Genomic DNA, 1,153,433 nt, shown 5'->3' on the forward strand with positions numbered 1-1,153,433 from the left:
CTCAGGGACTGCCGGACCATGCTGCGATAGGCAGAGAGCTGGCTTCCTGCCTTTCACTCAGCCCAATCCCGCTTCTATGGGCTGTAGCCGATGCAGTCCATAGAAGCCAGGGGTTTGCACAGTCTCACACTAGCATCTGCGCATGTGCCGGTCCCATCAGCTACCGGAACCATTGTGCAGGTGCCAGGACCTGGGGCTCCATGTCTCTTCTCCTCTCTTCTCCGGGCTGGAGGTAGCGGCGGCTCCCCTACTTACAGTAAGTAGGAGCAGGCGCTAATTCCAATTAGGGCAACTAATTGGCTGGTTGGAAAAAAGAATCTTTAGGAGTGATGCTAATTTAACTGTACTTTGGGTTTGGACATTGCTTCAGTGAAAGCTGCAACCAGATCTACTGACAAAAATTTAACCCTAATCTCAAGGTAATATAAATCCATATCTTCTGAAGGTAAGTATGTAATTTTCTCTGATAAAACCAGGGATCATTTTTAGAGCAACTAGTTAGATAGGAGCTGCTATTTGTATTCTGTGTGGAACCCCTGGTTGCAGAAGTCTGCTGCCTGGGGCATTCACTATTTATTTCTTCCAGCTGCTAGGAGATTACCAGAGTTATTATAAGAGTGATTGCTCTATTACCCAGCCTCCAATATCTAATGTAAATAACCTGGCACGGCAGTAGGAGGACTCTCTACTAGATCACTTGGTGTACGCAGCACAGCTGCTGGTAAGAAGAGCTAATACTCTCTCTGTTCATGTTTTTTATTGTTCTGCAATTGGAGGACTTTAATCACCATATATACTATCACATATCATATACATATCACTATAGATCACATTCACCATATATACTAATCTCCTGTCTAACACGTCACTGGATTGAAAAACTGCATCTATTTGTTATTAATCAAATGTATTTTTCATCATAAAGATTAGAGATTTGTCATCTTATATCTAAGTACAAGTGCTATACTGATTGCATCCCAGAATAGAACATCAAATCTAGCTGTATGATATATTCCTTATTATATTTACACTAGTTACTAGGCCAACGTAACAGTAATGTCAGCACCAGCGGCTGTGCATGCCTAAATAGAGCAACACTTGAATTGCTCCGTCGGGTGCCATCTAGTGGTTGTCCGTGTGCAAAACAGTTGATTTCTCTCCATAGAGGTCAGGAGTAGCATTAGCATTTTATTTTATAGGAAAGAGGAGTTTTATCACAGTTAATGAATATGTCTTACTACTGTTGTTTTTATTGATGTGATTTTTTATTATTATGTGTGATTACTGAATATAAAATATATTATGAGTTATGGCAAGTCTCTGGGATCATGAAGCCTGTGCCTCATTCCTGTGGACATCTCTACTGCATAAGTGCAAATCACCAGGAAAATGGCCGCTGCAACATTTTCACAGTGATTTCTGTCTGCATTGCCAGCTGCTGCTGAACTCTGGAATGGTAAGTATAATAAAATGGGTGCAGGGTGTGCGACGAGGTGAAGGAGACTTCTCTATGAGTACAGTGTGAGAAATGTCACACTCACACATAGCTAATGTGAACACTCCTAGACTCTCCTCATGGATTTGTCAACACACTTTCAGCCTTAGGGCGGGATGTATTAACATACATCGCCGCACCTCGCCGGTTACCGCAGCGATGTTGATCGCGTATGTACTAACATATGCGATCAACATCGCGATGCGGCGACGGCGGCCCCCCGCGATACCTGTTAGGTGGTCTGCGGGGGGTCTCCGTCACCTCCATGGGGTCCCCACACTGCCTTGATGCCGGGTAGCAGCAGCAGGCTGCCCCCGGCGCCTCCTCCTCCCCCCTGCAGCCGGAAGGACGTCCGGCTGCGTTGCTAGGGGGAGGAGGAGATTACCTTCCGGGTCCGGGGCATCATGGAGGAAGGTAAACTGGGGGGGGAGGGGGGGAGGCGTCTGCGGCGGTGTCGACGGTGTCGGCGGGTTGCGGCGGTCGGCGAAAAGAAGCCCATAGGCTTCTATAGGGTATCGCCATCCAGAGATGGCGATACCCTGGACGCCGAAAACGCGGCGGTAGGGTGTTAGTAAATATGAAAATGCAGTAAAACCCCCGTTTTCGGGGGTTTTACCGCATTTTTGCTTTAGTACATCCCGCCCTTTGTGTTCTTTTTTTTTTTTTTTTTTTGGGGGGGGGGCACTGATTTGTCAGTTCTTAATGTGAACCTCTACAACGTTATTTAAATATTGTGAAAAATGTAGGTGCCCTTTCCTACACTTTCTGCCCCCTGGACCAACTTTAGTAGATGCTGAAGTACTATCATGACTGGCAGCAGCCACAGCACTATAACTTTATTGTTTCTCCAGCTCTTCTATTGACTGATCGTGATCTATATCGACTCAGCGCTTATATTTATTAACGCAGTGGCACGGCACCTACAGCACACACCATTTTTTTTATGCAAATGACAACTCGCACTGCAGAGTGACAGTGCTTATAAATTTATTTATGAACGCAGTGTGGCATGGCATCTACAGCACACTTAAATTGTTAAAAATAACACTTTTTTTTTTTGCAAATGACAACTCACACTGTTGAGTCACAGTGCTTATATTTATGTGAACACAGTGTGGTACTGCACCTAAAGCACATAAGTTGTACAAAAAAAAATAGTTATTGTTTTCACTGCTTTTAAACTTTTCTTTTTAAGTTTTAACCCAAAACTTTGCGGGCTCCAGTGTGCACTGTGCACAAAAAAAAGGTTAATGCTGCTGCCCTGTATTAGGATCTCTGGGCTACAATGAACTCTAGGCAGTGCCACAAAACGCATTGGGTATGGGATGTCAGCGGCCGGGATTCTGGCGGTCAGCATACCGTCGCCGGGATCCCTGCGCTAGAATACTAGCAGGGTGGTGAGTGCAATGATGCCCCTTGCGGGCTCGCTGCGCTCGACATGCTACGGGCTCTATGAGTGTCGTAGACATCAAGGAGTGGGAATAGCCCTTGTTAGCTGTTATTCCGGCTGACAGCATTGCCAGTGGTCAGGATTCCTGCGTCGATATCCTGACCGCCAGGATCCCGACTGCCGGCAATATAACTACATCCCTCCAAAAACACCAGTGTGCACCAAGGGTTAATGCTGCCCTATAGGGAGCTCTGGGCTGCAATGTAATGATTGTATGTAGTGCCAAGGGTTAATGGTCAGCAGTACCAGTGTAATACACTTATACAATAGATGTAACTTCCTGCACTATATCTAATAATAAACAATGATTTGTAACTGCTTTTTCTGTATCTAGCTTAGCCAATATTAACACTAGAATCTGAGGGGACAGATAGGTCAGCTATATAGGTCAGCACTGCAGCAGTAATTAATTTCACCAGCACAGACTGTCAGCACACAGCTCTCTGGCAGTCCTGTGTGAAATGGCGCTCAAATCACTTCGGGAAAGACTTACATTGGCATTTCTATAATGGGTGCAATGTGTACGGTGCACACCTTTCACCCATATTTTATTACTTACCATTCTGGAGTCACGCGGTGAAGCCCCAGCCACTTTAAAAAAAATTGCCGGCAGAATGACCACCGTACATGCGTAGTAGCAATTTAGTCTCTGGGACATGGTGGACGCCATGTTTGCGAAGAACTGCGCATGCGCAGTAGACTCTGTCTACAGCACCGTGCAGAGGAGGGGACCCACTCGGAGTCTGTACACAGCCCCCCTCCTCTGTAAAAGCGTCCCTGGGGACTTATATCGAATTCAAAACCCTCGAGAATCCAATGCCAGGATGATGAAATTTTGCCTCGATTTGTAATCCGAGCAAGAAGGGAAAATCCGAGCCGACGCTTGGATTCCCTCGAATTCCTGAAGTTTGGGTGTGTTGGGTTTTCCGGAAACTGAACCCTCTCATCTCTAATTTGCACTGAGCAGGGACCCCTTAGTCACTAAATGCCCACACCCATAAGTTTGCCAGGGTAGCAGAATGCATCAGTACAGAGGCGTCACCAGGTATGGAGACACCCAGTGCGCACTATGCACTGCTCCCCCCATGCCTCTGGAGCGGCTGTGTGAAAAGGGGATGTGACCTAGCAAAAGGCGGCGTAACTTCATGGGTTTCTCCATTTCTTCACTGCGTGTCCTGCATCCCCGGAGATGCTGCCTGCCCCCAGAGACTGGGCTGAGTGCAGTGCCACCTATTCATGTGTGACAGGAGCCGAGTGCTACAGGTGAATATCACACTGCTGCACCCGGCTCCTGTCACTGCAAAAGAGCCGGCACTTTGATGTCACCCCTTCCGAGGGTGACACCCGGGTGCGGGCTGCAGCCCCCGCACCCAGCATGTTACGTCACTGCATCAGTGAGGAGGTGAGCTGTCTACACATGTACAGTACCCCATACCAGTAACACAGTGATAAGGGCATTGTGCAGGAAGACGTACAGGTGAAACTCAGAAAATTAGAATATCGTGCAAAAGTTCATTTATTTCAGTAATTCAACTTAAAAGGTGAAACTATTGTACAGGTTGAATATCCCATATCCAAATATTCCGAAATACGGAATATTCAGAAATACGGAATTTTTTTGAGTGAGAGTGAGATAGTGAAACCTTTGTTTTTCGATGGCTCAATGTACACAAACTTTGTTTAATACACAAAGTTATTAAAAATATTGTATTAAATGACCTTCAGGATGTGTGTATAAGGTGTATATGAAACATAAATGAATTGTGTGAATGTACACACACTGTTTAATGTAGAAAGTTATAAATAATATTGGCTAAAATGACCTTCAGGCTGTGTATAAGATGTATATGAATCATAAATGCATTCTGTGCTTAGACTTAGGTCCCATCACCATGATATCTTATTATGGTATGCAATTATTCCAAAATACGGAAAAATCCGTTATCCAAAATTCTTCTGGTCCCCAGCATTTTGGATAAGGGATACTCAACCTGTATTATATAGACTCATTACATGCAAGGTGAGATATTTAAAGCCTTTATTTGTTACAATTTTGATGATTGTGGCTTACACCTTAAGAAAACCCCAAATCCAAAATCTCAGAAAATTAGAATATTACATAAAATCAATTAAAAAAGAATTTTAAATACAGACATGTCGGCCCTCTGTAAAGTATAATCATGCATATGTACTCAGTACTTGGTTTGGGCCCCTTTTGCACAAATTACTGCCTCAGTGCGGCGTGGCATGGATTCTATCAGCCTGTGACACTGCTGAGGTGTTATGGAAGACCAGGATGCTTCAATAGCGGCCCTCAGCTCTTCTGCATTGCTCGGTCTCATGTCTCTCATCTTTCTCTTGGCAATGGCAGGTCAGGCGAGTTTGCTGGCCAATCCAGCACAGTAATCCCACGGTCATTGAACCAGGTTTTGGTACTTTTGGCAGTGTGGGCAGGTGCCGAGTCCTGCTGGAAAATGAAGTCAGCATCTCCATAAAGCTTGTTTGCTGAAGGAAGCATGAAGTGCTCTAAAATATCCTGGTAGATGACTGCGTTGACTCTGGACTTAATAAAGCACAGTGGACGAACACCAGCAGATAACATGGCTCCCCAAATCAACACAGACTGTGGAAACTTCACAGTGGACTTCAAACATCTTGGACTGTGTTCCTCTTCAGTCTTTCTCCATACTCTGGGACTTTGGTTTCCAAATGAGATGCAAAATTTGCTCTCACCAGAAAAGAGGACTTTGGACCAACAGACCATTCTTTTTTTCTTTAGCCCAGGTAAGACTCTTCTGACGTTGTTTGTTGTTCAGGAGCGGCTTGACAAGAGGAATACGACGTCTGTGTGTGGTTTCTTTTGACGCACTAACTCTAGCCTCAGTCCACTCCCTGTGGAGCTCCCCCACACTCGCCTGACCTGAACCCCATAGAGAATCTATGGGGCATTTTCCAAGAGAAAGAGGAGAGACATGAGACCGAACAACGCAGAAGAGCTGAAGGCCACTATTGAAGCATCCTGGTCTTCCATAACACCTCAGCAGGGCCACATGCTGATAGAATCCATGCCACGCCGCGTTGAGGCAGTAATTCATGCAAAAGGGGCAGTACTGAGTATATATACATGATTATACTTTTCAGGGGGCTGACATTTCTGTAAAATCCTTTTTTTATTGATTTTATTATGTTATATTATAATTTTTTGAGATTTTGTATTTTGGGTGTTCTTAAACTGTAAGGCACAATCATCAAAATTATAACAAATAAAGGCTTGAAATATCTCACATTGCATGTAATGAGTCTATATAATATATTAGTTTCGCCTTTTAAGTTGAATTGCTGAAATAAATTTACTTTTTCACGAGATTCTAATTTTCTGAATTTCACCTGTATTTGTTAGGGTTCAGCTGACAACTCAGTTATTACTGACAAATGAGATCAGTATTTCTTTTAAGTTGGATCTGAGAAGAGTTTTCCATTGGATTTGAATCACAGAGACCCGGCGCACATATGAAAAGCCTATTAATGTATTTTGGCTTCTGTTATTTCTCTAATTATCTTCCAGGAATTTATCATTCGTGTAGTTTACAAAGACAATATTTAGTGTATTTGCCCTATTTATCATGTCCATCTGTGCTTCAAATAGTCTCTGATAATATTTTGTTTTTTAACATTTGAAAAATGTATCTTTGAAGGTTCTGCTTTCCTTCTTGGAATACATAATAGTTACGGTAGGAATTCCAGCTGATTTTTGTAAAGTACTAGATATATTGGATTGGTAACAACCCAAGAGTCTAAAATACATACATGGATTTTTGGGACTCGCTGTTTATTAAAGGCAATTTGTCAAGAAATTGTATTTTTACTGCCAAAAAATAGCTAATGCCAATGTACAATGTGTCCTTAAGAAAATATTAAAAACAGGCTTTCTGCATATACCATGACCATTTAAAAAGGCCTATACACTTACATAGAGTCGACTCCACATTTGAACATATGCCAGAGGAAGTGAGCAATATTATTGTCTTGGTTCACTACAAAGCACAAAAGCTGATGATTTGCCCAGGAGTTTAGCTCAAGAACACTCAGAAATCACTTCAGCCAAAGATCACTACTATTTCTAAATGTTTATTTTCAATCCAGATTTCTCCAAGATATTCAGAGTTAGAATCCACACGAACGCTACCTAATATGCATTTTGTCCATTGATGTTTAGAATGAGCAGTGTTAAGAAAAACCCCTAATTCTAATCTGACAGTTCACACAAGATTAAACAGTTCATATTGTACCCAGAACTGGAACAATTCTGAATAGATCTACTTTATTGTGTTATGTAGTATGAGTTAGGGTACCTCCTTATCTCGCTCTTCCAGGATAAATCCAGCTTGTGGGAGCAAATTTACACCTAGACAACCCATGTATACAACACTCATCAGAGCAGTGTGTATGTGACAATAAAACCATTTGGTCTATATAAGTATTATTTAAATCCCCCTCTAATTATACCTCACACTTGTTATTAATTGCCCAATGCTGCCACCAGCAAGATTTGATTCCAAATGGAAATTTGAGGAACTTCTTTGGTTCTCAGCTTCTCTCTGACTTTATGTCTCACTACAATCAGAACTTAAATTAATGAAAGTCATAATAAACCAAAAATCCTCTCTATTTTGGTCATGTAGCATTTATATCAACCAAATAATCTAGCAAATGAATTCCCTCGGAGAGCGCATAGTGAAGGCATGTGGATACATTTGGAGGGATTGGTAGTATAAAGTGGAAGTAAGTGGGGATTGCATGGTGCCCGGAGTTGGGTTAGCAGTCACTAGGAGGAGCAGGGTATGAAAGACAATATGGATGCTTAGTGAGTATGATGTATGTTACTGATTCTTAGGCTGGTGAGTAGGGATTCTTATTGTGCAGCACGAATGGTGTAATGTTTAGAGTTACTGTCTCACAGCACTGAGATCATGTGTTTGATTTCCATCACGGCCCTATCTGTGTGGAGTTTGTATATTCTCCCTGTAGTGTGGGTTTCCTCCAGGTACTCCGGTTTCTTCCCACAATACAAAAATATACCGGTAGGTCAATTGGCTCCCAACAATAAAATCAAAACCTAACATGAATGTGTGTGCCTGCACATGTGGTAGGGATTGGGGCAGGGACTGATGTGAATGGTCAAATATTCTCTGTAAAGTGCTGCAGAATATGTGTGCGCTATATAAATAACTGTTATTAAATAAAAAAAATAGCATGCGGGATATAATTATATGGTGGGAGAAATACATTCTGGAGAGAGGAGTTTAAATAGAGAAGGTGTATGATGTATTGTGTGAGATGTATGTGGAGGAGGGTATTGAGGCTCCTGTTAATCCCCCCCCCCCTCTGACTGGGATAATGAAATAGGTAGCCTTTGCCACTAGAACTTCAGGTTTGGAATACTAACCGCTGGGCTTACTGGGTCCAAGAGCACAGAATGGGACTGTTTGCAGTTCTTCTCCGTGTTGCTCCCTCATACTCCATGCTGGTGTCATTCTAGCTTCTTATGGGGACGGGCATGTGGCACTTCACTAGCTTTATCTGTGCGGTCATGGGTTCACTGACATCATCCAGGTGGCTAGTACAAATAAGGCTTTCCATCCCAGCATCTAAGTCTAAGTAGCTAGTCATAACCCAGGAATCCTAAATAGCTGGTGCTGCTCCGCTTTCCAGCACCTACGTTTAAATAGTTGGTAATTTTCCAGCAATCCTGAGGAGCTGGTCCTGCTCCACATTCCAGCATCTATTGCTAAGCTATTCCACCTCTTTTCGCTCTCCTATTTTGCATGAAAAGAAATTACATCAACCTAGCGTTCCATGCTCCTGAGGTCATTCCTAGACCATATTCACAAATGAATCCAAGTCTGACAGCAGAGGCGTCGGAACAGGGGGGGCAAGGGGGCAGCTTGCCCCCTTCCCAAATAAAACAGAGGCGCCAATGCCCAGTGCGGGGGAGCACTTATTTCTGGATCCCCGTGGGCGGCTTCACCATTTCAAGCGCTCTGCTGCCGCAGGGTGATGTCCCATCCTCTGTCCTAGCCGGCTCTCACTCTGAGTATTCACTGATGCATTACTGGGAGGAGGCGTGGTGCTTCCTCCCAGTAATGCATCCAGTGAAGACTCAGTGGGTTAGAATTCAGATGAATCCAAACTCCTGTCTAAAATGATCTCCATTATCGTGCATATTGCGCCCATAGTAATCAGGTTTAGCCGTGTAAAGGGTTGGGTGCTTCACTACTTCAAGGGTAGCGAGCTGAAATAATGATACCACGCCCCCGAGGGCAGAAACAGAATGGGTGTGGAAAGAGGTGAAAATAATTGAATCCCGCCCAGAGAGAGAGAGCCAGCTAGGAGGACAGCAGATGGGAAACAGCACCCTGAGGTGAAGCCACCCACAGGGATTCGTAGGTGAGCGCTCACCCACACTGGGGGAGAGGGAGGGAGGGGGAGGCTGGCAGCACAGCACAATGCAGGGTGAGGCTAGCAGCAGCACCACTGGGGAGCAGAAAGGGATTTCCTGTGCATTACAGGAATAGGTATATAGGGGAACCAAAATGCCATTTTATCTTTGGCCCCCAAACTGAAAACATTGTGGCGCCCCTTCCTGACAGTAACACTGGGTTAACAAAAAGCAACACAAGCTCGGGCAAGAAAGACAACTGACACCTCCTTACCCTCAAGATTAAGTGCATTAACCAAAAATATGAATATCTGTTCATTCCCCGCCTTCCTTAGGTTTTCCACCCTGAATGGTTACCCCTCTCACACAGCCCTACTTACTGCCCTGACTCAAATTCTTAGTTTATTGTACAAGGTGTCAGGGATAGTAGCTCTCATCTAAACCACTTTTGTGTGGACGGGCAGGTACAAAAAAATGTGGTGCCTGAGGCAATGGAAAATTCTACATCTGCTGCAAGTACATTGTTTACATAAGACTGAAGTTATAATTCTTAGACTAATAAAAATAGTATCGTTTTTCATGGGTCATGTGTGGTTGTATGGACTTGTGTGTGTTTGTATAAGGACCTGAATTCACTGATTGCATTAGTCTGTCATTCTGTCAGTGTGAATATTTCTCATGATTTATTATTCAGTTGACTTGTATCTTACCTGCCGCTTTGTTTATATTGGGCAGGGTGTTATTATCCTGTTCTGTTCCATGCGGCATCTCTCTCTATCATGTACTGCGTCATAGAAACATAACAATGGAAACATAGAATTTGATGGCAGATCCATCCAGCCTGCTCGTTCTTTTTCTCTGCACCATAAAAACGTAACTGCTATTTAGGAAAACTTATACTTCAAATGATTAATTTCCCATTAATGAAAATATTTTTAATGTCATACTTTTGAAACCATATGTTCTAGTGCTGACACTCATTTATTACATTGTTTGTTAATCACAGTTTTTAAACTATATATCACCTGCAGATGAAGTCTGAAATAATATTAATGAGAATGCAGTATATTATTTATTTATTACTAGTTATTTATATATAGCTCACACGTATTCCACAGAGCTTTAGAGAGAATATTTGTCCATTCACATCAGTCCCTGCCCCAGTGGAGCTTACAATCTATATTCCCTATCACATGTACATACAGACACATTCCAGCTAGGGATAATTTTGTTGGAAGCCAATTAACCTGCCAGTATATTTTTGGATTGTGGAGGAAACCCATGCAAGCACAGAGATAATGGGGGTAATTCCAAGTTGATCGCAGCAGGAAATTTTTTAGCAGTTGGGCAAAACCATGTGCACTGCAGGGGAGGCAGATATAACATGTGCAGAGAGAGAGAGATTTGGGTGTGGTGTGTTCAATCTGCAATCTAAATTGCAGTGTAAAAATAAAGCAGCCAGTATTTACCCTGCACAGAAACAATATAACCCACCCAAATCTAACGCTCTCTGCACATGTTATATCTGGCCCCCCTGTAGTGCATATGGTTTTGGCCAACTGCTAAAAAATTTCCTGCTGCGATTAGCTTGGAATTACCCCCAATATTCAAACTCCCTGCACATGGTGGGAATTGACCTCAGTGCTGTGAGACAGTAATGCTAACCATTACACCATCCGTGCTGCCCATTTCACAATCTAGTAAGAATGCTGAAGCACTTGTGTTGTACCATTGAACATACAATTTCTGCTGAGTATTTTTTTGTGTGTCAGAATTGAACAAACACAGCAAGGACCCTATTGCAGGAATACCATTCACCCCTTACAAGTGATTATGGACCTTATTCAGCATCAGTTGCAGTTTTGATAAATTAGCAAAACTGTAACTGCTAACGATCGCATGCTGGGGGCAACCCAGCACAGGGCAAGGTCACCCAGCATGCTATTGGCCACCCAGCGATGCGATTGCAATTCAATTGTGCAGCCAAATGCCATCTTTTGCTTCGCGGTGGGAACGTGTGATGTCACATAGCCACCCCGAAAACGGTCCAGACACGCCCAGCTGTGATGCTGCTCCCTCTTCATGTGAGGCCACGCCCCCTTTTTGATCTTGTGCACCTTCGGCACTTTTCACCCCATCTCACCTAAATACCTTGTCTCACAAAGTGAAATATTTTACAGTTATCTAGGACAGTGCTTCTCAAATACTATATAGCCCACAGTACATACTAACAGTATGAGTTTTCCAGGTATTCTAGAATCAAAAGTGAAATAATAAGAAGTAATATATATATACATTTAGAATGTAAGCTCTCACGAGCAGGGCCCTCTTCCCTCATGTGCTTATCCTTTTCTTACTTTAATAATATTCAACTGCACCAAATCCAGCAGTCTTCTGCCACCTGATGCTTATTCCAGTGTCATCTGCTGACGTAGCTATGTTTATTTACCCTGTACTTGTCCTATATTGTCGTCAACTGTAAGTTGCTGTTTTCCTGCTTGATTATTTGTTTATGTACTCTGTAATTGGGCGCTGCAGAACCCTTGTGGAGCCATATAAATAAAGGATAATAATAAAATAATAATAATATATATATATATATATATAGAGAGAGAGAGAGAGAGAGAGAGAGAGACAGAGAGAGAGAGAGATAGTTAGATTTGGGTGGGGTGTGTTCAAACAGAGATCTAAATAGCAGGGTAATAATATAGCAGCCAGTATTTACTCTGCACAGAAACAACATAACCAACCCGAATCGAACTTTCTGCACATGTTATATCTGCACACAACACCCCCCCCCCCCCTCCCCTGCAGTGCACGTGGTTTTGCCCATTAGTGGAAAATGTTGTTTTGCAGTCAACCTTGAATTAGGCCCAACTGTCCATTTTTTTACATCTGATATATATCTGAGATATTGAGAGATAGCTGTAATGTGATCTGTGATTACATGATTGGGGATTTTTTTCTGCCTGTTGAGCCGTGGGCACAGATTGTCTCTAGGAAAACAGCATTGCATACTGTTCTAAGGGGTACTGTATATTGATTAAATGTCGGTTTTGCAAACTGCTGATTTACTAAAGCCCAAAAAAAATGTACCTCTGCCATCAATGCAGACTTTAGAAAACCATCAAACATTGCTTCGCCATCAATGTATTTATCATTGTAAATATATAAGCCATTTAGTTTGTCTGTCAAAACATAGTCTATTGCTTAAGTCATGATGCATAGTAAAGCTTCCCCTTTATTATTATTATTATTATTATTATTATTAATAATAATAATAATAATAATAATAATAATAAAAGTTTGCTTGGTGTTGTGTTGATATATTCAACTTCTTGTCATGTATTAATTAATTAGACAAGTAGAAATCATCACAAAACTTTGAAAGAATCCAAACGTTTATCACTACAAACTTTGAAGTTTTGTGACTTCATAACTATTTTTCAAATCAAACTACATGTCATACATAATAAATCTTCATTACATGAACATTGTGTTTCTAATATAAACAGATGTTTGGGCCGCCATAGCTCTTGCCAAACTATTCAGATTATCACTAATGTAATACAACATATGGTTCTGCCTCCTCATCTGCCCACTCGCATATTTCTGCAGTCATAAAGTCTACCTTAGTCTTTTGAAAATCTGTAATCACCTCAATTATAGGTAGTGCTGGAACAGGAATGGGAGTAATAGGCTATTCATGGGAGTTTTGTGTAGGTGGCGTAAAGGTTGATAATAATAATAATTTTATTTTGTATAACGCTTTTATCCCATAAGACTCAAAATAGCTTTACAGACATCAAGTAAAAGAATCCCACAGAAATCATTAAAACAGCGCTTAGAGTGCATAATAAGCATACTGTCGGGTTGGAGCAGACATTTTGTGTAAAAACTTCCATGGGCTGTATATTCCACCCCCAAGAGATATCAAGTCAGGCAGCCATCTAGGTTGCACTACATAGGAATACCCTTGGTGGGATAGGTCACTCCTAAAAGAATTGACATAAAATGGGGATGACTGCGGCATCTTAATGCTAGAGGTAGTGTCCAAACACAACTGTCAGATCTATGTATTTTTTGCCTCAGCCACAAGCATACCAGATGAGGCATCCATGTTGGGCACATTACAAAGGTTACACTGTGCAAGATAAGCCATACAAGGATCCAATGCATATGTGTGTAAGCTGACGTGTATAGTAGTATGGTATACCCGCCTGGCTCATCTGCCTCACCAAACGCACTACGTCGACCACCTCCTCTCATACAAGCCCTTCACTTGCTTCCCTTCCCTTTCAGAATCCATTTCAAGCTTCTCACACTCGCTTACAAAGCACTCACCCACTCATCTCCCATTGACATCTCTGACTTTATGTCCCCTTATACTCCCAAACCCGTCCACTTCGCTCTGCTAATGCACGCCGACTCCTGTCTACTGATTACTTCCTCCCACTGCTACCTCCAACATTTTTCACGTGCTGCTCCAATTCCCTGGAATTCCCTACCTCTCCCCCTCAGACTCTCCACCTCTCTACAAAACTTCAAACGGGCTCTCAAGACCCACTTCTTCACCAAACCCAACCAAATCTCATCCTAAACCTCTGTTCCACTCTCTCTATTTACCCCGTCTGTGTCACCACTGTCTGTCTACCCCTCCCCTTTAGAATGTCAGCTCTCATGAGTAGGGCCCTCTTTCCTCATGTGCTTATCCTTTCTCTTACTTTAATAATCTTCAACTGCATCAACTCCAGCAGTTCTCTGCCACCTGATACTTATTTCAGTGTTATCTGCTGATGTAACTATGTTTGTTTACCCTGTACTCAGAGCCGGATTAAGAGGGGGGTCCCGGGGATGAGTACCCCGGGCCCCCTTTTTTCAAAGGGCCCCCCATCGCCGCCGCAGATCAGAACAGAGATCCGATCTGCGGTGTTGTGCTGCGCTCCCGGGAGCCGGCGCCACACGCAGCGGCAGGGCAGCTCAGCGATTGCTGTCCCTGGCCGCTCTGGCTCCCGGCGGTGGCTCCACTGACTTCACTGCCTGTGATGGAAGGACAGCTGAGCAACGGCTCAGCTGTCCAATAACGTGAGGAGCAGCAGCCTGCGGCTCAGTCATTGGCTGCCGCTGGGCGTGCAGGCTGCAGGGAAGGAGGAGGGAGGACAGCCACGCGTGGACTCCGTGGAGACAGCAGCCAGCCCAGCACCCATTATCAGCCAGCTCTCAGACCCCTACAACACTGGTGCCGCTGAGCTCCCCGCAACACTGGCTGTCCCGGCTCCCCGCTGCCTGTCTCGGCTCCCCACCGCCAAACACCGGCGCTGCACACAGGACAGCTGAGTGACAGCTGTCCAAAGAAAGTAAGTGTGGCTACAGTTAAAGTTTAGGTTCTAGGTATATATATATATATATATATATATATAATGTACATATGTGCGTGTGTGTCACTCTATGTGTGTGTGTATATATATATATATATATATATATGTGTGTATATTTATATTATACTTTGTAGTGATTACGATTTTAATATTACATTTTAGGGCCCCCCTGTCGTAAGTACCCCAGGCCCCCCAAAGCCTTAATCCAGCTCTGCCTGTACTTGTCCTATATTGTCTTCAACTGTAAGTTGCTGTTTTCCTGTTTTGATTATTTGTTTATATACTCTGTAATTGGGCGCTGCAGAACCCCTGTTGGGCCATATAAATAAAGGATAATAATAATAATACCCTGCATAATTTAATCTACAGGTACCACATCTGCTTACAGGGCAGGGACGCTTTACGAGAGGAGGAGGCCCGTGTGCTGCCTCCTCCATTCGGGCCCCCTTCTCTCTGCTGGCAGCGCTGGAGAGTCTGAGCTCTAGAGGGCTCAGACTCTACTGCACATGCACAGATCACGCTGCGGCCATTTTCGCAGTGATTTTTCTACTGCGCTGCTGACGTCGGCGTGGGACTCTGGAGGGGTAAGTGTTTAGAAAATGGGTGCAGCGTGTGCAGTGGGGGCCTCCTCTGGACTCAGAGGTCCGTGTGCACCGCACACACTGCACCAATTATAGATACACCAGTGCCACAGGAGAACCATTCGAGGCAACCATCTGGGGTGTACTGTGTAGGTTGTTGCTGGCAGGGTATACAAATGGTAGAGGTATAGCATACAGGCACAGCATACAGTGGGGTGGTAGTACCTGGTTAAAAAGGAGTTCAAGTAATCTAGGGGGCCCCTGGATACTGATGTAGCAGAGAGGGTGACTCACTGCAGCCCCGCAGAAGGAAGCAAGATGTCAGATGGTGAACCATATTTGACTCTCTCAGCAGCTGATACAAGCAGTCCACAGGTGGAAACGGCAAGATGGCGGCCGCGGGTAGGTCCCAGCATTCCCCTATCGCTCTGCTCCATCAGGAGAGACTGTCAGCTGGCAGACGGGAGCTGGTACTGGCATGGGTCCTGGTGCCAAAGATCCTCTGCTCTGGCTGGGCCCCATCAGCAGAGGTGGATAGAGGCACCAGGCATGTAAGGTATGATTCACCGGTGGTTGGTGTGGGGTTTCTCCGGGTAGCAGCCATGGGTGATGGCGGGTCCCGGTCAGTGCAACCAACGTAGCGCCAGCCTCTCCCCTGGGGGGGATGGAATGCTGGACACTAGGAGAGATCTCCAGGCACGTCTCTTATGACTTCTTCCACTTCTCTCTCTCCAGGATTTGCATCTATGTTTTGCAGCTAATTCTCTGTAATGATATCAAGACATTATGTTTTAGAGCAAACAGGTAAGTTTTTTTTAATCTTCTTTAATATTTGTCAAAACAAAAGATATAGGGGGAATTTTTCAAACTTTATGAGTGGATTTCTGGTCAAGTGGAGATGTAGACTATAGCTACCAAAATACTTCTAGCTATCATTTGCCAAATAAATTCTATTAAATGTTAGGTTGAAGCTAGTTGGTTGCTAGAGGCAATAATGCCACTTGTCCATAAAACCACACTATAGAAGGTTTGTTACATTTCCCCATTCTATTTTCCATAAAGGACAGTTTTTTTAAAAATAGTAAGACAAAAAATGAAAACCTTTAAAAAAAAAAAAAAAGATTAGTCATCACCAACTCTGGTTGTAATATCCCCCGCACTTGCTCCTTGTAGTCCAGGTACTCCATAGACAGGGGGTCCACAACCTGTCCTTATTGCCACCTTACTCTATTCAGCCATTTTATCATTGACTTTGCAACTATTCCGACAATGGTGGGAAAGCCATATTACAACTTTATCAACCTCAACCCAATCTCAAATGTATTACAGTATGCGGCTCCCTCAATGGTATGAAACCGGAATCCTGTGGATGATCTCCTATTACATTGCCTGATAGGTGAATACCAGACACCTTTCTTTCTCTTTTCCATTTTTGTATAAATTATATACACTTGTATTCGATTATCATATACTTACCTATATATTACACAAGTCTTAAGCTACATGAGTGCTCTAACATTGTACATGTCCTATATCTGACTGCCTTCTGACTTCCGCTTTTTTTGTATATTTATATCTTTATTTGTAACCTTGTCTACACAATGTATGTCTTTGGAAACACGCTATGAATTATCTATTTTATATAATTTTCCTATGTGAATGCTGGTTGTAATGCTTGAGCTACATGCATAAGCTGCAATAAAAAATAAAAGTTTATCAAGAAAATTAACCAGAAGAAAAAGTACTCTCCTGGTTATGAGTGCATGCACCAAGTGCAAAATACAGGGCCCCTGGCCACAGTGATACAACTGCAATTATGGCAAGGTATAGTATTTATTGGCTCAAAATTGATGAGATTTCAGTGAAGCACATCTTCTTGATATCAAGCAGACTGGGTCAATTTTCTGCATGCATTGCTGCCACACCTCCTAACGGACAGTTGACTCCCACTGGCTACAGTAGCTGGTACAGGGTGGAGCTTGGAGATGCTGAGCTCACTCCAGGACAGCTGTAAAAATGAAATAGCGTTTTGCACAATTATGCATGATATGGATGCACTCTTGTAAAGGCAAGATGTTTATTGCACAAAGGGGGTAATTCCAAGTTGATCGCAGCAGGATTTTTTTTTAGCAGTTGGGCAAAACCATGTGCACTGCAGGGGAGGCAGATATAACATGTGCAGAGAGAGTTAGATTTGGGTGTGGTGTGTTGTGTTCAATCTGCAATCTAATTTGCAGTGTAAAAATAAAGCAGCCAGTATTTACCCTGCACAGAAATAAAATAACCCACCCAAATCTAACTCTCTCTGCAAATGTTATATCTGCCCCCCCCCCCCTGCAGTGCACATGGTTTTGCCCAACTGCTAAAAAAAATCCTGCTGCTATCAACTTGGAATTACCCCCAAAGAGTCTTAAAAAAGACTTTGGAACTCATTCAGAGATGGATGCAGATCATTGCATATGCAGCCAGATTTGCATCCATCTCCTGACATGCTGGGGACCGCCCAGCATGTGTGAGACCATATCTCGTTGCGTCCGCAATTAAATTGCAGATGCATCGGAACTAAGTTGACCCCTGGCAGTGCAGTCAGATGGTCTGCCGCCATTATTTTAATCAGAACGGCTGCTTGTGATGTCATGTAGCTTCCCCGAAAATGGTCCTGGCCCGTCCCCGTTCGGCCCGTCCCAATCCCACCCCCGTTTGCCCCCCCCCCCCCAATGCAGTGTTGCCTACCTGCAAATGCCCACTGCTATCAATCACACTGTGGCCGCATCCTTCCAGATGTATGCGGCCGCTGCGTACGGATGTGCAGCTGCGTCCCTCTTTGAATTAGCGCCTGAGTCTATTACTAAAAGGTGCATACATCTGGAAGGATGCGGCCACAGTGTGATTGATAGCATACAAGATGTTTACAGCAGGTATCTCTCCTCTCAGTCAGAAGAGATCTCAAACTACAGGGCTCACATGCCCAGTTTTTATCCTGTTCTTAAGGGCCCTACACACTGGGTGATAGATATGAACAATCTCGTTCATTAATGAGCGAGATACCATTCATATCTTTCAGTGTGGAGGCACCAGCGATGAACGATGCGCGGCCCCGCGCTCGTTCATCGCTGGTGCCCCGTTGCTTGTGCATGCAGGCCAATATGGACGAGATCGTCCATATTTGCCTACACTGCTATGGAGCTGGGTGACGGGGGGAGTGAAGAAACTTCACTCCCCCCGTCACTGCCCCCCCGCCGCAGGGTCGCCCGTTGGCCGTATCCGCTGTCGGGCAGCTCGGCTGGGGATCTATCAGTGTGTAGGACCCATAACACACAGTACCACAGGGGGTATTTCCAACCCTGTGGTCTTTTTTAACCAATCAAGCTATCTCATAAAATATAAATAAATACGTATTACATTTCCAAAGGCATTAAACAACTGGATAAAACAATTTCTTTCTTTCCTTTCATATATGTAACACAAATCAGTTTGCTTTCCTTAATCCAATCTGATTTTGCATTAGCATATACTGTCTCTCAGAATGTAAATGTAACCCGATTTTTTAATTGCATTCATAGAAAGTTCCACACACTCTGGACGGGATGTAAAGAAGTCCGAGTTTGGTGGTCGTGCGGGATGCTGGCTGAACTCAGACATTTTTTTAAAGGGGCAATCATTGACATGGCTAAACCATGCCTTGTAAATGAATGATGAGTTCGGCAGGCATCCAGCACAGCTGCTGGACTTGGACTTCTTTACATCCCGCGCAGAGTGTGTGGCACTTTCTATAAATGCAATTGAAAATTGAGTTACATTTACATTCTGAGAGACAGTATATGCTATGCCTAATGCTAAATCAGATTGGATTTAGGAAAGCAAACTGATTTTGTTCCGCCCTCAGTCTCTTCTCCTGTTTGTCTTCTTCTACTGTAGATCTCTGCTACTTTTGACACTGTTGATCACTCTCTCTCTTGCCAAACTAATCAGCTCTTTTGGATTTCAGTATCATACACAGACGATACTCAAATCTACCTATCCTACCTAGATTTGTCTCTATCTGTATTGGTCCGTGTCACTGAATGACTTTCTGCCATTTCATCTTGGATTATATCTCGCCACCTCAAATTTAATATTTCCAAAAGAGAATTATATTTCCACTGGCCAAATGCACAACTGCTGTAGAAACACTCACGAGATGATGATAATATCTCACGTTAGTGACAGCCAGTCATCTGAGTAGTTTCTGAAAGGCAGCTGTGTTTAAAGGTACACACTTGCTGAGAAAGTAAATTACGTTGCTCATTTTCACCCTTCCTGAGCGACGTTGTTTACTTTCTCGGCAAGTGTGTATGCCGGCGGCAACGATCAATGCGCTGCCCTGCGGGTCATTAACGACCCTTGCTGTCGTCCAAGAGCTGCCTGCATGACCCAGCCACGGCGTAACATCACTGAGCGATATGGTCGCCATATTGCACAGTGTGTATGCACTGCCGCTGACAGCTAGGCCCGGGGGAGGGAAACACAAGGCGACGTCACTCATAGAGCACGTCGCCTAGTGTGTACCCACCTTTAGGTGTGTGTGGGTGTACACTCTACACACCCTGTGCACACGCCACTGTTCCTTGTTCTACCTCCTGTAACCTCTGGTCCCTAGAACCTCGGGTGATAATGATGGCAATGCGCACCTGCGGGTCGTTCGTTGCCTACTCAGATCTCTTCAACATGCAGAAAGATCTCAGGAGGTGGCAAACGTGTCCCTGGAGGACACATCGCACTCTGTGTGTGGGCACCTTAACACTACACTCCCCACAAGCACACCACAAGCACACACAAACACAGGCATGTTTGGAATAATGTCACAACTGAGGGCTGGTGTTGACTAGAGGAAGCGTCAGTTGTAGAGGCTGAGGTATACTTGAATCTGGGAGGTAATATGGGACTCTTAGACATGCAGATGTACTTGCAATACCAATGCCCGAAGGTGTGACCACGACAACAGAAGAACAGTTTATGGGTTTTTATTTAAGCACAGTTCAGATGGTACAACGGCAGTTGCAGTATTCAGAAATGGTAAATGAGAAAAGACAATGCACAGTTCCTAGCAATGCAGTAGTGATGAGGATGCCTTTGGGTGCGGTAATATCAGGTGATAGTCTTAACAGACCAGGAGATGGTATGTCCTTAACCAGCACCCTTCCACTGAGTAATGGAATATGAATAGGAACTGGCCAGCAGATGTTCACTGGAAGCTGGTAGTATTGTCTGAGCACAAGTTAGCTGCCGGGTATGCCGGGTAGAACCGGACCAAATGAAGAACTGTGTGGAAGTGCTTGATGCACCAATGTAACTGGAGAATAGAGGAGCAACACTGGTGATGCTGGAGAGCGTTGAATATTGGAGATCGATGGCGGAGCACCGATGGTTACTGGAGATCGATGGCGGAGCACCGATGGTTACTGGAGATCGATGGCGGAGCACCGATGGTTACTGGAGATCGATGGCGGCGCACCGATGGTTACTGGAGATCGGACACCGCTGGAAGCTGGACGCTGGAAGCCGGTGTTTTGGAATCTGCCAGACGCAGGAAGCAATGATAGGACGCTGCAGAATCAGGCTGCACCGCAAGGTGGTAACTGGTGCGGGTCTCTAGTGGAGCAGATCACAGGAGTTGGAGATACCTGGAACTAGCAAACGACCACAATGAGGAGAGACTGGAATCACTGGGTTTGACAACCAAAGCACTAACAATTTTCTAGTTCAGGAACAGGATATTTATACCTGCTGGGCGGCAGGCATTGGCTGAGCAATTATGCAGAGTCCAGCAGCGCAGCGGATTGGTGGAAGTAATGGCATGTGACTGGAACCAACATGGCTGCGCCCATGTTAGCACTTGGAGGGAAAGTCAGTTTGTGAAACTATGTGGTGAATCAGCAGTAATGGCGGTGGAGGCCGCGGAGGGCAGGAGACACCATACTTGACCATTTGCACACTGGAACCACAGGGATGGCGGCGGAGGCCGCAGCGGGCAGGAGATGCCATACTTAATTATTTGTACACTGAAAGCACAGGAAAGGTGGCGGAGGCCACGGAGGGCTGGAGACGCCATTCTGGGATTTGGCAAGTTTAACCCTATGAGGCCGCTGTGACTGCGCTGCGGGACAACATGGAGGAGATGTGAAGTGAGAACATCAGCAGCGCAGCTGAGACCTGGCCCTGGAACGCTGAGCCAGCCTCAGGAGACACCTGAGAGGTAAATAATGGCGTCCAGTTACCCGGATCGTGACAAATAATAGCTTTGTAACAGGCAAAAATGACAGACTTTTATATAAGCCTACAGGGAAAATAAAGATAGCTTACAGCTACAAACAGAACTTGCAAGAAATACACTAGAGACTCCACCAAATGCCAAACAACTAGCTCTTACTGCCAGCAATCACTTCCCTACCCTCTGACCAGCAATCACATCCCTACACCCTATCAATAAGCTTTGCTGCCCTTTAGCGCACTTTACAGTGGATTAGTATTGTCAGAATACCATGGGGAGTGGTACATCCAATAAAAAAAAAGCACAAGAAAATATTCATTGTGTATTGGCCGGTTTCCATTGATTTCGTAAGTGTATTTCTATCGGAAATTAGTAAACCAATGGCACTTTTAGAATAGCAAAAACTGGTGGACATCGATGGTATATTTATGATATATCGACGGCTGGGAGTGGCATCACGGCCACCAGTATGCTATGCTAACCGCTTTCCATATATCTAAATTGATGCTCAAAACTGGAGCATAATAAATACTGTTTCTTTAGATACCAAACCACTGCAATGTTCATGGGTTTGCAATTGACAGCAAAACTGACACTTAGTAAATTTATTCCCATAACTCCAAGATATGGAGGTTTATAATTATTAGATTTTGAGACTCCTAAGCAATCTTTATGATAACTGACATAATTTAATTTTTTCATTGTGCTTCTTTGACAAGTCTATTAGATATTTATATATATATGCTTATTGATATATTAGACCATTTGCATATAGTAAAAGTAAATATATATTTATTTATTTATTTATTTATTTATTATGGACATGTGTATCTCATGATTGGTTTTCAGGTATAAATATTGTTAAAGGCATTGTAATTACCATTTTATATTAGTTATATTGAATTGTTAATATTGTTTGTAATATAATTATTATTTCTCTAACGTCCTAGTGGATGCTGGGGACTCCGTCAGGACCATGGGGAATAGCGGGCTCCGCAGGAGACAGGGCACATCTAAAAAGCCTTTTAGGTCACATGGTGTGTACTGGCTCCTCCCCCTATGACCCTCCTCCAAGCCTCAGTTAGGTTTTTGTGCCCGTCCGAGAGGGTGCAATCTAGGTGGCTCTCTTAAAGAGCTAGTTAGAAAAGTTTTTTTTTAGGTTTCTAATCAGTGTCTCCTGCTGGCGACAGGAGCACTGCAACGAGGGACTTAGGGGAGAGACTTGCAACTCACCTGCCTGCAGGAGGATTGAAGTCTTAGGCTACTGGACACTGAGCTCCAGAGGGAGTCGGAACACAGGTCAGCCTGGGGTTCGTCCCGGAGCCGCGCCGCCGATCCCCCTTACAGACGCTGAAGAACGGCAGAACGGAGGTCCGGAAACAGGCGGCAGAAGACTTCAGTCTTCATAGAGGTAGCGCACAGCACTGCAGCTGTGCGCCATTGTTGCTACACGGCTCACGGATCTCGGTCACGGAGGGTGCAGGGCGCTGCTGGGGGCGCCCTGGGCAGCAATATAGAGTACCTTAGAGGCAAATAAATACATCACATATAGCCATTAAGGCTATATGTATGTATTTAACCCAGGCCAGTTTATTAAAAAAACCGGGAGAAAAGCCGCCGAAAAAGGGGCGGAGCTTATTCTCCTCAGCACTCGGCGCCATTTTCCTGCACGGCTCCGCTGGTGAGGAAGGCTCCCACGACTCTCCCCTGCACTGCACTACAGAAACAGGGTAACAAAGAGAGGGGGGGCATAAATTGGCGATATAATTATATATTGAGAGCGCATATATAGAAACAACACCTTCTAGGGTTGTTATATACAGTATAGCGCTTTTGGTGTGTGCTGGCAAACTCTCCCTCTGTCTCCCCAAAGGGCTAGGAGGGTCCTGTCTTCAATAGAGCATTCACTGTGTGGCTGCTGTGTGTGTCGGTACGTGTGTGTCGACATGTATGAGGACGAAGTTGGTGTGGAGGCAGAGCAATTGCCGATGATGGTAATGTCACCCCCTAGGGAGTCGACACCGGAATGGATGGCTTTGGTTATGGAATTACGTGATAATGTCAGCACATTACAAAAGTCAGTTGACGAAATGAGACGCCCGGCAAACCAGTTAGTACCGGTTCAGGCATCTCAGACACCGTCAGGGGCTGTAAAACGTCCCTTACCTCAGTCAGTCGACACGGGTACCGACACAGATGAATCTAGTGTCGACGGTGAGGAAGTAAACGTATTTTCCAATAGGGCCACACGTTATATGATCACGGCAATGAAGGAGGCTTTGCAGCTCTCTGATACTACTGGTACCTCAAAAAGGGGTATTATGTGGGGGGTTAAAAAACTGCCTGTATTTTTCCCAGAATCAGAGGAATTGAATGATGTGTGTGATGAAGCGTGGGTTACCCCCGATAGAAAATTGCCAATTTCAAAGAAGTTATTGGCATTATACCCTTTCCCACCAGAGGTTAGGGCGCGCTGGGAAACACCCCCTAGGGTGGATAAGGCGCTCACACGTTTATCAAAGCAAGTGGCGTTGCCGTCTCCTGATACGGCCGCCCTCAAGGATCCAGCAGATAGGAGGCTGGAAACTACACTGAAGAGTATATACACGCATACTGGTGTTATACTGCGACCGGCAATAGCCTCAGCCTGGATGTGCAGTGCTGGGGTAGTGTGGTTGGATTCTCTGACTGAAAATATTGATACCCTGGATAGGGACAGTATTTTATTGACTCTAGAGCAATTAAAGGATGCTTTTCTTTATATGCGAGATGCTCAGAGAGATGTTTGTACTCTAGCATCAAGAGTAAGCGCAATGTCCATATCTGCCAGAAGAAGTTTATGGACGCGACAGTGGTCAGGTGATGCGGATTCCAAGAGGCATATGGAAGTATTGCCATACAAGGGAGAGGAATTGTTTGGGGTCGGTCTTTCGGACTTGGTGGCCACGGCAACTGCCGGCAAATCCACTTTTTTACCTCAGACTCCTTCCCAACAGAAAAAGACACCGTCTTTTCAGCCGCAGTCCTTTCGCTCCTATAAAAAGCGACCAAAAGGACAGTCTTATCTGCCGCGAGGCAGAGGAAAGGGTAAGAAAGGGCAGCAAGCAGCCCCTACCCAGGAACAGAAGCCCGCCCCGGTTTCTACAAAGCCATCAGCATGACGCTGGGGCTGTACAAGTGGACTTAGGAACGGTGGGGGGTCGGCTCAAAAATTTCAGCAATCAATGGGATCACTCACAAGTAGACCCGTGGGTCCTGCAGATAATATCTCAGGGGTACATGCTGGAGTTCGAAAGGTCTCCTCCTCGCCGGTTCCTAAAGTCTGCTTTACCAACGTCTCCCTCAGAAAGGACGTTGGTTTTGGAAGCCATTCACAAGCTGTATTCTCAGCAGGTGATAGTCAAGGTACCCCTCCTACAACAGGGAAAGGGGTATTATTCCACACTATTTGTGGTACCGAAACCGGACGGTTCGGTAAGACCTATTCTAAATCTGAAATCCTTGAACCTGTATATACAGAAATTCAAGTTCAAGATGGAGTCACTCAGAGCAGTGATAGCAAACCTGGAAGAGGGGGACTTCATGGTGTCCTTGGACATAAAAGATGCTTATCTACATGTCCCAATTTACCCTTCACACCAAGGGTATCTCAGGTTCGTGATACAAGACTGTCATTATCAGTTTCAAACGCTGCCGTTTGGTTTGTCCACGGCTCCTCGGGTCTTTACCAAGGTAATGACCGAAATGATGGTTCTTCTACGAAGAAAAGGCGTATTAATTATCCCGTACTTGGACGATCTCCTAATAAGGGCAAAGTCCAGAGAACAGCTGGAAGCCAGTGTGGCACTATCACAAGTAGTGCTTCGGCAACATGGGTGGATTCTAAATCTTCCAAAATCTCAATTGACTCCGACAACACATCTGTTGTTTTTGGGCATGATTCTGGACACGGTTCAGAAAAAGGTATTTCTCCCAGAGGAGAAGGCAAAGGAGCTATCCGAACTTGTCAGGAACCTCCTAAAACCAGGAACTGTGTCAGTACATCAATGCACGAGAGTCCTGGGAAAAATGGTGGCTTCGTACGAAGCGATTCCTTTCGGCAGATTCCATACAGGACTGGGTCCTGGTGACTACGGATGCCAGCCTACGAGGTTGGGGAGCAGTCACAAAGGGAAGAAACTTCCAGGGTGTGTAGTCAAACCTGGAAAAGTCTCTTCACATAAATATACTGGAGCTAAGAGCGATATACAATGCCCTAAGCCAAGCAAGACCTCTGCTTCAGGATCAGCCGGTGCTGATCCAGTCCGACAACATCACGGCAGTCGCCCACGTCAACCGACAAGGCGGCACGAGAAGCAGAAGTGCAATGACGGAAACTGCACGGATTCTGCGCTGGGCGGAGAATCATGTCGTAGCACTGTCAGCAGTGTTCATCCCGGGAGTGGACAACTGGGAAGCAGACTTCCTCAGCAGACACGACCTTCACCCGGGAGAGTGGGGACTTCATCCAGAAGTTTTCAACATGATGGTGAACCGTTGGGAAAAACCAAAGGTGGACATGATGGCGTCTCGCCTCAACAAAAAGTTGGACAGGTATTGCGCCAGGTCAAGAGACCCACAGGCAATAGCTGTGGACGCTCTGGTAACACCATGGGTGTACCAGTCAGTATATGTGTTCCCTCCTCTGCCTCTCATACCAAAGGTACTGAGAATTATACGGAAAAGAGGAGTAAGAACAATACTGGTAGCTCCGGACTGGCCAAGAAGAACTTGGTATCCAGAACTTCAAGAGATGCTCACGGAGGATCCGTGGCCTCTACCTCTAAGAAGGGACCTGCTTCAACAGGGACCTTGTATGTTCCAAGACTTACCGCGACTGCGTTTGACGGCATGGCGGTTGAACGCCGGATTCTAAAAGAAAAGGGCATTCCTGAGGAAGTTATTCCGACTTTAATTAAAGCCAGGAAAGATGTGACCGCACAACATTATCACCGTATTTGGAGAAAATATGTTGCGTGGTGTGAGGCCAAGAAGGCTCCAACGGAAGAATTTCAATTGGGTCGATTCTTACATTTCCTGCAAGCAGGATTGTCTATGGGCCTAAAATTGGGGTCCATTAAAGTTCAAATTTCGGCCTTATCAATTTTCTTCCAGAAAGAATTGGCGTCAGTGCCTGAAGTACAGACTTTTGTAAAAGGTGTACTACATATACAACCCCCAATAGTGCCTCCAGTGGCACCGTGGGATTTGAACGTGGTTCTAAATTTTCTCAAATCTCATTGGTTTGAGCCTTTAAAATCGGTAGATTTAAAATACCTTACATGGAAGGTAACCATGCTATTGGCCCTGGCTTCAGCCAGGAGAGTTTCAGAATTGGCGGCTTTGTCGTACAAAAGCCCATATCTGATTTTCCATTCGGACAGGACAGAATTGCGGACACGTCCTCAATTTCTCCCTAAGGTGGTTTCGGCTTTTCACTTGAACCAGCCTATTGTGGTGCCTGCGGCGACTAGCGACTTGGAGGACTCCAAGTTACTGGACGTTGTCAGAGCATTGAAAATATATATTTCAAGGACAGCTGGAGTCAGAAAATCTGACTCGTTGTTTATATTGTATGCACCCAACAAGATGGGTGCTCCTGCGTCTAAACAGACGATTACACGTTGGATATGTAGCACAATCCAACTTGCACATTCTGTGGCAGGCCTGCCACAGCCTAAATCTGTAAAGGCCCACTCCACAAGGAAAGTGGGCTCATCCTGGGCGGCTGCCCGAGGGGTCTCGGCATTACAACTTTGCCGAGCAGCTACGTGGTCAGGGGAGAACACGTTTGTAAAATTTTACAAATTTGATACTCTGGCTAAGGAGGACCGGGAGTTCTCTCATTCGGTGCTGCAGAGTCATCCGCACTCTCCCGCCCGTTTGGGAGCTTTGGTATAATCCCCATGGTCCTGACGGAGTCCCCAGCATCCACTAGGACGTTAGAGAAAATAAGATTTTACTTACCGATAAATCTATTTCTCGTAGTCCGTAGTGGATGCTGGGCGCCCATCCCAAGTGCGGATTGTCTGCAATGTTTGTACATAGTTATTGTTACAAAAATCGGGTTATTACTATTGTTGTGAGCCATCTTTTTAGAGGCTACTTCGTTTTGTTATCATACTGTTAACTGGGTTCAGATCACAAGTTGTACGGTGTGATTGGTGTGGCTGGTATGAGTCTTACCCGGGATTCAAGATCCTTCCTTATTGTGTACGCTCGTCCGGGCACAGTACCTAACTGAGGCTTGGAGGAGGGTCATAGGGGGAGGAGCCAGTACACACCATGTGACCTAAAAGGCTTTTTAGATGTGCCCTGTCTCCTGCGGAGCCCGCTATTCCCCATGGTCCTGACGGAGTCCCCAGCATCCACTACGGACTACGAGAAATAGATTTATCGGTAAGTAAAATCTTATTATTAGAATAAATGTTCCATTATTGTATTTTTCATAAGCCTGAATTTTATAAAAAAAAAATATATATGATTTTTTTTTAAGGACTTATCTTTTAGTTGTTTTTTTTCATTTCTATATTTTGTCTGGCATAGTTTCAATTTAATTTGAGGTATTACAACTTTTCAATGGGTTTAAGTGCAGACAAAGTAATTTCAAATCTATTGTATGAGAAGCAATTCAATAATTTTTGAGTAATACCTCAATTAATCGCTCAGCTGATAAGGGGTGAGCGGTACTAAACAGAGGATTTCAAGAAGAAATTGGCAAACAATTTAACACTTATCATGTATTACCTATTGATCCTACAGTTAGCTTTAAACATGTCACAGATAATTCTATTCAACGGGGATTCAACAGTGATTAAATAGTGACTGATGACAAATACAGCACTTTTTTTCTTTTAGACACAAGGTTACTTTATTTGTCCTTTGGTTTATATGTTGCTAAAAATTACAAATCATTAGCTGATCCCCTGTCTCAGCCCACGGTTTTTGGTTTAACTGGTTAACAATTATTGATAAATGTATGCAACATTATGTTCAAAATATTAATCGTGAATTGAAAGATAACTCACGATTTAGTTCAGTTATTAGTTCACAATTAAGATTAGTTCAGTTATATTAAAAGTACAGAATTGTATCTTATGTGCTAGCTACTCATGATGTAACACAATGTATCAATGTTCTGATGAAGACAGGTTTATAGGCACCCAAGAATCTACAATCTGACAATCTACTGGTTTACGTTTGCATTATTTCTTACAATATAATTAGAATTTAATTTTGTCTCTTGAACGGTATTAGTTATAATTATCTGGTACTGTAATAGATGAGCCATGGCATGGGAAGCATTCGATATCCCGGCTGTCAGGATCCCGGCGCTCAGCATACCGGTGCCAGAATCCTGACCGCCAGGATACCGACAACTATTCTCCATCTTGTGGGAGAATAAATAACGTTTGGTGCATAGTGTGCCACCGTGTCTGCAGTGAGCCCACAAGGGGCTCTTTTGCACTCGCCCCACTGCCGGCATCCCGACTGCCGGGATATCGTAGTACACCCCCATGGCACATACCATGTAATGTGTACTATTAGGGACTATACCCTGTTGGACAACAATTATCCAGATATCACTGTGTGCCTATGGATTCTATTCTGGCAGGAGTGCACAATCACTGGTACACATCAGACTATATGTAGATATGTCACTCTGTGAATCTGTGATTGTGAACTAATGTTATGACACATATTTGAGCTAAAATTAAATCGGCCTATATTTTATGTGGAACCACTATGTGCTGGCAGCTCATTTGGTTTTCTGTGAATGGACAGAAGGCCCCTCCATGGTACTCCATCCCAGAGGTCAATTTAGTTAATGACTTTGTGTCACCGTGCATTGCCATGATGCTTGGCTGTGTACGTATTGTTGAAAGTGGAGTGTGCTACTGCTACATGTAGATGCTCCTCCAGGGAAGCTTCATTCCCTGTACCAAGATGGCTGCCAAGGGTGCTATGAAGTATGTGAGGAGCCACCTTGGGACTGTGTTAGAGTGCCACAGTGAGAAATAATAGTTTTCCACTTCAAAAGTTTTTTGAAGCTCCAGCGAGACCTGTGATTATTTCCTGTTTTAGATGCTGTTCCAGCATCCTGCATTGCTACTGGGTACCTACAGTACATACACTCACCAGCTAGTGAGCTATATGACACCCATGCTCCTCTCAGGTTTTACTCCATCTACCAGTGTATAACAGTTAGTATGGCTGCACCCACTTTATCTCAAATAACGCCACTCCACTGATTAAGAAACTGGACTGTTCATTGGGGGTCATTCAGACCCGAGCGCTGCTGTGCGTTTTTGCTCAGCAGCGATCGGGTATGAACAGCGCATGCGTATGCATGCAGTGCGCAGGCGCGAAGTCCCCCCAGCGACGGGGAGCACAGGACAGCGACGGGATGGCCAAAGAAAGTGATCATATCGGCAATCGCAAGAAGATTGACAGGAAGAGGCCGTTTGTGGGTGTCAACTGACCGTTTCCTAGGAGTGTCCGGAGAAACGCAGGCATGTCCAGCCGTTTTAAGGGAGGGTTCCTGACATCAGCTCCTGGCCGGATCATCGCACTGGAAGAGTAATTCCTGAGCTGTGCAGAGACTACACAAACTTTTGTTTGTGCTGCTCTCTGCACATGCATTCGCACCCCTGTACAGCGATTACCCCCTCCCCCTGTAGGCGGCGACTACCTGGTTGCAGCAGTGCAAGAAACGCCTGCTTGCGACCAGGTCTGAACTAGGCCCATAGTTGTAAGGCAGTCGCTGATACGCACAGAAACTCTGCTACATCCTCAGGCCTGTATACACATATTTCCAACACATATTAGCCATATACATAACTGCAACACCACAAGTATTCCTGTACACCTCTCTATGGTACAAGGAAATACTTGCAATGTTGCTGAATGTGATGTGCCAATCAGGAAATGACCGTTATGGACTTTGCATGTATTTGGAAGGTGCCGGAAGGTTCTCCTATGAGAAGACATCATTTATGGCAAGAGTCCTTTGAAGCTGTTACTTATGACAATTTTAACTCAGCGTCCTTCTCTTCATATAGCATTCACTGATCAAAGGGCAGATGCCTACAATCAGTATACTTACTAAACCCCTGTCAGGATTCCCACCATTGGGATAGCACTGTCGGTCTTCTGACATCCCGTCACACATATGTATTCTGTTTTGTGAAACAAGGTGTGTGCATCATATGCTCTTTGTGCTGTGAATGTATTGTTGCATGCACATCTATCATTCAGAGACATTACAACACAAAGCATGAAAGTTCATAATCACATTTGGGTGTTGAAGAAAAAAATAGTTATTTAAGTTGTGTGTTATGAAAAACAAAACAGTAATAGAAAGACATCATGAAATTCCTATGATTCTAGGAAAGATTATTGAGAAATGAATTTAAAATTAATATGTTATTAAGGCCCATACACATTAGACGATGTCGCTCTGTGAGCGACATCGTCTAACGTTTCCCCCTCCCGGGCCGGCCGGTCGGCGGCCGCCTGTACGCACTGAGCGATATGACCGCTCATATCGCTCAGTGATGTCACGCCCCCGCCAGCCCTGCATGAAGGTCGTGGACGACAGTCCACATCCTTCATGCATGCCCTACCGACAGCGACGATCGTTGCAGACCCGCGGGGCCGCGCATCGGTCGTCGCTGGCGGCATACACACTTAACGATAAAATAAGCGACGTCGCTCAAGGAGGGAGAAAATGAGCGACGTCGCTCATTATATCGTTAAGTGTGTATGGACCTTGAGTTTATGTTGCATACCTCCTGTCCTTCCTAATTATTTAGGGACGCTCCCCGCCCCGCTAGCATGAGCCCGCATTTCCTTTTCATCTGCACTCAAATGTCCCTGCTTGGTACTGTAGATCACTAATGATTTTTGGCCTTTGGAGTAGATCATCAAGTCAAAAAGTCTCCATAGAGGAAAACCACAGCAGCCATTTTTTCCTGTACTGTAACACTATTATTATTACAACTACGGTTCCCACCACTTACACTGCAACCAGATCCTTAAAGTAGCCACACAGCCTTAATGTTAAATACAATCACACTGCAAATGATCTATACTACTTTTCACAGATTCCAGTACACAAATTATATTGTAAACAAAAAGGGGGGTGCTCTTCACCCCCCCCCCCCCTGCTATCCCCCTGCACAGGGGGACAACACAGAGGAAAAAGCACCCCCTTTATGTTTGCTGTGACCCCTCCCTTTTCATGCACCTGATATGTGTTTCCAGAGTGATTGAGCAGCTACCACTGTGTTTGTTTGCATGTGTGAGGCAGCATTGTATGGGATCAGCATTTGGAAGGCATGCTGCTCCCTGTGGTGCTAATGGTAGATCCCAGCGGTGGATCCTAGGTAAGTTAGCCCTCAATCTGGATGTATTTTTGCATGGGCCTTTATCATTAAACCTTACTATAGACAATCACATGGCCCCAAGTGGGCACTGCTATAATGTAGTATAGGGACTGCCAATGTCAGAGAAGCCGTGAAGGTGCTTGGCAGCTTATCATGTATTTGCAAATATAAGTAACAAATATCTCTGAATTTCTATTCCCATATAGTTTTCAAATATTGTTACAAATGCTAGTTGGTGTGCAGGGAATACCATGGGGAAAAAAAGCACCTCTGTTTCTGCTTGCTGTGACCACTCCCTTTTCATGCACCTGATGTATGCTTCCAGAGTGATTGAGCAGCTACCACTGTTGACAAACTATATTGTACCAGAATGAATCACAAAAAAATCTGTAGCTAATTTCAGAACTCCACTAAACATATAAACGGTTAAGCTAACTAAATAACACAAAGATATTTGTATCATTTTGTCTCAAAGGACAAAGCCTCTAATAGTGAGAAGTAAGTGCTGACAAGAACACCTAGTACCAGCTCTGTATTGAAAGTAACTTCTCATATATCATCCGCCTCATTTTCTAAAACTTCAGTTAAGTCAACTTGTTGTTCTGGACCCAAAGTAGACTCCGGAGCACTGTCCAGCTTCCAATGCCTAACTTATTTTCTATTGACTCTCGAACTTTATGTATATGCATTGTGCCTAGCATAATCCCCTATGATTTATTTTATGCTAATGGTCCCAGTCTCCCCTTTTAACAAACCTGGGTAAGATACAATAGAGAATATAGGAAAGACAAAATAAAATGAAAGGGAAAAAAGTGATTATCTATCTTAACTTAAAAAGCAGTTTTGGGCATACCTCACAACATTATCTCTTGTAGCATCCCTTGTGCATGGCCAAAAAAGGGGTGGGGCATCACCAGGAGGGGTCTGAGCCTCAGATGGGAGGGGCATGGCCTTGTGGAACACCCATTTGCATCACTGTGCAAGACGCTGGGCTGCCCCAGGCTTACCCTGCGCAGCATCTATCTACAAGCTGCTCTGCATTGCAAAGCTGCAGTGACAGTGCTTCCCCCAACTCCCCCTTCCCCAACGGGACACTGCAGCCCGAGAATGGGAGGTATGGTTTTACGTGAGCAAACTACTTCCATAGTAAAACTGAAACATCTACTATATGAAATAAAATGATCACTTTCTGACAGTAATGGAACCATAATCCAATTAACAGTGTAACAAACAAGCCATATTGTACCTTTCCACAGCATTTGCAATGCCTGACAGAGACACATTAGCATTACATTATAGAAACAAGCTCTTTTTAAATACTGAAAACAAAACGTTCACAACCGCAGGTTACAAAAGCCACACAGAGGCACCCTGGAAACCATGCTCATTCTGCTGATTCAGTTCAGTGGTTTTTAAACCTTCACTAGGCACCGCCCCCTTCATTCTGATTGGCTTCTGACTTCCTTTTTTACCCAGCTTGCACAGCATCACAGGTCAAGTTTGGTGGTACAGTATGTTCCATTCACTGCTGCTCTGAGTAACACAAAAATATTTATCTTAAATACTGTACAATGGATGTGCCTATTGGTCTTTGTGGGCAAATAATGCTGCTACAGTACATTCTGGTTCAATTTGTTCTCTAAACATTGAGGGGTCTTTTTATGTAGTTCTGCGGCTATGGATTTTTAATTTTCAGTTAGTTGTGATATATATATTTGTTAAGTATCAATTAATGGTCAATTACATTTCCTGCGTTTCGAGCCAAAGATGAGGGCTCCAGCAAACCAGTTTTCTCCTGCGTTCTTCTGTTTTCCCGTGGATTCGGCAAGGTAATAATTTCTGTGCATGCGCAGACTTCAGATTGCAGCTGTTTCCTGTGCATGCGCCAACGTCTGTGCACAGGAGAGGGTGGACTTCTGGTTCCTAACTAGCAAGTCACAAGAAAAGAGCTGAGAAACGGCAAGCTGAGCTTTCTGATCTTTTATGAATCGCACTCCTCATACAACAGTATTGGAAAGCAATCCAGACACGGAGCCGGGGTGCTGCTGGAGAATCATGAACTTCTCCACGGTAACCTGCTTCATGAATTGGATGAAGCAGTGAAAAGCTCTATTTTCTGTTAAACATGGCTTTTCACTACTTCATGAACAGAGCCCTAATACTTTAAGCAGCAACCCTATGAAAAATAAATAAAATACATAAATCACTGTGGTAGGGTATAAGAAGACTGTAAAAGCTTGGTTATTACCATTTTTTCTCTAACGTCCTAGAGGATGCTGGGACTCCGTAAGGACCATGGGGGTTAGACGGGCTCCGCAGAAGACATGGGCACTTTAAGAAAGACTTTGACTCTGGGTGTGCACTGGCTCCTCCCTCTATGCCCCTCCTCCAGACCTCAGTTTGATACTGTGCCCAGTGGAGACTGGGTGCATTTCAGGAGCTCTCCTGAGTTTCCTGTAAGAAAGCATTTTTGTTAGGTTTTTTATTTTCAGGGAGCCTGCTGGCAACAGACTCCCTGCATCGAGGTACTGAGGAGAGAGAAACAGACCCACTTCTCTGAGTTCAGGGCTCTGTTTCTTAGGCTACTGGACACCATTAGCTCCAGAGGGATCGGTATGCAGGTCTCACCCTCGCAGTCCGTCCCAGAGCCGCGCCGCCGTCCTCCTCGCAGAGCCGGAAGAAAGAAGCCGGGTGAGTATGTGAGGAAAAAATCCATCTGAGGCGGCAGAAGACACTTGAATCTTCACTGAGGTAACGCACAGCACTGCAGCTGTGCGCCATTGCTCCCCTTCACCTCACACACTCCGGTCACTGTAAGGGTGCAGGGTGCAGGGGGGGGGGGGGGCGCCCTGGGCAGCAATATAAACCTCTCTTATGGCACAGATGTATATATACATGTACAGCTGGGCACTGTACATGTATAAAAAGAGCCCCCGCCATGTATTGAAAAAATTGAGCGGGACAGAAGCCCGCCGCCGAGGGGGCGGGGCTTCTCCCTCAGCACTCACCAGCGCCATTTTTCTCCACAGCACCGCTGAGAGGAAGCTCCATGGACTCTCCCCTGCTTGACACACGGTGACAGAGGGTTTTAAAGTAGAGGGGGGGGGGCACATAATTGGCGCAGATACATAAAACAGCGCTGCTGGGTAAACATTAATTTACTGTGTTATTCCTGGGTCATATAGCGCTGGGGTGTGTGCTGGCATACTCTCTCTCTCTGTCTCTCCAAAGGGCCTGGTGGGGAACCTGTCTTCAGAAAAGAGCTTCCCTGTGTATGTGTGCTGTGTCGGTACGTGTGTGTCGACATGTCTGAGGTTGAGGGCTCACCTAAGGAGGAGGGGGAGTTTATGAATGTTAGGTCTCCGTCGGCGGTGCCGACGCCGGACTGGATGGATATGTGGAATGTTTTAAGTGCAAATGTTAATTTATTGCACAAAAGGCTAGACAAAGCCGAAGCTGGGGCACAGTCAGGGAGTCAACCCATGCCTGTCCCTATGTCGCCGGGACCTTCGGGGTCTCAGAAGTGCCCACTATCCCAAATAGTTGACACAGATACCGACACGGATTCAGACTCCAGTGTCGATTACGATAATACAAAATTACAGCCAAAGGTGGCTAAAGGTATTCGATATATGATTATCGCAATAAAAGATGTGTTGCATATCACTGAGGAACCCCCTGTCCCTGACACGAGGGTACACATGTATAAAGGAAAGAAACCTGAGGTCTCCTTTCCCTCCTCACATGAGCTGAACGAAGTATGTGAAAACGCGTGGGAAACTCCAGACAAAAAACTGCAGATTCCCAAAAGGATCCTAACAGCGTATCCTTTCCCGTCGCAGGACAGGATACGGTGGGAATCCTCCCCTAGGGTGGACAAGGCCTTGACGCGCTTATCAAAAAAGATAGCGCTTCCATCCCAAGATACGGCTACCCTCAAGGATCCTGCTGACTGCAAGCAGGAGGTTACCCTGAAGTCCATTTACACACATTCTGGTACGTTACTCAGACCGGCTATTGCGTCGGCCTGGGTTTGTAGTGCTGTAGCAGCATGGACAGATTCCTTATCAATGGATATTGAGACTCTTGATAAGGATACCATTTTATTGACCCTAGGGCATATAAAAGATGCGGTCTTGTATATGAGGGATGCTCAAAGAGACATTAGTTTACTGGGTTCCAGGATAAACGCTATGTCTATTTCTGCTAGGCGTGTCTTATGGACCCGACAGTGGACTGGTGATGCCGACTCCAAGAGACATATGGAGCTGTTGCCTTACAAGGGTGAGGAATTGTTTGGAGAGGGACTCTCGGACCTCGTCTCCACGGCTACGGCAGGTAAATCAAATTTTTTGCCATATATTCCCTCACAATCTAAGAAAGCGCCTCATTATCAAATGCAGTCCTTTCGTTCCAATAAAAGCAAGAGAGCACGTGGATCGTCCTTTCTTGCCAGAGGTAAGGGCAGAGGGAAAAAGCTGCATAACACAGCTAGTTCCCAGGAACAGAAGTCCTCCCTGGCCTCTGCAAAATCCACCGCATGACGCTGGGGCTCCCCTGAGGGAGTCAGCTCCTGTGGGGGCACGTCTTCAACTGTTCAGCCACGTCTGGGTCCACTCACAGGTGGATCCATGGGCAATAGAAATAGTTTCCCAGGGTTACAAGCTGGAATTCGAAGAAGTGCCTCCTCGCCGGTTTTTCAAATCGGCCCTACCGAAACAACCCCTGGAAAGGGAGATAGTGTTACATGCGATTCTCAAATTGTGTCTTCAACAAGTGGTGGTAGAGGTTCCCCTGCTTCAAAGAGGGCAGGAATACTACTCAACTCTGTTTGTGGTTCCAAAACCGGACAGTTCGGTCAGACCCATTTTAAATTTAAAATCCCTGAACTTTTACTTAAAACGGTTCAAGTTGAAGATGGAATCGCTCAGGGCGGTCATCGCCTGCCTAGAAAGGGGAGATTTTTTGGTATCTCTGGACATAAAGGATGCATACCTGCATGTCCCCATATATCCTCCTCATCAGGCGTACCTAAGATTTGCGGTACAGGATTGTCATTACCAATTTCAGACGTTGCCGTTTGGGCTTTCCACGGCCCTGAGAATTTTCACCAAGGTAATGGCGGAAATGATGGTGCTCCTACGCAAGCAGGGTGTCACGATTATCCCGTACTTGGACGATCTCCTCATAAAAGCGAGATCACGGGAGAAGTTGCTGAACAGCGTATCACTTTCACTGAATGTGTTACAGCGACACGGCTGGATTCTCAATATTCCAAAGTCGCAGCTGAATCCTACAACTCTTCTGCCCTTCTTGGGCATGATTCTGGACACAGACCAGAAAAGGGTTTTTCTTCTGATGGAAAAAGCGCAGGAACTCATGACTCTAGTCAGGAACCTGTTGAAACCAAAACAAGTGTCAGTACATCATTTGCACTCAAGTTCTGGGAAAGATGGTGGCAACATACGAAGCCATTCCATACGGCAGATTCCATGCAAGGACCTTCCAATGGGACCTATTGGACAAATGGTCCGGGTCGCATCTGCAATTGCATCAGCGGATCACCCTGTCCCCCAGGGCCAGAGTATCTCTCCTGTGGTGGCTAAACAGTGCTCACCTTCTAGAGGGCCGCAGGTTCGGCATTCAGGACTGGATCCTGGTGACCACGGATGCGAGCCTCCGAGGTTGGGGAGCAGTCACACAGGGAAGAAATTTCCAAGGACTTTGGTCAAGTCAAGAGACTTGTCTTCACATCAACATCCTGGAACTAAGGGCCATATACAACGCCCTACGTCACGCGGAGATCTTACTTCGCAATCGACCAGTTCTGATCCAGTCAGACAACATCACCGCAGTAGCTCATGTAAACCGCCAAGGCGGCACAAGGAGCAGAGTGGCAATGGTGGAAGCCACTAGAATTCTTCGCTGGGCGGAGAATCATGTAAGCGCTCTGTCATCAGTGTTCATTCCGGGAGTGGACAACTGGGAAGCAGACTTCCTCAGCAGACACGATCTGCATCCGGGAGAGTGGGGACTTCATCAGGAAGTCTTCGCGCAGATTGCAAGTCGGTGGGGACTACCCCAAATAGACATGATGGCATCCCGTCTCAACAAAAAGCTACAAAGGTATTGCGCCAGGTCAAGAGACCCTCAGGCGGTAGCTGTGGACGCCCTAGTGACACCGTGGGTGTTCCAGTCGGTATATGTGTTTCCTCCTCTTCCTCTCATACCCAAGGTGTTGAGGATAATAAGAAAAAGAGGAGTGAGAACAATTCTCATTGTTCCAGATTGGCCACGAAGGACCTGGTATCCGGATCTGCAAGAAATGCTCACAGAAGATCCATGGCCTCTTCCTCTAAGGCAGGACCTGTTACAACAAGGTCCCTGTCTGTTCCAAGACTTACCGCGGCTGCGTTTGATGGCATGGCGGTTGAACGCCGGATCCTAGCGGAAAAAGGTATTTCGGATGAGGTCATTCCTACGCTAATAAAGGCTAGGAAGGACGTGACGTCTAAACATTATCACCGAATATGGCGAAAATATGTTTCTTGGTGTGAGGCCAGGAATGCTCCTATGGAAGAATTCCATCTAGGCCGTTTTCTTCACTTCCTACAAACTGGAGTGAATTTGGGCCTAAAATTAGGCTCCATTAAGGTTCAGATTTCGGCCTTATCCATTTTCTTTCAAAAAGAATTGGCCTCTTTACCTGAAGTACAGACTTTTGTGAAAGGAGTACTGCATATTCAGCCTCCTTTTGTACCTCCGGTGGCGCCTTGGGACCTTAACGTGGTGTTAAGTTTCCTTAAGTCACATTGGTTTGAACCACTTAAAACAGTGGAGTTGAAATATCTCACTTGGAAGGTGGTCATGTTGTTAGCCTTGGCTTCGGCTAAGCGAGTTTCGGAATAGGCGGCTTTATCACATAAAAGTCTCTATCTGGTTTTCTATATGGACAGAGCGGAGTTGCGGACCCGTCCTCAATTCCTACCCAAGGTGGTCTCATCCTTTCATATGAACCAACCTATTGTCGTGCCTGTGGCGACACGTGACTTGGATGATTCCGAGTCCCTTGATGTGGTCAGGGCTTTGAAAATTTACGTGGCCAGAACGGCTAGGATCAGAAAAACAGAAGCACTGTTTGTCCTGTATGCAGCCAACAAGGTTGCCGGCCCTGCTTCAAAGCAGACTATTGCTCGCTGGATCTGTAACACGATTCAGCAGGCGCATTCTACGGCAGGATTGCCGTTACCGAAATCGGTTAAGGCCCATTCCACTAGGAAAGTGGGCTCGTCTTGGGCGGCTGCCCGAGGGGTCTCGGCACTACAGCTGTGCCGAGCTGCTACTTGGTCGGGGTCAAACACCTTTGCAAAGTTCTATAAGTTTGATACCCTGGCTGAGGAGGACCTCCTGTTTGCTCAGTCGGTGCTGCAGAGTCATCCGCACTCTCCCGCCCGTTTGGGAGCTTTGGTATAATCCCCATGGTCCTTACGGAGTCCCAGCATCCTCTAGGACGTTAGAGAAAATAAGATTTTAAACCTACCGGTAAATCTTTTTCTCGTAGTCCGTAGAGGATGCTGGGCGCCCGTCACAAGTGCGGACTACTTCTGCAAGACTTGTATATAGTTATTGCTTACATAAGGGTTATGTTATAGTTTCATCGGTTTTGCGCCGATGATATGTTGTTCTTCATACTGTTAACTAGATTGTATATCACAAGTTATACGGTGTGATTGGTGTGGCTGGTATGAATCTTGCCCTTGGATTACAAAAATCCTTTCCTTGTACTGTCCGTCTCCTCTGGGCACAGTTTCTCTAACTGAGGTCTGGAGGAGGGGCATAGAGGGAGGAGCCAGTGCACACCCAGAGTCAAAGTCTTTCTTAAAGTGCCCATGTCTCCTGCGGAGCCCGTCTATCCCCCATGGTCCTTACGGAGTCCCAGCATCCTCTACGGACTACGAGAAAAAGATTTACCGGTAGGTTTAAAATCTTATTTTTTCTTTTCTTTTTTTCGAGCTGCTAAATATAATAAAACAATCCTGCAGGGTTTGTACAGTGTCATGCAGCTCTCATGGATACTACAGTCACATGGCATAGGATGTAGTGATCAGAGAAACTTTGGTACACAGGGCCGGCTCTTCCATTAGGCAGCTTTAGGCGACTGCCTAGGGGCGCCATCCTCTGGAGGAGCCACTGAATTTATCTAACAAAAAACTGAAGGATATCTCTGTATGCGGCCTCCTCCTTTTACACTGAGATGGCTGCTGCGGCAGGTCTAGTCAGGTGCAGCCGCCGCTATCAGGCTGTACCACATAGTGTCTCGGCGCTTCATCTGTGCTGACACATGTAACATCAAGTTATGTGAGGGCACACAGGAGTCGAATGTAACTATGGCTCCCGAGGGTGCCCCCACAGTCACTCCTCATATCCCTGATGCACCTAGACAGGCCACTGGATCCCGGCTCTCCAACAGCAAGCAGCACCTGACTACATGTCTGCACCCAGCAGTGTCACTGTAATGCTGCTGCTGTCTGTAAGATGAACCAATTACCAGGGAAAACAAGGAAACAACTTTTAGGTAAGTAACTCGTGGGGGTTTCTTCAGGACCACAGACAGTACAGATCTTACAGCCCGATAAGTGGTTTGCACTTGTAAACAGCATAATAGGGAAAACACAGGAACTAGGGCACAATTCAGTACATATAGAGGAGAAGGGGGTTAGTCATGAACTTACAGATGGGGGAATGGAACACAATAAGGAGCATACAACTATATGTATGTGTGTGTGTGTGTGTGTGTGTGTGTGTATGTATGTATGTATGTATGTATACACATATAATTAAATATTGCCACCAGACACGATATGCAGATGCATATCTCGGTACTTAGCAAAAATCTGAAATTGGCCTCGGTGTCCTATACAATCCTTAACATGCCAGCTAGCGTGTATATATAGGCAGAAAGAATGCTCACCACTCAAGATTTGAAAGTGTAAGTATATTGTGAACAAAGTCACAAAATGTTGTGACTTTGTTTACAATAAGGTTTTTCACTTTTCTCTGTATATGTATAATGATGCAGTTAACCCCAGCCCACCTAGTGGCCACCTGCATCTCCCCTCTTAGAGGTGGTGGTTGGTTTTTGTTTGCAAGTTAGAGGGCGCCAGGCTGAAGCTTTGCCTAGGGTGCAGGGAGACCTTGCACCGGCCCTGTTGGTACACCACAGCTTAGCTCAATCTGTTCTGTGCTCTATAAATTCCCCCAACCTTCTTCCCCTCTGCCATCATATAGCATGCTGAGTTTTGAGGCTGTTAGTGTGAATGGCAGTCATAGTGTATTTTTCTGCCCCGGAAATATGGTAGTGATTTGCAGAAGGGGAAGCGGTTACAATACCGCCAGTCGGGATCCTGACAATACCGATGGGGTGAAATGCTGCCTCTGGAATACCAGCGAGACAGGCTATTCTCCTTCTGTGGGTGTCCATGACAAAGGGCTTTCTAGCACTCGCCCCACTGCCGACATTCTGGCGGACAGGATCCCTCTGTCGGGATCATGACAGCCGGGATCCCGTCCGCAGGCAATTAGTACGTATCCCTGTAGAAGTGCAGCCAAGAATTAAATGCATGCTTAAATGGTACTTAACTTGCTATCTAAAGCAAAAAAAAAAAAAGCTATGTAGGATTGCTTTATTGTTATTTTTTCTTTACTGGTAACTGATGTTTATAATGCTTCAACGTGTTATGCAGTGTTGTACATTAAAGCATATATGATACAAAACAGATAACATACTGTGCAATAACATTAGAAAGCAGGTAAAGATAACCATGTACAAATGACCTTACGGTAGCAAAATGACAATTGTAACTAAGCAGCCATTGGTGGACATACAAAATGTTCATGGACAAAGACAATACGGTTCCTCGCTAAAGGCATACAGACACTATGGGGGTTCCTGGCTAGATGGAAATTTGCACTATGGAGGCTATTGGCTAGAGGGAGACAGATCATTGGGGGCAAGTTGCGGCTTTGGATACTTACCGTACTTACCCGATTTCTCTTTGCTACCCTGGACCCTTCCTGAAGTAAGAAGCAGGGCTTCAGGAACGTGTTGGTTCCTGTGGGCAATCGTTGAAAACTGTTTGCTAAATACTAGGCAGCCCCATCGGGTCCCTAATAAAGAATGGGCACATTACTTAAAGCATAGAAAAATAAGCATTGCTGCATGTGTGACAGGCCCATTAGTAATTATAAATATGCCCCTATAAGGCTAGAGGGATACAGACACCTGGGTAATTCCTGGCTAGAGGGATACAGAGACTAAAGTAGTTCCTGGCTTGATGGATACAGTCATGATGCTACTTCCTGGCTAGAGAGGTACAGACCAGGGGTTAAAGTGGACCAGAACGAGGCGGAACATCTGCCGACCCACCTTACCAGGCCTCAGCACTTGTGTACAGGCAGTCTAGTGACACCAATAGATATGGCGAGTGGGCCGTGCTAGAATAGTGAGTTCCGCCTCCCTCAGTCCTCTGGGGTACAGACACTGTGGTAGCTCCTGGCTAGAGGGAGACTGAGACTATGTTGGTTCCTAGCTGGTGACAGTAAATTATTACAAATGCAGTGCCAGTTCTAGTTCTGCCCAATTGTGGCAGCGCAGATGGATGGATCCAGGCTTGTTGGATAGGGGGTATCTCCGTTTTTTGATAATACCAAGGGCTAGGTTTAGGGGTATGTGGAACTGGAGCTGGGCCACTTTAAAGTGCTATGATCCTTTGTCCCTGTGCCCACTCATAGCTGGTAACAAAATACTGACGTTAATAAAATCTTGTTGATCTATTTGCTGGCAGTGTCCGATCTATATAGCTGTGTGTGTATGTCTATGTGACTGACAAAAAGCTTTGCAGCCTCTCCAGGAGATTTTATGATAATACCTTGACAAATGTGCTCCCTAAACCCTTTATACTACTTATTACTAAGTGGATAATAAAGAGACCGAATATTAAAAACTTAAAAAAGCAAAACAAAAACAAAAAAGAGAGATCACTTTTCAGCATTCAGCTCTTTTAATATCCACACAATGCACAAGATTCATAATTTAAATTTATTTTCCTTGGGAATAATAAATATAACTGCTCTCAACTCATAAATGATGGATTGCTTACTAAATTCCCTTCAGACATAATATCTGAAATTCATTGATGTTCTGTAGCAGATAAACAGTGATGTTTTCAAAGTCGCAACATGGCTGTACACAACACTTACGAGATCTGAGTTATTATAAATGTATTCTGTTTTATTTAGTTCCTTTCATCCTGACAAAATAACTTTGTTGTTAAAAATAATGCGTGAAAATTAGGAAAATGGCAGCGACCATACACATATGTAGCTCCACTATGATTAACTGTAAAATCAAAAAGGTCTGTCCTCTCCCCAGAGCCCTGAGGGTATCTCCTTGCCGCTGTTTTTCCTTTAGCACTGTTTGTTCTGTATTAAAGAACTGGCAAATTCCTCTTTCTCTGACGTCCTAGTGGATGCTGGGAACTCCGTAAGGACCATGGGAATAGCGGCTCCGCAGGAGACTGGGCACAAATAGAAAGCTTTAGTACTACCTGGTGTGCACTGGCTCCTCCCCCCATGACCCTCCTCCAAGCCTCAGTTAGATTTTTGTGCCCGAACGAGAAGGGTGCACACTAGGGGCTCTCCTGAGCTTCTTAGTGAAAGTTTTAGTTTAGGTTTTTTATTTTCAGTGAGACCTGCTGGCAACAGGCTCACTGCATCGAGGGACTAAGGGGAGAAGAAGCGAACTCACCTGCGTGCAGAGTGGATTGGGCTTCTTGGCTACTGGACACCATTAGCTCCAGAGGGACCGCTCACAGGCCCAGACTTGGAGCTCGGTCCCAGAGCCGCGCCGCCGGCCCCCTTACAGAGCCAGAAGCAAGAAGAGTCCGGCAAAATCGGCGGCAGAAGACATCCTGTCTTCCACAAGGTAGCGCACAGCACTGTAGCTGTGCGCCATTGCTTCTCAGCACACTTCACACTCCGGTCACTGAGGGTGCAGGGCGCTAGGGGGGGGTGCCCTGAGCAGCAATAGAAACACCTTGGCTGGCTAAAAATACATCACATATAGCTCCTGGGCTATATGGATGAATTTTAACCCCTGCCAGATTTTCACAAATAGCGGGAGAAAGGCCGCCGAGAAGGGGGCGGAGCCTATCTCCTCAGCACACAGGCGCCATTTTCTCTCACAGCTCCGTTGGAGGGAAGCTCCCTGGCTCTCCCCTGCAGTTACTACACTACAGAAAGGGGTTAAAAAAGAGAGGGGGGCACTAATTAGGCGCAGTATAACAATACAGCAGCTATAAAGGGAAAAACACTTATATAAGGTTATCCCTGTATATATATATAGCGCTCTGGTGTGTGCTGGTATACTCTCCCTCTGTCTCCCCAAAGGGCTAGTGGGGTCCTGTCCTCTATCAGAGCATTCCCGGTGTGTGTGCTGTGTGTCGGTACGGCTGTGTCGACATGTTGGATACGTGGAGGCGGAGCGGAGGCCGATAAATGGGATGTCGCCCCCTGTGGGGCCGACACCAGAGTGGATGGATAGGTGGAAGATATTAACCGACAGTGTCAACTCCTTACATAAAAGGCTGGATGACGTAACAGCTGTGGGACAGCCGGCTGCTCAGTCCGCGCCTGCCCAGGCGTCTCAAAGGCCATCAAGGGCTCAAACAACGCCCGTTACCTCAGATGGCAGACACAGATGTCGACACGGAGTCTGACTCCAGTGTCGACGAGGTTGAGACATATACACAATCCACTAGGAACATCCGTTACATGATTTCGGCAATTAAAAATGTGTTACGCATTTTCTGACATGAACCCAAGTACCACATAAAAAGGGTTTTATTTTTGTGGAGAAAAAGCAGCCAGTGTTTTGTTCCCCCATCAGATGAATGAATGAAGTGTGTAAAGAAGCGTGGTTTCCCCCGATAAGAAACTGGTGATTTCTAAAAAGTTACCGATGGCGTACCCTTTCCCGCCAGAGGATAGGTCACGTTGGGAGATATCCCTTGGGGTGGATAAGGCGCTCACACGTTTGTCAAAAGGTGGCACTGCCGTCTTAGGATACGGCCACCTTGAAGGAACCTGCTGATAAAAAGCAGCAGGCGATCCTGAAGTCTGTAATTACACACTCAGGTTATACACTGAAGCCTGCTATTACCTCAGCATAAATAGTGCTGCTGCAACGTGGTCTGATAATAGCTAAGACAGGGATAATGTTTTGCTAACATTGAGCATATTTAAGACGTTGTCATATATATAAAGGATGCACAGAGGGATATTTGCCGGCTGGCATCCAAAATTAATGCAATGTCCATTCTGCCAGGAGGGTATTAGAAACCTGACAGTGGACAGGTGATGCTGCATTAAAAGGCACATGGAGATTCTGCCTTATAAGGGTGAGGAATTGTTTGGGGATGGTCTCTGGGACCTCGTATCCACAGCAACAGCTGGGAAGAAAATTTTTTACCTCAGGTTTCCTCACAAAAGCCTAAGAAAGCACCGTATTTTCAGGTACAGTCCTTTCGGCTTCAGAAAAGCAAGCGGGTCAAAGGCGCTTCCTTTCTACACAGAGACAAGGGAAGAAGGAAAAAGCTGCACCAGTCAGCCAGTTCCCAGGATCAAATCTCTTCCCTCGCTTCCTCTGAGTCCACCGCATGACGCTGGGGCTCCACAGGTGGAGACAGGTGTGGTGGGGGCGCGTCTCGGGAACTGCAGGGACCAGTGGGCTTGCCCACAGGTGGATCCCTAGGTTCTGCAAGTAGTATCACAGGGATACAGGCTGGAGTTCGAGACGACTCCCCCTCGCCGTTGCCTTCACATCAGCCTTGCCTGCTGCCCTCGGAAAGGTAGTACTGGCGAAAATTCACAAGCTGTACTTCCAGCAGGTGAAATCAAGGTACCCCTCCTTCAACAAGGCCGGGGTTACTATTCCAAAATGTTGTGGTACCGAAACCAGACGGTTCGGTGAGACCCATTCTAAAATTAAAATCCTTGAACACTTATATACGAAGGTTCAAGTTCAAAATGGAATCGCTCAGGGTGATTATTGCAAACCTGGAAAATTTCAGGGTATCACTGGACATCAAGGATACTTACCTGCATGTCCCTATTTACCCTCTTCACCAGGTGTACCTCAAAATTGTGGTACAGGATTGTCATTACCAATTCCAGACGTTGCCGTTGGTCTGTCCCCGGCACTGAGGGTATTTACCAAGGTAATGGCCGAAGTACTTATTCCGTACTTGGACGATCTCCTTATAAAGGCGAGGTCCAGGGAGCAGTTGTTCGTCGGAATAGCACTATCTCGGGAAGTGCTACAACAGCACGGCTGGATTCTGAATATTCCAAAGTCGCAGCTGGTTCCTACGACGCGTCTACTGTTCCTGGATATGGTTCTGCACACAGAACAGGTTAAAATGGGTTTCTCCCGGAGGAGAAGTCCAAGGAGTTGGCGTCTCTAGACGGAGACCTCCTAATACAAATACAGGTATCGGTGCATCAATGCACGCGAGCCTTGGAAAAGATGGTAGCTTCTTACGAAGAATTTCCATTCGTCAATTCCCATGCAAGGGATCTGTTGGACAAGTGGTCCGGGTCGCATCCTTAGATGCATCGGCGGATAACCCTGTCTCCAAGGGCAAGGGTATCGCTGTGGTGGTGACTGCAGAAGGGGCAGTCACACAGGGAAGAAACTTCCAAGGCCTATGGAAAAGTCAGGAGACTTCCCTACACATAAATGTTCTGGAACTATGGGCCATTTACAATGCCATAAGTCAGGCTAGACCCCTGCTTCAACACCGGCCGGTGCTGATCCAGTCAGACAACATCACGGCGGTCGCTCATGTAAACCGACAGGGCGGCACAAGAAGCAGGATGGCGATGACAGAAGCCACAAGGATTCGCCGATGAGCGGAAAAGCATGTGTTAGCACTGTCAGCAGTGTTCATTCCTGGAGTGGACAACTGAGAAGCAGACTTTCTCAGCAGATATAACCTCCACCCGGGAGAGTGGGGACTTCATCCAGAAGTTTTCCAAATGATTGTACACCGTGGGGAAAGGCCACAGGTGGACAGGAGGGCGTCCCGCCTCAACAAAAAGCTACAAATATATTGCGCCAGGTCAAGGGACCCTCAGGCGATAGCTGTGGACGCTCTGGTAACACCGTGGGTGTACCAGTCGGTGTATGTGTTCCCTTCTCTGCCTCTCATACCCAGGGTAATGAGAATAATAAGAAGGAGAGGAATAAGAACTATACTCATTGTTCCGGGGGGCCAAGAAGAGCTTGGTACCCAGAACTCCAAGAAATGATCTCAGAGGACCCATGGCCTCTGCAGCTCAGACAGGACCTGCTGCAGCAGGGGCCCTGTCTGTTCCAAGACTTACCGCGGCTGCATTTGACGGCATGGCGGTTGAACGACGGATCCTGAAGGAAAAAGGCATTCCGGAGGAAGTTATCCCTACGCTATTTAAAGCGGGGAAAGAAGTGAACGCAAACCATTATCACCGCATATGGCGGAAATATGTTGCGTGCTGTGAGGCCAGTACGGCCCCAAAGGAGGAATTTCAGCTAGGTTAATTTCTGCACTTCCTACAAGTCAGAGGTGACTATGGGCCTAAAATAGGGTTCCATTAAGGTCCTGATTTCGGCTCTATCGAATTTTTTCCAAAATAGAACTGGCTTCACTGCCTGAAGTTCAGATTTTTGTTAAGGGAGTGCTGCATAGTCAGCCCCCGTTTGTGCCTCCAGTGGCACCGTGGGATCTCAACGTAGTGTTGGATTTCCTGAAGTCGCATTGAGTTGAGCCACTTAAATCCGTGGAGCTATAATACCTCACGTGGAAAGTGTTCATGCTGTGGGCCTTGGCGTCGGCCAGGCGTGTATCAGAATTGGCGGCTTTGTCAAAAGCTCTTATCTGTATTTTATATGGATAAGGCGGAATTGAGGACTCGTTCCCAATTCCTTCCTAAGGTGGTAGCAGTTTTTCATGTGAACCAACCTATTGTGGTACCTGCGGCTACTAGGGACTTGGAGGACTCCAAGTTGCTGGACGTAGTCAGGGCCCTGAAAATATACGTTTCCAGGACGGCTGGAGTCAGAAAATCTGACTCGCTGTTTATCCTGTATGCACCCAACAAGCTGGGTGCTCCTGCTTCTAAGCAGACTATTGCTCGTTGGATTTGTAGTACAATTCAACTTGCACATTCTGTGGCAGGCCTGCCACAGCCAAAATCTGTAAAAGCCCATTCCACACGGAAAGTGGGCTCATCTTGGGCGGCCGCCTGAGGGGTCTCGGCTTTACAACTTTGCCGAGCAGCTACTTGGTCAGGGGCAAACACGTTTGCTAAATTCTACAAATTAGATACCCTGGCTGAGGAGGACCTGGAGTTCTCTCATTCGGTGCTGCAGAGTCATCCGCACTCTCCCGCCCGTTTGGGAGCTTTGGTATAATCCCCATGGTCCTTACGGAGTTCCCAGCATCCACTAGGACGTCAGAGAAAATAAGAATTTACTTACCGATAATTCTATTTCTCATAGTCCGTAGTGGATGCTGGGCGCCCATCCCAAGTGCGGATTGTCTGCAATACTTGTACATAGTTATTGTTACAAAAAAATCGGGTTATTGTTGTAGTGAGCCATCTTTTCTAGAGGCTCCTCTGTTTATCATACTGTTAACTGGGTTCAGATCACAAGTTATACGGTGTGATTGGTGTGGCTGGTATGAGTCTTACCCGGGATTCAAAATCCTTCCTTATTGTGTACGCTCGTCCGGGCACAGTATCCTAACTGAGGCTTGGAGGAGGGTCATGGGGGGAGGAGCCAGTGCACACCAGGTAGTACTAAAGCTTTCTATTTGTGCCCAGTCTCCTGCGGAGCCGCTATTCCCATGGTCCTTACGGAGTTCCCAGCATCCACTACGGACTATGAGAAATAGAATTATCGGTAAGTAAATTCTTATTTTATTTGCCTTTGCAGAAAAGGGGGAAGAGTCAAAGGGCATGATGAAGAGATGGATGCAAATTCCATATGCAGGGCTCTGCAAAAGTATGCAATGTCGCAGCCGCTGGGACTTGCATTAAAATGCCCACTGGAGTGGTCTGAGATCTGCTGCTTGTGCACAAAGGCGCAACCATCAGACAGCCATCGGTTGATAAGCGAACTTCTGAGTAACCCTAAGATCGCACAGCAGTGTCGGACTGAGACATGAAGGGCCCCCATTGGAACACAGTGATAGGGGCTATGTTTAGGGGTGTGGCAATTCTTAGGAGAGGATGTATATATAGATAAATATATATATATATATATACACACACACACACACACACACACACACACACACACATAGTGGTCGAAGTGGGGCGGTACACGAGGGTATGGCATACCACCACTTCTTCCACTGACCCAGAAGTTTTGGGGGGGGTTTTAAATGAAAGAGTGCGCAGCAGGAGGCTAGGGAAGTAGCCATCCTGCTGCACATGGTGCTCCCGTCCCTGCTCGGAGGCTGTGTAGAGTGCTGGACTAGCTCACAGCCACTCACCGCCAGCCGTTCACCGCCGACAGCTGCCCGCCGACACTCACCCGCTCACAGCCGCCAGCCACTCACTACCGCCTGCAACAAATGGCGGTCAGAGGGACCTCACCGCACCAAAGACCTCCTTATCACCGCTGCTGCCAATGGGTGCCTCCTCCAACCACAGTCAGGTAATGTTCCCCTGCTTCCCTGCTGTCACTCTCTCCCTGTTGTTACTCTCCCTGTCCCTGCTGTCACTCTCTCTCTCCCTGCTGTCACTCTCTCTCTACCTGCTGTCACTCTCTCTCCCTGTCGTTACTCTCCCTGTCCCTGTTCCTGCTGTCACTCTCTCTCTCCCTGTCCCCGCTGTCACTCTCTCCCTGCTGTCACTCTGGCTGTCCCTGCTGTCACTCTGGCTGTCCCTGTCCCTGAATTGTGGATCATACCATGGCTATAATGTGAATTTCAGCTCATTCAGTGTGCTATAATGTGAATTTCGGCTTATTCAGTGTGCTATAATGTGAATTTCAGCTTATTTAGTGTGCTATAATGTGAATTTTGGCTCGTACCATGTGCTATAATGTGAATTTCGGCTCGTACCATGTGCTATAATGTGAATTCCGGCTTGTACCATGTGCTATAATGTGAATTTCGGCTCGTACCGTGTGCTATAATGTGAATTTCGGCTCGTACCGTGTGCTATAATGTGAATTTCGGCTCGTACTGTGTGCTATAAGGTGAAAGGGGCACCAGTACTAGATAGTATAAGGGGTTCTACTGCACTGGACATGCCCCCTTTTCAGTGGGCACACACCCTTTTGCATCCTTAACTTTTCCATACCCCACTTCAGAATTTCCACTTCGACCACTGTATATATATATATATATATAGTATGCAAAGTTCGGCGGCACTCCAGCAGACTTTCAATGCGTTTTAAAATGTCATAATTTTATTGATCCAACGGCGTTTCGGGGATATACCCCGTCGTCAGGGACAGTACATCACACATACCAATTCAAATACAACACTTATATAGCAAGACAATCCTAACTACAATTGATTGATCATACTCACCTGTCCCACGCCGCTGACCGCCCGCTACCCACTACCGGCATAGTGGGAGCTTCTGGATGACGTAATCAAACAGCGCCGGACAGGTGATGTAGTCTAACAAAACAATACAAAAAATTATTTGCTTGAGTATGTATATTGATACATTTCCTCAATATAAAAAGAAAAAAGAAGTGATCACCAACACCAGACTACAAACTAAATGTTAAAATACATATCACATGTAAATTCAGATATAACGTGTACATAAACGGATCTTAATGCACATATTCAATAATAAATATCCCATATCAAAACATACATTGGTCCAGTCATAAGTGTATTGCACGTGTCCTTTGTTCCATCATCCCTCCACGGGCAGACAATTTAAGATCAATCATCGCCTCACCTGCACCACTACATATGTCATATATATGCTAAAGTGTCCTTGCGGACTTGCATATATAGGTAAAATTTAAAGGCAATTCCGGGACCGGATGGCCGGACATCGTAGTGCGATTAAACAGGCATTGGAAAAGGGTATCAGCGACCAGCCGGTGGCTTGCCACTGGCTGACAGCTCGACATAGTCAGACAAGCATCAGAGCTATGTTGATTGATCATGTCCCTGCCTCACATAGAGGTGGTAATAGGGGGAGAACCCTTTTACAGTTAGAGACCAAATGGATATTTAAGTTAAATACTATAGCACCAAGTGGGTTGAACAAGAATTTAGGCATACAATGTATGTTTTGATATGGGATATTTATTATTGAATATGTGCATTAAGATCCGTTTATGTACACGTTATATCTGAATTTACATGTGATATGTATTTTAACATTTAGTTTGTAGTCTGGTGTTGGTGATCACTTCTTCTTTTTTCTTTTTTCTTTTTATATTGAGGAAATGTATCAATATACATACTCAAGCAAATAATTTTTTGTATTGTTTTGTTAGACTACATCACCATGACAACCAACGTCATGACGTCGGTCCGCCTGTCCGGCACCGTTTGATTACGTCATCCAGAAGCTCCCACTATGCCGGTAGTGGGTAGCGGGCGGTCAGCGGCGTGGGACAGGTGAGTATGATCAATCAATTGTAGTTAGGATTGTCTTGCTATATAAGTGTTGTATTTGAATTGTCTATGTGTGATGTACTGTCCCTGACGACGGGGTATATCCCCGAAACGCCGTTGGATCAATAAAATTATGACATTTTAAAACGCATTGAAAGTCTGCTGGAGTGCCGCCGAACTTTGCATACTACATGGGGTTAGTGCTACTAACCTACGGAGGGCACCGCAGCAAGTAATCTCCATATCCCTTTAGTGGAGTGCCGGGTAACAGCTGTTTTCTATATATATATATATATATATATATCTCCTATATAATAGCCCAGATCTGTGACTTTGTGTTTCATTTGCTAATGCTGGGCGGAGTCAAAACACTGGGTGGAGTTAGTCAAATGAGTCAAAGATCTGGGCAAATCTATAGGAGACTTGGAGCAGGAGCAGAGGGTATGGGCATGGCACAAGCAGGGGTGCATACCTCCCAACTTTCTTCAGGCAGGAGGGACACATGCACAGCAAAAAGGGGGCATGTCCAACATGAAAGGGGGCGTGGCTTCGCGGGTGGACCCGCGATCGCGAGCCACGCCCTGTTTTCGTCAGTGAGGGGGCATGCCCAGCGCTCTGTGAGCAGCTGGCATGCCCCCAGCGGCGGATTATGAGTCCGGGGGGCCCAGGGCACTTGAGACAGGAACCCTATCTCATTGCTGTGCCTGCTGTGGGTTTGGGGGCGTGGCCTAATTGTGGCCCTCGTGGCCACGCCCCCTCATGCAAATTCCGTTTTTTTTTTAAAAATGGGATTTTGGCCCCTCAGCTAGGGGTAAATCTAGAGGGGGTGGTCACTCCCCCCTACACACCCGCACAGGCAGAAGAAAGCAGGGACACCACAGACCTGCCTACACGCAGCAGCGTGTGCTGACTGTAGGACAATGCTGCTGCTGTTACTGGCAGGACGGGGGAGCTTCAGAGTTGGGACAGAGCTACTCCAGCTGGGGGCCCCCCTAAAACTGTGAGGCCCGGGGGTACGTACCCCCTGGGCCCACCCTTAATCCGTACCCCCTGATGCCCCCTCTCCCTCTGTCTCCACTAAATAGACGCTGTGCGCATGCTAAGCAGAACAGCAAGTACAGGAGCTTCCCAACTGCCCCCCCCCCCCCACCACCACCACCACGGGACACTGCGGCCCGCGGGTGGGACAGACCCAAAAAATTGGACTGTTCCGCGAAAATCGGGACAGTTGGGAGGTATGGGGGTGTGTGAGAGGGTATGCCGTACAGACAGACGGGCACCGGCTCACTGTGTGCCTGACCCCCCACATCAGCAGACTCAGCAGGGTCTCTCTGATGCGGAAGAGCGTCACTTTCTGGCACACTCCACGCTTCTTAGCTTCAGTTTTGTGGGGCACCTGCCGCTGTGCAGGTTCCGTACTGCCTCTATTATCTCCAGCCCCGGCAACCCCACCGCTAGCTGCAGCGCTGCCGCACGCAGTGAGGTGCGCCCAGCTCCTTCACACACTTTAGCCGGCGGGCAGCGCTGCAGAAGTCCACGCTGCTTGCAGGCTCCGACTCCCTCCTCCCTCCAGCCGCAGCGTCTCCTGGGGGCTAACCAGTCACTCCCAGTCTCCCCTTACCACAGTGCCCGGCAGCCGCGCGAGGTCCGCGGTGTGTGACTGAGAAGCGGGGGAGGGATGCGGACGGGCAGAGGAAGCAGGACTCCAGCCTGAGAGAGTCAACCATGCCAAGTCTCCACCAGCAGCAGATCCCAACAGGTTGGAGTGGAACAGCAGCAGCCAGCAGCAGTGACTCCGGTAAGACACATCTGTCTGTCACCACTGTTCTGTCCCTAATACCAATCTCTCCCATGCCCTGTGTTCTGTCATGTCCCTGTCACCCCTGGCCTTGCCCTGTCACCCTTATCTTGGCCCTTTCACCCTTATCCTGGCCCTTTCACCCTTATCCTGGCCCTGTCACCCTTATCCTGGCCCTGTCACCCCTGTGCTTGCCCTGTCACCCTTATCCTTATCCTGCCGTCCCTACCCTGGCCCTGTCACCCCTATCCTGTCCCTGTCATTTCTGTCCTGGCCCCGTCACCCCTGTCCTTTTCCTGTCACCCCTGTCCTGGCCCCGTCACCCCTGTCCTGGCCCCGTCACCCTGATCTGACCCTATACCCCTGTCCTGACCCGGTTACTACATACCCTCCAACTACCTTTTTGGCAGGTACAGTACCTGCAGCGCCTCCAGACCCCTCCCCAATGCACCACACCTCCGCACCTTCCCCTCCACCACATGCAACACTCCACCACTCCCCCACACGCTGTGCCTCCAGACCCCCTACACCACCAGTGGCTCCCACTCCCTCACCCCTCCACCACCCACAGCACCTCCAGACCCCCTCCACCATCCACTCCCCATATATGTCTCCCCCCACACCTGCCCCCCTCCACCCACAGCATCTGCAAACATCCTCCTCCATTCGCGGTCCCCTACCTCACCCACCCACGGCACCTCCGCACCTGCCCCTCCACCACCTGCAGCGCCTCCGGACCCCCTTCCCCGTCTGCCGCACCACCCGCACCTGCCTCTCCCCCACCGCGGTGCCTCCGGACCCCCTACCCCACCCCCGGCACCCCCGCCCCTTCCCATCCCACAGCACCTCCGGAACCCTTCACCCATCCGCAACATCCCTGCACCTGCCCCTCCCCCGTGGCAGCCCTGCCCCTCCCCCACCTGCAGTGCCTCCGGACCCCTCCCCCATCTACAGCCCCCACTCTTCTGTCTCTCCCCCACCCGCAGCACCTCCCAACCCTTCCCCATCCGGGCCCCCCCACATCTGCCCCCCCTCCACCTGCAGCATCTACAGACACCCTCCCCCATCCGCAGTCCCCCCGCACCCGCTCATTCTGTACATCGTGCCCTGCAGGTGCTGTTCACGCCGTCGCAAGGGGCTGCGCCTCCTTTACCATCGCACACCCTTTCATTGTGCAATATTTAACCACTAACAAAGGAATGCAGGTAATACTCCATATAATACAAATATTGAACCCCATATAGGCATGCAAGGGTTAAAGGGGCGTAGCCCCTTGCGACGGTGTGAAGAGTGCCCATAGGGCGCGATGAAGCACCTAGTATATATATATATATATATATATACTAAATATTGGTAGTGCATGCATGATAATGTACCAGTTTAATAATTACAATGCACTGTAGAAAATAAACCATAGTCCTGTGCAATATAAAGTAATATATATAGTTCAAGTGCACACCTGGAACCTGATCCCTAGAAGAGGAGGTGCCCCCCCCCCTCCCTTCCCCCCCAGGCAGTGGGACCTACCGGGGGTTTCCCCTGTACCCCTGTGGGCCAGTCCAACCCTGGTGCATAGCATGGAACAATAGGGCTATAACTAGGACGTTGGGCATATTAGTATATGTTACAGCATGTGGTGGTGTAGATTAGTTGGCATTTGGCAGCTGTGTTTCTTAAATGCAATATTGATGCAGTTCTTCTCTGTATCATAGAAAGTGTATGCTGCTTTAAAATATAATGCAGTATAATAACTATCACAGGAGATTGACTATCTTTTCATCAAGGTTTCAAAAATAAAAAGTCAAGTTAACATTTGTTCTCTGTTTTAATCATTTGTAAGCACTGTTTGTACAAGTCTATTGTGTTCCCATGATAGACTTGAACAGCGGCTCTCACTTACAGTATGTAATACCTGGGCTAATTAGTGATAAGGCAAAGGCCCAAATGTAATACAGTAGCCTGTGAGAAACTGACATCGGTGATGTAGCCTTTAGATTTAAAGCAGCAAATTTCCTTTTTTAGGCAAAATTAGGTTATTTGTAGCACAGTGAAACATGACAGGTAATGAGGCTTATGTGGCCTATACATCAGCAATCATTTGGGGGCAGTTCTGCATTTTGCAGATAATTGTGTAAAACAAAATCAATGTATAATGTTTACCAATCGCTGATTCAGGCCAAAATGTGATTGGATTTGGTAAATCAGGTTTTCCAACATGTTGGATTTGTATGTTAACGATCAGCCGATTTGCTGACCATTACTAGTATTTTACTATTAAAATGGGCACTTTGATTATTTGCAGATCTGATGTTTGGATGAAACTGATCTGCAAATAACTGTAAAATATCTGCAATGTATGAGCGCAAATTGGTGAATCGGAGAATCCTTAAATTGGGGTGGAAAACAAACGACAGAATCAGTGAATTACTATTTGGGAATTACTTATCTGTGGGGCCCCTTAAGAAAAATGCAACAATTAACCACTTAACTGACACATTTTCCCCCCAAAGCCTTTCAGAAATTGTCTATTTTTTTTTTTACTTACTAAAGTTTAAAATGTATTAAAAGTAAAAAATGGCATAAGATCCCCTGAAATGTCATCCCCCCACATATCCCCTGGTGGTACCAGGTCCCCTGGCAGAACCCCCACCCTCACCCCAAGTATTAATAGGCCCCAGTTAAGTACCCCCTTCCCATGTGTCACTATATATATATATTTTTATATTATTAATATAAAACTATTTATGCGGCAACATAAAAAATCCCTAGTCCTGATTATATCCCTTGCCAGCATGTTTAGTTTTGGTGCATGCACCCCAGAATGCCGCTCGCAAGGCATTTTGGAGTGGAATTTCGGAAGTGATGTTGGTGGTCACGGACCACAACATTACTTACATGGGGCTGCTGCAGCAGGAGGAGGTCCATTCTGCACTTTTGCAGAATGGATTTCCTCCATACAAAGGGAGGACATAGGGCCGCCATCAAGGGGGTGTTGGGGTCACAACTGTACCGTTCCCGGCCACTCTGACAGAGAGTGGTGGGCCCATGCCTCCCACTGCCACCGCTGCCCGCTTCTGAGAGGGCCCCTGCTTTAAGTATTGAAATTGTTCCCCCCAAAATAGCCGCTGCCTCAGAGGAGATAGTAAATGCTAAGGGAAGCGGTGGCCATTTTGGGAGGGACAGTGGCCCCTGCCGGGATCGCAGACCCATGGTGGCAGTGGCTGGGCGTGGGTTCCCTGACAATGAACAATACCTCTGACAACGAGCAAAACCCCTGACAATGAGCAGAACCCCCGAGAGCAGGTACTGTGGCGTAAGGCATTTTTACCATGTGGGCATAATATGGTGACAGGGGCATAAATGTGGGTGCATAGTATGGAGACAGGGGAATTACTGTGGTGGCTTATTATGGGGCAAGGAACATTACTTTATTGGCCTGCCTATATTGTCAGTCCCGGACCCACAATTTCTGATGGCAGCCGTGGGGGGACACAGTGGGACCCGACGGCCGTCTGTGATGCGACCTGGCTTATAACATCACAGTCGCATCACATACAGTAGTGCCAGTCAAGTGGATAAACAGTTGTAACTCTAACACGTTGCCAGTTAAAGCTCAAATAGTTATGGAAGAGTATGCCAGCAGACAATGGCTGTCATCTACATGATTGTTAATTGTATGTTTAAACACAAATTTTATGTAATGCAAACATTTAATTATTTAGGGGCTGATTGGAAGCAAAGTCATTAGAAGAAATTAATGTTGCTCATTGGTGAAAAAAAATGTTGCATTGCAGGTGGGGCAAATTTAAAATGTGCAGAGAGATCATGGCCATCTTAATGTATAGGCCCACTGGGCAGATGCCTAGTACCTGCCAATTTTAGAGACCTTCATGCAAGGACGGAGGGCATCGAATCCCCTCGCTGTTACCTGTGGAGCTCCTTGGGAGGCAGGAAGAGAATGCTGCCCAGCCACTTTGATTAGTACACACAATCAGTGCAGTCAGGCAGCATTCTCTACCTGCTTTTCAGTTGGCATCCAGACAGTGAATGGCTGTCAGCTTGCTGATTGGTGGATGACTTGAGCCATCCACCAATCAAAATGCCGGAAGCCATTAACTGTATGGAAGCATGTAGAGAGACAGTGCAGAACCGCAGGAGGGGTAAGTTATGATTTTGTTTTTAATTTATTCCCATAAATAAGTGGGCAGGGGTCCCAGAGCATTGCTTTGCCCAGAGATTGCCATGCTGTTAAGATGGCCCTGAGTGTGAAACCTTTTACTTATTACCATCATATACCACCAGGGTGTTGGGCAGTAAGCTCCTGGACATGGTAATTGGAGGCACCCTTTAAATCTTGCCTAGAGCACAAAATTGACCGGCGCCGCAATTGCACATCATCAGCAGTCCCCTCCCCCATACCCCTGTTCAATGGAGCACTGCCCACTTCTCTGGGAGATGGTCAGATACAGGAGTCTGACCCACTCCCTGTGTGAGAGCTGAATTTCATCTCTCCCAGTCTCTCAGATATTCCGGGAGAGTAGGCAACTATTGCTTTAAATGTATAATATTTAGAGATGAGCGGGTTCGGTTCTCTGAGAACTGAACCCCCCCGAACTTCACTACCCGAGCCCGGATCCAAGCCCGGCTCGGGTTTTCCCGCCTGACTCGGAAACCAGAATGAGGCAAAACGTCATCATCCTGCTGTTGGATTCTCACGGGGTTTTGGATTCCATATAAGTAGCCACATCTCGCCACCATTTTCACTCCACAATTGGAGAGTATAGCGAGAGGACGTGTCTCCGCCCTAAGTGTCTATGCAGGAGGGAAAGTGTGGTAGTGATTCCAGTGCTGTCTTGTGCTGCTCAGTCCAGTTTAGTGTCTTATACTGCATCAGTCCAGTCACAGTGGTGGTGTCATTTGCTGCCATATGTCCAGTGTAGCTGTATAAGTCCAGTGCAGTGGTGCTGTGTTGTCCTGCATCAGTAAAGTGGTAGTGTCTTGTGCTGCTTCAGTCCAGTCACATTGGTGGTGTCCTCTGCTGCCATATGTCCAGTGCTGCTGTATAAGTCCAGTCCAGTGGTACTGTGTTGTGCTGCATCAGTCCAGTGGTGGTGTCTTGTGCTGCATCAGTCCAGTCACAGTGGTTGTGTCCTCTGCTGCCATATGTCCAGTGCTGCTGTATAAGTCCAGTCCAGTGTTACTGTGTTGTGCTGCATCAATCCAGTGGTGGTGTCTTGTGCTGCATCAATCCAGTCACAGTGGTGGTGTCTTCTGCTGCCATATGTCCAGTGCTGCTGTATAAGTCCAGTGATACTGCCATATATGTCCAGTGATACTGCCATATAAGTTCAGTGATACTGCCCTATAAATCCAGTCCAGTTGTACTACCATATATGTCCAGTGATACTGCTGTATATGTCCAGTGGTACTGCCGTATAAATCCAGTGGCACTGTCGTATAAATCCAGTCCAGTGATACTGCCGTATATGTCCAGTGGTACTGCCGTATAAATCCAATGGTACTAGCATATAAATTCAATCCAGTGATACTGCTGTATAAATCCAGTGGTACTGCCCTATAAATCCAGTGATACTGCCGTATATGTGCAGTGGTACTGCCGTATAAATCCAATCTAGTGATACTGCCGTATAAATCCAGTGATACTGCCGTATAAATCCAGTGTTACTGCTGCATATGTCCAGTGGTACTGCCGTATATGTTCAGTGATACTGCCATATAATTCCAGTGATACTGCCGTATATGTCCAGTGGTATTGCAGTATAAATCCAGTGGTACTGGCGTATACATCCAGTCCAGTGATACTGCCGTATAAGTCCAGTCCAGTGGTGCTGCCATATAAGTTCAGTGGTGCTGTCCTGTGCTGTATATTATTTACTCCAAATAAAGGGGTGTCAAAGTCGGAAAATATTACAGTACACACATCACATACAAACACCACACAGATATGCCTCCGAGTGTGTAAATATTCTGCCGTGCGTGCACATATTCACAAATTGCGTATGATCACTCACGCGGTCATTCGTGTTAGCGCCTGGTATGAGTAATTACGGAGGCATTTGTACTTGCATGGAAAAGCCACAAAGACATATCATATATTTAATCCATATAATGCATAAATCACCCACTGTCTGCTCATCCTTCTAATAGCAAGAAGATGGTTCACACATAAATTATCCTCCCAGAAACTCTAATACAATGTACCAGATGGCCTTGTTTACGCAAAGCCTTGAAATCCTATGAAGAAGGCAAATACCTTTGGTTACTCCCATTGTTCTAGAGTTGTCCAGTATCTGTCGAAGACAATAAATACTGGATTGTCATTGGCTTATCTGAAGACAGGACAAACAAAAAGACAATATCCTGGAACCTAATTTGAAGAGAAACTCAATTTGCAATAGCTAACAAATTACAAACCAGACATTTAGATAGCTAAGCTATCATGGTCTGAGTAGATAAAGACAACCTTTCTGTCAAACTTGACAGGTGGTAACACCCCTTTCTCCTAGGCTCCACCCCCTTTAATATTAAATGATAGTGTTTTATATCGCTTTAATATAAAATTTTATATTAAATTTTATATAAATTTATAGTGTTCGATATTAAACCGTATTAAAAATTGTCGCGTAACACCAGTCACAGAGTGTCACGCAACACCAGTCGCAGAATGTCACGCAACGCAGCGCGTCAAATCAGGCGGATGAAAGATGCATATTACACAGTGTTAAAACCAGGTAGTTTTAGCGGCATTGATAAATATTATGGGGCGGTTAAAAATAAATTTAAAAGATCCGACGTAAGAAAGTGGTTACAAGAACAAGACGCATACACGCTGCACAAGCCAGCAAGAAAAAACTATAAAAGGAACATGATTTGTGTATTGGGTATAAACCAACAGTGGCAATGCGATTTGGTCTCGCTGATAGATTTGTCAAAATACAACGATGGCGTTAAATACATATTAACAATCATCGATATATTCAGTAAGAGGGTGTGGGGTGAAAGTCTGACCGCTAAGAATGCAGCAACGGTCGCTAATGCTTTTGAAAAAATATTCCAGAGCGGTGATGTGCCGATGAAGCTACAAACCGATAATGGTAAAGAGTTTCTAAACAGAAACCTAAAAAAGGTGTTAGAAAAATACGGTATAAATAATTTCACGACCAATAACGATGTGAAAGCGGCTGTTATAGAGCGCTTCAATAGGACTTTAAAAACACGCATGTGGCGCTATTTCACGGCAAAGAATACCTACAGATATATAGACGTTTTACAAGACTTCATATGCAGCTATAATAACACATACCATAGAACGATTAAGTGCGCTCCAAACGATGTGAATGACTCTAACGCATTGAGTGTCTTCAAAACGACCTACGGTGATTACTTTAGAAGTAAGAAAGCCCCAGTTTGTTTAGGAATCGGTGACCACGTCCGTATTTCTAAATATAAGGACATATTTCAGAAAGGTTACGAACAGAGCTTTTCTGAGGAGATTTTTGTTGTACATAGTGTGAACACTAAAGGGATTAAACCGCTTTATAAGTTGGCAGATCTGTATGGTGAAGTTATAACAGGTAGTTTTTACCCCGAAGAGCTTCAAAGCATACCAAAAAACTATAACAGAGTTTACAAAGTGGAAAAGATTTTAAAAAATAAGACGGTCAGAGGCCGTAAATACGCGTTAGTCAAGTGGCGCGGGTACCCCGCAAAATTTAACAGTTGGGTCGCAGCATCGGTGATAAAAGACATATAAAGATCATCAGTATCTAAACAAGACGTGCGATGGATGACAAGTCGTTCTACATAACCTTACCCAGCAACGCATCGGCTGTTACCTTCCCGCAAAATAAGATTTCTAACTATACGACAAAGTTGGCTAAACCGATAGACTTAAATGGCGAATGGGAAGTGGCACTTACTGAGATACAATACCCGCATACGTGGAATACATTGGATTTACAAGATTGTAGACTGCAATTATCATGGGATGGAACGGCGGACCAGCCGGTGGCGAGAGTCGCGAGTTTGTGCATTAAACCCGGTTTTTATGAAACAATCGAGGCGTTACTGAACGTAATCAACGCTGAAATTGTACAACTGAAACTGGACGTTGGATTAAGACTAACGTATGATCCATTTGCACGCGTTGTAACATGTGACAGTAAACTGTTGTATCAAATCCACGCCGGTTCTAAGCTGACATGGATACTGGGTTTACAGCCTAAAACTAATATTTCTAAACCATGCGCCGACATCAAAGGCGGCCAATATACGATGTACGTGTACACAGACATTATCGAACACCAACGGGTCGGGGATAGTTATGTACCGCTACTTCGCACTGTTGAAATGAAGGGTTATAACAATGAGGTTGTCACAATACGATACGAGAAACCCGATTACGTACCATTGTGCAAAACACATTTTGACACGATAGCCGTAGAGATAAAGAACGACCAAAACGAGAACATGGCATTTAAGTTTGGGAAAGCGATCGTGAAGCTACACTTCAGACGCCGCAAAACTGAATTTTATTAACTAAGCAGAATGGTCGCTGTTAAAAATTATGGCGATCCGGGCCTCTATGCGCAATATTATAAATCTCAAGCCGGTAATGGATTACCAGGTTTTCACGGCAGCGCATACATGTACGGCTGCGGTTTAGGCGGTATTTTTCGAAGTCTTTTCAGAAAAGCTGTTCCTCTTTTCCGGAGAGGTTTAGAGTTGGCTAAACCGCATATGAAGACAGCGGTTCGTAATATAGCGAAAGATGTTATCGGGCAAGCCACAACGGCCGTTGTGAATAAGATACACGAGGCGAACCAAGCAAAGCAAGACGGTTCAGGACTAATATATACAAGAAAAGGCGTGTCTAAAAGAAAACGGAAGCGTATGATAACGCTTCCGCCTTGGGACATACCCTTTTTAAATAAAAAACAGAGACGACGCAACTCAAAGAAGAAGAGAAAGCCGAAGAGTGCCGTTGGTGATATTTTTTAAACATGTCTTTCATACACCACGAATCCGTTGAATGTGCAAAAACAGAGCTGGATCTTTTTGACGTGCCCCCGACACAAACTAGCATAGAGAAAAGTCTATACGTCGAAGTTCAACCTTTAGCGGCGTTATCCGACACAGCTCCGCTTGAATTTTATATAGCAGCCAGCGGTGAACACTACTACGATCTGAACAACACGCTGTTGTACGTGACATGCAAGATCGTACGAACCGATAACACGCCGATACCGCAAGGTGCGCGGGTCGCACTTATTAATTACCCAATAGCGACTTTATTCAACCAAGTGGATGTAACTTTGGGCGACAGGCTCATATCACAATCCAACAATCTTTACGCATACCGCGCGTACATTGAGACTATATTGAATTACAGCTCGGATGCATTGTCAACAAAACACACAACAGGATTATTTTACAAAGATGCGGATGGTGAATTTAACAACACGGCGCTGGACGGGCCGAATACGGGTTTCAAAAAACGAGCAGGCGCAACAGCGCAGAGTCGCACTGTTGAACTGCTAGGCCCGCTTCACTGCGACCTTTTCCATCAACATAAACTAATTTTAAACGCCGTTGATCTGAAGATTAAACTAACCAGAAACAAAGACGCATTCTGCTTAATGTCGTCTGAGGCGGATGCCTTTAAAATACAGATCACAGCTGCATCCCTGTTCGTGAAAAGAGTTCAGGTCTCACCGGCCGTGCGGATTGGGCACGCGCAGGCTCTGTTAAACGGTAACGCGAAATACGCGATTGACCGCGTTGGGATGAAAATCTACAGCGTACCAACAGGCAGTAGAGTATTTAATCTAGAAAATTTATTTTTAGGACAAGTGCCGAAAACAGTTATAGCCGGTTTCGTGGATAACGAATCATTTTCAGGAATCCATAACTGGAACCCCCTGTGCTTTGAACATAAAAATGTAAGTTTTGCGTCCCTTTATCTGGATGGAACGCCGCACCCCGCCAAGCCATTTCAACCCGACTTTGAAAGCGGTAATGCTGTAAGAGAGTATATGTCACTCATACAGATCACAAATAAGCAGAAATCTGACAATGGTATACTGATTGACCGCGAAGAGTACCTCAGGGGCTACACGCTATTTGCTTTTGACCTTTCACCAGAACAGGAGTGTGGAGAACACCTTTCCCTGATAAGAACAGGCAATCTACGTGCCGAATTCCGCTTTGCAGAAGCGTTGGACCGGACAGTCAATGTGATAATATACGCTCTATTTGATAACATCATCGAGATTAATCAAAGGCGCGATGTGCTGTACGATTATCTATAAATGAAATAAACTAACACTACGCTGCTGAAAAAATTAACACATTACAGATAAACTGTATTCTGTACGCCGCACAAAGCACAAGGCATATTTTTAAAGGAACGTATCCGTGCGATATGTTACCGGTCAGTAAACTGTCGCAATATCCCTGCGCGTTTGTAATCAATACGCATAGCAGCGGGCAGCCGGGTGAGCACTGGTTGGCCGCTTATTTTAACGAACAGCGTGAATGTTACTTTTTTGATTCTTACGGGTTAGCCCCTGACAGCCCCCTATTACCAAAAGCAATAATACATTTTTTAAACTTGAATTCAAAAAGTGTTTATCACCAAAATAAGCAGTTGCAAAATTTTAACAGTACCGTTTGCGGTCAATATTGCATATACTTTATATTTTACATGTGTAAAAAATACAAATATGTGGATGTACTGGCCCGTTTTAGTGATGACACAAAACGTAATGATTGTTTTGTTTCAAATTTTGTAAGACGACTCCCAAGAAGCTATTGTCTGAGTCATTATGCATATAGATATATATAGAATTGTGTAACTTGTAACCAACGCTGTGCGTGAAGCGTTTTATGTACAACGTGTCATAACTATGGCACATTGTACATAAAACGTTTCACGCACAACGCTGTGTGTGAAGCGTGTTACGCACAACGTTGTATTGTTTGTGTAACTTGTAATCAACATTCTGTTTGATACGTTTTATGTACAACGCATCATATCTATGATGTTTTTCTAATAAACAACGTTGTTTATTAAACTTTATATCGCGTGCTTGAAATTTCTTCCGTTTACAGCAATAGAAACAAAGAACAAAACGTTGTTTTATAAAGCATAAGCATATTTTATTGATATATGTATATATATATATATATATATATAACACGGTAAAGAAGCATTTAAAACATTACATAAAATATTATTGACATAAGTTAAACATTGTGGCGCAAAATACCAACACAAAATACAGTGTATAAAAATATTATAAATTAGTTATATGTTATAGTTTCAGCCACTGTGAATCCTGAAATAGATTTACGGATCTTTTCCTAGGCAGTAAGTAACCGTGCGGTGTTGTTAAGCCTGGGGGACTTAAAACATTTATTCGACCTTTGTTAAGGGTTTGTAACGACATGGGCGATGTCACAGCGCCATCAGAGTCATCCTGCTTCTCAGCTTTTAATCGTTCTAAACACATTCTATTTGCCGCATTGGCTATGACGGTTGAGGGAATATTCAATTCAGACATTGCCCGCATAAATTCAGGCCACCCATTCGGTATATTACGGATCGACACACCGTTACTTTGCGTGATGCTTCTTATTAAATCTAACATGTTGGAACCAGGCACAGTGACGCCTTTGTACAGAAACTCCCCTTTACTGTTCCAGTCTGTGATGTGTTTAGAGCGTGTCATTTTACTCAATAGTATTTCACAGTTTTTCTTATACCGGTCATTAACACCGCTCAAAAGCTCATGATAAACAGCATCGGGTGCAATAGGCTGTGTCGTATTATTTGATTCATCGACAGATTTTGCAACGGGTGATAAAAGAGCTAAAGTTGACATTTCACTATCAGCCTGTTTACTCAACACCAGGTATCTCTGCAACAACATTGTATATCGCTTTGCTTTTTCATATTCTGATAAATCATTATTCTGTAGTATTTTCACGATCTCTACATCTAGACCATGCGTTGCTGTTTTACGTATGTCGTCGCTGTTCGGTTTATTATGTAAACGGTCTATCTGATTCTGAGGTACCAGATACATTTTCTCAGCGTACTCCATCAGCGATTAGACAATAGTCCTGTAATTAGTGGTATAGCAAAACCAAGCAGCGAACCGATAAAACCACCCGCCTGTTTAACCAACCTCTTCTTTTTTCCAATGGCACATTTCTTATTACAAAGTGATTTTATAAGCGCTCGCTTCTTTTTAAGGTAGTTCAACTGTCGTTGAGACAGCAGTATTTTACCTTTAAGCGTGTTGAGCGCTATCTCACAAATAGCCGTGACTAAATCGTTTGAAGCGTTGGATAAAATAGCATTTATTTGGAATGGTGTTGCTTTAATTAACGTTTTTAAAAGCACCCAATTACGTCTTATCCGCCCCGACATGTTCACCGTTGTTAGAATGACAACAAATGACTAAAGGTTGTACGGTTATAGCTTTATAGAACCACGCTTCTTAATGACAAAAGCGACAGGTGTGTCTGGTGGGAATAAGCCGCTTCGTAAACGATAATCGTCAAGAGCGTTGTTTCTTAAATCAACCAGTAAATAACCATAAGGGGCAGCCGTCGCGGATTCATAGGCTTCGAGAAAAAAACGATGTTTCGATGGGTACATTTGTCTAGCCAGAATGCCCACCTGCATTTTATCCCTGGGGTTTTTGAACAGGACCATATATTTTGTGTTTAAATGTATAGTTCTGCTCTTTTTACCTTGACAAAATATGTTTTGGACAAGGTACAGGATACTGAGATTACGATGGTGTACATACTTTGTGAAAGCTTTCTCAACCTCAGAATTATTACTTGCCGCGTCCATCAAATCATCAATCACTGTTAAATTAATCTTATCAGGGGGAAAAAGTTGATCATCGCTAAAAGACTCTGGTAAGCCCTCTATAAAACGCGTACCGGGGTAATCACACAGAAGTTGGTCGTATATAGGCTGCCAACAGGTGTAAAACCAAACAACATTATCAGGTACATGAGTCATATGTGTTGCAGCGTGTTGCAACAGCGTTTTCACAAAATAACTTTTACCCGAATTGGACGGACCCGCTAAAATACATGAGAAAGGGTGCTGAAATCTGGTGTCCATCTTAATAGCCGAACGGCAGTGTTGTGAAGTTGTCCGTAAGAGACCGTTTAGTATAAACACACCTTTGCGTCTTCTGCAAAGTACGCGTCTCTATCTGCCAGCACTTTTTCACACGTACTATACCGGGTTGACGGATCACAACCTTTTTCTGGTCATCGCCTTCGGGGTTTAAAGGATAATCTAAGACCAGTTCTTTCAGGCTGTCAAAGTTAACGTGCTGCGCATTATCAACATTGAGCGTTATACCTTTAACTTTTAAACAGGTCTTTCCGTTGTTTAGTCGATAGCCGTATGACTTGGGACCGGCTGAGACAAATTCTGTTATATGGGTGCCTGTGGGTAGTTCGCTGGTCAACTCGCCTAAATAATCACCCAATGGCGGACACCAGTCACCGGGTCTACTGACAAAAATTACAGAATCTGTGTCGTGATAAATACATCTATCTTGTAATCTATACAGTAGTTTGTACAGTTCAACACGTGCATAAGCCGTTGTAAAGATGGCTATAGTTACATTTGAAATTGCGCCCCTGGTGTAATGATCTTTGGCATACTTCCAATTTACCATAACTGTATCATCGTCAACAAAGTCCAAAGCGGACACGTCATAGTACGGTAAGAACGCGTATTCAAAAAGTTTGTCGGGATCGGTCACTAGACACGTATTGGGCATGTTGCTACGTTGACCAAATTTACCCCATAAGGAATTTAAAAACAATTTTGAAATTTGTCTTTTAGCGGGATTGATTTCTATGTGATCGGGTCGTAAAGACACGCCTTCATTTTTTTGATAGGCGTCTATATACTCTTGGCGTTTCTCGGCGTCTGTACACCATTCGGGATAACCAGAGGCCTCTTGTTTATCCCTGAGGTGCGTTTTAATGTAACCTGAAAACAATTTGTCAGAGCTCTCATCAAAATGCCACACCTCATAGATTTTACACAGCATGTACCCCATTTCTACAGCCAAGTTTAGTTCCACGGTACACCATGTACCGATGAGTGCACGTTTTTCTGAATCATGAACGCACGGCTCAGTCTGTTCAGACTCAGCGCATGTGCGACATAATGGAAACATTAACTTGCCACCCATTTTAACCGGCAGAACCGGAAAAAATAGGCCACGAGGCGGGTAAACTTTAACCCTGGCAAAACCAAAATACTTTGTGACATCACCAAAGTCCTTATAAATAATGCGTGGGTGCTGTATAGGATACGTTTTGGTTTTGTTAACATATGGGTACAAACTGGTGAAATCAAAATAGTGAATTTTTTCATCACAGCCTGTTTTGTGATACAGCTTTATGGCGTTTGTGCACCCGCCATAAAGAGCATCACGCGGCTCCAAGGGTTCGGGTAATTCTTTGCCCTTCAGAAAAGCCTGTAGATCCGCATTAGAATCTAGCATAGACTTCCATTCACAACCCCAGATTTCACGTATCTGAAATCCACAACGTTTAAGGTAGTGCAACTTTACCTGCGTCTTGTGGTGTAATTGACCGTAGGTCGTTTTAGTCAGTTTGTTTTTATCATCGGCGTTGTAACAAGCACCACAGCCGTGATAAAAACAACCTTGGAATTCAAATGCAGTGGGTGTTCCGTTAATCACGGCGTAACCATCCAGGCTGTATTTACCAACTTTCTTCTCGCCCCCTTGTAAAGCGTGTCTTATACTCACACCTTCTTTGTGTTCTATGTACATTAACCACTGTATGGCTGGCGTTGAGTAACGCTTCTGAGTCTTGTGATAGTTATCACCCGGTACAAGGGCCAGTGTCTTTTCCTGTAAAAATTTACAACGGTACATGGCCATGCATACGGAAGCCAACGTGACTAATTGAAAAGCTTCGATGTGACGTTTAACCACAACCTTTTTTTTTTTTCTTTGTTATTAGAAATTCCTGTTCTGTCATGGCTATAACAGCCGATCTGAAAGCATCACAAGCTTTTTGTAATATTTTCACATCTTCTTTACAATATCGTACAAGCTCTTTTTGAAAGTTAAACGGTTTGTGTACATGCTGTTTATACCAGGCTGTAAACTCAGATAATTCATCAGGCATCATGTATTGTGGACCAAAATACTCTATTGATGGCATAGCGCCTATGTAATTTTGGTTATCAGCTGTGTTAAAAAAATGTGGGAAATAACCTTTGGTACCGTCAAACCCCATCGCCTTTGGTAACTTGCTAAGCCGCATGGGTAAAAAATTTAAAGAGTCGATAAATCTTGTCTTCAAATCTTTTACCGTGATGCACATTATGTTGCCGCCTCTAGATAATAATTCCATCTTTAATTTCTCCTTAATCAGCTGGCGCAGCACAAAATACGCATCATAGCGACCTGCATTATGGGCTATGAATGTGTAATGCTTAAATTTTGGTTTCATGAACGTCTTTACAAAGTCTTCGATACACGCAACACCCTTAAACTCCCAGTCTTTCTCCCCCGTTAATGTTAAAGCGTAACAGTAGTTTGGTATGTGCACACCTGTCTCCTGCATACACTCAAAATCATAAAAGATGTATTTCTTTGTGGGCTCTTCCGGCTTGATGGTTTGTATATAGCCCAATGGTTCGAAAACCCATCAACGAACACCTTACAAATGGGGCACTTTAGGCCTCGGCAGTTATGATCTGTTCGCCTGTAGAGACAACACTTGTCACAATATACATGTTCAAGACAGGATATTTTGTGATCAAGAGCTAAAGCTTTGTGTAGCTCTAAACACTCGTTTGATCGACAAAATACCCTACACACCGAACACCTTAAAGCCGTCACACCATCGTCAATACAATCCGGCCTGTGACAAGCCTTACAAAAGAAAAGACAATCGTGATTATTTCTATGATGGTAAGCGCTATGACAACGGATGCAATAATATCGGGCTCCAAGAAACGCTTTGATATCGAGTATCCCATAAAAGTGACAATCGTGATATAGCACAAACAGCGTGTCTTTGTAACGACTGTCCGTACTGTAGTATTTCCAATCCCCTTGACTGTAATAGAGGAGGTTGATCGAAACATTTAAATAATTTTCAAAAATTGCAACATCGCTAAAGCTGACCGCTTTATCAAGCGGCAGATTCAAAGCTTTATGTAGTTGGATCGCTCTCTCCTGTATTACATGATCATTGGCATTGTTACCTTTATCCAGAAGTTTACAGACGCTAGCGGCCAAACACAGGTTATTACCTATGCGTCTGAAGTCATAGAGATATCTCTTTCTTTTATTTATTATTAAACTTTGGGGCAGGCGTTGTAAACTCCTACCAGTCAAACCAGATCCTGACCTGTTTCTAAAAATACTGATCACAAATCTTAAGCCTGTGGATAATAAGAATTCAGCGTTACTTTGAAGCGTGTTTGTAATCTGATTCAAAAAACTGGCAGCGTCTAATGTTTCTTGCGGCTTACGATGCGAATAGATGGCGTTGTGTAACCCACCCCCCTCCAATCTAAGCTGAACGCGGTCGGCAGGATCCACGCCCGCAAGGACACCATCGAGCATGGCCTGTATAGCCGTATGAATGGCTCGAACCCCCTCTACAAATGATGTAACCCTGTCCAAATTAACAAACCGATAGTGATTGTGGTACTCAACGGCTCTGAAATACGGTCGTTGTCGTTCATAACAGTTAATCGCCTCCAAGTATACATGTTGCCGACCTTCGTCATTACCGGGTGACTCAACACTGCCTGCATCATCATATATGGGGCTTGCAATGCGCTCAATATTGTCAGTCTGTGATTCGTCATTCGGTAATGCTTGGGGTGGCGATTGATCTAAATCTACATACATCGCACTCTGCTTCCCGCCTACCACATGTTCCCTGTGCCGCTTGCGCTTTCTCAATCTGGTTAATGTTGTTACAGCCTGTTTCACCTTTGCACGTCGGAATAACTGTGAGATCTTGTATGTTAAACAAGGTTTAATTCGTGTTTTTTTTTTACAGGCATTTAAATTTAAAACACGTTTCAAACCATTGCCTAGCATGCCTAGTCACGGCTCAGTTTCATTTATTTCTGCAAAATGATGTATGTTGGCTTTAATAAATTCAGTTGTCTTAACCGACCGATCTATGTATTTTGACATGACATTCATATACGTCTCAACAACTTCTTTAACAATGTCTTGTTTACATTTACAACCGTGGCTCACACCTTTAATGTGTTTTAACAAATATCCGGCTTTTACACCCATGTTCTCAACATCTTCCCGTATCTTACCCGACAACGCGTAAAATTGTATTTCAGCGTCTTGGCCTAATTGTTCTGAATTTTGACATTCATCAACTATGTCGGGCTCTATCCCTCGCGCCGGTGCACAAGCATCAGCCGATGCGTGTACCATGGCTGTCGTTGTAAAAATATTGGGCATTGATGTTACACAATCAACCGTTGTAGTATTACCAGGTATTCCTGCAACGGCTGATAATACTTCATCAGAACTATTCTGCGGTTCTTGTGTCGTTGACTCTACACAGTTTGTAATAAGCTCTTGCCCATTTATGTCATCAATATCTGATATCACAGGATTACCAGCTATGTGTCTTGTTTCAGAGCAATCCTGTGTATCGGGAATAGTGATGACATCGGATTGTGACAACTGCTTAACATTACTTCTTGAGTTAATATTTGATAACAAACCAATGCCTGCTATGTGCCTTGTTTCTGTTTCAGAACAAACCTGTGTATCTGGAATTGTGATTACCGCTGATTGCTGCAATTGCTTAACATTACTTCTTGAGAGACGCGATGCCCTCTTAACCTTTACAGTCTTTGTATTACCAGCGACATCCCGGTCTGCAGTGTTAAACGCTGTGTGTTTTGATGTTACAGCAACATCATTACTTACGCATGATACAGTTTGTAACGCGATCCTTCTCCGTTGCGGCTTATCATTTTCGGAATATGACAATTTTCTTTTCAGATCTGTAAATGCTGAATTATGACTTCTCTCATTCGTTCTTGGTCGAGCAGGCCTTCGTTTGTTCGGGTTGATACAACCGTTATGCTCCACCATAACCGATGACCTAGCAACGTCCTTTAGGCTGTTATGTACAATTGACGGCGTTACGAATTGATGGTTCTCCGTTTCAGCGGCTGCTGTGCGTTTTGATGTTTTCCCGCTTGTACTAGGACTGTGTATTTGCGCGCCGGTATCACGGCCTGTTGGTATCGTAGGATCATATCGCCTTGCTACAGCATCATCTGTAATACATATATTATAAAATAAATATAAACGCCGATGCACGTAAATCAGCATTTAAATCACAGCATAACAATATACCATATAACAGTGTTTGATTGCACACCTGCTGTTGCGAAATGATGGTTCCCCGTTTCAGCGGCGGTTGTGCGTTTTGATGTTTTCCCGCTTGTACTAGGCCTGTGTATTTGCGCGACGGTATCACGGCCTGTTGGTATCGTAGGATCATATCGCCTTGCTACAGCATCATCTGTAATACATATATTATAAAATAAATATAAATGCCGATGAACGTAAATCAACATTTAAATCACAGCATAACAATATACCATATAACTGTGTTTGATTACACACCTGCTGTTGCGAAATGATGGATCTCCGTTTCAGCTGCGGCTGTGCGTTTTGATGTTTTCCCGCTTGTACTGGGCCTGTGTATTTGCGCGACGGTATCACGGCCTGCTGGTATCGTAGGATCATATCGCCTTGCTACAGCATCATCTGTAATACATATATTATAAAATAAATATAAACGCCGATGCACGTAAATCAGCATTTAAATCACAGCATAACAATATACCATATAACAGTGTTTGATTACACACCTGCTTTATATTCGAATGTTTTAGCCCGACCCCCTGTCGCGTGGGGGGAAAACGGTCGCTCATCAACAACATTGCTGGTCTGTATAGCGGCGTTGTGACAATATTCAGGTTTGTTCAATATGTCCCGTAGAATACCGTCAGCCGTCGCATCATCCATTTTTGTGGAATCTTTAGCCGGTGAAAAATGAAAAAATAAATATTACATACGGTATAAAATTAGAATAACATGAAAAAGAGATGCATTATTGAGAATATAAAGTGTGTACAGTTGACAACAAATCAGCACAACTGTACAAGGTTTATTTTTAATTCTTTAGCCGTGGAAAAATAAATAAATAAATAAAACTAATAATAAAAAATAAATAAATAAAAAATAAATAAAAATATCATGTTACTCACAGGCTGGAGCCAATTCCAAAATATTAGTAAAATCGGGTATAATGCTGAAATCTAAACCAAATGGGCTATCTTCAACCGAATCGAAATTCTCTGTATTTGTGATTACTGTCAAATCGGGGGAAATAAAAATGAGAAAATAATAATTATTTAATAATTACTATTTAATAATTACTTATCAATGTATCCAGACTGTTGTACGTTCATACTATTTAAACTTTTAAAAATAAGTAAAAATGAACAAATTGTAGCCCTTGACTATAATTTCATACTATTTAAACTTTAAATATAAATAAAAACGTATCAATGGCATTTATAGACATAGCTTACCATGGGTCGTTTGATAACTTGGCAAATCATCATCATCATCAGAACCGGATCTACACATGAAAGCATCTTTGCTGTTGATGTTCTGCATTGTCTGTCTCTGAACCAATAATGAAAATGAGATACGATTAATATCTGTCAAACGATTTAGATGAAATACTGTGTCGGTGCATTCCCAAAATTAACCACTAGATGGCGCTATTACCACATATTTAAATAACCTTCAGGCAGTCACATTAATTAAAAGCCAAAAGAAATGCCTGGTGCTCGACACATATTTAAACAACATTCAGGCAATCATATTAATTAAAAACCAAAATAAATGACTGTTGTTCGTGTGATCAACTAGCCTGCGCGTTTTATCATACACAATATTAATTAATTTAATCAATACTAAACGGCTCCCAATGGTACTTACTAACAATACTAAGCGGCTCCCAATGGTACTTACTAAATACCAATTGTAGATTAAAGTGCAGAAATGATATATGAAATGTTAGGAAGCGCTTCCTAACATTTCATATATCATTTCTGCACTTTACACACATTGATTCACAGCTATATTTGTAAAATAAAAAAATTAAAAAAAATGTCGGTGCATTCCTAAAATGAACCACTAGATGTCGCTATTACCACATATTTAAACAACCTTCAGTGGGTGACAATTATACTTATTTCACAGCCATATTTGTAAAATAAAAAAAATAAAAAAAATATAACATGCTAGATCCATAATGATAATAATAAATAATAATAATAATAATAACACTTACCATAATGTCTTCACGTGTGTATAGCGATGCAAGTTCATTTGAAATTTCTTCTCAGTGCTCTGTCCCAATTCAGTGCTGTGTCCTATTCTTATAGCCATGGCTGTGAGCCATATGGCCCCCACCAACCTGTGGTGTGCCGTCCCACATTTCCAAGATGCTGGGGCAGGGTTTTTAAACATATAATCTTTGGTTTATACATTAGTAAATGTAATCATGCTTTTCAGTTACAATAAAGATATAATCTGTTAGCGGTACCTTACATGCCATACTCAGCACTTCAAGCACATACCAAATACTTATATATGCATATATATAAGTATTTGGTATGTGTTTGAAGTGCTTGTATAGATTGAATGGCTGTCCTCCCAATTTAGAATAAAATTATTTAATAACAAAAATAATTCATAAAAAGCATTATACAGAAGTACTTATGAACTAATGTACATGAATACAAATTATTTTATGATTCCATAAATATCCATGTGTGTATAATGTGCACATGTAACATAAATGCATTCTGTGCTTAGATTTAGGACTCATCACCATGATATCTCATTATGATATCTAATTAATCCAAAATACGGAAAATGGGTTTTTAAACATATAATCTTTGGTTTATACATTAGTAAATGTAATCATGCTTTTCAGTTACAATAAAGATATAATCTGTTAGCGGTACCGTACATGCCATACTCAGCTCTTCAAGCACATACCAAATACTTATATATGCATATTTATAAGTATTTGGTATGTGTTTGAAGTGCTTGTATAGATTGAATGTCTGTCCTTCCAAATTTAGAATAAAATTATTTAATAACAAAAATAATTCATAAAAAGCATTATACAGAAGTACTTATGAACTAATGTACATGAATACAAATTATTTTATGATTCCATAAATATCCATGTGTGTATAATGTGTACATGTGACATAAATGCATTCTGTGCTTAGATTTAGGACTCATTACCATGATATCTCATTATGATATCTAATTAATCCAAAATACGGAAAAATCCGATTTGAGTCAACACATAAACCTGTAGGTGGCGCTAATGTTCTTCTACAGAGATAACAAACTGCTTTTTTTTTTTTTTTTAAATGTGCTGTCATCATTTATCACTCATGGCCATTAAAAGCAATATGTTTTTAAATTAGTGCCATGTGTGATGCTTCCGTACATCTAAGAAAATGGACATGGTCAGATCATCATTCATCACTCATGGCCATTAAAAGATGTCAGATCATCATTCATCACTCATGGCCATTACAAGCAATATGTTTTTAAATTAGTGCCATGTGTGATGCTTCTGTACATCTAAGAAAATGGACATGGTCATTAGTCATTATGACTTTTAAAACTGTGCCATGTGTACCAAGCGTGATGTTTAAATTGTTGGAATGTGTGAACTATAACAAAGTGTACAGACTAGTCAAAATAGTTAATTTTTTCATCACAAACTGGCTTGTGATCTTTATTGCGCATTCTGCGCCTGGTGTTGCGTGACACTCTGCGACTGGTGTTGCGTGACACTCTGTGACTGGTGTTACGCGACAATTTTTAATACGGTTTAATATCGAACACTATAAATTTATATAACATTTTATATAAAATTTTATATTAAAGCGATATAAAACACTATCATTTAACATTAAAGGGGGTGGAGCCTAGGAGAAAGGGGTGTTACCACCTGTCAAGTTTGACAGAAAGGTTGTCTTTATCTACTGGTCTGAACCCTTGGAAATGTGTGTGTGTTTATATATATATATATATATATATATATATGTTCCCTAACAAATTGTAATAACAGGAATGTGTGTATGTATGTATGTATGTATATGTGCATATGTATGGATGTATGTATATATATATATATATATATATATGTGTGTGCATGGATATATGTATATCTTGAGGATGGAAATGGATAGTCATATCATGTGTGGGATCATATTGTTCAGAGTCACATAAGCATTAATCTGGTGGGTATAAGAATATTGTCACATATTGCAACAATAAGTTATTAATAATACCAGATTTATGTATGATTAATGTGATGGGTTTAACTGGTCATGGGGCGGGAACTCAGATGCAAACAAGAGAAATCACATCTCAAGTCTTAGCCATCACCCACCGCTTGAGCTGACCAATGATCCCCGGTGCACAGGATATGTCCCACCCCCGAACCAATGGAAGAAGAGCACACAGTGTCTGTTGTATTATGTTTTGATCAACTGTATAAAAAGCCAAGCTGCCTAGCCGGTCGGTAATCTCTCTCTCTGAAGGGTCATCTTGCCTGATAGACCTGAGCACCGGGACCGCGTGGCGCTGGCGAAACCAATCGTATGTACCATTATATTGTAGCCTCTTTTTTGTTATTGTAATTGTATCTTTGTTGTAACCCCCTTTTATCAATTATATGTTGGCGGGTCGGATCCCAACTTCCTAAATACAATTGGTGTCATGTCTCTTTCTCTGCTAGATTTGTAAGGGTATTATAGACACACGTGAAGCTGCATAGTGATCACAGCGTGTCATTGTGTGTGTATGCACCGCATGTACTCTGTACGTCCGTCGCGGCGTTAGTACGCAAAGTGCGTACACGGTACGGGACTTTGTACGCAAACTGAGTAATGAGTACGTAGGTTAAGGATTGCATAGAGCGGCCGCAGCGGCTCTATTTTAAAGTGTATTAAGTGTGGTTTTAAGTATTGCTTTTAGTCCTGTAAGTAAATCAGCATTTACAATTGGAGACTCAATCTGGTTTTCACAGGCTAGCAGATCATAGCAGACTTTAATCTATCAGCAAAGGGTGGAAATACATCTTCACGTTAAACCTTTTTCTGGTTGCTGGATGTTTTGAAACCCTATTTGTGTGCTGTTAGATTGCGTCTGCTCTGTTTGGTCCAGTGGCGTAAGTTTATCCCAGTTGCCCGGAGGCAAGAAAAATATTGGTGTCCCCCCCATATATCATCCGTGAGCCAATAAGATGCCGTTTTGAGATCCGAGTAACACCGAGTAAAACCGAACCTGCTCATCTCTAATTCTAACTATATGAAGCTACTACAAAACCGTTGCAACTAGGCAGATCTATGTAGGGGTCCAACCACACACCACATAGATCTGCTCAGTCACTCACAATACTGATTATTTCTCTGACAATTAACTTGCAAGTGTCATATCCAGGATTAGAACCCACAACCTTTTACACTGGTAGCATGCACCTTACTGGTGGAGATATCTACTCTTGCATAGGAAGTATGAGAATTCTAACTATATGAAGTTACTTGTAATTGTCAGAGAAATAACTTCATATAGTTAGAATTCTCATGTTTCCTTTATAGGAGCAAATAGCTTCATCAGTAAGGTGTCTGCTTCCAGTATATCTATAATAAAGAGGGTGTGATTTGTAAGGTGCAGTGACTACTGGGGAAGTCGGCTACGGAAGAGATACCGGCTGCTGTCAATTAACTTAATTGATTAATGTCGCTGAACACACTGAACAGGAGGAGAGGTGCCCCCCTTCAAAGCAGGAGCCCGGCGGCAGCTGACTCCGTTGCCTCCCAGAGTTCTGCCTCTGGTCTGGTCTACAGAGGTGCTGATAGAGCCCGTAGGTAAACAGGAAAAAAGCTATTTAAAAATCTGTGTAATTTTTTTGGTGCCAAAAGCGTAACAAAGCGTACCAATATTTTGCATACTCCCCCCACATAGTGTTGCCATAGGTTATTAGTAATTTCTAAACCTGTGTGAAATCGGATACATTTGTTTGCTATATAGATACATTTGAAATAAATGTATTAAAGGGAGTAATTATAAAAAACACAAAACGCAGTTCTGGCCCAATCATAAAGAGTTATACAGAGCAAGTGTGGGTTGTGTTTTGTGAGTGATTATAGTTTGTATTGCTCACATTTATAGAGATTGTGTGATTTGTTTTATTGCGGACGCTCGTTTGTACACGTGGTCCGGACAAAGTACAGGAGAGCGCTCGTGGCGGTAAAGGTACGCTGGTCACGTGTTTACGCAAGGTTGCATAGAAATACGGACGCTAAGTACAAAGCACACGATATTTGTTCAATTAAAGGCGGGATAGTATACATTTAATACAATAGCACATAACTATCCGATTTCCAAAAACAGGTTACCTTAAAAATTTAGTTTAAAACTGTAAGTACCTCTGGGGTAAAGCGGCCGACCTAAGGGAGTAAAAATTTTCTGTACAGAAAAGAAAAACAAGGTGTATTTGAGTGAGTGAAACTGGAGTGAGAGTATTTGAACTCCGGAAATTCGGGTCCCGTGGGTACACCAAGTAAGCAGAGACTTGGTGGCGTCAGGCGTCTGATTCACGTTAATAAAGGTAGAGATAATACTCAAATCGTGAGGTGATTTGTAGAGGAGCGTGATATAGAATTGTGCATTGTGCAGAAGTATACAAATTGTGATTTGAAGTTTAAAGGTTTTGCATTACGCTCCGGCTGAGGTATCGCAGCTTGTGTATTCTATTCCAGTGGTCGTAGGGTGGATAGGTAACAAGTACCTATACGCTGTGCGATTGGACCGCATGTTTGTGGGTGGGATACATAGCGCAACTGATACTACTTTACGAGCTTTTGCGTAAAATCACGGTATCATTAGCGCTGTGTAGAGTATACGCACATATGATTTGTGTAAGTCAAAAAGGGAAGTTTTCGCTGGTCTTTCTCAGGAAAATCTTCAACAGTAGATATTCACTGGAAAAGGTAAGTTACTCCTAAAACTTCCAGTGAATAGAAGTCAGTTAGGGCCTCACTGGGTGGTCACTATTGGAGTGAGTCGTGGTACGTCAGCGGAGAAGGAGCGAGTGAAAGCGCTAGGTGTCTTTCACCGTCTATTTGTGTTGTGCATTTGGGGATTGTGTTTATAGGCAAAATGTCCGCGATGGGATCCAATTGCACAAGCAGTGGGCGATTGGTAGCTAGGGTTCAGGCTGAAGAGTTGGGATCAAGAAGGTCAGAATTGCAGCCGAGAGTCTCAGCAAGGTTTATTATGTGTGAAAAATATGGTTCACACATGGAGGCTTTTTGCAATGAGTGGGTACGTATGACTGTGGTAGATAGGGCACCATTCCCAAAGGTGGGTAGCTTTGAATCAGAGGTACTGCAGAATGTAGGTACTGGAATATGTCTGATCAAATCTAGAAAACAAAGGATCAGACATAACGATTGTTTAAACCTGTGGCAACAAGAGGGGGAGGTGCAAAGGGAACAAACTTGCAAAGCAAGTTCCAAACCTAGCAGGAATGAGGGCACGAACACACCATTACCGACACAGGTCGAAGGGGAAAAGATGGCTACAATCAATGGTATATCTGTAAATGATAGGAAAATGCAGAATCAATGTGTTAACCTTAACTCTTGCAAGTTTTATCCTGTTTTGAACTCTCTCCAAGGTCATAGGTCAGAGGAAAATGATGCATCCATCCCACTCTCAGCCCTCATCCAGGCAATTGCCTTACAGGAAATTCAGGTGGGCCCTGTCCAACCAGTAAGAGCAGTAACAGTATCCCCCACTGAAAGGACTGGTGAGATCACAGACATCGGTAAGTGTGAGACTGTTCATGACACAGTGACATTAACACCTCACAGTGAGCAGATTAGGAATGGAATTACATCCTGTCTTGGAAATAGTAACTCCCAATGGGGGAACTGATAGTCAGGGATTAATCCTCACCAGGAATAATGCAATGTATTGCCCGTGGTCCAGATCAGAACTTTGGTCAATCATTTCAGAATTCCCCAATCCCCAGAAGCATTTAGCCAGATGTCAGAAGTATGTAAAGGATATCTGTGTAATGCATATGAACCTGCAAACAAAGATTGGCGGACATTCTTGAAAGCGTGCCTACCCCCTAATATTGACACCCAAAAATGTATTACTAATTGTAAATTAGAGTTGGATGGTCCTATGACTGACAAACACAATCAGGAGAACGTGGAACGAATTAACATGCAACTAGAGTTGTATTTCCCCACTACTGTTAAGCGGAGAAAAATTTTCTCCATAAAACAGAGAGAAAATGAAATGGCATCTGAATATTTCCATCGGGCTTTGCAAATAATGGCTAGATACACTGGGGTATCGGATATAGGGAACGATGAGAATTACAGGGAGGTGGCTGTCTCTGTGCTAATGGACGGGCTCAATAAAGAATTGAGGGCCAGGGTGCAAACCTCTCTGCCAAATTGGAGAGGGGTCACAGTAGATAATCTTAGAGAGTGCATTATGGAGCATCACAGGAGTATCACTATATGCAGGGAACAACAGGAGGAGAGGCTGAGGACTGAAAATATGCAGGCTCTTACAGCAAAGTCCCATCTACCTGAACCTCAGACCCTTGAGGTTTGGAAAAGATCAAGAATATGTTACACTTGTAGGAAGGAAGGGCATTTTGCCAGAGATTGTAGGAGTAGTAGGACACATAGTCAATATAGACCCCCTAGACAGAAAACACAAGCCACATTATTAAACACATAGACGGGACCAAGGGACATATAGTAAGGAATCACGAGCCATATAAAAAAATACAGATTCGGCTAATGGGAAGAATGGAATATATGCAACATTACCCTTTGACAAAACTTGCTGGGGTTAAGATGGGGCCTCTAAACTTTTGCTTCTTTTTCTAGCAGAAATGGCCCCTGATTAACTTAACAGGAGCTTTGTTAGATATGAAATACATATAATGTGCTCCCGATCAGGAAGTGCAAAGTATGTTAGTCACCCATAAAGACTAATGTTACATTTCACTGTTCTAGATTCATGTCCATCACAGGTAGAGGAAATTATCTCAAAGATACCGGGTTCCCTATGAACTTAGGATGGTCAAGACACTGGATTGATGGCTGGGATAGTCCCAGTAGAGATACAACACACATAGAATTTTTTTTTAGAGGAGTAGACCAAGTAGAAAAGTCATTCCCCATAGTGCCCAATCCAGTTGTCAAATTTTATAAAATCCTCTTTGCCTCTACACATTTATCTGTTACTAACCTCTATGTGATTTTTCTTCAAAGTTTCCTCCTCATCTCTTACGTTCACCGACAGGAGGGTACAATACATGGACCCGATTACAGTTCAAATGCCACATGCCTACTCGGTCCGTCAGAGTTCTGCCCAAATCCAGTATATCTCACCAGCACAAGGACACCAGTATTACTACAGTGTGCCTGGTCATGCATAAAGGGTGGAGAATGAGAATACTGGTGAAGGGAGAATGTGTACAGACACCGATATGCATGATGGTGTGACAGCCTGTGGGTGAATGCCAAACCTGACATTTTTTTTCTTTTTTTATTATTATTCCCCTCTTTCCTCTCATCCAGAGACGGTTTACTTCACACCACTGGTGACATTTAACACGGTCAACACACAACAGCTAATTGAAATGCAAAATTTGTGTTCCCTACAGGAAAAGGCGGTCTGGAAGTCGAAGGGGTATGGTCAGGAGTCCTCAGGACTTTGGACAGGTGGACACGGTAAGCCAGTGGCCCCCCAGAGCATATCTTCCAAGTCTAGCTGAGGCGGCACATGGTCTGACTTATCTGGGCAAAGAGGGTATGTGCAAGCTGGTAAGAGCCTACTAGTGTGCACCAGGATTCTCTTTTCATGCAGGTAAGAGAGCAATGACATGTTTTACTTGCTTGAGGAAGAATATTGGTAAGACAATACCAACAGAGCCATCTCATATCCCTCCTACAGATGGACCTTTTCAGGTAATACAAATCGACTTCATACAGTTACCACCATGTAGGAATTTGAAATATGTGTTAGTATGTATCAATGTGTTTTCCAACTGAGTAGAAGCGTTCCCTGCTGCCACAAATACTGCTACGTTCACTGCAAAGAAAATTGTGCAGGAATTTGTGTGCAGATATGGTATCCCTAGAATGATTGAAAGTGATAGGGGTACCCATTTTACAGGTGTAGTCTTTCAGGTCATGTGCAAACTGATGGGAATTAATAGCAAGCTACATACTCCGTACCGACCACAGGCGAGTGCGAAGGTAGAGAGAGTGAACAGCACTATTAAGAACAAGCTGAGCAAAGTGATGGCTGAAACTGGATTGTTGTGGCCAGAAGCTTTGCCACTAGTGTTGTACAGCATCAGAACCACTCCCAGGTCACCGCTTAACTTATCACCCTTTGAAATTCTTTTTGGTCGACAACCTCGTGTAATGATAGACCCCCAGGATGATTTGAAATGCAATAATGAAATAACTATGAAATATTTGGTTAGGATGAGTGGCAGCTGAGAAATCAACAAAGAAATCTAAAGCTGGTGATTCCTGACTTACCGAACAGTAATTGTCATGACATTGAGCCTGGGGATTATGTGATGATACAAAATTTTCTACGCTCAGGTTGCCTCATTGACAGGTGGGAAGGACCGTACCAAGTCTTGTTAACCAACACTACAGCATTAAAGGTCGCCGTAAGAGAGACTTGGGTCCACTCGTCCCACTGCAAGAAGGTCGCTGACCCGGAGAAAACTCGTGACAAAGAGCAAGGTGAAGAGAACCTCATATCACTAGAGAGTCTATTCCGGGAAAGTTGAGAGGCAGGACTGTTGAACGGCACCTGAGCATGGAGAGCAACAAGATCAAGGATGGTTGTCGCACCACTTTCTTTTTTCACCTCCCCACTGCATTTTCCTTTCTTTTCTCCTCCTTATTTTCCCTCTTTCCCCTAACGAAATGGATCTATCACAAGAGACTGCGTTTCGGGTTCTGCTAGTAATATTGTTTTTGATCAGGACAATTTATTTTGGTGAGGGTCCCAGAGAGGTCGAGCAAGGATCTGGAATGGGTTCTGATGGCGAGTATGAATTTGTAGGATCTCAGGAGCAGCACATCACTCGAGTAAAGGCTGGTATCAGTAAGCGCTCTGGTAGTCATGGAGCTAGGAGGAAATGTGAAGGGTTATTGTAGGATGAATATTGTATTTGTAGGAATTGTGAGAACATAGTCGAAGATGGGTGCATCCAAAGATGTCAGTCCAACATTAATATCGACATGGACCGACATCCGTTGAGTGATTACCACTCACTAGTGGGTGAGGTCTTAAACCAGACAGAATGCTGGGTGTGCTCACAGGTACCTCAAGGTCAGAGTAAGTCAGGATTAGTACCATACCCTTTAGCAATAGATGAGGTACTCGAATTACGGGGTGGGAGACCGGTGGACAAGAAATGCAATATATCTAGGCCCCCTAGTTTGAAGCTCCCCCACTATCATGTAGATAGGTCCCTGTTGTGTTTTAATATTTCCAATTTCCGAAAACCAGGAAATTGGGAAGTGACGTGAAATAACCAGACAATGACCTTTTCACACAGAGCTGATAGGATTCCTATCGACTCTGATCTCGTACGCAAGATAGCCAACAGTGGGAGCAGTGCCGGTTCAAGGGCGCAGAGCGCCCCGGGCAGGAAAGGGGCGTGGCCTAATACAGGGGGCGTGGTGAGTCACGCCCCCTGTACATTGAAAGCGCCGCTTGAATGCTGAGCGGTGCGCGATGACGTCATCGCGCACCGCACAGCAAAAGGTCCTCTCCACGAAGAGAAACTAGACGCTATGCGTCTAGTTCCCTTCTTGGAGAGGACCTTTGCTGTGCGGTGCGCGATGACGTCATCGCGCACCGCTCAGCAGTTACTCTCCACGAAGGGAAACTAGACGCATAGCATCTAGTTCCCTTCACAGGAGGCGCCGAGGACGGGGACGGCAGCGGGCAGCGGAGGCGGACGGGGGACACAGCGGGCAGCAGTGGCGGATCTTGCCACGGTGCGGCGCCCTCCGGATGGCGCCAGCGCCCTCCGGAAGGCGGCGCCCCGGGCAAAAGTCCTGCTTGCCCGTGGCAAGAACCGCCACTGAGTGGGAGGTATTTTTGGTATAGGTATACATGTGGGAGTAAAACCATGTGGGTTGGAAAGGTATCACAGGGGTATTGTGCCCACATCATTCAGCCCGATACTTGTACTGAGCAAATGAGAGAACTAGGGATTGGTTTCTTTACATGGAAAGTTTGCAATATGGTGATGTTACATTTTGTCCCCTACGTTCTCCCAGATGATGCCTATTTCATATGTGGGAGGAAAGCGTACAAGTGGCTCACTTCGAGCTCTGAGGGATTGTGTTAAGTTGGGAGAGTACTACCAGAGGTCGTGACCATAACCCACGACAAAATGAAAGATGTTCACCGCAGCGCTCAGACTCCTTATACTCATACTCACTATGAACACATCATCAAGAGACACCTCATAGATAGGGCAGGGCACGCAGCCTCTGATTTGATCCATAAATCCACCGGGATTCAAGTTCTTCTCGCATTAGATATCACCCGTACTGCCAGGGGAACTATAAATTCAGTGCCGTTTCTAGCGGCGGGCGAGCCGTGCAACCGCACGGGGCGCCTGCCACGGCACTTTGTATGTCCTTATCTCCTCTCCTCCCTCTTCCCAAGCGCTCCTGCTCGGGGGGCGGAGTTTCGCGGAATGACGCGTTTGCGTCGTGACGTCACGACGCAAACGCGTCATTCCACGAAGCCCCGCCCCCCGAGCAGGAGTGCTTGAGAAGAGGGAGGAGAGGAGATAAGCCTGGAAGGAGGAGGCGGCCGGCCCGAGGGAGGTGAGGCGGCCGGACCCGAAGAGCGGGAAGATGTAAGTAGTATCTCTATCTCTCTTCCCTTCCTTCCCCCCCCACGTGACACCTGCCTGCCGCACTTTGTAAAATTGGGATACCTGCCTGCCGCACTTTGTAAAATGGGGACACCTGCCTGCCGTACTGTGTAAAATGGGGACACCTGCCTGCCGCACTTTGTAAAATGGGGACACCTGCATGCCGTACTGTGTAAAATGGGGATACCTGCCTGCCGCGCTTTGTAAAATGGGGACACCTGCCTGCCGTACTGTGTAAAATCGGGATACCTGCCTGCCGCGCTTTGTAAAATGGGGACACCTGCCTGCCGCGCTGTGTAAAATGGGGACACCTGCCTGCCGCGCTGTGTAAAATGGGGACACCTGCCTGCCGCGCTGTGTAAAATGGGGACACCTGCCTGCCGCGCTGTGTAAAATGGGGACACCTGCCTGCCGCGCTATGTAAAATGGGGACACCTGCCTGCCGCTCTGTGTAAAATGGAGACACCTGTCTGCCGCGCTGTGTAAAATGGGGACACCTGCCTGCCGCGCTGTGTAAAATGGGGACACTTGCCTGCTGCGCTGTGTAAAATGGGGACACTTGCCTGCTGTAATGTGTAAAATGGGGACTTTTTTTATTTTTATTTTTTTTCCCTGTGGTGGGCGTGATGATATCAGACGAGGCCACGCCCATTTTAATCAGGCCACACACCCATTTCGGGAGCGCACGCGCATGCTTTTTCTTTTTAGAGCTATGTGGGGGGGGGCACACAATTTTTTTATAGCAATGGGGGCGGGGGCGCATTTAGAAATCTCGCACTGGGAGCCAAATTTGCTAGAAACGGCCCTGTATAAATTATAGGTTCATCCATGCGCTAGCAAACTTGATAGATAATATCACTGAGATGTATGATGACACCTTGAGGTATACGGGAAGGGAGTTACAAGCCTACAAGAAAGAATTGATCCAGCACAGGCAGGGATAGGAGAGTGGGCTCAAAATGTCATTATGAGTGTGGGGAAGTTTCTCCTTTGTATCCTGGGAGTCCTCATAATTATTGGCCTGATATTCAGGTGTGTTCGAATTCTAACGCGGCGCAAGCGCAGCACAAATTTGATGAGTCTAAGGAGCGAGGGTGTTGTTACAGCAGCAGATTTGATTTATGATCCATCCATAGAGACAGTGTTATGATAAGGATTGCAAATGAATTTCATGGCCTGTTTCTTTCACCATTTTTCTCTGTTTCCCCCTTACCCAGAAAACATCCAACCGGAAAAGATGTCAGCCCTTCCCAATGTTTATGTGAATGTATTTTTATATATGTGTCTTCTCTTCATATCTGCAACCTCCATTTATGGCACACATAGTCAACAGGTGTTATCCACATATACTAGCACACACATACGTTCCCCCTCCATGAATCATCAACTAAATGTGCTCCCCATTTGTTGGTATTAAAAGCCGAAAAGAGCTCGGTAGTGTTTGTTTGCCCATTTACAGACCCTTAATATGGGATGAGAAGGAAGCTTATTTAGAACATATACGGCACGATGATACATGCCCCTCAGACATTGGTTCATACATACATGCTTTTTACTATCCCACTAGGCTATACATTTCCCACCTACAACTCTCCCCGATCATCCAAGCTTTTCTATATATTGTATAGGTAATATTTTTTCTGTTTATTGATTAGTTAAGAGTGGCAGTTATTGATGACTGCCAAAGGTTGGACTGTCGAAGTCGGAAAATATTACAGTATACACATCACATACAAACACCACACAGATGGCCTCCGTGTGCGTACTTATTCTGCCATGCATGCACATATTCGCAAATTGCGTATGATCACTCACGCGGTCGTGCATGTTAGCGCGTGGTATGAGTAATTACGGAGGCATTTGTACTCGCATGGAAAAGCCACAAAGACATATCATATATTAATCCATATAATGCATAAATCACCCACTGTCTGCTCATCCTTCTAATAGCAAGAAGATGGTTCACACATAAATTATCCTCCCAGAAACTCTAATACAATGTACCAGATGGCCTTGTTTACGCAAAGCTTTGAAATCCTATGAAGAAGGCAAATACCTTTGGTTACTCCAAATGTTCTAGAGTTGTCCAGTATCTGTCGAAGACAATAAATACTGGATTGTCATTGTCTTATCTGAAGACAGGACAAACAAAAAGACAATATCCTGGAACCTAGTTTGAAGAGAAACTCAATTTGCAATAGCTGACAAATTACAAACCAGACATTTAGATAGCTAAGGTAATAACATTCCTGGTCTGAACTCTTGGAAATGTGTGTATGTTTATATATATATATATATATATATATATATATATATATATATATACACTGTTTAAAAAAAATGAAGGGAACACTAAAATAACACATCCTAGATCTGAATAAATGAATTATTCGTATTAAATACTTTGTTCTTTACATAGTTGAATGTGCTGACAACAAAATCACACAAAAATTATCAATGGAAATCAAATTTATTAACCCATGGAGGTCTGGATTTGGAGTCACACTCAAAATTAAAGTGGAAAAACACACTACAGGCTGATCCAACATTGATGTAATGTCCTTAAAACAAGTCAAAATGAGGCTCAGTAGTGTGTGTGGCCTCCACGTGCCTGTATGACCTCCCTACAACCCACACAAGTGGCTCAGGTAGTGCAGCTCATTCAGGATGGCACATCAATGCGAGCTGTGGCAAGAAGGTTTGCTGTGTCTGTCAGCGTAGTGTCCAGAGCATGGAGGCGCTACCAGAGGACAGGCCAGTACATTAGGAGATGTGGAGGAGGCCGTAGGAGGGCAACAACCCAGCAGCAGGACCGCTACCTCCGCCTTTGTGCAAGGAGGAACAGGAGGAGCACTGGCAGAGCCCTGCAAAATGACCTCCAGCAAGCCACAAATGTGCATGTGTCTACTCAAACGATCAGAAACAGACTCCATGAGGGTGGTATGAGGGCCCGACGTCCACAGGTGGGGGTTGTGCTTACAGCCCAACACCGTGCAAGACGTTTGGCATTTGGCAGAGAACACCAAGATTGGCAAATTCGCCACTAGCACCCTGTGCTCTTCACAGATGAAAGCAGATTCTCACTGAGCACATGTGACAGACGTGACAGAGTCTGGAGATGCCAAGGAGAACGTTCTGCTGCATGCAACATCCTCCACCATGACCGATTTGGCAGTGGGTCAGTAATGGTGTGGGGTGGCATTTCTTTGGGGGGCCGCACAGCCCTCCATGTGCACGCCAGAGGTAGCCTGACTGCCATTAGGTACCGAGATGAGATCCTCAGACCCCTTGTGAGACCATATATTGGTGCGGTTGGCCCTGGGTTCCTCCTAATGCAAGACAATGCTAGACCTCATGTGGCTGGAGTGTGTCAGCAGTTCCTGCAAGACAAAGGCATTGATGCTATGGACTGGCCCGCCCGTTCCCCAGACCTGAATCCAATTGAGCCCATCTGGGACATCATGTCTCGCTCCATCCACCAACGCCACGTTGCACCACAGACTGTCCAGGAGTTGGCGAATGCTTTAGTCCAGGTCTGGGAGGAGATCCCTCAGGAGACCATACGCCACCTCATCAGGAGCATGCCCAGGCGTTGTAGGGAGGTCATACAGGCACGTGGAGGCCACACATACTACTGAGCCTCATTTTGACTTGTTTTAAGGACATTACAGCAAAGTTGGATCAGCCTGTAGTGTGTTTTTCCACTTTAATTTTGAGTGTGACTCCAAATCCAGACCTCCATGGGTTAATAAATTTGATTTCCATTGATAATCTTTGTGTGATTTTGTTGTCAGCACATTCAACTATGTAAAGAACAAAGTATTTAATAAGAATATTTCATTTATTCAGATCTAGGATGTGTTATTTTAGTGTTCCCTTTATTTTTTTGAGCAGTGTATATATATATATATATATATATATGTTCCCTAACAAATTGTAATAACAGGAATGTGTATGTATGTATATGTATGGATGTATACGTATATATATATATATATATATATATATATATGGATATCTTGAGGATGGAAATTGATAATCATATCATGTGTGGGATCATATTGTTCAGAATCACATAAGCATTGGTGGGTATAAGAATATTGTCACATATTGCAACAATAAGTTATTAATAATACCAGATTTATGTATGATTAATGTGGTGGGTTTAACTGGTCATGGGGCAGGAACTCAGATGCAAACCACAGAAATCACATCTCAAGTCTTAGCCATCGCCCACCACTTGAGCTGACCAATGATCCCCGGTGCACAGGATATGTCCCACCCCCGAACCAATGGAAGAAGAGCACACAGTGTCTGTTGTATTATGTTTTGCTCAACTGTATAAAAAGCCAAGCTGCCTAGCCGGTCGGTAATCTCTCTCTCTGAAGGGTCATCTTGCATGATAGATCTGAGCACCGACCCCGCGTGGCGCTGGCGAAACCAAACGTATGTACCATTATATTGTAGCCTCTTTTCTGTTATTGTAATTGTATCTTTGTTGTAACCCCCTTTTATCAATTATATGTTGGCGGGTCGGATCCCAACTTCCTAAATACAATTGGTGTCATGTCTCTTTCTCTGCTAGATTTGTAAGGGTATTAGAGACACATGTGAAGCTGCATAGTGCTCACGGCGTGTCATTGTGTGTGTATGCACAGCGTGTACTCTATACGTCCGTCGCGGCATTAGTACGCAAAGTGCGTACACGGTACGGGACTTTGTACGCAAACTGAGTAATAAGTACGTAGGTTAAGGATTGCATACAGCGGCCGCAGCGGCTCGATTTTAAAGTGTATTAAGTGTGGTTTTAAGTATTGCTTTTAGTCCTGTAAGTAAATCAGCATTTACAGGAGTTATTAATATGTAATCCAAATAATTTTTTACAGGGTTTGCCCTGTGTGGTGTAGAGGTATGCTCTCATTTGCTGCATTTTGTTATATAACTCTAGAAAAATAATGGAGAACAAAAATTTGGAGGATAAAATCAAAGGACCACTTCCTTCTACTGCTGCTGCTGCTGCCGCTGCTGTTGTTGCTGCTGGGATTCGATTGTCATCCCAGAGGGGAAGTCGGAAGACCACTTGTACTACTTCAACTAAGCAAATGACTGTCCAACAGTCCTTTGTGAGGAAGATGAAATATGACAGCAGTTATCCTGTTGCAAAGCGGATAACTAAGGGCCTTGACAGCTATGTTGGTGTTAGACGTGCGTCCGGTATCCGCCATTAGTGCAGTGGGACTGCAATGCCAATCCTAGATGGGCCAAGTGTTTGTGCCGCACACTTGTGTCGCTTAGCTTAGCCATACAGCTACCTCATTGCACCTCTTTTACTTCTTCGCATGATGTGCTGTTTGGGGACTAGTTTTTTTTAAGTGCCATACTGTCTGCCACTGCAGTGCCACTCCTAGATGGGCCATGTGTTTGTGCCACACACTTGTGTTGCTTAGCTTAGCCATCCAGCGACCTTGGTGCACCTGTTTTTTTCTTTGCATCATGTGCTGTTTGGGGACTATTTTTATAAAATCTGCCATCCTGTCTGCCACTGCAGTGCCACTCCTAGATGGGCCAGGTGTTTGTGCCGCACACTTGTGTCGCTTAGCTTAGTCATCCAGCTACCTCGGTACTACCTTTTGGCCTAAAAACAATATTGTGAAGTGTAAGGTGTGAGGTGTTCAGAATACACTGGAAATGAGTGGAAATTAATGTTATTGAGGTTAATACAGTAATACCATTGGATCAAAATTACCCACAAATTCTGTGATTTTAGCTGTTTTTATGTTTTTCCCCCCAAAAATCATCCAGATCCAAAACCAAAACACGAAAGGGTGGTTTTGGCAAAACCAATTCAGATTCAAAACACGAGCATGGAACCAGAACCAAAACCAAAACACAAAACACGAAAGTGCCCGCCGCACATCTCTTTTTCATTTATACATCACAATTTTCAGTCAATTTATCAATGCTATTTATAGTAGACATATGAAATAATAGACTTCTGTAACTAATAGACTTCTGTAACTATAGAAACCTCTTGGAAAGATTCATGTTGAGACATAATAAGAGCTTTGCATTTAAGGTTTAGTTCACACCCCAGCCAGGAGCACTCATTCTTTGCCAAACTACAGTAAGTAAAGATGATGTTGTTACACAGTGACATACAGTATATACTGTACATATAGCACAATGTGCTACATGTGTATGTGCATGCAAAGCAGAGAGACAAGATGTGAAAGAGTGTGGAACATTGACTACTGTAAGCAGAGTGACAAACAGGGAGTAACATTGACAATAAGCAATCATAATGTATGTATAAAATAGCTAGAGTCCAACATTTTTTTGCATATTGTACAGTTTTTATGAACAAACAAGTAATAAACAAAAAAACAAAACAAAACACATTAATATGCTGATTCTGAGTTGTGAGCAAAGCAAAAAAATGCATGGAACTATGCAACTGGACAAAATATGTTGCTCTGCAATGGTAAATAAATAATGGCTGCTACTGCATGTAGCCCACAGATGTTGCACAGACAATGGAAGGAGAGGGGTGGCAGCGGGAGGGGGGGGGGGGGGTCTCCCGAACCTGGGACAGCTTGAGGCCAGCAGTGCTAGCTCCCCACCTTCATCAGCCCAAGAGCACCTGGAGCTGCGGTGTACCAGTGGCCTCTCTGCTTTCTGCCCTCCTTCTGCTGGTGAGGGTGCAGGGACTGTCTCAGCACATAACAGCTGAGCTGTGGAGAAGTTTAGTGCAGGTGTGAAATGCTATCCTGCCCTCCATTAATGCACTATTTGTGGTGACTGTGTGGGGACTGCCCCTTCAACCCCCCCCTATAATCCGGCCCTGACTCTGCAGACTGCAAGAGCTTTCTGTCTGAGCAGCGTGCCACAGTAGCTGGAGAGTGCTCAGTGCAGCCTAGCAGCAGGAGCCGTGATGGGGCTGAGATAGAGGTAGGACAGAGAGCTGTGAGGAGGCAGTGAGAGTTATAGGGGCACAGTGAGATATGGAAGGAAGGGCAATGAGTGAGCTATGGAGGGACCAAGGGGAGCTATGGAATAAGCAATGAGATAAATAAGGTGAATTATGGTAGGAGACTGTGCTTTGAACTATCATTGTGTTACGCCCACGTGGCTCGCTATTAGGGAGATTGCTAGACTCTACAGGGATTGAGAGAGATCACCACTATTTCAGACAATCTCCCAGACATGGGATGCAGTCACAGTGTTGACAATCATAATGTTGACATGATGTTGTTGATCTGTTGACATGGAACACACAGAATGTAAATGTGTTCAATATGTTGCCATATGAAATGTTGATGTTTTGCTACATTAGGGTTAGGCTGAGAGAGCAAAGGGTTAGGGTTAGTCACTTGGGGAGGGTTAGGCAGTGAGGGGAGAGTTAGGATTAAGTGTGTTACTAACCACTGATCGGATGCCGGAAGTTATTATCCCATCACCACCAGACCTGAAAAACACAGCTGGAACCACTAGACCTTCCGAACAAGGTAAGTAATTGCTGGACCAATGGGACACTTTTGTAGACATTCTCATCATGTTGACACTTCATTAGTGTCAAGTCAACATGATGAATATCAACAAAATATACCCAGCCCCCCTGACATGTCCTGCAGTTAACCTCCTATATTACATTCTGATGTACAGTACGATGTGTGCTTGCTTGAATTATTTTAACTAGATGATTCTAATCACGTCAAGAACAATGATTTCCCATTCAAGCAATACTAGCATGAATCAACTGGTTTGTGTATTTAGGGAACAATATCTTTGCAAGAGTCTAACATCCTTCCAGAAAGCTTCAAATGTCAATTTTAAAACAAGAACAGTTAACTCTTTATACTTTGTGAATTTTACGGCAGATAAGAACCCTTTGGCCCACCTAGTCTGCCCATTAGTTCCCTTTAAGTAAAGCTGGATATGCTTAAATAAGACCTGTAATACACAGCCAGATTAAGAGGAAGGTGTAAAGGGGTGGGGGGGGGGGGGGGGTTTGCTAAGGGGATACTGTACCCAGGCCCCCCATCTGTCAGCCCCCCCCCCCCCCTCAGCCAAAGCACACTGACATCACTAGCTATCCCTTTTGTACCGCAGCAGAACCAGGCAGCCAGAATGTGAGCAGGACAGTATGCAGTGCAGGTAGAGACACAGTAGTTTCAGGTTTTGTGAGCTACCAAAAGAGTTTTCCAACCAGAGGAGAGATAGGGGGAAGTAAGCTTTATATTTCTATGTGTATACTATTTTAAGGTTGTTTAAGTTGTCTCTGTTCTACTACAAGAAAATTGTATAAATTAGTTGTCTCTCAATTAGTTGGAACTACAGACAGTACCCAGACATTATGAAACTATTAGTTTAAATCTAATATGCACCATTGGTTTAAAGGTAATATACACTGTATACACAATCCATACCTCTCATCATGACCCATTGCAGGAGGCACAAAATCAACTGTGTTGAAATACCTTTCGTATCAATTTAATAGTTCAACATCGGTGACGTCATCATTAAGAGGGAAGTCCAGTCAGAGAGAATTTTGTCCCTATTGGAATCGGTTGGAAGGTGTTGAAAACATGCTCCCTGAGGTGTGGGTGACTGGGCACCAAACCAAACACCAGGGGTGTTATTTACTAAGCATCAGTATTTCACAGTTACTAATTATCAGTGGTTTTTTTCCCCATAGAACAATAGAAACACACCGCGGTGTAGCCAGAAATGTATGGTCCCAATTGTGACATTTTGAAGGGGCCCCTGTCCCAATATTTCTAGAGAGACACCTCTATGTAGCAGTTGTTAATTTTATGCCCCATAATAGTGCCCTAGTTTATTGTATGTCGCATTGTAGGGCTGGCAGTACACATTATGCAACACCAATTCACATGATGACATACAGTGCCCCCAGTTCATATTATGCGACATTACAGTACCCCCAGTTCTTATTATGCCACACTATGGTGCCTCCATTTCATATGTGCCACATTGTCACCTGCAATCTTCCTCATCTCACCCTTGGTTGCATTCTTCTAGCAAAAGAGGCTACACTACCCTCCCCATCTACTCTTGTCATCTCCTACTCAGTGAGCGAGACTGCAGGATAGAGATTCATATGAAGGTGAAGAAATCTAAGAATGAGATTGGCAATTGGCTGGCACTGTGGGGGCAATTGTTTACCTGGCATATTTTTAGCACGCGCGCCTTCGGCGCGTGCACACAGTACCTCTATGGGACACTCTCTGTCTGATTGGTCGCCGCTTATCCCCGCCGGGAGTGCACACAGACGCTCTCATTCTAGTGAATGGGGCGCATGCGTGTCCACGCCCCTTTTCTGGAGCACGCGCGCATAGTTACAACCTTTATTTTTCCATACCCCCACTTCAACATTTCCACTTCAACCAATGGTTGTGTGTATTTTAATACAGAATGATGTACACTTGTATGTTGTTATAATATTAATTATATTTGTAAGAGCATAGACTAAGACATAGGAGGAGTCAGGAATAGTAAGGGGAGGAGTCAGATGCTGACACCGAGGTGGGCCTGTGTGCTTCAAAAATGCCAGGGTCTATTTTTGGTCCCAGTCCGGCCCTGCTGGTGACCTTTTTGCATTTTGTGGATCACCTGAACTATTTGATAATTCCCTTCTAATGACCTTGGGAATTTGGATATTATGACATAAATTTGAATTGCACCAGTCCTATTCTATTCCTGTACCTTTTTTACAAAACCAACATTTAAAAATGGCGAAGTGGCACATACTTTCTCCATTTGGAAGTCCAGGGACTTCACACAGTAGGCCAACTCATTGCTCTCAATTCACATAAACCGTTATCACATTCTGAAGCTGTTGCTAAATTCCCTATACAGGTTGAGTCTCCCTTATCCAAAATGCTTGGGACCAGAGGTATTTTGGATATGGGATTTTTCCGTATTTTGGAATAATTGCATACCATAATGAGATATCATGGTGATGGGACCTAAATCTAAGCACAGAATGCATTTATGTTACATATACACCTTATACACACAGCCTGAAGGTAAATTTAGCCAATATTTTTTATAACTTTGTGCATTAAACAAAGTGTGTCTACATTCACACAATTCAATTAAGTTTCATATACACCTTATACACACAGCCTGAAGGTCATTAATACAATATTTTTAATAACTTTGTGTATTAAACAAAGTTTGTGTACATTGAGCCATCAAAAAACAAAGGTTTCACTATCTCAATCTCACTCAAAAAAGTCCGTATTTCGGAATATTCCGTATTTCGGAATATTTGGATATGGGATACTCAACCTGTAATAGGTTCTTGTGGATTTTCTTTCCTTCAGGCCCAGTATTATGGACCTTATTTAGAGATGGACACAGATCGCTGCATACGTAACCAGATCTGCATCCATTTCCTCATGTGCTGAGGGCCGTCCAACACAGGCCAAGGCCGCCCAGCATGTGTGACGGGCCACCTCCCGATGCATCTGCAACTAGGTTGTGGACGCATCAAACTGAGGTTTACCCCTGGCAGCAGATGGTCGGCCGCCATTTTTTTATTCAGAGTGGCTGCATGTAATGTCACGCAGCCACCCTGAAAATGATCACAGCACACCCCTGTTCAGACTGCCCAGCCCCCCAACGCCACCCCACGAACGGCCGCCGCTGTCACTCATCTTGCGGCTGCATCCTTCTTGGATGCGGCCACAAGGAGAAGGATTGTGCACTGCAGTCAGTAGCAATCTCTTCGACTGCTCGAAAAACAATTTTGCATCTCTGGATCCAGAGATCCTTGCCAACCTTAGAAATGTTTAAAGAGAAACTATTCTTCATTTTTTACATGAATTGGTTAGAAGTATCCCATCAGAAAGAGGCCGATACCAAATGATTTTTGCTACATGGCCGTCGCTCCTGATTGGCTGCTGGTCCGCAAGCTCTAGATGGCTTACGGCTGGTGGACATTTGAAAGGCCTCTGGCTTGCTCTGGGAGTTGCTACCGATACATCTGGCCACCCACTGCTCTACCTGGCTGTCCTAATGCTGCCGGCGCTGTCTGTCTCAATGGTTGCCCGGCGCCCTACTTCCTGTGTCACCTTACTCAGCCCTGTAGGCATCATAATGGTCGGGCCGGTCCTGCCTCTACCTCCTTTGATGGGAGGCTATTCCACTAATCCACTACCCTTTTTTTGTGAAGTAATTTCTCCTTAAATTTCCCCTGAACCTACCTCCCTCCAGTTTCATTGCATGTCCTCGTGTTCTAAGACTTCTCTTCTGTTGAAGAATGTTATCCTCCAAAAAATACTTGATATATTTGAAAGTTTCTATCATGTCCCTCCTTTCCCTTCTCAGCTCCAAACTATACATGTTAAGATTTTCTAGTCTTTCCGAGTTTTCGGGTAAGTTTTGTGATGTAGGCCATGCACCATTTTAGTTGCCCTTCTTTGCACAGTCTCTAATGTATTAGTATCATTCTGCAGATATGACCTCCAGAATTGAACACAGTATTCTAGATGAGGCCGTACCAATGACCTATACAGTGACTTTATTACTTCTTTCTTTCTGCTGCTGATCCCTCTCCCTATGCAACGAGGCATCTGACTAGCCTTCCTCATTGCTTTGTTACATTACTTACCTGCCTTTAAGTCACCTTAAATCGTGACTCCTAGATCCCTTCCGTCCTCAGTAGTTTCCAATATATTACCCTTGATACTACTGTATATTTAGACTTTAGGTTTTTGAGACCCAAATGCATGATTTTGCATATTTTAGCATTAAACTGTAGTGGCCACATTCTTGACCATTCCTCAAGTCTACCTAGATCATTACTCAATTGTTTTACGTGTTTCTAGTTGATGTATTAAGAAATATATAACTTTCCTACATCTTTCACCTGCTGGTTAGCTATGCTTTTCAATTTGAAAAACTATTGTCATCAAATATATTTAAATTGTGTTGATTTCCTGCACTTATTGTCAGTTTCTTTAGCATTTCTAACATTTTCTTCATTTCTTAAGCGGTTTAAATAGTTTTTCTATTGGTTTGTGATCTAAGGGAAGGAAGATTGTAGAACATTAATAAACAGCTGAGAACAATCTGATCTAGATCGTAAGAAACTTCTAATCTTATATTTTTAATGTTTTTTTTTTACTGTATGACTGAGTTGTGTGTATTACAGTTTTACTCACAGGTAGTAATGCTATACCCTACCATTATACCTTATTTGTAGCAGTGATAATTCTGAGAGGCCGTCATTGTATACCTCCCAACTGTCCCGATTTTCGCCGGACAGTCCCTTTTTTTGGCACTGTCCCGTTGTCTCACCCGCGGACCACATGGGGGCGGGGGAGCAGTTGGGAGGCTCCTGTCACCTTCTGCTCTGCTAAGTGCACATTTATCCAAGCCTGACACACTGCCCCTGTAATGTCCTATATTTATTGTATGTATTATTTAAGAGCACATCACTAACTATGTGATAAATCAATTTATCAATATGCATCTGTACTATCTACTACCAATCATAAGCATTTTGAGTCTGTGTTGCTAAATTTACTGCTGGGGAAATGCAGGGCCGGATTAAGCCTTGGGGGTGCCTGGTGCACTTAAGACGGGGGGGCCCCGATGGAAGGTGGGGGGATGTACTGTATATTTAATTGTGCATACCTCCCAACATGTCCCATTCTAGGAGGGACAAAATGCTCTCTACCTGGAATTCCCACTAAATGTATTATTGGCGTCACCTGTGTTGAACTATTTAATTGATAAGAGAGGTACTTCAACACAGTTGATTGCAATCATAAATTAAGGAAGTCCAGGTAGAGAGCATTTTGTCCCTCCTGGAATGGGTCATCGTGGGAGGTATAGATTGTGTATATTAAATTTAAACCAGTGGTGTATATTCGTTTTACCTAATAGTTTAATAATGCCTGGGTACTGTTTAAAGCTCCACCTAATTGAAAGACAACTATTTTGTAAACTTTCTTGTAGTGGAACAAAGACAACTTAACCTTTAAAATACACATAGAAAAATAAAATAATTTATCTTGTCACATGCACAAATAGCAGCAGCCTCTGTACTACTTACACACTGGGACAGGACTCAGGAGGACTCTGTGTGTCTATCTCTAGACCCAAATGGTTTAGTTACATAACAGTTTACTCAGACACCCAGGCGGGGAGGAGAAGCTGGGATCCCTGTTTCACTTACAGCTCTCTCCACCCTCCTATCCCTCCTCTGGTCAGAAAGCTCCATAGGTAGCTCATTAAACATGATATTCCTGTGTCTCTGTCTGCACTGCGTACTGTCCTGCTCGCATTATGGCTACAGGTTTTGCTGCTGCTCAAGAGGGAAAGCTAGCGATGTCAGTGTGCTCTGGCTGGGGGCCCCCTGACAAAGGAGGGCCTGGGGTACAGTATGCCCTGCATCCCCCCCCCCCCCCCCCCCTTCCCTTAATCTGGCTATGGGAAATGCCAGAACTGACTTTAACATTGTATTTTGTAGTGTGCTATCAGTAAACCTTGGTTGTAAGCCGTACTACACTAAATGGGTAATCGCTTACAGCTTTTTGAAGTTGTGATAACGTCACAACTTCAAGTAAAAGTTAATGTATGCAAAAAATATAATTTAATGTAGGCAATAGTAATAATAGATTAACCAATAATTTTTATTAGCAATTTTAGAAGGGGAACTTAGACAATAGTCAACTGGGTTCCATCTAGTGTTAATGCCTGAATAGTTAAAAGTATTTAGATAAATTGATGCATTGATAGGGATGCTATATTCTGGGAATAAAACAGATTTAACCCAATTTATTTTTAGACTGTACAATTACACAAATAGTTTTACTGTTTCAAAATGAAGAGTAAGACTCTTCCAGATACATTAACATAATAGAATTAAATAAACCCACGCTCGGTTAAACCCATACTCTCCAGGGTACCAGCTTCATGACAATTTACATTTCCTACAGTATATTGAGACAAAACAAAAACACAGTTGCTGTCAGTGCTTATCCTTACTACAGTATTGCAAATTGTTCTGAGCTTAAATGTTTTGATGAAAATATGAACCACAACCTCATACTTTCATTGTCCTCAACACATACCGATTTGCAATAGTAGTAAATAGTTTCCAATAGAATTGAAAACATCCGACTGCTCCAGTGGCAAATTCAAACCAGTGTACATCAATGACAGTGCAAGAGCAGGGTGCGATTTTGCGCCCTGTGCCGGCCATACTCCTAAACACGACATGATGTAATGCTCAGGGGGCAGGGCCACAGTACAGCACTGCCTGTCCTTAGAACCCTCCCAGCGGATGTACAGGCAGCAGGGTGCATGCCTGGAGCATGTAGCTCTACAGCAGTGCTACAGGGTTCTTGGCATGCTGCAAGCCAAATGCAGGAGGTATGGGGCAACGATGGGGCCACCCCCAGGGCCCTGTACTCTGGGCAACTGCACTGCTCGCATACCCCTGGTTATGGCCCTGATTGACGGTGATTTAGGGCGTGATTCGTGTTGGTAAGTAAAGAAAAAAAACCAAGTAAAAAACGGTTAGTTACCACCCACAAACTGCTTCCTCCTGTCAATCAGCATACGAATGGCTATGCGATTAGAATTTTTGCATCAGCCTGTCGCCGACCGTCTGCATACACATGCGAAGTTAATAGCTGATCGCCCGCTGTGCAAAAATGCACAGCAGTGATATGGTCTGAATTTGGCCCCTTATACATGTATTTGTTCTCCTTGCATGGCAACATGGTTTGTTTCAGACACAAAGTTACTTGCTTGTTTTGCTTTACTTACAAACATGAATCAGGCCCTTTGGGGAATATTTACAAAAGTGCAGGTTTACAGAAGTGGAGATGTTGCCCATGGCAACCAATCAGATTCTAGCTATTATCTTCTAGAAGGAGCTAGATAAATGACAAGTAAAATCTGATTGGTTTCTATGGACAACATCTCCACTTCTGTAAATACGCAGTTTAGTTAATATACTCCTTAGGATTAGTGTCTAAAGAAGCAGTATTTTTATATATGTAAATATACCACTGATGTCCATCCATTTTGGTATTCTAAAAGTCCTGTCGCTTTACTGATAAAAAGTGCTGGCAAATGCATCTGCAAAACTGACTATAACATTACCACTGGACATGGGGGGTAACTCAGAGTTGATCGTAGCAGCAAATTTGTGTGCAGTTGGGCAAAACCATATTGCACTGCAGGTGGGGCAGATATAACGTGCAGAGAGAGTTAGATTTGGGTGGGTTATTTTGTTTCTGTGCAGGGTAAATACTGGCTGCTGTATTTTTACACTGCAATTTAGATTTCAGTTTGAACACATCACACCCAAATCTAACTCTCCCTGCAAATGTTATATCTGCCCCCCATCCCCCCACCCCCCTGCAGTGCACATGGTTTTCCCCAACTGCTAACAAATTTGTTGCTGCGATCAACTCTGAATTAGGCCCATGGTTATGTAGCATTGGTATCCTTAGATTTGGTGGTTTGAAAAGTTCTGGTCCCCCTACGATTTTCACTAAACCAACAGCAATTAGCATTTAAGCCTCCAAACTAGAGATGAGCGCCTGAAATTTTTCGGGTTTTGTGTTTTGGTTTTGGGTTCGGTTCCGCGGCCGTGTTTTGGGTTCGACCGCGTTTTGGCAAAACCTCACCGAATTTTTTTTGTCGGATTCGGGTGTGTTTTGGATTCGGGTGGTTTTTTCAAAAAACCCTAAAAAACATCTTAAAACATTGAATTTGGGGGTCATTTTGATCCCATAGTATTATTAACCTCAATAACCATAATTAACACTCATTTTCAGTCTATTCTGAACACCTTACACCTCACAATATTATTTTTAGTCCTAAAATTTGCACCGAGGTCGCTGGATGACTAAGCTCAGCGACCCTAGTGGCCGACACAAACACCGGGCCCATCTAGGAGTGGCACTGCAGTGTCACGCAGGATGTCCCTTCCAAAAAACCCTCCCCAAACAGCACATGACGCAAAGAAAAAAAGAGGCGCAATGAGGTAGCTGTGTGAGTAAGATTAGCGACCCTAGTGGCCGACACAAACACCGGGCCCATCTAGGAGTGGCACTGCAGTGTCACGCAGGATGTCCCTTCCAAAAAACCCTCCCCAAACAGCACATGACGCAAAGAAAAAAAGAGGCGCAATGAGGTAGCTGACTGTGTGAGAAAGATAAGCGACCCTAGTGGCCGACACAAACACCGGGCCCATCTAGGAGTGGCACTGCAGTGTCACGCAGGATGTCCCTTCCAAAAAACCCTCCCCAAACAGCACATGACGCAAAGAAAAAAAGAGGCGCAATGAGGTAGCTGTGTGAGTAAGATTAGCGACCCTAGTGGCCGACACAAACACCTGGCCCATCTAGGAGTGGCACTGCAGTGTCACGCAGGATGTCCCTTCCAAAAAACCCTCCCCAAACAGCACATGACGCAAAGAAAAAAAGAGGCGCAATGAGGTAGCTGACTGTGTGAGAAAGATAAGCGACCCTAGTGGCCGACACAAACACCGGGCCCATCTAGGAGTGGCACTGCAGTGTCACGCAGGATGTCCCTTCCAAAAAACCCTCCCCAAACAGCACATGACGCAAAGAAAAAAAGAGGCGCAATGAGGTAGCTGTGTGAGTAAGATTAGCGACCCTAGTGGCCGACACAAACACCTGGCCCATCTAGGAGTGGCACTGCAGTGTCACGCAGGATGTCCCTTCCAAAAAACCCTCCCCAAACAGCACATGACGCAAAGAAAAAAAGAGGCGCAATGAGGTAGCTGACTGTGTGAGAAAGATAAGCGACCCTAGTGGCCGACACAAACACCGGGCCCATCTAGGAGTGGCACTGCAGTGTCACGCAGGATGTCCCTTCCAAAAAACCCTCCCCAAACAGCACATGACGCAAAGAAAAAAAGAGGCGCAATGAGGTAGCTGTGTGAGTAAGATTAGCGACCCTAGTGGCCGACACAAACACCTGGCCCATCTAGGAGTGGCACTGCAGTGTCACGCAGGATGTCCCTTCCAAAAAACCCTCCCCAAACAGCACATGACGCAAAGAAAAATAAAAGAAAAAAGAGGTGCAAGATGGAATTGTCCTTGGGCCCTTCCCACCCACCCTTATGTTGTATAAACAAAACAGGACATGCACACTTTAACCAACCCATCATTTCAGTGACAGGGTCTGCCACACGACTGTGACTGAAATGACGGGTTGGTTTGGACCCCCACCAAAAAAGAAGCAATTAATCTCTCCTTGCACAAACTGGCTCTACAGAGGCAAGATGTCCACCTCATCATCATCCTCCGATATATCACCGTGTACATCCCCCTCCTCACAGATTATCAATTCGTCCCCACTGGAATCCACCATGTCAGCTCCCTGTGTACTTTGTGGAGGCAATTGCTGCTGGTCAATGTCTCCGCGGAGGAATTGATTATAATTCATTTTAATGAACATCATCTTCTCCACATTTTCTGGATGTAACCTCGTACGCCGATTGCTGACAAGGTGAGCGGCGGCACTAAACACTCTTTCGGAGTACACACTTGTGGGAGGGCAACTTAGGTAGAATAAAGCCAGTTTGTGCAAGGGCCTCCAAATTGCCTCTTTTTCCTGCCAGTATAAGTACGGACTGTGTGACGTGCCTACTTGGATGCGGTCACTCATATAATCCTCCACCATTCTATCAATGGTGAGAGAATCATATGCAGTGACAGTAGACGACATGTCCGTAATGGTTGTCAGGTCCTTCAGTCCGGACCAGATGTCAGCATCAGCAGTCGCTCCAGACTGCCCTGCATCACCGCCAGCGGGTGGGCTCGGAATTCGGATTTGGGATTTCGAAGAATGCACAGTTCTTTGCTGTGCTGCTTTTGCCAGCTTGAGTCTTTTCATTTTTCTAGCGAGAGGCTGAGTGCTTCCATCCTCATGTGAAGCTGAACCACTAGCCATGAACATAGGCCAGGGCCTCAGCCGTTCCTTGCCACTCCGTGTGGTAAATGGCATATTGGCAAGTTTACGCTTCTCCTCCGACAATTTTATTTTAGGTTTTGGAGTCCTTTTTTTTCTGATATTTGGTGTTTTGGATTTGACATGCTCTGTACTATGACATTGGGCATCGGCCTTGGCAGACGACGTTGCTGGCATTTCATCGTCTCGGCCATGACTAGTGGCAGCAGCTTCAGCACGAGGTGGAAGTGGATCTTGATCTTTCCCTAATTTTGGAACCTCAACTTTTTTGTTCTCCATATTTTATAGGCAGAACTAAAAGGCACCTCAGGTAAACAATGGAGATGGATGGATTGGATACTAGTATACAATTATGGACGGACTGCCACGGTTAGGTGGTATAAAAAAACCACGGTTAGGTGGTATATAATACAATTATGGATGGACGGACTGCCTGCCGAGTTCCGACACAGAGGTAGCCACAGCCGTGAACTACCGCACTGTACACTGGTTGATAAAGAGATAGTAGTATACTCGTAACAACTAGTATGACACTATGACGACGGTATAAAGAATGAAAAAAAAACCACGGTTAGGTGGTATATATTATAATAATAATACAATTATGGATGGACGGACTGCCTGCCGACTGCCGACACAGAGGTAGCCACAGCCGTGAACTACCGCACTGTACACTGGTTGATAAAGAGATAGTAGTATACTCGTAACAACTAGTATGACACTATGACGACGGTATAAAGAATGGAAAAAAAACCACGGTTAGGTGGTATATATTATAATAATAATACAATTATGGATGGACGGACTGCCTGCCGACTGCCGACACAGAGGTAGCCACAGCCGTGAACTACCGCACTGTACACTGGTTGATAAAGAGATAGTAGTATACTCGTAACAACTAGTATGACACTATGACGACGGTATAAAGAATGAAAAAAAAACCACGGTTAGGTGGTATATATTATAATAATAATACAATTATGGATGGACGGACTGCCTGCCGACTGCCGACACAGAGGTAGCCACAGCCGTGAACTACCGCACTGTACACTGGTTGATAAAGAGATAGTAGTATACTCGTAACAACTAGTATGACACTATGACGACGGTATAAAGAATGAAAAAAAAACCACGGTTAGGTGGTATATATTATAATAATAATACAATTATGGATGGACGGACTGCCTGCCGACTGCCGACACAGAGGTAGCCACAGCCGTGAACTACCGCACTGTACACTGGTTGATAAAGAGATAGTAGTATACTCGTAACAACTAGTATGACACTATGACGACGGTATAAAGAATGAAAAAAAAACCACGGTTAGGTGGTATATATTATAATAATAATACAATTATGGATGGACGGACTGCCTGCCGACTGCCGACACAGAGGTAGCCACAGCCGTGAACTACCGCACTGTACACTGGTTGATAAAGAGATAGTAGTATACTCGTAACAACTAGTATGACACTATGACGACGGTATAAAGAAAGAAAAAAAAATACCACGGTTAGGTGGTATATATTGTAATACAATTATGGATGGACGGACTGCCTGCCGAGTTCCGACTGCCGACACAGAGGTAGCCACAGCCGTGAACTACCGCACTGTACTGTGTCTGCTGCTAATATAGACTGGTTGATAAAGAGATAGTATACAATACATACAACAATATACTACTATACTGGTGGTCAGGCACTGGTCACCACTAGTCACACTGGCAGTGGCACTCCTGCAGCAAAAGTGTGCACTGTTTAATTTTAAATTAATATAATATTATGTACTCCTGGGGGCTCCTGCTATAACAACCTGCAGTGCTCCCCAGTCTCCCCCACAATTATTATAAGCTTTGCCTTTTATACATTGATGTGCAGCACACTGGGCTGAGCTGAGTGCACACAGACTGAGTCACACTGTGTGACTGGCTGCTGCTGTGTATCGTTTTTTTTCAGGCAGAGAACGGATATAGCAGAGAACGGATATATTATATTAAAATAAATAAAAGTTAACTAACAACAACTGCACTGGTCACTGTGGTAAACTCTGTCTGACTCTGCACAATCTCTCTCTCTCTTCTAATCTAATTTCTAATGGAGAGGACGCCAGCCACGTCCTCTCCCTATCAATCTCAATGCACGTGTGAAAATGGCGGCGACGCGCGGCTCCTTATATAGAATCCGAGTCTCGCGAGAATCCGACAGCGTCATGATGACGTTCGGGCGCGCTCGGGTTAACCGAGCAAGGCGGGAGGATCCGAGTCTGCTCGGACCCGTGAAAAAAACATGAAGTTCGTGCGGGTTCGGTTTCAGAGAAACCGAACCCGCTCATCTCTACTCCAAACCTCTGGATAATAAATCTGTCAGTCTGGAGGGTAAAATCCCCAGCAATGTTCAAGTTTGAACTCTCCCCAAACCTGCACTCCATTAAGCTCCCCCAATGTGTACTGTCTAAAATGTTTCTGTTTCTCAGTAGGTATGTGGCCAAAATGCAGTTTTTGCTTTACATCATCACGCTTTTGCTGATCATTTTCTTCTGAATCATTCTAGCATCATGTAGATATACTTGCAATCATATTCCCTTGTGTATTAGCATTAAAGGTATCCCAGACTATCAAAGATTTAGTCGAGCCTGTATTAATCTAAAAGTCATTTAGTGTGCCTTCAGCAAGATTTTCTTTAATATGAAGGATTTTAAGCCATTTTAGGATAAATCTCCAGATTTTATCATTATTATTCTTATTTAACAGGATTTCAAGGATTAAGGGTAAATGGTCTGAGATACCAGCAGGCAAATATTTCACAGAACTCAACTTGATTAACAATATTTTAGAAACTCGTGCCTTGCGTAGCCTTGAAAGGGAGCCATGGGGCTGAATGACAGGAAATATCTTTATATCTAGAATTCTCACCAAGGAATGTATTAAAGAATCCTGCCTTTAGTTGGAATATCTGTCTGTATGTAATTAAGAATGTATTAAAATCACCATGAATCTTGAAGGACTTACGCTGACCTCAGCTCATGAAATCCCAGTGATAACACTTATGCTATTGCTAACTAGAGTAAAATGAATGCACATTACAAATGATCAACATACCACTTGTCATGGCTGGTATAGGATTTGGATTCCAATTCTATTAGCTAAGATTTGCACTACCAAGAACAGGGGCAAATGACGGCAAGGAGGTTTGTTCTACATCGCTACCGGTATGCAAGTCAGGTTTCCCTAGCGTGATAGATTGGTGATGGTGTGTAAGAATAGGCACCAACTAACCAATGATTGGTACATGGATGGTTAACTTATTGGCCACAGGGATTAAACAGAGAATAGTTATAAAACAAGACAATTTCTGATACACAAAGAAGTCTTGGATTATCCACAGAGCGGTCAGGAGTCAAATTGGGTCATACACTGTAGTGATACTGGGTTTGACAGAACTAAGTGCTGGAGCCAAGGGTGTAGCTACCATAGGTGCAGGGAGTGCAACTGCTATGGGGCCCAGAGATGAGAGCAGCCCACCCTCCCTGTCAAAGTTACATGTGTTATATACATTTTTTTACCATTGGGTGGTACGTAGGGGTCCTTTAAAACTTTTTCCTTGGGGCCTGCAATATATCTAGGTATGCCCCTGGACCTGCTCATTGTAGTGTGGTATAAAATGAACTGGAGGTCATTTTAATGTTGTATAATATGAACCGGGGCACTGTAATGATGCACAATATGAATGAGGAGCACTATATATCATAATGTGAATTGGGGGTACTGTGCGGCATAATGTGTACTTGCAACTCTGAAATGTGACATAGGGTGAACTTAAACACTACTGCGATTCATAAAATAAACTAGGGCACTACATATGGGGCATAGCATTAAATAAAGCTCTACTATGGTTCAGATAATGAACTAGGGCACTATTATCAGGGCCGGCTCTACCATTAGGCAGCCTTAGGCGACTGCCTAGGGGCGCCATCCTCTGGAGGCGCCACTGAATTTATCTAACAAAAAAGTGAAGGATATCTCTGTATGCGGCCTCCTCCTTTTACACTGAGATGGCTGCTGCGGCGGATCTAATCAGGTGCAGCCACCGCTATCAGGCTGTACCACATAGTGTCTCGGCGCTTCCTCTGTGCTGACACATGTAACATCAAGTTATGTGAAGGCACACAGGAGTCGAATGTAACTATGGCTCCCGAGGGTGCCCCCACACCTGCTCCCCATAGCCCTGATGCACCTAGACAGGCCACTGGATCCCGGCTCTCCAGCAGCAAGCAGCTCCTGACTACATGTCTGCACTCAGCAGCGTCGCTGTAATGCTGCTGCTGACTGTAGGAGGAACCAATTACCAGGGAAAACAAGGAAATAACTTTTAGGTAAGTAACCCATGGGGGTTCTGCGGGACCACAGACAGTACAGATCTTACAGACTGATGGGTGGTTTGCACTTGTAAACAGCATAATAGGGAAAACACAGGCACTGGGGCACAATTCAGTACATATAGAGGAGAAGGGGGTTAGTAATGAACTTACAGATGGGGGAATGGAACACAATAAGGAGCATACAACTATATGTATGTGTGTGTGTATGTATGTATGTATGTATACACATATAATTAAATATTGCCACCAGACCCCATATGCAGATGCATATCTCGATACTTAGCAAAAATATGAAATTGGCCTCGGTGTCCTATACAATCCCTAACATGCCAGCTAGAGTGTATACATCGGCAGAAAGAATGCTCACCACTCAAGATTTGAAAGTGAAAGTATATTGTGAACTTTGTTTACAATATATTTTTTCACTTTTCTCTGTATATGTATAATGATGCAGTTCATCCCAGCAGTGGCCACCTGCATCTCCCCTCTGAGAGGTGGTGGTTGGTTTTTGTTGGCAAGTTAGGGGTCACCAGGCTGAAGCTTTGCCTAGGGTGCAGGGAGACCTCGCACCGGCCCTGACTATTATAGGGCATAAAATTAACAACTGCTGCAGAGAAGTGTCTCTAGAAGCATTGGGACTGGGGCCCCTTCAAAATGTTGCTATGGGGCCCACAAAGATTTGGCTACGCCCCTGGCTGGAGCCAACTTGTGAGCCTGATACTCCGGCAGCTTTTAACAGCCAGAGTAAGGCTTAATTGACTTAATTGAAGTAAGAGAGCTCAATTGACTTTACCACTTCTGCATAATCACAAGTACAAATCATAGAGAGTACAGTGTGCCTGTCTCTATATTGAGAAGAGGACAGCATCGGCTTTAGTATAAACAGGGAGCATGCAGGGAGAGCAGAGAAGGCTTGACTGGACCGAGTAAGTGAAAGCTGGGTGCTGCTAGTGGTGACTTGTGACATCTCTCACTCTACTTTACCATCACCCTTTACTTCCCACCCGAAACTCACATCTTCCATGGCTCAAAGCAAGTATTATACATATAGAAACTGCCATAACCACCTCTGTTTATAAGAGAGGTTTATGCAATCAAACTTTATCAAGATTTACAAATTAAAACTTCATTCAAATGCAAAAGAATGACCTCCACTTTATACAACTCAGTACTTTGCCTTGTGCTTCATGGAGCTGGCTGGGAGGGAACACCTTAAATATCACATTAGAAAAAGGATAGGGACACACTACAGAGTTACCAAAGCTTCTATCAATGTATCATAAAAGGAAAATGCCTCTAAAGTATATTGTAGATGGCATTTTATACTATCTAAGATACAGTACACAAGATGTCTCTGATCTTTGCTTGAGAATATAACCATTCAAAAATGCAGAATTGACAGTATGGCATACCACCATATACCAGTCTACGTCAACCATGTACTGGTCACTTAGTATGCGATAGGTCGAAACTCTACTGCATGTGCTGAAATATGTCATAAGTCATATACTGGGGTACAATGGACCAAGTGGCTTAAGACATGTGGAATAGACAGTAGTTGATAGTTATTTAGGCTGGAAAGGTCAAGCTGTGTAGCAAAATCACAGGAGCTGGAGATTGAACACTCGTTACAATAAACTACAACAGCTGTAGACTGATTGTTGGTTGCAAAGAGATAAGGTGCGTACACACGCACCAATGCAGGCTAACGGCTGATACTGACTATATTGTGCCCGGAGCCATGTAGTCAGTATTGGCCCCACCTGCACACGCCATATTTTCTTGCAATGCCGATCCGACGGGACCGTGCATCAGCATAGCAAGTGCATACACACGGTGCAATATGCACTATGGCAGGGGTAGCCAACCAGTCAGAGGCTAAGAGCCAGAAAAGATCTGTAGTCAAGGGCAACTATCATGCGTGTGCCAAAGATGAGTGCGCAAAGATGGGGCATGGCCTAGTTGTCACAAAGCCACACCCCATTTTTGTGCGCACACCTTTTGGTATGACATTTGTAGGAATATGACCTTGTGTCATAACCCCGCTTTTAGCCATGTTGTACAGTGCCACATACATATAATGACCCAGTACAGTGCCACATACATATAAAAACGCCAAACAATGGGTGCCTCCACAGAGCAAGATACATACTGTATATAGCGTAGCACATTATGCATCTCCTGATATACTCTGTGCTGCTGGGGGACCCTGCTACTTCCACTATATAACTCTGTGTGTGGGTTCGTGCTACCTCCATTCCCCTCCTGACATCACGTCACATGCAGCCCAGTCCTCCCTGACATATCATGCATCTCCTAATATACTCTGTGCTGCTGGGGACCCTGCTCCTCCCACTATATGACTCTCAGCATGTGTCTTCCTACTACCTCCATTCCCCTCCTCACATCATGTCACTGCCACTGTTACATGAAGCCCTGTCGTCACTGACATATCATGCATGTCCTGATATAGTCTGTGCTGCTGGCGCACCCCTAGGGGTGCTAGGGGTGTGTTACACCCACAGTGTTTGTTTCCAGATTGTAAGTAATATGTGTACCAAGTTTGGTGTAAATTGCACCAGCCATTCCAGAGTTATGCTGTCTGCTGAAATACTCTGTGCTGCTGCCTCACCCCTAGGGGTGTCTTACCTGCACAGTGTTTGTTCCCAGATTGTAAATCATATGTGTACCAAGTTTGGTGTAAATTGCTCCAGGCATTCCAGAGTTATGCTGTCTGCAGTAATACTCTGTTCTGCTACCTCACTCCTAGGGGTGCTAGGGGTTGGTTACCCCCACAGTGTTTGTTCCCAGATTGTAAGTCATATGTGTACCAAGTTTGGTGTAAATTGTTGCAGGCATTCCGGAGTTATGCTGGAACATACATATACACATACATACATTCATTTTTGGCGATTTCCGTGGATTGGCAGTGACATTTGTAAAACCGGTTCTTAGCATGTACCCGGGACCTAAGGAGAAGGTACCTGCCAAGTTTCAAGATTGTAGGCCTTGTGTTTTAAGATATTTTGTGATGAGTCAATCTCCTTTTTTGATATATATATATATATATATGTATATATATATGTATGTATGTGTATATATATATATATATACATACATACATACATACATACATACATACATACATACATACATACATATATATAGTAAATGATTAGCCAGTGTCAGGTGACTAGTGTACCTTTAAAAGCCATGCAGTTCATGGCAGGTATACCTTACACCAAGTGGGCATTTTTGCAGTTATATTATGAGATACAGTTGCCAGGTTTTAATTTAGATGATTTGGTGATAGTATAGGACCTGCATGAAGGTGGGGTACCGTGGAGCGGTATGCAGGCTTCCGTGCATTGGCCAATTCACTAACTAAACCCCCATCGTTTATTCATTTATCCAGAGATGTTGTGAGGATAATTGAGCTTATTTTGGTGAGTGCTGTACTTTTTGTTTCTATATTTTTGAGTAGGTGGCCATGAGCTACATGCACCCCACCCTATTAGTGGCGAGTGCGGATACTGCACCCCACTTCTGGGGTGGCGAGTGCTGTGGTTTTCTATATGCTGGTGTGTATATATATATATATATATATATATATATATGTGTGTGTGTGTGTGTGTGTATGTATGTGTATATATATGTGTATATATATATGTATAAATATATATAGAGGAGATATCCTTCCCCACCTGTGGCTCAGGTGTTTGCAGCGAAGGAAATGAGGCGGCACTCCATGGACTTATGCAAAAAGATTATTTGTATTTAAAACATAGTGACATCAAAATAGCATTGTGTCAATCAAAACAAAACAAAAACAGAAACAGGTATCTTACGACGTTTCAAGGCATGGCAGCCTTTTCATCAGCTAAGTAACCCTAGTGCTGTGAAAAAGATAAAGAAAGGTTCTTTATCTTTTTCACAGCACTAGGGTTACTTACCTGATGAAAAGGCTGCCATGCCTTGAAACGTCGTAAGATACCTGTTTCTGTTTTTGTTTTGTTTTGATTGACACGATGCTATTTTGATGTCACTATGTTTTAAATACAAATAATCTTTTTGCATAAGTCCATGGAGTGCCGCCTCATTTCCTTCGCTGCAAACACCTGAGCCACAGGTGGGGAAGGATATCTCCTCTGCATTACTACTAGGAGGGCACCCTGGCATTTATACATTGATTCTGGAGTGCCGGATATCTCTTGCTGCATATATATATATGCATTTCTCTAAGGAGGGCACCCAGGCATGTGTATCGTCATATAGAGTGCCGGATGTATACATTGATCTATATATATATATATATATATATATATATATATATATATACAGCGACTCCTAGCATGCAGCTGCACTCAGGGAAAAAAACTCATGGGTATTCCAAACAAATGGTGTTTATTCCATGGTGATACAAAAGCAGATCCAACGTTTCTGTTTTGTTCACCTTGACAAAGGGGTGTTAGCACCCCGAAACGCTGGATCTGCTTTTGTATCACCATGGAATAAACGCCATTTGTTTGGAATACCCATGAGTTTTTTCCCTGAGTGCCGCTGCATGCTAGGAGTCGCTGTATGTATTACAGATTCCAGATGGCACCGGGGCTTCGTTTACTGTGAAGGGTGAGTGCCAATCCGTTGCTGTGTATATATATATATATATATATATATGTGTTATCTCATAGTGCAATTTACTACCCTGGTTTATTCTTATGGCTGTTCCCCCTTTAGGATGCGGGTCAGGGGTTGTGGGTCTCCCTTGCTCAGCTGTCTTTGTGCTGTACTGGAACCCTGCTCTGCCATATCCCCCTGGTTTGACAATGGTGGTGACTAGACCTGTATATTGGTGCTACACTTGCTCACCTGGTATGTCAGGGGCCTTAGTGACAGAGTTATTCACTCACTGGTCCTGTCTCAGGTCAGGCAGTGTAATCCTGATGTTGCCTGTTTAGTGGAAACACCTTTGATTAGAGGAAAGATGCAGAGTCTTAAATGGTGGGTGGGCTTGGCTTTCCCCTTAACTCATTCTCTAATTACAGAGGGGTATCAATTCCTGTTAAGAAATGCCTCAATTTTCATTTAGATAATATTCAGACTGATGTCTGTGGGCGTTATGTATTTATTAGGGGGACTGTTAATGTCTCTCCCTTGCTTTTACTGGCTATCTATGTCCCAATCCCTTATTCCCTTGGTCATTGCTCCAGGGCCGAAACTAGGATTTTTGTCACCCGGGGCAAGGTAGTCATTTGACACCCCCCGCAAAAAAATAAAAATATTTTACAATAAATAAATAAAAATAATAAAATAAAATAACAAAAATAAATGAATAAAAATGTTATATATATATATATATATATATATATATATATATCTTTCAGAACTTTTTTACCTGAGAAACTGCCTTTTCTAACATACATTTCATATCCAGGAAAAAGTGTCCCCATTTTACACAGTACGACAGGCAAGTGTCCCCATTCCCCATTTTACACATTGCGGCAGACAGGTGTCCCCATTTTACACATTGCGGCAGGAAAAAGTGTCCCCATTTTACACATTGCGGCAGGAAAAAGTGTCCCCATTTTACACATTGCGGCAGGCACAGGTCCCCATTTTACACAGTACGCTGGCAAGTGTCCCCATTTTACACATAGCGGCAGGCACAGGTCCCCATTTTACACAGTACGCTGGCAAGTGTCCCCATTTTACACATTGCGGCAGGCACAGGTCCCCATTTTACACATTGCGGCAGGCACAGGTCCCCATTTTACACAGTACGCTGGCAAGTGTCCCCATTTTACACATAGCGGCAGGCACAGGTCCCCATTTTACACATAGCGGCAGGCACAGGTCCCCATTTTACACATAGCGGCAGGCACAGGTCCCCATTTTACACATTGCGGCAGGTGGTGGAGGGAGAGAGAGAGAGAGGAAGGGAGAGGGGCTGACTTACATTTGAAGCGGTTCTCGCCGCTCTTCAGCCGCCTCTCCCTCCTCGTCTGCGCGGCTCCGGGCTCCCCCTTCTCCCTCCTCCGGCGGGGTTTCGTGGAATGACGCGTTTGCGCCGTGACGTCACAACGCAATCGCGTCATTCCGCGAAACCCCGCCCCCCGAGCTGGGCACTCGGGAGAAGGGGGTTTAAAAGTATGTACCGCGGCGGGTGTTAGGGGGTCTCGGCGCCCCCTCCAATCTGGCGCCCAGGTCGCCTGCCCCCCTAGCCCCCCCCCTAGTTTCGGCCCTGATTGCTCTGTCTCCCACCACTTTGTCTGGGGATTTTAATAATGTTTTAAACCAGGTGTGGGATCAATGGCTGGAATCTTCTGCCCCTCTTCTTCTGTGGTAACTCCATTTCCGAGGCTCCTGGATGAGATGGGGTTGTGTGATGTTTGGAGGGGGAGATTCTCCCAGGCCAAATATTTTTTCCTGCTTTTCTGACTCATAGATTTTATCCTTTGTTTCTAAATGTCTTGCTCACTTGATTGCTGAGATTGACTATTTACCCAGAGGTATCTCTGGGGTGATTCAGACCTGGTCGCTGGGCTGCAAACTTTGCTGTCCTGCGTTCAGATAGTCGGTGGCTCCAGGGGGGGTGTAAATTCGCAGAGCAAGTGTGCGATTCCATGTGTACGCAGAGCTGCAAAAATCCACTTTGTATAGTCTCTGCGCAGCCCAGGACTTACTCCTACAGTGCGATGTGAAGAGGCTGATCGGGGCCGGAGCTGACGTCACACACCCTCCCTGAAAATGCTTGGACACGCCTACGTTTTTCCGGACACTCCCAATAAACTGTCCGTTACCACCCACGAACAGCCTCCTCCTGCCAATCACCTTGCGAACACACCCGTGCGATTGGATTTTTCACACCATCCCGTCGCAGACCGGTGATGCCCTTTGTTGTCCGACGCCATGCGCATTGCGGTGCATATGCATGCGCAGTTACTACCTGATCGATCAGGTCTGAATCACCCCCTCTGTTTGTACAGTACCTCTAAATGCTATGTACTCAGGGGTATGTAGGGGGTGGTTATGTAGCCTGCCTTGCTAGGGAGGAATTGGCGAGTTGTGTAATCACTGCCATACGTGACGAGGCTGGTGTGGTTCAGGTCAGTCTCCCATATAGTTCATACCTTTTATCGGTACTGCATAGACACCTATGCCTTTGTTTTTTAATGGGTGCCTGACACTAGATTGCAGTCCTATGGGCGCATATGTTGCTGGTACTGAAATTTCTTTTTGCAGCTTACTCTGATCAACTATGTGGTTACCCGTTTGGGTGGCCAAAAAAACAATTGAATTGCACCCACTGATCTACCATCATATTAGATGGGAGATTGGGGCGCATAAACAATTGAATCCCCCTTTTAATCTCATATACTGACGTAAATTTGCCCTCATATGTAGATGGCATAGTACTACAGAGATATATCCCCAAGAGGCAATTGATTTTTTGTATTCCCCATTTACTGAGGTGGAGCTTGCTTTTACCATATTGGAGTTCACCAATAATAAAGCTCCAGAAGTTGATGGTATTCCCACTGAGATGTATAAAACCTTCAGGAGCTTCTTTGTTCCACAGCTGTTATCAGTATTTAATAATTTGAAGGATAGAGCTGAATTACCTCATTTGATGTCTGAGGCTTTGCTTATAGTGTTGCTTAAACCTGGAAAAAATCCCATGAGTGCGGATTCCTACTGCCCAATCCCTTTGCTGATGTCTGATGTTCACATTTTAGTTAAATTGCTCGCTATTGGATTAAACATTGTTATTCTGCAATTGATGGACTCTGATCAGACAGCTTTTATGCCCGGAAATTCACCTGCCATTAATATTAGACATAATTTACATTTATTTACCCAAAAGCTCGCTTTACCAGGAAGGATGCAGGGAAGTGGCAGTATTTGTAGTAGCTGCTCCATAGATTTGGGTCAGGTCCTAGTTTTATAGGCTGGATAAAGCTCCTGTATTCCAACCCGGTGGCTAGGATGGGTTGCCCATTGTCACTCGCTTTGTTCGCTCTTGCTACAGAACCCACTAGCCTGCCTTATTGGATCATGCTCCAAGATCCGGGGTCTTTCCCTTGGGAGGATTAAGGTTAAAATCACTTTGTATGCGGATGATACAGTAGATTACTGTTTTTGGTAGATCAGGATGGATTGCTGCTTGGTATTGTCACTGTCTTTGGGGACTATTCTATTCTGGGCTCAGAGTTAATTGGAATAACACACACACACACACACACACACACACACACACACACACACACACACACACACACTCACTCACTCACTCACTCACTCACTCACACTCTCTTTTAAGTTTAAATACTTGGGGATTTGGAACACTCTTAGCACTTCCAAGTACACTAAACTCGATCGGTCTCTAGTGACAATCATTTAAATCCAAGTCTCACAAAAGGAAGGGACTCCCACTGTTAGAAGCAGGTCGGGTCAACCTATTTTAAATGATTCTAGAGCCCAAATACTTGTATGTGTTGCAGCACTCGCCAGTTTCTTATTCCATATTGTGTTTTTCAGCTATTTAACAGTCTGATATCGTTTTTTGTTTGGGGTGACAAGAGGGTAAAGAGTAAACTCTGTACTGTGACTAGATCTAAGGGATTGGGGTGATTGGCTCTTCCTAACCTCAGAATGTATTAATTAACTGTGCAGCTTTCTCATCCGCTGTCATGGGTGGGGGAGCTCTCCTCCTGAGGCTATGTTGGGAATTCTGAAGGGCCGTACTCACGGGGGAGATGTGTGCTGAGCGAACCGCTCCCCACACATCTCTCCCCCCGCTCAGCATAGCACGATGTGTGCTGAGCGAGGGGGTGTGGGGGCGCTCATTTCACCCAGTAGGTGAAATGAGCGATGTGCAGGCCAATCTAGCACCGGCAATAGCGATGCACGGGGCCGCGCATCGCCATCGCTGGGAGGCATACACACGAGAGATCCGTGCTTAAAATCTAAGCAATCTAGTCAGATTGCTTAGATTTTAAGAACGGATCTCTCCCGTGTGTACTCCCCTAAAGTGAGCAGGTGAGGTCTCCTTTTTCTCCACTGCAATTTATTCTGGTGGGCAGGGTACACAGTGCCTTGGTGACTATTTTAAAATAAGCTATGCTAGTATGGAAAAGAGCACACAAACTTTTCAGGCTGGATTCAAGTCGCCAGCTAATTACTGTGAATGTGCCCAGGGCTATTCAGTTGCAGTCTGTGATGAGTCTAACGGCTGCACTTAATGTGTATTTCTGTGACGTCCTAAGTGGATGCTGGGACTCCGTAAGGACCATGGGGAATAGCGGCTCCGCAGGAGACTGGGCACAACTAAAAGAAAGCTTTAGACTAACTGGTGTGCACTGGCTCCTCCCACTATGACCCTCCTCCAGACTTCAGTTAGAATCTGGTGCCCGGCTGAGCTGGATGCACACTAGGGGCTCTCCTGAGCTCCTAGAAAGAAAGTATATTTAGGTTTTTTATTTTACAGTGAGATCTGCTGGCAACAGACTCACTGCAGCGAGGGACTAAGGGGAGAAGAAGCGAACCTACCTGACTGGAGGTAGCTTGGGCTTCTTAGGCTACTGGACACCATTAGCTCCAGAGGGATCGAACACAGGACCCGACCTCGATCGCTCGATCCCGGAGCCGCGCCGCCGGCCCCCTTACAGACCCAGAAGCAAGAAGTGTTCCGGAAAATCGGCGGCAGAAGACTTCTGTCTTCAACAAGGTAGCGCACAGCACTGCAGCTGTGCGCCATTGCTCCTCATTCACACCTCACACTCCGGTCACTGATGGGTGCAGGGCGCTGGGGGGGGGGCGCCCTGAGGGCAATATAATACACCTTGGCTGGCAAATCTACACCATATATAGTCAGGAAGGCTATATAGGTGTAAAAATACCCCTGCCAGAATTCCAGAAAAAGCGGGAGAAGTCCGCCGGAAAAGGGGCGGGGCTATCTCCCTCAGCACACTGGCGCCATTTTTCCCTCACAGCTCCGCTGGAAGGACGCTCCCTGGCTCTCCCCTGCAGTGTCAAGCTACATAAGGGTAAAAAAGAGAGGGGGGGCACTAAATTTAGGCGCAGTATATATAATATAAGCAGCTATAAGGGAAAAAACACTCATTTATATTATAGTGGGATCCCTGTGTTATATAGCGCTCTGGTGTGTGCTGGCATACTCTCTCTCTGTCTCCCCAAAGGGCTTTGTGGGGTCCTGTCCTCTGTCAGAGCATTCCCTGTGTGTGTGCGGTGTGTCGGTACGGCTGTGTCGACATGTTTGATGAGGAGGCTTATGTGGAGGCGGAGCAGATGCCTATAAATGTGATGTCACCCCCTGCGGGGCCGACACCTGAGTGGATGGTTATGTGGAAGGAACTACGTGACAGTGTCGACTCCTTACATAAAAGGTTTGACGACATACCAAATATGGGACAGCCGGCTTCTCAGCCTGTGCCTGCCCAGGCGCCTCAAAAGCCATCAGGGGCTCTAAAACGCCCGCTACCTCAGATGGCAGACACAGATGTCGACACGGATACTGACTCCAGTGTCGACGACGATGAGACTAATGTAACTTCCAATAGGGCCACACGTTACATGATTGAGGCAATGAAAAATGTGTTGCACATTTCTGATGTTACCCCCGGTACCACAAAAAAGGGTATTATGTTTGGAGAGAAAAAACTACCAGTGGTTTTTCCTCCATCTGAGAAATTAAATGAAGTGTGTGAAGAAGCGTGGGCTTCCCCCGATAAGAAACTAGTAATTTCTAAAAGGTTACTAATGACGTACCCTTTCCCGCCAGAGGATAGGCCACGTTGGGAAACATCCCCTAGGGTGGATAAAGCGCTCACACGCTTGTCAAAGAAGGTGGCACTACCGTCTCCGGATACGGCCGCCCTAAAGGAACCTGCTGATAGAAAGCAGGAGGCTATCCTGAAGTCTGTATATACACACACAGGTATTATACTGAGACCAGCTATTGCTTCAGCATGGATGTGCAGTGCTGCAGCTGCGTGGTCAGATTCCCTGTCGGAAAATATTGATACCCTAGACAGGGACACTATATTGCTAACCGTAGAGCATATTAAAGACGCAGTCTTATACATGAGAGATGCACAGAGGGATATTTGCCGGCTGGCATCTAAAATAAGTGCAATGTCCATTTCTGCCAGGAGAGGGTTATGGACTCGGCAGTGGACAGGTGATGCAGACTCAAAAAGGCACATGGAAGTTTTGCCTTATAAAGGTGAGGAGTTGTTCGGGGATGGTCTCTCGGACCTAGTTTCCACAGCAACTGCTGGGAAGTCTGCATTTTTACCCCATGTTCCCTCACAGCCAAAGAAAGCACCGTATTATCAGGTACAGTCCTTTCGGCCCCATAAGGGCAAGCGGGTTAAAGGCGCGTCCTTTCTGCACAGAGGCAGAGGTAGAGGGAAAAAGCTGCAGCATACAGCCAGTTCCCAGGAGCAAAAGTCCTCCCCCGCTTCCTCTAAGTCCACCGCATGATGCTGGGGCTCCACAGGCGGAGCCAGGTACGGTGGGGGCCCGTCTCAAAAATTTCAGCGATCAGTGGGCTCGCTCACGGGTGGATCCCTGGATCTTTCAAGTAGTATCTCAGGGGTACAAGCTGGAATTCGAGACGTCTCCCCCCCGCCGTTTCCTCAAATCTGCCTTGCCAACAACTCCCTCAGGCAGGGAGGCAGTGATAGAGGCAATTCACAAGCTGTATTCCCAGCAGGTGATAGTAAAGGTGCCACTACTTCAACAAGGACGGGGTTACTATTCCACAATGTTTGTGGTACCGAAACCGGACGGTTCGGTGAGACCCATTTTAAATTTGAAATCATTGAACACATATATAAAAAAATGCAAGTTCAAGATGGAATCGCTCAGGGCGGTTATTGCAAGCCTGGACGAGGGGGATTACATGGTATCACTGGACATCATGGATGCTTACCTGCATGTCCCCATTTACCATCCTCACCAGGAGTACCTCAGATTTGTGGCACAGGATTGTCATTACCAATTCCAGACGTTGCCGTTCGGTCTATCCACGGCTCCGAGGGTCTTTACCAAGGTAATGGCCGAAATGATGATACTCCTTCGAAAGAAGGGAGTTTTAATTATCCCGTACTTGGACGATCTCCTGATAAAGGCGAGGTCCAGGGAGCAGTTGTTGGTCGGGGTAGCACTATCTCGGGAGGTGCTACAACAGCACGGCTGGATTCTAAATATTCCAAAGTCACAGCTGGTCCCTACGACACGTCTACTGTTCCTGGGGATGGTTCTGGACACAGAACAGAAAAAAGTGTTTCTCCCGGATGAGAAGGCCAAGGAGCTGTCATCTCTAGTCAGAGGCCTCCTAAAACCAAAACAGGTGTCGGTGCATCACTGCACGCGGATCCTGGGAAAGATGGTAGCTTCCTACGAAGCAATTCCATTCGGTAGGTTCCATGCAAGAACCTTTCAGTGGGACCTGTTGGACAAGTGGTCCGGATCGCATCTTCAGATGCATCGGCTGATAACCCTGTCTCCAAGGACCAGGGTGTCTCTGCTGTGGTGGCTGCAGAGTGCTCATCTTCAAGAGGGCCGCAGATTCGGCATACAGGACTGGGTCCTGGTGACCACGGATGCCAGCCTTCGATGCTGGGGGGCAGTCACACAGGGAAGAAACTTCCAAGGACTATGGTCAAGTCAGGAGACTTCCCTACACATAAATATTCTGGAACTGAGGGCCATTTACAATGCCCTAAGTCAGGCAAAACCCCTGCTTCAAAACCAGCCGGTACTGATCCAGTCAGACAACATCACGGCGGTCGCCCATGTAAACCGACAGGGCGGCACGAGAAGCAGGACGGCGATGGCGGAAGCCACAAGGATTCTCCGATGGGCGGAAAATCACGTGTTAGCACTGTCAGCAGTGTTCATTCCGGGAGTGGACAACTGGGAAGCAGACTTCCTCAGCAGGCACGACCTCCACCCGGGAGAGTGTGGACTTCATCCAGAAGTCTTCCAACTGATTGTAAACCGTTGGGAAAGGCCACAGGTGGACATGTTGGCGTCCCGCCTAAACAAAAAGCTAGAAAGATATTGCGCCAGGTCAAGAGACCCGCAGGCGATAGCTGTGGACGCTCTAGTGACACCGTGGGTGTACCGGTCGGTTTATGTGTTCCCTCCTCTTCCTCTCATACCAAAGGTACTGAGGATAATAAGGAGAAGAGGAGTAAGAACTATACTCATTGTTCCGGATTGGCCAAGAAGAGCTTGGTACCCGGAACTTCAAGAAATGATCTCAGAGGACCCATGGCCTCTGCCGCTCAGACAGGACCTGCTGCAGCAGGGGCCCTGTCTGTTCCAAGACTTACCGCGGCTGCGTTTGACAGCATGGCGGTTGAACACCGGATCCTGAAGGAAAAAGGCATTCCGGAGGAAGTCATTCCTACGCTGATTAAAGCTAGGAAAGAAGTAACTGCAAACCATTATCACCGCATATGGCGAAAATATGTTGCGTGGTGTGAGGCCAGGAAGGCCCCAACGGAGGAATTTCAGCTGGGCCGTTTCCTGCACTTCCTACAGTCAGGGGTGACTATGGGCCTAAAATTGGGTTCCATTAAGGTCCAGATTTCGGCTCTATCGATTTTCTTCCAGAGAACTGGCTTCACTACCTGAAGTTCAAACTTTTGTTAAGGGAGTGCTGCATATTCAGCCCCCTTTTGTGCCTCCAGTGGCACCTTGGGATCTCAACGTGGTGTTGGATTTCCTAAAGTCACATTGGTTTGAGCCACTTAAAACCGTGGAATTGAAGTATCTCACGTGGAAAGGGGTCATGTTGTTGGCCTTGGCTTCGGCCAGGCGTGTATCAGAATTGGCGGCTTTGTCATGTAAAAGCCCTTATCTGATTTTCCATATAGAGAGGGCAGAATTGAGGACTCGTCCCCAATTTCTCCCTAAGGTGGTATCAGCCTTTCATCTGAACCAACCTATCGTGGTGCCTGCGGCTACTAAAGACTTGGAGGCTTCCAAATTGTTGGACGTAGTCAGGGCCCTGAAAATTTATGTTTCCAGGACAGCTGGAGTCAGAAAAACTGACTCGCTATTTATACTGTATGCGCCCAACAAGTTGGGTGCACCTGCTTCAAAGCAGACTATTGCTCGCTGGATCTGTAGTACGATTCAGCTTGCACATTCTGCGGCTGGACTGCCGCATCCTAAATCAGTGAAAGCCCATTCCACGAGGAAGGTGGGCTCTTCTTGGGCGGCTGCCCGAGGGGTCTCGGCTCTACAACTTTGCCGAGCAGCTACTTGGTCGGGGTCAAACACATTTGCTAAATTCTACAAGTTTGCCACCCTGGCTGAGGAGGACCTAGAGTTTGCCCATTCGGTGCTGCAGAGTCATCCGCACTCTCCCGCCCGTTTGGGAGCTTTGGTATAATCCCCATGGTCCTTACAGAGTCCCAGCATCCACTTAGGACGTCAGAGAAAATAAGAATTTACTCACCGGTAATTCTATTTCTCGTAGTCCGTAGTGGATGCTGGGCGCCCATCCCAAGTGCGGATTGTCTGCAATACTTGTATATAGTTATTGTTAACTAAAGGGTTATTGTTGAGCCATCTGTTGAGAGGCTCAGTTGTTATCATACTGTTAACTGGGTATTGTATCACGAGTTATACGGTGTGATTGGTGTGGCTGGTATGAGTCTTACCCGGGATTCAAAATCCTTCCTTATTGTGTCAGCTCTTCCGGGCACAGTATCCTAACTGAAGTCTGGAGGAGGGTCATAGTGGGAGGAGCCAGTGCACACCAGTTAGTCTAAAGCTTTCTTTTAGTTGTACCCAGTCTCCTGCGGAGCCGCTATACCCCATGGTCCTTACGGAGTCCCAGCATCCACTACGGACTACGAGAAATAGAATTACCGGTGAGTAAATTCTTATTTTCTGTTTGCCCCCTCCTGAGGCCAGAACAGGAGTCCGTGTTCAGTAGGGCTTTCTACCACATGTTAACCCATAACTTCAGACACTTAGCCCAGAATCTATGGGTTAATGCACATGAAGTCTAGACTTTCTGCATAAGGAAAAAGGCTTGTGATTGAATAGCTCTGGGCATTACAATCTGAGTTAAGTATCGCAGCTAATTGAATCCAGCCCTTGGTGGGTGTTTTGACCTAGATACACCTCTGTGGAATAATGTTGTATTCTTTGAGTTGTTCAAGTTTGATGGTCGATTCTCTTGGTCAAGTAATATGATGTGTGTAAAGTTTACTTAGATGGACGTGTAACATTTTATGACCAATTTAAATTAGATTATTGTTTTCCAAATTTGTCCTTTTACTGCTACAGATGGAGCCTCACTCATCTAGCCTTCTCTGCTGGGCCTAGGTGCACCAAGGCTTAATAGCATAAACCCTTCATCTATTGTTCTCGGCTACAATACAATACAGAGAGAACAATACAGCAGGGGATTAAGTCCGACTGCCCTGGCTCAGTTAATCCTATTAAAGGCATAGATGAGGAGGGCTCCATCTGTATTTGCAATTGAGACATGCTGTCTGTGCCCAATTTGGAGACTCCCTCGTAGCAGTCTGCCCTCTCTCATCCAGGCAGTGCGTCCCAGTATAGGGTCCTGCAGAGTCATATCCACTCTATATGCCTCTCTTAATCCATTGGCAACTCATAAAGATTTATTACCTCTTGAGGGTAACTGGGAAGCTAATATCGTAAATCTCTCACTGATTAGGAGTGGATATAAGAGTATGATGGAAAGCATAAAGGTGTCACATCATGTGTTAGAGAAATAGAGAAATGGATTGGTTGAAAGCTAACGTCCTAGTGGATGCTGGGGACTCCGTAAGGACCATGGGGAATAGACGGGCTCCGCAGGAGACTGGGCACTCTAAAGAAAGATTCAGTACTATCTGGTATGTACTGGCTCCTCCCTCCATGCCCCTCCCCCAGACCTCAGTTAGAATCTGTGCCTGGCCAGAGCTGGGTGCTCCTAGTGGGCTCTCCTGAGCTTGCTAGAAAAGAAAGTATTTTGTCAGGTTTTTTTATTTTCAGAGAGCTTCTGCTGGCAACAGACTCTCTGCTACGAGGGACTGAGGGGAGAGAAGCAAACCTACTCACGGCAGCTAGGTAGCGCTTCTTAGGCTACTGGACACCATTAGCTCCAGAGGGATCGAACACAGGTACCTAACCTTGATCGTCCGTTCCCGGAGCCACGCCGCCGTCCCCCTCGCAGAGCCAGAAGTACAGAAGCATGAAGACATCGAAATCGGCGGCTGAAGACTCCTGTCTTCACTTAAGGTAGCGCACAGCACTGCAGCTGTGCGCCATTGCTCCCACAGCACACCGCACACTCTGGTCACTGTAGGGTGCAGGGCGCAGGGGGGGGGGGCGCCCTGGGCAGCAATTAATTACCTTTTTGGCAAAAATAGACATATATACAGTCTGGGACTGTATATATGCCCGAGCCCCCGCCATTTTTTACGCATTAAAGCGGGACAGAAGCCCGCCGCTGAGGGGGCGGGGCCTTCTTCCTCAGCACACCAGCGCCATTTTCTCTTCACAGCTCCGCTGGAAGGACGCTCCCCAGGCTCTCCCCTGCAGTATACAGGTGCAATAAAGGGTAAAAAAGAGAGGGGGGGCACATAAATTTAGGCGCAGAGATATATTTAACAGCAGCTACGGGGTAAACACTAAGGTACAGTGTAATCCCTGGGTTATATAGCGCTGGGGTGTGTGCTGGCATACTCTCTCTCTGTCTCCCCAAAAGCCTTTGTGGGGTCCTGTCCTCAGTCAGAGCATTCCCTGTGTGTGTGCTGTGTGTCGGTACGCCTGTGTCGACATGTTTGATGAGGAAGGATACGTGGAGGCAGAACAAGTGCAGCTGAGTGTGGTGTCGCCGCCGACGGTGCCGACACCTGATTGGATGGATATGTGGAAGGTGTTAAATGATAATGTAAACTCCTTGCATAACAGATTGGATAAAACTGTAACCTTGGGACAGTCAGGATCTCAACCCATGCCTGATCCTACAGCGCAGAGGCCCTCAGGGTCTCAAAAGTGCACACTATCCCAGATAGTTGACACAGATGTCGACACGGAATCTGACTCCAGTGTCGATGACGATGAGGCAAAGTTGCAGCCTAAAATGACTAAAACCATCCGCTACATGATTGTAGCAATGAAGGATGTATTACACATTTCTGAGGAAAATCCTGTCCCTGACAAGAGGATTTATATGTATGGGGAGAAAAAGCATGAAGTGACTTTTCCCCCTTCACATGAATTAAATGAATTATGTGAAAAAGCGTGGGATTCCCCTGACAGGAAGGTGATAATTTCCAAGAGATTACTTATGGCGTATCCTTTCCCGCCAACGGACAGGTTACGCTGGGAATCCTCCCCTAGGGTAAACAAGGCGTTGACACGCTTGTCTAAGAAGGTGGCCCTGCCGTCTCAGGATACGGCCGCCCTAAAGGATCCTGCGGATAGAAAGCAGGAAGCTATCCTGAAGTCTGTTTATACACATTCTGGCACACTGCTGAGACCAGCAATTGCTTCGGCCTGGATGTGTAGTGCGGTAGCTGCATGGACGGATACTCTGTCTGAGGAGATAGATACCCTGGACAGGGACACTGTTCTACTGACCCTGGCACATATCAAGGACGCGGTCCTATATATGCGGGATGCCCAGAGGGACATTTGCCTGCTGGGCTCTAGAGTAAACGCAATGTCCATTTCTGCCAGAAGAGTCTTATGGACTCGGCAATGGACAGGGGATACCGACTCTAAAAAACACATGGAGGTTTTACCTTATAAGGGTGAGGAAGTGTTTGGGGACGGTCTCTCAGACCTAGTTTCCACAGCTATGGCTGGGAAGTCAAATTTCTTGCCTCATGTCCCTCCACAGCCTAAGAAAGCACCGTATTACCAAATGCAGTCCTTTCGTTCTCAGAAGATCAGGAAGGTCAGAGGTGCGTCCTTTCTTGCCAGAGGCAGGGGTAGAGGAAAAAAGCTGCACCATGCAGCTAGTTCCCAGGAACAAAAGTCTTCCCCGGCTTCCACTAAATCCACCCCATGACGCTGGGGCTCCACAGGCGGAGCCAAGAGCCGTGGGGGCGCGTCTCCGACATTTCAGCCACCAGTGGGTTCGCTCACAGGTGGATCCTTGGGCTATACAAATTGTGTCTCAGGGATACAAGCTGGAATTCGAGGTGACGCCCCCTCACCGTTACCAAAAAATCAGCCTTACCAACTTCCCCCATGGAAAGGGAGATAGTGTTGGCGGCAATTCACAAACTTTTTCTCCAGCAGGTGGTGGTAGATGTTCCCCCCCTTCAACGGGGAAGGGGCTACTATTCCACTATGTTTGTGGTACCGAAACCGGACGGTTCGGTCAGACCCATTATAAATTTAAAATCCCTGAACATTTATCTGAAGAAATTCAAGTTCAAAATGGAATCGCTCAGAGCGGTCATTGCAAGCCTGGAAGAGGGGGATTTTATGGTGTCTCTGGACATCAAGGATGCTTACTTGCATGTCCCCATTTATCCGCCTCATCAGGAGTACCTCAGGTTTGTGGTACGGGACTGTCATTACCAATTCCAGACGTTGCCGTTTGGCCTGTCCACGGCACCGAGAGTTTTTACCAAGGTGATGGCGGAAATGATGGTGCTCCTTCGGAAGCAGGGGGTTACAATTATCCCATACTTGGACGATCTCCTCATAAAGGCGAGGTCCAGGGAGCAGTTGCTGATCAGCGTAGCACACTCTCAGGAAATGTTGCGTCAGCACGGCTGGATTCTGAACATTCCAAAGTCGCAGCTGATTCCTGCGACGCGTCTGCCCTTCCTGGGCATGATTCTGGACACAGACCAGAAGAAGGTGTTTCTCCCGGAGGAGAAGGCTCAGGAGCTCGTGACTCTGTTCAGAGACCTCCTAAAGCCAAAACAGGTGTCGGTGCATCACTGCACACGAGTCCTGGGAAAGATGGTGGCGTCATGCGAAGCCATTCCCTTCGGCAGGTTCCATGCGAGGATCTTTCAGTGGGATCTGCTGGACAAGTGGTCCGGATCGCATCTTCAGATGCATCGGATGATCACCCTGTCCCCCAGGGCCAGGGTGTCTCTTCTGTGGTGGCTACAAGGTGCTCACCTCCTCGAGGGCCGCAGATTCGGCATACAGGACTGGGTCCTGGTGACCACGGAAGCAAGCCTCCGAGGGTGGGGGGCAGTCACTCAAGGAAGAAACTTCCAAGGGCTGTGGTCAAGTCAGGAGACTTGTCTGCACATAAATATCCTGGAGCTACGGGCCATATACAACGCCCTGAGTCAAGCGGAGCCTCTGCTTCGAGACCAACCAGTGCTGATTCAGTCAGACAACATCACGGCAGTCGCTCATGTAAACCGCCAGGGCGGCACAAGAAGCAGGGTGGCAATGGCGGAAGCCACCAGGAATTTTCGTTGGGCGGAGAATCACGTGCAAGCACTGTCAGCAGTGTTCATTCCGGGAGTGGACAACTGGGAAGCAGACTTCCTCAGCAGACACGACCTCCACCCGGGAGAGTGGGGACTTCATCAAGAAGTCTTCACGCAGGTTGTAAATCGATGGGAACTGCCACAGGTGGACATGATGGCGTACCACCTCATCAAAAAATTAAAGAGGTATTGCGCCAGGTCAAGAGACCCTCAGGCGATAGCTGTGGACGCACTGGTGACACCGTGGGTATTCCAGTCGGTCTATGTGTTTCCTCCTCTTCCTGTCATACCCAGGGTACTGAGAATCGTAAGAAAAAGAGGAGTCAGAACAATACTCATTGTTCCGGATTGGCCAAGAAGGACTTGGTACCCGGAACTGCAAGAAATGCTCAGAGGCCAGGAAGGCCCCTACAGAGGAATTCCAGCTGGGTCGATTCCTGCACTTCCTACAGTCAGGTGTGACTATGGGCCTAAAATTAGGGTCCAAAAAGGTCCAGATTTCGGCCCTATCCATTTTCTTTCAAAAGGAACTGGCTTCGCTGCCTGAGGTTCAGACGTTTGTTAAGGGAGTGCTGCATATTCAGCCTCCTTTTGTGCCACCAGTGGCACCTTGGGATCTTAACGTGGTCTTGGGTTTCCTGAAATCCCACTGGTTTGAGGCACTTAAGACAGTGGAGCTAAAGTATCTCACGTGGAAAGTGGTCATGCTGTTGGCCTTGGCTTCAGCTAGGCGTGTGTCAGAATTGGCGGCTTTGTCATGTATAAGCCCCTATCTGGTTTTCCATATGGATAGGGCAGAATTGCGGACTCGTCCGCAGTTTCTGCCAAAGGTGGTGTCATCTTTTCATTTGAACCAACCCATTGTGGTGCCTGCGGCTACTCGTGACTTAGAGGATTCCAAATTGCTTGATGTAGTCAGGGCTTTGAAGATCTATGTTGCCAGGACGGCTGGAGTCAGGAAAACTGACTCGCTGTTTATCCTGTATGCATCCAACAAGCTGGGTGCTCCTGCTTCAAAGCAAACCATTGCTCGCTGGATCTGTAACACGATTCAGCAGGCTCATTCTGCGGCTGGATTGCCGCATCCAAAATCAGTGAAAGCCCATTCCACAAGGAAGGTGGGCTCTTCGTGGGCGGCTGCCCGAGGGGTCTCGGCATTACAGCTTTGCCGAGCTGCTACTTGGTCGGGTTCAAACACATTTGCAAAATTCTACAAGTTTGATACCCTGGCTGAGGAGGACCTGGTGTTTGCCCATTCGGTGCTGCAGAGTCATACGCACTCTCCCGCCCGTTTGGGAGCTGTGGTATAATCCCCATGGTCCTTACGGAGTCCCCAGCATCCACTAGGACGTTAGAGAAAATAAGAATTTACTCACCGGTAATTCTATTTCTAGTAGTGGATGCTGGGCGCCCGTCCCAAGTGCGGACTTTCTGCAATACGTGTATATATGTTAGGGTCTCCTGCCCTGTGCTGCCACGTCGTCATGGCAACCGGGAGACAAGTGCTAGCAGAGTAACCTGAGCGCAGCTGATACTCCGGTTCGGGTCTTTTGCTGTGCAGTGGTTACAGGCTCTGTGCACGGTAGGGGATCCGGTGCTGGTTTTTGTGCTCACAGTCTGTGAGGTCTGAGTGGGGCGTGGACAGCACCTGCTTTATAAGGCCTCTTCTTAGGGTAAGCAGATGCTGCTGAATCTTTGTTGGTTAGTCAGTTCCTGAAAGTTAGCCAGTACTGTGTAGCTTTGTATTTGTTTGTTGCTTACTGCAAATAGGCCTGGGGATTTGGTATTACACTCTGCCAATCCAGACCTAGCAGTAAGACTGGAGTCAGTCGTTTAGCTTGCTGGGGTTCTGTTACTACTCTGTGAACTTAGCAAGTTTGCGGCTGTATTCTAAGACTTGCCTGTCTAATCCTGTCTCACTGTGCTAGGTGTCAGGGGTCAGTTTAGTGGCAGTAAGCTGAACCTGTGCACTGCAAGTGAGAATTAGGATTGTGGAGACTCTCCTTGTGTCTATCATTCCATCTCTGACCAAGGAGTTTACTGCCACACCCGTTGGTAACCCTTTAGGGTTTTGCTGTTGCCCTTAGCAACAGCATTTCGGGTTCTCTACGTATTAAAACACAACATCTTGCTTTTCTCATCTGAGCATTACTAATACAAGGGAGACACCCAGTTCCTTAGCCTCTGGGCTTCTCTGTTCACTTTGTGTGTATTTTGTTACCCTATCACCTTCTGTGTACGTTATGTCATATTCCCCAGTCTGTCTGTGAGTCCATTTGTTTTGCATAACAGTTCAAACACCAGTACATTCCTGCAGGCACTGGTGTGCATAACATATTCAGCAGCCTAATACTCCTGTTGAAATTTTGTGGGAATATGGAGCATACCCCTCAAAATACGTTGCAACAGGTGGTCGATCAGGTGCAGGTCCTGACTCGACAATTTAATGATTTGTCCATTAAAATGCACACCTCCCAGGCTGCTGGCGGAGCTCCCGCAGCAGCAGCGCCTGCAGGGGTTAAGGAGCCGAAAGTAAATCTCCCGGATCGTTTTTCTGGAGATCGCTCCCAGTTCTTTTGTTTCAAGGAGAGCTGCAAGCTATACTTCCGGCTTAGGCCTCAGTCTTCTGGGTCGGAGATTCAGCGGGTGGGCATAGTGATTTCCTTGCTACAAGGAGACCCACAGGTCTGGGCATATGGGTTGATGTCTGACTGTCCGTCGCTTAAAAGTGCTGATGCTTTTTTTACGGCACTGGGCATGTTGTATGATGACCCTGACAAGACGGCCTCAGCCGAGGCTCAGATTTCGATCCTTAAGCAAGGGCGAAGGCCAGTTGAGGTTTACTGTACGGAGTTTCGGAGGTTGGCCCATGATACCCAGTGGAATGACCCAGCCCTGAGACACCAGTACCGAAGAGGTCTTTCTAACCAGATAAAGGACCAACTGGTACAATATCCCTTGCCTGATAGCTTGGATCAGCTCATGCAGTTATCCATCCGGGTGGATAGACGGCTGAGAGAGCGTAGGCTTGAAAGGGAGACTGAGATTTCCTTCCTTCCCAAGGGAACCTCAGACTCTGAGGAATTTTCCGAGGAGCCTATGCAGATTGGGGCTACCCGCCTCTCCTCGCGTGAGAAGACGCGGAGGAGACAGCAGGGGTTGTGTTTGTACTGTGGGAATAAAGGTCATGTGGTAGTATCATGCCCAGAAAAGCCGGAAAACTTCAGGGCCTGAGGGTGATGGGAAATATCCTGTCAGGCCAGAAGTCAGAATTTCCCAAGAAGACTTTTATCATTCCGGTGACCTTGAAGATCCTCGGTCAAACTGTCAAGACTGAGGCCTTTGTGGACAGTGGGGCCGACGGGGTTTTTATGGACCGCCAATTCGCCCTGAAACACTCTGTTCCCTTAGTACCCTTGGCATCGGAAATTGAGATTTGTGGGTTAAACGGGGAACCATTATCCCAAGGTAAAATTACCTCTTGCACTAGCCAGATTTCTTTGTTTATTGGAGCCACACACTCTGAAAAATTGTCCTTTTATGTGACTGTCTGTACTTTTGCCCCATTGGTGTTGGGGTTACCCTGGTTAAGGGCCCACAATCCTCAATTTGACTGGGTCTCTGGGGAGATTCTTAGTTGGGGTACTGATTGTTTCAGGAGTTGCTTGAGCCTTCCAGTCAGGCTCTCGCAGCTAAGTTTGCCAGGATTGCCAGGGTGTTATGCAGATTTTGCGGACGTGTTCTCCAAAAAAGTTGCAGAGGTACTACCTCCCCATCGCCCCTATGACTGTGCAATTGATTTGTTGCCAAATGCTAAGCTTCCCAAGAGCAGGTTGTACTCCCTGTCACGTCCTGAGACTCAGGCTATGGCAGAGTACATTCAGGAGAACTTGGCTAAGGGATTTATCAGACCTTCACAGTCTCCAGTTGGGTCGGGGTTCTTCTTCGTGGGTAAAAAGGACGGTTCGTTGCGACCCTGCATCGACTTCAGGGAATTGAACCGTATCACGATTAAAAACTCATACCCACTGCCTCTCATTTCGGTCTTGTTTGACCAGCTTCGTACTGCCACCATTTTTTCTAAGATTGACCTACGCGGTGCGTACAATCTAATCCGAATAAGAGAGGGGGATGAATGGAAGACTGCCTTTAATACCCACTCAGGGCATTATGAATATTTGGTGATGCCTTTTGGGCTCTGTAATGCCCCGGCAGTCTTCCAGGATTTCATGAATGATGTGCTCAGGGAATATTTGGATAGATTCTTAGTTGTATACTTAGATGACATCCTAATCTTCTCCCATTCCCTGGAGGAACATCGGAAGCATGTACGCTTAGTCCTCCAGAAACTCAGAGACCACCGGCTTGGGGCGAAGCTGGAGAAGTGTGAATTTGAAGTTCAGCAAATCGCATTTCTAGGATATATTATCTCCCCAGAAGGTTTCCAAATGGAGGGTTCCAAGGTACAGGCAGTCCTGGATTGGGTGCAGCCCACTAGTTTGAAGGCGCTTCAGCGTTTCCTGGGCTTTGCGAATTTTTATAGACGATTTATCGCTGGATTTTCGCCTATAGTGGCGCCCTTGGTGGCACTCACTAAGAAAGGGGCGGATGTTGCTCACTGGTCTTGTGTGGCTAAAGCGGCTTTTGCCCGTCTCAAAAGGGCATTTGTTTCGGCCAAGGTGCTGCGACACCCAGATCCAGAGCGTCCTTTTGTGGTGGAGGTGGATGCCTCTGAGATGGGTATTGGGGCAGTGCTTTCTCAGATGGGAGTGTCTGATAATCGCCTTCATCCCTGTGCTTACTTTTCCCGTAAATTTTCGCCTGCCGAGATGAATTATGACGTGGGTAACCGGGAATTGTTGGCTATTAAGGATGCACTCGAGGAGTGGAGACACTGGCTTGAGGGGGCTAAGTTTGTGGTCTCAATTCTCACTGACCATAAGAATCTGGCATATTTAGAGTCAGTGAAGCGTCTCAATGCCAGGCAGGCACGATGGGCTTTGTTTTTTGCTCGCTTTAATTTTTTGATAACATATCGCCCTGGGTCAAAAAACATCAAGGCTGATGCGCTCTCGCGGAGTTTTGCTCCAATCCAGGAGACCACCGAGGAGCCGTTGCCCATTGTTTCCCCATCATGTATTAAAGTGGGCATTACCCAGGACCTCTTATCATTAGTCCTTAGAGCACAGGAGCAGGCTCCTCCAGACCTTCCGGTAGGTCTTTTGTTTGTGCCTCCTAGGTTAAGACAGCGAGTGTTCCTGGAATTCCATGCCAAGAAGTCGGCAGGTCACCCGGGTATTGCCAGAACTCGGGAGTTGCTATCTAGGGCGGTGTGGTGGCCCTCGGTGGCTAAGGATGTGGATCAGTGGGTTCGGGCATGTGACATCTGTGCCCGAAATAAGACTCCTAGAGGGGTTCCTGTTGGCCCATTACATCCACTCTCTATCCCATCTAAGCCATGGACCCACATTTCAATGGATTTTGTGGTGGACTTGCCCAAATCCTCGGGGATGACAGCCATCTGGGTTGTCGTTGACAGGTTTTCGAAGATGGCGCACTTCATTCCACTGGTTGGGCTGCCATCGGCCAGACGCCTGTCTGAATTATTTATGCTGCATGTTGTGCGTCTCCACGGGTTGCCACTTGATGTGGTCTCTGACCGCGGATCCCAGTTTGTGGCCAAATTCTGGAGGGCATTTTGTTCCGATCTCCAGATTTCTGTCAGCTTGTCGTCAGGCTACCATCCGCAGTCTAATGGGCAGACTGAAAGGGTGAACCAGTCCTTGGAGCAGTTCCTCAGGTGTTATGTCTCCAAGTGTCAGACTGACTGGGTTGCTCATCTGTCCATGGCGGAGTTTGCCTATAACAACGCGGCTCACTCTGCTACAGGGATCTCTTCCTTCCTTTGTATGTATGGGCATCATCCTAAGGCCAATTCTTTTGACCCCCTGGACTCCACGCTTGGTGGTTCCTCTGTGGTTTCGGTCCTTAGAGGTATTTGGCGGAAAGTGAAGAAAGCCCTTGTGTCTGTGTCATTAGTGACCAAAAGGGTTTTTGATAAGCGGAAAAGACCCTGCAGCTTCAAATTAGGAGACTTCGTCTGGTTGTCTACCAAGAATTTGAAGTTGAGACAGCCATCTCATAAGTTAGGCCCCCGGTTCATCGGCCCTTATAAGATCACCAGGGTTATCACTCCGGTGGCATTTCAGTTAGATCTGCCCCGTTCTTTGGGTATCAATAAAACATTTCATTGTTCCCTTTTAAAACGGGCGATTAGTAATCCTTCTTCCAGTGGAAGACCTTCCCCTCTTCTGATACGTGGCCAGAGGGAGTTTGTTGTTAAAAGGATTCTTGACTCCAAGGTGGTTCGGGGTCGGCTGTCATTTTTGGTGCACTGGAAGGGGTATGGCCCGGAGGAGCGGTCGTGGGTGCGCAGTTGTGATCTTCATGCCCCCAGACTGATACGCTCTTTCTTCTCGCAGTTCCCCGATAAACCCGGTGGTAGGGGTTCTTTGACCCCTCGTCAGAGGGGGGGTACTGTTAGGGTCTCCTGCCCTGTGCTGCCACGTCGTCATGGCAACCGGGAGACAAGTGCTAGCAGAGTAACCTGAGCGCAGCTGATACTCCGGTTCGGGTCTTTTGCTGTGCAGTGGTTACAGGCTCTGTGCACGGTAGGGGATCCGGAGCTGGTTTTTGTGCTCACAGTCTGTGAGGTCTGAGTGGGGCGTGGACAGCACCTGCTTTATAAGGCCTCTTCTTAGGGTAAGCAGATGCTGCTGAATCTTTGTTGGTTAGTCAGTTCCTGAAAGTTAGCCAGTACTGTGTAGCTTTGTATTTGTTTGTTGCTTACTGCAAATAGGCCTGGGGATTTGGTATTACACTCTGCCAATCCAGACTTAGCAGTAAGACTGGAGTCAGTCGTTTAGCTTGCTGGGGTTCTGTTACTACTCTGTGAACTTAGCAAGTTTGCGGCTGTATTCTAAGACTTGCCTGTCTAATCCTGTCTCACTGTGCTAGGTGTCAGGGGTCAGTTTAGTGGCAGTAAGCTGAACCTGTGCACTGCAAGTGAGAATTAGGATTGTGGAGACTCTCCTTGTGTCTATCATTCCATCTCTGACCAAGGAGTTTACTGCCACACCCGTTGGTACCCCTTTAGGGTTTTGCTGTTGCCCTTAGCAACAGCATTTCGGGTTCTCTACGTATTAAAACACAACAACTTGCTTTTCTCATCTGAGCATTACTAATACAAGGGAGACACCCAGTTCCTTAGCCTCTGGGCTTCTCTGTTCACTTTGTGTGTATTTTGTTACCCTATCACCTTCTGTGTACGTTATGTCATATTCCCCAGTCTGTCTGTGAGTCCATTTGTTTTGCATAACAGTTCAAACACCAGTACATTCCTGCAGGCACTGGTGTGCATAACAATATAGTTATTGCTTAACAAAGGGTTATGGTTATGTAGCATCGGTTGAGTGATGCTCAGTTGTTGTTCATACTGTTAACTGGGTAAGTTTATCACAAGTTGTACAGTGTAATTGGTGTGGCTGGTATGAGTCTTACCCTGGATTCCAAAATCCTTTCCTTGTAATGTCAGCTCTTCCGGGCACAGTTTCCTTAACTGAGGTCTGGGGGAGGGGCATGGAGGGAGGAGCCAGTGCACACCAGATAGTACTGAATCTTTCTTTAGAGTGCCCAGTCTCCTGCGGAGCCCGTCTATTCCCCATGGTCCTTACGGAGTCCCCAGCATCCACTACGGACTACGAGAAATAGAATTACCGGTGAGTAAATTCTTATTTTTTCACAGAGCGTACTGTTCTCCTGAGAGTTTGTGCAACATGGTTATCTGCCAGTACTCTGATTATCTTTAGTGATCGGGCCTCTGGCTGCTCATTTTGGCACCTGCTCTAGGAGTATAGGGTGGTGGCTGATTTCTGGGACCATGTGTGGGCCTGTGTTTGTGATACACTGCCAGCAATCTCCTTCTTACACCCTAAGATATATTTATTTAGTCTTTCCTTAGAGGAAAGTTTCTCCACTACTCTGTACAAGTATGTTTATTTTTACCACTCTGGCTAAAGTTAGTATTGCACGAACATGGATGGTGCCCATGCCCCCTAAGATGATCGATCAAGTGGAAGACTCTGGCTACTGAAACTATGCACCTGGAGTGTTTTACATAATATATCATTTTAGTCTCAAAGTCTTTATATCATAAAATCTGAGTGCACTGGTATGAATCCAGACATTGTAAGCAGCCTACTGATAAGAGCGCGGGGGTTGGGTGAAGGGTCCTGGGCATGTCCGCCCATGCTCTCTACTTTGGGGTAGAACATTATGATGATTGTTACTTCCATTTTATGTTATGTGTAGTTAACAGTCACCTTATTGCGATTGTACTGTATCTGCACGATTCTACTGTAGTCTGATGAAATGTACGGTTTTATGTATTTGTTTTTGTGCCACACCACTATATTTTTATATGTTTGCACTTGTTTGTTTGATTTTTTGTCAGGTTTGTTTGAGGTTTTTTTTCATTTTGTATGCAAATAAAAAATATACCCGATTGAAAAGAAAAAGCTAAAAAAACATGGTAGGAAGTGTATGTGAAATATGCCTGACCTATACCGAGTGCAAATGCTACTGGTGCCTACTGTATATGTCCTCAATTTGTTTTACATTTTTATTTTTTATTTTTTGTAATGAGTGCATTTTATGGATGCAAATGGGTTCAAACTCTGCATCAGCCTGACGGGTAAATTTACTAAAGCATCTAAAATTGAAAAGTGGTGATGTTGCTCATAGCAACCAATCAGATTCTGTCTATCATTACTCTTCTGCAGCCTAGAAAATGATAGACAGAATCTGATTGGTTGCTATGAGCAACATCACCACTTTTCATTTTTAGAAGCTTTAGTAAATATACCTCTGAGAGTGTCTACAGATTGAACACACTTTCACCAGGTGAGGGCACTGTATTGAATATCATTCTTTCTGCTAGAAACACCATGGGCCAGATGTACTTAGCCTTGAAAAGTGATAAAGTACCAACCACTCAGCCCCTAACTGCCATGTCACAGGCCCTGTTTGAAAAATGGCGTTTAGGAGCTGAGTGGTTGGTAGTTTATCACTCTCCACTTTATCACATTTTAAAGCTTAGTACATCTGGCCCCATGACAAATTTTGTTCTACAGTTTTAATTGCATTTCCATGACCTGTCATGTAGTCAAATGTTATTTTATTTTTTCCCATGGACAGAGCGCGCTCCTGGAGGAACAGCAGTTGGTCATGACACGCTGCGCAGAGGAACGAAGAAAACTTGCTGCTGAGTGGTCAGAGTTTCACACCCAGCAGAAACTGAGCAAGGAGCGAGCAGAGAAAGACATTAGTAGAGTAATAATGGTGGATTCCCATAGAGAAGGAGCCATTATTAGCCTGGCTAAGGTTAGTGAATAACATAATTTCCCTTCAGGATCTTCATTGTACATGTTACTAAACAAAGAACAATCTCTGTATTTAAACTAGTACAGACATTTACACTTTAGCATAATTCAACTTTTTAAAGCCCATGTAAAAATGTCCCTGTTGAATTGATCAGTTGATTTTAATGCATGGTAAATCCAGTCAGCTTGTATGTCTCCTGTGATTCATAAATTACATCCCGTCTCCTAGGCCATGAGGAAATATCGGCTCCTTTTTGGCTCCAGTGGAGATGCCTTGGTTCCTATTTTTCCCAGTACTTTTTTTAAGCACCTTCCCTCATCCACTCATCTGATTTGCTCTAAATAAACAGAACAGTCAAGTTCACTGACAAAAAGTTATAGTGACATATAGAATTTGTCGTCATACCTTATTACATATATTTCTTTACTAAGGTAGTGCTCTGCTCACTTTTGATCCACTATGTGTTTCTCTCCTTCAGGAACAGGCAGAGATGAAAGTCCAGGCCAATGAGCTTCGAAACAAAGAGGAGCAGCTCGCCTTAGCCAGGGAGGTGCTAGAGAAGGAGAGGCAAGATTTGCGGCTTGAGAAGGAACGTGTGAATGCCTCTGCCCTGCGTGTGCGGCAGAGAGCTGAGGAAATAGAGAGTATGAGCAAGGTACACAGATGCCCCATACACAGAACCAGTGGAGTTTTTCACGCACCAGTTTCCAGACAGTAACTTTAATTGAACCAATGTAACGCATCAGTGTTTCATTAATTTGAATACGGTTGTAAAAAAAAAATATTTTCATATCTAACACACAATTGATAAAGCACAGTGAAAACTGGTATCAAAATAGACTGCTGTGACAGGAAATATTTATATGGGGAATGTCTGTTGCATCTGTTGTCTCATGTTTTTTTGATAGATTTTTAGTGTGTGCTTCCATGTAGCTTTTTTAGTTCATGATGCTGTAAACAGAAAGTAGAAAGCACAACACAGTTCACCAAATACAAATCTAAGAATCCTAATAAAAAAACCCTCTAAACTGCAATGCCCATGTGTGTGTGTTTATGTTACTTTTTGTGATGAAATCACCGACAATGAAAGACCATGAAATCACTGTCCAGAGGTCCAGACTCTCTCTGCTGGTCCTTGCACTGGGATCTGAACCTCCACCACCCTTTTCTGTAAATATGCAACTGGGTTTGTAGGTGCTAATGCACTGATGATCAGCTCTCAGACATTCATCAGTCAGTAGCTGAACATTAGGGATCTGATCAGCTGCCAGCGGTCGGGATGCTGACAGTCGGAATACCAACACTGGTCAGAAGGCACCACCGAGGGAGGGTAGGGTTAGACTGCGGGAAGGGAGGGTTAGGGGAGTAGGGTTCACATACTTACCCTCCAGGTGTCTTGATTCTGCGCTCAGTACACAATGTTAAGTGCTGCATGCTATAAACATCCTAGTGATATTTGGTGGACCCCCTTCTTTAAAGTAAACCTTCATTACCTTCACAACCAGAAATAAAGACACGGAGACTTGAATTTTGGCAGAAAAATTGCTAGCTATTTATTTGTCCCTAACCAATAGCAAACCTGTAAATAGAAATTTTTATTAAGATGCCGATCCAGCCGGCATATGGTGGCAGCAAAAAGAACGGCTCTATTAACCTAAATTAACCTTAAATTACTAAAACTTCGAAACGATCCTAATTTTAATACAACCATCACACACCGGTAATAGGTGACAACTCAACCCCCACAGTGACTACCCACCGCTCCTGGGTGCCCTGCCGCTGCCTTCCCGGACGGGTGGTCAAGCGGCCAATAAGTCGATGGAGGTGAGTGCACCTAAACCATACTAAACTGTAAAACACTACAGTTTACCATACAAATAGAAAACTGCCGTTCTTTTCCGCCAACAGCGAAAGACTCATCCCCAAAGTCTTCGCACCGCCACCATAACCTACCCTAACTCCTGCAAAATGAAACCAAGATCCTCCAGGAACAACATCATCCCCTCATTGGATAGATGTACCCCATCAGGCCGGAAAAGGTGGCTGTCTCTGAACCGAATCCTAGGGTGGCTAACCACCCTCCCTCCATGGGACAGCACCCACTTCGCCACCGCCCCGTTCACCTTTTTCCGGGCCTCATCAATCTGGCGACCATCCGCCACACCCCTCCAACTCAACCTCGGCACCATCAATGAAAAAACCAACACACAATTGGTCCATGCCGCGGCCACACTTGCCAGATCTTGTATCATGGCCCACCGCAGATCCAGGGATGTCCTCTTCCCCAGGTCGTTGCCACCTAGATGGACAACCAAGACCCTAGGTACTCCATGCTTGCTGGCCTGGCTAACTAGCCTACTCTTCAGCTCGCTCCACATCATCCCTCGCCAGCCAAGCCATCTAACACCCTGTGCTCCAGGCAACGCCTGAGCCCCCTCCGATGCCACAAACTTGGCCGCCCAGTACACATAGGAGTGGCCGACCACCCAAATAGCCAAATTGTCTTCAACCCAACCTGAAGGGGAAAAGAGGGGTAAAATTGATTACTAAAGCTTCATTAATTGCTTTCACCTGAAGGATCTGCCAAAAAGAAAAAACTTATAGATCTCGCTATTGCAGCAGTCACGGCCTAGCCGATCTGCACCATGCTTCCTTGCCAATCTGAAGCGAACATAGACACACAAAGGGGAAGTTCAAAATAAATTCAAACGAAATTAAAGGGGGGGGGGGAGGGGGGGTATAAAATGGGAAACACATGTAATAACTCAGCTGGAGGTGAAAGCGTAAAGACCTGCTGAGGGATTAGAACAGATTAGCCGAATTGTATATTAGAATTCAGTCCGTCGAGTCAGGCAAAAAATCGCAAAATAACTCCAGACCCCCGCTGCCGACTCATGCCAGCAACGACGAGTAGCTAATCCCTGAGTAGGATAAAAAGGGGGAAACCAACAGACGCACAATACCATAACTTACAGAACTGTAACAACATAATACAAACGCAAATAAACAGAGCACCATGCGCAATCCGCCTTCTCATGCCACGGGGCGACTATATCGTCTGTAACTTGACGACTTCCATCTCCCCACCGCCTGGATTTCAGTTCTGGACAAACCCGCTGCCGCAGCCGACGTCGCAGCGCCTATTCGAAAGGAATGGGTACCGAACGCAGCGGGTGGGAGGCCCAAGCCTGTCAAACAACGCCTCAGCATCCAACGAAACTGGTATTTCGTCACCGGCAGCCCGTCATAATGCAATAGCCATGACCCCCTCCTAGCGGGCCGCACCGCCACATATTGCACAGCCAGACCTACTGGGCAAACGCTCTCCTCCTGTGCCGGAACCAAAGTGACCCAGCGACCTCTCCCCACTTGGTCCGTCTTAGAGCGCCGCAATCTACACAGCAAGGACCTCTCACCCACTACCACGTCTCCGACCAGCATGCGCGAATCTGCTCTCTTGGAAGGCGCTACCAACTCCGATACCCTAAAGGCCCCGTGGTAAGCCATTGAGAACGCCAAACTGAACAAAAGCGTCTCAAACCTGGACGACGCGACTCGCCCCACCGCCGCGATGACGGCCGGCAACAAAGCCGCATCGATGGGCCGCCTCCCATCTGGAGGCGTCGGCGCTACTCGCGCCCACCCTTTCATAGCCTTCCGCAGAACATCGCTTTTTGTCACATCGGGGACGCCCCGCAGCTTGCAGAAAAACGAGACTCCAGCCAAGTACCGGGATACCACCGCACGGGACCTACCGGAAACATACAGCTGCCAAATAAAAGAAAGCATCAGCCGATGCCTGCTCTTACCATTCTGCTGACGACCTTGGACAAACTCCTCCCATTCGTTCCAAGCTTGTCCGTAAGCCTTGAGCGTGGCTGGCGCGACTGACCGCAACGCTAGACCCTCCAGTCCGGCCCGATCACCTGCCAAACATAACCGGGACAATGAAAACCTTGCTCGTCGGCCTCGGGTGCCAACAACCAAAACCTCTCCCACTGTCCTCGCGACAAAGCGTCGGCAATTCCATTCTCCAAACCGGGCACATGTTGCGCACGGAACCACAGGTTCCTGCGCAAGCATGTCAAAAGCAATTGCCCTAGCACCCGCAGAACCACCAACGACTTTGCCCTCTGGTTATTAATGGCATGCACCATGCCCAGATTATCGCATCTAAACATTATGCTGCGATTAGCCAGCCGATCGCCCCAGACCTCCAACGCTACCATAATGGGAAAAAGCTCCAGAAGCACCAGATCTTTTGTTAGACCTTCGCTATGCCATTTTGCCGGCCAGGATGCCGCGCACCAAGATCCCTCCAGAAAACAACCGAATCCAGAGGCACCCGCTGCGTCGGTGAACAGCTGCAACCGCTCGCTGTCCACCGCTGGCGCTTGCCATATGCACACCCCGTTGAACTCCTCCAGGAACGAGGCCCATATGGCCAAATCCCTTTTTATTTCAGAGGACAAACGCACAAAGTGATGTGGCCTGGCACACCCCGCCGTCGCCCTTTCCAGCTTCCGGCAGAAAACCCTGCCCATCGGTATTACCCGACAAGCAAAGTTCAACATGCCCAGCAAGGACTGCGCCTGCCGCAGGGTGACTTTACGCGACCCTTCGAACCGGCAAATGTAGTCGCGGAGCTTCGAAACCTTGTCCCGGGGCAGCCGACACTCTCCCGCCACCGTGTCAATCTCAATCCCCAAAAATGACAAGCATGAGGCCGGCCCTTCTGTTTTTTCCACGGCCACGGGCACACCGAAGTGGTAAAATAGAGCTCGGATGCTAAAAAGCAAGTCCCCGCACCGCGTAGCATTAGCCGGACCCGCACACAGAAAGTCATCGAGGTAATGTGCAACCCCGTGACCCCCTGACGAAGACTCCACGCACCAATGAAGAAACGTGCTAAAACGTTCGAAAAATGAGCATGAAACGGAACATCCCATCGGCAAACATTTGTCGATGAAATACTCCGCTCCAATCCGGAAACCCATAAAACGGAATGAGTCCGGATGCAACGGCAATAACCTAAAAGCTGATTCAACATCAATCTTAGCCATAAGGGCCCCGGTCCCGTAGCTGTGGACCATCTCTAGCGCCTCGTCGAATGACTGATACACCACCGAGCAATGAGCCGGCGGTATTGCGTCATTGACCGACGCCCCTAACGGGTAAGAAAGATGCTGGATAAGCCGGAAAGCGCCAGGAGTCTTCTTAGGAACCACCCCGACCGGAGAGATGACCAAATCATCCACCGGGGGTGACATAAACGGTCCCTCCATCCTGCCCAACCTGACCTCCTTATCCACTTTCTCCCGAAGCACTCCCGGCAAGGCTCGGGCAGATTGGAGGTTCCTTTGTGCCCGCACGGACACCTCACTCGCAACAGGCAAGCGAAAACCAAACTTAAAACCGTCAAACAAAAATTTTGCATCCTCTCTATTCGGATACAATTCCAACCACCAGCCCATAGTCCCCAACTTAATTGGTGTTGGAGCTCTGCGGAGCGGACCCGCTCGCGGCCTGCTTGGGGTACGCTTGCTTACCCCGCGCTCCCTGTCTACCGCCTTTGAAACAAGAGGAGGCTGGGTGGGATCCACCACACTGCAAGCAGTAGTGACGAAAACGACACTGCTTGCCAAAGGAACATGTTCCGCTGTTAAAAGCGAAACACTTTCCTCTCGTGGCGGAACGCCCTCCTGCCCGGCCGGCCGATCCACCTGCCTTGGCAAATCCGCCGTTCACGCCGGACGCCTGGGCTGATGGCCCCGCGCGTCGCCCATCCGTCCCCTGTTTCCGGGGTTCCTCCTCCTGTTGCGAGGCCCGGGTTACTTTGAGCCAGACCTCCACATCCTTAAATCCGAAGTCCATGACCCGCAAGCCATCCTGCTTTTCCCGAAACTCCTGATCATACCGACGCCACTCCGAGCCCGAGGATGTGCGCTGCATGTCGTGTACGAGATGCAGATACCGGATTACATTCATGTGCTCCTCCGGCCTATCCTCCAAGTAGCATGCCGCAAATACGCAGAACCCGGCCAGCCAATTATCGAAGGACCGGAAAGCCTCAGCCCCCATGCCCTTCTTTGCGGCCGCTGCCTTATAATCCTTCTTCATGGCCCTTGTTAAAACGAAAACGTCCACGAAGTCACCCCTACGAATCTTCTTGCGGCAGCTATCCCGCAGCCCCCGCATTACTGCGGTGTAGTCGCAGCGAACGACCCCGGGCAAATCGCGGCGCTTCTTGGCCCTACGAGCTTCCTCGCTATCCCGCTTGCGCCGCTTACGCCTCTTCTGCTTCGCCGCCCGCTTGGCGAATTTTGTCGCCCTCTTCCTCGCCCTAGTAGTGCTACTTACTTCGGACGCCTGCGACGACAAGGAAGATGAAGAGGAGGAAGAAGAAGAAGAGCTGCGCGAACTAGAGCTTGCGGAGGACCCCGATACTGACTGCACCACCTCACCTGATGCTGTCGACTGTTCCGACATGGAATCCTCTGGCGCGTCAACCTCGACGTCTTCATCCATGAAGCCTGCCATCCCTTCGTCCTCGTGTTCTACAAAAGACAAAGAAGAGGGGGACCCGGCTCGCACTCGCGGCGCATGCCGAGCCCCACGAGCGGGGGGCCCTGCGCCCACGCGCCCCTGCCCATCCCGTCCTTGCCCTAGCTCCAATTCCGCAGCGGCTGCTCCAAGCTCCCGGCAGGCGCGGGCCACCCGCTGCGCTGCTGAGGCTCCCCGCCTGCCGAACCCGCCTGCCTCCGCAGATGCGCCGGAACTTGCTGCCGCCCTCGGGGAGGCCACCGCGGCAAGCGGCCCCAACGCCTCCACCACTGTGGCCAGGGCCGACGCCAGTTCCCCCGGGAGGGTTCCGACCGCCGCGAAAACCGGTAACGGACCCCGAAGGACTCCCGGCCAGCGCCCGCCGCCCGACGGTCGTGCTCCCGGCACCCGACGTCCGCCGCCCAGGCGGGAAAGCGGGGGCACCCCTATCGGAACCCCCACTCTCCCCATCAGAAAACGCCTCCTCCCCTTGGAACTCAGAGTTATCCCCCGAACCTGGGGAGGAGCCGCCATCCTGCCACGCAGCGCGTGCTGCGGCCCTCCGGCCGCTGACCCATTCCCTGTCGCCCCTCCTCCCCCGGAAGCCACTGTATTCTGGCTCCGGTGAAGTATTTTGGGTAGACAGGGAGGGCCGCGGTGCTGCTGCGCGCGGTCCCGCGCGTACAGCACCGCCCGCGGTGGGCACGCGCACACGCCGTGTACGCGCCCCAGCACCGCTCACTGAAAGGACCTCTTGCCCCTGCCTTGGTCTCTCCTGCCCAGCGCTGCCTTCAACTGACATGCGCTGCACCCCCCTGTCCGTCCCCCTCCCCCGGCCCCTGCCAGCCCCGGGCTGCCGGGGAGCTATGAGAGGGGACAGAAGCGCTAGAGATGTCCCTGCGCGCCCCCGTGCGCGGTTGCGGCCACTTGCGGTGAGCGCGTCCCACTGCCGCCCGCCGTGAATGTCCCAGCCGCCGCATCCACTGCTGCCGCCGCGCGAGGCTCAGATACAGGCCCCGCGCGGCGAACAGGCGACCTCTGTCCGGCCCTCTCCCCCTGCCCGGCACTTCCACCCGGCCGCGGCAAGGGGGGGGAGATAGAGGCCGGGTCTGCCCGCATCACCTGGCGCCCGCCGCAGCGCGCGTGCGCGCGCCCGCGGGCGCCCGACGCCGACACTGCCTCCGCTGCACCCGGAGGCGAAGGCCAAAGCCCGTCAACCCCCGGGCGCCCCCCGCCGCCCGTAACTAGCCGGCAACGCCTGCCCGGCCCCAAGCGGCGAGGCCGATCCGGCCCGCCGAGTCGCTCTCCTGCCCGCGCCCGTGGAGGCTCTGGGGGACGGAGCCCCGTCCCCCAGGCCAACCACCCCTTCCCCTGGCTCAGCTCCACCGCTAAAACCGCGGTATCGAGCTGGAGGCCCAGCGGAACGGTGAGGGCGGGCAGACATGCTGACACTGAAGTATGGCACTGGCAGGGGAGGACACAGCAGAATTGCACCCAAAATTACCACAAAATATGTGTGGACAATATTAATGTCTGCACAGCAGTATGCTGACACTGAAGGATGGCACTGGCAGGGGGGAACACAGCAGAATTGCACCCAAAATTACCACAAAATATGTGTGGACAATATTAATGTCTGCACAGCAGTACTCACCAAGGCAAAATCTCCACAAGAGAGATCTAAAATGGCCTCACCTTTCTTATATATCACAAACCCTCCCCTTCAAAAAGGGCTGTACTTTCTTCACAGCTAGGTCCACCCCTCACCAGATGTTTAACTCTTTCCTTTCCTATGCAGTCAATTCTCTCTCCTACTCCACCAACATTTCCCAAATCCAGTTATCCAGTGATCACTAACAGTGCATGTTTTACAGATGTCCTCAGTATCACAAGTGAAATCTTTTATAATGTGTCCCTACTGAGTACACCTGTGCACCAACTAGGAGATCTGTAAAACCTGCACTGTAATCAGTGTAGTAAATAAAAGCATGGGGATTTTGTTCATATTTCCCCCATGATTTTATTTGCTAGATGCACACAGATTTTCAGTATATTATTGTTAGCGCCCATAGCAAAAGTCTTTCCGTTTTGTATACATATAGGGAATTAATACTGACACGCAGCCTGTACCATGTAAAATATAGGTAAAACCGAGCGCGGGCATATTTCTTTTCTGTTATGTTACCTAGTCCTATCACAGCTGCTTCCAACCAAGGCCATAAAAGGCCTAATTTGGTGTGGCTTACAAGCCAGCCCTTGTCTGTACCCGAGACGTGCGTGCATATAACTGCAATGTAATGGTGTGCTGGGCATATATGCTAGTGTAGGGACTTGCAGAGAACTCGGGTCTCTTGATGACAGGCTACAAGCTTAAATGTTTTGATCAAAATATGAACAAAATCCCCATACATTTGTTTACTGCATGCACACAGATTTGCATTATATTATAGTTAGCGCTGATAGCAAAAGTCTGTTTTATCAATTAAACAACATAGCTGATCATTTTAACAGAGCTTTAACTCATTTGATAAGCTAGTAGTAGTAGTGCTACAGTAGATATAATGAACAAACTAGATTTCCCATCACTAATGTAGTGTACTGTACATACACTCAAAGGGAGATGTATCTGACCTTCTAAAGTGGAATAGATGCCCATAGCAACCAATCCGCTTCCTAGCTATCATATATGTAAATTTGAGAACATTATTACTAGAACCTGATTAGTTGCTATGGGCATTGCACTGCTTGGCCCAGGATAAGTGTGTGGGGGCAGGGGGGGTTGAGTGCTGCTTCCAGACAGCCAGCATGTTATCCTCTGCTGGATTTTTCACCAATGATTGCAGGCCAAAAGAGTCGGGTACATAGGCAGCACATCACCTCCCACCTTTTCTATCCCTCTGACAGGAAAGTATAGGGGAAATTACAGCATTCCCAGTTTGTCTCATCCTTTATTAAACTTTTAACTTGTCTGGCCTCTTGTGGCTTAAATATGAATGCCAGTTAAATGTGTGTGTTGTATCCCCATCTAGTTCTTTCCCTATAGTGGTGAAAGGTTTTCTGTGTATCCCCCATAATGAAATATGTTAATGGTTCCCAATAAAATTGCCCTATGTGATTTTGCATAACAAATTCATGAATACGCATGTGAACCCACTTACACAGTGTGTCAATGACAACAAACTGAGGTGCCTGATTCTGATTTTCAGACAAAGCAAAAAAAAAACAAGCAACTGGGAAAAACCATATTGCAGTGCAGGTGGGGCAGATGTAACGTGCAGAGATTTTTAGATTTGGGTGGGATGTGTTCAAACTGAAATCTAAATTTCAGTGTAAAAATAAAGCAGCCAGTATTTACCTTGCACAGCAAAAATATAAATGCGTTTGCTCCCCTTGCATGGCAATATGGTTTCTTCCAGACACAGTTACTGGCTTTTTGCTTTACTTACAAATCTGAATCAGGCCCAAAGTCCCAGCCATGTAAGCATGTAAGATCAGTCACATTAAGCACAAAAAATAAAGTGGTGACCATACAAGAGACTGTGTTAAATCTCCTATATAATAGCCCAGATCTGTGATCTTGTGATTCATTTGCTAACGCTGGGCGGAGTCACAACAGTGGGCGGAGTTAGTCAAATGAGTCACAGATCTGGCCAAATCTATAGGACACTAGGAGCAGCTGCAGAAGCAGATGGTATGGACATGGCACAGGCAGGGGTGCATACCTCCCAGCTTTCACACACACACACACACACACACACACACACACACACACACACAGCGAAAAGGGGGCGTGGCTTCACGGGAGGGCCCCGTTTTCGTCAGTGAGGGGGCATGCCCAGCGCTCTGTGAGCTGCTGGCATGCCCCCAGGGGCTGATTATGAGTCCAGGGAGCACAGGGTACTTGTGACAGGCGAGCCCTATCTCATTGCTGTGCCTGCTGTGGGTTGGGGGCGTGGCCTAATCGCGGGTCGCGAGACCACGCCCCATTATGCAAATTCCGTTTTTTTGTTGTTTTTTTTATGGAATTTTGGCCCCTCAGCTAGGGCTAAATCCAGAGGAGGTGGTCGCTCCCCCCTACACACCCGCACAGGCAGAAGAAAGCAGGGAGACTGCTGCCTCCCTGTAACACCACAGACCTGCCAATATGCAGCAGCGTGTGCTGACTGTAGCACAATGCTGCTGCTGTTACTGGCAGGACGAGGGAGCTTCAGAGCTGGGACAGAGCTACTCCAGCCGGGGGGGCCCCTAAAACTGTGGGGCCAACGGTACGTACCGCCTGCCCCCCCCCCCCCTTAATCCCGCTCTGCTGCTGGAACCCCCCCTTAATCCGTACCCCCTGATGCCCCCTCTCCCTCTGTCTCCACTATTCACCGCTGCTCTGCTAAGCAGAACAGCGAGTACAGGAGCTTTCCAACTGCCCCCCCCCCCATCACCGCAGGACACTGCGACCCGCGGGTGGGACAGCGGGACAGACCCCAAAAAATGGGACTGTCCCGCGAAAATTGGGACATTTGGGAGGTATGGGGGTGTGTGAGGGGGTATGCCATACTTGACCCCCACATCAGCATACTCAGCATGGTCTCTCTGGCGGGGAGGAGCGTCACATTCTGGCACACTCCACGCTTCTTAGCTGTAGTTTTGTGGGTCACCAGCCGCTGTGCACTTTCCGTACTGCCTCTGTTATCTCCAGCCCCGGCAACCCCACCGCTAGCTGCAGTGCTGCCACCCGCAGTGAGTTGCGCCCAGCTCCTTCACACACTTTAGCCGGCGGGTAGCGCTGCAGAAGTCCGCGCTGCTTGCAGGCTCTGACCCCCTCCTCCCTCCAGCATCAGCGTCTCCTGGGAGCTAACCAGTCACTCCCAGTCTCCCCTTACCATAGTGCCCAGCAGCCGTGAGGTCCGCGCCACGTGCATGCTATGACCCCCTCCTCCCTCCAGCCGCAGCATCTCCTGGGGGCTAACCAGTCACTCCCAGTCTCACCTTACCACAGTGCCCGGCAGCTGCGCGAGGTCTGCGGTGTGTGACTGAGGAGGGGGGGAGTGATGCGGACGGGCAGAGGAAGCAGGAATACAGCCTAAGAGAGTCAGCCATGCCAAGTCTCCACCAGCAGCAGATGCCAACAGGTTGGAGTGGAACAGCAGCAGCCAGCAGCAGTGACTCCGGTAAGACACATCTGTCTGTCACCACTGTTCTGTCCCTAATACCAATCTCTCCCGTGCCCTGTGTTCTGTCATGTCCCTGTCACCCCTGGCCTTGACCTGCTACCCTTATCCTGGCCCTTTCACCCTTATCCTGGCCCTTTCACCCTTATCCTGGCCCTGTCACCCTTATGCTGGCCCTGCTACCCCTATCCTGGCCCTGTCACCCCTGTGCTTGCCCTGTCAACCCTATACTGGCCCTGTCACCCCTGTCCTGGTCCTGCCGCCCCTACACTGACCCTGTCACCCCTATCCTGTCCCTGTCATTTCTGTCCTGGCCCCGTCGCCCATGTCCTGGCCCCGTCACCCCTGTCCTGGCCCCGTCACCCCTGTTCTGACCCTGTCACCCCTGTTCTGACCCTGTCACCCCTGTCCTGGCTCAGTCAACCCTGTTCTGACCCTGTCACCCCTGTCCTGGCCCTGTTACTGCATACCCTCCAACTACCTTTTTGGCAGGTACAGTACCCGCAGCACCTCCAGACCTCTCCCCAATGCACCACACCTCCGCACCTTCCCCTCCACCACATGCGGCACTCCACCCCTCCCCCACATGTTGTGCCTCCAGACCCCCTACACCACCCGCGGCTCCCACTCCTCCGCCCCTTCACCACCCCCAGCAATCTCCAGGCCCCCTCTACCATTCACCCCCCTTATATGTCTCCCCCACACCTGCCCCCCTCCACCCGCAGCATCTGCAGACACCCTCCTCCATCCGCGGACCCCCCCTCACCCACCCCTCCCCCACCAATGGCACCCCCGCACCTGCCCCACCACCACCTGCAGCACCTCCGGACCTCCTTCCCCATCTGCCGCAACACCCGTACCTGCCCCTCCCCTACCCTTGGCGCCTACGGACCCCTACCCCACCAGTGGCATTCCCGCCCCTTCCCATCCCACAGCACCTCCGGAACCCTTCACCCATCTGCAACATCCCCACACCTGCCCCTCCCCCACCCATGGCACCCCTGCCCCTCCCCCACCTGCAGTGCCTCCGGACCCCTCCCCCATCTGCATCCCCCACTCCTCTGCCCCTCCCCCACCCGCAGCACCTCCCAACCCTTCCCCATCCGGGCCCCACCCCCACTTCCGCCCCCCCTCCATCCGCAGCATCTACAGACACCATCCGCAGTACTCCCCGCACCCGCTACATTCTGTACATTGTGGCCTGCAGGTGCTGTTCACGCCGTCGCAAGGGGCTGCGCCTCCTTCACCATCGCACACCCTTTCATTGTGCAATATTTAACCACTAACAAAGGAATGCAGGTGATACTCCATATAACACAAATATTGAACCCCAGAAAGGCATGCAAGGGTTAAGGGGGCGTAGCCCCTTGCGACGGTGTGAAGAGCGCCCGTAGGGCGCGATGAAGCACCTAGTATATATATATTGTCTATATAACTGTAATAAACTCAAATGCTGTACTTTTATTGATGGAAAATAGCAGCATTCCTAAAGTCTGTATCATTCTTTATAAAACAGACTCCTTCCGTTACATATGATTGAACTGTAGTATCCATAACCTTATGAGGCTCAGCCTACAGATATATTGTACTTAAACCTGTATTATGTTTCCTTATCCAAGCTTGCCTCACAACGGCATGAGGAGGGTGAGAAGGCTTTGGCTGAGGCAAAAAGGGTGGAATCTGAACACCTGGACCGGCTGAGGACCATTCAACAACAACTGGAATGGTTGAAGCAGCAGGAGGAACATATGCACCAGGTGAGGGGTTTATACAGAAAAAAAAAAAAGTGGCAGGCACTGGATAAAAAATAATGTGTTAAAAAAGCCTTTCCTTGGATAACTGCATTGTAAGCAGGACATTTCAGTATTTAAGCATATCAGTTGAATACATTTATTCTATACATTTATTCTATTTGTTTGTGTCTTTTATTTCCCATTCCTGATTGTTTGCCTGTCTTATCTTGCTAATTTCTCAGGCACGTAAAAATCTAGCTGATCAGAGGAGACAACTGAGCCAGCTTCAGCAGGGGCTGCCCACAATGCATTCACTGCTCGCTAACAGACACCTAGAATCTCAGCAGAGCACAGCCCTGTCAGAATCTTTTCATCTGAATGGTAAGACTGCTTTATAGTGATGTCAGATAGATATATTTATTCATTTTACAGTAATACTTTATATAGAGTCTGTATTCTTTGCTTGTATAACCACTGTTAAAATGAACTCATCACCAACGATTGCGTTAGCCATTTTGTCAAGCTCAACAGGATCTTCTTTCCCTGCGGATTCCGCCGAGCCCGTTCCCTTGGCTGTGGTTTCGCTAGATAATAGGTAGGGCAGTGGAACCAATATTGTCCAGGATCAATGACCTCACTGAGGCACAGAGTATCAAACAAAGTACCTTCGTATTGTAACTAATATGGTTCTAAGTGAAATGATGGTGTGCATTCTGCTAAAAAATTGACATATCATTACATTGATCTCTTTAGTGTTACAAAATATTAAGATTGCAGTATACAGTATTCAAGAACACTAATAAGTGACAGGCTATGAGGATGTTGTTATTATTATACACAGGGCAGTAGAGCCCTCCTGGGCCCAGGTACTTTTCAGGGGGTGTGGCCTTATCACAGGAGGTGTGGCCATGCACCATTAGAAAAAAAATAGTATTTTAAGCGCCTCCCTGGCCGCACACAGCAGCGTAAGCTGGGCTAAGGAGAAGAGCTGCATAACTCCCAACATCTGTATACTGGGAATCGGGACTCCAAAAGGGGGTGTCTGAAATGGGCATGGTCATAGAAAAGGGGGTGTGGCTTCGTGAGAGTGCCACGATCGCTAGCCACGCCCCCATTTTCCATCACTGTGTGGGCTTGGCCATCGCTCTGTGAGCTGCTGGCATACCCCCAGACCTTCTGTCTCCCGTGAATAGATGATGTACGCATGTCTGCCAACTGGCTCCCTCCCCACGCGGGACACTGCGGCCCGCCGGTGGGACAGCGGTAAAGTCCCCCAAAAAACGTGACTGTCCCGCGAAAATCGGGACAGTTGGGAAGTATGGAGCTGTAAGTGCTGCTGTCAATAAAGGGGGGCACCACTGATTACACAAATTGATCATTTTCTAGAATTGCTCCTCTTTAAGAATTTCAAAATGTTTATACAACTTTGAGATCATTTATTGGGGTAAATTTACTAAGGTGGGAGTTTTTTTTTAGAACTGGTGATGTTGCCTATAGCAACCAATCAGATTCTATCTATTATCTTCTAGAAGCAGCTTGATAAATGTTAAGTAGAATCTGATTGGTTGCTATGGGCAACATCACTAGTTCTAAAAAAACTCCCACCTTAGTAAATTTACCCCATTGTATTCTCCAACTATAGTGTGTTCTCTGCATAGAAAATACCATAGGTATGAGCAGAAGTGAGGTATAGTAAGATACTATTCCAGGGACCAATAATTTTATTGGTTTTGGCAGTTTAACTGCTTTAAGATGATATCCAATGTGACTTGCACTTGATTGAATCTCCCCTTTCGAACTGTGTCATAAACAGCAGGAGAAACAAGTTTGTGTCCTTGAACATCAACACAGAAGCTATTTATAAGGCTAGTGGTGGTGATGGCTAACTTTTCTGATATTCAATGGGGTGACTGTCATTCTCTACCTAGCCCAGAGTTCTCAAACGTGGTCCTCAAGGCACCCAAACGGTCCAGCTTTTAAGTTTATACATGCTTGGGCACAGGTGACTTAATTAGCACCTCATTCAATTTGATTTAATGATCTGTGCTGAGCCATGGTTATACCTAAAACCTGGACCGTTGGGGTGCCTTGAGGACCGCGTTTGAGAACCTCTGACCTAGCCAATCTGCCAATGAAGGTGCAATCTCTGACCTTGCTGCATAGCTTAGAATCTCACAGAGGCACACTGTGAACGCTTGTAGTTCCTACAAAGTTTATTCCTCTGGCTTATGGATACAAAGTAACAACGTATTTTATTACAAATTAACCAGTCCTTCACCGGGGAGTTACATAAATAGCACTATGTGTGCTTAAAGAATATCCTTATTGGAGCTCCAGCGGTATACGGTTACTTGGACGGTAATACTAATAACGTTACAGTTTACTGGACTTTAGTACTGCAGTATTTGGTGTGTTTTAAAGTTTTATATATTATGCTGTGCATTATTAAGAAAATTGATAATTAAATAAAAAACATAATTTTTAATCAAACTTAATATATATATGCGCTTCCTTGTGATACATTTTCATATGTTATATGCTTTCATTGTAAGAGGAAACTAATTGCTGCATTTTATTCTCCAAATGGTCAGAAGAATCACCAATACTCGCTACATCACTAGAGTTGTCTGACAGAAGCTTGGAAGTCAGAGGTGAGATCCGCTAGAAATGCCTGTATCATCTGGTATACTGTACGGACACTGTGCATCAGTAGGGGGGTCGGATCCAGGATCAGACCTAGGTGAAGATGCAGCCTTGGAGGATGAAACCACAGTATTTTATAGGAGGAGCAATGACAGAAAGTTTACCTCTTTTGCCAGGTATGGCAGATTGTCGGAAAGGAGGAGACAGCTGGCAGTGTTAGGAACACCAGTGGCGTGGATGCAACAGGTTCTATATCAGGCAGACAGGAGTTGCAGAGATCGCATGGATGAGGGCAGAGGTGATTACAGAGACTGCATAGAGTGGATAGGAAAGCCAAATATTAACCCGACAGGTGGGTGTAAATGGAGGCCACTCAGCCAACCTGAAGAATAAAGGAATCTGGAAGCCTAGAAGCCATGGAGTATGTTGCAGCTGACAGCAGGGTTGGTATTATTGAGGCACACTGGGTCTTTTAGTGTAGGTTCCTAAATGGCAGCCCCCTGCAATTCTCGGTGTATGGTACCCCAACAGATGGTTAGGCAGCTCTGGCAGGCCAGCAGGACCCCATGAGCTGGTATGCACAGCGGCGGTGTCACATGACCCACTGCCGGGGCTCCAAAATCGAGGCTGCAACTTTTGAAGGAGGAGTAGGCCCTGGAGCGCTCAGCCCGCGGATCACCTTTGAAGTCCGCCAGGTGGGCAGGAGTGGTGCGGGCAGATCCAAAAGTGGCCAGTAAGGCACTTTAAGTAGGACAGCTAGCCAGTCAAGTCATGCCCCCCTTATGTATGTTTTTTAGGAAGTCACTACACATGTTGAAATGACAAAGGTATCCGAATCAGAATTGGTTTTGAGTCTGAGAATGTGGCAGAATTCACTGTTTTTTTTATGATGAAGATCTTCTGTAATATCAAAAAATCATGTTTCAAATAGAGAAATTCCATCCTGACTGTCCCTAGAGAAATGATAACCAAGCAATGGGAATGACTTCTTTTGAGAGGATTGACCCACATTCGAAAAAAGATTCTAGTGGTACAGTTGTGCCCTCATACACCTAGTCTCAATGCGCCATGCATAGAGGCTTTTTGTGTCTTTTTCACTTGAATTTGCAACACAATGGGATAAAACCACTTCACGAGACTGCACTGATTCATTTAAAATGCAACACGAATATCTGTGTGTGGCTGAGTCTGAATGTGCAGGGCCCTACTGAAAAAGAAATCCAAAGTAACATGACAGGGACTGGTTAAATCTCTTAGCTCGCATACTGAAATCTGTTCATATTCGGAAAGGTGGTCTTGATCTTTGAATCCATGCAATTTATATGGTTCAACTCTTGGAACTCCCAGATCAAATTTATTTTGAAATGGAATAAGCAGGCTCCAAAGGTGCATCAGCTGCTCCTCTGGTTACTGAAGGACGACAACATCAACAGAGGTTTCTGCTGGGAATTCAAGCAGCTGGACTGGGGCCGTCACCATTCAGTGCAGCTTTCAGGGGCTTTGGAGGCAAACTCCCCATATTTATGCTAAACCTAAGACAAAGTATGTGTTCGATACTGTAGTAAGAGGTTGTTCTCTTCTATAAGGGACTGCCATAAAGGGAGTGACCTACACTCAGCCATCTTGAAGCACCAAGAGTTTTTTTGCCATGAGCAATACAAGCAAAATATTGTTGTGGGTAGAGTTTAAATGCTCATTCCAGGGGTGGAAAACTTGGATATTTTCTCAGCAGGCATGCCATACAACAAAGGGAATAGTCCTTTATTTACCCTTATGTTTTCAAACGGTTTGTGAAAAGATTGAGTCAGTCACATTTCGACTTGATGGTATCTCTCTTAAATCACAAAGTGGAGCTGCTCAATGACCAGTTATGGTTGGTAGACCCAATGTTGGTCCCTTGGATTTTTATTTTATTTACCTGTTTCCTCCATTGACAATGATCCAGTGAATCTTAAAGAAGGTAAATATAGGTGATGCTGGTAGAACCGCCATTCTCAACTTGTCAGTGCAGCTCATAGACTTTCAGACATAAGGGCTTCTTGTATTGTAGTCCTCCATATTTAATCTTTCATGAAGAATATAGATAGGGCTGTTCTTTGGGCTAAACCTTTCTTTCTGCGGAAACGGTGTCTCCAAGGTCTAAGTTGGGCTATTATGATTCTGGAGTTAGACTGTTATAGGTCTCTAAAACCAAAGGGAAGGAGGGAATAGGGGATGGACCCGAGCAGGTCCATCCCCCAGAATCAGAATGGAACATGGATTCATGCCACATTCTGAACCTACCATCTGCAAATCACTGCACAAATTGATATTCTTCAGACGTATTTATAATCGTCAAGTGTCCAGTTTTGATGAACCTGTGCTCACTACAGTGTCATTTTATTTTTCTTATCTGTTAGGAGTGCTTTCAGATTTGCCCTTTTTCCATTCCACTGTTGTAACGCATTTTGCTGTTGCCTTAGTTTGAACCAGTTTGGTCATTCTTTTCTGATATCTCTCATAAACAAGGTAGTTTTGTACACAACTGTCACTCAGTGGATGTTTATTTCATTTTGTTTTTTACACACCATTCTCTGTAAACTCTTGATACTGTTGCGCATGAAAATCCCATCTGACACCAGCAATCAAAGTCACTTAAATCATATTTCTTCCTATTGTGGTGTTTGGTGTGAAACTACAACTGAACCTCTTGACCATGTCAGCATACTTTTATACATGGAGATGCTGACACATGATTGGCTGTTTAGATATTTATATTAATGAGTAAGTATACAAAGAGGCCATTGCATATTTATGAATAGTAGATAATTTTACTAATTTGTATACTGGTGTAATGGGCCTTATATTTTAATATTCTATAGTCTATTTTTAACAATATACTTTTTCCTTTTTTAATATTTTACAAAGGCTAAGAAATATTGCTGTGTTTGGTTGTTGTTGTTGTTGTTGTTGTTTTTTGGGATGGGGGAGGGGGGGAGGGTTAAAATCCTGTTTATTTAGATTTTTTTTAAGGTTCCGTTCACAGTAGACAGTATATCAGGGAGACAAGACCAAGGCGTAATAATAGAAATATTGGTACATAGCTTATTAAAACTAAAATACAGTAGATGGAGCAGATATGGAACCACCCAGACATGGACATTGATATCAACCAATCAGAAAGAAGATTCATGGAGAAATAGACAGTGGGAATAATGTCACAGAAAATGTAAAGCAGACAAACAGGAACACATCCAATAGAGAAAATGACACATTGTAAAACCCCCAACTGAAATAATGCTAGAGAAGCAGGTACCTGAAGGCGCCATCCAGGCCCAAGCCTAACAAAAGGAGAATAGTGACGGACTTTGAGAAAAATATAGACCCAGCCTTAAAGGGAGGAATAAGACCCGCACCTCTATCTCCCAACATCTAAAAGCAAATCAGGCCAGATATAAATCAGTCTACGGAAAACCAACAAGGAACAAGCAATTGCCAAAGCTATGCAGACTGGTCAGTATCTCCACAGCGTATATAACAAACCACACCCTACCCCCCCCCCCCCCCCCCCCAATTACCCCTCACCCGGCATACCTGGAGAAATAGCTGTATTTGGTAATGCTATGTTATAAACAATACTTGTTAAATATATATTTATATGTCACTTGTGAGTGATGAAATCATATTTTTTTCTGAAGGTGTGTACACACGGTGAGATAAATCTGTAAGATTTTTACTATTGCCAAAATGTTAAGGAATGTTAGTGCATATCTCAAGGTGTTAGGCAGCTTGCGATACCGATTAGTTCCAGATGCGCACTGTGCAGGCAAGTCAATCTTGACTATCTAGTGTACTATCCAGTACAACGTATAGTCAAAATTAGCACTTGGTCAAAATCGTACATAGGCAAAATCTAAAGTACAAGCAGTCAAAATCTGTGCTATCTGGGCTCTGGGGGAGTTCAAGAGAAATCGCATAGTCAAAATTGGGCATGGCAAGGCTCTCACTGTGTGTACACACCTTTACTCCCTTTTTACCTTTTACTTCCTTTCTCAGTAGAACCTCCTGCATCTAATAGGTATTTGTTTTAAAAAAAAATACCTTGTACACTAATATAGTGTGGGGGTGGGGCTTCCCAGTGTATAATTGCTTCTGTGCACACTGCATTTTTGGTTCACAATTTTTGCCATTATTGACATGAAATAAACCCCATTTCAGGTGTGTCCCTTGCTGTACCCAATGCAACACTTGCCAACCCAGAAAGCCAGCAGAGCAGAGGTCCTCAGACGTCTGATTTCCACGCCAAGCTAGCCCTACTCAAAATCTCTGCACAACAGGTATCGCTCTTTACTGTACCCCAATTTGATGTACATACATTACATTGTTTCATATTTGGCTTTTAATAATAATTGTTTAGTATAAAGGTGCTCTTAAAAAGTGCTTTGTTTAATATGCCTACCTGGGTATTTTTTTGCTTGGCATAGAGTTATAGTGTTCCTCTGTACAGGCTATGAGCAGATTTATTAAGTTGTGACTGCTTTGCCGTTGTCTGATATTTAGGCTCAGTTAAAATTACTTTACTGTATTGCACAAATGATTTCATGCCCCAAGAAAGTAAAACTTATTTTAAAATAAGACCGCGGCACTTGGAGCAGAAGCAGTCACTCCTCTCTCTCTCTCTCGCTGCCTGATTTTGGGAAGAGGGGGGTGATTAATTGCACCCGCCTGCCACAAGTGCGAAATGTGCAGCTGTGAGCTAATATACAAGGGTGTTTGGGAAAATTTGCAGCTATTCTTAGAAGACTAAATAGCTCTAGTTTACTACCTAACAAAGAGAAGAATGAACTTAACAAGAAAGGTTTAATATTACAGATCAGATATGAAATGGGAAGATGATTGGGTAAAATGTATTAATTGCTTGACTAAGTGACCAGTGTAATTCTTTTTATTATAATTGTTTTCTGAAACAGGACAAGGACTTCCTAGAAGATGAACAGATTTTCTTGGAGGCTTTAAAGAAATGTAACATTTCCTGCTCCCACACTGTGTGATGAAGAAGAATCAAATTGTCGTCAAAGACCGAAGCTTACATGCTGGCTTCCCGCCCATCCTCCATATGTCGTGGACTTCATGTTGACTTCCCACCCATCCTCCATAATACGTGTCTTATTATTTTGTATCTTTTGTATTTTTATTAACAGCCTTTTTTACATTATTCACCGTTTCCTGTGATATTTTCAGACCGTAACATTCTCCATATTTAACGCCAATAGGGCAGATTTCTGCAAGTAACTAAATATACATATGTGTCCTTTCCATCATACCTCCTTACTTTATTTTTCTAGTATTGTCAGTGCGGGAAAATGCACTGCGTACCTTGTACTTTTCTTGTTGCCATTGATCCCCAGAAAGTACTCCAGTATCTCCCTTATTACATTATTTCTCTGCTATGGAAAGTAATGCACATTATTTGAGATATAACTGGTGCTAAGCATTACACCCCTAACCCGGGTATACCAGAGGATCTGAAAGCCTTAAAACTGAATGCCAAACCTGCTTTTCAGATATTCAGCTTTGACAAGGGTGTATTATTAACATAAAATTGGAAATCATGCAAGGCCTTCATCATTCCTACTTTGCCAATAATCCGACAAGTCCTACCGAAGTGTCATACAATACAAACTAGAGGACTTGCAGATATTCAAGACTAGCCATGGAGTTGGTTGCGTCTACTCAAATTTCAGGACACCTGCTTCAGGGATCAATGTCAGATTATGTAAGTTTACAAAATAATGGCTGAAAATAATTAGTTAAATCTTAATATACAAAAACGACATTTGAATATTTGAGGACCATTATCGTTTAGGCATCCAGTATTATACCTACAGTAGCTACTCAATCATCCCACAAGATAATGCCAATGCCCTGAAAACAAATAAAGGGAAACAATTTTTTTTTAAATGATTGCAGATACATTTATCCAAAAGAGACACAAGCCTTGCTTTGTTTATCCTTTTTGACATTGCTAAAAAATTTTGCTAGATTTTTTTTTTTTGTCCTAGAGTTAAGTGTCTAACAGTAATAACAGTATTATCCTATGGTGGATTTTGTGTAATACTCTAAGGCAATTGTGCATCCAAGTGGCCTGCAGATCTCCTATGCTGTGGATCTGCTGGGAACTGTGTTGCTATGGAACACCTATCCTATGTAGTGCTTCTTTGTTTTAATGTGAGCAATAAACTGGTACAGAACTAACAGAACTAATGCGTACTTAGATATAAAGTCACGATTCATGGAATTCCGTGGTTTCACTGTTCCCAACCGTAGAAAAGGAGTGAATATAAGTGACCGGCGTGTAATAGCTAGCAACTAACAAACTATTTCCTGTTGCCATTCAGTATTCCAGAAGTTCTGATGTATGCCTGTTAAACAGTAGCATTGCTAAATAGGTGATAGTCACATTTATAAGTTCCAGTATGCACTTGTTATGAGTAGGAGGTTCTGTCACTATTCACATCCCCCAAAGGCTTGGGATCTCCCTGGAGCACAGAAGAAGTGAACAGTGATGACTTCTCACGGGATGCTGTCAATTTACTTACAATAAAAATCCAGACGGTCAAAATACCGACAACCTTTGACCGATGGTCAAAATACAGACAAGGTCAAAATACAGACATTTGTCAAAGTCGAAAAATATCATAATGCATATGCCTTGTACTAACCCCATGCACATGCCCGCTGCTCGTGCACTCAGTCCGCCGTGCGTGCACATATCCGCAAGTTGCGTAAGATCGCTCCGGCGATCATGCGCATGATATGGGTATTTACGGCGGAGTTTGTGAGCGTGTAGCGTGTTATTAGAACATTGCATATTTAACCCATATAGCGTATATTTTAGATATAGTTCCCCTAGACCATGTCAGCGAGTATTATTAGTTTAAAAAGTTCCTGGACAGAGAGATTCCTCTTTGCATGATAGGAAGGGTCAGATAAAGGTTGGAAGGTGATGTCTAGTATCCAGCTGTAGGGTATTTTGAGGGTAACATTCCGGTGTTAGTTAGAGAAAGATCGCTTGTTCCTGCGTATAGTTATGTACAAAAGTAGATTATGAACATTAACTGTATTTACTGTAAATTACATATGCGGCGGGAATCCAGAGGATACCACCCACAAGAGCAGTTGGATAAGACATCGCCCACCTTTTCAAATCCACCTATGACCTTTTCTGTAATGTGGAGACATATCTCTGTGTCCAATGAACAATGAGATTACAGTGACCATTGTATTGTGTATGCATGTTGTGTATAAAAGGACCATTGTTGCCTGGCCGGTCAGAAGACTCTAAACGCTATCTGTATGACCAGCGGAGGACCGGATTCAGGTTGCGCTTGCGAATATTCTCACGTACGTACATTCTCTGTAGCCATTATTTCTGTTTAGATTTACTTGTTAGCCTGTAGTGTATAAACTGTATTGTTTTACCTTTTTGGAATCAATCCACGGAAGCCTTAGAACCCTGTGGTTTAAACTACAAACAGTGTTGTGTTTTCACTTTCCTGCATGGGTTTTAAAGTAGATTTATCTGTTTAAGGTATATAGGCATTGTTAAGGTGTACGCACTGCGGATACTTTGTATCGCCAGCGCTATTTAAGGTTTAAAGGTATAACATCGTTGCAGTACTTTGCTGCCAAAGGTTTAAAGTATAAGCATATCATTACATTGTATCATTAACAAGGTTTAGAGGTTATCCATTGTGTGAGCGCTCGCTGTGAGTACTCCGTACACTCAGCGCAGCGTGCGTACGCCAAGTGCGTACCACGTGCAGGACTCTGTATGCAAATAGCGTACAATGTGCGCAGCACGTGCACGTAGTCTAGCGGCCATAGCGGCTCAACGGTAATAGTGTACAAAGGGGTATAGCTTTGCGGTCTAAGATAATACCATTATCAATTGGGAGCTCGTCCGGTTCCTTCTCATACCCGCAGCCTAGCAGAGTTTTCGCAGACTTTATCTATCAGCAAAGGGCAGAGTATCCCCTGTAGCCTTCTCTTGGTTGATGGATACACTAGTGCTGATTAGATAAGCGTCTGCCCTGCATGGTTTGAAGGGATGCTGGAGGGATCCGTCAGGTAAGAACGCAAAAGCTATTTTTTCTTTTTAAAATCTGTAAATTTCTGTTTTGGCGCCAAATGCGCACGCATCACACGCACACACCTGTATTTTGTACTTTGCATATCTGCTCACACCGTTGCCATAATCACTGATTACTAGATTTATTTTGATCTATACTGGAAAATTTGTTGCTATTTAGTTAACATATAAGAGTTAATATTTAAGGGAGTAAGTGTAAGACGCACACGCAGCCTGGCCTAGTTGTAAAGGTTGATACAGTAGAAACTGTGTGTGTGTTAAGTAAGTGATTATAGTTAAATATCGCTTACATTTATAGAAGTGTGGGATTTGTAGTAATGCGGACGTACGGCCTTTGTACACGGGTCTCGGACAGCGTTCGGGACTGCGTACGCAACGTAAAGGCGTACACACGTGGCGTGTTTATGCAACGTGCGTACAGGTACGCCCACTAAATACAAATCACACAATAGCATTGTTTCAGTTTAGGCGATACGGTAGCCACGCGATAATAGCACAAATTTGTTCAGTTTCCAATATTTAGTTTAAAAGAACCTTCTCTTACTGTGTCACCTCTGGGACTAGGCTGTTTTATCTGAATGAAAGTTAATTTTCTGTACAGAAAAAAAATCAAAGTGTATATGAGTGAACGAGCGTGAGTGTGCAAATAAAGGTTTTGTGAACCCAGAATTCGGGATCCCGTAGGAGACCACCATCAGATGAGTGGACACTTGGTGGCGTGGGAGTGGCTTTCTCACGTTAACATTGTTTAAGGTATAAAGGAGCAATTAGTATACCAGCAGACCAAGAGGTCAGCGAAGTCAGAAATCCGCTGACTAAGTCAAGCGAAGCTCTGAATACCGTGGCCTGAAAAAGGTCAGCGGTGAGAGCGCAGCCCCGGGGGTTTGCGTAGTACCCGTATAGGCCCGTTCAGATACGCTCCGGCTGAGGTTTCGCAGCCTGAAAAACGATTCCATTGTTCGTATAGCAGATAAGTAACAGTTACTTATATGCCGTGCGATTGTACCGCGCGTTAGTGTGTGCAACAGTTAGTTCAACTTGATACCCATTACGCCATTTGCGTAAAATCGCGGGATCATAGACGCTATTTGTACACGCAACGTGATTTGTGTAACTGTTTTTTATTTTAAGGGAGTTTCGCTGGACTGATATTTACTGGGAAGGGTAAGTCACTCCCACACACTCTCAGTAAATAGAAGTTACGTAGGGCCCTAGGTTGGGTATGACCAGCGCTGAGGACAGTGTGTAGGTGTATTGGCCAACGTGGGCGTGAGTGGGTGAGAGCGCTCTGAGAACTTTCACCGTCGCCTTACCTCTGAGTAATTTGGTTTTTGTAGGGATTAGCTGAGAAGGCAATACCTGCAAAGAATGGGGGCCAGTTGCTCAAGTAAGGGACGATCAACCAGGGTTCAGGTTGATATTCCGCGGCCCAAAGGGTCGGCGAGGTACATAATGTGTGAGAAATATGGATCACACGCAGAGGTCTTATGCAATGAATGGGAACGTATGACTGCAGAAGATAGGGAACCGTTCCCTAGGGTAGGCAGTTTTAGTCCTGAGGTGTTGCAAAATTTAAGGAGAAGGATATGTCTAATAAAATCTAGAAAACAAAGGATTAGACATTATGATTGTTTACATTTATGGCAACAGGAGGGTGATATGCAAAGGGGATTAGCTCAAGCGGCTGGTTCCAACCCTAGCAGGAAACTGATAGCAACTGCACCACCACCACCGTACATTACAGGAGAGAAAGTGGCTACAGAGAATGGCATACTAATATATGATAAGAGTGAACTTAATAAATGTATTAATACTAACCCGTGCAAGTTGTATCCCATCTTAAACTTCCCTTAGGACTGCGACCAAGAAGATGAGCCCACCACGATATCGGCACTCTCTCTAGCAGCCACCATACAAGACACCCAAGTGGGCACGGCCCAACCAGTAAGAGCAGTAGCAAAGGCCCCTAGCGGAGGGACAGGTGAGGTCGTGTCCACAGGTAAGTACGGTACAGTACATTATGCAGAGACAATTGCACCTCACATTGTAGAAGCAACCCAGAATGATGTAATTGAACTGAATCCTGTCAGGGTGATCGCAGTCCCCAATGGGAAGACTGACGCTCTGGGAATCACTCCCATCAGGAACATTGCTATGCATTGCCCCTGGTCCCGGACAGAATTGAGGACAATTATGTCTGAATTTCCTGATCCCAGGAAAGATCTAGCCGCATGTCAGAGGTTTATTAGAGAACTAGGTAACGCCACCGAACCCAATAACAAAGATTGGCGGACAGTGCTACGGGCATGTTTGCCCTCTAATATTGACCCTGTGAAATTCATTGCTGACTGTAAATTAGATGCAGAGGTACCTCTCACTGATGAATACAATCAGGAGAACGTAAAACAGATCAATCTGCAGTTAGGAGTATATTTCCCAACTGTTGTCAAGTGGAATAAAATCTTCTCCATTAGACAAAAAGAAGGTGAAACGGCTTCTGACTATTTCCATTGAGCACTGCAGGAAATGGCTAGATACACTGGGGTCGCGGACATTAAGGAAAATGTGCATCATAGGGAGGTAGCGGTGTCCGTATTAATGGACGGCTTAAAGGAAACGTTGAGAACAAGGGTACAAACCACTCAACCAAGTTGGAGAGGTATCTCGGTGGCTGCTTTAAGAGAGTCCGCTATTGAGCATGATCGGAACATCATTAGGCACAGGGAGTCACAGGGGGATAAGCTGATGACAGTAAGTATAAAAGCCCTGACAACGAAGCCACATCAGCCTAAACCCCAGACCCCTGATGGTAAGTCGTATGTGGTAACATGTTATAAATGTCAGAGGGAAGGACATTACGCACGGAACTGTAATTTTAAAGACCCACATAAGGTATATCGACCCCCTAGACCAGAACATGACACACAGCATGACGCACGTAATTGGGATCAGGGACCGCATAGGAGGAGTTATGAGCCACATGCAGGGGAAACCAGGAGGTACCCACCTAAGAGGAACTGGCAAACCTCTGGAAATTCTCAGCTACCCCCCTCACATATTGTAGCTGCCACCGCACTGCGGGAGGGTCACAACATACAATAGGGGTTAGGCCACACCTGTAGTTTGCAGCCAGTGAAGTTGATTGCTAGCCTTGGAAATGAACCCGAGGTTACAGTTGATGTAGTTGGTAGATCATTCCTTGTAGATACAGGAGCGGCCAGGTAAACTCTGTGATTTATCTTTAAAGTTTCCTTTTCATCTCTGACGTTCACCGACAGAACTACAGCTCAAACGTCACATGTCTACTCTGTCTTTTCAGAGGTCTGCCCAACCCCGGTATATCTCGCCAGCATCATTGTGCCTGGCCATGCACAGAGGGTGGAGAGTGGAAATACTGGTGGAGGGAGACTGTGCAGAGATACCGATAGACATGTTGGTGTGACAGCCTGATGGTGAACGGAAATCTGACAATTTTTTCTTTTTATTATTCTCTCTCCTTTTCATTTTTCACGGATGGTTTACTTCACACAACCAATAATACACAACAGTTAAACACATGGTAATGCAAGATTTATGTTCCCTACAGAAAGGTCGCTGACTCGGTAGAGGAAATCATATCACTGGAGTGTCTGTTCCGGGAAGGTTGAGACGGCACCTGAGCACTGAGAACAATAAGACCAGAGGCGGTTGTCGCACCAGTTTTTCTTTTTCCCTTTTATTATTTTCTCCACCTCCCATCACCCTCCTTTCCTCCCCCCTTCTCATTCTTTTCCTCTTCCCTTAACAAGATGGACTTACCCCAAGAGACTGCATTCCGGGTTTTCCTGTTGACCCTGTTGTTGACCAGAGCAGTCTGTTTCGGTGAGAGTACCAGAGAGGTCGAGAAAGGATCTGGAATGGGTTCTGATGGCAAGGACGGATTTGTAGAATTCCAAGAGCAACACATTCACCGAGCAAAGGCGAGTATCAGAAAACGATCTGGTAGTCAAGAAACTAGGAGACACTGTGAAGGGTTATTGGCTGAAGAAAATTGTATCTGTAGAAATTGTGAAAACGTAGTTGAGGACGGGTGCATCCAGAGATGTCAGTCCAGCCTTAATATCAACATGGACCGTCATCCATTGAGTGACTATCACTCATTAGTGGGTAAGGTTTTAAACCAAACAGAATGCTGGGTGTGCTCACAAGTACCTCAAGGTCAGAGCAAGTCAGGACTAGTACCGTACCCTTTAACAATAGATGAGGTACTTGAATTAAGGGGTGGGAGACCGGTGGACAAGAAATTTAATATTTCTAGGCCTCCTAGTTTGAAGCTCCACCAATATCATGTGGATAGGTCCTTAGTATGTTTTAACATTTCCAATCCCCGAAAGCCGGGAAATTGGGAAGTGACATGGAATAACCAAACCATGGCATTTTCACACAGAGCCGATAGAATGCCCGTAGACTCAGAACTTATACGCCAAATAGCCGACGGTGGAAGATATTTTCGGTACAGGTATACTCTAGGAAGTAGGACCATGCGGGTTGGAGAAGTATCTCCAGGGTACTGTGCGCATATCATACAGCCTGATACGTGTACTGAACAGATGAGAGAGTTAGGGGTAGGATTTTTCACTTGGAAGGTTTGCAATATGGTAATGTCATATTCTGTCCCATATGTTCTCCCCGATGATGCATATTTCATATGCGGGAGGAAGGCGTATAAGTGGCTTGCCCCAAACTCAGAGGGATTGTGTTACATTGGAAGAGTGTTGCCAGAAGTAATGACCATAACCCATAATAAGATGAAAGACGTTCACCGCAATGCTCAAGCTCCTTACACTCACACTCATTATGAACACATCGTTAAGAGACACCTTATAGATAGGACAGAGCAAGCAGCCTCTGATTTGATCCACGAATCCACCGGGATTCAATTCCTACTCGCGTTAGATATCACCCGTACCGCCAGAGGAATTATAAATTTTAGGTATATTCATGCGCTAGCGAATCTGATAGACAATATCACCGAGATGTATGATGACACCTTCAGGTATACTGGGAGGGAATTGCAAGCTTACAAAACGGAACTGATCCAGCACAGGATGGTTCTCAATTACATCACAGCGGTGACAGGCGGGTACTGTGTCACCCTAGCAACTCAGTATGGTGTGAAGTGCTGCACGTATATTACAAACAGCACTGATGACCCAACCGAGGTCATAGATCAAAAGATGGACGATATCTTGCAGTTGAAATGGGAGTTCCGAAGGAGACATAACCTTACCCTTACTGCTGTGAGTAATGAACTGACCGGCTGGGTCTCATGGTTGAACCCACGCAATTGGTTCTCTGGTTTAGGAGAATGGGCTCAAAATGTTATTGTGAGTGTAGGAAAGTTTCTCCTTTGTATCCTGGGAGTCGTCGTAATGATTGGTTTGATATTTAGATGTATTCGGATTTTAATGCAGTGCAAGCGCAGTACCAAAGTGATGAGTTTGAGGAGCGGGGGCATTGTTACACAAACTGATTTAATTTATGACCCATCAATTGAGACAATGTTGTGATAAGACGTGATTCCACGGTCCGTTTCTTTCACCCGTTTCACCTTTGTTTTTCTCCCAAGCAAAAATACATCCATTCGGAAGAAGACTTTGATGGACATTTCTACAGACTTTGATGGACATTTCTACAGACTTTGATGGACATTTCTACATACTTTGATGGACATTACTACAGACTTTGATGGACATTTCTACAGACTTTGATAGACACTTTTAAAGACTTTTTATGGACACTTGAAAGACTTTGATTACCACCCACAGCAAGGATACACCCATCCGGACAAGACTTCAATCAACACCCAAGGACGATTGCACAAAATGTTATGTGAATGTATTTGTGATACGTGTCTTATCTTCATCTCTACAACCTTCAGGTAGTGACACACATAGTCGACAGGTGATATATATATATACACATATTAGCACTCACATGTTTTTCCCCCTCCATGTATCATCAACTGAAAGTGCACCCCATTTGTTGGAACAAGAAGCCGAAAAGAGCTCGGTAGTGTTTGTTGGCCCACTTACAGACCCTTAATACGGGATAAGAAGGATTTAATGTATACTTCGCAATACCTCGAAGCTTATCTAGAACATGTACGGCACGATGATACATGCCCCTCAGACATGGATTTCATACATACATGCTTTTACTATCCCACTAGGTCATACATTTCCCGCCTACTCCTCTCCTCCTACCACCTATTCATTTATAGGTATTGTAGTGTATATTTTTCTGTTTAATGTTTAGATAGTGGCAGTTATTGTTGACTGCCAAAGGGTGGACTGTCAAAGTCGAAAAATATCATAATGCATATGCCTTGTACTAACCACATGCCCGCTGCTCGTGCACTCAGTCCGCCGTGCGTGCACATATCCGCAAGTTGCGTAAGATCGCTCCGGCGACAGAGAGATTCCACTTTGCATAATAGGAAGGGTCAGATAAAGGTTGGAAGGTGATGTCTAGTATCCAGCTGTAGGGTATTTTAAGGGTAACATTCCGGTGTTAGTTAGAGAAAGATTGCTTGTTCCTGCGTATAGTTATGTACAAAAGTAGATTATGAACATTAACTGTATTTACTGTAAATTACATATGCGGCAGGAATCCAGAGGATACCACCCACAAGAGCAGTTGGATAAGACATCGCCCACCTTTTCAAATCCACCTATGACCTTTTCTGTAATGTGGAGACATATCTCTGTGTCCAATGAACAATGAGATTACAGTGACCATTGTATTGTGTATGCATGTTGTGTAAAAAAGGACCATTGTTGCCTGGCCGGTCAGAAGACTCTAAACGCTATCTGTATGACCAGCGGAGGACCGGATTCGGGTTGCTCTTGCGAATATTCTCACGTACGTACATTCTCTGTAGCCATTATTTCTGTTTAGATTTACTTGTTAGCCTGTAGTGTATAAACTGTATTGTTTTACCTTTTTGGAATCAATCCACGGAGGCCTTAGAACCCTGTGGTTTAAACTACAAACAGTGTTGTGTTTTCACTTTCCTGCATGGGTTTTAAAGTAGATTTATCTGTTTAAGGTATATAAGCATTGTTAAGGTGTACGCACTGTGGATACTTTGTATCGCCAGCGCTATTTAAGGTTTAAAGGTATAACATCGTTGCAGTACTTTGCTGCCAAAGGTTTAAAGTATAAGCATATCATTACATTGTATCATTAACAAGGTTTAGAGGTTATCCATTGTGTGAGCGCTCGCTGTGAGTACTCCGTACACTCAGCGCAGCGTGCGTACGCCAAGTGCGTACCACGTGCAGGACTCTGTACACAAATAGCGTACAATGTGCGCAGCACGTGCACGTAGTCTAGCGGCTCAACGGTAATAGTGTACAAAGGGGTATAGCTTTGCGGTCTAAGATAATACCAACATTATCACATTAAAAATGTCGACACTGTCAAAATACTGTCATTTAAAATGTCGACAGGTCACAAAATCCTTTTTTTTTTCATGATTTTTTAATTGAAACCGATTTGTTCGTACGTTACCATCTCAGTGGACGTGGAGTGGGAATATAATAGTGTGCCGAGCGCAGCGAGGCACGGTGTCTGAAGCACGGCGAGCGGACGCGGTACACTTATATGGTGTCCATGTCGTCCTGTGTCGACATACACACCAATTTTCTTTTTCTTTTTTTAAACCTCGTGTTGACATTTTTAATGTCGGTATTTTGACTGTAAACATTTTAATGTCTATATTTTGATCTTGTCGGTATTTTGACCATCGGTCAGTTGTCAGGATTTTGGTTGTAGGTAAATCATACTGATCCCCTTCTCACTACTATCTGTGTTTGACGCTTTGTTGGTCTTCTATGTTGTTGTTGTTTTTTCTCTCAATTACTTTAAAGAATGCATAGCCAGGCAATCCACCAATTAAATGTTGGAGAAGAGCTAGAGTGCATGTACACTAGTACTTTCACATTGAATGGCCCACACATCTAAAAACCCCAATACAAGGGGAAAGCAAAAAGTTAGATTTGGGTGGGTTATTTTGTTTCTGTGCAGGGTAAATACTGGCTACTTTATTTTTACATTGCAATTCAGATTGCAGATTGAACACACCACACCCAAATCTAACTCTCTCTGCACATGTTATATCTGCCCCCCCCTGCAGTGCACATGGTTTTGCCCAACTTCTAACAAAGTTCCTGCTGCGATCAACTCTGAATTACCCCCATTGTGCACAAATAAATGCTAAAGGAAGATTAATATATGCAATATGTCAGTTAACACATCCACTTCACAATAGAGGAGAACACCTAGGTGAACTACAAATATATAAAATTGGTGCCCTTCACAACATCAATAAGGAATAATCACCATTTCAATGTCCTTTTTATATGTAATGAAGTGCAATTGGGAAAAAAATCCCTTTAGTTTCAATACACTTGTTTCATCACAGGTGCACAGATAGAATAAAACTGTCCTCCACCTTTCTCTCCTTAATTAATATGGAAAAATGTGGAAAGGAGACACTTATTTTTCCATTTCTATATTATTTCATATCTTCTATATAGAGAATACATTGTACGAGGGGGGGTTCAATAAGTAAGGTAACAAGACCTCTCACGTGTGTAATGTTGTCTATTTCATTCTAAGGGATACGTTTAATTTACCGGCTGTTGCGATTCCAGCGGATAAGATACCGACGCCGGTATCCTGACAGCCGGCAATGCCGTCAATCCAGAATACCTGCGCAACAGGGCTATTCCCACTTGTGGGAGTCCACACCACTCATAGAACGGGAATGGCTAGCCCGCAAGGGGACTCTTAGTGCTCTTCCCGCTGCCGGCATTCTGGCGGGCGGGATGACGCTGTTGGGATATTGACAGCCAGCATCCTGTCCGCCGGTAATCCGTACCAAACCCCATTCTAATTTCCTGCCATGTTAGAGCATGTAGGCTACTGCTTCCCCTCATGTCCATTATACTGTGCCTCATATCAGTCATACTGTCCCAATGTCAGTGGTAAGATGGGGATGACAGAAACGTGGTTAAACGTTGAGGTGTGTAGTGTGATCAGATTTCTGCCTCTAAAAGGCACATCAGCAGCTGCAATTCATCGCCAGCATGTCAAAGTGTACGGTGATAACATTGTTTCAGGGAAACAGTTTTGGGTTTAATGCACTGCCTTTGATAATGGCAGGGCAGATGTCCATGATGAGCAGCAATCCAGCCGGCCAGGCTCGTCCACGACAGATGACAGTTTGTGCCGCATTGAAGGTCTGATTAAGGGGGACAGACTCATTCAAGTTAGGGATATTGCTGACGCACTAAACATCTCAGTGAAGTTCTGCAAGCTGTCATGTTCTGACTTCAAAAGCCTGACACTGATTCTATGCCAGGATAGATGCCGTGGTGTACCGTTGGAACAAATGCTTAGACAAGTATCGGGACTATGCGGAAAATGTACCAAGGCCATGCTATTGATTATACATACTATATATGTAGGATTTGAATAAATTGATGCAATGAGAGGTCTTGTTATTTATTGACCCACCCTTGTATATCCAAATACACATCTCTATGAACTGTAGGCTTTACACACATCACAATACTGTAGATCTAGCAAGTGTCTTTGCCTGAAGTTTAGTGTCCTATGGTAATGTTTTGTACAATGGAAGCAACACACACTTCACACTTGGATCAGGCTGGAAATGTCCCCTCTGCACTGTGGCCTATAGCAGGTACCATGATAGACTGTGATTGGCTGTTTCCGAATTCAGTGATTCCACTAATAGGTGTTTGTACAAATGTTTATGTGTGTGTTCTAGCAATTACTTTTGTACACAAGATAAGACTTATATCTACTGTACTTGTATTAGAGAGTGAGAAAGTATAGGCATAGTTTTAGTGAATGCCTGTGATTGACAATTGTAGCCAACTCAGCATCAGCCCAAGTATATATGTTTTTACCACAACTTGTGGCAGGGACAAGGATAATGTTTATTATAAATCTGCTTTCACCCCAAGCAGTGTCACACAGTACAATAAAGAGATCTCTGCATCCTGAGCTTTATCTTATTCTAGAAGTCCCTGTCATGGTCTCCATCACACTATGTTTATAACTGAGAACTGTGCAGAGCAATGTAATGAAAATCTAGGCAACTATTACCCATCAAGATCACATTTTATTGTTCAATGACATTTAGTTCATTTGACAAGTCTCCCAGAAAAGTAACAGAATAAATTCAGACAACATTCACAAATAATGACCCCTTAACATTAGAGAACTTATCGGATGACAAGTCCACCACGATACATCTTTGGCCGGTTCGGTAAGGGGTGATGTCTACCTTGGTCACCGATCTTTGATTCTTCTTGAGTAAAGGCACACTGTAAATAAAGAGAATTATTTTCTTCCAGCGGTTGTGGTAGATGTGGTCAGGTTGCCGGCGGTCAGGATGACGGTGTTCAATCCCGAAGCCGGATTCCCAACAGCAGACGCAAGTATTGAGGGACTCCTAGATTCTAGGTTTAGGCTGGGGGGGGGGGGGGGGGGGGGTTAGGTTTAGGCTCCGGGGAAGGGAAGGGAGACTTGGGCTGTGTGGTGGTGGTGGTAGGGGGGGTTGATAGGGTTATGCACGCCTGGGGAGAGTTATGTATAGGCACCACCAGGGTGGGTTCTGCTGAGCATCGGGATGCCGGTGTCTGTTTTCTGACCACTGGCATCCTAAACGCCGGTATCTCCTATCACACCCGGCTAGATAGACTTGCAGGTCCATTACTAAGTTTCTGTGTGGCACAACAGATCTATCAGCATTGCTTTAGTGGGTTGTTATGGGCCAAATTTTAAGACTTTTATAGCACTTTGCCTGGACGAAATGTAACTCTGCAGCACATTGTAGAAGAGAGCTTTACCACTATACTATCCAGCATGAAGAGATGGACCAGGAAAATACTCCAACAATTTGACTCTTAGTTATGTAATAAAACTGCTGCTTCTTTTTTTTTCTTCTATGTTAAAGTGATACTGTTGTTGACAACATTTTTATTTGGAGTGTGTATAATATATATGGTGAGTGCAGAGATTCTGTGGTACCACATGCACCGCAGGTATAGGAATAGTGAGTGAAGTGGATCAATACTTTTTGTTTATTTCATTAATTTTGAATTAACCTTTTCATGATTACATCTTCTCATGCACCCCAGTTAGCTCATTATGGGGCTTACACATTATGCTAACTATTGGGGGGCACCAGTTTTCGGGTGCCGGAGCAATTCATCATTTCTCTGGCATGGAGACAGCTGATCCGAAAAACAGCTGTCCCTGCAAAACTTGGCACCACAACTTTAGTAGTGGTGAAACTTGGCACTGCTCAGTCTGATCTCTGGCAACAGATGTCAGGCAGTGGCGGAGGGATCCAAACAGATCCATCTTTGCAACAGGGACTCCTTTCCCTAGGGAAGGAGCACTGTGCTGGAATAAACGGCATCTGGAGATGGGGAATGTTTCCCCAGTCAAGTTCCAAAACTATTGTATTTTCAGAGCTTTATGAATTTAGGTCACCATGCTAATGTATAGGGACAGCAAGCCAGATTGGGAGTGAAAGGTAAGCAGGAGATATCCATGATATCCCCTGCGTTACCTTTTTAATGCATGGCACACCGACTTAATTTATACAAAAGTAGGTGAAAATTTTCTTTTTCACTTTTTTTACATTTTAATTGTGTCAGCTGCTTTCCTAGATGTTTTATAGCTGAAATGCTTGGTGGTGGTTACCATTAAAGCCTCAAACCAGGAAGCATGTCTTCTGTGTAACACTAATGTGATTGCTATAGCAATGTTAAGAATTCTGAGAGATCGGGTAGGACTGACCAGATGGGAAAGACTTGGGCCCAGCCCAGTTGGTCAGCTTAACAAATGTTGCAACAGTTGTAACTAACATTCCCTGTTTATAAAGTGTAGAGAATACAGTTTGGAGTGTCTATAATAAATATGGTGAGTGCAGAGCTTCTGTGAGTTTTATTTAAACAATGTGGTCACTTACCACATGCGCCCAAGATATACAGTAGGAGTGGTGAGTGCAGTGGATCAATGCCGCATAACATACTTTGTTAAAGTTAGCAGCTTGCATGACTTGCTCTCGCTGGCTTTGGCGGTAAGGCTTCTCATTACAGCTGCTCACGCCTACATACAGATAGCTTCTATCCCTCCTCAATCCTCCCAGCATTCAGTGCGCGGCAAGCAGAGAAAGCTGCAGCTGTGCCAATTTAAAGGGTGATTGATCTCATCGCCCCTACATTTGAACTGATGATGCCGCCATGGCTCCCCCATCATCCGTCACCCAGTGCACCTGTTCCATTGACTATATTATATCAGGTTATAGCTGTCTATCCAGGTCACTTACTTGTCATTGGCATTTGATATGTCTTTTTTCTCCAATAAATATTTACAAACATGTCCTGACACAATATACTGTATATCTAAACCTGGGCATACACTATACAATTATGTGGCAGACTATCTGTCCAATCTGGCTGTTTGAAACACATTTTTTTGAATGTATGGGAGCAAGTGACAATCAACTATTTCTCTAACCACTGGAAAACGGCCAAAAACTGTAGTTCGACAACTTGGTTAAATCCGTAACTTAATTTTTTCACAAAGTTTTTTTTTTTTTTTTTTTTGTCCCTTTCCCAGCTTTAATGTGTTAGGCACATTGTGTCCGGTGAGTTGCAGTGTTCAATATTTGAAAGTCTTCAAATGAAGTTGAAATTTTAACATTGTGGCTGAAAGAGGGGATCCCCTAGTTGCTTTCTGTATTTTGGGAATATTCATATGTACTTGTTTTCCTGGATTGGGAACCCAAAATGTCTTAAAATAACTCTGGTTATGCTATCCTTTTAACATAATTTTTGCTACATTAAAATTAAGCTAATAATTAGCTAAGACTTAGGACATCAGACAATAAATCATATTACAAATGAAATAACAATATCACTTTCACACTTACTCAATCTTTATCTGCTCCTTTACCAGCACGCTGCCCTCTACTGTCAGAACACTGTTCTCAACGTCCTCTGCAATGGGATTGGTAAACATAATCTCTAGATGAAGTGGCTTATTTTTATGGGCTTGTTCTGTGGTCTGAATGAAAATAAAAAGGAAATAATGTTTAATACTGTATATACATAGTTTAATATAATATATCTATTTTAATAAAATCCTTGTAACAGCCTTTGATCAAGCATCTAGTCTTTCCTCTCTACTTGGAGCACGATCTCCACCATACCACACCAATGAAATGTACTGCCTTCAAAATCCTTTACACAGAGTAGAACATCATTGGTGTAAGTCTCTTATTTTCAAGGCTTCCTCAGATATCCTGCTATCTACCAATCATAACAAAAAGCTATTAATGCTGCCGAATAAATATATGTCCAGTCTTTCATTGATGCTTAGGTTCTAACCCCAAACAATGTCCAATTTCTGTCTTTCTACTTCAAAGACTATTTTGACAAGATTCCTCTCTCTTAGCACCTTCACCTCATTTTCATCTTATAAATGAAAGTACTGTACTTACCCTTTTCCCCATTCACTCTACTACCAGTCCATTTGACCCTATCCTCTTACAAATTAGTTGATTCCTATTTCCATCCCAGTCTTAACTAACATCTGTAATTCTGTAAATCCTTCTCTCTCCACTGGTATCTTTTCATCAAGAATAAAGTAATTACTTTTGATCTATTGCATACTACCATTCCAACTCTCAATCCCAATGCCCCTCCAAGCTTCTTAAGAGTCTTGCCTATATGCCCCTCACGATCCCTTATTACTGGTTTTTCTCCAACCAGACTTTCACCATGAGAAATTATTTTGAATGCAGCAATTACTAATTTTCCTGGTAAAACATTCCTATACTGCTGTTCCCCTCTATTGTTACCTATGTTGGTTGTCTGTATTTTTCTGAATTAAATATAAAATACTTAACACACAAAAGCCATTAACAAAACTGCCTCAATATACATCTCTTCCTTTGTCTCAAAATGTTTCCCAACTTGACCCTTCTGCTTTGAACCGCTCATATATAATCATTACCTGCTTCCATTACCAATTACAGGCCTTTTCTGGGCTGCACCTACTCTTTGGAATTCCCTTCCTCATGCAACAAGACTTTTCCCCTAGCCTCTGCACTTTCACAGGGAAGAAATAGTTTTATAATGTTTTTTTAAATATACGTACAGTATTTACGTTTTACATACATGGTGAAGATTTACAAGAGTATTTCATATTTTGTGTGGTGCTTTAAGGTTATTTTCTGATCATACCTTTATCACGATGGGTGGGCTCTTCAGTGTAATGACTGTATCCACTAGTAGTTTACCTTCTTTTTCATCCTCACACACAGCCACGACTTTGATCATGTTGTCTGTGGTTATGGCGTTTTCATACTGCGCATATGCTATGGTAAGTGGTATGTTTTTCTCTGTAACAAAGTCAAGTAGCCAAAAGTGAGTAGAGTTTGATTTTGACATCCTGCTAAATACTTCCATGCTGTGGGAAAATATGTGCAAGACCTATAATTAATGAATGAAAACTTATGTACATACTCTAGTTGGTGAATGTGAATCATGATGATTTCTGTAAAGTAGGAAACTCTTATATGCACATGCTGACATACCAAATGTTTGCTTGGGTTGAGACCATATGGTCGACATGTAAAAAGTCAACAGCGCTTAAGGTCGACAAGAGAAAGGAAAATAAATACTCTATGCTGGGGCACACTTTCGACTACAATATTGTTAAAAATTAAGCTTTTATTAATAATGAATTCAAATATTACACACATAAATAAACAACAAATACTCTTATTCTCTATTAAAATTGTAAATAAGTAAGTAAACCCTTAATGGGGAACTGATTAAGTGGTGAGCCCAGAATCTGTACTCAGGATTTGGAAATATTTATGACAATTATTAATATCAGACCTCAAAGAGGCTCATTGGAATCATCAGTTCCGAATTCCCATCCTTGTTACATTAGTATGAGTAAATAAGCGTTTGGTGAAAATATTATGATCATAGGGTAACACAGAGGTTCCCAAATGTGGTCCTCAAGGCACCCCAACGGTCCAGGTTTTAAATGTATCCATGCTTGGCCACAGGTGACTTAATTAGCACCTAAGTCAATTTGATTTTACCATCTGTGCTGAGCCATGGATATACCTAAATCCTGGACTGTTGGGGTGCCTTGAGGACCACGTTTGGGAACCTCTGGGGTAACACATCAATATTGATACTGCGATCTCTTTATTGGGATGTGCTAACATGTGTCTCTCTCTTGGGATGTACTTGGAACTGTAATATTTCTGTGAGGAAATGGCAAAAATTGCCCCAACCTTAGTGAAAGTTTACCTATGAAATAGGTTGTATACCTGGCATGTGGATATATGTTGGATCAGATCAAAGGAAATCCTCCTGGTAGAGATCGACGTAAAACACTAACTCAAATAGAGTATCTTTTGAGATATAACTATATAGAGAGGGGATGCTCCGGTCACAATACCTCCGCCTGCATCTCGAACCCTGATAATCCAGACAGTTGGCAAGCCTACTAAAAGGCTCTATTCCCACTCGTGGGTGTCCACGACACCCATAGAGTGGGAACAGAAGCTGGGGCGAGCACATGCTCGCCACCAAGCCCGCAGCGTGGCAAGTGCAGCAAGCTCGCAAGGGGTTTTGTTGTGCTCGCCCCCTCCACGCCGGCATCCAACGGTCGGGATGCTGACCGCTGGGATCCTGGTAACACAGCCCCAACCCATAGAGAGGAAGGAAAAGAGTGACCCAGGTTGAAGGTTGCTGCTGTTTGTGATCAATATAAGTACCTACTGCACCTGATATTCCTAGGTGGCCTCCCATCTAAGTACTGATCAGGCCTGTCACTGCTTTGATTCCAAGATCAGACTAGATTGAGTGTAGCTAGTGAAGTATGGCAGTAATTTATTTTTCCCAGAAATGCAAAAAATAGGATTTTAATACCTACCGGTAAATCCTTTTCTCTTAGTCCGTAAGGATGCTGGGGACTCCAAAAGGACCATGGGGTATAGACGGGATCCGCAGGAGACATGGGCACACTATAAGACTTTGAATGGGTGTGAACTGGCTCCTCCCTCTATGCCCCTCCTCCAGACCTCAGTTATAGAACTGTGCCCAGGGAGACGGACATTTCGAGGAAAGAATTTATTGTTTAAACACGGTGAGCGTCATACCAGCTCACACCTCAACATGCCGCAGAACGTGGCATTCAATAGAACACCAACCGACGGCATAAAAAAATATATACAGCACTATGGTGACTGAAATTGTAACACAACCTGTGTGTAAACACGACCAATAATAGCATACCGCATGCTATGGCATGAATAATGGCAGCAACAGACTGACTGAAAGGAAACGTAACCATAACCAATAAATGCAGATACAGTACGCACTGGGACGGGCGCCCAGCATCCTCTAAGGGCTAAGAGAAAAGCATTTACCGGTAGGTATTAAAATCCTATTTTCTCATACGTCCTAGAGGATGCTGGGGACTCCAAAAGGACCATGGGGTCTATACCAAAGCTCTAGAACGGGCGGGAGAGTGCGGATGACTCTGCAGCACCGATTGCCCAAACAAGAGGGCCTCAACAGCCAGGGTATCAAACTTGTAGAATATTTGCAAAATTGTTTGAACCCGACGAAGCAGCTGCTCTGCAAGGCTATAAAGCTAAACCCCTCAAGTAGCCGCCCAGGATGAGCCCACCTTCTTGGTAGAATGGGCCTTCACCGATTTTGGTAACAGCAAACCAGCCGTAAAACAAGCAAGCTTAATTGTAATTCAGATCCAGCGTGCAATAGTCTGCTTGGAAGCAGGAACCTCAATCTTGTTGGGAGCATATAGGATCACAGATTCTCCGTTTTCCTGATCTTAGCCAATCTGGCAATGCAAATTTTCAAATTTCCGACCACATCGAGATACTCCGATGTCACCCAGGCGTCAGTAGCCACCGGCACCACAATAGGTTGATTCCAGTGAAAACTATGAAACCACTTTTGGCAGAAACTGTTGCCGAGTTCTCAACTCCACTCTATCTTCATGGAAGATTGAACAGGGCTCTTTTGAGACCAAACCGCCAACTCAGACACCCGCCTTGCAGATGCCAAGGTCAAGCGCATGACCACTTTCCAAGTGAGGAATTTCAACTTAACCATACAGAAAAGTTCAACCAAAGAAATTGCAGGAACTGCAACACCACGTAAAGATCCCATGGTGTCACAGAGGCACAAAGGGAGGATGGATGTGTTAGACTCCTTTTACGAAAGTATAAACCCCTGGAAAGGAGGCCAATTGTTTCTTGGAATACAACCGATAAGGCTGCAATCTGACCTTTATCAAGCCCAACCAAAGATCGCCTCCACACGATCTTGTAAGAAAAGAAGGGAGAAAACGATCCAACTGGAATTCTTCCGTAGGAACCTTCTTGGATTCACACCAAGACACAAATTTTATTTTTTTCCCCAACTATGGCCCTCATTCCGAGTTGTTCGCTCGCAAGCTGCTTTTAGCAGCTTTGCACACGCTAAGCCGCCGCCTACTGGGAGTGAATCTTAGCATAGTAGATTTGCGAACAAAAGATTAGCAGATTTGCGAATAGACAGTTCTTAGCAGTTTCTGAGTAGCTCGAGACTTACTCTGCCACTGCGATCAGTTCAGTCAGTTTCGTTCCTGGTTTGACGTCACAAACACACCCAGCGTTCACCCTGACACTCCCCCGTTTCTTCAGACACTCCCGCGTTTTTCCCAGAAACGGCAGCGTTTTTTCGCACACTCCCATAAAACGGCCAGTTTCCGCCCAGAAACACCTACTTCCTGTCAATCACACTACGATCACCAGAACGAAGAAAAAACCTCGTAATGCCGTGAGTAAAATACCTAACTTAATAGCAAATTTACTTGGCGCAGTCGCACTGCGGACATTGCGCATGCGCATTAGCGACTAATCGCTCCATTGCGAAAAAAAAATAACGAGCGATCAACTCGGAATGACCACCAATGGTGGTAATGTTTTGACGTTACTTCTTTTCTGACTGAAAAAAGAGTAGGGAAGACCTCACTGAAAATACACTTCCGGGCTGGAATCCGACGTTCAATCTCCAAGCCGTCAATGGAAACCGCGGTAAGTCTAGGAACACACACGGCCCCTGCCATAACAGATCCTCTCGCAGAGGAAGAGGACAGGAATCTCCTATGAGTAATTTGCTGAAGATCCGGATACCACCCCTCTTTGACCAGTCTGGAACAAGGAGGATCATCTGAACTCTTGTTCCTCTTATAATCTTTTAACATTTTCGGAAAAAGTGGAAGTGGAGGGAACACATAGACTGACTGAAACACCCACAGTGTCACCAGGGTATCCACCGCTAATGCTTGAGGGGACCCCCGACCCGTAACAAAATTTCTTGTCAAGGCGAGATGCCATCTTGTCTATTTTCAGAATTCTCCAAAGACTTATCACTTCTGTGAAAAACCGCTTGATGAAGACTCAACCCTCCTGAACGGAGAACGTGTCAGCCAAGGAAGTCTGCTTCCCAGTTGTCCACTCTTGGAACGAACATTGCTGATAGAGCGCGTAAATGGTTTCGTCGCCCAGCAGAAAATCTTTCTGGCTTCTGCCATTTCTTCTCCGGTTCTTGTCTATAGAAAACCATTACAAACGGCCCTTAACTGTAGACGTTAATGGGGCGACAAGTATCCTAACATAACACTTGTCCTCAGTGAGAATTGCGCCGCTACCACAGGAGCAACATACTGGTCTTGAAACCATGATTATCCCAGGTGGGAACCGGACCACTTGTCCAACAGGTCCCGCTAAACACTCAGGCCTGGAACCTGCCCACTGAATGGCCTCGTAGGCCCCAACCATCTTTTTTCAGCAACTGACTGTATCGACGGATTGACACCGTTGCAGGTCTGCCAGACTCTGAATTCTCAGAGTTTCCCCTTCTTTTTTTTTTTTTTTTTTTTAGAAGCAAATAAACTCTTCTCAGTATTGCCTCTAATAATATTGCCCCAAGCTGATCACCGCGTCGTTGGGACCAACAGGGATTCTGGCAAGTCCTGTTGTTGAAGAACTGTCAAGGAGAAAATAACGTTTCGCATCATTTGGCTTCTCGATCTCTCCATAATTCGGAGAGCGATCCAGTACAGAATAAATATGACTCCTTACTAACGATGGAAACCCATCATACCGCCATCACCCTGGTGAAATGGTAACAACAATCCTGAATCGCAAACCTCAGGTAAGCCTAAAGCGGAAGAAACCGTAATTATACCTCCTTACTCCACTTTCAGAGTGGAGAACCCTGCCATAAGAGATTTCCTCATGAAGTTTAGGTAGGAAAACTTGAGATTTATCTGACCGAGTCGTCCGGCCTCGGGAGCACGAAAAAACTTGAACAACAGCTTCTTCTTTTATGACCGGAACAGCAGGACAATGATCTGATCCAGACACAACTCTTGTATTGCGTCACATACTACCTCCCTGTCATGAGGAGGATCGGTAAGGTTGATTTGAAAAAATCAGTGAGGGAAACATCTGAAACTCCCGTATGTCCCCTTAGGGACTCTATCTTTAACTCACTGGTCCATGTCCTTTCCAGGACTGACTGAAGAGTTCTAGACGAGGTCCCACCTGTGTGGGCCCCCGCAAGTTAGACCCAACATCCCACTATGGACGTGGCAGAAAGAATGGATGATTTCTGCACCTGTGAACCTGAAAAGGCAGCTGACCTCTTACCTTTTTTACCTTCCTTTACCTGCAAAGAAAGGGGAATCCTTATCCATTCGGTCGAAATGACTGCATCCTACAACAATGCGTCACCAACCGTTGCGAGGTAACATAGGGCAAGAAAGGTAAACTTACCCGTGTCACCTGCCGAGAGCATATTAACAAGGCCATCACCAACCAGGCTTCCCTTCATGGGGAAGAGACTCCACTTCTTTTCGGATTCAGCATTTGCGTCTCTTTGGTGAATCCACAACGCCCTCCTAGCCGAGTCCGCCATGGAAGTGGCCCGCGCACCCAAGAGTCCCATCCCTTGTAGTCGCATGGTAGTATGTTGCAATGTTCTAGAGATGACCCAACTCAAGGAGTAACACATCTCTCCTCCAAGTAACCGACCATTCCTGAATACAATCACTCCCCCCTGCGCATGCAATGCAAGTATAATCAAAGCATATAATTAAAATATCACTTAGCTTCCTGTAAACGATCCTTTGTGACAGGGCCCACTTTATTCTATCCATGGCGGGAAAAGAATAAACACTCGAAATCCTCGTGATGATTTGAAACCATCTTGTCACGGCTGACCTAGAGTTATCAAACAGAGCGACCAGCACATAAGAAGGAAAAGTTTACTTCAGCATTCATTACAAATTTTTTTGTATAAATATACACATTTAAATACACATATACACACGTATATCCATATATCCATAACTTATATATATATAATGTGTATGAACATGTCCTGAATGCCGATGTTGTGGATCTAATCAGGAAACATTATGGTCGACATAAGACATAGTAGTCGTGTCGACAACAGGGAGTAGTAACTGGGCAAAATAAAATATTTTGCGACCCCGAGGGGTCTGAGGGAAATATATACATAATTTTAATGTTACGCCCCCACTTACCACGTCTGTGCTCGAGCTACAGATCAATGCAACCGTACCATACATATACATATATACAAATATATACAGGTATAGCCTTTTTTCCAATTGCCTCACATTATCATAATAATTTATACCCAGTCATATTAGTTGGTGCCGACAGGGTCACCCACATATGTCTGTGTCTCCCATATAGTTTTTTCTTTTGGAAAAGCTTACAACTACTGACATGCTGCCACTTAATCTCACGAATCAAGTACCATCAGGAGTCGGCAGTGCCGACAGAGGGATTCCCATAGCTGTTTGTGGTAGAGCACTCATACATGCCGATACACGTGTACTAAACACCCACCGACATTACACTGACTCTAATGGGTAGACCCCAGTATCTGACAGAGAAAACACATCAAACATTTACCAACACATCTACCACACGCTCATTATATATATACATATATATATAGTGCTTTATATTTACACTAAACAACTGTGCCCCCCCCCCCGGTTTACACAGTGAGCTGTGCAACAGAGTTTTGGCGGGGCCAGCATCTCTGAGGAGAAAATGGCGCTGGAGTGGTGAGGGCTAAGCCACGCCCCCTTATCGGCGTACTTCAGTCCCGCTAGTTATTTACAGTATTACACTGGCGGGGGTCTGTATACAGTGCCTGTGCACTGTATACCACTTTGCCAGGCTCTAAACATGAGGTAAAACCAAGTGAAAAAGCAAGGCCCAGACGCGCTGTCACAGCTGCCAGTGAGGGATTGTCAGTCCCAAGGAAACAATGTGAAACGAAAGATATACTGGCGCTACGTGTTTCTCCAATAGTAATGAGTAACTGTGGATGAATTTCTTTAAAAAGACATGCAATTTATTGACTAAACATCACATACAACTGGCAAAATAAAAATAAAAATTTGATTCAATTAAAACATGAAGTTAGGGCATAAATGGAGCTGAGAATGGAATTAAAAGTGAATAAAAGGAGATTGGATATTGATAATGACCTTAGTGAGGAACAAAAATCTTTTCTCACTGCTTCAATTTATTTTATTTTATCACATAATTATTTCATGTTTCTCTGTGTTTTTTATTTAAAAGTTATGGGTATGGCCATGGGGACCAGGTTCGCGCCCAGCTATGCTAACCTCTACATGGGGGAGTTTGAACAAACCCATGTGTGGGGCAGTGGCTGGGCGTCGAATCTGGTCCTTTATGGCCGTTACATTGATGATCTTTTTAACATTTGGGATGGGGACCTTCACTCTGCTACACAGTTTATTCAGTCACTGTCTTGTAATAACTATAATGTCACTTTCACCTCCACTTTTCACACCACCAAAATTAATTTATTAGATGTTAATTTAGAGATCATTAATAATAAAATAGTTACGTCTACATTTACTAAGGAGACAAATACTAATTCTTATCTACACTTTACAAGTTCACACTTTAAGCCTTGGAAGCAAAATATCCCCAAGGGACAACTTTTCCGCCTCAGGAGAAATTGTTCTAGTTTTGTCACCTTGAACACCTTACTTACCTCTTTTAGGGAGTGTGGGTATCCAGAAAATATTTTACAAAAGGCTCTTATGGAGGTTTCTGATTTAGATAGAAACACTCTTTTACAATACCGTTCTAAAAAAGATGAGCATGTTGATAAGAAGGATAAAAGTTCCTCCTTTATATGTAAATTTAATAGTTGTGCTGGACAGATTCGTAATATAATAAATAGAAATTTTGAAATTTTGAAACAGGATCGTATTTTGGTGGAAACACTACCTCAGGTTCCACAAATAGTCTATAGAAAAAATAAGTCTTTAAAAACCCTTTTAGCTCCTAGTCTCATGAAAAAAGTAGATGTTTAGTCAATAAATTGCATGTCTTTTTAAAGAAATTCATCCACAGTTACTCATTACTATTGGAGAAACACGTAGCGCCAGTATATCTTTCGTCTAAACATGAGGTATATTGCTGCCCAGGGCACCCCCCCCCCCCCCTGCGCCCTGCACCCTTGTAGTGCTGCTTGTGTGTGGGAGCAATGGCGCGCAGAGTGACCGCTGCGCGGTACCTCAGACTCTGAAGTCTTCTGCCGTCACTGAAGTCTTCTGTTCTTCCTTTACTCACCCGGCTTCTTTCTTCTGGCTCTGTGAGGGGGTTGATGGCACGGTTCTGGGAAAAAGCAGCTAGGCGCACCAAGTGATTGAACCCTCTGGAGCTAAATGGTGTCCAGTAGTCTAAGAAGCAGAGCCCTTGAACTAAGATGAAGTAGGTCTGCTTCTCTCCCCTCACTCCCACGAAGCAGGGAGCCTGTAGCCAGCAGGTCTCCCTGAAAATAATAAACCTAACATAAAGTCTTTTCAGAGAAACTCAGGAGAGCTCCCCTAGTGTGTGTCCAGTCTCTCTGGGCACAGAATCTAACTGAGGTCTGGAGGAGGGGCATAGAGGGAGGAGCCAGTTCATACCCATTCAAAGTCTTATAGTGTGCCCGTGTCTCCTGCAGATCCCGTCTATACCCCATGGTCCTTTTGGAGTCCCCAGCATCCTCTAGGACATATGAGAAATATTGTTTTCAACAAATGTACTAAAGGATATGTGTACTTTTGCTTTCCAATTTTCAAAATGCCCAGGTTCTCTATTACATTTGCATTGCAGAGATTAATAACTGGAGAGAGGACAGAAATGTAGGAGATAAAACAAACAGTAGTATATAGATAAGTAGTAGGCTATGAGCTGTCACTTCTGCTGTCCACTGTCATATATATGATGAAATACAGCGGTCAGTTGATGAGAGAGCTAGGGCACAATAACTCACTGAGAGAAAAGAGAAAAAAATTTGGTTTTCAATTTATATTGGAGAATACAACACCACGAGAATAAGTACAATACAAATACAGGAAAGGGTTTGAGATTTCCAAGAATTAATATGTAGTACATTTTGTTTCTCAACCATATGTGATATGTATCTAAAACCTACTATGTAAGTGGACCAATTGAAATACACATATGGTGGTAAGGAAAGTATTAAAGTAGGCATGTCACACAAGCAGACCGCGGGCATCATGCGGCCCAAACGCACATTTTTTCGTGGCCCAACAGCGTCCCAAATGTACAGTGCCTTGCTAAAGTATTCACCCCCTTGGCTTTTTACATATTTTGTTACATTACAACCTGTAATTTAATTTTTTTTTTTTATCTGAATTTTATGTGATGGATCTGCACAAAATAGTCTAAGTTGGTGAAATGAGAAAAATGTATCTAAAAATAATAAAAATGTGAAAATTGGCATGTGCATATGTATTCACCCCCTTTGCTATGAAGCCCCTCAAAAGTTCTGGTGTAACCAATTACCTTCAGAAGTCACATAATTAGTGAAATGAAGTCCACCTGTGTGCACTCTAAGTGTCACATGATCTGTCAGTATAAACACACATTTTCTGAAAGGCCCCAGAGGCTGCAACACCATTAAGCAAGAGGCATCACACCATGAAGACCAAGGAGCTCTCCAAAGAAGTCAGGTACAAAGTTGTTGAGAAGTACAAGTCAGGGTTGGGTTATAAAAAAATATCCAAATCTTTGATGATCCCCCGCAGCACCATCAAATCCATCATCCTCAAACGGAAAGAAAATGGTACAACAATAAACTTGCCAAGAGAGGGCCGGCCACGAAAACTCACAGACTGGGCAAGGAGGGCATTAATCAGAGAGGCAGCACAGAGACCAAAGGTAACCCTGAAGGAGCTGCAGAGTTCCACAGCAGAGACTGGAGTATCTGCGCATGTGACCACAATAAGCCATACACTGCATAGAGCTGGGCTTTATGGAAGGGTGGGCAGAAAAAAGCCATTACTTAGTGTTAAAAATAAGAAGGCACGTTTTGAGTTTGCCAAAAGGCATGTGGACAACTCCCCAAATGTATGGAGGAAGGTGCTCTGGTCAGATGAGACTAAAATTGAACTTTTCGGCCACCAAGGAAAACGCTATGTCTGCCGCAAACCCAACACATCCCATCACCCTAAGAACACCATCCCCACAGTATAACATGGTGGTGGCAGCATCATGCTGTGGAGATGTTTTTCAGCAGCAAGGACTGGGAAACTGTTTCGAGTCGAGGGAAAGCTCGATGGTGCTAAATACAGGGATATTCTTGAGCAAAACCTGTTTCAGTCTCCCTGTGATTTGAGACTGGGACGGAGGTTCACCTTACAGCAGGTCAATGACCCGAAGCATACTGCTAAAGCAACACTGAGTGGTTTAAGGGGAAACATTTAAATGTGTTGGAATGGCCTAGTCAAAGCCCAAATCTCAATCCAATTGAGAATCTGTGGTCAGACTTGAAGATTGCTGTTCACAAGCGGAAACCATCCAACATGAAGGAGCTGGAGCAGTTTTGCCTTGAGGAAATGGGGAAAAATCCCAGTGGCAAGATGTGGCAAGCTCATAGAGACTTATCTAAAGCGACTTGCAGCTGTAGTTGCCACAAATGGTGGCTCTACAAAGTACTAACTTTAGGGAAGTGAATAGTTATGCACGCTGAAGTTTTCTGTTATTTTGTCCTATTTGTTGTTTGCTTCACAATAAAAAAAAACATCTTCAAAGTTGTAGCCATGTTCTGTGAATTAAATGATGCAAACCTTCAAACAATCCATTTTAATTCCAGGTTGCGAGGCAACAAAACATGAAAAATGCAAAGGGGGGATGAATACTTTGACAAGGCACTGTACATATAATGCGACCCAGTCTTGCAGGTGTGGAGGTACGCTCCAGTGCGGCATACCGCTAAGAATCTGGCCGCTGGTATGTCATTCGCCCGGAGGTGTTGCCGAGCAAGACCATGGTGCTCGGTGGCAGAGCTTCATAGTAATGCCCGCTAATAGCTGCTGTAATGATTACAGCCGCTGTTAGCGGCCATTACTATGAAGCTCCACCGCCGAGCACCATGGTCTTGTGCGGCGGCCCCTCCTCCTTTTCCAGGGCTGCTGGGAGCATGGTGACGTTGGTGGATGGAGCGAGACATGATGTCCCAGATGTGCTCAATTGGATTCAGGTCTGGGGAACGGGCGAGCCAGTCCATAGCATCAATGCCTTCGTCTTGCAGGAACTGCTGACACACTCCAGCCACATGAGGTCTAGCATTGTCTTGAAATAGGAGGAACACAGGGCCAACCGCACCAGCATATAGTCTCACAAGGGGTCTGAGGATCTCATCTCGGTACCTAATGGCAGTCAGGCTACCTCTGGCGAGCACATGCAGGGCTGTGCGGCCCCCCAAAGAAATGCCACCTCACACCATTACTGACCCACTGCCAAACCAGTCATGCTGGAGGATGTTGCAGGCAACAGAACGTTCTCCTTGGCATCTCCAGACTCTGTCACGTCTGTCACATGTGCTCAGTGAGAACCTGCTTTCATCTGTGAAGAGCACAGGGCGCCAGTGGCGAATTTGCCAATCTTGGTGTTCTCTGGCAAATGTCAAAAATCCTGCACGGTGTTTGCTGTAAGCACAACCCCCACCTGTGGACGACGGGCCCTCATACCACCCTCATGGAGTCTGTTTCTGATCGTTTGAGTTTACACATGCACATTTGTGGCTTGCTGGAGGTCATTTTGCAGGGCTCTGGCAGTGCTCCTCCTGTTCCTCCTTGCACATAGGCTGAGGTAGAGGTCCTGCTGCTGGGTTGTTGCCCTCCTACGGCCTCCTCCACGTCTCCTGATGTACTGGCCTGTCTCCTGGTAGCGCCTCCATGCTCTGGACACTACGCTGACAGACACAGCAAACCTTCTTGCCACAGCTCGCATTGATGTGCCATCCTGGATGAGCTGCACTACCTGAGCCACTTGTGTGGGTTGTAGACTCCGTCTCATGCTACCAGTAGAGTGAAAGCACCGCCAGCTTTCAAAAGTGACCAAAACATCAGCCAGAAAGCATAGGAGCTGAGAAGTGGTCTGTGGTCACCACCTGCAGAACAACTCCTTTATTGGGGGTGTCTTGCTAATTGCCTATAATTTCCACCTGTTATCTATTCCATTTGCACAACAGCATGTGAAATTGATTGTCAATCAGTGTTGCTTCCTAAGTGGACAGTTTGATTTCACAGAAGTGTGACTGACTTGGAGTTACATTGTGTTGTTTAAGTGTTCCCTTTATTTCTTTGAGCAGTATATATATATATATGAGATTTGTGCTGCCACTCTATCCCTTGAAAATGCAGCATGCCCAGATGCTCTCCATCACAGGGAAGTACAAAGCAACAATAGCATGCTCATGTGTCCAGTGTCAGTCTGGGGCAAGAAGGGCCCACCGGGGAAATGCAATGGTAGGGGCTTAAGGGTGTGGCCAACTACCACAGAGGCCCGGCTAACCATTAGAGTGCATGGGCTGGGCCCATAGTCCTGGAACCTAATCCCTAGAGGAGGAGGAGGGCCCACAGGCAGTGGGGCCTACCGGTGGTTTCCTCTGTTACCCTGTGGGCCAGTCCGACCCTGCATGCGTCTTAATATACTGTGGTCAGTGATGCAAACACCCACAGGGGGCTTTCAAAATTCCATATAAGACTTTTATTTTACTTGCGGCCCGCACACTCTTAGACCTTGATTATTTGTCCCGGTTGGGATTTTGAGTTTGACATGCCCATATTAGAGTAACTTCTATCAATACAGCAGTTACAATGCATTATACATGTTCCAAGTTTCTTAATGTAAACATAGTGTGAGTCCCAAATGGGCGTACACTATACCAAGAGAGTAGACCTGTGAGCCAGGCTGTGCACTTCACGGCGTCACTGTACCAGACGGACATTTCACAGATCACGTGGCTTGTTCACTGAGAACAAGCCACTTGATCGGTGAAGTGACGCCAGGCAGTGCACAGCTTGGCCCACAGGTCTACTCTCTTGGTATCGTGTATGCTCTTGGTATTGTGTATTATTAATCTCTCCAATTCAAATGTAACAGAGAACTTGGCCATTTTGAAAATTGGAAAGCAAAAGTACACATATCCTTTGGCACATTTGTTGAAAACCATACTTTTGCATTTGTGGGAAATTGAAAGTACTGCCATAGTTCACTAGCTATGCCCAATCTCATCTGATCTTGGAAGCAAAGCAGTGACAGGCCTGATCAGTACTTAGATGGAAGACCACCTAGGAATATCAGGTGCAGTAGGTACTTATATTAATCACAAACAGCAAAAGTGGTGGAGCAACCTTCAACCTGGGCCACTCTTTTCCTTCCTCTTGATATAGTTATACAGTATCACAAGAGATACTCTATTCGAGTTAGTGGTTACGCCGGTATCTACCAGGATGATTTCCTTTGATCTGATCTGTCTAATACAGGCATTCCCAACCACGGTTCTCAAGGCACACCAACAGTGCTGGTTTTAGTGATATCCATGCTGCAGCACAGATGGTTAAATCAAAATAACTGAGCTACTAATTAAGTCACCTGTGCTGAAGCCTGGATATCATTAAAACCTGCACTGTTAGTGTGCCTTGAGGACCATGGTTGGGAATGCCTGATCTAACATATCCTCACATGACAGGTTTACAACCTATTTCATAAGTAAACTTTCACTTAGGTTGGGCTAATTTTTTCCATTACAGTTCCAAGTACATCCCAAGAGAGTGGCACCTGTTAGCATATCCCAATAAAGACATATCAGTATCAACATTAATGTGTTACCCTATGATTATAATATTTTCACCAAACGCTTATTCACTCACACTAATGTAACAAGGATGGGGATTCAGAACGGATGATCCCACTGAGCCTCTTTGAGGTCTGATATTAATTATTGTCATACATATTTCCAAATCTCGAGTACAGATTCTGGGCTCAGCACTTAGGGGGTAATTCAGATCTGATCGCAGCAACAAATTTGTTAGCTAATGGGCAAAACCATGTGCACTGCAGGGGGGCAGATATATAATTTGCAGAGAGAGTTAGATTTGGGTGAGATGTATTGTTTCTGTGCAGGGTAAATACTGTCTGCTTTATATTTACACTTCAAATTAGATTTCAGTTTGAACACATCCCTCCCAAATCTAACTCTCTGCATATCATATATCTGCCCTGACCCCCCCCCCTCTTCACTGCAGTGCACATGGCTTTGCCCATTAGCTGACAAATTTGCTGCTGCAATCAGATCTGAATCAGGCCCTCAATTGGTTCCCTATTATGTGTTTACTTGCTTATTTGCAATTTTAATAGAGAAAAGGAATTTTTGTTGTTTTTTCTTTGTGTAGTATTTTAATTAATTATTAATAAAAGCTTATTTTTTTTTAGCAATATTGTACAATTGAAAGTGTGCCCCAGCCAAGAGTCTTTCTTTCCCTCTCTTTTGCAATTTAATATTACTAATTCTGAGAGCAGCACCAACATAAGTCATTATTGATATCCAAGTAGGGGATGCGGTCAAGATGCCGCCGGCCGGAATCCCGGCGGTCGAAATACCGACGCCGGAATCCCGACCGCCACAATCCCGACATATTCTCCCTCCGTGGGTGTCCACGACACCCATAGAGGGAGAATATAATAGTTTGCCGAGCATAGCGAGTCACCGTGCCCGCAAGGGGCTGCGTTCCGCTCGCCACCCCTGTCGGGATTGTGTGGTCGGGATTCCGGCGTCGGGATTTCGACCGCCGGGATTCCGGCCAGCGGCATTTAGTACTGATCCCCCAAGTAGGGACCAATGACACATAGCCATTGTTGGTTACAACAGAACCTCTAACAAGAATGTACTGTTTTTAAAATCCAGTGCTGAACCATTTCCCCACAGATACATATCCAGGTTCAAAACTTCTCCAGGTTCATATGGTCGGCACACAATATGTTGACAGGTTTTTTTTTAAATAATTTTTTTAATAATTTTTACAACGTATTCATGATTTACTATCCATGTGGACTACAATTTGGGATAGTGACCTTGCCCGAAGCATGGCGAGTGAAGCGATCCCGCAAGGGTACATGTTTCCACTAATTTGGCTCTTACATGGTTCAACAGACAAAATGTCCCAAAAAAACAAAAAAGTGTTGACTATTTTTCAGATCGACTTTTTCACTCTGTCGACCTTTTGTACATATCAACCTTTTTAAGTGTCTACCTTTTTCACGTTGACCAATTGACTCTGTCGACCATGTGCATGTTGACCATATGGGGTCGACCTAGTGATAGGTGACCTTATTCTGGTTGACCTAATGATCCTCACTCGTTTGCCTGGCACTAGAACAATAACAGATTGCTGCATTGCAGGGGCTGGCTGGCAACTTTCAGCCTGGGGGGCAGACTCAAGCAAGTTCCCCAGCTTTTTACAGGGAATGCAATGCAAAAATGGACATGACATGGGGTGTGTGGTTTGTGTAATGTGGGTGTGGTTTAAATAGCTATGAAATAACGGCCAGTACCTATGTACTGTATATATATATTCAATTAGGTGCAAGTTTACCAAAAACCTCACACCTGTGCTACTGGATACAGTATCTGTCTCTAGCTGAGCAGCGGCCAGGGTAAGCAGGAGCAGCCTCTGCCTACCTTCACAGTCAGACGGCCCTGAACACTTAAATTGCACTGGCCCCTTGGGCAGATGGCACCCTGACCCCCTGCCCAACCAGCCCCTGTCACATAGGCAATACTAAGGGGCAGATGTATCAAGCAGTGAAAAGAGTGGAGAAGTGGACCACTGGAGAAGTCACCCATAGCAACCAATTAACGTTGTGATAGCATTTATAAAGTACACTCTATAAAATAATAGGTAGAAGCTGATTGGTTGCTATGGGCAACTACTCCACTGGTCCACTTCACTGTTTTCACTGCTTGATACATCAGCTCCCAAATGCTTTACCTGTGGTCTAGATCAGTGGTTCTCAAGCCCAGTCTTCAAGTTCCCACAGAAAAAAGGTTTCATGATTTCTTTAGTAATGCACAGGTGAGTTAACTAATCCATCAGAAATCATGAGAACATGGCCTGTTGGTGAAACTTGAACGCCCTTGACAACAACTGCTCTTCAGAATCCATCATGGAATGATCAATACAAGTGAACACAAAGTTTATATGTACATTTTTTTATATGTTTTGTATTATGTATTCCACTGTGAAAGTCAGTGTGACAGATATCTATTCAAATGTGATAGTGATAAAATGGTGATATAGTCTGACTTGTATCAGCTGTACAATCTTAGGGACCCATTTATCAACAAGTGATAAAACACATTGTGAATGATAAATCGTTCTCCACCCAATTAGCTCACAACTGTCATTTTTTCAAACACATAACAAGAGCTGGACACATAACAGTTAGGAGCTGATTGGCTGGCACACCATTTATCATACGCAACAAGTTTTATCATTCACAATGAGTTTTATCACTGGTTGATAAATGAGCCTTATATTTGACTGACTGTCCGCCACCATTATAATGTCCCTCAGAATGGGCAGTGCTGTGCCTTATGTACTGAAAGCAAAGGAGACAAGATATTATGGTAAGGAAAATCTATAACTATAGTTTAAACAACGCTTTATTTTCTTTACTAATCAAAATACATCTTTCGTGTGACATTTAATCAGATGAAGATAAGATAAAGATGTATCAATATTTTATGTATATTACTTTATTATTATATAAATTTATGTATATTATTTTAAGTGGAATAAGTATACAGTAGTATATAAATAACGGTTTAACCATACAGTGAACACTTCTCGGTTACAACATAAAAGGTTTAGCGCCAATGTAATAAAATATATGTGATATGAGCAAACATACCTTCATTTGGACCCAGTGTGACAGAAAGGACTTTGGTTAGGATGTCTTTAACTGAGGCATTGGTGTATACAATGGCAGTGGCAGTCATTTTGACTTGCAGGGTCATGTTATTGACACTTGTGTTTTTCAATGTGAGATTTAATGTGACATCTTGTCCAACCTAGGTCTCACCGCTTTGTTTGAAAGTGCCATTAAAATCAGGTTTTGGTGCTGGTTCTGTGTCCTGGGCTGCAAATGCAACAGCCCGTCTTGCAGAGGTCATGTAGGAAGAACCTTGCAGTTTACCCTGAGCCTTCCTAAATATCTCCCTTTCCTTGGGGGTGCCTGAAAATATTTTAAATATATTACACATGAGAAATAAATAACATGAGTACAATGTTATACAACAAATCTATAAAAATTCTGTTTGGTTATAGCTTGCTTCAAAATTCTTATTTATCAATTTTTTCCATTTACCAAATCTCAGCATCTCTTAATGGCAGCTAAGTCCAGCTCTGCTGACCCCTTTGCGAGATTATAGGGAGGCCTACTTATTACAATTGTGATAAATGCCCCAAAACCTAAACACTGATATCTGAAAGCTACCATAAGTGTCATAATCTCACAAACTTGCACATAAGTAGTGTATGTGTACAGGCAGTTTTGTGAACATATGCACTGAGATTTTACTTAATTTATGCACAAAGGGGGTTAGAGATGGGCGCAGATCTTGCTTCCTGCAGCAAGATCTGCGTCCATATACTCACATGCTAGGTACCGCCCAGCATAGGGCAAGCCCACCCAAAATGTGTGTGGCACCACCCTGCGATGCGTTTGCAATTTAAGCGAACGCATCGATTTGAGGTCAATTCCTGGCTGTACTGGAAGGCGGTCTGGCACCGTTTTTATTCTCGGAGTGGCTGCATGTGATGTCACGCAGCCACCCCGAAAATTGTCCAGAAACGCCTGTTTTGTCTGGACCACGCTTGAGAAACACTGTGTCGACGCCCCCCAATGGCTGCTGTCATTCACCTAAAAAAAAGTTGCACTCCATCTGTATAGAGTACAATGGATTTTCCATCCTGCAACTGAAATATAAAAGGGGTCTACTACTTTATGCCGGTGCTCGGGATCCTATTGCCCAGCATACAAGTGCCGGAATCCTGACCACCGGTATACCGGCAGTGGGGCGAGTGCAAAAGAGCCCCTTGCGGGCTCGCTGCACTCACCACGCTGCGGGCACGGTGGCGCCCTACTTGCGCCACGCTATTTATTCTCCCTCCAGGGGTGTCGTGGACATCCCAAGAGGAAAAATAGTTGGTGGTATGCCGGCTGTCGGGATTCCGGCGCCGGGATCCCGACAGCCGGCATATCAAGTGCCACCCATATAAAAGGGGCATTTTATTGAAGTTACACAAATCGTTTGCAGGCCCGGCGCAAGGTTTCTTGGCACCCTAAGCAAAACTTCAGCCTACTGCCCTCCACCACCACCAATACCCACTACCCATCTCCTCAGGTAGTCTTATAAGCTTCATCGCTGCCACCTGCATTAAGAGCAACTGTGACTCAGTGGTGCCCCCCAGTCTGCACCCTGGCCCGCTGCGTAATGGTAGAGCCGGCCCCCTGCATTTTTATGTTATTAGTTTACAGGACTATTTCAGTTCTACTTCATTTATGGTCTATTCCAAGTTCAAACTTATACAAATCTGTAGATTTTAGAAGCTGCCTTTATTTTACTTTCTTTGGGGTCGATTCAGCTCAACGCACTGTTAATAGCATGGGAAAGGAGGTCCCGGAGCTATTTAGTTAAGCGCGCTGTTAAGTCTCAATGCAGGATTTCGTATCGTACCCCTCCTGAGGTGCGTGCAGAAATCCGACAAAACTAGTGCTGCGATGCTGTTTTGTGCCTTAGTGTGGCACAGACACCATCGCAGCGGGACACTTAAGTTGGAGAATGCCGGTTCTCATGACTAAACACCCGGTTTAAGGCACGAGCATTCTCTGACATAACAGTGCGCTGAATTGAATAGCTTCGGGATCTCCTTCCCGGCACTATTCACATAGCATTTAATTGAATCGACCTATTTGTTTTCTTAATTTTTTCTTTATTGCGTATTTAATTTAAAATATTTCACAGAAAAATAAAATGAAATGTTCTTTACCTTCAGCATATTTATAATTGTCGGTTACATCTGCTCGAGCATTAGAACCAACCGCCTTGGTGCTGGTTAATCTTCCTACTGAGTTGGTGTTTGAACGGATTTTTCTTATTGACCCATTAGAATATTCCAACCAGTCTACTCTGTCAGCATTCAGTTCAGCGAACACAAAAGGTACATCATACTGCAGGTCCACGTCTCCCTCTTTAACAGCATTCACTGAGCATGGTCCAAGACGGTATGAACCTATTGCATAGACACCAGAGTATATATAAATAGCACAGGTATGTGAAGAAGGCTTATCTGGCATCTGCCCCAATAAATTATGTAAAGAAAGTTAAGAAACCATGGAGAATATTTATTAAAACTCTTCTGTAGGTAACTGAGGAAAGGTTATATAATCTACAGTAAAGTAACCAAGAAGAACTTAAGTTCTGTTTTCAAAGCTAGAAAATATAATAAATTAGCAACACCAACCTTTCTATACAGTAATGTGTGCAATAATTGATAACTTGTCTATCGCTTGCCAGGCAATTAGAATTTTGGAATTTTGACATTTATACTTGAATGCAGTCAAGAAAATAATCTTGAACCGGTCTGCAGAGGTTCTATCCGTGTTGAACAGTCTTGCACATGGTTGAATGTGTTCAAGTTTCTCAAATGCAGTTTTTGTTAATCAAAAGTTCAAGATTTTTTTTATTTTTTTACATTTTAAAAGGAAGAGGCAATGCACTTCTGTTTCTAGCATCTCTACAGTAAAGCCTTTCCGATGAACTCTTCTTTACCCAAGCTATGGCAGCATACAACACGTGTGATTTCTGCTGACATTATTTCTATATGCTATACTATTGCATTTAGGACAGGTGATGAAAGATGATAAATCTTATAGTACATTTTGTGTATGTTTTTAACAAAATTTGACAAATCAAAACTAAATGGAAAAGTAAAACTTCGAAGAAAAAACGAAGGGCCTGATTCTGAGTCGGATGCAGAGGCGATGTCGGACACAGTGGAGTGATGTTTTTCTTATGTGCATGCTTTTAAGTTGCAATGCACAAGCATCCAGAGTCCATGTGAACAGTTGCAAATGAGGAGGATGTCTCAGAAATGTTTTGAAAAGGCATTCTTGAGCGGTAACAAGGAAGTGGCTAAGCGGATGCACAAACATGGTACATCTTATTGGTGTGTTATGGTAGTGTCGTGGGTGTGTTTTTGATAGTGGTTGTGTACAAAAATGCAGAATCATTCACATAAAAGGATATGGATAATCTGCATCTCAAGATGCGTCAAGTGGTATAGCGAGTCACACATCAGAGTCTTAGCCTTTACTTACCATGTACATCTGTCTGTCTTCCTGTGAACCGTAGAGCCCCAGGCTATCTACAGCATGCCTGAGCGCTGTATTATCAGATGTAAACAAACAGCTGCATGGGCATGGCCATATTGGATTCTGTCATGTGATCTCTCAGTCCTACCACTTCTCAGGAGCAATGCTCACATGACCAGCTCAACCTATGGTCTCCGACAGTACGCTATTTAAACCTGCCTCTTTCACTTTCTCATTGTCAGATCATCTCAGTTCTTAGATAGAGGAGTCTCCCAGGCTCTGAGCTCATGCAGCTATGGCTCTGTTCCTCCTACGCCGCCTGTTCTCCTACAAGTGCTCCAGTTATTCTGTCTGTTCACCTGCAAGCACTCTTGGTCTCCTACAAGCGCTTCAGTTATTCTGCCTGTTTACCTATAAGCGCTGCGGTGAGTCAGCAGGTCCATCTATAGCATTTCTGGAACTTCAGTTTGTTTCATCCAGCTTTTCAATGCCTCTGTCGGTTCTCCTGCAAGTGTTCTGTACTATTGGTGCCATACTGGGATCTTTCCCAGTTGTTTCTGCCTATTAGTAGAATGACTACTGGCTATTGGGGAACTAATAGGCTCCTAAATCGTCTGTGTTACACATGCCTCTGTTCTGATACAGGCCTGAAAGTGCATGTGTGCACTACATACATAATAGATTCCTGACTGCAACCGTACCAAGTAGCCCCATAAGTTATTCACTGTATAATATATTTAAAAAAGAAGTAACAACCAAATGTCTCCAGGCTGTTCTGTTTGTCAGTAGTTGGGTAATTATTAGTTGAATCCCTCACCATGTCTGTGCATGTTAAAGTTCTATGGATTGAAATTAGCTTGATGTTTATGTTTCCATGCAGCTCTAATGGCATTTCATGAACTCTAGTGTTTAGTAACTAGGTGACATTTTCTTTTTAAATTTAAAAAAATGACATTGTCAACTCAAAACTGCTTCATATATTGGAAAAAATCATGTACTGGTTGCTCACAGGAGAATACCATGTTTCTGATAAACTCAACAAGAGTATATTGCAGACCACAAATCTATGGACAGGTCATTTTGCTCTATGTGCTCCTATTTGTCTCCCAAGCTGAATGCATGGACCTTGGAACTAACCCTGAAATATTGGTCTGTGCTTAACTGTGTGGATGCACCTGAAAATACACATGGTGAGGAAGCATGAAACATTGCTTCAAAGTCCAACATGCTAGCATTGTAGATTGCCTCATTCACCCATTAACATAAGGTTTTACACCTACCATATTGCTCATTTATTTTATTATTACACTTCTGTGAGTTCTAAGGTGTTCATTACATTGCGCCTAGAAATGCTCTTTACTTCAGTAGTGAAACTGAAAAGTGCAAAATGTAACCTACTTAAAGATAACAGTCCAATCAAAATGCAACCTACTTAATGATAACAGTCCAGTCTCCAGCTCCTGCAAGTTGGTGGCAAACCATGTCTGTTTGCAGGGAGAATGTAATGCAAAGCAGGAAATACCACAAAGTGTGCCATCTCCACCTATTTATCCCATTAAAATTATCCAATCCCCAAAAAACAACAAAATTTAGTTTTTGCATTTTGCTGCTTAAGCATGGGCAAATATTCACCTAATACGGAAAGGAAACAAGTGATCTGTCTAACTTCTCCACCAAACTGTGAGATATTTGGTAGTATTATAACAGAAAAGGGGGAGGTAAAGTATTATCTTAACCTGATTAGTCTTGTGATTAAGCAATCAGTGGCGGAACGTACGTCAGGAAATCTAGGCTACACTATGTTAGATCAGCTGTCACACAACATGTAGTTAGATACCATTGCAGCTGGCACTAATGTTTTTTGAAGACATACAGCTATAATATTAATTTATAGCAGAGAATCAATCTTTAATAACAGTAAGTGAGATAGTGGAGTGTGACTGATACAGTGAGACAGGGAAGTGTGACTGGAAGTAATCTGCAATCATCAGGTGGGTCAGTTCACCTCTAAGCAGAGTCACAGAAGAATTAGCAGTTAGTGGAGAATAATACAACATTGTTTATAAGTGAGACATACTGCTTAAGTGTCAGATTTTTTTCAGGTATTTACAATAATCAAAAAATTATTTCTAATACAGTGATATAGTAAATTGTAATTAGAATATGCTACAATTAACTGTCGGTTAATTATATACTGTATATCTATGGTAGCGGTTCCTTTTATTGGTTAAGGGGACAAATCAACTACAATCCCAAATTACCACTAACTCACCAAGTTTATTACAATAGTAATGTGTTTATTATGAGTAGGATTGAGACAGCGATCTATTGACAGCTATTTTGAAGTAGATAGTCTCTAAAATCAACAGAGTAGTGACTTTGTCATAATAATTAGCAAGTAATATATCTTAAACACATACAGTATTATGCCATGTCGTAGTAAAAGTGATGATAAAAAGCTACAATTAAAAGGTGGGGGTCAGTTAACCACATACGGATAAACGTTTTTTTTTTTTAATGTATGCAAACTGAAAAAGGAGATTTATGGTAAGACTTACCATGGTTAAATCTCTTTCTGTGAGGTACACTGGATTCCACAGAGAATAACATCAGGGTGTAGAGTTGGATCTTGATCCGAGGCACCAACAGGCTAAAAGCTTTGACTGTTCCCAGGATGCACCACACCGCCTCCTCTTTAACCCGCCTGCGTGCACAGGAGCTCAGTTTTGTTAACCAGTCCAATGCAGTAGCAGGTAAAGAGACGGTAGATTTTTTTTTAATGTATGCAAACTGAAAAAGGAGATTTATGGTAAGACTTACCATGGTTAAATCTCTTTCTGTGAGGTACACTGGATTCCACAGAGAATAACATCAGGGTGTAGAGTTGGATCTTGATCCGAGGCACCAACAGGCTAAAAGCTTTGACTGTTCCCAGGATGCACCACACCGCCTCCTCTTTAACCCGCCTGCGTGCACAGGAGCTCAGTTTTGTTAACCAGTCCAATGCAGTAGCAGGTAAAGAGACGGTAGATGTTAGTCACATAGAACTACGTTCTCTCAACAGGAGAAGGGACCAGCGGCTAATGCCATACAAACCCAAAGAAGCTAAGTGCATCAGGGTGGGCACCCTGTGGAATCCAGTGTACCTCACAGAAAGAGATTTAACCATGGTAAGTCTTACCATAAATCTCCTTTTTTGCAGCGGGGTACACTGGTATTCCACAGGGAATAACATTGGGGATGTCCTAAAGCAGTTCCTCATGGGAGGGGACGCACTGTAGTGGACACAAGAACACGGCATCCAAAGGAAGCATCCTGGGAGGTGGAAGAATCAAAGGCATAGAACCTGATGAACGTGTTCACTGAGGACCACATAGCCGCCTTGCACAATTGTTCTGCAGAAGCACCACGGCGGGCCACCCAAGAAGGTCCAAGAGACCGAGTAGAATGGGCCTTGATAGCAGCAGGAGCTGGGAGACCAACCTGCGCATAAGCTTGTGCAATCACCATTCTAATCCATCTGGCCGAGGTTTGCTTCTTTGCAGGCCAACCACGTTTGTGAAAAACAAACAGTACAAAGAGGGAATCTGACCTCCTGATAGAGGCAGTCCTCTCCACATATATACACAGAGATAGCTCTTTGGAGGACAAACCAGAAGAGATAAAGGCCGGAACCACAATCTCTTGGTTAAGGTGGAAAGATGACACCACCTTAGGCAAATAACCAGGGCAAGTTCAAAGAACTGCCCAGTCACTGTGAAATATCAGAAAGGGTGGACGACAGGACAAGGCGCCTAAGTCCGACACCCTCCTAGCAGAGGCAATAGCCAAGAGAAACAGGACCTTAAACGTAAACCATTTTAGGTCCACAGACTCAAGAGGTGCAAATGGAGACTCTTGCAGGGTGTTAAGAACAACAGACAGATCCCATGGAGCCACAGGAGGGACATAGAGAGGTTGTGCAAAACACTGAGTGAAGGTACGAACGTCAGGAATAGATGCAATCTTCCTCTAAAACCACATCGACAAGGCAGAAATATGAACCTTGAGGGAGGCCAGATGAAGGCCTAAGTCCAGGTCTTGTTTCAGAAAAGCCAGAAGCCATAAAGTTCTGAACTTATAGACATCGTTGAACGAGGAGGTCTGGGCATTGAGGAAGAAGTAGAGGACATTCCATTGATAGACCCTGCAGGTCTGAGAACCAATGTCATCTCGGCCACGCCAGAGCGACCAGAAGCAGGACTCCTCCTTCTTGCTTGAACTTCCGCCGTACCCTGGGCAGGAGAGACACCGGAGGGTACTCGTACGGCAGCTGAAATTCCCATGGAATTGCCAGTGCATCCACGAACGCTGCTTGTGGATCCCTTGTCCTTGATCCGAAGACCAGAACCTTGTGTCACGATCCTCACTGTAGTTCTCATATTGGTGACTTACCTCTGCCATCTCTGTCCTGGATCCTGCATCTTTCTGCTCACTGGGATAAACAGCTTGCCAATACCATGAGTTTCCTGAGTCCTGAGCTCTCTGCCTGGAAGGTAAGAGTTAACGAGCTCCACCTGTGGTGATTAATCTTCTGTGTGAGTCTGAATTCAGCAATCTGAAGTTTAGGCCTAAAAGCCAGCATCCTCTGTTTGTTTGCAGAAGTTCAGGCTTCAGTGTTCTTTCGGCCTGCTAGGCCTCACTCCACATCACAGCCTAGTCTAGAGTACTCACATGACAGTGACTGTTCACCTGACCCAGAGCTGTCCAATCCTTTGCCAGCCTGAGACTCTCTGAATCACCTGACACTGCTCACCAATCACCAAGGACCAGGAAGTATAAGTCAGAAGATTTGAGTTGGAAACTCTGCCAGTTCCTCGTGTCACACACAGCTCTGTGTGAGCTTAGAAGCTGAGCTCCGTAAAGGTAACACTTGTACTTCGGTTCCTGTAAAACTCTGCTCCTTTGCTACCCAGTCTGGATTACAGTTGTGTTACCATTGATATCCAATATTTCTACAGTTTCATCTTAAAGTCACAGTTGCAGTATTCCATAGTCTCATCTTAAAGACACAGCTGCAGTATTCTACAGTTTCATCTTAAAGTCACAGTTGCAGTATTCCATAGTCTCATCTTAAAGCCAAAGCTGCAGTATTCTACAGTCTCATCTTAAAGTCACAGTTGCAGTATGCTACAGTCTCGTCTTAAAGACACAGCTGCAGTATTCTACAGTCTCATCTTAAAGCCACAGCCGCAGTGTTCTTCAGCCTTGTCCTAAAGTCACAGCCACAGTCATCATTCTACTTTCAGTTGTGTTTCCAGTTATATCCGGTACCAGCCTGGATTACAGTTGCGTCCCAGTCTCACCGGTAACCAGCCTGGTTCTCAGTCTCACCAGTAACCAGTCCGGCTTACTATCGCGCCAGTAACCTTGACCTGTGACACTATATCCAGTTCAATCTCACCAATACATTCATCATCCTGCTATCAACACCAAGTCCCTCGTGATCCAGTGGTCAGGTTACGGCTTCCTCTGCCAAGGCCCGGGTTTGATCCCCGGTCAGGGATTGCTCCTTCTTCTCACTGATTCCAATAGACCTGGCTAATATTCACATAGTCCTCCAGTCGCCCGCACAGACTTCACTAACACCGGGTTCACAAAAACCACAGTCATGACACCTTGTGATTGTGTCGAGACGCCATCAGGTCTACATCTGGTATGCCCCACTTGTCCACTAGGAGTTGAAAGACCTCCAGATGAAAGCTCCATTCTCCGGCGTGTACGTCCTGATGACTGAGGAAATCTGCTTCCCAGTTAAGGACACCCGGAATGAACACTACCGATACTGCTGGCAGATGGCGTTCTGCCCAATGAAGAATTCTTGACACTTCTATAATTGCAGTGCAGCTTTGAGTGCCGCCTTGATGATTTATGTAAGCCGCCGTGGTTGCGTTGTCTGATTGTACTTGAAAAGGCCTGTTCCTTATGAGAGGCAGGGCCAGTGTCAATGCATTGAACACTGCCCGTAGTTCCGGAATGTTGATGGGCAGGAGAGACTCCTCCTTGACCATGAAGAGAATGTTGCTTGAACACCGCACCCCAGCCCCTCAGACTGGCATCCATAGTCCAGAGGACCCAGTGAGCAATCCAGAAGGGACGGCCCCTGCTCAACTGTTGATCCTGGAGCCACCAGGCTAGAGACAAGCGGACCATCGGAGTCAGGAATATAATTTGAGACCTGATCCGCTGAAGTATCTGATCCTGTCCTGAAGCCTCAGGATCTTCTCTGGAGACAGAAACAGCCTCTGGCTGTGTGTTTCCAGTAGAGCCCCCGGGTGCACCATGCACCACGCAGGGACCAGGGAGGACTTTTTCCAATTGATCAGCCACCCGTGGGCTGTGAGGAATTGCACCGTCAGCTGGATATGACTCAGAAGGACATCTTGGGAGCTTGTCAGGATCAGCAGGTCGTCCAGATACGGCAGGATCCTGATTCCCTGTTGACAGAGATGAGCTGTCATCATGGCCATGACCTTGGTGAAAATCCGAGGGGCCATGGTTAGTCCAAATGGCAGAGCCCTGAATTGATAATGGAGGTTGCCAATAGCAAACCGCAGATATTGCTGATGTGAAATGGCAATAGGTATATGCAGCAGGAGCGGATCTTGACACGGGCAAGCAGGACTTTTGCCCGGGGCGCCGCCATGGCAAGATCCGCTACTGCTGTGCCTTCCACTGCCCGCTGTGTCCCCCGGCTATGTCCCCCTGTGAAGGGAGCTAGACGCTCCGCGTCTAGTTTCCCTTCGTGGAGAGGACCTTTGCTGTGCGGGGGGGTGTAACTGACCACGCCCCCTTATGAAGCCACACCCCTATTTCCTGCCCGGGGAGCAAAAAGGGCTCGAACCGGCCCTGATATGCAGGTAAGCATCCTGTATATCCAGGGATACTATGTAGTCCCCAGGTTCCATGGCCAGTACATTGGAGCGCAGTGTTTCCATACGGAACTTGGAAACTCTCACAGATTTGTTCAGTGACTTGAGGTTGAGAATAGGCCGGAAAGACCCATTGGGTTTCGGAACTAGAAACAGGGTCGAGTAGTAGCCCCTTCCTTTTTGAGAGATAGGCACCGGCACCACCACTCCTTGCAGAAATCATGGTTAGAAACAAAACCCATAGTGGGATGATTCATTACATCACTATCCAAATAACACCGACATGACAACAGTACAAGCTACATCTGCCTTGCTTGCTTACCTTGAGTGACTATTTTATTCAGTGTAACAGTGACAGATTGTCATCTTTTGTAGTGCAATTGTTTCTTAGCACTATAATTAACATATTGGGCAATATGTAAATAGCCTATGAGGTGTAGGAATTCCGGTGAGTCCATCTGTATTTTTAATGCTGCAATCATTTACAAGGCAATACCAAGCTGGTTTTGCCTTGTAAATGAATGCCACTTTAAAAATACGGGCAGACTCATTGGAATTCCCAAACAACCAAGTCACTAAGTGATTAATTTTAGGGATACTCCAAGAATATATCTGCTACACTCTGTATCAAGGTTACTGTATGTTGTTCATTTTTTCATTTCAGGTAGCCTATCAATTTATTCCTGATATGCTACTTGTTGATTGCATATATTAGAAAGAGTTAGTCTAATGATAATTAGAGAATATTAAACCCATAAGAAACATATGTGTGCCTATTGAGAAAATATTAATAAAACATTATGTTACTGTATCAGTGACATCTGTTGATTTAAATGTAATTAGCCCTATAGACTTTATAGCCTTTCCTTTTCTTTTTCAAATAATAGCAGTAAAGACTGATGATTTTGATACACTATAATCAGAACACTAACATTTTGCTTCTATTATTTTTTTTTACCATACGGTATCCTCTCATTTCTGACATTCAGGTGTGCCCCTGTTAGAGAATAGTAAGAGAATAATTTTCTGCTCCTTTTCTCTTATAACTCTAACCCTAGCCTATAATTACCAACCTGTCAAAATGACGGCACAACATAACAGTAATGTCAGCGCCTGGGGCTGTGTAGGCCAGAACGGAGCAACACTTAAATTGCTCCGTCGGGCACCATCTAGTGGCCGCCGCTGCGCAAAATACTTGAATTCCCCCTATAGAGGTGAGAAGCAGCATTAGTCTATTATTATCTGGAGTACACCCTCATAATTGGTATTTCATTATAGCAAATTGCTGAATATAATTCTATTCTCTTATGTAGATTATTTGTTTGGGTTGAATCGAGTAGTATGGTTCCGCTAGTTACACTGAATCTTGGCCCACTGTCCAGTGTAGCCTTATAACTTGTACACTGTACAATTACTACAATGCGCTATTCTTTGTATACAGTATTTTCTTACAAAGGTTATTCCAATAACTGGCTACTCACCATGGCGCTTAGTATTCTTCCCACATTGGCTGGGTCATTTCTCCGAGCCACATCTGTAGTAGGATCTCTTCTGTACTCGACACTACTGTCCAGTAGTTTTAAACTGGCATCTATGATGCCTTCTTCAAACTAAAAAAGGAACAACACAATAATCAAGTTTACAATACAATAGCCCAAAGAGAAAAAACATCACCCTTGATAAATAAAATGTAGGGGTCAAATATTTAAACTATCTGGTGACACAAAACTGGAAAATTGGCGAAATAGAGCCAGTTATTTGAGTAAGTACTAAGTTTCCTAATAATAGCAATTAGAGCCTAGAAGCACAATCTTATCTCACAGTGGTGTTTGATAATTTCCTGCCAAGGGATTATGAGGGTTGTAGAACATGTATGGTATGCCTTACAGGGCCGTATCTATCTATCTATCTATCTATCTATCTATCTATCTATCTATCTATCTACATACACCATTCTATTATGTGTAGTAAATGTCCCCACTCTTATATGTACAGTATATGATGTTGTCTCTTTTCCCCTCCCAGCAACTCATCACCCCCGCCACTTATGCATTATTATTATTATTATATTATTATTATTATTATTATTAGGTGTCAGTTGCGCAGCGCTGTAGTCGTACGTGTCACTGCCGAAGAAGGGTAGCAAGCAAGCGGGTACAGACACATAGATTCAGATGTCGGTGACAATTCTATTTCTCTCCAGGGGGTAAATTTACTAAGATGGGAGTTTTATTTAAGATGGGATGTTGCCCATAGCAACCAATCAGATTCTATGTATTATCTTCTAGAAGGTGCTAGATAAATGAGAAGTAGAATCTGATTGGTTGCTATGGGCAACATCCCATCTTAAATAGAACTCCAATGTTAGTAAATTTACCCCCAGGCTGCTGCGCTGCTGCTTGTGGCAGAGCCCGGCTCTGGCCAGGGCGCCCTGAGAGAGGTGGGCCTGAGGGTATTCATTCCATGTGCCCTCACCCTCTTTATCCGGCACTGGTGCCACATTGTTAGGTGTGACTCCATTTTATGTGATTCAACCAGTGACAGTTTTTGTTGAACAGAATACAAGGGGTCATTCCGACCTGATTGTAGCTGTGCTAAATTTAGCACAGCTACGATCACTTACACTGACATGCGGGGGACGGCCAGCACAGGGCTAGTCCACCCCGCATGTCAGGCCGGCCCACCCCGCACAAGTACAAAAGCATCGCACAGCGGCGATGCTTTTGTACTTGAAGAGTAACTCCCAGCCAGTGCAGCTCCTGCGGCTGGCCGGGAGTTACTCGTCGCTGCTCGGGTCGCAGCGGTTGCGTATGACGTCACGTGGCTGCTGCGGCTCACCCTCCGCATGGTCCGGCCACGCCTGTGTTGGCCGTACTGCGCCCAGAAAACGGCGGCCAAATGCCGCCGTGCCGCCCCCTCCCGCCCAGCGACCACCTCTGCCTGTCAATCAGGCAGAGGCGATCACTAGGCAACAACAGCCGTCAGCGCAGTTCTGACCTGATCGCTGCAATGAACTGCAGCGAGCGATCAGGATAGAATGACCCCCACAGAGCGGTTGGCTGTCATCTTCACTTAAAAAAAAACCCACTTAAATAGGACACTGTAATGTCAGTTAAAAGTACTGCAGTAACAACAGAGGGCACATTATAAACATCGTAAGTTAACTGGAGACTGAATTGAGCCTTTGGTTCTGCAAAGAATTCCAGCAGCCAGTCAGAATGCAATCTAAAAATTCCCATGTGATACTATATGCAAATTAAAGTTCTGGAAGGTGGCCAGAAGTTGTTATGATGGGAGGTGGTTGATGCATAGACAGTTAAAAGGTATACAGTCAATAGGTCGACACCGCAAGGTCGACAGTCAAAAGGTCGACAGTCAAAAGGTGGACAGGGTCAAAATGTAGACAGGGTAGACACGTGTTTTTAGGGTTTTTTCATGCTTTTATAACTTTTGCCTCATTTACTATCCATGTCACAAACTATTACCTTTAGTAACCTAACGGCAAGTGAAGCGAAGCGGAGCGAGCCACCAAGCCCGAAGCGTGGTAAATGAAACAAGCCTGAGAGGGGTCGACCTTTTGAACCTGTCCACCTTTTGACCCTGTCCACCTTTTGACTGTCGACCCTATGGTGTAGACCTAATGATTGTCTATCTTTATAATGTCTAACTTCTGTACCACACCCATTATGGTCAGGGCCGTCTTAACAGCAGTGTAGGCCCCTGGGCACAGCAATGCACTGGGCCCCCAACACATCCTCCAGCGGTAGGGGTGGGGGTGCTATCAGTGGCAGCTTTGATATCTCGTGGGCGGTAGGGGGTGTTCTATTTGTCGCTCAGCATGTACAACCTGGAGCAGTAATTTCTGCTAATTACTCCTTTACTGCACAGATGGGGCTAAACTGTAGAAGGGGGCATTGGGCTGAATGAAGAAGCCCTAGTACATGACTTCCAGGGTGGTAGGGGTGTTTAATATGTAGAGGAGGGGTGGATAGTGGTGTAGGCTTAATATTCATCATTTTCTGGTGGGAGGGCAGCTTGCTTGACTGCAGATATCTCATGTTCCTGAAAATATATTTCTTAGCTTTGAATGGGATTAAAAAAACTAGAGAGCCCCACCTTTCAGGAGGTTCTGGGGACTTTGGGATCAGAGTTCAGGAGCCAGAGCAATTCACCAACGAAAATCTAAAACTGCATATTAGGCGTGTGGAGCTGGAGCAGGGACCAGCTGCTTGAAGGCTGATATCTCTGGTTATGGGCATAGTAGAGACAGGCTGCTAGTGTCCACCAAAAGAGGAGAGTTGCATCTTTTAGATTATATACTCAGAGAAACTCTAAGTCAGACAGAACCCGAGATATCTGTCTGGGAAGAGCAATTAACAGTCTCGGATGGGGGCCACTGCTTTCAGGTCGGATATCTCCAGTTCCCCAAGGCCGATTTTAAAAAATCTGATACCCCTGGAAAGAGGGGATCCTCAGCTATCAGCCTAGGGCCCTTATACTCCTGGGGCCCTTGGACAAGAGCCCACTGAGCCCATACGAAAAGACGGCCGTGATTATGGTAGTCCTTGGCACTATCCCTAGAAACCACTAGGAGTCTGTTCATGAAGCAGTGAGTAGAGAGGACAAGTGAGCCAGTGGAGAAGTTGCAAAATGCAACCAATCAGCATTCAAGTAACATTTATCAAGTGGATTCTATAAAATGATACGAAGCACTTCTTTATGAATAGACCCCATAGAAAGGTATAGATTAACCAAAATATAGAGGTGGTGTCCAGTAGCGTAACTTCATCCCAGTTGCCCGGAGGCAAGATAAATATTGGTTATTCCAGGTGCCAGGAGCAAATGCTTTCACTAAGGAAGAGTGTCAGGTACACTGCATAACTATTATATGTATAGATATATAATTTAATTTAATTTAGTAGCGCTTAGGATGTACCTAATCTGTCATTAAGACATTAGTACACTATCTTGCTCTTTAAATATATGAATCTCTCATGATATATTTAAAGTGCAAGATAGTGTAATAATGTATTTATGGTACTATATATGCTCCTCCAGTGTCCAAATTAAATACATTTTCATAAATTGTACCCTCCTCCAAGCACCTACCCCCACTACCGCTCCCCAATGAGGCTTGCACTTACTTAAATGTTTTTTGCCACGTTGCTGCAACAGTGACATCCATTCCACGCAGCCTCTCTCTGCACGCTCCTTCTCTTTTCACACCCACTCATTACAAACTGTCACCCAGCTCCTCAGTCACGCTCAGGTTGTGCATCTCACGTGATGTCCGCGCCAAAGCAGCAAGACCAGGTCACAGGGCCGGGAGGAGTGCCATTCACCAATGGCCATACGCGCTTCACCTGGCAGCTCCTCTAACTGTGGGAGGGACACAGGGGATATGGAGGAACCGGGTGCAATGGAGGAAGTGCCCCCTTCAGGGCTGGAGCCTGGTGGCAACTGACTCTATTTAGTCTTCGGCAGTTCCACTCCTGGTGGTGTCTGTCTATATTGTCCACCAGTCAGCAGCATAGAATGGGTTTTGTATTGTTATCTAATAGTTAACATATTGTATAGTAGCCACCAAAAGTTGATGTCTGTATATTATATAGTAGAATGCAGAGAATAAGGTCTGCACTTTCACAAAGTATACAAAAAAATGGGCTCTGTTTTATATTCTAGTCAGGTTAATGGATTCTGTTTATCACTCCCCTTTTATGTGAGTTTTTTTAAATCTGTTTTTATTTTATTTTTAATTTATGATTATGATAGATTTTGGGTTCAATCTTATCTTTGGTATCATTATTGTAACACACCATTTCTAAATTCAACTCTGGCTCTGCATTGAAATAATAGAAAACACATTCTAGACCTATGGCCCTCATTCCGAGTTGATCGCTCGCTAGCTACTTTCAGCAGCCGTGCAAACGCATAGTCGCCGCCCACAGTGGAGTTTTTTTTAGCTTTGCAGGAGTGCGAACGCCTTTGCAGCAGAGTGGCTGCAAACACATTTCGTGCAGAACAAGACCAGCCCTGTAGTTACTTATTCTGTGCAATAATTGCTGCGATGAATGAAACGGTAATGACGTCAGATACCCGCCCAGCAAATGCCCGGCCATGCCTGCGTTTTTCCAAACACTCCCAGAAAACGGTCAGTTGACACCCTCTTTCTGTCAATCTCCTTGCGATCGGCTTACGACTGAAAGCGTCGCTAAAACCTGTGCAAGACGACAATGCTTTTTGTACCCGTACACCGCGCGTGCGCATTGCGGTGCATACGCATGCGCAGTTTTGCCATTTTTTTTAACTGATTGCTACGCAGCAAACAACGGCAGCTAGCGATCAACTCGGAATGAGGGCCTATGTACTGTGTAGAGATCATTGATGACAAGATCCATTATACTGTATATGCCCCTATAGTGCAAGAGAAATATATGCCCCCAGTGCCAGATACACATGCCCCCACAGTGCCAGATACACATACTTTGCCACTGTCAACTAGAGATGAGCGCCTGAAATTTTTCGGGTTTTGTGTTTTGGTTTTGGGTTCGGTTCCGCGGCCGTGTTTTGGGTTCGAACGCGTTTTGGCAAAACCTCACCGAATTTTTTTTGTCGGATTCGGGTGTGTTTTGGATTCGGGTGTTTTTTTCCAAAAACACTAAAAAACAGCTTAAATCATAGAATTTGGGGGTCATTTTGATCCCAAAGTATTATTAACCTCAAAAACCATAATTTACACTCATTTTCAGTCTATTCTGAATACCTCACACCTCACAATATTATTTTTAGTCCTAAAATTTGCACCGAGGTCGCTGTGTGAGTAAGATAAGCGACCCTAGTGGCCGACACAAACACCGGGCCCATCTAGGAGTGGCACTGCAGTGTCACGCAGGATGGCCCTTCCAAAAAACCCTCCCCAAACAGCACATGACGCAAAGAAAAAAAGAGGCGCAATGAGGTAGCTGTGTGAGTAAGATTAGCGACCCTAGTGACCGACACAAACACCGGGCCCATCTAGGAGTGGCACTGCAGTGTCACGCAGGATGGCCCTTCCAAAAAACCCTCCCCAAACAGCACATGACGCAAAGAAAAAAAGAGGCGCAATGAGGTAGCTGACTGTGTGAGTAAGATTAGCGACCCTAGTGGCCGACACAAACACCGGGCCCATCTAGGAGTGGCACTGCAGTGTCACGCAGGATGTCCCTTCCAAAAAACCCTCCCCAAACAGCACATGACGCAAAGAAAAAAAGAGGCGCAATGAGGTAGCTGTGTGAGTAAGATTAGCGACCCTAGTGGCCGACACAAACACCGGGCCCATCTAGGAGTGGCACTGCAGTGTCACGCAGGATGTCCCTTCCAAAAAACCCTCCCCAAACAGCACATGACGCAAAGAAAAAAAGAGGCGCAATGAGGTAGCTGTGTGAGTAAGATTAGCGACCCTAGTGGCCGACACAAACACCGGGCCCATCTAGGAGTGGCACTGCAGTGTCACGCAGGATGGCCCTTCCAAAAAACCCTCCCCAAACAGCACATGACGCAAAGAAAAAAAGAGGCGCAATGAGGTAGCTGTGTGAGTAAGATTAGCGACCCTAGTGACCGACACAAACACCGGGCCCATCTAGGAGTGGCACTGCAGTGTCACGCAGGATGGCCCTTCCAAAAAACCCTCCCCAAACAGCACATGACGCAAAGAAAAAAAGAGGCGCAATGAGGTAGCTGACTGTGTGAGTAAGATTAGCGACCCTAGTGGCCGACACAAACACCGGGCCCATCTAGGAGTGGCACTGCAGTGTCACGCAGGATGTCCCTTCCAAAAAACCCTCCCCAAACAGCACATGACGCAAAGAAAAAAAGAGGCGCAATGAGGTAGCTGTGTGAGTAAGATTAGCGACCCTAGTGGCCGACACAAACACCGGGCCCATCTAGGAGTGGCACTGCAGTGTCACGCAGGATGTCCCTTCCAAAAAACCCTCCCCAAACAGCACATGACGCAAAGAAAAAAAGAGGCGCAATGAGGTAGCTGTGTGAGTAAGATTAGCGACCCTAGCGGCCGACACAAACACCGGGCCCATCTAGGAGTGGCACTGCAGTGTCACGCAGGATGTCCCTTCCAAAAAACCCTCCCCAAACAGCACATGACGCAAAGAAAAAAAGAGGCGCAATGAGGTAGCTGTGTGAGTAAGATTAGCGACCCTAGTGGCCGACACAAACACCGGGCCCATCTAGGAGTGGCACTGCAGTGTCACGCAGGATGTCCCTTCCAAAAAACCCTCCCCAAACAGCACATGACGCAAAGAAAAAAAGAGGCGCAATGAGGTAGCTGACTGTGTGAGTAAGATTAGCGACCCTAGTGGCCGACACAAACACCGGGCCCATCTAGGAGTGGCACTGCAGTGTCACGCAGGATGTCCCTTCCAAAAAACCCTCCCCAATCAGCACATGATGCAAAGAAAAAGAAAAGAAAAAAGAGGTGCAAGATGGAATTGTCCTTGGGCCCTCCCACCCACCCTTATGTTGTATAAACAAAACAGGACATGCACACTTTAACCAACCCATCATTTCAGTGACAGGGTCTGCCACACGACTGTGACTGATATGACGGGTTGGTTTGGACCCCCCCCCAAAAAAGAAGCAATTAATCTCTCCTTGCACAAACTGGCTCTACAGAGGCAAGATGTCCACCTCATCTTCACCCTCCGATATATCACCGTGTACATCCCCCTCCTCACAGATTATCAATTCGTCCCCACTGGAATCCACCATCTCAGCTCCCTGTGTACTTTGTGGAGGCAATTGCTGCTGGTCAATGTCTCCGCGGAGGAATTGATTATAATTAATTTTAATGAACATCATCTTCTCCACATTTTCTGGATGTAACCTCGTACGCCGATTGCTGACAAGGTGAGCGGCGGCACTAAACACTCTTTCGGAGTACACACTTGTGGGAGGGCAACTTAGGTAGAATAAAGCCAGTTTGTGCAAGGGCCTCCAAATTGCCTCTTTTTCCTGCCAGTATAAGTACGGACTGTGTGACGTGCCTACTTGGATGCGGTCACTCATATAATCCTCCACCATTCTATCAATGTTGAGAGAATCATATGCAGTGACAGTAGACGACATGTCCGTAATCGTTGTCAGGTCCTTCAGTCCGGACCAGATGTCAGCATCAGCAGTCGCTCCAGACTGCCCTGCATCACCGCCAGCGGGTGGGCTCGGAATTCTGAGCCTTTTCCTCGCACCCCCAGTTGCGGGAGAATGTGAAGGAGGAGATGTTGACAGGTCGCGTTCCGCTTGACTTGACAATTTTGTCACCAGCAGGTCTTTCAACCCCAGCAGACCTGTGTCTGCCGGAAAGAGAGATCCAAGGTAGGCTTTAAATCTAGGATCGAGCACGGTGGCCAAAATGTAGTGCTCTGATTTCAACAGATTGACCACCCGTGAATCCTTGTTAAGCGAATTAAGGGCTGCATCCACAAGTCCCACATGCCTAGCGGAATCGCTCCCTTTTAGCTCCTTCTTCAATGCCTCCAGCTTCTTCTGCAAAAGCCTGATGAGGGGAATGACCTGACTCAGGCTGGCAGTGTCTGAACTGACTTCACGTGTGGCAAGTTCAAAGGGCATCAGAACCTTGCACAACGTTGAAATCATTCTCCACTGCACTTGAGACAGGTGCATTCCACCTACTATATCGTGCTCAATTGTATAGGCTTGAATGGCCTTTTGCTGCTCCTCCAACCTCTGAAGCATATAGAGGGTTGAATTCCACCTCGTTACCACTTCTTGCTTCAGATGATGGCAGGGCAGGTTCAGTAGTTTTTGGTGGTGCTCCAGTCTTCTGTACGTGGTGCCTGTACGCCGAAAGTGTCCCGCAATTTTTCTGGCCACCGACAGCATCTCTTGCACGCCCCTGTCGTTTTTTAAAAAATTTTGCACCACCAAATTCAAGGTATGTGCAAAACATGGGACGTGCTGGAATTTGCCCATATTTAATGCACACACAATATTGCTGGCGTTGTCCGATGCCACAAATCCACAGGAGAGTCCAATTGGGGTAAGCCATTCCGCGATGATCTTCCTCAGTTGCCGTAAGAGGTTTTCAGCTGTGTGCGTATTCTGGAAAGCGGTGATACAAAGCGTAGCCTGCCTAGGAAAGAGTTGGCGTTTGCGAGATGCTGCTACTGGTGCCGCCGCTGCTGTTCTTGCGGCGGGAGTCCATACATCTACCCAGTGGGCTGTCACAGTCATATAGTCCTGACCCTGCCCTGCTCCACTTGTCCACATGTCCGTGGTTAAGTGGACATTGGGTACAACTGCATTTTTTAGGACACTGGTGAGTCTTTTTCTGACGTCCGTGTACATTCTCGGTATCGCCTGCCTAGAGAAGTGGAACCTAGATGGTATTTGGTAACGGGGGCACACTGCCTCAATAAATTGTCTAGTTCCCTGTGAACTAACGGCGGATACCGGACGCACGTCTAACACCAACATAGTTGTCAAGGACTCAGTTATCCGCTTTGCAGTAGGATGACTGCTGTGATATTTCATCTTCCTCGCAAAGGACTGTTGAACAGTCAATTGCTTACTGGAAGTAGTACAAGTGGGCTTACGACTTCCCCTCTGGGATGACCATCGACTCCCAGCGGCAACAACAGCAGCGCCAGCAGCAGTAGGCGTTACACGCAAGGATGCATCGGAGGAATCCCAGGCAGGAGAGGACTCGTCAGAATTGCCAGTGACATGGCCTGCAGGACTATTGGCATTCCTGGGGAAGGAGGAAATTGACACTGAGGGAGTTGGTGGGGTGGTTTGCGTGAGCTTGGTTACAAGAGGAAGGGATTTACTGGTCAGTGGACTGCTTCCGCTGTCACCCAAAGTTTTTGAACTTGTCACTGACTTATTATGAATGCGCTGCAGGTGACGTATAAGGGAGGATGTTCCGAGGTGGTTACGTCCTTACCCCTACTTATTACAGCTTGACAAAGGGAACACACGGCTTGACACCTGTTGTCCGCATTTCTGGTGAAATACCTCCACACCGAAGAGCTGATTTTTTTGGTATTTTCACCTGGCATGTCAACGGCCATATTCCTCCCACGGACAACAGGTGTCTCCCCGGGTGCCTGACTTAAACAAACCACCTCACCATCAGAATCCTCCTGGTCAATTTCCTCCCCAGCGCCAGCAACACCCATATCCTCCTCATCCTGGTGTACTTCAACACTGACATCTTCAATCTGACTATCAGGAACTGGACTGCGGGTGCTCCTTCCATCACTTGCAGGGGGCGTGCAAATGGTGGAAGGCGCATGCTCTTCACGTCCAGTGTTGGGAAGGTCAGGCATCGCAACCGACACAATTGGACTCTCCTTGTGGATTTGGGATTTCAAAGAACGCACAGTTCTTTGCGGTGCTTTTGCCAGCTTGAGTCTTTTCAGTTTTCTAGCGAGAGGCTGAGTGCTTCCATCCTCATGTGAAGCTGAACCACTAGCCATGAACATAGGCCAGGGCCTCAGCCGTTCCTTGCCACTCCGTGTGGTAAATGGCATATTGGCAAGTTTACGCTTCTCCTCCGACAATTTTATTTTAGGTTTTGGAGTCCTTTTTTTACTGATATTTGGTGTTTTGGTTTTGACATGCTCTGTACTATGCCATTGGGCATCGGCCTTGGCAGACGACGTTGCTGGCATTTCATTGTCTCGGCCATGACTAGTGGCAGCAGCTTCAGCACGAGGTGGAAGTGGATCTTGATCTTTCCCTAATTTTGGAACCTCAACATTTTTGTTCTCCATATTTTAATAGGCACAACTAAAAGGCACCTCAGGTAAACAATGGAGATGGATGGATTGGATACTAGTATACAATTATGGACGGGCTGCCGAGTGCCGACACAGAGGTAGCCACAGCCGTGAACTACCGCACTGTACTGTGTCTGCTGCTAATATATAGACTGGTTGATAAAGAGATAGTATACTCGTAACTAGTATGTATGTATAAAGAAAGAAAAAAAAACCACGGTTAGGTGGTATATACAATTATGGACGGGCTGCCGAGTGCCGACACAGAGGTAGCCACAGCCGTGAACTACCGCACTGTACTGTGTCTGCTGCTAATATATAGACTGGTTGATAAAGAGATAGTATACTCGTAACTAGTATGTATGTATAAAGAAAGAAAAAAAAACCACGGTTAGGTGGTATATACAATTATGGACGGGCTGCCGAGTGCCGACACAGAGGTAGCCACAGCCGTGAACTACCGCACTGTACTGTGTCTGCTGCTAATATATAGACTGGTTGATAAAGAGATAGTATACTCGTAACTAGTATGTATGTATAAAGAAAGAAAAAAAAACCACGGTTAGGTCACTGGTATATACAATTATGGACGGGCTGCCGAGTGCCGACACAGAGGTAGCCACAGCCGTGAACTACCGCACTGTACTGTGTCTGCTGCTAATATATAGACTGTTTGATAAAGAGATAGTATACTCGTAACTAGTATGTATGTATAAAGAAAGAAAAAAAAACCACGGTTAGGTGGTATATACAATTATGGACGGGCTGCCGAGTGCCGACACAGAGGTAGCCACAGCCGTGAACTACCGCACTGTACTGTGTCTGCTGCTAATATATAGACTGGTTGATAAAGAGATAGTATACTCGTAACTAGTATGTATGTATAAAGAAAGAAAAAAAAACCACGGTTAGGTGGTATATACAATTATGGACGGGCTGCCGAGTGCCGACACAGAGGTAGCCACAGCCATGAACTACCGCACTGTACTGTGTCTGCTGCTAATATATAGACTGGTTGATAAAGAGATAGTATACTCGTAACTAGTATGTATGTATAAAGAAAGAAAAAAAAACCACGGTTAGGTGGTATATACAATTATGGACGGGCTGCCGAGTGCCGACACAGAGGTAGCCACAGCCGTGAACTACCGCACTGTACTGTGTCTGCTGCTAATATATAGACTGGTTGATAAAGAGATAGTATACTCGTAACTAGTATGTATGTATAAAGAAAGAAAAAAAAACCACGGTTAGGTGGTATATACAATTATGGACGGGCTGCCGAGTGCCGACACAGAGGTAGCCACAGCCGTGAACTACCGCACTGTACTGTGTCTGCTGCTAATATATAGACTGGTTGATAAAGAGATAGTATACTCGTAACTAGTATGTATGTATAAAGAAAGAAAAAAAAACCACGGTTAGGTCACTGGTATATACAATTATGGACGGGCTGCCGAGTGCCGACACAGAGGTAGCCACAGCCGTGAACTACCGCACTGTACTGTGTCTGCTGCTAATATATAGACTGGTTGATAAAGAGATAGTATACTCGTAACTAGTATGTATGTATAAAGAAAGAAAAAAAAACCACGGTTAGGTCACTGGTATATACAATTATGGACGGGCTGCCGAGTGCCGACACAGAGGTAGCCACAGCCGTGAACTACCGCACTGTACTGTGTCTGCTGCTAATATAGACTGGTTGATAAAGAGATAGTATACTACTAATATTATATACTGGTGGTCAGGTCACTGGTCACTAGTCACACTGGCAGTGGCACTCCTGCAGCAAAAGTGTGCACTGTTTAATTTTAATATAATATTATGTACTCCTGGCTCCTGCTATAACCTATAACTGGCACTGCAGTAGTGCTCCCCAGTCTCCCCCACAATTATAAGCTGTGTGAGCTGAGCAGTCAGACAGATATATAATATATATAGATGATGCAGCACACTGGCCTGAGCCTGAGCAGTGCACACAGATATGGTATGTATGTGACTGAGTCACTGTGTGCTGTGTATCGCTTTTTTCAGGCAGAGAACGGATTATAAATAAAAGTGGTGGTCACTGGTCACTATCAGCAAAACTCTGCACTGTACACTACTGAGTACTCCTAATGCTCCCCAAAATTAGTAAATCAAGTGTCTAAACGGAGAGGACGCCAGCCACGTCCTCTCCCTATCAATCTCAATGCACGTGTGAAAATGGCGGCGACGCGCGGCTCCTTATATTGAATCCGAGTCTCGCGATAGAATCCGAGCCTCGCGAGAATCCGACAGCGTCATGATGACGTTCGGGCGCGCTCGGGTTAACCGAGCAAGGCGGGAAGATCCGAGTCGCTCGGACCCGTGAAAAAAAACATGAAGTTCTGGCGGGTTCGGATTCAGAGAAACCGAACCCGCTCATCTCTACTGTCAACTCGCTCCTCTGCCCACCCCCGCCTCAACTTCTCTCTTCACTTTCTTCTCTTGACTTTGCCACCTACTTCACATCCAAAATTGACTCCATTCATCAGTACATAACATCCCACCAGAACCCGAACAACACCCCTCCTCCATTTCATGCCCCCCCCCCCCCCTCCTTCCCTCCTACCAACTCTGACGTCTTTCTTCCCTGTATCTGGAGAGGAAGTCATGGTCCTCATCCTGTCCTCACCCCCCTCCACCTCCCCACTTGACCCTATTCCCTCCCGCCTTCTCCGCTTCCTCTCTTTTTTCTCTAACGTCCTAGTGGATGCTGGGGACTCCGTAAGGACCATGGGGAATAGACGGGCTCCGCAGGAGACAGGGCACTTTAAGAAAGAATTTGGATTCTGGTGTGTTCTGGCTCCTCCCTCTATGTCCCTCCTCCAGACCTCAGTTTGAATCTGTGCCCGGACGAGCTGGGTGCTACTTAGTGAGCTCTCCTGAGCTTGCTATAAGAAAGTATTTTGTTAGGTTATTTTATTTTCAGGGAGATCTGCTGGCAACAGACTCCCTGCATCGTGGGACTGAGGGGAGAGAAGCAGCCCTACTCTATGAAGATAGGTCCTGCTTCTTAGGCTACTGGACACCATTAGCTCCAGAGGGATCGTACACAGGATCTCACCCTTTGTCGTCCGATCCCGGAGCCGCGCCGCCGTCCCCCTCGCAGAGCCGGAAGACAGAAGCCAGGTGAAAGAAGCAAGAAGACTTCGAAGTCGGCGGCAGAAGACTCCAGTCTTCAAACTGAGGTAGCGCACAGCACTGCAGCTGTGCGCCATTGCTCCCACACTACACCCACATACTCTGGTCACTGTAGGGTGCAGGGCGCAGGGGGGGGCGCCCTGGGCAGCAATTAGGACCTCTTGGCAAAAGTGGGCATATATACAGTTGGGCACTGTATATATGCATGAGCCCCCGCCATTATATTATACAGAAAGGCGGGACAGAAGCCCGCCGCTGAGGGGGCGGGGATTCTTCCTCAGCACTCACCAGCGCCATTTTTTCTCCACAGCTCCGCTGAGAGGAAGCTCCCCAGGCTCTCCCCTGCAGATACACGGTAGAAGAGGTTAAAGAGAGGGGGGGGGGGCACATAATTAGGCGCAAAAATTTATATAAACAGCAGCTACTGGGTTAACATTAAGTTACTGTGTTATTCCTGGGTTAATAGCGCTGGGGTGTGTGCTGGCATACTCTCTCTCTGTCTCTCCAAAGGGCCTTATGGGGGAATTGTCTTCAGATGAGCATTCCCTGAGTGTGTGGTGTGTCGGTATGTGTGTGTCGACATGTCTGAGGTAAAAGGCTCCCCTAAGGAGGAGATGGAGCAAATATGTGTGTGAGAGGGTGTCTCCGTCGACAACGCCGACACCTGTTTGGATATGTGTAATTAAGTGCTAAGGTAAATTTATTGCACAAAAGATTAGAGAACAGACAGGGAATCTACCCATGTCTGTCCCTATGTCGCAGAGACCTTCAGAGTCTCTCAATGATCACTATCCAAAATAATAGACACTGATATCGACACGGAGTCTGACTCCAGTGTCGACTACGATAATGCAAAGTTACAGCCAAAATGGCAGAAAAGTATTCAATATATGATTATTGTAATAAAAGATGATTTGCATATCACTGATGACTCATCTGTCCCTGACACAAGGGTACACATGTTTAAGGGGAAGAAAGCTGAGGTAAATTTCCCTCCTCTATTGAGGAAAAAGAGCGGGAATCTCCAGACAAGAGACTGCAGTTTCCCACAAAGAATTCTCAGGGAGTATCCTTTCCCCACTAGGGCCAGGATACGATGGGAATCTTCCCCTAGGGTGTCACGTTTGCCCAAAAGGTAGCCCTGACGTAACAGCTATTCTCAGGGATCCTGCAGATAGCGTGCACATTCTGGTACACTACTTAGACCGGCGATTGTGTCGGCATGGGTTTATAGCGTTGTGGCAGCGTGGACAGGTACCTTATCAGCAGAGATTGAGACCCTAGAATGTATATATAGAGATATATATATTAAAGATGCTGTCTTAAGAGATATATATATATAAAACATGCCCAAAAAGACATGAGTCTACTGGGTCCTAGAGTCAAAGCTATGTCGATTTCTGCTTGACGTGTCCTGTAGAATATGCAATGGACAGATGATGCCGCCTTAAGAGGCATATGGAAGGCTGAGGATTGTGTGGAGAAGGGTTCTCGGACCTGGTCTCCACAGCTATAGCTGGTAATTCTTATATATTGCCGTATATTCCTGCACAGCCTAGGAAAGCATGACATTATCAAATGCAGCCTTTCGAACAAAGAAACAAGAAAGTCCGAGGTGCATCCTTTCTTGCCAGAGGCGGGGGCAGAGGAAAGAAGCTGCACAACACAGCTAGTTCCCTGGAACAGAAGTCCTCCCCGGCCTCTACAAGATCCACCGCATGTCGCTGGGGCTCCACAGGCGGAGCTAGGCCCGGTGGGGGCACGCCTTCGTAAGTTCAGGCACAAGTGGGTTCACTACCTGTTAGATCCCTGGGCAATAGATATTGTGTCTCAGGGATACAAGCTGCACTTTGAGGAGATGCCCCCTCACCGACGGCCCTGCCGGCTTCCCCCCACGAGAGGGAAACTGTGTTAACTGCAATTCACAAATTGTATCTTCAACAGGTGGTGGTCAAGGTTCCCCTCCTTCAACAAGGAGGGGGTTATTATTCGACCATGTTGTAGTCCCGAAACCAGACGGTTCGGTCAGACCCATATTGAATTTAAAATCCCTGAACATATACCTGAAAAGGTTCAAGTTCAAGATGGAATCGCTAAGAGCGGTCATTGCATGAAAGGGGGAGATTTTATGGTGACTCTGGACATAAAGGATGCATACCTTCATGTCCCCATTTATCCACCTCATCAGGCGTACCTCAGAATTGTGGTACGGGATTGTCATTACCAATTTCAGACGTTGCCGTTTGGTCTCTCCACGGCCCCGAGAATATTCACCAAGGTAATGGCGGAAATGATGGTGCTCCTGCGGAAGCAAGGTGTCACTATTATCACGTACTTGGACGATCTCCTCATAAAAGCGAGATCAAGAGAGCAGTTGCTGAACAGCGTATCACTTTCTCTGGAAGTGTAACGGCAACACGGCTGGATTCTATATATTCCAAAGTCGCAGTTGGTTCCTACAGCTCATCTGCCTCTCCTGGGCATGGTCCTAGACACAGACCAGAAAAGGGTTTATCTCCCGATAGAGAGAGCTCAGGAGCTCGTGACACTGGTCAGGAATCTATTAAAACCAAAACAGGTGTCAGTGCATCACTGCACTCGAGTCCTGGGAAGGATGGTGGCATCATACGAGGCCATGCCCTTCGGCAGGTTCCATGCGAGGACCTTCCAATGGGACTTACTGGACAAGTGGTCCAGATCACATCTTCAGATGCATCGGTTAATCACCCGATCCCCCAGGGCCAGGGTGTCTCTCCTGTGGTGGCTGCAGAGTGCGCACCTTCTCAAAGGTCGCAGATTCGGCATTCAGGACTGGGTCCTGGTGACCACGGATGCAAGCCTCCGAGGTGGGGGGCAGTCACACAGGGAAGAAATTTCCAAGGGCTGTGGTCAAGTCAGGAGACTTGCCTTCACATCAACATCCTGGTACTAAGGGCCATATACAACGCCCTACGTCAAGCGGAGTCCCTGCTTCGCGACCAACCGGTTCTGATTCAGTCAGACAACATCACCGCAGTGGCTCATGTAAACCGCCAAGGCGGCACAAGGAGCAGGGTGGCAATGGTAGAAGCCACCAGAATTCTTCGCTGGACGGAGAATCACGTAAGCGCACTGTCAGCAGTGTTCATTCCGGGAGTGGAAAACTGGGAAGCAGACTTCCTCAGCAGGCACGACCTCCACCCGGGAGGGTGGGGACTTCATCAAGAAGTCTTCGCGCAGATTGCAAGTCGGTGGGAACTGCCACAGGTGGACATGATGGCATCCCGCCTCAACAAAAAGCTGCAGAGATATTGCACCAGGTCATGAGAAGAAATGCTCACAGAGGACCCGTGGCCTCTGCCTCTAGGACAGGACTTGTGCAACAGGGGCACTGTCTGTTCCAAGACTTGCCGCGGCTGCGTTTGACGGCATGGCGGTTGAACGCCGGATCCTAGCAGAAAAAGGCATTACGGATGAGGTCATTCCTACGCTAATAGAGGCTAGGAAGGATGTGACGGCTCAACATTATCACCGTATATGGCGAAAATATGTGGCTTGGTGTGAGGCCAGGAATGCCCCTACGGAGGAATTCCAGCTGGGCCTTTTCCTTCACTTCCAACAGTCGGGAGTGACTTTGGGCCTTAAATTGGGTTCCATTAAGGTTCAGATTTCGGCCTTATCCATTTTCTTTCAAAAAGTACTGGCTTCTCTGCCTGAAGTTCAGACGTTTGTAGAGGGAGTGCTGCATATTCAGCCCCCTTTTGTGCCTCCAGTGGCACCTTGGGATCTTAACGTGGTGTTGAGTTTCCTGAATTCACACTAGTTTGAACCACTCAAAACGGTGGAAGTAAAATTTCTCACATGGAAGGTGGTCATGCTATTAGCCTTGGCTTCGCCTAGGCGTGTGTCAGAATTGGCGGCTTTGTCACATAAAAGCCCTTATCTGGTTTTCCATGCGGATAGAACAGAATTGCGGACCAGCCCACAATTTCTGCCGAAAGTGGTTTCATCCTTTCATATAAACCAACCTATTGTGGTGCCTGTGGCTACTACTGACTTGGAGGATTCCGAGTCACTGGATGTAGTCGGGGCTTTGAAGGTTTATGTAGCCAGAACGGTTAAGGTCAGGAAAACAGAATCTTTGTTTATCCTGTATGCTTCCAACAAGCTTGGGGCGCCTGCTTCAAAGCAAACTATTGCTCGCTGGATCTGTGACACGATTCAGCAGGCTCATTCTGCGGCTGGGTTGCCACTGCCTAAATCAGTTAAGGACCATTCCACAGGGAAGGTGGGCTCTTCTCGGGCGGCTGCCCGAGGGGTCTCGGCATTACAGCTTTGCCGAGCGGCTACTTGGTTGGGTTCAAACACCTTTGCAAAGTTCTACAAGTTTGATACCCTGGCTGAGGAGGACCTTGTGTTTGCTCATTCGGTGCTGCAGAGTCATCCGCACTCTCCCGCCCGTTTGGGAGCTTGGGTATAATCCCCATGGTCCTTACGGAGTCCCCAGCATCCACTAGGATGTTAGAGAAAATAAGATTTTACTTACCGGTAAATCTATTTCTCGTAGTCCGTAGTGGATGCTGGGCGCCCGTCCCAAGTGCGGACTTCTTCTGCAATACTTGTATATAGTTATTGCTTAAATAAGGGTTATGTTATGGTTGCATCAGGGTTGATCTGATGCCCCGTTGTTGTTCATACTGTTAACTGGGTATGTTTATCACAAGTTATACGGTGTGATTGGTGTGAGTGGTATGAGTCTTGCCATGGATTCCAAAATCCTTTCCTTGTACTGTCAGCTCTTCCGGGCACAGTTTCTCTAACTGAGGTCTGGAGGAGGGACATAGTGGGAGGAGCCAGAACACACCAGAATCCAAATTCTTTCTTAAAGTGCCCTGTCTCCTGCGGAGCCCGTCTATTCCGCATGGTCCTTACGGAGTCCCCAGCATCCACTACGGACTACGAGAAATAGATTTACCGATAAGTAAAATCTTATTTTCTGCCTGTTCCCATTTTTCCCCATGTACTCAATCTCTCACTCTCATCAGGCACTGTCCCTTCTGCCTTCAAGCATGCACTTGTCTCCCCTATTCTTAAAAAACCTACCCTTGATCCAACCAATCTCTCCAACTACCGACCCATCTCCCTTCTCCCTTTTGCCTCCAAACTCCTTGAGCGTATTGTCTACAACCGCCTCACTGTCTTTCCATCTTCCCACTCACTGCTTGACCCTTTCCAGGCTGGTTTACGCCCTCAGCACTCCACTAAAACGGCCCTCATGAAAGTCTGCAATGACCTCCTTGCTGCTAAATCCATGGGCCACTACTCTCTGCTTATTCTCCTTGACCTCTCTGCTGCTTTTGACACTGTGGACCACCCTCTCCTCCTGCAAATCCTTTTCTCCCTTGGTTTGCGTGATACTGCTCTCTCCTGGCTGTCCTCCTACCTTTCTGACCGTTCCTTCTCTGTATCCTCTCATGACTCCACCTCCCCCCCACTTCCTCTACCAGTAGGTGTCCCCCAAGGTTCTGTTCTTGAACCTCTCCTTTTCTCTCTCTACACATCCTTATTAGGTGAGCTCATTAGCTCTTTTGACTTAAAATATCATCTCTACGCTGACGATACTCAAATCTACCTTTCCTCCCCTGACCTCTCCCCTGCTCTCCTCACTCGTATCTCCAACTGTCTTTCTGATATCTCCTCCTGGATGTCCCAGCGCTTTCTTAAACTAAACATGTCTTAGACTGAGCTGATCATCTTCCCTCCCTCCCGCATAACCTCACCTCCCACAATTTCATTATCCATTGATGGCACAACTATCTCCTCTAGCCCCCAAGTCCGATGTTTTGGAGTAATCCTTGACTCCTCCCTCTCCTTCAAACCACACATTCAGTACCTCTCACAAACCTGCCGTTTCCATCTCAAAAACATCTCCAGGATCAGACCCTTTCTCACCCAGGACGCTACTGAGACCCTCATCCACTCATTGGTCATCTCCAGATTGGACTACTGCAATCTCCTCTTACCTGGCCTCCCTCAAAAATGCCTCTCTCCACTCCAATCTATCCTTGATGCTGCTGCCTGTCTAATCTGCCTCACCAAACATACTACATCCACATCCACCCTCTTGCAGGACCTTCACTGGCTACCCTTCCTATTCAGAATCCAAATCAAGCTTCTCACACTCACCTACAAAGCCCTCACCTTGTCTTCTCCCTCTTACATCCCTGACCTTATCTCTCTTTACATTCCCATCCTCTTCGCTCTGCTACTGCACGCCGTCTCTCCTGCCAACTGATTACCTCCTCCCACTTCTACCTACAAGATTTTGTACATGCTGCTCCCTATCTCTGGAATTCTCTACCTCTCCCCATCCGACTCTCCACCTCTCTACAAAACTTCAAACGGGCTCTCAAGACCCACTTCTTCACCAAACCCAGCCAACTCTCCTCCTAACCCCTTGTCTATGCTCACTGTCTGCCCCTTCTGTGTCACCCTGGTCTGTTAGTCCCTCACCTTTTAGATTGTAAGCTAGCAAGAGCAGGGACTTCTTTCCTAATGTGCCTTTCCTTTTCTTACTTACACTATCTTATACTCCATACTCCCTTTGATGGCACATAACCCCGGGTTTTCTATACCTGTCCTATATTGTCTTGAACTGTAAGTGCTGTTTTCTTGTTTGCTCATTTGATTATGTACTGTGTAATGGGCGCTGCGGATCCCTGTACTGTATAATGGGTGCTGCAGATCCCTTATGGTGCCATATAAATAAAGGATAATAATAAAGTAATAATATGCCCCACAGTGCCAGATACATATATGCCTCCAGTGCCAGACACACATGTCCCCACAGTGCCAAATACATATATGCCCCACAGTTCCAGGTACACATATGCCCCACAGTTCCAGGTACACATATGCCCCACAATGCCAGGTACACGTGCTCCACAGTGCCAGATACATATATGCCCCACAGTGCCAGATACACATGCCCCTACAGTGCCAGATATGCCCCCAGTGCCAGATACATATATGCCCCCAGTGCCAGATACATATATGCCCCCAGTGCCAGATACAGATATGCCCACAATGTCAGAGAGATATGCCCCCAGTGCCAGATACACATGTCCCCACAGTGTCAGATATGCCCCCAGTGCCAGATACACATGTCCCCACAGTGCCAGATATGCCCCCAGTGCCAGATACACATGTCCCCACAGTGCCAGATATGCCCCCAGTGCCAGATACATATATGCCCCCAGTGCCAGATACATATATGCCCCCAGTTCCAGATATGCCCACAGTGTCAGATAGAGATATGCCCACAGTGCCAGATACATATGTCCCCACAGTGCCAGATATGCCCCCAGTGCCAGATACACATGATATGCCCACAGTGCCAGATATACCCCCAGTTCCATATACACATGTCCCCACAGTGCCTCCCCAAGTGCTGCTCACCGCGCTGCTGCTGTGTATGGGGGGAGGAGAGCGCAGCATGCGCCTCTCTTGCCCCTCAGTCTCCGGCGGCGGTGTTTATCTTCAATTTGGCGCCAGGCCGTGAGCCAATCAGAACTCGCAGTCCAGCAGCCAATCAGGAGCCTTAGCTGCCGGTCCATGAGCTCTGATTGGCTCAAAGGCCGGCACTGAATTGAAGATAGTCCCCGCCGCCGGAGACCTTAGAAGTATGCGTGTGTGTCGGGCAGCGGTGGCCAGGAGCGGACCGAGCCGCATGCAGAGGATGAAGGAGCCACGGGTTGGCCACCGCTGCACTATGGGGTATATTCAATTCCTGTCGGATCCTTTCTGACAGAAAAGATCTGACAGGTCAGTATTCAATGAGTCGGCCAAACTCGGGAATTCCAAACTTGTCGGAAAACACGTGGATTGTTGAAATCCACGTATTTTGTCAGAAGCGGGGTTAAAACCTCCCGACTTGTCGAAAAAAAACAAACCTATTCAGTAGGTCGAAACCCCTTCCGACCTAAAACAGTTGGAAACTGCCTTCTCTCCGACAAGACGGCAGTTTCCGACAAGAATTGAATACACCCCTATGTTTCTGTGCGATATGGACTATATATTCAATATTGCATGGAAAATCGCACCGTGTGTGTATGCAGCTTTACAGGAGATGATGACTGTATGCTGGTTGTAATGTTGGACACAAAGAGTCACAGCAGCTGTGGACAGTACGCTTGTTGCAAAGTGTCACAACAGCTAAAGATTGCACACTGGCTGCAAAGAGTTACAGGAGCTGAATGGACACAAACTCATCTGAATCTAGGATTTCACATTGATTGCAAAGATTGACAGGAGAAGTAAACGGAGGATTGTATACTGTTTACAGTTACAGGACCTGAAGATTTCACACTCCTAACAAAATTCCCTCTAGCACAAGGCTGCATCCTTGTGTTGAAGTCACATTTACTGTTTATTCTGGAAACAACTTGTAGGTAACAAGGCTGAAAGGACTTAATAGTCCAGCAAGTCGTAAACAAGTTGTTCAGGTAGCAAAGTTAAGGTAGATGTATTTTCTGGCAATGGCTGTAAATAAACTGTGCAAGTAATAAACTATGCAGCTAACAAGGTGGGTGATTCATAGGTGGACACAGTAAACACAGCAAAAAGTCTAAAGACGCAGCAGCTGTGTGCAAATATGTGTTAATGGACGCCCGTCTACGTGCTTGTGTGATCTGCTGCTGCTTGTGATTACATCATACTTGTCTACTCTCCCGGAAAGTCCGAGAGGCTCCCGAAAATCGTGTGGCACTCCCGGCCCCCGGGGAAGTGGGCAAGTCTCCCGCATTGCGCTCACCCCCCACCGCACTCCACCGCTCACCGTATAACACGGTCACTGCGGCATCCCATAACAAAGAAGGGGACGGGGCGATGACGCAAGACGTGTTAAAACGCGTCATTGTAGCCCTCAGATTACTCAGATTGGCCATTTTATATCCATTGCTGAGGCCAGTAAATCTGCATTGGAAGACACTGCTCTTGGCACTCTCAGAAAACGGGGTGACATGCCTAGTTTTCAGGAACCCTGCCCAGCAATCGGTCATGGCTTAGGGGGGACTGCACGCTATGATGCAGGATCCATTTTACACTTACATAGAATGGGTTATGACAATGCACAGCCTCCCAGCCAGCGGAGTTGCACATAAACCATTGGGTCTGCATACAAATCTGAATCAGGCCCATGGTTCTTAAAAACCATAGGAGAACATGAACTCCTGCAGCTGTTGACCACGAGGGTTCACCAGTGATTATGCGATGATCCCTGTTTTGATTAATTTGTTTATGTACTCTTGTACATAAACAAAACCCTTGTGACGCCATATAAAATAAGATTTTACTCACCGGTAAATCTATTTCTCGTAGTCCGTAGTGGATGCTGGGGACTCCGTAAGGACCATGGGGAATAGCGGCTCCGCAGGAGACTGGGCACAACTAAGAAAGCTTTAGGACTACCTGGTGTGCACTGGCTCCTCCCACTATGACCCTCCTCCAGACCTCAGTTAGGATACTGTGCCCGGAAGAGCTGACACAATAAGGAAGGATTTTGAATCCCGGGTAAGACTCATACCAGCCACACCAATCACACCGTATAACTCGTGATATTATACCCAGTTAACAGTATGAACATAACAGAGCCTCTCAACAGAAGGCTCAACCATAACCCTTTAGTTAACAATAACTATATACAAGTATTGCAGACAGTCCGCACTTGGAACGGGCGCCCAGCATCCACTACGGACTACGAGAAATAGATTTACCGGTGAGTAAAATCTTATTTTCTCTGACGTCCTAGTGGATGCTGGGGACTTCGTAAGGACCATGGGGATTATACCAAAGCTCCCAAACGGGCGGGAGAGTGCGGATGACTCTGCAGCACCGAATGAGAGAACTCAAGGTCCTCCTCAGCCAGGGTATCAAATTTGTAGAATTTTGCAAACGTGTTTGCCCCTGACCAAGTAGCAGCTCGGCAAAGTTGTAAAGCCGAGACCCCTCGGGCAGCCGCCCAAGAAGAGCCCACTTTCCTTGTGGAATGGGCTTTTACAGATTTAGGCTGCGGCAGGCCAGCCGCAGAATGCGCAAGCTGAATTGTGCTACAAATCCAGCGAGCAATAGTCTGCTTCGAAGCAGGAGCACCCAGCTTGTTGGGTGCATACAGGATAAATAGCGAGTCAGTCTTCCTGACTCCAGCCGTCCTGGAAACATAAATTTTCAAGGCCCTGACTACGTCCAGTAACTTGGAGTCCTCCAAGTCCCTAGTAGCCGCAGGCACAACAATAGGTTGGTTCAAGTGAAAAGCTGATACCACCTTAGGGAGAAACTGGGGACGAGTCCTCAATTCTGCCCTATCCATATAGAAAATCAAATAGGGGCTTTTACATGACAAAGCCGCCAATTCTGACACTCGCCTAGCCGAAGCCAAGGCCAAAAGCATGACCACTTTCCACGTGAGATATTTTAAATCCACGGTTTTAAGTGGCTCAAACCAATGTGACTTTAGGAAACCCAACACCACGTTGAGGTCCCACGGTGCCACTGGAGGCACAAAAGGAGGCTGAATATGCAGCACTCCCTTAACAAATGTCTGAACTTCAGGCAGTGAAGCCAGTTCTTTCTGGAAGAAAATCGACAGAGCCGAAATCTGGACCTTAATGGAACCCAGTTTTAGGCCCATAGTCACCCCTGACTGTAGGAAGTGCAGAAATCGACCCAGCTGAAATTCCTCCGTTGGGGCCTTCCTGGCCTCACACCACGCAACATATTTTCGCCATATGCGGTGATAATGTTGTACGGTTACATCTTTCCTAGCTTTAATGAGCGTAGGAATGACTTCCTCCGGAATACCCTTTTCTTTTAGGATCCGGTGTTCAACCGCCATGCCGTCAAACGCAGCCGCGGTAAGTCTTGGAACAGACAGGGCCCCTGCAGCAGCAGGTCCTGTCTGAGCGGCAGAGGCCATGGGTCCTCTGAGATCAATTGTTGAAGTTCCGGGTACCAAGCTCTTCTTGGCCAATCTGGAACAATGAGTATAGTTCTTACTCCTCTTTTCCTTATTATCCTCAGTACCTTGGGTATGAGAGGAAGAGGGGGGAACACATAAACCGACCGGTACACCCACGGTGTCACAAGAGCGTCCACGGCTATCGCCTGAGGGTCTCTTGACCTGGCGCAATATTTTCTAGCTTTTTGTTTAGGCGGGACACCATCATGTCCACCTATGGCATTTCCCAATGGTTTACAATCAGTTGGAAGACTTCTGGATGAAGTCCCCACTCTCCCGGGTGGAGGTCGTGCCTGCTGAGGAAGTCTGCTTCCCAGTTGTCCACTCCCGGAATAAACACTGCTGACAGTGCTAACACGTGATTTTCTGCCCATCGGAGAATCCTTGTGGCTTCTGCCATCGCCATCCTGCTTCTTGTGCTGCCCTGTCGGTTTACATGGGCGACTGCCGTGATGTTGTCTGACTGGATCAGAACCGGCTGGTTTTGAAGCAGGGCTTTTGCCTGACTTAGGGCATTGTAAATGGCCCTCAGTTCCAAAACATTTATGTGTAGGGAAGTCTCCTGACTTGACCATAGGCCTTGGAAGTTTCTTCCCTGTGTGACTGCCCCCCAGCCCCGAAGGCTGGCATCCGTGGTCACCAGGACCCAGTCCTGTATGCCGAATCTGCGGCCCTCTTTGAGATGAGCACTCTGCAGCCACCACAGCAGAGACACCCTGGTCCTTGGAGACAGGGTTATCAACCGATGCATTTGAAGATGCGATCCGGACCATTGGTCCAACAGGTCCCACTGAAAAGTTCTGGCATGGAACCTGCCGAATGGAATTGCTTCGAAGGAAGCTACCATCTTTCCCAGGACTCGCGTGCAGTGATGCACCGACACCTGTTTTGGTTTCAGGAGGCCTCTGACTAGAGATGACAGCTCCTTGGCTTTCTCCTCCGGGAGAAACACTTTTTTCTGGACTGTGTCCAGAATCATCCCCAGGAACAGTAGACGTGTCGCAGGAACCAGCTGTGACTTTGGAATATTTAGAATCCAACCGTGCTGGTGTAGCACCTCCTGAGATAGTGCTACGCCGACCAACAACTGCTCCCTGGACCTCGCCTTTATCAGGAGATCGTCCAAGTATGGGATAATTAAAACTCCCTTTTTTCGAAGGAGTATCATCATTTCGGCCATTACCTTTGTAAATACCCTTGGTGCCGTGGACAGGCCGAACGCAACGTCTGGAATTGGTAATGACAATCCTGTACCACAAATCTGAGGTACTCCTGGTGAGGATGGTAAATGGGGACATGCAGGTAAGCATCCTTGATGTCCAGTGATACCATGTAATCCCCCTCGTCCAGGCTTGCAATAACCGCCCTGAGCGATTCCATCTTGAACTTGAATTTTTTTATATATGTGTTCAAGGATTTCAAATTTAAAATGGGTCTCACCGAACCGTCCGGTTTCGGTACCACAAACATTGTGGAATAGTAATCCCGTCCTTGTTGAAGTAGGGGCACCTTGACTATCACCTGCTGGGAATACAGCTTGTGAATTGCCTCTATCACAGCCTCCCTGCCTGAGGGAGTTGTTGGCAAGGCAGATTTGAGGAAACGGCGGGGGGGAAATGTCTCGAATTCCAGCCTGTACCCCTGAGATACCACTTGAAGGATCCAGGGATCTACTTGTGAGCGAGCCCACTGATTGCTGAATTTTTTGAGACGGGCCCCCACCGTACCTGGCTCCGCCTGTTGAGCCCCAGCGTCATGCGGCGGACTTAGAAGAAGAAGCGGGGGAGGACTTTTGTTCCTGGGAACTGGCTGTATGCTGCAGCTTTTTTCCCTGCCTTTGCCTCTGGGCAGAAAGGACGCGCCTCTACCCCGCCTGCTCTTTTGGGGACGAAAGGACTGTACCTGATAATACGGTGCTTTCTTTGGTTGTGAGGGGACATGTGGTAAAAATGCTGACTTCCCAGCCGTTGCTGTGGACACTAGGTCCGAAAGACCATCCCCGAACAACTCCTCACCCTTATAAGGCAAAACTTCCATGTGCCTTTTAGAATCTGCATCAACTGTCCACTGCCGAGTCCATAACCCTCTCCTTGCAGAAATGGACAGTGCACTTATTTTAGATGCCAGCCGGCAAATATCCCTCTGTGCATCTCTCATGTATAAGACAGCGTCTTTAATATGCTCAATGTTTAGCAATATAGTGTCCCTGTCTAGGGTATCAAGGTTTTCTGACAGGGAATCTGACCACGCAGCTGCAGCACTGCACATCCACGCTGAAGCAATAGCTGGTCTCAGTATAATACCAGTGTGTGTATATACAGACTTCAGGAGAGCCTCCTGCTTGCTATCAGCAGGTTCCTTTAGGGCGGCCGTATCCGGAGACGGTAGTGCCACCTTTTTTGATAAGCGTGTAAGCGCTTTACCCACCCTAGGGGGTGTTTCCCAACGTGACCTATCCTCTGGCGGGAAAGGGTACGCCATTAGTAACTTTTTAGAAATTACCAATTTTTTATCGGGGGAAGCCCACGCTACTTCACACACTTCATTTAATTCTTCAGAAGGGGGAAAAACTACTGGTAGTTTTTTCTCTCCAAACATAATACCCTTTTTTGTGGTACCTGGGGTCACATCAGAAATGTGTAAAACATTTTTCATTGCCTCAATCATGTAACGAGTGGCCCTATTGGACATTACATTAGTCTCTTCGTCGTCGACACTGGTATTAGTATCCGTGTCGACATCTGTGTCTGCCATCTGAGGTAGCGGGCGTTTTAGAGCCCCTGATGGCCTTTGAGACGTCTGGGCAGGCACGAGCTGAGAAGCCGGCTGTCCCGCATTTGGCATGTCGTCAAATTTTTTATGTAAGGAGTCGACACTTTCACGTAATTCCTTCCACAAGTCCATCCACTCAGGTGTCTGCCCCGCAGGGGGTGACAACACATTTATAGGTATCTGCTCCGCCTCCACATAAGCCTCCTCATCAAACATGTCGACACAGCCGTACCGACACACCGCACACACACAGGGAATGCTCTGACAGAGGACAGGACCCCACAAAGTCCTTTGGGGAGACAGAGAGAGAGTATGCCAGCACACACCAGAGCGCTATATAATACAGGGTTTAACTAAATTATATCCCCTTATAGCTGCTATATATGTATATTGCGCCTAAATTTAGTGCCCCCCCTCTCTTTTGTACCCTTTTGTAGTGTAGACTGCAGGGGAGAGCCAGGGAGCTTCCTTCCAGCGGAGCTGTGAGGGAGAAATGGCGCCGGTGTGCTGAGGGAGATAGCTCCGCCCCTTTTTCACGGACTTCTCCCGCACTTTTCAGGAATTCTGGCAGGGGTAATTTATCACATATATAGCCTCTGGGGCTATATATTGTGATGATTTTGCCAGGCAAGGTGTTTATATTGCTGCTCAGGGCGCCCCCCCCCCAGCGCCCTGCACCCATCAGTGACCGGAGTGTGAGGTGTGCATGAGGAGCAATGGCGCACAGCTGCAGTGCTGTGCGCTACCTTGTTGAAGACAGGAGTCTTCTGCCGCCGATTTTCCGGATCACTTCTTGCTTCTGGCTCTGTAAGGGGGCCGGCGGCGCGGCTCCGGGACCGAACATCAAGGCCGGTTCCTGCGGTCGATCCCTCTGGAGCTAATGGTGTCCAGTAGCCTAAGAAGCCCAAGCTACCACCAGTTAGGTAGGTTCGCTTCTTCTCCCCTTAGTCCCTCGCTGCAGTGAGTCTGTTGCCAGCAGATCTCACTGTAAAATAAAAAACCGAAAATAAACTTTCTTTCTAGGAGCTCAGGAGAGCCCCTAGTGTGCATCCAGCTTTGCCGGGCACAAGATTCTAACTGAGGTCTGGAGGAGGGTCATAGTGGGAGGAGCCAGTGCACACCCAGTGGCGCACCCAGGGGGGGTTTCCGAGTACCCAGAAACCCCCCTCCACTAAAAAAATTATTTTATTTTTTTTAAGCTGCATGAGTATTATTAATGACTGCCTAGCGTCCTCTGCAGCCTGCTGTCTTCCTGGTGGCACTTGCAAGTGCAATAAAAGTTTACTTTATTTTAATTATAGTACATATATATCCATGTGCCTACATATATACACATGTATATACATACATACATACATATAAACACACACACACACACACACACACACACACACACACACACACACACACACACACACACACATATTATATATATATATATATATATATACATGTGTATATATATATGTGTACTGTATGTGTGTATATATATATATATATATATATATATATATGTATGCATGCATGTTTAATATGCTATGTATATGTGTATATGGGTTCACTACGATCTCCCGGCGGCCGGCCTCCCGGCGACCAGCATACCGGCGCCGGGAGGCCGGCCGCCGGCTTACCAACAGTGTGGCGAGCGCAAATGAGCCACTTGCGGGCTCGCTGCGCTCGCCACGCTACGCGCACCACACTATTCTATTCTCCCTCCAGGGGGGTCGTGGACCCCCACGAGGGAGAATAAGTGTCGGTATGCCGGCGGTCAGGCTCCCGGCGCCGGTATGCTGGTCGCCGGGAGCCCGACCGCCGGCATACTGAAGACCACCCGTGTATATGTATGTGTGTGTGTGTGTATGTATATATATATATATATATATGTGTGTGCAGATATATGTATATATATATATATACATATGTGTAGATATATATATATATATATATATATATATATATACACACACACACACACACACACACACTAGTTTTACGGATCCAGCATATACTGGGTCACCTCAGTCCCCACCCCCGTGATTGGCTCCGCCCAGTTCTGGAAACCCCCCCATGCAAATCCTGCGTTTGCCACTGACACCAGGTAGTCCTAAAGCTTTCTTAGTTGTGCCCAGTCTCCTGCGGAGCCGCTATTCCCCATGGTCCTTACGGAGTCCCCAGCATCCACTAGGACGTCAGAGAAATAAAGGATAATAATAATAATAATAATAATAAAAAAAATCTCTGGGAGAGCCAAAGGTTTAATAGTCAGTCACAGGAGCAGCTGAACTGCTGGGCAATGAAGCAGAGTGAACTGCCTGTCACATAGCTGGAACAGCAGGAATCTCAGATACAGAAAGCCTTTGGTTGGATAACTTATTGGCAGTTACTTATTCCAGTATCACAGGCTTAAACAGTAAATCAAATGTCAAACCTGACATTTAGATGTCATTAGAGTCCGCTAACTGTGCTCCAGATGCAGTCCATAACAAACCTATACTTTTCCTCGTTTGGTAATGCCATTTTGAGATGATTTATCCTACTCCCTTCAATGTGAGCACATGGGCATGTTACTGGATCTCCTCACTGGCAGCTTTAGCGCTAGGCTCATGGTGAGGGAGAGAAAATGGGATTTTGGTACTTACTGGTAAATCCTTTTCTCGTAGTCCATAGGGGTTACTAGGATGGTGAATTACAGTGGGGTATAGATTGGTCCATTGGTGCACTTTAAATTTCTTCAACATAGTGTGTGCTGGCTCCTCCATTCTATGCCTCCTCCCATCAGACCAGTCTAGAAAACTGTGCCCGAAGGAGACGGAACATACTTCAAGAGGAGGAATAACAGAACAGAGGAACAGGAGAAACTGAGCAATGCAACTGAACAATTAGAAACAGCGAAAGCAAACACGCAGATGCTTTCACACAAACAAACCAACAATATGCAGGAAGATACGAAGCAGAGGTGGGCACCCAGTATCCCCTATGGACTACGAGAAAATAGGATTTTAATACCTACCGGTAAATCCTTTTCTCCTAGTCCGTAGAGGATGCTGGGGACTCCAAAAGGACCATGGGGTATAGACAGGATCCGCAGGAGAAATGGGCACACTGTAAAATGGGGACTCTTGCCTGCAATACTGTGTAAAATGGGGACTATTGCCTACAATACTGTGTAAAATGGGGACTCTTGCCTGCAATACTGTGTAAAATGGGGACTATTGCCTGCTGTACTGTGTAAAATGGGGACTATTGCCTGCTGTACTGTGTAAAATGGGGACACGTGCCTGCCGCAATGTGTAAAATGGGGACTCGTGCCTGTATACTGTGTAAAATGGGGACTCTTGCCTGCCGTACTGTGTAAAATGGGGACTCGTGCCTGCCGTACTGTGTAAAATGGGGACTCGTGCCTGCCGTACTGTGTAAAATGGGGACTCGTGCCTGCCGTACTGTGTAAAATGGGGACTCGTGCCTGCCGTACTGTGTAAAATGGGGACTCGTGCCTGTCGTACTGTGTAAAATGGGGACTCGTGCCTGTCGTACTGTGTAAAATGGGGACTCGTGCCTGCCGTACTGTGTAAAATGGGGACTCTTGCCTGCCGTACTGTGTAAAATGGGGACACGTGCCTGCCGCAGTGTGTAAAATGGAGACTTTTTTTTTTCCTGTGGTGGGCGTGATGATATCAGATGAGGCCACGCCCATTTTAATGAGGCCACATACCCTTTCCGGCGCTTGCTTGCTTATTCTTTTTATATCTATGGGGGGGGGGGTGGCGCATATATATATTTTTTGAATGTCAATGGGTGGGTGGGGGGGCGCATTTTGAAATCTTGCACTGGGAGCCAAATTGGCTAGAAACAGCCCTGTGCCCCCAGTGTTCCCATCTGTTGGGAGGCATTAGATATATACACCATCTCCAAAATATATTTGAAATTTCTCACTCATCATAAGGTACAAATAGGTATGAATGGGAAAATTTTACTTGCGCACAACATTTTGTTAGATGGGACCGGCGGCAAAATCTCTGGCGCGTCGCTACCATTTTCAGGGCCTGCCTGCATCTGCGATCCCATACTTTGTATCCATGGCTAGGGCACCTCACTTCCTGTGGCCATGCTGCACAGCCAAAGGGCTACTCAGAAATTCAACAATTGACAGTTCTGCAAGCTACTGTACTTGGGGGGTAATTCTGAGTTGATCGCAGCAGCAAGTTTGTTAGCAGTTGGGCAAAACCATGTGCAATGCAGGGGGGGCAGATATAACATTTGCAGAGAGAGTTAGATTTGGGTGGGTTATTTTATTTCTGTGCAGGGTAAATACTGGCTGCTTTATTTTTACACTGCAAATTAGATTGCAGATTGAACACACCACACCCAAATCTAACTCTCTCTGCACATGTTATATCTGCCTCCCCTGCAGTGCACATGGTTTTGCCCAACTGCTAAGAAAAATCCTGCTGCGATCAACTTGGAATTACCCCCATAGTCGCCAGTGGTGCAAGTAGAAAAAATGTCTTACAGGTACTGTGTGCGCGCGCCAAAAAATGGGTGTGGCCAAATGCCATATGGGAAGTGGTCAATGAAAATGTGGGCGTGATACACATATGGGGGAGGGGCAAATACACATATGACCCCCACAGTGCCAGATACACGTTGCCCCACAGTGCCAGATACACGTTGCCCCACAGTGCCAGATACACGAATGCCCCACAGTGCCAGATACACGAATGCCCCACAGTGCCAGATACACGAATGCCCCCCACAGTGCCAGATACACGAAAGCCCCACAGTGCCAGATACACGAATGCCCCCCACAGTGCCAGATACACGTTGCCCCCCACAGTGCCAGATACACGTTGCCCCACAGTGCCAGATACACGAATGCCCCACAGTGCCAGATACACGAATGCCCCCCACAGTGCCAGATACACGTTGCCCCCCACAGTGCCAGATACACGTTGCCCCACAGTGCCAGATACACGAATGCCCCACAGTGCCAGATACACGAATGCCCCACAGTGCCAGATACACGAATGCCCCCCACAGTGCCAGATACACGAATGCCCCCCACAGTGCCAGATACACGAATGCCCCCCACAGTGCCAGATATACATTGCCCCCCACAGTGCCAGATATACATTGCCCCCTACAGTGCCAGGTATACATTGCCCACAACAGTGACAGATATACATTGCCCGCCACAGTGCCAGATATACATTGCCCGCCACAGTGCCAGATATACATTGCCCGCCACAGTGCCAGGTATACATTGCCCCCCACAGTGCCAGATATACATTGCCCGCCACAGTGCCAGATATACATTGCCCCCCACAGTGCCAGATATACATTGCCCGCCACAGTGCCAGGTATACATTGCCCCCCACAGTGCCAGGTATACATTGCCCCCCACAGTGCCAAGTATACATTGCCCCCCCACAGTGCCAGGTATACATTGCCCCCCACAGTGCCAGGTATACATTGCCCCCCACAGTGCCAGATATACATTGCCGCCCACAGTGCCAGATATACATTGCCCCCCACAGTGCTGCCTCCCCCCCTTCCCCACCTCACCGCTGCTGCTGTTGTGTTGTCTCCCGTGTGTGAGGGGAGGAGAGCGCAGCCTGCGCCTCTCCTTCCCCTCAGTCTCCGGCGGGTGAGTTCAATATTCAGCGCCGATCCGTGAGCCAATCAAAGCTCCGCGAGCTCTGATGTCATTGGGACACTGGGATGTCATTCACGACTTAGCACCGCCCCCGGTTCTTACATAGCAGATGTACAAGCACTGGCGCATACGATTAAACACAGATGTTCAAAACCATTGAGTGCTATGCACAGAACACTGAAACTATATTGAGAATTTATATACCATTCTTTTTTTTAATTTATACTAGTATCACCGATGCACATACCTATCCTACACTTTCTGGATCCGGGAATAGGTTACACACACACACACACACACACACACACACACGCACGCACGCACACACACACACGTATATGTTGCTTTGCCACCAGTAGTTGTGGCCACTGTTGTTGTGCCCCCTGTTGCTTTGTCCCAAGCAGATTTACCACAGTAGTTGTGCCCCCTGTTGCTTTGCCACTTGTAGATTTTACCCAGTAGATGTGGCAACTGTTGATTTGCCACCAGTAGTTGTGTCCAATGTCACCGTGGCCCCTGTTGCTGTCAAACACACACACACACCATAAAAAACTAAACTTACCACTGCCCCGCTCCTGTTTCCCGAACGCTGCTGCTGCTCCGACTGGCAGCCCGCTCCTCTCTATGGGAGAGACGTCATGACGTCTCTCCCATAGCAGTGCCGCACAGACACTAGAAGTCAATACTGACCTCTAGTGTCTGTCACTGGAGACGGCTACAGCGGACGCCCACACAGCCCACGGCGTCTGCTGCAGCCGGGGAGCGGGGTGCGGGCAGGCGGCGGTGACTGCGGACACAGGACGCAGCGCACCGGGCGTATGCACTGCTTGCACGCACCAATAACCGCTCATGGCCATCCCAAATCAATATCTGCAGCATAAGTATTTCTCAGTAACAGTGTTTTAAGTGGGATGGCCATAGCTGTGTTCAGCTACGATGTGAAAAGTGTAAGTGGACATCTATGGTCACTAACTGTGCTATGGTAGACCATATATGGTTTCAATCATCGATGGCCATACCAGCTTTCCATGAAAGACCTGCGGACCAATCACAGACCGGGCGTGGTGATTCACGGGTGCTGGGGTCTAAACTATGCTCGTTAGTACAAAAAATATATATATTTTTTCAAATACATAAAATTTTGTTTAGGCTGAGCCAGCGATGTAGAGAAACAATTGGTTCTCCCCCATCGATGGGAAAAAGTATTCTACATCGGTCATAAACCAGGAATGAATTTGAATCATAGATGAACGATGGTCATCCCTAGTGTATTTATCTGTGTGGGCTAGCCCAAATGTATGTTGTGACAATAATCCGTCCTCACATCCAAAACACACTAGCCACACCCTGCTGGGCTCTGCAATGTGATAAGTGTTGGGTGACATAGCTGTGTAAAACAAAGCAGAGTGTTGAGAAGGTAGATCTGCGCTTAAGATGTAAGGCAGCCCACAGCCAGTGGAAAAGGTAACACCAAAACCTTAAACATACAACCCATGCAAGAAATACCACTGTTTATATAGGCGCTTAATAGTTCCTTTGTTGTTTACAAATGGTTTCCTTAAACAAACAAAAAAAGGAAAATGCAACAAATAGTGCAGATGGTACTATTCAAAATTTTATCATGTAGTAGGCACTAATTTCAGAATCCTACCAGAAAAGGTGCTCTACTATAGGTAGACAAACGAGCATAGGGAGCGGGTCATTTGCCGGTCACATTCTTTTCATCATGGTGATGTTAGACTCCATAGATTGCATATAAAATATAAATGGAAAAACTCCTCGTAGTGTAACACAGTTTTTATTACCATAAAATTCTTAAAAACAATTCGATAGAACAGCACAAGGGGAATAAAGGTGGACTCTCACCAAAGATGATGGTCTACACACAAGGCAGACTAAAATCGCATAAGTGTAAATCACAGGCGTCCATGGACAGATGTTCCACACGGTAGAGCGTCCAAAAGATATTCCCCTTTCCTCCTGACCAACGCGTTTCGATACCACCCAGGGTATCTTTTTCAAGGTGTAAGGAGGTCAGTTACTAGTACCAATATTTATACCCCTGATAATTAGGGGAGGGATTTGTATCCATAACCTAATGCCAGACATGGAGTTCCTAACCAACTAAAATCCTATACAGAATATGTGAAGAAAGAAGTTCCGCCAGTCCGTTTTTTCCAAACAGCTGTGCTCCTTCAGCTGTTATTGATTTTTGGCTTCCCGCTCGTGTTTGGCGGAAGTCGCCGCTCCGTTTGCGTTCCATATCGCGGTACTTCCGCTGTTGTTTGCGGTCCAGCTGACGTCACTTCCGGTGACGTGTTTCTTCCTTCCGTGTCACTTTGTACTATGTCGTACCGACGGCCATCTTGTTGGTTTGTGATAGCCGATATCATATATAGCAACATCATCATGGCGGCGGCCATCTTATTGATTCATGATTGTCAATATCATATATAGCAGCATCGTCATAAGATTAAAACATAAAAAAATATAATATTAATACATAAATCATCTTTTTTGATAAAAATGCAATCCGACAATTTATTATACATTAAATTTAAAAAACATTTTTTTAAAAAGGAAAAAATATTTTTTAAAATTTTTTAATAAAAGCAAATATGAGAGGAGAAAATGAAAAAATGAAAGAACAATCCATCAGAGAAACCATTTAGTCTCAAAATCTTTATTGAGGCCATTTGGAATTAAAGTTTTGTACTTAAAAATCATCTCCATTTCAGTGCAAGCTAATATCGACATTGAATCTTGATGTCTGATATTTTTATTCACTTTTTTAATACCATAAAAATTTAAAATATGTGTTGTGTCACACTAATGTACTTCTTTAAAATGGAGTGATAAGGCATGTGTTTCTATGCCTTTACGAATGTTTCGTAGGTGTTCGCCAATCCTGATTTTTAATGGGCGACTTGTTCTCCCTATGTAAAATTTATTACACCTACATTCAATTCCATATATAACATTTGCTGAATGGCAGGTTATAAAATCTCTGATGGAGTGTTTCTTATTATTTATGATTACATCCACCTTTTTGTTTCCAAAGCTATTCGAAATAGTCCTACATCCTACACACATCTCACAACGATGAAAACCTTCTGTTAAATTGATACCTTTTTTAGGAGACCCCGGATGTAAACTTTTAACTAGTTTATTTTCAAGTTTGGGGCTCTTCTAAATATACATACAGGTTCTTTCGGTAATTCTTGTCCTATTATGGGGTCTTGTCGCAATAAAGGCCAATGTTTGTTTAAGATCTTTTTAATCGATAGGTGTTGGGATGAGAAATCGGTTGTGAAAGCCCACTTATAATTATCTTCATTATTCAATTCTTTCCTTTTTCTATTCTTTTGGATAATATCCTCTCTTTTTAATTTCTTTACTTTAGTAAGGGCTTCAGAAACTTTTTCTTGTGCATATCCACTTGCTAAAAACTGACTACTCATTTCATCAGCTTGAGATATAAACACATTCTCCTCTGTGCAGTTTTTCTTTAATCTCTGAAATTGGCCATAGGGTATTGTTCTAAGCCAATTATCATGATGGCAACTATGTCTTTCCAAATATGTTCTCGAATCTGTGGGTTTTACATAATTTTTAGTTTTTATCATTCCTTCCTCAACATATATGGTTAAGTCCAAAAAGTTTATCTCTTGAACACTAATATCAAAAGTAAGTATTTCTATCATTATTGTTGAGGAAGGTACAAAACATATCCAACGTTTCTCTGTCTCCCCTCCAAATAAATAGGATATCATCAATGTATCTATACCATGACACCAGATTCGCCCCATATGGGTTGCTGGACCAAACTTGCTTTTGTTCCCAGCAACCCATAAATATGTTGGAATAACTTGGGGCGAACCTGGTGCCCATGGCTGTTCCCCGTTTCTGTAAAAAGAATTGATCTTTAAAAATGAAGAAATTATTGTACAGAATGAAATGTATACCCTCTAGGAGACATTCTTGTAAATCTTCAGTAAGTGAGGATGAACTGAGAATATGTTTAACTGCATCTATTCTGTGGTTATGATCTATATTGGTGTACAGGGAATTGACATCCGCTGTCACCAATATAAAATCCTCCTGCCATTGAATCCCTTCCAAGATACGTAATACGTCTCCCGTATCTTTCAGATGGGATGGATTCCCAAGTACCAATGGTTGCAGATAATAATCAATTAGCTGCGATAGATTTGCAGTAATGGACCCAATTCCCGAGATTATAGGTCTTCCGGGGGGTTTATTTGCATCCTTATGTACTTTAGGAAGAACATAGATGGTCGGAATGACCGGATCCTCTATTATAAGGAATTTACTTTCTTTATCTGATAATACTCCCTTTTTGTTGTATTTCTCTACAAATTCCTTAAATGATATCATTGTTTTTTTAGTGGGGTCTCCCCTGAGTCTTCTGTAAGTGTTCTTATCCTCCAATTACCGGTAAACTTCGGCTTCATAGTCTTTTCTATCTAGAAGGACATAGCTGTGTATCTGTGCAGTGACGCTAGATGTCTTTAGCATGCTGAACAGGCAGCCAAGCATGGAGTTGAAGCGGCGCCATTTTGTAATTTGGGACGTACTGTCAGGCACTCAGACTGCAAAACGGCACTAAAACACAGCTATGTTATCCCAAAACCAGATAAATTTACAAAGCCTATCAGATAAAACTGCACTAGTAACTGTAGTACGATTGGTTGGAATGGATGCAGGGCAGAGGTGTGGTATGGTTAGCGGAGGGTGTCTTGAAGATGGATGTAACACATAAATGTAGATTGCTGCATTCTACTGTCAGAAGTAGTTAATCTAAAAAAACATAGCAGGTCGTGATAGTGAACTAGGTATTATGTAGATCTTGGGGAGGATACATTTTTAAAGAGTGTGTGTGTTTGTGTATGTCTACAACTAACTATATTTAATTATAACTTCGAAGGACAGAATTAGAGGAAAGTTAGGAATTTACCTTAACAGGAAAGACAAATATCTTATTGTCACAAATCAATAGAATACAGCAAACCAGGTTTAGTGGTCTCTGACCAAGTGGGTAAAGATAGATTCCTTACGCTGACACTCATGAGCACTGTTCTCAAAATGGCGCCTAAGCAAGGGTGGATCTTGGCTTTTATAATGAATGTAAAACAAACCATCCTACTGCCTATTATTCTAAGTTTCTAATTGGTTAAGCTGTGTGGTAAGATAATGCATCATCTGACATATATCATAGCCAGCCAATGGTAATCGGAATCTGAAGAATGGGTTTAGTTTGAGGGGGTAGAGCGTCGGCCATTTTAATTATTGGCATGATTTATTTTTGGTTGTTTTTTTAAATATAAATTACTTATAGGTTTAAGGTCGAGAGTTAGCTTAACATAAAGCATCCAGAGAGGTCTCATGCCTGCCAGGGTGACGATGCTTCTTGATGAGGGCGCCCTGACATCGCGGGGTGCAGGAGAGACACACACACACACACACTCTACTTGACCCATGCAGCCAGGCAGGGATCGCGTCCAGACCTTGGGGCTGTCAGGGATGTGAGAGGGCAGCCTGGGACATGTAGTGCCATGCCTTGGGGGAGAGGGCTATAAGCGTCCCGTTTAGCGGCTTGCAATGGGCGTCTCATCAATGAAGGCTTGACACTGTGCCTTGATGAGGGCGCCCTGACATCGCGGGGTGCAGGACACACACACACATACACACTCTACTTGAGCCAGGCAGGGATCGCGTCCAGACCTTGGGGCTGTCAGGGATGTGAGAGGGCAGCCTGGGACATGTAGTGCCATGCCTTGGGGGAGAGGGCTATAAGCGTCCCGTTTAGCGGCTTGCAATGGGCGTCTCATCAATGAAGGCTTGACGCTGTGCCTTGATGAGGGCGCCCTGACATCGCGGGGTGCAGGAGACACACACACACTCTACTTGAGCCAGGCAGGGATCGCGTCCAGACCTTGGGGCTGTCAGGGATGTGAGGGGCAGCCTGGGACATGTAGTGCCATGCCTTGGGGGAGAGGGCTATAAGCGTCCCGTTTAGCAGCTTACAATGGGTGTCTCATCAATGAAGGCTTGACGCTGTGCCTTGATGAGGGCGCCCTGACATCGCGGGGTGCAGGAGACACACACACACACTCTACTTGACCCATGCAGCCAGGCAGGGATCGCGTCCAGACCTTGGGGCTGTCAGGGATGTGAGAGGGCAGCATGGGACATGTAGTGCCATGCCTTCGGGGAGAGGGCTATAAGCGTCCCGTTTAAATAATAAGAATTTACTTACCGATAATTCTATTTCTCGTAGTCCGTAGTGGATGCTGGGGACTCCGTCAGGACCATGGGAATAGCGGCTCCGCAGGAGACAGGGCACAAAAGTAAAAGCTTTAGGATCAGGTGGTGTGCACTGGCTCCTCCCCCTATGACCCTCCTCCAAGCCTCAGTTAGGATACTGTGCCCGGACGAGCGTACACAATAAGGAAGGATTTTGAATCCCGGGTAAGACTCATACCAGCCACACCAATCACACTGTACAACTTGTGATCTGAACCCAGTTAACAGCATGATAACAGCGGAGCCTCTGAAAAGATGGCTCACAACAATAATAACCCGATTTTTGTAACAATAACTATGTACAAGTATTGCAGACAATCCGCACTTGGGATGGGCGCCCAGCATCCGCTACGGACTACGAGAAATAGAATTATCGGTAAGTAAATTCTTATTTTCTCTGACGTCCTAAGTGGATGCTGGGGACTCCGTCAGGACCATGGGGATTATACCAAAGCTCCCAAACGGGCGGGAGAGTGCGGATGACTCTGCAGCACCGAATGAGAGAACTCCAGGTCCTCCTCAGCCAGGGTGTGCCCCTGACCAAGTAGCAGCTCGGCAAAGTTGTAAAGCCGAGACCCCCTCGGGCAGCCGCCCAAGATGAGCCCACCTTCCTTGTGGAATGGGCATTTACATATTTTGGCTGTGGCAGTGCTGCCACAGAATGTGCAAGCTGAATTGTACTACACATCCAACTAGCAATCGTCTGCTTAGAAGCAAGAGCACCCAGATTTTTGGGTGCCTACAGGATAACAGCAAGTCAGTCTACCTGACTCCAGCCGTCCTGGAAACCCATATTTTCAGGGCCCTGACAACATCTAGCAACTTGGAGTCCTCCAAGTCCCTAGTAGCCGCAGGTACCACAATAAACTGGTGCAGGTGAAACGCTGACACCACCTTAGGGAGAAACTGGGGACGAGTCCGCAACTCTGCCCCGTCCGAATGGACAATCAGATATGGGCTTTGTGAGACAAAGCCGCCAATTCTGACACTCGCCTGGCCGAGGCCAGGGCCAACAGCATGGTCACTTTTCATGTGAGATATTTCAAATCCACAGATTTGAGTGGTTTAAACCAATGTGATTTGAGGAATCCCAGAACTACGTTGAGATCCCACAGTGCCACTGGAGGCACAAAAGGGGGTTGTATATGCAGTACTCCCTTGACAAACTTCTGGACTTCAGGAACTGAAGCCAATTCTTTCTGGAAGAAAATTGACAGGGCCGAAATTTGAACCTTAATGGACCCCAATTTGAGGCCCATAGACACTCCTGTTTTCAGGAAATGCAGGAATCGACCGAGTTGAAATTTCTTCGTGGGGCCTTCCTGGCCTCACACCACGCAACATATTTTCGCCACATGTGGTGATAATGTTGTGCGGTCACCTCCTTCCTGGCTTTGACCAGGGTAGGAATGACCTCTTCCGGAATGCCTTTTTCCCTTAGGATCCGGCGTTCCACCGCCATGCCGTCAAACGCAGCCGCGGTAAGTCTTGGAAACAGACATGGTACTTGCTGAAGCAAGTCCCTTCTTAGCGGCAGAGGCTATGAGTCCTCTGTGAGCATTTCTTGAAGTTCCGGGTACCAAGTCCTTCTTGGCCAATCCGGAGCCACGAGTATAGTTCTTACTCCTCTACGTCTTATAATTCTCAGTACCTTGGGTATGAGAAGCAGAGGAGGGAACACATACACCGACTGGTACACCCACGGTGTTACCAGAAAAGTCCACAGCTATTGCCTGAGGGTCTCTTGACCTGGCGCAATACCTGTCCAGTTTTTTGTTCAGGCGGGACGCCATCATGTCCACGTTTGGTCTTTCCCAACGGTTCACAATCATGTGGAAGACTTCCCGATGAAGTCCCCACTCTCCCGGGTGGAGGTCGTGCCTGCTGAGGAAGTTTGCTTCCCAGTTGTCCACTCCCGGAATGAACACTGCTGACAGTGCAATCACATGATTTTCCGCCCAGCGAAGAATCTTTCTGCCATTGCCCTCCTGCTTCTTGTGCCGCCCTGTCTGTTTACGTGGGCGACTGCCGTGATGTTGTCCCACTGGATCAATACCGGCTGACCTTGAAGCAGAGGTCTTGCTAAGCTTAGAGCATTGTAAATTGTCCTTAGCTCCAGTATATTTATGTGGAGAGAAGTCTCCAGACTTGATCACACTCCCTGGAAATTTTTTCCCTGTGTGACTGCTCCCCAGCCTCTCAGGCTGGCATCCGTGGTTACCAGGACCCAGTCCTGAATGCCGAATCTGCGGCCCTTTAGTAGATGAGCACTCTGCAGCCACCGCAGAAGAAACACCCTTGTCCTTGGAGACAGGGTTATCCGCTGATGCATCTGAAGATGCGATCCGGACCATTTTTCCAGCAGATCCCACTGAAAAGTTCTTGCGTGAAATCTGCCGAATGGAATCGCTTCGTAAGAAGCCACCATTTTTTCCCAGGACCCTTGTGCAATGATGCACTGACACTTTTCCTGGTTTTAGGAGGTTCCTGACTAGCTCGGATAACTCCCTGGCTTTCTTCTCCGGGAGAAACACCCTTTTCTGGACTGTGTCCAGAATCATCCCTAGGAACAGCAGACGTGTCGTCGGAAACAGCTGCGATCTTGGAATATTTAGAATCCACCCGTGCTGTCGTAGAACTACTTGAGATAGTGCTACTCCGACCTCCAACTGTTCTCTGGACCTTGCCCTTATCAGGCGATCGTCCATTTTCTTTGAAGAAGAATCATCATTTCGGCCATTACCTTGGTAAAGACCCGGGGTGCCGTGGACAATCCAAACGGCAGCGTCTGAAACTGATAGTGACAGTTCTGTACCACGAACCTGAGGTACCCTTGGTGAGAAGGGCAAATTGGGACATGGAGGCAAGCATCCCTGATGTCCAGGGACACCATATAGTCCCCTTCTTCCTGGTTCGCTATCACTGCTCTGAGTGACTCCATCTTGATTTGAACCTTTGTATGTAAGTGTTCAAATATTTCAGATTTAGAATAGGTCTCACCGAGCCGTCTGGCTTCAGTACCACAATATAGTGTGGAATAATACCCCTTTCCTTGTTGTAGGAGGGGTACTTTGATTATCACCTGCTGGGAATACAGCTTGTGAAATGTTTCCAATACTGCCTCCCTGTCGGAGGGAGACGTTGGTAAAGCAAACTTCAGGAACCTGCGAGGGGGAGACGTCTCGAATTTCCAATCTGTACCCCTGGGATACTACTTGTAGGATCCAGGGGTCCACTTGCGAGTGAGCCCACTGCGTGCTGAAACTCTTGAGACGACCCCCCACCGCACCTGTTTGTACGGCCCCAGCGTCATGCTGAGGACTTGGCAGAAGCGGTGGAGGGCTTCTGTTCCTGGGAATGGGCTGCCTGCTGCAGTCTTCTTCCCTTTCCTCTATCCCTGGGCAGATATGACTGGCCTTTTGCCCGCTTGCCCTTATGGGGACGAAAGGACTGAGGCTGAAAAGACGATGTCTTTTTCTGCTGAGATGTGACTTGGGGTAAAAAAGGTGGATTTTCCAGCTGTTGCCGTGGCCACCAGGTCCGATGGACCGACCCCAAATAACTCCTCCCCTTTATACGGCAATACTTCCATGTGCCGTTTGGAATCTGCATCACCTGACCACTGTCGTGTCCATAAACATCTTCTGGCAGATATGGACATCGCACTTACTCTTGATGCCAGAGTGCAAATATCCCTCTGTGCATCTCGCATATATAGAAATGCATCCTTTAAATGCTCTATAGTCAATAAAATACTGTCCCTGTCAAGGGTATCAATATTTTCAGTCAGGGAATCCGACCAAGCCACCCCAGCGCTGCCCATCCAGGCTGAGGCGATCGCTGGTCGCAGTATAACACCAGTATGTGTGTATATACTTTTTAGGATATTTTCCAGCCTCCTATCAGTTGGCTCCTTGAGGGCGGCCGTATCTGGAGACGGTAACGCCACTTGTTTTGATAAGCGTGTGAGCGCCTTATCCACCCTAAGGGGTGTTTCCCAACGCGCCATAACTTCTGGCGGGAAAGGGTATACCGCCAATAATTTTCTATCGGGGGAAACCCACGCATCATCACACACTTCATTTAATTTATCTGATTCAGGAAAAAACCACAGGTAGTTTTTTTACACCCCACATAATACCCTTTTTTGTGGTACTTGTAGTATCAGAAATATGTAACACCTCCTTCATTGCCCTTAACATGTAACGTGTGGCCCTAAAGGAAAATACGTTTGTTTCTTCACCGTCGACACTGGAGTCAGTGTCCCTGTCTGTGTCTGTGTCGGCCGACTGAGGTAAATGGGCGTTTTAAAGCCCCTGACGGTGTTTGAGACGCCTGGACAGGTACTAATTTGTTTGCCGGCCGTCTCATGTCGTCAACCGACCTTGCAGCGTGTTGACATTATCACGTAATTCCCTAAATACGCCATCCATTCCGGTGTCGACTCCCTAGAGAGTGACATCACCATTACAGGCAATTGCTCCGCCTCCTCACCAACATCGTCCTCATACATGTCGACACACACGTACCGACACCCAGCACACACACAGGGAATGCTCTGATAGAGGACAGGACCCCACTAGCCCTTTGGGGAGACAGAGGGAGAGTTTGCCAGCACACACCAAAACGCTATAATTATACAGGGACAACCTTTATATAAGTGTTTTCCCCTTATAGCATCTTAATATATAATCATATCGCCAAATAAGTGCCCCCCCTCTCTGTTTTAACCCTGTTTCTGTAGTGCAGTGCAGGGGAGAGCCTGGGAGCCTTCCCACCAGCAGTTCTGTGAGGGAAAATGGCGCTGTGTGCTGAGGAGAATAGGCCCCGCCCCCTTTTCGGCGGGCTTCTTCTCCCGTTTTTCTGACAACCTGGCAGGGGTTAAATACATCCATATAGCCCCAGAGGCTATATGTGATGTATTTTTAGCCAGTATAGGTACTTTCATTGCTGCCCAGGGCGCCCCCCCCAGCGCCCTGCACCCTCAGTGACCGTTGGTGTGAAGTGTGCTGAGAGCAATGGCGCACAGCTGCAGTGCTGTGCGCTACCTCATGAAGACTGAGAAGTCTTCAGCCGCCGATTTCTGGACCTCTTCTCTCTTCAGCATCTGCAAGGGGGTCGGCGGCGCGGCTCCGGTGACCCATCCAGGCTGTACCTGTGATCGTCCCTCTGGAGCTAGTGTCCAGTAGCCTAAGAAGCCAATCCATCCTGCACGCAGGTGAGTTCACTTCTTCTCCCCTAAGTCCCTCGTTGCAGTGAGCCTGTTGCCAGCAGGACTCACTGAAAATAAAAAACCTAATAAAACTTTTACTCTAAGCAGCTCTTTAGGAGAGCCACCTAGATTGCACCCTTCTCGGCCGGGCACAAAAACCTAACTGAGGCTTGGAGGAGGGTCATAGGGGGAGGAGCCAGTGCACACCACCTGATCCTAAAGCTTTTACTTTTGTGCCCTGTCTCCTGCGGAGCCGCTATTCCCATGGTCCTGACGGAGTCCCCAGCATCCACTTAGGACGTCAGAGAAATAAAGGTAATAAATACATACATACCTGTCGACCTTTTACTTGTCGATCTATCCTCTCTGTCTAGCTTTTTTCTTTTCGATATATTAAATTTCTATCATTTACCGGTCGACATATTAACTGCTTGGTCTAATTCGATGCTATACCTGTCGATCTTTTAGTTGTCATACTATTTATATTGTCGGACTTCTCATTGTCGATATATGTTCTGTCTAGGATGCTTATGCCGAACACTATGGTATGTCTAACTTTATGAATCGATTATTTACACGTCTACTAATGTATTTGTCGACTAAAGTGCCATCGATTTAAAACCCACGTCTATCTTACACATGTCGAGATAAACATTCTGTCTAACTAGCGCTGTCGATCGAAGTGCTGTCTGCCAAAGCTGCATCGATATCGCGTCCCAGATCCTCCTGATGATACCTGTGAATGCATGCTATACATCTAATGCGATATGTAGGTGCTTGACACATCGTATGCGATGTATAGCATGCTCAAAAAAGTCAAATTGTACAAAATCGTTTGGAATCTCCCAGGAGAGTTCAAGGGAAATCACCCCGACTTCAGCCTGTAGACATATCGTTCTAGTGTATGGGGCCCTTCAGACTCAGTACACTGGTCACAATCATGTGACCCTTCAGATGTCTGTGTAAACTTATTTGAGCAGTTTCTATGGGTGTAGTATGGTATGCCGGCGGCCGGGCTCCCGGCGACCAGCATACCGGCGCCGGGAGCCCGACCGCCGGCATACCGACAGCGCGGCAAGCGCAAATGAGCCCCTTGCGGGCTCACCGCGCTCGCCACAGTGCGGGCACGGTGGCGCGCTATGCGCACCATGCTATTTATTCTCCCTCCAGGGGGGTCGTGGCCCCCCACGAGGGAGAATATGTGTCGGTATGCCGGGTGTCGGGATTCCGGCACCGGCATACTATGCGCCGGAATCCCGACATTCGGCAACCAGAAGACCACCCGTTCCTACAAATGTCCTTTTTTCCCTGTCATTCTTACACAGTATAACACACACACACAGGAAGAAATATGTCCCCCCCACCCCCCACCAAGCAGTAGTAAACCAAGCAGCTAACAGGAGGAAACACAGAGGAGGAGAAACCAGCACACTCTGCCTATATGAGCTGTGTATAATATAGCCAGGCAGTAGATATTCCGGAGTCACTTATTAGCAACACAGATTATATTGCTCCCCCACAACTAGCCCCCACTGTATACCACAGTTTCAGGTGTCTTTTGAGGTCCGCGCTGGCCACGTCGTCTGTCTGCACGCGCAGCTAAGATGGCGCCCGCTGTCCCGCTCTTCTTAGCTCCACCCCCTGTGACGGCGCGCGCTGCAGCGGAGTTTACACAGCCTAATCAGGCACAGGAGCCCTCTCCATTAGGGCAGTGTGCCTGATCGCTCTTTTGGCTCCACTGTGAACCGGAGATCCCGCTACTCAGGACCCGGTGTATACTCACCCGCTTGTTACTTCGGCTCTGTTAGGGGGCGGCGAAAGGTTGCAGGGCTCCAGCGCAAGCCCTCAATATGGCTGCGGTGGAGATCCCCCCAGGACCTATGTCCTGGTAACTGGGTACCAGGGGCTATACCTCTCTATAAGGTCTGGACGGGTCACCCCACTAAGTCTCTCCTTGCAGACAGGCATTTGCAGGTACCTGTCTGAAAAATATCAGCTAAAAGAAAAAATAACATGAAGAAAACAGTGGAGCCCTCCAACGTGTGACTGGCTCTGAGGGCACATTTTATAAACTGGTCTGATGGGAGGGGGCATAGAGGGGAGGAGCCAGCGCACACTATGTTGAAATAATTTAAAGTGCACCGGCTCCAATGGACCCATCTATACTCCATTGTAATTCACCATCCCAGTATCCCCTATGGATGTTAGAGAAAACCTCCACATATTTCCGAAGATAGTGTCATAGATCTGTATGTTTGTGGACGCATTAAACAACCACTTCCTCATTCAGCTGGTTCACTTGTACAGAGTGATTCAGAAATGGATGTAATGTTGATGTTGTACACTGTGGAGCAATGTTTTGCCACTGCACATGCGTATAGATGCACTGTGCATGTGTCGCCATCTTCTTGCAAGGCGGTTGTAGTGAGGATTTTTTCACAGAGTGAGTGACAGACAGGGGGTGTTTGTGGGAGGTAGTGGTGGGTGGCCACTCAAACACAGGCGTGTCACAGCTTATAACTGTGATCTCATTCGCAGTTACAATGGCTCCAGTGTTTTACTTAGGGTGCACTATATCATTGTCGTACATACACCTATCGCCGAGAGCGCTCCGTCCACCCGGGCGCATGCGATGGAGACGTGCCCCATTCACTTGAATGGAGAGCGTCTTCGTCCGCGCGCCCAGCGTGACTAGGTTGACAGATCGCCTAGTTACGCTGGGACTGCTCTTTTGCGATGGAGCCGCCTCAGATGAGCGTGGCTCCATCTGTACATCTCCGCATGAGTGATGTGTGCCCAGATCCTGGTCACCACAGGAGAACAATATTACCCCTTTTCCACTGCTGCTATAAACCTGGGTTATTGCTGTGGTAACCTGGGAGTGACCCGGGAATCCAACCCGGCTAGCTGTTCAGGGTTGGTCCCGGGTTGTAGTACCGGCACTTGTAGATGTGCGGTGATGTCACACACCCAGCAATAAGCCGGGTACAGCCACCACCCTTTAAAGGGGTCTCAGCCGGGTCGCACCTATGTTGGACCCGTATACAAAATCCCAGGTGTGACATTCATTATTGCCACTCTCTGCACACAACAAGGCAGACATTGGGGGTCATGCTGTTCTGAAGGGCTGTTGGGAGAAGAATAAGCCCCTCTGCATGCGCTAATTGTGTGCGCCACACTGGTAGCTCTAACACACAGGTAAAGACCCAGGCACTAAATGTGTGCATCACTCCGAGACACTGATGGTATCTCCAATATAATGCTCTGTGTGGCAGCAATAAGGATGACCAACAATGTGACATATGCAGATACATCAGAGACACAAACCCCTTCAGCAAAAGGAAAAACAAAAACAAGGGACACAAGTGAAGCCGGCAGTTCCGGATCCAACCACCTTCTGTGTCTAAAGACACTTTCAAAAATGACCTGCCTGGCAGTAGTTGTGGTTAGGTTAGCATACATAAAGGTTCCCACTCATGCTCAAACCCACAGTGATGCCTGTGTACCTCAGATGGCTGAAGGAGAAATAGATTATATTATTGCAGCATTTCAGTGTCCTGAAAACGTAACATTTATTTACATATATAAATGAAAGGCACATAAATATAGGTAATAATTAATTGACTAGACATTGAGAGTTTCTGAAGACTTTCCACTGATTCTATGTCCATTGCTTTCATGGGATGCTGCTTTCTGTAGGCTTGTCGATAACATGTAGGGGGCGCCAGCAGTCTAGAGGGTAGCACATGTTGATATGCCCTACTGGCATGTGACTTGATTCTGGGGAGCTGAATCCACTGACACTTCCTTCTGAGGAACCAGAGCTGGCAGCTGAAACAGAGCGCAAGGACAGAATTTGAAGGAATAAATTGATGAGACAGAGGAAGCACTATGTACCAAGGGAGCGCATTAACAAACAAATATAGATCACATGCACATCACATACACATATAGCAATGATAAAATATACTTAGATAAAAAAAATATTAAAAAAGGTGACTCCCTTTACTCCAGAGATCAGGACTAGTTAGTATGATCAATATCTACAGCGAGATGTAATGCAGTTTGAGATTGCCGGAGGTGCGGGATGCCGGCTAATCTCGGACGTTTTTTTGAAGGGACAGTCACTTACAAGACATGGTTTTGCCTTGTAAGTGACTGTCCCTTTAAAAAACATCTGAGATTGGACAGCAACTCACATCTCAGCAATCTCGATCTGCATTACATCCCACCACATGTGTCAAAAAGTCCTGGTTTTGACACATAGGGCCTAATTCAGCATGGGTTGTAGATGTGCGAAAAATCGCACATCTACAACCCATTACACTGACATGCGGGGGGCGCCCAGCACATGGTAGGACTGCCCTGCATACAGGGTCCTGACCCACCGCAAACATGGGACTGCATCACAGGACGGCAATACTCTTGCATGTTTAGGGTTGACTTCTGCCTATGAAGCCTTACTGTGAAGGCAGATGGCTACGCGCCATCTTTTGGCTCGCGGTGGCTGCGTGTGGCATCACCCAGCTGCCGCCGCCCTCCCCGCAAACAGTCCAGACACGCCCACAAAGTCCAGACCACACCCCTCAAACGCTGCCCTAAAATGCCAAGGCGACGCCCCATCCTGCCCCCGTGAGCACCTCTACCTGTCAATCAGGCAGAGGCATTCGCACATGTGAGATGCAGTGTGGCTTCTGCATGTGCATACACAGCACAGGGCTTTAGCATGCGAACGCTGTCGGAGCAGCGTTCCATGCTGAATTAGGCCCCTAGTACCTGGCGTTCTCCCTCTGTTGGTCCGTATTCAGGGTCTCATTCAGACCTGGAAGCAGCCACATGGTCGCTCGCAGCAGCCGTATCAAGGTGGTCTGAGCAAGTGCACCAGCCGCTGTGCTCGTGTGCAACCTTACACATTGCGGCCGAATCCCTGAAGGATGCATCTGCAATTTTATTGACAGGCGGGGGTGGAGTTTCAGCATTGTGGGGGCGATGCTAGGCAAACGGGAGGGCGGGACCGTTTTCGGGATGGCTGCATCATGCACGCTGTCAGGCGGTCAGCAGGCGCTCCAAAAAAACACTGGCCGCTGACCGCCTGACAACGCGCCAGGGGTCAACCTTAGATCTGATGCCTCCGCAATCTAATCGCAGACTTCAAGGTGTGGGGGGGGGGGTGGGGGGGTCTCACACATGATGGGTGGCCTTGTCCTGTGCTGGGCGCCCCCCAGCATGTGCAGAGATGAGAGCAGATCTGGCTGCGTTCATCTCTGAATAACCCCCTTAATGCGGTTAGACTATTGGGGATCATGACAAGCTAGTCATATAAGAGGTGGAGCACAGTGTCACGCTACTGAGCATTACTACCTGGCGCCCTCCCTCCAGAGACCAATGTTATATGAATGAACATTGTATTGCATTCCGCATAAGTACAATTAACATATTAAAACTTGGCACGGCAATTAAGAATCTGATTTTCGATAAATAAGGACTTTTTGACACTAGATATTGATCATACTAGCTAGTCCTGATCGCTGGCGTAAAAGAAGTCCCCTTTTTTATATTCTTTTTATCTAAGTATATTTGATCATTGCTATAGGTGTATGTGATTTGCATATAATCTATATTTGTTTGAAAATAAATTTGTTAATACTCTCCACTGGTAATTTAAGCACCTTTTTTGTTATGTGTTTTTGGCACTACAGTATTGCCAAATTAGGAGCTGCACTATATTAGATATTGGCACATAATTCTACAAATAATCAAACAGACTTGGTGACTTGATCAGCGCTAGAGATTTTCTTGTTGTTTCGACTATGTGATGAGACAGATAAAGCACTATGTGACGAGACAGATGAAGCACTTTGCGACAAGACACATGAAGCACTATGTGACAGAACAGGTGAAGCACTATGTGACAAGACAGAAGAAGCACTATGTGACGAGACAGATGAAGCACTATGTGACACATGAAGCACTATGTGACAAGACATATGTAACACTATGCAACGAGACATATGTAACACTGCGACGAGACACATAAAGCACTATGTGACAAGACAGGTGAAGCACTATGTGATGAGACAGGTGAAGCACTGAGACGATACAGATGAAGCACTATGTGACGAGACACATGAAGCACTATGTGACAAGACAGGTGAAGCACTATGTGACGAAACATGAGAAGCACTATGTGACGAGACGGGTGGTCTTCTGTATGCCGAATGTCGGGATCCCGGCGCACAGTATACCGGCGCCGGAATCCCGACACCCGGCATACCGACAACTATTCTCCCTCGTGGGGGTCCACGACCCCCCTGGAGGGAGAATAAAATAGTGTGGCGCGCGTAGCGCGCCACCGTGCCCGCAACGTGGTGAGCGCAGCGAGCCCGCAAGGGGCTCCTTTGCGCTCGCCACGCTGTCGGTATGCCGGCGGTCGGGCTCCCGGCGCCGGTATGCTGGTCGCCGGGAGCCCGAGCGCCGGCATACCATACTACACCCGACGAGACAGGTGAAGTACTATGTGACGAAACAGGAGAAGCACTATGTGACGAGATAGAAGAAGCACTATGTGACGAGACAGATGAAGCACTATGTGACACATGAAGCACTATGCGACGAGACATATGTAACACTATGCAACGAGACACATAAAGCACTATGTGACGAGACAGGTGAAGCACTATGTGACGAGACAGGCGAAGCACTATGTGACGAGACAGGCGAAGCACTATGTGACGAGACAGATGAAGCACTATGTGACACATGAAGCACTATGTGACAAGACATATGTAACACTATGCGACGAGACATATGTAACACTATGCAATGAAACACATAAAGCACTATGTGACGAGACAGGTGAAGCACTATGTGACGAGACAGATGAAGCACTATGTGACACATAAAGTACACATGAAGAACTATGTGACAAGACAGATGAAGCACTATGTGACGAAACAGGTGAAGCACTATGTGACACATGAAGTACTATGTGACAAAACATATGTAACACTATGCGATGAGATACAAAAGCACTACTTGATGAGACTGATGAAGCACTATGTGACGAGACAGGTGAAACAGTATGTGACGAGACAGGTAAAGCACTATGTGACTAGACACATGAAGGACTATGTGACACATAAAGTAGACATGAAAAAATAAGATTTTACTCACCGGTAAATCTATTTCTCGTAGTCCGTAGTGGATGCTGGGGACTCCGTAAGGACCATGGGGAATAGACGGCTCCGCAGGAGACTGGGCACATCTAAAGAAAGATTTAGGTCTATCTGGTGTGCACTGGCTCCTCCCCCTATGACCCTCCTCCAAGCCTCAGTTAGGAACTGTGCCCGGAAGAGCTGACACAATAAGGAAGGATTTTTGAATCCCGGGTAAGACTCATACCAGCCACACCAATCACACCATATAACACGTGATAGGAACCCCGGTTAACAGTATGATAACAATTGGAGCCTCTGAAGAGATGGCTCACAACAAAACCCGATTTTTGTAACAATAACTATGTACAAGTATTGCAGACAATCCGCACTTGGGATGGGCGCCCAGCATCCACTACGGACTACGAGAAATAGATTTACCGGTGAGTAAAATCTTATTTTCTCTGACGTCCTAGTGGATGCTGGGGACTCCGTAAGGACCATGGGGATTATACCAAAGCTCCCAAACGGGCAGGAGAGTGCGGATGACTCTGCAGCACCGAATGAGAGAACTCAAGGTCCTCCTCAGCCAGGGAATCAAATTTGTAGAATTTAGCAAACGTGTTTGCCCATGACCAAGTAGCTGCTCGGCAAAGTTGTAAAGCCGAGACCCCTCGGGCAGCCGCCCAAGATGAGCCCACCTTCCTTGTGGAATGGGCTTTTATTGATTTAGGCTGCGGTAATCCTACCGCAGAATGCGCCAGCTGAATAGTGCTACAAATCCAGCGCGCAATAGACTGCTTAGAAGCAGGTGCACCCAGCTTGTTGGGTGCATACAGGATAAACAGCGAGTCAGTTTTTCTGACTCCAGCTGTCCTGGAAACATAAATTTTCAGGGCCCTGACTACGTCCAGCAACTTGGAATCCTACAAGTCCCTAGTAGCCGCAGGCACCACAATAGGTTGGTTCAAGTGAAAAGCTGAGACCACCTTCGGGAGAAACTGAGGACGAGTCCTCAATTCTGCCCCATCCATCTGGAAAATCAGATAAGGGCTTTTTCAGGACAAAGACGCCAATTCTGAAACCCGCCTGGCCGAAGCCAGGGCCAACAGTACTACCACTTTCCACGTGAGATATTTCAATTCCACAGTCTTAAGTGGTTCGAACCAATGTGATTTCAGGAATGCCAAAACCACATTGAGATCCCAAGGTGCCACTGGGGGCACAAAAGGAGGCTGAATATGCAGAACTCCTTTGACAAAAGTCTGAACTTCAGGCAGTGAAGCCAGTTCTTTCTGGAAGAAAATCGACAGAGCCGAAATCTGGACCTTGATGGACCCCAATTTTGAGGCCCAACTTCACCCCTGCTTGCAGGAAGTGTAGGAATCGACCCAGTTGAAATTCCCCCTTCGGGGCCTTCATGGCCTCACACCAAGCAACATATTTCCGCCAAATGCGGTAATAATGTCTTGCGGTGACATCCTTCCTGGCTTTGATCAGGCTAGGGATGACTTTCTCCGGAATACCCTTTTCCTTTAGGATCCGGTGTTCAACCGCCATGCCGTCAAACGCAGCCGCGGTAAGTCTTGGAACAGACAGGGTCCCTGCTGCAGCAGGTTTTGTCTGAGCGGCAGAGGCCAAGGGTCCTCTGCCAGCATCTCTTGAAGTTCCGGGTACCAAGCTCTTCTTGGCCAATCCGGAACCACGAGTATGGTTCTCACTCCTCGCATTCTTATTATTCTCAGTACCTTGGGTATGAGAGGTAGAGGAGGAACACATAAACCGACTGGTACACCCACGGTGTCACTAGAGCGTCCACAGCGATCGCCTGAGGGTCCCTTGACCTGGCGCAATATCTTTTCAACTTTTTGTTGAGGCGGGGCGCCATCATGTCCACCCGTGGTCATTCCCAACGGTTTACCCGCATTTGGAAAACTTCTGGAAGAAGTCCCCATTCTCCCGGGTGTAGGTCGCCCATCGGAGAATCCTTGTGGCTTCTGCCATCGCCATCCTGCTTCTTGTGCCGCCCTGTCTGTTTACATGGGCGACCGCCGTGATATTGTCTGATTGGATCAGTACCGGCTGGTTCTGAAGCAGGGGCCTTGCTTGGCATAGGGCATTGTAAATGGCCCTTAGCTCCAGAATATTTATGTGAAGCGAAATCTCCTTGGAAATTTCTTCCCTGTGTGACTGCACCCCAGCCCCGAAGGCTGGCCTCCGTGGTCACCAGGACCCAGTCCTGTATTCCGAATCTGCGGCCCTCTAGTAGATGAGCCCTCTGCAGCCACCACAGCAGCGACAACCTGTTTCTTGCCGACAGGGTTATCCGCTGTTGTATCTGTAGATGGGATCCGGACCATTTGTCCCACAGGTCGCACTGGAACGTCCTTACGTGGAACCTTCCGAATGGAATTATGCTTCGTACGAAGCTACCATTTTTTCCAGGACTCGTGTGCTTCCACTGGAAGAAACACTCTTTTCTGGTCTGTGTCCAGAATAATTCCCAGGAACAGAAGACGTGTCGTCGGGACCAGCTGTGACTTTGGAATATTGATAATCCAGTCGTGCTGTTGTAGCACTTCCCGAGAGAGTGCTACCCCCACTACCAACTGTTCTTTGGACCTCGCCTTTATCAGGAGATCGTCCAAGTACGGGATAATAAAAACTTCCTTCTTGCGAAGGAGTATCATCATTTCGGCCATTACCTTGGTAAAGACCTTCGGTGCCGTGGACAACTCCAACGGCAGCGTCTGGAACTGATAGTGACAGTCCTGTACCACACATCTGAGGTACTCCTGGTGAGGAGGGTAAATGGGGACATGCAGGTACGCATCCTTGATGTCCAGGGAGACCCTGTAATCCCCCTCGTCCAGGCTCGTAATAACCGCCCTGAGCGATTCCATCTTGAACTTGAATCTTCTTATAAAAGTTCAAGTATTTTAATTTTAAGATGGGTCTCACCGAACCGTTCTGTTTCGGTACCACAACCATTGTGGAATAGTAACCCCTTCCTTGCTGAAGGAGGGGCACCTTGACAATCACTTGTTGCGATTATAGTGTTGAATAGCCACCAACACCGCCTCCACCGCCGCAGAGGGAGGTGCCGGTAAGGCAGATTTTAGGAAACGGCGGGGGGAAGAACGTCTCGAACTCCAGCCTGTACCCCTGATATACTACTTGCAGGACCCAGGGATCCATGTGAGAGAGCACACTGGGCGCTGAAATTTCTGAGACGGGCCCCCACCGTACCCGGGTCCGCCTGAGCAGCCCCAGCGTCATGCTGTGGACTTACCGGACGCAGGGAGGGCTTCTGCTCTTGGGAACTAGCTGTGTGCTGCAGCTTTTTCCTCTACCTTTGCCTCTCGGCAGAAAGGATGAGCCTCTAGCCCTCTTGCTTTTCTGGGGCCGAAAGGACTGTACTTGATGATACGGTGCTTTCTTTTGTTGTGGGGTAGCCTGTGGCAAAAAAGTAGATTTCCCAGCAGTAGCTGTGGAAACGAGGTCTGAAAGACCATCCCCAAACAGTTTTACCCCCTTATAGGGCAAAACTTCCATGTGCCGATTCGAGTCGGCATCGCCTGACCATTGCCGAGTCCATAACCCCCGTCTGTCGGCAATGGACCTAGCGCTTATTTTTGATGCCAGCCGGCAAATATCCCTCTGTGCATCACGCATGTGTAAGACCACGTCTTTTATATGCTCTATTGTCAGCAAAATATTGTCCCTATGCATAGTAATTTTCCGACAGGGAATCTGACCACGCAGCGGGAGCACTGCACATCCATGCCGAAGCAATGGCTGGTCGCAATATAATGCCCGAGTGTGTGACTATATCTTTTAGGGTAACCCCCTGCTTTTTATCAGCAGGTTCCTTCAGGGCAGCCGTATCCGGAGACGGTAGTGCCACCTTTTCTGATAAGCGTGTAAGCGCTGTATCTACCCTATGGGGTGTTTCCCAACGTGACCTATCCTCTGGCGGGAAAGGGTACGCTGCCAATTACCGTTTAGAAATTATCAATTTCTTACCGGGGGAAGACCACGCTTCCTCACACACCTCATTTTATTTTCTCAGATGCAGGAAAAACTACTGGTAGTTTTCTCTCACCAAACATAATACCCTTTTATGTGGTACCTGGGGTATTATCATAAATGTGTAATACATTTTTCATTGCCTCAATCATGTAACGGGTGGACCTATTTGGAGGGTACACTAGTCTCATCGTCGTCGACACTGGAGTCGGTATCCGTGTCGACATCTGTTTCTGCCATCTGAGCTAGCGGGCGTTTTTAGAGCCCCCCATGACATTTGAGACGCTGGAACAGGCACAAGCTGAGTAGCCGGCTGTTCTGTGTCGTCGACCTTTTGTGTAAGGAGTTGACACTTTCACGTAATCCTTCCATAAGTCCAACCACACCGGTGTCGATCCCGCAGGGGGTGACATCACATTTACAGGCATTCGCTCCGCCTCCACATCATTATCCTCCTCATACATGTCGACACAGCCGTACCGACACACAGCACACACACAGGGAATGCTCTGACAGAGGACAGGACCCCACAAAGCCCTTTGGGGAGACAGAGGGAGAGTATGCCAGCACACACCAGGGCGCTATATATCACAGGGATATCACATATAAGAGTGTTTTCCCTTATAGCTGCCTATATATATTGTATACTGCGCCTAAATTGTGCCCCCCCTCTCTTTTTAACCCTTTCTGTAGTATTGACTGCAGGGGAGAGCCAGGGAGCTTCCCTCCAACGGAGCTGTGAGGGAAAAATGGCGCCAGTGTGCTGAAGGAGATAGCTCCGCCCCTTTTTCGCGGACTTTCTCCCGCATTTTTATGGATTCTGGCAGGGGTTAAAAAGCACCTATATAGCCTCTGGGGCTATATATGGTGCCAGTTTGCCAGCCAAGGTGTCAGTATTGCTGCTCAGGGCGCCCCCCCCCAGCGCCCTGCACCCATCAGTGACCGAAGTGTGTGGTGTGCATGAGGAGCAATGGCGCACAGCTGCAGTGCTGTGCGCTACCTTGGAGAAGACAGAAGTCTTCAGCCGCCGATTTTCCGGACCACCTTCTTGCTTCTGGCTCTGTAAGGGGGACGGCGGCGCGGCTCCGGGAACGGACGACGAGGTCGGGTCCTGTGTTCGATCCCTCTGGAGCTAATGGTGTCCAGTAGCCTAAGAAGCCCAAGCTACCACCACTTAGGTAGGTTCGCTTCTTCTCCCCTTAGTCCCTCGATGCAGTGAGCCTGTTGCCAGCAGGTCTCACTGAAAATAAAAAACCTAACAAACACTTTCTTCCTAGGAGCTCAGGAGAGCCCCTAGTGTGCATCCAGCTCAGCCGGGCACAGAAATCTAACTGAGGCTTGGAGGAGGGTCATAGGGGGAGGAGCCAGTGCACACCAGATAGACCTAAATCTTTCTTTAGATGTGCCCAGTCTCCTGCGGAGCCGTCTATTCCCCATGGTCCTTACGGAGTCCCCAGCATCCACTAGGACGTCAGAGAAACTATGTGACGAGACACATGAAGCACTATGTGACAAAACAGATAAAGCACTATGTAATGAGACAGATGTAGCACTATGCAACGAGACAGATGAAGCACTATGCGACGAGACACATGAAGCACTATGTGACGAGACAAATGAAGCACTATGTGACACGACAAATGAAGCACTATGTGACACGACAAATGAAGCACTATGTGACACATGATGCACTATGTGATGAGATAGATGTAACACTATGCGACGAGACAGATGAAGCAATGTGTGACGAGACACATGAAGCACTATGTGACACATGATGCACTTTGTGATGAGACAGATGTAACACTATGCGACGAGACAGATGAAGCACGATGTGAAGAGACAGGTGAAGCACTATGTGACGAGACACATGAAGCACTATGTGATGAGACAGATGAAGCACTATGTGACACATGAAGCACTATGTGACAAGACAGGTGAAGCACTATGTGACAAGACAGATATAGCACTATGTGACAAGACACATGAAGCACTGTGTGACGAGACAGATGAAGCACTATGTGGCGAGACACATGATGCACTATGTGATGAGACAGATGAAGCACTATGTGACACATGAAGCACTATATGACGAGACAGATGAAGCACTATGTGACGAGACAGATGAAGCTCTATGTGAGGAGACAGGTGAAGCACTATGTGAGGAGACAGGTGAAGCACTATGTGAGGAGACAGGTGAAGCACTATGTGAGGAGACAGATAAAGTACTATGTGACAGATGAAGCACTATGTGACGAGACAGATGTAGCAGTATGTGACAAGATAGATGAAGCACTATGTGATGAGACAGATGAAGCACTATGTGACACATGAAGTACTACGTGACGAGACAGATGAAGCACTATGTGACGAGACAGATGATGCACTATGTGACACATGAAGCACTATGTGACGAGACAGATGAAGCAGTATGTCACGAGACAGATGAAGCACTACGTGACTAGACACATGAAGCACTATGTGAGTATTGTGCTTCAAGCAGTTACACAGTTTGACTTTCACATGATTGTGATTATATATTAACAAAAGAACCGGTTGTCATCAGAAACAGAAGACCACAGTATAAGCGCTTTTTATGACCTAGCTGTATTGTCGAATTACATTTATCACATATCCGGTCTAGGCAGATCAACTGTGTCTTATGCTTTTACTGCTATTATCTCAGTAATGTGTTCACAATACAAACAGAATGAACCATATTACATAGACATACACATTACAGACACATTTTACTCACTTAGAAAGATGTTGGCTTCCTTATCATGGGTGGGTTCTGTCCTACAGCATCTCCATGGGGGCTCAGATCCAGGGCATCCATGCTGGGGGCTGAGAGAACCACGGCCGGAGGAGGTAGAAGAACAGCCTCCAAGGGAAACAGCACTACTAGCGCTGCTCCGAGACCCTACTGACATGGAGCGGAGTGGAGGTGGGGAGGTTGTGAATGGTAAAGCTGTAGATGGGGAGGAGTGAAGACTTTCATCTGCAGGGAGCAAGGTGAAAGGGAAATCGTTTGTCATCAATAACCAAAGATCAGCCCATGCCATTCTCACACTGCTCTGCATATACCAACCCACAGAGCTTCCACCATAACATCATATACACATAATAACATTGCCAAAAACTATAATATTATTTTTAATCGTGTGTACCTCCAGTACCCGTCAGGGGGATGGCTCTGCTGCTGATGGCTGCTTCACTTGGCTGGATGTCAGTGAACGGTTTACACCCCAAACCAGAGAATACTCGCTCTTGTCTGCGCATCTCTGCAGAAAAAGTATTATTACTATTATTACTAATTGAGAACATGACAGAACACTAGAAATGGTTTTATGATAAATGTCTGGTGGATAAAATGATAGTCCTGGAGAACATGAAAGATGTACGATCCTTGAGCGATCCATGCAGTACTAATACATATAAATGTTCTTGTTAGTACATTTTCTTTCTGCCTCCTGTAATAAAATACCCCGCCCTGTCTCCCCTATCCCTGTTGTGCATGGTCTCTGTGATAAAGTCAGGGAGCCCGTGTTCAGATGGACAGCATTTGGATAAAGCATTGTAAAATTTGCTTCTTCTCAGTTTTCTTAATAGTGGAAGGGGAAGTGGGGTGTTCGTTTGTGGCACTGCTGGATATCAGAGGATCTTTTAGAAAAGAGAGTCAATGGATCTTCTGTAAAATACAGTATAGCGGTAGTGCTCCCTGCCACACGGAGTGACCTTGGGCAACAGGGGCAGTAGATCATTTCATGAAAGGGGGTCTTTGCATGAGAGAAATCTGTTACTGTTTACTGGTTATTTAAAAAGTCAGTTTTTACACGCTGTTTAGCCGGAGGGGTATTTTACAACACATCATCTGTGGTTTTAGTCATCTTTGTTTTAGAAATTCAATGCTCATTAAAACAAGGCTACTCGCATCTGTATCACTGAAATACTCATATTTCAAAAAAAGGGGGTGGTCTACTTTTAGACATCTGTTCTGCAGGCAGTCCCAATTTCTCTAAAGGGACAGGCACTGTTACCAGCTTAAGCTCCGGATCTACTTGCAGAACAAAGCTTTCAGTACAGACACAGTTAACGGTTCCTAGCGATTGAACTATCCAGTATGGAGGTGCACTGTATGCTGCAGCTGTCTTTACATACCCACAGAGATTGGAAGTCCTAAATAGCTGGCAGCTGTCAGCACAGCTGATCTGGGAGATGAACACAGGTCATAGTGCTTTTTCCCAAATGAAGGGGCCTCAACAAAGTAAGTATAGGGGCAAAACTATTTCTCATTATAGCAGAGGTTGTCCAAAAGTATAGACCCCTTTAATAGTATATACTTGCATATGGTTTCACTGGTGTTATAGGCACAGTTTTAATACCCTTCTTCGAAGAAAGCTATAGCAATAGTGACGCCTAGCCAACAATACAAGGAAGATGTGCTTTATGATAAAATTCTATTTTATTTCTATTGCAACAAATATTCTAATTAGTACAGGTTGAGTTTCCCCTTATCCAAATTCCAAAATACAGGATATTCCACAATACAGAATTTTTTGAGCGTGACTAAGATAGTGTCACCTTTACTTTCTGATGTTTCAAAGTACAAAAACTTTGTTTCATGCACAAAATTATTACAAATATTGTATAGAATTACCATCATGCTGTGTGTATAAGGTGTAAATGAAATAAATGCATTCTGTGTTTAGACTTGGGTCACATCCCCAAGATATCTCATTATGGTATGCAAATATTCCAAAGTATGGAAAGATCCTATATTCAAAATACTCCTGGTCCCAAGTATCTTGGATAAGGGAGACTCAACCTGTAATGTGAAACCGTAATACATTAAACATGTATGATTTAGTTCCAGATTGTTTAGATTAGAAGAGAGGTAGCAGAATGTTTACCTCGGTTCTTGATAGCTTGGTCCCAGAGAATCTTCTGCAGATCACAAGTCCAGGCCTCCTTGACATCAGCAGAGGGAGCCTGAAAAGTGTACGTGTCTTCCAATTTCCTTCTTCTAAACCAGATCTCGAAACAAAGTCCACTGCCTCCCAGTGTGTGAGTGAGGCCAATCTCAGAAGTCTGAACATATGTAGAAATAAAATGTAAACAAAATTAAAATAAGAATTTACTTACCGATAATTCTATTTCTCATAGTCCGTAGTGGATGCTGGGACTCCGTCAGGACCATGGGGATTAGCGGGCTCCGCAGGAGACAGGGCACATCTAAAAAAGCTTTTAGGTCACATGGTGCGTACTGGCTCCTCCCCCTATGACCCTCCTCCAAGCCTCAGTTAGGTACTGTGCCCGGACGAGCGTACACAATAAGGAAGGATCTTGAATCCCGGGTAAGACTCATACCAGCCACACCAATCACACCGTACAACTTGTGATCTGAACCCAGTTAACAGTATGATAACACAAACGAAGTAGCCTCTGAACAGATGGCTCACAACAACAGTAATAACCCGATTTTTGTAACAATAACTATGTACAAGCATTGCAGACAATCCGCACTTGGGATGGGCGCCCAGCATCCACTACGGACTATGAGAAATAGAATTATCGGTAAGTAAATTCTTATTTTCTCTAACGTCCTAGTGGATGCTGGGACTCCGTCAGGACCATGGGGATTATACCAAAGCTCCCAAACGGGCGGGAGAGTGCGGATGACTCTGCAGCACCGAATGAGAGAACTCCAGGTCCTCTTTAGCCAGAGTATCAAATTTGTAAAATTTTACAAACGTGTTCTCCCCTGACCACGTAGCTGCTCGGCAAAGTTGTAATGCCGAGACTCCTCGGGCAGCCGCCCAGGATGAGCCCACTTTCCTTGTGGAATGGGCCTTTACAGATTTAGGCTGTGGCAGGCCTGCCACAGAATGTGCAAGTTGGATTGTACTACATATCCAACGTGCAATCGTCTGTTTAGACGCAGGAGCACCCAACTTGTTGGGTGCATACAATGTAAACAACGAGTCAGATTTTCTGACTCCAGCTGTCCTTGAAATATATATTTTTAATGCTCTGACAACGTCCAGTAACTTGGAGTCCTCCAAGTCGCTAGTAGCCGCAGGCACCACAATAGGCTGGTTCAAGTGAAATGCCGAAACCACCTTAGGGAGAAATTGAGGACGTGTCCTCAATTCTGCCCTGTCCGAATGGAATATCAGATATGGGCTTTTGTATGACAAAGCTGCCAACTCCGAAACTCTCCTGGCTGAAGCCAGGGCCAACAGCATGGTTACTTTCCATGTAAGGTATTTTAAATCTACCGATTTTAAAGGCTCAAACCAATGAGATTTGAGAAAATTTAGAACCACGTTCAAATCCCACGGTGCCACTGGAGGCACTATTGGGGGTTGTATATGTAGTACACCTTTGACAAAAGTTTGTACTTCAGGCACTGACGCCAATTCCTTCTGGAAGAAAATTGATAAGGCCGAAATTTGAACTTTAATGGACCCCAATTTGAGGCCCATAGACAATCCTGCTTGCAGGAAATGTAAGAATCGACCCAATTGAAATTCTTCCGTTGGAGCCTTCTTGGCCTCACACCACGCAACATATTTTCTCCAAATGCGGTGATAATGTTGTGCGGTCACTTCTTTCCTGGCTTTAATTAAAGTAGGAATAACTTCCTCAGGAATGCCCTTCTCTTTTAGAATCCGGCGTTCAACCGCCATGCCGTCAAACGCAGCCGCGGTAAGTCTTGGAACATACAAGGTCCCTGCTGAAGCAGATCCCTTCTTAGAGGTAGAGGCCACGGATCCTCCGTGAGCATCTCTTGAAGTTCCGGATACCAAGTTCTTCTTGGCCAGTCCGGAGCTACCAGTATTGTTCTTACTCCTCTTTTCCGTATAATTCTCAGTACCTTTGGTATGAGAGGCAGAGGAGGGAACACATACACTGACTGGTACACCCACGGTGTTACCAGAGCGTCCACAGCTATTGCCTGAGGGTCTCTTGACCTGGCGCAATACCTGTCCAATTTTTTGTTGAGGCGAGACGCCATCATGTCCACCTTTGGTTTTTCCCAACGGTTCACAATCATGTGGAAAACTTCTGGATGAAGTCCCCACTCTCCCGGGTGAAGGTCGTGTCTGCTGAGGAAATCTGCTTCCCAGTTGTCCACTCCCGGGATGAACACTGCTGACAGTGCTACGACATGATTCTCCGCCCAGCGCAGAATCCTTGCAGCTTCTGCCATTGCACTCCTGCTTCTCGTGCCGCCTTGTCGGTTTACGTGGGCGACTGCCGTGATGTTGTCGGACTGGATCAACACCGGCTGACCCTGAAGCAGCGATTTTGCCAGGCTTAGAGCATTGTAGATCGCTCTTAGCTCCAGTATATTTATGTGAAGAGACGTCTCCAGGTTTGACCACACGCCCTGGAAGTTTCTTCCCTTTGTGACTGCTCCCCAACCTCGTAGGCTGGTATCCGTAGTCACCAGGACCCAGTCCTGTATGCCGAATCTGCGGCCCACTAACAGATGGGCAGTCTGCAACCACCACAGGAGAGACAACCTTGTTCTCGGTGACAGTGTTATCCGCTGATGCATGTGCAGATGCGATCCGGACCATTTGTCCAGCAGATCCCACTGAAATGTTCGTGCATGGAATCTGCCGAATGGAATCGCTTCGTACGAAGCCACCATCTTTCCCAGGACTCTTGTGCATTGATGTACTGACACAGTTCCTGGTTTTAGGAGGTTCTTGACAAGTTCGGATAACTCCCTTGCTTTCTCTTCCGGGAGAAATACCTTTTTCTGAACCGTGTCCAGAATCATGCCCAGGAACAGCAGATGTGTTGTCGGGGTCAATTGAGATTTTGGAAGATTTAGAATCCACCCGTGTTGCTGAAGCACTACTTGTGTTAGCGCTACACCGACTTCCAGCTGTTCTCTGGACTTTGCCCTTATCAGGAGATCGTCCAAGTAAGGGATAATTAATACGCCTTTTCTTCGTAGAAGAACCATCATTTCGGTCATTACCTTGGTAAAGACCCGAGGGGCCGTGGACAACCCAAACGGCAGCGTTTGAAACTGATAATGACAGTCTTGTATCACGAACCTGAGATACCCTTGGTGTGAGGGGTAAATCGGGACATGTAGATAAGCATCTTTTATGTCCAAGGACACCATGAAGTCTCCTTCTTCCAGATTCGCTATCACTGCTCTGAGTGACTCCATCTTGAACTTGAATTTCTTTATGTACAGGTTCAAGGATTTCAGATTTAGAATAGGCCTTACCGAACCGTCCGGTTTCGGTACCACAAATAGTGTGGAATAATACCCCTTTCCCTGTTGTAGGAGGGGTACCTTGACTATCACCTGCTGAGAATACAGCTTGTGAATGGCTTCCAAAACCGACGTCCTTTCTGAGGGAGACGTTGGTAAAGCAGACTTTAGGAACCGGCGAGGGGGAGACCTTTCGAACTCCAGCATGTAACCCTGAGATACTATCTGCAGGACCCACGGGTCCACTTGTGAGTGAACCCATTGTGTGCTGACATTATCACGTAATTCCATAACTAAAGCCATCCATTCCGGTGTCGACTCCCTAGGGGGTGACATTACCATCATCGGCAATTGCTCTGCCTCCACACCAACATCGTCCTCATACATGTCGACACACACGTACCGACACACAGCAGCCACACAGGGAATGCTCTAATCGAAGACAGGACCCCCTAGCCCTTTGGGGAGACAGAGGGAGAGTTTGCCAGCACACACCAAAAGCGCTATAAATGTATATAAACAACCCTAGAAGGTGTTGTTTACTATATATGCGCTCTTAATATATAAATATCGCCAATTTATGCCCCCCTTCTCTTTGTTACCCTGTTTCTGTAGTGCAGTGCAGGGGAGAGACCTGGGAGCCTTCCTCACCAGCGGAGCTGAGCAGGAAAATGGCGCTGAGTGCTGAGGAGAATAAGCTCCGCCCCTTTTTCGGCGGGCTTTTCCCCGGTTTTTAAGGAACTGGCCTGGGTTAAAATACATACATATAGCCTTAATGGCTATATGTGATGTATTTATTTTGCCACTAAAGGTAATTATATTGCTGCCCAGGGCGCCCCCAGCAGCGCCCTGCACCCTCCGTGACTGAGTCAGTGAGCCGTGTGACAACAATGGCGCACAGCTGCCGTGCTGTGCGCTACCTTCAAGAAGACTGAGGAGTCTTCTGCCGCCTGCTTCCGGACCTCCGTTCTGCCGTCTCTTCAGCGTCTGTAAGGGGGATCGGCGGCGCGGCTCCGGGACGAACCCCAGGCTGACCTGTGTTCCGACTCCCTCTGGAGCTAAGTGTCCAGTAGCCTAAGACTCCAATCCATCCTGCACGCAGGTGAGTTGGAAATCTCTCCCCTAAGTCCCTCGATGCAGTGATCCTGTTGCCAGCAGGAATCACTGAGATTGAAACCTAAAAAAAAACTTTTCTAAACAGCTCTTTAGGAGAGCCACCTAGATTGCACCCTCTCGGACGGGCACAAAAACCTAACTGAGGCTTGGAGGAGGGTCATAGGGGGAGGAGCCAGTACGCACCATGTGACCTAAAAGCTTTTTTAGATGTGCCCTGTCTCCTGCGGAGCCCGCTAATCCCCATGGTCCTGACGGAGTCCCAGCATCCACTAGGACGTTAGAGAAAATAAGTTAGATGTAGGAACTTCATTTCCCATAAAAGGTGTTTATGTTATAACAATATTTCTGCTTTATTGTAAGTGGAATAGCAAATCATTAGACCTTGCTGTCAGGGGACCCTGCTTCTTCCACTACATAACTTTATGTTTGTGCTTTCCTGCTTACCTCCATTCACCTCTGATCAATGCACTGCTCCTCACTTACATTATCCCTTACATCAGGGGTGGGGAACCTTTTTCCTGCGAAGGGCCATTTGTATTTTTTCAAAATCATTTGCGGGCCATTTTTTAAGCCCCCCCCCCCCCCCCCCACACCATTGTGCGCTCTCTCTTAGGAAAATAGGCGTGGCCACAGTAATAGCTGCTCACACATAACTCCCCCTTCATGCCCACAGTTACTGCCCAGCACATACACCCCCCCATCATGCCCACAGTCACTGCCCAGCACATATAACCCCCCTTCATGCCCACAGTCACTGCCCAGCACATACATCCCTTCTTCATGCCCACAGTCACTGCCCAGCACATACAACCCCTCCCCCCCTTCATGCCCCCAGTCATTGTACCGCAGTTCAGCCTCACAGGCACAGCCACCAAGCACAGCAGCTGCCGGTGGATGAGAAGAGAGCGCCGCACCGCACATCCAGTCCACAGTGAAAAGAGACAGGCAGCCGGCTGGGCTTCCATCGGGCGTTGTGTACTAGGCTGAGGACCCGCCCACTGGTAGCTTCAAGGGCATCATCCAATCTTCTCCAAAGCGGAAGTATGAGCCTCGGAGCCCCTGCGGTGCACTACATGATGGGAGATTTCGTTTTCTCACACCGTACACTGAATAAAGGGCACAGTGTGAGAAAACTACATCTCCCAGGAAGCCGTGCGCCATGGACGGCTTTACACTCGGCAGCAGCCTCCGGGCCGGTCAAACTGCCTGTCCGGGCCGGATAAGGCCTGCGGGCTGGAGGTTCCCCACCCCTGCCTTACATGATCAAAGTTTGGCAAAAACCACCTGAAATACTCCACAATGCTGTGGACGTTCTGATGACCTGATAGAATACAGGTTGTCCTATACCAGACAAACTGGTGACGTATTGACACACAAGAGGAAAAAAACTGGTAACAAAAGTGTGCTGTGACCCTAGTCATGCACACCAAATGTCTTTTCCATCAACTCTGCTAACAGAATCTACAATCCACTAAAATATTTATAAATAGTTTTAAAAGTATGTTTTTAACTTAATTAAATAATAAATTCTGAGTATTTTTTCTGAAAAAGTGGTTAAACATTTCACCCTAAAAATCTTTAAGTAGAACCCACTTAGCGCATGCTGCTTTTCTTCAGATGGTATGTTTGTAAAGTGCTGCCAAATGCATTATAAAGGAATATTTCCTGTAATTGGGCTTAGGTACAATTTATGAAAGTGCACAACACAAACCCATCATACCATGCCTACTATACAAGATTGCCACCATCTGCTGAATGTCAGGATCTGTCATTAATGCACAGCAGTGTTATGTACAAGAAAAGCCAGCACAAGTACATACATTAAAATAGTGACATTCGAAGTTTCTGTTTTTTGGATATTAAATTCTATTAAATTAACACAAGAAACAAACTGTATACTGACAATAAGCTGTTAAAACATAACTATCACAACTACTTATAAACAACTCTTTACTTCATTAAAAATTATAAATACTTTAATAGCCCATCGTTACAAAAAGCCTTTAAAGTTCGACATTTACATAATAACATGTTTTAATGAAATGACAGGTAAAGTTTAATTTTAACTTCATGTAGTGCAGTTTCATTTCTATATTTAGAGCGTTGTTTACCTGATGTTATGTGGATGGGATACGGTCCTTAGGTCGGCATTACTTAGGTCGACAGTCAATAGGTCAACCACTATTGGTCAACACACATTAGGTCGACACCTGTAAAAGGTTGACATGGCCATTAGGTCGACATGGCAAAGGTCGACAAATGAAAAGGTCAACGTGAGTTTTTCACATTTTTTTCTTCATTTTTTAAACTTTTTCATACTTTACAATCCACGTGGAGTACAAATGGGAATAGTAACCAAGTGAAGCGAGTCATGCGAGGGGACACGGTGCACTTATTGGGGTTCCCGGTCACTTTACGAAGCAAACGACACCCAAAAGCCCTCAAAAACTCATGCCAACCTTTTTCCATGTCGACCTTTTCCATGTGTCGACCTAGTGCCTGTTGACCAATAGTGGTCGACCCAATGAGTCAACAAACCCATTCCTATGTAGATGAGTGAAGCATATGTGCTATCAGTTAATGGGGAACAGTGATCATTACCTTAAAGGACTGTTTGTACATATAGATCTCTTTCCCTGAAGCAGCCCTTTTGCTTTTGCTGAAAAGAATCAGATCCTCAAACAAAAAGACTCTCCTGAGGCACTTTCTCTTTCTGTAGGCGATCATAAACTCTCCTTGACGCAGGAGTCGGCCTTGCTCCTTCAGGTTAACCTGAAATAGATTTGAGGAAATTTAACATCAGAGAAAAAGTCTAAAATGAATGAACATGGATGTATACACTATTTGTTCAACTGGTTTAACTGTATGTTATAATATTATATCATACTTGCCTACCTGACCCTCTCCATGAGGGAGAAAATGCTCTGTTCCTGGACTTTCCTAGTAATGTATGATTGCCATCACCTGTGGTGAAACACCTTTCTTATCAATTAGCTAGCTCACCACAGGTGATGGCAATCATACATTACCAGGAAAGTCCAGGAACAGAGCATTTTCTCCCTCATGGAGAGGGTCAGGTAGGCAAGCATGTATTATATAGAACAGAGAAAAGTTTTTAGGTCTGCTAACATCAGCTGTAGGGTGCAGGGTAAATCTTTGGCTACATCACATGCATAGTCAGCACCAAGTCAGGCAGCATTCAAGTTTCTAATGAAGGAAGGCATGATCAATTAAAGTTAAGCAAAAAACAATAATTATCTGTAGAAACAGAGCTTGTACAAGTGTCAGGATAATTAGAATTTATATATGTCTTAATAGTAAAGGAGAGGGCATAAAAAAATACATAGGCTACTCATTTGTCATCTGCGGTATTCATATCGAAGGGCTCCTCAAATTATTACATTTTTATTTGGATTCTCTATGGATGAAGAAAACTGACAAGTCTGTGGTTTGTAAAAATAAAAGAAACCGGCGCTAAACAAATTTAAATAGTTGGATGGATAAGTCTGTAAAGATAATACTGTATATCACATTTAATAAAACATATGTAAAGATGGGTGTGGATCATAGGGTCCACAGTAACTAGGTCGACAGTCATTAGGTCAACTACTATTGGTCGACAGTGACTAGGTCGACACCTGGTGATGCGGTCATTAGTTCGTCATGGACAAGATCGACATGAAAAAAGGTCGTCATGAGGTCGCCAAAAGTGGTCGACCTAATGAGTGTCAACCTAAGTGCTGTCGATCCCGTAAAGATTGAGGGATTAAAATGTCATATGACTAGACACAAAATAAAATTTGCCACATATAAAAAAACAAGTCACATATATTAAGCCACATATAAAAGGATCCTCGACTTAAAAGCTGGTAAATGGATAGGGACTACAGCTCCCTTAATTAGTCACTATGGCTGATATTGGCAGGATGAATAGAAGGCAGAGAAAGCCAGTGTATGATTCACTGGCGGGAAGGGCTAAGTACAGTTGTCTTAGGATACAGCCCCTTGTCTTACTATTCCTTATATACAAATATACATAAGGTAAGATGCCAGCATAGAGACCAGCTAGTTGTGTTGTCATTTATCACAGAAAAAAGAGGAAAGCAAAATAACACTCTCATCTGGAATAAAAAAAAATGCTGTCATGCTTGAAATGCAGCAAATATGAGCCTTTTGCTCGATGTCATTTCCTGCCTTATTATAGCTCTCCTGCTACGAGTAGACTCCCGGAGTCGGTGGTAAGCCTATCAGGGTTTTTTTTCATACAAATATAGATAACAATAAGTGTAAAATCTGTATTCTTATACACTGTTCATGCAGAGTGGATTTCATACTGTAGTGTATTATGCAAATAAAAGCCAGGGACTGTGAGAGTATTCATTTCACATTAAATGCATTCTACTGCAGACGATGCTGATGTCAAGATTTGGTGACAGGTGACATGGAATCAGTGACAGAAAGCAGATCAGTTACAGGTGTACTATGTTTCTGACGTGTTGTTCAGTCTGTTGAGAGACAGCATAATGTCACAGCTGTGTGTACTAACATCACTAGCGTGATTACCCCCTGTTGACCTCAGTTCCTCTATCCAGGCCTGGGATTTCTCCCTATTGTAAATGATGCTCTCCTGCAGCAGCTTCTACCTAATCCCGCACTCTGTCTCTGTCCCTGTGTGATTTCTCCGCTGTGCCCCAGTCCATTCCTGCGTGTATGTGATTAATCTCACTCCACCTCCTGTCTCCCTTCTCAGTGTTCCAAGCAGTTACTCTCGCTGCTCAATATGTCTCGCTCTCCCTAATGTCCCCTCTTCTGCACTGGTAATCCTCTTTAACTCTAATAGCCATAAATGCTTTGACACTCCTGATATTACATCTTCTTCGCTACATTTCACTGAAAATGTAAAACCTATCTGTCACCTATCTCCTTCCATCTTTTTATGGGAAATAAGGAACAAATCTCATGTAACTCGCTTACTCACGAATACAAAAGTAACCACAGCGAAGAAATATATGCATATAGGGGTCATTCTGACCTGATCGCTCGCTGCAGTTTATCACAGCTCAGCGATCAGGTCAGAATTGTGCATGCGCCGGCGGCTGTCGTTGCCTAGCGATCGCCTCTGCCTGATTGACAGGCAGAGGTGGTCGCTGGGCAGGAGGGGGCGACACGGCGGCGTTTGGCTGACGTTTTGTGGGCGCGGTCCAGCCAATGCAGGCGTAGCCGGACCATGCGGGGGGGGCGGGCCGCAGCAGCTGCGTGATGTCACACACAGCTCCTGCGAGCCGGGCAGCGACGATTAGCTCTCGGCCAGCGCGCAACAGCTGCGTTGGCCGGGAGAAACTCCTGAAGTACAAAAGCATCGCCGCTGTGCGATGCTTTTGTACTTCAGCGACGGGGTAGGGACTGACATGCGGCGCGGGCTAGCACTGTGCTGGGCATCCCCCCGCATGTCAGTGTGGATGGTCAACTCGGAATTACCCCCATAGTTTGTTAGTTTGTTTCCACTTGCAAAAGCATAGAACAGGGGTAGTCATCATGTAGCTCTCCAGCTGCTGTGGAACTACACATTCCAGCATGTCCTAACGGTTTTAACATGCCCTAATATCAAAACTGTAGCAGGGCACGCGTGGATATTTAGTTCCACAGCAGCTGGAGGTTGGACGTGTTGAATAGGGATGAGGTCAGAAACCCGGCAGTCAGGATCCCAATAGTCAGAATACCGACAGCAGTTCCCGATGGACAGAATCCCAACGGATCCCTAAAGTTAAGTACAGGGGTCGGGGATAGGTACTAGTGGGGGGGTTAGGCTGCAGGGTGGTTGAGTTAGGGTTAGGCTGCAGGAGAGGAGACAGTTATAGTTAGGTTGTGGGAGGGATGGATTAGGGTTAGCGATAAGCCTCTGTCGGCGTCTTGACCGTTAGGGTACTTTAACTGCCAAGATTTTGTTCCCAACCTATTGAATACTTTTAATCAGGCTCACATACAGTATGAATTACACAGGTTATGTGGCTGAATAAAACTAGGTGAAATGCAGACTTGAAGTCAACTATCCACAGAACCTATGTAATCCATATGCATTTCTGATTAAAGGGATATTTTGGCAACACTAAATATGCTCTATACAAACAATGTTTAAGGGAAGAAAATATTTTTAACAAAAGAAGATCTGAGTGGAGTCAGTGTGTTTCTCACAATTGTGGTGAAATCCAAAATGTATTTTGAAATGAATCCCCAGAATCCCCTGTGCTGCATCTGTGGCATTGTGAGTATTCTCATTGCAATCCTCTTGCAAGTAAAAGGTCACCTTTGATTGGCACTAATACATAAACACAATTCAATTATAAATGCTAAAAAAAAATCAATATATAAAAATCTTGCATATGATTTACAGACTGACATGTCTATGTCGCAGAGCTGTAACTAGACTAGACTTTTTGGTGCCGTGTGCCAGAAAGAGAATTGGCGCCTCCCGCCTTCGTCCGTCCCCCCCCCCCCCCCATTTTTCCAATAGGGACACTTGGGGAAGGGGCATGACAAATCTGATCCCAAAGAAAGCCAATGCCCTGTTGTGTGTGTATATATATATATATATATATATATATATATATATATATATACATATAGATTTGGACACAAATCCTCTTTATACCACATTCATGCACTTAACATGAGAGCTTGTTGTTATTCACTTACAATACCCTTTATTAAATAACACATTTCAATATACTGCCATACCAAGGATTCAAACCTATAACATGTTGCATTCCAGTCAAAAGCCCTACTATTTGATCCTGCATAAAAACTATGAGAACTATATTAAGCTATTTGTACTTTGTAACAAAATAGTCCTCACTGCAGTTGAGCAGATCTATGTAGTGTGCAGCCACACATCCAATCCCTTGCAGCCACACACTACATAAATCTGCAAAGCTACAACGCTGGTCATTTTTCCCAACAGTTATCATTTTTCCCAATAGTTATAATTCTCTATCTTAGAGTTCTCTAGCTTTCTATGCAAGGGCAGATAGCTCAATGAATAGATTTTCTGACTGCACTGCCATAGGCAATGGGTTTGAATCCCGGGTATGTCAGCATCTTAAATTGTAATAAAGGATAGTGTGACTGTGTAACAAAGAGCTCTCAAGTTAAATTCATGAATGTTGTATAGGTGTTAGCGACGCACGGTGTGGGGCACAAGGGGTGGGGAAAGGAGACAGGGGCAGTCAAGAGATGCTGGGCTTCAAAAAGGGGCGAAGCTGCAAGTGAAAGTAATTAAAACAGATAATTGACAAATGCCGCCAGCAGCGCTCTATACCCTGCAGTGCTATGTGCGGTGGCACACTCCGCACATACCTAGTTACGGCCCTGGTAATGTGGTTTACAATACAGGTGAAACTCAGAAAATTAGAATATTGTGCAAAAATTCATTTTTTTTCAGTAATTCAACTTAAAAGGTGAAACTAATATATTATATAGACTCATTACATGCAAAGTGAGATATTTCAAGCCTTTATTTGTTATAATTTTGATGATTTATTACATAAAATCAATAAAAAAAAGGATTATAAATACAGAAATGTCGGCCCTCTGAAAAGTATAATCATGCATATGTACTCAGTACTTGGACGACCTCCAGGGAAAGCAAAGGGTCAGGCGTATCTGCGACAGGCTCGTGCTTCCAAAACCACTAAGCCTAAATCTAAACAATCCTGGGCCGCCCGTCAGCCTGCTTCCAAACAAGATAAGCCTGCTGCATGACGGGGCGGGCCTCCCCCTGGAGGACCCCAGGGTGAGAGGCCGACTGCTGCAGTTCGCCCAGGCCTGGTTAAAGACCAGTTCGAACGAAAGAAACGAAAGGTGGTACTCTTAGCCTTCGGAGCAGAAGGATTAGTATTTGGGAGACACGCAGTCTTGGCAGTATCCAAGTCAGTTACAATCTTGTTCAGATCCTCCCCAAATAGGATGTCTCCCTTAAAAGGGAGCACCTCCAAGGTCTTTTTGGAGTCCAGGTCCACCTTCCAGGACCTCAACCACATAATTCGACGAGCCAGGATAGACGTAGTAGATGCCTTGGCCGCCATTACACCTGCATCAGAGGCCGCCTCCTGAATATAGTGGGTGGTTGTGGTAATATAAGACAGATATTGTCTGGCAGTGTCAGAAAAATCCTGGGGCAGCTTATCCTGAGTTGCCTGAACCCATGTTTAAATTCCTTTCACAGCCCAGGAGGCTGCCATAGTGGGTCTATGTACTGCACCAGTAAGAGAGTAAATAGACTTCAGGCATTCCTCCACACACTTATCCGTCGGTTCCTTCAGGGAGGTGACAGTGGTGACAGGCAGAGTAGATGACACCACAAGATGGACGATATGAGAGTCCACCGGCGGTGGAGTTTCCCACTTGTTACTCAACTCTGCAGGGATAGGATAACGAGCGAGCATCTTTTAAGACAGGTAAAATTTCTTTCCTGGAGTCGACCAGGATTCCTGACGTATGTCAATTAAATGGTCAGAATGTGGTAAGACTACTTTAGCAACCTTCTGACGTTTGAACTTATCAGCTTTCTTAGAAGCAGTAGTAGGTTCAATGTCATCATCTATTTGAAGAATTAGCTTAATAGCCTCCACTAGGTCAGGAACATCAACCTGGGATGTAGATTCCTCATCAGAAGCAACTGTATCAGTGTCTGACAGATCAATATATTCCCCATCCTTATCGGAAGAATTATCCAAAATATTAGTGGATTGTGAGGAAGAAATGGCCCGCTTAGATGACCCCTTGGCCCCAGAGGGGCGTGGGATAGACTTCTGTCTAACCAAAGATTGATTTAATTTTTGTAATTGGGTAGACAGAGTATCGGCCCAGGGCGGATTAACTACAGGGACAATATGTGGCTGCAATGGCACAGGAGGTCTCACACGGGGCGTAAGAAGTGTCACAAGTGTATTCAGCATACTTGAGAACGCTGCCCAAGGTGGGTCCTGATTGGCCACAGGTGCTGCAGGTTGACTGGGTGTATGGCACTCAGCGCCTAAACCAGCAGCTAAAACTTCCCCCTCAGGTAAATCCGTGGTGCCAGTACTGCAGGATACAGAAGCATCTGCGGATTTCCCGCCCTGGGTGGCAGACATTATAAGGAATGTAGCCTTAGGGCATAAGAGTAGAATATAGCCAGACAAACACAATACCTTCAAATAACCCCCTATGTTATGTGACAGCAAACACAGGACACAAAACAGAGGATTTAAGCGGTATGAGGTGACTGAAACACACAGTAAAAATACCAAATCGTATATTCTGTGTAACACTATATATATATATATATATATATATATATATATATATATATATGGGACCCTGACGCACCTAGCCCCTCAGGGTGCAGAATATAGTGATAGCAATATGTGATACAGGAGAATGGAATCCCACACAACAGCTATAGGCACACTCAGTCACATGTACAATGCAGAAGTTATTACATATAAACAATAAAACTGCACTGGACTAGTAAAACTACATATAAATATGTATGAGTATAGATATAACAATGCACAGTAGATACTGGATGTATATCACTGAATACTTGTACTAAATATTCACATAGCAGTACACTTGTTCTTAACTAACACTGTATAAAATGACATGTAGAATACTTAAGTGCCTGTAAATGCACAGCGCTGATGAGACAGGCGGCTTTACAGAGTAGACAGTGCCCAGCAGTCCCGGAGATCAGCCCAGCTGGTAGTGAAGATGGCGCCAAAATCTCTGTCAGGGAGTGAGGGAGAGTGAAATGCAGCTCCAGGGCGGGAACACCAGCAGTAGATGGTGCCTGGAGCTGGGGGAGGGGCTACAGGTCAGCACCTTATCCCCTCTGCTGGACTTCACCACCGGGTACTGTGAAGCCTATATCAAACAGATTTTAGTAAATCCGACCAGGTGGATATAGTGGGGTCCCTGTGCAGTACAGTGTCCATGCCAGCGGCGGTCCGTCTCCTAGGACCGCGATTAACCGGCAGGTCCTACCAAGGGGACCCTCTTACCTCCTCCCTGATGTTCAGCCATGCGATCCTGGAGAACGTCAGCGGTGGTGTGCCTGATGACTGGTGCGCCTCCGCTGCAAGTACCCGGGAACCCAGCCGCGGGAGTATGCACTGCTGCTGGGGAGGTGATGGCACAGCAGCACAGAATGTCAGACTGACATAAATAGTGCTGCGGCCCTTGAAGTCTTCTTGAAAAGCTCTTTTCAGGGCTGCCTAGCGCAGCTCCACCTGTTAGTGACCTGCACTGCAGGCACCAACTTATAAACTGAGTTCCAGTTCCTGGAGTTGGGGTTATAGAGGTGTAATGCATCTTGGGAACAGTCAAAGCTTTAGCCTGTTGGTGCCTTGGATCAAGATCCAACTCTACACCCCCGATGTTATTCCCTATGGAATACCAGTGTACCCAGCTGCAGAAAGTACCAACCAATCAGCTCCTAAGTGTCATTTTTCAGACACAGCCGGTAACATGGTAGTTAGGAGCTGATTGCCTGGTACTTATCTCTGTCCACGTTGTTTCTCTCCAAAGCTTTGTACATAGACCAATATGTCCCCTGTAGTCCTTAGGATGAGAAATAATTTGGAAACGCATCATGGGTCATATGTATCCATTGGGATTTGGTGAAGCACTGCTGTGTCTTTTGGAGGTCGCTCATCTGTGACTTTATGCAAATACCACTACAATGTCCTTACCTGGTGTATATCAGTGTGTATACTGTAAATGTGCAAGGAACGAGATGCTCACTTTCTGTATATGCTGTAATACCACCCGGTGCACCTTTAGGTGTCACCACCAAAACTTGCACCATCCCCATGGCATGTGCAGTAATCTGTCTTAGTATGGCCTCCAATGTGAAAGATTGAGCATCTGAGTACACAAACAGTTCTTCTTTAGCACACGAGCAGTAGCAAAAACTCGCTCACCGCCATCAACATCAGCTTTGCGTACATTTCTAAAATCAGGCCCTTAATCTCATGCATATACAAAAATGAGACCTCCAAAGAATATTGCTGAGTTGCGTTATTATTAAACTATTAATTTGCTTTTCAAAATTTAGTAAATATCAATGTTTTCTCAATTTTGTTATAGATATTCTCTATTTTTGACAGGGCAGTTAAGATTGGGACCAATTGTAGTTACAGGAGAACTAATGGATTGTGAAACAGCCAGGCTGCACACACCAGCTACAGTATCAGCACTGTGTGGTTGTGAGGTTGTTACATCAAAATAGGATTTTAATACCTACCGGTAAATCCTTTTCTCTTAGTCCGTAGAGGATGCTGGGGACTCCAAAAGGACCATGGGGTATAGACGGGATCCGCAGGACATATGGGCACTTTAAGACTTTAAATGGGTGTGAACTGGCTCCTCCCTCTATGCCCCTCCTCCAGACTTCAGTTATAGGAACTGTGCCCAGGGAGACGGACATTTCGAGGAAAAGGATTTTTGTTAACCAAGGGTGAGATACATACCAGCTCACACCACAACACACCATACAACATGGCATTTAACTAAAACCAGTTAACAGCATGAACCAAAAAATCAGCAACAGGCTGATCGAAACTAAAACACAACCTTTGTGTAGCAAAAGCAATAACCATGAACAAGTACTGCAGATAGAGTCCGCACTGGGACGGGCGCCCAGCATCCTCTACGGACTAAGAGAAAAGGATTTACCGGTAGGTATTAAAATCCTATTTTCTCCTTCGTCCTAGAGGATGCTGGGGACTCCAAAAGGACCATGGGGTTTATACCAAAGCTCCAGACCGGGCGGGAGAGTGCGGATGACTCTGCAGCACCGATTGAGCAAACATGATGTCCTCATCAGCCAGGGTATCAAACTTGTAGAATTTTGCAAAAGTGTTTGAACCCGACCAAGTAGCTGCTCGGCAAAGTTGTAGCGCCGAGACACCCGGGCAGCCGCCCAAGATGAGCCCACCTTCCTGGTAGAATGGGCCTTCACTGATTTCGGTAACGGCAATCCAGCCGTAGAATGAGCATGCCGAATCGCATTACAGATCCAGCGTGCAATAATCTGCTTAGAAGCAGGAACCCCAATCTTGTTGGAAGCGTACAGGACAAACAGAGCCTCCGTTTTCCTAATACGAGCCGTTCTGGGCTGGCAACATAAATTTTCAAAGCTCTGACCACATCGAGAGACTTTGAATCAGCCAAGGCTTCAGAAGCCACAGGTACCACAATAGGTTGGTTCGTGTGAAACGAAGAAACCACCTTGGGTAAAGATTGTTGACGAGTTCTCAACTCCGCTCTATCCTCGTGGAAAATCAAATAGGGGCTTTTGTGAGACAAAGCCACCAATTTGAACACCCACCTTGCGGACGCCAAGGCCAACAGCATGACCACTTTCCAAGTGAGAAATTTCAACTCAACCGTTTGTAAAGGTTCAAACCAATGTGACATAAGGAACTGTAACACCACGTTAAGGTCCCATGGTGCCACTGGGGGCACAAATGGAGGTTGGATGTGCAGTACGCCTTTGACAAAGTCTGTACTTCTGGAAGCGAGGCCAATTCCCTTTGAAAGAAAATTGATAAGGCCGAAATCTGCACTTTAATGGAGCCTAACTTGAGGCTCGCATGTTGAGGCGAGACGCCATCATGTCTATTTGAGGAATTCCCCAACGACTTGTCACTCCTGCAAAGACCTCTTGATGAAGACCCCACTCTCCTGGATGGAGATCGTGTCTGCTGAGGAAGTCTGCTTCCCAGTTGTCCACGCCTGGAATGAAGACCGCCGACAGAGCGCTTGCCTGTTTTTCTGCCCAGCGAAGAATTTTTGTGGCCTCCGCCATAGCCGCTCTGCTCCTTGTTCCGCCCTGGTGGTTTATGTGCGCCACTGCGGTTATGTTGTCCGACTGAATCAGGACGGGCAGGCCGCAAAGAAGATGTTCTGCTTGTAGAAGGCCGTTGTAGATGGCCCTTAATTCCAGAATGTTTATGTGCAGACAAGCATCCTGGCTTGACCATTTTCCCTGGAAATTTTGTCCCTGTATGACTGCTCCCCAACCTCGGAGACTTGCATCCGTGGTCACCAGGATCCAATCCTGGATCCCGAACCTGCGTCCCTCTAGAAGGTGAGAACTTTGGAGCCACCACAAGAGGGAAATCCTGGCCCTGGGAGAGAGGCTTATCATCCGGTGCATGTGTAGGTGAGACCTGGACCACTTGTCCAACAGGTCCCACTGAAAAACTCTGGCATGTAACCTGCCAAACGGGATGGCCTCGTAGGCCGCCACCATCTTCCCCAGCACCCGAGTGCATTGATGAATCGACACCCTTGCCGGTTTCAGAATCCCCCTGACCATGTTCTGTATTTCCAGAGCTTTTTCCATCGGGAGAAAAATTCTCTGTAGTTCCGTGTCCAGAATCATACCCAAGAACGACAGCCGCGTTGTCGGAATCAACTGTGACTTTGGCAAATTTAGGTGCCAACCATGTTGCTGCAGAACTGTCAGGGAGAGCGCAACGTTTTTTAGTAACTGCTCCTTTGACCTCGCCTTTATTAGGAGATCGTCCAAGTACGGGATAATTGTGACACCCTGCTTGCGCAGGAGCACCATCATTTCCGCCATTACCTTGGTGAAAATTCTTGGGGCCGTGGAAAGATCAAATGGCAACGTCTGAAATAGGTAATGACAATCCTGAATAGCAAACCTCAGGTAAGCCTGATGAGGAGGATATATGGGGACATGTAGGTAAGCATCCTTTATGTCGACTGACACCATAAAATCCCCCCCTTCCAGACTGGAAATCACTGCTCGGAGAGATTCCATTTTGAATTTGAATCTTTTCAAATATAGATTGAGGGATTTTAAGTTCAGAATTGGTCTGACCGAGCCATCCGGCTTCGGGACCACGAACAGGCTTGAATAAAACCCTTCTCCCCGATGTGACGGGGGTACCGTGACAATGACTTGCTGTTGACACAGCTTTTGTATTGCAGCGCACACCACTTCTCTTTCCGGAAGAGAAGCTGGCACGGTCGATTTGAAAAATCGGTGGGGGGGCACGTCTTGAAACTTCAGTTTGTATCCTTGGGCCACAATTTCCAGCACCCAAGGATCCAGGCCTGAGTGAGCCCAGACACGACTGATGAGCTGAAGACGTGCCCCCACCGGTGCGGACTCCCGCAGCGGAGCCCCAGCGTCATGCGGTGGACTTGGCAGAAGCCGGGGAGGACTTCTGCTCCTGAGAGCTTGCCACAGCCGGTGATCTTTTTCCCCTTCCCTTACCTATAGCAGCAAGGAAGGAGGACCCTCGTCCTTTTTTGAATTTACTAGACCGAAAGGACTGCATCTGATACGGAGGCGTTTTCTTTTGCTGTGGCGGGATAAAAGGTAGAAAAGATGACTTACCCGCGGTAGCTGTAGATACCAGGTCCGCGAGCCCCTCACCAAACAAAACACTACCCTTATACGGCAATGCCTCCATAGCTCTCTTAGAGTCAGCATCACCATTCCATTGATGAGTCCATAATTTTCTCCTAGCCGAGATTACCATGGCATTGGCCCTTAATCCCAAGAGGCCAATATCTCTCACAGCCTCCCTTAGATAGACTGCAGTGTCCCTGATATGACCCAGCATCAAAAGAACGCTATCCCTATCCAGGGTGTCCAAGTCAGATAATAAGTTATCTGCCCACTTTTCAATAGCACTACTCACCCATGCTGATGCCACTGCAGGTCTGAGCAGTGTACCCGTAGTGACATAAATAGATTTCAAGGTAGTTTCCTGCTTACGATCCGCAGGATCCCTTAGGGCCGCCGTGTCAGGGAACGGAAGCGCCACCTTCTTGGACAGCCGCGCTAGAGCCTTGTCCACATTGGGGGTCGACTCCCACTTTTTCCTATCCTCAGAGGGAAACGGATATGCCATAATAATTCTCTTGGGAATCAGTAACTTTTTGTCAGGAATTTCCCAAGCCTTTTCAAAAAGAGTATTCAGTTCATGAGAGGGAGGAAATGTTGCCGGAGGTTGTTTTCCTTTAAACATACAGACCATTGTCTCAGGAACAGCAGGGTCTTCTGTGATATGTAACACTTCTTTTATTGCCACAATCATGTACTGAATGCTCTTAGCCAGTTTAGGATTCAACCTGGCATCACCATAGTCGACACTGGAGTCTGAATCCGTGTCGGTATCTGTGTCTGCTATCTGGGTAAACTAACGTTTTTGTGACCCTGAGGGCATCTGAGTTTGTGACAAAACATCTTCGATGGATTGTCTCCATGTTTGGTTCTGAGACTCAGATTTGTCTAATCTCTTATGCAACGAAGCCACACTTGCATTTAAGACACTCCACATATCTACCCAATCAGCAGTCGGCGGTGCCGACAGAGTCACTCCCACATTCTGTTCTGCCCCAACACCAGCCTCCTCTTGGGAAGAGCATTCAGACATGTCGACACACGTGTACTGACACCCACTATCACACTGGGCTATAGGGAACAGACCCACAGTAAGGCCCTTCAGAAAGACAGAGAGGGAGTTTGCCAGCTCACACCCAGCGCCTCACCCGGTCTGAAGGAATATACAATGCCCCAGACCTTGCAGCGCTTTTATATATATATATATATATTCAACACCAAATATGCTGTTTTTGCACCCTGTTACTTGTGACAGAAGTGAAGGGCCAGGACCAGCGTCTCTGCAGCTTGCTGTGAAGAGAGAGAGAAGATGGCGCTGACAAGAGCTGGAAGGACGAAGCCCCGCCCCCTAAATGGCGCGCTTGAGTCGCGCTTATTTTTAAACTGGCGGGGGCCTGTATACAGTGCCTGGGAACTGTATACCTCTTTGCCAGATCCCAAAAAGAGGTTTTATTGCTGCCCAGGGCGCCCCCCCTGCACCCTTCACCCGTGTAGTGCCGTTTGTGAGCGGGAGCAATGGCGCGCAGCGCGACCACTGCGCGGTACCGCCAAGACTGATGTCTTCTGCCGCCTTCACTGAAGTCTTCTTTGTTTCGGTTACTCACCCGGCTTCTCTCTTCTGGCTCTGTGAGGGGGACGGCGGCGCGGCTCCGGGAACGAGCAGCTAGGCTATACCAAGTGATCAGACCCTCTGGAGCTAATGGTGTCCAGTAGCCTAAGAAGCAGAGCCTTTAACTCACAGAAGTAGGTCTGCTTCTCTCCCCTCAGTCCCGCGAAGCAGGGAGCCTGTTGCCAGCAGTGCTCCATGAAACCATAAACCTAACAGAAAGTATTTTCTAGAGAAACTCTGTAGAGCTCCCCTAGTGTGTGTCCAGTCTCTCTGGGCACAGAATCTAACTGAGGTCTGGAGGAGGGGCATAGAGGGAGGAGCCAGTTCACACCCATTTAAAGTCTTAAAGTGCCCATGTTTCCTGCGGAACCCGTCTATACCCCATGGTCCTTTTGGAGTCCCCAGCATCCTCTAGGACGAAGAAGAAATTATATTTTTAAATACTGAAATAGTTATATTTTTTACAATATTGCGTTTTACGTTAAATAGATTGGGTCTCTGATACATTTTATTATGGTAAACATGACTTTGTGCTTTAAATTCATATTAAAAGATGAATGCATCAAGTTATCTGATCATCCATCAGCTAGTAAGGCTATTGGGGGAAACTACGGTGGGGATGCTTTGATCTAGTTTACTGTCCACATCCCTTCCTTTTTCAACTACTGACTTTTAAACACAGCCATAAAAAATAAGCAGCGTAATGTAAAAAATATGTCTCCTAAGGCATTTTTCCATGTGCAAATTGAATCTTCTGAAATGTTAGGAAATTAGAAAGTGAAGCTGCAGTTATACCGATCTGCAGTGATCACATGATGTAGCTTAGCTACCATGTGTACTATAAACAAATACACAGATAATGTCATTAGTGCTGCTATTAGTTTAATGTTCCTATTGCCGCAGGTTCAATTACATAAAATAGAACATAGCGATGCTCCTCTAAACTAATTTTCTTACATCGCAGTCCTGAATGTCATCCATAGCAAGGAGATCATTTCCATGACGGAGCTGGAATCGCACAACCTCACGTGCTCCTTTTAGCTCGCCCTCCCGCGTGCTTTGCCCCTTACATTCCCATTCCATTTCCTGCAGGAGCAGACTGTACTTGCTGATGCGCTGGATAGGTTTTAGAAGGTAGGAGGAGAGATCCATCTTGTCACCCAGCTCCTGCTGCTTCCTCTGGGGAAAGACACAGTTTACTATAAATGCCTTACATTGTCTACACTATGTACAAATGCAGCACAGAAATAACTGTGTGAAATGAATAAACCACAGCTCTGAATTTCAGCAATGACATACATTTCACAAAGCCATTGATGTCAGTTTTTTTTTACTTCATTTCAATAAAGGAAAGTTCTCTCTCTCTCTCTCTCTCTCTCCCTAGTCCTTGCTCACCATACCTTGAAGAAAGCTGCTCCGTGTTCCTGCAGCAACCTGTCAGACTGGGGCTTGTTCTTGCTGTAAAAAGCATACAGTCCAAACTGTTCCTTCTGTAACATAAAGCACATCATTCTCAGCATGTCGCTCACAGGAGGGGGAAATGACTTACAGCAGGTATTAAAGTGTCAAATTCAGAGTGTTAAAAATAAACTAAAAAGATTAGTAATGTGTTAAAATTGCACAGTTGAATAGAACATTACGACACAGAATTTGATGTACCCCAAGGGCCGAATGTAATAGCTTGGGAGATGGACGGAGCTCCGAGACTCCTGCCGAACGCGTACGTTTTTTTAAAGCAGCAAACATTTACAAGGCAAAACCAACCAGGTTTTGCCTTGTAACCGTTTGCTGCTTTAAAAAAAGTTCGGCTGGAGTCTCGGAGCTTCGGCCATCTCGCAACCCATTACATCCGGCCCCAAATCATACAAGAATACACATGGACGGTGATGAGAGGACACAACAACTGTGCAGACATGATATGACTACAAACAATAACTGTTCTGACGTGAGATCACACATGTACAGATACTAGGGAACACAATAACTGTACAGATATGAATAAAATAGGATTTTAATACCTACCGGTAAATCATTTTCTCATAGTCCGTAGGGGATACTGGGATGGTCTTAGTATCATGGGATATAGATGGGGTCCATTGGAGCCTTGGCCCTTTAAATTTCTTCAGAGTGTGCTGGCTCCTCCCCTCTCTGCCCCTCCTGCAGACTCAGTCTAGGAAAACTGTGCCTGAGTGGACGGACATACTTTGAGAGGAGGAAAATAGACAAGAAAGTGGTGAGAGAACGAACCAGCACACAACAAAACAAGAGGATAGCAACGCTAACCACAACCTGAAAATAGATAGCAACGCTAACCACAACTTGGAAATAGGGACAGCAACAGCAGACCCAACTACCAACACACAAGAATAACACTTGCAGGAAAACAACAAAGCACAGAGGCGGTCGCCCAGTATCCACTACGGACAATGAGAAAAGGATTTACCGGTAGGTAATAAATCCTATTTTCTCTAACGTCCTAGGGGATACTGGAATGGTCTTAGTACCATGGGGAAGTCCCAAAGCTTCCAGACCAGGTGGGAGAGTGCTGAGACCCCTGCAAACCCGACTGACCAACTGAAGGTCCTCAGTAGCCAAGGGGTCGAACCTGTTTGAACCCGACCAAGAAGCTGCCCGGCATAACTGCAAAGTCGAGACACCCCGGTTAGCCGCCCAGGAAGAACCCACCGACTGTGTGGAGTGGGCCTGAACAGATCTTGGCAGCGGCAAAGCCACCAACCAACATGCAATAGACTGCTTCGAAGCAGGACAACCAATCTGTGAAGCATCATAGAGAAAAAAAAACAAGTCTGATTAACTGAGACGAGCTGTCCTCTTGACATAAATCCCCAAAGCCCAAACCACGTCCAAGGACTGTGGTGTAACAGATGCGTCAGTGACACCCGGAACCACTATCGGCGAATTGATATGAAATGCAGATACCACCTCAGGCAAGATTGGCGAGTTCAGAGCTCCGCTCTATCCTCATGAAACAGCAGAGAAGGACTCTTACAGGATAAGGCCCCTAATTCTGAAATACGCCTCGCAGATGCCAAGGTCAACAACATGATAGCCTTCCACGGCAAATATTCCATGTCCACCCTGTAGAAAGGTTCAATCAATTCGATTGGAGAAAGGTCAGAACCATATTGAGATCCCACAGCGCCGTGGGTGGCACAGAGGGTGGTCAAATATGAAGGAAACCTTCAAGAACGTCTGGACTACTGGGAGAACAGCCAATTTTTTCCTGGAAGAAAAGGACAAGGCTGAGATCTGAACTGCTATGGAGCCCAGACGTAGGCCCAACACAACAGCCTGCAGGAAGGGCAAGAAATGTCCTAGACGAAAATCCACAGCAGAATACTGTCGACCCTCACACCAAGAGAACATGTCTACCATATGCGATAGTAATCTTTCGACACAACCATATGCCTGGCTTGGATCATAGTCGAGATAACCTTGCCAGGAACCCCATTCCTGGGCAAAAACCTCCCAACCAACTTCCATTCCATTAACGTAGCCGTGGTAAGTCTGGATAGACTAGCGTCCTTTTGTAAGAAGATCATCCTGAATTGGCAGAGGCCAAGGGCCTTCGAGTGACAATGCTATGAGTTCTGCATACCAGGCCCTGAGGGGCCAGTCTAGGGCAATCAGAATTGCCTGAACTCCTTTCCATTAAGTCCTTCGAGAACTCTGGGAATTAGAGTCATTGTAGGGAACAAATTCACCAACTGGTAAATTCACGGCGTCGTCAGTGCGTCCACCGCTGCGGCCTGTGGATCCCTCGTCCTGGAACAGGAACGCAGAAGCTTCTTGGTGAGTTGCGGGTAGCCCCACCGCTGAAATATCTGCTGAAACACTTGCGGGTGGAGGCCCCATTCCCCCATGTGTAGACCGTGTCTGCTGAGGAAGTCTACGTCCGAATTGTCTGGTCCCGGAACGAGTATGGCGGAAATGGCCCTGGCATTCCGCTCAGCCCACAGGGGTATCTTGGACACCTCTTTCATTGCAGCTCTGCTGTTTGGACCTCCTTGTTGGGTCAAGTATGCCACAGTCGTATAGCCCGATACTGAAGGATAGAAAAGGACTGCAGAAGGGCATTGTAAATCGTCCTGAGGTCCAGAACATTTATCGGAAGGCCTCTTGATCCGACCACCTACCGTGGAACCGAGCCCCGGCAACCACCATAAGAGGGAAATCCTGACTTTTGGTGAAATGTGTATCATCTGGTGCATGTGCAGATGTGACCCTGACCATTAGTCCAGCAGATCCAGCTGGAATAGTTGTGTATGGGATCCTCCATACCGGATAGCCACATAGGAGGCCATCATCTTTCCCAGTAGGCATATGCATAGATGTACCGAGATTTTGTTCGGCTGCAGAATGGAATGAACCATTGTCTGAATTGCCTTATTTATTTATTTATTTATTTATTAACAGTTTCTTATATAGCGCAGCAAATTCCGTTGCGCTTTACAATTTGAAATAACAATAACAAACTGGGTGATAACAGTCATAGAGGTAGGAAGGCCCTGCTCGCAAGCTTACAATCTATAGGGAAATAGGCATATGTACACAAGGAAAGGTGCTATCTATTGCATAGAATGAGAAGACATGTGAGGATATGTGTGGACTGTAAAGAGTGGATGTAATGTGATAGGAAGGTTTATGAAAGTTATGTGGGCGGTTCAGGAATTTGATACGCTTGCCTAAAGAGGTGAGTTTTGAGGGAACGCTTGAAGGTTTGGAGACTAGAGGAGAGTCTTATTGTGCGTGGTAGGGCATTCCACAGGGTGGGTGCAGCCCGATGAAAGTCCTGCAGTCGTGAGTGGGAGCGAGTAATGAGTGTGGATGAGAGACGCAGATCTTGTGAAGAGCGAAGAGGTCGGGTTGGGAGATATTTTGTGATAAGCGAAGTGATGTACGTTGGTGTAGTTTGGTTAATGGCCTTGTGTGTGAGTAAAAGTATTTTATATTGAATGCGGTAGAGTACAGGTAACCAATGGAGGGACTGACAGAGTGGATCTGCAGACGATGAACGTCTAGCAAGGAAGATAAGCCTCGCCGCTGCATTCAGAATGGATTGTAGTGGTGAGAGTCTTGTTTTGGGAAGACCAGTTAGGAGACTATTGCAATAATCAATGCGGGAGATAATGAGAGCGTGGATTAGAGTTTTAGCAGTGTCTTGTGTAAGGTATGGTCGTATTTTGGATATGTTTTTTAGATGCATGTAACATGATCTTGAGACAGATTGAATGTGGGGAACAAAGGACAGATCAGAGTCAAGGATGACACCTAGGCAGCGAGCTTGTGGGGTAGGGTAGATAGTCGAGTTTTCAACAGTGATAGAGATATCAGGTTGGTACCTACTATTGGCCGGTGGAAATATAATTAACTCTGTCTTTGAAATATTAAGTTTGAGGTGGCGAGATGTCATCCAGGATGAGATGGCAGAAAGGCATTCAGTGACACGGTCCAGTACAGATAGGGACAAGTCAGGGGAGGATAGGTAGATTTGAGTATCATCTGCGTACAGATGATACTGAAAACCAAAAGAGCTGATTAGTTTACCAAGAGATGAGGTATAGATAGAGAAAAGCAGAGGACCCAAGACTGAGCCTTGCGGTACTCCAACTGAAAGAGGTAGCGAAGAGGAGGTAGATTCAGAGAAGCGAACACTGAAGGAGCGATTAGATAGGTACGATAGGAACCAAGAAAGGGCTGTGTCTTTAAGACCTAGGGATTGTAGTGTCTGTATGAGAAGAGAGTGGTCTACAGTGTCAAATGCAGCAGATAGATCTAGAAGAATAAGTAGTGAGTAGTGGCCTTTAGACTTCGTAGTGACCAAATCATTAACCACTTTAGTCAGTGCCGTCTCTGTGGAATGTTGGGAACGGAAGCCTGACTGAAGTGGGTCCAACAAAGTGTATGAGTTAAGAAAGTGTGTGAGTCGAGTGTAGGCAAGTCTCTCAAGTAGCTTAGAGAGACAAGGGAGCTGAGAGATAGGGCGGTAGTTTGAGAGAGCATTAGGGTCAGAATTTTGTTTTTTTTAAATGGGAGTAATCACTGCATGCTTGAAAAGTGAAGGAAAAATACCAGTAGAGAGAGAGAGATTACAGATGTTAGTTAAGGTAGGGATGAGCACCAGAGACAGAGCTTTACTTATTTGTGAGGGTAAAGGATCAAGAGGAGAGGTAGTAGTGAAGCAGGATGAGAAAAGTGATGATACTTCATCTTCATTTGTGGGATCAAATGAAGAAAGAGTGCCAGAGGGTTCAGGAACAGAACGGAGCAGGTCACTGGCTGCCGAAGAGCATACCATTTCATCTCGGATCTTATCAATCTTCTCCTTGAAGTAGGAAGCAAGATCCTGTGCCTTGATAGTGGCTGGTGGGGTAGGTGCGGGAGGATTCAGAAGTGATTTAAATGTATTAAAGAGTCGTTTGGGGTTAGAGGCTTGAGCAGAGATAAGAGTTTGGAAATATGTTTGTTTGGCAGTGTCCAGGGCATTTTTATAAGAATGGTAGACTGTCTTATATGTGAGGAAGTCACTTGAAATACGAGATTTACGCCACTGACGTTCAAGTTTTCGTGTGAGTTTTTGTAGTTGTCTTGTTGATTTGGAGTGCCATGGTTGACATCTAGGCCTACGTGGAGTGTGATGGGTAGCTGGAGCCACTTCATCAAGGGCTAGTTCTAGAGTCTTATTAAGGTGTGATACAGCCATCTCAGGAGAGGTGAATGCAGAAATAGGTGAAAGCAGTTGTTGGAGTGAAGTGGAAAGTTCTTGAAGATTAATTGTGTTAATATTTCTGCGAGTTTGAGGAAGATTGGAGAACTTCCGCAACACAGGGTTTGAATTAACAGAGGAAAGCATGCAGGTTATAAGGTTGTGATCTGATAGGGGGAAAGGAGTGTTAGTGAGTTCAGAGATGGAGCATAGTTTGGTGAATACTAGATCAAGGCAGTGGCCCGCCTGATGAGTAGAGGAGTCAGTCCATTGGGAGAGGCCAAGAGAGGAGGTTAGAGAGAGTAGTTTGAAGGCATGCGCAGCAGATTTTGGACAATCAATAGCAATATTGAAATCACCCATGATAATGGTGGAGGTGTCAGAGGATAGAAAGTGAGGGAGCCAGGCAGAAAAATCTTCCAAAAATTGTTTTGGATGCCCAGGTGGGCGGTAGATAGCTGCAACACGCAGAGAGAAAGGAGAGTAAACCCTAATGGAATGTACTTCAAATGATGTAAATGTGAGTGATGGAACCTGTGGTAGAACAGTATATGCAAAAGATTGGGAAAGTAAAAGTCCAACTCCTCCTCCTTTATGGTTATCGGGTCTGGAGGTGTGTGTAAAGTGGAGACCACCATGTGCCAGTGCTGCAGGGGAGGCTGTGTCAGATTGTGTGAGCCAGGTTTCTGTTATAGCCAGCAGATTGATGTTGTTAGATATGAAGAGGTCATGGATAGATGTTAATTTGTTACAAACAGAGCGTGCATTCCATAAGGCACATTTTAGTGATCTGGAGGGTGATGGAAGACATGTGATGTTTATGAGGTTAGCTGGATTTCTATGTTGCTGTGAATCAGGTGAATGCGAGTGATGCAAGTGGCTGGGTCCTGGATTTGGTGAAATGTCACCAGCTATCAGAAGCAGAAGAGAGAGATAAATGTGGGTGTCAGAGGTTTGTGAAAGTTTTTTATGGTAAGAGGTTGTAGATGTTATTGTCAATGAGTATAGGGAAGTAAAAAGCTCATGAGTGCTAATAAGAGGGGAGTGTAGAATTGAGGGGGCAATATGTACAGAGGGGTGAGTTGCTGGGAGACTGAATGATGCAATGGCCTTTATGAATACTCCATGAAGAGCAATGCAGAAAATCAATTTGTGGAACATAGTTAGTTTGAGCTGAAACCAGTGTTTTCTAGGCTGAGAGTGTAAGGTTTTACCTGTTCAAGTTAAAAGTTCAGGTGCCTATTTACTGGTGTTGTTCTGCTGTATGTTAACTGTGCATTATAGAGCAAAGTGACAAACAGGTATGTACAATCGCATGTAAATCACAATGTATATAGTTGTCTACCAAATTGGTTGCATTTCGTTCTTAGAGGTCATGAGGATTTTAGTTGGTAAAATATTTACATACGCTGAAATACACAGATGATTGGGAATGAAAAGAATGGACAATGTTTTCTGTTTTGTTGGTGGGTTGCCCTTCCTGCAGGCTGTGGTGTTGGGCCTACGTCTGGGCTCCATAACAGTTCAGATCTCAGCCTTGTCCTTTTCTTCCAGGAAAAAATTGGCTGTTCTCCCAGTAGTCCAGACGTTCTTGAAGGTGTCCTTCATATTCGACCACCCTCTGTGCCACCCACGGCGCCGTGGGATCTCAGTGTGCCTTTGCCTTGTCCATAGAAATGAACACTTTCTGAGACACCGTGTACAGAATCATAAGCAGGAACCGAAGCCTCTGCATAGGTTCTATGCAGGATTTCTGCAGATTGAGAATCAACCTATGATCAGTGATGCATCAACTGTGCTCTGCTCATAGACATTATGAGGAGTATGGAACGATGTTCACCTCTTGCTTGCGGAGTTGTAGCGACATCTCTGCCATCACTTCTGTGAACACCCTCGGTGCTGTTGAGAGACTGAAAGGCGAGGCTTGGACCTGGTAGTGACCGTCCTGCAGTGCAAACCTGAGGTAAGCCTGATGAGGCAGCCATAATCGGGATGTGCAGATACGCATACTTGACATGCAGAAATACCAGTAATTCCCCTTCTTCCAGACCTGAGAACTCTGGAAGTGGAACACTCGGAAGAATGGCAAGGTGCCAAGGTCAACAACATGATAGCCTTCCACGGCAAATATTCCATGTCCACCCTGTAAAAAGGTTGAATCAATTCGATTGGAGAAAGGTCAGAAACACACTGAGATCCCACGGCGCCGTGGGTGGCACAGAGGGTGGTCGAATATGAAGGACACCTTCAAGAACGTCTGGACTACTGGGAGAACAGCCAATTTTTTCCTGGAAGAAAAGGACAAGGCTGAGATCTGAACTGTTATGGAGCCCAGACGTAGGCCCAACACCACAGCCTGCAGGAAGGGCAAGAAATGTCCTAGACGAAAATCCACAGCAGAATACTGTCGACCCTCACACCAAGAGAACATGTCTACCATATGCGATAGTAATCTTTCGACACAACCATATGCCTGGCTTGGATCATAGTCGAGATAACATTGACCAGAACCCCATTCCTGGGCAAAAACTTCCCAACCAACTTCCATTCCATTAACGTAGCCGTGGTAAGTCTGGATAGACTAGCGGCCTTGTGTAAGAAGATCATCCTGAATTGGCAGAGGCCAAGGGCCTTCGAGTGACAATGCTATGAGGTCTGCATACCAGGCCCTGCGGGGCCAGTCTAGGGCATTCAGAATTGCCTGAACTCCTTTCCAATAAGTCCTTCGAGAACTCTGGGAATTAGAGTAATTGTAGGGAACAAATTCACCAACTGGTAAATCCACGGCGTCGTCAGAGCGTCCACCGCTGCGGCCTGTGGATCCCTCGTCCTGGAACAGGAACGCAGAAGCTTCTTGGTGAGTTGCGGGTAGCCCCACCGCTGAAATATCTGCTGAAACACTTGCGTGTGGATGCCCCATTCCCCTGTGTGTAGACCGTGTTTGCTGAGGAAGTCTATGTCCGAATTGTCTGCTCCCGGAATGAGTATGGCGGAAATGGCCCTGGCATTCCGCTCAGCCCACAGGGGTATCTTGGACACCTCTTTCATTGCAGCTCTGCTGTTTGGACCTCCTTGTTGGGTCAAGTATGCCACAGTCGTATGGCACGATACTGAAGGATAGAAAAGGCCTGCAGAAGGGAATTGTAAATCGTCCTGAGGTCCAGAACATTTATCGGAAGGGAGGCCTCTTGATCCGACCACCTACCATGGAGTCCCGGCAACCACCATAAGAGGGAAATCCTGGATTTTGGTGAAATGTGTATCATCTGGCGCATGTGCAGATGTGACCGTGACCATTAGTCCAGCAGATCCATCTGGAATAGTCGTGTATGGGATCCTCCGTACCGGATAGCAACATACGAGGCCAACATCTTTCCCAGTAGGCATATGCAAAGATGTACCGAGATTTTGTTCGGCTGCAGAATGGAATGAACCATCGTCTGAATTGCCTTTGCCTTGTCCATAGAAACGAACACTTTCTGAGACACCGTGTACAGAATCATAAGCAGGAACCGAAGCCTCTGCATAGGTTCTATGCAGGATTTCTGCAGATTGAGAATCAACCTATGATCAGTGATCCATAAACTGTGCTCTGCTCATAGACATTATGAGGAGTATGGAACGATGTTCACCTCCTGCTTGTGGAGTTGTAGCGACATCTCTGCCATCACTTCTGTGAACACCCTCGGTGCCGTTGAGAGACTGAAAGGCGAGGCTTGGACCTGGTAGTGACCGTCCTGCAGTGCAAACCTGAGGTAAGCCTGATGAGGCAGCCATATCGGGATGTGCAGATACGCATACTTGACATGCAGAAATACCAGTAATTCCCCTTCTTACAGACTTGAGATCTCTGGAAGTGGAACACTCGGAAGAATGGGTCCAGTGATTTCAGGTTGAAGATCGGCTGTACCGAACCGTCCGGTTTCGGTACCACAAAACAGGTTGGAATGATAACCCCTGTTTTGGAGTTGAGGTGAAACTGGAACAATGACCTGCGACCGTAACAGTTTTTGCATGTCTTCTTGCAAGGTTACTCTTGTTTCATGTGAAACTGGTAAGCTTGACCTGAAGAATCTGTGAGGTGGGAGCTTTTGAAACACTACTGTAGCCCTGGGAGAGTAGGTCTTTCCCCCTGGGGTCCTGGCAGGAGCCTGCCCCTGAAATATTTTAGGCGAGTTCCCACCTGTAAGACCCCCAGAATCTGGGGTCAAATGTCATGTTCATGGCATGGAAAAAGCTGAGCCTGAGCACAGCTCCGGTGAACCAGCAGCTGCAGGTCTGCGCGGTATACCTCTGGGTCCTCTAGCGGTGTTGGAGGTACCTCTGACCTTTCTCTTAAATCTGTCAACCCAAAAGGACTGCAGAGTGGGGACTGGATAAGCACGTCCAGCCGACGGAGCTGCAGACGGGAGATAGGTGGACTTACCAGCCTTAGTATGTGAAATTCACTTGTTCAGTTCATCACCGAACAAAACCTCCCCCGTAAAGGGAAAGCTCTCTACACCTCTCTTGGAATCAGCATCTGCTGTCCACCGCCGCAGCCATAATGCTCTGCGCGCTGACACCACCATGGCCGTTGAGCGTGCATTGATCAGGCATATTTCCTAGAATGCTACACATATAAAACATGCAGAATCTGTTCGATGTCGCAGGAGTGTGAAAATCTCATCCTGAGGCATCGTATCAAAACCTTTCAGTATATTACCCGTCCATTTAACAATGGCCCTTGTAATCATCCACATGCAATTGTGGGTCATTGAGCAACTTCCCCTGCTGTGCAAATGGATTTGAAAGTAGTCTCAATTTTATGATCAGCAGGGTCTTTTAAGGCGATAGCTCCAGGTACAGGCAGCACAATCTTACGTGACATCCAGGACATTGAAGTATCCAGTGCAGATGGATTTTTCCACACCTTCCTATCCTCAGGTGGAAAAGGAAAGGACGTCAGCAACCTTATAGGGATCTAAAATTTAATGTCAAGATTAACCCATGTTACTCTGAAGAGTGTGTTTAATTCCTCTGAGATAGGAAAGTAGCAAGAGATTTTGTTTTTATAGAAAAAACACTACTTTTACTGTGTCTGTCTCCTTATCAGGGATATTAAGGACATCCCGAATAGAGTAGATAATAGCTTTCACTCCCTGAGACATTACCGTCCCCCATATCTACATCCACCTCCCCCTCTTCCAGATCTGGCATCTCGTCATCAGATACAGACTAGAACCTGGGGAAATGCGCTTTTGGTGAAGTAAGTATAGGGGACTGAGAGGCTGGTCTGTGGTCTGAATTCTTAACATAAAATCAGCCATAGATTTCTTTTAAAATCTTGCCTCTCCTGCCTGGCAGTATCCCGTACAGATGATAAGGAAACATCCATGCTGGCTCTTGAGTGCTGCTTCCTTGTGAAGGGGGGCTGCACTGTGCACACAACAGAGTATTGGCAGAGTGCATTGGATTCCCTGGTGCAGTGACGTCAGTCCACACACTTATGAACTTATCAGTAATGCAGGTTTATTCAGTAAACACAGGTGACTCAGATGTAATACTGATATAGGCAATTAGGGACCCTTATATCATACAAGGTAACAGCAGTGGTAGCGGTACTTATCAGTTGTTTCCGATGGTGCAGGAAGGGGGACAGCACAGCCGTGCAGTCTGATTCCCGCTGTAGAGAAGGTGCAGTGCCCGGCTCTGCGTCAACTCCAGAGCCACGATACATGTAATAGAACACTATGAGTCTCTGTAGCTGAGATCCGCTCCCGGTCTTGGCTCTGCACGCTTGCACACACCAGGACTCAGTCTCTCTTACTCACTCATTCTAAGATGGAGGAGCAGGGATTGCATCACATTGCTCCGCCTCCGAGTGACTCTTGGCACTAGGGAATTAACACTAGGGGATGCGCTCATAGGCCCTCATTCCGAGTTGATCGCTCGCTAGCTGCTTTTAGCAGCCGTGCAAACGCTAAGCCGCCGCCCTCTGGGAGTGTATCTTAGCTTAGCAGAAGTGCGAACGAAAGGATCGCAGAGCGGCTACAAAATAATTTTGTGCAGCTTCAGAGTAGCTCCATACCTACTCCTAGCTTGCGATCACTGCAGATTATTTAGTTCCTGTTTTGACATCACAAAAACGCCCTGCGTTCGGCCAGCCACACCTACGTTTCACCAGTCACGCCTGCGTTATTATCTGGCACGCCTGCGTTTTTTCACTCACTCCCTGAATACGGTCAGTTGACACCCAGAAACACCCACTTCCTGTCAATCACTCTGCGGTCAGCAGTGCGACTGAAAAGCTTCGCTAGACCTTGTGTGAAACTACATCGTTCGTTGTGAGTACGACGCGCATGCGCATTGCACCGCATACGCATGCGCAGAACTGCCATTTTTTTGACTGATCGCTGCGCTGCGAACGAAAGCAGCTAGCGATCAACTCAGAATGAGGGCCATAGACTGCTGTGTAGAAGGGGACAGGCACAGAGTGCACCATATCCTAACACTACCCCTCGCATAAGACTGTCTCTGGTCACAAATTTAAATGAACATGACATTTTATCAAACAAATCAATAAAGTCATTCCTGTAACCGAAAACATAATGTGAAGAAAAACAGTAAGAATAAATCAACATTAACCATATTCTTTTCCACATTCCATCAGGAATGCATGTAACAAGTGTGATGACAGTCCTTTTGTCAACATGTAGGCAATATGTTCTTCACTTTCAACATATTCCACATTGACGGACTTGCTTTCCACCAACTCATGGATGAAGTGATGTCTTATAGCAGGGGTGGGGAACCTCTGGCCCGCGGGCTCTATAAGACCCGCAAAGCCGTTTGTTTCAGCCCACTCGCTTGTGTCAGTGAGACACGCCGCCGCTCAGTCCGGTGGCGGCGTGTCTCAGCTGTCAGGGCAGGGAGAAGAGCGCAGCTACATGTTCGATGGCAGGTAAGCCAGCCGCCGGTTCGTGAGTCATTCAGAGCTCGCGGACCGGCAGCCAATCAGGAGCTGCCGCTGCCGGTCCGTGAGCTCTTATTCCTCTCACTGAGGAAGCCGCCGATGTAGTGGAAGGCGGAGAAACGCGTCTGTCGTCACAAGAGATAGCAGCGGAGACACTAACGGGCCGGCCGGCCGCAGGCATATGAAACTCCACCGTGGTTGAGAATATAACTACGCCGCAGTGAGAACCCGGAGACTCCAGATAAGGCTACACTAGCCGGGAGCGATCGTCCAAAGAACACCTTACAGGCACAGTATTATACCCTGAAAAAGTGGAACATTATACCTGCTTTTAAGAGGCGTTATCATGTATGATCTGCTTAGCTAAACGGCAGAAGCCCGAAATAGGGTTAAGGTGATTCCAAGTGTTTAATCGAATGTGGATGGTTCTCACTTGAGGAGAGAGACTTTTCTGGCTTGGATCGAGACATTTATCTTATGCTGGGACAGAATATAAATATTAAAAAGGAAAGAAATACCCAGCATTGCTGGATGCTAAAAACCATAAAAAAGCGCTGGACATTTGTTGGTTTTAAATTTACTTGAAGTGATACTATCCATAGTCCAGAAGAAAAAGTCACTAATGGTTCATTGGTTTTTTAGTGTGTAAAATTTAAGATAAGAGGTATATTAGGTATACAATAGAACCAAGTGATATGTTATTAAATTACTAGACCTATTGGTAATATACTGGTTAAACTTATATATCACTATTTTTATGTGATGCTGGCCGGCATCTAGTTATATATGTGTTTGTATGTATTTTTAAAAGATTAATTTTATGTGATAATAAATATCCATATCAGAGTGAATTGCGCATTCCCAGTTTTGTGTTTTTTCTTGTGGTTCCATAATAAGGGTCAAAACCAAGGACCCTTTTGGGATTGCAGCATTTCATCTGTAGTCAATCAAAGCGCCAGGTGTGTGTATTTTTTAGCTATGATGAACAACTTTTCTTTGATAGTTTTGTGGTATAGGCAGTGATCAGTCTCTGACCTAACGAAGTTCAATTCTAGAAGCACTGCATCCAAATTTACATACCAACAACGACCACTTTGCTTGAGGCCGTATAGTGACTTCTTTAAGAGACAAACTTTCCCAGTTTGGAATATATCCATATAATAGTGTTCAGGTGGCTCCATGTAAATTTCCTCAACTAACTCTCCATTCAGGAATGCAGAATCAAAGTCTAGCTGATATAACAGTAGATCATGTAGTGTAGCAATAGCAATCACTAACCTTAAGGTGCTATACCTTGCGACTGCTAAGTAGATCTCTCCGTAATCGCTTCCATACTTCTGGGTATATCTCTTGGCAACAAGGCGGGCTTTATTACAAGCTACTGTCCCGTCTGCGTTCAACTTCTTGCAGAAAACCCACTTTTTTAATCATTTTAATCATTTTTAATCATTTTAATTTATCAACCATAGTCCATGTACTGTTATGATTTAGTGCTGACAGTTCTGTATCAATTGCTGACTTCCACTCTGTCCAATCACTGCTTGACCTTGCTTTCTGTATGTTTTGCGGTTCACAGTAAGCTATGTTTGCATACTCCTCACTGTATTTCTTGGCTGGAACACCTTTGTGTCTCCTCATGGAACTTCTGTTCCCTGACTTGTCCGCTTTGACACTTAGATTCAGACACGCTTTCTGCTGCCTATACATCCAAAGATACATTTTCTTGTTGCTCCACTGCTCCAGTTAGTGGTGCTGTCTCGTAGAATACCACATCTCTGGATTTAAGAAGACGTTTACTTGTAACATCCCAGAGTCTGTATCCTTCGCTTTCGTTGCAGTATCCGAGCATTATACATTCTATGGATTTTGGATCTAGCTTTCTCCTTTTCTCCTTTGGTATATGTGCAAAAGCTTTGCTCCCAAAGACACGAAGATGACTGACACTTGGCTTTTTCCTGGACTACGCCTCGAGTGGCATTTTACCTTTGACGGCCACTGTAGGTGCACAATTCTTTAGATATACTGCAGTATATACTGCTTTGGCCCAAAACTTATTTTCCAGGCCAGCATCACTTAACATAGTCCGTGCTCTTTCAACAATTGTGCGGTTTGCATGCTCACTCAAAGGAATTTATGTCGTATTTCCTAAGGAATGCGGCTAAGACTTTATTATTATACTCTCCACTGTTGTCTGATCTCAAAATCTTTAGTTTCAGACCTGTCTGATTCTCCACTAGGTTTTTATATTCAACAATTTTGTTGACCACTTCACTCTTCTCTTTAAGGAAGTACACGTGTGTCATTCTTGTGGAGTCATCAATGAGAGTCATGAAATACCTGAAGCCACTAATTGATTCTTCCTCTCCTGGACCACACACGTCTGTGTGTACTAGAGCTAATGTTGTCTCTGTTCTATTAACTGACTTTGGAAATGGGTTGTGAGTTTGATTGCCTTTTCTGCAACTCTCACACATGGGTCTTTCAGTGGTGCTCACGGTGATCCGTGTTACCATTCCATCTAGCAGTTTCTGGACATTGTCATATCCCAGATGACCCAAGCGTTTGTGCCACAGCTCCACTGACTGTTTTTCCTCAGTAGCCATCATTGCAGTTCACTTCTCAGTGTCCAGGACATATAGTTGGTTGCACCGGGTTGCTGAAGCAATAACAGTCCCTCTTTTATTTTGCACCATACACTTGCTGTTCTGAAAATGGACTTTGTAGCTTTTTTTTCTCTAGGACACTGAGAGCAATGAGATTACTTCCTAACTCAGGCATTTACAACACATCTTGGATATCTGTAACAGCTGTCTCTACTGCAATTCTTAAACATACTGTGATTGTCCCAGCTTGTGATGCAGTAAGGACCTTATTTCCAATCCCTGTAACTGTAGTGGGAACACACGGTTTTAAAGAATTGAAACAATGCTTATTGCAACTGAAATGTCTAGTGGCCCCCGAGTCTATGTACCAGCAATCCTTCCTGTGACTGTCTGCTACATTTAGTGCTAACTCGTTTGGCTTGTCATGCTACTCCTGCGCACCACTGGAATTTCTCATTCTGCAATCTGAAGCTTTATGTCCTATCTTGTGACATAGAAAACATCTGAACTTGTGCTTTTTTGACTTTATGCTTTTTGTGATCAAGGCAGAACCCTCAGCTATGGTCTCGACAGGAATACGTTCTTGGAACTGCAACAACTTGGCCCCTACAATCTCCATTGTCAGTTTAGTGTCATTTGACTCTAACGCAACCACCAAAAAAATCAAGTTCTGGTGTCAGATTCTGTAACATAGCCAATGCCACTTCTTCCTCATCCACCTGTGCCCCCACAGATACCAACTGCTGAGCTATCGACAATAACTTATCAATGTAATCATTCATGTCCTTGCGGGCACTCAGTTTTGTTCCATATAGCATGCATCTCAAACTTATCCTTTTCATTAGACCTTTATCTTCATATGCATTTTGCAGGGCTATCCACATGTCCTTAGCTGACACTTTCCCACTGACTATTGAATAGACATGCTGCTCCACAGCTAAACCTATTGTCCCGATGGCTTTGTCTACATCATCTGGGTTTGGACCTGTTCCTGGGTCTATAGTAACCTTCCACAACTTTTCCCGCTTAAGCTGCATCCTCTGAACCTTTCAGCTTAGCAAAGTTCATGCTGTGTCCTGTGTTATACATCCTTTCTGCACTTGTATAAAATGTCACTTTAAACTTTTTCTGTGTGATTATTTAAAAGCACTCAGGGCGTTAATTTTCAGGCACACTCGGGTCTGGGGCACGGGACTGGGTCCATAACCTGTTGGCAGAGTGTATTGGATTCCCTACTGCAGTGACGTCAGTCCACACACTTATGAACTTAAACAGTAATGCAGGTTTATTCAGTGAACACAGGTGACTCAGATGTAATACTGATATAGGCAATTAGGGGCCCTTATATCATACAAGGTAACAGCAGTGGTAGCGGTACTTATCAGGAGCTGTCTCCAGTGGGGAGGTATGGAGGACTGCACAGCCATGCGTCCTGACTCCCGATGTAGAGAAGAAGCGGCGCCCGGCTCAGCGTCAGCTCCAGAGCCATGATACATGCAATGGAACGCTGTGAGTCTCTGTAGCTGAGATCCGCTCCCGGTCCCAGCTCTGCACGCTTGCACACACCAGGACTCAGTCTCTCTTACTAACTCACTGTAAAATGGAGTAGCAGGGATTACATCACATAGCTCCGCCTCCGAGTGACTCTTGGCACTAGGGAATTAACACTAGGGGATGCGTCCATAGACTGCTGTGTAGAAGGGGAAAGGCACAGAGCGCATCATATGCTAACACAGAGATCCCCTCCCCGGGGGGCGGGGGAACTTTGTGCTGCATGACTTTCTCCTGATTATCCAGCCATTCTGTGTGCTGCTGTGTGCAGTGTGTTGCTTCCCTGTGAAGGGAGACTGCACTAAGTACACAAAAGATCCCCCTGGATTGGAGGAAAACTTTGTGCTACAGGACTTCCATATAACTTTCTTGACAGACACTTTTATAAAACAGAACACACACACAGGAGCAGTGAGATTTACACAGTAACCCAGTTTGCAGCCTGGATGGAGTGAGACAGAGAGGGAGAGAAACCAGCACACTCCTGCCTCAATCAGCTAAAGCAGTGCTTTGCCGGGCAGAAACTAGAACCTGAGATAAGGTAACCAGACAATATATTGCTCCCCCCCCCCCCACCTTCTACATGCTTTAGAGGGTCCTTGGAGGAGCAGCGCTTCCTTGCATTCAACCTGTAGTGTGATACAGTCGGAAATAGTGCCTCTGAGCCGCTGGTCCCGCTCTCAGGGAAGCCCAGCCCCCTTAATGACGTGGTCCCTGTACTTTATTATGCTGGCAAGTCTCTCCAATTTACAGAAAATGGGGTTAAAACCCCTTTGCTGTGTCAGCACAAGTGTGGGCATATGCAGCGGACACCTCAGCCTGCAGCACCAGATGGCCGCCGCGCCCTTATGCCGCCATGTGAACCTGTACTCACCACACCAGCGTCTTTAGCTCAGTTAGGGGTGGCGGCATGCTGTTGGAGTGCGTCCACCAACAGCATGCCGGGGTGAGCGAAACAACACCTCAGGAGCTATGTCCTGTCAGCGGGGATACGGACCATTAACCCTTCAAGAGGTTGGTACCGGTCACCCCCTAAGTCCCACGATGCAGGCAGCCTGGTGCCAACCAGTGCTGCCTGAAAATAACAAACTAAAATTAATTTTGAAAAAAACTCTCTGGAGCTCCAGAGAATGCACCCGGCTACTTGGGCACATTTTTCTAAACTAAGTCTGCAGGAGGGGAATAGAGGGGAGAATTCAGCACACTCTGAAGACATTTAAAGTGACAAGGCACTAATGGACCCCATCTATACACCATGGTACTAAGACCATCCCAGTATCCCCTAGGACGTTAAGAGAAATACGTGTACAGATATGAGAAAATACACACAGATATGTCCTCATTCATCTTTGCTGCAGTCACACCAAACCGCCCCTGTTGGCATGCCAGGTTGTATGAGAATCTTCTAGCATTGGGCATTTTTTTTTTTAGCCGAAAATGCATCTTAGTCGCAACGGGATGCAACAACAACGCACAAGGAGACTTTGATATATGACACATATATCGGTATGCGACTGAGACTCTGAATCTATATACGAAGTGCTACAATGTAGCAGACACAGATTTTTACAAGTTTTGTTCCGCTCATTATATAGACACAATATACAAGTGTCATATCAAATTAATCAGCAGTCTCCTCGTGCATCCTAGAACATTGCATTGATACTAAAATACATTTTTCGGCAAAAGAAGACGCCCGACATTAGCAGAGTTGCATTAGAACTGCCAGCTTACTCACGTCAGGCATCTCGCTCTACATGGCATATTGAGGCTAAATGAATGAGGACACAGATATGAGAGCATGCAAAAGCTGTACAGACACCAGAACACACATGTACACATACGGCGCACGGTACACACAATAACTGTACAGATATGAGTACACACATCAACAGACATGAGAACACACATAATCAGACATGAGAACATGCAATAGCTGTACCTGAACACACGTGTATAGACATGGGAGCGCTGTATAGATATGCAACCACACAACAGCTGCACAGACACCAGAACACACATGTAAAGACATGAAACTACGCAATAGCTATACAAACATGACAACACACATACACAGACATGAGAACACATATGTACAGACATGAGAGCACACAGGGAAAATACTAAAACAAAGAATCTAACATAAAATTTACATAGTAGTGTCATAATGACTATAAGCTGACATAAGTGAACAAAAACCAATAAAGTAGGAATGGAGTGACTTCTTGTGTCTTGACGACAAGTTTAGGAGAATTGGGGGGGGGGGGGGGCATTTTAGAATACAGTGAGCCTGTGCCCTGTGAAGGGTCTGCTTGAACCTGGAATGAATAGGGGATATTGCGACTTGGTGAAGGAGTGAGTTTTAGAAGGGCAGCTGAGCGGGAGACGTCTTATAAATGGGCAAATGGGCATTAGGGAAGGTAAGTAATGAGAAGATGAAGCAGCACACAATAACTACAGACGTGAAAACACACATCAACGGTATTGAATGGGTCCGACCAGCCCCTTCCTAAAAAAAACTATTATTTAATATCAGTTATTTATATAGCACACACATACTCCGCAGCGCTTTACAGAGAATATTTGGCCATTCACAACAGACCCTGCCCCAGTGGAGCCAATTAACCTACCAGTACATTTTTCGATTGTGGGAGGAAAATGGAGTACCAAGCAAGTACGGGGAAAATATACAAACTCCACACAGTTAGGGCCCATGATCTCAGTACTGTGAGGCAGTAATGCTAACCATTACACCATCCATACTGCCTCAGTCCCTTCCTGAAAAAAAAAAACTATTGGCAGTGAATTTTCAACTAAATTAAATATTAGTAAATAACCTTCTGTAAAGAACACTGAAAAGCAAAAAATAAAAACTTGGAAAAAATGTTGCATCATACAGTATATGTTTTGCACTTACATCTACAACAACCCTGGTACACTTGAATAATGTCTGGTACTGACTGTTACATTTTATGCACTAGATTATGCTATAGACTAGAGCAACAATTGTACAACTCTGTTAACAGTGTTGTACACCAATTCACCCAAGCAAAACCTATTCATTTATCATCAGAATCCGACAGATGGGATGGCAACACTTTGCAACCACAAACAATGCGGACAACTGAATATTAGGCATAGTAATACTTAGAATTATGCCATCATTACGTACAACATTCTGGGGTCATATTCCAAGTTGGTTGCAGATTTTGCTCTCGCAGCAAAACCTGCAACCATACTCTCACAGGCTGGGGGCCACCCAGCACAGGGCAAGGCTGCCCAGCATGTGTGGCGCCGTCCTGCAATGTGATTGCAAATCAACTGCGAACACATGGAATAGAGGTTGACCCCTATAGGCAGGGGACCTACCGCCACGTTTCCTATCGCAGGAAACACAGGCGACATCATTGGCCGGCCCCGAAAACGGCCATGACATGCTTGCAAATCCTGACCCTCCCCAATGCCATGTCGCCGCCCCTGGATGCCCATCGCAATGTGATCACATCCTTACGGGATGTAATCGCATGGTGTAAGCTTGCGCACATGCACTATGGCCGGTGTGTGTGTGCAGACCCTATAGACGCTGCATGCAAGCACAGTGGCTGTATCCATCTATGAATAATGTCCTTTGTCCTTCTTGCAATATACTTTTTTTAATGTAAAAACACAAAATGTATTATCATATTAAAAGTGATCTACAACACTACTCTCTAAATGAATCTGTGCATAAATATTTATGAACAACTGGCACTGCAAATTTATACAGGATGATAATAATCCATGTGAATGATAACGTTTCTCAAATAAACTTACGTGCTTCAGGAAGCAGCAGCCCACGTGACTTGGGTCCCTTCTGCAGCCTGTAAGCTCCTGGACGAAAACGTGGCTATGAAACTCATAGAGCTTTTCCAGGTTCCCAAATATGGCAGCATGCTGTCCGCGCAAGGCCGGCGGGAGGTCTGGCTGATCCATCTCACAGAGGTAGTGGGAAAGCACGTAACCCAGGGAACAAACATAGTCTCTCTCTGTTGACAGCAGCTCCTCCATGATCCTGTGGAGTTTACTGAGTAGGTATCAAAACAAAGGAAAGATGCAGTGCTTACTACATGACAGACCAGAAAGTCCTTAATAAGATACTCATAGATATAGAAAATAAAGTCAGTAAGAATTTGAAACAGCAATTGTGAAAAAAAGCAAATAGCTAAAAAGGCAACAAAGGATAAGCAAACAAGTGAAGAGAACAAGGACAGGTTCCCATTACATATAGGTGGTCATTCCGAGATGTTCGCTCGCTAGCAGTTTTTAGCAGTCGTGCAAACGCATTGTCGCCGCCCACTGGGGAGTGTATTTTCGCTTTGCATAAGTGTGAACGCCTGTGCAGCAGAGCGCCTGCAAAAACATTTTGTGCAAAACAAGACCAGCCCTGGACTTATTCTTCGTGTGCGTTGATTCAAACGTTGGAGGGTTGGCTTTTGACGTCACACACCCGCCCTGCATTCGCCCAGCCACGCCTGCGCTTTCCCTGGCACGCCTGCATTTTTCTAAGCACTCCCTGAAAATGGACAGTTGACACGCAGAAACGCCCCTTTCCTGTCAATCTTCTTGCGCCCGCCAGTGCGAATGAAAACGTCGCTAGAACCTGTGCAAAACCACAAAGGACATTGGGGGTGATTCCGAGTTGTTCGCTCGCTAGCTGCTTTTAGCAGCATTGCACACGCTAAGCCGCCGCCCTCTGGGAGTGTATCTTAGCTTAGCAGAATTGTGAACGAAAGATTAGCAGAATTGCGAATAGAAATTTCTTAGCAGTTTCTGAGTAGCTCCAGACTTACTCAGACATTGCGACCAGCTCAGTCCTTTTCGTTCCTGGTTTGACGTCAAACACACCCAGTGTTTGCCCAACCACCCCCCCATTTCTCCAGCCACTCCTGCGTTTTGCAACTCGAACACCTGCGTTTTTCCGCACACTCCCATAAAACGGCCAGTTTCCGCCCAGAAACACCCACTTCCTGTCAATCACACTACGATCAGCACAGCGATGAAAAAGCTTCGTTATGCCGTGAGTAAAATACCTAACTTTTGTGTAAAATAACTAAGCGCATGCGCAGTAAGCAACTAATCGCAGTATAGCGAAAATCGGCAACGAGCGAACAACTCGGAATGACCCCCATTGTGCGTGTGCATTGCGGTTCATACGCATGCGCAGAAATGCAGTTTTGTAGCCTGATCGCTGCGCTGTGAACAACGGCAGCTAGCGATCAACTCGGAATGACCCCATAATGCGGACATGTCATTTCATTCAGACATCCCCTCACCTTTATTAAAGACTTTAGTTTACCTGAAGATAATGGGGTAAATTTACTAAGATGGGAGTTCTATTTAAGATGGGATGTTGCTCAAAGCAACCAATCAGATACCAGGTATTTTCTTCTAGAAGGTGCTAGATAAATGAGAAGTAGAATCTGATTGGTTGCTATGGGCAACATCCCATCTTCAAAAGAACTACCATCTAAGTAAATTTACCCCAATGAATCTGGATGAGACAAGCACCCAAAAAAAAACCACACATACAATCATGTGAATTTACTAAGGCAAAAAAGCTAAATGCCCTTAAGCACCATGCCCAAAGATTGGTCCTTTGATAGATTTTTAAGACTCTAAAGCAGGCTTTTTCAACCAGTGTGCCGTGGCACACTAGTGTGCCGCGACCAGTTGCAAGGTGTGCCGCGGAGCCAGAGCAGCTTCCTGCACCTTCAGAGTGAACTGTTGGCCCGGGGTCTTCTTAGAGGATCAGTCTTGCTCTGGCCATGACCTATGCCTTGAAGACGCGGCGGTGTGATATCATAGGTCACGGCCGCCGTGTCTCATCACCTAGCCAGCCCACCTGCCTGCATACACATATTCCAGTTCCTGCCTGCATACACAGATTTCCTTGCCCACCCACATCCACACCTGCCCCCCCACCCGCTGCTCCGTATTCGCAGCACTCCACTATGAATAACCCCCACCACTGAGGGACAGGGAGGAGGACAGCTGACAAGTAGGGGCTAATATTTGTTATTTTATTTCTCCTGTGGGGAACAATAGGATTTATGTGGGTAGAATAAGGATTTATGGATTTATTGGGGTAACAATGTGAATAATTCATGTGAGGAGCAATAGGATTTATGTAGGGAGCAACATGATTTATGTGGGGAGCAATAGGATTTATGTAGGGAGCAATAGGATTTATGTGGGGAGCAATGTGATTGTTTTTTCTGGGTAGGCCAATGTATGTGTGGATTTTTTTTTTACTGTGACGGCCAGTGTGTGTTTTTTTTTTTTTTTCTGTGGGGAACTGATGGTGTGCCTTGGCAATTTTAAAATATTGTTCGGTGTGCCGCGAGTAAAAAAAAGGTCGAAAATCACTGCTCTAAAGGCTAGATGTAATAGGGTGCAATTTTTTAGGTGTCTAAAAAATCGCACCAAATCGCACGTTTGTAATTTGTGATTTTTTTACTAAAAATCGCAAATGTAATAGGGTGAACATTTTAAGGTTAAAACGGAATTCGCATGTGATTATTTGCGGTTTTTAGTAAAGGAAACATGCGATTTTAGTAATAAAAACATGCAGATTTTAGGTCATGTTTTTATTATTTAGTCAGAAGCATGCACAGATCAGTGAGATCCGTGCATGCTTCTGTCTGTAAAAGTAAAGTGTTCAAATATTTTAAAAAAATTACGTGCAGGTCCCCTCAAAAGCATAACCAGCCTCGGGCTCTTTGAACCGGTCCTGGTTTCAAAAATACAGGGAAAAAATTGATTGGGGGTTCCCCGTATATATAAGAGTGACCTCAATTAACCTCGCAGTTAGCCGCAGACCGCAATTTTCCCACCATTGGCTATAATGGAGGATCGCGATCCTCCATTATAGCCAGTGCGCTCCGCCTGATTGACAGGCCAGAAGCGCACAGCCAATCAGGAGAGCGCTATGACGTGGCACTCCCTGATTGGCTGCTGGGTCCTCTAGTGACAGGAGTCACGGGGGGTCCCGGCATTCGGGGAAAGGGGTTCCATGTGAAAATTGGAACCCCTTTAGTGGCGTGGATCGGGTTTTTTTTATTAATTTTTTATTTTTTTAACCCTGTGGATGCCTACATGGAAAGAAGAGGACCGATCTTCACTGGATTATAGGTGAGTATTTAGGTTTGTTTTTTTACAGGTACTCCAAGGGATTATACTTGACAAGGATGGGCTCCGTGGGACACTAGGTAAGTATCTGTGAGTGTGTAAGTGTGCATGTATGTGTAAATAAACTTATACTTTCACGGTGTGTGTGTGTGCTGTGTTTTTATTTGGGTATTTCTTTTGTTGTGGAACTACAGCTACCAGCGGGCCCGTTGTTTCCCCGCATGCTGGTACTTGTGGTTCTCCACGTACTAGCAAGCGGGGGAGGCTTGCTGGGACTTGCAGTTCCACAACAAAGGACAATATTCTTTATTTTTACACAATTCTGGCTATCAGACCCCCATCCACCGCCCAGGGATGGGGGGGGACAGCCTTGGGCTTCATCCCTTGTCCTTGGGTGCTTGGAGGGGGGGGATACCGCTTGATTTAAGGGGTCCCCACTCCCCCAGGGAACCCCGGCCAGGGGTGACTAGTTGGAGGGAGTGATGCTTTGGCCGCATGGACCTATATAAAAGTGTCCCCAGGCTGCAGCATCACCTCCCTGGCTAGTGGAGCCCGGTGCTGGTTTCAAAAATACGGGGGACCCCTACTTCTTTTGTCCCCCGTATTTTTGGAACCGGGACCGGTCCAAGAGTCCGGTGCAAGTTATTTAAATAAGGGGAACACCCCAATCAATTTTTTCCCTGTATTTTTGCAACCAGGACCGGCTTAAAGAGCCTGGGGCTGGTTATGCTTTGGGGGGGACCGGCACGTAATTTTTTAAAAATATATTTTAACACTTTCTTTACTTTTACAGACAGAAGCTTGCACGGATCTCACTGATCTGTGCATGCTTCTCCAAAAATCGCAAGTCTAAACATGGTCTATTATTCTGGCGATTTTGGTAAGGTTTTGTGTGCAAGTGAAAAAGATCGCATCCATTTACATTTGCGATTTTCATTGTTTTCAATGGGAAAACATCTGGATGCGATTTTCACTTGTGATTTTTGGTATATGTTCAAAACTCGCGATTTTTAACAAAATTGCAAGCTATTACATTTGCGATTTTCGTAAAACGTGCAAATTTTCTGTAAAAATCGCATGTTTTCCAAACTCGCATCCTATTACATTTAGCCTTAGCTGTCTTGTGTGAAGATTTCATCTGTTTTCCATGATTGCTACACAATGAGATCCTATCACATCTCTACATCACAAGATGATACGGCTACTGTGCGGCTTTGATTAAAATATATATGTTAATATACTGTAAGCTGATAAGGTTTGCGTAATATTTTATGCACATACGTAGTACTAGACATCTGATTTACATATGTGAAGTGTAGATGTGTTAATGTGCAGTATGTCAAGTCCACTGAAAATTAGACACTTAGTGGGTGTAACGCTACTTTACTGTAATTCATCAAGTTAAACTTACGCAAAATTGAACTTTGCTGCCCAGTCACTGTCCCGAGGTGACTCAGTCATAGCTCTCCTCATCCAGGGAAGGCGTGGGATAAGTGGTTCCATTGCTAGCAAAGGAGAAATGGCTGAGGAACATTTTGATGAGTACTGGGAGACTGAATCCCCTGTGGAGAAGCTGGCATGTCTAGTAAGAACACATTGTCTCCCTGACTGCTTCTTTATTTTATTATTGTCACCCTGGAGCAGACTGTTTGAGTCATCACTATTGGACCAAGCCCAAGGGAAGTGCTCTGTACTGGTTGCCAAAGGTGATTGTACTGGGGCAGACCTTGAAAACTTTGGACTGGGAGTTTGTAGAATTTCCAAAGCTTCATTGTTGGAATTTTGTGCCATTAGCTCTGTGTTTTCATGGTCTGACCCATTGTTGTTCTTGGACTCTTCAATGGTTGAACATCCCTGGGAGGTTGCATTCTCTCTTCTTGCTCGACTACTTCGGTGGCTCCTGGATGCCTTCAGAAAAAGACCCATGGAGCCTGCATGGAGACCAAAACTACAGCAGTTTATAATTGTTGATTCTGCAGACCTCATGCTGCCCCGAGGCCTGAATTCTTCTTCTTCCTTTCGGTTTCCATGTGAAACGTCACTTGAAAAATTCACTACAGTGTCATCTCTTTGGTTGCTGACACTAGAGGCCAATGGGGCATCCTTGTGCCAAGCTAATGCTGCTGCATTTTGCTCATCCTTACATTTATCTAGAGTCTCTTCAACTAGTTGCCTGGCTTCCTGACACTTTAGCCAAGTCTCATTCCACACAGCCAGTCCACGGCAACTGCTCAGATTGTAGGATTCCTCTTTCATCTCCTGGAATTTGTCATCTGACAATTCCTCTGTTAATCGTTGAAGATAGGTCTCTAGACACTGTTGGGTCTCTGGTTGGCACAGTCTTTGTTCAGTGACCTTCAACTGCCCCAAGTACCGGTTGCAGCTCACAGTGAGCTGTGTGATCTAGTGGAAAATATTGGCAGTCACAAATAGAACTAAAACATTGACAGAAATGCAAAATTCAGCTTTAGGTTAGTAATTTCAGGAAGCAACTATGTCACTTATGACTGTTTCTATATACAGTTCTTAATTCATACATAAATGCTCAAAATCCACACTCACATCATTTACATAATTTCATGATGTACCTTGTCACAAAACCTGTATAGATTCAGAAGTTTCTCCAGCTCCTCCTTTTGCCTCTCCACACTCATGTAGAAGCTACTTAGTTTGGTCTGAAAGCCTCCTCTTGTGACCTTGAAAGAATCCATTTCTGAAAACAATGATCCACTGAATTTATTTGCATCATCTAGAAGGACCAGCCCATGGTTATAATGTACCTGAAGTAAGAAGCTTTGGTGAGAACAGTTGAAGTGATTCAGATTCATACATAAAAGTGGCTTATACCACTGGTGAGATTGGTGGAAAAGTCCCAAATGGACAACCCATGCAAAATAGAGTGAATTATCAGGGAGCAAAACAATAGTAATGTTTATGAATTGCACGGAGCAGTAATGTAAAAGCCAGAAGGATGGGCCAATGGCATATTAATGTTATTTTTTTGAAAGCAGATATTTGATACTCACTGTTGCTTGGAGAAAGAAATCCTTGAACCTTTTGTGATATTTTTCAAGGCTTTCCAGAGACCATTCCATAGTGTCCATCTCACGCAGCTGATATTCTCCATCTACATCCATCCAAGAGCTGAGCTGCATGTGCAAACGGGAGGTCAGTGGTACACTGCTTTTGTCTTTTGCTTCTCTCCATTTCTATCACCTTTCAATTACCATTACCTCAAAGATTTCTATGCATTTATGTCTTTAAGTTCTGAATATTGGCATTACTTTATTTTCTTATAACCATTTCACTAATCATCCTAATCCTGATCCCACCCATAGTTCCTGCTCCTCTGTGTAGTTTCCACTCCTAGATCCAGATTTATATGTAGTGCTAACTGCTCCTATACTATTTGCATCTACTGTCTTTACCTTGCTGAACTGTGTCTCCAGATCTTGTATCTTCAGCATAGACTCCAAAAGCTCCAGTCTACGGTTTGACTTAGTCACTAGAGCATGCACGCGCTCCTCCAGGTGATTATACATTTGCACAGCAGACTCCACAGCACACCTGGGGGATTCATAATAATGGAGAACATTTAATTTATTAAACAAGTGAGGGTTGTTTGTGACAGGTAATAAAATGGAAAACATTGCATCTGTATTTTGAAGTCCTATGCAAACCTATTATATGCATTTGCCCAATATCCAAGGTTGCCAAACTAAATGCTGCACTTGGCCCAACTGTTCTGTCTCTCATACATGTGGGTGGCCAGATCTGAAAGGACACCAATGCATACACAGATACAGCTGATCATAGTTCGCCCAGATTTATCATCCATTCTGATCAATATCTAATACATTCCAATCAGGTGTTGATTAAGCTCAGTGGTCTTTTAGGGCCCATGCATACTGATTTACAGTTAGCTGGGCCAATAACAACCTAGTTGAAACATTTATGGCAAACTATAATTTAGATGCCATCATCATATTAGTTTAGTAATATTGACCAATTGTTTACAGACAGTATATCATTGAAACAGTATGAAAAAGAATGAATGACGAGAACTTTGAGAAATTGACAGAAGAGCCCATCACAGAGGATATGGTCTGTCTCTTTGTGATTCTACTAGAATGCACAACAATTCTAATACAACTCTTGTGAACATGCTGATCACCCAGTGGAAAATCGGATGATTAGTAAATCAGTATTTCCCAATATAACATTGCACAATGTGAGTTTTTGATTAAAAGAAATGTGGCTGCCAGACCACCAGTGGAGAAATTCCATTTATTGTGGTTGCTCCAGCGTAAGACGGCTGCTATTCAGTTTGCATGCTGTCCAGGTCATTCAACTCCCACAGTTCAAGAAATAGTCATATCATTAGCACCCAGGCAGCATTATAAATTGCAAAAGAAAAGTTTGCATGTGCTGGGGAATATGTAATACATTTAATAGAAACAGCTATTCCACATGTCACCAGAATTCAGACAACTGTTCTGTACCTTTTACTATTCACATCCTTAACGTTTTTGTTACTTTAAAACTACAAACAAACATTACAGACAGCCAGCAATATTCTTAAGGGCAATACATTTCACCCAACTTGTCACCATGTTGTCCGGCTGCGCACATAGCTGCTTATTACAATGAGGAATATTCACTTTTTTATGACCAACTATGAAGTTCAAGAAAAAATAAGTGATGTATCGCCATGGAGTACTTTCATGGAGAGGCACATCATGGAGAATTGTATCACCACCTTAGGCTGGGTACACACTGCAATGATGTGTACCCAGCCGATTCAACTGGTGGCAGGACCCTGCATGGACAAGTGCGTACACACTTGCATGCTGCAGGCGCACAACAGTGCAATGTAGGATGGAATGCAGCATGGAATTGTACATGATATCTTCTTGTTGGCCGTGCAGCATGGCCGACCAGAAAATATTGCATGCAACTAGCGGGAGCACGCGATTGCAGGTACACACTTAAAAAAATGCGGACGATGGGGGTCATTCTGAGTTGATCGCTTGCTGGCTGTTTATAGCATCCGTGCAAATGTATAGTTGCCACCCACAGGAGACTGTATTTTAGCCTTGCAAGTGTGCGAACGCCTGTGCAGCCGAGCTGTGCAAAAACATTTTGTGCAGTTTCTGAGTAGCTCTGAACTTACTCAGCCGCTGCGATCACTTCAGCCTGTCCGGGGCCGGAATTGACGTCAGACACCCACCATGCAAACGCTTGGACACACCTGCGTTTTTCCAAACACTCCCAGAAAACGGTCAGTTGACACCCACAAACGCCCTCTTCCTGTTAATCTCTTTGCGATCGTCCGTGCGAATGGATTCTTTGTAAATCCCATCGCACAGCAATTATCCGCTTTGTGCCTGTGTGACGTGCCTGCGCATTGCGGTGCATACGCATGCGCAGTTCTGACCTGATCGCACTGCAGCGAAAAAACCTACGTGCCATCAGGTCGGAATGATCCCCGATATGTCATTCCAATTTGGCCGGAAACTACATATCGGTCTGAGATCTTCTATAGTGTTTTATTTTGAAGAATCAATGTTGCTACATTTTGGAAAATAGATTATACCCCTGGATGCTACAAAATAGGAGAGAACAAACTTTTTTATTAATGTTCTCCAAATGAAAGGATTACAGATTTGTCATTTTTTCTGTTCCCTTACCTTTACATTAAGGTGCACACGATAAATGCACAGATAGAGCCATGTACTTTATCCTAGCTTTAAACAGTGTATACAAACATGTTCTTCAAGCCTCCTGCAGTATACAGTATGACTCCATTAGCCTGGTTACCCGAGGCGTTAGGAAAACAAAACATGTGGTGGTAATCATCTCTCACACTTGCAGTCAAGAAGGATAGGGGAGGGGGGATAATGGGGGGAACTTAATGGCATACAAGTGAATAGAGTAAGCAAAGTCCAAAGATGCTGCAGCACCGCAGCCGCAATCACGTATGGGTATGTGGTCATTGGAATAAACAGGTTACATAATGTACATATTACATGCTTTTGCTAGCATCAAGAAAATGCCAGTGAAAGTATCAGTTTTGAGTAAAGGGCCTTATATTGTGAACACTGCAGGCAATGTATAGGCCCATGTCCTCAAATCAGTTTTTGGACCGTCAGCATTACAGTGTATTTAATAAATGGGCATAACTATTTTGCTAAAAATAAAGAGCAGAAGCAAGACATCTAGAAAGTCAATTGCATTTTCAAAATGTAGGTCTAAGAGCTCCATAAAACAAATAGGTTATAAATAAGTTATGTTTTCTGAAACATATGGCAGAATGTTCTTTATCATTATATAGATGTCAAAGTTTACATCCCTCTGAGAATTACACAGCATTTACAAAGTCACATCATTTACAGTTTCTCTTTTTAGAATGCTGACTTGTTGTGGTAGCCATTGGCAGAAGTGACTGCCTGTGTTAGCTCCTACATGCCTGTGTGCTAAAAGGTTGGTTACTGACAAGGGCAGAATATTGTAAAACATGTAATGAGCAGTATTTAACACCTATCACTCCCCAATGAGAGACAGCTTGGCTTAGGTTGTGATTCATAACTAACAATGGCTGCAGCTGTACTACAGTGCCATCATGTGGCCACAAGTGAAGGCACACTAAAACAATAGAATACAAGCAGTTTTTTGTAGAAAGGGGGTTATTCAGAGATATACGCAGCCAGATCTGCGTTCAACTCTGCAAATGCTGAGGGCCCCCCAGCACAGGGCAAGGCTGCCCAGTATGTGTGGGGACGCCTCCCGATGCGTCCGCAATCTATTTGCAAACACATCGGATGTAAGGTTAACCCCTGGCAGCGCTGCCAGGCGGTCAGCGGCCATTTTTGTTCGCAGAGGCTATGTGTGACATCAAGCAGCTGCCGTGAAAATGGTCCCAGCCTGCCCCCGTTTTCCTGGCATCGTCCCCGCGAAACTCCGCCCCTGCAACGGCCTCGCCTGTCAATCATACTGTGGTCGCATCTATTGGGGATGTGACTGCAATGTGTATGGCCACACAGCTGCTGTGCGACCGCTGTGCATGTGGTTTGCCGCCACTGGCAAACTGCGCTGCGGGCCTCTACTGTGGCCAGGTCTGAATAACCCCCAAAGTCCATTGAAGTGTATTTGTTGCTTTCACACAATGAAATCAGCTGTCTTGTAGAATTAACTAATAGTTATGAGAAAATAACCCAGCCTATCAATTCAGCTGTGATGTCAGTGGTTCCTAGCAAATGGACAGTCTGAATTCCCATGGCTAACCCCATTGTATGCATGTAACAGGTGACCGTTAAGTAGCTTTATTGCCCATGAAGGTCAAAATTGTCCTTCGAGATGTCTAATCCTTCCCATAGCTCAACTGCTGTTATATGAGCTATCTGTTGTTTATATTTGTCCATTTACCTCCCCTTTTTTCTGTTGGTGGAAATGATTGCTTACATCCTCACATTTGCTGTACCTTTTTTCTTATAACTTTCAAAAGTCAATAAAAAAATTCTAACAATAGATGGTAAAATTTTCTTTTATGTCATGGCAAGTGGTGAGCATGAAAATGATGGCAAAATCCTAGGGTGCAGAATCCAATACCCACAGATTGGGAACCATTGATGTCACATTTTCTCAGGTTGTAAATACGACACCTTATTTTGTTTTTATAGTTTTATACAACAGTAGTTGGTGTGAAACACACCTGACATCCTGTGAGCAGTAGAAACGAGTTGCCTCTTTGCGTAGTCTGGCCAATGTGGTCCCCCCTTCTCGCTGTAAGGACACTAGACGTGAGTCACTTAGAACCACTTTCATCAGCTCCCGGTACTGGCTCATTTTACCCTCTGCTTCCTGTGGAGTTATAATGATTTCCTTTTTTTTTTAGCAAGCCGATGAGCTTTTTTTTCCCACCACATATCGCTGTTAGTGTACACAATCTATACCTTAGAGTCTTGTGGGGTGCTGCCCTCACCCAGTTCCTGAATGGCATGTTGTAGCAAATCAGAGGCCTTTCGGAGGTCTGCCAAGAAAGCATCCAGCTTCTGAATCAGAGGAAAGAAGCGACATATGAGAAATAGAACTCAATGGGGAAAATAGTGTTTTATCATTATTATAGTAAAAAGAGAATCAGACAAAACATCACATCTCAGTTTAAACTAGCAAGCCTCAATTTGCAGCAATATGTTAATACCAATCTCCATTTTTTAAAATACTGTTTTTCTTTCATTTGTACCATTCCTTGGGAGTGATTCTAACCATGACCCTAACTATGTGACGTTTGTATATTTTCCCTGTACTTGTGTGGGTTTCGTGTCACTGTTGACTACATCTGATTACATAGCTGTCTGCGAACCAAGAAAATGGACAGAATAGTGATTACTTTCCATTGAGTCAGCTTTATTGCAATTATCTTAATAAACATGTGGTTCTAATTTATCTTGACCAAAGAGACTTGGAAAACATTTAACTGCAGATATCATATCAGTATGGACGGTTTAACTGTAAGCTACATAGAATGCATGTTTTGTATATTTCAACACTTCCTATTATAAATGTTTACGAGCACAACAGGCTACTGAAGCTGGAGAAAGTGTGTTGTAGCTCATCTAAATACCCTATATTACTAATGGAACGTTGTGGTTTACGTGTACAGTAGTTATAGCTGAAGGCTTATGGCTCACTGGCATGCATCCATCATAAATCAGAAATAGATATTTACATGCAGACCAGATGTGAAATGAGACGCAATAACAGACGCATCGAGCCATTGCTCATTAATTTAAAGAAACCAGTTGTTAGCAGGCAGTGGCACCTGATAAAATTGGACCCACTCGCTATGACAATACGGGTAAGTGCCTTCCAGATCCCAGGTCAGCTGGCCAATGTCCACGTACCGACCCAGAGATTTCAGCGATGTCAGAACTTCCACCTGAGGGTACAGTCATTCAGAGAGATCAAACCCTTGTAGCATATCATAAAATTACATTTACTTACATTTAATAATAAACTGCATGTCTTGTAGGATAGCTCTGATTTCCATGACATGGAATAATATACAAAACCTATAATATACCAAACCTACAGTATATTGATTTCCATGACATGGAATATTATACCAAACCTATATTACAAGGGTCTACAGGTATGATGGTTTAGCTTGTCGCTAATGTTTTCAAAATAAAAAAACTAATAAAGGTGTCAGAAGGGACAACTAAAGCTACTGTAGGTACACACTCCAACGATGGTGCAACCCAGGGATGCGGCAATGCAATGTAACACTACGAATATGAATACTTTATTGTCATTAACAAAACAACAATGAAATGTTAATGAAATTATCATATAAACATCCTGTACAGTAAAACAAACAGTAAAACATGTCTCATTTAAAAATGTATCCCATTCCATTTAGACCATTTAATGCATGTTGAAAAAAACTATTAAGCATACGTTTTGTATGCGTATGTACACTTCTGAAACGTATGTACGCATACACATCGCTGCACACATTACACACACCATTGATGCAAAATATATCATTACATGTTTCATGTAACAACATAGTGTCAACCGTGGAATCATTCCATTGGACATTGGAATGATGCAATGAATGACGGGTGAAACGACGGACTGGGTGTACACACTATATTATGGTTGTGGAGATTGGTCAAAAGTACCAAGATTGCATGATATATAGTATAGTGTGTAGCCAGCTTTAGGCTCACCTGTAGCCCAGGTACCCTGTCCAGCTGGGGTGAGGTCTCCTTTTCTACCAGGATTACAATGTTCTGGATGCAGGGAGCAGATGCCTGCAGGAGACAAGTGGGGTCAGTGTAAAATGACAATACAAAAAAAAATAACCTCTCTCATTTACAGCCAATGGGCCTAATTCAGAGTTGATCGCAGCAGCAAATTTGTTAGCAATTGGGCAAAACCATGTGCACTGCAGGTGGGGCAGATATAACATGTGCAGAGAAAGTTAGATTTGGGTGGGGTGTGTTCAAACTGAAATCTAAATTGCAGTGTAAAAAAGAAGATTTTAAACCTACCGGTAAAATTTTTTCTCGTAGTCCGTAGAGGATGCTGGGGACTCCGTAAGGACCATGGGGATAGACATGGGCACTTTAAGAAAGACTTTAGGTATGGGTGTGCACTGGCTCCTCCCTCTATGCCCCTCCTCCAGACCTCAGTTAGAGAAACTGTGCCCAGTGGAGACGGACAGTACGAGGAAAGGATTTTTGTTAATCCAAGGGCAAGATTCATACCAGCCACACCAATCACACCGTATAACTTGTGTATCTATTAAACAGTTAACAGTATGAAAAAAACAACGTAGCATCAATCCAAAACTGATGAAACCATAACATAACCCTTATGTAAGCAAAACTATATACAAGTCTCGCAGAAGTAGTCCGCACTTGGGACGGGCGCCCAGCATCCTCCACGAACTACGGCCCGAGACCCCTCGGGCAGCCGCCCAAGACGAGCCCACCTTCCTAGTGGAATGGACCTTGACCGATTTTGGTAACTGCAATCCAGCCGTAGAATGAGCCTGCTGAATCGTGTTACAGATCCAGCGAGCAATAGTCTGCTTTGAAGCAGGGCGCCAACCTTGTTGGCTGCATAGAGGACAAACAGTGCTTCTGTTTTCCTGACTCTAGCCGTTCTGGCCACGTAAATTTTCAAAGCCCTGCCTACATCTAGGCACTCGGAATCCCCCAAGTCTCACGTAGCCACAGGCACCACAATAGGCTGGTTCATATGAAAAGATGACACCACCTTAGGCAAGAACTGAGGACGGGTCCGCAATTCCGCCCTATCCATATGGAAAACCAGATAGGGGCTTTTGTGAGACAAAGCCGCCAATTCCGACACTCGCCTAGCCGAAGCCAAGGCTAATAACATGACCACCTTCCAAGTGAGATATTTTAACTCCACCGTTTGAAGTGATTCAAACCAGTGCGACTTAAGGAAACTCAACACCACGTTATGGTCCCAAGGCGGCTCCGGAGGTATAAAAGGAGGCTGAATATGCAGCACTCCCTTCACAAAAGTCTGTACTTCTGGGAGAGAAGCCAATTCTTTTTGAAAGAAAATGGATAAGGCCGAAATCTGAACCTTAATGGAGCCTAATTTTAGACCCAAATTCACTCCAGTCTGTAGGAAGTGAAGGAAACGGCCCAGATGGAATTCTTCCGTAGGAGCATTCCTGGACTCACACCAAGAAACATATTTTCGCCATATCCGGTGATAATGTTTCGCTGTCACGTCTTTCCTAGCCTTTATCAGATTAGGAATGACCTCATCAAACAGCCGCGGTAAGTCTTGGAACAGACAGGGCCCCTGTTGCAACAGGTCCTGTTGTAGAGGAAGAGGCCACGGATCTCCCGTGAGCATTTCCAGCAGATCCGGATACCAGGACCTTCGTGGCCAATCTGGAACAATGAGAATTGTTCTCACTCCTCTTTTTCTTATTATTCTCAACACCTTGGGTATGAGAGGAAGAGGAGGAAACACATAGACCGACTGGAACACCCACGGTGTCACCAGGGCGTCTACTGCTACCGCCTGAGGGTCCTTTGCTCTGGTGCAAAACCTCTGTAGCTTTTTGTTGAGGCGGGACGCCATCATGTCTATCTGGGGCAGTCCCCACTGACTTGCAATCTGTGCGAAGACTTCCTGATGAAGTCCCCACTCTCCTGGATGCAGGTCGTGTCTGCTGAGGAAGTCTGCTTCCCAGTTGTCCACTCCCGGAATGAACACTGCAAGCAGTGCGCTTACATGATTTTCCGCCCAGCGAAGAATCCTGGTGGCTTCCGCCATTGCCACTCTGCTCCTTGTGCCGCCTTGGCGGTTTACATGAGCCACTGCGGTGATGTTGTCTGACTGGATCAGAACTGGTTGGTCGCGAAGTAAGTTCTCCGCTTGACGTAGGGCGTTGTATATGGCCCTCAGCTCCAGGGTGTTGATGTGAAGACAAGTCTCTTGACTTGTCCAAAGTCCTTGGAAGTTTCTTACCTGTGTGACTGCTCCCCACCCTCTGAGACTCGCGTCTGTGGTCACCAGGATCCAGTCCTGAATGCCGAACCTGCGGCCCTCTAAAAGGTGAGTACTCTGCAGCCACCACAGGAGAGATACCCTGGCCCTGGGGGACAGGGTGATCAGCTGATGAATTTGTAGATGTGACCCGGACCACTTGTCCAGTAGGTCCTATTGGAAAGTCCTTGCATGGAACCTGCCGAAGGGAATGGCTTCGTATGTTGCCACCATCTTTCCCAGGACTTGAGTGCAATGATGTACTGACACTTGTTTCGGCTTCAATAGGTTCTTGACTAGAGTCATGAGTTCCTGAGCTTTTTGTATCGGAAGAAAAACCTTTTTCTGGTCTGTGTCCAGAATCATGCTCAAGAAGGCTAGACAAGTCGTAGGAACCAGCTGCGACTTCGGGATATTGAGAATCCAGCCGTGTCGCTGTAACACCTTCAGTGAAAGTGATACGTTGTTCAGCAACTGCTCTCTTGATCTCGCTTTTATGAGGAGATCATCCAAGTATGGGATAATTGTGACACCCTGCTTGCGCAGGAGCACCATCATCTCCGCCATTAGCTTGGTGAAAATCCTCGGGCCGTGGAAAGCCCAAACGGCAACGTCTGAAATTGGTAATGACAATCCTGTACCGCAAATCTCAGGTACGCCTGGTGAGGTGGATAAATGGGAACATGAAGGTATGCATCCTTTATGTCCAGAGATACCATAAAATCCCCCCCTTCCAGGCTGGCGATGACCGCTCTGAGCGATTCCATCTTGAACTTGAACCGTTTTAAGTATAGGTTCAGGGATTTTAAATTCAAAATGGGTCTGACCGAACCGTCCGGTTTCGGGACTACAAACAGAGTTGAGTAGTATCCCTTCCCTCTTTGAAGCAGGGGAACCTCGACCACCACTTGTTGAAGACACAATTTGTGAATAGCATGTAACACTGTCTCCCTTTCTAGGGGAGAAGTCGGTAGAGCCGATTTGAAAAACCGGCGAGGAGGCACCTCTTCGAATTCCAGCTTGTATCCCTGAGAAACAATTTCTATTGCCCAGGGATCCACCTGTGAGTGAACCCAGATGTGGCTGAAAAGTCAAAGACGTGCTCCCACTGGGGCGGACTCCCTCAGGGGAGCCCCAGCGTCATGCGGTGGATTTTGCAGAGGCCGGGGAGGACTTCTGCTCCTGGGAACTAGCTGTGTTGTGCAGATTTTTTCCTCTGCCCTTACCTCTGGCAAGAAAGGACGATCCACGTACTCTTTTGCTTTTATTTGAACGAAAGGACTACATTTGATAATGTGGCGCTTTCTTAGTCTGTGAGGGAACATAAGGCAAAAAATTCGATTTACCTGCCGTATCTGTGGAGACAAGGTCCGAGAGACCTTCCCCAAACAATTCCTCACCCTTGTAAGGCAAAACCTCCATATGCCTCTTCGAGTCGGCATCACCTGTCCACTGCCGGGTCCATAAGACTCGCCTAGCAGAAATAGACATAGCGTTTATTCTGGAACCCAGTAGACTAATGTCTCTTTGAGCATCTCTCATATATAAGACAGCATCTTTTACATGCCCTAGGGTCATAAAATGGTATCCTTATCTAGGGTCTCAATTTCCGCCGATAAGGAATCTGTCCATGCTGCTACAGCGCTACAAACCCAGGCCGACGCAATTGCCGGTCTGAGTAATGTACCAGAATGTGTGTAAATGGACTTTAAGGTAACCTCCTGCTTGCGGTCAGCAGGATCCTTGAGGGTAGCCGTATCTTGGGATGGCAGCGCTATCTTTTTTGATAAGCGTGTCAATGCTTTGTCTACCCTAGGGGAAGATTCCCACCGTATTCTGTCGTTTGGCGGGAAAGGATACGCCATAACAATCCTTTTGGGAATCTGCAGTTTTTTGTCTGGAGATTCCCAAGCTTTTTCACATAATTCGTTCAACTCATGTGAGGAGGGAAAAGTTACCTCAGGTTTCTTTCCCTTATACATGTGTACCCTCGTGTCGGGGACAGGGGGTTCCTCTGTGATATGGAAAACATCTTTTATTGCAATAATCATATAACGAATACATTTAGCCACTTTTGGCTGTAACTTTGCATCATCGTAGTCGACACTGGAGTCTGAATCCGTGTCGGTATCTGTGTCTCCTATTTGGGATAAAGGGCGCTTTTGAAACCCCGAAGTTCCCGGCGACATAGGGACAGACATGGGTTGACTTCCTGCTTGTTCCCTAGCCTCAGCTTTGTCTAATCTTTTGTGCAATAAATTTACATTAGCACTTAAAACATTCCACATATCCATCCAGTCAGGTGTCGGCGCTGCCGACGGAGACCTCACATTCATACGCTCCCCCTCCTCCCTAGGCGAGCCTTCTACCTCAGACATGTCGACACATGCGTACCGACACACCACACACACAGGGAAACCCTTATCTGAAGACAGTTTCCCCACCAGGTCCTTTGGAGAGACAGAGAGAGAGAGTATGCCAGCACACACCCCAGCGCTATATGACCCAGGAAGAAACGCAAAACGTTTACCCAGTAGCGCCTTTTATATGTATATGCGCCAATTATGTGCCCCCCCCCCTCTTGAAAACTCTCTGTCACCGTGAGTAAGCAGGGGAGAGTCTGGGGAGCTTCCTCTCAGCGCTGTGCTGTGGAGAAAATGGCGCCTGTGAGTGCTGAGGGAGAAGCCCTGCCCCCTCGGCGGCGGGCTTCTGTCCCGCTCAAAAATCTTAAAAAACTGGCGGGGGCACTTTATGTACATGTACAGTGCCCAGCTGTACATGTATATATGTATTTTTGCCAAAGGAGAGGTTTATATGCTGCCCAGGGCGCCCCCCCTGCACCCTTACAGTGACTGTCGTTTGTGAGGTGTATGGGAGCAATGGCGCACAGCTTTACTGCTGTGCGTTACCTCTGTGAAGATCAAGAAGTCTTCTGCCGCCTCTGAAGTCTTCTTTTCTTCTCATACTCACCCGGCTTCTATCTTCCGGCTCTGCCAGGAGGACGGCGGCGCGGCTCTGGGACGGACGGCGAGGGTGAGACCTGCGTACCGATCCCTCTGGAGCTAATGGTGTCCAGTAGCCTAAGAAACAGAGCCTTGAAACTCACAGAAGTAGGTCTGTTTCTCTCTCCTCAGTCCCTCGATGCAGGGAGTCTGTTGCCAGCAGGCTCCCTGAAAATAAAAAACCTAACTAAAATACTTTCTGACAGGAAACTCAGGAGAGGTCCCTGTAAAGCACCCAGTCTCCACTGGGCACAGTATCAAACTGAGGTCTGGAGGAGGGGCATAGAGGGAGGAGCCAGTGCACACCCATACCTAAAGTCTTTCTTAAAGTGCCCATGTCTCCTGCGGAGCCTGTCTATCCCCATGGTCCTTACGGAGTCCCCAGCATCCTCTAGGACGTAAGAGAAATAAAGCAGCCAGTATTTACCCTGCACAGAAACAACATAAGCCACCCAAATCTAACCCTCTCTGCACATGTTATATCTGCCCCACCTGCAATGCACTAGTGATGAGCGGATGCACATGGGGGGGTCATTCCGAGTTGATCGCTCGGTAAATTTTTTCGCATCGCAGCGATTTTCCGCTTAGTGCGCATGCGCAATGTCCGCAGTGCGACTGCGCCAAGTAAATTTGCTATGCAGTTAGGAATTTTACTCACGGCTTTTTCATCGTTCTGGTGATCGTAGTGTGATTGACAGGAAGTGGGTGTTACTGGGCGGAAACTGGCCGTTTTATGGGTGTGTGCGGAAAAACGCTACCGTTTCTGGGAAAAACGCGGGAGTGGCTGGAGAAACGGGGGAGTGTCTGGGCGAACGCTGGGTGTGTTTGTGACGTCAAACCAGGAACGACAAGCACTGAACTGATCGCAGATGCCGAGTAAGTCTGGAGCTACTTAGAAACTGCTAAGAGAGGTGTAATCGCAATATTGCGAATACGTCGTTCGCAATTTTAAGAAGCTAAGATTCACTCCCAGTAGGCGGCGGCTTAGCGTGAGTAAATCTGCTAAAAGCAGCTTGCGAGCGAACAACTCGGAATGAGGGCCATGGTTTTGCCAAACTGCTAACAAATTTGCTGCTGCGATCAACTCTGAATTACCCCCTATGTCACTCACGCTGTACATACAATAGCTAACACCATGCAGCACATTCTGTTCAATAGGCATTTATTATTTATTACCAGTCATTTATACACACACATATTCCGCAGCGCTTTACAGAGAATATTTGGCCATTCACATCAGTCCCTGCCCCAGTGGAGCTTACAATCTATATTCCCTACCGTATGTACATGCACACACATTCACGCTAGGGTTAATTACGTTGGGAGCCAATAAACATACCAGTATGTTTTTGGATTGTGGGAGGAAACCCATGCAGGTATGAAGCGTACATACAAACTCCACACAACTATGGTCATGGTGGGAATCTAACCTATGACCTCAGTGCTATGAGGCAGTAATGCTAATCATTACACCCCACGATCTGCCCACTTCTAAAACCTATGCTGCATTAAACTCAGTAAAAAAAAATTGAGCACTGTTAAGTAAACCCTAATTTAAGTACTGTTCACTACAGGAAGAAATGGAGACTCGGTTCATGGTAGCGGTTTGTTTCATTCAGGAATAGTCAAACTAAAGGGACGCCAGAGTAATTTGATGGAATCATTACATGGTGATCCGCAATCACAAATACTAACATAAATCATCTTTAGAACTGGCCAGTCCCACTAACCGCACTGCAGCTGTCATTAGAAAATGTGTTCTGCCCCTGAAAGGTAGGCTCGCTCAATAAAATACTTGTGCGTCTCTCTCTCTCTAGTAGACATTACCTCTCTTTAAGATTCAATACTGTCTGAAAATGGCACAATGGTTTGTGTTCCTAATGGCAGCAGCAAACTATGCAAATGAGTGGGATGAGACAGATGCAGTCAATAGTCTGGAAATCAATGTTCTGTGGCTTTGTGGGAAAGAAAGAAAAGTGACCAAGTGATCGTTTTTATATTGCAGCTCTGCAGTGTAAGCTGTTTCTACATGAGACCAGATGAGAGGGAGGAACACCACAGCTCTGATCCCGCCAATAAACCAGGTCAGCAGAGTTCAGATGAGCAAGGTATGTGGAACAGTGCTAATCACTCCATTCTGATAACACACTCTCTTCCACAGCTTCAGGGAAATAGCGTGGAACTGTGGTGGACTGGATAATAATGAATAGAATTAATTCTATGCAATTTATTCTAATGTGCTTTTAATACGGGTATTCACCACCCCATTTAAATGAGCTATCTTTAAGAGTATCAAAGCAAGTTACTATTAATTATCATATATAGTCACGTATTAAAATGTCTTTACAACTTTTAACAAACATCTGACACATGTTAAGATAAGATTTTAAAGTATAACCCTTTTAAAAAAAGAAAAAACCAAAGGTGCTGCCTGGTATTATAAAAATGAATATTGGTGCCCCAGCAGTGAATAAAATGTAGAACTGTTCCCCAGTAGTAACAAAAATAAATATATACATTAGTGATCCCTGGTTTCCTCCATGCTGTAATCAAAACTTAATGGATTGCTCTCAAGCAGCATGTAATGGGAATAAAGTTAAGTTCCATTCTGGTTATTACCTGGGTAGTCAAGTATTATCGAGACTTATAGAAGTATTATTGGAGCACTTTCTTGCATTGCTCATACAGTAACCAGGGTCTCCTTAATAATTTGGTACCGCATACTTATCTGTAGCAATCCATAAGGGAGTTTCTTTTAATTATTTTCCCCTTCCGAATCCAATTCAAGCTTCTCACACTCTCTTATAAAGCCCTCAACCATTCCTTTCCCATTTACATATCTGACCTTATCTCCCGTTACACTTCCATCCGCCCCCTTCTCTCCACAAATTCAAGCCGGCTCTCCTGCCTACTAATTACTTCCTCCCACTCCTTCCTCCACGATTTTATCCGTGATGCTCCCTACCTCTGGAATTCTCTACCTCTCCCTATCAGTCTCTCCACCTCTCTACTGTAAATGGGCTTTCAAGACCCACTTCTTCATCAAACCTAGCCACCTCTCATCCTAATCCTCTACTACATGCTCACTTTTATTTTCAACGGGGGGCACTACTAGCTTAAGATAATTTTTCATATTGAGTATATAGGGATGCTACATAATAAAACGGAGGAGACTTTTTGTTTTGATAAAAAAAAATATCTCAGGCAAGATAGCTTGAAAAACGTGTGGCTTCGGCTATCTCACTTTGGGCCCATTTATTAACATTATTTTTACTAAAATAATGTGAAAAAGGGTGTTTTCACACCATTTTCACATTATTTATTATCACCTGAATGAATTTTTTAGTAACCCACATCACATTCCCCATACTTATAATGGAAAATGTGATGTGACCAAATTTGCTAAAAAAAAAATGTAAAAAAATACTGCAGTGTACCCTGTGATAATCTCGCCAGCTCAGGCTGGCAAGATCACAGGGCAGCACTGCAATGTGCACCCTTTTGCCCAGCATTCTCTGCCCCTGGCAGAGAAAGCTGTGCGAGTACCCAGCAGTGTGATCAGTTAGGTGTGTCCGATGGACACACAAGCTGATCACTGGTTAAAAAAAAGAGACAAAAAGTAAAAAAAAAAAAAAAAAACACATACTCACCTGTCCGAGGAACCTGTGTCCGCTGCTCCGGTGAGCGTTGCCGGGCGCCAGGTCCCCCATATGCTGAGCTGTGACCCCGGTGCAGTACAGTGACACTGCAAAACAGCAGTGCACTTTATAGCACCGGGGGTCACAGTGCAGAAGAAGCACCCGGCGCCCAGCAGCCTCCAGAAGCAGCAGACACCGGCTCCTGGCTGGTAAGTATAAAATCCATGGTGGTGGGGGCTTTTTGCCTGCAGGGTAGTCGCGATGTGGGGGGATACCGGCGGCAGCGCATACGCAGCAGGACATCGGGGTATTTTTAACGAAAAAAATCCCTGCAGAGAGGCATCGCAGGGACAGAGCTAGAACACAAGCTCTGTCCCTGCATGCAATAATTGATACATCCATGCGATGTACTCAATTATCGCAGTGCGAGTTGGGTCGAGTTTATCACCTGTCATCTGCATCATCATTTGCGGATGGTGGTAAATTAACCCCTTAGAACCATGGAGTAGATTTGCTAAGGAGGGGGTTGTCAAACCTACCACTTAGGGGCGAATTTTATATTTATAAAATGACAGTTGGTTTAAATGCTACACAAGCCTGGTTTATTATTTATTCCTATTGCCGTTTTAAAACTCAGTCAAAGCCACCAATGATTAGCAGCTTTTTAACTAAAAGGCGGTGGTTGACCAAACTGCAGTGATACATGAGACAGTTTGAACACTTATCGTGTGTAAGGTGCCCATATACTAGTGTGATTTTGCCCAATTTCATCCGATTCTGACGTTTTGAGCCGATAAATGGGATGAAAACTGGCAAATCACATGTGCTTTACCTCCAATCCGATGCACGGTCCCATGAGCATTGCATCAGAGCCCCTAGATCGGAAGTACTGCACTATAGATATATCGGATCTCGCAGACATGGTGAGGATTGCATACGATACATCGTGTGCAATGCAAAAGGGCCGTATACGATGTATCATATGCGATCCTGTCGCCCGGGAAGCTGCCAGTGCCGTTCAAGGGAAATCTTATGCGACTTCTCCCTCGGAGAAGTCGCATAAGTATATGGCCACCTTAATGATTGTAAAGTGGCGGTTTTAAACAAAGCATTTAGGCTTTTTAGTAAATTGCACGGTTTATACACCAAAGTGACAGAAACCATGCGATTTGAAAAAATTGCAGTTCATTTAATTATTCTATTAATATATTTCCTTGCAGACAGTACAGTGGGCCTAATTCAGGCCTGATCATAGCAGCAAATTTGTTAGCAGTTGGGTAAAACCATGGCCCTCATTCCGAGTTGTTCGCTCGCAAGCTGCTTTTAGCAGCATTGCACACGCTAAGCCGCCGCCTACTGGGAGTGAATCTTAGCTTAGCAAAATTGCGAACGAAAGATTCTCAAAATTGCGGATAGAAATTTCTTAGCAGTTTCTGAGTAGCTCGGGACTTACTCTGCCACTGCGATCAGTTCAGTCAGTTTCGTTCCTGGTTTGACGTCACAAACACACCCAGCGTTCGCCCAGACACTCCCCCGTTTCTCCAGCCACTCCCGCGTTTTTCCCAGAAACGGCAGCGTTTTTTCACACACTACCATAAAACGGCCAGTTTCCGCCCAGAAACACCCACTTCCTGTCAATCATATTATGATCACCAGAACGAAGAAAAAACCTTGTAATGCCGTGAGTAAAATACCAAACTTCTCAGCAAATTTACTTGGCGCAGTCGCAGTGCGAACATTGCGCATGCGCAGTTTGCGGAAAATCGCTGCGATGCGATGAAAAAGAACGAGCGAACAACTCGGAATGAGGGCCCATGTGCATTGCAGGGGAAGGGGGGGGGGGGCAGATGTAATATGTGCAGAGAGAGTTAGATTTGGGTGTGGTGTGTTCAAACTGAAATCTACATTGCAGTGTAAAAATAAAGCAGCCAGTATTTACCCTGCACAGAAACGATATAACCTACCCAAATCTAACTCTCTCTGCCATACTTGCCTACTTTTGAAAACTAGTTTTCCAGGTGGCAGCAAAATATGCTGCACTTTCGTGTGGGGGGTGGCGGGGGGGGGGGGGGCTGTCATGCTCCGCCAAAGGGCTTGTCTATGTCCAACTATGAGCGTATTTATTGCCAATCAGGGGTGTGTCCTACACTGTCAGATGAAAACTATAGTGCTAAAAGCATCGGGGGAAAAAAAAAAGTAATAAAATAGGTACATAAGAGTAAAAATAGGTGCACTATATATTAAGGTACTGTGTACTGCACATTTGTGAGAAGTGACGGACAAATAGAAAACCCCCAATATATACACTGGTGTGTGAGTGCGTGGTTTATAGATAGATAATGATGACTCGGGGTTGCCCAGCACTATACCTGCTACAATATACACAGCAGGTAGCACTGCAACTGTCAACAGCTATGCAGACAGAGCCGTCCAATAGGGATAAGTGCAGATGGTGCGCCCACATGAAAAGTGGGCAGTGTGCAAGGCACCGCCTTCCCTACCCTAGTTACGGCCCTGCACATAGCACCATAATATATTACATTATACACAGTCCCCTCCCCCATATTACACACAGCATACACAGCCCCCCTCCATATTACACCCAGTACCACATGACATTTTACACAGCCCCCCATTTTACAACCAGTACCATATTACATTGTATTATGCACAACACACACAGTCCCTCCCCCACACCCATATTACACCCAATAGCACATTATATTACATTTTACACAGCTCCCCCCCCATGTCACACACAGTGCCACATCCAATTACATTTTAGAACCCCCCATATTACATCCAGTACCACATTTTTTTATACACAGCCTCCCTCCCCCTTTACACTGCATTACACTATGCACAGCGTACACCCCCTCCAGTATTACACCCAATAGCACATTATATAAAATTTTACACAGCCCCCCCATCATATTACACACAGTACCAACACAGCCACCTCTCCCCCATATTACACTGCATTATGCACAGCATACACCCCCTCCCGTATTACACCCAATAGCACATTTTATTACATTATACACAGCCCCCCCATATTACACACAGTAGAACATTACATTTTACAAACCCACCCATATTACATCCAGTGACATTACAGTATACACAGCCCCCCCATAACGCCCAGTACGTACTGCACCCACCTGGCTTGGTTGCTCCCTCCTGTGAAGAGCAGAGAGCCAGCCCGGGCCAGTGTGGTGAGGGAAGGCAGCACAGGAAAGCCACATCAGGAACCAGGAAGAGAAAAGCTGGGCCGATGCACGCACCCACTGTGAGTGTGGTGGGCGGGGCCAGCCACTGTGAAGCAAAGCCCTGCTCCACTCACTGTACATGCGGCTGCTCTGCTTACACTGCTGCCGCCCAGACTGCCCGGCTCTCAGACTGCACACAGCAGGACACCCACCGCTGCTCACAACCCCGCGGTGGCTGGCCATGATGTCTCCGGCGCAGGCTCCATCCCCCGTATTTCTGGATTTGCACAGACCGGATTTACGGGGATAACAGTTGAAAACCGGGAGGCAGCAAATGTTTGCGGGGCAGCGGGAGGCTCATTTAAAAATCGGGAGCCTCCCGCTAAATGCGGGAGGGTAGGCAAGCCTGCTCTCTGCACATGTTATATCTGCCCCACCTGCAGTGCACATGGTTTTGCCCAACTGCTAACAAATTTGCTGCTGCGATCAGGTCTGAATTAGGCCCAATACTCCTAAAGCTGAGAGTGTTCATCATGGCAGCTTTAAACTAGACAGGACGGCAATGTAAAGCTGATGTAAGAAGATACTTGCCAGCTATCCTTTTCCAGGAAATTAATGAATGCCGTTTTAACATAATTATTTTAATTTTCTATATTTAGTTTGTCTCTCTCTACTTCATTAAAAAAGCAGTCTAATCTCATTATAAAGCAGTCTTGCTCTATCAAGCAGCCTAAGTTATTACCACCTAATAAACTTTATAGAACCATACTGGCTAATGGTACAATTAATACTAAATGTCACTTTGGGCAGGGCACGCTGAATTGCAAATCTCTCCATATTAACCATTTATGTGCTGAAGATGTATTATACAACATGACAGCCTACAAAATTGGGGAATTAAAGTTTCTTATTGGTTAGTCAGCAGAGAGTTCACCAAACATGATCGCATAACTGTAGCACTAAGCATCTCTTGGCTCAGACCTCACTGCTAATAGTCTGAGTCATGTAACTCCTCACTGCCCTATAGATAAAAACATCTAGGACAAGCAGAGCACACAAACTCATGCACTGTGCTATTCCCCCTGTAGTGGTGAGCTCACCTGAGCACACTGCATTGCTGCAAGAAGGCATGGAGACGGAGGGTGCTTCCTGGCATCCACTAACACCATGAGTCCCAGGTCTTTCAGTTCTTTCCTGGAGAAGAAATGATACACAGTATAAATCAATACTATTAAGCCACTCGTCAAACATATTGGGCTAAATGCAATAGCCTCCGAGTTGCTGGTGGTGCGGGACTTTCTGCGAGTCTGCCCGTTTTTTAAGGCAGCAATCGTTTACAAGGCAAAACCAGGTTGGCCGACAGCTATATTTTTTCTCACTAAAAAATCACGTAATTAAACAAAGAAATGTAAATATACCTGAACATAATTAAAGCTGCATGTTTTGATCTTTTGTAAGGTAAAAAGAATCTGTCAAAGATGTCATGATGTGTTGCAGGGGCGCAACAAGAATGTTGTGGGCTCTATAGCAAAATCTTGAAAGAGCCCCCATCCCCACCATTGTCATTACAATGCCCCTTAAGGGAGCAGGAGAGAGAGAGTGAGGGACAAGAAGGGTGTCAGGGGGAGAGAGAGAGAAAAAGAGAGAGAGAGAGAGAGAGAGAGAGAGAGAGAGGAGCAAGAAGAAAGAGAGAAAGGGGGGTCAGGAAGAGAGAGGGGGTTTCATGGAAAAAGAGGGAATGAGGAAGAGGGAGTCAGGGAGAAAGAGAGAAAAGAATGAGAGTGGAAAGAGAGAGAGAGAGCGCGAGAGAGAGGGGGGGGACATCAGAGAGAGAGAGAGAGAGTGTGTGTCAGAGAGAGAGAAGGTATCAGAGAGAGAAAGAAGAGTGAGGAGAGAGAGGGAGTGAGAGAGAGATAGTGTCAGGGAGGGAGGGAGAGAGAAAAGGGAGTAAGAGAGAGTGTTAGGAAGAGAAAGTAGGGTAGAGAGAGAACAAGAGAGAGAGGGTGTCAGGGAGAAAGAGAGTACCAGGGAGAGTGTTGGAGAGACAGAGAGAGGGTTTCAGAGAGAGAGAGAGAAGGGGGAAGAGCAAGAGAGGGAGTGAGAGACAGAGTGTCAGGGAGGGAGAAAGAAAGAGGGGAGCAAGAGAGAGAGAGTGTCAGGGAAAGAGGGAGAGACAGAATGAGAGAGAGTAAGGGAGAGAGAGAGAAAGAGAGTATCAGGGAGAGAGAGATGGCGTCAGGGGGAGAGAGACAGTGTCAGGGAGAGTGTGTTAGGGAGAGAGACAGTGTCAGGGAGGGAGGAAGAGAGTGTCAGGGAGAGTGTTGGAGAGATAGAGAGAGGGTTTCAGAGAAGGGGAAGAGCAAGAGAGGGTGTGAGAGTCAGGGAGGGAGAGAGAAAGAGGGGAGCAAGAGAGAGAGTGTCAGGGACAGAGAGAGAGAGAGAGAGAGAGAGAGGGGAAGAGGGAGGGAGAGAGACAGTGTCAGGGAAAAACAGTGTCAAGGAGAGAGGAGAGAGAGAGGGAGTGTGTCAAGAAGAGATTGAGGGAGAGAGACAGAAACAGTGTCAGGGAGAAAGAGAGGGGAGCAAGAGAGGGTGCCAGAGAGAGAGAGGGGGGGGGGGGAGAGAGAGGGGGGAGAGCAAGCACTACCTGAGTCCAGCAGAGGTCTCTGATGGGGACGGGCACTTCCCGCCATTAGGCCCCGTCCCCTAAACACCCGCAAATTGGGGCACTCGGAGCCACCAGGTAGCCCCCCTGCTGCAACCTCTGTGCAGCTGCAGTGCAGCCTCGGGGTGAACAGAGAGGGTTGGGAAGGTTATGCTATCATTGGCCGCAATCTTGGAGGGAAGGGGGAAGGGGGGGGTGAAGGGGAGATACGGGATTCTGTGTCTGGGTGTAGGGGGAGCAGTGGGCCCTTGAGGCAGCCTGGACCCCCTGCACCCATGGTAGTTACGCCACTGATGTGCTGTCTTTTTGGACAGATACTGTACGTAATGGACAATGAAAAAATATATATCTTGGTAGGCTTCTGCTTATTCCCAAGCAGTGTATATCCAAGTGGTTCCCAAACTCAGTACTCAAGGCACCCTAACAGTCCTGGTTACATTAAACTGAGGTACTAATTAAGTCGCCTGTGCCCAAGCATAGATATCCTTAAAACTGGACCGTTGGGGTACTTTGAGGACCGAGTTTGGGAAACACTGATCTAATCTGATCTCTGAGCCTGTTTCAGTCAGTAACCAAGCTCCACAAATTTAATGTGATCTAAAAAAAAGGAAGGGGGCATGGGATAAAGCTAGGAGCATGAGTGTTTATGTACACAAAGTACTGCAATCTGGTAAAACCAATGTGAAATTTATGGCAAGGAGCAGGAAAGACAGCCCTTCGTTAAATGTTTTAGGCTCAGATTTGCACCTACAATCATACATTTAACTTTACAAGGTCAGAGATTATTTTATAAAATACATACAGGTGTATACTGTAAAGCAGGGGTGGCCAACCAGTCAGAGGCAAAGAGCCAGAAAAGATCCATAGTAAAGGGAAAGAGCCACAATCATCCAAAAATGGGGGCGTGGCCTAGTTTTCACAAAGCCACACCCCATTTTTGTGCACGCATCTTTCGGTATGACATTTGTAGGAGTATGACCTTGTGTCATAACCCCGTTTTTAGTCATGTTGTACAGTGCCACATACATATAATGACCCAGTACAGTGCCACATACATATAAAAATGCCAATAAATGGGTGCCTCCACATTGCCAGATACATATACCCCCCTCCACAGTGCCAGATACACATATGTCCACACAGTGCCAGATAAATATATGCCCCCAGTGCTAGATACACATGCCCCCACAGTGCCAGCTATGCCCCCAGTGCCAGATACACATGTCCACACAGTGCCAGCTATGCACCCAGTGCAGATACACATGTCCTAACAGTGCCAGATATGCCCCCAGTGCCAGATACACATGTCCTTACAGTGCCAGATATGCCCCCAGTGCCAGAGACACATGCCCCCACAGTGCCAGCTATGCCCCCAGCGCAGATACACATACCCCCACAGTGCCAGCTATGCCCCCAGTGCAGAGACACATGCCCCCACAGTGCCAGCTATGCCCCCAGCGCAGAGACTCATGCCCCCACAGTGCCAGCTATGCCCCCAGCGCAGATACACATGCCCCCACAGTGCCAGCTATGCCCCCAGCGCAGATACACATGCCCCCACAGTGCCAGCTATGCCCCCAGCGCAGATAAACATGCACCCACTGTGCCAGCTATGCCCCCAGCGCAGATACACATGCCCCCACAGTGCCAGCTATGCCCCCAGCGCAGACACACATGCCCCCACAGTGCCAGCTATGCCCCCAGCGCAGACACACATGCCCCCACAGTGCCAGCTATGCCCCCAGCGCAGATACACATGTCCCCACATATACACGTGTGCCCCCCCAAGTGCTGCTGCTGTGAGGGGAGGAGAGCACAGCGCGCGCCTCTCCTGTTCCTCTGACTCCGGCGGCAGTGTATATCTTCAATTCAGCGCCGGCCCGTGAGCCAATCAGAGCTCGCTGTCCGGCAGCCAATCAGGAGCCTTAGCTGCCGGACCGCGAGCTCTGATTGGCTCATGGTCCGGCACCGAATTTAAGCTAGACATCGCCACAGGAGTCAGAGAGGCAAGAGAGGCGCGCGCTGCGCTCTCCTCCCCTCTCCTCACACGCCGCGGAGAGTCCTGAAGTAGCGCAGTGTCGGGCAGCGGTGGCCGGGCGCGGATCGAGCCGCATGCGGAGGATGAAAGAGCCGCATGCGGCTAGAGAGTCGCGGGTTGGCCACCCCTGCTGTAAAGCATAATCCACCTATGCTAATAGTGTGATGGAGAGATATAATGGAATGTACTTTACTATCTCCGGGTCCTCCCATATATGTCAATAGCAGTGTTTTACTGCTAAGCTAATACAGAGCAATAAATATCAGCATCAGAATCAGATTTATTGGCCAGGTGCACTCATGTACACTAGGAATATTTTGTGGTGCAATGCATTGCCAAGCAGCATAACATGAAGGGGGAATACACAGCATAAGAAGACGGGAAAACGTAGCATACATTACAAACATTACACAATAAACTCAATTTCAGGTGTCATTATCACTGTAGGTTTGATGTCAAAACTGTGGTAGATATCTAATCTCACCTGGCCACAGAACAAAGGTAGAGAATGAGCCGTGCCACCTCTCTCACTGAGCACCATGTAGCATCCCATGCTGTACTATCTGTGGTCACCTGGATTATAGCTCTGCCCATCTTGTCTCGACTTCCTGGAATTGCAATGAACATAATTAGTACATTAATAGTTTCCATACAAGGCAATCAGCACACATCTATATTTAAAAGGTTAAAAAGTTATCCACTTTTTTTTGCGATCCATCCACTTTAGCCATGCCCTCCTGATAGCAATTTTGTGGATATCTCAATTGTTACTTGAATTGAGGCACCAGAGATATGTGTCAACAGATGTGGAAGCAGCGAGCTGTCATTGCTAGGTAAGGAACACTAGCCTTGTCATTGCAATAAACCATTATTCTATTCAGTGTTCAGTCCACTAGTGTACATTAGCTGATACCTTGGCCTCATGTTAAATTCATTGCAGACATGGGGGCAGATTTATTAAGCCTGGTGAAGTGATAAAGTGGAAGGTGATAATGCACCAGCCAGTCAGCTCCTAACTGTCATTTTTCAAACCCAGCCTGTAACATGGAAGTTAGGAGCTGATTGGCTGGTACTTTATCTCCTTCTGCTTTATCACTTCACCAGGCTTAATAAATCTGCCCCATGGTTTGGTAAAGAATGGGTGTCCTCATCGGATAACTAGATTAAGAGGATGTCTAACATAGTGGCAGCATGGTCGCATAGTGGTGAGCATTAATGCCTCACAGCACTGAGGTCATGAGTTCAATTCTCAATCAGGATGTTATTTGTGCAGCGTTTGTATGTTTTCCCAGTGTTTGCCTGGGTTTCCTATGGTTAATCAATTTTCCTCCCACACTCCGAAAACACATGGTTAGGATAATTGTCTTGGGAATTAACAGTTGTGTTTGTGTATAAGGGGATTTAAATTGCAAACTCCAATGGGGCAATGACTGATATGAAAGAGAAAAATTATCTGTTGCGCTGTATAAATGGTGGCAAAATTTATATCTAAAGTGGGGAGGGGGATGTGGAGGTTAAACAAAAGGAAAAAAAAGACTATAAACCAAAAATCATTTAAAATATATATTAAAATTATTGCCCGAATTCAGTAGTGCCTGTAATGTCTAATGAGAATGGAATTGAAGATGAAAATTTGTGATCCTAGGTACTGTAAAGAATGTCCATTGTTGGTTCCCTATAACCATAGATCTATTGTGTCTAAATATAAATACATCATGTAAATGAGGTTGACACTGGACATGAGTGGATACACACCTGGAAGACAAGCAATTCCAGAATATAATAACTTGGCACTCAGATCCTGACATTGAATTGGAGTATCAGTAATAGGCTCCCAGGGAATGGCTCCTCTTGATGGAGACCCTACAATAGACACCCAAAGCCCAGTTTTGGATGGCACTTTTTGGACAGAAGATGTCACCTCAATTCCGGGGTTAGAGTTGGACACTGACCCTGTTGAAATGAATAAAAAAAATATTTGGAGATAAGTAAACTGTATAGCACAGACCATTCCGCTAAAAAATAAGTAGTAAAGTCACATGACTCCCAAGCTGAGGTGTCACTATCATACTACAAGAATGTGACACGGTGAAACCTCAACTCAAAAGAAAAAGTCTTCAGTTCCGTATGTCACAGAACATATATTGTGCTTTAGGTGGTCAAACTGAGCCACAGGTCTGAACCTTAAAGAAACATGCATAGCTTGTACACAGTCACTTCTCAAGAGTATCACCCACAGTACATAGCATATAGTTTATCCTACTAATTCAAATGATTCTCACGTAACATAAACATTTCAGCACCTTCATATTAACCTCTTGTTCTAGTATTTTCTGTTCTCCTTTCAGAATTAAAGCACCTAATATATATATATATATATATATATATATATATATATATATATAAACGAGCAAAAAAATTGCGGCACTCAGAGGCTTGATGCAAAAGTAGTGTATTAAAAATAACACTTGTTATTTTTAATACACTACTTTTGCATCAAGCCTCTGAGTGCCGCAGTTTTTTTGCTCGTTTATACTACATGTGTTCTGGAGGCACCAGAGCAACTAAGTCTATTAGGAGGAGTGCCGGTCCGCACATTGTTTCATATATATATATATGTATATATATATATATATAATAAGAATTTACTTACCGATAATTCTATTTCTCGGAGTCCGTAGTGGATGCTGGGGTTCCTGAAAGGACCATGGGGAATAGCGGCTCCGCAGGAGACAGGGCACAAAAGTAAAGCTTTTACAGGTCAGGTGGTGTGTACTGGCTCCTCCCCCTATGACCCTCCTCCAGACTCCAGTTAGGTACTGTGCCCGGACGAGCGTACACAATAAGGGAGGATTTTGAATCCCGGGTAAGACTCATACCAGCCACACCAATCACACCGTACAACTTGTGATCTAAACCCAGTTAACAGTATGATAACAGAGGAGCCTCTGAAAGATGGCTTCCTAAACAATAACCCGAATTAGTTAACAATAACTATGTACAAGTATTGCAGATAATCCGCACTTGGGATGGGCGCCCAGCATCCACTACGGACTCCGAGAAATAGAATTATCGGTAAGTAAATTCTTATTTTCTCTATCGTCCTAAGTGGATGCTGGGGTTCCTGAAAGGACCATGGGGATTATACCAAAGCTCCCAAACGGGCGGGAGAGTGCGGATGACTCTGCAGCACCGAATGAGAGAACTCCAGGTCCTCCTTTGCCAGGGTATCAATTTTGTAAAAATTTACAAACGTGTTCTCCCCTGACCACGTAGCTGCTCGGCAGAGTTGTAATGCCGAGACCCCTCGGGCAGCCGCCCAAGATGAGCCCACCTTCCTTGCGGAATGGGCCTTAACAGATTTAGGCTGTGGCAGGCCTGCCACAGAATGTGCAAGTTGAATTTTGTTACAAATCCAACGAGCAATCGACTGCTTAGAAGCAGGTGCACCCAACTTGTTGGGTGCATACAGTATAAACAGCGAGTCAGATTTTCTGACTCCAGCCGTCCTTTAAATGTATATTTTTAAGGCTCTGACAACGTCCAACAACTTGGAGTCCTTCAAGTCGTCTGTAGCCGCAGGCACTACAATAGGCTGGTTCAGGTGAAACGCTGATACCACCTTAGGGAGAAAATGCGGACGCGTCCGCAGCTCTGCCCTACGTCGAATGGAAAATTAAATAAGGGCTTTTATAAAACAAAGCCGCCAGTTCAGATACTCTCCCGGCCGAAGCCAGGGCCAGTAACATAGTCACTTTCCATGTGAGATATTTCAAATCCACATTCTTTAGTGGTTCAAACCAATTGGATTTGAGGAAATCTAAAACTACATTTAGATCCCACGGTGCCACCTTAGGCACCACAGGAGGCTGTATATGCAGTACTCCTTTGATAAAATCTGGACCTCAGGGACTGAGGCCAATTCTTTTTGGAAGAATATTGATAGGGCCGAAATTTGAACCTTAATAGATCCCAATTTGAGACCCATAGACAATCCTGATTGCAGGAAATGTAGGAAAACGACCCAGTTGAAATTCCTCCATCGGAGCACTCCGCTGCTCGCACCACGCAACATATTTTCGCCAAATACGGCGATAATGCTTTGCGGTGACTTCCTTCCTTGCCTTTATCAAGGTAGGAATGACTTCTTCTGGAATGCCTTTTCCTTTTAGGATCTGGCATTCAAACGCCATGCCGTCAAACGCAGCCGCGGTAAGTCTTAAAAAAGACAAGGACCCTGCTGAAGCAGGTCCCTTCTCAGAAGTAGAGGCCACGGATCGTCCGTGACCATCTCTTGAAGTTCCGGGTACCAAGTCCTTCTTGGCCAATCCGGAGCCACTAGTCTTACTCCTCTTTGCCGTATAATCCTCAATACCTTTGGTATGAGAGGCAGAGGAGGAAACACATATACCGACTGGTACACCCAAGGTGTTACCAGCGCGTCCACAGCTATTGCCTGCGGATCTCTTGACCTGGCGCAATACCTGTCCAGTGTTTTGTTGAGGCGAGACGCCATCATGTCCACCATTGGTTTTACCCAACGGTTTAATAGCATGTGGAAAACTTCTGGATGAAGTCCCCACTCTCCCGGGTGAAAGTCGTGTCTGCTGAGGAAGTCTGCTTCCCAGTTGTCCACGCCCGGGATGAATACTGCTGACAGTGCTATCACGTGATTCTCCGCCCAGCGAAGGATCCTGGCAGCTTCTGCCATTGCCCTCCTGCTTCTTGTGCCGCCCTGTCTGTTTACATGGGCGACTGCCGTGATGTTGTCCGACTGGATCAACACCGGTCTTCCTTGAAGCAGAGGTTCCGCCTGGCTTAGAGCATTGTAGATTGCTCTTAGTTCCAGAATGCTTATGTGAAGAGACTTTTTCAGGCTCGACCACACTCCCTGGAAATTTCTTCCCTGTGTGACTGCTCCCCAGCCTCTCAGGCTGGCATCCGTGGTCACCAGGATCCAATCCTGCATGCCGAATCTGCGGCCCTCCAATAGATGAGCCTCCTGCAACCACCACAGAAGGGATACCCTTGTCCTCGGCGACAGGGTTATCCGCAGGTGCATCTGAAGATGCGACCCTGACCATTTGTCCAACAGATCCCTTTGCATGGAATCTGCCGAAAGGGATTGCTTCGTAAGAAGCTACCATTTTTTCCCAGGACTCTTGTGCATTGATGTACAGACACCTTTCCTGGTTTTAGGAGGTTCCTGACCAGGTCAGATAACTCCTTGGCTTTTTCTTCGGGAAGAAAAACCTTTTTCTGAACTGTGTCCAGAATCATCCCCAGGAACAGCAGACGAGTTGTCGGCATGAATTGGGATTTTGGAATATTCAGAATCCATCCGTGCTGCTTTAGCACCTCTTGAGATAGTGCTAAACCCATCTCTAGCTGTTCTCTGGACCTTGCCCTTATTAGGAGATCGTCCAAGTATGGGATAATTAATACGCCTTTTCTTCGAAGAAGAAATATTATCTCGGCCATTACCTTTGTAAAGACCCGAGGTGCCGTGGACAAACCAAACGGCAGCGTCTGAAACTGATAGTGACAGTTTTGTACAACGAACCTGAGGTACCCCTGTGTGAGGGGTAATTGGAACGTGGAGATACGCATCCTTGATGTCCAAGGATACCATAAAGTCCCCTTCTTCCAGGTTCGCTATCACTGCTCTGAGTGACTCCATCTTGAACTTGAACTTCTTTATGTACAGGTTCAAGGACTTCAGATTTAGAATAGGCCTTACCAAGCCATCCGGCTTCGGTACCACAAAAAGAGTGGAATAATACCCCTTCCCTTGTTGTAGAAGAGGTACCTTGACTATCACCTGCTGAGAATACAGCTTGTGAATGGCTTCCAAAACCGTCTCCCTTCCTGAGGGGGACGTTGGTAAAGCAGACTTCAGGAAACGGCGAGGTGGCTCTGTCTCTAATTTCAACCTGTACCCCTGAGATATTATCTGCAGGATCCAGGGATTTACCTGCGAGTGAGCCCACTGCGCGCTGTAATTCTTGAGACGACCGCCTACCGCCCCCGAGTCCGCTTGTGAAGCCCCAGCGTCATGCTGAGGCTTTTGTAGAAGCCGGGGAGGGCTTCTGTTCCTGGGAAGGAGCTGCCTGTTGCTGTCTCTTCCCTCGTCCTCTGCCTCGTGGCAGATATGAATAGCCCTTTGCTCTCTTATTTTTAAAGGAACGAAAGGGCTGCGGTTGAAAAGTCGGTGCCTTTTTCTGTTGGGGAGTGACTTGAGGTAGAAAGGTGGATTTCCCGGCCGTAGCCGTGGCCACCAAATCCGATAGACCGACCCCAAATAACTCCTCTACGCATCGCCTGTCCACTGTCGTGTCCATAAAGCTCTTCTGGCCGAAATGAACATAGCACTTACCCGTGATGCCAGTGTGCAGATATCTCTCTGTGCATCACGCATATAAAGAAATGCATCCTTTATTTGTTCTAACGACAGTAAAATATTGTCCCTGTCCAGGGTATCAATATTTTCGATCAGGGACTCTGACCAAACTACCCCAGCACTGCACATCCAGGCAGTCGCAATAGCTGGTCGTAGTATAACACCTGCATGTGTGTATATACCTTTTTGGATATTTTCCATCCTCCTATCTGATGGATCTTTAAGTGCGGCCGTCTCAGGAGAGGGTAACGCCACTTGTTTTGATAAGCGTGTTAGCGCTTTGTCCACCCTAGGAGGTGTTTCCCAGCGCTCCCTAACCTCTGGCGGGAAAGGGTATAAAGCCAATAACTTCTTTGAAATTAGCAGTTTTTTATCGGGGCACCCCACGCTTCATCACACACGTCATTTAATTCTTCTGATTCGGTAAAAACTACTGGTAGTTTTTTCACACCCCACATAATACCCTGTTTAGTGGTACCTGTAGTATCAGCTAAATGTAACATCTCCTTTATTGCCAAAATCATATAACGTGTGGCCCTACTGGAAAATACGGTTGATTCGTCACCTTCACCACCGGAATCAGTGCCTGCGTCTGGGTCTGTGTCGACCGACTGAGGCAAGGGGCGTTTTACAGCCCCTGACGGTGTTTGAGGCGCCTGGACAGGCACTAATTGAGTGTCCGGCCGCCTCATGTCGGCAAACGACTGCTTAAGCGAGTTGACGCTATCCCGTAATTCCACAAATAAAGGCATCCATTCTGGTGTCGACCCCCTAGGAGGTGACATCCTCATATTTGGCAATTGCTCCGCCTCCACACCAATAACGTCCTCATACATGTCGACACACACGTACCGACACACAGCAGACACACAGGGAATGCTCTATACGAAGACAGGACCCACTAGCCCTTTGGGGAGACAGAGGGAGAGTCTGCCAGCACACACCAAAAAGCGCTATATATGACAGGGATAGCCTTATGATTAAGTGCTCCCTTATAGCTGCTTTTATATTAATATATTGCCATTTATTTTGCCCCCCCTCTCTGTTATACCCTGTTTCTGTAGTGCAGTGCAGGGGAGAGACCTGGGAGCCTTCCTGACCAGCGGAGCTGTGACAGAAAATGGCGCCGTGTGCTGAGGAGATAGGCCCCGCCCCTTTTTCGGCGGGCTCGTCTCCCGCTATTTAGTACATTTAGGCAGGGGTAAATATCTCCATATAGCCTCTGGGGCTATATGTGAGGTATTTTTAGCCTTTTTAAAGGTTTTCATTTGCCTCCCAGGGCGCCCCCCCCAGCGCCCTGCACCCTCAGTGACTGCCGTGTGAAGTGTGCTGAGAGGAAAATGGCGCACAGCTGCAGTGCTGTGCGCTACCTTAAGAAGACTGCAGGAGTCTTCAGCCGCCGATTCTGGACCTCTTCTTGCTTCAGCATCTGTGAGGGGGTCGGCGGCGTGGCTCCGGTGACCATCCAGGCTGTACCTGTGATCGTCCCTCTGGAGCTTCATGTCCAGTAGCCAAGAAGCCAATCCATCCTGCACGCAGGTGAGTTCACTTCTTCTCCCCTCTGTCCCTCGTTGCAGTGATCCTGTTGCCAGCAGGAATCACTGTAAAATAAAAAACCTAAGCTAAACTCTCTAAGCAGCTCTTTATGAGAGCCACCTAGAATTGCACCCTTCTCGGCCGGGCACAAAAATCTAACTGGAGTCTGGAGGAGGGTCATAGGGGGAGGAGCCAGTACACACCACCTGACCTGTAAAAGCTTTACTTTTGTGCCCTGTCTCCTGCGGAGCCGCTATTCCCCATGGTCCTTTCAGGAACCCCAGCATCCACTTAGGACGATAGAGAAATATATATATATATATATATATTTATAAAAATACAACCTTATCCGTCTCTTCTCCAAGCTGCAGAAGAAGTGCATGCAAAATAGAAGTCAAGCTAAAACAGCAATTAAATAGTACACTCTTTTGTTTGTGTTTGCTAATATTGGCAAAAAATGCAGTATTACCCGGCTGTCTGGTTTTATGGCGCTTACTTCACTATGTCAAATAAAGACACAGCAGGGTGTCCAATCACTTCAGATGAAGATAAGAGACTGCTGGTTAAGTGACAGCTTCTTAGATTTTGTAAGAACAGACACAAACCCATAAAGCACCAGTGGTCTACTGCAGTTAAGTGTAATTGTACTATTGTAGCCTAATATTCAGTGTGTGTGCAAGTGCATGTGTAGGCCAAATGCTAATTTGCATACAGAAATCTTCTAGGTTTTCAGAATACAAAAGTCAGGATAAAATACAATAATCTTTTGGAAAGTACTAGTGTTTGTTAAAGGCTGACACAGCAATGTTTTATACCTGTTCTGTGTTATGGGCTGTTCAGATTTCTCCATACAAAAAGATATGGTCGATGGCCATGGTTTCCGGTCTCTAGGTTGACCACACTTAGGGGGTCATTCCGAGTTGTTCGCTCGCAAGCTGCTTTTAGCAGCATTGCACACGCTAAGCCGCCGCCTACTGGGAGTGAATCTTAGCTTCTTAAAATTGAGAACGAAAGATTCGCATTATTGCGAAAATACATCTCTGTGCAGTTTCTGAGTAGCTCGAGACTTACTCGGCATCTGCGATCAGTTCAGTGCTTGTCGTTCCTGGTTTGACGTCACAAACACACCCAGCGTTCGCCCAGACACTCCTCCGTTTCTCCAGCCACTCCCGCGTTTTTCCCAGAAACGGTAGCGTTTTTACCCACACTCCCATAAAACGGCCAGTTTCCGCCCAGAAACACCCACTTCCTGTCAATCACATTACGATCACCAGAACGAAGAAAAAACCTCGTAATGCCGTGAGAAAATTTCCTAACTGCATAGCAAATTTACTTGGCGCAGTCGCAGTGCGAACATTGCGCATGCGCAATAAGCGGAAAATCGCTGCGATGCGAAGAAATTTACCGAGCGAACAACTCGGAATGACCCCCTTAGTTCGACAATGTCTAGGTCGACCACTATTGGTCGACAGTAAGTAGGTTGACATGGTTTCTAGGTCGACATGTTCTAGGTCAACATGACAGAAGGTCAACATGAGTTTTTCACATTTTTCATTTATTGGACTTTTTCATGCTTTACGATCCACGTGGACTACAATTGGGAACAGTAATCTTGCCCGAAGTTCGCTCACCATGCGAGGGGACACGGTGCACTAATTGGGGTTCCCAGTCACTCTACGGAGAGAACGACACCCAAAAAAACTAAAAATACTTATGTCGACCTTTTGTCATGTTGACCTTGTACATGTCGACATAGAGACCATGTCGACCTACTTACTGTCGACCAATAGTGGTCGGCCTAGACACTGTCGACCTACTGTAAGTGTAGTCGACCCTATTATCTACACCCGATGGACATACATGTTATAATATAAATGATGGTGAATGCTGTGCATGCATACATACATACATACTGTACATACAAAAGAATAGTAATTACTGCATCAATGGACTAAGATGATCTATTTCCTGTAACATTTATGCATTGTCAAGCTACTTTTCATAGCAGTACAGTAAACATCAGCAGTGTCTATTGACCACACATGTGCAGCAGCCATTGCTGGGGAGGATTCTGGAGAAAACCTCTGCCAGTAGAACTCCATCAGAAGATGGTATTAGCCACTATAGTTTATGGGCTACAAATACTTTACAAAATTTACTGGGAGGGGTTTCTCCAGAACCTTCTCCAGCAATGGCCGCTGCACATGTGTCGTCAATAGACACTGCTGATGTGGTCTCTTCACTCTAAACACCTCTCAGGGAAGGGCTCCTTTCGTAGCCCATGTCCTTGAGTGTGTTCATTGATACATTCTGGCAGTATAATCGCATACTACAATGTGATTTTAGGTGCAAATATTGTATCCAGATCGCACTACAAATATGATTAAATGGGCCACTCAATTTCCAAATGTTGGAAGGTATAATGTGACTAAGGAGTTAGCAGTGTATGTAGCTTGCTGAGCAACATTTAGTTATCCTTTATTTTATTTTTATGGAACCACACATTACAGTTAATGAAAATGTGCAGAGCCTACCGTTCATATTAGGGTCCTAATGCAGACTTGGATAGAAGTTGACCACAAATGCTCTCGCATTGCATGCAGGGAAATAAATGCATATTTTCAGTAGCCTATATGTGTTGTAAAAGTTGAATTTATGCTTCCATCCAGCCCTAACCAGCAGGTGCATCAACACGTCCTCACTGTACTCGGTCATAGACAAGCTCCACACTCCCAGTGTATCAATGTCATCGAGGAGCTTCACATGCAAGGAGCTGTTGGCTGCTTCTCCATTATGTCACTGGCAGCTCTTTGTGTATGTCATTCATTCAATGTTTTAGCTGCCCCTTAACCATTGGTGTCTAAGGTAAATGCCTAGAATTAGCTAATGGTAGCAAAGACCCTGGGTGCAACACAGCAGGAATGGGCTGGTTAATACTGTGTGAGGGATCTTTATAAGTATTCACCATCAACGGTCTGCATCAATGGCTGTCAGGAAACCGCGGGAGAACCATCAATGGTTTGAACCATCAAAGAGCAGCCCTGCTGTTGGTCATGGATGGGCCAATCATGGAAGGGTTAAGTGGTGTGAAAATGGCAGAGCTATGCACCCTGCCTGGGGGGAAAAAATTATTGCAGCATAAATGTGATATCTCTGACATCAATGGTGGAGAAGCATCAGCCTTCCGCATTATTGGCAAAACCATCGACCAGTGGTGGCAAACGATGGTAATGACTATAATTTAGAGTTTCATGCACAAAATATGTCAAAATAATGTTTTGTCTCCTCCATTTTTTACAATAGATTTTAACCCACATTTACATTTTTTAACTACTTAAATGTATGTAAAAGTGATTTGTTCTTACTTGATCAAGTAGTTTGCAACCTACAGTATAGTATTCAAGATGTTAATTCCACTGCAGCATATATCTGTCAATCTATGGGGTTTATTTACTAAAAGCCAAGGATGGAGATAAAGTGGACGTAGATAAAGTCCCAGCCAGTCAGCTTCTAACGGACATGTCACAGGCTGGGTTTGAAAAATGACAGTTAGGAGCCGATTGGCTGGTACATTATCTCCATCCACTTTATCTCCATCCAAGGCTTAGTAAATAGACCCCTATACCTGCTATCTTTCTTTCTTATTTTTTGCAAGTCTCAATATCTCTGAAGATTAAGGGGTCTGTTCAGGTAGTGCCGGTATTTCCGACAGTCAGAAATACCGGCACTTTTCGACAGGAATAGGTCGAATTTACATTCGACCTATTCATTGCAAGTACCGTTTTTCTGACTGTCAAAAAACACATGGAACGGCGGTGTAGCCGCGGATCCACAGGTTTTGTCGATTTTGCGGCCAATTCCGACAGGATTTTGGCCCGTTTTCAACAATGCTGATCCGACTTAAAAAAAAGTCGGATCAGCATTGTCGAGAAACTGGCAAAACTTGTCGGAATTGCCCAAGAATTGAATATTGCACTGTCGGAGAGGATCCGACATGCATTGAATACCTGCCTAAGAATCTTAACCAAACTATAAAAGTGCATACCTTGAAACCAACCTGGGACAGAGCAGAGTTAGGCGGACTGTCCTGCGGTCAGGACATCACAATTTGCAGAGGGGAAATTCCTTTAAAAGTGCTGAATGTGGTGTGACCATGCCCTTTAAGGGTATAGCAGCCATGGCCACTCCCACAATAAAGACAATATGCCCCTAGTGTTCCCATGTGTTGGGAGGCATTAGATATATACACCATCTCCAAAATATATTTGAAATTTCTCACTCATCATAAGGTACAAATAGGTATGAATGGGAACATTTTACTTGCGCACAACATTTTGTTAGATGGGACCGGCGGCAAAATCTCTGGCGCGTCGCTACCATTTTCAGGGCCTGCCTGCATCTGCGATCCCATACTTTGTAACCATGGCTAGGGCACCTCACTTCCTGTGGCCATGCTGCACAGCCAAAGGGCTACTCAGAAATTCAACAATTGACAGTTCTGCAAGCTACTGTACTTGGGGGGTAATTCTGAGTTGATCGCAGCAGCAAGTTTGTTAGCAGTTGGGCAAAACCATGTGCACTGCAGGGGAGGCAGATATAACATGTGCAGAGAGAGTTAGATTTGGGTGGGTTATTTTGTTTCTGTGCAGCGTAAATACTGTCTGTTTTATTTTTACACTGCAATTTAGATTTCAGTTTGAACACACCACACCCAAATCTAACTCTCTCTGCACATGTTATATCTGTCCCCCCTGCAGTGCACATGGTTTTGCCCAATTGCTAACAAACTTGCTGCTGCGATCAACTCAGAATTAGGGCCTTGGATGCTTGGACTCTTAATACATTTCTGGGTGGTGGCAGCATTAGTATCATTTTGCACAATAGCTGCGTACAAATTCATAGCTGCAAATACATTAGTGTACATCTCTCAATCAGGCACATTAATCTTTTTTTTTTAATGCAATAGAGTAGAAAAAGAGCATTAAACATTAGCAGATCTCTGTAGCAGGAAGGGATATATTTATTCTTATTATTACTAGTAATATTAACCCCTTGGTCACTGTAGTCGTGCGTATGCGTGAGCCAGCCTGCAAGATTGTGCACGAGGAATGGAACTGACAGCCCAGGCTTTGCCCCAATTGAGGATAAAGTCTGATAATATTCTGAATATTTTACTAAAGAGTCTAATATTCTCTTGGATATTGGTAAAAGTACTAATAGCAATAGCTAGCCTCAGTAAAGCCAAAGGCAATCCAGCTGCTCACGAGGTCACTGAGCAACCTGATAGGACATGAGGGGCTATTCAGAGATGGACGCAGTCTTGATAAAATGCAAATTAATGCTTTTTAAACGTCTGCGAATGCGCTGTGAACGCATTACACATACGTGGGCTTTCATTATGCAATCACATCCTGGAAGGATGTGATCGCATTATGATTGATAGGCAGTGGGCGTTTGTGGGTGGCAACGTGGCGTTGGGGGGGAGTGGAGCCGGAAATGCCGGTGTGTCATGGCCATTTTCGGGGTGGCCCGATGACGTCGCCTACGTTTCCTGCGATCAGAAACATGGATTCTGCAATGTGATCGCAATTGAATTGTGATCACATTGCGGGGCAGCATCATACATGCTGGGCGGCCTTGCCCTGTGCTGGGCGAACCCCTGTATGCGATTTGATCCTTAGCAGCTTTTGCTAATTTAGCAAAAACAATACTAAGGACTCTGCATAACCCACATTGATCACTGTGTGCAGGCAGCACAACGGCAAGTGCTTCTAAATTTCATTGTAGTCAATAGGGAAGAAATAGCAGAAAAGTTAATAATAATGATTACTAACAAGAAACTTTTAATAAATAAATAATATCGTCCAGGTCCAGGAGGAGAAACACTTTTGAAAATGCATGGTGTTTGCTTTCCATTCTATTTTTTATCCCTTTCTAAAGAGATACATAAAAAAATAACATATGATAAAAAAAAAGAATATTTGTATAATAACAATAAATATAAATAGCTATTAAGGTGCTAATGTTCCACTACAGAGAATATTTTTAAAAAAAATAAACAAATCTGCCCACGAAGACTCAGTCGCAGGCTGAGATACGCCTCTAAAATGGTCGCGACACGTTGACTCGCCCCCCGTTTCATTCCACAAAAGCTCAATGTCTATCAATAGATGTACGTCCAAGCCCTCTCTGCGACCGCTATCAGTAAACGTAAATTGGTGTGTGTACAGTACGACTCTAACGTATGCAATACAAAAACAATTGCCACAATCTGCATTGTGTCCACCTCGAATTGATATATATATATATACACACACACACACTCAATGAACAGCTATAATGTAATTTAAAAAAACTAAATTGCCTCATCGTGGCAGGCCCTTAGACAATACGGGCCCCCATGTTCAAACGGAGCCCTTTTCTTCTGTACCCCCTGTAACCCCTTGATGACGGCTCAGCAATACAATTGCTGACTGCCCTGCTACATAGACTGTGTGAACTGATCACACTCACAGTCTGACAGCAATCACTATGAAGGTGACCAAAGACCGGAAATAGTCACTGGGGTCCGCCTGTCTGAACTGCCCTGGCATTTGTCGATGTGGACCAATGATCTATACTATCCTCTGTTTTATAAGTGAAATGAAACAAATATAAAGAAAACATTGTGAAAACAACAAAATTATGATGACATCCTAATTTAGCCTATGATTTATCATAAATGCTGGTTTCTCATTAATACCTTTTCCAGAGAACTTAGCCCTGCTAAGTCGAGGGGAACAGACTGCAGATACCCTCCTCCATGTGCCACCATATTGGTTTGAGCTAGAATCCATGGCGAGGCCATCGCCTGCTGATGAGGAGTTGCGTTGGCCTCTTAGGAAGGAGAATCTGTGTACAAGAGATGGGGAAGAGAAGTCTGAACCAGGTGATGGAGTCGTTTTGGTATTTCTTGTAGGGCTCGGTACATGTATGTCTCCAGGCTTTGAGTCTATTTTTCCTAGGAAAAGCCAGGAAGAAGACATCTGGGTTTGATTTTTTCGACGTGAGCAAATGGGGCTTTCTAGGGCAGCAAAAGTAGTGGATCTGCTCATTGTGTCCTCCAAAATATCAGCCATTGGTGCAGAGTTGAACTTAACTGGATTTTTAAGAGCAGCAAAGTATGACTGACGAAAGCGACACTTTGTTTCCTTGATATCCAAATCTTTGTTGAATTTCCTCCTTAGGCACGGGGTACACACGCCCTCCTCGCTGCTCTGAATTCTCCCACACACCCACTTATTAATAGCAACGCTCGAAACAGGATCTCCGTTAACTTTTGGAACCCTGTTTGAATCCCCCATTTCCTGATACCCAGAAGAGAATGGATTCTTTTCTGCTTGGTCAGCAGTATCTAAAAGGTCCACATAGTCTCCTTCCAGGTCTTGGCGTGTGTTATCATCCAAATGTGGTGTCATCAGATCACTGGTCGGACATAAAAGTGGTGCATGCTCTGAAATGTCTATAAAGGAATACAAGTCTGTGTTCTGCATGGACAATAGAATCTCAGGGGATAATTGAACAATCTACAACTGCATCCTGCTACTCATACGTACAGACAATCCATGGACTTTTGTCGCTGTCGGTTATCAGCAGGAATATGACAGACTGAAACACATGTCAAAAAAATGTTACCAAATGTGTGTTCTGTTTCTTTGGCATACGGCTATAGAGAATTCCTTTTTAAAACTTCTAATGCTTTTGTATGGAAAAAGTACGGAAAATCTAAACTCTAGGTTACTACCAGTATTCACAGGAATGTGCCCGCATTCAGTTAAATTAGAAATTCAGTTGGTTTTATGCTTGAATGTATAAAAATGCGTTGCCATTTAAATGTCAATGTACTAATAAACAGTATGGTGCTCTCATGGCCTCTTAACATTCTCAAGCAAATCCCAAGAAGATGGGACAGATTTGGCGTTCCAGTACGTTTTCAGTTAGAAGTCCATATGGGGAGTAGCCAAGCACTCAACAAGGAGGCCGCAATTAAACAGTACATTAAGCAGCCTTGTAATCACTGTCTAATGAAGCAACAAGAGCAGCACAGGACCTGCAGAAAGAAAACAAATTGGATTAAGTGTACGCTCCGTAAATAAGTGACATACAACAATGTAAGGGAATAATGCAAAGTGTGTTATAAATCATGGTTAAGACAACATATATTTATTTGCTGGTCTGTTTTGCACAGCGCTGCGAGACAGAATGTTTGCTTAGTAGCCACTCATTCACGTAAAGGGAGATGGATAGGGAAGATAACCCTGTACACACAGCTAAGATACTGATGACTCCTAAGATCACATCACTCAGGTGTCCTGCACTGCAAGGCCTTGCAGCACATGAAGCAGCCTGCTATTATCAGTCACAAAGTACAATGGCTGACAGAGTGACCCAATGCATTCTGGGAATGGAGCCTTGCACTTTGTAGAAGTTACACAGGGAAATAAATAAAGAATGGAAACAATAATAGTACAGTAACAGTAGCAGCAGCAGGGTCCATGTGGCGGGGAGAGGAGGAGTAACACCTCACCCATCACACAGCCCAGGAGTCCAGCGAGCCCTGGGGGTAATACCTGTCAGTGATGGATGTCTGACACGAAACTTCCAGCTCCCGGGTAACTCCTCACTCAGACGGGACTACTGTGTGCATCAAATAAGCCGTGCTGCATGCCACAGGCAGGGACAGAGGAAGGAGCCCCTAGCACCTACAGCCGGCCAAGCCTCCCCTTGGAGGACCCCCTCCCCGTGCCTTCTATTGATGGGATTGGAGGGCTGTGTTCCGAATTTAGCTGCACCAAAGGCAAAGGAATGTGGAGCCAGCGCTTGGTGTCAGGCTGTCAGACTTTAATAGAAGCCCCCTCCCTTCCCCCACAGCTTGCTGGCACCGATTAGGAGCTAACAGTTGTATCAACAGTCACCTGCTGGGACTTGTACCCATTCACACACCCTCAGGGCAAGGAGAAGAAGTACATGATGGAAGTACAGTAGCTGGACCCTCTGCAGCAGCATGGCTGCAGGGTGCTGCCTGGGTGTAGTGCTGGTGCCACTTTCTGTTTGGGTTCTATGGTCAGTGTCACCATAGTATTGTGTAACAAGTTCCATCACTCTATAGAAAACGTGCTTCATCGCGTGTCTATATAAAACCCCGCATATGAGGTCCGGCACCTGCTTGCACTATGATCCTTGGCATTTAAACCCGTCTTGTTAATTCTGCAGAGCCGAGGAATAAGTGTTGTGTTGACATGTCCAGGCATCCGCTCTCTCAGAGAGATGGTTTAAGGACATGTGAACAAATAGTGTACAAGCGTGGATGAAAGTGCCGGCTATAAAAATCCACAATATATAGAAGTATGAGGGAAAAGCGGATAAATATAAAGCTTGCGGTATTCATGTATAGATGAATAATTCCTGCATGTTTTCAACAGCATTCTGAAGTCAAATACTTATTATTTAATAATACTAATACCATATATATATATATATATATATATATAGTAATCGCAACTCCTCTGCTGACATTCTGTGTCTATGCTTCTGAACTGTTTGAAAATGTATTTACAGGGTGTATTTAAAAGATGTCAAATTGATAATAACCATGGCCATTTATGAAGCATACAGTGTACAGGACAAGACCACGCTAGGTTTTCAGTATTTGATGTTGTACATGGCTGAATTGAGGCTATCTATCTTGTCTATCCAGACTACCACTTGCCAATCACACATTGTGGGAAGGCTGAATTCTCCTAATCTATTCATGAGAATATATTTGTTTCCTTTACTACTTGCAGCAGCGTATAGCGTATATATTGGTAGGAATCACATCATCATCTATTCATTTGGCAGTCAGTAACTGATTTCATTGTCCACTTCTCGCAACAGCAAAATATGACCTATCTGTAAGGACTGCCTCAATTAAATGTTTTGTTTTTGTATTTTTGAGTATTTATTTATTTTTTAAGTTTCTTTTCCCATTTAATGAAAACTTTTGTGCAGTTCTTTAAAGCTCCCATCTCACTGCTCCCCCCTTTCAGGAAGAATAAAACCCTCAGATGGAAGGAGCAGCTGGGCCAGCAGTTTAAGAAGTGGTCATTGTATATAGAAATGGTAGTCTTTTGTCCACGAAAATCCCTCTTTTGTCTCTTTCTGCTTGTGTAGTTCCTCAGCAAGGAAGCAAGACCATTTTTTGGTGTGGGAAAATATGAGACACATTAAATTCTAAGTATTACTGTGAGAATAATAATAATAATAATAATTATTATTATTATTATTATTATTATTGTCATCATTATTATTATTTTGTAGGCAGTGGTGTAATCCTAAAAAAAATGTTTGGGCTATACTGATCATATTGCAATGCAGAAAGGAAGCAGTGCCAGCAGTCATGTAAACATAGTGGTAAGCAAAATATTTGACATTATTTATTTGACTATAGGTCTGATTCAGAGATGGATGCAGAACACATTGCTGTTGTGTCTTTGGATGCAGCAGCGATCTGTATATATATATATATATATATATATCATTAATGCAGTCCCCTGGGTGAAGCTATGTTTAATCACCCTCCAGAGACCAGGCGGCACTCCACGGATTTTTTTGAAAAAGATAGCTTTATAAATGTTCAAAAAAACTTAATACATAGTGCAGAAAAGCAAACCGACGTTTCAACGCCTCACAGGCGTTTTCTTCAAGGTGCACAGTGCTAGAAAAACAAAAGAAAAACTTTCTTTTGTTTTTCTAGCACTGTGCACCTTGAAGAAAACGCCTGTGAGGCGTTGAAACGTCGGTTTGCTTTTCTGCACTATGTATTAAGTTTTTTTGAACATTTATAAAGCTATCTTTTTCAAAAAAATCCGTGGAGTGCCGCCTGGTCTCTGGAGGGTGATTAAACATAGCTTCACCCAGGGGACTGCATTAATGATATTTCCTTACCTGGATGGCACCCCGGTGGCTGAATTTACTGTGAGTGCCTGCTAAAATACTTCTTGTTTTATATATATATATATATATATATACTAATGCAGCACGAGGCATCTGTAGGAAAAACACACCTCCTGCCAGCATCTGCATTCCGAGTGCTGCATCTGAAGACACAGCATCAGATCACTTTGCGATACTGGCAGCATCGGTCATCTAAGTAAGCTGAAGCTGAATGACCGCCAGAACTGCTCAGTCAGGACCAGAAAAACTGTCGGGAGACACAGACCCTGGCCTCAGCATTCCCAGAAAATGTGGGGCGACACTCCCCCGTTTTCAGTAACGCTCTATGTGCCCGCCCCAAATTACTTTTGCCCGTCAATCTGGCTGTGGCTTAGGGGACACTGTGTGCGATAATGCAGGATCCATTCTGCAAATGGTAGAATGGGTCCTGCGCATGCGCAATCCACCCACCATCGGAGATGTACGCAAACCCGATGGATCAGGCCCTATGACAATACCTAGTATAACGGTTAGCTTATAGAAAATACTTATAGTTTAAGGACACTTCCAGTTGAAAGTCAAAATGTAACTGCTTCACATTAATAGAGCCCTGGGAAGTTTACGAAGAAACAGTTATATTAAAGGGCTCGGCATTGTTGTAGTATAGTATAACGGTGCAAAAATTGGTGCTGCGCAGCCTATGAGGTTGTGACCGCATGGACCACTGGCAGGAAGCTGCAAGCATAAAACTTTCCATTGGTCCAGAATGGCATGCCATCATCTTGTAGACATATCCAGCTAGTTATCACTTTAACCAGCCACATTAGTATGGATATTTTTTACAGAAACATAACAGCCCTTACAAGGCTATTCCTCCTAAAGAAGTTGGAATAAGTGTACATGAAACATGGATGGTACCTAATGGAAAATGGCAATTTTTAAATTTAGCACTATCACATTTCTCATAAGCCAACATGAGTGGCCTAGTCATTTGTCATTTTATACAATTAATGCAAACTTGCCTGTATATAGAGAGGGCTAATATGTGATAATATACTGACAAAATAGTACCTAATCTCAATGTTGGCTATCAGTGTCATGCTCTGTCCATTAAGTTTTACCAAATATTGATGGTACAAAGGAAATCGAAGTGTACCATCTCATCGTCACTGGGCTAGGATTAGAATTTGAGATACAAAATAAGAATGTGTCTTCCTTTCTTCATAAACCAGAAGAAGTTTGTACACCATAAAATCCTCCATGTTCCAAAAATCATCCATGTTCTGGGGTCGAATCATGAAGCAGTGAAAAGTGTGGAGAAGTTGCCCATGGCAACCAATCAGCATTGAAGTAACAGTTATAATTTGAATACTATACAATTGTGCGGAGCAGCTGATTGGTTGCCATGGGCAACTTCTCCACAGGTTCACTTCGCCACTCTTCACTGCTTCATGATTAGACCCCTAGAGGTAAATTTACTAAGATGGGAGTTCTATTTAAGATGGGATGTTTCCCATAGCAACCAATCTGATATATTGTAGAAGGTGCTAGATAAATGAGAAGTAGAATCTGATTGGTTGCTATGGGCAACATCCCATCTTAAATAGAACTCCCATCATAGTAAATTTGGGTGGTATTCATGTGACCGACAGTCACATGACCTCCTCCACCATCCTGCAGGCTCACTATCCCGATGGTCGGCATGCCGACCAACAGGGACTATTTCCACTCGTGGGTGTCCACGACACCCATAGAGTGGGAATAGAACCCGTGGCAACCGCAGCTCGCCACTGAGCCCGCAGCGTGGCGAGCGCAGCGTGGCGAGCCCGCTTGCTGCACTCGCCCCTCCCTGCCGGGATCCCGGCGTCGGTATGCTGCTGGGATCCCGGCGTCTGTAAGCTGACCGGCGGTCAGGAGACCGCCGGTCAGCCATACTACACCCGTAAATTTACCCCCTAGAGCAGGCATTCCCAACCGCGGTCCTCAAGGCACACCAACAGTGCAGGTTTTAGTGATATCCAGGCTGCAGCACAGATGGTAAAATCAAAATACCTGAGCTACTAATTAAGTCACCTGTGCTGCAGCCTGGATATCACTAAAACCTGCACTGTTGGTGTGCCTTGAGGACCGTGGTTGGGAATGCCTGCCCTAGAGTCTGTTTTTTTAGCTTTAACCAATGAGAATCATGTACTGAAATTATATTCTGGGAATAGTTGATTTGGAGAATCTCATGAATTAATTTATGTATGTCTTTTTTCAAAGTAAATATTACAGAAATATTTACAAGCTGTTTTGTCTTAAATGAGATGACAAAGTAATTGTAACTTTTTCAGGGGTAGTCTCACACAGAGCTGCAGGACATCTCAGTACACACAGGCTTCTTAACCCCTCCCCTTTCTCCATTATTTTCAGCCCAACACCCATCCTGCATGACAATGTTAAGTGGAGACCACTCAAGTGTTGCAGAACTCTTGTCAAGTGCAAGCAGCTACAAGAAAGAGAAGTAAGCAAGCTCAGGTCAGGGACACCAATCATTTCCCATCATCCCACTTTTGCAATCATTAGGCAGACAGCTGTTATTTCCAGGAAATGACATGCAGACCCAGAAAGCATCATTAACCCATTTCTGAGATTCATGTAAATGAATCATGCTGCTGAATGTTAAGTTTGTATAATATATTGCTTGAGCAGATTTACATGATTACACTACTGGGAAGATGCATTACTTGTAATGGGAATTACAACAGTTGGTAGATAATAACATAAGATAATGGGCAGATGCTGCCTTAGAAACATATATATCTTTTCCAAACCGCATTACAGGTTAGTAAACCTGCCCTAAGTAGGCTGAAATGAGTCAAAAGACTTTAGGAGAAGATGGCAAAACGTAAAACTCTCCGAACAAGTGCCATATTTCGTGCTTATACCAATTGGATAGTAAAAGCACCAGTTTGAATATACACATACAGTGAATTCAGTATGCTTTACCGGCGGACGGGATGCCGGCTGTCCATATCATGACAGCGGCATCCCACCCGCCAAAATGCCGGCAGCGGGACGAGCGCAAAGAGTCCCCTTGCGAGCTTGCTGGCTCGCTGCACTTGCCACAGGATCTATTCCCTCTCATTGGGTGTGGTGGATACCAATGAGTGGGACTAGCCCAGTTGCGCCAGGATTCCAGCTGGCGGCATTCTGGTGTCGGTATCCAGAACGCTGGGATCCTGACAGCCAGCTAAGTGACTGCATCCCCAATCCCCATACAGTATGTAGCCAAATCAGACATGTCCATCTGGACAATGCGTTGACCAAGTGGCATACCTCCCAACATGACCCTCTCCAGGAGGGACAGAATGCTCTGCTTCTGGACTTTCCTCTTAATTTATGATTGCCAGAACCTGTAGTGAAACACCTGTCTTATCCATTAGCCTGATCAAAACATGTGCTGACAATCATAAATTAAGAGAAAAGTCCAGGGGCAGAGCATTGTGGAGAGGGTCATTTTGGGAGGTATGAAGTGGTACAGTATACATGTGGTCTGTTAGTGAAGTCAACAGCACACATACAGTGATTGGTCATCTTCACTATTAGTTGGCTATACCGGTCATTTTGTGGCCTTATACAGATATATGTTGTTGTGTTTGCTAATAAGCACACATGAGCATGTGACACCACATGAATTTCTGCTGTCAAAGAACAGTCTCAACTTTTGGGCAGCTTCTATAACTCAACAACTTATACCATATAGCCTGGGACAAATATTCACCTTCCAGTTTTAAGTACTTACTTTGGGAAAAACAAATATTTCTGATGCACATGGTAATTATTATTAGCCTGATTGCCGACTGGTATCCAAACACGGCATCTGAATTGCGACAAGGATTTTTGGAAACAGCTTGTCCCATTTCAGTGCATTCAAAGTATGAGACCACACAATGGGGATGATTTTGAGGTGGCAGAAAAGAGAAAAAAACCCAGTAACTTTGTATCTGAAACAAACCGAGTTACAACGCATACTTCTAATTTTTTTGCATGTAGGGTAAATACTGTATACTTTTGCATGTAGTCATCAAATTCTGGACAGCTTTATTTTCACACAGCAATTTAGTGTTTGAACATGGCTCTCTAACAGTGGTAGGCTGGGCAGGGGGGCAGGGTGACATCTGCCTTCCAGGCCACTACTATTTTAGAATGTCAGGGTCACCTGGCTGCAGTATGCTCCTGCCCGGGCCGTGATGCTGAACTGCAGGGGCTAACAAAAAATAGCTGCCCACATAGCAGGCTACAAAAAGATGGCTTCCGACAACCACTGAGGAGCTAAGGCTTCCTTTCCCGGTAGAGAGTGGAAAAGGGGGGCGAGACTTAATGGAGCAGTGTGAGGAGAAGAGCCTAGGGGGTATATGCAATTGCCGTCGAATCGCAGCAATTTTTTGCCCGTTATTTAATTCAACACAATTCGACCGTCGAATTTCGGCAGGTGGGTGCCGGAATTCTACATATTCAGTAAAAAACGGATTCGACAGTCCCGCTGTCGAAAAACGGCCGATTTGACGGATTTTGATTAGATTAAAAAAATAAAAATAAAAAAAAACGGGAAAAAACTGTAAAAAACCCGGGAAAAAATTGTGTGGGGTCCCCCCTCCTAAGCATAACCAGCCTCGGGCTCTTCGAGCTGGCCCTGGTGCAAAAAATACGGGGGACAAAAAGAGTAGGGGTCCCCCGTATTTTTTACACCAGCATCGGGCTCCACTAGCTGGGTAGATAATGCCACAGACGGGGGTCACTTATATACAGCGCCCTGCGGCCGTGGCATTAAATACGCAACTAGTCACCCCTGGCCGGGGTACCCTGGAGGAGTGGGGACCTCTTCAATCAAGGGGTCCCCCCCAGCCACCCCCAACGGTCTGGCCACGCCTGCATTGGCCGGACCGCGCCTACTAAACGGCGGCTTAACGCCGCCGTTTAGCCCCCTCCCGCCCAACGACCGCCTCTGTATCAGAAGCGATCACTGGGCACCGACGACTGCTATGCGCCGGCACACTGCGGCGCCGGTGCATGCGCAGTTCCGACCCAATCGCCGCGCTGCGACAAACTGCAGCGAGCGATCGGGTCAGAATGAACCCCAGGTTCCAGACTGTGCACTTGTATTATACATGGTAGATATGTTGCATTACACTGCACTAGACTATTGTATATTTCAAGCCTCCGTGTAGGCTGGCAACACCCCCTTCATAGGCTGACCACACCCTTAAGTATGGGCCCCTATCACTGCATTACCCCGGTGGGCCCTTCATGCCCCAGTCCGACACTGTCCACCCTGTATGTCTCTGCTTTTTATCTCTGTCCCTTCTGCCACTCTTGCTATGGGGGTCATTCAGAACTGATTGCTGCTGTGCATTTTTGCACAGCAGGCAATCAGATCCGAACTGCGCATGTACCGCATTGCACCGGCGCGTCACATGGCTGCAATAGGCATCGGCTCCCTGCGACGGGATGGTGCGAACGATCTATTCGCACAATGTTTGCAAGGAGAGTGACAGGAAGAGGCCATTTTGTGTGTCAGCTGACCGTTTTCAGGAAGTGTTCGGAAAAACGCAGGCGGGATCAAGCGTTTTCAGGGAGGGTGTCTGACGGTAGCTCCGGCCCCGATCAGCCTGTTCTCATTGCACTGGAAGAGTAAGTCCTGGGCTGCGCAGAGCTGCACAAAATCAGTTTGTCCCTTCTGCCTCCACACTAACCAATATCATGCCTTTGTGTGACAATAGCCAGACCCACTCTTTTGGAGACAAGGGCCCCTTAAAATTTTTGCTGTGGGGCGCACAAAGTTTTAGTTATGCCCCTGTTCCCATTATAAGGCTGTGCTGCCTACTGCTACTGTACCTCTTCCTCTGTTGGCCATCCGTACGTGGCAGTGTGACCCGCCTTCCAGCCATGCCAGGCTTCTGGCCACATTGGGAGCTGTAAAAAGGAGCAGACACAGGTTTTAGCTATCATTTTCATTAAATGGTTTGGCAGATTTGTAATGAGGAAGGGTGAGTCAGATTTTAGGTATTTTGTAAGAGGGGATCAGATCTGTGGTGTTCTTAATTTATTGAGCAGGTGTTTGCCTGTGTTGTTAGGGTGATGGACAAATCTAGGGAATTATTTTTAATGAGGGAATTGTGTTTGTGTGGGGGGGTCACATCTGGGGTATGATTTTAAATATGTTGAAATCTGTGATTTTTTTTACACAGAGCTTATCACACTGGCCGGGCCCCGCACAGCTTTTTCTGCCAGCTGTGCAAAAGGCTGCATATCACAGGGCGTTAATATCACAGGACACACTGCAGTGTTTTTTACTATTTTTTTTGTAAATTCGGCCACATTGCATTTCCCATTATAAGTATGGGGAATGCGATCTTGGTTACTAAAAAAAAAAAAAAAAAAAACAATTAAAGGGTTTGGAGCAGTTTTTCACGAAAACTGCTCCAAAAGCCCTTTAATACATTTGAGTGATACTAAAATAAAACACCCTATTTCACATTATTTTAGTAAAACTAATGTTAATAAATAGGCCCCTGAATCTGCCCACGTACAATGCAATATAGTTTTGCCAAGGTGCACAGTTACTTTTTTTTTGCTTTGCTCACACTTCTGATTCAGCCTCATTTTGTATTTATCCACTAGGGGTTAACACAAGCAGTTTATCCATAAATGTGCTGCACTTGTTACATTGATCTTTACCACCTAAATTCTTACCGTACCCAGGGCCGGTTCTAGACCTTGTGGCACACAGGGCGAAAGTTTTCTTTGGCGCAGCCTCCCCCTATTCTAAACAGGGTTAGCGCGCACCAAAGTAGCGCAGCAGAAAATACGGGCGTAGCTTCAGGGGGAAGCGGTTGGCCGCAGAATAGTACCAATTCACATTAGTAGTGCGCCTTATACACATTATGCCATGTAGAGCGCCTTGTGCAAGTCAGGCAATACAAAAACACAGGGGGAAAAAACCCTGATTCATGCCCTTTATATTTTTTTAATTTTTCTTCCTTATAGTAATGCCCCTTAAAAATTATGCCACACACCGTAATGGCCATTCCACATTATGCCACACACCTTAATGCCCATTTCACATTATGCCACGCACCATAACGATCATTACATGTTTTGCCACGCACCATAATGCTCATTACACATTATGCCACACACAGTAATCCCCATTACACGTTATGCCACACACTGTAATGCCTATTACAACTTATGCCACACACCAAAATGCCCATTACATGCTATGCCACACACCGTAACGCCTATTATAATTTACGCCAAACACCATCATGTCCATTACACGTTATGCCACACACCGTAACACCCATTGCATGTTATGCCACACACTGTAATGCCACACATTATGCCATATACTGTAATGTCCATTACACATTATGCCACATACAGTTATGTCCCTAACACTAATTGCCAGGGCTTTCATGGTCTAGGTTCCATGCTCATTGCCAGGGGTTTCGTGGTCATTGGCAGGGGTCTCATTATCGTTGTCAGGGGTTTCATTCTCTGGTATCCATGCTTATTGCCAGGGGTCTCATGCTTATTGCCAGGGGTCTCATGCTTGTTGCCAAGAGCTTCATGCTTGTTGTCAGGGGTTTCATGCTGTGGGTTCCGTGCTCATTGCCAGGGGTTTCCAGCTCATTGCCCAGGGTTTCTACTTGTTGCCAGGGGTTTCCAGCTCATTACCAAGGGTCTCGCCTCCCTCTGCTGCTGACACCATGGACGGAGACAGTCAGATGCTAGAGGTGCCACTTGACCTCTAGCATCTGGAGGAGAGCAGGGAGACAGACGCTAGAGGTCAATTGGGACCTCTACCATCTGACTGTCTTCCAGTGGAGTCGGCTGCAGCGGGCGCCCACGCAGCCTGCTGCAACTGGGTTGCGGGCGGGAGGTGGGCACCTTCGGGGTGACTGCGGACACACTCTCTGGCCAGGGCGCCGCGGGCGCCCACCCTGCTTGCCAGCACATAGAACTGCTCCTGGCTGTACCCTACTTGCACATGAAAGCCCGTGATCTTCATCTTGAAACACAAGGGGCTGCAATTGCAGATACATGCAGATGAAAACACTGCCGCAAGCTGAGCATGTGCAGTGCAACACATTTCTCATGCGATGTATAATTATGTTAAACAGACTCACTTGTGTCCAACGCATATTTGCCTACTTTGCAGCTTTCTTCATTGGGAGATGCCCCGGAAAGGAGGAGCAGGTGGGTGGCGACAGGGGAGTTGATCGGCTAATAGCATAATTAGGCCCTGCCCCCTCATGGAGAAAACATGTGATTTGCTAAATTGTTGGGATTAGCATAAAATCGCATCATTAGATCCCGACCCCTCTGCCAGTAGTGCAAGTTCTCCTTCTTTATCTCCTCATTCTGCCCACTTCATTATGAAGTGAGCAAAATGTGGGAAGGGTGCCTACCCTTTCTGGGGTGTGGGGGACTACCCGAAAAATGGGTGTGTCCCGCAGAAACCGGGAGAGTAGGCAAGTATAGTCCAACGTTAAATCAGGCCCAAGGTTCACATGACCGTCAATATGTTGAAGATTGGAGGCCCCGTTCCTGGACGCCATATACATATAAGACCTAAAATATCATATCCTCTAATGATGAAGGTTGGTATTAGATGGTAGCTGTACAATTCTGCATTTTTCCAGCCAGACAAAAGCAGCGTTTTGAAGCTACAAAACACTCCATTGGTCAAGGCTCTGGCTAAAATTTGAAACTAGTTTCTGCATAATTTTATGAAAAACTGCCTTGAAAATAGGCTCCTATGACCTTTTTTTTTTAAATTATTTTTAACAAAGAGAAATGTTATTAACATTATGATAAAGGGATGTCCTGAGCAAACTTTATGCTACCTAAATGTTTGGCTTTGTTTTGTTTAAAAAAATGGATGCCATCCAAAAGAGTATGCTGCTGTTATGATCAGATAATTATGATCGTTTTCCTAAGTCAGAACTAATAAAGTATGCAGCACATTAAATAATTATTTCAATTACAGAGAGTTCCTGCCCCATAGAGCTTATAGTGACATTTTTGATGTATTCCCATCTGCCTGATGTAATAAATATGCTTTCTGTGTAGCTGTGCAGTTAGGTGATTCTCAGCAGACTTAGTACAACATGTCTGGCACGTGACCTATAAACTACTGGCTCACATCTTGTTTTCTGTGTTTCACAGTCTTGAATCCTCTTGTATTCACATGAAAATGTTCTGCTAGTAGAGCTGTCTCAGCTTTAGTGTGGTGTACACATCAGTTCACCATTGATCCAGAAATTTCAGCTGTGACTACACATCCCAGACAAGTGACAAGTTATTTTCCACGTTAAGTGTCTTGTCAGATCTGCGCCCATTGAGGTCACCCAATAAGACAGTGATTAACCCATTTCACAGCAAAAAGGTCTGCAGCAACTTGCCACCCAGAATGGGATATTCTCCATCTGCTTTTAAAGGTCAGATTCTTTGTGACCCACAAACCAGACCTCTGTTTTCATATGTAATGCTTTATAAATCTCAGACAGTGTGGGCAGCGGCGTTTCTAGAGAGGAGGGGGCCCGTGTGCAGACTCCGTGTGTGGGCCTCCTCCTCTCCTGTAGCCATCACCGCCGCTGCTAGCGCACTCAGCACGCCGCCGCGCCATTTTTCCAGAGTCCTGCGCATGCGCTGTAGACTCTGACACTGTGCCAAAGTCTCTAATGCTCAGTGCGCTAGCAGCGGCGGTGACAGCTACGGGAGAGGAGAGGCCCACACACAGTTACCGAAGGACGCCGGAAACAGGGCCGGTCCAAGGGCGCTCTGCGCCCCGGGCAGGAAATGGGGTGTGGCATAATACAGGGGGCGTGGTCAGTCACGTCCCCTGTACATTGCTAGCGCCGCTTGAAATACTGAGCGGTGCGCGATGACATCATCGCGCACCGCACAGCAAAAGGTCCTCTACACGAAGGGAAACTAGACACTATGCGTCTAGTTCCCTTCGTGGAGAGGACCTTTGCTGTGCGGTGCGCGATGACATCATCGCGCACCGCTCAGCAAAGTTACTCTCCATGAAGGGAAACTAGACGCATAGCGTCTAGTAGTTCCCTTCACAGGAGGCGGACCGCGGACGGGGACGGCAGCTGAGGCGGACGGGGGACACAGCGGGCAGCAGTGGCGGATTTTGCCACTGTGCGGCGCCCTCCGGATGGCGCCAGCGCCCTCCGGAAGGCGGCGCCCCGGGCAAAAGTCCAGCTTGCCCGTGGCAAGATCCGCTACTGGCCGGAAAGGTAAGTATAGAAGAAATGGGTGCAGTGTGTGTGGTGTGGGCCCTCTCTGGGGCCCGTGTGCACCGCATACACTGCACCCGTTGAGTGTGTGATTATTTTGGAGGGCAGTGTGCATGGGCACTCGCGTTAAACGTTTAAACCAGCATGTGTGTGAATTTTCACTGAGATAGAGCAGCTGTCATCTCTGAAATGGAGAAAATTAAATTCACCAAATGACTATCATTAGTGATAATGTCAAATATTACCTTTAAACATAAGCTATATTATTATTATGGACTAAGTACGCTATTGGCGCACTGAGTACCGTAAGGGTACGCACTTAGCGTAGCAGACGCTAGGCCGTGGGCGCAACGCACGAGCGACACGTACGCTCACGGACTCACGCTTTGTATCGAGCACGCTATAGGCGTCCCAGGTACCGTAAGGCTACGCTATTGGCGTAGCGGATGCTGCGCCGTGAGAGTGAGACACGAGCGGCGCAGACGCTCCCAGAATGATACACAGTAAACCTTATTAACAACACACAGTAAGGGTATGCTTATACTCTAAACGTTAGCAATGTAATACTACAATGATGTAACGCTTATTAACCTTGATGATGTGTAAGCTGTTTGAGCGATTGAGACGCTAAGAAAACCCTTTGTAGTAACTAGTGAATACGCAAGACCTTGTTTGGATTTAAAAACCACTCCGGCTCTAACACCTTCGTGGATGCTTTAGAGTAAAAAGGGGAAAAACAGTACAGATTATACACTACAAACTAACATAGAAATCTAAACAGAATAACCAGGAATAATATGAACAATAGCGTAGCGATCGCAAATACGAGCAAACAGAATGAGAACAAATGGCAAAACACAATGGATAACAAAATGGCCACAGAGAATAATACATACGTGGGGATGATTCGCAAGCGCGTCCTGGATCCAGCCCTCAGCATTCAAAGAGAAAGCCTTTCAGAGAGAGTGAGTGACTGGCCCAGCCATGGTGGTCTTTATATACACAGCATACATTCACAATACAATAGTCCCTATAATCTCATTGTTCATTGGACACAGGAATGTGTCTCTGCATTATAAAGAAAGGTCATAGGTGGGTTTGAACAGGTGGGATGTGTCTTTCTCCAACTGCTCAGGTGGGAGGTATCCTCAGGATTCCCGCCGCATGGGTAATGAACAGCAAATACAGTAAATGTCTATAAACTACTTTTGTACATAACTATACGCAGGAGCGAGCGATCTTTTCCTAACCAACACCAAAATGTTACCACTAACATACTCTACAGCTGGATACTAGACACCACCTTTCAAACTTTATCAGACCCTTCCTATCATGCAAAGAGGAATCTCTCTGTCCAGGAATCGTTTAAACTAAACATACTTGTTGACATTATTTAGGGGAATATTAACTATTAAACACACTGGCCCTCATTCCGAGTCGTTCGCTCTGTAAATTTCTTCGAATCGCAGCGTTTTTCTGCTTAGTACGCATGCGCAATGTTCGCACTGCGACTGCGCCAAGTAATTTTGCTATGAAGATAGTATTTTTACTCACGGCTTTGTCTTCGCTCTGGCGATCGTAGTGTGATTGACAGGAAATGGGTGTTTCTGGGCGGAAACACAGCGTTTTATGGGCGTGTGGAAAAAAATGCTACCGTTTCCAGAAAAAACGCAAGAGTGGCCGGAGAAACGGGGGAGTGTCTGGGCGAACGCTGGGTGTGTTTGTGACGTCAAAACAGGAACGACAAGCACTGAACTGATCGCAGATGCCGAGTAAGTCTGAAGTTACTCTGAAACTGCTAAGAAGTTTGTAATCGCAATATTGCGAATACATCGTTCGCAATTTTAAGATGCTAAGATTCACTCCCAGTAGGCGGCGGCTTAGCGTGTGTAACTCTGCTAAAATCGCCTTGCGAGCGAACAACTCGGAATGACCTCCACTATTTGGGTTAAATATGTTGCGATCGAGTCGCTCGCTAGACGCTCACAAACTCCGCCGTAAATACACATCTACATGCTCACAAGACGTCGGAGCGTCCCTTACGCAACCTGCGGGGATGCGTACGCACGGGGGAGTGGATGCACGAGCAGCGGGCATGTGCATTGGGGTTAGTACAAGGCATGTGAATCATGATATTTTTCGACTTTGACATTGGGAAGACATGTTTTTTCTTCTTGTTGCAGAAGCTTAGGGGGTAATTCAGACTGCAGCGGCAGTGATCCCAGTCTGAATTTTTTTGTGGACTGCGCTCTCAGGGCTGCGATATCCTCTGCCTGATTGACAGGCAGAGGTGGTCGTGGGGTGGGAGGGGGCGTGCCAATGGCATTAGAACGCCATTGGCGGGGAGCGGTCCGGACAACGCAGGCGTATCCGGACCATTGTGGGGCGGGGGGTAGGCCGCGGCAGCTGTCACATGCAGCCACTGCAACCCGGGATGCAGCAGGTAGCTCCCGGCCAGAGCACAGAACAAGACCGTCCAGCATGTGTGTGGCGCCACCCAGTGATGCATCCACAATTTAATTGCGGAAATATCGATTTAAGGTCGACCCCTGCCTGCACAGCCTGGCTGTGCTGGCAGGTAGTCCTGCGCAACCTTTTTTTTTCAGAGCCCCAAAAATGCTCCCGAAACGGCCCCATTTTTCCCGCCAAGCCCTCGCCTCGCCTCGTCTCCACCCACCCAATGCCCGCCACTGTCAATCATCTTGCGGACGCATCCTTAGGGGAAAGTGAATGACCATGCAACTCTGAATAAGGCCCTCAGTCCCCTCTCTCTCTGGGTCATGCAATGTCCAGGCAGCGGTGCCATATCAGGTGATGATGTCATGATGCTGCTGTCAATGTCGTCTCTGCAGTGGCAGTGCCTGGAGGAGCGGTAGTTATCCTTTGGTCTGCAATACCACCTTTACACTGACAGCACAAAAATCTACTCTCCTCTTCTGACTACACTCTTGCATTTCTATCCAGCAATTTACCAGCTGTCTCTCTGCCATCTCCATCTGGATGTCACAGTGTTACCTCCAACTTAAATTAACATGGACTAATGGTGACCTCCGCTCATCCTTGGGAGTCACTACCCCTCACCTAGTCTGTTATGTTTGACATTTCACTCCTCAGTTAGTGAAACCCACTCTCTTGGCCGACTCAACTCTCGGCTTCACCCATACTGTACAGTCTAGCGGGTTGCTCATTTCACCCGCTGGGTGAAATTAGCGGCCCCCCTGTCTCCCCCCGCACGCTCAGCACACATCGCACTGTCCTGAGCGGGGGGAGAACCGCTCAGCACACATCTCTCCCCACATCTGCCAGTGAGTACTGGCCTTTACTGTAACTTCCTGCTATCTGGCCTTCCCCACTGTCTGCTCCATCCTAAACACTGTAGCAAGACTGATCTCTCTTTCTTGCCTCTTCAACTGCAATAATGCTCTCTAAAGAGCTGATTCTGAAATGGGAGTAAAGCAGAAGAAGCAGGTAACTTTTTCTCTGCAACAAACCATATTACAATGCAATGGTTACAAATACAATCTAAGGGATATTTTCAATGGGTATGGGTCGTTGGGTCAACACAACTTAGGTCGACAGTCCTTAAGGCGACCACTAATGGTCGACATGCAGTAGATCGACAGGGTCACTCGGTTGAAAAAGTCCAAAAATTAGAAAAAAAAACGTGAAAAACCCATGTCGACCTTTTGACCTGTCGACCTAGTACATGTCGACCTAATGAGCATTTTAACCTAGTGACCCTGTCGACCTAATGCATGTCAACCTAATGACTGTCGACCTAATGACCGTATCCCTTTTCGAGTAACTGCAGGACTTACCACAGGCTTTTAGCAGCTGGGTTAAGTTCCTATTAAATGATATCCCTCAGCATGGCCCATGCCCCACGGTAAGTCCTGTATACACGAGGTAAAACATAGATTCCAGGTTATGTGCCCAGAAGTATGCAGTTACAACGCGCAGGAAGCCCCACCTGCAGTGTAGCCAGGTTTTGCCCAGGTGTAAAGTTAGTTATTTAGGCCCAGATTTATCAAGCCTTGGAGAGTGATAAATTGCATAGTGATAGAGTACCAACCGATCAGCTCCTAACTGCCACATTACAGGCTGTGTTTGAAAAATTACAGTTAGGAGCTGATTGGTTTGTACTTTATCACCATGCAATTTAACACTCTCCAAGGCTTGATAAATCTGGGCATTAATCTCTCCACCCATACTGTAAAAGCCCTCACCAGCTCCTCCTTCCCATACATATCTGACCTTGTATTTGGAATGGGATACATATCCTCTCTGCATTTAAGATTTGCTGCAAACTTCTTCCTGTGGTGGTAATCACCTCACACTCCCACATCAACGAATTCTTCCCTCTAGTGCAGGCATTCCCAACCACGGTCCTCAAGGCACACCAAGGGCTGAAACACACTATCCGGCTTTTGCCGGCCGGGAAAAAGCCGGACGGCTTTTTCCCGTGCCAGCATTGTAGTTAACAGTGTGAGGGCTAGGGTCCCTTCACACTGCACGGCCCCGGCCCGGCTGCCGGGTTGCAGCCGGGTCTCACCACTGGAAGGTGAAGGTGAAGGGGAGCTTTCACACACAACGGTTTTTTCTGAAGCCGTGTCTGATGCTGCGCATGCGCACAGCATCACACACACTGCCGGTTTCTCCCGGATGGCAAAAAGCCGGACAAAGTTTGTCCGGCTTTTTGCCATCCGGGAAAAACCGGAGTGTGTGTTACAGCCCCAACAGTGCAGGTTTTAGTGATATCCAGGCTTCAGCACAGGTGACTTAATTAGTAGCTCAGTTATTTTGATTTAACCATCTGTGCTGAAGCCTGGATATTACTAAAACCTGCACTGTTGGTGTGCCTTGAGGACCGTGGTTGGGAATGTCTGCTCTAGTGGAACTCCCTACTCAGAGGGGGTAATTCCAAGTTGATCACAGCAGGAAATTTTTTAGCAGTTGGGCAAAACCATGTGCACTGCAGGGGGGGGGGGGAGATATAACATTTGCAGAGAGAGTTAGATTTGGGTGGGTTATTTCTCTGGCTGGGTCCACAGGATTATCCACAGGATAACATTGGGATATTGTCGAGCGACAGCGAAAATGGCACCAACACGGTCACAAGCTTTCTGGCCTCCCAGGATGCATTGGGGCCTCCACTATATAGTCCCGCCCCCTGACTCAGTCAGATCAGTTTTTTGCTTGGTGCGGCATGGTCACAGGGCTGCTGTGAAAGCAGCCTCAAGTTTTCATTACTTTATTTTTATAGACTTACTGTTTTGGATGAGCGACTTCTCTTAACAGCGTCTTAAACGTGTATTAGAAAGAGTCGCTCCAACAACTCCCCACCGGGTCGCAACAACGCTTACCTTCGGGTACAGTGCTGTCTCGACGGGCGTCTGTGTCGGATGTTCTAGCAGGTCCAGCAGACGTTACCAGGCTGTGGCCGGAGCATGGGGAGACAGTGAGTATATGGACTTCCTCTTACTAGAGGGGTCAGGACACAGCTACGCTGATTTGCTGGAGACTACAAACAGCGTGTTGATGCGCCGAACATCTCGAGTGTGACATCGCTACGCTCCGGGGATCATAGGCGCCAGGACTAGGTGAGGCCGCGATCCTGGGAGTTTAAGTCAACAGGGGGTTTCAGACGCTCTCCTGGCCGTCCCTCCTCCGAGTTCATGGCCAGTTCCCACGGGTCTCTCGTTTCATGAACTGAATGACCTCACTTCCGGCTCAGACGCTACCACGAGGGTACTCGGTCGCAGCTTAGACGCTGCGGTTGTGTACACTGGATATAAACCCGCCAGACCGAGTCGCAGGCCTTTAGTGTCTGCATGCACGTGGAGTCGCTCAGCGTCCGTGTCCGTTGGTGAGCGTCCGTGTCCGTTATCAGTTACCAAGAGCGGCAGTGTACACCAGTAGCGTCTGAATCCACTCAGCGTCTTTCGAGCGTCTTTGCTTGGATATGGAAGTGTGGTGAGTCTCCCTGTATCCCGCTCCCTGGAGGCAGGGTATACAGTACTAAAAATTCCTTCTACTTCTTAGTGTGCACTGTTAATTTTTAGTACCTATTGCATGTGAGACCTGTATATTACTGTGTTTTCTGCATGTTATGTTGAAAAAGAACCAGTTAAACAGAAGTACAATTTTCCTACTTATGTATAAGTTAATATGGAGGTTGTATTCTCATATGACAATGTCTAATGCTTTAACATGTGACTGACTGCTAGTATGTGTGCTGACTTTTCTGTGTAATGTCAGTCCTGTTCTGACCCTCAAATCAGGTGCACTGTGGTCAGATTGATTTCACCTCTATATACTGATTATAGGGTGTGGTTCAGTCACAAAATTGTGTAGTCAATATCAGAAAAAATGTCTGTGAGCGGCAAAAGTGATGAGGAGAATTTGTCAAGCACTCCTACAGCCCTAACATGCTTATCTTGTAAGTCAGGGGTAATTGATATGATTCAATTGGTCACTTATGAGGGTTTGTGTGCAAACTGTTTTGCTTTTCAGCGAAGTAAAAAACAGGAGTTAGTTCAACCTCCAGTAGAGCCTACATGGAATATGTTCGCAAAGACTCTGTCTTCAATAGCGGACAGGTTAGCTCCAGTAGCACCACCTCAGGGGTTAGGTTACACTATGAACCCATACATGCAGCTCCCTTCCTATGGTTTGGTTCCAGTAGCCTCTACAAGCAACCAAGGGGTAGGTAAGACTAAGACAGATACGTCTGTATGGCAGACTACACAGGATACATCGGATGATGATGCGGAAACAATAGATTCAACTCCGTATGATGATCAGTCGCAGAGCTTTAGTTCAGATGATGTAGCTGAACTCATTAATGCAGTAAAGGCTGTGCTTTCTCTGGAAGAACCAGCTAAGATGGCGTTAAAAGCAAAAGCACCTGTATTCAAACGAACAAAGTCAGTGAAAGCTGAATTTCCAGCGTCAGAGGAGTTGACGGAAATGATGGATGAGTCTTGGGCAGCGCCCGGTAAAAAGTATAAGATTCCTAGGAGATGGGATTCTTATTATCCATTTCCTGTTGGAGATTGTTCGAAGAGAGAAGTTCCTCCAAAAGTAGATGCACATGTTCTGCGACTCGTGCACAAATCTGCTTTGCCACTGTCATCTACCTCTTTGAATGATGTCACAGACAGGAGGGTAGAGAGCCTATTGAAAAATATTTTTTCTCTTGTGGGTGCAGTGGTAAGACCTGCTATGGCTTCGGCCTGGGTAGCAAAGGCAATGGGCGAATGGATAGAGGAACTAGAGAATGACATCCCTTCTCCTACTAGGGAGCAAGAGGATCGTCTTTGCCGTTTAAGACAATCTGCTCAGTATTTAGAAGAAGCAGCCATTGATGTAGGCACTGTTGCTTCTAAAGCTTCAGCCCTGGCAGTAGTCGCTCGCAGAGCAGTCTGGCTACGGACCTGGAAGGCAGATGCGGAGTCCAAGAAGGAATTGGAAGCATTGCCTTTCGTGGGTAATATATTATTTGGAAAACCTTTATCGGATATCCTAGAGTCAGAGGCTGAATCGAAGAAGGTCAGATTTCCGGCTACCTACAACCCTAAGTCCAAGGGTTTAAAATTTCGCTCATTTCGCTGGCAAAGCAAAGCGAAAGGTAAAGAGGAGCCTAAACAACCCCAGTTTAAATCCAGGTGTAGGAAGCAGTGGGCTAGCAAAAAGCCAGCTTCCAAACCTGAACAGAAGCCCTCAGCCTGAAGAGACGGGCCTCCGCCTGGAGGATTCCAGGGTTGGGGGCCGACTCCTGCAATTTACACACACATGGCAACAGTCAACAACAGATGCCTGGGTGCAGAAGGTAGTATCTCAGGGGTATGGGTTCCCATTCAGGAGGCAGCCTCCTCAAAGATTTTTTTGCACCAGCCCATCTCATATAGAGTCGAAGGCCAATGTCCTGCAAGAAGCAGTCCAAAAATTACTGCAGTCAGGTGTGATTGTCCCAGTACCTCCATCACAAAAGGGACAGGGGTATTACTCCAATCTGTTTCTAATCCAGAAACCAAATGGGTCATATCGACCAATTCTAAATCTGAAGATGTTGAACAATTACATATGGATCCCGAAGTTCCACATGGAGACGTTACGCTCCATAATGTTGGCTATGGAACCGGGAGACTATATGGTATCTCTGTATGTGCGGGATGCTTACCTACATGTGCCTATAGCACTATCGCATCAGTGTTACCTCAGGTTTGCCATCCTCAAGGAACACTTCCAGTTCCAAGCTCTGCCCTTCGAGCTAGATGCAGCACCCAGGGTGTTTACCAAGATCATGGTGGTTATGGCAGCTTGTCTGCGCAAACAAGGGATAAGGATATTCCCATACCTAGACGACCTATTAATCTTAGCACAGTCGCAAGATTTACTGTTGAGCCATCTCCAACAGACGATAGTTTGTTTACAGAGACACGGGTGGCTCATAAATTGGGAGAAGTCGTCCCTGAATCCATCACAGCGGATGGTTTATTTGGGAGCCATATTGGATTCAGACCTACAGAGAGTTCTCTTACCAGAGAAGAAAATAGTCAAGGTGCAGGTCATGGCTCAGGAAGCATTGCAAGCCCAGACAATGTCAGTCCATGCAGCAATGCGACTGTTGGGTCTGATGGTATCAACGTTCGACATGGTGGAATTTGCGCAATTCCACTCCAGACCATTGCAGCATCTCATTTTGACAAAATGGAATGGAAATCATCAAACAATAAAGAAGCAAATGATAAAGATTCCAGTAAATGTAAAAAGGTCTATAGCATGGTGGCTACAGACAGACCATTTAAACAAGGGGAGACCCTTTTGGATAAAAGAGTGGCAAGTCCTGACGACAGATGCAAGCCTGCAAGGTTGGGGGGCGGTACTCGGAAGCCTATGGTTCCAGGGAAAATGGACCGCAAGGGAAAGTCGCCTGCCAATAAATCTGTTAGAAATAAGAGCCATTTACTTGGCCCTAGTTCAGGCAAAGGACAATCTACAAGGAAGACCAGTCCAGATCCGCTCAGACAATGCGACGGCAGTAGCATACCTAAATCATCAAGGAGGAACCCACAGCAAGAGTCTGATGGAGGAAGTAACTCCCATTCTAAAGTGGGCAGAACTCCATCTCCCCACATTGTCAGCAGTATTTGTCCCGGGTGTACTAAATTGGGAAGCGGATTTTCTCAGTCGGCACACCATTCAGGAAACCGAATGGGCACTACACCCAGAAGTGTTTCAGACACTGGTGAACAGATGGGGTCTACCGGAGATAGACCTTATGGCGTCTCGTCTAAACAACAAAGTTCCGAGGTACGGATCAAGAACAAGGGACCCAGGAGCAGTCCTACGTCAGTAGAATGGAGGTTTCAGCTGGCATATCTGTTCCCTCCAATATCTCTGTTACCCAGAGTAGTGAGAAAGATAAAACAGGCAAAAGGAGCAATCATTCTAATAGCTCCAGCTTGGCCAAGAAGGCATTGGTACACAGATCTGTGGAGAATGTCTGTGGAAGCACCGATACTGCTCCCTCAACGTCCAGATCTGTTAATGCAGGGTCCTTGTTGTCACAGTCATCTGGATCGCCTGTCTTTGATGGCGTGGCTGTTGAAACCTCTATTTTAGAGGCTAAAGGATTTTCAAAGCAAGTAATCCAAACCATGCTTAGAGCAAGAAAGCCTTCTTCGGCCCGTGTATATCATAGAATATGGCAAGCCTATATTCATTGGTGTTCTGGAAAAAATTACAATCCAAGAGCCTTTAAAGTAGCTAGAATTTTGGATTTTCTGCAGGCAGGATTGGATAAGGGGTTGAAGGTTGCTTCCTTGAGGGTGCAAGTCTCAGCGTTGACTGTATGGTTTCAGCAGAAGATTGCTGACCTACAGGATGTACGTACTTTTTTCCAAGGAGTAGTACATATTCAACCTCCATTTGTTCCTCCTGCAGCTCCCTGGGATTTGAATTTAGTTCTTAAATTTCTCCAGGGTCCTCTGTTTGAGCCACTTGAGAGAGCAGATCTTAAGTGGTTAACGGTTAAAGTTCTTTTTTTACTGGCAATGGCGTCAGCCAGAAGAGTGTCAGATTTAGGAGCATTATCATGTAAGTCTCCTTTCCTAAGTTTTTTTCCAGACAGAGCAGTTCTCAGAACGAGATCTAGTTATTTTCCAAAGGTGGTGTCAAAGTTTCACCTGAATGAAGAGATTGTAGTCCCAGCTTTTCAGGTATCTGGACTATCTGCGGGAGAAGCGTCACTGGACGTGGTCCGGTCTTTAAAAATCTACATAGATCGTACTAGTGCCATCAGGAAAACAGATTCCCTCTTCATCCTCTACGGATTCCATAGGAGAGGTTGGCCTGCTAGTAAACAGACGCTGGCGAGATAGCTCCGAATGGTAATATCTGAAGCTTATTCTCATGCAGATCTCCCTATTCCGGCTAATGTCTCTGCACACTCTACACGTAAGGTAGGTCCTTCTTGGGCAGCACAACAGGGTGCATCAGCAGAACAGATATGTAAGGCAGCCACATGGTCTTCCATAAACACATTCATCAGACATTATGCCTTGGATACTTTTGCCTCTCATGACGCAGACTTCGGGCGAAAGGTCCTCCTGTGCAATCAGGAGTGTCCCCACCACTAAAATGGCTTTGGGAATCCCAATGTTATCCTGTGGATAATCCTGTGGACCCAGCCAGAGAAATAAACGTTATGGTAAGAACTTACCGTTGATAACGTGATTTCTCTTATGTCCACAGGTATCCACAGGGATCCCACCCGGACGCATCTGATTTGAGGATCTAGACAAACACTAAAAACCTCTTCCTTCTTGTATGGAAGGGTGTGCATGTGTGTTCTTATCGCCTGTACAGGTCTCTACCTAATGTTCCTGCCTATAATCGCTGTGGAAAGAACTGATCTGACTGAGTCAGGGGGCGGAACTATATAGTGGAGGCCCCAATGCATCCTGGGAGGCCAGAAAGCTTGTGACCGTGTTGGTGCCATTTTCGCTGTCGCTCGACAATATCCCAATGTTATCCTGTGGATACCTGTGGACATAAGAGAAATCACGTTATCAACGGTAAGTTCTTACCATAACGTTTATTTTGTTTCTGTGCAGGGTAAATACTGGCTGCTTTATTATTACACTGCAATTTAGATTTCAGTTTGAATATACCCCACCCAAATCTAACTCTCTCTGCACGTTATATCTGCCCCTCCTGCAGTGCACATGGGGGGTAATTCCAAGTTGATCGCAGCAGGATATTTTTTAGCAGTTGGGCAAAACCATGGTGGTCATTCCGAGTTGTTCGCTCGGTAAATTTCATCGCATCGCAGCGATTTTCCGCTTAGTGCGCATGCGCAATGTCCGCACTGCGACTGCGCCAAGTAATTTTGCTATGAAGTTAGTATTTTTACTCACGGCTTTTTCATCGCTCAGGCGATCGTAGTGTGATTGACAGGAAATGGGTGTTTCTGGGCGGAAACAGGCCGTTTTTTGGGCGTGTGGGAAAAAACGCTACAGTTTCCGGAAAAAACGCAGGAGTGGCTGGAGAAACGGGGGAGTGTCTGGGCGAACACTGGGTGTGTTTGTGACGTCAAACCAGGAACGACAAGCACTGAACTGATCACAGATGCCGAGTAAGTCTGAAGCTACTCTGAAACTGCTAAGAAGTTTGTAATCGCAATATTGCGAATACATCGTTCGCAATTTTAAGATGCTAAGATTCACTCCCAGTAGGCGGTGGCTTAGCGTGAGCAACTCTGCTAAAATCGCCTTGCGAGCGAACAACTCGGAATGACCTCCCATGTGCACTGCAGGTGGGGCAGATATAACATGTGCAGAGTTAGTTAGATTTGGGTGGGTTATTTTGTTTCTGTGCAGGGTAAATATTGGCTGCTCTCATTTTACACTGCAATTTAGATTTCAGTTTCAATACACCACACCCAAATCTCTCTCTCTCTGCACATATTATATCTGCCTCCCCTGCAGTGCACATGGTTTTGCCCAACTGCTAACAAATTTGCTGCTGCGATCAACTCAGAATTAGGCCCTTACTGACCAGGCTCTTTCCCAACCTTCAAGTTTATCGCAGCAGCAAATTTGTTAGCATTTGGGCAAAACCATGGCCCTCATTCCGAGTTGATCGGTCGCAAGGCGAATTTAGCAGAGTTGCTCACGCTAAGCCGCCGCCTACTGGGAGTGAATCTTTGCATCTTAAAATTGCGACCGAAGTATTCGCAATATTGCGATTACAAACTACTTAGCAGTTTTAGAGTAGCTTCTGACTTACTCGGCATATGCGATCAGTTCAGTGCTTGTCGTTCCTGGTTTGACGTCATAAACACACCCAGCGTTCGCCCAGACACTCCTCCGTTTCTCCGGCCACTCCTGCGTTTTTTCCGGAAACGGTAGCGTTTTCAACCACACGCCCATAAAACGCTGTGTTTCCGCCCAGTAACACCCATTTCCTGTCAATCACACTACGATCGCCGGAGCGAAGAAAAAGCCGTGAGTAAAAATCCTTTCTTCATAGCAAAATTACTTGGCGCAGTCGCAGTGCGAACATTGCGCATGCGTACTAAGCGGATTTTCACTGCGATGCAATGAAAAATAACGAGCGAACGACTCGGAATGAGGGCCCATGTGCACTGCAGGGGAGGCAGATATAACATGTGCAGAGAGAGTTAGATTTGGGTGGGGTGTATTCAAACTGAAATCTAAATTGCAGTGTAATAATAAAGCAGCCAGTATTTACCCTGCACAGAAACAAAATAACCCACCCAAATCCAAGTCTCACTCCTGTCTCCCAGCATCTACCCATTTGCACAATGGGCCTAATTCAGATCTGATCGCAGCAGCAAATTTGTTTTCAGATGGGCAAAACCATGTGCACTGCAGGGGGGGGGGGGGGCAGGTATAATATGTGCAGAGAGAGTTAGGGTGCATACACACGGTGAGATTCGGACTTATCCATAGTTGCCTACCCTCCCTCATTCTGCAGGAGACTCCCTGAAATAGCAGCAATCTCCCTCACTCCCTGAAAAGTCCATCAATCTCCCTCATTCTTGGGGGAAAAATAAATCAGAGCTACATACATTCAAATGAGATCCTTAGTGCCATTTCCCTGCATTGGTTATAAGGCACAATGATCCCTATGGCCACTTACAGTATATTGAACCTCTTGTAAGTCACAATACACAAACAAATCCTGCAAAATATCAGTGTCTTTTCTTCAACAAATAGATCTTACTAACTTTGGGGCTCATTTACATTTGGATGTAAGTCATTTTCATGACACGCCTCCCCGATGTAGTAGTACTCGCCCGCGCTGATAGGTGTTACTTTCACAATCTCCCTGAAATGCTTTTTCAAAAGTAGGCAAGTATGGACTTATCCGATTCTCACCGTGCGACAGGGGGCCGGGTCGGCACTTAGCCAGTATCGCAAGCACATAATGAGTGTGCTTGCGATGCTGGCTATGTGCGATTTTGGCTAAGTGTCAATCCTGACTATCTCTTCTATAGAGATAGTCAGGATTGACTTGCCTGCACAGCCTATTTTTTCTGCCGATGCCGACCGCGCGGGGCCGCGCATCGGCATCGGATCGGGATCGCAAGGTGACTGTCACCTTGCAATCTGCACTATCTTTTCTTATAGATTCTGACTATATAGTCAGAATCGGAAGAAAATATCTTACCGTCTGTACACACCTTTAGAGTTGGGTGGGAGTGTTCAAACTGAAATCTAAATTGCAGTGTAAAAATAAAGCAGCCAGTATTTACCCTGCACAGAAACAAAATAACCCACCCAAATCTAACTCTCTTTGCACTTTATATCTGCCTCCCCCTGCAGTGCACAGACATGGGGCCTAATTCAGACCTGGTCGCAAGCAGGTGTTTTTTGCACTGCTGCGACCAGGTAGTTGATGCCTACAGGGGAAGGGGGTAATCGCTGTGCAGGAGTGCGATCAGATGTGCAGAGAGCTGCACAAACCAAAGTTTGTGCAGTCTCTGCACAGCCCAGGACTTACTCTTGCCATGCGATGATCGAGCCCGGAGCTGACGTCAGAATCTCTCCCTCCAAACGGCTGGACACTCCTGCGTTTTCTGTTCACTCCCTGAAAACGGTCAGTTACCACCTACAAATGGCCTCTTCCTGTCAATCTTCTTGTGATCGCCGGTGTGATCGCTTTCTTTGTACATCTCATCGCTGCCCGTCGCTGGGGGGGGTGACGCGCCTGCGCATTGTGGGGCATTTGCATGCGCAGTTCAGACATGATCGCTGCTGAGCAAAAATGCACAGCAGCGATTTGGTCTGAATTACCCCCATGGTTTTGCCCATCTGCCAACAAATTTGCTGCTACGATCAGGTCTGAATTAGGCCCAATGTCCATCCCTGGTGCTACCTATAATTATATGATTGTTACATGATGCGCAAATGTTCTGAATTGTATGTTTATACCTTTTTTGAGAATTTACTGCCATGATGAACTGCTCTAGTATTAATAGTTACTGTTCTAAGATGGCTTGTACATTCATGTCCCTTTTGTTTTATTCTATTTTCTATTCTATTCTAATTGCTTAATTAAGGCTAAGAACAAGATAGGCATTGTATAAGTGGCACAATACGCTAAGTTATTGGAGGTAGGTAGTCGACACACTGTCGTTAGGTTAAATGCAAAGTATTTTACCATAACAGCATAACTCTAACTATGATGATGTACCATCATGTTTAAAGGGGATCTGTATATGCCAGCTGTCAGGATCCCAGCGGTCAGGAGACCGATGCCTGGATCCCGACAGTCGGAATACTGTTGGCGAGCACATTGTGTCCCCTCGCGGGCTCGCTGCGCTCCCCACCATTCAGGCCCGGTGGGGACCTTTAGTCGCCACCCGAGTGGGTATTTTGCCCGGCGGTTGGGATTCTGGCGTCGTTCTCCTGACAGCCGGGATCCCGACAACCGGCAAATTGGCTGCCTCCTGTTTAAAGTTATAATGCCAACACAATTAAAATGCTTTACGTAACAGTATGACTGCATCTGTATTGTCAGGTCAGCACTGTCATGTCGACTCTTAAACTGTCAATAGCGTCAAAATATCATATCAAACTCAAGTCTTTTTTTCTATCCGGTGCCCTATCACATATCCCAATTCTTCCAGATATATTTTTTTTACTCAGGCTTAGTTCAAAATTCTATAATTCATAAGTAATTTGAACTTTGATTCACATCTGGTCTGTAATACATTGATATTCCTCTTGGGTCCCTCCTTTTCCCACCTACACAGTATATTGCTATTACATCATGAATCTAAAGCTAAGAGACAGAGGGTAATCATTACATTCTGTACCCTGCAAAGTGGACATCGTCAGTAAGTGGCGAAGGTCCCCCCGCCCCCTGTAAGGATGTGCCCTGTGGGCACATCCGCGCTGGGTGCGTGGCTGCGGCGGGTGTCCGGTGCAGGGATTACCCTTTTCCCTGCACCGGACCCCAGGCTGGAGGGTTTGAATGTTGGCGCCCTCCGGGAGCCAATCGCGGCTCCCGGAGCGGCAGCCAATCGTGGAGAGACGCGGCGAGCCAATCGGCGCTCGCCGCGTCATAGGCCCCGCCTCCGGCGTCTGACGTCAGACGCCGGGCGGGAGCCTGAAGAGGAGGCCGCGCCGAAGAGCGGCGAAGAGGAGGAGCCCGCGCGCAGGAGCGCGAAGAGGATCGGGTGGCTGAGGAGACATCGCGGGCGGGAGAAGAGGACAGCGCGCGCGCGGAAGAGCGCAAAGAAGGAGGGAGATGTCCAGCGGCGGCTGGACGCGGAGGAGAGACGGCGGCGCCGCTGGCCAGGACGGGTCAGCGGCAGAAGACTGTGCCGGAGGCCCCCGGGTTAGGTAAGGCCTCAGTGAGGCATCCTGCCCCCCTCCTCTTTTCCTCCCTCGACCACCAGGGACGGGCATTAGGCCCGAGGGCACGAGTCAGGCACTAGGCCTGTGGCACAGTTAGGAGATTGGGGCTAATATTTCTGATTAGGTGGTTCGGGCATTAGGCCCAAGCCACCCTATACCTGGGGCCCTGTTAGGCGGGCATTAGGCCCGAGGCGCAATCCAGGCACTAGGCCTGTGGGGACAATAGAGGGCGTTAGGCCCTAGCGTGTTGTTGGCCATTAGGGATACGATAAGGTGACCCTGGGCACAAGGCCCAGGTCACCCGACGGGCGGCAAGTAGGCGGGCGCTAGGCCCGTGGGCAAAGTCAGGCCTCCGGCCTGTGGGCAGTTAGGGGGCGCTAGGCCCAGCGAAGCAGTGTTTCCCTGACGGGAGTAAAGGTGGTACTGGGCGCTAGGCTCAGGCCACCCTGAGAGTACGGTAGGTGGGTGAGCTGTGCGGTCCCCACTACTGGGTGTTCTGGGTCGGGTAGATAAAAGGGACAGCACCGTTTTATGTTGTAACTCCGATAGTGTGATATGTGTTGTTACCGTGCAGGGCAAAGTGTATTTGTTGTTTAAGTTGTGCATAGTTGTGTCGCACCACCCACACGAGTTAGTTTGAGGGCTCTGTCTATGTAGCTAGTGTAGCGGACGCACACTAGGGTAGTTCTTGGCCCTGCACGGCTGTTTCCCTTTGCCTCCTTACAGGGACCTGTAAGTGGAGAAGATCGGAGTGCAAGACTTGTGACGGTGAGTAGCATCCGTGTACGTCTGTCCCTTGTTTGTCCCCGAGCGCCGGAGTTAGGATTGCTCACGGACGTGAGAATCCCTTTCATCACACTACGTGCGAAAGCGCGAGTGTGTGAAAGCTGGGTAGCTGAGGCTTTGTGCCGGTGATGACCATTCACCCAGCCGGTGAAGGTCGCAGCCACCCCTGGGGTATCCCCTGTTCCACCGGAAGCAGGGTCGATACCCCTTTAATGTAAACCCTTCTCTCCTCAGCTAGGTCGACGGTCAGCTCCAAGAGGGAATCGCCGTGTCCGGATCCGACTGAAGAATTCCAGGTCCGTTGAAGGTTCCGGTACCTGAAGGTGAGAGAGAGCGGCGCCTGGTGAGTACCGCGTCTACACCTGCATGGCAGCAGGCACCACCACACGCACCGCACCTCTCGCACTTGGCGTAGTCGGCAGGATCAAAGAGACCGGATCACGGACACGATGTGGAACGCCACCAAGAAGACCTCCCTGCGGACGGCTCCGGAGAAGACTCACCCCCGGATGTGTGCGGACCAGAGCGACTGGGTGACGGTGTCTGGGGCAGACATCCTGAAGATGGTGCAGCGGTCGGTCCAGCGTGACGAAGAAGAGCGCCGGGAGAAGGGGCGCAAGAAAGCCGCTGTGACGCCCTGCAAGAAAGGTCGGCAAACAGGTCACTTTGCCGACGAGTGTACTTGGCGAGAGACGTCCCCAAAGAAGGTGGTCCAGGAAGCGGACCGAAGACGTCAGAAGGGCCAAGCGAAGGAGTCCTGGTGTTTGCTCTGCGGAAACTACGGGCATGAGCACAACAGTTGTCCTTGGGACGAGGAGTTGAGCGAAGACGAGGTTGATTCCCGGTGTGAAAGCTGTGGAGATCCCCGACATCGGCTCCTGGAATGTCCATGGACGGAAGACAGGATGGACTACGAGGCCACGGTGAAGCAGCTGACGGAATCTCGTCAGCAGCTTTGGGACCGGGTGGCTGCAGAGCCTGTGTGTGCGCTCTGCGAGGCGAGAGGACATGCGCTTCCCGATTGTCCGTGGAATGAAGACCGGATGATTGCGGATGGTCGCGCCCAGAGATGGGAGGAGGAAACCAGGGAAATGGAGCGGAAGGCCTTGCTGGAAGTTAATTCGCAGGTGCCCATTTCTTCGGAGCCGGAACCAACGGGTGAAGATTCCCCAGTGAAGGAGGTGGACCAGGAACCCGTCTTGGAGAAGGTGGCAGTGGCCTTCCCTTGTTGGAAGTGTCGGCGACCAGGACATGCGGCCAGTGAGTGCCCTTGGGAAGATGCCGAGGACCTACTCTGTCCCAAGAAAGTGACCCCAGTAAGGCAGAATCCTTTCCCGCATGAGGCGGAGGTGGACGACTGGGAGGTGGAGAGACCACGCTGCGAAGAAAAGCGTGAAGACCCAGTGACTGAGACGTCCGGAATCTCCCCGCGATGGAACCGTCCACGACCAGGACGTGCGGAACAGGAGTGTCCTGGGTACCAAGAGATGCCAGCGGAAGCGCAGGAGTACGCTGAGGAAGAAAAGGATCCAGCGGAAGCGAAGGAGTACGCTGAGGAAACAGAGGTGCCAGCGGAAAAGAATAAGTACGCTGAGGAGACCCCAGTCCAGATATCGGAAGAGGACTCTGACTACGGTGAGCTGTCCGCCGACGAATCCCTCCCAGAACAGATGGAGGATGACTCTGGCATCGGAAGCGCCGACGAGAGTGACTGGCAAGATCGGGTGGAGTCATGCTCCCAGTTGAATGCCCTCCGTGAAGAGGAGGAGATAGTCCTGGAGCAAGAATACCTGCCAGGAGTGCCGAAATGGACCGACGTACGGGGACAGGACTGCGATGCCGTGGGAGGACCCGTTCCAGAGGAAGACACAGGACCTTTGGAGATGCCCCACGAGGAAATGCGACATGTGGTGGCTGTTGCCCGGGAGGAAACGGATGCCCCGGAGGATTCCGCTGTTGGGTGGTGGTCGATACCACACCCGGACGACAGGGACGAAGCCACAGACGGTATCGGAGGCCAAGAGTGGGTGACTGTTGTCCCCGTGGAGGAAGATTCCCCTTGGTGGCCAACGTCGAGTGGCCGTGAAGTGATGTCACTCCCCCAGAGGATCCGCCGACGGAGGTCAGGACGCAAGAGGAACCCGGAGCTGGAGGAGGAAGGATGTGGGGTCACAGCTGGTCCAGGCTGGGCCCCCGAATGCACCCTCGCCGGAAGGACCTTGGAATTCCCTGACCCGCGGACGATAGACGTCGTAAGGAACTTTGTAGGGACTACAAAGGAAAAAGGGGGGGGAAATGTAAGGATGTGCCCTGTGGGCACATCCGCGCTGGGTGCGTGGCGGCGGCGGGTGTCCGGTGCAGGGATTACCCTTTTCCCTGCACCGGACCCCAGGCTGGAGGGTTTGAATGTTGGCGCCCTCCGGGAGCCAATCGCGGCTCCCGGAGCGGCAGCCAATCGTGGAGAGACGCGGCGAGCCAATCGGCGCTCGCCGCGTCATAGGCCCCGCCTCCGGCGTCTGACGTCAGACGCCGGGCGGGAGCCTGAAGAGGAGGCCGCGCCGAAGAGCGGCGAAGAGGAGGAGCCCGCGCGCAGGAGCGCGAAGAGGATCGGGTGGCTGAGGAGACATCGCGGGCGGGAGAAGAGGACAGCGCGCGCGCGGAAGAGCGCAAAGAAGGAGGGAGATGTCCAGCGGCGGCTGGACGCGGAGGAGAGACGGCGGCGCCGCTGGCCAGGACGGGTCAGCGGCAGAAGACTGTGCCGGAGGCCCCCGGGTTAGGTAAGGCCTCAGTGAGGCATCCTGCCCCCCTCCTCTTTTCCTCCCTCGACCACCAGGGACGGGCATTAGGCCCGAGGGCACGAGTCAGGCACTAGGCCTGTGGCACAGTTAGGAGATTGGGGCTAATATTTCTGATTAGGTGGTTCGGGCATTAGGCCCAAGCCACCCTATACCTGGGGCCCTGTTAGGCGGGCATTAGGCCCGAGGCGCAATCCAGGCACTAGGCCTGTGGGGACAATAGAGGGCGTTAGGCCCTAGCGTGTTGTTGGCCATTAGGGATACGATAAGGTGACCCTGGGCACAAGGCCCAGGTCACCCGACGGGCGGCAAGTAGGCGGGCGCTAGGCCCGTGGGCAAAGTCAGGCCTCCGGCCTGTGGGCAGTTAGGGGGCGCTAGGCCCAGCGAAGCAGTGTTTCCCTGACGGGAGTAAAGGTGGTACTGGGCGCTAGGCTCAGGCCACCCTGAGAGTACGGTAGGTGGGTGAGCTGTGCGGTCCCCACTACTGGGTGTTCTGGGTCGGGTAGATAAAAGGGACAGCACCGTTTTATGTTGTAACTCCGATAGTGTGATATGTGTTGTTACCGTGCAGGGCAAAGTGTATTTGTTGTTTAAGTTGTGCATAGTTGTGTCGCACCACCCACACGAGTTAGTTTGAGGGCTCTGTCTATGTAGCTAGTGTAGCGGACGCACACTAGGGTAGTTCTTGGCCCTGCACGGCTGTTTCCCTTTGCCTCCTTACAGGGACCTGTAAGTGGAGAAGATCGGAGTGCAAGACTTGTGACGGTGAGTAGCATCCGTGTACGTCTGTCCCTTGTTTGTCCCCGAGCGCCGGAGTTAGGATTGCTCACGGACGTGAGAATCCCTTTCATCACACTACGTGCGAAAGCGCGAGTGTGTGAAAGCTGGGTAGCTGAGGCTTTGTGCCGGTGATGACCATTCACCCAGCCGGTGAAGGTCGCAGCCACCCCTGGGGTATCCCCTGTTCCACCGGAAGCAGGGTCGATACCCCTTTAATGTAAACCCTTCTCTCCTCAGCTAGGTCGACGGTCAGCTCCAAGAGGGAATCGCCGTGTCCGGATCCGACTGAAGAATTCCAGGTCCGTTGAAGGTTCCGGTACCTGAAGGTGAGAGAGAGCGGCGCCTGGTGAGTACCGCGTCTACACCTGCACGGCAGCAGGCACCACCACACGCACCGCACCTCTCACACCCCCCATTAACGAGACCCACAGTAGACACATGAGCAAACATTACATACACTACAGTATGAATCATTATAGCTGCAGGAATTATGCTTAATACATAATTATGTTCTTGCAGGAATACTGAGAAGTGATGTTACAGTATATCACAATGGCCCTCATTCCGAGTCGTTCGCTCGGTAAATTTCTTCGCATCGCAGCGTTTTTCTGCTTAGTACGCATGCGCAATGTTCGCACTGCAACTGCGCCAAGTAATTTTGCTATGAAGATAGGATTTTTACTCACGGCTTTTTCTTCGCTCCGGCGATCGTAGTGTGATTGACAGGAAGTGGGTGTTACTGGGCGGAAACACGGCGTTTTATGGGCGTGTGGATAAAAACGCTACCGTTTCCGGAAAAAACGCAGGAGTGGCTGGAGAAACGGGGGAGTGTCTGGGCGAACGCTGGGTGTGTTTATGATTTCAAACCAGGAACGACAAGCACTGAACTGATCGCAGATGCCGAGTAAGTCTGAAGCTACTCAGAAACTGCTAAGAAGTTTGTAATCGCAATATTACGAATACATCGTTCGCAATTTTAAGATGCTAAGATTCACTCCCAGTAGGCGTAGGCTTAGCGTGTGCAACTCTGCTAAAATCGCCTTGCGAGCGAACAACTCGGAATGAGGGCCAGTGTTTTCAGACGGACAGCCAGGGTTTCTGGGCCATGACGTGTTTGAAGCTACTGCTACTGTACCTCTTTGATTAGGCCATGCCCACAGTTCTGCTAGATGGGAGGGGAAAGATCTTGAATAAATATTTTTGAGGATTGACTTCTCCATTAAATCATGTTTGCCAAGTCTTCTTAAAGCATACATGCCTACTTTTGAAAAAGCCTGTCAGGGAGATGTGAAAGTAACACCTATCAGTGCGGAAGTGTACTGCTACATCTGAGAGACGTGTCATAAAAATGACTTACATCCAAATGTAAATGAGCCCCAAAGTTAGTAAAATATACTTATTGAAGAAAAGACACTGATATTTTTCAGGATTTGTTTGTGTATTGTGTTTTACAAGAGGTACCATATAATGTAAGTGGCCACGAGAAATCTAATTTAAAATGCATGTAGCCATAGGGATCACTGTGCCTTATAAGCAATGCAGGGAAATGGCACTGATGAGCCAATTTGAAAGTACAGTATGTAGCTTTGATTTCTCTTTTTCCCCAAGAATGTAACAGCTGCATAATGGGGATAAGGTGCAATCAGGGAGATTGCTGGACTATTTAGGGAGTCAGGGAGATTGCTGCTATTTCAGGGAGTCTCCTGCAAAATGAGGGAGGGTAGGCAACTACAGTATGTCTTAAAGGTCAGGGTTAGTACTGAATTTGAAGGCGCCCCCAACAGAGGGCATTATTCAGGTTTGTTGGCAAACCAAAACCATGTTAAACTGCAGGTGGGCATATGTAACACATGCAGAGAGATTTAGATTTGGGTGGGATGTGTTCAAAATGAAATCGAAATTGCAGTGTAAAAATAAAGCAGCCAGTATTTTTCATAAACAGAAACAATATAACCCATTCACAGCCATACTAGATGGGTGGCACAGGGGTACATGGTTTCCCGGGTCCCCCTCTGTCAGGGGGCCCCCAGCCGGAGTACACTGACATCACTAGCTCTCCCTCTTTTGCAGAGGCAGACCCAGACACCTAGAATGCGAGTAGGACAGTATAGAGTGCGGACAAAGACAGGAGTATCAGATTTCATGAGCTACAGATGGGGCTTCCCGACCAGAGGAGAGATAGGAAGGTGGACTGTAAGTGACCCAGGCATCCCAGCTTCTCCCCCCCACCCTCACATACAGTACACAGCTGACTAGATTGATGGGTCTGGGTCCTGTGCAACCTGTTTTCTAATGAGAGCATTTGAGTCTACAGAAAGAGACACACAGGGGTATATTTACTAAGATTCGTAATTTCCGAAAATAGGTCAAAGTTCAATCACGAATGACATCGGCAGTGTAAAACTGCAACTTTTTGAATTGATTACGACTAATTTACTAAGCTGTCGTATTCGTGTTTTTCTTTTCTTCCGATGTCGATGTCATTCGTGTTTTTTTACCTAATTTAACGGCAGTGATTAGCAAAACACTGCCGTTTTTTTTTACAATCAATCTCGGCCGGATTTGTGTGATCCGTGCTGGGGTTTTTTTTTTTTTTTTTTTTAAAGTAAACAATGTAATTTTTTAAAAAAAAATGCGTGGGGTCCCCCCTCCTAAGCATAACCAGCCTCGGGCTCTTTGAGCCGATCCTGGTTGCAGAAATATGTGGAAAAAAATGACAGGGGTTCCCCCATATTTAAGCAACCAGCACCGGGCTCCACTAGCTGGACAGATAATGCCACAGCCGGGGGTCACTTTTATACAGCGCCCTGCGGCCGTGGCATCAAAAATCCAACTAGTCACCCCTGGCCGGGGTACCCTGGGGGAGTGGGAACCCCTTCAATCAAGGGGTCCCCCCCCCCAGCCACCCAAGGGCCAGGGGTGAAGCCCGAGGCTGTCCCCCCCCATCCAATGGGCTGCGGATGGGAGGGCTGATAGCCTTTGTTGTAAAATAAAAGATATTGTTTTTAGTAGCAGTACTACAAGTCCCAGCAAGCCTCCCCCGCATGCTGGTACTTGGAGAACCACAAGTACCAGCATGCGGCGGAAAAACGGGCCCGCTGGTACCTGTAGTACTACCACTAAAAAAATACCCAAAAAAACACAAGACACACACACCGTGAAAGTATAATTTTATTACATACATACACACATACATACATGCATACTTACCTTATGTTCCCACGCAGGTCGGTCCTCTTCTCCAGTAGAATCCAAGGGGTACCTGTTGAATAAATTATACTCACGAGATCCAGGGGTCCAGGCTCCTCGGCAAATCCAGGGATAATCCACGTACTTGAATAAAACAAAAAAACGGTTGCCCGACCACGAACTGAAAGGTGACCCATGTTTGCACATGGGTCACCTTCCCACGAATGCCAGAAACCCACTTTGCCTTCTGGCTAAGTGGGTTTCTTCAGCCAATCAGGGAGTGCCACGTTGTAGCACCCTCCTGATCAGCTGTGTGCTCCTGTCTTCACTGACAGGCGGCACACGGCAGTGTTACAATGTAGCGCCTATGCGCTACATTGTAACCAATGATGGGAACTTTCTGCCCTGCGGTTGACCTAAAGTGACGTCACCGCTGAGCAGAAAGTTCCCATCATTGGTTACAATGTAGCGCATAGGCGCTACATTGTAACACTGCCGCGTGCTGCCTGTCAGTGAGGACAGCAGCACACAGCTGATCAGGAGAGTGCTACAACGTCGCACTCCCTGATTGGCTGAAGAAACCCACTTAGCCAGAAGGCAAAGTGGGTTTCTGGCATTCGTGGGAAGGTGACCCATGTGCAAACATGGGTCACCTTTCAGTTCGTGGTCGGGCAACCGTTTTTTTGTTTTATTCAAGTACGTGGATTATCCCTGGATTTGCCGAGGAGCCTGGACCCCTGGATCTCGTGAGTATAATTTATTCAACAGGTACCCCTTGGATTCTACTGGAGAAGAGGACCGACCTGCGTGGGAACATAAGGTAAGTATGTATGTATGTGTGTATGTATGTAATAAAATTATACTTTCACGGTGTGTGTGTCTTGTGTTTTTTTGGGTATTTTTTTAGTGGTAGTACTACAGGTACCAGCGGGCCCGTTTTTCCGCCGCATGCTGGTACTTGTGGTTCTCCAAGTACAAGCATGCGGGGGAGGCTTGCTGGGACTTGTAGTACTGCTACTAAAAACAATATCTTTTATTTTACAACAAAGGCTATCAGCCCTCCCATCCGCAGCCCATTGGATGGGGGGGGACAGCCTCGGGCTTCACCCCTGGCCCTTGGGTGGCTGGGGGGGGGGGACCCCTTGATTGAAGGGGTCCCCACTCCCCCAGGGTACCCCGGCCAGGGGTGACTAGTTGGATTTTTGATGCCACGGCCGCAGGGCGCTGTATAAAAGTGACCCCCGGCTGTGGCATTATCTGTCCAGCTAGTGGAGCCCGGTGCTGGTTTTAAAAATACGGGGGACCCCTACTCTTTTTGTCCCCCGTATTTTTGGGACCAGGACCAGGCGCAGAGCCCGATGCTGGTTGCTTAAATATGGGGGAACCCCTGTCATTTTTTTCCCCATATTTCTGCAACCAGGATCGGCTCAAAGAGCCCGAGGCTGGTTATGCTTAGGAGGGGGGACCCCACGCAATTTTTTTTAACAACAAAAAACACTTTCCCACCCCTTCCCATTGATATACATGCACGGATCTCATGGATCCCTGCATGCATCTCAAATCACGAATAAAAAAAGCAGGTCTGTTTTTTTTTAGGACTTTTTTGCGAATTGTAATTTTTCACGGCAGTGTTTTGTGTTTTTTTGCTTAGTAAATGACCGAGATTCGTATCTAAACAGGCGTAATTTGACCGATGGTGTATTCATTCGTAATTTTTTACCTGAACTAGCAAAAAATTACGAATGCCCTCATCACTGCCGTGATTAGTGTTTAGTAAATGACCGAGATTGACCGAGATGACACTTTGATGAAAAAACGGCATCTCGGTCAAAATCGGGAGCTTAGTAAATATACCCCACAGAGTCCTCCTGAGTCATGTCCCAGTGGTAATGCTGGCTATACATCAGGACGACCCACATTCGATGTGTGTCGTATCACAATTTCCCTTAAACTCCCCAGCAGCTCCCTGGCAGTCCTGGACACACGAGTGACATATGATGTGCAAATGACCCATTGTTAAACCATCAATTGTGTGCATCACAAAAAGAAAAAAAGTTCAGGAAAATGCCACTCCAAATCGTACGATGCATCGTATGTGCAGAAAACATGTTACGATGTGCATATGATTACGACAGATAATATTGGCTGTATGATCTCAGGATGCAACTTTCGACCCGCAGGACTACACATCACATGGTAATCATCTTACCCAAAACATGCACGGTGTGCACACAATGCCGTTTATAAGGCGCCAAAACCATATATTCGTACACGATATCGACCTTGTGCATGGCTAGCGTGAGTAATACATAGACTGCTGATTGACAGACAGAGGCGTTCGCATTTCCTTAATCTGGCCCCTTACTCATCCCAATCTGGATCTCTCTGCACATGTTACATCTGCCCCACCTGCAGTGCAACATGGTTTTCCCCATTAGTGTGCTTTTTTTGGGTTGCTAACAAACCTGAATAACCCCCTAAATTTCCTAATTTTCCATTGTCGTCCACGTCCCAAATGAAGTGGGCGAGTGGGAGGTTGGATGACACAATTTGAATGGAATAACATCATACTAGTCCTGATGCCACCGTTACGAGAATGCGCCATTACACCCCACGCCCATTAGATAAGATTGCCATCTTCCCTGGATCAAAAGTCGGTTAGAATGCATTAAATAATGTCATAAGTTTCTTATTGTTTTGCGTTTGCCACTTGTAAATATGGGTGTGATATACTAAATCAAAATTTCTCTAACGTCCTAGTGGATGCTGGGGACTCCGTCAGGACCATGGGGAATAGCGGGCTCCGCAGGAGACAGGGCACATCTAAAAAGCTTTTTAGGTCACATGGTGTGTACTGGCTCCTCCCCCTATGACCCTCCTCCAAGCCTCAGTTAGGTTTCTGTGCCCGTCCGAGAAGGGTGCAACCTGGATGGCTCTCTTATAGAGCTGTTTAGAAAAGTCTTTTTTAGGTTTAAACTAATCAGTGATTCCTGCTGGCGACAGGATCACTGCAACGTGGGACTTAGGGGAGAGACTTGCAACTCACCTGCGTGCAGGAGGATTGAAGTCTTAGGCTACTGGACACTGAGCTCCAGAGGGAGTCGGAACACAGGTCAGCCTGGGGTTCGTCCCGGAGCCGCACCGCCGATCCCCCTTACAGACGCTGAAGACGGCGGAGACGGAGGTCCGGTGACAGGCGGCAGAAGGCTTCACAGTCTTCATAGAGGTAGCGCACAGCACTGCAGCTGTGCACCATTGTTGTCTCACAGGCTCACTGACACGGTCACGGAGGGTGCAGGGCGCTGCTGGGGGCGCCCTGGGCAGCAATATAAATACCTAATTTGGCAAAAGAAATACACCACATATAGCCATTAAGGCTATATGTATGTATTTTAACCCAGGCCAGTATTAAAAAAACCGGGAGGAAAAGCCCGCCGAGAAAGGGGCGGAGCTTATTCTCCTCAGCACACAGCGCCATTTTCCCTCACAGAAAGGCTGAGGGGAAGGCTCCCATGCTCTCCCCTGCACTGCACTACAGAAACAGGGTTAAAACAGAGAGGGGGGGCAATGATTTGGCGATATAAATATATATTAAATGCTATAAGGGAGGAACACTTATATAAAGGTTGTCCCTGTATAATTATAGCATTTTGGTGTGTGCTGGCAAACTCTCCCTCTGTCTCCCCAAAGGGCTAGTGGGTCCTGTCCTCTATCAGAGCATTCCCTGTGTGTGTGCTGTATGTCGGTACGTGTGTGTCGACATGTATGAGGAAAATGTTGGTGAGGAGGCGGAGCAAATTGCCTGTAATGTTGATGTCACTCTCTAGGGAGTCGACACCGGAATGGATGGCTTACTTATGGAATTACGTGATAATGTCAACACGCTGACAAGACGGTTGACGACATGAGATGGCCGGCGGACAAATTAGTACCGGTCCAGGCGTCTCAGACACCGTCAGGGGCTTGTAAAAACGCCCATTTACCTCAGTCGGTCGACAGACACAGACATGGACACTGACCCCAGTGTCGACGGTGAAGAAACATACGTAATTTTCCTTTAGGGCCACGAGTTACATGTTAAGGGCAATGAAGGAGCTGTTACATATTTCTGATACTGCAAGTACCACAAATAAGGGTATTTTGTAGGGTGTGAATAAACTACTTGTAGTTTTGCCTGAATCAGATAAATTAAATGAAGTGTGTGATGATACGTGGGGTTCCTCCGATAGAAAGTTATGGGCGGTATACCCTTTCCCGCCAGAAGTAAGGGCGAGTTGGGAAACACACCTTAGGGTGGATAAGGCGCTCACACGCTTATAAAAACATGGCGTTACCGTCTCTAGATACGGCCGCCCTCAAGAAGCCAGCTGATAGGAAGCTGAAAAATATCATGACAGTATATACACACATACTGGTGTTATACTACGACCAGCAATCGCCTCAGCCTGGATGTGCAGCGCTGAGGGGGCTTGGTCGGATTTCCTGACTGAAAATTTTGATACCCTTGACAGGGACAAGATTTTATTGACTATAGAGCATTTTAAGGATGCATTTCTATATATGCGTGATGCGCAGAGGGATATTTGCATTCTGGCATCAAGAGTAAATGTGATGTACATATCTGCCAGACGAAGACACGACAGTGGTCAGGTGAGGCAGATTCCAGACGGCATGTGGAAGTATTGCCGTATAAAGGGGCGGTCCATCGGACCTGGTGGCCATGGCAACAGCTGAAAAATCCACCTTTTGTTACCCCGAATCACATATCGGCAAAAAAGGACACAGTCTTTTCAGTCTCAGTCCTTTCGTCCCCATACGGGCAGGCGGGCAAAGGCCAGTCATATCTGCCCAGGGGTAGAGGAAAGGGAAGAAGACTGCAGCAAGCAGCCCATTCCCAGGAACAGAAGCCCCTCACAGCTTCTGCCAAGTCCGCAGCATAACGCTGGGGCCGTACAAGCGGACTCAGGTGCGGTAGGGGGTCATCTCAAGAGTTTCAGTACGCAGGGGGTTCACTCGCAAGGGAACTCCGGGATCCTACATGTAGTATCCCAGGTGTACATTGGAAATTCGAGACATCTCCCCCTTACACAATTCACAGGCTGTATTCCCAGCAGGTGATAATCAAAGTACCCCTCTTACAACATGGAAGGGGGTAGTATTCCACACTATATTGTGGTACTGAAGCCAACCGGCTCGGTGAGATCTGAAATATTTGAACACTTACATACAAGCGTTCAAATCAAGATGGAGTCACTCAGAGCAGTGATAGCGAACCAGGAAGAAGGGGACGATATGGTGTCACTGGATATCAGGGACGCTTACCTACAGGTCCAAATTTGCCCTTCTCACCAAGGGTACTTCAGGTTCCTGGTACAGAACTGTCACTATCAGTTCAGACGCTGCCGTTTGGGTTGTCCACGGCGCCCCGGGTCTTTACCAAGGTAATGGCCGGAATGATGATTTTTCTTAAAAGGAAACATGGACGCTTTCCTGATAAGGGCAAGGTCCAGAGAACAGTTGGAGGTCGGAGTAGCACTATCTTAAGTAGTTCTACGACAGCACGAGTGGATTCTAAATATTCCAAAATCGCAGCTTTTTCCGATGACACGTCTACTGTTCATAGGGATGATTCTGGACACAGTCCAGAAAAACGTGTTTCTCCCAATGGAGAAAGCCAGGGAGTTATCCGAGCTAATCGGGATCCTCCTAAAACCAGGAAAAGTGTCAGTGCATCATTGCACAAGAGTCCTGGTAAAAATGGTGGCTTATTACGAAGCAATTCCATTCGGCAGATTTCCCGCAAGAACTCTTCGGTGGGATCTGCTGGACAAATGGTCCGGATCGCATCCTCAGATGCATCAGCGGATAACCCTATATCCAAGGACAAGGGTGTCTCTCCTGTGGTGATTACAGAGTGCTCATCTTCTAGAGGGCCGCAGATTTGGCATTCAGGATTGGATGCCGGTGACCACGGAGGCCAGCCTGAGAGGCTGGAGAACAGTCACACAGGGAAAAAATTTCCAGGGAAGTGTGATTAAGTCTGGAGAATTCTCTCTGCATAAATAAGCTTAGAGCAAATTTATAAGGCTCTAAACTTAGCAAGACCTCTGCTTCAAGGTCAGCCGGTATTGATCCAGTGGGATAACATCACGGCAGTCGCCCACGTAAACAGAAAGGGCGGCACAAGAAGCAGGAGGGCAGTGACAAAACTGCAAGGATTTTTCGCTAGGCGGAAAATCATGTGATAGCACTGTCAGCAGTGTTCTTTCCGGGAGTGGATGACTGGGAAGCAGACTTCCTCAGCAGGCATGACCTCCACCCGGGAGAGTGGAAACTTCATAGGGAAGTTTTTCAGCATGATTGTGGACCGTTGGCAAAGACCAAAGGTGGACATGATAGCGTCCCGCCCGAAAAACGGGACAGGTATTCCGCCAGGTCATGAGACCTTCAGGCGATAGCTGTGGATGTTCTGGTAACACCAGTCAGTGTATGGGTTCCCTCCTCTGTTTCTCATAAACAAGGTATTGAGAATTATAAGACATAGAGGAGTATGAACTATACTAGTGGTTCCGGATGGGCCAAGAGGGACTTGGTACCCGGAGCTTCAAGAGATGCTCACAGAGGACTAAGGGCCTGGGGAGCTAAGAAGGGACTTGCTTCAGCAAGTACCATGTCTTTTCCAAGAATTACCGCGGCTGCGTTTGACGGCATGGCGGTTGAATACCGGATCCTGAAGGGAAAAAGGCATTCCATAAGAGGTCATACCTACCTTGGTCAAAGCCAGGAAGGAGGTGACCGCACAACGTCATCACCACATGTGGTGAAAATATGTTGCGTGGGTAAGGCCAGGAAGGCTCCACGAAGGAAATTCAACTAGGTCGATTCTGCACTTCCTGAAAACAGGAGTGTTTTGAGCCTCAAATTGGGGTTCATTAAGATTTAAATTTCGGCCCTGTAGATTTTCTTCCAGAAAAAATTGACTTCAGTTCCTGAAGTCCAGATTGTAAAGGGTGTATTCCATATACAGTTCTTTTGTGCCTCTAGGGGCACCGTGAGATCTCAACATAGTGTTGGGATTCCTTAAAATCATATTGGTTTGAACCGCTCAAATCTGTGGATTTGAAATATCTCACATGGAAAGTGACCATGCTGTTGACCAATATCTCACATGGAAAGTGACCATGTTGTTAGTCCTGGCCTCGGCCAGGCGTTTGTCAAAAAGAATGGGCGGCTTTGTTTTACAAAAGCCCATATTAAAATTTTCCATTTGAACAGGGCAGAACTGGGACTCGTCTCCAGTTTCTTCCTAAAGGGGTGTCAGCGTTGTCACCTGAAACAACCTATTGTGGTGCCTGCGGCTACTGGGGACTTGGAGGACTCCAAGTTACTAGACGTTGTCAGGGCTCTAAAAATATATATATATATATATATAGTTAGGACGGCTGGAGTCAGAAAGTCTGACTTGCTGTTTATATTGTATGCACCCAACAAGCTGGGTGCTCCTGCTTCTAAGCAGTCTATTGCACGCTAGATTTGTAGTACAATTCAGCTTGCACATTCTGTGGCAGGCCTGCCACAGCCGAAATATGTAGATGCCCATTCCACAAGGAAGGTGGCCTCATCCTGGGCGGCTGCCCGAGGAGTCTCGGCATTATAACTTTGCCGAGCAGCTACGTGGTCAGGGGAGAACACGTTTGTAAAATTTTACAAATTTGATACTCTGGCTAAAGAGGACCTGGAGTTCTCTCATTCGGTGCTGCAGAGTCATCCGCACTCTCCCGCCCGTTTGGGAGCTTTGGTATAATCCCCATGGTCCTGACGGAGTCCCCAGCATCCACTAGGACGTTAGAGAAAATAAGAATTTACTTACCGATAATTCTATTTCTCGTAGTCCGTAGTGGATGCTGGGCGCCCATCCCAAGTGCGGATTGTCTGCAATGCTTGTACATAGTTATTGTTACAAAAATCGGGTTACTATTGTTGTGAGCCATCTTTTCAGAGGCTACTTCGTTTTGTTATCATACTGTTAACTGGGTTCAGATCACAAGTTGTACGGTGTGATTGGTGTGGCTGGTATGAGTCTTACCCGGGATTCAAGATCCTTCCTTATTGTGTACGCTCGTCCGGGCACAGTACCTAACTGAGGCTTGGAGGAGGGTCATAGGGGGAGGAGCCAGTACACACCATGTGACCTAAAAAGCTTTTTAGATGTGCCCTGTCTCCTGCGGAGCCCGCTATTCCCCATGGTCCTGACGGAGTCCCCAGCATCCACTACGGACTACGAGAAATAGAATTATCGGTAAGTAAATTCTTATTTTTTTATGTCAGCAGTAATAATGCTGACATGAAAATATCAACATGGTTGAAATATCAATATGTTTACACAATATGGTGGTCATTTCGAGTTGTTCGCTTGCTAGCAGTTTTTAGCAGCCGTGCAAACGCTATGCCGCCTCCCACTGGGAGTGTATTTTAGCTTAGCAGAAGTGCGAATGAAAAGATCGCAGCGCGGCTACAAAGTTTTTTTGTGCAGTTTTAGAGTAGCTTAATACCTACTCAGCGCTTGCGATCACTTCAGGCTGTTCAGTTCCTGTTTTGACGTCACAAACATGCCCTGCGTTCGCCCAGCCATGCCTGCGTTTTTCCTGGCATGTCTGCGTTTTTTGAACACTCCCTGAAAACGGTCAGTTGACACGCAGAAACGCCCACTTCTTGTCAATCATCCTGCGGCCAGCAGTGCGGCTGAAAAGCTTCGCTAGACCCTGTGTGAAACTACATCGTTCGCTGTAATAGTACGTTACGCAGAAGTGCCGTTTTTCTCTTACGTCCTGGAGGATGCTGGGGACTCCGTAAGGACCATGGGGTATAGACGGGCTTCGCAGGAGACATGGGCACTCTAAGACTTTAGAATGGGTGTCTATGCCCCTCCTCCAGACCTCAGTTAGATCCTGTGCCCAGAGGAGACTGGATGCACTGCAGGGGAGCTTTAATGAGTTTCTCTGAAAATACTTTTGTTAGTTTTTTTATTTTCAGGGAGCACTGCTGGCAACAGGCTCCCTGCATTGTGGGACTGAGGAGAGAGAAGCAGACCTACTTAAATTATAGGCTCTGCTTCTTAGGCTGCTGGACACCATTAGCTCCAGAGGGTCGGAACACAGGTGTCGATCTCGCTGTTCGTCAAGGATGCCCCGCCGCCGTCCTCCTCACAGAGCCGGAAGATAGAAGTCGGGTGAGCATAAGAAGAAAGAAGACTTCACAGGCGGCAGAAGACTTCAGATCTTCACTGAGGTACCGCATTGCTCCCACACTCACACACACATAAGGCACTGTAAGGGTGCAGGGCGCAGGGGGGTCGCAGTGGGCAGCAATAATTACCTCAAGGGACACTGGCCAGCATAATAGATACTGCGGAGGCAGTATATTACAAAACACCCGCCAGTATAAAGAATTTGAGCGGGACCGAAGCCCGCCGTTGAGGGGGCGGAGCTTGATCCTCCAGCACTAACCAGCGCTATTTTCTCCACAGCAAGCGGCAGAGAAGCTGCTCCCCGGACTCTCCCCTGCTGAACACAAGTACAGAAGGCAAAAACGAGGGGGGTGGGGGCACATTTAATTGGCGCAGTAAGTGTATTATATATCTATAAAAGTGCTGTACAGACTGGGACTTTGTTCCAGTGTCCAGTGGCGCTGGGTGTGTGCTGGCATACTCTCTCTCTGTCTCTCCAAGGGGCCTTATTGGTGGGCTGTCCCCATATTTTGTATATCCCAGTGTGTGTGGGGGTGTCAGTACGTGTGTGTCGGCATGTCTGAAGCGGAAAGCTTGTTTAGGGAGGAGGCAGAGCAGATGATTGTGGTGTCTCCGTCGGCACCGCAGACACCTGATTGGGTGGATATGTGGAATGTTTTAAATGCAAATGTGTCTTTATTACATAAAAGATTGGACAAAGCAGAGTCCAGGGAAAAAGCTGGGAGTCAATCCATGGCTTTGACTGTGTCACAAGGCCCTTCGGGGTCTCATAATCATCCCCTTTCCCAGATAGCAGACACTGATACCGACACGGATTCTGACTCCAGTGACGACTATGATGATGCGAGGTTACACCCAAGGGTGGCAAAGAGCATTCATTATATGATTATTGCAATAAAAGATGTTTTGCATATCACAGAGGACCCCTCTGTCCCTGACACAAGGGTCTGCATGTTTAAGGAAAAGAAACCTGAGGTAACGTTTCCCACATCTCATGAGCTGAACGCTTTATTTGAAAAAGCTTGGGAAACTCCAGACAAGAAACTGCAGATTCCCAAGAGAATTATTATCGCATATCCTTTCCCCTCACAAGACAGGTTACGGTGGGAACCTCACCCACGGTGGACAAGGCTTTAACGCGCTTGTCCAAAAAGGTGGCGCTACCATCTCCAGACACGGAAGCCCTCAAGGATCCTGCTGATCGCAGACAGGAAACTACTTTAAAATCAATTTATATGCATACGGATGCCTTGTTCAGACCGGCAGTAGCGTCGGCATGAGTGGGTAGCGCAATTGCTGCATGGGCAGATAACTTGTCATCTGACATTGACACCCTAGATAAGGATAGCATTTTATTGACCTTGGGTCACATTAAAGACGCAGCGTTATATATGAGAGAGGCTGCGAGGGACATTGGGCTGTTGGGTACAAGAGCCAATGCCATGGCAATTTCTGCTAGACGGTCCCTGTGGACACGCCAATGGACGGGTGATGCCGATTCAAAAAGACATATGGAAACTTTTCCTTACAAAGGTGAGGTTTTATTTGGGGTGGGCCTTGCGGACCTGGTTTCCATGGCTACCGCGGGTAAGTCTTCTTTTTTGCCTTATGTTCCCCCAAAGCAAAAGAAAGCACCTCAATATCAGATGCAGTCCTTTTGGTCGCATAAGTTCAGAAAGGGCCGGGGCTCTTCCTTCATCGCCAGAGGTAAAGGTAGAGAAAAAAGAACGCCTGCTACAGCTAGTTCCCAGGAACAAAAGTCCTCCCCGGCCTCTACAAAATCCACCGCATGACGCTGGGGCTCTGCTGAGGGAGTCCGCACCGGTGGGGGCACGTCTTCGACTCTTCAGCCAGGTCTGGGTTCAGTCGGATTTGGATCCCAAGGCTACAAGCTGGAGTTCGAAGAAGTGCCTCCTCAACGATTTTTCAAATCGGCTTTGCCAGCTTCTCCCCCAGAGAGGGAAATAGTTTCAGCTGCCATTCAAAAGCTGTGTCAACAACAGGTGATTATCAAAGTTCCCCTAATACAACAGGGAAAAGGGTACTATTCAACCCTGTTTGTGGTCCCTAAACCGGATGGCTCGGTCAGACCCATTCTGAATCTAAAATCCCTGAACCTGTATTTAAAAAGGTTCAAATTCAAGATGGAATATCTCCGTGCAGTGATCTCCAGCCTGGAAGGGGGGATTTTATGGTATCACTAGACAAAAGGATGCATACCTTCATGTCCCCATTTATCCCCCTCATCAGGCGTACCTGCGATTCGCTGTACAGGATTGTCATTACCAGTTTCAGACATTGCCGTTTGGGCTTTCCACGGCCCCGAGGATTGTCACCAAGGTAATGGTGGAAATGATGGTGCTCCTGCGCAGGCAAGGAGTCACAATTATCCCATACTTGGACGATCTCCTGATAAAAGCGAGATCGAGAGATCAATTACTGAAAAGCGTGTCGCTTTCCCTGAGAGTGCTGCAGCAACACGGCTGGATCCTAAATCTACCAAAGTCACAGTTGTTTTCCGACAACTCGGCTATCATTTTTGGGTATGATTCTGGACACGGAAAGGAAGAGGGTTTTTCTCCCAACAGAAAAAGCCCAGGAACTCCAGAACATGCTCAGGGACCTACTAAAACCAAAAAGAGTGTCAGTTCATCAATGCACTCGAGTATTGGGAAAAATGGTGGCGGCCTACGAGGCTATCCCCTTCGGCAGGTTCCATGCGAGAACGTTTCAGTGGGACCTTCTGGACAAGTGGTCGGGGTCCCATCTACAGATACATCAGAAAATAAGCCTGTCCCCCAGGGCCAGGGTGTCTCTCCTGTGGTGGCTTCAGAGTGCTCACCTCCTAGAAGGTCGCAGGTTCGGCATTCAAGACTGGGTTCTACTGACCACGGACGCGAGCCTCCGAGGATGGGGAGCAGTCACACAAGGAATAAATTTTCAGAGACTGTGGTCAAGCCAGGAGGCTTGTCTACATATCAACGTGCTGGAATTAAGAGCCATTTACAACGGTCTACAACAAGCGGAGAATCTTCTTCGCGCTCTACCCATTCTGATTCAGACAATGTCACAGCACTGGCACATGTAAACCGACAGGGCGGGACAAATAGCAGAGTGGCAATGGCGGAAGCCACCAGGATTCTTCGCTAGGCGGAAAATCACGCAAGCGCTCTGTCAGCAGTCTTCATTCCGGGAGTGGACAACTGGGAAGCAGACTTTCTCAGCAGACACGATCTCCATCCAGGAGAGTGGGGTCTTCATCAAGAAGTTTTCGCAGAGATAACAAGTCGTTGGGGACTTCCCCAAATAGACATGATGGCATCACGCCTCAACAAGAAACTTCAGATGTATTGTTCCAGGTCGAGGGATCCTCAGGCAGTAGCGGTGGACGCCCTGGTGACACCATAGGTTTTTCAGTCGGTATATGTGTTCCCTCTTCTTCCGCTCATCTCAAAAATATTGAGAATCATAAGATGAACCAGAGTACAGACAATACTCATTGTTCCAGATTGGCCTCGAAGGGCCTGGTATTCAGATCTTCAGGAAATGATTGCAGAAGATCCGTGGCCTCTTCCTCTCAGGGAGGACCTGTTGCTACAGGGGCCCTGTGTGTTCCAAGACTTACAGTGGTTACGTTTGACGGCATGGCGGTTGAACACCAAATCCTAGCTAGGAAAGGTATTCCGGGGGAAGTCATCCCTACTCTGATCAAAACTAGGAAGGAGGTAACGGCGAGGCATTATCACCGTATCTGGAGGAAATATGTGTCTTGGTGTGAAGCAAAGAATGCTCCGACGGAAGATTTTCAGCTGGGTCGTTTTCTCCATTTCTTCAGAAAGTTAGGCTATATTAAGGTGCAGATTTTGGCCTTATCTATATTCTTTCAGAAGGAATTGGCTTCTCTCCCAGAAGTCCAGACTTTTGTAAAGGGAGTGCTGCACATCCAACCTCCTTTTGTACCCCAGTGGCACCGTGGGACCTTAACATGGTGTTACAGTTCCTAAAGTCACACTGGTTTGAACCTCTTCAAACGGTTGAATTAAAATTTCTCACTTGGAAAGTGGTCATGTTGTTGGCCTTGGCATCCGCGAGGCGGGTGTCCGAATTGGCGGCCTTGTCTCACAAGAGCCCCTACCTGATTTTCCATGTGGATCGAGCAGAGTTGAGAACTCATCCTCAATTTCTACCTAAGGTGGTTTCGTCGTTTCATATGAACCAACCTATTGTGGTGCCTGTGGCTATGGGTGACTTGGAGGATTCCAAGTCCCTTGATATAGTCGGGGCCTTAAATATTTATGTAGCCAGAACGGCTCGAGTTAGGAAAACAGAGGCCCTGTTTGTCCTATATGCGGCCAACAAGGTTGGCGCTCCTGCTTCTAAGCAGACTATTGCTCGCTGGATCTGTAACACGATTCAGCAGGCTCATTCTATGGCTAGATTGCCGTTACCTAATTCGGTTAAGGCCAATTCCACTAGGAAGGTGGGCTCTTCAAGGGTGGCTGCCCGAGGCGTCTCGGCATTATAGCTTTGCCGGACAGCTACTTGGTCGGGTTCAAACACTTTTGCAAAATTCTACAAGTTTGATACCCTGGCTAATGAGGACCTCATGTTTGCTCAATCGTTGCTCAACGTAAGAGAAAATAAGATTTTAAACCTACCGCTAAATCTTTTTCTCCTAGTCCGTAGAGGATACTGGGTGCCCGTCCCATTGCGGACTATTTCTGCAAGGCTTGTATATAGTTGTTGCTTACATAAGGGTTATGTTATAGTTGTGATCAGTCTCTGGCTGATGCTGTTTTGTTCATGCTGTTAACTGGTTTAGTGTATGCCAGTTTGTATGGTATGTATGGTGTGGGCTGGTATGTATCTCGCCCTTAGATTTACAAAAATCCTTTCCTCGTACTGTCCTCTGGGCACAGTTTTTTAACTAAGGTCTGGAGGAGGGGCATAAAGGGAGGAGCCAGTGCACACCCATTCTAAAGTCTTAGAGTGCCCATGTCTCCTGCGGAGCCCGTCGATACCACATGGTCCTTACGGAGTCCCCAGCATCCGCTACGGACTAGGAGAAAAAGATTTACCGATAGGTTTAAAATCTTATTTTTTGCCTTATCGCTGCACAGCAAACGAATGCAGCTAGGGATCAACTCGGAATGACCACCTATATCACTCAAAAAGCTGAAAATGAGTGATATCGTGTGTGATATTGCCTAGTGTGTATGGGCTTTTACAGTGATCTCCTCTTGATCCCAGAATGACTGTCTGCTGAACCTAATCAATTATTTTAATTATTCTTTCATTGAAATATAATTCCTGGATGTGCAAGTTCTTTTTTAAGCTGGGTACATATCTATGCAATTATCAGACCGACCAGCAGATATCGGCTGATCGCCCCGATAATTGCATAGGTGTGAATGCAGGAGTGGTAAGCCGGCCATTTACTTGAACAAGGCTCATCCAACTACATGGTACTCCTTGCATCATGACCTAATCACATTTTTTCATGGGCTCCAGTCAATAGTTAGTCAATAAATCAACCCCATATGGTCAACATTCAATAGGTTGACAGGTTCAAAAGGTCAACACATTTAAAAGGTTGACCTGACAATGGTCGGCCCACAGATGGTTGACATCATTGTAAAAAGCTATATTATTAAACTTGCTCTTTACATTATTACTTCAACATCCAAAGCCCAGGTGGTACGGAGAAGAACCCTGGGTTTTCATTTTGGGGATGGTTGTCTTTGGGGAGGGTTCATTATTTTTTTGGATCCCCATTTCTCTATCGTCCTAGAGGATCCTGGGGACTCCGTAAGAACCATGGGGATAGACGGGCTCCGCAGGAGACATGGGCACTTTAAGAATGAATTTAGTTCTGGGTGTGCACAGGCTCCTCCCTCTATGCCCCTTCTCCAGACCTCAGTTTGAATCTATGCCCGGACGAGCTGGGTGCTTTTCAGTGAGCTCTCCTGAGTTTACTGATAGAAAGTATTTTGTTAGGTTTTTTATTTGCAGGGAGCTATGCTGGCAACAGACTCCCTGCATCGTGGGACTGAGGTGAGAGAAGCAGCCCTACTCTCTGAAGCTAGGTCCTGCTTCTTAGGCTACTGGACACCATTAGCTCCAGAGGGATTGGTACGCAGGATCTCACCCTCGCCGTCCGTCCCAGAGCCGCGCCGCCGTCCCCCTCGCAGAGCCGGAAGACAGAAGCCGGGTGAGTATGAGAAGGAAAGAAGACTTCACAGGCGGCAGAAGACTTCATGATCTTCACTAGAGGTAACGCACAGCGCTGCAGCTGTGCGCCATTGCTCCACACACCTCACATACTCCGGTCACTGTAAGGGTGCAGGGCGCAGGGTGCCCTGGGCAGCATTTGGGACCTCATATTGTCAAAAAGAACACATATATACTAGTGATGTGCACCGGAAATTTTTCGGTTGTTGTGTTTTGTTTTTGGGTTCGGTTCCGCGGTCGTGTTTTGGATTCGGACGCGTTTTGGCAAAACCTCACCGAAATTTTTTTTCCGGAATCGGGTGTGTTTTGGATTCAGGTGTTTTTTTCAAAAAACCCTCAAAAACAGCTTAAATCATAGAATTTGGGGGTCATTTTGATCCCAAAGTATTATTAACCTCAATAACCATAATTTCCACTCATTTTCAGTCTATTCTGAACACCTCAAATCTCACAATATTATTTTTAGTCATAAAATTTGCACCAAGGTCGCTGGATGGCTAACCTAAGCGACCCAAGTGGCCGACACAAACACCTGGCCCATCTAGGAGTGGCACTGCAGTGTCACGCAGGATGGCCCTTCAAAAAAATACTCCCCAAACAGCACATGATGCAAAGAAAAAAAGAGGCGCAATGAGGTAGCTGTGTGACTAAGATAGGCAACCCAAGTGGCCGACACAAACATCTGGCCCATCTAGGAGTGGCACTGCAGTGTCATGCAGGATGGCCCTTCAAAAAAATACCTCCGCTGTGAGACAAAAGGTGATTTCAGCTACACGGCATTGTGTGTTATTTGGTGCCGCGACTAAGAATACGAACGGATCTCCGCAGTGAGACCACTGCATTATCAGCCATCAGCGGACTGAATTTACCACACTGCTACTATCAGCTGAATAATCACATCCCTTGTTGGGAAGTTCCTAACACATTATCATCATATGGTCAATTGCCGGTTTCTCTAACGGAGGTTAGAGCACTTCAGCAAGTTTATCTTCCAATTATTACTGAGGCATCAACTAAGAATCATCACATCTACCTCGTGCATTTGCATACAGGACCCTGTGATAAACTCCAGGAACCAGCACGGGGGTAAATATTATTGTTTGTTTTGCCTCAATAGTTTTTACTAGTTTCTGCGGAGCCGTCTGTGGACAGTACATATGATTCTACACTGGGACGCCAGCAGTAGAATCAATTGACATTCTGATAGAGAGTTCTCTCTCAAGTTATCCAATTTTGCACCTTAGTTACATTGTATACTGCCTTACCAGCACACTTATAATTATAGATACAGTGTTTCTATTCATATTAGAGGTATTAACCTCTGAATTTTTTAAAACTGTGAATTTTTTTTTCCATGTATTGTTTGTTTTATATGTTTATGTAGTATTTAAACATTTGATAAAATATTTTTAAAGAAGTCAAGCCTCATTGAGTCAATTATTCTCCATGATAGACTACCTCTAATTGATTAGTCAATTAATTTTAAGTGATTGAGAGCGCAGAGCATTTCTTTTGTTAGCTGTGTGACTAAGCTAAGCAACCCTAGTGGCCGACACAAACACCTGGCCCATCTAGGAGTAGCACTGCAGTGTCACGCAGGATGGCCCTTCAAAGAAATACTCCCCAACCAGCACATGATGCAAAGAAAAAAAGAGGCGCAATGAGGTAGCTGTGTGCCTAAGATAAGCGACCCAAGTGGCCGACACAAACATCTGGCCCATCTAGGAGTGGCACTGCAGTGTCACGCAGGATGGCCCTTCAAAAAAATACTCCCCAAACAGCACATGATGCAAAGAAAAATTAAAGAAAAAAGAGGTGCAAGATGGAATTGACCTTGGGCCCTCCCACCCACCCTTATGTTGTATAAACAGGACATGCACACTTTAACGAACCCATCATTTCAGTGACATGACTGTGACTGAAATGACTGGTTGGTTTGGGCCCCCACCAAAAAGAAGCAATCAATCTCTCCTTGCACAAACTGGCTCTACAGAGGCAAGATGTCCACCTCCTCCTCATCCTCCGATTCATCACCCCTTTCACTGTGTACTTCCCCCTCCTCACAGATTATTAATTCGTCCCCACTGGAATCCACCATCTCAGGTCCCCGTGTACTTTCTGGAGGCAATTGCTGCTGGTGAATGTCTCCACGGAGGAATTGATTATAATTCATTTTAATGAACATCATCTTCTCCACATTTTCTGGAAGTAACCTTGTACGCCGATTGCTGACAAGGTGAGCGGCTGCACTAAACACTCTTTCGGAGTACACACTGGAGGGAGGGCAACTTAGGTAGAATAAAGCCAGTTTGTGCAAGGGCCTCCAATTTGCCTCTTTTTCCTGCCAGTATACGTACGGACTGTCTGACGTGCCTACTTGGATACGGTCACTCATATAATCCTCCACCATTCTTTCAATGGTGAGAGAATCATATGCAGTGACAGTAGACGACATGTCAGTAATCGTTGGGAGGTCCTTCAGTCCGGACCAGATGTCAGCACTCGCTCCAGACTGCCCTGCATCACCGCCAGCGGGTGGGCTCGGAATTCTTAGCCTTTTCCTCGCACCCGCAGTTGCGGGAGAATGTGAAGGAGGAGCTGTTGACGGGTCACGTTCCGCTTGACTTGACAATTTTCTCACCAGCAGGTCTTTGAACCCCTGCAGACTTGTGTCTGCTGGAAAGAGAGATACAACGTAGGTTTTAAATCTAGGATCGAGCACGGTGGCCAAAATGTAGTGCTCTGATTTCAACAGATTGACCACCCGTGAACCCTGGTTAAGCGAATGAAGGACTCCATCCACAAGTCCCACATGCCTATCGGAATCGCTCTGTTTTAGCTCCTCCTTCAATGTCTCCAGCTTCTTCTGCAAAAGCCTGATGAGGGGAATGACCTGACTCAGGCTGGCAGTGTCTGAACTGACTTCACGTGTGGCAAGTTCAAAGGGTTGCAGAACCTTGCACAACGTTGAAATCATTCTCCACTGCGCTTGAGACAGGTGCATTCCACCTCCTTTGCCTATATCGTGGCCAGATGTATAGGCTTGAATGGCTTTTTGCTGCTCCTCCATCCTCTGAAGCATATAGAGGGTTGAATTCCACCTCGTTACCACCTCCTGCTTCAGATGATGGCAGGGCAGGTTCAGGTATTTTTGGTGGTGCTCCAGTCTTCTGCACGCCCCTGTAGTTTTTTAAATAATTCTGCACCACCAAATTCAAGGTATGTGCAAAACATGGGACGTGCAGGAATTTGCCCTGATGTAATGCACGCACAATATTGCTGGCGTTGTCCGATGTCACAAATCCCCAGGAGAGTCCAATTGGGGTAAGCCATTCTGCGATGATCTTCCTCAGTTGCCGTAAGAGGTTTTCAGCTGTGTACGTATTCTGGAAATCGGTGATACAAAGCGTAGCCTGCCTAGGAACGAGTTGGCGTTTGCGAGATGCTGCTACTGGTGCCGCCGCTGCTGTTCTTGCAGCGGGAGGCAATACATCTACCCAGTGGGCTGTCACAGTCATATAGTCCTGAGTATGCCCTGCTCCACTTGTCCACATGTCTGTGGTTAAGTGGACATTGGGTACAACTGCATTTTTTAGGACACTGGTGAGTCTTTTTCTGAGGTCTGTGTACATTTTCGGTATCGCCTGCCTAGAGAAATGGAACCTAGATGGTATTTGGTACCGGGGACACAGTACCTCAATCAAGTCTATAGTTGGCTCTGAATTAACGATGGATACCGGAACCACGTTTCTCACCGCCCAGGCTGCCAAGGCCTCAGTTATCCGCTTTGCAGCAGGATGACTGCTGTGATATTTCATCTTCCTCGCAAAGGACTGTTGTACAGTCAATTGCTTACTGGAAGTAGTACAAGTGGTCTTCCGACTTCCCCTCTGGGATGACGATCGACTCCCAGCAGCAACAACAGCAGCGCCAGCAGCAGTAGACGTTACACTCAAGGATGCATCGGAGGAATCCCAGGCAGGAGAGGACTCGTCAGACTTGCCAGTGACATGGCCTGCAGGACTATTGGCTTTCCTGGGTAAGGAGGAAATTGACACTGAGGGAGTTGGTGGTGTGGTTTGCAGGAGCTTGGTTACAAGAGGAAGGGATTTAGTGGTCAGTGGACTGCTTCCGCTGTCACCCAAAGTTTTTGAACTTGTCACTGACTTATGATGAATGCGCTGCAGGTGACGTATAAGAGAGGATTTTCCTAGGTGATTAACGTCCTTACCCCTACTTATTACAGCTTGACAAAGGCAACACACGGCTTGACACCTGTTGTCCGCATTTGTGTTGAAATAATTCCACACCGAAGAGCTGATTTTTTTTGTATTTTGACCAGGCATGTCAATGGCCATATTCCTCCCACGGACAACAGGCGTCTCCCCGGGTGCCTGACTTAAACAAACCACCTCACCATCAGAATCCTCCTTGTCAATTTCCTCCCCAGCGCCAGCAACACCCATATCCTCATCCTGGTGTACTTCAACACTGACATCTTCAATTTGACTATCAGGAACTGGACTGCGGGTGCTCCTTCCAGCACTTGCAGGGGGCGTGCAAATGGTGGAAGGCGCAAGCTCTTCCCGTCCAGTGTTGGGAAGGTCAGGCATCACAACCGACACAATTGGACTCTCCTTGGGGATTTGTGATTTCGAAGAACGCACAGTTCTTTGCTGTGCTTTTGCCAGCTTAAGTCTTTTCTTTTTTCTAGCGAGAGGATGAGTGCTTCCATCCTCATGTGAAGCTGAACAACTAGCCATGAACATAGGCCACGGCCTCAGCCGTTCCTTGCCACTCCGTGTCGTAAATGGCATATTGGCAAGTTTACGCTTCTCCTCAGACGCTTTTAATTTTGATTTTTGTGTCATTTTAGTGATCTTTTGTGTTTTGGATTTTACATGCTCTGTACTATGACATTGGGCATCGGCCTTGGCAGACGACGTTGCTGGCATTTCATCGTCTCGGTCATGACTAGTGGCAGCAGCTTCAGCACGAGGTGGAAGTGGATCTTGATCTTTCCCTATATTTTTAACCTCCACATTTTTGTTCTCCATATTTTAATGCGCACAACTAAAAGGCACCACAGGTATACAATGTAGATGGATGGATAGTATACTTATGGACGACGAGTGACGACACAGAGGTAGGTACAGCAGTGGCCTACCGTACTGCTATATACAGTATAATAAATGGACCTGGTGGACACTGTCAGCAAACTGCTAAACTAGTATAAAGAATAAAAGCCACCACAGGTATACAATGTAGATGGATGGATAGTATACTTATTATTATTAATGGATGACGAGTGACTGACGACACAGAGGTAGGTACAGCAGTGGCCTACCGTACTGCTATATACAGTATAATGGACCTGGTGGACACTGTCAGCAGACTGCTAAACTAGTACTACTAGTATAAAGAAAAAAAGCCACCACAGGTATACAATGTAGATGGATGGATAGTATACTTATGGACGACGAGTGACGACACAGAGGTAGGTACAGCAGTGGCCTACCGTACTGCTATATACAGTATAATAAATGGACCTGGTGGACACTGTCAGCAAACTGCTAAACTAGTATAAAGAAAAAAAGCCACCACAGGTATACAATGTAGATGGATGGATAGTATACTTATTATTATTAATGGATGACGAGTGACTGACGACACAGAGGTAGGTACAGCAGTGGCCTACCGTACTGCTATATACAGTATAATAAATGGACCTGGTGGACACTGTCAGCAGACTGCTAAACTAGTATAAAAAAAAGCCACCACAGGAGTGTTTTTCAGGCAGACAAACGTATACTGGTGGTCACTGTCAGCAAAACTGTGCACTGTACTCCTGCTATAGCTGCTCCCCAGTCCCCACAATTAAGCAGTGTGAGCACTCAGCACAGATATATCATGCAGCACACTGAGCACAGATATGGTATGGAGCGTTTTTTTCAGGCAGAGAACGGATAAAAAAAAACTGGTGGTCACTATCAGCAAAACTCTGCACTCTACTCCGAGTCCTAACAGCTGCTCCCCAATCCTCCCCACAATTAGTAATAAAACAAGCAATCAACTGTCTCTTCTACAATTATAAACGGAGAGGACGCCAGCCACATCCTCTCCCTATCAATCTCAATGCACGTGTGAAAATGGCGGCGACGCGCGGCTGCTTATATAGAATCCGAATCTCGCGAGAATCTGACAGCGGGATTATGACGTTCGGGCGCGCTCGGGTTAACCGAGCCATACAGGAGAATCCGAGTATGGCTCGGACCCGTGTAAAAAGGGTGACGTTCGGGGGGGTTCGGTTTCCGAGAAACCGAACCCGCTCATCACTAATATATACAGCTGGGCACTGTATATATGTATGAGCCCCCGCCAAAATTACTGTTTAAGTGGGACAGAAGCCTGCCGCCGAGGGGGCGGGACTTCTCCCTCAGCACTCACCAGCTCCATTTTTTCTCCACAGCACCGCTGAGAGGAAGCTCCCGGGCTCTCCCCTGCTGATACACGGTAGAAGAGGGTTGAAAAGAGAAGGGGGGCACATAATTTGTGCTGGCATACTCTCTCTCTGTCTCTCCAAAGGGCCTGGTGGGGGAACTGTCTTCAGAAAGGACATTGTGTGTGTGTGTGTGTGTGGTGTGTCGGTACGCTTGTGTCGACATGTCTGATGAGGAAGGCTATGTGGGAGAGGAGTGGGAGCAAATAAATGTGGTGTCTCCGCCGACGGCGCCGACACCTGATTGGATGGATATGTGGAAGGTTTTAAATGATAATGTTAATTCCAAAGCAGGCGTGGCCAGACCGTTGGGGGGGCGGGCCGCGGCGGCTGCGTGATGTGTCACGCAGCCGCTGCGGCCAGCGGGAGCGACGAGCAACCCCCGGCCAGCTGCAGGAGCTCTGTGCAATGCTTTTGTATTTGTGCAGAGGGTGGCACTGACATGCGGGGCGGGCTAGCCCTGTGCTGGGCATCCCCCCGCATGTCTGAGTTAACGATCGTAGCTGTGCTAAATTTAAATTTGCCTGGAGTGGGACTTCAATCTTCTTTGGACCTTTACCAGTGTATTCGCTGCATCCATCTGCGATTGGGTCAAGTGTGTGGTGTGTTGCTGGGCTGCCCGGCTGGAATCCATCCTTTAATATCAAGTAACACACCACATACCCAAAACGGTATGAGTCAGAAGTCCCACCATTGACAAAAATCCTGCACAAAAACTGTGTCAAAGTCGAAAAATATTGCAAAACACACACCACATGCAAACACCACACAGATGGAATCCATGCATGTACTTAGTCTGGCGTGCGTGCGCATACTCGCAAATTGCGTACAATCGCCTCCCACGGGAGTGCGCATATGGGCGTGGTATGAGTAATTACAGAAAGATTCTTACTTGCAATGGAAATTATTACAGACACATGCCACAGTGCCCAGCCTGTGTCGAGTCACTGTTCACACACACACTAATCTAACCAAACATGCACATCCTTCCAACACAATGGGGGTAATTCTGAGTTGATCGCAGCAGCAAGTTTGTTAGCAATTGGGCAAAACCATCTGCATTACAGGGGAGGCAGATATAACATGTGCAGAGAGAGTTAGATTTGGGTGGGTCATTTTGTTTCTGTGCAGGGTAAATACTGGCTGCTTTATTTTTACACTGCAATTTAGACTGCAGATTGAACACACCGCACCCAAATCTAACTCTCTCTGCACATGTTATATCTGCCCCTCCTGCAGTGCACATGGTTTTGCCCAACTGCTAAAAAATGTCCTGCTGCGATCAACTTGGAATTACCCCCAATGTCTTGTTCACTACAATGTTTGAACAGACCCCCTGGTCTGTGAAGAAAGACAAACACAAACCAAACAAGACATCGTTTGGTGGGGGCCAGAACAATGGGAGACAAATATCCCAATAGATGCACACAAGCCTGCGGTTGGAAATTATTAACTACTGGCAGCCTGCAGTCTAGAAAATCTTTGAAAGATAGATATAATAGCAGGGAAACACCTATAAATAAATATATATATATATATATATATATATTTATTTATTTGTGTGTATCTTGAGAATGGTTGGTCATTTCATGTGTAGGATCATGTTGCCTGGAGATAACATAACAAAGTAACCTAATGAACATGGAAATATCTGTCACACATTACATATTTCCCAAACTTAGGCCCTCATTCCGAGTTGTTCGCTCGCAAGGCGATTTTAGCAGAGTTGCTAACGCTAAGCCGCCGCCTACTGGGAGTGTATCTTAGCATCTTAAAATTGCGAACAATGTATCGTAATATTGCGATTACAAACTTCTTAGCAGTTTCAGAGTAGCTTCAAACTTACTCGGCATCTGCGATCAGTTCAGTGCTTGTCGTTCCTGGTTTGACGTCACAAACACACCCAGCATTCGCCCAGACACTCCCCCGTTTCTCCGGCCACTCCTGCGTTTTTTCCGGAAACGGTAGCGTTTTTTCCCACACGCCCTTAAAACGGCCTGTTTCCGCCCAGTAACACCCATTTCCTGTCAATCACACTACGATCGCCGGAGCAAAGAAAAAGACGTGAGTAAAAATACTATCTTCATTGTAAAATTACTTGGCGCAGTCGCAGTGCGGACATTACGCATGCGCACTAAGCGGAAATTCACTGCGATGCAAAGAAATTTACCGAGCGAACGACTCAGAATGAGGGCCTTAGTACACACATTACACATAGTTTCCCCTTATGCAACTTTTACTTATTTACAAGGCACAATAAGGGAATTATACACCTTTACAGTATGCGAGGGGACAGTAACTGATCAGAGCATCATGCATGGTATCTACGTGTTCGGATAATTATGAGTAATAATCCGGTGTTGGTTTGGAGAAGCTCGCATGTCGTTGCGAATAGTTATTCGCAAAGGCAGATTAAAGGTATTTCTCTAACGTCCTAGTGGATGCTGGGGACTCCGTCAGGACCATGGGGATTAGCGGGCTCCGCAGGAGACAGGGCACATCTAAAAAAGCTTTTAGGTCACATGGTGTGTACTGGCTCCTCCCCCTATGACCCTCCTCCAAGCCTCAGTTAGGTTTTTGTGCCCGTCCGAGAGGGTGCAATCTAGGTGGCTCTCTTAAAGAGCTGTTTAGAAAAGTTTTTTTTTAGGTTTCTAATCAGTGATTCCTGCTGGCGACAGGATCACTGCAACGAGGGACTTAGGGGAGAGACTTGCAACTCACCTGCGTGCAGGAGGATTGAAGTCTTAGGCTACTGGACACTGAGCTCCAGAGGGAGTCGGAACACAGGTCAGCCTGGGGTTCGTCCCGGAGCCGCGCCGCCGATCCCCCTTACAGACGCTGAAGAACGGCAGAACGGAGGTCCGGAAACAGGCGGCAGAAGACTCCTCAGTCTTCATGAAGGTAGCGCACAGCACTGCAGCTGTGCGCCATTGTTGCTACACGGCTCACTGATCTCGGTCACGGAGGGTGCAGGGCGCTGCTGGGGGCGCCCTGGGCAGCAATATAGATTACCTTAGAGGCAAATAAATACATCACATATAGCCATTAAGGCTATATGTATGTATTTAACCCAGGCCAGTTTTCCTAATAACCGGGAGAAAAGCCCGCCGAGAAAGGGGCGGAGCTTATTCTCCTCAGCACTCAGCGCCATTTTCCTGACCAGCTCCGCTGGTGAGGAAGGCTCCCACTCTCCCCTGCACTACAGAAACAGGGTTAAAGAGAAGGGGGGCATAAATTGGCGATATAATTATATATTAAGAGCGCATATATAGAAACAACACCTTCTAGGGTTGTTATATACATTATGGCGCTTTTGGTGTGTGCTGGCAAACTCTCCCTCTGTCTCCCCAAAGGGCTAGTGGGTCCTGTCCTCTATCGGAGCATTCCCTGTGTGTGTGCTGTAGGTCGGTACGTGTGTGTCGACATGTATGAGGAAAAATGTTGGTGAGGAGACGGAGAAAATTGCCTGTAATGGTGATGTCACTCTCTAGGGAGTCGACACCGGAATGGATGGCTTATTTAGGGAATTACGTGATAATGTCAACACGCTGCAAGCCGGTTGACGACATGAGACAGCCGGCGGACAAATTAGTATCGGTCCAGGCGTCTCAGACACCGTCAGGGGCTTGTAAAAACGCCCATTTACCTCAGTCGGTCGACAGACACTGACACGGACACTGACCCCAGTGTCGACGGTGAAGAAACAAACTTATTTTTCCTTTAGGGCCACAAGTTACATGTTAAGGGCAATGAAGGAGGTGTTACATATTTCTGATACCACAAGTACCACAAATAAGGGTATTTTGTAGGGTGGGAATAAACTACTTGTAGTTTTGCCTGAATCAGATAAATTAAATGAAGTGTGTGATGATACGTGGGGTTCCTCCGATAGAAAGTTATGGGCGGTATACCCTTTTCCCGCCAGAAGTAAGGGCGAGTTGGAAAACACACCTTAGGGTGGATAAGGCGCTCACACGCTTATAAAAAACATGGCGTTACCGTTTCCAGATACGGCCGCCCTCAAGGAGCCAGCTGATAGGAAGCTGGAAAATATCATAACAGTATATACACACATACTGGTGTTATACTACGACCAGCAATCGCCTCAGCCTGGATGTGCAGCGCTGAGGGGGCTTGGTCGGATTTCCTGACTGAAAATTTTGATACCCTTGACAGGGACAGGATTTTATTGTCTATAGAGCATTTTAAGGATGCATTTCTATATATGCGTGATGCGCAGAGGCATATTTGCATTCTGGCATCAAGAGTAAATGTGATGTACATATATGCCAGACGAAGACACGACAGTGGTCAGGTGAGGCAGATTCCAGACGGCATATGGAAGTATTGCCGTATAAAGGGGCGGTCCATTGGACCTGGTGGCCATGGCAACAGCTGAAAAATCCACCTTTTGTTACCCCGAGTCACATATTGGCAGAAAAGGACACAGTCTTTCAGTCTCAGTCCTTTCGTCCCCATACGGGCAGGCGGGCAAAGGCCAGTCATATCTGCCCAGGGGTAGAGGAAAGGGAAGAAGACTGCAGCAAGCAGCTCATTCCCAGGAACAGAAGCTCCTCACGGCTTCTGCCAAGTCCGCAGCATAACGCTGGGGCCGTACAAGCGGACTCAGGGGCGGTAGGGGGTCATCTCAAGAGTTTCAGCAACACTCGCAAGGGAACTCCGGGATCCTACATGTAATATCCCAGGTGTACATTGGAAATTCGAGACGTCTCCCCCTCACACAATTCACAGGCTGTATTCCCAGCAGGTGATAATCAAAGTACCCTTCTTACAACAAGGAAGGGGGTAGTATTCCACACTATATTGTGGTACTGAAGCCAACCGGCTCGGTGAGATCTGAAATATTTGAACACTTACATACAAGCGTTCAAATCAAGATGGAGTCACTCGGAGCAGTGATAGCGAACCAGGAAGAAGGGGACGATATGGTGTCACTGGATATCAGGGACGCTTACCTACAGGTCCAAATTTGCCCTTCTCACCAAGGGTACTTCAGGTTCCTGGTACAGAACTGTCACTATCAGTTCAGACGCTGCCGTTTGGATTGTCCACGGCGCCCCGGGTCTTTACCAAGGTAATGGCCGGAATGATGATTTTTCTTAAAAGAAACATGGATGCTTTCCTGATAAGGGCAAGGTCCAGAGAACAGTTGGAGGTCGGAGTAGCACTATCTTAAGTAGTTCTACGACAGCACGAGGGGATTCTAAATATTCCAAAATCGCAGCTTTTTCCGACGACACGTCTACTGTTCCTAGGGATGATTCTGGACACAGTCCAGAAAAACGTGTTTCTCCCAGTGGAGAAAGCCAGGGAGTTATCCGAGCTAATCGGGATCCTCCTAAAACCAGGAAAAGTGTCAGTGCATCATTGCACAAGAGTCCTGGTAAAAATGGTGGCTTATTACGAAGCAATTCCATTCGGCAGATTTCCCGCAAGAACTCTTCAGTGGGATCTGCTGGACAAATGGTCCGGATCGCATCATCAGATGCATCAGCGGATAACCCTATATCCAAGGACAAGGGTGTCTCTCCTGTGGTGATTACAGAGTGCTCATCTTCTAGAGGGCCGCAGATTCGGCATTCAGGATTGGATGCCAGTGACCACGGAGGCCAGCCTGAGAGGCTGGGGAACAGTCACACAGGGAAAAAATTTCCAGGGAAGTGTGATTAAGTCTGGAGAATTCTCTCCGCATAAATAAGCTTAGAGCAAATTTATAATGCTCTAAACTTAGCTAGACCTCTGCTTCAAGGTCAGCCGGTATTGATCCAGTGGGATAACATCACGGCAGTCGCCCACGTAAACAGAAAGGGCGGCACAAGAAGCAGGAGGGCAGTGACAAAACTGCAAGGATTTTTCGCTAGGCGGAAAATCATGTGATAGCACTGTCAGCAGTGTTCTTTCCGGGAGTGGACGACTGGGAAGCAGACTTCCTCAGCAGGCATGACCTCCACCCGGGAGAGTGGAAACTTCATAGGGAAGTTTTTCAACATGATTGTGGACCGTTGGCAAAGACCAAAGGTGGACATGATGGCGTCCCGCCCGAACAAAAAACGGGACAGGTATTCCGCCAGGTCATGAGACCTTCAGGCGATAGCTGTGGATGTTCTGGTAACACCGTGGGTGTACCAGTCAGTGTATGTGTTCCCTCCTCTGTTTCTCATAACCAAGGTATTGAGAATTATAAGACATAGAGGAGTATGAACTATACTAGTGGCTCCGGATTGGCCAAGAGGGACTTGGTACCCGGAATTTCAAGAAATGCTCACAGAGGACTAAGGGCCTGGGGAGCTAAGAAGGGACTTGCTTCAGCAAGTACCATGTCTATTCCAAGACTTACCGCGGCTGCGTTTGACGGCATGGCGGTTGAATGCCGGATCCTGAAGGGAAAAGGCATTCCATAAGAGGTCATACCTACCCTGGTCAAAGCCAGGAAGGAGGTGACCGCACAACGTCATCACCACATGTGGTGAAAATATGTTGCGTGGGTGAGGCCAGGAAGGCTCCACGACGGAAATTCAACTAGGTCGATTTCTACACTTCCTGAAAACAGGAGTGTTTTGGGCCTCAAATTGGGGTTCATTAACATTTAAATTTCGGCCCTGTAGATTTTCTTCCAGAAAGAATTGACTTCAGTTCCTGAAGTCCAGATTGTAAAGGGTGTATTGCATATACAGCTTTTTTGTGCCTCTAGGGGCACCGTGAGATCTCAACATAGTGTTGGGATTCCTTAAAATCATATTGGTTTGAACCGCTCAAATCTGTGGATTTGAAATATCTCACATGGAAAGTGACCATGCTGTTGACCAATATCTCACATGGGAAGTGACCATGTGTTAGCCCTGGCCTCGGCCAGGCGATTGTCAGAATGGGCGGCTTTGTCTTACAAAAGCCCATATTAAAATTTTCCATTTGAACAGGGCAGAACTGGGACTCGTCTCCAGTTTCTTCCTAAAGGGGTGTCAGCGTTTTCACCTGAAACAACCTGTTGTGGTGCCTGCGGCTACTAGGGACTTGGAGGACTCCAAGTTACTAGACGTTGTCAGGGCCCTAAAAATATATATATATATATATATATATATATATATATATATATAGTTAGGACGGCTGGAGTCAGAAAGTCTGACTTGCTGTTTATATTGTATGCACCCAACAAGCTGGGTGCTCCTGCTTCTAAGCAGTCTATTGCACGCTGGATTTGTAGTACAATTCAGCTTGCACATTCTGTGGCAGGCCTGCCACAGCCGAAATATGTAGATGCCCATTCCACAAGGAAGGTGGGCTCATCCTGGGCGGCTGCCCGAGGAGTCTCGGCATTACAACTTTGCCGAGCAGCTACGTGGTCAGGGGAGAACACGTTTGTAAAATTTTACAAATTTGATACTCTGGCTAAGGAGGACCTGGAGTTCTCTCATTCGGTGCTGCAGAGTCATCCGCACTCTCCCGCCCGTTTGGGAGCTTTGGTATAATCCCCATGGTCCTGACGGAGTCCCCAGCATCCACTAGGACGTTAGAGAAAATAAGAATTTACTTACCGATAATTCTATTTCTCGTAGTCCGTAGTGGATGCTGGGCGCCCATCCCAAGTGCGGATTGTCTGCAATGCTTGTACATAGTTATTGTTACAAAAATCGGGTTATTACTATTGTTGTGAGCCATCTTTTCAGAGGCTACTTCGTTTTGTTATCATACTGTTAACTGGGTTCAGATCACAAGTTGTACGGTGTGATTGGTGTGGCTGGTATGAGTCTTACCCGGGATTCAAGATCCTTCCTTATTGTGTACGCTCGTCCGGGCACAGTACCTAACTGAGGCTTGGAGGAGGGTCATAGGGGGAGGAGCCAGTACACACCATGTGACCTAAAAGCTTTTTTAGATGTGCCCTGTCTCCTGCGGAGCCCGCTAATCCCCATGGTCCTGACGGAGTCCCCAGCATCCACTACGGACTACGAGAAATAGAATTATCGGTAAGTAAATTCTTATTATTTGTGTTTATTATGTACTTGGTATGCGGTGGGAATCCAGAGCTGACCATCTGTACACACCCCTGGATTAAGGCATCGCCCATCTCTTCAAACCGACTAATGACCTCTGCTGTACTGTAAACGACCATCCCTCCAACCAATCAGTGGAGAGCATACAACCCCATTGTATTATATTTTGGGCAAGGGTATATAAACCTTGCACCTGGGCCGGTCACTCTCTCTCTCTCTCTCTGCTTTTTTAAAGACTCATAGGTCGTCTCGCCAGACGACTGGGGACCGGATCCGGGTGGCGCAAGCGACAAAGCGTACGTATCATTGGGTGTGACTCTCTCTCTGTGATTGAATTGTATTGTGTTGTACCATTTAAATTGTAACTTATTGTAACCCCCTTTTTCAAATATATTATTACTTGTTGCTGCTTTGGACCACAACTTACAATCAAATACTCGCATTCAGTTTCTGTTGAGCGTTTGTATAGTGTAATTGCCACACCTAGAGCTGCCTCGTGCTCTCAGCGTGTCGGTCTGTGTGTATGCACTGAGTGTAAGCTGCACGGCTATTCCAGCGTGTGTACGCAAAGGGCGTGCACAGTACGGGACTGTGTACGCTAACTGGGGACAGAGTACGTAGGTAAAGGATTTATTACAGCAGCCGCAGCGGCTTTAGTTACAGTGTGCAATAGGGGTTAGTGGCTGCTTTCCAAGAAGTCTATCGAACTTCTCAACTGTCCTTTCATGTTTACACTGCTAATGTTTACAAATTAAGGGTCTGTGCAATACATAATTTTAATATATGTCACTGTCTGTTCAAGCCATGTTTAAGTGCACTGTGTCACTTTATAATCATGGATGTCTAAAAATAAAACATTTGTCTTTTTTGTTATAAACTAGACTTTGTTTTATAATACCATTGCTACCTCCTTGAGGAAAATAGTGCACACCACAGATATCATCTTTTTCTTCAAATACTTAACGATCTACGTGGACTATGATTGGAACGGTAATCTGTGCAGAGCGATGCGAGGCACCATGCCCGAAGCATTGCGAGCGAAGCGAGCCATACTAGGGGACACTGTGCACTAATTACAGTCCAGTCACTCTACGAAGAAAACGACACCCAAAAAACAACAACCTCATGTCGACCTAGCACATGTCGAACTAGAAACCCTGTCGATCTATAGGGGTCGACCTAAACATTGTCGACCTAGATACTGTCGATTTGATGAACCACACCCCTGAACCGTGTAGGATCCTGCTTTTTAACCGTTTCAAAATACCGGTATTTTGAAAATGGTAAATTCAAGGTGGCCCTTTCACACCGCAGCTAGAACCGTTTTGGAAGGCTTAAAAATTGTCAATTTACCGGGTTAAAGCTTCGGTGTGAAAGGGGTATAAGTCGTCTTAAAAAAAGAGACACTGCTGCGCCTTCTTAACTAAGAAGGTACAGTTTAAAGACCAAGTTAGGTCTCTAAAAATATAAATGCCCAGAGACTTAAAAGAATCTACCTCCTTGATTTGCATATCATCTAAAAAAACATAGTGCCAGAAGCGACTATTGCAAGTGTCCCTGAACAGTGAGGTGGAATGTGTCTGGTGTTAGCTGGAGAGAGGGACAACCGATATTCAGGCAGCGTGGCCCTGGAATAGGCAAGATGCCGGCCAGGGGATTTGGCAACCCAAATTTGGAGCCCCTTTGTTCTTACCTCTTGGTGCAGCCACAGGGGTCCAGAGGAAGATACAAGGGGGAGCCAGCAGCAGGCATGCAATGGAAGATGGCAGCTGCAGTCCAGCAATTGGTCAAGCTCAGAAGAGCCGTAACTAGGTGTGTGTAGAAGGTGCATTGCTCACAGCGCATTTGCCCTGTGGGCGCACCTTCTACATGCACGCCGAGTGGCTGCACATACCCCCCCCCCCCCACGCTGACGGACGCTCCTGCAGCTGATTTCCTGGCGCCCACAGCCCCAAGCTCCTGGTCTCCGTATCCCCTCTGGACAGGCACAGGGGGAGGTCAGTCACTGCACTTCAAGTACCGTCCGGAACCGCCTCTCAGGGTGGGCTGCGCCTGTCATCACTGACCTGCGGCATTTTCCACCGTGGCTGCCGCTTCCCCGCTGGATCCACCTCCATCAGGAGCAGGAGGTAAGCACTGGGAAAACACGAGTAGCTGGAGCCTGTCAGTGCTGTAGTAACTCGCAGCGCGTCTCCTTCTTTCAACAGATCACCTCAGCGCTGGCTCACACTGCCACCAATGTCTCGCAGCCTAGGGCTACACTGCACTACTTGAGCGCTAGTGTATGTGTTGACTATGTGAGACATAATGTAACAGATGTGATATACTATGTTTCAAAGTGGGAATGGAATAGATGAGTTAAACAGAATAGTTAATGTAGGAAAGTGAAAAGAGCCAAACAAAAATTGGAAAATAAGATTTTACTCACCGATAAATCTATTTCTCGTAGTCCGTAGTGGATGCTGGGACTCCGTAAGGACCATGGGGAATAGCGGCTCCGCAGGAGACAGGGCACAAGAATAAAAGCTTTAGGATCAGGTGGTGTGCACTGGCTCCTCCCCCTATGACCCTCCTCCAAGCCTCAGTTAGGATACTGTGCCCTGACGAGCGTACATAATAAGGAAGGATATTGAATCCCGGGTAAGACTCATACCAGCCACACCAATCACACCGTACAACTTGTGATCTGAACCCAGTTAACAGTATGATAAATGAAGGAGCCTCTGAAAAGATGGCTCACAACAATAATAACCCGAATTTTGTAACAATAACTATATACAAGTATTGCAGACAATCCGCACTTGGGATGGGCGCCCAGCATCCACTACGGACTACGAGAAATAGATTTATCGGTGAGTAAAATCTTATTTTCTCTGACGTCCTAGTGGATGCTGGGACTCCGTAAGGACCATGGGGATTATACCAAAGCTCCCAAACGGGCGGGAGAGTGCGGATGACTCTGCAGCACCGAATGAGAGAACTCCAGGTCCTCCTCAGCCAGGGTATCAAATTTGTAAAATTTTGCAAACGTGTTTGCCCCTGACCAAGTAGCTGCTCGGCAAAGTTGTAAAGCCGAGACCCCTCGGGCAGCCGCCCAAGATGAGCCCACCTTCCTTGTGGAATGGGCTTTTACAGATTTTGGCTGTGGCAGGCCTGCCACAGAATGCGCAAACTGAATTGTATTACAAATCCAGCGAGCAATAGTCTGCTTAAAAGCAGGAGCACCCATCTTGTTGGGTGCATACAAGATAAACAGCGAGTCAGATTTCCTGACTCCAGCCGTCCTGGAAATATATATTTTCAGGGCCCTGACAACGTCCAGCAACTTGGAGTCCTCCAAGTCCCTAGTAGCCGCAGGCACCACAATAGGCTGGTTCACGTGAAACGCTGAAACCACCTTAGGGAGAAATTGAGGACGAGTCCTCAATTCTGCCCTGTCCGTGTGAAAAATCAGGTAAGGGCTTTTATAAGATAAAGCCGCCAATTCTGAGACACGCCTGGCTGAAGCCAGGGCTAACAGCATTACCACCTTCCATGTGAGATATTTTAGTTCCACAGTGGTGAGTGGTTCAAACCAATGCGATTTTAGGAACCCCAAAACCACATTGAGATCCCAAGGTGCCACCGGAGGCACAAAAGGAGGCTGTATATGCAGTACTCCTTTGACAAACGTCTGAACTTCAGGCACTGAAGCCAGTTCTTTTTGGAAGAAAATCGATCGGGCCGAAATTTGAACCTTAATGGACCCTAATTTTAAGCCCATAGACAGTCCTGTTTGCAGGAAATGTAGGAAGCGACCCAGTTGAAATTCCTCTGTAGGGGCCTTCTTGGCCTCACACCACGCAACATATTTTCGCCAAATGCGGTGATAATGTTTTGCGGTTACATCCTTCCTGGCTTTGATCAGGGTAGGGATGACTTCTTCTGGAATGCCTTTTTCCTTCAGGATCCGGCGTTCAACCGCCATGCCGTCAAACGCAGCCGCGGTAAGTCTTGGAACAGACAAGGCCCCTGCTGGAGCAGGTCCTTTCTTAGAGGTAGAGGCCACGGTTCCTCCGTGAGCATCTCTTGAAGTTCCGGGTACCAAGTCCTTCTTGGCCAATCCGGAACCACGAGTATAGTTCTTACTCCTCTCCTTTTTATGATTCTCAGTACTTTTGGTATGAGAGGCAGAGGAGGGAACACATACACTGACTGGTACACCCACGGTGTTACCAGAGCGTCCACCGCTATTGCCTGAGGGTCCCTTGACCTGGCGCAATATCTGTCTAGTTTTTTGTTTAGACGGGACGCCATCATGTCCACCTTTGGTTTTTCCCAACGGTTTACCATCTCTTGGAAGACTTCTGGATGAAGTCCCCACTCCCCCGGGTGGAGGTCGTGTCTGCTGAGGAAGTCCGCTTCCCAGTTGTCCACTCCCGGAATGAACACTGCTGACAGTGCTATCACATGATTTTCCACCCAGCGAAGAATCCTTGCAGCTTCTGCCATTGCCCTCCTGCTTCTCGTGCCGCCCTGTCTGTTTACGTGGGCGACTGACGTGATGTTGTCCGATTGGATCAATACCGCCTGACCCTGAAGCAGGGGTTTTGCTTGACTTAGGGCATTGTAAATGGCCCTTAGTTCCAGAATGTTTATATGAAGAGATGTTTCCATGCTTGACCACAAGCCCTGGAAATTTCTTCCCTGTGTGACTGCTCCCCAGCCTCTCAGGCTGGCATCCGTGGTCACCAGGATCCAATCCTGAATGCCAAATCTGCGGCCCTCTAGTAGATGAGCCCTCTGCAGCCACCACAGAAGAGACACCCTTGTCCTTGGCGACAGGGTTATCCGCTGATGCATCTGAAGATGCGATCCGGACCATTTGTCCAGTAAATCCCACTGAAACGTTCTTGCATGGAATCTTCCGAATGGAATCGCTTCGTAAGAAGCCACCATTTTTCCCAGGATCCTCGTGCACTGATGCACTGACACCTGGCCTGGTTTTAGGAGGTTCCTGACTAGCTCAGATAACTCCCTGGCCTTCTCCTCCGGGAGAAACACCTTTTTCTGGACTGTGTCCAGAATCATTCCTAGGAACAGTAGACGTGTCGTTGGAATCAGCTGCGATTTTGGAATATTTAGGATCCACCCGTGCTGACGTAATACTACCTGAGATAGTGGTACTCCGACTTCTAACTGTTCCCTGGACCTTGCCCTTATCAGGAGATCGTCCAAGTAAGGGATAATTAAGATGCCTTTTCTACGAAGAAGAATCATCATTTCGGCCATTACCTTGGTAAAGACCCGAGGTGCCGTGGACAACCCAAACGGCAGCGTCTGAAACTGATAATGACAGTTTTGTACTACAAACCTGAGGTACCCTTGGTGAGAAGGGTAGATTGGGACGTGGAGATAAGCATCTTTGATGTCCAGAGACACCATATAGTCCCCTTCTTCCAGGTTCGCTATCACTGCTCTGAGTGACTCCATCTTGAATTTGAACCTTTTTATGTAAGTGTTCAAGGATTTCAGATTTAAAATTGGTCTCACCGAGCCGTCCGGCTTCGGTACCACAAACAGCGTGGAATAATACCCCTTTCCCTGTTGTAGGAGGGGTACCTTGATTATCACCTGCTGGGAATACAGCTTGTGAATGGCTTCCAAAACTGCCTCCCTGTCGGAGGGAGACTTTGGTAGCGCAGACTTCAGGAACCGGCGAGGGGGAAACGCCTCGAATTCCAGTTTGTACCCCTGCGATACTACCTGCAGAATCCAGGGGTCCACTTGCGAGTGAGCCCACTGCGCGTTGAAATTCTTGAGACGGGCCCCCACCGTGTCTGAGTCTGCTTGTAAAGCCCCAGCGTCATGCTGAAGACTTGGCAGAAGCAGGGGAGGGCTTCTGCTCCTGGGAAGAGGCTGCATGGTGCAGTCTTTTTCCTCTTCCTCTGCCCCGGGGCAGAAATGAGTGGCCTTTTGCTCGCTTGTACTTATGGGAACGAAAGGACTGAGTTTGAAAAGACGGTGTCTTTTTCTGCTGAGAGGTGACCTGAGGTAAAAAGGTGGACTTTCCAGCCGTTGCCGTGGCCACCAGGTCCGATAGACCGGCACCAAATAACTCCTCCCCTTTATACGGCAATACTTCCATATGTCGTTTGGAATCTGCATCCCCTGACCACTGTCGCGTCCATAACGCTCTTCTGGCAGAAATGGACATAGCACTTACTCTTGATGCCAGGGTGCAAATACCCCTCTGTGCATCACGCATATATAGTAATGCATCCTTCAAATGCTCTATAGTTAATAATATACTGTCCCTATCCAGGGTATCAATATTTTCAGTCAGGGAATCCGACCACGCGACTCCAGCGCTGCACATCCAGGCTGAAGCGATTGCTGGTCGCAGTATAACACCAGTATGTGTGTATATACTTTTTAGGATATTTTCCAGCCTTCTATCAGCTGGTTCTTTGAGGGTGGCCGTATCAGGAGACGGTAACGCTACTTGTTTAGATAAACGTGTGAGCGCTTTATCTACCCTAGGGGGTGTTTCCCAACGCGCCCTAACCTCTAGCGGGAAAGGATATAGTGCCAATAATTTATTAGAAATTAGCAGTTTTTTGTCGGGGGAAACCCACGCTTTATCACACACCTCATTTAATTCATCTGACTCAGGAAAAACTTTTGGTAGTTTTTTCACACCCCACATAATAACCTTCTTTGTGGTACTTGTAGTGTCAGAAATGTTCAATGCCTCCTTCATTGCCGTGATCATGTAACGTGTGGCCCTACTGGACATTACGTTTGTCTCCTCACCGTCGACACTAGACTCAGTATCTGTGTCTGGGTCTGTGTCGACCCACTGAGGTAACGGGCGTTTTAGGGCCCCTGACGGTGTCTGAGACGCCTGGACAGGCACTAATTGATTTGCCGGTTGTCTCATGTCGTCAACAGTTTTTTGCAAAGTGCTGACCTTGTCACATAATTCTTTAAATACGACCATCCAGTCAGGTGTCGACTCCCTAGGGGGTGACATCACTAACCCAGGCAATTGCTCCGCCTCCACATCATTTTCCTCCTCATACATGTCGACACACAGGTACCGACACACAGCACACACACAGGGAATGCTCTGATAGAGGACAGGACCCCACTAGCCCTTTGGAGAGACAGAGGGAGAGTTTGCCAGCACACACCAGAGCGCTATATATATACAGGGATAACCTTATATAAGTGTTTCTCCCTTTATAGCTGCTGTTCCTGCAGGGGAGAGTCAGGGAGCCGTCCTTCCAGCGGAGCTGTGAGGGAAAATGGCGCTTGTGTGCTGAGGAGATAGGCTCCGCCCCTTCACGACGTCCTTATCTCCCGCTTTTTTTCTGGAAAACTGGCAGGGGTTAAATACATCCATATAGCCCAGGAGCTATATGTGATGTATTTCTTTTTGCCAACCTAAGGTATTTCTGTTTTATTGCGTCTCAGGGCGCTCCCCCCCCCCCCAGCTCCCTGCACCCTCAGTGACCGGAGTGTGAAGTGTGCTGAGAGCAATGGCGCACAGCTGCGGTGCTGTGCGCTACCTTAGTTGAAGACAGGACCGTCTTCTGCCGCCGATTTCACCGGACCTCTTCGCTCTTCTGGCTCTGTAAGGGGGCCGGCGGCGCGGCTCCGGGACCCATCCAGGCTGAACCTGTGATCGTCCCTCTGGAGCTAATGCCCAGTAGCCTAAGAAGCCCAATCCACTCTGCACGCAGGTGAGTTCGCTTCTTCTCCCCTTAGTCCCACGATGCAGTGAGCCTGTTGCCAGCGGGACTCACTGAAAATAAAAAACCTAAAATAAACTTTTACTCTAAGCAGCTCAGGAGAGCCACCTAGCCTGCACCCTTCTCGTTCGGGCACAAAAATCTAACTGAGGCTTGGAGGAGGGTCATAGGGGGAGGAGCCAGTGCACACCACCTGATCCTAAAGCTTTTATTCTTGTGCCCTGTCTCCTGCGATCTTTAGATGGGCTTGGACATGTGCTGGGGGACCTTTCGTCACTGCAGGATTTCAATCCATGACGACGTAGTGTGTTACTAATGGTAACCTTTGTGACTGTGGTCCCAGCTCTCTTGAGGTCATTGACCAGGTCCCCCCATGTAGTTCTGGGCTGACTCCTCGCCGTTCTCAAGATCATTGATATCTCACGAGGTGAGATCTTGCATGGAGCCCCAGGTCGAGGGAGATTGTCAGTGATCTGTATTTCTTCCATTTTTTTATAATTGCGCCAACAGTCGATCTCTTCTCACCAAGCTGCTTGCCTATTGTCAAGTAGCTCATCCCAGCCTTGTGCAGCTCTACAATTTTGTCCCTTGTGTCCTTAGACAGCTCTCTGGTCTTGACCATGGTGGAGAGGTAGCAGTCTGACTGTTTGAGGGTTTATACAGATAACCAGTTCAAAGAGGTGCCATTAATACAGGTAATGAGTGGAGGATAGAAGAGCTTCTTAAAGAAGAAGTAACAGGTCTGTGAGAGCCAGAAATCTTTCTGCTTGGTAGGTGTCCAAATATTTATTTTCCACAAGAATATACAAGTAAATTGTTTAAAAATCATACAATGTGATTTCCTGTTTTTTTCCCTTCAGATTTTGTCTTTAACAGTTGAAGTGTACCTATGATGGAAATTACAGACCTCTCTCATCTTTTTAAGTGGGTCAACTTGCACAATCGGTGGCTGTCCAAATACTTTTTTGCCCCTCTGTATATGGTGTACTCATGATTTTGTACTAGGAATTGACATCACCACTGTATGCCCTCATATAAACCATTTGTTGTGAGGTCTTTGAATGGTGACTGTGTAGTTGAGGCACATACATCTCCCCAGCAATCTCACTCTATGTTTCTTTCCTTCCTCCATCTCTAGCTATGGCTGCTGCACCACCAAAACCACTTCACCGTCACATCTCTGTATATTGACTCTTGCTTGTCACATGGAAATACTGCAGACTTGCTGCAGGTTGTATTTCAGGGATTTTTACACAGGGATCTAAAAGGGTTAAGCGTAGCCATAGCCAGAAGAATAGCCAGAACTGTTATAAAATACAAGCTGATGTCAAAGTCCAGGAAATCCGATAGTAGCAGAGCAGGAGTAGCTTTATCACGGGATAGGCCACAGTAATCAGGCCTTGTGGATATTGACTTCCTGCCTTATACTCCGACAGCCTGCACGGGATTGGCTGTAGACAGTTTGATGGCCACTCTAGATGGTCAAGTTTTCCTGAGCTGGAAGCAAAATTAACAATAGCTGCTGTGGTTCATAGGGAAAACACAGGTTCAGTATGCAACAGGGAGCGTTAGCATCTTTTCTTGTATTTCTGGGACATTGCTGATTATGAGCTCTGTGAATGCTGATGTTCTGCATTGCATCAATGGGTCAGTCCTGCAGGGTTTATGGACCCAGGCAGTTTTTGTAATTGAACAAAAGTTTTATTTAGTGGCACAGTAGAACACAGTGTATGTAGGGGATGCATTTAGCATCCCGGATGTCGGGATGCCGGCGGTCATGTGATCAATGCTGGAATCCCGACACCACTCGGGACAACAGCGCCAGATCACTGACAGCAGACATCCTGAAGATGAGTATTGGGGTACGGGTTGTGGTTTACTGGGGGAGAGGGTTAGGCGCAAAGGGCGATTAGGCACTGGGGGGGTTAGCCCTAGCTGCCACCCCCGAGGGTTAGCCGTAGCCAACACCCCCCAGAGGGTTAGCCCTTGCCGCCACCCCTGATGGTTAGGGTACGGGGGATGGGGGGTTGAAATGCTTGCCCCCTCCAATGTTGGGATCTTCAATGTTAAGATGCCGCAGTCGGTCATGTGACCGCCGGAATCCCGACCGCTGGGATATAGTATGTATTCCGTATGTAGGAGCTACTCATTTGGACTTGGCCAGGTTGGCAATTCCAACTACAGATGTGTCCTCATACTCCTAGCCTCAATAGAGCAATTCTCTGTGATGCACAGGACAGCGACACAAATTCAAACAACATGCTTCTCCAAAATACCAAGATTTTTGTGGGTCTTAGTTCATAGGGTAAGGCATTGCCACTAAGCAATTAAGTTTTCATATAACAACAGTTTCTTAACTGGACAGTTTAAAAGGAAAAAAAAATTAAAAGCATGTGATGCATGGGACTTTATGTTTACTTTCTGGAGAATCACCTAATACACCAAGTGGTGCGAGACGTCTGGCATGAGTTAACTGCCCTAGGCAGTATAGAGGAGCAACTTTTTCTTTACATTTGCGTCTTACCTCGCAGATGCAGGTAAGCACCACTCAATCTGTACCAGAGACGCTGTGCTGCAAGTTTAATGCACAGGAATATTTTAAATATGTACGTTTGCAGATGAGGCACGACGGAACTTCATCTGCAAGTGGTCGCTGCATCGTAGCACTTTGTATACAGATTCAGTCTCATCTACACACAGATGTACACGTGTCGCATATCAAATTATGTCTAAGATTCACATTAGACCAAAAAGATGCTCGGTGCAAGCCAAGCTGCATGGGAACTGGCGCGTTGGGAAGGTCTCTTTGGTGCAACTGAGGCAATAGTGTGTGAAGAGTAGACACATCTGTTTTACATAAATGCTGTCTATGTATTATCCATATGTATTAACATTCCAGATGAGATAGCAGAATAAATTAGGCCATACCTCTTTTTGAGTTGGAAAAAGGAGTACAAAAACGTTAAACTGCAACTAGCACATATCATGAAAAAGAAGTTGAGCTAGTTAGATCATCATTATGAAAACTGCAACATTATAAGGGACTGGACTTATGCTGTCCCTGCTAGTCTAAGACACTTTAGAAACCAGAAGTAAATAACCACAGATGTAAACTCTGTATTAAATGACCAAACTCTGAATGCAGGTTGTCGGTGAGACTGAATGGTCTTTATAGTCTTTTTTTTTTTTTTTTTTTTGCTTCTCTCTGTTCTGGGTGGAACAGCTGAGACAACCTGTGGAGGTCAGTGAGAAGGGATATCATGAATGGAATGATTCCGTAGAATACAGCAGGTGTTCTGGATCACAGAGAGCTCTCATTCTTAGTTTTATGGCTCATGGTGTCCTATTGCATAGTCTGTAATACTACCTGAAAAGGAATTTACAGGAGACTTTGTGAGCTCATAAGTTTAAATTCCATACTCCGTACAATATGGGCATTTACTTCTTTAGCTGTCTCAATATTTTAAATCTGTCAACAGCCAACAGCCAAGGTAAGGTGCATAATGTAGGGCAGAGCAAGTTAATTAAGTTAACCACCTTTAGTGAGAGTGGAGGAAGTGCGTAAGCAGGGGGACCAATTACATTGCAAACACTGTATGTTTCACATAAAGAAATTAGGTTTAGTCATTTGTTTTAGTACTGTATATATAAAAAAAAAAGATACTGCAGATATTCTCTAAGGCTCATTTCCACATATAGAAAATGGGGACACTGTAGACCTGATGCAGAGCTGAATGCAACTTGACTGCAGATCATACTTGCCTACTCTCCCAGAATGGCTGGAGGCTCCCAAAAATCGGGTTGAGCTCTTGGCCACCCAGAAAAGTTGGCAAGTCTCCCCGTCGGCACCCAAGTCCCCGTACCACCCCAGGAGTAGTACACTTACCCCTGCAGTGGAGGGTGCCGATGATGCAATTCACGCTGAGTTGTGTCACTGTGGGCCCACCTCCTACTCCACTATGTCAAATGCCTCAGCTTAGTATAATGGGGATAAACCATGATGGTGCAATCTCACAGTTATGCCTCCTGCTCTGCTCCAATCAGTGCCATATTAAGGTCCACATGGGCTTGGAGCTGAAAATTATGAAGGACCTATTATGTGCGGGGGGTGACAAACGCTGTGGCTATATAAGTTGCGATGTGTGGGGCAGTACGGATGGTGTAATGGTTAGCATTACTGCCTCACAGCACTGAGGTCATGGGTTCGATTCCCACCATAGCCCTAACTGTGGGGGGTTTGTATATTTTCCCTGTACTTGCGTGGGTTTCCTCCGGGTACTCCGGTTTCCTCCCACAATCCGAAAATATACTGGTAGGTTAATTGGCTCCTAACAAAATTAACCTTAGCATGAATGTGTGTGCATGTACATGTGATAGGGAATATAGATTGTAAGCTCCACTGGGGCAGGGACTGATGTGAATGACCGAATATTCTATGTAAAGCGCTGCGGAATATGTGTGCGCTATATAAATAACTGGTAATAAATAAATAAATAATACATGTGTGCATGTGGTCTACATAGGGGATGTGGCTATCTCCATATGTCTATAAGTATTCACCCCACATACATAGCCACTGTCCTAAATTAATTCAATTAATAATGCAGAGGACATTGCAGTGACCAACATATAATACAGAGAGCATTACAGTGACTACCATATAATAGAGAACATCGCAGTGACCACCATAAAATACAGATAGCATTACAGTGATTGCCATATAACACAGAGAGCATCACAGTGAACACCATATATTATAAAAAGCATTACAGTGAGTGCCATATGATATAGAAAGCATTACAGTGACAGCCATATAATAAAGAGAGCATTGCAGTAAGTGCCATATAATACAGAGAGCATTCAGTGACAGCCATATAATACAGAGAGCATTGTAGTAAGTGCCATATTTATTTATTTATTAACAGTTTCTTATATTCCATTGCACTTAACAATTGGAAACAACAATGATAAAACAAAATGGTAATAACAAACAGTCATAGAGGTAGGAAGGCCCTGCTCTCTAGCTTACAGTCTATTGGGCATATATAATACAGACTGCATTACAGTGATGGCTAGATAATACAGAGATGTCACATTATGCAGAGACCATCAGTGGCCGTCAAATAAATCAGAGAGCATTGTAGTGATCGTCACATTATACATCAAGCATCCAAGTGACCTCCAGGCAATACAAAGAGCATTGATATAAGTCCCATATAAAATAGAGAACTCCAAAGCCCAGCATAAAATATGGAAGACATAACAGCCACACACCATGGTCCCTGAAATGGAATAAATCAGACAGGAAATCTCTCTCTCTCTATCTCTCTCTCTCTCTCTCTCTCTCTCTCTCAGTACTTAATGGAGCCAAAACTTTTTAGTGTTTAGCGCTGGCAATGGCTCTGGTCAGGCACCTCATTGGATGAATTTATGCAACATCCACCACACTTTACAGCGGCAGGATCTTGCTCAAAAGTGTTTGCTACCCCATAGGGTATCTAGCACTTTTGGGTAACAGGGGTGCAAATCAGCTGGGTGAAGAGGGCCAATCAGGCTGCAGTTGTCTGCATTTAAACACATTATTCCTGAGTCTACTGCTGCCAGAGAGGAGGGGGCCGCGATGGAGGCTGCACATGGGTCCCCTCCTAAAACACCCCTGCTGGGAGGTGATTAAGCTAGACTGTTACCGGTGGCATTATTTTATTTTTCTCCTGTCAACCCTTTCTACATTGTGGGGCACTGCACGCCTGTTTCCATGGGAGGTCCTGGAGCTGCATCTCCATCTACCCGATTGTTAATCCTGCCCAGGCAATAGAGCATCATATTTTCCACCGTCACGCCCCCCTGTGCCCGGAGGAGGCAGCCAGAATGTTGGTATGTTTGCAAGTGTATTTTTGCCCGTACTTAAGCATGTTTCGCCAGACTGCCCCCTATCCATGGCCCTCATTCCGAGTTGATCGGTCGCAAGGCGAATTTAGCAGAGTTACACACGCTAAGCCTACGCCTACTGGGAGTGTATCTTAGCTTCTTAAAATTGCGACCGAAGTATTCGCAATATTGCGATCACAAACTACTTAGCAGTTTTAGAGTAGCTCCACACTTACTCTGCCTGTGCGATCAGTTCAGTGCTTGTCGTTCCTGGTTTGACGTCACAAACACACCCAGCGTTCGCTCAGACACTCCCCCGTTTCTCCGGCCACTCCTGCGTTTTTTCCGGAAACGGTAGCGTTTTCAGCCACACGCCCATAAAACGCCGTGTTTCCGCCCAGTAACACCCATTTCCTGTCAATCACACTACGATCGCCGGAGCGAAGAAAAAGCCGTGAGTAAAAATACTATCTTCATTGTTAAATTACTTGGCGCAGTCGCAGTGCGAATATTGCGCATGCGTACTAAGCGGATTTTCATTGCGATGCGATGAAAAATACCGAGCGATCAACTCGGAATGAGGGCCCTTGTACTTAATTTCATAGCTGTCATCATCATCAGTATGAACTTGCCCCAGCCTATACTTAGTGCAAAGGATGTACCTGGATACAGGCATACAATCATCTCTGCATAGCCCGCAGATGCATTGACATGCTCTGTATACTTGGCCTAAATGAGAATACCCATTAAAGCCCAGTTACTCTTACTCCATTGCAAGTGGAGATGTCACTGTTATGTTAAGACTCAAGTATGTCTGGTTCCAGAGCATGCACATTGCAAAAACACACAAAGTACTCTCTGCAAATAAGTGCGTAGATTAAACTCTAATTCAGACCTATTGAGTAAAAGTCATTTCTTCTTCGTTAGTGATATTATGCTGTAATTGTTATGTAGTCACACCTTTATTTACAGATATATACATGGTTTGGTTTGCCAATATTGATTACCATAGAACCAAATATTATTTAGTAATATTTACGGGCTCCTGCTAAATTTTTGTGCTTTGCATTTAGGCACGTGAACCCATGCTTAGTTCCGTGAAATAGTCACGCAGTCCTTAAATTTTGTTATTTCACAACAGTAGTACGACTCTGATTGGTAAATGACCTCTACTGCAAATCAGAGAGATTTCAAGAGCATTGTACAAACACCACTAAATCCAGGGACGTCCCCTGGTTTTACACTTCATCATTCACTTTTCTTTTTTCAAGTTTCACTTTAGATAAATATAAATGCATTAAACTAATCCCTGCAGCATCTTATGTAAAACTATTTAATAGGACCAGTGGTACCAAGATGATGGGGGAGCAGGTACTATGGTATCCGGTCTTTAAGTTGACACTAACTAGGTTGACAGGGTCTCTAGGTCGATATGTTCTAGGTCAACAGGTCAAAAGGTCGACATGAGTTTTTCATGTGTTTTTCTTTTTTTGATCTTTTTCATACTTAACGATCCACGTGGACTACGATTGGGAATAGTAACCTGTGCCGAGCGCAGTGGCACCAGAGTGAGGCACCTTGTCTAACACTCGCCATGCGAGGGGACATGGTGCACTAATTTGGATTTTCGGTCACTGTACGGAGACAACTACACAAATAAACCACCTGTCGACCTAGACCATGTCGAACTAGCATCCCTGACGGCCTAGTTACTGTCGACCAATAGTGATCGACCTAGACATTGTCGACCCAGTTACCGTCGACCCTCCATACCACACCCAGGTACTATACCCAGACCCTCTGATGGAGGGGCCCAGTCTGGTCCCAAGCCCCCCCCTTTACCTGGCAGCAGCAGCTCTTCTCATCCCAGCTGCTGCAGTGTGGCAGGGGAGGTGTTTAAAATACAATTTTTTTCTAAGGGTGCAGGCCATGACTCCTGTGATTAGGCCCCCTGAAAAGTACATGGGCCCAGCGAGGCTCTCTGCTGCCCTGCATAGGACATGTCTGTCCCCTCATCGTAGACACCTTATGGGGTCATTTATGCCCTAGGTTTGGCTCTCAAAGAGATGAATTAATGCATTGTTTATGGGTGTACCCAGTAACATGGAGATTGTGGACTCAAGTATGCGGTTATGTCAATCATCATTTATTTAACCTCCTAACTTCCAAATGGACAATCTTTGTCATCTTACCCAAAGTCACTCATGTAGAGCAGTGGGTATGGAAATTGCTGATAGCCATATCAGCTACAGCTAAAAAATGTATTCTTCATATGTGGATACAGACTGTGCCCCCTCCGTTTTCTCTTTTTCTAGAAAACTATTTATTTTTTTAGAATGGAGTGGTTGAAGGCCTCGCTAGGAGAAGATTATAAAAAGATTTTTTAAAACATGGGAGAGTTACATAGTTACCCTCTCCCGCTCATTCAAGGAACAGATTTGGAAGTGTTTTAGGATTACACTATGGTATGAGACACACATATATTTCTAAGCCCCTCCCCCCACACAATTTCTCTCACTGATGAGTGGATCATGGTTGCTCTTTACTTCTGTGAACTCTTTTTACTTAAACATTAATGGAGGGGAGGTATTTGACACGGATCCAGGTTCACACCATTTACTCTCTGTTATTTCTTTTTTTGACACCATTTTGGAACATATTGCTCACTTAATATTGGCCCTCATTCCGAGTTGTTCGCTCGTTCTTTTTCATCGCATCGCAGTGAAAATCCGCTTAGTACGCATGCGCAAAGTTCGCACTGCGACTGCGCCAAGTAACTTTACTATGAAGAAAGTATTTTTACTCACGGCTTTTTCATCGCTCCGGCGATCGTAATGTGATTGACAGGAAATGGGTGTTACTGGGCGGAAACACGGCGTTTTAGGGGCGTGTGGCTGAAAACGCTACCGTTTCCGGAAAAACGCAGGAGTGGCTGGAGAAACGGTGGGAGTGCCTGGGCGAACACTGGGTGTGTTTGTGATGTCAACCAGGAACGACAAGCACTGAACTGATCGCACAGGCAGAGTAAGTCTGAAGCTACTCTAAAACTGCTACGAGGTTTGTGATCGCAATATTGCGAATACATCGGTCGCACTTTTAAGAAGCTAAGATTCACTCCCAGTAGGCGTAGGCTTAGCGTGTGTAACTCTGCTACATTCGCCTTGCGAGCGATCAACTCGGAATGAGGGCCATTGTTGTATACTGGATAATTGTTCTTGATGTGTGGTTGACTGTACTCACATTGAAAGTACTTCTTTGATTTTTTTATATGTATTTGTCATTATTCAATAAAGAAAAAATAGTTTGAAAGTATTAATGGATTGCTTTCATCTTTACCACAGAATAGGTTGAGGCAGATTCCAGATTGCATTGCGAGATGGCAGTTTCCTATCTCCTGGTATTTTCAGTGGCCATGTGTCTTAGTGCTACAGGTGCTGTGAATACTGGCTTTGTGGGGAGACTCAGAATCACTGGATTATGGTAATTAAGTGCTACAGGTGCTGTGAATCCTGGCTTTGTGGTGAGACTCAGAATCACTGGATTATGGTAATCAATAAATGCAGTATGTTTTTTGAAAAACATGAGGTAATGAACCATTGCAAATTATGTGTTTGAAGGTGTATATATTGCAGAGTTTATATAGGAACACCCCAGCGAATGACTCAAACTATGAACAGCCCAATTACTAGTGGTGTTGGTTTATTGATGGATAGCAGATACAGCTGTACTCACTGTTCAATGTAAACTGGTGATGGAGCGGATCTTGAGTAGAGTGGGGTTTCATCATGCTTGCCGACACTCTAGCTGCCAGGCAGCACAGCAGGGGGTCATGGTGCGGCATTGAGGGCCTGGCGGGGGAAACGTGATGCTTAATAAGTGCTGTACTTGGTGCGTGTCTGCGCATCATCGTGGACCAGCTTTATAGCAGGTATTAACCATGTTTCTCATAGGAACTATGAGTCTATTTTGTTGGAGAACCTTATCATATGGTGTATTTTTCCTGAGGGACCTACCTTCTTTGATGGTGGTGTTGATAAAGGTTCTTTTAAGGATTACCAGAGACGTAGGATATTTTGGCGATAGTATATCTGGTGGTGAGGGCTTTTGACCAGGCTACCTCAAGACGCCAAAAGATACCTTTATGTCATAGCTGCCTACTTCTTGGCAGCCAGGTCCGCTCAGCATGCGGGCAATATGGGCGGAGGGGGTGTTTGACGAATAACAGGGGGGTGGTACGGGGGTTGGTAGCCACGATTGCGTCATCATAGCCACACACCCTGCTATATAATGCCAAGACTTCTGCCATTATACAGCTCGGGTCTTGGCTACAGTGACGCAGTTCAGTAAAAATATCAGCCGCCTGGACCACCCACTTGACTTGCTAAGTGGGCACCCAAGCAGGAGATCAAGCTGAAATCGGGATACTTGTCTATTCTTCTGAGAGACCGGGAGGGCTACTTGATTTTCAGGAGCCTCCTGGCTGTTCTGGGAGAGTAGGCTAGTATGCTTTATGTGAACATATACCACCTATTTCAGATGAGTGTCCATGTGGCTTTCCAGGTTGTTGTTGTTGTTGTTGTTGTTTGGAAGAATTTAATTTAGAAGTTTCACCATTCCATTGTTTTCCTTTCCTCTTTATGTACTGGGAATATGGGAAGGAGTATACCACCTCCAGAGCACCTGAGGAGCATTGTGTCATACCTACTACTAAGTGAACAGTTATCAGGGAAAGACTTTCCACTCTTATGTATGGTATTGTATCTGGGTCACAGTTTAGCTCAGGGAAAGACTAAGCTGCTGTTTTAGAAGTGCAGGTTATATATTTTGTTTTCATGTCTATTCTGGGAGAGTAAGCAAGTATGTTGTGTATACAGAGTGAAGCTTGAATGCAAAAATATAGTGTACACTGTTTTCCTGTGTACTAACCTTCAGCCACCATAGCCATGAGGCTGCATTTTACATCCAATGGCTATTTAGCATAGTTATAGTGTGGAATGCATAATAAATGTAGAAAAAATAAAAACAATACAAGCAGAAGCATTAACAAGTGACATTAGTCAGTACCAGAGTCAGTGGTGGAGCTTGTGGGTGGCGGGCCAAGGTGCAAAAATATAATTTGAGTCCTCCTCCTCAACCCCAACCCAAGTTCACAATATGTCACACGGCAGCAGGTGACATAGAGAGGAGAGGGTGGCAACGGACGGCGCGCGTGGGGGGGGGGGGAGGGGGCAGGGGGCAGAGGGTGACAGAGAGAGGAGAGGATGAAAATGGAAATGCAAGGGGAGGCAGAGGGTAACAGCAGAGGGCAGATTGTGGCAGTGGATGACAGGGAGAGACAGTGGATAATAGAGTTACAAGCACAATGTCCTGCGTGGTGCAAACAGGGGGCATGTACCATGATGGGGGCAGGAACACAATGACCTATGCTTTCTCTGTGCCATGGACCCTCCCTTTATGATTTCCTCAGTTTGGAACTCAGTCAGGCAGACTCTGACAGTGGCAATTACACCGGTTGTGAGCTGCCTTTTATTCACAGAAAGCAGTGAATCAGAAATAATGTACCGTACAGCAGTCTGTTAATTAGAGGCAGTATGTGGCTGTGATCATCTGCACTGATAGACGGCAGGTCACCTCTGTCCAGCACACACAAGGTTAGGGGCAGGTCCCTCAGGCAGTGAGGCCCACCCTGCTATCTGCACTGTGCCATTCAGCCAACATTGCTCTACGAGGGATCCAGGTGATAACTAATTGCTGGTCTGGGCAGCAGTTAGCCCCTTAGTTCTTATTAGCAAAATTCTCCTCCAAGCCCTTAAATTTGTATTTGTTTAGTAAGCAGATCGCATTTCCCATACTTGTAATAGGAAAAGTGATCTTCCCGAATTGACAAAAAATAAATAAAAAAATACAGGCGGTAGCCCTGTGATAATAACGCTATTTTGAGATAGCATTATCAGGGCTTCCCTCTGGTTCCCTGACTCCTGCACAGCCTTCTCTGCCTGCTGGCAGTGAAGGCTGTGCTTGGGTTTGGCTCCTGTGATCAGCAACGAGTGGACACACAGGCTGATTACTGTGTAAAGAAAAAAAAAAAACAACCTCAAAATAAAATGTAATATCAGTGATCTGGTGATGGCAGCCACTAATTGGATCGGTGTGCTCCTGCTGTGACTCCCAGTGCAGTAAACTGATGCTGTCAAAGTCAAAAAATATCATGATTCACAATGCCTTGTACTAACCCCAATGCACATGCCCGCTGCTCGTGCACCCAGTCTGCTGTGCGTGCACATGTCCGCAATTTGCGTAAGATCGCTCCGGCGATTACGCGCGTGATATGCACATTTACGGTAGAGTTTGTGAGCGTGTGGCGGGCGACTCGATCATAACATATTTAACCTAAATAGTGTGTTTTATAGATAATATTCCCCTCAACAATGTCAGCAAGTATGTTTAGTGTAAACGGTTCATGGACAGAGAGATTCCTCTTTGCATGATAGGAAAGGTCAGGTAAAGGTTGAACGGTGGTGTTTAGTATCCAGCTGCAGAGTATTTTAATAGTAACATTTTGGTGTTGGTTAGGAAGAGATTGTTCGCTCCAGCGTATAGTTATGTGTAAAAGTAGTTTATAGACATTTACCGTATTTGCTGTTCATTATCCATGCAGCGGGAATCCTGAGGATACCTCCCACCTGAGCAGTTGGAGAAAGACACATCCCACCTGTTCGAACCCACCTATGACCTTTTGTTATAATGCAGAGACACATTCCTGTGTCCAATGAACAATGGTGGTCATTCCGAGTTGTTCGCTCTATATTTTTCTTCGCATCGCATCGATTTTCCGCTAACTGTGCATGCGCAATGTTCGCACTGTGACTGCGCCAAGTAAATTTGCTATGCAGTTAGGTATTTTACTCACGGCATTACGAGGTTTTTTCTTCGTTCTGATGATCGTAATGTGATTGACAGGAAGTGGGTGTTTCTGGGCGGAAACTGGCCGTTTTATGGGAGTGTGCGGAAAAACGCTACAGTTTCTGGGAAAAACGCGGGAGTGGCTGGAGAAACGGAGGAGTGTCTGGGCGAATGCTGGGTGTGTTTGTGACGTCAAACCAGGAACGACAAGCACTGAAATGATCGCAGATGCTGAGTAAGTGTGGAGCTACTCAGAAACTGCTAAGAAGTGTCTATTCGCAATTTTGCTAATCTTTCGTTCGCAATTTTGATAAGCTAAGATTCACTCCCAGTAGGCGTAGGCTTAGCGTGTGCAAAGCTGCTAAAAGCAGCTTGCGAGCGAACAACTCGGAATGAGGGCCAATGAGATTGTAGGGACCATTGTATTGTTACTGTATGTTGTGTATATAAGGACCACCATTGCTGGGCCAGTCACTCACTCTCTCTGCAAGGTTTTCATCATTGAAGGCTGAGGGCTGGTTTCCAGGACGCGCTTGCGAATCATTCCCACGTGTGTAAGTTCTCTGTGACCATTTTGTTATCCTTTGTGTTTGCCATTCATTCTCTGTCTGTTTGCTTGTATTTGCGATCGCTTCGCTATTGTTCTTGTTATTTCTTGTTATTCTGTTTAGATATTGATGTTAGGTCTGTCGTGTATGAACTGTACTGTTTTCCCCTTTTTATACTAAAATAATCTTCCACGAAGGTGTTAGAGCCTGAGTGGTCGTTTAAATCCATATCAGGTCTTGTGTATTTCACCATTTATTACAAAGGGTTTCTGAGCGTCTCAATCGCTCAAACAGCTTTCATATTATCAAGGTCAATAAGCGTTACATCATTATAGTATTACAGTACTAAGGTTCACAGTATAAGCATACCCTTACAGTGTGTTGTTAACAAGGTTTACTGTGTGTCATTCAGTGAGCGTCTGCCCCGCTCGTGTCTCACTCTCATGGCACAGCGTCCGCTGCGCCAATAGCGTAGCATTACGGTACTCGGGACGCCTATAGCGTGCTCGCGTAAGCCCGTGAGCATACATGCTGCTCGTGCGTCGCGCCCACGGCCTAGCGTCTGCTACGCTAAGTGTGTACCCTTACGGTAATCCGTGCGCCAATTGCGTACTTAGTCCATTATAAGTATATAACTTATGTGCAAAGGTAATATTTAACTTTATCAATGCTGCGAAGCGGCAACTCAATTTACAGCACCGGGGGTCACAGCAGAGCACAGGATCATATGACCATCTGCCCTCCCTGATCACCAATCACTGAACCTGGCTACAGGTAAGTATAATCTGAGGGTGTGGGAGTTCAAGGGGGGGTGGGGGGTAGCCACCGCCGGCACATGCTCAGACACAATCTTTTCATGAAAAATACCCTGAGAATTGCAGTAGGTGGATACGTAGGGACATAGCTTTTATTGCAAGCTCTGTCCCTTCATGCAATAATTGAAACATCCCTACGATGTATTAAATTATCGTATTGAGGATTTGGTTGTATTTATCACATCTTATCTGCATCTCAGATGCAGATTGTGATAAATACGCCTATAGACTGTACCACTGTCTTTAGACTGTACCACTGGAACATGGTGTATGCAGGATGAGCTGTACCACTAAAACTAGCTATAGCAGATCTATTATCATTATTACATAAATCCCTTGCTAAAACCTAGCCTACTGCTCTCGATCAGCTTAATTAATGCTGAGCTAATGATGTTATAATATCTAGTATCACTGAGTCACAGTGGTAAAGTGAATGCTTAAGGCCTCAGCAACCTGTTTAGCAAACAGGACAAGCATAGTGCCACCTGGGAATTATATCCGTGTCCCCATCCTAAGCATTAGGAAATACCATTAACGGGACAGAGTGTCAGACAGTGTGCATGCACCACATGAGGAGGCAGGGGATGACCTGTGGAGGGGACCATTTAGTTTAGTGATGACAAAATCTAATCAAGTTATTTTTAATAATTGCCTTCAGGCTCCAAGATTATTTTTTTTATACCACCCTGTGGACCTCATTCCGAGTTGTTCGCTCGTTAGCCGCTTTTAGCAGCAGTGCACACGGTTAGCCGCCACCCTCTGGGAGTGAATCTTAGGTTAGCAGAATTGCGAACGAAGTATTCGCAATATTGCGAAAAGATATTTCTTTGCAGTTTCTGAGTAGCTCAAGACTTACTCGGCATCTGCGATCAGTTCAGTCAGTTTCGTTCCTGGTTTGACGTCACAAACACACCCAGCGTTCGCCCAGACACTCCTCCGTTTCTCCAGCCACTCCCGCGTTTTTCCCAGAAACACCAGCGTTTTTTTACACACTCCCATAAAACGGCCAGTTTCCGCCCAGAAACACCCACTTCCTGTCAATCACACTACGATCACCAGAACGAAGAAAAAACCTTGTAATGTCGTGAGTAAAATACCAAACTTCTTAGCAAACTTACTTGGCGCAGCCGCAGTGCGAATATTGAGCATGCGCAGTTAGCGGAAAATCGCACCAATGCGAAGGAAAAGAACGAGCGAACAACTCGGAATGAGGGCCTGTGTTAGGTGTAGAATATATATTTTTTTAATCAATTACAATTAGTAAAATATGGGTAAACTTATATTGTTTGCACAACCTATTTTGTTTTCTTCCTGCTAACAATATTGGTTTTATAGTGTATACACCAGGGGCTGTAGAACTACACATCTCAGCATGCCCTGCCATAGTTTTGATATCAGGGCATACCAAAACTGTGGCAGGACATGATGGGATGTGTTGTTCATTAGCATCTGGCGGACCACTTGTTGCCCACCCCTGGTATACATTGACTTGTGTTTGCCTTGATGTATTTTTGTAAATCTTTTTTTTCCTGCTGTGTCTTTAAGGAGCCATGCAAAACTTAGATGTGCCCTATGATTCTAGGAAAGGAGTCACAAGCAGCTCGCACACATGCTGGGAATTCACCTTTTAGCTAGTATACGGGATGCTGTATGTTTGTTTGTTTGGCCACCAGCCCAGACTGGCACTAATGTGCTTGGGTGTTTGGCGTGTGCAGCCTGTAAGCATGACACATTAACAAGGCTCAGTGATGGGTCATAACTAGTAAACTGAGACATTAGTAGTCCCTTCTAAACACATCACCGAATGGCCAGACACTAGTGTGTGTATTTCCCACTACCCGAGCCTACCTTTGTGTCTGTAAGTTGTATATCACTATTTTCCTAGTATTAGGGATATCTTGAACATTCTGGGAGAGTAAGTAAGTATGGTCCTATGATCCTTTGTCTGCATGGGATATAGTTAATATATCAGCTGTCGAGATCCCGGCATTCAGGATCCCGACGCAGAAATCCAGACAGCCGGTACAATGCCGGCGGACGGAATACAGAGTACTCCCTGGTATTCCCTCGGGTGGTGGTGTGCCATTGGGCCCAAAACGTGGTGAGCGCAGCAAGTTTGCGAGGGGACTCGCTGCGCTCACTTCCGGTATTATGGCTGGTGGGATGCCGCTGTCGGGATACTGACAGCCGGCATCCCGTCAGCTGGGATACAGTCTCCCGCCTGTCTGTATAATCATGTGCAGTGTTAAGTCATGTTGAGTAAGTGTAATAGGTTCCCAAATGTGGTACTCAAGGCACCCTAGTTAAGTATATACATGCTTGGCCACAGGTGACTTAATTAGTACCAGTGCTTAAAGTGGTCCTAGAGAGGTGGTGGAACTCATCCCCCTCCCCAGGGCGCGCCCCAAAAAAGGGTTGTGGTCTCAAGAAGAAAGGGGCGTGGTCACACAATAGTAATAATGTCCACAGTAGTAGCACCTCTAATACACATAATGCCGACAATAGTAGCACTCCATAATACACAATGCCCACAGCAGTAGCGCCCCTTTTACAATGCCCACAGTAGTAGTGGTCCTTATGCAATGTACACTGTACTGGTAGTACCCACAGTGGTAGTGTCCCTTATATAGAGCCCATAATAGTGGTGCCCCTTATGCAATGCCCCCCCAGTAGTAGTGCCCCATATGTTCCCAGGAGTGATGCCCCTTATGAAGTGCCCCCTTTACAATGCCCTCATTAGTAGTGCCCCCATTAGTGTTGCCCCTGTGTAGTATTGCCCCAGTAGTAATGTTGCCTGTAGTAATGTCCCCAGTAGTTTAGCCCATGTAGTTTGCCCCAAGTAGTAATGCCCCCAGTAGTTTAGCCCCTGTAGTTATGCCCCCAGTAGTAATGCTCCCCTGTAGTTTGCCCCCTTGTAGTTTAGCCCCACTGTAGTAATGCCCCCCTGTAGTAATGCACCCCAGTAGTAATGCGCCCCTGTAGTTTGCCCCCAGTAGTTAGCCCCTGTCGTTTAGCCCCAGGTAGTTTGCCCCAAGTAGTAATGTCCCCATTAGTTTAGCCCCCTTGTAGTTTGCCCCCTTGTAGTTTAGCCCCCCTGTAGTAATGCCCCCAATAGTTTAGCCCCAGTATATTAGTCCCCCTGTAGTAATGCGCCCCTGGCCTGTACTAATGCGCCCCTGTAGTAATGCGCCCCAGTAGTAATGCGCCCCTGTAGTTTAGCCCCATGTCGTTTGCCCCAAGTAGTAATGCCCCTAATAGTTTTGTCCCCTTGTAGCTTAGCCCCCAGTAGTTTGCCACCAGTGGTTAGCACCTTGTAGCTTCCTCCCAGTAGTTTGCCCCCAGTCGATTGCCCCCAGTGGTTATCCCCCAGTGGTTATCCCCCTGTAGATTGCCCCCAGTGGTGAGCCCCCTGTAGCCGCGCTGTTAGTACACACATTTAAAAAAAAGAAAGAAACCACCATACTTACCAAGCCCCGCGTTCGCCCGCTGTGATCTCTTGGCGTCCGGCTCCCCAGCACTATAAGAGAGACGACATGACGTCTCTCTCATAGCGTGCACTGACAGAGCCGGAAGCCGGAGCTCAGTAGTGAGCTCCTGCTGCCGACTTCCGCTGTGCAGGGAGAGCCAGGAGCTGCTAGTAACACAATCTCAGCGGGCACCTGGCATCTCCCTGTGCGGCGCCGGCACACATCGGGTGGGGTGAGCCGGAGGAGGCGGAACTGCATTCCGTCTCCAAGTGGAACTGATGGAACGCAGTTCCGCCCCGTTTCGGATTACTTTAACCCGATTAATACCTCAGTTTTGCTTTAACCATCTGTGCTGAGCCATGGATATACCTAATACCTGAACCATTAGGCTGCCCTGAGGCCACATTTGGGAACCTCTGCCCTATGTATCGAGATCTTATAATGCATTGTGTGGAAAGCCCAAACGGCAACATCTGAAATTGGTAATGACAATCCTGTACAGCAAATCTCAGGAACGCCTGATGAGGAGGATATATGGGGACATGAAGGTATGCATCCTTTATGTCCAGGGACACCATATAATCCCCCCCCCCTCCTCCAGGCTGGCGATGACCGCTCTGAGCGATTCCATCTTGAAATTGAACCTTTTCAAGTATAGGTTTAAGGATTTTAAATTCAGAATGGGTGCGATCGAACCGTCTGGTTTCGGGACCACAAACAGGGTTGAGTAATACCCCATCCCCTGCTGAAGCAGGGGAACATTGTCCACCACTTGTTGAAGACACAATTTTTGAATTGCATTTAAAACTACCTCCCTCTCTGGGGAAGAAGCCGGTAGGGCCAATTTGAAAAACTGGCGAGGACGCACCTCTTAGAATTCCAGCTTGTAACCCTGGGAAACAATGTCTATTGCCCAGGGATCCACCTGTGATTGAACCCAGACGTGGCTGAAAAGTCGAAGACGTGCCCCCACTGGGGCGGACTCCCTCAGCGGAGCCCCAGCGTCATGCGGTGGATTTTGTAGAAGCCGGGGAGGACTTCTGCTCCTGGGAACTAGCTGTAGTTGGCAGCTTTTTCCCCCTGCCCTTACCTCTGGCAAGAAAGGAAGATCCCCGTACTCTCTTGGATTTATGCGACCGAAAGGACTGCATCTGATAATGTGGTGTTTTCTCAGGCTGTGAGTAAACATAAGGCAAAAAAGTTGATTTACATGCAGTAGCTGTGGAAACCAGGTCCGTGAGACCTTCCCCAAATAAGTCCTCACCCTTGTAAGGCAAAACCTCCATAAGCCTCTTCGAGTTGGCATCACCCGTCCATTGGCGGGTCCATAGCGCTCGCCTAGCAGAAATCGCCATAGCGTTGGCTCTGGAACCCAGTAGGCCAACGTCTCTCTGAGCATCTCTCGTATATAGGACAGCATCCTTAATATGACCCAGGTTCAATAAAATGGTTTCCTTATCCAGCGTATCAATATCAGCCGATAAGGTATCTGTCCACGCTGCTACAGCGCTACAAACCCAGCCGACGCTATCTCCGGTCTGAGTAATGTACCAGTATGTGTGTAAATTTACTTCAAGGTAGTCTCCTGCCTGCGATCAGCATGATCCTTGAGGGCTGCGGTATCTTGAGACGGCAGCGCCACTCAGAGCCGGCCTTAGGTATAGGCAAACTAGGCAATTGCCTAGGGCATCTGGTATGCCTAGGGGCACAAGCAGCTTCTGCTGATTAAAATGATATGCGGCATGCCTATATTGTGTGTAGCATTTCGTATGCAGATACAGCCGCAGTCACACACAGAATATAGGCATGCCGCATATCATTTTAATCAGGAGAATCTGCTTGTGCATCCTAGCCACATAGCAATGCAAATAAGATGCATTTTCATCAAACACAGGCACCCGACGTTAGCAGAGCTACCAGTTGACTCGCGCCAGGCATCTCCTGCTGCATGGTGTAAGATTTAGGTATCCAAGCAGAGGCAGAGGTCGCAGTGTTAGCGGCTGTGTGAGTGCTGTGTGTGTGTGAGTGGGTTGGTTGTGCAATAGTGTTCAGCATATGTGTAAGGGTCATTATGCGTTTCATGTGTATAATGCATTAATAATGTGCAGCAAATGTGTATAGAAAGGGCACTACTGTGTGGTCTAATGTGAATAAAGAGCAATGTGGTGTGGTGTAATGTGAATAAGGAGCAATATGGTGTGGTGTAATGTGAATAAGGAGCAATTCAGTATGATGTTATGTGAATGAGGGGAACTATTGTGATTAGTAGTGTATATAAGGTAAAGTGGTACTACTGTGTGATGTAATGTGAATAAGGGACACTATCGCATGATAAATTGTGAACAAAGTTGCAGTACTGTGTGCCATAATTTGAATTGGGGGTACTATTGTGTGGCCATGCCCCTTCCCAGCAAGAACACATACCTTTTTGCGCTGTGCGTCGAATGTGCACACTGTTCTTATTTAAATTACAGGGGGTAGGGAAACCAAAATAAGGGCTGGTATAGGTGAGGGGTGCTGGTGCTGGGAAAAGGGTGCAGGGTCAGAGGCTAGGGGGCACCAGCCAAAATCTTGCCTAGGGCATCATATTGGGTAGGGCCGGCTCTGGCGCCACTTTTTTGGATAAGCGCGTCAACGCCTTGTCCACCCTGGGGGAGGATTCCCACCGTATCCTGTCCTTAGCCGGGAAAGGATATGCCATAAGAATCCTTTTGGGAATCTGCAGTTTCTTGTCTGGAGTTTCACAAGCCCTTTCAAACAACTCATTTAGCTCATGTGAAGGGGGAAAAGTAACTTCATGCTTCTTTTCTTTAAACATGTGGACCCTCGTGTCAGGTACAGAGGGGTCATCTGTTATATGCAACACATCTTTTATTGCAATAATCATTTATTGAATACTTTTAGCCAATTTTGGCTGCAACTTTGCATTATCGTAGTCGACATTGGAGGCAGAATCCGTGTCGGTATCAGTGTCTACTACTTGGGATAGTGGGCGCTTTTGAGACCCAGAAGGTCCCTGCGACATAGTGAAAGGCAGGTCTTGACTCCCTGTACATTCCCTGGACTCTGCTTTGTCCAACCTTTTGTGTAATAAATTAACATTTGCATTTAAAATATTCCACATATCCAGCCAGTCAGGTGTCGGCATTGCCGACGGAGACACCACACTCATTTGCTCCACCTCCTCCCTAGAAGAGCCTTACGCTTCAGACATGCCGACACACACGTACTGACACCCAACACACTCAGTGAAATCTCTAATCCGGAGACAGTTCCCCAACAAGGCCCTTTGGAGAGACAGAGAGAGAGTATGCCAGCAAACACCCAGCGCCAATGACCATGGAAAAAAATTCCCAGATATATATAGCGCTTTTATTATATATCTTTACTGGGCCAAATTATGTGCCCCCCCCTTCTTTAAAACCCTCTGTCACCGTGTTCAGCAGGGGAGAGTCCGGGGAGCCAGCTTCTCAGCGGTGTGCTGTGGAGATAATGTCGCTGGTTAGTGCTGAGGGATCAAGCTCCGCCCCCTCAGCGCCGGGCTTCGGTCCCGCTCAATTTCTTTAAAAACTGGGGGGATTTCCTATATACAGCCCTTAGAGCCTATATATATATATTTTGGCCAGTCCTAGAGGTTTAAAATTGCTGCCCAGGGCGCCCCCCCTGCACCCATCAGTGCCTGCCGTGTGTGTTGTATGTGGGAGCACACAGTGAAGATCTGAAGTCTTCTGCCGTCTCTGAAGTCTTCTATCTTCTTATACTCACCCAGCTTCTCTCTTCCGGCTCTGTGAGGAGGACGGCGGCGCGGCTCCGGGATGAACTGCGAGGGGACATCTGCGTTCCGACTCCCTCTGGAGCTAATGGTGTCCAGTAGCCTAAGAAGCAGAGACTAGCATTTAAGTAGGTCTGCTTCTCTCTCCTCAGTCCCACGATGCAGGGAGAATAACCTGTATCCTTAACGCGTTTCAACGCCAGCAGGGCGTCTTTTTCCAAAAAAAGACGCCCTGCTGGCGTTGAAACGCGTTAAGGATATAGGTTATTCTCCCTCATTCCTGTATACCCCTGAGACTATTCTATCACAAAGGATTAGCTGCAGCACGGCCACGGCGGCTGTTCATTATTCAGCTCACAGCCAGACACCGGCTATTGGAGTCATTTCATCACGGCCGCTGTGCTTCTCAGCAAAGCCCACCTGGAGCTCTGTGTGGTAATTCAGTTACCACACCATCACTACCAGTGTGTTTGACTGCAGTTTACAAACACTGCAGACACCCTGTGACTCCATCATCATCTCACCTTCGCATAGGTGAACAACAAAGAGGCTACTTCTGAGCTGCCCGTGGAAGTCCCGTCGTGCCACTATTGGTGAGAGCCCGCTGGCATCGGTCCGCACAGGTAACAGCTTAGCCGTTCGGGAATTACCAGCATCAGCCGCCAGCGTTTAGGGCTGCATTCCATCTTGGCCCGGCGGCTCAGTGTGCGGACCCTGCTCTCCCGTCCCCATGCAGGGGCATAGCGGCTGACCGAGACGACATCACTCCGGGCTCTCTCTGCTGCCATCATCACAGTGGGTAATTGTGTATCTGCACAGTTTATTTCTATATCACTCGGACATTGTTTATTCATTTAAGATTCCACATCATTTAAAGATAATTGAAACTGTCACGTGCTGCTATAGATGTAAGACTTTTCTTGGGACTTTGTTTCCACGAATTGAGTTTCATTTTTCTGTATACAGATCTGCAGTTTATTTTTTAGTTCACCATCAATGTTACAAAATCTTTTTTAACCATTTGTAGTTCGCATCAAACAGCATTAGACATTCTTTGCATAGAAAGTACATTTTAATTAATTAATTATCAAAGCTCAGGGGTATTCTATTTGAACAGATTATTATGTCATATTAAATTGTTTTTATCATACTCCCAGGAGAATTGTTGTAAATGCTTTTATTACAATACATTTTCAGATTTTTTTGATTGTCAAGCGCAACCTGGTTTTTGTTCTTCACACTATGCAGACTGCCCAGCCTCGCAGCCTCTGCTTCAGTTGACCAACTGCACAAGCTGAGGCTTATGCTGCTTTCACATCGCAAAACCTGCTTTTGAAACGGTTCTTTATATGGTTCTTAAAACGGGTCTGAGCAGTTAAACCCCCTTAATGCTGCTTTCACATCGCAAAACCTGCTTTTGAAATGGTATTTGAAACGGTTCTTAAAACGGGTCTGAGCAGTTAAACCCCTTTCACATCTCATGTTGTAACCAGTAAATTACCATTTCAATCCCGTTTTGGTACCTTTCACACTGAACCCGTTTCACCCATAGAAAACAGTGGTTGTCATTATAAATGGACTTTTCTGGCCCACACATTATTATTAATTAATTCATTACAATTATATATTATATTATTATATATTTTTTTAAATTATTATAATTTTTTTTAGATGGAATGGTTAAATCCCTGAAAAAAATGGCGTGGGGTCCCCCCTCCAAAGCATAACCAGCCTCGGGCTCTTCGAGCTGGTCCTGGTTCTAAAAATGCGGGGAAAAAATTGACAGGGGATCCCCCGTATTTTTAAAACCAGCACCGGGCTCTGCGCCTGGTGCTGGTGCAAAAAATACGGGGGACAAAACGAGTAGGGGTCCCCCGTATTTTTCACACCAGCATCAGGCTCCACTAGCTGGACAGATAATGCCACAGCCGGGGGTCACTTTTATGCCGTGCCCTGCGGCCGTGGCATTAAATATCCAACTAGTCACCCCTGGCCGGGGTACCCTGGGGGAGTGGGGACCCCTTAAATCAAGGGGTCCCCCCCCCAGCCACCCAAGGGCCAGGGGTGAAGCCCGAGGCTGTCCCCCCCCATCCAATGGGCTGCGGATGGGGGGGCTGATAGCCTTTGTTGTAAAAGAAAAGATATTGTTTTTTCCAGTAGTACTACAAGTCCCAGCAAGCCTCCCCCGCAAGCTGGTACTTGGAGAACCACAAGTACCAGCATGCGGGAGAAAAACGGGCCCGCTGGTACCTGTAGTTCTAATGGAAAAAAAATACCCAAATAAAAACAGGACACAGACACCGTCGACAGTAAAACTTTATTACACACTGCCGACACACACATACTTACCTATGTTCACACGCCGACATCGGTCCTCTTCTCCATGTAGAATCCAGGGGTACCTGAAAATAAAAGATCAATATACTCACCTCAACCAGGCTCCAGAGATAAATCCACGGACTTGGCAAAAAAAGAAAACGAACAACCGGACCTGCGGACCGAAAGGGGTCCCATGCTGACACATGGGACCCCTCTCCCCGAATGCCGGGACATCACGTGACTCCTGTCACTGAAGTCCCTTCAGCCAATCAGGAAGCGCTACTTCCGTGGCGCTCACCTGATTGGCTGTGCACTGTCTGAGCTGTCAGACAGCGCATCGCAAAGCCGCTCCATTAACTTTCAATGGTGGGAACTTTGCGGCTAGCGGTGGGATCACCCGCCGGTCAGCCGCTGACCGGCGGGTGACCTCACCGCTAGCCGCTAAGTTCCCACCATTGAATATAATGGAGGGAGCTGTGCGATGCGCTGTCTGCTCAGACGCGCAGAGCCAATCAGATGAGCGCAACGAAGTTGCGCTTCCTGATTGGCTATACAGACCTTTCTGCTTGCAAATACCGTTTCAGACCCTTTCACACTGCACAGTGAAATGGGACTGAAACGGGTAGGACCCTGCTTTTTTACCGTTTCAAAATACCGGTATTTTGAAAACGGTAAATTGAAGGGGACCCTTTCACATCGCAGCTTGACCCGTTTAGGAAGCCAGTTAAAACGGCAAAATACCGGGTATAAGCTGCGGTGTGAAAGGGGTATTACATTGCATGTTGTAACCAGTATATTACCATTTCATTACCGTTTTGGTACCTTTCACACTGAACCCGTTTCACCCATACAAAACAGTGGTTGTCATTTTAAATGTTTATTTCCTGCTTCTGCCTGGTGACATCACACATGGAGACAGCCTATCACCTTCTGGGGCTTGCAAATACCGTTTCAGACCCTTTCACACTGCACAATGAAACAGGTCTGAAACGGGTAGGACCCTGCTTTTTTACCGTTTCAAAATACTGGTATTTTGAAAACGGTAAATTGAAGGTGACCCTTTCACATCGCAGCTCGAACCGTTTAGGAAGCCTGAAAAATCGGCAATTTACCGGGTTCAAGCTGCGGTGTGAAAGGAGTATTACTTAGCTGTTCTACTGTGTGTAACATCCCAACGTTGGATTCCAGCTTGCAATGCTGTGCTGGGATTACAGTTACATGCAGGTGGCGTCTTTTCTACTGAGACATCTCCTGCATGCCCCTCCTAGAGATCGGACAGAAATTCAATGCTGCTTGTAACAGGTGAGCAAGTGAGAACCTCCTGAAAATGACCTGCTGGATTGCAAAATGCCTTTATCAAGGACTCATCTGCCCTCTATTGGCCAATGTCAACATAACATTTTTTCCCTGAACTGGGAGCCTGGCTGGAACTATGCTGTATGGAGTTTATCCTGTACCCAAAATAACAAAATGTATCTATTTGTACATTAAAGTCCCTGCTTATATTTTTAAGGTTCTACACAGATGAAGGAAAACATTCATACACAGCAAGCTTCTGGTCTATCTGCACCAATCATAGAGGTTGAACTGAAAGGCACATAAACAAGGCCTACTACAGTATAACATTTGACATGCCCCTTCCATTATTATAAATGGTTCAACTTTACCCCAAAATGCTGATTTATGATGTTCTTCAAATATATGCAATCTTTGAAGGGAGTCCTCTTCCCAGCATAGGGGGGAGAGTTGCCATTGCAGCAGTGTGTAAATGTCTGTAACTCCATCCGAACTTGCGCCCCTTGAAGCCTCTTCTAGAGCTGGACTCAAAGTATTTTGCTCGCAGTCCTATGTGGCAGCGAACAGTTTTGTGCGAATCCGAGCAGTTGTTAAGTTAACATGTGGGGACGAGAGTATTGCTTGATTTTTTCCCCGTGTTATCTCTAAACTCTTCCTGATTGTTAAAATAGCCACCCCAAATCTATCTTTTGAAAGATGGGATCATAGTCTGATTTTCTCTACATGGGAGTGCATAAGTTGTTTGCTGACTATTTTGATACTCGGTAATATGGCCTTTTTGAGCTATTTGATCAATAATCTGACACTAATACCTCTTTCATACTGCAATAAATAACCCGGTATCGACCCAGTATATTGACAGGTCGACACGGGTTGCTGTGCGGTGTGAAAGGAGCCATGGGCAAATTACCAGGTCACCTGACATGGTAATTCAACCAGGGAATAAAGCAGTGTTAGGGTTGATGCGATGATGTCATCTCCCAATGCCGTATCCGTTCCCGAGGCCGGCTCCACCCCCACCACGATATCAATCTGACCCGGCATATTGCCAGGTCGAGGTGGCAGTGTGCAAGGGTCCAATGCTGGGTCCCACCTGGTGCAAGTAGAAATATTTTCTTAACAATGAAAAATGGGCGTGGTCATGTGTTGTGAGGGGCGTGGTCACATGCTGCTAGTGGGAGTGGCTACATGACACTAGCGGCGTGGTCACACAACACAGACCCTTTTTGGGGGGAATCTGGAGGCAAGGCTAAAAATATATAGTAATTCCTCCAGTATAAAGAAATGTATAGTGATACCTCCAGTATAATAGAAAGATATAGTAAGGCCCCCAATTTAATAACAATATATAGTAATGCCTCCATTATAACAGGAAAATACAGCCACTGTCGCACTCCCAGTAACCCTGACAAGGTGGGAGGAGCCGTCATGCTGCCAAGCACCATGGTCTTGTTTTTTGTGGTACATTATAATTGTGGTAATGGCAAAGTGTGTGGCAGGGAGTACCCGCTGCCAGATTCTTAAGGGTACTCCGTACCCGAGCGTACCCGTATATTTGCACCACTGCTGGTGGGACCCGGCATTGTGATGTGACAGGGGTATAAGGGGTATATTTACTAAGGTTGATTTTATGTTTTCCACTTTTTTTGGTCAATTTTGCATGATGGAGATTTACTAAAGGTAAAAATTGTTCAAAATCACCCAAAAATCAACTAAACCAAACTCTGGTAAAACATAGATGTTTCTCTAGAACGTTCAATGCAAATTGGAGATTTACTAATAGACTATTAAATGATAGTCATTTTTCACTTCTAAAATACATTCTGGGGTACCTTGGGACACTTACAGGGGTGCCATACTGTCACGATCCATGCAGTTTCTCCTCCATGCCTGGGGTGGCGCTCTCTGCTCTGGTGCTCAGCACTCTGCTCTGTATCTGCAGCTTGATTATTAGCTGTTACCACAGCTGTGAGCAGCACCTGAACTCACTACTTAGGCCAGCCACACAGTCTCCCTGTTGCCAGTTCATTGTGTCAAGGTTGTCTCGGTCACTGGTCCTGGTTATGCTGGTCACTGCTGCTAACTCATCCATAGAACTGCCAGGTTCTAACACTGCAATCCTGTTATCCTGCTACAGGGCATATGCTACCACAGTGCTATCCTGTGATCCTGCTACAGTGCAATCCTGTTATCCTGCTATGTTGCATACTCTACCACAGTGCTATTCTGTGATCCTGCTACAGTACAATCCTGTTATCCTGTTATGTTGCACAATCTACCACAGTGCTATCCTGTGATCCAGCTACAGTGCAATCCTGTTATCCTGCTACAGTGCATACTCTACCACAGTGCTATCCTGTGATCCTGCTACAGTGCAATCCTGTTATCCTGCTACGTTGCATACTCTACCACAGTGCTATCCTGTGATCCTGCTACAGAACAATCCTGTTATCCTGGTATGTTGCACACTCTACCACAGTGCTATCCTGTGATCCAGCTACAGTGCAATCCTGTTATCCTGCTACAGTGCATACTCTACCACAGTGCTATACTGTGATCCTGCTACAGTGCAATCCTGTTATCCTGGTATGTTGCATACTCTACCACAGTGCTATTCTGTGAACCAGCTACAGTGCAATCCTGTTATCCTGCTACAGTGCATACTCTACCACAGTACTATCCTGTGATCCTGCTACAGTGCAATCCTGTTATCCTGCTACGTTGCATACTCTACCACAGTACTATCCTGTGATCCTGCTACAGTGCAATCCTGTTATCCTGATATGTTACATACTCTACCACAGTGCAATCCTGCAACCCTGCATTCCCTGTTCAAGTGCATCCTGCTATGGTGCTATATCCGCTACTGAACAATTCTATTGCAAGTGCCTTCACAGTCCACAGTGTCTCTAGTATTTATTTATTTATTAACAGTTTCTTATATAGCGCAGCAAATTCCGTTGCGCTTTACAATTTGAAATAACAATAACAAACTGGGTGATAACAGTCATAGAGGTAGGAAGGCCCTGCTCGCAAGCTTACAATCTATAGGGAAATAGGCATATGTACACAAGGAAAGGTGCTATCTATTGCATAGAATGAGAAGACATGTAAGGATATGTGTGGACTGTACAGAGTGGATGTAATTTGATAGGAAGGTTTATGAAAGTTATGTGGGCGGTTCAGGAATTTGATACGCTTGCCTAAAGAGGTGAGTTTTGAGGGAACGCTTGAAGGTTTGGAGACTAGAGGAGAGTCTTATTGTGCGTGGTAGGGCATTCCACAGAGTGGGTGCAGCCCGATGAAAGTCCTCCAGTCGTGAGTGGGAGTGAGTAATGAGTGTGGATGAGAGACGCAGGTCTTGTGAAGAGCGAAGAGGTCGGGTTGGGAGATATTTTGTGATAAGCGAAGTGATGTACGTTGGTGTAGTTTGGTTAATGGCCTTGTGTGTGAGTAAACGTATTTTATATTGAATGCGGTAGAGTACAGGTAACCAATGGAGGGACTGACAGAGTGGATCTGCAGATGATGAACGTCTAGCGAGGAAGATAAGCCTTGCCGCTGCATTCAGAATGGATTGTAGTGGTGAGAGTCTCGTTTTGGGAAGACCAGTTAGGAGACTATTGCAATAATCAATGCGGGAGATAATGAGAGTGTGGATTAGAGTTTTAGCAGTGTCTTGTGTAAGGTATGGTCGTATTTTGGATATGTTTTTTAGATGCATGTAACATGATCTTGAGACAGATTGAATGTGGGGAACAAAGGACAGATCAGAGTCAAGGGTGACACCTAGGCAGCGAGCTTGTGGGGTAGGGTAGATAGTCGAGTTTTCAACAGTGATAGAGATATCAGGTTGGTACCTACTATTGGCCGGTGGAAATATATTTAACTCTGTCTTTGAAATATTAAGTTTGAGGTGGTGAGATCTCATCCAGGATGAGATGGCAGAAAGGCATTCAGTGACACGGTCCAGTACAGATAGGGACAAGTCAGGGGAGGATAGGTAGATTTGAGTATCATCTGCGTACAGATGATACTGAAAACCAAAAGAGCTGATTAGTTTACCAAGAGATGAGGTATAGATAGAGAAAAGCAGAGGACCCAAGACTGAGCCTTGCGGTACTCCAACTGAAAGAGGTAGCGAAGAGGAGGTAGATTCAGAGAAGCGAACACTGAAGGAGCGATTAGATAGGTACGATAGGAACCAAGAAAGGGCTGTGTCTTTAAGACCTAGGGATTGTAGTGTCTGTATGAGAAGAGTGGTCTACAGTGTCAAATGCAGCAGTTAGATCTAGAAGAATAAGTAGTGAGTAGTGGCCTTTAGACTTCGTAGTGACCAAATCATTAACCACTTTAGTCAGTGCCGTCTCTGTGGAATGTTGGGAACGGAAGCCTGACTGAAGTGGGTCCAACAAAGTGTATGAGTTGAGAAAGTGTGTGAGTCGAGTGTATGCAAGTCTCTCAAGTAGCTTAGAGAGACAAGGTAGCTGAGAGATAGGGTGGTAGTTTGAGAGAGCATTAGGGTCAGAATTTTGTTTTTTAAAAATGGGAGTAATCACTGCATGCTTGAAGAGTGAAGGAAAAATACCAGTAGAGAGAGAGAGATTACAGATGTTAGTTAAGGTAGGGATGAGCACCAGAGACAGAGCTTTACTTATTTGTGAGGGTAAAGGATCAAGAGGAGAGGTAGTAGAGAAGCAGGATGAGAAGAGTGATGATACTTCATCTTCATTTGTGGGATCAAATGAAGAAAGAGTGCCAGAGGGTTCAGGTAAAGAACGGAGCAGGTCACTGGCTGCCGAAGAGCATACCATTTCATCTCGGATCTTATCAATCTTCTCCTTGAAGTAGGAAGCAAGATCCTGTGCCTTGATAGTGGCTGGTGGGGTAGGTGCGGGAGGATTCAGAAGTGATTTAAATGTATTAAAGAGTCGTTTGGGGTTAGAGGCTTGAGCAGAGATAAGAGTTTGGAAATATGTTTGTTTGGTAGTGTCCAGGGCATTTTTATAAGAATGGTAGACTGTCTTATATGTGAGGAAGTCACTTGGAATACGAGATTTACGCCACTGACGTTCAAGTTTTCGTGTGAGTTTTTGTAGTTGTCTTGTTAATTTGGAGTGCCATGGTTGACATCTAGGCCTACGTGGAGTGTGATGGGTAGCTGGAGCCACTTTCCACAGTCTACACCGTTTTCATATACTCACAGTCTCCTGGCATCCCGTGTATTCACAGTCTCCTGGCATCCCATGTCCCCTCAGTTCTCCCTTTCATTTTGTGTTCTCTAGTTATTCCTGGTTTATACTTATTGTTTACAGTTGTACACTGCTTTAATAAACTTGCTGTTGTACCGTGAACATCAGTCCCTGCGAATGTGTTCTCACAATGGGAAATCCAAACAGATTCTGACAGATGGGTTGGTGGTCCAGTAACAATTAAAATTATTTATGGTCAATGTAATTATTATTATTATTACCAGTTATTTATATAGCATACACATATTCTGCAGCGCTTTACCAGTGCTGGTGGCTGCCAATTATAAAATATGAGAACAAACAGAAACAAAACTTTTCCCTTACCACACAATTGAACCTAATGATGACAAAAAAACACAATTTACTGAATTTAATATTTCTTTCTAAATTTCTCAATAAGAAACTTTCGGCCTAGGGGTGCCGTGATAAAAATTCAGATACTCTAGGGAGCTGTGATTCAAAATTGTTTGAGAACCACTAGCCTAAATCATAAGTCCTTAATTTAGTATACTGTTTTGGCGTGGAGCCTGGAATGTGCAACATTGTAGTCCATGATTAAATTGCAACGTTGACACTTGGGGCTGATACAAGGTGGGGGTAATTCCAAGTTGATCGCAGCAGGAAATTTTTTAGCAGTTGGGCAAAACCATGTGCACTGCAAGGGGGGGGGGGGCAGATATAACATTTGCAGAGAGAGTTAGATTTGGATGGGTTATTTTGTTTCTGTGCAGGGTAAATACTGGCTGCTTTATTTTTACACTGCAATTTAGATTGCAGATTGAACTCACCACACCCAAATCTAACTCTCTCTGCAAATCTTATATCTGCCTCCCCTGCAGTGCACATGGTTTTGCCCAAATCCTAAAAATATTCCTGCTGCGATCAACTTGGAATTACCCCCAAGGTTTTCAGTGAGATACTCAATGATTTGAGCTGTAGTATTTTTAGTAAAAAATTACAGTAATTTCATCTGAAAGCTGAAATTCAGCTTCATTGCTACCGTGGCAGTCAGGTAACAACCCATTTAGGATTTACTGTGATAAAACACAAGAGCAGCCTGTGCACCAATGACGTTAACCCACCATTGAGCCCATGACAGACTTGTACACTAATACCCCTTTCACATCGCACAAATAACCCGGTATCGACACGGCATATTGCCGTGTCGACACGGTTCATTGTGCGATGTGAAAGCACTCTGCCAGAATTAGCGGGTCGCCTCACCCGGTAATTCAACCCGGTATAAAAGAAGGATTATACCTGGGTTAAATACCGGGTCAGGTGCAGTGTGAATGGGAGCCGCGTCGATGCGACACTGTTCCCATTCACAGCATAGGGAGAGGTGGCGCAGGAGATGAGCTCATCTCCCAGCGCCGCCTCCAACCCCGCCCTGCTGCTGCTGCGCCCCACCGCTGCTATGGCAACCGACCCGGTATATTGCCGGGTCGAAAAGCCACCATAGCAGAGCAAATGCCGGATCCCACCCGGTAAGGATACGTTTCTCTTACTGGGTGGGATCCGGCATTTGTGATCTGAATGCGGTATAAGGTTGTTTGATACTGCAATATGAATATAAGAAACAGAATTAGTTCATACTAGGTATTATACAAGTATTTTAATTAGTGTGCATTACTCTGAGGAATACATGTTACATAATATTGTTATAAAGGTACTTTATTACATAATTTAATGAAATTATAACTGAACTAATGTGAAGTTACTGTAGAGAAGTCTTCCGTAAAAAAAAAACAAATATTAGAGTACACTGGATAAGATTACACACACACATTCTGGGTTAACAGGGGCCTGCTTTGCTAGGAAAAGAGGTTTTAAGATGGGAAACTTGCCTCTCTGAGGTGAGAACAGATCCGAAATACAAGAGTTAATAGATTTAGATAATTCCCTCACCTAACACATCTCACCTAAACCAATGACTCCCGACTTGTCAAGTGCAAAATCTGATCCAAAGGCATGCTTGCCTGGTTTATCCAGTTATATGATGTGACACTATAATAGGACTGCACAGGAGACCACAAATAGGTTTAACTTGATCAGGGTCGGACTGGCCCACAGGGGTACCAGGGAAACCACCGGTAGGCCCCACTGCCTGAGGGTCCACTCCTTCCTCTAGGGATTAGGTTCCAGACTGTGCACTTGTATTATACATGGTAAATATTTAGCATTACACTGCACAAGACTATTGTGCATTTCAAGCCTCTGTGGAGGCTGGCCACACCCCCTTTGTAGGCTGACCACACCCCTAAGTATGGGCCCCTTTCATTGCATTCTCCTGGTGGGCCCTTCATACCCCAGTCCGACACTGAACTTGATAGACAATTGTCTTTTTCCAACCTTAGTTACTATGTTACTATGACACTTGTAAGACCCACGTCCAGCATGTGTGGTAAAAGCAGTAGGTTTTTATTCACTGCATCTCAGTAACCACTGCACAGCAAATATCAGGTCTTTCACAACCAGATCTGGATGATAGGTCGACAGTCAATAGGTCAACCACTAATGGTCGACATGCATTAGGTTGACATGGTCAAAAGGTCAACATGGCAGTAGTCAACACAGCATATGGTTTACATAATTTTTTTTTCCTTTCCATACTTTACTTTACCATCCTCGTGGACTACGATTGGAAACAGTAAGCTTTGCCGAGTGCAGTGGTAGCGGAGCCAGGGACCTTGCTTGAAGTATGCCGAGCAAAGCGAGCCATGCAAGGGGACGTGGTGCACTGATTGGGGTTCCTGGTAATTTTAGGGAGTAAACAACACAAAAATAATAATGTTGACCCTTTCCTGTGTTGACCTTTTGTCCATGTCGACCTTGTGCATGTTGATCTTTTGGGGTTGACCTAGACACTGTCAAACTTTTCAGGTTCGACCCAATGATCCACACCCTTCACTGAGCAGGTTACAAATATTTTTCAAAAGGGCCCTACACACTTAAAGATTATCTGTCCAATCTGGCTGATTGGAAAGAAAATCTGGCAATGGCTGGGAGCAAATGACAATCAACAATTTGCTACCAAAATCAAGAAAATGGACAAAAACAGTTCAGATAAATTGGTTTAATAAAACAAACTTAACCAATTTGTCTTAAAGTCCATTTTTGTCTGTTTTACAATGTTTGAGAGCAAACAGTCAATTGCCATTTGCTCCCAGACATTGCCAGATTTTCTTTCCAATCAGCCAGATTGGACAGATAATCTTTTAGTGTGTAGGGCCTTTAGAATAAAGCAATCATAGTAGTGGGGTTTTACCTTCTGACTCAGCCAATGTACACAAGAACATGGTTCCTGCAACCCTGACACTAAACCCCTTCTTACTCAGCTTATCATCTGGCCAATTTGTTCAGCATCGGGAACCCTGAATCTTGCCCCAGGGGAGACAAGCTCTCAGGTGCTGATTATTAACTAGCTGCTGATCTCAGAACATATGGTAAAAAAATTGCACATCAATAATAGCGCTAAGTTGGAAATCATGTGATAACACCACTGTGCACAAAGGTGAGCATAAGAATGCTAATTCACCGTGGACTGAAGTAGATGTCCTTTCAGAATCCTTTTATATATATATACACAGTTCTCCTCCTCCTGTGAGCTCGTCAGTTAGCAGTTGCATGGGATCCTGAGTCTGCAAAACAAGTGACACCTCTCCCCTTCTGTGTGAGGGATTCTTTAGAGGGACAAAGAACATGGAATAAAAACAGCATATATTGGTATATCACCAAACAGCAGTCCTTGGTCAGGAAAAACTTGAGTGTCAGATGGTAAAGAGCGTGGAAAGCTGAGCTCCGGATGTCCACAGCCACATCACCCAGGTAGTTCCGTCAAGGTAGCAGGTACACGTTCAGAATACGATAGCCAGGCTTAACGCGTTTCGGACGATACAACGTCCTTCGTCAGAAGCATGGCTAATACACAGGGCTCACACTATTTATTCCCTCTTAATGAGGGATCTCCAGCTGAAACCGATTTCCGCCAGCCGGCGCCGCCGTTATCTTCCGCCAGTGTATGCACTTCAAGTGCGGAAGCGGAAGTGACGTATGCGGTTCACCGCTGGCCGGAAGTTGCAATGTTTGCGTTCCACCGCTGAGATTATTCTTCTCCGGCTAGTACAAAGGGTTTTACTCTTCCGGAATTGGTATTTAGGTGAAAAGGTCCACAATTAATGCGTCCACATATCAAAAAATCCAAACATGTAAAATACAAAAAACGAAAAAGATAATTATAAAAACACATAATAAAATATGTAATCATAAAAAATACACATAATAAAATATGTAATCATAAAAAATACATGAGTGTACAATACAGAAAGGAAGCACCAACACCCACACTTTTAATTGATGATTTCTAAGTTAAGAAGCATTTTAATTCGAATTCACCGTTCAGGCCTCCCGGGAAAATCGTTCCCAAACGGTGAATCCATCTCATTTCTGTCTGTGACAGTCGTCTGTCCAGATCTCTTGTTCTCCATTTCGGGAGAACTAACTGGATCCCACAGAAAGTTTTCAGAAAACATTCTTTTGAGTTATGCTGCTTCTTAAAATGTGAGGAGACTGTATGGGTCTCCAACCCCTTTCTGATATTGTAAATATGTTCCGCCCATCTTGTCTTGGCACAACGGGTAGTTTTACCCACATAAAAGAGTCCACATGTACATTCCAAAATATAGATGACATTCTTTGAGTGGCATGTAATGAACTCTTTTATGGGGTATGTATGGCCTTGCACACTAAATTCTGTTATTTTTCTAGTGGGTGATTTGACAGTTCTACACATGAGGCACTCACCGCAGCGGTGGAAACCCTTGGTTCTCACACTTTGTCTTGGATTGGTTTCCACACTACTGCTAACTAATTTGTTTTTTAGGGCTGGTGCCTTCCTGTAAATGAAATCAGGTTTTACAGGGAGTAACGGTCCCAAAATAGAATCTTGTTTCAAAATGTTCCAGTTTTTACGAATTACACGTTCAATTCCTTTTGAACGAGGTACTATATTGACTAATAAAGGCCCAAGTGTACCTCTCATCATTGGGTCTTCCATTAATCCTAGGTGTCAATAAGGAATCTCTTTCTATACTATTTACTTTGTGTCTGGCTTTATCTAAGGATTCACTCGAGTATCCTTTCTCTATAAAGCGTTCGGACATTTTGGTAAGTTGTTGTTCACACACTTGCATATTAGAACAATTTCTTTTTACCCTTGTGAACTGGCTGAAGGGGATACCATCCAGCCAGCTCGAGTGATGCAGACTGGTTCTTTCAATAAAGCTGTTGGAGTCCGTTACCTTCCTGTATATCTTTGTATTCACCTGTTTATCATCAACGTAAATGCTTAAATCCAGAAAAGAGACTTCCTCCCTGCTCTTTGTGAATATCAACTGAATCGACATGTTATTAAAATTGAGAATCTCACAAAACTTAGTCAAAGGAATCTTTGACTAAGTTTTGTGAGATTCTCAATTCTAATAACATGTCGATTCAGTTGATATTCACAAAGAGCAGGGAGGAAGTCTCTTTTCTGGATTTAAGCATTTACGTTGATGATAAACAGGTGAATACAAAGATATACAGGAAGGTAACGGACTCCAACAGCTTTATTGAAAGAACCAGTCTGCATCACTCGAGCTGGCTGGATGGTATCCCCTTCAGCCAGTTCACAAGGGTAAAAAGAAATTGTTCTAATATGCAAGTGTGTGAACAACAACTTACCGAAATGTCCGAACGCTTTATAGAGAAAGGATACTCGAGTGAATCCTTAGATAAAGCCAGACACAAAGTAAATAGTATAGAAAGAGATTCCTTATTGACACCTAGGATTAATGGAAGACCCAATGATGAGAGGTACACTTGGGCCTTTATTAGTCAATATAGTACCTCGTTCAAAGGAATTGAACGTGTAATTCGTAAAAACTGGAACATTTTGAAACAAGATTCTATTTTGGGACCGTTACTCCCTGTAAAACCTGATTTCATTTACAGGAAGGCACCAGCCCTAAAAAACAAATTAGTTAGCAGTAGTGTGGAAACCAATCCAAGACAAAGTGTGAGAACCAAGGGTTTCCACCGCTGCGGTGAGTGCCTTTTGTGTAGAACTGTCAAATCACCCACTAGAAAAATAACAGAATTTAGTGTGCAAGGCCATACATACCCCATAAAAGAGTTCATTACATGCCACTCAAAGAATGTCATCTATATTTTGGAATGTACATGTGGACTCTTTTATGTGGGTAAAACTACCCGTTGTGCCAAGACAAGATGGGCGGAACATATTTACAATATCAGAAAGGGGTTGGAGACCCATACAGTCTCCTCACATTTTAAGAAGCAGCATAACTCAAAAGAATGTTTTCTGAAAACTTTCTGTGGGATCCAGTTAGTTCTCCCGAAATGGAGAACAAGAGATCTGGACAGACGACTGTCACAGACAGAAATGAGATGGATTCACCGTTTGGGAACGATTTTCCCGGGAGGCCTGAACGGTGAATTCGAATTAAAATGCTTCTTAACTTAGAAATCATCAATTAAAAGTGTGGGTGTTGGTGCTTCCTTTCTGTATTGTACACTCATGTATTTTTTATGATTACATATTTTATTATGTGTATTTTTTATGATTACATATTTTATTATGTGTTTTTATAATTATCTTTTTCGTTTTTTGTATAATTACATGTTTGGATTTTTTGATATGTGGACGCATTAATTGTGGACCTTTTCACCTAAATACCAATTCCGGAAGAGTAAAACCCTTTGTACTAGCCGGAGAAGAATAATCTCAGCGGTGGAACGCAAACATTGCAACTTCCGGCCAGCGGTGAACCGCATACGTCACTTCCGCTTCCGCACTTGAAGTGCATACACTGGCGGAAGATAACGGCGGCGCCGGCTGGCGGAAATCGGTTTCAGCTGGAGATCCCTCATTAAGAGGGAATAAATAGTGTGAGCCCTGTGTATTAGCCATGCTTCTGACGAAGGACGTTGTATCGTCCGAAACGCGTTAAGCCTGGCTATCGTATTCTGAACGTGTACCTGCTACCTTGACGGAACTACCTGGGTGATGTGGCTGTGGGCATCCGGAGCTCAGCTTTCCACGCTCTTTACCATCTGACACTCAAGTTTTTCCTGACCAAGGACTGCTGTTTGGTGATATACCAATATATGCTGTTTTTATTCCATGTTCTTTGTCCCTCTAAAGAATCCCTCACACAGAAGGGGAGAGGTGTCACTTGTTTTGCAGACTCAGGATCCCATGCAACTGCTAACTGACGAGCTCACAAGAGGAGGAGAACTGTGTATATATATATAAAAGGATTCTGAAAGGACATCTACTTCAGTCCACGGTGAATTAGCATTCTTATGCTCACCTTTGTGCACAGTGGTGTTATCACATGATTTCCAACTTAGCGCTATTATTGATGTGCAATTTTTTTACCATTCGTCCTATTTTTATGTGTAATTGGATGCACATTTGTGTACATTTTTTAGCAGCTTTATTGGGTTTGTTGCGCACTATTTTCTGAAATCTACTTTCCTTTGTTGATCTCAGAACATAACAAATCCTGGACTGGACCTGCAATATACCCTATACCCAGGTAACAAGTATGTCCCAACTCATTCTGCACCTGAAAACCATTCTGTGCCAACCTACTCAGCTGTGGGCCCATGACCCTCCTGCCACATACCTTCCTCCTGTGCTTCAACATCTTTGGTGAAGCTGACAGACTTCCAGGCAAACTTAGCCTTTTTGCCTACCTGAATGTTTCCCCGCCTTTGTGATCCACTTCTTTCCTTTACCTCCCCCTCCCTAGATTCACCATGGATCTCTCCAGATGAACCTGAGATGTATACTGTTGGGACAAGGCGTTTGCATTACCTTGCATTCTTCCTGACCTATGTTGTACCACAAAATGAAATGGTTGTAAATGAATGCCAGAAACCAATGGGTTTCTCTGACAGTATTGGCTTTGGTGCCTCAATAAAAGTATATGTGTGGGATTTAAACCTGTATACGATATTCTGGAACACTTTTATTTCTGAGCGTATCATGATACTGGGGAACATCACTCACTGCACTGGATGGTGGATTTGTTCTGTGGAGAGAAAAAACGTACCTGTTTGAATTTCCAAGTATCATATACCTTTTCCTTGCTAATACCAGGCACAAAAAGTTCACCTATCTGAGAACGCGAGATACACTCAAAAAGTGTTCCAGGATATGGGTTTAAATCCCACACATATACTTTTATTGAGGCACCAAAGCCAATTTGTCTGATAACATGAGATATGCTCAGAAATATGTGTCCAAGATTGAAATATACGGGTATAGACCCCATACATATACATCCGCTAAAGATACGTCCCTGATGAAGTCTCTATGAGATGAAATGCATCGGGTATTCTATCTTGTTCTGAAGTGACCTCCAATCTACAAATATTAGAGGGAGGATATCATAAAAGAAGCTTTTATGTATCTGTGCAAATATCAGACCTCCATTGTATATGTATAAGGGCTGATATTGAAAACATCCCATACTTATATGAACACTGTTGATGCTCATGTTTTATTATTTATTACATTTTTAAATAAAATATGTTTTGGAACTGATTGTTCACTTTATGAAGTTAAAAAGGCTATGTCAAACGATTTTTATGCAATTAAAATAGGAAAACCATACTAGTTCCTTAGGGCGCCATTTACACTACTGTTTTGTATATTGTCCATCCCGGCTCTGTCTAACAGAGAGCTTAAGTGGAAGAGAGCAGCCCATTGCTTCATTCTGTTTAATTAATATACTAAACCTTAAGCACAACAGGGGAGTGTGCGATCTATATATCAGTGGGGCAACACTATATATGAATTGATAGATGGATAAAGAGAGAGAGAGAGAGAGAGAGAATTCGACACACACACACACACACACACACACACACACACACACACACACACACACACACACGTGGTCAGGATTTACATTTTTATTTTACAATATCATACTTTTTTTCTTGCTGGCTCCAGCGGCTTCTCAGTAATAGTTCTCATTCTTTCAATGGAGGTCTCACCCCTCCAATGCAGACTGCACATCCGCAGACAGCTCACCCCATGTCCTGTGACTATACCTCCTCCTTCCTCTCTCCTTCCATTCCCAGCATGCCATGCATGCTGCCCAGCAGTGATGTGCGGTGGGGTGAGGTAGGTGAGGCAGAGCCTTTCCTGCCACACTAACGTTTGTGCCAATGTTTTCACTATATAAAGTACATGGAAAATACAAAGAGTTTGTTTGAAATATCTTCTTTGCATTATTCTAATAATTTTTATAGCCAAAACTCTGGAGTAAAAAGTCTATGGCAGGTGAGGCGGTGCCTCACCTGCTTATCTTTTCTGCACGTCTCTGATTAACACTAACCAAATTTCCAGGAGTTTATACTGCTGCACCTGTGTATAATGCCAAGAAGTATGCTTTGGCTCATATATTGCATGGAATTCTGGCTCTGGTGCTAGCCAGTGGCTCCTAAGCCATTTAGCTCACCGCACGTCCGTGTCCAGCTGCTGCCAGGCCAGATGAGTAAAGACATTGACACGAAGGGTGATGAATGAGCTCATCACCCTGCATTGATCTGATGATGTCAGAGCTGCCGTATCCCCGCTGGTGTTCCCCCTCTATCACTGCTGTAGCGGCCCACAGCGCAGCATTTTATGCATCAGGCTGAGTGTGACTCATTATATGCTGGTGACTGTAGGCCCATTCACTGTCCGGGCGAGAGTGGGCAGGCGCTGTCAGGTTGATGGTGCCGGCAGGGTGACTGCAGCTGAGCCGCGCTGTGAGCAATTGCCCTGGTGGGTCTGCGGCGATGGAGGGCTGCAGTAGTGGGGGGTCACCAGGCAGAGTATGCAGCATCCAGGAGCCGGAGGCCATGGTCTGGGTAATCAGTGTGCAGCAGTAGGAAGCTGCTGCAGTGAGTCTCTGGTGTAGTGCTCAGTTGCCAGAGCTCATTGTCCAGAACCCAGTGTGCTGACTATTGAGTGCAGGTCTGTCCTCAGTGCAGGGGGCTACCATGTTGGAGACCAAAGCCAGGCCAATTGTGTTCACTCTCTGTGTCCAGCCAATCCGTGGCAGTCTTCCTTTATAAAAGGAGGCTGGTTTAGAGTGATGGTGTCAGTGCTTCATCTTACTTTCACAAGTAAAGGTGCTTAGTTTTGAGCTCCTGGTTACTCCTAGTATCCTGTTCTCGTCCGCTATTGCCCAGTGGTTACCCCTTCGCTGCAGCTTCTTGTTGCCAGCCAGCCCGGCTCTGCTCGCGGGGCAACCTCGGGGTCCCTGACTGTAGAGGGGATCCAGGAAGTAATCAGTATTCTTCAGCCTCGTCTTAAAGTAACAGCCACAGTATTCAATTCTTCATTCAGTATTCTTCAGCCACATCTTAAAGTCACAGCCACAGTCTTCAGTTCTTTAATCAGTAATCTTCTTAAGTTCTGCTATTGGATAACCCCAGTCTTTGTGAATCATTGTTATTTCATTAAATCACATAAATATATCTTCCTCATCGACTTCAGTATTTCCTTGTACTCCCCATCACATGAGAAGGAATTACATTCAGCCTCCTCGCCTTTCCCCTCCTCAGGCACCAGTCTCCCAAGCCCAACCTCAGTCGGATTTCCAACACCCGCCTTACGTGACACACCCCTAGATCCGCCCCTGGATACAGGGACTAGTCTGCTTGCTAGCATGTAGCTAGGGATTTAATATTTTCTTCTACTAGGGAAAATGTGACTGTTTATATTCTTTTGACATCTCAGCTGACTTGATAGACACACACATCATCCTAAATTGCTATATTATAAATATAAAGCAGAGGTTCTCAAATGCGGTCTTCAAGGCACCCCAACGGACCAGACAGGGGAATGTTAAAAGAGGAGCGGACCTGTGTGCAGACTCCATATGAGCACCATCCTTTTCACAGCGCAGTTCCGGAGACTAATTTCACTTCTGCGCATGCACGGCGGACAATTTGGCTCTGATGTTTGCAGTGGCTGCAGTGCCCTATGTGGGATTCCGGAAAGGTTAGTATTAACACATGGGTGCAGTGTGTGAGGTGTGGGCTCCCCTGGACCCAGTGGCCCATGTTTATTGCACACATTGCTCTCATTATAAAAACACCAATGGGTCCATGCTTTAGATTTATCCATGCTTGGCCACAGGTGACTTAATTAGCACCTCAGTCAATTTTATTTAATCATTAATTATTTAATCAAATTTACAACACAGTGTTATACACTGCCAGAGTTGAGGTATGTGCACAGACATACACTACTGTACACAAATATAGGTAAGAGAGGATGGTTCAACAAATGTATTTCCAACCTACCAGGCTGTGATAAAAATAGGAAATCTGCATATCCTTGATTCATGCCAACTTCAGTCCTCAGTTGACAAGAAAGACATTTATGGACAATCTTCCTTGTGGTTTACATGTCCGCTGACCTCACACAGCATGAAATCATTGTGCTCACAACTAGCTTCCCCTCATCACAGCCCTGTCCCCTAGCTGTCACAGTCCACCCTCTCTGTCCACTAGCAGTCACAGCCCGAACTCTATTCCCTACATGTCACAGTTGGCCCTATGCCCAATAGCTGTCACAGCCTGTGCTCCTATTCCGTCACAGACTGCCCTCTGCCCCCTACCTGTCATATCCTGCCCTCTGCCCCCTACCTGTCACAACCTGCCCTGTGCCATATGTGTTTTATTTATTCACTGTGAGTCCCCAGTCCATCCCTGCCTGCCCGACTTTCACACCAGTGAGGTTAAAATCAGTGCGGACACCAGCCTCCTTTCCCACAGTAAGAGATTTATATGCCCACCATTAAACAGGAACTGCATATTATGAACTATTTGCAGTACTTTAAATAGAAATCAGTTTGCACTACTTTGTAACAGCACTAAGGTGCTGCAAGAAGATGCATTAATGTACATGGTTATGTGATTATATGTTTATATGTGGTTTATTTATGTGATTTATTAAGGATTGTGCTTAACTGTGACCATAAGCCATTTGACTTTGTAGAACCAACATATGATGCTTTGAAATAATGGTTTTAAGAGTGTATACAGTACACATTTTAGACTCTTATTAAATAGTTTTTTCTTTAAACAACTAGCTTTTGGAAATTTTTGGTTTTGCACTTAAAGTACACTTGGGCCCAGCCGTGGAGACAGACAATGATCACAATGGTCAAAGTTTTTTTTATATGCATCCAGGTTTTTCAGTCTTTATGTTGGTCTGGCTTTTCTAGGTGGGGTACCAATTCATGCCCCGCCCACGTGGTAGCTCGACCCATAATATCCATAGTGAAGGGTGCCAAAATCTATGGGCCTAATTCAGACCTGATCGCACCAGCAATTTTTTTCTGTATTGAGCAAAACCATGTGCAGTGCTGGGGGGGGGGCAGCTATAACATGTGCAGAGAGAGTTAGATTTGGGTGCACATGGTTTTGCCCATTAGAGAAAGATTTTGCTGCTGCGATCAGGTCTGAATTAGGCCCTATATTTGATTACCCAAAAAAAAATAGGCTGATTCTGGCCCTGTTTGTTACCAACAGAACCTTTTTTGTTGGGGGGTGGGGAGTCACTAGAAGACAATGGTGAATATGTTAAGATCAATTATATACCATCCCAGGGACTGTACACATCACTACCTTTCTAGAATGTACTTAAACCATGGCAAGGACTGATATGGAGTCTTTAAAAGAAAAGGAATATTAGTGACTATAATCCATGTTTATGACAGTGGGTGTGTATTTTTTGTGTGTGTCTTGTTCTTGCTGTATGTGTGTTGTGGCATTACACGTTCTGGCAGACCCTGCCATCATGGTATTGTGGCATAAGTATACAGGCATCTGCAGTTCTACACTGAAGTGCCAAAAGTCATGTGATAGCAGTATTAAAGGTAATGGCAGGTGGCACCACAGTACTGTGATGACTTGGAAATGCCTAGACCTGCATTATTTATAATCTGACATCTCGTAATGAATACCAGATAGGCAGACATTCAACATTCCTTGATCTACTGTGTGACGTGTGTATAATACTTCTGTATTAGCCTAGGGCGGCTGGAACCCTTAATCAGGCCCTGATGGTGTGGCAACCACGTTTGCCCAACATGAACCCAATTGAGCATTTATGGGATGTGGTGAAGAGATCCATTTGCACCCAAGACCCTACTAATATCAAGGAGCAGTTGGAAGCTATTCAGATGGCATTGGTCAATATCGCTCCAGAGGTCTACCATCCACTGGAAGTGATACCACGTCGAGTTGATGCATCTTGCCAAGCTAGAGGGGGTTCTACACAATACTAGGCACCAGGGCCGGACTCCCTATCTGGCCCTTCTGGCCAATGCCAGAAGTGCTGATGGATTGATGTGCCAGTCTGGCCACACAGAGAAACCTGGGCTAGTTGAGCAGTGCAGCCTCCTGGCGCTCTGCTCAGCAGCCAGCATAAAAAGACTCGGGGGGCATTACACAAGGCCAGGCCCACATGACTCATGATATGTCCCTTTAAGACATGACCAAGCCCCCTTTTTCGGCGTGCACACACAGTACACTGCCCAGGCTGATTAAGAGCGCCTGTCCATCCATGCTAGACACCTATCCCATGTCATTTGGCATTTTAGTGTACGTGCACCAGCATACACATACAATTAATAGCTGTCAGTGCTTGCTGTGACCAGTATTGACACAAACAAAAATAATTTTTACATAATTTATCACTTTTACCCCAACCTCAACATCAAGGATGTTGAGAAGGTCCCGGTGCCAAATTGTGTGTGCGTAAACTATTTGTCCAGGGAATTTAGCCCTGTGAAGAATATTTGCGGTGGGATGTAATGGGGTCCGAGATCATCAGAGGTGCAGGGTGTCGGCCGATCTTGCACTTTTTTTAAAGGGGCAATTACTTACAAGACATGGTTTTACATCCCGGAATTCCACTTACTGAGATTCCCTGCATTATCAACCCATCATATCTACCCATTCACTAGGAAGTGGGCGGGATGCAGGAGATCTGTTGACTCTTATGGGGGTGTGGGGGACTATCTCACAATTTGGGAGTCGCCCACAACTTCTGGGAGAGTAGGCATGTATGTTCAAAGGATGAACTCTGGAGTAGCACAGAATTGTCATTGTTGAATTTTGAGCCGTGTTACCAAGGAATAGGATCTGTACAAAATCAGAAAAACACAGTTATGTAAGTGTGGTAGAACAGACATTTGCCTAATTAATCTAAAACTTACCAGCACAGTTTATCAGTGTACATTCCTGATCAATATTACAGAATTATTCTTAGGATGCTCCAGGCAGAACTGTACTTCCTAGGGACAGTGGACCCATACTCTTGGTGTGATGTCATGAAGTCACGGCTTTAGGTGGGTCAAAGGGGCATGGCCTTGTGGGGAAGGGGCATGCCCCTGTATTCATGCCCAGCACTCTCGGAAATGCTGAACTGCCCCCAGACTCTCCCCCTTAGTGCATAGTTGCCGAGTGCATGTGTGCAGGGCATCTATTTACCTGCTGCAACAGTGAGAGTTCACCCCTCAACTGGAATAGAGGGACAGTCTCTGATAAATTACACAGCAGCTGGATTGCCGTAAGTTACATATCCTTGAAACCTACTATAAACATCAAAAGGTTGACAAAGCAGGCTAGTCACATAACTAAATGCCTCAATAGCGGGGAATAAATATTACATGCATACTACATGCAGATGCAAAATATTACACCACTAACATAACCGTAATGATTTAATTTTTCTTTCCTTAAACTATAACAGTTTCATATGAATTAAGAAATACTCTTGTGAATTTGATCACATCCAGGGTTAAATTTTACAGTATATCTGTTATAAAGTGAGATTGTTCCTGAAAGCTCCCAAATGATATAGCCAATTAATGTAATAAAATATTTTATTGCATGTTATGACTACAAGAATATTTGGCTATACATTATTGGTATTAACAATATAAAATTGTGTGAATAGAAAATATATATTAGAAAACAAGTGTTCACGGAGCATTGTGCTCTCTGCACACACCAAGAACATACCTTCTGTAAGGCTGACTGACACTTCCTCATTCTATTTTCCTTCCTTGTTTAGGTTTCACTTAGTGCAGTGATTTTACCTGTGCTTGAACATACGCAAAACAACAGTCCTGTAGCTTCACTGCTAACACAGCAAACATGGCATATTCCTCTCTCCTGGTCTTCTCTGTAGCAATGTATCTGAGTGCTACAGGTGCTGTGAATCCTGGCTTTGTGGTGAGACTCACACAGAAAGGACTGGATTATGGTATGTGATAAAATCATCTGAATGTAGTTTTATTTCATGAATAGGCGATCATTAAATAGGGAGTTAAGAGGATTGTTTTGAAAAGACAAAAATAATGCATTTATTTAAATGTTTGCAAAACCTATTAATCTGTGTATGGTTTATTATGCCAGTTTGTGTATTTGCTTATGTGAATGTATATTTGTACAGTATATTCCAGTGGGGAAGCAGTTAGCTTCCGACAGATGGGATACCGAAGGACGCCGCAATCCTGGCGTGTAGATACCGACGCCGCACGGGATACCGCCGTCACAATACCGTTACTTCCATCCAACGGGACAAGTTGACGTTCTGCCGCTGGTGGGGGTATAAGTTTAGGCAGAAGAAGGGGGGTTAGTGTTAGGGTGCTGAGCCGGGAAGGTTAGAGTTAGGAACCGGGGAGGTTAGGGTTAGGCACACAGAAGGGGAGGTTAGGGTTTGGCATCAAGCGAGGAGGGTTAGGTTTAGGCAGCGGGGAAGGGTGGGTTAGGCACCACCAGGGAGGGTTAGGTTTAGGCACCCACAAGGGAGGGTTAGGGTAGGGGGCAGAGAAGGGTTAGGAAACTTTAGAGGGGGCTGTCGGGATTCTCATGGAGGGGATGCCACTGTCAGTATCCTGACCGCCGGCATCCCGTCCATCCAAATCATACTGAACCCTTCCAGTGTATTATTGTGTATTTATGGCCACATGTGGTTGCTAAAATGTTTAATTGGTTGAAGCAATTCCAATATAGGTTCAGTATATGAGATCAACAGTGACCATGTTTATTATGTCGACATTCACCATGTCCACACTGATGACATGTCATCATTGTCACAATGTCAGTGATTCAGTTTTCAGGCATACCTAACCCTAATGCTAACAGCTAACCCTAATTAATAAACCCTAATGGCAAAATTTTCACTATGTCGATATGTTCTCAATGCTGACATGCAGGACCGGATTAAGCCTTTGAGATGCCCGGGGCACTTGAGACAGGGGGGCCCCGGTGGAAGGTGGGGAGTGTATATAAGATTGTACATAACTCTCAACATGTCCCATTCCAGGATGGACAAAATGCTCTCTACCTGGACTTCCCTCTTAATATATGATTGGCGTCACCTGTGTTGAACTATTTAATTGATAAGAAAGGTATTTCAACACAGGTGATTACAATCACAAATAAGAAGGAAGTCCAGGTAGAGAGCATGTTGTCCCTACTGGAATGAGTCATGGTGGGAGGTATAGATTGTGTATATTACATTTAAACCAATGCTTTAAACTAATAGATTAATAATGGCTTGGTAATGTTTATAGCTCCACCTAATTGAAAGATAACTCTTATATAAAATTGTCTTGTAGAGAAACAAAGACAACTTAACCTTAAAATACACATAGAAAAATAAAATAATTTATTTTGTAACATGCAAGAATAGCAGCAACCTCTGTACTACTTACACGCTGGGACAGGACTCAGGAGGACTCTGTGTGTCTCTATCTTTAGACACAAATGGTTTAGTTGCATAACAGTTTACACAAGACTCAGACACCCAAGCAGGGAAGAGGAGAAACTGGGATCCCTGTGTCACTTATAGCTCTCTCCACCCTCCTATCTCTCTCTGGTCAGAAAGCTCTATCAGTAGCTCATGATACTCCTGTGTTTATGCCTTCAGTGCATACTGTCCTGCTCACATTCTGTCTGCTGTTTCTGCTCCATCTTAAGAGGGAAAGCTATTGATGTCAGTGTGCTCTGGTCGGAGGTGGGCCCCCTGACAAAGGGGGGCCTGGGGTACAGTATGCCCTGCATCCTGTGCCCCCTGACAAAGGGGGTCCCGGGGTAGTATGCCTACATATTAATCAATATCATAACTGTCGTCACTCCAGTATTGACATTATAGATGTTGACATAGTAAATTTTTACATAATGACTGCATAGCCATTATACTTTTGTATCACCTTGTACACTTAACCAAACCTTTGAAGGTTCCCAAACTATACCATTACCGTCCAGATTTTAAGGATATCCATGTATGAATCCAGATGATTAAATAAAATTGACTGTGGTACTAATTAAGTCACCTGAGGTCAAGTATGGATGGCGGAGTTTGGAAACCTTTGATGTAATTAGCTCTGGCCAATTAATAAGAGTTACCCTAATGCTCGCCAGGCTAGTCAGTGGTAAAACAGTGCGCGAGCAAGCTGCATACTGGCTTTTGTTTATACACTGGAACTAGAAGCCTGGACTTCAGCTTCCATTTCCAGGAACAAAAAAGAATAACAAATGTTTGTTGAAAGTAGAAAGTGAAAATGATAAACAACCCCCAACAAATAATACTTTTTTCTTTTTAAGAATAAAGCATTTTTTCTTGAGGGCACCTTTGCTAATAGCTTTCTGAGATGGTGCTATCAATTGCATGACAGTGGGGAGCATAGCAGGAGACCACTGTTCATGGCGAAAGCCAGCTATAGCCAACAATAGTCATTATCACCAGAAGGGGGCTTGTACAGGTAAGTAGCAGACATACATCCTGGGGAAAAGGGATTGATTTGATAAACAGAATCCTTCCAGAAAGGTATTTGCCTCCTACTGCAAATGGGAAGAAGTTAGCTTCCCAAAGGACAGGATCCCAGTGGTCGACATACCAATCCCGAGATCCCGAAGGAGGACGCAATCTAGATACCGACGCTGCGCTGGATACCGGTGTCACAATACTGACAGCCAGCATCCTGATCTTCCTAACAGCGGGTTAGGGGTTAGGGCAGGGGACAGAAGAGGGTTAGGGTACTATAGAGGGGGACTGTCGCGATTCTGATGGACGGGATGCTGCTGCAGCTATTCTGACCACCCGTCCATCGGGAAATCATACTGAACCCCTGCAAACACTTGAGGGCATATTCATTTATCCACAGGGGTTTTTAATTGTCAGCCCTGTCCTGTTCAGTTAGCTGTGGGAACCCTGTGCACTAATCCACAGATGGTGGAATGTAACTAGGGCTGGGTCTAGAGCAAACGGAGCCCAGGGCAAAAATTTCCTTTAGGCTTATGCATTAATATTTTTACTGACTCACTTACACTCTACACTATATAACTGACCCCTCCGTACCGAACACTACATAACTGACCCCTCTATACCCTACAAAAAGAATCTGCTGTTCTCTCGCCTCTTCCCCCCCCCCCCCCCTCCCACTTCCCACACCAACTCTCTCGCCATTCTCTCTCTATTTGGGAATTGTAGTCATTAATGATGAAAATAACAAAAACAAGATACTTTATAACACATATTCTGTGTCATAAGTATCTGCTTTATATTATATTAATCATTTTAACATTTCAATTAGGCTTGGGAGGCACCAATAGTAGTGCCTCCCGTTGACAATGTGGTGGACCTAGCTGCAAGCAGTACAAGCCATTTAAAAGAAGATGGAGAGGCAGCACTTATAGAAGTGCCTCGATGACAGGGACATGCTTTCTACCCACATGAAAGTGTGCCCCTGTCAGTGAGACAGATGTGATTGGACAGTGGATCCATCATTGGATACATCTGTCCAGTGATGGATTCGCTGTCGTCACTGGGTGAGTAGAAGGCTCATGTGGAGGAACATGGCTGCATTAGCGACGGCGGGACTCAGCGGGGATAGCTAGCATGGCAGCAAGCCTGGATCCAAGAGGATCCAGTCCCTGCCTGTCATTTGCTGAGTTCCAATTTCAAAAATGGCACACTAGCATCATTTTTTAAATCTAAGATGGCCACCATGAGCCAATCACTGCTCACCGCATCATCCCACTGCCCCTCGGGACTGGCCAATAAAAGCCAGCAAAAGGCAACGGCTGACAGCCGCCAGAGGGGAGGGAGCATGCAAGACCTCCCAAAGACAGACGACGTCGGAAGCTCTGGGGAGGCGGTGGCCATGCAAAAGAGCTGCTTAAAGGCCAGCGCCCGCCCCCACTAAGTGAAGACGTCAACAGGGGCAGGTACTGTTTACCTGGGCCTTTTGGAGGGTCCTGCTGATCCCCCCCCTCCCCCATTCCCCATTGTAGACAGCACTTGCAGCGGGGAGAGAAAGGAGTGACTGCTTCAGGAGCATCCTCTCTCCCCAACCCAGCACACATGCTGCGTTGGGGAGAGAGGCAGCTGCAAGAAGCAGTCACTCCTCTCTCTCTGGCTGCGTGATGTGCGGGGTGGTGGTGGTGGTGGGGTGATCAATCGCACCTGCTGCCGGCGCCCATCAGCCCCTATGTCGTCGCCCCCCAGTTCGGAGCATGAGGCTGCTATTTTTTAAAATATTTACTCAGGAGGGGGGCTGGCCACAACTCTCTGCATTGGCTATGCCCCCCCGTACCTGGGCCCGGCACAGCAGTCGGCGCCCCTGGCTGTGAGACCCTGAGCCAAGCCCTAACACAGCTTTTAACAGCATCTTACAGGTGCAGGTACTAATTAGCCGCTCTAAGGCTGAATGCCTTGTGGATGGAGCCCTCCCTTCTCTCTCACACCAACAAAAGACCAGGGGTGGTCATTCCAAGTTGATCGCTCGCTAGCTATTTTTTGCAGCGCTGCGATCAGGTCAAAACTCGGCAAAACTGATCGCAGCGCTGATCGGTGCTGAGCAATGGATTTAACGAAGAATCCATTTGCACCGCCGATCCCAAGGAGATTGACAGGAAGAAGGCGTTTATGGGTGTCAAGTCAACTGACCGTTTTCTGGGATTAGTTGGAAAATCGCAGGCGTGTCCAAGCATTTGCAGGGCGGATGTCTGACGTCAATTCCAGGACCAGACAGGCTGAAGTGATCGCAGTGGCTGAGTAAGTACAGACCTACTCAAACTGCACAAAACTTTTTTTGTACCGCTTGGCTGCACAAGCGTTCGCACACTTGCAAAGCGAAAATACACTCCCCCATAGGTAGCGACTATCTGATCGCAGCGCTGCAAAAAATAGCTAACGAGCGATCAACTCTGAATGACTCCCCAAAAGCTCTCAGCAGAGCAACCACAAACATCTTCCAGAGGTAATATACATACTCTAGGCCAGAAACCTGGTACAAACATGTCTCCCATTTATCACTTTACCAGTGCCTCTATCACAATATATACACATATATATTAGCCATATTTCTTTCCTTATTTCCTTATTCCCAGGTACAGTGTGAATACAGTCTACCTGGAAATTTCCCAGGTCCAAGGTGTAGTATGAAAGGGGGTCTAGCAAAATCATACCTCCCAACATGACCCTCTCCAGGAGGGACAGAATGCTCTGCTCCTGGACTTCCCTCTTAATTTGTGATTGCCGTCACCTGTGCTGAAACACCTTTCTTATCCATTAATCTGTTCAACACAGGTGCCAGCAATCATACAGAAAGGGAAAAGTCCAGTAGCAGAGCATTCTGTCCCTCCTGGAGAGGGTCATGTTGGGAGGTATGGCAAAATACGTGGTTTTTGCTGAGCTGAAAAGCTCTGTTCTAACTTCTAAGCTGGGAAATTCCCATGTTGTATAGTAATTGCCTAACCAGTGTGTTGTAATCCTGGGACATGAGTCACAAACAATGTGCACTCACACCACACTTGCCTACTTTTGAGAAAGCATTTCAGGGAGATTGTGAAAGTAACACCTATCAGCGCGGGCGCGTACGGCTACATCTGAGAGGCGTGTCATGAAAATGACTTACATCTAAATGTAAAAGAGTCCCAATGTTAGAAAGATCTAATTATTGAAGAAAAGACTGATATTTTGCAGGATTTATTTGTGTATTGTGTTTTGCAAGAGGTCCCATATACTGTGAGTGGCCATAGGGATCATTGGCCCTCATTCCGAGTTGTTCGCTCGGAGTTTTTCATCGCATCGCAGTGAGAATTCTCTTAGTGCGCATGCGCAATGTTCGCTCTGCGACTGCGCCAAGTAACTTTACTATGAAGAAAGTAAGTTTACTCACGGCTTTTTCATCGCTCCGACGTTCGCATTGTGATTGACAGGAAATGGGTGTTACTGGACGGATGCACGGCGTTTTAGGGGCGTGTGGCTGAAAACGCTACCGTTTCCGGAAAAAACGCAGGAGTGGCCGGGGAAACGGTGGGTGTGCCTGGGCGAACGCTGGGTGTGTTTATGACGTCAGCCAGGAACGAAAAGCACTGAACTGATCGCACAGGCAGAGTAAGTCTGAAGCTACTCAAAAACTGCTAACTCGTTTGTGATCGCAATATTGCGCATACATCGGTCGCACATTTAAGATGCTAAGATTCACTCCCAGTAGGCGGCGGCTTAGCGTGTGTAACTCTGCTACATTCGCCTTGCGAGCGAACAACTCGGAATGAGGGCCATTGTGCCTTAGTTATAACCAATGCAGGGAAATGGCTCTAATGATCCCATTGTAATGTATGTATCTCTGATTTATTTTCCCCCCAAGAATGTAATAGTTGCATAATAGGGATAAGGTGCAATCCGGGAGATTGGGGGACTATTCAGGGAGTCAGGGAGATTGCTGCTATTTCAGGGAGTCTCCTGCAGAATGTGGGAGGGTAGGCAATTATGACTCACACTGACATAATGAACACATGTATTTGTGTATTTAGCCATTAACCCAGCCTGGTACTAATGTACGTGGATAAATAATATGTGACATGACAACATAATACTTAGTACTGTAGTAAAGGGAGACATTAGTAGTCCCAGATCTAGACACATCATTGAATGTTCTGACATTAGGTGTGGGCATTTCACAACAGTCATTTCTCCCTGCAAGTTGTTTGTTAACTGATTTGTATCCTGACATTTACAGAATGATGGAGACTTATGTGATGCACACGTCACCAGAGACAAGTGGGTTTTATTCTTGAGTTTATGTGCTGTTTATATGAGGCATAGGTGTGGCACAGAGACTGTTACATCGAAAAATATAATAGAAAAAGATTTGTTTTTGTGCATTAGATTCACACATCTTTATGGAAACCGCATGGGATGCAGAATGTCAGTATACCGACATCGGCATCCCATTCGCCAGAATGACGGCAGGGGGGGGGGGGCGAGTGCAACAAAGCACCTTGCGGGCTCGGTGGCGAGCTTAGCTCACAACAGGTTCTATTCTACCTCTATGGGTGTCGTGGACACCCATAGAGGTGGAATCACTTACTTCGCCAGTATTCCGGCGGCAGTATAGTACCCCTGTCTGGAACCCGGCGACAGTATCCGATGGGCAGTAAGTTGACTGCTTCCCATCTTTATACTATATACATTGTTGTAACATATGAAACATAGCTACAAAACACTGAAAAACACAAATACTACATGGGGATGGGAGGGGGAGTACCATTGTGAATGTTGGAGCAAAAGCAAGCTTTGCAGTTCTCACTCCTGATGAGATGGGACTGTCTACAAGGGAATAGGATGTTGTCAATGCCCCTTGTTCAGGAACGGAAATGTCACAGAGAGGGGCTATTATTCAATATTACGGTCTGCTTGAAATAGTCAAGCAGCAGTCCATGGATTGTAACAGACACACAGTGGGTGATGTATCAAACCTTAAAGAGGAATAAAGTGGATAAGTTGGCAATAGTAACCAATCAGCCTCTAGCTACCATTTATCTAGCACAGTCTATAACTGTGGTAGGTAACATGTGGTTCGCCAGCTGCTGTGGAACTACACCTTCCAGCATGCCCTACCACAGTTTTAGTATTCTCTAACATCAAAACTGTGACAGGGCATGCTGGGAGGTATAGTTCCATAGCAGCTGGAGTGCCGCAGGTTGCCTACCCCTGGTCTATAAAATCAGAGCCGGCCATAGGTATAGGCAAACTAGGCAATTGCCTAGGGCATTTGATATACCTAGGGGCATCAGCAGCTTCTGCTGATTAAAATGATATGCGGCATGCCTATATTCTGTGTGTAGCATTTAATATGCAGACACAGCCACAGTCTCACACAGTATATTGGCATGCTGCATATCAGTTTAATCAGCATAAGCTGCTTGTGCATCCTAGTCACATAGCAATGCAAATAAGATGCATTTTCATTTAAAAAAAGGTGCCCGACGTTAGCATTGAAGCAAGATTTGTGAGGACACATCTGTACCCAAGCAGAGGCAGAGGTCACAGTGTTAGTGGCAGTGTGAATGCTGTGTGCATGTGAGTGGGTTGGTTGTGCAGCAGTGTTCGGAATATCTGTAAGGATCATTATGTGTGTCATGTAAAAATGCATTAATAATGTGCAACATTTGTAAAGGGCCACTATGTGTGTCATTATGGCCCTCATTCCGAGTCGTTCGCTCGGTATTTTTCATCGCATCGCAGTGAAATTCCGCTTAGTACGCATGCGCAATATTTGCACTGCGACTGCGCCAAGTAATTTTACAATGAAGATAGTATTTTTACTCACGGCTTTTTCTTCGCTCCTGCGATTGTAGTGTGATTGACAGGAAATGGGTGTTACTGGGCGGAAACACAGCGTTTTATGGGCGTGTGGATAAAAACGCTACCGTTTCCGGAAAAAACGCAGGAGTGGCCGGAGAAACGGGGGAGTGTCTGGTCGAACGCTGGGTGTGTTTGTGACGTCAAACCAGGAACGACAAGCACTGAACTGATCGCATATGCCGAGTAAGTGTGGAGCTACTCTGAAACTGCTAAGTAGTTTGTAATCGCAATATTGCGAATACATCGTTCGCAATTTTAAGAAGCTAAGATACACTCCCAGTAGGCGGCGGCTTAGCGTGTGCAACTCTGCTAAAATCGCCTTGTGAGCGATCAACTCGGAATGAGGGCCTATGTGTATAAGGGTATTAATTATGTGCGGCATATGTGTAACAGGGTACGACTGTATGTGTGTCATTATGTGTATAGGGGCACTAATAATGTGCAGCAAATGTATAGGGAGCACTATGTGTGTCATTTTGTGTATAAGGGCATTAATAAGTGCGGCATATGTGTAAGGTACATTATTTGTAAAAGGGCATTAATACAGGTTGTCATAATGTGTAAGGCGCATTATGTTTATAAGGACATTAATGTGTCTCATGTGTAAGGGGCATTACTGTGTAGAATTGTGTATAAATGCATTACTAATGTGTGACATTATGTGTATAAGGTGCTCTACTATGTGGCGTTGCATATAGAAAGGGCACTACTGTGTCGTCTAATGTGAATAAAGAGCAAAAGGGTGTGGTGTAATGTGAATAAGGAGCAATTCAGTGTGATGTAATGTGAATAAGGGGCACTACTGTGAGGAGTAACGTTTATAAGGTAAAGCGATACTACTGTGGGATGTAATATGAATTATGGACACTATCGCATGATCAAATGTGAATGAAGTTGCAGTACCGTGTGGCGTAATTGGAATTTGGGTTACTATTGTGTGGCTATGCCCCTTCCCAGCAAGAATATGCCCCTTTTTGGGCTGTGCGTTAATTGTGCTAACTGTTCCGATTTAAAATATAGGGGGTACAAGGACTGCTATGGGTGAGGGGTGATGGTGCTGGGAAAGAGGGGCAAGGTCAGGGGCAGAACCAGCGGTGGTGCTAGGGGGCACCAGCCAAAATCTTGCCTAGGGCATCATATTGGTTAGGGCCGGCTCTGTATAAAATGACAGGAGCTTATTGTCTGGTAGTAGTATATTTGTCTCCACTTTAGCTCTCTAAAAGGCTTAGTATATCTCCCCCTAATTATTTTACTTAGTAAACTACTCAATACATATTGTGGTGAGAGGAGATGCCTCTCACCTAAATTACCTACATTCCTGTGGGATCAGCTCCCTCAAAGGGAGGCTAAAGTAAAACCTGTTCAGTCTGCACTAGCAGTGGAGGTTTGGAATTCCGGGTTTTCCAAGCGGCACAGATCCCGCAGGAACTCATCACTAAGAGACAGGAAGGATTAAAACTCTCATACACCCATGGTTCTGTGCACAGATGCTAATAAGCAGCCAGTTAGTAAGCCGGAGTCGCCCTCGTGCCAGGGGCTACAGGCCATTGCAGAAGACTGATCACTAAGCACTTTAGGGCTGGGACATGATTTTCCACCAGTTTGTTTGTTTAATGTGCCAGGCCTGTGTCTATGCATGTTAAAGTGCAGTGTCTGCTGCCATTAAAGACACTGATTCACCGTGAACCTGCCTGTCGTGAGTCCTCATTTCTACAACCCTGTTATATTCTTCAAATCATTAGAGGAACAATTTGGAAAGAAGGCCAGCTATGGAGTACGCTGTTCCTCAATAATACCATGCTGTCATATAGGCAGCACAGTGGTCTGTTTTGTTACCTGAGAGGCCAAGGCTTCAGTTTTGACCAGGCCCTATATGTATGCACTAAGGGGGTCATTCCGACCTGATCGCGTGCAGGCTATTTCGCCGTCTACAGGGGAGGGGGTTAGGGCTGTGCAGGGCTGCAATCGCTTGTGCAGAGAACTGCACAAACAGAACGTTTGTGCAGTCTCTGCACAGCTCAGGCCTTACCTGCTGCGATGATCCGACATCAGGAACCCTCCTCTCCAAAGGCTGGTCACGCCTGCGTTTTTCCGGACACTCCTCGAAAAACGGTGAGTTGCCGCCCAGGTCTGCATTCTGCCTGTCAATCTTTTTGCGTTTGCCGTTGCAAACGGCTTCTTCGTAAGGTCTGTCACTTTGTGGCGACGGCCTTCGCTGGCGTCCGACGCACCTGCGCATTGCCGCCCGTGCGCACGCGCAGTTCAGACCCATTTGCATGGCTGTGAAAAACTGCAGCGTGCGATCGGGTCGGAATGACTCCCTAAGTCGTTTGTATTATTCCCTTGTTTGCATGGGGATTCAGCAGCAATTGTAGACTGATTACCGTGTGACGTGCTACATAATCACTTATAAAATGTCCCTAAAATATGTATTTATATGCTGGCAGTTATGTCACGATGGATAGAAAAGTTTTGCAGCTGTGCATGATCATCAGCAGAAGCTGCTTGTTCAGTGATGTCTTACTTATTGCTTTCTCCCCACAGCACGGCAGCAGGGAATGAGTGTTCTGCAACAGGAGCTTGCAAAGGTGCATATTCCAGACTTCTCAGGCTCTGCACATAGTCCTCTAGGAAAAATTAAGTACAGTTTCCACAGGTGAGCAGATGGTAACCTACTGAACATGACCTGCAGGATTGCATAACAATACAATTAGGGAACAGAGGGTTAGGGGGCCATGGAGGGGAGGTAGGTATACTTACATTCCCTGTGTCGGGATTCTCACTGTCTGGATGCCGCAGTCGGTGTTCTGAACATGGACATCCTGACCGCCGGCATTTTGTACCCAACACCAGTGTAGATGGCATTATCAGATGGACTCATCGTTCTCTGTATATCTCAGCCTGCTTTTCTTGTTTTTCTTACTGTACATCTGTATTTGCACTGCTAGGTTCCAGCTAATAAGCTCCTTTTTTATATATATGAAATACACTTTTTATATGCTATTTACAGCCTTCCAGCAAGATGAAGGCTATTATTGTGCACAACAGCTATTACCTGTGATTTGTGTGAGAATAGGCACTGACTGCACCCAAGGTAGTATATAGGGCACAGGTTCTCAAACTCGGTCCTCAGGACCCCACACAGTGCATGTTTTGCAGGTCTCCTCACAGAATCACAAGTGACATAATTAACTTCACCTGTGGACCTTTTAAAATGTGTCAGTGATTAATTAATACACCTGTACACCTGCTGGGTTACCTGCAAAACATGCACTGTGTGGGGTCCTGAGGACCGAGTTTGAGAACCACTGGCAAAGGGTATTGAATGGGTACATGCCATGCCAACAGGCCACTGCTGCTGTAAAAGAGGTGTTCCATTTCTGGCATTGGTAATACAATATGAATATGGGCAATGTTATTTATATGGGATCAGACTGTCAGAATCCCGATGCTCACATTACTGGCGGGTCAAAATGCAGACAACTTCAGTCTGTAAGTGTGAAAGTTAAGGTTAGGCTGTAGGAGGGGGAGGGGTGCGGTGTTAGGGTTAGGCACTGGGTGGCGTGGGTTAGGATTAGCTGTAGAATACTTACCATCGGGATCCCACTGCCAGCATTGTGACAGTCTGGATTCTGACTGTTGGGGTTCCATACCCAACCCAGCTCCGAATTGCTAAAACAACTTGTCAGCTAGTGATATTTTACTGCAAAGTAAGTGACAAAGGGCTCATTTGTGGTGAGTTAGACATAGGAAGTGACAGCTATGAACGGCAAGAAACAATGAACTGGAACCTGAGTGCTGTACATAATTGCATTGGGGAGAACCTTGCAGGTATCATCAACAGTACCTCCTTAGTTCACTACTTGTAACCAGAGGGAAAGTACAAGGCCGCTGTCAGTAGGCTCTGAGCTGCTAGTTTGCTCCATCCCTCAGACTACACAAGGACAATAAGGTCCCATTGTTAAGTATGAGCTGTTCGGATACCATATCTTTCATACTGCTAGCCGCGGGTAGGGCTCCCAGTAGTAGTAGATGTGTACTGAACTAGTCCGTTCTCCCTCCTACTGTTTACCCCAGCACTATGTTTACCCATGTATGTCTTATGTCTCCTTCTCCCTTTCTGCTCACTCGTACGATGGGTGCTGTTGGGAATTGTTTGTACAGGTGTTGTTATTGCAGAGTTATGTCGGCACACACCAGTGGATGTCTCAAGCTATAAACAGGCCAGTTACTAAATCCTAGTGTTGGTTTATTGACGTATAACAGATACAGCCATACATATGGTTGTATATGTACTGGTTCTCACGGATTGAAACAACGTAATGGGGTTTTATTCAGCTTACCAGTCGGTGAGTGTATGCTGACAACGTATAGTGGTGCTGGGGTGCTCGAACAGCTTTATATTGCAGGTCTCCGGAGCTACGTGGAAGACTTGTGTCTCCATCATTTCTCATCCCATACACAGTAAGAATCTACAAGATGGTTGTAGTCACATGGTGCAGCAGTATAACAATTGGAGGACAGACCTCCCTGGGTCCCAGTGCCCAGCATGTACTGTATGCACAGTGTGGAGATAATGCAGGCGCGCACTGTTTTCTAACAGGCACAGGATCATTGAGAGCTGTTGTGTCTTCCCCTGCAACCTACCACTGCCTGCTGACTCTAGCTACAGCGAGTTGCCCTATCCGTGCCCTGTACTTGTCAGTTACAGTTAATGGTTTGACTGCACTATTTGCATTTATGCATTGTTGTACATGGCGTATATGCTTTGTTTTTGTGTATATCTCTTGGATGGTGCCATCTACACCTTATGGTGCCTGACTAATAAACAATAATAACTGCTGGTGCAAGATCAATGATGATCATTAGAACATGGTTTAAACAAAATGGTGGCTGACAGCACCAGGCTATGAAATCTGGGTTGGACTGACTATAACAGGGAAGCCTTCAGTGTAAGCCTCTCCTTATAAAACACTTATTGGTGTATCATCATTCTTTAAACATTCACACACAATTATACATGTATATCCTGATTTATAAGGATCTGTGTGACTCAGCACACAGACGTATAACAGCATGTATTTTTGTGAACACTTATCATACTTGGGGGGTCATTCCGACCCGATCACTCGCTATAGTTTATCGCAGCGCAGCGTTTGGGTCAGATCTGCGTATGCGCCGGCGCCTCAGTGCGCCTTCGCATGCTGGGTGGCCAAAGGCCGTTGTAGTGTAGCGATCGCCTCTGCCTGATTGACTGGTAGAAGCGGTCGCTGGGCAGGAGGGAGTGCGGTCCGGCCAATGCAAGACCGTTGTGGGCCGTGGCGGATGCGTGACGACATGCAGCCGCTTCAACCTGGGAAGCAAGGAGGTTCTCCTGGCAAGCCACAGGAGCTGCGCTGGCGGGGAGCTACTCCTGAAATGCAAAAGCATCGCCGTTGTGTGGTGCTTTTACATTTTCTGCGGGGGGGGGGGGGGGGGGGGCACTGACATGCGGGGTGGACTAGCCCTGTGCTGGGCGTCCCCCCGCATGTCTGAGTGCCTGATCGTAGCTGTGCTAAATTTAACACAGCTACGATCAACTCGGAGTGACCCCCTATAGGCGGACGGACACATCAAGGGAGAGATGTTTCAAGCCTTCCAGAGAGAGCAACCAATCAGCTGCTGTCATTTATTTAGCACAGTCTGTGCAATGACAATTACAAGCTGACTGGTTTCTTTGGGAAACGTCTCCAGTTTATCTGTCTCCAAGGCTTGATACATCTCTCCCCCCAAATGCATACCACCCAACTTTTCCACTCCTGCTTTTTGTCGATACATTATTGCTAAAGGCATGTATGCAGTTGGGGAGAGCCTGGGGTAGTCCCGCATCTCCTGAGTGCTGAGCACCCCACCAGAGTGATTAAAATGGTGGCATGCCATGAGGCCACACCCATTTCCTGAGGTTACACCTCTTTTGGGAAAGCATGCAAGTGGTCCCGAATTTTGCCTGCAATATGTTGGGAGATATGCAAATGTATTACAATTAAAAAAGGATGAAGAAAAGGAAGGCGAGATTACAAGAAGAGGGCTAGTGTAATCACACCAGTCCTTCTAAATAAGGGAAAATGACCTTCCATGACCACATAATATAATGCAGAATTTTAATTGATTCAGTAATGGTAGCCAGTATTATATTACCCATACCACGGGTTGGGTTTGGGTGACCGACACTGGGATCCCGAGCTTCAGATTGCCGGCTGGGGTGGGGGCGAGTGCAATGAATCCCCTTGCGGGATCGGTGGCTCTCTGCGCTCGCCACAGGTTCTGTTCCCACTCTATGGGTGTCGTGGACACCCACGAGTAAGAATAGTCCTTGTCAGTCGGCATGCCCACAGTCAGGCAGTTAATCTGTTGGGATCCCAGCGTCGGTATGGTCACATAACTACATCCCCATGTAACGTTATAAGAACGTTATAAGCTATGTATATGAAGCAATGTGCACAGGAAAATTTACTAAGAAAGTCAGAAAACTCTATGGATCCAGTATAAGAATATAAGTAACCCTAATATAGGTACTCTTATTGATATCTATAGAAATGACCTACAAAAGTTACACATAAATAGTAAATTCTAATATGCCATTGACGCTGTTGCCCGGGTTGTACATCTATCAAAAAGAAAAGTTCTATAGAAGCCAATGAGTTATTGTCTATAATAAATAGGATCATACATTTTGCCAAAGGATGGGCTTAAGGTAAGTCTACTATATATAATTGCATGTTCAGAAATATAATATATTTTATTGTAAAAATAACAATATTGGTAAAGTATTTTTGCTTGTAGTAATATGTTGCATTATTTTATTGCAGCATGGTAGTCCGCAGCTTCCAGTTACCCAGCTCACAAATCAGCCCTGTCCCCAATGTGGGTCTAAAGCTGTCAATCTCCGGAGCCTTCATCGACATTACAGGAGACTGGAAGATCAAGACAAAGTTGCATATGTAAGAAGCGTCACACACATAAGAGACTACTTATTAACATTGCTTGTTGGTACAAAATTTTAACTATGCCATAGAAACTAATGGCAATTAGCATTCATCTGACTAGTGACAGCTAGAAGATGAAAGTGTCTGAGTATTATGGTTTAGTGCAAATGATGTCCCTAGATGCAATAGCTGTCCATTTTTTTTCACTTAAAATTACTGTATCTGTCTCAAATCTATTTATTATTTATTTTATCAAGATATATTTATATCATACATGTATGCTGCAATGACTTTACAATTGGAATCAAAATATGCTTTATTCCCGTGGCTGCCATCAAATTCCGTGTGCCCTGCTACTATAGACAGTGGCGAGTTTTCCATTAGGCACATGAGGCACGTACCTAGGGGCACCACTTGTTGGGGGCGGCACTTGGATTCTTGTATTAGTACTGTCAGTCCAACATTTACCAGTAACTACCAGATATTTCCAGTGTACCTTACTGTATGCTATCTTAAGTGGAGAACAAACTGGTAGGACATGAGCAGGCTGCCCCTGTAAGTTGTCCTACTTAGTAAATATGAGTACATAATTTAAAAAGAAAACATGTTGTTTCTTTTTTATTATTATTATTATACATTTTATTATTATATTATTATTATTTTGCTTATTATGTAACCAAGCAATGAAAATTGGTGGTGGTGGTGGGGGGGGGGGGGGGGGGGGGTCGTTACTGATGTGCCTAAATCCACCCTGACTATAGAGGCGGGTGACCAAGCCTGCTTAGACTGAATCATTTACTGGGATGGGGGGTGTTGCTCTGTCTACAGACTCCATAACTGTGTCAGCCTGATCCCCCGTCAGGCTTCCCAGACAAGCCTAGTGCTTAGTACCACTACCCGCCCCCTCTTGGTGCTTGTTTTATCTATATTGTTCTGCAGATCAGGGAAATAATTATGCAACACTTTAAATATGTAGGGTTAAAATGCTACAGAGCAGAGAATTTTACATATCTGTCTCTATATCTATATAGAAATAATCGAGTACAGCTTTTGCTGAGACAAAAGTCTGCATAAGATTAAAAACAAATGATGTGATGATGGCAATGGTAAAGTACCAATGACTATCACAACAAGGAGCTGATGCAGAGCTAGAGTCCATTTTGCCTTTTGACTTTTAACACTGCGATGTCTGTAGCCAAGCACAGTCACCTACTGTCGATTTTGTGTTATACGCCTTTCAATCTTCAGTTGTGGCCGAATGGGATAACAGGGAGGTAATAGGGCATTCACTTGTAAGATGTTTAGTGTTGGCGATGTATTGATAGAATTGCCTCATTATTCTCAGTTGTGAGTCTGATGTAAGACTGATCTCTTTCAGTATGTATATAGCTGGGGCAAGTGTGCGATGATAAGGATTATTGCTATTTGACCAGGACTATATATAGGGGTGGGGGGTCACATAGACATGTGCAACTGGACATACAAATTAATATCTGCACTTAGTTCTGTGCGTGCAGTGCGGGTGTAATTACGGCAGACTTGCGTTCGGCTCTGAATCGGCCCTTGAGTGTCAGTAGCAGTAAGTACATCCAGATAATCCTAAAATATATACCATATTGCTTTGTTAATCTATATTTAAGAGGCTGCAGTTCCAACTTGAATATGATTTAATGAGTTTCTTCCTTTTATTAGATCAGCAAAGGGTGGTTTCGACCTGAAGGTGGAAGGGCTCAGCATTTCTGTAGGGTTGAAGCTGGGAAGTGACGGTATCGGAAGACCAACAATTGCTCTGTCTGACTGCAGCTGCCACATCTCAGATGTCAAGGTTCATGTGTCTGGGAAATTTGGGTATATTAGATGATTATTGTTACATTAAATATAGTATTTAATATCATTGGCTGATTTCTCAGTCTTCTACCATTGGATAGCTCTTGTAAACAATGTATCTTATTGTGCTCTTACAGCTAATGTATTATTATAGTGTATTTCAGGTGAGAAGTGACACTTATAGTCAATATAAATAAATACGGGAGGTTGGTGCAGTTGGGATCAGTGTTACGTGATATTTATTGTTATAACTTTATTATAACCCAGAACATTTGCCCAGAGTTATCTGGTCTATATATGCTACCAGTCCTGTTACTCAGCCGCAGGCTGCGTATGTTAGTGCAGGGGTGTAAGTTAAGGAGATATTTATAACCAGGATGGAGAGAGGAATGTGAGCGCAGAATTAAGTCATCTTTCTTATTTGGTTGCAGATGGTTGGTTGATCTTTTCCACCACAATATTGACAGTGCATTAAGAAAAGCAATAGAGAACCAGGTTTGTATTAAAAAAGATTAAATAAAAAAAATAATAATTAAAAAAAAAGAAATATATATAGCCCGCTGACGAAGTCAGATGACAAAACGCGCATGGGCGTGGTCTGACGTACGGATACTGAATCACGAATGCTGATTGTACTGTGGGATAATTTCATGCTGGTTATACAAGCGGTGGTTTAGCCGCCTTTTACGGTACGGGTTTTACTTGATCACCGTCTTAGATGTTTTTTAATTAAATTGTTTACACTTTTAATGCACTATTGGCGCTCCCTGCTCTTTTCAAATTTCTTGGCATATAAATATATATATATATATATATATATATATATATGGTCCAGGTACATGGATTTCTTATTGGGGATTTCACAATAGCTTCTCGCTGATATATCCATGCTTATTATACTGTACTTGTTCTACATACAGATATAGTAAACATAACGATAGTTCTTCACTGACCCTAATTTCCCATAGTTTAAAGATTTGTCCCTTGAAATGTACCTGTTACTGTCAATATATAGTTTTTTGATTGTCCAACTGCCCATTCATTTATTTATTTACAATCAAGTCTAAGGGTATGTACACATGGTGAGATTCGGGCTATGGCCCTCATTCCGAGTTGTTCACTGTTTATTTTTCTTCGCATCGGTGCGATTAGTCGCAAACTGCGCATGCGCAACGTTCGCAGTGCGCCTGCGCCAAGTAAAGTTTATTAAAAGTTTGGTGTTTTACTCTCGGCTTAACGAAGAAATCTCTTCGTACTGGTGATCGGAGTGTGATTGACAGGAAGTGGGTGTTTCTGGGCGGAAACTGGCCGTTTTATGGGTGTGTGCGAAAAAACGCTTGCGTTTCTGAGAAAAACGCGGGAGTGTCTGGGTGAACGCTGGGTGTGTTTGTGACGTCAAATCAGGAACGAAACTGACTGAACTGATCGCAGTGGCAGAGTAAGTGTCGAGCTACTCAGAAACTGCTAAGAAATTTCTATTCGCAATTCTGCTAATCTTTCGTTCACAATTCTGCTATGCTAAAATACACTCCCAGTAGGCGGCGGCTTAGCGTGTGCAAAGCTGCTAAAAGCAGCTAGCGAGCGAACAACTCGGAATGAGGGCCTATGCCCGATTCTCACTTATCGACAGGGGACGGGTCGGCACATAGTCAGTATCGCAAGCACATAATGACTGTGCTTGCGATACTGACTATGTGCGATTTTGGCTAAGTGTCAATTTTGACTATCACTTCTATAGAGAGAGTCAAAATTGACTTGCCTGCACAATCTATCTTTTCTTTCGATGCCGACCACGCGGGACCACGCATCGGCATCGAAACGGGATCAAAAGGTGACTGTCACCTTGCGATCTGCACTAACTTTTCTTCCGATTTTGACTAAATAGTCAGAATCGGAAGAAAAAATCTCACCGCGTGTACACACCCTTATTCTTTTTGCTTTGTAAGCTAATATTTATTGGGAGTATTGAAAATGCAAAACACAGTAGGGGTCATTAAGAGTTGGTCGCAGTGATCGGAGTACGTCTCCCGTTATCTCATTCTTAATGCATTGACTTGATGCTTATTTTTGTAGCTTTTATGTAGAATTTGTTAAATATGCCCCCATGAGTTCTAAAGAGCTGTGTAGATCTAATGAAGTCCAGAAGTACCTCTATGCCAGTATGATGTTACGGTTTTCAGCTGTCTTGATTTATATGGCACAGTCCCAATATGAGGTGACTATCCCCAATTTGAGGTGACTGTCTCGCTGTATCTTTTGTCTGGAGTGTCAGGACGGTTGCTAATGTGTATCCTACTCACCGCAACATGAGAATTTACAGGGCTGACTTTGTATAATAGAAAGAAGGTTGTGGTGCTTCCATAGTGCTAGACACAACACCAAGGGGCATACACCCAGCACATCCTCATTTTGTGTGTTGAAGTTTCCGTTTGCATAGAGACAATGTTGAGCTGTACATCTTTAGTGTTGTGGGGATGATGTGTAGCCTTGTAGGGTGGTAACCCATCACTAAGGTAATGTGAAGCTCTGGATCTCTGCACAAGGCCACAATGCATTATGGGTAAAGCCAGGCTACAGTATATTCATGTTTATGGTTTAATATCATTTTATATACAGTATTAGTATTGTTATTGTATCTTAGTTTTTACTTTTGTTCTCCTTTAGGTCTGCCCTCTGGTCAGTAATGCAATTACCAGCAAATTGGAACCACTTCTACTAACATTACCAGGTGGGATACCAGTATTGTATAAGAAAATGGGCTGTACATGCAACATTCCCTTTCAGGGGATCACTCAGACTAATGTACCTTCTCCAACCATGTCTCTGGACTGGTCAGTACACAACTGACTTTTTTTTAGTATTGTGTGCGTGGAAGTACAGCAGAGTAGATAGAAGTGTGCTGATATACAGTGTCGTATTTACTCATATTGAAGAATAATTTTTAAAGCTAACATTGTATCTTCTAGTTACCGCAAAGATTGACAGTGTGGCTGCTATTGATTATTCTCTGACTGGACCGCCACCAGTGATGGGGGATTGTGTGGATGTACAGCTAAAGGTGAGGTCTCCTGATCATTCCTCCAAGACTGTGCATGAGACACAAATGCAAATATTTATAATGAAATCAGAAGACCTGAGACATAGGAAAAGTGATTTAATACAACTATAAACATCTGGAACTTATCGCTTATAGGCCCTCATTCCGGGTTGTTCGCTCGCAAGCTGCTTTTAGCAGCTTTGCACACGCTAAGCCGCCGCCTACTGGGAGTGAATCTTAACTTATCAAAATTGCGAACGAAAGACTAGCAAAATTGCGAATAGACACTTATTAGCAGTTTCTGAGTAGCTCCAGACTTATCGGCATCTGCGATCAGTTCGGTGCTTGTCGTTCCTGGTTTGACGTCACAAACACATCCAGCGTTCGCCCAGACACTCCTCCGTTTCTCCAGCCACTCCCGCGTTTTTCCCAGAAACAGTAGCGTTTTTTCACACACACCCATAAAACAGCCAGTTTCCGCCCAGAAACACCCACTTCCTGTCAATCACATTACGATCATCAGAACGAAGAAAAAAACCTCGTAATGCCGTGAGTAAAATACCTAACTGCATAGCAAATTTACTTGGCGCAGTCACACTGCGGACATTGCGCATGCGCATTAGCGACTAATCGCTCTGTTGCGAGAAAAAGATAAAGGGGGTCATTCCGAGAATTGTTGGCTCCTTAATTATGGCACCAGTTCACCACTAGAGAGATGATATCCTCCATAGATAGCACAAATGAATGTGGAGGTCCTCCCACTGTACGGTGTAGATGGTTAGGTCCAGTACACGGCTTAGGAGCAGATAGCCTCAGGAGCAGAGTCTGGATCACAAATGTTGGAAGCAGCTGTGGTTGATCCGGGCAAACACCTCAGATAGCAAGGTCCAATTGGGGTAAGCAAGATAGGTCCACTTGATGAGTTTCACTACAACAGTATTGCAGCTTTTTCAAAGGTGATGTCAGGGTATCCCAATTTAATTTTTATATCCAAGCCAAAATGGCAGCTGTGTGACACCTGGAAATAATTACCCTTCCAATTTCTATTAACAATACACATTTTCAAATTTAGGACATAGGGAGGCTGACACATTATAAAGTAATTACTAAATCTAGGGAAAAATTTGAGATTTATGTAAAGTTTGATATAATTCAGCTCCATGCTGTCAGTGTTTACCAATCTGTAACAATACATTTTTCCAATCGGAGGCTTTGTATATGCCTGGTTTCCTAGTAAAATGATCCTCACTAGAGAGAAATAAATCAAGCGCTCCTAATTAAGCAATAAATTTGTACAAAATACAGATACACATACACCTGTAGGTATACAATAGCTGCTCTCAGGAGGTGTTCTGAACACCTAATACTCAAAACCAATAATGTCTGAACCAATCAAACAATAGAGAGAGCGCATGAATAATATAATGCCAATTTATTATTGCATAAAAAACTTAAAATGCAAAATGCTAATCATTTACAATTAAATGAATGAAACCGCGCAGAAGGGGACCACTGAACTGACATTATTATATAGTTGTATTCCCAAATAATTGTGGGAAAGAGGCAAAAGTTCGCAATGCCACTGAGAGGAGAAAATGTTCAATGTCCCACCGAGCAGGTGTTGGTTGATAAGCAAGGTAATAGAACCATAGCAGGTCCACTTATTCCTCTTAAAAGATGTGTAGCATGTATTGAGATGGAGTGTAAGTTCCACTGTTTCTTCCCACAGCGAATGGGTAGGCTACAACCCCCCGCCGCAATCTGACAGTATGGTAGCTCACCGCTGTAGATGTAAAGCACGGTCCGCTTCCAGGGCTTCTGGGCAATGCGGTGATCACAAGTGCGGCGTTCAGATGCGGACAACGTCCCAGCAAGGGAGGAGGGGGGGAACCCACACCACGGCTGGAGCTGGTAACTGAGGATAATAGTAACGGTGCTGGTTCAGCGCTGCGGCTGTGAAGATGCAGTAGTCAGGGCTCACAATAATGTGGTTATCGTCCCTTATCCTTAAAGCGTTTCTCCGACATAGGGCAAGTCGATTTCATCAGAAGGTAATTTTTAGGCTGCAGAGTTGCACTATTTAAGGTGATTGATAGCCTTATCAGCATTTGGCCTCACCTTCTATCTTTTAGATAGCAGTGCCGATATGCGCCCCTGTCACTGTTCACACTCCACCACTGTAACACATGGGGGAGAAGCTGTATCAGTGCACAGAATGTGCGCTGATACCACTTCTACCCCATAACGAGGATTATTACATTTACCCCTTTGTTTGTTTTTTGTTTTTTTAAATATGTATTTATTGAAGCAATGTACATATCAGCAAACAGAATACAATCATCATTAAGGAAGGTGTACATATCATTCGCTTATCACAATAAACTGTAACCATTGACACCATTCAGGCAACTTCTTTTTTACAGTCCAGGTCCAAAGATTAATAAATACAAACACTACAGAAAATGCGCATAAACTCCATAGCACGGTAGAGTGTCAGCATACTATTACAGTAAAACAGTTGTTTCTGTGAGGTGACTAAGTTTCCCAAAACATACAACAATCCAAAAAAGGAAAAATAAATAAAAATTAATGAAGATGGCGTCCGCATCAGTCCCCCCTCACCCCAGGACAGAAAAGGGAGGGCACTACAGGGCAATGGAAGGGTCCTCCCCCCCCCCATTCCTCACTACCCTGGTCATGTACCACAGATTGTTCGTTAAGGATTCATGGAGCTGCGATTTCATAGGTGGAGACAATATGGCCACATAACTTTCCCAAACATCAAAAATCTTTTCGGCTTTATTGTCCTTTTCAAATGTCTACCCCTTTGTTTGTTAAAGTACCAGCGAATAAAGTATCAGCCTAACTGCCATATTTTCAAAGTCAGCCTGTAACATAGCAGTTAGTAGCTGAGTGCCTGGTACTTTTATCTTTTTCCAATTTATCTCTCTACAAGGCTTAGTAGAAAGGGCTTGTGTTGTGCACATTTTTGTATCTTTGTAGTAATGCTTGGTGATTAAACAGTAATAAAATATAGCACTGAGGCACTATGTTGTTCATGTATTAAATACTATATGTATTGTGACAAGAACACTGGGATAGTGTTTGAAGGCAGGTATGTTTGTCCCAGGTTCTTGTCTTACATGTTTTAGAAAGTGTTAACTTCTAGGAAAAATGCTTTTGGTTTTGTCAGAACCTTTTCAGTTTGCTGGAAAAGCTGGGTATAGGCTCTAAGAGAGAGATAAGGAGAGTTCTAGACATTGGGCCCAGTTCGGGTCTTTGGCCTCACAGAGGGCTAATCAGGGTTTCAGCTGTGTAAGAGTGTTATAGGGCTGCTAGTCTGATTAGTATGAGCAGACTGCCTGGGAAGGCTGCAGGATCTGTGTGGAAGAGACATGCTTTCTGGTACAAGTGAGCTATACAGTATTTACTGGAGAACTCTTTGTTTTGTTTAGTGATAGTTAGGAACATCTTGTGTTTAGTTAGTGCCGGAGAGGCAAGGTATTTTTATTTTGGGGTTTGTTTTATTTTCTGTTTCAATAAAACTGGCCGGGGCCAGTTGTACCAGAAACTGGACTTGTGTTGTTCCTCAGCTGCTGCGTGCTGCCATATTCCCCAGGAAAAGGCGCCTTGCACCCCTACAGTGTTACAACTTGGTGGAGAATGCGAGCACTCCGTTCTGCGCATAAGTGAAAGCAGCAGCTTTGTGAGGCCTGCAGAAAACGGTGACTTATGCAGATACAGCTCAGTGTGATGTTACTGAGACTTGCCCTGAGGATTTGATATATGTCCTGGGTGAAAGCAGCTATAAAGCCGCCTGAAAAGTCTGTCGACATGGAGGAACTGCTCAAAGCCTTGCTGCAAGCTACAGCGGCTCAGCAGGAGGCCAACAGACAGCAGCAGGTGGCAATGGAGGAAAATTGGAGACTACAGCGAGAGGCCTTAACAGAAGTGATGCAGAGCCTTGCAGCCCGGATTGGAGATATGGCCGTCAGTGCTCCGACCAGCTCTAGTTCTATACGGGCCAGTCACTTCCTGCAGAAAATGACAGAGGCTGATGATGTGGAGGCCTACTTGACCACGTTTGAAAGGACTGCAGAGCGTGAGAACTGGCCAAAAGCACAGTGGGCCAGTCTGCTGGCACCTTTTCTGTCAGGTGAGCCCCAAAAAGCGTACTTTGATTTAAGCCCTGCTGAGGCTCGGGACTATGATAAACTAAAGACTGAGATCCTGACCCGCCTGGGAGTCACGCTGTCAGTACGAGCACAACGGGTGCACCGTTGGGTGTACGACATGGAGAAGCCTCCGCGCTCTCAGATGCACGACCTTATTCAGCTAACAAAAAAATGGCTACAGCCAGAGACATTAACTGGTCCCCAGATGGTTGAAAGAGTCGTCATGGACCGCTACTTGAGATCTTTGCCCATGGTCCTGCGCAAGTGGGTGAGCCATGGAAACCCGGGTACTGCTGACCAATTAGTGGACATGGTAGAGCGGTATTTGGCAGCAGAGGAACTACTGATGACCACCCAGCAACCCATAGATCCTCGACAGCGCCCTTCAGTAAAGACTGGTAAGACTGTTCCATGGGAAAACGTTGCTGGGCGGTTAAGAGAACGCAAGGCTGGAGAGACTGTAAACACTGGCCCTGGAGACAGGCCAATGGGGCTAGAACGGTCTATGTTGCCCAAACGGGTTGATAATCGTGTGGTTAAATGTTTTAGATGTGGTATGCCAGGTCATGTTATTGCCAATTGCCCAGTCATGCAAGAACCCATTCAATGTGATGCTGCCTTTGAATGTCGCAGAATGTCTTTCTTTGCTAGGTTAGCCTGTACTGTGGTACCTTCACCTGTGCTGGAAAAACAAATGTGTGATGTGTTCTTAGAGGGTAACCGGGTAGAGGCCTTGCTAGATTCAGGAAGTTTAGTTACCCTCGTGAAAGCTGGGTTAGTGAACCCCTTAAAGGTCCAGCAAATACCTATTGGGGTAACTTGCATACATGGGGATACCCAGTATTATGTCACTGCTGAAGTGAATATAGAAACTTGTTGTGGGTCAGCAATGGTTAAAGTAGGACTGGTCCCCACCTTGGTGCATAAGGCCATAATAGGGAGGGATTTTCCTCATTTTTGGAAACTGTGGGAATCACGTTTATCAACAGATGTGAGAAGTGAAGAGCCAGTTGATAATGCCGGTGATTGTATGGATGTACGTGTGTCTTCGGAACTTACTGACCCTTTGCCTTTTGCCAGTTTGGCTGGGGAAGTGACAGATGAGGAGTCCAGTGAGGACCCTCTTGCTGGGAACAGAGACATAGTGGTTGGAAACGAAAGCGTGCCTGACCTGGAGGTAAAAAAGGATCTGTTTGCATCTGAACAGTTAAAGGATCCTACCTTGATAAAGGCTAGAGAGAATGTTAAGATTGTTAATGGGGAGCCTGTGGTACCAGGTGACAGGGTTACGTATCCCCACATGGCCATCTGCAATGAGCTCTTGTACCACATTGTCAAAAAGGGTGAGGATGTGGTAGAACAGCTGGTAGTACCCCAGCCTTATCGGAGAACGGTACTAGATTTAGCTCATAGTCACGTTACAGCAGGACATTTAGGGGCAGAAAAAACCACTGAAAGAGTTTTACAAAGGTTCTTTTGGCCAGGGGTTTATAAAGAAGTGTCTGAATATTGTTCTTCCTGTCCTGAATGCCAGTATCATGCCCCTAGACCCCATTTCAGGAGCCCACTAGTTCCCATGCCTATTATAGAGGTCCCGTTTGACAGAATAGCCATGGATCTCGTGGGGCCCTTGTTAAAGTCCGCTCGGGGCCATCAGTATATCCTGGTAATAATGGACTATGCCACTCGATATCCTGAGGCTGTCCCTTTACGCACTATCACAACCAAGGCGATAGCTAGGGAGCTGGTGCAGGTTTTTAGTAGAGTGGGAATACCAAAAGAAATTTTGACTGACCAAGGTACTCCATTTATGTCAAAGGTCATGAAAGAATTGTGCAAATTATTTAAGGTCACTCACCTCCGGACGTCTATTTACCATCCCCAAACTGATGGGTTGGTGGAAAGGTTTAATAAAACATTAAAAAGTATGTTAAAAAAGGTGGTTGATAAAGATGGGAAAAATTGGGATTGTTTGTTGCCCTACTTGTTAATGGCCATCAGAGAAGTTCCTCAGTCCTCTACGGGGTTTTCTCCATTTGATTTGTTGTATAGTAGACACCCCAGAGGGCTGTTGGACGTTGCCAAAGAGACGTGGGAAGGACAGCCCACTCCTTATAGAAGCGTTATTGAACATGTATCACAAATGCAGGATAGGATTGCAGCCGTGGTACCTATTGTCAGAGAGCACATGGAACAGGCCCAAAGTGCTCAACAGAGGGTATACAACCGGAGTGCCAAGATACGGGAATTTGCTCCTGGAGATAGAGTTCTTGTTTTGGTACCCACTGTGGAAAGCAAGTTCCTAGCTAAATGGCAGGGTCCGTTTGAGATTAGGGAAAAAGTGAATGAGGTTAATTACAAAGTATACCAGCCTGGAAAGAGAAAACCTGAACAAATTTATCATGTTAACTTAATTAAACCCTGGAAAGATAGGTTGTCTCTGTCAGCGGAGCCTTGCCCTTCGGTGTCTTCACCTCGGTTGCTCCCCGCAGTGAAGGTGTCAGAGACATTATCAGCTGGTCAGAAAAATCAGATTAAAGAATTTCTCATCCAAAATAGGGAAATATTTTCAGAGCTGCCTGGCCGAACGACCATAATAAAACATGACATTGTCACAGAACCAGGGGTCAGGGTCCATTTAAAGCCATATAGGATTCCGGAAGCTCAGCGAGAAGCTGTTTCTAAAGAAGTTAAAACCATGTTAGAACTTGGAGTCATAGAGGAATCTAACAGTGAGTGGTCCAGTCCCATAGTTCTCATCCCGAAGCCCGACGGTAGCATACGCTTCTGTAATGACTTTCGTAAGTTAAATGAGGTGTCCAAGTTTGACGCATACCCCATGCCCCGTGTGGACGAGCTTATAGAAAGGCTGGGAACAGCCAGGTTTCTCACCTTGTTGGACCTGACCAAAGGTTACTGGCAAATACCTTTATCTGAGGGCGCAAAAGAAAAAACAGCCTTTTCGGTTCCGGAGGGGCTGTACCAGTACAAGATGTTACCCTTTGGGTTGCATGGGGCTCCAGCAACCTTTCAATGGGCAATGGATAAAATTTTGAGGCCCCATAGAAAACATGCAGCTGCCTATTTGGATGATGTGGTAATTCACAGTACAGACTGGGGGTCCCATTTGGTTAAAGTACAAGCAGTACTGGACTCAATTAGAGAGGCAGGGTTAACTGCTAACCCAAAGAAGTGCTGCCTCGCAATGGAGGAGGTCAAATACTTGGGCTTCACCATAGGCAGAGGTCTGATTAGGCCCCAATTGAATAAAATTGATGCTATTCAAAACTGGCCTCGTCCAGTGAATAAAAAACAGGTAAGGGCTTTTTTGGGAATAACTGGATACTATAGACAGTTTATTCCCAATTTTGCAACCACGGCGGTGCCGTTGTCGGACCTTACCAAAGGGAAGCAGTCAAATATGGTGAAATGGAACCCTGATGCAGAAAAAGCGTTCCAAGCGTTAAAAGTGGCTTTGTGTTCACAACCGGTATTGATAACACCAGATTTTTCAAAAGAATTTGTGGTACAGACAGATGCCTCAGAGGTAGGGATAGGGGCTGTGCTGTCCCAAACCAGAGATGGGGACGAACACCCTATCATTTATTTGAGTAGGAAACTCAATGAGCATGAAAAAAGGTATGCCATTGTGGAAAAGGAGGCTTTGGCCATTAAGTGGGCACTAGATACCTTGAGATATTACCTCTTGGGTAGACAATTCAGACTAGTGACAGACCATGCCCCTTTAAAATGGATGGATGTAAATAGAGGCAAGAATGCTCGTGTAACTAGATGGTTTCTAGCGTTGCAGGACTTTAAGTTTACTGTCGAACATAGACCGGGAACACAGTTGGCCAACGCAGATGCATTGTCTCGCATCTTCTGTTTGGGGGCTACAAGTGTTCCGGCTCCTAGGTCGAAACAGGGGAGGGGGATATGTGACAAGAACACTGGGATAGTGTTTGAAGGCAGGTATGTTTGTCCCAGGTTCTTGTCTTACATGTTTTAGAAAGTGTTAACTTCTAGGAAAAATGCTTTTGGTTTTGTCAGAACCTTTTCAGTTTGCTGGAAAAGCTGAGTATAGGCTCTAAGAGAGAGATAAGGAGAGTTCTAGACATTGGGCCCAGTTCGGGTCTTTGGCCTCACAGAGGGCTAATCAGGGTTTCAGCTGTGTAAGAGTGTTATAGGGCTGCTAGTCTGATTAGTATGGGCAGACTGCCTGGGAAGGCTGCAGGATCTGTGTGGAAGAGACACGCTTTCTGGTACAAGTGAGCTATACAGTATTTACTGGAGAACTCTTTGTTTTGTTTAGTGACAGTTAGGAATATCCTGTGTTTAGTTAGTGCCGGAGAGGCAAGGTATTTTCTTTTGGTGTTTTGTTTTATTTTCTGTTTCAATAAAACTGGCCGGGGCCAGTTGTACCAGAAACTGGACTTGTGTTGTTCCTCAGCTGCTGCGTGCTGCCATATTCCCCAGGAAAAGGCGCCTTGCACCCCTACAGTGTTACAGTATATATAGTATTTTCCAAGAAATATATAAAAATAATAAGATTTTACTTACCGGTAAATCTATTTCTCGTAGTCCGTAGTGGATGCTGAGAACTCCGTAAGGACCATGGGGAATAGACGGGCTCCGCAGGAGACAGGGCACTTTAAGAAAGAATTTGGATACTGGTGTGCTCTGGCTCCTCCCTCTATGTCCCTCCTCCAGACCTCAGTTAGAGAAACTGTGTCCGGAAGAGCTGACAGTACAAGAAAAGGATTTTGGAATCCAGGGCAAGACTCATACCAGTCACACCAATCACACCGTATAACTTGTGATAAACTTACCCAGTTAACAGTATGAACAACAACGGAGCATCAGATCAACCCTGATGCAACCATAACATAACCCTTATTTAAGCAATAACTATATACAAGTATTGCAGAAGAAGTCCGCACTTGGGACGGGCGCCCAGCATCCACTATGGACTACGAGAAATAGATTTACCGGTAAGTAAAATCTTATTTTCTCTAACGTCCTAGTGGATGCTGGGGACTCCGTAAGGACCATGGGGATTATACCAAAGCTCCCAAACGGGCGGGAGAGTGCGGATGACTCTGCAGCACCGAATGAGCAAACACGAGGTCCTCCTCAGCCAGGGTATCAAACTTGTAAAACTTTGCAAAAGTGTTCCAACCTGACCAAGTAGCTGCTCGGCAAAGCTGTAATGCCGAGACCCCTTGGGCAGCCGCCCAAGAAGAGCCCACCTTCCTTGTGGAGTGGGCTTTTACTGATTTTGGCAGCGGCAATTCAGCCGCAGAATGAGCCTGCTGAATCGTGTTACAGATCCAGCGAGCAATAGTTTGTTTTGAAGCAGGAGCACCCAGCTAGTTGGATGCATACAGGATAAACAGCGACTCAGTTTTCCTGACTCTCGCCGTTCTGGCTACATAAACCTTCAAAGCCCTGACCACATCTAGTAACTCGGAATCCTCCAAGTCACGAGTAGCCACAGGCACCACAATAGGTTGGTTCATATGAAAAGATGACACCACTTTTGGCAGAAATTGTGGACGGGACGGCAATTCTGCTCTGTCTATATGGAAAACCAGATAGGGGCTTTTATGTGACAAAGCCGCTAATTCCGACACACGCCTAGCCGAAGCCAAGGCTAATAGCATGACCACCTTCCACGTGAGATATTTTAACTCCACGGTTTTAAGTGGTTCAAACCAGTGTGACTTCAGGAAACTCAACACCACGTTAAGATCCCCAGGTGCCACTTGGGGCACAAAAGGCGGCTGAATATGCAGTACTCCCTTTACAAACGTCTGAACTTCAGGCAGAGAAGCCAGTTCTTTTTGAAAGAAAATAGACAGGGCCGAAATCTGGACCTTAATGGAACCCAATTTTAGGCCCAAAGTCACTCCCGCCTGTAGGAAGTGAAGGAAACGGCCCAGCTGGAATTCCTTCTTGGGGGCATTCCTGGCCTCACACCAAGCAACATATTTTCGCCATATACGGTGATAATGTTTAGCCGTTACGTCCTTCCTAGCTTTTATCAGCATAGGAATAATGTCACGATCCGGGTATCTGGACGCCATTATTTACCTTTCAGGTGTCTCCTAAGGCTGTCCCAGCGTCCTAGGCCCGGTTCCCAGCTGTGTTGCTAGCATTCATACGTCATGTCTCATCCGTGGATGTTGTCCTTCTATGCCCGGGCGACTGGCATGGCGTCACCTGCCGACGAGGCCTCGGGCATCATCTCCATATGTATACAGGGTATGTGGCACCCATCACCTACTGCGGCCACGGCCGTCCTGTTATGCACACCAGTGCCTGCAGGAATGTACTGGTGTCTGAACGGAGAGGGATGCAAAACAAATGAACTCACAGACAGACTGGGGAATATGACATTACGTACACAGAAGGTGATAGGGTAACAAAATAAACACAAAGTGAACAGAGAAGCCCAGAGGCTAAGAAACTGGGTGTCTCCCTAGTATTAGAAATGTTCAGATGGAATGAAGCGATATGTTGTGTTTTAATACGTAGAGAACCCGAAATGCTGTTGCTAAGGGCAACAGCAAAACCCTAAAGGGTTACCAACGGGTGTGGCAGTAAACTCCTTGGTCAGAGATGGAATAATAGACACAAGGAGAGTCTCCACAATCCTAGTCCTCACTTGCAGTGCACTGGTTCAGCTTACTGCCACTAAGCTGACACCTGAACACCTTGCACAGTGAGAAAGGATTTTGGCATGCAAGTCTGAGAGTACAGACGCAAACTTGCTGGGTTCACAGAGTAGCAAAAGAACCCCAGCAAGTAAAACAACTGACTCCAGTCTTACTGCTAGGTCTGGATTGGCAGAGTGTAGTACCAAATCCCAAGGCCTATTTGCAGTAAGCAACAAACAAATACAAAGTTACACAGTACTGGCTAACTTTCAGAAACTGACTAACCAACAAAGATTCAGCAGCATCTGCTTAATGTGAGAAGAGGGTTTATAAAGCAGGTGCTGTCCACGCCCCACTTAGACCTCACAGACTGTGAGCACAAAAACCAGCACCGGATCCCCTGCCGTGCACAGAGCCTGTAACCACTGCACAGCAAAAGACCCGCACCGGAGTATCAGCTGCGCTCAGGTTACTCCGCTAGCACTTGTCTCCCAGTTGCCATGACGACGTGGCAGCACAGGACAGGAGACCCTAACAGTACCCCCCCCCCTCTGACGAGGGGTCAAAGAACCCCTACCACCGGGTTTATCGGGGAACTGCGAGAAGAAAGAGCGTATCAGTCTGGGGGCATGAAGATCACAACTGCGCACCCACGACCGCTCCTCCGGGCCATACCCCTTCCAGTGCACCAAAAATGACAGCCGACCCCGAACCATCTTGCAGTCAAGAATCCTTTCAACAACAAACTCCCTCTGGCCACGTATCAGAAAGAGGGGAAGGTCTTCCACTGGAAGAAGGATTACTAATCGCCCGTTTTAAAAGGGAACAATGAATGTTTTATTGATACCCAAAGAACGGGGCAGATCTAACTGAAATGCCACCGGATTGATAACCCTGGTGATCTTATAAGGGCAGATGAACCGGGGGCCTAACTTATGAGATGGCTGTCTCAACTTCAAATTCTTGGTAGACAACCAGACGAAGTCTCCTAATTTGAAGCTGCAGGGTCTTTTCCGCTTATCAAAAACCCTTTTGGTCACTAATGACACAGACACAAGGGCTTTCTTCACTTTCCTCCAAATACCTCTAAGGACCGAAACCACAGAGGAACCACCAGGCGTGGAATCCAGGGGGACAAAAGAATTGGCCTTAGGATGATGCCCATACACACAAAGGAAGGGAGAGATCCCTGTAGCAGAGTGAGCCGCGTTGTTATAGGCAAACTCCGCCATGGACAGATGAGCAACCCAGTCAGTCTGACACTTGGAGACATAACACCTGAGGAACTGCTCCAAGGACTGGTTCACCCTTTCAGTCTGCCCATTAGACTGCGGATGGTAGCCTGACGACAAGCTGACAGAAATCTGGAGATCGGAACAAAATGCCCTCCAGAATTTGGCCACAAACTGGGATCCGCGGTCAGAGACCACATCAAGTGGCAACCCGTGGAGGCGCACAACATGCAGCATAAATAATTCAGACAGGCGTCTGGCCGATGGCAGCCCAACCAGTGGAACGAAGTGTGCCATCTTCGAAAACCTGTCAACGACAATCCAGATGGCTGTCACTCCCGAGGATTTGGGCAAGTCCACCACAAAATCCATTGAAATGTGGGTCCATGGCTTAGATGGAATAGAGAGTGGATGTAATGGGCCAACAGGAACCCCTCTAGGAGTCTTATTTCGGGCACAGATGTCACATGCCCGAACCCACTGATCCACATCCTTAGCCACCGAGGGCCACCACACCGCCCTAGATAGCAACTTCCGAGTTCTGGCAATACCCGGGTGACCTGCCGACTTCTTGGCATGGAATTCCAGGAACACTCGCTGTCTTAACCTAGGAGGCACAAACAAAAGACCTACCGGAAGGTCTGGAGGAGCCTGCTCCTGTGCTCTAAGGACTAATGACAAGAGGTCCTGGGTAATGCCCACTTTAATACATGATGGGGACACAATGGGCAATGGCTCCTCGGTGGTCTCCTGGATTGGAGCAAAACTCAGCGAGAGCGCATCAGCCTTGATGTTTTTTGACCCAGGGCGATATGTTATCAAAAAATTAAAGCGAGCAAAAAACAAAGCCCATCGTGCCTGCCTGGCATTGAGACGCTACGCTGACTCTAAATATGCCAAATTCTTATGGTCGGTGAGAATTGAGACCACAAACTTAGCCCCCTCAAGCCAGTGTCTCCACTCCTCGAGTGCATCCTTAATAGCCAACAATTCCCGGTTACCCACGTCATAATTCATCTCGGCAGGCGAAAATTTACGGGAAAAGTAAGCACAGGGATGAAGGCGATTATAAGACACTCCCATCTGAGAGAGCACTGCCCCAATACCCATCTCAGAGGCATCCACCTCCACCACAAAAGGACGCTCTGGATCTGGGTGTCGCAGCACCTTGGCTGAGACAAATGCCCTTTTGAGACAGGCAAAAGCTGCTTTGGCCTCACAAGACCAGTGAGCAACATCCGCCCCTTTCTTAGTGAGTGCCACCAAGGGCGCCACTATAGATGAAAATCCAGTGATAAATCGTCTATCAAAATTTGCAAAGCCCAGAAAACGCTGAAGCGCCTTCAAACTAGTGGGCTGCACCCAATCCAGGACTGCCTGTACCTTGGAACCCTCCATTTGGGAACCTTCTGGGGAGATAATATATCCTAGAAATGCGATTTGCTGAACTTCAAATTCGCACTTCTCCAGCTTCGTCCCAAGCCGGTGGTCTCTGAGTTTCTGGAGGACTAAGCGTACATGCTTCCGATGTTCCTCCAGGGAATGGGAGAAGATTAGGATGTCATCTAAGTATACAACTAAGAATCTATCCAAATATTCCCTGAGCACATCGTTCATGAAATCCTGGAAGACTGCCGGGGCATTACAGAGCCCAAAAGGCATCACCAAATATTCATAATGCCCTGAGTGGGTATTAAAGGCAGTCTTCCATTCATCCCCCTCTCTTATTCGGATTAGATTGTAAGCACCGCGTAGGTCAATCTTAGAAAAAATGGTGGCAGTACGAAGCTAGTCAAACAAGGCCGAAATGAGAGGCAGTGGGTATGAGTTTTTAATCGTGATACGGTTCAATTCCCTGAAGTCGATGCAGGGTCGCAACGAACCATCCTTTTTACCCACGAAGAAGAACCCCGACCCAACTGGAGACTGTGAAGGTCTGATAAATCCCTTAGCCAAGTTCTCCTGAATGTACTCTGCCATAGCCTGAGTCTCAGGACGTGACAGGGAGTACAACCTGCTCTTGGGAAGCTTAGCATTCGGCAACAAATCAATGGCACAGTCATAGGGGCGATGGGGAGGTAGTACCTCTGCAACTTTTTTGGAGAACACGTCCGCAAAATCTGCATAACATCCTGGCAATCCTGGCAAACTTAGCTGCGAAAGCCTGACTGGAAGGCTCAAGCAACTCCTGAAACAATCCGTACCCCAACTAAGAATCTCCCCAGAGACCCAGTCAAATTGAGGATTGGGGGCCCTTAACCAGGGTAACCCCAACACCAATGGGGCAAAAGTACAGACAGTCACATAAAAGGACAATTCTTCAGAGTGTGTGGCTCCAATAAACAAAGAAATCTGGCTAGTGCAAGAGGTAATTTTACCCTGGGATAATGGTTCCCCGTTTAACCCACAGATCTCAATTTCCGATGCCAGGGGTACTAAGGGAACAGAGTGTTTCAGGGCGAATTGGCGTCCATAAAAACCCAGTCGGCCCCACTGTCCACAAAGGCCTCAGTCTTGACAGTTTGACCGAGGATCTTCAAGGTCACCGGAATGATAAAAGTCTTCTTGGGAAATTCTGACTTCTGGCCTGACAGGATATTTCCCATCACCCTCAGGCCCTGAAGTTTTCTGGCTTTTCTGGGCATGATACTACCACATGACCTTTATTCCCACAGTACAAACACAACCCCTGCTGTCTCCTCCGCGTCTTCTCACGCGAGGAGAGGCGGGTAGCCCCAATCTGCATAGGCTCCTCGGAAAATTCCTCAGAGTCTGAGGTTCCCTTGGGAAAGAAGGAAACCTCGGTCTCCCTTTCAAGCCTACGCTCTCTCAGCCGTCTATCCACCCGGATGGATAACTGCATGAGCTGATCCAAGCTATCAGGAAAGGGATATTGTACCAGTTGGTCTTTTATCTGGTTAGAAAGACCTCTTCGGTACTGGTGTCTCAGGGCTGGGTCATTCCACTGGGTATCATGGGCCAACCTCCGAAACTCCGTACAGTAAACCTCAACTGGCCTTCGCCCTTGCTTAAGGATCGAAATCTGAGCCTCGGCTGAGGCCGTCTTGTCAGGGTCATCATACAACATGCCCAGTGCCGTAAAAAAAGCATCAACACTTTTAAGCGACGGACAGTCAGGCTGCAACCCATATGCCCAGACCTGTGGGTCTCCTTGTAGCAAGGAAATCACTATGCCCACCCGCTGAATCTCCGACCCAGAAGACTGAGGCCTAAGCTGGAAATATAGCTTGCAGCTCTCCTTGAAACAAAAGAACTGCGAGCGATCTCCAGAAAAACGATCCAAGAGATTTACTTTCGGCTCCTTAACCCCTGAAGGTGCTGCTGCTGCGGGAGCTCCGCCAGCGGCCTGGGAGGTGTGCATTTTAATGGACAAATCATTAAATTGTCGAGTCAAGACCTGCACCTGATCGACCACCTGTTGCAAAGTATTTTGAGGGGTATGCTCCATATTCCCACAAAATTTCAACAGGAGTATTTGGCTGCTGAATATGTTATGCACACCAGTGCCTGCAGGAATGTACTGGTGTCTGAACGGAGAGGGATGCAAAACAAATGAACTCACAGACAGACTGGGGAATATGACATTACGTACACAGAAGGTGATAGGGTAACAAAATAAACACAAAGTGAACAGAGAAGCCCAGAGGCTAAGAAACTGGGTGTCTCCCTAGTATTAGAAATGTTCAGATGGAAAGAAGCGAGATGTTGTGTTTTAATACGTAGAGAACCCGAAATGCTGTTGCTAAGGGCAACAGCAAAACCCTAAAGGGTTACCAACGGGTGTGGCAGTAAACTCCTTGGTCAGAGATGGAATAATAGACACAAGGAGAGTCTCCACAATCCTAGTCCTCACTTGCAGTGCACTGGTTCAGCTTACTGCCACTAAGCTGACACCTGAACACCTTGCACAGTGAGAAAGGATTTTGGCATGCAAGTCTGAGAGTACAGCCGCAAACTTGCTGGGTTCACAGAGTAGCAAAAGAACCCCAGCAAGTTAAACAACTGACTCCAGTCTTACTGCTAGGTCTGGATTGGCAGAGTGTAGTACCAAATCCCAAGGCCTATTTGCAGTAAGCAACAAACAAATACAAAGTTACACAGTACTGGCTAACTTTCAGAAACTGACTAACCAACAAAGATTCAGCAATATCTGCTTAACCTGAGAAGAGGGTTTATAAAGCAGGTGCTGTCCACGCCCCACTCAGACCTCACAGACTGTGAGCACAAAAACCAGCACTGGATCCCCTGCCATGCACAGAGCCTGTAACCACTGCACAGCAAAAGACCCGAACCGGAGTATCAGCTGCGCTCAGGTTACTCTGCTAGCACTTGTCTCCCGGTTGCCATGACGACGTGGCAGCACAGGACAGGAGACCCTAACACGTCCATGCTGAAGGTTGAGAAGCAAGTCGGCGTTCTCTGTGTTCACCGCCGCCATTACAGAGGAATCTCCATGTGGTGTTACAAACAAGCTTTCCCTCCACTGGCCGGTATGGGCGCAGCTATCTTAGTTCTAGTCACATGATCCTGACCTCCAATCAATAGCTCTGCTGAAGTCTGCCTAATTAGTCATCCAATCCCTGTACACCTAAGGGTATAAAGGGACTGAGCCTGCACCAGGAAATCGTCAGTGCTTTGGTTGTCAAACCTTGTTTCCAGTCTCTCTCTCCTGTGGTTGTTTTATTCCAGGTTTCCAGCTCCTGTCTCCAGTTACCACGAAGAGACCCACACCAGCTTACCACCTTGCGGTGCAGCCTGACTCTGCAGTCCTCTGTGACTACTCCAGCTTCCAGCTACAGATCCTTCTGCTTCCAGCGGTCAGCTTCCAGCAGTGATCTGCATTCCTTAAAGTGCCGGTGCTTCTCCAGCGGATACCTACATACCATCGGTACCCACAAACCATCGGTACCTGCATATCATCATTTCCTATATCATCGCTCCCTAGCTTCATTCTACTATTTGGCTGGTTCCATCCAGCATCCACTCCATGTATTAACACCTGGCTGGTTCCAACCAGCACCCACAGCAGCTACTCCAACTACAGCGCTATCAGCTTCCAGTGATACATCTGCTGGTGTGTTCCTTGGCTACTCTTTCTACTACGGACGGGTCTGGTAAGGACATTCCATCTCTGGGACATTAAGAACTGTACCTACTGCTACCAGTACCCTGTGGCCATTGCCAAACCCATAGTATCCAGGAACTGTTCTATCCTAAGCTACTGTTTACAGTCATTCATTTACTACTGCTGTGTATACATGGAGTTCTGCTAATAAACTGTTATTGACTTTTAAAACCTGGTTGTCATGGTCATGATTTCGGGCCACCTTCCTACATCTCATTCATATGTCTAGGGGTCTGATTAAACCTTCGAAGTTTAGTGTCACCTCAGCCCCTACAACTGAGGATTCCTCCTGTCAGCTTAGGCCCTCAGTTGTGACAAATAACCTCATCCGGAATGCCTTTTTCTGCTAGGATCCGGCGTTCAATGCCATGCCGTCAAACACAGCCGCGGTAAGTCTTGGAACAGACAGGGCCCCTGTTGCAACAAGTCCTGTCTTAGAGGCAGAGGCCATGGGTCCTCTGTGAGCATTTCTTGCAGATCTGGATACCAAGTCCTTCTTGGCCAATCCGGAACAATGAGTATTGTTATCACTCCTCTTTTTCTTATGATTCTCAGCACCTTGGGTATGAGAGGAAGAGGAGGGAATACATAAACCAACTGGAACACCCACAGTGTCACTAGTGCGTCTACAGCTATCGCCTGAGGGTCTCTTGATCTGGCGCAATACCTCTGTAGCTTTTTGTTGAGGCGGGATGCCATCATGTCCACCTGTGGCAGTTCACACCGACTTGCAATCTGCGTGAAGACTTCTTGATGAAGTCCCCACTCTCCCGGGTGGAGGTCGTGCCTGCTGAGGAAGTCTGCTTCCCAGTTGTACACTCCCGGGAAGAACACTGCTGACAGAGCGCTTATGTGATTCTCCGCCCAGCGAAGAATTCTGGTGGCTTCTGCCATCTCCACTCTGCTCCTTGTGCCGCCTTGGCAGTTCACATTAGCCACTGCGGTGATGTCTGACTGAATCAGAACCGGTTGGTTGCGAAGCAAGTGCTCCGCTTGACGTAGGGCGCTGTATACGGCCCTTAGTTCCAGGATGCTGATGTGAAGGCAAGTCTCTTGACTTGACCACAGACCTTGGAAATTTCTTCCCTGTGTGACTGCTCCCCACCCTCGGAGGCTAGCGTCCGTGGTCACCAAAACCCAGTCCTGAATTCCGAATCTGCGTCCCTCTAGAAGTTGAGAACTCTGCAGCCACCACAGGAGTGACACCCTGGCCCTGGGGGACAGGGTGATTAACCGATGCATCTGAAGATGTGATCCGGACCACTTGTCCAGTAAGTCTCATTGGAAGGTCCTCGCATGGAACCTGCCGAAGGGAATGGCCTCGTATGATGCCACCATCCTTCCCAGGACTCGAGTGCAGTGATGCACTGACACCTGTTTTGGTTTTAATAGATTCCTGACCCAGTGTCATGAGCTCCTGAGTTCTCTTTATTGGAGATAAACCCTTTTCTGGTCTGTATCTAGGATCATGCCTAGACACGGGATAATAGTGACACCTTGCTTCTGCAGGAGCACCATCATTTCCGCCATTACCTTGGTGTCTGAAATTGGTAATGACAATTCCATACCGCAATTCTGAGGTATGCCCGATGAGGTGGATAAATGGGGACATGAAGGTATGCCTCCTTTATGTCCAGAGACACCATAAAATCTCCCCCTTTCAGGCTTGCGATGACCGCTCTTAGCGATTCCATCTTGAACTTGAACCTTTTCAGGTATATGTTCAGGATTTTAAATTCAATATGGGTCTGACCGAACCATCCGGTTTCGGGACTACAACATAGTCGAATAATAACCCCCTCCTTGTTGAAGGAGGGGAACCTTGACCACCACCTGTTGAAGATACAATTTGTGAATTGCAGTTAATCCTATTTTCCTCTCGTGGGGGGAAGCCTGCAGGGCCGTCGGTGAGGGGGCATCTCCTCAAAGTCCAGCTTGTATCCCTGAGACACAATATCTATTGCCCAGGGATCCAACAGGGAGTGAACCCACTTGTGGATGAACTTACGAAGGCGTGCCCCGACCGGGCCTAGCTCCACAGCCTCACACAATTATAATAGCATTACACACGGCTCTGCACAAAGTGCAGGCAGAAACCATTTACATAACTCTCTTTCTTTTCTTTTTATAAACAAGTCCAAATAATTAAACTAGTGAATACTAATAATATAATACACAATTAAGGCAGAATAATCTCTGTCTCTTTTCCTCCACACTATATTATGAATTAATTTGTACCCCAGCTCATTAAAGTGCTCTGTGGGGACACTGGTACTTTTGGTTCCCCCTCTAAACTAATTGAGGTAGTATTATCTGTTTCCCTTCCTCTATACTATCTTATGAATGATCTAATACCGCAGCTCATCAAATATGCTCGTTGAAATATTCTTCTTTTCTTTTTTTTTTTCTTTTCTTTTTTACTATAGATTTATTAATTATTATATTAATATTAACTACATTCACTATAATAATCTAAATTATTATTTTTATTATCATTCTTCACAATAAAACTCAAAGTCTATTCAATCATTATCTGATAGATCCTCCTTTCAGATGTATAGAGATTTTAGTATACAAATTTAACATAATTATTAGTATATAAATTTAACATACTCATTACTATATGAAAATGATACTTTAATACTGGTACTAAATTCATCAATCAATTTTTCCAATTTTTTGATCATGATATATAGATAAATATAAAAATAATTTAATTTATAAAACCATTATCACTTTTTTCTTAATTTATTTTTCTTAACCTTCTCACCTGTATGTATTCATGTTTATTTAATCATCTATTTCTCGTATAGCTCTTCCTGTCAGATATAGAACTGTTTCTGGGATTTAAACCCGCTAATCAATTCTGTACACAGTGAGAGTAATTACCGGTAGTTGAACGGATTGAATTAATCACTTTAAGCTGTGAATGGAGAGTATTTTCCCTTTATAAACACAGCCAACAGGCGACTGAATCACCTGTGATCAAGCATTGCGAAACGTACGTCAGGAAAGGAATACTGGGTGAGTCACGTGGTGCGCACACGTGACTCACGGGTCCGTCAGTCACAGTCAGCACTGTGGTAGCGCAAGCGGAGGAAGCGGCTATCCGCCGCTGATCAGAGCAGCCTTGGCAGGCGAGTCTCTGTACGGCCAACGAGTCGGAGTAAGCCCCCGATCGTGAGGACATTCTTGCACGGGATCCTGGGGCGGCATTTCCCCTCCTCTCCGAGGCCAGCTTCAGGAGTGGTAACTGTATGATCAAACCACATAGATTCTCCTGCATGCTGCTAAATTTTACTTGACACCTGATACATATTATGCACACTGTTTTCTTCTCAATTGCTGGAAATGTTATTTTTTCCCCACGTGGTAATATGCACTAATTGTAGCAGGATTGATACTATCATCTAAAGTGTCATTTGGTTGCTGAACAATATAAACTGCACAAGATCACATTGTATCATTTGCAAAGTACAGCAGCAGCAACACTATCTTTCAAACTGCTACCCTGTTGCCTAAGATATATCTGCACAAGGGGGAATAATTGTTCATTAATATCAGTTAATTTCAATAAGTCTGCATACGTTTTTCTTCTCTATTGCTGGAAATTTCTTTTTTTCTTATATGGTATCATGCATCAATGGGAGTAGGATAGATATTATCAACTAAAGTGTCAATTGGTTGCTGATCAATATTACTGCATAAGATCATATAGTATTAACTGCGGAAGTATCCACACAAAGGGGAACAGCTGTTCATGAATATCAGTTAATCCCAACAAATTTGTGTTTCAATTATCACATTAGGACCACAGCACTTGCCACTTAGCTTAACTTCAATGTTCAACTTAACATAGTAACATTGAGCTAATTGTTGTTTCATCTGTGATATATACATTTGTGACCAAGCAAAGAATACTTCTATGAGTGTATGGTTGGAGAGACCAAGTGCAAGTTTTAGTGCTTTGCCTTTTCCGGTAACAACCATACAAAAAAACGCGGTTTCTTTTATTCAGCACATCAATGAAATTCAGACACTCTCATTGTGAGAAATGGTATATATTTGTTCTGTAAGAATACCTACAGTACAATTAGGAATTTAAGGAGTGTACCGCATATGAGACCTTAGTGTAGGTTTAATACTCTCTGCACTGCCTGTTCCAAGGGCATCAGGGAGTACCTACCGCAGGTCACTCTGCTTGATACCTCCTCTTTCTTTCTTCTGGCCTAGTTGGGTGCACTTGCCCTCTCTCATTCCTCGTCCTATACCAATTGGCATGACGAGAGAACAGCAGAAGGGCATTCACACCTGTATCTTGGCCACTATACACATCTCTATCTAGTGCCTAAATCGTTATCAATACTGTCTGATAACCGGTGATTAATTGCGATACTTGTGCCATTTGCTATGAGCACAATAATGCTCTAAGAATGTGCATTTTGGAGAGTATGTACAGCTTAAAGAGAATTACTGCAATCTTATTGAACTGATGTGTCATTTATAAATCTCGGGTTGAGTTACAAACCTCTGCAATTAACGAATGTGAACAACCATAACTATCATTATAATTTTTCATACAGGTGGAAATATCACCAGGTGGGTGGATAACTCACTTATGCCCACCACTAACAGCTCCACAGATATTTCGTGCTGACTTTCAGGACTTGTACTGATGTACAGGTGACCCAATCGAAGTTACGTATTAGTGACCCATGATTCAAACCAATTGCCCTGTGAAACTTATGTATGGGCTATATGACTGATTAGATGATGGTCACACCTTTCAATTTTTTACCACTTCGATCCCCAACGTATTGTGTTAAGGGAATCACCAAATAAGACGGACCTTATATTCATTTAATTATTGAGGCTGAGGCCATCTTCAAAATAATATATATATTTTTCAAAGAAACATTTTTCGCTCAAGATCATATATATTTAATTAATAAATTAGTATTTTTTAAGGCATACCAATAAATTGTTATATTTTATGATTGTTTCCTTTACAAAATTACTTTTTGTGTTATCTCAGATAAGAGTGCTCCCTACCAGGGTCATCTTTTGTCTTTTCTAAAAGCCTTCCTTGTTCTGATATATGTTTCTATACCCTTGGGAGCACCACTGACCGTCAAAATCGTAGTTACCAATATACCAATTGGTGGTGGTACACTATTGACCAATTAAGGGAAAATATATCCCGTGAGTGTCAGTTTTTCTGAGTTAACAATATAATTTACAGTTTTTCCTGTGCGGCCGTCCACAAACCTCCCTTTCTTACTAGTGCATTTTTGGACTGGTCACAGTCTTTCTCGGAGGGCCAGCACGGACCAAAGTATATGACTCTTTATGCTTAAATCTTGAAATTCTCTCTTTTTTCAAGAATTTGCTATTTGCCTTTTCATACTATTCCACAAATACAGATTGTGGGAGCAGAATGAGCTTCAACTTAAAACAGGAACTGACATTTAAAAGAGCTACGAGTGATAATCTGGAAGATATCTTCCCCAGTAATATCGATAATCAGGAACCCCATATAAGTTGGGAGGGAGAGTTCACGCGACTTAAACAGACACTACAGAAACAGGTCAGAACCAACTGGGATCTCATCACACTTGAAAATTATATCAAGAACAAAATTGTTCCTAGGGGGTTGAGACCTAGAGTTTTTCCCACGTTCGAACTAGCAAGCGAAGGACTAAAGAGTGAATGGGAGAATGCTCTCCTGAAATGCTCAAATGACCTTATTCACATCTTGATGAAACACAATAACCTTATATTAGAAAGGTGTGAACGAGATTTAGAAGAACTCAGCAAGAAACTTGAACCCTGGGAAAAGGATTTACAATTCCAACGTTGTTTTGAGAAACATAAGGTTGATATCAAAACCTATGAACAAACTATTGTGGATAGAAAAAAGAATAAATTCATAAGAGATAGAAGGGATTTCGCCTCTGGGAAAATATTTAAGTGGCATAAACAAGTGTGGAAACCATATCCTCCTAAAAATTCAGACAAATATTCATCCTCGGAGACGGAGACATCAGGGACCGAGGACTTAGAATCTGGTACTGAGGGGACACAGGTGACAAACTATAGGACGAGTCACAACGCCTCTAGTTACAACTTCAATCCCAATTCCTCCAATTCTCCCTCTTTTTTAGGGGATTTCACGAAAGGAAAGAGGGGGAGACAAAAAGAAGGAAAACAAGGAGGGCAAAAAGAAAACGAAAGGGGATACCGACGACAACAATGGGATTCCCCTCCATCAAGGAGACAACCTATACGCAACACAAGGAAGAGATAACAGCCCACCTCTCTTCAATGGATACTGAGGAGGAACCATCATCTAAACTTAAAGTGATTAATCTGTCAGAACATCAATTAAGCGATGACCATCTATCTATTTTGGGCAAAGGTCTTACATATTCTCCAACCACGAATTTTAACAGATTTGAATGGGAGAAGGACCTTAAATTGTTTGGCAGAAAATTGCTTCTCACCAAATTCTATAATCAAAATCATGGAACCCAAAAGGATCACTCCTCGATCCAAGCAGGTGAAAACCTGGTTACCTTGTTGGTGGGTGAAGATCTGGCTACCCTGGAATCTGAAGCCCTTGAGGCCTTGATGGATTTAGAGCAAGAAAACTCAATGCCTAAGGACCAGGAATGGGAGGTGGCAACTAGACCAATAGTTAGGAAAAAGTCTTCCTTTTTTCCCTCAGAACACACAAGCCCTGAGATACAGATCTTCATTAAGGCTGTATCTAAAGAATTTGATATAATTCATGCAAAAAAACCCACTTACCCCCGTAACTCAAACCTAACGAAAAAAGAAAAATTAGCCTTTCAAGATATACAATCATGGAATGATACAATAATAAAGCCATCTGATAAAGGAGGCAATGTGGTCCTATGGCCTCAAACTAAATACTTACAGGAAGCCTATCGGCAACTGGACAATCCCACATGTTACAAAAGACTCCTTTTCAATCCCTTAGAGGATTTTAGAAATATCTACAATAAAAAGATCAATAATGCCCTGAAGGATGGCATCATTACCTCTCATGAATTTGCATTTCTTCAAAATGAACACCCACGGATACCAACCTTCTATTTGCTCCCAAAAGTTCATAAAAACTTAATCACACCACCTGGGAGGCCTATTGTTTCGGGCATTGGTGCTCTAACAGAAAAAGCGAGCATTTTTGTAGACACACATCTCAGGCATCACGTACAGTCCCTTCCATCCTATGTCCGGGACACGTCGGACGTTCTACGCAAATTACATGGCATACGGTTAGAGGAAAATCAGTTCCTAGTCTCCCTAGATGTGGAGGCATTGTACACATCCATTGACCACAAAATAGGTCTAGAGGCAGTGAACTATTTCATGAAAACAGAGGGCTATGAGGATTTTCATGCTTTCATAGCTGACCTTCTCCAGTTCATATTATATCACAATTTTTTTCTGTTCAATGATAGGTTCTACTTACAAACACGTGGAACCGCCATGGGAGCAGCATGTGCTCCCACATACGCTAATATTTTTCTAGGATGGTGGGAGAAGCAATACGTGTTTACGGATCAGAATGACAATTTCACCTCTAATATCATAATGTGGATCAGATACATTGATGATATTCTGATGATCTGGGAAGGTGACATTCAATTACTTCTGTTGTTCATTGAACACCTTAACAATAATCAACTCAACATACATTTGACTCATGACATCAGTCAACAGGAACTCCCCTTTTTGGATCTATTGATATATAAAAACCAGGAAGGCATGATCTCTACCAAGCTATATAGGAAAGAAACTTCAACAAATTCACTTTTACATCATGCCAGTTCGCATCTACCATCCACTATTAAGAATATTCCGAAAGGGGAATTCCTCCGACTGAGGAGGAATTGTTCAGATGATGTACTCTTCTCTGAACAAAGTAAGGACCTAACAAGAAGGCTTCATGAAAGAGGGTATAGTAAGACTTCTGTAAAAAAGCCTGCAATAGTGTTCGGAATTTAAACCGAGAAAAAATAATTTTTTCAACAAAGGAATCTAAACCGGAAGAGAAAGGCACCTTACGCTTTGTTGGGAGGTTTTGTCGTCAATGGCATCAAGCTAAAGAGGCAATTCAAAAACATTGGGGCATTCTTCAATTAGACCCTGTTCTAGCCGAAAGATTAGGCCCTCATGTCTCTATGAGTTGGAAAAGATCCCGGAATTTGAGGGATCAGTTGGTTTCAAGTCACTTTAAACGGGTCCCAACTACAAAATCTAAAACTGTGGGAACCTTCCCATGCGGACACTGCAAGGCCTGCAAATGGATAAAACAAACAGACACAATCAGGGATCGCTTTGGAAAGGACATAAGATCCCAACACTTCATCAATTGTAATACAGAAGCTGTAGTCTACTGTATAACATGTGAGTGCAACAAGCGTTACGTAGGGATGACAAGCAGACCTTTCAAACAACGTATTTTGGAGCATATTGGCTCAATAAGGAATGCTGCAAAGGATCTGACAAAATTTAAAAAACTGACTTCAGTGGCACGTCATTTCCATTTTGAACATGATGGATCTTGGTTGAATTTCAAAATATATGGCCTTGAACAAGTTAAGTTAGGGAACAGAGGAGGTGATCTTACCAATAGCCTACTACAGAGGGAATGTGAATGGACTTTTAAACTTGGGGCTCTCAATCCGGAGGGCCTCAATGATAACATTAATTTCGGAGCTTTCCTTCCAAAGTGATTTAGGTATATCCTGATTATTATAATATCATTGACAACAATCACTGTCATCAGAAGGTTAGGTCTAATTAACAATACATATTCTCTTTTTTGGACTCTCACACAGTTATACACCAACTATTTAAATACCAGTCACTAGTCACGTGACTCCTGGTTTTACTATTCTGAGCACCCATTATCACAAATTAAATGGTTAGGTAATTCATTCCCTTCCCCTCTTCCCGATCTGTGCCACATTTTCACACTATTCTCACTTACTTTATAATCTGCACAAATTACCAGGTACTAATATCCCTGTTATGTTATGATTACACCTGGGTCACCCTTACATTATTATACACCTAACTATCCATATTACTTACGAAGGTTATTTTGTCCTTAACACATAGTCACATCAATTCTTAATTTATGTTTCCACCTTTCTTTATAGCATCACTAATGGGGTTCTTTTGCACAGCCTCACACAATTATAATAGCATTACACACGGCTCTGCACAAAGTGCAGGCAGAAACCATTTACATAACTCTCTTTCTTTTCTTTTTTTCTTTTTATAAACAAGTCCAAATAATTAAACTAGTGAATACTAATAATATAATACACAATTAAGGCAGAATAATCTCTGTCTCTTTTCCTCCACACTATATTATGAATTAATTTGTACCCCAGCTCATTAAAGTGCTCTGTGGGGACACTGGTACTTTTGGTTCCCCCTCTAAACTAATTGAGGTAGTATTATCTGTTTCCCTTCCTCTATACTATCTTATGAATGATCTAATACCGCAGCTCATCAAATATGCTCGTTGAAATATTCTTCTTTTCTTTTTTTTCTTTTTTTTCTTTTCTTTTTTACTATAGATTTATTAATTATTATATTAATATTAACTACATTCACTATAATAATCTAAATTATTATTTTTATTATCATTCTTCACAATAAAACTCAAAGTCTATTCAATCATTATCTGATAGATCCTCCTTTCAGATGTATAGAGATTTTAGTATACAAATTTAACGTAATTATTAGTATATAAATTTAACATACTCATTACTATATGAAAATGATACTTTAATACTGGTACTAAATTCATCAATCAATTTTTCCAATTTTTTGATCATGATATATAGATAAATATAAAAATAATTTAATTTATAAAACCATTATCACTTTTTTCTTAATTTATTTTTCTTAACCTTCTCACCTGTATGTATTCATGTTTATTTAATCATCTATTTCTCGTATAGCTCTTCCTGTCAGATATAGAACTGTTTCTGGGATTTTAAACCCGCTAATCAATTCTGTACACAGTGAGAGTAATTACCGGTAGTTGAACGGATTGAATTAATCACTTTAAGCTGTGAATGGAGAGTATTTTCCCTTTATAAACACAGCCAACAGGCGACTGAATCACCTGTGATCAAGCATTGCGAAACGTACGTCAGGAAAGGAATACTGGGTGAGTCACGTGGTGCGCACACGTGACTCACGGGTCCGTCAGTCACAGTCAGCACTGTGGTAGCGCAAGCGGAGGAAGCGGCTATCCGCCGCTGATCAGAGCAGCCTTGGCAGGCGAGTCTCTGTACGGCCAACGAGTCGGAGTAAGCCCCCGATCGTGAGGACATTCTTGCACGGGATCCTGGGGCGGCATTTCCCCTCCTCTCCGAGGCCAGCTTCAGGAGTGGTAACTGTATGATCAAACCACATAGATTCTCCTGCATGCTGCTAAATTTTACTTGACACCTGATACATATTATGCACACTGTTTTCTTCTCAATTGCTGGAAATGTTATTTTTTCCCCACGTGGTAATATGCACTAATTGTAGCAGGATTGATACTATCATCTAAAGTGTCATTTGGTTGCTGAACAATATAAACTGCACAAGATCACATTGTATCATTTGCAAAGTACAGCAGCAGCAACACTATCTTTCAAACTGCTACCCTGTTGCCTAAGATATATCTGCACAAGGGGGAATAATTGTTCATTAATATCAGTTAATTTCAATAAGTCTGCATACGTTTTTCTTCTCTATTGCTGGAAATTTCTTTTTTTCTTATATGGTATCATGCATCAATGGGAGTAGGATAGATATTATCAACTAAAGTGTCAATTGGTTGCTGATCAATATTACTGCATAAGATCATATAGTATTAACTGCGGAAGTATCCACACAAAGGGGAACAGCTGTTCATGAATATCAGTTAATCCCAACAAATTTGTGTTTCAATTATCACATTAGGACCACAGCACTTGCCACTTAGCTTAACTTCAATGTTCAACTTAACATAGTAACATTGAGCTAATTGTTGTTTCATCTGTGATATATACATTTGTGACCAAGCAAAGAATACTTCTATGAGTGTATGGTTGGAGAGACCAAGTGCAAGTTTTAGTGCTTTGCCTTTTCCGGTAACAACCATACAAAAAAACGCGGTTTCTTTTATTCAGCACATCAATGAAATTCAGACACTCTCATTGTGAGAAATGGTATATATTTGTTCTGTAAGAATACCTACAGTACAATTAGGAATTTAAGGAGTGTACCGCATATGAGACCTTAGTGTAGGTTTAATACTCTCTGCACTGCCTGTTCCAAGGGCATCAGGGAGTACCTACCGCAGGTCACTCTGCTTGATACCTCCTCTTTCTTTCTTCTGGCCTAGTTGGGTGCACTTGCCCTCTCTCATTCCTCGTCCTATACCAATTGGCATGACGAGAGAACAGTAGAAGGGCATTCACACCTGTATCTTGGCCACTATACACATCTCTATCTAGTGCCTAAATCGTTATCAATACTGTCTGATAACCGGTGATTAATTGCGATACTTGTGCCATTTGCTATGAGCACAATAATGCTCTAAGAATGTGCATTTTGGAGAGTATGTACAGCTTAAAGAGAATTACTGCAATCTTATTGAACTGATGTGTCATTTATAAATCTCGGGTTGAGTTACAAACCTCTGCAATTAACGAATGTGAACAACCATAACTATCATTATAATTTTTCATACAGGTGGAAATATCACCAGGTGGGTGGATAACTCACTTATGCCCACCACTAACAGCTCCACAGATATTTCGTGCTGACTTTCAGGACTTGTACTGATGTACAGGTGACCCAATCGAAGTTACGTATTAGTGACCCATGATTCAAACCAATTGCCCTGTGAAACTTATGTATGGGCTATATGACTGATTAGATGATGGTCACACCTTTCAATTTTTTACCACTTCGATCCCCAACGTATTGTGTTAAGGGAATCACCAAATAAGACGGACCTTATATTCATTTAATTATTGAGGCTGAGGCCATCTTCAAAATAATATATATATTTTTCAAAGAAACATCTTTCGCTCAAGATCATATATATTTAATTAATAAATTAGTATTTTTTAAGGCATACCAATAAATTGTTATATTTTATGATTGTTTCCTTTACAAAATTACTTTTTGTGTTATCTCAGATAACAGTGCTCCCTACCAGGGTCATCTTTTGTCTTTTCTAAAAGCCTTCCTTGTTCTGATATATGTTTCTATACCCTTGGGAGCACCACTGACCGTCAAAATCGTAGTTACCAATATACCAATTGGTGGTGGTACACTATTGACCAATTAAGGGAAAATATATCCCGTGAGTGTCAGTTTTTCTGAGTTAACAATATAATTTACAGTTTTTCCTGTGCGGCCGTCCACAAACCTCCCTTTCTTACTAGTCCACCTGTGGAGCCCCAGCGACATGCTGTGGATTTTGTAGAGGCTGGGGAGGACTTCTGTTCCTGGGAACTAGCTGTGTTGTGCAGCTTCTTTCCTCTACCCCTGCCTCTACCAAGAAAGGACGCACCTCGGACTTTCTTGTTTCTTTGTGTTCGAAAGGCTGCATTTGATAATGTCATGCTTTCCTAGGCTGTGCAGGAATATAAGGCAAAATATCAGAATTACCAGCTATAGCTGTGGAGACCAGGTCCGAGAACCTTTCTCCACACAATCCTTAGCCTTCCATATGCCTCTTAAGTCAGCATCATCTGTCCATTGCATATTCTACAGGACACGTCAAGCAGAAATCGACATAGCTTTGACTCTAGAACCCAGTAGACTAATGTCTCTTTGGGCATGTTTTATATATATATCTCTTAAGACAGCATCTTTAATATATATATCTCTCTATATATACATATATATATTATATTATAATATATATATATATATATATATATATATACATACATACTAGGGTCTCAATCTCTGCTGATAAGGTACCTGTCCACGCTGCTACAGCGCTATAAACCCATGCCGACACAATCGCCGGTCTGAGTAGTGTAACAGAATGTGCACGTTATCTGCAGGATCCCTGAGGATAGCTGTTACGTCAGGGCTACCTTTTGGGCAAACGTGACACCCTAGGGGAAGATTACCATCGTATCCTGGCCCTAGTAGGGAAAGGATACTCCCTAAGAATTCTTTGTGGGAAACTGCAGTCTCTTGTCTGGAGATTCCCGCTCTTTTTCATCATGAGAGGAGGGAAATTTACCTCAGCTTTCTTCCCCTTAAACATGTGTACCCTTGTGTCAGGGACAGATAAGTCATCAGTGATATGCAAATCATCTTTTATTACAATAATCATATATTGAATACTTTTCTGCCATTTTGGCTGTAACTTTGCATTATCGTAGTCGACACTGGAGTCAGATTCCGTGTCGATATCAGTGTCTATTATTTTGGCTAGTGATCATTGAGAGACTCTGAAGGTCTCTGCGACATAGGGACAGACATGGGTAGATTCCCTGTCTGTTCTCTAATCTTTTGTGCAATAAATTCAGCTTAGCACTTAATTACACATATCCAAACAGGTGTCGGCGTTGTCAACGGAGACACCCTCACACACATTTGCTCCATCTCCTCCTTAGGGGAGCCTTTTACCTCAGACATGTCGACACACACGTACCGACACACCACACACTCCGGGAATGCTCATCTGAAGACAATTCCCCCATAAGGCCCTTTGGAGAGACAGAGAGAGAGTATGCCAGCACACACCCCAGCGCTATTAACCCAGGAATAACACAGTAACTTAATGTTAACCCAGTAGCTGCAGTTTATATTGATTTTTGCGCCTAATTATGTGCCCACCCACCCCCCCTCTCTTTTTACCCTCTTCTACCGTGTAACTGCAGGGGAGAGACTGGGGAGCTTCCTCTCAGCTGTGCTGTGGAGAAAAAATATGGTGCTGGTGAGTGCTTCTGTCCCACTTTAAAGTACAATTTTTGGCGGGGGCTCATACATATATACAGTGCCCAACTGTAGATATGCAAACTTATGCCAAAGAGGTCTCTAATTGCTGCCTAGGGCGTCCCCCCCTGCTCCCTGCACCCTTACAGTGACCGGAGTATGTGGGTGTAGTGTGGGAGCAATGGCGCACAGCTGCAGTGCTGTGCGCTACCTCAGTGAAGACTGGAGTCTTCTGCCGCCGATTTTGAAGTCTTCTTGCTTCTTTCACCCAGCTTCTGTCTTCCGGCTCTGCGAGGGGGACGGCGGTGCGGCTCCGGGATCGGACGACAAAGGGTGAGATCCTGTGTACGATCCCTCTGGAGCTAATGGTGTCCAGTAGCCTAAGAAGCAGGACCTATCTGCAGAGAGTAGGGCTGCTTCTCTCCCCTCAGTCCCACGACGCACGGAGTCTGTTGCCAGCAGATCTCCCTGAAAATAAAAAACCTAACAAAATACTTTCTTATAGCAAGCTCAGGAGAGCTCACTAAACTGCACCCAGCTCGTCCGGGCACAGATTCAAACTGAGGTCTGGAGGAGGGACATAGAGGGAGGAGCCAGAGCACACCAGAATCCAAATTCTTTCTTAAAGTTCCCTGTCTCCTGCGGAGCCTGTCTATTCCCCATGGTCATTACGGAGTCCCCAGCATCCACTAGGACGTTAGAGAAAAATATATATACACAGATGTATGTTTACTTATCAATTTCTATATTTCTAGTACCTCTGTTTGTAATATTAATTAATCGTTGTTTTCCCACAGGGAGAATTTTTCGAACTCTCTCATCGCAATCCTCCTCCATTCTCACCGCATGCCCTGTCCTTACCTGTGGACCACAACCTCATGATTTACTTTGGAGTCTCTGATTACTTGTTTAACACAGCTGGACTTGTTTATCATTTAGCTGGAAGACTGGTCTTCAATGTCACTGACAATATGGTATGTCTAAGCGCGAACTGAGGGCCTGACTCTGAGTCACATGTAGGCCCTCATTCCGAGTTGTTCGCTCGGTATTTTTCATCGCATCGCAGTGAGAATTCTCTTAGTGCGCATGCGCAATGTTCGCACTGCGACTGCGCCAAGTAACTTTACTATGGAGTTAGTATTTTTACTCACGGCTTTTTCATCGCTCCGACGTTCGCATTGTGATTGACAGGAAATGGGTGTTACTGGGCGGATGCACGGCGTTTTAAGGGCGTGTGACTCCAAACGCTACCGTTTCCGGAAAAAACGCAGGCGTGTCTGGAGAAACGGTGGGAGTGCTTGGGCGAACACTGGGTGTGTTTATGACGTCAGCCGGGACCGAAAAGCACAGAACTGATCGCACAGGCAGAGTAAGTCTGAAGCTACTCTAAAACTGCTAAGAAGTTTTGTGATCGCAATATTGCGCATACATCGGTCGCACATTTAAGAAGTTTAGATTCACTCCCAGTAGGCGGCGGCTTAGCGTGTGTAACTCTGCTGAAATCGCCTTGCGAGCGAACAACTCGGAATGAGGGCCGTAATACGAATGCAATTCCGAACGCGCACTGTGAACAGAATGTTAATGTGACTATTCGTCAGTATTTTGAGCCATACACATCTATGCAATCTCGCACTGAGAGTCCTACATCTGCGAAATTCACCGTTGTCACTTAGGGCTGTCTTAGGAGAACTGTAAGCCATGGGCAAAGCAATACACTGGGTCCCCTACTCACCCATTCACGGGAATATGCAAAAAAAGATCACCTGCTTACACGTCCTGCACCGTCTCTCCACATGCTTCCATACAGTGAATTGCTGTCTGCACTCTAATTGGTGGATAGCTCCAGCCATTCACCAATAAGCATTCTAACATCATTCACTGTCTGGCTGCAGACTGGCAAGTAGGAAGAGAAAGGGGTATATTTACTAAGCTCCCGATTTTGACCGAGATGCCGTTTTTTCTTCAAAGTGTCATCTCGGGAATTTACTAAACTCAAATCACGGCAGTGATGAGGGCATTCGTATTTTTTTGGAAGTCCTGAAAAAAAAATACGAATGAATACACCATCGGTCAAATACGCCAGCAAATTAGTAGAACTCGCTCATTTACTAAAAAGTGCAAATCTCAAAATAGCCAAACACTGCCGTGATAAATTACAATTCGTAAAAAAGTGCTAAAAAAACCCAGACCTGCTTTTTTGAGCCGTGATTGGATAGGCATGTACGGATCCATGAGATCCGTGCATGTATATCAGTGGGAAGGGGTGGGAAACTGTTAATTTTCAAAAAAAAAATTGCGTGGGGTCCCCCCTCCTAAGGCAAACCAGCCTCGGGCTCTTTGAGCCGATCCTGGTTGCAGAAATATGGGGAAAAAATGGACAGGGGTTCCCCCATATTTAAACAACCAGCATCGGGCTCTGCGCCTGGTCCTGGTTCCAAAAATACAGGGGACAAAAAGCGTAGGGGTCCCCCGTATTTTTTAAACCAGCACCGGGCTCCACTAACTGGACAGATAATGCCACAGCCGGGGGTCACTTTTATACAGTGCCCTGCGGCCGTGGCATCAAATATCCAACTAGTCACCCCTGGCCGGGGTACCCTGGGGGAGTGGGGACCCCTTCAATCAAGGGGTCCCCCCCAGCCACCCAAGGGCCAGGGGTGAAGCCCGAGGCTGTCCCCCCCATCCAATGGGCTGCGGATGGGGGGCTGCTAGCCTTTGTTTAAAGTGTTTGATATTGTTTTTAGTAGCAGTACTACAAGGCCCAGCAAGCCTCCCCCGCAAGCTGGTACTTGGAGAACCACAAGTACCAGCATGCGGAGGAAAAACGGGCCCGCTGGTACCTGTAGTAGTACTACTACTAAAAAAATACCCCAAAAAAGACATTACACACACACCTTGATAGTATAACTTTAATACATCCATCCACACCACCATATACACATACTTACCTATGTCCCAACGCAGGTCGGTCCTCTTCTCCAGTAGAAACCATGGTGTACCTGTTGAAAAAATCATACTCACATAATCCAGGGTAGAAGGCTCCTCGGATAATCCTTTTGTAATCCACGTACTTGAAAAAATAAAAAAACGGATACCCGACCTCGCACTGAAAGGGGCCCCATGTTTTCACATGGGACCCCTTTCCCCGAATGCCAGAAACCCCCTCTGACTTATGTCTAAGTGGGTTTCTGCAGCCAATCAGGGAGCGCCACGTTGTGGCACCCTCCTGATCGGCTGTGTGCTCCTGTACTGACTGACAGGCGGCACACGGCAGTGTTACAATGTAGCGCCTATGCGCTCCATTGTAACCAATGGTGGGAACTTTCTGCTCAGCGGTTGACCGAAAGTGACCTCGCCGCTGAGCAGAAAGTTCCTACCATTGGTTACAATGGAGCGCATAGGCGCTACATTGTAACACTGCCGTGTGCCGCCTGTCAGTCAGTACAGGAGCACACAGCCGATCAGGAGGGTGCCACAACGTGGCTCTCCCTGATTGGCTGAAGAAACCCACTTAGACATAAGTCAGAGGGGGTTTCTGGCATTCGGGGAAAGGGGTCCCATGTGAAAACATGGGGCCCCTTTCAGTGCGAGGTCGGGTATCCGTTTTTTTATTTTTTCAAGTACGTGGATTACAAAAGGATTATCCGAGGAGCCTTCTACCCTGGATTATGTGAGTATGATTTTTTCAACAGGTACACCATGGATTCTACTGGAGAAGAGGACCGACCTGCGTGGGGACATAGGTAAGTATGTGTATATGGTGGTGTGGATGGATGTATTAAAGTTATACTATCAAGGTGTGTGTGTAATGTCTTTTTTGGGGTATTTTTTTAGTAGTAGTACTACAGGTACCAGCGGGCCCGTTTTTCCTCCGCATGCTGGTACTTGTGGTTCTCCAAGTACCAGCTTGCGGGGGAGGCTTGCTGGGACTTGTAGTACTGCTACTAAAAACAATATCAAACACTTTAAACAAGGGCTATCAGCCCCCCATCCGCAGCCCATTGGATGGGGAGGACAGCCTCGGGCTTCACCCCTGGCCCTTGGGTGGCTGGGGGGGGGGAACCCCTTGATTGAAGGGGTCCCTACTCCCCCAGGGTACCCCGGCCAGGGGTGACTAGTTGGATATTTGATGCCACGGCCGCAGGGCACTGTATAAAAGTGACCCCCGGCTGTGGCAGTATCTGTCCAGCTAGTGGAGCCCGGTGCTGGTTTCAAAAATACGGAGGACCCCTACGCTTTTTGTCCCCCGTATTTTTGGAACCAGGACCAGGCGCAGAGCCCGATGCTGGTTGTTTAAATATGGGGGAACCCCTGTCCATTTTTTCCCCATTTCTCTAACGTCCTAGTGGATGCTGGGGACTCCGTCAGGACCATGGGGAATAGCGGGCTCCGCAGGAGACAGGGCACATCTAAAAAGCTTTTTAGGTCACATGGTGTGTACTGGCTCCTCCCCCTATGACCCTCCTCCAAGCCTCAGTTAGGTTTTTGTGCCCGTCCGAGAAGGGTGCAAACTGGATGGCTCTCTTAAGGAGCTGTTTAGTAAAGTTTTTTTTTAGGTTTCTAATCAGTGATTCCTGCTGGCGACAGGATCACTGCAACGAGGGACTTAGGGGAGAGACTTGCAACTCACCTGCGTGCAGGAGGATTGAAGTCTTAGGCTACTGGACACTGAGCTCCAGAGGGAGTCGGAACACAGGTCAGCCTGGGGTTCGTCCCGGAGCCGCGCCACCAATCCCCCTTACAGACGCTGAAGAAAGACGGCGGAACGGAGGTCCGGAAACAGGCGGCAGAAGACTTCACAGTCTTCAGAGAGGTAGCGCACAGCACTGCAGCTGTGCGCCATTGTTGTCACACGGCTCACTGACACGGTCACGGAGGGTGCAGGGCGCTGCTGGGGGCGCCCTGGGCAGCAATATAAATACCTATTTGGCAAATAAATACATCACATATAGCCATTAAGGCTATATGTATGTATTTTAACCCAGGCCAGTTATTAAAAAACCGGGAGGAAAAGCCCGCCGAAAAGGGGGCGGAGCTTATTCTCCTCAGCACACGGCGCCATTTTCCTGATCAGCTCCGCTGGTGAGGAAGGCTCCCACTCTCCCCTGCACTGCACTACAGAAACAGGGTTAAAAGAGAAGGGGGGCATAAATTGGCGATATAATGATATATTAAGAGCGCATATATAAAAACAACACCTTCTAGGGTTGTTATATACATTATAGCGCTTTTGGTGTGTGCTGGCAAACTCTCCCTCTGTCTCCCCAAAGGGCTAGTGGGTCCTGTCCTCTATCAGAGCATTCCCTGTGTGTGTGCTGTATGTCGGTACGTGTGTGTCGACATGTATGAGGAAAATGTTGGTGAGGAGGCGGAGCAAATTGCCTGTATTGTGGATGTCACTCTCTAGGGAGTCGACACCGGAATGGATGGTCTACTTATGGAATTACGTGATAATGTCAACACGCTGCAAGACGGTTGACGACATGAGATGGCCGGCGGACAAATTAGTACCGGTCCAGGCGTCTCAGACACCGTCAGGGGCTTGTAAAAACGCCCATTTACCTCAGTCGGTCGACAGACACAGACATGGACACTGACCCCAGTGTCGACGGTGAAGAAACATACGTAATTTTCCTTATAGGGCCACGAGTTACATGTTAAGGGCAATGAAGGAGCTGTTACATATTTCTGATACTACAAGTACCACAAATAAGGGTATTTTGTAGGGTGTGAATAAACTACTTGTAGTTTTGCCTGAATCAGATAAATTAAACGAAGTGTGTGACGTGGGGTTCCTCCGATAGAAAGTTATGGGCGGTATACCCTTTCCCGCCAGAAGTAAGGGCGAGTTGGGAAACACACCTTAGGGTGGATAAGGCACTCACACGCTTATAAAAACATGGCGTTACCGTCTCTAGATACGGCCGCCCTCAAAAGCTGAAAAATATCATGACAGTATATACACACACACTGGTGTTATACTACGACCAGCAATCGCCTCAGCCTGGATGTGCAGCGCTGAGGGGGCTTGGTCGGATTTCCTGACTGAAAATTTTGATACCCTTGACAGGGACAAGATTTTATTGACTATAGAGCATTTTAAGGATGCATTTCTATATATGCGTGATGCGCAGAGGGATATTTGCATTCTGGCATCAAGAGTAAATGTGATGTACATATCTGCCAGACGAAGACACGACAGTGGTCAGGTGAGGCAGATTCCAGACGGCATGTGGAAGTATTGCCGTATAAAGGGGCGGTCCATCGGACCTGGTGGCCATGGCAACAGCTGAAAAATCCACTTTTTGTTACCCCGAATCACATATCGGCAAAAAAGGACACAGTCTTTTCAGTCTCAGTCCTTTCGTCCCCATACGGGCAGGCGGGCAAAGGCCAGTCATATCTGCCCAGGGGTAGAGGAAAGGGAAGAAGACTGCAGCAAGCAGCCCATTCCCAGGAACAGAAGCCCCTCACAGCTTCTGCCAAGTCCGCAGCATAACGCTGGGGCCGTACAAGCGGACTCAGGTGCGGTAGGGGGTCATCTCAAGAGTTTCAGTACGCAGGGGGTTCACTCGCAAGGGAACTCCGGGATCCTACATGTAGTATCCCAGGTGTACATTGGAAATTCGAGACATCTCCCCCTCACACAATTCACAGGCTGTATTCCCAGCAGGTGATAATCAAAGTACCCCTCTTACAACATGGAAGGGGGTAGTATTCCACACTATATTGTGGTACTGAAGCCAACCGGCTCGGTGAGATCTGAAATATTTGAACACTTACATACAAGCGTTCAAATCAAGATGGAGTCACTCAGAGCAGTGATAGCGAACCAGGAAGAAGGGGACGATATGGTGTCACTGGATATCAGGGACGCTTACCTACAGGTCCAAATTTGCCCTTCTCACCAAGGGTACTTCAGGTTCCTGGTACAGAACTGTCACTATCAGTTCAGACGCTGCCGTTTGGGTTGTCCACGGCGCCCCGGGTCTTTACCAAGGTAATGGCCGGAATGATGATTTTTCTTAAAAGGAAACATGGACGCTTTCCTGATAAGGGCAAGGTCCAGAGAACAGTTGGAGGTCGGAGTAGCACTATCTTAAGTAGTTCTACGACAGCACGAGTGGATTCTAAATATTCCAAAATCGCAGCTTTTTCCGATGATACGTCTACTGTTCATAGGGATGATTCTGGACACAGTCCAGAAAAACGTGTTTCTCCCAATGGAGAAAGCCAGGGAGTTATCCGAGCTAATCGGGATCCTCCTAAAACCAGGAAAAGTGTCAGTGCATCATTGCACAAGAGTCCTGGTAAAAATGGTGGCTTATTACGAAGCAATTCCATTCGGCAGATTTCCCGCAAGAACTCTTCGGTGGGATCTGCTGGACAAATGGTCCGGATCGCATCCTCAGATGCATCAGCGGATAACCCTATATCCAAGGACAAGGGTGTCTCTCCTGTGGTGATTACAGAGTGCTCATCTTCTAGAGGGCCGCAGATTTGGCATTCAGGATTGGATGCCGGTGACCACGGAGGCCAGCCTGAGAGGCTGGAGAACAGTCACACAGGGAAAAAATTTCCAGGGAAGTGTGATTAAGTCTGGAGAATTCTCTCTGCATAAATAAGCTTAGAGCAAATTTATAAGGCTCTAAACTTAGCAAGACCTCTGCTTCAAGGTCAGCCGGTATTGATCCAGTGGGATAACATCACGGCAGTCGCCCACGTAAACAGAAAGGGCGGCACAAGAAGCAGGAGGGCAGTGACAAAACTGCAAGGATTTTTCGCTAGGCGGAAAATCATGTGATAGCACTGTCAGCAGTGTTCTTTCCGAGAGTGGATGACTGGGAAGCAGACTTCCTCAGCAGGCATGACCTCCACCCGGGAGAGTGGAAACTTCATAGGGAAGTTTTTCAGCATGATTGTGGACCGTTGGCAAAGACCAAAGGTGGACATGATAGCGTCCCGCCCGAAAAACGGGACAGGTATTCCGCCAGGTCATGAGACCTTCAGGCGATAGCTGTGGATGTTCTGGTAACACCGTGGGTGTACCAGTCAGTGTATGGGTTCCCTCCTCTGTTTCTCATAAACAAGGTATTGAGAATTATAAGACATAGAGGAGTATGAACTATACTAGTGGCTCCGGATGGGCCAAGAGGGACTTGGTACCCGGAGCTTCAAGAGATGCTCACAGAGGACTAAGGGCCTGGGGAGCTAAGAAGGGACTTGCTTCAGCAAGTACCATGTCTTTTCCAAGAATTACCGCGGCTGCGTTTGACGGCATGGCGGTTGAATACCGGATCCTGAAGGGAAAAAGGCATTCCATAAGAGGTCATACCTACCTTGGTCAAAGCCAGGAAGGAGGTGACCGCACAACGTCATCACCACATGTGGTGAAAATATGTTGCGTGGGTAAGGCCAGGAAGGCTCCACGAAGGAAATTCAACTAGGTCGATTCTGCACTTCCTGAAAACAGGAGTGTTTTGAGCCTCAAATTGGGGTTCATTACGATTTAAATTTCGGCCCTGTAGATTTTCTTCCAGAAAAAAATTGACTTCAGTTCCTGAAGTCCAGATTGTAAAGGGTGTATTCCATATACAGTTCTTTTGTGCCTCTAGGGGCACCGTGAGATCTCAACATAGTGTTGGGATTCCTTAAAATCATATTGGTTTGAACCGCTCAAATCTGTGGATTTGAAATATCTCATGGAAAGTAACCATGCTGTTGACCAATATCTCACATGGGAAGTGACCATGTTGTTAGTCCTGGCCTCGGCCAGGCGATTGTCAAAAAGAATGGGCGGCTTTGTTTTACAAAAGCCCATATTAAAATTTTCCATTTGAACAGGGCAGAACTGGGACTCGTCTCCATTTTCTTCCTTAAGGGGTGTCAGCGTTGTCACCTGAAACAACCTATTGTGGTGCCTGCGGCTACTGGGGACTTGGAGGACTCCAAGTTACTAGACGTTGTCAGGGCCCTAAAAAAAAAAATATATATATATATATATATATATATATATATATATATATAGTTAGGACGGCTGGAGTCAGAAAGTCTGACTTGCTGTTTATATTGTATGCACCCAACAAGCTGGGTGCTCCTGCTTCTAAGCAGTCTATTGCACGCTAGATTTGTAGTACAATTCAGCTTGCACATTCTGTGGCAGGCCTGCCACAGCCGAAATATGTAGATGCCCATTCCACAAGGAAGGTGGCCTCATCCTGGGCGGCTGCCCGAGGAGTCTCGGCATTATAACTTTGCCGAGCAGCTACGTGGTCAGGGGAGAACACGTTTGTAAAATTTTACAAATTTGATACTCTGGCTAAAGAGGACCTGGAGTTCTCTCATTCGGTGCTGCAGAGTCATCCGCACTCTCCCGCCCGTTTGGGAGCTTTGGTATAATCCCCATGGTCCTGACGGAGTCCCCAGCATCCACTAGGACGTTAGAGAAAATAAGAATTTACTTACCGATAATTCTATTTCTCGTAGTCCGTAGTGGATGCTGGGCGCCCATCCCAAGTGCGGATTGTCTGCAATGCTTGTACATAGTTATTGTTACAAAAATCGGGTTATTACTATTGTTGTGAGCCATCTTTTCAGAGGCTACTTCGTTTTGTTATCATACTGTTAACTGGGTTCAGATCACAAGTTGTACGGTGTGATTGGTGTGGCTGGTATGAGTCTTACCCGGGATTCAAGATCCTTCCTTATTGTGTACGCTCGTCCGGGCACAGTACCTAACTGAGGCTTGGAGGAGGGTCATAGGGGGAGGAGCCAGTACACACCATGTGACCTAAAAAGCTTTTTAGATGTGCCCTGTCTCCTGCGGAGCCCGCTATTCCCCATGGTCCTGACGGAGTCCCCAGCATCCACTACAGACTACGAGAAATAGAATTATCGGTAAGTAAATTCTTATTATTTCTGCAACCAGGATCGGCTCAAAGAGCCCGAGGCTGGTTTGCCTTAGGAGGGGGGACCCCACGCAATTTTTTTTGAACATTTAAACTATTTTATTTTTATTTACAAGGTGAACAATGAAGCCCAGCACGGATCTCTCAGATCCGGCCAAGATTCATTGTATTAAAGTCGGCAGTGTTTTACAATTCACTCACGTAAAACACTGCAAAAAAAACCGAATTACATCGACATCAGAAAACCCGAAAATGCAGAATACGGCAGCTTAGTAAATTAGTCGTAATCAATTCAAAAAGTTGCAATTTTACACTTTCGATGTCATTCGTGATTGAACTTTGACCTCAAACGGAAAATTACGAATGTTAGTAAATATACCCCAATGTGTGTAAAGCTGGGTAAAATGCTCTACCTGCCTCCCAAGAAGCTCCGGAGGCGCCACACCAGTGAGTAGATGCCCCACAGCCCAGCCTCAGCAGCTGCCCAGTGTGTCCATATGTTAAGATGGCCATGTCCTCAATATCATCTGCAGGTACACACACCTCCTACTATTGTAGGTGCAAGAAATAAGGAGCAATTAAATTTGGCATGCCATTTGACACCCAGCAACACCCATTCAATGGTCACAGTGGAGACAGAGATTTGTACAGGTCAAAATTTCTTCTAAGTACCTAAAGAAGCGTATAAAGCTTACGGTGCATACGCAGATTGATAAAAATTTGCTAGATGTGGTCACATTCAAATTCGCATGCGACTCAGGATCAGCTTGAGAACATGTATAATAAATGAGAACGTGGAGAGAAAATTGTTGCTGCATTGTGCATTGGACCTTTTAGGGGAGGCTGGAGCCAGAGAGATAGAGAAATTAATAGAGGCGCTCATGACATCCAACCATAATTATCCAGGTTCAGTTACAACCAAAGAGTCAGATATATTTATAAAATATATATTTAATATTCACAAAGATCCAGTAAAATCTTTTACCACTTAATAAAACCAATTCATGAGTAATATTATTCGTAGATTCCTCCTATCTTCTCACTGAATACCTGCACATTCCAGGATACAGCCACTTCTGCCTGAAATCCACCGGCATCAATAGCAAGCAGCCAGTATTCAATACGGAATCAAGCCGTGAGCTCTGTGCGGCCACTGTGACCAGCGCATATCATCCTTCCTCCCGTTGACCACCGGCGGACGGTGCACGTCCAGGTGGCTAGGAAGAGAATCACAATACAGCTGGACACACGTGGCGGTTTCCATCAAACAGCCGCACACCTGCTTTCTCCTCATATTCTCACAGCATTGATTTGGCGAGCATCTGCAGGACAATCCAGCTCGAATCAGCGTGGTTTTTATATCCACATACGCCACATATCCTTCTGCTTCATATTTCACATTTCTCTGGGCAAGTTTTGGACTCACCCGGGGACGCTCGGGTTCACCAGCCCATATGGAGAGGTAAACTTCTATACACAATTGATTTACACATGCCGGTCACTCATATTGAAGTTTTTTCTACATGCAGCAAACGGTGTCTCATATATGAATCATATTCAGCAGCTGTAGCTACAGTGTCTCTTACGGACTGTAACATATTGTTACATTTGAACTTTCTATTAGCCATTTCAGTAAGTTCCATTGATACAGGAACCATTGTAACAGTTTAGATAATACACGTTTTTGCATTCATATATGGTAAATCAGTAATCTACGATTAATATTACTCATGAATTGGTTTTATTAAGTGGTAAAAGATTTTACTGGATCTTTGTGAATATTAAATATATATTTTATAAATATATCTGACTCTTTGGTTGTAACTGAACCTGGATAATTATGGTTGGATGTCATGAGCGCCTCTATTAATTTCTCTATCTGTTTATATTGGTAGGAGTAGCTCACAACTCCTTTGATAAAGCTAAATATTTATCTTATATAAAACCCTTTAAGAGGTCTAAGAACAATGTACGCTATTTACGTATGGAGCACCGTAAGGGTACGCACGTTGCGTAACACTCGCTTAGCCGTGGTCGAGACGCTCAAGCGTCACGTTCGCTCACGGCCAAGGGAACACAGGCAGGCACGCTATTGGCTGCCGACTAACGTAATGATTCGCTATAGCGTAGCGGACGCTCGGGACCACGAGGAGATCACCAGCGGCGCAGACGCTCACAATGTTAAACCTTTATATCTAAACCATAAACAGAGTATTATGCAGCAAAACCTTAGTGTAGTGATAGGGTGTAAATGCAACACCGTATAACCTTATTAACTCAAAAGCTGTTCGAGCGTCACCGACGCTCTGAGAATACTTAACACTATAAGAAATACACAGATACCGTGCTTAGGGTCCAACGCCTTATATATATATATATATATTATGGGCCCTCATTCCGAGTTGATCGCTCGTTCTTTTTCATCGCATCGCAGTGAAAATCCGCTTAGTACGCATGCGCAATGTTCGCACTGCGACTGCGCCAAGTTATTTTGCTAAGAAGATAGTATTTTTACTCACGGCTTTTTCATCGCTCCGGCGATCGTAGTGTGATTGACAGGAAATGGGTGTTACTGGGCGGAAACACGGCGTTTTATGGGCGTGTGGATGAAAACGCTACCGTTTCCGGAAAAACGCAGGAGTGGCCGGAGAAACGGGGGAGTGTCTGGGCGAACGCTGGGTGTGTTTGTGACGTCAAACCAGGAACGACAAGCACTGAACTGATCGCACAGGCAGAGTAAGTGTGGAGCTACTCTAAAACTGCTAAGTAGTTTGTGATCGCAATATTGCGAATACTTCGGTCGCAATTTTAAGAAGCTAAGATACACTCCCAGTAGGCGTAGGCTTAGCGTGTGTAACTCTGCTAAATTCGCCTTGCGACCGATCAACTCGGAATGAGGGCCATGAATGTTATACTTGCAAAAGAATTAATACAATACAAGTCATACACTACAATATAACATAGACTAACTAACCAGATAACTACACAGGAAATACAATACAATACAATTACGTTTTAAGGGAAAATAAGAGAGAAAGAGGAGAAGAGAGAGAGAGAGAGAGAGAGAGAAATGGCTCACAATAACAGTAAGAACAATATGATTGCGGAGAAAAACTTACGCACAAGGGGAAACGATCGCATGCGCCTCTGGATATCCAGCTCCCGATTATCAGCAATGAGAACCGTTGAAGAGAGTGAGCTGGATACCATCGGCTTGTCTATTTATGCCCCACACACAATACAATTCAATGGTCCCTACAATCTCATTGTTCATTGGGCACAGGAATTCGGCTTCGCATTATAACAAAAGGTCATAGGTTGATTCATACAGGTGGGCTGTGGCTACTTCCAACTGCTCAGGTGGGTGGGAAACTAGGTTTCCCGCCGCATGGCTAAGTAAGTGCAAATAATAGTAAATGGACATAAACTTCTTATGTCCATAACTATTCGCACGAGCGATTAATCCGCTCCAAACCAACACCGGAATATTGCTAATTAAATACTCTTCCGATGGATACTAAACACCACTGTATGACCCCTGTTGGACCCTTCGTACAATACAAAGAGGGATCTCTCTGTCCAGGAACATGCTATATTAACTAAACTTTCAGAATCTATCAAAGGGACCATGATCTTTAAAATACATTATATAGTTAAAATATGTAACGATTGAGTCGCACGCTACGATCACATAAACTCTACCGTAAATGCGCATACCGTGCGCCTGCGGGTGCACGCGACTGCGAGTATACGCACGGGAGAGTGTACGCATGCGCAGCGCGGACATGTATGAGGTGCAAATATGGTAGTGTGCATAGAGATATTTTTCTGACTTTGACACCTTATAGCGGCGAACGTGCCCTTCACACCATCGGTTCCAGGTTCGGTTTATTAAGATTGATTAATCTATAATTGTTAGACACAGGCGCAGCATAAAATTGGAGCCAGAGAGATACCTACCAATATTTATAAGACTGGGTTTCTAATGCTGGGTACACACTAGACAGATATATTGTTCGAGGGATGAACGATATATATCTGAGATGTGTACAGTATACTCTACGTCTGTGAATGATGTCATTCATACACACATCGCATTGGCCTTGCATAACAGACAATGCTGATATATCTTACTTATATATCAGCATGTCTGGCTGTGTATATAGGTGACCCGCCATCCACCCATACACTGGCTGCAGGGACCGCTGACACTAACATCACAACTGGGTGCACAAATCTTAATGGCCACCCAGTTGTGATGTCAGGACTAACATATTGAGTGGCCGATTGGTGTGTGTGCTTTCCAAATTGGCTGCTGTGTCGGTGAATCCACCTGTCGGCAGATCAGTCAGCATAGTGAGTACCCAGCCTACATAAATGTAGCAAATACAGAATAGTAATAGTCTTCAGCAATAACTCTAACTGCAACACACTTCAAATTGCTAAAGTCCACCCAATAGAACTTGTGATAAAATTTTAATATTTAGTTTGGATTGTTCAAAGTAAATGATGGCACAAAGGACCTAATTTAAGCACTGTTAAAAAAAGATACTAGTGTGACCTCTATTGTTATTTGCATTAGTGTTCTCAGATCGGGTGTGTATTGCGTGATCGGCGGTTTCGGCATACCGACGCCGGCATCCCACAGGTCGCTGCACTTACTACGCTGTGCGCTCGGTGGTGACCTGTGGTTGCCACAGGTTCTGTTCTTACTCTATGGGTGTCGTGGACATGGTCCCTGTTGGTCGGCATGCCGACTGCCAGGATTGTGAGAGTGCGGGATGTAGGCGGAGGTAATGTGACTGGCGGTCTCCTGACCGCCGATCACATAACTACATCCCCTCAGATCTATCTGAGCTATTGTGCAAGAGGCAAATGATAGACAATAGCTGATCTTGTGATAATCTGGGACACTCTAAACATTGCTGAACAACAAATACAGTACAGTGGGGATATATCTAAGATATGCACTGTTTGTGGTGCTTGCAGACCTTTATTGTTCCATACAGATAAAATAAAAATTGCAGGTGCACACTCTAGGCACCAAGCACTGCTAGTAACAATAATAATAGTAAACAATTTAACATAGAGCAAAAATTAGGTGTTTGACCATAATCTTTGCCCAAAAATCTATGGGCCCACTCACCGTGTCCAGGTGACCTCATCATCAGGTGGGCCCCTAACAAGTCCAGGGCACGGGACCCCCGAAGTCAGCACATGCCTACTACCCCAAGGCACGACACTAGTGAGAAGTTAAAATGTTAGTACTGTAAGTGTTAATAAGAAGCATAACCTATATGTCAAGAATGTTAGTGTGGCATTGTTGCCTTGGGGCATCACATTGTAATATTTAGATCAGCACCTTTTTAGCACTTTATTATTATTTTACTACTTCTGTAAAACCTATTAATATTACCTCTAACCCATGTAAAACTAATAATACATAGCTAATGCTTCTTATTAACACTTACTAACACTTTAACCTCTTACTAGTGTTATGCCTTGGGGGAGTAAGACTGTGCTGATTTGGGGGGCGGGGGGTCCTGTGCCCTGGACTTGTACCTTAGGGACTGTTAGGAACCCACCTGATGATGTCATCTGAATGCAGTGGGTGCACCCATGTATTTTTGGTAAATGATGACAATCACCTTATTTTTAAAGTTTATTGTTATTATTATTATTATTCGCAGTACTTGGTGCCTAGGGTGTGCACTTGCATATTTTCTTCTTACTCTGTGGAACTACAATGATCAGCATGGTAGCACCTATCGTTATGTTTGGATTTAGGGTGTGCAACCTAGTGCCCTCCCCAAAGACCTTTATTGTTGTCTATATTAAAACTTATTTTTCAAGATGAGATGAATTTAATTAATCAACTTGTACATGCTTTAACGTTAGTAACTAACTAGATTTCTTTCTTGCCTTCCTCAGTGATTTTTGTAGTCTGGCATATACATAATCAAGAAGGGTTTATTGTAATTGCCCTTATTCATGAGAACAGTATTGCTGCTATGTTCAAAGAAAATAAGTAAGGTGTGTACACATGGTGAGATTCGGGCTATGCCCGATTCTCACTATGCGACAGGGGGCCGGGTCGGCACATAGTCAGTATCGCAAGCACATAATGACTGTGCTTGCGATACTGACTATGTGCGATTTTGGCTAAGTGTCAATTTTGACTATATCATCTATAGAGATAGTCAAAATTGACTTGCCTGCACAATCTATCTTTTCTTTCGATGCCGACCACGCGGGACTACGCATCGGCATCGAATCGGGATCAAAAGGTGACTGTCACCTTGCGATCTGCAGTAACTTTTCTTCCGATTTTGACTAAATAGTCAGAATCGGAAGAAAAAATCTCACCGTGTGTACACACCATAACTCTGCTTTGCGATATAAAAACAAAGCTGAAATGTACAGACTGAAGCCAGAAAAAGATAAATGTGATATTTAGCAAAACTGGGTGATTGCATGTGATACTCAATAAAAGAAAAGACCATTTAAGTATTTGTTTACTAGTAACATACTAGTAACCCAGTTTGAAATACAATTAAAGGTATTTATATTGGGTGTGGGATGTAAGGTAGATAGTAACTAGGTCGACAGTGTCTAGGTCGACAGGGTCTCTAGGTCGACAGGGTCTTTAGGTCAACATGGTCTAGGTTGACAGGTCAAAAGGTCAACATGAGTTTTTTTATGTTTTTTGGTGTCGTTCTCTTCGTAGAGTGACCTGGAACCCCAATTAGTGCACCGTGTCCCCTCGCATGGCTTGCGCTTCGGGAAAGATTACCGTTCCAACTGTAGTCCACGTGGATCGTTAAGTATGAAAAGGTTAAAAAAAAAGAAAAAAATTGTGAAAAACTCATGTCGACCTTTTGACCTGTCAACCTAGAGACCCTGTTGACCTAGTTACTGTCAACCAATAGTGGTTGACCTAGTTACTGTCGACCTAGAGACCGGATCCCGTTTATATTTAGTACATACAATAATTATATTACATATTAGTCCTGTTTCAAAGGTAATGACAAATACCAATTCCACCACAGATTCCTAAGGATTTTAACATTAGACTGAACACTTCCTCATTCGGGGCACTGATACCTCAGGTAAGAGGCAAGGTCTGTTCTCATAAAGTTTGATACAATCTTCAACAAAGTAATATTTTCCATCCTTGCTACTACAGTATATTTTTGTTACAGTTATCGAAGATGTACCCCAATATGCTTATGAAACTGCAGATTTCATCTACCTCAGCTCCATCTTTGGACATAAAACCTGGAAATGTATCTATCTCACCAAAAATGGATATCCAAGCATATGCCATCTTACCCAATGCCTCTTTGGCTCCTGTTTTCCTTCTGAACCTGGTAGGTTATACTAGTGGAAAAAATATATACCGTATATACTCGAGTATAAGTCGACCCGAATATAGGGGGTAATTCCAAGTTGATCGCAGCAGGATTTTTGATAGCAATTGGGCAAAACCATGTGCACTGCAGGGGAGGCAGATATAACATGTGCAGAGAGAGTTAGATTTGGGTGGGTTAGTTTGTTTCTGTGCAGGGTAAATACTGGCTGCTTTTTTTTTTACACTGCAAATTAGATTGCAGATTGAACACACCCCACCCAAATCTAACTCTCTCTGCACATGTTATATCTACCCCTCCTGCAGTGCTCATGGTTTTGCCCAATTGCTAACTTTCTTGCTGCTGCGATCAACTCAGAATGAGGGCCATAAGCCGAGGCACCTAATTTTACCACAAAAACCTGGGAAAACGTATTGACTCGAGTATAAGCCAAGGGTGGGAAATGCAGCTCTACCCGTACACAGACCCCACAGTGCCAGATATGCCCCACAGTGCCAGATATGCCCCACAGTGCCAGATGTGCCAGATATGTCCCACAGTGCCAGATATGTCCCACAGTGCCAGATGTGCCAGACGTGCCCCACAGTGCCAGACGTGCCCCACAGTGCCAGATGCACCCCACAGTGCCAGGTGTGCCAGATGTGCCCCACAGTGCCAGATGTGCCCCACAGTGCCAGGTGTGCCCCACAGTGCCAGGTGTGCCAGATATGCCCCACAGTGCCAGGTGTGCCAGATATGCCCCACAGTGCCAGGTCTGCCAGATATGCCCCACAGTGCTAGATACTTACCCTTCCGTCGCTCCCGCGCTGTCTTCTGAAGGAGGGACACGGAGAGCGGCTCTCCTGTGTCCCTCCTGCATCTCCGGCGGCAGCGGCGTGTGTTATAGGAAGTGCCGGTTCGTGCACTTCCTTTACCACTCAGACGCCGCTGCCGATGGAGATGCAGGAGGGACACAGGAGAGCCGCGCGCTGCGCTCTCCGTGTCCCTCCTTCAGAAGACAGCGCGGGAGCGACGGAGGGTAAGTATCTAGCACTGTGGGGCATATCTGGCACTGTGGGGCATATCTGGCAGACCTGGCACTGTGGGGCATATCTGGCACTCTAAAGCTGACTCGAGTATAAGCCGAGGTGGCTTTTTCAGCACAAAAAAAAGTTCTGAAAAAGTCGGCTTATACTCTATTATATACGAGCTTTTAACATGCATTCATATAAGAGTAACCATTATTCTCACAAACACAAAAAAACATAATTAGTCCAACGTGGCTGTAATCTCTTATGCCTCAAAATGAAGGGCGTAGCTATAATACTGTAGGTGCAGCTGCTGTGGGGCCCAACACCATCCTCACTGATGCTGGGAGGAGGCATGGCCCAGGAATGTCCCAGCATTGACTGAATATGGCAAGACAGAGCCAGCAGTCAGTGAACAGATCCAGGGTAGGGATGGCCATCAACCAATAGCCAGAACTGGATGTTTACATTGAAAGTAATTGAACATGTTAGTGTACATCTAGCGGGAGACATTTAGCTCAGGGAGAATCATTCTGGATCAATAAATTAAGCACTTTATTTCCTAAAGGTTTAAATGAAGTGTGTGACATAGTACCTTTAGTTCATAGGGGTTTCTATCATGGATGCAATGTGTGCGGTACACACTGGCCCCTGAGTCCAGGGGAAGCCCGCACGGCACACATTGCACCCATATTTTAGTACTCACCTCTCCGGAGTCCACCGTCGGACGCTGCAGTCGCAGCCGTCGTGGAAGAAAATCCCTTCCAAAATGGGCACCGCGCATGCGCAGTACAAATTTTGTCAGCACATGCACATTAGACTCTCCCTCAATGCTAGAGCCTACGGCACCGTGGAGAGGAGGGGGCCCAACCAGAGTCTGCACATGGGCCCCCTCCTCTCTTAAGATGCCTCTGCTTTAATATGATTGTTTTTATGACTGTATGTATTTTTATGACTGCCTTCACTTTTACTCATCCTTTTTTAAGCTAGGGTTGATGTAAATCATGTATATATTTCCCTTTGTATACTGAATATGTATTTTCATCCTTCTATGTATTTTTCTACTTGATATACATGCTACTGTATGTATATGTATATATATATATATATATATATATATATATAAAAATATATACAGATGATAGGCGGAACTTGGAGACTTTCAATAAGTGAAAAGCATGACCTGTTTAATTGATGTTACGGGGACCTTTCCCCCGTCTTCGTCAATCAGGTCTGAATTAGGCCCTAAGTGCCTAATTAGGTGTATACATTTTTAGCGTCATGTTAATCTAGGTTTCAAAACAATCATTTTTTAACAATTATTTTACCGACAATCTGTCGATTTTTGTTTCATTTTAAATTGGAAGATTGTTAGCAGCTTCTTTAGCATCCACCCAAAACTGTCTTCATTCCGAGAATTCCTCTGATCCCCTCAGGTTACTATTTCCAGTTCAAATGGCTGCAGGTCCAGGTAAAAGACTGCTATGCCATGACCATTAACAAAACTCAGGGGCAGAGTTTGAAAGCGGCTGGGGTGTATCTGAGTAGTGACTGCTTCTCCCATGGCCAGTTGTATGTTGCCTGTTCCAGAGTCAGCTCATCTGACAGCCTGGCCATTCTCCAGCCAGAAAAGACTAAAAATGTAGTTTACCAGGAAAGCCTTAACAATAATAGTTGAAATTCCGTAGCAAAACATGGGTATTCAGTTTACTGATATCTGAAAGACTGTAATCGTAAGTCGATTACCAAGTGAAGGGATAAGGTGCATACGCACTGGGCAATTTTGAGCTCAACGTAGCAAATTTGGGGCGTTTTGAGCTACTTTGAGCTCAAAATTGCTAGTGTGTATGGCCGGGCGATGAGCGCGAACTGCTGATGCAAGTTTACCGCATTATCGCTAGCCGTTGCCGTCCTACTGTGAAAAGTGGTTCATCCCTGTGAGTCAATGGGCCGTGTGAAAATCGCTCAGTGTGTATTCACTGTGCGATTTTACAGCCAGCAATTTTCAAATCATCGCTCAGCATACACATAGGGGCAAAAACGCCCAGTGTCTATGCACCTTTAAGAAACTGGACCCTGTTTATACATAGTATGTTCATGCAGAACTTAACCAGTGGTAGATATGAGGAGGGTTTTTAACAGGACGCAACCCCCTAACAAAGTCCATTATGACAAAACACGCTGAGCGTGGTTAAGCTGGTGATGCATGCGCACTGTCCCAATGCCAGAATCAGGCTTGTATCGGGTGGATGGGCAAAGTCCCCTGAAAAAGGGTATGGGAGACAGGAAGCGCTGGCAATCCAGAATGCAGGGGTAACGCCTATGTTTGAGTATACTGTACATGCGTGCAATTGTGCACTATGACAAGACCTTTACATTGTACGTGTTTTTAAACTGGTGTGAGAAAAATAATAACTGCTACAAAGTACTTTTACTGTTATGCATCCTGATCTTTTGTGCAAATATATATATATATATATATATATATATATATATATATGTATATGTATGTGTGTGTGTGTATACATATATCTATATATCTATGTCATACATACTCATCAGCTAATTAAATTCCAATCTATATTTCATTTAAAATTAGGAATGTTAGTTTCCACAATTTAGCAATAATTTGTCATACTCCCCAACCACTACACGGTCTCCCTTCTGGTGAGTCCCTACACTGACTCTCAGAAAACGTGAGCATTGCTCTGCATTATTTGTCTCAATTTATTACACATATTTTAGATACAATGGGTTTAAGTACTGGCTCACTTTCTTAAAGAGAGAACCACACCCAAGCATATTAATATTGAGCATCTGGGAAATGAGGTGACAAAACGTGACTTACATATGGGAAATAAGGGTGCAAGAAAAAGTGTGACCATAAAATTTGGCATAAACAATTGGTTTTAATCCACATACAGTTTGGAATTTTCTTGCGTCTTTTGCTGCATTTGTGTCTAAAACCAGGGGCGGATTGGAAACGAAAAGTGGCTCTGTAAAATTTTGTAGAAGTGGCCCTACATAGGCAGCACAAGAGGTATTACTCTGTACTTCAGATATGGAATAACAGAATGAATGAGGACAATGCATTCTGTGCGGTAGGCAACACACAAAACAGGCCCCACAGCCTAACAGGAATTTTCATGGTTAGTCCTATGGCCAATCCACCCCTGAGTGGGACACACATGGCATCTTCCAGTGTGCGCGGTGTTTAGAGAAGTACCTTTCTAGGTGCTGTTTGCTCATGGTTTCATTTACATGGTATAAGGTGCACCAGAAAATGGGCACATAAAAAACAGAGGCATATTTCCTGACTTTTTGTAGGCAGCAGGAGGGACCATTGCATGCACCTGGAATTGGGGGGCATGGCCTGTGGAAAATGCCTTACCCGCGAGCCATGCCCACATTTTTGTCTCTGTGGGGACATGCCCAGCACTCCAGTAGCTGCTGGACATGGCCCCAATTAGTGATGTGCAACAGACATTTTTCGGGTTTTGTGTTTTGGTTTTGGATTCGGTTCCGCGGCCGTGTTTTGGATTCGGACGCGTTTTGGCAAAACCTCCCTGAAAATTTTGTCGGATTCGGGTATGTTTTGTATTCGGGTGTTTTTTTACAAAAACCCCTCAAAAACAGCTTAAATCATAGAATTTGGGGGTCATTTTGATCCCATATTATTATTAACCTCAATAACCATAACTTTCACTCATTTTCAGTCTATTCTGAACACCTCGCACCTCACAACATTATTTTTAATCCTAAAATTTGCACAGAGGTCGCTGGATGACTAAGCTAAGCGACCGAAGTGGCCGACACAAACACCTGGCCCATCTAGGAGTGGCACTGCAGTGTGAGGCAGGATGGCACTTCAAAAAAGTAGTCCCCAAACAGCACATGATGCAAAGAAAAATGAAAGAAAAATGAAAGAAAAAAGAGGTGCAAGATGGAATTGTCCTTGGGCCCTCCCAACCACCCTTATGTTGTATAAACAGGACATGCATACTTTAACAAACCCATCATTTCAGCGACAGGGTCTGCCACACAACTGTGACTGAAATGACTGGTTGGTTTGGGCCCCCACCAAAAAAGAAGCAATCAATCTCTCCTTGCACAAACTGGCTCTACAGAGGCAAGATGTCCACCTCCTCCTCATTGTCCGATTCCTCACCCCTTTCACTGTGTACAGCCCCCTCCTCACAGATTATTAATTCGTCCCCACTAGAATCCACCATCTCAGGTCCCTGTGTACTTTCTGGAGGCAATCGCTGGTGAATGTCTCCACGGAGAAATTGATTATAATTCATTTTGATGAACATCATCTTCTCCACATTTTCTGGAAGTAACCTCGTACGCCGATTGCTGACGAGGTGAGCGGCTGCACTAAACACTCTTTCGGAGTACACACTGGAGGGTGGGCAACTTAGGTAAAATAAAGCCAGTTTGTGCAAGGGCCTCCAAATTGCCTCTTTTTCCTGCCAGTATACGTACAGACTGTCTGACGTGCCTACTTGGATGCGGTCACTCATATAATCCTCCACCATTCTTTCAAATGGTAAGAGAATCATATGCAGTGACAGTAGACGACATGTCAGTAATCGTTGGCAGCTCCTTCAGTCCGGACCAGATGTCAGCACTCGCTCCAGACTGCCCTGCATCACCGCCAGCGGGTGGGCTCGGAAGTCTTAGCCTTTTCCTCGCACCCACAGTTGTGGGAGAATGTGAAGGAGGAGCTGTTGACGGGTCACGCTCCGCTTCACTTGACCATTTTCTCACCAGCAGGTCTTTGAACCTCTGCAGACTTGTGTCTGCCGGAAAGAGAGATACAACGTAGGTTTTAAATCTAGGATCGAGCACGGTGGCCTGCTCTGATTTCAACAGATTGACCACCCGTGAATCCTGGTTAAGTGAATTAAGGGCTCCATCCACAAGTCCCACATGCCTAGCGGAATCGCTCTGTTTTAGCTCCTCCTTCAATGTCTCCAGCTTCTTCTGCAAAAGCCTGATGAGTGGAATGACCTGACTCAGGATGGCAGTGTCTGAACTGACTTCACGTGTGGCAAGTTCAAAGTGTTGCAGAACCTTGCACAACGTTGAAATCACTCTTCACTGCACTTGAGTCAGGTGCATTCCCCCTACTTTGCCTATATCGTAGGCAGATGTATAGGCTTGAATGGCCTTTTGCTGCTCCTCCATCCTCTGAAGCATATAGAGGGTTGAATTCCACCTCGTTGCCACCTCTTGCTTCAGATGATGGCAGGGCAGGTTCAGGACTGTTTGCTGGTGCTCCAGTCTTCGGCACGCGGTGGCTGAATGCCGAAAGTGGCCCGCAATTCTTCGGGCCACCGACAGTATCTCTTGCACGCCCCTGTCATTTTTTAAATAATTCTGCACCACCAAAACATGGGACGTGCTAGAATTTGCCCAGATGTAATGCACGCACAATATTGCTGGCGTTGTCCGATGTCAAAAAATCCCCAGGAGAGTTCATTTGGGGTAAGCCATTCTGCGATGATGTTCCTCAGTTTCCGTTTCTGGAAAGCGGTGATACAAAGCATAGCCTGCCTAGGAACGAGTTGGCGTTTGCGAGATGCTGCTACTGGTGCCGCTGCTGCTGTTCTTGCTGCGGGAGGCAATACATCTACCCAGTGGGCTGTCACAGTCATATAGTCCTGAGTCTGCCCTGCTCCACTTGTCCACATGTCCGTGGTTAAGTGGACATTGGGTACAACTGCATTTTTTTAGGACACTAGTGACTCTTTTTCTGAGGTCTGTGTACATTTTCGGTATCGCCTGTCTAGAGAAATGGAACCTAGATGGTATTTGGTACCGGGGACACAGTATCTTAATCTGTAGTTGCCTGTGAATTAACGGTGGATACCGGAAACACGTTTCTCACCGCCCAGGCTGCTGGAAGTAGTACAAGTGGTCTTCCGACTTCCCCTCTGGGATGACGATCGACTGCCAGCAGCAACAACAGCAGCGCCAGCAGCAGTAGGCATTACACTCAAGGATGCATCGGAGGAATCCCAGGCAGGAGGACTCGTCAGACTTGCCAGTGACATGGCCTGCAGGACTAATGGCTTTCCTGTGTAAGGAGGAAATTGACACTGAGGGAGTTGGTGGTGTGGTTTACAGGAGCTTGGTTACAAGAGGAAGGGATTTAGTGGTCAGTGGACTGCTTCCTCTGTCATCCAAAGTTTTTGAACTTGTCACTGATTTATGATGAATGCGCTGCAGGTGACGTATAAGGGAGAATGTTCCGAGGTGGTTAAAGGCCTTACCCCTACTTATTACAGCTTGACAAAGGCAACACACGGCTTGACTCCTGTTGTCCGCATTTGTGTTAAAATAATTCCACACCGAAGAGGTGATTTTTTTTGTAATTTGACCAGGCATGTCAATGGCCATATTCGTCCCACGGACAACAGGTGTCTCCCCGGGTGCCTGAATTAAACAAACCACCTCACCATCAGAATCCTCCTTGTCAATTTCCTCCTCAGTGCCAGCAACACCCATATCCTAATCGTGGTGTACTTCAACAGTGACATCTTAAATTTGACTATCAGGAACTGGACTGCGGGTGCTCCTTCCAGCACTTGCAGGGGGCGTGCAAATGGTGGAAGGCGTAACCTCTTCCCGTCCAGTGTTGGGAAGGTCAGGCATCGCAGCCGAGACAATTGGACTCTCCTTGGGGATTTGTGATTTAGAAGAACGCTCAGTTCTTTGCTGTGCTTTTGCCAGCTTAAGTCTTTTCATTTTTCTAGCGAGAGGATGAGTGCTTCCATCCTCATGTGAAGCTGAACCACTAGCCATGAACATAGGCCATGGCCTCAGCCGTTTCTTGCCACTCCGTGTCGTAAATGGCATATTGGCAAGTTTACGCTTCTCAGACGCTTTTAATTTTGATTTTTGGGTCACTTTACTGAACTTCTGTGTTTTGGATTTTACATGCTCTCTACTATGACATTGGGCATTGGCCTTGGCAGACGACGTTGATGGCATTTCATCGTCTCGGCCATGACTAGTGGCAGCAGCTTCAGCACGAGGTGGAAGTGGATCTTGATCTTTCCCTATTTCACCCTCCACATTTTTGTTCTCCATTTTTTAATGTGTTTAATTATATGCCAGTATCAATAGCAATGGACTACTACTATATATACTGCGCACAACTGAAATTCACCACAGGTATGGATGGATAGTATACTTGATGACACAGAGGCAGGTACAGCAGTGGCCTACTGTACCGTACTGCTATATATTATATACTGGTGGTCAGCAAACTGTGCAAAACTGAAATGCACCATAGGTATGGATGGATAGTATACTTGACGACACAGAGGTAGGTAGAGCAGTGGCCTACTGTACCGTAATGCTATATATTATATACTGGTGGTCAGCAAACTGTGCAAAACTTAAATGCACCACAGGTATGGATGGATAGTATACTTGAAGACACACAGGTAGGTAGAGCAGTGGCCTACTGTACCGTACTGCTATATATTATATACTGGTGGTCAGCAAACTGTGCAAAACTGAAATGCACTACAGGTATGGATGGATAGTATACTTGACGACACAGAGGTAGGTAGAGCAGTGGCCTTCTGTACCGTAATCCTATATATTATATACTGGTGGTCAGCAAAATTATGCACTGTACTCCTACTATATACTACAATGCAGCACAGATATGGAGCGTTTTTCAGGCAGAGAACGTATAATACTGGTGGTCACTGGTCAGCAAAACTCTGCACTGTACTCCTCCTATATAATACTGCTGGTCCCCAGTCCCCACAATAAAGCAGTGTGAGCACAGATATATGCAGCACACTGAGCACAGATATGGAGTGTTTTTCAGGCAGACAACGTATACTGGTGGTCACTGGTCAGCAAAACTCTGCACTGTACTCCTCCTATAATACTGCTGGTCCCCAGAATAAAGATATGCAGCCCCCTGAAACAAAGTGAGAGGACGCCAGCTACGTCCTCTCACTATCATTTCCAATGCACGAGTGAAAAATGGCGGTGACACGCGGCTCCTTATATAGAATCCGAATCTCGCGAGAATCCGACAGCGGGATGATGACGTTCGGCGCGCTCGGGTTAACCGAGCCATACGGGAGAATACGAGTATGCCTCGGACCCGTGTAAAATGGGTGAAGTTCAGGGGGGTTCGGTTTCCGAGGAACCGAACCCGCTCATCTCTAGCCCCAATCCCTCTCTCCTGTGAATAGATGCCGTGCGCATGCGCACAGCATCTATTGATCGCTGCTGTGGGCTTCCCTGCTTCATCCCCCACCATGGAACACTGCAGCCTGCGGCACTGTCCCTCTAGAATCCAGGGTAGTAGGGAGGTATATAGAAGCATGATTTAGATTTTATTTTCCATTTCTAGTTTGCAGATGCATAACCTGTATGTGCTGGACGGACTTATGTGGCAGGATGTAATGGAGTCCTAGATCGCTGGACGTGCGGTCAGTCTTGGGCAATTTTTTAAAGTGGCAATCACTTACAAGGCATGATTTTGTTTGCTAATGATGGTCCCTTTAAAAAAAGTCAGAGATCGGCCGGCATACCGCACCTCTGGCATTTTCGGACTACATTACATACCACAGAGTGTCTGCATTTAGGGGCTGAGGCATAGTTGTTTGAAAAATCAGCATAAAATACTATTTAAACAGTGTATTTTTGCCCATTTAAAAAAAGGCTCTTTATTGTCAACATATGTGCATGGTGCACTTTAAATTACCAGTGTGTATTTGTATGTTTTCAAGCAGATGCAAAAAAAACACAGCTATACCAGCATATATGCGTATTTCTGCAAATCTGCATGAGCCGCATTTTAGGCAACGGTCCCTTACGCGGAACTCCTCCCTTTTCATCTCCACAGCCATAATAAGGTGCAGTTTGGCAATTCTCTTTGTGAGCAAAAGCAATCCAAATTTGCTCAAATTACGCTACATACAGTAAACTGGTGTTTTTTCAGGTCCTTCGTGTACTCTGTAACTAAAGTCTTCTGATTGCAAATTAGTGTACATTGGCCCTCATTCCGAGTTGTTCGCTCGCAAGGCGATTTTAGCAGAGTTGCTCACGCTAAGCCTACGCCTACTGGGAGTGTATCTTAGCATCTTAAAATTGCGAACGATGTATTCGCAATATTGCGATTACAAACTTCTTAGCAGTTTCAGAGTAGCTCCACACTTACTCGGCATCTGCGATCAGTTCAGTGCTTGTCGTTCCTGGTTTGACGTCATAAACACACCCAGCGTTCGCCCAGACACTCCCCTGTTTCTCCGGCCACTCCTGCGTTTTTTCCGGAAACGGTAGCGTTTTTTCCCACACGCCCATAAAACGGCCTGTTTCCGCCCAGTAACACCCATTTCCTGTCAATCACACTACGATCGCCGGAGCGATGAAAAAGCCGTGAGTAAAAATACTGACTTCATAGCAAATTTACTTGGCGCAGTCACAGTGCGAACATTGCGCATGCGCACTAAGTGGAAAATCGCTGCGATGCGATGAAATTTACCGAGCGAACGACTCGGAATGAGGGCCATTATATGCAGCCAACCAAGAATTGTTTTATCTTCTGCACAATAATTCAGTAATCAGTGTAATGATGTTCATATTACTCCCACCAATTAAAAATATGAAAGTTCATATCACAATGCACCTGTACATTCCTTAGTGCTTGTCTGATGTACACAATACTATCTATTTCTTCTGAAATACCTAATGATTTTGATCTTTGGATTTTCATGTGCCTGGTACAATTTCTCTAGACAACCGCTGCTCTGGCAAAAGTGGGTGTGACCTCAAGCCGGATTTCAGGGAACCTTGAAGTTAGCAAGTAAGTAATTAGTAACTCGGCTTCTTACACTAAAATTTGTCTAATTGTCTCATTAGATGTATCAAGCCTTCTAAAAGTGGATAAGTGCAACCATCCAGCTTCTACCTATTATTTTATAAAATATGCATACCTCAAAGCTGGGAAACTTATCCATTTCGCCACTCTTTAAAAGACCTGATACATCTCCCCCAAAGTAACAAAGGCATGTTAATGGTTAAATATGAAAAAATATATTTAGCAATAGATGCTAAAAAAAAACCCTAAATGATTTGTGTATCCTGGGTCTCTTTTATCACCCTCATACTTGTACATTGGCAAACCAGGAAGTAACAGGAAGAACTCTATGTAATGGTCAGCTGTTTTGTTTTTGTATTGGCTTTTAAAAAAGAGTTGAATGTATATTTTTTTTTTATTTCCACCTGTAGATTCTTTTATTATTGTGTAAGAGATCTGACGAGCCTGGCATTAGCCTCAGCTATAATGTCTGCAGTTTAGGATATACTTATACAGAGGATATGCATAGCAGCACTGCAGCCAAAGATATGATTCCCCAGCTGGCTGTCTGATGACTTTATAAATCAGTGCTTTGTGTGACTCATATACTGTACTGCTATCCAGCAGGCTGGGGATGTACTGATCAGATTCTGAAGGGTTGGTATTACACTGTTGGATACCCCATACCTACTTTTCAGCCTATGGCACTCAAATCCTGCTATGTATGTGGTACCCCCATAAATGTGGTACTCCCTGTATAGGGACCTCAGCTATAGCCCCTGTAGTTAAAGTGCTGCCCCATTATAACTTTATGGCAGTGTATTAGGTGAACTCTAAATGACCATATCAGTCCTACTGACTGCGATTTTGGCACCATACTGCAGGAGGGTTTCCCTCTGGCCAGCAACAGCCTCGGGGGTAAATGTATCATCTGCTTTTCCCCCATGGATGAATGTGCCGCTATGCGGTAAATGTGTTTCAAAGACTGAAACAAATCTCTTTTGATGGGAAGTGAAATGGTTACCAATGCACTGTGTTTATATGTCAATTGTTTTATCTTCTAGTAAAATGTACTTGGATCCTTTATGTTGCATAGTCATTGGGGAGAATGCAATTAAGCCCGCTGCTAATCTAATTACCAGGAAAAATCCCTGCATCGCGGGGAAAGGCTATTCGATAAAATAGCCTTTTTTTCCATGCCGAAAAATTGGGATTCATGCGCGGAAACCCACTGATTCCATATAAACTGCAAAATCATTGTGTTTTTTCCTGCGCATGACCTGATTTGGTGGAGGAGTTTTTAGCTGACTTTTCCGAGATTCATTCGGATGCTGGGGTTTCATGCGTGGGACTGTGGGGACCTGCACGTTGGGTAAATTCTGCTAACACTTGAATTGGTCTGGCACGGCAATTAGCGGCGGGTTAACTAATTGAATTCTCCTCATTGTGTCTGAGGGTAAAAATCTCTCAACCAGTCAGCCTGTCTTATCCGAACCTGGTCATTGTAATACCCCTTTTACACCACCTGAAATATCCCGAGATTTCGCACGGGAGCATGCAAAATCCCGGGACTGCAGGCGGTGTAAAAGGGTCCTTCTCCTAAACCCCGAGTCCACTTTCCCGGGGGTTGGACACTGGTAAGACCCGGGGTAGGAGGCGGTGTAAATGGGTAAGCCGGGTCAGCCGACCCGGCACCCATTTACAGCATGGCAAACCTCCTGTACCGCAGAGTCCGGCGGGCGGTTGGGAGGCTGGGGGTCACGGCGCACGCGGTCTATGCAGATGGCGTGCACCGTGCTGGTTGCCATGCAGCGGCTGGGGACATGGCACATGCTGTCTATGCAGACAGCAGCGCCATGTCTGGTGCCTGGAAGCGCCAGAGGCTGGGGACAGCACAGCAGCTTCCAGATTGCTGTGCTTGCCCTCGGCGAGACGCTCCGGAGTCCCGCTCTGCAGTGTTTCCCAGCACTTGGAGAAACGGTGCCGGTCTGAAAATATCCCGGATCGGCACTGCAGTGTAAATGGGGGGAGTCCCAGGTCTGACCCGGCTTAGAACCGTGTTCCAAATCCTGGGTCAGACCCGGGATTTTGGTGTAAAAGCGGTATTAGTAACCTTCATTCAGGTTTATGTTTCAGCCATCTACTTAGGGGTATTAAATGTAGAATGTAAACTTTAGAATTACTGCAAATGTTCATATATTGTAAGTTTGCATTAGACCAGGGGTGGGGAACCTGCGGTCCTCCAGCTGTTGCTGAACTACACATTCCAGCATGCCCTGCAACAGTTTTAGCATGACCATATAGGAAAACTGTAGCAGGGCATGCTGGTATATGTGCATTAGACTGACACTGACTGATCTGTATGCATACTTTTCTGCACAAGTTATTGCACAAGCCAAAGGACCTAGGTGTTATAAAGAAAGATGGGCTATCTCCCGTAATACTTTTTGTAGCTGACTTTTAGTCATAATGTGTCCATGCACATTAGTAACAATATCTCTGGGTTATCTTTTGACTTTGTTCTTGTTTTTTGTTGTTGTTGCTATTAGGGTACAGATTGATCTTAAACACTCTGATGTGGGACCTTTTTCTGTAAGTATACTAGATAAAGAAAGTATGATAAATATGTTGTAGGGAGTAGTTTGTGCAGTCAACAAATGGTATATTGCTAGTTCATAAGTGGGTGTGTACAGCAAATACAGTATGTTAGTGTCCTCACTGTGCCAGTTCTGTGTAATCAGACTGCCTAGACTGTTCTCAAGCCTTAACCGCTACCAGACCTCCACGCTACAGTCACTATTAATAGTGTGCAGCAGGCATTGGTCAGCCAGTGCCACTTTTCATTTGTGTAGGCTAGCGATGGGCCGGGTGGGGGTGCCTTACCTTAGACTATTACTGTCTACACTCAGCACCTACTCCTAGTGGGATATTTACAAAAGGTCTATTTTGCTCATTTTAAATATAAAATGTATGAAAAATTTATGAAAACCCAATCTCAATCGATGCAGGCTTTCAGGAGCTCAAATACACATTTGGTAACAGGTGATTTTTTTAATATTTATATTTAAATACTAATAAATTTGTGTTGTGTCCCTGGAAGTTCAACATCAATTTTAATCGATATTAAATCGATGAAAATCGACCTTTAGTAAATACCCTCCCCATACTACTTTGATTACTTTTTGAGATAACTTCATCACAGTTCACTTAAGAAAATGTTGTTGTTTTTTTTTTCCTTTTTAATATAACCCTATAGTGGTTATTGCCAGTTGGTGGCAGCATAGCATTAAATATGAAATATATTACTGCATAGAGCAGTGGTTCCCAAATGTTTTTGAATCACGGGTCCCTAGAGTATCAGAATTTTTTTCACCGCTAGGCCAAAAGTTTCTTATTAACACATTTAGACTTTTTTTTTAAATTAAGTCAATTATGTTTATATTCATCATTAGGTTCAATTATGTGGTGAGGGACAAGATTTGCTTCTGTTTGTCCACATATTTTATGATTGGCAGCCACCAGCACTGGTTTTGCCTTTTACATTGACAATAAATAGTTTGAATTGGTCCAGGACCACCAACCTGGGGCACCTGCAAATGTGCCACGGCACCCTATGGTGCACGGCACACAGTTTAAGAACCACTGGCATAGAGTATTATATAGAATTATTTAACTAGCAAGACAGTAAGTTGGTAAACTACAAGGGTTTTAGGGATCAATAATGCAATGCTCGAAGTCACCTGATGGTATGGTTTTGTTTTAGCATATTATTTTGAAAGAGTTCATATATGAAATTTACCTGTGGTTACTATCAACTGGGAATGATAAGGTTACTAAAGTCTCTGTGTACAGATATTATTGACAGTAATTTATATTAATGTAACATGAGTACAAAATGTCACAAATAAAGGTTTATGATCACTGACTATCGTTTTTTTTTTTTTTGGTAAGAGCCGTGATTTAATTTCTGATTTATTTGAGACATATGTAGCATATATTTTTTCTTATTGCTTTTCAGGTGTTAATATTAAATGCGGCTGTGAATTATTATATTTCACATGTGCTACTCCCCCAAGTGAATGGTAAGTAGAATATGTCCTGGAGGTTTATTCTTTACCTCTTGTGCTTCTAAGCAACTCTTTTATGAACAAACTGTATATATACATTAAAGTGTATACTGTTTGCCTTAATGACATAAAAATATGATCTATAAATATGAAGGTGCATTAATTAGTAAACTGCTTAACCAGGCCACACATGTGCCAGTAGATGCAGTGACACATGGCACATATGTATATGCAGGATCACTGCTGGTATTATTGGGTCAGAATGTGACTGTGCACTAAGGGGAGATGTATTAAGCCTTTAAAAGAGTGGATAAGTTGCCCATACTGCCAATCAGCTTGTAGTTAGCATTTATCAAGTACATTATATAAAATGATAAGTAGTAGCTGATTGGTTGCTATGGGCGACTTTTCCACTCCTTAGAAGACATGTCCCCCTAAGGCCAATAGCGGTCTCCTTCTGATTGAATCATCCAACTTGCCCATTCAATCACTTTCAAACAGACTCCTATCGGGATTGTGCTAATATGTAGGACACTGGTTTATTGACAATTGCCCAATAGTGACTGTAATGTCGCAAGGTGCACAGTCAGCATTAGTTAAACCTACCCATTCCAGGGAAATAATATCTTTGCTGTGTTTCTCTTACATGTTTTTTCTATATTCAGAAATAAAGGAGGCTTTTAAAAGAGGTCCATCTGGGTACACATTATATGTTATAACGTGTGATATATTATCCCAATGCAGATCAGAATGATATATCATACACATCATATAGTGTATAACCCCAATCTGTCGTTCATTGAATCCATCTACTGCATGTACAGATAGAGCCGCGCTCATCTGAGGCGGCTCCATCGCAGGCGTGCACTCCCTGCGTGACTAGGCCATCCGTCTGCCTGGTCACGCCGGAAGTGCACAGAGACGCTTGCGCCCGCCCGGAGACGCTCTCCCATTCTAGTGAATAAGGCGCGCCTCCATCACGGGCGCGAGCATCCGCCCGGAGAGGCCTGTAGTCGTTAGGTCCGCCTGGGCAAGCGCGCAGGCACAGACTGAGCCACAACTAGCGTGGCTCCATCTGTAACTACACAGCCTCAGCCATTGAATCATCTCATTGGATGTGCAGTGCAATGGGTTAATCACATGGCTGACGCAGCAAAGTTACATGCAGCATGTAAGGACACATTGCGCTGCCATACAGCAGATTGTAGAGTGTGTATAGTGGTGTGATGTAGCGTTACATCCCATCACCTTGTTCCATCGGGAGATGTCTACCCAGAGTAAACTGGGTCCACACTAGAGGACATATTGAATAATTTGTAATTTTCAGACGATTTGGAATGACAAATTGGCCACATTGTCAGTGTGTACGCACTATTGTCCTGGCCATGCGTCGTTCATCTCCGATCATCTTCAGATCTTCTTGCAATGCAGGCAGATCTGAAGATATCGTTAATGACAGCATGCTCCTGGATGTGGCCACTGAATGATATATCGTGTGGTTGCGCAATATATCCTTAAGTGTGCATGGCCAACTGCCATATCATTCCATCGTTCATGCTGTTGGCCATGATTTGGGATCATCTACTGTGTACCCAGCTTTAGACAGCCATCTAGTTAGTGTTATTAATAACCTGCAGTGACTGATGTATCCATTTCAACTGCTCCAGATTGTTGAGCATTGGAGAAGATACAATTAACAATGTTGATGGGTTTTCAATTATGTGACAACTATGGTGCTGCCTCTGTCTGCTCCAGGGAAGATAATTGATGTAGTACTTAGGTCTCACATTTTCTATGCTTGAATTGATTTGGCTCCTCTGGGCCTTGATAGGGATTTTTGGAGGTGGAAATAGCATTTTATGTTTAGTGGTCACTAGTGCACAAGTATGCTTGATGGTTTAGATTTTATTTCCATGGGTGCTTCTATAAATCTTTACAGAATAATGATTCTTTCGTTCATACAGTGATCCTGAACAAAGGTTATCCACTGTCACTGCTGGATCACATGCAGCTCACAGATGTTGTCCTACAGCCCCGTGAGGTACAGTATGTCCCTTTTTCTATAGCTGTTTGCTAACACAGGGCCAGATTCAGAGTTGGGAGAAACAAAAAAGGAGCAATTTGCACAGATCTAAAATGTGTAGAGTGATTTATTGTTAGTCCTAGATTAATTCTAAATGTCAGTATAAAAACAAAGCTGGGCAGTATAGGTGGGTACACACTAGGCGATGTGTTCCATGAGCGACATTGCCTAGTGTGTCCCCCTCTCGGCCGCCCGCTGTGGGCATACGCACAGTGCGATATCGCTAGCAGAGATATCGCTAACGATATCGTACAGTGATGTCACGCCGCAGCTGGGACATCCATGCAGCTTTGGACGATGAGTTCAAATTGAGCTGCCTGGCCAAGCAACAGTGAGCCTCGTTAACGAAGCGCGGGGCCACACATCGTTCATTGATTACTGCATACACACTGGGCAATATAGTAAACAATATCGCTCATGAAGGGTCAAAATCAGCAACGTTTTTACTATATCAGCTGGTGTGTACAGGCCTTATGTTTGCTATGTCTGTCCATATTTTTCCTGCATGAAATAAATAAATGCATCCCTTGCATCACAACGTGGCTTGTTCGAGAAGCAAATTACTCCTTTTTTCCTACAGTACTTATGTCTATGTGTTCCTAACTCTGGTCTGTAGTATCATACAGTTCATGTTCATTTCCAGTAATTTTATTTATATCGTGGATAGCAAATTAAGGAAATTGCTTTATGTGGAAAATAAGCTTACTGTATATTAATATGTTTGGTTCTTCAATGTATACATTTTCCTCTTAAATAATGATGACCTAATTTAAAGTACAACAATATTGCTGCCTGTTATGGTGAACATTCTTTTTCCTGATCACATACTGTAGAAGGGGATGCTAGTCTTTGTAAATATACAATTTACTGAGAAAAAAAAATATTTGTATAGAAACATTTTTGTATAGTATTTATTTAAAAAGTGAAATGGTCAAGAAATGTTAATGTGTGTACATTCGGGCTAAACCACAATTCTCACTATGCGATAGGGACTAGGTCAGTATCGCAAGCAAAGATGACTGTGCTTGCGATACTGGCTTTGTACGATTTTGGCCAGTTGTCATTTTTGACTATCTTTTATAATAGATAATCAAAATTGACTTGCCTACACAGTCTATCTGGATTTGCGATACCGACCTCGCCGGAACGCGCATCGGGATCGCAAGGTGACTTTCACCTTGCCATCTGCACTAACTTTCTCTGCAATTTTGACTATATAGTCAAAATCACAAAAAAATATCTCACCGTGTGTACACACCTTTAGAAAGGGATTTACAATGTCTCAAGGTGTAACGTTACTTGATTTTGCAGTAGTGGAATGAAGATGTTCTATATTCACATAATCATTTTCACTTCGCTTTACTGCCTATTATTATATACTTGTGATTGACAACCCTGTACTTTACTATCAGGATTATTATTATTATCCTTTATTTATATGGCGCCACAAGGGTTCCGCATCACCCAATTACAGAGTACATAAACAAATAATCTAAACAGTAAAGCCCAGTACCCACGGGCCGATGCAGCAGAGATGTGTGCTGAGCGAACCGCTCAGCACACATCTCTCCCGCCGCTCAGCACAACGCGATCTGTGCTGAGCGTGCGGGGGAGACAGGGGGGCCACTCATTTCACCCAGCGGGTGAAGTGAGCGACCTGCTAGATTGGCCTGCATGCAGGCCAATCTAGCAGCAGTGATAGCGAAGTGCGGGGCCGCGCATCGCTATCGCCGAGGGGGGTACACACGGAGCGATCATCCCGATATTCTAAGCAATCTAGTCAGATTGCTTAGAATATCGCTCCGTGAATACCCCCCTTTAAACAGCAACTTACAGTTGACGACAATATAGGACAAGTACGGACAGCAGATGACACTGGAATAAGTATCAGGTGGAAGAAGACTGCTGGATTTGGTGCAGTTGAAGATTATTAAAGTAAGACAAAGGATAAGCACATGAAGGAAGAGGGCCCTACTCGTGAGAGCTTACATGCTAAAGGATCAGCATTTTTTGCCAGAGCCATCAAAGGATGTATAAAAAAAAACCCACATTACATAGTTGTGGAAAAATGTAGGCTTTACTACTCTTAAGGAGTGGTTAAAAGAAGAAAAAAAGAATTATCTGGAGCTGTGCCACAGTCACCTACCTCTATCCATCATCCTGACTAGTTGTTAGCATGTGTTTGAAAATACATATTGTATTTAGTAAAGAAAATCAGTTGTGGAGCTGAAGTACAAATCATGTTGTGTTTTTTTTAACAAATTTTCCAGAGTATATTATAGACAAAGTGGGGAAGTGATGCGGGTAATCTTTATTTCCATTCATATCACACACTTCACAACCCCGAAAGCAAAAGAAAATCTTACATAGGGTTCATAAGCACTGTACACCATGTACTGACGTTGTGTTTTCTTGCAGGACTACCTTCTCTTTGGGGCAAATGTCCAGTATGGCAAAATAGATGAGAGGAACTGGTTCTTCGACTTATAACTCTGTGCAGGGACAAAGGATGAAGGGTTTGATACATCAAGTTTGCCGGAAAATTACAGTTAGATGAAAATGCTGTTACTCCCACTGAGTGTGTGTCTCATTTTAAATGATCTACACAGCACACTCATTGGTCATACGTTCCATTGGTATTTTATAGTCCAGTCACATGCAGAGAATTGTAAATGTGAGCAAACAGATCTGAAAGTCAACTTTGTTTTGAAATTATTATTTTTCTTTTTTTCAAAAATGTTTTTATTGAATTCGGAGAAGGCAAATAAACTAATACAAATGCCATAAACATGTATTTAGATTACATTTCAATAATAGTAGTACAATTGCTAAGACTGCACAGCACAGCGATCAAACAAAGGTATTGTGAGAAACAAACATTGAAAGATGAGTAGGTGAGATTCAAAGTCCATCTGCCCTCACGTTCCATCTGCTTCAATAAGAGAGCTGGTATATGCCTCCAACTTGAGGCATTAAGAATAAAGACTCCACTCTTATTTTCATATTTTCCAGCCAGTATGGAAAGAAAAATGTAATAGTGACTTCAATAATAAAAGAGAAGAAAAGAAAGGGAAAAAAAAGGGAAAGGGGAAGGAAGAAAAGGATGGGAAAATGGGGAAAAAAGAGTCACCGACACCATCTCAAGTATAATCAATTGGGGGGTCTCGTAATACCAGGCTTGTTTCATACCATTGCGTAGATTTAAAACAATGTTGTACTTGTCTTTTGATATCAATATTTAGAGTGTCAATAAAGCTTTCCCAAATTGAAAAGAACTGTTCTGTCTTCTTATCTTTATAAAGGGAAGATTCTATCCAATCCATTTTAAAAACATAAAATAATTTATTTTTGAACATAGCTAAAGGAGGGGGGGGGGGGGGGGGTAGGATGAATCTATTGTTGACGAATACACTGTTTGGCACAGCTGGGAGGATCAATAATAGTCTTTCACAGCTCTCTGAAACAAGAGTAGTCCCCGGGAGGTACCCTAACACCGCCCATTCTGGTGTTGAGTGGACCAACATTTAACCTCAATCCAGAATTTCTTAATGACATTACAGTCCCATAGACAGTGAGTGATATAAGGATGCTTCCGTCTAAGCACATTTTGGAGACGCCGATGAATTTGCTATGCCAACCCTGCTAATCAAAATATTTATAATAAACGCTGCAATCTAAAGGTGGGTACACGCTGACCGATATATCGTCCGTTCTCCTGAAAGGCCGATATATCGCAGGTCCATCGGCCAGTGTGTACGGCCGATACGTCTGTAAACTCCGTTGTTCACAGACGTATCGCGTCGGCCCCGCTGCACAGCCAACAGCCAATATATCTACCGATATATATTGGCGCGCCGCTGTGTGTTGGCGGGCGGTCGGCCGACCGCATGTACACATGCTGCGTCAGCCAGCGGTGATTGACAGCTGAACTGGGTGGACGTGTGTACACGCCCGCCCAGTTCATGATGTCAGTCCCCGACGGATCGGGCAGTGTGTATGCTCAACACACTGCCCGATACGTCCATACATATATCTGCCAATCAATTGATCAGCAGATATATCTACCAGTGTGTACCCACATTAACATAGAGCAGAATCGAGGTGCTTGAATACTTTTGCATCCAGGTGACCTCTTCTCTGGTGGGTCCCTAACTCTAAGTTAAAGTCCAAGGTGCGGGACCCCACTAAGTCAGTCAAGGCCAGCCACCCCAATGAGTGTTAATAATACTGCTTTTAGACCTAAATAGCGGGTCGCAGCCGGGAGCCTGACAAGGGTGGTACCCGGATGCGACCCGCGTCAGCCCCTATTTAGACCGAAGTTACCAACCTGGCATATTGCTGGGTTGGTGACGTTGCCGGAGACACAACGGGGGCGGTGCATGGAGGTCACATTATCTCCAAGCGCCGCCCACTCATACACTGTAAACCGGAAGCTGGGTCGCGCGATACGGCTCCCGTTTACACTGAACAGTTTGCCGGGATGAACACGTGTTCAACCCTGCAAACTACCCGAGTTGGAATACCGGGTCACTCGACCCGGATTATTCCAACTCTGCCCTTTTACACCAGCCAGCAACACGGGTTATGCACTTTCATGTGCAATAACCCGTGTTATATGCTGCCGGGGTAAAAAGGGTATAACAGAGAAGCAAAATCTATGTGTTAAAGAGTGTTACATAGGTGAAAGGTATTAATTCAAATGCTAAAAAATGTTGTATTAGTAAAAACACTAAGGGCAGGTGGGAGGGGTGCCAATCCTGGCTGAAGGAGCCTCGGCCTTCAAATGTACTACAGTATGTACACAATATAGAGTATATGGGGGAGGAGGACCTGGGACTGCACACCCTAATTAAAAATATAATGAGAGGTGCTATCATGCTGAGACTTGTAGTTCCACAAAGAAAAAGAAAATAAGAATTTACTCACCGGTAATTCTATTTCTCGTAGTCCGTAGTGGATGCTGGGAACTCCGTAAGGACCATGGGGAATAGACGGGCTCCGCAGGAGACTGGGCACTCTAAAGAAAAATTAGGTACTATCTGGTGTGCACTGGCTCCTCCCTCTATGCCCCTCCTCCAGACCTCAGTTAGGGAAACTGTGCCCGGAAGAGCTGACATTACAAGGAAATGATTTTGGAATCCAGGGTAAGACTCATACCAGCCACACCAATCACCCCGTACAACTTGTGATAACCTTACCCAGTTAACAGTATGAACAACAACTGAGCATCACTCAACGGATGGCTCATAACAATAACCCTTTATTAAGCAATAACTATCTACACGTATTGCAGAAAGTCCGCACTTGGGATGGGCGCCCAGCATCCACTACGGACTACGAGAAATAGAATTACCGGGGGAGTAAATTCTTATTTTCTCTAACGTCCTAGTGGATGCTGGGGACTCCGTAAGGACCATGGGGATTATACCAAAGCTCCCAAACGGGCGGGAGAGTGCGGATGACTCTGCAGCACCGAATGGGCAAACACAAGGTCCTCCTCAGCCAGGGTATCAAACTTGTAGAACTTAGCAAAGGTGTTTGAACCCGACCAAGTAGCAGCTCGGCAAAGCTGTAAAGCCGAGACCCCTCGGGCAGCTGCCCAAGAAGAGCCCACCTTCCTTGTGGAATGGGCTTTCACTGATTTTGGATGCGGCAATCCAGCCGCAGAATGAGCCAGCTGAATCGTGCTACAGATCCAGCGAGGTAAAGTTTGCTTTGAAGCAGGAGCACCCAGCTTATTGGGTGCATACAGGATAAACAGCGAGTCAGTCTTCCTGACTCCAGCCGTTCTGGAAATATATATATTTTCAAAGCCCGGACTACGTCCAGCAACTTGGAGTCCTCCAAGTCCCGAGTAGCCACAGGCACCACAATAGGTTGGTTCAAATGAAACGATGATACCACCTTTGGCAGAAATTTGGGACGAGTCCGCAATTCTGCTCTGTCCATATGGAAGATCAGATAGGGGCTTTTACATGACAAAGCCACCAATTCTGACACACGCCTAGCTGATGCTAAGGCCAACAGCATGACCACTTTCCACGTGAGATACTTTAGTTCCACGGTCTTAAGTGGCTCAAACCAGTGGGATTTCAGGAAATCCAACACCACATTAAGATCCCAAGGTGCCACTGGTGGCACAAAAGGGGGCTGAATATGCAGCACTCCCTTAACAAACGTCTGAACCTCAGGCAGTAAAGCCAGTTCTTTTTGAAAGAAAATGGATAGGGCCGAAATCTGGACCATTATGGACCCTAATTTAAGGCCCAAAGTCACTCCCGACTGTAGGAAGTGAAGGAACCGGCCCAGCTGGAATTCCTCTGTAGGGGCCTTCCTGGCCTCACACCAAGCAACATATTTTCACCATATACGGTGATAATGTTTTGCTGTCACGTCCTTCCTAGCCTTTATCAGCGTAGAAATAACTTCATCCGGAATGCCCTTTTCCGCTAGGATCCGGCGTTCAACTGCCATGCCGTCAAACGCAGCCGCGGTAAGTCTTGGAACAGACAGGGCGCCTGCTGCAACAGGTCCTGTCTGAGAGGCAGAGGCCCTGGGTCCTCTGTGATCATCTCTTGAAGTTATGGGTACCAAGTCCTTCTTGGTCAATCCGGAACGATGAGTATTGTTCTCACTCCTCTTTCTTACTATTCTCAGTACCTTGGGTATGAGAGGAAGAGGAGGAATCACATAGACCGACTGGAACACCCACGGTGTTACTAGCGCGTCTACCGCTATCGCCTGAGGGTCCCTTGACCTGGCGCAATATCTTTTTAGCTTTTTGTTGAGGCGGGATGCCATCATGTCCACCTGTGGCAGTTCACATCGATTTGCAATCTGTGTGAAGACTTCTTGATGAAGTCCCCACTCTCCTGGGTGGAGGTCGTGTCTGCTGAGGAAGTCTGCTTCCCAGATGTCCACTCCCGGAATGAACACTGCTGATAGTGCTTGCACGTGATTCTCCGCCCAACGAAGAATCCTTGTGGCTTCCGCCATTGCCACCCTGCTTCTTGTGCCGCCCTGGCGGTTTACATGGGCGACCGCCGTGATGTTGTCTGACTGAATCAGCACTGGTTGGTCTCGAAGCAGGGGCTCCGCTTGACTCAGGGCGTTGTATATGACCCTTAGTTCCAGTATAATTATGTGCAGACAAGTCTCCTGACTTGACCACAGCCCTTGAAAGTTTCTTCCCTGAGTGACTGCCCCCCATCCGCGGAGGCTTGCATCCGTGGTCACCAGGACCCAGTCCTGTATGCCGAACCTGCGGCCCTCGAGAAGATGAGCACTCTGCAGCCACCATAGAAGAGACACCCTGGCCCTCGGGGACAGGGTGATCAGCCGATGCATCTGAAGATGCGATCCGGACCACTTGTCCAACAGATCCCACTGAAAGATCCTCGCATGGAACCTGCCGAAGGGAATGGCTTCGTATGAGGCCACCAACTTTCCCAGGACTCGCGTGCAGTGATGCACCGAGACCTGTTTTGGTTTTAGGAGGTCCCTGACCAGAGTCACTAGCTCTTGAGTCTTCTCCTCCGGTAGAAACACCATCTTCTGTTCTGTGTCCAGAATCATGCCCAGTAAGGGCAGACGCGTCGTAGGAATCAGCTGCGACTTTGGAATATTCAGAATACAGCCGTGTTGTTGCAACACTTCCTGAGAGTGTGCTACGCTGATCAACAACTGCTCCCTGGACCTCGCCTTTATGAGGAGATCGTCCAAGTACGGGATAACTGTAACTCCTTGCTTCCGAAGGAGTACCATCATTTCCGCCATTACCATGGTAAATATTCTCGGTGCCGTGGACAGGCCAAACGGCAACGTCTGGAACTGGTAATGACAGTCCTGTACCACAAACCTGAGGTACTCCTGGTGAGGTGGATAAATGGGGACATGCAAGTAAGCATCCTTGATGTCCAGAGATACCATAAAATCCCCCTCTTCCAGGCTTGCAATGACCGCTCTGAGCGATTTCCATTTTGAACTTGAATTTTTTCATATAAATGTTCAGGGATTTTAAATTCAGAATGGGTCTTACCGAACCGTCCGGCTTTGGTACCACAAACATTGTGGAATATTAACCCCTTCTCTGTTGAAGGAGGCGGACCATTATTATCACTTGCTGGAGGTACAGCTTGTGAATTGCCGCCAGCAATACCTCCCTTTCCATGGGGGAAGCTGGCAAGGCTGATTTTAGGTAACGGTGAGGGGGAGTCACTTCGAATTCCAGCTTGTATCCCTGAGATACAATTTGTACAGCCCAAGGATCCACTTGCGAGCGAACCCACTGGTTGCTGACTTGTCGGAGACGCACCCCCACCGCACCTGGCTCCGCCTGTGGAGCCCCAGCGTCATGCAGTGGACTTAGTGGAAGCCGGGGAGGACTTTTGTTCCTGGGAACTGGCTGCATGGTGCAGCTTCTTTCCTCTACCCCTGCCTCTGGCAAGAAAGGATGCACCTCTGACCTTCTTGCTTTTCTCAGAACGAAAGGACTGCATTTGATAATACAGTGCTTTCTTAGGCTGTGAGGAAACCTGAGGCAAGAAAGTCGACTTTCCAGCTGTCGCTGTGGACACGAGGTCCGAGAGACCGTCCCCAAACAATTCCTCACCCTTATAAGGCAAAACCTCCATGTGTTTTTTTAGAATCGGCATCCCCTGTCCATTGCCGAGTCCATAAGACCCTTCTGGGAGAAATGGACATTGCATTTATTCTAGAGCACAGCAGGCAAATGTCCCTCTGGGCATCCCGCATATATAAGACGGCGTCTTTTATATGGCCCTTGGTTAGCAAAACAGTATCCCTGTCTAGGGCATCTATGTCCTCTGACAGAGTATCTGTCCATGCTGCTACAGCGCTACACATCCAGGCCGAAGCAATAGCTGGTCTCAGTAGAGTACCAGAGTGTGTATAAACTGACTTCAGGATAGCTTTCTATCCGCAGGATCCTTTAGGGCGGCCGTATCCTGAGACGGCAGGGCCACCTCTTTAGATAAGCGTGTCAGCGCCTTGTCTACCCTAGGGGAGGATTCCCAACGTAACCTGTCCGTTGGTGGGAAAGGGTACGCCATCAGTAGCTCTTTGGAAATCACTACTTTCGTATCAGGGGAACTCCACGCTTCTTCACATAATTCATTTAATTCACGTAAAGGGGGAAAAGTCACTGCCTGCTTTTTCTCCCCAAACATATACACCCTCTTGTCAGGGACAGGGTTAACCTCTGAAATGTGCAATACATCCTTCATTGCAATAATCATGTAGCGGATGGCCTTGGTCATCTTAGGCTGTAAATGTGCCTCATCATCGTCGACACTGGAGTCGGACTCCGTGTCGGCATCTGTGTCAACCATCTGAGATAGTGGGCGTTTATGAGACCCTGACGGCCTCTGAGTCACCTGGGCAGGCCCGGGTTCAGACCCCGGCTGCCCCAAGGCTGCAGCGTCATCAAACCTTCTATGTAAGGAGTTTACATTATCATTTAAGACCTTCCACATATCCATCCAATCAGGTGTCGGCCCCGACACCACATTTATCTGCACTTGCTCCGCCTCCACGTAACGCTCCTCATCAAACATGTCGACACAGCCGTACCGACACACTGCACACACACACGGAATGCTCTGACTGAGGACAGGACCCCACAAAGGCCTTTGGGGAGACAGAGAGAGTATGCCAGCACACACCAGAGCGCTATATAATGCAGGGATTAACACTAAAATAAGTGATTACCCAAGGGCCCTCATTCCAAGTTGATCGGTCGCAAGGCGAATTTAGCAGAGTTACACACGCTAAGCCTACTGGGAGTGTATCTTAGCTTCTTAAAATTGCGACCGATGTATTCGCAATATTGCGATTACAAACTACTTTGCAGTTTCTGAGTAACTTCAACCTTACTCTGCCTGTGCGATCAGTTCAGTGCTTGTCGTTCCTGGTTTGACGTCATAAACACACCCAGCGTTCGCCCAGACACTCCCCCGTTTCTCCAGCCACTCCTGCGTTTTTTCCGGAAACAGTAGCGTTTTCATCCACACGCCCATAAAACGCCGTGTTTCCGCCCAGTAACACCCATTTCCTGTCAATCACACTACGATCGTCGGAGCGAAGACAAAGCCGTGAGTAAAAATCCTTTCTTCATAGCAAAATTACTTGGCGCAGTCGCAGTGCGAACATTGCGCATGCGTACAAAGCGAATTTTCATTGCGATGCGATGAAAAAGAACGAGCGAACGACTCGGAATGAGGGCCAATAGCTGCTGATTTTATGTCTTTTGTGCCTAAATTTATGTGCCCCCCTCTCTTTTTCCCTTTCTGTACCTGGATGCTGCAGGGGAGAGCCTGGGGAGCTGCTTCCAGCGGAGCTGTGAAGAGAAAATGGCGCTGGTTAGTGCTGAGGAAGAAGGCCCCGCCCCCTCAGCGGCAGGCTTCTGTCCCGCTTTTAATGTGTAAAAATGGCGGGGGCTCGGACATATATACAGTCCCTGACTGTATATATGTCTATTTTTTGCCAAAAAAGGTATTAATTTGCTGCCCAGGGCGCCCCCCCCCCCCTGCGCCCTGCACCCTACAGTGACCGGAGTGTGCGGTGTGCTGTGGGAGCAATGGCGCACAGCTGCAGTGCTGTGCGCTACCTTAAGTGAAGACAGGAGTCTTCTGCTGCCGATTCCGATGTCTTCTTTCTTCTGCTGGCTGTTATACTTCTGGCTCTGCGAGGGGGACGGCGGCGCGGCTCCGGGAACGGACGATCAAGGTCAGGTACCTGTGTTCGATCCCTCTGGAGCTAATGGTGTCCAGTAGCCTAAGAAGCGCAACCTAGCTGCAGTGAGTAGGTTTGCTTCTCTCCCCTCAGTTCCACATAGCAGAGAGTCTGTTGCCAGCAGAAGCTCTCTGAAAATAAAAAACCTAACAATATACTTTCTTTTCTAGTAAGCTCAGGAGAGCCCACTAGGAGCACCTAGCTCTGGCCGGGCACAGATTCTAACTGGAGGAGGGGCATAGAGGGAGGAGCCAGTGCACACCAGATAGTACCTAATTTTTCTTTAGAGTGCCCAGTCTCCTGCGGAGCCCGTCTATTCCCCATGGTCCTTACGGAGTCCCCAGCATCCACTAGGACGTTAGAGAAAATGTAATGCTGATGCACACTCTATAGTCCTACAAATTTACACAATTTGTCAGTTTTAGGGATGACTGTCCAGCTGAAGGTTTGGATGTATGTAAGACACATTATATAGTCTATTAACATTGTTTCCATTTTTTTTCATTTCATCTAGTCTTTCCAAATGTCTGGAAGAGACCCTCTGTATGGGCCTGATTCTGAGTTTAATACAATGCCAGTGTTCTCATAGTTGACCAACACTATATATGCAAAAATTCTGCAAATGGAATTGGAAACGTGACAGAAAATTGATGGGCATTCTAGGGCGTTGACTAGCAGTGCATGTATAAAATGGTCTGTTCAGTGAGAACGCAAGGCCGGCGTCACTGAGGGTCAAAGGGGATACCTGTACCGGGCCCCAAGGATCATAGGGGCCCCAAGGATTTTCCACTTAGTGCTCAGCAGGGATGTGAGCCATCTTGTCCAAATAGGGTAGCGAGCTGTCTGCAGTGTGTGTACAGCCACAGAGTGACAGGAGCCTCTCACACAGTAACTGTGTGGCAAGACTGTGCGCCCGCTCTTCCGGGTCCAGCTGTGTTGCAGGCAGTTACGGGACATGGCAGCAGCTCCGCTTGTCAGGATTCCTGTGCCCCGCGCCAGCCTCTACTGGTGGGATGTGAGATCCACATGGTACCTGCTGTGCGGTGTTCGGGTCTGGATACTAGGGAGTGCACTGCAGGTTAGTCTCTTCCCGGGGTAAGAGTGGATTGGCGAGGGGATACAGGGCTTTGGGATGGGCTGAGGGAGCTGGGAGTCATTGGGGAGAAAGACTGTGGGATGTGTGGGGGAGGAAGGAGGGATATACATATTTATATATGCAGCTTTATCAAGGTGACCGGTAAATATACTGACTCTGCCGAACTGTGCTGTGTCTATATGCATCTAAACAAGGACTTGTGGATCTATCAGGGGTAATTAACAGGAACGGACACTAAACGGTCTGATTGAAACATATCTATAAGAGAGCCAAAAAGGTGTAGTGTACATACTTAATTTTTATATTGTAATCAACTCTGGCACATGATGTGATAATTGTTTTTTTATTATGAAATTGTTTTTATCTATACAATAAATTGTTATACTTTTAAATATTGCCAATCCGATCATTTCTACTTTTACCGCTGCTTTTTTCTTTACACTCTCTAGTTCTACAGGAGTGACTCACCTGTGCTGTTTTAGTAGCTACTCGGTGTAGCAACTACAGATTAAGCGCCTGTTTTACCTTGTTAGGAGGTTTCATTATATTTATATATGTGTATACTGTAGATTAATAGACACACATACTTAAAATTTCTTATGTAGTGCAGCAAATTCTGATGTGCTTTAATATATATACACACACACACACACACACACACACACACACACACACACACACACACACTGTATATATAAAGGATGTTAATGGTACTCTGGTGAATGAAGTATAAACTTTGGTAAATCCCACAAGAAGCGGCACTCAGAGATAATTTTTGTTGAAAAGTGCTAACAAATAGTTTATTCCATCACAAAATCCAACATTTCGGGGCCATGACGCCCCTTTGTCAAAGTGAAACAAAAAACTTGTTGGATTTTGTGATGGAATAAACTATTTGTTAGCACTTTTCAACAAAAATTATCTCTGAGTGCCTCTTCTTGAGGGATTTACCAACGTTTACACACACACACATATACTGGCCACTGGCACCGTGGATGTATGAGTGCTGTGGATTCTAGTCTATTATTTATAATCTTAGGAGGCCCCAGAGATATCAATGTACCGGGCCCAAAGATTTCTGTCGCCGGCCCTGTGAGCACATGATGGGAGTGTTGCAGGGCATGGGCTCTGGGAAGGGCAATGTAGGTGCATTAGTATAAAGTCGCAGATGCAACTGCAGTAAAGGGCTCGAGGAAGGCCATGACTGCATCCGATTCAGAATCAGTCCCTATGAGGAGCGAATATTCCGTCCTCCTCCACAGGATTCAGTATGATTTCCCGACAGTCGGGATCATGGCTGTCGAAATACCAATGCCGGAATCCCGACATTGAGCACAGCATGTCCCATCAGGGGCTCGCTGCACTTACCACACTTCGGGCTCCGTGGAGAGATCCACTCGCCACACTATTATATTCCCCCTCGGGTGGTGGCATGGACCATCCCGTCAACATACACTGCTTCCATTATGGGTACATCCAGAAATTTCCCAAACTAGGTTTCCATCCCAATCTGCCACTGCTTCCAAACAAACTCAACTAGTGCTATTGCTTTTCTCTGCAGCACACCATCAACTGATTCCATTCCTGCAATTAACCTAAGTACACACTATACAATTATTGGGCCAATAATTGGGTGACCGTCCTGTTTTAATGTGTAATGTGTAGAGTGTTTTGGACAAATAACGATAAAACGGTCCAGAAACGCTCAGCTTCAATTATCTGATCAGTCTACACAAATGATGTTTTCCAATATGTCCCATTATTATGCAGTGTGTGTGCATTCTCAATAATCTGCCCATATTTCCTATGGTTTATCCTGATTATCTCATCCTTCTTGTTGGCAGCCAAATGCAAATTCAGTGTGATGTGGCAGAAAATCTGTAACATAAAAAAAGATGGCTTAAAATATGCTGCTGATATCTGGCCCTTTCACTTGCCGAATGAGCGTGCGGATTGTAGGGTTGATCAAGTTCCATGTACTTACACATAAATGTGAATAGAGATTTATGTGTTTATCATAAATGAGTGAAATTATTGCATATAGCAGCCATATAAATGTCTCATACTAAATTTTGGGCCCAAGGCATGAACCCCATCTGCCCCAGGGTAGTAACATCACTTGTCTGGAAACATATGGGTGGTCATTCCGAGTTGTTCGCTCGCTGCTATTTTTAGCAGAATTGCTAATAGGCTAAAATCCGGCAGTTCTGTGCATGCGTATGCACAGCAGGGCGCATGCGCTAAGCATTTTTACACAAAACTATGCTATTTTACTCACGGGCAAACAAAGCTTTTCAGTCGCTCTGTTGATCGGAGAATGATTCACAGGAAGTGGGTGTTTCTGGGTGGTAACTGAGCGTTTTCCGGGAGTGTGCTAAAAAATTGCAGGCGTGCCAGCAGAAAACGCAGGAGTGGCTGGAGAAACGAGGGAGTGGCTGGCCGAACGCAGGGCGTGTTTGTGACGTCAAACCAGGAAATAAACGGACTGAGGTGATCGCAATCTAGGAGTAGGTCTGGAGCTACTCAGAAACTGCAAGGAAATACTTAATAGCAGAATTGCTAATCTTTTGTTAGCAATTCTGCTATGCTAAGATACACTCCCAGAGGGCAGCGGCTTTGTGTTTGCATTTCTGCTAAAAGTAGCTAGCGAGCGAACAACTCGTAATGAGGGCCATGATGTGGTGTTTCTAAACTGGATGCTACTTACTATTGCTGTTATACACAAGTTTCATATCTAAATAAACCAGAGATATATTTGATTGTATTTGTCTAATGGGTAATGTCCGCTTCCTAGCGGAACACATGACTCATGAACAAGGGTTAAAGTAGGCTGGAATGAGGTGGAATGTTTGGAGGAGGAATGTGTTCCGCCTCCACTGGTCCACCTCACCCAGTCTTAGTACTCTTCCTGCAGTCTCACTGTCACATTGTGCCCCGCCCTGCTCATATCAATAGATGTGACAGCCTAGCCTCCCCCTCCTACAGCACTGTTGAGAATGAGATGTAGTGACTTCATAAGACAATGTCTCTCTCCTTCCCACCACTTGTGGGGCACACTCCGCACAGAGGGAGAGAAGCTGAATTAAGAAGGAACCCTGCAGAAGCAGACGGCATTTGGGATGTGTGAGTGTAGTCACTGCACAAGCACTTCAGAGCCAGTCACTGTACACTGGACAGAACAGGACTATAGGCTGTCATTAAAGTTATTTCAGTAAAGTGAGCTGATGGTGGGACACACGTGGGGTGGGCTGCTGCAGGAAAACAGGTGGGATGACCTACTGCTGAAGGAACACAGGTGGGATGATCTGCTGCTGGAGGAACACAACTGAGATGGGCTGCTGAAGGGACACAGGTAGGATGATCTGCTGCTGGAGGGACACAGGTAGGATGATCTGCTGCTGGAGGAACACAAGTGGGATGATCTGCTGCTGGAGGGACACAGGTGGGGTGAGCTACTGGAAGGAGAATGGTGGGGTGAGCGGCTGTGGAGGACAACAAGCGGGTTGGCTGCTGGATGGACACAGATGGGGTGGTCTCGGCTGCTGGAGGGACATAGGTGGGATGATCTGCGTGAAGGACATATGTGGGGTCAGCGGCTATGGAGGACAACAGGTGTGGTTGCGCTGCTGGAGGGACACAGGTGGATTGTCCTGGGCTGCTGGAGGGACACAGATGGGATGGGCTGCTGGAGGGACACAAGTGGGGTGAACTGCCTGGAGGGATACAGTTAGGGTGAGCTGGAGGAACGCAGGAAGATGGTGCTGGTGAGATGCAGGACGGTTACACTGGTGAAACACTTAGGGGCGGTAGTGCTGAAAAGACACGGGGGGGGGGGATTGAAGAGATGCAGGGAGGATGACGATGGTAAGACAGAGTAAGATGAAGCTGAAATGACACTGGTGAGACAGCAAGATGGTTGGCGATGTAGAGACACCGGTAGGATGACACTGGTGAGACACATAGGGGAATGACACTGTAGAAATGCAGGGGGGATGGCACCGGAAAGATGTAGGAGAATGATATCTCTCCAGGATGTTTGATCAGGGAATTTTACAGTTTGCCCTGTCCCAACACTTCTATTACTATGTATTATCTGATTTAGTCTCTGTTGCTGTACTTTAATATGAGGCATGTGGTACATACAGTATGAACAAGGAGTGTGTCTGACAGACAAGTCTGTGATTACAGTTTGCTGGATTTAGGATTTTTTTTTTTTTTTTGCTGGACACTTATACTGTGCGGGACATTGGTTTTCTGCTGGACTATTATTAATTTTACTGGATAAAAGATCTGGTACAAATTGGTTTGGATACATATGATTGGACTTTATTCATGCCACGAAAAAAAGTATCACTCATTGGAACTGACGTATAACCATACATAAGGGGTCATTTGCTGACATACCAATCAGGGAATTGGAGAGCCCAAGATTCTACGTTTCAAATATTTGTTAAACATGAGGTTGGGACACCTCATAATATTAGCAGCTACTTAAGATATCCTGTATACTAGACCTATTGAGTGCAGACCCTCCAACATGACCCGCCCCACTAGGTACAAAATGCTCTGTTTCTGGACTTCCCTCTTAATTTATGATTTCCATCACCTGTGTTGAACTAGTTATTTGATAAGAAAGCTGTTTCTTCACAGGTGATGGCAATCATAAAGTAAGAGGGAAGTCCAGGAGCAAAGCATTTTGTACCTAGTGGGGCGGGTCATGTTGGAGGGTATGTTGAGTGCTGTAATTCTAATTGTTGCTACACAAACAATTTACTTACGTGCCACATGATCTCATAGAACCATAGAGTTTGACTGCAGATAAGAACCACTTGGCTCATCTAGTCTGCCCCATCCCTCCCACCATGACCGTCTCTAGGAGGGATAAAATGTTCGGCTCCAGGACTTTCCCCTTAATTTGTGATTGCCGACACCTGTTTTGAACAGGTTAATAGATAAGAAAGGTGTTCCACCACAGGTGAGAGCAATCATAAATTAAGAGGGAAGTCCAGGAGCAGAGAATTCTGTCCCTCCTGGAGAGGGTGATGTTGGGAGGCATACCCTCTAACACAGTGGTTCTCAAACTCGGTCCTCAGGACCCCACACAGTGCATGTTTTGCAGGTAACCCAGCAGGTGCACAGGTGTATTAATTACTCACTGACACAATTTAAAAGGTCCACAGGTGAAGCTAATTATTTCACTTGTGATTCTGTGAGGAGACCTGCAAAACATGCACCGTGTGGGGTCCTGAGGACCGAGTTTGAGAACCTGTGCTCTAACATTTTACACATAAAAACAGGTACAAATTAGGAGAGGGGGCGTGGCTCCTATACTTTCAATGGATGCTTGGAGAGTCAAAAATCGGTACAAACCATAGAAAAAAGGTACTGTACTTGCCAAAAAGGCCCTTTACACATGTACACACTAGAATTTATTTTGTCAGGTGCTAAGTGGCCTACAAGTATATTTTTGGATTGGAGGCAACCGGAGTACTTGGAAATAGCCCACACAAGCATGGTGAGAATATATCATCTCCACACAGTGAAGGCCATGGTGGGAATCGAACCTATAACCTCAGTGCTGTGAGGCAGTATGCTAAAGCTGGCTAAAGACACAGGGGGTCATTCCGAGTTGTTAGCTCGCTAGCAGATTTTAGCAGCATTGCACACGCTAGGCCGCCGCCCTCTGGGAGTGTATCTTAGCTTAGTAGAATTGCGAACGAAAGATTAGCAGAATTGCGAATAGAAAATTCGTAGCAGTTTCTGAGTAGCTCGAGACCTACTCCTACACTGCGATTAGCTCAGCCCGTTTCGTTCCTGGTTTGACGTTACAAACACGCCCTGCGTTCGGCCAGCCACTCCCCCGTTTCTCCAGACACACCCGTGTTTTATCCTGGCACGCCTGCGTTTTTCCGCACACTCCCAGAAAACGGCCAGTTTCCGCCCAGAAACACCCACTTTCTGTCAATCACACTCCGATCACTTCAACGATGGAAATTCTTTGTTCGGACGTGAGCTAAAATACTTAACGCATGCGCACTGCGTACCATTTTTGCCTTAATCGCTCTGTTGCGAAAATCGGCAACGAGCGAACAACTCGGAATGACCCCCACAACCTCTTGAGGTGGGTGAAATGACTTCCACCACCTCTCCAGGACCACTTTAAGTCCTTCTCATGAATTATGGCTGGCTGCACTATCCCTGATATTGTTAATAATCGATAAACTAACTCCTGCTAAACTTAGGCTGGAATCAGGGTGCAAGTCTCGTATTCAATACTAAATAAATATAACCTATAGAATGATATAGTTTATAATGAAGATGGATTATGTAACTCACATGTCTGCCAGTCACTTGCTCTATTTTCTGTCCTTTTGTTTTATAACGAAAACGGGGCATCTAGGAACTATCCCGCTGGCGTAGCTCCTCCCCCTTGTGTCGTAACTCCTCCCCCAAATGGAAAAGGTCCCTTAGCCCACTTGATTCTAGCATCTACCGCATCTCTTATAACGTTGTGACATTGTCTTACTGATCTTATACAGTATAGTGCTATTGCAAATCCACCCACAAGGTGTCGCTATAACGTGGTAGTAATGTGTGGCTAGGGATGATGACGTAATCACTGTCTTCCCGGCAGCGCTGTGTCCTCTGCATGTGCCAGGTTTGTTACTAATGTGACAGCTCCAGTGCGGGGGCGGTAAGGTACAGTGCTATATGTAATGGAGAGTGCAAGGTACCCAGGTTGCTCACTAATCGTCAGAGAGATGTACACTGTGTGCTGATGACTGACACCGCGTTACGGAGTAACAGTGCTGTGCCACATAATGTGCAAGTTCCCTGTCATATTTTATAAAGACTGCTTAAGCAACTTTTAATTATGATTTCTTTGTGCTTATTACGCTATCTAGGTCACATGTTGGATATTTAGACTTGTGAAACGACAAGTCCCAGCAAGCCGTGACAGTATGCTGGGAAAGCCAAAAGTTTACGACACCTCGTATTGAGAATTATGGAATGCCATAAATATCTGTGTGCGTAATGTCATGACAAATTTAGTTAATAAAACACTTGAGTAGAAAGTTTTCTGCTAGGAATCAGAATTCCTGCAGGCAGTGTTATTACTTTATCTATTATTTACTAAATTACTGGTTCCAAACGATATGGAACCTGCTGATACACTTTCCAGTATTATTATTTTTTTTAACCGTGTGTAGACACCCTTATAGTCACACTTTAAATAGAACTGGCAAAGATGTAGCTTAGTGTAATAAGTTATCTAGTACCAAAATGAGTGTGAAAGAAGTTACCTGCTGTACTAATAGGCCCTACACACTGGGCGATAATACTGAAAGATATGAACGAGATAACGTTCAAATCGCGCAGTGTGGAGGCTCCAGCGATGAACGATGTGCAGCCCCACACTCATTCATCGCTGGTGTCCTGTCGCTTGTGCATGCAGGCCAATATGGACGATCTCATCCATATTTGCCAGCACTGCTATGGAGCTGGGTGACGGGGGGGAGTGAAGAAACTTCACTTCCCCCGTCACCTCCCCCCGCCACCAGGTCGGCCGTATCTGCTGTTGGCAGCTCGGCCCGTATCTGCTGTTGGCAGCTCGCGCAATGTGTAGAGCTCTTTACTGTAGTTCATTGCTGTCCATGGTGTTATAGGCCCTACACACTGGCCGATATACTGAAAGATATGAACGATCTCGTTCATAAATGAACGAGAACTCGTTCATATCTTTCAGTGTGGAGACTCCAACGATGAACGATGCGCGTCCCCGCGCTCGTTCATCGCTGGTCCCCGATCTCGTCCATATTAGCCTGCACTTCAATGCAGCCGGGTGACGGGGGGAGTGAAAAAACTTCACTCCCCCCGTCACTGCCCCCCCCGCCGCCGGGTCGCTCGTCGGCCGTATCCGCCGTCGGGCAGCTCGGCGGCGGGTCGGCCAGTGAGTAGGGCCCCTTAGAATCATTTGTCATACTAAGGGCCCCATGTAATAATGATCCTTATTACCAACGGCATCTTTCATTTAGTAACACAGTTATACTAATGAATTTACTGCTTGTAATTAACATTACTTACCTCTTTGGCGAGGTCCGGCTGCATCCTATTCCTCGGTGTCATCCTCCTCGCTGTTGCTGCCAGCATGCCGCTGCCAGTCTGCACATGTGCATTACACTTGGCATTGCCTGGTAGGCTTTGCTGAAGCTGGAAAGGCCATTGCACAGCTCTTATTGCTGGCAATATGGGACTGTATCAATATCACCTTCTATAGATGGCGTACGCGGTACAGTGACAATCAGCGGTAAGCTAGGCTAACTGCTGTTTGTTAAATACGGAAAGGAGGACATAACCCCTTTAGCAAGTGCTAAAGGGGTTATGGCTCGTTACATGGGGCCCCATATTCTTGTCTATCTACAAAGTTCTAAAAATAAAACCATTAGGCAAACTTTGCTGATTTATTTTAAAATGAAATGTACTGCATATCACACTAGAATTTCAACTGCTTTTAATGTATAATTACTTTTACAGTGAAACTTTAAAATATTTGTATTCTGCATAGATATTTTATACCGCTAAGGTTTATTCTGTCTAGAGGTGTGATCTAGTACCTCTTTCTAGATGCCAGTTTGTGCCATCCATGCTTACCTTGCTGCTCATCCATAATAACACTATATTGAATGAGTGGGTTATTCATATGTTTTTAAAGTGTAAATAAGCTATCCTCAATTCTAAAGGCCCATACACACGGTGAGATTTGGGCTATGACCGATTCTCACTATGGGGTATATGCAATAGCGGGCGAAATCGCGGCAATTATCGCCGTTTTTTCAATTCGACCAAATTCGCCAGGTGAATTCCGGAAGGTGGCTTCCGGAATTCACCATATGCAATGAAAAACGGATTCGCCAGAGTCGCGGGCGAAAATCGGCCGATTTGGCGGATTTTGCCGCGATTTTAAAAAACGGGGAAAAACCCGAAAAAAAAATGGCGTGGGGTCCCCCCTCCAAAGCATAACCAGCCTCGGGCTCATCGAGCTGGTCCTGGTTCTAAAAATGCAGGGGAAAAATCGGCCAGGGATTCCCCGTATTTTTAAAACCAGCACCGGGCTCTGCGCCTGATGCTGGTGCCAAAAATACGGGGGACAAAAAGAGTAGGGGTCCCCCGTATTTTTAACACCAGCATCGGGCTCCACTAGCTGGACAGATAATGCCACAGCCGGGGGTCACTTTTATGCCGTGCCCTGCGGCCGTGGCATCAAATATCCAACTAGTCACCCCTGGCCGGGGTACCCTGGGGGAGTGGGGACCCCTTCAATCAAGGGGTCCCCCCCCCCCAGCCACCCAAGGGCCAGGGGTGAAGCCCGAGGCTGTCCCCCCCCATCCAATGGGCTGCGGATGGGGGGGCTGATAGCCTTTGTGTTAAAAAAAAAGATATTGTTTTTTCCATTAGTACTACAAGTCCCAGCAAGCCTCCCCCGCAAGCTGGTACTTGGAGAACCACAAGTACCAGCATGCGGGAGAAAAACGGGGCCGCTGGTACCTGTAGTACTACTGGGAAAAAAATACCCAAATAAAAACAGGACACACACACCGTCGACAGTAAAACTTTATTTCATACGCCGACACACACATACTTACCTGTGTTGACACGCCGACTGCAACGATCTCCGACGATCCGAGGGTACCTGTCAAAAAATTATACTCACCTTCCAGCGTCCAGAGGTCCAGGTCCAGAGGTAAATCCACGTACTTTGTAAAAAAACAAACCGAACACCGAGCCATACCGGACTGAAAGGGGTCCAATGTTTTCACATCAGACCCCTTCCCCCGAATGCCGGGACATCACGTGACTCCTGTCACTGATGTCCCTTCAGCCAATCAGGAAGCGCTACTGCCGTGGCGCTCACCTGATTGGCTGGACGCCGTCTGTACTCTGACAGCGCCTCGCAAAGCCGCTCCATTACTTTCAATGGTGGGAACTTAGCGGCTAGCGGTGGGGTCACCCGCCGGTCAGCCGCTGACCGGCGGGTGACCTCACCGCTAGCCGCTAAGTTCCCACCATTGAATATAATGGAGGGAGCTGTGCGATGCGCTGTCACAGCGATCAGCCAATCAGGTGAGCGCAACGAAGTTGCGCTTCCTGATTGGCTTAGAGACCTGTCAGTGACAGCTGTCACTGACAGGTCTTATTCGTGGAAAGGTGTCCCATGTGTCAGCATGGGACCCCTTTCAGTCCGTTTTTGGTGCGGGTAAATGCGTTTTATTTTTTTGCCAAGTACGTGGATTTATCTCTGGACCCTGGTTAAGGTGAGTATATTGAACTTTGCTTTTCAGGTATCCGTGGATTCTACAGGGAGAAGAGGACCGATGTCGGCGTGTGAACATAGGTAAGTATGTGTGTGTCGGTAGTGTGAAATAATAAGAATTTACTTACCGATAATTCTATTTCTCGGAGTCCGTAGTGGATGCTGGGGTTCCTGAAAGGACCATGGGGAATAGCGGCTCCGCAGGAGACAGGGCACAAAAGTAAAGCTTTTACAGGTCAGGTGGTGTGTACTGGCTCCTCCCCCTATGACCCTCCTCCAGACTCCAGTTAGGTACTGTGCCCGGACGAGCGTACACAATAAGGGAGGATTTTGAATCCCGGGTAAGACTCATACCAGCCACACCAATCACACCGTACAACTTGTGATCTAAACCCAGTTAACAGTATGATAACAGAGGAGCCTCTGAAAGATGGCTTCCTAAACAATAACCCGAATTAGTTAACAATAACTATGTACAAGTATTGCAGATAATCCGCACTTGGGATGGGCGCCCAGCATCCACTACGGACTCCGAGAAATAGAATTATCGGTAAGTAAATTCTTATTTTCTCTATCGTCCTAAGTGGATGCTGGGGTTCCTGAAAGGACCATGGGGATTATACCAAAGCTCCCAAACGGGCGGGAGAGTGCGGATGACTCTGCAGCACCGAATGAGAGAACTCCAGGTCCTCCTTTGCCAGGGTATCAAATTTGTAAAAATTTACAAACGTGTTCTCCCCTGACCACGTAGCTGCTCGGCAGAGTTGTAATGCCGAGACCCCTCGGGCAGCCGCCCAAGATGAGCCCACCTTCCTTGCGGAATGGGCCTTAACAGATTTAGGCTGTGGCAGGCCTGCCACAGAATGTACAAGTTGAATTTTGTTACAAATCCAACGAGCAATCGACTGCTTAGAAGCAGGTGCACCCAACTTGTTGGGTGCATACAGTATAAACAGCGAGTCAGATTTTCTGACTCCAGCCGTCCTTTAAATGTATATTTTTAAGGCTCTGACAACGTCCAACAACTTGGAGTCCTTCAAGTCGTCTGTAGCCGCAGGCACTACAATAGGCTGGTTCAGGTGAAACGCTGATACCACCTTAGGGAGAAAATGCGGACGCGTCCGCAGCTCTGCCCTATGTCGAATGGAAAATTAAATAAGGGCTTTTATAAAACAAAGCCGCCAGTTCAGATACTCTCCCGGCCGAAGCCAGGGCCAGTAACATAGTCACTTTCCATGTGAGATATTTCAAATCCACATTCTTTAGTGGTTCAAACCAATTGGATTTGAGGAAATCTAAAACTACATTTAGATCCCACGGTGCCACCTTAGGCACCACAGGAGGCTGTATATGCAGTACTCCTTTGATAAAAATCTGGACCTCAGGGACTGAGGCCAATTCTTTTTGGAAGAATATTGATAGGGCCGAAATTTGAACCTTAATAGATCCCAATTTGAGACCCATAGACAATCCTGATTGCAGGAAATGTAGGAAAACGACCCAGTTGAAATTCCTCCATCGGAGCACTCCGCTGCTCGCACCACGCAACATATTTTCGCCAAATACGGCGATAATGCTTCGCGGTGACTTCCTTCCTTGCCTTTATCAAGGTAGGAATGACTTCTTCTGGAATGCCTTTTCCTTTTAGGATCTGGCATTCAAACGCCATGCCGTCAAACGCAGCCGCGGTAAGTCTTGAAAAAGACAAGGACCCTGCTGAAGCAGGTCCCTTCTCAGAAGTAGAGGCCACGGATCGTCCGTGACCATCTCTTGAAGTTCCGGGTACCAAGTCCTTCTTGGCCAATCCGGAGCCACTAGTCTTACTCCTCTTTGCCGTATAATCCTCAATACCTTTGGTATGAGAGGCAGAGGAGGAAACACATATACCGACTGGTACACCCAAGGTGTTACCAGCGCGTCCACAGCTATTGCCTGCGGATCTCTTGACCTGGCGCAATACCTGTCCAGTGTTTTGTTGAGGCGAGACGCCATCATGTCCACCATTGGTTTTACCCAACGGTTTAATAGCATGTGGAAAACTTCTGGATGAAGTCCCCACTCTCCCGGGTGAAGGTCGTGTCTGCTGAGGAAGTCTGCTTCCCAGTTGTCCACGCCCGGGATGAATACTGCTGACAGTGCTATCACGTGATTCTCCGCCCAGCGAAGGATCCTGGCAGCTTCTGCCATTGCCCTCCTGCTTCTTGTGCCGCCCTGTCTGTTTACATGGGCGACTGCCGTGATGTTGTCCGACTGGATCAACACCGGTCTTCCTTGAAGCAGAGGTTCCGCCTGGCTTAGAGCATTGTAGATTGCTCTTAGTTCCAGAATGCTTATGTGAAGAGACTTTTTCAGGCTCGACCACACTCCCTGGAAATTTCTTCCCTGTGTGACTGCTCCCCAGCCTCTCAGGCTGGCATCCGTGGTCACCAGGATCCAATCCTGCATGCCGAATCTGCGGCCCTCCAATAGATGAGCCTCCTGCAACCACCACAGAAGGGATACCCTTGTCCTCGGCGACAGGGTTATCCGCAGGTGCATCTGAAGATGCGACCCTGACCATTTGTCCAACAGATCCCTTTGCATGGAATCTGCCGAAAGGGATTGCTTCGTAAGAAGCTACCATTTTTCCCCAGGACTCTTGTGCATTGATGTACAGACACCTTTCCTGGTTTTAGGAGGTTCCTGACCAGGTCAGATAACTCCTTGGCTTTTTCTTCGGGAAGAAAAACCTTTTTCTGAACTGTGTCCAGAATCATCCCCAGGAACAGCAGACGAGTTGTCGGCATTAATTGGGATTTTGGAATATTCAGAATCCATCCGTGCTGCTTTAGCACCTCTTGAGATAGTGCTAAACCCATCTCTAGCTGTTCTCTGGACCTTGCCCTTATTAGGAGATCGTCCAAGTATGGGATAATTAATACGCCTTTTCTTCGAAGAAGAAATATTATCTCGGCCATTACCTTTGTAAAGACCCGAGGTGTCGTGGACAAACCAAACGGCAGCGTCTGAAACTGATAGTGACAGTTTTGTACAACGAACCTGAGGTACCCCTGGTGTGAGGGGTAATTGGAACGTGGAGATACGCATCCTTGATGTCCAAGGATACCATAAAGTCCCCTTCTTCCAGGTTCGCTATCACTGCTCTGAGTGACTCCATCTTGAACTTGAACTTCTTTATGTACAGGTTCAAGGACTTCAGATTTAGAATAGGCCTTACCGAGCCATCCGGCTTCGGTACCACAAAAAGAGTGGAATAATACCCCTTCCCTTGTTGTAGAAGAGGTACCTTGACTATCACCTGCTGAGAATACAGCTTGTGAATGGCTTCCAAAACCGTCTCCCTTTCTGAGGGGGACGTTGGTAAAGCAGACTTCAGGAAACGGCGAGGTGGCTCTGTCTCTAATTTCAACCTGTACCCCTGAGATATTATCTGCAGGATCCAGGGATTTACCTGCGAGTGAGCCCACTGCGCGCTGTAATTCTTGAGACGACCGCCTACCGCCCCCGAGTCCGCTTGCGAAGCCCCAGCGTCATGCTGAGGCTTTTGTAGAAGCCGGGGAGGGCTTCTGTTCCTGGGAAGGAGCTGCCTGTTGCTGTCTCTTCCCTCGTCCTCTGCCTCGTGGCAGATATGAATAGCCCTTTGCTCTCTTATTTTTAAAGGAACGAAAGGGCTGCGGTTGAAAGGTCGGTGCCTTTTTCTGTTGGGGAGTGACTTGAGGTAGAAAGGTGGATTTCCCGGCCGTAGCCGTGGCCACCAAATCCGATAGACCGACCCAAATAACTCCTCTACGCATCGCCTGTCCACTGTCGTGTCCATAAAGCTCTTCTGGCCGAAATGGACATAGCACTTACCCGTGATGCCAGTGTGCAGATATCTCTCTGTGCATCACGCATATAAAGAAATGCATCCTTTATTTGTTCTAACGACAGTAAAATATTGTCCCTGTCCAGGGTATCAATATTTTCGATCAGGGACTCTGACCAAACTACCCCAGCACTGCACATCCAGGCAGTCGCAATAGCTGGTCGTAGTATAACACCTGCATGTGTGTATATACCTTTTTGGATATTTTCCATCCTCCTATCTGATGGATCTTTAAGTGCGGCCGTCTCAGGAGAGGGTAACGCCACTTGTTTTGATAAGCGTGTTAGCGCTTTGTCCACCCTAGGAGGTGTTTCCCAGCGCTCCCTAACCTCTGGCGGGAAAGGGTATAAAGCCAATAACTTCTTTGAAATTAGCAGTTTTTTATCGGGGCACCCCACGCTTCATCACACACGTCATTTAATTCTTCTGATTCGGTAAAAACTACTGGTAGTTTTTTCACACCCCACATAATACCCTGTTTAGTGGTACCTGTAGTATCAGCTAAATGTAACATCTCCTTTATTGCCAAAATCATATAACGTGTGGCCCTACTGGAAAATACGGTTGATTCGTCACCTTCACCACCGGAATCAGTGCCTGTGTCTGGGTCTGTGTCGACCGACTGAGGCAAGGGGCGTTTTACAGCCCCTGACGGTGTTTGAGGCGCCTGGACAGGCACTAATTGAGTGTCCGGCCGCCTCATGTCGGCAAACGACTGCTTAAGCGAGTTGACGCTATCCCGTAATTCCACAAATAAAGGCATCCATTCTGGTGTCGACCCCCTAGGAGGTGACATCCTCATATTTGGCAATTGCTCCGCCTCCACACCAATAACGTCCTCATACATGTCGACACACACGTACCGACACACAGCAGACACACAGGGAATGCTCTATACGAAGACAGGACCCACTAGCCCTTTGGGGAGACAGAGGGAGAGTCTGCCAGCACACACCAAAAAGCGCTATATATGACAGGGATAGCCTTATGATTAAGTGCTCCCTTATAGCTGCTTTTATATTAATATATTGCCATTTATTTTGCCCCCCCTCTCTGTTATACCCTGTTTCTGTAGTGCAGTGCAGGGGAGAGACCTGGGAGCCTTCCTGACCAGCGGAGCTGTGACAGAAAATGGCGCCGTGTGCTGAGGAGATAGGCCCCGCCCCTTTTTCGGCGGGCTCGTCTCCCGCTATTTAGTACATTTAGGCAGGGGTAAATATCTCCATATAGCCTCTGGGGCTATATGTGAGGTATTTTTAGCCTTTTTAAAGGTTTTCATTTGCCTCCCAGGGCGCCCCCCCCCAGCGCCCTGCACCCTCAGTGACTGCCGTGTGAAGTGTGCTGAGAGGAAAATGGCGCACAGCTGCAGTGCTGTGCGCTACCTTAAGAAGACTGCAGGAGTCTTCAGTCGCCGATTCTGGACCTCTTCTTGCTTCAGCATCTGTGAGGGGGCCGGCGGCGTGGCTCCGGTGACCATCCAGGCTGTACCTGTGATCGTCCCTCTGGAGCTTCATGTCCAGTAGCCAAGAAGCCAATCCATCCTGCACGCAGGTGAGTTCACTTCTTCTCCCCTCTGTCCCTCGTTGCAGTGATCCTGTTGCCAGCAGGAATCACTGTAAAATAAAAAACCTAAGCTAAACTCTCTAAGCAGCTCTTTATGAGAGCCACCTAGAATTGCACCCTTCTCGGCCGGGCACAAAAATCTAACTGGAGTCTGGAGGAGGGTCATAGGGGGAGGAGCCAGTACACACCACCTGACCTGTAAAAGCTTTACTTTTGTGCCCTGTCTCCTGCGGAGCCGCTATTCCCCATGGTCCTTTCAGGAACCCCAGCATCCACTTAGGACGATAGAGAAAAAGTTTTACTGTCGACGGTGTGTGTGTCCTGTTTTTATTTGGGTATTTTTTTTCCAGTAGTACTACAGGTACCAGCGGGCCCGTTTTTCTCCCGCATGCTGGTACTTGTGGTTCTCCAAGTACCAGCTTGCGGGGGAGGCTTGCTGGGACTTGTAGTACTAATGGAAAAAACAATATCTTTTTTTTAATCACAAAGGCTATCAGCCCCCCCATCCGCAGCCCATTGGATGGGGGGGGACAGCCTCGGGCTTCACCCCTGGCCCTTGGGTGGCTGGGGGGGGGGACCCCTTGATTGAAGGGGTCCCCACTCCCCCAGGGTACCCCGGCCAGGGGTGACTAGTTGGATATTTGATGCCACGGCCGCAGGGCACGGCATAAAAGTGACCCCCGGCTGTGGCATTATCTGTCCAGCTAGTGGAGCCCGATGCTGGTGTTAAAAATACGGGGGACCCCTACTCGTTTTGTCCCCCGTATTTTTGGCACCAGCATCAGGCGCAGAGCCCGGTGCTGGTTTTAAAAATACGGGGGATCCCCTGTCAATTTTTTCCCCGCATTTTTAGAACCAGGACCAGCTCAATGAGCCCGAGGCTGGTTATGCTTTGGAGGGGGGACCCCACGCCATTTTTTTTCCTGATTTTACCGTTCCAGCAATAAAAAAAAATAAAAAAATAAAATAATATTTTAAAAAATATATAAATAATATTTGTGCCTCCCCCCAAAAAAAAAAAAATACCTAATCCCTTCTAATATAAATAGATCTGCTATTCCCAAAAAAAAAAACTCAAAAAAAAACATGTTTAAATTTTTTTTATTTGTTTTCACCCTCCAAAGTGTGGCGGATTGAAAATGACGAATTTGCTGTCTAAAAGCACTGCTGTCGAATTTCCAAACTTGAATTGAATATGCTTTGGTCGAATTGCAGCACTTGTATCATTGCAGAAAAGTCGAATTTGCAAAAAGTCGAATTTCAAAAAGTCGAATTTTGAAAGTCCGTTTTTTGGTCGGAAAGCACTGCATTGCATAGGGGAATTTTTTTTTTTGGTCGAAAATGACCCGAAATTCGCCAATTTCGGGAATTCGACCACAATTGCATATACCCCTATGTGACAGGGGCTAGGCCGGCATCGCAAGTACATAATGACTGTGCTTGCGATACTGACTATGTGCGATTTTGGCTAAGTGTCAATTTTAACTATCTCTTCTATAGAGAGAGTCAAAATTGACTTGCCTACTCAGTCTATCTAGGCTTGCGATGCCGACCGCGCATCGGCATTGAATCGGAATCGCAAGTGACTTTCACCTTGCGATCTGCACTAACTTTTCTTACGATTTTGACTATAGTTAAAATCGTAAGAAAATATCTCACCGTGTGTACACACCCTAACAAGTTGTTAAACAGACTTTATTCCTTAATTTCAAGCTTTTAGTCAATTTCAAACTTTTGTTGTGTTTTTGTTTTTTACACTGTAGGTATTGGTCATCACTCATGGAACCTTTGAAACTATCTCGCTTTCTTTCCCGAGTTAAAGTATGCCTGTCATATAGATGTCTATCTACCAGCATCTCATGTACTCAGAAAAGCACAACTAGGAAGGACGAGTTTAGTTCCAGGCTGGCAGCAGGGCCACGTCTGAACGAATTTTTTGCTAACACCTCTCCTATATATCCCTCTGTGGAAGAAGATGCACCTCATTATATAACAGAGAATTCCTTACCGCCAGTAAATAACAAAGGTCTGTATAATGATTTGACACTCTTTGCTATCACCATTGTTATTTGTATGGAGCAGTAAGGGAAAAATGAAAACTTGCATTGAAAAACGGACAGGGACAGACACGTGGGTGAAAGGTGTGTCGATGAGAACCATATGTAGTGAGGGCCCTGCCATTGTAAGTTACTAGAGGAAGAGAGGAGTGGTTTCAGGAGGGGGTGACTTAGGCCATAGAAAAGAGGTAGGGTATATGAGAAAATATGAAAGTTTGGTGTACAGTTTGGCCAAGCAAGGTTGCAAGGGGTCTATTTACTAAGCTGTGGATGGAGATAAAGTACCAGCCAATCAGCTTCTAACTGCCATGTTACAGGCTGTGTTTGAAAAATGTCAGTTAGCAGCTGGTTGGTTGGGACTTTGGGGGACATTTACTAAGCAGTGATAAGAGCGGAGAAGTGAGCCCATAGCAACCAATCATCACTGAAGTAACATCTGTAATTTGCATACTATAAAATTATACAGAGCTGCTGATTGGTTGATGGGGCAACTTCTCCACTGACTCATTTCTCTGCTCTTATCACTGCTTAGTAAATGTCCCCCAAAGTCTCCATTCAGGGCTTAGTAAATAGACCCCTTTGTCCTGTAAGTGCAGAGCAGTGTGGGAAAAGTTTTGGTGAGTAGTCAGTAAAGGTAAAGGCAAGGCTAAAGTTGGAGGCCTATCTGAGAGAGCATAATGAAGAGAGTATGTTGAAGCAAGAATAGCGACAAGTTGGGACGGGATTCGGTCAGGAGGACAGGTTTAGGCTGCATTGGGGGGGGGGGGGGGAATAGGGTTAGGTTGTGGGGAGTGAAGGTTAGGGTTAGTCTGCTTGGGGGGGGGGGGGAGGTTAGGGATTGGGGCTAGCATACCTTACCTAGTAGGTGTTGGGATGCCACTGTCTGTATTCTGACTGCTGGCATCCCAGTTTCGGAATACCGATACCATTCCGTCAGGGCTTGGGATGAGGTGCAGTGGCTTTGTTGGAATTAGATTATTGGAAGCCAGTGAGAGAGTGGTGCTATGGATGTTGAACAGTGTGAGAGGAAGATTATTGTAACTGTTATGTAGGTTATTCAGAGTGGTTAGCAAACCAACAAAGTTAGCAATTGAGCAAAACCACGTGCAGTGCAGGTGGGGCAGATATAACGTGCTGAGAGAGATAGATTTGGGTGGGTTATTTTGTTTCTGTGCAGGGTAAATACTGGCTGCTTTATTTTTACTCTGCAATTTAGATTTCAGATTGAACACACCCCACCCAAATCTAACTCTCTCTGCACATGTTATATCTGCCCCCCATGCAATGCAACATGTATTTGTCCATTAGTGTGCTTTTATGGTTTGCTAACAACTCTGAATAACCCCATAACACAGTGGGAATAGTTGAAATGAAGGCTTCTGTGGGGGAGATTGCAGTAGTCCAGGCAGATAGTTGTGTATTGGATGAGACAGGAACACCTGCTAATCTTTAGAAAGAAAAAGGCAACATGACAACTACATGGATCATATTTTGAGCACACTTCTTATTTAAGAAGAATTTCGCAATTATTATCAGGACAAAGAAATCTGTTTACAAGTCTATTATTTCTGAACCTGTGACCATTTCTACATTTAACGTGGTTGGGGATTAATGTGTGAAATCATTATTTGCATCTTATAAGGATAATATTCTTGGACACAACCAGCGGGGTGAGAACTCCATAAGTTTGTGTTTTTTAATATCACCTAGCTTTATGCTTTTTCATGAAATGTATGTGATTTATGTATTTTTGAAGGATTCATTGATTATGTTTTACTGTTGTGCAATAAAATGTATTAAAACTGACGTCTGGTGGTGCTTGCTATATCTACAGACGCAGTCTATTTTGTAGTAAAAAGGTAAAAGTTGTTTTTGTAAATTGTTCCACTGAAAGAATATGAAATTACTTCCACTACACAAGGAAGAGTGGCACTCGCTATGCCTTTCTATTGGTAATGTAATGCAGAAAACAGTTGTCCCAAAAACACAGATGTTGCTTTACTTACAGTGCACAAGTATTTTTATGAAGATGCACGCAGAGAAGTTTATTTACATAAACAGGTAGATTTTCATGCAGGTGAACGTTGGTTCAATAGTGTCACCTAGTGGTAAAAAAGGGATAATGCATGGGACATTTTGCAAACTTGGTAAAACAATGTATAGCTTTCCTTAAAGAATCTGTCAAAATGGGTGACATTGTAAAGGTTTTCACTGAGAGCCAGTGCTAGTGTGATTGGCCTCCAAACTGAGCCAATACTTTGGTGCTGTCTCTATACTATAAGCAATCGGAAAGTATTTAATGTTAACTAATGCATTAATCCTTCTGTTGTCCACTCCTACATTTTATCTAATATTGTTTTTTTAGTTTATTTGGAGACCTATGGATGTCAGATGAATGTTAGTGACACAGAAATTGCCTGGTCCATATTGCAGAAAAGTGGATATGTCCGAATTAACACAGCAGCTGAGGTAACAGAACAAGACCAATAACACCTATCCATTGAAATGGTTTATGCATATTACATTCTCTTCTCCTCTATATGCAGTAGACCTCTAAATATAAATATTATACAGATGTGTGCACTTACATTTATCCTCCATGCTGTGGTGTGACTTGGTATTGCCGAGCATCTTTTTTTCGTGCAACGTTTTATTTGCAAAATGGTGCAAATAGTACACACAAGCAGCTTTTCTGATTAAAATAACATATGACATGCCTATATTCTGTGTGTGACCACGGCTGTATATGCAAATGAGATGATATGCTACAGCGTTTTCCTAGAAAACACTAACGTAGCATTTCGTATTCAGATACAGTCGCACACAAAGCATAGGCATGCCACATGTCATTTTAATCAGCAGAGTCTGCTTGTGTGACTTATTCGCATAGTTTTGGCAAAAAAAAGACACCCATCACTAACGGAGTTGCACAGGACCTTTCAGCTCGCTCACTCCAGGCATCTCCCGCTGCATGGCTTACTGGGGCAAGATGTATGAGGACACATCTGTAAGTGACAGCTCAATAATATCTAATTTTTATATTATTCTGGATTTTATCATGTGTACGGTGCAGAACTATTCTGGGCCTGCACTTCTACTATGGATACCAGTCCCGTTCCTTGTGCAGCCAGTGAGTCTATTTTGCAAGAGATATCCTCCAGTGAAATGTCTTCATCATTTTTTCTGCTGCTTTAGACCGCAAATCAGACTTAAGCAGACACTGGGGGTAATTCAGATCTGATCGCTAGGGTGCGTTTTTTGCATCCCTGCAATCAGGTAGTCGCCGCCTACAGGGGGAGGGTATTTGCTGTGTGCGATCGCATTTGTAGCAGAGCTGCCCAAACATGAATTTGTGCAGTGTCTGCTTAACCCAGGACTTACTCAGCTGCTGCGATGATCGGGGCCAGAGCTGATGCCAGAATCCCTCCCTCCAAACGCCTGGTCCCTCCTGCGTTTTCCCGGACACTCCTAGAAAACGGTCAGCTGCCACCCACAAACTGTCTCCTCCTGTCAGTCACCTTGCAATTACCCATGCAATCGCTTTTTACGCATCATCCCGTTGCTATGCACGATGCCCGGTGCAGTCGTCTGACACACCGGTGCATGCGCAGTACAGACCTGATCACCCGCACAGCAGCGATCTGGTCTGAATTCCCCCCACTGTTCTAGCAGGTCCTGCTCTCCACAATGTTCTGGGCTGCAGGAAAGTATGCATGACTGGGCTAGGATAGATGGGTGGCTGTGTGTTATTTCTGCTGAGTTTTGTATGTCTGTTGATGCCTGACGCACTTTTCCATGTTATGTGCTCTGACTTTTTTTCTCCTTGTTCTCCTGTCGTTGAATAAGAGCAGATATAGGCTGGTGATGCTTCACCTGTGTTTTTCTCCCAAAAAGTCCTGAGTTCACTGAGGCAGATGTATTAAGCCTGGAGAAATGATAAAGTGGAAGTTGATAACACACCAGGCAATCAGCTCCTAGCTGTCAATTTCAAACCCAGTCTGTTACTTGACAATTATGAGCTGATTGGTTGGTGTGTTATCACCGTCCACTTTATCAGTTCTCCAGGCTTAATAACATGTGTCCCTGAATCCTCTAGTTGTAGGCAAATGAACCCTACCCTCCACCTCTTGCTGAATCTTACGTGAATAACTCCATGCATCTCTGTGTGTTTGGCCAGAGATGAGCAGGGACCTCATCAATGCACTAAGGGGGTAATTCAGACTGGATCGCTGCGCGTGCGCACCCTGGGAGCCCAGTGAGATGTTAAAAGCATCTCATGGCTATGTTCGCCTCTGCTTGATTGACAGGCAGATGCAGGCGGGAGGGGGCATGCCAACGGCGTTAGAACACCATCCGGACAACGCAGTCGTGTCTGGACCATTGTGGGGGTGGGCCGCAGTGGCCGTGTGACGTCACGCTCTGGACGCGGCGGCCTGCGAGCGCGCAGGAGCTGCGCTGACAGGGAGCTACTCAATGGGTGCAAAAGCATTGCGGGTCGGACTAGCCCTGTGCTGGGCGTCCACCCGGATGTCTGAGAAACTGATCGTAGATGTGCTAAATTTAGCACAACTACGATCACATCTGAATTACCCCCCCCTCCCCCAAGGCACACTTGTTCAATGTCTGGCTACGTTGAAACAAGGTCTTGTAAAGTTATATTTCTCAACATCTGAGTTCTGTTTCGGTCTGGTCTTGCTTTGGATCAGAATTGTTTTCCTAAGAAGTGGATGTGGTAGTGGAGGAATCGGATATTGCGTATTCCTCATGTTTTGAAAACGGACTGTGCAAGACACCTTATGGTGTATGATTTAGTGATTCATAAGTTACTAATCATCCAGGGCATTGAGGAGTCAGAGGAGTCTTTAAAATTTACGTCTGCTCAGTCTCCATGTCCAGTTCAATCTCACCACTTTCGATTTTATTATGTGGGACAGCTTGACCGGTTTGGCCAGTCATGGCTGCTTTCTTGAGATAATAGTGATCATACCTTAACTGAATGATCTCTTAATAATGGCAGAATCTCTGACTTTGCTTTCAGACTGATCCTTTTTTTTTCTTCTGTCCAGCAGCAAGGGGTTGGGGCATATCAAAAGACACTCTTCTCAAAACCAGTCATGTTCTAATTTGACCAGACAACAGATTAATCTGTCTCAAGCAATACTTTGACCGCTTCTTTGGTTTTGGTCATATCAGCCTCGTTTGTACCATGGATGGGAAACTGGAGGATTTTTTCACTGGATAACTTCGTCCTACACAACAAAGAGTGTTCCCCCGGACACGTTTGCTTTCTACTGTTTTTGTAGGAAGGCTTAATTGCTCCAATCTGACAGAGCTATTATCGGATTAGTGGGCACCCACACACACTGAGCAATTTCTGGCCCAGGGTGTACTTTCTCTTTATCTCCTTAACTGGATACCGAGGTCAGGAACAATATACAGTAGCATGCAGCACATATTATGTCATCCTCCCTATATGAGTGTTGCAAGTGTGTTTGAAGCCATTTACCGGCTAGAAATACTCAAAGGGTGTGTACACATGGTGAGATTTTTTTCTTACAATTCTGACTATATAGTCAAAATCGTAAGAAAAGTTAGTGCAGATCGCAAAGGTGAAAGTCAACTTGCGATCCCGATTCAATGCCGATGCGCGGTCGCATCGCAAGAATAGATAGACTGTGCAGGCAAGTCAATTTTGACTATCTCTGTAGAAGAGATAGTCAAAATTGAAACTTAGCCAAAATCGCACATAGCCAATATCGCAAGCACACTCATTATGTGCTGCGAAACTGACTATGTGCCGGCTCGGCCCCTGTCGCATAGTGAGAATCAGGCATAGCCCAAATCTCACCGTGTGTACACACCCTCAAATTCCTGCATACACACTATTCAGTTAATAGCCTGATCAGCCAATCAGGCTGATTGGCTCAATAGTTATATAATAGTTATATAATGTTTCCCTGGCTTTCTGTTTTCTTCATTAAAAGTGTACCGCTCCTACTTACCACTCCTACTGCAAGTACATACTTTAAAAAAAAAAATGTTTGCAGGGTGTTGCTTCTTACTGTCGCCTTTTGAACAACTTGAGATAGTACACATAGAATAGAATAATTATTTCTCTGGTTCAATTCCATGACCTTCAGGCTGTCAGAGCTGGAAAGCAAAAAAAGACAATTTTTCATTTTGGCAAAACTATGCTGCACTGCAGATGGGGCTGATCCAAAATGTGTAGAGGTACTTATACTGTATTTGAAAGGGGCTTGTCCAAATTGAAATTGAAATTGCCCTGTAAAAATTAAGCTGTCCAGCATTTGTGGTTTAGATGCAAAAACAGCCAGTATTTACCCTGCATGCACATGTTTTGTTCCAGGTGCAGAGTTACAGATGTGTACATTTACATCTAGCCTGCCTGCACGTTAAACAGCCCTTACAGTCACACCATGCCATGGTGTGACTCTGTAGCACAAGCGTCTTTACTTGCGCCATTTTCTGTTAAAATGCTTTTTATTCACAATACGATATGAATAGGACGCACAAGCAGCTTATGATGATTAATATTATAAATTTCCTATATTCTGTGTGTGACCGCGGCTGTATCTGCATACAAAATGGTTACCTAGAAAACACTGTTGTTACGTAGCATTCCGTGTGCATATACATCCGCAGACGCTCAGAGTCTGCTTGTGTGTCTTGTTCGCATAGCGATGTGAATAAAGCTGGCCATATGTCAGGGTTCACTTGGGTTTTTCCCCTGTATGGACATACTCTCAGGAAACAACCAATGTTCAAAGTGCAACCGCCTGTTTCAAGCAGGGTAAAGCAGTACTTAGGAGGCAAACAACAGGGATCAGAGTTCAGTCACAATTATGGTACAAGTATTAATGTCCAAATACAGTAGTTTAAAGATTGTATATTTGAATTCCACAGTCTGGAGACCCAGGATAAGAAACAAGTACAGGAAACAATGTTCATGAGATTATTACTTGGAAGATTGGGTACTTTATTACTGCAGTTGAAGAACACTGAGGAATAAATACTGCCTAACTGTGGCTGATGAACACTGAATAATGAATACTTGATAACTGTGGCTGAAGAACACTTAAGAATGAATACTTGATAACTGTGGCTGAAGAACACTGAAGAATGAATACTTGATAAATGTGGATGAAGAACACTGATTAATGATTACTTGATAACTGTGGCTGAAGAACACTGAAGAATGATTACTTGATAACTGGCTGAAGAACACTGAATAATGATTACTTGATAACTGACCGAAGAACACTGAAAAATAAATACTTGATAACTGGCTGAAGAACACTGAAGAATGAATACTTGATAACTGTGGATGAAGAACACTGAAGAATGAATACTTGATAACTGGCTGAAGAACCCTAAAAAATGAATACTTGATAACTGGCTGAAGAACACTGAAGAATGAATACTTGATAACTGGCTGAAGAACACTGAAGAATGAATACTTGATAACTGGCTGAAGAACCCTAAAAAATGAATACTTGATAACTGGCTGAAGAACACTGAAGAATGAATACTTGATAACTGGCTGAAGAACACTGAAGAATGAATACTTGATAACTGGCTGAAGAACACTGAAGAATGAATACTTGATAACTGGCTGAAGAACACTGAAGAATGAATACTTGATAACTGGTTGAAGAACCCTAAAGAATGAATACTTGATAACTGGCTGAAGAACACTGAAGAATGAATACTTGATAACTGGCTGAAGAACACTGAAGAATGAATACTTGATAACTGGCTGAAGAACACTGAAGAATGAATACTTGATAACTGGCTGAAGAACACTGAAGAATGAATACTTGATAACTGGTTGAAGAACCCTAAAGAATGAATACTTGATAACTGGCTGAAGAACACTGAAGAATGAATACTTGATAACTGTGGCTACTTGATAACTGTGGCTGAAGAACACTGAAAAATGAGTACTTGATAACTGTGGTTGAAGAATGAATACTTGATAACTGTGGATGGAGTATACTGATAAGCAATGACTGGATAGAACTGGCGAGTGAAGGTTTTAGGCAGTAAAATGAACAGGCAACAAATCCAGGTAGTTAAAGGCAATAATGACAATGATATGGTACTGAATGGAAAGTTAGTTGCTAGATGCAGTTGCTAACAGGATACTGGAAGTGATTGCAATTGGCAAGGTAAAGTCCAGGCAAACAGATATAGCTTTGTGAGAAGGCAAAGCACTAAAGGTGTGTAAATACAGTGCGATATGCACTTAACTTTACTTACGATTTTGCCTATATAGTCAAAATTGAAAGGAAAGTTAGTGCATATTGCACCGTTTGTACAGAGCTTGCAATGCCAATGTTCAAGGGAAATCGCAAGTGAAAATCGGGCATAGCAAGGATCTCACCATGTGTACACACCATAAAATGCATTTTCGCCCAAAAAAAGATGCCCAACATTAACTGACTTGCACGGTATCTGTCAGCTCACTAACGCCAGGCATCTCCCACTACATGGCGTATTAAGGCAAGATGTGTAGACATATCAGTACTTTTTTTTTCTCCTTTGCCCCAAATCAGAATCTGACCCTCTTTCCTGCAATTCTTGCCATCTGACTGACGATAGGGCTACTTTCCAGATAAAGCTTTCTTTTCAACCAAAGGTGGTATCTAATACCCCTTTTCCACTAGCTCCAAAAACACGGATAAATGCACGGAGGTGCGCATTTACCTGTGTTTTTTGCTAGTGGAAAAGGGTCAACCCGGATCACGAGTTCAACCCGGTAAGCTGTGCAGTGTAAACGGAAGCCGTGTCGATGTGACACGGCTCCCGTTCAGTCTATGGAAGGGCGGCGCTGGGAGATCATGTGATCTCCCAGTGCCACCTCTGCCGTGTCGCTAGCAGCATCACCAACCCGGCAATATGCCGGGTTGGTGAGCGCAGTGGGAAAGGGGGCTGAGCACGGGCCGCAGCTGGTTAGCACCCGTGTCAGGCTCTCGGCTGCAACCCATGCTTAGTAGGTGGAAAAGGGATATAAGTTGTAGTTGAATCAACATATTGTAAGACACTACTTCAAAATCCATCTATGGAGGAACTGCGGCACTTTAGTGACTGAGGGGCAGATTTATTAAGCTCGTGAAATGATAAAGTGGAAGGTGATAACGCACCAGCCAGTCCGCTCCTAACTGTCATTTTACAAACCCAGCCTGTAACATGGCAGTTAGGATCTGATTGGCTGGTCCTTTATCATCTTCCACTTTATCACTTCATCGAGCTTAGTATATCTGCCCTGAATATCTTCAAGGCACTGTAACTCTATAAAAGTATCCATCTGTAGTGGCAACTATTGTCCAGTGTCCCTTTGTGGATGCAAGTGATAATCAGGTTTTTATACTTTCATTAAATCCTTTTCTCTGAGCCCAATGAGTTCACTGAGCACTCGCATATATACACCCCATTTCTCCTGTAAAAGTGTTTTTAATTATTTAATTATTTAAGTTGGTCCTGTTTGTTTTTGTTTATTACTGTCTCTCTTCTGGGACTTGTTTAGGAGTATAAATGCGTTCTCTAGATATAAGAGGGTTGATTGGCACTATTAATCATTGTGTATATATATTTTGCAATGTCCTAACTAGTTTTCTGTACTTGAAGAGCCAGTGTCCTCCACTGGACTCAGAGAAAAATATTTAACGTAAGTATTAAAGTCCTGTTTTCATAGTTTAGTTTACAGTATTGATTACATTACAAAACATTTGTTTTGTTATTTGATTGGTATTAGATTTTTCTGCCTGGCTCCCTCACTTCCTATCCTCTGACATCTCCACCATTATCATGGGTGATTTCAATATTGCTATTTATTGTCCAAAATCTGCTGCGCACGCCTCCAAACTACTCTCTCTAACCTCCTCTCTTGGCCTCTCCCAATGGACTGACTCCTCTACTCATCAGGCGGGCCACTGCCTTGATCTAGTATTCACCAGACTATGCTCCATCTCTGAACTCACTAACACTCCTTTCCCCCTCTCAGATCACAACCTTATCTCCTCTGTTATTTCAAACCCTGTGTTGCTGAAGTCTTCCAATCTTCCTCAAACCCGCAGAAATATTAACACAATTAATCTTCAAGAACTTTCCACTTCACTCCAACAACTGCTTTCACCTATTTCTGCATTCACCTCTCCTGAGATGGCTGTATCACACCTTAATGAGACTCTAGAACTAGCCCTTGATGAAGTGGCTACAGCTACCCATCACACTCCACGTAGGCCTAGATGTCAACCATGGCACTCCAAATTGACAAGACAACTACAAAAACTCACACGAAAACTTGAATGTCAGTGGCGTAAATCTCGTATTTCAAGTGACTTCCTCACATATAAGACTGTCTACCATTCTTATAAAAATGCCCTGGACACTGCCAAACAAACATATTTCCAAACTCTTATCTCTGCTCAAGCCTCTAACCCAGGCATTCCCAACCACGGTCCTCAAGGCACACAGTGCAGGATTTAGTGATGTCCAGGCTTCAGCACAGGTGACTTAATTAGTAGCTCAGTTATTTTTATTTCTCTGACATCCTAAGTGGATGCTGGGACTTCGTAAGGACCATGGGGAATAGCGGCTCCGCAGGAGACTGGGCACAAACTAAAGAAAGCTTTAGGACTAACTGGTGTGCACTGGCTCCTCCCACTATGACCCTCCTCCAGACCTCAGTTAGATTTTTGTGCCCGGCTGAGCTGGATGCACACTAGGGGCTCTCCTGAGCTCCTACAAAAGAAAGTATAAATTTAGGTTTTTTATTTTCAGTGAGATCTGCTGGCAACAGACTCACTGCTACGAGGAACTAAGGGGAGAAGAAGCGAACCTACCTGCTGGCAGCTAGCTTGGGCTTCTTAGGCTACTGGACACCATTAGCTCCAGAGGGATCGAACACAGGGCCCGACCTCGATCGTCCGGTCCCGGAGCCGCGCCGCCGTCCCCCTTACAGAGCCAGAAGCAAGAAGGTGGTCCGGAAAATCAGCGGCAGAAGACTTCGGTCTTCAACAAGGTAGCACACAGCACTGCAGCTGTGCGCCATTGCTCCTCATGCACACCTCACACTCCGGTCACTGATTGGTGCAGGGCGCTGGGGGGGGGGCGCCCTGAGGGCAATATAATACACCTTGGCTGGCAAATCAACACCATATATAGTCAGGAAGGCTATATAGGTGTAAAAATACCCCTGCCAGAGTTCCAGAAAATGCGGGAGAAGTCTGCCGAAAAAGGGGCGGGGCTATCTCCCTCAGCACACTGGCCCCATTTTTCCCTCACAGCTCCGCTGGAAGGATCGCTCCCTGGCTCTCCCCTGCCGTCCTGACTACAGAAGGGTAAAAAAGAGAGGGGGGGCACTAAATTTAGGCGCAGTATATATATATATATATATATATATATATATATATACAGTGATCGCGCTGAGTGAAAAATTATGTGGGTCCCAGGGACCCCTTACTGTAAAAAATTGGGGTCCTATTTCACGGTTTCTGGGTCCCATCTCAGTATATACTTTTGAGGTTCCCATGTGCCTTCCTACATGCCCTTAAATGCCTATCTGATCCCACTACATAGCATCAGACCACTCAACATGCCTCTTAAATGAATATTTAATGCTTTCATAATCCTACATTTTTTAGGTGTTTGTGAGCAGTCAGACACAATCCCACATTTATCAGCATCGGTACCGGCACAGACAAAACCCACATTCCATTCCCTCAGCTCTCCCTCCATTAATACCCCTTTTCCACTAGCTCAAAAAACACGGGTAAATGCATGGGGGCGCGCATTTACCCGTGTTTTTTGCAAGTGGAAAAGGGTAAACCCGGATCAAGTGATCCGGGAATCCTACCCTGGTAGCTAGCCGGGTTGAGCATGTGTTCAACCCGGCTAGCTGTCTAGTGTGAACGGGAGCCGTGTCGAGGTGACACGGCTCCCGTTTACAGTGCATAGGGAAGGCGGCGCTGGGAGATCATCTGATCTCCCTGCGCCGCCCCTGCCGTGTCACTAGAAGCGTCACCAACCCGGCATTTGCCGGGTTGTGACTGCTAATGGGAAAGGGACCGAGCACGGGTCGCAGCAGGGGGCAGCTCCCATGTCAGGCTCCCGGCTGCGACCCGTGCTCGTTAGTGGAAAAGGGGTATTAGTTACAAACAAACAAAAAATAATCACAGACTGACTTATGGCAGACAAAAAACACACACCAATCTCCTACTTTTCAGCTACAGAAAAACATCCATCTCCCCCACTTATTGGCCCATTTATAAAAAAAAAATGCAGCTATTTCCCCCGAAAACACCCGTTTTCAGTGATTAACCGCAAATATTAAGCATGCCCCCAATGTACGTCGGAGGGACGTCATTCAAAAAAATATCACATCGACCCGGCAGCAGACGATGCGCAATATATCTGCAGATACATCTGCGCATCTGGCTTGTGTATGTGCGGTCTGCCAACTTCCTGTACATTTGCTGCAGGGAACGCTGGAGAACATCTCAACTGGGCAGGCATTTAAATACCAGCTCACTTGTGATGACAAGCGTGACACATCAAGGGGGGGCGACTGGTAAGTGTATATGCCCTTCCTATTCCAATATATTAAAAAGTGAATACTGCTCCTTACCTTTACGGGGGGAATTCAAGTGTTTCACACACTGGTGGCCACTAGATGGCGCCCCACAGAGCAAGTCAATTGTTGCTCTGTTTGGGGGCACACAGCTACGGGTACTGACATTATTGTTAGATTGTTCTGTCATTTTGCTGGGCTGGTAACTAGGTGTTAGATAGGTTGGTGGGCTGGCCAGGTGTGTACCTAGCTTTACAGAACATCTTTTCCAGAAACACTTCCCTATGGGATGTAATCACGATTCCGGTGATCGGGATCCCGGCGGTCAGCATACCGGTAGGTGGTTGAGGGCTATTCCCACTCATGGGTGTCCGCGACACCCATAGAGTGGGAATATAACCTGTGGCGAGTCAGTGAGCCCGAAAGGGGCTGCGCTGCGCTCACCCTCTGCCGGCATTCTGGTGGCCGGGATCCCAGCATCAGCATGCTGACCGCCAGGATCCCAACGGACGGTATCCTGAGCCCAACCCCTTCCCCATACCCTGTAAATAACATCATTTTATGTGCTGGCTGCACAGACAGCTTTAGTAAATATACAGCACGCCCCATCTGCTGTAAGTAACGTTATATAACTATCTGCTGGCTGCACAGAAAGGATCACTAGTGCAGTTTTGCTGGCTTGGACAATACACATTAGTGTTTTATTGCCCTGCTAGCCCAAGTGGTATTATGCCATTGTGCAAATATGCTAGGGCAGTGAAGGGTACTGCATACCTGAATGGCCAAATATAGATAATGGGAGCCCACTTCTTAGTAACTAGGTTATAAGTTTGGCACCTCTAACTTAGTGTAAAAATACTCCACACAAACACATGTACACATGCATACAGCTACATGCATACTCATATGTACATATGCATACTCATATTTTCAGACAGATACATGTACATACTGTATGCATACAGCCACATACATAAACACACATACTTATTATATGTACACAAACATAACACAAGCTACCGATCCCTGGGTGGTCTCTAACCTATGTTACCGGGTTTGAGGGTGCCTATTGCAGGGGACCCAAACCGGGGTTCTTCGTGTTCAGGCTTTACAACAGCGGTTTAAGGCAATAGCCGGCACAGAGCTCTCTCCGCTCCGAGTCTCCTCTGCTGGCCGCCCCGAGCTCCATAGCGGTTGTGCCGGACACGCGACCATTCACCTCCTGATGTATTATTATGGCCGGCAGGCCGCTCCACTCTCTGCTATGTCGGCCGCGGCTGTGTGTAGGGGAGGCGGCACCAACCGTGTTCCACCCTCCCTGTCTATCTATGGTATGTCCAAAGTGAATGACGGTGACTGGGTGGGCGGGGGATCTGACAGTGACACAGCAGCACCTGACCGCAGTGATTGGAAGGCGAGACAGCATGATTGGAATTAGTTGCGGTGCACAGCAATGATCACAGCGCGTCCTGTGGGACCCGTTCATTTTTCAAAACGGAGTCCCTCAGAGCTTATAGCGCGTAAAATACGCGCTATAGCGAGTATTTGCGAACACTGTATATATATATAATATAAGCAGCTATAAGGGAAAAACACTCAGTTATAGTGGGATCCCTGTGTAGCGCTCTGGTGTGTGCTGGCATACCTTCTCTCTGTCTCCCCAAAGGGCTTTGTGGGGTCCTGTCCTCTGTCAGAGCTTTCCCTGTGTGTGCAGTGTGTCGGTACGGCTGTGTCGACATGTATGATGAGGAGGCTTATGTGGAGGCGGAGCAGATGCCGGTAAATGTGATGTCACCCCCTGCGGGGTCGACACCTGAGTGGATGGACTTATGGAAGGAATTACGTGAAAGTGTCAACTCCTTACATAAAAGGTTTGACGACATGGGACAGCCGGCTTCTCAGCCTGTGCTTGCCCAGGCGTCTCAAAGGCCATCAGGGGCTCTAAAACGCCCGCTACCTCAGATGGCAGACACAGATGTCGACACGGATACTGACTCCAGTGTCGACGACGATGAGACAAATGTAACTTCATATAGGGCCACACATTACATGATTGAGGCAATGAAAAATGTGTTGCACATTACTACCCCGGGTACCACAAAAAAGGGTATTATGTTTGGGGAGAAAAAACTACCAGTAGTTTTTCCCTCATCTGAGGAATTAAACGAAGTGTGTGAAGAAGCGTGGGCTTCACCTGATAAGAAATTGGTAATTTCTAAAAGGTTACTAATGACGTACCCTTTCCCGCCAGAGGATAGGTCACGTTGGGAAACACCCCCTAGGGTAGATAAAGCGCTCACACGCTTGTCAAAAAAGGTGGCACTACCGTCTCCGGATACGGCCGCCCTAAAGGAGCCTGCTGATAGGAAGCAGGAGGCGATCCTGAAGTCTGTATATACACACACTGGTATTATACTGAGACCAGCTATTGCTTCAGCATGGATGTGCAGTGCTGCAGCTGCGTGGTCAGATTCCCTGTCGGAAAATATTGATACCCTAGACAGGGACACTATATTGCTAACCATAGAGCATATAAAAGACGCAGTATTGTACATGAGAGATGCACAGAGGGATATTTGCCGGCTGGCATCTAAAATTAGTGCAATGTCCATTTCTGCCAGGAGGGGTTTATGGACTCGGCAGTGGACAGGTGATGCAGATTCAAAAAGGCACATGGAAGTTTTGCCTTATAAGGGTGAGGAGTTGTTCGGGGATGGTCTCTCGGACCTAGTTTCCACAGCGACAGCTGGGAAGTCAGCATTTTTACCCCAGGTTCCCTCACAGCCAAAGAAAGCACCGTATTATCAGGTACAGTCCTTTCGACCCCATAAGGGCAAGCGGGTTAAAGGCGCGTCCTTTCTGAGAGGTAGGGGGAAAAAGCTGCAACATACAGCCAGTTCCCATGAGCAAAAGTCCTCCCCCGCTTCCGCCAAGTCCGCCGCATGACGCTGGGGCTCCACAGGTGGAGTCAGGTACGGTGGGGGCCCGTCTCAAAAACTTCAGCTATCAGTGGGCTCGCTCACAGGTGGATCCCTGGATACTTCAAGTAGTATCTCAGGGGTACAAGCAGGAATTCGAGACGTGTCCCCCCCCCCCCCCCCCCTGCCGTTTCTTCAAATCTGCCTTGCCAACAACTCCCTCAGACAGGGAGGCAGTGTTAGAGGCAATACACAAGCTGTATTCCCAGCAGGTGATAGTCAAGGTGCCCCTACTTCAACAAGGACGGGGTTACTATTCCACAATGTTTGTGGTACCGAAACCGGACGGTTCGGTGAGACCCATTTTAAATTTGAAATCCTTGAATACATATATAAAAAAATTCAAGTTCAAGATGGAATCGCTCAGGGCGGTTATTGCAAGCCTGGAAGAGGGGGATTACATGGTATCACTGGACATCAAGGATGCTTACCTGCATGTCCCCATTTACCATCCTCACCAGGAGTACCTCAGATTTGTTGTACAGGATTGTCTTTACCAATTACAGACGTTGCCGTTCGGTCTGTCCACGGCACCGAGGGTATTTACCAAGGTAATGGCCGAAATTATGATACTCCTTCGAAAAAAGGGAGTTTTAATTATCCCGTACTTGGACGATCTCCTAATAAGGGTGAGGTCCAGGGAGCAGTTGGTGGTCGGGGTAGCACTATCTCAGGAGGTGCTACAACAGCACGGTTGGATTCTCAATATTCCAAAGTCACAGCTGGTCCCTACGACACGTCTACTGTTCCTGGGGATGGTTCTGGACACAGACCAGAAAAAAGTGTTTCTCCCGGAGGAGAAAGCCAAGGAGCTGTCATCTCTAGTCAGAGGCCTCCTGAAACCAAGGCATGTGTCGGTGCATCACTGCACGCGAGTCCTGGGAAAGATGGTAGCTTCCTACGAAGCAATTCCATTCGGCAGGTTCCATGCAAGAACCTTTCAGTGGGACCTGTTGGACAAGTGGTCCGGATTGCATCTTCAGATGCATCGGTTGATAACCCTGTCTCCAAGGACCAGGGTGTCTCTGCTGTGGTGGCTGCAGAGTGCTCATCTTCTAGAGGGCCGCAGATTCGGCATACAGGACTGGATCCTGGTGACCACGGATGCCAGCCTTCGAGGCTGGGGGGCAGTCACACAGGGAAGAAATTTCCAAGGGCTGTGGTCAAGTCATGAGACTTCCCTACACATAAATATTCTGGAACTGAGGGCCATTTACAATGCCCTAAGTCAAGCAAGACCCCTGCTTCAGAACCAGCCAGTACTGATTCAGTCAGACAACATCACGGCGGTCGCCCATGTAAACCAACAGGGTGGCACGAGAAGCAGGATGGCGATGGCAGAATCCACAAGGATTCTCCGTTGGGCGGAAAATCACGTGTTAGCACTGTCAGCAGTGTTCATTCCGGGAGTGGACAACTGGGAAGCAGACTTCCTCAGCAGGCACGACCTCCACCTGGGAGAGTGGGGACTTCATCCAGAAGTCTTCCAAATGCTTGTAAATCGTTGGGAAAGGCCACAGGTGGACATGATGGCGTCCCGCCTCAACAAAAAGCTAAAAAGATATTGCGCCAGGTCAAGAGACCCTCAGGCGATAGCTGTGGACGCTCTAGTGACACCGTGGGTGTACCAGTCGGTTTATGTGTTCCCTCCTCTTCCTCTCATTCCCAAGGTACTGAGGATAATACGAAGGAGAGGAGTAAGAACTGTACTCATGGTTCCGGGTTGGCCAAGAAGGGCTTGGTACCCAGAACTTCAAGAGATGGTATCAGAGGACCCATGGCCTCTGCCGCTCAGACAGGACCTGCTGCAGCAGGGGCCCTGTCTGTGTTCCAAGACTTACCGCGGCTGCGTTTGACGGCATGGCGGTTGAACGCCGGATCCTAAAGGAAAAGGGCATTCCGGAGGAAGTCATTCCTACGCTGATTAAAGCTAGGAAGGATGTTACAGCAAAACATTATCACCGCATATGGCGGAAATATGTTGCTTGGTGTGAGGCCAGGAAGGCCCCAACGGAGGAATTTCAGCTGGGTCAATTCCTGCACTTCCTACAGTCAGGGGTGACTATGGGCCTAAAATTGGGTTCCATTAAGGTCCAAATTTCGGCTCTGTAGATTTTCCTCCAGAAGGAACTGGCTTCACTGCCTGAAGTTCAGACTTTTGTTAAGGGAGTGCTGCATATTCAGCCCCCTTTTGTGCCCCCAGTGGCACCTTGGGATCTCAACGTGGTGTTGAGTTTCCTAAAGTCACATTGATTCGAGCCACTTAAGACCGTGGATTTGAAATATCTCACGTGGAAAGTGGTCATGCGGTTTGCTTTGGCTTCGGCCAGGCGTGTGTCAGAATTGGCGGCTTTGTCATGTAAAAGCTTTTATCTGATTTTCCATATGGATAGGGCAGAATTGAGGACTCGACCCCAGTTTCTCCCTAAGGTGGTATCTGCTTTTCACGTGAACCAACCTATTGTGGTGCCTGCGGCTACTATGGACTTGGAGGACTCCAACTTACTGGACGTAGTCAGGGCCTTGAAAATATATGTTTCCAGGACGGCTGGAGTCAGGAAAACTGACTCGCTTTTTATCCTGTATGCACCCAACAAGCTGGGTGCTCCTGCTTCAAAGCAGACTATTGCTCGCTGGATCTGTAGCACAATTTAGCTGGCGCATTCTGCGGCTGGACTGCCGCATCCTAAATCTGTGAAAGCCCATTCCACGAGGAAGGTGGGCTTTTCTTGGGCGGCTGCCTGAGGGGTATCGGCTTTGCAACTTTGCCGAGCAGCTACTTGGTCAGGGTCAAACACGTTTGCAAGATTCTACAAGTTTGACACCCTGGCTGAGGAGGACCTAGGGTTCGCTCATTCGGTGCTGCAGAGTCATCCGCACTCTCCCGCCCGTTTGGGAGCTTTGGTATAATCCCCATGGTCCTTATGGAGTCCCAGCATCCACTTAGGACGTCAGAGAAAATAAGATTTTACTCACCGGTAAATCTATTTCTCATAGTCCGTAGTGGATGCTTGGCGCCCATCCCAAGTGCGGATTGTCTGCAATGCTTGTATATAGTTATTGTTAAACTAACAGGTTATTGTTGAGAAGCCATCTGTTGAGAGGCTTCGTTGTTTTTTCATACTGTTAACTAGGTATAGTATCACGAGTTGTACGGTGTGGCTGGTATGAGTCTTACCCGGGATTCAAAATCCTTCCTAATTGTGTCAGCTCTTCCGGGCACAGTATCCTAACTGAGTTCTGGAGGAGGGTCATAGTGGGAGGAGCCAGTGCACACCAGTTAGTCCTAAAGCTTTCTTTAGTTTGTGCCCAGTCTCCTGCGGAGCCGCTATTCCCCATTGTCCTTACGGAGGCCCAGCATCCACTACGGACTACAAGAAATAGATTTACCGGTGAGTAAAATCTTATTTAAACGATATGTGCTGAAGCCTGGATATCACTAAAACCTGCACTGTTGTTGTGCCTTGAGGACCGTGGTTGGGAATGCCTGCTCTAACCCCAAACGACTCTTTAATACATTTAAATCACTTCTGAATCCTCCCGCACCTACCCCACCCGCTACTATCAAGGCACAGGATCTTGCTTCCTACTTCAAGGAGAAGATTGATAAGATCCGAGATAAAATGGTATGCTCTTCGTCAGCCAGTGACCTGCTCCGTTCTTTACCTGTACCCTCTGGCACTCTTTCTTCATTTGATCCCACAAATGAAGATGAAGTATCATCACTTTTCTCATCCTGCTTCTCTACTACCTCTCCTCTTGATCCTTTACCCTCACAAATAAGTAAAGCTCTGTCTCTGGTGCTCATCCCTACCTTAACTAACATCTGTAATCTCTCTCTCTCTCTCTCTCTCTCTCTACTGGTATTTTTCCTTCACTCTTCAAGCATGCATTGATTACTCCCATTTAAAAAAAAACAAAATTCTGACCCTAATGCTCTCTCAAACTACCGCCCTATCTCTCAGCTCCCTTGTCTCTCTAAGCTACTTGAGAGACTTGCCTACACTCGACTCGCACACTTTCTTAACTCATACACTTTGTTGGACCCACTTCAGTCAGACTTCCGTTCCCAACATTCCACAGAGACAGCACTGACTAAAGTGGTTCATTATTTGGTCACTACGAAGTCTAAAGGCCACTACTCACTACTTATTCTTCTAGATCTATCTGCTGCATTTGACACTGTAGACCACTCTCTTCTCATACTGACACTACAATCCCTAGGTCTTAAAGACACAGCCCTTTCTTGGTTCCTATCGTACCTATCTAATCGCTCCTTCAGTGTTCGCTTCTCTGAATCTACCTCCTCTTTGCTACCTCTTTCAGTTGGAGTACCGAAAGGCTCAGTCTTGGGTCCTCCGCTTTTCTCTATCTATACCTCATCTCTTGGTAAACTAATCGGCTCTTTTGGTTTTCAGTATCATCTGTACGCAGATTATACTCAAATCTACCTATCCTTCCCTGACTTGTCCCTATCTGTACTGGACCGTGTCACTGAATGCCTTTCTGCCGGTCATCCTGGATGACATCTCGCCACCTCAAACTGAATATTTCAAAGACAGAGTTAATTATATTTCCACCGGCCAATAGTAGATACCAACCTGATATTTCTATCACTGTTGAAAACTCGACTATCTACCCTACCCCACAAGCTCGCTGCCTAGGTGTCATCCTTGACTCTGATCTTTGTTCCCCACATTCAATCTGTCTTAAGATCATGTTACATGCATCTAAAAAACATATCCAAAATACGACCATACCTTACACAAGACACTGCTAAAACTCTAATCCACGCTATCATTATCTCCCGCATTGATTATTGCAATAGTCTCCTAACTGGTCTTCCCAAAACGAGACTCTCTCACCACTACAATCCATTCTGAATGCAGCGGAGATGCTTATCTTCCTCGCTAGACGTTCTTCGTCTGCAGATCCACTCTGTCAGTCCCTCCATTGGTTACCTGTACTCTACCGCATTCAATATAAAATACTTGTACTCACACACAATGCCATTAACCATACTACACCAACGTACATCACTTCGCTTATCACAAAATATCTCCCAACCCGACCTCTGCGCTCTTCACAAGACCTGCGTCTCTCATCCACACTCATTACTCACTCCCACTCACGACTGCAGGACTTTCATTGTGCTGCACCCACTCTGTGGAATGCCCTACCACGCACAATAAGACTCTCCTCTAGTCTCCAAACCTTCAAGCGTACCCTGAAAACTCACCTCTTTAGGCAAGCGTATTAAATTCCAGAACCGCCCACATAACTTTCATAAACCTTCCTATCAAATTGCATCCACTCTGTACAGTCTACACATATCCTCACATGTCTTCTCATTCTATGCAATAGATAGGCATATGTACACAAGGAAAGGTGCTATTTCCCTATAGATTGTAAGCTTGCGAGCAGGGCCTTCCTACCTCTATGACTGTTATCACCCATTTTGTTATTGTTATTTCAAATTGTAAAGCGCAACGGAATTTGCTGCGCTATATTAGATCCAAAGTCACAAAAACGAGGGGGCGCTAGTAAGCTGGCTATGAGACAACTAATCGAAAATGACTGCTGCTTCACAATTTGAGGTGCTGAGCCTAAAAAAAAAACCAGAAACTGGATATCAAACAAACTGAAGCGCTATCATTATCAATATAATTATTTATTTAAAATTCAAAAACATATTATTAAACATCTTGTGACTAAAAACATGTGAACCTTCTTAGTAACATGCACAAAATACTGTCAATTTACTGTAGCTCAATAGCAAAATGCTCCTAATAACAATGTATCCATTAATGTTTAGAATGACATAATGTGACACTCTGCAATAGACCAATTCATTTTGTATAAAACTCCACACGTGTAATCACTGGACAGAAGGGTCCATGAGATGCTTCTAAAAGTGTACGTGAAAGTTCATCAATAATGAGGAAATTTGCAAAGTTCACGGTTAGCAATTCCACTTCTCCAATGCTCCGGTAATATTTAACACAACTTTAAGAGGCTTAGCAGGGGGTAATTTATTTTGTATATTTGTTGTATATGGCACAATAACTGTTTTAAGCAAGAACGCTATTTGGCAGTTTGTTAGTTATGCTTATCCCAGCCTCAGACGGTGCAATTGATCGTATAGTAATTTGTGGGCGCCGGCTACCCACTTGATGGCACTGAAGCCGAGAACGATCTAACCGGAGCTGTGGATGACTGAAAAGACTTTGCTCCATAGTGTGGATGAAACCGACCGCTCCCTCTCTGTAATTGTTAATAATATAATAATAATATAATATAAAGCAGTGGTGGGGAACCTTTTTTTCTACCAAGGGCCATTTGGATATTTATAAAATCCTTCGGGGGCCATACATAAATGATCAACTTAAAAATGACCCTGCCCCCCAGTAGTTATGCCCCTTAGAGGTACTGGGTGTGGCCAATTAAAATGGGACGTGATACACATATGCCCCAAATAGTGCAGTGCCAGATACACACATTCCAGTGCAGTGCCAGATCCTCAGATGCCCCCACAGTGCCATGTCCTCAGATGCCCCCACAGTGCCATGTCCTCAGATGCCCCCACAGTGCAATGTCCTCAGATGCCCCCGCAGTGCCAGATCCTCAGATGCCCCCGCAGTGCCAGATCCTCAGATGCCCCCGCAGTGCCAGATCCACAGATGCCCGCACAGTGACCCCCCCCCCCCCCCCCCCCCCCAACCCCTCAGCTGTGCTGCTCACCACTGCTGCTGCTCCGTCCGGCGGTGGCGTGTCTCAGCTGTCAGGGCAGGGATGAGAGCGCGGCGGTGGCAGACGGCGGCATGTAGGATCTCAACCAGCCGCCGGTTCGTGAGCCAATCAGAGCTCGCAGACCGGCAGCGGCGGCTCCTGATTGGCTGCCGATCCTCGAGCTCTGATTGGCTCACGATCCGGCGTCTGGTATGAGATCCTACCCGCCGCTGCCAGCAGACATGTAGCTGCGCTCTCCTCCCTGCCCTGACAGCTGAGACACGTGGGTGAGCCGGTACAAATGGCTTTGCGGGACTTATACGGGCCGCGGCTGGAGGTTCCCCACCGCTGTTATAAAGGGTATTATATTGTTCCTATCATGTACAGTTATCATTTGTGCATTTAACATTTGATTGTTTGACTCCACTTTCTATAACAGAAGACTTGAGAGGCACTTATTGTAATAAGACAAAGCCATGAGCAAATCATTTGTTTCCTTTTACTGCAGTAGGTGACCTGATCCTGTATAATGTGGTGTCTGCTACTATTTCCATTATTATGTACATTCTGGCACCCTATGAACCTTTTTGTAATGCTTTCTGTCTTGAATGATCTTATCCTGAATACATACTATACAATAATTAAGCTTCATGCAGATTACCTGATAGTTTGTACACTGCAGCGGTGGCTGATGGTTAAGCCAAAACTAGTGTCATCTGGGCCTAATATGAGGAGTGCTACAGAACAGTCATCAGACCCAGTGGTAAATGAATGGGCTGAAATGTAGTGTGTATGCAATTCAGACCGTCGGGCACTAATTCCCGCCGATGATCCTTGTTAAAACGTCAACATTGTGGATGTTTGTATTTAAATCCGCAACCATGTGTCTCTTCACTGCTCAATAACAGAGTAGTGTGTATGCTCAAAATTAAGTGTTCTCAGGATTGTTTTTAAACTCTTTCTTGAATGATGGTGCTCACAGAATATCAGAATGTTTTTCAAGGCACCTCTAGGACAGAAGTTTTATATATAGAAATGTAAAAAAAATTTTTTAATTAAGTAAATTATGTTTTTATACGTCATCCTTGGGTTCAATTATGGAAGACACAAGCACTGTTTTTTCCTATTCAATTGACCAAAATAATTTGAATTGGTCCTGGACCACCAACCCGTGGCTCCCCTACAAGTTCCCCAAGGCACCCAGTTTGGGAACCACTGTTCTATAGTCATACTAACAAAAAAAACGATTCTGAAACAATAGACAGAGATACTTTGTAAATATCACAGAGCAGTTGATTGATTGATGACATGGAGCTACTGTATATAGATGCATTATACAGTATACTTTGTTAATCAGTATTATAAGGCAGATTTCCATATTACCCTTGCGTTCTTTAAATACTTAAGAGTTTATACACTATACAGATGTGCCCACATACATCTAGCCCCCTGCATGTGTAGTCACGCTATGCCGTGGCATGACTTGGTAGTGGCGAGCATCTTCTAGTACAACTTTTTCTATTATAATGCAGCTTATTCACAAAATGATGCTAATAGGACGCACACCCAGCTTATACTGATAGAAGTTATATGCGGCATGCCTATGTTCTGGTGTGACCGCTTTATCATTTTAATCAGCTGAGTCTGCTTGTGCGCCTTATTCACATAGCGATGCAAATAAGATGCATTTTCAGAAAAAAAAGACACCTGACGCTAACAGAGTTCACTCATTCCAGGCATCTCCCAACGTGTGGCATATTGAGGCAAGGTGTATGAGGACACATCTGTATGAGTTTGATATAATATCAAAATAATGCTATGTTCATGTGTGTGTTTCTTAACAGGATACATTGGGACCTGTTGCAGAGAGTGTAAGATTACTCAATTCTTAAAGAAAAAAGGGATAGCAAAATAAGATACTTTATAAACTCTTTTTACATTTCTCATACGTCCTAGAGGATGCTGGGGATGCTTCAAGAACCATGGGGTATAGATGGGATCCACAGGAGGCATGGGCACACTATGAGACTTTGAATGGGTGTGAACTGGCTCCACCCTCTATGCCCCTCCTCCAGACCCCAGTTAGATTCTGTGCCCTGTGAGACTGGATGCACACTGAGGAGCACTCCAGAATTTCTCAGAAAAATACTTTTGTTAGGTTTATTATTTTCAGGGAGACCTGCTGGCAACAGGCTCCCTGCATCATGGCACTCAGGGGAGAGAAGTAGACCTACTTCTCTGAGTTCAAGGGCTCTGCTTCTTAGGCTACTGGACACCATTAGCTCAAGAGGGTTCGATCACTTGGTGCGCCTAGCTGCTTGTTCCCGGAGCCGCACCGTCACCCCCCTCACAGAGCCAGAAGACAGAAGCCGGGTGAGTATGAGAAGATCAGAAGACTTCAATGACGGCAGAAGATGGCGTTTGAGGTACCGCGCAGCGGCCGACCTGCGCGTCATGCTCCCACACATAACACGGCACTGCAGGGTGCAGGGCGCAGGGGGGGCGCCCTGGGCAGCATGAAAACCTCAAACAGCATTGGCATAAGTAAAAACCAGTGCCTAGGCACTAGTTAAGGGACCCCCGCCAGTATAAATATAAATTTAAGCGGGACTGAAGCGCGCCATGTAGTGGGCGGGGCTTAGCCCACACAGCTCTGACCAGCGCCATTTTCTCATCGCAGAAGCTGCAGAGACACTGGCCCTGACCTCCACACTGCTGTACAAGTAACAGAGTGCAAAACGGCGGGGCACAAGTGATTTGGTGCAAATTGATATATGTAAAAAGCGCTAACAGGTCTGGCAGTCTTTTTACTCGCTTCAGTACCGGGGTAGGCGCTGGGTTGTGAGCTGACAGAACTCCCTCTGTGTCTCTCTTACAGGCTTTGTTGTGGGTCTCCTATAGCCCCAGTGTGGTTGTGGGTGTCAGTACGTGTGTGTCGACATGTCTGAGGCTGAGTGCTATTCCCAGGAGGAGGCTGGAGTGGGGACAGAAAATACTGTGAGTGACCGTGTTGGCACCGCCGACGGATGATTGGGTAAATATGTTGAGTGTTTTAAATGCAAATGTGACTCTGTTGACTAAAAGATTTGATAAATCTGAGTTTAAAAACAGACATGGAGGAAATCCGTGGAGGATGCTTTGTCACAAGCCCAGACCCCTTTGGGGTCACAGAAACGTGCATTTATTCAGATAGCTGATACAGATACCGACACGGACTCTGATCCAGTGTCGACTATAGTGATGCCAGATTAAATCCAAAACTGGCTAAGAGTATTCAGTACATGATTGTGGCGATAAAAGAAGTGTTGCATATAACAGAGGACCCTGCTGTTCCTGATACTAGGGTCTGTATGTTTAAAGGAAAGAAACCTGAGGTAAAGTTTCCTCCCTCTCATGAACTGAACGCGCTTTTTGAAAAGGCTTGGGAAAATCCTGACAAGAAGATACAGGTTCCCAATAGAATTCCAGTGACATATCCGTTTCCATTTGGGGACAGGGAAAGTTGGGAGTCAACCCCCACCGTAGACAAAGCTTTATCGCGTCTATCCAAAAAGGTGGAGCTTCCGTCTCCTGACACGGCAGCCCTAAAGGATCCTGCGGATCGTAAGCAGGAAAATACACTAAAATCCATTTATGTCACTACAGGGTCGCTACTCAGGCCTGCCGTGGCTTCGGCATGGGTGAGTAGCGCTATTGAAAAGTGGGCATATAACTTGTCATCTGAGGTGGATACCCTAGACAGGGATAGCGTGCTTTTGACTCTCGGTCATATCAGGGATGCTGCAGCATATTTAAAAGACGCTGTAAGGGATATTGGCCTTTTGGGATCAAGGGCCAATGCCATGGCAGTCTCAGCAAGGAGAGCATTGTGGATTCATCAATGGAATGCTGACGCTGACTCTAGGAAGGCGATGGAGTCTCTACCGTTTAACGGTAGAGTCTTGTTTGGTGACGGCCTCACTGACCTGGTGTCTACGGCTACCGCGGATAAGTCTTTAACCTTATGTTCCTGCACAGCAGAAGAAAACGCCTCACTATCCGATGCAGTCCTTTCGGCCCAATAAATTCAAAAAAGGACGAGAGTCCTTCTTCCTTGCTGCGAGGGAAAGAGGAAGGGGAAAAAGGTCACAGGCTGTGGCAAGTTCCCAAGAGCAGAAGTCCTCTCCAGCTTCTACCAAATCCACTGCATGATGCTGGGGCTCCTCTGCGGGACTCCGCACCGGTGGGGGCACGTCTCCAACTCTTCAGTCAGGTCTGGGTGCACTCGGACCTGGATCCTTGGATAGTAGAAATAGTAACCCAAGGATACAGGTTGGAGTTTTAAGACGTGCCCCCTCACCGATTTTTCAATTCGGCCTTGCTAGCATCTCTTCTAGAAAGGGAGGTAGAAAGCACTGCAATACTAAAGTTGTGTCAAAATCAAGTAATTGTCACAGTGCCCCCGTCACAACAGGGGGAAGGCTTTTATTTGAGCCTGTTCGTGGTCCCGAAGCCGGATGGCTCAGTCAGACCGATTCTGAACCTAAAATCCCACAATTTCTTTCTAAAAAAAAAATCAAATTCAAGATGGAATCTCTCCGAGCAGTGATCTCCAGTCTGGAGGAGGGGGATTTTATGGTGTCGGTCGACATAAAGGATGCCTACTTACATGTCCCCATATATCCTCATCAGGCTTACCTAAGATTTACTGTTCAGGATTGTCATTACCAATTTCAGACGTTGCCGTTTGGTCTGTCCACGGCTCCGAGGATTTTCACCAAGGTTATGGCGGAAATGATGGTTCTCCTGTGCAAGCAGGGAATCACAATTATCCCGTACTTGGACGATCTCCTCATAAAGGCGAGATCCAAGGAGCAATTGCTGAAAAATGTTGCCCTTTCACTGGCGATTCTGCAACAACATGGTTGGCTCCTAAATTTGCCAAAATCACAGTTGGATCTGACGACATGGCTGTCCTTCCCGGGTATGATTCTGGATACAGAATTGCAGAGAGTTTTTCTTCCAGTGGAAAAAGCTCTGGAAATACAGAACATGGTAAAACAGATTCTGAAACCAGCCAGTTCTTTAATGCACTCGGTTGCTGGGGAAGAAGGTGGGGGCCTACGAGGCCATTCCGTATGGCAGGTTCCATGCCAGGGTGTTTCAGTGGGACCTGTTGGACCATTGGTCCAGGTCTCACCTGGACATGCACCGGAAAATAATTCTATCTCCCAGGACCAGAATCTCCCTTCTGTGGTGGCTGCACAGTTCTCACCTTCTGGTGTGACGCAGGTTCGGGATTCAGGATTGGATCCTGGTGACCACAGATGCAAGCCTCTGAGGCTGGGGAGCAGTCACACAGGGAAGAAACTTTCAGGGAAAGTGGTCAAGCCATGAAGCTTATCTACACATAAACATTCTGGAATTAAGGGCCAGTTACAACGGCATCCTGCAAGCAGAACATCATCTTCGAGGTCTGCCTGTCTTGATTCAGTCAGACAACGTGACAGTAGTGGCATACATAAACCACCAGGGCGGAACAAGGAGCAGAGCGGCAATGGCCGAGGCCACAAAGATTCTTCGTTGGGCGGAAAGACATGCCAGTGCTCTGTCAGCAGTCTTCATTCTAGGAGTGGACAACTGGGAAGCAGACTTCCTCAGCAGACATGATCTCCATCCAGGAGAGGGGGGTCTTCATCGAGAGGTCTTTGCAGAAGTGACAAGTCGTTGGGGAGTTCCTCAAGTAGACATGATGGCGTCCCGCCTCAACAAGAAACTTCAGAGATATTGTTCCAGGTCAAGGGACCCTCAAGCGATAGCGGTGGACGCTCTAGTGACACCGTGGGTGTTTCCGTTGGTATATGTGTTCCCTCCACTTCCACTCATTCCAAAGGTGATAAAAATTATAAAAAGAACAATGGTTCAGGCGATACTCATTGTTCTGGATTGGCTAAGAAGGGCCTGGTATCCAGATCTTCAGGAGTTACTGATAGAAGATCCCTGGCCTCTTCCTCTTCGGGAGGACCTGTTGCAACAGGGGCCGTGCGTGTATCAGGACTTACCTCGGCTGCGTTTGACGACGTGGCAGTTGAACGCAAAATCCTAGCCCGAAAGGGTTTTTCCAGTGAAGTCATTCCCACACTTCTTCAGGCTAGAAAAGAAGTAACGGCAAAGCATTACCACCGTATTTGGAAAAAATATGTGTCATGGTGTGAATCCAAGAAGGCTCCTACAGAAGAATTTCACGTGGGGCTTTTCCTCCATTTTCTACAAGCAGGTGTGGATGCGGGCCTAAAGTTAGGCTCTATAAAAGTACAGATTTTGGCTTTGTCGATCTTTTTTCAGAGAGAGTTGGCCTCCCTTCCAGAAGTTCAGACCTTCGTGAAAGGCGTGCTACACATCCAACCTCCATTTGTGCCTCCTGTGGCACCGTGGGATCTTAATGTGGTGTTGCAGTTCCTGCAATCACATTGGTTTGAACCTTTGCGCAAGGTTGAGTTAAAATTCCTTACTTGGAAAGTATACAAAGAGGAAAAGTAGCAGGTGCACAATCTCACACTAGCTCTACCTGTAGTAACCAGAGGCATTTAGCATATTCCTGGCCAGGGCTATGAGCTTACCCACCGCATCAAGGTAGCCTCTCATTGGGTAAGTCCCTAACACTAACTATGGGGGTTCAGGTCCGGGGGGCAGGACACCCCAGAGCCACCCAGCCAGACAACCCCAGGGCATCGCAGGAGTGATAAAATTATAGTGTTAAAGTGATAGGAGCAGCTGTTGCTGCATGTGTGAATGATGTGAGCAGTAAAAGAGAATTATGTGAAGGTGTTACATATATATAAAACAAACTAAGTGCCATGGAGTGATGAAATAATGTTAAATTGCGATGCCCCAGGGACACCCAGCTACGGCAGGCACAGGGAGCCCCGCACCCCAGAGAATTCCCCCCATTATGGACTGCCATATTAAATTCCCTGGCCAGGAATATGCTAAATGCCTCTGGTTACTAAAGGTAGAGCTAGTGTGAGATTGTGCACCTGCTACTTTTCCTCTTTGTACACTTTACTAAGTCTCAAGCAGAGTAGCACCTCACTACTTAATTAAGGTGTGCAAATTAGGGCCCTTTTCCCTTTTTTACTTGGAAAGTAGTCATGTTGCTGACCTTGGCGTCCGCAAGGTGAGTGTCTGAGTTGGCGGCTTTGTCTCGCAATAGCCCCTATTTAATTTTCCATGCTGATAGAGCGGAGTTGAGAACTCGTCAGCAATGGCTACTGATGCCTTGGCGGATTCAAAGTCTCTCGATGTCGTCAGAACTTTGAAAATCTATGTCGCTAGAACGGCGCAGATTAGGAAAACAGGCTCTGTTTGTCCTGTGGGCTCCCAACAAGATTGGGGCTCCTGCTTCTAAGCAGACTATTACGCGCTGGATTTGTAGTACGATTCAGTAGGCTCATTCTATGGCAGGATTGCCGTTACCGAAATCGGTAAAAGCCCATTCTACCAGGAAGGTGGGCTCATCCTGGGCGGCTGCCCGGGGAGTGTCAGCGTTACAACTTTGCAGAGCTGCTACTTGTTCGGGATCAAACACCTTTGCGAGGTTTTACAAGTTTGATACCCTGGCTGAGGAGGACCTCTTGTTTGGTCAATCGGTGCTGCAGAGTCATCCGCACTCTCCCGCCCGTTCTAGAGCTTTGGTATAATCCCATGGTTCTTGAAGCATCCCCAGCATCCTCTAGGACGTATGAGAAAATAGGATTTTAATACCTACTGGTAAATCCTTTTCTCTTAGTCCGTAGAGGATGCTGGGCGCCCGTCCCAGTGAAGGCTGTATCTGCAGTTTGGTTAGAGTTAAGCGCATGTTGCGTTGCGTTCAGTCAATCTGTGACTGTTGTTGGTCATGCCGCTGCATGCGTTGTTTGTTGAATGCCATGTTGTACGGCGTGTTGGAGGTGTGAGCTGGTATGTATCTCACCTTAGTTTAAAATAATTAAATAAATCCTTTTCCTCGAAATGTCCATCTCCCTGGGCACAGTTCCTATAACTGGAGTCTGGAGGAGGGGCATAGAGGGAGGAGCCAGTTCACACCCATTCAAAGTCTTATAGTGTGCCCATGTCTCCTGCGGATCCCGTCTATACCCCATAGTTCTTGAAGCATCCCCAGCATTCTCTATGGACTAAGAGAAAAGGATTTACCGGTAGGTATTAAAATCCTATTTTTTAACAGTGTATATTTTGAATAGTTTTGTTTACATTCCAACATCATTATCACTGATTCTTTTTATGCAGTACCCACACAAATTCTACCTTGTGTTTTTAAATCAGAGAATTGATGATGTTGCTCATAGCAGCAAATCAGATGCTGTCTTTCATTGTCCATTGTCCATTTCCAACGGAAAGGACCCGACAGGTCAGTATTCAATACCGAGCCAAACCTGACAGGTTTGCTGCAGGGATGGTATTCTTCAGCACTCAGGCAGGTCAGAGCAGAGAAACATCCAGGCAGTGCAGTATTAAGCCTGTGCACTCTGTGCAGTGCGCAGCAAGAAGGCAGGGAAAGCCTGTAAGTGTAGCTGAGCTTGTTACCGCAAAACATCATGGCCGTACGCCCAGCAAATGCACAAGATTCAAGCTGCTGCCCCCTCTTCAGCAGTGCCGCTGGGAGCCCGGCACAGCATTCGGCGCAGGCAGTAAAGGTCTGGCGGCAGGGTCCCCTAATCGAGGCCGTGGCTCTGGAGTGGGTCCCGTAAACTCGAGTCTCCGGGAGTCGAGAGAGGAAGTGAGAGTGAGGGAGGGGGTGAGGAGTGCTGGAAAAAAGAGGATTGGTAAGGGTAAGGAAGGGATTCAGGTCAGAAACAGGGTTTGCCAGAGGGAGTTGATGTGGAGCACGCCTGCTCCGGCTGAGTGCTAGGCCATGACCCACCCCCAAATCCGATAGGTATGACCTGTTCCCAACAATGGCAATCCGACTTTCTTTAAAGTCGGATTGACATTGTTGGAAACGGGGATAAAACCTGTTGGGTTTGTCCGCGCTTCCGACAGCCAACGTGGATTCCGACAATCCACATGGTTTCCGACCAGTCGGGAATTCCCGACTTGTTGTAAAAAATCAGCCGGCATTGAATAGGTCGGAAACCCCTTCCGACCTAAACCTATCGTAAGCTGCCGTCTTTCCGACAATATTTGAATACACCCCTATATGTAGGAAGAATATGACAGTCCAATCTACCACATTAAATGAGGGACCCACCCCCCTTCTTTTTTTTACTTTAAAAAAATATATATATTTTTAATACACAAGATAGCTTTGCCCACACTGTTGAAGCTGTCATTATGGGGTGATAGGCCAAGTAATGCCTGGGATAACATTATAAGGGGTCTATTTACTAAGCCTTGGATGGGGATAAAGTCGCTGCAGATAAAGTACCAGCCAATCGGCTCCTAACTGTCATTTTTCAAACACAGCCTGTAACATAACAGTTAGGAGCCGATTGGCTGGTGCTTTATCTGCAGCGACTTTATCTCTGTCAATGACATAGTAAATAGACCCCTAAATATCAAGGGACCCTAACAATGATATTTTCTGAAGTGCTGGGGATTAATGTCTGATGATTTGATTTATGTAGGCACATCGTTTCCAAGAGGGAACTCCCATCTTTTAAATGAGTATACCCTTAACTTTCTGCATTATATGGGATGGAGGGGTGGACTTAAATTCCCTCTTCCCATTTGTTTTCATTTAAAAAAAAATTTATTTATTTTTACCATGCTGCTGGCGTGCATGTATTATTTATTTCTAAAGGATTACATTTTATAAGTCTTCATATGTTATTTGATGTTATAGCTTCGGTCAGTGCCTCGATTTGACAGATTAGTGTCCGGGCAAGTTTTGCAGAACTTATAAGAGAGAGAGATGGAAGGGGCACAGTTTTATGTCTGTTATGTTATTTTTTCCCAGGAATATATGTGATCGTTTTCACTGCCCTATAACTTTCACAAATTTACATAAGATGTGCATCTTCTAGTGTCTTTTGTACTATGTATTTATGCATTTATTTTCCTGTCCTTTTAGGCTGATGTGATCCTTCTGGTTACTTGTTCTATAAGGTAAACATTTAACATAATATCTTATTATTGATGAGATACGTATGTTCATCATATTCGTTTTACATATTGTAATTCCACTTTATATACACACACAGACACACACAGACACACACACAGACACACACACACACAGACACAGACACACAGACAGACACAGACACACAGACACAGACACACAGACACACAGACACACAGACACACAGACACACAGACACAGACACACAGACACAGACACACACACACAGACACACACACAGGACTCAATGACTTGGTAGTTCAACACTCAAACAGGACTACAGTAGCTTCCAACATTTCCGTTTAATCCTAAACCTTAGTCAGGGATACAACCATAACTCAACTCTTACCTTTTATCTTGCCTTCACAATCACACCAGATACTCTAGTAATCCAGCTGCACACTGCAGATGTGGTGCCCCTTTGACGCTGGGTTCACATGACGGTGCCCCCTCATGATGTCGGCAGATCCTGCTTAACCCCCCCTCCCCCATACTGTAGAAACTGTTGCTAAAAACAATGTGTGAGAGAAAAAAATAAAGCCCACTACATACAACAAAAATGTGAACATAAAGTGCTGTGGAGAAATCTAAATTGGTCTGAAATCAAAGACAGACTAATGGGCCTTACACACTCAGCGATGTATGCAATATGGACAATGATTGATCTGAATGATGATCGATCTCGTCCAAATTGACTTGCATTGAAAAACAAAGGAGAACCAACGATGAACAAACACGGGGGCCGCGCATCGTTCATTGACGGTACCGCCACACTAAATGATGAACGATATATTGTTCATTTGTGAACGTTCTCGTTCATATCGTTCTGCAACATCGCTGAGTGGTGTAGGGCTCTTAACAGAGAAACATAATCAACTATATCAAGATGATGAATTATATAAGCGACATGACTGAGAGTACCTTACCATTAGATTCATAACAATGTGAAGCCGGAGAAATCGTCATCTCTTTCTAAAAGAGAGCAGTACTAAAAAAAAAAAATCTTTATTAATGTGTTGTAGATTGAAAGTCAAAGATGTACACCAATAGGTCTCTCCATAACAACTGTATAAATGATATATATATATATGGGCTATACGTGGTGTTACTCAATCAGGACTTAAACTGCAGACTACAGAGGGAGTCACAACTGCAGTAAGCCAACATATATTAACAATGACAATAAAGCATATCGATGGGGACCCCATAAAGGCCACGAAGAAACATTTTATTCTTAACAGTTATTGAGAGGTAGTGTCTTGTTCAAGCCACATGGTGCCACAGTTTTAAGCCTGTGTGTCCATTGTGCCTCCAGGCGAAGCAGAGTCTTTGCTCTGTCTCCACCTCTACGCAACAGTGGCACATAGTCAATGATTTTGTACTGGAGATGGGCTAGGCCATGTCTATATTCCTTAAAGTTCCAGGTCACTAGCTCCTGTTCCTTGCCCTCAATCGCAACCTCATAGCCGACCAGTGCAAGGCCATCCTTTCCTTAAAGTGTCTTGTGGTTGTACCCACATACAGTAGGCCACCTGGGTAACGGATGATGTAGACAACAAATCTGCTAGAGCAGGTTAATATGTGTCTAATATAGAATCGTCTTCCCAAATGTCGATGTACAAATGAGTTACCAGTTTCTAGATGTTTACAGGTGGCTCAACTGATGCAGCAATATCACCCTGGTTTGTTGTTTTTTTTACTTAGGAAATTGCCGGGAGCTGGAGAATTCAATTTAGTTATATTCATGTGTACGACCTAGTTTTTAATGTTTTCAGCTATTTTACAGCCTGGCATCAGGGTGGGCTGATAATTCTGGGTCTTCTGCCACTAATTGCAGTATTATGCTGTTTATACTTGAATTGTCAAAATAGCTCGATTACAGAATGTTAAGTGGATGCTGTTTATTTTAATCCAGCTCTCTACCAACTTTAATGAGCATTTAATAAGCTGTGTTATATCGTACAGTATAATACAGTTCTTAGTGCTGAAAATTCAAACTGTCTCTGAGTTCCTACATCTTGTGTTGAGATAATAATACTGTGGGTCGTCATTAAATATAACCCATGAATAATAAAGGCACTTACTGTATATAGCGCTTAAATTGTTGTTGGTTATTAATAAAATAATAAAGTTGCTGTTCATTGTGTAAAATAACACTAATATGTGTTGGCAGGGACAAAGCGGAACAGACCATTTGGAACCGTGTACAGCAGCTAGCTTATCTAAAGCAAAAGCGATGTAAATCTCGGGGTCCCCTGAGGATAGGGATATTAGGTATGTGTCTTATATTTTACTTTTACATTCTCTTTCCTCAGGGAAGTTACAGATTTGTAATCAGTTTGCTTTAGGATGACCTACTTTATTGTTTCAAAATGAACACCACTTTGACAAATACAACACATTGATGAATTCTCATGTTCAGTGTTCACAGAATATAATTAATTGCTAGTATTATTATTATTACATACAGTATTTGGGGATTATTAATTCAGATGCAAATTAATGTCTAATTTGGTAGCATTTATATATAACTATATAAATGTGGCTTACCGTAGGTTGCATGGCAGAAAGGCTGAAAGAGGAGATCCTACAGAGGGAGAAGGCGGTGGATATATTGGCTGGTCCTGATGCTTATCGTGACCTACCTAGACTTCTTGCTGTGGCAGAAACTGGTCAGCAAGCTGCTAATGTGCTACTTTCCTTAGATGAGACCTATGCTGACATCATACCAGTACAGACCTCTTCAAACAATGTATCAGCGTTTGTGTAAGTCATTCTTTATGGGTTGAACAGCAGACAGTATAAGGGCCATATAAAAACATTGGAAAATCTAACATCACCTGGTTAATATTAATAATGTAACTTTTTATTTATTTATTATAAACCTTTACTTGGTATAACTGTAGGATTCACAGTAATGCCTGCCCACACTTGCAAGTCCATTTACATGAATTGTATGTCAGCTGGCATTTACAATTTCAACATTTTTGTGTGCTGGTGTTGGTCATATATAAAAAATAAAATAAAAAGTTGGGCAACAGTAGGTCACTTTTCCTTTGCATCATAATGGCTTCCATAATGCTTGCACTCAGGCTTCCTTTATGCATGGTCTAACGTATTCTTGGTAATCTAGTCATCCGTATTGCAAAAATACATCATAAAAAATAAAATAAAAAAAGTTTGTACTCTGCACTCTACCGGGCCACTACAATATATTTTTGGAGTTTGCATGTTCTACCCTTATTTGTTTGTGCTTCCTCTAAATGCTCTGGTTTCCTCCCACACTCCAAGAAAATATATACTGTATAGTGGTTGGTCAATTAGCTGCTGACTAAATGGCTGATTCATGGACTGATTTGAATGATTAATATTCTTATTCATATTTGCATACAAAATGCTATGCTACAGTGTTTTCATTGAAATGTAGATAGAGCCGCAGTTACATACAGAATAAATGCATGCTGCATATAGTTTTAATCAGTAGAAGCTGCCTGTCCATCCTATTGCAATACTTTTCGTCTAAGACACACGTGGAAAAAAACACACAAAAGACGCTCTGCGCTACCAAATCCCGCCACGGCATGGCTCGATTTCAAGGGCTGCAACAAGGATGTAAGCGGACACATCTGTAATGCAGCCCTGCTGGAGATGATCTGGATGAGACCCCATATCTCATGACTACCTTAGGGAACACCAGTTCTCCTCTCAGGTGCAGCAGTTGAAGATATTAAAGGGCCTGTTTTCAAACTGTGAGTCTACACTTTGGATCCTTTTAGTAGGCACTTGAATTCAAGGGCAGTGCTTCTGTAATTATCAATGCAGGACACCTTCAGAGTGGAGTTAATACAGCTGGCCTGTATTTAGGACATGTTCTCCTACATGGAACACAGGGACATTTCCTCCAAAGTAGCTGCAAGAAACTTTACTCATAGGATAGTAGAATGAAGTGTCCTCTGGATAAAATCTTGGGTAGCGGATATCACCTATTAAGAATATTCTGTCATTTATGTTTCTCAGGGAATGTACTTTTTGAGCAAGAGCTGACAATATTGTAAAATATGTCACAAACCGTCTAAGAGCATGGTACAAGGGTCTTTTTAAAGGGTGTGATACATTATCCCGGCTGTCGGGATGTTGGGTGACTTTCTGAATGCCCAGCTCCTAGACATAGACAAGAAATGTGTTCATTACATTGTCATTAAGGGTCTCATAAAAGTTTAGGGGTTTACACAGAGTGGAGTCATCACTTGATCGCAAACTCCCCTCTGTGTTACGTCCAGGATGCGACTTTTTTGTACTGGCAGTGCCAGTAGATCTTTTCTTTTACCCAACTCCTTTGAGCCACAGAATTTGTTGGAAGGTGAGACTTAAAGGATTTCCTAAGAAATGTGCCTTGCTGCTTATGGAGGTGACTTTGGGGGGATCTGGTTCATTGTTGTTGATCATTCTTTCCCAGGCAGTCTATGTACAGTATATGGTTTCTTCCAATCAACCAAAGATCATTTCTCTAGCATCCATAAGGGATATTGGGGAAAATTAGTACGATGGGGTATAGATGGGGTCCAAAGGAGCCAGTGCACTTTACATTTCTTCAACTGGGTGTGCTGGTTCCTCCCCTCTTTGCCCCCTCCCACAGGCAGTTTAGAAAAAAGTGCCCTCAGGAGAGGATGCACATCTCTGCAGCTCCAGAGAGTTTTCTTTATTGTCTTTTAAACTTTGTATTATTTTTTGCATGCTGTCTGGGCAACAGCATACCTGTACCGTGGTAGTTAGGGTGGGGCGCGGTCACTGACCTTACGAGGTGCAGAGCCGCTTCCCCACTGTTGTTCAGCGGGGCACTGCGTCTTGACTGTCACAGCCACAGCACGCCGCACACCCCTAGCGCTGCCTGAAGGTGACATCGGTGGTGAGTACATGGGCCCCGGTTCAAAGTGCGGCTAACCACGGGCGCGGCATACGGGACCCTCCCGGAGGGGTTCCGCTAAGATTCCCTGTGTACAACTGGCATAAAAGGGCTTGACTAGCACTTGTGTGATGTTTTAAGCTAAAAAGGAGACTTTAGCCAGTATAGTATATGTATGTAACTCCGGGGCCATTGGAGGGGACAAGGCTACCTCAGAGCGGGACCTGAGGCGTTTTGGCGCCTCTCCCTGCTTACTGCAGCCATATACAGCACACACAGCGCTACCTGACTCCTCAGCCACGCTGAATATCTGGTACAGGGTGTAGCAAAGGGGGAGAGTGGCTTGTGTACACTATATAAATCCTATTTAGGATAGAAATTGTTGGTGTTTACAGTATTATAGTGAGCTGACAGTCTCACAGGGGCTGTGCAGCTCAGGGTGTGCTGGCCCCCCCTCTCTCTCTCTCTCTCTCTCTCTCAATCTCTCTCTCTCTCTCTCTCATACAGTAGGGCAGGCTTGCATTATAACTCTGAGGGTCATTCCGAGTTGTTCGCTCGCAAGCTGCTTTTAGCAGATTTACTCACGCTAAGCCGCCGCCTACTGGGAGTGAATCTTAGCTTCTTAAAATTGCGAACGACGTATTCACAATATTGCGATTACACCTCTCTTAGCAGTTTCTGAGTAGCTCCAGACTTACTCGGCATCTGCGATCAGTTCAGTGCTTGTCGTTCCTGGTTTGACGTCACAAACACACCCAGTGTTCGCCCAGACACTCCCCCGTTTCTCCAGCCACTCCCTTGTTTTTCCCGGAAACGGTAGCGTTTTTTCGCAAACACCCATAAAACGGCCAGTTTCCGCCCAGAAACACCCACTTCCTGTCAATCACATTACGATCACCAGAACGATAAAAAAGCCGTGAGTAAAATTCCTAACTGCATAGCAAATTTACTTGGCGCAGTCGCACTGCGGACATTGCGCATGCGCACTAAGCAGAAAATCGCTGCGATGCGAAGAAATTTACAGAGCGAACAACTCGGAATGACCACCTCAATGCGTATGTTATTGTGCTTACTGTGAAATGTGAATAAACACAAGCTATGCAGTGTATGTCACACCAGATTCTCTCCATTATTTAATGATTCTGTTTCCTGTGAACAATGCAGTCAATCTTCACAAATCAGTGGAGGGGCTGGGGGAGAGGGATCAGAGCCCCACTGGTTAGGGTCTCTTAAGACTATAAAGTCAGATATGTCATCCCAGCTCGCTGCTAATGTGCAGAAAACGCAGCTACTGCAACAAGCTGTTGCTGATTTAGCTGCTAGGGCTGATGCACAGCCCCCCTCTCTCATACAGGACCTCAGAAGTGGGGTTTACCTGCTATATTGTCTGATACAGATGATGCTATACTGGATGAAGGGGATGACCTGGATCCTGTTAGTGGGTATCCTGATGCTGCTCAGGGAACTGAACCCCTCATTTTGGCTGTACGGGACGTGTTAACGCTCCGTCTAGAGGACGCTGCGTCACAGCAGTCGGTTTTTTTTGTACAAAACAAGCCTAATGTCACTTTCTCTGATTCTACAGAGATATATGACTTATTCAAACAGGTCTGGTAAAAATCCAGAAAAAAAATACTAAGGGGTATATATTTACTAAGACTCGTATTTCGTTCGTTTTCAATCTGTGTTGTTTTTTTCCCAAGTGGCAATTCGGGCATTTACAAAAGGTCAAATTCGGCAGTGTTTGTAGCATTCGTATTTTTTTGCACTGTCACACACAGAAATCCGAATGAATACACCATCGGTCAAATGCGCCAGTCAATTAATAGAACTCGGTGATTTATAATGTTTTGTATTTGTAGGTTCGGCAGTAAAAAGCTTAAATGCGGCCGCAAAACTATACGATTCCTATTTTTTTGCACTTTTCAAATAGAACTGCTTTTTCCTGGCGTGTTTCACACTTCACTACTCTACAATGTGTTTTTTTTTTGCCTCAACATACGTATGGCTGGTTTGGAATGTATTTTGTGTGTATTTGTGAATACCTGAAATGTTGTTAAATGCAATCACCATATTTTTCAAGATTGGAAAAAATGTTGAAAACACCAAAAGAATGTTACACATGAACCTTACATAGCATTTATGCTTCACTCATAGTCAAATGCAAATGAGGCCTAAAAGAAGAAACGTCTAAGGTAGTAAAAATCATCAAACATATTCAAAGAAAAAATAGTCAAGTTTTTTTAATCAAAAAACATCACCTGTGCTGCATCAGTACTGATTGTCACATAATTACCACCATGCATATTGTAATACTTAACTGTTGTTATTATTATGTTCACCTAGCAAATACACACAACACACGTTTTGTTAATGATTGCTTTACTTGTGGTTTTGCCTTCAAAATGTATAACTGTGAATGTTTTAAAATCACCTCGAAAGAAAAACAAATAAACAATATAAACAAAGGCCAATTATTATTCCCTGTGACTCTTTTCAGTGGCTGTCCCCTTTCCACTGGAGTGTCTCCGAGTTCTGGCAGACCGTCTTGGTGGTGTCGTGACAGGAGTCACTATGGGGGTTGTTGTTGTTGAGCTCGAGCTTGTGTGAGTCCCTTGATGTGTCAAATGCATTGTTAGATTTGTAAGAGTCAAGTTTAAGTCTCTTGTTGCTGACGTTTGACTCTCCATCATTCGGACCATGTTGTCTTGGGTTGTTTGTGTGCCCGTAAAAAGCTGCAAGTAGCCTTGATGAAGCCTATGATTATCATCCATCACTCGTTGGTATATGTCGATCAGCCTATTGTTGTCTGCCCTCATGAGTTCCTCTGTGTTGGCCACTCTTGTTAGCTCCATCGTTTTCCTGCTGCTGGTTCTGCATAGGCGTGGTATGTGATGGGCTACACTTGCAGTGGACTGTGTTTGTCGTCGTAAGCAGTCCAAAGTTTTGCTCTGCATGCTGTCCCAGCTGGCCCAAAAAGCTTGTTCTTGTGCCTGTGGTGTTTGGGGGGTTGGGCTTGTCTGTGGGTCAAGTGTGTGTGGAGTGGAAGGTGTTGCAAAGTGAGCGGTAGTTTGCTCATGTGGTGGTATGGGTGTTAACTGTAAGACAATTGTATCCTCAGTGGTTGTTTGCTGGCGTTGGGCTGGATGACTTTCCATCACAGTGACCTCTGCTGTAGAAATAAATTTGGTTGATGTAAGTACAGGTTGAGTATCCCTTATCCAAAATGCTTGGGACCAGAGGTATTTTGGATATGGGATTTTTCCGTATTTTGGAATAACTGCATACCATAATGAGATATTATGGTGATGGGACCTAAGTCTAATCACAGAATGCATTTATGTTACATATACACCTTATACACACAGCCTGAAGGTAATTTTAGCCAATATTTTTTATAACTTTGTGCATTAAACAAAGTGTGTCTACCTTCACACAATTCATTTATGTTTCATATACACCTTATACACACAGCCTGAGGGTCATTTAATACAATATTTTTAATAACTTTGTGTATTAAACAGTTTGTGTACATTTAGCCATCAAAAAACAAAGATTTCACTATCTCACTCTCACTCAAAAAAGTCCGTATTTCGGAATATTCCGTATTTAAGAATGTTTGGATATGGGATACTCAACCTGTATATATTTGTGTTGTAATTGTACATAATACTGATGTGTACTTTGGGCCACATTTATCCCACAATGTTAAGCTACGTTTGTACATTAATGTTTTCTTTTTTTTGTATTTGTAGGGTTACCAAACTCATTGTCACATTTTTAGGTACAATTTCAATGTAACACTACACTTTATTGTGACTAATACAGATGAACCCATCTTTATCCTTGCTTTTCCAAGGTGTTTATTTGCCACGACAGACCGACTTTATCCTGTAATGTAATTACATACTCCACAGATGTTTTGATGTGTGACTAATGGTTTTTATGCCATAAGCAAAACATGAATGCCTTAGCATAAATCACCATGGTGTGTCGAAGGTCCGCAGACATTACCAGATAAAGATGCCTGTATCTGTATATGTGTTCTCGCACTGCTTGTATTATTTGAAATAGTAGTTATAACCAACTTTCAAGTGTTTACATATGTTTTTTGGGGGATATAGATTTTAATATGTTTCAAGTACCTTTAAGCTAAAGTGTCTGCTCAAAATGTGGTTTAGATTTGTGACACAATATGAAGGCTGCATTTTGTCCCTGTAAAGGGAGTATAATAAACAAAAATGTGATATGTGTGTTTTTGCAATTAAACTCACCTCGCAACTGTGGCGAATGCAGGGACATGGGTGGCGCACTCTAGAGCAGTTGATGTGGTGGTAATTCTGCGACTTTGGAGATATGTCGTCTTGGTGATATCTGTGAAGTAGGTCTGGAGGCCCCAGTCAGACTTAACCTCCGTGTCGGTTCAACTTGTGTGGATGTTACTGTGTGTGTGGTGTATATAATACCCCTTTTCCACTAGCTTTTTTAAACACTGGTAAATGCGCGGCGTGTTTTTCCCTAGTGGAAACGGGTCCCCCGGCAGCTAGCTGTCTAGTGTGAACGGAAGCTGTGTCGAGGCGACACGGCTTCTGTTCACAGTGCATAGAGGGGGCGGCGTTGGGAAATCATGTGATCTCCGAGCGCTGCCCCTGCCGCGTCACTAGTGCATCACCAACCCGGCAATTGCCGGGTTGGTGAGCGCTGTCTGCAGGGGGCTGTAGCACGGGTCGCAGCCGTGTCAGGCTTCGACCCGTGCTACGCTAGTGGTAAAGGGGTACAATTAAATTTCTACCCACATTGTTTTCAAAGGCATTCCTGAAGAAAAATATTTACCTGCAGTAGCAGCATCTGGTTTCGCAGATTGAGAAGAGCCTGGTCCGGAGGAAACTTTAGTCTTTTTATGTCCAAAATAAAATAACCACACTATTTTATGCGCCAAACCTGATAGTGGATACATTTACATTTAAGTACTTTTAAAATTCAGTAAAATATAATAATTCACCAAATCATTCACAAAACACACAAATGACACTTTCCAAACAATATACGGGCCGATTAATAAGACAGTCTTTCTCAAACATTTAAATAAACAACAAAAATACAAAAACAACATACACAATGTCAAAGGCAACATTAAATACATTACAAAATACAAACTTACCAGCCTTCTTTTGCTGATCAAAGTCCTTCACATAAATCCCACTCACGACCTCTGTAGGAATGAGGCTCTGCAGGGGCAACTCATAATCCAAATACGTCGCCACAAAAGGGGCACCACCACCAGTTTGGCGTGCAGACTTGGCCTCCCTTGCCATTCTGGCTTTCACACGACGCTTTGTCATAAAACCTTTTCCTGCAGGTCTCCTCGGTTCGCCTCACTAAGCCCTCACAATTGACTGCAGCAACCACCTTATGCCACATTTGTGCCTTCTTCCTGGACGACAACTTAGCTGCCTCTTGGCCAAAAAGCTGGCGATGATATCGCATTATCTCGTGAACTAGGACCTCATTCTCCTCATAAGTAAAGTTTACATTGCGCCCTGATTTGGTTGTGGTACGTGGCTGCGGAGCCACATCACTCTCACTAGAGGACTCGGGTACCTCCTCTGCAACCTCCTCCTCCTCACCCCCCTCACTAACCTCCACCTCACTAACCTCCTGTACCTCCCCCGCCTCACTAACCTCAGAATCCGACATGATTGAGACAAACAACACTGAACAAATAGAAATAATAAAAAAAACAAAAAACCTTCTCTACATCTAAAACTAACACAACACACACACACACACACACACACACACACACACACACACACACACACTTACAGTGGCGAGACTCTTAAACCCCCCCCCCCCCCCACAAGGACAGAAAATATGACACACTAATAAGTAACAAGACAACAAACAACACAAGACACCTTTCACAGCACTCAACAATATAAAAACCACTCACTTACCAAACTCCTCACAACGCTACCTCTCTCCTCTCCACTGACTAAACCCACGAGGTTCGGTCGTTTGGGGGCGTATTTATTAGTGATGTGCACCGGAAATTTTTCGGGTTTTGGGTTCGGTTCCGCGGACGTGTTTTGGATTCGGACGCGTTTTGGCAAAACCTCACTGAAATTTTTTTGTCGGATTCGGGTGTTTTTTTTAAAAAAACACTAAAAAACAGCTTAAATCATAGAATTTGGGGTCATTTTGATCCCATAGTATTATTAACCTCAATAACCATAATTTCCACTCATTTCCAGTCTATTCTGAACACCTCACACTTCACAATATTATTTTTAGTCCTAAAATTTGCACCGAGGTCGCTGGATGGCTAAGCTAAGCAACACAAGTGGCCGACACAAACACCTGGCCCATCTAGGAGTGGCACTGCAGTGTCAGGCAGGATGGCACTTAAAAAAAATTGTCCCCAAACAGCACATGATGCAAAGAAAAAATGAGGCGCACCAAGGTCGCTGTGTGACTAAGCTAAGCAACACAAGTGGCCGACACAAACACCTGGCACATCTAGGAATGGCACTGCAGTGTCAGGCAGGATGGCACTTCAAAAAAAATAGTCCCCAAACAGCACATGATGCAAAGAAAAAAAGAGGAGCACCAAGGTCGCTGTGTGACTAAGCTAAGCGACCCAAGTAGCCGACACAAACACCTGGCCCATCTAGAGCAGGTATGGATGGATAGTATACTTGACGACACAGAGGTAGGTACAGCAGTGGCCTTCCCTACCGTACTGCTATATATAGTATACTGGTGGTCACTGTGTCAGCAAACTGCAAAACTAAAATGCACTACAGGTATAGAATGTAGATGGATAGTATACTTAATGACGACACAGAGGTAGGTACAGCAGTGGCCTACCGTACTGCTATATATAGTATACTGGTGGACACTGTCAGCAAACTGAAAAACTAAAATGCACCACAGGTATAGAATGTAGATGGATAGTATACTGAATGGATGACGAGTGACGACACATGGGTAGGTACAGCAGTGGCCTACCGTACTGCTATATATAGTATACTGGTGGACACTGTCAGCACACTGACAGAGGTAGGTACAGCAGTGCACTCTGCACTGTACTCCTCCTATATAATATTAATTATACTGGTGGTCCCCAGTCCCCACAATAAAGCAGCACACTGAGCACAGATATGGAGTGTTTTTCAGGCAGACAACGTATACTGGTGGTCACTGTCAGCAAAACTCTGCACTGTACTCCTGCTATAGCTGCTCCCCAGTCCCCACAATTAAGCAGTGTGAGCACTCAGCACAGATATATTATGCAGCACACTGAGAACAGATATGGTATGGAGCGTTTTTTTCAGTCAGAGAACGGATAAAAACTGGTGGTCACTTATCAGCAAAACTCTGCACTGTACTCCTAACAGCTGCTCCCCAATCCTCCCCACAATTAAACAATAAACAACCAATCAACTGTCTTCTACAATAAACAGAGAGGACGCCAGCCACGTCCTCTCCCCTATCATCTCCAATGCACGAGTGAAAATGGCGGCGACGCGCGGCTGCTTATATAGAATCCGAATCTCGTGAGAATCCGACAGCGGGATGATGACGCTCGGGTTAGCCGAGCAAGGCGGGAAGGTTCTAACCTGCCTCGGACCCGTGTAAAAAAGGTGAAGTTCGGGGGGGTTCGGTTTCCGAGAAACCGAACCCGCTCATCACTAGTATTTATATGGTTGCGCATTGCCACTCGTATTCCTCTAAACCAATCATGACTCACACTAGAAAACGAAAAGGAAACAAAAACAAGAAACGTCCGCATTCGTGACATATCACAGCCGAACACTCATAGTACGAATGACGCGTGGAAAAAACCATCTTCGGCCGAAAACAAACACATTCGGCCGCGAAAAACTAAGAAAAAATACGAATGACCATGACATCGACCACTACGAATAGGACGAATACAAAAGCTTAGTAAATGAGCGAACATAAATTCAAAAAGTTGCAAATGCAGACTACCGATGACATTCAAGTTTAAACTCCCACCAAATCCCGACAAATACGAATCTTAGTAAATATACCCCCAAGTGTCCAAAAAGTTTTTGCGCGCTTTCCCATTTGTTCCTGAAAGTAAAAAAGGTTGGGAGGAGCCACCTGGGGTGGATGTCTCAGTCTCTCGCCTGTCTAAAAAGGTGGTTCTGCCCGCCCCAGGCTCCTTTTCCTTCAAGGATCCTGAGGATAGGAAGATAGAGGCTACCCTAAAATCTATATACACGGCAGCCGGTATATCACAAAGACCGGTCATTGCGGGTTGCTGGATGACCCATGCTATTCATTCTTGGGCCACTCAAATTCAGGGGGGCCTCTCAGGAGGATATGCCCTTCGTTACTATGGTAACCCTCCTGAAGCACATTCAGGACACTACCCGTGTCCTCTGATTCCCTCAAGGAGATGGGGAACATTAATGCTCGGACTTCTGCCATGGCAGTGTCGGGGTGCATGGACTTGTGGTTGCGTCAGTGGATTGCGGACGCGGAATCCAAACGTAGTATGGAATCCCTCCCCTTTTCGGGAGAATGGCTTTTTGCGGTTGAATTGGATACCTGGAATTCCAAAGCTACGGCTGGGAAATCCAAGTTTCTCCCCTCTGGGGCCCCACCGGTGAGACACACCTATCCGTGGCCGATTGTCCAGTCCTTTTCGGTCTCACAGATTTCGGAAGAAGGCCAGAGGTGCCTCCAATGCAGCTAGAGGCACCAGAGGTAAGTCCAGAAAACCTGCAAGTACCAGTTCTCAGGAACAGTCCACCGGTTCCGCTTCCGCAAAGGCCTCATCATGACAGTGCCCACCCACACCGAGGGGATCTCGAGGTGGGAGCTCGACTGCGTCACTTCAGCCGCGTCTGGGAGACTTCCTGCCAGGATACCTGGGCCAGAGAGCTAATTTCTCAAGGCTACAAGCTGGAATTCAACAGTACTCCCCCCCCCCCCCCCTCTTTCCCCTTAATGATTTTTCAAATCAAGGTTACCAGCTTTGGAGGCTATGCAACAGTCCCACGTCATTGTTCCAGTACCTCTACTGCAATGTGGCAAGGGGTTTTACTCCAAACCTGTTTGTGGTGCCAAAGCCGGACGGTTTGGTCAGACCCATTCTGAATCTGAAATCCTTGAATCCTTATTTGAGGGTGTTCAAGTTTAAAATGAAATCCTTGTGAGCAGGGATTGATGGCCTGGAAAAACAGGAGTTTATGGTCTCCTTAGATATCAAGGACGTCTATCTCCATATTCCGATTTGGCCACCTTATCAGGCGTACCTGCAGTTTGCCCTGCTAGACGATCACTTCCAATTCCAGGCACTGCCTTTGGATGTAGTGTTGAAATTTCTACAGTCCTCCTGGTTTGAACCTCTGATGATGGTAGAAGACCAGTACCTCACGTGGAAGACAGTGATGTTACTGGCCCTGGCTTCTTCTCGACGTGCCTCGGAATTGGGGGCCTGATGATGTAAAAGTTCGTACTTGGTCTTTTACGAGGACAGAGCAGAGCTCCGGACTAGACAGCAGTTCCTGCCAAAGGTAGTCTCCATGTTTCACCTGAATCAACCTATTGTAATTCCATCCAGTTCTCACGCTTCTGCTGCTCCGGAGGCATTGGCTGCTGTGCGTGCCTTGAGGATCTGTGTCAAGCACACGGTTCGGGTCAGAAAAATGGATTCCTTGATCGTGCTCTATGATGAGCAGAAGAAGGGTTGCCCTGCTTCAAAGCAGTCAATTGCTCGTTGGATTATGCTTACTATCCGACAGGCCTGTGTGTTGGCAGCCTTACCTGTTCCTAAGTCTCTGAAGGCCCACTCTACAAGATCAGTGGGCTCTTCCTGGGCGGCTGCCCGTGGAGTCTCGGCCTTGCAACTATGCCGAACTGCTAACTGGTCGGGGAAGAACACCATTGTGTAGTTCTACAAGTTTGATACCCTGGCCAAAGAGGATAGTCAGTTTGGGCAGGCGGTGCTGCAGCAGTCTCCGCACGTTCCCGCCCCTCTGAGAATGTATAAAGAGATGGATATTTTGCAAAGGAAAGGTCTCCACTCACTAACCTTTTTTACACACTCCTAAATCTTTGATGCTGATTCCCTGAAACTATAATAACATCTTGCTGTACAGCAGTGGATCAGAAACTGGATACCTCGGGGTGCTTTGGTCCATGACCACATCAAATTATTTATGGGTAATGTGATAGGCAAAACCAGTGATAGTGGCTGACAATCATAAAATGTGTGGAGAAACAGAAGCACAACCCTGTCCACCACCACATAACTGAATCTAAGGATGACAGTGAAGCACAATTTACTTCATTTAATAAAAGTTTCTGAATTTCTCAGTAAGAAACTTTTGGTGTGTTGGTGGTATGAAAAAATACTGGCGCTATAGTGCGCTGTCATTTAAGAAAGTTTGGGAACCACTGGTCTACAGCATGAATGTCATTTGGACAATTAGTAGATTGAGTATTCCTTCTCCTAGACTACTTTAATCAGCCAGTTTCTCTAAGCTTCCGATTAGAGGGCAGGAAAATATTTTTCTTCTTTACGGTGTAACTTTACTGACAATTCTAAATACTTTTTGTCGTAATTATAACCCTTTATGAAGTCTAAGAACACTGTACGCTGTTTGCTTAAGAAGTACCGTAATGGTACGCTAGTTGCGTAACGATCGCTCAGCCGTAGGCGAGACGCTCAAGCGTCACGTTCGCTCACGGCCCAGTGATCACAGGACACGTTATTGGTTATGACTAGAGTAATGATTCGCTATGGCGTAGCATACGCTCGAGACCACGAGGAGGTCACCAGCGGCGCAGACGCTCACAACGCTATACCTTAATGTTTAAACCTTATACCAATGAAATACACAGAATACCTTAATGTGAGTACAGGGTGTAAGTGCAACCTTGTGTAACCTGACTAACTACAAAGCTGCTTGAGCGTCACCGACGCTCAAGTGAACACTTAACACTATAGAAAATACACAGATACTGGTTTAGGTTCCAAAGCCTATTAACTGTATTATATCTAATATATTTGAAAAAGGGGATAACAGTACAAATGATACACTACAATATAACAGAGACTTCCTAACCACAGAACTAAACAATAAATACAAAAAGACAATACTACACTGACCTAAATGCAATACAATACAATACTATCTAATACAATACAATACTAGCCTAGTCTAGGGGAGATATGAGAGAACAGAACAGGGAGAGAGAGAGAGAGAGAGATGAGAGAAATTGGCTCACAGAAAGACAATGATTACGGAGAGAAACTTACGCACAAAGGGTATGATCGCCTGCGCCTCGATATCCAGCTCCCGGCTATCAGCAGATAACCGTTGATGAGAGAGTGAGAGCTGGATGTGGTCGGCCTGCCTATTTATGCCCCACACACAATGCAATCTCCTGGTCCTACAATCCCATTGTCCATTGGCCGAAGGAATTCGGCCCTGCATCATAACAAAAGGTCATAGGGTGATTCATACAGGTGGGCTGTGACGATTTCCAACAGCTCAGGTGGGTGGGAAACTGGGTTTCCCGCCGCATACCTGAGTATGTGTAAATAATAGAAATGGACATAAACTTCTTATGTCCATAACTATTCGCACGAGCGATTAATACGCTCCAAACCAACACCGGAATATTACTAATTAAATACTCTTCCGATGGGTACCAAACACGGCTGTATGATTCCTGTCAGACCCTTCGTACAATACAAAGAGGGATTCCTTTAAACAGGGACCTTCTATTTTAACCAAACTTTCAGAATCTATCAAGGGGACCATGATCTACAAACTACATTAATTGTGAACATTTGTAACGAATGAGTCGCACGCTACGACTACATAAACTCTACCGTAAATACGCATACCGCGCCTGCGAGTGCACGCTATCGCGGGTATGCGCCTTCACGGGAGAGCGTACGCATGCGCAGCGCGGACCAGTGTGCGGTGCAAATATGGCAACGTGCATAGAGACATTTTTCTGACTTTGACAGTCCACCCTTTGGCAGTCAATAATAACTGCCACCTTCTAAAATATTTAAGGAGAAAAATGTAAGTCAGGGGTTAATTGATTTCCATGGTTGGGTAGGGGAGAAGAGTGGAGTAGGTGTGAAGAGGGTATGACCTAGTGAGAAAGCAGAAGCATGTGTGTATGAGTCCATGTTTGGAGGGTCATGTATCATCGTGCCGTACGTGTGGTAAATCAAGCTTCGAGGTATTGCGAAGTATACATTTGAATTCCTTCTTATCCTGTGGTACAGGTCTGTGGATGGGCTGTCAAACTCTACCGAGCTCATTTCGGCTGTGGTTGTAACAAAATGGGGATGCACATTTTAGTTGATGATACATGAATGGGGGAGGTATGTGGTTGCTAATATCTGTGCCTGTATTCCCTATCGTCTATGTGTGTCGTTACCTGAGGGTTGTAGAGATGAAGATAAAGAACACTTACGAAAAATGCAATGATATTCTATGTCAGGGAAATGTACATCTGTTGTTGAAGTTGTGTTCGGTATCTGTTGAGAGTCGTCTTCTTTGCGCTGTTTTGCTCCTTAGGCATGAGCAACAAGCTTTGTCAGTGCCATCAGATTTACAAAAATGTTGGGCTAGCGTGAGTTTAAAAATACTAGGGAAACTGGGGATCCATGGCAAAGTTCATCAAGTGTCCATATTTAAAGTTGTCAAATCTTCTTCTTTGGTGCTTGTCTGTTGTCTGTATAGCGTCTCGTCAACTTCCTCGTCCAAGGGGGTCTTTGTATCTTGGAGAAAAGCAGAAAAACAGGTGAAAGAAACGGACCGTATAATCGCATTTTCATCACATTCTGGTTTCTATCATTGGGTCATAAATCAAATCCAGGTTAATTACAGTTTCCTCGCTCCTCAAGCTCATCACTCTTGTACTTTGTTTGCACCTCATTAGAGCCTGCCCGCATCTAAATATCAATCCAATCGATATAATGACACCCAAGATACATAGTAGAAACTTTCCAACATCCATTATGACTCCTTGAGCCCAGTCTCCTAAACCGGAGAACCAATTTCGCGGGTTCAACCATGACACCCAACCAGTCAGCTCATTACCTACAGCAGCAAGGGTGAGATTGTGTTTTCGACGAAATTCCCACTTTAATTGCAGAATATCGTCCATCTTTTGGTCTATGACCTCTACCGGATCCTCGGTGCTATTTGTGATATACGTGCAACACTTTATGCCGTACTGTGTTGCCAATGTAACACAATATCCGCCTGTTACTGCTGTAAGATAATTAAGAACCATCCTATGCTGAACTAGTTCTGTTTTGTAAGCTTGAAGTTCTCTTCCAGTGTATCTAAACGTGTCATCATACATTTCAGTGATATTATCTAACAAATTGGCGAGTGCGGAAATGTATCTATAATTCATCACACCTCGAGCGGTGCGAGTGAAATCTAACGCTACCAGAACCTGAATCCCGGTGGATTCATGGATAAGATCAGAGGCCGGATGCTCTAACCTTTCTGACAGTTGTCTTTTAACTCGGTGCTCGTAATGGGTGTGAGTATAAGGAGCTTGGGCACCACGGTGTATGTCCTTCATTTTGTCATGTGTAACAGTCATCACTTCAGGCAATACTTTTCCAATGTAACACAATCCTTCAGAGTTTGGGGCAAGCCACTTGTACGCCTTTCTCCCGCATATGAAATATGCGTCATCGGGGAGAACATAAGGGACGGAGAAGGACATGACCATGTTACAAACCTTCCAGGTGAAATCTCCTGACCCTAATTCTTCCAACTGCTTAATGCACGTATCAGTTTGTACGATATGTGCACAGTATCCTGGTGATACCTCTCCAACTCTAGTAATCCTATTTCCTAAGGTATATCGATACCGGAAAGATTTTCTTCTACTGGCTATGTGGCGTACGAGCTCTGTATCTGTAGGCATTCTATCTGCTCTGTGTGAAAAGGTCATGGTAAGGTTGCTCCACGACACTTCCCAATTTCCCGGTTTTCTGGGATTGGAGATGTTGAAACATAAGAGGGACCTATCCACATGGTATTGGTGGAGCTTCAAACTAGGAGGGCTGGAGATGTTAAACCTCCGATCCACCGGTCTCCCACCACTTAGCTCAAGTACCTCCCCTAACGTTAAAGGAAATGGTACTAGCCCTGATTTGCTGTGACCCTGAGGTACTTGAGAGCATACCCAACAATCTGTTTGGTTTAACACGTTACCCACTAAGGAGTGATAGTCACTCAATGGATGCCGGTCCATATGGATATTAAAACTAGATTGGCATTTCTTTATGCATCCATCTTCAACCAGATTATCACAGAGCCTACAGATACAATTTTCTTCAGCTAACAATCCATCACAATTTCTTCTATCGGATCGTTTTCTGATACTCGCCTTTGCTTGTTGGTTTGGTTGATCTTGGAAAACTACGCCTCCATCATCATAATCGGAACCCATTCCAGAACCTCTCTCGACCTCTATGGTACTCTCGCCGGAACAGACTGCTCTGGTCAACATCATGGTTAACATCAAAATCCGGATCACAGTCTCTTGGGGCAAGTCCATCTTTGAGGAGGAAATAGAGAAGAATGAGAAGGGGGAAAAAGAAATTTTTAAGGGAGAGGGGCTGGGAAGTGGAGAAAAACAATAAAAGGGAGAGGGGAGTCGACAACCGCTTCCGGTCTTCAAGGCTCAGGTGCCGCCTCAGTCCTCCTGGAACAGACACTGTAGTGATACAACCTCCACCGTCTGTTCCTTATCACGGGACTTCTCTGGATCAGCAACCTTTTTGCAGTGGGATGAATGGACCCAAGTCTCTCTCTCAGCAACCTTCAATGCTGTGGTGCTAGTCAATAAGACCTGGTATGGTCCTTCCCATCTATCAATAAGACAACCTGAGCGTAGAAAATTTCGTATCATTACATAATCCCCAGGTTCAATGTCATGACAATTACTACCTGGTAAATCAGGAATCACCAACTTCAGATTATCATTTTGATTCCTCAACTGTTTACTCATGTTAATTAAGTATTTTACAGTTACTTCATTGTTACATTTCAAATCATCCTGAGGGTTAATCATGACATGCGGTTGTCGACCAAACAAGATTTCAAAAGGAGACAGATTAAGAGGGGACCTGGGAGTGGTTCTGATGCTATACAAAACAATGGGTAAAGCTTCTGGCCACGTCAATCCTGTCTCTGTCATTACTTTACTCAATTTATTTTTAATAGTGCTGTTCACTCTTTCGACCTTCGCACTCGCCTGTGGACGGTACGGAGTGTGCAGCTTACTATCAATTCCCATCAACTTACACATTCCTTGAAAGACATCACCTGTAAAATGGGTACCCCTATCACTTTCAATGATTCTAGGGATACCATATCTACATACAAATTCCTGCACAATTTTCTTAGCTGTAAACATGGCAGTATTTGTAGCTGCTGGAAATGCTTCGACCCAATTCGAGAAAACATCTATACAGACAAGTACATATTTCAAATTTCGACATGGGGGTAATTGAATGAAGTCAATTTGTATTACCTGGAAAGGGCCGCCGGCAGGTGGGATATGGGATGGTTCTGTAGGTATTGCTTTTCCAATATTCTTTCTCAGACAGGTAAGGCATGACATTGCTCTTTTACCCGCATGAGAGGAGAATCCTGGGGCGCACCAGTATGCTCTTACCAATTTGCACATCCGTCCTTGCCTAGATGAGTCAGCCCGTGAGCTGCTTCAGCCAGACATGGAAGGTATGCCCTGGGGGCCACCGGTTTACCATGTCCATCCGTCCAGAGCCCTGAGGACTCCTGGCCATATCCCTTTGCCTTCCAGACTGCTCTTTCCTGTGTGGAACACAAATTCTGCATCTCACACAACTTCTGTGTGTTGATGGTATTAAATACCATCAGTTGTGTGGTGTCTGTCTGTATGGGGGTAGCAGCTGCAAGCTTTGCGGCTTCGTCTGCTCGGCTGTTACCAAGTGACACTGGGTCTTGACTATATGTATGTGCTTTACATTTGATAACAGCCACTCTGTCGGGTTCCTGTATCGCTGTTAGAAGCCTTTTTATATGAGCTGCATGCGCTATCGGTGTGCCAGCTGCCGTCATGAAATTTCTGAGCCGCCATAGGGCTCCGAAATCATGGACTACCCCGAAGGCGTATCTAGAATCGGTGTAGATATTGGCTGACTTATCCTTAGCCAATTCACATGCTCTGGTTAGGGCGACCAGTTCAGCAACCTGGGCTGAGTGAGGTGGGCCTAGCGGTTCCGCTTCTATGGTGTCTTGGTCATCTACGACTGCGTATCCAGTACACAAGTCTCCCGAGTCTGACTGTCTGTGACAACTACCGTCCGTGTAGAACGTGAGTTCTGCATCTTCCAGTGGATTGTCACTGATGTCAGGCCTTGCGGTAAAATTTTGGGTCAAATATTCCATACAATCATGTGTATCTTCCTTTGCATTAAATCCTCTTTCCCCATCACTCTCACCTTCCACCCTTTGTGCCTGACCAGGCACACCTGGGAGAAATGTTGCAGGGTTTAATGCACTGCATCTCCTTATGGTGATGTTTACTGGGGCCATTAATGCCAATTCCCATCTTGTAAACCTTGCTGATGAGACGTGTCTGGTTTGGACAGAATTCAATAAGGCAGATACCGCATGCGGTGTATGGATTGTGAGGTTGTGGCCTAGCACGACATCTTCGCTTTTTGTCACTAGCAATGCTATCGCCGCAACGCTACGCAAGCATGTGGGGAGGGATCGCGCTACCGTATCTAGCTGAGCGCTGTAATATGCAACTGGCCTGCTGGCATCACCGTGTTTTTGTGTTAGTACACCTGCTGCGCACCCAGCACTTTCTGTTCCGTATAGTTCAAAGGGTTTCCCATAGTCTGGCATACCTAGTGCTGGTGCCTGCGTTAGGCATTGCTTGAGTCTCTCAAATGCTGTTTCAGATTCGTCTGTATGCGAAATCCGATCAGGTTTGTTTGAGGAGACCATTTCCTGCAAAGGTAGCGCCAATATGGAAAACCCTGGGATCCAATTACGGCAATACCCACACATTCCTAGAAACGTCCTGATCTGTTGCTGGGTTTGTGGCAGTGTCATGTCTCTAATGGCTTGGATTCTATCAGCGGTCAGGTGTCTCAGTCCTTGTGTTAGACAGTGTCCCAAATATTTTACCTTAGTTTGGCATAATTGTAACTTGTCTTTGGAAACCTTGTGACCTGTGTCTGAAAGATGAAACAGGAGCTGTTTCGTATCCTTCAGGGAAGCTTCCAATGAATCAGAACACAGTAGTAGATCATCCACGTACTGTATCAACACTGATCCACTCTCCGGTTGGAAAGACTGTAAACAATCATGCAAAGCCTGAGAAAATATACTTGGACTATCTATGAAACCTTGGGGTAACCGAGTCCACGTGTATTGGACTCCTCTGTATGTGAATGCAAACAAATATTGGCTGTCAGGGTGCAGAGGTACCGAAAAGAATGCGGAGCAGAGGTCAATAACAGTGAAAAATTTGGCAGTGGGAGGAATTTGCATTAGGATGACAGCTGGATTAGGCACTACGGGGAACTGACTCTCAACTATTTTGTTAATCCCCCTTAGATCCTGCACTAGCCTGTAACCCCTCCCCCCACTCTTTTTAACAGGGAAGATGGGACTATTTGCTGTGCTGGACGTTCTTACTAGAATGCCCTGTTGTAGCAAGCGCTCTATTACTGGGAAAACTCCTAACTCCACCTCTGGCTTCAGAGGATACTGTGGGATTTTTGGAGCTATCCTACCATCTTTTACTTGTACAACTACTGGAGCTACGTTTGCCATTAATCCAGTGTCCTGTCCATCTTTTGTCCAAAGTGACTCTGGTATCTGAGATGTCATCTCTTCTACTTGGGATGGGTTCCTATTTGTCATAGTGGAATGTGACATTAATTTTGATGGGGAGTCTAACATGTCTCGTACTTCCTGAGCGTGATTCTCAGGGATGTCCAAGAATACACCTTCAGGAGTACAATAAATGACGCAACCCATTTTACATAGTAAGTCTCTTCCCAGGAGATTAGTTGGTGCCGATGCAGCCAGCAAAAAGGAATGCTTGGTATGCAAAGGCCCTATTGTAATCTCGGCTGGTTTGCTAACAGGGTAGTGCTGGACTACTCCTGTTACTCCCATGGCTGGAATTGTCCTACCAGTGGTTCTCATGCCCACTGTCGAATTTATCACTGACTTGGCCGCCCCTGTGTCTACAAGAAAGTTTAAAGTTTTACCAGCTACATTGATTGCAATCTCTGGTTCGCTTCCAAGGCTGGCAATCAACTTAACTGGCTGCAGATTACAGGTATGGCCACACCCCTATTGGGTATGCTGACCTCCCTGAATCCCGCTGGCAGCAACTACTTGTGAGGGAGTTAGCTGGGAACTACCAGAGGCATGCCAATCTCTGTTCGGGGGATATCTTTTTGTTTCCCCTGTATGTGGCTCAAAACTCCGCCTCTGTGGACCCTGCTCCCAATGTCGTGTGTCGTGTCGTTGTCTAGGGGGTTGAAAAGATCTTTGTACATTCTTTGTTCTACATTCTCGTGCAAAGTGTCCCGGTCTGTTACAAGAAAAACATGTTATTACACTTGCCTTACCCACAGGATTCGGTGGTACATACGCAGGCTGCTTTGTGGTCAGCGCCTGTATACTTACTGACATCAACTTATCACTTTGCGACTCCCTGTGCCTAGTGATATTTCTGTCGTGATCAATAGCAGCCTCTCTCAATGTGGACACTGACAGACCTCGCCAGCATGGTTGCGTGGTCTGTACCCTAGCTTTTAATGTTTCTTTCAAACCATCCATCAGTACAGATACTGCTACTTCTCGATGGTTTGGGTTGGTCTTAATGTCTTCTATACCAGTGTACTTTGCCATTTCTAATAGTGCCCGGTGAAAATATTCTGTTGCCGTTTCGGACTCCTTTTGCTTAATGGAAAATATTTTATTCCATTTAACAACGGCTGGGAAATACTCCTTTAGCTGTAAATTTATCCTTTTTACATTATCCTTGTTGTACACGTCTGTAAGCGGTACATCTTTATCCAATGCACAGTCAGCTAAAAATTGAGTTGCGTCAACATTGGAAGGTAAACAAGCTCTTAGCAGTATCTGCCAATCCTTGTTGTTGGGTTCTACAGTGTTACCTAGATCCCTGATGTATTTTTGGCTAGCAACTAAATCCTTCCTGGGGTCAGGAAATTCGGACACTATTGTTCTTAATTCCATTCTGGAAAATGGAGTGTACATGGCAATGTTCCTTATGGGAGTGGCTCCAGACACATCTGTTTTTCCATTGGGAACTGCTATTACCCTTACAGGAGCAATTCTAACAGCCTCTTCCTGTGTAGATTCTACTGCTTGTTGTGGTACAATTGTTTCAGTGTAGTGCATGGTGCCGTACTTACCCGTTGACACGACCTCACCTATCCCTCCGCTAGGGGCTTTCACTAATCTCGTGGGTGTCGCTGTGCCTACTGTGGTCTCTGCTATGGTGGCTGCAAGAGAGAGAGCTGAAATTGTTGCTGAATAGTCTTCTTGATCACACTCCTGAGGAAGGTTCAAAACAGGGTACATCTTGCACGGGTTAATACTTGCATGAGTTATTTGGTTAACATCATTAACATTTACAGGGTTACTAAGAGTTTGTGTTTTACAACCCAGTGCGTTTCTCTCCGCAATCAACTTCTCTCCTGCAATGTATGGTGGAGGAGGAGCTGTGGCTATCAGCTTCCTGACTGCCCCAGATCCTGCCGCCAGAGCCAAACCTCTCTGTATCTCACCTTCCTGGTGCCATAACTGTAAATAATCATGATGCTGAATTCGTCTCTTTGCTGATTTTACGAGACATATCCTCCTCCTTAAATTTTGTAACACTTCTGGACTAAAGCTACCTATTCTTGGGAATTTGTCCCTGTCTTGTACAGTCATTCTCTCCCATTCATCACATAAAGATTCGGTGTGACTTCCATATTTTTCACACATTACATATCGTGCCGACCCAACTGGTCGGTTCACAGAATCAACCTGAACCAGGGTTGATCGCCCCCTACCTGAGCAACTGGCCCCCATAGTCTGCAGGTGTTGCTTAGTCCTCCTTGGATCTCTGTATCAAGGTTTTCAGCAAGCCTTTTCAGACAACCAAATTACTCCACAGTAGGCCGGCGGTGGCGGTTTACCGAGTACCCCACTCACTCGCCCACCTCGACCAATACGACCTGATCACACCGATATGGTGCTGGCGTACTCGATACAGGGCCCCTATGGAACCTTCAGTTTACTGGAACATATGAGGGTTACCCGCAGGACACTTACTCTTTCCAGTAAAGTTGGGGTTGTTAGATAGTTCCTGAGTGACCAGCGAACTTCCCTTCCAAAAATAAAAAATTACACAAATCACGTCAGAATGTACAAATAGCGTTTGTGACCACTTTACTCTAATGGTATTAGGTCAGATTACTAACTACTGCACACAATTACGTGTGGTCCAATCGTTCAGTACACAAGCACTACTTGTTATGTAATGAAAGATCAATGGAATCGATGTTTCCAGCCGCGATTCCTTCAGCAAGAGCTTGTATGGCCTATATGGGTTCTGCACCAACACCCCAGGCGTTGTGCCACTGGACTTTTATAGCGGACCTTTTACCTTACGACCTCCTGGTCTTGTTACCTTATGACCTCCTGGTCTTGTTACCTTATGGTCCGCTATACTCTAATGCTCAAATATTATTTAACCAGGGATGCCTCCCTAGCCACCGTATATGTCACTTACACGTATGTCCCTTGACGAGTACCCGGCTTTCCTTTTGGTTCCACCTTAAAGTTGTATAAACTTATGTATACAAAACCACACTCACTCAACACATGTACACTTTGTTTCTATATCTATTTCTGCGCAGAAATTGTCTTCAGTCCAACAGTGTTACCAATTAGGAGCAGGATCTGTTAAACTAAATTTCAGATTTTTTTTTTCCAAAAATAGATTTGCGTTATTTACCGCGTCGCGTTATCTACCGCTGTGCGTTACTTATCGCCTTTGCGCTAATTATCGCTTTGCGCTAATTCAACTTTTCGTGACTTGAGCTACGTGAGCGTAACCGGACGCTACGTTGCGTAATGTACGCTGCGTGCGTCTGCCTTTTGGATTGCGTACGCTAGTCTTTGTTAGCGACACGTGTACGCAATGCAAAGATCCACCGTAACACAATATATACTTTTATCAATGTAAATGATCCCTGATCATCTACCGCAATCCACACTGACTGCCTTGTATCTCAGACAAATCGTGTGTTGTTCTATACTTTAACTATTACCTCTACTATGAAATAACAGCAAATCTCTTTTTTGCACTTTCTATCAACTATAAAAATTGGCAAACAGGAATAGTGATATACGAAATTGAAAAAGAAATGCAGATAAATGTATGCGTGCGTGTATACGCAAGACAGAAGAGAAATAAAACAGTTTTTTTAAAAGACACAAGCGTTTTGTTCTTACTTCCGGTTCCCGGATTCCTTCAGCACTCTTTATCTAAGCGAAGCAGACGCTTATCCCGTCAGCACTGGGAGACAACCTCCCACCCTTTGCTGGGGGGATAATGTCTGCTGATCTACCTAGTGCAGATATGAGAAGGATAGGACGAGTCCCCAATTGACAATTCTAAATACTTTTTGTCGTAATTATAACCCTTTATGAAGTCTAAGAACACTGTACGCTGTTTGCTTAAGAAGTACCGTAATGGTACGCTAGTTGCGTAACGATCGCTCAGCCGTAGGCGAGACGCTCAAGCGTCACGTTCGCTCACGGCCCAGTGATCACAGGACACGTTATTGGTTATGACTAGAGTAATGATTCGCTATGGCGTAGCATACGCTCGAGACCACGAGGAGGTCACCAGCGGCGCAGACGCTCACAACGCTATACCTTAATGTTTAAACCTTATACCAATGAAATACACAGAATACCTTAATGTGAGTACAGGGTGTAAGTGCAACCTTGTGTAACCTGACTAACTACAAAGCTGCTTGAGCGTCACCGACGCTCAAGTGAACACTTAACACTATAGAAAATACACAGATACTGGTTTAGGTTCCAAAGCCTATTAACTGTATTATATCTAATATATTTGAAAAAGGGGATAACAGTACAAATGATACACTACAATATAACAGAGACTTCCTAACCACAGAACTAAACAATAAATACAAAAAGACAATACTACACTGACCTAAATGCAATACAATACAATACTATCTAATACAATACAATACTAGCCTAGTCTAGGGGAGATATGAGAGAACAGAACAGGGAGAGAGAGAGAGAGAGAGATGAGAGAAATTGGCTCACAGAAAGACAATGATTACGGAGAGAAACTTACGCACAAAGGGTATGATCGCCTGCGCCTCGATATCCAGCTCCCGGCTATCAGCAGATAACCGTTGATGAGAGAGTGAGAGCTGGATGTGGTCGGCCTGCCTATTTATGCCCCACACACAATGCAATCTCCTGGTCCTACAATCCCATTGTCCATTGGCCGAAGGAATTCGGCCCTGCATCATAACAAAAGGTCATAGGGTGATTCATACAGGTGGGCTGTGACGATTTCCAACAGCTCAGGTGGGTGGGAAACTGGGTTTCCCGCCGCATACCTGAGTATGTGTAAATAATAGAAATGGACATAAACTTCTTATGTCCATAACTATTCGCACGAGCGATTAATACGCTCCAAACCAACACCGGAATATTACTAATTAAATACTCTTCCGATGGGTACCAAACACGGCTGTATGATTCCTGTCAGACCCTTCGTACAATACAAAGAGGGATTCCTTTAAACAGGGACCTTCTATTTTAACCAAACTTTCAGAATCTATCAAGGGGACCATGATCTACAAACTACATTAATTGTGAACATTTGTAACGAATGAGTCGCACGCTACGACTACATAAACTCTACCGTAAATACGCATACCGCGCCTGCGAGTGCACGCTATCGCGGGTATGCGCCTTCACGGGAGAGCGTACGCATGCGCAGCGCGGACCAGTGTGCGGTGCAAATATGGCAACGTGCATAGAGACATTTTTCTGACTTTGACATTACCTTAATCAGAGAGTCATAGAACATCATTAGTGCTTCCAATACTGCATAACATTCTTCACTCCTTTTTCTTTGTATAGCTCCATAATGCGAGGCTGTGACAATATGTGCACTTACTGTATTGTTCCATTTACCCGTGGGCGAGAGAGAAGTCGTCCCCTCCATTCTATCCTGGAAGAAGTCCGAATGTTGTCTGACCAAGTAAGACAATCTCCTTATTATAAAACATTTAGCATTATGATCTTCTTTATTTAAAAAAACAAAAACAAATTTAAGTGTAGCTCCACCAGTAACATATCACACTTTGGGGCTGCTTCAGTTTGTCGTGGGGATACTTTTTACTTTCAAAAACCTCAAATGTTAAATTAACGCAGCTTTTAATTCACAGCCCCATAGTAGGTTAAAAGTAGGGAAAAATCTTTATTTGAAGGTAAAAATGTTAGGGCAGGACCTCTGACACACCCTCCCAATGAATAATTATACATTTCAATATGATCATTTGACCAATAAGGAAATTTCATTTTTCAGGTGATTTTCTCTAAAAGGCTCAAAAAGAGTTTAATTTCAGATTACGTCTTTTGCTTCGATAATTCGTCTTAGACGCATTGTAATGCCATAGGATACATGAGCAGCTCTGCTGATTTAAAATGATATGCAGCATGCCTATAGTCTGTGTAATAGCGGCTCTATCTGCATGAAATGAAACGCATAGCATTCTGTATGCAAATACAGTCACACACAGCATATCAGGAGAAGCTGCTTGTGCGTCCTATTGCATTATATTGCATCTTGGACGCATTTTCACAAAAAAGAGGCTTAGCGCTACAGAGTCACACAGCACTCGCGCGTTATGTGTAACGCGACTTGTAGCACATGGAGCAAAGTTGTAAGGGGACACATCTGTACATGTGTTTTAGGGTGTTATATTGATGAGAAAAGTTTTTTTTTTTTTTGAACATGTAGAAGGTGTTTTTCCCCAAATATTTTTAAACTTGTTTGAGAACAATTAAAAATCACATTATGTACATTTTTCTGTACCGCAAATAATATAGAGGTTTTACATTGATGAAAAGCAAGTTTGCAATACTTTTTCAACTGTTAATAAAATTAAGAACCTCAAATACTTTGCATATGGCCACGAATAGGCTTGTATACTGTTATCAAGTGTTATTTGTCGTCGTCCCCAGGTCACGCATTGTTGAACTAATGCGCTTTCTAATAGCATTGGTCAAGGGAATGCACATGCAGAAAATAGCCCTTGTTGCGTTAACCCCCGGAGAGATCTCCACTTAATGTGGCTGATTGAATCTGCCCCTTGTTTTAAACCCCCAGTGCCGAAATCTGTTTGAGCTGGGAGTATAATTGGGGGAAAGGTACCCTGGTATATAATGACATTTCCAACATGTCTCCAACATTGAGTTTTTTTGGATAAAGGCATAAAAATCTCTCTGCCATTAATTTTAAACTCTGAAGGTAAATACAATTTTTCCCTACTTTGTGGTTTGGTGAAATGGCTGGTCACTGGCAACAGTTTATATTTTTAGTTCTGTTGCTAACTCTCTCCATTAGGGATTTAGGGGGCAATTCAATTAGCCAGCCCCGATAGCCTGCAGTATAGGGTTTTTCTCTGACGTCCTAGTGGATGCTGGGAACTCCATAAGGACCATGGGGAATAGTGGCTCCGCAGGAGACGGGGCACAAAAGTAAAGCTTTAGGACTACCTGGTGTGCACTGGCTCCTCCCCCTATGACCCTCCTCCAAGCCTCAGTTAGATTTTTGTGCCCGACCGAGAAGGGTGCACACTAGGGGCTCTCCTGAGCTTCTTAGTGAAAGTTTAGTTTTAGGTTTTTTATTTTCAGTGAGACCTGCTGGCAACAGGCTCACTGCATCGAGGGACTAAGGGGAGAAGAAGCGAACTCACCTGTGTTCAGAGTGGATTGGGCTTCTTAGGCTACTGGACACCATTAGCTCCAGAGGGACCGAACACAGGCCCAGCCTCGGAGTCCGGTCCCAGAGCCGCGCCGCCGGCCCCCTTACAGAGCCAGAAGCAAGAAGAGGTCCGGAAAATCGGCGGCAGAAGACATCCTGTCTTCACCAAGGTAGCGCACAGCACTGCAGCTGTGCGCCATTGCTCCTCAGCACACTTCACACTTCGGTCACTGAGGGTGCAGGGCGCTAGGGGGGGGCGCCCTGAGCAGCAATAAAAACACCTTGGCTGGCGAAAATACATCACATATAGCCCCCAGGGCTATATGAATGAATTTTAACCCCTGCCAGATTCCACAGAAAAACGGGAGAAAAGGCCGCCGAGAAGGGGGCGGGGCCTATCCTCAGCACACTGGCGCCATTTTCTCTCACAGCTCCGTTGGAGGGAAGCTCCCTGGCTCTCCCCTGCAGTTACTACACTACAGAAAGGGGTTAAAAAAGAGAGGGGGGCACTAATTAGGCGCAGTATAACAATACAGCAGCTATAAGGGGAAAAACACTTATATAAGGTTATCCCTGTATATATATAGCGCTCTGGTGTGTGCTGGCATACTCTCCCTCTGTCTCCCCAAAGGGCTAGTGGGGTCCTGTCCTCTATCAGAGCATTCCCTGTGTGTGTGCTGTGTGTCGGTACGTTGTGTCGACATGTATGAGGAGGAAAATGATGTGGAGGCGGAGAAATTGCCTGTAATGTGCCCTACACACTTAAAGATTATCTGTCCAATCTTTCTGGTTGGAACAAAAATCTGGTAATGTATGGGAGCAAATGACAATTGACCATTTGCTCTCAAACACTGGACAGCAGACAAAAATGGACTTTCAAACAAATTGGTTAAGTTTGTTTTGTTAAAACAATTGATCTTAACAACCATTTCTGTCCATTTTCTGGATTTTGGGAGCAAATGGTTGATTGTCATTTGCTCCCAGACATTGCCAGATTTTCTTTCCAATCAGACAGATTGGACAGATAATCTTTAAGTGTGTAGGGCCCTTTTCAGAGATGTCACCCCCTAGGGAGTCGACACCTGAATTTATGAGCTTATGGAAGGAATATGTGACAGTGTCAGCTCTTTACAAAAGATTGATGACATGAGACAGCCGGCGACTCAGCCTGTGCCTGTCCAGGGGTCTCAAAAGCCATCAGGGGCTCTAAAACGCCCGTTACCGCAGATGGCAGATACAGACGCCGACACGGATACTGACTCCAGTGTCGACGATTAAGAGACGAATGTGACTTCCAGTAGGGCCACACGTTACATGATTGAGGCTATGGAAAATGTTTTTACACATTTCTGATAATACCAGTACCACTAAAAAGGGTATTATGTTGGGTGAGAAAAAACTGCCTGTAGTTTTTCCTGCATCTGAGGAATTAAATGAAGTGTGTGATGATGCGTGGGTTTCCCCCGATAAAAACTGTTAATTCCTAAAAAGTTATTAGCATCTTACCCCTTCCCGCCAGAGGATAGGGCACGTTGGGAAACACCCCCTAGGGTGAATAAAGCGCTCACACGCTTGTCTAAACAAGGGGCACTACCGTCCCCGGATACGGCCGCCCTTAAGGAACCTGCTGACAGAAAGCAGTAAAATGTATATACACTCACACGGGTGTGATACTGCGACCAGCAATCGCCTCAGCTTGGATGTGCAGTGCTGGGGTGGCTTGGTCGGATTCCCTGACTGACAATATTGATACCCTAGATAGGGACAGTATATTACTGACTATAGAGCATTTAAAAGATGCATTTCTATATATGCGTGATGCACAGAGGGATATTTGCCGACTGGCATCAAGAGTAAGTGCGCTGTCCATTTCTGCCAGAAGAGGGTTATGGACAAGACAGTGGTCAGGTGATGCTGATTCCAAAAGGCATATGGAAGTATCGCCTTATAAAAGGGAGGAGTTATTTGGGGTAGTTCTAACAGACCTGGTGGCCACGGCAACGGCTGGGAAATCCACATTTTTACCCCAGGTAGCCTCTCAACATAAGAAGATGCCGTATTATCAGGTGCAGTCCTTTGGGCCCCATGAGGGCAAGCGGGCAAAAGGCTCCTCATTTCTGCCCCGTGGCAGAGGGAGAGGAAAAAGGCTGCAGCAAACAACCAGTTCCCAGGAACAGAAGCCCTCTCCCGTTTTCTGCCAAGTCCTCAGCATGACACTGGGGCGTTACAAGCGGACTCAGGCATGGTGGGGGCCCGTCTCAAAAATTTCAGCGTGCAGTGGGCTCACTCACAGGTGGACCCCTGGATCCTTCAGGTGGTATCTCAGGGGTACAAATTGGAATTCGAGACGTCTCCCCTTCGCCGTTTCCTAAAGTCTGCTTTACCGACGTCTCCCTCCGACAGGGAGGCGGTATGGGAAGCCATTCACAAGCTGTATTCCCAGCAGGTGATAATCAAGGTACCCCTCCTACAACAGGGAGAGGGGTATTATTCCACGCTGTTTGTGGTACCGAAGCCTGACGGCTTGGTGAGACCTAATTTAAATCTGAAATCCTTGAACACTTACATACAAAGGTTCAAATTCAAGATGGAGTCACTCAGAGCGGTGATTGCAAACCTGGAAGAAGGGGATTATATGGTGTCTCTGGACATCAAGGATGCTTATCTCCATGTCCCAATTTACCCTTCTCACCAAGGGTACCTCAGGTTTGTGGTACAGAACTGTCACTATCAGTTTCAGACGCTGCTGTTTGGTTTGTCCACGGCACCCCGGGTCTTTACCAAAGTAATGGCCGAAATGATGATACTCCTTCGAAGGAAGGGAGTTTTAATTATCCCTTACTTGGACGATCTCCGGATAAGGGCAAGATCCAGGGAACAGTTGGTAGTCGGGGTAGCACTATCTCAAGTAGTGTTGCGGCAGCACGGATGGATTCTTAATATTCCAAAATCGCAGCTGATCCCGACGACACGTCTTCTATTCCTAAGGATGATCCTGGACACAGTCCAGAAAAAGGTGTTTCTCCAGGAGGAGAAAGCCAGGGAGTTATCCGAACTAGTCAGAAACCTCCTAAAGCCAGGCCAAGTGTCAGTGCATCAGTGCACAAGGGTCCTGGGAAAAATGGGGACTTCCTACGAAGCAATTCCATTCAGCAGATTCCACGCAAGAACTTTCCAGTGGGACCTGCTGGAAAAATGGTCCGGATCGCATCTTCAGATGCATCAGCGGATAACCCTGTCACCAAAGACAAGGGTGTCTCTCCTGTGGTGGTTGCAGAGTGCTCATCTTCTAGAGGGCGCAGATTCGGCATTCAGGACTGGGTCCTGGTGACCATGGATGCCAGCCTGCGAGGCTGGGGAGCAGTCACACAAGGAAAAAATTTCCAGGGCTTGTGGTCAAGCCTGGAGACATCACTTCACATAAATATCTTGGAGCTAAGGGCCATTTACAATGCCCTAAGCCAAGCAAGACCTCTGCTTCAAGGTCAGCCAGTGCTGATCCAGTCGGACAACATCACGGCAGTCGCCCACGTAGACAGGGCGGCACAAGAAGCAGGAGGGCAATGGCAGAAGCTGCAAGGATTTTTCGCTGGGTGGAAAATCATGTGATAGCATTGTCAGCAGTGTTCATTCCGGGAGTGGACAACTGGGAAACAGACTTCCTCAGCAGAAGTTTTCCACATGATGGCGTCCCGCCTAAACAAAAAATTGGACAGGTATTGCGCCAGGTCAAGGGACCCTCAGGCAATAGCTGTGGACGCTCTGGTAACACCGTGGGTGTACCAGTCAGTGTATGTGTTCCCTCCTCTTCCTCTCTTACCAAAAGTACTGAGAATTATAAGACGGAGGGGAGTAAGAACTATACTCGTGGCTCCTGATTGGCCAAGAAGGACTTGGTACCCGGAACTTCAAGAGATGCTCACGGAGGACCCGTGGCCTCTACATCTAAGAAGGGACCTGCTCCATCAAGGACCCTGTCTATTCCAAGACTTACCGCGGCTGCGTTTGACGGCAGGGCGGTTGAACGCCGGATCCTGAAGGAAAAAGGCATTCCGGATGAAGTCATCCCTACCCTGATCAAAGCCAGGAAGGATGTAACCGCAAAGCATTATCACCGCATTTGGCGAAAATATGTTGCGGGGTGCGAGGCCAGTAAGGCCCCGATGGAGGAATTTCAAGTAGGTCGATTCCTGCATTTCCTGCAAACAGGAGTGTCTATGGGCCTAAAATTGGGGTCCATTAAGGTTCAAATTTCGACCCTGTCAATTTTCTTCCCGAAAGAGCTAGCTTCAGTTCCTGAAGTTCAGACGTTTGTAAAAGGGGTACTGCATATACAGCCTCCTTTTTGTGCCTCCAGTGGCACCTTGGGATCTCAATGTAGTTTTGGGGTTCCTAAAGTCACAATGGTTTGAACCACTTGAATCTGTGGAGTTAAAATATCTCACATGGAAAGTGGTCATGCTGTTGGCCCTGGCCTCGGCCAGGCGCGTGTCAGAATTGGCGGCTTTATACTGTAAAAGCCCTTATCTGATCTTCCATTCAGACAGGGCGGAATTGAGGACTCGTCCTCATTTTCTCCCTAAGGTGGTTTCAGCGTTTCATCTGAACCAACCTATTGTGGTACCTGCGGCTACTAGTGACTTGGAGGACTCCAAGTTGTTGGATATAGTCAGGGCCCTGAAAATATATGTTTCCAGGACGCTGTTTATCCTGTATGCACCCAACAAGTTGGGTGCTCCTGCTTCTAAGCAGACTATTGCTCGTTGGATTTGTAATACAATTCAGCTTGCACATTCTGTGGCAGGCCTGCCACAGCCAAAATCTGTAAAAGCCCATTCCACAAGGAAGGTGGGCTCATCTTGGGCGGCTGCCCGAGGGGTCTCGGCTTTACAACTTTGCCGAGCAGCTACTTGGTCAGGGGCAAACACGTTTGCTAAATTCTACAAATTTGATACCCTGGCTGAGGAGGACCTGGAGTTCTCTCATTCGGTGCTGCAGAGTCATCCGCACTCTCCCGCCCGTTTGGGAGCTTTGGTATAATCCCCATGGTCCTTACGGAGTTCCCAGCATCCACTAGGACGTCAGAGAAAATAAGAATTTACTTACCGATAATTCTATTTCTCGTAGTCCGTAGTGGATGCTGGGCGCCCATCCCAAGTGCGGATTGTCTGCAATACTTGTACATAGTTATTGTTGCCAAAAATTCGGGTTTTGTTGTAGTGAGCCATCTGTTCTGGAGGCTCCTCATGTTATCATGCTGTTAACTGGGTTTAGATCACAAGTTATATGGTGTGATTGGTGTTTCTGGTATGAGTCTTACCCGGGATTCATAAATCCTTCCTTATTGTGTACGCTCGTCCGGGCACAGTATCCTAACTGAGGCTTGGAGGAGGGTCATAGGGGGAGGAGCCAGTGCACACCAGGTAGTCCTAAAGCTTTACTTTTGTGCCCAGTCTCCTGCGGAGCCGCTATTCCCCATGGTCCTTACGGAGTTCCCAGCATCCACTACGGACTACGAGAAATAGAATTATCGGTAAGTAAATTCTTATTTTTTTTTCCATTTGCCCGGAAGCAGTAAAAGAAAAATATTGCTAAAAACAAACTTATTTTTGCAGCAGAGATCGTGAAAACATATAGATCTGGGAACTTATCTCGGATCCCGTGTGTTTGTGTGAAAACTGAGTCTGTTTTTGCACCCAAAAAGTGGGTTTAATTAAATTGCCAGATAGTAAACATTGGGCAAAAATCGCAAAAATACTCCAGGTTTTTTGCCCAATAATTTAGCACGCATAATTGAAGAAAGGATTGAACCAAATGAGTCTCTAATCTTCTAAATTAATGTGTTGTTGCTTTGAGTTTCCTAATTTTGAATAACAAAATAAAATGTACAGTATATCTAAATATTCTTCATGATTTAAGTGTTTGTACATCTTTCTTGATATGCACATTAAGCGCTAATGATAACATACAGACAAAAGCACTGGGTGTTATGAATATATTGTAATAATTGTAACTTTTCTAATAAAGTTATGTTACCTTGCAGGGTATTAAGGAAGTGACTTTACTGGGTCAAAATGTGAATAGCTACCTCGACAGATCTTCAGTTCAGATTTCCACTACTGAAACTTCTCAACTAAGCCGTGGTTTCAGCACTGTCTACAAACCTAAAGCAGGGGGTCTTCGGTTTGTGGATCTTTTAGATCAGGTTTCTAGAATAGACCCAGAAATGAGAATACGTTTTACTTCGCCGCATCCTAAAGATTTTCCTGATGAGGTAGGTGTTACTAAAGTCAAAATCACTATAAATATTATAAGACAGACAGTAAACACACACACACACCGAATAGGGTATAACATTATTTCTCTGACGTCCTAGTGGATGCTGGGAACTCCGTAAGGACCATGGGGAATAGCGGCTCCGCAGGGCACATCTAAAGAAAGCTTTAGGATCACCTGGTGTGCACTGGCTCCTCCCCCTATCACCCTCCTCCAAGCCTCAGTTAGATTTCTGTGCCCGACGAGAAGGGTGCACACTAGGGGCTCTCCTGAGCTCTTTGTGAAAGTTTTAGTTTAGGTTTATTATTTTCAGTGAGACCTGCTGGCAACAGGCTCACTGCATCGAGGGACTAAGGGGAGAAGAAGCGAACTCACCTGCGTGCAGAGTGGATTGGGCTTCTTAGGCTACTGGACATTAGCTCCAGAGGGACGATCACAGGTTCAGCCTGGATGGGTCCCGGAGCCGCGCCGCCGGCCCCCTTACAGAGCCAGAAGAGCGAAGAGGTCCGGAAAAATCGGCGGCAGAAGACGATCCTGTCTTCAGATAAGGTAGCGCACAGCACCGCAGCTGTGCGCCATTGCTCTCAGCACACTTCACACTCCGGTCACTGAGGGTGCAGGGCGCTGGGGGGGGCAGCGCCCTGAGACGCAATAAATCGATAAAAACCTTATATGGCTAAAATAAATGCATCACATATAACTCCTGGGCTATATGGATGCATTTAACCCCTGCCAAAACATACAGAAAAAGGATGATAAGGACGCCGAGAATGGGGCGGAGCCTATCTCCTCAGCACACTGGCGCCATTTTCCCTCACAGCTCAGTTGGAGGGAAGCTTCCTGGCTCTCCCCTGCAGTCACTACACTACAGAAAGGGGTTAAAAAAGAGAGGGGGGCACAAATTAGGCGCAGTATAAACAATACAGTAGCTATAAAGGGAAAAACACTTATATAAGGTTATCCCTGTATATATATAGCGCTCTGGTGTGTGCTGGCAAACTCTCCCTCTGTCTCCCCAAAGGGCTAGTGGGGTCCTGTCCTCTATCAGAGCATTCCCTGTGTGTGTGCTGTGTGTCGGTACGTTTGTGTCAACATGTATGAGGAGAAAAATGATGAGGAGACGGAGTAGAGTGTCTGTAATAGTGTTGTCACCCCCTAGGGGGTCGACACCTGAGTGGATGTACTGTTGAAATTGCGTGACAGTGTCAGCTTTGTATAAAAGACAGTGGTTGACATGAGACAGCCGGCTACTCAGCTTGTGCATGTCCAGACGTCTCATACAGGGGCCCTAAAGCGCCCGTTACCTCAGATACAGACGCCGACACGGGTACTGACTCCTGTGTCGACGGTGAAGAGACAACCGTGATTTCCAATAGGGCCACACATTGCATGATTGAGGCAATGGAAAAGGTTTACACTTTTCTGATAATATGAATACCACCAAAAAAAGGGGTAATTGTTTGGTGAGGAAAAACTTCCTGTAGTTTTCCTGAATCTGAGAAATAAAATGAGGTGTGTGATGATGCGTGGGTTTCCCCCCGATAACAATTGATAATTTCTAAAAAGTTATTGGCAGTATACCTTTTCCCGCCAGAGGTTAGGGTGCGTTGGGAAACACCCCCTAGGGGGGATAAGGCGCTCACACGCTTGTAAGAACAAGGGCTCTACCCTCTCTTGAGATGGCCGCCCTTAAGGATCCTGCTGATAGAAAGCAGGAGCGTATCCTAAAATGTATTTACACACATACTGGTGTTATACTGCGACCAGCAATCGCCTCAGCCTGGATGTGCAGTGCTGGGTTGGCGTGGTCGGATTCCCTGACTGGAAATATGATATCCTAGATATGGACAGTATATTATTGCCTATAGAGCAATTAAAAGATGCATTTCTATATATGCATGATGCACAGCGGAATATTTGCCGACTGGCATCAAGTATAAGTGCGTTGTCCAATTATTCCAGTAAAGTGGTCAGGTGATGCGGATTCCAAACGGCATTTGGAAGTATTGCCTTAAAAGAGGGGATGTACCCCAGGTCGCCTCTCAAAATAAGACGCCGTATTATCAGGCGCAGTCCTGGTTGGCAAGCGGACAAAAGGGTTCCTCCTTTCTGCTCGTGACAGAGGGAGAGGAAAATGGCTGCAGAGATCAGCCAGTTCCAAGGAACAGAAACCCTTTTCCGCCTCTGCCAAGCCCTCAGTATGACGCTAGGGCTTTACAAGTTCAGGCACGGTGGGGTCCCGTTCTCAATGAATTTCAGTGCGCAGTGGGCTCACTCGCAAGTAGACCCCTGGATCCTTCAGATAATATTTCAGGGGTACAAATTGGAATTCGAGACGTATTCCCCTCGCCGTTTCCAAAAGTCTGTTTTACTGACGTCTCCCGCTGACAGGGAGGCAGTTTTGGAAGCCATTCACAAGCTGTATTCCCAGCAGGTGATAATCAAGGTACCCCTCCTGCAACAGGGAACGGGGTATTATTCCACACTATTGTGGTACCGAAGCCAGACGGCTCGGTGAGACCGATTTTAAAATCTAAAATCTAAAATCTTTGAACACTTGCATACAGAGGTTCAAATTCAAAATTGAGTCACTCAGAGCAGTGATTGCAAACCTGGAAGAAGGGGACTACATGATGTCTCGGGACATCAAGGATGCTTACCTTCATGTCAAAATTTACCCTTCTCACCAAGGGTATTTCAGGTTATGGTACAGAACTGTATCAGTTCGGACGCTGCCGTAGGGATGGTCCACGGCACCCCGGGTCTTTACTGAAGTAATGACCGAAATGATGATATTCCTTCGAAGGAAGGGAATTTTAGTTATCCTTTACTTGGGCGATTCCCTGATAAGGGTAAGATCCAGGGAACAGTTGGAGATCGGTGTAGCACTATATCAGGTAGTGTTGCGGCAGCACGATTGGATTCTCAATATTCCAAAATCGCAGCTGGTTCCGACGACTTGTCTTCTGTTCCTAGGGATGATCCTGGACACAGTCCAGAAAGAAGGTGTTTCTCCCGGAGGAGAAAGCCAGGGAGTTATCCGAGCTAGTCAGGAACCTCCTAAAACCGAACCAAATCTCAGTGCATCAATGCACAAGGGTTCTGGGTAAAAATGGTGGCTTCCTACGAAGCAATCCCATTCGGCAGATTCCACGCAGAGTGGAACCTACTGGACAAATGGTCCGGGTCGCATCTTCAGATGTTTCAGCGGATAACCCTGTCACCAGGGACAAGGGTATCCCTCCTGTGGTGGTTGCAGAGTGCTCATCTTCTAGAGGGCCGCAGATTCGGCATTCGGGACTGGGTCCTGGTGGCCACGGATGCCAGCCTGCGAGGCTGGGGAGCAGTCACACAGGGAAGGAATTTCCAGGGCTTATGGTCAAGCCTGGAGACATCTCTTCATATAAACATTCTGGAACTAAGGGCCATTTACAATGCCCTAAGTCAAGCGAAACCCCTGCTTCAGGGTCAGGCGGTATTGATCCAATCGGACAACATCACGTCAGTCGCCCACGTAAACAGACAGGGCGGCACGAGAAGCAGGAGGGCAATGGCAGAAGCTGCAAGGATTTTCGCTGGGCGGAAAATCATGTGATAACACTGTCAGCAGTGTTCATTCCGGGGGGAAGCAGACTTCCTCAGCAGACACGACCTTCACCCGGGAGAGTGGGGACTTCACCCAGAAGTCTTCCACCTGATTGTAAACCGTTGGGAAAAACCAAAGGTGGACATAATGGCGTCCCGTCTAAACAAAAAACTAGACAGATATTGCGCCAGGTCAAGGGACCCTCAGGCAATAGCGGTGGACGCTCTGGTAACACCGTGGGTGTACCAGTCAGTGTATGTGTTCCCTCCTCTGCCTCTCATACCAAAAGTACTGAGAATCATAAGAAGGAGAGGAGTAAGAACTATACTCGTGGTTCCGGATTGGCCAAGAAGGACTTGGTATCCGGAACTTCAAGAGATGCTCACGGACGAACCGTGGCCTCTACCTCTAAGAAAGGACCTGCTCCAGCAGGGGCCTTGTCTGTTCCAAGACTTACCGCGGCTGCGTTTGACGGCATGGCGGTTGAACGCCGGATCCTGAAGGAAAAAAGGCATTCCAGATGAAGTCATCCCTACCCTGGTCAAGGCCAGGAAGGACGTAACCGCAAAACATTATCACCGCATTTGGCGAAAATATGTTGCGTGGGGTGAGGCCAAGAAGGCCCCTACAGAGGAATTTCAACTGGGTCGTTTCCTCCATTTCCTGCAAACAGGACTGTCTATGGGCCTAAAATTAGGGTCCATTAAGGTTCAAATTTCGGCCCTGTCGATTTTCTTCCAAAAAGAACTGGCTTCAGTGCCTGAAGTTCAGACATTTGTAAAAGGGGTACTGCATATACAGCCTCCTTTTGTGCCTCCAGTGGCACCTTGGGATCTCAATGTTGTGTTGAGTTTTCCTAAAGTCACATTGGTTTGAACCACTCACCACTGTGGACTTAAAATATCTCACATGGAAGTGACGAGTTAGCCCTGGCTTCAGCCAGGCGTGTGTCAGAATTGGCGGCTTTATCATATAAAAGCCCTTACTTAATAGTTCATTCTGACAGGGCAGAATTGAGGACTTGACCTCAATTTCTACCTAAGGTGGTTTCTGCATTTCACATGAACCAACCTATTGTGGTACCTGCGGCTACTAAGGATTTGGAGGATTCCAAGTTGCTTGACGTGGTCAGGGCCCTGAAAATATATGTTTCCAGGACGGCTGGAGTCAGAAAATCTGACTCGCTGTTTATCCTGTATGCACCCAACAAACTGGGTGCTCCTGCTTCTAAGCAGACGATTGCTCGTTGGATTTGTAGTACAATTCAGCTTGCACATTCTGTGGCAGGCCTGCCACAGCCAAAAATCTGTAAATGCCCATTCCACAAGGAAGGTGGGCTCATCTTGGGCAGCTGCCCGAGGGGTCTCGGCTTTACAACTTTGCCGAGCAGTTACTTGGTCAGGAGCAAATACGTTTGTAAAATTCTACAAATTTGATACCCTGGCTGAGGAGGACCTGGAGTTCTCTCATTCGGTGCTGCAGAGTCATCCGCACTCTCCCGCCCGTTTGGGAGCTTTGGTATAATCCCCATGGTCCTTACGGAGTTCCCAGCATCCACTAGGACGTCAGAGAAAATAAGAATTTACTTACCGATAATTCTATTTCTCGTAGTCCGTAGTGGATGCTGGGCGCCCATCCCAAGTGCGGATTGTCTGCAATACTGGTACATAATTATTGTTACCAAAAAATTTGGGTTATGTTGTAGTGAGCCATCTTTTCTAGAGGCTCCTCTATTATCATGCTGTTAACTGGGTTCAGATCACAAGTTGTACAGTGTGATTGGTGTGGCTGGTATGAGTCTTACCCGGGATTCAAAATCCTTCCTTATTGTGTACGCTCGTCCGGGCACAGTATCCTAACTGAGGCTTGGAGGAGGGCCATAGGGGGAGGAGCCAGTGCACACCAGGTGATCCTAAAGCTTTCTTTAGATGTGCCCAGTCTCCTGCCGAGCCGCTATTCCCCATGGTCCTTACGGAGTTCCCAGCATCCACTACGGACTACGAGAAATAGAATTATCGGTAAGTAAATTCTTATTTAAATAATCAACCCCCCTCATCCCCTGCATGCTCCTCAGGCACCATTTTATTACTTGCACATCCCTTCATATAGGTCCTCAGGTCCATGTAGGCATCCCAAACTTGGCAAAAGTGAGCCATATTGTGTATATTCACATTTATAAAATACACCTGCTGTAAACCCATTGTGGGTTTGTGGGGGATAGGAGTTTAGAAACCTATGAGGACAGCAGGTTATTTTTTTTAGAAGCCTTTTAATAAATATTGTATTTTGGCTATAGAAACGCCATCAGTCAGCGGCGGGTCTCATCATTTTTCAAGACCCCAAGAAACTGTAATCACCCAACTTTGTGAAATCTCCGGAATCGTGTGTCCCCATGGGATAATAAAGAAAACAAGATTTGAATGCCTTAAATGCAGCACATAAAATAATTTTCTCTGATGAAATTGGAGGTCTATGATTACTCTGCGATTTACACTCTAAGGAGTGTATTCAATTCATGTCGGATCCTTTCCTGACAATAACAATCCAACTTTTTTAAAGTTGGATTGACATTGTCGGAAACGGGTCTAAATACTGTCGGGTTTGGCCACGCTTCCGACAATACACATTTTCAAATTTATATTCTAAAGGGTGCACTCAAAAAAGTCGTCTTTTTTTCTTGCTTGGTTTTTGACGATACACGTGGATCGGCAGCCGCATGCTTTCCGAGAAGTCACATTGAATAGGTCAGAACCCCTTCCAACCTAAAATAGTTGGAAACTGGCATCTTTCCGACAAGACAGCAGTTTCCGACTTCAATTAAATACCCCCCAATGTAACTATTTGGGTTTAAGTTATTTTTCTTTTTTCTCTGACGTCCTAGTGGATGCTGGGGACTCCGTAAGGACCATGGGGAATAGCGGCTCCGCAGGAGACTGGGCACAAATAGAAAGCTTTAGGACTACCTGGTGTGCACTGGCTCCTCCCCCTATGACCCTCCTCCAGACCTCAGTTAGATCTTTGTGCTGGATGCAAACTAGGGGGCTCTCCTGAGCTTCCTAGAAAGAAAGTTAGAATTAGGTTTTTTATTTTCAGTGAGACCTGCTGGCAACAGGCTCACTGCTACGAGGGACTAAGGGGAGAAGAAGCGAACCTGCCTGCTTGCAGCCAGCTTGGGCTTCTTAGGCTACTGGACACCATTAGCTCCAGAGGGATCGAACACAGGCCCAGCCTCGGAGTCCGGTCCCGGAGCCGCGCCGCCGGCCCCCTTACAGAGCCAGAAGCAAGAAGTGGTCCAGAAAATCGGCGGCAGAAGACATCAGTCTTCACCAAGGTAGCGCACAGCACTGCAGCTGTGCGCCATTGCTCCTCATGCACACCTCACACTGCGGTCACTGATGGGTGCAGGGCGCTGGGGGGGGGCGCCCTGAGCAGCAATACTGACACCTTGGCTGGCAAACTGGCACCATATATAGCCCCAGAGGCTATATAGGTGCTTTTTAACCCCTGCCAGAATCCATAAAAATGCGGGAGAAAAGTCTGCAAAAAAGGGGCGGAGCTATCTCAGCACACTGGCGCCATTTTTCCCTCGCAGCTCCGTTGGAGGGAAGCTCCCTGACTCTCCCCTGCAGTTAATACACTACAGAAAGGGTTAAAATGAGAGGGGGGGCACAATTTAGGCGCAGTATACAATATATATGCAGCTATAAGGGAAAACACTTTTTATAGGTGATATCCCTGTGATATATAGCGCCCTGGTGTGTGCTGGCATACTCTCCCTCTGTCTCCCCAAAGGGTTTTGTGGGGTCCTGTCCTCTGTCAGAGCATTCCCTGTGTGTGTGCTGTGTGTCGGTACGGCTGTGTCGACATGTATGTGGAGGATAATGATGTGGAGGCGGAGCGAATGCCTGTGAATATGTTGTCACCCCCTGCGGGGTCGACACCGGTGTGGTTGGACTTATGGAAGGATTACGTGAAAGTGTCAACTCCTTACACAAAAGGTCGACGACACAGAACAGCCGGCTACTCAGCTTGGGCCTGTTCCAGCGTCTCAAATGTCATGGGGGGCTCTAAAAACGCCCGCTACCTCAGATGGCAGACACAGATGTCGACACGGATACCGACTCCAGTGTCGACGACGATGAGACTAGTGTACCCTCCAAATAGGTCCACCCGTTACATGATTGAGGCAATGAAAAATGTATTACACATTTATGATAATACCCCAGGTACCACATAAAAGGGTATTGTGTTTGGTGAGAGAAAACTATTAGTAGTTTTCCTGCATCTAAGAAATTAAATGAGGTGTGTGAGGAAGCGTGGTCTTCCCCCGGTAAGAAATTGATAATTTCTAAACGGTTATTGGCAGCGTACCCTTTCCCGCCAGAGGATAGGTCACGTGGGGAAACACCCCATAGGGTAGATACAGCGCTTACACGCTTATCAGAAAAGGTGGCACTACCGTCTCCGGATACGGCCGCCCTGAAGGAACCTGCTGATAGAAAGCAGGAGGTTACCCTAAAAGATATAGTCACACACTCTGGCATTATATTGCGACCAGCCATTGCTTCGGCATGGATGTGCAGTGCTCCCGCTGCGTGGTCAGATTCCCTGTTGGAAAATAACTATGGATAGGGACAATATTTTTCTGACAATAGAGCATATAAAAGACGTGGTCTTATACATGCGTGATGCACAGAGGGATATTTGCCGGCTGGCATCAAAAATAAGCGCTAGGTCCATTGCCGCCAGACGGGGGTTATGGACTCGCCAATGGTCAGGCGATGCCGACTCGAATCGGCACATGGAAATTTGCCCTATAAGGGGGTAAAACTGTTTGGGGATGGTTTTTTCAGACCTCGTTTCCACAGCTACTGCTGGGAAATCGACTTTTTTGCCACAGGTTACCCCACAACAAAATAAAGCACCGTATCATCAAGTACAGTCCTTTCGGCCTCAGAAAAGCAAGAGGGCTAGAGGCTCATCCTTTTTGCCGAGAGGCAAAGGTAGAGGAAAAAGCTGCAGCACACAGCTAGTTCCCAAGAGCAGAAGTCCTCCATGCGTCCAGTAAGCCCACAGCATGACGCTGGGGCTGCTCAGGCGGACCTGGGTACGGTGGGGGCCCGTCTCAGAAATTTTAGCGCCCAGTGGGCTCTCTCACATGGATCCCTGGGTCCTTCAAGTAGTATCTCAGGGGTACAGGCTGGAGTTCGAGACGTTCTTCCCCCCGCCGTTTCCTAAAACCTGCCTTACCGGCACCTCCCTCTGCCAGGGAGGCGGTGTTGATGACTATTCAACACTATAATCAAGTGATTGTCAAGGTGCCCCTCCTTCAGCAAGGAAGGGGTTACTATTCCACAATGGTTGTGGTACCGAAACAGAACGGTTCGGTGAGACCCATCTTAAAATTAAAATACTTTAATTTTTTATATCAGAAGATTCAAGTTCAAGATGGAATCGCTCAGGGCGGTTATTACGAGCCTGGACGAGGGGGATTACATGGTCTCCCTGGACATCAAGGATGCGTACCTGCATGTCCCCATTTACCCTCCTCGCCAGGAGTACCTCAGAGGTGTGGTACAGGACTGTCACTATCGGTTCCAGACGCTGCCGTTGGAGTTGTCCACGGCACCGAAGGTCTTTACCAAGGTAATGACCGAAATGTTGATACTCCTTCGCAAGAAGGAAGTTTTTATTATCCCGTACTTGGATGATCTCCTGATAAAGGCGAGGTCCAAAGAACAGTTGGTAGTGGGGGTAGCACTCTCTCGGGAAGTGCTACAACAGCACGGCTGGATTCTCAATATTCCAAAGTCACAGCTGGTCCCGACGACACGTCTTCTGTTCCTGGGAATGATTCTGGACACAGACCAGAAAGGAGTGTTTCTTCCCGTGGAAAAAGCCGAGGAGTTGTCATCTCTAGTCAGAGACATCCTAAAACCAGGGCAGGTGTCGGTACATCAATGCACACGAGTCCTGGGAAAAATGGTAGCTTCGTACGAAGCATAATTCCATTCGGAAGGTTCCACGCAAGGACGTTCCAGTGGGACCTGTGGGACTAATGGTCCGGGTCCCATCTACAGATACAACAGCGGATAACCCTGTCAGCAAGAAACAGGGTGTCGCTGCAGAGGGCTCATCTACTAGAGGGCCGCAGATTCGGAATACAGGACTGGGTCCTGGTGACCACGGATGCCAGCCTTCGGGGCTGGGGTGCAGTCACACAGGGAAGAAATTTCCAAGGAAATTTCGCTTCACATAAATATTCTGGAGCTAAGGGCCATTTACAATGCCCTAAGTCAAGCAAGGCCCCTGCTTCAGAACCAGCCGGTACTGATCCAATCAGACAACATCACGGCGGTCGCCCATATAAACAGACAGGGCGGCACAAGAAGCAGGATGGCGATGGCAGAAGCCACAAGGATTCTCCGATTACTTCATCCAGAAGTTATCCAAAGGCGGGTAAACCGTTGGGTATGTCCACGGGTGGACATGATGGCGTCCCGCCTCAACAAGAAGTTGAAAAGATATTGCGCCAGGTCAAGGGACCCTTAGGCGATCGCTGTGGACGCTCTAGTGACACCGTGGGTGTACCAGTCGGTTTATGTGTTTCCTCCTCTGCCTCTCATTCTCAAGGTACTGAGAATCATGTGAAAGCGAGGAGTGGAAACTATACTCGTGGTTCCGAATTGGCCACGAAGAGCTTGGTACCCGGAACTTTAAGAGTTGCTTGCAGAGGACCCTTGGCCTCTGCCGCTCAGACAAGACCTGCTGCAGCAGGGATCCTGTCTGGTCCAAGACTTACCGCGGCTACGTTTGACGGCATGGCGGTTGAACACCGGATCCTAATGGGCATTCCGGAGGAAGTCATACCTACCCGGCTCAAAGCCAGGAAGGATGTCACCACAAAACGTTATCACCGCCTTGGGCGAAAATTTGTTGCGTGGTGTGAGGCCAAGAAGGCCCCGACGGAGGAATTTCAGCTGGGTTGATTCCTACAATTCCTGCAAGCAGGAGTGGCGTTGGGCCTCAATTTGGGGTCCATCAAGGTCCAGATTTCGGCTCTGTCGATTTTCTTCCAGAAAGAACGGGCTTCACTGCCTGTAGTTCAGACTTTTGTCAAAGGAGTTCTGTATATTCAGCCTCCTTTTGTGCCCCAGTGGCACCTTGGGATCTCATTGTGGTTTTGGAATTCCTGAAATCACATTGGTTTGAGCCACTTAAGACTGTGGATTTAAAATATCTCACGTGGAAAGTGGTCATGCTGTTGGCCCTGGCTTCGGCCAGGCGAGTTTCAGAATTGGCGGCTTTGTTTTGTAAAAGCCCTTATCTGATTTTCCATATGGATAGGGCAGATTTGAGGACTCGTCCTCAGTTTCTCCCGAAGGTGGTCTCAGGTTTTCACTTGAACCAACCTGTTGTGGTGCCTGCGGCTACTAGAGACTTGGAGGATTCCAAGTTGCTGGACGTAGTCAGGGCCCAGAAAATTTACGTTTCCAGGACGGCTGGAGTCAGAAAAACTGACTTGCTGTTTATCCTGTATGCACCCAACAAGCTGGGTGCTCCTGCTTCTAAGCAGTCTATCGCGCGCTGGATTTGTAGCACTATTCAGCTGGCGCATTCTGCGGTGGGATTACCGCAGCCTAAATCTGTAAAAGCCCATTCCACAAGGAAGGTGGGCTCATCTTGGGCAGCTGCCCGAGGGGTCTCGGCTTTACAACTTTGCCGAGCTGCTACTTGGTCAGGGGCAAACACGTTTGCAAAATTCTACAAAATTGATACCCTGGCTGAGGAGGACCTGGAGTTCTCTCATTCGGTGCTGCAGAGTCATCCGCACTCTCCCGCCCGTTTGGGAGCTTTGGTATAATCCCCATGGTCCTTATGGAGTCCCCAGCATCCACTAGGACGTCAGAGAAAATAAGAATTTACTCACCGGTAATTCTATTTCTCGTAGTCCGTAGTGGATGCTGGGCGCCCATCCCAAGTGCGGATTGTCTGCAATACTTGTACATAGTTATTGTAAACTAATCGGGTTATTGTTGTGAGCCATCTATTCAGAGGCTCCTCTGTTATCATGCTGTTAACTGGGTTCATATCACAAGTTGTACGGTGTGATAGGTGTGGCCGGTATGAGTCTTACCCGGGATTCAAAATCCTTCCTTATTGTGTCAGCTCTTCCGGGCACAGTATCCTAACTGAGGTCTGGAGGAGGGTCATAGGGGGAGGAGCCAGTGCACACCAGGTAGTCCTAAAGCTTTCTATTTGTGCCCAGTCTCCTGCGGAGCCGCTATTCCCCATGGTCCTTACGGAGTTCCCAGCATCCACTACGGACTACGAGAAATAGAATTACCAGTGAGTAAATTCTTATTTTTAGTTTCCTTCCTTTCTGCACTGTGGGTTTTGGTTAGAAAAATAATAGTATAAAAGTAAGGTTCATTAAATATCTAAAAATATACGCAATAGGGGCGTGGCTTCGACGGACATGGAGTAGCACACAGACTGTGTGTCTCTCCAGCTATTAAACTCCTGCACCAATATCCTGTGTCCCCCCCTGGGCCTGCAATCCACCCCAATATCAGCATTATAGTGTAGGGGTACCCCTGGCCCGCTTGGAGACTTGCCAACAAACTACCCTCTGAATTAGAGTGACTGCGGTGTGCGGGGGGCCCCGGGCCTGCTACTACACGTGGGTAGCTGACATCCTGCTGCCCGCACAGAGACCTGCACCCGCCTCCCGTCTTCCCTACTGAGACCTGCTGTCACCTCCACCGGGCTCCCGTCCTGGGCACTGATTGCCGGGTCCGCGGCTTCCTGCTGCCGCCGCGGAGACCTGCATCCGGCTCCCGTCATCCCGCACCGAGACCTGCTCCCGTCCTCGCCGGGTCCGCGGCTTCCCCTCTGTGGCGCCTCTCCTGCTGTGCTCCGGCGGGCGAACTCTCCCCCGGCCGCTGCAGCACCACGTGACCCGCCGCCGCTCTCTCTCCCTGCTCGCTCCGGCGGCCCCGGCTTGTGCCCTCCGGCTCCTGCACTGTGCTCTGCCGCTGGGGAGGAGGTACACGGCACGGCTGAATTTATAAGTGCCTGTGCCCTCCCCATAATACTAATACTGATGCCTAGTTGAGCTTTGCTCCATCAGGATAGGGAGCAGTGCAGTTAACCCCTGCAGATCCTGTAACACCCTGTAACACGCTGGTCAACCCCAGCCTCCCAGCACACACTTCCCTTCAATTTATTGTGCCTCATATGCTGAGAGGGAAGGAAAGATTTCTATATATCCTCCCGCAAATATTTATTCTGTGCTAACTGAGGCTCCCGGTATTATACACGGTCACTGAACAGTTCTGGTATACTATACTTACCCGTAAGCAGCGACTGGATAATTCTAATATACTACATTCAGTTATTCCTTGGCCGTCCCTGGACAGTTCTTGATATACTATTTCATATATTCTTGCCTCCTGCTGCCCGATCGGCCATAATGGTCAAGCCGCATCAGTCTGCCGCGGCCGCGGCGAGGTTGGAAAAGTATGTCAGAAATCCGCCGACGCGGTCCCAGCGGGGTGGGGAGGTGCAGTCGACCTCAGCGCCGCCCTCCCCGTCGGCTGGCTCCTCGTCTGCGGATGCCGCCGATGCTGCTCTGCGGAGGGTGCTGGATGCGGTCACGGCCAGTGAAGCCCGCTTGGCCGACAGGATCGGTCAGGTCCAGTCGGATTTATCCATTATACACCAGGACCTTCAGCGGGTGCGAGAGAGGGTTGGTGAGGTTGAGACGCGCACCTCCACGCTGGAAGACACTGTTACGCCTCTCGGTAGACGCACTTCTGCTCTGGAGTCCCAGATGATGGATGTACATAGAAAGATGACGGATATGGAGGGGAGATTGCGGCGAAACAATGTCCGTTTCGTCGGACTCCCGGAGAAAGAAGAGGGTGCTTCCCCTGAAAAATTTCTTGAACGCTGGCTGTTGGATGTATTTGGAGCGGAGGAGTTCACTTCACATTTCGCAGTGGAACGCGCCCATAGGGTCCCGATGCGCCCATTACCTCCAGGGGCACCTCCCCGTACATTTATTGCCAAGCTCCTCCACTACCGGGATAGAGATGTGATTCTGAGACTGGCCCGCACCAAGGGTCCCCTTAAGTGGAAAGGTTCCCCAGTGTCAGTCTTTCCGGATTTTGCTGTCGATGTCCAGAAGGATAGAGCGCAGTTTGTCCCTGTGAAACGCAGGCTGCGTGAATTGAATATCCCCTATGCCATGCTCTTTCCGTCTAAACTGCGGGTGGTCTCGGATGGGGAAACAAAATTCTTCACGACCCCTCGCGAAGCATCAATGTGGCTGGACGGACGCTTTCCGGCACGGCGAGCGCTTGCTGCTGATTGAACTTATGTGTTTGATTTCCCTACTTGCAAGTATACTGCTTAGTTTATGCTCGATATGTTATTGTTATGTTGTCTTGGGAGGGATGTATAGTTGTTTGTGGTTATGTTCCGTATGATTCCCTGCAAGATGTCAGTTTGGCTGGAGGGACACTTTTCAAATGGGGGAGCAATGGCTGCTGATTGCACTCCTGTCTCGGATTTCTCAGCTAAGTCAATACGCCACTGTTTGTAATGTGCTGCTATGTGATTTACGGAGGGCTATCTGCGGCCCTTACGGGCCTTTACTGGGAGGGGGTGGCTTTGTGGACGGGCGATTGGTAGAGGTTGCCTTTATGCTTATTTTGGGCCTTATGATCTCGGTGGTTGTTCTGCCATACAGTCCTCAAGGGGTTAACGGGTGCTCAGTTGGGGTGGGGGTAAAGGTCTAGGGGGGGATTGGTTTTGTTTTGAGTTTAGCTGGGGGATTTTCCTGTCTTATGGTCATTAAATTCTTGGCCCCCTTAGTGGATATAGGAATTTGACCTTAGTTGGTACTGGTGGAGTATGTTATTGGGCTCTCCGCCATAGTTGGGATTGTTAGCCCTTAGGGTGTTTTGTTGTTAGGGAATCAGGTATGCCGCTAGTTTTAGGTGGTATACGGGGTGGGGATGGGGGTTATTTTAGATTGTTAACATTCAGGTGTTCTTATTTTTTGCTGTGCAATGTGCTTATTTCCGCTGTGTTTATGTTGCAGCTGACTGCAGGCGTATCCTCTTTGGTATTCACTGGCGGTGGCTGGCCGCGGGTGCTATGCGAAATCACAACAATGCCCTGTTATGGCGTCGGTTAAGTTTCTGTCGTGGAATGTGCGGGGGATCAATGACAAGGTTAAGCGCTCCTTGATCCTTAGACAGATTAAATCTTATGCGTCGGATATTGTTTGCTTGATGGAAACCCACCTACTGGGTACTAAGATTATGTCCCTTAAAAAACCATGGGTGGGATGGGCTTACCATTCTATGCATACAGCTGCGTCCCGGGGAGTGTCGATTCTAATTAGGAAATCTGTTCCCTTTGTGCTTGACTCTGTGCAAACGGATCAATGGGGTAGATATGTATTTCTTAAGTGCAGAATTAACTCCGTCCCCTTGTTATTGCTGGCTGTGTATGTACCCCCTCCATACTCGCACGATGTCCTTAAAAAGGCATCTGTCTTTATGGCTGCTTCCCCTGACATGCCCGTTATCTGTATGGGGGACTTTAACAATGTTTTAAATCATGAGTTGGATAGGTTGTCCAGGGTGTCCTCCAACCCGCGACCCGGGAACTCCCCGTTTGCAGACACTGTGTCAGAGTTGGGTCTGATAGACCCATGGAGATTGAAGAATCCTGATTTGAGGCAATACTCATGTTTTTCACGCTCTCATTCTTCCTTCTCTAGGATAGATTTAGCTCTTCTGTCCCGGGAGCTTTTGCCCAAAGTTCAGAATGTAAGATATGAAACTAGGGGTATCTCGGATCACTCCCCTATATCGTTACATATTGACTTAAACTGTCAGCGAGGCCAAGCAGTGTGGAAATTTAATCCCTTTTGGCTGACGCATATGGGCGAGGGATCTGATTTGGAGGCTAGCTGGCTAGAATTCTTTGTTATGCATGATGACACCTCGGATGTGTCTCTGCTATGGGACACTTTCAAGGCTTTCTTGAGAGGTACATTGATCAAACGGGTGGGGAGTCTTAAATCCTCCTTTAGAAAACACGAGTCTGAATTGGAGGCTCGGGTGGCCGCTTCAGAAGTGACGTACGTGCGTGATGGCACGGATGCTTCTAAGCTGGTGTGGCTTCATGCGCAGGGTGAATGGAATGATTATCTGTGGGGGAAAACTCAGCACAGACTTCTCTTCTCCTCGCATGTCCAGTATGCTACGGGCGATAGACCAGGTTCTTATTTGGCCAATCTTGCAAGGGGTGACCGTTCCTCTCATACTGTAGTGGAGATTTTGGACTCGGCTGGGTCGGTGCTGGATCGCACCCCCCAGATCGTGGCGGAATTTGTCTCATATTATCAGGCATTATATAGTTCTCAGTTGACCTGTTCCCCACTGGAGCTATGTGAATACTTGGATGGGGTCCATTTGCCCTCCATCTCCAGTGAGGCCAGGGCCCTTCTAGATGCTCCTTTGTCAGTGGAGGAGATCGAGACTGCGATCTCTGCCTCCCCCGATGGTAAGGCCCCTGGCCTTGATGGCATCCCGTCAGAACTGTATAAGAAATATATAAAATTCTTTGCCCCTCGGTTGCTTGAGTTGTTCAGTGAAATTCTTGCCCAAAGTGCGCTTCCCCCGTCTATGGCGGAGGCATTGATTATAGTGATTCCCAAGCCGGATAAAGACCCCAGGAGGGTTGAATCCTATCGTCCTATTTCCCTGTTGCCCACGGATATTAAAATCCTGGCCAAGGTTCTGGCTTCCAGACTTGGCCGGGTTGTCTCCCAAATTATCCACCCGGACCAAACGGGCTTCATGCCTGGCAAGTCTACTGCTGTGAACTTGAGGCGCCTGTTTACTCATTTTCAGGCTTCTCGGGAGGAGGACTGCTCTGCCGTTATAGCCTCCTTAGATGCCGCAAAGGCCTTTGATTCGGTGGAGTGGGCCTTCCTCTGGGAGGCTATGAGTAGGTTTGGTGTGGGCCCCAACTTTATCAAGTATGTTAAATTGTTATATTTTCAGCCCATGGCCAGAGTCTCGGTGAACGGGTTTGTCTCGGACTCCTTCCCCCTATTCAGGGGAACGAGGCAGGGCTGCCCTTTGTCCCCGACTCTGTTTGCTATCGCTATTGAGCCACTGGCGTGTTTGATTAGGGCAGCTCAAGATATTGAGGGTATTAGGGTTGGCGCAAGGGAAGACAGGATAGCGTTATACGCTGATGACCTGTTGCTCTTTGTGGACGATTCTGTTTCCTCCTTACCTAAACTTCTTGACTTGATAACTGACTATGGACGTTTCTCCGGGCTCAAAATTAACTGGGATAAATCCACCATTACTCCACTTAGAGGCCCGGTTTCGGAGGCCCCGGTGATTCCAACCCCCCTTAAATGGGTAGACTCCTTCAAATACCTGGGGATATGGGTATCGAATAACCCTTGTACCTATGTTTCCCTTAATGTCATGCCGCTGATAGGGTATCTCCGCTCGAAGGTTAGGGTTTGGGGGTCTCTGCCCCTGACTGTTACTGGCAGGGTCAGTTTGGTAAAGATGGTATACTTGCCCAAACTCCTTTACGTTCTCCAGCAATCCCCTATATATATTAACCTGAAGACATTTCGACAGATTGACGGTTTGCTTTCCTCTTTGATATGGGCCAGCAGGAGAGCAAGGCTGAGACTAGACGTTCTGTCCAGGCCGAAAGTGTTGGGAGGCTTAGCTCTCCCTTTATTTCGATTTTACTACTATGCCGCACAGTTGGCACATATATGGGAGTGGGTGAACGCCACGGATGCTCTCACTTTGCACTCCCAATTGCTTCTCCAGATATACCCTGCCGGCTCTCCATTACAGATGCTTCTTTGTGGGAACCCTAACTTGTCCAAGATCCCTATAATAAGACAGGCCGTCCTCATATGGAAAAAGGTACATGTTATCCTACTAGGCCAGGGTATTGACCCAGATACCCCTCTGGACAATGCCCTCGGCTTCCCAGAATTGGCTTCGCTGCGGACTGGGGCGGTGTGGGGGAGGTGGGGTGTGACGTCCCTGGGCCACTTATATAATGATGGTATACTGAGGTCCTTCCTGCAGCTTCAACAGGAGTACAGTGTGCCCTCTTCTCATTTCTACCGATACCTGCAGCTGAGACACGCGCTTAACGCACAATTTCCCGAAACTCCTCCAATGATTGCCGACTCCCCGGTCAAGTCTCTCCTGCGGTCCCTGGGAAGCGGACATCTGGTGTCCAACATTTATGCAAGCATGCTCCGCTCTCACTATTCTGACCCGTTGTCCCTTCTCAGAAACAAGTGGGAGTCTGACTTGGGTGCCATCTCTGATGAGATCTGGGAGGGTGCTTTATGTTCTCCACGATTATCCACTACCACCACTAGATATCAGCAAATTCAACTGTTTATAATGCACAGAGTATATATGACGCCGGTGCGCTTGAGACATGTAGGGGGTACCCACTCCTCCAGATGTCCTAGGTGCGATAGTCTGAATGCAGACTTCTGGCACATTCTCTGGCAGTGTCCCAAGATAGCCGTATTCTGGACGGGTGTTACTGACGCCCTGGTGTCAACGGGTATTCCCTCGTCTGTGTGCTCCCCGACGACATGTGTGTTATCTGCTGTGGAGGAGGATGCCCTGGACCCCCCTGCCAAACGATATGTAATTAATCTGTGCGGCCTGGCCAAGGTGTGTATCGCTAGGCTTTGGCTAGCCAGAGATGCACCCACACTGCGATCATGGGTCTCTCTTGTAAACGATACGGCCTCTCACGAGAAATATGTATACCTAGCTAGAAAAGCGGAGAAAAAATATCAGGACCTGTGGGGTCGATGGCTTGAGTCCCCGCTTTCTGGAACCCGAGGTGTTTAGATATGCTGCAAGGGATTAGAGTGGGTGTGTGACTTTTAATCTGCACTGGGTACACTGCCTCTTTTCTCTATGTTATCCCCTGCGCCCGCGGTCAGCCATTCCCGTTCCCGTTCCCCTGCCATTGCTTTAGCTCTGAAATCAGCTCAAATTTATGATGTGCTGCCATAGATATCCATATACAGCTTTCATTGATTTATATGCGCCTTGTTAGCATGCAATACTGATTCTAAAGTACAACCTATGTTTCGGAAGTTAGGCCTGCACCGGTGTTCTATGATAACTATGATAATTGGTCCCTAGTGGACAGGAGAATCTGCGTATTCCCTGGGCTGGGGATCTACTGTGGGTTGTACTGTTGTTGTTTTTTTTGTGTTTTTTGTTTTGTTTTGTTTTGTAATGTGTTTAATGTTAATCTGAAAACTAATAAAAAAAGTACTGAATTTAAAAAAAAAATATACGCAATATACGTAATAATATATCTGAGGACGCATGTAATATTTCTGAGATAATACGTCATTATTATGGAACTCCCAGCTCTCTCATGACTTAGATTGCATGTTATGCGTTCTACCTACTGCTTATTACCTACCTTACCTTCCATTTTTGTTATTCTAGGTTCTCCAGTTGATACGAGAGCGACGTAACATTTGCAAACAAATCCACATTCCTGCACAAAGTGGAAGTAACAGAGTTCTAGAATCCATGCGCAGGGGGTGAGCATGCTTTCTTTGTTCTTTGACATTTTCTTTAAGCATATAGCAAAATTAGTATTACTATTAATAGAATCTTCAAAGGATTTCCTCGCTACGGGATGTGTACCTTCAATGTCCATACCTACACTTTACTTCAAATACACAATAAAATGGAAGTACTGTGATGTCTCTGAGGACACAAGATGAGTATTGAATATACATTTTTGTCTTTACTATGTCTATTTCAAAGATTACACTGCACCAAGCACAATTCCCAATTTTGTTCTTTGACATTTTGAGTATCAGTGCACAAGCAAAGTAGTTTCAACAGATGTGTTTCTATGTACTATTCAAAGATCAGGAAGTGTCATGACAACTAAAGATTAATATTAAGAAAACAAATAAAAACCCCCAAAAACCTTGACCATAATTGAAAAAGTAGGTTTAGGGTTTGCCTCCTGGCACTAATTTCTTAATCTGCAGTGGACACATACACCTGGTTAAATTTAATTCTCTATAAATCAAGGCACCCATCCTTTTCTTCCCTTATAACCCCCATCTATAGATGGAGCCTCTGTTATTGTCGCTCCCTCTGTGACGCCTAGTCACTGTGAGCGTCTACGTCTGAACGGGCGCGCACGCCAAGATGGGAGACTCTCCCCATTCACTTGAATGGAGAGCGTCCCCATTCGGGCGGGCCCGCGCATCCAGACAGAGTCTCTTACAATGGGAAGCGTCTCCATGCACTCCCGGCGTGACTAGGCGGACGGATTGCTTAGTCACGTCGGGAGTGCACGCCTGCGCCACAGCCAGTAAAGATAACGCTGGCTCCATCTGTACTCCACCAATCCATTTCTCTGACCTAGCACAGCCCCCCTTTCTTGGCCATAGAGTGCTGCAGGATACAACAGAGATTGCTTGTTTTCTCTGTGGATTTTTGTTGTGTGAATTTAACTCTTTGGAGCCCATGTCTATGACAAGGGGCCACAAGCCACTCGCCTTGCTGGACCACAGTTATTTCTTCTTCAGGGTCTATGGTCTCCACAGGGTTAACCTTTGGGTATGCCAGGATCAGGCACCGAACAGCAAAGCTTTGAGCCCCCCAGGATGCACTGGGTGCTTCTCCCATCATACCACGGCCCACAGCTCAGGCTCTTCAGTGTTTGTTTGGTGCCAGCAGGAGCTGTTCACCACTGAATAGTGGCGCTGCATCATGTAGCCCAAGCTTTTAAAATTGATTTTTCACTTTCTATTTTTACTTTTTTACATGAGCATACAGCGCTTGGCAGTCCATGGGATGCCAGCACTGATGATCCATCACCCCCACTGGCACCACGACACCAGTCACAGCTCTGTGATTTTGATGGAACCCTGGCACCTTCTACTAGCAGAGGCTCCCAGGGGCACCCCGAAACCGTGGGGGACAAGGTAATGTGGGTTCCCGCATGCAGGACCCGTGATCGCAGCAGTCCTATGCCGTCGGTTGCGGGAGACGGACCAGAAGTGCTGACATGATCCCAGACCATTGTGTAACCTGGCACTGGGAACTCAAATTACAGTCCAGGGAACCAGTGGTGGATGTCAACAAGGGAAGGTCAGCGCTTCCCCAGCGGCCCCTCCCCCAGCCCAGTGCGCCATTCTGCTGAGGTCTTCCTGCACTGGGCTGCTCCTCCCTCACCTTCCTTCTTTGCAGAGATGTCTGGCAGCCATTTCAAGAGCTATGCAGGTCTCCGGGAATGCTGAGTTTAGTCTCCCTGTATACCTCTCCTTGGAGTTATGTTATACACAGAACAGAATCCACAGAGAAGGTGCTTCCACAACCACATTTGACACTGCCATTGGGAACCATGGCAATACAGCATAAATCCTGTATGCCAAGGCCAGATACCAAATTCATTCTATTTCATACCTATTAAGATTGATTGACAACCCCCAAGACTCATGGGCTTCAGGTTATAAGTGACCATTTTTTTTTTAGACATTAGGAAATGTTGTGGAGAAGCAGTGCACCTTCTCTATACAGTGATGCTTAAAAGTTTTTTAATCCTTCAAAATGTTCTATATTTCTGCTGAAATTTGGCCTAAAACTACCTTAGATTTTCACATGTCCTGAAAGTAAAGAGAACCAAATGAAACAAAAAAATTAGACATGCTCATTTTTTTTATTTGGAAAATAATTTTAGGCCAAAGGGTTCACAAACTTTCAAGCGCCACTATATGTGAATCAGTGAAATACAAAATAGGGACACCAGAGGTAGAATAGTGCCTTTTTCCTGTCCACAGAAACGCACGTCACAGACTATTGGTTTACGTAAAAAATTGGAAAAAAAAGCACTGTCAAATCCAACGTGAGTGATATGCGCACCATCAAAGTAAAATATTTATTACACGTCACAAAACATTTGAAAAATATTCATGAAATAGTATGCTAATAAAATATTTTTAGCACTTAGCTCTTTATTCCAAGGCATTCATTATTACATTTATAAACATAACGAGGTATCGCTATAATTCCTACGAGTGACAAATCAAAATACTGTAGTCCCATAAACACTGATTTATCACCAGTTTATGTTCAGTATTGTACAATACATAGTGAACAAAAAATCTGTTTCCAATTTTGGTGCGCAAGAAAACCCCCTATATTGCAGCTAGTTATGTATATCAGAGTAGTGCATCCAGGTTACTCAGAAAACAGTGAATAGAAGAAAAAGATAGATATACACACTCCAGCGCTAAGGAGAGTACCACATTTACAAAATATATTCAGAACACTCCATGCAAAAAAACTTATCACCAGTGTGGATAATAAGTCAATCAGTAATACTTAACGTTAGGGAAGTAATCAACACAAATGTAGAATGGTCTTAATCCGTAGATTTCCACAGTTTACCGTGTGAAAAGAACAAAAAATATAATAGTGCAGATTATTTAAGGCAAGATTCAAATTTTAGTGCAGGGATCCACTTACAAACATAAGGTTTGGTTTGAGCCTGATATTATTCCTGTAGTGGCAATTTCAGCATCTAGCAGTTGCATCGATTCCAGGTATACTTTGGATCCTTCAAGTTGACTCCATGATAAGGTGTATGATACCACAGAAAAGAAATATAGATAGTGCAAGTATGTAAAAGCAGCAAAAATTTTTTACTACAAATATGCACTTACAAACACTTGAAAAAACACAGCATAACGGGTTCCCCAATGGCAAAGCAGCATAGGTGACTTCCTGATAGCGTGGCTTTTGGACGGACACCCTGCATGGCTATAGATCGTAGGTCTGTTACAGCATTCACATTCTGGAAGTGAGTGTTGGAATCCCTCGAACATCAACTGCTAGATGCTGAAATTGCCACTACAGGAATAATATCAGGCTCAAACCAAACCTTATGTTTGTAAGTGGATCCCTGCAATAAAATTTGAATCTTGCCTTAAATAATCTGCACTATTATATTTTTTGTTCTTTTCACATGGTAAACTGTGGAAATCTACGGATTAAGACCATTCTACATTTGTGTTGATTACTTCCATAACGTTAAGTATTACTGATTGACTTATTATCCACACTGCTGATAAGTTTTTTTGCATGGAGTGTTCTGAATATATTTTGTGAATGTGGTACTCTCCTTAGCGCTGGAGTGTGTATATCTATCTTTTTCTACAATACATAGTGATATAAACTAGAAGATTCTCAAATAAAGATGTACTATTATATCTGCATGTATTTTCACATTGTCTCGTTACTTATTGAACCAACTAATAAATAGATTAGATCCTGTGTAATTAATGTTGCACACAGCTGAAGTGCTTGATGGTTTTGCACTTGAATAAATTCATGCACAAACCTGTATTAGAGATTCCAGTGAAAGGCAAAAATAAAAGCTGGTACTTATTGTACTCGGCCCAGTCAGTAGTTCGTCTTTGCCGGGTTCTTGTCTCTCAGCCGTTGATGCAACAGTGCCGGTCACAGATTCTGTTGAGACTGATGTAATTAGCAGTTCTCTTTTGCATTCACCAAAGCTTCCAAAGTGACTACAGCTATGCCACAATTTCTATTCACCAGCTGCAACTTGACCGCACATTGGTTTTCAGCAGAAAAACTCCTTTCATCCCTTGAGAAGCAAACAGTCTAGGACCAACCTATAATGTCCCAGACATGCTCCTTAGCAACAATGTAGTTAAATACTTTATTTAGAATTGTTCAAGATAGTGGAGACTAAATATGGACTATAAGCTTGGGCTAGCTTTAGCCACATCAATGACTTGTCTAGGTTCTTGTCCAACTTATGAAAACTCAACTAAGGTGCCAGACCCAATTCTCTGATGGATTCGTGAAACTTTTTTTTAATCCTTTTACATATGCAGACTCTTTGGGCGGGATTCAATTCTTTTCACCCCTTTCCACACTCGTTCTGTTTCTGCCCTCAGGGACGTTGTATCATTATTCCAGCTCGCTACCCCCGGAGTAGCGAGGCCCCCAACCCTTTACATAGTAAACCTGGTTACTATGGGCGCAATATGCGCGATAACGGAGATCATTTTAGAAAGGAAATTGGGCGTGATATGTCATTTGAATCTCACCCTTTAAGTCACATATAAACCAATCGCTTCAACATCCTGAATGGATTAATCATCTGTCTTAATCTGGAACCTCAGGTTTTCTGGGATATTATGATTTTCTCCAATGTCCTAGAGGGACTGTTCATTCTAACCAGGTTTGAATATAAAAGCCTACTATGTTTATTTGCATGAAGATGGACTCAGACAGTTTAATTATGCATTTGACAAGGAAAGTGGTATTTTTGACATCCATTTAATTCAACGGCGTAATGTAATGGAGTCCGAGATCTCCGGAGGTGGGGTATGCTGGTCGGTCTCGGACTCCATGCCTTGCAAGTGATTGCCCTTTTATAAAAACATCTGAGATCGGCCGGCATCCCGCACCTCCACCGATTTCAGACTCTATTACATCCCGCCACAAGGGTTCGTATGTTCACATTTCAGTTTAGATAGACCACCAGCTTTTACTTTGCTTTGCCTTCCAGTGTACCCTTAGGCCTGTCATCAACTCCATGGGTTCCATAGTGACACATTGCTCAAGGAAACATAATCCTCTCAAATTTGCATGATATCTTGTGCTGACTTATAATTAGTCTCAGATTGCCTGTGGAAGAGGCATGACAAAAACACACGCACACGCACACGCACACACACACACACACACACACACACACACACACACACACACAATAAAGTTGAGCAGATCCATGCAGAGTGCAGCCACACATCCAATCCCTTGCAGCCACACACTACATAGATCTGCCCAGCTGCTCACTGATTACCCTTTCACAAAGTACAAGGTAAGCTTCAAATAGTAAAAACTCTTCAGCTTAGGATTCTCTAGATTTCTGTGCAAGGGCAGATAGCTCAATGACTATAGTGTCCGACTGCAGTGTCATAGGCAAAGGGTTTGACTCCTGGCCGAAATGTAATAAAGGACAGTGCAACTGAACAACAAAGTGCTCTCAAGTCAAGTCCAGAAATGCTGTATACATACAGTATTAGCGACAAAAGGGGTAGGAGACAGGGGCGGTCAGGAGATGCTGGCTTTAAAAAGGGGGGAAGCTGCAAGTGAAAGTAATTAGTTCATAATTGACAAGTGCTGCCAACGGCGTCCCATACCCTGCAGCGCTATGGGCAGAGCACACGCCGTACACCCCTACTTACGGCCCAGATCTATCTCGCCCAGAGAGCTAAAATGTCTAGTCTCTGTCATTGTTGGAGACATGGTTATTTCACCTACTTTGTTGTGAGCAATGCTGGTTTGCACAGAACATTTTCTTTTGTCTATTTCTTATGTTCCAATTCCTACAAAAAGGTTTTCAGAAAAAGCAGAATTTCAGTAATCTAGACGTATGCAGGTGCCATGCACAGCAAAGACCCAAAAGAGTTGCTCAGATGAGGATAATGAGGACCTACCCTCTTTAAATTTCACGTCATGTCCTTTCACTAACCACTTTTTTATGCCTTTTCAAACAGTTAAAAATATTATTAAATTATTATAGCAAATAAATTGTCTGTTTTCAAGCTTTCATTTACTCTTTATCTACCATATGGTAAAACATTGCCCTTGTTTGTTCTACAGATATAATCGGGAAGCTTATTTGGATCTGATACATAATATCCGGGAGCAGGTCCCAGGTTGGTGATCTTTCAAGTGCAAAATTGTGTCTATCTTGATGACTACAGTTTATCTAAAGGTTTGGGTCATTCCATGTCAAGTGATCCAATGTAAAATACTAAGGCACAGATAAGTAGAGGGGACAGTGGGACAAACTGCAACTGTTAAGTACTTATGCGCAATGCTGCTACTACAAAATATATTGATAGATTGACACACAGTATTGATCATGGTATTCTTTGGAGTCTTTCTGGTCAGTGCTGACAAACCGGCTGATTTCTGTACTCAATGACATCTTGTCACAGGAAAGTCACCTCCGTCACATTTACTGTGTCTGTGTGTGTGTGTGTGTATGTATGTATGTATGTATGTATGTATATATATATATATATATATATATATATATACATACATATATATATATATATATATCCGGACTCCCGTGAGAATTAGGAATCCAGAGAGCATTACTCTGTCCGAAGGTGGAGACAGCAAAACATATTTCAGCGCTGTCTGAGCTTACCACATATTATTCAGGTAATATATATGTTAAGAATTGCTGCTGAATATGTTGTCCAGTGTATAATCCTGCACTCCCTCACTCTCTCACACATACACATAGGTATGTGTATATATATATATGTGTGTGTATGTATGTGTATATATATATATATATATATATATATATATGTGTATAAATATATATATATATATATATATATATATGTATATATAAATAATTGCTGGAGTCATTATAAAGGTGATAGGGCACGTATTCCCCCCCCCCCCCCCTCCCCTCCCCTCCCCTCCCCTCCACTGCTATTTTCTGTAGTGTGTGATAAGTACTGAGGGTCCCTGTCATTTGAAAAAAGGTACCCACCACCCCTTTTTATTAAAATAGTTGCACCTTAAATTTTGGTAGACAGGATGAGATCTTCCCCATTGCCTGGACAACATTATTTTTCTGTAGTACATAGGGTTAATATCTGGTGATCAGCGGTAGTCTCTCCACCTAATATTTTCTTTTTTTTGCTGCTGCAGAGTTGGGCTTCCGCACTGTGGATACATATGTGACAGTAAGCTCTACTTGTCTTCCTCAGGGGCTAATAATGGTTCCCTCCCTGTCTCCTAAAAAAATTATAAAGGTTTAATGGTTTCAGTGTATACTGTCAGGTGTCTATAACAAATTTAGCAAAGTTTATTAGGTGTTCCTCTTCCTATAATATTTCAACATAATTCAGACAATTATGTCCAGACCGCAAGTTAGCGTATATTTAGGAGTAATGATTCTTAATGGGAAAATAGTACAGTACATTACCAGTGCGGGTATCACCGCTGTGTTTTTTAGGTTCTTTTAAGGTCATGATAAATACTGAATAGTGTATTTCTTTCTAATAGGGGTCAGTCTCAGCAGTGATTTCATAACTGGCTTCTGCCAGGAGACAGAGGAAGATCACCAACAAACGGTATCACTGTTGCGTGAAGTGTCCTACAATGCTGCTTTCCTATTCGCATATAGCATGAGAAAGGTGACTTGGATACATGCTTGATATTTTTTAGGAATTAAGTTTTGTGTATTCAAAGTAAGAGAAATCTACTTTCTGCATTAGAAAACAAGAGCATATCACAGGCTGAGTGATGATGTCCCAGCTGAGGTGAAGAAAAGGAGACTGGAGGAGCTCATTGCAGTCTTCAGAGAGGAGGCTGAACGGGTCAACAAGAGAGCTGTAGGAAGGACACAGCTAGTCCTGGTAGAAGGAGTGAGTATTTCATGTCACTTTCACAAGATATGTGTTTTTCATAGAAAGCTTGGTTTCAAGACAGGGAAGAGCCTCTGTGCTAAAATTTATATAATAAAGATATTCCAAATTAAAGACCGACATGATACAATGCAGCTAAAAGTGGGAAATCATGTCATAATGTACATTGTTGTTTGTCATATATGTCATACAGCAGATCGCTATATTATGTATGACCAGTGCTGTAGAGAGCTCTGCTGTGCCAGGTAATATTTTGGGTGTGTGACCTAATCGTGAAAGATAAAAGTATTTGCAGCGTTGCAAAGCAGTACCTCGCAATGAATGGGGGAGGGGGGCGCTGTGAGCCCCTCAGCCAGAGGCAAATCGAGGGGGAGTGCAAAAACGCTCCCCCTCGCACACAGGCTGCCTCTCCGGCCTCACTGTAACCCAGTACACAGCAGCACGTGATAGACTGAGGAGAAGAGCTCCTGCTGCCAGGCAAGGACTTGGGGGGTGGGGGAGGTGGTGTGGTGGCGGACCCAGCCCCCAACAGGGCCCCCTCCATCAGGTTCTGGCCCAGGTAATTAGTACCTCCCTTCTCGACGGCCCTCTGTATGACTTGATATTTTTTCTCATTAGCCATATTGTCAGTATTCTGTATAGACAGCAATCTTGATTAGTCTTCTTGCTCTTTACTACTTTTCCCCTGGTATTCTGCGAAAATTTTTAGTAATATTATTCTAGTTTTATACAAATATTTGTGTCAATTTTGTGCAGTTGAAAGTGCTATGTTTAGTATAGTACAGTAGTCATAGTGTGAAGTCTGGTGCCAGTCTAGTGAATGCGTCATGCTGAAAGCAAAGCTGAGTAAGGACACCATTGTATATCCACCATCCAAAAATCATTGGCTCATAGTTTTCATGTTGGGGTAAGACACTTTTCTGATTCTGTATAAAAGGTACTGTATCTCTTTTAAATAATCTCATAAAGGTGTGAATTGGAGGATTAGTACAGGGAGGAACAAAATTTTTATTTTTTTTCCAAGTTGAAAGGTTTAGGATCAGAGCACTTACTATTGGTATTAACAAAGCCAGAAAAATAGTCTTTGAGTTTGAGATGTCTTCCAAGTTCCATGTCCACCTGTAGTATTCAAATACACATGCCCCCTGCACCGGCTGATTGTGATTTGGCAGAGAAAAGAGGCCCCTCTTAAAGTTCGTTATTAATTATTATGTTTCAGTGTTAGAGTGGGTACAACCATTAAAAACGATTCATACATGAAGAGGCAAACAAGAGAGAAAACTTGTCTCTAAGCAGTGCACAAATAATTTCTTTAAAATATAATTTTTATTAACATTTACTAAAAGATAGCTAAAAACTTTAGCGAGATATTAAAATATCAGAAAGATGTGAAAAAGACATAAGGAAAGGTGATTTAAAAAGTATTTGAATCAACTGTGTGACTCTTTGTATCCTTTATAGTAAATTATGACTATTTTGTGTTTATAAAGAGCAACATTGGTGTTTTAAGATGATATAAAAAAAAGGTCTAATTATGACTACTAATTAAAGGGATGTCATATTGCTTCATTATGACCATAAATAAACAATATTTTTTATATGTTATTTGAAAGTGTTCACAGATACAATTATTTGGTTATTAATAGTTCTAACATAAGGTAGATTTAGTAAATCTATTAACTAGAGCAAACCATTTTAGGAGAATATATTATGTCAACCAATCCTCTAGAATAGTAAGTAAGTATCTAAAATAGTAGTAGTTTTAGTGTATTAAAAATAGGCTTAGTATACGGGTGGTCTTCAGTATGCCGAATGTCGGGATCCCGGCGCACAGTATACCTTCGCCGGAATCCCGACACCCAGCACACCGACAGGTATTCTCCCTCGTGGGGGTCCACGACCCCCCTGGAGAGAGAATAATGCCACCGTGCCTGCAGCGTGGCAAGCGCAGCGAGCCCGCAAGGGGCTCATTTGCGCTTGCCATGCTGTCGGTATGCCGACGGTCGGGCTCCCGGGGCCGGTATGCTGGTCGCCGGGAGCCTGGGCACCGGCATACCATACTACACCCTTAGTATACGGTTTAATTTTTATAGCATTGTCACCTAAATTTCTTTAGCTTTAAAATGTAAACAATAAATAAAGTGATGACTAAATAAATATGTAGAGAATATGTGACCATGGTCAATCCTCTTAAACAGTACGTCCTATAAGCCAGCTAAAATATGTTGAGATTATTTAGAAGAATATATCTCCATAAAATTGCTGTGAGGAAAATATAAAACTGTTTGTAACAGCTCACCTGAGTCCAGCACTTGCGCTGGGGTGTGGTATAGCACATAGTTAAAAGATAGACACTCAGTAGGTAGACACCATATGGTTGACAGTCAAAAGTCAGACAGGGTCATAAGTAAGACACCAAAAAAAAATATTTTTATTTCTCGGACGTCCTAGTGGATGCTGGGTACTCCGTAAGGACCATGGGGTATAGACGGGCTCCGCAGGAGATTGGGCACTCTTAAAAGAAAGATCAGGTACTATATCTGGTGTGCACTGGCTCCTCCCTCTATGCCCCTCCTCCAGACCTCAGTTAGTATCTGTGCCCGGCCAGAGCTGGTTGCACACTAGGGGCTCTCCTGAGCTTCTAGAAAAAGAAAGTATTTGTTAGGTTTTTTATTTTCAGTGAGATCTGCTGGCAACAGAATCACTGCTTCGTGGGACTGAGGGGAGAGAAGCGAACCTACCTGCTTGCAGCTAGCTTGGGCTTCTTAGGCTACTGGACACCATTAGCTCCAGAGGGATCGAACACAGTCCCAGCCTCAGCCGTCCGGTCCCGACGCGCCGCCGTCCCCCTCGCAGAGCCAGAAGAACAAAGAGAAGGGGAAAAATTGGCGGCTGAAGACTTCGGTCTTCATTAAGGTAGCGCACAGCACTGCAGCTGTGCGCCATTGCTCCCTCTGCACACCACACACTCCGGTCACTGATGGGTGCAGGGCGCTGGGGAGGGGGTGCCCTGGGCAGCAATTAGAGTACCTTACCATGGCTAAAAGCACATAATACAGTGTATAATACTGTATATGTGCATAATCCCCCGCCATACACTATATGAAAAAAGCGGGAGAAGTCAGCCGAAAAAGGGGCAGGGCCTATCTCCCTCAGAACACCGGCGCCATTTTCTCTTCACAGCTCCGCTGTAAGGACGTTCCCCAGGCTCTCCCCTGCAGTGTACACTACAATAAGGGTAAAAAAGAGAGAGGGGGGGGGGGGGCACATAAATTTAGGCGCAAATTGTGTTATAGCAGCTATTGGGAAAAATCACTCAGTATAGTGTGCATCCCTGTGATATATAGCACTGTGGTGTGTGCTGGCATACTCTCTCTCTGTCTCCCCTAAGGACTTAGTGGGGTCCTGTCCTCAGTCAGAACATTCCCTGTGTGTGTGCGGTGTGTCGGTACGGCTGTGTCGACATGTTTGATGAGGAGGCTTATGTGGAGGCGGAGCAGGTGCCGATAAGTGTGATGTCACCCCCTGCGGGGCCGACACCAGAGTGGGTGGACATGTGGAAGGTATTGCATGACAGTGTCGGCTCCTTGCATAAAAGTTTTGACGACATAACAGCTGTGGAACAGCCGGCTTCTCAGCCAGGGCCTGCCCAGGCGTCTCAAAGGCCATCAGGGGCTCAAAAATGCCCGCTACCTCAGATGGCAGACACAGATGTCGACACGGAGTTCGACTCCAGTGTCGACGAGGACGAGACTAATGTACATTCCACTAGGGCCATCCGATGCATGATTACGGCAATGAAAGATGTGTTGCACATTTCTGACATTAACCCAGGTACCACTAAAAAGGGTATAATGTTTGGGGAGAAAAATCAGCCGGTGGTTTTTCCCCCTTCAGATGAGTTGAATGAGGTGTGTGAAGAAGCGTGGGCTTCCCCCGATAAGAAACTGGTGATTTCAAAACAATTAGTAATGGCGTACCCTTTCCCGCCAGAGGACAGGTTACGGTGGGAGACATCCCCTAGGGTGGATAAGACGCTCACACGCTTGTCAAAAAAGGTGGCACTGCCGTCACAGGATACGGCCGCCTTAAAGGAGCCTGCGGATAGAAAGCAGGAAGCTATCCTGAAGTCTGTATATACACACTCAGGTACTATATTGAGACCTGCAATTGCGTCAGCTTGGATGTGTAGTGCTGCCGCAGCTTGGTCTGATTCCCTGTCAGATAATATTGATACTCTTGACAGGGATACGATTTTGCTAACCATAGAGCATTTTAAAGACGTCGTCTTATATATGAGAGATGCACAGAGGGATATTTGCCGGCTGGCATCTAGAATTAATGCAATGTCCATTTCTGCCAGGAGAGTATTATGGACTCGGCAGTGGACAGGTGATGCTGATTCTAAAAGGCACATGAAGGTTTTGCATTACAAAGGTGAGGAATTGTTTGGGAATTGTCTCTCGGACCTCGTATCCACGGCAACAGCTGGGAAGTTGACATTTTTACCTCCGGTTTCCTCACAGCCTAAGAAAGCACCGTACTATCAGGTACAGTCCTTTCGGCCCCAGAAAGGGAAGCGGTTCAGAGGTGCTTCTTTTCTGCACAGAGGCAAGGGAAAAAGCTGCACCAGACAGCCAGTTCCCAGGAACAAAAATCCTCCCCCGCTTCCTCTAAGTCCACCGCATGACGCTGGGGCTCCACAGGCGGAGCCAGGTGCGGTGGGGGCGCGTCTCCGGAACGTCAGCGACCAGTGGGTTCGCTCACAGGTGGATCCCTGGGTTCTGCAAGTAGTATCACAGGGATACAAGCTGGAGTTCGAGGCGACTCCTCCTCGCCGTTACCTCAAATCAGCCTTGCCTGCTGCTCTCGGAGAAAGGTAGGTAGTACTGGCGGCTATTCACAAGCTGTATCTTCAGCAGGTGATAATCAAGGTTCCCCTCCTTTAACAGGGACGGGGTTACTATTCCACAATGTTTGTGGTACCGAAACCATACGATTCGGTGAGGCCCTTTCTAAATTTAAAATCCTTGAACATTTATATAAGAAAGTTCAAGTTCAAGATGGAATCGCTCAGGGCGGTTATTGCAAGCCTGGAAGAGGGGGATTTTATGGTGTCATTGGACATCAAGGATGCTTACCTGCATGTCCCCATTTATCCACCCCACCAGGAGTACCTCAGGTTTGTGGTACAGGACTGTCATTACCAATTCCAGACGTTGCCGTTTGGTCTGTCCACGGCACCGCGGGCATTTACCAAGGTAATGGCTGAAATGATGATGCTCCTCCGAAAGAAAGGAGTCATAATTATCCCGTACTTGGACGATCTCCTTATAAAGGCGAGGTCCAAAGAGCAGTTGCTAGTCAGCGTAGCACTATCTCAGGAAGTGCTGCATCAGCACGGCTGGATTCTGCCAAAGTCACAGCTGATTCCTGCGAAGCGTCTGCTGTTCTTGGACATGATTCTGGACACAGAACAGAAGAAGGTGTTTCTCCCGGAAGAGAAGGCCCAGGACTTATCATCACTGGTCAGGGACCTCCTGAAACCAAAGCAGGTCTCGGTGCATCACTGCACGCGAGTCCTGGGAAAGATGGTAGCTTCTTACGAAGCAATTCCTTTCGGCAGATTCCATGCAAGAATCTTTCAGTGGGATCTGTTGGACAAGTGGTCCGGATCGCATCTCCAGATGCATCGGTTGATCACCCTGTCCCCGAGGGCCAGGGTGTCTCTGCTGTGGTGGCTGCAGAGTGCTCATCTGCTTGAAGGCCGCAGATTCGGCATACAGGACTGGGTCCTGGTGACCACGGATGCAAGCCTCCGAGGTTGGGGGACAGTCACCCAGGGAAGAAACTTCCAAGGACAATGGTCGAGTCAGGAAACTTCCCTACACATAAATATTCTGGAAGTAAGGGCCATTTACAACGCCCTGAGTCAAGCGGAACCCCTGCTTCAAAACCAACTAGTTCTGATTCAGTCAGACAACACCACAGCGGTCGCCCATGTAAACCGCCAGGGCGGCACAAGAAGCAGGATGGCAATGGAAGAAGCCACAAGAATTCTTCGATGGGCGGAGAATCACGTTATAGCACTGGCAGCAGTGTTCATTCCGGGAGTGGACAACTGGGAAGCAGACTTCCTCAGCAGGCACGACCTCCACCCGGGAGAGTGGGGACTTCATCCAGAAGTCTTCAAGATGATTGAACACCGGTGGGAAAGACCACAGGTGGACATGATGGCGTCCCGCCTAAACAAAAAGCTAAAAAGATATTGCGCCAGGTCAAGGGACCCTCAGGCGATAGCTGTGGACGCTCTGGTGACGACGAGGGTGTACCAGTCGGTGTATGTGTTCCCGCCTCTTCCTCTCATACCCAAGGTGCTGAGGATAGTAAGAAAGAGAGGAGTAAGGACAATACTCATCGTTCCGGATTGGCCAAGAAGATCTTGGTACCCAGAACTACAAGAAATGATCTCAAAGGACCCATGGCCTCTGCCCCTCACACAGGACCTGCTACAGCAGGGGCCCTGTCTGTTCCAAGACTTACCGCGGCTGCGTTTGACGGCATGGCGGTTGAACGCCGGATCCTAGCGTAGAAGGGCATTCCAGATGAAGTCATTACTACGCTGATAAAGGCTAGGAAGGATGTGACAGCAAAACATTATCATCGCATATGGCGAAAGTATATTGCTTGGTGTGAGGCCAGGAAGGCCCCAACGGAAGAATTCCAGCTGGGTCGATTTCTGCACTTCTTACAGGCAGGAGTGACTATGGGCCTAAAATTGGGTTCCATAAAAGTCCAGATTTCGGCCCTGTCTATTTTCTTTCAGAAAGAACTGGCTTCACTGCCTGAAGTTCAGACGTTTGTTAAGGGAGTGTTGCATATTCAGCCTACTTTTGTGCCTCCAGTGGCACCTTGGGATCTCAACGTGGTGTTGGATTTCCTAAAATCACATTGGTTTGAACCACTTAAGACCGTGGAGTTAAGAAATATCTCACGTGGAAGGTGGTCATGCTGTTGGCCTTGGCGTTGGCCAGGCGGGTTTTAGAGTTAGCGGCTTTGTCGTGTAAAAGCCCATATCTGATTTTCCATATGGACAGGGCAGAACTGATGACTTGTCCCCAGTTTCTCCCTAAGGTGGTATCAGCATTTCATTAGAACCAACCTATTGTGGTGCCTGCGGCTACTCGGGACTTGGAGGATTCCAAGTTACTGGATGTAGTCAGGGCCCTGAAAATCTATGTTTCCAGGACGGCTAGAGTCAGAAAGACTGACTCGCTATTTATCCTGCATGCACCCAACAAGCTGGGTGCTCCTGCTTCGAAGCAGACTATTGCTCGCTGGATCTGTAGCACGATTCAACTTGCACATTCCGCGGCTGGACTGCCGCGTCCTAAATCTGTAAAAGCCCATTCCACAAGGAAGGTGGGCTCTTCTTGGGCGGCTGCCTGAGGGGTCTCGGCTTTACAACTTTGCCGAGCTGCTACTTGGTCGGGTTCAAACACTTTTGCAAGATTCTATAAGTTTGATACCCTGGCTGAGGAGGACCTTGAGTTTGCTCATTCGGTGCTGCAGAGTCATCCGCACTCTCCCGCCCGTTTGGGAGCTTTGGTATAATCCCCATGGTCCTTACGGAGTACCCAGCATCCACTAGGACGTCAGAGAAAATAAGATTTTACTCACCGGTAATTCTATTTCTCGTAGTCCGTAGTGGATGCTGGGAGCCCGTCCCACGTGCGGACTCTCTGCAATACATGTATATAGTTATTGCATAACTAAAGGGTTATTGTTTGAGCCATCTGTTACTGAGGCTCATTTGTTATTCATACTGTTAACTGGGTATAGTATCACAAGTTGTACGGTGTGATTGGTGTGGCTGGTATGAGTCTTACCGGGGATTCCAAATCCTTCCCTAGTAATGTCAGCTCTTCCGGGCACAGTTTCCCTAACTGAGGTCTGGAGGAGGGGCATAGAGGGAGGAGCCAGTGCACACCAGATAGTACCTAATCTTTCTTTAGAGTGCCCAGTCTCCTGCGGAGCCCGTCTATACCCCATGGTCCTTACGAAGTACCCAGCATCCACTACGGACTACGAGAAATAGAATTACCGGTGAGTAAATTCTTATTTTTTTTGTGTTTTCAAACCTTTTTAACCCAAATTTGGTTAAATTGATTCCCTTGCGGGTTCGGTATCTCGCTCCGCTTAACTCGCCACAACTTTACTGAAAGGTAATAGTTTGTGACATGGATAGTAAATGAGGCAAAAGTTGTAATAACTTTTGACCCTGTCTGCCATATGGTGTCTACCTAATGACTGTCTATCTTTTAACGGTCTATCTATAGACTGGAACCCCTTGCGCTGATCCCTCAGGTCTCTATTGCTTGTGCTGCGGTGAGTGATCTTTGGCCGTCCCTCTCCCTGCCTGCTGCAGGCATTGCCACAGTTTTCCCCTGGCTGCTACCCCACCTCTTCTACAGACAGCTGCGGCTGCAGTAAAGAATCACATTCCACTCTGAACTTAACTTAAGGTACACTTATAAATGTATACATATTCAGAGACTCAGTCTCACACAGATATACGGTACAAGTGTCACATAAAAGATTAATCCTGTTCCATCCTAGTCCATCGTGTTGTAACTAAGTTGCATTTTTGTTGAAAGAAAAATGCAAAAAAGACTCCTGACATTAGCAGTGTCTCACGGGACCTGGCGCACCGAGAGGGGCTGTTTGGCGTGACTGCAACAATACATTGAATGCAACGTGTGGATTGTATTGTACGTGTTTCCTCTGCTTGGAAATGACCTGCTTGCCCAACCTTTTGGCTCTATCATTGATACCACATACTTTGTTTATTAATTCCTATAATGTATAATCACTAACTCATCACACACATTTTCTGCATTTTAGACCCCTGGTTAGATCATTACAGAGTTTCCTTTCTGTCTTCTCATGATACTGGGTCTACTTACTTAGGGCTCAATGGCCGGAGTATGGGCCCCTCCATTTTTGGATAATTTATATTACGGTCTGTGATATTCGTTAAATAAATTATTTCTCTGACGTCCTAGTGGATGCTGGGAACTCCGTAAGGACCATGGGGAATAGCGGGCTCCGAAGGAGGCTGGGCACTCTAGAAAGATCTTAGACTACCTGATGTGCACTGGCTCCTCCCACTATGACCCTCCTCCAAGCCTCAGTTAGATTTCGTGCCCGGCCGAGGTTGGATGCACACTAGGGGCTCTCCTGAGCTCTTAGAAAGTAATAGTCTTAGATTTTTTTTATTTTCAGTGAGACCTGCTGGCAACAGGCTCACTGCAGCGAGGGACTAAGGGGAGAAGAAGCGAACTCGCCTGCTTGCAGCCGGATTGGGCTTCTTAGGCTACTGGACACCATTAGCTCCAGAGGGATCGACCGCAGGCCCAGCCTTGATTTCGGTCCCGGAGCCGCGCCGCCGTCCCCCTTACAGAGCCAGAAGCAAGAAGATGGTCCGGAAAATCAGCGGCATGAAGACTCAGTCTTCACCAAGGTAGCGCACAGCACTGCAGCTGTGCGCCATTGCTCCTCTCACACACTTCACACTCCGGTCACTGAGGGTGCAGGGCGCTGGGGGGGGGCGCCCTGAGGCAGCAATAAAAACACCTTGGCTGGCTAAAATACCTCAATATATAGCCCCAGGGGCTATATATGAGGTAAATACCCCTGCCAGAAGTCCATAAAAAGCGGGAGAATAGGCCGCGAAAAAGGGGCGGAGCCTATCTCCTCAGCACACTGGCGCCATTTTTCCCTCACAGCTCCGCTGGAAGGAAGCTCCCTGGCTCTTCCCTGCAATCTACAGTACCAGTAAGAGGGAAAAGAGAGGGGGGGCATTCAATTTGGCAGTATATATATTATATTTTATTGAAAAGCAGCTATTAGGGACATAACTCAGTTAGTCCCTGTATATATATAGTGCTCTGGTGTGTGCTGGCATACTCTTACTCTGTCCCCCCAAAGGGCTTTTTGTGGGTCCTGTCCTCTGTTTGAGCATTCCCTGTGTGTGTGGGGTGTGTCGGTACGGCTGTGTCGACATGTTTGATGAGGATAATGATGTGGAGGCGGAGCAGATGCCTTTAGTAGGGATGTCACCCCCTGGGGGGCAGACACCTGAGTGGATGAGCTTATGGAAAGAAATGAGTGCACGTATAGACTCTTTACATAAAAAATTTGACGACATGCCAACTGTGGGACAGCCGAGTCTTCAGCTCGTGCCTGTCCAGGTGTCTCAAGGGGCATCAGGGGCTCTAAAACGCCCGCTATCTCAGGTGGCAAACGTAGATGTCGACACTGATACTGACACCAGTGTCGACAAGGATGAGTCGAATCTAATGCCCGTCAGGGCCATTCACTGCATGATTGAAGCAATGAAAGAGGTGCTAAACATTTCTGATTTACATCCAGGTACCACAAAATAGGGTATTATGTTTGGGGAGAAAAAACTACCCGTAGTTTTTCCCCCTTCAGATGAATTAAATGAGGTGTGTGAAGAAGCGTGGCTTTCCCCTGATAAAAAATTAGTAATTCCTAAGAAGCTACTAATGGCGTTCCCTTTCCCGCCAGAGGATAGGTTACGCTGGGAAACACCCCCTAGGGTGGATAAAGCGCTCACACGTTTGTCTAAAAAGGTGGCACTACCGTCACAGGATACGGCCGCCCTTAAGGAACCTGCTGATAGAAAGCAGGAGGCGATCCTGAAGTCTGTTTACACACACTCAGGCATTATACTTAGACCAGCTATTGCGTCAGCATGGATGTGCAGTGCTGCCGCTGCGTGGTCAGATAAATTGTCAGAAAATATTGACACACTAGACAGAGACACGATTCTGCTAACAATTGACCATATCAAAGATTCAGTCTTGTATATGAGAGATGCACAGAGGGAAATCTGCCGGCTGGCATCTAAAGTAAGTGCATTGTCCATTTCTGCTAGGAGATGCTTATGGACTCGCCAGTGGACAGGAGATGCAGATTCCAAAAGGCACATGGAAGTTTTGCCTTATAAGGGGGAGGAATTATTTGGGGATGGTCTCTCCGACCTAGTTTCCACAGCAACGTCTGGGAAGTCAGCATTTCTACCCCATGTCCCCTCACAGCCTAAGAAGGCGCCATTTTATCAGGTTCAGTCCTTTCGGACACAGAAAAGCAAGCGTGGAAAAGGAGGGTCTTTTCTGTCTAGGGGCAGAGGTAGGGGAAAAAGGCTGCAACAAACAGCATGTTCCCTGGAGCAAAAGTCCTCCCCCGCTTCTTCTTCTAAGTCCGCCGCATGACGGTGGGGCTCCACAGGCGGAGCCAGGTACGGTGGGGGGCCGCCTCAAAAATGTCAGCGATCAGTGGGCTCGCTCACAAGTGGATCCCTGGATCCTTCAAGTAGTATCTCAGGGGTACAAGCTGGAATTCGAGGCGGCTCCACCCCACCGGTTCCTAAAATCTGCCTTGCCGATTGCTCCCTCAGACAGGGAGGCGGTGCTAGCGGCAATTCACAAGCTGTATTCCCAGCAGGTGATAATCAAGGTACCCCTACTTCAACGAGGTCGGGGTTACTATTCCACACTATTTGTGGTACCGAAGCCAGACGGTTCGGTGAGACCCATTTTAAATTTGAAATCCTTGAACAAGTACATAAAAAAATTCAAGTTCAAGATGGAATCGCTCAGGGCGGTTATTGCAAGCCTGGACGAGGGGGATTACATGGTTTCCCTGGACATCAAGGATGCTTACCTGCATGTCCCCATTTACCATCCTCACCAGGAGTACCTCAGATTTGTGGTACAGGACTGCCATTACCAATTCCAGACGGCACCAAGGGTATTTACCAAGGTTATGGCGGAAATGATGATACTCCTTCGAAGAAAGGGAGTTTTAATTATCCCGTACTTGGACGATCTCCTAATAAAGGCACGGTCCAAGGAACAGTTGTTGGTGGGAGTAGCACTATCTCAGGAAGTGCTGCGCCAGCACAGCTGGATTCTGAATATTCCAAAGTCACAGCTGGTACCGACGACACGTCTAATGTTCCTGGGGATGATTCTGGACACAGCCCAGAAAAAAGTGTTTCTCCCGGAGGAGAAAGCCAGGGAGTTGTCTTCTCTAGTCAGAGACCTCCTGAAACCAAAACAGGTATCGGTGCATCACTGCACGCGGGTCCTGGGAAAGATGGTAGCTTCTTACGAAGCAATTCCATTCGGCAGGTTCCATGCCAGAATTTTTCAGTGGGATCTGTTGGACAAGTGGTCCGGATCGCATCTTCAGATGCATCGCTTGATAACCCTGACTCCAAGAACCAGGGTGTCTCTTCTATGGTGGCTGCAGAGTGCTCATCTTCTGGAGGGCCGCAGATTCGGCATACAGGACTGGGTCCTGGTGACCACGGATGCCAGCCTGCGAGGCTGGGGGGCAGTCACAAAGGGAAGAAACTTCCAAGGACTATGGTCAAGTCAGGAGACTTCTTTTCACATAAATATTCTGGAGCTAAGGGCCATCTACAATGCCCTAAGTCAAGCAAAATCCCTGCTCCTACATCAGCCGGTGCTGATCCAGTCAGACAACATCACGGCAGTCGCCCATGTGAATCGACAGGGCGGCACAAGAAGCAGGATGGCAATGGCAGAAGCCACAAGAATTCTCCGATGGGCGGAAAATCATGTACTAGCACTGTCAGCAGTGTTCATTCCGGGTGTAGACAACTGGGAAGCAGACTTTCTCAGCAGACACGACCTCCACCCGGGAGAGTGGGGACTTCATCCAGAAGTCTTCCAAATGATTGCAAATCAGTGGGGTCGTCCACAGGTGGACATGATGGCGTCCCGTCTAAACAAAAAACTAGAGAGGTATTGCGCCAGGTCAAGAGACCCTCAGGCGATAGCGGTGGACGCTCTGGTAACACCATGGGTGTACCAGTCAGTTTATGTGTTCCCTCCTCTGCAGCTGCGTTTAACGGTATGGCGGTTGAACACCGGATCCTGAAGGAAAAGGGCATTCTGGAGGAAGTCATTCCTACGCTTATTAAAGCCAGGAAAGAAGTTACAGCAAATCATTATCACCGCATATGGCGGAAATATGTTGCATGGTGTGAGGCCGAAAAGGCCCCAACAGAGGAATTTCAACTAGGTCGATTTCTGCGTTTCCTGCAAGCAGGAGTGAATATGGGCCTAAAACTGGGCTCCATTAAGGTACAGATCTCGGCTCTGTCGATTTTCTTTCAGAAAGAACTAGCTTCAGTACCTGAAGTTCAGACATTTGTAAAGGGAGTGCTGCATATTCAGCCCCCGTTTGTGCCTCCGGTGGCACCTTGGGATCTCAACGTGGTGTTGAGTTTCTTAAAATCACATTGGTTTGAACCACTTAAAACCGTGGATCTGAAATATCTCACGTGGAAGGTGGTTATGTTATTGGCCTTGGCTTCTGCCAGGCGAGTATCAGAATTGGCGGCTTTGTCTTGTAAAAGCCCTTATCTGATTTTCCATATGGATAGGGCAGAATTGAGGACTCGTCCCCAGTTTCTACCTAAGGTGGTGTCAGCGTTTCACCTGAATCAGCCTATTGTGGTGCCTGCGGCTACTAGGGACTTGGAGGACTCCAAGTTGTTAGACGTGGTCAGGGCCCTGAAAATGTATGTTTCCAGAAGGGCTGGAGTCAGAAAATCTGACTCGTTGTTTATCCTATATGCGCCCAACAAGCTGGGTGCTCCTGCTTCTAAGCAGACTATTGCTCGTTGGATTTGTAGTACAATTCAGCTTGCGCATTCTGTGGCAGGCCTGCCACAGCCAAAATCTGTCAATGCCCATTCCACAAGGAAGGTGGGCTCATCTTGGGCTGCCCGAGGGGTCTCGGCTTTACAACTTTGCCGAGCTGCTACTTGGTCAGGGGCAAACACATTTGCAAAATTCTATAAATTTGATACCCTGGCTGAGGAGGACCTGGAGTTCTCTCATTCGGTGTTGCAGAGTCATCCGCACTCTCCCGCCCGTTTGGGAGCTTTGATATAATCCCCATGGTCCTTACAGAGTTCCCAGCATCCACTAGGACGTCAGAGAAAATAAGAATTTACTCACCAGTAATTCTATTTCTCGTAGTCCGTAGTGGATGCTGGGCGCCCATCCCAAGTGCGGTTTATCTGCAATACTTGTAAATAGTTATTGTTAACTAAATCGGGTTATTGTTGAGCCATCTGTTGAGAGGCTCTGTTGTTTCATACTGTTACCTGGGTTTCATATCACGAGTTGTACGGTGTGATTGGTGTGGCTGGTATGAGTCTTACCCGGGATTCAAAATCCTTCCTTATTGTGTACGCTCGTCCGGGCACAGTATCCTAACTGAGGCTTGGAGGAGGGTCATAGTGGGAGGAGCCAGTGCACATCAGGTAGTCTAAGATCTTTCTAGAGTGCCCAGCCTCCTTCGGAGCCCGCTATTCCCCATGGTCCTTACGGAGTTCCCAGCATCCACTACGGACTACGAGAAATAGAATTACCGGTGAGTAAATTCTTATTTTTGTATTCTAATTTGCATCTCTGTTTTCCTTCTTTATGTGCCCATGTCTTTGCAAATATCTATAAATAAGATCTCTGAACTTTCCACTACCATTTAGTTTTTGAATCTTACTGCTAATTACCCTTGGAGTGCTGGGGAAATGTGTTCTCTGCATGTGTATGTATATGTATATGTGTATATGTATATATATATATATATGTGTGTGTGTGTGTGTGTTTATTTATATATATATATTAGAATGTACTCATCCGGCACTCTGTGCAGCAATGCAACTGCCTGGGTGCCCTCCTTGAAATAATGCAGTTTCAATGCCTTCCCCACCTGTGGCTCAGGTGTGTCTGGAAAAGGACAAGAGGCGGCACTCCAAGGACTTAAAAAAGCTTTTATGTGCAAAACATGGCAGGACAATAAAGTGCAAAAAAGTTAGGAAAACATGGAGGTCTTACGACGTTTCAAGGCAGCAAGCCTTTTCCTCAGGTAAGTTAACCCATGTGGAGTGTGATGTTCTCGCTTTCTGCACATCACACTCCACATGGGTTAACTTACCTGAGGAAAAGGCTTGCTGCCTTAAAACGTCGTAAGACCTCCATGTTTTCCTAACTTTTTTGCACTTTATTGTCCTGCCATGTTTTGCACATAAAAGCTTTTTTAAGTCCCTGGAGTGCCGCCTCTTGTCCTTTTCCAGACACACCTGAGCCACAGGTGGTGAAGGCATTGAAACATATATATATATATATATATATATAAAACCACAGCACTCGCCACCCCAGTGTGTTTGTAGTGTCCTGAAGAGGGGGGTTCGACCCCCGAAACGTTGATTTAGTAAACACAACCTGTCGTGATTTCTACTTACCTTGTGAAAGTCTCTGAGTGCCGTCTGCACACATCGTGTGTGTATATATACTGTGTGTGTGTGTGTGTATATATATATATATACACTGCTCAAAAAAATAAAGGGAACACTAAAATAACACATCCTAGATCTGAATGAATGAAATATTCTTATTAAATACTTTGTTCTTTACATAGTTGAATGTGCTGACAACAAAATCACACAAAAAATTATTAATGGAAATCAAATTTATTAACCCATGGAGGTCTGGATTTGGAGTTACCCTCAAAATTAAAGTGGAAAAACACACTACAGGCTGATCCAACTTTGATGTAATGTCCTTAAAACAAGTCAAAATGAGGCTCAGTAGTATGTGTGGCCTCCACGTGCCTGTATGACATCCCTACAACCCACACAAGTGGCTCAGGTAGTGCAGCTCATCCAGGATGGCACATCAATGCGAGCTGTGGCAAGAATGTTTGCTGTGTCTGTCAGCGTAGTGTCCAGAGCATGGAGGCGCTACCAGGAGACAGTCCAGTACATCAGGAGACGTGGAGGAGGCCGTATGAGGGCAACAACCCAGCAGTAGGACCGCTACCTCCGCCTTTGTGCAAGGAGGAACAGGAGGAGCACTGCCAGAGCCCTGCAAAATGACCTCCAGCAAGCCACAAATGTGCACGTGTCTACTCAAACGATCAGAAACAGACTCCATGAGGGTGGTATGAGTTCCGACGTCCACAGGTGGGGGTTGTGCTTACAGCCCAACACCATGCAGGACGTTTGGCATTTGCCAGAGAACACCAAGATTGGCAAATTCGCCACTGGCACCCTGTGCTCTTCACAGATGAAAGTAGGTTCTCACTGAGCACGTGACAGATGTGGCAGAGTCTGGAGATGCCTATGAGAACGTTCTGCTGCCTGCAACATCCTCCAGCATAACCGGTTTGGCAGTGGGTCAGTAATGGTGTGGGGTGACATTTCTTTGTGGGGCCGCACAGCCCTCCATGTGCTCGCCAGAGGTAGCCTGACTGCCATTAGGTACCAAGATGAGATCCTCAGACCCCTTGTGAGACCATATGCTGGTGCGGTTGGCCCTGGGTTCCTCCTAAAGCAAGACAATGCTAGACCTCATGTGGCTGGAGTTTGTCAGCAGTTCCTGCAAGACGAAGGCATTGATGCTATGGACTGGCCCGCCTGTTCCCCAGACCTGAATCCAATTGAGCACATCTGGGACATCATGTCTCGCTCCATCCACCAACAGACTGTCCAGGAGTTGGCAGATGCTTTAGTCCAGGTCTGGGAGGAGATCCCTCAGGAGACCATCCACCACCTCATCAGGAGAATGCCCAGGCGTTGTAGGGAGGTCATACAGGCACGTGGAGGCTACACACACTACTGAGCCTCATTTTGACTTGTTTAAAGGACATTACATCAAAGTTGGATCAGCCTGTAGTGTGTCTTCCACTTTAATTTTGAGTGTGACTCCAAATCCAGACCTCCATGGGTTAATAAATTTGATTTCCATTGATAATTTTTGTGTGATTTTGTTGTCGGCACATTCAACTATGTAAAGAACAAAGTATTTAATAAGAATATTTAATTCATTCAGATCTAGGATGTGTTATTTTAGTGTTCCCTTTATTTTTTTGAGCAGTGTATACATGTATGACAGGCAGGCAGCACTCCGCGACTTTCAATAACACACCACACCGCCAGCGTTTCAGATGTATTTACATCTTTTGTCAAGGATATGGTACACAAAGTGTATACCGTAACCATTGCAACTTCAACTCACTTTATGCATATTGACAATACAGCACTTACATATGTAAATCCTTTGTCTCAAGTTAGCAGCAACAGAAATAAAGTATACATCTTGTGCTAGTATCGATCAGCCACAATTGCATGCTTATAGCAGCACTATTAACAATATTAATTAATATATACAAAGATAGAGTAGGACTTGCGGTGAAATGGGGTCCCGTGGAGTGGGCCGCAAGCTTACATGCTTGTACAATTCATAAACCAAAACCCCATTATTTATTTAGATGTATATTAAAGCATTAAGGTGAATGAAGCTGCTGAGGAGAGTGCTGGGTTTTTTGTTTGGTATATACAAAGATAGGTATTTTATAACAAGGTATTATAACTGCAAAATGTGACTTGATATACACACTGCATTAATACCTGTGGGCCACAAGGCCACATTTTTTAGGAGCATGCAAATATAATTAATAGAAGAGTAAAGTATTGTATTGTAGTTTTTGTTTTTTTAAACAAAACAAGATAGATTCAGGTTTTCATTTAGACCTGACAGCTCTTCATTTCATCAGCCGCAACAATCACTGTCACTTTGGAACCAGCATGCCATTTGTTCAGTATTTCCATTATTCACTGTATAGTACAACAACAACAAAATAGTCCGCCTGTACTACTCGGCCATCCTTTTACGTACTTGTTTTTCATATGCCACACACTTCTGATCTACAGAATATAAGCTTTATTCAATTCAAGACCATTTTAATAGTAAAAAAATACTTGTAAAATATCTCTTCTATCGATTCTTTCTGATAACACATATATTTGATGTCTAAATGTTAATTCAGAGTTCTGCTGCGGGGTACACTGGGCTCCACAGGGAATAACATCGGGGTGTAGAGTAGGATCTTGATCCGAGGCACCAACAGGCTCAAAGCTTTGACTGTTCCCAAGATGCATAGCGCTGCCTCCTCTATAACCCCGCCTCTGTGCACAGTAGCTCAGTTTTGTAGTTGGTGCCATGCAGTAAGCAGGCATACAACAGGTGGGCTGGTCCAGCAGCCCTGAGAGAGCTTTTCTAAGCGAAGATAGAAGACTTCAAGGACTGCAGCAGTGATAGATGTCAGTCTGACATGTCCTGCTGAAGCTCCATAACCTTCCCCACCGGTGCTGTTTACTCCTGTGCCCTGGTTGCCGGGTACTTACTTCCCCGTTAGTCACACACTCGCCGAAGTTCTCCTGGATCGCGTGGCCGCACTCAGGGAGGAGGTAAGTGGGTCCCCTAGGCGGGTCCCACTGAAATTGTGGTCTGGCGCGGCCGGTGGGAGGTGGGCCGCACGCTCTGGCGTGGACACTGTGTTCGGGCAGGGACTCCACTAAACCTCAAGGGCACAGGTCGTTTTTTTCCTCATAAAACCCGTTTTTATTACAGCCCATAGTACCAGTGGTGAGGTCCAGCAGGGGGAATAAGGCTTGGACCTGTAGCCCATCCTCAGCCCCAGGGCGCCATTTACAGTAATGTTCCCGCCCTGGAGCTGCATATATCTCACTCCCAGTCAGTGTTTGGGCGCCATTACACAGAGCAGCATGTTCCTGGAACTGTTTGGGCAAATCCTCCTTTGTAAAGCCGCCTGCTTGTCAGCGCTGTGCATTTTACAAGACACTTAAGTATTCTACGTTTCTGTTGACAGTGTTAGTTAAGAAACAGTGCATTTGGTCAGGGTTATATAGTACAAGTACCCTATGATATACATCCAGTATTTACTGTGCATTGATATATCTACTAATTATATAACTATACTGAGTATTACTTTGTATTGTTAGTACAGTGCAGTTTTATTGCATGTCATAATTTCTGCATTGTACACTGTGACTATATGTGTGTGCTGTGTGACCTCCATTTCGTGTCTCTTACTCAGATTGCTATCCCTATATTCTATGACCTGAGGGGGCTCAGTGCGTCAGGTTTATTATCTGATATAGGCGTCTCACAAGATATACTCATTTTGTATGTTTCTTTGTGATCTTTAGTCACCATATACCTATTGAATTCCCTGTTTGCGGAATATATAAGCTGCACAGGGAGTGCTTGTTAGGTATATTGTTGCTGATATTGTACACTCTGTAGGCATGTTTGAGGAAAACTTGGCAGCAGAAAGTTCAGGTTCTGGGGGTTCCCTACCCCCCAGTGGAATAGTGGCAACGGGGGTTCAAAATGACCCACCTTGTGCTACATTTTCCTCTATATTAACTACACTTGTAACTAAACTTCACCCCCTATAGGACCTCCTGTGACGGTACAACAGATTATGGTCCCTGCAGTTAATCCGCCCTGAGCAGATCAAATCTCCAGTCAGTTACAGCAATTAAACCGGTCACTGTCTAAAAAGAATTCTGACTCTCGCCAGCCTAAGAGCAAGGGGTTATCCAAACGGGTCATTACTTTTTCACAGTCTACCACTGTCCCAGACACATCATCTGATGAGGATGGTGTTTATACTGACCCCTCAGATTCTGATCCTGATAGTTCTGATGGGGAGGCTGGGTTACAGGTAGATGTTCCTGACTTTTTGGAGGCGATCAGGATGATTCTTCAGATCACTGATGACGCAGAGTTTGATGTTGTTCCTAAGAAACCGGACAGGTTCAAACGTAAGAAAGTGGTTAAGCAAGTTTTACCTCACTCTGACCACTTAGTGGACATATGTCAGGAATTCTGGGAAACTCCAGGTAGGAAATTCACACCTCACAAGAAGATGCTGGCTCCCTATCCGACGGATAAGCGTGTGGAGGGTTGTTTAAAGGCAATTTACACCCTTACTGGTGATGCTCATAGGCCCACTATTGCAGCAACTTGGGCTGCAGAGGCCATTGAGGCGTGGGCCAAGGAGTTGGAGGCAGAGTTGCCTTCCAATGCTTCTGATCATGCTAAACAATGCCTGTCGTATATTGTCACAGCTTCACATTAAGTGAAGGAGGCGGCTACTGATGCCGGTATTCTGGCGGCCAAGACTTCTACTACATCTATCCTGGCTCGCCGGATTCTTTGGTTGCGGTCCTGGTCCATTGATCTGGACTCCAAGAAAACCCTGGAGGTGCTCCCTTTTAAGGGAGACATTCTTTTTGGAGAAGACCTCAACAAGATAGTGGCTGACTTAGCTCCTGCTAAAATGGCATGTCTGCCTAGTACTGCTCCTTCGGTGCCGAAGGCTAAGAGTATTTCCTCTCGTTTCTTTCGTCCTCTGGGAAAAGCAAAAGGTCAGGCGTACCCGAAACACGGTCGCACTTCCAAACCTACTAAGCCCAAACCCAAATGGGCCTGGGCTGCCCGTCAGCCTGCTTCCAAAACTGGCAAGCCTGCTGTATGATGACAGGCCTCCCCTGGGGGATCCCAGGGTTGAAGGCCGACTTCTAGGATTTACCCAGGAATGGTTGAAGACCACTTCTGATGCCTGGTTACGGGAAGTCGTCACTCGAGGTTACGCCATATCCTTCAAGAAACGTCCCCTCATCGATTTTTGCCTGACAGACGTCCCTTCAGATCAGGTGAGGGCAAAAACTCTTCATTCGGTGGTACAGTCCCTCCTGGACACAGGAGTGGTAGTACAAGTATATTTGTCAGGGTTTCCGAGTTTCGTATGGAAACCCTTCGCTCTGTTTTTCTGGTCTTGGAACTTGGGGATTATATGGTCTCATTGGACATACAGGATGCTTACGTGCATATTCCTATTGCAATGTCGCATCAGCAGTACTTGAGGTTTGCTGTGGTCAACCTCCATTACCAATTTCGGGCGTTACCTTTTGGCTTGACCACGGCTCCGCGACTCTTCACCACTGTCATGGCGGTAATGACGGCTGTACTCCGCCGTCAAGGGGCCAGGATCCTACCGCATCTCGATGACTTGTTGATCCTGGCAAATTCCCCAAAAGTTCTCCTACGCCATCTGGATCTGACTATCCAGTTTCTGCAAGCTCATGGGTGGCTCATCCGCTGGAAGAAATCTTTCCTGGTCCCTGCTCAGAGCATGGTGCACCTGGGAGCGTTATTGGACACCCGCAACCAGCAGTTGTCCTTGTCTCAGGAGAAGGTCCTGAAACTTCAGGACAAGATTCAATACTTTCTGTCTCCTCCGCAAGTGTCAATACATTCGGCGATGCAAGTGCTAGGTCTCATGGTGTTGGCTTTCGACATGGTGGAGTACACTCAATTCCATTCATTCCCTCTGCAGAAACTGATTCTTGCCAAATGGGTTGGCCTGCCTCACCGACAAGGGCCCACATGATCTCCTTGTCTCCGGAGGTCCATCTGTCACTTAGCTGGTGGCTGTAGGACTGACGTTTGAGCTGGGGTCGTCCCTTCTGGATCTCCAACTGGGTCCTTCGGACGACGCATGCCAGTCTGAGAGGCTGGGGCGCAGTATTGGAGCAATGCTCCTTTCAGGGTCGGTGGACCAAGGGGGAATCTCGCCTCCCAGTAAACATTCTAGAACCGCGGGCGGTGTTCAACGTACTGAACCTGGCCCAGCATCTAATTCAGAACAGACCTGTTCAGGTACAGTCGGACAACGCCACCACAGTGGTGTACATGAATCATCGTCGGCACTCAAAGCCGCATGGCAATGAGGGAAGTATCAAGGATTCTTCAATGGGCGGAACGCCATCTACCAGCCATATCGGCGGTGTTCATTCTGGGGGTCCTCAACTAGGAAGCAGACTTTCACAGTTGTCAGGAGGTGCACGCCGGGGAGTGGAGAAGTATTTCAACTCCTCGTGGACAAGTGGGGCACTCCAGATGTAGATCTGATGGCATCTCGACACAACCACAAGGTTCCAGTCTTCGGAGCAAGAACAAGGGATCCTCAAGCAGCGTTCTTGGATGCACCGGCAATCCTGTGAAACTTTCGGTTGCCATATGTGTTCCATCCAGTGTCTCTACTGCCCAGACTGATAAGGAAGTTCAAACAAGAAGGCGGTATACTACTTCTGATTGCTCCCGCGTGGCCCAGACGGCATTGTTTCTCAGACCTCCAGGGCCTCTCGCTAGGGCGTCCGCTTCTACTTCCACAACGACCAGACCTCCTCATTCAGGGCCCTTGTGTCTACCAGGATCTGGCCTGACTGGCTTTGACGTTGTGGCTCTTGAAGATTCCGTACTGAGGGCCAAAGGTTTTTCGGAGGCGGTCATTCAAACTATGTTGAAGGCCCGTAAGCCGTCCTCTGCTCGGATTTACCATAGGGTCTGGAATTCTTACTTTGCTTGGTGTGCAAATAACCGTCATGACGCTTACAAGTTTAGTACAGCCAAACTTTTGGCTTTTTTACAGCAAGGCCTGGACTTAGGTCTTCGTCTAGCCTCCCTCAAGGTTCATATTTATGCTTTGTCGGTATGGTTTCAGAGAAAAATTGCATCTCTGCCTGATGTTCATACCTTCACTCAGGGTGTGTTGCGCATTCAGCCTCCTTATGTCCCACCTGTGGCCCCTTGGGATTTGTCGGTGGTCTTGGAGGCCTTGCAAGAATTTCCATTTGAACCTCTTGCATCCGCAGATATTAAGTGGCTTTCCTTTAAGGTCTTGATTCTGCTAGCCATTGCCTCTGCTAGACGTGTTTCAGACCTGGGTGGCTTATCCTGTAAGTCCCCCTATCTGATTTTTCACAGTGATCGGGCAGTTCTTAGAACACGCCCTGGTTACCTTCCTAAGGTAGTGTCTTCCTTCCACCTTAACCAGGAGATTGTGGTTCCTGCCTTTAATTCTCCGGAGTTGTCTTCTGGAGAGCGGTCTTTGGATGTGGTGCTTCCATTCGGAAGTCTGAATCTCTCTTCGTACTGTTTGGTTTTCACAAACGTGACTAGCCTGCTAATAAGCAGACCTTGGCCAGATGGATTAGAATGGTGATTGCACATGCTTATGTACAGGATGGTCTTCCAGCTCCTGCTACCATTACGGCCCATTCTACTCGGTCTGTTGGACCTTCTTGTGCGGCCTGCCGTGGTGCAACCCTTGAACAATTGTGCAAGGCGGCTGCGTGGTCCTCAGTGAACACATTCATTAGGTTCTATGCCTTTGATACTTCCGCCTCCCAGGATGCTTCCTTTGAACGCCGGGTTCTTGTGCCCGCTACAGTGCATCCCCTCCCATAAGGAACTGCTTTAGGACATCCCCGATGTAATTCCTTGTGGAGCCCAGTGTACCCTGCAGCAGAAAACGAGAATTATGGTAAGAACTTACTGTTGTTAAATCTCTTTCTGCGAGGTACACTGGGCTCCACAGGGCACCCACCTTGACGCACTTAGCTTCTTTGGGTTGGTATGGCATTAGCCGCTGACACCCTCTCCTGCGGTGAGTGTGCACGGAGGCGGGGTTACTGAGTTCCTGTGCACGGAGGCGGCGCTATGCATCTTGGGAACAGTCGAAGCTTTGAGCCTGTTGATGCCTCGGGTTAAGATCCTACTCTACTCCCCAGATGTTATTCCCTGTGGAGCCCAGTGTACCTCGCAGAAAGAGATTTAACAACGGTAAATTCTTACCATAAATCTCGTTATAATATTCAATTCTCGTAAGAATTAATAATGATATGCTATACATATTGACCGTTTGGACGCCAAAAGAGGCCAAGGATAACTACGGTAGAAGCCATCCCACGTAACGGCAGAGGTGGAAAGCTTTTCAGTAAACTCTGCCTAACTGAATCCACTTATCCATTTATATTGCAGATGTACACTTTGGGATTAATCCAATTACTTGCGAAGGGGATGAGTTGCCAGTGCAGGGGTGTTGAAAGACTCAACAGCTCTGCAATTCGCCCCCCTTTCTACCCAACTTCACCTCGGACTCGCGGATTTTTGTACACTGCCCTATGGGTTTGTGAACAAAAATCCGCGACTCAGGCGGTGCTGTAAGTTACTTGCGCCCTGATGAACTCGCTGTGAATTGAATTGACCCCTTTATGTCCAATCCACCCCATACATCTAGTGACAATACTTACTGTAGGTTATAATACATAGTACGTAACACATACCCATATAATGATACACAGTTCACATTTCAAAGTGTACAGTGCACACATCATCACAAATCACATTACACAAAGCACAGCAAACCTATCTATAGCAAGTCAAAGGTCACACAAAGCCCTATAACAATACAGAGCTCACACCGCAGTGTACAGCACACATACACCTCTATAACAACGTACAGTTCAAAACCACACAGTGTAAAAAACAATCAGCTATAACAATGAATAGGTCATATTACACAATATGTAACACGCACCTCAGTGATGCCCCATCCTCTCTCCACCCCTACTCACCTCTTACAAATCAGTCTGTCACTGTGCATTGTACAAACCATGGGTACTGTGACTGGGTGGAGAAGAGCCCGTGGGACAAGAAGTAGGAGCTGTGAACTTTTGCAAAATCCTGAACAGCTCTTGTAAGAGAGGGGGTCAGTCACAGGTCGTGTAGAGACCCCAGGAGGAGGTGGGTCGGTTAGGTGAGGGGTACAGATCAACATCTGTCTCACAAGATTGATGTAAGTCTTAAGAGCGCTGCAAGGGATCTCCCCTGCTGTATTATCATGTGATTTGTATTTGCAGTGAATGAGTGTGCCCAACAAAGTTTAAAACTGATTTCTGGGTTTCCCAGCACCCCCTTCCACCCTGGCCCAGAGGCCAAGGCATGTGTCCCACTTGCCCCATTCTGGTTACACCACGTGTCAGTAAAAGAAGGTTTTTTGCTCTGCGCTATCAGCGTCTGCTGCTAGTCTCACTAGAGGTGTACACCAGCACCCAATAATTACATATAGAGACAAAGAGAAAGTGAGCACACAGCGCTGAGCTCTATGTAAGCTAAGTCCTTGATTTTACAAGTCCTCCTGCTGTATGTGTTCTGTCCTTGTTAATTTCAGATCTTGCTTCACTTGATCAAAAAGGACTGACGCTTACTGTACTTAAAAATCCTTTGCTTCATTTACATAAAGGTATCTTGCACACATCAAATAGGTCTGGTCTGTGGATCTGCAGGTCTCTATACAGTCCCTTTTCTCCAGATGGTATAAGTGATATATGTCGCCGTGTCTGTGTGTCATAAAAATAAACACAATTGTTTGTCTCCACACAACAATTTATTATAAATACTAAAAGAAATTAAAACACATTTGTATATGCAGCAATGTATTAGAGTACTCCATACCCTCTATTGGAGGAGTCTGTGGACTCTGTCTTTGACCTTCCTATGTGGTCACAGAATGATGAACCAGCAACAGCCTCAAGCATTAGGGGACGTCTCTCTATAACGTCCAATCTACTTTCAACTTTTCGGAGATCCTTCTCCTTTCTCTAGATGCATCACTGGTGGTTACACCACTGCCTGGTGCTTTTGGGTCATTATCTTTCTGTCAGATGAACCCTTGGCTACATGTAGAGTATTGTATTTAAACCCCTAGATTAGGGGTATCCAGACTTCTGCACTTGATGATTTGCTCTAAAAACTGAGAAGCTTTTGTGCTCTACCAAGTACGCACATTTGTGTACACCCAAAAAAAGGGGGCATGGTCTCACGGCAAGTGGCGTGTGGGCTGTCCTGTCAAAATCACACATTCATCTCCACAGGAATAAAACACTGGTCTACAGAGGAAAAAAGAACACACACAAACATTTGCTCGAAAGGAAAAAAAAAACCATTGTCCATCACAGCAAAAATAAAAATAAACATTGTACCCCATAGAATAAAATTAAAATATTTGAAGGAAAAGAACTCCTAGTCCACCCCTGCCCTCAGCTGCGTGCCAGCAGCCTCATTGCATACTCCAGAGCACTGTGTGGGTGGCATGATGGGCAGCTGCAGTTGCTGCTATGCTCGCCAGTCTTGAGTGGTCCAGGGTCCCCCCCTTGTGATCCCCTCTTTATCTGGCTCTGTCACCGGGTTGAGTATGTGTGACTGCCGGTCGCTATACCGATGTCGGGATCCCGGCTGTTAGGTGGCCAGCGGAGGGGGCGAGCACAACGAAACACCTTGCGGGCTCACCACAGGTTCTATTTCCACTCTATGGGTGTCGTGGACACCCACGAGTGGGAATAGTCCCTGTTGGTGGGCATGCCGACCATCGGGATGGTGAGGTTTTCGGATGTAGGTGCCGGTATTGTGACCGCTGACATAACTACATACACTGTCATCAGTGCAATGGAGGATGTTACATGTGACAACCTGTTTCCTATTGGCTATTGCTGTTACAGTGACCGCTGACAGAGGTTACTGTGGCTTCAACCCACACGGTCTTCAGTTTGGCACAGCTAGCCAATAAGAATCAATCTACTTCTTATTGGCTGCTGCTTTACGTTCACCGTGATTGACCAGTCGAGTGTCGTGGTCGATTGCATTCAGCGATTTGACAACTCCTGCCCTAGATACTAGGTCAGTCATGGCTATTCATCCTGTAATCGTTTCCTGGATCCTGGTGGTCCCTGAGTCCTTCAGTCTCTTGATGCTTGTGTCATCAGCAAGGATTGATATTTCCGGCTCTAGTCCTTCTAAGTGTCTCCGTGTACTACTCTGCTCCTTTGTTCCTCAGGTTTATTGTTATGAACCTTCAGAGTTTCTATACCATTAGCATCCATCACATTCCAGCAACTACAGTACTCTTGTCTGCAGTGCCTCACTTTCTGTGCCTCTGGAGTCTTCTAATGACTTCTAATATTGCTCTACAAATTTCACCCTATGCTGGTTTGGATGGCCGCAACCTGCAGACTTCCGGCAGCTATGTCGATCCCATCTTGTGATGGTACTTAGATAAAACTGGGGAGTCCATTAGTAGTGTCAAATCTGTGGATCCTCCAAATCTCTGTAAGTGTGATAGCACACTCACTCATCACATATCACCTCATGAAGAAACAAACACTCATGATAATCAACCAATAAGAACATCAAAACATTATCCACAACCAAAAGTGGATGATAGTATAGAAGAGTGTTTCTCAGAGCCCCATGAAACACTAACAGTGTGTGTTTTCAAGGTATCCTTAGCGATAATTAGTACCACCTATAGATTTATTGTGTTAGTCAATTGACTCAACTGTGCTTCAGCTAAATGATTTGGAAAACATGCACTGTTACTGGTATAGAAAAAAGAAGTGAGGACATCCCAAAAAGTACAAAAGCAAAGATGATGAAAAAGGTACTGCTGATTATCTAGAAAATAAATCAAGTGCTTAAAAGAGGGGGAGAGAGAGATGGAGAATGAGATTGGAGGATGATAAACAGTTTGAGGAATGCTATAGAGAGAGAGAATGTGTGAAAAAATGAGCCAGACAGGTCTGGGCACAACACCATGTCTTTTCATTACGTTAGCAGTATATAGAGGCTTGTTTGCAAAAATACAGCACATAGGTATAAACACAACACTGAGCTATCTGCACGCCTTCCTCATGGTCTAATGAAATACAAATCTAACACTACATCCCTTAAGAGAAAGCAAGCACACGCACACATTGTAAGCTGAGGTCCAACGCTCAGAGTTGTATATATTTGATATTAAAAGGGTATACATACAATATAACACATGTACAATATCTATATGGTTACAGAGTTACAATTACACAAGAAGCAGTTGTAGTTACATAAGGATCAATTACAGCTGGCATACTTTACCCTGTCCCTCAATGCCCAGTCCTTTCCATCTTTGAATCTGAATCAACAGCAACTAAACAGAACTTCCTGGGTGAGGGTAAATACCTATATACTGTGTACTGGGGGAAGTACATGTCTGGGACTGAGTCTTCTGTTTTTGGTCCGGGGGAGGGAGAGCTCTCATTCATGATGTGTTATTGGTCAGTTCATTTGCAAGCAACGTCCAGCTTGATGATGAAATCCTAGGGGTTAGCCACTGGTTTCTTTCTGCATACATGCTGTCCTTCACGAAATCCTTTATTCACTTTAGAATTGTGGCATCATATTCATACATTTAATCATAACTAATCGGTGCAATGTGCCACAATCCACCCATTGCAATCAAACCAACACACTCATTCCCCTGATCATTTTGACACCAAGCATGACATGTTTATCTTGTTCCGTTCCAATAATACATATATATCTGATGTTAAACTCTATTATATAATTTAATACATAATGATTGCAAACATGTTTTGTCTGTGTTGTATGAATATTTTGAAAATGTCTTTTGTGGCTTTACTGTGCGAATGCGTATGCTACCGTATGTGCGCAAAACGCATGGACAGGGACCCATCTGTTTGGAGTTTGTATGTGGTATGTATGTAATATTTTTGACTAAGACAAAAAATAATAATAATAATATCTATATATATATATATATAAAAATAAATAAATAGTTTATATGGTGCTGCAAAGGATCTGCAGTACCTCAGTTTGTCCCCTCATCCCTTCTGACCAGGTTTATCTCCTAGGGCAAATCCTGTCCCGTCTCCCTAGCATTGGGAGCAGCTGAGGCACACACCTTGGCTCCCATTGTGCATGTATGTTGGAGGCGAGACAGACCTTTCAGAATTATTATATAGATATATGTATGCACACATAATATATAAAATATAACCGGCAACTGCAACTTTAGCAGAAGCAGAGTTAAATGGAAAATCTTTTTTTTTTTTGAGCTGCAAAGCATTTTATGGTCCAAATATATATAATCGGTTCCTAAGATAGATATAATGTAATATAACACTTATCTATTTATTGATACTACAATAATATTATGTTAGAGAAAAAACATTAAACGTAAAGAAAGACTTGTATTAGCTTTTTTTTTTCTCTTTCTCTTCCTCCACTTATTTATTTATTTATTTATTAACAGTTTCTTATATAGCGCAGCAAATTCCGTTGCGCTTTACAATTTGAAATAACAATAACAAACTGGGTGATAACAGTCATAGAGGTAGGAAGGCCCTGCTCGCAAGCTTACAATCTATAGGGAAATAGGCATATGTACACAAGGAAAGGTGCTATCTATTGCATAGAATGAGAAGACATGTGAGGATATGTGTGGACTGTACAGAGTGGATGTAATTTGATAGGAAGGTTTATGAAAGTTATGTGGGCGGTTCTGGAATTTGGTATGGTTGCCTAAAGAGGTGAGTTTTGAGGGAACGTTTGAAGGTTTGGAGACTAGAGGAGAGTCTTATTATGCGTGGTAGGGCATTCCACAGGGTGGGTGCAGCCCGATCAAAGTCCTGCAGTCGTGAGTGGGAGCGAGTAATGAGTGTGGATGAGAGACGCAGGTCTTGTGAAGAGCGCAGAGGTCGGGTTGGGAGATATTTTGTGATAAGCGAAGTGATGTACGTTGGTGTAGTATGGTTAATGGCCTTGTGTGTGAGTAAAAGTATTTTATATTGAATGCGGTAGAGTACAGGTAACCAATGGAGGGACTGACAGAGTGGATCTGCAGACGATGAACGTCTAGCGAGGAAGATAAGCCTCGCCGCTGCATTCACAATGGATTGTAGTGGTGAGAGTCTTGTTTTGGGAAGACCAGTTAGGAGACTATTGCAATAATCAATGCGGGAGATAGAGAGAGCGTGGATTAGAGTTTTAGCAGTGTCTTGTGTAAGGTATGGTCGTATTTTGGATATGTTTTTTAGATGCATGTAACATGATCTTGAGACAGATTGAATGTGGGGAACAAAGGACAGATCAGAGTCAAGGATGACACCTAGGCAGCGAGCTTGTGGGGTAGGGTAGTGTGGGGAACAAAGGACAAAATCTCTGTCTCCCATCTTACAGTCGTCCTTTCAGCTTCCTCTCTTCCCCTCTCCATATCTTTCCTTCCCCTACCCTTGTCTTTCGGCTGTTACTCCCTTCTCTTTCTTTCACTCTCTCCTCTTCCCATATTTCTTTCTTTCTTTCTTTCTTTCTTTCTTTCTTTCTTTCTTTCTTTCTTTCTTTCTTTCTTTCTTTCTTTCTTCTTACGCTTCTTTCCCTCATCCGCTGCTCTTCTTCCCATCCCTCTCCCTTTCTCTCCCTTTAATATCTCTCTCTCTCTCTCTCATCCATCTCACCCTCCTCCTTTTATCCATCTCTCTCTTTCCCGTCTCCCTCTCTTCCTTTCATCCAGCACTCTTTCATCTGTCTCCCCATCTTCCATCCAGCTCTTATCAGTCTCCCCCCTCGTCCTTCCATCTTTGTCTCCTCGTCTGTCCCACTTCCTCACATCTCTCTCTGTATCTGTTTTGTGCAGACTTAGGGGTATATTTACCAAGCTACCGATTTTGACCGAGATGCCGTTTTTTCTTCAAAGTGTCATCTCGGGAATTTACTAAACTCAAATCACGGCAGTGATGAGGGCATTCGTATCTTTTTCGAAGTCCTGAAAATAAAATACGAATGAATACACCATCGGTCAAATACGCCAGCAAATTAGTAGAACTCGGTCATTTACTAAAAAGTGCAAATCTCAAAATAGCCAAACACTGCCGTGAAAAATTACAAATCGTAAAAAAGTGCTAAAAAAAACCAGACCTGCTTTTTTGAGCCGTGATTGGATAGGCATGCACGGATCCATGAGATCCGTGCATGTATATCAGTGGGAAGGGGTGGGAAAGTGTTAATTTTTCCTAAAAAAAATTGTGTGGGGTCCCCCCTCCTAAGCATAACCAGCCTTGGGCTTTTTGAGCCGGTCCTGGTTGCAGAAATATGGGGAAAAAATGGACAGGGGTTCCCCCATATTTAAACAACCAGCACCGGGCTCTGCGCCTGGTCCTGGATCCAAAAATACGGGGGACAAAAAGCGTAGGGGTCCCCCGTATTTTTGAAACCAGCACCGGGCTCCACTAGCTGGACAGATAATGCCACAGCCGGGGGTCACTTTTATACAGTGCCCTGCGGCCATGGCATTAAATATCCAACTAGTCACCCCTGGCCGGGGTACCCTGGGGGAGTGGGGACCCCTTCAATCAAGGGGTCCCCCCCCCAGAGCCACCCAAGGGCCAGGGGTGAAGCCCGAGGCTGTCCCCCCCCATCCAAGGGCTGCGGATGGGGGGCTGATAGCCTTTGTTCAAAGTGATTGATATTGTTTTTAGTAGCAGTACTACAAGGCCCAGCAAGCCTCCCCCGCAAGCTGGTACTTGGAGTACCACAAGTACCAGCATGCGGCGGAAAACTGGGCCGCTGGTACCTGTAGAACTACTACTACAAAAATACCCCAATAAAGACAACACACACAGACCTTGAAAGTATAAGTTTAATACATCCATCCACACCTCCATATACACACGCAGGTCGGTCCTCTTCTCCAGTAGAATCCATGGTGTACCTGTTGAAAAAGTTATACTCACCAAATCCAGTGTAGAAGGCTCCTCGGTAAATCCTTTTGTAATCCACGTACTTGTAAAAATAAAAAAACGGATACCCGACCTCGCACTGAAAGGGGACCCATGTTTTCACATGGGTTCCCTTTCCCCGAATGCCTGGAACCCCCTCTGACTTAAGTCCAAGAAGGTTCCATCAGCCAATCAGGGAGCACCACGTTTGGCACCCTCCTGATTGGCTGTGTGCTCCTGTACTGTATGACAGGTGACACACGGCAGTGTTACAATGTAGCGCCTATGCGTTCCATTGTAACCAATGGTGGGAACTTTTTGCTCAGCGGTTGACCGAGAGTAACCTCACCGCTGAGCAAAAAGTTCCCACCATTGGTTACAATGGAGCACATAGGCGCTACATTGTAACACTGCCGTGTGCCGCCTGTCATACAGTTCAGGAGCACACAGCCAATCAGGAGGGTGCCAAACGTGGCGCTCCCTGATTGGCTGATGGAACCTTCTTGGACTTAAGCCAGAGGGGGTTCCAGGCATTCAGGGAAAGGGGACCCATGTGAAAACATGGGTCCCCTTTCAGTGCGTGGTCGGGTATCCGTTTTTTTATTTTTACAAATACGTGGATTACAAAAGGATTTACCGAGGAGCCTTCTACACTGGATTTGGTGAGTATAATTTTTTCAACAGGTACACCATGGATTCTACTGGAGAAGAGGACCGACCTGCGTGGGAACATAAGGTAAGTATGTGTATATGGAGGTGTGGATGGATGTATTAAAGTTATACTTTCAAGGTGTGTGTGTGTTGTCTTTATTGGGGTATTTTTTTTAGTAGTAGTTCTACAGGTACCAGCGGCCCAGTTTTTCCGCCGCATGCTGGTACTTGTGGTTCTCCAAGTACCAGCTTGCGGGGAAGGCTTGCTGGGCCTTGTAGTACTGCTACTAAAAACAATATCAATCACTTTGAACAAAGGCTATCAGCCCCCCATCCGCAGCCCTTGGATGGGGGGGACAGCCTCGGGCTTCACCCCTGGCCCTTGGGTGGCTGGGGGGGAGACCCCTTGATTGAAGGGGTCCCCACTTCCCCAGGGTACCCCGGCCAGGGGTGACTAGTTGGATATTTAATGCCATGGCCGCAGGGCACTGTATAAAAGTGACCCCCGGCTGTGGCATTATCTGTCCAGCTAGTGGAGCCCAGTGCTGGTTTAAAAAATACGGGGAACTCCTACGCTTTTTGTCCCCCGTATTTTTGGAACCAGGCACAGAGCCCGGTGCTGGTTGTTTAAATATGGGGGAACCCCTGCCCATTTTTTCCCCATATTTCTGCAACCAGGACCGGCTCAAAGAGCCCGAGGCTGGTTATGCTTAGGAGGGGGGACCCCACGCAATTTTTTTTTACATTTTACACTATTTAATTAAAAAAAAGCACAATGAACCCCAGCACGGATCTCACAGATCCAGACGTGATTCATTGTGTTAAAGTCAGCAGTGTTTTGCTTATCACTGCCATAAAACACTGGGGAAAAAACGAATGACATCGACATCGGAAAAAACGAAAATGCAGAATACGACAGCTTAGTAAATTAGTCGTAATAAATTCAAAAAGTTGCAGTTTTACACTTTCAATGTCATTCGTGATTATTCTCCCACCAAATCGGGAGAATTACGAATGTTAGTAAATATACCCCTTAGTATAGAGAAATTAGACTCATTTTTGGACTTGTTTTATAATGGATACAAGGGCATTGGTACCATAGGTGCAGGGAGTGTAGCTGCTATGGGGCCCAGAGCTGAGAGGGCCACTCCTTCCCTGTCAAAGTTGCATATATTGTATACATTTTTCATATTATGTAGCTACATAGTGGCCCTTAAAAACGTATGTCTTGAGGCCTGCAATATATCTCGGTATAGATATATAGATAGATATCTGGATCTGCTCATTCTAATGTGGTAGAAATGTAACTGGATGGCATTATAATGTTACATAAAATGAACTGAGTCACTGTAATGTGGCACAATATGAAGTGGAGGCATTGTATATCATAATGTGAATTAGGGGTACTATGTTGCGTAATTTTTGTTCTGGCCTCCCTACAATGCGATATAGCATAAACTAGGACATAAAATAAACTATGGCATTACTATGGTTTAGAACATGAACCAGGACACTATTATTTTAATTAACATCTGCTGCAGATAGGTGTCTATCTAGAAGCATTGGGAAAGGGACCCCTTTAAAATGTTGCTATGGGGCCCATAAAGTTCTGGCTACCCCCCTCAATAGATAGTTAAGGAATTGCATTGTTTTACACATAATTTAAAGATATGTTACTTTGATTTTAACTGGATAGATCTGTATTCCAGGCCAGCAAACGTTCCTCAGAAGAGCTATGTGGACGAAATGATGGAAACACCAAAGTAGTTTTCCCTGATTTTCATATGGAAACTGCCTCACCTCAAGAAACTAGAGTCCAAGCCAGACCAGGTGATTACGTATTAGTTAAGGTAAGGCATTAATGAAATCATATATTTGTGTTAAGTTTGAGAAAAGTTCACACTTAATCTGAAGCGTTGCCATTTACCTAAATAAATATCTTGAATAAAGAATGCCTATTTGATCCCTGAAAATACATAGTTTATGGATTATCACCGTATTACAAATTGTATTTGGTTTGGTAGTAACATCTCCAGGAAATACAAAAGAAATTGATGTGGCTATTGTGCTGATTTAGATTACTGTTACCAAGCAATCAATTCTGGCTGAATAAAGATGCAACACTTTAAGATGAAAAATCAGTGTCTTGATTTTTTAAAATTTTTGTTTAACACATAAAAAGTTATTTAAGTCGTGTTATATATTTCACATTTGCTTTAAACATATAATTAAAAGTAATGTACAATTAGTATCATAACCTTTGAAATGCCCACAATAAATACAACTACAGTGCTTTGAGTGCCCGACTCCAAAAAGGTTTTCCCTTTATTTCTCAAGTTAAATTGATAATATTTAGACATGCTGGGCTCCTGTTTCTCTATGTTTTAGGATTTGGTTATTCCCAGGAGATGAAAAGAAATTTTCATCTCCTGGACACCAGAGTGGATGGATAGGTGGAAGGTATTAACCGACAGTGTCAACTCCTTACAGAAAAGGCTGGATGATGTAACAGCTGTAGGACAGCCGGCTTCTCAGGCCGCGCCTGCCCAGGCGTCTCAAAGGTCATCAGGGGCTCAAAAACGCCCGCTACCTCAGATGGCAAACACAGATGTCGACACGGAGTCTGACTCCAGTGTCGACGAGGTTGAGACATATACACAATCCACTAGGAACATCCGTAGCATGATCTCGGCAATGAATAATGTGTTACACATTTCTGACATTAACCCAAGTACCACTAAAAAGGGTTTTATGTTTGGGGAGAAAAAGCAGCCAATGTTTTGTTCCCCCATCAGATGAGTGAATGAAGTGTGTGAAGAAGCGTGGGTTCCCCCGATAAGAAACTGGTAATTTCTAAAAAGTTACTAATGGCGTACCCTTTCCCGCCAGAGGATAGGTCACGTTGGGAGACATCCCCTAGGGTGGATAAGGCGCTCACACGTTTGTCAAAAAAGGTGGCACTGCCGTCTTAGGATACGGACACTTTGAAGGAACCTGCTGATAAAAAGCAGGAGGGCTATCCTGAAGTCTGTATATACACACTCGGGTACTATACTGAGACCTGCAATTGCCTCAGCATGGTTAGTGCTGCTGCAGCGTGGTCTATTACCCGGTCAGGACGGGAATACTGTTTTGCTAACCATAGAGCATATCAAAGACCGTCGTCTTATATATGAGGGATGCACAGAGAAATATTTGCCGGCTGGCATCCAGAATTAATGCAATGTCCATTCTGCCAGGAGGGTATTAGGGTGAGGAATTGTTTGGGGATGGTCTCTGGGACCTCGTATCAACAGCAACAGCTGGGAAATAATTTTTTTTTTCCTCAGGTTTCCTCACAGCCTAAGAAAGCACCGTATTATCAGGTACAGTCCTTTCGGCTTCATAAAAGCAAGCGGGTCAAAGGCGCTTCCTTTCTGAGTCCAACGCATGATGCTGGGGCTTCACGGGTAGAGCCAGGTGCGGTGGGGGCGCGTCTCAGGAACTTTAGCGACCAGTGGGCTCGCTCACAGGTGGATTCCTGGGTTCTTCAAGTAGTATCACAGGGATACAAGCTGAGTTCGAGGCGACTCCCCCTCGCCGTTACCTCAAATCAGCCTTGCCTGCTGCCCTTGAGGGGAGGTAGTACTGGCGGCAATTCACAAGCTGTACTTCCAGCAGGTGATAATCAAGGTACCCCTCCTTCAACAAGGCCGGGGTTACTATTCCACAATGTTTGTGGTACCGAAACCAGACGGTTCGGTGAGACCCATTCTAAAAATTAAAATCCTTGAACACTTATATACGAAGGTTCAAGTTAAAAATGGAATCGCTCAGGGCGGTTATTGCAAACCTGGACGAAGGGGATTACATGGTATCACTGGACATCAAGGATGCTTACCTGCATGTCCCCATTTACCCTCCTCACCAGGAGTACCTCAAAATTGTGGTACAGGACTGTCATTTCCAATTCCAGACGTTGCCGTTGGTCTGTCCCCGGCACCGAGGGTATTTACCAAGGTAATGGCCGAAATAATGATACTCCTTCGAAAAAAGGGAGTTATAATTATCCCGTACTTGGACGATCTCCTTATAAGGGCGAGGTCCAGGGAGCAGTTGTTGGTCGGAGTAGCACTATCTCGTGAAGTGCTACAACAGCACGGCTGGATTCTGAATATTCCAAAGTCGCAGCTGGTTCCTACGACGTGTCTACTGTTCCTGGGTATGGTTCTGGACTCAGAACTGGAAAAAGTGTTTCTCCCAGAGGAGAAGGCCAAGGAGTTGTCATCTCTAGTCAGAGATCGCCTAAAACAAATACAGGTGTCTGTGCATCAATGCACGCAAGTCCTGGGAAGGATGGTAATTTCTTACGAAGAAATTCCGTTCGGCAGGTTCCATGTAAGGATCTTCCCATGGGATCTGTTGGACAAGTGGTCCAGGTCGCATCTTCAGATGCATCGGCTGATAACTCTGTCTCCAAGGGCCAGGGTGTCGCTGTTGTGGTGGCTGCAGAGTGCTCATCTTCTAGAGGGCCGCAGATTCAGCATACATGACTGGGTCCTGGTGACCACGGTTGCCAGCCTTCAATGCTGGGGGGCAGTCACACAGGGAAGAAACTTCCAAAGACTATGGTCGAGTCAGGAGACTTCCCTACACATAAATATTCTGGAACTAAGGGCCATTCACAATGCCCTGAGTCAGGCTAGACCCCTGCTTCAACACCAGTCTGTACTGATCCAGTCAGACATCATCACGGCGGCCGCCCATGTAAACCTACAGGGCGGCACAAGAAGCAGGATGGCGATGGCAGAAGCCACAAGGATTTTCCGATGGGCGGAAAATCATGTGTTAGCACTGTCAGCAGTGTTTATTCCCGGAGTGGACAACTGGGAAGCAGACTGTCTCAGCAGGCACGACCTCCACCCGGGAGAGTGGGGACTTCATCCAGAAGTCTTCCAACTGATTGTACACCATTGGGAAAGGCCACAGGTGGACATGATGGCGTCCCATCTCAACAAAAAGCTAAAGAGATATTGCGCCAGGTCAAGGGACCCTCAGGCGATAGCTGTGGACGCTCTGGTGACACCGTGGGTGTACCAGTCGGTGTACGTGTTCCTCCTCTGCCTCTCATACCCAAGGTACTGAGGATAATAAGAAGGAGAGGAGTAAGAACTATTCTCGTGGTTCCGGATTGGCCAAGAAGAGCTTGGTACCCAGATCTTCAAGAAATGCTCTCAGAGGACCCATGGCCTCTGCCGCTCAGACAGGACCGGCTGTGTTGACGGCATGGCGGTTGAACACCGGTTCCTAAAGGAAAAAGGCATTCCGGTGGAAGTCATTCCTACGCTGATTAAGGCTAGGAAAGATGTGATCGCAAAATATTATCACCGCATATGGCGAAAATATGTTGCTTGGTTTGAGGCCAGGAAGGCCCCAAAGGAGGAATTTCAGCTGGGTCGATTTCTGCACTTCCTACAGTCAGGGGTGACTATGGGCCTAAAATTGGGTTCCATTAAGGTCCAGATTTCGGCTCTGTCGATTTTTTTCCAGAAAGAACTGGCTTCACTGCCTGAAGTTCAGACATTTGTTAAGGGAGTGATGCATATTCAGCCCCCTTTTGTGCCTCCAGTGGCACCTTGGGATCTCAACGTGGTGTTGAGTTTCCTAAAGTCACATTGGTTTGAGCCACTTAAAACCGTGGATTTTAAATATCTCACGTGGAAAGTGGTCATGCTGTTGGCCTTGGCTTCGGCCAGGCGTGTGTCAGAATTGGCGGCTTTATCATGTAAAAGCCCTTATCTGATTTTCCATATGGATAGGGCAGAATTGAGGACTCGTCCCCAGTTTCTCCCTAAGGTGGTATCAGCTTTTCACGTGAACCAACCTTCTGTGGTGCCTGCGGCTACTAGGGACTTGGAGGACTCCAAGTTACTGGAAGTAGTCAGGGCCTTGAAAATATATGTTTCCAGGACGGCTGGAGTTAGGAAAACTGACTCGCTATTTATCCTGTATGCACCCAACAAGCTGGGTGCTCCTGCTTCAAAGCAGACTATTGCTCGCTGGATATGTAGCACAATTCAGCTTGCGCATTCTGCGGCTGGTCTGCCGCATCCTAAATCTGTTAAAGCCCATTCCACAAGGAAGGGGGCTCTTCTTGGGCGGCTGCCCGAGGGGTCTCGGCTTTACAACTTTGCCGAGCTGCTACTTGGTCAGGGTCTAACACTTTTGCAAAATTCTACAAATTTGATACCCTGGCTGAGGAGGACCTTGAGTTTGCTCATTCGGTGCTGCAGAGTCATCCGCACTCTCCCGCCCATTTGGGAGCTTTGGTATAATCCCCATGGTCCTTACGGAGTCCCAGCATCCACTTAGTATTTCAGAGAAAATAAGATTTTACTCACCGGTAAATCTATTTCTCGTAGTCCGTAGTGGATGCTGGGCGCCCATCCCAAGTGCGGATTGTCTGCAATACTTGTTTATAGTTATTGTTAAACTAACGGGTTATTGTTGAGAGCCATCTGTTGAGAGGCTCCGTTGTTTTTCATACTGTTAACTGGGTATAGTATCACGAGTTGTACGGTGTGATTGGTGTGGCTGGTATGAGTCTTACCCAGGATTCAAAATCCTTCCTAATTGTGTCAGCTCTTCCGGGCACAGTATCCTAACTGAGGTCTGGGGGAGGAGCCAGTGCACACCAGGTAGTCCTAAAGCTTTCTTTAGTTGTGCCCAGTCTCCTGCGGAGCCGCTATTCCCCATGGTCCTTACGGAGTCCCAGCATCCACTACGGACTACGAGAAATAGATTTACCGGTGAGTAAAATCTTATTTTTAATTGTGATGTGTTTTTAGTTTCTCTGATTTACAGTAGTGGAAGCACATACTGTATGATAGGCTGAAAAGCGTATCAATAATAACACACAAGAGCATAACAAAGCTACTATTTACCAGCAAGAATCTGTACATTGTTTCTGTACAAGTTTCAGTCTGAATGCCACAAAATGTTAATTAAAAAAAAAAAAATATCCCAAACCAGGTTTCTAGTTTGCTGTCCTATCAATTTTGTGTGAATTTGAAGCTTAACAGCAACATTGATGATGGTTGGTATGGCTGTCTGACATCTGACCCGGGGACCAGGGGCAGTTCCAAACCATGGGCCTAATTCAGACCTGATCGCAGCGGCAAATTTATGAGCTACTGGTCAAAACCATGTGCACTGCAGGTGGGGCAGATGTAACATGTGCAAAGAGAGTTAGGTTTGGGTGGGGTGTGTTCAGACTGAAATCTAAATTGCAATGTAAAAATAAAGCAGCCAGTATTTACCCTGCACAGAAACAATATAACCCACCCAAATCTAACTCTCTGCACATTTTATATCTTCCCGCCTGCGGTGCACATTGTTTTTCCTATTAGCTAATAAATTTAGCTAATGGGCAAACAAAAACCCTGATCATGAGGAAATGCAGGTATAGACAGTCACTGAGTAGGAGGGAGCTGTAATTTAAGTGCAAGTGAAGAGAGCTGTGAGAACAGGAGGGAAGGGGGCCCTGCTCCAAGGATCTTACAATCTAGGTGCTCCAGGGAGCTTACAATCTGTGGGGAGGGGGGGGGGGGGGGGAGTAGGGACAGACAGGTGACATGAGGCACAAGCAAGCAGAAGATGGCCTGGTGGCAGGAAGTAAGCGAGGCAGAGATGGCCAAGGCAGTGAGAATGGGAGAGCTGCCTCGAGACTAGGTTATGCAGAATGGTACGCTTTGATGAACAGGTGAGTTTTTAGTGCCCGTTTAAAGCTTTGTAAGTCGGGGAGAGTCTAATAGAGCGAGGGATCTTGTTCCAGTGAAGGGGTGCAGCGTGGGCAAAGTCTGTAATTCACGTGTGGGATGGAGTGACCAGGGTAGAGGAGAGGCGGCGGTCATTGGCCAACCAGACAGAGTATGTAGGGAGAGAAGTTTGAGGATGTATGGAGCCAGGGCTGGTGCTAGGATGTTCGGCGCCGCCCCCTGCAAACTAGAAATTTGCACCCTCCCATACTTTACAAAGGGACAGCACGCGTCAAAGAAGGGATGTGGTCTCACAAGGAAGGGGCATGGCCACACAATAGTACCCCTATTTAAAATGCCCCCAGTAGTGGCACTGCTTACACATAACGCCCCAGTTTTAGCACCGTTTACACGTAACTCCCGAGTAGTAGCGCCACTTACACGTAATGCCCCCAGTAGTAGCGTCGCTTACATGTAACGCCCCCAGTAGTAGCGCAGCTTACAGATAATGCCCCCAGTAGTAGCGCTTCTTACAGATAACGCCCCCAGTAGTAGCGCCGCTTAGAGGTAACACCCCCAGTAGTAGCGCAGCTTACACGTAACGCTCCCAGTAGTAGCGTCGCTTACAGATAATGCCCCCAGTAGTAGCGCAGCTTACAGGTAACACCCCCAGTAGTAGCGCAGCTTACATGTAACGCCCCCACTAGTAGTGCAGCTTACACGTAACGTCCCCAGTAGTAGCGCCGCTTACACATAATGCCCACAGATTTGCAGTTTATTCACATCCCCTCCCCCGCACACATAGATAGATAGATATATACATACATACATACATACATACATACATACTGTACATACACACACGCACAAACTTCCTCACCCACTGTCAGTTTACAAACTTATCACAGTCTGGCTGGCAGGATCTGGAGCAGCACTTCCTCCTTTGTGGCACTGCAGTCTGCTGGTCAGTGTAGCTCCGCCCATCTGACCATGTAGCTCCGCCCCTCTGTCCATGTAGCTCTGCCCCCTTTTGTCCGATCACTGGATCAGTCACTGCCACTGTCACAGGAGGGCAGTGACATACAGTGACAGGCACAGCAGCCGGCAGCAGCAGGGATGCAGAGCAGGAAGAACGCCACTCCAGCCTTGTGCCTACGTGCTCTGCATCCCATTGCTGAGCGGGTAGCGCTGGGCCTGTATGGAGCAGTGAAGTTAGAAAGGGCTTTGTATGTAAGGGTGAGGAATTTGAAGAGGATTCTCTAGGAGAACAGGAGCTAGTGCAGGTTTTGTCAAAGAGGAGTGGCAGATGTGTAGCTGATGGAAAGGAAGATAAGTCTAGCTGCGGAGTTGAGAACAGACTGGAGTGGAGCGAGATGGTAGAGTGGGAGGCCAGTGAGGAGAATGTTGCAATAGTCAAGCCGTGAGATTGCTAATGAGCAGATAATAAATTTAGTTGCACTCTGGGAGAGGAACAGCCTGATGTAAGCGATGTTGTGTAGATGGAACCAACAGGATTGAGCCAGAGATTGGACATGGGGGCGAAGGATAGGGAGTAGTCAAGAGTGATGCCCAAGCAGCGGAGTTGGAACGGGAGAGATGATAGTGTTGTTAACAGTGATAGAGATATTGGAAGGGGGGGGGGGGGGGGGGGGAGACTCTCGATGGGGCAGTTTTGTCCATGTTGAGGTTCAGAAAGCAGAGGGGCAGCTGGATACCCGAGAGAGTGCAGGGGGAGATAGGTCAGGAGAGGAGAGGTATAGTTGCGTATTATCAGCATAGAGGTGGTATAGAAGGGCAGAGGAATTTATGAGGGCACCCGAGGATGAGGTCTACAGGGAGAAGTGAAGGGGGTCAAGGACAGAACCCTAGGGGACACCAACAGGAAGGATGGAGGTGAGGTGGAACCAAAGCAGACACTGAGAAGGAGCTGTTAGCAAGGTAAGTGGTGAACCAGGCAAGGACAGTGATAGAGAGGCCAATTGATTGGAGGGTGCAGAGGAGGAGAGGGAGGATGATCCAGTATCAAAGGCTGCAGATAGATCCAGGAGGATGAGCAGACAGAAGTGACCCCTGGATGTGGCCAAAAGCAGGTCATTGATGTAATGTAATGACGTTGCAACACTGCTTGCAGGCTGGAAGAGGCAGCAGAGTGGATTAGGACTTGGATGAGCACGACAGCGCGGCATGCATGACGTAAATTAACGTGTGTGTGTGTGTGTGTCTTGGAGCGGCTGTGTTGAGAACACAGTAAAAAAGACAGAGACTGAAGTTGAGTACAGTACAAAGCATGTAGACTGGGAGGGGTGCACTGTACAGAACATACAGATGAGGGAGTGAGGGCACAATGCAAAAACAGAAATTGAAGGTTTACGCTGCAGGACATAACCAATGAGGGGAGGGAAAGGGCATAGTAGAGGACATTGTTTTTTGCTTCCCTCTTGTCAAAACCAGGCTATTCCACTGGAAATACAAAAGAAGAAATATCTCCCAGCGCTAAAATCTATCGAATGAGTCTTAAGTATTTTTTTAACCACACTAATCAAGCATCAATCATCACAAGAGAAATGTTAAAATTAATTTTCTTTTATTAAGAGTAGAGTATAAGATCATACATCAAGTATCTTTTTCATTCACTCATAAAAAGTATCCTAGAATAATTCTAGTGATTCCTAATACGGGTATACTAAAAATAAATAACAAACAAAACAAAACACACAAAAAACATATAGAACTTGTGATACGCTATCTTTTAGCAATTTACTCACTAGATTTTTCAGGACAAACTTGTTCCCAGATGCATAGAACTATTGTATGGCATGCAGTTCTTAATCTCCAAGAATGGGGTAGTTTTCCACCCAATAGAACTGGCTTGTACTAACCAAACAGCAGTCTTGGTTATAGTCAATTCAGGTTAGTATTCTCTGAATCCAGTAAATATTCCTGTCCCAGGTATACCATATGAAGAGTAACTTACTTCAAATCACACGGAGCCCTTAAAACACGGGTGTCTGCCGGCAGACAATGAAAAGGGCGTCTCTGCAATCTACTAGTTTCGCCTTCAGCAGGCTTCCTCAGGATCCTGAGGAATCACTAGAATTATTTTAGGATACTTTTTATGAGTGAATGAAAAAGATACTTGATGTATGATCTTATACTCTACTCTTAATAAAAGAAAATTCATTTTAACATTTCTCTTGTGATGACTGATGCTTGATTAGTGTGGTTAAAAAAATACTTAAGACTCATTCGATAGATTTTAGCGCTGGGAGATATTTCTTCTTTTGTGTTTATAGTCCTATAAATTAGGGAGGATAGTGGAATCGTCCCTACTCTCCATAGCAGCTTGAAGTCATTGAGTGAGGCAGAAAAGCGCAGTCCTCAACTCCCCCTTGTTCTATGACACTGGAAATGTCCGGACAAGTATTTTGGTTTAGGGAGGTATTTTACCAGCTATTGGCCTGATTCATGTTTGCAAGTAAAGAAAAAAACAACAAAAAAAACAAAGCAACAGGGCAAAACCATATTGTACTGCAGGTGTGGCAAATGTAACATGTGCAGAGAGAATTAGATTTGGGTTGGGTGTGTTCAATCTAAATTCTAAATTGTAGTTTAAAAATAAAGCTAACGTTTCTGGGCTACATGCAAAAGCAGCCAGTATTTACCCTACACAGAAAAAAATATATATGTATTTGCTCGCCTTGCATGGCAACATGGTTTGTTCCAAACACAAAGTTATGTGCTTTTTTTTTTTGCTTTACTTGCAAACATGAATCAGGCCCTACAAATGTGTCCCGTTACAGTGTTGCTGCATATAGCAGCGTTCTGTAGTGGGACTGCGATGTGTACACAGCGCGGCATGCCACGTGCATACACATTGCAAGCGGCTCACATTAAAATGAATGGGAGCCGTATGCATAGTGTACGCTATGCTGAGACCTGTGTGCTGTGATGCAAACGCATTGAAAACCACAGTATAAGAGGACACATCTGTATGTTAAAATTACATCTGTATGTGCATAGTTGGTTTGTTCCTGTGTTTGCCACTATAACTATATGTTGTGCAGCGATGCATTTGAATGTGTCTGTTACAGATAATGTTAACCTAATTCATTTGACTGGTTTATTTTACTATTTACTTCAAATTCGTACAATCTTAAAACGCTAGTTAACAAAAAAATAAATCAAACAATATAACAAAACATCTTTATAACCTCTGCATGAACAAATACCCAAAACATCATATACACCCACATAATCAAATCCATACAACACACACCTGTTTCGCCCACATCAAATAACTTGAATACAACACACTCCTGCTTCCGCCCACATTGAACAACCAAAATACAACACAATCCTGCTTCCGTCCACATCATATCACCATAACATAGTACTCTCCACCACATCATCATAATACAGTTCATGCCCCCATCTTAAAATCACCAAACCACTCTACATGCTAGTATACACCTGCCACTGGGGCTTGCAGCACTTGTACATATCTGTGAGACTGAGGGGTAAATTTACGAAGCAACGGTTTTAGGGGATTTTCCATCAGCTTTGCAAACCCACCATTTACTAAAGACAAAACTTACAGAAAAGACCATCAAACCAGACTTTAGAATACTTTAGAGCAGGCCTGGCCAACTTTTGAAACTACACATCACAGCATACCCTGCCACAATTTTAGTTTTCCCTAATATCAAAACTGTGGCAGGGTGGGAATTGTAGTTTAACAACAGCTGGAGAGCCACATGTTGGCACGGCTTACTTTAGAACATCTAGCCAACCATCAATGTTTCAAACAACCGCAAAACAAGTAGAAATCTGGCAGATGAAGTACATGAAAGGCTGCAAAAAGTCAACACAGCAATGCATTGTAGTGGTTACCGACCAATGACGTGTTCAGGTGGACCAGTGTGTCTAACCCATGCCATGTGTATTACAGTTAGTTTCTTTTGTATATACCGAAGTCACTATTTGATTATCTTTAATAGCCATGTTAACGTCCAAATATTGGGGGTAATTCTGAGTTGATCGCAGCAGCAAATTTTTTAGCAGTTAGGCAAAATCATGTGCACTGCAGGGGGGCAGATATAACATTTGCAGAGAGAGTTAGATTTGGGTGGGTTATTTTGTTTCTGTGCAGGGTCAATACTGGCTGCTTTATTTTTACACTGCCCAACTGATAACAAAAATCCTGCTGCGATCAACTCAGAATTACCCCCATTGACAGAACTCCAGGATCCAATTAACGATGTCCTGAGCCCAGCTGTCACTCTAGTGCAGTGATTTTCAACCTTTTTAAACTCATGGCACACTAAACAAGATTTTAAAATTGCCAAGGCACACCATCAGTTTTTTTAATCACATATAATAAATATAATAATAAATATCGACATATATTCAATATATGTTGATATTTGTTATTATTTCTCTTAAATTAGTAGAAATAAATAGGTTTTACTTACATAAGAATATCAGTGGGAAACCTGTGCTTGGTGATGTCTCATGATGTCTCTTGTCTGAGGACGGATGGTTGATAAGCATACCCCCAGTGTAATTATACACACATGTCCCCGTTGTAATTCCAGACACATGCACCCCATAGTAATGCCACACACATGCCCCCCCTATATTAATGCAAAACACCTGCCCCCGAGTAATGCTACACACCGCCACCCCCCAAGTAATGCCACACACATGCCCTCATATTTCCACACACCAGCTCCCCCACTTAGTAATTCCACACACCAGCTTCTCCCTTACCTGCTCCCCCCCTTAGTAATGCCAAACACATGCCCCCCCTTAGTTATTCCACACACCTGCTTCTCATATTTTCAAACACCTTCCTCCTCCCTTAGTAATTCCACACACCAGCTCCCCCCTTAGTAATTCCTCACACCACCTCACCCCTTACCAGCTCCCCCATAGTAATTCCTCACACCAGCTCCCCCCTTACCAGCCCCCCCTTAGTAATTCCTCACACCAGCTCCCCCCTTACCAGCCCCCCCTTAGTAATTCCTCACACCAGATTCCCCCTTACCAGCCCCCCTTAGTAATTCCTCACACCAGCTACCCCCTTAGTAATTCCTCACACCAGCTTCCCCCTTACCAGCCCCCCCTTAGTAATTCCTCACACCAGCTACCCCCTTAGTAATTCCTCACACCAGCTTCCCCCTTACCAGCCCCCCCTTAGTAATTCCTCACACCAGCTACCCCCTTAGTAATTCCTCACACCAGCTTCCCCCTTACCAGCCCCCCCTTAGTAATTCCTCACACCAGCTACCCCCTTAGTAATTCCTCACACCAGCTTCCCCCTTACCAGCCCTCCCTTAGTAATTCCTCACACCAGCTACCCCCTTAGTAATTCCTCACACCAGCTTCCCCCTTACCAGCCCCCCCTTAGTAATTCCTCACACCAGCTACCCCCTTAGTTATTCCACACACCTTCCTCTCCCCTTAGTAGTTCCAAAAGTGCTTTATATAAAAAATAGCAGTGAGGTGCGCCTGGACCTCACCACGGAGCAGCAAGCAGAGCAGAGTGTGAGTGTGCGGCCGCAGCGACAGCCGGACCGTGACCTATGGTGAGTCATAGGTCACGGTGCGGCTGACGCTGCGGAATGGATATGAACAGGGCTTTGCTGCAGGTCTGTGAGGCAGGCAGGCGCGCGGCAATCTGCTTGGTGCCAGTGGCAGGTCTTGCTGGCGGCAGCGAGCGGGTCTGTGTGGCAGGGGCGGCTGGCGGCACACCTAGCAACTGGTCACAGCACACTGGTGTGCAGCGGCACACCAGTTGAAAATGGCTGCTCTAGTGGGTCTTGTGTTCTCATATCCCATGGAAGCTAAAGAATGCTGCACTGATCTGCTGGATATGCTTCTGGTAACTTCTGCATTGAATTCGGATGTGAATTCAGCTAAATATAGTATTAATGACTCTATACTGGAAAATACTGAGAAGAAAAAGGATCTAGGAGTCACTATGGGCCTAATTCAGAGTTGATCACAGCAGCAAATTTGTTAGAAGTTGGGCAAAACCGTGTGCGCACTGCAGGGGGAGGGGGGGGGACAGATATAACATGTGCAGAGAGAGTTAGATTTGGGTGGGGTGTGTTCAAACTGAAATCTAAATTGCAGTGTTAAAATAAAGCAGCCAGTATTTACCCTGCACAGAAACAAAATAACCTACCCAAATCTAACTCTCTCTGCACATGTTATATCTGCCACACCTGCACTGCACATGGTTTTGCCCAACTGCTAACAAATTTGCTGCTGCGATCAACTCTGAATTACCCCCTATATCAGGTTACTTAAAGGCAGGTAAGCAATGTAACAAAGCAATGAGGAAGGCTAGTGAGATGCTTGGTTGCATAGGGCGAAGAATCAGCAGCAGAAAAAAAGCAATGAGGAGGGCTCTACCTATGCTTGGTTGCATAGAGAGAGGAATCAGCGGCAGAAAGAATGAAGTAAAAACTGTATAGGTCATTGGTACACCCTCATATAAAATTCTGTGTTCAATTCTGGAAGCCATACCTTCATAAGGATATTAATACATTAGAGACTGTACAAAGAAGGGCATGATAGAAACTTTCAAATATATCAAGGGTTTTAACAAAATCCAGGAGGGAAAGATTCTTCAAATGAAGAGAAGTATTAGAACTCGAGGACATGCACTGAAACTGGAGGGAGGTACTTCTGTATGTTCAAGGGAAATTGTGGAAAAATTAATTCACAGAAAGTAGTGGACAAGTGGAATAGCCTCCCATCACAGGTGGTAGAGTCTAAGATAGTAGAGCAATTTAAACATGCATGCGATAGACATAAGGATAATCCTTACAAAGAAACAAGGATCAAATAAAGTTTGAGGTAAAAATATGGTTAAAAAAAAAAGGGGCAGACTAGATGGGCAGACTAAAAAGGGGCAGACTATGTTTCTATGTCGCTTGTCTGGTACCACAGACAATTCAGGCCAGACACTACTGGTCACGATCGGTAATCACTTGTGGTCAGCCACTGCAATGTCCACAGTGGAAGGTAATGCCTTCCATGAGGAATTTCCGGTACGCACGTGATACTATAGATTTGAGGATTAAATGTCCGCACAACTTTTGAAATGGAATGTCCCATCTGTCAGGCACCCACTATCATGGCTTGTTCGATCTCCCAATTATTCAATTTGCCTTGGTATTAACAGCCTAGCTGGTGTTCAACCTAACTCACAAGATGCAAGGTTACAACTCATGTACTGTAATCTGAGAATGTCCAAGATGTCACAGTATGGTGGTGCCACCTACCATTCCCTTTACATACTACTATTCCATGACTTTTGGCACTTCAGTGTACAGGTCCCTGCAAACACTTGAGGAACAACATGTGCCAGCGTGCCTGGACATTAAAGTCCCACTGGAACCTGTAGTCATAATATGTGACGTAAATAAGAGTGCGGGCAAAATTACTGCTGGGCCGTTCCTGTCCCCCCTCTGCCGGGCCGGCTCACCCTGCTGGTCTGCGCTGATTAAAGCTGCTGCCGGGCCGGTCGCCGCACTCCCTGGAGCAATTAGCGGGAGTAGCAGCATAGCATTGGTGCAGATGCACCCAGCCCATATTACTAGGTATGTGGCTAGCGCCAGGAATGGGCTCTGTAGAACAGAGAATTGAGAAGGGGGAAGCCCACTGAAGGAGAGCTGCCCTACAGAGGGATGGGACAGCCGTACCGATGCTGATTTATCTTAGGCTGCATCGTGTCTGCAGACATTGCAGCACTAGCAGTCCCAGTGCCGGGAGAAAGCGTGAAGGAAAAAAGACATAAAGATGTAGCCATGCTCATCTACGTTCGTATGTGCGCAGGCATCGCGGCATAGTGTAACGGTGCCACTGTGTGACTGACTGCAGCGGGTGTTCGCTCCATAGGCTAACGGGGTGTGTGCGTAAGAAAGCGTGTACGCAGTGGGCACACTTCCTGCTCCATCACTGCGGCGAAGATGAGCGAGGCCACATCTGTATACCATGTCACCGCCATGTCTACATAAGTAGAAATAGCTCACTCCTCCGGGGGAAAACATACATGCTGCTGAGGAGACTGCATCACTAGTCAGCGTATGAAAGGACTTGGAGGCGGAGATTGGAAGGAGAGACAGCCCATTCCCTCTAAGTGGTGATCCGGTGGACAGCCCAGCCTGCCACTGAGATTGGCTTCAGCTATATCTCTCCCCACTCAGTCAGAAAGGGGGCTAGACCAGAGGAGAGGAACACGTTCCACCCACAGTTACCCCAGGCTGAGTGACAGAAAAAGGAGTATCAGTTGCTGCTGATGACTGCAGCCCCTTGTGAAGGTGAGGCATTTGATATGCCGGCTATTGGGATCCCGGCGCTCACCATACTGACGCCGGAATCCCGACAACTATTCTCACTCTTGGGGTGTCCACGACACCTCTGGAGGGAGAATACGCGCGCCACCGTGCCCACAAGGGGCTCTTTTGCTCTCACCCCGCTGCCTTCATGCCGGCAGCGGGGATCCCGGCGATGGGATGCCAAGTGAAAACATAACATACTACACCCCTTGTGAAGATAGATGCTACACTGCACTAAAGGCAACCCAGAGTAATTTGAGAAGGCTGCTGCTATATCCAGGGAGAGATTCACCAGCCTCAGAGAGATAGGTGACAACTTTTCAGTTCAGAAGCTGACAGGGCTTTGAAAGCAATAGCCAGGCAACTCTTAGGGATTTCTCACACTACTTACCCTGGTTTCATAGTAAGGGCTCCTGTTTTCAAAACAATTTAGGGCATTGGTTGAACCCAAGTTATTGTAACTGAGAATACTCCTGTGTAACCATAGATATGGGCTCCTGTTAGACTAGCGAATACTACCTCTAATGGAACAGTACACCCTGCTAGGAATAGGTAACTCCCATTCCACTTAACTGTGGTTGTTTATGGTTCATCCTTGTAAGGGCAATAACTGAGGAGAAGCCGTGCTAATGTTAAGCACTTACTATACTGCAACAGTATTGACTTATACTCCCTACAACGGATGTAGATCCAACCATCTGGAGAATGTAGCATGAACATACTTCTGTTAGTAGACAGTACATAGCACCAATGATATAGAAAAGAGATGAGCTGTAATGTCCTGTATGAAAGAGATTGCACTTTATCTATCCCAAGGAGTTATCCATCTGAAATTATTCATCATAGCTAAAAATTAGGAGATAGCTTCTACCGCCTTTGTTTCTCAGAGTTCACTATCAGTCAGCTATAGCCATGTCATATAATATTATACTACTTTATCTAGAAGCTATTACCTTTCAGTTTGAGATACTATTGTAGTTAAAGAGAAATTGCAATATCTTTATTTGGAGACATATTATCCCAAAATTTTCACACCATTGTAATTGCAACTATTAACTCTGTACACCCATCCATCCTATGGACATTTTAGTCGTTTATATTATTGAATATAGGTAATATAGAGTAAACCTTATTTGCTTAAATAGAAAAGTATGTTGCAGCATTCTCAGAAATGTTTTTTGATGTGAACAAATGTATGATATGCAGTTAGTCTGAAAGGGGTAAAGTAGTGAAATACAACAAGAATTACTTGGAATATTTTTGTTATATATGTGTGCTGAAACCAATTTTCCCTAAAAATTGCTGTTATTTTAGCTTTGGTTCATCAACCTACTGACCTTCCTTATAGTAAACTACATCATCTTGAAGATAAATAAAAATTAGCATTTTGTAAGCCATGCGGTTTTTACTATGTCAGGGAAAAGTGGGGAGAACATTGCATCTCTAATAGTTAGAAAATAAAGGAAGAGGATATCAAGCTTGGGGACGAAAGTGAATTCAACATAAAGAATATCTGCACCTACCACATTCAGTAAACCAAATCTGTGAGTATACCATTACTTCCAGGATGAGTACAACGTATGCGTTCCATAGCTCAAGGACACCAGGATAAAGTAATTCCTCCCCTTTAAGTGCCATTTAGCTCAGTGAGAAAGTGCACAATTTTCCACTTCCTCACCTCCTCACACACCAGGTTTCCAAGTACTTATCGGCATCTGGTAATTTGGCTGATATCAGTATAAAAGGGTATAATGTTACACATGGGAAAATGTAAACTAAGGGCACTACACTGTGGCATAATGTGTACAGGGAGCACTACAATATATCATAAGAACTGGGGGCACTAGAGCATAATGGGCCTTAGATGTGGAAGGAGGTGCTATCGCTGCTGCTTACTGTACTTGGAGGCATTAGTATGGTAATGCAGCAGAAGGCGTCTGATATAAGTAGATGTCTTATCACCTTTGACACCATCGGCTGGCTGTGTGACCCATGGGGTCACATAAGCCGGCCGCCACAGTTACCACAAAGAGGCCAAGAAGTCTGTCTTCTGATAGTGATCCTGTCTGTGGCAGTCTTTCATTTTTGGAAAGAGGCCTTCGCCACTCCTTCCCTGCCCACAAACGTCTGCAGACTGTCAATCTAGTCTGCACTGTAGTGTACCCATCAAAGCAGAACCTATACTGCATGTGCACAGTACAGGTTCAGCGAATACTCAAAGTACCATACATCGGAATTTTCACTATGTGGATCTGAATTAGGCCCAATATGAACTAGGACATTACTTTTGGACATAAAAGAAACTAGGGAACTACTAGTGTATTGTGTTTTCTCTTATCCAATACACAGTTACAGGATAGGCACAGGAAGAAAAAGGTAGGAAAGTGCCTATCCTGTATCTGTGTGTATTGGATTGGTGACAATTTTAAATACAATTTGCTACAATTGTTGAGAATCTGTCTCCTATTGGATACCAGTGGACTTTTCCAAGGATGATTAACCTCCATTTTATTTTATGTTTGTGCAAAGGACACTATCTTCTTAATATATCACTTGGGTGTATTTTGTTTTATGTGGAATGTGTTATCAAAGGAAGCACTTTTTTATTACACATTATTCCTACCATAAAGCATGGCGTCAAGAGCGTAATGCAATGTGGGTAGTTCACTGCTTCAGGGACTGCAAAACTTGTGAAAATACAGACAAAACATGTATGATAACTTGCTGCTGTAAGGACAAGTACTTACCGTATTTTTCGGACCATAAGACGCACTTTTTCTCCCCAAAAATGTGGGGGAAAAAGTATGTGCGTCTTATGGAGCGAATAAGAGCAGATGCAGATGGAGTTCGCGGGTAGCGGCGGGTCCTGGATGCTGCTGCTGCTGCTGCGCCGTCATCAGCAGAGCGCGGCGCATCTCAGAGCCCAGCAGCAGCGCCCGGCATCATGTGACTCCCCCCCCCCCCCCCGCTCCCCCACACCTCCTCCCTCCTCCGGAGTTTCCCTGCAGGCAGCGTTAGATGAGTGCTTGGACAAGGGGGAACCGGCGGGTCCTGGATGCTGCTGCTGCTGCGCCGTCATCAGCAGAGCGCGGCGCATCTCAGAGCCCAGCAGCAGAGCCCGGCATCTACCCCACACCTCCTTGGTCCTCAGGAGTGCACCCGGGGCAAGCGTTAGCTGAGAGCCTGGACGCGGGGAACCACTGGTACTGTCTACAATATGTGTGTGTGTGTGTCTGTGTATGCTGGCTCTGATGTGTGTGTGTGTGTGTGTGTGTGTGTGTCTGTGTATGTGTATGCTGGCTCTGATGTGTGTGTGTGTATGTGTGTGTGTCTGTCTGTCTGTGTATGCTGGCTCTTTTTTTTCCAGTTTACTTACTCTAAAACCTAGGTGCGTCTTATGGTCTGGCGCGTCTTATGGTCCGAAAAACTCCTGCTGTTGACTTAAGGGGGGTACTCACAGAGCGATATTCTAAGCAATCTGACTAGATTGCTTAGAATTTAAGCATGATCGCTCCTTGTGTACCCCCTACAGTGATAGCGATGCGCAGCTCCACGCATCGCTATCGCTGGTGCTAGATTGGCCTGTCGTGCAGGCTAATCTAGCAGGTCACTCACTTCGCCTGCTGGGTGAAATGAGCGGCGCCCCTGTCTCCCCCCGCACGCTCAGAACAGATCGCGCTGTGCTGAGCGGCGGGAGAGATGTGTGCTGAGCGGTTCACTCAGCACACATCTCTCCTGCATCGGCCCGTCTATATGGGCCTTAAATGACTAAATACAATGACTAAAATAGAAAACAATCAATGTCCTGAAGTTGTTTTGTTAAATCCTAGACCAGGCTGTGCAGTAATTTTAAAACTGCTCTTGACCAATTACTGTATATCCTTTCACCCTGAAACGTTGCAAAGAAAAAGAGGTGAAATGCAATGTCCTTATTTTAAGTTATTTGGTACCATTATATGTATTCTTCACTTGTTTTCATCTTTCCCAGCAAATTACTTATTTGAAGTATACAGTATGGAATAATTGAATGTTTTATCGCTAACATTTGCATTGCATTGCATTGTATGGTTTTTGGTTGGCATATTTGTCACACATCATAGGTAAAATTACTGCAGTTGCACAGATTCCTTGCCAGTATCACATCTACTTTTTATTTTCTGTTTTAGATAACCGCTTCTAGCTCACAAAGCTTGAGGGGAAGACTTGTTGGACTTGCTAACCTTCAATCATCATCTTCATATTCCGAACTCTAGGACCTCTCCACCTAGTAGAATACAATTGGAGCTGATCTCATTTAGCCGTTTTAACAAAATGTTTTGCAAGATAAATGTATAGAAATCTGTTAAATAAAACATACATTCAAGTGACTACTTTATAAGAAAACTTCACCATCTAAAATCTCATTTCACTAACTGTATCAACAGCACTGTCATCAGAATGGTACGGATGCACCAAATCCAGGATTATGGGGCAAATTTATCAAACCTATTAAAGAGTGGAGAAGTTGCCCATAACATGTTATAGTATAATTAAATATTATATTATTATTATTATTATTATTATTTATTGACATAAACTATTTTAAAAGTGTTGTTTGTCGTAAATATTAGAACATGGATTCCAATGCATCACTACTAATTACAAGTAATCTCCGTTCTGCAGGTTCCCTCACTTTAATAGTTAGTGCCATTTCTGCTAAATAGTTAATTGAAGGTACGTAGTATGGCATCAATACTAACATGTCTTGATAAACTGCATAAACTTTGTTACGTGTTTCATGGGACTGCAACCCACTTCTTCAGACAGTTTATGCGTAGGTTTTTTTCTACCCTTGGAGAGTGCCAAAGTCCACCATATTTCTGTGCTGGGCATTTGTAGCAGAGTCATTCCGCTAAAAAAAAAAAACAGCACAGAACACACTAAACGCTGTCACTCTGCAAGGCTAAATTGATTCCAGCATTGGGATTGTCTGAGAAAAAGCAGCATATACTGTCTGAAGCAGCGTTCCCATGAAACGTGTAAAACAAAGTTTAATATAGGACAATGTCAGATCAGTGAAGTTTATTCATCCTGGTACGGGTTGTATGTATTAAATCACGGTTTATTGTATTAGAGCAGGGTTTCTCAGACTTGGTCCTCTGTGTGCCCTAACAGTCCAGGTTTTATGGATATCCATGCTTGATCAAATATATTTACATCATATTGATGATGGCACTAATAAAGGCACCTGAGCTTAAGTCTAGATATCTTTAAATTTGGACTGTATTATGTCGTGAGTATCGAGATTAGAGAAATTCCAGCAAACTGGCTAAGAGCTAAACATTGTACTATAAATCTTGCTGTAATCCTGCAGCACCTTCCTGTTTGGCCCAGTTTTCAGTGGTACGGCTATGTGTTTTGTGAACCCTTCAGTCTATCTTGTCAACTGGTATACAGCGTTTCCCTTGTCTTATATTTTATTAACCCCTTTATGGCTGTGTATATGTTTGTGATTAAGACATGGTTTTACTATGCATGTCATTTTTATCAGCTTTACGTGTCCCATCTGACCTGTACATACTGCTCAATCTGAGTACAATGATCTGGTGTTCAAAAGTCCTAACTAATATTTCCTGGATGTTTCCCTGGAAAGTGACTGCTGAGCTCTGTGTGTAGTGTGTACAAGCCTTGTGTTGATTATATACTCATAAATGTGATTGCAAGCAAGAAATAACTACTGACTGGTTATACATGAAGAAAGGATTGTCAGGATCTGCATGAGTTTATGAAGTGGCCACTGGTTATTTTGCACTGCAAACAAAGTATTTTTGCAAGAGAACAAAAAAAATTGCAATACAGATGTGTCCTCTTACAACCTTGCTGCAGTCATGCTAAACAGCCCTTCAAGGCGCGCCATGCCGTGGTGGGACTTGGTCGCGCCAAGCGTATTTCTTTTTCATCCACTAGGGGTCACTGGAGTACTCTTGGGATATGGACTGTGTTAGCAAGGACTGGGCACTGAATATTCAGATTTCAGTAACTCTCCTCCCCTCCATACTCCCAGAATACCAGTGTTTTTTCGGTGCTCACATGGACAGGAAGCACAAGTGTGGACCTCTAGAGCGGGACATACATTTTTTACTTTTAAACATTTTTGTTTTTCTGTTTTATACATTACAATCCCTTCCAAGCTTACACAAAAGCTCTGGGTACGGGATTATAGAAGCTGATGCGTGCAGCTCTTGGCGTGTCGGGCCTCACAAAGGAGCCCCCTCACAGCCACAAGCAGCTCAGCTAACAACAGCTGAGACTGCAGAAAGGACTGGACGGCGCTTGCTGGAAGAAGCCCCGTCAGAGTCCAAGTACATCAGCTACCTTCAGCTGAGAATGCAGAACGGAGCTTGCTGTAGAAGCCCCGTCAGAGCACAGGAACCCAGGTATTTATGACAGGGGCGGTCAGCTCACGCTGCCGCCCCGCCGTGTGGGGGTACTGCTATGTGCGTCGCCCGAGCCGCTGCTCCGTCCCCGCCACCGCTGTTATCAGCTCCCCTAGTCCCGGCGCCGCTCAGAGGGACGTGCTGGACGGCCGCTGCAAGCGCCGTTCTCAGCGCTCCCTGCCTGTAATGCAATCAGACCGCTGACAGCGTTCAGTGCTGCCGCGGTCTGTCCCTGTAACGGCCAGAGGCTCCGTTGCTTAGGGGAAGGTAACTGCTCCCTCAGACCGCGGACAGCGTTCACTGCTGCCGCGGTCTGTCTCAATAACGGCCGGCAGCTCAGCACTGCCAGCGCTCCCTGCACACACTAATAGTAGCGGGGGGTGGGGGATGCCGGCGCCTCTTATAACTCAGATACTGCCGCGGTCTGTCCCTGAAAAACAGCCCTCTAGTAACTAGTGGGCTCATGCTGGGCAGTCAGGAGTTTCCCTGTCCCTATTACTTGTAGCGCAGCTGACGGGAGGAGAGATTATGCCACAGCAGCAGCAATAGACAGCCTATGCTAAAGAAGGGCTGCATTGTGTTATATATGCATTCGTGTAGCACTTGTTATACCATAGACAATGTTATACAATAGGAAATGTATATAAAATACTGTATGTATGTATATATGGTCATGTAACAAAATATGCTATATGTTCTTTGACTATAAGCACATGGCTGGAGGCTATTTTAATCATACTTTCTGTTTCTTTTCCAGAACGTTCCTATCCTACAACACTGCTCCACCGGATGGCGCAGGGGTGTTGGTAGGAATTTTTGGATCAGGTTTCTTATGGTCTGGCCACGTGCACTGCACTTTGACCATAAAGAAATTGGTCTGTCTTTGTCTATTTATTTGTCTGGTTACATAATATGTCAGTCACCAGCAAAGACGGAAAAGTTGTTTCACTGCATTGTCTGTACCAGTGGGTTCCCGGTGAGTTCTACCACATGCACAATATATATTAAACTCCCATTTCATCTCCTATTTTGCAAAGATCGTTTCTCTGACGTCCTAAGTGGATGCTGGGACTCCGTAAGGACCATGGGGAAGAGCGGCTCCGCAGGAGACAGGGCACAAAAAGTAAAAGCTTTGACCACTAGGTGGTGTGCACTGGCTCCTCCCCCTATGACCCTCCTCCAAGCCTCAGTTAGATTTTTGTGCCCGGCCGAGAAGGGTGCAATCTAGGTGGCTCTCCTAAAGAGCTGCTTAGAGTAAAAGTTTTGTTAGGTTTTTTATTTTCAGTGAGACCTGCTGGCAACAGGCTCACTGCAACGTGGGACTAAGGGGAGAAGAAGCGAACTCACCTGCGTGCAGAGTGGATTGGGCTTCTTAGGCTACTGGACACCATTAGCTCCAGAGGGATCGAACACAGGCCCAGCCGTGGAGTCCGGAGCCGCGCCGCCGGCCCCCTTACAGATGCTGAAGAGAGAAGAGGTCCAGAAATCGGCGGCAGAAGACATCCCTGTCTTCTTTAAGGTAGCGCACAGCACTGCAGCTGTGCGCCATTGCTCTCAGCACACTTCACACTGCGGTCACTGAGGGTGCAGGGCGCTGTGGGGGGGGGGCGCCCTGGGCAGCAATGTAATTACCTTTACTGGCTAAAAATACATCACATATAGCCCCTGGGCTATATGGATGTATTTAACCCCTGCCAGGATTCCAGAAAAAACGGGAGAAGAGCCAGCCGAGAAGGGGGCGGGGCCTATCTCCTCAGCACACAGCGCCATTTTTCCCACACAGCTCCTCTGGTAGGAAGGCTCCCTGGCTCTCCCCTGCACTGCACTACAGAAACAGGGTAAAATCAGAGAGGAGGGGCACTTTTTGGCGATATTTATGATATTTAAGCTGCTATAAGGGAAAACACTTATTATAAGGTTGTCCCTGTATAATTATAGCGCTTTGGTGTGTGCTGGCAAACTCTCCCTCTGTCTCCCCAAAGGGTTAGTGGGGTCCTGTCTTCTATCAGAGCATTCCCTGTGTGTGTGCTGTGTGTCGGTACACGTGTGTCGACATGTATGAGGACGATGTTGGTGTGGAGGCGGAGCAATTGCCTGTAATGGTGATGTCACCCCCTAGGGAGTCGACACCGGAATGGATGGCTTTATTTATGGAATTACGTGATAGTGTCAACACGCTGCAAAGGTCGGTTGACGACATGAGACGGCCGGCAAACCAATTAGTACCTGTCCAGGCGTCTCAAACACCGTCAGGGGCTGTAAAGCGCCCATTACCCCAGTCGGTCGACACAGACACGGACACTGACTCCAGTGTCGACGGTGAAGAAACAAACGTATTTTCCAGTAGGGCCACACGTTACATGATCACGGCAATGAAGGAGGCTTTACATATTTCTGATACTGCAAGTACCACAAAAAGGGGTATTATGTGGGGTGTGAAAAAACTACCTGTAGTTTTTCCTGAATCAGATCAATTGAATGAAGTGTGTGATGAAGCGTGGGTTACCCCCGATAAAAAATTGCTAATTTCAAAAAAGTTATTGGCATTATACCCTTTCCCGCCAGAGGTTAGGGCGCGCTGGGAAACACCCCCTAGGGTAGATAAGGCGCTCACACGCTTATCAAAACAAGTGGCGTTACCGTCTCCTGACACGGCCGCCCTCAAAGATCCAGCTGATAGGAGGCTGGAAAATACCCTAAAAAGTATATACACACATACTGGTGTTATACTGCGACCAGCTATCGCATCAGCCTGGATGTGCAGTGCTGGGGTGGCTTGGTCGGAATCACTGACTGAAAATATTGATACTCTGGATAGGAACAATATTTTATTGACTATAGAGCATTTAAAGGATGCATTTCTTTATATGCGAGATGCACAGAGAGATATTTGCACTCTGGCATCAAGGGTAAGTGCGCTGTCCATTTCTGCCAGAAGAAGTTTATGGACGCGACAATAGTCAGGTGATGCAGATTCCAAGCGGCATATGGAAGTTTTGCCGTATAAAGAGGAGGAGTTATTTGGGGTCGGTCTATCGGACTTGGTGGCCACGGCAACAGCCGGAAAATCCACCTTTTTACCTCAGGTCACCTCCCAACAGAAAAAGACACCGTCTTTTCAGCCTCAGTCCTTTCGTTCCCATAAGAACAAGCGGGCAAAAGGCCATTCATATCTGCCACAAGGCAAAGGAAAGGGTAAGAGACTGCAGCAGGCAGCTCCTTCCCAGGAACAGAAGCCCTCCCCCAGCTTCTGCAAAGTCCTCAGCATGACGCTGGGGCCTTACAAGTGGACTCAGGTCCGGTGGGGGGTCGTCTCAAGAATTTCAGCGCGCAGTGGGCTCACTCGCAAGTCGACCCCTGGATCCTGCAGGTAGTAGCGCAGGGGTACAGATTGGAATTCGAGACGTCTCCTCCTCGCAGATTCCTGAAGTCTGCTTTACCAACGTCTCCCTCCGACAGGGCGACGGTGTTGGAAGCCATTCACAAGCTGTATTCCCAGCAAGTAATAGTCAAGGTACCCCTCCTACAACAAGGAAAGGGGTACTATTCCACGCTGTTTGTGGTGCCGAAGCCGGACGGTTCGGTGAGACCTATTCTAAATCTGAAGTCCTTGAACACTTACATACAAAGGTTCAAGTTCAAGATGGAATCACTCAGAGCAGTGATAGCGAATCTGGAAGAAGGGGACTTTATGGTGTCCTTGGACATCAAGGATGCTTACCTCCATGTCCCAAATTGCCCTTCACACCAAGGGTACCTCAGGTTCGTGGTACAGAACTGTCACTATCAGTTTGAGACGCTGCCGTTTGGATTGTCCACGGCACCCCGGGTCTTTACCAAGGTAATGGCCGAAATTATGATTCTTCTTCGAAGAAAAGGCGTATTAATTATCCCTTACTTGGACGATCTCCTGATAAGGGCAAGGTCCAGAGAACAGTTAGAGGTCGCAGTAGCACTATCCCAAGCAGTGCTACAACAGCACGGGTGGATTCTAAATATTCCAAAATCCCAGCTGATCCCGACGACACGACTGCTGTTCCTAGGGATGATTCTGGACACAGTTCAGAAAAAGGCGTTTCTTCCGGAGGAAAAAGCCAGGGAGTTATCCGAGCTACTCAGGAATCTCCTAAAACCAGGAAAGGTGTCAGTGCATCAATGCACAAGAGTCCTGGGAAAAATGGTGGCTTCTTACGAAGCGTTTCCATTCGGCAGATTCCACGCAAGAACCTTTCAGTGGGATCTGCTGGACAAATGGTCCGGATCGCATCTTCAGATGCATCAGCGGATAGCCCTGTCTCCAAGGACAAGGGTGTCTCTTCTGTGGTGGTTGCAGAGTGCTCATCTTTTAGAGGGCCGCAGATTCGGCATTCAGGACTGGGTCCTGGTGACCACCGATGCCAGCCTGAGAGGCTGGGGAGCAGTCACACAGGGAAAAAACTTCCAGGGCGTGTGGTCAAGCCTGGAGACGTCACTTCACATAAATATCCTGGAGCTAAGGGCAATTTACAATGCTCTAAGCCTGGCAAGACCTCTGCTTCAGGGTCAGCCGGTGTTGATCCAGTCGGACAACATCACGGCAGTCGCCCACGTAAACAGACAGGGCGGCACAAGAAGCAGGAGGGCAATGGCAGAAGCTGCAAGGATTCTTCGCTGGGCGGAAAATCATGTGATAGCACTGTCAGCAGTGTTCATTCTGGGAGTGGACAACTGGGAAGCAGACTTCCTCAGCAGACACGACCTCCACCCTGGAGAGTGGGGACTTCATCCAGAAGTCTTCCACATGATTGTGAACCGTTGGGAAAAACCAAAGGTGGACATGATGGCGTCCCGCCTCAACAAAAAACTGGACAGGTATTGCGCCAGGTCAAGAGACCCTCAGGCAATAGCTGTGGACGCTCTGGTAACACCTTGGGTGTACCAGTCGGTGTATGTGTTCCCCCCTCTGCCTCTCATACCCAAGGTACTGAGAATTATTAGGCGAAGGGGAGTGAGAACGATACTCGTGGCTCCGGATTGGCCAAGAAGGACTTGGTACCCGGAACTGCAAGAGATGCTCACGGAGGATCCGTGGCCTCTACCTCTAAGAAGGGACCTGCTTCAGCAGGGACCCTGTCTATTCCAAGACTTACCGCGGCTGCATTTGACGGCATGGCGGTTGAACGCCGGATCCTGAAGGAAAGAGGCATTCCGGAGGAAGTCATTCCTACTCTGATTAAAGCCAGAAAGGAGGTGACCGCACAGCATTATCACCGCATTTGGAGAAAATATGTTGCGTGGTGTGAGGCCAGGAGGGCCCCGACGGAGGAATTTCAACTGGGTCGATTCCTGCATTTCCTGCAAACAGGATTGTCTATGGGCCTCAAATTGGGGTCCATTAAGGTTCAAATTTCGGCCTTGTCGATTTTCTTCCAGAAAGAATTGGCTTCAGTGCCTGAAGTCCAGACGTTTGTCAAAGGAGTACTACATATACAGCCCCCGATTGTGCCTCCAGTGGCACCGTGGGATCTCAATGTAGTTTTGGAATTCCTCAAATCCCATTGGTTTGAACCGCTCAAATCTGTGGATTTGAAGTATCTCACATGGAAAGTGACCATGCTACTGGCCCTGGCTTCGGCCAGGAGAGTGTCAGAGTTGGCGGCTTTATCTTACAAAAGCCCATATCTGATTTTCCATTCGGACAGGGCAGAACTGCGGACTCGTCCTCAGTTTCTCCCTAAGGTGGTGTCAGGGTTTCACCTGAACCAACCTATTGTGGTGCCTGCTACTACTAGCGACTTGGAGGACTCCAAGTTGTTAGATGTTGTCAGAGCCCTAAAAATATATATTTCAAGGACGGCTGGAGTCAGGAAGTCTGACTCGCTGTTTATACTGTATGCACCCAACAAGCTGGGTGCTCCTGCGTCTAAGCAGACGATTGCTCGTTGGATTTGTAGCACAATTCAGCTTGCGCATTCTGTGGCAGGCCTGCCACAGCCGAAATCTGTAAATGCCCACTCCACAAGGAAGGTGGGCTCATCTTGGGTGGCTGCCCGAGGGGTTTCGGCATTACAACTCTGCCGAGCAGCTACGATGTCAGGGGAGAACACATTTTGTAAAATTCTACAAATTTGATACCCTGGCTAAGGAGGACCTTGAGTTTTCTCATTCGGTGCTGCAGAGTCATCCGCACTCTCCCGCCCGTTTGGGAGCTTTGGTATAATCCCCATGGTCCTTACGGAGTCCCAGCATCCACTAGGACGTCAGAGAAAATAAGAATTTACTTACCGATAATTCTATTTCTCGGAGCCGCTATTCCCCATGGTCCTTACGGAGTCCCAGCATCCACTACGGACTACGAGAAATATAATTATCGGTAAGTAAATTCTTATTTTTCATTTGCCTTATAAATTCCCAGTTTCTGCTATGTTGCAATCCTGACGATTCTATGCCAGGCCTAACTGCGCAAGATGACTGTGAGAAGGGTGAATAGACCAGCAGTCAGATAGTGTGGGTGCGTCAGACTCTGAAGTTTACAGGGACTGAAGAGGCTCTGACAATTTATAAGGTGGTCTTTACTAAGGCCACAGATCTCCAGCGTGGAATCTCTAAATAAGATGTTAATAGGATCCTGATACACAGGTTTCGAAACCTCGCCGATTTCGGTCTAGTTACCCGTTTCTAAAGTCAGAGACATCTCCATGGGAGCTATGCTAGAGTCGCTGTATACAGCAGCAGGGATGTTGCTTCGACCCTGTTTGGTTGGCATTTGGGTAACTACGGCGTTGCTTGTCTGGATAACAGGACTCGGGTCCGCCCTACAAAACGTCCACCTTATGCTTCTCGCTGATCAAATCTGCGAAGCTGCTGATTATCTATGTACAGCTTCTACGGACGTCTGCCTAGTCAGTTCTCGCCTTTCAGCGTCACTCGTGGCACGACAAGCGATCTGGCTGCGTCCTTAGCAGGCGGAGGCAAAGGTCGAGAGAAGAATAGAAGCATTACATTATGCAAAGGTTGTTTTGTCCTGATTTGGACAAAGGTATTTTTCACGGGATACTCTGGACCAGCGTTCAAATCCTTTAGACCTCAGCCCTTTCGAGGCCGTGGTAGACAAACAGCCACGCCTGGTAGGCGAGGTCGAGAACGTGGTTTTCAACAAACCAACGCCAGCACCGGCAAGCCAGTGGCATGACGGGCTCCCAGCCCATCTCTGTGCTCCAGTTGTGGGAGCACGCCTTCAGACGTTTCATTTAGCATGGTTGCAGATATCCACAGATGGGTGGATCCGCAATTTAGTGTTAAAAGCAGTCTACCGCCTCTGCGGTTTTTCAACCACAGGACTGCCTGTGTAGGAAGAGGACGGTTCGGTAAATTGCTATTCACTCTCTGCTGGAGTCAGATGGAATCTTGAATCTGTAGTAAGTATGCAATATTGGCCTGACAGGAATTCATGATTGCGCTGGATCTCGAGGATGCGTACTTACACATTCCGATTTGGCCACCTCTTCAGAGGTTCTTGCGTTTGCAATGCGGCAGATCCATTATCAGTTTCAGACTCTTCCGTTTGCCCTCTCGTCAGAGCTTAGGGTATTCACCAAAGTGATGTATGTTTTGATGGCTCATCTCATATTCCTGTATGTGATAATAGTTCCGTACTTAGATGATTTGCTCATCAAAGCTCCGTCTCAACCAAATGCGCCTTCAACATGCGATGCTAAAGTACAATGTGCTGGTTCAGCACGGTTGGTTTGTCATGTTCAAGAATTCACATCGGATTCCGTCTCAACGACTTCATTTCCTAGGAAGGATTCTCGATATGGTAGATCGAGGAATTTGTCTACCAGAACAGAAAGTACAGACTATTCGTTATCTGGTACGATTAGTGCTCAAGCCTCGGTATGCTTGTGCATTCGCCTGTTAGGCACAATAGTGGCGGCTTTCAAAGCGCTTTTGTTCGGAAGATTTCACTCACTTCCTTTTCAACTGCATGTGCTCGCACAGTGGTCGGCCTCTCATCTGCAGTTTCACTAGAGGGTGAGGTTGTCTCCACGGGCCAGAGTTTCTGTACTCTGGTGGCTCCAAGTACACAATCTAACCGCAGGAACTCGGTTAGGCGTCTGGAATTGGATAGTGCTAATCACAGATGCGAGTCTCAGAGGTTGGAGAGCTGTAGTTCAAAATTGTCAGCTCCAGAGTCTCTGGGAGGATCACGACAGATTGCTGTCTATAAATGTCCTAGAACTCTGACCAATTTACAATGTGCTACGACAAGTAGTGCACTTGCTTCGGTCTCCGACGGTCCAAGTGCAGTCAGAAAACACAACGGCGGTCGCGTACGTCAATAAACAAAGGGGAAAGAGAAGCCGCATGGCAATGCGGGAAGTAGCTCGAATCCTCAATTGGGCCGAACATCACCAAGTGATATTGGCGGTAGTGTTCATTACGAGAATGGACAACTGGGAGGCGGATGATCTCAGCCATCGGGATTTTCATCCAGGAGAATGGCCATTAAATCCAGAAGTGTTTCACATGTTGGTCCAGAGGTGGGGTTACCCTCAAGTGGACCTGATGACATCTCGTCACAATCACCAAAAGCCAGTATGTGTCCAGAACGCGAGATCCAAAGGCAGTGGCAGTGGATGCTCTCACGATTGCGTGGCCGTACAGCCTCGGGTATCTGTTTCCACCGTTTCTGCTGCTCTCTCTCTGTTGCTTACTCGCAGGCGATCCTTGGCCGCTTCCGTTACGTCCGGACCTGTTACGACAGGGTCCATTCCTTTACCCCGATTTAGCGCGGATGCGTTTGAAGGGGTGGCTGTTGAGACCGCCCTCTTAAGAAGAGAGGGCATTCCACTATCGGTTATAACAACCATGTTACGTGCTAGAAATCCAGGTACGACAGCTCATTATTACAGGATTTGGCGTGCCTATATAGGTTGGTGTGAAGTTCGGAAGTTTCCGACATCATCTTTCAAGTTATCCCGTCTTTTGGAAACGGGGTTAGATGGAGGACTGCGTTTATCTACACTAAAGGTGCAGGTATCTGCTTTGTCAATTTACTTTCAAAGAATATTGGCTCTATTGCCGTCTCACACACCTTTTCTGCAAGGTGTTCTCAGAGTACAGCCTCCATTCATTCCACCTACAGCGCCATGGGACTTGAATCTGGTTTTATATTTTGTACAGCTTCATACTTTGAACCCTTACATTAAGTGGATGTTAAGTTTCTCACTTGGAAAACGATTTTTTCTCCTAGCCTTAGCTTCGGCAAGGCGTGTTTCAGATTTTTGTGCATTGGAATGCAAGCCACTGTTTGTAATGTTTCATGATGACAGAGCGGAGCTTCGTACGAATCCCGCTTTCTGGCAAAAGGTAGTGTCATATGTTCACATCAATCAACCAATAGTAGTTCCTGTGTTAACAGGACAGTCTGGAACTTTGGATGTGGTACGCGCATTACGCGTTTATGTGTCCCGAACGTCTACAGTTTGTAAGACGGATACGTTGTTTGTTCTCTATGATGCTGCCAAAATGGGTTGGCCAGCTTCTAAGCAGACATTATCCAGATGGATTATACTGACCATACGTCAGGCTTTTCTTCATGCTAGGTTACAGCCGCCTACATCAGTAACAGCTCTTTCCACACGTTCTGTGGAAACTTCAGGGGCAGCTGGTCGTGGGGTGTCTACGACGCAGAATTGCCGTGCGGCTACATAGTCATCAGTGCACACGTTTGTGCGCTTTTACAAGTTAATATGTTTGCGGCATCAGCATCTAGCTTTGGCCGCCTAGTGTTACAGGTGCCAAACAGCTCTCCCGCCCACGAGGGAAGCTTTGGTACGTCCCAAGAGTACTCCAGTGACCCCTAGTGGATGAAAAAGAAAATAGGATTTTGGTACTTACCAGGTAAATCCTTTTCTTTGAATCCATAGGGGGCACTGGACGCCCACCCAGAGCAGTTTTACCTGGTTGTGGTAAGTTCAGGGGATCTTATGGTAACACATTCTCACCGATTTATCAGTAATGGTGTCAACTGGTTAGTTGTCAGTTACGTTATGTGTCAACTTTATTGTTGTCCGTTATGTTATAATATTATAGGTAATTCTCCATTGTTCATCCTCTCTATCCTGTTCGCCTCAGGAAAAAACACTGGTATTCTGGAGTATGGAGGGGAGGAGAGTTACTGAAATTTGAATATTCAGTGCCCAGTCCTTGCTAACACCGTCCATATCCCAAGAGTACTCCAGTGCCCCCTATGGATTCAAAGAAAAGGATTAACCTGGTAAGTACCAAAATCCTATTTTTTTTGCATCTTTTGCCATGAAAATGCGTCTTAGATGCAATGTAATGCAAAAGGACTACGCTACTGTATTTGCATACAAAATGCTATGCTACAGTGTTTTCCTGGAAAACACTGTACCGTTTCATTTCGGATGCAGATAGAGCCGCTATTAGACACATATAATTTTAATCCGCACATTTTAATCAGCTGCTTATCATTTTGATCAGCAGAAGCTGCTTTTACGTCCTATTACATGACATTGCGTCTAAGGCACATATTTTCGTGGCAAAACATGAAAAAAACGATGCTCAGCGCTACCAAGTCACATGTCTCTCATGCGTTGTGTAACGCGACTTGTAGTGCATGGAGCAGTGTTGTAAGAGGACACATCTGTAAGGTTATATCTTCCTTCGCCAGGAGCAAAAAAGATAGATCGTGACACCACGTGTTTTCACACCTGAGCCAGCGCAAATTTAAGACATTGGTGAAAATGCCTTAAAAACAGGCGAAAAACGTCCCGCAATTGAATATGCATGGAGCAAATTCAGTAGTTCCGAAATTATCAGAGCTAAATGAATAACCCCCCCCCCCATAGGCCTCTCTGAACTTGTTAAAGAATCAGACCTTATGCAACAATTATATGTGTGAAAGTTTAGCTAAATAAGGGTAACATAGAACAAATTAATTAACAATAAATAAATTGAGTAGAGAGTGTGTTGTATATGCGAATATATCATACCTACTCTCCGGGATTCCCTGGGCCCCCTAGAAAAATGGGTGGTCCTCCCACTTCCTTGTGAAGTGGGCAAGTTTAGAAGGCTAAAGCTGGGAATTGTTGGTCCATGGGAAGGGGGCAGGCTTAATATGACATAATTTTGTGAGAATCGCATCATTTCTCCTAATAACACAAAGTGTCCAGCCCAACGACCTATATCAGCCAATAGTGGAATCTCCTCTCCAGACTTCTCTTGAAATCTACAGGGTGATTCAAAAGTCGTAGTACACCCTTTTGTTTCATAAACCGTGCAGGAAATGGGAAAACTGATACTCCAGTAAGGTATGGGTGAGGTGGACTATCTTTTAGGGTATGTACCGAACATGGGCGCTATCCTGAATCTAAGTCTGTTTTCTCATACGTCCTGGAGGATGCTGGGGTCACATCAAGAACCAAGGGGTATAGACGGGATCCGCAGGAGACCTGTGCACTTTAAGACTTTCAAAGGTTGTGACCTGGCTCCTCCCTCTATGCCCCTGCTCCAGACTCCAGTTTAGAATTGTGCCCAGGCAGACTGGATGCACTCTGAGGAGCTCTACTGAGTTTCTCTGAAAAGCCTTTGTTAGGTATTTTATTTTCAGGGGGGCTGCTGGCAACAGTCTCTCTGCTTCGTGGGACTTAGGGGAGAGAAGTCAGAGCTACTTCTAGTGAGTTTAAAGGCTCTGCTTCTTTGGCTACAGGACACCATTAGCTCCTGAGGGTTTGGGAAACTAGGTACGTCTAGAGGTTCATTCCCAGAGACAGCTGTCACCCCTCTGCAGCGTGCCATGCTCCCACACACAGCAGCGCTACAGGGGCAGGGCGCGGGGGGGCGTCCTGGGCAGCATATAAATCCTCAGAATACACTGGCAAGAGGGGACATAAGTGCCAAGGCACTGTCCTAACCCCCGCCAGTATAAAAGTTGGAAAAAGGCGGGATGAAGCGCGCCATGAGATGCAGAACTTTCTCCTCACAGCCCGCACACACATACACTGCTAGACATATGCAGGGTGCAGGGCATAGGGGGGGCGCCCTGGGCAGAAAAAACACTCGTTTATGGCAAAAAGGGACATTAACACACACTGTCCTACCCCCATCAGTGAAATTAATAATTTAATTAAGAGCGGGAGAAGCGCGCCATTATGGGGGCTGGGCTTCTTCCTCACTAAGCCAGCACACAACTCAGCGCCATTTTCTCCTCCAGAGAAACGCTGGTCCTCCCTGCACTACTGACTTGTATCAGGGTGCAAAAAAGGAGGGGGGGGGGAGGGGGGCGATGTATATGGTGCTTGTATTGTATCATGTTATATTATAAAGCGCTGCAGGTCTGTTTTATGATATATTTCACAGATTTGTGTGTTTGCACTGGGGTGTGAACTGGCTAACCCCTTTTTATGTCTCCCTCTGACAGAGGTCTGTTCCCTATTAGTCCCAGTGTATCTGTAGGTGTGTGTGGTACACATGGCTGACATATCTAAAGCAGGGAGTTCCTTCACTGAGGAAACCATTTGGGGACGCAGAGTTGTGAGGTGGTGACACTACTGGCACACCAAGAGCTTGCATGGGGATGGGATAAGACTGTATCTAAGGCTGCATGTTGGATATGTAGAAGATATGTTTGTCAGCATTCTGTTTCTTCCATCTGCAGATGACTCTCTCTGGGTCACATAAAGTCCATTTACAAATGTTATGACTACTGCTACCAACACGGACTCTGAGTCCTGTGTAGCCGATAGGGATTCTGGGGAAATAGCTAAAATAAGACGAGCTTAATATATTCTTTCCCGGCAGTCACCCACTGTGTTAGACAGTATACTGTCTAGGGTGAAAAAGAAGGTAATTCTCCCTATACCTGGCACAGATTCACTAAACGGGCCGACGAACCGAAAGGTGAAAACTATATGTTGCAAAGAGACCCTGTTCAGGTCCACTATTGCTTGCGCGTGGGTGTGTCACGCTATTACAAAATGGTCAGAGAATGTGTCATCAGAGATTGACACGATTGATAAAGATAAGATCCTCAACAATGGTTTTATGCATCCTTCGTGAAAATCCCACAACACAGCACACGTTTGTCAGCAGAATGTGGAATCAGCCAGTCATCGATCATACGAAACCTTCATGGCATCCTCTCAAGATCCAGCTACTTCAGTACCTAGCAGAGGATGATCCACTCGGACAAATGCAGCTTTGCACGTGGGCCTTAGAGCAACATAAACATGATCCCTCTTTTGCACAAGGCATCTTGTTCAGTGATGAGACAAAGTTTTATGTCAATGATGAAGTTAACCATCACAACCACAGGTACTGGAGTGACCAGAATCCACACTGGATGGAACCATCCAAAAATCTGCTGCTACTGTATGACACGGAAACCTAGTTCTCCAGACATCAAAATGACTTAAATTCTCTCCTCTTTTGTCAAAGCCATCATCAGTTACCTTTAAAAAAAAAGTGTTGTAACTATTGAACCATAACTGCTATTTCAAATCTGTTTGCTGCAATAAACTTTTCAGCAAATTCTGATGTTGTGTGACATGTTACAAGACCCCCTTTCCATTTGCAAAAACTGACTTAGAGTCAAGATGGACGATTTCAAGATGGGACCATATTTAGTACATACCCTAAATGATAGCCCACCTCACCCATTCCTTACTGGAGTATTCAGTTTTCCCATTTCCTGCACAGTTTTTGAAACAAAAGGGTGTACTGCGACTTTTGAATCACCCTGTATATAGTACACATAAGCTGGGGTAAACACTAGACAATATTTTGAACAATTTGCCCGATTTCGATGGATCTTAACAACAAATTATTCAAATTGTTCAGTGTGTCTGCAGTATGTGCGCTCCCACTGCATATTCCTGAATGTGGCCACTGATGGTGTGTGTAAAGAATATATATAGATATATATACAGTATAGAGAGAGAGAGAGAGAGAGAAGTGTAATTAGCACTACTACCTAAGTTACAAGACTTATATGTGCAATAAATACATTAGATTCAAGGTAATAATTTGTGATTTATAACACTTCTCCACTAGGAGGGCTGCTATAAGAGTCCTCTAAAATAGACTCTAGTTCGAAAGTCCAAAAGAAAACAGAACAAGCGGTAGGACCCAGCGCCTTCTGTGTTGAAGTACTCCAAAACATGAAATTAGTAAATTATATGCGTACCAGAGCAACCAAGGATTCTGGCTTGTAACACAAGTTTTTCCGTACGTCAATCTTCCGGTTCTCTCAATGATCCGGTGCACGAGCCATAGACCAAATACAGGAACAATAATAGTGCAATATTGCCGATACCATCAGTGCGTGTGCTTAAAAATGTACTGATGTGGTTAAAACTTAGAACAGTGCATATATTGATGAGAAACGCACCATGTGTTGAAGATTTAAACAAAGCAGTGTGCCCACAGCCTCTAGTAAAAGTATAATAATACCCTCAGGGCTTGAGCTTCTCGCATGTAGCTGGTTCTTTGCGGGACTCTTCTACCTCCAAAGGTGTTGGCAGGATACCTGTTTCTCAATTTGTTCGTGTTCTAAGGAATAATTCTGATCCTTGTCGGGTTATTTTGTTGTGAGCTCCTTCATGTGTTCTCAAAGCTGTCCTGGCTATAAAATATTATTCTGATTATTATTGCGATTTTTCGCACAACTACAAGTCATGTTGAATTGGTCCCATAATTTGTCGGCCATGCACTATATCATTATTGACCATGTGCCTGCCTCATTGGTGATAGATCATTATGTTTGCTATGTAAAGAGTCCAAGTGGATTCATGAATTGGACACTTTGGTACCTCAGGGTCTCAATGAGACGCATGGATTACATTGCTTTTTGTAAGCATGCTTGTGAGTATTTTGCTCGAAATCGGATAATAGTTCATAATGTGCTAATTTATAGGGCAATATAAATAAATACAATGTGCATATTAGTATTTGCATATTATCCAATGCAATGCCTTATATATTGTGTTTTGGTAATAGGGTGAGGATCGCTCTTGTAACGCAGCATGTATATATTTTCATGTGCTTCCGCTAAGTTTGTATATTACAACAGTTTGATCATGTAATAGACTTTATTCTTTGCTGATTCTGTATACATAATATAATTATGCTGCTCCATGTTCAATATGCACGCATATGACAGAATTGGGAACCAGTTTTATGGGGTATGGTATTTATTGTATACAAGTATCCATGGCGATGGGCAAGGGGTTCCAAGAATATCATATCATGATCAAATGCCCTGCAAGTGCTGTGTTCCCTTGTGTAATAATGGTGTAGGTTTAACATGCACTGTTACTAAGTTTGTTTACTGTGTTGCTAAGCTACTCCTCCTGTCGGGCAGCCAACGCGGTAAGCGTGCGCCACCGTTGGTGACGTCATTGGAACTTGACCTGGTGTGGAGAAGCATCGCACTTCACGATGGGGGTTTAGTGTAAGAGCCCTCCCCCAGTGTTACAATAATGATCGGGTGAACGCGCAGATTATTAAATACATACAGGTCCCAAATGGTGCAGCACTCCAGATACTTGTAAAGACCAGTCACAATGGCAGCATATAGTAACAGCAATGTTTCAGTGCTTTATTTTGTGCACTGTCATCAGGATAAGTACACAAACAGTAGTTATCACCCAGGGCCGGTTCTACACCTTGTGGCGCCCAGTGCAAACGTTTTCACTGGCGCCCCCGCGCATTTCAAAAAGTAGGGGTGTGGCTTCATAGGGGAGGGGCGTGCCCAGTTATGCCCCCAGATTTGCCCCAAGTAGTTGTGCCCTCCAGTTGATTTGCCCCATGTAGATTTGCCCCATGTAGCTGTGCCCCCTGTTGCTTTGCTTCCAGTAGTTGTGCCCTCTGTTGCTTTGTCCCAGTAGTTGTGCCCTCTGTTGCTTTGCCCCCAGTAGTTGTGTCCCCAATAGTTGTGCCCTCTGCTGCTGTGCCCCCAATAGTTGTACCCTCTGCTGCTGTTCCCCCAGTAGTTGTGTCCCCGTCGCTGTGCCCCCAATAGTTGTACCCTCTGCTGCCCTCTGCTGCTGTGCCCTCTGTTGCTTTGCCCCAGTAGTTGTGCCCTCTGTTGCTGTGCCCCCAGTAGATTTGCCCCAGTAGTTGTGTCCCCTGTCGCTGTGCCACCAATAGTTATGCCCTCTGCTGCTGTGCCCCCTGTTGTGCCCTCTGCTGCTGTGCCCCCTGTTGCTTTGCCCCCAATAGTTGTGCCCACTGCTGCTGTGCCCCCTGTTGTGCCCTCTGCTGCTGTGCCCCAGTTGTTGTGCACTCTGTTGCTGTGCCCCATTACTGTGCCCCCAGTAGATTTGCCCCAGTAGTTGTGTCCCCTGTCGCTGTGCCCCCAATAGTTGTGCCCTCTGCTGCTGTGCCCCCAGTAGTTGTCCCCTGTTGCTGTGCCCCCCATAGTTCTGCCCTCTGCTGCTGTGCCCCCTGTTGTGCCCTCTGTTGCTGTGCCCCCTGTTGTGCCCTCTGCTGCTCTGCCCCCTGTTAACACACACACACAAAAAAAAAAATACCACTGCCCCGCTCCTGCTTCCTTAACGCTGCCGCTGCTGCTACTCCGTCTGGCTGCCGTGGCTCCTCTCTATTGGAGAGACGTCATGACGTCTCTCCCATAGCAGCGCCGCACAGACACTAGAAGTCAATCCTGACCTCTAGTGTCTGTCATTGGAGCCGGATGCAGCGGACGTCCACACAGCCCACGGCGTCTGCTGCAGCCTGGGTGCGGGTAGGCGGCGGTGCCTGCGGAGTGACTGCGGCCGCGCCCCCAGGCCGCAGCACCCCGGGCGCAGGCACTGCTTGCCCGCACCAAGGACCGCTCCTGTTCTCACCTTATGAACCACATGGACACCTACACCGGAGGCGGGACCCCACTTCTGGCCGGCGTCACACTATAATGTCATCATACTAGATGAGTCACAAAATGTGTGACCATGGCTATACCTAACAATTGCACATCATGGAGCTGTAATATATGAACACTATCAATATGTACACATTTAGTATAAACAACATAGATATGTTACAAAAACATCATGCAATGTTAAAAACTCGTATATACAGTGCCTTGCTAAATCATTCACCCCCCTTGGCTTTTTACCTATTTTGTGACATTATAACCTGTAATTTATTTTTATTTTTTTATCTGAATTTATGTGATGGATATGCACAAAATAGTCTAAGTTGGTGAAGTGAAATGAGAAAAAATTATATAAAAAATAATTTTTATAAATAAAAATAAAAAAATTGGCATGTGCATATGTATTCACCCCCCTTGCTATGAAGCCCCTCAAAAGTTCTGGTGAAGAAATCACATAATTAGTAAAATTAAGTCCACCTGTGTGCAATCTAAGTGTCACATGATCTGTCAGGTGAACTTAATTTCTGCACCGCACACACTGCACCCATTATAGAAATGTCAATGCGTCATACCCTTCTTACAGGTGCGTTCTGTCTTTCCTATGTATGATAGCCCACAGAGGCAAATAATCTGATATACAGTGAATTTGGAATTGCACGTCAGTCTGTGCCTAATGGAGTAACTTTTACCTGATTAAGTGTGACAAAATGTGTCCCACGGTATTAGGAAACTACAAGTGATACATCCTTTTTTGTTAAAAATAAAATTTGTCGGGATGATGATACTGCATTGTCTAATGTCAGTTCTAACCAGGTAGTCTCTTAAATTATGACCATGTCTATAAGTAGGAAGCAATCTAGTGTATTACATTTTTAAGGTTACAATCACTTTTAATCATTGACCATAATTTCCTAGAAGTACTGTTGATGCGTTTATTCACCACGCTATGTTGTGTACCCATGATAAAATACCAGTAACTTTCTTGGGGCTACACTTGCATAACAGCACCTGCCTATCCTGTTTGAGTGCTTTAGCTGTGCATCAGTAAGGAGTTTAGGGTCGTAGCCCCATTGTAAAAAGTTTTGTTCCATCTTGTGAATTTGTTCCTCAGTTGTTTTAATATCTGGGCTGATTCTCATAGCTCGCAGAAACTGCAACTATGGTAACCCTCTATTTAATGCCTGAGGGTGAAAACTCTGTTTCAGTCAGTGGATTTGCTATATATTGATGTCACAATCTGACTATTCTTAAGTGTAATCTGGACATCCGGGAAGATAACATACTCATTACTAATTGAGTAAGTAAACTTCACTGTATGATAATTTTGGTTGTGTGTATAAATGACCGAAAAAAAGGCTTCCTTTTCTGCCCCTCCAAAAAATTAATAGGTCATCTATAAAACATGATTAGTACACTATATTTTTAGTGACTTGCTCACCCATGAAAGATACATCATATTCCACTTCAAACATGAATAAGTTGGCGTACAATGGAGCCACACTGGACCCCATCGCACAACCAACACACTGCAGGTAGAACTTGTTATTGAAAATAAGTTGTTTCATTAACAATGTAGTGTCCAATACATATCTCAGATTATCTTGAATACATGATTGAAATAAGGTGTCACGAAAAATAGCCACCAGCTGGAATAAATACTTGGTAGCAGCATTTATGGGCCATCCTAAAGGTCTTAATAAGATCTTATGGACTTTAGGTGCAGCAACAGTGAAGCATGGTGGAGGTTAGGGTTGCATTCCAGCAAATGGAGTTGGAAATATGGTCAAGATTAACGGTGTCCTCAATGCTGAGAAATACAGGCAGGTTCCTTTTTCATCATGGAGGCATCTGCTTGGCTCCAAATGTATTCTGCAGCAGAACATCGACCCCGAACATACAGCTAATGTCATTAGAGCTATCTTCAGCGTAAAGAAGAACAAGGGCTCAATGTATTAAGTCTTAAAAAGTGATAAAGTGGAGATGGATAAAGAGCTAAAAAATACCTTCCAATCAGCTTCCTAACTGCCATGTTACAGGCTGTGTTTGAAAAAATGACAGTTAGGAGTTGGTTGGCTGGTACTTTATCAGTCTTTATCCATCTCCATTGTATCACTTTTTAAGGCTTCATTTATTTGGGTCAAAGAGTCCTGGAAGTGATGATATGGCTCCCACAGAGCCCTGATCTCATCATCGAGTCTGTCTGGGATTACATGAAGAGACACAATAATTTAATCAAGCCTACATCCACAGAAGATCAGTGGTTAGTTCTCCAAGATGTTAGACACAACCTCCCTGCCGAGTTCCTTCAAAAACTATGTGCAAGTGTACCTAGAAGAATTAATGCTGTTTTGAAGGCAAAGGGTGGTCACACCAAATACTTATTTTATTAGATTTCTCTTCTGTTCATTCACTTTGCATTTTGTTAATTGATAAAAATAAACTATTAACACTTCTATTTTAGAAACATTCTTACTTTGCAGCATTTTTTCTATAGCTGCCTAAAACTTTACACAGCACTGTACATTTACATAAGAAAAAACTGAAAACAGTCTTTCATCAGTTACAATAAAGTACAATAATTTAGGAGTTTAATATATAGAAAAGAAGGGGTTGATGGAATAAAAGACATTTAGAGATGTCAATGAGGTGCTGCAGGCTTAGCCCTGATGGTGTCAGAACATCATTAGGAAATAAAAAAACAAGAGGCTTTGCTTGACATTTTATTATTTTATTGATTTACTTACTGTATATATATATATTTTTTTTTATCTTGCTACTAAGACTGGAGCAGTAAAAATCACATAGCTGTATTATTTCTATGGTTACAAACTTTGCATTCTCCTGAGAATTTTATTATGTATTATAAATGTATGTATAATATATTGCTGGAAATGAGCAGACAAAATGTAACAATAAAAGTGTTAAATTAATATAAGTATGCTTTCACCTGTACTATCACTAATGATTAAGTGCTATAGTTTTATTATTAATAAAAACATATCTCAACACTGGGACATTTCCAATTTGTGATAGTGGCTTGGCTGTGACATCTTTGCTGGTGTGACAATACGTCACAAATCGCATGACCCTGACACTGATCTGCATTGTTTTTTTATTTTGAGTTTGCTTTTGTACTATTGATAAAAGTGTACTGGCTGTATAGAGGGCATTTTTATTAACAATATTTTCCATGCAGTCTTGTTATAAAATATGTTTTTGGATGGATATAAATTAAGTATTCCCCAAATGTATAAATGGGTAAACACAGCAGATTTCTGCTGTGATCCATCTGTTTTGATTGCAATAGCAGCGGGATGGTATCGGGATCCCGATGCTTGGGATGCCTGCAGTCAGAATACGGACAGTGGCATCCCAACAGATCCTGACACCTAGGTGGTAAGTATACTAGCCCTAATCCCGAACCTCCCTATCCCTCCTTTCCCGCAGCCTAACCCTACAACCCCCCCCCCCCCAGTGGTGCCTAACCCTAACCCTATCCCCCTCACTCACCCCGCATTCTAAACCTAACTCTCCCCTATGGTTCTTAAACCTAACTCCTCCCCGCAGCCTAACCCTTACCCTCCCCCCACTGCAGCCTAACCTTTACCCTCCCCCAGCAGCCTAAACCTTATGTCCCACAGCCCCCCACCCACACGGTTTACCTGTGTGGAGACCTGGTAGTCCTTCGTTCGGGATTCTGGTGTCGGCATTTTGATCTGTGTGTGGATACCAGCATCAGTATTCCGAACGCCGGGATCCTGATTGGATCCCACAGCAGCCCCCATAGGTTTCTATGGGGTATACTAAATTCTGAAATACAACATGCGCCAAAAAAAATAAACATTCTGCATCTTAGCACCAATAATTAACACCATTGTGGCCCATGGGCTACACTTTATATTTATTGAGAGATTAATCTGAAAGATCCCTCCCTGGGCAGTGTCCCTTTCACATGTGCGGTTCAAAGACCACGCATGCACAGTAAGAATGCCAGGTCCAAACCGAGAAACAGAGTGGCCACGTAAGCTATATCAAGCGATAATAAATGATAATTATTGAGGCTAAATTAGAATTAATGATAAACATACACCTACATGTGCTTACATATAGGGAATTTATATTGCCATATAACAGGTACTATATGTAATAAGGGATTTTTTATACTGTCAATATAAGTGTTGTCAGTTCTGTATAAGTATTCTATCAATAGTATCTGTTCTACTGTCAGTAAGTGTGTTCTAAGACTGCAAGCATGCTTTCAGTTGTATAGCAATACTAACCACCGCTTATAGTTGTAATAGCAAAAAGTGTATTTTAAGTTGCACTATCAGTAAAGTGTTTTATCTAGAATATGTTTTCAGATGGAAAATCAGTATAATGATTAGTTGCACTATCATTAATAATAGTTTGCTACCTGTATAATCTTTCTTTCAATTTTTCAGGTCAGAAAAAGTGTTCTATAAGCTGAATTGTGATTTTATACATGTGTTTTAGTGGATGAAGTCTGCTGGATTTGTCTTTTGGATTTTGTTGGAAGTCCAGGAAACAACTGGCTGGAACTTGCTTCTCCTATGGAATCATCTGAACAGACTCCTAAGGAAGAGAATCAGCATATTAGATTGGCAGATTTATTTAAAAAGAGTCTTTCAGTCTTCAGTGAAATTTAATTTATACAGTATATTTTACATAAGCAGACTCCAAATGATAATTTTCATATAATAATCCAAATTACAGTTTGTTACTCACAAGCAGTCTACAGCCCTTTGTGCCTTATGTTATCTGATTTCCACGTTTTACTCCTCTGTTTCAAAACCTGCAGTGCATACCTACCACTGTCTCTGTGTCATGTGCCTGGTAACACTGGCGTTTCTATAATGGGTGTAGTGTGTGCGGTGCACATGGGCCCCTGAATCTAGAGGGGGCCCCTACCGCACATGCTGCACCCATTTTTTTTATACTCACCCCTCCGGAGTTCCATGCCGGCATCCGCAGCGCTGTGTGAAAACACTGAGTTCTGCGCATGTGCAGTAGAGAAATCACTGGGATAATGGCCACTGCATCATATTCCCGGACATCTGCGCATACACAGCAGAGTCTGAACCCTCTCTCTGCGCTGCCGGCAGAGAGGAGGGGGCCCGAATGGAGGAGGCTGAACACGGGCTAGATACAGTGGGTCTGTAGGAGCACAGAAGGTGTGAGAAAATAGGGTCAAATACAAATAAGTCATTGAGATGAGCGTTGAGACTTAGGGGGAAATGTATCAAACCTTGTTGAGAGATAAAGTGGAGAAATTGCCCAAAGCAACCAATTCGCTTCTGTCATTTCATATAGTGTGGTAGATAAATGTCAGTAGCTGATTGGCAGCTTTGGGCAACTTCTCCACTCTAGTTCTCCCCAAAGCTTGATAAATCTGACATGTGGAAATATCCTGTCACATGGTATTGATTTTATCACTGAAGTTGGTAGTAAAGTTATAGCATGTTAGGGAGGAGGGTGGATGTTGCTCACGTGAGCAGAGAGGTGAGTTAATGTTGGCAAAGGGGTGTCAAGTGTTAGAAGACTAGGTGGATACTTGAGAAGTGAAGTAGCTTTGCTTTGCAATGAAAATGCAGCATTGTAAGAAGAAAAGATGAAGTCATAGTGAAGCAGGACAGTGAAGTTGTATGTTAGATAAGTATTTCCTAAAAGAAAGAGCATTTAGTAGTCATACTGTATGTGTGTGGATTTGAGCATGTTCAGTACATTGAGAGGGAGATAGGGACCACTAGGAGAGACCAAAGCAGGAAGTAACAAAGGAATTTTGTGGCAGTAGAAACAATGGGATTATCAATGGCCACAAAGTTATTAAACAATTGAGAGACTGTACCTGGAGGACAATAAATTACAGCAAAACAAAGAAGTACAGTTATGGACACAACAGATGGACAGTGTGGACTTCAAAGGAAGATAAGAGAAATGGCTCTGAAGGTATGACGCAGAAGGTGCAAACTGGATTGATTAGCATAGTTACTCCGTCACCTTACTTGTGTCCAGCTCTGGCCTTGTGGCTGAAGGACTACAGAAATAGGTTTGAGGTAGTGTTAGGGAAAAATGTGAGTTTTGTGGAAACATATCTCACATTCCGGAAAGAATAGAAAGTGTGAGTAATGGAAATATGTGAATATGGTTGGAGGGTTTGGAAGTTTATGGTGGAAAGTGGGGTATAAGCAACTAGTGGGGATTGCATTAGGCCCATGATGAGAAAGAACATTGATGACTCTTTCTAGGTGTGGTCTTTATTTCTGCTTGCTTAGTCCAAAGAGTGGGTGCAGAAAAGCAAGGATGTAAGTTGTGAGGACAAAATAATGATGACAAAAAGAAAAATAGGATACTGGAGAGAAAAGTATTGAGAGGAGTATGGTGAAAGTGAGTAGGAGGAATAGATAGATAAATTGCATATGTGCATGTTGAACTGATGTGAGAGATGTACAGTAGATGGATATGGTTTACTGGAGGTAGAGATAGAAGCAATTCATTAGGTTGTGCAGAGCCTTGAAAGAAGATTAGTATCCTTTGCCAACCCCTGGCTGAGGCAATGGTGTAGGTAACTGCTTCCATATCCGGATGCTGACAGGTGGGCTCAGTGGGTCCAGCATTTGAGCATAAATGGTATTCCAGCAGGTCCTTGAAAACCCTGTTTTTGATGTGATGACACTCCAGTGTTACTGTGTCATTCATAGCCAGATTAAGGGGAGGATGCAGGGCCCCCTTTTCAGGGAGCCCCCCAGCCAGACCACACTGACATCACTGGCTTTCCCTCTTAAGCAGCAGCAGAACCAGCAGCCAGAATGCGACCAGGGCAGTATGCAGTGCAGGCAGAGACACAGGAATATCATGTTCATGAGCTACCGACAGAGCTTTCTCACCAGAGGAGAGAACGAAGGGTGAAGAGAGGTGGAAGTGACACAGGGATCCCAGCTTCTCCTCGTCCCTGCCTGGGTGTCTGACTCCTGTGTAAAGTGTTATGCAACTAAACCATTTGGGTCTAGAGATAGAGATACAGAGTGTCTTCCTGAGTCCTGTCCCAGCGTGTAAGTAGTACAGAGGCTGCTGCTATTCTTGCATGTGACAAGATAAATAATTTTATTTTTCTATGTGTATTTTATGGTTAATTTGTCCTTGTTCCACTACAAGAAAAGTTTATAAGATAGTTATCTTTCAATTAGATGGAGCTATAAACAGTACCCAGGCATCATTAAACTATTAGTTAAAACTAATATACACCATTGGTTTAAATTTGATATACATAATCTATACCTCCCACCATGACCCATTCCAGGAGGGACAAAATGCTCTCTACCTGGACTTCCTTCTTAATTTATGGTTGCAATCACCTGTGTTGGTGTACCTTTTCTTATCAATTAAATAGTTCAACATAGGTGACACCAACCATATATTAAGTGGGAAGTCCAGGTAGAGAGCATTTTGTCCCTCCTGGAATGGGACATGTTGGGAGGTATGCACAATTTAATATACATCCCCCACCTTCCATCGAGGCCCCCCTGTCTAAAGTGCCCCGGGCACCGCCAAGTCTTAATCCAGCCCTGGTGTCATTAGAAACCATTCCACAAATTGATTTAGGATTGGCAAATGTTAATATCTGCATACCTTTCTATACAACAAGTGTCTACCATAGAAATCCAACACTATACCTCATTAGTCTCACTGTACCAAATTAAATACAATTATTTTGCTCTCACTGCAGTGAACGATCTAGCTCCACCTACTACCTCCAACCAGCAAATTAAAATTTCTGACCATCTGCAACCATTGCCATGATGGAGGATTTTGATCTGTTCCTCTGACATGTTATGCTCCATAAATGCTATACATCCCAGCCTCGCAAATTGTGGATGTGGGACAAATGGGCATGGCGGCGTGTGCTTGGGAGTAAGCATGGTTATGCATCCCTTTCCCACCCACTTTTGAATATGGAATATGGAGGTATGGAAGTGTGTATAAATGAGTGTTGTCACACTCCAGTATGTGTGAGGTACTGTTTGTTTTAAAATGGACATCATAGTTAAAGGCATTATTATCTTTGTCCCTCTCTGATATAACAAATTACCACAGTTGTTTCATACAACTCATGTATTAATGTCTGAAGAAAGTATAGATCATAAATTAAAATACATTTGCCTTTCTCAGTATAAAGAAACATCTAAGCATTTATTTTCAGGTATCTGAAATATACAGTAAAATAACTCTTACCTTTTTAACTACTACTTGTGGCAGACTATCCAATGAGGGTACTCTGATAAATAAACCTAGATCTGTGCAAAAAAAAAATCAATCATATTATTTTAGCACAAATAAGACACAGAAACAAAATCTGTAGTAAACTGCTTGTAAACTTACGTATTATGGCTGGCATTATGTTATTATTGCTGATGTCCTCTAACATACTCTCAAGCTGTTTATACTGTAAACATACAAGTTTAGAATCCAAATTAGAATATACTGTAAATAGAAAATGAGATGCAGAAAAGTATAATTTAATAATGTTTAAAAATGTATATGCTTAAGGGGCCCATACTGTACATCTGCAACTATTTGGGACAATTCTCTGTTTTGTCGATGAGACAAGTCATTGACAAAATCCAACATGGTGCAAATCCTTGATTGTCTGATTCCGACACAAAATTATCATAATCAGTGAGCTGGGGAGTTTTAACAAGTAGGATTTTGCCAATCCCCTGAAAAATCGCTGATTATTAGGTTCCCCTGATCAGCGGATCAGTTCAGCATCAGAGAATTGCTCTTAAGATGCAGTATATGCATGCATTAGCCAGATCATAGCAGACATTAATGGCAATTCATTTTTTTCTATGACGTTTCAGTTACATTTTTAAAAGGGTCTCAGTGTGTTTTAAATAAAGCCATACAATCACTACATGGTTTCAGCAATTTTCACTTACATCTAGATCACCAGTTCCAATATGGCTTTCCCAGGAATGTATGTCTTGAGATCTAGAATAGAACAAAGTACAGTAATTCAGGAAATTGCTTAATTTCTGGTGAAGCAGTACATGATGTATGTGGCATGATGCAGATTCCTACACAAAGGCCCTCATTCCGAGTTGATCGGTCGCAAGGCGAATTTAGCAGAGTTACACACGCTAAGCCTACGCCTACTGGGAGTGAATCTTAGCATCTTAAAATTGCGACCGAAGTATTCGCAATATTGCGATCACAAACTACTTTGCAGTTTTAGAGTAGCTCCACACTTACTCTGCCTGTGCGATCAGTTCAGTGCTTGTCGTTCCTGGATTGACGTCACAAACACACCCAGCGTTCGCCCAACCACTCCCCCGTTTCTCCGGCCACTCCTGCGTTTTTTCCGGAAACGGTAGCGTTTCCATCCACATGCCCCTAAAACGCAGTGTTTCCGCCCAGTAACACCCATTTCCTGTCAATCACACTACGATCGCCGGAGCGAAGAAAAAGCCGTGAGTAAAAATCCTATCTTCTTAGCAAAATTACTTGGCGCAGTCGCAGTGCGAACATTGCGCATGCGTACTAAGCGGATTTTCACTGCGATGCGATGAAAAAGAACGAGCGAACGACTCGGAATGAGGGCCAAAGTTAGCACAATTTACACAAAAATAGTGCATATATGATGATTTGCTGAGCCACAAGAATGCATGAGATCTGTGCAAATCAAGATACAGGTGTTAATGCGTACTTATGCGTAAAGCATGACAATGCTTATCAGCATGGAAATTTGCACCAGCTCTCATACACCCACCATTTGGGTGGTGGGAACGGGCTGTGTCTATAAGAGATTCTAGTGGTATACTAAAGTACCCTAAAACCATCAAAGTACCACCTGTGTACACATTTTCACCAATGCACTAAGGGCCTAATTCAGACCTGATCGCAGCAGCAAAAATTTTCTCTAATGGGCAAAACCATGTGTACTGCAGGTGGGGCAGATGTAACATGTGCAGAGAGTTAGATTTGGGTGGGGTGTGTTCAAACTGAAATCTAAATTGCAGTGTAAAAATAAAGCAGCCAGTATTTACCCTGCACAGAAACAGAATAACCCACCCAAATCTAACTCTGCACATGTTATATCTGCCCTTTTCCTGCAGTGCACGTGGTTTTGCCCATTAGAGAACAATGTTGCTGCTGTGATCAGGTCTGAATTAGGCCCCAAATATGATGATTTTTGTAGGTTTCTCTACTAATGGCAAAAAACAATGAAATAGGCAAAATTTCTCTGACGTCCTAGTGGATGCTGGGGACTCCGTAAGGACCATGGGGAATAGCAGCTCCGCAGGAGACTGGGCACAAATAGAAAGCTTTAGGACTACCTGGTGTGCACTGGCTCCTCCCCCTATGACCCTCCTCCAAGCCTCAGTTAGATCTTTGTGCCCGGCTGAGCTGGGTGCAATCTAGGGGGCTCTCCTGAGCTTCTTAGAAGAAAGTTAGTTTTAGGTTTTTTATTTTCAGTGAGACCTGCTGGCAACAGGCTCACTGCATCGAGGCACCAAAATGACGTTCTAGATGTATACACAACCACCCCCACACCAACGTGTGTGGACTGGAGTGTATACCCCTAGGCGCTGGTTCCTACCAGAATGATGGAGATCAAATAACAGTGCGGACTGCTGCTCCTAATAAAGGATAATTGCAATCCTCACAAAGACCAAAAGAAAACACACTGACTACAGGGGTGTGACACCCTGTAGAAAATCAAGAGCGCTGTCCGCACTGATTAAAGAGACCGTTTAAACTATACAATTAAAATATTGACAATATCAAATTGTTAGCAATTTTTATTAAAAATGAATAAAATTTATTAATAATACAACCTGAATGGCCTTCAATCAACCTATATAATGCGTAATTGATATCATGATACAAACAATTCATATACAACCATTATTATGGCTAAGCGGTACTGAAATTATGAGGCTTAGAATTTGATGTAACTATAATTCATAGTGTCCACTTGTTAGAAGATGAAAAGGCTATAAATAGCGTTCCAAACACTGAGTGTGTTAAGAGGTCCTCAGTTCTTTAAATGTTCCAATTTGAACATGTGTGCACACATATAGCAATTAAATGAATAGTTACCATCCAATGATAGTATGGGTTCACCTCCAGGATAATGAATTTATGCTGTGACAGTCCCGAATTCAAAAACTCCCTCTGCTGGTACTTAACCGTCAGTTGCAGAATATCTGGAGAAGATGTTTAGTGGGGACTCATCCACAGTGCTCAGGCTCCCTCTGCTGGCAGTCAGCCGAAATTGCAGGTGCACTGATTGGTAATCAAACCACACGACGGTGTTTCAGTCGGTGAATGGAGGTGAATATCCTGGGTACTGGTCACTCAAAAACGCGTTTCTCCGCCTTCTAGGTCCTCTCAGCGGCTTCCTCAGTTTGAAATGACCGAACTCGCCGGGTTGTGTTTATATAGCCCCTCTGATTTGTAATTCCCGCGGCTGTCCGCGCATACGCACTCCGGCGTGCGTTCCAAGCCTCATTTTCGCTTTGCTTCTTAAATAGACTCCGGTGGCCATTTTGGAATTGCCTGTCAAGCCTCACTTTCATATGGAATTAGATGTTCCTACCATACAATCCAAGCCTCGTTTTTGGGTCAGGAAGTTACATCAAGCCTCACTTTCATGAACTCTTAAATCTTAATAATTATATATCTAAGCCTCATTTTTAGCCAAATTGGGTTGTCGTGCCTCACATGATTGCTGCAGTTAATTATCAATCTCAATTCTATCACATTTACATGTTTTTTTATTTTAATAAAAAATCATAATAAATCACGCTCATAAAAAACGCATTGTAATTTGTTTTATGTATATATACACATATCTCTCCAGACCACAGGTAAGAGTACTATTTTCAAAACACTTAGTATTTATAGTACATCTGCCTAACCACATCCTTCCCGTGTCCCCACATAAAATACATAAAATTCCTAGTCTCCATCTCCATCTTTCGGTACCACAAGGAACCGTGCACTACCGTATATATATATATATAATAGTATAATTTTATAATTTTATACTTTTATACTGTCAAAGTCAGAAAAATGTCTCTATGCACGTTGCCATATTTGCACCGCACACTGGTCCGCGCTGCGCATGCGTACGCTCTCCCGTGAAGGCGCATACCCGCGATAGCGTGCACTCGCAGGCGCGGTATGCGTATTTACGGTAGAGTTTATGTAGTCGTAGCGTGCGACTCATTCGTTACAAATGTTCACAATTAATGTAGTTTGTAGATCATGGTCACCTTGATAGATTCTGAAAGTTTGGTTAATATAGAATGTCCCTGAGCTGAGGAATCCCTCTTTGCATCGTACGAAGGGTCTAACAGGAATCATACAGCAGTGTTTGGTACCCATCGGAAGAGTATTTAATTAGTAATATTCCGGTGTTGGTTTGGAGCGTATTAATCGCTCGTGCGAATAGTTATGGACATAAGAAGTTTATGTCCATTTCTATTATTTACACATACTCAGGTATGCGGCGGGAAACCCAGTTTCCCACCCACCTGAGCTGTTGGAAATCGTCGCAGCCCACCTGTATGAATCACCCTATGACCTTTTGTTATGATGCAGGGCCGAATTCCTTCGGCCAATGGACAATGGGATTGTAGGACCAGGAGATTGCATTGTGTGTGGGGCATAAATAGGCAGGCCGACCACATCCAGCTCTCACTCTCTCATCAACGGTTATCTGCTGATAGCCGGGAGCTGGATATCGAGGCGCAGGCGATCATACCCTTTGTGCGTAAGTTTCTCTCCGTAATCATTGTCTTTCTGTGAGCCAATTTCTCTCATCTCTCTCTCTCTCTCTCTCTCTCTCTCTCTCTCTCCCTGTTCTGTTCTCTCATATCTCCCCTAGACTAGGCTAGTATTGTATTGTATTAGATAGTATTGTATTGTATTGCATTTAGGTCAGTGTAGTATTGTCTTTTTGTATTTATTGTTTAGTTCTGTGGTTAGGAAGTCTCTGTTATATTGTAGTGTATCATTTGTACTGTTATCCCCTTTTTCAAATATATTAGATATAATACAGTTAATAGGCTTTGGAACCTAAACCAGTATCTGTGTATTTTCTATAGTATTAAGTGTTCACTTGAGCGTCGGTGACGCTCAAGCAGCCTTGTAGTTAGTCAGGTTACACAAGGTTGCACTTACACCCTGTACTCACATTAAGGTATTCCGTGTATTTCATTGGTATAAGGTTTAAACATTAAGGTATAGCGTTGTGAGCGTCTGCGCCGCTAGTGACCTCCTCGTGGTCTCGAGCGTATGCTACGCCATAGCGAATCATTACTCTAGTCATAACCAATAACGTGTCCTGTGATCACTGGGCCGTGAGCGAACGTGACGCTTGAGCGTCTCGCCTACGGCGGAGCGATCGTTACGCAAATAGCGTACCCTAACGGTACTTCTTAAGCATACAGCGCACAGTGTTCTTAGACTTCATAAAGGGTTGTTTATACGACAAGGGAATTTAGCATTGTCAATTGGGGACTCGTCCTATCCTTCTCATATCTGCACTAGGTAGATCAGCAGACATTATCCCCCAGCAAAGGGTGGGAGGTTGTCTCCCAGTGCTGACGGGATAAGCGTCTGCTTCGCTTAGATAAAGAGTGCTGAAGGAATCCGGGAACCGGAAGTAAGAACAAAACGCTTGTGTCTTTTAAAACTGTTTTATTTCTCTTCTGTCTTGCGTATACACGCACGCATACATTTATCTGCATTTCTTTTTCAATTTCGTATATCACTATTCCTGTTTGCCAATTTTTATAGTTGATAGAAAGTGCTAAAAAGAGATTTGCTGTTATTTCATAGTAAAGGTAATAGTTAAAGTATAGAACAACACACGATCTGCCTGGGAGATAAGGCAGTCAGTGTGGATTGCGGTAGATGATCAGGGATCATTTACATTGATAAAAGTATATATTGTGTTACGGTGGATCTTTGCATTGCGTACACGTGTCGCTAACAAAGACTAGCGTACGCAATCCAAAAGGCAGACGCACGCAGCGTACATTACGCAACGTAGCGTCTGGTTACGCTCACGTAGCTCAAGTCACGAAAAAGGTGAATTAGCGCAAAGCGAGAATTAGCGCAAAGGCGATAAGTAACGCACAGCGGTAGATAACGCGAAGCGGTAAATAACGCAAATCTATTTTTGGAAAAATCTGAAATTTAGTTTAACAGATCCTGCTCCTAATTGGTAACACTGTTGGACTGAAGACAATTTCTGCGCAGAAATAGATATAGAAACAAAGTGTACATGTGTTGAGTGAGTGTGGTTTTGTATACATAAGTTTATACAACTTTAAGGTGGAACCAAAAGGAAAGCCGGGTACTCGTCAAGGGACATACGTGTAAGTGACATATACGGTGGCTAGGGAGGCATCCCTGGTTAAATAATATTTGAGCATTAGAGTATAGCGGACCATAAGGTAACAAGACCAGGAGGTCGTAAGGTAAAAGGTCCGCTATAAAAGTCCAGTGGCACAACGCCTGGGGTGTTGGTGCAGAACCCATATAGGCCATACAAGCTCTTGCTGAAGGAATCGCGGCCGGAAACATCGATTCCATTGATCTTTCAGTACATAACAAGTAGTGCTTGTGTACTGAACGATTGGACCACACGTAATTGTGTGCAGTAGTTAGTAATCTGACCTAATACCATTAGAGTAAAGTGGTCACAAACGCTATTTGTACATTCTGACGTGATTTGTGTAATTTTTTATTTTTGGAAGGGAAGTTCGCTGGTCACTCAGGAACTATCTAACAACCCCAACTTTACTGGAAAGAGTAAGTGTCCTGCGGGTAACCCTCATATGTTCCAGTAAACTGAAGGTTCCATAGGGGCCCTGTATCGAGTACGCCAGCACCATATCGGTGTGATCAGGTCGTATTGGTCGAGGTGGGCGAGTGAGTGGGGTACTCGGTAAACCGCCACCGCCGGCCTACTGTGGAGTAATTTGGTTGTCTGAAAAGGCTTGCTGAAAACCTTGATACAGAGATCCAAGGAGGACTAAGCAACACCTGCAGACTATGGGGGCCAGTTGCTCAGGTAGGGGGCGATCAACCCTGGTTCAGGTTGATTCTGTGAACCGACCAGTTGGGTCGGCACGATATGTAATGTGTGAAAAATATGGAAGTCACACCGAATCTTTATGTGATGAATGGGAGAGAATGACTGTACAAGACAGGGACAAATTCCCAAGAATAGGTAGCTTTAGTCCAGAAGTGTTACAAAATTTAAGGAGGAGGATATGTCTCGTAAAATCAACAAAGAGACGAATTCAGCATCATGATTATTTACAGTTATGGCACCAGGAAGGTGAGATACAGAGAGGTTTGGCTCTGGCGGCAGGATCTGGGGCAGTCAGGAAGCTGATAGCCACAGCTCCTCCTCCACCATACATTGCAGGAGAGAAGTTGATTACGGAGAGAAACGCACTGGGTTATAAAACAAAAACTCTTAGTAACCTTGTAAATGTTAATGATGTTAACCAAATAACTCATGCAAGTATTAACCCGTGCAAGATGTACCCTGTTTTGAACCTTCCTCAGGAGTGTGATCAAGAAGACTATTCAGCAACAATTTCAGCTCTCTCTCTTGCAGCCACCATAGCAGAGACCACAGTAGGCACAGCGACACCCACGAGATTAGTGAAAGTCCCTAGCGGAGGGATAGGTGAGGTCGTGTCAACGGGTAAGTACGGCACCATGCACTACACTGAAACAATTGTACCACAACAAGCAGTAGAATCTACACAGGAAGAGGCTGTTAGAATTGCTCCTGTAAGGGTAATAGCAGTTCCCAATGGAAAAACAGATGTGTCTGGAGCCACTCCCATAAGGAACATTGCCATGTACACTCCATTTTCCAGAATGGAATTAAGAACAATAGTGTCCGAATTTCCTGACCCCAGGAAGGATTTAGTTGCTAGCCAAAAATACATCAGGGATCTAGGTAACACTGTAGAACCCAACAACAAGGATTGGCAGATACTGCTAAGAGCTTGTTTACCTTCCAATGTTGACGCAACTCAATTTTTAGCTGACTGTGCATTGGATAAAGATGTACCGCTTACAGACGTGTACAACAAGGATAATGTAAAAAGGATAAATTTACAGCTAAAGGAGTATTTCCCAGCCGTTGTTAAATGGAATAAAATATTTTCCATTAAGCAAAAGGAGTCCGAAACGGCAACAGAATATTTTCACCGGGCACTATTAGAAATGGCAAAGTACACTGGTATAGAAGACATTAAGACCAACCCAAACCATCGAGAAGTAGCAGTATCTGTACTGATGGATGGTTTGAAAGAAACATTAAAAGCTAGGGTACAGACCACGCAGCCATGTTGGCGAGGTCTGTCAGTGTCCACATTGAGAGAGGCTGCTATTGATCACGACAGAAACATCACTAGGCACAGGGAATCGCAAAGTGATAAGTTGATGTCCGTAAGTATACAGGCGCTGACCACAAGGCAGCCTGCGTATGTACCACCGAATCCTGTGGGTAAGGCAAGTGTAATAACATGTTTTTCTTGTAACAGACCGGGACACTTTGCACGAGAATGTAGAACAAAGAATGTACAAAGATCTTTTCAACCCCCTAGACAACAACACAACACACGACAATGGGAGCAGGGTCCACAGAGGCGGAGTTTTGAGCCACATACAGGGGAAACAAAAAGATACCCCCCGAACAGAGGTTGGCATGCCTCTGGTAGTTCCCAGCTAACCCCCTCACAAGTAGTTGCTGCCAACGGGATTCAGGGAGGTCAGCATACCCAATAGGGGTGTGGCCATACCTGTAATCTGCACCCAGTTAAGTTGATTGCTAGTCTTGGAAGCGAACCAGAAATTGCAATCAATGTAGCTGGTAAAACTTTAAACTTTCTTGTAGACACAGGGGCGGCCAAGTCAGTGATAAATTCGACAGTGGGCATGAGAACCACTGGTAGGACAATTCCAGCCATGGGAGTAACAGGAGTAGTCCAGCACTACCCTGTTAGCAAACCAGCCGAGATTACAATAGGGCCTTTGCATACCAAGCATTCCTTTTTGCTGGCTGCATCGGCACCAACTAATCTCCTGGGAAGAGACTTACTATGTAAAATGGGTTGCGTCATTTATTGTACTCCTGAAGGTGTATTCTTGGACATCCCTGAGAATCACGCTCAGGAAGTACGAGACATGTTAGACTCCCCATCAAAATTAATGTCACATTCCATTATGACAAATAGGAATCCATCCCAAGTAGAAGAGATGACATCTCAGATACCAGAGTCACTTTGGACAAAAGATGGACAGGACACTGGATTAATGGCAAACGTAGCTCCAGTAGTTGTACAAGTAAAAGATGGTAGGATAGCTCCAAAAATCCCACAGTATCCTCTGAAGCCAGAGGTGGAGTTAGGAGTTTTCCCAGTAATAGAGCGCTTGCTACAACAGGGCATTCTAGTAAGAACGTCCAGCACAGCAAATAGTCCCATCTTCCCTGTTAAAAAGAGTGGGGGGAGGGGTTACAGGCTAGTGCAGGATCTAAGGGGGATTAACAAAATAGTTGAGAGTCAGTTCCCCGTAGTGCCTAATCCAGCTGTCATCCTAATGCAAATTCCTCCCACTGCCAAATTTTTCACTGTTATTGACCTCTGCTCCGCATTCTTTTCGGTACCTCTGCACCCTGACAGCCAATATTTGTTTGCATTCACATACAGAGGAGTCCAATACACGTGGACTCGGTTACCCCAAGGTTTCATAGATAGTCCAAGTATATTTTCTCAAGCTTTGCATGATTGTTTACAGTCTTTCCAACCGGAGAGTGGATCAGTGTTGATACAGTACGTGGATGATCTACTACTGTGTTCTGATTCATTGGAGGCATCCCTGAAGGATACGAAACAGCTCCTGTTTCATCTTTCAGACACAGGTCACAAGGTTTCCAAAGACAAGTTACAATTATGCCAAACTAAGGTAAAATATTTGGGACACTGTCTAACACAAGGACTGAGACACCTGACCGCTGATAGAATTCAAGCCATTAGAGACATGACACTGCCACAAACCCAGCAACAGATCAGGACGTTTCTAGGAATGTGTGGGTATTGCCGTAATTGGATCCCAGGGTTTTCCATATTGGCGCTACCTTTGCAGGAAATGGTCTCTTCAAACAAACCTGATCGGATTTCGCATACAGACGAATCTGAAACAGCATTTGAGAGACTCAAGCAATGCCTAACGCAGGCACCAGCACTAGGTATGCCAGACTATGGGAAACCCTTTGAACTATACGGAACAGAAAGTGCTGGGTGCGCAGCAGGTGTACTAACACAAAAACACGGTGATGCCAGCAGGCCAGTTGCATATTACAGCGCTCAGCTAGACACGGTAGCGCGATCCCTCCCCACATGCTTGCGTAGCGTTGCGGCGATAGCATTGCTAGTGACAAAAAGCGAAGATGTCGTGCTAGGCCACAACCTCACAATCCATACACCGCATGCGGTATCTGCCTTATTGAATTCTGCCCAAACCAGACACGTCTCATCAGCAAGGTTTACAAGATGGGAATTGGCATTAATGGCCCCAGTAAACATCACCATAAGGAGATGCAGTGCATTAAACCCTGCAACATTTCTCCCAGGTGTGCCTGGTCAGGCACAAAGGGTGGAAGGTGAGAGTGATGGGGAAGGAGGATTTAATGCAAAGGAAGATACACATGATTGTATGGAATATTTGACCCAAAATTTTACCGCAAGGCCTGACATCAGTGACAATCCACTGGAAGATGCAGAACTCACGTTCTACACGGACGGTAGTTGTCACAGACAGTCAGACTCGGGAGACTTGTGTACTGGATACGCAGTCGTAGATGACCAAGACACCATAGAAGCGGAACCGCTAGGCCCACCTCACTCAGCCCAGGTTGCTGAACTGGTCGCCCTAACCAGAGCATGTGAATTGGCTAAGGGTAAGTCAGCCAATATCTACACCGATTCTAGATACGCCTTCGGGGTAGTCCATGATTTCGGAGCCCTATGGCGGCTCAGAAATTTCATGACGGCAGCTGGCACACCGATAGCGCATGCAGCTCATATAAAAAGGCTTCTAACAGCGATACAGGAACCCGACAGAGTGGCTGTTATCAAATGTAAAGCACATACATATAGCCAAGACCCAGTATCCCTTGGTAACAGCCGAGCAGACGAAGCCGCAAAGCTTGCAGCTGCTACCCCCATACAGACAGACACCACACAACTGATGGTATTTAATACCATCAACACACAGAAGTTGTGTGAGATGCAGAATTTGTGTTCCACACAGGAAAGAGCAGTCTGGAAGGCAAAGGGATATGGCCAGGAGTCCTCAGGGCTCTGGACGGATGGACATGGTAAACCGGTGGCCCCCAGGGCATACCTTCCATGTCTGGCTGAAGCAGCTCACGGGCTGACTCATCTAGGCAAGGAGGGGATGTGCAAATTGGTAAGAGCATACTGGTGCGCCCCAGGATTCTCCTCTCATGCGAGTAAAAGAGCAATGTCATGCCTTACCTGTCTGAGAAAGAATATTGGAAAAGCAATACCTACAGAACCATCCCATATCCCACCTGCCGGCGGCCCTTTCCAGGTAATACAAATTGACTTCATTCAATTACCCCCATGTCGAAATTTGAAATATGTACTTGTCTGTATAGATGTTTTCTCGAATTGGGTCGAAGCATTTCCAGCAGCTACAAATACTGCCATGTTTACAGCTAAGAAAATTGTGCAGGAATTTGTATGTAGATATGGTATCCCTAGAATCATTGAAAGTGATAGGGGTACCCATTTTACAGGTGATGTCTTTCAAGGAATGTGTAAGTTGATGGGAATTGATAGTAAGCTGCACACTCCGTACCGTCCACAGGCGAGTGCGAAGGTCGAAAGAGTGAACAGCACTATTAAAAATAAATTGAGTAAAGTAATGACAGAGACAGGATTGACGTGGCCAGAAGCTTTACCCATTGTTTTGTATAGCATCAGAACCACTCCCAGGTCCCCCCTTAATCTGTCTCCTTTTGAAATCTTGTTTGGTCGACAACCGCATGTCATGATTAACCCTCAGGATGATTTGAAATGTAACAATGAAGTAACTGTAAAGTACTTGATTAACATGAGTAAGCAGTTGAGGAGTCAAAATGATAATCTGAAGTTGGTGATTCCTGATTTACCAGATAGTAATTGTCATGACATTGAACCTGGGGATTATGTAATGATACGAAATTTTCTACGCTCAGGTTGTCTTATTGATAGATGGGAAGGACCATACCAGGTCTTATTGACTAGCACCACAGCATTGAAGGTTGCTGAGAGAGAGACTTGGGTCCATTCATCCCACTGCAAAAAGGTTGCTGATCCAGAGAAGTCCCGTGATAAGGAACAGACGGTAGAGGTTGTATCACTAGAGTGTCTGTTCCAGGAGGACTGAGGCGGCACCTGAGCCTTGAAGACCGAAAGCAGTTGTCGACTCCCTTCTCCCTTTTATTGTTTTTCTCCACTTCCCAGCCCCTCTCCCTTAAAATTTCTTTTTCCCCCTTCTCATTCTTCTCTATTTCCTCCTCAAAGATGGACTTGCCCCAAGAGACTGTGATCCGGATTTTGATGTTAACCATGATGTTGACCAGAGCAGTCTGTTCCGGCGAGAGTACCATAGAGGTCGAAAGAGGTTCTGGAATGGGTTCCGATTATGATGATGGAGGCGTAGTTTTCCAAGATCAACCAAACCAACAAGCAAAGGCGAGTATCAGAAAACGATCCGATAGAAGAAATTGTGATGGATTGTTAGCTGAAGAAAATTGTATCTGTAGGCTCTGTGATAATCTGGTTGAAGATGGATGCATAAAGAAATGCCAATCTAGTTTTAATATCCATATGGACCGGCATCCATTGAGTGACTATCACTCCTTAGTGGGTAACGTGTTAAACCAAACAGATTGTTGGGTATGCTCTCAAGTACCTCAGGGTCACAGCAAATCAGGGCTAGTACCATTTCCTTTAACGTTAGGGGAGGTACTTGAGCTAAGTGGTGGGAGACCGGTGGATCGGAGGTTTAACATCTCCAGCCCTCCTAGTTTGAAGCTCCACCAATACCATGTGGATAGGTCCCTCTTATGTTTCAACATCTCCAATCCCAGAAAACCGGGAAATTGGGAAGTGTCGTGGAGCAACCTTACCATGACCTTTTCACACAGAGCAGATAGAATGCCTACAGATACAGAGCTCGTACGCCATATAGCCAGTAGAGGAAAATCTTTCCGGTATCGATATACCTTAGGAAATAGGATTACTAGAGTTGGAGAGGTATCACCAGGATACTGTGCACATATCGTACAAACTGATACGTGCATTAAGCAGATGGAAGAATTAGGGTCAGGAGATTTCACCTGGAAGGTTTGTAACATGGTCATGTCCTTCTCCGTCCCTTATGTTCTCCCCGATGATGCATATTTCATATGCGGGAGAAAGGCGTACAAGTGGCTTGCCCCAAACTCTGAAGGATTGTGTTATATTGGAAAAGTATTGCCTGAAGTGATGACTGTAACACATGACAAAATGAAGGACATACACCGTGGTGCCCAAGCTCCTTATACTCACACTCATTACGAGCACCGAGTTAAAAGACAACTGTCAGAAAGGTTAGAGCATCCGGCCTCTGATCTTATCCATGAATCCACCGGGATTCAGGTTCTGGTAGCGTTAGATTTCACTCGCACCGCTCGAGGTGTGATGAATTATAGATACATTTCCGCACTCGCCAATTTGTTAGATAATATCACTGAAATGTATGATGACACGTTTAGATACACTGGAAGAGAACTTCAAGCCTACAAAACAGAACTAGTTCAGCATAGGATGGTTCTTAATTATCTTACAGCAGTAACAGGCGGATATTGTGTTACATTGGCAACACAGTACGGCATAAAGTGTTGCACGTATATCACAAATAGCACCGAGGACCCGGTAGAGGTCATAGACCAAAAGATGGACGATATTCTCCAATTGAAGTGGGAATTTCGTCGAAAACACAATCTCACCCTTGCTGCTGTAGGTAATGAGCTGACTGGTTGGGTGTCATGGTTGAACCCGCGAAATTGGTTCTCCGGTTTAGGAGACTGGGCTCAAGGAGTCATAATGGATGTTGGAAAGTTTCTCCTATGTATCTTGGGTGTTGTTATATCGATTGGATTGATATTTAGATGCGGGCAGGCTTTAATGAGGTGCAAACAAAGTACAAGAGTGATGAGCTTGAGGAGCGAGGAAACTGTAATTAACCTGGATTTGATTTATGACCCAATGATAGAAACCAGAATGTGATGAAAATGCGATTATACGGTCCGTTTCTTTCACCTGTTTTTCTGCTTTTCTCCAAGATACAAAGACCCCCTTGGACGAGGAAGTTGACGAGACGCTATACAGACAACAGACAAGCACCAAAGAAGAAGATTTGACAACTTTAAATATGGACACTTGATGAACTTTGCCATGGATCCCCAGTTTCCCTAGTATTTTTAAACTCACGCTAGCCCAACATTTTTGTAAATCTGATGGCACTGACAAAGCTTGTTGCTCATGCCTAAGGAGCAAAACAGCGCAAAGAAGACGACTCTCAACAGATACCGAACACAACTTCAACAACAGATGTACATTTCCCTGACATAGAATATCATTGCATTTTTCGTAAGTGTTCTTTATCTTCATCTCTACAACCCTCAGGTAACGACACACATAGACGATAGGGAACACAGGCACAGATATCAGCAACCACATACCTCCCCCATTCATGTATCATCAACTAAAATGTGCATCCCCATTTTGTTACAACCACAGCCGAAATGAGCTCGGTAGAGTTTGACAGCCCATCCACAGACCTGTACCACAGGATAAGAAGGAATTCAAATGTATACTTCGCAATACCTCGAAGCTTGATTTACCACACGTACGGCACGATGATACATGACCCTCCAAACATGGACTCATACACACATGCTTCTGCTTTCTCACTAGGTCATACCCTCTTCACACCTACTCCACTCTTCTCCCCTACCCAACCATGGAAATCAATTAACCCCTGACTTACATTTTTCTCCTTAAATATTTTAGAAGGTGGCAGTTATTATTGACTGCCAAAGGGTGGACTGTCAAAGTCAGAAAAATGTCTCTATGCACGTTGCCATATTTGCACCGCACACTGGTCCGCGCTGCGCATGCGTACGCTCTCCCGTGAAGGCGCATACCCGCGATAGCGTGCACTCGCAGGCGCGGTATGCGTATTTACGGTAGAGTTTATGTAGTCGTAGCGTGCGACTCATTCGTTACAAATGTTCACAATTAATGTAGTTTGTAGATCATGGTCACCTTGATAGATTCTGAAAGTTTGGTTAATATAGAATGTCCCTGAGCTGAGGAATCCCTCTTTGCATCGTACGAAGGGTCTAACAGGAATCATACAGCAGTGTTTGGTACCCATCGGAAGAGTATTTAATTAGTAATATTCCGGTGTTGGTTTGGAGCGTATTAATCGCTCGTGCGAATAGTTATGGACATAAGAAGTTTATGTCCATTTCTATTATTTACACATACTCAGGTATGCGGCGGGAAACCCAGTTTCCCACCCACCTGAGCTGTTGGAAATCGTCGCAGCCCACCTGTATGAATCACCCTATGACCTTTTGTTATGATGCAGGGCCGAATTCCTTCGGCCAATGGACAATGGGATTGTAGGACCAGGAGATTGCATTGTGTGTGGGGCATAAATAGGCAGGCCGACCACATCCAGCTCTCACTCTCTCATCAACGGTTATCTGCTGATAGCCGGGAGCTGGATATCGAGGCGCAGGCGATCATACCCTTTGTGCGTAAGTTTCTCTCCGTAATCATTGTCTTTCTGTGAGCCAATTTCTCTCATCTCTCTCTCTCTCTCTCTCTCTCTCCCTGTTCTGTTCTCTCATATCTCCCCTAGACTAGGCTAGTATTGTATTGTATTAGATAGTATTGTATTGTATTGCATTTAGGTCAGTGTAGTATTGTCTTTTTGTATTTATTGTTTAGTTCTGTGGTTAGGAAGTCTCTGTTATATTGTAGTGTATCATTTGTACTGTTATCCCCTTTTTCAAATATATTAGATATAATACAGTTAATAGGCTTTGGAACCTAAACCAGTATCTGTGTATTTTCTATAGTATTAAGTGTTCACTTGAGCGTCGGTGACGCTCAAGCAGCCTTGTAGTTAGTCAGGTTACACAAGGTTGCACTTACACCCTGTACTCACATTAAGGTATTCCGTGTATTTCATTGGTATAAGGTTTAAACATTAAGGTATAGCGTTGTGAGCGTCTGCGCCGCTAGTGACCTCCTCGTGGTCTCGAGCGTATGCTACGCCATAGCGAATCATTACTCTAGTCATAACCAATAACGTGTCCTGTGATCACTGGGCCGTGAGCGAACGTGACGCTTGAGCGTCTCGCCTACGGCGGAGCGATCGTTACGCAAATAGCGTACCCTAACGGTACTTCTTAAGCATACAGCGCACAGTGTTCTTAGACTTCATAAAGGGTTGTTTATACGACAAGGGAATTTAGCATTGTCAACTCTTATAATTCGCATCGAGAAAAAGGCGGGGGTTAGATTTTATTTAGCTCGACTGAATCGTTTAGACCCTGGGGGATCAAAGTCTTGAGGTTAAAAATCCAAAATGCCTCCTTTTTGCACAGCCTCCTAAACCTATCCCCCCCCCTATTGGTTACTGCTACCTGTTCAATAGCCATAATGTTTAACTTCTCACTTAACCCCTCCCCACATTCCAATATGTGACGATAAAGGTGAGTATTCCCTACTCTTTTGTTTATCTGTCGTAGGTGCTCCATAAACCTAACGTGGAGCGCCCGGGTGGTACGCCCCACGTACTGTGCTCCACAACCGCACTGCAATACATAAATAACGTATGTGGACCAACAGTTCAAAAATCTTTTTATGTTGAATTTTTCACCTGATACATTTGAGGAGAATTGTGTCATTTTCTTGGCTGTGTGTTTACATGTTACACAATTTATTCTACCACACTTATGAAATCCACTCGGTGGTTTGGGTAACCATGTATCAATTTGTCCCCCTTGTGTTCCTGATAATACGGATTTCTCACATGGTCTATTGAAGAAACTGGGTGCTAATGCAGATTTTAAACTGTCCGATTTTCGGAAAATGACCTGTTCGCTGAGCTCTAGGTTGGCATTCAATACTTCATCCAATTTTAAAAAAGAGGAGTTCTTTTTTATGATCTTTTTTATCTCATATGCACTCGTATTATATTTTGTTACAAACCTTGTTGTCCTATCTATCTTCATTTTATTCAGATTTTTCCTGACATTGGATCCGGTAGTATCCAATAAGGTGTCCCTCTTTAACCCTTCTACTTCCTTCAAGGAAAGTACGGATAATTTTTTGGAGGACAGCCACAGATTTCAAAACCGTCCATACAAAAAGTACGAAGGAGTAGGGTGGTCAGGGAAGAGACAAAGAGAGCAAGAGCTAGAGGAAAGAGAGGGAGAAAGAACAGGTCAAGTAAAAAACATGAAATTGAAGTAAAAGGAAAAGGGGTGTTTAATCTATCTTCAAAAAAACTGAATGATGATCAGTTAAGATTGTTAGAAAAGGGTCTAAATTTTGCCCCCGCCCAAAAGCCCAACTTGTTCGAATTATTCGTTGATTTGAATAGATACATTAGGACCCTGAGTAGGAAGCGATATTTCGCAATAAAAAACATGAAGAAAAGAGGTGAGGAAGGGATCCCGATTATATTGGATCAAGAGGACCAATTAATGGTCAATATACTAGAATCATTGGCGGAGGAATCAATGAACAATTCGACTAAGCGGGCTTATATTAAAATATATGATGCGAGTGAAACCACTAAGTTTAAAAATAAGTCTGAGTTTTATCCGTTGGCATACAGAGGACCTTACATTGAGAGTTTTTACAAATCTACTCTAGAACAGTTTAGGGTGATGTGTTATAAATCTGACAAACAATCGCTGAAGGACAATCTAAATAGACAAGAACGATCAGCATTAAAAACGTTGAAGGGAGATTCTTCCTTGACTATCAAACAAGCTGACAAGGGCGGTGGGGTTGTGGTAATGGATACAGTCATGTATTTGGCAGAGGCAAATAGACAACTGGGTGACGCCAGCCTGTATTCCAGGTTAACCCACAACCCCACCGCCCAGTTCCAGGAAGAACTAAAAACCTTGTTAAAAAAAGCATTAGATGCAGGCGCTATATCCAGGGAAACACAACGTTTTTTGTTTTGTGAGAACCCGGTGGTTCCTACATATTATTGTTTGCCTAAGGTGCATAAAACGTTAGTGAACCCGCCAGGGCGCCCCATCATCGCGGGTGTGGATTCACTGACAAGTAATTTATCATTTTTTATAGATAGTTTTTTACAGGGTTATGTTAGTAAACTTAAATCACACATTAAAGACACCACTTTTTTCTTAAATTTAATTAAAACTATTAAATGGCAGACTAATTATTGTTTTATCACATGTGATGTAGAATCACTTTATTCAAATATTGAACACCATTTGGGGATCGAAGCAGTAGAATTTTATTTGGCAAGAGATCCCAACATAGGGGAGGAATTGAGAGGGTTGATTTTGGAGAGTATTAGATTCATATTACAACACAATTACTTTATTTTTGATAAACGGTATTATTTACAGTTGAGGGGGACGGCCATGGGGACCAGATTTGCTCCGAGTTTCGCCAACCTGTTCATGGGGCGGTTCGAGGAACAGCATGTGTGGGGCGGCGGTCTCGGGGCGAATCTGGTCCTCTATGGCCATTTCATAGATGATTTGTTTTTTGTTTGGGAGGGGAGCACAGAGTCAGCGGAGTCATTTATTGTTAGTCTTAACCAAAATAAATTTGGGATAAAATTTACGGGGCATTGTCACCCTACACAGATGACTTTTTTGGATATAGCGCTAAAAATTGAAAATGAGAGTATAGTAACCAGCACGTTTGTTAAGGAAGTAGACCAGAATCGGTATTTACACTATAAAAGTAGTCATTTACAGCGATGGAAAGATAACATACCCAAGGGCCAGTTCCTTCGTATAAAAAGGAACTGCTCCTCCAATGAAGGGGCGAAAGAACAGATGGAATCCATGTATGGGGCATTTTTGACTCAGGGCTATCCAAAATATGTGTTGGATAAAGCCTTGAAGGAAGTAGAAGGGTTAAAGAGGGACACCTTATTGGATACTACCGGATCCAATGTCAGGAAAAATCTGAATAAAATGAAGATAGATAGGACAACAAGGTTTGTAACAAAATATAATACGAGTGCATATGAGATAAAAAAGATCATAAAAAAGAACTCCTCTTTTTTAAAATTGGATGAAGTATTGAATGCCAACCTAGAGCTCAGCGAACAGGTCATTTTCCGAAAATCGGACAGTTTAAAATCTGCATTAGCACCCAGTTTCTTCAACAGACCATGTGAGAAATCCGTATTATCAGGAACACAAGGGGGACAAATTGATACATGGTTACCCAAACCACCGAGTGGATTTCATAAGTGTGGTAGAATAAATTGTGTAACATGTAAACACACAGCCAAGAAAATGACACAATTCTCCTCAAATGTTTCAGGTGAAAAATTCAACATAAAAAGATTTTTGAACTGTAGGTCCACATACGTTATTTATGTATTGCAGTGCGGTTGTGGAGCACAGTACGTGGGGCGTACCACCCGGGCGCTCCACGTTAGGTTTATGGAGCACCTACGACAGATAAACAAAAGAGTAGGGAATACTCACCTTTATCGTCACATATTGGAATGTGGGGAGGGGTTAAGTGAGAAGTTAAACATTATGGCTATTGAACAGGTAGCAGTAACCAATAGGGGGGGGGATAGGTTTAGGAGGCTGTGCAAAAAGGAGGCATTTTGGATTTTTAACCTCAAGACTTTGATCCCCCAGGGTCTAAACGATTCAGTCGAGCTAAATAAAATCTAACCCCCGCCTTTTTCTCGATGCGAATTATAAGAGTATAAAAGTATAAAATTATAAAATTATACTATTATATATATATATACGGTAGTGCACGGTTCCTTGTGGTACCGAAAGATGGAGATGGAGACTAGGAATTTTATGTATTTTATGTGGGGACACGGGAAGGATGTGGTTAGGCAGATGTACTATAAATACTAAGTGTTTTGAAAATAGTACTCTTACCTGTGGTCTGGAGAGATATGTGTATATATACATAAAACAAATTACAATGCGTTTTTTATGAGCGTGATTTATTATGATTTTTTATTAAAATAAAAAAACATGTAAATGTGATAGAATTGAGATTGATAATTAACTGCAGCAATCATGTGAGGCACGACAACCCAATTTGGCTAAAAATGAGGCTTAGATATATAATTATTAAGATTTAAGAGTTCATGAAAGTGAGGCTTGATGTAACTTCCTGACCCAAAAACGAGGCTTGGATTGTATGGTAGGAACATCTAATTCCATATGAAAGTGAGGCTTGACAGGCAATTCCAAAATGGCCACCGGAGTCTATTTAAGAAGCAAAGCAAAAATGAGGCTTGGAACGCACGCCGGAGTGCGTATGCGCGGACGGCCGCGGGAATTACAAATCAGAGGGGCTATATAAACACAACCCGGCGAGTTCGGTCATTTCAAACTGAGGAAGCCGCTGAGAGGACCTAGAAGGCGGAGAAACGCGTTTTTGAGTGACCAGTACCCAGGATATTCACCTCCATTCACCGACTGAAACACCGTCGTGTGGTTTGATTACCAATCAGTGCACCTGCAATTTCGGCTGACTGCCAGCAGAGGGAGCCTGAGCACTGTGGATGAGTCCCCACTAAACATCTTCTCCAGATATTCTGCAACTGACGGTTAAGTACCAGCAGAGGGAGTTTTTGAATTCGGGACTGTCACAGCATAAATTCATTATCCTGGAGGTGAACCCATACTATCATTGGATGGTAACTATTCATTTAATTGCTATATGTGTGCACACATGTTCAAATTGGAACATTTAAAGAACTGAGGACCTCTTAACACACTCAGTGTTTGGAACGCTATTTATAGCCTTTTCATCTTCTAACAAGTGGACACTATGAATTATAGTTACATCAAATTCTAAGCCTCATAATTTCAGTACCGCTTAGCCATAATAATGGTTGTATATGAATTGTTTGTATCATGATATCAATTACGCATTATATAGGTTGATTGAAGGCCATTCAGGTTGTATTATTAATAAATTTTATTCATTTTTAATAAAAATTGCTAACAATTTGATATTGTCAATATTTTAATTGTATAGTTTAAACGGTCTCTTTAATCAGTGCGGACAGCGCTCTTGATTTTCTACAGGGTGTCACACCCCTGTAGTCAGTGTGTTTTCACTGCATCGAGGGACTAAGGGGAGAAGAAGCGAACCTGCCTGCTTGCAGCCAGCTTGGGCTTCTTAGGCTACTGGACACCATTAGCTCCAGAGGGATCGAACACAGGCCCAGCCTCGGAGTCCGGTCCCAGAGCCGCGCCGCCGGCCCCCTTACAGAGCCAGAAGCAAGAAGAGGTCCGGAAAATCGGCGGCAGAAGACATCAGTCTCCATCAAGGTAGCGCACAGCACTGCAGCTGTGCGCCATTGCTCCTCATGCACACCTCACACTGCGGTCACTGATGGGTGCAGGGCGCTAGGGGGGGGAGGCGCCCTGAGCAGCAATATTAACACTTAGGCTGGCAAAAATACATCACATATAACCCCCAGGGCTATATGGATGTACATTAACCCCTGCCAGATTTTCCAAAAAAGCGGGAGAAAAGTCTGCCAAAAAGGGGGCGGAGCTATCTCCCTCAGCACACTGGCGCCATTTTCCCTCACAGCTCCGCTGGAAGGACGTCTCCCTGACTCTCCCCTGCAGTCCTGCACTACAGAAAAGGGTAAAAAAGAGAGGGGGGGCACTATTTAGGCGCAGTATTAAATATAACAGCAGCTATAGGGGAAAACACTCTATATAGTGATATCCCTGTGTATATATAGCGCTCTGGTGTGTGCTGGCATACTCTCCCTCTGTCTCCCCAAAGGGCTAGGTGGGGTCCTGTCCTCTTTCAGAGCATTCCCTGTGTGTGTGCTGTGTGTCGGTACGGCTGTGTCGACATGTATGAAGAGGAAAATGATGTGGAGGCGGAGCAATTGCCTGTAGTGGAGATGTCACCCCCTAGGGGGTCGACACCTGAGTGGATGGGCTTATGGAAGGAATTACGTGAAAGTGTCATCTCTTTACATAAGAAGTTTGATGACATGAAACAGCCGGCTTCTCAGCTTGTGCCTGTCCAGGCGTCTCAAAGGCCATCAGGGGCTCTAAAACGCCCGCTACCTCAGATGGCAGATACAGACGTCGACACGGATACTGACTCCAGTGTCGACGACGAGGAGACAAATGTAACTTCCAGTAGGGCCACACGTTACATGATTGAGGCAATGAAAAATGTTTTACACATTTCTGATAATACCACAGGTACCACTAAAAAGGGTATTATGTTTAGTGAGAAAAAACTACCTGTAGTTTTTCCTGCATCTGAGGAATTAAATGAAGTGTGTGATGAAGCGTGGATTTCTCCCAATAAAAAACTGATAATTCCTAAGAGGTTATTGGCAGTGTACCCTTTCCCGCCAGAGGATAGGGCACGTTGGGAAACACCCCCTAGGGTGGATAAAGCGCTCACACGCTTGTCCAAACAGGTGGCACTTCCGTCTCCGGATACGGCCGCCCTTAAGGAACCTGCTGACAGAAAGCAGGAGACTATACTAAAGTGTATATACACACACACTGGTGTTATACTGCGACCAGCGATCGCCTCAGCCTGGATGTGCAGTGCTGGGGTGGCTTGGTCAGACTCCCTGATAGAAAATATTGATACCCTGGATAGGGACAGTATATTACTGACTGTAGAGCATTTAAAAGATGCATTTTTATACATGCGTGATGCACAGAGGGATATTTGCCGACTGGCATCAAGAGTAAGTGCTATGTCCATTTCCGCCAGAAGAGGGTTATGGACTCGGCAGTGGTCAGGTGATGCTGATTCTAAAAGGCATATGGAAGTATTGCCTTATAAAGGGGAGGGGTTATTTGGGGTAGGTCTGTCGGACCTGGTTTCCACGGCAACTGCTGGGAAATCCACGTTTTTACCCCCAGGTTGCCTCTCAGCAAAAGAAGACATCGTATTATCATACACAGTCCTTTCGGCCCCATAAGGGCAAGCAGGCAAAAGGCTCCTCTTTTCCTCTTTTCTGCCCCGTGGCAAAGGGAGAGGAAAAAAGCTGCAGCAAACAGCCAGTTCCCAGGAACAGAAGTCCTCCCCCGCTTCCGCCAAGTCCTCAGCATGACGCTGGGGCTCTACAGGCGGACTCAGGTACGGTGGTGGCCCATCTCAAGAATTGGGCTCGCTCACAAGTAGATCCCTGGATCCTTCAGGTAGTATCTCAGGGGTACAAATTGGAATTCGAGACGTCTCCCCCTCGCCGTTTCCTAAAGTCTGCCTTACCTCCGACTCCCTCCGACAGGGAGGCGGTATTAGAAGCTATTCACAAGCTGTACTCCCAGCAGGTGATAACCAAGGTACCCCTCCTGCAACAAGGAAAGGTGTATTATTCCACAATGTTTGTGGTACCGAAGCCGGACGGTTCGGTGAGACCCATTTTAAATCTAAAGTCATTGAACACTTACATAAAGAAGTTCAAATTCAAGATGGAGTCACTGAGAGCGGTTATCTCAAGCCTGGAGGAAGGGGATTATATGGTGTCACTGGACATCAAGGATGCTTACCTGCATGTCCCAATTTACCCTTCTCACCTCAGGTTTGTGGTACAGAACTGCCACTATCAGTTCCAAACGCTGCCATTTGGATTGTCCACGGCACCGCAGGTCTTTACCAAGGTAATGGCCGAAATGATGATACTCCTTCGAGGGAAGGGAGTTTTAATTATCCCGTACTTGGACGATCTCCTGATAAGGGCAAGATCCAGGGAACAGTTGGTACTCGGGGTAGCACTATCCCAAGAAGTGTTCTGACAGCACGGTTGGATTCTCAATATTCCAAAATCGCAGCTGATCCCGACGACACATCTTCTGTTCCTAGGGATGATTCTGGACACAGTCCAGAAAAAGGTATTTCTCCCGGAGGAGAAAGCCAGGGAGTTATCCGATCTAGTCAGAAACCTCCTAAAACCAGGTCAAGTATCGGTGCTTCAATGCACAAGGGTCCTGGGAAAAATGGTGGCTTCTTACGAAGCAATTCCATTCGGCAGATTCCACGCAAGAACTTTCCAGTGGGACCTGCTGGACAAATGGTCCGGATCGCATCTTCAGATGCATCAGCGGATAACCCTGTCACCAAGGACAATGGTGTCTCTCCTGTGGTGGTTGCAGAGTGCTCATCTTTTAGAGGGCCGCAGATTCGGCATTCAGGACTGGGTCCTGGTGACCACGGATGCCAGCCTTCACGGCTGGGGAGCAGTCACACAGGGAAGAAATTTCCAGGGATTGTGGTCAAACCTGGAGACCTCACTTCACATAAATATCCTGGAGCTAAGGGCCATTTACAATGCCCTAAGCCAAGCGAGACCTCTGCTTCAGGACCAGCCGGTGTTGATCCAGTCGGACAACATCACGGCGTAAACAGACAGGGCGGCACAAGAAGCAGGAGGGCGATGACAGAAGCTGCAAGGATTCTCCGATGGGCGGAAAATCATGTGATAGCACTGTCAGCAGTGTTTATTCCGGGAGTGGAGAACTGGGAAGCAGACTTCCTCAGCAGACACGACCTCCACCCGGGAGAGTGGGGACTTCATCCGGAAGTCTTCCACATGATTGTAAGCCATTGGGAAAAACCAAATGTGGACATGATGGCGTCCCGCCTCAACAAAAAACTAAACAGTTATTGCGCCAGGTCAAGGGACCCTCAGGCGATAGCTGTGGACGCTCTGGTAATGCCGTGGGTGTACCAGTCGGTTTATGTGTTCCCTCTTCTGCCTCTCATACCCAAGGTACTGAGAATTATAAGACGGAGAGGAGTAAGAACTATACTCGTGGCTCCGGATTGGCCAAGATGGACTTGGTACCCGGAACTTCAAGAGATGCTCACAGAGGACCCGTGGCCTCTACCTCTAAGAAGCATTATCACCGCATTTGGCGAAAATATGTTGCGTGGTGCGAGGCCAGGAAGGCCCCAACGGAGGAATTTCAACTGGGTCGATTCCTGCATTTCCTGCAAACAGGAGTGTCTATGGGCCTCAAATTGGGATCCATTAAGGTTCAGATTTCGGCCCTGTCGATTTTCTTCCAGAAAGAACTGGCTTCAGTTCCTGAAGTTCAGACATTTGTCAAGGGAGTGCTGCATATACAGCCTCCTTTTGTGCCTCCAGTGGCACCTTGGGATCTCAATGTAGTTTTGGGGTTCCTAAAATCACATTGGTTTGAACCACTTAAATCTGTGGATTTAAAATATCTCACGTGGAAAGTGGTCATGCTGTTGGCCCTGGCTTCGGCCAGGCGCGTGTCGGAATTGACGGCTTTATCCTGTAAAAGCCCTTATCTGATTTTCCATTCGGACAGGGCGGAATTGAGGACTCGTCCTCAGTTTCTCCCTAAGGTGGTTTCAGCGTTTCACCTGAACCAGCCTATTGTGGTGCCTGCGGCTACTAGGGACTTGGAGGACTCCAAGTTGCTGGACGTTGTCAGGGCCCTGAAAATATATGTTTCCAGGACGGCTGGAGTCAGAAAATCTGACTCGCTGTTTATCCTGTACGCACCCAACAAGCTGGGTGCTCCTGCTTCTAAGCAGACTATTGCTCGCTGGATTTGTAGTACAATTCAGCTTGCGCATTCTGTGGCAGGCCTGCCACAGCCAAAATCTGTAAAAGCCCACTCCACAAGGAAGGTGGGCTCATCTTGGGCGGCTGCCTGATGGGTCTCGGCTTTACAACTTTGCCGAGCTGCTACTTGGTCAGGGTCAAATACTTTTGTAAAATTTTACAAATTTGACACTCTGGCTGAGGAGGACCTTGAGTTTTCTCATTCGGTGCTGCTGAGTCATCCGCACTCTCCCGCCCGTTTCGGAGCTTTGGTATAATCCCCATGGTCCTTACGGAGTTCCCAGCATCCACTAGGACGTCAGAGAAAATAAGAATTTACTCACCGATAATTCTATTTCTCGTAGTCCGTAGTGGATGCTGGGCGCCCATCCCAAGTGCGGATTGTCTGCAATACTTGTACATAGTTATTGTTAACTAATCGGGTTCTTGTTGTGAGCCATCTATTCAGAGGCTCCTCTGTTATCATGCTGTTAACTGGGTTTAGATCACAAGTTATATGGTGTGATTGGTGTGGCTGGTAAGAGTCTTACCCGGGATTCAAAATTCTTCCTTATTGTGTACGCTCTTCCGGGCACAGTATCCTAACTGAGGCTTGGCGGAGGGTCATAGGGGGAGGAGCCAGTGCACACCAGGTAGTCCTAAAGGTTTCTATTTGTGCCCAGTCTCCTGCGGAGCCGCTATTCCCCATGGTCCTTACGGAGTCCCCAGCATCCACTACGGACTACGAGAAATAGAATTATCGGTGAGTAAATTCTTATTATTACCTCTGCACTGACATGTTCCTTTTCTTTCTTTTATCATTGTTTTTGTGAAATTTTTCAGGCTACCCGCAACACAGTTAGCCTTCTTAAAATCATTAACTATCTCACATATTGTTTAATTATTTCTTTTCAACTTCCCATGGAACTCGCAAGACTGCGCTTTATAGAGCCACCACGCAGGATTAGAACCAGATTAAATTGTATACATGCGTAGATGTTGCTCCAATGGCGGAGGTACTGCGCGTTTGCAGAATCCGGTCTGTGTTGTCACTTGCAGTGTCCCCTAGCTACTACATGATTGACATGCTGCGACCATTTGTGGGGGTGAAGCAGTGGTGGCGACAGGGACTATTCTACAAACCAGAAGCTTACCCCCCCCCCCCCCCCCCCTCTCCAATTTTGAAGGTGTGCTGAGGTAAGGGTCAGCTCCAGGATTAATATGCAAAATGTCTCTTACCTCCCACTGAGCCACATAAGGCTCAACATATTATATTTATACAGCATGTATATTTATACAGAATAGATAGTATACCAACCTAGTTGCTGATAACGAGACTTTTAGTCTGTTCTTCTGTAGCTGAAAGTTTACCAGGTATTGTATGGTCTGTAAAACAAGAGTTGTAAAAAAATAAAAATTAAATAAATTAAAAAAAGCTAATTTTGAGTAGCTTGCAAATGCAATATGTGGAAATGCAAAGATTTATATTACATGCGGGGCAAAAACTGGGCTAGTCTACAACTTTGCAAACCAGGGCTTGATGATACTACACATACAGTACTTGCTGTCTCTCCCTGTAGGTAATAGCGGTCATCTCCCTGGTAAGTATAGCTATCTCCCCGACACTGGACTGGGCGTGGGCAACAGTGATGATGTCATCCCTCCACTGTAGGATAAGTATAAGGAGAATGTATACTGCACGGAAATGGCCTCAGTTCTCTAGCACAGTCATGGGTACATTTGTGGCTCAGTGCTGTATGATACATTACATGTGATTTGTGCCAAGGTTGTGAGCAGATTTACTAGAGGTATATGCTTAATTACAGGGGGGTGCTTCATTACAGAGAATCTGGACTGCAATTAGTGATGGCCATCGTGGTTAACCATCAATGGCCAGATCGATGGTAATATTGATGGTTAATCTCGATGGTGTGAAACCATCTGCAAAGGAACCATTGATAGTTTCACCCACAGATGGTCACCCCTTCTTTACCATTCAATGGGCTGTGGGTCAATCAGAGCCTGGGGCTTTTATGGGTGTTTCAGGGTGGGGAGCTAGGTTACATGCCCTAGCACCTTTGAGAAATAAAATACAATTTGGTGCTTCTGTTATCATCGATGGCGGGAAACCATCTGGTTCTCCCTTGTCGATGGTAAAAGTATCCTGCATCAGTAATTGACCATCGATAATTTGAAATCATTGATAATCAATGGCCATCCTTAGCTGCAATACAGGGGGCAAGGGAGAGAGTATAGAGAGGGTAATTTAAAATGCTAGAAAATAGTAGACGGCAGCATATTTTTAATACATAGTGATGTATATGGTAAAACATTTTGCACTAGTGAGTTCAAGGGCTAAAGAGCAGACTAATTGGCCATATTATCTGGTTTACAAAACGAAATATTTGGTTTAAAGAGCAGCCTCCAATAACATTTACCTGTCACCCCTTATCTATTACATCACAAAGTATCACAGCTGGTTTTACCTCAGATATATTTTTTTTCAAAAGTAGGCGAGTACGATGTTACATTTGTACCTTTCAAACACAATATGTTCTATGTGCGGATTTAAAACCCAGCAGCAGGAAAAGTGTCTCTCTACACCAACCTCTTTGCATATAGTATGTCTTTGGTCTTCAGTTTAGTTATTGTAAACATAAACGTTAATGGCCCATATATATGTAAAATATGTAAACATATTTTACTGCACACCACTGATCTGACATGTTGAGTATTGTAATCTATTATATATATATATATATAACAATCCTTCGGCAGCACTCCCAATCTCAGCGCATAACGGTCCGGTGCCCTCCTACACCCGTATGGCAGCGGGTCATGTATTGTATACAGTCGGCGGCACTCCGGTAGTATTAAAGCACATAGGCAGGTTGAATGAAAACGATATATATATATATATATATATCTTGATTGTCTAACGCAAGCACAATGCACTCGCACACCCTTGCTGACAACTCCCTGCATGCTAGGTGAAGAGACCAGGGGTTTTCACTCTGCAGGCAGGCTCACTGATGTGCAGTAATTGATAGTAGGAGACTTCATCCTGATGAGAACTCTGCTCAGTGAGTGGACAGACATGGGCAGAGGGGTTCAAGGCATATTTACCTCTTCCAGGCACCTGGACCCCAGCGTACCGACAGCTACCTAGCGCCACAAACACTGTGGGGTCTATTTACTAAGCCTTGGATGGAGATAAAGTCGCTGGAGATAAAGTAGCAGCCAATCGGCTTAGTAAATAGACCCAGGTGTACCTGGGTCTCAGCTGCATCGCAGAAGTGATGACATCATCTGTCAGAGGTGACAAGCTGAGAGGTTAAGAAGAACAATGCGACAGCCAGAGAGGCAAATCAACTACCAGAAAGGAGAGCACAAAGTGAAATGTGGATTGGAGAGGACATTGGACAGAGAGTGTTAGGAAAACTCAGACTGAAACTCAGTAAGATATACAAGGGTGATAGTGAGTGTAAAGCTCAAATGCTGGAAAACGGATAAAAACAGTTGTTTAGCTAATTTGGGTAATGGCCATTTGTGTCTGTTTTCCATTGTTTAGAGCAAATGGTCATCGCAGAGGACAACTCTTATTACAAGAGTTGTCCTTTGTGATTATCTTCATGCATTCTGCACTAATAAACGCCGATATGCATTATGCATGCAGTGAGTGGTGGGATGCATCCCGCCCACTATAGGAAGGAAAATGACTGTCCTGTGACTGTACACTTAAAAGGTAACTTCACAAGTGAGACATTTCTCAGTTCTCATGTCGTGGGTTGGAAGGAAGATATAGCTGCAGGTACAGGTAAGAGGAGAGAAACAGGGAGTACGAGAGTGGGGAACAGCCAAAAGATAGTGCAGGCTGGGCTAAGTGTAGGGGAGAGAGAGACCCTTCAAAACATTACAGGTCCAATTACAGGTCCAATGTGCAAGTAATTTCCTAGGGTTTGTTATTCATAAGTGAGGAAATATTCTATAATATTCTACTGTAATAGGATGTTAATGCAGTCATTCTACAGACTGTGCCACTCAATCCATTGAAACTCTGGATTTACCTTTTGTTAAGAGGTCCAAGTTGCTTTGAAACCACTTGGTAACTGCCTGCGCTGGAAGTAATGTTCATCGCTTTTTATTTGAATGAATACTCAGAAATTGTGGTGGAATATAAAAGTGAATGGAATTTGATAGTATTACAGTTGAAGCAGTTGACATACAGTATCACCATGTATCAGTCTACTACCATCACTGAATGCAGATTTTTACAGTACATTAAGTGATTCCATTTGTCTCTTTTCAGCAGCTTGTACTGTCTGGCCTATAGAAATTCCATATCTAATAAGGCTCCAGATACAGGAAAAATAGAAAGTAAAAAGTATTTTAAGAATAGCTGTATAAATACACTGTTCTAAACACTGTTGGGAATATTTATTAAGGTTTGACTTTTTAGAAGTGGAGATGTTGTCCCTAGCAACCAATCAAATTCTACATAACATTTATCTAGCTGCTTCTAGAAGATAATAGCTAGAATCTGATTGGTTGCCATGGGCAACATCTACACTTATATACCCCTGTGGGTCTTTTTCTCACTTTATGTGCATTAAAAATCGATTGCATATTTCATTATAAATACATATAAACTGTATTAACTCTTGTAAATCCAATTCATAGAATTGTGTTAAGCTATGTTTATTATGAAAAAACATCATAAAATGTATAAAAGACCCATTCCCTGTATGCTGAAGTGTAAAAGTAAAATCTGAATACAAATAACTAGGCAATGAAGGTCCCGTATTGAGGAAAGCATCACTTACAAACTGTACTGTGAATACAGATTTGTCCGACTTCAGAGAAAATCCTTGTAGTTCTGCAGATACATTCAGTGTAGCAATTTTATTGTCAAGATTCAGACGTAGGGGTCCAATAATATATATTTTCAGGTTAGTATTATCTGTTTCAGACACCTGTAAAATCATATGTATCAAGTTGGTTGTAAATCACTATAGTTTTACTTTTAAATGTTATCTAACATTTTGGTATTAAGAATGTGGCTTGTATTTTGAAACTTACATCATGAATTAAAAGCTGAAGCTTAGAAGGGGACAGCTGCAAATTAATTTGGTCCTGTGTAGAAGAAACATAAAACATACGATTACTTTTAAGCCAGCTATTTCATTTTGTGACTGAGAAAATAATTTATGAATACAGAATACTGCGGTACACAGAGCAAAGTTGTGTTGTCTTTAGTGAAACCCAGGGACTGCAGCCTTAGACCTTCATATAAAAATAGGCATATCATCAGGTCGGGTCTTTGCGGTCACCAGTGCTGTCCAGAAGGGCTGTCCCTTTCTGTCTGTCAGCCTAATTCTGTTCAGGGCAGGCTGCGGTGTGGGCTGTGTGTGCGTGTATATATGGGGCTGTGTATGATATATATATAAGAAAAGCAGCAGGTTCAGCACTCCCCAAGATAAATGCAAATAACCGCAAAGGAAATTGCTTACCAAGGCCTTGTTGAGCTGTGTTAAATCATCCATATGAGGCAGTAAATTGTTGATGTAATCTACAAGTATGCTTAATCCATTCCCTGACAAGGAGTCATGTTTTTGCTGAGAAGTGATTTCATAATTGTTGCTGTAGATCTAGATTAAAATTAAAATTGGAATAAAATTCAACATTAAAAGCTCACTTTGAATAAATATTACGGTTATCAGTTTTGCAATACTGAATGCAGAAAGAAACAGAGATATCTCTGTAAAATAATACTTGCATATAGCAAAAAAATTCAGGAAAAATCCTGAATGGTTAGACTTGCCATAATATCCCTTTAATCCGGCACAACTACTGTATGATTTACACAGATTCTGTGGCTGATTAACACCAGGTGAAATGCAGGCTTGAATTTAGCCAGCCACAGAACCTGTGTAAATCATAGGTGTCCTGAAATAAAAGGGATATTATGGCAACCCTATATTATGGCCGAACACAAATGCAGATTGTGTTAATTTATATCTCTACTGAATGCCGGAGAGATGGCCGATGGATTAAATAGTGAATCTGTTAGTCCCAGATTTATCCTTGGAGTCACACTTATGTTAAATATCCCCAATACTAAATAATTTAGCAATTCTCAGAGAATAGTAGTTTTCAGGGGATTGGTCGCAAATAGTACAGTACATTATTAAATAGGCTCCTAAATCTAATTTACTGACTAATCAAGTAATGTACATGACCAACTATGGATCTAATGCAGAGTTGGACACATTTTGGACGTAATTTACACTCATATAAAAGCATCCATAAAAAAAATAAAGTATTCCTGCCTATGTGCTAAGTCGCATGCTTCACACGATGTGTCCAGCTCCAAACCTGTAGCATACTGTGCCATGTTTACATCAAGCATATATATATACAGTATTCAAATGTACATAGACACGTTTATTCCTCTGTAGTACAGAAAATATCCTGGGCCCTGTGTAACAATGAGACATTGTCCTACTTTCATTATTTAACAAACCGCAGTTAGCTTACTGCTCTATAGGGGATCCCGGCTGTCATGATCCCGACAGCGGGATCCTGGCCACCAGTATGCCAGCTGCGGGGCGAGCACTAGGAACTCCCTTGCGGGCTCGCTACGCTCGCCATATTGCTGTGCTTACCACAGGATCTATTCTCCTTCTATGAGTGTTGTGGACACCAACAGTGGGAGAAAAGCCTGTGGCGCTGGAATGCATCAGTATTTCACCACCTGTCTGGATTTCGGCGTCAGCATCATGATCGCCAGGATCCAACAGGTGGTCTCGTAATTTCCTCCCCTGTACAGGTATTGCTGAGTTCCCACAGGGTGAGTCTTGCCAATGCGCAGACTGTAAGTCGCACATGCACATGACACAACAGCCTGGAGCTGACAGAGGTGGGCTGCCAGCAACTGCGTGGAGGTTGCCACTGAGGGGAGACCTCAGGTTACTCAGGTTGGTCAGTGTTTACACTCAGCCAGGGCTAGGAAATCTGTGTTTAAATATGCAGACCCTGGCCTTGTCATTCACAGAAATTGTCATTCACAGAAAGTGGTTATCTGACACCACCCCCTCTTCGTCCCTAAACTGATTGACAGGCTGCGACTGAGGAGGCCAACAAAAGGTAGTAAAATTTCCACTACAGATCCTTGTGCTATTAAATCAGTAACAATAATGTATCAGCAGTTGCAAGGGAATATGACCTTGCTAGGGCACATGACGACAGCTGATGCGCTCAGAGACGCCAGGCAGGAAGTCCAGATGGCGTGGCCAGCGGGGAATGGCAGAGGGGGAATCCTGATTGAGGGGGGGGGGTACATTTTGTCTAAACATACACTATTATTGTTCACACGCACTTATCCTGATGAAGGGGAAGTGGTCCCGGAAACGTTGATGGCACCATTACACGTTAAGTTGAGTCATAGCCTCTGAGTGTTGCCTTGTTCTTTCTACAATATCATAGAGGGGTGATCCCTCTGGGGACGACACCTGAGCAGGACATATCCTACTGAGGATACCCAGAGTGCCGGAGGTACAGTGTATAAATATATATTTTTTGGTTTTGTTTCACAGCATATTGCCTTGAAAAAAAGCGCCCTGCGTTGGCCATAATATGCCATTTATTTGATTCACTATTTTATATACAAGTTTGTTTTCACAAGACCCTTGGAGTGCCGCCTGTTCCTTTACTATTGGGAGTGGATGGATACATACCCCTCTCTATAAGGACATTTCTTTCTTTCTCTCTCTCTCTCTCTCTCTCTCTCTCTCTCTCTCTATATATATATATATATAGGAAATCACTGGGCTATGTGACCTTATGTAAAAAAAATAAATCACACATTATAAATAAAATGAAAATTACTAATCGCAGCCGGCAATTGCTTCATTGATTCCCTTAGGAATTAATGGAGCGATCTCGGGCTACGAGTAGTTGCAGCCTGGCATGTCATGCAGTAAACGGGGTTGCAGCATGCTGCATCGCACCAAAGATAAGCATGGCTACATCTGTACGTTAATAATCTCATACAACACCCATCGCTGGCGTCCCAGCACGGGTACAATCCACAACAGATTTCCTGTTAATCCTCTCCAATATAGGCAGTAGATAATTATTTAGCCAGTGTGCTAATATTTACCCTACAAATGTGTAGTCTTCTGGTGAAATAAGATCGCTTGGCCACACCAGACCTTTAGGTAGGCTAAACACTCCTATCTGGGGAGATAACAATAGCCTCTCATCCAGTGGGGAGTTACGATTCAGGTTTACTTTCTGGGGAAATCCCGCCAGGTTCCTCTGTAACTCAATAGCCACACTTTGATCATTGGAGTTGGGGCCAGGCTGATATGTGCTGGAGAATGACATGAACATATTTCATCCCGTTCGATAATGGGACTTTCTTCTGTTCCTTTGTAAAGTTTATCCCATCAAAGGGAGCTAAAAGCTATATTTGCTTACAAAAAAAGTTAGGCTCGGGCAGCCCTGGCCAGGCAGCAGGCAAGAATAGTCAAAAGGAGCAGTGGCAAACAGTCAACTGATACAGAGAACAATGCCAAAGTGAGCTGACGTTATAACAGGCAATGGGGTAATTGTGCAAACAGTGTTATAAATAATCAGTGACCCATACCGTGATTTTCATTGTTCTATTTCATACTTACATTCAGATTGATTTCCACACAATTAGGGAGGGACTGAACGATTGATTTGATGCCAAGTTTTACTTTTCCTGAAGGATCAATCACCAAGGAATCTGCACATAATAAAACAGGATTGTGAAACAAACCTGCAAGAATGCTTTGCATAGATTTTTTCATACAGTATACTCAGTTGGAGATGGTGGCTATGACAATGGAAGCAAACCAAGGAAGTTGACTGGGTTTGAAGGCAGCAAAATGCAAAAATACTGTATTTTTCTAGGTACCTATAAATTAGTGGTCTGTATCATGTTCTTAGATATAGTACAGGGGGGGTTCAAGAGAAGGTGAGCCATGTGCAGTCTCCATACAGGACTCCTCCTCTCACTTGTGCACATACCCAGAAGACTATGGCACTGTTCCAGAGTCTGCTGGCATACACCAATCTATGGCAATCTATGGAGATTTCTATAGTGCATATGTACTGATCTCTGGAAACATGGCTCCCACACCAAGCACCCGATGATATCTGTGTGATACTGTGAATAGGTGCCAGGTATGAGTGTGGGCTCCCCCTGGACCCAAGAAATCAGTGAAACAAATTTCAGAAAGGATTAAAATTAGTCTCTGATCCAGACTATGGATCTTTTATCTGGTCGGAATGCAAAAGAAAAAGTCACTGGTAGGACAGATGGGTAACCTTAAGGCCAATATTTATTTAAACACCTTGAAGGGCATGGGAAATGGATTGATATCATTATTATTGTCCAGATAAACCATAGTGTTGGATAATTTATTGCTCCTAAGCAATCTTTATGTTTAAATATTAAAAAATATTTATTGCTATTCTAGAAATATTATAAAATGACACATAGCAAACATTATGATCATGAATACTTCATAAATTACATGCCTCCCATCTAGTTGTAGAAATTGCAGCACAGTATTGTTTTTCTATACAGTACTATAAACTATCATCTCTACCACAGGCATATGTCAGATCTCTATGAACTGATTTGCCACTTGGCTATGACCTCTTTAAGCTCCAGCAGTTTAACAGACTAAAGTGTTGTGTATAAATGTAACAGTCTATGGGCCTAATTCTGAGTTGATCGCAGCAGCAAATTTGTTAGCAGTTGGGTAAAACCAGGGCCCTCATTCCGAGTTGTTCGCTCGTTATTTTTTTCGCGCAACGGAGCGATTAGTCGCTAATGCGCATGCGCAATGTCCGCAGTGCGACTGCGCCAAGTAAATTTGCCATGCAGTTAGGTATTTTACTCACAGCATTACAAGGTTTTTTCTTCGTTCTGGTGATCGTAATGTGATTGACAGGAAGTGGGTGTTTCTGGGCGGAAACTGGCCGTTTTATGGGCGTGTGCGAAAAAACGCTACCTTTTCTGGGAAAAACTCGGGAGTGGTCAGAGAAACGGAGGAGTGTCTGGCCGAACGCTGGGTGTGTTTGTGACGTCAAACCAGGAACGTCAAGCACTGAACTGATCGCAGATGCCGAGTAAGTGTGGAGCTACTCAGAAACTGCTGATAACTGTCTATTCGCAATTTTGCTAATCTTTCGTTCGCACTTTTACTATGCTAAGATTCACTCCCAGTAGGCGGCGGCTTAGCGCGTGCAAAGCTACTAAAAGCAGCTTGCGAGCGAACAACTCGGAATGACCACCCATGTGCACTGCAGGTGGGGCAGGTGTAACGTGCATAGAGAGTTAGATTTGGGTGGGGTGTATTCAAACTTAAATCTAAATTGCAGTGTAAAAATAAAGCAGCCAGTATTTACCCTGCACAGAAACAATATAACCCATCCAAATCTAACTCTCTCTGCAAATGTTATATCTGCTCCCCGCAGTGCACATGGTTTTGCCCAACTGCTAACAAACTTGCTGCTGCGATCAACTCAGAATTACCCCCTATGTATGAAATGCTGGTAATTTTTTTTTCCTGTTAGTCGTTTAGATATCCCCATGTAAAATCCCAATTTAAGCCTAATTCCAACCTGATCGCAAAAGCAAAACCTTTCTCTAAAGGGCAAAACCATGTGCACTGCAGGGGAAGGGGGGCAGATATAACGTGCAGAGAGTTAGATTTGGGTGGGTTATATTGTTTCTTTTTCATCCACTAGGGGTCACTGGAGTACTCTTGGGATATGGACGGTTCCACAGGAACTAGGCACTGAATAGTTAAACTTTGACTATACCTCCCCTCCATATCCCAGAGTACCTCAGTGCTCACCGAGACTAGGCTTGTGGCGCCTCATTGGCCACGGAGAGCTTGGTTCTCGGATCTTCGCGGATTACTCGCAGACGATCCGTGGCTGCTCCCACTACGTCCGGACCTGTTACAACAGGGTCTGTTCCTTCACCCCGATTTAGTACGGCTGTGTTTGACGGGGTAGCTGTTGAGACCTCCCTCTTAAGGAAAGAGGGCATTCCAGAATCAGTCATTCCAACCATGTTATGAGCTAGGAAGCCGGTTACGGAAGCTCATTATTACAAAATTTGGCGTGCCTATATAGGTTGGTGTGACGCTCGGAAGGTTCCGACATCTTCTTTCAAGTTATCCTGTCTTTTGTTATTTCTACAGATGGGGTTAGATGGAGGTCTACGTTTATCTACACTAAAGGTGCAGATATCTGCTTTGTCAATTTACTTTCAAAGAAGATTGGCTCTATTACCGTCGGTACACACCTTTATGCAGGGTGTCCTCAGAGTACAGCCTCCATTCACTCCACCTACTGTGCCATGGGACTTGAATCTGGTGTTAGATTTTTTACAGTCTTCATATTTTGAACCCTTATAAGAAGTGGATTTTAAGTTTTTAACTTGGAAAACGATTTTTCTCCTAGCCTTGGCTTCGGCAAGGCGGGTTTCAGATTTGGGTGCCTTGTCATGCAAGCCACCGTTTTTGGTGTTTCATGATGACAGAGCGGAACTTCGGACGAATCCCGCTTTCTTACCAAAGGTAGTGTCATCTTTTCACATCAACCAACCAATAGTAGTTCCTGTGTTGACAGGACATTCTGAAACTCTGGATGTGGTACGCGCTTTACGCGTTTATGTATCCCGAACGTCTACAGTTCGTAAGATGGATACGTTGTTTGTTCTCTATGATGCTGCCAAGAGAGGTTGGCCAGCCTCTAAGCAGACCTTATCAAGATGGATAAAACTGACCATACGTCAGGCTTATCTTCAGGCTAGGTTACAGCCGCCTACATCGGTAACAGCTCATTCCACTCGTTCTGTGGGAACTTCATGGGTAGCTGGTCGTGGAGCTTCTACGACACAGCTTTGCCGTGCGACTACATGGTCGTCGGTGCACACGTTTGTGCGCTTTTATAAGTTTGATACTTTTGCGGCATCAGCATCTAGCTTTGGCCGTTTAGTGTTACAGGTGCCAAATAGCTCTCCCGCCCACGGGGGAAACTTTGGTACGTCCCAAGAGTACTCCAGTGACCCCTAGTGGATGAAAAAGAAAACAGGATTTTGGTACTTACCATGTAAATCCTTTTCTTTGAATCCATAGGGGGCACTGGACGCCCACCCAGAGCAGTTGTTACCTTGTTGTGGTAAATGCAGGGAATATTATGGTAACACTCTGTTACCGACTGTTTCAAATTAGAAATTTATCGGGTTGGTGTCGACTGTTAGTTGTCAGGTTTGTTTTGTGTCAACTTTATTGTTGTCCGTTTTTTGGTTATATGTATTTCTCCATTGTCAACCTCTATAGCTCCAGTTCGGCTCAGTAAAAAAACAGTGAGGTACTCTGGGATATTGAGGGGAGGTATAGTCAAAGTTTAACTATTCAGTGCCTAGTTCCTGTGGAACCGTCCATATCCCAAGAGTACTCCAGTGCCCCCTATGGATTCACAGAAAAGGATTTACCTGGTAAGTACCAAAATCCTATTTTATGTGCAGGGTAAACACTGGCTGCTTAATTTTACACTGCAATTTAGATTTCCGTTTGAACACACCCAACCCAATCTAACTCTCTCTGCACGTTATATCTGCCCCACCTGCACTGCACATAGAAACGGCAGATGAGAACCACTTGGCCTATCTAGTCTACCCCTTTTTTTTATCCTTTAGGTAATCTCAACCCTTTTTGAACCTTAATTCAATGGGGGGTCATTCCGACCCGATCGCACACTGTGCTTCTTCTCAGCCATGCAATTGGGTCGGAACTGCGCATGCGCAGTGGCCGCATTGCGCAGGCGCGTCATCTGCATCGGCCGTTGGCAGGCAGCGACGCTGCTACCGAAGAAAGCGGTCGCAGCGGCGACCACAAGAAGATTGACAGGAGGAAGTCGGATCCGGGTGGCAACTCATCGTTTTCTGGGAGTGGTGAGTCCAACCCAGGCGTGTCCAGGCATTTGGGGGGCGGATGTCTGACGTCAATTCCGGGACCTGCATCGCTGGAACGATCGCACAGGGTAAGTAACTCTTACCCTGGTCTACTTTTGCAGGAAACTTTTTTTGCATAGCAGGGCTGCACAAGCATTCGCAGCCCTGCTATGCAGAAATACACTCCCCCATAGGCAGCGTCTAGTTGATCGCACGGGCAGCAAAACATTGCTACATGCGATCAACTCTGAATGACCCCCATGGTTCTGCCCATTAGAGGAAAATGTTGCTTTTGCGATCAGGTCTGCATTAGGCCCTAAGTCCAGAATGAAAACTGTAGTTTGAACTAGTTTGGACTACATTAATATTTGTCCCAGTTATAGAAGTGCGCTTACCAGACATCAAAAACTTTTATAGTGTTCTGGTTTGTTCCTAAATTAGGATGACCACTTTGTTATATGTTTGTTCTTTTCTTAATTATTTGTAATATTTTCTATTACTTCATACTTCCTCACAACTCTACGTGCATCTACATTTCGATTCTGAATCTTATTTCACCCCAAAACATTTTATCCACCTTGTACATCACCCCAAAACATTTTATCCACCTTGTACATTCAATGCCCAAAACTTAATAATCATATACAAAATGTAATTGTAGTCAGTATACAACAGATTTTCACATAATAGTGTCTACAAGGCATGACATTTGCATTCACGTTTTTTTTTCCTATGGTGTTGCAATATTTTCTAAAGGCATAACATCATAAGCTTTTTGCTTCTCTTTAATATAACATAATAGAACGTTGCTTTATATATTGCTCATCACCTTTTACTTCCTCATCTTGTTCCTTGATACCAGGTGTAAACGTCATTTTACTTACAGGACTAAAAAGCTTATACTTTAAAGACACTTGATACACTTTAATATTGAGCCGCTGCGACCGCTGCAATTAACCTTTCACCCTTATATTGTTCACAAACCTTACGTACACAAGATCGTACAGTGGTGGTCATTCCGAGTTGTTCGCTCGCAAGCTGCTTTTAGCAGCTTTGCACACGCTAAGCCGCCGCCTACTGGGAGTGAATCTTAGCATAGTAAAATTGCGAACGAAAGATTCGCAATATTGCGAAAAGATTTATCTGTGCAGTTTCTGAGTAGCTTTAGACTTACTCTGCCAGTGTGATCAGTTCAGTGCTTGTCGTTCCTGGTTTGACGTCACAAACACACCCAGCGTTCTCCCAGACACTCCTCCGTTTCTCCAGCCACTCCCGCGTTTTTCCCAGAAACGGTAGCGTTTTTTCACACACTCCCATAAAACGGCCAGTTTCCTCCCAGAAACACCCACTTCCTGTCAATCACATTACGATCACCAGAACGAAGAAAAAACCTTGTAATGCCGTGAGTAAAATACCTAACTGCATAGCAAATTTACTTGGCGCAGTCGCAGTGCCAACATTGAGCATGCGCAGTTAGCGGAAAATCGCTGCGATGCGAAGAAAATTACAGAGCGAACAACTCGGAATGACCACCAGTGTACGCACTCTGCGTACGTATGCCGAAAGGGCGTAGTGACTACACAGTTTGCGTACACAGGCCTATATGCTGTTAGCACAATGCAGCAGCCCGAGTGGCTGTAAATACACTTTAAACCTTAGCAAGGAAATGGGACACAACACCAATTGTAATTCAAAACTAGGTTGGGGTCTAACCCACCAACAGCTCTTTACTTGCAGGGGGTTACAATATAAACAATACAATACAATACAATAGGAGAATGGCTACAATCAATGGTACATACATGTATGGTTTCGCCTGCGCTTCCCAGTCTGGTCCTCAGTCATCAAGGTAGATGACCTTCAGAGTCTGTGTGTGGCCGGGCATGCAGCTGGCTCTTTTATACAATATTCCAAAACCTAACACAATGGATACTGTAATCTCTTTGTCCATTGGACACAGTGATGGTCATTTACAGTACAGGAGAGGTCATAGGTTGGTTTGAATAGGTGGGTGATGTCTGTTCCAGGTGCACTTGTAGGTGGTCTCCTCTGGGTTCCCGCCGCATACCAAATGTACAGCAAACACAGTTAGTATTTATATTCTGCTCCTGCGCATAACTATACGCAGGGGCGTGCGATCTTCTGCAAACCAACACCGGAATATTTCCCTTAAAATACCCTACAGCTGGATACCAAACACCACCTTATAACCTTGTTCTGTCCCCTCCTATCCTGTAAAGGTGAATCCCTTTGTTCTGATACCATTTAAACTATTGTGACTTGCTGGTGTGATGCAGGGAGACTATGTCTACATTGTGCACTATTTGGATTAAATATGTAATGTATTTTAAATGGCTTTTCCATGCGACTACAAACACTACTGTAAATACTTGCGGGAGCGATCATACGCAAATTGCGAATATGTGCACGCAAGGCAGAATGAGTACGCGCATGGAGGCCATCTGTGTGTAGTTTGTATGTGATGTGTGCACTGCAATATTTTTCGACTTCGACACAGGGTTGCATTCCTCCATACTTAACTGAGGACTGCTTAGCTCTTGTTATCTCCCCAACTCCTCATAAGCAGGAAAGCTGGGCTTGGATGTTTAGAATAATTATAATTATGTATACCATACCTACACATAATATACAGTAGGTAGCACAAGTAGCAGCCAACAACCTTATTAATATAGCTCCAATACCATACCTTCCCATTCACTAGTCACTTTTGACCCTGAGATCTATTTATAACAAACTTATGCTAAATCTTGCCATTACTAACTCTGTTTTACCTCTACTGATACTATATGCCAGCATCTCTTTCTTCCAGGGAACTCCCCCTCAGCCACATTACTAGGATCAGAAACAAATAAAAGTGTGGAGTAGGAAATCAACATTCTCCATACTGCACTTTCCAAGTCATACTCCAGAACCCTATTTCTCCTTTTTATTTGAAGTCAATATTATCCATCTATTCTTTTCTCCCCATCTTCATGTTGCTGTCATTTGTAGCTCCCCAGTCCAGTTTTTCAATTCCTTAAAAACATTGCAGCCAGGCTAGTATAATTATTCCTGTTTATTCTCATACTAGGCTATTTCAAAATTCCCATTGTCAACCAATAAAAGTTTCATCTCATCCACATCCTGCCCCTTTACTCAGTTCCATTTCAATGTTTGCTCTCACTTTTCTCCACTACATATAACTCTACCACACCTCTTCAACCTTTCTCCAGACATATTTCCAAACACATTAAATACACTCATTTGCATTTCCAAAATAAACTATATTTCAACCTTTTCATTCTCTGAAACTGTTGCACTATTTCTCTCCCATCTTCCGTCGCTCTACTGCAAATCCTTTACTTCACTGGCTTTTGTCAAACCACTCCTTTAGTTTCTCTACCTCTGACACGTTACACTTAATCCTATTATCTGATGGGATACCGCAGTGTTCTTTGTTATTCCTGTTCTGTTCTCACTGTACACCTCTTCCCTTGGTGAATGATCTCATTCAACCTATAGTAGCACCTCTAAGTAGCGGATACCAAATCTTCCTCTTCTGCACTCATTTCGCCCCTTCTCATATTAACAACTTTCCCTCTGCTATTAGCACATGGATGTCCCAATGATACTAAAAGTTTGACATGTCCAAATGAGAACTTACCATCATCACTCTCCCAGACTCGCCATTTTCCTGAAAATTTCCCTCACCATCTATAATGTAACAATTTCTCAATTTCCCAGACTTGCAACTTTGGTGTAACACTTCACTTCATCTACAGTAGTTTATTTTTTGCATCCAATATCTATCCAACCCTTGTCACCTCCATCTTCAAATGATTTCCAGGATACTCCTACTGTAACAGGCTGGTATGCAGAAATATTACTTTCAAAGAGGCAGATATTAAGTGACTTTAGTTGGGGGATATCAAATATTGAATTAAAACTGATTTAAAACCCACACTCAAGAAAAACGTATGCTTTGCCTGTGCGATTGTGATTCTTATTGCTCTAATCGATATACAAATGGAAGGATTCTGCACAGGATAGTAAAAATTACCCCTTATCTCTCAGAATAACCAATACCTAACAAGGGGTATAATAATAACATATGACTGACAGAGTGACCATCAGGTTGGTGGTGCTCCCCGACCCCAAATACAGAGTTCTCAAAGGACATAATTAACAAAGGCTAATAAATTCCTTTTTCACATGGTATGTATGAATATGTGAAATGGTAAATATTATCATTTTATTTCACCTTTGTTAAAAATAAAGTGTATCTAGACTCAAAGAATGATTCATCGGCCCAATCAACACAAAATATACACATAGGTTAAAAGGGTTGAAGTCAATATCCCAAATGACAGGATCCCAGCAGTCGATATACTGACGCCGGAATCCCGAGGGACGCCAGATAAACGGCATCTAAATCTCGACAGAGGTCAGGATCCCGGCGTCAAAACATTGACAGCCGGAATACTGGTCGTTCTTCCAGTGGGACACAATTGCATCCTGCCATGGGGGGGGGTTATGTTTAGTCATTAGAAGAGCGGTTAGGGTGCAGGGACGGGAAAGGTATGCTAAGTTACCAGGGAGGGAGGTTTAGGCACTTAGAAGGGGAGGTTAGGGTTAGGCACCAAGCGGGGACAGGTAGGTTTAAGCAGCGGGGAAGTGAGGGTTAGGGTTAGGCACCACTGGGGAGGGTTAGGTTAAGGCACCCACAAGGGAGGGTTAGGGTAGGGGGCAGGTGAGGGTTTGGGTACTTTACAGTGCATCCAGAAAGTATTTACAGCGCTTCACTTTTTCCACATTTTGTTATGTTACCGCCTTATTCCAAAATGGAATCCATTATTTTTTTCCCTCAAAATTCTACACACAATGGCCCTCATTACGAGTTATTCGCTCGCTAGCTGCTTTTAGCAGCAGTGCACATGCTAAGCCGCCGCCCTCTGGGATTGTATCTTAGCTTAGCAGAATTACGAACGAAAGATTAGTAGAACTGCTACTAAAAAATGTCATACCGTTTCTGAGTAGCTCCAGACCTACTCCTAGATTGCGATCACTGCAGTCTGTTTAGTTCCTGGTTTAAAGTCACATACATGCCCTGCTTTTGGCCATCCACTCCCCTGTTTCTCCAGCCACTCCTGCGTTTTTACCTGGCACGCCTGCGGTTTTTAGCACACTCCCTGAAAACGCTGTGTTGCTGCCCAGAAACACCTACTTCCTGTCAATCATACTACGAACACTCGAGCAACTGGGTAAAACTACAAACTTTTGTGTGAAAGTACTTAGCGCATGCGCGCTGCGTACCATGCGCATAAATGCAGATATTCACCTGATCGCTGCGCTACGATGGCAGCAAGCGATCAACTCGGAATAAGGGCCAATACCCCATAATGACAACGTGAAAAAGTTTTTTTTGACTAGGGGAGAAGGGCCCTAGTCAGGGAGGTGACCAAGAACCTGATGGTCACTCTGTCAGAGCTACAGCATTCCTCTGTGGAGAGAGGAGAACTTTCCAGTAGGACAGCCATCTCTGCAGCAATCCACCAATCAGGCATGTATGGTAGATTGGCCAGACGGAAGCCACTCCTTAGTAAAAAGCACATGGCAGCCCACCTGGAGTTTGCCAAAATGCACCTGAAGGACTCTCAGACCATGAGAAACAAAAGTGTGCACTGTGGAGTCAAGGCTGCAGCTTACAGTATGTCAGTTTACCCTTTCAGGATATCATACCTCCCAACATGACCCTCATGAGGGAAGTCCAGGAGCAGAGCATTCTGTCCCTCCTGGAGAGGTTCATGTTGGGAGGTATGGAATATTATACAGCCAGGGGCGTAGGGAGGGCGGTTCCGGTGGAGCGCAAGCTCCAGGCGCCGGAAACTTCAGAGGGCGCGTGGCAGCGGCGTCGGCCCGGCAGCATGAAGCCTCCTCTACCCCTCCCCTGCAGTGTGTGCGCACGCTGCAGACCTAAATGGAGGCGGAGCTACACAAGTAAATGGGCGGAGCTACACAGGGCTAGACAGCAGCCTGCAACACAGGAGGATGACATGCTGCAGCTCCCGCTTGCCAGATTTCCTTACGTAAGTGGATGGAGATTGAGTGAGTGAAACTGTGTGTGTATATACAGTATCTGTGTACTGTATAAGTATGTGTGACTATGTATGTGTGTAATGTATGTACAGTATGTATGTGTGTGTATGTGGTGTGTGTGTGTATGTATGACTGCGGCATAATGTGTGTAAGCATCACTGGTACAGGATGTTACGTGTAAGCATCACTGGTACAGGGGGCATTACGCGTGTAAGCAGCCCTGCTACAGGGGGCATTATGTGTATAAGCGTCACTGCTACAGGGGGCGTTACGCATGTAAGCGTCACTGCTACAGGGGGCATTATGCGTGTAAGCGTCACTGGTACTGGTAAGCGTCACTGCTACAGGGGGTGTTACGCATGTAAGCGTCACTGCTACAGGGGGCATTATGCGTGTAAGCGTCACTGGTACTGGTAAGCGTCACTGCTACAGGGGGCGTTACACATGTAAGCGTCACTGCTACAGGGGGCATTATGCGTGTAAGCGTAGCAGTGATGCTTACACACGTAATGCCCCTTGTGCCCTTCTAATTACATGTAAGCATCACTGGTCCAGGGGCCGTTACGTGTGTAAGCATCACTGCTACAGGGGCATTACGCTTGTAAGCGGCACTGATACAGGGGGCATTACGCATGTAAGCGTAACTGCTACAGGGGGCATTATGTGTAAGCGGCACTGGTGCAGGGGGCTTTATGTGTAAGCGTCACTGGTACAGGGGGTGTTACACGTGTAAGCGTCACTGGTACAGGGGGCATTACGTGTGTAAGCGTCACTAGTACAGCGGGCATTGAGACTATTATAGGGGGGTGTTGTGTATAAGTGGCATTACTACAGGGTTCATTGTGTGTATAAGTGGCACAACCACAGGGGGCATTCTGTGTGTAAGAGTCACTGCTACAGGGGGCATTATGTGCTCTGTCCCTTTGTAAAATATAGGAGGGCGCAAATTTATAGTTTGCAGGGTGGCGACAAGCACCCTAGCACCGGCCCTGAATGCCGCACTTCCTTTGTAGCCTTGCCCGACGCGGCCAGCACTGGCTCTTCCAAGACGCGGCCTGGGATCACAGCAGCAGTGAGACAGAGCAGCATGCACAGCAGGGTTCTGACTGTCCGTACCTGCTTAGCTCCAGTCACCCAGACTGGCTGCATAGGAGAAGGCTCCAGCTCCATAGGAGAGGCAATATGACAGTTGGGAGGTGGCAGAGACCTGGCTGCGGTGAGAAAGCTTCTCCCTTTACACACACCAGCTGGGGGAGGAGATGGAGGAGTGGCCATATTAGAGGCAGGCTGCAGCACAGTACTTCATATTCAGATATAGCTGAGAGGTCTGTAGTGTCCCACATTCACCGGACGGGATGCAGTTATAATACTGGCTGTCAGGATCCATGCGATCAGGAGACTGACGCCGGAATCTTGACAGACAACATTTTACTGGTAGTTGGAATCCGAAACCCGCCCGTAATTCCCACTCGGCCCCGAAGCGTGGCGAGCGGTCTCGCTGCCGGTATACCAGCAGACGGGATGCCACTGTCGGTATACTGACAGCCGTCATCCCGTCTGCTGGCATATCATACCGCACCTCACCAAACACCCAGCTTACTACTTTCATACTTTTTGTACTGCAGCCATAGACCAGTATATAGGTGATTTTATTTTTTCCTGAACGGGACATTGTGTGAGTGCTTTTCTTTCCCCAATGTTTTTCTCCCTGTGGGGTTTAATGCTTTTTTCCCTGTCGGGAACTATGTGTTTGTGTGTATATAGGAGGGGGGTGAGTGGGGGAGGGGGGCGCCATGACGTGAGCTTGCTCTGGGAGCCATGGCTCCACGCTACACATCTGTATACAGCAGCATCTCTGTACCAGGGTTCCAAATAGCCAGTGTGTAGTAGCGGGTCTGCAGGGGTCCCCTAACCGGTTTTGCTCCTTGCAGGGAGTTTTATCAAACAGAACAACAGTATTTCTTTGCAGACAGCACAGTCAGCAAGCCCAGATACTGTAATTCACAGCAGTATGAATTTATTATCCCTTTAGTAAAAGTTCATTTATATTACATTATTCCTAAAATGCTATCCACTGTGGCTACACTAATATAAATACATGTAAATATTGTATTACAGGATATTTGCCTCGATGAGGGCAGGAGTTGGCTGTAGGTTTCCCAGCAAGCACTAACTTGGTGGGGGAGTCTTTTTTTTGTTACCCGGGTGTACTCACCACCTCTGTTTGATATGTTATAGGCAAGTCATGCTGTTATGGTGGGTACACACTGGTGGTCATTCTGAGTTGTTCGCTCGCAAGCTGCTTTTAGCAGCTTTGCACACGCTAAGCCGCCGCCTACTGGGAGTGAATCTTAGCATAGTAAAATTGCGAACGAAAGATTTGCAATATTATAAAAAGACTTCTCTGTGCAGTTTCTGAGTAGCTCGAGACTTACTCTGCCAGTGCGATCAGTTCAGTGCTTGTCGTTCCTGGTTTGACGTCACAAACACACCCAGCGTTTGCCCAGACACTCCTCCCTTTCTCCAGCCACTCCCGCGTTTTTCCCAGAAACGGTAGCGTTTTTTCACACACTCCCATAAAACGGCCAGTTTCCTCCCAGAAACACCCACTTCCTGTCAATCACATTACGAACACCAGAACGAAGAAAAAACCTCGTAATGCCGTGAGTAAAATTCCTAACTGCATAGCAAATTTACTTGGCGCAGTCGCAATGCGAACATTGCGCATGCGCAATAAGCGGAAAATCGCTGCGATGCGAAGAAAATTACCAAGCGAACAACTCGGAATGACCACCACTATGCGATATTCTCTATGAGCGATATCGCATAGTTTTTCCCCTCCAAAGCCAGGCCGCCGACATAGTGAATACACACTGGGAGTCATTCCAAGTTGATCGCTAGCTGTTTTCGTTCGCAGTGCAGCATTTAGGCAAAAAAGTGGCACTTCTGCGCATGTGTATGCGGCGCAATACGCATGCGCGACGTACTTTCACAACTGCCAATTTTTTTACACAAGGTCTAGCGAAGCTTTTCAGTCACACTGCTGGTCGCAGAGTGATTAAGAGGAAAGGGGCGTCTCTGGGAGGTAACTGACCATTTTCAGTGAGTGTGCTGAAAAACGTAGGCGTGTCAGGTACAAACGCAGGCGTGGCTGGGAAAACGCAGGCGTGGCTGGCCGAATGCAAGGCGTGTTCGTGACGTCAAAACAGGAACTAAATAGTCTGAAGTGATCGCCAGCTAGGAGTAGGTCTGAAGCTGCTCAAAAATATTTTGGTGCCGCTCTGCGATCCTTTCGTTCGCACTTCTGCTAAGCTAAGATACATTCCCAGAGGGCGGCGGCTTAGCGTTTGCACGGCTGCTAAAAGCAGCTAGCGAGCTAACAACTCGGAATGACCCCCACAATGCGATATTGCACAGTGACGTCATGCTGCGACTGCCCCGAACATGCAGCATGTGATGATGTAATCAGATTGAATTGCATGTACAGACAACAGGAGTGGTCGTTAACGACCCAAGGAAGCGCGCTTCGGTCATTGCTGGCAGCTACACACTGGGCGATATTGCAAACAATTGGTAAAAATGAGCGATATTGTTTACAAAATCCCCTAGTGTACCCACCATCTCCTATATAATAGTCCACAGCTGATTGGGCGAGAAACGCCCTCCCACACAGGTTACATCCAATGGGAGGCTCTGCCCTTTGGCTGCTGTGTGTTCCCAGAGCAGGATTAACAATGGGGCTGATGGAGCTGCAGCTCCAGGCCCACATCCCAAATAATAGGCCCACTACATCTGCAGCAACATACCCTCCAACAATTTACACATAAAAATCGCTACAAATTTGAAAAGGGGGCGTAGTGACGGCCCTTTGCCTATACTTTCAATTGAAGTTTGGAGAGCTAAAAATCGGTACAGTCCATAAAAAACGGTACTGTACCTGCTAAAAAGGTACAGTTGGAGGGTATGAAGCAAGTCTCTGTGCTGTAGATAGGGGAAAAAAATAATTTTACTGCAGCGTCCTATGTCCTGCTGCCAGTCCGCTCCCCTCCAGCATTAAAAATCCCCATTCCCTAGCGGCGGCGCAGGTGGAACAAAAGCTGCTGCGGCCACCAGCATAGATGTGTATGAAAGCGGCGCAGTGGAAGGCTTTCATAAACCTCCCTGCGCCGCATACTCTCTGAGCCCCGGAGCCTCCTCAGCGCAGAAAGCACTTGTATTGGATAGCCATTCCCCTGCTAATTCACCAGGCATCTGTGTGCATACATGCCCCCTCACCCACCTACACACACACACACACACACACACACACACACACACACACACACACACACACACACACACACACACACGCACACACACGCACACACGCACACACACTAGTACATCTGTAAATTTTAAACACTGCCTTTACTTACCCTTCCACTTTGCATTCAACACCTCAATGATTTTTAGAACAACACGGCACAACTGAAAAAAAAATATGAAAATGAGATTAGCTAATTGGTATATATATTTTTACATAAATAAGCAATACTGGCCTTAAAGTTGAAAACTGTATGTACGGTAGGTTATTAAGAAGGGTTGTCTTGCATGAAACAGCTTTAATTAATCAAAATAAAATCACTGCATGTCTTGAATTTCTTGTCACTAACATTAATTAATGAATAAACTACTGTGGCAAAAGATGCACCTTGACAAATACTCTTGCTGTGAGTTGATACGTGTTGGTGGTACTTGGAGAGGACCTATTGCAGCCCAGGACTGATTTGGTGGGACACCTAATTATACAGTTATCCAGGTCTGTTCCCGGGAGGCCATTGGAATTGACTGTGCATATGAACTTGTATGGGTGTTATGTGCACCCCTATTATCCAGAGAAACACTGGGGAGTATTTCAAAGGACAACGTATACTTTGGAACAAGATATATAGGCCCTCATTCCGAGTTGATCGGTCGCAATGCGAATTTAGCAGAGTTAGCACACGCTAAGCCTACGCCTACTGGGAGTGTATCTTAGCATCTTAAAATTGCGACCGATGTATTCGCAATATTGCGATTACAAACTACTTTGCAGTTTCTGAGTAACTTCAACCTTACTCTGCCTGTGCGATCAGTTCAGTGCTTGTCGTTCCTGGTTTGACGTCACAAACACACCCAGCGTTCGCCCAGACACTCCCCCGTTTCTCCGGCCACTCCTGCGTTTTTTCCGGAAACGGTAGCGTTTTCAGCCACACGCCCATAAAACGCAGTGTTTTCGCCCAGTAACACCCATTTCCTGTCAATCACATTACGATCGCCGGAGCGAGGAAAAAGCCGTGAGTAAAAATACTATCTTCATAGCAAAGATACTTGGCACAGTCGCAGTGCGAACATTGCGCATGCGTACTAAGCGGATTTTCACTGCGATGCGATGAAAAAGAACGAGCGAACGACTCGGAATGAGGGCCCTAACCTTGTATATTGATAATACAGTACAAGGGGGACATTCCCATTGGAACAACTTTCTATATTTTATTAGGACATCATCCTTTAAATATATATGTATGGCCATTGTATTATTGTATTGTACTGTGACAGAAAGGGCAGTGTGCTACAAAGCCCAGGGAAGTCATGCATTTAAAGGATAAAATGTGTATTTTACCTGCTGGTTGATTTCTGTGTGGCTCTCCCTGTAGTTTGGCAGCCTGACTGATCAAATCAAAATACCTGCTTGATGAGCTCACCGGTACTTAGGATGCTGCCAGGACTTATACCTTCAGCAGTAGAGGCTTACACAAGTGGCTGAAGACCACAGGATGAGAAGCTAAGTAATATACTAGGAACCATGAGACCGACACCAGGATCCTGACAGCCGGGATACCGGCAGCAAGAGCACAGGGTTATATTTCCACACTAGGAAAACTCATGTCGACATGTTCACGTGTCGACCTTTGTCATGTCGACATAGTGACCATGTCAACATATAGACCATGTTGACCTAATCCATGTCAAACAATAGTGGTCGACCTACTGAGTGTTGACCTAAGTGCTGTCGACCTAAAGACTGGATACTTTTTTGTGAAGTTCTATTCCATGCAACAATCCCATGTTTAGACTTTGGTAAATTCCTGTTTATTATTATTATACTTTATTTATATGGCACCACAAGGGTTCCGCAGGGCCCAGTTACAGAGTACATAAATAATCAAACTGGAAAACAGCAACTTACAGTTGATGACAGTATAGGACAAGACACTGGAATAAGTATCAGGTGGCAGAAGACTGCTGGATGTGGTACAGTTGAAGATTATTAAAGTAAGACAAAGGGGATAAGCATATGAGAGAAGAGGGCCCTGCTCGTGAGAGCTTACATTCTAAAGGGGAGGGGTAGACAGACAGGGGTGACAGATGGGGTACATAGAGAACGGGGAACAGAGGGTTAGGATGAGATTTGGCTGGGTTTGGTGAAGAAGTGGGTCTTGAAAGCCTGTTTGAAGTTTTGTAGAGAGGTGGAGAGTCTGAGGGGGAGAGGTAGGGAATTCCAGAGAACTGGAGCGGCACATGAAAAATCTTGGAGGTAGGAGTGGGAGGAAGTCATCCATAGGCAGGAAAGTCATTGTTCATTAGCAGAACGAAGAGGACGGGTGGAAGTGTAAAGGGAGATAAGATCAGAGATGCATATGGGAGAGGAGTGGGTGAGGTTTTTATTAAGCGAGTGTGAGAAGCTTGAAATGGATTCTGAAAGGGAAGAGGAGCCAGTGAAGGTCTAGTAAGAGAGGAGAGGTAGACGTAGCACGTTTGGTGAGGAAAATGAGTCGGGCTGCAGCATTGAGGATATATTGGAGTGGAGAGAGGTGTTTGTCAGGAATGCCAGTCAGGAGGAGATTACAGTAGTCCAGGCTGGAGATGACCAGTGAGTGGATAAGAGTCTTAGTAGCATCCTGGGTCAGAAAGGGTCTGATCCTGGAAATATTTTTTAGATGAAAACGGCAGGTTTGTGAGAGGTGCTGAATGTGTTGTTTGAAGGAGAGGGAGGAGTCAAGGATTACTCCAAGACAGCGCACTTGTCCTCCTGTCTCTCTCTTTGCCCCCTCTCTCTCTATCTATATTGACCTCCTCTCTCCCTCCCTCTTCCTCTCCCCCTCCATCTCTCCCTATCCTCTCTATCTACCTCCCTCCCTTCACTCTCTTCCTTCCTCTGTCTCCCCTCTCTTTCTCTCCCCCTCCAGCTCAAAACCCCTGCTGCCCCCTTCCCTTCTGTCCCCCATCTTCATCTCCTCTCTCCCTCCCATCTCTCTCTCTCTCCATCTCCTCTCTCTCTGGCCCCCTCTCTCTCTCTCCATCTTCTCCTCTCTCCATCTCCCCCTCTCTCTTTTCTTCTTCCCCTCTCTCTGTGCCCCTCCCTCTCTCCATCTTCCTCTCTCTTTCTGTCCTTCACTCTCTCCCGCTTTCTCCCCATCTCTCTTTCTCTCCTTTTGTCTCCCCATCTCTTTCTCTCTTTCCCTAGATCTCCTTGTTTCTCTCTGTGTTCCCCTATGCCTATGTTCCTTCCTCTTCACCTCTCTCTCTCCCTCCATCCCTCTCTATTTTCTTCCCTGACATAATTCCTCTTCTATCTCTTTAGTAAATTCTTCAACTAGCACTGCCTTTCATCAGCCCTCATGTTAAAGTTGCTTGTTTTGTTTTTTTGCCTATTTCCCTCACTGATATTTTCCCTTCATGTCCCAATGAATCCTTTCAACCCAAGTTATCCCCTTTACTCTCTCCTACAAAGACCTCTCTGCCTCTTATCTTAACCTTATCCAAGTCACCCTCTACTTATCACCCTCTCTATTCTCCAGTGCCTCTCCCTATCACCCACTGTTTCTCCCTCTCCCCATCACCCTTTTCCTGTCACTTATTGCTTCTACCTTTCACCAACTCTGTCTTCATGTCAGTCTCTCCACTTCACCCTCTGCTTCATCCCTGTCATCCGTTACCTCACGCTGTTACCCACTGCCATTTGGCATATTGTGAACTTGGGGTGGGGTGAGGAGAGGGGCCAAAGAATAATTTTGCACCTGGACCCACATCTCACAAGTTCTGCCACTGTGTGGGTGGGTCCAGAATTTGATAAGGTTGCCTGAAGAGGTGAATTTTCAGGGAACGCTTGAAGGTTTGGAGACTAGAGGTAAGGTCTTATTGTGTGTGGGAGGATATTCCACAGAGTAGGGGCAGCCTGAAGGTGACTGGGAGCAAGTGATGAGTGTGGATGAGAGGCGCAGATCTTGTGCAGAGCAGACAGGCAGAGTTGGGATATATTTTGAGATAAGCAAAGAGATGTATGTTGGTGCAGTGTCGTTAATAGTTTTATATGTTAGTAAAAGTATATATATAAAAATATTGCATATGGTAGAAAACAGGCAGCCAATAGAGGGACTGACAGAGTGGATCAGCACATGATGAACATCTAGCAAGAAGGATCAGCCTCGCAGCTGCATTCAAAATCAATTGTAATTGTGAGACTGCAGGGGTAGATTGGGGTGGAAAATCAGCCTGGGAAATTTATGGAAGCAGCCCTAAAGGTGGAGGGGTTTGTTATGGACTTGGAGTCTGAGGATGTGGGATTCCTCCTCATAAAGTCTGATTGGACACAGTTGTTGCATTCCTTGTGTCTGTTGCTGTAATTACGTCTGTGACTTTATGCTAATGCTACAATGCAGTTCCCTAGTGTACATCCGTGCATCCAAATATGCAAGGACTGAGATGACCACTTTTAGTGTCTACAGATGCTGCAATCACGCTTTTTGCGTCTTTAGACATCACCATCGGTCACACCATTAAAACCTTCACCAGCCCTATGCTAGGTGCAGATCATCTAGTATGGCCTTCTATCTGAGCAATTAAATTTTTCTATATGCAACCGCTTTCAGCAACACGCCCACACTATGTTACATCTACGTCTGATTAGCCAATCCCCTGTAACCACACAGGAATGCGCAACACATTTCTTTGTGCGTGTGTCTGACTCTGTACTGCAACTCTGTAAGAACACCATCGTGGTGCATGCATGCCCGATGCAAGTCAGATCCAAGCGCAGATGAAAAACATTGCACAAGAAAAAAAACCTCATTGGTCTCCACAGGAAAAAACACACACATTGTCCCCCACAGAAAATAATAAAACAAATTGGACCGCACTGGAAAAAATGTGTTTCAAATTTCCACTGCTGTTTGAAAGGACCAGTGATACCAAAACTTTTTTATAATTCTTGACTGTAACATCTATATATTCATTTATTTATTACCATTTATTTAGCACTAACATATTCCATTGCACTTTCTTTTAGCACCAGAGATATACCATATAACCATGGCGGCAGCACCACCTTTCACATGTCAACAAACAAAATAGGCCCCATATACGCATCGGCCCACTGGAATTCTGTCCAACGCTGGTCCCTATGGCCAATCCGCCCCTAGGTAAGAGTCTTTTTTGGGTAAGACCAGTAAAGAGACTATTGCAATAATCAATGCCGGAGATGATGAATGCATCATAACATGGTCCACAATGGATATCAGATATATTCACTATGGACCACCATCACAGCAAGCCCCATACAATTCTATGGGAGTGCAATGTGTCCACATGCTTCAAGCCCCGGAAAGCATAACTCTCTGGAGATTGTGTCAGGAATCAAGATTTGATGTGAGCACAGGACCGAGGAACCTGGGACTGGGAACACTGAAAACATTGTAACAGACTGAATGTAGGAGTGGTACAGGACTGAAGTGTGTAGGCTAAACTGGAATGGGAGCTATCTGGAGTATATATACTGAAGCGGAATGGGTCCAGAATACTGAATTAAATATGATAACTGGGAAGATGCTACTGAGATAATTAGCAAGGATCCACAATGAGCAGGTGAGATGACAAACATGAAAATGCGATGCAACACAAAGGAGTTTCAAATCTCAGGTAGATGTACTATGGCATAGGTCTGCAAACTTGGTCCTCATTACCTCACAGACTGCATGTTTTGCAGGTAACCCAGCAGGTGCACATGTGTATTAATTACTCACAGACACTGGTGGAGTTAATTATTTATTATTATTTCACTTGTGATTCTGTGAGGAGACCTGCAAAACATGCACTGTGTGGGGTAATGAGGACCGAGTTTGCAGACCTATGTACTATGGGGATGCGGTTATTACCTTGGCAGTCAGGATGCTAGCGGTCATGTGACCAACGCCGAAATCCCGATACCACTCTGAATCCTGGCACCGGAACAATGACCACAGACATCCCAAAGTTAAGTATCGGGATCATTGTGGGGGTTAGAGCCCGGGGGGTAGAATTAGGCACTAAAAAGGGTGAGGGTTTAGCCATAGCTGCCACACCCCGACTCTTAGCCATTTTGTCTTAGCACTAGCTGCCACCCCCTGTGTCTTAGCCCTAGCCACGAATCCAGGTGGGCTAGGGTAGGGAACAGGGGATGTGTAAAATAATTACCCCGTCCCCTGTCGGCATTCTTATGGTTGGGATGCTGGTGTTGGTCATGTAACCGCTGGAATCCCGACCGCTGGTATCCTGTATCCAGGCCCAGATTAAGATGTGTGGGGGCCCCTAGGAAACAAACTTGTGGAGGCCCCAGTCAATATACTGTAATTGTTAAAGTGATTATATATATAGTAATATAGTTGGTGAGGTTATAAGTAGTCCATCGAGTTCAACCTGAATTATATTATATTCCCTATTCTATTCTGGTTAAAGGCTATATCCTCGGATATCTTTTTCCGTTAGAAATTTATCTAACCCATTTTTAAACACATTGACTGAGTCCGCCTTCAGAACCTTCTCTGGCTGTGAATTCCATACTTGTATTGCCCTTACAGTGAAGAATCCCTTCCTGTGCTGAGTATGAAATTTCCTCTCCTCAAGTCTTAGTGGGTGTCTGCGTGTTTTGTGTAGAGGTCTCTTAATAAACAAATTACCTGATAGCTCCGCATATTGCCCCTTTTAGATAGATAGATAGATAGATAGATAGATGTAGCCACGCACATCATGGCTACATCTGCTTGGAAGGGCACTCTTGGCGTGGTTAGCTACACCGAGATGCGTACAAGAAATAGATCACAATTAGTGCGCCTGAGCAGCCGAAAAGAAAGGTGGTTAGAAGTATCACCAATACTCCCAATAGACAGAAATACAGAAAAATGGTTTACCACCTCTTATCTCAGGCGCTCTTCAAGTAAAGACAATATTCAGTCTCTCAGATTTACTGGAGACATAAACCCTTGGAAAAAAAAAAATACAAATACATAGGGGTAAATTTACTAAGATGGGAGTTCTATTTAAGATGGGATGTTGCTCATAGCAACCAATCAGATTCCAGGTATTATCTTCTAGAAGGTGCTAAATAAATGAGAAGTAGAATCTGATTGGTTGCTATGGGCAACATCCCATCTTAAATAGAGCTCCCATCATAGTAAATGTATCCCATAGTGTGATATTGTAACAATGGGAGGGGACAGGTGAATCAATCTTTAGAGGTGTCAGACTCGTACCGCATCAGGTGGTCTACTGATATGTAGACAATTGCGCGGTATTGGAGCGGGTCACCGTCTTGGATATCTCCTGACTCCTTCCAACGTCTCGGGAATATCCCCTTCTTATTCCAACTCAAGGTGCATGTAAATGACAATGGTACTCCAATAGTGCATTACCATAAAAATGTATTCATAAAATAAAACTTGACAAGGTGGGTTCTTACCAGACTGATTGGTCTACATGAAACAGTAGACAACAGCGTTTGTTATACATCACCTTGAAAAAGATAACCATTTGTTATCGAAACGCGTTGGTGAAGGTAGCAGGACGTTTGTGGAGCTCTTGCCTGGCTGGATACAACTACTCCTGGGGACGCCTAGTTGTTTGATGTATAACAAACGCTGTTGTCTACTGTTTCATGTAGACCAATCAGTCTGGTAAGAACCCACCTTGTCAAGTTTTATTTTATGAATACATTTTTATGGTAATGCACTATTGGAGTACCATTGTCATTTACATGCACCTTGAGTTGGAATAAGAAGGGGATATTCCCGAGACGTTGGAAGGAGTCAGGAGATATCCAAGACGGTGACCCGCTCCAATACCGCGCAATTGTCTACATATCAGTAGACCACCTGATGCAGTACGAGTCTGACACCTCTAAAGATTGATTCACCTGTCCCCTCCCATTGTTACAATATCACACTATGTATTTGTATTTTTTATTTTCCAAGGGTTTATGTCTCCAGTAAATCTGAGAGACTGAATATTGTCTTTACTTGAAGAACACCGAGATGCGTATTTAGTCGCCCCATTCATTGCGTGCATGTGGTCACAGCTAACAAGCAGCGACTTCTCCAAAATGTAGCCACGATAAGCGTGGCAACACCTGTATATATAGCAGAGAGAGAGGAGAGAGAAATGGGGAAGAAAGAAGCAAGATGGGGAAGAGATAGATGGGGAAGAGATAGATGGGAGAGAGAGAGATGGGGAAGAGCGAGAGTAAGATGGGGAAGAGAGATATAGATGGGGAGGAGAGAAGTGGGGAAAAGAGAGAGTGTAGAGAGTGAGAGAGATGAGTACAAGAGGGAGTGGATAATAGAAAGAGAGGGAAAGGACGAGAGAGAGAGAGAAGACAAGAGAGAGAGAGAGAGGGAGAGAGGATGAGAGAGAGAGAGAGGACAAGAGAGAGGGAGAGGATGAGAGAGGGAGAGAGAGAGAGAGAGAGAGAGAGAAAGGGAGATGAAGAAGAGAAAGCGAGAGGATGAGATAGGTGACAAGAGAGAGGGAGAGAGGGTGAGAGAGAGAGAGGACAAGAGAGAGAGAAAGGGAGATGAAGAAGAGAGAGTGAGAGGATGAGAGAGATGACAAGAGGGAGAGGGTGGATGAGAGAGAGGGGGTGGGAATAGAGAGAGAGCGGAGAGAAAGAAGAATTAAAAAAAACTGAGAAACAGGACTGTGAAGGGGCTCAGCTCCCGATATAAAATCAGAGTAGGAGAATGTTGGGACTCTCCCATGGTGGGAGATATATATAATTGCAGGTGTACGGTGGGGCAGGACATCCACATTATTTCCAGTAGTGTGTTGCACTGTACCTGCGTTGATCCTCGGGGTACAGACACTGGGCTGCAGTGGTGCAAGGGAGCACTCACTCGACTGGGGGCCAGCATATACAACTATGCCTAGGCTGATCGCCGGCACTTCCAGGCTACTGCTTATCACTCGGCGGGTTCCAGAAAATAGAACTCTCCTGCGGATGTTGGCCGGCACTTCCAGGCTGCTGCTTCCCTGCAGTGCCGATGCCGCTGCTGTCAGTGTAGAGGTCTCCCGCGCTGGTCATCGTGATGAATATGTGTGGGGGCCACTGTCGCCTCACCTATGATTCGGCCCTGCCTGTATCACAACCACTACACTATGCACAGATATAGAGATAAACTGGGGAAGGCACAAATGAGCATCTTATGACTGAACACTGCTATAGTTGAAGTACAAATAAAAGATGGTGCAAAAGAGGTAGAACGGAATAAGTGCTAGAGATGAGCGGGTTTGGTTCATCGAGATCCGAACCCCCCTGAACTTTTCGTGGTTTACACGGGTCCGAGGCAGCCTCGGTTCTTCCCGCCTTGCTCGGTAACCCGAACGAGGCAAAATGTCATCATCCCGCTGTCGGATTCTTTCGAGATTCGTATTCCATATAAAGAGCTGCGCGTCGCTGCCATTTTCACTTGTGCATTGTAGATTGAGCGGAGAGGATGTGGCTATGTTCTCTGCCTGAAAAGCTCAATATCTGTGCTCAGTGTCAGTGCTGCATTGTGGTGACCACCAGTATATAATACTACAGTACAGTAGCCCATTGCTGTATGTTGCTGCTCCGCGTCACTTCAGTACAGTAGTCCAGTGCTGTTCTCGCTGCCCAGTGTCAGTTCTAGTATCCTGAACAGTGCTCAATATCTGTGCTCAGTGTTAGTGCTGTATTGTGGTGACCACTGACCAGTATATAGTAGTACAGTACAGCAGGGATGTGTGGTGAGCTAAATGGCTCACGAGCCACTGGCTAGCACCAGAACCAGATTTACAAGCAATATATGAGTCGAAGGGTGCATGTGGGCATTATAAACAGGTGCAGCAGCATAAACTCCTGGAAATTTGGTTACTTTTAATCAGAGATGAGCGTAAAAGCAGTGCCTCACCTGCCATAGACTTTTACTCCAGAGTTTTGGCTATAAAAATTATTAGAATACTGCAAATAACATTTCAAACATATTCTTTGTATTTTTCATATACTTTATACAGCCAAAAGTCTGGCACAAACGTTAGTATGACAGGAAAGGCTCTGCCTCACCTGCCTCACCCCACCGCACGTCACAGTTGTACAGTAGTCCAGTGCTGTTCTCGCTGCCCAGTGTCATTTCTAGTATCCTGAACAGTTCTCAATATCTGTGCTAAGTGTTAGTGCTGCATTGTGGTGACCACTGACTAGTATATAGTAGTACAGTACAGTAGTCCAGTGCTGTTCTCGCTGCCCAGTGTCAGTTCTAGTATCCTGAACAGTGCTCGATATCTGTGCTCAGTGTTAGTGCTGCATTGTAGTGACCAGTATATAATAGTACAGTACAGTAGTCCAGTGCTGTTCTCGCTGCCCAGTGTCAGTTCTAGTATCCTGAACAGTGCTCAATATCTGTGCTCAGTGTTAGTGCTGCATTGTGGTGACAGTATATAGTAGTATAGTAGAGTAGTCCAGTGCTGTTCTGGCTGCCCAGTGTCAGTTCTAGTATCCTGAACAGTGCTCAATATCTGTGCTCAGTGTTAGTGCTGCATTGTGGTGACCAGTATATAGTAGTACAGTACATTAGTCCAGTGCTGCTCTCGCTGCCCAGTGTCAGTTCTAGTATCCTCATCAGTGCTCAGAATCACTGGTCAGTGTCAGTGCTGCATTGTGGTGACCAGTACATAATAGTACAGTACAGTAGCCCATTGCTGTATCTCGCTGCCCAGTGTCAGTTCTAGTATCCCGAACAGTGCTCAATATCTGTGCTCAGTGTCAGTGCTGCATTGTGGTGACCAGTATATAGTAGTATAGTACAGTAGTCCAGTGCTGTTCTCGCTGCCCAGTATCAGTTCTAGTATCCTCATCAGTGCTCAGAATCACTGGTCAGTGTCAGTGCTGCATTGTGATGACTAAAAGTCCAGTGTCTTGTGCTGCATCTTGCTGCTGTAGGGTGCTGTGGTAGTGTCCTGTCACCGTGCATAGGTCATCATCATTCCAGTCACAGTAGTATCTGGTATCTATATCGTGATTACTGCTGTCTAATTCCAGATATATTACTGGCATATAATCATACTTGCCTACCTGACCCTCTCCATGAGGGAGAAAATGCTCTGTTCCTGGACTTTCCTGGTAATTTATGATTGCCATCACCTGTGGTGAAACACCTTTCTTATCCATTAACTAGCTCACCACAGGTGATGGCAATCATACATTACCAGGAAAGTCCAGGAACAGAGCATTTTCTCCCTCATGGAGAGGGTCAGGTAGGCAAGTATGCATATAATTCCACACATAAAAAAATGGAGAACAAAAATTTGGAGGGTAAAATAGGGAAAGATCAAGATTCACTTCCACCTAGTGCTGAAGCTGCTGCCACTAGTCATGGCAGAGATGATTCAATGCCATCAACGTCGTCTGCCAAGGCCGATGCCCAATGTCATAGTAGAGAGAGTGTAAAATCCAAAAAGCTAAATTTCAGTAAAATGATGACCCAAAAATCTAAATTAAATTTGTCTGAGGAGAAGCGTAAACTTGCCAATATGCCATTTACGATATGGAGTGGCATCGAACAGCTGAGGCCCTGGCCTATGTTCATGGCTAGTGATTCAGCTTCACATGAGGATGGAAGCACTCATCCTCTCGCTAGAAAAATGAAAAGAGTTAAGCTGGCAAGAGCACAGCAAAGAACTCTGCGTTCTGCTAAATCACAAATCCCCAAGGAGAGTCCAATTGTGTCGTTTGCAATGCCTGACCTTCCCAACACTGGATGGGAAGAGGTGGCTCCTTCCACCATTTGCACGTTCCCTGAAAATGCTGGAAGGAGCACCCACAGTCCAGTTCCTGATATTCAAATTGAAGATGTCACTGTTGAAGTACACCAGGATGAGGATATGGGTATTTGTCACGATCCGGGTATCTGGACGCCATTACTTACCCTTCAGATGCCTCCTGAGGCTGGCTCAGCGTTCCAGGACCGGACCCCATCTGTTATACTGATGTCCACATTCCTGCCTCCTCTCCTGTCACTCTGAGACGCGGTCACCGCGGCGCCATGTTACATCTGGAATGGCGTCTCCCGCGGCCTCCGCTGTGCCCGCGTGGTTTAGATGTGCATTCATCAGTCTGGCGTCTCCTGTCTCCTGTGGCCGGCGCCACCATTACTGTTTCAATTCTCACATGGATTACAAACCAAACTTCCCTCCAAGTGTCTGCATGGGCGCAGCCATCTTGGATTTTGTCATCTGATCATTTCCACCAATCTGCTGTCTGCATTATTAATCTGCATAATTGCCTAGCCAATGCCTTCCTTGCTGCAGGTATAAGTATGTTGTGCCTGAGCAGGGAAGGCGTCAGTGCTTTGGTTGTCAAACCTAGTTCCAGTTTGTCTCTCTCCTGTGGTTGTTTTCCAGGTTCCAGCTCCTGTCTCAACACTTCCACTAAAGAGACCCGCACCAGCATTCCACCTGCGGTGTAGCCTGACTCTCCTATCCATTTGGACTCATCTGCTTCCAGCCACAGATCCACGTGCTTCCAGCTTCCAGCAGAGGTCAGCTCTTCTTAAAGTGCCGGTACCCTTTTCTGCAGATTACCATTCACCATTGATATTATTATTTCACCGCTCTCAAGATCTACACATCATTCCATATTTCATCGCTCTCAAGTTACATTTATTATTTAACTGGTTCCAGCCAGTATTCACTCCGTGACAACATCAGTCTGGTTCCAGCCAGTACCCACGGCAGCCGTTTTACCCACAGCAGCCCAGCTTTTCCTGGAACACCAGCTGGTACGATCCTGGGCTATTTCCATTGCTACAGTCGGGCCTGGTAAGGACTTTCCACCTAGAAGATTATTACAACTATCTCATACTACCAGAGCCCTGTGGTCCCTGCCACCCTGTAGTACCCAGGAACTGTATTATTTCCCTGCTGACTTTTATGTTATCTTATTTGCTGCTGTGTTACAGAGTTTGTCATAATAAACATCATTGACTTTTATCCTGGTTGTTGTGGTCACGCCTTCGGGCAGTTATTCTACATGTTACTTACATGTCTAGGGGTCTGATACAACCTCCCAGGTTCCGTTACATCTCAGCCCCTACAACTGAGGCTGCCTCCCGTCAGCTCAGGCCCTCAGTTGTGACAGTATTGCTGGCACTGAGGAGGAAATTGACAAGGAGGATTCTGATGGTGAGGTGGTTTGTTTAAGTCAGGCACCAGGGGAGACACCTTTTGTCCGTGGGATGTATATGGCTATTGACATGCCTGGTCAAAATACAAAAAAAAAAAATCACCTCTTCGGTGTGGAATTATTTTAACAGAAATGCGGACAACAGGTGTCAAGACGTGTGTTGCCTTTGCCAAGCTGTAATAAGTAGGGGTAAGGACGTAAACCACCTAGGAACATCCTCCCTTATACATCACCTGGAGCGCATTCATCAGAAGTCAGTGTCAAGTTGTGAAACTTTGGGTGACAGCGGAAGCAGTCCACTAACAACTTAATTGACCAACTCCCTCAATGTCAATTTTATCCTTAGACAGGAACGCCAATAATCCTGCAGGCCATGTCACTGGCAAGACTGACGAGTCCTCTCCTAACTGGGATTCCTCCGATGGATCCTTGAGTGTAATGCCTACTGCTGCTGGCGCTGATGTTGTTGCTGCTGGGAGTCAATCGTCATCCCAGAGGGGAAGTCGGAAGACCACTTGTACTACTTCCAGTAAGCAATTGACTGTCCAACAGTCCTTTGCGAGGAAAATGAAATATCACAGCAGTCATCCTGTTGCAAAGTGGATAACTCAGGCCTTGACAACTATGTTGGTGTTAGACGTGCATCCGGTATCCGCCATCAGTTCACTGGGACTTAGAGAATTTCTTGAGGTAGCGTGTCCCCAGTACCAAATACCATCTAGGTTACACTTCTCTAGGCAGGCGATACCGAGAATGTACACAAACGTTAGAAAAAGAGTCACCAGTGTCCTAAAAAATGCAGTTGTAGCCAGTGTCCACTTAACCACGGACATGTGGACAAGTGGAGCAGGGCAGACTAAGGACTATATGACTGTGACAGCCCACTGGGTAGAAGTATTGCCTCCCACAGCAACAACAGCAGCAGCGGCAACAGTAGCAGCATCTCGCAAACGCCAACTCGTTCATAGACAGGCTACGCTTTGTATCACCGCTTTCCATAAGAGGCACACAGCTGACAATCTCTTACGGAAACCGAGGAACATCATCGCAGATTAGCTTACCCCAATTGGACTCTCCTGGGGATTTGTGACATCGGACAACGCCACCAATATTGTGCGTGCAAGAGATGCTGTTCGTGGCCCGAAGAATTGCGGGCCACTTTCGGCATTCAGCCACCGCATGCCAAAGACTGGAGCACCAGCAAACACTCCTGAACATGCCCTGCCATCAGCTGAAGCAAGAGGTGGTAACAAGGTGGAATTCAACCCTCTATATGCTTCAGAGGATGGAGGAGCAGTAAAAGGCCATTCAAGCCTATACATCTGCCTACGATATAGGCAAAGGAGGGGGAATGCACCTGACTCAAGTGCAGTGGAGAATGATTTCAACATTGTGCAAGGTTCTCCAACCCTTTGAACTTGCCACACGTGAAGTCAGGTCATTCCCCTCATCAGGCTTTTGCAGAAGCAGCTGGAGAGATTGAAGGAGGAGCTAAAATGGAGCGATTCCGCTAGGCATGTGGGACTTGTGGATGGAGCCCTTCATTCGCTTAACCAGGATTCACGGGTGGTCAATCTGTTGAAATCAGAGCACTACATTTTGGCCACCATGCTCGATCCTAGGTTTAAAGCCTACGTTGTATCTCTCTTTCCAGCAGACACAAGTCTGCAGATGTTCAAAGACCTGCTGGTGAGACACTTGTCAAGTCAAGTGGAACGTGACCTGCCAACAGCTCCTCCTTCATTTTCTCCCGCCACTGGAGCTGCCAGGAAAAGGATCAAATTTCCAAAACTACCCACTGTCGGTGAAGCAGGGCAGTCAGGAGCAAGTGCTGACATCTGGTCCGGACTGAAGGACCTGCCAACGATTACTGACATGTCGTCTACTGTCACTGCATATAATTCTGTCACCATTGAAAGAATGCTGGAGGATTATATGAGTGACAGCATCCAAGTAGGCACGTCAGACAGTCCGTACATACACTATACTGGCAGGAAAAAAGAGGCAATTTGGAGGCCCTCGCACAAACTGCCTTTATTTTACCTAAGTTGCCCCCCCCCCCCAGTGTGTACTCCGAAAGAGTGTTTTGTGCAGCCGGTCACCTTGTCAGTGATCGGCGTACGAGGTTACTTACACAAAATGTGGAGAAGATGATGTTCATCAAAATTAATTATAATCATTTCCTCCGTGGAGACATTTCCCAGCAATTGCCTCCAGAAAGTACACAGGGACCTTTGATGGTGGATTCCAGTGGGGATGAATTAATACTCTGTGAGGAGGGTGATGTACACAGTGAAAAGGGTGAGGAATCGAAGGATGAGGAAGAGGTGGACATCTTGCCTCTGTAGAGCCAGTTTGTGCAAGGAGAGATTGATTGCTTCTTTTTTGGTGGGGGCCCAAACCAACCAATAATTTCAGCCACAGTCATGTGGCAGACCCTGTCGCCGAAATGATGGGTTTGTTAAAGTGTGCATGTCCAATTCCATCTTGCATCTCTTTTTTTATTTATTATTTGCATCATGTGCTGTTTGGGGACTATTTTTTTAAGTGCCATCCTGTTTGACACTGCAGTGCCACTCCTAGATGGGCCAGGTGTTTGTGCCGCCCACTTGGGTCGCTTAGCTTAGTCATCCAGCGACCTCTGTGCAAATTTTAGGACTAAAAATAATATTGTGAGGTGTTCAGAATAGACTGGAAATGAGTGGAAATTATGGTTATTGAGCTTAATACTATAGGATCAAAAATACCCCAAAATTCTATGATTTAAGCTGATTTTGAGGGTTTAAAAAAAAAACACCTGAATCCAAAATACACCCGAATCTGACAAAAATTCTTAAGGGATGTTTTGACAAAACGAGTACGAATCCAAAACACGACCGCGGAACGGAATCCAAAACCAAAACACAAAACCCGAAAAATGTCCAGTGCACATCTCTAAATTCAGTACACTTAATGACCTGTGATTCTACTGGTAAGTTCTGGTGTAACGGTAGAACTACTATATGCAGTACAGGAACTTGTGATGAAAATGTCCAGCTAAATTAAGCACTGAGCAAAGAAGAGAAATGTTAAGAGTTAATTGCATGCAGGATATCAGGATGTCTGCAGAAGGAATGTACTGCATATACTTGTCCCAGGAGAATGAAAGGTAAATCAAAGAGCTCCTAGTAAATTCTGAGAGATGGAGGCAAGGGAACATTGATGGTTGGGGAATGCTGAGGCACCACATGTGAATATTGCTATACGAGGGAAAGTTCTCTGCAGTCCTGAGAACACTAACATACAGTAGGGACTGTCTTTAGATGGTGAAATTAACTCAAAGGCAGCACTGAGGCTTAGGGTTATATTTACTAAAGTGCATGTTTTTAGAAATGGAGATGTTTCCTATAGCAACCAATCAGATTTTACTTATCATTTATCTAGCATCTTCTAGAAGATAATGGCTATAATCTAATTGGTTGCTATGTACAACATCTCCACTTCTAAAAACCGACACTTTGATAAATATACTCCTTAGAGGCACAGGTGGAACTGCTCATTAGAGAATGCAATCCCAGAAGTGCAGAACACAGGTTCACTGGAATAATAGCAGGTAGTAAAGAAAGCTCACAGTGCTGAGCTACAGTCAATATGCTGATGGGAGGAAAGGGTTTAAATAGCCTGTCCTGGGAATGGATAGGCTGCAGTGACCATGTGATACAATGCAGGAACCGGAAAGGTACAAAAGCAGTCGCATGATGAGAGTCACGACTATACGCCAATGCTGTGCTGGATCTAGTCACACTGTCAAACATGAAACTGAAGCAATGCAGGGAATAGCTTTCAAAGGGTGATCAAGGAGACATGGTATGCCAGGGAACAACAAGGCACAAAAAAGATTCCATATGAATGAGGTAAGCTGATCCAGAGGAGCATGTCATGAATAAAAACTCACAACGCTGAAAAAGGTAAGTCCAGAGGACTGCATTGTGAAGATCGTGCCCAATATGCAACACCAGCAATAGATGTCATTGCTTAAAGAATCCTATGATGGTTTTTTTTTTTGGTGTAAAATGTTCCTCTTCAAAATATTCTAATATGTTTGGCAAAGAAGAATAAAAACCAATACCATATCATCACACTAACTAACGTTACAATGACAGGAAATAAAAAAAAAATTCACTTACTTTGGAATTCATCAATTCTTCTTGTTTGTCACTATTTGCATTAAGTTCTTCAGATCTGCAAGGAAACATTCTCAAGTTAAAATGTAAGCAAACATATTGTACAGCTATGAGGATTTCATATGAATTTACAACTACGTAAAGGAATTAGTATGTCTAATAGGGGTGAAGGTTCTATAATGGCACCAAAGTCCCCGTAAGGTGGATGGATGCAGGCAGAACGCGGACCAGTGGTGGGAAGCAAGGCAGGTGGGCAGGCATGCTCATTCTAACTTTAACACTTTAGCAGCCCTGCTGGCCATTCAGGACCAGGTTGAGCTAGTAAGGCAACATTAGAGTCACTATTTCACCTGGCTACAGCTTCGGTGGTAGGATTTCCGCATGTGGCATTCCAGGTACGACCAGAAGGCTGGTATGCGGTAGAGGGCCTGATCTTCAGGGGCGGTGAGAATTACAGTAGGGCCTACATGGTAGTTTGTAGAGGCTACTTGGAAGGCAGAGACAATGAAACTAAATGATTCTGCCAAATATGTTGGACTTGTTGATCAAGTTCTTTTTTTTCGCTTTGCAAGAACAAATGGATTTACCAAATCTTACAGTAGGATCAGTACATTTAGCAACCATGCCAAGGACTGGATCTCTGATGGAAGACAAAGATTTCCTGGCCTCTTGGTCGGAGCTGTGGCAGTGCTTGTGTGACCCCATGGGTCATGTAGGCTGCCAATAGTGTCGTATGTGATCTGATGCTGCATCCTAAGATTCAGCACTGTATCACAAATGCATGCAGGAGGCATCTACTTAAACCAGTCACCTCCTGCTGTATTTCCATTCTAGTGCATTGCTGCAGCATTCCAAGTATGCAACACTGATGCACAATTTGTCCACATCCGATCTGAATTAAGGTTCTAATTCAGATCTGATCGCAGCAGAAAAATCTTTCTCTAATGGGCAAAACCATGTGCACTGCAGGTGGGGCAGATATAACGTGCAGAGAGCCTTAGATTTGGGTGGGTTATTTTGTTTCTGTGCAGGGTAAATACTGGCTGCTTTATTTTTACACTGCAATTTAGATTTCAGTTTGACTCCCCCACCGAAATCTCTCTCTCTCTGCACATGTTATATCTGCCCACTATATCGGGCTCCAGATCTTTATTGTCTTTATTGCCACAGAACTACATATATTATACTCACTTGTAGTTTTCAACAAGGCGTTGGTAGACTTCACATTTCTGCACTTCATAGTTCAATATATTATTATTAATTTTTAATAAAAACGTTGCAATTATATCCAAATTTAAGTAAATACTTGTATTTTGTTTCCTTCTAGTCCAATATGTTGCCCTGGAGAAAAAAAATATCAAACAAGTAAAAATTTGCAGCTGTCTTTGGTACATACAGCAGTATATATTTTTAGAAATAATTATAATGAAACATAAGAAAGATTTTAACGTGGACATGTCACATGCTCATTAAACCAATACCTGGAAAGTCATCTTATAAATTAGCTTTTTTGTCTTTTGCAACTACTGTTATTAAAGTGCAATATGTTACATGTTTAACAAATTATTTAGCAGGTTTGAATTATGTTTGATTTTTTCTCTCCTACTAATACAGCCCTCAATGTGGTACTAAAGGGGACAGTGATAAGAGTGGAGAAGTGAGCCAGTGGAGAAGTGTCTCCATCAGCCAATCAGCAGCTCTGTATCATTTTATAGTAGGCAAATTATAGATCTAACTTCAGTGCTGATTGGTTGCCATGGGTAACTTCTCCACTGGCTCACTTCTCTGCTCTTATCACTGCTTAGTAAATGCCCACCTAAGGGTATCTATCTATCTATCTATCTATCTATCTATCTATCTATCTATCTATCTATCTATCTATCTATCTATCTATCTATCCAGTATATATCTATCCATCTATATACCTATATCTATATATCTATAATTATATATATATATATATACACACACAACAGACGAAAGGTTTCACCTTGACAAAGGGGCGACTAGGCCCCTAAACGTTGGTATGCTGTGATAATATTGTGTATTACAGGTTGAGTATCCCTTATCCAAAATGCTTGGGACCAGAGGTACTTTGGATATGGGATTTTTCCGTATTTTAGAATAATTGCATACCATAATGAGATATCATGGAGATGGGCCCTAAATCTAAGCACAGAATGCATTTATGTTACATATACACCTTATACACACAGCCTGAAGGTAATTTTAGCCAATATTTTTTATAACTTTCTGCATTAAACAAAGTGTGTGTACATTCACACAATTCATTTATTTTTCATATCCACCTTATACACACAGCCTGAAGGTCATTTAATACAATATTTTTTAATAACTTTGTGTATTAAACAAAGTTTGTGTACATTGAGCCATCAGAAAACAAAGGTTTCACTATCTCAGTCTCACTCAAAAAAGTCCGTATTTCGGAATATTTGGATATGGGATACTCAACCTGTACATGTTTAACTACTTCAAGACTCCGAGTGCTGCTGCATCCTTTCGTCTGTTGTATACATCATTTTCCAGAGGGCAACGGAGCAGATTGAGCCTTGAAGAGTGAGTGCTGGTCCAGGAAATTAGAATATATAGATTGCTGTTTTTCCTTGATAAAGGGGTGTGTTATCCCCGAAACTTTGGAAATGTGTTGTTTGTAATACACCTATTTTTGCATCAAGTCTCCGAGTGCCGCAGTTGTTTCTTGCTTCATACATACTTTGTATCTGCTGGAGGCACCGGAGCATTGGAGTGATCATTGGGAGGAGTGCCGGTCCGTCCCGCGGCTGTATATATATATATATATAGAAGTCCAGGAAAGAACGCCAGGCCTGAGGAAAGGGCAGTAGCCCTAAAACAGCTGTAGCCTGTTAATACATTTTTTAATCGCATGTGACTGTCTCCAGTTCCGTTCTTTCCTGGACTTCTACAATGATCTTTTGAACTGGCACGGAGCAAGATGTTTTAAGAGCCTGAGAGTGCCGACTGTCTTGCAAGTATATATATATATATATATATATATATACGTGATGAGTGGGTTCGGTTCCTCGGGATCCGAACCTCCCCGAACTTCACCCATTTTACAACGTTCCGAGGTTAACTCGAGCGCAACGTCATCGTCCTGCTGTCGGATTCTCGTGAGATTCGTATTCTATATAAGGAGCCGCGGTCGCCGCCATTTTCACTCGTGCTTTGGAGATGACAGCGAGAGGACGTGGCTGTGTTCTCTCAGTTTCTGTGTTCAGTATGCTGCAAATATCTGTGCTCAGTGTGCTGCAAATATCTACGTTCTCTGCCTGAAAAACGCTCCATATCTGTGCTCAGTGTGCTGCAAAAATCTGTGCTCAGTGTGCTGCAAATATCTGTGCTCAGTGTGCTGAAAATATCTACGTTCTCTGCCTGAAAAATGCTCCATATCTGTGCTGCATTGTAGTATATAGTAGGAGGACAGTGCAGAATTTTGCTGTGACCACTGCTCTACCTCTGTGTCGTCAAGTACACTATGCATCCATACCTGTGCTGCATTTTAGTTTTGCGCAGTCTATAGTAGGAGGACAGTGCAGAATTTTGCTGACCACCAGTATATATATAGCAGTAAGGTACAGTAGTCCTCTGCTCTACCTCTGTGTCGTGAAGTATACTACAAAAGTTCAGTAAAATTACCCAAAATTCTAAATTAAAAGCGTCTGATGAGAAGCGTAAACTTGCCAATATGCCATTTACAACACGGAGTGGCAAGGAACGGCTGAGGCCCTGGCCTATGTTCATGGCTAGTGGTTCAGATTCACATGAGGATGGAAGCACTCATCCTCTTGCTAGAAAACTGCAGTGCCACTCCTAGATGGGCCAGGTGTTTGTGTCGGCCACTTGTGTCACTTAGCTTAGCCATCCAGCGACCTTGGTGCACCTCTTTTTTTCTTTGCATCATGTGCTGTTTGGGGACTATTTTTTAAATCTGCCATCCTGTCTTACACTGCAGTGCCACTCCTAGATTGGCCAGGTGTTTGTGTCGGCCACTTGGGTCGCTTAGCTTAGTGATCCAGCGACCTCTGTTCAAATTTTAGGACTAAAAATAATATTGTGAGGGGTGAGGTGTTCAGACTGGAAATGAGTGGAAATTATGGTTATTGAGGTTAATAATACTATGGGAACAAAATGACCCCCAAATTCTATGATTTAAGCTGTTTTTGAGTTTTTTTTGTAAAAAAACACCCGAATCCAAAACACACCCGAATCCGACAAAAATTTTTCAGGGAGGTTTTGCCAAAACACGTCCGAATCCAAAACACGGCCGCGGATATTTGGATATGGGATACTCAACCTGTATATATATATATATATATATATATATATATTAGTGATGTGCACCGGACATTTTTCGGGTTTTGTGTTTTGGTTTTGGGTTTGGTTCCGCGACCGTGTTTTGGATTCGGACGCGTTTTGGCAAAACCTCACCGAAACTTTTTTGTTGGATTCGGGTGTGTTTTGGATTCAGGTGTTTTTTTTCAAAAAACCCTAAAAAACAGCTTAAATCATAGAATTTGGGGGTCATTTTGATCCCATAGTATTATTAACCTCAATTACCATAATTTCCACTCATTTCCAGTCTATTCTGAACACCTCACACCTCACAATATTATTTTTAGTCCTACAATTTGCACCGAGGTACCTGGATGGCTAAGCTAAGCGACACAAGTGGCCGACACAAACACCTGGCTCATCTAGGAGTGGCACTGCAGTGTCAGGCAGGATGGCACTTCCAAAAAATTGTCCCCAAACAGCACATGATGCAAAGAAAAAAAAGAGGTGCACCAAGGTCGCTGTGTGACTAAGCTAAGCGACACAAGTGGCCGACACAAACACCTGGCCCATCTAGGAGTGACACTGCAGTGTCAGGCAGGATGGCACTGCAAAAAAATAGTCCCCAAACAGCACATGATGCAAAGAAAAAAAAGAGGCGCACCAAGGTTGCTGTGTGACTAAGCTAAGCGACACAAGTGGCCGACACAAACACCTGGCCCATCTAGGAGTGGCACTGCAGTGTCAGGCAGAATGGCACTTCAAAAAAATAGTCCCCAAACAGCACATGATGCAAAGAAAAAAGAGGCGCACCAAGGTCGCTGGATGGCTAAGCTAAGCGACACAAGTGGCCGACACAAACACCTGGCCCATCTAGGAGTGTCACTGCAGTGTCAGGCAGGATGGCACTTCAAAAAAATAGTCCTCAAACAGCACATGATGCAAAGAAAAAAAGAGGCGCACCAAGGTCGCTGGATGGCTAAGCTAAGCGACACAAGTGGCCGACACAAACACCTTGCCCATCTAGGAGTGGCACTGCAGTGTTAGGCAGGATGGCACTTCAAAAAAATAGTCCCCAAACAGCACATGATGCAAAGAAAAATGAAAGAAAAAAGAGGTGCGAGATGGAATTGTCCTTGGGCCCTCCCACCCACCCTTATGTTGTATAAGCAGGACATGCACACTTTAACGAACCCATCATTTCAGTGACAGGGTCTGCCACACGACTGTGACTGAAATGACTGGTTGGTTTGGGCCCCCACCAAAAAAGAAGCAATCAATCTCTCCTTGCACAAACTGGCTCTACAGAGGCAAGATGCAGTGGCGCAACTACTGCCCCCGCAGTCCTCGCGGTGGCTTGGGGGCGAAGGGCTGCGGGGGCGCCACTGATTTCGCACAGATTGACATGCGGACGAGCGTCCGCATGTCAATCAGCGGTCTCTCCCTCCTTCCCTCCGCAGCTGCCGCGGCTGCCTGCCTCCTCTGTAGGAGGTACACGGAGCGCACATCACGCGCCCCCCTGTGTCTCTCCTTGCTCTCCCCCGGCCGGTCTAATAAAGGAAGTGCCGTTCGTGAGCTCTGATTGGCTCACAAACCGGCACTTCCTTTATTAGACCGGCCTGGGGAGAGCCAGGAGGGACACTGGAGAGGCGCGCCATGCGCTCCGTGTCCCTCCAACACAAGGAGGAGGATGGGGGGGGGGGGCTGGCACTGGGGGCATATACCTGGCACTGAAGGGGCATATACCTGGCACTGGGGGCATATAACTGGCACTGGGGGGGAATATCTGACACTGGGGGCATATACCTGGCACTGGGGGGGGGCATATACCTGGCACTGGGGGCATATACCTGGCACTGGGGGGGGGGATATCTGACACTGGGGGGGGAAGCAGGCACTGTGGGGGAATATCTGGCACTGGGGGGGGGGGCATATACCTGGCACTGGGGGCATATACCTGGCACTGGGGGGGCATATACTTGGCACTGGGGGGGCATATACCTGGCACTGGGGGCATAAACCTGGCACTGGGGGGGAATATCTGGCACTGGGGGCATATACCTGGCACTGGGGGGAACATCTGGCACTGAGGGGGAAGCAGGCACTGTGGGGGAATATATGGCACTGGGGGGGCATATACCTGGCACTGGGGCCATATACCTGGCACTGGGGGGGAATATCTGACACTGGGGGCATATACCTTGCACTGGGGGGAATATCTGTCACTGAGGGGGAAGCAGCCACTGGGGGGGATATCTGGCACTGGGGGCATATACCTGGTACTGGGGGGGGGATATCTGGCACTGGGGGCATATACCTGGCACTGGGGGGAATATCTGGCACTGAGGGGGAAGCAGGCACTGTGGGGGAATATCTGGCACTGGGGGGGCATATACCTGGCACTGGGGAGGCATATACCTGGCACTGGGGGCATATACCTGGCACTGTGGGGGAATATCTGGCACTGGGGGGGCATATACCTGGCACTGGTGGGGCATATACCTGGCACTGGGGGAGGAATATCTGACACTGGGGGCATATACCTGGCACTGGGGGGCATATACCTGGCACTGGGGGCATATACCTGGCACTGGGGGGGAATATTTGACACTGGGGGGAATATCTGACACTGGGGGGGCATATACCTGGCACTGGGGGGGAATATCTGGCACTGGGGGCATATACCTGGCACTGGGGGGAATATCTGGCACTGGGGGGGAAGCAGGCACTGTGGGGGCATATACCTGGCACTGGGGGGGAATATCTGGCACTGGGGGGGAAGCAGGCAAGTGGGGGAATATCTGGCACTGGGGGGGCATATACCTGGCACTGGGGGCATATACCTGGCACTGGGGGCATATACCTGGCACTGGGGGGGAATATCTGGCACTGGGGGCATATGTGGCACTGGGAGCATGGCCCTAGCAACAAGCACTACCCCCTAGCAACGAGCATGACACCCAGTGCATGAAACCCCTGGCAACGAGCATGACACCCTGAGCATGAAAACCCCTGGCACCGTGCATGGAACCAAGAGCAAGAAACCCCTGGCAACGAGCAGGTAATTTAAAAGTAATTGGAAGCCTTACTGTAGAACTTAATGTGTAATGGGCATTTACGGTGTGTGGCATAATGTATCATGGACATTGCGGTGTGTGTCATAATGTGTCAGGAATTACGGTGTGTTGTATACTATATCACGGGCTTTGTGGTATGTGGTATAATGTCTCAGGATCATTGTGTGTGTCATACTGTGTCACAGACATTGTATGTGCTATAATGTATCAGGTGCATTGCAGTGTGTAGCATAATGTATAACGGGCATTGCGATTCCTGTCATAATGTGTCACAGGCATTACGGTGTGTGGCATAATGTGTCGGGGGCATTACAGTGTGGTGCATATTGTGTCATGTGCATTATTGTGTGTGGAATAATGTCTAAGGGCCATTGCAGTATGTGACATAATGTATACTGGGCATTACTATAAGGAGGAAAAATGACAAATAATGTAAGGGGCATGAATCAGGATTATTTTTCTTTCCTGTGGTGGCTAACGTCTGGGCGTGCAGGTTGCAAAACTGGGGTATAGGGTAGTCTTTTCCTGCAATGCCACGCCCCTTTACGTGAAGCCACGCCCATTCAATGAAGCCACACACCCTTTTTGGCGGCGCACGCATATTTGTCCCTTTACTAGTGCCAATTATGGGGGGTTAATGGGGGGGGGGGGCGCCAAAGGATTTTTTGGCTTGGGGGAGAAAAATTTCTAGTTACGCCACTGGCAAGATGTCCACCTCTTCATCATCCTCCGATTCCTCAGCCCTTTCACTGTGTACATCCCCCTCCTCACAGATTATTAATTCGTCCCCACTGGAATCCACCATCTCAGGTCCCCGTGTACTTTCTGGAGGCAATTGCTGCTGGTGAATGTCTCCACGGAGGAATTGATTATAATTAATTTTAATGAACATCATCTTCTCCACATTTTCTGGAAGTAACCTCGTACGCCGATTGCTGACAAGGTGAGCGGCTGCACTAAACACTCTTTCGGAGTACACACTGGAAGGAGGGCAACTTAGGTAGAATAAAGCCAGTTTGTGCAAGGGCCTCCAAATTGCCTCTTTTTCCTGCCAGTATACGTACGGACTGTCTGACGTGCCTACTTGGATGCGGTCACTCATACAATCCTCCTCCATTCTTTCAATGGTGAGAGAATCATATGCAGTGACAGTAGACGACATGTCAGTAATCTTTGGCCGGTCCTTCAGTCCGGACCAGATGTCAGCACTCGCTCCAGACTGCCCTGCATCACCGCCAGCGGGTGGGCTCGGAATTCTTAGCCTTTTCCTCGCACCCCCAGTTGCGGGAGAATGTGAAGGAGGAGATGATGACGGGTCACGTTCCACTTGACTTGACAATTTTCTCACCAGCAGGTCTTTGAACCTCTGCAGACTTGTGTCTGCTGGAAAGAGAGATACAACGTAGGTTTTAAATCTAGGATCGAGCACGGTGGCCAAAATGTAGTGCTCTGATTTCAACAGATTGACCTTCCGTGAATCCTGGTTAAGCGAATTAAGGGCTCCATCCACAAGTCCCACATGCCTAGCGGAATCGCTCTGTTTTAGCTCCTCCTTCAATGCCTTCAGCTTCTTCTGCAAAAGCCTGATGAGGGGAATGACCTGATTCAGGCTGGCAGTGTCTGAACTGACTTCACGTGTGGCAAGTTCAAAGGGTTGCAGAACCTTGCACAACGTTGAAATCATTCTCCACTGGGCTTGAGTCAGGTGCATTCCCCCTCCTTTGCCTATATCGTGGCCAGATGTATAGGCTTGAATGGCCTTTTGCTGCTCCTCCATCCTCTGAAGCATATAGAGGGTTGAATTCCACCTCATTACCACCTCTTACTTCAGATGATGGCAGGGCAGGTTCAGGAATGTTTGGTGGTGCTCCAGTCTTCTGTACGCGGTGCCTGAATGCCGAAAGTGGCCCGCAATTCTTCGGGCCACCGACATCACCTCTTGCACGCCCCTGTCGTTTTTTAAATAATTCTGCACCACCAAATTCAAGGTATGTGCAAAACATGGGACGTGCTGGAATTTGCCCAGATGTAATGCACGCACAATATTGCTGGCGTTGTCCGATGTCACAAATCCCCAGGAGAGTCCAATTGGGGTAAGCCATTCTGCAATGATCTTCCTCAGTTCCCGTAAGAGGTTTTCAGCTGTGTGCCTGTTATGGAAAGCGATGATACAAAGCGTAGCCTGCCTAGGAACGAGTTGGCGTTTGCGAGATGCTGCTACTGGTGCCGCCGTTGCTGTTCTTGCTGCGGGAGGCAATACATCTACCCAGTGGGTTGTCACAGTCATACAGTCCTGAGTCTTCCCTGCTCCACTTGTCCACATGTCCGTGGTTAAGTGGACATTGGGTACAACTGCATTTTTTAGGACACTGGTGAGTCTTTTTCTGAGGTCTGTGTACATTTTCGGTATCGCCTGCCTAGAGAAATGGAACCTAGATGGTATTTGGTACCGGGGACACAGTACCTCAATTAAGTCTATAGTTGCCTCTGAATTAACGACGGATACCGGAACCACGTTTCTCACCGCCCAGGCTGCCAAGGCCTGAGTTATCTGCTTTGCAGCATGATGACTGCTGTGATATTTCATCTTCCTCGCAAAGGACTGTTGGACAGTCAATTGCTTACTGGAAGTAGTACAAGTGGTCTTCCGACTTCCCCTTTAGGATGCCAATCGACTCCCAGCAGCATCAACAGCAGCGCCAGCAGCAGTAGGCGTTACACTCAAGGATGCATCGGAGGAATCCCAGGCAGGAGAGGACTCGTCAGACTTGCCAGTGACATGGCCTGCAGGATTATTGGCTTTCCTGGGGAAGGAGGAAATTGTCACTGAGGGAGTTGGTGGTGTGGTTTGCAGGAGCTTGGTTACAAGAGGAAGGGATTTAGTGGTCAGTGGACTGCTTCCGCTGTCATCCAAAGTTTTTGAACTTGTCACTGACTTATGATCAATGCGCTGCAGGTGACGTATAAGGGAGGATGTTCCGAGGTGGTTAACGTCCTTACCCCTACTTATTACGGCTTGACAAAGGCAACACACGGCTTGACACCTGTTGTCCGCATTTGTGTTGAAATAATTCCACACGAAGAGCTGATTTTTTTGTATTTTGACCAGGCATGTCAATGGTCATATTCGTCCCACAGACAACAGGTGTCTCCCCGGGTGCCTGACTTAAACAAACCACCTCACCATCAGAATCCTCCTTGTCAATTTCCTCCCCAGCGCCAGCAACACCCATATCCTCATCCTGGTGTACTTCAACACTGACATCTTCAATTTGACTATCAGGAACTGGACTGCGGGTGCTCCTTCCAGCACTTGCAGGGGGCGTACAAATGGTGTAAGGCGCAAGCTCTTCCCGTCCAGTGTTGGGAAGGTCAGGCATCGCAACCAACACAATTGGACTCTCCTTTGGGATTTGGGATTTAGAAGAACACACAGTTCTTTGCTGTGCTTTTGCCAGCTTAAGTCTTTTCATTTTATTAGGGAGAGGATGAGTGCTTCCATCCTCATGTGAAGCTGAACCACTATCCATGAACATAGGCAAGGTCCTCAGCCGTTCCTTTCCACTCCGTGTCGTAAATGGCATATTGGCAAGTTTACGCTTCTCATCAGACGCTTTCAATTTAGATTTTTGGGTCATTTTACTGAACTTTTGTGTTTTGGATTTTACATGCTCTCTACTATGACATTGGGCATCGGCCTTGGCAGACAACGTTGATGGCATTTCATTGTCTTGGCCATGACTAGTGGCAGCAGCTTCAGTACGAGGTGAAAGTGGATCTTGATCTTTCCCAATTTTACCCTCCACATTTTTGTTCTCCATTTTTTAATGTGTGGATTTATATGCAAGTATCAATAGCAATGGCCTACTACTATATATACTGCACACAACTAAAATGCACCACAGGTATAAAATGTAGATGGATAGTATACTTAATGACGACACAGAGGTAGGCACAGCAGTGGACTTCCGTATCGTACTGCTATATATAGTATACTGGTGGTCACTGTGTCGGCAAACTGCAAAACTAAAATGCACCACAGGTATAGAATGTAGATGGATAGTATACTTAATGATGACACAGAGGTAGGCACAGCAGTGGCCTTCTGTATCGTACTGCTATATATAGTATACTGGTGGACAATGGGTCGGCAAACTGCAAAACTAAAATGCACCACAGGTATAGAATGTAGATGGATAGTATACTTAATGACGACACAGAGGTAGGCACAGCAGTGGCCTTCCGTATCGTACTGCTATATATAGTATACTGGTGGACACTGTGTCGGCAAACTGAAAAACTAAAATGCACCACAGGTATAGAATGTAGATGGATAGTATACTTAATGACGACACAGAGGTAGGCACAGCAGTGGCCTTCCGTATCGTACTGCTATATATAGTATACTGGTGGTCACTGTGTCGGCAAACTGCAAAACTAAAATGCACCACAGGTATAGAATGTAGATGGATAGTATACTTAATGACGACACAGAGGTAGGCACAGCAGTGGCCTTCCGTATCGTATTGCTATATATAGTATACTGGTGGTCACTGTGTCTGCAAACTGCAAAACTAAAATGCACCACAGGTATAGAATGTAGATGGATAGTATACTTAATGACGACACAGAGGTAGGCACAGCAGTGGCCTTCCGTATCGTACTGCTATATACAGTATACTGGTGGTCACTGTGTCAGCAAACTGCAAAACTAAAATGCACCACAGGTATAGAATGTAGATGGATAGTATACTTAATGACAACACAGAGGTAGGCACAGCAGTGGCCTTCCGTATCATACTGCTATATATAGTATACTGGTGGACACTGGGTCGGCAAACTGCAAAACTAAAATGCACCACAGGTATAGAATGTAGATGGATAGTATACTTAATGATGACACAGAGGTAGGCACAGCAGTGGCCTTCCGTATCGTACTGCTATATATAGTATACTGCACTGTACTCCTCCTATATAATATTCATTATACTGGTGGTCCCCAGTCCCCACAATAAAGCAGCACACTGAGCACAGATATGGAGCGTTTTTTCCAGGCAGAGAATGGACTGGTGGTCACTGATCAGCAAAACTCTGCACTGTACTCCTCCTAACAGCTGCTCCCCAGTCCTCCCCACAATTACGCAATCAAGTTCAACAATAAAGTGAATAAACGGAGAGGACGCCAGCCACGTCCTCTCCCTATCATCTCCAATGCACGAGTGAAAATGGTGGCGACGCGCGGCTACTTATATAGAATCCGAATCTCGCGAGAATCCGACAGCGGGATAATGACGTTCGGGCACTCTCGGGTTAGCCGAGCAAGGCGGGAAGGTTCGAACCTGCCTCGGACCCGTGTAAAATGGGCGAAGTTCGGGGAGGTTCGGTTTCCGAGAAACCGAACCCGCTCATCACTACTGTGTATATATATATATATATATACACATATATATATACACATACATAAACAGGGGCGTATCTAGAGAGTAGGAGGCACATGTGCAGGATCCGTCTGGGCTCCCTCCTCTCTAGCCAGCAGTGCTATATCTCTGGTCACTAGGGTCCCTAGGGGACCCTAGTTCTGTCCCAAAGCCTAGAGCACATCTCCGTGAAAATGGTGTGGCAGACATTTTCCCATTGAGCTTCCCACCGCGCATGCGTAAAACACCGGGAAAATGGCGCGGCGTTATTTTCCCAGTGATTCCTGCAGCTTCGCCACGGGACTCTGGAGGGGTAAGTATTCAAAACAGTGGGTGCAGAGTGTGCGGTGTGGGTTCCCCTATAGACCCTAGGGGCCTGTGTGCACCGCTCAAACTACACCCATTTTAAATACGCCAGTGTACATTAACATATATGGTACTTTGACCATTTGATAAGCACATGCCTGTCAACGAGGCACTTCTATAAGTGACACTCTATTTTCAATGGCCTGTTACTGCCTGTGGCTTGCCCACCCCCTTCCACCACCTTCCCATTGTCAACAGAAGGCACCACTATTGGTGCCTTCCAAACTCAATTTAAGTGTAAAAATGATTAAAATAATATAAAGAAGATACTTATGACACAGAATATGTGTCATAATAAGTATCTTATTTGTATTATTTTAATCATCAATGACAGTGGCGGCTCTGCCTCCCTGGTCAGGGTACACTTTGGGGGATAAGACATACAAGGACACAAGGCATACATGAGAAAACAGACAATGCTGTGGAAGCATGATAAACCTTGTATAAAATGAATAGATCCACATAAAGTACATCGTGTCCACCAATGATGCATTTCACTGGAGGTATAGCACTTATACAAAGCATACAGTAGGGATACAGGAAGAAAATGTAAAGGCAGAACAAAACACAGTGGCATAAAAAACAGTGGTGGGGACAGTGTCCAGACTATAACAATGGGAGCCTATGTGCGGAGGGAGGGGTTAAAACCTGATAAGATTAAAATAGAATAACCTGCAGCAGCCCTGTGGAAGAAGCTGCAGGTCCACAGTTGATTGGATCCTGCCATGACTCAGCATCCTGTGCTGCTAGCTGCAGGCGGTATGGTCGTCATCTTTTGCCGATGTCTGGGTAGGTAAAGCATGCAGTGAGGTGAGAGGAAGTAAGCGGCAGGATGGTGGGCCGCATTGGGACAGAGGGCTGCCTGACTGTTCTTTCCGCCAGGTGTTATCAGTGGCAGACTCAGCAGCTGGGAAGCATGTAGTGGGCAATATGGCATGGTTCCGGTGAATTGTCCCATATATTTTCACACCCTGATGAGAGTGCTTGGGGTCACTTGGCCAATAAATAGCGACAGAGGGTCTGGTGGGTGCAGGAAACAGGAGAGCCATGTTGCTCACTAGGATAACATCAGGTTATGCAGTTGAAGTGTACCTCCCTGGTGACGGCAGTGCTGCAGACAGCCTACTTGGAGCCTGTGTATAGGGCAGCTGGCAGGAGCCGGGAGATATGACCTGGGGCCACGTGATGCTGGGGTTGCTGATGAGGTAGTGTGCCGAGTGTTCAGCAGCTAGAGGAGCAGTGTTGCAGGGGAGCATGGCATGGAGGTCAGTGTTGAATCTTGCCAGGTTGCAGCTTTCAGGGGTTGGCAGTCCCCAGTCAGTGCTGCCAGGTGCAGGGAGCGGCAGTTAATGCGGTGCAGGGTCTTCTCTCCTGGGCACTGCTGAGTGCAGGGAGAAATGACTCCAATCAGTGCAGCTGGGTCCAGGGCTCGGTGGTTGGTGTGGCGTGGGGGTTTCTCTCCTGGGCACTACCGGGTGCTGGCAGCGATGGCCATAATGAGTGCAACCAGGTGCAGGGTGCGGTAGTTGGTGGGGCATTGAGTCCTCTCACCTAGGCACTGCCGGGTGTAGGGAGCAATGGCTCCAATCTGTGCAGCCCGATGCAGGCTGTGTTGGTCGTGCAGTGCAGGGGCCTTTTTCCTTGGGGTTGATGGAAGGCTGGACCCCTGGAGAGAGCCACAAGCATGTGTGTCCACATCAGCAGCTGGAAGCTGCTTTTTACTGATATTTCATTGGCAATTGATTAAGTCCAATATATAATGGCAAACTGCTCTAATCAAACTGGTAACATTCCTCAGGTGCTGCGGGAAGGGGTTACTTCTAGACAAGAAAAACAAAAGGATTTTTCCGACGCACTCTGAGGGCTATTAGTAACAAGACCTATACACTATATAATAATAGAAAATGTAGAGCTCTTCATTACATATATTTTGCAAAAAATATAATAAGCCTCCAGGCCACTTCATGGCAGCTCTATTGCTGGAGGTCCCTAACACTAAGTATAAGTCCAGAACGTGGACCCCACAAAGTCGGCTCAGATCGATCCACCCCAGGGTAGCACACCATTGACATACTAGGGTATTAATATGTGTTAATAAGAAAGTAGCAGGAGCTACATGTTAGAAAGTGATACAAAAAATTCTAAGGGGTCTATTCATGTACAAAACAAAACATGACATGTTACTTTACACTGTATCAGTTCGATGCAATACAGAGCTTTGGTAAGTAGTAATTCATATATGCTTACCTTTCCAGCGAGGCGATCTGGTATCCTGGGCTCTGGTGGGACGTCTTCTCCAGCGGTCCCCTCTGCGATGATTGGAGTCAGCCGGCGGGTCCCTCTGTGCATGTGTTGCCGGCTGAGCTCCTAGGAGGCTGCAGGGGCTGCCGGGAAGTCAGGGGAGTTCCCTGCAGTTGAGTTGCCTGCAGTTACCCCAAAGTTCAGACTGCGGCATCCTGAGATGGCACATCTGAACACCATGGAGAAGTGGAAAGCTTCATGAGTCGCATTCACCATGCTAACGGAGTGGGGGTGCCACTGAAAAAGTCAGAGACTTCCCCATGATAAGCCGCTCTGTGAATAGCCCAGAACAAAGAAAGCCCTGTTTTCCACAAAACAGAGCTTTTCTCTGCTTTATGAATAGACTCCTAAGTATGCAACTTTAAGGGTGCATTAAGGAATATTTTCTCTCATTCTGGGGCAGTTGTATTAAGCCTGGTGAAGTGATAAAGTGGAAGGTGGTAATGCACCAGCCAGTCAGCTCCTGTCATTTTTCAAACCCAGCCTGTAACATGGTAGTTAGGAGCTGATTGGCTGGTACTTTATCACCGTGCAATTTATCACTTTACCAGGCTTAATAAATCGGCCCCTCTGTTAAGTGGATATCGCTAATCCTTTGCTTGTCGGAAGGTCATCAATCTGTTACATCCATAGACTTTATAGTTGCAATTGCACATTTTTAAAGTATGTAAATTTGTTATATGAATAGTTTGTAAATTGTATTATGCATTCAACATTATGGTACAGTATACAGATTTGCCATATGACTAATTTAGAAATTTCATTATGCGTGCAATATTACTAAGATACTATACTAGTATGCTATATTTCAACATCATACAGTAATGGTGAATAGTATTATGAACAATTTTGATTTGGTTTCATATTATTAATAAGGAGTATTTCATGACATTAATAGGTGGGATGTTTCCTTGATATGTTATTAAGCTCTAGTTCACTTAGCGGACAACCAATTTGCACAGCATTTTGATTTAGCAGTATTTGTCAATTTTGTACAATTTTCAAGGTATAGAAATTGAAATAGTTTTGTAATATTTTCCATTTGTGTATTTTTTATATTGCATTGAATTATTTGATATGTATATCATTAAGAAAACACTTTTTTTCTATTTATATAACGATGTGCCCCTAATAAAGTCTCAAAAGGAGACAAAATGTATAGGGTAAGGAGCTGTATGATCCTTTAGGAGGATATGCAATTGAAAGCTTGTACCCCTGAAATAAGGGCAAAAATCCTCACCTCAAGAGTGGAAAACCTTACAGCCATTGTATAAAACTGTATCATGTAAGCATTACTCTGGTATTCTGTGAAATTGTATCTTTCAATAAACTGGCCTTACTTACATTGGGTGTTTGCATTTGATATAGGGGTTTAGGTCTAGAACCCATATGACGTACTTACTGTAAGTTTATGGGCATGAGTTTTAGATCATTATAATAATGAATAATCAATATCGACACTAAGAACCTTTAGCTCCATAAGGAGTTTAACTCCTTTTTGATAATTTGGCAATAGAGTAAATTAATTTACTTTAATCCTGTGTGCCCTCCCAGTAGTATGGTTGGTGTAATGGTTAGCATTACTACCTCACAGCACTGAGATCATGGGTTCGATTCCCGCCATGGCTCTAACTGTGCAGAGTTTGTATATTCTCCCCGTACTTGCGTGTGTTTACTCCGGGTACTCCGGTTTCCTCCCACAATCCCAAAATATACTGGTAGGTCAATTGGATTCCAACAAAAATTAATCCTAGTGTGAATGTGTCTGTGTTGGAGGTGGAACTACCGCCTGTGCAACCAGTGCGTTGCACTGGGGCCCGCCTCTGTCCAGGGGACCAAAGCATGTAATGAGCCAAACTGACTCATTACATGCCGCTGTGTGCTGCGGGCAACCGCTGCCCGCAGCGCACAGCCGCCCGGAGAGGAGAGGAGCAGCGGTACAGGGGAAGGAGGAGGAGGGAGGTGGAGGAGGGAGCCACAGCAGCGCTTTGTTACTGGTGGAGGCGCTGCTGCTGCTGCCCCTCTGCTTCGCTATAGGCTGTCTTCCGAGAACAGCCTATAGTGAAGCAGAGGGGCAGCAGCAGCAGCGCCTCCACCAATAACACAGCGCTGCTGCGGCTCCCTCCTCCACCTCCCTCCTCCTCCTTCTCTACTGCCCGGGAATTGTCAAGCTGCACCGAGGAGCCTGAGCCAGCAGAGAGGGTAAGTATAATTCTTCTTTCTTTCTTTCTTTCTTTCTTTCTTTCTTTCTTTCTTTCTTTCTTTCTTTCTTTCTTTCTTTCTTTCTTTCTTTCGACTGCCTGCCACAATGTTTAAAAAGGGGGAAGCTGCCTGCCACATTGTGTAAAAAGGGGGAATCTGCCTGCCGTAATGTGTAAAAAGGGGGACGCTGTCTGCCGTAATGTGTAACAAGGGCACGCTGTCTGCTGTAATGTGTAAAAAGTGTACGCTGTCTGCCGTAATGTGTAAAAAGGGGACGCTGTCTGCCGTAATGTGTAAAAAGGGGACGCTGTCTGCCGTAATGTGTAAAAAGGGGGACGCTGTCTACCGTTATGTGTAAAAAGTGTACGCTGTCTGCCGCTATGTGTAAAAAGTGTACACTGTCTGCCGCTATGTGTAACAAGGGCACGCTGTCTGCCGTTATGTGTAAAAAGGGGACACTGGGGGGGCGTGGCCTGGCTGTCCTGGAGAGTGGTCGTGCTTTCCACAGCTCCTGCACTCCCAATCCTTTTAACAACCCTCATCCTCCCCCGACCGCCACCAGGCCACTCCAGATTCCTCACTGAGACCCCTTGTGCCTGCCTGCAGCTGCTGTGGGGGTCCTGCAGATTGCGGCCTCCCCCCGACCTGAAGCCTGGGCCTTTCTTCCGATCTTGTTATCTCCAGGATATATATCATGTCCGGACGTTACTGTGGTTTTCTCCCCCCCCCCCCAAATCCCACATTTTAAGTTTACTGTTCTCTCTACACCGACTAACCCTGTTACTTATTTGAATATTTGTGGTCTGTAATGGACGCTGGCTACGTTGGCCACCTGTTCCATGTATTCATGTAATGTTTTATCTATGTGCCCAACCACATATAAATAAAGAATTTAAAAAAAAGGGGACACTGTCTGCCGTTATGTATAAAAATGCACGCTGTCTACCGTAATGTGTAAAAAGGGGGACGCTGTCTGCCGTAATGTGTAAAAAAGGGATGCTGTCTGCCATAATGTGTAAAAAGAGGAATCTGTCCACTGTAAGGTGTAAAAGGGTCTCTACCTGGTGTAGTGGTGCTACTGTGAGGTGTAATTTGAATAATGGAGACTACTGTGCACCGTTTTATGAATTGGTATTATTTTGTGACCACATCCCTTCCCCACGAAGCCACGCCACTATGTATTTTTGCGCGCGCCTGCGGCGCGCACTGCCCCAGTTTTGTATGCAGGGGTGGGGCTCCAATGCCGTTTCTTGCACACAAAGCTAAAAATAAGAATTTACTCACCGGTAATTCTATTTCTCGTAGTCCGTAGTGGATGCTGGGGACTCCGTAAGGACCATGGGGAATAGACGGGCTCCGCAGGAGACTGGGCACATCTAAAGAAAGATTTAGGACTATCTGGTGTGCACTGGCTCCTCCCCCTATGACCCTCCTCCAAGCCTCAGGACACTGTGCCCGGAAGAGCTGACACAATAAGGAAGGATTTTGAATCCCAGGTAAGACGCATACCATCCACACCAATCACACCATATAACTCGTGATAGGAACCCCGGTTAACAGTATGATAACAATGGAGCCTCTGAACAGATGGCTCGCAATAACAACCCGATTTGTGCAACAATAACTATGTACAAGTATTGCAGACAATCCGCACTTGGAATGGGCGCCCAGCATCCACTACGGACTACGAGAAATAGAATTACCGGTGAGTAAATTCTTATTTTCTCTGACGTCCTAGTGGATGCTGGGGACTCCGTAAGGACAATGGGGATTATACCAAAGCTCCCAAACGGGCGGGAGAGTGCGGATGACTCTGCAGCACCGAATGAGAGAACTCCAGGTCCTCCTCAGCCAGGCTATCAAATTTGTAGAATTTTGCAAACGTGTTTGCCCCTGACCAAGTAGCAGCTCGACAAAGTTGTAAAGCCGCCCAAGATGAGCCCACCTTCCTTGTGGAATGGGCTTTTACAGATTTAGGCTGCGGTAGTCCCACCGCAGAATGCGCCAGCTGAATAGTGCTACAAATCCAGCGCGCGATAGTCTGCTTAGAAGCAGGAGCACCCAGCTTGTTGGGTGCATACAGAATAAATAGCGAGTCAGTTTTCCTGACTCCAGCCGTCCTGGAAACGTACATTTTAGGGCCCTGACTATGTCCAGTAACTTGGAATCCTCCAAGTCCCTAGTAGCCGCAGGCACCACAATAGGTTGGTTCAAATGAAAAGCTGATACCACCTTAGGGAGAAACTGAGGACGAGTCCTCAATTCTGCCCTATCCATATGGAAAATCAGATAAGGGCTTTTACAAGACAAAGCCGCCAATTCTGATACACGCCTGGCCGAAGCCAGGGCCAACAGCATGACCACTTTCCAGGTGAGATATTTCAAATCCACAGTATTAAGTGGCTCAAAAGTCTGAACTTCAGGCAGTGAAGCCAGTTCTTTCTGGAAGAAAATCGACAGAGCCGAAATCTGGACCTTAATGGACCCCAATTTGAGGCCCAACGTCACCCCTGCTTACAGGAAATGCAGGAATCGACCCAGTTGAAATTCCTCTGTTGGGGCCTTCCTGGCCTCACACCAAGCAACATATTTCCGCCAAATGCGGTGATAATGTTTTGCAGTGACATCCTTCCTGGCTTTGATCAGGGTAGAGATGACTTCCTCCGGAATGCCTTTATCCTTCAGGATCCGGCGTTCAACCGCCATGCCGTCAAACGCAGCCGCGGTAAGTCTTGAAACAGGCAGGGCCCCTGCTGCAGCAGGTCCCGCCTGAGCGGTAGAGGCCATGGTTCCTCTGAAAGCATCTCTTGAAGTTCTGGGTACCAAGTTCTTCTTGGCCAATCCGGAACCACGAGTATAGTTTTCACTCCTCGCCTTCGTATTATTCGCAGTACCTTGGGAATGAGAGGCAGAGGAGGAAACATATAAACCGACTGGTACACCCACGGTGTTACTAGAGCGACCACAGCGATCGCCTGAGGGTCCCTTGACCTGGCGCAATATCTTTTCAGCTTTTTGTTGAGGCGGGACGCCATCATGTCCACCTGTGGTCTTTCCCAACGGTTTACCAACATTTGGAAGACTTCTGGATGAAGTCCCCATTCTCCCGGGTGGAGGTCGTGCCTACTGAGGAAGTCTGCTTCCCAGTTGTCGACTCCCGGAATGAACACTGCTGTCAGTGCTAATACGTGATTTTCCGCCCATCGGAGAATCCTTGTGGCTTCTGCCATTGCCCTCCTGCTTCTTGTGCCGCCCTGTCTGTTTACATGGGCGACCGCCGTGATGTTGTCTGATTGGATCAGTACCGGCTGGTTCTGAAGCAGAGGCCTTGCTTGGCTTAGGGCATTGTAAATGGCCCTTAGCTCCAGAATATTTATGTGAAGTGAAATCTCCTGATTTGACCACAGTCCTTGGAAATTTCTTCCCTGTGTGACTGCACCCCAGCCCCGAAGGCTGGCATCCGTGGTCACCAGGACCCAGTCCTGTATTCTGAATCTGCGGCCCTCTAGTAGATGAGCCCTCTGCAGCCACCACAGCAGCGACACCCTGGTCCTTGCCGACAGGGTTATCCGCTGCTGCATCTGGAGATGGGACCCGGACCATTTGTCCAACAGGTCCCCCTGGAAAGTCCTTGCGTGGAACCTTCAGAATGGAATTGCTTCGTAGGAAGCTACCATTTTTCCCAGGACTCGTGTGCATTGATGTACCGAGACCTGTCCTGGTTTTAGGAGGTTTCTGACTAGAGATGACAACTCCTTGGCTTTTTCCACTGGAAGAAACACTTTTTTCTGGTCTGTGTCCAGAATCATTCCCAGGAACAGAAGCCGTGTCGTCGGGACCAGCTGTGACTTTGGAATATTTAGAATCCAGCCGTGCTGTTGCAGCACTTCCTGAGAAAGTGCTACCCCCACTACCAACTGTTCTTTGGACCTCGCCTTTATCAGGAGAGCGTCCAAGTACGGGATAATTAAAACTCCCTTCTTGCGAAGGAGTATCATCATTTCGGCCATTACCTTGGTAAAGACCCTCGGTGCCGTGGATAACCCAAACGGCAGCGTCTGGAACTGATAGTGACAGTCCTGTACCACAAATCTGAGGGTAAATCTGAGGGTAAATGGGGACATGCAGGTACGCATCCTTGATGTCCAGGGAGACCATCTAATCCCCCTCGTCCAGGCTCGCAATAACCGCCCTGAGCAATTCCATCTTGAACTTGAACCTTTTTATATAGGTGTTCAAGGATTTTAAATTTAAGATGGGTCTCACCGAACCGTCCGGTTTCGGTACCACAAACATTGTGGAATAGTAACCCTTTCCTTACTGAAGGAGGGGTACCTTGACAATCACTTACTGTGAATACAGTTTTTTGAATAGCCACCAACACTGCCTCCCTGGCAGAGGGAGTTGCCGGTAAGGCAGATTTTAGGAAACGGCGGGGAGGAGACGTCTCGAATTCCAGCCTGTACCCCTGAGATACTACTTGAAGGACCCAGGGATCCACCTGTGAGAGAGCCCACTGTGTGCTGAAATTTCTGAGATGGGCCCCCACCGTAGCCGGGTCCGCCTGAGCAGCCCCAGCGTCATGCTGTGGACTTACCGGACGCAGGGGAGGACTTCTGCTCTTCGGAACTAGCTGTGTGTTGCTGCTTTTTCCCTCTACCTTTGCTTCTCGGCAGAAATTATGAGCCTCTAGCCCTCTTGCTTTTCTGGGGCCGAAAGGACTGTACCTGATAATACGGTGCTTTCTTTTGCTGTGGGGTAGCCTGTGGCAAAAAAGTCGATTTCCCAGCAGTAGCTGTGGAAACGAGGTCTGAAAGACCATCCCCAAACAGTTCCATCCCCTTATAGGGCAAAACTTCCATGTGCCGCTTTGAGTCGGCATCGCCTGACCATTGCCGAGTCCATAACCCCCTTCTGGCGGCAATGGACATATCGCTTATTTTTGATGCCAGCCGGCAAATATCCCTCTGTGCATCACGCATGTATAAGACTGCGTCTTTTATATGCTCTATTGTCAGCAGAATATTGTCCCTATCCATAGTATCAATATTATCCGATAGGGAAACTGACCACGCAGCTGCAGCACTGCACATCCATGCCGATGCAATCGCTGGTCTCAATATAATGCCCGTGTGTGTGTATATAGCTTTAAGGGTAGCTTCCTGCTTTCTATCAGCAGGTTCCTTTAGGGTGGCTGTATCCGGAGAAGGTAGTGCCACCTCTTTTGATAAGCGTGTCAGCGCTTTATCTACCCTAGGGGGTGTTTCCCAACGTGACCTATCCTCTGGCGGGAAAGGGTACGCTGCCAATAACCGTTTAGAAATGATCAATTTCTTATCGGGGGAAGTCCACGCTTCCTCACACACCTCATTTAATTCCTCAGATGCAGGAAAAACTACTGGTAGTTTTTTCTCACCAAACATAATACCCTTTTTTGTGGTACCTGGGGTACTATCAGAAATGTGTAATACATTTTTCATTGCCTCAATCATGTAACGGGTGGACCTATTGGAGGGTACACTAGTCTCATCGTCGTCGACACTTAAGTCGGTATCCGTGTCGACATCTGTGTCTGTCATCTGAGGTAGCGGGCGTTTTAAAGCCCCTGATGACATTTGAGATGCTGGAACAGGCACAAGCTGAGTAGCCAGCTGTCCTATGTTGTCAAACCTTTTGTGTAAGGAGTTGTCACTGTCACGTAATTCCTTCCATAAGTCCATCCACACAGGTGTCGACCCCACAGGGGGTGACAGCACATTCACAGGCATTTGCTCCGCCTCCACGTCATTTTCCTCATCATACATGTCGACACAGCAGTACCGACACACAGCACACACACAGGGAATGCTCTGACAGAAGACAGGACCCCACAAAGCCCTTTGGGGAGACAGAGGGAGAGTATGCCAGCACACACCAGAGCGCTATATACCACAGGGATATTACCTATAAAGAGTGTTTTCCCTTATAGCTGCATATATATATACTATACTGCGCCTAAATTTGTGCCCCCCCCTCTCTTTTTTACCCTTTCTGTATTGCAGGACTGCTGGGGAGAGCCAGGGAGCGATCCTTCCAGCGGAGCTGTGAGGGAAAATGGCGCCAGTGTGCTGAGGGAGATGGCTCCGCCCCTTTTTTGGTGGGCTTTCTCCCGCTATTTTAATAATTCTGGCAGGGGTTAATTTACACCTATATAGCCCCTGGGGCTATATATGGTGTCAGTTTGCCAGCCAAGGTGTTATTTATTGCTGCTCAGGGCGCCCCCCCAGTGCCCTGCACCCATCAGTGACCGCAGTGTGTGGTGTGCATGAGGAGCAATGGCGCACAGCTGCAGTGCTGTGCGCTACCTTGGAGAAGACAGAAGTCTTCAGCCGCCGATTTTCTGGACCTTCTTGTTTCTGGCTCTGTAAGGGGGACGGCGGCGTGGCTCCGGGAACGGACGACGAGGTCGGGTCCTGTGTGCGATCCCTCTGGAGCTAATGGTGTCCAGTAGCCTAAGAAGCCCAAGCTACCACCAGTTAGGTAGGTTCGCTTCTTCTCCCCTTAGGCCCTCGCTGCAGTGAGCCTGTTGCCAGCAGGTCTCACTGTAAAATAAAAAACCTAAACTATACTTTCTTTTTAGGAGCTCAGGAGAGCCCCTAGTGTGCATCCAGCTCGGCCGGGCACAGAAATCTAACTGAGGCTTGGAGGAGGGTCATAGGGGGAGGAGCCAGTGCACACCAGATAGTCCTAAATCTTTCTTTAGATGTGCCCAGTCTCCTGCGGAGCCCGTCTATTCCCCATGGTCCTTACGGAGTCCCCAGCATCCACTAGGACGTCAGATAAATGTCTAGTTACAGCACTGTTGCTAGGTATCCATTTCTCTGGCCCTGAGCAGGTCCCCCTCACCAGGTCCTCTCCAGGGGTGAGGGGGTGGACTTGGATGGGATAGGGGGGGCATTTTGTCGCACCTGGGCCCACCGCTCCCTAGTTCCGCCACTGGTCTATGTGTACATATGATAGGGAATATAGATTGTAAGCTCCACTGGGATAGGGACTGATGTGTATGGCCAAATATTCTCTGTAAAGTGCTGCGGAATATGTGTGCGGCAGGGCTGGCCAAACCGGTCATCGAGATCTACCAACGGTTCACATTTTCCAGACTACCTAGCTGGTGCACAGGTGTAGTCATTACTAATTAAGATGTGAAGCATTCATTCCTAAATGACAATTCTACAGATCTCCAGGAGGCCTGGAAAACATGAACTGTTGTTAGATCTCGAGGACCGGTTTGGCCAGCCCTGGTGTGCGCTATATAAATATTTGATAATAAATACAAATTCTTTTTTAGGGTATGTTATTTTAGGTCTTGCTAACAGATGACTTATTGAAAGGTGCAGTCATCAATTCATTCTGTTTACTGATTTGGTGCAGGATAAGGATATTTTAAAGCCTTGTGGCGATTGGCACTCCAGTGATGAAATAAAATTATAATGCCATGTGAAAATACAGGAGGTAATACTTGAAGCAGGAAAAATTACACAGAAAGAAAATATGTATACAGTAAGCCACATGAGTTTGTGAGCACAATTAGCAACATTTAGTACCTAGAGAACTTGAATCTTTTGTCAGGCTATGCACAGCTTGACAATGGATCTAAGTATATCTGAACTGTTGCTACTTTTGATAATTAAGTCATACAGCTTATGCATATTATTTTTCTTGAGTGCCATTCTACTTGCTTGAAATATATAGGGCCGTGGACTGTATGAGTCACTTGTGATGCGAATGCAACTTCAGATGCAAGACCTATTGCGTATGAATCTGGCAGAAGATTTGTCTGCATGTAGCTACCAGAATGCATAATTGTGAGTTATTTACATACCCACAACATACCGCGATTACCTCATGATCTTTTAGTTGGTCAGACAATTTTTCAGTTGTTCTCATCTGAAGAAAAAGATTTACTTTTTCTTTGCTTTAAGTCAATAAATGTAACTGATAACGGTTAAAGAACTGATCAATACTGTATATAATTAATGATCCATTTACTTCGCTCTAGACATATACTTACTTTTCAGTGACTGAAAAAGGCCTGTATGTTTAAAATGTTGGTGCACATAAATCATCAAGAATAATTTTGTTACAACTTGTCAACTAACTGTATAATGAAGACTTGTATTATAAATTCCTATGACATCTTTTCTGTAGTTGACAATTCTAAACCACTGGAGAATCAATTATGTCTTTTTCATTTATTATGTTTTACTTCTTTTGACGGACAACAAATTCAGATCTCATGATTTAATGTTTCCTTCCGCTGAATTAATATATACACTGCCCCAATGTTCTTCATTCCTCAATACTTTAGAGGGGGATAAATTTACTTTTAAAAGTTAGTGTCATAAGATGTGATACTGTTTATTCTTCTAATTATTTTCACATATTATTGAGGAGACAGCAGTTCATATCTGTGTAATAATCCTGTATGTCTATCACAGTGCTGCCATGCACAATGAGGAGCCAGGGTGTGTGGATTACATATATTGGGAGCATCACAAAGTTGACCTCAGCTGCAAGGTTGAGGACCTTCATGGTTGAACACCTCTCTAAAATATTCTTTGGGAAATGTATAAAATATAAAATGTAAAATGTTATTATTCCCATTTAGCTCTTTTGTTTATTTTTCTAAACTGTTAAGAAACATTTATGCTTGAATTTGAATGGTTGCTAAGGGTTACAGCACTATTACATCACTATTCTTGCACAATAACATCAATTTTCACATTATTATTTGGTTTTTATTTAAAATGTCTAAATTATTCTAGACAGGATTCTTCTCCGTCTTATGTGTTTGATCAACTAAAATTCATTTAGTATGCAATATTATTTATGTTTTCTTTCTTATATAAGGTGATGAACACAGCTTGAATACATAGGAGTGCTAAAGAAGACATTCTGAAATATGGTGTTACATACGTTTTATCTACAAATTTTATCCTGGTCTGTATTTTTGTTTCAGTGATGACGTTTGACTTGATTTCACTTTTTATATTTTCCAACTGAACAGCACTGATTGATAACCTAAAACATGAAAAGAAATTATTGGTTTTGTTACAGTGAAAACAAGAGCTTAATTTTTTTTCAAATCCTTTGGACTTCGACTGATGTTATATACAATCAAAATGTACTGGTAGTCTTCACTTATAGATATGAAAAAACCTTTGAGAACTCATATATGTAATGAACTGAGAGCATGGGCAGATTGGGATCGAAAACCAGCAGGAAATTTATGGAAGCAGCCATAATAGGAGCATTGTCTGTCGTGGGGGTGGAGTCTGTCAAGAGGGTGGGATCACTCCTCATAAGGCCTGATTCTGAGTTGGACGTAGTTGCTGTGTTCCTTGCGTCTTTTGCTGCAGTTGCATTTGCCACTACAATGTCTTTCCCAGACGCTGCAATCTTGGGGGTACATTTACTAACATTCGTATTTTCCGAAAAAAGGTCAAAGTTCAATCACGAATGACATCGACAGTGTAAAACGGCAACTTTTTGAATTGATTACGATGGATTTACTAAGCTGTCGTATTCGGGTTTTTCTTTTCTTCCGATGTCGATGTCATTCGTGTTTTTTTACCTATTTTTACGGCAGTGATTAGCAAAACACTGCCGTTTTTTTTTACAATCAATCTCGGCCGGATCTGTGTGATCCGTGCTGGGGTTCATTTTTTTTTTTTTTTTTTAATTAAACAATGTAAAATAAAAATAAAAAAATGCGTGGGGTCCCCCCTCCTAAGCATAACCAGCCTCGGGCTCTTTGAGCCGATCCTGGTTGCCAAAATATGGGGAAAAAAATGACAGGGGTTCCCCCATATTTAAGCAACCAGCATCGGGCTCTGCGCCTGGTCCTGGTCCCAAAAATACGGGGGACAAAAAGAGTAGGGGTCCCCCGTATTTTTAAAACCAGCACCGGGCTCCACTAGCTGGACAGATAATGCCACAGCCGGGGGTCACTTTTATATAGTGCCCTGCGGCCGTGGCATCAAAAATCCAACTAGTCACCCCTGGGCGGGGTACCCTGGGGGAGTGGGGACCCCTTCAATCAAGGGGTCCCCCCCCCCAGCCACCCAAGGGCCAGGGGTGAAGCCCGAGGCTGTCCCCCCCCATCCAATGGGCTGCGGATGGGAGGGCTGATAGCCTTTGTTGTAAAATAAAAGATATTGTTTTTAGTAGCAGTACTACAAGTCCCAGCAAGCCTCCCCGCATGCTGGTACTTGGAGAACCACAAGTACCAGCATGCGGCGGAAAAACGGGCCCGCTGGTACCTGTAGTACTACCACTAAAAAAATACCCAAAAAAACACAAGACACACACACCGTGAAAGTAAAATTTTATTACATACATACACACATACATACATACTTACCTTATGTTCCCACGCAGGTCGGTCCTCTTCTCCAGTAGAATCCAAGGGGTACCTGTTGAAGAAATTATACTCACCAGATCCAGGGGTCCAGGCTCCTTGGCAAATCCAGGGTTAATCCACGTACTTGTAAAAAATAAAAAAACGGTGTCCCGACCACGAACTGAAAGGGGACCCATGTTTGCACATGGGTCACCTTTCCACGAATGCCAGAAACCCACTTTGACTCCTGTCTAAGTGGGTTTCCTCAGCCAATCAGGGAGCGCCACGTTGTAGCACTCTCCTGATCAGCTGTGTGCTGCTGTCTTCACTGACAGGCAGCACGCGGCAGTGTTACAATGTAGCGCCTATGCGCTACATTGTAACCAATGATGGGAACTTTCTGCTCAGCGGTGACGTCACTTTAGGTCAACCGCAGGGCAGAAAGTTCCCATCATTGGTTACAATGTAGCGCATAGGCGCTACATTGTAACAGTGCCGCGTGCTGCCTGTCAGTGAAGACAGCAGCACACAGCTGATCAGGAGAGTGCTACAACGTGGCGCTCCCTGATTGGCTGAGGAAACCCACTTAGACAGGAGTCAAAGTGGGTTTCTGGCATTCGTGGAAAGGTGACCCATGTGCAAACATGGGTCCCCTTTCAGTTCGTGGTCGGGACACCGGTTTTTTTTTTTTACAAGTACGTGGATTAACCCTGGATTTGCCAAGGAGCCTGGACCCCTGGATCTGGTGAGTATAATTTCTTCAACAGGTACCCCTTGGATTCTACTGGAGAAGAGGACCGACCTGCGTGGGAACATAAGGTAAGTATGTATGTATGTGTGTATGTATGTAATAAAATTATACTTTCACGGTGTGTGTGTCTTGTGTTTTTTTGGGTATTTTTTTAGTGGTAGTACTACAGGTACCAGCGGGCCCGTTTTTCCGCCGCATGCTGGTACTTGTGGTTCTCCAAGTACCAGCATGCGGGGGAGGCTTGCTGGGACTTGTAGTACTGCTACTAAAAACAATATCTTTTATTTTACAACAAAGGCTATCAGCCCTCCCATCCGCAGCCCATTGGATGGGGGGGGGGACAGCCTCGGGCTTCACCCCTGGCCCTTGGGTGGCTGGGGGGGGACCCCTTGATTGAAGGGGTCCCCACTCCCCCAGGGTACCCCGGCCAGGGGTGACTAGTTGGATTTTTGATGCCACGGCCGCAGGGCACTATATAAAAGTGACCCCCGGCTGTGGCATTATCTGTCCAGCTAGTGGAGCCCGGTGCTGGTTTTAAAAATACGGGGGACCCCTACTCTTTTTGTCCCCCGTATTTTTGGGACCAGGACCAGGCGCAGAGCCCGATGCTGGTTGCTTAAATATGGGGGAACCCCTGTCATTTTTTTCACCATATTTTTGCAACCAGGATCGGCTCAAAGAGCCCGATGCTGGTTATGCTTAGGAGGGGGGACCCCACGCAATTTTTTTATGAAAAAAAAACACTTTACCATCCCTTCCCACTGATATACATGCACGGATCTCATGGATCCGTGCATGCATATCAAATTACGAAAAATAAAAACAGGTCTGTTTTTTTTTAGCACTTTTTTACGAGTTGTAATTTTTCACGGCAGTGTTTTGTGTTTTTTTGCTTTGCACTTCTTAGTAAATGACCGAGATTCATACTTAAACAGCCGCGTTTTGACCGATGGTGTATTCATTCGTAATTTTTTACCTGAACTTGCAAAAAATTACGAATGCCCTCATCACTGCCGTGATTAGTGCTTAGTAAATGACCGAGATGACACTTTGAAGAAAAAAACGTCATCTCGGTCAAAATCGGGAGCTTAGTAAATTTACCCCTTGGTTTATGCATCTTTAGACAGATCTTCTGTCTGAGTATGTCCTTCAACCTTCAATGTGAGCAATTCAGCGTGTTTGTACAAAGCCACTTTGAGCAACATCTGTGTCTGATCAGCTAACCCCGTAACTGCCCAGGAACATGCAACACACGTCTAATACACTTCTTGGCGTGTGCGCCTGAATCTGTACTGCTATTATGTACGAACATCCCATGCAACTCAGACCCATGCACAGGAAAATAAAACAAAAACACATTGGCCTCAATAAGTAGAAAAAACCCACAATAGCCCTCACATGGAAAAACCCAAACACATAAAGCACACTACATACATGGCGGCAGCAGGGGGCACACACTACATACAGCACACTACACATGTGTTGGCAGGTGGCCCACGCTAAATACAGCACACTACATACATGGCGACAGCAGTAGGCACACACTACATACAGCACACTACACACATGGTGTCCGGGGGCACACACTACATACAGCATACAACACACATGGCAGCAGGGGGAACACACTATGTGGAGCACATCACGCATATGGCGGAAACAGGGGGCACATAGTACATACAGCACACTACACACATGGCGGCGGCAGAGGCAAACACTACACACATGGTGGCAAGTGGCCCACGCTACATACAGCACACTACATACATGGTGGCAGCAGGAGGCACACACTACGTACAGCACACTGCAGTGCACATGGTTTTGCCCAATTGCTAAAAAATTTCCTGCTGTGATCAACTTGGAATTACCCCCTATGTGCACTGCAGGTTTGGCAGATATAACATGTGCAGAGAGAGTTAGATTTGGGTGTGGTGTATTCAAACTGAAATCTAAATTGCAGTGTAAAAATAAAGCAGCCAGTATTTACCCTGCACAGAAACAAAATAACCCACCCAAATCTAATTCTCTCTGCACATTATATATCTGCCTTCCCTGCAGTGCACATGGTTTTGCCCAGCTGCTAACAAACTTGCTGCTGCGATCAACTCAGAATTACCCCCACTGTTCTCTGCACACCTCACTGCCCCCCCACAGCCCACACTTTCCCCCTCACACTTTTTTTGGCTCACATAGATGAGGTCACAATAGGCAAGCAAAGAGAGGGGTGGGGCCTGCTTTTTCAGAGTCTTCATTTTATTAACAACTTGCTGTTGTGTACGGATAATTCCTCTGGCTTCAAGCAGCTTTGCAATGTTTTTATAAATAATAGCATCCTTCTCCGTGCCTATTATCTGTCTCTTTATTTCCTCCTCCACCTTTATGCTGAGCAGCTGTCTGATCTCCTGATCAGTCCAGGTAGGCATATTGCCTGTCTTCTCCACTTCAAGGATGCTTCTCCGGGATCTGGATGATGACATCATCTTTTCTGAGCCCAAGAAAGCTCCAATGAGAGGCCTTTTAACAGTCCCGTGTACTGAATACCGGGTAGGGCCCATTCACACTACACTGCATCCCGGGATGATCCTGGATTCAACCCTGGTCGAGACCTGGGATGAAATGCCGGGACGCTCAACGCGGGATATTCTATCAGTAACCTTTCACACTGACCAAATTCCCGGGTTGATGCACATTCATGAGCAATAACCCGGGAAATATTTGTCAGTCTGAAAGGGGTATCAGGTGCATTCCCCCTTCTTTCCCAATGTTATGGTTTGTTGTGTAGCTTTGGATGGCTTGTTGCTGTTCCTCCATCCACTGAAGCATATAAAGGGTGGCATTCCAACTCGTTACCACCTCTTTCTTCAGTTGGTGGCAGGGCAAATTGAACTGTTCTTGCAGCCACTGCAATCTCTTTCATACAGTTGCTGAATGGCGAAAATGTCTCAACATTTTTTGGCCCACAAACAGCATTTCCTGCACGCCCCTGTAATTTCTTAAAAAACTCTGTATCACCAAGGTTATTTTGTGACCAAAACATGGGACGTGTTCAAATTCTCCCAGCTGTAATGCTTTCACAATATTTGTGCATTATCAGAAATCACAAATACTGAGGCGAGTCCAAGCATGGTAAGCCATTTGCTATAACATCTCTTAGTTTTTCAGGGTGTCAGCAGTATGCCGCTTAGGGTAGCAATTATTCCACCTTTCTTATCAATTAACTAGCTCACCACAGGTGATGGCAATCATACATTACCAGGAAAATCCAGGAACAGAGCATTTCTCCCTCATGGAGAGGGTCAGGTAGGCAACTATGATTTGTATTGGATTCCCTGGTGCAGTGACATCATTTCACACACTTTATGACTTAAACAGTAATGCAGGTTTATTCAGTGAACACAGGTGACTCAGATGTAATACTGATATAGGCAATTAGGGGCCCTTATATCATATAAGGTAACAGCAATGGTAGCTGTAGAGAAGATGCGGCGCCCGGCTCAGCATCAGCTCCGGAGCCACGATACATGCAGTGGAACACTGTGAGTCTCTGTAGTTAAGATCCGCTTCCAGTCTCAGCTCTGCATGCTTGCACACACCAGGACTCAGGGGGTTATTCCGACCAGATCGCAGCGCTGCAAAAAATAGCTAGCGTGCGATCAGGTAAAAGCTCAGCAAAACTGTGCATGCTTATGCACCGCAATGCGCAGGCGCGTCGTATGGGTGCAAAGAGGATCGGTGCTGGGCAATGGATTTAACGAAGAATCCATTCGCACAGCCGATCGCAAGGTGATTGACAGAAAGAAGGCGTTTATGGGTGTCAACTAACCGTTTTCTGAGAGTGTCTGGAAAAACGCAGGCGTATCCAAGCGTTTGCAGGGCGGGTGTCTGACGGCAATTCTGGGTTAAAAAAGACTGAAGTGATCGCAGTGGCTGAGTAAGTTCAGAGCTACTCAGAAACTGCAAAAAACTATTTTGTACCGCTCGGCAGCAAAAGCGTTCGCACACTTGCACAGCGAAAATACACTCCCCCCATAGGCGGCGACTATCTGATCGCTGTGCTGCAAAAAGTAGCTAGCGAGCGATCAACTTGGAATGACCCCCTCAGTCTCTCTTACTCTCTGACTCTAACATGGAGGAGCAGGGATTACATCACATAACTCCGCCTCCGAGTGACTTTCTGCACAAGGGAATTAACAATGGGGGATGCGCCCATAGACTGCTGTGTAGAAGGAGACAGGCACAGAGCGCATCATATCCTAACAATACTAGTGGGCAGTATTTTTTTAAACCACTTAACTGACGATTTTCCCCCCAGAAAAAACGCTCAGAAATAGTCGGGGGGTTTTGTATGAGTGAATTAGGTGAAGAACATTTTTAGTAAAAAAAAAAAAGGATTTTAATTACCCACCGGTAAATCCTTTTCTCGTAGTCCGTGGAGCATGCTGGGGTCCATATTAGTACCATGGGGTATAGACGGGTCCACCAGGAGCCATTGGCACTTTAAGAGTTTAACAGTGTGGGCTGGCTCCTCCCACTATACCCCTCCTACCAGGCTCAGTCTAGAAACTGTGCCCGAGGAGACGACATACTTCGAGAGAAGGAAATACACAGATAGTGCCAAAATTCATACCAGCTCACACAACAAGACAAATCCAGCCAACATGCCGGACAAACTCAGTGACAACTGAAACAGTAAAAAAAATGCAGAACTTACCTAGGAACCAGGCAGTACTGAACTAAATAACCCCTGCAGGATAAAGAAGCGCTGGGCGGGCGCCCAGCATCCTCTACGGACTACGAGAAAAGTATTTACCGGTAGGTAATTAAAATCCTATTTTCTCTTACGTCCTAGAGGATGCCGGGGTCCGTATTAGTACCATGGGGATGTACCAAAGCTCCCAGAACGGGAGGGAGAGTGCGCCGTCTCCTGCAGAACTGCTTGACCAAACTTGAGGTCATCAGAGGCCAAGGTATCGAACTTGTAAAACTTAGCAAATGTGTTCGACCCAGATCAAGTAGCTGCTGACCAAAGCTGTAAAGTCGAGACACCCCGGGCAGCCGCTCAGGAAGAACCCACCTTACGAGTAGAGTGGGCCTTAACAGACTTTGGACATGGCAATTCTGCCGTAGAATATGCATGATGGATGGTGAACCTGATCCAGCGTGAGATAGACTGCTTAGAAGCAGGACACCCAATTTTCTTGGGATCATAGAGGACAAACAGAGAGTCCGATTTTCTGTGACAAGCCGTCCTCGTCGCACAAATCTTCAAAGCCCTCACAACATCCAAGGCCTTTAAAGCAATTGAGGAGTCAGTAGCTACTGGCACTACAATAGGTTGGTTGATATTTTAAAAATCTGACACAACCTTAGGAAGGAACTGTTGACGAGTCCTGAGTTCCGCCCTTCTTCATGGAATACCAGCTAGGGACTTTTACAGGACAAAGCCCCCAATTCTGACATACGTCGAGCAGAAGCTAAGGCCAACAAAGTGACCGCCTTCCACGTGAGAAACTTGATTTCAGCCTCCTGTAGAGGTTCAAACCAATCCAATTGCAGGAACTGCAACACTGCATCAAGATCCCAGGGTACTGTTGGCGCCACAAAGGGAGGCTGGATGTGCAGAACCCCTTTCAAAAAGATCTGAACCTCAGGGAGGACCGCCAATTGTTTTTGGAAGAAAATGGATAAAGCTGAGATCTGGACCTTAATGGAGCCCAATCTCAGGCCCATATCCAAACCTGCTTGCAGGAAAAGGAGAAAACGTCCAAGTTGAAACTCCACCGCAGGAAATTTCTTGGATACACACCAAGACACATATTTTTTCCAAATATGATGGTAATGTTTAGACGTTACCCCTTCCTAGCCTGTATCAGGATAGGAATAACCTCACTTGGAATACCCTACTGAGCTAAGATCTGGCGCTCAACCGCCATGCCGTCAAACGTAGCCGTGGTAAGTCTTGATAAGCGAATGGCCCTTGCAGTAGAAAATCCTCTTGAAGAGGTAGGGGCCTTGGATCTTCCAGAGGTAGATCTAGCAGATTCGCGTACCAAGCCCTCCTTGGCCAGTCTGGAGCAATGAGGATTGCCAGAACCTTTGTTCTTTTTACAAGCTGTAGAAATCTTGGAATGAGAGGAAGTGGAGGGAACACATACACTGACATGAACACCCTCGGTGTTACTAGTGCCTGCGGGTCCCTCGACCAGAAACAGTACCTCCGCAGCTTCTTGTTGAGGTGGGATCATGTCTATATGAGGAACCCCCCACCAACCGGTTACCTCCACGAACACCTCCGTGTCTGCTGAGGAAGTCCACTTCCCAGTTGTCTACTCCCGGAATGAAGGTCGCTGACATTGTTACAGCGTGCCTTTCTGCCCAGAGGAGGATTCTTGACACCTCTGACATTGCAGCCCTGCTCTTCGTTCCACCTTGTTGGTTTATGTAGGCCACTGTGGTCACTGTGGTCATGTTGGCCGGCTGAACCTGAACGATCCTGTAGAAGGTGTGCTGCTTGAAGAAGGCCATTGTATACGGCTCTTAGCGCCAGGATGTTTATCGGAAGAAGAGACTCCTGACTTGACCACCTTCCTTGGAAAGTTTCCCCTTGAGTGAGTGACTGCTCCCCAACCTCTTAGACTTGCATCCGTGGTTAGAAGGATCCAGCCCTGAACTCCAAACCTTCGGCCCTCCAGAAGGCGTGGTAGTTGTAGTCACCAGAGGAGCGAAATCCTGGCTTTTGGAGACAGACGTATCCTCTGCTGCATGTGTAGGTGAGATCCCGACCACTGGTCCAAGAGATCCAGTTGAAAGGATCGAGCATGAAACCTTCTGTACTCGTAAGAGGCAACCATTTTCCCCAGAAAGCGGATGCACTGATGAACCGACACCCGGGCAGGCTTCAAGACATCCCGGACCATGGATAGAATCACGAACGCTTTATCCACCGGTAGAAACACCCTCTGTCGAGGATCATCCCCAGGAAAGACAGCCTTCTTGTCGGCTCCAGATGAGACTTTGGAAGGTTCAGGATCCAACCATGCTCCTTGAGCAGATGCATCGTGAGATCGATGGATCTTAACAACTTCTCCATGAACGATGCCTTGATCAGCAGATCGTCCATATATGTAATTATGGTCACCCCCTGCTTGCGGAGGAGATCCATCATCTCTGCCATCACCTTAGTGAAGACAATCGGTGCCGTGGAGAGATCGAATGGCAGTGCCTAAAACTGGTAGTGATTATCTAACAGTGTAAACCTGAGATAAGCCAGATGCGGCGACCAAATGGGAATGTGGAGGTATGCATCCTTGATGTCCAGGGACACCAGGAAGTCCCCCTCCGTCAGTCCTGAGATAACTGCTCTCAGAGACTCCATCTTGAATTTGAAGTCCCTGAGATAAGGGTTCAAAGATTTCAAGTTCAGAATTGGCCTTACCGAACCATCCAGCTTCGGTACCACAAAATGGTTCGAATAGTAACCTTTGTTCAACTGATGAGGTGGAACTGGAACAATGACCTCGGACACTATCAATTTTTGGAAAGTAGAATAGCGCTGTCTGCCGGCGAAGCCGGCAAGCCTGATTTGAAGAATTAATGAGGCGGGAGAGTTTAAAACTCCAGCCTGTACCCCCAGGACACAATATCCTGTATCCAGGGGTCCAGGCCAGACGACACCCAGACATTGCTGAAATGCCGGAGTCTTGCTCCCACCTGACCTACCTCCAGGCTGTGTGGTCCATCATCATGCTGAGGACTTTGAGGTACCAGAAGCAGGCTTCTGGTCCTGGGAACCTGCGGAAGCAGGCTTTTTGGATTTGGCACGACCACCCCTAAAGAAGGTGTGAGAGGGCTTGTTCTTTCTAGTCCTAGCGGGCCGAAAGGACTGTGACGTGTTGGGAGTAAAAGGCTTCTTCATAGCCGGTGCAATTCACGTATCCAGCGCCTCCCCAAACAGAGCCTGACCCGTATAGGGAAGGCTCTCCACACTTTTCCTGGATTCCACATCCGCAGACCATTGGTGTAGCCAGAGACCCCCGCAGCCATTCCACCAGGAACCCTGCAGAATCCTGTATGTTACGTAAAAATAAATCAACGTCACCTTTATTCATCGTAGTCATGTCCTCCTGCATAAGTAATTGACCACTTTGCTATAGCTTTTGAAATCCATGCACAGGCAATAATAGGCCGCAGTATAGCCTCTGAAGCCGTGTATATATATCCACTTTGCAATCTGCCAGGTCTTTCAACGCGGTAGATCCCGGGACTGGTAAGACCACGTGTTTTGACAGCCTGGAGACAGAGGCGTCAACTATAGGTGGAGACTCCCATTTTTTTTTACCATCTTCCGGGAAGGGAAAACCAACCAGAAACTTTTTAGTGAACTGGAATTTTTTCTCCGTTTTTCCCAGGCTTTTTCAAATATAGCATTTAATCCCTAGATGCCGGGAAGGTGAGAGTGACTTTCTTACTATCTGTGAAAAAGGCCTCCTTACCTGCTCAGGAGGTGTGTCAGAAATATGTAACACATCCCGCATGGCCTCAATCATCAACTGCACCCCTTTAGCAAGGGATGCCGTCCCCATCGACACATCCCCATCACCGTCTGCTTTGTCAGAATCGGTATCCGTGTCATCCTGCATAATTTGGGCAAGAGCACGTTTGTGAGAATGTACCGCAGGGGGCCCCAAGGGAGTAGTATCAGACCATACTGCCATAGAGGATTGCAACACCTGAGTTGCATGCTCAGTCCTTGCAACCCTTTCAGAAATCTGAGAAATAGCCCCCTAAGAGAGGCTATTCTCTCCGGTTCTCTAGCTGGGATCTGTGATACAACAGTACAACCCTGATTACATAGTATGGGATCTTCCTGAGAAGAAAAATCCTCTGCAGCATATGAGACAGAGTCTCTAGACATGTTTGCTTGTACACCCCACATACACACAAGGTACAGGGCAGACAGAATCCCTCCCCCAAGAATGGCAGAGAGACACAGAGATTGGAGCCAGCCCACACACAGCACTATATAGGTATAGGGAGACCCTTAACCAGCGCTGACTGTGTCCCTTAATAGGTGACACAGTCTTTACACAGCCTCCCCTCCCTTTTACAACCCCCTGGTACCGTACAGATAGCTGGAGGTACTCTGGAGGGACTGCTCTTCCACTGGCAGCGTGCCTGCAGGCAGGAAAATGGTGCTGAACGCTGCTGGATCCGCTCTGAGGAGAAGCTCCGCGCCCTTAAAGGCACTGTGTTTCCGTTCTTCCAAGATTATACTGGCTTGAGGATTTTGTGTTGGCTGAGATCCGCGGACCCCGACAGGCTTACTGGTCAGTGTAGGGCGCCCCTCACAGCGCCGCACCAAGTACCGCTGAGCCCCCGGAGCGCAGATAGTACTGCGATCCTATCCTGTAAGCGCCATCTTCACATCGGCTCCCTGCTTGTTAGGGAGCCGATGACTTACTCACCACACTTCAGCTCTGTAAGGGGGTGGCGGCATGCTGCTGGGGTGAGCGTTCCCCTGCGGAGGGGAGCGATCTATCCCCTCTGGAGCTCAGTGACCAGTCAGTGGAGACAGTGGCTCAGACCCCACAGGGCGGACACTGCTCACCCCCTCAGTCCCACGATGCAGGGAGGCTATTGCCAGCAGCCTCCCTGTAAAATAAAAAACTCTAAAATAAACTTTACTAAAGAAGCTCTGTAGAGCTCCCCTAGCTGTGACCGGCTCCTCCGGGCACATTTTCTAAACTGAGTCTGGTAGGAGGGGCATAGAGGGAGGGGCCAGCCCACACTGTTAAACTCTTAAAGTGCCAATGGCTCCTGGTGGATCCGCCTATACCCCATGGTACTAATATGGACCTTAGCATCCTCTAGGACGTAAGAGAAAAGAAGAAAAAACGTATTTTTAATTTTTTCCCAAATTGCTTTAAACATGGAAACATCAGTTGGGAAGATCGGTAACATTGCGACCATCGCAATTTTACCTTTTCGACCCCAGACAACCCGCAGGTACATGGGGGGTTGGGGACTGGGGGTGGCTTGCGGGGGCTGTTTTACACTTCCCCAGCGGCTGCTATTGTATGGGAGAGGGGGGGTCCCTCTGACAGCAGGAGCGGAGGGACGTTTCCCTTTCCTGTTGCTGCTAGCACTGTTTATCTGACTCGTCGCATCCTGTATGGCCAGGTCAGATAAAACACTGCCTGGTGTGGTCTGATGTGACCATGCCAGGCAAGTGGTTAATGTCCTGGTATGGTACAGGCAAGGAATTTCTTTTCTAGTAAAATGGAATTGAGTTGGAATGTGGTAAAACTGTCTAAAACCCGCTGGATTGACACTCAATTGTTGTCTGAAACAACTAGTAGTCTTTTTGTTTCCCTTTCTGGGATAAAGAGCCTCCCTTAGCAGCAGCAGCAGCAGGCCTAGCACTCAAGGATTCTTCTGAGGAATCCTGGATAGGGGAGGAGTCACCTAGCCGTATCAAATTAAATGCAGGGCTACCTCCGATCATTAGTCAGGATATTGATGATGAAGGTGTTGGCGGTGTAGATTGCAGGTGCTAGGGCATACTTACCGACATTCTGGTAGCTCTCTGAGGGAGAGAGCAGCCAGGTCGGCTCAGCGGGCGGGCAAGGGGAGGCTGTGATGTAAAGGAGGGGGTGGCCGGAGGCGGGATGGGAGTGAAGCAAGGACAGGACGGGGCGGAGCAAGGGCGGGGTCACAGTGACGCCTCCTTTACACCACGCCCCGCTCTGTAATGCCACAATCACCGGCATTACACTGCAGGGAGCGTGGCTATGATGACGCGATTCAGCAAGAATCGCGTCATCGACTGCCCGGACCGCCCACTTTACACACTAAGTGGGTGGACGGGCTGGAGGGACCCCGCAAATCGGGAGACTTGCCTGCTCTTCCGGGGAGCCGGGAGGGTCACCCGATTTTCGGGAGCCTCCCGGCCATTCCGGGAGAGTAGGCAAGTATGTGCTAGGGTCTAGCTGAGAGAAGGGAGCTAGCTGATGCTGGACTGATTGTGGTTAGTTTTTTAGCATAAGTTTCTGATTTTCCATAAAACTTTTCATGAACTAATGATGTAACGGGAAGTAGATTCCTACCTTTACAAATGCTACAGATGGCTAGACAATTTGGTTAAAAATAATTTCACAAATACTGTAAGAGTGGGATTTTTTGCCCAGACAAACAATGGCCTTCTTCTTATCAAGCAAGAATTGCTTCCACTCAGTGGCGTAAGTTTGTCCCAGTTGCCCGGAGGCAAGAAATATATTGGTGTCCCCCCTATGTATATGTATGTGTGTATATATATCTATATATATATATATATATATATATATAAATAAATAATTTTCCTGCATAGCAAGCCTGCAGATTCTCACTATATGAAGCTACTACAAAACCATTGCAACTAGGCAGATCTATGTAGGGGTCAAGCCACACACTACGTGCAGGTAGATCTGCTCAGTCCCTCACAATGCTGATTATTTCGCTGACAATTAATTTGCAAGTGTCATATCCAGGATTAAACCCACAACCTATTTTCAATGGAAACATGCACTTTACTGATGGAGATATCTGCTTTTGCATAGGAAGTGTGAGAATTCTAACTAAATGAAGTTACTTGTAATTGTCAGAGAAACAACGTCATATAGTTAGAATTCTCATGCTTCCTTTATAGGAGCAAATATCAGTAAGGTGTCTGCTTCCAGTATATCTATAATAAAGAGGGTGTGATTTGTAAGGTGTAGTGACTAGTGGGGAAGTCGGCTACGGAAGACATACCGGCTGCTGTCAATTCACTTAATTGATTAATGTCGCTGAACACACGGAACAGGAGGAGAGGTGCCCCTCTTCAAAGCAGGAGCCCGGTGGCAGCTGACTCCGTTGCCTCCCAGAGTTCTGCCTCTGCTTCCACTGGTGCCTGACTTACACAAACAAAATCCACATCCTCATCAACATCCTCATGAGGGCTAGACGGTGGCATTAAGCCGCCGTTTAGGGGACGCGGTCCGGCCAACGCAGGCTTGGCTGGACCGTTGGGGGGGCGGCTGCGACCTGGGGCAGTGAAGAGGGTGGCCGGGAGTAACTCCTGAGATGCAAAAGCATCGCCGCTGAGCGATGCTTTTGCATTTCTGCTGGGGGGGCGGACCTGACATGCGGGGCGGACTAGCCTCCCATTCGCAGCGCTTGGATGGGCGGGACAGCCTCGGGCTTCACCCCTGGCGCTTGGGTGGCTGGAGGGGGGACCCCTTGATATAAGGGGTCCCCACTCCTCCAGGGTACCCCGGCCAGGGTTGACTAGTTGGGGATTTAATGCCACGGCCGTATAAAAGTGTCCCCCGGCTGGGGCATTATCTCTCCAGCTAGTGGAGCCCGGTGCTGGTGTGAAAAATACAGGGAACCCCTATGTATTTTGTCCCCCGTATTTTTTGCACCAGGACCGGACGCAGAGCCCGGTACTGGTTGTTTAAATACGGAGGATCCCCTGTCAATTTTTTTCTCTGTATTTTTACAACCAGGACCGGCTCAAAGAGCCCAAGGCTGATTATGCTTAGGAGGGGGGACCCCACACATTTTTTTTCTTGATTTTTGAAACACTTTTGTGCCGTTCATGAAGTCGAATCCAGGACGCACACTATCGTCAATTGGTCTGTTTTTCGACAGCGGGACTGTCGAATCCATTTTTTTATTGAATATGTCGAATTCGGGTCCAGGCGGGTGGGTGTGTGACTGTCGAATTGTGTCAAATTTAAAAACGCTCGAATTCCAGCCGGAATTTGACTGCAATTGCATATACCCCTATATGGAGGTACCAGTGTGACTGTTCATGTGCATCAATAAAGGGTTAATGATGGTTTATGTTGCTATTATGAGCTCTGGACTGTGAACCAGTATAAAGGTCTGATATATTGAATACTAGCTGATTACCCGTGCTTTGCTTCGGGATGAGGATGGTAAATTAGAATTACATTTGTTCGGTAATTTACGTTGGTTGGAGATCTAGTATATTGGCATATCTTGCTTCCCTGACGCACTTTGTATAGTGGCCGGACCCTTTTTGGTCACCTAAGGGACCAGGCTCTTCCTACTATACAACTCTCAGTCTGTGGATTCCTGCTGCCTCCATTCCCCTCCTCACATCATGTCAGTGCCCCTGTGAGATTATCGATTTATTTACAGTTTCTTATATAGCGCAGCACATTATCTATCTCCTGATATACTCTGTGCTGCTGGTGGACCGTGCTACTTCCACTACCTAACTCTCAGTGTGTGGGTTCGTGCTACCTCCGTTCCCCTCCTGACATTAAGTCACTGGCCCTGTCACATGCAGCCTTGTCATCACTGACATAGCATGCATGTCCTGATATAGCCACTCCTATGGGTGCTAGTGGTGTGTTACCCCCACAGTGTTTGTTCTCAGATTGTAAATCATATGTGCACCAAGTTTGATGTAAAGTGGTCCAGGCATTCTGGATTTATGTTGTCTCCTGAAATACTCTTTGCTGCTATCCCACCCCTAGGGGTGCTAGGGGTGTCTTCCCCCACAGTGTTTGTTCCCAGATTGTAAGGCATATGTGTCACAATTTTTGAGTACATTGCTCCAGCAATTCCAGAATGATGCTGTCTCCTGATATACTCTTCTCCTTTTTTGTTCTCTCTCTCTCTTAATATATATACATATATATATATATATATATATATATATATATATTATTAGCGGAACCCGGAACAGCTAGGCGTTGCTGTGCGCGGGTGCGACTAAGTGCACCGGGTGTGTACGAATTGCCACAGCGAAGCCACAATGAGCGTGGCTGCAAATGTATACTAACCTCCAAAAGTTTTATATATATATATATATATATATATACAAACAGAGAACCCAGCACTCACCAAAGTAAACTCACTTATCCTCAACAATTCAATAAATAAATGATGTTTAGTTGGTTTAGTTGGTGGATTGGCCAATGCACGGAAGCCTGTATACCGATTCAAGGTACCCCAGGTAGTCAGGTTTTAAGACTCTGTGATAGTGTAGGACCTGTATGAAGGTGGGGTACCTTGAATCGGTATACAGGCTTCCGTGCATTGGCCAATCCACCCACTAAACCCCCATCATTTATTTATTGAATTGTTGAGGATAAGTGAGTTTACTTTGGTGAGTGCTGGGTTCTCTGTTTGTATTTATTAGAGCGATGTGGTCATGGGCTTCATGCACCCCACCCTGTGAGTGGTAAGTACAGCTGTGTACCCCGCTTCTGTGGTGGAGAGTGCAGTGTTACATGCACCCCACCCTGTGAGTGGTAAGTGCATAGCTGTGCCCCGCTTCTGGTGCGGTGAGTGCTGTGGTTTTTACTCTGTGTGTATATATATATATATATATATATATATATATATATAAAATCTGATACTATTTGTAGATTTTTAGGCATTTCTAGCTTCCATATAATGATTCTAAATACATTACAACTGGATTACAGTATACTCACACTTTTTTGCCTCCTTTTGCATGTGCACCTTTCTGTTTGGACTTTTGCAACTGAAGATCTCCAATGTATCTCATCACCACAGATGATTCAATTTGATTAAATGAATCTAAAATAGCTTTAAAATATTTATACAAGATAATTAAAGGTTGTAGTAATAATAATAATAATAATAATAATAATAATAATATTTGTAATAACAGTAATTTATCAAAAATATGTGCTACTAGTTTTATTGTTGTAATTATTGTACTGTAATTCCTTTGATTAGAAGATAACTTGCTAAAGCTTCACTCCTATTACTTTATGTAATTATGCATGCAGTGGGATGTAATGGAGTCCGAGATCGCCGGAGGTGCGGGATGCCAGACGATCTTGGATGGTTTTTTAAAGGGGCAATCAATTACAAGGAATGTCCAGGGAACTCCCATCCATTCTTATAGCAGTGGCAGCTAATGAACTGTGATTTGTGACAGTTTGTGACATCTCTGTGGGAGATGTATCGCAACTTCTTAAATGTCTTTTTGTTTTGTTTTTTTGCAAAGTACAAGGATGCCTCCTTTTGACCTAAGAGGACCATTTCCAATGAATTTATAGGTAATAATTTGGTGAAAATCAGGCCTTGGGGTATTGTTATTTAATAAAGTGGTTTTTTTTTTGGTTTTTTTTGCATTTTTCCCTTCACAATAGGTGCCACTGCCAACAAGTCCAGGTGTCAGGACAATCTGACACTTGTTGTTGTCCAACTGCCGGCAGGGCTGATATTCTGCTATTGGGGGGCATGGCCAAATCCAGGAGGCGTCACAATGCCCCCTCCAAAAAGAAATGACAGGTGATATTAGTCAGGGACATAGCTGAATCAGAATCAGCTTTATTGGCCAGGTATACTTGCGTATACTAGGAATTTGTCTTCGGTTTGCTATACAACAGCCAAGTAGGAAACAGATAAGCAGGTGGGGGTGGGGTGGGGGTGGGGGCAAATAAAGTCAGACAGATAGGTTTACCATAGCTGTTAATGCTGAGAGGCTGCAACGATGGGACACAGTCACGGACCAGTGATGACACTCCCGGAGGCCATGGAAGCATTAGTCTCTGTGCGCCAGCTGTTATCGCTGTACAAGGAGTACATATAAATCCATTTATAAGTACTGCCTGCACCCTGCTGTTCACTGCAGCGGCACAGGCAGCAGTTGTAGATGGATCTATCTTGCTTGAGGCTGCCTAGTACAATAAAGTTTTCTCTTTAAATTGAGACAGGTGCACGTGACGTGAGAATGTTACACATGCCCTAAAACTAACAGAGGGGAGCCTGCTGCACAAAGAGTAGCAGCCAGAAGACACATGATAAGGTAAGCATCTCTTGGCTGCAGGGGGGTGGATGTAGGATCAGAGCTCATGAGACTGAATGAAGCTGGCTGTAGAGACAAAAGGGAAGCTGACTGGAGAGACTGAAGGGAGCTGGCTGGAGAGACAGAAGGAGGGCTGTCTGGAGAGAATGGAGGGGTATGACTGGAGAGACAAAATAGGGGCTGATTGGCTGGTGAGACACAAGGGTTCTGCCTGGCTGGTGAGACACAAGGGTTCTGCTTGGCTGGAGTGACAGAAGGGGAGCTGGCTGGAGAGACAGAAGGGTACTGGCTAGAGAGACACTGAAGAGCTGGCTGGACAAACGCCCTTGGTAAGCTGGAGCTGCAGAAACATGGGGAGAACTGGGTGGAAAGTGGTAGGATTACTGATGCATTGCATCCTCATTTGTCCCTCAGCTGTACTACTGCACCTATGTGGTGGTGATGGGGGATGGGGGGGATTATAGGGGTCACATCTACTCACATGTCACATCCTCATCTCTGCTGACAGATGCTGTCATGTGGTGTACTATTGTCCGCCATGTCCCCTCTCCCCTGGTGTTTGTGCTGTGCATAAAAGGGCATATCGGGCCTTGGGCACTGGTTCAGTCAGCTGCACTGCAAAGGGGGACAATGTGACTATTCAACTCAGCAGCTCACCATATTATCCTTGGAGTCATGAAGATATGCTGCTCGCTGCAAAGAGGGACATTGGTCCCAATTACAGCACTGCTGAAGGGGATAAATGTGCTCATCAGCACCTGACACGGGTCCCTCCAACAAGCCTGAGCCTAGGTAATCAGTACCACCACCCATATGTTGGATATTAAAAAAGACATGCACACTTTAACAAACCAAGCACTTCAGTGACAAGGATTGCCACTTTTGTTGCTGAAGTGCTTAGTTTGTGTTGCCCCCCACAAAACAAGCCATCAATCAGCTTATGGCAACTGCTCTACAGTGGCTAGATGTCATCGTGATTACCATCCTCACCCTCATCAGTGTGTACATCATCCTGACATAATATTAATTCATCTTTGCTGGAACCCACCTTTACAGAAGTCTCTGTAATTTGATGTAATTGCCGAGTAAGGCCTTCCTCATGGAATTTCCAGTTAATTTTAATTAACATAATCTTTTCCACATTTTCAGGAAGTAGCCTCCTACACCATTCGCTCACAAGTTTCCCGCCTGTGCTGAAAACTCTCTCTGAGTACACACTGGAGGGTGGCAACTCAAGTAATGCAAAGCCAGTTTGTACAAGGGCTTCTAAATTACGTTTTTTTTCCTTCCAGTACTCAAAGGGACTCTGTGTAATGTCTATTTGTAAGGTGTCATGAAAATAATCCTCCACCATTCCTTGGATGGTGATCGTATCAGATTGGAGTTACGGAAGATCTGTTACTAATGTTGGGCAATTCTTTTAGACCCGACCAGATGTCAAAATGTTGGGATGACTTATCTGCATCACCACTGGGTCTTTTGGGAAAGCTTTTTTCTGTCTGCTGTTGAAGAAACTGAATGAGGAGACGTTGTAGTGCCATGTGTCACTTGAACTGCCAACTTGCTCACCAGGAGCTCTTTACATCTCTTAAGATCTGGATCAGTTGGAAAGAAAGACACAGCATACGACTTAAACCTAGGACCAAGCACGGTTGCTAAAATGTACTGTTCAGATTTCAAGATACAGTATTGGCAACCTGTGAATCCTAGTGAAGCGAATAAAGAAGCTGATCTACAAATCTGGTATACTTTCCGGAATTGCATTGTTTAATCTCCTTTTTCAATTTCTCCATCTGATTTTCCAAAAGCCCAATTAGGGAAATCACCTTACTCAAGTTAGCAGGTTCAGTGCTCACTTCACAGGTGGCTACTTCAAAGGGTGTCAGCACCTTGCACAAGACAGAAAGTACTCTCCAGTGTGCTGGGCTAAGGTTCATTCCCCATCCTCTCCCAATGTCATGGCTTGTTGCATAGCTATGGATGGATTTTTGCTGTTCCTCCATCAGCTGAAGCATATAAAGGGTGGAATTCCACCTTGTTACCACCTCTTGCTTCAGTTGATGGCAGGGCAAATGAAACTGTTCCTACAGGTGTTGCAATCTTCTGCATACTGTTGCTGAATGCCAAAAATGTCCCAAAATTTTTTCCAACCACAAATAGCATCTCCTGCACACCCCTGTCATTTTGTAAAAAGCTCTGAACCACTACTGTAAGTTGATAGTGTGAGCAAAACAGGGGACGTTATGGAATACACCCAGCTGTAATGGCTTCACAATATTTGTGGCGTTATCATTTATTACAAATCCTGAGGAGAGTCCAAGTGGGGTAAGCTATGTTTCTATGACATCACTTAGTTTTTCTAAGGGGTTGTCAGCGTTATGCCTCTTATTGAATCCGGTGATACACAAAGTAGCCTGCCTCTAAATAAGATGGCTTTGGTCCTAATTCAGACCTGATCGCAGCAGAAAATGTGTTCTCTAATGAGCAAAACCACATGTACTGCAGCTGGGGCAGATGTAACATGTGCAGAGAGAGAGTTAGATTTGGGTGGGGTGTGTTCAAACTGAAATCTAAATTGCAGTGTAAAAATAAAGCAGCCAGTATTTACCCTGTACAGAAACAAAATAACCCACCCAAGTCTAACTCTCTCTATACATGTTATATCTGTAACCCCTGCAGTGCACATGGTTTTGCCCATTAGAGAACACATTTTCTGTTGCATTCATGTCTAAATTAGGCCCCTTGTTTGTTAGATACTGCTTCTGCTGCTGCTGCTGAAGACAATTAACCCACCCACGTGGGCTGTCACAGTCATGTAATCTTTAGTTTGCCCATTACCTCTTGTCCACATATTTGTTGTTAAGTGGACAGTGGATACAATGGCATTTTGTAGGCCAGTAATTAAATTTTTTTTAATGTCCTGGTAGAGCCGAGGAATGGCTTTTCGGATAAAATGGAACCAAGATGGAATTTGGTACCAGCGAACCAGGACCTCAATTAACTGTGTAAAACTCACTGCATTGATGGTGGATATTGGATGAAGATCTAATACTAGCATAGCCATGATAGCTCAGTGATCTGCTGTGTGAATGGGTGAGAGCTGTCATACTTACTTCACCTTGCAAAGGATTGTTTCACAGTCAATTGATTTTTTACAATACTACTAGTAGTTTTCTTAGTCCCCTTCTGGGACGAAGAAGGAGCAGCAGCAGGAGGAGCAGCTGCAGGCTTAGCACTCAAGGATTCATCTGAGATATCCTGGAATGGGAAGGAGTCACGTAGCCTTAACAAAATAACACATAGCCTTAAATTGGATGCAGGACTACCACTGATGATTACTGAGGATATGGAGGATGAAGGTGTTGGCAGTGGAGATTGCAGGTGCTGGGATTTTGTTGTGAGGAGGGGGCTAGCTGATGCTGGACTGCTTGTTGTTATTTTTTTAGCACAAGCTTTTGATGTTAACAATAACTTGTCATAAGCTCTCTACAAATTATAGAACAAGGAGGAGGTTCCTAGATACTTAATGTCCCTACCTCTACTTACTGTGATTCCACAAAGGCTACAGGTGGCTTGACTAATGTTGTCAGGATTTGGGTAAATATAATTCCACACATCCATAGTGGATGTGTTGGTCCTATGCCCAGGCAGGGCAATGGCCAAGAGTTGCTTCCACTGGAACCTGACTTACACAAACAACATCCTCAACATCCTCATTAGCACCAGCATCAACGACACAAATATCCCTCTCATGCTCTTGTAATTCCACAGCGGCATCCTCAATTTCTATATCATGAGCCATACTTCAGCTGCTCATCCCCACATTTGCAGAGGGAGCAGAAATGGTGTAAGTTGGCTCCTCTGTGAGTACAGTATCAGTAAGGTCAGGCTCACACAAATTACTCAATGACACAGTTAGACTCTCCTGAGGGATTTGTGACATTTCTGTTTCTGAATGCTCAGTTTGTTCTACTGCCTTAGCTGTTTTCAGTTTTCAGTTTTTTACACCTCTTCAAGACTTTGAGTTAAAAGTTCTTGCATTGTCATGAGAGGCAGAAGAAAATGCCTCACTGACAATTGCAGAATCACCACAATAAAGGCCAATGCCTGAGCCTTTTCTTGCCACTGCTTGTGGTGAATGGCATGTTGGCAATTTTATGTTTTTCTTTACCAAACCTTCCCTATATAAAAGGTGTATTTTTCTTTAACACTCTGTACTGGGTTTTTGATAGATGCCCTGACTTAGCCTGCTATGCCGTTGAGCATCGGCTTTAGTAGATGACGTTGCTGGACTATCATCGTCATCATGACTGGAGGCAGCAGCTGCTGCACTAGTATTTGGTTGCTCTTCTCTAAACAGATAGTTATTAATTTGTAAGTTGCAGATCACTGCGTGGATCACACGGCTTATAGATACATGTGAACAAAGTGCACCAATCAACCAGCACAAAAACAATAGATATACCTGTATTTTAATCAGACATAGCATTTCTTTAGATTCAGTCTAGGGGACAGCTAGCTGGGGGTGCAGCTAGCGTGGAATAACCAAAGTGTGGATTAATGAAGTGTGCTCTCTGCACAGTTATAAAAACATTTGAGCAACATCAAGAGAAAGTTAATTTTACATCCAAGCAAAATTATTCCTAAACCACGTAACTCTAACTATTAGCTTAAAAACGACCACAGCATGTTAACCAAACTATTTCTCATTTCAATTCCTGTAATTCTCACCAAATTTTACATATCTTACAGTCACCCTACAACTCACTTCTCTGTCCACATTACAGCTTCTGTTATCCACTCCCCATGTCTAAACACTCATGGACGATTCTTCGTGATGCACGGGACAGCTACACAAATTCAAACAACATATTTCTCCAAAATATCAAGATTTTAGTGGGTCTTAAATTATAGGGTAAAGCATTTCTACTACGCAATTAATTTTTCATATAATAATTTCTTAACAGACCAGGTTAAAAGGAAACATTTTTTAAAAGCATGTGATGCACGGGACTTTATTTTCACTTTCTGGAGAATCACCATCATAAGTTTTATACTTAATTCTCTACAAGTACTTTGTCATCCACAATCGACCACCATAGAAAACACTAACAAACCTCCACCAATATTTATTTCTCTCTTCTGCTTTTATTTGCTGGTGATATATCACCAGATCCAGGTACCAACAAATTGCCCCACTCACACCCTGTTGATTCAAAACAATATAGAAATCCATCAAACCTCATAAACATCACATGTCTCCCATCACCCTCTAAGTCACTAAAATTTGCCTAGCTAAATGCACACTCTGATTGTAACAAGCTAACATCCATTCATCACCTCTTCATCTCTGAAAACTTCAACCTGCTGGCTGTAACAGAAACATGGCTCACACAAAGATACACAGCCTCCCCTGCAGAACAGTCACACGGTGGTCTGCACTTCACACACCTCCAGGCCTTGTAGCAGTAAAGGAGGTAGGGTTGTAATATTACTGTCCCAGTTTTTCACATACACTGTTCTACTTCAGGTTTCATCAATCCCATTCACATCATTTGAAGTTCACTCTATCGGGATTTTCACCCCTTTCTGTCTGTGTGTTGCAGCTATCTATCACCCACCTGGCCCACTTGGCCAACCCAAACAACAATTTCAGGAAGATTTTTCTGCCTGGCTCCCACACTTCTTATCCTCTGACATCTTTACCATCATCATGGGTGATTTCAATATCGCTATTGACAGGCCACAATCTTTTCATGCCTCCAATCTCCTCTCTCTAACCTCCTCTCTTGGCTTCACCCAATGGTCTTACTCCTCTACTCATCAGAAGGGCCCTGCCTTGACTTGTGTTCACCAGACTATGCTCAGTTTCTGATTTCATTAACACCTTTCTCTCTCTCTGATCACAATCTTATCACCTTCACAATCTCTTCCATTACCCCAAACAATATGACACTGAAATCAAACAATCCTCCTCTAACCCGCAGAAATACTAAAACTATTAATATTCAACAACTTTCCATCTCTCTGCAACAACTGTTCTCAGCAATATCTACATTCACCTCTTGTGAAACTGCTATATCCCACCTGAACCAGGCTCTAGAGAGAGCCCTTGATGAAGTGGTTCTGGATTCCCATCACACTCCACGTAGGCTTAGATGCCAACCGTGGCACTCTAAATCAACAAGACACCTACAAAAACTGTGACATAAATTAGAACATCAGTGGCGTAAATCTCAGAATCCAAGTGAGTTTCTCACATACAGTATAAGACCACCAACCACTCCTATTGTAATGCACTGGACACGGCCAAACAAACCTATTTCCAATCTTTCATCTGTTCTCATGCCACTAACCCCAAGCAACTCTTTAATACATTTCAATCACTTCTTTACCCTTCCTCACCCCCCCCCCTCCACACACTAGCTACTATCAGTGCAAGACTGATAAAATCCGAGATGAAATAGTATCCTCTTCCCTACCAAGACCCATTGGAACATTCTCTTCATTTGATCCCGCAAGTGAAGATAAAGAATCAACACTCTTACTCCTCCTACTCCATTACCTCTCCTCTTGATCCTATACCCTCACAAGTCAGTTAAACTCTGTCTCCTGTGCTTATCTCTACCTTAACTAAAATCTGTAATCTCTCTCTCCTATTTCTACTTATATATTTCCTTCTTTGTTCAAGCATGCAGTGATTACTCCAATTCTGAAAAAATACAATTCTGACCCTAACTCTCTCTCTAACTACCGTTCCATGTCTCAGCTCCCATACCCCTACAAGCTACTTGAGAGACATGCCTACACTTGCCTCACACACTTTCTTAACTCCCACAACTTATTGGAACCACTTCAGTCAGGCTTTCGTTCCCAATGCTCCACAGAGACAGCACTGACTAAAGTGGTGAATAATCTGGTCACTGCTAGATCGAAAGGTCATTACTCAGTTCTTATTCTTCTAGATCTCTCTGCTGCTTTAGACACTGTTGACCACTCTCTTCTCATACAAACACTACAATCACTAGGTCTTCAAGACACAGCCCTTTCTTGGTTCTCATCCTACCAATCTAATCACTCTTTCAGTGTTCCCTTTTCTGATTCCACCCTCCTCTTTGCTTCCTCTATCAGTCGGAGTACCGCAAGGCTCAGTCTTAGGCCCTCTGCTTTCTTTTCTCTATCTATACCTCATCTCTTTGTAAACAAATCAGCTGCTTAACATTTCAATATCAATTTCAGTACTCAAATCTATCTTCCCCAGATTTATCATCATATATATTGGTCCGTGTTATTGAATGCCTTTCTGCCATTTCATTTTGGATGTCATCTTGCCACCTCAAACTCAACATTTCCAAAACAGAATTAATTATATTCCCGCCAGCCAAAAGTACGTACCAGCCTTATATCTCTATAAGTGTTGATAACTCGACTAAGTATCTACTCTACCACACAAGCTCGCTGCCTAGGTGTCATCCTTGACTTTGAAGTGTCCTTCGCTCCACACATTCAATCTGTCTCTAAATCATATTATATGCATCTTAAAAAACATATCCAGGACTGTCATACTGCGCCACCATAAGTCACGGGTCACCGAACAGCATAGTCATTTTTCAAAGCATTTGTATATATGCAGTTTTGAGCAGAACCTGTTTGCATTTTTATCTGTATCTTTTCTACAAACATGCTATTTTGAGTTTTAAACTTAGTTAATCTGAGTTTTGTATATTTTTACTGGGTGGGTGGGATTTAGGATGGCAACCATTTCTATTCTAAAGTGTGGTTTGTCATCAATATTGCGGCAGTTTTGAATTGAATAAATTGCTGGTAATCCCACTGGAATTTCAAACACCTCATTTAGTAACATTGTAATAAAAAGCGTCAAGACTTATGCAGAACTCAGTAAATGGGCAAAGTCAATAAAATGTTTCATAAATGTTTTCACAGTGCAGTAGAAGGACAATTTTCTGCCTTGAGCCACCTCTCTCCTACAATCATGTGATGTTGTGATGTCACATTGAGGGGTGGGACCACCGGGACCAGTACAATGAGGAGTGCCCGGATCATCCTAAACATACTTGGGCAGCTCCATGTTTGGGATTAGTGATGGTGCCATCCCTGGGCCTTACACCCTGGGCGGATTCATTGATTACTCACCTCTAGTTATGGCATGTGTTGTCAGTTCCATCTTTATTATGTTGTAATTGTTATAATATTCTTCATAGAAACAATTTGATGAACATGTTTACATTATACAGGTACACTCTCCAATCATTTACAGGAGACTTCCAAATTTGGGGGAAGAGTCTCCCAGTTCCTTGACCAAGTGGAGAAGTCTCCTGCAGGGACAAGTTGGGAGGGCGAGGGGCCTGATGTTGCGATTTGAAACACCTCATCATGGTCCTATCCCCAGTGATGAATTTCCAAAAACACTGTAGGGAGCGGGGCCATGATGAGGCAAAAATCTATGTTATGTCCCCATCCAGCCCATTAGGTCCTCCAACGACAGCAAGTACTGTATGTGTTTTTACTTTGATGTATAATATGCATTACAGATAACTACAGATACTGTATGTCCACATACTGTACACCTTTCTCAATTTAAGCCGTATTGCCAAATTAGCCATGCAATGGAATCTTCGACATAGCCACGCCTTGTGATTTTTCTTAAAATATGCTGCTTTAATCTGCTACAGTTTATATGAATTCTTTTGGAAAAAAAAAATTGGGAATCCATCCAATTGCTACTTGTGGTGGAGCGCATTAGCCATTCTAAGCATTTTGTGCCAAATGAAGCAAAGAGGGAAAGGTTGATGAGGACACATCTGTATTTATTTGAACCTCATATCTAAACACTTGCCTTTACTGTAAGTGGCAATTTAAATTTTACACACAATAAGATGTCACTGTTGGCAACAATAGCAAAAGGGAAGCTGAAATGGCATGGTAAATTTAATTTCATTTTGTGAATAATGCACCTTCCAGTAATAACATTACCTTAGCTCAAGAACATTGTATTTTCCTATTATAATAAAGACTATAATTTATTTAAAACAATCAAAATTTTATGTACCTTTGTCAATAAAGTTGCTGCACATTTGCAACTTAATCATGGATTCGCCAGTGACTTTACTATGTGTTAGTACATTGCACAGGAATCCCAACAGTAGGATTTTCAGCATCTTGAGAACTCTACTCTGAAACAGGTAACACAAATATATGATTAAAATAGAGAAATTGAACATAAATGTAATTAGTTTGCATATCTATCTATCTATCTATCTATCTATCTATCTATCTATCTATCTATCTATCTATCTATCTATCTGTATATATATATATATATATATATATAAAATTAACAATTTATCTAGTACTGAAAAATGCTAAAAGTATTTTTATTAGTCCTTGAGAGAATTATAGTTTATATAGTGACCTTTTCAATATGTGTTTTATTCTTACATGTCATAAATTCATTATTTTGAAATATATATTATGAAAAAGATTATAATCCAAGCTCAAAACATGTAAGTGGATTAGAGGACTTGAAACATACATAACAGCTATTATTCTCACTTGGTGATGGAACCAAAAAAGGGGTGATGGAGTATTAAACCACAGGAGGAGTTAGTAGCTAGTAAACTGCAGACGCAAGCTCCTATATGAGGGAGACACGCAGCATCCCAGTCTTCTCCTACCAAGCCTGTGACTGCACAGTTTAAGGAGGAATCATTCATCCACCGGCATGCAATCACCTCTTTGGTTGGATTCAATCATCCATACATAATGATTCTCCTAAACAGTGCATTTACAGTACTTACTCTGCTTCCCCAAAGACTATATATTTGACATAAGTTCTATATGAACTGATTATTTAGACATTTTACCAACAATATTGAGTATTACACCAAGTGAAAAGGGTAACTCATTTATCATTTGCTTTTGGTGCTCTATTATCATATTAATGTTTTTATCTAGTAATCACTTTATACAGCATATATATATATATATATATATGTATGTATATATCGAATATAGAAAATGCTCCTTCGGGACCTCTAAATTGCGCAAAAAAATCACAAAGCAGCCTACCAGGTATATACAATCTCCAAGGTACCCCTCCAAAGTACCCAAAGTCTAATATAGAAAAGAATTGGGTGGTAGAGAAAGTATTCCCTCAGGCGCTCAACATCAATATACAGATAAAAATTAAAAGGAGTAATACATCCCTTATTCAGTAGTGGAGATCCAACACACACTATTTGCTGGTAATTATTCTGGCTTTCCGTCTGCGGCGGAATCTTTGGAGAGTTTTTTATTGTGAATTGTATCTATGTTTAATGTGTGTTAGTGTCGTATCATTAAATTGTGATTGTACTACACATGTTATGCTTTCTTTTTTGCATATTCTCCTGTATTTGTGAGATATTGAAAAGTGAAGAAGATTTCCAAGTGTGTTTTGGATCTCCATTACTGAATAAGGGATGTATTACTCCTTTTAATTTTTATCTGTATATTGATGTTGAGCGCCTGAGGGAATACTTTCTCTACCACCCAATTCTTTTCTATGTATATATATATATATATATATATATATGTTTTGGAAAGAGGCACTCAAACATCAGAAGTACATGAAAAAAAGTCTTATAAATTTATTTTCACCCAAGGGCAGGCATTTCAGATAAGATCACACAAGCTTGCAGATGGCTCTGGAAAGTGGAAGGTGACAGTAATATGATGTGTGGGTCTTGAACGGTCCATATGGGACCGAGGTAGACGGACTGACTGGTTTGATTTTTCATGTCCCTCTAATGAGCAAACACTTCTTTATCGAAAAGCACTTTGTAGTGCTGCGTATTTTGTGAATTATGTTCAAGAGTTTATGCTGAGCCACCATCACTTGTGTGATCTTATCTGAAATGCCTGCCATTGGGTGAAAATAAATGTATAAGACTTTTTTTCATGTACTTCTGATGTTTGAGTGCCTCTTTCCAAAACATATTTCTACTGGACCATTGAGGAACAGATTTGAGGGTGCACTTACCTTTATTAGTATTTAGAAGTGTGCAAATGTTTATCTCGATTTTTATGTGTGTATATATATATATATATATATATATATATATACTATTTATATCTATATATAGATAGATAGATAGATAGATAGATAGATAGATAGATAGATAGATAGATAGAGATATTTATATAGCTATAGATATTTTCACAGTGCTGGTTTAATTTTATGTGCATGGGATATGATTTTATTCTTTTATGCATGCATACAGGTTTTTCATATTTTTTAGTGTTCGCTCTGGTGTGGTTGATGAAATATTATCTATAAAGCACCACAAAATATAGTGGTGCTATATAGGTAAATGATGATAATAAATAAACTGGATTTAAAATTTGAATACAGTAATACCTGAGGTAACAGGTGATACAAGTAGAATTAGCCCAGTGTTCTTATTCTATAGAACCAAGCACTTAAGACCCTACCATATGCTGTTTTTGCTGTGGTGCAATCCATACCTCCTCACTCCTCTTTCTCAGTGTAGGGACATTTAGCCCCAATACCCACCAAGTACAGTAAACGAACAAAATTTAGGAGCTAGCCAGAAAATCCCATTAGTAATCCAGGAAAATATATATTAAAAAACACATAGTATCAATATCAAATAACCCCTATTTTATGAAAACTTGGCAATATAACATATCCCAATGCTGTATATAGTGTAAAAATTTAATTTTCATTAAACAATGCAAACAATATTTATTGATAATATAGAATGGTAGTAACAGAGCCCAAGCACATTGTTCCACATAGATCTGTAGCAATTGCATTACATATTTTTTCTAACACATATTACATACTGTATGTAATTACTATTCATTTTATTAATGTAGAAATAAATTCATATAGACTCTTAGCTCATTTATGACACAAAACAATGAAAATATAGCGACCCAAGCACATAAATTAGGACAATAGTATGTGCTTACTGTAAATACAACTTACTGTAAATATTGTAAATGTAACTTAAAAATAATTCAGGACAAAGCTTTACCTTAAAATGGAAGCAATATAGGAACAGACCTATATCAGGGATTCTGATGGACTCTTTCCATATGTGAAATCCTTATGGGTGAGGTATCTGCCCTACAGAATGTTGTGATTTATGACCGTATATTTTCAACCTTTTTATTAACTGTTGATTGAGCATAATTTTGATGTATAATTTAAATTGTTTTTCTTATTAAACATTTACCTATACTCATCCAAGTGCTACTTATCTATCTTACACATTCAGTGCTGCTCCAAGTATTGTGTTTTCATTTAAAGTGGGAGACTTACTATCTCCATTAAGCAGCTGCTAGTAGAAAGGAAACCACATCAGTGCTTGTATAAACCTTTCTTGGTAATTAACTGATGCGTGAGCATCCTGTAGATCAGGGCTGGCCAAACCAGTCCTCGAGATTTACCAACAGTTCATGTTTTCTAGGCCTCCTGGAGATCTGTAGAATTGTCAGTTAGGAATGAATGCAGCACATCTTAATTAGTAATGACTACACCTGTGCATCAGCAAGGTAGTCTGGAAAATGTGAACTGTTGGTAGATCTCGAGGACTGGTTTGGCAAGCTCTGCTGTAGATTATCTCACCTGTACACGATTAAAAAAGAAATCCACGTAACATGACCTGTTGGTGGTACTTGAGGCCCAGAATTGACAACCCTTGCTGTAGACCAGTGTTTCCCAACTACAGTCCTCAGGGATCCCTAATATTTAATGTTTTACAGATTTCCTCAGTTTCACAATTGAAATAATAAACTCCATCGGTGGATCTTTTAAAATGTGTCATTATGTAATACAGTACACGTGTGCATCAACTAGGAGATATGTTACACATGTACTGTTAGGTTTGCATACAGCAGTATTTCCCCCACTTCAGTTCTCTGGGAGCCCTTTCAACTCACTAGTACCATATTCCAGAGGTTCTCAAACGCGGTCCTCAAGGCACCCCAACAGTCCAGGTTTTAGGTATATCCATGGCTCAGCACAGATGGTTACATCAAATTGACTAAGGTGCTAATTAAGTCACCTGGGGCAAGCATGGATACATTTAAAACCAGGACCGTTGGGGTGCCTTGAGGACCGCGTTTGGGAACCCCTGCCTTATTCTATTAGCTACCAACAGCTGTTGTCTATAATGTAAAAAAAATTATTTACAACGAAACTGCCAAAAGGGATTTTGTTCCATGATCTTAATATTTTCAGCTAAATTCTGTTTCTTTGTGTTACTTTTAGCTTTCCTCTGCAAAGACACTAGCAACAAGCAACTTCCACAATAAGTGCATCCCTTAATAAATGCCTTATGTTCATGTATATTTCACTTATCATTTAAAGCAGAATACATTCTATAATTGGAAGGTCCGTGTACATGGCAGGATGTGTCACTGAACGACACATCTTACCCGGCGGCATCAGCAAGTGCGTACAAACTTGCTGATGACAGCAGCAACGAACAGAGGTGTGTGTGTGTGTGTGTGTGTGTGTGTGTGGGGGGGTTCAGGGGCCATGCTGCATTCGGCAGCAAGGCATCGCTAACGACAGCCCCAGATCCGCTTGGATGTTCCAAAAATCTCAGGCTGTTGTTAGTGACCCGCGGGTGCGCGCATCGCCATCGGTATCGGGCATACACACACGGAACAACGTACACGATGTGTCATTCCAAATGACAGGGAATGCCGGAATGCCCACATCGTGGCTCTAATCGTACCGTTTGTACCCACCTTAACTTTGAGCCTTATTGATTATTTAAGCTGGTGCCGCTAAAGGTACATACACACGGTGCAATGTAACCTTACGATTTTGGCTATATAGTTAAAATCGTATGGAAAGTTAGTGCAAATCGCACCGTGTGTACACAGCTTGCAATACCGACGTGCGCTGCCGTGGGGTCGGTATCGCAAGAAAAGATAGACTATGCAGGCAAGGCAATATTGACTACATTGTGCACAATCTAGTACATATATAGTCAAAATTGGCATATAATCAATATCTCACATAGTCAAAATCTCAAGTAAAGATAGTCAGTATCGGTGGTTCAGGGTGTCGGGAATTCAGGGGAAATCGCAAATATCTCGCTGTGTGTATACACCTCTAGAATAACTGTCTCTGTAAGTTATGAGAAAAGATTCAGAATGACTCAGCAGGTTTTACAAATCATCTTAAATGAATTAGAGGGACAAAATACATTAGTTCATACTTCATTCATAGAGACAAACACTAAATATTTGGGGCCTGATTCTGAGTCACAGCAGTGTCTAATGGCGGTTGCCCATCTGTGAATTTATGCAAATTATGCTACAAACTCCTCCCCTTGTGTACATTGGTGTGGCTGAACTGAAACATCCACTTTTAGCTGTCAATAAAGATTGGTGCATCCTTATATGTCACCGTCTGTCACACCATCAAAACGTGCAATGGCCCTATGGCAGCTACAGTTTCACCATCTGGCCATGGCGTTTCACACTTGCATCTGTGAATGCCTGCAATACCTCCATAACAGGCCCACTGAACTGATCATTTGTGCGTGCACTACTAGCCACTTCCCAAGAATGCCCATTACCTTCCTGCCACATTTGTGATACCATCTGTCCCTATTGCAACAGCATCTTTGTGCGTACACACTGTGTAACACATGTGCTGTAGGGGCTTTCAGAAATGTTCACGCATGTCCTCAGCAAATAATTGCACAACTATGGGAAAATCAGCATTGCGTGCAGATTGCCTGTGACTTCGAATTAGGCCATGACTTCTTCTGATCCTGATTGCCCTGATCACTGCTGTTTATTCTATGGGCGGTATTCAAATGATATATCATGTCCAACTTTGCGCATATCGCGCCCATAGTAATCAGGTATAGCTGTGTAAGGGATTGGGTGCTCTCGCTACCGCCGGTGTAGCAAGCTGACATGATTATACCACGCCCGTCAGCAGAAACAGAACAGGTGTGGAAGAGGGTTAAAAGAATTGAGGGCCTATTTCAGACCTGATCGCAACAGCAATTTTTTTAGCTAATGGGCAAAACCATGGCCCTCATTCCGAGTTGTTCGCTCGCTAGCTCCTTTTAGCAGAAATGCAAACTCAAAGCCGCCGCGCTCTGGGAGTGTATTTTAGCATAGCAGAATTGCTAACGAAAGATTAGCAATTCTGCTATTAAGTATTTCCTTGCAGTTTCTGAGTAGCTCCAGACCTACTCCTAGATTGCGATCACCTCAGTCCGTTAAGTTCCTGGTTTGACGTCACAAACACGCCCAGCGTCCGGCCAGCCACTCCTCCGTTTCTCCAGCCACTTCTGCGTTTTTACCTGGCACGCCTGCGTTTTTTAGCACACTACCTGAAAACAGCCAGTTTCCGCCCAGAAACATCCACTTCCTGTCAATCACACTACGATCAGCAGAGCGACTGAAAAGCTTTGTTCGCCCGTGAGTAAAATAGCATAGTTTTGTGTAAAATTGCTTAGCGCGTGCGCCCTGCTATGCATACTCATGCGCATAACTGCCGGATTTTAGCCTTTTAGCAATTCTGCTAAAAATAGCAGCGAGCGAACAACTCGGAATGACCACCCATGTTCAATGCAGGGGGGGGGGGGGGGGGGGGGGCAGATATAACATGTTCAGAGAGAATTGGATTTGGGTGGGGTTTGTTCAAAATGAGATCTACATTGCAGTGTATACATCAAGCAGCCAGTATTTACAAAATAACCCACCCAAATCTAACTCTCTCTGCACATGTTATATCTGCCCCCCCTGCAGTGCACATGGTTTTGCCCATTAGCTAACAAATTTGCTGCTGCGATCAGGTCTGAATACAGAGACAGAGGCGATCACAGCAGAGAAACTGAATTAAATAAATCCTTTCATTTCTGGCTCAACTTGCAATGGAGGATCAAAGATGAAACAGGTTCAAGCAGAGTGTTCAAAGAAAATGCAACTTTCAATACAATACATAACTTAAATTAACTTATGTAATACAAGAAATTCTCTTTTTAATAGTTCTGAAAGTTTTTTTTAAAACTACTGTATCTCTCACCTGGACGGATGTAGTTGCTTGTATTTAGTATTTTGCTTTGACCATCAGAAAAAAGAGGTCCTTCTCTGTCTGTCTCTCTTACTCTGTGTTTCCTTCCCTGTCTCCTTCTCTTTACATCTACAGTATTTATATAAATATATATGGATATACTAGTGTTTAGTGAAGCAGAAATCTAGAAATGATTGTTTGATTGCTTTCCAAAATCAAGGCTTAGTAAATGTCATGCTTATTCTGTGTAAATTTTGCTCCATGTGCTTTTGCTTACTGTTCAGTAATGTTAGAGGAAAATAACAACCACTGACTACAGTATGAATAGGCGCTTTCATACTATTTTTTCAAACAGAGAGAAGGATTCAAGGAGGCTGAAGATAGCTTCTTATTCGGCCAGCTTCTTATTCACTTCTTATTCGAGCTCCAGCTTCTTATTCAGAAAATTGAGTTTTTTAAGGGTTAACTAGTCTTGGGCCACAAATTTGACACCTGAAATCAACCGAGGGTGGTCACTTGCATATGATTCACTTGTATTTTGCCTGGCCCACCACTGGTTTGGGCATGAAATACGCTAGCAAAGTGGGCACACACACCATATTTTACCATTTTGAATAAGTAGCTATAGTTTTACAAGGGTTAACTAGTCTTGAGCCACAAATTTGATACCTGAAATCAACAGAGCATGGTCACTTGCATATGACCCACTTGTATTTTGCCTGGCCCAACGCTGTTTTGAGTATGAAATACACTGGCAAAGTGGGAACAAACACCATTTTATAATTTGCCATTTTGAATAAGTAGCTGTAGTTTTGCAATGGTTAACTAATCTTGGGCCACAAATTTGACACCTGAAATCAACAGAGGATGGTCACTTACATATGACCCACTTATATTTTGCCTGGCCCAACACAGGTTTGGGCATGAAATAAGCTGGTAAAGTGGGCACACACACCATATTTTATTATTTTGAATTAGTAGCTGTAGTTTTGCAATTTTACATCACAAATCAAGGATTAGATTAGCTCCTTATAGCACAGGGGAGTCACGGAGAGCCTATGTTGATTTAAAGGTGTCTGAAGCCAGATCCTATCCTTGCTTGAAGGAGGCTATACTCAGCAGGATTGGGGTGACAGGTCCCAGCAAAACCCAAGAATATCATGAGTTGCAGCTGAACCCATCTGAGCCTCCAATGGTCCAACTGGCGAAGGGGTATATGCAATTGCGGTCGAATTCCGGCTGGAATTCGACCGTTTTTAAATTCGACACAATTCGACAGTCACATACCCTCCCGCCGGGACACGAATTTGTCATATTCAATAAAAAACGGATTTGACAGTCCCGCTGTCGAAAAACGGACCAATTGACGAATATGTGCGTCCTGGATTCAACTTCATGAACGGCACAAAAGTGTTTAAAAAATCAAGAAAAAAAATGCGTGGGGTCCCCCCTCCTAAGCATAACCAGCCTTGGGCTCTTTGAGCCGGTCCTGGTTGTAAAAATACGGGGGGAAAATTGACAGGGGATCCCCCGTATTTTTAGAACCAGCACCGGGCTCTGCGTCCGGTTCTGGTGCAAAAAATATGGGGGACAAAAAGCATAGGGGTCCCCCGTATTTTTAACACCAGCACTGGGCTCCACTAGCTGGAGAGATAATGCCACAGCCGGGGGGACACTTTTATACCGGTCCCTGCGGCCGTGGCATTAAATCCCCAACTAGTCACCACAGGCCAGGGTACCCTGGAGGAGTGGGGACCCCTTAAATCAAGGGGTCCCCCCCTCCAGCCACCCAAGGGCCAGGGGTGAAGCCCGAGGCTGTCCCCCCCATCCAAGGGCTGCGGATGGGGGGCTGATAGCCTTGTGTAAAATAAAAGAATATTGTTTTTTTGCAGAAGAACTACAAGTCCCAGCAAGCCTCCCCCACAAGATGGTACTTGGAGAACCACAAGTACCAGCATGTGGGGGTAAAATGGGCCCGCTGGTACCTCTAGTTCTACTGCAAAAAAAAATACCCAAATAAAAACAGGACACGCACACCGTGACAGAAAAACTTTATTACATACATGCCGACACACACACACTTACCTATGTTCACACGCCGACCTCTGTCCACTTCTCCAAGTAGAATCCGGGGTACCTGAATATAAAATTATACTCACCTAAATCCAGTGTGTCCTGTTCTTTTTTTGTAATCCACGTACTTGGCAAAAAAAACAAACCGCATACCCGATCAACGCACTGAAAGGGGTCCCATGTTTACACATGAGACCCCTTTCCCCGAATGCTGAGACCCCCCGTGACTCTTGTCACAGAGGGTCCCTTCAGCCAATCAGGGAGCGCCACGTCGTGGCACTCTCCTGATTGGCTATGCGCGTCTGAGCTGTCAGACAGCGCATCGCACAGCCTCTCCATTATCTTCAATGGTGGGAACTTTGCGGTCAGCGGTGAGGTTACCTGCGGTCAGCCGCTGACCGCGAGTAACTTCACCGCTGATCGCAAAGTTCCCACCATTGAAGATAATGGAGAGGCTGTGCGATGCGCTGTCTGACAGCTCAGACGCGCATAGCCAATCAGGAGAGTGCCACGACGTGGCGCTCCCTGATTGGCTGAAGGGACCCTCTGTGACAGGAGTCACGGGGGGTCTCAGCATTCGGGGAAAGGGGTCCCATGTGTAAACATGGGACCCCTTTCAGTGCGTGGATCGGGTATGCGGTTTGTTTTCTTGCCAAGTACGTGGATTACAAAAAAGAAGAGAACAAATGTACACTGGATTTTGGTGAGTATAATTTTATTTTCAGGTACCCCATGGATTCTACTTGGAGAAGTGGACCGAACCTTGTGTCAACATAGGTAAGTATGTGTGTGTCGGCATGTATGTAATAAAGTTTTACTTTCACGGTGTGCGTGTCCTGTTTTTATTTGGGTATTTTTTTTGCAGTAGAACTACAGGTACCAGCGGGCCCGTTTTACCCCCGCATGCTGTTACTTGTGGTTCTCCAAGTGCCAGCTTGCGGGGAGGCTTGCTGGGACTTGTAGTTATTCTGCAAAAAACAATATTCTTTTATTTTACACAAGGCTATCAGCCCCCCATCCGCAGCCCTTGGATGGGTGGGACAGCCTCGGGCTTCATCCCTGGCCCTTGGATGGCTGGAGGGGGGGACCCCTTGATTTAAGGGGTCCCCACTCCAGGGTACCCCAGCCAGGTGTGACTAGTTGGGGATTTAATGCCACGGCCGCAGGGACCAGTATAAAAGTGTCCCCCGGCTGTGGCATTATCTCTCCAGCTAGTGGAGCCCGGTGCTGGTTTTAAAAATACGGGGGACCCCTACGTCTTTTGTCCCCCGTATTTTTTGCACCAGGACCGGACGCAGAGCCTGGTGCTGGTTCTAAAAATACGGGGGATCCCCTGTCAATTTCCCCCCCGTATTTTTACAACCAGGACCGGCTCAAAGAGCCCGAGGCTGGTTATGCTTAGGAGGGGGGACCCCACGCATTTTTTTTTCAGGATTTTAACCCATTCCCACCCCTTCTTACTGAAAACCATGCTAGTCAGTTAAAAAAAAAAATCTTTAAAAAAATATATAAATAATACTTGTGTCTCCTAATAGACAAACCAAGTACATAATCCCTTATAATATAAATAGATATGCTATTAGCAATAAAAAAAACACTAAAAAACATGTTTTTAATTTTTTTTATTAGATTCCGCCAGCAAAGTGAGGCGGAATGAAATTGACAAAATTATTGTCGAAAAGCACTGTTGTCGAATCGACATTCGTCAATTGAATATACTTTTGTCGAAAAGCCGCATTTTTACCACTGCAGACATGTCGAATTTTAAAAATGTCGAATTGCAAAAAGTCGAATCTGAAACGTCCGTTTTTTTGTCGAAAAGTACTGTATTGCATTGTCGAATCCAATTCGACATGTTTTTTTGTCGAAAATGCCCCGTTTTTCGACTTTCGCGGCAATTCGACCGCAATTGCATATACCCCATAATTGTCCAGAGTAAAACCTGGCTACAGAGAGATAAAAACTCTGCTCATCGGGTAGTAAAAGTAGTGGCTCTAGACCAGGCTATACGCGTATTAGACCGTGGTGTAAAACACTGGGCCCTGCAAGCTGTTCCCCAGACAACTGAGGAATTAACAGTGGTGATTGAGAGGTACCTGACCATGGGAAAATTTAATAAAGCCAAGCAAAGGAAACAGCCAGTATCTAAGCTAGGAACCCAGATCCCCATTGTTAAACCAAACAGCCCGTCTCCAGTCATATGTTTTGAGTGATGGGAGCCCAGTCATGCATGGCAGTACTGCCTAAAGCAGGGTTAGCCAGTGGATAGCAGCTCAGAGAAAACAGCATGACCTGTAGTCATTATGGCGGCTGGAAGTATTTCCCCAACTGAAACTACATTGTTTCATCTGATGGTACATATTGAAGGCTAGTATATGTGGGCCTTGGTTGATATTGATACTGGCAGTAAATTTTCTATCATCTCTGCTAACCTTGTTCCTCCCAGGTCTGGCGAGGTTCTACTCCTGGTAAAGGTGCTATGTATACTTGGGGACATAGAAGATTGCCCAAGAGTGCACCTGCCAGTGTTGATCTAAAGATGACCAGTAAAAATGGTAGCCACAGTAGCATCCAAACCTCCTTATCCACTAATCCTGGGCAGGGACTTCCCACTATTACAGGAGGTTGTTACCTGGCATGACACTGGCAGACAGAGGCTCAGCTGTCCCAGGGTCCAAGATCTACTAGAGGCCAAGTGTCACGATCCGGGTATCTGGACGCCATTTCTTACCCATCAGATGCCTCCTAAGGCTGGCTCAGCGCTCCAGGACCGGATCCCACCTGTTATCCTGATGTGTACATTCCTGTATCCTCTCCTGTCACTCTGGGACGCTGTCACAGTAAACGCCATATTACACCTGGCATGGCGTCTCCCGCGGCCTCCGCCGCCGTCCCTGAACTTCTGCATGCAGAGTGTCTGAGTGGCAATTACGTCAGCCGCGGCCTCCGCTGTGTCCGCGTGGTTGGATGTGCATCTGTCAGCCTGGCGCCTCCTGTCTCCGGTGGCCGGCGCCGCCATTACTGTTTTCATTACCACATGGATTACAAACCAAACTTCCCTCCAAGTGTCTGCATGGGCGCAGCCATCTTGGATTCTGTCAGCTGATTATTTCCACCAATCTGTTCTCAGTATTGATAATCTGCATAATTGCCTAGCCAATCCCTTCCTTGCTGCAGGTATAAATACACTGTGCCTGAGCAAGGAAGGCGTCAGTGCTTTGGTTGTCAAACCTAGTTCCTGTTTGTCTCTCTCCTGTGATTGTCTTCCAGGTTCCAGCTCCTGTCTCAAGACTTCCACCATAGAGACCCGCACCAGCATTCCACCTGCGGTGTAGCCTGACTCTCCAATCCATTGTGGATTCATCTGTTTCCAGCTACAACATTACCTGCTTCCAGCTCAGCTTCCAGCAGAGTACAGCTTCTCTTAAAGGGCCGGTGTCCTTTCTACACTTTACCACTCTCCACCGGTATTATTATTTCTCCGCTCTCAAGTTCTACATTTCAGTTCATATTTCATCGCTCCCAAGTTCATTTATTATTTAACTGGTTCCAGCCAGTATCCACTCCGTGCTAACAACAGTCTGGTTCCAGCCAGTATCCACAGCAGCCGTTTTATCTTCAGCAACCCAGCTTTTCCTGGAACACCAGCTGGCACAATCCTGGGTTATCTCCATTGCTACAGTCGGGCCTGGTAAGGACTTTCCATCTAGAAGATCATAAGAACTATCTCACACTACCAGTGCCCTGTGGCTCCTGCCATCCTGTAGTACCCAGGAACTGTATTTATTCTTTGCTGACTTTTACGTTTTCTTTTACTGCTGCTGTGTTGCGGAGTTGTCATAATAAACATCATTTGACTTTTATCCAAGTTGTCGTGGTCACGCCTTCGGGCAGTTATTATTCATGTTACTTACATGTCCAGGGGTCTGATACAACCTCCCAGGTTCCGGTACATCTCAGCCCCTACAACTGAGGCTGCCTCCCGTCAGCTCAGGCCCTCAGTTGTGACAGTAAGCACTGACCTAATGAATCCAGCCGGAGACCAGGATCAAGCGGCCAGGCCGATGCAAGAACTGGCAGCCCGACTAGAACATCAGGAGGCTGCACAGGGCCACATCATCCGCTGTCTCCAGGATCTCTCTACTCGGCTGGATGGGATTCAGACAACTCTCCGTGGATCAGGCGCGTCTGGTGCGTCAACCACAGTGACTCCAGCTATAACCCCACCCACCTTACCCATTTCTGCTCCACGTCTTCATCTTCCAACGCCAGCAAAATTTGACGGATCTCCAAGATTCTGCAGGGGATTTCTCAACCAGTGTGAGATTCAGTTTGAGCTACAACCTGGCAATTTTCCCAGTGACCGTACAAAAATTGCCTACATTATTTCTCTTCTCAGTGGCTCAGCCCTTGATTGGGCATCACCGTTATGGGAGAGGTCCGACACCCTGCTATCTTCCTACACTGCCTTCGTGTCAACATTCAGGCGCATCTTCGACGAGCCAGGCCGGGTAACCTCAGCTTCATCCGAGATTCTCCGTTTACGCCAGGGGTCACGTACTGTAGGACAATATCTGATACAGTTCCAGATCCTGGCATCCGAACTGGCATGGAACGACGAGGCCCTGTATGCTGCATTCTGGCATGGCTTATCTGAGTGTATTAAAGATGAGTTAGCTACCAGAGACTTACCTTCTAAGTTAGATGAGCTAATCTCACTCTGCACGAAAGTTGATTTACGTTTCAGAGAGAGAGCAACTGAGCGTGGAAGATCATCTGCTCCAAAATCTTCTGCTCCTCCTCCTCGTCAACTGTCACCATCTAAAGATGAGCCCATGCAACTTGGCCGTTCCCGTTTAACTCCTGCTGAGCGCCGAAGACGTCTCTCCGAGTTTCTCTGTCTCTATTGTGCAGCTCCGTCTCACACCATTAATGCCTGTCCCAAACGTCCGGGAAACTCCAAATCCTAGCTCGCCAAGGAGAGGGCCGGCTAGGAGTAATGATCTCCTCTCCATCTCCTCAAGATTGTAATCTCCCAGTCTAACTTCAAGTTGCTCAACGTTATCGGAACGTCATTGCCCTCCTTGATTCCGGAGCAGCTGGGAACTTTATTACCGAAGCCTATGTTAAACGGTGGTCCCTACCCACCGAGAGACTTCCTTCGTCCATTTCTTTAACTGCCGTGGATGGCAGCAAAATTTTTGATGCAGTTATTTCTTTAAGGACTCTACCAGTTCGTCTGAGAGTGGGAGTTCTTCATTCCGAACTTATTTCTTTTTTAGTGATTCCAAGAGCCACACATCCTGTGGTCCTGGGCCTTCCATGGCTCCGTCTTCACAATCCTACAATTGATTGGACGACTACGCAAATCCTGGCATGGGGTTCCTCCTGTGCTGAGACATGTTTGTTGAAAGTATTGCCTGTCTGTTCTTCCTCCCCTAGGTCGTCTGATGTTCCACCTCCTCCATATCAAGATTTCACGGATGTGTTCAGTAAAGCTTCTGCTGATATCCTTCCTCCTCATAGAGAATGGGACTGTCCGATTGATCTCGTTCCAGGGAAGGTTCCACCTCGAGGCCGAACTTATCCGTTGTCTCTGCCTGAGACGCATTCTATGGAGGAATATATTAAAGAGAACCTAGCAAAGGGGTTCATTCGACCTTCTTCTTCTCCAGCCGGCGCAGGCTTCTTTTTTGTAAAAAAGAAAGATGGTGGTCTGCGGCCGTGCATCGACTACAGAGGTTTGAACGACATTACCATCAAGAACCGTTATCCTTTACCCCTGATTACTGAGCTCTTTGACAGAGTTAGCGGAGCTACCATCTTTACAAAGCTGGACTTGCGAGGTGCATACAATCTCATCCGGATCCGTGAGGGTGACGAGTGGAAGACCGCCTTTAACACCCGTGACGGACATTATGAGTACCTCGTCATGCCCTTCGGATTAAGCAATGCTCCAGCTGTCTTCCAGCATTTTGTCAATGAGATCTTCAGAGACATTCTATACCGTCATGTCGTGGTCTATCTAGACGATATCCTCATTTTTGCCAACGATTTAGAGGAACATCGTTTTTGGGTTAAAGAGGTTCTGTCCCGTCTCCGTGTCAATCATCTCTATTGCAAATTAGAAAAATGCGTCTTTGAAGTCAAGTCCATTCCGTTTCTAGGGTACATTGTGTCCGGTTCCGGACTAGAGATGGATCCTGAGAAACTACAAGCAATCCAAAATTGGCCGGTACCCTTAACCCTCAAAGGGGTCCAGAGGTTCTTAGGGTTCGCCAACTATTACCGAAAGTTTATACGAGACTTTTCCACCATTGTGGCGCCTATTACTGCTTTCACTAAGAAGGGTGCTAACCCGTCCAAGTGGTCTGAAGAAGCCATGCAAGCATTTCATCTTTTAAAACAAAGGTTCATCTCTGCGCCTGTTCTGAAACAGCCTGACATCGACTCTCCTTTCATCTTAGAGGTGGATGCCTCCTCCGTTGGAGTAGGAGCGGTGTTATCTCAGAGGGCTAAAGATGGCCATTTACACCCTTGCAGTTTCTTCTCCCGGAAGTTCTCCCCAGCTGAGCGCAACTATGCCATTGGCGACCAGGAGTTGCTAGCCATCAAGCTCGCTCTAGAAGAGTGGAGGTATCTGTTGGAGGGAGCTTCTCATTCAATCACCATACTTACAGACCACAAGAACCTTTTATACCTGAAGGGCGCACAATGTCTCAACCCTCGTCAGGCCAGATGGGCACTTTTCTTTTCCAGGTTCGACTTTAAACTCCAGTTCTGTCCGGGCTCTCAGAATCGCAAGGCCGATGCCCTTTCCCGCTCATGGGAGCAAGAAAATGAGTCAGAGTCTTCAGACAAGCATCCTATTATAAATCCGTTGGCATTCTCCACGGTAGGGATGGACTCTACGCCCCCATCAGGGAAAAGTTTTGTGAAGCCGATGCTAAGGAAGAAGCTCATGCATTGGGCCCATGCTTCCCGTTTTGCCGGACATACAGGTATCCAAAAAACCCTGGAGTTTATCTCTAGGTCCTATTGGTGGCCAACTCTGAAAAAGGACGTCTTGGAGTTTATTGCATCTTGCCCAAAGTGTGCCCAACATAAAGTATCCCGCCAGTCGCCTGCGGGGCAACTGGTTCCACTATCCGTTCCCCGTCGACCATGGACCCACTTGTCGATGGATTTCATTACAGACTTACCCATGTGCAACAAGTTCAATACCATCTGGGTGGTAGTTGACCGGTTCACCAAGATGGCACACTTCATTCCTCTCACCGGTCTTCCGTCAGCTTCCAAGTTGGCTCAAGTATTCATACAAGAGATCTTCCGACTCCACGGTCTTCCTGAAGAAATTATCTCAGATCGAGGAGTTCAATTCACAGCCAAATTCTGGCGAAGTTTATGTCAAGTCCTCCAAGTCAAGCTAAAGTTTTCCACGGCTTACCATCCTCAGACCAATGGTCAAACCGAGAGGGTGAATCAGGACTTGGAGGCCTTCCTCCGCATCTATGTGTCCTCCTCTCAAGATGACTGGGTTCAATTACTTCCCTGGGCCGAGTTCTGTCATAACAACCAGTATCATTCTTCATCTGCTTCAACACCATTCTTCACTAACTTTGGATTCCACCCTAAAGTCCCTGAGTTCCAACCGCTTCCAGCAACTTCTGTTCCCGCAGTGGATATCACCTTGCATCAGTTTGCCAATATCTGGAAGAGCGTACGATCAGCTCTGCTCAAGGCATCGTTCAGGTACAAGAAGTTTGCGGATAAGAAGCGTCGAGCAGTTCCTGCTCTCAAGGTGGGTGATCGGGTATGGTTATCCACGAAGAATTTGAGGTTAAGAGTTCCCAGTATGAAGTTTGCACCTCGCTATATCGGTCCTTTCAAGATTGAACAAGTCATCAATCCTGTTCCTTACAGACTCCAGTTGCCTCCCTTCTTAAAAATACCCAGGACATTCCATGTTTCCCTGTTGAAACCGCTGATCTTGAATCGGTTTCATTCCTCACTTCCTCCAACTCCGAAAGTCCAAACTCAACGAGGCGTTGAGTATGAAGTGGCCAAGATCCTGGACTCACGTCACCGTTACGGTCAACTACAATATCTTATTGACTGGAAGGGTTATGGTCCTGAGGAACGTTCATGGACCAATGCTTCTGATGTCCATGCTCCTGCCTTGGTCCGGAGATTCCATTCCAAGTTTCCTCAAAAGCCAAAGAAGTGTCCTGGGGCCACTCCTAAAGGGGGGGGGGGGGGTGCTGTCACGATCCGGGTATCTGGACGCCATTTCTTACCCATCAGATGCCTCCTAAGGCTGGCTCAGCGCTCCAGGACCGGATCCCATCTGTTATCCTGATGTGTACATTCCTGTATCCTCTCCTGTCACTCTGGGACGCTGTCACAGTAAACGCCATATTACACCTGGCATGGCGTCTCCCGCGGCCTCCGCCGCCGTCCCTGAACTTCTGCATGCAGAGTGTCTGAGTGGCAATTACGTCAGCCGCGGCCTCCGCTGTGTCCGCGTGGTTGGATGTGCATCTGTCAGCCTGGCGCCTCCTGTCTCCGGTGGCCGGCGCCGCCATTACTGTTTTCATTACCACATGGATTACAAACCAAACTTCCCTCCAAGTGTCTGCATGGGCGCAGCCATCTTGGATTCTGTCAGCTGATCATTTCCACCAATCTGTTCTCAGTATTGATAATCTGCATAATTGCCTAGCCAATCCCTTCCTTGCTGCAGGTATAAATACACTGTGCCTGAGCAAGGAAGGCGTCAGTGCTTTGGTTGTCAAACCTAGTTCCTGTTTGTCTCTCTCCTGTGATTGTCTTCCAGGTTCCAGCTCCTGTCTCAAGACTTCCACCATAGAGACCCGCACCAGCATTCCACCTGCGGTGTAGCCTGACTCTCCAATCCATTGTGGATTCATCTGTTTCCAGCTACAACATTACCTGCTTCCAGCTCAGCTTCCAGCAGAGTACAGCTTCTCTTAAAGGGCCGGTGTCCTTTCTACACTTTACCACTCTCCACCGGTATTATTATTTCTCCGCTCTCAAGTTCTACATTTCAGTTCATATTTCATCGCTCCCAAGTTCATTTATTATTTAACTGGTTCCAGCCAGTATCCACTCCGTGCTAACAACAGTCTGGTTCCAGCCAGTATCCACAGCAGCCGTTTTATCTTCAGCAACCCAGCTTTTCCTGGAACACCAGCTGGCACAATCCTGGGTTATCTCCATTGCTACAGTCGGGCCTGGTAAGGACTTTCCATCTAGAAGATCATAAGAACTATCTCACACTACCAGTGCCCTGTGGCTCCTGCCATCCTGTAGTACCCAGGAACTGTATTTATTCTTTGCTGACTTTTACGTTTTCTTTTACTGCTGCTGTGTTGCGGAGTTGTCATAATAAACATCATTTGACTTTTATCCAAGTTGTCGTGGTCACGCCTTCGGGCAGTTATTATTCATGTTACTTACATGTCCAGGGGTCTGATACAACCTCCCAGGTTCCGGTACATCTTAGCCCCTACAACTGAGGCTGCCTCCCGTCAGCTCAGGCCCTCAGTTGTGACACCAAGGTTGTATGACTGTAAAGCCCTCTCTTGCCAGTGAGCAGCAGGAGGATAGTGAGATTGAGACACATTGGTCCCCATTGGTGAAAGAGTGTCTTTGCAGGACTTTGGGCGAGATCAACAGAAGGATGGCAAGTTCTCCAATACTTTTTAAAATGTGTAGTGGTAAATGGTAAGGTAAACTCTGCTATACCACCTGAAGGTGTACCTTACTTTATGGTGGAAAACGATTTGTTTCACCTTGTAACTTATTTGCAAGGTAAAAGGGTAGACCAGTTGCTGGTTCTCTGAAAACACAAGCAGCTGCTATTGAGTGCGGCTCACATGCATTTATGGGGTGGCCATTTAGGGAAGGAGAAAACTCTCCAGCATATCCAGCTATGGTTCTTCTGGCCAGACATTCATTCTGCAGTAAAAAAAAATTATTGTCAGGAATGCCCAGTCTACCAAAAGACCACACCCGAGATATAATTTAGGGCGACCTATGTTTTCCTGCCTATCATTTCCGTGCCTATTGAGCTATTATGGATCTGATAGGGCCAGTGAAAAAATCAGATCATGGGCATTGGTATATATTGGTGGTGGTGGACTATGCCACCATGTACCCATAGGCCATACCACTATGTAACATGAAATATAACACTACTGTCCAGGAGTTGTTGATTCTGTATACCTATCTAGGGATACCAAAAGAGGTCCTGACTGACTAAGGTACCCCTTTTGTGTCTAAATGTGGCGTAATATGTATATGTAGCTCTACTGTGTGTTGTATCGTGTATAATGAGCACTACTGTGTGTTGTAATGTGTATAAGGTGCATTTACTGTGTGTTGTATCGTATATAAGAAGCACTACTGTGTAGCGTAACGTGTATAAGGAGCACTACTAAGTGGTGTAACGTATATAAGGAATACTACTGTGTGGCGTAACATGTATGTAACATGAGGCACTACTGTGTGTTGTAACGTGCATAAGGTGCTCTACTGTGTGGCATAACATGTATAAGGAGCAGTACTGTGTGGCGTAACGTGTATCAGGAGCACTACTGAGGTGGTGTAACGTGTATTAGGAGTACTACTGTTCGGTGTAATGTAATGCAAGTCGGTGTAATGTAATAAGGTTGCACTACTATTTGACATAATTTGAATTGGTGGTACTTATGTGTGCCCACACCCCTTCTTAATGAGACCACGCCCTATTTTTTGGCACACATTTTTTGGATTATAGGGGGAGGGGGTGTGCAATGCATATTGTTGCACCTGGGCCCACCACGGTCTTGTTCCACCACTGAGTAGATTCATATGCAATTTTGCCACCAGGGCAGCATCCTTAACTGAATGTCTGAACAGTTCCCAAACGAGATAGTATGGTCTATGCCCGCAGAGACTGCTTGGCAGTATTTAAGGCATGCTTTGTGCGTAGAGCCTGTATTACAGGCTCTTGATTTCAGGTGTCAAATTTGTGGCCCAAGACTAATTAACCCTTGCAAAACTACAGCTATTCAAAATGGTTAAATATGGTGTATGTGCCCACTTTGCCAGTGTATTTCATGCCCAAATCAGTATTTGGCCAGGCAAAATACAAGTGAGTCATATGTAAGTGACCACGCTCTGTTGATTTCAGGTATCAAATTTGTGGTCCAAGACTAGTTAACCCTTGCAAAAGTACAGCTGCTTATTCAAAATGGCAAATTATAAAATGGTGTGTGTGCCCACTTTGCCAGTGTATTTCATGCCCAAAACAGCATTGGGCCAGGCAAAATACAAATGGGTCATATGTAAGTGACCACGCTCTGTTTATTTCACGTGTCATATTTGTGGCCAAAGACTAGTTAACCCTTGCAAAACTACAGCTATACAAAATGGTAATATATTGTGTTTGTGCCCACTTTGCCAGTGCATTTCATGCCCGAAACAGCGTTGGGCCAGGCAAAATACACGTGGGTCATATGTAAGTGACCACCCTCTGTTGTTTTCAGGTGTCAAATTTGTGGCCCAAGACTAGTTAACCCTTGCAAAACTACAGCTACGTTTTCAAAATGGTAAAATATGGTGTGTGTTGCCACTTTTCCAGTGTATTTCATGCCCAAAAGAGCATTGGGCCAGGCAAAATACAAGTGGGTCATATCCGAGTGACCATCCTCTGTTGATTTCAGGTGTCAAATTTGTGGCCCAGGACTAGTTAACCCTTGCAAAGCTACAGCTACTAATTCAAAATGGTAAAATATGGTGTGTGTGACCGAAACAGCGATGGGCCAGGCAAAATACAAGTGGGTCATATGTAAGTGACCAACCTCTGTTGTTTTCAGGTGTCAAATTTGTGGCCCAAGACTAGTTAACCCTTGCAAAGCTACAGCTACTTTTTAAAAATGGTAAAATATGGTGTGTGTGGCCACTTTGCCAGTGTATTTCATTCCCAAAACAGCATTGGGCCAGGCAAAATACAAGTGGGTCATATGCAAGTGACCACCATCTGTTGATTTCATGTGTTAAATTTGTGGCCCAAGACTAGTTAACCCTTGCAAAACTAAATTTTCTGAATAAGAAGCTGGAGCTCGAATTAGAAGTGAATAAGAAGCTGGCCAAATAAGAAGCTAACTTCAGCCTAGTGATTCAGCAGACCTTTGAAAAGTCACTTCTTGGGGACGTGGCTTGGCTCGCAGGGAGAGTGGACGTGTGATACACTGGCTCCTGCTATCCTTCCTGAATTACAGAGCTTTTTCGGGGGTCTTCCATCTCTCTATGCGCCTCTACATACCTGGGTGTATTCCTGGTCTGTCGGCTCTCTTCTATTGCCTCCCGGATGTCTCTGAGGCTACCCGTCCAGCTGTGGCCTGCTACCCTGTGATGCTGTGGCCTCCATTAGTGCCGCTGTGTCGCCTGAACTTCGGAGCTCCCGGCTGTGGGCGTCCCGTGTCTCTCCTCTGTACCCTGCTCCTGTGTGCATCCTGCCGCCGATCTCTGGCTCACCATCTGACCAGAGTTCTGGCATCCTGAGGCCACAGTCACCTCTACCAGCCCCGTGGAGTGGCCCCCGGCTGCCATCTTTGATCAATACCGTGTAGCTTGGCACAAGGCAGAGGGGTCAGACCTTCTTCTACCTCACCTCTCTGCTCTAGGTACTGTTACCAAAGGCTCCTTTCTCAAGGCCACCCATTAACAGTTCCCTGGTGCAAGCCCAACTGCATGGGGGTTTCTGTCCCATCCCCTGCTGCTTATGCCTGAATATAACAGGTCCCTTAGCAGCTTCACCTCTACAGGCCTGCCTGCACTGGCAGCAAGTATTCACTATAACAGTGCTAGCTTATATATATTATTGCTGGCCGCTGTGTTGTGATGACTGTTAGACATAACTCCCAATCTTACAGCTGACTTGCACATCTTTATAGCCTGGGACAGAGATGCTTGGTTCTGTACTGACACTAGTTTTTCTGCTGCGCTACACTAAAAGAGTGGTGGATATATTCCCTGTGCCTAGATTATTGTGCCTGGTTCCGGTACTGTTCATTAGCCTGTAAAAAATTATATGTACATACAGCTAGAGATAAATCTCGAACTGTATATATATCTGGCGCTGAAATGCAATGTATGGTAATAATTTACCAGATGGTGATCAGTAAAAATCGTGGCCTTTAGGGCTGCTGAGCAAAACAGCTGGTTAGGCTGAACAACTGATTGAAGTACAAAGAAGGAAGAAATGCTCTGCGCACCAAAAATCACTTAGAATTAATTAATTGATTAATTGAATGCAGTCTAGCAAGGAGAATGATTGACTCAATGAAGCTTGACCTTTTATATAAAGAAAAATATTTTATAAAACAGTTAATGACACAGAACAAAGTGTATAAGACAAACAGTACATATATATATATATATATATATATATATAGCAGTATAAAAACCAGAGGTTTTCACCTCTTGCATGTGTAAACGGAAACACTGTATCTAACTTTTATGAACGTGCTGTTTAAACAGCATACAATGTATCTAAAATGCAGATCAGATATCTTAAGTGAAAGAGGCTCTTTACAGAGAGCAACAATTGATTCTGACACTGGCGTCCCAGTGTGGAATCATATAAAATGTCCACAGATGGCTCCACAATATAAAATTATTAGAAGCAAAGCAAACGGTAATAATTATTACCCCCGTGCTGATTCCTGAGATGTAATGCAGAGTCCTGTATGCATTTGCACGAGGAGAGTGTAAAGATTTGTAGTTGCTGCCACAATAGTAATTAGAGGACAGACTTGCTGGAATACTTATTCTCCGTTGTAATAGCCGTCAGTTGACCATCAGATGATGACATATAGGGAGTTTCCCAGCAAGGGACGTGATCTGTATGGCTATCGGTAACAGCATGAAACGGCAAAGCCGCTGATGGCTGGCGCCGCACTGGTCTCACAGCGGAGATCCGTCTATATCCAGTTGATCGCAGCGGGATTCTAATGCAGAAATGCCGTTAGCAGCTGGACTCCCTTTAACCTCACTGCGGAGGTATGATTCCTGTAGGTCACTTGGCTTAGATGTGGACGGAACCGGAGTATCAGGACCGAGATGGTAGGAGCCCGTCTGTGGAGTAACAGATATCCACTGCACTGAACTCGTAGAAAGGGGCGTCAACGCGTTTCGTCTCCTAGCAACGGAGACTTCCTCAAGACGAATACCTTGCTACTGGGAGATGCAGCATTTATACCTAACTGATTATGTAAATTGAATCTGGTGTGTCAATTAGTAATCAAACACGCAGTAGGCAAAATCCTGATTACACAAATATCTAAAACAAAATAAAGAGCAAGAATAACTCACAATTAAAATAAAGTAAACATAAAAGGTCAGCGGAGCATTGAGTCAATAATGCTATATCATCAATTGGGTAAATACAGGGCAGTAAAGAATCATAAAAGATCTGTCTTTATGTATTTAAACTTAATCAAGTCTAAATTAGTGCAACCAATCTAAAACCGGAGAGGGAAAGATAGTCATGCTTTAACCCTCTCTGTACTGAAACAGACGATTTAGAATTGATGTGAATCTGTTATGTTACACAAAAACTCCAGTTTCTCTAACAACTAATACAGGTGTTAGTACAATTCCTAACAGCTACTATCCAAATGAAAACTATCTATTTATTTGCTAATTAATTTAATAGATAAGATCTCAATTCTACTATCTTACAGCCTTATCTAGGCAAACATTACAAAGAATTTATGGTGATGCCGACAACACAAATTATTGGTGTAAAATTGTATGATTCCACTAGATTAACTTATAAGCGTATATTCAACCATATATCTATCTTAAACAATTATACATATACGCATATATAGAAATTACATGCATATAGGTATAGATATGTGTTCAGTATTATTTTATATTTGGGATGAAGCAATGACACTAAATCAATATAATCCTGATTGAATTTATTAGGTCACTCTACTATAAGCATGAATTATAAATAAAGTGAAAAATATCTAATCGAAACCCTATCAATATAAATTGATATTAGTAACCATGCCAATGGGAAGGAACTTTGACTACAACGTAAAGAATCAAAAATAAAAACTGATAAGAAGCAGACAGGTCAAATTGAGGGCTGACATGTGTCCTCATAAGATATAGATGTATAAGACCCCGAAAAGAACCTAAATAAACCTATAAAGCTATAGATACCCCAAAAAGGAAAAGAACTAATGAAAATTGGACTTTTTAGATGACATAAAAAGTCATTAGCACAAAACAGGACACACATACATATACATAATTCTATATTTATATAAGTGCAAGTATCTATAAATATGAACATCCTAAATTAATCCAGACAGGTGTAATCTAGGGCTTCATTTAGACCTTTAGGATGCAACGTATCTAACTTGAAGATCCATGATGATTCTCCTAAACAAAGTTTATGAAATCTGTCCCCCCTTCTTTTGGTGCTGGAAAATTGTTCCAAACCCATTACTGTCAAAGAAGATGGATTGCCATTATGTACTCTCGAAAAATGGCGTGATACACTGTGGGTTTGTAATTTTTTAATGATATTTAATCTATGTTCTCTAAACCTTGATTTAAGGGATCGGGTAGTTCTCCCTATATATTGAAGAGAGCATGAACACTGCAATGCATATACACAGTATTCAGAATCACAATTAATGAACTGTTTGATTTGAAAGGAGTTCCCATTAACAGTAGATACAATAGATGACATTTTATTTCTCATATGTTTACAAGTGAGATAGATTTGTTTGTTACAACGATAATTACCCAAAGGTTTAGTTGGTAACCAAGAAGGATTTTTTACCGGGATAACTGGTTTGAGGAAGCTGGGTGCTAACATTTCTTTCAGGTTGGTATTTCTTCTAAATTTAACTAGAGGCTTATCAGCTAAACGGTCTTGGTTAATTAATTGATAATTTGTTTGAACTATTTTTTTGATGGCATTAGATTGTTTGTTAAACTTAGAAATGAATTTAATTGACTCCCTCATGGGGACCTCATCTTCCATATGATTAACCTGCTTTTTCTTTGACTTATCTATTTTTGGTGATGAATTCTCATTCCCAAGAAGGGAATTTGCATATATTCTAGATTCTTCTAACATGTGCAGTGGGTATCCTCTTTCCTGAAACTGTTTTAATAGAGTTTCAACTTGTTAGAGGAAGGCTGAATCCAATGAGCAATTACGTCTTAATCTAATGATTTGATTCTTTGGAATGTTTTTGACCCATGGTCTATAATGACCACTTGTAAAATGTAAAAAATTTCCTGATCCTACTGGTTTACTGTAGTTAGTTGAAATTATTTTATTGTTGGCTATAGAAAAGGTGACATCAAGGAAGTTTATTGTTGCTGAATCAAAATTGTGAGTAAATTTGAGATTAAAGGAATTATTATTCAAACAATTAACAAAATCAAGTGCTTTTTGAAAACCCCCATTCCAAATAATAAATAAATAATCGTCAATGTAATGGCCATAGAGGACCAGGTTCTCTCTATACGGGCCGCTCCAGATGTATTCTTCCTCGAAGCGGCCCATATAGAGGTTGGCAAAACTTGGTGCAAACCTGGTCCCCATGGCCGTTCCAAGAAGCTGTAAATAATAGTGATCTTCAAATAAAAAATAATTATGTGTAAGGATAAACAATATGGCTTGTAAAACAAAGTCACGTCGTCCTTGGGTGATGTTAGAATCTCTATCCAAATAATATTTAACTGAATCAATTCCCTTATCATGAGGTATATTGGTGTAAAGGGATTGGACATCCAGGGTAAGGAAACCCCACCCATTAGTCCAGTCCCTACCCACAGTTTGTTGTAAAATACATTGGGTATCTTTAACATAAGATTTAAAGGAAACGACGTGACTCTGTAAATGATAATCAACAAAATGTGATAAATTAGAAGTGAGTGATTCTACTCCCGAAATAATAGGTCTCCCAGGTGGATGTGATAAATATTTATGTATTTTTGGTAAGTGATAAAAAATTGGAGTGACAGGGTGTGAGGGTAACAAAAAATAATATTCGTCCTCTGATATCACGTTTTCATTTTTGGCCTCTAACAGGATGTCCTTAAATGCTGATGTAAAGGGGGTGGTGGGGTTAGACTGCAAGACCTGGTAGTAGTTCGTATCCTTAAGCTGTCTATGTGCTTCTACTACATAGTCAGCCCGGTTCTGCAGAACTATCGCCCCCCCTTTATCCGCCTGTTTTATAACCAGAGAAGGATCTTTCTGGAAAATTTTTATTGCATTCCTTTCTGCTTTAGTAAGATTCTGTGTATGATACACAGTGGACTTTCTTTTATTCCTCTCTGTCTTTTGGCATAGGGTTTTGAAATCCTGAAGAGTTTTGTTGTAAAAAACAGTTACTGCAGCACTCTTTTGTTCTAATGGAAAGAAATTTGATTTCTTTTTAAACTTTGGGCGTGTGCATTCTGAGTTATTTATGGAACTATCAAAGACTTTTACCTCTGTATTATTACTTTCCTGAAACAATTCCTCTAGGGTAAGCAAACCTTCTTTGTCTGTATTATCTAAGATGATAGGATGAATATCCTCATTAGGATGATGTCTATCTAGACATTTGATAGCAAAATACCGCTTCCTACACAAATAACGGGTAAATTTATTTAAATCTACAAATAACTCAAAAATATTGGGTTCTTTGTTAGGAACAAAGTTCAAACCTTTCTTTAAAAGACGTGTTTGGTCATTGGTTAGAACATGGGATGTGAGATTAACAATCCCCTTAGTGTCTATCTGTATCTCGCTTTTCTGAGACCTCTTTCTTCCACCTCTACATCCTCGTATTCTCTGTTTCTTTTTGGGGTATGAATCAACAGAGGTTTGTAAGGATTGGGGTGGTGGTGGGGGTTTAGTCTGGAAAAATCCCCTGAGTAATTGGGACGTTCATCCTCAACTCTATAACTGTTCTGAAAATGTTCCCGATCTTTATTCATATTTCTATATTTGAAAGACGGACTGTTTCCCTAGTTTGTCTAGGTGAGCGATAGAATGTTCGTACTTTAGTTTGTACATTGCTCCGAGGGGATCTATAACTAGGATTACTAGTAAAAGAATTTGTGTATCCTGTACTAGTGTTTGATACCTTCTGTTTATTGTAAGACCGGATCTTATTTGATCTGTAGTCTTCTTGATCTCAAGACCACTTCTTTTTCTTATTGTATATAAGATCCTTTTCAAATCTTTCTACTCTTGAGTTGACCTGTTCGTCTCTTTCTTTGAAAGAGGTTTGTTCCCTAAATCTTAGGAGATCATCCTTGACCTTTTCTATTTTAGTTACCGTATGGTCTACTTTTTCATTTCTATAGGTCACAAGGAGTCTCATAAGAGAGAGGGAGCACCCATCTAAGATCTCATCCCATTGTTTTTGGAGGTTGGGATTATCAATAATTGAAAGATGTTTAAACACCCTTAAACCTCTGGGGACGATTTTTGCATCTATATATTTCTGCAAGGAAATGCTATCCCACCAATTACGCATCTCATCTTTTAACAGATCTTCCAACTGTTAAAATAATTTATTCATGTCAGGATTAGAATTAGTTAACACAGTTTCATTTATTTCACCCTGGGTAAACGTGGATAAATATTGATCACGTCTGTTCTTCCTATCATTATAACTCCTAAATTCTGCCATGGTAGACTGCACAATTTTGTAAATAAAGCTGCCAGAAATAACCAAAAAACTTAGCGTGAAAAATTATATGTACATACAGCTAGAGATAAATCTCGAACTGTATATATATCTGGCGCTGAAATGCAATGTATGGTAATAATTTACCAGATGGTGATCAGTAAAAATCGTGGCCTTTAGGGCTGCTGAGCAAAACAGCTGGTTAGGCTGAACAACTGATTGAAGTACAAAGAAGGAAGAAATGCTCTGCGCACCAAAAATCACTTAGAATTAATTAATTGATTAATTGAATGCAGTCTAGCAAGGAGAATGATTGACTCAATGAAGCTTGACCTTTTATATAAAGAAAAATATTTTATAAAACAGTTAATGACACAGAACAAAGTGTATAAGACAAACAGTACATATATATATATATATATATATATATCAGTATAAAAACCAGAGGTTTTCACCTCTTGCATGTGTAAACGGAAACACTGTATCTAACTTTTATGAACGTGCTGTTTAAACAGCATACAATGTATCTAAAATGCAGATCAGATATCTTAAGTGAAAGAGGCTCTTTACAGAGAGCAACAATTGATTCTGACACTGGCGTCCCAGTGTGGAATCATATAAAATGTCCACAGATGGCTCCACAATATAAAATTATTAGAAGCAAAGCAAACGGTAATAATTACCCCCGTGCTGATTCCTGAGATGTAATGCAGAGTCCTGTATGCATTTGCACGAGGAGAGTGTAAAGATTTGTAGTTGCTGCCACAATAGTAATTAGAGGACAGACTTGCTGGAATACTTATTCTCCGTTGTAATAGCCGTCAGTTGACCATCAGATGATGACATATAGGGAGTTTCCCAGCAAGGGACGTGATCTGTATGGCTATCGGTAACAGCATGAAACGGCAAAGCCGCTGATGGCTGGCGCCGCACTGGTCTCACAGCGGAGATCCGTCTATATCCAGTTGATCGCAGCGGGATTCTAATGCAGAAATGCCGTTAGCAGCTGGACTCCCTTTAACCTCACTGCGGAGGTATGATTCCTGTAGGTCACTTGGCTTAGATGTGGACGGAACCGGAGTATCAGGACCGAGATGGTAGGAGCCCGTCTGTGGAGTAACAGATATCCACTGCACTGAACTCGTAGAAAGGGGCGTCAACGCGTTTCGTCTCCTAGCAACGGAGACTTCCTCAAGACGAATACCTTGCTACTGGGAGATGCAGCATTTATACCTAACTGATTATGTAAATTGAATCTGGTGTGTCAATTAGTAATCAAACACGCAGTAGGCAGCTGGACTCCCTTTAACCTCACTGCGGAGGTATGATTCCTGTACAGATGTAGCCACCTTTATCTTGACTGGCTGAGTCGTTTGTCCTAATCGAGCATACGTAGCGTCCCGTAGCATACTGTACAGAGATACCAAGGACGGTGATTTGGCATCTAGTAACTTACAGAGGAGCTTTTATCTTTCCATTATCCATAGAAAGATTAAACTTGCCACTGTACGTTACAACCTGTTCGTGTTAATTTGTACACTAGTATAACATACTGTACTGTACAGAGATACTAAGGACAGTGATTTAGCATCCACGAACTTAGGGAGGAGCTTTAATCTCTATCCATTGTAATCTTTCTAAGTATAATGGAGAGAGATAAAAACTCCTCCCTAACTTCCTGGATGCAAAATTACCATCCTTAGTATCTCTGTACTCTATGTTCTACTAGTGTACTAATTAGCACGAACAGCTTGTAACGTAGAGTGGCAAGTTTAATCTTTCTATGTATAATGGAGAGAGATAAAAGCTCCTCAGTAAGTTCCTAGATGCCAAATCACCGTCCTTAGTATCTCTGTACAGTATGTTCTACTAGTGTATTAATTAGCACGAACAGCTTGTAACGTACAGTTGCAAGTTTAATCTTTCTATGTATAATGGAGAGAGATAACAGCTCCTCTGGAAGTTCCTAGATGCCAAATCACCATCCTTAGTATCTCTGTACAGTATGTTCTACTAGTGTACTAATTAGCATGAACAGCTTTTTTACCGCATGTCAAATCACCGTACTTAGTATCTCTGTACAGTATGTTCTTATAGGTTACTAATTAGCATGAACAGCTTGTAACGTACAGCGGCAAGTTTATTCTTTCTATGTATAATGGAGAGAGATAATAGCTCCTCCCTAAGTTCCTGGATGCCAAATCACCGTACTTAGTAACTCTGTACAGTATGTTCTATTAGGGTACTAATTAGCATGAACAGCTTGTAATGTACAGCGGCAAGTTTAATCTTTCTATGTATAATGGAGAGAGATAAAAGCTCCTCAGTAAGTTCCTGGATGCCAAATCACAGTCCTTAGTATCTCTGTACAGTATGTTCTATTAGGGTACTAATTAGCTGTTTGTGCTAATTAGTACCCTAACAGAAAATACTATACAGAGATACTAAGGACGGTGATTTGGCATCCAGGAACTTACTGAGGAGCTTTATCTCTCTCCATTATACATAGAAAGATTAAACTTGCCGCTGTACGTTACAAGCTGTTCGTGCTAATTAGTACCCTAATAGAACATACTGTACAGAGATACTAAGGACGGTGATTTGGCATCCAGTTAAAAGCTGTTCGTGCTAATTAGTACACTAGTAGAACATACTGTACAGAGATACTAAGGACGGTGACTTGGCATCCAGGAACTTACTGAGGATCTTTGATCTCTCCATTATATATAGAAAGATTAAACTTGCCACTGTACTTTACAAGCTGTTCATGCTAATTAGTACACTAGAAGAACATACTGGGGACTCGGACTCATACAGTACTTGCATTTCAAAAGCACAGTATTTTCCACCGCCTCCCGCTTGCCCATCGCCCTTCCCCCCTGGGATCCTGCACAGGTCATGCAGTAGACAGGGAGGGAGTTATTCACATAAACCAGGGCAAAGCTGCAGGAGCAGTTGTACTGTTAAGGGTCTATGCACCATATGGTACACATACAATTCTGTAGCAGGGCAGACTCAATTGAAATGGCTACCGCCTGTGACTCCTCGCCCAATGGAGGCCCTCGGCTATGGAGCAAGTAACAGCACAGATTTGGTAGGTCACGGGGCAATGCTGAAGGAGCGTCAGAATCCCCTAGCTAAAATACACAGGGGTTATAGGGATAAGTGAGGTCTTTGCACATAACGATACACCGCAACGTTCCCCATGGTTTTGATTATGCCTTTTCTTTGAACACGGTATTTTCCACTGCCTCACCCTACCCCCATCCCACTTTCCCCCCTGGGAGCCTGCAAAGTACATGCAGTAGACAGGGAGGGAGTTCCGATCAGGTTACAAGACATGTGCAACAGTATACTACTGTATGTAGGAAAATCCCCCGCCCACTCTGATTTATGTGAAACCTGTGTGCACCCTTCCATTGAATATATAACAAAGAACATTTTTTATAATAAAGTGAATGTTACAGGAACACATTAAAAAAAGGTTGGCACTTCCTTCCCATTGGTGTTGGTTTATGCCTTAGAGGACTCGGACGTTAATACTTGTATTTCAAAAGCACAGTATTTTCCACCGCTTCTCCCTACCCCCATCGCCCTTACCCCCTGGGAGCCTGCACACGTCATGCAGTGGACAGGGAGGGAGTTCAGGTCAGGTACAATACACAAATGCTGACGATCTACAGTACTGTGTTGCTCAGTTAGTTGCGTCGGAATACACTAATTTATACTCATTACCGCTGTGTATTTGTATATAGCGGAACGAATCGCTGCTGCAGATTTACTTTGATTTATGTGAAACCTGTGTGCACCCTTTCATTGAATGTACAACAAAGAAAAAATAATAATAAAGTGAATGTCACGGGAACATATAAAAAAAAGGTTGGCACTTTGGGACTCTCAGCATGGGAGGTGGGAGCCTTCATCACTAGGTTGGTATGGAAGGGGAGACAATTAGCTACCGGAGGGTACCAACCCCAAGTTTCTGTGACCCCCACAAGGCTCATGGCAAGCGTCGGAACCTATGGTGGGTCTGAATTAACGGTCCCATTATAGTCTATGAGAAAATGGGTCCACTTTGCGTACTGATATCTCTGGTTCTGGGTGTGCCAGAGACTCAGGACTGATACCATACAAAAGAGGAGACTCTTGGCTTTCTGGGCAGACCAACCACTAGTTTTTGTGACACTGGGAAGGGAAACGGGAAGCAACCGTGTTTCGGGTCCCCTCCAGTTGTCCGCCTAACTTGCACAGGATGCAGGGTTTCTGGCTAGATAGGAAATACTGTACAGAAATGCTAAGCATGGTAATTTGACATCCAGGAACATAGGGAGGAGTTTTTATCTCTCTCCATTATACTTAGAAAAATTATACTTGCCACTGTACGTTACAAGCTGTTTGTGCTAATTAGTACACTAGTAGAACATACTGTACAGAGATACTAAGGACAGTGATTTGGCATCCACGAACTTAGGGAGGAGCTTTAATCTCTCTCCATTGTAATCTTTCTAAGTATAATGGAGAGAGATAAAAGCTCCTCCCTAACTTCCTGGGTGCCAAATTACCGTCTTTAGTATCTCTGTATAGTATTTTCTATTAGGGTACTAATTAGCACGGACAGCTTGTAACGTACAGCGGCAAGTTTAATCTTTCTTTGTAAAATGGAGAGAGATAAAAGCTCCTCTGGAAGTTCCCAGATGCCAAATCACCAACCTTTGTATCTCTGTACAGTATGTTCTACTAGTGTACTAATTAGCACGAACAGCTTTTACCTGGATGCTAAATCACCATACTTCGTATCTCTGTACAGTATGTTCTATTAGGGTACTAATTCGCACGAACAGCTTGTAACGTACAGCGGCAAGTTTAATCTTTCTATGTATAATGGAGAGAGATAAAAGCTCCTCAATAAGTTCCTGGATGCCAAATCACCGTACTTAGTATCTCTGTACAGTATGTTCTATTAGGGTACTAATTAGCTGTTTGTGCTAATTAGTACCCTAATAGAAAATACTATGCAGAGATACTAAGGATGGTGATTTGGCAACCAGGAACTTAGGGAGGAGCTTTTATCTCTATATTATACATAGAAAGATTAAAATTGCCACTGTACGTTACAAGCTGTTCGTGCTAATTAGTACACTAGTAGAACATACTGTACAGAGATACTAAGGACGGTGATTTGGCATCTAGTAACTTACAGAGGAGCTTTTATCTCTCCATTATACATAGAAAGATTACACTTGCCACTGTACTTTACAAGCTGTTCGTGCTAATTAGTACAGTAGTAGAACATACTGTACAGAGATACTAAGTACAGTGATTTGGCATCCACGAACTTAGGGAGGAGCTTTAATCTCTCCATTGTAATCTTTCTAAGTATAATGGAGAGAGATAAAAGCTCCTCCCTAACTTCCTGGGTGCCAAATTACCGTCTTTAGTATCTCTGTATAGTATTTTCTATTAGGGTACTAATTAGCACGGACAGCTTGTAACGTACAGCGGCAAGTTTAATCTTTCTTTGTAAAATGGAGAGAGATAAAAGCTCCTCTGGAAGTTCCCAGATGCCAAATCACCAACCTTTGTATCTCTGTACAGTATGTTCTACTAGTGTACTAATTAGCACGAACAGCTTTTACCTGGATGCTAAATCACCATACTTCGTATCTCTGTACAGTATGTTCTATTAGGGTACTAATTCGCACGAACAGCTTGTAACGTACAGCGGCAAGTTTAATCTTTCTATGTATAATGGAGAGAGATAAAAGCTCCTCAATAAGTTCCTGGATGCCAAATCACCGTACTTAGTATCTCTGTACAGTATGTTCTATTAGGGTACTAATTAGCTGTTTGTGCTAATTAGTACCCTAATAGAAAATACTATGCAGAGATACTAAGGATGGTGATTTGGCAACCAGGAACTTAGGGAGGAGCTTTTATCTCTATATTATACATAGAAAGATTAAAATTGCCACTGTACGTTACAAGCTGTTCGTGCTAATTAGTACACTAGTAGAACATACTGTACAGAGATACTAAGGACGGTGATTTGGCATCTAGTAACTTACAGAGGAGCTTTTATCTCTCCATTATACATAGAAAGATTACACTTGCCACTGTACTTTACAAGCTGTTCGTGCTAATTAGTACAGTAGTAGAACATACTGTACAGAGATACTAAGTACAGTGATTTGGCATCCACGAACTTAGGGAGGAGCTTTAATCTCTCCATTGTAATCTTTCTAAGTATAATGGAGAGAGATAAAAGCTCCTCCCTAAATTCCTGGATGCCAAATTACTGTCCTTAGTATCTCTGTACTCTATGTTCTACTAGTGTACTAATTAGCACGAACAGCTTGTAACGTAGAGTGGCAAGTTTAATCTTTCTATGTATAATGGAGAGAGATAAAAGCTCCTCAGTAAGTTCCTAGATGCCAAATCACCGTCCTTAGTATCTCTGTACAGTATGTTCTACTAGTGTATTAATTAGCACGAACAGCTTGTAACGTACAGTTGCAAGTTTAATCTTTCTATGTATAATGGAGAGAGATAAAAGCTCCTCTGAAAGTTCTTAGATGCCAAATCACCATCCTTAGTATCTCTGTACAGTATGTTCTATTAGGGTACTAATTAGCTGTTTGTGCTAATTAGTACCCTAATAGAAAATACTATGCAGAGATACTAAGGATGGTGATTTGGCAACCAGGAACTTAGGGAGGAGCTTTTATCTCTATATTATACATAGAAAGATTAAAATTGCCACTGTACGTTACAAGCTGTTCGTGCTAATTAGTACACCAGTAGAACATACTGTACAGAGATACTAAGGACGGTGATTTGGCATCTAGTAACTTACAGAGGAGCATTTATCTCTCCATTATACATAGAAAGATTACACTTGCCACTGTACTTTACAAGCTGTTTGTGCTAATTAGTACACTAGTAGAACATACTGTACAAAGATACTAAGTACAGTGATTTGGCATCCACGAACTTAGGGAGGAGCTTTAATCTCTCCATTGTAATCTTTCTAAGTATAATGGAGAGAGATAAAAGCTCCTCCCTAAATTCCTGGATGCCAAATTACTGTCCTTAGTATCTCTGTACTCTATGTTCTACTAGTGTACTAATTAGCACGAACAGCTTGTAACGTAGAGTGGCAAGTTTAATATTTCTATGTATAATGGAGAGAGATAAAAGCTCCTCAGTAAGTTCCTAGATGCCAAATCACCGTCCTTAGTATCTCTGTACAGTATGTTCTACTAGTGTATTAATTAGCACGAACAGCTTGTAACGTACAGTTGCAAGTTTAATCTTTCTATGTATAATGGAGAGAGATAAAAGCTCCTCTGAAAGTTCCTAGATGCCAAATCACCATCCTTAGTATCTCTGTACAGTATGTTCTACTAGTGTACTAATTAGCATGAACAGCTGTTTTACCGGATGCCAAATCACTGTACTTAGTATCTCTGTACAGTATGTTCTATTAGGGTACTAATTAGCTGTTTGTGCTTGTTCACGGGAGCACATTAAAAAAAAAAGGTTGGCACTTCCTTCCCATTGGTGTTGGTTTATGCCTTAGGGGACTCAGACGCTCGCATTTGTAAAGCACGGTATTTTCCACCGCCTCCTGCTAGCCCATCTCCCTACCCCCCTGGGAGCCTGCACAGATCATGCAGTGGACATGGAGGGAATTCAGGTCCTGTGCAATACACAAATGCTGAAGATCTACAGTACTGTTTTGCTCACTCAGAATACACTCATTTCTACTCATTACCGCTGTGTAGATGCATTTAGCGTAAAGAATCGCTCCTGCAGATCTACTCTGATTTATGTGAAACTTGTGTGCATCCTTCCATTGGATGTATTAGAGAGAAAAAAAAATATTAAAGTGAATTTCACGGGAACACATTAAAAAAAAAAGGTTGTCACTTCCTTCCCATTGGTGTTGGTTTATGCCGTAGGGGACTCGGCCGCTCATATAATTGCATTTCAAAGGCACGGTATTTTCCATCGTCTCCCCCTACCTCCATCGCCCTTCCCCCCTGGGAGCTTGCACAGATCATGCAGTAGACAGGTAGGGAATTCAGGTCCTGTGCAATACACAAACGCCGAGGATCTACTGTACTGTTTTGCTCAATTCGTTGCATCAGAATACACTCATTTCTACTCATTGCCACTGTGTAGTTGCATTTAGCGTAAAGAATCGCTCCTGCAGATGTACTCTGATTTATATGTAACTTGTGTGCACCTTTCCATTGACTGTCTTACAATGAAAATAAAATAATACAGTATATTATTACAATAAAAAAAAAAAAAAAGGCACATCAGGTCTCGAACCCTGGACCCCCAGCGTGGGAGGTGGGAGCCTTCATCGCTAGCCCACAACGCCTCATGAGAGATTCCCAATTTCATGTGTAAAAGTACAGCAAACAGCGCCCGGCCCCCTCCCCATTGGTGTTGGTTTATGCCTTAGGGGACTCAGACGCTCGCATTTGTAAAGCACGGTATTTTCCACCGCCTCCCGCTAGCCCACCATTCCCATTATGCCTTAGGGAACTCAGACGCTCATGTACTGTACATGTATTTTAAAAGCACAGTGTAGGTCACCATCTTTTTCCGCCGCCTCCCGTTACGTCTACAGTATTAACATTACAGTTATCACTGACCAATTGCCAGAGCTGTAGATCAATCCGCCACTATACTGTACGATCGAAAGTACTGGATTAGTGGAGCATTAGCCACCCAGTGGTGGAGATGTGTAATGCATGCTGAGTATCTAGAATCGCCTCAATGCGCCTGCCTGTGATTAAACTCAGCTATCGCCTTAGCGTGACTAAACGTCCGTCTTGGCGGAGAATCGGTCAAGATAAAGGTGGCTACATCTGTAGGTCACTTGGCTTAGATGTGGACGGAACCGGAGTATCAGGACCGAGATGGTAGGAGCCCGTCTGTGGAGTAACAGATATCCACTGCACTGAACGCATAGAAAGGGGTGTCAACGCGTTTCGTCTCCTAGCAACGGAGACTTCATCAAGACGAATACCTTGCTACTGGGAGATGCAGCATTTATACCTAACTGATTATGTAAATTGAATCTGGTGTGTCAATTAGTAATCAAACACGCAGTAGGCAAAATCCTGATTACACAAATATCTAAAACAAAATAAAGAGCAAGAATAACTCACAATTAAAATAAAGTAAACATAAAAGGTCAGCGGAGCATTGAGTCAATAATGCTATATCATCAATTGGGTAAATACAGGGCAGCAAAGAATCATAAAAGATCTGTCTTTATGTTTTTAAACTTAATCAAGTCTAAATTAGCGCAACCAATCTAAAACCGGAGAGGGAAAGATAGTCATGCTTTAACCCTCTCTGTACTGAAACAGACGATTTAGAATTGATGTGAATCTGTTATGTTACACAAAAACTCCAGTTTCTCTAACAACTAATATAGGTGTTAGTACAATTCCTAACAGCTACTATCCAAATGAAAACTATCTATTTATTTGCGCCCTCTATTGGCTGCTTACAGATATTACAGCTCCTTTATATTTGCCTTCTATTTTGATTTGTGATGCAGCAATACTGTGAACAGACCTAATTGGGAGCATATTTCACGACTTCACCCTTGGATGACCTTCAATGTGACCTTGAACCATTAGCTCTCAGGGCCTCATGTAGGCACTTTCTGCTCACTATGCTGCTCCACTAACAAGGGAATGTGATCTTCATCATCTACTTTGCTCACAGGGCTCTCTTTTTATGTAACTTCTACTACTCTAAAGGGTCTTTTTACTATGCCTTGGATGGAGATAAAATGGATGGAGATAAAGTATCAGCCAATGAGCTCCTAACCATCATTTTTCAAACACAGCCTGTGACATGGCAGGTAGTAGTGATTGGCTGGTATTTTATCTCCATCCACTTATCTCCTTCCGAGGCATAGTAAATAGACCACTTACTGTAGTCTGTAATAGGCAACACAGGGAAAGGATCTTGGAGTAAGACTCCCTGGAAATCAGGTGATAATACAGCTTAACAGAATTTATGCTCCTATCTGTTTCACACACTACAATCTCCTCTGAGGTGCCACCTGAGGTTGTTGCCAATTCCCATCCTACCATGGCAGCTTGTCCTCCCTCCAGCAGCACTCCAGATCCTATGTCTCAACTGAGTGGGGAAATTGCAGAGATTCTGTCTCATGTCAAGTCACTTCCTTCCAAACAGGATTTACAAGTACTAGAATCTCGACTCCATAAATCTCTGCAGACTCAGATTTTTCTGGTGCACACCGATATCACTAATCTGGGTTCTTGCGTGATATCTTTGGAAGAGGACAGAGACACTGTACATTCCTAGTTATCAGTTCTTCATGAGTCGATCACTCAACAGTCTCTGGATATGAGGGCCATGCAAACTAGGTTGGATGATTTGGATGATAGGGATCACAGGAACAATATCCAAATTCGGGGCCTCCCAGAAGATTTTCCTCCTTCTGGCCTTAAGGATGTACTTAATAACAATTTCAGGAAATCATGGACTTGGACCTGAATGATTCCATTGATTTCGACAAAGCTCACAGTGCCCTCTGCCTGAAAGGTCCAGCAACTGACCGACCACGTGATGTGAACTGCCGGGTCCAATATTTCTCACAAAAGAAGATACAGTATCCTCTGCAAGTTCCGCCACTTGGAGGATGTGAGATTTAATGGCATCCATCTACAGATCTTCCAGGACCTATTGTGGCATACGTCCAACAGGCTCCCCTCTTTTATCCCTGCCATCCCTTTGTTGGCCCATTAGGGTAACCTTTCTTTTGTAGTAGAATGTCCTTTACCGAAGTTACACTCTTTACCATTGTTAATGTCTATGACCCTAATAAGGGTCAACCATCCTTTCTCGAAAAGATGTTTGATAAGATTGCCTCTCTTCAAGAAGGGATCCTAGTGGTTGAAGGGGACTTGAACTGGACTCTAGAACACCAAATGGATGTGTCTTCCAGTTCCTCAGCCTTCCCTGGACATACAACTTGCAAGGTTAGATGCCTGCTCCTGGAAGAGTTTAGGCTATTTGGTGATCTTTCTAACTTCAAGGTTAATCGGTTACCCTAAGTATTACAGCACCACTACAAATGTTGGCAGGACTTAGATCCGCTTTTCCCTTTGCCTGGCATGCTTCCCAATTGAAATACCTGGGAGTAGTCCATTTTAAAGACCTTGGACACTTATTTTAGGCTAATTTTACCCCCTTTTGGCCAAATTATGTTTGGATTTGCGGTCTTGTAGAGCTAGACCTTTTTTTCGTGGTTTTGGAGGTTAGCATACTAAAAATGAATTCACTCCCTAAGACTTTGTATTTTTTGCAAACTTTACCCAATAAGATACCCCAGAGATGGTTTTTAGATGTTCAGGATCTTATTAGGGACTTTGTGTGGTGAGGGGGGAAACCTTGCTTGAAACTAGAGCTAATGTACAGGATTACACATAGAAGGGGTCTCTTTGTCTTCTCATTATTCAGGTATATTACCATACATGTCTCCTCCCGAGAATCCTGGAATGTTTGAGAGCTGATACGTTGAAGCAATGGGTGCAGATGGAAAAGCAGGCACTGACTGTCACCATTTCCATAGCTCCATGGCTTCCCACCTCTCCCAGCTCTTCCTATCCTACCATCTGGCCCACGTTGTCCTGTTGGAGGTCTCTTTGTAAGAATCCATCCATCTCCTCTAAGACCTCCCCTTATTTTTCTTTCTTGTCTAATGTTCATTTCCCGCCTGGGTTGGACCTCAGAGTTTTTAGCTGTTGGTTGGATTGGGGCCTTTTTCGAATTAAGCAGTTGGTGACTGGTGGTGAAATTGCATTCTTTGCTCACATACAGGGAAAATGAAATTTACCTTGAGAAATTTTGGTGATACTTGTACGCTCGCCTCTTCATTCACTCTTTTGATCCCTCTGGTACCCTTCACATGGCTTTAACGCCTTTTGAATTCCTGTATGCTGGTCCCTCACCTCCTTCTTGGACTATTTCCTTGATTTATAACCTTCTCTCTGAGGTTATCTTTTGGTTTTATTCCAAGATTGTCTTATATGCTTCTGATATTGTCTTATGTTTTTGATATTTTTATGTTATGTTGTCTCATTTCTGATTTGTATGAAGATTGTGACAATCATATCTAAACAATTTATGTTTTGTTTACCCATTTACTGAAAACCAATAAAAGCAATTTGCACTAAAAAGTCACTTCTTGCTTAAAGTTCTATAGCTATTTCTTATTTGTTACTAAAACTATGGTAAATGCACATATGGGGCATAAAGTTATTTACAGTCTGCTGCTATTTGGGGATGAGGAAGGGGCTGTGACAGCCACCATTTCCCAAAACTGGCACGTCACCGCCTTTGTGGGGAAGTGAAAAGGCCAGAATCTCTGTCAGAAGACAGGATCAAGGATCCTTGAGAAAGGGCGTCAACGCTCGAAACGCGTTGGAACCAGTGTACTGTGAGGCAGAGACTGGAGCCCTGCATTAGTATAGTCAGCTGCAAAGTGCCAGTGAGCACAAGCACGGCTGTCTGGAACAGGAGAATCTGCCGGAGGAGACGCACACACCATCGAGAGGAAAAGGCAAGTAGTGTTAGGGACAGTTAGCCCACACATCACTGAAAAGCCTTGTACGGTTACGGCTCCCTTGTATGGTTGCCAGATTTTTACAGGAACTCCTACAAGTATCCATATGGACTCTTCATAATCATACAAAACAGAGCTGATAAACATCATTTCAACCCTCTAATATATTACAGGTACAGTTTTAGCGCAATCATTCACCCATTATTCATATAGCGCTCCCTTCATTAACCATTCTATATTGCCAATTTTTAAAGAGGCAGCTCCAAAACCATATAGCACAATCCATTATACTAATTTAAATTGCCACTGTGTCCACCTATGAATCAGGTCCTTATACTACATTCAAATATCTAGTTGCTGCCCAGTTACAACCACTTCCCCGCACGTGGGGATATGGCTGAAATTATTTTGAATATGAGTTGTTTAAAGTTGTGTATGCTACAGAGCTTGTGCAGTGTGGAAAATGTCAGGATCAGCCTCACGCAACTCTGAATAGCTCCTTTCTGTTACATTTTCCCTTGAAGCTACTCCCTTCGAGAAACCTCTTCATTAAAACACTGACAATGGATGTCTGTTTAATATAACTCATAAATGTTGGCACCATAACTGAATATTTTATCTATTAAGCTGATGAACAATAATTAATGAGGCGTTGGATAAACAAGCAAAAGGTCAGTTTGCTTTCCATCTCCGTGTAATCAGAGTTCCTATGCCTGAGGCTCTATCAAGTATTCTGTATAATATCTCCAGTATCATCTTCGTCTTAAGTCACATTGTCTTTTATGGGAAGTCAAATTGTCCTTTATGGGTGATTAAACATGCACTTTCCTGTTGGCCCACTCCAATACAGAACAAAGAACAAACAGAATGTGTGCTTCAAGAGATAAGGGAGCCAAGGATTGGTCATGATTTAAACTTCAGAATTGAAGTATTCGTATCTGGAAAATCTTAGTAAAATAAAATGTTCTGTGCAAAACAACTGGGTTTGTGTCACATTGCGCCATACCTCAGCATTCACTTACTGGAGGAAGGTGCCAGACGGCAGCATTCACTTGGCGAGGATGGCCGGTGTCCTGGTTTTCCAGCATGTATGCAGCAGGTTTGCAGTGCGTGGCATCTGCTGTGGTGAGGAGTTCAGGCCAGCTGCTCTCATGCTGGCCATAGCTGCCACGGCTCCCATAAACAAAGAAAGAAGGTGGTGCGCTTCATGTACTGTATAAATTTATTTTTTAATAGGGTTTGTGTCTGCTTTTACTCAAATTAGTAAACGTAGAATCTGCTTTTAATAAAAAATATTTTTACTTCAATTAATACACAAAAATAACACACTTAAGAAACTTTAGGAATCAAGGAATCAATTGATATATTCCACACACATTAATAGGAGGCACTAAATGTCCTTTTGCGCTGTAGAATAAAATAGCAACAGTGTAGCTCATATGACACTAAACAGACCCGTCCAATCTGTTACATCAAATGTATCAAGCTGTAACATATGCTGAAAAACTTATATGGAAAATCTCTCAGGTCCTCCTGCTACTGGCATACCAGTGCAGAGGAATGCTGCTGTGTAATGATTATCCGAACCTGCGGCAATGTCCAGTGCTATGGTGCAGAGACTCAGAGAAATACAGCTTTCAGCAAGAGCGCCCGCCGCCGGCACTAGTAACGGTGCAGATCTCAGTCTCTGTCCTGGCGGGCGGATATAGGACGCTCCAAGTTGCCGCTTTGCAATGTAGCCGCTGGGGATAACGCAATAGTCTTGAGGAAGTCCCGAGTTGTGATGGGACGAAACCCGTTGATGTCATCTCCCTGTTCGTATTCACACACTGATGGAAGCATATGTATAAGCGCTGTCTCTAGCGGCTTCATTGGAAGCGCTAATCGGAGCTCCTTACACCCGCTTGCCAGGACAGAGATTGCGTTATCCCCAGCGGGGAAATGATGAGACAATTATCAGATATCACCATGTACCATAAACTAAAAAGTGATCCATCTGCCCAAATTAAGAACAGTTTTGTCAAATTATTGGAAAAGCATTTGGAAACAGGAGGTATATCTCGTGATGATTTTGAATATCTGAACACTGAAAATACAGTCACCTCTACTATCTAGGTACTACCCAAAGTGCACAAAAGTATATCAGAAGCACCAGGGTGTCCGATAATTACTGGTACAGGGAGTCTCGTTTCAAATCTTTCAGCAATGGTGGATCATATACTACAACCATTAGTGGTGGTAACACCATCCTTCTTAAAAGATACAATGGATGCCATTAAAAAGATTCAATTAATCAGCTGGGAAATGCATACATACATCATTTCAGCTGACGTCTCCTCACTATACATGGTCATTGACCACGAGAATAGAGCCAGAGCCATCAAATGGTTCTTAGATCAGACTACAGAAAGCGCGGAGAGAAAATCTTTCATTTTGGAATCCATTTATCTCATATTAAACAATAACTTTTTCTTTTTCAACCGTGATTACTTCCTTCAAAAAAGAGGTACTGCCATGGGGACCCGGTATGCCCCAAGTTACGCTAATTTTTTATTGGCACATTGGGAGCACAATACCATCTATTCTAGCATAATTTGGGATGGACAATTTAAAAACTAGGGTAGGTACATCGACAACGTCATCTTCACTTGGATGGTAGAAAGGGATGACTTGGAATCCTTCTGTGCTCATTTGAACAATAACATTAACTTGACATTCACTTTCACTATTAGTTGGAAATCAATTTTTTGGACCTTCAAATTTACATTAAAGAAGGTGTGGTACACACTAGAACTTACTACAAATCAACTGATACCCAAAACTATATCTCAACTGACAGTGAACACCACAATAACATGCTAAAAGGGATTCCCAAGAGCCAGTTTATAAGAATAAAACAAAACTGCAGTGAAGCAACCATATGTGAATCACAAATCCAACAACTAAAAAAATAATTTTTGAAGTAGGGGTACCATTCGGAAGTCATCGAATCTACCATAACACAGACCAGGGCCATCGACAGAACTACACTAATCGATTATCAAATTAAATCATCTTCTTTCACATCAAAGGACACACAATGGGCATCTCTCTCAGGTTATGGTTCAGACCATAAATCATTCAAAAGAATCATAAAAAAGCATTGGCATATCCTGATGGGTGATCCCATATTGAAACGCATAATTCCTCCTACACCTAAATTCATCTATCATAAAACTTGAAAAACCGTCTAGTCAGAAGTGCACTACCTTTCAAAACATCTAATCCCATAAGAACAGCAGGCTTCCATCGCTGTGGTACATGCCATGGGTGTAGAAATATAAAAACTGAACAATCTAAATACACAGAGGTAATGGTCAATGGGATTCAGTTTAATATAAGGGACTTTATTACATGTAACACCAGTAATGTTGTTTATCAGGTCACCTGTAATTGTGGAAAATTGTATATCAGCTGAACATCAAGAGCCCTTAAGACCCGCATAGGAGGACATCTGCGGAATATACGAAAGGGACTTACCACACATCTGTCAGAACATTTTAGGGAAAAACACCAATGTTCAACTAACGCCATACTGTACTTTGCTGGTCTCATAAATATCAAGGCCACTTGGAAAAATCGCAATTTGGACACCAATTTAGCTAGAGCAGAAATGAAGACCATTTTTAATCTCCAAACTCTCTCTCCCATGGGTCTCAACCAGGACTTCGAAATTAAATGGTTTCTATGAAATTTCCTTAAGTGTCATATCTCCTGTATCAATTCATCATTTTGAGTGCACTTAAAAACATCTGCTTGCCTCCTAACATGTAATAACATTTTTCATTTTCTTTATTGGTATTTTGAGTTTTATGGTCCTTTTAATTTTTATTTGTCATCAATTGTACTTTTATTTTGCATGGATCTTAATCTATTATTTATAACGTACACTAATCTATTTATCCATCCATTACATGTATTCCTCCCCAGAAACACATCGACTAAGGACCTTAACTAAAGACCTTCTTTGATCCAAACTGATGAATGGAACTAAGAGAGCCAACCACCATACATTCAAGCAGCGGGAAGACCTTTTGAGAGACACTCCCGGTCAAATGGAATGCACAGGACTTCCGGCAGTTGGGTGAAACGCAAACAGGCGTCACTTCCGGTTCCAGTAAGCACCGAACCGCAAGTGCCGCTATCAGACACGTGGCCAGAAATTAGCCCATTAGGAACAGCATAAAAAGACACTCAGCCGCACTGGGGGATATCAAGCCTTGAAAAAGGGACCTGAAGTGTCACGAAACGTGTCGGTGGGTCATCCAGTGCCTTGGACCAATTGAGGACGTTTGGAGCAATTGGAATACCAATTTGGGAACAAGCATTTTGGAGCCAGATGCGGCTCCGATCATACCTTTGGTAGGACCTTTTCAACTTTGGATTTTCACTTGGTCCATATCATCTGTGTTCATTCAGTATGGTTTTAATGTGTAAGTCTATGTCTACTTTTTGTAATAAATCTATATTTTTATCCTGACCTACTGTCTATTCAGACCTTACATTGCTTACAACCATATCCACCCCCCAATAAAAGAGGTGGGCATACGGATTTAGGACCAGCGTCAATAGGAGAAATCAACCCGGTTTTTCTTGTTCTAAATAAACTATCTATCTATCTATCTATCTATCTATCTATCTATCTATCTATCTATCTATCTATCTATCTATCTAATCTATCTATATTACTAGTACATAATGTATGATGATTAATTTGCCAATTATTTTTTATGCTATTGTTTGTGCCCAGGTTACTTATATGACAAGTATATTACATGTAACCTTGGCACAAACCATAACAGTAAACATAATTGGTAAATTAATCATTATACATTATGTTGATGTTGGTGGTGTCTGCCAGTGTAAACACCTGTTTGACTCCTTCTAAGACATGGGTCTTCAACCTGCAGCCCTCCAGCTGCTGTGGAACTACACATCCCAGCATGCCCTGCCTCACTTTTAGCAAACCTTAACAGCAAAACTGTGGCAGGGCATGCTGGGATGTGTAATTTCACAGCAGAGGGAGGGCCACAGGTTGAAGACCAATGTTCTAAGGAGTTATAACTAAGGTAAATTAGGGCCTAATGCAGACCTGATCACAGCAGCAAATTTGTTAGCTAATGGGCAAAACCATGTGTACTGCATGGGGGGCAGATATAACATGTGCAGAGAGAGTTATATTTGGGTGGGTTATATTGTTTATGTGCAGGGTAAATACTAGCTGCTTTATTTTTACACTGCCATTTAGATTTCAGTTTGAACACACCCCACCCAAATCTCTCTCTGCACATGTTATATCTGCCCCCCCTGCAGTGGACATGGTTTTAGCTATTAGCTAACAAATTTGCTGCTGCGATCAGATCTCAGTTAGACCCTTAGTCATAACATCTTTCTTAGGGTTAGGGTATTAGGGTTAGTTTTGTGGATCGAGTTAGGATATTATGGATAGAGTATTAGGGTTGGTGTAATGGTTAGGATATTAGGGTTAATTTAGGGGTTTGGGTTTTGAGGGTCCCCAATCCGGGATCTTACCTAGGTCACCATGAGGTCTAAATCCGTCTCTGTTAACATGTTATAGAGCTGCTCACCCAACTTATCATAGCTTTGTGATAACTGTGGCTTTAACAGGAGACTTGAAGCTGTTCATCCCCCTATAAATTCCACAACCAGCCAGGCTATGGCCACATAATTTAAAAAAAAAGCTAGGGCTCTTCCCAATACTGTATTGGGATAATAAAGAATGGCATTGTAGAAATTAGCATTTTTGTTTGTAGCACTACTTGTCCTTGCAGGTTGGATTCTAAATTCCAGAACACAGCATACCAACGGTCAAAATCCTGACAGATCCCGGTGAGTATTTTAACTCTAACCCTAACCCACCCCTCTTGCAGCTTAACTCTCACCATTCCCTCCTGCAGCTAACCCTAATGGTCCCCATCAACATGGAACTAGATCGAGGAGCCAAACACCTGACAGGTATATCTACTGTGTCACGATCCGGACTACTGGACATTATTTTTTACCTTTCAGGTGTCTTCTGAGACTGGCTCAGCCTTCCAGGGCCGGGTCTCAATCATGTTGCTAAATGTCCTTACTTCATATTTCCTCTCTACCAGTCTGCAGGTGCTGTCACAAGGAACCCTTAAATGGAATGGCGTTTCTAGCTCATTGCGGCCTCCGTCGCCATTACCGTACCCTCAGCACTTGGTCGGGTCTGCATAGCATCTCCTGTCAGTTGCGGCCTCCGCCGCCATTGCTGCGCGTCAGTGCATGGACGGATCCATGTGGCGTCTCCTGTCAGCTGCGGCCTTTGCCGCGATTACTACAGTAAAGCACTACAGGTCTGTGCGGCGCCTCTCATCTGCTGTAGCTTCCGCCGCTGGCGCTGGGAGGTTGCTGTACAGTTTTAACATTCACTGTGTCCTGCAGCCGTGGTCGCCATTACTGTGAAAGCTCCACATGGAATTACAAACCAGGTTTCCCTCCAAGAACCAGTATGGGCGCAGCCATGTTGGTTCTGATCATGTGATACTATTTCCACCAATCTACAGTCCCGCTGAGCTCTGCCTGATTGCTGATCCAATCCCTGCACTGCTGAGGGTATAAAGGGACTGATCATAGACCAGGAAGTTGTCAGTGCTTTGGTTGTCATCACCAGTGTATCCTGTCTCTGCTCTCTGTGATTCTAACTGTGTTCCAAGTATTCCAGCTCCTGAAATCTCCAGTTCTACGGAGACCTGCACCAATCACCACCCTGCGATGCCTGCCTGACTCCATAGTATCCTCCCTGCTTTCTGCTATTGGCAGTGCTCCAAAAACACCAGCTTCCAGCATTGGGCTTCCAGTGGTGTTCAGCTACCTATTGTCATCGGTACTCCGCCATCGGTGTTCCTGATATCTAAAGTATTCAAGTCATCTGTTTTTCTCAATTCATCGACCTCTAGCATCTCCAGTGTCATTCAAACTCTACTATTTTACATTGGATCATCTGCACTTCTTTCACAGTTCTTCATTATCCGTTTCATCCAGCAAAACCGGCAGTTTATAAATATCATTCATTCTGCAGTACGCTCAGCCTCTGTATTACATCTGCTGACCAGTTCCGGCTTTCATCTATTCTACAGCACCTAGGTGTTGGTAAGGACTGTCCATCTCCTAATCTCCCAAGCTAGCCTTGTGCGGATACCACACCTAAGGGAATATTACAACTGCTATTTCTTGTGGAACTATGTACTGTTTTTAATTATTTCTCATATCATTCTAAGCAACTGCCAGTGTACCACCAGAACTGTGTTTAATAAACAAACATTCATTTTATCTTTGTTGCCGTGGTCACATCTTCGGGCATTGGTGGTAGAAGTCCTCTATATCTGGGAGTCCTATTTAGCCACCTAGATTCACCTTTACACCAGCCCCTACAACTGAGGCAGTCTCAGACCAACACCAGCCCTCAGTTGTGACAGTAAGCACTGACCTAATGAATCCGGCCGGAGACCAAGACCAAGCGGCCAGGCCAATGCAAGAACTGGCAGCCCGACTTGAACATCAGGAGGCTGCACAAGGTCATGTTATCCGCTGTCTTTAGGATCTCTCCTCTCGGCTGGATGGAATCCAAATGACTCTTCGTGGTTCCAGGGCATCTGGTGTATCGATGGTAGTACCTACAGTGGTAACCCCACCCACCATACCCACTTCTGCTCCACGTCTTCATTTACCTACTCCAGCAAAATTCGATGGGTCCCCAAAAGCCTGCAGGGGATTCCTCAATCAGTGCGAAATTCATTTCGAGTTACAGCCTGGCAGTTTTCCAACTGATCGCAGAAAGGTTGCCTATATTATTTCTTTCCTCAGTGGTTCCGCTCTGGATTGGGCATCACCATTATGGGAGAGATCTGGTACTTTGCTGTCTTCATATACAGACTTTGTGGCAAGATTCAGGCGTACCTTCGACGAGCCAGGCCGTGTAACTTCAGCTTTTTCTGAGATACTCTGTATCCGCCAGGGGACACGAACTGTTGGACAGTATCTAATACAGTTCCAGATATTAGCATCAGAACTGGCATGGAGCGATGATGCTTTACGTGAAGCCTTTTGGCATGGCCTATCTGAGCGTATCAAGGATGAATTGGCTACCAGGGATCTGCCTTCAATTTTGGATGAACTTATATCTCTGCGTACCAAAGTCGATCTACAGTTTCGAGAAAGGGCAATCGAGCGGGGAAGATCATCATTTCCCAAGTCTACTGCTCCTCCTCGTCAGCCATCTCCGCCCAATGACGAACCCATGCAGATAGGTAATTCTCGTCTATCTCCGGCAGAGCATAGGAGACGTCTCTCTAAACATCTCTGTCTCTATTGTGCTGCACCATCTCACGTCATTAATGCCTGTACCAAGCGTCCGAGAAACTCCAAGTCCTAGCCCGCAAAGGGAGAGGGTCAGCTAGGAGCAATGCATTCCTCTCCATCTTCCAGTGATTGTAATCTCCCAGTTTCGCTCCAGGTGGCTCAGCGTTCTAGGAACATTATTGCTCTGTTGGATTCAGGAGTGGCTGGGAATTTTATGACTGAGGAATACGTCAAGCGGTGGTCTCTACCCACCGAGAGACTTTCGTCTTCCATATCTTTGACTGCTGTGGATGGTAGCAAGATTTCTGATGCAGTCATTTCTTCCAGGACTCTACCAGTTCGTCTGAAAGTAGGAGTTCTTTATTCAGAATGAATATCCTTTTTGGTGATTCCAAAGGCCACCCATCCGGTGGTTCTGGGCCTGCCATGGCTTCGTTTGCATAACTCTCTGATTGACTGGAGGACGACCCATATCCTGGCATGGCGTCCGTCCTGTTCTGGGACTTGTCTTTCCAAAGTACTTCCTGTATGTTCTTCATCTTCTGATGTTCTACCTCTTCAGTACCAAGACTATACAGATGTGTTCAGTAAAGCTTCAGCTGATGTCCTGCCCCCACATAGGGAGTGGGATTGTCCAATCGACCTCATCCCAGGGAAGGTTCCACCTCGAGGCCGAATGTATCCATTGTCTGTACCAGAGACTCATTCCATGGAGGAGTACATTAAAGAAAATTTGGCAAAGGGTTTTATCTGACCTTCTTCTTCTCCAGCTGGCGCAGGTTTCTTCTTTGTTAAGAAGAAAGACGGTGGCCTGCGGCCATGCATCGACTATAGAGGTTTGAACAACATCACAGTAAAAAAACGGTATCCTCTGCCGTTGATTACCGAACTCTTTGACCGGTTTAGCGGAGCAACCATCTTCACGAAATTAGATTTGAGGGGTGCCTATAACCTCATTGGAATCCGAAATGGTGACGAGTGGAAGACCGCATTTAACACATGTGACGGACATTATGCGTACCTCGTCATGCCTTTCGGACTTAGTAACGCTCCAGCTGTGTTCCAACACTTCGTGAACGAGATCTTTAGAGATATCCTCTATCGTCATGTTGTGGTATATCTCGATGACATCCTCATCTTTGCCAATGATCTGGAGGAACATCGTTTTTGGGTGAAGGAAGTCCTGTCCCATCTTCATGCCGATCATCTTTATTGCAAGTTGGAAAAATGCGTCTTTGAAGTCAAATCCATTCCGTCTCTAGGCTACATTGTGTCCGGTTCCAGACTAGAGATGGATCCTGAGAAACTCCAGGCCATTCAGGATTGGCCAATACCTAGAACCCTCAAGGGTGTTCAGAGATTTTTAGGATTCGCCAACTATTACAGAAAATTTATTCGAGACTTTTCCACCATTGTGGCGCCTATTACTGCCTTTACTAAGAAGGGTGCTAATCCCTCCAAGTGGTCCAAAGAAGCCATGCAAGCTTTCCATTTATTAAAGCAAAGATTCACCTCAGCTCCAGTGTTGAAACAGCCAGATACCAACTCGCCGTTCACCCTTGAGGTGGATGCCTCCTCCATTGGAATGGGCGCGGTCCTGTCTCAAAGAGCCAAAGATGGTCATCTCCATCCTTGTGGCTTCTTCTCTCTGAAGTTTTCCCCTGCTGAGCGCAATTACGCCATTGGCGATCAAGAGTTGTTGGCTATCAAGCTCGCTCTGGAAGAGTGGAGGTACTTGTTAGAAGGCGCTTCCTATACCATCACGAGTCTTACAGACCACAAAAACTCCTGTATTTGAAGAGTGCACAATGTCTCAACCCCCGTCAAGCCAGATGGGCACTTTTTTCATTCTAGGTTTGACTTTAAACTAGAGATGAGCGGATTCGGTTTTACTCGGTTTTACTCGGTTATCAAAACCGAATCTTATTGGCTATCCAAAACACGTGACATCCGTGAGCCAATAAGATGTCGTTTTGAGAACCGAGTAAAACCGAGTAAAACCGAATCCGCTCATCTCTACTTTAAACTCCAGTTCTGTCCAGGGTCACAGAATCGCAAGGCTGATGCCCTTTCCCGCTCCTGGGAGCAAGAAAATGAGTCAGAGGCTATGGACAAGCATCCTATTATCAATCCAGTGGCATTCTCCATGGTAAGGATGGACTCTATGCCTCCATCAGGGAAAAGTTTTGTAAAGCCGGCTCTAAGGAAGAAGCTCATGCATTGGGCACATGCTTCCCATTTTACCGGACATGCGGACATCCAGAAAACCCTTGAATTCATCTCCAGATCATACTGGTGGCCGACCCTGAAAAAAAAGATGTTACGGAGTTTATTGCTTCCTGCCCAAAATGTGCCCAACATAAAGTACCTCGCCAGTCACCGGCTGGGCAACTGGTTCCTCTAGCTGTTCCTCATCGTCCGTGGACCTATCTGTCAATGGACTTCATTACGGATCTTCCTATGTGCAACAAGTTTAATACCATCTGGGTGGTAGTTGACCGGTTCACCAAGATGGCTCATTTCATTCCCCTCACCGATCTTCCGTCAGCTTCCAAGTTGGCTCAAGTGTTTATCCAAGAGATCTTCAGATTACATGGCCTCCCTGAGGAGATCATTTCTGACAGAGGAGTACAGTTCGTAGCCAAGTTTTGGCGAAGTTGATGTCTGGCCCTCCAAGTCAAATTAAAATTCTCAACAGCGTATAAGCCACAAACTAATGGTCAAACTGAGAGGGTGAATCAGGACTTCAAGGCCTTCCTCCGAATTTATGTATCCTCATCCCAAGATGACTGGGTTCAACTTCTTCCTTGGGCCGAGTTCTGTCATAACAACCAGTATCACTCATCATCTTCTTCTGCGCCATTCTTCACTAACTATGGGTTTCACCCTAAAGTTCCAGAATTTCAACCGCTTCCAGCAACTTCAGTGCCAGCAGCTCTCTTCGTCAGTTTTCAAGTAACTGGAAGAACGTTCGAGCGGCTCTACTCAAAGCATCTTTTAGATATAAGAAGTTTGCAGATAGGAAGCGTAGGGCAATTCCTGCCCTCAAAGTGGGTGATCGTGTTTGGCTATCTATGAAGAATCTGAGGTTAAGAGTTCCAAGCATGACATTTGCTCCTCGATATATCAGTCCTTTTCGAATTGAACAAGTCATCAACCCAGTAGCCTTCAAACTTCAGCTTCCTCCATTTTTAAAAATTCCCGGGACGTTTCATGATTCCCTTCTGAAACCGCTGATCCTGAATTGGTTCCATTCTGCACTTCCTTCGGCTCCCAAAGTCCAGACTCAACGTGGTGTTGAGTATGAAGTCGCCAAGATTCTGTATTCACGCTTCCGTTATGGTCAACTTCAATACCTAATCGATTGGAAGGGCTATGGCCCTGAGGAACGTTCTTGGACCAATGCTTCTGATGTCCAAGCTCCTACATTGGTTCGGAATTTCCATTCTAAGTTTCCTCTGAAGCCAAAGAAGTGTCCTGGGGCCACTCCTTAAGATGAGGGGGGGGGGGGGGCGTGCTGTCACGATACGGACTACTGGACATTATTTTTTTACCTTTCAGGTGTCTTCTGAGACTGGCTCAGCCTTCCAGGGCCGGGTCTCAATCATGTTGCTAAATGTCCTTACTTCATATTTCCACTCTACCAGGCTGCAGGTGCTGTCACAAGGAACTCTTAAATGGAATGGCGTTTCTAGCTCATTGCGGCCTCCACCGCCATTACCGTACCCTCAGCACTTGGTCGGCTCTGCATAGCATCTCCTGTCAGTTGCGGCCTCCGCCGCCATTGCTGCGCGTCAGTGCGTGGACGGATCCATGTGGCGTCTCCTGTCAGCTGCGGCCTTTGCCGCGATTACTACAGTAAAGCACTACAGGTCTGTGCGGCGCCTCTCATCTGCTGTAGCTTCCGCCGCTGGCGCTGGGAGGTTGCTGTACAGTTTTAACATTCACTGTGTCCTGCAGCCGTGGTCGCCATTACTGTGAAAGCTCCACATGGAATTACAAACCAGGTTTCCCTCCAAGAACCAGTATGGGCGCAGCCATGTTGGTTCTGATCATGTGATACTATTTCCACCAATCTACAGTCCCGCTGAGCTCTGCCTGATTGCTGATCCAATCCCTGCACTGCTGAGGGTATAAAGGGACTGATCATAGACCAGGAAGTTGTCAGTGCTTTGGTTGTCATCACCAGTGTATCCTGTCTCTGCTCTCTGTGATTCTAACTGTGTTCCATGTATTCCAGCTCCTGAAGTCTACAGTTCTACAAAGACCTGCACCAATCACCACCCTGCGGTGCCTGCATGACTCCATAGTATCCTCCCTGCGTTCTGCTATTGGCAGTGCTCCAAAAACACCAGCTTCCAGCATTAGGCTTCCAGTGGTGTTCAGCTACCTATTGTCATCTGTGCTCCGCCATCGGTGTTCCTGATATCTACAGTATTCAAGTCATCTGTTTTTCTCAATTCATCGACCTCTAGCATCTCCAGTGTCATTCAAACTCTGCTATATACACTGGATCATCTGCACTTCTTTCACAGTTCTTCATTATCCGTTTCATCCGGCAAAACCGTCAGTTTACAAATATCATTCATTCGCCAGTACGCTCAGCCTCTGTATTACATCTGCTGACCAGTTCTGGCTTTCATCTATTCCACAGCACCTAGGTGTTGGTAAGGACTGTCCATCTCCTAATCTCCCAAGCTAGCCTTGTGCGGATACCACACCTAAGGGAATATTACAACTGCTATTTCTTGTGGAACTATGTACTGTTTTTAATTATTTCTCATATCATTCTATGCAACTGCCGGTGTACCACCAGAACTGTGTTTTTTTTTTAATAAAGTAATTTTTATTCAGTAGAATGGAGAATAAGTTACAGACATTGCAGAACAACGGCATATCACATATATCAATCATATCAGAACCTCATTTATGAGATAAGTTTACAGCAGTGGAGTAACAGGCTATGTCCATGAGGGAATGAGCAAAGACATCCAATTATTTGGACCATTTGGATCTGCAAGATCCGCAACCAATATATAAATCCCCATTAACCTTTTTGATTTTCGCCCCTTAAACTAACCAAGAAAGAAAACAAAAAACAAAAAAAGACAAAAAAAATAAATAAAATAAAAATAAAAACACATAGAAAGAAGCATAGTGAGGAGGAATCATCTGATTCAGGACCACATTAGTCATGCATATAATTAGGCGAACACGCAGGGCTCAACCGCCAAACATCTTAAACGTACATAATTAAACATTAAGTCATTGACACAATAGCACTTCAGTGCACACTATGAGTGAGGGACCAGGTGGGAATGGGGAGAGTCCAGCCATGGAGAACAGACTCTTTCAAATTTGGCTTATGCGTTTTGTTTCATATATATATATATATATCTTTCCTTGAATATTGTATCGTTAACTAGGGTCTTGAGCGCAGAAACTAAAGGGCCACTAGGGGCCATCCAGAGCCTTGCAATGCAAACCTTAGCCAAGGCACATACATTGCGAGCATATAGACCCACCGGAACAGACAGAGAAGTAGAGCATCCCATCCCCAAAATACAGAATTGTGGGGTAAGCAGTCCGCCAGTCACTCCCGTACTCTCCAGAACTGACCTGACCCCCGACCAGAACACCCGCAACCTCGGGCAGTCCCACACTAGATGCCAAAATGTTCCCACCTCCACCCCGCACTTAGGGCAGAGGCTAGATCCGCCAGTCCCAAAAGTAGCCAGCCTAGCTGGAGTCATATATGTTCTATGTAGAATGAAGAATTGAATTTGTTGATACCTGAGAGACTTGGTAACTGTAGCAGGATATTCCAGAGCAAGGGCCCAGTCCTCCTCAGTTATTAGACCTATATCCTCCTCCCATTTTCCACGGAGACGTGTCAGAGGGTCCGTATGGAGTTTGGTAAGAAGATATCCATACGCAAGGGAGACCATCTTAGCTCGACCCAATGTAGCCACAAAGGTCTTGATGGGAAATGGGAGGAGTCATGGGGGGGACTCAGCAAATTGGGACTGGAGGGCATGACGAAGTTGAAGGTATCTGAAAAAGTAGGAGTTGGGTAAATCAAACTCATCTTTCAGTTGCTGAAAGGATTTGAGTACACTATCTAGGTAAAGTTGGGAAATAGAAACCACAGATCTAGGGGCCCATACCTCCCGTCCCTCAAGCGCATGCAATTCAGGAAGCCAGTCAGAGTACCAAGGCGGGTATCTGGGTCCAGGTCGTCGTACCCCAAGAGGTCTCTCAGGGCCCGCCATATCTTTAAGGCCTGGAAAATAATAGGGGGATGAAACCGAGCTATGCTACCACTCAGCAGCACCTGCATAGGAGAGAGGTGAGGAAAATAGCAGCGAATAAACTCACAATGTAAAGAATCAGCGCTAGAATCCTGCGCCCATACACTAATATGAGTCAGCTGAGCAGCGTAGTAATATATCTGAAAATTAGGCATAGCCAGGCCTCCATCAGAGCGCTGCCTGGTAAGGGTATTTAACTGTATCCTAGGTCGTTTGTTAGCCCATATCAGTGAGGATAAAATGCTATTCAATTTCCTAAAGAATAATGGATAGATATATACCGGGGACTGGAGAATAATATATAAAAGTTTGGGCAGTATGATCATTTTAATGAGATTAACCCTGCCAGACACCGTCAGTGGAAGCTTACACCAAGTTTTGGATTTGCACATGACCCGCTGCATGGTCGGGTCCAGGTTCAGAGGGATAAAATCAGAAGGGTCGTTAGTTATTTGGATTCCGAGGTATTTAAATTGTATTGTCCAACATAATGGCAGGGAGATTTTGGGAACAGTAGGAGGGGGGCCTATGACTGGCATAATGTATGATTTAGACCAGTTAATTCTAAGACCCGAATGAGCACCAAAGCTCTCAATCACACGCAGCAGAATGGGCATTGACTTGGTGTAATCCTGCAAAAACAACAACATGTCGTCGGCGTAGAGAGCTATTCTATCCTCACGTGAGCCCGTACAGATTCCCACAATATCTGGGTGCGATCTTACCAAACAGGCCAAGGGCTCGATGGCCAAGGCAAACAGTGTGGGGGATAGGGGGCAACCCTGCCTAGTACCATGGGACAATTGAAAGGAGGGGGATACATAGCCATTCACCAAGATCCTGGCACTCGGATGTTGATACAGTAATTTAGTCCATCTGATAAAGTTGGGCCCAAAGCCCATACAAGCCATCACCTCCCATAAATAAGCCCATTCAATGCTGTCAAAGGCCTTGGCCGCGTCCAGCGAGACCACAGCCGAGTCAGAAGGGGAGTCATGTGGGAGTTGTAAAATGGTATATAGTCTACGTAGGTTAATAGACGTGGACTTCCCTGGCATGAAGCCAGTCTGGTCCGGGTGAATGAGGGAGGTGATCACTGTGTTAAGCCGTACTGACAATATCTTTGCCAGGATCTTAGCATCGGTGGGAATCAGGGATATCGGCCTATAGGAGTCTGGAGACCTAGGGTCCCTACCGGGCTTTGGAATCACTATTATAACTGCCTCTGACATAGAGGGGGGAAATTCGTTATTGGCAAATATATCTAAGTATAAGGCATGGAGCCTGGGCCCGAAAAAAATCGATATGAGTTTTGTATACTTCGGAGGGAATTCCGTCACACCCCGGAGCCTTGCCATTAGGGGACATACCAATAGCCGCAGTCACCTCCGCGAGCGTCAGAGGCGCCTCCAGTAGCTCACGGGCCTCAGAGGAGAGTGCGGGCAGCGGAATACCCACCAGGTAATATGAGAGATCTAGAGTAGAGCATGTCAACTGTGAGCTATAAACCTCAGAGTAATAAGATCGGAATAACTGCGCAATGTCCGGCGTGGTGTCAACAAAGGAGCCATCACTGTCGGACATTTGGGTGATCGTAGTCCCAGGACGATCATGATGTATCAGACGGGCCAGGAGGCCACCCGTCCTATCAGCCTGCATATAAATATTAGTCGCCCTAAAAAGGAGGGACCAAGAGTTTTTTTCAGACAGGTGGGCCAACCAAGCCGACTGAGCCACCAGCCAGCTTGCCTTTGTCGTGGGGGTACCATCCAACAAATATTGGGACTCCAGATCCCTGGCGTCACTTTCAAGGGCCTGTTCTCTCTCCCTAGAGGATATTTTATGAGCTGCTATGCGTCCAATATATGAACCTCTCAAAAACGCCTTAAATGAATCCCAAACCATCGTCCCCGGGGCAGACCCTGTATTGTCGTTAAAGTAACCCCCCCACTGAGTCTCCAGGTCACTGCAGTCACCCAGCTGGGTCAGCCAAGAAGGGTGCAACTTCCAATAAGAGTGCCCCCTCTGACTTTCCACAGCAAGAGTCATCAACAGAGGGGAGTGGTCAGAGACCCCTCGGGCCTCGTATTGGACGTCAATGATCCCATGGACGAGGGCGGGGGACACCAGTATCAGGTCAATTCTGGAAAAGGAGCCATATGTGCTGGAGAAACAGGAGAACTGACGGGCCGCAGGGTGACGAAGCCTCCACACATCTACCCACTGCAAACTATCCAAGAAATCAGCAAACTTGGTAGAACCACTACCCACCACCGCAGCATTCGGGGAATGCCATCTATCCAAAGATAAATCTAATACAGGTTGAGTATCCCATATCCAAATATTCCGAAATACGGAATATTCCGAAATACAGACTTTTTTGAGTGAGAGTGAGATAGTGAAACCTTTGTTTTTTGATGGCTCAATGTACACAAACTTTGTTTAATGCACAAAGTTATAAAAAATATTGTCTAAAATGACCTTCAGGCTGTGTGTATAAGGTGTATATGTAACATAAATGCATTCTGTGCTTAGACTTAGGTCCCATCACCATGATATCTCAATATGGTATGCAATTATTCCAAAATACGGAAAAATCCCATATCCAAAATACCTCTTGTCCCAAGCATTTTGGATAAGGGATACTCAACCTGTATATTATTAAAATCGCCCAGACATATCACCGGGGTGGTAGGAGAGGGAGCAATAAAAGAGGCAGCTTGCTGCAACACAGCATATGAAAAGGAGGGGGGACATACACCGCTAAAATGTAATAGGGCTGGGAACTCAGTTTGCATTCCAGGAATACAAATCTTCCATACGGGTCAGTTTTGATCGATATTAACTCAAATTGCACCGATTTTTTAATCAGAACCGAGACACCCCTGGAAAAGGAGGAATGAGAGGCATGGTAAGCCCATCCCACCCAGGCCCGTCGTAAAGATAACAACCTATTTCCCTCTAAGTGGGTCTCGCTGAGGCATGCAATATCCGGGTCATATTTCTTAATCATATTTAGAACCAAAGATCGTTTGATTTTGTTATTCAGACCTCGGACATTCCATGCCAGAAATTTCAGATTAATCATGACCCCAGGTATATGCTATGTGCCACACGGATAGACATCTCCCAAAATATATCTGAGAATCAACACTATTAGCAACAGCAACACATATCTTATACAAGCCCTGCGTTGTAAGCCATAGCATCTGGTATATTAAACATCCTTGCTTCAGAAAGTACATAGATAAGAAAGATAACAAACTAAAGAAAGAAAACCGAAAACAGCAAGAGGAGCCGCAACTAGCAGCTCCCCAACCATCCTTCCCCTCCCCGTACACCACCCCGAACACTGGCATACTTATTTCCCAAACAACCAACCCCAACTACCAAGTGCTAAGAAGGCCTAGATTCTCAGCTAAACCTCTTTAACTAGTACCACTTGAACGTGAAAGTCTTGAGCCACCAATGCAAAGGGGGGGGCTCCCCGAACTATGATCGTCCCCTCTGGTAGTCAAGACCCCAGCATCTTCAACGCAGGGAGTCAGTCCGGAGCCAGCTGCCGAGCACCCGGCGCAAATTTGTCCAGCCATTGGGCCGCCTCTCTAGGAGAATTAAAAAACTTGGTCTCCCCATCCGCCACAACCCGGAGCCGTGAGAGAAACAGCATGGAATATGAGAGGTTGAGGTCCCGCAGACGTCGTTTAATAGGCATAAACTGGGCTCGGTCCTTCTGGACGTCTGCGGCAAAGTCCGGGAAGGCCGACACCCTGACTCCATTACGGACCAACGGGCCCTTCGTACGACCCAGGCGGAGAACCGAGTCATGATCCTTATAATGCAGGAATTTGTCGATGAAGGTGCGAGGAGGGGCACCAGGAGGTAGCGGCCGAGATGGTATCCTATGTGCATGCTCCACCGTGAATTGGGCCGTAAAGGACTCAGCGCCATACATCTCTTTAAGCCAAGATTCGAGGAAGTCCTCCGGCTGCGAGCCCTCTTCTCTCTCAGGCAGGCCCACAAATCTTACATTATTTCTGCGCAGCCGACCCTCCATGTCTAGAAGCTTGGTTTGGAGGGAGGAAACCTGCTGGGTCACTGTGGACACGGATTGCCTGAGGGGGCCACACATATCTTCCAAGTTGGAGACCCGTGTATCCGCCTCACCCACTCTCTCACGGATACGTTGAACATCTTGTCGGAGTAAGGAGAGGTCGCACTGCACCTTTTCAATCTTATCGGAGAGACGCTGTTCACTGCCAGCTATAGCCTCCAGCACCTGCTGAATAGACGGCGCCTCTGCTGCCGCTGGGGAGTTGGCAGCAGACGCAGAGGGGGAGCTTGAGTGTGTTGGAGAGGCTCCCTGAGGAGGAGCCGATGACACCCTGGGATTGGGTTGCCTAACAAATCTCTCTAGTTTGGCCGCGGCCGCACTCTGGCCGTTCCTAACCATATTGGACAAGGAGCAGTCACACACACCCCCGGGTAGGGTTGCAATATAGAAGTGTAATTAGAAGGCGGCAGCAGCAAGGTTGTATGTATTCAGTGGCGGGAAGCAACCGTGCCCGATCTTTAGGTCAATATATCAATGGATAGGAAGTACAGGCTTTGTGTAAAAGTAAAAATAATAAAGGTAATATTGAGGAGAGAATATCCTGCAGCAAATTCCAGGAGGCAAAGGTAGGATATTGGTGTGTAGTACACTGTGAGATATTAGTGCAGCACAGCAGTTCAGTCAGTTCCAAGCTATATGCAGCCCCTGTATGGTATATTGGGAGAGCTGTGCAGTGGGAGTAGCTGACTTTGTTGTCCAACAAGATGATTATTTAGCATAGAAAATGAGAAAATTAGAACAGGTGAGAGCAATATGCAGTATGGTCCCAGAAAGCAGAATCAGTTCACAGGACACAGCAGTATCATATCAGGCAGCCCTTCAGATGAATATAACCTTTCCAGGCATGGATAGCAGACCAGGGCAGTGGGGCCGTCTGTGTAAGCTGCTTCTAAAATGGCCACAGTGCCCCTTCCCCAGGAGTACCTGCTTCTCCTCCGGGCATCAGGGCTCCGGGCCGCAGCCTGTCAGGGAGAGGAGAGGCAGCCTCCTCCTCCCAGTCGTCCTGCGGCGTTTGGCGGCAGCGGCAGCCCGCCGCTCGAGCTCCGGGCGTCACGCGGCCGAGGGCGCCGAAATTGAGGCCGGGGATCCGGAGGAGGCACAGGCCGCAGGGCCGGAAGTCAGCCGTCGCAGCTCCACGTATCACGGAGATTGCTGAGGAGGGTGCCCGCCGGTGCCCAGCAGTATGAGGGGAGAATTCGACCGGGTAAGCACACCAGAGGGAGTCAGGATGAGTTACAGGAGTAATGTAGCCGGGGAGCTCCCGACTCCCGAGACCTGCTGCCTACTCCTTAGCTGCCATGGCCACCCCCCCCACCAGAACTGTGTTTAATAAACAAACATTCATTTTATCTTTGTTGTCGTGGTCACATCTTCGGACATTGGTGGTAGAAGTCCCCTATGTCTTCAGGAGTCCTATTCAGCCACCTAGATTCGTGTCAGTTTTCTCGTGAATGCATTTGGCCCTTGTATGGCTCATCTCCCACTGTGTAACCTTCGTAGTGCGCCCAACATGGCTGCCTTATCTGGTAAACTTGTGGATGGGATGAAAAATACATGGACCTGATGGTTTTACTGGAACCCTACTCTGAACCTAAGGACTCTGCAATCTCCCCGTTTTGTGTTCTCTTCTAGGGGTGGACTATTCCACCCTGGGTAATCCTACGCAGAGCGCCTAAGATGGCTGCCGCACCTGGTACCTGGTGAGGGTGGAATACACAACCCCTGGAGGTTATTACCCAAAATGCTTACACCAACCCTGCATTATGCTTTCTGTCTTTATTGTCTGTGTGGTTTATCTTTTGATGTAATACTTAAATCTTCTGTATTATGTGCATTGTTTGAGTTCTAGTTGGCGCCGCGGATGGCTGCCTCGGTGCTGCTCTGCCAAGCAGCCTTTGTGTTTAGTCCTACATGTATAATATGTCTAATATGTTGAGTCTATTGTACAGTTGCAATGTGCAGTATCAACTCATACGTGTAATGTGTGTAATGTATGCTATGTTCTTCCCCCTTCGTATGCTATGTATTCCCCCTTCATGTTGCTGCTTGGCGATGCATTGTACCACAAAGAATTCCTAGTGTACGTGAGTACACCTGGCCAATAAAGCTGATTCTGATTCTGATTCTGATTCTTTACACCAGCCCCTACAACTGAGGCAGAGTCTCAGACCAACATCAGCCCTCAGTTGTGAGTCTTGTGACATACAGTTAATAACTGTGCTCTGCCTTTTCCTCCCTGTTCCACCTGACTACAAGTTAGAAGTGTAGAATGCATCCAAATCTGCAAACATAGGAATGAATATGTATTTCTGTGCACGGTACATATTTTATGCAAAATTTTATATATATATATATATATATATATATATATATATATATATACATACATACATACATACATACACACACACATCTGTTTCTATCTAGCTGTCTATCTATCTACAGTATAATATATATATATATATATATATATATATACATACAGGTTGAGTATCCCTTATCCAAAACGCTTGGGACCAGAGGTATTTTGGATATCGGATTTTTCCGTATTTTGGAATAATTGCATACCATAATGAGATATCATGGCGATGGGACCCAAGTCTAAGCACAGAATGCATTTATGTTTCATATACAGATGTAGCCACCTTTACCTTGACTGTTTCTCCGCCGAGACGGGCGTTTAGTCACGCTAATGCGATAGCTGAGTTTCATCACAGGCAGGCGCGTTGAGGCGATCTAGATACTCATCATGCATTACACATCTCCACCACTGTGTCGCTAATGCTCCACTAATCCAGTACTTTCGATCGTACAGTATAGCGGCGGATTGATCTACAGCTCTGGCAATACTGTAGGCGTAACGGGAGGCGGTGGAAAAAGTATGGAGTACTGTACAGTATGTGTATGGAGACGCAACTACAGTAATTGTGTAAAAGGAAGAATGTACAGTACAATGTATAAACACCGTGCTTTTAAAATATATGAGCGTCTGAGTTCGCTAATGCATAATGGGAATGGAGGACTAGCCGGAGGCGGAGGAAAACACCGTGCTTTACAAATGCGAGCGTCCGAGTCCTCTAAGGCATAAACCAACAGCAATGGGGCGGGGGCCGGCCGCTGTTTGCAGTACTTTCACACATGAAATTGGAAATCTCTCATGTGGCGTCGTGGACTAGGGGTGAAGGCTCCCACCTCCCTCGCTGGGGGTCCAGGGTTCGAGACCTGATGTGCTTTCTTTCTTTCTTTTTTTTTTTTTTCTGTAATAATGCACTGTATTATTTTATTTACACTGTAAGACAGTCAATGGAAGGATGCACACAGATTTCACATAAATCAAAGTACATCTGCAGGAGCGATTCTTTACGCTAAATGCACCTAAACAGCGGGAATGAAATGAGTGTATTCTGACGCTACCAACTGAGCAAAACAGTACTGTAGATCTTCAGCGTTTGTGTGTTGCACAGGACCTGAATTTCCTCCCTGTGCAGGCCCCCAGGGGGGAAGGGCGATGGGGGTAGGGGGGAGACGATGGAAAATACTGTGCCTTTGAAATGCAATTACATGAGCGTCCGAGTACACTACGGCATACTGTAAACCAACACCAATGGGAAGGAAGTGCCAACCTTATTTTTAATGTGTTCCCGTGACATTCACTTTAAAAAAAAAAAATTTCTCTCCAATACAGTACATCCAATGGAAGGATGCACACAGGTTTCACATACAGTAAATCAAAGTACATCTGCAGGAGCGATTCTTTACGCTAAATGCAACCTACAGTACAGTACTGTAAGTGAGCAAAACAGTACTACAGTGGGCGTTTGTGTATTGCACATGACCAGCATTTGCATTCCCTCCCTGTCTACTGCATGATCTGTGCAGGCTCCCATGGGGGAAGGGCAACAGGCTAGCCGGAGGCGGAGGAAAACACCGTGCTTTACAAATGCGAGCGTCCGAGTCCTCTAAGGCATAAACCAACAGCAATGGGGCGGGGGCCGGCCGCTGTTTGCAGTACTTTCACACATGAAATTGGAAATCTCTCATGAGGCGTCGTGGGCTAGGGGTGAAGGCTCCCACCTCCCTCGCTGGGGGTCCAGGGTTCGAGACCTGATGTGCTTTCTTTCTTTCTTTTTTTTTTTTTTTCTGTAATAATGCACTGTATTATTTTATTTACACTGTAAGACAGTCAATGGAAGGATGCACACAGATTTCACATAAATCAAAGTACATCTGCAGGAGCGATTCTTTACGCTAAATGCACCTAAACAGCGGGAATGAAATGAGTGTATTCTGACGCTACCAACTGAGCAAAACAGTACTGTAGATCTTCAGCGTTTGTGTATTGCACAGGACCTGAATTTCCTCCCTGTGCAGGCCCCCAGGGGGGAAGGGCGATGGGGGTAGGGGGGAGACGATGGAAAATACTGTGCCTTTGAAATGCAATTACATGAGCGTCCGAGTACACTACGGCATACTGTAAACCAACACCAATGGGAAGGAAGTGCCAACCTTATTTTTAATGTGTTCCCGTGACATTCACTTTAAAAAAAAAAAATTTCTCTCCAATACAGTACATCCAATGGAAGGATGCACACAGGTTTCACATACAGTAAATCAAAGTACATCTGCAGGAGCGATTCTTTACGCTAAATGCAACCTACAGTACAGTACTGTAAGTGAGCAAAACAGTACTACAGTGGGCGTTTGTGTATTGCACATGACCAGCATTTGCATTCCCTCCCTGTCTACTGCATGATCTGTGCAGGCTCCCATGGGGGAAGGGCAACAGGCTAGCCGGAGGCGGAGGAAAACACCGTGCTTTACAAATGCGAGCGTCCGAGTCCTCTAAGGCATAAACCAACAGCAATGGGGCGGGGGCCGGCCGCTGTTTGCAGTACTTTCACACATGAAATTGGAAATCTCTCATGAGGCGTCGTGGGCTAGGGGTGAAGGCTCCCACCTCCCTCGCTGGGGGTCCAGGGTTCGAGACCTGATGTGCTTTCTTTCTTTCTTTTTTTTTTTTTTTCTGTAATAATGCACTGTATTATTTTATTTACACTGTAAGACAGTCAATGGAAGGATGCACACAGATTTCACATAAATCAAAGTACATCTGCAGGAGCGATTCTTTACGCTAAATGCACCTAAACAGCGGGAATGAAATGAGTGTATTCTGACGCTACCAACTGAGCAAAACAGTACTGTAGATCTTCAGCGTTTGTGTATTGCACAGGACCTGAATTTCCTCCCTGTGCAGGCCCCCAGGAAGGAAGGGCGATGGGGGTAGGGGGGAGACGATGGAAAATACTGTGCCTTTGAAATGCAATTACATGAGCGTCCGAGTACACTACGGCATACTGTAAACCAACACCAATGGGAAGGAAGTGCCAACCTTATTTTTAATGTGTTCCCGTGACATTCACTTTAAAAAAAAAAAAATTCTCTCCAATACAGTACATCCAATGGAAGGATGCACACAGGTTTCACATACAGTAAATCAAAGTACATCTGCAGGAGCGATTCTTTACGCTAAATGCAACCTACAGTACAGTACTGTAAGTGAGCAAAACAGTACTACAGTGGGCGTTTGTGTATTGCACATGACCAGCATTTGCATTCCCTCCCTGTCTACTGCATGATCTGTGCAGGCTCCCATGGGGGAAGGGCAACAGGCTAGCCGGAGGCGGAGGAAAACACCGTGCTTTACAAATGCGAGCGTCCGAGTCCTCTAAGGCATAAACCAACAGCAATGGGGCGGGGGCCGGCCGCTGTTTGCAGTACTTTCACACATGAAATTGGAAATCTCTCATGAGGCGTCGTGGGCTAGGGGTGAAGGCTCCCACCTCCCTTGCTGGGGGTCCAGGGTTTGAGACCTGATGTGCTTTCTTTCTTTCTTTTTTTTTTTTTTTCTGTAATAATGCACTGTATTATTTTATTTACACTGTAAGACAGTCAATGGAAGGATGCACACAGATTTCACATAAATCAAAGTACATCTGCAGGAGCGATTCTTTACGCTAAATGCACCTAAACAGCGGGAATGAAATGAGTGTATTCTGACGCTACCAACTGAGCAAAACAGTACTGTAGATCTTCAGCGTTTGTGTATTGCACAGGACCTGAATTTCCTCCCTGTGCAGGCCCCCAGGGGGGAAGGGCGATGGGGGTAGGGGGGAGACGATGGAAAATACTGTGCCTTTGAAATGCAATTACATGAGCGTCCGAGTACACTACGGCATACTGTAAACCAACACCAATGGGAAGGAAGTGCCAACCTTATTTTTAATGTGTTCCCGTGACATTCACTTTAAAAAAAAAAAAATTCTCTCCAATACAGTACATCCAATGGAAGGATGCACACAGGTTTCACATACAGTAAATCAAAGTACATCTGCAGGAGCGATTCTTTACGCTAAATGCAACCTACAGTACAGTACTGTAAGTGAGCAAAACAGTACTACAGTGGGCGTTTGTGTATTGCACATGACCAGCATTTGCATTCCCTCCCTGTCTACTGCATGATCTGTGCAGGCTCCCATGGGGGAAGGGCAACAGGCTAGCCGGAGGCGGAGGAAAACACTGTGCTTTACAAATGCGAGCGTCCGAGTCCTCTAAGGCATAAACCAACAGCAATGGGGCGGGGGCCGGCCGCTGTTTGCAGTACTTTCACACATGAAATTGGAAATCTCTCATGAGGCGTCGTGGGCTAGGGGTGAAGGCTCCCACCTCCCTCGCTGGGGGTCCAGGGTTCGAGACCTGATGTGCTTTCTTTCTTTCTTTTTTTTTTTTTTTCTGTAATAATGCACTGTATTATTTTATTTACACTGTAAGACAGTCAATGGAAGGATGCACACAGATTTCACATAAATCAAAGTACATCTGCAGGAGCGATTCTTTACGCTAAATGCACCTAAACAGCGGGAATGAAATGAGTGTATTCTGACGCTACCAACTGAGCAAAACAGTACTGTAGATCTTCAGCGTTTGTGTATTGCACAGGACCTGAATTTCCTCCCTGTGCAGGCCCCCAGGGGGGAAGGGCGATGGGGGTAGGGGGGAGACGATGGAAAATACTGTGCCTTTGAAATGCAATTACATGAGCGTCCGAGTACACTACGGCATACTGTAAACCAACACCAATGGGAAGGAAGTGCCAACCTTATTTTTAATGTGTTCCCGTGACATTCACTTTAAAAAAAAAAAATTTCTCTCCAATACAGTACATCCAATGGAAGGATGCACACAGGTTTCACATACAGTAAATCAAAGTACATCTGCAGGAGCGATTCTCTACGCTAAATGCAACCTACAGTACAGTACTGTAAGTGAGCAAAACAGTACTACAGTGGGCGTTTGTGTATTGCACATGATCAGCATTTGCATTCCCTCCCTGTCTACTGCATGATCTGTGCAGGCTCCCATGGGGGAAGGGCAACAGGCTAGCCGGAGGCGGAGGAAAACACCGTGCTTTACAAATGCGAGCGTCCGAGTCCTCTAAGGCGTCTCAGTCACCGCCCCGCTACCCACTTTGCAAAGCTGTTTCCTCGTAAGCAGACTTGCTGTGTGGATCTTCTCCGACCTTTCAGAAATCTCCTGATAATTTGCTCTCCGTTTCTGCCTTCGAAAACTTCTTCACAGGCCATACTGTTGCAGCTCATTGACACAGTTTCGTCATACAGTATTTGACCGGTAATTCTTTCATTTACGGTTTACAATTATTTATATACTGTACGTAAATGATGAATGTCCCTGTGCATTGCTCCATGGCCTGTACAACTTATCCCGGTGTATTTTAAAATGTATACCATCTCTCACTCCATATTTGAGCGCTGCCACGTGCTGGGAGTTCACGGTCGGCGGCCATTTTGTCAGGTTGCTAAGCGATCCAGCTCGGTATACCGTAATGTGCATAGACCTCGCTTATCCCAATGTAATTGAGCTAGGGGATTGTGACGCTCCTTCAGCATTGCCCCCTGGAGTGTGAAATGTATGCCATACTGTATCTCACTACATATCCGAGCGCTGCCACGTGCTGGGAGTTCACGGTCGGCGGCCATTTTGTCAGGTTGCTAAGCGATCCAGCTCGGTATACCGTAATGTGCATAGACCTCGCTTATCCCAATGTAATTGAGCTAGGGGATTGTGACGCTCCTTCAGCATTGCCCCCTGGAGTGTGAAATGTATGCCATACTGTATCTCACTACATATCCGAGCGCTGCCACGTGCTGGGAGTTCACGGTCGGCGGCCATGTTGTCAGGTTGCTAAGCGATCCAGCTCGGTATACCGTAATGTGCATACAGTAGACCTCGCTTATCCCAGTGTAATTGAGCTAGGGGATTGTGACGCTCCTTCAGCATTGCCCCCTGGAGTGTGAAATGTATGCCATACTGTATCTCACTACATATCCGAGCGCTGCCACGTGCTGGGGGTTCACGGTCGGTGGCCATTTTTAGTGTGCATAGAACTCGCTTATCCACATAGGCCCCTGTGTTTTTAACTACTATATTGAGATGCACATTTCTAGGCCTACAGTATTTAATATACAGTAAGCAGCATTGTTGTTAGGCAATAATTGAAGAATTTACATACAGTACTGACATGTACTGTATGTAATGCTTGTACATCATGTCAGTCGACCCTTATGCTGTACACTACTGTAAGTCTCACAGGGCCCATGCACTTCCAAGGAGGGTTATTTACTGTACTGTATCTGTTTCATACAGGAAACTAATTGCAGTCCATAACACTGAAGTTGTATTTTCAGTACTGTACAGTATACAATACTTAAATTTGAACATCAGGTACTGGATAGTAAACATGTACAGTATTAACTTCTATCATAAAACTCTTATGCATTTTCAGATGTGTAAATTTTAGACTACAGTATTCACAAATGTTTTCTCTCCATACAGGAATTATAGTTGGACAACATGCCAGTAACTATCAACAAAACGATGAGCAAGATAATCGCCAACATGAAAAAAGAAAATAAAACCATCAAAGAGATCCATGCATGGCTCAAGGAAAGTGGCATTATAGTCACTTTAGAAACGGTGCGCTATCATGCATTCGAGAGAACAACGCCCAGATTTGTATTTCCTACAAAATGCACATGGTACGTACTGTACACTACTGTAATGTTTAAATGACTTGCTTTATACCATAAACAATTTTTTTGAAATAAAATAAAAACTTCATCAATTGTAACTGTGATTGTGCTGTTCATGAATTCATATTTTTCATACTGTATTGTACTGTAGGAGAGTGCAACAAATTGTGGAGGAACTAACTCGTGAGGATGATGAGCGTACTGCTCTGCAAATAAAACGAATTCTCCATTCCAAGTATGACCTGGACATATCGGCCACCAGCATCAGAAGGATGCGACGGAAAATGGGATGGACCTTTGGCGCAACAAGGTAAAATACTGAAAGCAGTATAAACCATACAGTAAATGCACTGTTAATAATCCCTTGATACGTGATATAATAATGCCATAAATCATTATACAGAGTGTGTACTTTATACTATATACAGTATGTGTGTGTGTATATACTGTATATATTCTATCCCAATAGAGATACCTACTGTATAGGCACTCAGAGACAGCAATGAAGCATTGCCGGCTTATTGTGATGATTACATACTGTATACTGTGTGTGTGTGTTTGTGTGTATGTACAGTATGTATATATATATATTACTCTGTATGTAACTTAATGTACTGTATGTACAGTTTAATGTATACAGTAGGTATATAATACAGTATACTGCACATACAGTCTACTGTATATACAGTAATCTGTAAATCTGTAATTTCATAACTGTATCTGATTTCATTATTTTTGGCTCTTCACAGGATATCTCCAATGATAAGAGATGTGAATAAAGAAAAGAGAGTGGAACAGGCACGGCGATGGATTGAGAGTGGTGAAACATTTGATGATGTCATTTTCACAGATGAATCGTCTGTTGCCCTTGAGCGGTTCTCCAGAATGTCATTCAGGAAACGTAACCATATCTCTTTAAAACCACGCCCAAAGCATCCATTGAAAGTCCATGTATGGGGAGGCATATCACGATTAGGAGCTGGTCCCCTATTATTTTTCGAAGGTACAGTACTATACTTTATTCTGTGCCTGTGTTCTGTAAAAATACATGTTGTACTGTAGAGTACGTGTAACTGCACAATAAAAGGAGTTGCTTATTAATGAACAACATTTTTTGATTTCTGTAGGAATCATGGATAAGAAATTTTTCCAAGAAACAATAGTAGAGAAATGTATGGTGCCATTTGTGAATAAATATTACCCAACTCACCATAGGATATTCCAAGACAATGATCCTAAACACTCCGCCTCAGCCAAATTTATGGAAGAGAAAGGTATGAATTGGGAACGCACACCACCAGAGTGAGTATTCTTTCAACAGTGTACAAGTAAAATTTTGGATAGCACTCTAGTACTGTAAAAAAAATTTTTGTTTAATAAACAGTACAATATTGTATGTTTAATTTTCTCTATTTACTGTAATGTAATTAATTTTTTCTATACGCTTTTTTTTTATTTTTATATAGATCACCAGACATGAACCCAATCGAATTAGTGTGGGCTCAATTGAAGAGGTACGTTAGGAGTGTTGCAAAGCCAACAACAAAACAGCAACTGGTGGATGGGATAAAGAAATTTTGGCTAGAAGTACTCACACCTGAACATTGTAATAATTATATAAATCACCTGTATAAAGTATTACCTGTTGTAGTTGAAAGAAATGGTCAAGCCACAAATATGTAGTTCTGTATTTTCTGTTTAAAATTTTAAATTGGTGCATTATTAAAAAAAATGATAAAATTGCCTTTGTCTGATTATTGCATAAACTAATGTAGAATATTATACAGTAGTAATGTTATTGATGTGTACTGTATGAACAGTTATTTTCAGTTTTATAAGTCCTGAATAAGAGTACTGTACATTTTGATCAGTGCAGTACATGGAATCGGATGTTGTAATACTTTATTTTTACATTAATATTGATGTTTTTCCAATAAATATTCAATTTTACAGTATGGTACGGTACAGTACATGAGGGTACCTGTACAGTATGATACGTCATTATGGGGGAGAAATACTGTATCCACTAAATGTACAGTAAAATGTTTTTTTCTTATTACAAACACACAAATGCATCTCAGATGGAAATATGCTATACACAGCAGACAGCTTATGGTGACAGAACTTCCCTACTGTATCCCCACCCATAGTCGTGGTATATTTTAGATTGCCTAATGAGACACTCCTGCAGCATTGCCAATGATTCATGTAAAACCTGTGTGCAAACAGTATCTGTATTGAATGCAAAGTACAGTAAGAGTACAGTATACAGTATTATCAGAGCCAAACCTGACCAACATGATGCCCTAGGCTAGATTTTGGCTGATGCCCTCTTGCACAGATGCTACGTAGTTCCGCCTCTAACCCTGCACCCCTTTCCCAGCACCATCACCCATTTTGGCGCTCCTACCCCCTATAATCTAAATAAGAACAATGTGCACATTTAGTGCCAGCCCAAAACAGTGTACAGTATGTTCTTGCTGGGAAGGGGCATGGTAACACAATAATACCCGAAGATGAAATGACACAACACAGTACTGCAACTTTATTCACATTATATCATGCAGTGGTGTCTCTTATTCTCATGACATCATATCATAGTACCACATTACTCCTAACAGTAATGCCCCTTATTCACATTACACCCCACCACATTCATCTTTATTTACATTAGACCACAGGTTCTCAAACTCAGTCCTCAGGACCCCACACAGTGCAGGTTTTGCAGGTCTCACAGAATCACAAGTGAAAAAATTAGCTCCACCTACTGTATGGACCTTCTAAAATGTGTCAGTTAGTAATGAATACATCTGTGCACTTGCTGGTTTACCTGCAAAACATGCACTGTGTGGGGTCCTGAGGACCAAGTTTGAGAACCACTGCATTAGACCATGCAGTAGTGCCCTTTCCTTATGTTACACCAGAAAATATTGTAGTACACCTTATACACATACAGTACAGTAATGCCACACATTAGTAATGCATTTCATATTTAAATTTTCTGATTTAATTTCATAGAGCCGCAGTCACTCACAGAATATAGGCATGTACTGTAGCATCTCATTTTATTCTGCAGAAGCTGATTATTCCCGTTTGGCTAGTTTGCCGCCTCTGTACAGTATATCACAATAGAAAAAAGTTATAGTGTCAGTGAAAAAAGCACCTCATGACAGATACTGTACACAAGCTCATGTCTAAATACTGTATACTGTAAGCAGTGACATTAAGGGGTACAGTACTGTATATGCAATTGCAGTCGAATTCCGGCAGGAATACGGAAAAAATGGACACGGGATCCCCCATCTTTTTAGAACCAGCACCGGGCTCTGCGCCTGGTCCTGGTGCAAAAAATAAGGGGGACAAAAAAAGCGTAGGGGTTCCCCATATTTTTTGAATCAGCACTGGGCTCCACTAGCTGGACAGATAATGCACAGCCGGGGGAGACTTTTATACCGGTCCCTGCGGCCATGGAATTAAATACCCAACTAGTCACACCTGGCCGGAGTACCCTGGAGGAGTGGGGGCCCCTTAAATCAAGGGGACCCCCCTCCAGCCACTCGATTATCTCTATCACCCCTGTGTATTGTAGCTAGGGGATTGTGACGCTCCTTCAGCATTGCCCCGTAGCCTGCAAAATCTGTGCTGTTATTTGCTCCATAGCTGAGTGCCTCCTAGGAGCTAGGAGTCACAGGCGGTAGCCATTTCAATTGAGTCTGCCCTGCTATAGAATTGTACAGGTATGTGTACATTACCGTACGGTGCATAGAACCTTTACAGTAGAAACTCTCCTGCAGCTTTGGCCTGCTTTACTGTATGTACTGTAAAACTTGTGTTTTGTCAGTTTGCTATGCGACCGAGCCCGGTGTAACGTACAGTACTGTAATGTGCATAGACCTCGCTTACAGTATCTCTGTGTATTTTGGCTAGGGGATTGTGACGCTCCTTCAGCATCGCCCCGTAGCCTGCACAGCTTATGCCATTTCTCATTCCATACCCAACTGCTGCCTGCCACGAGGTGGGGGTTCAGGAGGTGGGGGTTCATGGGTAGTGGTCGTTTTGACAGTGTGCTATGCGATTGAGTCCGGTGTACCGTAATACTGTATGCAATCCTACAGTAGCTTATCCCTCCCCTGTGTATTTTGGCTAGGGGATTGTGACGCTCCTTCAGCATTGCCCCATAACCTGCACAAGGGTTCAGGGGCGGCGGCCATTTTGCCAGTGTGCTACAGTATGTCATCGAGTCCGGTGTACCATAATATGCATACTGTGTATTTTAGCTAGGGGATTGTGACGCTCCTTCAGCATTGCCCCATAGTCTGTACAATCTGGACTATTACTTGCTCCGTAGCCTAGGGCCTCTGTGGGGCAAGGAGTCATAGGTGGTAGCCATTTCTATTCAGTCTGCCCAGCTACAGAATTGTATGTGTACTGTGTACGGAGCATAGAACCTTAACCTGCATAGAACCTGCACATTATGGTACACCGGACTCGATCGCATAGAACCGCTCATGCAGCTACTGTATGCCCTGGTTTACAGTATGTGAATAAAAAAAATAATAAAGTGTCTGAAAAAAACTACAGTAACATGCATTCGTACTTAAGGAATCGAACCCTGGACTCTGAGTATAGGAAGCGAAACACTTCACCACTTCGCCGCAGACAAATGTATAAATCCGTTGGTTTTGATTATGCTGTAATGGCTACGGGATTAGGACGATAACATACTGTAGAAAATTCCTAATCTTGAGAGGCAATAGTGAACTTGTAACACACATCCATTTGCGACAGTGTACACTACTGGTTTTACAGTACTGTGTTTTGTCTGCGGGACTTGGACGCTCACATACAGTATTCATAAAGTATTGTAGATGGATCATATACTGTATGCTGTACTATTTGCGTCGGTGTCGTACTGTATATACAGTACTGTATTAAATAATGCAGCGTAATGAGTACAGTATTTACTGTATGCAGCGTAATGAGACGCCTTAGTAAAGTAGTCCTTATTATGTATGTCAGTATTGTATTTTACGGGAGACCACACGCATGTGCAGTGGTGATTGTAAAAAGCGACATCTGGTGGCTGATCGCAGGTATTACACGTAAAGGTAACGCCAAACGTCAAATGTCTGTCTCCGTGCGATTAGATAGCCTCTCTGTGGCTAGGCGCGCCTCGCTACGCCACAGTACGCTGCGTATGGTCGAACGGGACAAACGCCGCGGCCACTCAAGATAAAGGTGGCTACATCTGTACACCTTATACACACAGCCTGAAGGTCATTTAATACAATATTTTTAATAACTTTGTGTTTTAAACAAAGTTTGAGTACACTGAGCCATCAAAAAACAAAAATTTCACTATGTCACTCTCACTCAAAAAAGTCCGTATTTCGGAATATTCCGTATTTTGGAATATTTGGATATGGGATACTCAACCTGTATATATATTACATACCTTGTAGCCATGGCAGCATCACTGGATGGCAGAGTTGCTGTACTGCAGAGATGGAATAACAGAATTAATGGGGACAATGCAGTGTACTGGGTGCAGTGGGCTGTCTGTCATGTGGGGAGTGGGGCAACATGACAACACACAAAACAGGCCCCACATACACTTCAACCTATCAGGGATCTCCCTGGTGAGCCCTATAACCAATCTGCCCCTGTTAATGTGGAATGGCAGGCTTTTGCAGAACTGGAGCAGCAGCAACAGGTCTGATGGAATCCAGTCCGGGTTTTGTCTGAGTCTATTGCAAGCCAGAACTGGACTAATTACTACAACTTGTCTACTACCTTTAAAAATGCGTTTGTTGAGTAGGTCAAGGTTCCTGATGCCAGCAAGTGGGACCACATATTAGGACCCTCTTGTAGCCAGATGGCATGTGCTCCCAGTGATCGCGGCTCACTTCCGGTTTTGGGTGTAATGTCAAACCGAAAGTGACGCCCGCCGGGTCATATGACTAGCGCTGCTTCAGGTCTCCATGGTGATGCATAGACGCATGCATGCCTGGAGTACCTGTTAAAAATGTAACCAAAACCATATAATGCATTAAAAAATGTGAAATCTGCTTTTAAGTGAACACCTTTACTAAAATGTGTATAATATACAAACACTTCGTATGGACAATTGGTGCTGTATGTGTATATACTGCCATCTAGTGGCTGAAAGTGAAAAGTGCATTCCATATGTGTCTTAAGGAATTAAGGCCCTCATTCCGAGTTGTTCGCTCGCTAGCTGCTTTTAGCAGCATTGCACACGCTAAGCCGCCGCCCTCTGGGAGTGTATCTTAGCATAGCAGAATTGCGAACGAAAGATTCGCAGAATTGCGAAAATAAATTTCTTTGCAGTTTCTGAGTAAATCGAGAATTACTCTGCCACTGCGATCAGTTCAGTCAGTTTCGTTCCTGGTTTGACGTCACAAACACACCCAGCGTTCGCCCAGACACTCCCCCGTTTCCCAGAAACGGCAGCATTTTTTCACACACACCCATAAAACGGCCAGTTTCCTCCCAGAAACACCCACTCCCTGTCAATCACAATCCGATCACCAGAACGATGAAAAATCCTCGTTATGCCGTGAGTAAAATACCTAACTTTTTAGTAAAATAACTAAGCGCATGCGCTCTGCGAACCTTGCGCATGCGCAGTAAGCGACTAATCGCATTATAGCGAAACTCTGCAACGAGCGAAAAACTCGGAATGAGGGCCTAAATACTCAGCACATTATTTACTAAAATTATTCTACTGAGTAAATGTGATAAAACCTATTAAAAATATTAGTGCAAAGGCTATATGTTGGATATATATATATATATATATATATATATATATATATGTATATATATATTTATATATGTAAGAAGAAAAATATATAAAAAAACCCAAAAACTATATAAAGCCAAAAAATAATGGCTAGCTAAAATAATTTAATGTACAGTATGTATATAATAAATATTAAATGTTAGGTGCTCTTTTGGGCCCTAGCCGACTGTAATTATACTCTGTGGTCCATAGTGATATTGACTTCTAACTATCGACTAACTAATATATCTACTGAAGACATAGGCGACTATATGAACCGGTAATATTTAGCTCAGATATCAACATCCTTAATAATATATAATAAATAATAAATGATACAGGGACCGAACTCATATGTCCTCCAGATCACAAAAAAAACAGTTTAAATTCAGATCTTTATTTAAGTCATGTGGATTCACTGTGTTCAATGTGTGAATCCATTTGTATTCCAGTTGTAAAAGGCGCTTGCCTCTGTCCCCTCCTCTCAAGGAGGGTGGTACTTGATCTATTAGCCGATACCGAAGTGTGGCCATAGAATGTCTTGCAGTTAAAAAATGACGCGCCACTGTCTGATCACTGTCACCTTGATTTATGGAAGCTCGTATAGCTACCCTATGCTGCTCCGGTGCAAGGGTTTTTGGCACCCTAGGCAAAACTTCAGCCATAACATCCCCCCCCCACACCCCCCCACCACAAACCACACTACCCAGTCCCTGAGGTGCAAGTATGGATGCGGCGCACTATAAATAACCTTCAATGCCTTCCTATCCAATTACATCTTCTCTGTACTGTACACATATAACTAGAGATGTGCACTTGAAATTTTTCGGGTTTTGTGTTTTGGTTTTGGGTTCGGTTCCGCGGCCGTGTTTTGGGTTCGACCGCGTTTTGGCAAAACCTCACCGAATTTTTTTTGTCGGATTCGGGTGTGTTTTGGATTCGGGTGTTTTTTTTTAAAAAACACTAAAAAACAGCTTAAATCATAGAATTTGGGGGTCATTTTGATCCCAAAGTATTATTAACCTCAAAAACCATAATTTCCACTCATTTTCAGTCTATTCTGAATACCTCACACCTCACAATATTATTTTTAGTCCTAAAATTTGCACCTAGGTCGCTGGATGACTAAGCTAAGCGACCCTAGTGGCCGACACAAACACCGTGCCCATCTAGGAGTGGCACTGCAGTGTCACGCAGGATGGCCCTTCCAAAAAACCCTCCCCAAACAGCACATGACGCAAAGAAAAAAAGAGGCGCAATGAGGTAGCTGTGTGAGTAAGATAAGCGACCCTAGTGGCCGACACAAACACCGGGCCCATCTAGGAGTGGCACTGCAGTGTCACGCAGGATGGCCCTTCCAAAAAACCCTCCCCAAACAGCACATGACGCAAAGAAAAAAAGAGGCGCAATGAGGTAGCTGTGTGAGTAAGATAAGCGACCCTAGTGGCCGACACAAACACCGGGCCCATCTAGGAGTGGCACTGCAGTGTCACGCAGGATGGCCCTTCCAAAAAACCCTCCCCAAACAGCACATGACGCAAAGAAAAAAAGAGGCGCAATGAGGTAGCTGTGTGAGTAAGATAAGCGACCCTAGTGGCCGACACAAACACCGTGCCCATCTAGGAGTGGCACTGCAGTGTCACGCAGGATGGCCCTTCCAAAAAACCCTCCCCAAACATCACATGACGCAATGAAAAAAAGAGGCGCAATGAGGTAGCTGTGTGAGTAAGATAAGCGACCCTAGTGGCCGACACAAACACCGTGCCCATCTAGGAGTGGCACTGCAGTGTCACGCAGGATGGCCCTTCCAAAAAACCCTCCCCAAACAGCACATGACGCAAAGAAAAAAAGAGGCGCAATGAGGTAGCTGTGTGAGTAAGATAAGCGACCCTAGTGGCCGACACAAACACCGTGCCCATCTAGGAGTGGCACTGCAGTGTCACGCAGGATGGCCCTTCCAAAAAACCCTCCCCAAACAGCACATGACGCAAAGAAAAAAAGAGGCGCAATGAGATAGCTGTGTGAGTAAGATAAGCGACCCTAGTGGCCGACACAAACACCGGGCCCATCTAGGAGTGGTACTGCAGTGTCACGCAGGATGGCCCTTCCAAAAAACATTCCACAAACAGCACATGACGCAAAGAAAAATTAAAGAAAAAAGAGGTGCAAGATGGAATTGTCCTTGGGCCCTCCCACCCACCCTTATGTTGTATAAACAGGACATGCACACTTTAACCAACCCATCATTTCAGTGACAGGGTCTGCCACACAACTGTGACTGAAATGACGGGTTGGTTTGGACCCCCACCAAAAAAGAAGCAATTAATCTCTCCTTGCACAAACTGGCTCTACAGAGGCAAGATGTCCACCTCATCATCATCCTCCGATATATCACCGTGTACATCCCCCTCCTCACAGATTATCAATTCGTCCCCACTGGAATCCACCATCTCAGCTCCCTGTGTACTTTGTGGAGGCAATTGCTGCTGGTCAATGTCTCCACGGAGGAATTGATTATAATTCATTTTAATGAACATCATCTTCTCCACATTTTCTGGATGTAACCTCGTATGCCGATTGCTGACAAGGTGAGCGGCGGCACTAAACACTCTTTCGGAGTACACACTTGTGGGAGGGCAACTTAGGTAGAATAAAGCCAGTTTGTGCAAGGGCCTCCAAATTGCCTCTTTTTCCTGCCAGTATAAGTACGGACTGTGTGACGTGCCTACTTGGATGCGGTCACTCATATAATCCTCCACCATTCTTTCAATGGTGAGAGAATCATATGCAGTGACAGTAGACGACATGTCCGTAATCGTTGTCAGGTCCTTCAGTCCGGACCAGATGTCAGCATCAGCAGTCGCTCCAGACTGCCCTGCATCACCGCCAGCGGGTGGGCTCGGAATTCTGAGCCTTTTCCTCGCACCCCCAGTTGCGGGAGAATGTGAAGGAGGAGATGTTGACAGGTCGCGTTCCGCTTGACTTGACAATTTTCTCACCAGCAGGTCTTTCAACCCCAGCAGACTTGTGTCTGCCGGAAAGAGAGATCCAAGGTAGGCTTTAAATCTAGGATCGAGCACGGTGGCCAAAATGTAGTGCTCTGATTTCAACAGATTGACCACCCGTGAATCCTTGTTAAGCGAATTAAGGGCTCCATCCACAAGTCCCACATGCCTAGCGGAATCGCTCCGTGTTAGCTCCTCCTTCAATGTCTCCAGCTTCTTCTGCAAAAGCCTGATGAGGGGAATGACCTGACTCAGGCTGGCAGTGTCTGAACTGACTTCACGTGTGGCAAGTTCAAAGGGCATCAGAACCTTGCACAACGTTGAAATCATTCTCCACTGCGCTTGAGACAGGTGCATTCCACCTCCTATATCGTGCTCAATTGTATAGGCTTGAATGGCCTTTTGCTGCTCCTCCAACCTCTGAAGCATATAGAGGGTTGAATTCCACCTCGTTACCACTTCTTGCTTCAGATGATGGCAGGGCAGGTTCAGTAGTTTTTGGTGGTGCTCCAGTCTTCTGTACGTGGTGCCTGTACGCCGAAAGTGTCCCGCAATTCTTCTGGCCACCGACAGCATCTCTTGCACGCCCCTGTCGTTTTTTTAAAAATTCTGCACCACCAAATTCAAGGTATGTGCAAAACATGGGACGTGCTGGAATTTGCCCATATTTAATGCACACACAATATTGCTGGCGTTGTCCGATGCCACAAATCCACAGGAGAGTCCAATTGGGGTAAGCCATTCCGCGATGATCTTCCTCAGTTGCCGTAAGAGGTTTTCAGCTGTGTGCGTATTCTGGAAAGCGGTGATACAAAGCGTAGCCTGCCTAGGAAAGAGTTGGCGTTTGCGAGATGCTGCTACTGGTGCCGCCGCTGCTGTTCTTGCGGCGGGAGTCCATACATCTACCCAGTGGGCTGTCACAGTCATATAGTCCTGACCCTGCCCTGCTCCACTTGTCCACATGTCCGTGGTTAAGTGGACATTGGGTACAGCTGCATTTTTTAGGACACTGGTGAGTCTTTTTCTGAGGTCTGTGTACATTTTCGGTATCGCCTGCCTAGAGAAGTGGAACCTAGATGGTATTTGGTAACGGGGGCACACTACCTCAAGAAATTGTGTAGTTCCCTGTGAACTAACGGCGGATACCGGACGCACGTCTAACACCAACATAGTTGTCAAGGCCTCAGTTATCCGCTTTGCAGCAGGATGACTGCTGTGATATTTCATCTTCCTCGCAAAGGACTGTTGGACAGTCAATTGCTTACTGGAAGTAGTACAAGTGGTCTTCCGACTTCCCCTCTGGGATGACCATCGACTCCCAGCAGCAACAACAGCAGCGCCAGCAGCAGTAGGCGTTACACGCAAGGATGCATCGGAGGAATCCCAGGCAGGAGAGGAATCGTCAGAATTGCCAGTGACATGGCCTGCAGGACTATTGGCATTCCTGGGGAAGGAGGAAATTGACACTGAGGGAGTTGGTGGGGTGGTTTGCGTGAGCTTGGTTACAAGAGGAAGGGATTTACTGGTCAGTGGACTGCTTCCGCTGTCACCCAAAGTTTTTGAACTTGTCACTGACTTATTATGAATGCGCTGCAGGTGACGTATAAGGGAGGATGTTCCGAGGTGGTTAACGTCCTTACCCCTACTTATTACAGCTTGACAAAGGCAACACACGGCTTGACACCTGTTGTCCGCTTTTCTGTTGAAATACCTCCACACTGAAGAGCTGATTTTTTTGGTATTTTCACCAGGCATGTCAACGGCCATATTCCTCCCACGGACAACAGGTGTCTCTCCGGGTGCCTGACTTAAACAAACCACCTCACCATCAGAATCCTCCTGGTCAATTTCCTCCCCAGCGCCAGCAACACCCATATCCTCCTCATCCTGGTGTACTTCAACACTGACATCTTCAATCTGACTATCAGGAACTGGACTGCGGGTGCTCCTTCCAGCACTTGCAGGGGGCGTGCAAATGGTGGAAGGCGCATGCTCTTCATGTCCAGTGTTGGGAAGGTCAGGCATCGCAACCGACACAATTGGACTCTCCTTGTGGATTTGGGATTTCGTAGAACGCACAGTTCTTTGCTGTGCTTTTGCCAGCTTGAGTCTTTTCAGTTTTCTAGCGAGAGGCTGAGTGCTTCCATCCTCATGTGAAGCTGAACCACTAGCCATGAACATAGGCCAGGGCCTCAGCCGTTCCTTGCCACTCCGTGTGGTAAATGGCATATTGGCAAGTTTACGCTTCTCCTCCGACAATTTTATTTTAGGTTTTGGAGTCCTTTTTTTACTGATATTTGGTGTTTTGGATTTGACATGCTCTGTACTATGACATTGGGCATCGGCCTTGGCAGACGACGTTGCTGGCATTTCATCGTCTCGGCCATGACTAGTGGCAGCAGCTTCAGCACGAGGTGGAAGTGGATCTTGATCTTTCCCTAATTTTGGAACCTCAACATTTTTGTTCTCCATATTTTAATAGGCACAACTAAAAGGCACCTCAGGTAAACAATGGAGATGGATGGATACTAGTATACTTATGGATGGACTGCCGAGTGCCGACACAGAGGTAGCTACAGCCGTGGACTACCGTACTGTGTCTGCTGCTAATATAGACTGGATGATTGATAATGAGATGAAATCAATATATATATGTATGTATATATAATATCACTAGTACTGCAGCCGGACAGGTAGATAATATATTTATTAGGTAATGATGACTGATGACGGACCTGCTGGACACTGTCAGCTCAGCAGCACCGCAGACTGCTACAGTAAGCTACTATACTCTATAGTAGTATGTACAAAGAAGAAAGAAAAAAAAAAAACCACGGGTAGGTGGTATACAATTATGGATGGACTGCCGAGTGCCGACACAGAGGTAGCTACAGCCGTGGACTAACGTACTGTGTCTGCTGCTAATATAGACTGGATGATTGATAATGAGATGAAATCAATATATATATGTATGTATATATAATATCACTAGTACTGCAGCCGGACAGGTAGATAATATATTTATTAGGTAATGATGACTGATGACGGACCTGCTGGACACTGTCAGCTCAGCAGCACCGCAGACTGCTACAGTAAGCTACTATACTATAGTAGTATGTACAAAGAAGAAAGAAAAAAAAAAACCACGGGTAGGTGGTATACAATTATGGATGGACTGCCGAGTGCCGACACAGAGGTAGCTACAGCCGTGGACTAACGTACTGTGTCTGCTGCTAATATAGACTGGATGATTGATAATGAGATGAAATCAATATATATATGTATGTATATATAATATCACTAGTACTGCAGCCGGACAGGTAGATAATATATTTATTAGGTAATGATGACTGATGACGGACCTGCTGGACACTGTCAGCTCAGCAGCACCGCAGACTGCTACAGTAAGCTACTATACTATAGTAGTATGTACAAAGAAGAAAGAAAAAAAAAAACCCACGGGTAGGTGGTATACAATTATGGATGGACTGCCGAGTGCCGACACAGAGGTAGCTACAGCCGTGGACTAACGTACTGTGTCTGCTGCTAATATAGACTGGATGATTGATAATGAGATGAAATCAATATATATATGTATGTATATATAATATCACTAGTACTGCAGCCGGACAGGTAGATAATATATTTATTAGGTAATGATGACTGATGACGGACCTGCTGGACACTGTCAGCTCAGCAGCACCACAGACTGCTACAGTAAGCTACTATACTCTATAGTAGTATGTACAAAGAAGAAAGAAAAAAAAAAAACCATGGGTAGGTGGTATACAATTATGGATGGACTGCCGAGTGCCGACACAGAGGTAGCTACAGCCGTGGACTAACGTACTGTGTCTGCTGCTAATATAGAGTCTAGACTGGATGATAAATTATTGATAATGAGATGAAATCAATATAATATCACTAGTACTGCAGCCGGACAGGTACTATATATATTTATTATGTAATGACTGATGACGGACCTGCTGGACACTGTCAGGTCAGCACAGCACCGCAGACTGCTACAGTAAGCTACTATAGTAGTATGTATAAAGAAGAATGAAAAAAAAAAAAACACGGGTAGGTGGTATACAATATTATATATATATATATATATATATATTATATACAATTATATATATATATATATATATATATATATATATATTAAACTGGTGGTGATTGATTATTAAACTGGTGGTCACTTCAGGTCACGTTGCAACTTGCAACTAGTACTCCGAGGCCTAAGCAGACAATCACAAAATATATTATTATACTGGTGGTCAGTGTGGTCACAACAATGGCAGTGTGGCACTGACTCTGGCAGCAAAAGTGTGCACTGTACGTTATATGTACTCCTGAGTCCTGCTCTCAGACTCTAACTGCTCCCCACTGTCAGTGTCTCCCCCACAAGTCAGATAATACACTTACAGTCACACTATCTATTATCTAATCTATAAATATCACTTCAGCAAGTAGTATAGTAGTATACAGTATAGTAGTACTCCTCCTAATAATGCTCCCCAAAATACTGTGTCTCTCTCTTCTCTAAACGGAGAGGACGCCAGCCACGTCCTCTCCCTATGACTCTCAATGCACGTGTGAAAATGGCGGCGACGCGCGGCTCCTTATATAGAATCCGAGTCTCGCGATAGAATCCGAGCCTCGCGAGAATCCGACAGCGTGAGGATGACGTTCGGGCGCGCTCGGGTTAGCCGAGCAAGGCGGGAAGATCCGAGCCTGCTCGGACCCGTGTAAAAAACCTGAAGTTCGGGCGGGTTCGGATTCAGAGGAACCGAACCCGCTCATCTCTAAATATAACCTCACATATTTTGATTGTAAGCTGATTGTAAACAGGGATTGATGTGAATGGCAAAATATTATCTGTAAAGTGCAGTGGAATACGTACAGTATGCGCTATATAAATAAGTGGTAATAACTGGTAATAATAGGTAGAACCTATCCTTGTGCATACATGCCTATTTCCCTATAGATGGTAAGCCTGATTATATATATATTTGTCTCCCCCTCACTGACCTCAGTGCTGACTTGCAGGTCCCACCATGGTCAGGCAGATTCAGAATCTTTCTCGAGTCTCCAAAGTCCCACACCGTCGCCTTTTTGCGGGATGAGATGTCATGCCGTCTCATCCCCTAGCGTCAGTAGCACAGAGTCATCTACTAAGCACTGGTCCCGCTGGAGGAAGGGAACAAGTAGTGCTGCGGGTATATAGACACAGGTGCAGGAGTGAGAGATGATTCTAATTCTCTTCCAGCCAATGCCCGCATACCACATAGCGCACACCTTCAGCCAGAGATGGAGCAGGTGAGGGTGCTGAATCCCCTTCATGCTTCAGGACAGTGTCTTGCAGGATTTGACTTCCTGCAAAATTGACCTGGGCAGTGTGAGGAGATCCTTGGTGGACGAATAGGGCGGTAGAATGGAGACACAGCTAAATGCCGTGCTCCAATTTTTTTTGCAGTGCCGGTGGCTGATTTGGGGTACTTTCTGTTGGGGCCCTGGGATGTCCACCCCTGTCACCCTTCTTATAATCCGGCCCTGCTCCCAGCTTTGTCACCCTTTCTATCTCTCTCTCTCTCTCTCTCTCTCTCTATATATATATATACACATATACACACACATACATATATTTACACTCGTGTATATATATATATATATATATATATATATGTATATATATATATATATATATATATATATGTGTGTCTGAACAAGAGAACCGGCACTCTGCTCTATACAGACCATCAAGTGGGTGCCTTCAGTGAAATTTCATGTAGAAGCAAAGAAGGACTGCGGCACTCCAATATAACGTGCCTTTAGTGAATTACACTGAAATACATAGTTGCGCTCAACTATGTATTTCAATGTAATTCACTAAAAGCACGTTATATTGGAGTGCCGCAGTCCTTATAATATGTATATATATATATATATATATATATATATAAACCCAGAGCCTAAATATAACTTGAATTGATAACAGCAAAAAAATAATACAGCCTGTCATTTGCTTTGATGAGAGAGACAGGCTGTGCTGACACATGCACAGGACAGAGAGAGCCTGCACATGTGACTTTGCTCTGTCTGTCATCCCAACACGACTTCAAGACAGGTATCCCACCCATTGCCAGATTAAGGTCCACATGGGCCTCTTGAGCTGAAATGTATGAAGGGCCTATTGTGTGCTGCCGCAGGGGGTGTGACCAGCACAGCAAAGGTGTAACTAGTGATGTGGGGGGTGTAACCAGTGTTGTGGAGGTGTGGTCTGCACAAGGGGTGTGGCCTCTACATATAGTTTGACTAGAACCTACCTTCAAAAATCTCCATTTCCCGCTTACATGAACAGTGCAATGTGAGAGTCTATGAATGAACAAACCCCTTGTTAATGTGACTGTAATACAGATGTAGCCATGCTCATTGTGGCTACATCTGTACCGAACAAGCACTCTCAGCGCAGCTAGTGTGGACCTTGACAGTACAAGGTCTTTCCAACGTGGCATACTCTGCTTGCTCACACCAAGATTACACATGCCCCCTTCTCTGCAGCTCTTTGTGTGGCAACGACCCCACATGACTATTATTTATTATTACCAGTTATTTATATAGTGCACACATATTCCGCAGCGCTTTACAGAGAGGATATTTGGCCATTCACATTAGTCTCTGCCCCAGTGGAGCTTACAATCTATATTCCCTATCACATGTACACACACACATTCACTCTAAGGTTAATTTTGTTGGGAGCCAATTAACCTACCAGTATATTTTTGGATTGTGGGAGGAAACCAGAGTACCCGGAGAAAACCCACGCAAGCATGGGGAGAATATACAAACGCCACACAGTTAGGACCATGGTGGGAATCAAACCCATCACCTTAGTGCTGTGAGGCAGTAATGCTAACCATTACACCATCCGTACTGACTACAGCAGTGTGGCTCTCTGTGGCATATACAATGAGCGGGGTATGTATTGGAGGTGCACAGGCAACAGATTAATCCCTATAATTTCTGGCATCCTGTGTCTGCAGTAGTGGTGAAACATCAGCGGGGGTATGCATGGCAATACTAGAAACAAAGATCTTGAAACATAGTAACTACAGACAGAAACAAAATAACAACATATACAAACAAAATAGCAACATAGTGGCGTGCAGCCCTACAAAGGAAGATAACGTAAACTCCGACAGCACAGAGGCTGTCAGTATGTGGTAACAATAGGGAATCTAGGCCCTCATTCCGAGTTGATTGCTCGCTAGCTGCTTTTAGCAGCCGTGCAAACGCTAAGCCGCCGCCCTCTGGGAGTGTATCTTAGCTTAGCAGAAGTGCGCATGAAAGGTTTGCAGCGCTGCTACAAAAAAAGATTGTGCAGTTTCTGAGCAGCTCGAGACCTACTCCTAGCTTGCGAACACTTCAGACTGTTTAGTTCCTGATTTGACGTCATGAACACGCCCTGCGTTCGGTCAGCCACGCCTGCGTTTCCCCAGGCACGCCTGCGTTTGTATGTTACATGCCTGCTTTTTTTCACACACTCCCCAAAAACGGGCAGTTACCTCCCAGAAACACCCACTTCCTGTCAATCACTCTGCGGCGAGCAGTGCGATTGAAAAGTGTCGCTAGACCTTGTGTGAAACTGCATTGGCTTTTGTGAAAGTACATCGCGCGTGTGCAGTGCGCCCCATACGCATGCGCAGAAGTGCCGATTTTTTGCCTGATCGGTGCGCTGCGAATGAAAGCAGCTAGCGATCAACTCGGAATGACCACCCTAGTGCAGAAGACTGACAACATACAGGACAGCATGAAAAGAACATATGTGGGAGAAGAACTTTAATAATGCAATAACAGCACAGTGGGTATCACCAATAAGACAAGCCATACGGCAATTAATAGTATAATATCCCACAGCACATGGCATAGCAGTAATAGAACAAACATCACGGCGGCTGATAAAACACATGACAATACACAAAATTGCAGAATGTGAAATACAAAAGGACAAGAAAATTATGAAACAAAAAAATTAAAAGTAACAAATAAAAAAATAAAATAGAAATAAAAATATTATAAAATACACATACAAAATAAACATAATCCACAAAATGACAAATGTGATAAAAAAGAGCACACAGCAGTGCCATGTAAAACAGATATACCCAACCCCTGTGTAATGTCACACAATGACCCAGACCTCAAAGAGGGTTAATAGGGGCTCCAAAGGTGGACAATAGCAAAACCCCGAGCACACACCGGTGCAGTAACAAGCATGTACAAATGGGCAAAAGCTAGTAAAGAGCCTAGTGTACACAACAGTGGCCAAATATACAGAGATCAAAATAAATTAAATGGCCTCGTAAGGGTCTAAATCTACATAAAGAGATAGTGGACATGTGCACGCTGCAGTGCCATAAATCGCATAAACATCACACACACGCACATATATGTGATGCCATCAATTTACCGGCTGTTGGAATCCCGGCGTTCAAGATACCGATGCCAGAATCCCGACACCCGGAAAAATGCCGGCGGTCGGAATCCCGAACGAAGCCTGGTATTCCCACTCGTGTGGTGGTCCACGCCACCACTTGAGGGGGAATAGAATAGTGTGGCGAGCGAAGTGAGCCCACGTGGGGACGCGCTGCGCTCCCTACTGGCATTCCGCCTGATGGGATCCCGGCGTCGGTCTCCTGACTGCCAGGATCCTGAACGGCGGTAAAGCATACCGAACCCATTCAAAGTCAGAAGAACCACATGCACAGTAATAAGGTCCCTGAAAAGTTGACCGCAATCTAGTCTAATGTATGTCTGCAGTATTTCATTGGGTGATTCGGAGTGCCACCCACATTACTATAGATAGATAGATAGTTAGATAGATAGATAGATTAGGATCCAGTTAGCATACCACCGTTCGGGATGCCGGCAGTTGGAATACTGATGCTGGAATCCCAACACTGGCCAGTAGGATCCCAACATCGATCACAATATCGGCGCCGGAATTCTTACTGACGGCATCTCGATCGTAAGTATGGCGGGGAGGGTTAGACTGTGGGGGAAAGGGGGGGGGGGTTAGGTTTAGGCACTACAAGAAGGGTTAGGTGGGGAGGGAGGGTTGGGATTAGGAGGACAGAAGGGGAGGGTTAGAATATTTACCTGTTGGGATTCTATGCATCGGGATACCGCTGTTGGTCTTCACTCAGCGCTGGCATCCAAAGTGCCAGGATCCTGATGCCATCCACACACACACACACACACACACACACACACACACACACACACACACACACACACACACACACACACACACACACACACACACACATATATGTATATATATATAATGCAGTGGGGTAAGGCGGCACTCGAACAGACTTCTTAGGCAGTATGAAAAAAGGTCAGCTTTATTGTACCGACATGTTTCGGGGCTATACCCCTTCCTCAGGGCCTCAACAACCCTTACTGAACCACAAGTGATACATATATACATCATCAATGACAAACAATCAAACAGCCCAAATGTGACTCACCTGCTTGGCAGCGCCATCCTGACCGTCCGGACGCTCAACAGCGCTCCCTCGTCGCCCATCTGTGACGTAATCAAGTTGCGCCTGTAGTCCGTCCCCTTGGCAACTTACAGGCCTCACTCGTTCGTCAGTCCAGGGGATGGGTCTCACGCTGCCGGCCCGTGACGTCATCTGGAGCCGCGTCGCAGGGTAGTAACTAAGCAACCTGTGAAACCAAAACAAAAAAACAGACATAAAACAACAAAACGTATAGCTGTTACATCTCATTGCCAAAACTAGACAAATCCCAGCCTATAAAGCTAATATTATTGTAGATAGATCCTTATAGCAGGATTAAATGGAGGAAAATGGCATTAGCTAAAGCAGTATAAACAAAATAGCTTAAGCCTATATTATTCAGTCTAAAAGAAACAAACAACTCCTATTAGATCCTATATTATAAACTGAATAACTAAGCAAGTTATAGAAAGCACTGTAACCCAAGATTTTCATTCAAACCCCGAGGGGATAATGTGCCCAACTTGTGGATCCACCTGGATTCCCGTTGTAACAGGGTACGGTCTCTATCACCCCCTCGCAACAATTTAGGGACATGATCTATCAGGATGGCTCTGATACTAGCCACCCCATGTTTAAACATTAAGCAATGGCGGGCAAAAGGTTGGTCGCTATTACCTTTCTCAAATGCTTTCTTTATGGCGCTTCTGTGTAGCGCCATTCGTTCCCGGAATTGACGGACAGTTTTGCCTACATAGGCAAGGCCGCACGGGCAGGTCAATAAACACACCACATGTGTAGAGGTACATGTGAGGCGATGTTGGATGGCAATCTTCTTACCGGTAAGGGGGTGATTAAACGATCCCCCTGTCATAAGTGTGTTACAAGTGGCACATCCAAGACATCGGAAACAGCCCAACTTAGTTCTTAAGAAGTGTGATTCCTGTACACCCGTTAAACGTGTAACATCCAATTTAACTATATGGTCTCCAATATTCCTACCCCTGGTGTAACTGGGTAGGAGCATCGTATTGGCCAAGGACGATAATGCTGCCTCTGTTTGAATAATGGGCCACAAAGCTTTAGCCCTACCTACCCTCTTATTAGTAGCTGTCGAGAATCTATTAACCCAGGGAAGTTTAGGGCGAACCACCCTTTGTTGGTTATGGGGAGGATATAAGACCTGCTCCCGTGAATCCTTCAATGCTCTGGCCTTTGCTAATTGTAATTCACCTAAAGGATAACCTCGCTCCGCAAACTTAATTAACATGTTATCCATGGCTTTCATGGTCTCATCTGGGTCTGATGTGATGCGACGTACACGCATAAATTGGGAATAGGGTAGTCCTCTACGTAATGAGTCAGGGTGAAAACTACGATGGTCAAGAAGCATATTCCTATCCGTTTTTTTGATAAAGAGGGTGGTAGACAACTGACCCGCCCTGACTGTAATGGTCACATCAAGGTAGTTGATGCTAATGTCATCAATGACATAGGTAAATTGTACTGGGTTCTGTGTCAGATTGTGCTCCTCCCACAGTGAAATTAGGTCCTCTCTAGATCCCTGCCACAGAACTATAAGGTCGTCTATATATCTTTTAAAATATAGCACCTGGGATTGGACAGTTGGGTCCAGGTAGAACATTCTCTTTTCGACCTGGTACATAAACGCGTTGGCGTACGAAGGGGCCACAGCGGACCCCATCGCACACCCCGCTAACTGAAGCATGAATTTGCCATTGAACACGAAGTAGTTGCGTTTAAGAACCCTATCTAAGAGGGACAGAAAAAAAGTTATGTCAGGGCCAGAATAGGCCTCACTTTCCTGGATAAGGAGTCTGACTGCTTCAATACCCGCCTCATGCGGAATACATGTGTATAGACTAACAACGTCCGAACTGCACAGTAACAACCCCTCGGGTAAGGGACCCAGGGACTGTAGCTGCTGCAGAAGGGACGTTGTATCCTTTAGATAAGACCTCAAAGACTGTATACATGGGTTAAGGTAAGCATCGAGATACACAGATATTGGATGATAGAGTGACCCCCTGGCAGACACTATCGGCCTGCCAGGGGGATCCACCAGGGACTTGTGGATCTTGGGCACAGTATAAAACACTGGGGCCTTAGGATGCTCAATAGTAAGAGCCCTGACAACATCACTAGATACAGTGCCCTGCTCCCTAGCCATATGTAACAAAGCATCTAGCTCACTTTTGTAAGTCTTGGTGGGGTCCATCATAAGCCTTTTATAGACTTTGGTGTCACCCAATTGTCGCTCACATTCATTAACATAATCAGTCAAATTAAGGATTACGATGGACCCCCCTTTATCGGCCTTACGGACAACTATATCAGTCCTGCAGGACAACTCTTGCAGCGTAGTCATCTCGGACTTGGAAAGATTGTGGTGAGTCCATTCAGTCTGCGCCCCGTCCTCAGATTCCAGCATTCGCAAGAAAGTCCTGATAGATGGGTTTAAGCTTGGAGGGTCAAAATGTGAGCGAGGAGCAATTCTCCTCAGTTGATCAGGAATGATCAGGAAGGAACTGATTCGGATGACTGTGAGTTAAAATGTTCTTGTCGCCTTAAAGATCTTCCCAAACGGTGCACTTCAACTTTCCACTCCAAGGGGTCTGGATGGACTGTTGGGACAAAAGACAGTCCCTTGGCCAAAAGGCGGTATTCAGGCTCAGTCAAAGGAGTGGAAGATAAATTAAACACTAATTCCTTGAGGCTCTCGGTGGTTTTTGTGCGGAGGATTCTTTGATTCTGCCCCGACCTCCGCGTCCTCTCCCTCTTCCTCGCTGGGCAGTGCGATTGGAGCGGGTCCGAATTCCCTGTAGGCCTTGGCCTAAAGGGAAATTGCCATCTGACTGGGAAGTAGCGCCAGTAGTACCTTCTGAATCACTAGCTGAGGTACTGGCTCCTGTTTGTAGTTCTCTTCGCCATCTGGAGTTGGAGCGCCAGTTGGATTGTTTGGAATCTTGTGCCGACCGGGTGCCACATAACCAAGGGTAAACTTGTCTTTGTTGATAGTCTCTCTGGACAGTTACAAGTTTATCTTTCTTGAATCGCACCAGGTCCTGGCGATATTGCTCAATCTGTGTGGTAAGTTTAGTAACCCAGTCAGTTTGGGTATCCAATGATAGGGTGGGTTTGTGTTCACCTTCAAAGAGAAGAAGCTGCTCTCGCACCAAGTGGAGCTCTCTTGTTGACTCCTCCACTACCAATAGTAGTAAGTCCATGGAGCATTTATTGAGTATCGCTACCCACCGTCGGCAAAACGCTGTATTGAATCTGCCTATGGTCGGTGAGTTGCGAATTCTAAATCCCCTCGGGATGAGATTGCTCCGATAATAATCGGATAGGGAGATGCCATGGTAGAGAAAATCTACCTCCCTTTGTTTCAACTTTAACCACTTTCTGTACAACTCTTCATTTGTATTTTTTATCAGCTCATCCTCCAAACGTTGAGCCACTAAGATGGCTTGAGCTTCAACGTCTGAAAAACTGAGGCGCTCGCTGGCATCCCTCTGTATGAGGTCTAGTGCTGCCTCACTAGCATTAGCTGCCTCCATGGTAATGGTGTGAACCGTTTGTGCTGTAAAGGCTGGGATAAATGTCTACTGACAAAGGGGAGATGTAAACGTGCTAAGACACCACTAGAGACACTGGTGTGGCAAACTGCTGTGCAAAAAACAGTCTGCAACCAAAATAAGGCCCGTGTTTGTCCTGTGGAGTGGAAATGCAGACGGTGCCCTGGCATGGAGAGGCGTCACTGCTGGACGGCACTGTGGCGTGGCAGCCAGCCTGGCGTCAATCCAAAAACATATTTCCAAGAGTCCCGGCACTCATCTTATAAAGGTGTAAGGTGCTGTGGTGCCATCCCAGGAGAACCAATCCTCCAGTAACAATGCAGTGGGGTAAGGCAGCACTCGAACAGACTTAGTAACATAGTAACATAGTATCTGAGGTTGAAAAAAGACAATTGTCCATCGAGTTCAACCTATTTGTGGTGTCCTATGCATGATGATTTGACTAAAATTTCTGACTGATGCTGCTGTCAGCCATTGCATATTATCCCTATTTATAGTAACCAGGGCCGTTTCTAGACAATTTGGCTCCCAGTGCGAGATTTCAAAATGCGCCCCCCCCCATTGCTATAAAAAATTTTTTTGCGTGCCCCCCCCCATATAGCCAGAAAAAAAAGCATGCGCGCGCGCTCCCAACAAGGCTGTGTGGCCTGATTAAAATGGGTGTGGTCTAATTAAAGTGGGCGTGGCCTCGTCTGATATCACACCCACCACAGGGGAAAAAAATAAAAATAAAAAAGTCCCCTTTTTACACATTACACCAGGCAAGTGTCCCCATATTACACAGCGCGGCAGGCAGGTGTCCCCATTTACAAAGTGCGGCAGGCAGGTGTCCCCATTTAACAAAGTGCGGCAGGCAGGTATCCCCATTTTACACAGTACGGTAGGCAGATATCCCCATTTTACACAGTACGCAGGCAGATATCCCCATTTTACACAGTACGCAGGCAGGTGTCCCCATTTTACACAGTACGCAGGCACGTGCCCCCATTTTACACAGTATGCAGGCAGGTGTCCCCATTTTACACAGTGCGACAGGTATCCCCATTTTACACAGTACGCAGGCATGTGTCCCCATTTTACACAGTGCGGCAGGTATCCCCATTTTACACAGTACGCAGGCATGTGTCCCCATTTTACACAGTGCGGTAGATATCCCCATTTTACACAGTGCGGCAGGTATCCCCATTTTACACAGTGCGGCAGGTATCCCCATTTTATACAGTGCGGCAGGCAGGTGTCAAGTGGGGGGGGGGGAGGGAGAGGGGGAGAGAGAGAGAATACTTACATCTTGCCGCTCTTCGGGTCCCGCCGACTCACGCCCCTCGCGCCGGCCGCCTCCTCCTTCGATGGTTATCTCCAGTCCTCTCCTCCCTCTCTCTCCCCCCGAGCGCTCCTGCTCGGGGGGCTGGGCTTCGCCTAATGACGCATTTGCGTCGTGACGTCACGACGCAAACGCGTCATTCCACGAAGCCCCGACCCCCGAGCAGGAGCGCTCAGGAGCGCTCGGGGGGAGAGAGAGGGAGGAGAGGAGTAGTCACAAAGTGCCGCAGCGGGCGCCCCGTGCGGTTGCACGGCTCGCCCGCCGCTAGAAACGGCACTGATAGTAACTATAATGCATGACTATGCACCATACCCCTGGATATCCTTTTCCAATAGGAATTTATCTAACCCATTCTTAAAGGTGTTGACAGATTCCGCCATTACAACTCCCTCGGGCAGGGAATTCCAAACACGTATTGTCCTTACCGTGAAAAAGCCTTTACGCCGTATTGTGCGGAATCTCCTCTCCTCTAACCTGAGCGAGTGTCCACGAGTCCTCTGTGTTGATCTAACCAAAAACAGGTCCCGCGCAAGCTCTGTGTATTGTCCCCTTATATATTTGTAGATGTTGATCATATCCCCTCTTAGTCTCCGCTTTTGCAATGTAAACATGCCTAGTCTTTCAAGCCTTTCCTTGTATTCCATCGTCTCCATGCCCTTAATTAGTTTGGTCGCCCTCCTCTGTACCTTTTCAAGCTCCAGGATATCCTTTTTGTAGTACGGTGCCCAGAACTGTACACAGTATTCAAGGTGTGGCCTCACTAGTGATTTATATAACGGGAGTATAATACCCTCGTCCCTAGCATCAATACCCCGTTTTATGCATGCTAATATCTTATTAGCCTTCTTTGCTGCAGTCCTACTTTGGATACTACTTCTTAGCTTGCTATCTATGAGGACTTCTTAGGCAGTATGAAAAAAGGTCAGCTTTATTGTACCGACATGTTTCGGGGCTATACCCCTTCCTCAGGGCCTCAACAACCCTTACTGAACCACAAGTGATACATATATACATCATCAATGACAAACAATCAAACAGCCCAAATGTGACTCACCTGCTTGGCGGCGCCATCCTGACCGTCCGGACGCTCAACATCGCTCCCTCGTCGCCCATCTGTGACGTAATCAAGTTGCGCCTGTAGTCCGTCCCCTTGGCAACTCACAGGCCTCACTCGTTCGTCAGTCCAGGGGATGGGTCTCACGCTGCCGGCCCATGACGTCATCTGGAGCAGCGTCGCAGGGTAGTAACTAAGCAACCTGTGAAACCAAAACAAAAAAACAGACATAAAACAACAAAACGTATAGCTGTTACATCTCATTGCCAAAACTAGACATGGATCTATCTACAATAATATTAGCTTTATAGGCTGGGATTTATCTAGTTTTGGCAATGAGATGTAACAGCTATACGTTTTGTTGTTTTATGTCTGTTTTTTTGTTTTGGTTTCACAGGTTGCTTAGTTACTACCCTGCGACGCGGCTCCAGATGACGTCACGGGCCGGCAGCGTGAGACCCATCCCCTGGACTGACGAACGAGTGAGGCCTGTGAGTTGCCAAGGGGACGGACTACAGGCGCAACTTGATTACGTCACAGATGGGCGACGAGGGAGCGCTGTTGAGCGTCCGGACGGTCAGGATGGCGCCGCCAAGCAGGTGAGTCACATTTGGGCTGTTTGATAGTTTGTCATTGATGATGTATATATGTATCACTTGTGGTTCAGTAAGGGTTGTTGAGGCCCTGAGGAAGGGGTATAGCCTCGAAACATGTCGGTACAATAAAGCTGACCTTTTTTCATACTGCCTAAGAAGTCTGTTCGAGTGCCGCCTTACCCCACTGCATTGTTACTGGAGGATTGGTTCTCCTGGGATGGCACCACAGCACCTTACACCTTTATAAGATGAGTGCCGGGACTCTTGGAAATATATATATATATATTTACACACACACACACACACACACACACACACACACACACACACACACACACACACACACACACACACACGTGAGACGGGACAGCTGCGGAGAGGTTGACTGGTCAGCAGGGTTAGTATGGGAGGAGGACGGGTGAGGGGTTTGTGACTGAACCATGACCGGGGAGTGGGAGGGAAGAAGTTGGGATGAATGTGCAGAATCGCCCTGAGATAGACTGGGACAGAGAAATGATGGGAGGGAAGAGGGGGATTTGAGCCATGAAAGGGAAGGCTAGGGTAAACAGCAGAGAGGGGGTAGAGCCAAGCAGGGGCAGGGATTGACTGAGGTGACCTGTCTTAAACTAATATATAAATACAAACATAGAGTTATATATTCAGAATCAAGTCACCAAATTTAATTTGCTAAAAAAAATTGTCATTGTGGAAGTGCATACCTTTTTATACAGCACTGCAGGACTTGGGCACCCCTTCCCCAATCATCATCAGCAGCAGCCGCCACATCCCGCAGCTCAGTCACGATCATCACCTGCCTTCACGGAGCTGAGCGCGGCTTCTGCAGGCAGCTGTACTACAGGGCGGCGCTTGGGTCAGTCACACTGCGGCATGTGCACTGTGAGATCAGGGAGCGGCCGCGCCGGAGAGGCTGCCCAAGGACAGAAACCGAAAGTGCACTATACCGCAGATCGGAGGGTGGGGGGGGGGGGGGGGCGGGGTGGTAATATTGCAATTGCAGGAGGAGAGGAGGCGGGTGAGGTCGCGGAGGCTCGGGTGCTATTGCGGGAGGAGAGAGAGAGGTTTGCAGAGGGAGGAGTGGGAGTGACAGCTGATAGGTGGCAACAACATCCGTGCTCTTCATCTCTTAAGGAAGACGAGGAGCACAGCTAAAGGAATTATGAAGGCAGCACTCATCAGCAGAGTTCTGTGCCGCCCTCCAGTGGCCGGCGCCCATAGGCAGCTGCCTAAAGCTGTCTAATGATGGCGCCGGCCCTGACCCTGTGCTGTGTCCTCCTCTCTTTAAATTGTTGTTTAGTATTACCGATGTAATTCAGTCCACAGGGTCAAGATAGTAGATATACCATGAATTTTGATGTACACGTGCCAGGATATTTGATCAAGAAAGTTTTACCTGTATGTGGATGGGAAAACCAGCGGTCTGGGGTTACTTTAGGAGCCATTTGCAATCTATACTTTTTGTGATTACCAGAACTTGGAATGTGCTCCTGTTTTAAAGACTGCCTGTAAAACCTGACCTGCAAATCCTGCATGAATGGTGGAAATAAAGTGAGTTGAACTGTACTCCGTCTATGTGGTTCTATCACTATATATATATATATATATATATATATACATACATGCACACACGTGTGCATATATTCTAATATAGCATTGTGGCACGTGTAAACACAGCACTCTCCTGACTCCTAATGGCCTACAATCAGACGCAGCACATCTCTAACTTATTACTTTACTATGTGCTCTTCTACATGAGCGGGTTTTAGTCGATTCATACTGAAATAATTTTTCAATGAACCAAAGCTGCCATTTAGTAACATCCACTTGACCCTAGCTCCAAACATCTCCCTAATCATAGCTCCTACATATATATGATCAGTGCTGGTTCTAGACCATGTGAAACCCAGGGCAAATGTTTCCATCCCATTCCCCAATTCAAAATTGTGACCGTGGACATGGCTTGATGGGGAAGGGGCATGGCCACAGTAGTACCAATTCACATTATACCGCACAGTAATGTCCATCAGTCAGATTACACCACAAAGTAGTACCCCTTATACACATTATGCCATGTTAAAGCCCCTTACACACATTAGATCAGAGTAGAGCAGAGCCCTTTATACACATTACGCAAGGTAGAACCCCTTATACAACACAGCAAAAACAAATAAAATGGGGGGAAAAAACCTGATTTATGCCTTTTACATTATTTGTCATCATTCCTCCTTATAGTAATGCCCCTTACACATTATGCCACACACTGTAATGCCCATTACACATTAATCCACACACCGTGATGCCCATTACACATTATACCACATAGCATAATGCCCATTACACATTATGCAACACACCATAATGCCTATTGCAACTTATACCACACACCGTAATGCCCATTACACAGTATGCCACACACCATAAAGCCCATTACACATTATGCCATATGCATGTATGCCCCTGACACCATTTTATGCCCCACAGTAAGGCTTTTAATTACTTTAAAATTACCTGCTTGTTGTCAGGGCTCTCAAGCTCATTCCCAAGGGTTTCATGCTCGTTGTCAAGGGTTTCATGCTCTGGCTTCCATGCTTGTTGTCAGGGGTTTCCTGCTCATTGCTAGGGGTCTCACGCTCACTGCCAGGGGTTTCATGCTCTTTGCCACGGGTCGCATGCTCATTGCCAATGGTTTCATGCTCTGGGTTAAATCCCCATTGCTAGGGGTTTCCTGCTCATTGCCAGGGATCCAATGCTCGCTGCCAGGGGTTTCCTGCTTGTTGCCTGTCAGACAGGTCCTACTTGACATCTAGTGTCTGTCTCCCAGCTCTCCTCCTTGGTGTTGGTTGCATGCCCATGCAGCTCCCCGAGCCTGCTCCAGCCATTCTCATTGTGAAGGGTGTGGGCAGCAGGTGCCTGTGGGGTGCCCTGATAGCTCACGCCTAAAACCACCAGTGTAAATGATATATATTTCTCTTACGTCCTAGAGGATACTGGGAATCAGGTCCACTAGGAGCCATGCGCACTTTAAGAATTTGATAGTGTGGGCTGGCTCCTCCCTCTATGCCCCTCCTACTAGACTCAGTTTAGAAAATGTGCCCAGAGGAGCAGGTCATACTTATGGAAGCTCCTGAAGAGTTTTCTGCATTTATTTTTCTGTTTGTTATTTTCAGGCAGGACTGGATGGCACCACCCTGCCTGCTTCGTGGGACTTAGGGGCGGAGGAACGGCCCAACCTCTTGAAGGGTTAATGGTCCCGTTCCCCACTGCCTGGACACTAGCTCCTGAGGGAACAATTTGCAAGCCCCACCACGGCTAGTGTACATTTCTGCAGCATGCCGCCACCCCTAACAGAGCCAGAAGAGTGGTGAGTACTAAGCCGGCATCCCGGTTAGCGGGTCGTCGGCCATTATGACAGCATGAAGGTACGGAGATGCACGGCTTCTAACCGGGGCGGACTGCGTCTCCAGACTCAGTACACAGTGCAGACGCACAGCTTCTGAGGGGGCGACTGAGTCTCAGTACACTGTACACAGTACCCACACTGGGAAATACAGACTTAAAACGGGTAGGACTCCATTTTAAGCACTAAATTACCTCAGCCAGTAAAAAAAGTAGGAAGATCGCGCACCATTGAAGGGGCGTGGGTTCACTATGAGCTGATCCAGCAGCTCACCAGCGCCATTTTCCCTCTGCAGTGGACACAGACGCTGACTGACAGGGACGCGCAGCTCCTCTGGATTGACTCCAGATTACCTCAGCGGTACCATGCGGTCATAGCAGGGGAGGAGCAATTTTTTGTGTACTAAATCCCCCATCTGGGTACTTAGTCTGCGACCTGACTAAGCTTGGCATTAGTGATAAGGGCGCGGTGTGCTAGCTCCAAAATACCTATGTGTCTCCCTGGAAGGGCTCTTTATGGGTTAATTGTGCTCTTAACCTTTTCTTGTGGGTGTGTGCTGTCACATTTACAATACATCAGGCAAAGAGTGTGTTTCATGTACGGCAGAGTGTTCCTCTTCCCCAGGGGGCTCACTACTGTGTACTCAATATAGTGCACCTTCCCAGGCTAGCGTGGCTGAACCAGCATGGCTGGATTCTATTAAAGGAATGATCTCCCATATTTCTACTAAATTGTCCCGCAATGAGAAAGAGATGCAATACTTAAGACAATCTGTGGATGAGTTTATGAACAGAGACTCAGTCCCCAAAACAACGTCTCAGACCCCTACCATTTGTCCGCAAAAACACACTCTGCCAGACTGCCAAGTTTAAGAGCAAAACCAGAGATTCTTCTACAGCCACCAGAGGCGCTAGAGGTAAGCCACACAAACCAGAAGCTGCTGGTTCTCAGTAGCAGAGCTCTAGCTCTGCTTCCTCAAAGCCTTCAGTATGATGGTGTACTGCGATGCCTGGAAGACTGGTAGGTGGGAGCCCGACTATAGTTTTTCAGTCACATCTGGATAACATCATGCCAGGTCATAGATCTTATTTCCCAGGGCTACAAACTAGAGTTTCATGAGCCCCACCTCACAGATTCTTCAAATTGGGCTTACCAGTTTCACAAGAGGCACATATAACCTTACAGGATGCCATTCAAAAACTGGTACAGACTCAGGTCATTGTTCCAGTTTCACCTCATCTCCAAAACAAGGGATTTTATTCCAATTTGTTTGTAGTACCGAAACCGGACGGTTCGGTAAGGCCGTTTTTAAATCTAAAATCGTTGAACCCGTACTTACAAGTGTTCAAATTCAAGATGGAGTCTCTGAGAGCGGAGATCTCAGGTCTGGAGGAGGGGGAATTCCTAGTGTCTCTGGATATCAAGGATGTGTACCTTCACATTCCGTTCTGGCCGCCTCACCAGGCTTACCTACGGTTTGCACTGCAGGACTGTCACTACCAGTTCCAGGCCCAGCCATTTGGTCTCTCCCCGGCACTGAGGGTGTTCACAAAGGTGATGGCAGAGATGATGTTTCTCCTTTGCAAGCAGGAAGTGAACATAATTCTGTACCTGGACGATCTTCTGATAAAGGGAAAGGTTGTTGGACAGCATTGGTCTCAAAACCAAACTACTCCTGGATCACGGGTGGATTCTAAATCCTCCGAAATCTCACTTAGAGCCAACTCAGAGGCTCCCATTTCTGGGAATGATACTGGACACAGAGTAGCAGAAAGTTTTTCTTCCGTTGGAAAAGGCATTGGTAATCCAGTTGATGGTTTGGGATGTCCTGAAGCCAACCCGGATATTGGTGCATCTCTGCATTCACCTTCTGGGGAAAACGGTGGCCTCTTTACGAGGCACTTCAGTATGGAAGGTTTTATGTGTCAAAGTCAGAAAAATATCATGATGCACACTACCATATTTGCACCTCATACAGGTCCGCGCTGCGCATGCGTGCGCTCTCCCGTGCGTACGCATACCCGCTGTTACGTGCACCCGCAGGCGCACGGTATGCGCATTTACGGTAGAGTTTATGTGCGCCTAGCGTGCGACTCGATCGTTACATATTTTAACCATATAATGTATTTTGTAGATTATGGTCCCTTTGATAGAATCTGAAAGTTTAGTTAATGTAGCATGTTCATGAACAAAGAGATCCCTCTTTGTTTGATACGAAGGGTCAGACAAGGGTTATACAGTGGTGTTTAGTATCCATCGGAAGAGTATTTAATTAGCAATATTCCGGTGTTGGTTTGAAGCGGATTAATCGCTCGTGCGAATAGTTATGGACATAAGAAGTTTATGTACTTTTACTATTATTTGCACTCACTTATCCATGCGGCGGGAAACCTAGTTTCCCACCCACCTGAGCAGTTGGAAATAGTCACAGCCCACCTGTATGAATCAACCTATGACCTTTTCTTATAATGCGAAGACGAATTCCTGTGTCCAATGAACAATGAGATTGTAGGGACCATTGTATTGTATTGTGTGTGGGGCATAAATAGACAAGCCGATCTGATCCAGCTCACTCTCTTCAACGGTTCTCACCACTGATAATCGGGAGCTGGATATCCAGAGGCGCATGCGATTGTTTCCTTTGTGCGTAAGTTTTCTCCGCAATCATATTGTCTTTATTGTTATTGTGAGCCATATCTCTCTCTCTCTCTCTCTCCTCTCCTCTTTCTCTCACATTTTCCCTTAAACGTAATTGTATTGTATTGTATTTCATGTGTAGTTATCTGGTTAGTTAGTCTATGTTATATTGGTAGTGTATGACTTGTATTGTATTATTCTTTTGAACGTTCATTCATTTCCTTAAAAGGCGTTAGACCCTTAGACCGGTATTGTGTGTTCATTATATAGCAGTGGGTAATAGGAGCGTCTCTATCGCTCAAACAGCTTTAGTGTAAACAAGGTTAAGCAGCGTTATATCGCTACAGTGTTTCAGTACAAGGTTTACAGTATAAGAATATCATTTCTGTGTGTTACATTCAAGGTCTACTGATTGTTATCTTGTGAGCGTCTGCGCCGCTCGTGGTCTCCTCGTGGTCTCGAGCGTCCGCTACGCTGATAGCGTAGCATTACGGTAGTCGCTCACCTATAGTGTGCCCGATACCAACAGCGTATTCTCGCGAGCGTTTGTGTCGCTCGAGCGGCTCGCTCCTGATACAGCGTCCGCTACGCTAAGAGCGTACCCTTATGGTACCTCGTGCGCCAGTTGCGTACTGTGTTTCTTAACCTCTTTATAGTGTGTTATATAGGATAAATATTTAGCTTTAACAATTGGCGGCTCGTCCGTCCTTCACATATCTGCACTAGGTAATTTCAGCAGACATTATCCATCAGCAAAGGGCGGGAGGTCATATTCCTCGTAGTGCTGCCTGGATAAGCGTCTGCTTCGCTTAGTAAAGGGTGCTGAAGGAATCCGGAACCGGAGGTAAGAACAAAACGCTAGTGTCTTTTAAAACTGTTTATTTCTGTTTTGCGTACGCACACACGCACGCATATATATCTGCATTTCTTTTTCATTCGTGTATTTTCATATCACTCTCCTGTTTGCCATTTTATAATTGATAAACGTGCTAAGAGAGATTTGTCGCTATTTAATAGTTAAAGAGTAAAAGTAATACATTAAGGTGTAAATTGCAAAGCACGCACACAGCTCTGCCTAAAGATACAAGGAGAGATCTGTGTGGTGCTCGGTAGATGATCGAGGATCGTCTACATTGATAAACGTGTTAATTGTGTTACGGTGGATATCTGCTTTGCGTACACGTGTCTCTAACAAAAGGCTGAGACCCGCGTGCGCAACCCAAAGGCCGACGCACGCAGCGTATATTACGCAACGGAGCGTCTGGGTACGCCCACGTAACAAATCACACGATAGTGTTATTTTAAACAGGCGAAAAGGTGGCAACGCGATAAATAGCGCAAATCGATTTTAGTGTCCGAAATTTAAGTTAATAGATCCTTCTCCAATTTACGACTCATCTGGTCTAAAGGGAAGAAATTTCTGCGCAGAAATAGAAAGAAATAGAAAGAAATAGAAACAAAAGTAAAAGTGTACATGTGGTGAGTGAGTGTTTGCATATATAAGTTTCTACAATTTTTTTGGGATTGAACCACAGAAATCATCGAGTTCTCGTGAATTACATACGTGTAAGTGACATGCACGGTGGCTAGGGAGGCATCCCTTGTTAAACATATAAAGAGCATTAGAGTGTAGCAGACCAGTAGGTCATACTGTAGCAGACCAGGAGGTCAGACCAGGAGGTCTTATAACAGACCAGGAGGTCTAGGTACAGCAGACAAAGAAGTCCGCTATAGAGACAAGTAGCACAACACCAGGAAGGGTGGGTGCGAGACCCATATAGGCCATAAAGCTCAGGCTGAAGGAATTCGCAGCTGCTGAATGTCGATTCCACTGGTCGCTCCGCACATAAGATTAGTTGCTTATGTGCTGAACGATTGTACCGCACGTAATTGTGTGCATTAGTTAGTAATTTGACCCAGTACCATTTGCGTACGGAAGGGGTCATAAACGCTATTTGTACATTCTAACGTGATTTGTGTAATTTTTTATTTTAAGGGAGGTTCGCCAGTCACTTGGGAACTATCCAGCAACCAATAGTTACTAGAAAGAGTAAGTGCTCTGCGGATCACCCTCACATGTTCCAGTAAATAGCGGTTCAGGTCGCAGGGGCCCTGGGTCGAGTACGCCAGCGCTAAGGCAGTGTGTGGGCGTATTGGTCGGCGTGGGCGAGTGAGTGGGGTACTCGGTAAACCACCACCGTCAACCTATCTTGAACATCTTGGTTTTTGTAAGGGTTCGCTGAAGACCCTGATATAAAGGTCAGAGGTAGCGCAAGCAACACCTGCAAACTATGGGGGCCAGTTGTTCAGGTAGGGGGCGATCAACCTCGGTTCGGGTTGATTTAGTAAACCGACCAATCGGGTCGGCAAGGTATGGAATGTGTGAAAAATACGGTTCACACACAGAGGTTTTATGTGATGAATGGGAGAGAATGACTGTACATGACGGGGAGAAGTTCCCAAGAGTAGGCAGCTTTAGCCCAGATGTGTTACAAAATCTAAGGAGAAGGATAAGTCTCATTAAATCAGCAAAGAGACGGATCAAACATTATGATTGTTTAAGATTGTGGCAACAGGAAAGTGAAATGCAAAGAGAGTTAACTGACTTATCTGACTCTCATCTTGGGAGGAGAGACATGGCAATGGAGAGGATTATGGTTGCGGAGAAAGGCACAATGTTGAACAATAAAAACGCACTTAGCAACTGTATTATAGATGATAAGAATAATTGTAATAAACATAACCATGATAATTGTAATACTATTAAATGTACAACTATTAACCTATGCAAGTTGCACCCCATGTTAAACTTCCCTCAGGACTACAAGCAAGAGAGTGAGCCCAGCACGATGTCGGCACCTTTACCAGCAGCCATCACACAAGACATCCAGGTGGACGCGACCAAATCGGTAAAGGCAATAATCAAACCCCCTAACGGAGGGTCAGGTGAGGTCGTGTCCACAGGTACGTACAATGTTTTATATCACGCACAAACAAATGTACCCCATATTGTAAGACCAAAACAAGGTGATGTAATTGAGTTTAGTCCTGTCAGGGTGATCACAGTCCCCGATGGGAAGACTGACGATCGGGGAATCATTCCCGTCAAGGACAGTGCAATGCGCCGTCCCTGGTCCCGGATGGAACTGAGATCAATTATGTCTGAATTTCCTGATCCTAGGAAAAATCAGGTAACATGTCAGAGGTTTATTAAAGAACTAGGAAACTCCACAGAACCCACCAACAAAGAGTGGCGGACAGTGCTGAGGGCATGTTTGCCCTCCAGTGTTGACCCTGCAAAATTTATTGCTGATTGTAAATTAGACACGGAGGTACCTTGTACGGAGGAATACAATCAGGAATGTATTAAGCAGATCAACCAACAGTTAGAAGTATATTTCCCAGCCATTGTCGAGTGGAACAAAATCTTCTCCATAAGACAAAACGAAGGGGAAAGTACTTCTAATTATTTCCACCGGGCATTACAGGACATGACTAGGTATACGGGTATAGAAAACATCGAAACAAGTGCACCGCACAGAGAAGTAGCAGTATCTGTGCTAATGGATGGTTTAAAGGAAGTATTGAGAGCAAGGATACAGATCACCAATCCATACTGGAGAGATAAATCAGTGACTGCATTAAGGGACTCTGCTGTTGGGCATGAGCAAAACAGCATCAAGCATGGGGAAACAAAGAAGCCTCAGATCCCTGTGGGTAAGTCAAAGGTGACAAGGTGTTATAATTGCCAGAAGGAAGGTCATTTTGCAAGAAATTGTAGACCAAGAAGTAGACCAAATTCATATAAACCCCCTAGACAAAGATGTGAGCAGAGTTATGACACACCAAATTATAATCAGGGATCATATAGGAAGAATTTTGAGCCACACCCATGATATGTAGTCAGGAAAGGTGATCATTAGGACTGATGGTAAGCCTGAGGTAACGGTTAATAAATTGGGAGGTCATTCCCTGAAGACACAGGAATGACCGGGTGAAACGTTGTAAATGTATCTGTGAAATGTTTCTTTTTCTCTCCCCATCTCTGACGATTATTGGTAGGACTCAAACATTGCATATCTGCTTGGTCTTTGCAGAAGTCTACCAAACCCCAGCATGACCTATCCGCATCAATGTATCCTGGCCAGATACAGAGGGTGGAGTATGGAGGTGCTGGTGGGAGGGACTGCGCAAGGAAACCATGGGACATGTAGATATGACAGCCTGATGATGATCTGACAATGTTTTAAAAATGTTTGAAAAATGTTTTTTTTTTCCTGTGGTTGTTTATTGTTGATTTATGTGATATATACATATATGAACGGTTCTCTCTCTCTTTTGTTTTTTGTGTTTTCTCTCTTCTCACTCATGTTTTCATGTTTTATAGATGGTATGTCACCCCTCAGTTAGACAAATGGTAATGCAAGATTTTTGCTCCTTACAGAAAGATCGCTGGTTTGGAAGAAATATTGTATCACCAGAGTGTTCGGTTGGAAGACTGAGAGACAGCACCTTTGAGAAGACAGCAGAACAAGAAGAACAACAAGACTAGAGAACTAATTATCGTAACAAGTTTCTCTCCCCCTCAAACTGTTTTTCTGTACCCCCATTACAAATTTCTCCTTTCTCCTCCTGTAAGATGGACTTGCCCCAAGAGACTGTGATCCGGATTTTCATGTTGACCCTGATGTTGACCAGAGCAGTCTGTTCCGGCGAGAGTACCAGTGAGGTCGAGAAAGGATCCAGAAAGGTTCTGATGACTGAGACGGAGGTGTAAAGTTCCAATAGCAACACAATCACCAAGCAAAGGCGAGTACCGGAAACGATCTAGCAGCCATGTTATTTGTAAACATTGTGAAGGATTGTTAGCTGAAGAAAACTGTATCTGTAGGCTCTGTGACAATGTAGTTGAGGATGGGTGTATCAAGAAATGCCAATCCAGTTTTAATATCCACATGGACCGGCATCCATTGAGTGACGATCACTCCTTAGTGGGTAAAGTGTTAAATCAGACAGATTGTTGGGTATGCTCTCAAGTACCTCAAGGCCATAGTAAATCAGGCTTAGTACCATTCCCTTTAACGATAGGGGAGGTACTTGAGCTAAAGGGTGGGAGACCGGTGGACAGGAGGTTCAATATCTCCAGTCCTCCTAGTTTGAAGCTCCACCAATATCATGTGGATAGATCCCTAGTATGTTTTAACATTTCCAATCCCCGAAAGCCGGAAAATTGGGAAGTGTCATGGAATAACCAAACCATGACCTTTTCATACAGAGCCGATAGAATGCCAACAGATACAGAACTTATACGCCACATAGCCGGTAGTGGAAAATATTTCCGATATAGGTATACCCTAGGAAGTAGGATCATGAGAGTTGGAGAGGTATCACCAGGATACTGTGCACATATCATACAAACAGATACGTGTACTAGACAGATGGGAGAATTAGGGTTAGGAGATTTCACATGGAAGATGTGTAATATGGTTATGTCCTACTCTGTCCCATATGTTCTCCCCGATGATGCATATTTCATATGCGGGAGGAAGGCGTATAAGTGGCTTGCCCCAAACTCTGAAGGATTGTGTTATATTGGAAAAGTACTGCCTGAGGTAATGACTGTATCACATACCAAAATGAAAGATATACACCGTGGTGCCCAAGCTCCTTATACTCACACTCATTACGAGCACGTCGTTAAAAGGCAACTGACAGAAAGGACAGAGCACCCGGCCTCTGATCTGATCCATGAATCCACCGGGATTCAATTCCTAATCGCGTTAGACTTCACTCGCACCGCCAGAGGAGTGTTGAACTATAGATATATATCTGCGCTTGCAAATTTATTAGACAATATCACTGAAATGTATGACGACACTTTTAGGTATACTGGAAGGGAGCTTCAAGCTTATAAAACAGAACTGGTTCAGCATAGAATGGTTCTTAATTATCTCACAGCAGTGACAGGTGGATATTGTGTCACACTGGCAACGCAGTACGGCGTGAAATGCTGCACTTATATTACGAATAGTACCGAGGATCCGGTCGAGGTCATAGACCAAAAGATGGACGATATTCTCCAATTAAAGTGGGAATTTCGCAGGAGACACAATCTCACCCTTGCTGCTGTGGGTAATGAGCTGACTGGTTGGGTGTCATGGTTGAACCCGCGAAATTGGTTCTCTGGTTTAGGAGAATGGGCTCAAGGAGTCATAATGGATGTAGGGAAGTTTCTCCTATGTATCTTGGGTGTTGTCATATCGATTGGCTTGATATTTAGATGCGTTCAGGCTTTAACGAAGTGCAAACGTAGTACCAGGGTAATGAGTCTAAGGAGTGAGGAAATTGTAATTCCAATGGATTTGATTTATGACCCAACGGTAGAGACAATGATGTGATGAAAATGCGATTATACGGTCCGTTTCTTTCACCTGTTTCTCCGTTTTCTCCAAGGTAAAAAGACCCACTTGGACGAGGAATTTGATGATCCTGTACACAGACAACAGATGGATTAAAGAAGAAGTTTTGACAACCTTATACACAGATAATTGATGAACTATGCCATAGACCCCCAGCTTCCCTAGAAATTTTAAATTTACGCTAGCCCAACACTTTTGTAAGTCTATGGACATTGACAAAGCTTTTTGCTCGCACTTTTTGGCAAAAGCCCAAAGAAGACTGCATTCAACAGACACCAGACAAGACTTCAACCGACAAATGTTCATTAACCTGACATAGAATACCACTGCATTTACCATAATTGTTCTTTATCTTCATTTCTACAACCTTCAGGTAATGATACACATAGTCGATAGGGAATACAGGCACAGATATCAGCAATCACATATCCCCCCATTCATGTATCATCAACTAAAATGTGCTCCCCCATTTTGTTGCAACCAAAAGCCGAAAAGAGCTCGGTAACGTTTGACAGCCCATCCACAGACCCGTACCGCGGGATAAGAAGGAATTCAAATGTATACTTCGCAATACCTCGAAGCTTGATTTATGACACGTACGGCACGATGATACATGACCCCCCAAACATGGATTCATACACACATGCTTCTGCTATCTCACTAGGTCATACCCTTTTCTCACCTTCTCCTCTCCTCCCCTACCCAACCATAGAAATGTATTTACACATGACATATATTTTTCTCTTTTTGAAATGTTTTAGGAAGTGGCAGTTATTGGTGACTGCCAAAGGGTGGACTGTCAAAGTCAGAAAAATATCATGATGCACACTACCATATTTGCACCTCATACAGGTCCGCGCTGCGCATGCGTGCGCTCTCCCGTGCGTACGCATACCCGCTGTTACGTGCACCCGCAGGCGCACGGTATGCGCATTTACGGTAGAGTTTATGTGCGCCTAGCGTGCGACTCGATCGTTACATATTTTAACCATATAATGTATTTTGTAGATTATGGTCCCTTTGATAGAATCTGAAAGTTTAGTTAATGTAGCATGTTCATGAACAAAGAGATCCCTCTTTGTTTGATACGAAGGGTCAGACAAGTGTTATACAGTGGTGTTTAGTATCCATCGGAAGAGTATTTAATTAGCAATATTCCGGTGTTGGTTTGAAGCGGATTAATCGCTCGTGCGAATAGTTATGGACATAAGAAGTTTATGTACTTTTACTATTATTTGCACTCACTTATCCATGCGGCGGGAAACCTAGTTTCCCACCCACCTGAGCAGTTGGAAATAGTCACAGCCCACCTGTATGAATCAACCTATGACCTTTTGTTATAATGCGAAGACGAATTCCTGTGTCCAATGAACAATGAGATTGTAGGGACCATTGTATTGTATTGTGTGTGGGGCATAAATAGACAAGCCGATCTGATCCAGCTCACTCTCTTCAACGGTTCTCACCACTGATAATCGGGAGCTGGATATCCAGAGGCGCATGCGATTGTTTCCTTTGTGCGTAAGTTTTCTCCGCAATCATATTGTCTTTATTGTTATTGTGAGCCATATCTCTCTCTCTCTCTCTCTCCTCTCCTCTTTCTCTCACATTTTCCCTTAAACGTAATTGTATTGTATTGTATTTCATGTGTAGTTATCTGGTTAGTTAGTCTATGTTATATTGGTAGTGTATGACTTGTATTGTATTATTCTTTTGACCGTTCATTCATTTCCTTAAAAGGCGTTAGACCCTTAGACCGGTATTGTGTGTTCATTATATAGCAGTGGGTAATAGGAGCGTCTCTATCGCTCAAACAGCTTTAGTGTAAACAAGGTTAAGCAGCGTTATATCGCTACAGTGTTTCAGTACAAGGTTTACAGTATAAGAATATCATTTCTGTGTGTTACATTCAAGGTCTACTGATTGTTATCTTGTGAGCGTCTGCGCCGCTCGTGGTCTCCTCGTGGTCTCGAGCGTCCGCTACGCTGATAGCATAGCATTACGGTAGTCGCTCACCTATAGTGTGCCCGATACCAACAGCGTATTCTCGCGAGCGTTTGTGTCGCTCGAGCGGCTCGCTCCTGATACAGCGTCCGCTACGCTAAGAGCGTACCCTTATGGTACCTCGTGCGCCAGTTGCGTACTGTGTTTCTTAACCTCTTTATAGTGTGTTATATAGGATAAATATTTAGCTTTAACATATGCAAGATCCTTCCAGCTCGATCTGTTGGACAAATGGTCCGGATCACATCTTCACATGCACCAGAGGATCCATCTGTCGCCAATGGCCAGGATCTCCCTTCTGTGGTGGCTACAGACTTCTCATCTAATCGAGGGCCAACAGTTCGGGATTCAGAATTGGATTCTGCTAACCACAGACACAAGCCTCAGAGGTTGGGGAGCAGTCACCCAGGGGCTGCAGTTTCAAGGAAGATGGTCAAGTCAGGAAGTCGTCCTTCCAATCAACATTCTGGAACTCGGCTATATACAACGCCCTTCTACAGGCCTCATATATTTTTCAAGATCAGGCCATTCAGGTTCAGTCGGACAATGTGACAGCAGTGACATACATAAACCGAAAGGGCGGAACGAAAAGCAGGGCAGCAATATCAGAGGTATTAAGAATCCTCCTCTGGGCAGAAAAACACACTGTGGAATTGTCGGTGGTTTTCATTCCAGAAGTAGACAACTGGGAAGCAGACTTCCTCAGCAGACATGACCTTCACCCGAGGGAGTGGGGCCGTCACCCGGAGATGTTCAGGTGCTTGATAAGTCGATGGGGATGTCCACAAATCAACATGATGGCTTCTCATCTCAAGAAGAAGCTCAAGCTGTATTGTTCCAGGTCGAGGGACCCACAGGCAGTGGCGGTGGACGCCCTGACAACTCTATGGTTCTATCCAGTGACGTGCAGTGGGGTGAGGCAGGTGAGGCAGAGCCTTTCCTGTCATACTAACGTTTGTGCCAGAGTTTTGACTGTATAAAGTATATGAAAAATACAAAGAATATGTTTGAAATATCTTCTTTGTATTATTCTGATAATTTTTATAGCTAAAACTCTGGAGTAAAAAGTCTATGGCAGGTGAGGCAGTGCCTCACCTGCTTATCTTTTCCGCACTTCTCTTATCAAAACTCACCAAATTTACAGGAGTTTATACTGGTTTGAACACGTTTGCAAAGTTCTACAAGTTTGATACTTTGGCCTCTGAGGACCTTCAATTTGGTCAATCAGTTCTGCAGGAACCTCAGCACTCTCCCACCGGGTTTGGGAGCTTTGGTACTTCCCCATGGTACTAAATGGATCCCCAGTATCCTCTAGGACGTAAGAGAAAATAGGATTTTAATTGCCTACCGGTAAATCCTTTTCTTGTAGTCTGTAGAGGATACTGAGCGCCCGCTGTTGCTGTTCATGTTTCAAGTTTGGTTAGCTTGGCTTTCCTCTTGTTTGTTTGTGCTGGTTTGGAATCTCACAACTATCCTTTTATCCTTCTCTCAAGGTATGTCCATCTCCCCGGGCACAGTTTCCTAGACTGAGTCTGGTAGGCGGGGCATAGAGGGAGGAGTCAGCCCACACTATCAAATTCTTAAAGTGTCCATGGCTCCTAGTAGACTCGTCTATACCCCATGGTACTAAATGGATCCCCAGTATCCTCTACGGACTACGAGAAAAAGATTTACCGGTAGGTAATTAAAATCCTATTATCTCCTGTATAATAAAAGGCTAACACTGCTCCTCACCTCTACGCGGGAATTCAAGTGTTTTGCGCACTGGAAGCCACTAGATGACATCTGACGGCGCAAGTCAATTGCTGACATTACTGTTACGTTGTTTTGTCATTTTGACGGGCTGGGTACTAGTATGCATAGTATGTATACTAGTATGTTTTTTTGCTTCACTTGTAGCATAGCACCTTGAGAAAAATGCCTTAATGGATTTGAAACTTAGGTGACATGTATTATGCCTGTGCTATGCTGTAATGCTCTTTAATACAATTTACTTACACTGAAAATTCCGAGTAGTGCCACCTGGTTCTTGTATGCAGGGTACTGATGAGCCAGTCACCCCAGGGAACCCATTCATTATTATAAAAAAATATATATACAGTATATATGTGTTTGTTTTTTTCAACTCAACAACGTAAACACCTAGATGTTTAGTGTGTTGCTGAGATCTTCTGTTCATTTACATTATTACATCAACTTACCTAATACATCTATAATTCTAGGATGCTTTACACAGCTGGAAAATTAAAGTGCTATACTTTTTTATTTTTATTTTGTTTTAGATAGAATTTGTTTGTCTGAAATTTCTACCTTTGTACTTATAATAAAAAACAATTCTCTCAAAGTGTAGGATGTACTAACCTAAAAAGGCAGTCAAACCTTTGAAAACTGCATTTTGAAGGTTTGCCACAATCTCCATAAACATAAGAGTGGTCTTCAGTGGATACCAGAGAATGCTACATTGTAATGTGCCGGTAATCTTCAAGCTCTGAAAACTGAAACTTTACGAAGCTTGTTCCTGATAGACAATGCCATCTATAGATGGCTTTATAATTATTTATAATTAAAGACTTTATTACCAGTTATTTATATAGCGCACACATATTTCTCTTACGTCCTAGAGGATACTGGTCCATTTAGTACCATGGGGTATAGACAGGTCAACTAGGAGCCATAGGCACTTTAAGAATTTGATAGTGTGGGCTGGCTCCTCTCTCTATGCCCCTCCTATCAGACTCAATTTAGAAAATGAGGAGCCGGTCACGCTGAAAGAAGCCCCTGAAGAGTTTTCTGCATTTATTTTATAATTTTCATTTATATTTTTATTTACATTATTTTCAGGCAGGGCTGGATGGCACCAGCCTGCCTGCTTCGTGGGATTTAGGGGGGGAACGGCCCAACCACTTGAAGGGTTAATAGTCCCATTCCCCGCTGACAGGACACTGAGCTCCTGAGGGACCTATTCATAAGCCCATCACGGCGAGCATACAGTCCCGCAGCACGCCGCCACCACCAACAGAGCCAGAAGAATGAAGAGTAGTGAGTACTGAGCCAGCATCCCGGGTAGCGGGGCGCCAGCCATTATGGGGGCGTGAGGGTACAGATAAGCACGGCTTCTAGGCAGGGCGGAATGCATCTCCAGACACAGTACACAACTGCGTCCCCGTACACTGTACACAGTACCTATATTGGCACAACAGCCTTAAAACTGTTTTCTCCATTTTAAGCACCAGATTCCTCAGCCAGTATAAAAAAAGCGGGAAGACCGCGCAATTGAAGGGTTGGGGCTTCACTATGAGAGGATCCAGCAGCTCATCAGCACCATTTTCCTTCTGCAGTGGACACAGACGCTGACAGGACAGGGACGCGCAGCTCCTCCAGTGTGACTCCAAATTACCTCAGCGGTACCAGGGGGTCATAGCAGAGGGGGAGCAATTACTAGTGTACTAAGTCCCCTATCAGGGTACTTAGTCTGCAACCTGGCTAAGCTTGGCATTAGCGATAAGGTTGCGGTGGGGGCTGGCTCCAAACAGCTCTGTGTCTCTCTGAAGGGCACTTTGTGGGTTAATTGTGCTTAACCTTTCCTCTGTGTGTGTGTGTGTGCTGTCACATTATGTCAGGCAAAGAGTGTGTGTCTTGTACCGCAGAGTGTTCCTCTTCACCAGGGGGCTCACAACTGGGTACTCAGGATTCACAGACTAGTGGGGCTGAATCAGAATGGGTTAATACTCTTAAGGAAATGATCTCAACTCTTTCTACAAAACTGTCCCGCAATGAGAGAGAGACGTAATACTTAAAACAGACTGTGGATGAGTTTATGAACAGAGACTCAGTCCCCAGGACAGCATCTCAATCCCCTCCCATTTGTCCGCAAAAGCGATCTCTGGCCCATATCCTGCAGTCTGATGCTGACAGGTCAGACATGGAGGAGGGGGAGGTGGACTCAGAGGGAGGGGGGGGGGGGGGGGCAGCTCTGTCACAGGGAATAGAGGCTCTTATAGAGGCTATCAAAGATGTTCTGCATATTCCTGATAAGGTGTCAGAGGAGTGTGAGGAATCTTATTTTAATGTAAAGACGAAGTCCTCAGTCACTTTTCCTGCGTCAAAGGAATTGAATACCCTGTTTGAAGAACCTTGGGTTAATCCTGGTAAGAAGTTTTAGATCCCTAAAAGGTTACTCTCATCTTTTCCTTTTCCTCTGGAGGATAGGAAAAAATGGGAAAATCCGCCGATAGTGGACGCATCAGTCTCTAGGCTATCACGAAAAATTGTATTGCCTGTTCCTGGTGCAGCCTCCTTAAAAGACACGGCTGATCATAAAATTGAGACTACACTCAAATCATTGTACACAGCTGCTGGGGTGGCCCAAAGACCCACTATTGGATGTGCGTGGATCACTAAAGCCATTGCAAAATGGTCAGGTAACCTAATTGAGGGGTTAGATTCCTTATCTAGGGAGGATGTTGTCTTACTCCTGCAGCATATACAGGACTCTGTGAACTTTATGGTGGAAGCCATAAAGGAAATAGGCGTACTTAATGCACACACCACCGCTATGGCAGTGTCGGCATGCAGAGGCTTGTGGCTACGCCAGTGGACTGCTGTCACAGATTCCAGGAAAGGCATGGAAGGCCTACCATTCACAGGAGAGGCCTTGTTTGGAGATGAATTAGACAAATGGATCTCCACAGCTACTGTGGGTAAGTCTACGTATCTTCCTTCCGCAGCCCCCCCCAACCAAGAAGATTTCTAAGTTACAGTCCTTTCGGACGGCCAAATTCAAGGGCAAATCCAGAGGTGCTTCTACGTCCTCCAGCGGTGCAAGAGGTAAACCACGCAAAGCAGCAACAGCGGGTGCTCAGGAACAGAGCTCAGGCTCTGCTTCCTCAAAGACTTCAGCATGACGGTGGACTGCAATGCCTGGAAGGCTGTCAAGTGGGTGCTCGCCTACAATTCTTCACTCAAATCTGGTCAAATTCGTTCCAGGGTCCCTTGGTCATAAATCTTATTACCCAGGGCTACAGACTGGAGTTCCAAGAGCTCCCACCTCACCAATTCTTCAAATCAGGCTTGCCAGTTTCACAAGAGGCAAGTATAACTTTACAACATGCCATCTACAAACTGGTACATGTTATTGTTTCAGTTCCACCTCATCAGCTACAGAAGGGGTACTATTCCAACTTCTTTGTAGTACCAAACCAGATGGTTCGGTAAGACCAATTTTGAACCTCAAGTCGTTGAACCCGTACTTACAAGTGTTCAAATTCAAGATGGAGTCTCTGAGAGTGGTGATCTCAGGTCTGGAGGAGGGGGAATACCTAGTGTCTCTGGATATCAAGGATGCGTACTTTCACATTCCGATCTGGCCGCCGTATCAGGCTTACCTACAGTTTGCACTTCAGGACTGTCACTACCAGTTCCAGGCCCTGCCATTTGGTCTCTCCACGGCACCGAGTATGTTCACCAAGGTGATGGAAGACATGTTGTTTCTACTCCGCAAACAGGGAATGAACATAATTCTGTACCTGGACGATCTCCTGATAAAAGCACCGTCCAGGGTAAGGTTGCTGGGCAGCATTGCTCTCTCAACCAAACTTCTCCAGGATCAGGGTGGATTCTGAACCTTCCAAAAATCTCACCTAGACCGAACACTGAGGCTCCCATTCCTGGGAATGATACTGGATACGGAGTCGCAGAAGGTGTTCCTTCCATTGGAAAAGGCATTAGTGATCCAGTCAATGGTTCGGGATGTCCTGAAGCCAACCCGGATATCGGTGCATCTGTGCATTCGACTTCTGGGGAAAATGGTGGCCTCTTACGAGGCTCTTCAAAACGGAAGACCCTTCCAGCTCGATCTATTGGAAAAATGGTCCGGATCGCATCTTCACATGCACCAGAGGATGTGTCTGTCGCCAAAAGCCAGGATCTCCCTTCTGTGGTGGCTACAGACTTCTCACCTCGTCGAGGGTCGTAGGTTCGGAATACAGAATTGGATTCTGTCAACCACATACGCAAGCCTCAGAGGTTAGGGAGCAGTCACTCAGGGGGTGCAGCTTCTAGGAAGATGGTCCAGTCAGGATTTCGTCCTTCCAATCAACATTCTGGAAGTCAGGGCCATATACAACGCCCATCCAGAGGTGTAGTGTGTAACCACAGTGCACGGAGCATGTGCATGCTATGCCACCCCCCCCAAGTGTGCACGTGGGGTTATACTAAAGGGGTATCTCCCCATGACTGCCTCCCCCTGTGTCACCCCATGGCTGCCTCCCCTTGGTGTCTCCACATGGCTGCCTTCCCCCCCTTTAGCTCCCCAAGGCTGTCACCCCCCCTCTATTCCCATGGCTGCATTCCCCTTGTGTCTTTCCATGGCTGCCCCCCCATGTCTTGTCTCCGCATGGCTGCCCCTTCTGTGTCTCAGCATGGCTGCCCCCCCTGTGTCTCTGCATGGCTGCCCCCCGTGTCTCAGCATGGCTGTCCCTCCATGTGTCTCAGCATGGCTGCCCCCCCACCCTATGTCTCTGCATGGATACCATCCTGTGTCTTAGCATGCTGCCCTCCTGTGTCTCAGTCCCCCCCCATGTCTCTCCAGTAGCTACACTTACCTGTCCTGCCTTCGTCCCGGATCACTGCTGAGATCCTCGTCGCTGCAGCAGTGGCTCCTACTGATCTTCAGTCACAGCGCACGGACGTCATGACGTTGCACGCTGTACCAAAAACAACAACTTTATTGTGCTGGGGTAGTCGGTGGGAGCATCCACCCCTCCCGCAGAGAAGCCGCCAAGCTGCTACTGGTGGCACAATATTTAGCTACTGGTGGGACTGCGGGCGCGGCGCTTTTGCCAAAACCAGGTGCCTGGAGCATGAGCTCCACTGGCGCCGCCCTCACTACGCCCCTGCGTCCATCTACAGGCCTCACATCTTCTTCAAGATCAGGCCATTCAGGTCCAGCCGGATAATGTGACGACGGTAACGTACATAAACCAACAGGGCGGAACGAAAAGCAGAGCAGCAATGTCAGAGGTGTAAAGAATTCTCCTCTGGGCAGAGAGAAACGCTGTGGCATTGTCAGCAGTCTTCATTCCGGGAGTAGGCAACTGGGAAACAGACTTCCTCAGCAGACACGACCTGCACCCAGGGGAGTGGGGCCCTCACCCGGCAGTGTTCAGGTGCTTGACAAGTCGATGGGGATATCCACAGATCGACATGATGGCCTCTCGTCTCAACAAGAAGCTCAAGTGGTATTGTTCCAGGTCGAGAGACCCACAGGTGGTGGTGGTAGACGCCCTGACGACTCCACGGGTCTATCAAAGGGTGTACGTGTTTCCTCCACTTCCTCTGATCCCAAGAATTCTAAAGAGAATAAAACGGGAAAAGGTTCAAGCAATTCTAATTGCTTCGGACTGGCCAAGAAGGGCCTGGTATGCGGACCTTCTGGAGATGCTCCTCGAAGATCCGTGGCCCCTTCCTCTTCGCGAGGATTTTCTGCAACAGGGGCCATTCGTCTATCAGGACTTACCGCAGCTACGTTTGACGGCATGGAAATTGAGCGGCTAATTCTAGCCAGGAGAGGGATCCCTAACAAGGTTATCCTGACTATGATCCAAGCCAGGAAGGGGGTAACGTCTAAGCATTACCATCATATTTGGAAGAAATACGTCTCTTGCTGTGACAGCAGAAAATTTCTGCGGTGGAATTCCATCTGTGACGTTTCCTGCTTTTTCTACAAGCAGGAGTGGATGTGAGCCTACGTCTGGACTCCATAAAAGTCCAGATTTCGGCCTTGTCCATTTTCTTTCAGAAACAATTGGCTTCTCTCCCTGAGGTCCAGACGTTCTTGAAAAGTATTCTGCACATCCAACCTCCCTTTGTGCCTCCCACGGCACCTTGGGATCTCGATGTGGTGCTGCATTTCCTCCAATCAGACTGGTTTGAACCGTTACAGGAGGTGGACATAAAATATCTTACGTGGAAGACAGTCACACTGTTGGCCTTGGCTTCAGCAAGATGTGTGTTGAAACTTGGGGCTTTGTCTCACAAAAGTCCCTATTTAATTTTCCATGAGGATAGAGCTAAACTCAGAACTCGTCAGCAATTTCTTCCTAAGGTGGTGTCTGTGTTTCACATCAACCAGCCTATTGTGGTTCCGGTTGTCACCGACACCTCTGCTACTTCAAAGTCTTTAGATGTCGTGAGAGCTTTGAAGGTGCATGTGAAAAGAACAGCTCATCACAGAAAGATGAACTCGCTGTTTGTTCTTTATGATCCCAATAAGATTGGGTGTCCTGCTTCAAAGCAGACAATTGCACCCTGGATCAGACTTACTATCCAGCATGCTTATTCCACGGCAAGTTTGCCATGTCCAAAATCTGTACAGGCCCACTCTACTAGGTCGGTGGGTTCTTCCTGGGTGGCTGCCCGTGGTGTCTTGGCTTTACATCTCTGCCGAGCAGCTACTTGGTCAGCTTCGAACATGTTTGCAAAGTTCTACAAGTTCGATACTTTGGCCTCTGAGGACATTCAGTTTGGTTAATCAGTTCTTCAGGAACCTCAGCACTCTTCCACCCAGATTGGGAGCTTTGGTGCATCCCCATGGTACTAAATGGACTCCAGTATCCTCTAGGACGTAAGAGAAAATAGAATTTTAATTGCCTACCGGTAAATCCTTTTCTCGTAGTCCGTAGAGGATACTGGGCGCCCGCCCAGTGCTTCGTTCTTCCTGCACTGTTACTTGGTTAAGTAATGTTGGTTCAGCCATTCCTGTTCCTGTTTCAAGTTTGCTTAGCTTGGTTTTCCTCTTGTTGAGTGCTGGTTCGGAATCTCACCACTATCCATATCTATCCTTCTCTTGAAGTATGTCCGTCTCCTCGGGCACAGTTTCCTAGACTGAGTCTGGTAGGAGGGGCATAGAGGGAGGAGCCAGCCCACACTATTAAACTCTTAATGTGCCCATTGCTCCTAGTGGACCTATCTATACCCCATGGTACTAAATGGACCCCAATATCCTCTATGGACTATGAGAAAAGGATTTACCGGTAGGTAATTAAAATCCTATTTTTCGCAGTGCTTTACAGGGAATATTTGGCCATTCACAAAAGACACTGCCCTAGTGGAGCTTACAACCTATATTCCCTACCACATGTACAGTGCCTTGCTAAAGTATTTACCCCCCTTTGCATGTTTCGTGTTTTGTTGCCTCACAACCTTAAATTAAAATGGATTGTTTGAAGGTTTGCATCATTTCATTCACAGAACATGCCTACAGCTTTGAAGATTTTTTTTATTTATTGTGAAGCAAACAACAAATAGGACAAAATAACAGAAAACTTCAGCGTGCATAACTATTCACCCCCCTAAAGTCAGTACTTTGTAGAGCCACCTTTTGTGGCAATTACAGCTGCAAGTCGCATTGGATAAGTCTCTATGAGCTTGCCACATCTTGCCACTGGAATTTTTGCCCATTCCTCAAGGCAAAACTGCTCCAGCTCCTTCGTGTTGGATGGTTTCCGCTTGTGAACAGCAATCTTCAATTCTGACCACAGATTCTCAATTGGATTGAGATCTGGGCTTTGACTAGGCCATTCCACAACATTTAAATGTTTCCCCTTAAACCACTCGAGTGTTGCTTTAGCAGTATGCTTCGGGTTATTGTCCTGCTGGAAGCTGTACCTCCGTCCCAGTCTGAAATCACAGGTAGACTGAAACAGGTTTTGCTCAAGAATATCCCTGTATTTAGCACCATCCATCTTTCCCTCGACTCAACACAGTCCCCTCTGCTGAAAAATATTCCCACAGCATCATGCTGCCATCACCCTGTTTCCCTGTGGGGATGGTATTCTTGGGGTGATGGGATGTGTTGGGTTTGCGCAAGACATAGCGTTTTCCTTGGTGGCTGAAAAGTTAAATTTGAGTCTAATCTGACCTTCCTCCATACATTTGGGGAGTCGGCCACATGCCTTTTAGCAAACTCAAAATGTACCTTCTTTTTTTTAACACTAAGTAATGGCTTTTTTCTGGCCATTCTTCCATAAAGCCCAGCTCTATGGAGTGTATGGTTTATTGTGGTCACATGCACAGATACACCAGTCTCTGCTGTGGAACTCTGCAGCTCCTTCAGGGTTACCTTTGGTCTCTGTGCTGCCTCTCTGATTAATGCCCTCCTTGCATGTGAGTTTTGGTGGCCGGCCCTCTCTTGGCAAGTTTGTTGTGGTACCATGTTCTTTTCATTTGAAGTTGATGGATTTGATGGTGCTCCGGGGGATCATCAAAGATTTGGATATTTTTTTATAACCCAACCCTGACTTGTACTTCTCAACAACTTTGTCCCTGACTTGTTTGGAGAGCTCCTTGGTCTTCATGGTGTGATGCCTCTTGCTTAGTGGTGTTGCAGTCTCTGGGGCCTTTCAGAAAAGGTGTGTTTATACTGACAGATCATGTGACACTTAGATTGCACACAGGTTGACTTCATTTCACTAATTATGTGACTTCTTAAGGTAATTGGTTGCACCAGAACTTTTGAGGGGCTTCATAGCAAAGGGGGTGAATACATATGCACATGCCAATTTTAAAATTTTTATTTACAAAAACTATTTTTTAGATACATTTCTTTCATTTCACTTCACCAACTTAGACTATTTTGTGCAGATCCATCACATAAAATTCAGATAAAAAAATAATAATTACAGGTTGTAATGTAACAAAATACTGTAGGTAAAATGCCAAGGTGGGCAGTGTGTGTGTGTGTGTGTGTGTGTGTGAATACTTTAGCAAGGCACTGTACACGTACAAACATTCTTGCTAGGGTACAGATTTCCAAAGAAAAAGATCCAAAGGATCCTTCTCTGACACCACTTGTGTAGACTGATGACCTTGCATGTGCAGTAGTACTCTAAGGGCTTAATTCAGATCTGATTGCTCCTCTGTGAATTTGCAGAGGTTTGCGATCAGATAGTCACTGCCCAGACAGAGTGAAAATCCACCCTGAGCAAGTCTGCGTACGCCATGCGAAAAGCTTGGCAAACGCCGGCCAGCTGCAATTGCGTTCGCAACTCACCATCTAATGATTTTTTCAGTCAGTGCAGTCTGTGCATAGCCCAGGACCTACTCCTACAGTGCGCAAGAAACAGAAGCGCTGATTTCTTTCGCAGTTTGGCCTCGAGCATGCTCATTAAGATCTGTACGCATGCGTAGTCTATCAATAATCGTACGCCTTACAAATTTGCACAACAGCGATCAGGTCTGAATTAGGCCCCAATGTCATAAACCCTGAAGTACTCACAAGACTTAACGTAACAGCTGCCCTTTGCGTTTTTAATGGCATACAGTGTTAATAAACTCTGATATACATATGATAGCAGGATGTATCTGTTATGCATACCAGTGCCAGCAGGAATGTACTGGTGTCTGAACGGAGAGGGATGCAAAACAAATGAACTCACAGACAGACTGTGGAATATGACATTACATACACAGAAGGTGATAGGGTAACAAAATAAACACAAAGTGAACAGAGAAGCCCAAAGGCTAAGAAACTGGGTGTCTCCCTAGTATTAGGAATGCTCAGATGGAAAGAAGCGAGATGTAGTGATTTAATACGTAGAGAACCCGAAATGCTGTTGCTAAGGGCAACAGCAAAACCCTAAAGGGTTACCAACGGGTGTGGCAGTAAACTCCTTGGTCAGAGATGGAATAATAGACACAAGGAGAGTCTCCACAATCCTAGTCCTCACTTGCAGTGCACTGGTTCAGCTTACTGCCACTAAACTGACACCTGAACACCTTGCACAGTGAGAAAGGATTTTGGCAGGCAAGTCTGAGAATACAGCCGCAAACTTGCTAGGTTCACAGAGTAGCAAAAGAACCCCAGCAGGTTAAACGACTGACTCCAGTCTTACTGCTAGGTCTGGATTGGCAGAGTGTAATACCAAATCCCAAGGCCTATTTGCAGTAAGCAACAAACAAATACAAAGTTTACACAGTACTAACTAGCTTTCAGGAACTGACTAACCAACAAAGATTCAGCAGCATCTGCCTAACCTGAGAAGAGGGTTTATATAGCAGGTGCTGTCCACACCCCACTCAGACCTCACAGACTGTGAGCACAAAAACCAGCACCGGATCCCCTGCCGTGCACAGAGCCTGTAACCACTGCACAGCAAAAGACCCGAACCGGAGTATCAGCTACGCTCAGGTTACTCCGCTAGCACTTGTCTCCCGGTTGCCATGACGACGTGGCAGCACAGAGCAGGAGACCCTAACAGTACCCTCCCTCTGACGAGGGGTCAAAGAACCCCTACCACCGGGTTTATCGGGGAACTGCGAGAAGAAAAAGCGTAACAGTCTGGGGGCATGAAGATCACAACTGCGCACCCACGACCGCTCCTCCGGGCCATACCCCTTCCAGTGCACCAAAAATGACAGCCGACCCCGAACCATCTTGGAGTCAAGAATCCTTTCAACAACAAACTCCCTCTGGCCACATATCAGAAGAGGGGAAGGTCTTCCACTGGAAGAAGGATTACTAATCGCCCGTTTTAAAAGGGAACAATGAAATGTTTTATTGATACCCAAAGAACGGGGTAGATCTAACTGAAATGCCACCGGATTGATAACCCTAGTGATCTTATAAGGACCGATGAACCGGGGGCCTAACTTATGAGATGGCTGTCTCAACTTCAAATTCTTGGTAGACAACCAGACGAAGTCTCCTAATTTGAAGCTGCAGGGTCTTTTCCGCTTATCAAAAACCCTTTTGGTCACTAATGACACAGACACAAGGGCTTTCTTCACTTTCCTCCAAATACCTCTAAGGACCGAAACCACAGAGGAACCACCAGGCGTGGAGTCCAGGGGGTCAAAAGAATTGGCCTTAGGATGATGCCCATACACACAAAGGAAGGGAGAGATCCCTGTAGCAGAGTGAGCCGCGTTGTTATAGGCAAACTCCGCCATGGACAGATGAGCAACCCAGTCAGTCTGACACTTGGAGACATAACACCTGAGGAACTGCTCCAAGGACTGGTTCACCCTTTCAGTCTGCCCATTAGACTGCGGATGGTAGCCTGACGACAAGCTGACAGAAATCTGGAGATCGGAACAAAATGCCCTCCAGAATTTGGACACAAACTGGGATCCGCGGTCAGAGACCACATCAAGTGGCAAACCGTGGAGGCGCACAACATGCAGCATAAATAATTCAGACAGGCGTCTGGCCGATGGCAGCCCAACCAATGGAACGAAGTGCGCCATCTTCGAAAACTTGCCAACGACAACCCAGATGGCTGTCATCCCCGAGGATTTGGGCAAGTCCACCACAAAATCCATTGAAATGTGGGTCCATGGCTTAGATGGAATAGAGAGTGGATGTAATGGGCCAACAGGAACCCCTCTAGGAGTCTTATTTCGGGCACAGATGTCACATGCCCGAACCCACTGATCCACATCCCTAGCCACCGAGGGCCACCACACCGCCCTAGATAGCAACTCCCGAGTTCTGGCAATACCCGGGTGACCTGCCGACTTCTTGGCATGGAATTCCAGGAACACTCGCTGTCTTAACCTAGGAGGCACAAACAAAAGACCTACCGGAAGGTCTGGAGGAGCCTGCTCCTGTGCTCTAAGGACTAATGACAAGAGGTCCTGGGTAATGCCCACTTTAATACATGATGGGGACACAATGGGCAATGGCTCCTCGGTGGTCTCCTGGATTGGAGCAAAACTCCGCGAGAGCGCATCAGCCTTGATGTTTTTTGACCCAGGGCGATATGTTATAAAAAAATTAAAGCGAGCAAAAAACAAAGCCCATCGTGCCTGCCTGGCATTGAGGCGCTTCGCTGACTCTAAATATGCCAAATTCTTATGGTCGGTGAGAATTGAGACCACAAACTTAGCCCCCTCAAGCCAGTGTCTCCACTCCTCGAGTGCATCCTTAATAGCCAACAATTCCCGGTTACCCACGTCATAATTCATCTCGGCAGGCGAAAATTTACGGGAAAAGTAAGCACAGGGATGAAGGCGATTATCAGACACCCCCATCTGAGAGAGCACTGCCCCAATACCCATCTCAGAGGTATCCACCTCCACCACAAAAGGACGCTCTGGATCTGGGTGTCGCAGCACCTTGGCCGAGACAAATGCCCTTTTGAGACGGGCAAAAGCCGCTTTGGCCTCACAAGACCAGTGAGCAACATCCGCCCCTTTCTTAGTGAGTGCCACCAAGGGCGCCACTATAGACGAAAATCCAGCGATAAATCGTCTATAAAAATTCGCAAAGCCCAGAAAACGCTGAAGCGCCTTCAAACTAGTGGGCTGCACCCAATCCAGGACTGCCTGTACCTTGGAACCCTCCATTTGAAAACCTTCTGGGGAGATAATATATCCTAGAAATGCGATTTGCTGAACTTCAAACTCGCACTTCTCCAGCTTCGCCCCAAGCCGGTGGTCTCTGAGTTTCTGGAGGACTAAGCGTACATGCTTCCGATGTTCCTCCAGGGAATGGGAGAAGATTAGGATGTCATCTAAGTATACAACTAAGAATCTATCCAAATATTCCCTGAGCACATCGTTCATGAAGTCCTGGAAGACTGCCGGGGCATTACAGAGCCCAAAAGGCATCACCAAATATTCATAATGCCCTGAGTGGGTATTAAAGGCAGTCTTCCATTCATCCCCCTCTCTTATTCGGATTAGATTGTACGCACCGCGTAGGTCAATCTTAGAAAAAATGGTGGCAGTACGAAGCTGGTCAAACAAGACCGAAATGAGAGGCAGTGGGTATGAGTTTTTAATCGTGATACGGTTCAATTCCCTGAAGTCGATGCAGGGTCGCAACGAACCGTCCTTTTTACCCACGAAGAAGAACCCCGACCCAACTGGAGACTGTGAAGGTCTGATAAATCCCTTAGCCAAGTTCTCCTGAATGTACTCTGCCATAGTCTGAGTCTCAGGACGTGACAGGGAGTACAACCTGCTCTTGGGAAGCTTAGCATTCGGCAACAAATCAATGGCACAGTCATAGGGGCGATGGGGAGGTAGTACCTCTGCAACTCTTTTGGAGTACACGTCCGCAAAATCTGCATAACATCCTGGCAATCCTGGCAAACTTAGCTTCGAAAGCCTGACTGGAAGGCTCAAGCAACTCCTGAAACAATCAGTACCCCAACTAAGAATCTCCCCAGAGACCCAGTCAAATTGAGGATTGTGGGCCCTTAACCAGGGTAACCCCAACACCAATGGGGCAAAAGTACAGACAGTCACATAAAAGGACAATTTTTCAGAGTGTGTGGCTCCAATAAACAAAGAAATCTGGCTAGTGCAAGAGGTAATTTTACCCTGGGATAATGGTTCCCCGTTTAACCCACAAATCTCAATTTCCGATGCCAAGGGTACTAAGGGAACAGAGTGTTTCAGGGCGAATTGGCGGTCCATAAAAACCCCGTCGGCCCCACTGTCCACAAAGGCCTCAGTCTTGACTGTTTGACCGAGGATCTTCAAGGTCACCGGAATGATAAAAGTCTTCTTGGGAAATTCTGACTTCTGGCCTGACAGGATATTTCCCATCACCCTCAGGCCCTGAAGTTTTCCGGCTTTTCTGGGCATGATACTACCACATGACCTTTATTCCCACAGTACAAACATAACCCCTGCTGTCTCCTCCGCGTCTTCTCACGCGAGGAGAGGCGGGTAGCCCCAATCTGCATAGACTCCTCGGAAAATTCCTCAGAGTCTGAGGTTCCCTTGGGAAAGAAGGAAACCTTGGTCTCCCTTTCAAGCCTGCGCTCTCTCAGCCGTCTATCCACCCGAATGGATAACTGCATGAGCTGATCCAAGCTATCAGGCAAGGGATATTGTACCAGTTGGTCTTTTAACTGGTTAGAAAGACCTCTTCGGTACTGGTGTCTCAGGGCTGGGTCATTCCACTGGGTATCATGGGCCAACCTCCGAAACTCCGTACAATAAACCTCAACTGGCCTTCGCCCTTGCTTAAGGATCGAAATCTGAGCCTCGGCTGAGGCCGTCTTGTCAGGGTCATCATACAACATGCCCAGTGCCGTAAAAAAAGCATCAACACTTTTAAGCGACGGACAGTCAGGCTGCAACCCATATGCCCAGACCTGTGGGTCTCCTTGTAGCAAGGAAATCACTATGCCCACCCGCTGAATCTCCGACCCAGAAGACTGAGGCCTAAGCTGGAAATATAGCTTGCAGCTCTCCTTGAAACAAAAGAACTGCGAGCGATCTCCAGAAAAACGATCCGGGAGATTTACTTTCGGCTCCTTAACCCCTGAAGGTACTGCTGCTGCGGGAGCTCCGCCAGCGGCCTGCGAGGTGTGCATTTTAATGGACAAATCATTAAATTGTCGAGTCAGGACCTGCACCTGATCGACCACCTGTTGCAAAGTATTTTGAGGGGTATGCTCCATATTCCCACAAAATTTCAACAGGAGTATTAGGCTGCTGAATATGTTATGCACACCAGTGCCAGCAGGAATGTACTGGTGTCTGAACGGAGAGGGATGCAAAACAAATGAACTCACAGACAGACTGGGGAATATGACATTACATACACAGAAGGTGATAGGGTAACAAAATAAACACAAAGTGAACAGAGAAGCCCAAAGGCTAAGAAACTGGGTGTCTCCCTAGTATTAGGAATGCTCAGATGGAAAGAAGCGAGATGTAGTGATTTAATACGTAGAGAACCCGAAATGCTGTTGCTAAGGGAAACAGCAAAACTCTAAAGGGTTACCAACGGGTGTGGCAGTAAACTCCTTGGTCAGAGATGGAATAATAGACACAAGGAGAGTCTCCACAATCCTAGTCCTCACTTGCAGTGCACTGGTTCAGCTTACTGCCACTAAACTGACACCTGAACACCTTGCACAGTGAGAAAGGATTTTGGCAGGCAAGTCTGAGAATACAGCCGCAAACTTGCTAGGTTCACAGAGTAGCAAAAGAACCCCAGCAGGTTAAACGACTGACTCCAGTCTTACTGCTAGGTCTGGATTGGCAGAGTGTAATACCAAATCCCAAGGCCTATTTGCAGTAAGCAACAAACAAATACAAAGTTTACACAGTACTAGCTAGCTTTCAGGAACTGACTAACCAACAAAGATGCAGCAGCATCTGCCTAACCTGAGAAGAGGGTTTATATAGCAGGTGCTGTCCACACCCCACTCAGACCTCACAGACTGTGAGCACAAAAACCAGCACCGGATCCCCTGCCGTGCACAGAGCCTGTAACCACTGCACAGCAAAAGACCCGAACCGGAGTATCAGCTACGCTCAGGTTACTCCGCTAGCACTTGTCTCCCGGTTACCATGACGACGTGGCAGCACAGAGCAGGAGACCCTAACAGTATCGCAAGCAATATACGATGCATGTTACATCACGCACAAATTGTTTTTTCTAGTGTGTTGTTGCTACAGTAGGTGAGGTTGTCAACTGTCACTAGGGGCCAGATTCATAGAAGGATGCAGGAGACACAGCAGTTGCATCTTTGAACGCGACAAAAGAAGAGAAAAGAAGACTCTTTTGTGGGTGCACTCTTGTATGTTTATGTATGGAAGTCTCAGAAGAAACAATTGGTAGAAATTAAATAAAAATTTTATTAACAACAATTGATAAAATGGTAGTAGAATATACTGTCAAAAATCAAGGTAGGGGTTGGGGGGGGGGGTTGGGGAAAGAAGGAAACACAGAACAAAATTTAATTACAGTGTAAATACTGAATAATGGTTCTGGACTGCCTGGGTGCGAAAATACAGAAAATAACAGCTGGAGGCCTGAAATGATGAGGCGATTTGAATCTCTTGTGAGTAATGGTAAGGAGACAGATAGGATCAAGATGGAATGAGCAAGATGAATCTGCTGTCAGTGTTAGACGCTGAGCAAAACCGTCCAGGAATTTCTACTAAACTGAGTATTCCTCAAGAGTCTCCCACTCGAGTACTGACCCAGCCCTACACTGCTTAGCTTCCAAGATCGGAAGGATTCGGGCGTTACCAGTGTGGTATGAAAGTAGAAAAAATATTTGATATCGAAGGCTCGGGAATCACTGATGAGAGTTCACGAAATGGAGAAGATAAAAGAGTAGAATGAGTAGGAGAGGAAATTAGGGGATCTGCTGCCACCGTTAGACAGGGATAATTACCCCTGAATCAGTGGTGAGAGTCCTGAAATTAGTGAAAGCTGGAAAAAAGGAAAAGGGGAGGGGGGGGGGGGTGGGGGAGGGAAGGTTGGGAACAATGCTGTTATGTATTTTAGGAAGAGTTGATGGTCAATGAGCTACTTAATTGCAGGGTGCTGATGGTACCTATAATATAGGTACTTGATGTAATAGAAAACAACTTGTAGAAAATTGGCAGACAATTAAGATGATTTAAACCATGCAACACCATCAATTAGATGTTATACAATTAATATCCTTTGTACCAAAATGGTATCAGGTAGGAAGATAAGGAGATAATAACAACACTTCTATCCAGATATATTAGGGTTAAGAAAAGCTTGATATAATATAGGAAGATACGAAAATACGAAAAAATGTTGTGATAAAATGCTGAGCCAAAGGAATAGGTCAGATTAATAACTGAACATCAAAACTTGGCAATATCCTATGTAATAACAGTATGATGCCGCTAAGTGCCGACTGCCTATAAAGCAGATGCTTGCATAATATTTAAACAGGTTAGGTAAATAATATTGTGAAATAAGCATCTAAAATTAGATACCAATAAATGTGCAAGAGAAATACTGCAATTATGTAGATGTTACCCGGAATTGCAGGGGCGATCAGTCACTGGTATGCGGCAAAGTGCAGTATACATACGGGATATCCGTATCAGAGTCCAAGCATGTTATGAATGCAGGATACAGTGGTTGCTGAGGTTTGAGCAGTTTGTTATAGCCGCAGAGCAGATCGGTCTACCTGGTGTATTCCAGAGACGTGGTCTGTGTAGGTCTGTTGCAGGCTGATGACGGAAATGTCTAATCGTGGCTGCAGGGCTGATGCGGCTGAAGGGGGAAGGTGCGCAATGTTCAAAGTCCCGTCGCGGCAGTGTGTGGCGGCGGCGGGTTGATGTAGCGGCTGCGTGAGAATAAGCTGCTCGTAGTTCAGGCTGTCCGGAATCGGCTGTCACCCCCAGGCAGTGGGGTATGGAACGGAAGACGCGTTTCACCCGTTCTCCGGGCTTGATCACTTCCTTCTGATCAAGCCCGGAGAACGGGTGAAACGCGTCTTCCGTTCCATACCCCACTGCCTGGGGGTGACAGCCGATTCCGGACAGCCTGAACTACGAGCAGCTTATTCTCACGCAGCCGCTACATCAACCCGCCGCCGCCACACACTGCCGCGACGGGACTTTGAACATTGCGCACCTTCCCCCTTCAGCCGCATCAGCCCTGCAGCCACGATTAGACATTTCCGTCATCAGCCTGCAACAGACCTACACAGACCACGTCTCTGGAATACACCAGGTAGACCGATCTGCTCTGCGGCTATAACAAACTGCTCAAACCTCAGCAACCACTGTATCCTGCATTCATAACATGCTTGGACTCTGATACGGATATCCCGTATGTATACTGCACTTTGCCGCATACCAGTGACTGATCGCCCCTGCAATTCCGGGTAACATCTACATAATTGCAGTATTTCTCTTGCACATTTATTGGTATCTAATTTTAGATGCTTATTTCACAATATTATTTACCTAACCTGTTTAAATATTATGCAAGCATCTGCTTTATAGGCAGTCGGCACTTAGCGGCATCATACTGTTATTACATAGGATATTGCCAAGTTTTGATGTTCAGTTATTAATCTGACCTATTCCTTTGGCTCAGCATTTTATCACAACATTTTTTCGTATTTTCGTATCTTCCTATATTATATCAAGCTTTTCTTAACCCTAATATATCTGGATAGAAGTGTTGTTATTATCTCCTTATCTTCCTACCTGATACCATTTTGGTACAAAGGATATTAATTGTATAACATCTAATTGATGGTGTTGCATGGTTTAAATCATCTTAATTGTCTGCCAATTTTCTACAAGTTGTTTTCTATTACATCAAGTACCTATATTATAGGTACCATCAGCACCCTGCAATTAAGTAGCTCATTGACCATCAACTCTTCCTAAAATACATAACAGCATTGTTCCCAACCTTCCCTCCCCCCCCCCCTCCCCTTTTCCTTTTTTCCAGCTTTCACTAATTTCAGGACTCTCACCACTGATTCAGGGGTAATTATCCCTGTCTAACGGTGGCAGCAGATCCCCTAATTTCCTCTCCTACTCATTCTACTCTTTTATCTTCTCCATTTCGTGAACTCTCATCAGTGATTCCCGAGCCTTCGATATCAAATATTTTTTCTACTTTCATACCACACTGGTAACGCCCGAATCCTTCCGATCTTGGAAGCTAAGCAGTGTAGGGCTGGGTCAGTACTCGAGTGGGAGACTCTTGAGGAATACTCAGTTTAGTAGAAATTCCTGGACGGTTTTGCTCAGCGTCTAACACTGACAGCAGATTCATCTTGCTCATTCCATCTTGATCCTATCTGTCTCCTTACCATTACTCACAAGAGATTCAAATCGCCTCATCATTTCAGGCCTCCAGCTGTTATTTTCTGTATTTTCGCACCCAGGCAGTCCAGAACCATTATTCAGTATTTACACTGTAATTAAATTTTGTTCTGTGTTTCCTTCTTTCCCCAACCCCCCCCCCCCCCAACCCCTACCTTGATTTTTGACAGTATATTCTACTACCATTTTATCAATTGTTGTTAATAAAATTTTTATTTAATTTCTACCAATTGTTTCTTCTGAGACTTCCATACATAAACATACAAGAGTGCACCCACAAAAGAGTCTTCTTTTCTCTTCTTTTGTCGCATGTCTTACCACTGACTCAGGGTGCACCACCAAACTCAAGATTTAATTAGAAAACATTGGTTTTCTCTTTGTATTCATAATATTTTGGTTTCTAACAATATCTATTAGATACACCATTATTTTCCAGTGCGGTATACCCCCAATACATGCATCTTTGAACGCAACTGCTGTGCGAAAATGTGGCTTAATAAGGAGGTCAAAGGGGCAATGGCTTAAACGATGTGTGCTTTCAAAACATTTAAATCTAATGGAGGGGAATAGTCATTCCAGTATTATAAGGAATGCAATAAAAAAATCAAAAAAGTAATAAAAGCAGCTAAAATTGTAAAACGAAAAGCAAAATCACTATAGAGAGTAAAACCAACCCTAAAAAGTTTTATAAGTACATAAACAGTGAAAGGTTAAAAAAGGAGAGCGTAGGCCCATTAAAAAATGAACTGGGATGACAAAATAAAAGCGGAAATACTGAACAATTTTTTCCCCTCAGTATTCACCAGGGAGGATCCAACGGTGAGAGCAATGAATAACGATAGTGAAGATAATGACTCTTGGCTTGATACTCTTTTAAGCAATTAAGTAATGCTGGAGAGACTAAGCAAAATAAAGATTAATAAATCACCAGGCCCAGATGGCATTCATCCGAGGGTTATTATGGAGCTTAGGTTACAGCTAACAAAACCCCTATACTTGGTTTTCTATAGTTCAATTAGATCAGGCATGGTACCAAAGGATTGGCGCATAGCTGAGGTAGTGCCCTTATTTAAAAAGGAACTGAATATAATCCTGGTAACTATAGATCAGTTAGTTTAACCTCTCTAGTGGGCAAAATATTGGAAGGAATTTTGAGGGATAGCATAGAGAATTATCTGCATGCTGTTAAAATTATTAGCAAAAGTTAGCATGGGTTTGTAAGGGGCAGATCATGTCAAACTAACTTAATTAGCTACTACGAGGAAGTGAGCAAGAATCTTGACCAGGGAAAAGCAGTGGATGTGGTCTGTTTAGGTTTTGCAAAAGCCTTCGATACAATGTCTCATGGAAGAATTATCATCAAATTAAGGGAACTTGGCCTAGGATATATTATTTGTGCATGGATAAGTAATTGGCTGGATAACAACGAGTAGTGGTCAATGGGATGTTCTCTAGCTGGGCACCAGTAGTCAGCGGAATACCGCAAGGGTCCATACTTGGCCCGGTACTGTTCAATATATTTATCAATGATCTAGGAATAGGCCTGGAAAGCACAGTGTCAATCTTTGCAGATGATACTAAACTGTGTAAGGTAGTTAATTCAGAAAGCGATGTGGAGTCTCTACAGAATGACTTATTTAAACTTGAAACCTGGGCGTCTAAATGGAGAATGAAGTTCAATATAGAAAAATGCAAAGTTCTACATTTTGGGACAAAAAACACATTTGCATCCTACACTGTAAATGGGGAAAATATAGGTGTAAGTGTGGTGGAAAAAGATTTGGGGGTGCTCACAGATAATAGGCTTAACAACAGTATACAATGTCAATGTGCAGGAAAGAAGGCAACTAAAGTGATTGCGTGCATAAAACAGGGCATTGAGACGAGGGACGAGGATGTAATCCAGCCGCTATACAAATCATTGGTGCGGCCCCACCTGGAATATTGTGTTAAATTTTGGGCACCATATTATAAAAAAGTTATCGGGGGGCTAGAAAGAGTTCAAAGGCGAGCTACTAAATTGATTAAAGGGTTAGAGACACTGGAGTACTAGGAAATGCTTACTAGGTTAAATACAGTATGTATACACTAGAAAAGAGGCGTCTAAGAGGAGACATGATTAATATCTTCAAATATGTAAAGGGTCATTATAAGGAGTTAGCAGGGGATTTGTTTATTAAAAGAACTCTGAATAGGACACGTGGGCACTCGTTGAGGCTAGAGGAGAGAAAATTTCGTACACAACATAGGGAAGGATTCTTCACGGTAAGGGCAATAAAGATTTGGAACTCCCTGCCGGAGCAGGTAATAATGACGGACTCTGTAAATGCATTTAAAAATGGATTGGACACATTTTTAACTGGGAAAAGTATCCAGGGCTATAGCTTTTAACATATTGACATAATGGGGGAGATTCAAATGTTTGACAAGTCAGTTGGGAGTCTGTTTTTTCCTATCTAATAGAAAGGAAAAAACAGATTCCCAACTGACTTTTCAAACATTTGAATCTCCCCCTATATATCTGGGAGTGGTAAGAACCATAGTTGTCAACTGATACTAAACCATTACTTCAGCAGGTGCATTATAATATGCACAGCTTAACACAGAATACAGGTTGAACCCGATGTGCATTTTGCCTCCTTTCAAACTCACTAACTATGTATCTATGAAAATATGCTAATGCCACTGGAGGCGTCTTGTGTTAATAGACGCCCCCTGCCAGCTTTTCTGATCCACTGTTGCACCTAAAGAGAGCCACTAGTGGCAGCTTTGGCCAATGTAAGGACTGGGTTAGTTACACCAAGACCCACACATGTGGGCAACCTGGTTGACATTTGTAACCAGGCGGGTTTAGTTTTGGACTGCCTTAGGATCGGACAGAGGACGACTGCTGGGTGATGTCCATTATTTTGTTTTAGACTACCCTCATAGTCCACCAAATGTGCCTGTGAAGATCCTCATTTTAGTCTGTCGGAACAGATTCTATACTTAAAAAATAATTCCTGTTTCCTTCAGGAGGTTCCTAAACTAGATACAGTATACACAGTCTAAGGAACAAGGAGCCTAATTCAGATCTGATCGCAGCAGCAAATTTGTTAGTTAATGGGCAAAACCATGTGCACTGCAGGGGGGCAGATGTAACGTGCAGAGAGAGTTCGATTTGCGTGTGGTGCAAACTGAAATCTAAATTGCAGTGTACAGTAAAAATAAAGCAGCCAGTATTTACCCTGCAAAGAAACAATATAACCCACCCAAATCTAACTCTCTCTGCAAATGTTATATCTGCCCACCCTGCAGTGCACATGGTTTTGCCCATTAGCTAACAAATTTGCTGCTGCGATCAGATCTGAATTACCCCCAATGTAATGCTTCATATGCTGTAATGCTTCATATGGGTGTTATTCAGAGTTTGTTGCAGATTTTGCTATCTTAGCAAAATCTATTACCACTAAAATCGCTTGCTGGGGTCCACTCAGCACAGGGCAAGGTCACCCAGCATATGTGGCGCTGCCCCACGATGTGATCGCAAGTGAATTGCAATCGTATCACGAGAACCTCAAATAGAGGATGACCCCTGCCTATGCAGCATGGCTGCAGGGGCATCGCAGTCATGTTTCCGATCGCAGGAAATGCAAGCAATGTCATTGGGCCTCCCCAAAAATGGCCACGACACTTCTGCATTTCCCCTGACACTCCCCACCCCAATGCCGCAACGTTGCCCCTGACCGCCCACCACCTGTCAATCACCATGCGATTGCATTCTTCCGGGATGCGATCACATAGTGAAAGTCGAATCCTGGTAACACATGCGCAGTTGACCGAAAATCGCCCATTTGCAATTTTCTATGAACTACCGGCAACTCTGTATACTAGCCCCCTAAATCATACTTCAAGTTTTTAATATTTGTTCTTACCTGTGCTATACATCAGAAATGAGCCTGTCCACAATTTTGTTATTAAATCAAAATCACTAAGAAAATGTATTTCACAAACCCAGATACAGTGACTCATACTAGGTGGGGCTACCAGGATTGTTGCCCAGGGGCCTGTTTTGTTCATATATTTGTAAGTCCAGTCATCAGGACACAGACATGTGAGTTCACTGCTGTGCTTTTTATTCCATCCCCAACTCCAGGCACACTGCACAATGGACCACCCACTTCCCAACATCCCCCTGGTCCTAGGGACCATCACTGAAGATTCAGGCTTACACATGTTAGTAAGGGAGTGTCTACAAATATTAAGCATTCTAATATACTAACATCACATCCTCTTTTCTTTAAAGATAAGTCCTATATGCTTCAATGCAACAATTAACAATGTCATATTAAGAACATCATCTAACACATTTCACTGAGTCTCTCAGGTCTGTGTATTTCCCTTTTGGGTCTTTCATACACAGTCTGTGTTTCATCGACCATGTTGGACCTTTCTAGAATCGTGGTTTGTTCACCATTATCAGGATCATCATACATGTCAGATGAAGGGTATTATTCAGTCATGTTGTCTTCATTATGGTTAGGTTGAGATCTTAAATCCACCCAATTTCTTCTTACTTCCGTTCCACGCTCTGTACGTATAGTATAAGATCTTGGTGCTACTTGTGCTTGCACAATACCTTTCTGCCCCCAAATACCTTTCTCGTGATCTCTGAGATGGACTTGGTCACCCGATTTAAGATCAGATAAGCTTTTAGCTTGTCTGTCATGGAACAGTTTCTGTTTCTCCTGTTGACGTTCCTTACTCAGTCTGATCAATGCTGAGTTATGTGTATTAAGCAGTTCATCATGTATCGGGAGATTTGCTCTAATCCTCCTTCCCATCAGCATTTGTGCACGAGAAAGTCCATTCTGTAAAGGTGTACTGCGGTAGATTAAAAGACTTTTGTAGAAATCTTCTTTACCTTCTTGAGCTTTTTTCATGAGACTCTTTACAGTTTTAACTGAACTTTCCACCAACCCATTTGAGCGTGGATAGTGGGGACTTGACGTAGTATGGACAAATTCCCACTCATCAGCAAATTGTCTAAATTCAGCACTGGAAAACTGAGGACCATTGTCAGTGAACACTTCCATAGGAACACCATGCCTTGCAAAGATTGACTTCATGCAATTGATTACGGCTATTTTTATTTTTATGTAGTGTCTTCACCTCAGGGTAGTTAGAGTAATAGTCACGACAATGTACGTTTTCCCATTACAATCAAACAAATCTGCGCCAACTTTATGGTACGGTCTCTCTGGCACTCAGGGGCAGGACTCAGTGGCTTGACTTGTTGTTTCGGTCTATACGTAAGAAATAATTCACATGTAGCTGTAGTCTGTGCTATATCTTGGTTCATTCTTGGCCAATACATAATTTCACGCGCTCTCCGCTTACATTTTTCTTCTCCTAAGTGGACTTCATGTATCTTGCACAGTATAGTTTTTCTTAGTCGTGCAGGTATGACAATCCTATTGCCTTTGTAAATAATACCATCGACAACTGTAAGGTCACTGCGGTACATCCAATAATCATGGATAGACAGCGGGCACGCATGTTTTTTTGCTGGCCAACCTTTCAGAATGATATCTTTCAACACTTTCATTGTGTCATCTGTCTCAGTTTCTTTCCTAATCTGTTCTTGTCTTGCAAGAGACAATGGTAGAGAAGCTACGATCAAATTAACATAGGCTTCTATCTCTTCATCCATCAGACTTTTGGAACCTTCACTTTTGTCCACAGCACGAGAAAGTGTATCAGCAATGTACATGTATTTGCCGGCAGTGCCAGATTAAGGTCTTCATGGGCCTGGAGCTGAAATTTCTGTAGGGCCTATTGCATGCCACCGTATGAGGTGCATACTTGACTAGTCTCCCGGATGTTGTGGGAGGCAGGCAGTTCTCCCGCATCCTGTCCGCACCTTAGTGATGCTGGCAGCTTGAAGAGATACTCACAGTCTCACACTGAGGAATTTTCCCAATGTGGGGATGGGGCTTGATGATGTCACGACCCGTCCCCGCCTCCCGAAGTTCCCTGCAGCATCTCCCATTCATAGGCAAGTATGAATGGGTTGTGACCAACACTGTAGGTGTGTGGCGACTGATATGGGGGTGTTGTATATGTGTTGTATATGTTGTATATATATTTATATGTGTGTGTAGGCATGTGTTTAAATAATAGACAAATCTCAGCACTTAAATGCTCAATTATATCTCCAACAAATCAATTATTGAAACAAAAAACATACATAGAAAATGGAAAAACTCAAAAAAATTTAAATCTGATATAACAAATGTGAACACATTCCCTTCTTCATAAAGGGTGTCCGGCATCCTCAGTAGTCCAGGATCAAAATCTATGTGAATGATGAAGTGTCTGTGTATGCAATCACTTTAGCGTCACACCTGCAACACTCCCATAACACGCTGATGAGACAGACCATCTCTGTGCGCATTAGTTGCCACCTCCCAATCACTATACAGTTACACGCTCACTTTTCCAAGACATCTCTGATACCATACATCTCAACCACAGCAGCGCCTTTGTGCGTACACAATGTAACAAATGTGCCAAAGCAGTTTTTAGTGATTTCCATCTGAATGCATTACATCGGGGAGAGGGCACTCACCGGACTTTATAAAAATGTCTATTGACCAAAATTCTTACCAGTCAGTCAACATTTTGATTCCTCAGTCAGAACATTTGTAAATAGGGCACCATCACAGCACAAGTGCAGCAGATCAGGCAGAGATTACATCACTGTTTCACGGGCCTTTCCATTTATACCATCAGAACCATGTGCAAAAAGACACCAAACTATATATGGTCTAATCTGGACCACATGGCCTGCCTGGTAGTGGTATCACTTCCTATAACAACAATATTAACACAAGGTCACAAACGTCCAAGCGCAACAAAAAAACAAACCTTTATACTGTTCAACACTTTAGTCATGTAATCGTTCAGGCAGAGATTTACCACTCTGCTGGTAACCTCAGGGTGCCAAGTGAACAATGTGGCACTGGTGCGACCGAACTGTGCGTCTCATGCTGGAACACAAAACCAGATATCTGCAGCTAGCTCCTCCTGTGGAACGCAACAACTTCTAATGCAGCTACCAGTTACCAAGCAACATCAGTGCACATGTACAGACCAGTAGGGACCATATGGTAGCACTGATTCAAAATTTTGAATGACCAGCTAAACTACAGGAATAATTCATTAAATTCTGAATACCCTTAACAGGAGTTAAGGGGTATGTATCATAACAGTACATAATATCTAGGAATACAATGCTAGCAAACTCAATGTAATATTAGAATAATATTTCTCTTACGTCCTAGAGGATGCTGGGGACTCTGTAAGTACCATGGGGATAGACGGGCTCCGCAGGAGACATGGGCACTTTAGGAAAGACTTTAGGTCTGGGTGTGCACTGGCTCCTCCCTCTATGCCCCTCCTCCAGACCTCAGTTGGATACTGTGCCCAGTGGAGACTGGGTGCTTTTCAGAGAGCTCTCCTGAGCTTTCTGACAGAAAGTATATTTGTTAGGTTTTTTATTTTCAGGGAGCCTGCTGGCAACAGACTCCCTACATCGAGGGACTGAGGGGAGAGAAGCAGACCTACTTCTGTGAGTTTCAAGGCGCTGCTTCTTAGGCTACTGGACACCATTATCTCCAGAGGGAGTCAGAACACAGGTCTCACCCTGGAGTTCGTCCCGGAACCGCGCCGCCGTCCTCCTCACAGAGCCGGAAGATAGAAGCCGAGTGAGTATGAGAAGAAAAGAAGACTTCAGAGGCGGCAGAAGAATTAATGATCTTCACTGAGGTAATGCACAGCGGTGAAGCTGTGCGCCATTGCTCCCATACACCTCACACACGGCAGTCACTGTAAGGGTGCAGGGCGCAGGGGGGGCGCCCTGGGCAGCATATAAACCTCTTTTCTGGCAAAAATAGTATATATACAGCTGGCCACTGTATATATATAAGAGCCCCCGCCAGTTTTCAGTATATTTGAGCGGGACAGAAGCCCGCCGCCGAGGGGGCGGGGCTTCTCCCTCAGCACTCACTAGCGCCATTTTCTCCACAGCACAGCTGAGAGGAAGCTCCCCGGACTCTCCCCTGCTTATACCACGGTTAAAGAGGGTTTTAAAGAAGAGGGGGGCACATAATTAGGCACATATATACATTTATACACAACGCTACTGGGTAAACATATGTTTATTGTGTTTTTTCCTGGGTCATATAGCGCTGAGGTGTGTGCTGGCATACTCTCTCTCTGTCTCTCCAAAGGGCCTTGTGGGGTAACTGTCTTCAGATAAGAGGATTCCCTGAGTGTGTGGTGTGTCGGTACGCGTGTGTCGACATGTCTGAGGTAAAAGGCTCTCCTAGGGAGGAGGGGGAACAAATTAATGTAGTGTCTCTGTCGACAACGCCGACACCTGACTGGATGGATATGTGGAATGTTTTAAGTGCCAATGTAAATTTATTGCACAAAAGATGAGAGGGAACAGCTAGGAAGTCAACCCATGTCTGTCCCTATGTCGCATTCAGGGTCGCAAAAGCGCCCACTATCCCAAATAATAGTCACAGATACCGACACGGATTCTGACCCCAGTGTCGACTACGATGATGCAAAGTTACAGCCAAAATTGGCTAAAAGTATTCAATATATGATTATTGTAATAAAAGATTATTTGCATATCAAACCCCCTGTCCCTGACACGAGGGTACACATGTATAGGGTAAAGAAACCTGAGGTAAACTTTCCCCCATCTCATGAACAAGTTATTGAAAAGGCTTGGAAATCTCCAGACAAGAAACTGCAGATTCCCAAAAATGGATTCTTAGGGTGTATCCTTTCCCGACTAAGGACAGGATATGGTAAGAATCTTCCAAGAGGGAAAAAAGCTTGGACACGCTTATCCAAAAAAGGTAGCCATTATGGCTACCCTCAGGGATCCTGCTGATCGCAGACAGCAGGCTACCTGGAAGTCATTTTACACAATCTAGTACCTTACTCAACCCGGCGTTAGTGTCGGCTTGGGTTTGTAGCGCTGTAGCAGCAAGGATAGGTACCTTATCGACGGAAATTAATACCCTGGATAAGGATACCGGTTTATAGACCCTGGGTCATATTAATGATGCTGTCTTATATATGGGAAATGCTCAAAGAGACATTGACCTACTGAGTTCTAGAAATCACCGCTATGTCGATTTCTGCTAGACGAGTCCTATGGACCTGGCAATGGACAGAAGGCATATGGAGATTATACCTTACAAGGGTGAGGAATTGGTTGGGGAAGGTCTCTCGGACCTGGTCTCCACAACTACGGCAGCTGAATAAAATTTTTGCCATGTATTTCCTCACAGCCTAAGAAAGCACTACATTAACACATGCGGTCCTTTCGGTTATATAAAAAACAAGAGAGTACGAAGATAGTCTTTTCTTGCCAGAAGTAAGGTCAGGGAAAACAAGCTGCCAACCACAGCTAGTTCCCAGGAGCGGAAGTCCTCCCTGGCCTCTATAAAATCCACAGCGTGATGCGGGAACTCCGCTGAGGGAGTCCGCCACAGGGGGGGCACGTCTTCGACTGGTCAGCCACATCTGGGTTCACTCACAGGTGGATCCCTGGGCGATAGAAATTATTTCCCAGGGTTACAAGCTGGAGTTCGAACAAGTGTCTCCTCGCCGGTTTCTCAAATCGCCCTTAACAGCTTCTCCCCCAGAAAGGGAGCGACTGTTAAATGCAATTCACAAAGTGTATCATCAACAGGTGGTGGTCAATGTTCCCCTACTTCTACATGAGAAGGGGTAGTAAATCGACCCTGTTAGTAGTCCCGAAACCGAACGGTTCGGTCAGACCCATTTTACATTTAAAATCCTTGAACCTATACTTGAAAAGGTTCAAGTTCAAGGTGCAATCGCTCAGAGCGGTCATCGCCAGCCTAGAAAGGGGGAGATTTATGGTATCCTGGACATAAAGGATGCATACCTTCATGTTCCCATATATCCAGCTCATCAGGCGTACCTAAGATTTGCGGTACAGGTTGTCATTACCAGGGTTTTCCACCGAGGATTTTCACCAAGGTAATGGCGGAAATGATGGTGCTCCTGCGCAAGCAGGATGTCGAAATAAGTATCACTTTCACTGAAGGTGTTACAGCAACACAGCTGTTTTCTCAATATCCCGAAGTCGCAGTTGATTCCTACAACTGGTCTGACTTTCTTGGGCATGATTCTGGATACGGTCCAGAAAAGGGTTTATCTGCAGATAGAAAAGGCTCAGGAACTCATGACTCTGGTCAGGAACCTATTGAAGCCAAAACAGATGTCAGTGCATTACTGCACTCGAGTCCTGGAAAAGATGGTGGCGTCATACAAAGCCTTCCAATGGGACCTACTGGCAAGTGGTCCGAATCACATCTACAGATTCATCAGTTGATCGCCCTGTCCCCCAGGGCCAGGGGATCTCTCCTGTGAGGGTGATCACCTTCTAGGGGGCCGCAGGTTTGGCATTCAGGACTGGATTCTGGTGACCACGGATGCAAGCCTCCGAGGTTGGGGGGCAGTCACACTGGAGAAAAACTTCCAGGGTCTTGGGTCAAGTCAAGAGACTTGTCTTCACATCAACATCCTGGAGCTGAGGGCCATATACAACGCCCTTCGTCAAGCGGAGACCTTGCTTCGCGACTTACCAGTACTGATCCAATCAGACAACATCACCGCAGTGGCTCATGTAAACCGCCAGGGCGGCACAAGGAGCAGAGTGGCAAAAAGCCACCAGGATTCTTCGCTGGGCGAAAAATCATGTAAGCGCACTGTCAGCAGTGTTCATTCCAGGAGTAGACAACTAAGAAGCAGACTTCCTCAGCAGACACGACCTGCATCCAGGAGTGGGGACTTCATCAGGAAGTCTTCACACAGATTGCAAGTCAGTAGGGACTGCCCCAAATAGACATGAGGACGTCCCGCCTCAACAAAAAGCTGAAAAGATATTGCGCCAGGTCAATAGACCCTCAGACGGTAGCTGTGGACGCCCTAGTGACACCGTGGGTGTTCCAGTCAGTCTATGTGTTTCCTCCTCTTCCTCTCATCCCAAAGGTGTTGAGAATAATAAGAAAAAGAGGAGTGCAGACAATTCTCATTGTTCCAGATTGGCCACGAAGGGCCTGATATCCGAATCTGCAGGAGAATGCTCACAGAAGATCAGTGGCATCTTCCTCTAAGACAGGACCTGTTGCAACAGGGGCCCGGTCTGTTCCAAGACTTACCGCGGCTGCGTTTGACGGCATGGCGGTTGAACGCCGGATCCTAGTAGAAAAGGGCATTCCGGATGAGGTCATTCCTACGCTGATAAAGGCTAGCAAAGACGTGACAACTAAACAGTATCACCGTATAAGGCAAAAATATGTTTCTTGGTGTGAAGCCAGGAATACTCCTACGGAGGAATTCCATCTGGGCCGTTTTCCTTCACTTCCTATAAACTGTAGTGAATTTGGGCCAAGAATTAGGCTCCATTAAGGTTCAGATTTCGGCCTTATCCAATTTGTTTCAAAAAGAATTGGCTTCTCTCACAGAAGTACAGACTTTTGTGAAGGGAGTGCTGCATATTCTGCCTCCTTTTGTACCTCCGGGGGCGCCTTGGGACCTTAACGTGGTGTTGAGTTTCCTTAAGGCGCACTGTTTTGAACCACTTAAAATGGTAGAGTGAAAATATCTCACTTGAAAGGTGGTCATGTTGTTAGCCTTGGCTTCGGCTAGGCGAGTGTCAGAATTGGCGGCTTTGTCTCATAAAAGCCCTTATCTGTTTTTTTTCCATATGGATAGAGCGGAATTGCGGAACCGTCCTCAATTCTTGCCTAAGGTGGTGTCATCTTTTCATATGAACCAACCTATTGTGGTGCCTGTGGCTACGCGTGACTTGGAGGATTCCGAGTCCCTTGATGTAGTCAGGGTTTTGCAAACTTACGTAACCAGAACGGCTAGAGTCAGAAAAAACAGAAGCACTGTTTGTCCTGTATGCAGCCAACAAGGTTGGCGCTCCTGCTACAAAGCAGGCTATTGCTTACTGGATCTGTAACACGATTTAGCGAGCGTGAAATGGCTGGATTGCTGTTACCTAAATTGGTAAAGGCCCATTCCACTAGGAAGGTGGGCTCTTCTTGGGCGGCTGCCCGAGGGGTCTCGGCTCTACAGCTGGGCCGAGTGGTTTCTTGGTCGGGTTCAAACACCTTGCGAGGTTTTATAAGTTTGATACCCTGGCTAAGGAGGACCTCCTGTTTGCTCAATCGGTGCTGCAGAGTCATCCGCACTCTCCCGCCCGTTTTTGGAGCTTTGGTATAATCCCCATGGTCCTTACGGAGTCCCCAGCATCCTCTAGGACGTAAGAGAAAATAAGATTTTAAACCTACCGGTAAATCTTTTTCTCGTAGTCCGTGGAGGATGCTGGGTGCCCGTCACAAATGCGGACTACTCCTGCAAGACTTTTATATAGTTTTGCTTACATAAGGGTTATGTTATAATTTTCATCAGTCTTGGACTGATGCTATGTTGTTTTCATACTGTTAACTGGGTAGTATATCACAAGTTATACGGTGTGATTGGTCTGGCTGGTATGAATCTTGCCCTTGGATTAACAAAAATCCTTTCCTCGTACTGTCCGTCTCCTCTGGGCACAGTTTCTCTAACTGAGGTCTGGAGGAGGGGCATAGAGGGAGGAGCCAGTGCACACCCAGACCTAAAGTCTTTCTTAAAGTGACCATGTCTCCTGCGGAGCCCGTCTATCCCCATGGTCCTTACGGAGTCCCCAGCATCCTCTACGGACTACGAGAAAAAGATTTACCGGTAGGTTTAAAATCTTATTTATTACTAGAGATGTGCACAGGACCATTTTGCTGGATTTGGATTTGTCTCGGATTTGCCAAACCGCTGTGACTGGTTTTGGATTTGGATTTTCAAAAATTTACATAAAAAGCTGAAATCAAATTTTTTGGTCTTTTTTTGTTTCTATAGTATTATTAACCTCAATAACATTATTTTCCAGTCGTTCCCACTCAATTTTGACCACCTTACAGCTCACAATATTGTTTTTACCAATATTGGCCAAAGGCTGCAGTGAACTGGCTGGTTACTAAGCAACAGAGCAGTAGCACAAACAAACGGCAGTTTATAGCACATAGGCCCTCATTCTGAGTTGATCGCTAGCAGCCGTTGTTCGCCGCGTAGCGATCAATTAAAAAATGGCAAAACTGCGCATGCGTATGCACCGCGCAGCAGACGGGTACAATGAGCATCATGCTTTTGCACAGGTTCTAGCGACGCATTCAGTCGCACAGCTGAACGCAAGGATATTGACAGGAAGTGGTAGTTTCTGGGTGTCAACTGACCGTTTTCTGGGAGTGTTTGGAAAAACTCAGGCGTGGCCAGGCGTTTGCTGGGCGGGTATCTGACGTCATTACCGTGTCACTCGTCACAGCAATCATCGCACAGAATAAGTGACTACAGGGCTGGTCTTGTTCTGCACAAAATGTGTTTGCAGCAGCTCGGCTGCACAGGTGTTCGCACTCTTGCAAAGCGAAAATACACTCCTCCGTGGGCAGCGACTATGCGTTTGCATGGCCGCTAAAAGTAGCTAGCGAGCGATCAACTTGGAAAGAGGGCATAGTGTATATGAAAAATTGCCACACAGCAGTGGCAGAAATTAAAAGGGGTGCAAGATGGATTTGTACTTAGACAAAGTGAACGAAACACACTAGGGTGAACAAAGAGCAGCAAACAGTACAATATATATATATATATATATATATAAAGGAACATATATATTCTGTTTTTTAACTTGCAGCTCGGTTCAAACTGCGTAGATCACAGGACTTATAGATGCATGTGAATTAAGCATACTAGGGTAAAGCACACCAAACACTACAATTTACACAAGAGTACACTGCAGCATACGGCAGCTTGCAGCGTGCCCCCTATACACAGTCACTTTTAAAAGCACAGCCACTTGTGAGTCTGAACACAGCACGATACAGCAGAGTATAGCGCAGCATACAGCAGTCTGCCCCCTATACACAGTCAATTTAAGCAGAGACACTTGTGAGTCTGGACACAGCACACAGCCAATAAAGCAGAGTCAGCGCAGCATAATGCAGCATGCATTACTGGGAAATGGAGCAGAGTCCCGACCGCGGCGCCTTATATAGAATCCAACTCCCGTGAGAATCTGGGAGGATTGCGTATAGGAACATAGTGAAGCGGCACTCACATGGACTTCAACAAAAAACTTGAAGTGTATATCCTAGTCTGATGTTTAGGTCCTTTGTTAGACATATGTTTGAGAAGTGGAGTGCCGGTCTTGGTCCTATACACACACATAAGAAATTGCAAGTTCCAGCACTCTTGGGTATAATAGACAATAACCTGCCGGGTGCCGGTACTTTTGGACGCACACATTTATATATAAGTGTATATGTTTATGTAGTGTGTGTGTAGTGTATCTATCTGTTTGTATATATACAGTACCAGTCAAAAGTTTGGAGACACTTTCTCATTTAATTGAATGGGAAAGTGCGTCCAAACTTTTGACTGGTACTGTATATAACAATAAAATCAGTGCGCAAAAACAATATAGCTCCTGAATTTTGTCCATCGAACAACAGGTCCCAGATAGAGCTGCACTGTAAAGATACCGTCCACTTAGATCCTGTGGCTCCAATAGGTCTCTAAGCACATCAGACCCTTTCAGGCCAGCGTCTCCTTCACACACAACCGTATCCAAAACCGTGAATCTAGAATCAAATAAAAACAGAAGGGGGCTCCATAGTGCATGAATCCATTTTAAAATTAATTTACTGAAGCAGCTTTAAGATCACAAAGGTTTAAACAAACGTACCACAGTGGGCGGTATAACCACCGTAAGTATAATCACATATAATAAAGGTGTACAGGTCTTATCCACGCTTTACATCGATACATCACCGTCAAACACCTTTCGCTGCGCTAGCCATGTCCCTACGCGTTTCGTCACTTGGGACTTCGTCAGAGGGCTGGCCTAGCACCACTCCATGACTCCCTTTAACTTCCCATTAACCAATCGTTCCCCAGAAAGAACATCGGTATCCAATCTAATTAATACATACTACTCACATACAGTATGATTAGCATAGTAAAAGGGTAACATAACATTGCGTGATTATTACATTAACATTACATTGGGACACATGCACAATAAAATATATAAAAATATACATTTATACATTTAGCTGTCAGCTAAACAAGAAACTTATTGGATATTAACGGTGAACACTTTATATCCCGTTGGTCTTAATGAGGGAAATGAAATTACCCCATGTTTATAAATATGTATAAATAAATGTTTAAGGGATGAAGTACCTTTTTATGCATAAATGTATATTTTTATATATTTTATTATTCCCCCCTCTAGGCACCACTGGGTGTGTATATATATATATATATATATATATATATATATATATATATATATATTTTAAATGTGTGTGTAATATATATATATATATATATATATATATATATATATATAAAATATATATATATATATATATATAAAACCATATGTTGAATGTCTCAGTTATTATTAATATCAGTAGTGCAGCGGGATTGATGCCTCACCTCAACTCAGGAGGACGATCGATCACACTGCTGGTCTCAAGCCGGCTTCCGGGAGCTACTTGCTAGCTGTCACCCACGGAGCCTCCCGCTTTCTTCAGGGCACGGTGTTGGCGGGGCAGCAGGGAGGCCAGGGCTACTGAACCCTTTCATTGCGCCGCCACATACAGCTGATGGCCGTGGCATTCGGTTCCGCCAGTGACGCGGGAGGGGAGAGAAGGGAGGTCGCGGCTGGGGGCAGGAGGGAGCGGCAGGGACTCAGACGGCTGGTGGCAGGCTGCTTTAGCAGGAAAAAGTGTTTTCCTGTCTACAGCAGCAGTTCCACAGAAACTGTGGGCCTATTTTAATGGGGAGGCCTGGAGCTGCAGCTCCATCCGCCCCATTGTTAATCCGGCCCTGTTTGCCGGGACAGTACAGCAAGTGTACATCATATTTCTGTAGTCTGATAAGCATTCGTTGAATTCTCATGGGACAGTCATGTAATGATTTAGTCATGATAGCTATCAATGGCTTGTGGTCAGTTTCCACTGTAAATGTTTGACCATACACAAACTGATGAAATAGCTCACATGCATATGTGATCGCTAGAAGTTCTTTTTCTATCTGAGCATACCTTGTTTCAGCACTTGTCAGTGCTCTTGATGCATAGATTACTGGTTGCCATGTATCCTCATGTTCTTGTAACAGCACTGAGCCTAGGCCAAATTGCGAAGCATCTGCTGAAATTCTTATTTTTTTCACAGGATCAAAGAATTTTAGCACTGGTTGCTCTGTAATGATCTGTTTCAAGTTTTGCCAACTTTCTTCTTGTTCATGTGACCACATCCACTCGTTATCTTTGTCCAACAACCATCTAAGAGAGGCTGTTCGTTCAGAGAGTTGAGAAATAAACTTTCCTAAGTAAGTAATCATTCCTAGGAATCTTCTGACGTCGTCTTTGTTGTTAGGACGTTCCATGTTCACTATGGCTGATATTTTCCTTGGGTCTGGTTTTACACCTTGATCCGAGACCACGTCGCCCATAAAGGTAAGTGTATTCACGCCAAATTCACATTTGTCCTTGTTTAGCTTTAGATTCACTTTCTTGACAAGTTCCATTACTTGTCTCAATCTAGAATCATGTTCTTCCTTTGTAGATCCCCAGACAATAATGTCACCCATCATTGTTTCAACACCTGGAATATGTTCAAAAATCATGTGTATCTTTTTGTGATATACTTCTGGAGCAGACAATATTCCATTTGGTAGTCGAAGAAATCTGTATCGACCTTCTGGTGTATTAAATGTACAAAGCTTTGAGCTGGCCTCATCTAGCTTCATTTGCCAGAATCCTGAAGATGCGTCCAATTTACTGAACCATTTTGCTCCCACAAATTGCGACATGATTTTATCTCTGATTGGTAGTTTGAAATGTTCTCGTTTAATAGCTTTGTTTAAATCTCTGGGGTCTAGACATATTCTGAGTTGTCCATTTTTCTTTTCAACAATTACTAAGGAGCTTACCCATTCAGTAGGCTCATCAACTTTCTGTATCACACCCAAGGCTTCCATGCGATTTAACTCTTGTTTCAGTTTTTCTCTCAGCGCAAATGGCACTTTTCTACAGGGGTGTATCACTGAAGAAACTTGCGTGTCTATATTTATTTTATGCTCTCCTGGCAAACAACCTAGACCTTCAAACAAGTCTCTGTATTCTGTAAAGATTGATTTGCAGTCATCTTCTACTTGTGATGTCACCATAAAAAAAACTTTCTTTAGCAAGCTTAGTTTCTCACAGGAACTTAATCCTAGAATCGGTTGCACATTTTTATCCACAATCAGTAGAGATGTTTTAAACCATTGTCCCTTATATTTCAGTGTCACTAAGCATGTACCTTTCACAGGAATTTCCTCCCCAGTGTACCCTGTAACTTTCACTTTGGCTGGATGAATTTTAGGTTTTACTCTAAAAGTCTTATAGTCTTGAAACAATATTAAATTCACCTGCGCGCCAGTATCAAGCTTAAAGGGAATGACAATCTCGTTCACAGTTAAAGGGACAATCCATTCTTTCTTATCTGCACTGCAAAGTTCAATGCAATCCACAAAGAATTCCTCTGTTTGTTTAACAGCATGCACATTGGTTGTTTCCCTTTTCAGTTTACAGCATTTGGCAAAGTGATTAAGTCTCCCACATTTCATGCAGGTTTTACCATAAGCAGGGCACATTTTAGGATTGTGAACATTTCCACATCTATTACACATTTCCTTATTAGACTGTGGCTTAGACTGCTTCATTCTTGAGAATGGAGGTTTGCTTGGCTCGGTTGTCTGCACTACATGTACATCAACATCAGCTTCCTTGTGTAACGTTTTGGCTTGAAATCTAGTTATTTCTGCAGATCTACACATAGTCACTGCCTTTTCTAGTGTTAGGTCTTGCTCTCTCAGCAATCTCTCTCTGAGGGGCAGATGTATTAACCTGGAGAAGGCATAAGGAAGTGATAAACCAGCGATATGTGCAAGGTGATAAAGGCAGCAGCCAATCAGATCCTAACTGTTAATTTACATATTGGAGCTGATTGGCTGGTGCCTTTATCACCTTGCACATATCACTGGTTTATCACTTCCTTATGCCTTCTACAGGTTAATACATCTGCCCCTTTGTCCATTATCAGGTATTCCACAGACAATATGATCTCTAATCAGTGAATCCTTTAAATCAACCAAACTCACAGGTTTTACTGAGTGATTGCAGCTCTGTAACATACTGTGTCAAGAAAGAACTAAATTGAAAGCGCTGTCCACAATAGAGGACAGATAAAATTGTATTTATTTTGTATTGATAACTGTTAATATAAACACTTAAAAAGCTAAAACATAATATGTATATCTACAAAGCCTATTTCTTCAGTGATCCTTATCACAGGTACCTTGTGATTGCACTGGTAATGAATACTAGATTGCTGATTGGAACAATATAGCATGCAATAGGTGCTCTAATTAGCTCCACAGTGAACAATTCTTAGTAGCAAATTATATTATTCAGCCTCCTAAATACTTAAGTACACTTATATGGAACACTTATTTTCACAGCCCAAACATATCTAGAGGAAATGCATACAGTTGATAAATGCTTTTTCACCTCCCGCTGGAACAGCGTAGTGATACAATGTGTCCAAAGTGTCTCTGCCTTAGAATCAGGCTGAATATGTAACAAAGAATCAAGTCTCCTATGGAAGCTTTCCAGCTAATTAGCTTCTGACAGGCGTCCCCGTCTAAGCATAAAATAATTATGGATGAGATTCTTTTTTTTTTTTTTTAATTCTTTATTTTGCGCGAGGTAAACAAACATTGATAAGGGGGACAAGCGGTCAGGAGGACCAACGTCCAACAGAAGCCACAATTTTTAGAATAAGCAGTAAAAGTAATCAAAAATAACATATCAGAAAACAAGTATCCAATTTAGGGGGTGGGTGGGAGGGGAGACGGGGGGGGGGGGAAGGGGGGACCACGACATAATAACCCAATCACGGAATATATGCTGAGAATAATGAGTTCAGAACAAAAGATAGAGAAGGAGGGCAAGTGAAAGACGAGAGAAAATAGGAAGGAGGAGAAAAAGAGGAGGAAAGAAGAGAGAGGAAAGGAAAAGGACGAAAAGGAGATGGAGAAAGATCAGTAGGCAATGCCCATGGGTCTACGGGTGGGGCTAGGGACAAGAGGGGGGAGACGGCGGTCGACGTTCAGCGGCGAGCCAGGGGGCCCAAACCTGCTCAAAAACATGACCTCGGTCATGAAGGTAATACGTAATCTTCTCCATTGATGCAATATGCCAAATTTTGGTTGTAAGGGCTAAGAGAGAAGGAGGAGAGGGGTTTTTCCAATTGAGGGCTATCAGTGATTTTGCCACGGTTAGGATATGTGTAGTCAGTTTACGGGAGAATTTATCAGGCATCGGGGGAGGGTAGCAAAGCAGAAAGATCCAGGGATCTCTCAGCACGGGGGAATCTAGAAGAGAGACAAGGAGGGAGTGTACTAAATTCCAAAAGGGAATGATGGACGGGCAGGACCACCATATATGTATCAAATCGCCTCTAGATCCGCAGTTTCTCCAGCAAGCAGGGGAAGCAGACGGAAAGAGAATTTGTTTAGTCTATCCGGGGTGTAGTACCATCGATAATAAATTTTGTAAGCCGTCTCTTTGAAGGCGGTGGCAATGGAGCATTTAGCAATCCCCAGTCTCATGTCCTCCCAGTCTCCACTCTCCGGAGGGGGCCCAAGATCACGCTCCCATGCGAGCTCGTGGGGCCAAGAGGGGGGGGAAGGGAAGAATCCAGTAAAAGGGAGTAAAGTTGAGAGATTAAGCCTTTGGAGAGGTGAGAGTGTACGCATAAACTCTCCAAGGGAGTGAGGGCTCGGAGCAGGGCGGAAGAGGGCAGAGAGCCCAAGATGTGCCGGATTTGTAGGAATTGAAAGGGATTAAGTGAGTGCGAGGGGTCTTCTGTTGTAAGTCAGGGAGGGACAGCCACTGACCCCGATCAGCAAAATCAGATGGGAATTTAAAGCCCAGCGTTATCCATGTACGGAATCTCGTAGCCGAGTATCCAGGAGGAAACATAGGGTTCTGCCAGATAGGGGTCAAGGGTGAAGGGGTAGTGGTGAGACCCATCTTCAGAGGGTGGGAGTCCCAAATTTTAAGGTTGAATTTGATCGTGGGGAGGATTTTGGAGGCTGGGGGTCGGGAGGCCGAGGGCAGGCCCCACAGGGGAGTCAGGTCCGATAGGTTGATATAGGCTGCTTCGATATCTAACCAGGATACGGATCCCGGAGGGGCATAAGAGGCGACAACATGGGAGAGGTGAGAGGCCAGGTAGTAGAGTTTGATATCCGGAAGGCCTCTGCCGCCCGCGGAGGTTGGCCATTTCAGGATATTGGCAGCAATGCGGGGAGGTCTGTGGTTCCAGATAAAACGCACGAGTGCACGCTGGACAGTATGAAGAAAGGAGGCCGGGACTGCCACAGGGAGGGTCTGGAAAAGGTAGACCCATTTGGCGATTATGGTCATTTTAACCGCTATGATCCTGCCCAGCCACGAAATAAAAAGACTCTTCCAGGACGTCAGGTCAGCGAGCGTTTTGGTGAGGAGGGGTGGGAAGTTTTCCCTAAAGAGAGAGTCGTAGCGGGAGGTCAAGTAGATCCCCAGGTATTTGATCTTTGTAGGCTGCCATTTAAAATTGAAATTAGTGCGAAGGGCTTCAGCTTCACGAGGGGAGACGTGGAGCAGCATGGCCTCGGATTTGGAAGAATTGATCTTGTAGCCTGATACAAGGCTATAAGAATGGAGGACTGAAAATAAATTCGGGAGCGAGATAAGGGGCTGGGTCAAGGAAAGTAGAACGTCATCTGCGAAGAGGGTGATTTTGGGATCGGTACGGCCCACTGGTATACCATGTATATCCTGGTGAGCTCTAATTTGGGAGGTGAGCGGCTCAATAACAAGGGCGAAAATCTATGGCGACAGGGGGCAGCCCTGACGTGTACCATTCGATATGCGGACCGGGGCAGACGGGACACCATTGATTAGGACTGTGGCGGAGGGGGTGGAGTATAGTGCCAGAACACCAGTGAGGAAGACACCCGACAGGCCATAGGCCTCCAGGGCAGCTCTTAAAAAACTCCAGGAGATCCGGTCGAAAGCTTTTTCAGCATCCAAGGAGAGCATGATAGTGGGGGATCTCCTGGAGTACGAGATATGTATAAGATCAATAGCGCGTCTGGTGTTATCCCTCGCCTGGCGGCCCGGAATGAACCCCACTTGGTTGTAGTGGACAAGGGAAGGGAGATACGGGTTAAGGTGGTTAGCTAGGATTTTAGCAAAGATTTTAAGGTCCAGGTTCAGGAGAGATATAGGGCGGTAGCTAGCGCAGTTGAGGGCGTCCTTGCCATCCTTGGGAATCACCACAATTCTAGCCTCCAGCATCTCAGGAGGAAAGGAGTCGCCATGGATGATCTTATTAAACAGGGATTGAAGGTGGGGGGAGAGGAGATCGGAGAATTGTTTGTAGTAGAGAGCTGTGAACCCATCCGTGCCAGGAGATTTACCGATCTTTTGTGAAAGAAGAATAGTCTGGGCAATTTCTTCCACCGAGATCTCGCTGTTAAGATGGTCCATGGCGTCTCGAGACAATGTGGGCAGGTTAGAGGCTGAAAGAAAGGAGAGACCAGGTCAGAGTGGGACTGGGAGGGGGGACCAGACGGGGAGGGTGGAAGGTTGTATAGGTCATTGTAATAGGATTGGAAAGCCGCCCTAACGGCGGTAGGGTCAAGGATTAACCGGTTAAGAGGGTCTCTAATAGAAATGATATTAGTTTTGGCTCTAGCGGAGCGGAGTCGTGCCGCCAGGATCTTGTCCGCCTTGTCCCCCCTCTCATAAAAAGACTGGCGAAGCCATTTGATACGTTTAGCCACCCGTCTGGAGAGTAGGAGATCAAGTTCCGCCTTAAAGGTATGGAGTTCAGACAAGATGGCCTGGTCGGAGGACGCCTTGTGCAGGGTCTCAAGGGTGTGGAGTTTAATAGAAAGTCTGTTAAACTGGGTGAGGGATTGTTTTTTGGCTTGTGAGGCTAGGCTGATGATGTGCCCTCGAAGGACCGCTTTGTGTGCCAGCCAGAGAGTGGACCTGGAAGTGTCGGGGGAGTCGTTCAGGGTAAAATAGTCAGAAAGCTTATCCCGAAGATGGGAGCGTATCTCCAGGTTGTGAAGGAGGGAGTCGTTAAGGCGCCAGGTCATGGGGCGGGGGCGAGAGAGCAGACCCAAAAGGTCGCAGGAGTTAGGGGCATGGTCGGACCAAATCAGTGGGTGTATATAGGCCGCGTGGAAATTCAAGGCAAGTTCGTGGCTGAGCAGGATCATATCGATGCGGGAGTAAGAATTATGAGGAGCAGAATAGAAGGTGAAGTCACGTGCAGAGTGGTTTTTTATCCTCCAGGAGTCGTAGAGAAGCTGGGATCGCATGAGATGGGGGAGGGATCTAGAGCGGAGAGAGTCCGACGGGGAGGCAAAGGGCAGAGAGGGAGAGCGGTCTATGTTTGGATTTAACACAGAGTTGAAATCTCCAGCTAGTATAAGGTCGCCCTGTCGGACTTGAGTAAGAAGCGTGTCTAGTTTCGCAAAGAACAACTCTTGTCTCTGTTTAGGGGCATAAATGTTGGCTAGGGTGCACAGTTTGTTATTGAGTTTCCCCACCAACACAAGAAACCGGCCTTCCTTATCAACGTGGGAGTCGAGGAGTTCAAAAGTGAGGTGACGGGCAAATAGGATCGCGACTCCTCGGTTTTTGGCCGAATGGTCACAGGCATGAAACGCGTCAGGGTACCGTTTACATTGTAGGGTAGGGTGGGCATCATGTAGAAAATGAGTCTCCTGAAGGAAGACCAGGTCACCTCTATGAAGTTTAAGGGTGGCAAAGAGCTTACCTCTCTTTTGAGGGCTATTCAGGCCCTTTACATTAAAAGAAAGTACCCGGAGACCCATGGGCAAGCAGAAAAGAGGTAAGCAAAATAGGGGGAGCACTGAGTTCCAGGGGTAGGGTGGAAGGGAAAAAAAGTAGATGACAGAAAAGCAAAACAGAGGATAGCGTGGTCAGAAAGGAGGGGGGAGGGAAAAGAAACCGGGAGGGGGGGGGGTAGGTGGTCGTCCGGCGGTAGAGGCCAGGACCGGTGGTGCTGACAGGGGGAAGGGGTGCTAGGTGTCGGGAGGGCACCTAGGTCAGCAGGAGGGCTCAAAGCCCTTAGGGGGCACAGCCTGGTATCCAGACGATGCATCACTAACCGCTTAGCAATGACCAAGAGGTAGGCCCCCCCTGGAAGGACCTTCAAGGAAAGGCTGGAGAGAAGACAGGAGTGAAGAACGGGTGGAGCGCCAGCTCCAGAGAGATATTGAAGAAGAGAGAGAAGGAGTAGGAGAAAGAAGAAAAAGGAAAATGAAAACAGGAAACAGAGTATCACACCGTAACAAGAGGTAACATCATAACAATTGAGAACCGACTAAGGGATCGGGGAATGAGAACATGGGAGACCTAAAGGTAAACAGCTCCCCAAGTAGGGAGTACGACCAGGACGGCCGCCACAAACATTGGCAAGGTATATCAACTCAGAGAGCTACAAGTCCATCAGGGAACTGGTGGAGGAGCCCGAGAGGCCGAAGATGCTGGAACCGTGAACCTCTCCGAACTGGGGGGTGGAGGCGGGATTCGCTGCGTCCGGGGAGGCAGAGAGGATGCAGAGGGGTCCCGTTCGTCGGTGTGGATACCCAGCTTGGAGAGCAGCGATTGAGCCTGGGATGGGTTTCTGGCTGTTAGTAGCTTTCCCTGATGCCAAACCAGGATACGGAACGGGAAACCCCAGCGGTACTTGACATTGTGCTGGGAGAGCAGGGAAGTAATGGGCTTAATGTCTCTACGTTTGGCCAGTGTGAGGGGGGATAAGTTCTGGAAGATCTGCAGGGAGACATTTTGGAAGGACACAGACCCCAGACGCCGTGCTTCTCTCATAACGGACTCTTTCACGGTGAAGTAGTGCATTCGGAGAATGATGTCTCTAGGCTGGGAAGAGTATTGGGAGCGGGGCCGGAGGGCTCGGTGTGCTCGGTTCAGGAGAAGATGGTCTTCGGGGGTATCAGGTGACAGGAAGGTGAAGAGGCGTTTTAGGTAAAGTTCAAGGTGGGCCGCTTCAACGTCTTCAGGAATACCCCGAATCCTGAGATTATTTCTCCGCGCCCTATTATCCTGGTTCTCATGCTCCTCCCACAATTGGGCGATATCTTGGCGGAGTTGATGGAAGTCGGTCTCAACCGTTTGCTGGAACGTCACCACCTCTTCCACTCGTCGCTCGAGTTGATCCGTTCTGGAGCCAATTTCGGCGATGTCAGACTTCAGGGAGTGGAGAGCCTGAACAGAGGTCTTGACATCCCTCACCTCTTTGAGGAGGGAGAGGAAGTCCCTGCGGGTGAGGGGTGTGAGATCGTCGTCATCGGGGTCGGAGTCGGGGGGACCCTGAGGGTGTTCAGGAGGATCGGGCCGAGTCTTGGCGGGGGTACCCTTTTTAGCAAGAAATGGTGTGAGGTCAGAGCCCTGTTATTTTTTGCCACCTCTGGGCATCTTGTACGGTTGAGAAGGGGGGTAGACGGCAGGAAGGGGGGTAGAGAAGGCGCTCCAGCAGTAAGGTTCAGGCCCAGGGGGGGTAAGGCGGGGGTATTAGAGAGATATCATGGCGCAGCCAGCAAGGCAGCGCGGGTGGGACAGGGCCGAAGAGTTCCGGCAGTTAGAAGGGCCCACGTGGTCCCGGAGGGGAGACCGCCAATTAGAGATTGCAGAAGATGGGCTGGTGCAGTCCGTATGTATGCCCGTGTGTAAGGTCTGCAAGGGTGAGGGCCGGACACGGACCAGCCAGTGACCGGGATGATTCCAAATTTCGGTAAATGACAGGCCCCAGCAGTAGAAGATGTCGTCACAGGCGCAGGGAGAAGCAGGGGCCCGCAGGAGTTGCAGAAGCCTGGAGGGCCAGAGGTCTGATGGGATGCGGACTCCAAAGGGCCTCAGGAGGGAGGGCAGTGCAGGGGGCCCAAGGTTAGGTAAAGTGCGGGCTTAAAGGCCCGTGACCCCACCGCGATCCACCCATGGCAGCTAATAGCTAATGAGCGGCACCAATATCATGTGGCAGCAGTGTGGCTCAAAAGCTTGCCTCCCCCCAGGCCAGGAAGAGCAAGGATCAGGCAGTGTCAGGGGGAGAAACAAGGGCTGGTGGCCCCCGCTATAGTACCTGGCAGTCATTGAATGGCACCTGGAGCTGGCAGCTGTAAGGCGGCTCCTGAGCTCGTTCCTTTTCAGGGCAACTGGCAATCTGTGTGCGGCGCTGGGAGCCGGCAGTTGTGTTGTAGCTCCGGACCGGAGGTTGTCGCTCCCCAGGGCGGCCGGCAAATAGCGTGCGGCACCGGAGGCTGGCGGCGGGAGATCGTCGCACTGTAGGCTGGGGAGGGCAGGGACCAGGTAGCGTCTGAGGAATGGTCCTCCAGGGCAGTTAGCAACGGGCGTGTGGGAGAAGAGGGTATCTCACTAGGTTTCCCGAGAGCTGCGTGCAGTGCTAGTGCCCTCTCCAAAGGCTCAGCTTCCCAGACAGCAGTGTGCAGCAGCGATGGTAAAATAGCCGCCGGGCTGTGTGCGTTTTTCCTCTGTGAGGCAGCTTTCAGCCTCTTTGGCCGGTTCCTCGCTGGGTCTGTAGGCTGTGCGGGGCCCTCCATGGTCTGTGTCTAGTTCCGTGAGTGCAGGGGGAGGCAGGATGAGTCCGTGTGCCGCTGCTATGGAGCTTCCGGGGGTCTGGCCGACCGGCACCAAATTCGAGGCCCCGGCTTCAATGTGATGAGTAGGCCGCAATCCGCGGGAGCATCCACGGCGCTCCCCGATTCTGCGGCCCCACTCCGTCAGCGGCTGAGGAGGTATGGGGAGATGTGAGGAGGAGGATTAGGGTAGGGGGTTAGGTTTGGGCAAGCTGGAAGGGTGATGTTTGTATATATGGAGCAGGAGCTGAGGAAGGCTGCGACTGCTCTTTTCTAGCGTTAGGCCACGCCCCATCATGGATGAGATTCTTATGAAATAAACTGATTGCACAGTAACTTGAATGTCCACTACAGGTGAACTGTAGAGATGGCTTATCTCACCGGTTTGTGCAGCTACCACATCTCCCGCCGGGCTCCGTCTCTGCCGCACATAGCGCTCAGCGGCTCTATCACTGACGTCAGCGCTGTATTCCTCCCGTTGGTGTGGGTTGGATGCAAGCGTGCAAACAGCTTGGAGCGCAGAGATCCTCTGGCCAGTGGTTCAGAACTGCATCGGCTGTTATGCGCTTGGCCCGTAATGGCAGGGCGGCACAAGTTCTCACCGGTACCGGCGTTAGGAGAAGTGATGTCGGCTTTGTAGAAGCTCAAGTCCATATACAGGGGTAAAAACTTAACATGTTTCTCAGCCTGTTACCCGTGGCTGTTTCCCGTGGCTGTTACTCGTGGCTGTTTACTCAGAAGTTTCTGAGGAAACAGTCACGGGTAACAGGCTGAGAAACATGTTAAGTTTTTACCCCTGTATATGGACTTGAGCTTCTACAAAGCCGACATCACTTCTCCTAACGCCGGTGCCGGTGAGAACTTGTGCCGCCCTGCCATTACGGGCCAAGCGCATAACAGCCGATGCAGTTCTGAACCACTGGCCAGAGGATCTCTGCGCTCCAAGCTGTTTGCACGCTTGCATCCAACCCACACCAACGGGAGGAATACAGCGCTGACGTCAGTGATAGAGCCGCTGAGCGCTATGTGCGGCAGAGACGGAGCCCAGCGGGAGATGTGGTAGCTGCACAAACCGGTGAGATAAGCCATCTCTACAGTTCACCTGCAGTGAACATTCAAGTTACTGTGCAATCAGTTTATTTCATAAGAATCTTATCCATAATTATTTTATGCTTAGACGGGGACGCCTGTCAGAAGCTAATTAGCTGGAAAGCTTCCATAGGAGACTTGGAGGGAGATGTGTGAAAGTGCGCTGTGGTTCCCGCTGACCACAGCGCACCTTAAGGCAGCATTTAGCGCTGCATCCATATGTATGACCGGCGTGTTAGCGCCGTATGCCCTGGCCACCACGCGTCCGCGCCACTTACCGCTTCCCCGCAGTACTGGACGGGAGACGAAGAGCAGAGGCAATGTATGATTGCCTCTGCTGTCCCTTATCGTCTCCTGAAGCCGCCGGTCCGGTTTGCCTCCCACGTCCAGGCGATATGTGTGGCAGCAGCATTCACGGATGTTTTTTTTTAAAATTATTATTGTAAGTTTGAAACTAAAACTTTATTGATCGTGGACAATAGTCCCGCCAGCGCCTCCTCTTCTATGACCTTCCTAACACATCCGGCGCCGGCGAGCGCCCAGCCTTATCGCGCATGCGCCTCCGGCCACTAGCGGCGCCAGCCGAGCGAAGGGCAAAAGGGCACATGCGCAGAGAGCCAGCGGCAGCGCTACCAGCCCAGCCGATGTGGAAGGTGCGCTATCGCGGGACAGGTAGGATAACGCCCTCCTACATCGGCGGGGGCATCAATAATACATTGTGGCGGCGGCTGCGGGCGTATAACCACGATAATGTGGTGATACGCCCCCGGACACATAACGTCCGTTAGGACGTTTTTTCATACATCACCCCCTTGATTCTTTGTTACATATTCAGCCTGATTCTAAGGCAGAGACACTTTGGACACATTGTATCACTATGCTGTCCCAGCGGGAGGTTAAAAAGCATTTATCAACTGTATGCATTTCCTCTAGATATGTTTGGGCTGTGAAAATAAGTGTTCCATATAAGTGTACTTAAGTATTTAGGAGGCTGAATAATATAATTTGCTACTAAGAATTGTTCACTGTGGAGCTAATTAGAGCAACGATTGCATGCTATAGTGTTCTAATCAGCAATCTAGTATTCATTACCAGTGCAATTACAAGGTACCTGTGATAAGGATCACTGAAGAAATAGGCTTTGTAGATATACATATTATGTTTTAGCTTTTTAAGTGTTTATATTAACAGTTATCAATACAAAATAAATACAATTTTATCTGTCCTCTATTGTGGACAGCGCTTTCAATTTAGTTCTTTCTTGTCACAATAAATATATTGGGAACCAACAACCCAATACTTGAGAGCGGCAGTCCTTAATAAGGAGAGGAGCATAGGCGTGCGCAGGGGGGGTGCCTGGTGCGCACAGGCACCCCCTAATGTCTGGCACCCCGATCTCAAATGCCTGATGCAGCGATCGCCGAGCAGGCTGATTACTGTCCCCTCTGCGCTGCACCCTGTCAGGACTGCATTACTGACCGGACACCTGGGTTAATCAAGGGTGCCACTGCCACCGGCTTTCAAACTTCCGGCTCCACCTCCATGTACAAAAACAGCGTGATGTCATGCTGCTTGCACGCCCACCCGTCACACCCTCCCACCTCGCTCCTTCTATGCTATGCCAACACCAGCCACTGATGAGCTGCAGCATGTAGCCAGCGTTCCTCTTAGGAAGACAAATTCAATACTGGCAGGCGGTCGGCAGCAGCATTGACACGTCACTCGTTTTTCCAGCAGCAGCAGTACTAGTCTGCGACTGTCAGTGTCAGTGAGTGACTGACTTGTAAGTAAGCTGCTGCAGCTTGTAGGGGAAAGAGAGGGGGAGCCAGACCAGGCTGAGGAGGAGCAGTGTAATTGTAGTGAGTGCCATCAGGGGTATTTGTTTGGTGCACACCACAACATCTGACAATGTATCTGCATTATTAGGATTGGTACAGGTTGGATATTTTATATTGTGTTGACCATCAATAGATGGTACTAGACACGCCCAAAAGGCGGTGCTAGACACACCCCTCCTATGGTGCACCCCCTAATAAAATGTGCTGCGCACGCCTATGGAGAGGAGTATTAATGAACTGATAAAGCATTTTAGCAATTTGAGTTGGGACAGCTGACACACATTGAAGCTTAGCGCTTTTTTTGCTTGGAGTCTGTAACATACTGATCAAATCCATCTACAGACTTCTGATCACATGTGAAAAACTTATATCTTTCATATGTCACATTTTCCCTTGGCACAAAGTAATCTTCAAACTTTTGCATTATAGAAGATAGCACCATATTTTGCCCCTCAGCAAACTGAAAACTATTATAAATGTCCAGCACATCCTCTCCTATCACATGGAGGAAAATGGATGCCTTCATTTTGTCAGCCTCTGTATCAGCTCCACATGCAGCAAGATATATATTAAACCTTTGCTTAAATCTTTTCCAGTTTTCAGACAAGTTACCAGACATCAGCATGCCGGTTGGAGGAGCTAGTTTATCCATGGTTACTCACTGTTTGAAGAGAGGAGCACACGGCAGGCTTTGCAGACACTGATTATCACAGCCTTACAGACTGCTGCAGGATTCTTTCACACTCTGGCCCTCATTCCGAGTTGTTCGCTCACAAGCTGCTTTTAGCAGCATTGCACACGCTAAGCCGCCGCCTACTGGGAGTGAATCTTAGCTTATCAAAATTGCGAACAAAAGATTCTCAAAATTGCGAATAGAAATTTCTTTGCAGTTTCTGAGTAGCTCGGGACTTACTCTGCCAGTGCGATCAGTTCAGTCAGTTTCGTTCCTGGTTTGACGTCACAAACACACCCAGCGTTCGCCCAGACACTCCTCCGTTTCTCCAGCCACTCCCGCGTTTTTCCCAGAAACGGTAGCGTTTTTTCACACACACCCATAAAACGTCCAGTTTCCGCCCAGAAACACCCACTTCCTGTCAATCACACTCCGATCACCAGAACAAAGAAAAAAACCTTGTAATGCCGTGAGTAAAATACCTAACTTCTTAGCAAATTTACTTGGCGCAGTCACAGTGCGAACATTGCGCATGCGCAATTAGTGGAAAATCGCTGCAATGCGAAATTTTTTTACGAGCGAACAACTCGGAATGAGGGCCACTGAGAGCACTAGCAGTCCAAGTTACACTTCTTCTGACACCATGTTTTGTTCATATATTTGTAAATCCAGTCATCAGGACACAGAGACATGTGAGTTCACTGCTGTAGTTTTTATTCCATCCCCAACTCCAGGCACACTGCACAATGGACCACCCACTTCCCAGCATCCCCCTGGTCCTAGGGACCATCACTGAAGATTCAGGCTTACACATGTTGGTAAGGGAGTGTCTACAAATATTGGGGGTCATTCCGAGTTGTTCGCTCGTTATTTTTTTCTCGCAACGGAGCGATTAGTCGCTAATGCGCATGCGCAATGTCCGCAGTGCGACTGCGCCAAGTAAATTTGCTATGTAGTTAGGAATTTTACTCACGGCATTACGAGGTCTTTTCTTCGTTCTGGTGATCGTAATGTGATTGACAGGAAGTGGGTGTTTCTGGGCGGAAACTGGACGTTTTATGGGTGTGTGCGAAAAAACGCTACCGTTTCTGGGAAAAAACGCGGGAGTGGCTGGAGAAACGGAGGAGTGTCTGGGCGAACACTGGGTGTGTTTGTGACGTCAAACCAGGAACGACAAGCACTGAACTGATCGCACTGGAAGAGTAAGTTTCGAGCTACTCAGAAACTGCACAGAGAAGTCTTTTCGCAATATTGCGAATCTTTCGTTCGCAATTTTGATAAGCTAAGATTCACTCCCAGTAGGCGGCGGCTTAGCGTGTGCAAAGCTGCTTAAAGCAGCTTGCGAGCGAACAACTCGGAATGAGGGCCATTAAGCATTCTAATACACTAACATCACAGGGCCCAGACAAACTGTAAGGGGGACTGTCACAAACCAGACCTGCAGAACCCATTTACTGTATGTACTAAACACTATCACTTTCTAACGGTTCATCACTCACCTGTCTTGCTGGGACCCTCTCCAGGAGGGACAGAATACTCTGCTCCTGGACTTGCATCTTAAGTTGTGATTGCAGACACCTGTGTTGAACAGGTTAATGGATAAGAAAGGTGTTTCACTACAGGTGCTGGCAATCATAAATTAAGAGGGAAGTCCAGGAGCAGAGCATTCTGTCCCTCCTGGAGAGGGTCATGTTGGGAGGTGTGAAATTGGTTAAATCTGTGACGGCAGCACAGATATAGTAAATTACATAATCAACAATGATAGATAAAAACACATCCAGTTAAAACTTAAACAAGAGGGGAATCAGTCATACCATAAAACCAAGTACAATAATGAGCACAAGAAATATTGCTATAAAAATAATTTTACTTCAAAGTCCTTTTTGGACCAACATCTTTAATTTGTAAATAGCGAATGATAGGTTAGCAGAACTGCTACTAAAAAATTCTTTGCAGTTTCTGAGTAGCTCCAGACCTACTCCTAGATTGCGATCAGCTCGGTCTGTTTAGTTCCTGGTTTGACGTCACAAACACGCCCTGCATTCAGCCAGCCACTCCCCCGTTTCTCCAGCCACTCCTGCGTTTTTACCTGGCACGCCTGTGTTTTTTAGCACACTCCCTGAAAACGCCATGTTGCCGCCCAGAAACACCCACTTCCTGTCAATCACACTACGATCACTCGAGCATTGAAAAAATGCTGCTCGAGCTTGTGTAAATCTACTAAGTTTTGTGTTAAATAACTAAGTGCATGCGCACTGCGTACCATGCGCATTTTCCACCTAATCGCTCCGTTGTGAAAAACGGCAACGAGCGAACAACTCGGAATGACCCCCTTAATCTCTATTTTAGCTAAATCCTTCTCCATAGTGTCAGTTCTCCACATAGGTTTAATACAGGGGATACCACAAAAAGACACTAGTCCTTTAGACTACATGAATGGGCATACCTCCCAACATGACCCTCTCCAGGAGGGACACAATGCTCTGCTTCTGGACTTTTCTCTTAATTTATAATTGCTGGCACCTGTGTTGAACAGGTTGATGGATAAGAAAGGTGTTTCAGCACTTCTGATGGCAATCATACAGTAATAGGGAAATCCAGGAGCAGAGCATTGTGCCCCTCCTGGAGAGGGTCATGTTGGGAGGTATGAATGGGTTTCCTTAAAGTGCAGGGACACATGATGTGTAAGCAGCCCTTTGCGGATATTTCGGACACGTTCTTCTAATATCTCCTTTAGTTTAGAGTTTGTTTTGCCAATATATGGTCAACCATGCGAACACTCTAACATACTTCCCAACATGACCCCCTCCAGGACAGACAGAATGCTCTGCTCCTGGACTTCCCTCTTAATTTATGATTGCCATCACCTGTGGTGAAACACCTTTCTTATCCATTAACCTGTTCAACACAGGTGCCGGCAATCTTAAATTAAGAGAAAAGTCCAGGAGCGGAGCATTGTGTCCATCCTGGAGAGGGTCATGTTGGGAGGTCTGCTCTAATAAATACAATTTTTACTACTGCATGTAATAAAATCCTTTATTTTGTATGTTTGGCTTGTCTGATTTGACTTATATCATTGTTGATTATGTAATTAATCTAAGATACTGGTGTAATTTATTAATTATCTCTCCTTTTGTTTTTTATTCCATGTGCTATGACCTCAAATGTGCAGGTACAAGTATACACATTCCGCAATATTCACTGCACAAGTACCGGCGCCTAGCAACAAAAGCCGGGATGACTTCCGGTTGCGTTCCAGTAACTGTAACTCGGCCGCGAATGGCGCATAAATGTATTTAAAGGTCTTAAATGTTTGTTTAGCAACAGTATATAACCGATCCCGTTCAATACTGGTTGGGTAGCTTTTTGAGGCTGTTGGTTCCACATCATATGAACATATTGAAGGCATAATTTGCAAACAAACTTCTGTTTGAATATGAACTCTGACCCTTATGATGTCATCTCCACTCTATATTTCTTGTATATTGTGTTTCATTTTGATTTCAAGATTTACTCTAGGATGTATAGTATTTTAGGGCAGATGATTGATGTATTAGTATAAGCATGGTTTTTATATTCATTTTTGTATTTTGGAATTGTAATTGTTTCTGGTCATGTGACCAGAGTAGGGAGGTATAAATATGGCCTCTAGCACATGATTACTCCACACTTTGAAAAAGGGTATCGATCCAAAACATGTCAGTAGACTGTGGAGTTGCAACCAAGAACTCTCCATCGCCAAGCTGGTACCAATAACATTTTTGCAGTCTGGTGGCTTCCCTATTCTATATTACACCTGGGTTTTTAGGAGTCAGGTTTGAGCCAATTTTATGTCTGCATCCCTATAGCTGGTTTTGGAAGGGACCTTTTATGGTGAGAGGTCCATATCCCCCAGTCTCTTTTTTTTACATGTGTTTTCTGTAGTGCATGAACTTATTTTGATTCTATGTACTCTTGGAGGTTATACTGTAGAACCAATAAATGTCTTATTTTTTATTCAAGATTTAAACTACAGTATCTCTTTGGCATATTCATTTTGGAGAGTCTATTTCTGTGAGCAATAGTGGAATTGGCATACCGTAAAAAGACCATCAGATGTACACGCATGCTTTCTGAATATGGGTGAGAGAGTTGAGGCCACCTCAGCTCATCTCAATAGAGCCACCTTGAGCTGTCCAAAGAAACGTTTATGTGAACATACAGTATCTCACCTATTTCAGGTGAGTGCCATTGATGTTTCCTTCCATGAGATTGTGAAGATTTTTGATCTTAAAAATCTGATCATTCAGTTGTTTTCCCTCCTTCTTCTCTATGCACAGGAGATATGGGGGAGGCTACTTTCATAGAAAACAATTGAAGAAGCTCAGTGTGATTTGTACCATTGAGTGGACTATTTCAAGACAGACAGCGCCTTTTAGCCCTTTCTATTGTCTTAAATTGATAATGTACGTTCAAGTTCAGAACATGGGCTCCCCTGGATTAGCATAGCTAAACTGCTTCAGGACATCATTAAACATCACTCTGCTTGGATCGCCAAAGGTTACTATTCCTAGCAGAAGTCCACGTGGATAATAAAACTGATAGCCCAGTGGGTCCCATGTTCTGAACTTGAGCCATAATGTACACTGTTCATTTGAACACTATTATACGGTATCTGGTCTTTAAGTCGACAACACTTAGGTCAACACTCATTTGGTCGACATAAATTAGGTCAACATGGTCACTAGGTAGACATGGGAAAGCTCAACACATGAAAAGGTCAATGTGAGTTTTTCAATTATTTTTCATTTTTTAAACTGTTTCATACTTTACGATCCACGTGGACTATGATTGGGAATAGCAACTAGTGCCTAGTGCAGCGGTAGTGGAGCAAGGCACCTTGCCCAAAGCATGGCGAGCGTACAAGGACACTTTAAGAAGAAAACAACACAAAAAACCCCTCATGTCATCCTTTTTCCATGTCGACTATTTCCACGTCAACCTAATAACCGTGTCGACCTATTTCAGGTGTCAACCTAGTCACAGTCGATCAATAGTGGTCGACCTAATGATTGTCAACCTAGTTACTGTTGACCCAATGATCCACACCCCTATTATACATTGTTTTTTATTTTGGTGGGGTAAGAGATAGATTAAGAGATAGATAGGTAGCCATGAATGTTATCTCAATTGTGAGTTATTGCAGTTTATTAGGATAATATAGCTTAAGGCAAACACTTTCAATTCTGTAAAATCCTTTATTGCAGGCATTATCATAAAGTCACTGATCTTTCACTGAGAGACATGGGCATGTTCCTCCTAGTATTTTAGTTTTCCATGGATGATGCATGTCCATCTTCATATAATAACAAAGCAATTATCTCTATTCCTACAAAAAAAAATGGAAACAGATAAGGATAAGGGTAATTTATTTCTGATAATTATATGAATGTATGGGTCATATGCGTGTAGGTCAGAATACATATGTACTGTATAACAATACATTTGTGCGCTGTCAGTGTCAGTTTATGTAGTTGCCTACATAACTGTATCATATTTATCTACTCTCCTCAACGTCCGAGAGACTCACAAATTATTTCGTAGTACCATGGATCACTGAAAGAGTGGTTGGTTCTACAGCATCCTGCCCTCTTCCTAGTGAAGTGGGCAGAACCGGAGTACTGTATAATGCTGCAATTTGCTGTCTATAAGGAGGGGTGGGGCCAATGTGCTTCTAAGAGAATTGTGTAATTTTGGCCCCAGCTCCTCTTCATGAACCCATAGTTCGCAGCATTATGCTATGAGGGGGTGGCATCTAATGGGACATAGGGAGGGGAATGGCCCAACCCCACTAAGGATTAATGATCCCGTTCCCCGCTGACAGGAAACTAGCTCCTGAGGGAACTATTCGCAAGCCCCACCATGGCGAGCGTACATTCCCGCAGCACGCCACCACCCCTAACAGAGCCAGAAGAAAGAAGAGTGGTGAGTACTAAGCCGGCGTCCTGGTTAGCGGGTCACTGGCCATTATGGCTTCATGAGGGTACGGAGATGTACAGCTTCTACGCGGGGTGGACTGAGTCTCCAGACTGGGTACTGTGTACACAACAGTGTACTTAGACTGGCACCACAGCCATAAAAGGAGTCTGTCTCCATTTTATGCACCCAGACACATAAGCCAGTATAAAGAAGGGCGGGAAGACCGCACACCATTGAAGGGGTGGGGCTTCACTATGAGTGGACCCAGCAGCTCACCAGCACCATTTTCCCTACTGCAGCTGACACAGAAGCTGACTGACAGGGACGCACAGCTCCTCCAGAAAGCCTCCAGTTTACCTCAGAAGTACCAGGGGGTCATAGCAGTGGGCGAGCAATTACCAGTGTACTAAGGCCCTAATCTAGGTACTTAGTCTGCGACCCGGCTAAGCTTGGCATTAGCGATAAGGGCGCCGTGTGCTGGTTCCATACTCTCTCTGTGTCTCTCTGGAAGGGCTCTTTGTGGGTTAATTGTGCTCTTACCCTTTTCCTGTGTGTGTGCTGTCACTACTGCAATATGTCAGGCAAAGAATATGTTTTATGTAAGGCACAGTGTTCCTCTTCTCCAGGGAGTTCACTAGTGTGTACTCAGTGTAGTATCCCTTCCCAGGCTAGTGGGGCAGAATCAGCATGGCCAGACTTCATTAGGGGAATGATTTCCACCATTTCTACAAAATTATCTCGTAATGAGAAAGAGACACAATACTTAAGGCAGTTTATGGATGAGTTTATAAAAAAGGACTCAGTACCCAGACCAGTGTCTCAGTCCTTGGCCCATATACTGCATTCTGACTCTGATGATGAAGGGTCAGAAGTGGAGGAAGGTGAGGTGGACATAGAGGTAGGGGAGGGTACTCTGTCACAGGGTGTAGAGGTACTCATAGATGCTATCAGAGAAGTGCTAAATATACCTGATAAGGTGACAGAGGAGAGTGAGGAATCTTGCTTTAATATTAAGGAAAAATCCTCAGCCACTTTTCCTGTGTCAAAGGAACTAAATACCCTGTTTGAAGAACCGTGGGTTAATCCAGATAAGACATTTCAAATTCCCAGGCGGTTGTTATCATCTTTTCCTTTTCCTCCCGAGGATAGGAAAAAATGGGAAAATCCACCGATAGTGGATGCATCCGTCTCCAGGCTCTCACGTAAAATTGTACTACCGGTGCCTGGTGCAGCCTCCCTAAAAGATGTGGCTAATTTCAAGATTGAGACTACACTCAATTCTTTGTATACTGCTGCTGGGGTAGCCCAGAGACCCACTATAGCATGTGGGTGGATTCAAGAGCCATTGCTAAATGGTCAGGTCATTTACTTAAGGGGTTAGACACCTTACCTCAAGAGGAAGTTATTTTGCTCCTGCAATATATACAAGACTCTGCTAATTTTATGGTGGAAGCCATAAAAGAAATAGGTTTGCTTAATGCACGCACTACAGCTATGGTAGTGTCGGCACGCAGAGGATTAAGGCTACGTCAGTGGACTGCTGACGCGGACTCCAGGAAAGGAGTGGAAGGCCTACCTTTCACAGGAGAGGCCTTATTTGCTGATGAACTCGACAAATGGATCTCCCAAGCTACTGTGGGTAAGTCCACATACCTACTTTCCGCAGCTTCACCAGCAAAGAAGGTCTACTCAGGACCTAATCTACAGTTCTTTCGGACTGCCAAATTTAGGGGCAAGGCCAGAGGTTCTTCTACTGCTACCAGAGGTGCTAGGTGTAAGCCACACAAAACAACGACTGCTGGTTCACAGGAACAGGGCTTAGGCTCTGCTTCCTCAAAACCTTACGCATGATGGTGGACCGCGATGCCTGGAAGACATGAGGGTCACATCTAGACAGAATTGTGCCAGGATACTTGGGTCATAGACCTTATATCCCAGGGATACAGACTGGAGTTCCAGGAGCTCCCACCTCACAGATTCTTCAAATCAGGCTTACCAGTTTCACAATAGGCGAGAGTACAGTTCCACCTCATCTACACAACAAGGGTTTCTATTCCAGCTTGTTTGTAGTACCGAAACCGCACAGTTCGGTGAGACCAACACTGAACCTCAAGTCATTGAACCCGTATTTACAAGTGTTCAAATTCAAGATGAAGTCATTGAGAGCGGTAATCTCAGGTCTGGAGGAGGGGGAATTCCTAGCGTCTCTGGATGTCAAGGATGCGTACCTTCACATTCCGATCTGGCCGCCTCATCAGACTTATCTACGGTTTGCACTGCAGGACTGACACTACCAGTTTCAGGCCCTGCCATTTGGCTTCTCCATGGCACCGAGGGTGTTCACGAAGGTGATGGCAGAGATAATGATATTGCTCCGCAGACAGGGAGTGAACATAGTTCCGTACTTGAATGATCTTCTGATAAAGGCACCGTCCAAGGAACAGCTGTTGGAGAACACTGCCCTCTCAACCAGATTACTCCTGGATAATGGGTGGATTCTGAACCTGCCAAAATCTCACCTAGAACCAATGCAGAGGCTTCAGTTCCTGGGAATAATACTGGACACAGAGTCTCAGAAAGTATTCCTTCCCTAGGAAAAGGCACTGGTAATCCAGTCAATGATTCAGGCTGTCTTGAAGCCGACCAGAATCTCAGTGCATCTCTGCATACGCCCTTTGGGGAAAATGGTGGCTTCTTATGAAGCAATTCAGTACAGAAGGTTTCATGCGAGACCCTTCCAGCTGGATCTGTTGCCCAAATAGTCCGGATCGCATCTTCACATGCACCAGAATATTCGTCTGTCACCAAAAGCTCCCTCCTGTGGTGGCTACAGACTTCTCACCTAGTTGAGGGTCGGAGGTTCGGGATTCAGAATTGGATTCTGCTAACCAGACGCAACCCTCAGAGGTTGGGGAGCTGTCACCCAGGGGTGTGTAGTTTCAGGGAAGATGGTCAAGTCAGGAAGTCGTCCTTCCAATAAACATCCTGGAACTCAGGGCTTTCTACAACGCCCTTCTGTAGGCCTCATCTCTTCTTCAGAATCAGGCCATTCAGGTCCAGTTGGACAGTGTGACGGCGGTGTCGTACATAAACCGACAGGGCGGAACGAAAAGCAGAGCAGCAATGTCAGAGGTGTCAAGAATTTTCCTCTGGGCGGAAAAAGATGCCTTGGCGTTGTCGGCGATCTTCTTTCCTGGAGTGGACAACTGGGAAGCAGACTTCCACAGCAGACACGATCTGCACCCGGGGGAATGGGGCCTCCACCTGGAGGTGTTCTAGTGGTTAACATGTCGGTGGGGGTGTCCACAAATCGACATGATGACCTCTCGACTCAACAAGAAGCTCAAGCGGTATTGTTCCAGGTCGATGGACCCACAGGCAGTAGCGGTTGACTTCCTGACAACTCCGTTGGTTTACCAGCCTGTGTACTTGTTTCCTCCCTTTCCTCTGATCCCAAGAATTCTAAAAAGAATAAAAAGGGAAAAGGTTCAAGCAATCCTCATTGCTCCGGACTGGCCACAAATGGCCTGGTATGCGGATCTTCTCAAGATGCTGATCGAAGATCCGTGGCCACTGCCTCTTCGAAAGGATCTGCTGCAGCAGGGCCCTTTCATCTATTAAGACTTATCAAGGCAACGTTTAATGGCATGGAAGTTGAACGGCTGATTTTAGCCAGGAGAGGGATTCCTGACAAGGTCATCCCGACTATGATCCAAGCCAGAAAGGGGGTAACGTCTAAACATTACCATCGTATTTGGAAGAAATATGTCTCAAGGTGACATGTCCTGCTTTTTCTGCAGTCTGGAGTTGATGTGGGCCTACGCCTAGGCTCCATTAAAGTTCAGATTTCGGTCTTGCCTATTTTATTTCAGAAACAATTGGCTTCTGTCCCTGAGGTCCAGACGTTCTTGAAAGGTGTTCTGCAATTACAGCCTCCCTTTGTGCCTCCTACGGCACCTTGGGACCTCATTTTGGTACTGCAATTCCTTCAATCAGACTGGTTTGAATCGTTGCAGGAGGTAGACGGAAAGTACCTTATGTGACAGACAGTCACACTGTTGGCCTTGGCTTCAGCAAGATGTGTGTCGGAGCTGGGAGCATTGTCTCACAAGAGCCAATACTTAATTTTCCATGAGGACAGATCTGGCTGTTTCGGACGCTTCTGCTACTTCAAAGTCTTTGGATGTCATAAGGGCTTTGAAGGTCTATGTGAAGAGAACAGCTTGTCACAGAAAATCGGACTCGCTGTTCGTTCTTTATGATCCCAATAAGATTAGGTGTCCTGCTTCAAAGCAATCCATTGAACGCTGGATCAGGCTCACTATTCAGCATGCTTATTCCACGGCAGGTTTGCCAATTCCGAAATCTGTTCAAGCCCACTCTATTAGGTCGGTGGGTTCCTCTTGGGTGGCTGCCTGGGGTGTCTCGGCTTTACAGCTCTGCCGAGCAACTACTTGGTCAGGTTCAAACATGTTTGCTAAGTTTTACAAGTTTGATACCTTGGCCTCTGAGTACCTTCAGTTTGGTCAGTCAGTTCTGCAGGAACCTTAGCACTCTCCCACCGGTTTGGGAGCTTTGGTACTTCCCCATGGTACTAAATGGATTCCCAGTATCCCCTAGGACATAAGAGAAAATAGGATTTTAATTACCTACTGGTAAATCTTTTCTTGTAGTCCGTAGGGGATACTGGGAGCCCGCCTGGTGCTTCGTACTTCCTGCTCTGTAACTTGGTTAAGTAATGTTGTTTGGTTCAGCTGTTGCTGTCCTTGTTTGCAAGTTTGGTTAGCATGGCTTTCCTCTTGTTCTGGTTGTGCTGGTTTGAAATCTCACCACTTTCCTTATCTATATCCTTCTCTCAAAGTATGTTCGTCTCCTCTGACACAATTTCCTAAACTGAGTCTGGTAGGAGGGGTATAGAGGGAGGAGCCAGCACACACAATTAAACTTCTATAGTGCCTATGGCTCCTAGTGGACCCATCTATATCCCAAGGTACTAAATGGATTCCCAGTATCCCCTACGGACTACGAGAAAAGGATTTACCGGTAGGTAATTAAAATCCTATTTTTTCTAGATAAAGTTAGGACTGTTAAGGTGTGTACACATGGTGAGATTCGGACTAAACCTCAATTCTCACTAGGCGATAGGGGATACTGACTATGTATGATTTGGCTATCTTTTCTACAAGATAGTCAAAATTGACTTGCCTGCATAGTCTATCTAGGTTTGCGATACCGACCTCACGGTACCGCGCATCGGTATTGCAAGGTGACTTTTGCACTAACTTTCCTTACGATTGAAAAAATCTTACTGTGTGTACAGGGCGCATGACCTCAAACACAGTTGTTATTTTAAAGTGTTGAAAGTATATTCTCAAAATCAAAGTGTTTGTTTACGAATATGTTATTACAAGTACAAAATTCAATACAAGCAAATTAATTTGATAATTTCCCCAAAAATCTGTGAATTTACTCCAAATTGAATTTTCCCTGCAGTGTCCAGAAGTGTTAGCACTTTGAAAATTATAATGGAGTTCCGTAGGAATGCCCTGATTCAGAATTCCACAAAGTCAGTCTTGTAGATGGATTTTTCTTGTTGCTCATCACCAGTATCTGAGCTTTGGAAACTATTAGACACGTCCAGAGCCGGCCCTGGGCATAGGCACCTAGGCAAATGACTAGGGCATTTGGAATGCCTAGGAGAACAAGCAGCTTCTGCTGAGTAAAATGATATGCATCATGCCTATATTCTGTGTGTGACTGCGGCTCTATCTGCACACAAAATGCATTACTAATGTGCGGCATATGTGTAAGGGACATTATGTGTGGTATTATGTGTATCATGTATATTATGTGTATAAAGTCATTACTAATGTGTGGCATTATGTGTATAAGGTGTACTACTGCGTGGCGTAACTTATAGAAAGGGAACTACTGTGTGGTCTAATGTGAATAAAGAGCAATATGGTGTGGTGTAATGTGAATAAGGGGCACTACTGTTAGGAGTAACGTGGTACTACTGTGTGATGTAATGTGAATAAGAGACACTATTGCATGATTTAATGTGAAAAAAGTTGCAGTACTGTGTGGCATAATTTCAACTGGGGGTATTATTGTGTGGCCATGTCCCTTCCCAGCAAGAACACACCCCATTTTGGGCTGCGCACCGAATGTGCACACTGTTCCTACTTAAAATATAGGGGGTAGGAGCACCATAATGAGGACTGCTATGGGTGAGGGGTGATGGTGCTGGGAAAGGGGTACAGGGTCAGAGGCGGAACTAGTGTTTGTGCTAGGGGGTACCAGCCTAAATCTTGCCTAGAGCAAGATTAGTTAGGGCCGGCTCTGGACATGTCTCCATTTGTGGTTGACTCGCTGTAATCAGGTATCAACCGGCTATTCACAAGGGTGTGTTTTGTGGCTGCATAGGCAGAACTGTTAGGTCTTCAGAGTTGAGTGTCAGCAGAGATTTCTGATTTCAGATCGATCTCTTGCACCAGGGCTGCTGCAAGTGCACACTACTGATGATGGCTGCTTTCACAAGTGGTTGCTTATGGCTTAAGAGCCAAATCTAACTCTGTCTGCAAATGTTATATCTGCGCCCCCCCCCCCCCCCCCCTGCAGTGCACATGGTTTTGCCCAATTGCTAACAAACTTGCTGCTGCGATCAAGTCAGAATTATCCCCTTGGCCATAAGTACATACAATAGTGTACAGTATTTCTGGGAGATACATTATCTATGAGAAGCATTACTGAATGTACGTTCATATTTCAGTTTTTGGAACTTTGGGGGTAATTCCAAGTTGATCGCAGCAGGAAATTTTTTAGCAGTTGGGCAAAACTATGTGCACTGCAGGGGAGGCAGATATAACATGTGCAGAGAGAGTTAGATTTGGGTGTGGTGTGTTCAATCTGCAATCTAAATTGCAGTGTAAAAATAAAGCAGCCAGTATTTACCCTGCACAGAAACAAAATAACCCACCCAAATCTAACTCTCTCTGCAAATGTTATATCTGCCTCCTCTGCAGTGCACATGGTTTTGCCCTACTGCTAAAAAATTTCCTGCTGCGATCAACTTGGAATTACCCCCTTTGGGCCTAATTCTGAGTTGATCGCAGCAGCAATTTTGTTAGCAGTTGGGCAAAACCATGGCCCTCATTCCGAGTTGATCGCTCGCAAGGCGAATTTAGCAGAGTTGCTCAGGCTAAGCCTACGCCTACTGGGAGTGTATCTTAGCTTCTTAAAATTGCGACCGATGTATTCGCAATATTGCGATTACAAACTACTTAGCAGTTTCAGAGTAGGTTCAGACTTACTCGGCATCTGCGATCAGTTCAGTGCTTGTCATTCCTGGTTTGACGTCATAAACACACCCAGCGTTCGCCCAGACACTCCCCCGTTTCTCCGGCCACTCCTGCGTTTTTTCCGGAAACGGTAGCGTTTTTATCCACATGCCCCGAAAACGCCGTGTTTCCGCCCAGTAACACCCATTTCCTGTCAATCACACTACGATCGCCGGAGCGAGGAAAAAGCCGTAAGTAAAAATACTATCTTCATTGTAAAATTACTTGGCGCAGTCGCAGTGCGATTATTGCGCATGCGTACTAAGCGGAATTTCACTGCGATGCGATGAAAATTACAGAGCGAACGACTCGGAATGAGGGCCCATGTGCACTGCAGGAGGGGCAGATATAACATGTGCAGAGAGAGTTAGGATTTGGGTGTGGTGTGTTCAATCTGCAATCTAAATTGCAGTGTAAAAATAAAGCAGCCAGCATTTACCCTGCACAGAAACAAAATAACCCACCCAAATCTAAAAGGCCCTACACACATGCCGATTTGTTTGAAAGATATGAACGATCTCGTTCATAAATGAACGAGAACTCATTCATATCTTTCAGTGTGGAGGCTCCAGCGATGAACGATGCGCGGCCCCGCGCTCGTTCATCGCTGGTCCCCCGTCAGCTGTGCATGCAGGCCAATATGGACGATCTCGTCCATATTTGCCTGCACTTCAATGGAGCCGTGTGACGGGGGGAGTGAAGAAACTTCACTCCCCCCGTCACTGCCCCCTCGCCGCCGGGTCGCCCGTCGGGCACCTCGGTGGTGGATCGGCATGTCTGTAGGGCCCATAACTCTCTCTGCAAATGTTATATCTGTCCCACCTGCAGTGCAGAGGCAGAACTCTGGGAGGCAACAGAGTCACCTGCCGCCGGGCTCCTGCTCTGAAGGGGGGCACCTCTCCTCCCATTCTGTGACACCATTGAATTAAGTTAATTGATAGCTGTTGCTGTCTTTTCAGTGGCCGACTTCCTCACTGGTCCCTGCACCTTACAAATCACACCCTCTCTATTATACTGAATATACACATTTTACAAGTATCACACCCAGTATTAGAAACCACAACCTATTACACTGGAAGCAGACACCATACTGATGAAGCTGTTTGCTCCTGTAGGAGAGAGAATTGACTGCATAGGAAAGGAAAGAGTTAAACATCTGGGGAGGGGTGGACCTAGCTGTTAGGAAAGTACAGCCTTTTTAGGGGGAGGGTTTGATATATATAGGGAAGGTGAGGCCATCTTAGTTCTCTTGGTGGATTTGCTTTTAGGTGAGTGCTGCATTGCAGACAATTTTGTTTTTTCATTCACTGTGCAAACAGAATAACAAAGTAACCCCCACCTTTTTGTAATACTCCTCCTCTCCACCTTCTTATTACCTGCTGCTATGGCTGCCCGCCCCCAGCGCGTTCTACGGGCCCCGGCTCGGTACCGTGGGTCAGACGGTCGAGTGGGCCCTGAGGATGCAGTGGGCAGCATGGGGGACGGGGCTCCGTCCCTCGGGGCCTCAGCAAACACGGACGCGGGCATCATAAGCAGGGCCCGGTCGGGCTCGCCGCCGGGAGCCGAGTCGGTCACACCGGCCGGGCGAGGGCGGCGTGGGGGACCAGGGGTCCCTGCAGGCCACCCGAGGATTGACGGGCGGCGGCCGTCCCCTCCGGGAGCCGCCGAGTCCGGGATCGTGTCGGGCGCCCGAGGGCGCGCTCGGCGGTTTCAGGTCCTAGCCCTCTTCCCTTGCCACGGCCGAATGTTAGTGCCGGGCGGGGGGAGAGGACGGGAAGGGGAGCTGGCGGTCGCCGCGCGGGGCCTGTGCAGGAGCCTCGCGCGGCGGCCGAGGAGGAGACACAGTCCGGGAGCCCGATGGCGGGAAGAGGTGGGACGCACGCGCGGGGTGCGCGCGCGCCCACGCTCGCTCCGGGCGGCGCCGGCCGCGCACGTGTGCGCGCAGCGGCGCCGCCAACGCACCGGCCACCCCTTTTGACTCCCCGGATGCCGGAGTCCGGCAGGGGGAGGGGGCACGCAAGGGGGGTGCAGCGTGTGCCTCTGGTAGGCAGCGCTGGGCGCAGAGAGATGGAGCCAGGGGATGGGGCCACGGCAGGAACTGCAAGGGGTGACCGGGAGCAGCATGCGCGTGCGCACACCGGAGGTCGTGCGACGCGCGGGGGAACACGCGCGGGTGCACCGCGGGTCTCTTTGACTCCACACACCAGCCCTACAGAGGCGTGACGCAGCGGGTCCCGCGGGTGGAGGGGAGACAGGGAATGGGTCAGCGGCCGCAGGGCCGCGGCACGGGCCGCGGCGCACGACAGCGGGTCCTCCCCAGGACCGGGGGATTCTTCTGCTTCGTTGGGGAAGGAGGACGAAGGATCAGAAGTGGAGAGCGAATGGTCCGACCGGGGGGCACTTGCCTTCACGTCGGAGCAGGAGGGGCCGGGTCCCCGGGTCACATCGGCCGGTCGGTGGGCGCGGGCTCGCGCCCAACCAAGGACCGGTGGTCCTTCGGGCGCCGTTGACGGGGGTCGCGGCACGCGGGATCCTCCCGGGGCCCTAGCGTCGGCTCTGGCCACGGTAGTAGAGGCTTTGGGGCCGTTAGCTGCAGTGGCTTCCCCTAGGGCGATGGCGGATTTCGGCCAGTCTGCAAGAGGCAGGGGGTCTGGCAAGCGGAGGGCCTCAGCGGCGCAGCGGGTGGCACGAGCCTGCCGAGAGCTGGGGGCCGCCGCTGCGGAGCTGGAGCTAGGTACGGACCGGGAACAGCAGGGGCGCGCGCTCACTGCGCATTCCACACGGGGGGCCCGGCGTGCGCCGCAAGCATGGGCCGGGCCCTCTTCTGCTTTGTCTTCCACAGAGGGCCGAGAAGAAGGGGATTTGGCAGATTTCGTGGAGGACGATGATTGGGCTGAGGAGGATGAGGATTCCAGGTCGGAGAGGTCGATGGCATTCGGTGAGTTGGTACAGTCTATATCAATTTCCCCCACGAGCTCGAGTTCGCATAGCTCTTCGTCTTCCACCTCTTCCTCTTCTTTGTCATCGCAAGCGTCCGACGTAGACAGTACTTCTAGGGCAAGGAAGAAGGCGGCAAAATTTGCCAAGCGGGCAGCAAAACAGCAGAAGAGGCGTAAGCGGCGCAAGCGAGTTAGTGAGGAAGAGCGTAGGGCAAAAAAGCGGCGCGATCTGCCTGGGGTAGTGCGCTGCGAGTACACCGCAGTTATGCGGGGGCTGCGAGACAGCTGCCGCAAGAAGATACGTAGGGGTGACTTCGTGGACTTATTCGTTTTGACTAAGGCCATGAAGAAGGATTACAAAGCGGCGGCCGCTAAGAAGGGCATGGGGACAGAGGTTTTCCGGTCTTTTGATAATTGGCTGGCCGGTTTCTGGGTCTTTGCGGCATGCTATTTGGAGGATAGGCCGGAAGAGCACATGAATATTATCCGGTACCTGCATCTCGTGCACGACATGCAGCGCACATCCTCGGGCTCGGAATGGCGCCGGTATGACCAAGAGTTTCGGGAGAAACAGGACGGGCTACGGGTCATGGATTTTGGGTTCAAGGACGTGGAGGTCTGGCTCAAAGTGACCCGGGCATCACAGCAGGAGGAAGAACCCCAGAAACAGGGAGCAGGTGGGCGTCGCGCAGGGTCATCAGCCCAGGGGGCGGGCGCGGACGCGGATGGGGGATTTGCCAGGACAGGCGGATTGGCCGTTCGCGTGGGCGGGCGGTCTGCCCCACGAGGGAAATGCTTTGCTTTTAACAGCGGAGCATGTTCCTTTGGCAAGCAGTGTCGTTTTCGTCACTCCTGCCAGCAGTGTGGAGGAGCCCACCCAGCCTCCTCTTGTTTCAAAGGTGGTCGACAGGGAAATCGGGGAAAACAAGCGTACCCTAAGCAGGCCGCGAGCGGGACCGCTCGGCAGAGCCCCAACGCCAGTTAAGCTGGAAACGATGGGCAAGTGGTTGGATCTGTATCCAAATAAAAGGGATGCAAAATTTTTGTTAGACGGTTTTAAGTTTGGTTTTCGCTTGCCTGTTGCGAACGAAGTGTCCGTGCGCGCGCAGAGGAACCTCCAGTCTGCCCGAGCTTTGCCGACTGTGCTGCGGGAGAAAGTGGATAAGGAGGTCAGGTTGGGCAGGATGGAGGGGCCGTTTAGGTCACCCCCGGTGGATGACTTGGTCATCTCCCCGGTCGGGGTGGTACCGAAGAAGACTCCAGGCGCTTTTCGGCTCATCCAGCATCTTTCTTACCCGCCGGGGGCATCGGTCAACGACGCAATACCACCGGCTCATTGCTCGGTGGTGTATCAGTCATTTGACGAGGCGCTAGAGATGGTCCGCAGCTACGGGAGCGGGGCCCTCATGGCTAAGATTGATGTTGAATCAGCCATTAGATTACTGCCATTGCATCCGGACTCATTCCGTTTTATGGGTTTCCGGATTGGGACGGAGTATTTCATCGACAAATGTCTGCCGATGGGATGTTCCGTTTCATGCTCATTTTTCGAGCGCTTTAGCACGTTTCTTCATTGGTGCGTGGAGTCTGCGTCAGGCGGTCACGGGGTTGCCCATTACCTCGATGATTTCCTGTGTGCGGGTCCGGCTAATGACGCAAGGTGCGGCGACTTGCTGTTTAGCACCCGGGCTCTTTTTTACCACTTCGGTGTTCCTGTAGCCAGGGACAAAACGGAGGGTCCGGACTCCTGCCTATCATTTTTGGGGATTGAAATTGACACTGTGGCGGGAGAGTGTCGCCTGCCCCGGGACAAAGTGTCGAAGCTCCGCGAAACCATTTGCCGGTTCAACGGCTCGCGTAAAGTTACGCTGCGGCAGGCGCAGTCCTTGCTGGGCATGCTGAACTTTGCTTGTCGGGTAATACCGATGGGCAGGGTTTTCTGCCGGAAGCTCGAAAGGGCGACGGCGGGGTGTGCCAGGCCTCATCATTTCGTGCGATTGTCCTCTGAATTAAAAAGGGATTTGGCCGTCTGGGCTTCGTTCCTGGAGGATTTCAACGGAGTGAGCATATGGCAAGCGCCAGCCGTAGACAGCGAGCGGTTGCAGCTGTTTACCGATGCTGCAGGTGCCTTTGGATTCGGTTGTTTTTTGGAGGGATCGTGGTGTGCGGCATCCTGGCCGATAAAAAACTGGCATAGCGAGGGTCTTACAAAAGATCTGGTGCTGCTGGAGCTTTTTCCCATTATGGTAGCGTTGGAGGTCTGGGGCGATCGGTTGGCTAACCGCAGCATATTGTTTAGATGCGATAATCTGGGCGTGGTGCATGCGATTAATAACCAGAGGGCGAAATCGCTAGTGGTTCTGCGGGTGCTCGGGCAATTGCTTTTGACGTGCTTGCGTAGGAACCTATGGTTCCGGGCACAACACGTGCCCGGTTTGGAGAACGGAATTGCAGACGCTTTGTCGCGTGGACAGTGGGAGAGATTTTGGGTTTTGGCACCCGAGGCCGAGGAGCAAGGTTTTCACTGTCCCGGTTATGTTTGGCAGGTGATCGGGCCGGACTGGAGGGTCTAGCGTTGCGGTCAGTCGCGCCAGCCACGCTCAAGGCTTACGGACAAGCTTGGAGCGAGTGGGAGGAGTTTGTCCAAGGTCGTCAGCATCAAGGTAAGAGCAAGCATCGACTGATGCTTTCTTTTATTTGGCAGCTTTACGTTTCCGGTAGGTCCCGAGCGGTGGTATCACGGTACTTGGCTGGCGTCTCATTTTTCTGCAAGCTGCGAGGCGTCCCTGATGTAACAAAAAGCGAGGTTCTGCGGAAGGCAATGAAAGGGTGGGCGCGAGTTGCGCCGACGCCACCAGATAGGAGGCGGCCCATCGATGCGGCCTTGTTGCCGGCCGTCATCGCGGCGGTGGGGCGAGTCGCGTCGTCCAGGTTTGAGACGCTTTTGTTCAGTTTGGCGTTCTCAATGGCTTACCACGGGGCCTTTCGGGTTTCGGAGTTGGTAGCGCCTTCCAAGAGAGCAGATTCGTGCATGCTGGTCGGAGACGTTGTAGTGGGTGAGAGGTCCTTGCTGTGCAGATTGCGGCGCTCTAAGACGGACCAAGTGGGGAGAGGGCGCTGGGTCACTATGGTTCCAGCGCTAGAGGAGAGCGTTTGCCTAGTGGGTCTGGCAATGCAATATGTGGTGGTGCGACCCGTTAAGGAGGGGTCATGGCTATTGCATTATGACGGGCTGCCAGTCACGAAATACCAGTTCCGTTGGATGCTGGGTCGTTGTTTGGCGGGCTTGGGCCTCCCACCCGCTGCTTTCGGTACCCATTCCTTTCGAATAGGCGCGGCGACGTCGGCTGCTGCGGCGGGTTTTTCCAGAACTGAAATCCAGGCGGCGGGGCGATGGAAGTCGTCAAGTTATAGACGATACATTCGCCCCGTCGCGTGAGAAGTCGGTTTGCACCTAGTGCTTTGTTTTATTTGCAATGTATTATGTTGTTCCAGTTCTGTGATTTTATGGTGTTGTGCGTTTGTTGGTGTTTCCCCCTTTTTATCCTACTCAGGGATTAGCTACTCGCCGTTGCTGACATGAGTCGGCAGCGGGGGTCTGGAGTTATTTTGCGATTTTTTGCCTGACTTGACGGACTGAATTCTAATCTACAATTCGGCTAATCTGGTCTAATCAGAGTCCCTCAGCAGGTCTTTACGCTTTCACCTCCAGCTGAGTTATTACATGTGTTTCCCATTTTATACCCCCCCCCCCCTCCCTGTTTTATTTCGTTTGTTTTATTTGATCTTTCCCCTTTGTGTCTTTAATTGCGCTTTAAATTGGCAACGAAGCATGGTGCAGTTCGGCTAGGCCGTGACTGCTGCAATAGCGAGATCTAAAGTTTTTCTTTTTGGCAGATCCTTCAGTGTAAACAATTAATAAGCCTCTTAGTAATCAATTTTACCCCTCTTTTCCCCTTCAGGATGGTTTGACGACAATTTGGCCATTTGGGTGGTTGGCCACTCTTACATTTACTGGGCGGCCAGGTTTGTGGCCTCGGAAGGGGCTCAGGCATTGCTTGGAGCACAGGGTGTCAGATGGCTTGGCTGGCGAGGAATGATGTGGGGTGAGCTGAGGAGTAGGTTAGTGAGTCAGGCCAGCAAGCATGGAGTCCCTAGGGTCTTGGTAGTCCATCTAGGTGGCAACGACCTGGGGAAGAGGACATCCTTGGATCTGCGGTGGGCCATGATACATGATCTGGCAAGTGTGGCCGCAACATGGACCAATTGTGTGTTGGTTTTTTCAATGATGGTGCCAAGATTGTGTTGGAGGGGTGTGGCGGATGGGCGCCAGATTGACGAGGCCCGGAAAAAGGTGAACGGGGCGGTGGCAAAGTGGGTGCTGTCCCACGGAGGGAGGGTGGTTCGCCACCCGAGGATTCGGTTCAGAGACAGCCACCTTTTCCGGCATGATGGAGTACATCTATCCAATGAGGGGATGATGTTTTTTCTGGAGGATCTAGGTTTCGCTTTGCAGGAGTTAGGGTAGGTTTATGGTGGCGGTGCGAAAGACTTTGGGGATGAGTCTTTCGCTGTTGGCGGAAAAGAACGGCAGTTTTGTATTGTAGGGAAAACTGTAGTGTTTTACAGTTTGTTGTGGTTTAGGTGCACTCACCTCCATCGACTTATGGCCACTTGACCACCCGTCCGGGAAGGCAGCGGCAGGGCACCCAGGAGCGGTGGGTAGTCACTGTGGGGGTTGAGTTGTCACCTATTACCGGTTTATGATAAGTTTTAGTAAATTTATAGGGTTAGTTATTTAAGGTTAATTTAGGTTAATTGAGCCGTTCTTTTGGGCCGCCACCATATGCCGGCTGGAGCGGCATATTAAATTAATTTCTTTATTACAGGTTTGCTAATGGATAGGGACAAATAAATAGCTAGCAATTTTCTGCCAAAATTCAAGTCTCCGTGTCGTTATTTCTGGTTCTAGGTTATGAATGCTTTACTTTCAAAGAAAGGGGTCCACCAAATATCACTAGGATGTTTAGGAGAGAGAATTGACTGCATAGGAAAGGAAAGAGTTAAACATCTGGTGAGGGGTGGACCTAGCTGTTAGGAAAGTACAGCCTTTTTAGGGGGAGGGTTTGATATATATAGGGAAGGTGAGGCCATCTTAGTTCTCTTGGTGGATTTGCTTTCCCACCCTCCCGCCCTGGTAGTAGGAAATTCTGGCACGTGGTGCTTTGGCGTTAAGTTGTTGGCTGGTTTATCGTTGGCTATTTATTGGCGGAAAAGAACGGCAGTTTTGTATTGTAGGGAAAACTGTAGTGTTTTACAGTTTGTTGTGGTTTAGGTGCACTCACCTCCATCGACTTATGGCCGCTTGACCACCCGTCCAGGAAGGCAGCGGCAGGGCACCCAGGAGCGGTGGGTAGTCACTGTGGGGGTTGAGTTGTCACCTATTACCGGTTTATGATAAGTTTTAGTAAATTTATAGGGTTAGTTATTTAAGGTTAATTTAGGTTAATTGAGCCATTCTTTTGGGCCGCCACCATATGCTGGCTGGAGCGGCATATTAAATTAATTTCTTTATTACAGGTTTGCTAATGGATAGGGACAAATAAATAGCTAGCAATTTTCTGCCAAAATTCAAGTCTCCGTGTCGTTATTTCTGGTTCTAGGTTATGAATGCTTTACTTTCAAAGAAAGGGGTCCACCAAATATCACTAGGATGTTTATAGGAAATATGAGAATTTTAACTATATGAAGTTACTTCTCTGACAATTACACGTAACTTCATATAGTTAGAATTCTCATGCTTCCTCTACAGGAGCAAGTAACTCCATCAGTAAAGTGTCTGCTGTCAGTGTTACAGGTCATGGGTTCTAATCCTGGGTATGACTGCTAAGAAATGTGTGATTTAAAATAAAAGACAATTAAATGTATAAATTCAGTATATACATTTTTTTCAGAACACCACACACACACACACACACACACACACACACACACACACACACACACACACACTCACATATATATTTATCTTAATATAGGAAATAGGGAAATAGGGGGACACCAATATATATCTTGCCTCCGGGCGACTGTGACGAACTTACGCCACTGCTGCAGTGCACATGGGGGGTCATTCCGAGTTGTTCGCTCGCAAGCTGCTTTTAGCAGCTTTGCACACGCTAAGCCGCCGCCTACTGGGAGTGAATCTTAGCTTATCAAAATTGCGAACAAAAGATTAGCAGAATTGCGAATAGACACTTCTTAGCAGTTTCTGAGTAGCTCCAGACTTACTCGGCATCTGCGATCAGTTCAGTCAGTTTCGTTCCTGGTTTGACGTCACAAACACACCCAGCGTTCGCCCAGACACTCCTCCGTTTCTCCAGCCACTCCCGCGTTTTCCCCAGAAACGGTAGCGTTTTTTCGCACACACCCATAAAACGGCCAGTTTCCGCCCAGAAACACCCACTTCCTGTCAATCACATTACGATCACCAGAACGAAGAAAAAACCTTGTAATGCCGTGAGGAAAATACCTAACTGCATAGCAAATTTACTTGGCGCAGTCGCACTGCGGACATTGCGCATGCGCATTAGCGACTAATCGCTCCGTTGCGAGAAAAAACTAACGAGCGAACAACTCGGAATGACCCCCATGGTTTTGCCCAATTGCTAACAAACTTGCTGCTGCAATCAACTCAGAATTACCCCCTTTGAGAATATGCTGCGGCAACATCAGGTCACTAACGATGAATGGGCTCAGTACTGAAATAAGCGAAAATTGTGCTCACATAAAGCCGGTAATGCAAAACATTATTAGATAGGGCCTCTCTAAAGAGATTTCTAGGAAGACACAGAAATGTCTCCAAAAGACTTGCATGATACAACTTAATATGAGTAATAATCGTATGTCCAACTCCATGTACATTAGCTTTTGGTCTTTAATTATAAATGTCCTTTAATGTCTCTGTTTTCAGTTAACATTGGCATGTGTTCTTACCTAGCTTTTTATGCATTCAGTACCACAAGATTCTAAGAATAGAAGAAAAAAAAGTACATTTTCAAAACATTAAATATTGACCACCTTAAACAGATATTTTTTTTCAAAACGGACTATTTAAGCTAAAAACAAATTCAATAAAATGATTCTAATGCATTTTAAGTCTGTAAAAATGTTGCCACCTACGTCTAATAAGGACAGTCATTTTGCCCAGCTGAAATTATATGACTGAGAATGCAGCAAATCAATTAACCGGGAATTAGTAACATCACTGAGTCATGAGACACCTTTTTTTGTATAAATTAATAGGTTAAATGCTGATGGGGGCCACAAAATGGCTGCCTCCACTATTTCTAGCATACCGTTTTGCATGTGCCTTCAATTTTACAGAAAAAAAAGACTTGTGGATTAAATGCTAGAAAAATTAAATTACTTTTGTAACCATCTTCCTTACTCCATGCAAAGCCACAGTGGCAGTGACTGTTGTAAATTTGTAAACTATTCGAATCTACATTGCATGTTGTTTTACCCCATTGACACTATGGAAAGGTCTTCAGCTATACAGGGTCAGATTAAGCCCTTGGGAGGCCTGGGGAACTCAAGATAGAGGGGCCCTCCCCCTCCCGCCAGCAACCACCACCGACTGCACTCGCTTCACACCTCCACCCAAACCATGTCCGCACCCTCAGACCTCCTCCCCCACCCAGCGCCGCTGCACTCACCACACTAGTCATGGGCAAAGAGATACATTGAACTGAGTTGAGACACATGACTCAGCTCAGTGTAGTGTCTCGAGTCAGTGTCTCGGTACATGGCTCTTTTGTAATGCATTGCAGACTGTGCACATGCAGTGAGTGCAGAGGCTGCTGGCGGTGCTGGGACTCGTGAAGAGAGTGACTCAGACGGCATCCGGTCTTTAGGTCGACCCTATATAGGTCGACCACTGAAGGTCAACAGTCAGTAGGTCGACACTGATTAAATGTCGACACATGACTAGGTCGACATGTATGCAAGGGCACACAAAACACACAAAAGGTCGACACAGGTTTTTGGGGTTTTTAGTACCTTGTGGCGAGCGTAGCGGGCAACCATGCTCAAAGCATGGTGAGCGAAAGCGTTTCAACTGTCGGTGGCCCCAGATGGAAATTCGGGTCAAGATCCCCCCCCAAAAAAAAACAACAACAAAAAAACTGTGTCGACCTAATGACCATATTGACCTAGTTATGTGTCAGCCTTCAGTGTTGACATAGACAGGGTCGACCCAACGATCGGCACCTGACTCAGACATCTGGGATTGGGTCAGCTATTCAGCTGCACAGAATGAATGAATTAATCTGATTTGTCTCCACTGAGTCTGCACTCTGCAGCAGTCTCACAGGCAGTCGGTGCTCAGTGACTCATACCTCTGGTAATGTGTCAGCTATTCAGCTGCACTGGATGAATCATTGATGAATCTGATGAGTATCCACTGAGTGTGCACTGTCTCAACTCAGTCTCACAGACAGTTAGTGGCAGTGCTCAGTAACTCATTCCTCTGGTAATGTGTCAGCTATTCAACTGCACTGAATTAATCAGTAATGAATCTGATCTAGGGATGGCCATCAGTGGGTTATCCATCGATGGCTACAATCGATGTTACCATTGGTGGATAACCTCGATGGTGGGTAATCATCTGTACGGGAACCATCAATGGTTTTGCCCATCGATGGTCCCCATTACTTTAGTATTGAGGTAGAAGCAGGCCAATCAGAGCCTGGGGGCATGGCTTCATGGGTGCCCAGGGCCGGAGCTATGCTCTATGTCCCTGACACCCTAGACAAAAAAGAAAAAAAAACATTTGATAGCTCTTTACCATCAAGGGTGAGAAACCATCTGGTTCTCCCTCATCAATGGTAAATGTAGTTACCATCGGTCATAGACCATCGATGATTGCGAATCATCGATGGTCGATGGCCATCCCTAAGCTGATCCATCTCCACTGAGTCTGCATCAGTCTCTCAGGCAGTCAGTGCTCAGTGACTCAGACCTCTGGTAGTTTGTCAGCTATTCAGCTGCACTGAATGAATCATTAATGAATCCAGAGCCGGATTAAGGTGGGGGTCCCGGGGATACGTACCCCGGGCCCCCCTTTCCAAAAGGGCCCCCTGCCACACCACAGATCGGATCTTTCTTCAATCCGATCTGCGGTGCACTGCAGCGCTCACGAGCCCCGGCTCCCCGCTGCCCTGTCCCTCCTCCTCCTTCAGTACAGCGTGCGGCCAGTGCCGTTTAGCGGCGGGCGAGCGGCACTTTGTGACTACTTATCTCCTCCCTCTCTCTCCCCCCGAGCGCTCCTGCTCGGGGGGCGGGGCTTCGCGGAATGACTCGTTTGCGTCGTGACGTCACAACGCAAACGCGTCATTCCGCGAAGCCCCGCCCCCCGAGCAGGAGCGCTTGGGGGGGGGGATGATGGATGGGAGAGAGAGAGGGAGGAGAGGAGATAAGCATCGAAGGAGGAGGCGGCCGGTGCGAGGGACGTGAGTCGGCGGGACCCGAAGAGCGGGAAGATGTAAGTATTTTTTTTTTCTCTCTTTCTCTCTCTCTCTTCCTCCCTTCCTCCCCCCCACTTGACACCTGCCTGCCGCACTATGTAAAATGAGGATACCTCCCGCACTGTGTAAAATGGGGACACCTGCCGCACTGTGTAAAATGGGGACACCTGCCGCACTGTGTAAAATGGGGACACCTGCGCACTGTGTAAAATGGGGACACCTGCCGCACTGTGTAAAATGGGGGCACCTGCCGCACTGTGTAAAAAGGGGATACCTTCCGCACTGTGTAAAATGGGGATACCTGCCGCACTGTGTAAAATGGGGGCACCTGCCGCACTGTGTAAAATGGGGATACCTTCCGCACTGTGTAAAATGGGGATACCTTCCGCACTGTGTAAAATGGGGATACCTGCTGCACTGTGTAAAATGGGGATACCTGCCGCACTGTGTAAAATGGGGATACCTGCCTGCCGCAGTGTGTAAAATGGGGACACCTGCCTGCGTACTGTGTAAAATGGGGACACCTGCCTGCGTACTGTGTAAAATGGGGACACCTGCCTGCGTACTGTGTAAAATGGGGATATCTGCCTGCGTGCTGTGTAAAATGGGGATATCTGCCTACCGTACTGTGTAAAATGGGAACACCTGCCTGCGTACTGTGTAATATGGGGACACTTGCCTGGTGTAATGTGTAAAAAGGGGACTTTTTTATTTTTATTTTTTCACCCTGTGGTGGGTATGATGATATCAGACGAGGCCACGCCCACTTTAATGAGACCACTCCCATTTTAATCAGGCCACACACCCTTGTCGGGAGCGCGCGCGCATGCTTTTTCTTTTTCTGGCTATATGGGGGGGGGGGGGGGGGGCACGCAAATTTTTTTTATAGCAAGGGGGGGGGGGCGCATTTTGAAATCTCGCACTGGGAGCCAAATTGTCTAGAAACTGCCCTGCGTGCGGCGCACTAATGACGGAGCCGCAGGCTTGCTGAGCCGGACAGCAATTGGACAACTGAGCCGTCGCTCAGCTGCGCTGACTACAGCTCTAAGAATAGTGCTCTAACAGCTGTTGTCAGGGCAGTTGAGCGACCGCTCAGCTGTCCAATTGCTGTCCGGCTCAGCAAGCCTGCGGCTCAGTCATTGGCGCGCCGCACGCTGAACTGAAGGAGGAGGGATTCTTAGATAAATTATATATATATATATATATATATATATATATAAATCCCTCCTCCTTCAGTGGACTAAAAAACTAATAAAAAAATAATTATATATATATATACATTTTTTATTAGTTTTTTAGTCCATGGGGGCCCCCTGCAATTTAGTACCCCAGGCCTCCCGGGGCCTTAATCCGGCTCTGAATGAATCCTATGAGTCTCCACTGAGTTGTTCACTGTCTCAACTCAGTGTGACAGGAAGTCAGGCACAGCAGCAGCCCTGACACTGAGCAGCATCACACTGCTCCCTCCCAGTGGGTGTCAGCCAGGAGTGCTGCCACCCAATCACTGTGATTGACTGAGAGAGGTTACTGGTGGCTGTCTCAACACACCAAACTGTGAGTGACTCGAATCATTCGAACTTCTAAATGATTCATTGTGTTGAGACCGCGACTCAGTAGCCATCTCTACACAGCACACAAAGGGGCCTATTTATCACCATCTGCATCCCGGATGCCGATGACAGGTAATAAAATCGCCCAAACTTGCGGTCAAGCTCTGTCCCTGCAATGACACTCTGCAGCAGCATAGGGGTATTTTTTGGAAAAAATACCCCCGATGTCCTGCTGGGCATGCGCCGCCCCCGCCGACATCGCTGCTACTGCCGCCTAGTCGACCTCCCCGTCGTGACAACCCCCGCGTGCTGCGGACAGTCCAAAAGCAGATCAATATACTTACCAGTCCAGGGAGCCGGTCCGCGCTGCTCCTGCTAGGCTGCCGGGACGTCATATCCTGTGTGCTGCGGTGACCCCCGATGCTGTAAAGTGCGCTTCCGCTTTGCAGTGTCCCTTTAATGCACCCGGGTCACATTGCATCACATGGGGACCCGGCGCCCGGCAGCGCTCACCGAAGCAGCGGACACCGGCTCCCTGGACAGGTGAGTATGGTTTTTGTTTTTTACTTTTTTCTTTTCTTTTTGCACTCTCATCAGCTTGTGTGTCCATCGGACACACATAGCTGATCACTGTAGTCGGGTCCCGCTCAACTTTCTCTGCCAGGGGCACAGAAAGCTGGGCAAATGCCACCCTATCACAGTGCTGCTCTGTACACACTGCTGTATTTTTTCACATTTTTTTGGTAGTAAATTTGGCCACATCACAGTTCCCATTATAAGTATGGGGAATGCGATGTGGGTTACTAAAAAAAAAGTGGATTAAAGGGTTTGGGGCAGTTTTTCATGAAAGCTGCTCAAAATGCCCTTTAATACATTCAGGTGATACTAAAATAATGTGAAAAGGGTTTGAAAACAGAAAACACCCCTTTTCACATTATTTTAGTAAAAATAATGTTAATAAATCGACCCCACAGTCTGAAATGCAGCTCAGCAATGTCCACGCTGCACCCTCCAACAGTGCAGCCGGTAACAAGAGCCATCGGGGAGGGGTGAGAAGACCCCAGGCCGTCGGGGAGGACAGGCCCTGTGCTGTGGGGGTGGGGGGCAGAGGACTTCAGGGAGGATTCCACGCTGGCCGGGGAGGTGTGCAGTGAGTTGCCGGCGGCTGTGCGGCACCTCCCTTTCCTCTTCTCTTAGGCAGCAAGGGGGACTGAGTCAAACAATCTCCAGCTTCCGGTGCTAACAGGAGAGCTGATGCTGGCGGCTGAGGCTGGGGAGGGGTGACAGCAGCAGCAGAGTAGCTCTAGCCTAAAACAGGGGTGCCCAGGGTACTTACCCCCTGGGCCCCCCCTTAATCTGGCTCTGCAGCCATAGTATGTGGATGGAGGAATTATATACCCATATATAGGTATTGGGTATATGCGTGTTTTTTCCAGATTTTTTATTTGGGCTTATTTTGACAGTGCAATAATTTATTTCATCAGTGAAATAACCGTTTTCTTAACTTTTAAACCATAAAGACTTTTCAGTGGCTCTGTTGATTATTTTCTATTACACTGCTCTAAATATAAGTTGTATATACAGAAATGGAATGAAGTTGCTTAAACTTTTCAATTAGACACAGGCTGTAAAGTGTTCCATGAGATGAATATCGTTAATTCTACGCACTAGAGACCTTATTCAGTACGTATTGCAGATACTGCTTTTCAGCAGAATCTGCAATCCTTTCAATCGCATGCTGGGGGCCACCCATCACATGCTACCCAGCGTCCACCCACTTCGATCATTCTGTAATTGCGATCGCGCCGCAACTACACCGTGGTCACATAAACTGTGGATGTCCCTGCTGGCGCTGCCTGACTGCGACGGCAGGAGTCCTACCAATTTTTTTCGATCAGACTGGCTGGATGTGACTGCATGCAGGCGCCCCCCGAAAAATGCCACCGAAACGCCTCCATTTCCCCGGCGCCGCCCTGAAAATGCTTGGTCGCAATATCCCACGCCCACCCCGCAAACGCCTCTGTCTGTCAATCATGCAGAGGCGTTCGCAGTTAATGCAATTCAATCAATACTAAAATAATGTGAAAAGGGTGTGAAAACACCCTTTTTCACATTATTTTAATAGAAAAAAAGGTTAATAAATCTGCCCGTAAGAGTGAAAAGAGTAAACAATGCTACAATTTTTATTTTATTTTACTGGAATACTTACATCCAAAATGTCAATGTCTGCATTATTAAAGTCTATGTCCATCAGCTTTGGTAGAGGTATTCCGTTCCCTACAACAGCTGTAATTAGAGTAAAAAAACAGATGTGTTTGTTAAAACCATGTTTGATATAGTTTGTATAAATAATGTACACTGCTCAAAAAAATAAAGGGAACACTTAAACAACACATCCTAGATCTGAATGAATGAAATATTCTTATTAAATACTTTGTTCTTTTACATAGTTGAATGTGCTGACAACAAACTCACACAAAAATTATCAATGGAAATCAAATTTATTAACCCATGGAGGTCTGGATTTGGAGTCACACTCAAAATTAAAGTGGAAAAACACACTACAGGCTGATCCAACTTTGATGTACTGTCCTTAAAACAAGTCAAAATGAGGCTCAGTAGTGTGTGTGGCCTCCAGGTGCCTGTATGACCTCCCTACAACACCTGGGCATGCTCCTGATGAGGTGGCGGATGGTCTCCTGAGGGACCTCCTCCCAGACGTGGACTAAAGCATCCGCCAACTTCTGGACAGTCTGTGGTGCAACGTGGCGTTGGTGGATGGAGCGAGACATGATGTCCCATATGTGCTCAATTGGATTCAGGTCTGGGGAACGGGCGGGCCAGTCCATAGCATCAATGCCTTCGTCTTGCAGGAACTGCTGACACACTCCAGCCACATGAGGTCTAGCATTATCTTGCATTAGAAGGAACCCAGGGCCAACCACGCCAGCATATGGTCTCACAAAGGGTCTGAGGATCTCATCTCGGTACCTAATGGCAGTCAGGCTACCTCTGGCGAGCACATGGAGGGCTGTGCACCCCCCCAAAGAAATGCCACCCCACACCATTACTGACCCACTGCAAAACCGGTCATGCTGGAGGATGTTGCAGGCAGCAGAATGTTCTCCTTGGCGTCTCCAGACTCTGTCACGTCTGTCACATGTGCTCAGTGAGAACCTGCCTTCATTTGTGAAGAGCACAGGGCACCAGTGGCGAATTTGCCAATCTTGGTGTTCTCTGGCAAATGCCAAACGTCCTGCACGGTGTTGGGCTGTAAGCACAACCCCCACCTGTGGACGTCGGGCCCTCATACCACCCTCATGGAGTCTGTTTCTGATAGTTTGAGTAGACACATGCACATTTGTGGCTTGCTGGAGCTCATTTTGCAGGGCACTTGCAGTGCTCCTCCTGTTCCTCCTTGCTCAAAGGCGGAGGTAGCGGTCCTGCTGCTGGGTTGTTGCCCTCCTACGGCCTCCTCCACGTCTCCTGATGTACCTGCCTGTCTCCTGGTAGCGCATCCATGCTCTGGACACTACGCTGACAGACACAGCAAACCTTCTTGCCACAGCTCGCATTGATGTGCCATCCTGGATGAGCTGCACTACCTGAGCCACTTGTGTGGGTTGTAGACTCCGTCTCATGCTACCACTAGAGTGAAAGCACCGCCAGCTTTCAAAAGTGACCAAAACATCATCCAGAAAGCATAGGAGCTGAGAAGAGGTCTGTGGTCACCACCTGCAGAACAACTCTTTTATTGGGGGTGTCTTGCTAATTGCCTATAATTTCCACCTGTTGTCTATTCCATTTACACAACAGCATATGAAATTGATTGTCAATCAGAGTTGCTTCCTAAGTGGACAGTTTGATTTCACAGAAGTGTGATTGACTTGGAGTTACATTGTGTTGTTTAAGTGTTCCCTTTATTTTTTTGAGCAGTGTATATTGCAGACCATTTGCTTTTTATACTATATATAGTTTTTTGAACATTCATTCATTAACTAATGGGACTCATACATCAGTTGAGAATTGGGGCAAGTTACCATTCTCCCAATATATAGAAAAAACAAAGAGCGGTATTGATCTATGTCCAGGGCGCATAAAAATCTAAAGAAAAAGGAAATAACACTTAATACATCCCTTGTGAATGAATGTGTAGAATCTTCTCCAATTCGTGCAGGCCTGAAGATTCTTTTATTCAGATAGATCTTCTCTTTATAAGTAACTCCCCATTCATATCGAGGTGGAAGAGAAATAAAAGAGAAAATATGTGTAGCACCGTTTTTCAACAGTCAGATTCAGATGTTTATACAATGAGGTTATAAGGGCGTACCCCACTCACACAGAAGCAAGTAAGTGGGTTCCCATAAAGGTATCTTTATCACTGTGATTTTCAGTCCCCTCGAATTGGGTTCTCGTGATGGAATATACCCAAATACCACAATAGATGTGGGGGCTGCAAATACGTAAGGGTAACCTCTTAGGCAATCTCAATGCGTACCCTGACTTACACGGAGCTAAGATAAGACATTCATATAGCGGTATCTTTATATAAACAGAAATCCTCAGGTGCGTACCCCAACTCACTCAAATAAAGATGGTTCGACTCCCATAAAGGTTTCTTTAACCAGCTTCACCAATATCCCCTTTTTTTTTGTGGGTCAGAGAGGGGGACAGAGAATAAATCTTTCTCCAAAGTGCCAAGCAGGTACAGTCATAGAAAAAATTCCTTCTTTCTAAAACAAATGTTTTATTCCAGACACAGTCCAGTTTATACACAGAAAAAACACCATACTCGGTGACAAAAGAGGATAAATAAAGAAAAAAAGAATAAAAATACAATTAAAATGTACGATAAAAATTCCACAGCTGATTCGAAAAAATAATCAGCGTAATAGTTCCTTCTCCAGAATAGAGCTACTCACAGTGAGTTCTTGAAAAAGGTCTATTCTAGACCGAAACGCGTTGGACGACTGTACTGTGAGTAGCTCTATTCTGGAGAAGGAACTATTACGCTGATTATTTTTTCGAATCAGCTGTGGAATTTTTATCGTACATTTTAATTGTATTTTTATTCTTTTTTTTCTTTATTTATCCTCTTTTGTCACCGAGTATGGTGTTTTTTCTGTGTATAAACTGGACTGTGTCTGGAATAAAACATTTGTTTTAGAAAGAAGGAATTTTTTCTATGACTGTACCTGCTTGGCACTTTGGAGAAAGATTTATTTTCTGTCCCCCTCTCTGACCCACAAAAAAAAAGGGGATATTGGTGAAGCTGGTTAAAGAAACCTTTATGGGAGTCGAACCATCTTTATTTGAGTGAGTTGGGGTACGCACCTGAGGATTTCTGTTTATATAAAGATACCGCTATATGAATGTCTTATCTTAGCTCCGTGTAAGTCAGGGTACGCATTGAGATTGCCTAAGAGGTTACCCTTACGTATTTACAGCCCCCACATCTATTGTGGTATTTGGGTATATTCCATCACGAGAACCCAATTCGAGGGGACTGAAAATCACAGTGATAAAGATACCTTTATGGGAACCCACTTACTTGCTTCTGTGTGAGTGGGGTACGCCCTTATAACCTCATTGTATGAACATCTGAATCTGACTGTTGAAAAACGGTGCTACACATATTTTCTCTTTTATTTCTCTTCCACCTCGATATGAATGGGGAGTTACCTATAAAGAGAAGATCTATCTGAATAAAAGAATCTTCAGGCCTGCACGAATTGGAGAAGATTCTACACATTCATTCACAAGGGATGTATTAAGTGTCATTTCCTTTTTCTTTAGATTTTTATGTGCCCTGGACATAGATCAATACCGCTCTTTGTTTTTTCTATATATTGCTCTGGTAAAATTGGTGATTTTTGCAAGGTATTTGTCAGTGGACGGGCTGCTGTGCGCCAAATTTGTAGACCCTCCTTACCTCTTTTTCTCTCTACCATTCTCCCAATGTCTGTATTGGGGGACTGGGGAAATTCAACATATTGAAAATCCATGTTTCGCCGATTATGGCCCACAAATGGTCGGGATCTGCGTGCCAAAAATATTTAACATGCTGGATTTCCCGGACTCCCAGACGGATAACTGATCATCAATGTCTGATGATTGGCGGTGTTGATTGCTGATTAGCCTTGGGAAATTGTCCCTTTGATGTACAGTTTATCCCACATAACTTAGGGGTCTATTTACTAAGCCTTGGATGGAGATAAAGTGGACGGAAATAAAGCACCAGCCAACCATCTCCTAAGAGGGATATTCAATTGTTTGAAAAGTCAGTTGGGCGTCTGCTTTTTCCTATCTAATAGACAGGAAAAAACAGACACCCAACTGACTTTTCAAACATTTGAATACCCCCTAACTGTAAATTTTTAAACACATGGCAGTTTGATGCTGATTGGCTGGTACTTTATCTCTGACCATTTTACCTCCATCCAAGGCTTAGTAAATAGACCCCTTAAACTCTGACACTTGTACGGTCGTTAGTGGGGTAGCAGTTTGGTTGCAGTGTTTGCATCTGTAATCCAGCTTTCCGGATATTCAACCACAGTAATTTGAGACATACTGTATGCTGTTAAACAGGGACTAGCACACTTGTAGAACATAATAAAGAACCTTTAGTTTACAGTGCACTGATGCACCTATGCTATATATTTCTCTCTTAGTGGCCTATTTATCACCATCCGCATCCAGGATGCGGATGACAAGTGATAAAATCGGCCAAAATCACACTGCGATAATTGATTACAATCCAGGGATGTATCAATTATCGCATGCAGGAACAGAGCTTGCGGTCAAGCTCTGTCCCTGCGATGCCTCTTCACAGCATCATCGGGGTATTTTTTGTAAAAAATACCCCAATGTCCTGCTGTGCGTGCCCCAACCCGCCAACATCGCCACTACCGCCCGGTCGACACCCCCCCGTTGCGACTACCCCCACGCGCCACAGACCCCCCCAAGCAGGATAATATACTCACCTGTCCAGGGAGCCAGTCCGTGCTGCTTCAGGAGGCTGCCGGGCGCCGGGTCCTTCTCCTGTGTTGTGACCCCCCGATGCTGTAAAGTGTGCTGCCATTTTTCAGCTTCACTTTACTGCACCGGGGTCACAATGCAGCATATAGGGGACCCGGAGCCCGTCAGCACTCACCTGAGCAGCGGACTCCGGCTCCCTGGACAGGTGAGTATGGTTTCTTTTTTTTAAACTTTTTTTTTGGACAAAAGGGAGCTTATCGCAGTGCTTTCCTGTGAACTCGCCACCCTGAGCTGGCGAGATTATCACAGGGCACATTGCGGTATTTTTTCACATTTTTTTTCCACTAAATTTGGCAACATCACATTTCCCATTGTAAGTATGGGAAATGCGATGTGGATTACTTAAAAAAAGTGAATTAAAGGGTTTGGAGCAGTTTTCATGAAAACATCTCCAAATACCCTTTAATATATTTAGGTGATACTAAAATAATATTAATAAATAGTAGAGATGTGCACCGGAAATTTTTTTGGTTTTGTGTTTTGGTTTTGGATTCGGTTCTGCGGCCGTGTTTTGGATTCGGACGCGTTTTGGCAAAACCTCCGTTAAAAGTTTTTGTCGGATTCGGGTGTGTTTTGGATTTGGGTATTTTTTTTTTCAAAAACCCCTCAAAAACAGCTCAAATCATAGAATTTGGGTGTAATTTTGATCCTATAGTATTATTATTTTTTTTTTAATTCTTTATTTTGCGTGGTTAAACAGAATGGGCAAAAGATACCCAGAAGGGACAGGCAGTCAAGAGAACCAACGTCCAACAGAAACCACAATTTTAGAATAAACAACGAGAATAATCAGAAGTAAAACATAAGTAATCAAGTATCAAATTTGGGGGGGGGAGGGAAAGGAGGAAGAGGGGGATAGGGGGAGCGGAAACCACGATATAATCCAATCAGAGTACATATCCTGGAAATAGTGAGATCAGAAAAAAGAAAGAGTGGGAGGGTAAGGGAGAGATGAGAGAGAATAAAAGGGAGGAAGAGGAGAGTAGAGGAGAAAAGAGAAGAAAAGGAGCAAGGCAATGGAGGCGGAGTAGTAGGCAATGCCCATGGGTCTGCGGAAGGAGTTACGAGGAAGAGGGGGGAGATGGCGATCTGCGTTCAGCAGCGAGCCAGGGGGCCCAAACCTGCTCAAAAACGTGACCCCGGTCGTGGAGATAATATGTAATCTTCTCCATTGATGCAATATGCCAAATTTTGGTTTTAAGGGCCGAGAGAGAGGGTGGGGAGGGGTTCTTCCAGTTAAGAGCTATCAGTGATTTTGCCGCAGTTAGAATACGTGCAGTCAGTTTTTGGGAGAATTTATTAAGCCTCGGAGGAGGGTAACACAGCAAAAAGATCCAGGGATCTTTCAGCATGGGGGAGTCCAGGAGAGAGTTAAGGAGGGAGTGGACTAGATTCCAAAAGGAGACTATGGACGGGCAGGTCCACCATATATGCAACATAGTGCCTCTAGATCCGCAGTTCCTCCAGCAAGTAGGGGAGGAAGACGGAAAGAGTTTATTAAGTCTATCAGGGGTGTAGTACCAACGGTAGTAAATTTTGTAGGCAGTCTCCTTAAAAGCAGTAGCAATAGAGCATTTAGCAATCCCCAGTCTCATCTCCTCCCAGTCTTCGCTCTCCGGAGGGGGCCCAAGGTCACGCTCCCATGCGAGTTCGTGGGGCCAGGAGGAGGGAAGGGAAGAATCTAGTAAAAGGGAGTAAAGTTGGGAGATTAAGCCTTTGGAGAGGTGAGAGTTGATGCATAAACTTTCAAAGGGAGTGAGGACTCGGAGCAAAGCGGAGGAGGGCAGAGAACCTAAGAAGTGTCGGATTTGTAGGAATTGAAAGGGATTAAGTGAGTATGAGGGAGTCTTTTGTTGGAGGTCGGGTAGGGACAGCCATTGGCCCCGATCGGCAAAATTAGTCGGGAATTTGAAGCCCAGCGTTATCCATGTACGGAATCTCGTAAGCGAGAATCCAGGAGGAAACATAGGGTTCTGCCAGATGGGGGTCAAGGGCGAGGGGGTGGTGGTGAGACCCATCTTCAGAGAGTGGGAATCCCAGATATTAAGGTTAAATTTAATAGTGGGGAGGAGTTTGGAAGTTGGGGGTCGGGAGGTGGAGGGCAGACCCCATAAGGGGGTCAGGTCCGAGAGGTTAACGAGGGCTGCCTCGATATCCAACCAGGATACAGATCCCGGAGGAGCATAAGAGGAGACAATATAGGATAGGTGGGAGGCTAGGTAGTTGAGTTTGATATCAGGGAGACCTCTACCGCCAGCAGAGGTTGGCCGTTTTAGGGTATTGGCGGCGATGCGGGGGGGTCTGTGGTTCCAGATAAAACGCACGAGAGCTCGTTGGGTAGTGCGAAGAAAGGAGGCCGGAACTGCCACAGGGAGGGTCTGGAAAAGATAAAGCCATTTGGGGACTATGGTCATTTTAACCGCTATGATCCTGCCCAGCCACGAAATGAAGAGACTGTTCCAAGATGTCAGGTCAGCGAGTGTTCTGGTGAGGAGGGGTGGAAAGTTTTCCCGGAAGAGAGACGATCCTATAGTATTATTAAACTCAATAACCATAATTTCCACTCATTTCCAGTCTATTCTGAACACCTCACACTATTATTTTTAGTCCTAAAATTTTCACCGAGGTCGCTGGATGACTAAACTAAGCGACCCAAGTGGCCGGCACAAACACCTGGCCCATCTAGGAGTGGCACTGCAGTGTCAGACAGGATGGCACTTATAAAAATTGGCCCCAAACATCACATGATGCAAAGATAAATAAAAATAAAAAAAGAGGTGCAAGATGGAATTGTCCTTGGGCCTTCCCACCCAACCTTATGTTGTATAAACAGGACATGCACACTTTAACAAACCCATCATTTCAGCGACAGGGTCTGCCACATGACTGTGACTGAAATGAATGGTTGGTTTGGGCCACCAACCAAAAAAAGAAGCAATCAATCTCTCCTTGCTCAAACTGACTCTACAGAGGCAAGATGTCAACCTCATCATCATCCTCCAATTCCTCACCCCTTTTACTGTGTACATCCCCCTCCTCACAGAGTATTAATTTGTCCCCATTGGAATCCACCATCTCAGGTCCCTGTGTACTTTCTGGAGGCAATTGCTGGTGAATGTCTCCACGGAGGAATTGATTATAATTAATTTTGATGAACATCATCTTCTCCACATTTTATGGAAGTAAGCTCGTACGCTGATCGCTGACCGGCTGCACTAAACACTCTATCGGAGTACTCACTGGAGGGGGGGCAACTTAGGTAAAATAAAGCCAGTTTGTGCAAGGGCCTCCAAATTGCCTATTTTCCCTGCCAGTATACGTACGGACTGTCTGATGTGCCTACTTGGATGCTGTCACTCATATAATCCTCCACCATTCTTTCAGTGGTGACAGAATCATATGCAGTGACAGTAGACGACATGTCAGTAATCGTTGGCAGGTCCTTCAGTCCGGACCAGATGTCAGTTTTCGCTCCTGATTGCCCTGCATCACCACCAGCGGGTCGTTTTGGAAATCTGATCCTTTTCCTGGCAGCTCCAGTGGCAGCAGAAAATGAAGGAGGAGCTGTTGGTGGGTCACGTTCCGCTTGACTTGACAAGTGTCTCACCAGCAGGTCTTTGAACATCTGCAGACTTGTGTCTTCCGGAAAGAGAGATACAACGTAGGCTTTAAACCTAGGATCGAGCACGGTGGCCAAAATGTAGTGCTCTGATTTCAACAGATTGACCACCCGTGAATCCTGGTTAAGCGAATGAAGGGCTGCATCCACAAGTCCCACATGCCTAGCGGAATCGCTCCGTTTTAGCTCCTCCTTCAATGTCTCCAGCTGCTTCTGCAAAAGCCTGATAAGGGGAATGACCTGACTCAGGCTGACAGTGTCTGAACTGACTTAACGTGTGGCAAGTTCAAATGGTTGCAGAACCTTGCACAATGTTGAAATCATTCTCCACTGCGCTTGAGTCAGGTGCATTTCCCCTCCTTTGCCTATATCGTAGGCAGATGTATAGGCTTGAATGGCCTTTTGCTGCTCCTCCATCCTCTGAAGCATATAGAGGGTTGAATTCCACCTCGTTACCACCTCTTGCTTCAGCTGATGGCGGGGCAGGTTCAGGAGTGTTTGCTGGTGCTCCAGTCTTCGGCACGCGGTGGCTGAATGCCGAAAGTGGCCCACAATTCTTCGGGCCACCGACAGGATCTCTTGCACGCCCCTGTCGTTTTTTTTTTAAATTCTGCACCACCAAATTCAATGTATGTGCAAAACATGGGACGTGCTGGAATTTGCCCACATGAAATGCACGCACAATATTGGTGGCGTTGTCTGTCACAAATCCCCAGGAGAGTCCAATTGGGGTAAGCCAATCTGCGATGATGTTCCTCAGCTCCGTGAGAGGTTGTCAGCTGTGTGCCTGTTATGGAAAGCGGTGATACAAAGCTTAGCCTGCCTAGGAACCAGTTGGCGTTTGCGAGATACTGCTACTGGTGCCGCCGCTGCTGTTGTTGCTGTTGTTGCTGTTGTTGCTGCGGGAGGCAATACATCTACCCAGTGGGCTGTCACAGTCATATAGTCCTGAGTCTGCCCTGCTCCACTTGTCCACATGTCCGTGGTTAAGTGGACATTGGGTACAACTGCATTTTTTAGGACACTGGTGACTCTTTTTCTGACGTCTGTGTACATTCTCGGTATCGCCTGCCTAGACAAGTGGAACCTAGATGGTATTTGGTACCGGGGACACACTACCTCAAGAAATTCTCTAAGTCCCTGTGAACTAACGCTGGATACCGGACGTACGTCTAACACCAACACAGCTGCCAAGGCCTGAGTTATCCGCTTTGCAACAGGATGACTGCTGTTCGCAAAGGACTGTTGGACAGTCAAGTGCTTACTGGAAGTAGTACAAGTGGTCTTCCGACTTCCCCTCTGGGATGACGATCGACTCCCAGCAGCAACAACAGCAGTGCTAGCAGCAGTAGACATTACACTCAAGGATCCATCGGAGGAATCCCAGTCAGGAGAGGACTTGTCAGACTTGCCAGTGACATGGCCTGCAGGACTATTGGCTTTCCTGTCTAAGGAGAAAATTGACACTGAGGGAGTTGGTGGTGTGGTTTGCAGGAGCTTGGGTACAAGAGGGAGGGATTTAGTTGTCAGTGGACTGCTTCTGCTGTCACCCAAAGTTTTTGAACTTGTCAATGACTTCTGATGAATGCGCTCCAGGTGACGTATAAGAAGGATGTTCCTAGGTGGTTAACGTTCTTACCCCTACTTATTACAGCTTGACAAAGGCAACACACGGCTTGACACCAGTTGTCCGCATTTCTGTTGAAATAATTCCACACCGAAGAGGTGATTTTTTTTTGTATTTTGACCAGGCATGTCAATGGCCTTTTAAACCCACGGACAACAGGTGTCTCCCCGGGTGCCTGACTTAAACAAACCACCTCACCATCAGATTCCTCCTTTTTCAATTTCCTCCTCAGCGCCAGCAACACCCATATCCTCATCCTGGTGTACTTCAACAGTGACATCTTCAATTTGACTATCAGGAACTGGACTGTGGGTACTCCTTCCAGCACTTGCAGGGGGCGTGCAAATGGTGGAAGGAGCCACCTCTTCCCGTTCAGTGTTGGGAAGGCCAGGCATCGCAACCGACACAATTGGACTCTCCTTGGGGATTTGTGATTTAGAAGAACGCACAGTTCTTTGTTGTACTTTTGCCAGCTTAACTCTTTTCATTTTTCTAGCGAGAGGATGAGTACTACCATCCTCATGTGAAGCTGAACCACTAGCCATGAACGCAGGCCAGGGCCTCACCGATCCTTGCCACTCCATGTCGTAAATGGCACATTGGCAAGTTTACGCTTCTCCTCAGACGCTTTTAATTTAGATTTTTGGGTCATCATTTTACTGAACTTTTGCTTTTTGGATTTTACACGCTCTCTACTATGACATTGGGCATCGGCCTTGGCAGACGACGTTGATGGCATTTCATTGTCTCTGCCATGACTAGTGGCAGCAGCTTCAGCACTAGGTGGAAGTGGATCGTGATCTTTCCCTATTTTACCCTCCACATTTTTGTTCTCCATTTTTTAATGTGTGGAATTATATGCCAGTAATATTATATCAATAGCAATGGCCTACTGTACTGTACTACTATATACTGCTCACAACATTGCAGCACAGATATGGATACTTAAGTGACATGGAGCTGCAAGATACAGCAATGGCCTACTGTACTGCACTACTATATATACTGGTGGTCACCAAAATGCTGCACTGTACTACTATACTGCTCACAACAATGCAGCACAGATATGGATACTTGAAGTGACACAGAGCTGCAAGATACAGCAATGGCCTACTGTACTGTACAACTATATACTGTTGGTCACCAAAATGCTGCACTGTACTACTATATATACTGCTCACAACAATGCAGCACAGATATGGATACTTGCAGTGACACAGAGCTGCAAGATACAGCAATGACCTACTGTACTGTACAGCTATATACTGTTGGTCACCAAAATGCTGCACTGTACTACTATATATACTGCTCACAACAATGCAGCACAGATATGGATACTTGACGTGACACGGAGCTGCAAGATACAGCAATGGCCTACTGTACTGTACTACTATATACCGGTGGTCACCAAAATGCTGCACTGTACTACTATATAGTATACTGGTCACACAATAATGCAGCAGATATTGAACACTGATCAGGATACTGTCTAGAACTGAGTCTGACACGGAGCTGCAAGATACAGCAATGGCCTACTGTACTGTACTACTGTAATATACTGGTGGTCCCCACAATGCAGCACACAGAGCACAGATATTGAGTTTTTCAGGCAGAGAACGTATCCACGTCCTCCCCGCTCAATCTCCAATGCACAAGTGAAAATGGCGGCGATGCGCGGCTCTTTATATGGAATACGAATCTCGCGAGAATCCGACAGCGGGATGATGACGTTCGGCCTCGGTCGGGTTAACCCAGGAAGGGGAGAAGATCCGAGGCTGCCTCTGACTCATGAAAAACACGTGAAGTTCGGGGGGGTTCGGATCTCGACGAACCGAACCCGCTCATCTCTAATAAATAGACCCCTAAGTTTATCAATCATCATCATATAAAATTCAATTACATTAATAAACCTATTTTACAATGTGATAAATGCTTACTATTAACTGCGGGCAGAAAGGCAAGATTGATAATGTTACCAACCAATCCCTCTAATGTGGAAACCTGTAAAGGAAAAATAAGTGAGTACACCTGCCACATGTCTCATATTTCATAAATGTGAGAGCTAGTTACTGTAAGTAGGCAAAAAAGTGTACTTACAGTACATGATGGTGGGAAATTCACAAAATATTCCAAAATTTACAAAAGATACACAGTTAGAGATGGATTTACACTGGTTTTAGTACATTGCTATAAGATTAACAAAACATCCCCAGATCTAACTTTATTCCTATACATAACCCAAGTTTAAGGGTGGTATTTATCAAAGCTGGGAGCGAGATAAAAGTGTTAGAGATAAAGTACCAACCAATTAGCTTCTGTAATTTTTAAAATACAGCCTGTAAAATATAAGGCAGAAGCTGATTGGCTAGTACTTTATCTCCCAATTTTATCTCTCTCCAAGCCTTAATAAATACCCCCCAAATCTTAACTGGAAACATAGGGCCTAATTCATCAGGGATCGCAAAAGTAAAATCTTTCTCTAATGGGCAAAACCATGTGCACTGCAGTTGGGGTAGATATAACATGTGCAGAGAGAGTTAGATTTGGGTGGGGTGTGTTCAAACTGAAGTCTAAATTTGCAGTGTAAAAATAAAGCAGCCAGTATTTACCCTGCACAAAAACAATATAACCCACCCAAATCTAACTCTCTCTGCACATGTTATATCTACCCCTCCTGCAGTGCACATGGTTTTGCCCATTAGAGAAAGATTTTGCTGTAGAGGGCCCTACACACTGGCAGATAACACTGCACGATCTGAATGTTCTCGTTCATTAATGAATGAGAACTCGTTCCTATCGTGCAGTGTGTAGGCACCAACGATGAACGATGCGTGGCCCCGTGCTCGTGCTTCGTTGGTGCCCAGTTGCTTATGCATGCAGGCCAATATGGACTAGATTGTCCATATTAGCATGCATTGCTATGGTGCGAGTGACGGGGGGAGTGAAGAGACTTCCCTCCCCCCTGTCACCTGCCCCCCACCGCCGGGTCGCCCGTCTGCCGTATCGGCGGTTGGGCAGCTCGGCGGCGGGTCGCCCAGTCTGTAGGGCCCTTAAGCCAATGCTTTCATCCAGACACTCAACATTTTATTCCCAATTGTTTAATATGGGCATCAGAGGCAGAACTCTGGGAGGCAACGGAGTCATCTGCCGCCGGGCTCCTGCTCTGAAGGGGGGCACCTCTCTTCCCATTCTGTGACACCATACATACATACATACATACATACATATATTTATCTTAATACAGCTATAGGAAACAGGGGGGCACCAATATTTTTCTTGCCTCCGGGCAACTGTGACGAACTTACGCCACTGATGGGCATGATATGTATCAGCCTATTTTACACATTTATTTTTATTGCAAAGCTTTCAGCTTAAACATTTTTTATAATTCTGTTTCCTGTCTGCTGACGAATGGCTGCTTTTCTTTATTTTGTTTTTACATATATACTGAAAAACTGTAATACAAGGAGAAGTTTGCCGTATACTGAGTTACATATATTATACTTACTTCGAATCGCCCAACTGTAGAAGATATTATAGAAACCTTAGTGCTAAAAAAAAAAATCAGTTGAAACATAATTAAATTCTTCTGGTCTAACCTCTTTGATTGGCTCAACTCCATTCTGGAAATTGACTGTACAGTAATTTATTATTAAGTTGCAGGGTTGGAAAAAAATCAGGCTTAAAAAAAAATAAAACAAACCAAAAAACAACAACATTTTACATTAATGTTTTAATGGAAGAAAAACAAAACAAAACGGAATCCTGCTTATTAATACTATAAAACATTGCTACTGTATGTAATATAAACCTTGATTAACCATGTTTAATGCTTTCTAACATTAACAATCCAAAGTTTGTAGGCTTTGATGTGATTTATTTTACATCTTTCAATAAAACTATTTTTTTACTGCTTAATATTCCTATTACATACAAATATTTGTAGATAGACTAAACCAGGGGTGCTTCAAGGGAGGAGAAGGCCCATGTGTAAACTCTGTCAGGGCCCCCTCTTTTCTAGCCGGCAGCACTGTAGACTCTGGGCACTAGGGTCACGAGGGGACCCTAGAACTGTCCCAGAGTCTAGTGCGCATGCGTAGGTCTCTGGAAAAATGGCGTGGCAGCCATTCCCCCGTGATTTTCTTACTGAGCATGTGCGAAATCCCGGGAAAATGGCCACTGCAACATTTTCCTGGTGATCCTGGTGAACCTGGTTCCTGGTGCTGCTGCTGACGCGGGACTCTGGAGAGTAAGTATTGAAAAAATGGGTGCAGTGTGTGAGGTGTGGGCCCCCCTGGATCCTGGGAGCCTGTGTGCACCGCACACACTGCACCTATTATAAATACACCAGTGGACTAAACATATCAAAATATACAAAATACACTCAGAGTCTTTATCTCTTTCTTTTCACTGACCGTTCTCTTAATTGCATATGACACTTCAAATAAATAATCTGTCACATATTTACCTGTCAACAGACATTGAGATCTTCAGTTTATCCCCAAAAACAGAGAACATTGCTCCTAAATGTACATCCTACAATGAGAAATATGAATTTTAATAAGAAGAAAAATATCTTAAGCAACAAACTTTGCAGTGTTAATAAATAAAAAATACTGAAATTAATGGCTTACTATTAACAATGAAAATAATATTTCTAATATTTAGCATTTAAAAGTTGACATGTAATCTTTCTGGGATGTTTCATTGCTATACGGTCAGTATACCGCTCGTCAGGATCCCGGCTGTCACAATACCGACGCCGCGTACCCGACGGGGGCACCATTACACCTCCCAGTGGCATCCGTTACTCACATTACAGTGCACAGCGACGTCCGTTACTTACATTACATCGTCCAGTGATGTCCGTTACTTACATTACACCACCCAGCGGCATCCGTTACTCACATTACAGTGCACAGTGACGTCCGTTACTCACATTACAGCGCCCTGCGATGTCTGTTATTCACATTGCACTCCCAGCAGCATCCGTTACTCACATTACAGCGCACAACGACGCCCGTTACTTACATTACAGCGCCCAGCGATGTCCGTTACTCACATTACACCACCCAGCGGCATCCGTTACTCACATTACAGCGCACAACGACATCCGTTACTTACATTACACCACCCAGCGGGATCCGTTACTCACATTACAGTGCACAGTGACGTCCCTTACTCACATTACAGTGCCCAGCGATGTCAGTTACTCACATTACACTACCCAGCAGCATCCGTTACTCACATTACAATGCACGGTGGCATCCGTTACTCACATTACAGCGCCCAGCGATGTCCGTTACTCACAAGACACTGCCCAGCAGCATCCGTTACTCACATTACAGTGCCCAATGATGTCCGTTACTCACATTACACTGCCCAGCAGCATCCGTTACTCACATTACAATGCACAACGACATCCGTTATTTACATTACACCACCCAGCGGCATCCGTTACTCACATTACAGTGCACAGTGACATCTGTTACTCACATTACAGCACCCAGCGATGTCAGTTACTCACATTACACTGCCCAGCAGCATCCGTTACTCACAGCGCACAGCGACGTCCGTTACTCACATTACAGCGCCCAGCGACGTCCGTTACTCAAATTACACTGCCTAGCAGCATCTGTTACTCACATTACAATGCACGGTGGCATCCGTTACTCACATTACAGCGCCCAGCAATGTCCGTTACTCACATTACACTGCCCAGCAGCACCGTTACTCACATTACAGCACACAGCGACGTCCGTTACTTACATTACAGTGTCCAGCAATGTCCGTTACTCACATTACACAACCCAGCGGCATCCGCTACTCACATTACCCCGCCCAGCAGCATCCGTTACTCACCTTACAGCGCACAGTGATGTTCATTACTCACATTACACAGCCCAGCAGCATCCGTTACTCACATTACAGCGCCCAGCGATGTCCGTTACTCACATTACAGCGCCCAGCGACGTCCGTTACTCAAATTACACTTCCCAGCAGCATCCGTTACTCACATTACAATGCACGGTGGCATCCGTTACTCACATTACAGCGCCCAGCGATGTCCGTTACTCACATTACACTGCCCAGCAGCATCCGTTACTCACATTACACCACCAGCAGCATCCGTTACTCACATTACACCGCCAGCAGCATCTGTTACTCACATTACACTGCCAGCAGCATCTGTTACTCACATTACAGTGCCCAGCGACGTCTGATACAATATTGAGGGGAAAGTGACAACAACCCCTATCATCAGCAAAAGGACAGATTTCAGCCTTCCTTCGGGCTGGACTTCAGACCCTCCCCCCCAACCCCCCTCCCCGGACACACTGTACAGGTGTCGGCTGGACTTCTGACACCTCTCCCTAGTCTCTCCAGACACACTGCACACTGTACTCACTGACAAGTTCTTGTTCTTCAGTGAGTTGGACCTCAGGCTGTGGAATGCACCTCACAGATTTCTCCGTTGGGCTCCTCTAGTCTCTGTGCTGGTCAGTCACGTGTGCCACTATGCAGTAGAAGAGGAGGGCTACTCTGTGACTGACAGCGAAGAGGGCGTGAGCTGGTGGTGGTTCCAGCAGCAGCCATCCAATCAGGATGTGCTGACAGCCTGCTGGGGCCGGACCGGCTTAGCCTAACATGTACGTACTATGTAAAAAAAACCTCTGCTGCAGCGCTGCTCCTGGTCACCATCCGTGGGCGCGGCCGGGCACCCTGAGACTCGTGGGGCCCTAAGTGCATGCCTAGGATGCCTAGCAGTAAATCTACCCCTGCATAACAACCATAGATGCAGAACAGAACCTGTGGCAAGCATAGCAGTGAGCACAGCGAGCCCACAAGGGACTTTGTTGCGCTCGCAGCCTACTGGCATTCTTCCGCTCGAGATGCCGATGTTGGTATACTAACATTCGGCATCCCGTACAGTGGCAAAACATACTGAACCTGTTTCATTTACACCAGTGGTTCACAACTCCAGTCCTCAAGTACCAACAACTGGTCATATTTTGTGGAATTATTTCATCATGCACAGGTGAGTTACACTATTTTGCTGTGCCAGTAGTTATCCCATCTGCTTCCACAGGCAGACATCCCCAAATCATGACCTTTTGGGGGCCCTTGAGAATACCTCCCAACATTGGGAGAAGAGTAAGAGGGACGCTATGGCAACCGTGATGCGCACGCGCTCTCTTCACTAGAATGGGAGCGTCTCTGTGCACTCCTGCGTGACTCGGCGGACGGATTGCACTAGATGAGTGCGGCTTTATCTGTACATGGAGTAAGCATCAGTTTATAGTTTATGGAGGTTATGCATCTACACAAATGTGTTTTTTTTTGCCAAAAACTATTGCACCTATCAAGTTGCTGATGTTCAGGTGGTGCTGCAGTGTCAATGGGCACAGGTGGGCTGCATAGTACCAGTCAGTGGTGGATTTTACCTATGGGCTGCAGGACTTCAGGGCTGCAGGACTATCTATGGGCTGCAGGTAAAATCTACCACCCCTCTCAGACTTCACTGTGACTGGCAGTGACTTCCTATTGGAAGTTCTACCTGTCAGTCATAGACACACAAGTCAGCCCCATTGGGAGGTGTCTCCTCCTCTGGGACTGTCAGACTTGGCTGTGATAAGCAGAGAGCTAGCTTCTTGTAGGAAGCCACTCTTTGCCTTTTGCGTTGACCTATCTGGCTTCTATGGGGTGCAGTCCTTAGAAGCTAGGGGATTGTGCATGGGCAGTTGCACTGTGACGTCTGTGCATGTGCCGGTCCTGGCACATGCCAGATCCATTGCACAGGTGCCGGGACCCAGGGACTGGCTGTCTCCTCCTCTTTGAGCAAAGGGGAAGGGGCAGCCCCCGTAGAAAAAGGCAAATAGGAGCCGCTGCTGGTACCAGAGTGGGGGTACAGGTGGGATGCATGGTGTCAGCAGGCACAGATGGAGCTGCATAGTATCATGTACACAGGGCGGGGGCAGAGGAGGGCTGCACAGTGAAAGAGATTAAACAGTGGGGGCACAGGAGAGATGCACGGTGTCAGTGGGCACAGGTGGAGCTGCATTGTACCAGTGTACATAGGGTGGGGGGCTGCACAGTGACAGAGTATACACAGTGGGGGCACAAGTGGGACCTCACAGTGTCAGTATACATGGGGGTAGAACTTTACAGTGGTAGTGTCTACAAGGTGGGGGCAGAGGTGGAGCTATACAGTACAGTACCAGTGTACCATTTTTTACCTGCTCTAGTTTGCAGACAGCTCCTGACTCCCAATACAATCTCTCCAGAGATGAAGCTGGCCCAGAAGTTCATTCTTTATGCAGGGGGGTCACATAGCACTATTCTATACTGCTCACAACTGCACTGGCCTCTGGCCACCCCCCCCCTCCCGTATATACTCCAGCAGAAGGAAGAGCAGGCAGACTCCTCCAATAAGCCCCGACCCCTTTGTCCACTCTCCAGCCCCTAGGGCCCTGGGAAAGGACACATGGCTCCCCATTGATCAGCAGTGCCCATTTTCTTGAAGCCTGCTATGGGGGCAGCCACTTTCTGCTAGCCCTTGCTGTTCAGCAGCCAGGCAGGGGCGTTAAACGTTATATTTTAGAGAAGTCGGAAGCAAGAGGACCTTTGTTTGAATCCCGCAGCCAGGCAGCCCTGGATCACTTAAAATTTACTGGCCCGGGGGGCAGATGGCATCCAGCCCCCCTTGACAGCCAGCCTCTGTGCAAAGTGTAGGAGTACACAACAAAAATGCGTCCATATAGATTTACAACTTCTTGCCATTACCACTTGTCTACTTATGCTGAGCACTGGATGGGCAAACTGGAGCAGAATAGGGGAGTTTTGTCATTGGCAAAGGGCACGTTGACGCAAATGTGCTTGCATGTATAGCTGGAAGAAGAAGTAAATTAGCAGGTGGTCGGGGCTGGTGCAGATGACATTGATGATGGCTTTCAATTCCAATGATTCTTTGGTGATTTGCTGCTTGAGAACGCTGCACTGGCACTGATGTATGTGTGCCTTTCTCATCTTCTTGGCACTGAAAATACTTCTGTGACCTTTTATGAATGTGTCTGAGTTATTTTATTTGGTTTTTCTTGTGAACACAAGATGGGGATGTTTCTGCTGTTTGAAAGAGTTTTTGGTATTCAAAACTATACTGAAGGTGGCAATGGTCTCTGATGTTTTCCTGTCAAAAAGCATGTGCATACAGTATGCAGCAGAAACAGAAAGGAACGCATTGTGGCTGCAGATGAAACTAAGCATAGGGGTGAATATGCGCCCACTCTGCATGTGCTTTCTTTTTTTAGGTGCTACTTACACAAATTCTGTGACTCACTCTGCATCAGCCCCATAGTGTGTAATGTAAATGAGTGCAAGTCCTTTGGAGAACTTTACTAAAGGACAAATATGGTGCCCATAGCTGGTAGTTTTGCCATTCAACCAATGGCTGCTCCAAATAGAGGAGCCACACCAACTGCCAATGAGTCCTGGCTGGCAATGTTTGGGGTTGTAGTTGGTGTGTTCTCCCCTATGGTTCCGCCACTCCATCCAACACATCACATTTACTAATTAGCACTTTGGAGGGTGCTTTAAGCCCAGGTGTGCTGACAGCAGTGGTGGGCCCTTGTAATGAGGGGGGCGTGGCCAATTTAGGGAGGTGTTGCCAGCACCCCTTCTTCTGAAATGTTAAAAAGTTTAGTTGCGGGTGCAAAGACGGGGGGGGGGGGGGGTAGGAGTTGGCGCCAGCATGGGGGCAAATGGGAGCAGATGGGCGCAAATGGCAAGTGGCAGGCAGCGGATGGGCACAGCATGCACGGAGAGAGAGGAGTAACTGCTTCTGCAGCTGCCCCTCTCCCCAGCACAGCACACAGCAATGTGTGTGCTGGGCTGGGAGAGAGGCTGCGGCTGCACCGAGAGGGTGTTGTGCAGCGGAACCCGGGTTCCTCGTGGTGCGGGCCCCTCCAAAATGCCCAGGACCGGGTAAAGAGTATCTGCCCCCCTCTCGGTGCCACTGATTAAACCCACCAGTGATGCTCAGTGGATTTCAAATTGAGTAAAACCCCATTACAAGAGGCAAGTTTGAGTTGCATGATTGCATTGATGTTATGCAAACACACATCACAGTTATCTACTACATTAGTTTTCTACTGCTAACATGGTACAATATTCATTTAAAAAAATATAAAAATTAAAAGCTATACTTACAACACCTAGTACACATAGGGAGGTTTGTGAGGAGTCTGCATTGGACACTACTATTTCTGTTTTGACCAATAATGTCACAGTGGCACGTTTATTCTGCAGCTTCACAACTGGAGCATTAGGAACAGAGACCTTCAATATTAATGGCCTTTCCTCTTTATACATAGCAGCAACCTGTATTAAAAACAGAAATTCTTGTGAAAGAGTTAAAGTCGTTACTAGATTATTTTAATTAGCCACAATTATGTCCTGAATATACTGTTATCTGTGGCCTTGTTTTGCCATTTTTATAAATGTTTACTTTTCTTGCTGCTGTTCAACAGTAAAATAAAAACCCCCCATAAAATAATCAGTTAAATAATAAATACATATTTTGGGAGCCATCCCTATTTTTGTCAGTGACAAACGTGTGGCCTAGAGAAAATTGATGTGGCACCACCTGAAATAGAAATGCTTGAGATTGTCTGGGAAGGATTTGGAGCGACTAGGAGCTACCTTGAGTTAAGCAGATATTGAAAACTGAAGTGTTGGATAGAGAATGAAATAAAAAAATTATATAGTCAAATATGGACATCTGTGGAGGTCATTCCGACCTGTTCGCACGCTGCCTTTATTTTGCAGCACAGTGTTCAGGTCACTACTGCACATGCGTATGCACCGCAATGTGCAGGCGCGTCGTACGGGTACAAAGCGGATCGTTGCTGAGCGATGGATTTAACGAAGAATCCATTCGCACAGCCAATCGCAAGGATATTGACAGGAAGAGGGATTTATGGGTGGCAACTGACCGTTTTCTGGGAGTGTTTGGGAAAACGCAGTCGTATCCAAGCGTTTGCAGGGCGGGTGTCTGACGTCAATTCCCGGGACCAGACAGGCTGAAGTGATCGCAAGGGCTGAGTAAGTTCAGACCTACTCAGAAACTGCACAAAATGTTTTTGCAGAGCTCGGCTGCACAGGCGTTCGCACACTTGGAAAGCGAAAATACACTCCCCTGTAGGCGGCGACTATCTGATCGCAGCGCTTCAAAAAGTAGCTAGTGAGTGATCAACACGGAATGACCCCCAATATCTGTTGTTGTTGGCTATAGGTACTGTAGGTTTTTGCGCTTTCCGTGTTTTAGAAGGAAGAAGCCTAAACACATTTATTTTAAGCAACTTTTGTTCCTCAAAGACATACAGTATCATTTACAGCAATCCTTTCCTGACAACAATAATTACCTGCCACATTGGGTTAAATTTACTAAGGGAGGGAATTCTATTTAAGATGGGATGTTGCTCATAACAACCAATCAGATTTCAGGTATTATCTTCTAGAAGGTGCTAGATAAATGAGAAGTAGAATCTGATTGGTTGCTATGGGCAACTCCCATCGTATTAAATTTACCCCATTGTGTCTTCCTCTGGTACAAACATTTAACTGCCATTAATTTCGTCTTTGTTGTCTTCGTTTTTGTTTATGTCCCCAGCTACTAATTCCCTTAGGATCATGTAATGTTTGATGAGTTTGGTTGTTGGTGTGATATAAGTGTGGATATAGTATGATTTACTTGTGGTGTCAATATACCCGACAGCTGCATTCCGCTTTCTACAGGTAGTATAAAATAATCTCTACAGTTCATACTAAGAAGGTGTTATGTTGCAATAAATGCAGGCACATGATGTGAAATTATTGGACACATGCTTCTACTTATTGTATTCACTTCAAACTACATTTTTGAAAATCCTCCGTGCAGCTTCTTCAATCAAATATTTGCTGAATTGCTGCCCCTGCTAGGATTGTGCATGCCAGAAAAAAGTAAAACCTTACTTTAAAACCCACTTCCTTTTGTCAGTTATCAGATTTGGTTTTCCAACACATAACACAAATACTTGATTGGATTTTGATATGGTGAATTTTGAGTCTAGAGCTACACCTTGAACTCTTCATCATGTTCCTCAAAACATTCTTGAACAATCGGTGAAGTGTGAAATTCCATGGCAGAATACATTTGCCATGAAAGGTTGTACCTGGTCTGCAGAGATGGTTCTCAAATGTGGTCCTCCATGCTTGGCCACAGGTGACTTAATTAGCACCTCAGTCAACTTGATTTAACTATCTGTGCTGTGCCATGGATATACCTAAAACCTAAACTGTTGGGGTGCTTTGAGGACCACGTTTGAGAACCTCTACAGTAGGTGATGCGCATCAAATTAAAGTCCACGTGAATAAGAAGACCTAGGATTTCCCCGTAGAACATTGCATGAAGCTTCACTGTCCTTTTACCGGCTTGTATTCTTTCTACAATCTGTCCTGGTTCCATCTCTTCACTAGATAAATGACACACATTTACCCATCCATGCACATTATACAACAGGGAACAGGATTCATCAGACTAGGCAATTTTCTTCCAATAATCCAAGGCCCAGTTCCGATGCCTGTGTGCCCATTGTAGGATCTTTCATCAGTGGACAAGAGGTTCCTACGGACATTCTGACTGGCCCGTGGTTATGTACCCCATTGACAGCAAAGTGTAATGCACTGTGTAAACTATCACTTCTGTCACTATCATTACATTTCTGAGATTTTTGCCATAGTAGCCTTTCGGTTGGTGCATACCAGACTGTATAGCCTTCTCTGATCTCTCATATTGGTGAGTTACTCAGAATCCTGTTTGCTATTCATGTTTTTTTCTCTTCTTGGATCACTGTCAGAAGGTAATCGCCACGTCTAACCATGGGTGTGCCCAAAGCAATTTTGGAAATACACTTACTCAGTCATCTGGCCATGCTAAGCCTAAAGCCCTCTTCAAAGTCAAAGTCACTTAGAGCTTTGCACCATGACTGGTGCTATAGGGGTGTGGTCTTTACAGGGAGTGTAGGGTGTGGCTAGCACCATTGAGGTAATAGCTAGTTTCCATCTTCAGCAATCTCAATCTCTCTCCCCTCTTTGGTTATATTAAAAGTGTTATGTGAGAGTCTACCAAATAAACAAAGTCAAGTACCACTTATTGACATCATTCTGGAATAACAAACAAAAATTCCTTCCATATGTCTTTATGTATTGTATTGATATCCCCCCCATTCTAATTTTGTTGTGCTAAACTTTCTCCCTATATGTTTTGTATGCTATCCCTCATCTACATATATTGTACATTGCCTTTCATCCTCTTCATCTGCATGACCTGCATTGTGCTTCCTGTCCACACTAACCTTTTGTACTATATTGTGCTGTCTGTTTTCTCCATCTGTATGTCCTACATTGTGCTGTCCATCTATGATACCCTACTACAGAACCCTGTCAGAACCTCTTGTGGGATAACCACATCCCTTATTTAGATCCCGTGATCCCAGTGCTAGGGCAAGAACTGGGGCTGCAGGTTTTAACTATTCTCCTTACTGGATGACATGAGTTGCATGCAGCAGGAGAAGAAGCCCAGACCAAGCAACAGGCTGACATGTGACCTCTGAAGGGGTGAGGAGCTTACTAAGTGGGAGCTGAGCCGTGAGGAGAGAGAGCTGTGTGAGGTGCCAGGGAAAGCCATCCCAACTGTGGCGAGGCTGAGCTGAATGGTTCGTGCTGCCCAGGAGGCGGCTTAGGTGGTGATTGAGGGCCGACTGGCCGCAGAGAGAGTCCAGAGCTTTAGAGCAGCCAGAGCCGCTGCCTGGTGACGCTGTGGGGAAGGTTGGTGTGTCACTAAATACCAAGTGGCTTTTGAGAGACACCAGACGGCTAGTGTCCCCAGGTGAGAGACCACATTGCTAGCGGTGTGTGGGCACTTGATATCAGGTATATACAACCTGCCCCCTGTCTGGCCATAAGCAAGCAGCATTTCATTGTATTGCTCGACTCATATCAGCTCTGCGCTAACTGCTGAAGTGAAAGCATACTCTGGGACTTGTAGTTCCACAGAGAGGATTTCTCCATTGACACTCTCATATTGGCCCCGTCTGGCCATAAACAAGCAGCACTTTACTGGATGCCTGACTCATTTGCTAGCCCTGTACTAACTGCCAAAGTATAAGCATACTCCGGGACTTGTAGTTCCACAGGGAGGATTTCTCCATTGACATTTTTAGATATGTTTTGTGGACTTTTATATGACCCCTTTTATAGGCTCTTGACTTATTTATACACTATTAGTCTGTTTTACTAATAAGGACTTATATCTAATTGATGTATAATCGTTTTAGTTGTTCTTATTAACTTAATAAAAATCTATACATCAAGTATTTTTATATATATAGATTTATTTATATATCTATACATTTATATTTTCTTCCTATATATTTTTATTCCCAGTTTTATTAGCACTGAGGAGCTTTTTTCCCCTTTCCTTTTCAAGACAGTTGACATAATTCATCTAATATTAACATATTTAGGGGTGTATTCAATAGCTGTCGGTAGCTGCTATTTTGCTGGAAAGACTGCAGCTTCCGACAGATTTCGGTCGGAAGGGGTTCCGACCTATTCAATATTTGTTGTTTTTTCCGACAAGTCGGGAATTCCCAACTTGTCGTAAAACACGTGGATCGGCGGAATAGCTGCCGATCAGTGTGCTTCTGTTGGAAACGGGGCAAAATCCGAAAGGTTTTGGCCCCATTTACGACAATCTTAATCCAATTTAAAAAAAAGTCGGATTGAGGTGAGGTGAGGTGAGGAGACAGGGGAGCGATGCAGCATCTTATTTGGATTGGTGCGATGGGCTAGGACCAGCTGGGCATGCATGTACCTGACGGGTGTCCACCCTGCAGTGCTCCCCGGCCGGCACTGGGATACACGGCTGAGTGCAGTGATGTGCGGCTCCCTCCAGCAGCTCCATGTGATCTCACACACAGGGAGCTGCTGACAGCAGCTGCATGGACGCTGGACAAATCCAACAGTCGGATTAGGCTCAAATCCGACAGTCGGATTTGGCCACTCTATTGAATAGGGCTTGTCGGATCCATTCCGACAAATGCATGTCGGAATGCATCCGACTCTTATTGAATATACCCCATAATTTTCTGTAAGATATCATTCTGCAACTAGTTCTTACTATTGAACACAGGACATCTTTACATTTTCCATTTTTTTGACATTTTTCATATATGTTGTATTTCTGATCATTTATTCAACATATTAGTAGGGAAATAATCAGATCATTTATTTTTTTCTACCTATACATACTAAACTTGGTGTTTATATTATACAGTACGATGACTGTCAATGTTTGCTTTTCACATTGACACGTCAAGTAAGAATTCTCATATACTACCTGTAGTAAAACAAACACAACTTATTTCTTAGATCTATTACTCCTACCTTTGGAATGACAGCACCCATGACCGTTGTTGTAAGGGGTGGAATCCCAGGCACCTGTATGTAAACACAAATATTTAGTAAAATGTTAAAAGCTTGATACCCTCAATCCAAAAGCATTTCAACAATGAAAGTTATTTACAGTACTTTTAAGAGAACAGAGGTGAGTGAACTTTTAATTTAGCTAATGAATTAAAGATAACAAATCTATTATTTCTTGAATATTTTATTTTGCTTGCTCTGAACCACAAAATCATTGATAATCTATATACTGGGATATATTGTTTTCAAATCATGGACAGTCAAAATTTAGGGGTCTATTTACTAAGCTGTAGATGGAGATAAAGTCAGCAGGGATAAAGTACCAGCCAATCCGCTCCTAACTGACATTTCACAGGCTATGTTTGAAAAATGACAGTTAGTACCTGGTTGGCTGGTACGTTATCTCCATCAACTTTATCTCCATCCAAGGCTTAGTAACTAGACCCCATAGACATACAAGCAGATGGATAAAGCCTTGGAGAGTGATACATTTGAGTACCAGCCAGTCAGCTCCTAACTACCCTGTTACAGGCTGTCTTGAAAAATGACAGGAGCTGATTGGTTGGTAGTTAACTCTGTCAAACTTATCACTCTCCAAGTCTTGGTACGTCTGCCCCTGTGACACCAAGATCTTGACCGTGATATTGTAGACATTATCAAAACTTAAGGCCCCCATACATCAGGGATTTATTGTAGCAGTGTATATAGGGGAATCAGGCATTATTAACCTCCTCCATCCAGTGTCAAGTCACAGAGGTTTCAGATAAAATAGTTTTTGTGATTTCACTTGAAGGGAGGGTGAGAGGGGACAAGTCATCTAACCTTTAAGTTAAGATCATAAAGCCGTTACATCCAATACCGTTATTTATTTCTAATTTATAATATTTTCCCATTTTAATACCAAGCGATCGAGAGGGCAATGCTTCCAGTTCATGGAACGCATGACGCACTTCCACCGGTGGCATTTAGAATACATGCCAGTTAGCCACGCCGGTACTTGTTCCAAAACCCGGTTATTCAATCACAGTGGGAAAAATCCTCTGTTAAATTAGCAGCCGCGTTTTAAACATATAAAAATAAAAAAAACAGAACTGAAGGATAACAGGGAAGTAAATCCTTTTTATGATTAGTTGTCTATTAGATTTTATTAATATGTATACAATGAATATGTACCTTGGTTAAAGATAAGAATCATTGTGTTTGATATGTAGATATGGCAAAAATAATTTGTTTATAGTTACATATGAGGGGTTGGATAACACTTCCATGTCGAGGGTACTGTACTATAAATATGGGATACATGCAGGTAGTAACAACAGTGCCCAGAAGAAGAGTCTTTTGGACTTAAAACGCGTTGGCGCCATTGGTGTTATTTACCTGCAGCCATAATATCTGAAATCTCTGTGACTTGACACTGGCTATTTTCCTGGAGGGAGGAAGGAAGGCTTCAAGAGCCTCTGATTTCCCACTCACTCCATTGCTCCTTGCTATGAGCCAAGCACAGTACGGTTTCATTTCGCTCATTTGAACAAGTGACAAATTATTCATCACAAGAAATCTTGTTTTATGGACTTTTAAAAATAAATTGTTAACTTTTTTATGCAACATTACTGCACTATGTATCTTTTTAGGATTTTTTTTTATGTGACTACCTACTAAACAAGCAACTTTCCTGAAGATCAAATGAATAGGGTATAAGAAACTGCTCTCAGATACCTAAGAACTCGAGTTACTTGAGTAATATAATTTAGTTTTAAGGATATGATTTATTTTGATAATTTCAAAATATAGATAATCAAAATTTGGACATTAAAAATATACATAACTGCACACAGTGAAACCTACAGTAAATGTTGGTCTGTGTCTTCACAGTTAGACATAGACCAACTTTGTTCACTATTTCATGATAACAGAACACTACCCTTAACATTTTATACCATTTTATACAATGGAACCAATTTTGGTATTTAGGGACAAATTGGGAACAGAAGGCAACTAAGCTATAAAAATATTATCAATCAAACAACTTTGAGTAGTTTTTCACCCACATTTTTATTTAAAATTTCACTGTGTCGATTGTATATTGACAGTCACTTCTAAAAGTGCTGTTTATTTTATTTCAATGTACTGTATATCTATTACAGGTTGAGTATCCCTTATCCAAAATGCTTGGGACCAGAGGTATTTTGGCTATGGGATTTTTCCGTATTTTGGAACAATTGCATACCATAATGCGATATCATGGTGATGGGACCTAAATCTAAGCACAGAATGCATTTATGTTTCATATACACCTTATACACACAGCCTGAAGGTCATTTTAGTCAATATTTTTTATAACTTTGTGCATTAAACAAAGTGTGTGTACATTCACGCAATTCATTTATGTTTCATATACACCTTATACACACAGCCTGAAGGTCATTTAATACAATATTTTTAATAACTTTGTGTATTAAACAAAGTTTGTGTACATTGAGCCATCAAAAAACAAAGGTTTCACTATCTCACTCTCACTCAAAAAAGTCCGTATTTCGGAATATTCCGTATTTCGGAATATTTGGATATGGGATACTCAACCTGTATCTAATAAAAGTAGATTTTTCTTAACAAGGTAATTTGCAGTATTCTAAAATAAACACTACGGGTGCAATTTATCTGGAATCTGCTTTTGGAATATCCTTTCAAATTGTGTTGATGGAGTCACTCATATCCCAGAGCATCTGAGTTACCACCAGAAACTCTTATTGGGACAGATACTTACGTCCCCATTTGCTAGCTCAAGATCCATCAGACCTTCTCTTTGCAGAGCAGTCAAAACACAACCCAAGAAATTGGCAGAAAGACCAAGTTGGGACTCAGATACATCCTTCATTGGTGGCAAAGAAATTTGTTCAGTATTTCCAAGTGGATAATCAATGAGTCCACCACCCAGCTGACTCACTACCGTCTGTGGCAAAGTAAAGGACAGTTAGAAGATTATAACTTGATACTAAACACAAACTGTATTTCACAAATTAAGTCTAGAGCTTAGTGGATGCACTTATTTAATTCCATATAAAGTTTGTTTGACACCACCTACTTTCTGGATCACTTTTAAAGCACCCTCACAGCACTACCTTGTGCTGTTGGTAGACCCTGCTCCTTCCACCGTCTACATGTTAGCTTGTGGCACTCTTTTTAATTTAATTCTCTTCCACATACCCTGAGATTGCCTATTTCGCATGCATCATCATCTACACTTACATAATCATACAAGTGGACAGGTCAATAGACTAGAAAGCATAGTGATCTACTAATATAGAAAGAAAATAGATAAAATGAAAGCGTTTTTTTGCATTCAGATGGTTATATACTGTATTTTTGCCTGTCGAGTATCATTCAATTAGCACACTAGCGCTCACTCCCAACATTTTTTTAATCTACTAATCTACTAATTAGGGAGGCCAATCCCGGGATCGGCGGGATCCCGGGATTTGGGCCTAAAAATGCCGGGATTTGAATCCCGGGATTGGAGCCTCCAATCCCGGGATTCAAGGGATTACAGTGCGCATGTGCGGGAGGGTTGGAAGCGGCGCGGGAGGGCGGGTGGGTGTAAGTAATAACACTTACTATCAGGCGGCCGCGGCAACCATGGATACTCTGAACCCAGCGGCAATTCAAATGAAGCGCCGGCCGCCAGCCAATCAGAGCTGGCGGACCGGCAGCCAATCAGGGAAGCTGCCGCAGCAGCGGCAGCCAATCAGGAGCGACTGCTGCGGCAGCTTCCTTGATTGGCTGCCGGTCCGCCAGCTCTGATTGGCTGGCGGTCGGCGCTTCATTTGAAATGCCGCCGCGTTCAGTGTGTCCATGGCGGCCGCGGCCGCCCGCCTAATAGTAAGTGTTATTACTTACACCCACCCTTCCTCCCTCCCACGCCGCTACTAACCCTCCCGCACCACTACCTACACCCACCCTCCCGCACCGCTACCTACCCCCATAGGTGTGCGCAGACACTGACAGGCGGGTGCCGCTCCGGACTCCCCCCCCCTCCACGGCACGGCATTATAGTGCCCTATCACCTTCCCTGTCCTGGACATAGACTGCTTACCTGGGCCGCCCAGTTGAGCAGTCTATATCCAGGACAGGGGAGGTGAGAGAACACTATAATGCCGTGCCGTGGAGGGGGGGGGGAGTCCGGAGCGGCACCCGCCTATGCCTACTGCCTCACTACCTCCCGCACCGCTACCTACCCCCTCCCTACCTCCCACACCGCTACCTACACCCTCCCTCCAGCGCTGCTCCCTACATCTTTCACTGGTCCCTACTGCAATCCCGGGATCCCGGGAATCCCGGGATTGACCGTTTTTCAATCCCGAATCCCGGGATTGAAAAAACGGCCCGGGATTGGCCTCCCTACTACTAATATACCCTGTCGCTGTGACACAGTACCTATAAGACATTTTTTCTACTTGCACCATTGGTTTGGCTACATGTTGTTAAAATAATGATATTCACATGAGTAGGAGATGGAGTTTCATAAGATAAACTCTAAAAGCATCTGCAGGACATTAGCAGTAGTAGTATATTGTGTTGGAGTGCTGTAGATGACATAGAGAACTGAATAAGAGCTCTGGCATAGAACAGGTATGCAATATTTCTCAGGAATATTTCTATGTGATCACCTACTGTACATTGAGAATGATAACTATAAGTATTTCATGTTGTTTAATAAGTTTAATTATAATAAACAATCATTTTATTAATGTTTGGTTGTCATAAAATATTGGATAGTATAAGCGTAATTGCTTTGTAAAATAACTTACATTTAAATCCAGCTCAATAAACTGCCCGGTTACTATAGGAAGACTTGACACTGTGTACTGGATACTGCCAATTAAACCAAGGGGGACCATTGCTGCATAAAGTAAATCATGGTATATTTTTAATTAAATCAGAACATTTTCAGTCAAATTTAAAAATATTTTTTCTATTGTTTTTTTTGACTGTGTCCTTATCAAGCCTTTGAGTTATCAACTAAAGCCTCGTACACATGGGGAGAGATGTGTGCTTAGCGATCTAACAGTGACCGCTCAGCACACACTTCTCCCCCCACTCAGCACAGCGTGATGTTTGCTGAGCAAGGGGGGCAGATGGGGGGGGGGGGGGGGGTCGCTCATTTCACCCAGCGGTGAAATGAGCACCCTGTTAGATTGTGCCATGTAGGCCAATCTAGCACCGGCGATAGTGACGTGTGGGGCCGCGCAACACTATCGCTGTGGGGCATACACATGGAGAGATCTGTGCTTAAGGAATGAACTCTCTGTGTGTACCCCGCTTAAGGGGGTAATTCAGAACTCATCGCAATAGTTGGGCAAAACCATGTGCACTGCAAGGGGGGCAGATATAACATGTGCAGAGAGAGTTAGATGTGGGTGGGGTGTGTTCTAACTGAAATCTAAATTGCAGTGTAAAAATAAAGCAGCTAGTATTTACCCTGCACAGAAACAAAATAACCCACCAAAATCTAACTCTCTGCAAATGTTATATCTGCCCCACCTGCAGTGCACATGGTTTTGCCCTACTGCTCACAAATTTATGCTAGCCATACATCAGACCAACTTTCTTCCAACTCTCAAAACCTCCAACTGTCCAACTTGTCTGTCCAATTAAAACAGTGCTCCACACATCTAACCAACTTTTCAGCAGACCAGCAGAGCAGCCAACTTCTCTCCAACTTGTGATGTCACAGAAGTAGGTGGACAGTGCCTGCGTACTTCTGCATGTTTTGAATAGTGGGTGGAGATGTGGCAGTGAGACTTGTGGACAGTGCCTGCGTACTTCTGCACACACACACACACACACACACACACACACACACACACACACACACACACACACACACACACACACACACACACACAAACTGCTTATATATATTCAAACATACATATACAGTACATAAAAACTGCTGTCCACTTTTATTCTTTCTATTACTACACGTTTATTCATCCTATGTATTTTTTATGGAGATTTTATAACTATATATAATTTTAAAAATGTATTCAAAAAGGTATTGTCATAATATGCAGGAAGAATACCCTCTATTACTAATTCAATGTGTAAATACTGGGGTTTAACTTCATCTTTCCCATTATTTCATCTTTTGCATTCCACAAAGGTATCCCATGGGTTTTCCGGTATGTTAAAGCCATGGAACGCATATGAATTAATGCGTTCCACAGCGGAATGTCCGAAACCGGAAGTTTGCATCTCCGGCTATTAGAGCTCTAGGCGGAAATGGAAATGCCATGCGTTCCAGCATATAGAACGCATGCGTAGCGGCATGATGCTTAGCGCCGTGAGTATATCACAAGGGACGGCGGCCGGAACCGGAAGTAGGGTGTGTGTTCCACGAGTTGGAACGCACGCTGAATCTCGGCGTTTCCAGACGTTTTTAAGTTTTTAAGTATTAAAATTGTCAAATTTAAAGCTTTTCCCATACAAGGGGCCAACTAATATCTCAGGCAAAGTCACCAGAATAACTAGCTCATAATAATTCATGAAGGGAATGTTAATTTATGGGGTATCCAGTCTGAGCCAATCACACCACAATACTGGGCATAAATTATCCCAGTCTTCACTCCACCACACACCTTGAGAAAGGCTCCCAGAGAGCAGAAACGCGTTGGTGCTGTGGGACAGACTGCGATTGATCCAGTAAGAGGGGGAGTACCCAGGAATACCACGGCTAGAGGAGGAACAGTGCTGAGATCCCGGGAGGTATCTGTTTAACACCTCACAAGCGCTATAGGGTAACCTTTGTTGGGGACCCCACATATTCTGGTACGCATATTTGCCCCACTATAAGTTGGTGGAATTATTACTTTTATTTGTTTATGTTATTCACACTCCTAATAAAACTGTACTTCACTATATATTCCCTTACTTCTGTTTTTTTGAGGGAAAAAGGAGGAATTCTGTTCTAATTCAAAAGGGAAGGATTTGAACATCTGAACATTGAACGTTCCCCATAAAACATATAATTATCCTATAACACCCCAGGGTGCGCATATCTGCATTTTGTACATTGTCTAAAAGTTTTCTTGGAAGTGGGGGTGACCACTTCAGCGGAGATTGCAGCACTGCTGTGTTGGAGCGCTGGTTCGAAAACGTTTTTCTAACAAGATGCATGGCAGAGATGTTTTATATACTAAACCCACATTAATATACTTATAAACTCAAGTTATTACTACCAGGGTACTTCATCACAGAAATACATTACATTATACAACCGCCGATAGGAAATAAGACAGCGGCCACTAACTGATATTTCACACTTCAGCCTAGGACTTTGTTATAAGATCTCAGAGACAGCCTTCTAATTTACAGAAGGGGGAGCATAAAAAATAAATAATATTTCTGCTCGGATACACGCGTCCATCAGCAATACTGTAACCACTTACAGTGTTTTATAGAGTTATAACTGGTGACAGGGACATCACTATTTTGGCATCTAGTATTAGGGACAGCATTTAAATCCCTGTGAGTACAGTGTTGACCGTTGACATGGCTAAAACATTTCATAACCCTTATTATGGGACGCAGCGCTAGCAGCGACACCGTTACAGACTGTAGCACTCAGGGCATAGTGGCTTTTGTTACAGAAGCTGACCCAAGCCCAGTGTCCAGTCCCATAACACTATCTCAGTAACCAGCGCGACATCAGCAGTGGGGAGGAAATAATATATTAATCATTTATCAGGAGCATCCAGCTCCTCATCACCCGAGAATCAGCGTTTAGCGTGGGTTCCTTGGAGAGATGCATTCGACCTGATGCACAGGCGGCAGGAAGACAGAATCTTAAGTACTGCGCCTTCCCCTACCAGCTGCCGCAGCTTTGTGAGGGGAGCCGGCCCTAAGCTCTCGCTCCCCGCTGACACCCTACCAGACCCCCTGTCTCCGGACGGCTCCCGCACCACCGCTGGCAGGTTGACAGGGGCAGCAGTGGAGTTCTGCTGCCGCTGCCCCTGGTTCTCCTCCAGCCGCCTCCGCTGCTGGCATGACAGGGGCAGCCCGAGAGCCGTAATACACTGCCGCAGCTGGCCCTGAACAGACTCCCGCACCACAGTACCACCGCTGCTGGAGATCCTGGGATGAGTCAGCCCAGCCGGCAGCCTGCACCCTGTCTCCCCACCGTCCTCACATGCACCCCGGTCTCCCTGATGTACAGACTCCGACGGTAACTATCCCGGGTCCCTGTAGCTAGGGCCCCTCTCCCCTTCACAGTAGTATTCTCATCGCAGGTGGGGTGCGGGGGTGCCGCGATCGCGCGTGTGGGGGGGCAGTGATATTGGGTGGGGTGCCAATGCTGGGGTCCCGGTGTGACCCCTGAACCTGCTTCACAGTACCGCCGCCGCTGCTGGGGATCCTGCTGGCAGTGAGGGTGACAGAAGCAGGCGGACACTGCTGGTCAGTGTCCACCTACTTATCGGTCAGTTGGGGGGAAAGTTCCCCTACACCTGAACGATTAGTTGGGAAAATCAAACAGGTTTTATTTTCCCAACTAGTTGGACAGACCGTTTCTGGCCGTTTTTTAGCGTGTGGGAGCAAATATACTACAGGAGATTCGTCCCGCGATTCACCCAGGTTGCAGCCCTTCTCCATGAACTGCATCGTGAAGTACCCTCAGCTCAGCATGGGAAGAAGGTACCTGTGGCATGGACAGAGGCTCATCAAACTGCATTTGATAAACTGAAGAGCCTGTTGACAGAGGCCCTGATTCTTACGTATCCAGATTATACTTGACCATTTCACCTGTACACTGACGCAAGCAATTGTGGTCTGGGAGCTGTACTGTCACAAGACCAGCAGGGTCAAGAACGTGTCATTGCCTGTGCAAGCAGGAGTCTCAGGAGAACTGAGCGCAATGATGCCAACTACAGCGCTTTCAAACTGGAGTTCTTGGCGCTGGTATGGGTTATAACTGAAAAGTTCAAAGACTATCTGTTAGCGACACCATTCATAGCCTTCACCGATAATAACCCTCTTGCCCACCTGAATACAGCTAACCTCGGTGCATTGGAACAACAACGGTATTCTAGACTGGTGAACTACAATTTCACGATCAAATATCGGAGTGGCAAAGCCAACGCTAACCCCGACGCACTATCCAGGTTACCATCGGTAATGGCGCCAGAAGTGGACGAAGATGAGTGGGAGGAAGTGGAGATCCCTAGGTTCTAAGCTGCAGTGAACTGTTGGAAAAAGACCGCCACCAATATTCTGGCACAGACAGCAAAAAGTGTTCAACAACCACCTCCCGATAGCACCGATTGTGTGCAAGTGCAGAGTTCTAACCCCAGGGGTCATTCCGAGTTGATCGTTCGCTAGCAGTTTTTAGCAGCCGTGCAAACGCTATGCCGCCGCCCACTGACTGCCCAGGTATTTTAGCTTAGCAAAACTGCGAACGCATGTGCAGCCGAGCTCTGCAAAAAAAGTTTGTGCAGTTTCAGAGTAGCTCTGAACTTACTCAGCGCCTGCCATCACTTCAGCCTATTCGTGTCTGGATTTGATGTCATACACCCGCCCAGCGAATGCCCAGACACGCCTGTGTTTTTTCAGACACGCCTACATTTTTGCAAACATTGCCTGAAAACGGGCAGTTGACAACCAGAAATGCCCCCTTCCTGTCAATCTTATTGCGGCGGTCACTGCGACTGAAAACTTTGCTACAACCTGTGCACAACCACAACGGGTTTTGTACCCGTACAATGTGCGTGTGTATTGCAGTGCATGCGCATGCACAGAAAGCAGATTTTTAGCTTGATCGCTGCGCCGCAAACAACAGCAGCTAGCGATCAACTCGGAATGACCCCCCCCTGTTCTGAAAAAGTTGAAAATCTTATTGATCTCAAGAAGGCTGTTGTCAAAACAAGAATGGCAGACACTAAATCCGGAACTGATAAAGCTGTGGAGACAGAATGACTACGCATCCGCAAAGGGTTGTTGGTTCACCATGGGGTCAATTCCAAGACTCACCTGGCAGTAACGCAGATTGTGCTGACCAGACGTGATAGTGACCAAGTGCTGGAAGCCTATCACGATCAGTCTGGGCACTTTGGCCTACAAAAGAAGGCTGTTGTCAAAACAAGAATGGCAGACACTAAATCCGGAACTGATAAAGCTGTGGAGACAGAATGACTACGCATCCGCAAAGGGTTGTTGGTTCACCATGGGGTCAATTCCAAGACTCACCTGGCAGTAACGCAGATTGTGCTGACCAGACGTGATAGTGTCCAAGTGCTGGAAGCCTATCACGATCAGTCTGGGCACTTTGGCCTACAAAAGCTAGAAACCACAATGAGATGGCGATTCTATTGGGTGAACATGAGAGAGGATATCGAGGAGTGGAATTTGAATTGTCCGAATAGTTCGATAAAGAAGAAACTCCCTGCAGATCAGCGAGCAGTGCTACATCCCATAGTAACCAATCATCCACTCGAGTTGGTGGTGATTGATCATGTTAAACTGGAACCTAGCAGGAGTGGCTATCAGTATTCCATCACCATAATTGACCACAACTCCAAATTCGTTGTTGCCCTTCCAGTTAAGGACTTGACTGCATCCACGACAGCAGAGCTATTGTGGAGAGCCTTTGTGAGACCGTATGGCTACCCCGAAAAGATATTGACAGACCAGGGATCTGCCTTTGAGTCCCGCTTATTCCAGGAGTTGCGTAACCTCTACGGATGTCGAAAAATTGCATATGACAACTTATCACCCCTAATACAATGGAGTGTGCGAACGAATGAACCAATCACTCATCAACATGTAGCGATCGATACCCACAGAGGCCAGGCGGGATTGGCCGGATCTTCTTTCGGAAATCACATTTCTGTATAAAAATACAGAGCACAGCTCCACTGGGTTCACTACGGCTGGCCGGCGGTCGGGCTCCCGGCGACCAGCATCCCGGCGCCGGGAGCCCGACCGCCGGCTTACCGACAGCTTGGCGAGCGCAAATGAGCCCCTTGCGGGCTCGCTGCGCTCGCCACGCTACGGGCACGGTGGCGCGCTACGCGCGCCACACTATTTTATTCTCCCTCTATGGGGGTCGTGGACCCCCACGAGGGAAAATAATTGTCGGTATGCCGGCTGTCGGGCTCCCGGCGCCGGTATACTGAGCGCCGGGAGCCCGACCGCCGGCAAACAGAAGACCACCCGCTCCACTGGGTATACCCCATTCTACCTCCTATTCGACAGAGAAGGGTGACTACGTGCCGACGTATGGCTATCCCTCCCAGAGGAGGTCACTCAAGGGGATATGCCACAAATGGATTGGGTACTGGAGTACTTAAAGGCGCCTCCAGACCGCCTATGCTGTTGTCAAACAACGAACAGAACAGGGCCAGAGACGTCAAGCTGATGATTATAACCACCATGCAATGGCTGGACCTCTCATCATTAGAGAACTGGTATGGAAGAGACAAAACCATTATGGTAGTAAACTTGATGGATATTGGGAAAAGACTCCCTATAAATTTACTGAAATTCCATATCCAGAGAGTGATGTCTACAGAATTGCAAGCCTTGATGACGAGAGGTCAATGGTTATTCATCGTAACCAGCTAAAGAAATACTTGTCTGATCATTGGGAGATGGGGGAACTGCAGCTTATAGAGGCGGAGAGGTCAAGTACACCTGAGTCCCCCTGCAATAGCGATCCTACATCTGAAATGTTGAATGTGTTCTGGCCAGTCTGGGTGCTGTTGCACCCTATGATCAGGTCTGAAACTGTACCATGTTCTATGCCAGACATTGGTAATGATAATGTGATAGATGTCTGTCCCTTTGTACTGAATGTGCCTGTTCCTGATGTAACTGAGTCAGTTGATCAAATTAAGGTAATTGGCCCATCAGAAGAGAGACGGTCGATCTGCTCTACACGGGGTTAACTGCTGGCCTGATATAGATATTGATGTACTTTTATTCATTAACTGTTTGCAGGTCTCTGTGTTGTAAGGCATGAGGACACGTCTCATTTCAGTGGGGATATTTGTGGCATCCCAATCCTGAGGGATACCCCTTTTATGGAAACATAGGAAAGGGTTACAAGCTGTGGCTCGATTGTGTCACTTGTGAACTTGATGAACTGTGACAGTCTGGGATTCTACATTTGCAGCCTTGGTGCTAGGCAACCGAGGCTGTGCAAAAGGAAAACAATCTGGAGGGTGTTGAGACCCAGGAGAATCTGACTGTGCCTGAGAGGAGAGTGGGAAAAAGCAGAGAAGCTAGATAAGCTGCAGAGGGGGATGTGACGTGATGTGATGTGGTGTGTTCAATCTGCAATCTACATTGCAGTGTAAAATTAAAACAGCCAGTATTTACCCTGCACAGAAACAAAATAATCCACCCAAATCTAACTCTCTCTGCACATGTTATATCTGCCTCCCCTGCAGTTCACATGGTTTTGTCCAACTGCTAACAAAATTCCTGCTACGATCAACTCAGAATTACCCCCTAAATGTACTAGACTGGGTTGCTACTGGGAAAATGTGCAAATGTTATTACGCACACTGATTCTTGAATTGAATAAACGTGCATTATTAATCATCACCGTCTTTCATACTCAAGAGTGTGTCACTCATATCTTCAGACCTCTCCGTGAAGAGAGAGAGTATCATCGTAATACTGGATTCTGGTAAGAGCATTGCCACAAGGGATTAACCCGAGGTTATCACAGTTACTATTCAACAGAGATGAGGAAAATGATTTTGTAGAGCCCCTACTTTTTACACTTTTGGCCAGTAAATCATTTCCCAAAACAAAATGGGGGAAGTTCACTCATTAGAATGACATCATTAAGCAAGAAATGAGAATGGCTTTAAAATGTAAAATTCTATCTGTAATGTCAATAGTTTAATGGCTCAAGCAAGCAAACAAAACAGATTTAAACTATTGTAGATCAGCTGTTTTGTGAACTGAGCTGTTATTGATCTATATGCAGCCATCAAGCCTCAATAATCTACTATCTACCCTCAGTAATTCTCAGGGAACACTTATATTTTCATGCCTGTTAGCCCGTCTGATAGAACAGCGGCATACACACACTGTGTTTAGTTAACAAGTAAAGGCACGCAACATATATTCAGTTGATTATACTCTTCCCCAATTCATATTATTATGGATATCATATTTTTATTAAATGAGACTCTAATAAGGCATATTGAATACTGTAAAATACTGTAAATATCGTTTAATGATTTATTGAAAGCCAATTCATTGTACCACTAGAAAAAACAGAGAAATAATTAAATTGTATTGACTTATGCAAACTATATTTCTTCATGTAGCATACAGTACTTACAGTTGACAGTGAGAAGAAGGCCATTGGTCAAGTCAAGCACAACATTCACCACTGGACATAACTACAGAAACATAAGAATATTCAGATGACTGTAAGTAAATGTTTGTTCAGTTATGATGATGAGTTTCAGAGTTCATAGTGTCCCTGTCTAGATCTTTTCCTATTGATCCACAGGGTCACACCTCCTTTTGGCAGACATGCTTGCCGGTTAAAAGGGGTGTACTGTATTAAGTGGATGGAGGCTTGGCAGAGCTTTTTTGGTCACTACAGTAGTAATGCCCCTCTGTTCACAATAACTACACCTTCTATGTCAATAACCATGGCTCCTCTTGTGAGAAATGGGACCGCTATGGAAATCACACAGAGCACTGTCCATCTGTGTCAATCCATGAGTGAGGAATTGATTCAATAGACAATTATATACAGTAATTAGCAATACCTGGAAGTCCTTTATCTTTTAGACAGGCCAAAGTACAAGAATAAAAAGTATTGGATACAACAAAACAATTATGTCCTTTGCAATCCATGAAATGTGTTGTTTTGTGGTAAATATAAAGGAACTTTAAGTCAACAATTGTCCTGACCTGTGCTACTCTCTACGGTCCAATTAGTTAGTAAAAGAAATAGAAAACATTTAAAGAATGTAATTAAATGTATCTGCTGCCCAAGACAAGCATCTTTCTAGGGGTCAATATAGGTACAGTACTAGCCCAATTTAATGCTTACCACTCCTGGTAAAATGTTTCGAAGAAGATTACTGACAAGCCCATCCAAGATTCCTGATAGCAATCTATGTGGTGGACAAAGCAACATTTATTGTTTATTAAGTTCCTCTATAGCTAAAATATCCATATAACATTTTTTTATATTACAACTTACCCTCTTAATAATCTTATGTTTATTCCTCCAAGTAGTGCCTGGCAATCTTCAATAACTAAACGTGGAACTCCTGATGACTCCTGTGTCAATCTGGCTCTTGCTGTGATATTTACTTCCACCAAGATATCCAGAAATCCTAAGAGACTTAAAATATAGAATTCATATTAGATTAGATTTAATATATTGAACATATCTCAATATATAATGGCCATCTCAAATATATACAGTAATTACAAAAGTATCAATTATTTGTAAATAATGGACATTAACATTGTTTAGTAATTTAAAATGTAAATCTACATGTATGCAATTTAAAATACAATCAGCACACATACTATACATGTATTTGAATACATTACAAAGCTACAAATTTATGTCCTCAAAAGACTTAGTGTTTTTTTTTATATGACTGCATTTTATAGGAGTTATACATAGGAACAATGGTTAGCAAAAGAAAAAAAAATGCTTACATTTTTTATCAATTGTCACCAGTTCAATGGCCATGAACATGTTTCAAATACAAATAGCAATCGATCTCTAATGAAATATGTTGTTTGAAACCTGTGGCTTTCATTCTCCATTTTCAAGTTTGCATTCATTGTTTGCATTTGAGGTTTGCATTTTTGGCTCAAAATGGACAGTTTCCATTTGTTATTCATGTTAAATGCATTGTTTTTTCATTATTACATTTTAATTACAAACAAAAGTTCTAAACATTTTTCTTAATTCCAATTGTTAACACTACTGTGTTCAAAGATCACAATACAGTATGTTGTTTGCAATTAAAAATCATAGAAATTGTATCAATTTACTGTACGCTCCAGTATGTTTCAACTGGTTTGTCGTGAATTGACTTGAACATAGCTGAACAGTTTTTGAACACCAATTAACTGTCTCAAGTATGGTCAAAGCTTTTCCCTTTTTGACAACACAATTTTGTAAATTTAGGAAATTCCAGTGAAAGTTTTAATTTTTGTACCAATCCAACAAACCAGTTTGAGAAGCAATACTCATCCAATTCAAGCTTCTCTGCTTTTAACACTAAGTATTATGCTATGTAACTTGTACAGTCATATGTAATGCAGCAGGGTAGATGAAACTTTTTGGGTGCATATCATAAACAAAAAATATAATACATCTTACCTATTACCATTAATTCCCACTTTGGTGTAAAGGTTAAGGTGCACTCCAATACCAGGCAAAAGATGCAAAGAGATTCGTGGAAGAGTAAGGTCTATAATTCGTAGGCTGAAAGAAATATTTATATCACTACATTTTGGGGACAAAAATATTTTTCCAGCAATGTTCAACACCTGGATTATGAATTCAATAAAAAATGAGTCAGTGAAAAATTACTTTGGGTTGTTTCAGGTTTGTTAGCAAACCAATAAAGCACACTAATGGTCAAAACCATGCTAAAGTTTAGGCTGAGCGGGTAATTCAGAGTTGATTGCAGCAGCAAATTTGTTATCAGTTGGCCAAAACCATGGGGGTCATTCCGAGTTGATCGTAGCCTTGCAAAATTTTGCAGGGCTACGATCATGTCCACGTGGGGCGGGATAGCACAGGGCTATCCTGCCCCACATGTCAGTGCCCCCCCCCCCTGCAGAAGTGCAATGCTTTTGCACTTTAGGAGTAGCTCCCAGCCAGCGCAGCTTTAGCGTGCTGGCCGTGAGCTACTCGTCGCTGCCCAGGTCGCAGCTGGTGCGTGTGACGTCACGCAACCGCTGTGGCCTGCCCCCCATGGTCTGGCCACGCCTGCGTTGTCTGGACCGCGCCCACGAAACGGCAGCCAAACACCGCCATTCCGCACCCCCGTCCATCAACTGCCTCTGCCTGTCAATCAGGCAGAGGCGACCGTAGCGCAGCGGGGCCAGCGCATGCACAGTTCTGACCAGATCACACCGCTGCAATAAACTGCAGCGTGCGATCGGATCAGAATGACCCCCCATGTGCACTGCAGGGGAGGCAGATGTAACATGTGCAGAGAGAGTTAGATTTGGGTGGGTTATTTTGTTTCTGTGCAGGGTAAATACTGGCTGCTTTATTTTTACACTGCAATTTAGATTTCAGTTTGAACACACCCCATCCAAATCTAACTCTCTCTGCACATGTTACGTTACACCTGCCCCACCTGCAGCGCAACATGGTTTTGCCCATTAGTCTGCTTTTGCGGTTTGCTAACAAACCTGAATAACCCTCTTTGGCCAGTACTAGGCACATAGTTAAATGATGCAGACAGATAATATGGAGTGTAGATTCTTGGGGCTCTATTTATCTATGATTTCTCTATCTATGTCTATAGATATGACATTTATGTCTATTTATTAAAAAATATAGGTGGTGTTAGCCATTTCTATCATCACTATGAGTCTCCATGCATAGTATATTCTCTTATTATTAACACCATGTCAGGACGACAATAGCCCTGTATTTAGGACAGGATAAAATTATTTGTTATTAAGATAAATAATTTTTCCTTTGGTAAATAGATGGAAATATATATTTTTTATTTTGTACTCATTTAAAAAAAAAAAAGTAATTGAATTTAGCTCAAGTTTTAGCTTCCAGGGCAGAACATATGTGTGAATAGATAAAGCAAGGTCCTGCATGCGCAGAGGGACCAGGACTAGCCATAAGAGTTTGCAGTGAGTGATATACAGATACTTAGCCAGATTAGCCTGATTATATATCTCTGCAATAAGTGGCCAAATAAGCTCTGTCTTATACAGTGGTCCAATATTGATAAATAAGCCCATTATGTTTGGTGTAAAATATACATTTAACTATATATTTTGCATACAAAGATGCAGCAGTAATGCAAACTGCATCCATCTCTGAGTCACCCTTATAACTGTATATATTAGCAATTCCAAAACTTTGGTATTCCAGTTGTCGGTATTTCACCAGCTGTCGGGATTCCTGGGTCAGTCTACTGAACGCCGTGATCCCGGCAGCCAAGATATTAACTGTATCCTTTTTAGATATGTGGCTTGAAAATGTTAGCTGTAAGTAAAATCGAAGGATTGGCACGAGACTGAGATAAATTAATCCTCCAAGCTGTGAGCAGAGTTCTAGTGTAGGTCGGGTGTTTTTGGTAACCTGTGAAGTTGTAGTGGGTACAGCTTATATGAAATTTTAATAAGTCCCTGGCTGTTGGACCACATGGTGTCAGGGACAGGTGAACACTGTTGACCCTCTACAACATTAATGCAGCTGTGGTGGTAAACGCATTGAACTGCCTCAGCATTTGCATGTATGAACTTGTGGTATGGGATTTTGCTGTATTTGCACATGGTAGGTGCTGCAGATAACACTTCTCCTTATGTATTATTGCAGTGGTCTGTGAAAAATTAAGGTGGCGATATGCACTGCAATTTAAGAACGGTCATTTGTAAAGACCGTTATGATTTTTACCTTTTTTGGTTTTGCCAGGCTATACTGATGCTGCAAGAGTCTCTTCATTTGTCTGGGACCCCCTACTTCCACCTCCAACACCGATATCTCCGGCAAGGAGGTTATCCATCATCCTACATAATTAACCTAGACAGGGAACCCGACTATCAATGACTAATCAAGGAAGGAGGAGTGGCTGAGGATTGAGAGATTCCCCAGCTGTGTAAAATAGGTGCCTATCCCAAAAATGCTCCCCAGATTTGTAATGTGCTCCTACCCCCAGAAATCTCCTCTCAACACTGGTACCATTTACAGATATGTAAACCACTGAGTTAGTGACTGGGTAGACCTGTCTTAGCATCTATCCATCACCGCTGTACATGTAACAGTGAGTATGGCTGTATCTGCTGTCTATCAATAAACCAACACCACTAGTAAAGTAACTGGACTGTTTAAACCATCCACTGGTGTGTGCCTATATAATTGCAATGTCAAGACCTGCACACACATCATTTCCAAATGGTTATGTACCCAGGCACCCAGACATACAAGCTGCTAGGCTGCCCAAAGTAGCATACAGGCACCATCTTAACCACATATGTAGTGCAGACTGCGCCAGAGCACAGGGTGAAGAGTGTTTTCAGTGCAGTATAGCAGCACAGAAGCTGTTTAGTGCACATGAATACAGGTGATACACACATAGTGTTTTTTTTTATAAATATGAAAGCTGCAGAGAATTATACAACCTGAAAGTTTGCTATGGAAATGCAAATGAATTATAACAGATTGTGGAAGGTTACAATAGATCTTGATGCAGATCCAAGCCCAGATGATGTAGAGAGGACCATGGGCACCATTGGTTTAAATGTGGAGCAACATGTGTACTCCATTTTACACGGGAAGTTGTTAGCTAAATATATGAGAACAGCACAACAGGCAGCATAACAAGATGGAGTCTAACGAGGTTGATGTATATTGTAAAACACAAAATTGAGTGAACACAGCACTATGAGTGATTATGTAGATACAATTATGTCTGTTTCTCAGCAACTAACATCAATTGTAGTGCAAATAGATAATGAAGAGATCACTACAGCAATGTTGCAGAACTTGACACCTAAGTTTGAGTTCCTAGTTGTGGATTTGGAACCAAACAAAGCAATGCTAATTACAGACACAGTCAGAGAAAATCTATTACTGTTTCAAGAATGCATGCCTGTGATTCAAGTGCTGAAACTACTGCATTGCATACAATAAGTGAAAATTTCAGAAAATTTGAGGCTACTGCATTGCATACAAAAAGTGAAAAAGTCTGCAAATTTTAATTCAAGTGCTACAGTTACACAAGATAGGTCACAAAGTGCAAGCAATTGTGTGCAAGCAAAAGAAAGTGAATCCTGTGCACGTAAGAACTGCAACAGCAAACTTAAATTAGAAAAACATGAGTGTTACAGATAACTTTAGAAAAGATTGCTGGTATATTGATTTGGGTTCAACAAGACAAGTGAGCTGCAATGAGGAGTGGTTCACCATGTTAACCAAATGTGACAAAGTGCTGACAGCTACAAAGTTGGAATGATTAAAGCTTGCTTAAAAATTGGAACAAGAACAAAAGTCACAGAAGATGCTCTGTGTGCCAGAAATGGGATCAAATCTTATCGCCATCAATGTCCCAGAATATAGAGGCCACAGAGTTCAATTTTCAAAAGAAAAGTTCATTGTAAGAAACATAAAAGGGACCGCCATAGCTACAGGCACCCGGTGTCAACAATTGTACATCCTTGATACACAACACTGTTAAGGTGGGTACTCACGGAGCGATAATCTAAGCAATCTGACTAGATTGCTTAGATTTTAAGTATGATCTGTCTGTGTGTACCCCCCACAGTGATAGCGATGCGCGGCCCCGTGCGTCGCTATTGCTGGTGCTAGATTGGCCTGCATGCAGGCTCACTCTAGCAGGTCGCTCATTTCACCCACTGGGTGAAATGAGTACCCCCCCCCACACGCTCATCACACATCGCGTGCTGAGCAGGGGGAGAGATGTGTGCTGAGCGGTTCACTCAGCACACATCTCTCCCCACATCTGCTCATGAACACGGGCCTTTATGTGATGATGGCAATTGGGTAACAGTCATTAGAACTCTGGTATAGAAGATTTGGGGGTATATGCAATTGCGGTCGAATTCCCGAAAATGTCGAAAAACGGGACATTTTCGCCCCAAAAAATAAATCGACAATGCAATTCAGTACTTTTCGTCAAAAAAACGGCCATTCCAAATTCGACATTTGTCAAATTTGACATTTCTGCAATGGTACAAATGCGGCATTTCGACAAAAGTATATTCAATTGAAGATTGTAAATTCGACAACAGTGCTTTTAGACAGTAAATCCGTCATTTTCAATCCACCACACTTTGCTGGCGGAATCTAATAAATTTTTTTAAAAACATGTTTTTTTTTGTGTTTTTTTTATTGGTAATAGCATATCTATTTATATTAGAAGGGATTAGGTACTTGGTTTGTCTATTTAGGAGGCACAAGTATTATTTATATATTTTTAAAAATATATATATATATTTTTTAATGGAATGGGGTAAAAATCAGGAAAAAAAAATGCGTGCCGGTCCTGGTTGCCAAAATACGGGGGAAAAAATGACAGGGGATCCCCCGTATTTTAACAACCAGCACCGGGCTCTGCGCCTGGTCCTGGTGCAAAAAATACGGGGGACAAAAAGAGTAGGGGTCCCACGTATTTTTTGTACCAGCACCGGGCTCTACTAGCTGGACAGATAATGCCACAGCCGGGGGACACTTTTATACCGCTCACTGCGGCCGTGGCATTAAATACCCAACTAGTCACCCCTGGCCGGGGTACCCTGGAGGAGTGGGGACCCTTTCAATCAAGGGGTCCCCCCCAGCCACCCAAGGGCCAGGGGTGAAGCCCGAGGCTGTGCCCCCCATCCATGGGCTGCGGATGGGAGGCTGATAGCCTTTTGTGAAATGAAAGAATATTGTTTTTTGCTGCAGAACTACAAGTCCCAGCAAGCCTCCCCCGCAAGCTGGTACTTGGAGAACCACAAGTACCAGCATGCGGGGGGGGGGGGGGGGGAAACGGGCCCGCTGGTACCTGTAGTTCTACTGCAAAAAAATACCCAAATAAAAACAGGACACGCACACCTTGAAAGTACAACTCTATTACATACATGTCGACACACACACATACTTACCTATGTTGACACGACGTTCGGTCCACTTGTCCAAGTAGAATCCATGGGGTGTACCTGAAAATAAAATTATACTCACCTAAATCCAGTGTCCAGTGATATTTGTAATCCTCGTACTTGGCAAAATAAAAAAACGCATTTACCCGATCCACACGGACTGAAAGGGGTCCCATGTTTACACATGGGACCCCTTTCCCCGAATGCTGAGACCCCCTGTGACTCCTGTCATAGAAGGTCCCTTCAGGCAATCAGGTAGCGCCACGTCCTGGCACTCTCCTGATTCCCTATGCGCGTCTGAGCAGGCAGACAGCGCATCGCACAGCACCTCTATTAGTTTCAATGGTGGGAACTTTGCGGTCAGCGGTGGGGTCACCCGCGGTCAGCCGCTGACCGCGGGTGACCTCACCGCTGACTGCAAAGTTCCCACCATTGAAGATAATGGAGGGGGCTGTGCGATGCACGTCTGACAGCTCCGACGCGCATACAGCCAATCAGGAGAGTGCCACGACGTGGCGCTCCCTGATTGGCTGAAGGGACCTTCTGTGACAGGAGTCACGGGGGGTCTCTGCATTCGGGGAAAGGGGTCCCATGTGTAAACATGGGACCCCTTTCAGTCCGTCTGGTTCGGGTAAATGCGTTTTTTTGTTTTGCCAAGTACGTGGATTACAATAAAAGAACCGGACACTGGATCAGGTGAGTATAATTTTATTTTCAGGTACCCCGGATTCGTCAACATTGGAGACGTGGCAGTCAGCGTGTCAACATAGGTAAGTATGTATGTGTCGGCATGTGTGAAATAAAGTTGTATTTTCACGGTGTGCGTGTCCTGTTTTTATTTGTGTATTTTTTTTCCAGAAGAACTACAGGTACCAGCGGGCCCGTTTCCCCCCCGCATGCTGGTACTTGGGTGGCCCTTGGGTGGCTGGGGGGGGACCCCTTGATTGAAGGGGTCCCCACTCCTCCAGGGTACCCCGGCCAGTGGTGACTAGTTGGGTATTTAATGCCACGGCCGGCAGGGAGCGGTATAAAAGTGTGCCCCGGCTGTGGCATTATCTGTCCAGGTAGTGGAGCCCGGTGCTGGTACAAAAAATACGGGGGACCCCTACTCTTTTTGTCCCCCGTATTTTTTGCACCAGGACCAGGCGCAGAGCCCGGTGCTGGTTGTTAAAATACGGGGGATCCCCTGTCATTTTTTCCCCGTATTTTGGCAACCAGGACCGGCTCAAAGAGCCCGAGGCTGGTTATGCTTAGGAGGGGGGACCCCACGCAAATTTTTTTCGGGTTTTTTACCGTTTTTTAAACATGTTTAAAAATCTAATCAAAATCCGTCAAATCGGCCGTTTTTCGACAGCGGGACTGTTGAATTCGTTTTTTTTAATATGTCGAATTCCGGAACCCACCTGCCGCAATTCGACGGTCGAATTGTGTCGAATTTAAAAACGGGCGATAAAGTGCCTCAATTCGCACGGAATTGCATATATCCCTTGGACTTGGATACAAAAAGTGTTCAAAAGCTACAGAACTGGACAGTCACAGGAATGTCAGTGACTAACAGAGACACACACATGTGAAAATTGCATATTACGGAAATAAAGTTATCAGCTATTTCTCAAGTCATCAAAAAGAGCTACAAAACCACTAAAGATAGTACATTCAGATGTATGTTGTCCAATTGAAGTAAAGTCTGTACATTTATACAGATGTTTCCTCATACATCTAGCCTCAATACGCCACAGAGCATGAGATGCCTGTGCAACTCTGCTAGCATTGGTTATTTTTTTTTGCTGAAAATTTATATTTGTTAAATTGTTCTGGCTAATTTCATATGCAACACTAGTATATTATGAGATTTGAGACCCTGAGATCTGACAGTGGTGGAGAATAATTCAGAGATGTGAAAGAATTCATAATGAAATAAGGAATAGCACATCATTGCCTATACTCCTGAGTAAAACTGTGTCAGTTAACAGACAAACCATATACTAGTGGAGAGAGAGCAAGATGCATGTTAAATGATGCAGGCCTTGACAAACAGTTTTGGTTGGAAGCCATGTCAACAGCAGTCTATCTCAAGAACCATTCTCCTACAGCTGCCTTACAGGACATAACACCTACTGAATGGTAGTCAAAGAGAAAACCAAGTGTAAGACATGTCAGAACTTTTGGAAGTACAGCTTATGTGCATATGCCAAAAGAGAAAAGACAAAGGATGGATTCATAATCACTAAAGTCTATCATGCTTGGCTATTGCCACAAAAGCAAAGGCTTTATTTATTTTTATAGGATTATGGAATATAAATACCAAAAAGCCAATCAAGACTATATATATTATATATATATATATATATATATATATATATAAAATATATTATTACTATATATTATTTTAAAGTAATGGCACAAGTGGAAGTAAAGTTGGGAGCTGATATGGAGTGCAAGTATTGTATGTGTCACTGGACATACAAGCGACTGAAGAGCTGAGTAAGAGGCTATCAGCATGGAAGTTCAACCACAGAAATGGTCTTCTATTAGATCAAATATTGGCAAATAACCTAAGAGGTATGATACGGAATTTGCAACCTTTGCAGTCAGTAAGCCTAAAATATCCAGAAACCACATTTAAATTCTGATTGGTGTAATGAAAATCCAATATAAGCAAAGAGTCTTTGCAATACTTAAAGACCACAAGTTTGAGAAGCATTAAGAGTCGTGATAGTAACAGCAGTCTAAGTTTGTGACTTGAGAGATTGCATGGTCCATGCTATCAGTAAAAGAGCTTTTACTAATGCATCTTCCAAGTAGACCAAGCTAAAGTTATGCGATATGTTGATGCTTTTTCGTTCGTTTACTATAACCCCATTTATTTTACACCTTGCTACAGAAATGCTGAAATGAAATGTTTGAGTCACATGGAGAAGCTTGTGGTGAGGGGGGATGTTGAAAGAGGAGTGCATTACTGTCTTATCACAAGATGGCCCCATGATCTCTACTGAGCATGTGCATGTGTCATCTTATCTTTACTGTGTATAGGGACATGGTTGTAGGCAGAAGTCTCCTAGCTAGCTCCAGATAGATCTGCAATTACAGTACTTGCAATCCACAATATTTTCCTGTGTTACTGCACCGCTATTTGTTTTCCATATACAATCACCGACTGTTGAGCTGTATAAAACCCCACTCCTCTCAGTGTACATGGAACAGTTAGTATGGATGGATGTACCTTCTAAATATTATTAAACCAAAGCCAATGGTTAAGTAACTGTGCTGTTCATAGATTGAATTATCCAATGGTGTGTGTCTATATAACTGCAATATCAACACCTGCATATACATAATTTCCAACACAAAATACATTTTAAACGTAACTACTTTTGTGGGCACTTTCTTAATAGTTTTTCACTGCCAAATTCAAATACCTGAAAACACTGTATCCATTGTTACCAGTTAAAACTTAAATAAGAATCATCTTCCCTGCACTAGTAGTGTGAATAGAGGTCTGTAATATTATGTGAGTATTGCCCCTATAGTTATGCCCCCATGTAGTATTGCCACAGTAGTTATGCCCGCATATAGTATTGCCTCCTGTAGTAGCGCCGCTTACACACACACAAAAGAAAAAATCCCCACAATACTTACCTTATGCCCCACTCCTGCATCCAACCGCCACCGTCCTTCTGGCTGCCTGCTCCTTAGAACTATGGGAGAGACATGATGGCGTCTCTCCCATAATGCACACTGCCAGAGCCGGAAACCGGAGCTCAAGTGTGAGCTCGTGCCTCCGGCTGCTGCTGTGGGGAAGAAGCCAGGTGCCCGCTGGTAACAAAATCTCAGCAGTCACCAGGCATTTCCCTGCGTGACGGGCATCTCCCTGGGCTAAGTGAGCCAGAAGATGCGGAACTGGTTCGGTCTCCAAATGGAACTGACCGAATACAGATCAGCTCCGTTCCAGATCACTTTAACCCCTGGTCAAACAAAAAACATAATCAACCCTCCAGTACCCGCAAGAGATTAGTTTGAAAATAGCTAAACATGTCTAAACATTTTCCATCTCAAGGGGTCTTCCTATACCTACTTAACCACATTTTTACTGTAGTCATCTAAAGTTCACATACCACTTTACAATTCTCCCGATGTAAGTGGACACACATCTATGATATGCACAAATCTAAATACAGTATGCACACATTGGGATACGGTCATTAGGTCGACCACTATCGGTATACATGCTTTAAGTCGACATAGTCACTAGGTCGACATGGCCATTGGGTTGACATTAGAGATGAGCGGGTTCGGTTCCTCGGAATCCGAACCCGCCCGAACTTCATGTTTTTTTACACGGGTCCGAGCGACTCGGATCTTCCCGCCTTGCTCGGTTAACCCGAGCGCGACCGAACGTCATCATGACGCTGTCGGATTCTCGCGAGGCTCGGATTCTATCGCGAGACTCGGATTCTATATAAGGAGCCGCGCGTCGCCGCCATTTTCACACGTGCATTGAGATTGATAGGGAGAGGACGTGGCTGGCGTCCTCTCCATTTAGATTAGAAGAGAGAGAGTGAGATTGATTTGAGACAGAGACACTTGATTTACTGGAGCTTAGGAGTACTGTAGAGAGTGCAGAGTTTACTAGTGACTGACCACAGTGACCACCAGACAGTGCAGTTTTATTTAATATAATCCGTTCTCTGCCTGAAAAAAACGATACACAGTGACTCAGTCACATACCATATCTGTGTGCACTGCTCAGCCCAGTGTGCTGCATCATCTATGTATATATCTGACTGTGCTCACACAGCTTATAATTGTGGGGGAGACTGGGGAGCAGTGCCAGTTATAGGTTATAGCAGGAGCCAGGAGTACATATTATTAAAATTAAACAGTGCACACTTTTGCTGCAGGAGTGCCACTGCCAGTGTGACTGACCAGTGACCTGACCACACTGACCACCAGTATAGTTAGTAGTATACTATATTGTGATTGCCTGAAAAAGTTAAACACTCGTCGTGTGACTTGTGTGGTGTTTTTTTTTTTATTCTATAAAAAACTCATTCTGCTGACAGACAGTGTCCAGCAGGTCCGTCATTATATAATATATACCTGTCCGGCTGCAGTAGTGATATATATATATTTTTTATATCATTATTTATCATCCAGTCGCAGCAGACACAGTACGGTAGTTCACGGCTGTAGCTACCTCTGTGTCGGCACTCGGCAGTCCATCCATAATTGTATACCACCTACCCGTGGTTTTTTTTTCTTTCTTCTTTATACATACTACATCTCATTATCATCCAGTCTATATTAGCAGCAGACACAGTACAGTACGGTAGTCCACAGCTGTAGCTACCTCTGTGTCGGCACTCGGCAGTCCGTCCATAATTGTATTCCACCTACCCGTGGTTTTTTTTCTTTCTTCTTTATACATACATACTACATCTCATTATCAACCAGTCTATATTAGCAGCAGACACAGTACAGTACGGTAGTCCACGGCTGTAGCTACCTCTGTGTCGGCACTCGGCAGTCCGTCCATAATTGTATACCACCTACCCGTGGTTTTTTTTTCTTTCTTCTTTATACATACATACTACATCTCATTATCAACCAGTCTATATTAGCAGCAGACACAGTACAGTACGGTAGTCCACGGCTGTAGCTACCTCTGTGTCGGCACTCGGCAGTCCATCCATAATTGTATACCACCTACCCGTGGTTTTTTTTTCTTTCTTCTTTATACATACTACATCTCATTATCATCCAGTCTATATTAGCAGCAGACACAGTACAGTACGGTAGTCCACGGCTGTAGCTACCTCTGTGTCGGCACTCGGCAGTCCATCCATAATTGTATACCACCTACCCGTGGTTTTTTTTTCTTTCTTCTTTATACATACTACATCTCATTATCATCCAGTCTATATTAGCAGCAGACACAGTACAGTACGGTAGTCCACGGCTGTAGCTACCTCTGTGTCGGCACTCGGCAGTCCGTCCATAATTGTATACCACCTACCCGTGGTTTTTTTTTCTTTCTTCTTTATACATACATACTACATCTCTTTATCAACCAGTCTATATTAGCAGCAGACACAGTACAGTAGTCCACGGCTGTAGCTACCTCTGTGTCGGCACTCGGCAGTCCATCCATAATTGTATACCACCTACCCGTGGTTTTTTTTTCTTTCTTCTTTATACATACATACTACATCTCTTTATCAACCAGTCTATATTAGCAGCAGACACAGTACAGTACGGTAGTCCACGGCTGTAGCTACCTCTGTGTCGGCACTCGGCAGTCCGTCCATAATTGTATACCACCTACCCGTGGTTTTTTTTTCTTTCTTCTTTATACATACATACTACATCTCTTTATCAACCAGTCTATATTAGCAGCAGACACAGTACAGTACGGTAGTCCATGGCTGTAGCTACCTCTGTGTCGGCACTCGGCAGTCCGTCCATAATTGTATACCACCTACCCGTGGTTTTTTTTCTTTCTTCTTTATACATACATACTACATCTCTTTATCAACCAGTCTATATTAGCAGCAGACACAGTACAGTACGGTAGTCCACGGCTGTAGCTACCTCTGTGTCGGCACTCGGCAGTCCGTCCATAATTGTATACCACCTACCCGTGGTTTTTTTTTCTTTCTTCTTTATACATACATACTACATCTCTTTATCAACCAGTCTATATTAGCAGCAGACACAGTACGGTAGTCCACGGCTGTAGCTACCTCTGTGTCGGCACTCGGCAGTCCGTCCATAATTGTATACTAGTATCCATCCATCTCCATTGTTTACCTGAGGTGCCTTTTAGTTGTGCCTATTAAAATATGGAGAACAAAAATGTTGAGGTTCCAAAATTAGGGAAAGATCAAGATCCACTTCCACCTCGTGCTGAAGCTGCTGCCACTAGTCATGGCCGAGACGATGAAATGCCAGCAACGTCGTCTGCCAAGGCCGATGCCCAATGTCATAGTACAGAGCATGTCAAATCCAAAACACCAAATATCAGTAAAAAAAGGACTCCAAAACCTAAAATAAAATTGTCGGAGGAGAAGCGTAAACTTGCCAATATGCCATTTACCACACGGAGTGGCAAGGAACGGCTGAGGCCCTGGCCTATGTTCATGGCTAGTGGTTCAGCTTCACATGAGGATGGAGGCACTCAGCCTCTCGCTAGAAAAATGAAAAGACTCAAGCTGGCAAAAGCAGTAGCACCGCAAAGAACTGTGCGTTCTTCGAAATCCCAAATCCACAAGGAGAGTCCAATTGTGTCGGTTGCGATGCCTGACCTTCCCAACACTGGACGTGAAGAGCATGCGCCTTCCACCATTTGCACGCCCCCTGCAAGTGCTGGAAGGAGCACCCGCAGTCCAGTTCCTGATAGTCAGATTGAAGATGTCAGTGTTGAAGTACACCAGGATGAGGAGGATATGGGTGTTGCTGGCGCTGGGGAGGAAATTGACCAGGAGGATTCTGATGGTGAGGTGGTTTGTTTAAGTCAGGCACCCGGGGAGACACCTGTTGTCCGTGGGAGGAATATGGCCGTTGACATGCCTGGTGAAAATACCAAAAAAATCAGCTCTTCGGTGTGGAACTATTTCAACAGAAATGCGGACAACAGGTGTCAAGCCGTGTGTTCCCTTTGTCAAGCTGTAATAAGTAGGGGTAAGGACGTTAACCACCTCGGAACATCCTCCCTTATACGTCACCTGCAGCGCATTCATAATAAGTCAGTGACAAGTTCAAAAACTTTGGGTGACAGCGGAAGCAGTCCACTGACCAGTAAATCCCTTCCTCTTGTAACCAAGCTCACGCAAACCACCCCACCAACTCCCTCAGTGTCAATTTCCTCCTTCCCCAGGAATGCCAATAGTCCTGCAGGCCATGTCACTGGCAATTCTGACGATTCCTCTCCTGCCTGGGATTCCTCCGATGCATCCTTGCGTGTAACGCCTACTGCTGCTGGCGCTGCTGTTGTTGCTGCTGGGAGTCGATGGTCATCCCAGAGGGGAAGTCGTAAGACCACTTTTACTACTTCCACCAAGCAATTGACTGTCCAACAGTCCTTTGCGAGGAAGATGAAATATCACAGCAGTCATCCTACTGCAAAGCGGATAACTGAGGCCTTGGCATCCTGGGTGGTGAGAAACGTGGTTCCGGTATCCATCATTACTGCAGAGCCAACTAGAGACTTGTTGGAGGTACTGTGTCCCCGGTACCAAATACCATCTAGGTTCCATTTCTCTAGGCAGGCGATACCGAAAATGTACACAGACCTCAGAAAAAGAGTCACCAGTGTCCTAAAAAATGCAGCTGTACCCAATGTCCACTTAACCACGGACATGTGGACAAGTGGAGCAGGGCAGGGTCAGGACTATATGACTGTGACAGCCCACTGGGTAGATGTATGGACTCCCGCCGCAAGAACAGCAGCGGCGGCACCAGTAGCAGCATCTCGCAAACGCCAACTCTTTCCTAGGCAGGCTACGCTTTGTATCACCGCTTTCCAGAATACGCACACAGCTGAAAACCTCTTACGGCAACTGAGGAAGATCATCGCGGAATGGCTTACCCCAATTGGACTCTCCTGTGGATTTGTGGCATCGGACAACGCCAGCAATATTGTGTGTGCATTAAATATGGGCAAATTCCAGCACGTCCCATGTTTTGCACATACCTTGAATTTGGTGGTGCAGAATTATTTAAAAAACGACAGGGGCGTGCAAGAGATGCTGTCGGTGGCCAGAAGAATTGCGGGACACTTTCGGCGTACAGGCACCACGTACAGAAGACCGGAGCACCACCAAAAACTACTGAACCTGCCCTGCCATCATCTGAAGCAAGAAGTGGTAACGAGGTGGAATTCAACCCTCTATATGCTTCAGAGGTTGGAGGAGCAGCAAAAGGCCATTCAAGCCTATACAATTGAGCACGATATAGGAGGTGGAATGCACCTGTCTCAAGCGCAGTGGAGAATGATTTCAACGTTGTGCAAGGTTCTGATGCCCTTTGAACTTGCCACACGTGAAGTCAGTTCAGACACTGCCAGCCTGAGTCAGGTCATTCCCCTCATCAGGCTTTTGCAGAAGAAGCTGGAGACATTGAAGGAGGAGCTAACACGGAGCGATTCCGCTAGGCATGTGGGACTTGTGGATGGAGCCCTTAATTCGCTTAACAAGGATTCACGGGTGGTCAATCTGTTGAAATCAGAGCACTACATTTTGGCCACCATGCTCGATCCTAGATTTAAAGCCTACCTTGGATCTCTCTTTCCGGCAGACACAAGTCTGCTGGGGTTGAAAGACCTGCTGGTGAGAAAATTGTCAAGTCAAGCGGAACGCGACCTGTCAACATCTCCTCCTTCACATTCTCCCGCAACTGGGGGTGCGAGGAAAAGGCTCAGAATTCCGAGCCCACCCACTGGCGGTGATGCAGGGCAGTCTGGAGCGACTGCTGATGCTGACATCTGGTCCGGACTGAAGGACCTGACAACGATTACGGACATGTCGTCTACTGTCACTGCATATGATTCTCTCCCCATTGAAAGAATGGTGGAGGATTATATGAGTGACCGCATCCAAGTAGGCACGTCACACAGTCCGTACTTATACTGGCAGGAAAAAGAGGCAATTTGGAGGCCCTTGCACAAACTGGCTTTATTCTACCTTAGTTGCCCTCCCACAAGTGTGTACTCCGAAAGAGTGTTTAGTGCCGCCGCTCACCTTGTCAGCAATCGGCGTACGAGGTTACATCCAGAAAATGTGGAGAAGATGATGTTCATTAAAATGAATTATAATCAATTCCTCCGCGGAGACATTGACCAGCAGCAATTGCCTCCACAAAGTACACAGGGAGCTGAGATGGTGGATTCCAGTGGGGACGAATTGATAATCTGTGAGGAGGGGGATGTACACGGTGATATATCGGAGGATGATGATGAGGTGGACATCTTGCCTCTGTAGAGCCAGTTTGTGCAAGGAGAGATTAATTGCTTCTTTTTTGGGGGGGGTCCAAACCAACCCGTCATATCAGTCACAGTCGTGTGGCAGACCCTGTCACTGAAATGATGGGTTGGTTAAAGTGTGCATGTCCTGTTTTGTTTATACAACATAAGGGTGGGTGGGAGGGCCCAAGGACAATTCCATCTTGCACCTCTTTTTTCTTTTATTTTTCTTTGCGTCATGTGCTGTTTGGGGAGGGTTTTTTGGAAGGGCCATCCTACGTGACACTGCAGTGCCACTCCTAGATGGGCCCGGTGTTTGTGTCGGCCACTAGGGTCGCTTATCTTACTCACACAGTCAGCTACCTCATTGCGCCTCTTTTTTTCTTTGCGTCATGTGCTGTTTGGGGAGGGTTTTTTGGAAGGGCCATCCTACGTGACACTGCAGTGCCACTCCTAGATGGGCCCGGTGTTTGTGTCGGCCACTAGGGTCGCTTATCTTACTCACACAGTCAGCTACCTCATTGCGCCTCTTTTTTTCTTTGCGTCATGTGCTGTTTGGGGAGGGTTTTTTGGAAGGGCCATCCTGCGTGACACTGCAGTGCCACTCCTAGATGGGCCCGGTGTTTGTGTCGGCCACTAGGGTCGCTTATCTTACTCACACAGTCAGCTACCTCATTGCGCCTCTTTTTTTCTTTGCGTCATGTGCTGTTTGGGGAGGATTTTTTGGAAGGGCCATCCTGCGTGACACTGCAGTGCCACTCCTAGATGGGCCCGGTGTTTGTGTCGGCCACTAGGGTCGCTTATCTTACTCACACAGTCAGCTACCTCATTGCGCCTCTTTTTTTCTTTGCGTCATGTGCTGTTTGGGGAGGGTTTTTTGGAAGGGACATCCTGCGTGACACTGCAGTGCCACTCCTAGATGGGCCCGGTGTTTGTGTCGGCCACTAGGGTCGCTAATCTTACTCACACAGCTACCTCATTGCGCCTCTTTTTTTCTTTGCGTCATGTGCTGTTTGGGGATGGTTTTTTGGAAGGGACATCCTGCGTGACACTGCAGTGCCACTCCTAGATGGGCCCGGTGTTTGTGTCGGCCACTAGGGTCGCTTATCTTACTCACACAGTCAGCTACCTCATTGCGCCTCTTTTTTTCTTTGCGTCATGTGCTGTTTGGGGAGGGTTTTTTGGAAGGGACATCCTGCGTGACACTGCAGTGCCACTCCTAGATGGGCCCGGTGTTTGTGTCGGCCACTAGGGTCGCTTATCTTACTCACACAGTCAGCTACCTCATTGCGCCTCTTTTTTTCTTTGCGTCATGTGCTGTTTGGGGAGGGTTTTTTGGAAGGGCCATCCTGCGTGACACTGCAGTGCCACTCCTAGATGGGCCCGGTGTTTGTGTCGGCCACTAGGGTCGCTTATCTTACTCACACAGTCAGCTACCTCATTGCGCCTCTTTTTTTCTTTGCGTCATGTGCTGTTTGGGGAGGGTTTTTTGGAAGGGCCATCCTGCGTGACACTGCAGTGCCACTCCTAGATGGGCCCGGTGTTTGTGTCGGCCACTAGGGTCGCTTATCTTACTCACACAGTCAGCTACCTCATTGCGCCTCTTTTTTTCTTTGCGTCATGTGCTGTTTGGGGAGGGTTTTTTGGAAGGGACATCCTGCGTGACACTGCAGTGCCACTCCTAGATGGGCCCGGTGTTTGTGTCGGCCACTAGGGTCGCTAATCTTACTCACACAGCTACCTCATTGCGCCTCTTTTTTTCTTTGCGTCATGTGCTGTTTGGGGAGGGTTTTTTGGAAGGGACATCCTGCGTGACACTGCAGTGCCACTCCTAGATGGGCCCGGTGTTTGTGTCGGCCACTAGGGTCGCTTATCTTACTCACACAGTCAGCTACCTCATTGCGCCTCTTTTTTTCTTTGCGTCATGTGCTGTTTGGGGAGGTTTTTTTGGAAGGAACATCCTGCGTGACACTGCAGTGCCACTCCTAGATGGGCCCGGTGTTTGTGTCGGCCACTAGGGTCGCTAATCTTACTCACACAGCTACCTCATTGCGCCTCTTTTTTTCTTTGCGTCATGTGCTGTTTGGGGAGGGTTTTTTGGAAGGGACATCCTGCGTGACACTGCAGTGCCACTCCTAGATGGGCCCGGTGTTTGTGTCGGCCACTAGGGTCGCTTATCTTACTCACACAGCGACCTCGGTGCAAATTTTAGGACTAAAAATAATATTGTGAGGTGTGAGGTATTCAGAATAGACTGAAAATGAGTGGAAATTATGGTTTTTGAGGTTAATAATTCTTTGGGATCAAAATGACCCCCAAATTCTATGATTTAAGCTGTTTTTTAGGGTTTTTTGAAAAAAACACCCGAATCCAAAACACACCCGAATCCGACAAAAAAAATTCGGTGAGGTTTTGCCAAAACGCGGTCGAACCCAAAACACGGCCGCGGAACCGAACCCAAAACCAAAACACAAAACCCGAAAAATTTCAGGCGCTCATCACTAGTTGACATGTTCTAGGTCGATATGGAAAAAGGTCGACATGACTTTTTCCAATTTTTATAAACTTTTTCATACTTTACGATCCACGTGGACTACGATTGGGAATAGTAACCGAAGCATGGTGAGCGAAGCGAGCCATGCGAGGGGACATGGTGCACTAATTGGGGTTCCCTGTCACTTTACGAAGAAAACGACACCAAAAAAAGTAAAAAAAAACCTCATGTCAACCTTATTCCGTGTCGACCTAGTACATGTCGACCCAATGACCATATAGACCTAGTGACCATGTCGACCTAATGCATGTCGACCAATAGTGATCGACCTAATGACTACTGACCTAAGTGTGGTCGACCTAATGACCCATACCCAGAACATTTTGGTGTGCATGTGCATGCCATAAAAATTGGTGTATTTACAACTCTAAATAAAGTGCTAAAGGTGCTGCAGGATAAGCAGTGAAAGGAAAGTATGTAATGCAAATAAAAATCTGCATCTAAATGTCATTAAAAGTGTATTTCTTTGAAAATGACAAATGATCTAACTTAACATCTGTGCATAGTTTTCAGATACACATAAAATATTAATGTGGGGATGTATATTTATAATATATTTGTTTTTCAGTACACACACACACACACACACACACACACACACACACACACACACACACACACACACACACACATTAATGCATGTGAAAGGGCTCTAAGAAGACATAAGCAAGTAGAAAATATTAATAATCTAAATTGTAAAAGGAATAATTGCAAAGTTATGTGCTTATAACATGTTACTGCAGTGGTTCTCAAATTGTGTGCACCCTTGGGTGCCTCGGGACATTTGCAGGGGTGCCTTGGATTGGTAATCCAAGACCAATTCAAATTTATTTATGGTCAATGTAAAAGTCAAAACCAGTACTGGTGACTGCTAATCATAAAATATGTGGACAAACAGCAGCAAATATTGTTCCTCACCACACAATAGAACCTAAGGATAACATATAAACACAAGTTGCTTGATTTAATATTTCTTTCCAAAGAAACTTTTTGCCTAGGGGTGCCGTGAAAACAATTCTGATGCTCTCAGGCGCCGTGATTTAAAAAAGTTTGGGAACCTCTGTGTTACAGTATATATCTGCACAATCAGCTAAACAATAAAACAAATGTTGATTCATCTTACCCAGTAATACCCTGTACTGTGCTTAGAATTCCTCCATTGCCAAGAATTCCAAGAAGTCCTCCTCCTCCAAGCAATCCACCCAGTAATCCTCCATTTCCTAGGATGCCACCATTAATGTGAGGACCCGCGTTATCTGGAGCATTGCCACCACCTCCAAGGAGCCCACCACCACCAGAACCCCCCAGAATACCTCCTAGAAGTCCTCCTCCCCCACCTCCACCAAGAAGTCCTCCTCCCCCACCTCCACCAAGAAGTCCTCCAAGGAGGCCACCTCCACCACCCTCTCCTCCACCAAGCACACCACCTAATAGACCACCTCCATTTCCACCTCCCAAAACACCACCTAAAAGTCCTCCTCCTCCTCCTCCACCTAACAGCCCACCAACCAAACCTCCAACAAGGTCACCACCACCACTACCCATTGCTGGCATGTTCAAGTTGTTCTGGGAATTTCTTCCTTTCATTTGGCCTGAGACAGCTAAAAACAAAGAAGAAATCTAATTATTATGATTTCCTAGTACATCTTATAAGTACATTAAATAATTTTCTGTTAAACTAGGAATGCTTTTTGTATATATGATCTAACAAAAAAGTGGTACACGACACCCATAGAGTAGGAATAGATCCTGTGGCAAGCGCAGCGAGCCACTGAGTCCGCAGTGTGGCGAGTGCAGCAAGCCCGCTTAGCGTTCACCCTGCTGCCAGCATTCTGGTCGCCGGGCTGCTGCTGCCGATATATTGAGAGCCGGCATCCCATCCGCCGGTAAACGCATGTAATCCATATACATGTATGTTTTTTTTTTTTTTTACTGTTTATGTATATGTGTGATGTTTAATGCTTTTACCCATTCTGTTTTCACAGACAAAACAAATAAACTGTGATACAATGTAAGTAAACAACATCAATGATATTATGTATCCTAGTTGATTTCAATATAAAACTTAAGAAAAGGCCCACTTTCAGATAACCAATGGGTAGTGAAACTAAACTGTAGTGATTACTACCAGTTCCCAATCACTATCTTCAATAACATACTCTTTTGCACCCTAAAAATGTACATTAAAGCCACCAATTTGGGACTATGTTTAAACCAATGTAATGTGCTGATTTTCATTGGAAAAGTAGCGGTAAATTTCCTAAAGGTTGATTTCAAACAAGTTTAATCAGTCTGTGTTTCAGGAGCTAAAACGCACATTTTCTACCAGATTATTTTTTATATTGATATTTAAATGTTACTAAATGTGTGATTTCACCCCAGAAACACAACATAGGTGGTCATTCCGAGTTGTTCGCTCGCAAGCTGCTTTTAGCAGCTTTGCACACGCTAAGCCGCCGCCTACTGGGAGTGAATCTTAGCTTATCAAAATTGTGAACGAAAGATTAGCAAAATTGCGAATAGACACTTCTTAGCAGTTTCTGAGTACTTCAAACTTACTCGGCATCTGCGATCAGTTCAGTGCTTGTCGTTCCTGGTTTGACGTCATTAACACACCCAGCGTTCGCCCAAACACTCCTCCGTTTCTCCAGCCACTCCCGCGTTTTTCCCAGAAACGGTAGCGTTTTTTCACACACTCCCATAAAACGGCCTGTTTCCGCCCAGAAACACCCACTTCCTGCCAATCACATTACGATCACCAGAACGAAGAAAAAACCTTGTAATGCCGTGAGTAAAATACCTAACTGCATAGCAAATTTACTTGGCGCAGTCGCAGTGCGAACATTGCGCATGCGCAGTTAGCGGAAAATCGCTGCGACGCGAAGAAAAATACAGAGCGAACAACTCGGAATGACCCCCATAGATTTAGATCAATTTAAAATCAATTAAAATCGACCTTCAGTAAATTTTTCAAATGTTGTATTACTTTGTCATTCCTAGATAGGCAATGCTTGAACAGTTTTAAAGCTCTCCCATACCAATGATGGTATAAGGTAAATGTACTGTACTAAGGGGGTCATTCAGACCCGATCGCAAGCTGCATTTTTTCGCAGCCGTGCGATCGGGTCAGTACTGCGCATGCGAGTGACCCGCAATGCGTAGGCGCGTTGGCTGCCGGGGGTGGCCGTCGCCGGGCAGCGACGAAAGGAACGAAGAAAGCGATCGCAAGAAGATTGACAGGAAGAAGGTGTTTGTGGGCGGCAACTCATTGGTTTCCATGAGTGTCCGGAAAAACGCAGGCGTGCCCGGCCGTTTCCATGGAAGGTTCCTGATGTCAGCAACATCCCGGATCGTCGCAGTGGCTGAGTAAGTCCTGGGCTGTGCAGAAACTGCACAAACTTTTGTTTGTGCAGCTCACTGCACAGCCGATCGCACCCCTACACAGCATTTAGCCCCTCCCCTGTAGGCAGCGATTACCTGCAAAGCATTTACCCCCTCCCCTGTAGGCAGAGATTACCTGGTCGCAGCAGTGCAAAAAATAGCCTGCGTGCGACCAGGTCTGAATTAGGCTCTAAGTTGTACTCTTTAAAGCTGCTGCTGCGGTTTCAGATAATGGCTTTAATGGGGAATAATATATAATATTTAATCCAATATCACCCCTGAGTTTGGATTTAATATTATTTTCCCTTTAAATTCAGCTGCTGAAAAACAACAAAGACAAGTCAACTTTGAAAAGAACAGTTTAATAAATTTAACCTTATGCAACATTTCAGTGATTTCCAGAACCAATTAAAAATAACCTGTATTCCATACACTTTTAGATTATGTTCTAAAATGGATAGCATTCGTTTAGCATTTACCATGCTTTTTTTGTTAACCTTTAAAATCTGGGAGGTTTTTTGCCTCACCCTGTACATTTTTAAATTGAGTCCACTTCTAAAATTGTACCTATTTGTAATTATTGCTTATATATAAATTGCACAAATCTTTGCTCCTGTGGAAGAATGCCAACAGACATGCTTCCTGACTGGCATGTTGTTGGAAATGATGTGTGTGGTGGTAGTGGTATTTCAGTAGGCACAGTAGGCACACACCAGCGGATAACTCAAATGGTGCTGGTTTATTCATAGATAACAGTACAGCCACACTCACTGTTACACACTAGTTATCATGGACTGGATCTTTAGTGGAGCGTGGTGTCATACAGCTCGGCAGTCGGTGAGTGTATGTATGCACTGGGTAGTGGTGCAGGAACACTGGAATCAGTGGCCCTCATTCCGAGTTGATCGGTCGCAAGGCGAATTTAGCAGAGTTACACACGCTAAGCCGCCGCCTACTGGGAGTGAATCTTAGCTTCTTAAAATTGCGACCGATGTATTCGCAATATTGCGATTACTAACTACTTAGCAGTTTCAGAGTAGCTCCAGACTTACTCTGCCTGTGCGATCAGTTCAGTGCTTGTCGTTCCTGGTTGACGTCACAAACACACCCAGCGTTCGCCCAGGCACTCCCACCGTTTCTCCGGCCACTCCTGCGTTTTTTCCGGAAACGGTAGCGTTTTCAGCCACACGCCCCTGAAACGCCGTGTTTCCGCCCAGTAACACCCATTTCCTGTCAATCACATTACGATCGCCGGAGCGAAGAAAAAGCCGTGAGTAAAAATACTTTCTTCATAGTAAAGTTACTTGGCGCAGTCGCAGTGCGAACTTTGCGCATGCGTACTAAGCGGATTTTCACTGCGATGCGATGAAAAAGAACGAGCGAACAACTCGGAATGAGGGCCAGTATGGATTGCAGGAAATCATTGGGTTTTTTATGGAGCTAAGTGGAAGACAATGGCAGCTGCACATGTTCAATAGAGATCTTAGTGGCCATCTTGGGATAGGGCATGAAGTCTCCCTGAAGAACAGGCAGACTGGAGTCTGCACAATAGTGTACTAGTATTTCAAAACATATATGTGTCTGTCTCAGTGCAATTACAATTGTAAGTATAAAAAGACCCAATTACAGTCCTCGGTCTACATGATCCTATTCCTGGTCAACCTTAGAGCTATAAGGAGGTGCATATGCAGTTTAAAACCTGTGAACTTGTGCCCTGCTCTAAATACCTACTCTCTTGGAATGTCTGGGTGGCTCCCAGATTATTGAGGTGGGTGACCAGCAGGTAGAGTAGGTGGCCCTCCCACATCCAGCAAAATTCCTAGTGAAATGGGTGAGATGGGAAACATATTCAGTGAATCACGAGTGTACGGCTAGAGGGGGGAGCCAGTATGCCACAATTCCATGAGTATCGTGTAATTGTGTCTCTGCCCCCTCTTCCTAGTACTGTGGTTTGCAGCATTATGCAAAAGGGGTAGGGCCTAGTGGCACAAACTGCCCAGCCCCAACCCCATCGTTTGTCAACTGCATATCCCCTCTGGGCTTTACCAGGGCAACAGCCTCCCTGCTTCGTGGGACTTAGGGGGGGGGGGGGTATGATCCAACCCTTGAGGTTAATGGTTCCTATCTCCGCTGACAGGACACTGAGCTCCTGAGGGTGTTGATCGCAAGCCCCCGTGGTGACCGCTCGCTTCCACAGCACTGCCGCCACCCCCTAACAGAGCCAGAAGAAACGGTGGTGAGTATGACGCCGGTGCACCGGTAAGCGGGGTGCCGGCGGGAATGGCGGCACAAGGGTGGGAGCGCAGAGCTGATGCTGCGCTCCAGATGGCTCAGAGGTACAGTTGTGCAGCGCTGTGAGGGGGACCCTGGGCCAGCGCAATACCCTAACATTAGTCACTGAGCAAACAGGGGCTAATCCCACTGTTAGCAACAAACACACCTCAGGCCAGTATAAAATAATAAAAATAATAAATACGGAAAGACGCGCCATTACAGGGGGTGGGGCTTCTCCTCAGAGCGGATCCAGCACTCACCAGCGCCATTTTCTCCCTGCAGATCACACTACAGAGACGCTGACAGGGAGCGCTGCCCTCCACTTAACTCCAGTTATCCATGCGGTACCAGGGTGTTAAAGAAAAGAAGGGGGGGAGTGTTATTCATTGTTATTCACTGTTTAATCTATTAAGGTTACTCAGTCAGCGCCAGGCATTTATCTTAATAACTGCCTACTGGGGCGTGTGTGTTTATGTTTATATCTCACATTGCCATGTCTAGGGACTCTGTATCCTGTGCTGCAGAGTGTGTGTCCTCTCCAGAGGAGTCTATTTCATGTACTCAGGAATGCAATGTACTGTCTCAGCCTTCTAAATCCGAAACCCCATGGGTGGCTTCTCTTAAGGGAATGATATCCCAGATTTCATCTAGGATAGCTCATAATGAGACTGAAACACAGGTTTTGAAAAGATCTGTAGAGGTTTTGTCGCATTCTGCTCCCGCTACCTCATCCAAGACCCCTGATATATATCCTAAAAAGCATTCTCTTGCCCAAATAATGCAAGTCGACACGGATGAGACGGTAAGGGGGATATACTGGGGGGTGAGGCATCCCTTGCTAAAGGAATGCAGCTCATGACTGAGGCTATAAGGGACATTTTACACATTACTGATAAGATACCTAAGCAAGTAGAGGAGGCTTACTTTACTGACAATAAGAAATCCTCCCTTACATTCCCTGCGTCTAAGGAATTAAAGGCATTGTTGGAAAATTGCTGGGAAAACCCAGAGAAAAAGTTCCAGATCCCTAAAAGGGTTCTTATTGCTTTTCCTTTCCCTGAGAGGATAGGAAAAAGTGGGAAAACCCGCCGGTATTAGACGCTTCTGTTTCTAGGTTATCTAAAAAAGTGGTTTTGCCTGTCCCTGGGTCCACCTCTTTAAAAGAGCCGGCCGACCGCAAGATTGAGACTACACTCAAATCTTTATACACAGCAAATGGCGTAGCTTTAAGACCCACTATTGCTTGTGCATGGATTTCTAAAGCCATAGTAAAATGGTCAGGCACTTTACTAGAGAAGTTAGATTCTATGGATAGAAGTGACATTGAATTGTTTTTATGTCACATACAGGATTCTGCAGGTTTCATGGTGGAAGCCATGAAAGACCTTGGACATCTGAACACGAGGGCTTCTTCCATGGCTGTTTCGCACGCAGAGGACTCTGGCTGCGCCAATGGTCTGCGGATGCGGAATCGAAGAAGAGTGTGGAGAACCTACCCTTCACAGGTCAGGCCCTGTTTGGGGAAGCGTTAGATGCGTGAATCCTCGGCATGAAGGTGGTCCTCCCAGCATGGAAATCGGGCAGGTGGGAGCAAGACTAAGGAATTTCAGTCATGTTTGGGTGTCCTCATGCCTGGATCCCTGGGTACAGGATATTGTTACCCAGGGGTACAGACTGGAGTTTCAAGAACTCCCACCTCACAGATTCTTCAAATCAGGCTTGCCAGCTTCGCTGACAGAAAGTGCTATCGTACAGGAAGCCATTCAAAAATTACTAAGGTCAAATGTCATTGTCCCATTTCCACCTCACCTGCAACACAAGGGTTATTACTCAAACTTGTTTGTGGTACCAAAACCGGACGGTTTTGTAAGACCAATATTAAAACTAAAGTCATTGAACCCCTACTTGAGGGAATTCAAATTCAAGATGGAGTTTCTGAGAGCGGTGATCTCGGGTCTGGAGGAGGGGGAATTCCTGATATCTCTGGATATCAAGGATGCCTTTCTTTCACATCCCGATCTTGCCGCCTCACCAGGCTTATCTCAGATTTGCGCTGCTGGACTGTCACTATCAGTTCCAAGCGCTGCCGTTTGGCCTCTCCATGGCACCAAGAGTATTCACCAAGGACATGGCGGAGATGATGCTACTACTCTGCAAGCAGGGTGTGAACATGGGCCCTCATTTCCGAGTTGCTCGCTCGGTAATTTTCTTCGCATCTCAGCGATTTTCCGCTAATTGCGCATGCGCAATGTTCGCACTGCGACTGCGCCAAGTAAATTTGCTAAGAAGTTTGGTATTTTACTCACGGCATTACGAGGTTTTTTCTTCGTTCTGGTTATCGGAGTGTGATTGACAGGAAGTTGGTGTTTCTGGGCGGAAACTGGCCGTTTTATGGGAGTGTGTGAACAAACGCTGCCGTTTCTGGGAAAAATGCGGGAGTGGCTGAAGAAACGTGTCTGGGCGAACGCTGGGTGTGTTTGTGACGTCAAACCAGGAACGACAAGCACTGAACTGATCGCACTGGAAGAGTAAGTCTCGAGCTACTCAGAAACTGCACAGAAAAATCTTTTCGCAATATTGCAAATACTTCGTTCGCAATTCTGCTAAGCTAAAAGCGGCTAGCGAGCGAACAACTCGGAATGAGGGCCATAATTCCTTATCTGGACGATCTACTAATAAAAGTATCTTCCAGGGAGAAGCTGTTACAGAGTATTGCTCTCTCAACTCAGCTGCTCCGGGATCATGGATGGATCCTGGACCTTCCAAAGTCGCACTTGGAGCCGACAAGGAGGCTGCCCTTCCTGGGGATGATCCTCGACACAGAAGTTCAGAGGGTGTTTCTACCGGAAGAGAAGGCGTTGGTGATACAAACAATGGTCTGGGATGTCCTGAAGCCAGCCCGGGTATCGGTTCATCAGTGCATTCGCCTTTTGGGGAAGATGGTTGCCTCCTACGAGGCTCTACAGTACAGAAGATTTCATGCACGATCTTTCCAACTGGATCTCCTAGACAAATGGTCGGGATGTCATCTTCACATGCACCAGAGAATACGTCTGTCACCGAAAGCCAGAATATCGCTCCTCTGGTGGCTGCAAACTTCTCACCTACTAGAAGGCCGCAGGTTCGGGATTTGAAATTGGATCCTCCTAACCACGGATGCAAGTCTCAGAGGTTGGGGGGCATTCACCCAAGGGGAAAACTTCCAAGGAAGGTGGTCAAGTCTGGAATCCATCCTTCCGATAAACATTCTGGAACTAAGGGCCATGTACAATGGTCTTCTGCAAGACGCACATCTTCTAAAAGATCAAGCCATTCAGGTTCAGTCGGACAATGTAATGACAGTGGCCTACATAAACCGACAAGGCAGAACGAAGAGCAGAGCTGCAATGTCATAGGTAACAAAGATCATTCGGAAAAGCATGCGGTGGCGCTGTCAGCAATCTTCATTCCGGGAGTGGACAACTGGGAAGCAAACTTCCTCAACAGACACGATCTCCATCCAGGAGAGTGGGGCCTACACCCAGAGGTGTTTGCAGAGGTGACAAATCTTTGGGGCGTGCCAAATAGACATGATGGCCTCCCGCCTCAACAAGAATCTTCGGAGGTACTATTCCAGATCGAGGGACCCACAGGCAGTGGCGGTGGATGCCCTTGTAACTCCGTGGGTGTTCAAGTCAGTGTATGTGTTCCCTCCACTTCCACTCATCCCAAGGATTCTCAAACTAATAAAAAGAACAAGAGTTCAGGTGATCCTCATTGCACCAGACTGGCCAAGACGGGCTTGGTACGCGGATCTTCTGGAGTTACTGTTGGAAGATCTGAGGCCTCTTCCTCTTCGAGAGGACCTTCTGCAACAGGGGCCGTTCGCTTATCAAGACTAACCGCGGCTACGTTTGACGGCATGGAGGTTGAACGCCAGATCTTAGCTCGGAAGGGCATTCTGAACAAAGTTATTCCTACCCTGATACAGGCTAGGAAAGGAGTAACGTCAAAACATTATCATCGGATTTGGAAAAAGTACGTGTCTTGGTGTGAATCCAAGAAATTTCCTACGGTGGAGTTTCAACTTGGACAGTTTTTCCTCTTCCTGCAAGCAGGAGTGGATGTGGGCCTACACCTGGGCTCCATAAAAGTCCAGATTTCGGCCTTATCCATTTTCTTCCAGAAACAATTGGTTGCCCTCCCTGAGGTTCAGACTTTCTTGAAATGGGTTCTGCAAATCAAACCTCCCTTTGTGCCTCCTATGGCACCTTGAGATCTTAATGTGGTGCTGCAGTTCCTGCAATCGGATTGGTTTGAGCCTTTACAGGAGGTTGAGGTCAAGTTTCTTACTTGGAAGGTGGTCACACTATTGGCATTGGAATTTGCTAGACATGTGTCAGAATTGGGGGCATTGTCCTGCAAGAGCCCCTACTTGATTTTCCATGAAGACAGAGCTGTGCTCAGGACGCGTCAGCAATTTCTTCCGAAGGTTGTGTCTGCTTTTCATATCAACCAACCAATTGTGGTGCCAGTGGCTACCGACTCCTCAATTACCTCAAAGTCCTTGGATATTGTGAGGGCTTTGAAGATTTATGTGAAGAGAAGAACTTCTCGTCACAGAAAGTCAGACGCTCTGTTTGGCCTTTATGATCCCAACAAGGTTGGGTGTCCTGCTTCTAAACAGACAATTTCTCGCTGAATCAGGTGTACTATCCAGCATGCGTATTCTACGGCAGGCTTGCCGTGTCCACAGTCTGTTAAGGCCCACTCTACTCGTAAGGTGGGGTCTTCCTGGGCGGCTGCCTGGGGTGTCTCCGCGGGGCAACTTTGCTGAGCGGTTACTTGGTCAGGATTGAACACGTTTGCTAAGTTCTACAAGTTCGAAACTTTGACCTCTGAGGACCTAAAGTTTGGTCAATTGGTTCTGCATGAGCCTCGGCGCTCTCTCCCTCCCGTACTGAGAGCTTTGGTACATCCCCATGGTACTAATGTGCACCCCACCATCCTCTAGGAGATAAGAGAAAATAGGATTTGAATTACCTACTGTACCGGTAAATCCTTTTCTCGTAGTCCCGTAGAGGATGCTGGGTGCCCGCCCAGCTCTTCGTTTTCCTGCAGTTGTTACTTGGTTCAGTACTGCCATGTTCCTTGGTTAAGTACTGCATTGTTACTTGGTTAAGTACTGTTGTTCAGATGTTGCTGCCTTGTTTCAAGCTGGTTAGCTTGGATTTCTATTGTTATGTTTGAGCTGGCGTGAATCTCACCACTATCTGTGTATTTCCTTCTCTCGAAGTATGTCCGTCTCCTCGGGCACAGATTCTAGACTGAGTCTGGTAGGAGGGGCATAGAGGGAGGAGTCAGCCCACACTATTAAACTCCTAAAGTTCCCATGGCTCTCAAGGGTCCCATCTATACCCCATGGTACTGATGTGGACCCCAGCATCCTCTACGAACTACGAGAAAAGGATTTACCGGCTTTGCGATTTTACCAGAGTCTGAGGAGAAAAAGGCCAATAATATCGTGCCTAGGGAAGGCCTAATGCCTAAATCCATCCCTGATAGTGGGTGCAGGGTGTGCCATTGCTTTGGGTCCCAGAGTTTAAGGGCCCAGGTCATTGCCTGCTAAGCAACTGGGTCCGGCTCATAAAATCATCTAAGGCACTACAATGGTGAATAACATTAATTAGAGTACTATTATGATTCATAAAATGAACAAGATAACTATTATGTAGCATAAAATGGACTAGGCACTACACAGGGGGGAATAAAATTAACCAGGGCATTACAGTGGGGCATAAATTGAATAAGTGCTGCTGTGGGAGGTGTCTCTCTCAAGGCTTTGGGGAGAGGCCCCTTTAAAATGTTGCTATGGAGCCCACAAAGTTCCGGCTATGCCTCTGGCAAACATCAGAGCTTAATGTGTGCTGAAATGCAGCCTCTGCCCATATAATCTTTAAAGAAAATGTTTTTCTAACTTGTCTCAGCACATAGTGGAAATTTTGAGTTTTTGAGTTTTGCCTATTTAATTTTTTTTGTCTCCGTTACACTTCTCTATTCTGTACTAATTAATACAACAATGGTACACTAATGAATTAGATGTATTAACCTGGAGAAGGCATATGGAATTGATGAACCAGTGATATGTGCAAGGTGATAAACGCACCAGCCAATCAGCTCCAATATATAGATTAACAGTTAGGAGCTGATTGGCTGGTGCGTTTATCACCTTGCACTTATCACTGGTTTATTACTTCCTTCTGCCGTCACCAGGCTTAATACATCTTCCCCCTACTAGGTTTCCTTATGCATGAAAAGATATCAGGTCCCAAACTGGATTTCAATAAATTTAATCTTTCATTTATATTATTTATGCAAAATAATCCGTATGGTACCACAGAAAATGGTATGATATATAAAATATCATAATCAGAATAGTTAAATAGAAAGTGCAGATCTCACCATTATTTAAGGCTCCTCTAGACACTCGAAGTACAGCCCCCTTGCTTCCAGTTTCTCCAGCACCAGCAAGACAATGAGCCTGGATGAGCAGACTACATACAATGTAGAAACGCCACAGCTTGAACATCTTTTGACTGAAAATCTGTAAAATAACATAGAACACAAAAGCTGGTTTACAGCATGTGGTAATGTAGAAACAGATTCATGCTGCAGAAAAGACACCTACAGTACTCTGCTTATTTCAGTGCCCGGTTTTCATGTTTTCCCTTGTTCTAAATTTGTTTTTACTGATAGTATTGTCGGGGGAGTTGTTTTTCAGTCCAAATACTGCTACAAGGTGTTTTCAAGTCACCAACCACAATGCTCAGCTCTCCCCCTCTGACAAGCTTTGCACTGTTTCCATCTATCTCTGTGTATTTATATAATAGAATATTCCCTAACTTACAAAGCCATCCAAAAGTCTGGTGATCCTGGAGCTGATGCAGAATTGGGCAGGGCCAGTTCTACCATTAGGCAGCTGCCTAGGGTGCCGGGATCTGGGGGGTGCCACTGAGTCTGCCTATCAAAATATCAAGGATGTCTTTGAAAGAAACATCCTTGTTGTACTTAATGCAAGTGATGGCTATAGAACTTATAAGTCACACTTGATAAAGTCAATTATTTACCTTTTAACATAAGCTATTTACTAATACCGTGTAGCCGTAATGGCTGCTAAACCACGTGCACGTGCTACGCACTTTGTACGCTATTTGCGTACAAAGACCTCGCACGTGGTACGCAAGTTACGTACACACGCTGCGCTGGGTGTACGGAATACACACAGCAAGCGTACACACAGACAATAACCTTTTTAAACCTTAAACAGAATATGCTTACACTGTAAACCTTAATACCGTGATACTGTAATGATGTAACACTGATTAACCTTAGTATTTAAGCCAGCTGTTTGAGCGATTGAGATGCTCAGAAACCCTTAGTAATAAATGGTGAAACACACAGACACTTGTTAAGGTTCCAACACCTTACTAGATGATTTTAGTATGTAAAAGGGAAAAAGAAATACAGTTTACAGCTTATACACTACAGACCTGACATTAATACCTAAACACAATAACTAAACAGAAATATAAACACTGGTGAACGATCACAAATAGAATAAACACAAAGAGAATAAATGGCAAACACTTATAGGATAACAAAATGAGAACAATCGCATACACACAGAGTAACGAGATGGCCACAGAGAAACTTACACACGTGGGAATGATTCGCAAGCGCTATCTGGAAACCAGCTCTCAGTCATCACGGGGAAAACCTTTGTAGAGAGAAGTGAGCTGGTCTGGCTACGGGGGTCTTTATATTCACAGTATACTGTACAATACAATGGTCCTATAATCTCATTGTTCATTGGATACAGGAATGTCCCTCTGCATTATAACAAAAGGTCATAGGTGGATTCAAACAGGTGGGCTGTGACTATTTCAAACTGCTCAGGTGGGAGGTATCCACAGGATTCCCGCCGCATGGATAATGAACTGCAAATACAGTAAATGTCCATAAACTTCTTATAGACATAACTATACGCAGGAGCGATTAATCTCTTCCTAACCAACACCGGAATGTTTCTAATAAAATACTCTTCAGTTAGGTACTAGACACCACTGTTCACCCTTTGTCAGACCCTTCGTATCATGCAAAGAGGAATTCTGATGTCCACGAACCATTTACACTAAACATACTTGCAGACATTATTAAAGGGAATATTATCTACAAAACGCACTATAAAGGTTAAATATGCTGCGATCGAGTCGCTAGCTACAGGCTCACAAACTCCGCCGTAAATACCCACATTATGCGCAATATCGCCGGAGCGTTATTACGCAACTTGCGGATGTGTGCACGTACGGCGGACTGAGTGCACGCGCAGCGGGCATGTGCATGGGGTTAGTATATGGCAATGTGAAGCATGATATTTTTCGACTTTGACAGTCCACCCTTTGGCAGTCACCAATAACTGCCACTTTCTAAACAATTCAAACAGAAAAATACATGTCATCATGGAATACCTTTTTATGATTGGGTAGAGGGAGGAGAGGAGAAGGTGGGAAAGATATGACCTAGTGAGATAGTGAAAGCATGTGTGTATGGAATCCATGTCTGAAGGGTCATGTATCATCGTGCCGTACGTGTTCTAAATCAAGCTTCGAGGTATTGCGAAGTATACATTTGAATCCTTCTTATCCCGTGTTAAGGGTCTGTGGATGGGCTGTCAAACTCTACCGAGCTCTTTCCGGCTTTTGGTTACAACAAATGGGGTGCACATTAGTTGATGATACATGAAGGGGGAGAATATGTGAGTGCTAATATATGAAAATCACCTGTCGACTATGTGGGGTACTACCTGGAGGTTGTAGAGATGAAGATAAGAAACATGCGTTATAAATGCAGTCATATAACTATGTGAGATTTAGTATGCAGTCGCCGATTGGGGTCTTGTTGATGTCTTGTCTGATGTCTTGTCCGGATTGTCGTATCTTTACTGTAGCTCTGCGGTCTGTTAGCAAACAAAGCTTCTTCAAGTGTCCATAAAAAGAATTACAGTCTCTAAAAGCTCATTAGGTGTCTGTGACACAGTTCATCATTGGTCTGTATAGGGGGTCATCAAATTCTTCTTCCAGGTGGATCTCTTGGTACCTCGGAGAAAATCAAAGGAGAAACGGGTGAAAGAAACGGACCGTGGAATCACATTTTATCACAACATTGTCTCGATTGACGGGTCATAAATTAAATTAGTTGTTGCTACAATGCCCTCACTCCTCAGACTCATCACCTTGGTACTACGCTTGCAATTCATTAGACTCCGAACACATCTGAATACCAGACCAATCAATATGATAACTCCCAGGATACCCAAGAGGAATTTCCCTACGTCCATGATGACGCTCTGAGCCCATTCTCCTAAACCTGAAAACCAATTTCGTGGGTTCAACAATGACACCCAGCCAGTCAATTCATTACCCACAGCAGCGAGTGTAAGATTGTGCCTCCTTCGAAACTCCCACTTTAATTGCAATATATCATCCATTTTTTGATCTATAACCTCGGTTGGGTCCTCGGTGCTGTTAGTGATATATGTACAACATTTCACGCCATACTGAGTTGCTAGGGTGACACAATACCCGCCTGTTACCGCTGTGAGGTAATTGAGAACCATTCTATGCTGGACCAGCTCTGTTTTGTAGGCTTGCAGCTCTCTCCCAGTATACCTGAAGGTGTCATCATACATCTCGGTGATATTGTCTAACAGGTTCGCTAGCGCAGATATATACCTATAATTTATAACTCCTCTGGTGGTACGGGTGATATCTAACGTGAGTAGGAATTGAATCCCGGTGGATTCGTGAATCAAATCAGAGGCCGCATGCTCTGTCCTATCTACAAGGTGTCTTTTAACGATGTGTTCGTAATGAGTGTGAGTGTAAGGAGCTTGGGCACTGCGGTGAATGTCTTTCATTTTGTTATGGGCAATGGTCATTACTTCAGGCAGTACTTTTCCAACGTAACACAATCCCTCTGAGTTTGGGGCAAGCCACTTATACGCCCTCCTCCCACATATGAAATATGCATCATCGGGGAGAACATATGGGATGGAAAATGACATAACCATATTACAAACCTTCCATGAAAACAGTCCTATCCCTAACTCTTTCATTTGTCTAGTACACGTATCAGGCTGTATGACATGTGCACAGTATCCTGGTGATACTTCTCCAACTCGCATGATCCTACTTCCTAGAGTGTACCTACCCCCGGAAATATTTTCCACTGTCGGCTATTTGGCGTATAAGTTCTGAGTCTAGGGGCATTTTGTCGGCTCTGTGTGAGAATGTCATGGTTTGGTTGTTCCATGACACTTCCCAATTTCCCGGCTTTCGGGGATTGGAAATGTTAAAACATATTAGGGACCTATCTACATGGTATTGGTGGAGCTTTAAACTAGGAGGACTAGAAATATTAAATCTCTTGTCCACCGGTCTCCCACCCTTTAACTCAAGTACCTCATCTACCGTTAAAGGATATGGCACTAGTCCTGACTTTCTATGGCCTTGAGGTACTTGTGAGCATACCCAACAGCCTGTCTGATTTAACACTTTACCCACCAATGAGTGATAGTCACTCAATGGATGCCGGTCCATGTTGATATTAAAACTGGACTGACATTCCTTGATGCAATCATCCTCAACTATATTTTTACAATTTCTACAGATGCAGTTCTCTTCAGCTAACAATCCTTCACAATGTCTATTAATGTCATGGCTACCAGATCGTTTTCTGATACTCGCCTTTGCTCGGTGATTGTGTTGCTCTTGGAACTCTACGCCTCCATCCTGATCATCAGATCCATTCCAGATCCTTTCTCGACCTCACTGGTACTCTCACCGAAACAGACTGCTCTGGTCAACAACAGGGTCAACAGGAAAACACGGACTGCAGTCTCTTGGGGCGAGTCCATCTTACAGGAGGAGAAAGAGAAAGTTGTAATGGGGGTACAGATAATAATTGAAGGGGGAAAAGAAACTTGTTACGATGATTTGTCCTCTAGTCTTGTTGTTCTTCTTGCTCAGATGTCATCTCAAAGGTGCTGTCTCACAATCTTCCCACAACGAACACTCCGGTGATACAATATTCTTTCCAAATCAGCGATCCTTCTGTAAGGAGCATAAAATCTTGCATTACCACTTGTCTAACTGATGTGTGACATATCATCCGTAAAACATGAAAGAACAAAAAGAGAGAGAACAATTTGAAAAGAGAAAAAAAACATTATCAGATTTTCATCAGCAGGATGTCGCATGAACATGTCCACCAGTATCTCCGCATAGTCTCCCCCCCACCAGTATTTCCCCTCTCCACCCTTTGCGTCTGGCCAAACACAATGATGCTGGTAAGACATACTGGGGTTAGGTAGACCTCTGAAAAGACCAAGTAGTCATGTGACGTTTGAGGTCTGCTGGTGAAAGTTACAGATGAGAAGAAAACATTTAAAGATAAATTACAAACGTTTACCCGGTTGTCCCTGTGTCTACGAGGAACTGACCTCCCAATTACATTAACTGTAACCTCAGGCTTACTATTAAGGCAATTTTCAACTTTACTGGCTGCAAATTACAGGTGCGGCCCAAAATTCTTCATATGTGATCCCTGATTACAATTTCGTGTGTCATAACTTTGCTCGTGTTTTTGTCTAGGGGGTTTATCTACCTTGTGTGTGTCTTCAAAACCTACAATTTCGTGCAAAATGACCTTCCCTCTGGCAATTATAACATCTTATCACATTTGACTTACCCACAGGGATCTGAGGCTTCTTACCTCCCTGTGACTCCCTGTGCTTGCTGATGTTTCGATCATGTCCAACAGCGGACTTTCTTAATGCAGCCACCGAGATATTTCTCCAGTTAGGTTGAGTGGTCTGTACCCTTGTTCTCAATACTTTTGTTAAACCTTCCATTAATACATAAACCACTACTTCTCTATGATGTACATTTTCCTCAATGTCCCAGTGTATCTAGCCATTACTTGCAGTGCTCGATTGAAATAATTAGGAACAGTTTCACCTTCTTTTTGTCTTATGGAGAAGATTTTGTTCCACTTAACAACAGCTGGGAAATATACTCCTAATTGAATGTTGATCTGTTTAATATTTTCATGATTGTATGCATCAGTGAGAAGTCTCTCTTTGTCTAACCTACAATCAGAAATGAATTTCAAAGGGTCAATAGTGGAGGGCAAACATGCCCGCAGTACGGTCTGCCAATCCTTGTTAGTGGGTTCTGAGGAGTTACCCAGTTCTTTAATAAACCTCTGACATGCGGCTAGATCTCTCCTGGGATCAGGGAATTCAGACATAATTGTTCTCAATTCCATCCGGGACCAGGGACAATGCATAGCAATGTCTCTGACGGGAGTGATTCCCTGAGCGTCAGTCCTCCTATTGGGGACTGTGATCACCCTGACAGGATTTAGTTCAATTACACCATCTTGTGTTGGCTCTACAATATGGGGTACATTTGTCTGTGCATGATATACAATACCATACTTACCTGTGGACACGACCTCACCTGACCCTCCGTTAGGGGGCTTGACTACTGCCTTTACCGATTGGGTCGCGCCCACCTGGGTGTCTCGTATGGTGGCTGCTGGAAAAGGTGCCGACATCGTCCTGGGCTCACTTTCTTGCTTGTAATCCTGAGGGAAGTTTAACATGGGGTGCAACTTGCACGGGTTAGAATTTGTACATTTATCAGTTTTCTTCTATCATTATTACATTTATTACAATTATTACATTGACCCTTATCATTAATAATACAGTTACTAAGTGCACAATTATCATCACATCCCAGTATGTCATTCTCTGCAGCCATTTGCTCTCCAGTTGCCATATGTTTCCTATTAGAGTGAGAACAACCTGTGTAAGTTAATTCCCTTTGTATCTCACTTTCCTGTTGCCATAAATGTAAACAATCATAATGTCTAATCCTCTGTTTTGCAGATTTTACTAAACTTATCCTTTTTCTTAGATTTTGCAATACCTCAGGATTCAAACTGCCCACCCTGGGGAACTGTTCTCCATCATCCACAGTCATACGTTCCCATTCTTTGCATAATACCTGTGTGTGTGATCCGTATTTCTCACACATTATATACCGTGCTGACTCTTTGGGCCAACAAACACCAACGTGAACCCTTGTTTGTCGTCCCTTACTTGAGCAACTGGCCCCCATCATTTGCAGATATTGCTGTCTCAGCGAATTCTTACAAAACAAACCAAGTTCCCAGAGGTAAGGCGACGGTGAAAGTTCAACGAGTGCCTTCACTCACTCACGCCCACGTTGACCAATACACGCAGTAGCGCTGCTGTACTCAACCCAGGGCCCCTGTGAACCGCTATTTACTGGGGCGTGTGGGAGTATGCTACCCTCCCCAGTAAGTATTGGTTGTTGGAGATTTCCTGAGTGAACAGCGAAACTCCCTTAAAATAACTAAAACCTACACAAATCACGTTAGAATGTACAAATAGCGTCTATGATCCCACAGCAAATTTTAGTGGGTATCAAGGTGAACTAACTAATGTACACAGTAGCGTGCGGTCCAGTCGCACTTCGTATAAATAACTATTATTTATTCGCCGTGCGACCAATGGAATCGGTTGTTTAGGCTGCGAAACCTTCAGCCGGAGCTTTATTACTGAACGGAATATGGGTAATACGCCAACCCCCCGGGCTGCGCTTTCTAACCTTACTACTTGCTCCTTTACCTTATATAATGTTAACGCGGGCAAGCCAGTCCCACGCCACCAAGTGTCCACTCACCTGATGTGGTCTCCGACGGGATCCCGATTTCTGGGTTCACAAAAGAATACCTTTATTTGCACACTCACTCCTATTCACTCATATTCACACTGATTTTTCTGTACAGAAATTGCTTTCATTCAGGCAGTAGTTCAATCCCCGGGTTTTGCAATAGAAAAAGGTTCTCTTTAAACTAAAACTTTTGGAAACTGAACAAACTTGTGCTATTATCGCGTGGCTGCTATACCGCCCACACTAAAACAATGCTACCGTGTGATTTGAGTTTAGTGGGCGTATCCGTACGCACGTTGCGTAATATACGCTACGTGTGTACGCCTTTGCGTCGCGTACGTAATCTCGCACGTTGCCCGAGACACGTATGCACAAAGTCCAGATACGTTCACAGTAACACAAATAACACGCTTCTATAAATGTAAACGATGTTCAACTGTAATCGCTTACCGAGCACCACACAGTATCTGCTATGCTGTGTGTGTGTCCTTTACAATTATTCCCTTAAATATTACTTTTATAATCTTAACTTAATAGCACCAAATTTCCTCAGCACGTGTCTAACAATCAATTCTTATGGCAACAAGAGAGTGACTATGCGAAAATACACAAAATAAAAATACAGGTGTGTGTGCGTGTATTGTGTGCGCAATTGGCGCTAAACAGAGAGAGAGAGAAAGAAAACAGATTTAAAACAATAGCTGTATGTTCTTACCTTCCTCGGATCTCACCAGCATCCCTACAAACCAAGCAAAGCAGACGCAGACGCTTATCCGATCAGCACTACTGTATCCCCAACCACAAACACGGATACAGGGGATACTACCTTTCCGCCCTTTGCTGATCGATAAAGTCTGCGCGTTTTCGCCTGACTGCGGATATGAGGTGGACCGGACGAGCCCCAATTGATAAAGTCAATTATTTACCTTTTAACATAAGCTATTTACTAATACCGTGTAGCCGTAATGGCCGCTAAACCACGTGCACGTGCTACGCACTTTGTACGCTATTTGCGTACAAAGACCTCGCACGTGGTACGCAGGTTACGTACACACGCTGCGCTGGGTGTACAGAATACACACAGCGAGCGTACACACAGACAATAACCTTTTTAAACCGTAAACAGAATATGCTTACACTGTAAACCTTAACACCGTGATACTGTAATGATGTAACACTGATTAACCTTAGTATTTAAGCCAGCTGTTTGAGCGATTGAGATGCTCAGAAACCCTTAGTAATAAATGGTGAAACACACAAACACTTGTTAAGGTTCTAACACCTTACTAGATGATTTTAGTATGTAAAAGGGAAAAAGAAATACAGTTTACAGCTTATACACTACAGACCTGACATTAATACCTAAACACAATAACTAAACAGAAATATAAACACTGGCGAACGATCACAGATAGAATAAACACAAAGAGAATAAATGGCAAACACTCATAGGATAACAAAATGAGAACAATCGCATACACACAGAGTAACGAGATGGCCACAGAGAAACTTACACACGTGGGAATGATTCGCAGGCGCTATCTGGAAACCAGCTCTCAGTCATCACGGGGAAAACCTTTGTGGAGAGAAGTGAGCTGGTCTGGCTATGGGGGTCTTTATATACACAGTATACTGTACAATACAATGGTCCTATAATCTCATTGTTCATTGGACACAGGAATGTCCCTCTGCATTATAACAAAAGGTCATAGGTGGATTCGAACAGGTGGGCTGTGACTATTTCAAACTGCTCAGGTGGGAGGTATCCACAGGATTCCCGCCGCATGGATAATGAACTGCAAATACAGTAAATGTCCATAAACTTCTTATAGACATAACTATACGCAGGAGCGATTAATCTCTTCCTAACCAACACCGGAATGTTTCTAATAAAATACTCTTCAGTTAGGTACTAGACACCACTGTTCAACCTTTGTCAGACCCTTCGTATCATGCAAAGAGGAATTCTGATGTCCACGAACCATTTACACTAAACATACTTGCAGACATTATTAAAGGGAATATTATCTACAAAACGCACTATAAAGGTTAAATATGCTGCGATCGAGTCGCCAGCTACAGGCTCACAAACTCCGCCGTAAATACCCACATTATGCGCAATATCGCCGGAGCGTTATTATGCAACTTGCGGATGTGTGCACGTACGGCGGACTGAGTGCTCGCGCAGCGGGCATGTGCATGGGGTTAGTATATGGCAATGTGAAGCATGATATTTTTCGACTTTGACACACTTTCATCTGAAGGGCTAGAAAGTGGGTATTGGTGGAGGTTGGGGGCAGTAAGCTAAAGTTTTGACTAAAAAGGAATATAGACCAAACATTACATGATTTACAATCATAATGCATTTTATGTAAAATTATTAGCCATGCAATGCACCTCCGGGACTTCAGTTTGGTATTGGAACTGGAAGTGACGGGAACGCTCACTAATCCGGTAACCATGA

At 45.5% G+C, this 1,153,433-nt stretch overlaps 5 protein-coding genes and 5 pseudogenes across 23 annotated transcripts; 5 read left to right on the top strand and 5 right to left on the bottom strand.

Annotated features, from left to right (window-relative positions):
- The first annotated feature begins 661 nt into the window (after nt 1–661).
- On the top strand, nt 662–157,263 carry LOC135057860 (fas-binding factor 1 homolog). 2 transcript variants are annotated; one of them, XM_063963587.1, is made up of 8 exons: nt 662–721; nt 135,803–135,988; nt 136,467–136,643; nt 149,313–149,450; nt 149,669–149,807; nt 152,018–152,077; nt 156,267–156,385; nt 157,019–157,263. In XM_063963587.1, the coding sequence occupies exons 2-8, from the start codon at nt 135,833–135,835 to the stop codon at nt 157,097–157,099; spliced, it is 870 nt and encodes a 289-aa protein (XP_063819657.1). In that variant the 5' UTR covers nt 662–721; nt 135,803–135,832; the 3' UTR covers nt 157,100–157,263. The 2 variants fall into 2 exon arrangements, with proteins under 2 accessions (XP_063819657.1, XP_063819659.1); XM_063963589.1 differs by lacking the exon at nt 152,018–152,077 and having other exon boundaries at nt 673–721.
- A 13,175-nt stretch (nt 157,264–170,438) lies between these two features.
- LOC135057301 (protein-glutamine gamma-glutamyltransferase E-like) lies at nt 170,439–240,144 on the bottom strand (annotated as a pseudogene).
- On the bottom strand, nt 176,090–176,208 carry LOC134898246 (5S ribosomal RNA; annotated as a pseudogene).
- Nucleotides 187,968–188,086, top strand: LOC134898039 (5S ribosomal RNA; annotated as a pseudogene).
- An 11,382-nt stretch (nt 240,145–251,526) lies between the features above and the next one.
- KIAA1755 (KIAA1755 ortholog) lies at nt 251,527–370,052 on the bottom strand. Of its 5 annotated transcripts, none has more exons than XM_063960383.1 (22): nt 369,599–370,052; nt 360,924–361,001; nt 350,836–352,182; nt 337,913–338,110; nt 336,642–336,765; nt 332,555–332,648; nt 319,295–319,378; nt 318,382–318,498; nt 317,513–317,611; nt 317,272–317,420; nt 312,989–313,127; nt 312,587–312,709; nt 312,149–312,340; nt 310,972–311,963; nt 306,207–306,444; nt 285,958–286,047; nt 285,515–285,736; nt 271,125–271,295; nt 264,076–264,253; nt 262,333–262,446; nt 261,921–262,163; nt 251,527–251,810 (listed from the first exon to the last, which is right to left on the bottom strand). In XM_063960383.1, the coding sequence occupies exons 3-22, from the start codon at nt 351,623–351,625 to the stop codon at nt 251,656–251,658; spliced, it is 4,512 nt and encodes a 1,503-aa protein (XP_063816453.1). In that variant the 5' UTR covers nt 351,626–352,182; nt 360,924–361,001; nt 369,599–370,052; the 3' UTR covers nt 251,527–251,655. The 5 variants fall into 5 exon arrangements, with proteins under 5 accessions (XP_063816453.1, XP_063816450.1, XP_063816452.1 ...); XM_063960380.1 differs by having other exon boundaries at nt 306,207–306,456; XM_063960382.1 differs by lacking the exon at nt 360,924–361,001 and having other exon boundaries at nt 306,207–306,456.
- LOC135055850 (bactericidal permeability-increasing protein-like) lies at nt 357,486–561,088 on the top strand. Of its 7 annotated transcripts, XM_063960386.1 has the most exons (16): nt 357,486–357,549; nt 471,916–472,107; nt 483,049–483,160; nt 487,353–487,484; nt 489,162–489,317; nt 489,728–489,791; nt 491,961–492,024; nt 492,263–492,354; nt 524,335–524,511; nt 540,495–540,554; nt 540,648–540,815; nt 551,602–551,669; nt 554,213–554,255; nt 555,682–555,745; nt 557,695–557,771; nt 560,232–561,088. In XM_063960386.1, exons 2-16 carry the CDS (start codon nt 471,999–472,001, stop codon nt 560,301–560,303), a joined length of 1,458 nt encoding a protein of 485 aa, XP_063816456.1. In that variant the 5' UTR covers nt 357,486–357,549; nt 471,916–471,998; the 3' UTR covers nt 560,304–561,088. The 7 variants fall into 7 exon arrangements, with proteins under 7 accessions (XP_063816456.1, XP_063816455.1, XP_063816457.1 ...); XM_063960385.1 differs by lacking the exons at nt 357,486–357,549; nt 471,916–472,107 and adding an exon at nt 481,960–482,278; XM_063960387.1 differs by lacking the exons at nt 357,486–357,549; nt 471,916–472,107 and adding an exon at nt 481,962–482,200.
- A 13,902-nt stretch (nt 561,089–574,990) lies between these two features.
- On the top strand, nt 574,991–736,825 carry CDK5RAP1 (CDK5 regulatory subunit associated protein 1). 8 transcript variants are annotated; one of them, XM_063960395.1, is made up of 15 exons: nt 576,241–576,319; nt 576,567–576,689; nt 587,165–587,427; nt 589,824–589,927; nt 619,806–619,840; nt 622,030–622,130; nt 622,412–622,622; nt 648,021–648,141; nt 655,913–656,143; nt 675,295–675,392; nt 681,517–681,572; nt 682,951–683,081; nt 683,163–683,312; nt 717,066–717,206; nt 736,609–736,825. In XM_063960395.1, the coding sequence occupies exons 3-15, from the start codon at nt 587,181–587,183 to the stop codon at nt 736,693–736,695; spliced, it is 1,713 nt and encodes a 570-aa protein (XP_063816465.1). In that variant the 5' UTR covers nt 576,241–576,319; nt 576,567–576,689; nt 587,165–587,180; the 3' UTR covers nt 736,696–736,825. The 8 variants fall into 8 exon arrangements, with proteins under 8 accessions (XP_063816468.1, XP_063816466.1, XP_063816465.1 ...); XM_063960393.1 differs by having other exon boundaries at nt 576,286–576,360; XM_063960398.1 differs by lacking the exons at nt 576,241–576,319; nt 576,567–576,689 and adding an exon at nt 574,991–575,043.
- A 273,984-nt stretch (nt 736,826–1,010,809) lies between these two features.
- LOC134897955 (5S ribosomal RNA) lies at nt 1,010,810–1,010,928 on the bottom strand (annotated as a pseudogene).
- Nucleotides 1,010,929–1,013,277: 2,349 nt separating this feature from the next.
- LOC134897956 (5S ribosomal RNA) lies at nt 1,013,278–1,013,396 on the top strand (annotated as a pseudogene).
- A 34,879-nt stretch (nt 1,013,397–1,048,275) lies between these two features.
- On the bottom strand, nt 1,048,276–1,143,737 carry BPIFB4 (BPI fold containing family B member 4). Its single transcript, XM_063963590.1, has 16 exons — nt 1,143,609–1,143,737; nt 1,132,636–1,133,113; nt 1,113,524–1,113,628; nt 1,112,381–1,112,524; nt 1,112,228–1,112,291; nt 1,111,502–1,111,562; nt 1,102,959–1,103,050; nt 1,100,918–1,101,103; nt 1,098,115–1,098,168; nt 1,092,838–1,093,008; nt 1,087,100–1,087,167; nt 1,086,140–1,086,182; nt 1,084,569–1,084,632; nt 1,072,557–1,072,633; nt 1,066,267–1,066,298; nt 1,048,276–1,048,404 (listed from the first exon to the last, which is right to left on the bottom strand). The coding sequence occupies exons 1-15, from the start codon at nt 1,143,733–1,143,735 to the stop codon at nt 1,066,275–1,066,277; spliced, it is 1,758 nt and encodes a 585-aa protein (XP_063819660.1). The 5' UTR covers nt 1,143,736–1,143,737; the 3' UTR covers nt 1,048,276–1,048,404; nt 1,066,267–1,066,274.
- Nucleotides 1,143,738–1,153,433: the final 9,696 nt, after the last annotated feature.

The sequence above is a fragment of the Pseudophryne corroboree genome, chromosome 3 (genome assembly GCF_028390025.1).
Source record: "Pseudophryne corroboree isolate aPseCor3 chromosome 3, aPseCor3.hap2, whole genome shotgun sequence".
Classification (NCBI taxonomy): Eukaryota; Metazoa; Chordata; class Amphibia; order Anura; family Myobatrachidae; genus Pseudophryne; species Pseudophryne corroboree.

Coding starts and splice junctions, on each gene's coding strand:
- LOC135057860 (XM_063963587.1), top strand. CDS start 135,833: ATGACACGCTGCGCAGAGGAACGAAGAAAACTTGCTGCTGAGTGGTCA. Junction 136,644..149,312: donor AAATAGAGAGTATGAGCAAG/GTACACAGATGC, acceptor TCCTTATCCAAG/CTTGCCTCACAACGGCATGA. Junction 149,808..152,017: donor AGAATCTTTTCATCTGAATG/GTAAGACTGCTT, acceptor CCAAATGGTCAG/AAGAATCACCAATACTCGCT.
- KIAA1755 (XM_063960382.1), bottom strand. CDS start 351,625: ATGCAGAACACAGACTTGTATTCCTTTATAGACATTTCAGAGCATGCA. Junction 319,379..332,554: donor CAGCAATGCAGTGTGCTCAG/GTGAGCTCACCA, acceptor TGTCTCCTGCAG/GCATCTGCTCCCTGCATCCA. Junction 251,811..261,920: donor GGAAGCCAACATCTTTCTAA/GTGAGTAAAATG, acceptor GCTCTGTTTCAG/CTGCCAGCTCTGGTTCCTCA.
- LOC135055850 (XM_063960385.1), top strand. CDS start 482,137: ATGCATGTTAAAGTGCAGTGTCTGCTGCCATTAAAGACACTGATTCAC. Junction 492,025..492,262: donor ACTTCTACTAACATTACCAG/GTGGGATACCAG, acceptor TGTATCTTCTAG/TTACCGCAAAGATTGACAGT. Junction 555,746..557,694: donor GCTACTCCCCCAAGTGAATG/GTAAGTAGAATA, acceptor TCGTTCATACAG/TGATCCTGAACAAAGGTTAT.
- CDK5RAP1 (XM_063960392.1), top strand. Junction 619,841..622,029: donor CTGGTTACTTGTTCTATAAG/GTAAACATTTAA, acceptor ATGTGTTGGCAG/GGACAAAGCGGAACAGACCA. Junction 622,623..648,020: donor AACAATGTATCAGCGTTTGT/GTAAGTCATTCT, acceptor TTCTTTGTATAG/CTCCATAATGCGAGGCTGTG.
- BPIFB4 (XM_063963590.1), bottom strand. CDS start 1,143,735: ATGTTCAAGCTGTGGCGTTTCTACATTGTATGTAGTCTGCTCATCCAG. Junction 1,103,051..1,111,501: donor CCTTCTTCTCACTGTCAACT/GTAAGTACTGTA, acceptor TACTTTATGCAG/CAATGGTCCCCCTTGGTTTA. Junction 1,087,168..1,092,837: donor CCCTATGTGTACTAGGTGTT/GTAAGTATAGCT, acceptor TTCTCATTGTAG/GATGTACATTTAGGAGCAAT.